The sequence below is a fragment of the Canis lupus genome, chromosome 4, assembly GCF_048164855.1.
Source record: "Canis lupus baileyi chromosome 4, mCanLup2.hap1, whole genome shotgun sequence".
Classification (NCBI taxonomy): domain Eukaryota; kingdom Metazoa; phylum Chordata; class Mammalia; order Carnivora; family Canidae; genus Canis; species Canis lupus.
Window position 1 is genome coordinate 61,343,219 of NC_132841.1, and position 1,054,258 is coordinate 62,397,476.

At 40.2% G+C, this 1,054,258-nt stretch overlaps 6 protein-coding genes, 6 long non-coding RNA genes and 2 pseudogenes across 35 annotated transcripts; 7 read left to right on the forward strand and 7 right to left on the reverse strand.

Moving 5' to 3' along the window:
- Window positions 1–510: 510 nt before the first annotated feature.
- GZMK (granzyme K) lies at window positions 511–10,473 on the reverse strand. Its single transcript, XM_072822878.1, has 5 exons — window positions 10,263–10,473; window positions 9,782–9,929; window positions 3,573–3,723; window positions 2,542–2,811; window positions 511–898 (listed from the first exon to the last, which is right to left on the reverse strand). Exons 1-5 carry the CDS (start codon window positions 10,324–10,326, stop codon window positions 725–727), a joined length of 807 nt encoding a protein of 268 aa, XP_072678979.1. The 5' UTR covers window positions 10,327–10,473; the 3' UTR covers window positions 511–724.
- Window positions 10,474–33,790: 23,317 nt separating this feature from the next.
- ESM1 (endothelial cell specific molecule 1) lies at window positions 33,791–43,123 on the forward strand. The gene is made up of 3 exons (XM_072824615.1): window positions 33,791–34,320; window positions 37,874–38,026; window positions 41,588–43,123. The coding sequence occupies exons 1-3, from the start codon at window positions 34,017–34,019 to the stop codon at window positions 41,683–41,685; spliced, it is 555 nt and encodes a 184-aa protein (XP_072680716.1). The 5' UTR covers window positions 33,791–34,016; the 3' UTR covers window positions 41,686–43,123.
- Window positions 43,124–64,525: 21,402 nt separating this feature from the next.
- On the forward strand, window positions 64,526–65,061 carry LOC140631598 (ATP synthase-coupling factor 6, mitochondrial-like; annotated as a pseudogene).
- A 33,855-nt stretch (window positions 65,062–98,916) lies between these two features.
- On the reverse strand, window positions 98,917–117,756 carry LOC140632518 (uncharacterized). 2 transcript variants are annotated; one of them, XR_012030111.1, is made up of 7 exons: window positions 117,273–117,756; window positions 116,670–116,733; window positions 115,696–115,821; window positions 110,147–110,527; window positions 104,936–105,123; window positions 101,941–102,180; window positions 98,917–101,007 (listed from the first exon to the last, which is right to left on the reverse strand). It is a non-coding gene; the product is annotated as an uncharacterized lncRNA (long non-coding RNA). The 2 variants fall into 2 exon arrangements; XR_012030110.1 differs by having other exon boundaries at window positions 98,918–101,007; window positions 115,696–116,733.
- Window positions 102,885–171,002, forward strand: LOC140632517 (chondroitin sulfate proteoglycan 4-like). Of its 2 annotated transcripts, XM_072824616.1 has the most exons (10): window positions 102,885–103,012; window positions 114,219–114,382; window positions 114,724–118,293; window positions 119,731–120,201; window positions 124,722–124,898; window positions 132,357–132,555; window positions 136,273–136,404; window positions 143,275–143,447; window positions 157,200–157,383; window positions 158,266–171,002. In XM_072824616.1, the coding sequence occupies exons 1-10, from the start codon at window positions 102,934–102,936 to the stop codon at window positions 160,311–160,313; spliced, it is 7,197 nt and encodes a 2,398-aa protein (XP_072680717.1). In that variant the 5' UTR covers window positions 102,885–102,933; the 3' UTR covers window positions 160,314–171,002. The 2 variants fall into 2 exon arrangements, with proteins under 2 accessions (XP_072680717.1, XP_072680718.1); XM_072824617.1 differs by lacking the exon at window positions 136,273–136,404.
- On the reverse strand, window positions 170,541–177,477 carry LOC140632519 (uncharacterized). Its single transcript, XR_012030112.1, has 2 exons — window positions 174,563–177,477; window positions 170,541–174,205 (listed from the first exon to the last, which is right to left on the reverse strand). It is a non-coding gene; the product is annotated as an uncharacterized lncRNA (long non-coding RNA).
- Window positions 177,478–215,122: 37,645 nt separating this feature from the next.
- LOC140632520 (uncharacterized) lies at window positions 215,123–223,483 on the reverse strand. The gene is made up of 2 exons (XR_012030113.1): window positions 222,566–223,483; window positions 215,123–218,805 (listed from the first exon to the last, which is right to left on the reverse strand). It is a non-coding gene; the product is annotated as an uncharacterized lncRNA (long non-coding RNA).
- Window positions 223,484–238,671: 15,188 nt separating this feature from the next.
- Window positions 238,672–388,305, reverse strand: SNX18 (sorting nexin 18). 6 transcript variants are annotated; one of them, XR_012030115.1, is made up of 5 exons: window positions 386,656–388,304; window positions 279,036–279,105; window positions 253,829–253,985; window positions 250,357–250,471; window positions 238,672–249,626 (listed from the first exon to the last, which is right to left on the reverse strand). XR_012030115.1 is itself a non-coding variant. In XM_072824622.1 (3 exons), the coding sequence occupies exons 1-2, from the start codon at window positions 388,259–388,261 to the stop codon at window positions 279,059–279,061; spliced, it is 1,653 nt and encodes a 550-aa protein (XP_072680723.1). In that variant the 5' UTR covers window positions 388,262–388,304; the 3' UTR covers window positions 253,752–253,985; window positions 279,036–279,058. The 6 variants fall into 6 exon arrangements, 4 of the variants coding, with proteins under 4 accessions (XP_072680723.1, XP_072680722.1, XP_072680721.1 ...); XM_072824622.1 differs by lacking the exons at window positions 238,672–249,626; window positions 250,357–250,471 and having other exon boundaries at window positions 253,752–253,985; XR_012030114.1 differs by lacking the exons at window positions 238,672–249,626; window positions 250,357–250,471; window positions 253,829–253,985; window positions 279,036–279,105 and adding exons at window positions 361,767–362,005; window positions 374,498–374,725 and having other exon boundaries at window positions 386,656–388,305.
- A 435-nt stretch (window positions 388,306–388,740) lies between these two features.
- Window positions 388,741–426,371, forward strand: LOC140632526 (uncharacterized). The gene is made up of 3 exons (XR_012030131.1): window positions 388,741–389,567; window positions 404,159–404,283; window positions 425,412–426,371. It is a non-coding gene; the product is annotated as an uncharacterized lncRNA (long non-coding RNA).
- Window positions 398,008–533,800, reverse strand: HSPB3 (heat shock protein family B (small) member 3). Of its 16 annotated transcripts, none has more exons than XR_012030122.1 (16): window positions 502,808–503,052; window positions 502,541–502,706; window positions 498,779–498,876; window positions 498,630–498,687; window positions 495,093–495,247; window positions 474,604–474,690; window positions 472,054–472,187; window positions 470,498–470,716; window positions 444,453–445,489; window positions 410,155–410,318; window positions 404,702–406,379; window positions 403,189–403,309; window positions 402,251–402,281; window positions 400,947–401,061; window positions 400,650–400,846; window positions 398,008–398,161 (listed from the first exon to the last, which is right to left on the reverse strand). XR_012030122.1 is itself a non-coding variant. In XM_072824626.1 (4 exons), exon 4 carries the CDS (start codon window positions 428,659–428,661, stop codon window positions 428,209–428,211), a length of 453 nt encoding a protein of 150 aa, XP_072680727.1. In that variant the 5' UTR covers window positions 428,662–428,777; window positions 444,453–445,489; window positions 470,498–470,716; window positions 472,054–472,179; the 3' UTR covers window positions 428,077–428,208. The 16 variants fall into 16 exon arrangements, 3 of the variants coding, with proteins under 3 accessions (XP_072680727.1, XP_072680729.1, XP_072680728.1); XR_012030124.1 differs by lacking the exon at window positions 398,008–398,161 and adding an exon at window positions 398,395–398,651 and having other exon boundaries at window positions 400,947–401,002; XR_012030121.1 differs by lacking the exon at window positions 398,008–398,161 and adding an exon at window positions 398,395–398,651.
- On the forward strand, window positions 444,994–507,806 carry LOC140632525 (uncharacterized). The gene is made up of 3 exons (XR_012030130.1): window positions 444,994–445,109; window positions 480,347–480,452; window positions 504,585–507,806. It is a non-coding gene; the product is annotated as an uncharacterized lncRNA (long non-coding RNA).
- LOC140631420 (lipopolysaccharide-induced tumor necrosis factor-alpha factor homolog pseudogene) lies at window positions 511,748–512,868 on the forward strand (annotated as a pseudogene).
- Window positions 532,912–931,065, forward strand: ARL15 (ARF like GTPase 15). 2 transcript variants are annotated; one of them, XM_072824624.1, is made up of 6 exons: window positions 532,979–533,083; window positions 563,129–563,185; window positions 671,713–671,857; window positions 687,944–688,003; window positions 730,747–730,955; window positions 928,285–931,065. In XM_072824624.1, exons 1-6 carry the CDS (start codon window positions 533,036–533,038, stop codon window positions 928,435–928,437), a joined length of 672 nt encoding a protein of 223 aa, XP_072680725.1. In that variant the 5' UTR covers window positions 532,979–533,035; the 3' UTR covers window positions 928,438–931,065. The 2 variants fall into 2 exon arrangements, with proteins under 2 accessions (XP_072680726.1, XP_072680725.1); XM_072824625.1 differs by lacking the exon at window positions 563,129–563,185 and having other exon boundaries at window positions 532,912–533,083.
- LOC140631599 (uncharacterized) lies at window positions 921,149–923,435 on the reverse strand. The gene is made up of 3 exons (XR_012029131.1): window positions 923,105–923,435; window positions 922,418–922,574; window positions 921,149–921,457 (listed from the first exon to the last, which is right to left on the reverse strand). It is a non-coding gene; the product is annotated as an uncharacterized lncRNA (long non-coding RNA).
- Window positions 931,066–1,054,258: the final 123,193 nt, after the last annotated feature.

Sequence of the window (1,054,258 nt, forward strand, 5' to 3'; positions counted from 1 at the left end):
GAATACTTAACTTGCTTCCATATCTTGGCCATTGTAAATGATGCTGCAGTGTGCATGGGGGTGCAGATAATTTCTCAAATTAGTGTGCTCATTGTCTTCTGATAAATACCTGGCAGTGGAATTTCTGGATCATATAACATTTTCTGTTTTTAATTTTTTGGGGAAAATATTTTTAATTTCATATTTGGTTTTATGGCAGGTATTTTTGTACTTTGCCTCAAATCCTGTGTGGAACAAAGTGTGACAGAAATAAATAATAAGTACTATCCTAAATATTTGTATAAGCCTTGATGATTTTTTTCTTCACTTGAATTGGGGTGTTTGAATTTACTGTTTCTTAATTTAAAAACGCAGTTTAGGGTAAATCACAGCAGAAATCACAACATAAACCTGGTTGCAGGTGGTGCCTGGCTGAAGGTTTGTTTAATCACCTTTTGCCCTCTGGGGGAGTGTGAGTGGAGTGGGGAGCATATCATTTGCTGTATCTCGTTTCCATAAAAGACAAGGACATGTAGTCTAACTTTATTCAGAATGAAATCAGCAGAGTAAAAACACAGCAGTTACAGATATGAAAAAGAACTTGATTCCTTGACAAAATCAGTCCTAAAGGAGTAGGAGTGGACCGTAGCTGTGCTCCACTTTACATACAGCTACATAGGAAGACAAAGGTGATCTCTAGAACATCTTATGAAAACAAAACAAGCAACTGGTGGATCCAAGAAAATCATTTGTGGTCATAGTCTGCATGAGGTGGCTCAAGTTTGCTTTTAATCCAAGCCTGGTATTTCTGGGTTATTAGGGTGTAGATTCCAGGCTTTTTGGCATCACCACATTCACGACCTGCAGAGACTAAGGCATAAAAGGCACCTTTGCAAACCAAAGGGCCACCCGAGTCACCCTAGAAAAGAAGAAAATAGATATTTGGTGAGAAGCTGTTGAACTTTTTCTGCCATCAATGACTCATTACTCAAAAGATTGTTATGTGGGTCCTTGGTTTCCCTGTGTCCTGAAAAGTGTCCGATACAGCCCCTTACTCAGTGTGGGTTGTCTCTGTCTCTGGCCAGGGCAATGATTCTGTTCATCTGTCTGTCTGTCTCTACGTCCCTGTGTCTGTCTAGGACCATATTTCCATCCATCTGTCTGTGTGTTTGTCTATCTCTCTGTCCATGTCCCTGTCTCTGTAGGATTACATATGTATACAAAGATCGGTAATCAATGATATAGAACTTTATTCATTAAGGAATGAGTAGATATAAAGTTTAAAGTAATTCACTGAAATGAAAGAAATGTTTAAATTGTGAACTTCATTTTGGTGCTCACAGAGCTGACACCAAGTTGCTACTGAGATGGGCAGAAAAGAGAAATGTATCGTAGTAAATACATTGGTGGCAGGGACTCTATCTTATTTTTTATCCTGTTTTTGCATTCACCTATAATTGAACATAATGTTCTGCATATACACAGCACCTCGTAAATCCATCCTCAGTGAACTGATTCTTGAGGACTCAGAACTAAACATGTAACTAAAATTCTGTCAAGGAAAATCACAGGGTGATAGGAGGGGGCTTTCAAATCTGAAGAGCAGCCTTTGCCTCTGCTGTCACTCACATTGTGAACTGCAGCACTTTATGCTCTGGTTGCCATGGAAATAGAGGCTTAGGGGTATGACAATCTTGGGGCACAGCAGATACACGTGATCTTTAAAATCACCATGCTCTCCGCTCGACAATGCTTCATACAGTATGCTGTGAATAGTGCATTCTAATTCCTCAAAAATTAGTAATCAATCCATCTGTGTGATTTGTCACCTGTAATCACGAACACCTGTTTTTTTACTGCCTCAGGAAACAAAAGATTCTGAAAAGTATGACTCCTGTTCCTTTTAGTCAATGTGTCAACGTTATTTAAGAAACAGACACTAGGGGATCCCTGGGTGGCTACACGGTTTAGCGCTTGCCTTCAGCCCAGAGTGTGATCCTGGAGTCCCAGGATCGAGTCCTACGTGGGGAGCCTGCTTCTCCCTCTGCCTGTGTCTCTGCCTCTTTCTCTCTCTCTGTGTGTTTCTCATGAATAAATAAATAAAATCTTAAAAAAAAAAAAAAAGAAACACACACTATATATTTGAGCTTCTTGCATTTGAGCCTTCTAACACCTCTCTATTGATTACCTTGAATGGTGGGTTTGGGGGGGGTGGCGCAGAGAGGGAGTTATCTTTCAGTCACCACTAGTGACCTCAGCCAAAGTTAGGCTTTCTAAGGACTGTGACATCCCCCAGAAGAAGCCTGTAAACATTATCAGATATAGTCTGTCATCTTGATTAACAGACATTGAATGAGTACTTATGTGTTGGGGACGTTCTTATGAGTTGTTCACGCTGGTAGATGAGAAAGAACAGAGAACTCAGTGCAGGACTGGAGAGGAACTCTCTGGAGTTGTGATTTTGTGTTCTCTGTCCCTCTCCTCTGTGCTAGGGAGCAAATGGAGCCTTGACTGCATATAGCACAGCGCTCTGAGATGCCTATTTGACTGACAGACTCTTACCTGGCAGGAATCCTTCTGGCCTCTGGTGTCTCCTGCACATACCATGTCTGCAGTTATAATAGGGTTGTGGTTGTAATAACTTGGGCTGTTGCAAAGTTTTCGATTTATGATAGTAACAGTGACTTCGCGAAGGGTATCAGAGATCCTTAAATATTGTGGGTCAGTGGCTCCCCAGCCAGTAACCTGGCATTTTGTTCCAGCTCTGATATCATTTTTGGAGCTTGGGTGGAGCAGCTGGACATATTTGTCAAGCGTTGCAGCCGTGTGAAGCTGACAGATTGAAAAGAGAATAAATGATCATTCATTCCCAGTAGTATTCTGCTATTAGTCTGAGCAATATATGTGTGGTCCCTCTGGTCTAGGAAGGCATCCCTCTTCTTGAATCTACTTTGGTGGTAGCCTGCAGCTGTATTTGTGGTTGTTGCTTTTCTGAAATGCTCTCCAACCCCTGTAGAGCTCAATGATGCTTGGGGAGGGAGCTTAGACAGAGCAGGAATTTTGCCCAGTCTTAAGCAAACTGGCCTTTGCTCTGCATTGGATGGTTTTCTGTGGAATAACATCCATAGGTCATGACTTTGAGGGCTGGGCTGTTTCCTGCAGGATAAGACCCTTGAGTATGGTCTAGACTAAGTTTGAACTAAACTAAGTATGGTCTAGACTAAGTTATAACTCACTTACGTGTCCCTGAATTCACTTGTCTCTGTTGCATATAGGACTTGTATTTTTTATTTGTTAATGATAAAAGCACTTGGGAAAAAGGCTTTCAAAGGGGGATCCTTGGATTTGTTGGGATGTTCCCTCCCACATATATGAGCATCAGGGCTGCTTTTCCTTGTTTAAACACAGATCTGATGCATTGGTGATAAATTCTTGTTTCTTTCAAAGCAGTATGTGGAGTAAAATGGGCCCTTCCAGGATATATCACAATTACCTCAAACATGTGGCTGGTGCTAACAAAATGTTTTTATGTAACAACTGAACTATGGTGTATAAGAATGCTGGAGAAATGGAAGGAAGGCAACACTACATACCTTAATCAGCATAATGTCATTTGACTTATGATGTGATATAAATCTTGAGAATGGTATAAATTTTTCAACCTCAAATGTTTGTTTGGAGGCTTCATTCTTTGAGAGAGAGTGTGCTCCTAAAATCACTTTGAACAACTGGACTTTTTCATGCCTAAAAAAAGAAAGAATAGAAGTAACAGATCAAATCCCAAATAGCCTAGTGAGGAAGAGAAATGGTGGAAGACATACAGGAACAAGGACCATCTCCAAGGTAACCTATTTGGATTAGGTGGAGTGACAGAGGTCTTAGTGGACCCAAGCATGAATGAATGATATCAAAGGCCAAAAGACTTTCTCTCAGACCCACCCCACTTCCCTAGTATCGCAAAAGAATATCAGGACTTATATCCTACTGTGAAGAAAAGAAGTAAAATTCTAATTGACTGATATCAAGTTTACAACAAAATTATATTAATATATGTAAAATGAAATTATGCTTCTCAAGTTGTGGGTTGAGATTTCTACCCACCATTGTTAATTTTTAATTAAGGTAAAATATACAGAACATAAAATTTATAACTTAAACCATTTTTAAATGCACAGTTCCATGGCATTAAATATATTTACATTGTTGGTCATTTATAACTACCATCAATCTCCAGAACTTTTTCATCTTCTCAACATTGTTTTAGTAACTAAAAGGTAAAGACTCAACTGGGCATTTGCTAATCTGGTATATCCAGACCTCAACCCAGGCCAACATGGGGAATAAGATCCATTATGTGGCTGTCAGATAAGCTATGTTCTGTCCTGTTAATTAGAAAGATAATTCAGACAAGGATAGAAAGCTTTCCTCAAGGTGAAAAATCACTCCTGATTTGAAATATAGATACCGTAGGGTTAGTAGCCATTGATAACTCCATTGTGGAGATTTAGAGGATATAAAAAGATGAGTAAGATAAAGAAACAACAGTTGTTTTTTTGTTTTGTTTTGTTTTGTTTTGTTTTGTTTTGTCTTACCCCAGTAATATACAGCTCCAGTACCAATGTTTTGATAGTGCCACAATTGATTTGATTCACTGCATGTTGAACAAAATTATATTTACCTCTAGTTATGAAAATAGAAATATGTTTTTTTGAGATCTTGACAACACCTTGGGGCATTCAGCATACTATAAAAAAAATCCCATTTTGATGTGTGCCATTAGGAATCAGCTACAAATCCGTTAGAAAGCAGGGAAGATTCTAAAAAGACTTACACTCGTTTACATTTAACTACTTCATTGTCACTTGGAAAAGGGATCAAGATAGATTACATTAAAAACATCCATACCCACATAAGTCAGACGGAGAAAGACAAAAACCATAGGATTTTGCTTATATGTGGAATCTAAAAAAAATACAAAGCAAATGAACAAACAGAAACAGATTCACAGACACATAGAACAAACTGGTGGTCACAGAGGGGAAGGGTGGGCGGATAGGCAAAATAGGTGAAGGGAATTAAGAGGTACAGACTTTCAGTTATAAAATAACTCAAGGCGTTGAAAAGTACAGCAGAGGGAATATAGTAAATAGTATTGCAATAACTTTAATGACAGTATGTGAGTATACTCATAGTGAGCATTTCATGATGTGCGTAATTGTCAAATCACTATGTTATACATCTGAAACTCATAATATTGTATGTCAACCATACTTCAATTAAAAATAAAAACAGAAGCACCTGGGTGGCTCAATGGTTGAGCATCTGCCTTTGGCTCAGAGGGGCAATCCCGGGGTCCCATGGTGGAGTCCCACATCTGGCTCCCCTTGAGGAGCCTGCTTTTCCCCCTGCCTATGTCACTGTGTCTCTCATATGTAAATAAATAAAATCTTAAAAAAAATTTTTTTTTAAATTAAAATAAATAAACACACACATTCATTCATACACTCAGATTAAAGATTAATAGGAATTAAAAGCCACAGAAACATACAGAAAAAAGAAGAAAGTGTTGTATCAGGTTTGAAAAATAAGCTCAGGACTACGATGGCATAGGTTTGCATATGGTAGGGCTCTGACTGCCGGGAATGACCACTCTTCAGTTTCTACCAAAAGAGTTTATTTTGGTCTATTTTGGGAATTTCAGCTCTATTTGTTGAAAAGTTTGCCTATTGCAAAATCAGGATGGGGATGAAATTTCTCAAAGGATGTGGATCAGATTTCCTAGGATTGATTTAAACTCAAATTCAACATACTCATGAAACCCAAACTTTGGGGGGAGGGGACAGTGGAGAATGATAACAAATCCCCAGGACTGCTGCTTTAACAGAAAAGATGGATACATGCATAAATAATGAACACAAGGATGGCTGTGGGGTATAAATGCAGGTGTAGAAGATGAATTTTGATTAGAGGATGGATGCTGAGAAAATTTTTGGTTTTCCTCATCTTTTGTCAATTTCCTTGATTAGTTAATGCCTTTGAAATATTTTGGTTATTTTTCTCTCCACTGGGACATGTTAATACTCAAAATAATGCAAACAGACCATGAATGGTTTCAGACTTTCCATTTCCTGATACACTTCAGCTGTAATCTATACTACAAAGTTCATTTTTTCTCCCCACAGGATACCTGGAATTACCTGAGTTCTAGGATGCCACCTCCTTAGCTAAACACAGGTCTGAATTCACACAGAGAAGTAATAAAGCAGTGTTTTCATTTGTTTATTGTAGGGTTTCTCCATGGGTGGTCTTTGCTTCAGAATTATCTGGAGATGCATGTTTAAAATGCAGCTTTCTGAGTTCCACCCTGGACTTACCTAGAACAAAACTACATGTAGAGCAGGAACCAAGGTGTTGCTTAAATAATCTTTTTCTGTCTACTGAAACATCATTTCTTTTTTTTTTTTAAGATTTTATTTATTTGAGAGAGAGAGAGAGAGCACAAATGAGGAGGGTGGAACAGAGGGAGAAGGAGAAGGAGACTCCACACTGATCAGGAAACCCAATACCGGGCTTGATCCCAAGACCCAGAGATCATGACCTGAACAGAAGGCAGACAATCAGCCCACTGAGCCATCCAGGCTCCCCAAAACATCATTTCTACTGGGCCTAAAAAGAACCCTTCCACAGTGTTGTTCAAGCTGATATACTGTATAGCCCTAATTGATGGAAGAGTTCTTTGGCCAAAGATGACACACATGATAAGTAGGGAAACCGAGCTTTTGTGATTCCAAGTCCAGTGTTCTTTTCCATGAAACTTCTGGAAGCCCCATGCCAAGCCCCATCAGGCTTCTTATTTCCTCTGCCAGTTTACCTTGACACTGAGCTGTGTTTCTGCTTTGGCCCACTTCTCCAGGGCTGACAAAGACAGAGTCCTTACTCCCTGGAGGTCTCTTTAGTCTAAGAGAGGAAGGAATTACCTGGCTGTCAGAGAGGGATTGTTACAGTCCCATCCTCAACATGCCTTGGTCATCAGACTTATGCCTCAGTGACTACCATGGAAGGTACAGATAATAACATGATGACATGATATAAAAGTTATTATGTTACTGTGCTGTGCCATGTTTTGTGCTAACAGTTTACATATTGTCCCTCAGTATTAGGATTATCCGCACTTTGCAGATGAGAAGACAGGCTCAGGTAACTTCACAAACTTGAGAAAGCCCCATCGATATTAAGGGGAGGCTCCAGGATGCAAATGCAAGTGGGATTGCAGCTCATCTGGTTTGAGCCCAGGCCTGAACCTTCACCATTCCACTCTGGATGCCCTGAGAGGTCTGAGATGGGGTGAGGCCACGTGGAAGGGGCTGTGCCAGTTCATCTAATTTATAGCCCAGGCAGGTGAGAGAAGTGGGGCTCAGTGTGTGTGGGGGATTCAAGAAGACAGTGGAAAACAACTGGTGAGAGTTTTGCTTCTGATAAATTGAAATGTTGAAAAGATTAGACAAGAAGCTTTTTAATGGGTTTCCTTTTACAGTTGGCAAGGCAACTAATAGAAGGGCCAAGAGATGCAGTAAGGACTGTGTGGATGGGTAGAGAGAAGGGGGCACCTCAGATTTGGCTTCCTTCACCATGAGAGCTGAGCCTGGAGTTAGTAAGCTATTCCCCTAGGATACTTGGGAGTACATTTGTGGGAAGCCACCATTAAACTATTTCATAAATATTTTGGATTTCATAAAGCTTAATATTTTTCCAAGCACCAAACCGCCTACATTTTTACACCCAAGTGTCCTGGAGAGGAAATTTGATCCACATATTCTGGAGTTCTTTAAACTCTGGCCATTTAAAATGGTATTTAGCAAGAGTTGGTTTTTCTTTTCTTTTCTTTTTTTTTTTTTTAATTCCAAGATCTCTTTTCCCCAATTTGTCAGTTTGAGGACCCACTCCTATCAAGTCAAGTTCACTTGACAAAATTTTAAATTCAAATTAATAATATTATATACTTTTGGATAGCACTTTATTGGCTTGTGAAGGACTTCACACACTGTTTATGGCTTAGAAAAAAAAGAAAGTCCTCCAATTTATTTCCTTCTTTCTATCCAGCCTTTGTTGAACATTTATAATAAGTCAAGGTCTGTGTCTGGGGAAGTTAGAATCCATCTGAATGTGTGCTGTAAGGATATTTGAAGATGTACGTATTTTGAATTGAATGAACATTTTTTGATAGTCACCCTCTGCCTGGCTGGTCCCCAGGAGACAAGTGCTCTAAAAGGGACAGAAATGATAGGGACACAAGAGTGATTTCTATGACAGCTAAAACTCCATTTGAATGAAGTAGCCATATTAAACTGGAGATTAGTAGCTTGCTATTTAGAAATAAAGCAGAAATTCTCACTTTCTGCAGGCTTCAAAATTTCTAAATTTGTGACTAGTCTTATTAAAATGGGGGCAATCGACATGGAGAAACAAATCAATTCAGTTGTTCCATGGCCTGGCAAGCAAACCATTATGGCTTTTCCTTTTGCAAAGGTTGCAGTATCCTAAGAAGAATTTGGGACTTTTTTAGCTGGGGTAAGAGAATCGCAGACTGAAATGTACTTTGAGAAAGTTTCTGTTCTAAGCATCTCAGGGAAATAGATCTTTCTTTCCTTGTAGAAATCATCTATAACTTTTTTTTTTTTTTCCCTGCTGGGAAGCTTGTTGCCCTCTTACAGCTGTGATTCCCAAACTGTGGGCCTCAGGCCTCTGGGGTTGGAGGTGGGGCATAGGAGTTAACATAAGAGCTCTAAAAATCTATTAACAAAGCAGGCTTCTCCTACATATAGCAATAACAGCTGCAACTTATTTGTGCTTACTGTATGCTAAGCATATTAAAATATTCAAATAGGTACTATTTAATTCTCCAAACCCCATGAAGCAGGAACTACTATTATCATTCTCCTTTTGTAAAATGGGAAAGTAGAGGTGCGAATCCAGGCTGCCTTATGAGGTCAGGAACACCGCTGCTCCAATTCCTACCATCGCTGCCTTCCCTGGCCCTCCACAGAGGACTTGGATCTGTCCAATGGCCTGCCTGGGAGAAGTGCCCAGATCTCCTTGAAAATGAAAACTCAGGGCAGAAAACTCGGATGTGCAAGAGAGAAAGTAAACCCCATCTGTTGATCAGTAATTAGAGAAGCTGACAGTAGATCAAAATCTTGCCATTCACCACAGCATGGATGGACTTAGAGGACATTATGCTTGAAGAAAAAAGCCAGAGAAAAACAAATACCATATGATTTCACTTATATGTGGAACCTAAAAACAAAACAAAACAAAACAAAAAAAAACAGTAACAACAAAAAAGAGAGAAACAGACTCACAAATACGGAGAACAAAGTGGTGGTTGCCAGCGGGCAGGAGTGGGGGGATGAACAAAATGGGCAAACAATTAAGAGCTACAAACTTCCAGTTAAAAATAAGTAAGTCACGGAGATGAAAAATATAGCACAGAGAATTGAGTCAATAATATTGTAATACACTTAATCATGGTGAGCCTATCATAATGAACGTAATTATTGAATCACTATGTTTTATACCTGAAATTAATTTTAATATGATATGACAACTATATTTCAATGAAAGAAATACACACATATATATGATGGAACTGTTATTCATACCCCTTGACATTACATCGCTGTTCATCAAACATTACTGTGCTCATTAAACTTAGAATGTTAGAAACATAATTCTCTTCTGGGAGAGGTGAGCTTCGCTTCTAGCTGGTGGAGGTAAAACACACAAGCCCAGAGTAGGTACTCACCGAGGGCGGCAGTGGGCTGCTGATAGCACCCATTGTGGGTGAATCAGCACTCCTCCACAGAGATGTTGGCCACGGTACTGAATGGAGGCCATGAATGGCCTGGAATGTGCCGGCACTTCTCTCCCTCCAATAATCTCCATGCTGAAACCTGCAGAAGAAGACCCAAAGATTTAATATGAAAGATCCAAGAAGATTATTTCATGTAATTCTTTTAACAGTCATTATATCATTTCAAAGATTTAAAAAACACTACAATCACCTAATAGCTATTATAATTTTACTGATAAGCAATTGTATAATACACTTAATAATATATAACATATAATTGTATATAACTTAATGATTTAATGATAAATATAACTCATAATAAAGTTTAGAGGGATAGACATGGTTGTGAAAAATCATTTTAATCTATCAGTAACAACACAATCACTAGAAATTCATTTAATGCACAGATGTGGTAGGTATAGGAGATACTTACACTGTGCAGTCATGTAAGCTCCAGCAATTAGGAAAAATAGAGAAAAAGAAGAAAACTTCATCATTTTAATAGCTGTAAGAAGCTTAGATGAAATATTCTGACTGGTGAAGGGAGAAGGTTCTAAAGACTGAGCTTTGACTTTGAAAGTTTAATCTTTCTCACCACAAGTGTTCCAGACAGTAGTGTTGGAACGTGAATGTTGGTTTTTCACACCTATGTTTAAAAGTGCCTATCAATTTGAGGAGACCAGATCTATGGTTTTAGCACTTTTTATATGCATATGTAATAAAGAACTCATTACAGGAGGTAACTATCTTCAATATTTGTATGAGTACTCATGTTATAAATGGTGAAAAAATAAAAAATATCCAAGTGATAAGAACTTAATAAAGTTGCAGACAGAATCCAAAGATGTTCATTGCTCTATGGCAATACATATTATTTTTTCCTGGTGGAAAAAGGTGCCTATCATATTTGGTTTCTCTCTATTTTCAATTTGGACATAGATTTATTATGTGGAGAGACATGGAACCTTGCATAAATTGTGATTACATTGCAATAGGGCTTAGGTAAAGTCCGAACATCATCCAGAAAAACCCATATATTTTGTAGCAAACTTATTCCTACTCATACTATTTACTCTAAATTTGACTAAATTTTTATTAATTTTAGTTACATTTTTGAGAGGTTTCATAATATATTAGAGAGGAACAAGAGTAACATATTTTTAATTCCAAGTCTCTCCTTTATACTCATTTTTAATTGAAAATAATCATGTGATTATCCAGGGCATTGATAATATCTTTTAAAAATCAGAGACCAAAAAAAATAAATAAATAAAAATAAAAATCAGAGACCACATTCCATAATTCTCCCCAAGAACAGATGATCTTTTGCCAGGCTTTCTATGGAACTTTCTCCTTCACTACCAAAGCTATTAGACTTAAGACTCTACAAGATTCTATTTGTGCTTCATACTGATCATCAGCACAAATTTTATAAAATGAGTACAAATAGATAAATCTGGCACTGAAACCCCAATCCAGAAATACTGACCAAGATTTACCTTGAATTAATAGAACTTATTTTCTTTTTTCTAAAATGTATGCATCCTATCCTCTTTATATATATATATATATATATATATATATATATATATATATATAAGAATTGAAGTCCAGAGCTGTTATACTTGGCAGATTCCAAGAAAGTCCTACCAAATTGTTGCTTTTTTAGCATAAGACAATAGGAATAATAATAAACAATATTATAAAGGTATATGCTATATAATTTAATTATATAAGTGCAGTGTCTTAAATTATTTTCAAAATTCTCTTTACATGATTATTTATATATTTTCATGTCTTATGTTTGCGAGGCAGGCAAGTCAACTATTATATTACAACTGAAGAAACAGGCTCAGGGAGGCTAAGTAGTTTATCTAAGGTAACACAGCATATGGAACTAGAACCAAATTATTTGCTTGACCTGAAATAATTTGTATGTTAATAAATACACTGTCAGAGCACAGAATTTGAAAAATATCCTGTTTTCACCTTACAAGGATACAGCAATAGGAAAGCTCTTCTGCATGTTAAATAAGTGGAATTAACAACAAAACAAATGTAGAATAGTGACTTCCTGTTGCAGAGTCCTGTGGGTGAGACAAGGAGGAGCTGGGTTAAGAAAAGCCTGTGCTGCTGAAGCGAGCACAAGAAAAGCCACAAATGTAAACCAATTTGTTAGTGCCAGCCAAATGTCCTTACGAATTTTCAAGTCATCCTTGTCACTGCTAATGTACCTTAAGGAAATCCCACATAAGCCACTTTTCCAAGCTGTAAAGTGGACCTGATGATTCCAATTATCTGCTATATCCCAGTGATGTTGGGCACATAAGGAAATTAACGTGTGACCTGCGGAAGTGGTTTGAACTCTGAGGAGGAAATGAACTGTGTAAGAGGCAAAGTTTCATTTCTGGAGGAGTTGGGAAGCATGGTTAAAAACATCTCTCAGCTGCTTATTTCTGTGTAGAGAGGACTAATATGCACCTAGCTTTTTCCAAATTGCTAAGCATTTTCAACTGAATTTCCAGGGAGGTGGCCGTCAGTCTTGTTTTGTGGATGGAGACTTGCTGGAGATTACAGAGCTAGCAGGTGGCGGAGTCAGTTCTTAAACACTTATGTGCTGGCCCTGGGCTCGGGCTCCATCGTTGCTTTCAACCTGACCACATCCCTCCACTGCCTTGAGAAGTCCCTGGGGTTTCAATGTGCTGAAAGATAAGCTGGCTCTGCAGAGGGGGAAAGGGATTTAGCCATATACACTGCAATTAGACATGGGTGAGATTTAGTTCAATTGGGAGGACAGTCTCATAACTCTTTCTTGTAGCTGACCTGGAAAATTCTGAGAATCAATTTGGTTTATAGTAATGAGTTATTTGCTTTTGGCTTCAGACCGATGGACCAGTTAATAGTATCATTTGTTATTATATTCAGGATCCTGGATTTGAGAACAGTGAGCTGTGTAACATGATGAGCTCGGCGATCCAATTTATTTCTGGGTGTTGGTTTTGTTCTGTTGAGTCTGCTGTGGAGAGAGCTGTGTTTGCTTTGGATGGGGCTTTGCAGCAGCTGTGCTGGGCTGAGCGAGTGTGAGGTGGTGCTCAGAGCCAGGTTGGCTTCTCGAACCAGGGACCTTGCGTCTGCCTTTGCTGCATGATGTTCAGCAGTCCTCATTTGCTGCTCTGAGAGATGCTGTTTTTTGAGCACAGAGTTTTTGTTTTCCTTCATCCCTCCTCTCTCTTTTGGTCCTCCAATGTTTTAGGAGACCCCCATAGAACAGCTGTCTGCCCAAAGACCACGTGTGGTTCTCTCCATTAGGCTGCTTTCTTTACCAGACTAGACACCTGCTTCATCACGTTCATTAGCCACGCCCTCTAAAGCCATGTTGCTCAGAACAGGGTCCCAACTGTCTCCGTCCGTGACCTGTTCATCACCCACCAGGGGCAAACTGAGGACAGAAACCAAGTCAGTTTAGAAGAAATTATAGCCATTTACCAGGGCTCCACACTAATTTATTTTAGTTAATGAAATTCTACTTATTATCTGTTCAGTCTAACCATAAAACAGGGCATATATTCTTTATGCCTTTTATAAAACTTAATTTTTCTATTCACTTATGTTGCATCGTATAAAGTATCAGTCCATAGTGGACTGACTGAAACCAAACAAAATAACAACAAAAACCCAAAACACCTGGTCTTCTCCGCAGGTAGTTTGACCACTGCTCTGTAGGCACAGCTGCAAAGCAGATCTGTTTCAAGCCCTTCCCTTCTCTTCCTTTTTAGCCTCCTTTGAAAAAATTTCCCAACACTGAGATTTCCAAGACTCCCCTGGCTGCCCAATCCTCAAAAGTCCTAGAATTTGGCAGAGTTCCCCTGGGTCCTTCCTTTATGGCCCACCACCCAAAAGCCTTGATTTCTGTCCAATAATGGCTTAACTCATTTGGTAAATGAATCTGCTAGCAATTATAATAAAGTATGGCAGTTTTGAAAATTGGCTGGAATGGTTACTGGGATGCCATATGATGACATTGTGTCCAAAGGTCCTAAGAAAATATACATCCACTTTCACATTCCACCCATGCCTCTCTTGAGATTTCTTAAAACGGATGAGCTTGAGAACAATCATTAAGGAAAGCAAAGTTCCCCTTGACTGGGACCTGGGCTGGGGCTTTGGCCTGAACCTCAAGGGTAGAAGGTTTCTCAGTGGTCTTGGTAGTCAATGGTTTCTCTTTGGCAGAGACATTGGGTGAACTGGGTTGCAGCTGATGCAGTTCTGCTTTTTCCTGAGCTATTTAAATGCTCCTGAAAATCGCTCCAAGGCCTCCTCTTGGTGGAATGGTAGTGGGGATGAGAGTGGGTTGGAAGGAAATTTGTTGTATCTTCCTCCTTCTTAACTTTCTTCGTCAGAACATATTTTGCATATGAATCACCTTCCTTTCTTAAATATGAATGTTTCCTACCCACCACTGCTGAGTTAAGTAACACAATAGTCCTTTCACCTCCTCCTTCCTTAACTCCAAGTCAGTTAAGGGATAGTAGCAGCGGACAAGAAGAGCAATGGCTAAATACAGGATATAGGCAGAAGGATCAACCATGGGAAAACACTTCTAGTGTTGGCTCCAGGCAACTGCCAAGCTGGGTGCCTGGTCAGACACTGTCTTTCTCTCAGCTGTTTTTCCAGGTACAAGCTGACATCTCTTTCTTTTCTTCTTCAGGGTGGCTTTTGAGTTCATTTTCACTGAGCTGAAATGTTATGGGAGAGATGAGGGAAGTCCCACTTGGGGTGGTCCCTGAGATGTCCTGAACCTGAGGCAGATCCAGAAAATTTTGCACTCATGCTGTCTGCAGTCTTTGTCCTCAAAGATTTACACATGTGAAAATCCTTTCACCAGGAATGACTGCCAAAGGAAGGTTTGCAGCCCTGACCTCTCTTCCCAGCTCCAGGCCAATGGGGACATTGGCCTTGCACAGAGGAATTGAGGACTTTTGAGCCTGGTGGGGTTTTAGTGAGAAAACTGGGGTCAGCATGTAGGTAAAGTCAAGGAAAGAGCCAAAAGAAAGGTGGAAGAGCAGGAAAAGAAGGGAAGGAAATAAATATCGTAGAGAAAGAAGGAAACAATCAATCAAGGATGAGAGAACACATTCACTTATATTTAAACATCTCAGATATGTACCAAGCCAGATATATCAGCTTTCTACAATAGAAACAGATCTTTAAAAAGGAATCGTCTTATTATATTGAAAGCAAGTCAGCTGTTTGAACTAATCAGAAGGGTTTCATAAAGTCACAGTAGGCAAAGTAGTAGGTATTTCAAAGAGGATGATGAGATTTTTTGATGAGGCTATGGCCTAGCTGGAACTCAAAAACTCAGTTGTTTCATTTAGATGAGATCAAGTAGAAATTATCATGTAGTTCTAAGTATGATAGAAATACTCTTACCAAAGACTGATGCTTGACCAAACAATACACACACACACACATGCGCACACACTCTAGCACATCTCCATCTGTACCCTCACTATCCCTGAAACCCTATCTACTCTTTATCATAAATTTCAAGTGGATCAAAGATTGTCTATGAAAAAATGAAATAATTATAAATCTAAGTGAAATGGTAATTTTTTAAAAAGATTGATTTATTTCAGAGAGAGTGAGTGCACAAGCATGCATGAGCAGGGAGAGGGACAGAGAGAGACAATCTCAAGCAGACTTCCTGCTGAGCTCAGAGTGGTCTCTTGATTTCATAAACTCTGAGATCATGACCTGAGCCTAAATCAAGATTTGGACTCTTAACCGACAGAGCCACCCAGGTGCCCCTGAAATAGCAAATTTAAAATACTATTTGACAGGGGAAGGCAGAAGGGAAACCTTCAGTGTTAGAGCACGTAAGATTTTATGACTTAATGTAAGGCAAACAATACGGTAGGTAATGTCCAAAGACTTATGACAAAATGTCATTTGTATTGGAAAACATTCCCCTCTGAAAGGTAGTATCTTTAATATGTGAAGTGGTCTTACAGAATTGATCAAAAAAGATAAGAATAGTAAGTGGGTTCAAATGGTGAGCAAATAAATATAAATACAAATAATATCTTAGTTGAGCTTCCTCACATAAATAATATTTTAAATCTTAGTGATTATAAAATAAAAAATAAAGCACAGTGCACATTTTTTGGAAAGCTTAGGAAGTATAGGTTTGATACACAAAGAGCCTAACAACAATAGTACACTGATAAAAAGATCACTAGACTAAGAAAAGAGAATTGAATAAAGACATCATCTACTACATTTTCATGGTTGGTGGGTCAGTTGATGGATTTTTAGCAACAATGTTATTGTGATATTTCTCTCAGATCTTGACCGTATAAATTGTCTTTCCGGTTCCTTAATTCACTTTCTTCTTCCGAAAGTCAAAATACACACTTCTATTCTCGCCAGAATTTCAAGTCACCGGCCTTCTTGTAATGTAGTCATGTCCATTAGTTCTTCTGCAACTGCCTGACCTCTTTTTAGTCTGAACAAGACAGTCAAAGTAACAAGGTCCACCTATTAACTCCAGGTTTGTCTACCCTGTTAATCTTCTACTATGGAATTGTCCAACTACACTGCACCCTTAAAATTTGCTTTCTCAGATTCTGGCTTAAAGAGTACTGCTGCAGAAATCACAGATCTGAGTTGGCTACCCCAGGGTAGGGTGTTCACTGTGCTCTAGAAATTCTTTTACTCATCTCTTGTTCATTCTCTAGATCATGGGCCAAAATACCCTTTCCAGACTTTCTTCATCTTCTCCAGGACCCTTTTCCCCACTTTACTAGATACTGTCCTGTCACATTCTACTTCAGAAGTTGAAAGAGAATCTGTCTCTTTATCTAACTGCTTATCTTTTCTTCCTGCTTATCTTTTCTTCCCTCTATACTTCTGTAGAGGGACACCTTTATTCTTCTCATCTCCTGAGGACTTCATGTTTTAATTATTTCTTTAAATTGCAACTTGAATTTCTACATGCTCTCTAGTTCATTCCTTCAATATTCATTCATCATCCATCTATCTAACTAACCCTACATTAATTTTGTATGCAAGCAACCAGACCTATCTATTCATGAAAGGTATTCACTTGAATATATTTGCTCCTCAGTTTATCATTCCTTTTCTTTCATAATCAATTTTTCACTGTCTCTTGTCATTTTGACAGATTGTTTTCATTTCTCACTTTGCTAGTGAAACACAATTTCAGTGACTCTTGTGGGCTTCTCTCAGTCCTCATTCTTTTTTATTTCTTTGAATCCTTTTGCTCTGCTTACCAACTTTTCCTGGAAGCATCTTCTGTCCCTAACTCCTGATACCTTGTCCTTATGTTCTTCACCCCTTTGATCACTATTTGTCTCTTTACTGCCCTCCCTCTTCCTGTTCTCCAAATTCCCTCTAGAAGTCTCTCTATTCTCTACAGCCCAGCCTTTTTCAAAGTGGGTGCTACATTGCACTAGCCACATGTGTGATGATAGCAGTTGTCCTGAAGCAAAAAGCATTCTGTTGTCCAAGAAGTTTCAGAAACAAATAGGCAATTCAACAAAATTAAGTGTAGTTCTGGTCTTTAGGACTTCTTTGAGCTTTTAAATGCTTATATGCATTGTCAATATCTAGGGGGCTATATGGAGTTAGACTATGCTCAGTTTCTCAAATTTATTTTACCACAGAACATTTATTTTTACAGAACGTCTCAATATACCTGAATTCCGTACAACTCATGATGGAAAACTGCGTATATCTTCAGCTTTCCATTGTGACCTTTCTTCATAATCTTGCTCCACCAACTTTTTCTTCTACTACTCTCCTGTAGCCTCTCCTGCTAGCTTTCATATGTTATGCTTCCTAAATGTTCCAGGTGGAAGTTCCTTTTCCCCTCTTTCAAGTGCAAGAGGAAGCTGTAGAAGTAATGTTAACATCTTGCTCAATATTATTATGATATACTTATATTTAGCCTATTCATCTAAGATTGTTACCTTCTTGAGAACTATGTCTGTGTACTTTGTACCAGCAAGGAATCATTTCAGCTGCAAGTAGCAAAAAACCCAACCCAGAGGGACTTAAACAAGGAAATACACTTTCTCTTGTACAAAGAAGCTCAGGGGCAGGATAGCACCAGGGTTGATTAATTCAGGGGATCAGTGTTATTGTCAAGACTCAGGTGTTCATCCTCAGTCCTTGTGTTCACTAACCTCATGACTCCAGGTGTCACATTTGGGTACAAGTTTAGAGGAAACATAAAAGTCCACAGCAACTCCTTCAGGTGCATTTTAGGATGCCACACCTTTCTCAGAGGCACACTGGCACCTCTCCATCCACATTTTGTTGAACAGAACAAGATTACATGCCTCTCTAAAAGCAGTTACTAGCAAGCAGAATATGGTTCCCTATTTCCCACTGGACTGGCTTAGATGTATCTGTGGAGCTGAGGTTTGGATCATCTTTGAGAAGGAATAGACCTGAACAAAATAGGGGTTCTGTTAGCAAAGTGTGAATGGACAGAAGTATATTTATATCTTACTATCTTGCCCTGCTCCTCACAGAGTACAATGAACGTTCTATGGACTTGCTAATGAGCAAAGAACAGATAGAAGGTTGTGCAAAATTATGTGCTTAGACAAGATTTTATAACTTGTTACTTGTCTACTACATTTCCTGATTTTCAGGAGGAAGACTCAAAATTTACCTGAAAAGGAACATTCATAGGTGAATATTTATGGTTACTAACTCTATACTTCAAGTATTAAAGACTTTGTCCTCCCTATACCCTTTACACCAGTAATATCACAAACCAGGAATATAATAGAGCCTTTTTGAGTAAAGTCTACAAGGGAGTTCACAGTAATAAAATCAAAATAACATAAAATAGATTCTAAATTAAGATTTTCATTGCTTTCATCAAAAAAATTATAACTTTGGGAAGTTTCTTTTTATTTTCTCTCATATTCAAGATAGCAACCATATCACATTGTAAGTGATTTGATGCCAATAGTTGAATCCGTCTGTATTTTAATTTAGTATTTCCTCCAGACATTCTTTGAACATGTGTCAACAGGAAAGAACATGTTTCAAAATCCACTTCTAATCATTTCTCTCTTAATAAACAAAGTTTGAATGTGTCTTTTAGTTCTCTCTATGCTTTATGAAATTTGCCAAAAAAAGCAAATAAACAAATAAAAAAATAAAACAAAACAAAATCTAGAATTATCAGAACTTGTCAAGACCAAATTCTAAAGAAGGTAAAATTGACCATGGGGACACTTTCATCTCTATTCTCAGTATCTTGATTTCTCTTAACAATCCTCATCTGCAAGGATTTATTGTCAGCACATACCTGCTGATGTCTCATACCTCAAAAATATTTTAAGGTGTTGCCTCTCTATAGCATATTCTCATTTTATTCAATGTTTCTTAAATAATAATAATAATAATAATAATAACTCTACAGATTCAGAGGAAACACCTATAATGATGGACTATCAGGTATGGTGTCAAGGATGAAGATAGTTCGGGTAGAGAATATTTTTTGTTTTGATCAAGTCACATCACATCAGTATCATTTACTCTGGCTGAGTAAAAGGCTGGCTCTGGACATATAGTTTGTTTTTGCATGTTATTGGGTGATTGATAAGTCAGAAGCTCCCAAGCTGCCGATGCTGGGATGTTTAAAATTGTTACACTAGAAGTGTTAAGGCATATGTATTTCTATCTAATGTGTGTGTAGATTGTGTGGGAGGTGGGCAGAGAAATACTTTAAAGTTTGGATTTCAACCAGAGTACTCTTCTCACTAGAATCAGTTTTAAAAACTTCTTTGAAAAAACAAAGATGAAGAGTGAAGATCCCAGGAGCTATGGGCTTCTGGTTCACAAACTGCATCCACACACACAGAGAAGCCATTTCCTCGTAACTTGTAACAAGAACATAGGAAGCTGGACAATGGGATAGCATGATGGTAAGAAAGATGGCCCTTCTCTGAGTGGCAATGGTCTTGTGATAATAACTACCAGACACCTGCTGTAAGAATAAAGACTCATGTAGTCAGAAGTCAGAAAAGTGTCCTTGTAACTCACTTGATAGGCTCAAAGCCAGTAGGTTGCAGCACCAGCTGTCAGTATTCAAAGACATCAATTCTACCAAAGCCAAAGATGCTTGGTGTGAGATTATGGTGCTCAGTATTCTATAAGATGAAGAAGCTTTTAATAATTCATAGTTCAGGGAAAAAGAAAAACTCTCCTAACACACCCATCCATCACCCTTCCATCCCAGACATCTAGAATAGTCTTGTTTGTTCTTTAGGCTTTTATTTTGTAAAGGGGTCAGAAGAGATCCATATAGAGAAAAGACTGGTGATGAGAAAGATCATGTGCATCCAAATGACCAATCCTCTTGGAGAAAAGGGTTGAAAAAATTGACATGAAATCTCTTGGTCAAAACCAACATGTGGTAAATCTATTATTTTGTCTAAAAAATAATTTTCTGGGGGAAAATCTCTTCCTTCTCAAGTTTTAAAGTACTAATAATTACCAGTGGCAACAACTGGCATCCTGAACTATATTTTAAACTTATTAAATAAAAGATTACTGTTCCAGTGGGAAAACAAGGAATAAAAGCAGTAGGCAGCCAGCATTTTGCCAAGTGCATCAGAATTAAGCCAAGAGTCTATGATAATTTAGCAGTGAAGGTTTAGTCCCTGCTGGCATTCATTTTCTAGATAGAGAATCAAGTCCTGGACACAGAACAAGATCAACATGGAACGTCCATAGAAGGATCATCCAAATATGGACAATGCAAGTAGGAGACAAGGAACAATCCAGACAAGTCTATAATAGGGATTAGTGTTTTCTCCAGTTCGTTAGTAAATGCAAAGTTTATACCTGAAGTCTTACCAGTAATACTATTTAGTTGAGATATATGTCTGTATTTATATATGTGATTTTTCAAGGTAACTGTTTAGTAAACTTGACATAATTGGACTTAATCATTATCAATAGATCCTTTTATAGTGTAAAGTCCTGAGTTAAAGAAATAACCCATGTACAGTCATTTTCCTCCCCGAATCAGAAGTCATTCTGGTGACAGTAATGTACCTCTTTCAGGATGTTGTTTCAACAAAGCATACATATGTCTATTTGGACCACAAGTGTGAAAATCACAGGATATTATTGCTGAAAGTTACTGTTTTGATCAGATCTTGACGGGAAATAGAATCTGACTCAGGAGGTTCAAATGAAGAGATGTACTCACAGAGGTGTGGGCAAGGCAAAGAGACATGAACACAGGGACATGAAACAGCAGGGAGCCATTGCTACTCCTGCTCCTCTCAAGAGAGCTCAGCTGTGGAGGAGGGCACCCAGCAGGAACCATGAGCATGGAAGGACATAGCCCCTGCCATAATCTCAGGCTAAAGCAGGGAGTGAGTAAGGAAGAAATGCCAGACCTGTCCCTCCTCCCCTGATCCCCATCAGCCCAAAGATAAGTTGGAAGGCAAGGGAGCCTAGGTGATGTGGTCCATGGAAGGCATGGAGCATGGCAGGAAAGAGCAGAGACTGGATTTGGGGTGGGTGGAAAAGGACCTCAGAAATCCATCCTTTACATTCAGACAGTCCATAGATAAATCCATGGTGGGCAGAGTGGGTAGCAGGTATGTGACTACATGAAACAGCTTATACCTGGTAGAGGTAAGAGTTCACTTGTTAAAGATGAGGCTGGCCCCTCCGTGGATACTGGATGCCCCAGCGCCTAGAGCAATTCATCCTGGTCAGCCTGTGATCATGCCAGGAGATGGGCTGATACTCCCCTAACCACTGATGTCCATAGGGAAATTCTGCAGCTGGCCTGTGGCATCTCGGCCCTCAGCCAGTAAAGACCAGTGTCTCCCTAAGCATGAATGCTGAGCTGGTGGGATAGGCCTAGAGTTGAGGTACTGACATGCCGTGTTGGTATTGTGTACAGTCTCTGATGATACCAGTTAAGAAGCTGGTGTTCCGGGCAGCCCGGGTGGCTCAGCGGTTTAGCACTGCCTTCAGCCCAGGGCCTGATCCTGGAGACCCGGGATCAAGTCCCACATCAGGTTCCCCCCATGGAGCCTGCTTCTCCCTCTCCCTCTGCTGTTGTCTCTGCCTCTCTCTCCTCTCTGTGTATTCTCATGAATAAATAAATAAAATCTTAAAAAAAAAAAAAAAAAGAAGAAGAAGCTGGCGTTCCCTCACCATGCAGCCCAAAGTATAGCTCTGTTGGGCTTTCGGTGCACTGTTCTAGGATGGACCACAGGGAAGTTGGTCTCATCTCCCCAGTGAACTCTGCTTTGTAAGATCAGGGGCATATGTACTGCTTCGCCAGTTGCTTTGTTTATAAGAAACCCAGGCAGGAACCAACAGGGTAGTGTGGATGGCAGCAGGGCTCCCACAGCAGACATGGAGAGTCCCTTGTTCCCTGGCTCTTTAGCCAAAATCTTTTTTAATCAACTGCACGGCCATTCATGAGGCCAATTTATTGTATAAATTAAGCTGCAAAACTCATCTACAATTGCTTTGCAAAGTGAGGTGGTTAGTGGGTAAAATACTGAATGCTGTGATCCAGCCTGTGTGACATTACTCTGCCATCTGACCTGTGGCTGGTGGGCAGACATCATAATGGAACAAATAATTAAACAGGAAAAGCAAAATACATGTGCCCTTTGAAAACAGTTACATAAGCGTCCTTGAATAAATAAGTAACATTTATTTGTGGTGCATTGCAGGTTGCTCAATGTCATCCACGTTTATTTTTGATTGCTTGACACACTACTAAGTTATGTCTTTAATCTCTTCAGCCCAAGTAAGATTTTGACTTCCATACATTTTGCTGTGAGGAAAAGATCGCTTTTTATTATTCCACTGAAGCCCACTTTGTCAGGGCTATAGCAACTAAATCTCCTGTTGACTCTTCCTCTCAACTCAATCCCTGAAAATTAGTTGGAACAGATTAGAGTGAGCCCTCCGAAATCGTCTTTTTGTTTGAGAGGGGCAGGGAGCTGGAAGGCTCATCTGTTCTTTGATCCTCTATGACTTCTCTGATCCTGGGAGTCGGTATGACTCATCTCACGCAAGGTCTTGTTGTTCTGCTCACTTGGAAACTTCAGGCTGTTATAAATAAGGCCCACTCCTGGCCGCCTTGACCTTCAGCCTTGCAGCTGGATTCTGCAGACCCCAGAGCCCCCAAAACCCTGGACCAATGCTGAGTGCTCTTTCCACATGTGCAAGGCCATGTCTACAAAAATAAACTACTTTAACAGTTTGGGGCTAAATTGACTTTTTATTGTATAAATTAAGCTTCATCCACACCTGCCCCCTGCATAAGTAAATGGCATCAGAGGGGTTAGTGGGTGGTGACACAGTCAGAGCTTCTGTGCTTCCTGGGGACTTTCTCTCTCCCTTCTTTTTCCATCATGTGCATCCACTTGGGTGCTGTGAGACCAGGAATCATGGGGTCGTGGAGAGCCACGGCAGGAGGAGGCATCTGGTGGAGGCCCAGCCCAAGGCCATGCTGTTATTAACACATTTTGAGTGCTCATCACTTGCCAGGAGCTGGGTCCCACGGATCAGTTCAACCCAATAAAGTCAGCATTCTCGTGTGTTTCTGCACCTGGGGAATTCAAGGCTTATCGATGTAAATGTCATGCTCAGTTTGTGGTATTAATAAGTTGTATACTCAGAATTGGAAGACAAGTGATCTGACCCTCGAATCGGGCATTCTTAGCCACTGCTTTATATGGTGAAATAGATTTATTGCTTCCTCCCTCCTTCACTCTCTGACAGAGGAGTTAAGGGTCACAGGAAGTAGTGGGCTTGGTGCCGGAGGGGGTGGTGAGGCAGCAGGCACAGGGCAGAAAGGAAAGTGATCTGATCAACATATCCAATCATGTGATGTAATGCTGGTGCTGCTTCTGCCATTTTAATTTTAGAAGAGAATGAAGTAAGAACACAGTCCTTAAAATATGGCTCCTTGAGACTATAGGCAGCATGGGAGGTCACTGGGGGTGGAGGTCCATCCCCTTCACTATCACTTGGGGAGCTGGGGTTCATGAGGCTGTCTCTGAAGTTTGCTTATTTCTTCTCAGAGCTATACCATTTCTTAACCCCCTTGTATGTGCAGGACCTGAGCCAAGCACTGTGAAGACCATGACGATAATCATAAAATGATTTCTGCTCACAGGAACTGGATGGCTCCCCAGCTATAAAGGACAGTGCTAGAAGTGCAGACATACCTAGTTGGATGAGGGATCAGCAAAGAGATCAGTTAGAGTGTCACATAGCCCCTGGCATCTCAGCCTCAAGAGGCATTTTGATGGATGGAGAAAAAGAAGTTAAGCAGGTGGATTGAGGAGCAGACCCAGACCACATTGGCCATTGACTGTATCACACATTTGCCCACAATCTGGTCTTTTTTGTTTTCTATGAAGAGAACATTTAGTCACTTACTAAACTTATCAGTACTTACAGTGCATAACTACTATAGGTCAAGATTTTTTAAAAAACTGAAAAGTTTAAAAAATATATTGTTAAAAAGTAAATTACAAAATTCCAAGGTATTGTTTCTTAACTTTGGTTTCTTTAGCAGTTGAGTAAGCAACTTACCCTGAACCACTTTTTTAGTCAGACTTTTTCTGGGTATAAGCTCAGAGCTCTGGTGTATTTAGGGCTTGAGAGACTCCCAGGGATTAAGTACCTGCTTCTCTTCTTTTGAAGTGTTAAAGGTTTCTGATTACCTGTTCATGCTAACTGGCCTAGCAGTGGGACAATATGTGGAGGAAATCATTACTTTGCATTTTGAAGACTGGACCCTCCTAATTGAATGTCAAGTGCTCTGATGAGGCATCCTGCCCCTCAGAGAAGAAGCATGTCTTCCTACAGCAGATTTGTGTAGTCTTCCAAATGCAAGTGCATAATTTTGAAGGATCACCATGTAGGATTGTTCAATAGACTAGGTGTTTCACTGTTTTTGGCTTGTATGGTGTGTGTGTGTGTGTGTGTGTGTGTGTTTCAGCCAGTGAGGAAGAGGTTATCATGGCAAATGTGCCATACTTGTTATTTCCTTTTCAAACAGCTTTACTAAATGGCTTCCTTGCAAGTCCCTTCAAAAGCACTTGCCAGCTATTCTCTGGGAGCATCAGATACATTACAAGTTTTCAATATAGACTGTTGTTTGGATATGGCGTGCTTAGAAGGTGATCATTCATGGCCTTATTTGAGGTTGCATTATTTTAAAGTGAAGGCATTAATAATAGAAAATTAGCATGAGTCAGTGCTCATCAAATTGTCTATTATAGTAAGTGCTGATCCTTTATAAACCAGCTTTGTGGACTAGACCACATAAAGATTAAAATGTTGATTTGCCATCTTGAGAACACTTTGAATACAGAAAGCCAAAAGTATTTTGGATTCCATTCATTCTTGGAGACATTGTTTGGTGTTTTATTCAGCGAATACTTCCTAGATATATTTACAAAGGAGCCATGCTCAGCATGTTGTCTGGAAGTGTGGTGTGTACATAGGCCCATGATGCACTGTTAGAAGTGTAAGCCTGATGTGTGTGCACGTGGGTGTGTGGGTGTGTACTTTGGAACTGAAAGTGGGATATCGAACTTGGGTGCATGATATATGGGCACATAGATATACAAATACATATATATATACATATATGTACACACATATACATATATGTACAACATGTATATCTCACCCTAAAATACCTCTAGTCTGATCAAGTTAGGATGATGTTTATCAAGGCAGCCTGCACAAGTAAGGTTGATTCCATCATGTAAAGTTGTAGTGGATTAAAGGTTGGTAAAAACATTTGCTAAGCAAACTGTTGATAGTTTGTCAACAAAAATAGAAGGTCTATTTATTTGGACAACATCTGTATTTCGCTGAATCTAAGATGTTATCAGTATAATATATGACATTAAAGGAAAAAATTCTTCCAATTAAATTCTGACATATGCTTCTATAGCTTTTGAATTTTTATTTATGCTTTAAGAATTTATTATTGAAATACAGTGTTTGTACTTATTGAAATCCTCTTTTTGGGTTTATTTGGACAAAGATTTCTATCATTTAGAGCTTTTGAACATTCATGGGGAGAAAAATATAAATTCAATAAATTGGTTAAAATATTTCTAAATGACTCCAAAGTCACATCTGGTCTTTCTGAATCACATGTCAGTATCATGTCTTTTTCACAGAGTATAGATGCTGGGCGATTAAGATCATCAGCAATGCAGCATGTCTTAAAAGCTAGCCCCACTACTGGATTCTCTTTCAAGTAACTGATACTCATCCTGCGAGTTTTGATGTGTACATGTAGCAATGACTTCCATCATAATGGCCAAATTTCAACTTCAGTGATGTTAACATGTGAAGATGTGTGTTTTAGAATCAGGAAAGTATGCTAAAAAAATGTTAAGTATATGATGTAGTTAAAAATTCTAGGTCAACCCTTCAAAGAGAAGTTTTGTTTATCAGAAATCTCTAGAGTAAAGATAAGTACTAATCCTGCTAACATGTGACAGGGAGAAACCAGTAGTGTAAAGTTTTATCAAATTTTTGAGTTTGTCATAATCAAGTATCTTGTTAAAAATGTTGATTCTTAAGTCTGCCACTGACCCACAAAGCTGGAATTCCCGGCTGTGGCATTTTGATATCAGGACAGTGACACAAGTGGTCTGGGCAACAGTGCTTTTTTTTTTTTTTTTTTTAAGAGAAAGAGCATGATGGTAAAGAGGGGTGATGGGGAGGGGCAGAGGAAGAGGGAGAGAGACAATCTTAAGCAGGCTCACACCCAGCAGAGAGGCTGATGCAGGGCTTGATCTCATGACCCTGAGATCATGACCTGAGTGGAAATCAAGAGTTAGACGCTTAACCAACTGAGCAACCCAGGCAGCCCAGAGCAATTGTACTTTGATGTGCACTGCCCCAAACCCTGTCCGAGGCACCTTCCGTGTGTATTAAACTCTCAGACTATAGACTTGGAGACTTCATAAAGTCCATGACAGTCAAAAGAAAGCAAAACACTTTTTAAAAAGGAAGAAGAGAAAGAAGGTCACAATGTGGCCCTTCACTGGGAGGATCCCAGGAAGAAAAGAGCCAAGATCTTTTGATGCCAGATTAGGAAGTGAGTCAGTAACTGCCAATTCCTTAAACATTATAAATAAGGGGTTTGGAAGTTATACTTCTTGTTTCATCTTCTAGTGCTTACCTTGAACTTTTTTTTTAAAACATTCATTTATTTATTCAGCCCACATAACATATGAAGACTAAGGCTCTTCATCACTAGACAAACTCCAATGATGAGTCTGGTGAGGGTGGTCCTGACTAATATTATATTACATTATAAAAGGGGTCAGCTTAAGGTTAGGCCAGGGAAATGCCATGTTATTAGAGAAGCAAAGTAGCAGAATCATTTCCTATGATTTGTGTGTTAATCAGAAATCCCAGTCTTTCCAAAATTCCTAATGAAAATTCCATATGTTTTAGCAATCACTTCTAATGTGACTTTTTAAACCTATGTTCTCTTATGTCAATAGTTCTAACTAATGTCTAAATGACTTCCAATGCCTAAGCTAATTCTTCAGTCATTTAGGAAACTGATGATTAAAAAAAAAATAACAACAACAGAACAAAACAAAACAAGAGGCCCTTTGGCCCACAAGAGCAATCTCTGAGCTGTCTAGTCATCCCATACCAGGATGGGGCAAGGAAGGCTGCAAGGGAGAGGAAGTGGAGTCTTCCTAAGGGGAATGTGGATGCTTGGCCATCATTCTATGAATGAAATGAATGAAATGAATGACAAATCACGCCATCTTGCAGAAGGTGGGAGGAATGGAGGAACGGGTGAGGTCTGAGATAGATCACCACAAGCTCATGTCCTTTCATGGTATGTAAGTTGTCTTCTAAAATAAGTTATACCGTTTTACACTTGCATGGTAGTTTATAGTGGACAGCCTGTTTTCGCACCTACATTACCCTCTGATCTTGCCAAAGTCTCTGAGAGAGGGACAGTGTTTCAATCCTTTAGATTTTACTGAAACAAATGGTTTCACATTACTCAGGAAGGCTAGTTGGTGTTTCACCCAGGACCAATGGTGGAATTGAGACTCAAATTCAGGTCTTCCAGTTCCAAGTTTGGAGCTACTTTTGCCACTCATACTGCCTTTGGTTTTGTATCAGGGTGGCACCAGTTCTTGTGGATGTGGCTTTATATTTAGAGGTGGAAAGACACTATATTACTGGAATCTCTTGCAGATGAATTCTCAGATTCAGAGCCCTGATTTGAGAAAGAGCTAGCTGTTAGAAAAACATTCCTGACTCTTCACATTAGGACCTTCCAGAATCCAGGGTGGAGAGAAGTGGGCAGACAGTAAGAGCTCCTCACATGTTCCCATGTCTAAACTGTCTCAATTTCAAAAAAAAATTCCTGGAAGTGTGAATGCAAAGGAGAACTTTCTAGATTTGGTCAAGGTTAAAAAACAGCTGGATCCTGCTTGCTTTCTCAGGGGACATCTCTGGATCCAGGTCCCTGGATATGGTAGCAAAGCTCTCGGAAGGGTGCCCAGATATCCAAGTTTGCAGCAGACAATGTGGGTGTCCTGTTTTTATCTTCTCAAACTGTACCACACTCACTATTCTTGCAGAGCTATTTGCTCCCAGCTGCCCAGAGGCTCTATCTGCTTACTAAGATACACCAGAGGGCTTCATGCGGACAATAACACGTGCACTTCACTTTACTTTTCTGGGCAGGTGTAATTTTATTTCGTTTTGTTTTTAAGTAGGCTCCATGCCCAACATGGGGCTTGAACTCATGATCCTGAGACCAAAGAGTTGCATGCTCTACCAACTGAGCCAGCCAGGCACCCCTGAGCAGGTATAGTCTTTAAAAATTGCCTGTAACATCCAATCCCCATTTACTATTAAGGTTACCTTTGTTAGAAATGAAAATTTAGAGAACTGGAGAGATGCTATTTCTTTGGGGAAAGTATTTGCTCTAAGATGTAAGATCATTTTTAAAGAATGAAGGAAATCTTTAGAAATTTAGATTTTGATAAAAATAGTGAGGATGACCCTTTTGGTCTTCTTAACTCATTACTGAAGTAGAAAGGAGAGATGAGGGGTCTAATGTGTGTGTCATGTGACTTACCTAAGATCACATAACTTGGTAGCGGCAGAACTGTTTCTCGAATTCCTGCAAGTTGTTCCCAGGGGAAAAGGCTCTGGGAGGAGTCCCCAAAGCCTGTGTGACAGCCAACCTGTCACTGCTGTAAAAGTCAGTTTGGCAGATGTGTTTCATCAGGGTCTATCAAAAATGAGGAGCTCCCATGAACTTCTTCTCAGGGTGAGTGTGGTGGTGCCAGACCCCCGGCTGGAAGGTCTGGAGGACAAAGTTGGTCAATTGTGCAAGAGCGGACATGATAGGACTCTACTTGGACCTCATTCCATCCCCAGACACTTCTGCTGTCTCTGGAAACCTCTATCTCATTCTCCAAAAGAAGCACTCAGTTCTGCAGCTCAGTTCAGCCTGTTCAAGAACCGAGGCCCCACTTTGCTTCCCCTGGGGGAACACATTGGTACACATTTTAACTTACTACTCTCTGAAAATGATTCTGGGAAAGAACCAGTCATGTTTACATGTTTACTAAGTATTGAGCTCTTGTACGTGCTAGACCATGCCCTAGGCACATGCAAAATTGCCATCAGCTGGTATCAAAGCAGAAAGACTTTCAGATGGTAGCAAAAACAAAAACTAAACAAAAACAAAGACTCATACACCTAAATTTCTCCATTTGCCCCTTGGAGATGTTTGCCTTCAAGGCTGCCTTCATAATTCAATTTAAATTAAACCTGTCATGGGGCACCTGGGTGGCTCAGTCAGTTAAGCATCTGCCTTTGGCTCAGGTTATGATCCCAGAGTCCTGGGATTGAGCCCCACATCAGGCATCACACTCAGTATGAGTCTGCTTCTCCTTCTTCTTCTCCCTCTATGATCTCTCTCATTCTCACTCTCTCTCCAATAAATAAAATCTTAATAAATCAATCAATCAATCAATCAATCAATCAAACCTATCTGGGGGTACCTGGCTGGCTCAGTCGGTAGAGCATGCGATGCTTAAACTCAGGGTTATGAGTTCAAGCTTCATGTTGGATATAGAGATTACCTTTAAAAAATTAAAATTTAAAAAATAAACCTATCTGGTAAGATGTTTGTGAGAAAGGCACAGTAAATATGAGACAATTTGACTTGACCATGATGGTTTGGAATCCTTACAGAGCCTTTCCCACTTTGCCAATCCAGAAGTAAATGCTGGGTATTTGGTTACAAGCAATCAGAATGGGCAAAATTAAACACAAATTGCCAGAGCACATTACCTAGGCTTATTTTCCTTCTTGACATAATACCAAGTTTGAGGGGAAAAGTTCATTTTAAATGAACAAGGTGTACGGGGTTGAATAGTCTATTCAGTTCTATTGTTTCTTCGGTTCCTGTTGCAGAAGGCCACATGAGTTGGACCCCAAGATGATATGGTTTGACCCCTTACAACTTGAACTTATGTTTTCCAAGTTGTGAAAACCTTATGTGATTCCCTTTGGCCTTTCTCACTCTTTGGTCTGGCACCTGATGCACAGGTAGAGCAAGATTAGAGATTTGCCAGCTGTAGCACAAAGCAAGCAAACCAAAGTGGGCCTCATGCCCTCATCAACAGCTTTACCTTAATTTGTTTTGCTGCAGATTCAAGTTGCAGATCTTTTGTTTACTTATGTTCCAATTTCCTAACCCTTTGTGGCCATTGCTAATTTCCCTCCAAAGAATGGTTGAGCTGGGTTCCTGGTTGGGAAAGAAGGCAATACAGCTAGATATAAATCCCATAGGGATCATGCTGGGACAAACAGTTTTTGTCGGGTCTTGGAAGGAATGGAACGTTCCCCAAGAATGAGTTGTTAGGAAGTACATGTTGAGATAGTTTCACCACTTATGAACTCTGCAGAGAGCACGTCTCCTCCACTCTTCTGGGCACGTGTTTATGCCTACTATTATTGTGGATCTGATACCCTCAGCTTCCATTTTCTCTCTGTTTCCTTGTCCTTTACCAAAGTATTATCCGTTTTTGGAAATGCAGAAGATGGTTGTCCATGAGCTCCTCTTCTTCTTCCTCCACTACTTGTGATGTTGACATCTGCAAGGCCTTTATTGTTTCTTCCTTAAATTCCTATAAAAGATGAGAATGTTCTTATGCTTTGTTTTTCTTTATTCACTGCCAACTCTATGATGACAATGTTTTAAAAATGAAGAATAGCCATCATTTAGTGAATGCATATTATATTAGACACTGTCCATCCCTTTTTATCAATCTTCACAATGGCCCTATAAAAAGGGTATTTGTCCAACCATACACAACGACAAAAATGGAGGTTGAGAAATGTTAAACTAAGTTTCTGAGTCTCTTAGATAGTAAGTGGCAGAGCAGAGATTCAAATCCAGCAATGTCAGAATCCAAAATTTATAGCAAGACTAAAATAATGTACAGACTGGATCCTGCATATGAGAAATAAGGGTGCACGTAACATTTTATAATTTGAATGAAATAATGGCCAACATTTAAAAATTAGAGTATTACACTTAAAAGTCCGGATTCTACCTTCTCTTAAAAAAAAATAGAAGACTCGACCCAGTGGGCTCATATTCCTGCATGGCAGCAGCCAGCCACTTCTAAGGAGTAGCCTCTTCCCTTCGTGGAGGCATTTGCTCTAAGGCGAACAACTCTGCTCATTCCCATTTATATCGGATGTATCTTATCACTTTACCTACTTGGGCCACTGGATTGGTACCTATATATGTTTGATCCTTACTCCAGTCTCTAGAAGCAATCTGTTTCAGGGTTTGTGTCCTTGCTTCGCCATCTGCTAATTTTGTTTCCTTGGACAAGTTACTCAACCCTTCAAGACCTCTGATTTCTCACCTCTAAAGTGGGGATAAGAATAGTACCTACCTTTTGAAGTTGTTTTAAAAATTAAATATAGTAATACATATAAAGTGCTCTGCACACAGTAAAATTTCTATAATAGATATTATTTCTATAATAGATATTATAATTAGCCATTATTCCAATTAGCCACTCCTTTCTCAGAATGTAGTGTGCAGTAAACTTTTCCAGCCTAAATTGTAAAGTAGGCCATCAGAATCATTAGCCAGGGGAGCACCACTGTGTTATAATAAGCAATGGAACATGTGGCTTTGACTTTAGAGTTACTTGGTTCAAGTTTCAGCCCTGACCTTATGGGGACCTGAGTTCATTCTGACTCAGTTTCCTCATTCATAGGATGAGCAGGATGATAGTCCCCACTTAATGAGGTTGTGGTAAGGAGCAAGTGAATCAGTACATGTAAAATGCTTCCAAACGGTGATCTGCACATACTGTGCACCCAGCGGATGTTACCCACTATTGAACACAATAAAATGAGTGTGCATTTGCTAAGTGTGTGTTTGCTTCTGGGAAGGTGCAGATAGACTATTTCATATTGGATTGCATGGAAAATTTTGGAAAGTGGAAGATTCATGCCTTGATTTCCACCCCCTCAATTCCCTGCATTCCAGATTCTGTTCCTTCCATTTTCTACAATTGCACTTTTGAAGGCTGATCATCAAGTCCTACCCAATGGCCTCAGCCTCATCTTCAGGTGGGGGTAAGAATTTCAGAGATCAACCAGCCTAACACTGTCAATTCTCAAAAGCGGACGGTGAGGCTGAATGAAGTCCTATGGCTTGCCCAAAGCTCATTTGTGACAGACCAAGAGTCAGCCATCAGCTTCATTGGTTGAGTAGTTGCTAGATCACAGTGGGTTTATGTCAATTTTGACAAGCTGGAGGTGCATCACGCAGCTGATGTAAGAGCTCTGCTCTCTCCTCTTTCACCTTGCCCTTTCTGCCCGCCCCCCCTCTCATCCTTGCTTCATGAGGCGCTGTTCCAGCTGATATTGCAAGAGGACTGCTCTGTCTTTCCCAGTGGGACCTAGGCCCTGTGACCCTCCATAGCTTGAAGACCCCGTTTCCTGATGGGTAATGTTTTCCCTTCCCAGTGACTTGCCTCTCTGGGCCACGTTCCGATTTCCCTGCTGGCTCACTTGTTTCCTTGGGCTGGCTGCCTTGTTTGGCGGTTTCTAGTGAGGGCTCTGATAGATGCCAGGAGCGAGGGGAAGAGCTCCGAAGGGGCTCAGTCATTGGACAGGCACACTCGGTGATGGATGAGCCCTCTCCCCAGGGAGTTTTGGGTCAGAAGAAGTCTGATAAGTTTTTCCAGAACCCAGTAACGCAGAAACGGTGCCAGCAGCATCTTACCTCTTCTGTGGGTTTTGTTATTGAGTTTAAAGAAAATTCTCAGGGGCCGTTCCACATCTTATTAGAAATACAGCTCCATCCACGATAAACTTAGCTATATGTGCTATGAATTGTTTTAGAGATAACGTTTGAGGGGAGGGGTGGGAGGAAGGAAGAGAGGGGTCTTTAAAAAAAAAATCTCTTTCAAAATATTTTCCTTCTTCTAAGTATTGAAAAGGCACAATATAACCCTTTCTTCTTGCAAATGATCTCATAGCTATTTATTGAGGGGGAAATACCAAATGTTTATTTATTTTGTTTAAAGGAGCTTCTTTCGGCCTGATGATTCACGTCGATATCATTTTCCTCCTCACTACAGAGGCTCCGAGACAAAGCCACAGCCCAAGTGATATGCCGGTGTCAGAACAATTCCTGTCCTGAGGACGGTATGCAACCTTCTTTATTCCCCCTTCGCAGACGTCCTTGAGCCCTTGAGACGGATGTGAGCGAGTTTTTCAGTGCTCATGCAAAACAACCATCTAAACATAACAGATGACATCAGCTTGGGCTTTTCAATTCCTGGATGGCAGCGGCGTGTTAATCCAGCCTTCATCCTGGATTTCATAAACTAAAACAAGAGCGCCTGGCAAGAGGACAGCATTGCTGCTGGGTTGAGGAAATTGATGACGGGGAAACATGCGGGCAACCCAGTGTATAAAACTCATAAACGTGTAGGCAGAGGCTCAGCTACCACTTTGGACAGCTGCTTCCCGCCTGCAAGGACCACGCCGCCCGCGGGAAGCCGAGCCCGAGCCCGGGGGAGACATGAAGAGCCTCTTGCTGCTGCTGGCCACGCTCCTGGTCCCTGCGCACCTGGCGGCGGCCTGGAGCGCCAGGTATGCGGTGGACTGTCCCGAGCGCTGCGACAGCGCCGGGTGCAAGAGCAGCCTGCGCTGCAAGAGGACGGTGCTGGACGACTGCGGCTGCTGCCGCGTGTGCGCCGCGGGGCCCGGCGAGACCTGCTACCGCACCGTGTCGGCCATGGACGGCGTCAAGTGCGGCCCGGGGCTCAGGTGTCAGTTCTACAGTGAGGAGGATGACTTTGGTGACGAGTTCGGAATCTGCAAAGGTAAAGGGTCACCCCTTGCCTCTACCCCGGCCCCGGGATTGGGGGGTGGGGGGGCACACCTGAGGGCTGTCAGCCAGCGTGGGAGGTGCGGAGGCTTCGCTGGCAAGGACAAGAGGGAAGATGCAGGTGGCTTTAGGGACAAGGCCCAGCACAGGCGGTGTCACCGGGAGAGAAAGGAGGAGCACTCTGCAAGCAGCACTGAACCCCTGGTGCAGGAAAGCATAGAAAGCAGGAGGGCGTTTCCCTCCATGAGGGTAGGAGATTCTAAGAAAAGCATCGCAGGGGATCCCCGGGTGGCTCAGCGGTTTAGCGCCTGCCTTCAGCCCAGGGCGCCATCCTGGAGTCCTGAGATCGAGTCCTGCGTCGGGCTCCCTGCATGGAGCCTGCTTCTCCCTCTGCCTGTGTCTCTGCCTCTCTCTCTCTCTCTCTCTCTATGTCTATCATGAATAAATAAATAAAATCTTTAAAAAAAAAAAAGCATTTCAATGAAAAATTGTGTTACCTCCCTTTCTGGAAAACTTTAGGAACTTGACAAGTAATTGGTTTGCATGGTTTAGGTGCTCTCTCTCCTGCAAGCAGTGATTACAGAGATCTGCGCTAGATAACCTCTAGCGGCCTCTAGCCAGAGGCTTAGTGATTCTTTGATCCTGAAAGGGTCCCGGCGTTGGAGGGCATCTCTCAAAATCAACTATTTCTGATGAACACTAATGCGCTTTGTGCAGTAGGATGGGCTTAAGCCATCTATCAGAATGATTCACCTTCTTGAAAGAAGGTACCCCAAAGTATAAAACAAACCCCATGCCACTTTATAAAGGTGTTCAGTCATCTAGAAGAATAGCAGATGGTTTAAGACAAGTAAAAATAACAGCAAAGAAAGATTTAAAAATTGGAAGTCTGTGAAGAATGAGAGTTTCCAGACTTGAAGAAAAACGTCATTAGGCTGAAATCATAGCTAAACCATGTATAGTTAAAACATTTGTAGAATTTATTTCAAACTTAGTGACTGTAGTTTAAAAGGTTTAGAATCCAAAGGATGGTGATTTTGAGATATTCTCTATGGGGATACTTCCTGGTGTCATCATTAAAAGCCATTATCAAGATGAAACACTTAGGCTATTTGGCCCCATTCATCAGTTTCTTAATACAAAGAAGTTTTTAAGATGGGACTGGGAAATTTATTTCTTGTATTTTCTGTCTTATTTAATTCTTAGATTTTCTGTATTTAATTTGTACTGTATGCTTTTATGAGTGATGATCATCCACCACGGAGCCAGTCTCATGAATTCGCCTACCTTTTAGACAAATATTTTACAAGCTAATTTACCTTTTAATCCACAACATATGCTAAGGATTAGGAAATACATGCTGGGACTACTAGGAGAATCTTATTTTTTGCTCAGTTTATTTTTGTTTGTAACCAACGAAAGGCAGAATAGCGAGGAATCTTTTTATTTTTGGTGAACACTCACAAACATTTAAGCTGGATAGGAGCTGTATTTTCTGCAAAATCACAGGATTTCACACAAGGAAATTAGAGAGGAAGTGGTTAATAGAACCATACTTATGATATAGCAAGGATATGCAGTGCATCGCTTTTTCTCTTGGCATAAGAATCGCCTCTGTAAGTGTGATTGTAAAAAAAATAAAATAAAATAAATGTGATTGTAAATGCACTGTCACATTTGGGTAAAGAAATGTTGCAAGGCATCTGGGATCTTTTGCAGTCTAACATTCTACTGAATGACTGAGGTAGCTGTTAATGGGATAGATTTTTTAAAATGTATTTAAGATTGTTCTTTTTGGCATGATTCACATTGCAAACGAGTCTCGTTTCAAACATTTTTCTCTCTGCTGGAAATAGTGACCTTGTGTGAACCTCAGTAACTCCACACAGAGACATAGAATTTTGCTGTAGGCAAACTCCCTCCTCCTGCTTTTTCACTGAACACGCCTAGGAAAACTGTATACTTTAGCGGCACATCCAGATGTTTTCTAAATATTCAGACATTTGGCATTATGCTGCCAAGCTAACAATCAGCCAGCCAACACATATTTACTGAACACCTGCTATCTGGCCAACACTATTCAATATGCAGTGGGGGGGGGTGTGTGTGTGTGTGGGCAACAGAAGTATAACTAGAATTTGGCTAAAGTTTTAGTCTTTGATATCACTAGAGACACAGTCAAACCCCAATCCTGTGTGCGTTTCTGCAAGGGGCTTTTTAAGGTTTTTTAAAAAGAACTGTTCTTCCCGGCAGAGAGGCCAGTGTTTAAACCCAGGCTCCTCGGCAATCTGAAGAATGCCAGGAAGCATCATCCTAAATATCCTCCAAAAATAAATTTCATTAATGTCTACATTGATCATTCCATGGAATATTAGATTACTAAAGGCTCAGCTGCTTCACCACTTGTTTCTTCCCCTAGGTATGATTGTACACTTACGAGAATATTCTCATGCCAAGAGAATAAATGTTCCACATCCATTCCACTTGATTGTTAAAAGCTGGGTGGTCAAAAAAAAAAAAAAAAAAGACTGGGTCACCTATTGAGATGCTGTCTATGTCATAAAGACCCTGCAGGGCAGCCCCGGTGGTGCAGCGGTTTAGCACCGCCTGCAGCCTGGGGTGTGATCCTGGAGGCCTGGGGTCGAGTCCCACATTGGGCTCCCTGAATGGAGTCTGCTTCTCCCTCTGCCTGTGTCTCTTTCTCTCTCTCTCTCTCTGAATAAATAAAATCTTTAAATAAAATAAAATAAAATAAAATAAAGACCCTGCATTTGTAATAAATGGGTTTGTCCACTTGAACATACTGAAGCTCAGATTTGGGGGAGGTATACAGGTAAATTCTGTGCTCTTGTTCTTAGAATGTTGCATCTTAGATTTGCAGAAGGTTTTACTAATAAACCCTCTTAAAATCCAGGGGAGTTAGGTAAATTGTGTGGCCATTTCAACAGAGAAGGTAGTTGATAAGAGCTGGAGCAGAGTGAGGACTGGTCACTTCCAGGAGAGCTGGCATAACAGCCCACCCAGCCCCTTGCCTGCATATCTAAAATGTTCACATCGTTTCTGAAGGCAGTGGATCCAAAGATCGCATCACATTCTTTAAACTCTTGGAGGAGCTGATGCATGTATGTGTCTGTTCCACTGCCCACCTCACCGGGCTGTCATAGGAACAGTGTGAAGGAAATTACGAGAACCTGTGTGTTGGTAAGCAGAAAGTGAACAGAAGTAAGGCTGGTTCAAGGATATTGGTTATGTGTAGCTGTCTTCCACTAAGCTTCACAGCAGGACACGACAGTGGAGGTGTCCATTGTCTAGTCTCAGTGTGTGATTTCACATTTGTGGCTGGAAATTCCAACTTTCAAAGCTCAGGGTTTTTTTGTTTTGTTTTGGTTTTGTTTTTTTGCTCATTTGTTTAAGAATTGGATTTTATCTGACAGTCAGGATTCGTGAGATTTGTGGAGATCTGGAGGCTGTGTGCACAGGGTCTGTGTGGCAGGGGGCTGGGGCCCAGGGAGTAGGTCCCCCTCTAACCCCCCCCCCTTTGTCCTCAGACTGCCCTTACGGCACCTTCGGGATGGACTGCAAGGAGACCTGTAACTGTCAGTCGGGCATATGTGACAGAGTGACCGGCAAGTGTCTGAAATTTCCCTTCTTCCAATATTCAGTAGCCAAGGCTTCCAACAGGAGATTTGTTTCTCACACAGGTAAGAATTGATTTCAGAGGGTGCCTGGGTGGCTGAGTCAGTTAAGCATCTGCCTGTGGCTCAGATCATGACTGAGCTCCCATCAGACTCCCTGCTCTACGGGGAGCCTGCTTCTCCCTCTCCCTCTCCCTCGAACCCTCCCCCTGTTCATGCTTGCATTCTGTCTTTCTCAAATAAATAAAACCTTTTAGCAAAAAAAAAAAATTTGATTTCTGTATAAACACTGGAAAAATAATCTCATTTTCAGTTTGAGTAATTTAAGAAACACAGATGATGAGAAGAAAGCACTCGTTTGATTTTGTTCTTTATTTCAGGAGAAAGGGGTGGTGGTTGAGTTTGGTTCTGTTACTATTTTGTTTTATCTTTAAGATTTCATTAATGATTTACATTTTTCCATAAAGTTTATCCAGTTATATGGAGAATAAATATGACTGATTACCAAAAAATATAATAAAATAACCAATATATACAAAGTCCTTCAAATTCTTCAGTGATCTGTTTTATATACATTCTAGACAAAGCTACTTCTTTCTCAGCTTCATACAGAAAAAACACACTCAGGAATTTATCAGATGAGGGTTAAGAGCCAAGAGAGAAAATATAGAACATTTCTTCTTCTTCTTCTTTTTTTTTTTTTTTAACAAAATGGAAGTATTTAAATGGAATATTTCCAAGCATGTATTTTTATGGGTTTTGGAGAGGATAAGAGACAGTATCTGTGATTAAATTTGGGAATTATCTCTAAGCCTTTGAATGAAGTTGTAGTAATAGTCACATGATGCTTGTTCATGCATGTGTATTTCTTACCCAGGTTGTTAAAATGTGAGAAATACGGCATATAAGATGGTGCTGTGGACATATTTGGTTATCTTGTAGAATGAATAACCAGTACAGTAAAGCTTCACTAAATTGAAAGTAACTCATTTAAAACAAAATGTAGCCATAGTAACTGCTAGCTAGCATCAACAAACTATGCAATCCCCGCCCCCCCACCCCGCCCAGATATAAATAGTTGACAATCCAAGTTCATTTTATTTAGTTTTTGTTTCTGGTTCTTTGCACTTCAAGTTAACTAAGATTTGAAATATTTGGCAAATGTATTTATTACTCAGCTTTACCTCCTTCTTACACATGGTTATAATTAAGTACATTAAAAGAAAGAGGAAATACTATACTTTTAAGTGAATTATTATATTGAAGTGTGTCTATGCCCTTAAACATTAATTTAAAATAAACTCCCCCCTTTAAAACTATTAGGTATATATCTTTCTGAATATTTGATCTGGAAAATGAGATCATCATTAATACTTTAAATACTTATGACTTGTCCTACAGTCCTTGAAAAGCAAAATAGAGGGGGCACCTGGGTGGCTCAGTCAGTCAAGTGTCTGCCTTCAGCTCAGGTCATGATCTCAGGGTCCTGAGATCCAGCCTCGTGTCAGGCTCCCTGCTCAGCGAGGAATCTGCTTCTCCCTCTTCCTCTATAAGATCTCTCTCTCTCTCTCTCTTGTGCATGCTCTCTCTTAAGTAAATATATAAATAAATAAATCTTTAAAAGAAAGGAAAGCAAAATGGAAAAAGATTTTTAAGTCCTAAAAAATATTTTGTATTGAGGTGCAATTTACATAACATAAAATTGACCATTTTGAAGTGAATTCAGTGACAGTACATTAACAATGCTGCATAGCTGCCACTTTGGTCCAGTTCTAAAACATTCTCATGAGCTCAAAATAAAAGCCCAATTAAGCAATTGCCCCCATTCCTCATATCTCTCTCCTCCCAACTCCTGGTAACCATCAATCTACTTTCCAAGACCTGCACATTTTTTGAATGATTTGATTACTTCAGTACAGGTTTGAAACCTATTGTCTTAGTACAGCTAGCTGTCTCAAACACTTGCATCTTCCTATGTCTTATTTTGTTTTCTTAAAACTACGGGCTACAAAGTACTTTTTTTTTTCTACAAAGCACTTTGAAGAACAACTTTTGCATTCCTCTCCATTCATTTATGGTTGCATCTAAACCTTTCCCACTGAGAGAGAATTGAATCTCTTGTGAATTTTTTTGGTGTTTGGGATGAACGTTTGGTGGCTGTGAGAGCTCCTTTGGAATAATCCTCAAGAAGGGAACCCCCATCCCTTCGACTGCACACCCAGCCCCACACCCTCTTTTCTACTAAACTTGATTGCAGTCCCCTTCTCTTGAGCCTGCCACCCTGTGTTATTGCATGCAGATTTTGCAGATATCTTGACTACTGTATAGATGCCTTGGACACAGTTATTTCGCTGGGCGGAAGTTACATTAGGGGTTACACAAAAGATATTTCTATACCCAAATTAGGTATCAAGATTCTTGGTATAAATTTATGGGGAAAGCATTTTCTGACCTAAGATATTAGCTTCATTAGCTAAAGGAGCAGCTAAAGAGAATTACTAGTGCAGTCTTGGTAAACCTTAGTCAGGAGGTAAACCTTAGGCTGGAGAGCAGACTGTCCTAAAGGCCTCATGGAGAGGTTGCCCAGGAGCTCCTCTGCTCGTGGTCCATTGCCTCCTTTGGACTGGCCAGGGTGCATGTGGCACCACTTAGAGGAGAGGCCTTGGAGGCTCAGTCCTTCCATGGGTCTCACATCTCCTCTCTGAAGATCTGTTTACAAATCCTTTGTAAGTGGTTCCAAGGTTTGTCCACACAGGGACCTCTGGAGGTACCTTCCATACCCTGATTGCAAGAGCTTATCTTCTCTAGCTTTCTACCTATTGGCTACTGCATTCTTGGCAAGTGGGCTTCCTGCCTTCCTATTTCCACTTGTTATTGTTGTTATTGCTGTGAGATTTCCAATTTTCTAAGACTGGGAATTTACAAGTGACGTTTTTTTTTAGGGGAGTGGGGATTACTATCAAGTATCTGGAATATTTGATTTCTTTGCACACTTTCATTTGCCAGGTTGCACTAATCATACAGCATTCCATTTTAGGAAGTGCACTTTTGAAGTAAACATACCTCGCTACTCTTAGAAGCAGACAAATCTCACTTTGGAAACTTCTAAATATTACAAACTTTTATGTAGAACGAGAGCTATCCATATAAAAGTGCTGTCCTTTGATCTGCTATCTGCCTTCTGAAGCCACACAATAAGCTAATCCCTCTTCCATAACAGACTGTATGAAATTCTTACTTAGAGAGATACTCTTACATTTGCTAATTACATAAGTATTTATTAGGTGCCTGCTATGTTCCAGGCACTGTAGTAGCCGTGAACAAAATAAAGCCCCTGTCTTCTTGGAGCTGATATTCTAGTGGTGGTATGAGACATTACATGAAAAAAAAGACAAATGCATGTATAAGCTAATGGCTGGTGATGATAGATATATGAAAATAAATCATTCAGGGGGTGCTGACTTAGACGGGAGGTGCCAACTGACAGAGTAGGTGAATGCAATGAGCACAGACTCTTTGAGCCTATTAAAGATTTTATTGTAAATCCCTTGCAATACAAAAATAAAACTGTACTTCATCTTAGAGTTATAAACATCTGGACATGATGTACATTCCTTCTAATTTCAGAGCATGACATGGCATCTGGAGATGGCAATGCTGTGAGAGAAGAACTCGTAAAAGAAAATGCCCGTTCTCCTGTAATGAAATGGTTAAATCCTCGCTGATCCTGGGGGGTGGATTTCTGAGAGAAGACTCTTATTTTAATGATCATTCAACACACAGCCAACATTTTAGGAACTGTCTAGATTATAGCATATGGACATGTGATTTTGGAAGGCCAAGTGTGTGGGTCCAGGAAAAAAAAAAGTAGGCTACTAACAATCCATAAAATGCATATGACTGAACACTTTTAGATACTTGTTAAATATTTGAATGCATATAGATTTGTTAAATATGTGTTTATAGTAATACTGAAGAACTGAAAATGCAATTTAGATCATCTTAACATGGATGCAGATCAACCAAAGAGAGAGCTAGCCAAAGCTGAAGACCAGAGTGGGTTCACGCGTCCGTGACTCAGATGTACATTGATGTTGGGATACAGGATGGAGGGAGAGTGAGGAGTGAGAGAAGGTGGGGGCAGGGTGGGGGAGTATGATACTTAGGTCTTCCTTGTGGTAGCATCAATAGAATTTAGTTTTGCTTTTTATTTACTTTGGGAAAAGGCAAAACAAAACAACCCCTGAAGGAAGTGGGATGTTTGAAGCTTGTGGGAGGTTGAGTAGCAGCCTTGAACTGAGGCAGGTTTCAAAGAGCTGCTACTGGTCATGCCTAGGTTACCGTACCTGAAGGATGATTCTGGAGCAGAGGGCAAACGTACATGCCCATAAATGGTTTTAAAGAATGCCACTTCAGACTGAGAGAGCTAGGAATTATTTTGCCCCCTTGGAAGACTTGTGAAGGTAAATATTTATATAATTTTGTAACAATTATGTTAGTACGAATCATCCTCCATACCCATACTTATTACTTTCTTGAGAAGATGAACGAAATACTGTTTGTTTAAAATAGGTAGAATAAAGGTGTAACACTTCAAGGTTTCCAAACAGCCAAGGTATGGTAAATTTGTTATTAATAATTATAGTAATATTACTAGTAACGAGCATAAGAAAAATCTAGAAAAAATAGTCATTATGGATTTATAAAATGTCAGAAAATGAGCAACAGAAGGAATTTATTTAATAGTAAGTGCAGTGACTTAGATGAGTTTCAGATTTAAAGTAGAAAACACGTTTTTAGGAGGTTTGGAAGAAAGTCAATTTTCAGTAGGAAACATCAACTTTAAAGTATTGTTATTTTCTTATTTTTCTTTCCTTTAAGGTTGGTTGATAAGTGGAATTATGAGTACACTTGGGAGGATCTTAGCACAAACAGGACTGTTGTATTAGATTTTGTTAGGAAATATTTGCAGAAGTATTTTATTTGGAGTGAAGATTATTTAAGAATTATTTCACTATTTACCTATATTTTATTCTCAAAGTTTGCCAACAGACTTATGAATGTGTGTGTGTGGGAGGGTCTTTGAATGTAAGCTGAATAAGCTGTTAGGATTTGTTTTAAAAGGCAAAGTTTATGATTGTTCAATAAAAAAATAAGACAGCTGTTTTGGGTCCATTCATGACTTTGTTAAATCATTGTTATTTAAAAGATTCATCCAATGAACAGGAATTCTCATATGCATATTGAAGTTAATCTTCTCAATCGAATTTGCTGCCACAGATAAGCATTTTCTGTCAAAACATGAAGCTAGGATATTTATTTCTTTGCCCCACATTTTTGGTCTTCTCATGCCTTACAGCTTGCTGAAAAGCAGGTCCCTATATATCAACCCATTCTATAGAGGCAAAGACAAAAGAATCCTTCTGTTAGTGTTTGAAGATGCTTACACCTTAGAGGAAATAGGCAAAGATAAAAGTTTCAGTGCCTATAAAAGAATAGAGCAGCATTCCGTTCAGCTTTGCAGTTTGGAGTGTTGTGTCCAAGAAGAGGGTAGGTTCACTCAGCCTTATGATGGGCAAATTAGGAAAACATTTAAGTGATTTGACACATGCTAAAAAAATGGTCTGTATTAGCAAAAACATCAATTTGCCTGAGTTAATCTTTTTCCTTTTTTTAAAGTGGGAGAAACTGGATGTAAATGAGATTAAAAAGTTATACTAATGTAAGATACTCACATTATTATTATTATTATTAAATAAAAACAATGCACTGAAAATCTTTACTTTCACCAGTGTGCAGTGAAGTTCAAGACATGCTGTCGGGGAGTAAGGTTACTTAAAGGTCCCCCTACTTGGCCTGAAGCCCAGATCACAGTCCAAATGTCCCTTTGGAGAAGGGTGTACAGTGGAATAAGAGCTAGGCCAGGGCAGGACTTGCCTCTGCTCTTGCTCTGCAGCATTGCAGACCACGGGCAATACAGTCATACAAAAGTGGGCTCATCTGTTCTTACACATGTTTTCTAGCTGACCAGTTTCCTGGTACCGGGACCTTTTTGTGCCTTTCACCTCAAATGCTAGTCCCTGTCCATCCCATATTGCTCTGTAGCCTTCTGACTCTATTCTTCATAGCAGTAGAATCCAAAATTTTTGGACTTTGCACTTTTTGATTACAATATTTTTGAGCATGCAATTTTAAACTATATACATAACACAGTATTAAGCACTATGTTCTTAAAAAACATACTCAAAGTAGAAATTTTTAGGAGTTAAAAATAAATGTAAATAGAAGTTCTGAGATTTTTTTTTCCCCTGCATCCATATGGATTGTCCTGGGAAACACTGGAGAAGTAAAAGGAAATGCCATAGGTCAGTGGTCTCCAGTGAGGCTCAATTTCATTTGATATTGAAGAGAAACCAAGCTGGCACTATTCCAAACAACAAATATTTCTGGAATCAATGGATTAATGAATGGGTGGATAGATGGGTGGATGAGTGGATGAGTGAAAGAGTGAATGGGTAGATAAATGGATAAAAGGATGTTTGGGAAGAAAGATGGGTGAGTGGATGGGTAAGTGGATGTCTGGAGGAATGAAGGAAGGAAGGAAGAAAGAAATGAACAAAGGAAGCGGGTGACAGGCCTGTCTCCAGCAGAGCAGATGGAGCAGATGGCCTCCCATCCCTTTCACCTGCCAGCTCTCATCTCCCCGATGGCTACTTATCTTGCCTGTGGGGACTCAAGAAGATCAAAAAAAATGGAAGCATACATGAGAGTCAGTGAATCTGAAAAATAGGGTTGTCCAGGGCAACAGAAACAGGGAGTGCTTCTCCATCAGGCAGTGGGGACATCCCCCGTGGTAACGAAAACTGTAAGGTATTATTAGCGGCAGCCAGACTGAGTTGTCATTTTCTGTGGAAGGCAACTGGGGAAGCCTGTTGTTTCCATCCTGTATTTCATTATTTTCCTTTACCCTGAGGTCCCTAGGAATAAAGGATCTATAGATATAATTCAATATTGCACAGATATTTGGAGGGAGAATTGATTACTTCTGATCACCCATAGTTAGCATTAATCATTGAATCAAGGCCTGGCTTTAAAAGGGTGCATGTTATAGACCAGTGATTCGCTAAATTTATTACGCATTAGAATTACCTGGAGGCCTTGTTAAAATACAAATTGCTGATTTAGTATGTCTGAGATGAGGCCCAAGGATTTTCCATTTTAACAAGTTCCCAGGCGATGCAGGTGCTGCTGGTCCAGGCACCACACTTGGAGAATCACTAGTATAGCAAGATCTAGACTTGCCTAGAAAGGAGATAAATTTAAGAGTGATCAAAACCAATCATTCCTGGCCTTACGAAAGCATGCACTGCAATACTTCTTAACCAGTTGATTCATTCAACTTGCTTTTGTTGTTTAAAGATACTTAACTATTTAAGCAATTGAGAGACTTGGAAAAAAATATCAGAGAAACTTTAAATCATGGAGACTTATAAGGGACAAATAGAAAACCATCAAAGGGAATGGAAGTGGAAGAACCAGAGAATTAGGAAATGGCCAAGGAGTCTGTGGTCTCGTAGGAAGAAAAGCATTCAAGAGGAGTAACTGGTGGTGCCATGTGTCATGAAGAGCTTAAGCAGACCTAGAGTCCCCAGGAGGCCCCTGGGGACCACAGAAGAGCAGTGTCCCTGGAGAGGTCAGGGTGGAAGCCTGAATGAAGGGTGCTGATAACTACATGGCAGGTCTTCTGGGAAGGACAGAAGGGCAGTTAGTCTGCAACTACAGAGGAGAACACCTGGATATGAGGGGACTATTTGTTTCTTCCTGTCCCCCCAAGATTAGGGAGAAATCATTCTGAAGCAATGATAGTGTCTGGTGTGTTTACATTAATCCAAATTATACACTTCCATTTATATAGATCCTTGTGACAGCATTCTCTCAAGTAGATGTGTTTGTACATTTTCCAGCTCTCTGGAAAATATTAGAGTACATAGAAATCTGAAATATTGGAGTTGAAAATGGGCCCAAAGAATTCTAGTCTAAACCTTTTATTTTACAGATGAAAACACCTAGACCCAAATAAATCTGGCGATAAAATCTTGTGTAGTGTGGTGAAAACCACTTGTCCAATTTAGCCATTCAATTTTTTTTAATGAAAACATTCAAATCTGCAGTTTATCTACCACATAGTTAAAAAAACATATATCTATATGAAGACTTAAAATATATACATCTTTTCAAACAAAAATTATATTATGAATTTATTCTAAGGAAATAATTTTTTGAGTGTACAAAAATATATACAAAAAACAGCGGCAATGTTTTTACAGTATTAAAAAATCGTAAGTAACCTGAAAAGGCCATTGGTAGAGTATCCGTTAAGGGAATGACAGCGTAGCCAAGAACTGACTGTGCTTTAGCCATTGCAAGTGATGAAGCGCGCTTGAAGTGACTGACATAGTTGGCATTCACTCCAAAGTGGAAAGGGACAATGTAATCTGGCCAGGAGTTGGTCAGGGAGTGTGGCTGCCTAAAGGGTGCTGACTACTAGATTTTCATTAGTCCTTCTCCCCTGGCTTGAAAGCAGCTATTTTTTGATAACTTTATCAGGTTTCTCTGAAACATTTGCTTTAGTTTCCACAGTAACAATCCTCTTGTTGTGTTTGTTGCTAGCTTATTGATCTACATTGAGTATTTAATTCAGTTTTGCGACAGTGATAACTGGCACAAACAAGTTTTGGAAGAAATGCAACAGACTCTAGGTAAGCTTTTATTTCAGCTGGTAGAGAAATGAAAGTGTGCAAGTGCATCCCCAAGAGAGGCCTGTGGGCCTGCATCCTTCTTCATTGTACACCGTGGACCTCAACAGTTGCATGTCATCCAGAGAGAAGGGGGACACATGGTGATGGTAGTGAGATGAGTAAGTGGAGGTTGGTTGAGAGCACTTCTACTGTATGTTAGGTGAAAAAAGAAAACATGCTACGATGCCATAAGAATAATCTTGTTTTTCTGAAAAAAATTGTAAGTGGGTATAAATACAGACATTAACAGGGATGCTTACCTTATTCTTTATTTTTTAGCTCTATGCTGAAATCTTTTGCCGTTAGTTTGATAATTGGGAAAAAGAATAACGCTCTTTCCATTTTTGGAGATGTAAATTGCAAATGCAAGCAAATGAAAATGAATTCGTGGTTTATTGCATACATGACTAAAAAACATAATCCTAAATTTCAGTAGTTTTGAGATGTACTTTTTCATCTTGGTACTTGGTTAGATATAGAAATGGGATTTCAAACCAAGTAAAGGTAGATTTAAAAAAAAGCACATTAGCACAATATACTCCTCTTCTGGGAAAATAAAATCTCTGGTCCAACAGAAGCAAAGCCAGTGAATCCTTAGTAAGTATAGGTGAAGGTCTCTGGATCGTAAGTACATGTTTCAAATTACAATATACCTTCTGTACCTATACACAAGAATGCTATCTGCTTAAGCTGGTGGTTAGGCCACCAGGGTTTTTAAAGTATTTCCTGACACCTGTGAAGTTGGTAAATATTTCCTGTTTTTGTTGTGTCTAGAGAAAACAGGAATTTACAACTTGGAAGTGATTATTAAACAAACGTTGTAAACGACATCTACATAGGCACTTCCCTGGTATGAGGCTTCATTTTCTTCAAATCTATCATAACATATTTCTCTTAAGGGAAAAATGTAATTGTCTTACTAATCTGACAACCAATTGAATGGTGGAAGACAAACGTTATAACCAGGAGGAATGGCACCCATCTCAGTCATGGGGTGTGTACCAAACATTTTCAGAATTTACATATAAATTCAAGTATAGGTCTTTAAAAGTAAGCAAAAATGAGAAAGTGAGCAATGAATTCCTGCTGATGGCTCTGTGCTAACTATGCATAGTTAGCCTATTTGAAAAATATTTTTGATTATTTTAAGTATTGTGGAAGGACCCTAAGTCTTTGAATCAAAGGGAGCCAGGATTAACTCTTTGCGATATTCACTGATTATTGACTTGGGTTTGTTATCTACCCATGCTGCCCCTTAGTGTCCTCTGTGAAGAGCGTGGGTAATGGCTCATGGGCAAAGCTGTAAGGACCTTTGTACATGTTGGCACATGTATGCCATTTTCATCCTATCGTTGTGCCTGGCATGCACTAAGCTTTCCAATAAACAGCAGATATTTAAAGTATTGTCATATAAGCCAATTTTATTTTTTTTTTATTTCAAATGTCCATTAAGTGCAACAAGACTGAAATATCTCCAATATTTCAAATGCTCCATTAAAGATGGATAAAGAGGTCGAAGAAAATCGACAGTCTCTTTAACACCCTTGAAGATGTCCGTAAAAGGTAAATAACAAATGAGTGAAATTCAATTAATGTAATTTGAAACTCTCTCACAATTCTACAAAAGAAGTGACTATTTTTAAAGAACAAATAATAGTGTTCTATTTAAATCTCCAAACAATTATTAGCATGCTCCTGGAAAAAAAAAAAAAAGGTACAATGCTCCAGGAGAATGCAAGGGAGCCCCACAGATGTGGCACACATCCCTGTTGCTATTTTTAGTTTTCTATTCCTGCCTTTTATTTTGGGACTTGGCCCGCTTCCTTTGTAGTTTCCCCTTAACTTGTTCATACCTTTCTTTCTTATATAATGCATTTTAAGCTGCCTTTTTTTTTTCACCTCTCAAAGGAAACTCAAGGAATGTTGGCCAGCTCAGAAACCCCTGCTAGTCTTGGCAGCAGTCGAGTTCTTGGTTTGAAAACAACTTTGGAAACCCAGGATCATGGTTGACTCTCTAGTTATTTAATGAATCAGAGCTATGGAGGCATCTGAGAGCAGAGATCAATGGATTTGAAATACTGTTTTCCTGAAATTGTTTCATGGCCTCTAGAAACCAGAAGAACTGGTAAATGGACCGATTTTTGTTAGATTTATACAAAAGCAAAATCCAGTTTCCAAGAGAATGAGGTCTAATAAGTGTACTAGGTGTTTCACCCTTTACCTATGAGCAGTCAGGCAGTCTGCTTGGGGGAGCATTTGCTCTGCAGAGGGTTAACAGAAGCAGGGTGAGCAGCTGAGAAACTGTGATCCTGTCTTCAAAGAGCCCTTCGGAGATGGCACAGACAGAAGGGAAACACACAGGTGCCCCACTCAATCATTTGGGGTAGCTTGTGGCTGTTGGGTTGAAGGCAAAACAAAACCAAACAGTGGAAAAACTGACTTCAGCCAACTTCAGCATAAATGTAATGTATTTGTAGGATGGGGTATCTCACAAAGTGGGACAATAACACACCTGCTGAATCCATTGGTTTGGAGGATGCAGGGCAGCTGGGGAGGTGCAAGTGCCAGGAGCAAATAGACATTACACTGGGGTGCTGCTGGGACAAAGAGCCATAGTCATTTTGTTCATATCCTAGTGCTTCTTGATGGTTCCAAAACTCTCTCAAACTCCTCTTTTTGGGATTTTATCCTCTGACCTTATGGCCCATTTTAATAAATAGCTAAGTCGTGACAAACATTTTTCCTTTGTAGTTGGATTTCAGTTTTGGATGTAGCCAAAATTCTTCAGAGCCCAGTCTGGCCAATAAGATGTTGATCAATTTCGGCAGTACTGTTTTGGTGAAAAACAAGTTGCATAAGATAACAAGAAACAAGTAGAATTGTAAAATTTGGGTGGGAAGGAGTGCCTTAGAGAACCAAGAACCTCACTCCTTGGTCTTGGAGATTTAAGAAGTGGAGGCCCACTGGAGGTCATTTGTGTGCTTTTGGGAGAAGGACTGAATGTGTTAATCAAGTGTTTCTGCAGGTTGATTGAATCTTCTTGATGGATGGAGCAGAGGCATGACTAGGTTCAGATGAGTCCAGGATGGGGATTGTGGCTACAATGTCACTGGCAGGAAGCAGTTTGACTGCTCTCTTTATCTATGTCATAGTCTGACCAATGATTTTTTTTTTCTTAAATGACTTTGTTTGATACCAAGGACAAAAATGTTATTATTGTCTTTAAGGCAAGATTGTCTTTTAAAAAATCTAATTATTTAACATCAATGATTTTTGTTCTTCATCTTGAAGTATTATTTTTGAAAACCTTCCTTTCAATCCTACCCAAATGGCTGCAATTTATGCTCAAAGAGGAAAAACATACATGTACACATATTAAGAGAAAGAATGTGAATATTTGGGGAATCTGGATGAAAGTTACGTGGGAATTTTTTCTCTTCTCCAATTTTTCCATAAATCTGAAATTAAGACAAAGTTAATGTTAAAAACACAATCGCTGATAGTTTGATCAGCATTTTCATGCTTCTTCCTTGACTGTCTTTTCTCAGTGTCTTTACAACAATTAGATCAACATAACACTATTTAAAACCTTGAAAAGCTCAGGGTGGTGACCATCCTCTTGCTTCTGAGGCCCTGGAAACCACTACGTCTCCATCTCTAAGTCTGCATGGGGGACTTACCCTGAAGTAACAGAAAACGGCAAGAGTGTATCATTGGGGATGATAGACTGGAACACCTACTTTTTGCAAGCAGAGGGCCGCCAGGCTGATGAGGGCCAAGTCAATACAGCTCTGACACCTGCAGCAAGGCAGTAATTGGAGGAGGTGTCCACACCCTAGTGAGATGATCATTGGAGACTGACAGCTGCAAGGCTCCTCTTGATCCAATGATCATTGTCACCCATTGTAAAATACCACTTCTAATCAACGTTGCCTTCTTTTATTTGTACAATTATTTGCCATGCAATAAAGGACATATGGATCCAGTAATTCCACTTCTGGGCATTTATCCAAAGAAAATGAAAACACTAACTCAAAAAGATATATGGACTCCTATATACACTGCAGTATTATTTACAGTGGACAAGACATGGAAACAACCTAAGTGTTCCTGGATGAATAAATAGATAAAGAAATTATGATACACACACAATGGAATATTATTCAGTCATTTAAAAAGAAGCTTTTACCATTTATAGCAACATGGATGGATCTTGAAGACATTTTACTAAGTGAAATAAGTCAGAAAAACAAATACTAAAAAAAAAAAAAACAAATACTAAATAATCTCACTGATATGTGGGATTTAAAAGAACAAAACAAAAAACTAAGCTCATAGATACAGAGAACAGATGGGTGGTTGCCAGTGGTGTAAGTGGCAAAAGGGCAAAATGAGTCAAGGTATCAAAAGATCCAAATTTCCAGTTCTAAATAAATAAGTCATGAGGACAACCACAGCATGGCAACTTTGGTTGGTAACACTGTATTGCATCTTTGAAAATTGCTTAGAGTAGATTTTTAAAGTTCTCTTCACAAGAAAAATAAGCTTGTAACTAGGTATGGGGATGAATGTTAACTAGTTACTATGGTGATCATATCACCATGTATGCAAATACTAAAGCATTAAGTTGTGCACCTGACACTAATAGAATACTATTTATATAGTCAATTATGCCTCAATAAAAAAAGAATTCATGAACTATGTTTATTTGTTCTTATTCAAACAAGATTAATACTCCATTTTCAGAGATGAAGAGGTTTTAATAGATGGGGAGATTATTACTATATTTATATACTTCCATCTTTACAGGTGTGACTGTGCTGGAGCCTGCTCTGGCATGTCAGGTCTGTAAATCTGAAATTGTGAGATTTAAGATAAACATGAATTTTGACTGCTCAGTGGGTGAACACTCAGATGGGAAAGCTGGATCAGATGTTTTCACCTGGTAAAAATTACTTGTGGAATTTTTTATATGTTCTGAAGTAAGGACAAAAGGGAGAAAGGGAGCCAGTGATCAGGGGAAGAGAGCATCCAAGCACAGTGGGGGATATCTCAGGCTCTTTATGACCAGCAAGGGGGCTGGAATGTGAATGGCTTTGGGATTTCTTCTTTGGGGACATTTCATACGTCTTTTGGAATGACACACCTTGGCTGTGATGAAGTGAACTGCATTCATCACACTGTGGGAAAAGTTTTTCCTGTAATGACTCAAAAACATGGGCTTGTTATTCTGAAAAAGCAGAGCACATCCTCATTCCACACAAACAATGTGACACAGACCTGGAGCCAGGCCAAGGTTTTCTATGAATAGAACTCAGCAAAGAGAGTGCTAGAAACACTTTGGATTCACATGGCAATCCTGGCTGCTTGATCCCAGCAAAGGAAATGATATACCTGCTCTTCAAAGGTGGAAATAAGAGGATTCCCTCTTGAACTCCCACACATTCCTGGACCAGGGCTTCCTGGTTAGTTCCTGTAGTTGTCTGGGACAGTGCTGGTGCCTGCCATGAGAGGTATTTGCTTTTGAGTGGCATTTCAAGAAGTAAGATGGTTTTCAACAGAGCGAGTACACACAATTGAGATACCCCGGGGGCAGTTGATGGTGTTGAACAGGGAAATGCCATCTGGTCTGGCCTGCACTGCACTCTGCAAAGTCTATGTTTTTGTCTAGGCTTGTTTGATTATAAGAAATAGAAATCCAATTAAAAGGGCTCACGTTAAGAAAAGGGGGGGGGAGCTTTATTTTAAGGATAGAGAAGTCTTACGAAGTAGATTGGCCCTATGGGATTTGAGAAGGCATCTGGAATAAAGACAACTCCTCTCTCTCCTTCTGTGGTCAATATTCTTGTGATTTTGTCCCTAATCTTATTTGACTCTCTGTCTCGTTCATTCTCCTTACTGTCAATTGGTTTCTTTTGGTTAACCATAATATTAATAGTTGTAGCATAATACCAGTAGTGGCTAACACTTATGGTGTGTTTATTCTGCACAAGCCATGTTCTAAGAGTCTTTTATGTATTAATTTGTTTAATCTTCACAACAACCCATGAGGCAGATACTACCTTGTTTTCCAGTTGAGTACACTGAGACATAGCAATCCAGGTAGCTTGCCCAGGATTACACAGTTGGTATGGGCAGAGCTAGGTCTCAGATTGGGCAGTTTGGCTCTGTTTTGAGTCCTCCATTACTTTGGCTTGCACAAGGAATTGATATGTTTGGGCAGTAACTCCTACTCTAGCCCTACACATTTTTTTTTAATTTCTAGAGCTACCACACACTGGCTGACTCCAGAACAATCTCTAAGCGTATTATTACAAATTTGTGAGAGGCAAACTGAGGTATTGGCTCTTGTAACTGGGAGGCCCAGAAAAGTGAGTCTTACTAGTTTCAGGCTTGGCTTAATCCAGAATCATCAGGATTCTGTCTCCAACTCCATCTTTCAGGAGCAGGGGATCTGGGATTACCTATTTAATGCAGTCCCAGAAATAACTCCCAGAAATTCCCCCAATTAACTATAGCAGAAAGTCCCAGGAGGTGCCTTGGTGGAGTCTAAGTGACCAGACCAGGGCTGGGAGTGTATATGGAAGAATCTTCTACATTCATAGTCAGTTATACCTGCAGGTGAGATGGGGCATATTTCACATGCTACCAAGTGAATTTAGGACCTGAGGGCTGGAGCCAGGAGGAAGTCTCTAATAAGAGGGTACGGGCAGAGCAATGCAGTGATACATGCCTCACACAGTTGGCATTGAAACATCCAAATAGATAAGTTCTGGGAAGCATATCAAAGCACCTGGCCTTAAGAGAAAGAAACACTTAGGTGCCAAGGATGTGAACCTGGACTGTGTTGCTCAACTAACTAGGGGTATGACATCCAGCAGATAACTCGATCACTCTAGATCACAGTCTCCTCATCTGGAAAATTAGGGGCTTCATTGATTGACTTCTGAGACCTCTTTTCTATTATCCTATCTTAAAAGTATTGAATTAGACTTTGATCCCTGAAGCTGTAGTGATTAAACTAATTGCTCACGATGATTGAGAATAAAAAGACTGGGTCAGGGGAGGATGTGTGTATGCAGGTAGATCTGTAAGCATATCGCATAGTTGGCTTCCCATATAACACAATATGAAGACAAGAGAATTGTTACCTGCCCTCAGATTTCTCCCAGTCTAGCAAAGTGCCTAAAACTCCAGTAATGAGGTGTTTTCAGGTTTGGGGTCAGAGACTTATTTACCACTATGCTTGTCTAGCTGTCTCTAATCACACTGGCTTTAATGCATCTTATTCTCTTGCCTGTAATGTCCCAAACTCCTATCCTCTGCTGAGCTAACTCTTAGTCACTCTTCAAGTTTCAGTGCAACCATCCACTTTTTAGGGAATCATTCCCTGGATTCCCAGACTTGGCTAAATTCCTGGCTGATATAAACCAGTGTCTCTGCAGGCATCTGTAGCAGCTGCAATTAGCTATCAATTAGGCACACATCAGGTCCTTTCATGAGACTCTAAGCTCCATGAAGATATGCATCGCATCTCACTGTTTTTGCAGTGAGATATAATATGTTTATATTATCTCTAGGAAGTCCATAGTAGGGACTCAATAAGTGTTTGCTAAATGTTTAATTTCAAAGTGGCTTACTTCATCAGGGAAAATTGTATATAGCAAAGTTTCCCTTCTCGTGCATTTTTCTTCAACTTATGTTTTACAAATATGGTCTGTGATTGGTTAAGAACAGTGACAGGTGAGGAAAGAAAGTCCCAGAGCTCCCACTCTTTCATTTAGTCAGAAGATAGCAGATGTGATCCTAACAAATCTTCAGAGATAGTCATAGCTCTGGGAAGCAAAAAGAGTGACAAAGTGGAAAGCATTGAGAGGCAGCATAGAGGGCCATCTACAGCTAGAAAGGATGTTGTGCACATCTGCAGTGGGAATATTAGCACTGTCTAATCCTGAAGGATTAGAAACTCCTTCAGGAATGGAGGACCTACTGGCCTTTTGCTGGGAATGCTGCCAGTAGGCAGGTGCCCTCAGCTGTCAGTTTCCAACATTGCCCCTGCTGAAGAGAGTCTTTCTGAGGGGCTGTCTGCATCCACAGACTAACCAAAATGGGGATCTAAAGTCCCTGTCCCCTTGCCCCACTTGTTATAGCTCATAGGGCATACCAGCTTCAAAACTTTTAGCAGGCTTCCCTAAAGTTTCCATGGAGACTCCATGACAGCTCAGCTTTCCATTTATCCATCTGTCCAATCCTGTTCCCTTCCCTTCCCTCCCGTCCTCTCCCCTCCCCTCCCCTCCTTTTCCCTTCCCTTCCACTGGTGTTGCTTCAAGAGTACTCCCACCTGCACATTTATCTCCATCTCAGTGTTGGCTTTACAGGGACTTCAACCTGGGACAAGGACCCAACCTAGAGGGGTAGTGGGGGTTACTACACTCACCAAGGGGCATCTGCCTTTTTGTGAATCATTTGCGCCTTGGAACCTTCTTTGAAACTCTTCTGTCTAGAGGGAGCACCTTTGTGTAATTCATCAAATGGGAGGAGCCACCTTTAAAACTCATCTATCTAGTTGGTGTTCTTTTGCAATTTTCATTAAACCACCAGAAAAATGTCTTTTGCCAACCCAAGCTCTATATCACCAGGGTGCAGGCCTATCACTTAAGTTTGGATAAACTATAAAAAACATAAAAATATTTCTGGGAAAAAAATCAAGGAGGAAGTGAAATATAGTGTCCTGAATTTGAGGAAAAAAACTAAAAGGAAATTCCATAGGTAGTTCTTCAGGGTTCAGGTCCTTGGGATTTTATGAATCTGAAGGAGAAAAATGCAAAACGGAAATCACCCTTCAGATTTAAAGGCAACTCCTCAGGTGGCAGGAAAATGGCTAAGGAATCATTACTGCTTGCTATTTAGGCACAATCAAAAAATATATTTTTGTGTTTTGTGGTATCTCCTGGGTATTGCGATAGCTCACCACTATACCCAGGGGCTCTTGGCAAACAATAGACAGGAACCAGAGAAAAGGCACAATTCCATCAGGACTACTTAAATTTAATTTTAGGCCAAGTAAAAGAAACTCTAGATGGAACATCCAAAGTGACCACAGAGTAAAAATAGAAAAAATTCCTTTGTAAATAGGACTTAGGACAATGAGTTAGGTTTGAAGATTTGCCTTGAATTGTTTTTTGTATGTATTACTATGCTGAACAGAATGTAAGCTCCTTAAAGACAGGGAAGGTCATTTTGCAGCCTTGATAATCCTGGTCCAACATATCACATATATTAGAGGAAAATAAGTGCTTAGTTATGAATGAAGAGTGAATGAATGAATGAATCAGCCCCTACTTATCAAACTTAGTCTTCCACAAGAAGTGTTTTCATTAATTTATTCATTCAATAAATTTACTAGCTGCTTTCTATAAATCGGGTCCTGGATCTACAAAAGGAGCTCACAGTTCAGAAGAAGGACAGACTATTCTACAGAGGATAATACACTGAGCTAAGCTCCGAAGTAAGGTATGTCCTGGTCTACCAGGACCTCAGAGAAACATCTCAGGAAAGAGAAACAGATTTGTAGGGATCTGATCAAGAACAATGTAGGTAAAGGAAGTTTGAGGCAGAGGGAACAGGATATGCAAAGGCCTGGAGATTTTGTGAGATTATGGCATTTATGAGGATTTTAAGTAATCCTATGTGAATAACATACGTCTAGGGGATGGGGAAATTTAAAATGAAGCTGTCAGGGTAGGCTCAAGACAGATAGTGCCAGGTCGTTAGTGCTATGTATAGGGAGTTGATTTTCTCCTGCAAAGAAACAAGTAGAAGCAGTGCACAATTCTGTGCACCATCATATATAATGATGAATTCAATTCTATATGTATAGACCAGTGTAACAGACATAGAATGGCAGGTGGGAAAGTGTTCTTAGCCTTTTAAAAGTAGCTGTAGTCCAGTAATGAAACGATGAGGATGGTAAGTACCACAAGCAGGAAATTTGACCTGTCAGGCTGTTTATTTTGTTGTGGGATGACCTCACATCCAGACTTGGGTAAACACAAATAGTATCCTTAATGGGTAGAGAATTTCTAGTCCTCAAAGCCCTTCTATATGTAATACCATTTGGATCCCTATGCTAGACTAGGAGATGGGCAGAGATAGCGGTATTTCAGACTCCCCAGTAGGAAGTAAAATGGAAAATCATGCAGTGATTCATGGAAGATACCTTCTCTCTGTAGAAGTTTATGGTTGCCAGAAGTCATCCTTTTACTGGAAAGGCCTTTCCACACCATTAGTTAATCATCTCTGGGGAAATGTGGCCCTGGGCCAGTGGGCCCACTGAGGAACAAACCTAAATAGGAGGCATAGCAGACTAAGGTTACCTGACATTCAGAGTACTTTTTTTTAATTTTTTTAATTTTTATTTATTCATGATAGTCACACACACAGAGAGAGAGAGGCAGAGACACAGGCAGAGGGAGAAGCAGGCTCCATGCACCGGGAGCCCGACGTGAGATTCGATCCCGGGTCTCCAGGATGGTGCCCTGGGCCAAAGGCAGGCGCTAAACCGCTGCGCCACCCAGGGTTCCCACATTCAGAGTATTGAAGAGGTATGGTTGAGGGTGTTTTGTGATCACAGACTTACCTGTTACTGATACTCTAGTTAACCATCTGCAGCCTGTGTTAAATTTTACTGGATCTGGGCAAACTAGTACAGTCTTCCTCAGCAAGATTCCAAAATGGAGATGGAGAGCCAACAATAGTGAAGAAAGCAATAATCCAGGGGAAGAATAGAATTCATAAAAAGGAAACAAGTGCTATTGGCTCCAAATTCTGCTGTTAGAGTTAGAGTTTGTTTGTTTTAACATTTTGTATGAATGTGAAGGTTAGCAAAGTAAAAAACAAAAACAAAATAAAATAAAATAAAAGTAAATATTTTAAATATGTTTGGGATCAAATATTAGGATAAATAAAGACTCACACTGCTTTTGAGTACTTTTTATTTTTATTTTTCAAATGGAATGATTGCCAAAGGAACGATTGCATTTTTAAAAGTTTGGCCAAAATATCCATAGATAGATGTATTTTGAATTTCTTACCCTACTGTTTAAATGGAAAATCTTGCCATATATTTTTGTGGCTCTCCAAAGCAATAATTAGCTTTATACTTACTATGATCAGCCTGGAATTTAGTTCATACAGAGTGTGTTGCCAGGACAGTCTTTTATTTTATGTTGGATGTTTGTTTTTTTTGAAAATGGAATATATTTATGACTTAATAGTCAAGAACCAAAATTACTGTAAAACCACATTGCCACCAACATTTTAAAAATGTCTCCAGAAATAACAAATACTTAACTTCTCTTCTTAACAGAAGAAAAAAAACCATATTGAAATTTTTAAATTACGAAGTTATCTTTTACAATTTAAAATGAGTTTCCATTTCATATTTTTTACCAGTAGAGCTAAGATTTAAAAGGAAAGTGTTACTTTAAAAAAAAAAAGTAAATTCATTTTTCTTTTTGTCCTTGAACATAAAAATATTGAACGATTTCTCTCAAAAAGTCTCAATAGGTTCCTGTTTGAGTAATGAAACACAGATACTGAGAAAATAAAAAAGACTTAGTGAGATTAAAAACAAGATAAATACCCTCATGAAAAATCCTCACAAAACGGAAAATGCTTGAATGTGGTGAGCATGGCTAAAGCCATGAGCCTGCTGAGCCATATCTTGGTTGGAACTGAAGGTTTCTTTTTTGCAAGGATAGTGGGGACAAGGAAGCATTTTAAAAGGCAAGTGAGGAGGACTCAGATTCACTTGAAATGATGGGACCAGGTGGGCTTTCGCAGATGTTGAGGGAGGTTGAAACCTCTGCAGAAGCTAAGATTTAAGAAAGCTTCTGAACTGGGGAAAACCCACCAATGTAGTTCTATGAACCAAGATGTCCTTTGACTGGGTGGATGAATCTGTAGTCTCTCCAAAAACAGTCACTTCAGAAACTCCCCAGACCCTTAGGTTATACGCAGGGCCAGTGGCATTTGATAGAGCCAACTATGAAACTACTAAAATGGGATGGGAGCATGGAGGAGGAAGAGAGAGAGAGAAAAAAAAAAATCCCACAAAGACAAAATCCTAAAACTTTCCACTCAAAAATATGCCTCCACACTAGAATTCCAAAATACATGCTAAGAAAGACATCCAATAAAATCAACAATTGGAACATGAGTTCTCTAAAAAGGAAATTAATTCTATAAGACCTAAGTATACATTTAAGTTTTTACATAGAAATATATACACACATGCAAATAGAACAGAAGGAAATGTGTTAAGAATAGATGGTTTTAAAAAAATCAGTTAGAAATCTCAAAAATATAAAATACATTTTATATCCCTGAACTACATCTTAGTAAAACTGCAGAATATTAGGAATAAAGACCAATAAAATCTGAAGTTACTAGAGTGAAAAGAGATTACTTTAAAAAGAATAACAATTGATCTGGAACAGTTGTTGGTCTGGCAGGGATTTCCTACTGGCAACAATAGATGCCACTAGAAACTGGAATAATATGTTCAGTGTTTTATGGAAAATGGGTATTAACAAGACTTTTTATATCCAGATAAATTGTCACTCAAGGCTAACAGCAAAGTAATGGCATTTTCTGACATACAAGACTAAAGGACTTTACCATCCATAGGTCTTTAGTGAAAGAATTGCTCCTGTATCTACTTCAACAAAAGGAAAATTGCCAAAGAATATGCATGGAATCAAAGACATAACCATTAACACAGAAATAAATTTTTTGAGTTGGCAAATTAAATTTAAAACTGACAGGAAAATAATCATTATGTGTATGTACATGTGTTCAAGATAGGTAAAACTAAATTTTGACAAATTACAATAACAGATAACGTTGAAAGAGTAGCTAAAGCATGTTCAGATCTTTCATTTGTCCGGGATAAAATAACTTCAAACTGAGCAAGAAAAATTTAAGTCATCCAAAGAACATACATATGAAGAGCAACCACAAAAAATAAAAATATGACCAATAACTTCAAAACTCATTGAGGAAAAAGGGAAACAAATAAAGAAACTTTACAATCCTTTTCTTACTGTTTCTCCCTTCTGTTGAATTTATGAGTAGAAAAAATTTAAAAGATAGAGGAAGAAATAAATTCAAATATATGAGTAAGTTTAATAAATGGAAGTGGATTCCCTCCCCCTCCATTAAGAAAATAGGAGTTATTAGATTAGATAACAAAAAGAATCTATTTGCTTTCAAAAGTACTCTGACACAAAGTAATATGAAAAGATTAAAAATAAAGAAGTGGGAAAAATATATTTTAGGCAAATCTGGAAAGTAATGCTTGCATATGCATATACTTTAGGATTATTTTAAAACTTCAATATGAAAATGAAGTAGCCCCTGGCCCATATCTCCAATGATAGTTTCGCATATAAAAGAATTTGTTCTTGGATTCACCAAAAAGCCTTACATGCCATACCATACATCATACCGAGCAATAGTGAAGATGCAATTTGTTCATATTGTCTCTGAATCATTCAGCTTCTAATAGGCTGTTGCCTAATGACAGATTTTGAGAGCTGAGTTGGCAGGGGCAGTGCTGGGTTCTGAGGACCTGTCAGTGTACCGCCCACTCATTGAGGAGAACAATCTACATGTGAAATCTTAATATTAGGAAGACGAAATTTTTATCCTGAAAACAAGAGTTACTGGGCGGTGTTTTGCCTTCTAATAGATGTCTTTCCCCAAAAGCAGACCTTGTGATAAAGTCTTACATGTAGGTAGTTTTAAGCTCTCACAGAGAATAAGAGAGAAGCGCAGAGAAGAAAACAGGGAAGCAGAAAAAGGCATTTATTAGAATATGCTATCAAGCTGGTCAGTTTGGGGCAATTGGTCCTCCATCTCTGGGTCTCGTTAGAAACTTTAGGAAATCTATCTCAGAGCAGTACTCCTGTGAGGTGACAGGTGAAGCATTTATGCCTGAGCATCTATCTCCCATTAGTAAAGGGAAACCCCAAGGGGTAAAGCACCCTACATTTCTTGGTTGTGCAGAGCCCCATTTACAACCACTTCAAAGTGATGGAAAGCCAGAAGCCACAACGTGAGGGATCCTTAGCCTGGATCTAACACAGAAAGTTATATCTCATGAAGCTTGCCAAAACCCCAGTAAGAACTGGTATTTGGCTATTTGCAAAGAACACTTTGAGTTTTCAGACAAGATATCCTCAAACTGGGTACCTGGGTGGCTCAGTGGTTGAGCCTCTGCCTTTGGCTCCGGTTGTGATCCTAGGGTCCTGAGATAGAGTCCCGCATCAGGCTCCCCTTGGGGGAGCCTGCTTCTCCCTCTGCCTGTGTCTCTGCCTCTCTCTGTGTGTCTCTCGTGAATAAATAAAACCTTTAAAATATATTATATATATATGTACATATATATACATATATATATACAAATATCCTCAAACTGTCTATGCAGAAGATGCAGATTATTAGAGTAAAAAAAATAGAGGATCACTCTGATGGATTAGATCATTAGATTATCTCCCCAATTTATTTTTCTTAAAGATTTTATTTATTTATTCCTGAGAGACAGAGAGAGAGAGAGAGGCAAAGACACAGGCAGAGGGAGAAGCAGGCTCCATGCAGGGAGCCTGACGTGGGACTCGATTCTGGGTTTACAGGATCAGGTCCTGGAATCAAGGCAGCACTAAACCACTGAGCTACCCGGGCTGCCCTTATCTACTCAATTTATATACCTAGACTTGGTCACCCTCCATTTGAATAATGAGAGCCCCCAGTGGTGCACACCCTTTCAGTAAACAGAAAAATACAATTTAGGAGGTGGAGGGGAAAGATTCAGGTCAGCCGTAGAAAAGGAAAGCAGTCAGTATGGATAGATTTTGCCAAAATTAGATTTAAACCATTTCAGAACATTCACTTTCCCATAGTTGATTCTAGCATTTGACTGTCCCCAAAAAAGACTTAATGGGGATAATGTGCCACCATTCAACATGGAAGGCCCTCATTATGCAAAATTAGTGCACATCATCCCTAGGAGACTGGCTTTCCCGGGATGGCCCCATTCATCCTTGCCCTTCATTTAACTCAGGCGCTGAGCTCTGTTCAAATCAGCTGTGGCAACATTACATTAGATGGCTTGGTTTCACTCAGGGGCAGTGGTAAAAATTAAAGATACTTGGGCAGAAACGTGCTGTTTAGAGCCTTTTCCCTAAAAGAGATGAGGTAAGTGATAGGCATGCAAAGACTTTGGTGACCCGTCCAGTATACTTTGGCTTCTCTCTCTGGTTCCTGACTTGGCCAGAGCACACGGACTGCCTGCCCTGGCAGACTGCCCCCCACCAACCCTGAAGGAAGCCTGGCTAGGATAAAAGTGTGGATAAGTAGTAAATAGGACTGATGATGGAGAAAATATTACTATTATAACATCTGACACCATAATTTCCCTTAGGGAAGAATCAGTCGGTGAGAAAAAGCAGGATCCCCATAGCCTAGAAGTGTTGTGAGGGCTTTAGGCAAGTGCTAATTTCTCCCCACGGTGCTATCTGGGTCTTACAGATTCAGTAAGTGCTTGTTAGGTGGAATTGACTATGAAAATTCAAGAGGGAAGAGGAGATCAGCTTATATTGGCACATATCTTCTGTGTGCCAAGATCTGGGCTAGCATGTTAAGTGGGATAATGTGTCTTCACAACATCCCTTGGAAGGCAGGCAATTTGCGGATGAAGAAACAGGGGAACAGCAAGGCTAATTGCCTGTGAATGACAAATTTTACACCAGGAAAGAGAAACAATTGAAACTGCAGGGCAATACCCTCTGTTGTCCAACAGAGAATTTGGCTCTGTAATGACATTTAACATCACCTTGTCTGTGTATATCCCCGGGCAGTGGGGAGGACCAGCAGGATTGTGCTGGAAGCCTGGTCAGAGATTTGTTGCATAAACTCCCTTGAATGGTATCGTCCTGGCAAGAATTCCATTTCATGAACTTAAAAATCAATCATTCTTTCATCAACAATGAAATCCTTCTCCTTAGGATCAAATCTGAGATGACTAGGTACAAAAGGGATAGAACAAAAGTTATTTTTCTCTTTGCTTTGAAAAGAATCTTCTAGTGAAGGTTAAGTGGAAAAATAGAACCAACTGTGTATAAATTATAAGTACTCTATTTGGATAGATGTTTCCCCTCCATTCTTTCTCATTACACTGTGATTTTGTTTACTCTGTGATGCTTATGATTATGTTACTTCTTATTGAATAGTTTTGGAAACAATACCCAGATTAAGTGAGCTAAATAAGGTCGTATAAATTAGATTGCATTAGTGTCTAATAAGAAACTTCAGTGTACAATGTTGGCAGCCCTGAGTGCCCAAGAACTGTAGGGTCTTGGATAAGCACTTTAATGCTGAGCATTGATTTTACTCATCTCTAAAGCAAGGTGAAAAATATTGAGATAGCATTTTAGAGTTGACAATGAGTTGACAGGTCTAGGTAATCTGGGGTTTTCTATACATTGAGAAATTCAATGGTTCCATTTTCTTTGCATGTGACTCCCAGGTACTGTGGTCTTCAGAACCTCACTGCAGGCCCATAATGCAAAATAACTAGTAACTACAGCCCTAGCCTAAGGGGTGTGCTCTACTACTCACATGCTGTCATCACATCTGTCATCTCATGCAGCCTTCACTACAAGCTGGTGGAGCAGTCCTCATTTTGTAGGAGTGGGAAGTTACCTCTCTGAAAGGAGAAATCGCCTGCCCAAGGTCACAAAGCTCAAGGCCAGTGGTAGATCCAGGACTCAAAATCTGAACTAGAGGCTTTTCCTGAGTACTCCTCTTTACCATATTTAAGGGATCCACAGGCTGGAGGTGGGTCTGGGGTTGGGGAGATGGGCGATAAAATTTGAGAGACCCTAGAAGGAAAGGGCTCTATGCAAAGGGCAAACAGATCATAAAGGTGATTTTCAAACAACTGACTTCTATATTTACAGGCTTTGCTGTTCACCTAAGTGTTGCACTTAAGTTTGATGCTCAAGAGGAGGGGGAAAGAAAAATGTATAAGTGTCAGGCAGATTGTCAGTTGGCCATGGTAGGCGCTCTTGCCCCAGGATGCAATATTGCTTCGCGATCCTTTTTTTTATGTTCCTCATTCATTTTTCAGGTTTACCAGATCTACATCGTTTATTAACTTGCTTCCAAGATGAAGGAAAACTGACAGGGCCCAAGAAATGAACAGAGGCCACTTAGATTGCAAGAAATTTAAAACCAGAAAAGCTTCAAAACCAAGTTTGAAGTTTAGCTGCAATTTCCACTAGTAAATGTTCATCTCAAAAGGTATTGGATTTTAATGCAAGTTGAATCCCATTTTAGAACCTTGCCCAAGGAGAGAAATGTTCAATAATGTATGCTTTCTAGAAGATAGCCTCTAGCTGCATGTGGCTATTTGAGTAGCTGAAATGTAGCTGGTGTGACAAAGAAACTCAATTTTTACTGTTATTTAATTTTAATTACCTTAAATTTAAGTAGCCATGTGTGGCTAGTGGCCACGGTATTGGACAGTACAGTTCCAGTATTTGCTGATGTCAAGCTTCGGCTCATGTTTCATAAGCATATTAATATAGGAAAGAGGATTTATAAAAACAGCTATGTTTTCCAGAATGTTTTGATGATAAGGATTCTTATTTTTCCATTAAAGTGGGCACTGAAGATCTGATAAATATGTATTTAAGTGAGGATAAGAGAACTTGTATACATATCATACTGTTCCAAGTTTTGTACAGTCTCAGTTCAGTAGTTAAGTAGTATGAGGGGAGACTCTGGCAACTCGGGACTGAGTGCAAGTAACAGAATCACCATGATTCTTCAGAGGCTCTTCAGGTTCTCCTCGCTCATTCGATCTGCAGTCTCAGTCCATTTGAAGAGAAACATTGGTGTTACAGCAGTGGCATTTAACAAGGAACTTGATCCTGTACAGAAACTCTTCGTGGACAAGATTAGAGAATATAGAACTAAGCGCCAGACATCTGGAGGACCTGTTGATACTGGCCCAGAGTAGCCAGAGAGACCTGGAGAGGGAGCTTTTTAAGCTTAAGCAAATGTATGGTAAGGCAGACATGAATACGTTCCCTAATTTCAAATTTGAAGATCCCAAATTTGAAGTCTTGGACAAACCCCAGTTCTGAAGAAATAATGTAAAATTTATGTGGCAATTTGTCCTAGATTAGTTGTACAACTGGATCAGAATAAATTTCTCAACTGTCAAATGTTCTTTTAATTCTGGTACCAAATAAATTATTTGGAGATGTTGGGTGTAAAAAAATATAAGTAATATGAGTGTTCTACTTTAGTTGACACAAAAACTTTGGCTCATGAGAGCTCTAAGCTATATTGATTAGACTATATTGTTACTGGGCAGGTGAAAAAAATCAAACTTTGGATTCCTGTGTTTTAAAGCTCAGAAAAATCAATTCTTTCTCTTTGACACATCTTTAGAATTGTTTTCTATTTTAGTACAGACTCTTTCTGGACTGTGGAAATTCTCCTACATAATGTAGTGCACATTCACTAAGATAGCTATCTGCAGCACGTGGGAAAACTGAAAGAACAAATGAATGATAACCAATTGTCTGCCTATACAATTCCACAGCGTTTGGCCCTGCCAGAGTGGCCAGCCTCTGATGAAAACAAATTTGTGAGGTTCCCAGATGATCTCCCATGACTGTGATAATTGTCACGTGCCTATTTATTTTTCCCTTGAGAAACTGAATGAGTAAAAAAAAAAAAAAAAGATCACAACTAAACAAAAGCATATCAATAACAGGAAACTGTTGGTGAGAAATACCCTGATGTTCCTGTAAATTCACGTCACCAGATTCCCCAGGGACAAAGGTGCATGAACTGCATGGGTAAATAATTATGATTTAATACAGAGACCTTGCAATGCTGTTTACAGTAAAACAACAAAAAAGAATTGTTTCTGGAGGCGCAAATAAGCAAATAATAGAAACACATATCAATATAATCAGGAAGTGGTGATGTTATGTCTAGGTCAGCTACTGAAAACAATCTGTAATCTATCAAAGTATCTCCTCTGCAATTGCAAGCAGTAGAAGGTGGGACCTTAAGAGGAAGAATCATCCCCAGGGTGATTAGAAATCAAGGACAAAAATGGAATATCCATCCTGGAGAATTTCTGAAAAGGTTTCTGCTTTGTGATACCTGTCTGTTTGCAGGGTTTTATTCTCATAGATGATAAGAGAGAGAATGACTCCATATTCTCCTTCTTTAAAAGGATTTCCAACGCGAGAGCTATGTGCATGCCCACAGGTGCATGTGTATCCCAACTATGAAAAGAAGGGAGTGGTGGTACTTCAACTGCTTGATTATGTTCACCTATTTGGGGCCCTGTAACATCTCTTTTTATTATAAATGATGTTTTACTCGACAAAGATGGGAAACCCACAATATTCTACTTTTCCTCACAATCTACGTATTATAAAAAGCATGAAGGCATTTGTCTAGTCGCCTGAAGAGAAACCTAACATTTTGCTGGGGAGTTTGGTCTTAGGCAAGAAGGGAAAAAGCCAGCAAGGAGTGAAAGTCCGTATAGAATCCACACCTAAAATCTCTCTGCTTTGCTTGGGTAATAGGATAAAACTCTGCAAGTCTCATTCTCAGGGTCTAAGCAATTTTTAAAATTTGCCCAGCTATTCAGCCAAGGGTAATTTCACTGTGATGTACTCTGCTACCATTTCTCCATTCTTAAAAGATTCTGTGGTAGGCAGAATAATGAACCCCCAAGGATATCCACATGCTAATCTCTGGAAAGTGTGACTACATTACACAACAAGACTATCTTACACAAAAAGATAGACTTTGATGATGAGATTAAATTCAAAACCTTGAGGAGGAAAGATTATTCTGGATTATCAGGATGGGTCCAATATAATTACAAGGGTCTCGGATGCTTATAAGCATCTGAGAAGAAAATGTGACAGTGGAAGCAAGAGAGAAAGATTTTGCAGATGCTGGTTTTGAAGATGGAGGAAGGGACCACAAGCCAAGGAATTTAGGTGGTTTCCAGATGCTAGAAAAGACAGACAGATTCTCCCTTAGGGTCTCCAGAAGAAATGCAGCCCTGCCAATACCTTGATTTTAGTTCAGTAAGGCTCATTTTGGACCTTTCATCTCCAAAACTGTAAAATAATAAGTTTGTGTTGTTTTAAGCCAACAGCTAAATTTGTGATATAGCAGCAATAAGAAATTAACATAATTTCTCAATTTTATAGTTTTAATACTAGATTATAGGCTGCATGTTGGAATCATTTTGGATACGTAAAAAAAAAAAAAAAAAACAAAGGCCAGGGTTCCATCCCCAGTAACATAGATTTAGTAAATCTGGAATGGAGGTGATACACTGGTATTTTATGGTGCTGGCAGATGATTCTAATAGTCAGCTAAGAATGAGAACACCATTGTTAGAGGGCTACCTCCTTTATATGATCTCTCGGCTCCTTAAACTCAGGGAGGAGGCTTTCACAATACAAATGACAGGATCATTTTACTATTACCAGCGCAGTAAAAAACAAAAACAAAAGCATAGTCAAATTTCTTTGGTCTTTAATGTTACATTGATTTTCGTCTCCATCTGAACAGAGTAGATGACTGGGAAGCAAAGCCCCCTCTGTCTCCACTTCTTCCAATTCCTCTGGGTCTCATTTTCTATTCAGAGGCAGTCAAGGATGACTCCCCCAGCCAGAAGCCCTCACAGCAGTAGTCGTGACACTTACGTAAAAGAGGCATTGAGTGGCATGGGGTATATGGCAGGGATGGTGTCTTGGGATCAAGAGAGTGATACACAGAGAAGAGCCCACTCTCCCCTGAGCTTGTGTATTCCATAAGGGAAAGATAGAACTATGGCTTGGATATTCCTATTGGCCCTGTTTCCAATGAACATAATAATGGAAAGGAACATGAACTGGTGCCAGGCAAACTGTGCTCTAATCCTGGCCTTGACACTTATATTAATAATACCAGCTCCTCCTCATTGGCTACAGGCACTGGACTGAGTATTTCACACAGTGATGATCTTGCTCAATCATCAGACATTTACACCTTCATTTTCTTGGTTCAGTTTTCAAAGAATGGACACTAGTGGTTTCTGGGGGATCCCTGGATGTTTTGGTCATAAGTAAGAGTCATAATTTGAGATAATTGAAAATGTACATTATGAACTCTCCCAGACGGTAGAATTTTGTATACTCTACCATTCTCTGATTCTATATACAAGTCACCTTCTGCCATCTTGTAACAGTAACTGATTTCTGTTGGGTCTTGTAGTTGTTTGGGTTGAAGAAGGAGAGGAAGGAGTTGAAGCAGCTGGCCCATGATCCATTTTCTCCCCATTACCGGAGGTAGAGTGGAATGAATAGGGGGATGGCCCCAAGGGAAAGAAAAATAAAGCAGGTGGCCTCATTGAATCTCTTTGTCAGCACAGTAACTGGACCTCTGGGAAATAACTAATGGCATTTTCTAGGAGGAGAGTCTTTTTCTGTGGATTGGTCTTAACTGGATGCCTTTGGTTTGTTTAGGGAAACATACCTGGGATCTATGGATTATGAAGCACTGTTCCCTGGAGAATGTCTTATAAGCAACACAATTTTCTTGATTATGAAATGGAGGTACATCATAAATTCTTTGCTCCCTGTTATGTAAGGTGACCCATTACTGCACTTAGAGACTTTATCTACCCTGGCCAGAAAGTACACTTCTAGTGTGTGAGAAAGGACCTGGGGAGCCACATGAGATAATCCAACCTCCCTCTGCTTTGTCTGTTCTTCCTGAATGCTCATATCCTTGAAATATTAATAAAGTTTGATATTGAGTAAGATGTCTGATTCATGTGAATTTGATTTGAAAATCTAATCCTTTGCATTACCTCAGTCCCTATTAGACCATAAGCTCATGGAAGGCCAGAACTATACACAACTGAATGGGCATGGCATTGTGTCTTTAGTACGGTAGCTGCTCAATACATAAATAGTGAAGGGCCAATAAAAATATAGGAATATAAATTTGTACAGAGAAATGATGCACTTTCCAATACTCTATTATCATACCATTCTTTCTCCTCTGGGTATAATGTCTTTTAAAGGTAAATGTAGTTCATTTCCACATAAAACTCAACATTTCTTTATATGAGTGCAATGAAAACTGTAAGATGGTCTGGGCTTTTAAAAATTTTTCCACTTAAATTGAATTATGGGGCTCGTAGACATATTTTGAATGCTGCTTGACCATTTTGGTTCATAGCAGGTCATCAATCAATGGTTGTATCTGGTAGTGCCAATTTTGACTTCTCTCAGCTTTAACCACATTCACCATTTGCAGTTCAAATTGATTTCCACAGAGAAAAAGTAGTTTATATCTTTCCCTACTGAACAAAGCAGATTGTTCAGGCATGGGACCTCCGTGTGTTCCATTGTGGTTATAAGTGTAAATAGGAGGGCATATTCCCCTCTTCACATGGGGCAAAAGCCTGTACATATGAGTTTACATGGGTGTTTGGAGTATTTATAGATGCTATGTGCCTGAAAGTGTCTCCACTATGGATGATAACTGTACTCCAAATAATCAACTCTCCTGTCACTCCTTTATACCAAGGACTTCTTTCTTATTTCTCTAGAAGGAGTATCTGTAATCACTCAAGTATAATCTAAACATGGCAACTTAAAAATACAATGGCTTGTTGACAAAAGAATAGGTAATATCTCTTTGGACCTTTCCCTAAAGGCTGACATTTACACAGACTCTGATGCAGGCATTTTTTCTCGGCAGTGATTCCAGGAATATGGGAGGAGGAAGAGGAGAAGGCCAGACAATGAAGAGAGAAAAGTCATTAAGAATTGTATTAAAGAGAATCACTACTGTTGGCAACTCCAGTTGAAGTTGAAAATCCTGTAAGAAAATTCAAGAAATGCACATTAGGACTATTCCTTTGGGACCAGGTGCTTATGCCCTGAGACCCACCCCTTTGCGGCTGAGGATTTCCCCTGAGGGAGTTTAATCCCTGGACCACCCAGGACACCTGTGCATGAATTAAGTAAGCTCCTAAGGCACAGGAGAAAGCCCCAAGCAGAGGATAGCAGGATAGAAGGGCCAGATATGGACATAATGCACAAGACTGCCCACTGCAACTGCAGGGAAACTCAAGGTGGGGTCTGTCTCATTTGGTTCATCCTGTGATCTAGAACAAAATGTGAAAGAACAGAGCAGAGATCAGGTATGAGTTGTTTTGGGGAGAGGAGATGGAATGAGGGAGGGAAATGTGAACAAAGTTGGAATAATAGTCCTCGAAGACAGTTGAAGTGAGTTTTCAAAGTCCACAGCTCTAGCTTAAGAACGCCGGGGAGACAGAAGGAAACTGGAGGACATGCTTCGAAACTGGTGTAGAACCTGTCCTGATCCTCTCAGTCCTTCTGCACTTTGGGGATCCTGTCAACATAATGAGAGAGTAGGGCTGCTCTCCCTGGTCTCATCACTCATCATTAGCCTGCAAGTTCCTCAGTGCTCTCTTCCTTGGACTGTTGGATATATCTGTGTGGGTGTGAGGCCAAGTGTACAAAACCCACCTTTCCATAGTGTGCTGAGCATGGGCACAGCTGCCAAACTGGCTGCCATTCACAACCCCCTTGCTCTCTGTCACCTAGCTCTTAAACTTTCAGGATGATCTGAGCACCATAGATGTTTTCTCCCAGCAAGCCTATAGTGTTTTATTTGTACTAATATAGTTACATTTCATTGTGACTTGTATCTCCTTTCTGTTGGATGCCTGGTTTAGGCTTCTACCCAAATTCTACCCAGGCCTTCACATTCTCCTGCTTAAAATGTAGCTGTGGCCTCGTAATCTGTCTACCTGCCTTCCACTTCCCCTCCTCCAACTTTTCTTACCTACTCTCTACTCCATCAACAGATTAACCTTTTCCTAGCAGATCTCAAATCACTCTACTTTCCTGCTCAAAAGTATTTGGTGGCTTTTTTAGTGAAAACCAATCTCACCACAATTTTCAAGCCTAGAAATCAAGTTTTTTTTTCATAAAATGGCCCCAGCCCAACCATATTATGTTTCCCATTATGTCCTACTGTTAACACCACATTAGAAGTTGTAATAGGCCTCCAGGCTACTTACTCACAGTCTGCAGACTTTGTTCAGTTTGTCTTAAATTACTAATTTAAATTGCTGATTAAGATTGTTAATTATTACTCATTTAAATTATTGATTAAATTACTGCTTGTCTTAAATTACTAATTAATTGTTCACATTTAGACACTGAGGCATTTCGGGGTACCTGAGTGGCACACTTGATTAGGTGACTGACTCTTGGTTTCAGCTCAGGACCTGATCTCAATGTCTTGAGATCAAGCCCTGCATCAGGCTCCTGCTTAGCATGGAATCTTAAAAGACTCTCTCTCCCTTTTCCCCTCTCCTTTTCTCACTCTCTCTCCCAAACAAATAAATCTTAAAAAAAAAAAAAAAAAAAAAAGAACACATTGAGGTTTCTCTCTCTCTCTCTCTCTCTCTCTCTCTCTTTCTCACATACACACACACACACGCACACACACACACAGATGTAGGTTTCTAGCTTCTGAAACATTGAAAGATCTGGCAATACTAGGTCCATACCTCCGCAAAGTCATCATCAGCTGGATCTTAGTAGTGGCTATCACTTTTAGATCATCAAGAGAACCCCAGCGTCTCCCAGGCCCCTACCCACACATGTCACTTGTTTACATAACCTACTAAGCCTCTAAAGGCACTTGTGTCCCCAACTCTAAACATGCCCCAATTCCATGCTCAACTGCTTAATTCCTTGTTCTCCATGTAAGCCCTCACTTTTTGAGCAAATGCTGTCAGTGCTCAGCCCATAACTCCTTGACACTCATCATTGCCTTAGATATCAGTGACTCTCTACAGAACTCATTGACTCTGCTGGAGGGATTCTCTGACTAGGAGCACCATCAGCCTACACAGAGAGCAGGCCTAAAGCCAAAGAGTTGATGCCACTAAGAGCAGCCCACAAGCAATGGCAATGAAAGTGAATGGAAGTGAAAGCCCACTTTTTCACCCTTCAGCAGGTGAGCCTGTGTGGTATGTTCTATGCAGTATGCAGTCTCCCAAGGTTTCCAGGGAGATCAGTGGCCACAGAGGTAACCTGCTCATGGGACTCATTTGAATTGGCTTCTTTCCCTTTCCTCTCTGACTTCCTCTCTTTTCTACTGAGCTTCTTGTGATCACCTCCCAAATTAACAATTGTATTCAAATCCTTGTCTAAAGATTTGTTTCTGGGGGAACCCGGCTAAGGTGCTTTTCTGCACTAACTCCCTGTCACCCTAGTCCTTGCTAGAATGAACCTCTGTTTTCCCTTATTCCACAAACTCCACTCCTTTTCCACACCCCACCATCACTCTGAGTTGGACTCAAATGTTTCCTCAGCCATGAACATTTCCCTGACCCCTTTATTCCCAATTTGCTTTCCCACTTCTTTCTCTGAATCCCACAAAGCACTAGGCTTAATGTTTTTCTAATGGCCCTTTTTTATCTATATCTTCATAACTTGTATCACTATCCGATTTATTCATTTTGTCAATCACTCCTTATACACTGCTTCACGTCCCCTCTTCCTTAACTGTCTCTTGTTCCAGAGAGTAGTCAGCTCTGTGAGGGCTGGGAGCAGCTCTGTGAGGGCCGGGAGTGCCTTTCATACTGGTATGCCAACTGGATCTTTCCTCATGCTCATTCCAATCTGCCTAGTCTTCAGCTGTGGGATTTCCCTGTGGGCTCCTAAGCATGGAAGGCTCATGAACTTTGCTTCATAATGATGCAATCACAACCTAGAAGTAAGGAAAGTGAATCTTTGGCAAATGGAATACAAGAGCCAGTGAATCAACTACCTATCTTTCCTCCCTTGAATCAACTGTCTGTGATGTTATAAGGCTTCTCAGAGGATGATCCAGTGGTATTGCTTATCAGTCTCATTTAATAGCCACTAAATTGGTGACACAGATTGTGCATTGCCTCTTCTTTCTTCCCTGTGAGTCTCCCTTGTCTCTTACTACTGCTCTCCAGGCTTATGCTCCCTAATATTGTAGTAACATAAAGCCTTTGCCTCAAGACTCTGATTTCTGAGTCCTCAGGCTAAGACATCTATCATCTTGTTGACAAATACAGACAGTTCTTTGAGAGAAGGAAAAATGACTAAAGCTCAGTAAGAAAACTGAAACTCGTGGTGTTTTTACATGCCTTATTCTCACACTCTGTTCCTTAGCTCAGTTGTAGCCTTGGGAGCCACAGCCTGCACACCTGGTACCGGATGGAACAGAATAAAGCCTGAGCTCTTTCAAAGCCTCGTTCCCAAAGAACTGCTACTGTTTGATTTGTCTGGTGGTGCCCCCGGATACCCCAACCACAATACTTCCTTTATTTGACCTGACTTGAGAGCCCCCCCTAAGACTAAAAACTTTTCCCCGGGATCATTTTTTGACAACATTTGAGGCTAAGTACAGCTATTTCACAGCTGCCCTGAGATGATGGGTGACAGTTGAGACAAATCATAAACAAAAGCTTAAAAGGACATGTTGAAGAACAAAGTATCCATAGGTGCACTGAAATGCCCCAATGTATTCCTGGGAACCTAGATGACCATGTGCATATGTGGGGCTGTGTGCATGTTCATGAGTGACACTTGGAGGCCCCAAGTTCTCACCTCTGGTTGACTCTGAGGCTCTTCCTACATAGGAAGTGAAGTAACCTTCAAGGCAGGGTTGTAAACTCTATGTCCATTGCATGGCCCAACATGCACACAGGGCTCCAAGGCAAAGACTGCAAGATTTTATTAGTTCCCTGCATTTAAGAAAATCTCTGTCCGATCATTAGCCAAGTATAAAGCTGAGTAGAGACTTCAGTGATAACACATAACAAAGAACATATATTTTACAGAATTAGGAAGAGTCATTGAATAAACAAGAACTATAATAGGCAGCAACAGAAGGGGGGGGGAGTGGATCTGATGTCCAGAGTTGTCACATTACATTATTTGAAACATCCAGGTTTCGACAAAATTTCTAAGACATGCAGAGACAAGAAAGCCTGACCCATACACAGAAAAAGAGAAAGAAAGAAAGAAAGAAAGAAAGAAAGAAAGAAAGAAAGAAAGAAAGAAAGAGCAATCAATTGCAACTCTCCTTTTGAAAGAGGAAGAAAAGCTTGTTGCTCCCCAATTTCAATCTTTTGAGTGTCAACCAATTATCTCAGGAAGAGAAAGGGGAAGGTCTCTTCCCTGGAATGCAAGCAAGTGTTTGGCTCCTGGGGAGGTAAGTTTTATTACCCTATGAGTGAGAGCCTATGCCTTTAGATCTAATACCCTTTAATTTCCAAAATGTGTCTTTTAACTCAGGTTTTAGTTTCTTTTGCTTGGAAAGTCCTAAGACCGCAGAAAAGGAAAATATTTCCTCTACCATATCACACTCAGGCCAAGATGAGGGTCACCAAAAGAATGCCTTAGGGGACATAATAATTGGATGATCTTACTTCTTGGCTTGCCTCAACAATAACCGGTTATGCCCCTTTTAGCTCAATTAATGCTTGTCAATGATTTGTTAGTGCCTACTTTCACCAGCAAAATCGTCCCAGGGTGATGATTAGTTATGCCATCACCTGACCTAAAACCCCACTGGCGCCCTTTACACATGGAAGGATGAAGGAAAGCCAGAGGGAAGGGGATGGAGCCTGTGGGTCCTGACTAATTCGTCAGCTGAGTGAGTCACACATTCACAGACCCTGATGTTTCACTTTACACAGCCAGTATTTCAAACTTGACCCTGTACTTCCATGTCAATTAATAAAATGAGCTGCTCATGAAATAACTGTGCCATTTTGAATGGAATAAGTCACAAAGTAGGGGAAGTCTAAAGTTCAGGAAATTATAGAAGGTAGATAAGCTTCAGCCAAAGACAATAACAAAGGAAATAGCACAAAATAGCATAGAAATGAACCCGCCCTGAATCACAGGTAAGAAGAAAAAAATAGCCCTTGGTCCATTTCAGAGATGTGAGACAGAAGGGAAAAAATGGTCCCAGAAGAGTTTGGCTTTTAGGGAAGCCCAAGAGTCAGTGAGTTTTGACTCTGACCTGTATTTTTCCTCAGGAAACACTTTGATATTAATGATGCAGTGGAGGGATATTAGATTCTTTGTATTATCTGAGCTAAGCTCCAGTGTTGTTGAATCCTGAGGGGCAAGCCTTCTGTTCGTCAGGAGTGGAATGACCTAAAGTTGAGGAGCTTATCCCAAAGCTTTCTTGTCCATGGATTTCCTTCATAGATGCCTAAAGGCTTATTGGTGCAACATCTCTGTGAGGCTCTTACTAATCTTCTTTGCCTCCTGGTTTCTCAGGCATTTTACCCAGACACCTACTGTAGATCAGTCATATTTAATTGTTTATATATAGCATCTACCTCATGCACTTACAGGAACAGGGGCTGGATATTATTCACCATGGTAATATCTCAACATTTGGCCTCAAAATATGTCAAATACAGCTTGTTAAAATGAAACAAAAGTAGTAAAATGATCCTATGCCTCTGTTTCCAGACATTTGTGTGCCTTTGTGCCAGAATGGTGCATCTAAGCCTTTAATGTAGCAATGCCTGCCTCACACCTGCTTCCACTAGCAGTCCACCGCTAGGAGATAGTGGCTTAAACTTGCAAGCAAAGAAAGCCTGGAGACGAGACATAAAGAAAAGGAAGACCCAGCTGTTAACTTCTCTCTGTTTGACCTTAGACATTTCTTTAGACATCTGTTTTGGGATAACAAGATAGTGGAGAACTCTGAATCCAGCTATTAGATTCTTTACCCACACATACTCCTTTATCTTTTTATTCAATCACGCATGTGAAATAAGTCCAGAAGTACTAGATGACATGCTGCCACAGAAAGCCATCCAATTTTGTCAATACCAAAAAGATGGAAAATGAGTCACAGAGTTGTTGCTTGGAGGTGAGCCACTCACTCAAGATGACTGGTGTTGGACTGTTGGGATAGCCCAAAATAAATTTACTTGGATTGTTTGTCACAATGAGGAGCCTTCCTGGCCAGTGTATCCTGCATGAGATCTCCATTCTGTAGATAGCTTTTTCTGTATGTCAGTGAAAATAGTTGTCACTGCCTCTGGGATGACCTGATTCCAGCAGAAAGAGAGTTTCCTACTCTGTGTCCACATATCAATGTCAAAACAGCTCTAATTATCTCTGATCAATGGCCCTATTCCTTGACCAATTATGGTTTCTAAGGTGATGAAATGGTGTGGTTTAATGGTTACAAGTATGGATTCTCAAGCCAGACTGTCTGGATTCAAATTTAGGCTATATCATTTTCTACCTGGAATACTTTAGACTGGTTACTTAACCTCCTTATGTCTCCATTTATTCGTAAGTAAAATGGGAATAATCAACAATACATTCTGCATTACTACGAGGAGCAAATGAGTTAATATGTAGAGTTAGAACAGTCCCTAGGAGAGCAAGCACTTACACATTAGTCCAACTGGGTCATCTATTACTGTGGCTAAGAATGTGTCTATGCTAAGAGATGTTGTAATTGAAAGAAACACCAAAAGCAGAAATGTATTTGCAGTTTTCAAATTACTTTTTATATCTATTTTCTCATCTGATTCTTGCCTCAGTCTTGCAAAGAGGTCATAGAGGACACAGAACACACAATTAGTAAACAGCAGTGATGAATCATGAACCCAGAACTTAGGAGCTTTCTAAGATACCTTAAGTGATATGGATACCACCAGAGAGGTGGTGAGTACAGGCGCAGGCTGGCCTGAGCAGCTTGATAATGCACTGGATAATACAACACTTTGCAATCTGTGATTTGAAGTAGTTCTCAGGAAATTATTTACTGGATGCTGCAACGCAAGTAGCATTCTCTCTACTTCAGGGAGCTGACACGTAGAGGCACTCAGCACCATACTTCCTATCTGCTATGGTGCTCATTGGTTTGATGTTTGGGTGGCTATGGTGTTTGATCTTTGGGGATATTACTCGGTGTTTGTAAGTTTACATAAAGAGTCTCATTAACTCAGTAGCACAAACAGGTTGCAAATACAAAATTATCTGGGCTTACAATATAATCCCTAATTCAAATGAAACTTTGCCATCTCTTTTTTTATGAATCTGAATGTGCTGATTGATATCATTTCATTTACACATAGTATCAGGAGTCTTTTAGCAAGCCAATATAACTACAAGTTAGAGTCAAGAAGTTGGGCACCTGACACAGATTTGATTCTTTGTTTTTGAGTATCAGATTGATTGTCCTTTAGGATACATGAAAACTAATAAACTTAAAATACCAAAAAAGGTTAATATGCTCAGAGTGGGCATTAATTTTGGCCATGAGGAATGGGGAAAGTTGCTTGTAGACAAGGTCTTAAAGCTGTATGACAACAGGAAGTGTGGCAGAGAGTCCCTACATAAAGAAGCTGTCACTTCCTTCCCTGCTCACACATGCTGCTCCATCCACCAAGAGATGGGGTCCATTTCCCCTCCATTTGAGTATGAGCCAATCTTGTGACTTATGTTGACCAGTAGAATGGGCTAAAGAATACTTAGTTGATTCTAGGCCTACCTTTAAAGATCTCAGCAACTTTCCTTTCCCTCAGGAAGCCAGAAACCATGCTGTAAAGAAGTGGACTAGATTACCAAAGGAGGAGTGCTTGTGGGGAAAGAAGCCACATGAAGGATCACGAAGGTATCATACATGGTCACATGTCTTGTATGTGTAAGTGAAGTCTTGTTGGGCTGTGTAGCCCAGTCTGGCTGCCACCTAGAGGCAGCTGAGTCAGTGACACCAGCCAATGCCTGTGGAGCAGCCAAGCAAGTCCTAACTCAATATCTGACTCACAGGATTGTGAGAAAGAATAAATAATTGTTTTAGCCAGTGTGTACTGAGGTGGTTTGTTACAAGTCATGAGATCTTTCAGAAACGTGGAGTATCCCTCAGTAGCCCCTGAAAGGAACTTAACCTGGTCTATACTCTTGACATGAATTCCAGAATGATGATGAAAGGAAAGTTAATCAACACACAAAAATGTTTCAGAAGGATAGTAGTACTTTCAAAGATGAAGCTTTAGGAGTTACAGTCTCTGCCCATGTTTCTCTTCTGAAACAGTATCTTCTGATCACTGGATAATGGCATTTGCTGAGTCCACTGAAGTGAATCCAAGAAATCTTCATTCAATTCTATTTAAAAAGTACAGACTAGGTCTCTTCTTTGTACCAAATTCTCTCCTAGGAACTGGAGGCACAGTACTGGACATAGGGACAAGGCCTCTGCTCCAATGGAGCACAGATTCCAATAGAGGAGCCTGAGAAGAAATTACAAATATGGTGTTCTAGAAGGCACAAGGAGCAAAAAGTGGGAAGGTTTCAGTGAGGAAGTCCATTATAGGTTGGTACTGGATGAGGAGTAGAATCTGGCAAGCTGCAGGGGTGAAGGGAGGGAGGCGAAGGGGTAGGCGAGGGCCAGGCAGGGGGAGCAAGAGCAACAGAGACTGTCACCCAGCTGAGGAAGAGTGAGACCCAGCTCTCCAGAGCAGAGGCTGTTGTCACACAGTCTTGCACAGGTTTGCCGCACCGTGTGGCCATTCCATGTCCTCCATGTTCTCATTCTCCTTCCAGAATCAAAGCCTATTCAGGAGCTGGAAATGATTGTGTGGGGATATCCTTTCTTTCTAGTTCAGTCCTTTTTCCCTTCCAGATGTAGGTCCTGTCCCAATTCTCTCAGCACCTCAGGTGACTTGGTTTGCCCATTTAGGCGGATCCGTGGGCTCTCTCCACAGCGACCCTATGAGCAGCTGGCTGTTTGGCCTGGTACTTACACTCCCATAGTTTCCCTCAGCTCAGTCTCCTCCTTGAATCAGCACAAGTGGATTCATTCTCATTCTCTCTCTTTCTCTCTGTCTCTCTCATTCCCTTTACACACACACACACACACAAACACACACACACTGGCGACAGCAATATCTTTTCAAGAGAAGAGTTTGTGCTCTTCTTTTTCTTCATAAACCATTAAGGTTCTCCTCTGGAAAGGTCATAGCTCTCTGGAATTTCTTTTCTCCCAGAGTCATCAAACATGAACTCGACCACTTACCCAAGATTATGAATCAATAGGTCACCTTTCTTATCTGAGATTCAGTTTCATCACTTATAAACCGGTAAAGAAAAAAAAAAACCTGCCCCTCAGAGTTATGATGAGGAATAAATGGATTCATACTCATGAAAATACTATTCAGATGTTATCTCATCACTCTTTCTGGGCAGGGAATCCAAAGTAGCCTGTGTCTGATGACAGCATGAATCATGTTGGAAAGGTTAAAATAACAACTATGAGGTAACACATCAGGCAGATGGAAGCTGATCTCTGTGAAAAGCAGCTTCAGCCTTAGGCAACAATTCTAGATTAGTTAGTGAACATCTAAATGCTAGGGGCACTGGACAGTATGCTTGCTGGGTGGTCAGAATAGCACTGTACAGACAGTGGGAATTTAATGAATATATTCTGCTTCTGTGGCTGTTGATGATGGTGGCAATGATGATGATCCTATCACAGATCATCACATGTATGGAGACTGCTGCACAGAATTGCTGCTGACAATTGCAAAGATTTCGCCATTTTCATAACGATGCTCCCTGAGGTCTTCTCATGTCTAGATTCAATGATGAGTAGGCAATTATTTTTCACTGGTCTGGCTCTACTCTTTGGCTTTCCAATTTATTGCCTGGCTGCAGAGCTAATCAGCAGATATTTGTAGTGGAGTCTTGCTGCTTGGCTGAACACTCGGCCTGACAGCTGGGTCTGGAGGACCACGGGCAATTAGTCACACAGCTTTCTTTCAATGAACCAATTTTCCAGGGACTCATGATGGGCTGATGTCTTCTGAAATAACCTTGTGGGTTTGGACAGAGGACAATGGGCCCACATTTCATGATTCAAGACACACGACCACCTTGACGGTAAAAAGTTCCAGGCAAATAACCAGAAGATTTTTAGGAGAAAGCTAGAGGAAACAGGATATCACTGCATCATCAAGTGATACAAACCTGTTGTCTTTTAAGTATCTCTGGTGACATTTAAAGCTCCTGGAGAAAGTACATTGAGTTTTCTCTGCTGCCAGGGCACAAGTTAGTAAGCTACTGCTATATTTCAATAAAGTAACTCATGCTCTGGTGACAGTTCACATCTAGAGGTCAGTTTGATTCCTGCCTAATTTTAAAGTAACTCTTGTTTCTCTAGGGGGTACAGTAGGGCAGCAGTGATAATAAAATAATAATCCCTGGATCAGCCTCCACAAGCAAAGTCACCAGATCCTTAGTTGTGTCTGCTGCCACAGACCGAAAAATAATTATCTTTTTTTTCCCCTGGGCATTGGTGATCTGACACGTCATCAGTAATGGTTAATACCTCTCCCTCCTAACTCTTTCACCCTTATTGGGCTTTCCAGTCTCTGGGAGATGAAGCTGCTTTGTACCTTGACCAACAGGTGGTCTAGGAGTCAGTGAATAGGCTTATGTTCCAGCTCAGTGACGTGGCCTTGGGTGTGACCAGACACCCAGCCCCCTGTGCCAAGGTTGGTTCAAAGTCCCCTTCTTCTCTGTTTACATTCTTGCCCTTGGCTGTCTCACAGCTAAAACTATTAGTCTGCATCAATAATTCAATAGGCATTCAACTAATATTTAGTTACTGCTCACCACATGCCAAGCATCATTCTTAGTGTTTGCTGAAACACACACACACACACACACACACACACACACACACACACACACACAGCTTCTAGTGTCAGGAGAGGGATAATAAACAATTAACAGTAATTTAGTAAGCAAAGAAAATATGCAGGATGTCAGAGGGTGATAAGACCTGGGGAGAAAACAAAACAGGGCAAGGAGAGTCAGTTTGGGGTAGGGTTACTGTCACTTGGAAGTGAAGGGTTGCAGGAGGCCTTACCCAGAAAATGACATTTGAGCAAAGTCCTCCAGCAGGCAGGGGAGTGAACCATCGGGATGAGCGGGATGAGCGGAAGGAGAGGCTCTCAGCAGGAGAAGCAGCCCGGACAGAGGCCCAGGCTGTGGGTGGCCCTGGCTGACTTACAGTGTAGGCCGGAGGCTGGTGCTGCTGGAGCTGGGTCAGAGGGAACGGGGTGCTGGAGGGCGAGGTCTGAGGGTGATGGCAGGGCTTCTGCCCATCAGGTGGGGTCAAGCAGGCTTCTATGAGGACTCGGACTTTTACTCGGAGTGTGGAGGGAGGCCATGGCCAGGCTCTAGCAGAGGCACAAACTGAATGACATTTTAGAAGGATGACGTTGCCTACGGGTCGGGGGTGAGCCGGGGGTGCAAAACCTGAAACAGCCAAACCAGTTCAGAAGCATCTCTCATAATCAGGACCAAAAGCACTGGTGGCCCAGACCAGTTAGTGTGGTATGAGAGGAAATGAAACGAAGTGAAATTCAGGATAGTTTTTAAGTCCCAGCCAGCAGGATGGGCAAACACACATCTCCAGTTGGTTTGTCTCACCACCATCAGCCCCATGATTTTAACTCCATCTGGAATGTCATTGTAATGCTCCAAGTATGTCAGGCCCCAACCCCCTCCCACTCTAACCACCTCTCCTCTGAATATTTTTTTTTCCTGGACCTATATAGAATCACATGTAAGTCTTTCTCGCTTTCACATATACTAGTCGATAATTCTAGATTTTTTTCGGCATCACCATTTGAATCCATACTTCCTTTCCAGCCCTACTGCCATAATTGTAGTTAGACTTCTCTATCTCCCTCTAGAAGATTCAATTCCACATGTACGGAGTACCAGTGATGGGCAAGGCCCTGCTGGAAATGCAAGGAGGAGTTGGCTGCAATCCCAGCTCTCCAGGTGGCTGGCTAATAATGAGACGAGACCACAGTGAGATGAGAAGCCTCCAACTGGTCCCACAGCAGCACCCACAGGGCTTAGAGCCCAGCCCCCTGATCGGACCAGGGAGGGGCGGGCACTTGCACCACCCACGAAGGCTGAGCTCGGGAGGAGGGCTGGAGCCACATCTCATCACTATTCCTCCCCAGCTCTGGCTCAGTGCTTGCTTGGGCTGCAGCTTCAAATCCCACAGCCATTTTCCCAGAAAGACAAGTCTCAGTGTAGTGAAAGGATCATAATCTTTGAATCATATACTCAGAACTTGCATCTTGGTTCTACCACCCTTTCACTCTAGGCCTAAAGGAGTTGCTTAATTCGCTCCAAGCAAGACTCCTGGAGTTTAAAGATAATAAATATATGGGGCAGCCCGGGTGGCTCAGCGGTTTAGCACCACCTTCGGCCCAGGGTGTGATCCTGGAGACCCGGGATCAAGTCCCACGTCGGGCTCCCTGCATGGAGCCTGCTTCTCCCTCTGCCTGTGTCTCTGCCTCATTCTCTTTCTGTGTCTCTCATGAATGAATAAATAAAAATCTTTAAAAATAAATAAATAAATAAATAAATAAATAAATAATAAAGATAATAAATATGAAGTGGCCATGTTCATGGAGTCAGCATTTGATAAACAATAATGAATATTGGACGCCAGGTTTTCCCTTCTCCTGATTAACATTTACAATACTATTAGATTCATTTTCCTAAAATACAACTCTTGGATTGTTATATTACTTGCAGGATAATTTACCTTCAAAGAAAAAGCCTCGAGGGTAGAGAATTTAATATGTGTGTGTTTTAATACTCATTATTGAGGTATAGTTGGTACACAAGGTTCTATTAGTCTCAGGTGTACAACATGGTGATTTGACAATTCTATTCAGTACCCAGTGTTCCCCAGGATAAGTACAGTCATCATCCATTACCATAGAATATTATTACAATATTATTGACTATATTCCCTATGCTTTGTGACTTATTTATGGTATATGTGTGTGTGTGTGTGTGTGTGTGTATGACAGTGGAATTTTACTTAGCCATAAAAAAGGATGAGATTTTGCCATTTACAACAACACAGAGGCACCTAAAGGGCATCAGCTAAAGGAAATAAGTCGGCTGGAGAAAGACAAACACCACACAATTCACTTATATATGGAATCTAAGAAACGAAAATAGACTCATAAATACTGAGTGCGGGGGACTGGGCGAACTAGGTGGAGGAGATAAAGAAGAACTATGGTCCAGTATGTGTGTGTTTTTAAACTTGAATCCATATCTCTTTTCAAGTCTTTAACACCCTCAAGCCTTTTCACTAATAGAGATCAACTTCTTTTCCTTTAAAGACAAGCAAATGGAAGGAAACCTTTTTTTATCTTCTTATTTCTCTTTAGATAACTCAGTAAATTTGAAAACATTAATTATGTGTCTGATATGTTCCTGGGCTGGGCAATAGGAATTATAAAGATGGGGTATTTGTTCCTTGTTTTGGGGGGGTCTTATAGTCCAGCAGGGAAAGCTGGATTCACATATGAAATGATTAGAGCAACATAATGGCAGAAGAAAATTTAAGAAATGAAATGATCATTTGGAAAAACAAAGAAAGCACCATGGAAGGCACGGACGTTGCACTGAGCACCAAGGATTGACTAGATTGGGTAAGGTGGGAAGGCAGGGAAAGGAAATTCAAATTGGGATCGATGCTGCCCTATTCCGTTCTCTTTAACAGATATCTCTGTTCTGGTCTACTTCCCTATGGAGTGTCTCATTCTGAAGATTCTGCATGAACACTGATACACTTTCTTGAATTTGAAAATGCACTCTAGAGGCTTCGTACATTCTCTCCCGCGGGAGCCCTCTACAGCAGCTAGTCTGGGAATCTTGGCCTTCTATCTAATTTTCCACTAGTCCCTGCTGAAATAGGACCTGCGACAGGCAGACAGTACCTGATAAGGAAGCCGAGGTCACATAGCAGCTTTTCTTCTCTCTGGGAGTCTTCAAACCCCCGAGTAAAGCAGTTTTCCCCCATGGAACCCAAACGGTTTCAGTTTCCACTTTAAAATCAGAAGGCCCCTATTATGCAATTTGTTCCCACTATTTTTCTCACTTGCCATTGGAATGTTGATCTTAGGCAACTGTCTCTTCTACAAAAATACACAGGGCATCTTTTAACACAGTATCCCTTTTTATTTCATTTGGCTGGGTAAAGGCAGCTTTGTTAAAGGGAATTTAGAACTTGTCAACTGGATCTTGGTTAATCCCACTTGAGTCTAAAGAGACTAGATTACTGTTTCCCTTCCGTTTCCTAGAAGTGAGACCTAAATTCAGTCTTATTTCATAGAACTCTTTGGATATAGATTGCATCCAAAGACAGCACTTTAAAGTAGCAGAAAGTTCTTTTCTTAAAACCTGATGGCGCCCTCAAGTGGCACATCCCATTTCAAGATCCCAAATCTAATGACAGCCCTTTCAGAAGCTTTGTTCCTTAGAAATTGGAGAGATTATTTTTCTAACAATCAAAATTACCAGATAGGGTTATTAACTTTTAAGATGACTACCCAAATTCTCCCTTATTAGTCGTTGATCCCTGGAGCACTTGAGATATTCCTTGCTACCTGCTGCCTCGAGGACAAAACTTTCAGAGGCATACGCAGATGCTGCAGAGCATGGTGAACAGTCTCCTGGGAAGGATGAATTTGCTCTTATAACCAAGAGATTCATGCTCAGCTGATGTTTGAATAACATATTTTACCTAGAAAAAAATAAGTAAGTGCTTTGAAGCTAAGCATAGTGCAGACCTCTTCCTCCTACACATACAATCTCAAGAAGCCACAGTGATTTATACTTTACAGGGTGGCAAATCATGCTTCATTCTTTGGTTTCCGCTGAAGTGTCAGTGGTCAAGTTACTGGTAGGATGAAAGAACCACTCTAGTCATTATTTTTGACGGCTGACTTTGAACATAAAATCTTTGAAGCATTCTAAGTAGACGCTTTCAGAGCTTCCCACAGGTTGGCCAATCATCCACCAGACCTCTTCACAACCCCCAGCACAGTAGGAATGAGGCAGCTGATATGAGAGACAGGAAGCCAGGGGCCATGGCTGGACAGTTCAATTTCTGTTGCATGGGTGTTTGATCAGTCACTTGAATAAAAAAATTAGCCCTCTAGAGGCTGGGAAGTACTGCACCACACCCCCTTCCATCCAACAGGCTGGGTGGTTTGATCAGAAGTCAGCAGAAACCTAGCTTGGCAAATGTGGACATGATCTATGGACTGGGAGAACAAACAGCTCCACTCAACATCAGCCAGAGAAGAACCTAGAATGAGTCTCAGGCTTACACTTGCCCAATAATTTTGGTGTTTTATACACTTCACGTAAGGACCAAAGCAATTATCCAGGGGCTTAAAAACTACAGAAATAAGAAAGAAAAGCTCTAATAAAGCCCCTTCATTGTTTTGAGAATGGATGATCCACTTCAATAGGGTATCATAGAGATTTATGCTCAAGTAAGGATGTTGTCCGTTGGTTTCATAGACACCAGAAGGAGATTGCTATTGTTGCTAAGCTCATTAATATTCCTAGGAGAGTAATGAAGATATCACTCTGCTGGTTTGGAGAGTACAAGCCCCCACACTGATTTGGTGTGTTTAGTTGAGTTGGCACAAAAGAGAAAGAGGTCCCTGGTTTTCATGCTCCTTTTTTTTGTAAAGATTTTATTTATTTATTCATGAGAGACACAGAAAGAAGCAAATACATAGGCAGAGAGAGAAGCAGGCTCACTGCAAGGAGCCCGGGATCACACCTTGAGCCAAAGGCAGATGCTCAACCACTGAGCCACCCAGGTATCCCTTCATGCTCCCTCTTCAGGAAAAGGAACTTTGTACCTTTCTCTTGCCCCACAAAACTATTTCCATAAAGTTAACAGACTGGGGAATTGGAGGAGTTTCATCATGAGGAGAGAAGCCTCACGCTCCATGCTTTTACATAAATTCGTGTGCATGGAGGGGACGACAGTACCTGTCAAGGATAGGACTCCCTTCCAGCTCTTCCACTGGCATTGAGCAGACAGTGGGGGAAAGATTGAGACCTGGAGACACCCATTGGATTTAGGCTCCTGAAATTCACAATAGCCACTGGAGGGTGCTCATGGGACTTAGACTCACCATTAATCACTTCCCTGCAGCACCAGGACTGCAGGACTTCTAGCCATACAGGTGCAGCTCCAGATAAAACAGGGTTTCTCAACATCTGCAGGCATTACCCAGTTAAACCCTAGATCCAGGGCTTCCAGACTATGATATAGGTGTTTATCCCACTTTCTGCCTCTGCACCTGCCTATGCTCTCTCTTCAGAGCCTTCTCCTCCAGCTCTGCCAAAAAGTAGAGACTTTTAGGAGGTGAGGCATTTTGTCCATTAATTTACACTAAGATTTGTCCTTCATCTTGGAATGCTTCATCACATTGTCATACTGAGGAGTATGTGCATTTGAATTGAGAGAATTGCCTGAAAGAGGGAGTGGTTTAAATGAATCTCTAACAGTAGAATTCTAGGTACCATGGAATCTATAAAACGGGGATATCAATAGTACTTACCTTATAAAGTTATGGTGTGGATTAAATGAGTAAAGCACTTATAACAGCATCTGGCAAAAAGCAAACACTCTCAAAAAAACTAATTTTTGTTGTTATTATTACTAATTTTTTTTTTATCAGTCCAAGAGACATGTTAGAAAGAGGCAGGCTAGCTTACAGCCTGAACCAACTTCCCATTAAACTATTTTTGTCTCCACAATCTGACCTGCATGCCTTTTCTAGATACCTGGAATAGACTCACCCAGGAGCAGATCTCCATGTGAAAAATTAAGCCACCTTGAAATTGTCCCTCTGGAGTCACTTTTGAATATTCTACCTGGGAATCCAAAAATCATTGAATAAGTGAATAAATAAACTATAGAGAAAAGGGAAACAAAAATTTGAGAAGCACCTACCCTCTGCAAGGTGCCATGAGGCTATCTAAAATATTAGACCTATCTGTGTGCTTTATAGTAAAGATGTGGGCACTCAAATCATCAGGAAGCAGCAGAGCGAATGACAGTGGAGGAGCGGTTAAGGCGGACTGTGTGGCATGACAGGAGGAGGAGGTGACCCCCACACAGCAGTTTGCTGCAGAAGGCATGTGACTGGTTGGGGAAAGAATGCAATGAGCCTTTATTTTCGGGCCCTGGGGTGTGATTGTGTAACTAGGAAGCCGCGGCCCCTCAATCACAGAATCCCATACCCACTGCAGTGGGAGTTATTCATGTACCATTTGCGCAGGAGCATTTTTAGGATGTGAAACCCCAAACTCACACAAAGACCAAACAGCCTTTTCTGAACCTTCCAGTCATGCATACAGCATTCATGTTGTCTATGGTTTCTGAGAACTGCTCCATGGAGGGTAAATGAACTAAATCACAAGTTTTGCTGAGCCAGAGAAATAGGAGCCTCGTGAAAGTGCACACTGTTGCCTAATGTTCTCTGTTCCTTCCTATTCAAGCAGAGAAGTGTGTTGAAGATCTGTGTGCCTGTGTGCATGTGAGAGAGAGAGAGAGAGAGAGAGAGAGAGAGAAAGAGACAGACAAAGAGAGGAGGGGGAAAGGAGGGAGTTACAAGAGAGAGAAATAGAGAAACAGAAATTGACAGCTAGTTGCTGTCAAGGAAGGTGAGAGCTACCCATGAGTGAGGGCCTTAAGTGGCAGCACTAGAGTCAATGTCATATTGTCCTTAGATTAATTTACTTTAGAATAATTTGAACTATAACTTTTTTGTACAAGTTCACCGTGAGCTTCATACGAGAGGTGATTAGTAGTTTTTGAAAATCACAGGGTTATTAGTTATGCAGAATACTAAACAGAAATCTAAACCCCAGAAGTCGATTTCAGGGCACTTAAAGTATTCTTATTGAAATAAAACCTTTTTAAAAGAGCATGCTAATTAGCATAAGGGATGTCAGATAATTATGTGTTAAGTTTCATGGTGTGAGATAGAGTTTGATTTGGATTCTCTATAAGACTCGCTGTCCTTGAGGGCAACTGGGGAGCTCAGTGGTTGAGTGTCTGCCTTTGGCTCAGATCATGATCCCGGGGTCCTGGGATTGAGGACCCTGGGCTCCCTGCAGGGAGCCTGCTTCTCCCTCTGTCTGTGTCTCTGCCTCTCTCTCTCTCTCTCTCTCTCTCTGTGTGTGTTTCATGAATAAATAAACTAAATCTTTAAAAAAATTTTTTAAAAAGATTCACTGTCCTTGAATGAACAGTGTTTAAAATTCTGCAAAGCCCAGGATTTTAATAATTGGTTTCCAGATCTAAAATCCCTTTGGACCTCCTTCCGAGGACTATAAGGAGAGCTTTATCACTGGACTTAACTGTAAAGATGGGCACCCACTCACCTTGGAACAGGCTTTCATGTGAGGGCGGCTGTGTGACCAGGGCAGACATGGGGCCTCTTCTCCCCTACACAGGCTATGGGACTGAATTGTGACTTTGGGTGGAATTTGTCCCTTTCATTATCCCACCACCTGGTATTGGGTTATGATGAAGGTGGTGTCTATCCACCCTGTACCCCTACTTAGAACCACCGAAAGATCAGCTTCCAATATTTACCAAAAGAAAACCAGACATTTGCTGATGGTCAAATAAATTTAGACCCATTTTCACAGTGTAAGCAGCCCTTCGATGGCGGTTCAGGGGACAGGGTGCTGCTCAAGAGTTCTCATTTGAAAGTCTCTTAAGAAACCAGGCTTCATGAGGAGGGGGATCCCGCATGTTCTGTGAAGTGAATAATGGAGTCAGTCACCACCAGGAGGATCTCTCCAATCCTAAAACTTTCAATGAGGAGGCACAGGGCAGCTTTCCCCCAGAACACACACTGTGTGTAGGTCCCAGCTGGCTCCTGGATACTGTTTCATTAGGTGACATTTTCCAAGCACCTGTGGATGCTCTTAGCAGAGTGCGTGGCCCAGTACAGCAGGTACGGGAGCCAGTGCAGCATGATACCTCAGGGCTTTGGTTTTAGAGAGACTTGGCTTTTAGTCCCAACTCTTACTAGTAGACAGAGGGAGATTCATCGCTCATCTCATAAGTTCTTTAGTCGCATTTCCCCCTAGATACGTGTCTTTCCCTCTCGTGATGTTAAAAACAGAAGCATCGCCCAATTCCTAATAGGAAGGAGAGATGGTAGGGCTAGAAGCTAGAGGAAGGCAGAGAAATCCAGATACATCATGAAGGTGTCACTTGGATTACCTCCTCTCAGTTTCAGCAACTGTTCTGGCACCCATGTGGCCACAAGGGTCTTCGGTGCTGCTGGTATTTTTGGGCTCACCGGGAATCTAATTTGGGCTAAAGGAAGCACCTCCTACTTCCCTGAGTCTCTGGAGCTCTTAGAGGAAATAGAAGAAAATTTTCCACTGACTCCTATCTGTTTAACTTTCCTCCATCATTTTAAGGTCTTGCTCACCAACGCTCTGAGAGAACAGTCCTTGAAGTGGCCAAGGCTGATCTCTATTTCCCAATGGGAAATCTCAGCTCCTATCTTCAGCATAGGTTTTCATTATGAGAAGTCATGAAGACAGCAGAGGAACAGAAAGGTCCCATGGGAGCAGGGGCAGGGCTGGCATTTTGGGGTAAGAGGAGGCATACCTCACTAATGTCTAAATTTTTCCTGGGGTCTCTGAGTTCTGCTGCAGAAGGAATTCCTGGCTCTCAAGTACTCTCCCATGAAATCAATAAACTGGCAACTCCAAATTGAAGAAAAGACTTCAAATTCATCCCTTCATCAAATAGGTATTGAGTACCTGCTATGTGTCAGCCACTGTTTCAGATCCTCGGGATAGCCCACAGAGATGATGGTGACAAGCGTTGGGGAGCAGTAGCTATGCAGTGAAGCAGGCTGATTCAGGTCAGGTTTATTTATTTTTTTAAGACTATTTATTTATTCATAAAAGATGCAGAGAGAGAGAGGTAGAGATATAGGCAGAGAGAGGAGCAGCTCCAGCAGGGCGCCTGATGTGGGACTCAATCCCAGGACCCCAAGATCATGCTCTGAGCCAAAGGCAGACGCTCAACCACTGAGCCACCCAGGTGTCCTGGGTCATGTTAGAAGGAGAGAATCTGGGATATGAGGAACAGAGACTAATGATGAAGGCTGATTCCTAAGGTTGGTCTTGAACCACTGGGTGCATGTGGCTTTAGTTACAGAGATGAGGGAGGACCAGGTTTGGGGGCACAAGTGAGGCTCCTATATTCATCATATTAATTTTGAGATGCCTATTTGATCTCTGAGAGAGGAGGCAAGTAAACTTTCCTTATGCAGCCCCAGGCTGCTATTGCAAAATACAATTGACTGGGTGTCTTACAAGATACACAAGTATTTCTCACATTTCTGGAGGCTGGGAAAGCCTAAGATCAAGGTGCCAGCAGATCTGGAGCCTGATCAGGACTTGCTTTCTGGTTTGCAGACAGCCCTCTTCTATCCACACATGGCTGAGAGCAGAGATAGGAGGACAAGCTTTCAGGTTTCCTTCATAAGTGCACTAATCCTATCACGAGGGCTCTACCTTCATGTCCTAAGCAACTCCTCAAGTCCCCTCCTCCTAATACCATCACACTGGGGAGTAGGATTTCAACACAGGAATGGGGCCAGGGGTGGGCACAAGCATTCAGCCCACAACAAGGCTTTAGGCAACAAGAATAAGGCTGAAACCCAGGGGGAGTTTCAGAACTAGAGATAGGAATTTGGGAGTTATTTCCATGTAATGCTTCAAACCAGGATGGAAAAGAGTTTGCAGAGGGAGAAGAAAAGGGGAGGCAGGGCTGACCTCTGGGGCTTATATTCCTCCTCTCTCAGACCAAGGAACCAGCAAAGGAAGCCATGAAGATGTAACTACGGAAGCAGCAGCCCAACCAGGAACCTGTGCTGTACAGAAGCCAAGAAAGGTCAATGATTCAAGGAGGGAATCATCAACTTGAATGCCCCCAGAGGTAGGATATTATGAGAACAGAGACATGCCGTTGTGTAATCACTGGTGAGCATAATGCAAATAGATGTTGGGGAGCAGGGATGAGGAGGCCAGGTAAGAGTTGGCCAAAGAGTTACCTTTTACTGTTATAGGAAGGGAGGCGTGTTCAGCTATAAAAACAGGATGGAATTTGGAGTCAGAAGACCAAATTCTAGGGTCAAGGATCAAGACTCATCGGTTGGATGATTTTGAGCAAATACTGTTCCACATCTTAGCATTAATCTGCAACAATGATGCCTGCTCCACAGGGTTCTGGTTTTTGTTTTTAAATATTAATATCCTTTTTTTACAGCCTTGATCTCAGAAACTGAGCATAGCTTTCCTGCCCAACAAGGATTTTCCCATGTGGGAAAGAGGCAACTCCTCTACTCATAACAAGATTTAGTTACTCTCTTAGAATATCTCCCCAATTTGATCATGAGGACTTATCAAAATTCTGTGAAGACAGACATTGTGTTAATACTCTTAGTAACCTACTCATTCATTTATTTATTCACTCATTCAACACATAGTCATTAAAAACTCATTATGGCCCAAGAATGGTTATAGACACTGGAGTTGTTGCAATGCCCAAACCAAGTCCCTGCCGCATGGAGTTCACATTATAGCGTGGGAAGACAGACAATAAACAAAGACACATGTATATCAGGTGCAGAGATAGGTGTTATGGAGAAAAATAAAGCAGGTTACGTGGGATGAGGAGTTATTTTCCAAAGGTGACCAATTAAAGGATGTTTCAGCAGAGACCTGCAGGCAGTGAGGGACTAGCCATGAAGACACAGGAGTATCACAAGCAGAGGAAACGTGGAGTGTCTAGCCCCTGAGGAGGAGATGTACTTAGGGTAATTGTCTAGTGCAGAGTTGACTTTTCCTTATCACTCCACTCCAGACGTATCTGGTGTCTTGTTCTTTAGAGCTTCAGGTTTCACAAACTGCTACTTAGGGAAAAGAAACAGCTTAGTAAAATGATAGGTTGCTGGAGTTTGACTAGGAAGCATTGTAATCTCTTTAAAAAGCCCACAATTGCCACTCCTTCCATGTGGCCTTTTGATGTTTGCTAATTTAGGGCTACCATATTTCCCATCCTCTGGCGATCCCTAGATTTCCCCTCCCTTGCCAATCTCAAGGTCCCTCTACCTCTGTCCGTGTTTCACAGAAATCCCACATCCCTCCTTTGGCATAAGGGCCACTCTCAGGTAGTGGTAGTTGGGGTCCGTCTTAGTTGTAAAACAAAGTTTTAACTTTGATGTGTTAAGGATCTGGGCTGCTGTATTTGCTGAACTTCTAGGCACTTCCCTCCTTCCTCCTTTCAGCAGTGAAATCTTCATGTAAATTCTAAGGCCATCTTCTTTTCCATAGAGGAGTAAACAAGAGGGAAGGGTGGAAGGTTGGAGGTGAACACAGGTTATATGGGCCCTGCAGGCCTTTGTAAATCCCTAAAATCATAAACTTTTCTGGTCTCCTTACTTGTATGTAGGTCACAGAAGCAGCATTGATGGATGTCATTGTCCTCATGCTACTCACTTGTTAGAACTTTAAGATCTAATGAACACCTAGCCTTCTACTTCAACTTTCCTACCTAGGAAAGTGCCAACATTGGGTCAATATTATACTTCACCTCCTCTGTATCTGATGCAGGAGCTTGCACTAAGGAGAAAAGAATACAGGCTGATGAAAGATCAGTCTTTCACTCTCTCTCTCTTAAATATATAGGCACCATATAGTTTACTGATCCAACTGGGACGCTATATTGATAGAATGGTTACTATAAATAATTAAACCTTGAAAATAGACATATACCAGGACTGTCTTGGACGTACCAGGAGTAACATCAATGTACAGACAAGCAATTTTATATTACCAAAGTGATATAGGAAAGTCGAAGGGCATCCATTGTAGAAAGGCTCCACCTTTGCTGTTTTCCTGTTGGGCCCTGTTTACTCATTTTCTATATTTTACCTTGAATCTAGGCAAAAACCACTATGTTTCCACTCAAGGAAGGAAGCAAGAAAGTTAATCATTCTCTGAGTTTCTCCTAAACCCCAAACATCTGATAACATCCAAGAAGAGTTAAGTCCCAAATATATTTCAGGACATTAGCTTCAAATAAACTCCAGTTAACATTGGCATCAGTGACCCCCACCTTCGAAGATTTATAAAATAACACCTATTGTTCACCTGTCACTCTGATCAGAGTTCACCTATCTCTGATCAGACCCGACCCTCGATTCCTGAAGGAACACGTACCCTGGATCCCCTTCCAGTATAAACCTCTAGCCCCAAGTGACGAAGAGACTCATTCTGCTCTCCTTTCTCAGTCTCCCAGGTACTCCATCTGCTATTCTCTGTCACTCAAGTAATGCAGTATACTCTGTTTTCACTTTTTCTGGCTCGAGTTTGATTTCTATCCCGCATGAACCCAGGGAGCTTCTTAGCTGGTCCTGTGGGAGCCCTCTCTGGGTCCTTAGCCCCAGCCTGCCTGCATTGAAAGGAAAGGGAATGAGGATCAAACCAAGGATAATTCTAAGCCCTTCCAGCCCATACTTAGCAAACACCTTTCATCCCATCTCATAGAAAAAATTGAGGCTACCAAAAAGATTGAGGCTGCTCTGACCTAGACACTTGCAATATGCCTAAATTCATCTTCCCTTCCTCTCTTTTTGTTCAGGACCAATCTGTACTTGTGTCTGGATCCCATTTCCTCCTGCCTCTTCCAGGGCTCACCTCTAGCGTCCTCTCTCCTGGGATCTTCCATCTCTTCTTTTTGATTTCTCCCCACCTAAGAGCAAGCTCAAGTTCTAAAAAGGCCTTTCCTGATATTATGTTCCCCTCATTCCTACTCTTCGGTCGGAACACTTAGAGCGTGATCCATATATGATGTCCCTTCTTTGTGTCCCATCCACTCAGGGCACTATAATTTCTGTCTCCCACTGAGTTATTAGAACTACGCTCATCAAAATTAGCTTTATCCAAGTGGCCAAAACCACTGAATGGTTTTCATCTTTATCTTACTTGAATTTTTTAATTTTTTGATGTCTTTAGCACAGTTGACCATTTGTAATAAACATTCTTTGCTTCTTCAATCCCCTATGCAACTAGAACCTCCTCCCACCCCCTTGGCATCTTTCTCAAACTATTCCTATGTGGTGTCCTCCAGTCACTGTCACCAGTACTTATGAACTAATACCAGAGAAAGATATAAAATACTTGGCCATTTCTACTTCCTGCAGGTGGCACCAGAGACAGAGGATCACAGGCAGGTGGGAGGAGAAGGGGCTGTGCAAAAGTTTAGGTATCACTCTTCATTGCTGCCTTGAAAATAGTGCTCTGGATCTGGAGTGGAGGAGCCAGGTGGCCGAGGGGTCTCCTTAGGGCAAGTTTATCTTTCAAGGCTCACCAGTTGTGGGTGGAGGTAGGATTGAATCACATGTATAGCTTGCATAAGGGGGAGGCCAAATGTAGCAGTAAATAGCCTTTGGAAAGCAGAGTTCAACAATTTAAAAATCAATTTTCTTCTTCTAAGATAGCCAAAATGGTTACTCGTGGTTTCTTATGTTTCTTTAACTAGGGTTACCAGAACACAGCTTTGCATTAGAAATGCAAGTTCGGCAGAAATGTGTCTTCCCTAATGAGGCCTGGTGCCTATTGGTATTGTGTCTGGGTCCCTGGGGCTGTTCAGTGGGGGGGGGGGGGGGGGGGGGTGGCACTCTCTGATTTTCCAGTTGCTGAGAAGTCCACAGGCCTCCTGTGGACATATAAAGTGGCCATAAACTACCCTGGAGCTTTGGGACTCAGCACAGGGCTTCCACATGGGGCCTGACTCTACACAGGCCCTGTGGGTGGGTTTGTGGGGAGAGCTTCCCACTTAGAGCTGGCTGTGTGGACCCATTGTCACTTGGTGGGTAACTTTACATCAAAGCCTGTGGCCTGATGGAGCCTTGATTCTGAATGAAGCTAAGCAGAAAATGGTGTAGCTGGAAGCAGAGGATTTACCACTTGTGGGAAGGTTACAAGAATTCCATTGTGGCTACAGACAAGAGTCAGCTTTGTGTGTTCTGAAAGGCCTCTGTAAAGTCCATTTGTTCAAGGCAACATGGAATGTCAGAGCTGGCAGGGACCTCAGAGACCAGCTAACCCAACCTTCTTGTTCTTTTTAATATAGGTTTCAAAATGCAGACTGTGGCTGGACCCTCATAATTGCATCCAGTCGCGTGACTTCAAAAATTTTTTACATCCCTTCGATGTTAAGCTATTTGTTACTGACAGTCAAACAAACAATGCCAGCCAGGTAAAACATGGAGATTTCTGAAGCTAAATTCTTTATACTGACTGCTTCCAGGACATCTCTCATTTCTTTATTAACCCGTGGCCAGCTGACTTCTGTCCTCACTCTCTATAAAAACAGTTTCAAGGCCTTTGGGTGCCCCTTCCTCTTGGGTTCTTATGCCATCTCCACTGACCCATGCTTCAGAGTCTACCTCAATAACTAAAAAGGGCCTCTGCTCACCTCATGTTCATCATCTATGGCCTTCTGTTTTAGTTAAAATCCCTTTAGTGGGGTTCTGTTCCTTGCAAGCAAACTAATATGGGGGAGTATTATTTTTTTAATGAAACAAATCCCTGCATCCCTCCACACCCATCTATTTCTTTTTTTCCCTTGGTCTCTGTATGTCTTTGAACTGAATCGTTCAAGGAGAGGATAGCTCACTTTGCTTAAAGGTAGGAATAGTTAGCAATCCAAAATGCTGCCTCCCATCATATACAAAGCACATTATGTAGATGGTCTCATTTAACCTAGAAATATCCATATGGAAGTAGATACTACACCATGTTCATATTTTTCAAATGATAAAACAGAGGCATATAGGTTAAATAGCTTGCCTTGCTGAGCGCTGGAGCTGGGATTTGAACCTCTCACTACTCACCAGCAGAGGTTATAGAACCTACATGAAAAGCTGCCTTCACATGTTATCAAATTGCTGCTCAGATGTGTTATCCTTCTTCTCCCCTCCTTACAGTTACTATTTAAACTTGGGCTGGGGATTCTTTGACCTCCTGGGCTAAAAAGGGCTGAATGAGCATAGGTCCTGATAGTCAGACTGGCCCAATTCCAGTCTCAAGGTTTCCAAGCCTCCCCTGCCAACTACCGGCAAACATGCCTCAGCTTCCACATTATGAACTGTGGGTTCACTTCTGATGTAGAATCTCCCATAAAGTGTTTATCTTCCTAAACCAAGGAAGAGCAAAAAACATTTGCCCTTTCCCACTTGGAGGAATGTCCCTTCTACTCAGAACAGCTATCCTGAAACAGTCACCTTGGGCTCGGCAGAGCTGTCCTCTGGCCTGGAAGGGAGACTCTGAGTGCACCCCAGGCTACTATGGTATGTGAGTGTGGCATTAGTTTTGTGGGTTTTGCAAGGTAGGAAGGGACCTCTTGGTTGCTGGAGGTCTTTGGTTTGGCTGGAATCTCTCTGTCCCCCTTATGCAGTTCTGCTCTTTGAGAAATTCAGAATCCTTGACAGAGGTCCTTACTTTCCTTGGGCAGCTTTCTAGAACTCGGAGAATTTAATCTCTGCAGCAAACTAACAAGGTTGTATTTGCCCTTTCTTTCTGTTGACTTCCCAGGAGATTTCAAGCATCCTGAGATGTTCTTTTAAAGACTGGTGTTCCTGAAGTTAGCAGTGACTTCTCAGAGTCTGCCTCATTTCCGAATATCAACACTGCTGGGGTCACAGTCATTGCCTCAAAGAAATTGGTGCAAATTAGTCACCTGTAAACTAATCTGGGAGTAGGTTCCATGAGAGTTATTAGGCCTCCTGCATAGGCTCCTTAATATGGCAAATACAAATTCCAGTCTACATCTCAGATTTGCAAGAATGATAACTTTATTTTTCAATAATCAAACTCATACTTTTATATCCTATTCTGCTGAGTGACTAGCCTCCATCTTGATCTATGCAGTGTTTCTTCTCAACACCCAGCAGGCTGAGAGGAATAGAGTTTCCTGCCCTGGGAGAGCAGGATAATCAGAGAGAAGCAGTCAGAATGGTGACGTTGATGGATCTAAAGAAAGACAGGGCCCCATGGAAGTAGTACAATCCCTATATGTAGATTTATGAGCCTCAGGAAGATAGTAAAACAAACACCAGGAGAGAAAATGTCTGTGGTGAGTCTTGGCAGCCAAGGCCTTACTCAGCCTTACAATGAGTTCTACACCAGACTGGCTGAGAACATTCAGAATGGCTGGGGAGAAACAGAAATTTCTGACAGAGCCATTCATGTGGGAGTGAGACTCTTTCTATGGAGCCTCTATGGACTCACATCCAAAGACCACACGGGGTGATGAATGTCTCAGAAGTCACACCCACAAGGGCACTGAACTGCAGATAACCCCCACACCTCTTCCTTCAGCTCTCCCTGATGCCTTGGCATAAGTCCCACAAGACTTCAGTACAACTTGGGGAGGGAGATGCAGGAACAAAAATCTCAATTGACTGAGGTACAATTTTGCATCCACCACAAATTGGGAGGTCAAAAGGAAAAGCTAGTTGAGTTTGGGAAAAATATAGAAATATGGTCATTCATGCACACCTGAATTTGTGAAGCTAGAGTTGTATACAAGCTCTAGTAGAGTGTGGATTTATCAAAAGAATTCAAAAGAATCTCATGGAAACAAAATTCTGGAGGTATATCTGGGCTTCACGGGAATGAGAAAGCCACTAGCAGCTACTGCGGGCGGCTCTGACTGTCCCTCATAATCAGCTTTACTCTGGGACATGGTACCAATGTCCCCTCTGCAAAGGCTGAGACAAAGGCAGGTGGCTTTCTCTCTGGACTCCTAATCCCTATTTTTCCATAACATTGGTGGACATGGGGCAGACCCGGTGGCGAAGCGCCGCCTGCAGCCCGGGGTGATACTGGGGACCCGGGATCAAGTCCCACGTCAGGCTCCTTGCATGGAGCCTGCTTCTCCCTTTGCCTCTCACTCTCTCTCTCTCTCTCTCTCTCTCTGAATAAATAAATAAATAAATAAATAAATAAATAAATAAATAAATAAATAAGTAAATCTTAAAAACAAAACAAAACAAAACAAAACATTGGTGGACATGGGTCTTTGGTTGGTGCTCACTAAGGAGCCATCTCCAAGCCACGTATTGGCTCTGTGACTGCCATGAAAATCCTTAGTGCCTCCCGGTTGAAAGTTTTGAGAGGGTATCACCTTTGACATTCTTGCCAGTTTGCCAGTGTAATGCCCTTTAGGTCAGGAACCCACCCTGCTTCAAGTCCGTGGGGTCGGAAGGTGAGGAATCAGTAAATCAGACATCAAACCAGTCATCAGAAGTAGATGGGTTAGAAAGTTTCAGAGAAGAGGGTCTTAGGCCCAGAGGCCTGGCCCAATCTCTAATTTCCCTTTTGTTAAAATTATTGCTGCATGTGTCTTATATCCCTCTCTACCTTATAACATCTTTGAAAGTAGAAGTTCTGATTCATTTGTGTATGCACCATGACATCTTTGTGTGCCTTTGGCATTTGGGAGAATTCAATGAATATTTGGTGAATGAGTATACATCTCTCTCCTCTTAGCCCTCCATTTCTCTATATTCATTCTCTATTCTTTATACCTTTTTTTTCCTAGTGGACAGTGTCCAGGATAAAACCCAAATAGAATAATTCTCATTGCTGAGGAGTAATAGGTGAGTGCCAGCCAAAATGACTAAGATTTGAGTGTGACCCTTATGCAGATGGATTTCCTGACCAGACACTATAAAGAAACATCCTTTGCATCACCATATCTGTAATTGGGCTTTCCCTGACAACTGAACATCTTAATTTCTCATTATTTTAGAGCTGTCTTAACTGCTATGGAAATTGGCTGGAGACCACTTTCAATGTTTGAAGCATTTAAGTGATAGATTACAGCTAATTTAAAGAAGAGGAAGAAGTGGCACTCTGCAGAAGATTACTCCTAGTCTCTTTCTGACACTTGAAATGATTTTTCTAAATTAAAAGCTTCAAGTTTATTAACAATCATTGCCTTTGGTTTGAGTAAAGAAATTCAAATATTTCAAGTTTCTCTGTGAGCTAAGTAAAAGAGCTCTATTTAAATGGCAGGGCTGTCCTGATGCCAATGATGACAAATGAGAATCATAAAATTTTGGGCCTGGAGTTTACATTTAATCCAATCCTTCCATTTTATAGGGGAGGACACTGAAATTGTTAATAAGGTTTGTGATTGTCACCCTGCTAGAATCAGAGCTAGAATTCCCACCCACCGGGTCCAGGGTTCTTCAACCTCAAAAAAATCAGAACTGCTATGGGCAGTGGGATAATGCTAGAAATTAATAACATGTTGTGATTTGTGATTTATAGTAAGAAATAAATATATTGTCTTAATTTTTTACTTGTCCTAAAAGCCTTGAAAGTTCCTAGGTGATGAGAATTATAAAATGTATCCCTTTTGTTATGTTAATGAGGTGACTTTTGGAAAGCCCCAGATAACCCTAAAGCTAGTGGCTGGTTGCCAGGGGAACTGATCATGTGATTAGATGGTAGGACCTTTCAGTCTCAGCCCCAGACCTCCAAGGAGGGGAGGGGAGGCCAGAAATTGAGTTCAATCACTAATGGCCAATGATTTCAGCAATCATGCTTATGTAATGAAGCCTCCACCGAAAACCAAAAGGAAGGGTTTGGAGAGTTTCCAGGTTGGTGAACTGGAACGTTTCCATGTGCCACTGGGCAGGGCCCCAAACTCCACCAGGACAGAAACTCCTTTGTGACCTTGCCTTATATATCTCTTCACCTGCATCTTCATTTCTATAACAAGTTGCAAGTTCAAGTTGATTCCTACAAGTTGATTCTTCCAAGTTCTCTCTGTGTAGCTGGGGTACCGGAGTACAAGAGTCCGTGGCCCCAGGGGTCCCAGAAAGACCAGGTTCAGCCACTCACCACTGACAAAATCTGAAGGCAGAGAAATGAGTGGTGGTGAAAGCAGAAAGGAATTTATTTCAGTGAGGCCAATTCCGAGAAGACAGTGGATTAGTGTTCCAAAGACAATCTCCAAGGGCTGAAAATACTTTCCAGTGTATTTAAGGAAAAATGTGGGACAAAGATCAGGTGGGTTTGCACAGGTGGGCAGTAAAAGTCTGGTTAATCATTGTTTTGGAGTCCATCATAAGGAGTCTTGCTGGCTCAGGGCAGTCCTCACTGTTTGAGGGGGTAGTGTCAGTAGCCATCAGGGAATACTTTGCCCACAGGGTCTTTGGAAGGAGACTCAAATCAATTAGAAAGTTTGAGGTCAAAATGGAGGTAGTTGGAGTCCTCTTTCATGTGCACTAATTAAAACAGTTCCTTCATATCCTTTAACATCTTTTGTAATTGAACAGGTTCAGGATAGGCCCTCCTCCCCAACCCTCCCCAACCCACCCTCCACCTCATGTGCCATTTTGACGTGTAGATTATTTTGAGCTGAAGGCATTCGAGATCCTGCAGGTTCAAGAGATACTTCTGCTTCTCCCTTAACCGCATAGAAGAACCTAAATTGGGCTTTTTTTTTTTTCCCCAGACTAAGAGTTACAAACAGAGGTAAATTTTATCTGAGTCACCCATCTGTACAGTAGGGCAAACATGTAATTACCAAATATCTGCTTTTCTTATCAGGAATCATGAAATTCATTCCTTTCCTCCGAAATCCCAGACCCCCTAACCCTTTCTCCTTAGTTCAGAATGACATACACTTCATTTTGCCTGTCTTTGGAATTTCCGTCTCTATGTGGACTCCCCATATGTAAGCCTATTACTTTGAATCTCTCCTGTTAATCTGTCTCATGTCAATTTGATTCTTAGTCCAGTTAGAAGGGCCTTTGAGGGAGCAGGGATTCTTGCTTCCCAACATAATAAACCAGAATTTAGTGAGTAAACCCATTTCCTGAGTCCTGTGAGCCACTCTAGCAAATTAATTGATCCCGAGTAGGGGGTTATGGGAGTCTCTGATTTATAACCAGTCAGTCAGAAGGTCACGTAGCAATCTGGACCTGTGATTGGCATCTTTAGTGGATGGCAGTCTTGTGTGACTGAGCCTTTAACCTGTGGAATCTCATGTAGCTAGTGCCAGAATTGAGTCCAGCTGAACCCAGCTGGTGTCAGAGTATGCCTGGTGGTGGGGAAAAAAAAACACACGTTGACATCGGTATCAGAATTGTTACGTGGATAGCATGAACAGTCTTATCAGTATATATGGCTAAGCTCATGGAAGGAAAATAAGACAGTCCTCCATCCTGAAGGAAAGATAAAAATGACTCATTTTCAGGACTGTGTATCTCTCCAGGGATGCTCAGAAATTAGCCAGAGAAGCCCAATGGACCTGCCTGGACCCCAAGGTGGAATGAACCAGTCCCCACGCTCAACAATCAATCCTCACGAGTTAGGTAAACCACACAACCACTAACTAGTACCCAAGCTGAGATCTTCACTCAGATCTCTTAAAGTACCAAGCCTGGGCTCTTAAGCAGAGGTGACATTTGAGTATAGCCTCCTTGGTGCACACCAGGGCCTCTCTGGGGAATCTTGCTCTGCACCACCCATATTTTAAATGTCTGTGAATACCTGAGCCAGCCAGGAGAAATTCTGCATGCCTGGACCAGTCTGAGCTGAACTGGCCTTTCAGCCCCAGGCCGACTTATATGATCAACTTCATCTCCAGCTCTTTGGCAGGATAGTGCCAGCCAGGTGGGGGGTGGGGGGGGCAGGGCAGGAGAGGGGCAAAAAGTAGGGTGCAGTTCCCCTAGAGAAGTAGGATAAAGCTGCTAGGAGAATGGAGGGGGGGACTGTTGAGCAGGTGAAATGTGTCTGCTCAAGATTAAACAAATTGCAGATTGCTGACAAAAAAAGTCAAAGTTGGATTCTACGCTTAAAAAAAAAAAAAACTATTACAGAACTAAAAAAGGGAAAGGAAGGGGATATGAAGTCATCCTTAATTTTATTAGGAACAAAGTATCACTAGCATTGATTGCCCATGTAGCACATTCCTTGGCATTTTATTTTGTCGAACACCAGTGTTGCAGAGAACACAGCCAGGGAAACTCACCCGGCAGGGAAGTCGATCTAGAAGGCCCTTGGCTCTTATTGATCAAACCCTGTTGTTGCCGGATCCTGCTCAAGTCCATGTTACCAGAAACCTCATTCTGGTATGAGGAGGCTTTTCCTGTCTAGGAGCATGCGTGCGCCCCAAATCAGAAGGTGCGAATCTGCACACGACTCCTGGGCCTCGATTCATTCCTCTGATAGAGCCTCCAAAAAATTCAATGAAGAAACTTGAGGGATCGTCCTTTAAATACAAATGAGGTTCACATTTGATAAGGAATGATGGTGCCATCTTATCACCTCCCACTCTTGGTCATTCATCCATCCCGCATTTGCTGGTGCCAACGCGCCAGGTGTACATTGAAGATACAGCAATAAACCCAACAACCTCCCCCCCCGCCCCCCGCCCTCCTGGATGGAGCTCAGTCGGGGCCGGGGAACCGGCTGCCTCAAGGCCCAGTTAGGGTCCCACCCCCTCCAGGAACCCTTCCCCGGCCTTCCTGGGTCACCGTCTCCGGCAGCACATCTCACCCTACCGGCTGGGCAGGGACCACCCACCCCCCGCCTGGGCCCCGCGCCCCGCGCCCCGCTCCCTTCCGGTTTGGTAGGCGGCCCCGGAGGAAGCCCGGCCCCGGCGGGCGCTGGAGGCGCTGGCGGCCGCGGGGCGCAGACGGCTCTTCCCGCCCTGGCCCAGCCCCCGCGCGGACCTCGGGCTGTGGGCGTGGCCTCGGGCTGTGGGCGGGCAGTGGGCGGGGCCGCGGGCTCAGACGGCTCTCCCGGCCCAGCCCCCGCGCAGGCGTCGCGGCCGTGGGCGGGGCCTCGGGGGTCGGGGCTGTGGGCGGAGCCTCGGGGGCGGTGGGCGGGGCCTCGGGGCTGTGGGCGGGGCCTCGGGGGTCGGGCGGTGGGCGGGGCCTCGGGGTCGGGGCGGAGGCGGGCCGGCGCAGGTGGCTGGGCGGCCGCCGGGGAGTGAGCGCGGGCGCCGGGCCCCCGCGGCGGGATGGGGCGGCTCGGGGCCCGCCGCCTCGTCCTGCTCGCCGCCTGCCTGGGGCTCTGCGGGGCGCGCGGGGCGCTCGGAGGTACGCGCCTGCCTTCCCCGTCCCGGGCCCCTCCCCGCCGCGCGGCGCCCGCTAGCGGAGGGTGGGCGAGCCGGGACCCGGGGGCTCGGGGAGGGACCCCAGGCCGGGCGTTCCTGGGCTGGGCGGCGGGAGGAGACGGCTCTGCCCTGCGCGGGGGGGTCGGCGCCGCCTCGGGCAGCTTCCAGCTCCCGCCCCCCCCCGCGCGGCGCGGCCCGCCGGGTCCGGGAGCCCGGGGGAGCCCCGGGGCGCCCCGGGGTGGGGACTGCTCCCGAAGGCCGCGCGGGCCTCGCCGCCCATGGGGGTTTCAGAGTTGGGCTCTTGGTCGCGCTCCGGCGAGCGGAGGAACGCGAGCTGCCGGCCTCCCCGCCGAGCCTGTGCAGCCCTGCGCCTCCCCTGGGCCCGACCCGCCGGCCTTAGGGGCCTTAAACTCGTCCCGGGACTTCTGGGGTCCCAGGCCTGGCCTGTGTCCTCTAAGTACCTCCACAAGCCCACCCACATTTTCTGATTTACTGGGAATGCTTTGCATTTCCATGGCGCTTTCCAAAAGTCGAGGATTACTAATAAAATCATACTTAATTGTGTACGACTCTTTAGAGTCCTGCACGTGGGCCTTCTAGTCCAATGTGGCTCCTTGAAATTTAATTTAGTTCAATTAAAGACTTCCTTTGATGCTTTTTTTTTTAAGATAAAACATTCTTAATCAACGGCCTTATATCTCTTTGTAGGATTCGGATTAAATTCTGAACACTTATTTACTTCATTTTAGGCATAGAGTAGACAGTGCCATTGCGGCCTACAGCGCCTGATTCACCAGGAGCCTGAGTAATGTTGCAGCCACAATGGCATCTGTAGTATGGACACTTTACTCTTAGCCCAGCTGCTCAGGGTCTTACTGCAGTTCCCCCAGCTCTGCTGCCACCCTGCTGTATGTGGGCCCTTCCTAGCTCTTTCTCCTGATTCCTTCCTGGCCGGAAGGGTCGATTAGGCCGGGAACTGCAGGTCTGGGGCTTTGATGTGGCTTTGAGAGAGAAGATTTCAGTTGCAGAACAGGGAGATATAGGAGCACAGTGAATTGTGCTGATTGGGTGGTGATCCATGATGGACCAGCGATCTAGTAGTGCTCAGTATAGGGTGATGGCAAGTCCATAACCTTGGAGTCAGAAGGACTAGGGCTTCGACCTGGGTGCCGTCATATGTTCTCAGAGTGGCTTTGGGAAGTGACTTTCCCTATCTAGTCTTAAATTTGCATCTGTAGAATTGAAATAATAACTTCTGCAGAGAGGCTTGAATACAATACTGTGTAAGACTTCCTTACAGCCAGACAACTACGCAGTAGTGCTCATTTCCCTCCTTTTCTACTCATTAGCCTCTCTTCTCGTCATCTGTGCAATTACCTTGGGTATGAGGCTAAGAAGCCAATGGATTAGATACTTCTCATTGAGGGGCCCAGGATGTGGATAGGGAAGGTTTCTTGGATAAAGAATTCCATGGCATAGAGAGCAGTTCCCCCTTATCCATAAGAGATACGCTCCAAGACCCCCAGTGGATGCCTGAAATCACAGATAGTACCAAACCCTATATGTACTATGTTTTTTCCTATACTACGTACTATAATAAAGTCTATTTTGTAAATTAGGCATAATAAGAGATCAACAACAATAACTAATAAAATAGGACAATTATAAAAATATACTATATTGGGATCCCTGGGTGGCGCAGCGGTTTGGCGCCTGCCTTTGGCCCAGGGCGCGATCCTGGAGACCCGGGATCGAATCCCACGTCGGGCTCCCGGTGCATGGAGCCTGCTTCTCCCTCTGCCTGTGTCTCTGCCTCATTCTCTCTCTCTCTGTGTGACTATCACAAATAAATAAAAATTAAAAAAAAATATATACTATATTAAAAGTTATATGAATGTGGTCTCACCCTCTCAAGATACCTCATACTGCATTCATCCTTTTCATTGTGCTGTGAGATGGGAAAGGGTCTATGTGATGAGATGAACCAGGCGAATGGCATAGGCATTGTGACGTAGCTTTGGGCTGCTATTACTCTTCTGAAGATAGGTCAGAAGGAGGATCATCTGTTTCTGGACAATGATTGACCATAGGTAACTGAAATCATAGATAAGGAAAAACTACAGTACTTTTAACATATATACTGTTCCTCACCCATGGCTTTTTTTTTTTTAAGATTTATTCATTTATTCATGACAGACACAGAGAGAGAGAGAGAGAGAGAGAGGCAAAGACAAAGGCAGAGGGAGAAAGCAGGCTTCCCTCAGGGAGCCCAATGCGGGACTCAATCCCGGATCCTGGGATCACGACCTGAGCCAAAGGCAGGCTCCCAACCGCTGAGCCACCTAGGTGTCCCACCCATGGCTTTAATTGCAACACAAATATTGGATGCTGAGGTCTTATCAAAAGCTACTTTAGGACGCTTTGAAGAATATCTTCTTGACTAGCTAAATGTGTGATCTGATTTTACTTTTCTTTCTTACTTTCTTGGATGATTCAGGCTGTTGCTTTGAATAAATCTAATTGTCAAACATAGGTGAACTCTGTTCTCGGTCTTTGAGGAACATCGGCTGATGTGTCCTCAGCTTGGAGAGTCTCACCAAACAGGGAGCCACTTTGCCTGGTAAACAGATCCTGTCTCAGTAAGAATATCCTTAGCATACACCCTCCGCACATTGCTATTTGCAAATCAAATATCAATACTACTATCACTAACCACTTTCTCAGGGTACAACATGTACTTAGCACTAGACCCATGTTGTCCATAGTTCAATGTCTCATTTTTGGCTCCCTTCTTATCAGATCCCATTAGAATATTATTGCTTTGACCTTGTACCAGCGCTGATGAAAAGCCTGAACAGGAAGAGAAGTGCCAGCACTTCCAGTTCCTTTTGCATTTACTGGTCCTCGTATTATTTCATGTATTTTTAAGCTATGATTGATTTGCAGGAATTTGAAAAAGCAATGGATCCTGTAAGAGAGGATTTGTTTAGTTAAGGTGAGATAACACAAGTGTAAACCCCGTTGGCCAGGCAGATCCATGTGTGGTGTGTCACTGAATGGAAAAGAGAGTTCTACAACCTTCTGGGTTGTAGAATTCCCACTGCTCCCTCAGGGAGACTTGTGTACCTAGCAGGTGAGACACATGGCTGGGCTCACATGGGCAACTGAGGCAGGATGCCCATCAATCTGTAAATTAGAGAAGAATAAAGAATTCTTATTTTTTTAGATGAAGGTAACCTGTGAATTCGTAATATTTTCTCCTGACTCCACAGTGAATGTCTTGGCACCTCTCTTTGCCATTTGTTTTTTTTTGTTGTTGTTTTTTTTCCACTTTACCATTTCTACCTGAAACTGAGATGCCCAAACCCAAATGCTCACCATGGCCAGTGTGTCATGGTGAGCCAAGCAACAGCTGGTATGGCAGGAGCTGCCACTGAGTGGTGGACTCCAGAGCTGGGACATCCAGCCCCACTCATGGCTGCTGTGCTGTGGGGATCAATAGGTCCCAGGATGGCCCGATCAGCTGATTCATGTGGGGAAGCCCAGAAGTTCAGGTGTTTGATTAAATTCTCCTTTCTTTAAAATATCTTAATTTAATATTTTTATTAAATTAGAAATAGAGCTGCACCTGCCTTACAAACTCAACCAAACTCATAACCTCTGCTTCTGGGGACTTTCCCAGTGCTATGGCTTTATTCGGCTCCATCTTCCCAGCACTTAGTACAATACCTACAAATGACAGGTGCTCAATCAATCCGAGCACCTGAAGGACAGGACACAGTTGGGGACCAGAGAAGACAGAAAGACAGCTCCCCGGGGAAGTTCACATCGTGATTCCCAGAATAGAGATTATGTTGCTTTACATGGCAAAAGGGACTTTGCAGCTGTGATCCAATTAAGGATTTTGAGATGAGGGATTACATGGGATCATCCGTGTGGGCCCTAAGCAAACACAAAGTGTTAAAAAAGGGAGAAAATCTGCTGGAAGCAGAGGTTGGAGTGACATGATTGCTGGCGGGGGCCACAAGCCAAGAAATGTGGCAGTCTCTTACAAGTTACAAAAGGCCAGGAAACCGATTCTCCCCTCCAGCTGCCAGGAAAAAAACACAGCCCTGCTGACACCTTGATTTTAGCTCAGCAAGACCTATTTTTGGGCTACTAGCCTCCAGAATTGTAAAGCAGTAAATCTGTGTCATATGAAGCCATTACATTTGCAGTAATTTGGTGCAGCAGCAATAGGGGTTAAGAGTGGGAGAGTAAACATAGATTTGCACAAGGGCCACATGTGTCCAAGATAGGACATAGGTACTATGTCATGAAGAGGGAGTTTTCAGCTCAGTCAGTACCCAGCTAGGGACTAGGGCTGATTCCCCGCTTCATTCCAGGGGTGCTATGGGAAGCTACAGAGTCCACAGGAATAGCTCCCCCTGGAGTGATGCGGGACACAGTCTACTTGACCCCATGCAGCAGGCATGAGGTAGAGGTAGAGAATGCCCCACCAGGAGAAGCTTGGTAAGTGCTGCTTTGCCCTTTGCCACCTGAGCATTTGGCATGGCATGTTTGGAGGATGAATGAATGAAAAGTGAGAAGGTGTTGGGTCCTGTTCTACAAGAAGAGTAGAAGAGTTGCAGGGCCACAGATCACTTGGGCCCCACCTAGAAACCCAAGACGGGCATCTTCATGTGGCCCTGGGCCCACTACCAGTCCTTTCCCGCCCTCCTACAGTGCCAGCAACATGTTTAACAGAGATGTGTTGCCAGAGGCCCCTGTGGTCCCCCAGCCCACTAAACAACAGCCCATCCCTGCAGCCATGGAGCAGACACCTCCTCACTCGTTGACTTTCTGTCCCAACTTCTATGTTAGTGGACCTGAGTTTTGTGGGAGAGACTCTTAGAGTTTCCCTCCTTGGGGTTTGCTTCTAATGGACAAAGGAGGTTGGGCCTCTCGGGCAGGTTAGGTGTTTGTGCTGAATTACTCCATACCTGGAAGTTTTCTTTCTCAGAGTGTTCTGGATGGTTAGCTATCTCTTGAATAAATATTTGATTTGGTTTGGTTTGATAAAGCATGCAACGTCAGTGCCACAGTTAAATACTATAGGTATTCCTCAGAGCAGATTTGTGAAGTAAAAATGTGGCTTTCCTTTCCAAGTGCTGTGACTCCCCTCACATGGTCAGCATGAGGGAGAGCTGCTTTATAATGCTGGCCCTCCTCCTAGCACCTCGTCTTAGACCTTTATGTGATGCCAGTGCGGTAGCAGAGAAGTTCGTTTTTGTGGTTTTATATTTTAACTTTTAAAATAAGCTTCTACGCTTATGATATATCATCTGTAGAATACATTTCAAAGAAATGCAATGCATAAAAGGCACAGTGTAAAATTGTTGATAATGGGGCAGCCCGGGTGGCTCAGCGGTAGCACCGCCTTCGGCCCAGGGGCTGATTCTGGAGACCCAGGATCGAGTCCCATGTCAGGCTCCCTGCATGGAGCCTGCTTCTCTCTCTGCCTCTCTCTCTCTCTCTCTCTCTCTCTGTCTCTTATGAATAAATGAATAAAATCTTTAAAAAAAACTTGCCGACAATGTTATATTATGAAAAGGCAGCTATAGTTTCCCAGGAAAGCAAACACTTCCGAAATCTCTTTCTTGGGAATACTTTCCTAATTACTTTCTATCTCACTCTTGCTTTGCCCTCACACAGTCACCAGGCCAATCTTTCTAAAATCCAGAACTGATGTGTCTTCTCCCAACTAAAAACCGTATCTTCCCCATTGTGTGAAGAAGGAGGTGCAACCTTTTTGAAGTGGTTTGTAAGACTCCCCTGCCCCTGTCAGTGGGTCCCTGACCATGAGGATCCAGTTGGCCAGTCAGCCATTTTCTCCCTAAACGTTCATTGAAAATCTCGTCAATATGTGCCAACAGAACAAAGCAAAACAAAACCAAGCTTCCCTCCTAGGAACCCTCTCTCCATAAGTGGATACCTAGCCAGAAACCTGGAAATTCATCTAGATTGCCCCCGTGTCCTCCCCTTCTCCCTCCTAGACAGTCCAGCTTTTAAAATCTGTTGAACCCACCCACCTACTTCTTCCCCTGACTGCCTCCCTCATTGGGTGCCTCCTATGTGCCAGACACTCTTGTAGGTGCCAAGGATTGAGCAGAGGCCAAGACTAGTAAAGCCTCCTGCCCTCAAAACCTCACATTCTCTTTGGGATGGAATGGGAGTGGAGCTGGATAATAATCCAGGAAACAAAGAAGGAAGGTAACTGGAGCTGACAATAAGGGCCTTGAAAGTTTAAACTGAAAGTTCAGGGAAGGCCTTTCAGCCCTCTGACCATTTGTCCCCTGCCCCCTTATACCTCTGCAGCTGCCACCCTGGCTGCTCCCCCCTCACACTGTGCTTGGCCAGACTGGACCTTTGGTTTCCTTGCCTCCTATCTCCCCTCGTTTTTCTCCTCTTGCTCTTTCCTGTTCCTCACTAGGTCTTTCTGGAAGCCCCTCAGGCCATCCCCCTTGACCTGGCTGAGTCCCTCTGTAGTGCTGTTTCCCAGGTACTAAGCCACTGTAAGTGCTTGATTGGCTGTCTATGTCGTTCACCTTTGAATCCCTATATCTGTGGTATATTTGGTATATTTGTGGACAGCATAAGTACATGTAGGGTGGGCCACTGAAATCTGCTAGAGAGAGACACTTGATAGGCACAGTGCTCCTTCTTTCATACCCTGGCAGGGCCCCAAACAAGCTAGTGTTGTAACAACTTTCTAACAGTGCCTGGATCAGATATACTCTTCTTTTTGAAGAGTATATATATATTTTTGAAGAGTATATATATTTGAGCAGCTTTCTCTTCTGATAGACTGGAAGGCCCCTTAGTCTCAGTAATTTCTTACCTCCAACTCCTGATAGTACCTGGCACATAGTAGGTGCTCAGTAAGTCATAAACCAAAATACCCCCAAACAAGGAAAACCAAAATCAAACAAAATAAAATCCAAGAAGATGTAGTTTGGAAAAAGAAATGGGAACCATTTCTAAGGTAGATAAAATGAGTCCACTAATCAATCACCCCCGTGGGAGAAATTATAGAGGAATAGAAATGCTTACTTTCCCTGAAAAGTCTTTTACCTACCTTATTGCCAAACTTGGCTTCCATTCAATCATTTCACCTTTTTACATGAGCACATAAAACCAGGACGTTGCTCTGATTTCTGTTCACCTTGGCTTGCCCTACCCATGTAATACTGAAATCACACCTTTTCCTTTGCTGCAGGTGGAGATCACCTTTCTTTTTCTAGGACCCAGTTTTTCTTGTGCTTCGATTTGCTTCTTACTGTTATTTTGAGGTGCTTCACTAGGAGCCATAAAAGTTGAGGTCAGTTTGGAGATGTGTGAGGACATAACTGGTTGTAGGCTGTCACACCGGAACCTGCTTCCTTGTTTGTTCCCTGAGGCAATGGAAATTTCTAGCCACCAGCTGATCCTGGAATTGATTTAGTGCCAGGGAGGTGAACTGTGGGAAAATATAATATTACTTAGTCATTCTCAGCAGTAGATTTAATGATTTAGAAAACATTTCCTGGTTTTGAGAGCTTAACAATACAGCCTCTACGTCTGTCAAAAATCAGAGTGGGGGGTATTCAGTAACCGGAAGGCCAGGGGAATACATACACTACATAGGATTTGTAAAGACTTGTTTCATCCTTCTGACCTTATGGCTACATTCTCGTTTTACCGAATTATTAATGGTAGTTTTTAAGTAGAGAAGCATGCTTATACCTACGTGAGAAAGTTTGTAGAGATCATATTCATCTCTGTATCAGCTTCTTGTCTTGGTGAAAACACAGGATCGGAGGTGGGGAATGCTTGGTTTTTGTCTTAGCTCTGTTTTGAACTAACTGTTGATGGTACATGAGTCCCTAAGCCTCTCTAGGCCTGAGTTTACTCAACTATAAAGTGAGGGCCTCCTAGGTTCATATAGTTTGGTTCAAAAAATGCTTGCTTGCTACTCATCTTAGATTGGGTTCCCTAAGGAGAGTGGCATAGGCAAGGATTCTTGTGCAAATAAATTGCTGAGTGAGGTGACCAGGAGAGAGCTGGAAGGAAGGAGAGAAGCATGATAGGGGAGGAGAAGATACCAAGCAAAGATCTAGTTTTAGCTGATCTATTCTCAGTCTGATCCCAGAGAAAACTCTAGAATATGAATGGCAACACAGAGCTCTACACATTTTAAATGTCTGTCTCAATCAGTCATTGGCTATAGGTTCCCCTCTAGGGCAGGGGGTGTAAGTTCACTGAAATTCCTGGATAACACAGTGAAACAGCTGAAGGATGGGTATACCAGCTTGTTAAAAGGGATCTCAGTGGGCTACCAACAGAACCTATTAGGCACCTGTGGCCAGGTACTGTGCTAGGTATTGGAGAGGGAAAGATTAAAAAAAGAGAGAGGGATGGTTCCTTATCATAGGAAACTCATGGAATAGTCCAGGAGATAGATGAATAAGCAAGTAAGTTCAGTACAACATGGTGAATGCTGGAATAAAAGAATATTCAGAGTGTTGTACGAATTCAGGAAGGATTCAGGAAGCAGAATCTAAGATGGAGATAATCATGCTGGAGCCTTATTGAGGACTGTTCTTAGGATCAACATTTGCTCTCAGACGCAGATATTATATCTCCTGGAGACCCAGCAGGAGGTGTTTAAAGATCTATAATTTAAAGACCTTTAGAAGTAAAAATCTTTCTTTTGAAGTCTTGGAGGATAGAACCTCACTCCAGAAAAGTATTGCTTCTGAGCTAGTGATTCAATGGTACCTCCGTAAGGTTGTCCCAACACTCTGTCAGGTCCTATCATATATAATAGATGTAATATATGTTAGGACATTGGATCCTATGATCTTAGGTCCATTACTACACCTTCCTTGGAGTAAAGGGCATGTCTTTGGTTGGTGTGATGTTATTTGGCCTCCTTTATTAGTGGATTAAACACTCCATGAGCTCTTCATATAGGGGTGCTATCTGAGGCAACAAAGTCAAATATATACCCAGAATATGTGTTTATTTTATTTTTTGAAATGAACACTGGCCATTCTGAGGAAGGGTTTCACTGAAGTCAGCTCAACATGAAGTGGACAGTTGGCCTCTCTTCAAGGGATAGTAACATCTTGGGAATTGGTATTGGACTCTGTTGGAGGCATGTTGGGCATTCAGCAGTAGCAGTAGCTAGGAAAGCCTTGGCAAGAGGGAGCCCAGACTATTGGTTGCATACATAGTTTCAACACTGCCATCATGCTACCTCTTTGTACCAACATATGGGGCATAGATGACAGAGGCTGGCTGATGTAAACAGACCAAGTCACTCTGTCTGCCTGGTTGTTTGACGCATATTCTGTGGTAGATGTTTTCTGGTGGGCATTAACATGCAGTATAAAGATCTTCCCACTTCCTGTGTCAATCCCAGACCTCCATATTCCTACTCTTTCAATCTTTTGCCTCCTAGGTTCTTGACCATCTGGCCAGGCCATTTTCTGCTCTCTATCAGCCTTCATTTATTTGAACCTCAGTCCACTTCTCTCTGTGCGCAAAGTGGATGGTTAGGTGTTCTACCCAAAGTTCTATCTGCTGGGAGGACTTTTTCTTACTAGTGTTTTCCATGACCACCACTAAGAGGAGCTATGGTGCAGCTGGAGTCTATTTTCATCATGAAGCCATATGATGAAGCTGACTCATCTATGAGCCATGCTCAGGTGTTTTGTTTCTCCATCAGCTGGTACCACAGGATTCGCTCATGCAGCCATATGCATGAGCTGAGGAAAGGTGCTGGCATAAAAATGGTAATGACATGGGGCTCAGGGCTACCATCTTGCGCACTTGCTTGTGCCTTCTGGTCCTATTTATGTTCAATCCTGAAGTACCACTTTCATCTTTTTCATCCATCTGTCATGGTAATCTGTTGTGTCTGTCTCACAGTGGGTTGTTGCAATTTCTGTGCATCCAGGAGCCACTTTAGCAGAGAGTTCACACCATTTCTGGTAGTCTTTGCCAGAGTGTTATATCCTATATCCTTGGAGAGTGATCCCAAACCTATAGACTCTTTCTTATCCAACGTCATGCTTTGCCCCTTGATCAGCTATCCTGAGTCATATGTGTACTCTGGCAGCTACAGGTAGTAGAATACACATGGAGAGGTCCTGTGGCTACAGTAGGCTCTAGTCCTTTACCACCCATATCAAGCCCCACATGTCCCCACACAGGTTGTGACTTACTTTTGGTTTTGGTCTAGCGGCCAGGAGGCCAGGTGAAGAGATGGGGATGTATCTTCAGAGGTCAAATGCTGCTTGTGGGGAGAATCCTCTGCCACCTCTTAAGCAAGGGGCATGCCAGCCTTTGTAGGGGAATAGGCCACTTCTGTAGGCTAAGAGGGTTCAGAGGGATCTAGGGACCCAAGGTATTTGAACGCATCAACCTAGATGTCTCTAATTCCTTATATCAAGGATCCATTCTTTCCCAACCAGGGCCTTAGCTTTGTCAGAGCAAGCCTAACAAAGATGGGACTTTAACTCTATTTGTAGTTGACTAGTCTAATGATTAATTCCTGGGTAGGAGTCTTATCTTCCACTGGCTTCCGGCTGTAAGAAAGGAAGACTATATGCTACCAGGCAAGCCCTCTTGCTTTTATACTTAGCTTGTAATTGTCAACTAATCTCGCCTAGCTTTTCCTTATCTTTTTTCAAAGCTTCATTCAAATTTAGCAATACACACTCAATTCCATAGTCCTCATAGCTGCTATTTGCCCTGTATTTTTCATAGCTTGATCTTTGTTGGCTGGCTAATGTGTTCCCTTCTGCTTTTATACCAGTTCACCACCAGTGGTTTGGGATTATCCCTGTGACAGGGCAAGAAGCAGGATAGGGTACATGGAAAAGTAGACTTCCAATTCAGTTTCAACAGAAGCCTCGACCACTTTTTGAGAGTTCTGAGGAGAAACTGGCCCATCAAAGCTGTTTTGAGTTGGGGTAAGAGAACACTGAGCTTTTGTTCCCTGACATTGAATCTGTGGGCTACCCCAGGAACTATTTGTGGCCTTGGGCAAGGCAGTTTTCCTCAGCAGGATCAATCCCTGAAGGGAGATGACACTCTAAAGTGGGATTATCATTGTGTCATAAATTTACTAATTTATACTCCTTTTGAAAATTTTTCCCTAGCATCTTTTTATGGTGAAAGCTACGTGGAGCTCAACATCATAGAAGTTTCATCTGAGTTCTCTCTTCAATTAAAATTTCAAACCAGCAAACCACAGGGATTACTTTTTCTTGCAGCTGGAAAGAATGACTACTGTATAATAGAACTGCTATCAGGAAACTTACGGGTAAGATTTTCTTAAATCTTTAAAAATGTGTAAGTATTCAATTACTAGAGGAAAAGCCATGAGAGAAAGAGAACAAAATCGCTATCCATTTGATTAGTGTTATTTTATTAGAATAAAATCACATGCCATGTGAAAAGTTGGGATCTCCTCCGATTTTACCAGCATGCCTGAAATATTCTGACTCCGAAATTTTTAAACCTCATTGATGTAGTCCATACATTATGTGGAAAGTGGTTTCAAGTCCAAGTCTCTCTCTCTCTCTCTCTCTCTGTGGGTGGCCCTGTTTTCGCAATAAGATGCTATGAGATGAGATTGATTAATTGTGATTCTTTCTCTTTCAGGTGAGGGTGAATTTGGGTGCAGGCAAACAAGTACTCCTTTCTGAGCAAAGACTTCGTATGGATGACCTGGTTTGGCACTTAGTGGAACTGTACTGTTTTAAAAACAGTATCTCTCTGGTTATCGACAAACATTATGAGACAACTGGCCAGATCGCTGGTGGGATGCACAATTTGCACTTTCAACATGGAATCTATATAGCAGGCCATGGTGGACTTGATGTCGCTTACCTAGATGAAGAGCTCCCCAATTTCCGCGGGTGTATGGAGGATGTGGTATTTAACCAGAGGGAGATCCTTGCATCCCTTAGATCTTACCCTAGTTTTAAGAAGGTTTATGAGGTGTCACTAGGATGCAGTGATGAATTTTTTGCCGGGGAGGATGAAGCCATCAATTTCTTTAGCTCCAGATCCTATGTCACCTTCCCAGAATGGAGGGTGCAAGGGGAAGGGCTGTTGGAATTTGCTTTGCAGACTGCAACTCAACAAGCTTTGCTTTTATTTCAGTCAGGAAGAGAAGGAAATTTTGTTGCTTTGGAAATAGTTAATGGTCTGTTGAAGGCTCACGTAGGAAGGAGCAAAAGTAATACCCAGCTCTCTTCTTTTAGCTTAGTTAGTGACAACAAGTGGCATGTTATTCAACTCAAATTCACTGGAGGGTATCTGGACCTGATGGTGGATGAGCAAGCGGTAAGAACACTACTGCCTTTGCAAAGCAAGTCATTTGTCTCAGAAGGCCCCCTCTTTGTGGGAGGTCTTGATAACCATAAGGGAGAAGAAGTTAAGAAGTTGGAACTGGCCTCCGTGCCCAGGAAATCTGCTCGAGGAATCTCTTTCAAAGGGTGCTTAAGAGGCTTGGAGGTCAACTCAGAAAAGAAAGCATTGAAGAGTGCCCTTGTGTCCAAAGATATAGCTGTTGGGTGTAAAGTGCAGAGTAGTGATAATGAAAACCCTTTCATTACGACAACAGAATACCTGCATCCATCAGAAGTTCCCCTTTCCACTGTAGTCCCTGAGGCAGGCAAGCCTTTTATTCACCATGCGAGTAGCTATTTCTTGAGTCTGAATAACTTGGAGGTCCAAGAAGGTGGGCGAGCCTTTCTGGAACAAAGGCATATGAAAGTGGATGTGGCATCCGAAGATTTGGGTATCCATCATTCTCAAATACTATTTAAAATAGAGGAAATGCCCCTGCATGGGTTCCTTCAAATCGATGTTTCCCCTGCGCTGGGAATGGAGAAGGCTTTTACTATGTTAGATTTGGGGCAAGGAAAAGTTTGGTATGTCCATGATGGTTCAGAAGAACCTAGGGATTTTTTCACATTTTCAGTCTCTTCCAACAGCAAGAAGGAAATGGCATTACGTCTGCAAGGACATGTGCCATATGTGTTTAACATTACTGTCCTTCCAGTGAATGATCCCCCATACCTGAAGCTCCCTGAAGGAAACATGCTTCTCCTGTTTGAGAATTCTAAGAAACGACTGACTCCGAATATCATACATGTGTCAGACCCTGACACAGATCCTTTGAGTCTTAGTTTCTCTGTTCTTGGCAACTTCAATTTAGATGCTGGGTTTTTAGAAAACACCAATCATCCTGGGAAAGCCATCAATAGTTTTACGCATGGGGATTTAAGAGATGGCAACATTTTCTATGTGCACAGAGGTCATCGGAACTCCCGGATCCTTCTGCGAGCAAGCGATGGAGAGCTGGTTAGCAATACGGTAGTGTTACGGGTCATGGCTGTTCCTTGGGACTTTGAAGTGGTCATTAGAACCGGTGCAGTCGTCCAGCAGGGTGGCGCGGTTCTGATTACACAGAGTGACTTGTCGGTGGAGGTTAATGGTGAACCCCACGAGATGGAGACCCGCTATGCTATCACTCATCCACCCCAATTTGGCCAGATTCAGCGGCAGGGATCAAGTGGTGAATGGAAACAAGTTAGTACCTTTTCTCAGCGTTCCATTGATCGGGGTCGGGTCCGGTACCATAGTACATTTCGAGGATTACAGCTAGAAAATATTACAGATCACTTTAAATTTAAAGTTAACATAGAAGGAAAAATCAGTGAAGAGCTGATGTTTCCTATTACCGTCCACTGGCTTAAGGTTATACTTCTGAAAAATGTTCCTCTCAAGGTCAATAAAATAAGCAGACAAATACTGAACTCTGATCATTTGCAGGCTGTGACGGAGGGTGTGGACGTAACTCAGAGAGAACTGCATTTTAAGTTACTGACCCCACCTAAGAAAGGAAAATTGCTAGTTGGCAATAAAATTCTAAAAACAAACTCCATCTTCAGCCAACAAAACATTTCAGACTCTAAGATAAGTTATGAGCCACAGGAGAGGCTCAGGGAAGACACACAAGATACCTTTAGGTTCTTGATTGTTGCAAAGCACATAGAATCAAAAGATTATACTTTCAGAATAAACTTTGAAGCAGATAAGACACGCATTATTGTAACTAACAAAGGATTATTTGTAAAAGAAGGAGAAGAGAAATTAATTACAAAATCGGAATTATTTGCTCAAACACTGGACAATCGGACCTTCCAATATAAAATCACCAGGAGTCCTCAACATGGAAAACTGAAACTGGTTAACTTCTCAGATCCTCTGGGAAGTCATGACAGTATCACTGAGTTCACTGATCAAGACTTAGAGGGTGAGCGGCTGATGTATGTCCATGATGACTCCGAGACTCAGTGTGATGAATTCCTCCTTGTGGCCTCCACTGCAGGACCAGGCCAGGAAGGAGTGGTCAGGCATCTTGACACAGAACATTTATCTATAGAAATCAAAGTTGCCATTTCTGTAGAGTTAAGGAATGATGAGAAACCAGTGCGTGTGGTAGATAAGGTCTTTCATGTCGTGAGGAATGGCCAGCGCCTACTGACCCTGGCAGATCTCTGTTACCATGACCCAGACTCAGATTTTGATGATGGGCAGTTGCTCTACACCCGGCGGGGCATCCCAAATGGGGACTTGGTGAGAGCCAGTGATCCCACTCAGAAACTCTACCAGTTCAGGCAAGATGACCTGCGCGAAGGGCGAGTGCTCTTCAGGCATAAGGGAGCCGACTCCGCCCGCTTTGTGCTGTTTGTGACAGATGGTGTCCATTACACATCATCCCTTCTTGAGGTCACTGTGTCAGACCCTTACATCCAGATAGCCAACAACACGGGCCTGGTTGTACAAAGAGGAGAGGGCAGCAGCCTCACAGCATCTAACCTCAGTGTTACCACAAACCAAGATGTTAGAACAGACCATGAGATTGAATTCCACATGCTGCAGCCCCCAAAGCATGGCAGAGTGCTGGTCAACCACTCAGTGTCCCACACATTTTCCCAGCATGACCTGAAGCAAGGACATGTGATTTATAGGCATGATGGCAGTGGCAAGTCCGATATGTTCAACCTGAGAGTGAAAGTTAAAGAGATCTATGTAGAAGTGAGCGTCTACGTACAAGTGTACTCAGAAAGTCACCAACGTCACGCTCAAATTCTGCTCATCAAGACCCTTGTAGTTGAAGAAGGAAAACCAGTAAAACTGAGTCGAGGAAGACTCCAGGTAGGTAGTTGTCCAAGTATTCTTTCCCTCCCGGAGTAATCTGCATCTAAGAGCTATTTTTGTGTTGATTTTACTTTGGTATTGAGAATTACTTTTTTCTAAATGTAAATGCCATTGAAAAGAAAAGCTGGAAGGTTTCATGATTTCGACACTGCTAATTTCCCTATAGTTGGTAATGGAATATAAGTAATACTAAGCCTTATGTTAAAGCCGAGTACACCCCAGCACACAAGTATGTATGTTTGTTTAGTGGAGGATGAACTGGGAATGAGGAGATGATGCACATATTATAGCAAATTAAGAGATCTTTACTTTTTTATCATTTTTATAGAAATACTGTCAATATTTCATTTGATCTAAGTTACATTTGTTGTGATAAAGCAGGGTATAAAAATTTAAAGCAACTTAATCATAATCATAAAAAGGATCCCTAAAACAGCAGAGAATGCTGTCTTACACATTTAATTTCCTTAGCTCTGAATATGGCATCATTTTGTTTCCTAAATTTAATGGATAAAATTGGCCCAGACAAGTGGAATGCCAGGGGGGAGACCTTACACCAGAAGCTACCTGGTTTCCTGAGGCTCCTACTTAGAAACTTCCAGCAGGCAAACCTTTGCTGATCACAGTTAGAAGAGAGTGTTCATTTTAGGGTAATCCTGTACAGGGTATGTAAACTGTGATTTATGACAACTGGCCACAAATATGGGCTATGCTGAATCTACCCTCAGGACTACAAAGGAGTTTACTTGTTTGCTGAATGCAGCCAATAACACTGAGAAGAAATTAACTCAAATCAGGAGCAGTTTACTAAGTGAGTTTGTCTAAGGAAATGCGGGGCTTACCAATATTTCTCAATTCTTTTTTAGGATCTTGGAGAGTTTATGTTTCACCACAAGGGGGCATGTGTAGGTCAGTGACTATAAATCAGTTACAATGACAGTTTTGACATGGATTTTGCTGAATCAATAAATTAAATATATTATTGAAATACTGAGCTAGTTAAAATGGAAGAGGAAAAACTTTCCTCTAAAGTCTTGCAATTTTAGTGATTCAGCTTCTGCTTCTTCAACCATCTTTTATTCTTTCTTCTTATACCATTTTGTTTCTTTCACTTCATCTTGCTGAGTCCTGGGTGTCTTGCTGCTGTGAATAATGCCTTGTTAACGCATTAGTAGCTATTCAAGTGTTGTTGACCCTTACTTTTCTTTGCAACCGCGGCTAAATGCAAATATTGACATGGTCACCAGGCTAAATGCAAATATTGACATGGTCACCAGAACAGACCCTGGCTGAAACTCTGAATCAACCCTGATTGTAGCTTAAGCCATTTGTAGACATTAATAGAGAACAATTTGGTTCATCAAGGGTCTTGACTCTTACAAGTGTTGACATGTTCTTCTTTTTGTGTCTGTGTGCTGTGTGTATGAACTCAAGGCTGTCCACGAAGATAATATTCCTTCAGAGGCAATGTTCACCATCAGAATTCCGCCAATGCATGGATACCTCCAGAAATCTTTACCAGAAGAAGGCAGCTTGGGTGGAGATGCAAAGTCCCCTCTGACTTTTACACAACAGGATATTGATGATGGGGATATCTTTTATGTTCAGACAGTTCCTGGCCAACAACAGGACCGTTTTTTACTGGATGTGGTGAATGGTTTCCAAGCTGTGAATGGAATTGAAATCTTAGTGGATATTGTCCCTAAGCAGATTCCTCTGGAGGTACAAAATTTCACAGTCCAAGAAGGTGGTTCCAAAACACTTCTGGAGGACTATCTCAAAATTCCAAACAAATATTTTGAGGGAGTTGACTGTGAATTTGTTCTCCTCAAACCACCAAAACATGGTTATGTTGAAAATTCTAATTTTCCAAGAGTAAAGCTAATGAAGTTTACCAGGAAACAGGTACTAATTCTCAGTTAATACTTTTGGGTATGTGGGATAAGAGAAAAAAAGTGCGATTTATTATTTACATTAATGGACTGAGGAGTGATGAGACTTGAAAGGGTATCTAGTTTAACCTTTTAATAGATGCTAGAAGCCCCTTTTATGGTAATTCCATAAAGAGATCACCTAGGGGATCCCTGGATGGCGCAGCGGTTTGGCGCCTGCCTTTGGCCCAGGGCGCGATCCTGGAGACCCGGGATCGAGTCCCACATCAGGCTCCCAGTGCAAGGAGCCTGCTTCTCCCTCTGCCTATGTCTCTGCCTCTCTCTCTCTCTCTCTCTCGATCGACTATCATAAAGTAAAAAAAAAAAAAAAAAAAAAAAAAAGAGATCACCTAGCCATTGCTTAAATATATTCAGTGATAGAGAATTCACTACTTCATGCAATGGGTACTTCCAGTTCTAAAATACTTCAACTGCTAGAAAGTTCTTTCTGTTGACCTGAAGTCTGCCACTTAGACACTTCTCCAAAGTCCTGGTTCACAGAACAAGTCATACCTCCTTTTCTAAAAGCTCTTTAAATATTTGAAAGAAAAAGTTATCAAGTTCCCTTGGATTGTAACTTCTTTAGGTTAAACATCTCTAGGTTCTCCCACTTTTGCTCATGTCATGGATATCTAGCCTCTGCATCATCCTAGCTGCCCATTGCTAGAGGAGCTCCACACTTCACTGTCCCACTCAGAATGTTACACCTGATATTTAACACAGACACGCTTTAGTCATTAGTGGATTTACTCATCTATTCATTCCATTAGTCAATCAACAGATGCCATTCTCCTTGTAAACATAGTGATATCAATGGCTAAATGGCCCAGGCCCTACAATCAAGCACTGGATACAACTTCCAATCTAATGTTCAGTGTAAGATAACCAATCAGCTCTAGGCTGCTATCATATTTCTTTGCTTTGGGCTAGGTTGGAAATATTTTGAGACTTAGCTTTCTTATCATGAATAAAAGAATGATTTCCATTACTTTCTAGGTATTGAAAGTAACTTGCTACCATTTCCTTTATAAGCTCCTAGGAATATGCGCTCTTCAGATTGGAAGCCATTACCAACCACCTGTCATCTCTGGGTATCTTTGTTCAGTTAGCTGTAAACCTATGTGGGCTGCTTTATTTTGCTTGTAAGGATTTCATCTTATCAATGGACTTGAATCGATTTGCTAAGCCCTTCTTCTGTTCAAGTTGCTGTGCAAGGTTGCCATGATAAGGAGCCATATTCCTTGCCCTCAGGAGATCTTGGCCTAGGGCAAGGGCCAAGAGAGAAGAGCAAGTGAACAGGGCCGGGGGTGGGGGTGGGGGTGGGGGGGGATTAGGCACACAAGCTTTAATATTAGTTCACCTTTCTGTTGCTTCACAGAGCATTCTCACAGTGGTGCTAAGAAGTGCAGAGTTGGCACATCTGACTCTAATTAAAGAGAATAGGGAAGACCTCACAGAGGGAATAACGTGTAAGCAAGATTTGAGGAAAGAAAGAGCAGAGAGGTAACAGAGGAGAAACATAAAAGAAAAAAGCAACACAAGCAAAGGAACAGCATGACCAAGGATATAAAGGCATTAAAGTGAATGGGTTTGGGGCCTGGGAAATAGCCCACAAGACTTGCAGGTGGGCTCAGGAGCCATAGTAAGAACTAGGGCCAGACTGTGGAGAGTCTTGAATTATATGTGAGAGGGTTAGACTGAACCAGGGGGCATTAGGGAGCTGTTGGGAGAAGCAGAGTATCCTGAGGGCAGGAAACAACCTTGGAAATCAGTGCTTTTCTACTGGGGACTCAGGGAAGGTGATCCTTTAGTGACTTCCTATAGGCATCTCTTCATCATGGCTTCCATCTGAAAGGTGGGACAAACCATCCAAGGTGACTACTTGCTCCGAGGCAAGTTGAATTCAATACTGTTTACCTCAGATACGCTAGGTAAGAGACTGAGCACTAAATTTTAGTCCTGTCTTGCTCAATTTATTATTGATTGTGCTTTATGAGAAGTGTGCATTTAGAATGGTTGCTTGAAATCTGTATGTCAAGTATATGTATTCCCTCAAGGATCCATGTTATTGTGTAGCCTTATTCACAGTTAAGGTCATGTGTCCCTGCTCTTCCAGATGACCCCTTCACACTTTCTCTTCCTATATGACTCTAAGGTCTCCAGGTTTTGAGACATCATTGTTTACATGTAAAGTGGCACTAACCCCTAACAACTAGTGACCTTAGTGTTTAGTGGCTTGAGGAGCCCTTGGCCATGTTTGCCATTCATTCATTCAGCAAATAATTTTTGAGTATCTATTATGTGCCAGGCATGCCAGCTTTAGGTACTGGAGATACAGTGGTGAACAAACCCAGTAATAATCCGTGCCCTGATACCCAGGTAGGAGAAAGAAGGAGGCAGAGAGAGGCAACAGATAAAATAAGTGAAATAAATGGCATGTTGAGTGAATATTTAGTGCCATGGAGAAAAAATAAGGCAAGAAAGGGAGCTGGGAAGCGCTGGGGCCTTCAGTGATGTGTATGTGTGTGTTCAGTTTCAAATCAAGTGGTTGGGGGAGGTCCCATGGAGAAGGCAGCTTCTGAGCAGACACCTGGAGGAAGCAATGAATGGGTGAGCCACGTAGACCTGGAGGGAGAGCATTTAGGCAGAGAGAAGAGCAAGTGAACAGCTGTGTGGGGAGCAACAAGGGGTTTAGTGTGACTGGACTGCATGCTATGGGAGGAGAGCTGTACATGAGGTTTGGGACGTCCAGCACAGGAGGGACTTCAACTTCACCTTTGACCCTGAGTGAGATGGGGAGCAAGGAAGGAGGGAGAAGGTGGGTAGGGGGATGACACAGTGTGCCTCGAACATGATTGGTGATAAGGGACTGAGTACTTTTCAATCTTTCAAGATTTTCTACAAATCTGTTACATCTTTTCATTTTAAGTCAGCAGACATTTTTCTAGTGTTAGAAGTCTAGGAACAGGCAAATTCCCACCGAATCTTCTCTTTGCCTTGATATTAATGCATATTAAAAGGCATGTAATTTGGGGGAGTGCCACTCCTTTGAAGAAATTATGTATTTCTCCAGGAAAGATATTGAGGAGGCAACTTGTATTAAATACTATGTTCCTAAGGCATTTTAGGCACAAATTCCCTCATTTTTTTTTATCAATACCATCTTCTGCATTTATTTTCAAGTAGCTTAAAACAGCATGTTTCAGAGCTTGTGGTTAGGCCTATGGTCTGAAATTCCTCTGCTCACAGAACTCCAAAGAAATTCTCAGCACCTGTGTACAAATGGCCACAATTTTCCCTTGAGACTCTTCGTGAACTTTTCAACTCTTGTCAGAAACACCTCTGAGAGATCAAAAGTATTTGCTCAAAGGAAGTGCACCATAGGAACCGGCAAAGTTGAACTGTTAAAATTTTTGGCAGTATTTTATCAAAACAAACACAACCCCAGAGGCTTTTTCAGAAGTTCAACTACTCCTGTTGGGCTTTGGAAGTTCTCTGCCATTTTATGTTTGGGTCACAGACTCACTGAAGTCAAGTTCCCTTCTAGCTTTAAAATTCTCTTGGTCTCTAATTATGATCCTGTGCTCTTCAGTATTTTCTATCACAGCCTTAAAGACATGAAAGGCATTCTGATAAAATTTGTGGCTATTACAAATCCAAGAGGAGTAATTAATTCACTTGATGACCGTTTCAGAACAAAAATTAGAAAATGAAATCTAACAGGGATAAAAGTAAATGTTTGCATTTGGGTTATTACAGTAAGGGAAATCTCCCTTGATAGAAAATTTGGTTTTGACATATATCATTATGTCTACAGGAGATGTATGGTAGTTATGGATAGCATCTGTCATGAGGTGCACCAAAAAATTATTCCATTCTGAAGGAGGAGGAATAGGATTAGGACATAGCATATAGTCTCTCATACAAAGAACAATTAGGGAATAATGCATGCTTAGTTCAGAAAAGATAAGTCTGGAGAAACTTCATAGTTCCTCTGGTCCAGATGTCTCCAAACAACAGAAATTGAGCAAGTGGGTAGAAGCTTCAGAGCTAAACCTAACATTCTGAATTGTCTAACAAAGTAATCCACAGCTTCAAAAATTAGTCACTGTAAATAAACAAGTAGAGTCTAACTTTTAGTGGATAATCTTCCATTGGAAGAACAGCTGGGTTGTATCACTTACCTACAGCACATTTTAGTATTAGAGTTAGTCTTTGACTCAGGTCTCCTGATTACCAGTGCAGTGGTCTCTTTCCTGCCCTATGTGCTGTGTCACTCCATTTCTCCTTAAACTTATTCCTAGGATGGGCATCACTTCATAAAAACTATCCCGTCCATCAGAATTTCCACTCTGATTGTCAGAATCAAACCTTACAGGATAAATACATGCTTCTGTGTTTTAGAGAGATATTAAAATTAGGATTATAACAATTTATTCATGTTTTAAAATCACATTTCAGTAAATTGGTGATTTTTGTTGCTGGTGGTTATAGGTGGAAAATGAATTGATTTATTATGTGCATGATGATAGTGAGGAGCTTCTCGACAATTTCACCGTCTTTGCAAATAGCTCAGAGCTTGGAAAACAGAGCTTGCCCCAAACTCTTTTTGTAACTGTGGAATCGGTAAATGATGAGGCTCCAGTAATAACAGTGAACAAAATCCTTCAGGTAAGTGCTCTGTGCTTTTGGATTTATCATAATAACATTAGGGCTACCAATTTGATTTTCTTTTATATTATTTCTAATGTTAAATAATAAGACATATGATTATGTATGTATGGTTAACATATTCCTACTGGTTTTAAATAAATGTTAGTTGTTACCAGGGCATTCTGTTGGATAACTGTTGGGAGATGATGAATCCCAATGAGTTACTGTTGGGTTATATTTCGTGAGTGGGTGTCATTCACACTATATTCCCGGAGGCATGGCCTTTTCTAGTTAGGGTGGGAAGGGAGAATCAGCTTCCCAGTATTGAATGTGTGACCTTGGGCAAGTTATTTAATCCTTCAGTGTGCTCTCATCGAGAGGATGGAAAATAGAGACAGAGTTGTGAGTAGTAAGAGATAAAATGATGTAAAACTCTCCCACAGTTCCTGAAATGTGGTTGGGATTCAATAAATGGTAGCATGATTACCGAAAAACTCTAAGGCTATGCTAGTAATAGTGTTTTTTTTTTTTTCTTTTAAACCTCACTATACAATCATGTGACAGTATTTTTGCTGTATCTGGGAACTTCCATCACCCTTCACTCTTTCTGAAAATCCCCTGGGGGTGCGTCTTAGGAACTCATAGATAAATATGTTTTGGCTGTCACATGGTGTCCACCATTTGGCTTCTGTCCTGATCTGGCGCCCTAAAGCAATGTTTGCTGCTTGATGCACAGAAGTTCTTCTGCTTCTGGCTCTTATGGCACCATTTCCTCCTACACCAGCACTACCAATGTCAATGCTAGTGAACTCATTTGTGCCAGTTTACGCTGAAGTATCCCAAAGTTTTCATTCAGCAGGCTTTCTTGGTCTTAAATCACTCCTTACTGTCCCTTCTCCTAAAGAGTTGGGCATGAATTTGTTGTTCTGGCCCAGAGAATAAAATTATGGCTATTAAAATAGTAAGTGCTCAAAAAATAATTGTTAGCTATCGTTGTGTGCCAGTAACACTCTAAGGGCTTATAATTCACTGAGATATGTGCTACCATTTCCCTCATTGGACAGATGAGGAGATTGCATGAAAGCTGAATGACAGGCTGAGGACAGACAGAGTGACAGCACAGGAGCCTGATGGCTTGTTCATGCCTCTTTTCATACTATCCAGCAATGGCGGACACATAGTAAACAAGAAATATTTGTTGAAGGGATGAGCAAATGAAAAGATAAACTGTCAAGACCCCCAATAGTGGCTCATCTTTCAGAGACCAGGTGTGTGCCTTGGCTCTTTCTTCTTTTAGTGCAGCTGCATTTCCAAAAGGATCCTTGGCCCCTTGCACATTTAAGCCCCTAGGGAACTCATTCATTAGGTATGCCCAGACATGGGCATCTGAAGATGTTCACTTTGAAATTTGGCAGAGACAGATCTTCCCACATATGTATTTGACAACTTCTGCCTTCTTTATGCCACTTGTGAGAGTAAATAGTTAATAATAGATTCTTTAGAAGTCCAGAGGAAATTAGGTAGTCAGAAGTGATGTGGAAGAGGTGAACATGAATAGAGCTCATCAGGGGCTAATCTAACTAGACAATTTTATGTTGTTAAACATGTAAACATGCTGGGTTTTAAAAAATCTGTTCTTATTTGCTCAAAATAATTGGATTTAGGAATAGCCTTTTTAGTGCTTTGTGTCATTTCACAGCTTGGTTCATTATTCAGCCTCTATATTTTAGGTGAAAAACCAGTGGTGTTTATACCTTCAGAACTCATCGCTTTATCTTTAGTTTACTCTACAGTCACTCTCTGGGAATGGGATGTTCTAAGTGGTCACATTTGTAGGCCTACAGGTTCTTGTTGTGTTCATATCTACTGAGCTCATTCTCAGCAAAGTGATCAGAGAACTAGGTTGCTGGCTAGAGTGAGGGATCAGAGGCGTCAATGATTATTCAGCATAGTTATAAAAGTTTATGTTTATTATGTGCTTATGGAGTACTATCCTGAGCATCTTCCAGAAGTGGTATCATTTTCACAACCCTACAAAGCAACTGCTGTTATTAATATGCTCATTAAATGGGAGCACTGAGGCCCAGAGCAGCACCAAGGGAAGGTGTAGAAAGTCTGTCTCACCACCCACCACACGACATAGAGTGTGGTGGGTGGTGAGACAGCATCCATCCATGTGACCACTCTGCATCCATGTGATCAGAGGCTGTCTTTATTAGGAAGAAAAAAAACCCAAAGCTGTTGTGCCTCTTGCTCTTGCTAAAGTGGATTTCATGGAATAGGTCCACAGCAGTTGTATTGACACATATGTATTCACCCAAAAACCTCAGCAGAGGATTTCGGCATTTTGCTGCATGGTGCAAAACTGCACGATGAGAAAGATTCAGGGGAGGGTCCCAAATTCCAGACAGATACAGGAGAAGATCTGGAGCTGGCTGAGGAAGCGGAAGACCAGAGAATAAAGTAGGAAACTCTTAGGCTTCCTTCTGCAAAGGAATCGAAGCCCTATTGTGGGTTTGGCTTTCATTTCTGAGGTGCCATTAATTATAAGATGCATCATCAGCTTAATAATAGCTTTATTATATTGAAATATTCCTGTCAACTTAAGATATTCGGAACATTGAGTTGTGAGAGGAAAAACGTGTATACTGGCCTTTATCTCTGTCTTCCCTTTAAATTAGTGAAATACAGTCTCTGCCAAGAACCTTGAGCTTGCTCAGGTAGTTGATCCACATACTCTCCCCACTATCCTTGATTCCAGAGGGCTTCTCTCAAGAAAAAAAGGAAGATTTGCTGGGGGGGAAGGGCCATTTCCTTTATGCTTGCCTTCTTTCCTGGGGAGCCTGGGTCCAGGCCAGGAGGGTGCATCTTCCCAGTTTCAGTGGATGTGGCCATTTGACTCTGGCTCTTTCTGAGTTTATTCATTTATTTATCTTGTAAGTCTCTCATTCTTTGCCTTAAAAGTTTTAAATTAAAGGTAGAAGACCGGAGTTCAAGGTTTGTAAATTGCCCAACTTAAGCAAAATTTCTCTGAACATTGTCTTCAACGCAAAACCATGCTTGAGTTGTGGATTGGTGTGTGTGTGTGTGTGTGTGTGTGTGTGTAAAGAGATAGATAGATAGATAGATAGATAGATAGATAGATAGATGTATTTATTATGAGGAATTGGCTCATGTGATTATGGAGGTGTGCAAGTTCCAAGATCTATAGGGTTAGTCAGCAGGCTGGAGACCCACGAGAGCCAATGGTTTAGTTCCCATATGAAGATCAATAAGAAGAGCTGATGTCCCAGTTCAAAGGCAGTCAGACAGAAGAGAATTCTCTTTATTTGCAGGAGGAACAGGGTTTTTTTGTTGTTGTTGTTCTACTTAGGCCTTCAACTAATGTATGGGGCTCACCTACGTGAGAGAGAGTAATCTCCTTTACTCAGTTAACTGATTTAAATATTAAATTTATTAAAATTAAATATTAATCTTATCCAAAAACATTCTCATAAGAATACCCAGGATAATGTTTAACCAAATATCTGGGTACCCATGGCCTAGTCAACTTGACACATAAAATTAACCACCGTAGTCTTGAGATTCTATGCTGTCTTTGACTTTTCAAACAGAATTTTCTCAAGACCTTCAGATTATCCTATATGACCACCCACTCTCTTTCCTTGTCATCAGAGCTTCAAGCAAGTGGCAAGAAAGATTATCTCAGTCTACTTGGGAAAAAGCAATTGGGAACATAGACGGTAGACCAGCTGATAGCATCTCAGACTCTGGATAGGAGTTCAAAGGCAGATACCTGAATGCTAACCATTCTATGCTAGCATTTCAAATATATTTCTTTCTGCTGAAGTACTTTGAACAACATTTCATTAAGCCAGAGAACTTGTGGCTGGCTGGTCTCCAAAGTCATTCAGTGGCACAGGAAACCATTTCTGTCATGACAAACTGGGGTTAGATCAACTCTGGTGAATCCTTTGCATTTTACTCTAAAATATATCCTACTGAGTACTTTTGTATTCAAGCATCACCAGAAATTTTCGTGCATACCAGATCAAATGTATTTGTGTCCACAAGGGGGCTTCATTTTCCTGTTTTTTGACTTTGGCTTCCAACACTGTGCATTTTGTTTTGTTGTTGTCTTTTATACCAAAAATAGAATCATTTGTTTATTTCTGATAACCACTTGTCATCACTAAAAAGAGCTTCAAGAGCTAGGGACAGTGGAAGAATTAAAGCAGCAGAGCCTGAGTCTTTGACAGAAGGCCCAGAAGGGACAGATAGTGGGATAGTAACTATAAACATTTCACATCCCTCATATGAGACTCAAAACAAAGGTCTGGGTTTTTAAACATTAGAAGCATAGTTAGGATTCTATTGGATTATAATTAGGTTTCTAAATCCCATTGACCTTCTGTTTAAGTTAAAGGCAAATTTGTAAAAATGTGTTCCAATTAATGGCTATTTTTTTTTTTTTTTCAGATATCTAATCCTTAAACCCTTATTTCTTGGGCTTTGGATTACTTTTAATTCTGCACTCAAGTTTGGGACCTTTGTTTTTCTTTTCCCCATCTATCCGAAGTTGCTGTTACCAATGACTGGGCGCTAAATCAATTCTCCCCCAAAGCAGCAGGGCTGTTCATTGAACTAAATTTGGTTTGAGTGGAAATAAAGACCTGAAGTTACAAGGTCTTGTTTTGAGTGGCAGGTTTTCCACTTGGTTTGAAAGATGGTATATTCCAGAGGCAAGAGGGGGCAAAAGCAGAGTTGCATGGAAGAGTAGCTGCAGTGGAAAACATGCTTCATCCAGCTTTTGTGTGCACGGTGCTGGAAAAAATGAGTATCTACGAGTCACGAGAAGAGAATGGCAGTACATTTCCAAATCAGCTTGAGTTCTTAAAGAAAGGAAAATGAGATACATGGATAGATTTTAAAATGTAAAAAGTGAAAAAGTAGAATCAAAGCCTTGGAATTGTGTTAAATAGTCCAATTGTATATTTTAGAAACACTGTAACCTTGCCATGGATTAACTGAAAACCAAAACCTTATAATTTGAACATTAGGTTGATTAGCATTTCTGGTACCTATTAAAAAACCGATGTCCTTAGAGTTTAGGGCTGAAAAATCATTAATGGCCATATTCCAAAAGCCAAAATATAGGAGCATTCACCAAGAATACAATCATGAAATTCACTCCAAATTATGGAGAGATGCTGTGAGATGAACATGTTAATTAACAGTACATGTTACAGAATGGCTCCAATAATGGTAATCATGATACTCTAAATGACTTTTAAGTAATATTTAAAAAATCATATTTATCTTCAGAACCAAATCTGATGAAGAAGATGGATAACATAGAGCTATTATTTATTGAATTCCTACTAATGCCAGGTGAAGCTTGTTCTAAGTACTTTACATATGTTAAATCACTCATTATACATAATAATTCTATCATTCCTAGTTTACTAATGAGGAAATTAAGGCTCAGGGAAATTAAGAAATGTGTCCAAGGTTTCATTGCTAATGTGGTGTATCATGCCTCATATGAAAATGTAGGAATCTTAATGTATTTTCCGATATTCCTTTCTCAAATTCTGTTTAGTTATTAGATAATGGGTGAGCATGAATTAAGATATTTCATAAACTCCCTATGTTTCTAAGAAAACAGCCTCTTAGACCGGAGAGATATCTATTAAATCACTGAGGACTGAATTTCTAAACAAGTTGGTAACAAGCATAGATGTTAAGGCTCTAGTCAGAGAGCAAAGAATGACATAAGCTTAAAAATATGTGTGGTGTTTCTATAGGGAAGACATTTATAAATACAGATAGAAATGTGAAAATTTAGGTAGTGATAATGCCACCCATTTTTAGTTAGTGAAATACCATGTGACTGCATGACTATAGAAACTGAAAACAGCCTTATTCCATCAAATGTGATTTGATGTCTAAATAAGCATTTTCAGCTCAACACATTCACAACTGAACTCCTGATCTTCTCAGATCCACCCTCTCTGCAGCTCTCCTCATTTCAGTCGATGGTAACTCTGTCTTTTTAGGTGTTGAGGTCCCAACCATGGAGTCATCTTTTTCCTTTCCTTCTTCCACACCTCACCCAGAATTTGACCACTTCTTACCACCTCAACAGTTTCCAGCCACTCTCTTCTTTCATCTCTCTCCAGGATTATTGTAGTCACTTCCTAACTGGTCTTCCTGCTTCTACCTCTGCCTTCCCATGGTTTATTCTTGATACAGAAGCCACAGGGCTTTGTTAAGACCAAGCCTCCTCACCTAAAGCTTTATGATGATTCCCCATTGCACTTAAGTAAAAGCCAAAGTTCTTACATTGGCCATGAAGATGCTGCAGAATTTGACTTTTCATTACGTTTTTGACTCATCTTCTTGTCCTTCTTATCTTACTTGCTCTGCTCCTGCCATACTGACTTCTTGCTGCTCTTCTTGCTGTTCCCTCTCCCTGGATGTTCTTTCCACAGATATCCACGTGGCTCCTCCTTCACCACCTCCTGATTTTTCTCCAGATGAGCCTCTGATTTACATTCTTCCACTCCTGAGCCCCTTATTTAGCTTTATTCTTTTAGTGCCCATAACCTTCTAACAGACTACATAGTTCATTTCTTTATTATGCCTTTGTTTCTTCCCTGTACTCCTTCATCCTCTCCTGCTGGAATGCAGGCTCCATGAGAATAGGACTCTGTTTTGTTCACTGATGGATTGCAAACACATAGAACATTGCCTGGAGCATAGTAGATGCTCAATAAATGATGAATTGTGGAACTAGGATATTTAGGCAAGGTAAATAGATCTTTAAATGTAATTGGAAAATAGAGACTATTACTCAGAAATAATTGCAGATGAGCTATCAGCACAGCAGACCTTGCAAGGCCATAGACACCAGATATGTATTTTCCTGCAAGATTGGTAAAATAAAGGAAAATTTTTAAAATGTGCAATGTGTGTTTTCCCTCAAATACTTAAAAGGTGATGAAATCATTCACTTCTTAAAACAGTGAATAGAAATCCTTAAATCAACCCCCTGAGGTAGTTTCTACAATGATCTGATATGCCATGTAGAGTCTATTCTTATGCTTCCATGCTTAGCATGGGCCAGGCATACAGAAGGTGGTTAGTTACCATCAGCTTTTATTGTTATTATACTTTATTAAAAATGCACTTTAAATAATTACTTTTGAATAAATAATTATGAGCATTATTTCTTATTGGGACCTCATAAACCTCATAAATTAAACAAACACTACAGCATGCCCTGAATTTCATCTGGTATTTAATTATATGCCTGTTTTGAATTAAGAATCCTCATGTTTTAAACACTCTGGTGAATTGCTTTAGGTTCTAAATCTCTGTGCAAGAGGCCAGAGTAGCATAGCTCTCGGGTTTGCTGATGTGATATGATTGGAATTGGTCTTTGCAAAATCTGTGCTTCTCTCCTTTTTTAAGGTGTGGGCTAATTCTGTCACTGAGATTACCAGAGGTGACCTCTGTGCAGAAGATAAGGACTCCTCCCCCCAGGACCTCACCTACTGGGTCACTCCACCCAGCAACGGGCATTTGGCTCTCCAGTCCTTTCCTGGCCAAAGCATCCAGAACTTCACCCAGGCTCAAATCAACAAGGGCCAGCTCATATTTGTACACACTGGTATGTCATGGAGAAAAGTAACAAGAAACTAAAATGTGTTTCAGAGGTTAACATGATCATCAAAACTAGTAGTTGCTGACTTGAAAACCACAAGCCATCAAAAAGCTTTCTGGGGTCTGTAATTTTTTTTTAAGTGGCATGTTGTAGTCAGGCTAATGATAGCAAACATCTGAGAGTACCTATAACTTGCACATGGCTTACTCACATGGCCATGTAAGTCTATGCTCAAGTGTAACGTTCCCAGAGAGCCTTTTCCTGACCACTCATTAAAACAGCATCTCTTCTCTCTCCCTCTGCATCCCTTATGGACTTCCCACCACTGTAGTATGGATTGCTTTGTTTATTTGTTGTCTGTCTTCCATACTAGACTGTACAAGAGCAGGATCTTTGTTTTGTTTGCTCTGGTATCCTCAGCACCTCAAAGAGTGACGAGAACAAGTAGGTGCTTAATAAAAATGTGTTGAAAGAAGGAAATAATTCTGAGTACCTTTTATGTGCCAGGTCATGTTCCAGATGCTAGGGGTACTTGAGTGAACAAAACAAGCATATTTATTAAACACATGAATGCATGAATAAACGAATGAATATAGCTGTGATTCTAAGAGACTCTGTCATTAGAAGGCTTTTTTTTTCTTCCTTCTGTTAATCAGTAAGCCAAAGAGCTACTGTAAACCTGAGGAAGGGGTGATCTAGTCTGGCTTTGTTTCTGGGCTGCCCCTGTCTCTGGACAGAGAAGGGAAGGAACCCATTCCCAGGCTGCAGGGGCGGATGGGAGGGTGCGTGTGCCAGGGGGCATGAGGGGAAAGCAAGCAGGCATAGCTGGTCAGCCATTTGTATTAACTTCTTTGAAAATATAGTAAAGAAAATGAAGATTAAAAAATCTTCTCAATTCAAATCTAGTAATTTCCTGATATCTTTGCAGTTGATGTGAAGAATCCCCAAATAATTTGAAAATAATTCACCATGTGAATGCTCTCAGCTAGTGATTCCAAACCTGTGGCCTGGGGACTTGCAGGGTTAATTTTATGGCAATGAGATACTAAATCTACCCACATATCTACCGAAGCCTTGTTTCTAGACTAGATGATCTTTTCCACGGATGTATGTCCTTATTTTCTAAATGTGTACACATGTGCTGATTAATAAAACACAATTCATTTAAAGAGGATTTAAAGAGGTACTGAAGTAATAGGAAGTTTCCTCCAATTATGTGTGGTTTTGATTATTAGATATCAACAATCCAAGTATTATTAGATGAGGGCCTAGAAGGGTTTTTATTTTTTGAAGGATTATCCTATTTTCAAAATGGAGAGAACTGCTCTGAAGACTCCCCCCAAGGAGAGTTTCAGATTTCTACAGTGATGCAGTTTGCAAGAAAAAGGAATCCTCGCTCAGGCACATGCTGGCACCAGGGGAGGTGCAGTCACATGACTCAATTTCTGTTACACACATTTACTCTGCAGAAGTCCTCTGAGCCACGTGAAGCAGTGATTCCATTTTAGAGATGAAGAAACTGAGGCTCAAAACGATGTAAGCTGTGCTGACCCTAAAGCTGGGCTTTCTCCATGGGCTGCCCCCTGCCCCCCCCCCCCCCCCCCACTGAAGGATAAAGCAGGTTACAGAAGCACACTTATTATTTGTGGGACTAAAATGAAAATTAGCTCTCTGGATTTATTTGTCAACTACCAGGTCCATGTTCAGTTTTGGCTGGTAGAGAAAATAATTTCACCTAAAAAAGGCAGGAAAGAGAGTTAAAGACAAGCTCTTTGAGAGTCAATCGATTACATTTTCTAAATGGCTGTGGAGGCAGTAATGGCTCTTAGAGTGTCTGGAGCCCCACCGCAGATGAGGCTGTTGCTGAGACCAGCTGGTTCTCCTTGCTGCATCTGTCCATCATCAGCCCCAAACAAAGGCCTACATTTAATTAGTCTCCCTGACCATTTATATTTGCAAAGTGCTCTACCGTTAATCTAATTCATTTTTCACCTAACAACCTAAGTAGGTTGATAAGGCCAAGATGTGGGAGTCTGTGTGATTGAAGGCTGCCCTTTGCAAAGTATTGTCAGAAAGATCTGAGGTTGTGCAACAGAAAATCTACAGGTCTCCCCTACTTTCATGTTTCCCTCCTTTCTTCTCTTTGGTCATAGTGTGATGGTGTGGGCATTTCCAGGCTTTTATTCTAGGATGTATTTTGATAGGATTCCTTTTGATTCAGTTTCCCCACTGTTTCTGGATTCATGAAATGTTGAAAGTGGCTAGTGGCAGAAAGCATTCTCTCCCTAATTTCATGTTTCATTCAATACAACTTTCAAAGTGCTATTTCTAGTAAAAACAAGCAAGCAGACAAAATTCGATTGTGGGACCCTGTTCGAAATTAGGCAGACTCAGAATTTACTCTCTCTCTTTTTTAAAAAAACGATGACTTTTGAGTGCATCGGGAAAATTTTTTAAAGTCTGTAATCTTTTTTTGTGAGGACTCGGAACTCTGGGCGTGTGTAGATAACAGAAACTGGAGAGGCTGTGAAGCCATCGACCAGTCTTTTATTAAATTGTGTTATTAAGGGAGTACTTGTACGTAATTGCAAAGTCTGACCCTGCCTTCTTTGTTTCTTGCCACATGTCCCTGAGGGCAACAAAGAGGACATTTCTACCCATTACATGATGCAAAGACCTGTGGGCCTCCAGATTTACTGCTGGCTGAACATTTTCAAAGGGCGATGGGAATGCGAACATCAGGCTCTCTACATTGTGAGCTTGCCTGGTGCTTTGTGAGTCAGACTGGTTAAGTACTCCTGGGAACAGGATCGATAGGGGGCCTGTCTCAATTTCTGTTACACACATAAGTTAATTTATAACTTTATTGATATCACGAATCCTATGACAGAAGTGTGAAAGTACAATTCTCTTCTAGCAGGAATTTAACAAAAGCCGGCCTGGATTTTTCCCTACTCTTTATCACCTCAGCAGAAAACAGCTAGTTCGAGTTCAGTGAATAATTAGAAATTATTTAGAGGCAGGGGCTAAGTGTTATTTACTTCCCTCCTGTTTTTGTTTTTGTTTTTTTTTTTTTAAGATTTCATTTATTTATTTGAGAGAGAAAAAGAGAACATGAATTGGGGGTTTTGGGGAGAGGGAGAAGCAGACTCCCCACTGAGCAGGGAGCCCAATAGGATGTGGGGCTCAATCCCAGGATTCTGAGATCATGACCTGAGCAGAAGGCAGATGCTTAACTGACTGAGCCACAAGACACCCCAACTTCCCCCTAGTTTTGGTTTTTGGTATTATTAAGTAAGCACGATGAATATTTCAGAAATGGTATATGTGTGCGTGTTTGTGTTTGTGTGTGTGTACACACACAACATGCATGTGTTACATTTGCTGGTGTAAATTGATTCCAAAATAATAAAATGCAGGTGATGTATATGTTTAAAAAGATTTAAAAAAAATTTTTGCAGGTAATGTCTTTGCTTTCTTTTATTAGGTCATGAGGAGGGGGAAAGGGTGGGGGGAAGAGCATGCATTTTAGACCTTTATTAATGTTCTTTTAACTTCACATGCTGGTGGTGCTTGGTTTGGTGAGCTCAGTGACTCTATTAACACATTCTCCAGTTGATAGGTGTTGCTCTGCAGGGGGATCAGGTAGGTGGGAGAGAGGGCAAAAGTGGGTGGTTTCTGCAGAACACCCCAAGTGACCAGAGTGTAATTCTTCTTTTGAAGGAGCCATGTCAGGAGGCTTTAATTTTCAGGTTACTGATGGTTTGAACTTTGCACCACGACAAATTTTTAGCATCACTGCTCGAGCCCTGACTCTTAGCTTAGAAGTAAACCGAGGATTGAGCATCTTTCCAGGTAAGATTTTAACTTGACTGCATTTGGGGAGAAGTGGTTTTCAATTTATTTAGAAAGTTCTACCTGCATGGTAAAAAGTATCATCGTTTCCTATAGAGTGATCCCAACAACAGTTACAAAGTCCCAGAAAGAGTCCTCTCTGCAGGAATTCAGCAAAAGCAAGGCTGGCTCTGTCCACCCGCCTCTTTTCCCTCCCTTGTTTGTCCAGAGAGGGTGTGCTGGTAAAGAGCCATGGGACAGGAGTCCCCAAAGCAGCCATGATCCATGTGCACTTTTCCCCTACTCTCTCCAAGGGTCCTTGATGAAGCAAGGAGAGCCAGGTTCTGCAATGATCGTCTAGATCTTGGAATTTCTTTTTCTGAATATAAAAACCCTGTGCATCAGGGGCTGTGAGGGATTTCACTGAGTGCTGGCCCTTAGAACCTTGAAGCCTCTGGACTGTTGGTTACCAAGAATCTCAGCTTGGCTGAGATGGAAAAATCAAAGTGAGCATTGCTGGCTCAATACCCTCCTTGCAGGGATAGGGAAAAATTTACCCAATGGCAGAGGTAATAAAAAAGAATGACAAACATTTAAGCTTGTTATTTAGAAAAAAAAAAAATGTACTGAGGTAGACCAAACAGAAAATAATAAAATTTATGTTACAGTTTAGAAAAAAAAAAGGGTCTTTACACAGTGACTTGTTTACTTGATATGCATTACCAGTAAAACATAGATGGAGAGAGATAGTAATAATTTAATGAGTTATGGTTATTCTGTGGTCACTCAGGCCAGTTACTCGCAACCAGGAAGCTTCTAAAAATAGCCATGTCTGAGCCTCACCTTACCGCAGTTGAACGCGAGCCTCTGCAATAGGGGCTGGCCATCATTATATTTTTTTTAAGTTCCAGGTGGTTCTGAAATACAGCCAGGATTGAGATCCATGGGACTGGGCATGGTACTAGTCTTTTATTAGTTATACGTATGTGAGGGAGGTGATATATTTACAGGAAGCTGGCAGGATTTGTGGTTTAGAGAGATGATGTCATTTGGCTGTATGATCGGTAAATGGTGGATAAAGCTCACATACTTCTAAGGTAGACCTAGAGAAAAGTCACTGTAACTTTAACAGAAACATAGTTTTTTTTTTGTTGTTGTTTTCTGGTTTTTGTTTTTTTAGGAGAAATGTTGCCATTCTTAGTTGCCTTAAGCACTTGAGTTCAAGAAAAGAAATCTTATTAAAATCCAATTAAAGATACATTAACCCAGATTCTTCTACTCCAAAATCTTTTTATATTCCATAATTTGTCTCTGGGAATAACTGTGATGTTTCTATCGATTTCTTTAAGGCAACGAGGGTGCCATTTAGTGTTTAAAAATAAGCAAACTGCTACACCCTAGTAATCTGAAAAATGTAGTAATCTACTGGAAAAAAATGTTCTTAAAATCAGAGTAAATCTGGTTGCTGCAAAAGATAAAATACTTTCCATCTATTCTGGCTAAACTTTGGTTTAGTAATTCTTGACAGTTGTGTTAGATTGAAGGGGAGTTATAGCCACTACAGCTTAGAAGTTTTGTGTTTCTGGCATCTCTTTTACTGAATATTAGTTTAGCAAGAAAAATATATGAAAATGGCCCAAATTCTCTTGTCACCTTTGTGGAACTATGCAAAATATATAGTTTTCATAGCCCTCTGTTTAGTATTTGGACCCAGTCCCAAGTGTGCGGTTCCTTTTCCCTACCAAAATGCACTCCACCCATCCTGACCTGGCCCCACTGGCTCTGAGAATCCTGCACCAGAACTTGCGTGTTATCCTCACACAAAGCGAGGGCTCCTTTTTCCAAGCTTCCCCCTAACTAGCACCTGAGGTCTGTTATTCTTGGTTTCCATGTTGGCCTCCATCCCCAGGCTGTGACTTATTTCCAGCTCCAGTTTCTGGCCAGTAGGAAGGAAGATGGATTTTCTTTTCTTTTCTTTTCTTTTCTTTTCTTTTCTTTTCTTTTCTTTTCTTTTCTTTCCTTTTCTTTTCTTTTCTTTTCTTTTCTTTTTTTAAGATTTTATTTATTTGACAGAGAGAGAGAGAGCATGAGCAGGAGGAGGGGCAGAGGCAGAGGCAGAGAGAGAATGGGACGCAGAGGCTCCCAATGGGTAGGGAGCCTGATGTGGGGCTCGATCCCAGGACCCTAAGATTATGACCTGAGCTGAAGGCAGACACTGAACTGACTGAGCAACCCAGGTGCCCCGGAAGATAAATTTTCATGTACATTTCCATTATGTGGCTGTTAGGGTTGATAAAATATCCCTTGGGTGGGTATAGAAATGACTACTGCAGAATCACAGATTTTAGAGTTGGAATGGACCTTATGGGTCGTTCGGTCCAGTTGTCCTTGATGTTTTTCTTATCCTAATGTCCCAAGTGGTGGGGGCCCCACTCTGTTCTGCATCAGAAGTCCCCGATGTGGGTGTGATTCTGATGACCACATCTCCTCCTCTCTCCAGGGACACAAGTGAGCCTTGCTCAGCTGGCTTCTACAGTAGCCACTGGAGGATGTTGGTCCCTGCTGCTGTGTGAAGTTGTGGGGGGATGATAACAGATGCCCCACTCTCCATTTTCCCTCAGGACCGTCCCCTCCCCATCATGACAGGTCCTGCGGGGAGTAGGCTCTGAGTGACCTCTGCCTCCCTCATCTATTAGGCGGTACTTTGGCTGAGAGGGAAGGGGGGCACAGAGTCTGACTCCAGGTGTCAGCTGTCAGCTACTGTGGCTCTTGCACACTCCAGTGATCTATTTGTTCTGAAATATCAGGGAAACCGTATTGCTTTTTATAGAACAATAGATTTTATAGAACCATAATAGCAGGAAATCTATTCCTGTTATAGAATGGACATCCAGATACTATTAATAACTGTGTTTTTATTGTGTTTTACATTTTCATTTACTGCATTGGATTGTTTTAAGGATTTAAATGAAATAATGTATATTAAAGTAAACTGCATCATCCCTATTTGGCATGATGCAACGTTGATAGAAAACACGGGCTCAGACAGTTTCAGAGTCATATAACTAACAGGAATCATAAGCCCCAAGACCAAGTGCCAACTCCAACTCCGACCTCAAATCTTGTGCTGGAATCACAGCAGTTCTCTCCTTTATGGACATGCCTGTGTTCCAGGGCTGTCTCAATTCTAGAATACCAGTTCTCTGACAATGCAGCCATCATCTTTATTTTGTCTCCTTGATATTATTGATGGATTGATATATACAACCAGGAAAATATGCATAGCAGTTTAATAAACAGCAATGATGGTGTAGAAATTTTGTGTGTTTTTCACTCTCTTGGAGTAGGAGAATATTGCAACCCGGCATCAGTCAACTTTTGTTTTTACTCACACTGATCCCATACCAGTTGGACTTTTTCCACCAGCCTGGCAGACTTTGGCCGGGCTGTTTTGCCTTCCTCGTGGACTTAGTCTTAAAAAGTGGCCCTGACTTGAGACCTGGAAGAATTTGTAGGGTGAGCCAAAATACTTAGAAGAATACTTAACGGGTGGATATTTTAAGGTTAACCAGAGCTTCTGTGCCCTGCCAAACCTGAAAGTCATTTTTTAACTCAAGTTATTTTAAAGTAGGAAGGACTGCAGTTCTAAATGAACTCTTTTTGTGTGTGAACTAGGAAAATAATGTCTACTCAATGTATATTTTCATTTTGTTATTGTGTGTGTATATATGTATCCATAAATGCACATACACACATATGTGCACACAGATACACACACATTCATTCTACTTCTTCCTGCAAAATTTATTCCCCAGGAAATTTTATAACCAGTTTTTCACCTTGAATGCTACCATCAGATGGGTTTATTTATCTTTAGTTGTGACAAGTTAGAACATATTGTGGCCTTAGGACCTAGTTCTCCTGCATATCCAAATGGTACTTGGCTCTTTTACAAAAAATGTTGAGGAGGGGTTGACCTTGAGAGACAAGCTAGTCTAGAATATAAGCTTACACAGTAGCTGATCAGTGAAGGGTATTCAGAGCCGACTGTGTCACTTCAATCCCCTTGGGGTTTGGGCATGCTATAGAGGGAATCACATCTCACTGATGGGCCATCTGTCCTTTGTGGTGGGAATTGAGGGAGACAAGAAAGCAGAAGGAAATCACAGTGTGTTGTTAGAGTTTAGAGCAGAGATTTATAAAACCTTTTAGTTGGCTAGTCTTGCAACACTGATTTGAATACTGTTAAGACTTAGTGGGAGATAAGACCTGTGAGTAAAGATTGTCGATGCTTAAGGAAAAACTTAAAGGCTTACTAATTGGGGAAACAAGAGACTTATCCTCAAGAGTACACTAACCATGCAAAACATATGCTAAGGATCCAGTGAGTGGTATAGACTGGGTGAGCCACACAAGTTCGGGGGGTGGGGGGGGCATAGTTTCCCATAGACTGCAACAGTCAACAAGAGCTTGTTGGCCAGGCAGGTCCTGAGCTGTCCTTGCAGAACCAATAGCAATTCAATAATGGTGACAAAGAGGGGTGAGCATACCAGATAGTACAGTATGGCTACAGTGGTAAAGACCAGGGAAGAGGTTTGGCAGCATGTTCAGCAGGTGGAGAGGAAAATCTATTAGATTGGTTGAATGATTCATCACGTTTCCTAGCTCAGTTATCCTTCTAGCCCTGAGCTTAAAGTAGTATGGTATAGACAATGTAGTGTCAACTTTAAAAATACAATTTAGGAGTCAGGAAGACCTACATTTGACCATTAGGCAAATTGTTTAACATCTCTGAGACTTGCCTATCCCTTCTTAGTGAGGAAACAAATCTGCATTTGTTAGGATTATCATGATATCCAAAAGGAATGGCAAGACTGTGCTGTTTCCTAGTGTATCTCTACTCCTCATTAGGACTTGTCACCGACCAACACTTGATAATGTCCATTGAAGAAATGAGCAAGGCCTCCTATGCTAGTGACCCTGAAACTCTTGCTGTCATGGAGGTGGTTGTTTTTCATGAAACAAACATAATAGGATATAAGTATGTTTGAGAAATGCTGTATTTAAAAGAAGAATGAAGTAGATTTCTTTACTCCAGGACTTAGAGTCTTTAACATGCTGATTTGCTTTTCAAATCTCTAAGAGGTGCATATGGAGTGAGGGCTTGCCAAACAGATATGGTTATGAGCCCTTTTATTACCACACTCCTTGTAGGATGGTTATTTTATGGATATACAGTTAGGTGGCACCTTAGAGAAACCCTTCCTAAATTAAGTGCCTGGAGCTTAGTGATGAAACTATAAATGCTTGGATAAAATGAAGTGGGTTGGGGGGGAAATGATGTTTGGCTTTCTGTGAATTGGCCTAAACGATAAAAGATACTCATCAGGCAGCTACAGCTTGGAACCAGCTAGTCTTGTTGACTGAGCATGCCCAGATGACTGATGAATAGGAATTAAACCCTAGAAACCCTCCTAGGTTAGATAGCTGGACAAGGGAATGAGGGGTTGATGTACCCTGACTGAGAAAAAAAAGCACCTTTGGCCTGGAACATCTCTGGTCAGTCCTCTCCCCCAAAAGGCTAGGACAAATTAAATGATATTATTCTATTTTTTAAAAAAGATTTTATTTATTTATTCATGAAAGACACACAGAGAGAGAGGGAAGCAGAGACACAGTCAGAGGGAGCAGGCTCTATGCAGGGAGCCCAATGTAGGACTCGATCCCGGGACCCCAGGATCACACCCCGGGCCAAAGGCAGGAGCTAAACTGCTGAGCCACTCAGGGTTCCCTAAATTATATTATTCTAAAGAAAGAGTCCCTCCCATCCCCTACCTGCCAAAGGTAGCCCTGGACAGGGAGGAATAAGTGAGAAGTTAGAGTCCTTTATAAGAAGGAAATAAGAAGGCATAGTGGGGACAAGGTCTAAAAAAAGCTGAAGATAAAGAAGTTTGGATGTCCAAAGAGTGCATACATAAAAACACGATTCACCTGACAGGATGAGGGAGCCCTACGTTGGCAGGTAACAAAGAATGGGTGTTAGTTTTGACTTTATGTAACACTGGCTGAGGGTACAGAATAATTCCCCTTTGCCTCCCCAGGTGACCTTGGATCCTGGGCCCCCAGCTCCAGAAGCTGAAAGAGGGCTGTGACATGTTATTGTATTTTATAATATTCGCAATCTGCAGGGGATTGGGGGAGGGGAAAACACTGATCTTTCACCACAGAGCAGTTGAGAACCACTGCTCTAACCCATATGTCCCCAACCCTCTCTAGCTTTTCGTTGCCACATTTGGTGGCATTAGCACACAGACTCATGTGTTCCTGGTTCTTCCTTCCTTGGCATTTGCGCAACCCCTTCCCTCCCCACAATGTCCTTGTGACCTGCCTATCTGGGGTCCCCTGGAGATGTTTCATGCTTGCTCAAGAGCCACAGTCTCCCCCAGATGCCCACAGATGGGCACTCCATGGAGCACCTGCAGCTACATCAGGTCAGGGTGCGTCCGTCCTCCCAGGGTGGGGCACTGTCCCCTGCTCTTTCAGGGCACACAGCCAGTTCCCCTTCCTGCACTCTGAGCCAAGTCCAGTGCCACACACGCTGGCATTGCCTCTTTTCTCTGGGGATCAGTGGGCCATCCAGGACTGGGCAGGGACTGAGGAACCCATCTTATCTGATTTTCCTCCTTCATCTCCAGCTCCAGGAGCAAATCACATCCTTAAATAGATGCCTTGGGGATCACCAGCCCCTCCCAGCACAATTTCGAGTTAGAGCTAGCCAGTCCCCAAATGTAATCATGTGTCTTCCAGAATTTTCAAGGGTCTATAAGAACATTTTGTTAACTGGCAGCCTTCATATGCTTCATACTTAAGTGCATTTTAATCTTCATTTAGGTTCCACGAAACCCCTTTCATCTGGTGACCTGAGAGCTGTGACCAATGACGCAGACAGCAAAGGAAACAGAACTGTAACTTTTACGGTTATAAGTGCCCCTAGACTGGGGAGGTTGGTGCGAGTAAATTCTGATAACAGCACAGAGGATGTTTCCGTGTTCACACAGAATCTGGTGAGTCCTGACATCCGTGGGCAGGGCTGGGTGGCCCTGCAGGGCGGCCCCTCACTTGTCCTCATCCTGCTAAGCCCAGCTGACGTGCCCCTTTGCCCAGGCAATGACTCATTTCAGCTGTGCTAGTTTTCAAACCAGACACTTTGCAGTGAGCACAGGATGACACAATTGTCAGAAAACTCTAAGCAAATTCGAACTCTGGGTCTAATAAGTGAAAAGGAATCCTTTTATCATGAAGACAGATTTAAAAGGAAACCCACATTATAAGGAAAGAAGGGAAACTGAGTGGGGAAAAATTAAAGAGGGAGACAAACCATGAGAGACTCCTAACTCTGGGAAACAAAGGGTTGCAGAAGAGGAGGAGGGTAAGGGATGGGGTAACTGGGTGAACACTTGATGGGATGAGCACTGAGTGTTATACTATATGTTGGCAAGTTGAATTTAAATAAAAATATTAAAAACAAAAAATTTAAAAAAATAAAAGGAAACCCGAAGCCAAGGTGCAGGAGTAAATCCTGCAGGATATGTCTGGGTACATTTAGATTTAATATGTAAAGTTATATACATTATTTAGCATAGTATAGTTATGTATATATATACATAACTCTGTATGTGTGTGTATTTAATGTGTATCCAGAACCATCTGTTTTAGACTTCACCAACGTTTTACCACCACCACCACCATCCACATATCTTTTTATTTAAATGGATAAGCCTTCAAGGCTTTTGATTTATTTTTTTTTCTTTTGCATCCTAGGAATGTGACTGGCTGGGTTTGTTTGCTTACATGTGATTTCATTTTTCTAAAAAGTCTGTGTTCCCAAATGATCTTTTTGGGATCATATTCAAAAATTCTTAGTTCTAATTCTAATTAATTCTAATTCTTGCTTGCCATTCAGCCTTCTCTTTCCATTCTTAAACAGTGTGTACATGGATTTGATTGATGATTTGGCTGCGGCTTTACATTTTAAGGAATAAAAAACATTCCAAAGTCAAGTTTAGAAGAAATAGCAAGAGTGAACCACATGTCTGCCTTTAACCTTTGAGCCATTTCTCTCCTATGTGATGTAGCAAAGCTGAATTTGGCTTTTGCCTTGCAATTAATTGCCTTTGTCTGTGATGCCTTTAAGAGACCGGATCATGAGGCTAGCAAAAGCTCTGAATGTAGCACTGAAAAGAGGAAGTATGAATTCTCTAGTTTACAGATGCACTCTGGAAGGAAGAAAAAATAAATTAGGATGAAAACTGTTTTCTGTGAGAAGTTTAGTGTGCCCAAGGGCATCAAAACCTGTCCAGAGTCAGTGTGCATTTTGAATAATGACAAGAATATCAGCTCTATAAAGATGCCTTGGCTCTGACCCTAGTTCTTTAAAAAACAAAACAAAACAAACAAAACCCCACTTTTTTTTTAGATGGTGATCATTTCAAGGATTAGTTTCCACTGCAAACATATAATATTTTAGATGAATATGATCTAACTAAGCTTTAGTGAATATGGTAGCCAAGATCTACTAGTTTATGCTGCAGTTACCAACAACTCCCAAACTTCAATGGCTTAAGATAACAAAAGTTGATTTTTCACTTATACTGTATATGGGCTGTGGAGAGGCTATGGGTCTGCTCTATATCTTGCCTTCATTCCAGGACCCAAGGTCAAAGGGCAGCCCCTCTCTTGGGTACTGGCTGTTTTTGCAGCAGAGGAAAAAGAATTGAGGTTAGAACCACATGATGACTCTTAGAGTTTGTGCTCAGATGTGCCATGTATCATTTATGCTCACATCTCATTGACTAAAGAAAGTCACGTGAGCAAGTCTGCTGTCAGTGGAGTGGGGAAGGACACTCATCTCACAGACAGGAGGCCCTGAATAATTGGAACCATGGAACAATCTACCACAGTGAGCTAGCCTGGTAATCTGAACACTCTTTGTAATACATTTTCCTCTGAAAACAAACCACTTCTATAATACCACACAATTATAAACAGGAATTAAGACCCCAAACTAGGGTGCTTGGGTGGCTCAGTTGGTGAAGCATCTGCCTTCAGCTCAGGTCACGATCCCAGAGTCCTGGGATTGAGTCCTGCATCAGGTTCCCTGCTCAGTGGGGAATCTACTCCCTTCCCCTCTCTAATCCTTCCAGTGTTCATACTTGCTTTTTTTTTCCCCCTCTCTCTCTGTCTCAAATAAATAAATAAAATCTTTAAAACCTCAATCTAGTTATAAGGCTCTAGGGCAGGCAATAAAAGTCTTGAGTGATTAAAATCCAATTATCTTAAGATTTTATTTTTCTTCTCATTATTCCTTCCACCTTAAGAACCAGGAGGCAAGTGTCAAGAAAATGTATTAGCAATGGCAGGTATTGGCTGGGCCAAGTGAGGTGTTAGGTTGGAGCTCAGCGCTGGAAGAGACCTGCAAAGGGGTGTCTGGGATCAGGATCCTTGGGCCCAACTGTTGGTCTTTCCTGTGGAGATAGGGGGGGAGGCTAGTTTAAAAGCACAGGCTGGGCAGTGCCACAAATCAGGTGTGGTGTGGAAGGAGGTCCATCCTTCTCGAATGGACCAGGTTTATGGCTCTTCTCAACACACAAGACCTTTCTCTTCCAAGGCCAACAGCCACCATACCAGCAGCCCAGCCTAGTGCTTTTGTCTCAGAGGACAAAGGCAAGCTTCTTTTATTATCACAAGGCATCAGACTGTATATCAGGCCTTTTATGAAATTACACTCCTGGACGTGACAAGTCCTGTATCTTAAAGCATCATCTAAGATATAGTTAGAGTCTGTAGATATTCAGCTCAGTAGCCCACACTCTCCTCTATGCCTATGGTGTGAGTGTGAAGCCAACACCTCACTTAGGAATCAGGAGCCCTGTTGCTGCTCCTTGATCTCCTGCTGACTGCTGGTGGCTCAGGACAAGTCCCTTGGCCTCTAAAATCAGACCTGGATTAGCTCTGTGAGTTAGAGCAAGTTACATGTCTTTTAAGCCCCAGTTTTCTCATCTGTAAAATGAGGAAAACAGTAGTAATGATAATTGAAGCCATTTTGAACATTCACCATGTCCCAAGTGCTGTCCTAAACTTTCTTCTTTACTACTCATCATCTCACAGGCTGGGAACCTAAAGCACAGGGAAGTTAAGCAACCTGCCCACAGCTACACAGTTCAGGGGCAGCAGAATCTGGATTTGAACCCAGGACCTCCCCTGCCAAGTCATGCTCCTATCTACCAGGCTTTCCTTTCTCCTAGGAGCTTGTGTATGGATTAACATGGATAATGGATGCAAAATGCCTAGCACATTGCTCCCCATGCAGCATGAACTAAATGCTAGCTAAGGCTGCTGGTACTATCTTTTTGTTCTTAGAAATGTGAGAGGTTCCTTTCCTCTCCCAGTAGCCAAAAGACTGGTTTCACAGGAGAAAGCAATTTTTCTGGGACACCAGAATTGGCTGCCATATTTATCCTAATGTGCTACAGTGATTTAATGAATGGAAATGAGGTCATTAGAAGAGAATGACATTTGCCTGCCACCCCATAACCCAATTACTGTTTCCCTTTGGGGAAAAGCCCCTGGTGTTCTGGAACATACTTCCCTTAGTGATGATGAGAGCAGGGGGCTGATGAAACGTCGGGTCCTCATGCCCCGGGTGAAGCATTTCGACCTTGAGCAGAACATAGGCTGGGAGGCAGAATGAGGCCCCAGGGCTAGGGGCGAGGAGGCTCCAAAGATCCCATCCCAGCGGCCAGAGCAAGGAGGACCCACTGAAAAGACTCTTCCCTAGAGCAGCTGCTGTGGTGACCTTTTGCAGGATATATTTTGCAATATGTGTTTGACTAAATGCCTCTGAATAAATGTCATTGAAATACCCTAACTACTCCTCCACTTTAGTAGTCATAAAACACATCAATAATGTGGGGAGAGGAAAGAGTATGCTGAGAAAACTCTGTAAAGCTAGAAACCAAGTGCTAACTCTGACTGTTTCCGTGTGTGTGTGTGTCTCTGAGTATGAAAATAACATGTGCTTCTTGTCAAAATAAAATTAGAAAAGATTAAAGCAGTGCATTTATTTTTTTTTTGTTTTTTTTAGGCAGTGCATTTATATTGGAAAAAAAAACAGGGTATCATCAATAAATTCAGTACAACCGACATTAATCTGAAGACATTCCGATTGTGGTTAGCTTGTGTGTTCAAAAATGCAGTTTTACTTGTGACTTGGGAAGAGAAAGAAACTTATTATTTATTTTCCTAGCTTCCCCATTTCCAGATCCTCTCTCCTTTTTCATATGCAAATGGAATGTAAATCTTTTCCTAAAATCTGCAATTTTATGGCCTCTTGTCTGAATAGAACCCTGGTTGACATTTCATTAGGGCTTGGATTTACTACCCAGCAGCTCCAGAACAATTTGGGACATAAAAGAAGTGGTGGAGGCAGACTTTGGAGGTGATGAAGATAATCAAAACCTTTTCTCCAAAATTACTTAACGAAGACATTTCTTGAGCATGTACTACGTGCTCTGATCAGCCCTCTTCAGTCTGGTTGGTGAAAAGAGATATGACTCAGGCAGGAATCAAGTTCAATTTTAGAAGGAGTTGGAACTATTCAGCCATGTTCATGTAATCAAATGGCTTTGAATGCTTTTTGGCATTCTACACCAGTCTTCCTAAATTCAGATTTTTCTAATTTCAGTTAGACAATGACCTAAGTGTCCAACTGGGAGAATGTTTTAGGCAGTTGATGGTTGAGTTTGCTTTCACACCTTTACCTTAAAAGATGAAATTGTTTCCAGCCCTCTACCACCCTCAGTGGGGAGGCAAAGCCATTGTATCATTTTGCACATAACCCATACCTTTTCTTACTTTTTTTGATGGATAAAGAAAAATGACCATTTAAATCATTGACTCTAGATGGTTATAGCTTGTGAGAGAAACCTAGATACTCCATCATGCTTAATATCATACACTGGCAAAATAATTGTAGGAATGCATTTGTTATGTTATAGCTCAAAATATTTTCTTATCTCAGAATAAATTCACTATTTTTTAAACCATCCCACATCAACCTACCAAGAAATGAAGTAACGTTCTTGTTTCTCACCATCATATCCCATCTCCCTAAATGGGAAAAGCTAAATCATGAAATTTGTGCTGAAAATCTTATACCCTAAATAAATAAACACATGCAGACACAGAGAAGGTGAATCATCAAATTTTATGAAATGAGAACTTTTTACAATTTTGAGACTTCTCATTCATTTCAAAAGAATGTGTGAACAAAGTATGATTTGAATTCCATAAAGCACTCCAAGTAGAGCACAGGGCTAATTGAGTGATTTCCATTCCAGTGAATGTTTAGATCATTTGGAATCATTAAAAAGCAAAGTGTTCTGGTTTTGAGGTTTCGGATGTCTGGCCTTTTTGCTTTTCCATAAAGCCAGTAACTGCATTTAAGCCACTGTGCCATTGTGGAGGGAAGACCATCCATCTTCGTTAATGTTACTGCAACACAACAAACCCAGCTTTCCAGGACCACACTTAGAAAAGAATACAATGCATTCTACGCTGTGAATTTTGTCCAGTTACCTCTTCTCCTGGAGTCTAAGTTTATTGCTCAAGGTAACCCTGACATTTTAAGAAATTGCAAGCACATTTCCCATAGGATAGAAATTAATTTATTACAACTTAATGGAGAGCAAATGGGATCATTAAACTTGGGCCCTTTCATTTTCTAAGCAGAGAAGGATCAGTGTTTTTGTGAATGATCACATTTGCCCTCCTTGTCCCCCCACTCAATTTCTTAGGGTGTCTTCAGTAGCAAGCTCCGTGGCAACTAGACTCAGTAGTCATTTTGGACATTTCTTACCAGTGTTTCATTTTGGCAATTTTGGTTTTGCAATTGCAGCTCACTGAATTATGTGCATATTTTCCATGTGTAGAAATATTCAGTTGTCACTTACTCACCTAGTCATTGTTCAGACTGGAATTTGGCTCATGGGTCCTGGCCCAAAGGGTTTGAATAACCAGAATGTTTCTTTTTTCTTAGAACTTTTGGCTTTCTTTGAAAAAGCAGGTACAACTAATTCCCATTTCCATGAGAGCGGTTTATCTTTTCTCTTTGTATTAGTATCCTATGGCTGCTGTAATAAATTGCCACAAACTGGTGGCTTAATGCAACAGAAAGTTGGGACTCCATTTTCACTAGGCTGAAGTCTAGGTGTCAGCAGGGTTGTTCTCCCTCTGGAGGCTCTAAGGGGGGATTCCTTCCTTGCCTTTTGAAGCTTCTGGTAGCTGCCAGCATTTCTTAGTATGTGCCTTTATCATTCCAATCTCTGCCTCTATAGTTACTTTCCTTTATCCTCTTTCATTTGTGTCGAATATCCCTCTGCCTCCCTCTGGTAGGGATGTCTGTGATCACACTTAGAGCCCCCTGGATAGCCCAGGGTAATTTCCAATATCAGGATCCTTAATCAGATCTGCCAAGGCTTTGATAAAGAAGGTAATATTCACAGGTTCAAGGGATTTGGATCTGATATTGGGGAAGGGGGCATTTTAGCCGTCTACAAAACAGCAAGATGCCCCGTACTACCTCCTGCTGTTTCCTAATAAATCACCTTTTCTATGATCTCATTTGGTAGTTTTATTAAAGGTTTCCCTGCTTGTAATGGCATAAAGCCCATGAGAATCAATGTTTACTTCTATATAAATGTGAACTTGGACTTTTCTGTCGAGTAGGGCTATAGATGGCTATATTGCTAGGCCCTTTAAAAGCTTTTTGATCTAGCATTTTTATGTGGAGATTGACTCCATCATGGAGGGGCATGGGTAGTATTTGGACCTGGTTTTCAGTTGCCCATTTCTAGGAAGAGATTTCCAAGAAGCACCATTTAGAAACTTAGGCCTTCTAAAATACCTTTTCTATCCATTTCCATTAAGGAGAATCTTTTCTAAGACTTAACCCAGTTTCACTTTATTTAGCATTATACCTGGGTACCCTTTAAGCTATCACTCCCTGGGCTGGCTGGCCCAGACTTCTGACCTCTTCAGGGAACCTTGAACCCTCCAGACCCGGCTGCTTTCTGTACTGATGGTACCAGTCCTGGTAAAAGTAAGAAAGGTCATGTAAAAAGGAGTCATTTATCTGAACTTATCTTTCAGGAGCACAGGACCTTATTGTCTTCCAAATCTTAGTTTATAGGACTTTTTGGTTAACCCATATGGAGCCTTTACCTTTCTGAATTTTTTTGCTTTCTTCAGTCTCCTTTCTCCATGAATAATATCTGCCTAAGATAGAGTTTCTGGCCAGCTCTGGTTCCCTTGCTTCTTCTGGACAATAATTGTCCTGTGTAGAGACTGGGACCTTTAACAAAGTCATCATGTTGTGGAGAATCAAGTGACTGGACTGCTTATCTCCCTGTCTCTCTCTCCCTTTTTCACCCGACTCCAAGATAATTTGATTACTCTCTTCTCCAGTGGGAATTTCAAAGCTGTGATTGACTTTTAAGCCCCACCATGGGAAAGATCAGTGTAAAAAAGACTTATGCTCTGATTTTCTTAGCTGAATTTGACAATTTTATTCTCTTAATGCTCAGTCTTGTCCACGTGTACTTTTGTGGATCTATAGTATCTACACGGTTTTAGGGAAAAAAGTATCAGATTCCATGTCATGGCTGACTCCACCAAGCATGGTGTATCAGAGCTCCCACTTCACCCCTGGGTTCATCCAAGGCACTCATAATGACTCTTTGTAAATTTCAATGTTTAAGAATTTTATCTTGACAAAAAGAGAGAGAGAGAGAAAGAGAGAACTATATCATGCCCACCCCCACAAAAATATCTGAAGAACACTGAGATTTGTGTAAAATCATGCAGTCAAACAATGAGAAACTTTAAAAATGCCTTCAGGGGACACCTGGATGGCTCAGCGGTTGAGCGGTTGAGCGGTTGGCTCAGAGCGTGATCCTGGAGTCCTGGGATCCAGTCTCACATCGGGCTTCCTTCATGGAGCCTGCTTCTCCCTCTGCCTATGTCTCTGCCTCTCTCTGTGTGTCTCTCATGAATAAATAAATAAAATATTTTTTTAAATGCCTTCAGGTTTAAAAAGCTTAGCTTGAAGAAAATGGACATCTGCCAGTCACCTTGGGGCCAGAAAGGAATTACCTTCAGCCTTGATCCAGGTGGAAGCTCCTTTCCCCCTCAATCTACCTTCTTTTTCCTAAGGTCCTATGAGACATTTGTACCTGATATACAATGACAATAGTATAAAAGAAAATATACAATACATTTTCTCTTTAACTTTCCTTTTGTAATAAATACAGCATATAAAATGACCTCTTTCTTTGAATCCTTACAAGCTCTGGCCAATAGTGATTGTGTCCTAGCCAGGCCAGACCACAAAATGGCATTTGTCTTCCCTAGCTATACCTACCAACTGACTTTTTGCATTACTAAACTCCTTGAAGTTGGAGCACATAATCACGTGAAGTTCTTAGTTGCCTAGAATCTCATTGAGCTTTCCATAGTGAAGGAGCAGTGCAGTAGGAAAAACATGAATTCTGGAGTTACATGGGACTAGATTAAAAACTGAGCTCTCCCATTCATTGGCTATGAGTGAATTATTTACATTTTGTGAACCTCAGGTTTGTTTTTTGTTTTTTTTAATCTGTCAAGTGTATATAATAAGGCCCCTAAAGTAAAATGAGTTACATAAAATGCCTTGCAGAGTGTCTGGCACATATTTAGGGCTCAGCAAAAGGTATTGGTTGTGTTTTTGTTAAATCAATGGGTAAGAAATGTCTTGGATTGCCTTATTCCTACAGCTTCATGATATAAACATACTTTATAATTAAATTTTGTAAAGCACTTTTTAAGTAGCTTATTCATTAAACAAATATTTATTGAAATGTCAAGTATAGGATGGTGAACTAATACTTATTTACAAAGCAACTGGAAGTAAGCTTCTAGAGTATGTGCCAAAATTCCAGCCTAACTACTTCTTGGTTTTATAAGAAAAGATTTATTTTATTAGGCATATTCTGGAAATTTCTAATTGCTTAATATTTTCATGCCATGATCCTTTTAAAAAATAAGTATAGCCTTCCATCTTAACTGGAATCCTCTGATGTCCTAATAAGGAATTGATTAGTGAGGACTTAGATGCTTTCCTAAAAGACTTAGAAATGCCCAGGGTATGCTGTTTTGAACATTAATATGGCAAAAGACTAATTAGGTTAAATGCGTATTTACAAGTGAGATGTTATTCTATATTTTAGTGCAGAAATGGAGGGTCAGGGAGATTAAATGACTGGCATAAAAGCCACAGAACTGGCTTTTTATAAAACACCTTTTCTCAAATTTCACAAGTTGTTTCAATGAATATCCCCTAGAAGAATATCCTAAAGAAAAAAATCCACAGCATAAAACAGCATTTAGTTTTCAGGTGTCATTGGTCTGCTTTAACCTGAAAGCATCCTGCAGTCACACTGACTTTTGTGACATGGCCATTTTTTGAGGAGAACAGGCCAGTCATTTATAGAATGTTCCTCAGCTTGGTTTTATTGGACATTTCATCACAGTCTTATTCAGGTTGTGCATTTTGGCAGGTCTGACATGAGAGATGCTGAGTTCTCCTCCAGCCTCACGTCAGGAAGCACTGATGCTCACTCCACTCTGTCACTGATGATGTTCTCCATTTAGTCAGGTGCTATCTTTCAGGTTTCTCCTTGGCAAACTTACTATTTTCCTTTTCGCAATTAAGTATTTTGTGAGGGAATACTTTGAAACTATTTAACTACTCTGTTTTTCATCACAACTAAAGTAAGCAATCATTTTAGGATTCTTACCTGTGAAATATTTATTACCGGTGTGATGACAAATGGTGATTTTTCTCATTCTGTTTTTCCTTCCACATTTACTAGTTGGAATTCTGCAAAATTTAATTTTCTTTTTAAAAAGATTTTATTTATTTATTTAAGAGAGTGATCGAGAGAGAGCACAAAGCAGGGGAGGGGCAGAGTGAGAGGGAGAAGCAGACTCCCTGCTAAGCAGGAAGCCTAATGTGGCGCTTGATTGATCCCAGGACTCTGAGATCATGACCTGAGCCAAAGGCAGCCGCTTAACTGACTGAGCCACCCAGGCGGCCCCAAATTTTAATATCTAATGACATTCAAAAAGACTCCATCTGTAAAAGAGAAAATATCTGGGCTAATCTAAATCCATGGGAAATAATAACCTCTCCTCTTCTCTCTCCATAATCTCTGAGCCCAGGTATCCAGTAAGTGGCTTATCTATCTATATTTAATACAGTAGAAATATGCAGAGCTGTTGGAAATTGTTCCTAGGGCCACTTTCTATTTGAGGTAACAAAATTCCTAATCCTGTCTGAGATCCTTTTCTTCTGAGGTTTACCTTACACATTTTCCCTTAAAGTCTTGGTCTTGTTCTCCCTTTATCAGCCCTCTCTCACCACGCACACAAACACACACACACACACACACACACACACACACACCTTAGAACCTGGTCTTATTTTATTATTTTTTTCAAGTAGGCTCCATGCCCAGTATGGAGCCCCACTTGGGGCTAAAACTCATGACTCTAAGACCTGAGCTGAAATGTAAAAAAAAAAAAAAAAAAAAAAAAAGATGCTCAACTGATGGAGCCACCCAAGTGCCCCTAGAACCTGATTCTTAAAGCTCTCTTTCTTTAAACATTAAAGACTCTATTCACCTCAAAGCTCCTTCAGGGCATGGCTGCCAAGTTGACATTCCACAGACACACTCATTCCCTTTTGCTTCTAGCTCAGCACTTTCAATTATGTACTGTTTAGTCTTGAAGCTCAGACACTCAAGATGATTCTAATTTGATTCTCTCACTCTCCAGCATAAAATGAGTCAATAAGGTATTCACAATTTCTCACTTTTGTAATGACTTCAAAAACAGAACTTATAGCAGACCTCTCTTTCAGAAGTCTTCCAAAGTACACAGCTATGATCAGGGCTCCTTTCCAATTAATTTCCTTCAGATTTCTGACTTTCATCTCAACTGTTCTCATCTTTGAGAAGCATTCTTTCCCTGAGACAATTACTATTCATCCTGTAGACATCAGAAGATCCTTAGATTATTCCAATAACTTATATTTTTCAGAGAAGTTAATTTTTACTTAACCCAAAGAAGCAAAGGACAAGAATGGCTGCTTTCAAGAAAATTTTTCCTTTTAATCAGTAGACTATGTTATTTTAATATTAAGAAGCTGGATGTCTCTTGTCTTATAATATTATGCCTCTCTCAAGCAGAATGGGAACCTTTGGAAACCATTCTCCAATCCAAAATCCATGGCACAGTTATTTATTTCTAGGAAGAGGAATACATTTATGATGAATATTTTATTGTAAATCTTCAGCTGAGAATAGAAATAGTATAACTGCTAAATAAAACTGACTTATTTCCCAGAAACTTCTAGAGCATAAAGTTACTAGTCAGTACCAGAAATTATCTTTGGGGAAACCAATTTTTTATGAATGACCTTGCTTCTTTATGAAGAAATGTTGAGAAACGATATTTTCTTCTTCCCATTTAAAATCCCCAAATGACAGCATTTCCTTGCCTTACGCTCGAATAGGAAAGGAACAAAAAACTTGCCAACAGCTTTTGGACACTGTGGAAATAGGAAGCTCATATTTTGTAAAGCTCACTAGACCAGAAGCTTTTCTAGAACTCTGATTCTAGGCTTATCCATTGTACCAGTATTGAGCCAGAGTGATACATCACCAAACTTTTGTTAGTTAATACAATATTTCCAAATAATGACTGATGAAATAGACTCAACTGCTCTGTAAATTATATGATAATTTATTCTAGGCATTTTTGACATGGACACAGATACCTTGAAGAAACCTACCTGTAAGTTCAGATACTATAATAGAAGGCAGGTCAGAAAAAGATGTGACCTACAGGAATGAAAAGATTAGATATTTTTTTCTCTAGCCTTCCCTTCTGTGGTTCGAGATTGAGAACTTTCAATCACAGTTGTTAGAGAAAGGACTACTCATATGGTATCTGGACAAAAAAATACTGGGTGAAGCCCATCTCCATCAGTTGAGCTAGAAAAGACATTCATTGGCAAGAGACATCAGGGACTTAGATTAAATCTTGAAAAATGCCCTAAGCAAGATGGGGAAATTTGAACATCAGTGAGAATAACAACTGCAATGGAATGAAATACATCATATGCTAAAACTCATAAGATTATAATGATCCCAAAACAAACAAAACAAAAACCAATGGGTATATTTTGATCATGGAACCAGGGGACTCATTTTTCCAAAAATTAGTATAAAGAGAAAGAATCAAGTACTTATCCTGTCTTTTCTGCATACACTGTACTTCAGTTTAGCCAAATAGCTGATGAGGGAAAATTCTTCTTTGTAGAAGGATTCCAGAAAAGAATGAAGAAGGAATGATTAAAAATATCAATGCCTTGCCACTGCAAAAAATAAGGAACTTAAGCAGTCATCTCAATGACTCTGTAAAACTATCAGATGATAAGGGTGATGGGGAACTTAAAAATAGATGGATCAATGTGGCAGAATTCGAATTCACCTATTAATCCTAACATTTTCAAAAAAGGAGCAGCCTTGCAATGAGATGCAGAGGAAATATATAATATAACCTGAAAAACATTTTTAACAAAAACCTAAATCTGATTCTTATTACATTTCTAAATTTAACTCCTGGTGTATTGGAAATATAGAGGACAGAGGAACATGTTAAACAATACCATTGGGATTGAAGCAGCAAAATCTAGAATATAGGAAGCTCTATAAGACAAATGACCCAATATCTTCAATAAATAAATCACAAGAAAAAAATCAGAGAAAGGGAACCTACAGACTAAGAGACACCTATGAGAAGCATCAAACAAATGTGACATGGGGACTTCTAAAGATCCTGACTCAAACAAAGCAACTATGTCAAAAACAAACAAACAAACAAACAAAAAACCCTCACATATACTAGGTCATCAGAGATACTTAAACACTAATTGGATATTTGATGATATTAAGTAATTATTGATAATATTTATATGTGATAATGATATTGTGATTATATTTTTAAAAGAGCCATCTTTGGAGCATCTAGGTGGCTCAGTGGTTGAGCATCAGTTTAGGTCATAATCCCAGGGTCCTGGTATAGAGTCCCACATCGGGCTCCCCACAGGGGACCTGCTCCTCCTTCTATTTATTTATTTATTTTGTCTCCCTCTGTTTATGTCTCCACCTCTCTCTCTGTGTCTCTCATAAATAAATAAAGTCTTTTTTTAAAAAGAGCCATCTTTGTCAGTATTTACTATAACATTTACAGATAAAATGGTGTTTGGTTGGCTTTAAAATAAGCTGTTGAGCAGAATGTGGGTAGGAGTATTATATGAAATAGGATTGGTTATAAGTTGATAGTTTTTAAAATTATCAGACAGGCAAATGAAGGTTCATTATATACTTTCTAAAATATACGTACCATAGCCTTCATCATCTCAAAATCAATGTGCTTTTCTTTCTCTGATAAATAAACTATTTTTGCAATAGAACACTGAAGTTTGACAAACTTAAGTTACCACATTGTTAGTGTTCTTGTGTTTGCATAGATATGTGCACAATTTGGGCATGAGAATAAACCCTGAAAAGACTTGTATCTTCTTCAGTTAGGATACATGTTGTCCTCATATTATCCCTGAAGCCAGGGGCTGATTTTTCTTCCTGTCTATACAGGTCAGTGAACAGGTCATATTATACCAACATGTGGACCGTGAAAACACTGGCTGGACTGCAGAAGACTCTTTCACGTTTACGACATCCTCTCCACCAGCAGCTCTAAGTCCTGAGGAGTTTCATATTACTATTTCATATGAAGTTACAGAACCAGGTCGGCAGAGTCGTCTGCTTGCAAATACAGGTAAAGCCACCAAAAGACATGGGTCAGTGGCTTATCTATAATTATTAAAGTAGGGACAATTTGGAAGTAAGTATTCCTTGATTAATTGGAAATGCCACGATATCATAACAATGCCACGATATCAACCTTTGAAATAAAACTTATTTGGTTATAAAATTTATTTCTTTACATGTGCTCTTTCTCTGGGCCTCTTCGCTTTCCTCTCATAAGCTTTAATAGTAGTAATTGGGGGAAAGATGAAAAATTAGCTCTAAAGAATTTCACTTGGAGACTTTACCATGCCTATGACTGAAAACCACCTATAGAAAATGAAAATAACAAATAAGTCAAGTTCCTTCATGAAAAGGGATATTGAAAGCTGCACCTGTTTCCATGGCAAGAGAAAGTCCAGTAGTAGATAAGTTAAGAAATTAACATTCTATGGATGAATCTCAGGATTTTGAAATGCTCTTGCCTGAAATATTGATTTAATAGTTAGGATATGTATACTTAAAATATAATTTGTTATATGCTGTGGGTGTGTAACAGTGCTAATTCAGGTCCTTGAACAACCAAGACGTTTATTTTTTTTTAATTTTTTTTTTAATTTTTATTTATTTATGATAGTCACAGAATGAGAGAGAGAGAGAGGCAGAGACACTGGCAGAGGGAGAAGCAGGCTCCATGCACCGGAAGCCCGATGTGGGATTCGATCCCGGGTCTCCAGGATCGCGCCCTGGGCCAAAGGCAGGCGCCAAACCGCTGCGCCACCCAGGGATCCCAACCAAGACGTTTATAGTAATTCATTGGGATATGGAAATTTGAGAGAGAAAGAGCTTTATAGGTGTCATCCCAAAGTTCTAATGAAATGCCACTTTGTTCTTTGTATTTACACTTTTACAGGAGCTTTTGTCAAGGAGGGAGGCAAAGTTCTCATTGACCAATCTAATTTAGATGCTTCCAACCTCTTACTGAAGTTGCCCAAATCTCAGCGATCTTCCTATGAAATCTGGTTCCAGGTTATATCTCTTCCTCATCATGGAACCATTATCGTTGGAGAGAGGAATATTACCAAAGGAAAACCCAATTTCTCCCAGTATATAGTTAATAAATTTGGAATCATATACCTTCATGATGACTCTGAATCACTGGCTGATAATTTTACTTTTGCCGTTTGGCCAAAACAAAAGAGCAAGTCCATCACCAAGCCGGAGACTGACTTCCTTGAAGAGATGTTTAACATCACTATCTCTCCTGTTAATGACCAGGCACCAGAAATAAAGACAAAAGGGCTTCGGTTGAAAGTTCTGCAGGGAAATAGGTTGGTTGTAGGACCTGAAAACCTAAGAGTGGAAGATCTAGACAGCCCTCCAGAGGAGATCAGATATATGATCATCCGTAGTCCTAATAATGGCTTTTTGGCAATGGCTCACCATCCAGACATACCTATTCACCATTTCACGCAAGCCGACATTGATAACTCTCAGGTATGGTTTGTACAAGATGGAAGCCCATCCTCGGGTGTGTTTTACTTTAGTGTGACCGATGGCCAACACCGCCCACTCTATAAGCTCTTCCACCTGGATGTCATTCCCATCTCCATCACCCTTGTGAACCTCACTGACCTACTTCTCCCACAAGGCCAGACAACTGTCCCCATCACCAATATTCACTTGTCAGCAACGACCAATGGGAGAAGCCCCCAAATCACTTACAAGATGACATGGCCCCTCCAACATGGGCATCTGCTCGTTGAAAACCAGAAGGTCATCAGCTTTGGGCAGGAAGATCTGTATTCAGGGAGACTCTTTTACCATATGACAAATCTCACTGCCTCAGAGGACCAGCTATATTTCTCACTATTTACATCAGAAAGCAACTTGACTGGACAAATGCTGAACATCAGAGTGCAGCCTTTACTGTGCGTTATGTCAAACTTGACAGTTACCAACAGAGAGGTTTATCATCTGAAAAGAAAGGACCTTGATGCTACCGAGCTTGCTAATAGGACTAACAGTGATCCCAAATTTGAAGTGATAGCATCCCCTGCTCATGGAAGACTTGTACGAAGAGTAGGCCAAGGCATGGCAATAGAAAACACTACTCTATTCACTCAGAGCGACATTAACCAAGGGTTGTTGATGCTTCATCCATATGCCAACCTAACAGGCATCGATATGCTAAATGACTCCTTCACCTTCTTGCTCAAGGCAGACCATGTACAGCCAGCAATAGGTTATCTTCCCTTCACCATAGTGCCACCTGACCCCCTCTGTCTGCAAACCTTTACCCCTGATGTTTCATTATTGGCTACTGCAGATAATCTTGTGACTTCAGATCATTCTCAAGAGAAGCCCGTAGTTTCCTCAGGACCCACAGCAAAGACAGAAACTCTGGGGAAGCTGACCCAGACCATGCAGCAGGAAGCAGATCCATGGGGACAACACCATGGTGAAGAGCCTACTCTGGATGGCAAGACTTCTCTAACCAGGGTCATTTGGCCACCAGACACCACCAGTGCCAGTCCTGGGGCACCCACCGAGCCCAGGGAGAATAGTTATCCTCTAATGGTCATTGTACCCTTGGCTATGGTGGTCTTCCTGCTGATAGTAACTGCAGTGGCCTTGTGTGTCTGGCTGCTGGGCCAGAAGGTAGAAAAGACAAAACCTCTTATCAAGCCCCAGACCAGTCTGGAACCTACAACCCCAAGTCCTAGGCCAGAAAGGAGCATAACTGTACCCACTGTCACAGTGACACCCCTTCTAAAAAGCTCCAGCAGTCCCCCAGTCAGTCTTTTCAGGGACCCACAAAATGAGCAAATGGCTTCTCCAGCTACTGAGCCAGTGGAGAAATGTGCTCCTTGGGAGACATGGATGAATCTGGATCCTGATATGGTCAACCTCTGCCGACAAACCAACCCAACACTGAAGCACAACCAGTATTGGGTGTAGACTAAGTGCTCTTGTCCTTGATTGACCACTTACTGTACTGGGATAGGCACAGAAATGTTGGGATGTGATACAAAGGCAAAGATGTTGGTTGGATCAACTGAGAAAAGTCTGGCCCTGCCAGTCACTCAGTGCTCAGTTATGGCCCCATGGCTAGAGGTGGACGAGTGTTTATTGTAACTCATACAACACTCATCTTATGGGCTCTCCACAATGAACTTTGCCTCCTTCTGGACCTGACTCTGAGTATAAGATTTTGTGAATTTTTGAACCCTTTATCAAGGTGCTACCAAACATGATGGTCCAACTAGGAGCAGCAGTATTAACTTGGGTGCTAGAATTAATGGTGGAAGGCTTTGAATATTTTTCAGTAAGGATTCACTCTCTCTAAGTGAGTCAGCAAGAAAATATAGGAATTGTATCAGCAAGCAGAAAAGGTAACTTATCAAATCAGCAACTTTGCTTCTTATGTATTTCTATAATGTCTTTTCCTCCGTGGAGTCTCTAGACTTGACTTCCCATGGCAGGAAATGCCTTGGTGCTCTAGATAGTAGGACAATCTGACTCCCTTTGAAAGCATTCACTGAGCATATTGTGTTTCCTCAAGAGGCTTTGTCTATTCTGATTTGCAAAAACACATGTGTAGTACAAATATGATTCATGATTTGAAACCTTAATGAATAGAAAAGTCTGTTAAATGTTTTGTGATGCCTTAATTTGGCTTAACTTTACAATGAATTGAAAAAAATGGCAAATTTGTATTTGACTTCTCTGGTTGAGCCTACTATTGGCAGATTCAAGCTTCAGTTTCTATAGTTGTAAAATGAAGATACCAGAACTAATATTAGTTAAGAGTGCTTTGGGTTGCAAATCACAAGACATTCGCTATGAATGGTTTAGATTGGGGATTGGCAAACTTTATCCATGCAGGGCCACGTAGTAAATATTTTAGACTTTGAGGGTCCCATTTGTTTATTTTTAACAACCTTTGTTTCTTAACAACCTTTTAAAAATATAAAAAACAATTCCTAGTTCCTGCATTTGACCCGTAAATCACAGTTTGCAACTATTGATTTGGCTAAGCAATAAAAGTGTTGAATTATTTCAGCTAATAAGCAGCCTGAGGTGGGCATTCCAAGGCTGATTCAGTGGTTCAAAGATGTCATCAAGGACTGAAGCCCTTTTGTTCCTTCTGCCCTACCTTCCTCAAGCTGTTGTGCATTTCTTTTTTTTTTTTTTTCTTTTTTTTTTTTTTTGCTTAGTTCCTTGGGATTATGAGGGACTGCTAATGTTCCTAGCAGTACCATCACATTCAAGACAGACACTCTAGTGGGGAAAAAAAAAAAACAGATATGAAAGACTTTTTTTTTTAGAGAGGATCTTATTTATTATTATTATTATTTAATCTTATAAGGGGAGGCCTTCTCAAACATTTCCCCCTTTTATGTCTCAATCTAGAATGGGGAAATGGGCAAAAGGGAATGGAATTCTCATGACTAATGATCTCTCCTGGGGCTGGGAGAAGATTCTGCTATGTCAGAGATCAGTGGATGAGCCCACCATATAGTTACAATAGGATTTGCTAAAATAGTCTTCAAATATGAAATACTTGGGAAATAAGAATTTTGATCTTTCAAATGGATGTCTACTTTAATGTCTCCTTTTCATATTTTAATGATTTTCTAAAAACCAGTGGCTAGTGTTTCTAGGGTGGAAGGAAGAATTGCCCCTGGAAGGGGGCCATTTGGCAGGGTCTGAAGACATTTTTGGTTTTCACAACAGGTGTAGTTGGCATCCAACAAACAAAACTGGAGGGAGGACTCATTTCTTTATATTCCTTGATAAAGGAAAAGGTTTTACCTTGTACTAACAGGTGGAATACATCAGGAGACAATAAAAGAAGGGAGGTAGGATATTTACAAAGGTAAAGATGAGGTTGAGGTCAAAGGGTCCCCAGAAGTCGAATGCCTCTGATACGTTCCATGTGGACAAGAATTTTTTCTCATCCTTTCCCTTTTCTGCTCCTCTAGGTTGCTTTTCTGTCCCAACCCAGTTTTAACTGCTCTTTGTGGAAACAGACTTCATAATCTACAGAATATATGAAAGCATAGCATACTTGGGCCTAGAAATAACTACCCATGTATTAGATCCCTGGCTCTAACGCTATGGACAGCTGGTACTAAAGAAAACTTCTCTTCTCCCTAAAGTGATTTTCTCCTGTCTTTCTGTATTCCTGAGTTATATGTAGCCCCTTTTAAGTGTTTTCATACTTGACCCTTTTAGAAAGGAGGAGGACTGAGAATCTTAACCCAAGGTTGATTTGATCACTATGCAACTCAAAATTATTCTTAAGCTTGTTCTAAGCAGCAGAGTATTCTGAAGGAACAGAATAGCAGTGTGTACTTGAGTCTGCACGCAGAAAGGTAAGGTTAAGGAACATCTTTGCATCCAGTAAGCGGATTTTGTTTTTTCTTAGCTGGGCAAGGAGAATGCCTGTTCTTTGTGGAAGAGCCAGATATAGTTGGCTCTATGACCATGTTGGCCTCTTCCTTGCTTTGACTATAAGATCTGTGAAGTTAAGATTACCAGCCTGGCCAAACAAAAAAGTCCAATTTCCCCTTCTCTTTTCCTTTTAATTCTGCAACTTTATACAAATAAAATTAGTGTCCGTGTTGGAATGAAACAGACACTGATGCTTTGAAATGATAATGCACATTGTGAGTGTGTGTGCTAGAGCGGGAACATCAGCATGAGATCCAGATGTCAAAACTCAGTAATTAGTTGAGTAATTAATATAGAACTTGGAAAGTTTTCTTCCAGAACATCTAGAATATTCTTCTGATTTACAGATGGATTCAATTAAAAAAAATGCCTACCTTTTGGTGCTGGCTCAAATATAAAACTAAACAAAAAGCTTTGGCAAATCCTTGTTTAGTGTTGAAAATTAAAGTTTTGGGAATTGAAAATCAGTTTGAAATGGTTTCTCCCATACACAGAGCTACAACTGCATAGTCTCTGTCATAATGAATTCAGTACCACTTAACAGGTGGCCAGACCATTAATAAGTGGATACCAAAGGTTAATGTCAGAAGAATGGCTGATTTTTGCTTAAAAGAAGGTATACCTTGGGATGGGCTGGGAGTGAAGGGTCTAACACTTTTCCATATCTGTAGGCATTGACAAATTCTAATCTTTCAGGGACCCTGGTCAAACACCTGGTGCGCTTCCTTAGAGTCCTTCATTAATTAGGTGGTGTGGGACAGGTGCTATCCCTACTCTCTGGTTTTTCAGATTTCCAGGATTGTAGTAGACACATTTGGAGGGTGGGTGTAGGTAATGGAAGGTGATGGAAAAAATCAGATGATATTCCCCAAGTTTGACAATGGGACTGTGCTATGCACCTCTTGTATCTTTCAGTAGCATTGTTATCAATAATGAGTTTGATGTTGGCCATGTATAGGGACAGATGTCGGGTTGAAAGTGGGCATGGGGTCTACTGTGAGGCATACTCAATGATGGAACCTTTGGCTTGGAAGCTGAAGAACACCACTGGCTGCTTGACAGAGGCCTGGAAGAGGCTACATTCTCATAACGATTGGCCAACATTTATTAGGCACCTACTGTATGTGAGCAGTACTAGATACTGTTCCTAGATACTGAAGATGCAAGATGTGGTCCTGAAAGAATCTTTCTGGTCTGTTTCCTCTAGTAGGTTCTTCCAGAATCACATAAGGAGTGCCAGTAGAGAGGATGGTATAGGAAAAGATGTACAAAAAGAACTAGAGGTCAAGAAAGGGCTTTGTGTTTTCACTTGAAGCGCTTTTAAGCCAGTACTGCCCATCCAGCAGTATAGTGAGAAATGAGGGAGCTTTCTGACCCACTAAGCACCACTTGGTACCATCTGTCTCTCTAGGTGCCCCACCAGGCCCAGTGACACTGCATCTGCTTTGGACCCTGGCTCTCGGCTTCTAAGCGGTGTGGCTTTGAGTAACATATTCAGCATCTCTGAATTTCAGTTTCCTTGGCCAAAAATTGAGGATAATATTAGCACCTACCTACCTGTTTGGGTTTTGTTAGGATTTAGTGATGTTAATATCATCATCTTCATCATCATCATCATCACCATTGTCATCATTCATCTTCATCTTTGTACAATATTCTCAGTGCATCAGGCACTATACTAACTGCCACAAAAAATTGTCTTACCTACAGTTTTAATGCATTTTAAAAGAATTAATGGGTTCTTTAAAGGGTGCCTCAGTGGCAAGTTGAGGCCTCAAACTCTTGGCTTCAGCTTCACGTCATGATCCTAAGGGTTGTGAGATTGAGCTCTACATCAGGCTCCAAACTCAGAATGGAGTCTGCTTGTCCCTCTCTCTCTGCCTCTCCCACTCATGCTTTTTCTCTCTCTAAAATAAGTAAATCTAAAAAAAAAATTTTTTTAAAATAAGTAAATCTTTTAATTAATTAATTAATTAATTAAAGAACTAGTGCATTAAATCACTTAAGTAAACCAGAGGCTATTCATATTCTACCCAAAGCAGCAGGTTACTGGTAGTAGAATTTCAGTGGATGATTTAAGGATAGATGACATATTCTTTAGAGGAGCTTCCCAAATGCTCATGTTCCACTGGGCAGGGAATCTTTCCCCTTCATCCTTGAATGGAGCTTTGGCAAGAAAATGGATGAAAGAAAGAGCATGTCAGGAACACTTGCAAGGGCAGCCCGGATCTCAGAGGTTTTGATGGTTCTCTATCTTATATGGGGTTCTGAACTTATGATGAAAAACCCTGCTTTGTTCCCTTCCTGTCCCAACAGGTTCAAAACCCTACATCAATTAGGCCTTTGATTTTAAACCTATATCCCTTCTCCCACCTCCCATCACATTATTCTCAGTCATTCATAGACCAGTGATTTTCTTTTTAAGTCCAAGACAAGGATTGCCACTTAAAAATATTAATATCATATCTTACCAAAATAAAAAGTCCTATTTACCATCACTATAATTTCATTTCTTAAGGACAAAGTCTTATAATAAAGAACTTTATGGGAAAAAAATAAACAGCTTTATGAAAAATTTTCTCCTTTGCCCAGATTTGACCATGGCTTGGAAAAACTCAGCACACACCAGCAGAGTCACGAACCCCCATTGAGGCTTCACTTATAGTTACGTGGCCAGAGCTGACGGAGAGACAGGGAAGAGAGCTCCTCGATGTTGGTGTTTCTTCGGAAGATGTGGTCAGGTGTCCCTGGGATGTGTGTGTGTCTGTGTGTCTGTGTGTCTGTGTGTGTGAGGTGAGGTGAGGTGAGGCATGGGGATGAGGAGTAACTTGCTATTTAAGAGTCCAGACAAGGCCAGCTCCTGGGCATATGCAACCAGTGCAGCCACACAGGGCTCAGGAGCACTCTGGGCTTGGCTTAAGGCTCTGCTGTAACCATCTTGAAATTCCAATAATTTTTTAACAAAGCGCCCACATTTTTATGCCTCACTGGGCCCTGCTAATTCTGTAGCTGATCCTGAGATGTCACAGAACCTAGTGGATGATTGCATCAGACATCTCTTAAGCATTGCTTCAAATTCTCTCAATTTGGCTTCTTCCTCCAGCTACGACTGTGGCTACCAGTTCTGAGCATATGTACAGCTGCCAATGAATGTACAGTGTTCCCCAAGTCCCTCTGTCCCCATGCCTGTGGGAACCTGTGCTTGCACAACCCAGAAGTGGGAGAGTTACTTCCCCACTTACTGCCCTTACCCAGCAGCAAAGAGAAGCTGAGGAATAAATACTTCTTTTTTTCAACCCAGGGGTAAACAGTTCTAAGATGCATTCTGTGAGGCTTCTCAGAATGTCCTAAAGATTAAAGACAAATCAAGACAAATCACATGGGTGTGTGAACATTCTTCCTCCCTATGTATTAACCCTTGCTCCTGTTCCCACTCACAGATGAGCCTTTGCTGTAAAGGAAACCCAGGCTAGGACAATAGGCTAAAATCTAATTCTCCTTGTATCATGTGCCCTGGGACTATGAGCCCTACTGCTAGGGGTCCACTGCCTCATGGTTCAGTTAATTCTGGGTTACTTACCTTGAGGCCTGCACCCAGTGGGATCCCTTTGGTCACACAGCCCAGGTCTACTGGGACACTGCTGTCTGCTGGGAGCCAGGAGGCCTTGTAGTAGTGGCAGACCCTAACCAGAGGCTGTTTTGGGATCAACCAAAGAGGAGCCAGGGCTTTACCAAACCACCATCTAGTTAAAAATCTCACGCTTCATTGTAGGTTCTCTGCTGGTTGTGTTGGGTTTAAAAAACAATAACTCATTAACCACAACTTTTAGCAAGACCAAATTTACTGCATTTTGTAATATTTGAGAAATGGTCTTCTGCATTTCATTTCAGCACTGCTCATGGCTCCTCAAAGTAAAGACTACCTCAGCGTTTGTTTTGGTAAGGCTTTATTGAAATATTATTTACATACCAAATAATCTACTCAGGATATACAATTCAATAGTTTTTAGTATTTTCATGGAGCTGTGCAATCATGTACATGGCCATTTGTACATCTTCTTTAAAGAAATGTCTATTTTTTACATTTAAATTCAATTTGCCAACATGTAGTATAACATTCATTTATACTGAATGTCATCTGAAGATCATCACATCACCTCCTCTCCTTAATGCCTGTCACCCAGTTACCCCATCCCCCCACCCACCTCCGTTTCTACAACCCTTTGTTTGTTTCCCAGAGTCAGGAGTCTCTCATGGTTTGTCTTGCTCTCTAATTTTTCCTCACTCAGTTCCCTCCTTCCTTTATGGTCCCTTTCACTATTTCTATTTCTTACATTATTCATATGAGTGAAAGGAAACATCTATTGAGATCCTTTGTCCATCTTAAAAATTGAGTTATTTGCTGTAAGAGTTATTTACATATCATGGAAAGTAATCCTTGTCAGATATGATACTCAAAATTTTTCTCCCATTTTGTGGGTTGTCCTTTCACTTTTTTGTTGATGTCCTATAAAACACAGACCATTTTAATTGTGATGTCTATCTATTTTTTTCTCTTGTTGCTTGTATTTTTGGTCTTGTATCTAAGAAACCAACTCCTAATCCAAAGTCATAAAAATGTAGGTCTCCACTTTCTTTTAAGACTTTATAGCTTTAGGTCTTAAAATTCTCTCTTTGATTCATTTTAAGTTAATTTTAATATATGGTGTCTATGGTATGAAGTAGGAGCCTAAGATCGTTCTATTGTGTGTGGCTAATTAGTTGTCCCAAGACTGTTTGTTGAAAAGACTGTTCTTTCTCCCATTTAATTGTCTTTACTCCTGTATCAAAAATGAGTTGACCATAAATGTGAGAAATTATTTCTGTGCTGTCAATTCTATTCCATTGATTATCTATATATGTATCATATATCACATATATGTCATATATATTACATGTAATATGTGTGTGTGTGTGTATACACACACACACACACACACAGTCATACCAGTACCACTTTATTTTGATTACTGTAACTTTGCAGTAACTTTTGAAATTGGGAAGTGAGTTCTCCAGCCTTGTTCTTCTTTCTCAAGATAGCTTTGGCTGTTCTGGGCTCCTTTAATTTCCATACAAACTTTAAAATCAGCTTGTCAATTTCTGCAAAGAAGGCAGCAAAGATTTTGAAAGAGATTGCATTGAATCTGTAGATAAATTTGAGGACTACTGTATCTTTTTTAAAAAATTATTCATTCATTTATTTATTTTCAGTATAGTTAACATACAGTGTTGTATTAGTTGCAGGTGTACAATACTGTGATTCAGCAATTCTATACATTACTCAGTGCTCATCATGATATGCATATTCTTTAATTCCCATCAGCTATTTCACCTACCTTCCATCTGGCAACCATCAGTTTGTTCTCTGTATTTTAGAGTCTATTTTTTGGTTTGTCTCTTTTTTCCTTTCTTCATTTGTTTTGTTTCTTAAATTCCACATATGAGTGAAATTACATGGCATTTGTCTTTCTCTGACTGACTTATTTTATTTAGCATTATACCCCCTAGGTCCATCTATGTCATTGCAAATGATGAGATTTTGTTAATTTTATGGTTGAGCAATGGTGAGTCTTCTGGTCCATGAATATGGGATGTCTTTTCATTTATTTAGGTCTTTTAAAAAATTTTCCCCTAATAATGTTTTGTTGTTTTCAGTGTATAAGTCGTGCACTTCTTTTGTTAAATTTATTTCTAAATATTTTGTTCTTGGTGATGCTATTGTAAACTGAATTATTTTCTTAATTTTTGTTTTGTTTACTGCTAGTGTGCAGAAATACGACTGATCTTTGTATATTGATTTTGTAACCTGCAAGTTTGTAGCAGCATTTTTATTTTGTTTCTTAGTGGATTCTTCAGGATTTTCTATATACAAGATTATTTCAGTTGCAAATACAGATAGTTTTATTTCCTCGTTTCTAAACTAGATCCTTTTTATTTCATTTTCTTTCCTAATTACCCCTGCTAGAATCTCCAGTACAATGTTGAATAGGAGTGGTGTGAGTGGACTTCCTTGTCTTGTTCTTGATCTTAGGGAGAAAGCTTCACTGTCTTGTCATTAGGTTATTGCTAATTGTAGGTTTTTTTGTTGATGCCTTTTATCAGGTTAAGGACATCTCCTTCTGTTCTTAGTTTGTTGAGTGTTTTCATCAGGAAGGGAACTGAGTTTTGTCAAATTTTTTTCCTGAATCTATTGAGATGATCATGTGGTTCTGTATTTTATTCTACTGGTATGATATATTACATTAATTGATTTTTTTTTTTTAGATATTTAACCAACCAATCTTGCTTGGTCATAGTATATAATCTTTTATATATATTGCTGGATTCAGTTTGCTAATGTTTTTTGAAGATTTTGCATCCTGTTAGCACTCTTGTTATAAGCTTCTCATTTCAGGGGAATGAGCTCAAACAGAAGAACGTATATTGAATGGAAATCAAACAAGTTTAATCTGGGAAGTTTTTTTTTTTTAAGATTTTATTTATTTATTTGAAAAAGAGGGGAGTGAGAGAGAGCACAAGCTGGAGGAGGGGCAAGGGAAGAGGGAAAAGCAGATTCCCCACTGAATAAGGAGCCTGGTGCAGGACTCAATCCCAGGACCTTGGGATCATGACGTGACCTGAAGGCAGATGCTTAACCGATTGAGCCAACCAGGTACCCTAGGAAGGTTGGCTTTATTGTGGAATAGAAATAGAATGAGTTGGGGCATTTGAAATGTTTGAACCTGTGAAGAGAAGCAGAAATATTTCATCTTGGTTTTGTGCACAGATCATATTTGGAAAGATAACTGGCATTTGAGTAGGCCTCTGGGACAGGAAAATCCACTAGAACTATACTGGAGAAGTTGACCATGCATTGTTCCACCTTAGGAGGCTATGCCTGCTGCTGGCCCTATCCCAGCTCACCCGAGATGATTGTTGAGGTTTAGGTCGTTCCAGCAAGCGGGAAGAGCCGGAGGGATCATACAAGCTTTGTTTGCTTTGAAGATGGATATCCTAGCATCACAGGATGTTAAAAGGGAAGATTTGACAAAAGCATCAAGTCAAGAGATGCCACAGCTGGATGTAAAAGGCTTTGCTATGCTAAAATATTTTCAAAAGAAATGACAGAAAACAGGCCAGATGACTCTTAAACTCCTCCTCCACATTCTGGGTGGAAGAGTCAGGAATTGGAAACAGGTAAAGAAGAATTTTAGAGCTGTTGTTTTGTTTGTTTGTTTGTTTTTGTGTGTTGTTTTGTTTTGTTTTTGTCATGAGTCCTACCCTTTTTCTTCCTTTAAGAAAAGAGATGGAAGTGTCTGAACTTTTAACTTAAGCTTAGGGAAAGGGGCTTCAAGAGATCTACATTGAGCTTAATATATGTTCCCTGCACCTGAGGAGCACAGAATAGTCTAAAGTGTGAGTTGTTCCTGGAGATTCAATGAAACAGTTGTTTTGATGATACAATGAAGAGGTACCCATGACAGGAGGGAGGTGAGCCCTTCCAGAGTCTGTCAGGTCAATAATGAGTGACTAGAAGTGGATCCAGAGAGCAAGCTGGCATAAGGTCATCTTAGGGCCAATTAAGAGGGTGGCATAGAGACTTAAGACTTAAGCAGAGAGAGAAGCTGAGGAACTCCTAGATTTCTAGAAAATGAGGGGGGAAAGGAAGTGACCAGCCAGAGAACACTTGCATTTTGCCCTGCCAAGGAATTGCAGTTAAGAGATCTTCAAAAATCTTTGAAGAACCATGTCAAAGCTCATGAGAAAAGTCACTTTAAGCTTGTGCAAAAACAGAGATTACAAATTCTAACTTTACAGGTAAGTAGGAATGTTTCCTGGAGAGGCTGAAACCTGATTAGCCAGAAGAAGAAATGTGAGAGAAGAGCTACCCTTTTCTTCCTTGACTTGAGGCCCAAATCAGAGGAGGGGAAGAAGGCTCAACTTAGAAGCAAATTTGAAATTTTGACTAATATATAAGGCTGACATTTTAATGCTAATCTGAAATTGTAATTTGTGACTTGAAATGACCCTAGAATTGTGTGTATGACCCAAGAGTGACTAGAAAATTCCTGAGAACTTCCCCTACCTGACTGAAAACATAGTAGACATGGACCCGCATAGTTGATTGAAAGGGTCAGTGAAAGACAAAAATAAAGTTGTTTTCTTCTTATACTTTATGTACTGTTTGTTCAACATAACCTTTTTGTGAGAATGATGAATTTCTGTTTATCAGAATCTCACCTCCACTACAGGACTGAGTGCTGAATGCTGTTTAATTTTATTCCAAATCTGATTTCACTACAATACTGCCTGTCTACCTTCTTCTTCCTCCAAAAAGCCTTGTCTGATCACTCCAGTTAGAAGATCTCAGTCCCTTAATGGACATTTATCCTTCTTTCTGGCTGCTAAGCATACTTATGACTGGGAAATCTCCTATTTTTTGAGGTAGAGCTCTCTCTTCCAGATACAGAAGCTGAAATGTCAGATACTCAAGTCCCAATCTTCCTGCAGCTAGCATGCAAACATAGCCACCCCTGGGAGGAAGCAGGGGCTGTCCCAAGTCCACCAGCTTTCCTGCTTAACACACTGTGACACATGATGGTAGCAGAAGTGACATCTAGTTTCGAAGGCAGTGATGACAGATAAGGGCCCAGTTTGTGGTGTTGGTGGTGAAGCCTGTAGTGTCTGCGCCCAGCATGGGTTACATAGTCTTTGTTGGTCCAGTTCTTTGGGCCAAACACTGTGGGTCTGGCAACAGTTCCTGGCTCTGTAGCCACCATAACTGGTCCTCTGGTGCTCCTGGAGATTCAGTGAACTTCTCTTTTTTTTTTAACTTAAATAATTATAAATTTTCAAAAAAAGTTACAGAGAATCCTCATGTACCCTCGTCCAGCTTCTCCTTATGTTAATATTTTATATAACCGTGATACATTTATCAAAATTAAGAAACTACCATTGGGTATGGCATTATTATCTAAGCTACATACTTCATTTGGATTTCACCAGCTTTTCCACTAATGTCTCCTTTTCAATTTTTCCAGTATACAAATCAGGATATCACTTTGCCATTGGTTGTCATGTCTTTTCTGTCTCCCATCTTCCATCTGTGACAATGGCTTATAGTCTTTCTTTGTTTTCTAAGAGGACTGATCAGTTATTTATAGAATGTCCCTCTAGTTGGACTTATTGGGTATTTTTTTTTTCATTTTTTTGACAGGAGTTAGGAATTTCAAAGCAAAAATACCACAGAAGTGAAGTGCCTTTTCCCTTCAAGGGGTCACTATCAGAGGGTACATGAAATCTATGTGACTTGTCACTGGCGATGTTCACCTTGATCAGTGGTTATAGTGTCATCTGCCAGGTTTCTCCACTCTAGAGTCATTATTTTTCCTCTTTTTTTTAAAGATTTTATTTATTTATTTATTTATTTATTTATTTATTTATGAGAGACACAGAGAGAGAGGCAGAGACACAGGCAGAGGGAGAAGCAGGCTCCATGCAGGGAGCCCGACGTGGGACTCAATCCCGGGACTGTGGGATCACGCCCTGGGCCGAAGGCAGATGCTCAACCACTGAGCCACCCAGGCATCCCTATTTTTCCTCTTTTTATTCTGTTTGTTAGAAGGGAGTCACCAAGTGCAGCCCACACTTAAGAGGAGGGAAGTTAAGTTCTATTGACTGAAGGAGGAAGATCTTCATATATTATGTGGAATTCTTCTGTAAGGAAGATTCATCCTTTCTGCTCCATCCATGTATTTATTCGTTTCTCAATCAAGCACAACAATAGAGCATTTGCTAGTAAATTTTGGGGAAAATTTCTTAGAGTCCAATGGCAGGAAAGAATAGCCAGCATGACAGAGTTTGCACAGATATTAGAAGCCGAGACAAGAGACCACATGGAGAAAACAAGAAAGATGTTCTCTGTGGTCTGCTCTGTTATATCAGCAATGAACTGGCTTCTGCCGCAAAGCACTTAGTTTTACTTTCCTCATGGCTTCAAATAGCCGAAGCCTCTAGAAGGCCTAAGTCTCTCCCTGCTGCCCGTGCCGCGTGACTGTTGCTGTATGGCATAACATTATTTGATGACAACTGGGGGTTACCTGGCTCCAATTCTCAAGAGGAAGAAACTTGTTTTCTCAGACTAGCCTATGGATGCATTGCTCCTGGGCCGGGTGTCTGCTGGAATGCAGTTAGCTGTGGCTGTGATGGGGTGGGGTTGCCATCAGCAGCCCCCTCTGCATCAGCGCTCCAAGAACTAGTCCATTCTAAAAGGAGGAATGTGGCAGGCAGGCGATGCAAAATGCTCCCACTGCACTTGCCTTCAGCTCTTCCCAGAACATGGGTTCTTCAGCTAAAATGGCAGCAGGCTTGCATTCATTTCCAGTCTACACACCAGCTTTTCTGCTTAACACACCGTACTCTCTGGCAATCATCTCCATTCTCTAATACTTTGGAGTTTCTGCTGAAATTTTTTTTTTTAAGATTTTATTTATTTATTTGAGAGAAAGAACACAAGCAGGGGGTGGGATGGGTAAGGCAAAGGGAGGGAGAGAAGCAAACTCCCTGCTGAGCCGAGACCTCCCCTCCTCTCCCTTGCAGGGCTTGATCTCAGGACCCCGAGATCACGACCCAAGCTGAAGGCAGACGCTTAATCAACTGAGCCATGTCGGTACCTCCGTAAATTTTGTTAAGTAGATAAAACAGAGCTACTGTCTTGAAGCATGAGGGGTTATCCTGTCACTCTCCCCTTCCTCACCCTCCTTCTGGTGGCTTCCAGAACACAGTTTAAGGCAGGCAGAACCCATAAATGATTTACTTCTCTTGATCTCAGTTTTCAAGTTGAAGAATGAAAAGTCACGGCTTTCATACAACCTTTTCTTCCCTGAGAGAATATGGAGGGACCCTGGGAGATGCAGAGTCCCTATGCCCAAAAGCATGATAAAGCTGAATTGGGTGATAGAGCTTTCAGGGTCCCAGGAGGGACACCAAACTACCATCTATCTCATCATGGACTCTACAGAGACTTGGGCAGGATTCAGAAAAAATAACAAGTATGGCTCCATATCCCCAGAGCTTGCAGCCTTAGGGAGCCATCTCTACCCCACAGACAGAAAGGACAAAAGAAAAGAGTGGTTCCAGGAGTTGGAGAACACATGGCAGTCTGGCTGTGGCTTCCAGGGGATAGAAGTGGACAACCTTCTAGAGTAGGGGGAGGAAGCTGGAGAATCAATGCCCAGTCCACCTCCTCCCTCTGATCTCCTTCCAGGGGCTTCCATCCACTGACCCCAACCAGAAGCCGGAGGGCCTGGTTGCTCTTGATTCAGCCCTTGGGGAGCAGCCTCTCAACAGCAGGGTGGAGAGGGTGGAAAATGGATCTGAAAGAAACACAAGAAAATTCTCGAGCACAAAGTCAGATGGTTTGTGGTTGAGCCTGGCCTCGACCCCCTTTCCTGACTTATATCATCATTCTCCTTCGTCCCTTCATCTTGCCTTCTCCTCATTGTCTCCTATCTATCAGCACTCAGGGCAAGCAGTTCCAAGCTTTTCATGTCATGGATGAAGAAACAGCTTAGTTTTGCAGACTTTGTAAGGCTTCGTTTTGGACTTTATTTCACATACTCTCCCACAGTGAAAGACCTGGGCTTTCGCTCCTGCTTTTCTTGGGTTTCCGCCCAGCTCCAGAGGCCACAAGTCGATGTTATGGCCTCTTGATCCTACCCCAATGGACTTACTTCTCCATAGAGTGCTTTGCCGAGAAACCTCTCCCAATGAGCACAGGAAAGCCCCCAGTGATTTTTGTTGTTCTGCAATGGAAAAAGAAGCCTCAGATTACTTTCTGAGTAAATGAAGTTTGCATTTTTCCTGGAAAGAGTTTTCTTCTCTGAGGCTGCTGTTGCCACGGTCAATTGAAAACTAGGAAGCTGCTTTCAGAAATGCTCGCCCAAGCTGTGGAATGTAATTGAAAACAACTGTTTTATTGAAACACGTAGGGAGGGAGTGGGGAGAGCACGGTTCCGAGAGGAGGGGAGGATGGCAGTTGGGTCAGGACAGTGAGAGAAAGGGCTTATTGGTTAGAGGAAAGGCAAATAATCTGAGGTTTCCATGTAGAATAAATTTCCATCTGACCTGCCCTGACGACAAAATAGATTGTGGATGAGAAACGCTGGATGGCTTTCTAGAGTGACAACATAGCCTCAGATCCAGGCGTCAGAAGGTGAGTCCAGAGCAAGACTGGAACTCTAGTGTCTTTAGAGCACGTCAATTTGAGACAGGCATTTCCACTTCCCACTGTAAAGAAGAGACAGGGAGGCTAGTTCACAAAGCCACAGGGGATAGTTCCCAGAAGACACAGAGATAGAGTCTGAGCTTTCAAAAGGAAAGTTCCCATGAATTTTTCAGGGATTGTCTCATTTTGACAAAGAAGACTGGAATAATCACCCCCAACATATCACCCCCTTTTGTTTCCTGCAGGCCCCATATTCTCTAGCTTTATAGGCTTTCTGCATGAATCATAATTTTCTTCCTAAGCAAATGGTCCAGACCGAATGCAGATGCTGGCTGAGTCTCTGCCAGCTAGGTCCACACATGGAATACATCCCTCCCCAAGCAATGTACCTTCCAGCGCTGCAGAAACAGGGGCTGGGGCTTTCTCCAGGAGGTCTGACAAACAGTCTTCCAGTGCCTTAAAAAATACAGAGAATTTGGGAGCTCAGTTCAGAAGACAGGACTCTTAAATGTCTTGCCTTATAAGAGATAGAACATTTTCCCCATTCTACTGGAGAGAGATCAGAGCTGATCACATTCAGAAGCATTAACAAAGACATTTTAAGGTAAAATTACAACAGTTTCTTCTCAGAGCTTTTTATGGTTGTAACATTAGAACTGAATGTAAACTGGTTTGAAGTCCTTCATGCGAGGCATTTTGGCTGGGAACCTGGGCCCCTGAGGAATCACAGCAGGCCTGTCCATAGGTAGGTTTCTGAGGGAGCATTTTCCTCTTTTCTGGTCTCCTATAATACTCCCATTAAGGCTTTCTAGATGTGGAATCTTTGGTGAAATGCTGAGAGATGAGCCACATGCTTCCCATAAAACTGCATCTTTTTGACCTGGAAAGAACATTGGTCATGCAACCCTTTGTTATCTTCTACAGATGAGGACCCTGAAGTATGGAGGAGGGTTACCTAGTGGCAGAAATACCTCTGGAACCCTGGACTGCCATTCAAGGGCTCTTTCTATTGTTCTGGTCTTCCACTGTGAAATTGCATGAAACGTACCCAGTATTATGAGTGTGCCACAGATGATTAGTGCATAGTGAGTATTCCATGTATTCCTCTAGCAATTCCCAGCTTCCTTTCATTTAGGTTGGACTCACATGACCATCTAGCATCGGACTATGAGTAAAAGTGGAATGCGTGCCTATTCTAGTGAGTTCAGATCAATACTTCTTTTCCATCCTTCACATGCTCTGCAGAGGAGAACTTGGAGTTCAGATGAAACATATGGCAAAGGTACAAGATGCAGGAAGGCCCCCCAACTCATATGAGATGTTACATGAGCATGAAATAAGCCATCACTCTGAAAAAGCTGAGATTTTAGGAGTTTGGCTTTTGAAGCAGCTAGCATCCACTACCCCAAGTCAATGGGCTTCTCTTTCAGCCATTCTGCCCGAGAAGGACATAATGAGCAAGATTTGACAATGGTGGCCCACTATTTGGAAAAAGTCAACAGGAGTGTGACACTCATCACTTGAACACTCATTGCTCAACTCAGAAGCAGAAGGTCTGAGAGAAGGCAGGAGATCCGAGGCTGAGAGAAGAAAACGAATTGTTAGGTGAGTACCCCTCCCCACTCTTCAGGAAATCAGGTTTCCACAAATGTAGAGAAAGCTGAGTTAGGCAGCTCTGGTATGTTCTACCTTAGTTCTCTTTTTACATCTACGGATGGGTGGTGGCCACATTGTCGGTTCAGCCTGAGCCCAGCTGCATCCCCTCCCACAAGTGTGTTAGGAACTTACAGGAGGAACTGAGTCAGTGCAACTTCTCTGTGAAAGCTCTGCTGCAGACCAGTCTTGTGTCTCCACCTACAGTGGGCCTCTCAGGACATGGTTCTGACTTCCCCTGATAGGCGTAGTATGACTCCAACCCAGGCCCTGAAATAAGCCAGAGGAAAGGCAGGGCATCCTTTCTGCTGGGATATTGGTTTTATAGCTATCATTGGGTGACTTGTGGCTCTGGGATCTCAAATTAAAAAGTAAATTGCTGGCCTGTGTTGAATTCTGGTCAACTGCCATGAAGCCTGGCACACTCACAGTGGTGAGACCGTTGAGAGAGGCCTGAGCTGCCTGTGCCATTCTCCCTCTGCAGCTGGCATCTTATTTCAGAGTGACTCCCCACTGGATGATCGTGAACACACATCCTAGTGCCAGCAGGTCCAAGGCCAGGCTTTCATATTCTCACTTCACATAGCTTCAGATAGGGCCATTTGTTTGAAGTCATTGATCTGTTTCACTGATCTCTTTTTTTTATACATCATTCAAATCCAGAGTGTTTTAATTACTGTGGCTTTAAAGTATGTTTTGATATCTGGGAGGTCCAAACACCATTAATTAATCCTCTCACACATTTACTCTTCCAAATGAAAGTTATAATCAATGTTGTTTCCCTATGCCAAAAAAGAAAAACAAAAGATCTTAAGACTTTATTAGAATAAAAATTGATCTTAAGAGTTTATTAGAATAAAATTGTGTCACATTTATAGATTAAGTTGGAAAGAATTGAAATTTATATGAGATTGACTCTTCCTAAGCAGAAATGCATTTATTTAAGTCCTTTATATTTTTTCATGGAATCTTAGAAAAATAGAATTCTAAAAAAGATCCCATTTACAATTGCTTAAGACTATTGTTGGAACTTTGTAAAATATTTAGGAATAGCCAACACATTTCTTTTATATGTATAGTTGTTTGATAATTAAATATTTCTCTCTTATCTGAACATCTTAAACTCTCTTAGTTCCATTTTTGAGGTACAAATAATCACCATGTGTCTCTTCCTTTCTGATATTTTAACCTATCTTACTGAATTGGTTAGGACCTTCACAAAAATGTTAGATAAGAAAAAAAATGTCAGATAAGAGTATAAAATTGGTCATATTTATACTACTTCTGATGGAATCTATAACACTAGAGTTCTCTCTATGTGGTCTGTGTCCTATCTGTTTGACAAAATCTCTTTGCTAAATAAAGGAAATTTCCTTCCTTATCAGCTTTATAAATTGGTATGGACGCATATATGTGTGAAAGGGCAGAATTTTCAGGGTAAGGGAGAGTGTAATGTTATTTTTCTTGAGCCTGGCATTTAATCCCATTTCCTTTCCTCTCTTCGCTAAGAATAATACAGTATTTTAAAAATGTGTTTAATGAGCTGGTAAAAGTCAAGATAGTTCCTACTTCTTCCCTTTTTACTTCCTTGTACCTATCTATTCTACACGCAAACCACCCCTGTAAGACTGGGCCTCTATAGGTGCTTGCCTTAGCTTATTTGCCTGAAGTGAGTTAAACAGTATCTTTTAAAACTGAGCCAACTGGTTTTTATTTATTAATTTTTAATGGTGCAGAGAAAGTTTACTTTCCTTTTCAAATTCTAAGATCAGCGACATTTACGATTCCTCCATCCTATCCAATTATTTTCTAGTAATTCAGGACTTTCCCTTCTTTGTGTACATTTTGAAGAATTTCTCTGGATTATTCTTCCTATTGTGGAAAAGGCGGTGTTCTATCTTTTTAAATCTCATCCAGCATCTTCTTCATCACTCTTGTCTCTGTTCCCTATCTTACCAACATTGTTTCCCCACCCACCTTTTCGACCTTTTGAATGCCATATTTGGACCTTAATCAGGCGGGAATGGAAGGAAAGAAATTTTGTGAAAGAGGGACTACAAAGAAGAGCTCCAGGGTAAGGAACTGAGATGTAGATGAGATTATCCCATTTTACTAAAATGTCACCAGTCACTTACAAAGGCCTTTTCTAGCTTGGATACCTTGACTGTACAATCCTTGTTTGCTTATTTGTTTTTTGACTCAAAACTATCTCTTCATGTGACATCTGGTAAGTAGAGCAAGTTAAGAAAAATGAGTTGTGGGCAGCCCCGGTGGCCCAGCGGTTTAGCGCCGCCTTCAGTCCAGGGCGTGATCCTGGAGACCAGGGATCGAGTCCCACGTCAGGCTCCCTTCAGGGAGCCTGCTCCTACCTCTGCCTGTGTCTCTGCCTCTCTGTCTGTGTGTCTCTCATGAATAAATAAATAAAAATTAAAAAAAAAAAAGAAAAATGAAGTTTTTTTTGTTGTTGTTGTTGTTGTTTTGTTTGTTTGTTTCTTGAAAACCAACATAGGGTCCAGATCCTCACATACTGGGGCTCTCCTGACCCCCAAGCCCCCACTCCGTTACACTGCAACCTCTGGGAGGTTGTACGCTGTACAACTCCTGACAATCTGCAGAATATAGTTAAAAAGCTATTGGATTGTGTGGGCTCTGAGCTCCCTCCCTGCTCTGAAGCCCTGTATACCTGCCTTTTCCTGTTCTCACCTATCCAAGCCATGCCACCTTTCAAAGCCCGCCTTCTCCAGCCCACACCCCTGATCTCATACAAATATTTTATCTTTCCCTTCTGTGCTCTTTTGCCAACTTCCCTTCCCACCTTTCTTTGGTCCTGAAAAGGGTAGAATTTTCAAGTAATAGGTTGAATTCCAGTTTGCCTGGGACACAGGACTTCTGAGGGAAGATGGTAAGGAAATTGTGTCCAGATCACAGAAAGTTAATATGCACCTATGGTAGCCACTTTGTCTGGAGTAAGAGATTAGCCTCATACACAAATGTCAACCAGCTTGTGTAAAAATGATTCCCCAATTCCTTTCCAGTCTAGCAGCCCTGACTTAATGGTCAGGAAAGTCAGTAGGTCTGAGAGCAGGGGACGGAATGAACCAAAGCAGGCAGGACCGGGACCAGGGGGGCCAGGGCCAGAGCATTCTATTCCTTGGCCTGTAAGCTGCATGGACTAAAAGCCATAAAGAAGGCAGTGTCCACTTAAGAATCTTTCCTCTGTCTTTTTGCAGTGTGTGTAAGTGGGTCTCCCATCTCTCCACAAGTTTGGGGAATCTGAAATCACCTGAAGGGAGCACTGAGGCGACAGATGGTGCTTTCAGACTCTTTGCCTCTCTGTTTCTCTACCCGTGCACATGTTTAAACATTCACCTAGCATTTGTTACTTCTTGAAAGCTCTTCCGCATCCACGGTATCATTTTATCTTTATCACAACTTAGTAACAGGAGAAATTATCTTCACTTTACAAAGGAGGAAAATGTTACACAACTCAGGAAGATCAGATGCAATAACTGATGTTAGTGCAGAACTGCAATGGAAAGGCCCGGGGACAGGGAGCCACGTGCACACTCCTATTGCCCAGATGACTGTGCGGGGACGGCCCCCTCCCTGCCACTGTGCCCACGGCCACGCTGGAGCTGCACTACCCCCGGAGAGTCACCGTCCACTCTGTGTGAAGATCTCCACCTGAAAGAAAATGTTTTCGGACTAATAATCTTTGCTTTCCAAGATGTGGATTTGGGGGAAATTTGGACATTTTGAATGGCTTAGGAGCTGGCACAATCAGGACAGAGCAGGCTTTCAAAATCGATTGGAGGCAAATAGGCCAGGAGAATATGGGGAGCAGATTTTGCACATCTAAAATACATTCCTATTTAGGAGAGACTTTTCTAAATCAGCTCAAAGCAGCACAAGCTGGAAAGGAAGGTCTGGTGCCAACACGCCAGCCACCGCACAGTCAGCTGGGTCCCCTGGCAGTCGCCCCCCGGGGACGGGCTGTCTCTCATCCCGGCCCAAGCCTGCACCCCGCCCGGCCAGGCCCGGGGCCCTCTCTCCTGGGCGGGCCACGTTTGGAAAAGGAAGGCCGGGGTGTGGCATGGGGCGGGGGGGGGGGGGGGGGGGGGAGGGGGGGGGGAGGGGGGGAGGGGGGCGGGAGTCCTGGGAGAGGGTGTGGGACCCGGGCTGCGTGCTCCGAGGCCCCGCTGACGTCAGCCCTCGCCTCCCCCCAGCTCACTCTGGAGCGAGCACACAAAAACCTCCCTTTTGCAGCTGTGTAAACGGTTCCTGCCGTACTGGGACATGCCCACTGCTCCCCCCAGCGCTTCCAAATCCCCAGTTTCGTTGGCCACCTTCACAGGGAAATAAAAAGCCTATTTCCCAGTTGGCCCTTTTTCAGCCAGACGAAATTAAAATAAAGCTTGAAGCTTAAATGAAATGTTCTTCCCGTTTATTGCCCTGGAGTTTCCATGCTCCTTCCACCTCAGCCTGGTTAGGGCAGAGCAGGCCGGCTGAGGGCTTTTCTTCCAGTGTTTGCTAAGGAACATCCTGGAAAGTTGGCTATAAGGCTGCATTTCTATCCACTCTGCCTCTGCTTCAGCCTCCAGACGTGCCTCCTTCCCGCCTTGGGGAATGTGGAACAGTAGGAACCTATTCTACAGGCAGGCCCTGTAGAGGGAAGGGGAGAAGAGGACGTTCATCAGATGCCCTCTGTGTGTCTTGTGAGGACCTGTTGCCCCCAACAGTCAAGCATTACACAAACTGCCCCCGGGGTTCCGTCTCCCTCTCTAAGGGACCCCACCTCCGAAGGAAGGCCATTGTCCTTGGTGGGAATGAATGTTGGGATCTGTACCTTTCATTGGAAGCTCAGGTGAGAAGGGATGAAACATCTCTTCCAAGCCCCTCGAATTGTGCTTCTAGAGTTTAATTAATATCAGGAAAGGTATGAGGGACGCCTGGGTGGTTCAGTCGGTTAAGGTCTGCCTTCAGCTCAGGTCATGACCCCAGGGTCCTGAGATCGAGCCCCATGTGGAGCTCCATGTTGAGCACCCTGCTCAGCAGGGAGTCTGCTTCTTTCTCTCCCTCTGACCCTCCCCCTCTGCTTGTTTTCTCACTCATTGTCTCTGTATTATACCTCTCAAATAAAAAAATTTTTTAAAAATTTAAGATTCTATTTATTGATTCATGAGAGACACACACACAGAGGCAGAGACACAAGTGGAGGGAGAAGCAGGCTCTTCAAGGGGAGCCCGATGTGGGACTCAATCCCAGGACCCCAGGACCACGACCTGAGCCAAAGGCAGACACCCAACCACTGAGCCACCCAGGTACCCCCAAAATAAAAAGTCTTTTTATAAAAGGTGATATTAGAAGTTTGGGAGCAGGTGAAATGTGGAGCTCTCTTGGGTTCTTTCTATTTTCAAGTACCCTGTAAATTCCAGTAGTTTGGGGCATGTATTGGAAGCATCTATGGAGTTTTCTAGAAATAGAATTACTATGCTTAAAACCCAGATATTCTTTTTTTTTTTTTTTTAAGATTTACTTATTAAGATTTACTTATCTTTCTCTCTTTAGGGCCCTGCCTTGCTGGCCAAGGCATTTGCCAAGTACTTATTTACTTATTTACTTTACTTATTTACTTATTGAGAGAGAGAAAAAGAGAGAGCACAAGAAGGAAAGGCAGAGGGAGAGGAAGAAAGAATCTCAAGAAGACTCCACACTGAGGATGGAGCTCAATGTGGGGCTCAAACTCACAACCCTGAGATGAGGGCCTGAGTTGAAACCAAGAGTCAGATGCTGTGCCACCCGAGTGCCTCACAGAGATATTCTAACTCAGTAGGAAGGAACACTGCAGGGCCTTAGCAATTGTGTAGTTTGGAAAAAGTCTACAGTAATTCTCCTGCAGGTGGTTTCATATATTTGCCAATATCTTCAGCTGGGATGTGGATCCAAATCACCCCTAGGGGTAGAATTCTAAAATCACTGGGAAAAAAAATCTTTTAAGTGGAGATCTGCAGAACACAGGTAAGAGATAGCCAGTTCTAAAAGACTGAAGGATATAGGGATGCCTGGGTGGCTCAGCAGTTGAGCATCTGACTTTGGCTCAAGGTGTGATCCCGAGGTCCAGGATCTAGTCCCGCATCAGGCTCCCTGCATGGAGCCTGTTTCTCCCTCTGCCTGTGTCTCTGCCTCTCTCTGTGTGTCTCTCATGAATCAATCAATAAATAAATCTTTAATAAAAACATAAGACTGAAGGATATAAAACCAGGAAGAGTTACAGTACATAGGAATAAATGTCTCCTGTAGACAAATGGAGTAAGGCTGTTCCCCCACAGCAATAGCCAATGGATAAAATCAATTGCACTCTAGCTGCAGAGATAGAACTCAGGTCAACTCAGAAACAGTCATAACAAGAAATGGCATCCCTGGAGGTCAGATAGACAGGTAATATTGAACCCAGCCCTGGACTCAAGGGGCAGGGCTATGTGTGGCCAAACACAACATAGCTCTGGAAAGGAACATGAATAAATAGGCCAATATTTTGAGCTCTCATTTTCATTGATATTAGACACCTTGGATATATTCCGACTGTCATGATTTTCATTTATTCCATCACTAAATATTATTGACCACTTGCTAGTTTACAATCATCAGTGCCAGATTCTGGAGAGACAGTTATATTGCCACTAGAACTCTTTTTTGGATCGTTTCTCTTCTTGCTTTATTTTTACTGGGCCTTAGTTCTTCATTTAGAAAAACTTTCTACATAGGAGAGAGTTTGCTTTCCATGGCCATTGATTTACACCCTTCAACTTAAAGAAACTCCAAGTAAAAGGGTAGCTCATTTTTCTCAGCAGTTATTGTAGGGGCCAAGGGCAGGCCACCCCAAAATGGGCCACTTTGGCCTGAACATCATTTTCAGTTAAAGGTAAACAAAACCCTGCAGATGCTGAAAAAGCTCTCTTCTTAGTCTACGATTACCTAAATGTACAGTGGAAAAGAGAGCCTGTATCAGGAAGAGAGCTATTAACAGAGATTAGCCTTTACTTGAAAGAATTATCTGAATAATAGAGCAACTTTGTTTTCCAAAACATCACCCTGGGGCACCTGGGTCACTCGGTGGTTGAGCATCTGCCTTTGGCTCTGGTCTCTGGTCGTGATTCCTGAATCCCAGGATTGAGTCCCGCATCAGTTCCCTGCAGGGAACCTACATCTCCCTCCCCTCTGTCTCTCGTGAATAAATAAGTCTTAAACAAAACCAACCCAAAAGTAAATCCATCTCCTTTAACCTTCCTGCTAATGGCCTATCTTGGCCCTACCCCTCTTCTTAGCTCAGACAAGCTTCCTGTTGCCTCATTGTCTTTGCAGATTCCCCATATGTTATTTTATCTGTCTGATTTTCTCCTGTTAATCTGTCTTATGTCAGTTTGATTCTAAATCCAGCTAGAAAGACCTTGAAAGGCAGAGGAAGTTCTCCCTCCCCAATACTATCAGTCATTCTAAAGCAATATGTGGATTAGCTCTGCTTAGAGACCCAATCATCAGCCCAACCATGGCAGGTGGCATTTCCCATGTATGGCATCTCCTTAAAGACCACCCCCTGCCACCCCCCCACCCCCGCCCCGCAAGACTCTCCTTGTTAAACCAGCTTTCAAGCTCAGCCTCCTGAGTCGCATAACCGAAATTCAACTTGTGCCCAAACTTTCCTCATAACACTTCCAAAATTTCATTTCTTAGACCTCGCTGAACTGAAAATTGTTGCCTAAGCAATAAATCTGAAAAAAATAGACATATATTACATAGGTCATACTAGACTACTCATGAAGTGGCAAACAGAATTAGGAAAATCCGGATCTTTTTTCATCTACTATTGGTTATAATGACTCTGGCGTCAACTGTTGACTTATATATTCATATATGTAATGTATATGATAAAATGTTATGTTATAAATATAATATTTTATGTTATCAATATAAAAGTGCACCTCTTCCCTTAGCAACAGTCATGGGAAATCATCCTGGGATGATTACTGTGGGCTGTGGGATCTCTCTAGCTTGTCTGCCTAGCTACCTTTCACATCTCTCTTCAGTAACACATTTGCAGCTTTATACCTGCTGTAGATCAAGGGAAATTTGCATAATTGCAGGCTGCACCTTAATCCCTTATTAGCAAGAGAAAATATGTCCTCAGTATGTTAAAACATGGGTTTGTTGTTGTTTTAGTTTTGCTTTTTAAAAAAAAAAAAAAAAGTCAGTCAAAATAGGGGTGCCTGGGTGGCTCAGTCATTTAAGCAACTGCTTTCCATTCAGGTCATGATCTTGGGGTCCTGGGATCTAACCCCAAATCAGGCTCCCTCCTAAGTAGGGAGCCTACTTTTCCCTCTTCCTCTTCCTGCCACTCCTCCTGCTTGTACTCTCTCTCTCTGTCAAATAAATAAAATCTTTAACAAAAAACAAAAAGATTCAACCAAAATATATTCTCAAACTTTATTGTGTGTAATTATTTTCTGACAAAAATTCCTATATCCCATTTTGAAAAGACCCATTTTGAAAGCCATTAGAGAGGCTGGCAACTGGGCTTTAGGATTAGGGGCTGAGATATGAAATAATAACACTGCATCAAGGCTCATCTATAAAGTAGAAACCAAAACCAAGCAGACATTCCATTCTTGTGTCTGTGAGAAAGGCAAGCTTTGGGAAAGAGGGAAAAGGTGAAGGTCACTGACCGCAGCTCTCTGGTGGGACGGTGGTCACAGAATAGAATGTATCCTCTGGCCCATTTTCCTTTCAAACACAGAGATTGCCAGGAAATGTAGGAGAATACATTTTGCCTCTCCCCCTACGTTAAATTCCTCATCTAAATCTGCATGGGGACGGGAGAGATGCAGCCCACTTCATAACTGAGAAGGATTGGATCCTGCTTTCTGAACGTGTAGTGGGAGTGCTCAGTTATGTGAATCTTGGCCAGGTTTTTAAGTATTCAATTTTTTAAAAAAATTGTAACATTTACATAGCAAAACATGTATCATTTTAACCACTTTTACATTTCAGTAACTTAACGCTTAACACGCAATGGTTGTGCAACCATCACCACTGTCCACCTCCAGAACCTTTTCATCTTCCCAAACTGAAGCGGTACTAGTTACACAATAACTGCCCAGACCACACCCTCAACCCCTGGCAACCACCACTGACCTTCTGCCTCTAGGAAGTGGCTTACTCTAAGGACCTCATATAAGTGAAGTGGCACCTATTTGTCACTTTGTGGCTGCTTATTTCACTCAGCATTTCCATATTAAAGCATAGGTCAGAATTCCTTCTTCTTAAAGGCCGAATAAGATTCCATGGCATGTAGGCTCCACATTTAGTGAGTTTTAAAGAGGGTGGGTTTTCTCCAGTAATAATCCTCAGGACAGCCTTTGTGGTTTATTATCTTCTCAACATTAAACATTTGCTTAAAGATGACTTGCTTCTTCTACAATTTATCATTATATCTGGGTTGGTTTTTTTTTTTTTTTTTCCCCCTTCCTATCCCACCTCTTTCCTTCCTCCCTTTCTGTGTCTCATTCTTCCTTCGGTCTCTCTCTCTCTACTTTGTAATAGCAGGAGATATGTACTGCTTGTATCATAATGATGCAAGTACTTATCTCTCCTACCAGATTGTCAGTTTCCTGAGCGCAGGAAGCAAATCCTACCTCATGGGAGGCCCTGAGCAAAGCTAAGTAACTGCTCAGTAGACAAAATTTGAGTTTGACTTTCATACTCAGGAGACAGTCAGTTAATGATCCCATCCACAGATTTCTTAAAATCACCTAAGCAAAATGTAGATCCATATGTGTCTATCCATGTATTCATTTTCTAGGGCTGCCATAACAAATTTTCACTAATTCAGTGACTGAAAAACAATACAGATTTGTTATCTCACAATTCTGGAGGTGAGAGGTTCAGTATGAATCTCCCTGGACTAAAATCAAGGTGTCAGTGAGCTACATTTCTTTCTGGAGGCTCTAGGGGACTGGATCTTTCCTTCTTTATTCAGCTTTTGGGAGGATTCAGTTCCATGTGGATAGCATGGAAGGCTCTGTCTCTGCTGGCTGTCAGCTGGGGACTGACCTCAGCTCTAAGAGCCTTCCTCCAGTCTTTGTATATAGCTCCTTATGCTCAGAACCAGCAACAGGGCATCAAATCCTTCTCAGGCTGCCATCTCTCCAACCCTTCCTGTAATATTATATCTTTCCCACTGAAGCCTGGGAAGATTCTGTGCTTTTTTTTTTTTTAAGATTTTATTTATTTATTCATGAGAGACAGAGAGAGAGAGAGAGAGAGAGAGAGAGAGAGAGACACGCAGAGGGAGAAGCAGACACCATGCAGGGAGCCTGATGCGGGACTCGATCCCCGGACTCCAGGATCATGCCCTAAGCCAATGTCAGGCGCTAAACTGCTGAGCCACCCAGGGACCCCAATTCTGTGCTTTTAAGGACTTGTGTGATTAGATTGGGCCCACCTAAAAAATCAGTCTCAAGGACCATAATCGCATCTGCCAAATCCCTTTTGCCATGTAATGTAACATATCCACAGCTTGGAGGGATTAGGGCATAGACATCTTTGGGGGCCATTATTCTGCTTACCACAATCTGCAAGCATCTACTCCAGACTTCCTTGTTCCTGATCTTCTCATCTTTCTCTCTTTAGGGCCCTGCCTTGCTGGCCAAGGCATTTGCCACTTTCCATGGGTCCATGTATATTCCAGCCTCGAGTTGCTTCTTCTGTACAAAATGGATGACCAGTTGCACCATCCAAATCTGTGCCCCCTGGGATAATTTCCCCTTCCCACTCTCTTTTAAAGCAGTCCTGAATGGGGCTATGATACAGCCACAATTCATTTCCATTGTGTACACACATACTGACCTGACCCTTTGAGAACCACGCTCAGGTTTTTTTTTTTTTTCCATTAGCAAGACTTCAAGGAGCCCATATGTGGCCACAGGTGTGAGCTGAAGGATAGGTACTAGAGTAGAGTGATGGATGACACGGTGATCTGGGCTACCTACTCATATAGCTGGCTTGTGTCCTATTGCTACCTGTGGACTGTCCTGGATGTAGCACTTTCACTGTGTGATGGATTGCTGTAGCCCCCACCTGACTGTAAGATTTTATGACCAAGCACTGTAGCCTGGACCTACTACAAAGCCCTTTCCTTCTGGACCTAACTCAGAGCTGGCAGCCTTTCATGTCACCCACTCTACCAGTGACAGCAATATTTCCAGGTGAGGACTATTCTGCCTCCAGAATCTGAAGTGTTGTTATACTAACAGTTGTTATACTTACTTTTTAATGGTTGGAGATACAGGAAGTATGTGTTAATTTATTTGTTTGATTGTTTGTTTTGCTTTGGAGAGTATGTCCTCACTGGCCTTTGGCTTTTGGGCACCTGAAAATTTTACTGATGTAGCATGCCCCAGAATCTTCAAAGAATTTATCTGACATTCTCTAGAGTACATGAGTCTCACTCACCAGGACCTCCAATGAACTGGCCACTTCATGCTCATCTGGTTTGATTAATATGATGCCATCCATAGAGTAAACAAATGTGAGGTTCCAGGGAATACCTAGGTCTTCTGAGACTATATTTTAAGAGAGACCTGGAACAAGATAGGGAATACATACCATCATACATTCCAAATGAATATGAATTATGAACCTCTCTTTTCTGAGAAGGTTGTAAAAGAATATATGACCCATACCACAAGCATAAGACAATATTGATCTCCTCTAGCTATCACAGCAGCTGCAAATGGGGTTTACTCAGTTGAGTTTGTGCCTATCCACTGTCATCCTTCAGGATCTGTCTGGTTTCTTCTAGAGGCAAATTGGTGATTTAAATGGAGATAAGATGACTGACACCTCTATAAGGTGGGAGAAGAAGGGTTGATTGATTTGGGAGCTCTTTCCCAGAATATAGCACTAAATAACCTGGAGAAGGCCCCAGGAGATGTTTTGAGCATGATGCTAGGAAGGCCCAACCAAATAAGGTAAAGAGGCTAGATATTGCCAAGGCATACAGTGAAAAGGGAATTAAAAGTCTCAGAGAAGAGGGCATGCTAGAGTGAATATGTTTTGTAGAACTGGAAAATCCAATCATGTTATGACTTAACCCTATTTATTGATCTAGTGGCTAGGAGGGGAGTAGGAGTAGATTCTGGGGTAAGGAAGTTGCATGTTGCCTTATAGGAAAAAGACCTCTGCATCCTCTTCAAGAAAGGCAGGCATATTATCCCTTAGTAGGAAGCAACGGTGCCACTTTTGCAGGCTCAGCAGGTTAGGAGAAATCTGGGGAGTCTATATTGGTGGGGAAGGGAGAGCATTAACCCAGATGTCCCTATCACATGTGTCCAAGTCCCATTCTTTTTCAACCAGTGCCCTGACGGTGGCTCAGTACACTGTCTTGGTTGAGAGTTTAACCTTTTTTGAAGCTCAAATACTATGTCAAATTCCTGGGGCTCCTCAGCTTTCTCAGCCCTCCCATTGTAAGAAATAATAACTCTTTACATGCTGCCTCCAACATTCACTATTAGCTTATAATTATCAGTTAATCACACTCAGCTCTTCATGATCTTTTTCCATATCACAGAGCTTACCAATAACCATCCAGTGCCAATGTCCTTAAAATTATCATTTTCCCCATATTTCTCAAATACCTAATCGATAGCACCACCTAATGAAATCCTTCCCAGCAGTTTATCATCCCAATTCATCACAGGTTGAAAGTCTTAACAACTGTGTTGTTGCCAAGTACCAGGGTTTATCTGTGCCTCACCTACCACCAGCAATGGGGTCCCCTTTGCCAGGTAGGTGTTGGGTAATTGGTCTCAGTGCTTGACATTGAGTGCTTCTAACTACAACACTTTCAGTGGCTGGCGGAGGAAAGTACTTCATTCCTAAAGATGGCTGGTATTATCACAGTGTCTATCAAGTAATCCTAAACCTTTCTCACAAATCAAAGCACTTTGATCCCACTTCAGAAGAGCCTGTTTCAGGCAACATCCTTCTTCTGGAAGGCTCTTGAGAAATAAGAGAATAAGAAGGCTCCTGTGAAATAATAAAGCAACCTTGTGGATCCTTGACCTTCATTTCCTTGGAATAGCAGAACCCTTTGGAAGATTATAGCTCATAGGCAAGTAATCAGTTAATAGGGCTTATTAGTTGGCTACTATGTTCTCAGTCACTCTACTCACCACAAAGGGAGAAAAAAGAGAATCTTACAAGTTTCTAAATGTGTCTTCAAAGAAGCAATGTGACTTTTCATCACTGTTGCCAATATTTAGGCCGGGTTTTGAAGCAGTAATCTCACTATAATTAAAAGTTAAAGGTTTGGGGTTTTTTATTTTGTTTGGTTTTGGTTCTTAAAGGATGCTTCTTAACTTTGGTAAAATTTCCAGAGTCTGGGGTTCATACTGGTAGGTACTCTTGGGAAGGCCAAAGTGCCGATCAAATGAAAATTGGCCAGCAGCGGGTCCTGGAGAACATCACGCAAAACATCAATCTTAATTCCTCCATCTTCTCCGAAAAGTAGTGAGTGTGTATGTGATAGAATTGCTTCCTAGGGACTTTCAAAGAGCCAAATATCAAGTCTAGTGATGTCCTCCTCTCCTTCTATTTGTTCCGTTGTTCTCTGATGCATCTTACTGCCACACCACCACGCACCCTGAGACACAGTGGCCTACCTGATGACCTGGGACAGCAAGAAGACAATCTCCTCCGGGGCTTCCTGCAGATATCATGGCCACTCCAGTAGACAGCAGCCACTCAAACAAGGCTTGCGAGTGCCTCTCTTCCAAGGATGTTATGGTTTTCCAGGTAGGTTTGCTCTACCTAGGGAAGGAGTTCTGGAGTCAGGGATATTTGTTCTCTATCAAATTGTTATTTGACCGCATAATTAAGTTAACCTGTCTTCTTTTGACCAAATTATCTTTGATCCATTGTTTTAGCTGGATAAGCGTCTCTAAAATAACTCAGAACCAGGTCCCTTTGGCTTCCCCATTGCCTAATTATATAAAATATAGAAAAAGTAATTGTCGAGTCATCCATAAAATTATCGAATATGACAAAGATCTCTCTATCCCCACTCCCACCCTTATCTATTTCCCATCCTCTGATATTACTTAGAACATTCTTGCTAAGAAACAAAGTATTTTATGGAAATATCTAAATTCTAGCTTTAAAATTATCATGGGAGGAGGTGCTTAAAAAGAGAACAAAGAAAAAAACTGACCATATCTGCTTTTTTCTTTGGGATAGCCTTTGCATAAAATGAATTAATACACGTAAACACACTTAAATGGCATGTATTGAATGCCTCTTATGTACTAGATACTGTTCTATTTGTTATTATTTTACATATTGAAACTATGGCTACTGTCATTTTTTTTTTTTTTGGCTACTGTCATATTATCATTTCCACTCAAAGTACATTAAAATGTACCAAGTAATAGGTTGTTTAAAATTCACTTAATTATAACCTAAGTGATTTTATTTATGTAGATGCAAATTTGATGGTTCACTTTGTTCCTGCCTAAATAGAATGACAATATAGTATATTTAAAAATCCGGAAATCACTGTGAGTTTCCTCAAGAAGTTAAAAATAGAGCTACCCTAAACCCAGGAATTGCAGTACTGGGTATTTACAAAGATACAAATGTAGTGACCTGAATGGACACCTGTACCCCAATATTTATAGCAGCAATGTCCACAATAGCCAAACTGTAGAAGGAGCCAAGATATTCTTTGACAGATGAATGAATAAAGAAGATGTGGTATATGTATACCATGGAATATTATTCAGCCATCAGAAAGGATAAATACCTACCATTTACATCGACATGGCTGGAACTAGAGGGTATTATGCTAAGTGAAATAAGTTCATCAGAGAAAGACAATTATCATGCTTTCACTCATATGTGGAATATAAGAAATAGTGAAAGTTACCATAAGGGTGAGGAAAAATTAGAGAGGAAAACAAACCATGAGAAACTCCTTACTCTGTGACACAAACAAAAGGTTGCAGAAGGGGAGGTGGGTGGGGGGATGGGTAACTGGGTGACTGGCATTAAGAAGGGTGATAACTCTGGAGGATGGTGTTCAAGTCACTTAATTTTAACACACAAAATCCTCAAAAAATACCATTGAAGGATGAGTTAACCATTTAATGTAGAAATATTGGATACTGAAGCTTAATAATGCAAAGAACTTTAGGGATTTTGTTTATAATGGCCCAAATTCTGTCCCCTCAAATTTGTATGTTGATATGTTAACATCAAATACATATGAGGTCATTAGGGTGGGCTCTAATTCAACATGACTTATGTCCTTATAAGAGGGAACACACACATAAAGAGGAAGGACAGTGGGAGAAGATGGCCATCTACAAGCCAAAGAATTCCAAGGACTGTCAGAACACCAGAAGGTAGGACCAGCAAGGAAGGATCTTCCCCTTTGAGTCTTCAGAAAGAACATGGTCCTGAAAATACCTTGGTGTTGGACTCCTAGCCTCCAAAATTATGAGAGATTACATTCCTGTTGTTGAAGCCTCCCAGTGTATGGTACTTTGCTGTGGCAGCTTTAGTAGACTAATATGGAGTATCACTAATGTTCTTCTAAGAAGCCCTAAATCTGTGGAGTCTGGGTTAACAAGAAGGGTTGGGGATTGAGGAGGAGGGGACAGGGCTCCACGCTTTTCTTCCTCAGCCAATACAACTCAGTGTTTGTCAATATTGTATATCAACCTCCAAGAAGAGCTATTTTTCTGATAAAGATTTGTAGTGAAAAAGAAACTAGTGCTCTAATGTTACAGAATTTGTCAATATTCCACCTCCACCTCAAGGATCCTTCACTGTTTTCCTCTCCAGGGTTTCCTGGATGCTTTCACTCCCAGCAGCCTGTATCTGGGTCTTTGGCTGAAGGCAGCTCTCATACTGGAGCCAAAGCTCACTTTGCCTGCACATGGAGAACTGGACCAGAGGCAGTCCATAGTTAGTGACTGATCAACTGGGTTATAAACACTGCAGTGCCTTTGCCTCTGACCAAGATGACTCTGAGGTGGGAACTGCACTGTCTTCTTCAGAGCTTCCCCATTGGCCATAGCCTGGAACCTCACCCTTGTCTGGCCCTCTACCTCTCTCTTTTCTCCCTTTCCTTCTCCTTTACAGATTTCCTGGGAACACTTCCCAATAAATCACTTAAACACAGGATTCCTCAACCTCGGCACTGCTGACATTTTGAACTGGATAATTCTCTCTTGTGAGGGCTGCCTTGTGTGCTGTAGGATGGTTAGCAAATCTCCATTCTCCCCTCCTCTCTCCATAGTTTTGACAATAAAAATATATCCAGACAATGTGAGATATCTCCTGGGAAACAAAATTGTCCCATTCAAAAACCTCTGTTTGAAGATTACAAACAGGGATCCTTGAGTTCTGGAATCTGCTAAAGTAGAAAAGAAAGGATTAAAAGCTAAGCTTCCTGTTTCCCAGGCCACTGGTTATTTCTTTCTACTACACTGTGTTTCCCAAACTTGGAATGATAAGAATCACTGGTGTATATGTGGGGGTGGGAGCAGGACAATTGCCTTTAAATGCAGATCCCCAAGTCCCTTTCCTGAAGAATATGACTCAGAAAGCCTGGAGATGGGTGATGGACTTCAGTGATTCTTTCAATCAAGCCCAGTTGGGATACTGAAATAGCTGATTCCCAGATTGTAATGTAGGAAGGAATCATTGTGTGCATACAAAATATGAATTCCTGGGCCCTGCACTTGGAGATTTTTGACAGTTTTAATAATCTTTCCAAGTTTTTCTGATATAGGTGGTCTGAAGCAATTGTTACAATACTTTCCATTAAGTTCTTTGTTAACACACACAGGATAGAGATATGATAAATGAACTCCCTCAATTAACATCAATATTCTCAGAAAATGCACTAATAGTGTACTTTAACTCTTTGGTATTTATTAATAACTTGTGTAATGTTAGTCTTCTTCTCTAAAGCACAAACTCCATGAACTCAGGACCCACTTCTGTCTTCTATCTGGTTCTATTCCTCAAGTCAGCACTAAGCCTCCCCCAGAGCGAGGCTCATTTGTTGAACAAATGATGTTAGATGGTAGGGTATGCAGAAAATGCCCCCCAGAGATGTTGCCATTCTAATCCCCAGGAATTTGAATATGTCCAATATGAATATGAATATGGATGTTACTTGGCAAGGGTGAATTAAAGTTGCAGACAGAGTTAAGTTCACTAATCAGCTGACCTTAGAATAAGGGGATTATCCAGGTAGGCCTACCTACAGTAATCATAAAGATCCTTTAAAGGAAAGAAGAAAGAGGCTGAAGAGGTCAGAGTCAGAGAGAGATCTGAAATGCTACACTGCTGGCTTTGAAGATGGAGGGAGGAGCCATGAACCAAGGAATGCAGGTAGCCCCTAGAAGGTAGAAAAAACAAAAAATGGGTTCTCCCTTAGAGCCTCCAGGATGAACAGAGCCCTACAGACAGTCCCCAAAGTGGTGAGAGTTGGGAGCCTGATCCAGGGCTTAGGTCCTTCCTGGGGAGAGACTGGAGAGCAGAGGGAAGCTTAGAAGTGTTCTTTCCCTGGGCACAAAGCTTTCCCAGTTTTGCTTCCCAGTCATACCCCTTATCATTTCCACCTTCTTTTAATTTCAATAAAGGATTTTCAAGTTTAACTTTTTCTTCTCTTTCTCTGGTCAATTTTTTTCTATGAGAGTGCATGTCCCCCACATATTTCACATGGCCTGCATTTTTATAAATCCAAGAATAAATGCATTTTTGGCTAACAACTAGGAAGTATTTTTAGACTCCTAGGGCTGTATTTTTGTCTTTTGCAGAGCATAATGTGAAGCAGATGCGTTTACATGCAGCACTCTCATTCTGCACCCGGTTTCAGATGTCCTGCCGGCACACTGCACCCCTTGAGCAATACATTAACACTTTAATAATAACTGATCTGATCCAAAGTAGCCCAGCCTAGGGGGATTAGCCAGCCAAAGAACAAGGAGCTGGGACCTTGCCTGTTTATTCGAACTACTTTGGATCAGCTGCATTTTGACCTTTGCTTTGCAGGGGAGAGGCTTTGCAGTGATGTTCAGCAAGCAAGTCAAGGAGAGCATGGAGGGTGGTAGGAGTAGGGGTGAGGTTCAAAACTAGAAGAGACTACTGAGAACAGATGCAAACACCCCCAAACTAATCACTGCTGTTTCCAGCTATGACTCCCAAATCCATGACAGAGCAAGACCACATCCCAGGGGAATGCACATGACAAAGAGAAGGAACCCTACCAACGTATCCTGCTCACAGAATCTTCCACTTATCAGGGGATCTGAAAGCAACTTCTGCTATCATCTACTTCAACATCCTTCTATAGCTGCACTCAAGGCCTACATTCAGGTCTAGCTTTGCTTGGTACCATTATCATCTGAGTAGGTTTCATGAACAAAATCGAGACCCAGAGAAGGTAAATCTCTTGTCCAAGATGACAGAGTTCAGAGAATAACATACTCATTTCCATACAGTCCAGCAGGCTTGCTGTCAGGACCAATACAGAACACTAGAATGTTTCCGGTGTGAATTCAGACTGGGGACTCATTTTCTTCCTGCTGACTGAATGAAGGTAAACCTTAAAAATATGCCAGCGGCATTTCATTACCCTGCAAATAAGAATTCTACACATTTTATATTGAGCGATCCCAGATCCCAGTAGATGAGAAAGATTCACAAGGCCAGCAGGGCTAAGCCCGTGTGGGCATTATGAGTTCTCTTAGTTCACTGTAGAGAGTGAAAGTGAGGTGGTGGAGGGTTACCATGGTTAAACTGCTTTAAGGTAGAAGGTTATTTCAACTCTGTTATGATTGGAGCTAAGTAGGCATATTTGCTCTAACCCAAGAAAATAAAGAGTAAAAAGTTAAGACCAATAATAAAAATCTCGCAAGTGCTGCAGATTTAAGTCCCTACTAGAATCAAAAGTAAGGAAATATCTACAGCTTTCTGTGGCTAGAAACCCAAGTCTTTTCTTCTCTGAAAAAATCTTTTGAGGTTTAGGAATAGCTCCAGGGAGAATAAATGAAATGTAATTGGGATGTCATCCTATTGATATCTGACTGGGAAGATGACCAGACTGTAACAGTTGGCCAAGAGATTGGCCTCACAGAGGAGCATCCTGAATCATGGACAAGCACTGGGATGTAGCTCGAAGAGCTGGCCGCTATGGGAGGACCTGATGGGGCAGGTGATAAACCTTCTCAGAGCTTTGTTTTCTTCACATGGAAGAGACAGTGACAACACTTCCCTCATAGAGTCATTATTATCAGCCTGATTGATGGTATAGATGGATATTTAACAATAATGGCTAACATTTTTCTAACCTCTACTAGGTGCTGAGGCACTATCCTGGGTTGGTTGGTTGGTTGGTTTGATTTTAGTCTAACATGTCAGAAGCAGCTTTAGGCAAATTATATATCCTTTATCCCTTTAGTCTTTTTTTTATTCTTAATGGAAAACAAACCTCTGGGAATGAATAATTTTGCTCACTTCACAGAGTCATTTTGAAGATTCAAGAAGCTAATCTATGGACATGCTCATTCAAGTGTATGACCTGGCACATCCTTAGTGAACATGAGCTATGGGGACCCACTGTATCATACTGCTTGAGCCAAGCCACGTGGAAAGTCCTTGTGTGGATGCTCTGGTCTTTTACTAAACCAGGCTGAGTGTTTATAATCTCTGCATAAGGGTTCATGCAACATCCAAAGAGCAGGTGACTTACATTGATCCATCTTGGCATTGACCAGAGCCAGCTCAGATCTTGAGAGCGGGTTTGTCTCCACAAGGCACCCCTAGCCTGGGAGCCTGAATGCCAAGCCCTGGCTCCATGGCCCACAGAATATTCTGTGAGAGAGATGCTGCTTGCCTTTCCCTGCGTGCCGCTGCGGAAGACCTGAGGATGGCCCTGGGGCTAGGCCTCTGAGTCTGTCCAAAACATCAACCAGAGGAGGTTTATTGAAGGAAGCCTGGGCACATCACAGCACACACGCTCACTTGGGGCGGTCAGAGGAGGGGAACTGAGGAGAGACAATAATTTTGTGAAAAGGGAAGCAAAGTTTCTATCAAAAGACATTCCTTGGTCATTCTTTTCAGTTCCTTGCTAGTTTATTTATTTTATTTTTTTAGTTCCTTGCCAGTTAAAAAACATGTGTGTGTGCATGGTGTATAGCATAAGTGTACACGTGAGGGTGTAGATATGTGTGCAGTGTAGGGCATGAGTGTATGTATGTGCATGAATATATATGTGTACACGGGCATGTATACAGTACATATATTCTATCCTCAGGGGAAGCGGAGTGACAACATCCATCAAATTAACTTTGCAGGGACCTTTCTCCACGGATTTTCTGAAAGGATCTGTCTTGATTATTTTGGGTCAAAACATATTTTCTGAACTGGTCAACAGGATATGTGGTCTCAGTGTTTAATGTCATGTGTCATTAAAGATTTCATCATTTACCCAGTATTCCCTAAAACACTCAAAAGTTCCCACACTCATCCTCTATAATCACTCTTTTAAAGTTTATCAAAAAACATATTTTTGCCCTCCCCGAAACATAGTTCTTAAGGTCTTTCTATTTATTCGGCTTTGGTTCTTGGACCATTGTCCTTTTTTTATTTTTCCTTTTTGCCAGAGATTTCATGCAACTGATAAGCAAAAATGGCAGGATTAGGGTTAAGGAAGGTGGGAGGTCAAGGAGGAAGGGAGAGGTAGATTAGTCTTCAAAAATGAGACATTTCTCCTTGTCAGCTCTGAAGTGTTAAGCTATCTCTGGTTTTTTGGAAGGCTGGTTCCTGGCAGGAGACAGTAGGTGATTCTTCTCCCTAGATAGTTTGTAACCATAAAACAACAAGGCCTTAGAATTGTCTCCATTCCTTTGCTACTCAAAGTGTAGTCAGAGTCTGGCCAGCAGCCTTAGCAACAACTGGGAGCTTGTTAGAAATGCAGAAGCTCAGACTCTTACTCATCCCCACTGAGACGAACCTACAATTCAACAGGATTCCCAGGTGACAGTAACCACCACGGAGAAGCACTGGTCTAGGGAACATCCCACTTCACAGTTGTGGCAAGTGAGGCCCAGGAAGGGTGAGGGGTGTGACCTAGCTATCTTCCTTAGTGGTAGGTGTGCAAAACAGGCTTTATTTCCCTGTCATTGAACCTGGCTTTTGTGCCCAGACTTCTGCTCTGTAGAAGAAATCTTATTTCTTGCCCAGTCAGAGTAACTTGGCCATTCTGGATTTTCTCAGTTTTATTTGAGGAAACAGTCAGCACAAGATTAATCCTCACTCTTTTATCTTGTCCTTCTCTGCAGGGGTGGCCAGGCACCCAGGGGTCTCAGTTTTGGTTCTAGAATCAGAGGAACAAGGAGGATTGCACTGGACACTTGTACCATCTGCCTATCATCGAATGCTTGGATCCAAGGCAAGTGAGGCTAAAATTCCTCACTTTTCTGAGTTACAGCCCTCCATGGGACAATTTCAGCATGAAAGAAAGGCAAGTCTTACTAATAATTCTCACAAAGACTCCAGGACAGACAGCCTAGCAGAGGCCCTGGGGCAGGGCTGCTTAGCCCATGGTTGTCTTCAGTAGAGACCAGCATGAACAGAGAGAAACATTTCACTTGTGGGTCAGCTGAATAGCCTTGCAACGACTGGATGACTCATCAGAGAAGCTGTGAGGTCTGTACAAAATTCAGCTTCAGAACATTTTTAAAATCGTGGGGCTAGAGAACTTCTAGATATGAGAAAATTTAAGTTCATCTTTGGATTTTGCATTTTTTTTCCTTCTTAAGACACCTAAATGTCTTTTTTTTTTTTTCTTTTTAAGGGATTTCAATTAAGTGATAATCCTGAGTAAGAATCTTAATCTCTGGGCAGATAGAAGAATTAGGATATTTATAACTTGACCTTAAGAGAGTAGAGTTCATCTCTTTGAAATTATGATGTCTACTGCATAGCAACTACAAGCAGGGCTAAATACATCCCACCAGGGTCTCATATCCCTGGCCAGGTCATCTGGGCCCTGATTTGGTCTGAGGTGAAGACAGATGAGCTGAGAGAGTGAGCCCTGAATAGGGTTGAGGTGAGAGAGCAGTTTCCTCAGTGGAACCAGGAAAATTTGGAATTACATATAAAACTGTTTAAGGACTCCAAGCAACAATGGTGATTTTCGTATTAAGGTGTTTGAAAATATTTTATATTCCATGTGCTTATCATGTTTAAGGGAACTAGCCTATTAGAGTAATAGGTCAGCCTTATAACTCCAATTTGGAATATATAAGTAATTGATTTTTTAACCTTTATTTTTAAGTAAAAATCTTACTATTCCATATAATCCTAGCACATCTAAGACCCAACTTAGATTCATCATACTGAAGTTTAAGTAATTCATTTAAATCGAATCAATTTCTCTTGGGAAATTAAAAAAGTTGAAGCAGAAATAAAGTGGAACTAAACATAGTAAAATACAAATGTCATTGGAGATATTTGAATATTTTGAATATTTGTAAATGAAACCAAATATTAAGCAAAGCAATTGTCCAATCAGGCTAACTTGGCAGTTACTTAAAAAGCAACTGCCCAAAAAATATTTGCATGACTAGCAAACTTCATTTACAAGCTGCCCTTAAAAGCTAAGGGTAGAACCAGATTTTTAAATTTGTAACCTTAATAAATCAGATGTCAATTTAAAGACAACAGAGCAAACCTCTGAATAGTGTTGTTGCTATAAAACTCACAATTGGGGGCACTAAAAATTCAGAATTATCAAGAAGCTTGCCTCCGTGCTAAGGTCTTTGGTTCTATTAGGGTAGAGCCACACACCCCGACTCCAGGAGACACTTCCTGAGAGAACTCTCTGTGCTTTCTACATGAGGTGGAGGATTGTCTATGGCTGCACTCAACCCACATTCCTGACACCTCATTCAGCCTTTCTTGTTCTACAACTCAGGTACCATGGTGGTCAGAGCTTCTCTGTGGGACCAGCAGTAAGGCCCAGGTCTCCTCTGCCCTGGCTCCTCCTGTCCTGGGTCTCTTTCTGTCACTTCACTGCCAGGGCTTTACCTCAGAAGAGACGATTCTCATTGCCTTTCCCAGGGAGTCACATGCATAGCTCACTCTCTACCTCTCCTCCTCTCAGTGAAAAACTTCTCCCTCAGAAAGACCAAAATCTAGCTCTCTCAATCTACTTTCTTTAATTTTTTTGTTTGATGCCTCATGCTCTTCCCTCAGGTTCTGGGCAGTGACAGAGTTTATTTTCCAAAATGGTGACACCAATATCTCTCACTTCACACGCTCATTTCCCATGTGATCTTCCTCCTCCCTTATCAACAGGTGAGGTCTAACTCTCTTGTCTTTGAATTTGAGTGAGTTAGGGATGTGCTTTGATGATAGAGTATAGTGGAAGTGACATTGGGTAACTTCTCAAATTAAATCATAAAACGTGATACAAATTCTGCCTGTATATTGAAGCACACACATGGGCTTGAGGTCCTGAGCTGCCCTGTTAAAAGTCCGAGTTCCCTGAGCCGAGCCACATGGAAAGTTCTGTGTAGGTGTTCTGGTCTTCAAGCCTTCATAACCATATGTTTGCTACATCTACCATGACAAAGTACCACATATTGGGTGCCTCAAGCAAAAGAAATGTCTTTTCTCTGGAGGCTAGAAACCTCTAGATCTTGTCTGAGATCAGCAGGGTTGGTTTCTTCTGAGAGTCATGAGGGAAGGATATATTCTAGCCCTTGCTCTTTGGCTTAGAGATGACTATCTTCTCCCTAAGTCTTCACACCATACATGGCTATATTCAAAATTTCCTCTTCTTATAAGGACACCAGTCCTATTGGATTCAGGCCCATCCTAGTGACCTCATTTTAGCTTAATAACCTCTGTAAAGACCCTAGGTCTAAATATGGCCACATTCTGATGTAATGAGGATAAGCATAGGAATTTTGAAGAAGACACACTTCAACCCATAACAGAACCAATGAGCATAATACATAAAATAACTATCATTTTAAGTTTATGCCATTAAGTTTGGGATATTTTGTTATGCAGCAATAGTAACCAGAACATGGGCTTTGGTATATAAGGTAAATTTTGGATTTTCAGATTCAGAAACTATCTGTCTTTTCAAGCACTCTTTTAACATTTGTGTTTGCATTGATTTTAAAACATTCATTGAAAAACCCGACTCTTGGGACACCTGGGTGGCTCAGTCGTTGAGCATCTGCCTTATATTATCTCAAAAGAATGTTCATGGAGTTTCTACGATTAGACAGATATTACTAGTGGTCAACAAAATATAAGAAGACCTTACTCTAGGAGACTTACTTTTCAGTGGGGAAGATAGACATAATTAATGACTAGATGGGCATCAAAGGGCTGAGGAGTGATACATGGTGTTATGGAAGCAGGTAATAAGGGTCGGAACTTGTCCAGTGCTTAGAGAAGACTGACACTGTGGTGGGAAGGAAAATGGCTCAAATGTGGGATGAAAATAAGTCCATTGTGGCTGGAGCCCAGAGAGAACCCAGCCTTCAGGAAAGATGGGCAAGGCTCAAACCATTGCAGGAATTTGCAGGCCATCTAAAACAGCAGGGGAGAGAAGAGAGGTAATGTTCATGTGATGACCATACAACAATTTGGAGTCACTCTTGTAGAATACGGAGAATGGATTGGAGAAAGGGAAAGCGGGATGGGCAAATCAGTTACGAGGCTTTACTCAAGATAAGAAACATAAGAGTCACAGTAAGAGATTATGTATTTTCCTCTGGGGTGGCTGTAGTGATGGAAAAAATGGACAGATTAAAAAAATATATGTCTAGGAAGCAAAGTAAATAAGACTTGGTGGAAGATTGGCTCTGGCTGGTATAGGAAAGGGAGCTAGTCAAGAATGACTTTCTTGTCTGGGTAGATGGTGGTGCCATTTGATAAGATATAGGCTTCTGGTCCAGGTTTTGGGAGGAAGATCATCACCTTTGTCTAGAACTACACTACCCCACAGGTAGCTCCTAGGCCATATGTGGCTATTTAAATTAAGCTTAATTTAATTTAAAAAGAATTAAACTTCAGCTCCTCCATTGCAATTGCCCCATCTGAAGAGTTCCACTGTCACATGTGGCGGTTGACAACCATATTGGACCATGCAGAGACAGAATATTCCCATCATTGTAGAAAGTTCTAGTGGACAGCACTGATCTATAGAGATTAAGTTTAAGATGCCTTTGGGACATCCAGAGGATCTGTGAAGGCAGCAGTTGATTATATTGCCCTGGAGCTCAGAGGAAAATTATAGCTAGAAGCCTAAATTCCATCCACACGTTTTATCAAATATTCACTGAGACCTTAGTATATTTTATTTACTACTATGTCTCTAGTGCCTAGAATATTATCTGCCACAAAGTCTCACTAGTAGGGGTGAATAGATAATAAAGCAATAGAGAATACTTTGGGTGGTACCATGTGCTAAGAAGAAAATTCAAATGAGGTCAGTGGGTGAGAGGATGAGAAGGAGTGTGAAGCTCTTTTAGTTCCAGTGGTCAAGGGAATTCTCTTTGATAAGATGACATTTGAACAGAGACTTAGAAGTGAGATACATTCAAGGCATAAAGAGGCAGGAGGGTGCTTGTGTCTCATGTGCCTGTGGGTGGCATTTGAAGCCCTGGGCATGAGCATGTCTTAGGAGAGAACATTCAGGGAGAGGAGAGTCTATGCTCTTACTGGTTGGGTAAGAAAGGCCAAACCTACAGAAGAGACAGAGAAGAGGCGGGGGAAACAAGAAAGACTTGAGTCATAGAAGCCAAGGAAGGAGAATATTTTGAGAGGCAGGGTGTGGCTAACACCTCTGATGGTCTGCTGTAAACTAAAAAGATGCTGGGTATGGGGTATCTCTGGGTGGCTCAGCAGTTTAGCGTCTGCCATCAGTCCAGGGCGTGACCCTGGAGTCCCGGGATCAAGTCCACATTGGGCTCCACACATGGAGCCTGTGTCTCCCTCTGCCTGTGTCTCTGTCTCTGTCTCTCTGTCTCTGTCTCTCTGTCTCTCATAAATAAATAAAATCTTAAAAAAAGAAAAAAGATGCTGGGTCTACTGATTGACATAGAGCCATTGGTAGTTTTGGCTACTGTTGCTTTGCTGGAGAGTGTGAGTGTGTGAGTGTGTGTGTGTGTGTGTGTATGAGAGAGAGAGAGAGAGAGAGAGAGAGATTCCAGATTAGAATAGGTGGAAGAGGGATCCCTGGGTGGCGCAGCGGTTTGGCGCCTGCCTTTGGGCCAGGGCGCGATCCTGGAGACCCGGGATCGAATCCCACGTCGGGCTCCCGGTGCATGGAGCCTGCTTCTCCCTCTGCCTGTGTCTCTGCCTCTCTCTCTCTCTCTCTGTGACTATCATAAATAAATAAAAAATTAAAAAAAAAAGAATAGGTGGAAGAATGTGTGGTAGGTGAGGAAAGGCAGACCTGAGTCCAGATAATTTGGGAAGAATCAGAGACATGAACATGGGGAAGAGGGATGGGAACTCCTGGGGCTCAAAACAGAGAGTCCCAACCAGATACCAGCTGTGTCCTCACCTTCCATCACCACATGGCATCTGTTTCAAGCTAGAAGACCAGCCAGTAAGGCCCAGCTAGGAGCTGGTGGGATTGGAGCTGTGTCCTGCTAAGTTACTAGCTAAAGCAGTAATGACAAATGTTGAAATGTTGCCCAGAAGGCAGAGGAAGCAAGAATTAGGGTCAACTGAGATGCTGGACATTTATGGATTCATTTAGTCATTCATTCAACAGATCACTGGCAGAGAGTATCTAACTGCATTCTAGAACAAACAATAGTAGTAGTAGTAGTAGTAGTAGTAGTCCTACCTGCATGTTACTATGTGCCAGGCTCTGTTCTCAGCCCTGTGAGGTAGATGTAGTCATGCATCTATTTTACAGATGAGAAGACTTAAGTGCAGAGAGGTTAGCAACTCTCCCAAGGTCCCATAGCATAGAAGTTGGTAAGCTGGGATTCGAACGCCATAAGGACGGGGTGCTACAAGGATGCGTCAAGGGACAGGTGCCATCTGTTCACTTGCTCAGCAAACAGTTATTAAGAACCTACTGTAGCTGGGCAGCTTAGGTGGCTCAGCGGTTTAGCGCCGCCTTCAGCCCAGGGTGTGGTCCTGGAGACCCGGGATCGAGTCCCACGTCGGGCTCCCTGCATGGAGCCTGCTTCTCCCTCGGCCTATGTCTCTACCTCTCTCTCTCTCTCTCTGTCTCTCATGAATAAAATATATATATATTAAGAACCTACTGTAGCTAAGTGCTGGGAAGACAAGAATAAATTGAACACAGTCCCCGCCCTCCTATGGTTTAGGCGCCACACTCCAGGGCAATCAATGTGGAGGGAGAGCTCGTGGTGTGGGAGTGCCACAGCCAGATCTCACAGATCAGGGAAGGCTTTTCCTGGGAAGAGACGGGGATAAACTGAATACAGCAGACATCCACAGTGGGCTTTCGAGGGGGGCTGTGTAAGGCAGACTAATAAGAGCCACATCCAGGCCGGCAGCACAGCGTGGGCTGGGGTGAGAGGGAAAAGTCTAGAACTCAGCTGCTCTCTAAGGAGATTAGGCATTTGCAGTTCCAACCCAGATAGTGGCTGGGAGGCCCCGAGGGTGACAGGAGGTCCGGTTAGAAGGTGGAGCAGTAGCCCCCACCAGCAGAAGTGAATGAGGTGCTACAGCTACAGGTAGACATTGGCCTGCTTCACCATGACAAAGATTCCCTCCTTGACCAAACTCTAGCCAGGCTCCTCTGAGCCCTCTTCTCAAGTAGGCCTCAGCCTTGGCCTCTAAAGGCTCAAACAGACACTAACATGGTTTCCAACAGCTCAAGGCCACATCCCTAGGATGACCTTCATCTTCTTCAAGTACCTGCCAAAGGAGAAACCTCAAGGCTGCCAGAAGATTGGCCATTGGTTCCAGTGGAAACCTGACCACCCTTCTCGGAACATTTACTAAAAAGGTCTTGCCATTGTACATCCCCCCACTGTCCCTTTGAGGTAGACGTGTTTCTCCTACAACTTAGGAGTAGCTCCTCCAGGACCTGAAAGGCATTCCTGGAAGAGTGATCACCAGGACGGATATGGCCTCTGCCTCCCAGTCTCTGTGGGAGGACAGACTTCCAGCTTTGATCACTGCCAGCTGACAGACCAGCTGACCTAATCCCATTGACACGAAGTGTTCAGTTCCCTGCTTCCCCTGAGCCCGGCTCACCCTTCGGTATCCCCCATGCTCTTGCCAAGTAGCCCCATCACCTCTGAGAACAGCGACTCAAGCGGAGTTCACACCAGACTCTCTTCCCTATGGCAGTAGTAAGTGCTGGTTAAAATCCGTCCTTATTGCTTTAACTAGGGTCTAGTTTTGTTTCTTTTTGACAACAGTTCAGCTTGCAACCAGATAAGAAACTACCAAACTCCCTGGGTAGAATAATTTTAACTTGTGTGTGGCTGCAAACACACAGACCCTGAGCTGGCTGCACAGAAGTCCGCGCACAGGGGGCCATTCACAGAACTCTTTCCACCTCCTTGGCCTGACACGGCCAGCGATACCTCTTTGCCCAACAAGAAACCGCTGAGTCATTGAAAACAGAGAGCATTTATAAACAGGAAGCGGAGTGTGTGACCACAGACATTCAGCATCTGATAGCAATTGCTGAATGTGGCAAAAAAAAAAAAAAAAAAAAAAAAGTTTGAATAAAAAAAAAAAATTCTGTGCCACTACATTAGAACTCTCTAGCGCATGGAAATCACAGTTCTGCTATTGATCATCTATTTAATACTTAAGTAAGTGTAGTTCTTATTCGGTTGGACCAAGCTGGTGAGTCAGGCAGACTGCAAATATTGATTGAATCCCTTGGAGCGTGTGGTTTCTCCATTTTTCTTTCTCCTCCCTCTCCAGGGAGGGTGAAAGACTCCTTGGTGAGTCTCTTGGCCATACAGCAGGGATTTGTGTGCCCTGCGCTCTGGCCTCGGCCTTCTCCACACAGGGCCTCGTGCTCTGGAGAGACAGGTCTCCCCAGGAGTGATGGCAAAGGCTGGCAGCTGCAAAGCCGCTGTGCAGGGGGACCTACGACCCCCTGCGTGCCTGGTGCTGGATCTAGCAGAGCAGAGTGTCAGGGGACCTGCGCTTCCCCTGCTCTCAGCAGCAGCGGAGCCGTTTATTTCCCATGTGCTCCCTTGTGCTGGGGGTGGGGTGGGGAGAGGGTTTCAGGCATACTGACCTAAGAAGGTGGATGCAATTCCAGGGCCAAGGAAAGAACCAGGTGACCATCCCTAAAAGGTTTACTGGGAACCAGCCCCACTGCCACATCTGTCAGCAGGGCAAAGGTGCCCGAGCAATGTTTGGCATCTCTCTGTTTCTCATCTGGGAAGTCAAGGTTGCAGATAATAACAGCACAGTGCCTGGTACGTATAAAGTTCTTAATAGGGAGTAGCTAGGGGCTTTACCTGCAGTGTGGTTTAACATGACCAATCACCTTAGGAGATAAGCATTGTCAGCCCTACTGAGTAAATTAACACCCCGAGTGAATCGGTGAGTGGCCAGGTCCGGGTTATGGCCCCTGTGTGCCTGTTTCTGAGCACAAGCCATTGCCTTACTTGCCATCGAAGTTTCAGAGCAGGTTATGTCCCTTACTTTGTATTTGTTCTGTACTTAGAAGTCCTGATCTTCAAATATTACCTACCAAGAACCCTCGTCTGCTAGTTTTTCAGATTCCCACAGAGCACTTGTTCTGTATCATTTACAAAGAAGATGCTGTGTTGGAATTCACAAGTAGCAGTGGTTGTGTCACAGTGCCTTGGACAACATATTAATACTGACAATGATAACTTTTATAGAGTATTCATTGTGTGCTAAACAGGATGTGTTGTTAGCTCCACATTTTACAGGTAAGAAATCTTGATGCTCAGAGGTTAACTTGGATTTCAATGCAAGAAAGGAAACTTCCAGAGCCTCTGCTCTCAGCCATTATGCTGCACTAGGAAAGAGCCATGCTTAGAATACTGGGGTTTAGATCATATAAGGAGCAGCCTGCTGTTTCCACTGTTGTATTAAAGCCTGAAGAAAAGGACTCCTTGACTCCTTGAGCAGTGACAGCACCTTGAAGGCTGGAGTTGCTAGAAGCAGACCCTGACACAGCTCCCTGTACAAGTGATTATAAAGGAAGTGCTCCTATGGGGAGTCCAGTGAAATGTAGGGGAAATGGGACAGGAAGCAAAGGTGTGTTAGTGGAAGTCCTGAGGGAAACAGGTGCAGGACTGCTATGGGTTGTGTGTGGGGCAAGTACCTTAGGGGCTGTGGCATCTACTTACTGGGATGTAGCTCTGCTGAATCACAGCAAATTCCATCTCCCAGAAAGTGGGGCTCTTGGGTGGCTCAGTCAGTTAAGTGTTCAACTCGATTTTGGCTCTGGTCATGATTTCAGGGTCATGAGATGAAGACCCACTTTAGGCTCCGGGCTCAGCAGGGAGTCTGTTTGAGATTCTCTCTCTTCCCTCTCCCTCAGCAACTTTCCCCTAGGGTTCTCTCTCTCTCTCAAATAAATCTTTAAAAAAACAAAAAACAAAACAAAACAAAACAAAAACAAAAAACCTGTCTCCTGTAAACAAAGACTGAAGATAAGCAATCTGAGACCACATGGTGCTAGAGCAGAGGTTGGCAAACCAACCCCTCTACCAAAACTGACCTGCTGCCTGTTTTTTTTTATAAGCCTATGAGCTAAGAATTGCTTCATATATTTTTAATGGTTGAAAATAAATCAAAGTAAGTATATACAATGTTATGACATATAAAAATGATAAGAGATTCAATTTCACTGTGCATAAACAAAGTTTTATTGAAACGCATATTGGAACATATTGGAACTCATTGATTGCACACTATCTGTGGGCTGTTTCCCCTCTAACATGGCATCATTGACTAGTTGTGACAGAGAACGTATGGTCTGCAAAGCTGGAGATACTTATCATCTGCCCCTTTACAGAAACATTATGCTGACCCCTATGCTACAGTTTCAGGGAACCAGAATTCTTCTATTTTGTTGCTCTGCCGTCCTCAACATGTGCCATTGCCTCATGAGATGGTTACTTAAGCTCCAGTCACTGCATCTGTATTCCAGCCAATGCAAAAGAGAACGAAGAAGAGTTCACTTCCTCGCTTTAAGGAAACTTCTGAGAAAGTTTATCTTGTACTTTAGTAGAAGTTAATCTCCTCACCATACATAGCTACACAACCTTATTCCAAGAGACTATGAGCCCAGCAAAAAAAGTGGGATCCATTATTAAGGAACAAAGAGGAAAATGTACATCAGAGACAATCGACAGCTCTGTCTCTCATCTAAAGACAGTTTGAAACAAGGAAATTTGAAAGAGTCGTATATAATTATACACAAGGCACAAGGAAAACTAAATTGCTCAAAACTTTTATGTCTAAATAGTATTTCTTGGGCATCTGGCTGGCTCACTCGGGTTAAGTGACTGATTCTCGATTTCGGCTTAGGTCATGATCTCAGGACTGGAATCAAGCCCCGCATGGGCTCCCTGCTCTGCCAGGAGTCTGCTTCTCCTTCTCTCTCTGCTCCTCCTTTCATGTGTGTTTACTTGCTCACTTTGTCTCAAATAAATAAATAATAAATAAATAAATAAATAAATAAATAAATAAATAAAATTTCTTCTCTCCAATCTAAATTTCAGCTATCTTAGTCCTTACCATAGCACAGAAAATTAGCTGTATTTCTTATTATAAATCACAATATCACAGTAGGCCAGTGAGTAAACAAACTGATTTATAAATGAAATACTATAGAGAGGTAAAATTAACAAATTAGATCTACATATGCCAACATGAATAAATGTCAAGCATATTGATAAGAACAGTAAGCTACAAAAAAAAAGATGTACTGTATGGTTTCTGGTGCTTGTGTAAATATTTAGTGCATTCAGAATAATAGCATACATCATTTATGGATATACCTATATAATAAGAGCTTAAACATATGTACATGGTTAAGATCACGGTTGCCCCTAGGGAAAGAAGTAGGAATGGCATGAAGGTGCTCTATCTGTACGAAATGTTTTCTTTCTTAAAAAGAGAGAAAACAAAAAAAAAAAAAAAAAAGAGAGAGAAAACAGATTCTGAAGAAGGTAAGGCAAAATATTCACATCTCTTAATATGGTAGGTCAGTCCATGAGTATGTGTTATTTCCGGCACTTGGCTGTATATTTGAAATGTCATCATTTAACATTTAATTTTTTTTTTTAAATAAGGCAATACTACTGTTCTTGTGCACAGGAAAAGGATTTTCGTTTAATTATGTTGTTTTAAGTTCATTCGAGTGTGTAAACACTGCAGATATTATATTACTAATTTTATTAGAGCGTATCATGTATCTCCTTTCATGTGAATCTCTAATTAAAACTATTCTCGATACATTCCCCTAAAATTCTTTCCCATAAACAGCCACAGATGCCTTATTTAACTGTAGACTTTGTTTTATTTTTTAAGGGTGCTCACTGGGCTTCTCTTTTTCTATGTTACAGCTTATGGTGGCTGACAAGGCCAAGTGACTCTGTTTCCTTGTTCCAGTAACTGCGGCTGGGCCAGCCCATGGTGAGTCCCTGGGGAGGCAGTCAAACATCTGAACAGTCACAAGAATGGTTGCCTGCAGAAGGGCAACCGTAGGCTGCAGGCCATCACGCAGGGCTCTGGTCTTTCAACCTTTCTCCAGAGAAGGGAGCAAGGCTGGGAACAACCCCAACAATGCTTCCAGGGTTCCTAATTTTTTCTCTAGTTTTGAAAGGACTTGTTTGACTTAGGAGTAGGCGTAAGAGGTAATGGATTACAACAATGACCTCCAATTTACAGGCAAGGAGCTTCTTTGTCCACGTTGGTAAGTGTGTTTCAGTCGTCTCTATAGTGGTGTCAGGTCTAAAACTAATATTATGTGCTGCCCTGCCGTAGGAAACTGGGAAGTCCTCGAGTGACATGACTGCATCTTCCTCCCCACTCTGTTCCCTCAGATGAGGTCCTCTAGCCAAACAACCCCCCTTATCATGAGGACAGGGCACAGTGCCTGTTTATCCCTGAGTAGCAGGCTTCCAATTATTCAAATAAAACAATCATATCCTCCTGAAGAAACCAGGAGTCCCTCCAACATTTTCATACTACAAAGCCTACTCCCATGGTTCCTACTTGTTCACTCTGTTCCTGATTACAACTCCTGCCCAGCTGTGGTTGACAGAGTATCTTCTTTCCTTGGACAGTAGGCTGCCATCACCATCTTCTGTCCAGTGGGGGGGTATCATATATTTGGTCAACTCCATAGCCCTAGAGTAGAATCCCTCCCTCATTAACCAGCTAAAGAGGAAGCTATCAAAATATCTACGATTGTCAGTTTTTTTATTCTTTTGACCAAGTAAATCCTCATGTCTTTTATTTCCAATTAGTTTTCTCTGGTTAGGAGGATGCAGGTGGGAAAAAAATGCATGCAAAATGTGTTTCGTGATCTCTATCTAGTTGAAAATTAAGAGATTTCTGCTTTGATGGAAAAGTGAGAGCAGAGGGTAGCTGACAATAGGATATTTCTATCCTAAGAGGCAGAGGGAGAAGCAGACTCGGCTGAACAGAGAGCCCATGATCAGGCTCTGAGGTTTTCACCTCAGTTGGGGGTGCTGGATGGCTCAGTCTGTTGTGTCTACCTTTGACTCAGGCCCTGATCATGGACTCTCTGTTCAGCCGAGTCTGCTTCTCCCTCTGCCTCTCCTTCTGTGATTTCTCTGGCTCTCATGCTCTCTCAAATAAATAAATAAAATCTTTTTTAAAAAGAGAGAAAGAAAAAGAAAACCTCAGTCAGAAGGCTTCCTGAAGATCATTCACCTAGAACATTCAGAAACTGAATAATGATCACAAGAAAATGTTTCATCATGTGATAAAGAGTCACACCATAGCAACCAATCCTTTATACTGATGAAGAATTGTCTCATCATGAATATTATCGTGTCATGACATCACTGACAAGATGCCACTGTGATTTTTCTGCTCTTTGGTACACATTTGGCCACAGTGACCTCACCGAACACCAACCAAAGCCACACAATATGGCAAATCACTTTCAGTTGTTACCTTTATGTGTCTTTTTTTTTTTTTACATGGGCAATCATAAAAACAATTGAGTTGGAATGTTTATATTGTTTGGATGTTTCTGGTGTTTAGAATCCTTGATATATGTTTCTTTTGAGTTCTTTTAGAAATGTCTGTTGTGGTCTTGGAAAATTGCAACTTGTGCTTCAAAAGTACTTTCATGTTTATTGAACTTACTCTCACATCATAGGTGAGTCTGGACTGATAACGTATTCACTCCAAAAAAAATAGAAATAGTAGTAAAACCTACGAAAGTTAAGCCCCAAGTTTACTTAGATTGATTTTTTTTGTCACAAAAAGATTTTCTGATTCTTAAATCCAATGTTCTTTCTAAAGAACTCATCTTCTTAAAAATTTTGCTTCTTCATATTTCAGTTCCTCATAAGTTGATTAGACTAGCAAATATCTGAGGAAAATAGAATTTTGGTGCTTAAAGCAACTTTAGAGATTATCTCAAGTGTCAACATATACAAAGTTAAGGAAGACATCAGGTTCTTGGGATCATAGCTGTGATTGAGAAATATTCATGAAGCACATTGTTGATTTCAAATGTTCCACCTGGTCCACTCACATATGATTAATAATATTCTGGAACTATACTTTGTTGTACCCAATGTGCTTAAAATACTTTCTAAACTGAAGCTCTAATTTGCAAGGTGTTAATTAAACAAGAACTAGAAACTAAAAAGCCTTTGTGGTTAAGAAAGTTGGTAGGCTTTGTCCCTGCATTAAAGATAGAAAAATTTAAATAGAGTGGAGTTCTAGAAGCTACTCAGTCTAATCCAACTGTCCAAAGGGACTTCATCCCTCTCCATGCACTGCTGGAGACGGTATCTCTGGAGCATATTCTTATCTGGGACTCTTTCCCATATGTCTTTCTTGGGGTGCATAAGGACATCAGATGTCCCTGGCTATCCTCTCAAGACTAGAATGATAATCCTTAACAACACTACATGGCACTTTCATTCACAGTTCTTAGGAAATTATAATACCAGTTGTTCATTTAGACTCGTTGATGGCCCTCTGCTGCTCAGTAGGACAGGCTTAGAGGATGAGAAGTAAGGCTAACTTCTTTTTCCTTTTGGTATTTTACATTTTTTGGTAAGTATAATCAAGTGAAGTTATCTGTCTTATAATTCCAAGCTAAGGCTTGGCAGCATGACTTTTGTATTGAAGTGATTACACTGTATTCTACAAGGACTTGTATTTCTGATTCATACAGAGTAACAGCCACTAGATTTACCCTTCTACCTGAGGCAACTGAAAAAATCTGAACAAATATGTGAAGTGGTACATGCTCAAGACATTGGATATCAGGCAATAAAGGATCACTGAGAGATGGGAAAGAAATGAGATGAACTAGATGATTGCCCAGAAACTTTTCTAGTGCATGGGAGAATTTTCCATTAGCACAAGGATAAAGAACCCAGGCAGAGCTCAACTGAGAGAGCTCAGAATCCAGGGAAACAGAGATGGCTAGAGTTTACAATGAGGAGTACAAGCAAGAAGGGAGCTGCATGGAGTCATAACTCCAGAGAGCTGAAGAGAGAGGGTCTTCCTTACGTATGCAGTTGAGTGTCAACCAGCGAGTGTATGTGAGGAAACTACCCAAGACCAGGGAAAGAACCACCTGAGAGAATGAGAGGGAATAGTCCTCAGACTTCACACGGGCCCGAGAAAAGTGCCTGTTCCCTCAAGCCCTAGTGGAAAAACTCACAATTCAGGTAGAATTAGAGAACTATAAAGAATGTTGCCTGAGTAGTGGGGAAAAATTGACTTTAGTCTAAAGGCATCTTCAGTCCATCCCAGCACAACTTAAAAGCAACACTTAAAGGATCATATTGTTTCCAAGTAATTTAACTGCATTCAGAATAAAGCTCAATAATATTTACAGGAATCAAAAATACCCAGCAGCCAATGTGGTCAAATTCATAAAATCTGACGTTCAATCAGAAGTTACCAAATACATAAAGAAACAGGAAAATATGACCTATACATAATATGGAGAAAAATCAATCAAAAAACCCAGAAATGACAGGTGATAGAATTAATTGACAAAGTCATTCAAACGGTTATGATGATGATAGTCCATATGTTCAAAAAAATGGAAGATTAAATGTATTAAGTAGAGACATAGAAGATATAAAAAAGACCCAAATTAAAAATCTAGAAATGAAAATTACCATAACTTAGACAACAAGTACATTGGATGGGATTACTAGCAGAATTAACATTGCAGAAGACATTGAAAGAGATTAATGGACTAGAAGATATAACAGAGAGAGGAAAGAAGGCTGATCAAAATAAACAGGGAATCATCAAACTGTGGGATAAATTCAAGAAGCCAAATACATGTGTATTTATTTAGCTTCACCTCAAATGAGCAGTGGTGAAGCTAAAAACTATTTGAAGAAATAATGATCAATACTTTTCCATATTTAATGAAAACTATAAATACATATATCCAGAACTCTCAACAGAGCTCAGACACATGAAACATGCAGAAATCTACACCGAGGCACAACATAATCAAATTTTTAAATCAACTGATAGAAAATCATAAAGGCAGCCAGAGAAAAAGAGGAACAAAGATAAGGGTACTATCAGATTTCTCTTTGGAAACACTGTAAGCTAGAAGATAGTGGAGCAACATCTTTAGAGTACTGAAGAAAAAAATACCATTAACCTATAATTTTTTAATATAAGGAAAATAACTTTTTTTCAAAAATGAAGGCAAAATAAATACTTTTTTAGAAATATAAAAGCTGAAAGAACTTATCACCAGTGAAATTTGAAAAGAAGTCCTTATAACACCAGATAGAATAGAAATACAGATCACATAAAGAAATGAAGAGCACCAGAAATTATCATTACACAGGTAAATGTAAAAACTATTTTCTTATTATTTAATTTTTAAAAATAATTCACTTTTTAAAGCAAAAATAACCATGTATTATTAACAATGTAAAAGATAACAATTGTTATCTTTGCTTTAAATAATAATGATGCATTGTTGGGTTTATAACATATATAGAAATAAAATACATGACAATCATAGCACAAAGGCTAGAAGAGGAGAAACAGAAGTATAATTTTATTATATTCTTATTATACTGAATGAGTATAATGTCTCTTGAAGGAAAACTGTATGAAGTTATAATGTATAATAAAAATGTATAATAAAAGCCCTAAAGTAACCATAGCAAAGACTTATACTTAATAAGCCAACAAATAAGATAAAATTAAATTATTAAAAATATTCAATCCACAAAAGGCATAAAATGAGGAAAAATGAACAAAAAAATAGATGAGAACACAAAAACGCATAGCATGATGATAGATTTTAACTCAATCATATCAATAATTACATTAATTATAAATGATCTAAACATTCCACTTAAAAGATAGAGATTGCTACATTGAATTATAAAGCAAGATCCAACTATATGCTGCCCACAAAAAAAACACTTTAAATATAAAAATATGAAATGGTTAGAGGTGAAAAGATTAAAAAGTATATACCACATACACAAATCCACAGACAGCTATAAAGAATGACTATATCAAAGCAGAAAAGAACATCGCCAGGGAGAAAGAAGACCAATGATAAAGGAGTCAGTTTATCAAGATGAGGTAACAATCCTAAATATTAATTGCATCATATGGTAGAGCTTCAAAATGCATGCAACTAATCTAGGCTACACAAGAAGAATCTTGGCAAGAAATTTAGGAGCCAAGTGAAAGTCGTGAGCAAATGATTAGTCAGATTGTCATGCTAAATGACTAGTTCCCAAGCCCCATATTAAATTCTCAGTGTGTAGTTTTTCCTTGGTATCCTATACACAGCCTTATTATAACATTTGTTACATTGTACTCTAATTAGTTGTTCAGAGTAATTCAGGTATTTGTCATTGCCATCATATGGTGATTTCCTGACGTAAAGACTCATGTCTTACTTAAACTTGCATTTCTTGAATATGGCAGGGTGTCACACATACAGCTAAATAAATATTTGCAATATCAGACCATAATAAAATCTACTTATTCAGGCAAGCCTTTTCAATTATAACAACTCCCTTAAGACTTATACCAATTCTCTGCTATAGGTAGGATATGCATTCTCTTCATTTTACAGATGAGGATGATGTAGAATAATTGTCCAAATTTTATTTAAATATTAAACTGTTTAGTCATTCCATTTTCTGCACTGAATTTTAATCATAATTTGGAGATGATTCAGTTTCAAAATATTAAGTTACTTGATGAAGCAGATGGTGCTTCTTATATGTAATTCTGTTCTTCCATTTTTAGGTGTGTGAAGTCTGAATATGTCTCTAGGTAAATTTCTGGAAGTGTAGATTTTAGAGTCACAAAATAGGGAGGCACACATGTTATAAATTTTTGGTTATAAAGTTTATAAGTATCTAAAATTTTTTTCTTATTATTCCATGTGACCACATTTTTGAGTCTCATGTTGCCCTATGCTATGAACTGAATGTTTGTGTTCCCCTAAAATTCATTATGTTGAAGCCTTATTCCTCAATGTGATGGCATTTCAAGATAGCCTTTCTTTTTTTCTTTCTTTCTTTCTTTCTTTCTTTCTTTCTTTCTTTCTTTCTTTCTTTCTTTCTACCTTTCTTATTTTTAAAAAAATATTTTATCTATTTATTTGAGACAGAGAGAGAGAGCACAAGTAGGAGGCATGGCTGAGGAGAAGCAGGCTCCTTGCTGAGCAGGGAACCCAATGTAGGGCTCGATCCCTGATTCCAGGACACTGGAATCATGACCCAAGCTGAAAGTGGAGGCTTAACCAACTGAGCCACCCAGGTGCCCCAAGATGGCCTATTTAGGATGTAATCAGGATGAGAGGTCATAAGGGCAGTTCTCTAGTCTGATGCGGGACACACCAAAGAATTTGCTCTCTCCCTCTTCACCATGTGAGGACACAGTGAGAAGGTGATTATCTATAAGACAGGAGGAAAGATCTCGCCAAAACTGGACCATATTGCTCTCTTAATCTCAGAATTTTAGTCTCCTTAACTGTGAGAAAATAAATTTCTATTGTATAAGCACTCAGTTTATGCTCTTTTGTTATACCTTCCCAAGCTAACTGAAAACTGTAAATAACTGATGCTTAAAAGCGCTGAATTGTGAATGATTCTACACCCCTACTATCAAATGTAATGATTAGAGTATTATAATAGCATCTAAAAAAATTTAATCCATAGTATTTGGCCTAAACATTATAAACACATATAAATTTTTTCCTCCCAAATGATCATGTAAATTGTTCATCTCAAAGATTCCACTCTAAGAGATAATATCTCATTTCTCTACACCTGATTACTAATGTGGGGCTTAATCATTGAGGTTCTCTCCTGGCCAGGAGTTAGGAAAATCATGTCATTAATCTGTGATCCTATATTCTGCTTTGAAAGCAGGAATAATACCAATATGCCCTATAAATTCTGACTTGTGACTAAATATTCTCTAGATTTATTTAAATTCTCAACTTTCTGTTGCCTGCCAACCCCCACTAAAATTCGTGATGGTGATGAAAAAGACATGCCTGGGGAAGCGCCACTCTGGCCAAAAAGTCCTGGCACTGATGGCAGTGGAGGATATCTGTTGTGCTCATCTGAATTGTTATTCCTCAAGGCTCTTCAAGGAAAAAGGTGCTGAGTTGCTAGAGAGGAATGTTTCTTCTTCACTCAGTAAGAGGCAGGGCCTGGACTGTTTTTGGAAATAATTTCCAGAAGAAAAGCAGAGGGGTTTTTTTGGTCAATACAATAACAGTTTTGTAAGTCAGATATATCAAGCATAGGGACTGTGGACATTTTGCATTTTGGTTCTGAACAGAAAAAATCTAGTAATGGAAACAGAGACCGGAGACAGGAAATAGGTTAACCCTAGAAAGAACAGTGAAACAGCTCTCCTACCCTCTGCCATACACCTTCCTGCCCCTCAGGCATCCCCCCTGCTCACTCCCAGGATCCCCAGACCTATATGGTGACTGATCACTAATGACTCATAGTCCTGACCACCTTCTCTCTTCAAAAGCAATTAGTTTTGAGTCCCATCTCTTTAGAAAGTTGTTCTCTACCTTCATAGCTAGTCAATTGTTCTCAAAGTAAACACATAATCTAGGATGACAAAATAGAAGTCAGAGAGATATGTGAAACCAACTGACATGTTCCGTTTCACACTTGTATTGTGACTAACCTCATTTATGCTTTTAAAACACCTTTACACTTATTGTCCTATTCTCAGCCTGCTCTGAGCATTCGCCTCCAGGCTTCTATAACAAATGGGAATTGTGATTGTTGAAGCTAATCTCTGCTAACAGTTAAAATGATAAATAGGCACCACTGAAATGTTTAAACTTTTGCTAAATGTTCCTAAGAAGCAATGCTAATTGAGAAGTGCCCATGGAGTAATGCTAAGAAATTACATTGAGAGGGAGACTCTCAGAACTGATGCAAGAGCCTGGAAGAAATAGCTCTAGTCTGATAATGTTCAAGTTCATGAATGCACTTTCATGGATGGCTAGTTGAATTTAGGTGGCTTTATTTGATCAACTCTAGAATTCAGTTAAGTTTCACAGAATGAAGATATAAGCTAGTAGCTATGTTTTAAACTAATAAAGCCATGAATTATTGCTTGGATTACACATACCAGGAGGAACTAATGGATGTTTTGTCTGGATAACGTTCTGTGAGAGTAAAAATGAAAAGGTGGTGGGTCAGATGATGTCTACCCTGGCCCAGAGTTTGAAGAGTCTTTCATTCTACAATAGGTTTTCAGAGTGTTTAAAAACAGAACTACACCTCTTCCTCTTCCTTCCTCTTTCTCCTCCTTCTTTTTTAAAATTTGTCTGTGGTTTTGGACAATTTACATTTGTTAAAACTGTTACAAACTTATGTAGAAAAGGAAACCAAACCCAGATTAACTAATGTATACATGAGTTTTTGGCTATATTTTCCTGCTCCTATATTGTTCCTGGCTTGGGCAGACCTATGGAGCTCATTGGGAAGAAAATCTCTTCATGTTCCTTTCCCATGTTCTTTCAGAGACAAAGATCTTGGAAAGACAAGCTTTGGCAGGTTTCTGCTCCACACACAAATGAGGCACGTGACCCAGTTTGAATTTGTGGCAAATGCCTCCCAGCAATGCCTCCGGTATTATCATCAAAAACAAAACAAAACAAAAAGACCTCTAACTCAATATTTTTTTCATTAGGCTGAAGCTCTGATCATCACAAAGCAGATGGCTTAAAGCAATAGAGTAGGAGTGGGATTATTTTATAGCATGATTTAAATTACTAATAAGCCAAGTCCTACGTCATGAAGTCTGCCGAGCATCACTATCCACTTGTTTGGGCTCTGATCAATTAACATGCCACAATGGTCTTAAAAAGAAAAAAAATCCACCGCAGATGTTGGAAATCAGAAGGAATAACATTTAGGCATGAGGACTGACAGTGTGTATATGAAATGAAAATAGACCCCAGAGCTTCAGCTCAACTCCTTACTCCATATGACTAGTTTCCTCCCTGTGGACCTTGACTAAGCCACTTAACTTCTCCAACCTTCAGTTTCTTCATCTACAAAAGGAAAATAATATTGTGACTACTTCATTGGGTTACTGTGAAGATTCCACAACATTATATACTTTAATTTTTTTAAAAAACACACAGTTCCTTTGTTGTCATAACGTCAGAATGAATAATAGACACTAACATCTTACAAGGCTTTAGTCTTCTTATCTTTCTTTATGATGTCTGCTTTAGATCATCTGACCTGAAAAGTTAGGTTTAACTTAATCTTCTTTCTGAAAGGAGAAAAAGTTTAAAAGTCACCGGATTATTGACGTTGTCTTTAGTTTAATGAACTTCTAGATGATTTGGGGAATGACTGGAACTAACTAGCTGCTTCTTGTCTATGCTCTGCATTCATTTCCAGGGTATCCACTGTCCAGACTTGGGAATAACTCAAAGCCAATGGGATTTCTTTGTAAAGAGAATTGCATCCTGATATTTTAAGTTTTTAAAGTTAAGCAACAATACCTATGCCACCATCACAGCTGATAAAGACCTTGTGGATAGATGAGATCATGGCCCTCTCAGCATCTACACATCTGACTTTATATGTTAATATCTCAAGGTATCCTAAGCCCTAAACAGACTTGGGGCAAGATATAATTTTAATAGAAGTTTCTCTTTTTTTTTTTTTTGCTTTGGCTAGTGTATGACTTTCTGGCCAAAGTTATCTAGGACTCAGAAATCCCTTTGATTAGTGTGGAGCACCTGTTCTAAAAGAAATGGGGAAGCAGGAACAAGATTTGCAATCATCTTTTACAAGACTTACTTCCTTGAATTTCATCAACATTTTCAGGTTCGTTAGCATTCGACATTAAAAGTAAGAGTTTCCTAAGACTTGAGAGTCAGATACATGTGACAGAAAAAGTCTTTCTCAAATCTTTTATCTCCCATTTAATGTAGCAAGAACCACACCTAGAGCACAATCAAGGATCAGACAACTTTTCGGCCCATGTGTCTTGGCTGGGTAGAAGGAGGATCTGTAGGAAGGAGGAAAAGTTTATCCTTTTTTGGCTCCAGGTGACTATAGGAAGAAGGAAGACAAAGTAGGACACAAAAACTGTCAGACATATGGGTCCTGAATTTCTTTTATTTCACTTCCTGTTATGGATCTGTAAGATACCTCTATGCAGTGGACCCCATGCCAAAAGGGGACAGTGTAGTTGAGTGAAGAGGACAGCATTTAGATAAAGATCTAGATTGTGTTCTTGCTTCTCCCCTGATTTTTGTATGGCATAAACACCAAAAAGAGAGCCAGGCGGTCTTTCTTGGGGCCACCACAGCCAAGGTAGGGAGATCTCATAGAAAGGCTGGGGGCAATCCCAGTCGGGTTCTAGAAGGGCATGACAGAGATCCAGAGAAGGTCACCCTGCAAAAACTGAGGGGATCTGAATAAACAAGCGGCCACTGAGAAAAAAATTCAGCAGCCACACACTTCAGATTAGCTTTTCCAGGGCCAAGGCCACCTAGGAGGGGGAAGGAGATCAGTTAGCTCTGAGACCCTTTTACTCAAGTGTTTTTCCTCCTACACCCTAGACACCATCTTGGAGAATGTCAAGTGATTATAAAAATGAGCAATTATCTGACAAGACTAAACATTACTCAGTGAGGCTATTTAAATATGGCAGTAGAAAAGGTTTAACTGGATTGGACATTTGGTTATCCCTTCCACCTACTCCAACCACCAAGCTAGGAATGCATCATGAGAAAGACCAGGTCCAGAAGTACATCTCTCTGCATATCTGAATTATTACATGAGCAAATTCACAAGCCTATCAGGTAATTTTCCTAAACATTACCACTCATTGAGATACATCTACTGAAAGCTTTCTATATGCCACACACTATGCTAGAGACTGCAGACTCAAGGAAGTAGTAGTGTAATCCTTGCCTTTAAGAAGCCTATAGTTTAGTGGATGGGCCTCCTCAGATTATCAAAATGGTCCATTACTTGTCACATTTCAGAAGTTTACCAACTTAAAGAAAAGATGCTTATTTCTTTCTCATGTAATAGTCATGGTGAGTGTTCTGATAGGGAGAGCCATTGTCCTCTACAATCACTCAGAAACTAGCTAATAGCTGTGCTGTCATCCTCAACATGTGGATTCCAAAGCCATCTTGAGCATCAACTGCCCCATCAGCCTACAGTGGGAGGGTTTTATGGACCTGGCCTGAAAGTGGAGCAAATTCCAGTGACATTCATTGGAGAGAACTTTAGTTTTAGGGACTCCCATAACTACAAGGGGACTGGGAATTTAGACTAATCATCTGTCCAGGTACAGCGGGGAGACAGGATTTGGGAGGATGATTGGAGGCCTTCTCCAGTTGTAAGATTCTTTGACAATGTAGCAAATGTAGTAGCATGCCTTGGTGGACATTAAACTTATGCTTTTGTTGTGAACTACAGAAAGTAAGGCTCAGAGGATCTTTGGACAACACTTAGAAGTGACTCAAGGTATTTTTTTCTTCATTTCTCGCCACAAAGATTGTATTCTAAATAGATTTATTGCATTTGTTGGCAAGAGTTCCTTGAAGGTAATCACATTTTATTGTCCAGAAAGAATGCAAGGATAATCTTTTAGAGCTTAGGAGTCCAGAAAGAGAAGCAATCAGGTTTGTATTGCGACCCCCAGTACCCCCAGTAACAGTTTGTAGGTCTTTTAGTATTTTGCCCCAGCAGAGAGGCAATCAAGTTCTCTTGTTCTAGAAAGCACTTAGGATGAGGCCTGTATGGGCTCCTTGTATCCAGAGAGTGAGGTTTTGGAAACTCTTTTCTGTTTAAATGCTTTGCTGTCTTTCTATAGGTCTCTGAATTAAGCTGAAAGCCGCATGAAACTTGGCCTTGACTGACCTGGCCCAGCCATTTTCTTTCCAGCTTCCACACAGATGATATCCCTCCTTGATCTCAGCCTCTCTACTTTCACACCTAGTCATGTTCTTGCTTCACAAGAAGCAAAGTTCCTGGAACCACTAACCTTATGGCTTCTCACCTTGCGGCCCATTGTGCCAAGGTTGCTACTCCATTATCCGGGCTCGCATCTGCACTGGCACAGTCAGCTCCTACTAACACCCTAGTTGCCACACACAGGACAGTGGCTGACTCCTCCCACAGCTGGATCAGGTGCCCATTCCCTACTGTATGGTATGAGAAACCTTTCCATCATCACATTGAGTCCAGTGCTAATTTTATACCTAGTCACACAACTATTTGATTGACATTCATATTCTGCTCTAGACTGTAAGATCTATAAAGCAAGAAACTATGTCATTTTCTTTCTGCTTTTTTGTTCTCACTATTTGTATCCTGGACAATGCTATCTTGTTCACGTTTTATCTCTACTGCCTGACACATAGTAGTTGCTCAATAAATTCTCATTTAATGAAGGCATGAGCAAACAAACCATAATAACAGCAACGACAAATACCACAGCACAGGCTTTAAAACTTTCAAAGCCTTTCACACAGCTTATCTCACTTGACAAGCAAGCAGGATGGGGCAAGAGGGTTCTAGGTTATATTCTCAGGACTCAGCTCTGAAAGCCTTAAATAGAATCTGCTATCAGAAGGGCAGTACTTAAACAGTACTTGGGGCCAGGTTACAGTGTGGGATTTGATGAACGGAGCCTGTGAGATGCTTCCTGGGAAGCATGCCCTTGGGAATGGGCTTTATATACATAATCACACACATTTTTATGAACTCTGCACAAAATAGGAGTTAAGAAGGAAAATGGCTGGAAAACTGCCAAAGGGGACATATGTGGGAAGTTTGTGAAAAAAAAAAAAAAATAGTTGGGAGAAAATAAGTAGCTAAAATAAGCTAATGAGTGGATACGGAGGAAATAATATCCAATGGTGAAATAGATAACGTAATGGCTAGAAAGAAAACAGGAAGGGTAATATTGAAGAAAAGTTGCCAAGAAAAAGTGCTAACTGCAGAAGGTCAGAGAGTCATTTTAAAGAATGGGGTTAAAAGATCAAGGACAATGATAATACCTTCCAAATTACCATTCTTCTGAGTTTGATTTGCGGGTGCACTCAGGTGCCTGTTGAAAGATAAAAAGACAGTCCTCAGACGCATCCTCTTGCCTTATTTCATCTTGACATCCATCATTATCTTTAAGGAGACATGAACATGGAAAACCACTTAGGCAAAGTAAAGATAGAGACTCTAAGGTAGAAAGGAATTAGATCATAGGACCCCTCAACCTTCCTTTCTCGGTCTCAGAATAAAGCTGGTCTTTGACAATGTTAACCCTCTCCTCACTCCCTCCCCAACTTTGTGCACTCCATTCAACACCTTCCTGTGTCTCTGGAGCCCACTGAGAAGAAGAGATCAAATGGTCGAGTGGCAGATTTGGGCTTCATATTCCCCACTCGGAGAAAAATAATCCTGTCCTTGCTCCTGCCCTTCCTCTCATTCTTGTCTTCACCTTAACTCTGTATCTCTATACTCACTATCTCCCCATCTCATTTCTCATTCACTCCTTCCACCAAAACTGTTCTCTGTCATTCCAAAATATTTTGCTTGAAGTCTTTTATTGCATCTCACACTTTCTATATATATGCACTATCTTTTGTGTGCTATACACTTTATCTATTGTGTGTATAATAGATTCTGGGTATCCCAAGGCACAGATTCTCATCTCTGGGGATGTAATGTGCTTCTTTCTGAGTCCCTGAGGTGCTGTTCCATGCCTTGCATATAGTAGGATATCAATAAATATCAATCAGAATTGCTAAAACTACATTACCTTTAACTGTTTAGGGGACTATGCCTCCTTTACTCCTTCCCTCTCAAATATGTCACAGAAAGAAAAAGATTCCCTTATTTGGTATACTTTTCTAAGGATCTTATAGAAATTCAAAACACCTACATTATCCAATTCATGAGCTTATCAAGTAAGCATACGTCAAAATTTGGAGAAAAAGGAAGCAAGCTGAAATAGAATATACTTTTTTTTTATTTGATTTTTAAAATTTGATTTTTATGGGAATATTTCTAGATTTAAAAAAAGTATACCATATGTATATATATATATACATACATATACACACATGTTATCTATACATTATATATAAATATATGTTATGTAAGATTCATATAAATATATATAAAACCTTAAGCCAAGGATGGTTTTTAAAAGCCACAGTGTGACTTTTTAAGACTAAGACCTAGTTCCTGCTGCCACTATGGAGATGGAGAAGATAAATTCCTTCAGCTGTAGGATCAGGATGCCGCAGCATTGGGTCTGGCTGTCTGCCCTTGGTAGATACTCACCAGCTGCTGTTAAATGACAAGAGAGTCAGCAAAGTACATATAGGCACATAAGTGCAATATACAACTTTACCCAGACTCTTCATATCTTTATTACTGGAGCCCAGAAAGGCCTGTTTGAGATCTGGTTCTGGATTGATTCCATTAGTACCTTAGCTCTTGGCAATGCTTCTCATTGGCAAGAAGAATATAGAGAAGGCTGTGGAAGCCACCAGGCGTCAGCTTCTGGGTGCTTTCATTCATCTGTCAGTCAGTCAGCAAACCAACAAGCCTCTCCTGAGCACCCACTGCATGCACTGCATTGCTATAGGCAATGGGGATATAAGGGAGACCCACAGCCAGGTGACCTTAAACACCACTAAGCTCAACCCTGGCCTCTGAACATGGGTGTCCCTCACTCCCCCCCCACCCCACCCATCCCTCATACCAGAGAGTTCCTAGCACTTTCACTTCCTCTTCCCTCCTGCTCACTGCCCACCCCACCCCCCCAACCCCAGGTAGTGTTGGATCCACCTGGAGTACAGCTTTGTTTTAAAGCTAAAGTAAAAAATGACCCTAGGATTAGCAAATTCACAACAAAATACACTCTTTTGACCTAAGAGCTTGACAAAATGTGGGTGCATTTTAGATTTTGGAGTGAAGCAAAGAAAAAAAGGGAAATAATTTACCATTTGTTGTGACAAAGAGAAAATTGAAATGAAGAGGTTCACCCAGGCCCACTGTTTGTTTGTTTGTTTGTTTTTTCATTTCCTTGAGTGAAAGTGGGTAAAGTCTTGACAGAACAGAAAGAACACCCAGATTGGGTTGCGGTTATTCATTTCTCCAACACATTTTTCATGTCTGCCCTCTCGCCACACCCTAGAAATATAGGAGTTAACAAAAGATAATCTGATAGGACACCAAAATCTTGACCTCCCTCTTGGCAAATGAATCTCATGGTCCCGAGAAGACATTTAACCTCCTGATGTATGTCCCCATTTCTAAAATGCAACTGAGGGGCACCTGAGTGGCTCAGTTGGTTGAGAACCTGACTCTAGGTCTTGGCTCAGGTTATGATCTCAGGGTCCTGGGATCGAGCCCTGAAGTGCTCCACTCTCAGCACCGAGTCTGCTTGAGATTCTCTCCCTCTGCCCCTCCCCGTGCTCTTGCACTCCCACATGCTGTCTCTCTAAAACAAATAAATAAATCTAAAATAAATAAAATAAAATAAAATAAAATAAAATAAAATAAAATAAAATAAAATAAAATAAAATAAAACAGGACTGAGAGCAGAGCGTGGCCAGCATTCTCCAGCTTCCTTCACTCCACTACCCCATACCTCTAAGAGCAGGGACAAACTCTCATGATGGAAATGGAGTTTCTGGTGCTCCCTACCCCTCCACAAGGGCCGGGAAGCTGCCCCCCAGGGGCTGGTGCCCTCCAGACACAACTCCTGACATCAAGGGGAGAGGCAATGGTCTTCCATCTGGAGTTCCAGTCAGCTCGCTCCTCTGGGCTGCCTCTGACGAGCTGACCTCCTGCCTCTCAGCGCCTGGGTGCTTTGTGCTGACATTCACATGGCTGTCAGCACAGTGACTGCATTCTGCTGTGCTCTGCATGCTTCAGGATTGGCAGCCAATGAAAAGAGTAGCTCTGAGATTGGAGGAAAAGATTGGCAGCGTTTGATGCAAATCGTGGGCAGGAGGAGCTCCCAGTGCTCCTGGAGTCCAAGCTTGTTGCACAAGCTGTTCCACCACACACCCACCCCCACCCTCACCCCTGAGAATAAGGCTCCCACAGGCCAGCCTGGCCTGCCCTCCATGCCCATCCCATGTCCTTACGTAGACAGCTGGCCCAGCGCCAGGAAGATCCTGCTGTCTTGGCTGTGCAGAACTTACCTGTGCCTGTAGGAAGTGTTCTCAGTTCCTTGCACATCAGCAGGGAGAAGCCAAATCCAGGATCCTTCGCCTCTTTTGTGCTCTTTGACCACCTGCTGAAGTCTATGGACCCCTTCTCGGAAAAATGTTTTTAAGTGCAAAAAAATAAGATCCATATATAGAAATATAAAGGACATCTGTTATACTGAAATTCAATCATCAAAATATTTTTAATTTGATAAAGTAATACATATGCCTCTATATATTCTCTCTTTATAAATATATATGAAAACCAAGTTCTGTACTTTCAGAATAGTGATGGCATATTGACTCTCTCTGTCATAACAATAATATGTTATAAAAGTAACTGTGATTTCTATTCATGACAAAAACTCGGGTACTACTGATACTACTGTGTTTCCTATCCACGGTATTAGTTATCTATTGCTGCATAATGCAGTCAAAGTAACAAACACCATCGTACTCAGTTTCTGAGGGTTGGGGATCCAGGAACCAGTTCTGGGTGCCTCTACTGAGAGCTATGAGCTGCAGTCAAGCGATGGGCTGGGGCTCAATCTCTAAAGCCTGGAGAACCCACTTCTAAGCTCACTCACTAAGCCATTGGCAGGTCTTGGTTCCTGGTTGGCTCTTAAGTTAGTTCCTGTCATGAGTCCTTAAGACAGGAGCAGCTGGCTTCCCTCAGCATGAGTGATGGAGAAAAAGAGTAAGAGCCTGGGGCAGAAGCTGTAGTCCTTTATAAGCTCACCTCAGAAGTGGCATATTATCACTTCCACATCTCACTGGTCACACAAACCAAGGCTGCTAAAATGGTGTCAACATCAAGAGTGTACATTTTTCTCATCTAAGTTCCTGAGCCCTGAGTTCAATGCACAGACTCCAGGTTCACAACCTCTGATAAATAGAGAGCATCTTTGTTTCTAGATATTTTTGAGTTCAAAGAAAAGTACTGTGAGATCATCAAAATCACAGATTACTCCCCCTTTTTTAAAATCTTTTTTTTTTTTTAAATATTTTACTTATTGATCAATGAAAGACCCAGAGAGAGAGAAAGGCAGAGGGAGAAGCAGGATCCCTATGAGGGACCCTGATCCCAGGACCCCAGGATCATGACCTGAGCAGAAGGCAGATGCTTAACCACTGAGCCACCCAGGTGGCCCAACAGACCACCCTCTTAAAAATGAAGCTCTGGGGTCTATGTGTAGGCCTGATTGACTTTCCTTTCATTTGTCGAGTGCAGGGTTGCTGGTATTCTTGGCCTGGCACAAAGCCCAACATATGGAAGATGGTATATGTTCACTGGATAAAGAGATCTTATTGAGGAACACATTTTGATTCCAAATGCATTAAAGTCGGGAAGAGCCTTGGAGACCATCTAGTTGATGACTTTCACAGGGAGAAACCTTATGAAAGTCACCAGCATGTTCTGCTCTCTCTGCCTGGAATGCTCTTCCTCTAGATATGGCTCCCTCTCTTACTTGTCACGTCTTTATTTAAATTTCACTTTGTCAGGATGCCTGGGTGCCTCAGCGGTTGAGCGTCTGTCTTCGGCTCAGGGTGTGATCCCAGAGTCCCAGGATCGAGTCACACATCGGGCTCCCTGCATAGAGCCTGCTTCTCCCTCTGCCTGTGTCTCTGCCTCTCTCTCTCTCTCTCTCTGTGTGTCTCTCATGAAAAAAGAAATAAAATCTTTAAAAAAATTTTCACTTTGTCAGTGAGGCCTCCATCAGCTACTCTGCCTGTATTAGGCAGCTTCTCAATGGTCCCCAAGGATACCCATTCTCCGGTTTGCATGCCCTTGTATAATCCCCTCCTCTTAAATGTGGACCAGACCTAATGACTCACTTCTAAGAAACAGAATTCAACAAGAGGGATGGGATGTCATTTCTGAGACTGGGTCACAAATGGTCTGTGGCTTTCTTGCTTGCCCTCCCCTGCTCTCTCACTTTGCTAACTCTGATGGAAACCAGCTGCCATATCATAAGCTGCCAGTGGAGAGGTTGATGTGGCAAGGATTGGGGGAAAGCCTCTGGCCATGAGCCAGGAAGGGGCTAAGGCCTTATGGAAACCAAATAAGAAACCAAATCTTTCTGCAAGAAACCAAATCTTTGCTAACAACCAGAGGTGCGATCTTGGAAGTGGATCCTCCCTATTTGAGCCCTGAGATGTTTGCAGCCTTACCAATACCTTGATTATAGCCTTGAGATTCTGAGCTGGAGGACAGAGATTAGCCACAGAAACTGTGGGGCAATATCTGTTTATTGTTTTAAGCCACTAATGTTTGGGATAGTTATTCAGCAATAGATAACCAATGCACTATCAGAAATCATAACACGTTGCTCCAACCTTGACACTTCCTATCTTTCACTCTCATCACACTTTGGTTCCTCCTTACCATTTTTCACTCTACAATGTGTGTGTGTTACAAATACTTGCTTATATATTGTTGTCTGTCTCCCCCTTAAAATGTGAGTCTTAGGAGGACCGGTATTTTGGCTTGAATGGTGCCTAAAAGAGTGCTTGGCATATATTTGGTTTTCAAAAAATGCTTGTTGAATGAATGAAGGGGAAAGAAGGGGGTGATGCAGTGGAGCACACCTGGAGACAGGATATTATCTGAGAAAACAACCCCCCGGATAAGTTAACTATACATGCTACTTTAACTTCTCCCTGCAGTGATATTTCTTTCAATATCCTATCCACATCTCCAGTACTGCCCTTGACCTGGGCAAGCAGGACCCCTGTTCAGTCTCCACACCTCAGGGAGCATCTTGCCTTGGAGTGTCTTTCTTAAATTTGTCCAAGTCCTCTTCTGGTACCTGGGACTGGCCTGGGCCAGTAGTGCCTCTGGCAGGTTGCCCCAAGCCTAGACTGGGTCCTATGCAATCCTGAGTCTCAATCCTCCCTTTACCCCAAAGATAGCCCCCATATAATCTAAGGGTGATTCTTTCCTTCCCAAGTTAAAATCATTATTAGGGTGAAACACTGTTAGTGGTTAGAATGTGTATTCTAGGAAAATTAATAATAATAATAATAATAATAATAATAATAATAAAGCCTGTTATAGATTTTTTTAAGCTTTTATTTATTTATTCATGAGAGACACAGAAAGAGAGAGAGAGAGAGAGGCAGAGACACAGGCAGAGGGAGAAGCAGGCTCCCTGCAGGGAGCCTGATGTGGGACTCTATCCAAGGACCCCAGGATCACTCCCTGAGCCGAAGGCAGATGCTCAACCACTGAGCCACTCAGGCGTCCCGCCTGTTATAGATTAAAGGAGACCTATTAATATAAACTTTGGTTGAATTCTGATTTGAAAAAAAAAGTGAGCTACAAGGATATTTTAGGGACAATAGGGGAAATTTGAATATGCATTGGCTATTAATAATCTTTTTTTTAAAATATTTTATTTATTTATTCATGAGAGACACAGAGAGAGAGAGAGAGAGGCAGAGACACAGGCAGAGGGAGAAGCAGGCTCCATGCAAGGAGCCCGACGTGGGACTAGATCCTGGGTCTCCGGGATCACACCCTGGGCTGAAGGTGGTGCTAAACTGCTGAGCCACTGGGGCTGCCGTGGCTATTAATAATCTTAAGGGAATTGTTATTTCCATAAGTATGGTAACAAAGTGTGGTTATGTTGGAGTATGTTCTCAATCTTAAGGGATGAACTCTAAAGTATTTCGGGGTGATGTGTCAAGACATTTGTTACTTTTAAGTGGTTCAGCAAACAGAAGTTTTTAAGTTAATTGTGTACACACATGCAAACACACACATTTGCGTTACATATATACATAAATACAGAGAAAAAATGTTAACAGCTATGTAAGTGTATACGTGCTTATTATATGACCCTTTCCATTGGTATATGTGTTTCAAAAATTGTCATCATAAAGGTTTCTAGGGGCAGCCCCGGTGGCTCAGCGGTTTAGCACCACCTTGAGCCCAAGGCGTGATCCTGGAGACCAGGGATCTAGTCCCATGTCGGGCTCCCTGCCTGGAGCCTGCTTCTCCCTCTGCCTGTGTCTCTGCCCCTCTCTCTCAATCTCAATCTCTCTCTCTTTCCGTCTCTAATAGATAAATAAAATCTTTAAAAAAAACAAATAAAGGTTTCTAAATTTTTGAGTATTCATTTCCAAACAGAACACTGGGCCTCAGAGAGGTAAAGGGAGCTGCTTGCTCACAGCAATCCAGCTGGCCAGTGGTGGTGAGGAACTGGCTAGTCAGACTCGGGTTGAATTTTGTTTCCATCATATCCGGAACATCCTTCCTTTCATTTTCCCAGGTCTGGAACAAAGGCTCCATCAAACTGATGAGTCAGGAAAGCTGCAAAGGACATATCCCTCGGTCCCCAATGCAATAGGAGTCCAGGAGGTTTTATCAATTTCAAACAGACCCACAGTTGATTGGTTTTCCTAGAGCCAATATACTTGTCATCATCAACGGGCCCTGTGTGATTTACACCACTTAACAAAAACAAGAAAAGGATGTTTCTTCTGTTCTTATTATGCAGGCCTTTGGACATGGTAGAGATAAGACTTCGACAGGAATGCAGTTCACATACTTAAGGCCTCTGCCAAAAGGTGACATCGCCTCTGCCACTTTTTAACCTCCTGTCCTTTCCTGTTTTGTTCTTACCTCCCAGTCATCCAAGCCCTGATGTAGCACAGGCTCTGGTTCCCAGCAGCATGGGTTCAAAATTCGGCTCTAATGCACATTGGTTGTGCAACCTTGAACATGGATCTGAACCTTTCTGTGCCCCCATTTCATTGCTTAGAAAATAGATGCAAGGATAGTGTGGCAAGCAGAATAATGATTCCCAGGGATGTCCACACCATAATCTCCAGAACATGTGAATATGCTCCCTTACCTGGAAAATGGACTTTGTGTGATGAAAGTTACAGACCTCTCGGCGGAAGATTAAATGATCTGGGTGGACCCTATGTAATCATTTCCATCCTTGAAAATGAAAGAACCTCTCCCAGAGGTGGTCAAAGAGGTAGATGCTATGCTAGAAAAAGGGCTTGCTGGGCAGTTGGGGAAAAGAACCCAAAGACTCTGAAAATTGACTTCATCTGAGTAGAACAGATATGTGACTAGGTATTATCAAAAAACGCTGAAGGAGAACTTCACAAACCTCAGAATTTTCTAGTAGCCACATTTTTAAAAAGTGAAAAGAAAAGACAAGCATAACTTTAATAAAATATTTAACCCATTGTATTCAAAATTTTATCATTTTAATACACGATCAGTATAAAAATTGCTAATGAGATATTTTACTTTTTTTATACTTAGTCTTTGAAGTCAGTATTTACACTTAGTGCTTACCTTAATTTGGACTACCCACATTTCATATGATCAATAGCTCCATGTGAGTGGTGGCTACAGTATTGAACAGTGAAGCCTACAGAGCATGAAACAAAGGGCCTCTGGACCAAAGGACAGCAGTCATAGGTGAAAGTTAAGGAACTTTACTGTAAAATTGGAGTTTAGAAGCTCGAATCCCAAAAGTTGAAACCTGCTTCCCTATCACACTATCCCCTACAGCCTTCTTTCTTCCACTTGGCTTTCAAAACTCAGACAGCTAAGCTTATAGCATGAAGGCAGTTCCTAAACATGAACAGATAGCCAAGAATCACCAGGCATTTGAGGAAAGTGTGTAGCATAAAATATTGAGAACAAGCAATGTTGGAAGAAAATTCTTTATGAGTCTCTCACATTTCTGGATGTTTCTCAAGTACAGGCTTGTGCTTTTGCTCTAGGCTCTCTTTTCAAAGATGTGTATATGGTAAACAGCCTTGAAAGATAGAGATAATGTCTCCCTCCCACAGATGGCATGTTGGTTTGCTGTCCAGTATACCATCTTACTCCTGAGCAAAAGTCAGAAAGACTTCCTATGCATTAGAAAAGATTAGAGCTCGCTAAGCTTGGGGTTCCTCTCCCATAATACAATCTACTGCACATGCAAGCCCCCCCCCCTTCTTTGTGTTGCCCTGTGGGAAATTATGCCCAGGAAACTGATACAAATGCCAGTACTCAGCCATGATTATTTCAGTGGAAGTTAAAGTACAATGGAGAAATGCTTTTAAGATTGGGAGAGATCTTTATTCAGCCAAATGCTCAATTTGGTGTGAGGGTAGAATAAAAATATTTTCAAACATGCAAAGTCTCAGAAAGAGAGGAGAAATTCCTGGGACTATGGGAAAGAGAGATTCTCAAGATGACAATTATGTACTTGGTGTAGAGAGAACCAGGACAGGATGGAACACATCAGAATGTTCCATCTGAAGATGTATTCAAGAGGTGGAAATTGATAGAATATCTTATATATTTGAAAATACTGAGAGAACATTTCAACTATTGGGGGGGGTTGGAACTGAATTAATGATTGGCACCTAGAAAACTAAACAAATGATAAAACAAGGCAATCACTAAATTCTAGGAAAATTAAAAAATAAACATGCAACACAGGAAAAGTAAGAGCATACAAACTGGTTCATTGATGAAAACCAGTATTCACATAGTTGTGATCATGTAAACAATGATTATTGATATTTTCTACATGATGATATAACTATATTGAGAGAATAACAGGATAAGAAGTGGGCTTAGAGAGTTGAGGTAATGCTATGAAAAAAAGTTAAATCTTGGTTCTTTTTTAGTTTTAGCCATTACGAAGAAGTAACAATAGAAGAGTGTTACTCAAAGATATGAAACTAAATATCAAAAGAAAGAGTTAAAATTGTTGCACCTAATTGTTCTGGAGAACTAGAATGGCCTGGCCATGGAGAAGTTTCTTGGCTTTGATAATTAGCTTTGTAGACGATTTAAACAATATGTTCATGTACAGTTTCCATAGGATAAAGACTGAACAACAACAACAAAAAGAAGATGCCATGTCATCTTACATTGTATTTTGTCCCCTTTTTCTGCTAGGGCTGGTGAGCAGATGGCATAAAAAGGGTGGTCATCTGCAGGGAGCCTGGTGGGTTCTATAGAAGCTTCCACAACAACCTCAGGACAGCAGCAGCAGCAACCAGGCAAAGAAGTCTCGTCAAAGTGGCACCATGGTTATGAATAAAGCATTCAGGACATTCACCTTCCAGGAGGGTCCCACAGGGAAGAGTGAGAGGAGAACACAAAGAAGGGCTTTGTCTGAGTAGAAGCAACAGTTCACTGGCAGAAATTGCCCTGAGATTGACTCCTCATTGCCCTAAGCCCCAAGATCCTGGGAAATAAAAGGTCAATCCATTTTCCCTTCTGAACTTTTAAAAACCAGGGTGCTGTGGTCAGAATATTTGTGTCCCTTCCCCGTCCCCAAATTCATATGTCAAAACCTAAGCCCACAGGGTGATGATACTAGGAGGTGGAACCACTGGGAGGTGATTAGGTCATGAGAGCAGAGCCTTCATTATGGGATTAGTTTCCTTACAAAGGAAACCCAACAGAGCTCCCTTGCCGCTTCTGCCGTGTGAAGTTACAACAGAAAATACCCAAAAAACAAAAAACAAAAACAGCCATCTAAGAAGCAGATTCTCACTGGACACTGAATGTGCTAGCACCTTGATCTTGGACTTCTCAGCTTCCAGAACTATAAGGAATAAATGTGTGCTGCGTGCAAGTCACCCAGTTTATGGGGTTTTTGCTATAGAGGCCTGAACAGACTGAAACACAAGGTGTTATAATCAGGACTGGAAACAAGATTATATGGGTGTAATAATTGGTGTCATGGGATCCTGATTTTCCTGCCTAGCATGTGAGCTGGTCATCGTGGCTCCAACCAACCCCAGGGCTAGGGGAAGTTCTACTAGGTGCTCAGCAAAGAGAATGCCTTGTCCTAGATCCAGATGTAGCTTCTGTTACAATGAGTATGGGAGGAAAGAGGGAGATGAATCCTCACAAGGCAGGTCAGCTTAGGATCAGTGCCGTGTAAGCACTCCTAATAACACGCACTACCGCACTTCTGGCCCCGAAGAGCAGAAGTTCATTCCCTGCTGCATTATCCAGAGAAGGCCTTATGGCCGAGGCAACGCAAGGTTTCTACAGGCAAAAATGGTGGAAAAGGACACTCCAGCCAGAAGGAATAGCTCAAATAAAGACACCAGAATTTAGAAAGGCAAAATTCAACTCGAGTGCCAACTATGTGCCATTGTCAATATCAGCTTCATGTGGTACTAACGACCACTTTCTCCTTTCTGTAAATATGCCCAGCGTCACAGATTAGTCTATGGCAGGACCAAGTTTCAATCCCAGGTCTGTCTGAAAACCTGTGCTTCCTTATGTAGACATAAAAAAGTACAAGCCTATTCAGGAAGTAACTTTGGGTTCCCCCAGCCAGACCAGGTAAAACTCAAGTGCAAATAGCTTATCTAGAACTTAATTCCAGTAGTGGGGGGGAGGGGAGAGGGTTACTGGGTGGCTCAGTCAGTTAAGCGTTGGATTCTTGATCTGGACTTATGATTCATAATCTCAGGGTTGTGAGATCAAAGCATGCATCAAGCCCTGCATCGAGCTCCGAATCTAACCCCGCATTGGGCTCCATGCTGGGTATGGAGCTGCTTAGCATTCTCTCTCTCCCTCTCCCTCTGCCTCTCCTTGGCTCCCCTCTCTTTCTCCCTCTAAACAAACAAACAAACAAACAAAAAACAAAAAAAAAGCAAAACAAAAAGTTAATACCAGGGAATTTTGATTCATAATCAAAATTATGAATGGGAATGGGGAAATGAGACAGGGAAGGAAAGAAAACCAATAAAATGTTCATTATTAAATAAGTTGCTGCTGTAGGTAACTAGAACTGAATCCTGTTGGGGCATTCTGGAATCCAATGTAGAAGCAGAGGTACAACATTGCACATCTCCAGGACACTAGAGAAGAAGCCAAGGGCACCTGGGTGGCACAGTTGGTTAAGCGTCTGCCTTTGCTCAGGTCATGATCCTAGGGTCTGGGATTGAGCCCCACTTTGGGCTCCCCGCCCAGCGAGGAGTCTGCTTCTCCCTTTCCCTCTCCCTGTCCTCCTGCTTATGTTCTCTCTCTGTCAAATAAATAAATAAAATATTAAAAAGAGAGAGGGAGAGGGAGAGAGAAAGAGGCCAGAAGAAAGCATGTAACAATCTTGAAAATTTTTATTCAGTTTGCAGTGGAAAGCCTTTGAAAGTTTTAGAGAGAAATGGCATGATCAAGGCAGAATTTAAGGAAGATGAGCCTGGCACTCTTCTGTTCAGATAATGCTTGTTAATCTGCATCAAGAAGTGCTCCATTTCTAGTGAGTATCGAGGGAAAAGTAAAAGATTGACTTTGCTACAGAACACTTTAAGTTATCTCATTGCTCATGAAGAACAGATGCTGAGTATCAGCAAGCTTTTTTTTTTTAATTTATTTTTTAATTTAATTTATTTTTTATTGTTGTTCAATCAGCAAGCTTTCCACCTCCTTTGGACTTCTGGCCTGAGGGTGCAAAGTGGTAGCACTTGCCAGATGACAGAGATTGGCTGGTATGAGCCAGCCTCCTTGACTGACCAAGACCAAGAGAGAGACAGTAAGGAGTAGGCACCAGATCATGGGAGGGTTCTCTCTGTTGCACCTCACAATCATACATTTTCCCCAAGTTGCGAACCTGGAAGAGGGGAACACAGGAGATGACACCTCTGTAAATATCAGGAATAGAATACTGAGTGGATTTTGAGGTGGACATAATCTACATGGGGGTAGATTGTTTGATCTTCTTACATCACCTCCCAACAGACACTAAACTCAGGCCCCTCTGATGAACTACAGGTCCCAAAGCCCTTGTCCACAGTTCAGAGATCCTAAAACTCTAAAGATGATTTGCTTTCAATTTGTGACAAACTCATTTAGCATCAAAATCTGACCTTGTTGGGGCACCTGTAGCTCAGTGGTTGAGTGTCTGCCTTCAGCTCAGGCCGTGATCCTGGGGTTCTGGGATCGAGTCCTACATCAGGTTTCCTGAGGAAGCTGCTTCTCCCTCTGCCTATGTCTCTGCCTCTCTCTCTGTGCCTCTCAGGAATAAATAAAAATTTTTAAAAAATCTGACTTTGTTATAAATTCATAGTCTTCCTTTTTTACCCCACTTTGGGTGAATATTTATTCACTTTGCCCCAGAAAAATTTACTACTCTCAATCCCAAAGTACATTCAACTTCAAGGATATTGTATAAAAGACTGTGGATCTGGAGTTTAGAAATAGTCCCTTGACTCTTCAGTTGAGCTCATCCCACATCTCCATCAGAGAGAGCTGATTCTGTCTATGGGCACCCCTGCAGGACACAGAGAATAAGGGATGGGGAATGCTCAGCAGGAACTGGAGCACAAGTACATCTCCTGAGTCCCAGGACTGAGAATGCTCAAGCCTCTGGTGGGGTAGGTTGGCTCCAGATGGGAGAGGATGCTGCCATTGGGTAGGTAACCCCCATACTCGGTCCCCATGCCAGCTCGAATTTGCAGAGCATCAAAAGCCCAATGGACTTCCTAAAGAAAGCACTTCTATTTATTAGAAATGCACTTCCTTCCCAGAATAGCATGAGATGGACCCAGAAACTCCCTTGCTAAGGTAATTTAACAAATGCTAAATTAATTTACAGAACCAATCCAAAGTAAAAGGTAATGGAATGGGGAAAATATTTGCAACATGATTAATCTGGTGAGCTAATGATCTTTGGGAATGAGATGACCTGAGATTAGATCCCAGATTTGCCATTCTCTAGCTATGTGACCTTAGGCAAGTCACATAACCTCTCTAAGCCCTGGTTTTTGCATCTGCAAATTAGGTGGAATAATACTTCCTAGGGTTGGTGTGAGGGTTAAAAAAGAAAAAATGTGTAAAGCTCCTAAAAGAGTACCTAACTCTTAAGTACTTCCTTAATGTTAACTTTTACTGTTTTTTAAAGAATTCTTTAAAATCATAAGAAAAACATGAATATTCTGATGAGGAAAAAAATGAGCAAAGGAGACTGTAAGTAATTTAGGAGAGAGGAATAAACGACAGCCAAAACATCTGAGAACAAAAGTTTGGCCTCAGTGGTATTCAAAGAAACGCAAAATAAAACAACTTGTTTTTCCCCTATCAAATTGGCACAGATTAAAAATATCTTGTTATAGTAAAACCCCATCATCATGCTGCCAGAGGGACCAAAAAAAATCTAACTGGGTAAAATACGAGGGTCACGTGATTATGAGGATGCCGTAAAGACCCTCATGATTCTGTGGATGAGGGCCAATCCCAAACTGTCATCACGGTAGGATTTTACCAAGGCTACTCTTGGGGAAGAGGCAGCTTCTTGCCTGCAGATGATGTGAAAACAGGAACACTTGCTCTGCAGGGCAGTCGGCCTTGTGTGTCAGTGGCCTTCACAAGTTTCTTAACTTGGGACCAGTGACTCTAAACCAGCAGTTCATACTTAAGGAGATCAGAGTTCACACCCAGATTCTTAATTCAGGATTTTTTTTTTAAGATTTTATTTATTTATTCACGAGAGACACAGAGAGGCAGAGACAGGCAGAGGGAGAAGCAGGCTCTTTGAGGTGAGCCCCATGCGGGACTCCAACCCAGAACCCTGGGGTCACACCTTGAGCAGAAGGCAGACGCCCAGGCATCCCCATGACTCAGGATTTTAACCCTAGTATTAATTAACATGCAAAAATTCAAAATAACTTAAATGTCTAAAAGTGAGACCTCATTTAAATAAGTAATAGCACACTTTTTAAATTAAAGTCTATGAGAGTGTTTAAAATTGATGTTTTTAATGAGTATTTAGTGGCATGGGTAAATGTCATTAAGCAAAATCAGGATACCATATACATATGCATATATATATGCATATATTAATATAAAAATAAAGTTGCAATCTGTGTTCATGTCTGTGTTTGTATTTGTGTGTGGAAATGGTTAGCTTTAAGCAGTGGGATTATTGGGATTTTTTTATACTTTTCCTTATACTTTTTTCTTATTTTCCAAGCTTTCTCTAATAAATTATATTACTTCTATAATCATAAATGATTAATATCAGTCTTATAAACAATAATAATACTTATTATTAACAGTAAAATATTTATTCAGTGCCTCTGCAGGGCACGGTGCTGGGTGCAGCTCTGAAAGATGCTATTACTTCATTAGTAAGAACCCCATTTCTCAAAAGGTGCTAATTTTTTCCCCAATAAATGTCAGTAACGTTCCAGCAGGCCTTCTCTTCTTCACTCCGAGGCTACTGTATCTCCAACACCTAGCCCCATCACTTCCTGCCTATGGGCCTTTGGAGAAGCTACTGAATTTCTGAGCCACATTTCCTCTCTGTGAGATGATGAGGATAACATCGACTTCACCCTGGAGGTGATGAGGTTCATCCAAGGAAATCAGAAGGGACTTGGCATACGGTCGCACTCCACAGGAGATGTTTGCTAAGTGCCTGTTTCTTCTCTGCTTATATTTCTCACGGTGGCCTCTTGGGCAATTAAACACACATAATAACGGTCTGTCACCACAGGATATTTTTGAAACTTCTTTCTTGAACATCTTTTGGTTTGTTTATGGCTGTAGCCACTTTGCCCCTGCCCCCTGTTGGAGGATTAGCACCAACAGCTGTCTTATCTCCTTCTAGGAAACATTTTTCCAACTTGTTGATTGCAAGGCATAGTAGGAAATATGTCTGGCTTTGTGATCTGCTCATATCTGTATGTACGTAACTAAAACAAAAGCTTTATGAAATAATACTTTAGGGATCCCTGGGTGGCTCAGTGGTTTAGCGCCTGCCTTTGGCCCAGGGCATGACCCTGGAGTCCCGGGATCGAGTCCCACGTCAGGAGCCTGCTTCTTCCTCCTCCTGTGTCTCTGCCTCTCTCTCTCTCTCTCTCATAAATAAATAAATAAGTCTTTAAAAAAAAGAAATAATACTTTACTACAGTGTGATACATTCAGCTATCTTCTCTTTTATTATACTGTATTTCTTGTTTTAAAAGTACTAATCACAGCCCACTAAATTGATCTCACTGTGCATAAATGGGTGATGAACAACGCTTGGAACTACACATTGCCAAATGTAAAAGCCATCTTAACCATGGTAGGTGTACTTGCAATGCACATTCCTGAGCCTTAACCTCAGATCACTGGCATGGGGACAGGGAATCTGCATTTTCACAAATTCCCAAGAGATGCAGATTGTCACAGGTTCACACTTTGAGGAACTCTGTTCTAGAACCATGGTGTATTATAGGTTCTGTTAAATCTAGAAATGACGGTTCTGTTCTCTCATTTCAAATATGATGTAGGCTCAGCCTTAGGTGTGCATACACGAGAGATGGCAGCAGGAGTTTGGTGGGGGGGGGGGCTCATTTCTGCCCTTTCTGGCAAGCTGAGTGATGAAGACATTTGGCTTTTATACCTCTGCATAGGCAAAGATGGTATTTTGGTGTCAAAAGGCAAGGCGTGGGGCAGCCATTCTGCCAGTGTTGATGATGGCAGGTGTGGCAAATCCCAGCACCTGCAGCCCCTGGGGCAGCTTCCTGGTCAGGGCGGCGCCTCCGTGGCATCATTGGCAGCAGTGGCGATGTGGTGTGGGAGCCAGCATTTCTCCAGTCTTAACAAAAGTAGATACATGCTCTCTGAGAAGCCTTATTCCGGGGTAGGGTTTTAGGAATCACCTTGAAAGCACAACCTAAAATTTGTTCTCCAACTTCCATTTCATACTCCCATACTGAATGACTTCTTGCTTGAACTAATTGGATTTTGTCCTCTGCAACTGAGCTTCTAATGATAGCTTAGCTACACAGCAAAATCAACCCAATCACGTTACAAACACAGTATTTTTTTTTTTTTTTTACTCAAACTCCTATCAGCTGCATGACTTCTTCCCTAGACTTGGTGGCCATCAAATAAAAAAATAAAATAAAATAAACCTAAAAATCTGTCCTCAAAAGACAAATATTTCCTACCAATGAGACTTCACAATAAAGTTGCTACAAAGAGCTTTTAGCAATGTCAGCATTGCTGGAACAACTGCATTGCCTTCAAAGGGGATCATATTAAAAAACAAACAAACAAAAACAAACAAACAAACAAAAAATCACACTCATTAGGATATAGGATTTCTGGCCCAGTTTGTTCAGAAGTCAGTGCTCCTTTGATAACAATAGGAGACAATGAAAGTAAAACAGAGAGAAAAGTATCATTTTTCTTTTAAGATTTTATTTATTTATTTATTTGAGAGAGAGTGACAGAGAATACTAGCATGAGCAGAGAGTGGTAAAGGGCAGAGAGAAAGGGTGAAGGAGGCTCCCCATTAAGCACAGAGCCCGACTTGGGGTTTGATCCCCAGGCTTCAGGATCATGATCTGAGCCAAAGGCAGATGCTTAACAAACTGAGCCACCAGAGTATCTATTTTCAAGGAGCGTGCAGCCAGACAGCTCAACCAAGCAGCATGTTCTTGTGAGGAGTGCTCTAAAGAGATATGCATGAGAGCAGTTACTTCACCTTACTGGCACTCCACATGGTGCCCAGGTGTTTCTCGGCTCATATGGCCTGAATCCACAGCCTCACTTCTACAAACTGACATTTAATGTGAATGTTTACTATCCACATGTCCTCAGTAGTGATAACGTCATGAGAATCCCGAGGGCAAAGGGCTTTTTAGGGAGTTAGCAAGTTGAGATTAGTAGGTTTGTGCCAGGGAAATGTGTTTAATGGGGATTTTGAGAATATAATAATAAGATTAAATCCATCCTATTTCTAAAAATACTGAAAACAATCAAATAAGTGCCTATAGTTAAAACACTGGTGCTGGTTGACATAATTTTTACCATGCGGGTTTATAAGGTTGATGGTGGCAAATATGCCCACTCCATTTTTACCTTAGGAATTGAATTTTGGAATAAAGGGAACTCAGTCCCAAGGCAAGTTGGTAGCCTGGTACTATGAAAGCATTGAAAAGGAGAAACATGCCTTAATTGGCAAAAGTTTTGATAAGAGAGGCCATAAGAAAACATGAGCTTTGACTATTCCAAATCATGCTGTTTGAGCTCAGCAGGGGTGTCAGACAAGTCTACATGACTTGCTCAAAGTCAGTGCAACTTGTGAAAAATGAAGCTAGAATTTGACACTCAGTTCATCAAATTCTAAAATCTAAATTTCCTACCATAATGCGTTGAATCTTTGAGCTAGCAGGAACTCAGAATAATACATCTATTGGGAAGATAGATGTTTCTTTATATCATCTTATATCTGACCATCTTATTATGGTCAAATCGAGAGTCCCAATGTTCTATATTCTCTGAATCCCAGGGAATGGGTCACTTCTTCCCTCTAAAGTAGACTAGATGATCAGGAACTCATTGTCACAGATGCTGGACTTCTCAGTTTGTTCACAAAACAATGCATATGGCACTGGGGAGGGCATTTAATCTTTATTTATATCCTGTATTCCTGAGTCAAGTGAAAGGGGTGTGCGGTTTAATGGTACTCGGTTAAAGTGATTAAGTCATAGTCTGTCTATCCTTTCATGGTCGACTGAAAGAAAAAGAAGAAAGTATGGTAACTTTTGCATTTTTAGAAAGGAAGCCTGAAGAATAATCTGATCGTGACGCTCTCCACTCTCTGTGTGTTATGTTTCTAACCAGGTTTTCATCTACTGATTCATTTTTTCATTCATTTGTTCATTCCTTCAGTAAACTTTTCTTGAGTGGACCAGGCAATGTGTTAGGAGTTGAGGAAACAATAAATAAGATATGTTTCTCACTCAAATTGAACAGGAATCATCTCACCACCCACAATAAATAGACATATACTGTGAGGAGGTACTGGAACTGGATGGGCACTTCAGAGACATGTAACAGAGCATGGCATGCCAGGGTCCTTGTCCTTCAAGAGTTCGATCTCCCTAAGCAGATATACATGCACATAAAAGGCTAAGGAACATTATGCAATGCTAAGTGCCAGTTGAGTGGTATGAAGCGTAAGTGCAGCCAGCATTCCAGAGATGGGGAGATCATTCTTGGTCTGGGCAGGTGGGGAAGCTGTAACAGTGGCATAATTGTGGTCAAAGCTAATAATAACTCTATTATAAACCACAGCATTGCAAGGACGACAGGATAATTTCTTTGAGAGAACAAAATTTTTTTGGTTTAAATTGACCTCATGGAAATAAATCTGGTACTTAAAGAGTCTCAGGTTTCATTTATGTCATAAGGGTTCATTTGTGGGTGACTGGTTCCCGAAAGCAGAAACTTGTCTGTCCAGGTTGGAGTCATCTTGAATGGGAGAAATGAAAGTTCATTATTCTCTCGAAAATTATTCAACATTAATTGTGTTTGGCACTTTTTAAATAAGGAAAATTACCCTAAACTGGATGGTTTAGATTACATTGTTCTCTGTGAGAGACTTTTCTCATGTAATTATTAGGTGCTAGCTCCAAAATTATAAGGAGGACCTGAATTTTCTCCTTATCACTGAAAATAACTCTCCTTCTGTATTGGAAAAAAAGCACTTCTTTTTAAAATGTTCTCATCCCCAATTAAGCCATCAAAAGGGAATCCACACTCCATAAATTAAAATGAACATACAGATGAAAATGTCATTGCTGATGTGGGCATGTCTACAGCTTTATTTTAAAAGGTTTGGGTCTCATAGCCTGTTAGTTTTAGAGAAATTATAATAATTTGATACAAAATCTTATATTTATGTGGTTACATTCTAGACAGAAAATCAGATCCATGCTTATTAAGAGTTTTAAATTTCATGTAAGTTCTTAGAAGCATGTAGAGGTAATACATGACTCTATTTGACTAACTTTACCTAACAAAATACGCTTGTAAGTTTGAGATACTGAATGAAATGCCTCCTGGTCTCTCTTCAATTCTCATAAAGAATACCACAGGGTTTGGCCATAGATAAGAAGAACCAGAGGTTTCTTCCCTTCCAATAAGAATAATTAAAAAAAAAAAAAAAACCTGAGTGAGATTATTTTTTTACTTTATTTTAATTAAAATATCTGGGAGCTAACAAGATAGTGAGAGCTTAATCTGTTAAACTCTAAAAGGCAAAATCCCAGGAAGGTAAAATGAGCACATGAACCTAGTTGGACCCAAACAGTAATTACCAACCTGAAGAAACATGCCAAAACAAGGTGCTATTTTGGCAAAAAGGAAGCAGAAGGAAGAGGTCAAAGCCTGGAGCCCACCTATGGTAGGGAGTCCCATTTCTTCCATAAATATATTACAGTGGGATCCAAAGGCCCTATATACCCTTAGGCAAATGGAAAACCAAAAGTAAGCCAGCCCTCGTATAGATTCGCAGTCCGGGTTTGCATCACCTGGTTGGTCCAAGGAAACACAAGTGTTGAACTTGGACTAAGCAGGTCCCTTACTTATAATGTTCCAGGAATAAATTTTAAAAAACATTCCCCAGAGAAAAGTTCCATCATCTCAGACATCAGTCATTCCTAAATTACTTTTCAAGTACAATGACCAATGCACCATCAAATACAATTAGTCGTATAAACAAAGCAACCTGAGTGAGAACAAGCAGAAATAACAGACAATAGAATCAGACCACAAAGACTTCAAATATTAGAATTCTAAAATGCATACTATAAAATATCTGTGTTTCTTCTGTTTAGAAAAAATAAACATAAATCTCCAGAGAATGCGGAACTACCACAAGTGCAAGAGCAACTGCCAAACCTTTTATAAAAACAAACAAACAAAATATCTTCAAGCACCTCCAAACATACTCTGGCAACACTTTACTTTCAGAATGAGAAATGCAGAAATTGCTCCACCTAAGAGCCTGGAGAGCCCAAGTAAAGGTCCAAGTAAAAAAGCAGGACATGACCTGGGAAGATGAGGCCCTCCTTGCCTCTGCTTGGATCCTAAGTTGTCCTCTACAAACAGGAATCTATCCCCCACTCCCTTTTTTTAAGTGGATTTGGATAAGAATACTTATACTTTTATGATCACAGTTCAGGTAAACCAAGAATATCCACTAGCAGTGCTAAATAAGCAATAGATTGTTCTTTGTGAAAAAATATCTTGCCAGATATGAAGGGGGGGGGACTTATCTGAGTGCATTCTTCTTCCTGTATTTGCTACAAAAATGAGAAATAAAAAATCCTACCAGATTTCATAGCTACAATTGTTTATCTTAACTCCTTCACTTCCACATCACTCAAAGGGATAGACACTGTGATACACTTCTCAGATCTCTCTTCAAGAACAAAAGACTTAGGGACGCATGGGTGGTTCATTGGGTGAGCATTTGCCTTAGTCCTGGGATGGAGTCCCGCATCAGGCTCCCTGTAGGCAGCCTGCTTCTCCTTCTGCCTATGTCTCTGCCTCTCTCTGTGTGTCTCTCATGAGTAAATAAATAAAATCTTAAAAAAAAAAAAAAAAGACTTATTCCTACAGGGAGTGCTTCAGACAAACTGCCTTTGGCTGTCTGCCCCCATTGGGATTGCCTGATTTGAAGAGACCCCCACCCACCCACACACACACACACCAAAGGCCTCATCTCCTTCCTGGGAAGCCCATATCCAATGACTAATCAACAGGGTCAGAGGGTATGTTCCTTCCTCTCCTACAGTGAGGTCCCTCTGAATGTGATCCCATCTTCAGAATTTACTACAGGGATGACTGTGTCTTCTACCAAAATATCCAATCCAGCATCGAAGTTCAACTGCTCCCTGTTCCCAATCCTGTTTTCTTCTGCAGATGTCAATCCCAGGAGCATTTCTTCAGAAACCTGCTACACACTAATCTGTGTACGAGTCTGCTACCCAGGAGACCCAGCCTGTGACACTGAATGCTCACTGATTTAAACTCAGCCTTTTTGGGGTTTAAACATTTCTTCTTCAGGGATGCTCTAATTGTAAGAACTTTAAGTGACAGGAAATATCCTCTACTCTTTCTGCCAATCTGGATAATGTTCAGGAAATTTCTTGGAAGTCACTCTACAAGATGCATCATGATTTAGTACGTATCCTATCAAACTCATTTCTCATATTTGACAGTGACTTCAGAAAAACAACAAAGTCCTGATTCTTAGAAGTGGAAGCTAGTGCCATGCCTAATCACAGCTGAGAACACAGAGTTGAGTCAAAGTATTTGCATTTCTAGTCTTCTTAAGAATCCAGGCTTCTTCTCTTAATGAGTGAGCCTCTCTAATGTCAGTAGTATCTACAGCTGGTTAGAAATTATAGGAATAGCTCTAAAAGAGGCCCACAGCAGACAAGCTACCAGTCATCTTGTGGAGAGGCTTGGCGGTGGTGACCCCTGGGGTGGAGGAGAGCCATTGTCTGATCAGGTTGCTTTCATTAAAATCTCTATGTGACTATGGGGGTTGCTAGAAGCAAAGTTTCATTTCATCTTCCTCCACCCACTCCATCCTCTAAACAACTGAAAATAGAATCTGATTAAGTTATTCTGTTTTTGAGGCCAAGTACACACCCATAGCATGTTTTCCAGCTTTACTGAGGTGTAATGGACAAATAAAATTGCACCCCAATGACCTGATATATGTGTACATTGTGAGATGCTACACAATCTCTAAGCCATCCACCACTTTACACATTTAACTTCCATTTTGGGGGTGGGGGAAGTGAGAATATTTGCATTCTATTCTCTCAGCAAATTTCAATTATCCAATAAAGTTTTATCAACTCTAGTCACCATGTTATACATTAGCTTCTCAGACTGTGTTCATCTTATGACTGAAGTCCTTTTCCTTTCGTCAGGATGGTTGCACTTTGAGGTTAATATTGATGCAGCCTGACTGGGTTGGAGAACCCAGAGTGGGGCTTCCAAGGGACCAGCCAAGAGAGTCCTTGGCTTTGAGGATAGACATCAAGCTCAAGCTAAGAGGAAGTAAGAACAGTTTATTGAAGACAGAGTAAGTGTAGATATAGACAGAGGGTCAGGGAGACTCAGAAAGGAAAGAAGAGTGAGTCTCATCTCTTCTTTGGAGAAGAATGCTTAGAGCCTGGAGTTTTTATTGAGGATGGTGGTGTGGTGCACAAGTCTTCTCAGTAATCCAGGAACATAGATGAGTGTGTAGGTGTCCTCCATAAGTCATTTATGCCCTGGAGCTAGGGTTCTTGTTGAGTCAGGAGTCTTGGAAAACGTTCCTGATGACCCTGCCCGGTCACTCCTTAGATGGTCTTTACTGTGCTGAAAGACTCCAAAGAAATCATCAAATCCTTGACCTTCACGAGGCATATGTAAGGCAAGTGTGTAAGTCCTAGCAAAAATAGAAGCAGGAAAAGGAGTAAAAAGGGAGTGGGCTCCCTTTCACTTCCTGTCTCAGTGTCATCAAGTAGATACCTCATCAGTGGCCATCATTTTCAAGACTTAATCCATTTGCACTTGCCCCTCCAGATCGATCTAAATACAATTTTTTGGCATTAGGTTCTTTTTCAGTTTTGCAAATGAGTTTTATTTTTGTGATCCATATGAGATCCAGAAACATCTATTTGTAACAAGAAAAATAGACACATTAGAAACAAACAAAGCTTGGATACTTTTGGGGTTTGGGTGTAGAGAGAGAAAAGCACTGGGAAAGGTTTTTTTTTTGTTTTGTTTTGTTTTGTTTTTAGGATTCTATTTATCTATTCATGAGAGATACAGAGAGAAGGGGGCAGAGACACAGGCAGACTCCATGTAGGGAGCTGACGTGGGACTCTATCCCAGGTCTCCAGGATCAGGCCCTCGGCTGAAGGCGTCGCTAAACCACTGAGCCACCCACCTGGGCTGCCCAGCACTGGGAAAGTTTAACTGACTCCGGCCTATTCTGCTGGTTTCAGGGAAATGAAGGTGTTTAGGGTGAAAAGCTCCTTTGATGGATTTCTTTCCCTTCAAAAGCTTGAAAGTGTCTGGGGAGGGTGAGGTTAAAGGAGAACCAGGAAGGAGGAGATTAAGGCTTTGGGTGAAGACAACCAACAAAGAAAAGCAGTTCTCTCTGCGTTAAAACTGAATAGGATTCTGAACCCCTGCAAATGGGTTACTGGGAACCCAGAGTCCTGGGAAAAGAGACTTGCCCCAGGCTTCCAATTAAAGGAAGAAGAAACCCCCAGGAAAGCTTAGCACTTTTCTGCCATGGGTGTGAAGGATGAAAGTCAACTAGGGTTTAAAAGGATCAAAGTGCTTAATGCATTCTCTTGACAGACACAAAAAAAGTGACGCTATTTCCTCAAACTCAGGAACAGGGGCCATTTGCAGAGCAATTGTCAGTGGGTCCTGCATCACAGATGACCCAGTCCTCTGCCCACGCAGCACCCCCAGATGGGCTGAGTCCTGACTGCCACTCCAGAGCTGTAGCGGAGGGAGCTGCAGAGCCTGAGACATGTGCCACTTAGCCTTTCACTACTGGGTTTCTCTTTCATGAGAGGGCGAGGAAAACAAGAGAAGGGGCCAGCAGAGGTGCAAAGGAACTTCTCTGACCATGGGAACACGTGTCCAAAGGGACATTCTGACCTGGATATCCATAACCCCAAGCAGGGCTTTGGCCCATACTCTACACGGAAGAGAACCAGGCTGATGAGCCGAAAATCAGTTTTTATTTTTACTTTGCCTTCAGAATATCGAAACATTCGCTTTCTCTTGATGTACACAGGGCTGAGAAGAAGTTCCATCAGGTAATATTTATAACCTGCTTAATTTCCTTGGATTCGGAGATGAAAGAAATCTTCATTATCTGGCTAGCTATTGTTTGGAAAAGTTCTTAGGATCCCAGGGGCTTGGGTGTTTGGTGGCCATAAAGCTTCAAAGAAGAGAGTAAAACTGGCCTGCCTTGACAGTCCCTTTTTGCTTTGAAGGGGGAAAGCTAAGAAGACAAGGGAAGAAAGGGAAGGAAAGGGAGTAGGAACGCAGAACAAAACAGAGAAAGAGGACAACAAGGTGAAAGGGCCAGGTCATGGGCCATGCGGGGCCCTGACAGGGGTGGGGGACTGCTCTCTGCTAGAAGTTCCTTGTCGTGCTGCCTCATGACTCCATTTCTGCACTAGAGTCACTAATAAGAGACTTTTCAGTTCACATTTCCTTTTCAGTGGAACTCAAAAAAGGGGCAGTTGCTTCGTGGCAAGGTACAGCCCTGAACCCACAGGCAGAGGAAGAACTGGGCTCACAGGATTTCACAGGATTCTTAGGGGGACTCTGGGGTTCTGCCAGCTATGGATTTGGGAGAGTAGGGTTGAGCTCAACTGAGCTTATCTGCAGGAGGCAGGGCCCAGTAGACAACCCCTGGGTCATATAGTAACACAAAATAAAATACTATTTGGTAAAGCCAACAGTAGGATCCAGAATACAGAAGAACACTCTCTTCGTGTTTGAATATATTTTGTTGTGCTGCACCCTCAGTGCTGGGCCTCGCATGGTACAACCGTAGAAGGATACTGACCTCCTCTCGAGTAAGGCAGTAAGTAAACGGATACCACGCAGGAAGATAATCCCTCTCCCTGCGCTGAGGCAGTGTGAGCCTCAGTGTGAGTGTGATGGGGAGGAGGAACTCTGAGGAGTGCAGGCCAGGCCTCTATCAGCCGTAAAGAAATCACTGCGGTGTCATCTGCCAAGAGACTTCCTCCTTGAGGGGTTAAGCCTCCTTAGAATAGTCTGCCAAGACCTCGTGTTGAGAAGCCTCCTTTCTAGGGTACTGCTGCTTTCTGTGTTTCCTTCAGAGACTTTATGCCCCATGAAGAATGTTCTTTTATTTCTGTGGAAGTGATTTCTAATGAAAAAAAAAAAAATAATAAAGATGTTGTGTGACTCTCTGGTTACCACGTGAAGGGGAACACAAAGAAAAGATTGCATAGAAAGGGATTGCAAATGGACCCTTGGCCACAAGTGTGGAACTTTTAGAAGAATCCGAAGAGGATCTCTTCCTGGTCAGGTGGGTTCATGGGGCTGGTCAGGCCATGTGACCCGGAGCATCTCACCACTCAGGGAAATTCTGAGTTAGGAAAACTCGGGCATTTATAGATTTTTTTTTCTTTCTCTTCTTCTAATATCTATGCCACGCATACTTTTGCTTTAGAAGATGTTTGACATAATTTTTGTGATGGCTTATTGTGTGCTATAATGATAAGACAGGAGTTAGTGTCAAAAGTCCTGGATGCGAATCTTAACTTTTTTACCAACTGGTTGTACAAACTCAAGCAAACCACCACTCGTGAATGTCAACTTCTTCATCTCTGATATGAGCTGCTGATAACATCTAACATTTTAAAACGTCTTCCTCAGGCTCAATCCAAAGTGCTGTGCAATTGACGGTCTTCAAATCAAGCCTCTCAGAAACTTGGGAGAGTAGTTTGTAGCTTCTTACTTATAATGCTTCTCTTATTGCTTACACTTACAATAATTCTAAGTTTTCAAACCTTTTCTCTATGCAGTGCACCGCATTCAATGCTCAGATCTGTTGTCTCACTTATTCTCACCACCGCCCCATGAATTTGGCAGTATCGTCACCCCGTTTTACAACAGGGAATAGTGAGGCTTGAAGTGAAGATTCCTGGCTATGAGCCCGCACAGACTGACCAGAGCCCATACCTTGAAGCCTCCTGGGGTCTCCCGCTGAATCTCTCCCCGCTGCCTCCTCCTGGCAGAGACCTGGTGCCCTCCGGCTTGGAAAGACTGGTGGGAGTTGTCCGGTGCCATCCCCTCATTTATATTTGTTCTGTCACCGACATCTCTAGTTTCAGAAATCTCTGAGTACTGTCATGTCAGGCTCTTGGGTGAATACATTTCCTGTAGAACCTGGGAGCTTCCTCCAGTGTTTGGAAAGTTTTGCGTGATGGATGGTATCATTGGTGTTTCTGGGCTTGGTGCTAGAGTTCCCTGTGTTTATGAGACAGGGGATGATGAGCTGCCTGGCTCCTCTCCAGCTGGCAGGCCCCACAGCCACTTCTCACACCTAATTGGAGCCTGTAACAACACAAGACCAGTCATTGCCACTCATGCCAAAGGATGAAAAACCCTCTGACCTGCCTCCTGATTGTTTTCAAATTAAAAGGTACTTTGGGGACAACTGAAATTCCCCCAAGTGCTTGTCTGAATGATTCTGGCAGCTTTTCCTAAAGTGCTCTGGCTCCCAGCACAACCACCCAGCCTCAGACTTTCCACCCAGTGCAAGCACACACCCTACCCACTTTCTGAGCTCATGCTCTGAGCACTATGCCAGCTGTTGGCCTGCTAGGGGTCAACCTCCTGCCCTGCAGAGCCGGTATCTTTGCCCCAGGTTGACTTCTAGAGAGAGCCATGTGAAGGGCCCTAGAATGTGCTTTGGGCTTTGTGGGGAGCATCTCCCAGAGACCCCAGATGGGCAACACACCTGTGAGCACTGGGAACTATATGCTTTGGGAACTTTTTCTAGGCCTCTCTAGCCTCACTGTTGAGAGATGTTGCTTTCACAGAACCCTTAGGGGTTTCTTTCCTGCTTGCAAGGATCATATCCATAGATAGAGCTGAGAGGAGCAGTAGGGAGCATCAAATCTGAACCCAAATGAGGCGTATGGATCTGAGCGGCATGGTGTTTGAGAGTGAGTTCATGACAGAACGGGAACTAGGGTCTGGGCCTCATATGGCTCAAGCCATGCTCCGTCACCATGCTCGTCTTCCATGCCTCACTCTACATTCCACATACTGTTCTCCTTACCTGTTTCTCAAGGGAGTCCTAGTAGACCAGACAACAGCTGGAATGGAGACCTCTTCCTGTCCTGAGTGTGGGGTCCACACAACAGCCGCTGCTTCCATAGCCTGGTCAAGAGCTCCTAAAGAAGAGGCCAAAACCTAGTCCCAGTTGAGTGACCCCAGAATCTGGAAAGTGGGAAGGTTGAGGGCAAGGAAGTCCTCACCAAGTATTATATCCATCCCAGTACTCAAATTCTTGCCTTTCCCATGCAAGGACCCATAACAGAGACAGCATGAAGAGGATGAGGAAAATCACCTACACCAGCCTGGGGGAAACTTGATTTAGAAATAAAGTGTGTGTGAGTGTGAGTGTGTGTGTGTGTGTGTGTGTCTTTTAACAATACTATAGTTGAATTTTGACTCATTTTATAATATGGAGATCTATTCAATACTTTTAAAGTCTAAAAGCAAGTGAGAGAGACTTCTGGTTCTGGTCTGGCATGTACAAAGCTTAGAAGTTTTTGTTCCATCCTAACAGCAAGTAAAAAGTTAAACATACTGAAAAATCAACAACTCTTCTAAGATCTGTTGAAAAAGTGAGGTCACAGAGCAAACCACTGCTCCCCAAATCAAAGAGAGGAAGTTCCAGAAAATGACAACTCATGCTACAGAAGCCCATGAGCAGATACCTCTGTGGGAGGAAAACCTGGGCTGTCAAGTGATGATGATGGCTGGAAGCTAGCAGGGGATAAGTCTGAGAGCTAAACACTCCAGGGGGATCCAGCTACTGTGGGGTCTCCCACACTTCTGTGAGTTTTGCCTCTAGGAGTTCTACAAGGTTCTCACAGTGATGTGGGGGGAAATCTCCTCATGCTTCCCACAGGAGTCAGGGAAGAAGCACTGTTTTGAAATACACCAGAGCATTCTGTTCTTCTAACAAGACATGCCCCATGAGAAACTATTTAACCAGAGCCTAACCTGCCAGGGTCTTATCAGAGACTAACCTACCTGCAAGAAGGAAAATACCCAACTCCAGCCCACTCTAGCCACCCTGCCCTACCTAAACAGGGGTAAAAACCATAAGAGCACCGATGAAGTTCACAGTCTGGGGTGTAGGCTCCCAAAAGACTGAGACAGAGTCATAAGACCACAGAAGGGGTTTCTCCCCCCACCCGACACCTTACTGCTACATGATGAAAGACTCGCTTACCACAGTTCCTTTTAGCCAGTACATCATGTTCATCTGCCAAAAAAAAATTACAAGACATACTAAAAGGCAGAAAACAGTTTGAAAAGACTGAACAAACAGTAGAACCAGGGTCAGATACAGTAAGGATGTTGGAATTATTCATACCAGGAATTTTTCTAAATGATGATTAAGAGGTTAATGGCTTTAATGGATCACTTAGACAACATGTAAGAACAGAAGGATGATGTAAAAAGAGGTATGGAGAGTCTAAGAAAAAAAAATGCTAAAGATCACAAACACTGAAACAGAGATGAAGCACACCTTTGAGGAACTTGTCAGTAGCCTGGAGTTTGCTGAGGAAAGAAGCTCTAAGTTTAAAGATAGGACAATAAAAACTTCCAAAAGTGAAAAGCAAAGAGAAAAAAGGCTGAGGAAGGAAAGAAGGAAGGAAGGAAGGAAGGAAGGAAGGAAGGAAGGAAGGAAGGAAGGAAGCAAAAGAAGAGAAAAAGGGAAGGGAAGGGAGGAGGGAAGAAAACCCAGAACTGAATATCCCAGGACTGTGGGACAACTAGAAAAGCTGTGACAGAGGCCTAACAGGAATACCACAAGAAGAAGAAAGAAGAAAAAAAAAAAGAGGAAAAATATTTGAAGCAATAATGATTGAGAAATTATCTCCAAATTAATATTAGACACCAAACCACAGACCCAGGTACCTCAGAAACCACCACTCAAGATAAATGGAAAAAACAAAGACAAAAACAGCCCTAGGCTTAGGCATATCATATTCAAATATCAGAAAATCAAAGATAAAGAAAAATCTTGAAAGAAGCCAGAGGGAAAGAACACCTTACCTACAGAAGAACAAAAAATAAGAATTACATCTGGCTTATTAGAATCCATGAATACAAGAAAGCAGAATGAAATATTTAAGTGTTTTTGAGGAAGTAAAGAAACAAAAATGCTAACCTAGAATTCACCTGACAAAATCATCTTTCAAAATTAAGGAGAAATAAAAACTCCCACACAAATAAAAATTGAGGAAATTTTTTGCCAATAAAGTTGGCTCGTAAAATGTTAAGAGAAGTTCTGCTGAGAAAGGAAACTGATAAAGGTCAGAAACTCAGATCTACATAAAGAAAAAAAGGGCATTGAAGTAGAAATCAGCTAATGTACTGCTCTGGTGTAGGAAATGGACAGTTGGGGAGGTTGGGCACATGTGGGCATGGCAGTACGTGGAAAATCTATCTTCTGCTCAGTTTTGCTGTGGATCTAAAACAGCTCTTAAAAATAAAGTGTATTGATTTTTTAAAGCAATGAAATTTTAATTTGTTTCATGAAACTAGATTGAGATCTATGGGTTGTTATGGGCCTTCATTTATACACCGACTATACAAAAAGAATGCTAAATTGTTAAATAATTTGTCCTTAGGAACAAGGAATGAGGAGCTCTATGAAAAGAAGACTCAGCTAACTCCTTCTTTTCCCTCTTCTCTCCTCCAGAAACCTCTGAGAGCCAGTAATCAATCACAGCAATTCCATGGCCCACTGGTTGATGGAACTCTCCATGACGACTTGGCTTATACTCCATACTAAAGCTCTTTCTCTTTGCCAACATGAGCTTTCATCTTGTCTATCCTCAAAGCGAACTTGGGCTTAAAGTCATTCCAAGCTCTGATGCATCCTGATTAGAGAACGATTTAAAGGAATTTCTTGATTGTTCAAAAATTGGGAGAAGCTATTCCATAATGGAGATTGCTTCTTTTAAATAAAAAGAAACAACTTTAATTGCACACCACCTGGTTTCAGAAAAGATTTAAACCAAAAATTAGAGTGGGTAGGAAAACCAGTGTATGCTTGGGTCTAATTTAGGACAAGATGGTTATTGCCAAATTATTATATTCTTCAAAAATCCAAAGAATCAACATTGTGAGCCACTTAAGGGAGAAAAAAAATGCGAAAACAGAGGGGTAAAAGTCCGTTGATCCAAAATAAAAAGTAATGAATTGGAAAATAAGCAACTAGAATGGTTCAGATTAATGTCTTCCCCAAGTATTCTTCTCAACTAAATACAGATGATACCAAGAAAAAAGGAGCTAAAAAGAAAATTAAAACCATTTGGCAGGAAGTATTTCCCTAAGCAACAAAAGATGAGGCATTCCTAAACTAAAAATGCTAGAGCTATTAAAGAATGAGCAGCTTTTGGGGCAGAGAGATCAGAAGGGAGATCACTCTTCCAAAAAGGAATGTTCCTTTATTCTGAGTTATCCATGGCCATGCACCCTTAGCTCACCAGGGTTTATGTTCCTACCGGCTCTGCAAATGTCCTTGTCAGGCCAATTTCAGGACAAGCCAATCTATGTCCAGCTGACCCAGTTCATGTTGATTCCAGTACTGTTTCTTGTCCTCAAAATCCAGGAGTTCAACTCTTCTCTGACTTCACTTGATCTGGCAACTCACTTCTGAAACTAAAAACAAAATTCAAAGAAAGGTGGGTGTGGTAGACACTGGAACTTTTCACTAACATTGCCAATTCTTCTCTGCTGGGCAGGATTAAGATTACCCTGCCCTACCTACCTAACGTTAGACTTAGCCATGTGGTGTACTTTGACCAATAACATGGAAATGGAAGGGATGTGTATGTCTTCCAGGTGAGAGTCTTTAAGGGTTTACCAGTGATTATCCCCCATCTCTCTGTCTTCAACAGTGTTCCAGTTAGTGGAACCAGACCTGTTACCTGAATACACATGTGGAACAGTGGCCCCACTGAAAGGCAATGGACATAATTCTGAGTGAGAAGTGAACCTTGCTTTAAGCCACTAAGAATTTAGGGTTGTTTGCTTCCAGGGCATAGCCCAGCCTATGTTGTTTAGAATAACTGATCATTTGGGGAGCAGTAACTAAGATCCAAAAATATTTCGGGGAAATATTCTGTTTGCAGGGAAACAGAAGAAATGGACATTGTCCAATTTACTAAGGGCCCTGAAAAGTCAACAATTCTTGAAATGTGACTCACTTACTACAAATGTTGTCAATGTTTATGACACCAGCTAGTCTTGTGAGATATATCATACACATGATTAAACATCACATGCCTACTTTATCCTGAATCTTATGCGCGATTTTAAGTCATTTTATTTTCAGAGTGTTTTTCTGATCTTTTGTAATCGATGCTGTAGCTGCCTTAATGTAAGAGTAGCTACTTGTACTTTAACCTATAAATATAAAAATATAAATATTAAGTGTATTTACTTAAAATAGCTCACCCTAAACTTAATCAAATCCCTGTAGAAAGATAATTACTATAAATAGTTGAGGGTAAAGATATTAAAAAGATGAATGGAATTTTGGCACTACACATAGATTAATAATGCCACCTATGTTAAATACCAGATTTGTTTAATTAGGTTTAATTTAGAATTAATTTTGTATTTCTCAAAAACTATTTCTAATATTTAGTCAAGAATTAGTCTAAATAGTGAATTCATTATGATATCAAAGTGACCTTAATTTTGGACGAGTATCTGGCAAGCAAGTGTCTGAGCCTGGTGAGCTGTTATGTTGATTTTTATGTTTTTAAGCAATGAATCCAGAGTCGATCTGTGTTTTAAAACATGCATTTGAGACTAATGCTAACATTTGCAAACTCTGATTCAGTTTCATCCTTCTGGGAGATAATCCAACATGTACTTTTAAGTTCAATTTAAATTATAGGTAGCCCATGTTGCCTTGTACTCATCTCTAGCATGCATCTTCTAGAAACCAATGCAATCAATATAGCATGAAATAAATAATTCCTGAAGATTAGATTGCATATAAAATATCTTTTGCTCCCCATATATTTTTTGTTAAGAGAGACATGATTTAGATAGCCAGCTATGATTTTGCTTTGGTCCAGGCTTGATTTTCTGTGCATTTCTGAGGACTTTCCAGAAAGCAATAGAACCAGATGACAAAATCAGTTCCCCTGGGGCTAGGCTGACTCAGGACATCTCTATATGGATGTCCCAAGGTAATTTGTCCTCAGATGAACTCATCATCTTCCTTTTAAAACCATGGTTTTATGGTCTCCTTTAGTTCTTTTTTTGCCTCTCGCATCTGGGAATTCATGGGTTCCAGTGTTTAGCCCTTGCCTTTCGTCCTACCGTTGCCCTGACCTGCCTGGCCCTTGCCTCCCTAAAGGTCTTCCTGCCTCCAGTATCTCCCCTCTTCAGCCTCTGTTTCCACTGCCACCAAACTAATCTTTGTAAAACACAAGTCTGATTGTGCTACTCTCACCTCCGAAACGTGATCCCTGTGCCATCTTTTGTTTGCCTCTGAAGGTACATTCTACTCTTTTCCCCCTGTTGTGTCCCAAAGGTCAACCTGTATGGACAACATCATTGAATTCCCTTGCCTTTTGACCAATGGTTCAGTTTTGAAAATGTGAAGCTCTGGAGGAGGACAGTGAGCTCAGGAGACATTGTGCCTTGATGTAAGGTGGCTGCATTCCTCAACTGAGTTTGAGTGTGACACATACTCTACACTTCTTTGATTCTTGCTGTTGTTTTTCTTTTCTTCCCCTGTAAGTCTGAAATTCTCTTCATTATCTCTATTACAATCATTTTCATTTAATCCTGCATTATCCTTTGTGCTAGGTATATGCATCAGGAGGATCACAGAACCACAAGATGGAAGAAGCCAAGAGCCTTGCATTACTGCCTGGAGATAGAATCACTCACTGACCAGGGATGCCCCTCACGGACTTCATATGAATGAGAAATAAAGTGCTACTGGATACTGAGATGTGGGGATTTATCTGTTTCAATTACTAGCATTACCTTAATTAATTATGATTCTTTTAGAAAAAAATATTCTGTTTTTTAAAAGGATTTTTTAAAAGATTTTATTTATTTATTCATGAGACACACACACACACACACACACACACACAGAGAGGCAGAGACACAGACAGAGGGAGAAGCAGGCTCCATGCAGGGAGCCCAACATGGGACTCAATCCTGGGACTCTGGGACCACACTCCGAGCCAAAGGCAGACGCTGAACTTGATCCCGGGTCTCCAGGATCACGCCCTGGGCCAAAGGTGGCACTAAACCGCTGAGCCACCCAGGCTACCCTAGAAAAAAATATCCTATTCCTCAGTGAAATTCTCAAATAAATCATTAAGGTAAGTCATAAACACAGAAGTGAAATAGCCATGATCACTAGGAGCCTAAAGGAGTTCCCAGAGAACACATTGCCTACTGTGATAGTTGTCTGGGTTGGTAAAGAAAGAAAACACAGGAGCCCTGGTGTTTCTGGATTTGTCCAAATCATTTGACAAAATTTCATGTATTCTTTTGCTTAATAGGGAAAATTATTCACAAAAGAAAATGAAATTAAGTGGATTATTTATAGGTTGGACTGACTTGCTCAAAAGGTACTGGTTAATAATAGATTAGAATCAACCCAAAGGGGTTTTCTAGTGGCAGCCAGGCTTGCTTCTTTATTATAACCATGAAAACATTTTTACTAGTTATTTAGATAAAGCTATCCTCTACAGCTTGGGCTTGTTTTTAAAAATTTGTTCACATTAAACAATGGTCTGCTGAATGAAATAAGCCAGGCAGAGAAAGACAAATATTGCATTCTATCACTTATAGTCCAATTTGGAAAAAAAAAAAAGTCAAGCTCATGGAAACAGAGTAGAGTGCTATGGTTGTCAGGAGCAACCAGGTAGAGAAATGGGAAGGGGTTGGTAAAAGGGTACAAACTTTCAGATATAAATAAGTTCTGAGGATCTGATGTAAAGACAGTGATTATAGTTAATAATATTGTATTGTGTGATTGAAATTTTCTAAGAAAATAGAACTTAAGTTTTCTCACAAGCACAAAAAAATTATGTGAGGTGATAGATGTGTTGACTCGCTGGTGGGAATGTATACACATATCATATCATCACATTGTACACTTTAAATACATTGCAATTTTGTTTGTTAATTATACCTCCATAGAGCTAGGGAAAAAAATAATATCCTGAATCTAACAGATATAATTTTATAAGATAAATTGAAATTCTGACATTTGGACAAATACACGCATACACTCATATGCAGACACGTGATATATAGCTAAAGAGTAAGGATCAGAGCTACTTATTCTGAATTTACTCTTGGGTAGAACCTGAGTCAACATATCCTGTGATGATGGTGATAAAGGTAATAGAATGAAGAATGGTGCTAATTGAAGAAGAGTCATGGAACAGTATCAGCTATCAGATGCTCTTTTTATGCCAGGTATTGTAGTTGGCATTTTACATGAGGCTACATATTAAACCACGGTTCCTAGAGGTTAAGAAGCTTGCCAAAGGTGGTAGCAAGCAGTCTGCTCTGGAATCGGACAAGATAGAGTCCCTTCTCTTCTGCGTTGGTGAGGTGATATGGAAGTATTTCTGTTCTGGGCAGTATAATTTGAAGAGCAAGAGAGTGAAGCTTCTTAGAGGAGAAGGACCAGAATATCTTTGGATCTGAAAATACCATTTCACAGAAAAAAAGAAAAGTTTGAAAGACTAGGATACAGGGACCCTGGAGGCAAAAAGACTCCGAGAACTTGGTCGAGAGGGAAAGGAATTAGAATAATTTTATGCTGCTTCCCGTTTCTGGAAGCTATAGGTGATAATTAATTTCAACTCAATATCAAGAAGGGCTTTCTACCAGAGTTGTCCAAAGGCAGAGAGGCTGGGCCTGTGCAAACAAGTAGGGATCTCCCTGGGAAATTGACTTCAGGTCAGTCTTTTAGGCCCTTTCTGGGTCTGAGAGGCTTTAGTTCTTGCTCATGTGCTGAACTTGGGTAACTTGGGAAACATGCAAGCCAGCTGACAGACACTTCATGTCCTTCATGTGATGACTTTGTTGGCTTTGCCAAGAGATAACTTAGGAGGCAAATAAAATACCCTCCTGGAAATTAGCATTTGTGTTTGTAGAAGGAATGAAAGAATCTACAAACCCAAGATTTATTGAACAACTACTGTGAGCCAGGGACCATGCCTACATCCTCTATCTCCCTCCTATCTGTCCCTGTCTTCCCATCCCACAAAAATGCAGAACTTCTGTTATTTCCTTTGGGAAATGATCATTCCAGTAAAAAAAAAAAAAAAATACTATTTTTTGTTTTCCATTTCTCTTTAAGAATTTGACTAACCTAAAACTCATCAGTCAGTTTTCATGCTTTATTATGATTGGTGTTGACAGTAATAATAGGTTAATTTTTTTCACCCTCTAAAGAAGAGTTGCGAGAGAATTAAAATGGGAGGGTTGCTGAGGAAGGTTTTTCTTTGTTGAATTGGGTCTGGAATTAGGCAGGGAGGGCAGAGCAACAGAACACAGAACAACAGGAAAAAGAGCAATCACATCTTTAGTAGGGCCTTGGATGAGGTTACTGCCAGGAAACTTCTGAGAGAGAAAATCATGGTCTGGACACACACACACACACACTCAAATCCAAATTTAATAATTACCAAGAATTAGACGGAATACACACATTGTAGAAAAAGTGGACTAGTGGTTTTCAAGTGTCCATGTGTCCAAAATAGATCAACAGAACCATTTTGGTTGAGTGGGGTCTCTAGAGTACCACTGGGAAACCCTAGGGATCTTTGGACACAGTCTGAAACTACGATGATAAGTAAGTCCAGGCGAGTATATGGCAATTCCTCCCAATGAATGACAGTTCTTGGGTTGATTTCTTACTTAGCAGAGTTCTCTTCTAGGATCTAGAAGATAGATAGCATAGGCTAATGTGAAAGACAGTCAGTGACTATCAGTTCTGCATTCTCAGTTTTCATGGACAGCACTCTAGTCCTTGTCTTCATTGTTGCCAAAACCCACTCTACCTCTTCCCACCTCTGGTCTCCATCACCTCTAGTGCACACTGAATATAGGAAAAGACAAATTGTTTTCCTAAAGCATTTCTGACCATTATCTTGCTCAAGAATCTACAGCAGTACCTTATTCAAGCTTACACCCAACCACACACCCTCATCCTCATGCAATCTCTGTTGCAACCCACTGTGTCCTCTCATACTTTCAGACCTTCACACAGGCTGTTCCTGCCTGGAACACTCTCTGTAGACCCTCACCCATCCCTTCTTCCTCAGCTAACTGCTGGAGGTCATCCTTATGCAATGTTTCCTTTGGGAAGTTTAGGGACATAGGTGCCCCTCATGCATACTCCCATAGCACTCCATGGTTTCTCTATCAAAAGCAATTTATTTAAGTGTTTTTAGGGCTACTTATAAAATATCTGTATCTACCACTAAACAACAAGAAAACAATGTCTATACCTCGGTTACTATTGTACCCCCAAATTCCTGGCAGTGTAAGATTTTCTGAGTGAGTAAATGAATTCAACATCAATATTTGTTGAATGAGCAAATTGAAAAATGAATAAATGACTGTTGGTAGAAGAACTGATCAATTGTGCTTTTGTACAGGTGCATGGCCCTTTGTGCCACTCCTTCAGGTAGTTTTTCAGTCATGATCCCCACAATTTGGGGATCCGTCGCAGTCTATTTGGGCTACCGTAACAAAACACACAGGCTGCGTCATTTATAAACAACAGAAATGTATTTCTCACAGTGCTGGTGGCTGGCAGTCTGAGATCAGGTCATCAGCCTGGCCAGATGAGGGCTCTCTTCTGAGGCACAGACTTCACATTCTATCTTCACTTGGTGGAAGGGGCTAGGGAACTCTCTGGAGCCTCTTTTATGTATTTATTTTTTTAAGATTTTATTTATTTATTTGACAGAGAGATAGCAAGAGAGCACAAGCAGGGGAGCAGTAGAGAGAGAAGCAGGCTCCCCCCCAAGCAGGGAGCCTGGTGCGGGGCCTGATCCCAGGACTCTGGGATCATGACTGTAGCCAAAGGCAGATGCTTAATCAACTGAGCCACCCAGGTAACCCTGGAGCCTTTTTCATAAAGCACTAAGCCCATTTATAATCTTTCATGACCTGAAGTTCCCATCTCCTGATAACATCATTTTCAGGGAGTGGGATTTCAACATATGAATTTGGAGGGGATACATATGTTCAAACCATAGCACCTGCCAGTTAAATATTACTTTTTTTCTATTTCTAAATAGGAAAGCATAGCAGGGAGCAGGAGCCTTTTGGAAATGAGACTCTCCTAGTGAGGAGGTGGAAGCTGTTGGCCACCTTTGGGGACAAGAGAAGTAATTCCGGAGACGAGCTCCCAGGCAGCTATTGGTGTCGGTGAGACAAACTCTAGAGGAATAGGAAAAATGACTTTTGTCCTCCTTCTGCTGTTTGCCAGTGGGATGTCTCCAGGTGCTAACAGCTATTTGGTCTTATCTTGTTACCCAGAACCTCCCTGTTTTGCTATTGTAGAAATCAAGGGCTGGAGAAGCATAAGGACTTGCCAAGAGTCTCAAAAACAGTGGCAGAGCCAGGCCTAGAATCTGATTCTTGAAGCAATACTTTCTGTCATCCGTTATTTCCTCCTAGCTGCTGCCTGAAAGCCTTTAGTTCCGATTTGCTAACTCAAAGTTATGTATACAACAGGGCTCATGGCCCCTGACCTTTGATGCTGTAAAAGCATGAGGCCAAGGCTGGAGCATTTCCTTCTGACCAACAATTGCTGAAATGCAAAGCTGTTCTAGTGGGGAGGGGGTGGGGACGAGGGGGCACTAGCCAGGGCAAGCAAAACCGGGGGAAACTGCAAGAAATCTATCCCCACACATGTTCTTTTTCTCCTGGGGCTTCAGTGACAACTTCACTTTTTTATTTTGAGACTCAACAGAAAATGTGTCCTGGAATGAGGGGCAGGGGAGGTGTGCACATCAACGCACATAAAAACATCAGATATTCATGAGATCCATACACCAAAGACTGAAAGACCCACACTTACTCAAACCCTCCTCCTCATCACCTCATCCCAAGCTTTCACTTGTGGAGCAGGGGGCTGTGGAGGCCTCCAAATACCAACTTTCTGAGCTTAGAGTAAAGTGGCAACATTCCTGCAGAGAGCTCGAGAGCTCGTATGGAGGGTTTTGTTGCCCACACCCTGATTTGAAAAATGAATGCATCAGAGTTTCTTCTGTTTATTGCTTGGTAAGAGATGCAGGTTGATCTTCAGGATTCTCTTTGAGTTATTTCTCACTTTGAGTTATTTCGTAAGTTCTGGTGCAGTGGGGCTTCTTGCCACCAAGAAGTGCTGTTTCTGGCGCTGGATATCATTATTCGGGTTTCCTCAAGGGACGCGGCTCATTCACTGGTAAATGTCCATGAATTGGGAGAAGAAATGAGTAGCTGGAGAAGTGGCAATGGTCTTAGCATAGATACAACAACACCTGGGTTCTCTTCCCTCATTTCTTTTGCTCATTCATTTATTCATTCAAACAACATTGTCTCAGGGATCAGAAGAGTGACTGTCTAGCAGGAGAGATACTAAAAACGTGATTCATTGTTGCACAATGTATGTCTCAAAGGCTTGTAACACAAGCAACAGAAAGTATGGCTCCATCAGGCCCAAACAGGGAAGGAAGTCTATTGGCTCACATGACTGAAAACTCCCCAAAGGGTTTTGCCTCAGCAAGCTCCCTCTCGGAGCCTCAGTCCCCAAGCTCCTGATCCATCCCTCTCACTTTTGTCTTCTGGGGTATTGGCTGCATTTCTTCACAGTCTGAAGATGACCAAGGCTACATGCTTCCTTATTCAGATCCAGCCAAAAATAGTGTCTTTGCTTCAGCACTTCTGGAAAGTGTCCCAGGACTCAGTCTGGTTCAGGGGGTGGCACTTGGGGCCTAACCTGAGCTAATCAGCCATATGGTCAGAAGATGGTCACATGCTCCACTGAGAAGGCAGGTGTGAGCACCACAGAAATCCCTAAATGGAACTGAGAGTGGGGAAAAGGAAGAAAGATATATCAAGAAGCGTCCTCTTCAGAGAAAGAACTTAGGCAGGGCGCTAATAGGGCACATAAAAGCACAAAAGAGAGGTCTTCCTGAGCCTGGGCAAGCCCGGGTGTGTGTAGGGGTGGGGGGTGGGGGGTGGGTTCTATAGGAATGAACCATGCAAAGGGAAGGAATTTGAATTGATCAACCCCTGGAATGCAGCCCTAGTATACTAAAGCCAGAAGCTTCCCTTAGTTAAAAAATGATGAATGTATGGAATTAATGTCCAAAGATAAAAAGTCCAGGAGCAGACTTTATGCCAGGACTCAAGAAGCTGTGCATTGGGAGTTCATATCTATGTCTCAAATTCTCAGAAGAGAAGATGAAAATATTTGAATGTGTCTTAAAAGACCAGTTCATAAGAAGGCTCTGGTTCCAAGGACTGTGTAGTACTCAACCATTTCATCAAGACAAGGCCAAGCTCCATTCCCATGAATCTGGTTCCACCACTCACCCAGTGTGACCATGGGCAAGTCACTTAACCTCACCCCTTAACCTCTTCAACTTTAAAATTTGGACAACCGCACTTCCCTTCCTGAGTAATTATAAAAAGCTGAAATAATACCTCCAAGTGCTCAGCATGAAGCATCCGTTAAGCAACTGTGACTATTGTGACTCAAATGGAGCTGCCTCTCTGGGATGACGCAAGGTCAGAGGAGGAATGTGCACTTTCTGGAAGAGGCTGGCTTTAGACAAGACTTAAGTGCAGACATAAATACTTGAAGGGAATAGTATTAGAGGCATGCTGATGGCACGAGAATCCCTGCTCAGATTCTAGCTGTGTTCCCCCTGGATTCACACACCTGGGCCTTCCTGACAGACGACCCCAACATCCTGAGAAAGGCTTTAGTCTAGGGGAATAAAGGCTGTCACACTAGTGTGGTTCAAGTTAATAGTCTCATGTTAGAGAGTAGAGGGGTGGTAAACCCCACATTTTATCTGAAATCAGGACATTTCTGGTCTTGCCCCAGTGGCTGAATCCTAAAGGAGAGGAGACAGTAGGAAACAATAACATTACGAGGTTGGGAGCTCCATTGGGCAGCATTTGGATGGCCCAAAGGAGAGCACAAGAGTTATGGTGACTTCTGGCTAGGGTTGGGATTAAAATGGCTGGGAGCCCAAAATGGATAGAATTTGTGCCAGGACCACCTCAGCCCAATCCATACAGAAGAAGAATGTAAGGGAAGCAACATAGTAAGTGGACAAGAGACAGAGGCAGACATCTGTGCCAACAGCTGCAGCAGCAAGGGACATGTTTCATGGCATTGAAGCATGGCTATAGCAACTCAGTGCCACAGGTGTCCTCAGTGGAAATGAACACATCATGCCTCAGCACACACATCACCACAGGGAGCCAGCTGAGGGCAGAGGTCACATGGCAGCTGATAGGGCCATGTAGGAGAGCACACATGGCCAGCCCTGGGGATGCCCATGAACAGCTAGGGGTTGGGAGGCAGTGCAGACTAAGGGCAGGGCCAGATAGACTGCGGTATTACTCTACTTCTGCCCCACAGTGGAGTGGCCAAGTTAATAGGGATGACACAAATCCACCACTTCCCCCCAGCCCCCAGCCTACACAGTCACCTCAGTGCCAGCTGAATCACTAGGAGCGAACACATTATATGGTGCTTTCAAGAAACCATGATTTAATGTTGCTGCAGCTTTGTCTTTCACCAGAGATAATTAAGAATGTTTTCATGGGGGGGGGGGGGCAGGGCAAGCTGCCGGAGGAATGGGGTCCCCAAATCACCTGTCCCCACCAACTCACCTAGATAACTTTTAAATCATCCTGAAAACCTATGAATTCGGCCTAAGATTTAAAGAGAGAACAGCTGGAATGCTACAGAGAGAAGAGTTCGTGCTTCTATCAAGGTAGGAAGACGGGGAAAAAAATAAATAAATAAAAATCCAGTGGGGAAGGGTCTTCCCCGCCCCCCCCCCCAGGAGCCGGGCTAAGGCTGGGTGGCAAGAGCCCCCAGGACAAGAAAGCCCAGCCCTGGAGAAGCAGGAACTTTACCAACCTTCCCAGACGGAAAGGTGCTCGCGGGGAACGCGGACAGGATCCCAGGAGGGGCAGTGGGGCCCCCAGGCTCCCAGGGTCACTAACAGAGGAGGTGCCCCCGGGGAAGAGCGCGCCCCACAGCCCGGGCGAGCGCGGTAAAGGGCTGGAGCGCGCCCGTCGGGGCCCGGGAGCAGCTCGGGCGGGGGCTCCGCGCGGAGGGGGCTGCGCGGCCCTGGGAGCCCGACTCCAGCCATGCAGGCCCCAGAGCCCAGGGCGCCAGGAGACACAGCCCAGGACAGGCAGAGGCCAGGAGGGCCCAGGACAGCGAGGACACTCTTGCCGCTGGGCGACCCCGAGCTGTGCAGGTTGGCGCCACCGCCCCGGGAGCATCCAGGCCCCTGTGGACTGGGAGCTGTGGTGCTTACCTGGGGGGCTGACTCCAGGGCTGGAGAGCTGACCGCCACCAGTGGGGTTATTCCTCCTGCTGTCACCCTGTGCCTAGAAGGAGCGGGGCTGCCAGGGAACAGGGGCCTCACAGGATAAACAACTCCCACTGAGCCCTGCACCTGGCAGGGGGCGGGGCAGCTCCCCCAGGTGCACGCACCTGAGAGCACAGTAGACCACTCCCCCAGAAGACCAGCTGGAAGGATAGGGGAAGAACAAGTTATTGACCAAGCAGTGCTGGAAAGCTCCAGGGGAAGTCGAGGGGTTTACAGTATATAGAACCAGAAGATACCCCTCTTTTTTTTTTCTTCCTTTTTCCAGTACAACTCGTTTTTATCCACTCTTCACTCAGCAAAATGACTAGAAAGAAGAACCCATCACAAAAGAAAGAATTAGAAACAGTACTCTCTGCCACAGAGTTACAGAATTTGGATTAAATTCAATGGGCAGCCGGTGGCTCAGCGGTTTAGCGCCGCCTGCAGCCCAGGGTGTGATCCTGGAGACCCGGGATCGAGTCCTACATCAGGCTCCCTGCATGAAGCCTGCTTCTCCCTCTGCCTGTGTCTCTGCCTCTCTCTCTCTCCTCTCTGTGTCTTCTCATGAATAAATAAATAAAATCTTTAAAAATAAATTCAATGTCAGAAAGCCAATTCAGAAGCACAATTATAAACCTACTGGTGGCTCTGGAAAAAAAAACATAAAGGATTCAAGAGACTTCATGACTGCAGAATTTACTTCTAATCAGGCCAAAATTAAAAATCAATTAAATGAGATACAATCCAAACTGGAGGTCCTAATGACAAGGGTTAATGAGATAGAAGAAAGAGTGAGTGACATAGAAGACAAGTTGATGGCAAGGAAGGAAGCTGAGGAAAAAAGAGAAAAACAATTGAAAGACCATGAGGAAAGGTTAAGGGAGATAAATGACAGCCTCAGAAGGAAAAATCTATATTTACTTGGGGTTCCAGAGGGCGCTGAGAGGGACAGAGGACCAGAAAGCATACTTGAACAAATCATAGCTGAGAACTTCTCTAATTTGGGGAGGAAACAGGCATTCGGATCCAGCAGATAGAGAGGTACCCCTCTAAAATCAATAAAAACCATTCAATACCTCTACATTTAATAGTAAAACTTGCAAATTCCAAAGATAAAGAGAAAATCCGTAAAGCAGCAAGAGACAAGAGATCCCTAACTTACATGGGGAGAAATATTAGATTCACAGCAGACCTCTCCACAGAGACCTGGCGAGCCAAAAAGGGCTGGCAGGATATATTCAGGGTCCTAAATGAGAAGAACATGTAGCCAAGAATACTTTACCCAGCAAGGTTCTCATTCAGATTAGAAGGAGAGATAAAGAGCTTCCAAGATAGGCAGAAACTGAAAGAATATGAGACCACCAAACCAGCTCTGCAAGAAATATTGAGGGGGACTCTGTAAAAGAAAGAGGAAGTCCATGGAAATAATCCACAAAAACAGGGACTGAATAGGTATTATGATGACATTAAATTCATATCTTTCAATAGTAACTCTGAATGTGAATGGGTTTAATGATCCCATCAAAAGATGCAGGGTTTCAGACTGGATAAAAAAGCAAGACCCATCTATTTGCTGTCTAAAAGAGATTCATTATAGACCTAAGGACACCTACAGCCTGAAAATGAAAGGTTGGAGAATCATTTACTATTCAAATGGTCCTCAAAAGAAAGCAGGGGTAGAAATCCTCATAGCAGATAAATTAAAGTTTATCCTGAAGACTCTAGTAAGAGATGAAGAGGGACACTATATCATACTTAAGGATCTACCCAACAAGAGGACCTAACAATCATGAATATTTATGCCCCTAATGTGGGAGCTGCCAAGTATATCAATCAATTAATAACCAAAGTAAAGACATACTTAGATAATAATACACTAACACTGGGAGACTTCAACACAGCACTTTTTGCAAATGACAGATACTCTAAGCACAACATCTCCAAAGAAACAAGAGCTTTAAATGATACACTGGACCAGATGGATTTTACAGATATTTATAGAACTTAGCATCCACACAACTGAATACACATTCTTCTCAAGTGCACATGAAACATTCTCCAGAATAGACCACATACTGGGTCACAAATCAGGTCTCAACTGATACCAGTTGATTGGGATTGTCCCCTGCATATTTTCAGACCATAATGCTTTGAACTTGAACTCTATTCTCTTCCAATAGAAATTTGGAAGAAACTCAAACACATGGAGGTTAAAGAACATCCTGCTAAAAGATGAAAGGATCAACCAGGAAATTAGAGAAGAGTTAAAAAGATTCATGGAAACTAATGAGAATGAAGATACAACCATTCAAAATCTTTGGGATACAGCAAAAACAGTCCTGAGAGGGAAATACATCGCAATACAAGCATCCCTTTAAAAATTGGAAAAAAAAATACACAAACTAACTTGCATGTAAAGGAACTGGAGAAAGAACAGCAGATAAAACCTACACCAAGCAGAAGAAGAGAGTTAATAAAGATTCAAGCAGAACTCAATGAAATAGAGACCAGAAGAACTATAGAACTGAACAAAACCAGGAGTTAGTTTTTTGAAAGAATTAATAAGATAGATAGCCATTAGCCAGCCTTATTAAAAACAAAAGAGAAAAGACTCAAATTAATAAAATCATGAATGAAAAAGGAGAGATCATAACCAATACCAAGGAAATATAAACGATTTTAAAAACATATTATGAGCAGCTATACACCAATAAATTAGGCAATCTAGAAGAAATAGATGCATTTATGGAAAACCACAAACTACCAAAACTGGAACAGGAAGAAATAGAAAACCTGAACAGGCCAATAACCAGGGAAGAAATTGAAGCAGTCATCAAAAATATCCCAAGACACAAAAGTCCAGGGCCAGATGGCTTCCCAGGGGAATTCTATCAGACGTTTAAAGAAGAAACCATACCTATTCTACTAAAGCTGCTCCGAAGATAGAAAGAGATGGAGTACTTCCAAACTCGTTTTATGAGGCCAGCATCACCTTAATTCCAAAACCAGACAAAGACCCCACCAAAAAAGATAATTATAGACCAATATCCCTGATGAACACAGACGCAAAAATTCTCAACAAGATACTAGCCAATAAGACCAAAAGTACATTAAGAAGATTATACACCATGACCAAGTGGGATTTTTCCCCGGGATGCAAGGCTGGTTCAACACTCGTAAAGCAGTCAATATGATAGATCATATCAACAAGAGAAAAAACAAGAACCATATGATCCTCTCAATAGATGCAGATAAAGCATTTGACACCATACAGCATCCATTCCTGATCAAAACTCTTCAGAGTATAGGGATAGAGGGAACATTCCTCAGCATCTTAAAAGCCATCTACAAAAAACCCACAGCAAATATCATTCTCAATGGGGAAACACTGGGAGCCTTTCCCCCAAGATCAGGAACATGACAGGGATGTCCACTCTCACCACTGCTATTCAACATAGTACTAGAAGTCCTAGCCTCAGCAATCAGGCAACAAAAAGAAATAAAAGGCACTCAAATTGGCAAAGAAGAAGTCAAACTCTCTCTCTTTGCAGATGACATGATACTGTACATAGAAAACCCAAAAGACTCCACCCCAAGATTGCTAGAACTCATACAGCAATTCGGCAGTGTGGCAGGATACAAAACCAATGCCCAGAAATCAGTGGCTTTTCTATACACTAACAATGAGACTGAAGAAAGAGAAATTAAGGAGTCAATCCCATTTAAAATTGCACCCAAAAGCATAAAATACCCAGGAATAAACCTAACCAAAGAGGTAAAGGATCTATACCCTAAAGAACACTTCTGAAAGAAATGGAGGAAGACACAAAGCGATGGAAAAATATTCCATGCTCATGGATTGGAAGAATTAATATTGTGAAAATGTCAATGTTACCCAGGGGAATTTACACAATCAATGCAATCCCTATCAAAATTCCATGGACTTTCTTCAGAGAGTAGAACAAATCATCTCAAGATTTGTGTGGAATCAGAAAAGACCCTGAATAGCCAGGGGAATATTGAAAAAGAAAACCGGAGCCGGGGGCATCACAACACCGGATTTCAAGTTGTACTACAAAGTTGTGATCATCAAGACAGTGTGGTACTGGCACAAAAACAGACACATAGATCAATGGAACAGAAGAGAAAACCCAGAAATGGGTCCTCAACTCTATGATCAACTAATATTTGACAAAGCAGGAAAGACTATCTACTGGAAAAAGGACAGTCTTTTCAAAAAATGGTGCTGGGAAAATTGGACAGTCATGTGCAGAAGAATGAAACTGGACCATTCTCTCATACCATACACAAAGATAAACTCAAAATGGATGAAAGATCTAAGTGTGAGACAAGAATCCATCAAAACCCTAGAGGAGAACACAGGAAATACCCTTTTTGAACTTGGCCACAGCAACTTCTTGCAAAATACATCTATGAAGGCAAAGGAAACAAAAGCAAAGATGAATTATTGGAACTTAAGATAGAAAGCTTCTGCACAGCAAAATAAACAGTCAACAAAACTAAAACACAACCTACAGAATGGGAGAAGATATTTGCAAATGACGTATCAAATAAAGGGCTAGTTTCCAAGATCTATAAAGAACTTATTAAACTCAACAGCAAAGAAACAAACAATCCAATCATGAAATGGGCAGAAGACATGAACAGAAGTTTCACCAAAGAAGATATAGACATGGCCAACACGCACATGAGAAAATGCTCTGTAACACTGGCCATCAGGGAAATACAAATCAACACCACAATGAGATACCACCTCACACCAGTGAGAATGGGGAAAATTAACAAGATAGGAAACAACACATGTTGGAGAGGATGTGGAGAAAGGGAACCCTCTTGCACTGTTGGTGGGAATGTGAACTGGTGCAGCCACTCTGGGAAACTGTGTGGAGGTTCCTCAAAGAGTTAAAAATAGAACTGCCCTATGACCCAGCAATTGCACTTCTGGGGATTTACCCCAAAGATACAGATGCAGTGAAACTCCGGGACACCTGTACCCCAATGTTTATAGCAACAATGTCCACAATAGCCAAACTGTGGAAGGAGCCTTGGTGTCCATCGAAAGATGAATGGATAAAGATGTGGTCTATGTATACAATGGAATATTACTCAGCCATCAGAAAGGATGAATAGCCACCATTTGCTTCAACATGGATGGAACTGGAGGGTATTATGCTGTGAAGTCAATCGGAGAAGGACGAACATTATGTGGTTTCATTCATTTGGGGAATATAAAAAATAGTGAAAGGGATTAAAGGGGAAAGGAGAGAAAATGAGTAGGAAATATCAGTGAGGGAGACAGAACATGAGAGATTCCTAACTCTAGGAAATGAACAAGGGGTGGTGGAAGGGGAGGTGGGCGGGGGTTTGGGTGACTGGATGATGGGCACTGAGGGGGGCACTTGATGGGATGAGCACTGGGTGTTATGCTATATGTTGGCAAATCAAACTCCAATAAAAAATATACAAAAAAAAAAAGTCTAAGCAAAGGGTCATAGGTCATAGGTCATGAAAGGGATACAAACTTTTCATAATACCATTAAAGGACATCTTGTAGCTATACTTAATGGTAACGAAAAAGAAGCTACTAACTCAACTTAATCCTTCTGGTAAGGATCTCATAATGAACATTATTTCTATCTGTTTAACCTAGAGAGTTTCCAGTAAGCTGCAGAAAGGCAATAAAATGGAAATATTAAAAACATAGACTCTGAACCCCCCCCCCCCCAAAAAAAAACAATGTTTTCATGTGTACTAACTTACTATAAGGGCAATTTTTATTGTTTTCAAACTTATGTAAACAATCCTCCTAATTACTTTTTCATGATATGCAAGGAATGTTTGTCGTGTTGGACTAGCATGCATCCTTCTATTTCTTTCTTTCTTTCTTTCTTTCTTTCTTTCTTTCTTTCTTTCTTTCTTTTTAAATGAGAGCTAAATAATTTATTAAATTTTTCTTTTGCTTTGGCCACTCAGACATTAAGAGTGAAATGTGGTACACCAAAGTTGGAAGAATTTTACCATAAAAAGTTGGAAGAACTTTGGTGTAGATAGATTTTATGGTAAAATTCCTCCTACCCCTCTGGTCTTCAACATGGCTCATGTTTGGGGTGCTTTGGTTATCAATGTCATTTTTATTATAATTTTATGTTGATGTGTCTTTCAGATCAGTCACCTAAAGTATTTGTTGGAGGAAATTAGAATTTTCTTTAAAAATGTATAGTTGTTGAGAAAGTGTGTAAACTTTTAATTTCTCTCAGGACAGAGAAGTCTTTCTTCTAAACCTCCTATCGTTTTTCTCTTAGGCACTCAGAGTTGAGAATAATGCTACCTTTTCTCAATATATTTTTATTTGAGGCAATTCTTTGTTAGTCTAAATAGATTTCTTTATTAGACAGAAATGTGAACAAAAGAAAATGATCTCATTGCATATAATTCCTGACACAATACCCAGGACTCCAGACTGCAATCAGATTTGCCCTCACAAATGACTTAAAAAACCTTTTTGGTTTTGAACACCTGTTCAAAGAAACCCTGTTTGAAAGTGTCTGCTGTTGTTAATCCCTTAGTAGCAATGCAGACATGCTCTTGTCCTGATCTGTCTCTTTGTGTTGAATAATGAAGGGCTTGCACCCAGATTCCTATCCCTACTTTTATTAAAAAAAAAAAAAAAAAGCTGTATTGAATGATAACATTTACTTATTAGAGTCAGTAAGTTTGTATTTACAGAAACAGGCACACAAATAAGTGTACAAAGGGCTTTCATTAAGTAAACCACATAGAACCACAGCCAACATCAAGAAATAAAATTCACCAGCCCACCCCAGTAGTTGACCTCTTGTCCCTCCCCAGTCACTACACACTCCCTTAAAGTAAGCATAACCTTGTTCTCTGACACCATTGATTATTGTTTCACTTGTTTTTTAAAGTCTGTATAAATATGACCACTCTGTGTATACTTTTCTGCATATTTTTCATGAGATTCAGCCTTGTTACCACATATAGCAATTTTTTTTTTATTGGTCTGTACCAGTATTTCCTTATGTAAAATAACACAAATCATGTATCCATTCTGTTATTGATTCCTACTTGAGTTGTTCAAAGTTTCTGGCTCTTCTAGATAATACTGCTATGAATATTCTTAGATAAATGTCTTTTAGTGAACCTATGTATGGATTTCTTTTGTGGATATATCTAGTTGTTCTGGATCATACATTTTTGTGTGTGTTCACCTTTAGTAGATAGTAGAAAACATATTTTTAGTATATATTAGGAAGTGATTGTGACAATTTACACCCTTATTAGCAGTCTATGAGAGTTCCAGTTGCTCCAAATCCTTGCCAACGCTTGTTACCATCAATCTCTAAAATGTTAGACATTCTGGTGATAACTAATAAAGTTGGACTCATGTTTATTGGCCATTTGGATATGCTTATTTTATGAAGTGCTGTTAAAGTCTTTTGTCCATTCTTTTGGCCTACAACAACATTATGAAGATCTTCTTCTCTGTTTTCTTTAGAAGTTAGAAAAATACTTGCTTATTTTTGCATTTAGGTTGACAGTCCATATGGAATTGTGTATGGGGTACAGGTTAAGACTTATTTTTCTTTTTAAAAAAAGATTTTATTTATTTATTTGAGAGAGAGAGAGCAAAGCAGGAGGGAGAGGATAGGGAGAGGGATAAGCAGACTGTCCGCTGAACAGGGCTCTATGCAGGACTCGATCCTAGAACTCTGGGACCATGACTTGAAGGCAGATGCATAACTAATTGAGCCACCCAGGCACCCAAAATTTATTTTTTCCATGTCCATATACAATTGACCTTATAATTTATTATAGACTATTATAGACTATCCTTTGCCACTGCACTGCAGTGTTACTTTTGTCATTAAATCAATCCACATATGTGTGGATCTGTTTCCGTGCCTTTTAAAAAAGATTTAGGGATCCCTGGGTGGCGCAGCGGTTTGGCGCCTGCCTTTGGCCCAGGGCGCGATCCTGGAGACCCGGGATCGAATCCCACATCGGGCTCCCTGCATGGAGCCTGCTTCTCCCTCTGCCTGTGTCTCTGCCTCTCTCTCTCTGTGACTATCATAAATAAATAAAATCTTAAAAAAAAAAATAAAAAAATAAAAAAGATTTATTTATTTATTTGAGAGAGAGAGAGCGTGAGAAAGGGTAGGGGCAGAGGGAGAGGAAGAGAGAGAGAATCTCAAGCAGACTCTCCATTGAGTACAGAGCCCAACACAGGGCTCAATCTCACAACCCTACCATCATGACCTGAGCCAAAATCAAGAGTAGGATGTGCAACTGACTGAGCCACCCAGGTGCTTCATGTTTCTGAACTTTCTACTATGAACCGTTGTTCTATGTGTCTTATATTCACCAACTATTATGGTTTTGAATTGGAACATTGGTCTGTAACTGAAACTCTGGAGTACCTGACTCTAGGTTGCCCTATAGCCTTGGCATAAAGTTCTAAGAAAGTGAAACAAATTAATGCAGAGAATTCAGTCTGAATATTGCAAGCTGAAAGAAGAATGAAGATTATTTAATTCAATTTCCTTGCTTTTAAAATGAGAAAATAGTTCTACCCAAGTGCACTGGTTATCTTTTATTTACCCAGCCACACCCACTCTCCATCCTTCTTCACCTGCTATACCTGTGGAGGTCCCCACATCAATAAGCTCTCTTACTGTCTAATGTCCACATGGTTCAGCTTATGGGGAACATTGATTTGAGGTAAGAGGAAAGTGAGGTCAGGTATTTATTCCTTAGCCATCTCCCTGTGGGCTATCTGATTCTCTCCACGAAAAGTTATGGCTCCGGGAAGCCTGGGTGGCTTAGCAGTTGAGCATCTGCCTTCCACTCAGGTCATGATCCCATGGTCCCTGGATTGAATCCTGTACTGGACTTCCCACAGGGAGCCTGCTTCTCCCTCTGCCTATGTCTCCACCTCTCTTTCTTTCTCTCTGTCTCTCATGAATACATAAATAAAATCTTAAAAAAAAAAAAAAGAAAGAAAAGTTATGGCTCTTGATAGGTGGCTTCCTCCACACAGACCTCTTCTTCTAGAAAGACTTGTTTCTTTTGTCCCAGGCCCGGGATATCAACTGTATCCCACTGTTACAGCCACAGGAACCACATTGGAATTCTGATACTTCATGATTAAAGGCATCCATGTTCCAGATGGAAAAATGGTAGAAAGGACCCAAAAAGAGTCAAAGGGGGCACATGCCATCCATCTCTTAATGGAGAGTCCAAGAAGCTACCATAGGACACCTCTGCTCACATTTCATTGGCCAGAACTTGCTTGCTTGGCCACAGTAAGCTGTGAAACTGAGAAATGTTCTCAAGCCAAAGGCCAAACTAAAACTCTTACAAGCTAAGAATATCAATAGGGGATAGTCAGCAGTTTCTACCACCATGCCATTTAAGTCTAGTCATTGAACATGCATTCAGTGTCATTCTGGACCACTTCACTCTTCTGAGATACAGAATGAATTATGCATGGCCCTGGTCTAGTCCAGCACAGGGGAGAGATGCCCTCCTCCAACAAATAACCATGTTGGTCCCCGCGCTAGTCATTAGGGATTCAAGAGTGCACAAGGCAATGTCCTTGTCTTCAGACAGATGGCTGTAAAGATATACCTCTGTTATAGATCTTAGTCAATACCAGTTACCCAGGGGAGATGTGGTGGGTAGTGGAACAGGAGAATTGTTCTCTGAAGGAAGACACAAGTTTACCAAGTGGACAAGGAGGAGACAGACTTTCTAGGGCCAGAAGCAGCATGAGAAAGACACAGGGCATGAAAGTGCAGTGTTTTAAGGGAGCAGCAAAGATTCCTGGGAGCCTAAAAACATAACTTGCATGGATGAGAGTGGGTAAAGAATGAGGCTGGATGAGTCCACAGCGGCCCAGCAAGGCAGGACCCTGTGTGTCAAACACAAGCATTTGATGAATTCCTCTACTCCCTCCACCCACCAATCTCTTCTGCTGTTCATGCCATGGAAGGTTTCCAATAAGTCACAAATGAATGATAATATCATATCAGGGAGTACATCAAGCTCAGGCCCAAGTTACATCCCTCAGGAAATTTACCAGAGATCTGAATCTTGGAATTTCAGCCTCCTTCTTGGCTTGAACAAATCTGATGGAATTCTAGAATAATTTGGTTGAGCCAACTTATTCCCAAGTTGGAGTAGAAAGGTAAGCAGTAGAGAGGAGGGAATCAGAAGACACTTGCTCTCACTCAGTGTTTAGAATGGCTCCAAATGGTTTCTTTTGCAGTAAAAGCAAGCATTTAAAATGAAAATATTATGTTTTTCCCCTTCTGCCAGATATATCCTGAAAAAGAAGAGGAGGGGGAAGAATGATTCTAAAGGAAGTATTGCACATTATGTGAACAGCTACTATGTGCCAGACGCTATTCTAAGGTGCTGGGGCCATAGTGGTGAGCAAGACAGAGTCCTTACAGTCCCTAAAGAGTTTATGTACTAACAGAAGCAAAAAAGTTTTTAATGTGCTTAGTATCTAAAGTAGTTTCAAGTACTGATAAATGCCTTGAAGAAGATAATATGGTAGAGTGACTGAAGACTATTTAGTCAGGGCATGAAATTCTTTCTAATAAGTGGTATTTGAGTTAAGACTGTGTATTAGTTTCCAATTGCTGCTCTAACAAATTACCAGAAACTCAGTCACTTAAAACAATGAGGCAAATTTATTACCTCACAGTTCTGGAGATTGGAAGCCCAACATGGGTGCCACTGGGTGAAAATCAAGTCATTAGCAGGGTTCTAGGAAAAACCATCTCCTTGTTTTTTCCAGTTTTTAGAGCTGCCTGTAATCCTTAACCATGACCTTCTTCTCCTGATTCCAAAGCCAGTAACTTCAAATATCTGATTCTGATACTCACTCTCCTATTTCTTTCCTTCACCTACAAAGACTCTTACATGGGACTCACCCAAATAATGCAGGATAATCTTTTCATCTCAAGATCCTTACCCATATCTGCAAAGTCTCTCACGCCATGTGAGGTAATAAATTCACAGGTTCCAAAGACTAGGATGTGGGCACCATTAGAGGTCACTTTTTAGTTTATTATAGACCTAAATAGTGAAACAAGGGCAGCCTTAGGAACAAAGTGTAGACCTTAGGAAAGAGCATTAGAAGCAGAAGGAAGTGTAAGTGCCAGGGCCCTGCTGTAGGAATAAACATAGCATTCTAAGGAACAGAAATATGGAAACAAGGCCACATCTCCAGAGGTCAGTTTTCTCTATTGTGTTTCGGAAAACAGGATTGTCCTACGGGCCTGTTGCATTTGAGAAATCAGAGCAGAGCAAATTATCTTGAATCAGAAAAAGCAACTGGAATATGCATGTAGATATACTCTTCGCACCCCATCCCTGACACTTTGCCAAATTTTTCAAAGTCTTGTGTTCTATTTTAAACCTCCCCCGACAAAAACTGTCATTTTTAACCTTTGAAATCTTTCACTGGAAATACTCATCTTTTGATTTAATGTTAGAACCTATCAACATCGATTTTTAAAACACACCCCCATTTCTTATTCCCCACCAGCAGATAAAATCTACAGCTGGAAGAAGATGGTATACCAAGAATGAAACGGTATTTAAGAGAAGATTTAGAACATCCAGAAAACAGATGTTTCTTTTTCCACATGAATATGCAGGTTTTAAAACAGTAAAAGCACACAGTTTAAATAGTGAAGTTAAATAAATCACACTGCATTCTACAAGTCTCACAGAATACATGTTTTTAATATTGCAGCCCAGCAGGATGGTTCAGGAGAAGGTCAAAACTTAGCCTTTCCAAAGTTCGCTTTTTGTTGTTGGTTATCTCAACAATGAAGATTGCAATATTCTTTCTCTTGAATCCCAATTTTTTTTTCATCTATGAATCTCTCCAGTTTTAGTAAACCTAAATCCTACCGTAACGTTATGATGCACATTCTTACAATAGCTACCACCATCGTCATGATGGTGTTCTGTATGTGCTATTATTACTATGTCAGCAAGGTACAACAGATGGCATGGGGACCCCCAGAAGCCTCAGCCATACCCTGCAATGGGCTGTCATCTCCTCGTGGCTCCATGGATGGTGTAAAGGATCAAAAGGGGTCAACCATACACAAGGACATTCAGATACAGACCAAGCAGTTAATTACCTGCCAGGGTCCACTCCCAAGGGACAAGCCCAGCACTCCTGGCCTCCTCTTCTCTATGAAGTGGCAATTCACCACTTTGTTTTCTCTTTATTTTCTTTACTTGTTAATTTTAATATTCCCAATACCTTCAGCATAAGACCTTTTTTAACCATGATGGGTAAAAGACATCATCATTCCCAATTTATGTTTCCCAAAGACAACAACTCTTAACTGCTTCTTTGGAGTCTTTTCAGAATAGTCTTTCTATGTTTATAATGAAGTGTCATAACAAATCATAATAAATCATATCATATCTGTTTTTCCCTTGTGAATGGCTTTACACTATCCACATTGTCAGACAATTTGTGCTTTTCATGTTGCTCAGTACCCTGGGCAAACATCCATGGCAGCCAGTCAGCATTTTTAAAGTGCCCTGTGCAGAATCGCAGACCTCATGGTTTCTCTGTGGTTCGCTGCTTGTGTCTGAAGAAGAAAGTTACTGAAATGCATCCAGACCGTGGTTTGCAAGAGAAAGGAGTCCATTGTGTATGTCACTGACTTCATCTCAATGTATGACTTGGCTTTGGCAGTCAGTAGATTATTTTCCTTATCACCTCATCTGAGATCATTAAAAGATTTTCAAATGTCGCCTTCATTCCTCCTATGGCTCGTGAGCAGAACTCACAAGGCTTTCAAAGTTATCATTTCAACAAATATCCATACTGACAGCCTCAGTCAAGTAATTTGTCTCTAAGAGGATATGTTATAAAAAAAAAAAGAGGATATGTTATAAAATGAGATCCAACTTAGGTCCATTACCATAAATCATGAAACAAAGGGGTCATCGTGCTTGTGCATTTACCAGAGACTTGGAAAAAAAATGATACGAATATATTCTCATAAATCTCATAAGGTAATAATTTGCTTTTAAGGCCACATGAAAATGGAATGAATTCTGAGTGAATTGATGATTCCCTCTTCAAAGAGCTACAGTGCTTTCAAATAAGGGATTAAATCAAGATTTCATCAAAACCACAAAAAATGTGGTTTCAAAAAGTGATGGATCTAAGTTAATGTCGAGAGAGAGAGAGAAGGAGAGAGAACTTTCCCTTTTCTCTCACAAGTAAAGCAGGCTTTGTCCGCCCTGTGTGCATTGAGAGGACAGTACAACTCTCCATGGAAGACACATCCCCAAGAGCATAGAACAGCAGAGCTTAAATCAGTTTGTTTTGTCAGACTTTGGCCTTGGAACTTTTATTATAATAACATAGATAAATCTCTGTCTTGGGATATGTCACACCCTCCTAAACAAGAAAACTGTAACCTCCAACCACCCCTTTTTCTTGCTGGTCCCATCTAAGCAAGGCATTTTCTATGATATATGATATGTGGGCTTTATTATCAAGCAGAATTGTTTCATGACATTTTGTTTTGTAACAGCTTTATTGAGATATAATGCAGAGACCATACAATTCACCCATACTTGGTATCTCGTTCAAGCTTCTGGACTTCCCCGGGCCTTATCTTTTAATTTGTAATATGGGAATAAGAAGACCCCACTGATTTGTTCTGTAAATTCAATGCATTTCCACAGACAGTGGAAATCTCCATCTTGTTGATTAATGGTCATTTTAGGTACTGAATTTAGCTCAGTTCAGTACCTTACCACTTCCTCTGATTAAAAACTGACACAACGAAAGACTCTGTCCCTCCCCGACCACAGGGTAGAGCTGAGTTCACTGGGGAACTGTGTGACATCATGGTTGCTTCGCACCCACTGGTGCTGCTGTTGTAAAGATACCTCTCTTCTACTGGGATGGGCAGTGCAAGGAAATGGGGGTTTCAGGAATTTTGGTAGAGGGGGCCCTCTGCCGTACGGGGGCCTGGAAGCCACTGGCTCTTACCTCTGCTGGCCTCCACATGTTTGCTAGAGTGGGGACAGCTGCAGGGCTTCAGTTCTCAAAACGCCCAAACCTGAGGAGGAAAAATGGAACAGTTCATGCAGGAGGATGTTTCCAAGGAGCCACTGTAGCCATGCAGTGTTCCACACACACCTGAGAGTCTAACTTACCTCATCACCACACACACACACACAAACACACACAAACACACACACTTCTCCATTTCTTTCTCTCGGTGTAGGTTTTTACTTATTTTTCTCTCTTAGATGACAAATCTGAAGCGTTTCATAATTCTAGGTTACAACTCTGCATCTTTGCTTCTTGGTTCCCTTCATTGCTTTGTGATATCCTATATGTAGAGTGGTGCCCTGTATGCGATATTATGGGTTAAATAATGCCTCCTTCCTCAGCCTACATGTTGAAGTCATAGCCCCCAGAGAATGGGGCCTTATTTGGGAATAGGGTCTTTGCAGATGTGATTAGTTGAGATGAGGTCATACCACAAGGGTGGGTTCCTAATCCAGTATAACTGGTGTCCTTTAAAAGGGGGAAATTTGGACACAAAACACACACAGAGAGGTAAAGGGAAGATTAGGGGATAATTCTACAAGCCCAGGAACACCAAAGATTGTAAGAAAACTACCAGAAACAAGGAGAGAGCCCTGGAACTGATTCTGTCTCAGAGTCCTCAGAAGGAATCCATTCTGCCAACACCATGATCTTGGACTTCTGGCTTCCAGAACTGGAATTCAGCCAATGAATTTCTGATGTTTAAGCTATCCGGTTTGTGGTACTTTGTTATACAGCAGCCCTAGGAACCTCATACACAGGACGTACTGAGTTGTCTTTCCAGCCCACCATCGTTCTGAGAAACCTCCCCCCCCCCCCACCCCAGGAGCAGCCACGTTCAACAACATGACTCTGATCCCAGCCAGAGCTCACTAGAAACTTGTATTTGAGACCAGGAAAGTAAGTCTCTAGCCATGGAAGCCAAAAAATATAAAACTCGACAGCTGCCAACAATTGTGTTTTCCACAACAACAACAACTAAAAGCCAGTCTGCCGCAAGACAACGCTGGCACCCAGAGGAGCAGAGGTGAGGCTGGGAGAAAGCTGGCAGCGTTCCAGCCCTGTCTCCACTGGTGCCCGAAGCCCCAGCTCTGTCGGGACCTGGCCTGTGACTCGAGGTCTGCGGGACTGGAGCGACCACCCGGTAAATTCCCTTTTTGCTCAGACTGATGTATACAAGGTTTGCGGCACTCACAACTCAGCCTTGTAGTTAATATAATCTCCAAAACTTATGCACTCTTATTTTAATAATCAGTGGAAGAGAGGCACCTGAGTGGCTTAGTCAGTCTGCCTTCTGTGCAGGCCATGATCTCAGGGTCCTGGGATGGGGAGTCTGCTTCTCCCTCTCCCTCTGCCCCTCCCCGTATTCATGTGCACACACACACTCTCTCTTTCAAATAAATAAACTAATTCAATATTTTAAAAAATAAAATAATAAGCAGAAGGTTGCTGCCCTACAGAAGCAACTATGTTCTTAACGACAGGGGTGCTGGATCTTTTCTAAAAGCCTTCATGAAAATGAAACTTGGTGAAAAAAATGTAAGTTTTGTTGAAACATGCTGCCTTCGTTGAAACTGCAAGCCATCAGAAAGAGAAAGAAAATGATTAATTTCTTTACCTCTTAAATGAAAACCCAAAATAATTTAGTAACAGACAACTTTCATCTTTCATTAACATATGGGAATGTTTGTTGACTTACAGACACGGCATAGTGCCTTCATTAATTAAAAGTCATTTTGCAGAGTTGATTGGGATGTCTGTGAAAAGTTGGAGTCGTTTCAACTATTTATTATGTTTCCATTAGCTTTATTTTCAAAGAATTTACTAGCCCTGTGATAAGCTTCAAATGCCTGGCATTTTGCCTGAGAAAATATTTGCTATTTGGTGTATTAACAATGAGGACTTTTCCTGTCTGCCCATTACCACATTGTGTAAAATCTAAGAAAATAATTGCTTAGTTTTCATTCTGATCTATACACTTCTTAATGGCCTCTAATATATCTAGAGGTGTAATCCAAAAGGCTACCAGTTTTATGTCAGAAAAGGGTAAGCAAATGAAATCTGATGTCGGAGATTAGGAAATAAACAGCAAGTTTTATGCTATTTTGCATGCTAATGGGGAATATATTAGTTTCTGTGGCTGCATAAAAGCATTCTCCAGAATTTAGTGGCTTAAAATGGCATTAAATATTTATCTCACCCAGTTTCTGGGTTCAGGAATTCAAGAGTGGCTTCCATGGGTATTTCCGGCTCCAAGTTTTGCTTGAGGTTGCCATTAAAGGGTTGGTCAGGGTTATAGGCCTCTGAAGATTTGACTGGGACTGGAACATTCCCTTGCCAGTGGGCTTGTTCTCATGGCTGGTAAACTGATGCTGGCTGTAGGCAGAAGGCCCTGGTCCTCACCACATGGACCTCCTCATAGCGCTACTAAAGTGTCTTCATGACAGGACAGCGAGCTTCACCCAGGGTGAGTAATCCAAGAGAGAGCAAATGTAGAAGCTGTAAGTTTTTTTGATGACCACACTTAGGTGCCATCCTCTGTCATTTCTACAATGTCCTAGTGAATACAGGAGTCAGCCCTATTCCAAGTGGGAGGGGAAGACTCTGGGGAGGCAAAAATCATCTGGGGCCTCCAACTACCTTGGAGGCTCCCTATTCTGCATATTAGTGGGAAAGGAAAATTCTCTGTAAAAGAGGACAGAAAACGCTTTCCACAATGAATGTATTTGAGAAAATATCAGAAAAATTAATTCTAGAATCACAGAATTCTAGAATTGGAAAGAAGGTTCAGATATCATCCAGTCTAACTCCACCATGGAGACTGAGACGCAGAAAGCTGGCAATACTTTTCTGATCTAACTTAGCAAATCAGTGACTGAAACAGGATTAGATGCCAGCCGCTTTACTCCTAGTTGGGGCTCATGTTGAGAGTATCCTGGCCTAGAAACCAACATCCACCCCAGCCTCCTCCTACGGTGCATTCCTCCGCCAAGGCTGGAATACCACCAAAACATTGCGATTCCCCAACTCTCTTGCAGCTAGGATTCTGGATATGATTCAGGTTCAGGCAGTCAGTGCACTGACCTGAGATGCAGAAATCAGAAGTGATGCAGAGAATATGGGCTGCAGCAACTTGGTTTGCTCCTACTGGCCAAGGTGGCAGCAGAGGGCTTGCGCTGTTCTCTGGCAGAGGCCACAGAGGTCCCAGTGCTCGGGTCACCAGCAGGTGAGTGCTGAGGAGCCTGGCTCAGAGGTGTTAGCTTGCACCCAGGAGATGTGACATGGCTTTAAGGCTAAGAGCTGCAACAACAGCTTCCTGATCTCTAAAGAGCAAGGAAGCTAGCATATTCCTGGAGTGAGCAATGTCAAGTGGTGATTGCCACGGTCTGGAAGGTGGGAAATTAAGTGGTTAGCAGCTCCCCTGGAGGACTGGTTCTCTGGGTGGTTCTTGGCTTTGTTCCTGGAGTCCAAGCCCAGAGCCATTATTCCAGTCCTTCCAACAATTTTTAAGTACCTAATTCCCTGTGTTCAATCCAGTTCTCATGAAATAGAGTGGTGCCGGTTTTCTGCACCTAAATGCTATTTCAGAGCATGTTCTCCTGTAGGAATGAGAAAAGCAGCCTGACCTATGGAATCTGGCCTGACACAGCTAGATCTCACAGTCGTTAGGAAATAGCCTGACACTTACAGACAGGCCATGGGGTTCTCCCGTTGAGAGTAAACAGTTTCTCAGAACGTCAGCTTCAGACAAAGTCGCTCTGTTGACTGTGCAGGTCAAGACATGAATAAGAGCACTCTGTATCATGTCTGCACACAGACAAAACTATAAATGTTGTCCAAGTCACACAAATGGCAAAATACCCCTCCATCCTTGCTTATCTGAGTGGCTGTTTCGTCTTTACTAATGAAAATCTTTGCTTTCCCTCTTTCCAGATAAGAGTTATTAAAATGTTCAGTCATAGACTTGCCCCTCTTCCTGACAGCATCCAATCCACACACGAGCCCTGTATCCTTCAGCCCTCCTCCAGTCACCTGACACGAGCCCAAATCCTGCAAATCCTTTCCCACTCACTGGTGTGCGTTTTGCTTCCCTGCAACAAGATGGTCACCTGGCCATCTTTAGCCAAAAGGCATTGACATACAGAATTTGGTTTGAAAAATCTCCTGCTGTGCCAGTGGTGTGGACTATTTATAGTGGTTACTTTCTGTGCATAAGTGAACTATTCGGTATAGAATTAATATTCCTTTTTTGCCTTTTTCTCACCTGTGCTTCTTTATGAAAGCCAAAAAAATGCCAGAGTAGTAGTTTTGTGTCACCAAAAGCACAGGAATCATATGCATCAAATGATAAAGAGAAAATCATAAAAGAAAGGATGAACAGTAAGCAAGGAAGGTGATTGAAAATTAGATAAAACAATTATGTAGTGAATTGGATAATAAGGTAATTCTTGAATAACCTAATATACTAGGCACTTGTACTAGTCATTTACACATGTCACTGACTTTATCATAATAATTCTACTGCAAAGTAGAGATTTTAATTTCCATTCAATATATGAGAAAGACTGGGCTCTGGAGCCCAATGACCTACTTGACAAGTAGTGATGATGGTATCCAAACTCAAGTTGCTAAAGATCATGTGTTTCCACAACAGAAATAGAGATGGTATGGACATTTCTGAACCAACAAAAAACACCATTTTTTGCTGAGTAATAGGTCTTTGGTTTAGTGTTAATTGTCAGAATAAGGAAGCAGCTATGCAGGAAATATTTGATGGGAATCTACTACAAAGAAATGTTTTAAGAAAGTTACGTGTCGCAGATGCTTGCGGCAAACGTCTATGGCAAAGATGCTCACAGCGAAAGTATCTAGAACCATTGCCAGACCTAAAGCATTTTTCTGAGCTCCTTCGACTTCTCTATTAATGGCAGTGACGCCACTCTGGCCCTGAGCCAGCCACCCAATGCGCTTGGGTTTGTTCGACAGGCTGGCTGGAGGCAGGCCTTGCATCAGAAACGTGGCACTGCACACTCTTCGCTGATTTAAGCTGAGCACCTCCAAAGAGAATTGACTTCCTGTGACGCCAGCGGAGAGCAAATGGCCTGTGTCCAGGTGGCTTCATGGTGAGGAGGGGCAAACCCAATCCTAACCAGCACCACCTCCCCAGGCCCGCACCAGGTCTACAAGGCACAGAAACCCGTCCGCCCCCCCACACCCTCTCATGTTGTGAACAGCCAAAGTGAAAATAATCCCAAACAGCCTGGGAGCCTTTCATTCTGTTTCATGTATGAATGGGGTGGATTCACAAATATATTTTTAAACATGCCCTGCGTTTTTCTGAATTTTCTGTTTCATTATTGTCCCAAATGACATTCGGGGGTATGTCCTAGCCTGAACTCCACAGCAGCACTTTCAACAGAGTGCCCAAAGGTAGCAAAGGGTAGCAAAGGGATCGGTGATCCTAACTGCAGTTAGGTGGGTATCCTGTGACATCCCTTTCCCAAGCTAGAGAGGGAAAGGGGAAGTGAGGAGGGAACGGAGGGTGGAAAGGCATAAAGTAAACACTCAATCAGAGGCAGGCTTTGCAGACCCAAAAAACTTGCAGATGATGGGGAAAATATAACATAGCATCCCCAAGTTCACAAAGATTTTTAAATACAGAGGAAAATATACCTCATATAGACTCATGGAACAGAAAAAGGACATGAGGGGGAAATTTAGGAAATCTGCATAAAGTATGGACACTAGACAATAATAATGTATTAATAGTGATTCATTAATTGTCACAAATGTAACTTACTAATGTAAAATGTTAGTAACAGATTTAAGTTGGGAATACAAAAACTCTCTGACCTATCTTCCCCGTCTTCTTTACATTTCAGACTACTCCAAAAGTTTATTCAAAAAGTAATTTTTAGCCTGGGTGGCTCAGTGGCTGAGCATCTGCCTTTGGCTCAGGTGGTGATCCCAGGGTCCTGGGATGGAATCCCACATCGAGCTCCCTGCATGCAGTCTGCTTCTCCCTCTGCCTGTGTCTCTGCCTCTCTCTCTCTCTCTGTGTCTCTCGTGAATAAAGAAATAAAATCTAAACAATAATAATATTTTATATATTATACATATATACAATATATATTTTATATTTATACATATATTTCATGCAATATATATGTATTGTAGCATTTTATGTGTATATATATCTATGTCTATTTATCCAATAGATTTGCTTCAAAATAATCTGAGAGACAAGGGCGATATTAATGGGAATATAGAGGAAACAAGATTAGTGATGACTTAATATTGGTGGAATTATGTTGGAGGCGGATACATGGATGGAAATGTTGTATTATCTCTTCTGCTTTCTTACATGTTTGCATTTCTCCATAGTAAAAAGTTCAAAAATAGATACCACCATTGAGTTGAGAAATAAGAAGAAGAAAATATCTATATCTATCTATAATGAAAATGGTGCTTGTAGGAGATTTATCTTTATCAGAAATCGGTGAAAAGAACTCTAGCCTAATGCATACTTTGCAGCTGAGGAGTAGCAGGTTTTACTGGTGCTAGAAAGCATAGGCTTCCCATTGTGCAGGGCAAGTGGATGGTATTGACATGTGTCAAGGCATGTGCTTTAATGGCTTTCCTTCTAGTGTAGTGTGGTAGTGTGGTAGGCTGTGGGGTAGGCTGAGCCACCACCCCCACCATCCCCTATGATCAATAGCAGACAATGGCTTCTCCCAATGGGGTCAGAGCCCTTGGAAGCTTTGAAAGCACATTTTTCTCTGTGTGATGTTAAAGCAGGCTGCGCAAGTTCTGGGTTTGATCTGACTAAGTCATCTGTGACACGAAGGGAAGGCTGATAAGCTCCCCTGCACACTGCCTGCCACACCCTCACTGCCGCTAGAACAGGGCCAGCAGATGGTAGCCATTCGTAAGAGAGCACCGAGCATTCTTCTTTGGAAAGCAACCATGAAGTTCCCCTTCCTTCTGCACCCCTCTTAAGCAGATGTACCAGCATCAGTCCTAGGTAAGAAGCCTGAGAGCCATTCATCCCTGACACTTCCATCTCAGTCATCTTCTAGAATCCAGTCAGCCTCCAAGTCCTGCAGATTCTATCACCTTTTCTCTCAGGTCTATTCTCACCTCTCTATCCCTGCTACCCATTGAAAGTTCAAACTCTCATTCTCCGTCACCTGGACTATTTTGATAGTCTCCTACTCAGCCAACCCCTGTTGTCAACCCCTGCAAACCACTTCAACGCTGCCATAAAGATGAGTAATATGATTATCTCACTCATATTCTGGGAACCCCCTTGATATTGCCTCACGAACTTCAGGATGAAGAATTTGCTTTTTAGTTTGGAACACAAAGCCATCTATAGTTAGGCCTCTCCCCACTTCTCCTTCCTTTTAGGCTTCATTCCTCCAGTTCAACTGTTTGTAGTTCTTGGAATGTGTCAGGTGGAGTCTGACCCCTTTACCTTTGCTCCAAGGTCCTTTCCTCCCAGCATGGCTCTCAGTGAACACCTTCATATTTTTCAGGACCAAATTCAAGCATCACACTTTAAGTAAAACCATCCTGAGCAGGACCTGCCACAGAGCTGAGTGTGGGGCAAATCCAGCCCACACTCTCCTCACCAAATCCTGAGCTCTGGTGTAGGAAGAACGGAGGATGAGGCTCTAATTTACAAAAGGGCACAGGCATAAGCTAACTGCACGTTTCTGCCCAAGTAGAATCTGCCAGCACCTCTTTCATATCCCCACCGTACCCCATACCCATCGGCAGTCATTTATTGGACTTGTAGGTTAGTGGAGGGATGTGAGACAGAGATTTGGACCCATAGGCACTCGGGGCAATGCCATCTCTTTTCTGCCTTGTAACTGTTGCACCTAGCATAGAGCTTGGCACATACTGGGCACCTATAAATGATTATTGAGTAAGTAAAGCCATAAATTATCCACCAGTTCAGAGCACTATGTTGTTATATATTTATTTAAAGCAAACAAGCCACGTGTTGGAACATCAGAATTTCACATCTGGCCACGCACGATCTGGTTCAGTAGAGCCACGTTGGTAAATCTCCTGCTCATGATGAATGATCTCAAGATCTTCGTTAGAGGCATCCTCAGGAAGACTCAGAGGCCACTGCTTCAAACCACCAGTCCCCTGCTCACTTGTAGAAAAGCAGCATAGCTGGGAGGGCTCACAACAGGAGGCCTGTTGAAAACAAGTTGTGGTTTCATCCTGTGTTTGGATTTCTGTGCAGGGAAGGGCACTTCCTCTTGCATTCATGAGAGCCAAATCATACATTCGGGTGGAGAGGATTGTGGCTGTAAAGCTCATGCTGGACACATGAAAAGGTGTCAGCATCCTCGAACTGGCTGAACACACAGCTTGGAGCGTGAACTTATATGGCAGGCAACCAGGAATTGGGGATTGCTTTTGCTGCATCATTTTCTGCTGGGGTTGCAATATGAAGGAGGCTTTGTTGATTTGGGTATAGATTATTATGCTTGGCAATATCCTCTAGTTAGCAATGTTTGGATACTTGCTAACTTGTGAGTTCTTCAGCAGAGAGAATATAAAAAGATGCCAAGCTTCTCCTTGACTTCCTGTCGTTGCAGTTAACACAGGACAGTAGGAAACAGTGAGCCGTAGACCCAGGCACTGTCTAGAGAAGTAGACAGACCACGAGTTTGAGGCAAGCTGAGTCCTTATGTGTTTCACTTCCATGATGGTACTCACCAACAGGGCTATTTTGGTCTATTTTAAGGAACAAGACCCTAGAAGATCATGTCAGAAAAGCAGCTGGGGGTGAGGGGGAGGTTAAAGCCTTGAAGCCCTTGAAGAGACAAACAAAAACTTGGGTTTTATTAGAAACAATGTTCCTATTTCCAATACTTTCAAAGCCATAAAAATTAGGAGGCAAAAAATTTTTTCTGGGGTTTTTGCAGGCACAGGGCACTATTCTCTCTCCCGTTTCTTAATCTGGCATTTTCTTTCTTCAAGTACCAAGTCCAGTAAACATTCTTTAAATGGAAAGAAAAAATTATTAATGAATGCCAGAAAACAGTTTTCCAGCCAGTCAGCCAAACCACAAATACCCAAAAATGTGATTTCATTTTTAATAATATAATGAACTGAAGAATATCAAGTAGGAAAATAAAGAGAAAGAGAAAAATGTACTCTAAACATCTATCAAAAGGATTTCCAACTTCAGATTAGAGACGACAGAGCAAGAAAAATACCTAATCAATGATGGAATTCAAAACCCAGTGTCAACAAAATTGAGAAGATATTAGTGATTAATAAACTCTAACCCCTCCAATAGGCTTAGTCACCTACTTTGAAATTCTCTTCTCATTCAGGACCCTCATTTTCCTCATCTGTGAGCTAAGGAGCACACTTAACCAAGAGTCCAAAGATGGCATCAGGTGAAGACATTAGTGCCAGAAACTGTGTTTTCTGAGTACTGCCTCTGCCTCTGGGGGAGACCCTTAGGCAGACTAAAAGATTACCTTCTGCATCCCTGAAGCTGGGAAAGATGCAAGGTAATTTGTAACTAAATGGGTAACATCTCTTCAAGAAGTTTTCTCTAACCTGCTCCATAGCCTAGGAGGGAAGGCTTAGACTCCTCATCTGTTTTCCCCAAACAGCAGGGCATATATTTTGCTGCATTTAAACAAGTTATTGTAATGCAGTGCCTATGGCCTCCCTCATTAGACCATGAACTTGAGAAACCTGGTATTTTCACACCACTGTTACCAAGTATAGTGGCTGGAACATGAATTGATTAATTTACATGAAAGCTTTCTTTCTTTCTATCTGTAGAACTCAATCTCTTTAGTTGCTCTACCCTACGGTTATATAATTCTTATTATTTTTTTAGTACCAACAAATAGGATGCACTTTTCTTCAGGGTGTATCAGCTAACAATTTTATAAAGAGAGAAACAGGTACAGATACTACATCTAGATCAGTGCTCCAACTTTTTTGTACAGGAAAAGCATGTGGGGACCTTGTAAGGTGCAGAGGCTGAACCAGTTGACTTAGGGAGGGATCTGAGACTCTGCCCTGTCCATAGGTGCTGTCAATACTCTTAGTCCACAGGGTAACCATGACTTGAGCTGGGTGGGGTTCAGTGTTCTCTCCTGACAATTAAGTTTAGAGATTTGAGAAGTTTAGGGCTAGTTTGGAAGTTCTGCCCTGTATCAGGGGCCCAGATTTCTTCTATCTTTCTGCTTTGCTATCTGGTATGTTTTACCACCCCAGGGGCTCCTCTTGTCCCCAGATGGCAGCTGCCAATACTATAGTCGGGAGAGAAGAGGAAACACCAAGGTCGAATGGGTACATGACTGGGTCAACTCCTTCAATAGAAACTTTCAGGAAAAACCCCACTCAACAACTTTTACTGTGTGGGAAAATTCACTTCTCTTCCTTGGGTTTCTCCTTTTCTCTTACACAACTACCATGCTCACAATACTTTTGACACAGGATATATGAGGTTTTTCTTCACACCAAGCAATTTTCTGAGATACCAACTGGGTGCCCTATAATTCACCTCAATTCTCATGCTATCTACCTAGAGATAGCATCAGATTCCACAGGCTAAGGGCTCAGTCCCACAAGACTACCCACTCTACAACTTCAGATACCAAACATAAGCCCAGGTTGTCACCTATGCTTCTGACTGACAAGCTATAAATCAGAGGTTCCTATAATCCCCTCCTCAGGTTGGTTCACAGAGCTCAGAAAACCAGTTCACAGGATGCCTGGGTGGCTCAGAGGTTGACCATCTGCCTTTGGCTCACGACGTGACATTGGGGTCCTGGGATCGAGTCCCACTTCAGGCTCTCTGCATGGAGCCTGCTTCTCCCTCTGCCTATGTCTCTGCCTTCTCGCTGTGTCTCTCATGAATAAATAAATAAAATCTTTTAAAAAGAAAACCAGTTCACCTCCTAGATTACTGGCTTATTACAAAGGACATTCCTCAGAAACAGCCAGATGGAAGACATGCACAGGATGAGATATGGGGAGTGAGACTTGGAGTTTCTGCGCCTTTTCTGAGCATGCCCCTCTACTAGAACCCTCCACATGCTCACCAACCCAGAAATTCTCCAAATCCCATCCTTTTGGGTTTTTATAGAGGCTTCATTACATAGGTGTGATTGATTAAATCATTGGCCATTGCTGATCAGTTCAACTTCCCAGCCCCTCTCCCCTCCTCAGAAGCCAGAAGGTGGGACTGAAATTTCCAACTCTCCAATCACATGATTAGGTCTCCTGCAAACAGCCCCACCCTTAGGTGCAGTCCAAAAGCCACCTGCTAGCCTAATCTCAAGCATGATTGAACGGGGTTTGTTATGAATATCAAGACGGTTTTATTGTTGTCATCGCTTAGGACATCTTAGGGGTTTTAGGACCCAGAAATGGGGATGAAAACCAAATATATATTTCTTACTATAAATCACAATATCACATTCATTTATATCTCTTTGGCCAGTACTTAGTCATCTATCTAAAGGAAGGCTTGAAAATATGGTTTTCCAGTTGGGTACATTGCTGATAACATTGAATTGAGGTTCAGGGGTAAATGGATGCCAGGTAGACACTAGCAGTGTCTATCATGAGACAAATGAGATTATCATGGATCCCCTGTTAGCTGCCCATGGCCTTAACCTCTTGACTGTGCCCAATTCCTAAAGTGATCATGTTGTTACTCTGTTCAAACACACACAAAAAGCCAGCTATTTTTGTGCTTTCTTGAGTTTTGTAAACTCCCTGACTTTACTTCTTGACTGAAGCCATCATCACACATGGCTGCAAAATTTGAAGAAAAGTTGGGGGAAACCAACTCATCGTACTTTGCTACTTCCTCTTTGGAATAACATTACCCATCAATGCTTAGTTTGATTCAGGCTTTATTTGCATCCATGGGTTCTTAGGTGTAAGGGAAACACTGTTATTGTGACATTAGCTGAGATCCCGGATCAAGGTTGCTGGCAGGTCCTCCAGCTTATTGTCCCTGAGGTTACGGCTTATAAATAAGGGAGTCAGTCCAAAGGAGATGTGCTATTTTCCTGCTCAGTGCCAATTCTGTTTATTCTTTGATTACCAAGGGAGTCCTCCAAGGTGAAGAAATAATCTCAGCCCATTGATTTCTGCCTGGGCAATCCCATTCTTTGCCTGCCTCTTTGCCCAAAACTTCCAGGGGGCAGGCAGGGGCCAAGGAGTAATAGCCATTCCTGAAAGGGAGGCTTCTTGATTGATTAAAACCATGTCCCCTGTTGGTGGCTGACAGGTGGGGTGCCTGCCCTGTGCCCCTAGTCATGATGTAAAAGAGAGTAAAAAGCTCAAATCAGGGATGCCTGGGTAGCTCAGAGGTTGAGCATCTGCCTTTGGCTCAAGGCGTGATCTCGGGGTCCTGGGATCAAGTCCTGTGTCAGGCTCCCCTCAGGGAGTCTGCTTCTCCCGCTGCCTATGCCTCTGCCTCTTTGTGTGTGTCTCTCATGAATAAATAAATAAAATCTTTAAAAAGAAAGAAAGAAGAAAGAAAGAAAGAAAGAAAGAAAGAAAGAAAGAAAGAAGAAAGAAAGAAAGAAAGAAAGAAAGAAAGAAAGAAAGGAAGAAAGAAAGGAAGAAAGAAGAAAGGAAGAAAGGAAAGGAAGAAGAAGAAAGAAAGAAAGAAAGAAAGAAAGAAAGAAAGAAAGAAAGAAAGAAAAGGAAGAAAGAAAGAAAGAAAGAAAGAAAGAAGAAAGAAAGAAGAAAGAAAGAAAGAAAGAAAGAAAGAAAGAAAGAAGAAAGAAAGAAAGAAAAAAGAAAGAAAAAAGAAAGAAAAGGAAGAAAGAAAGAAAGAAGAAAGAAAGAAAGAAAGAAAGAAAGAAAGAAAGAAAGAAAGAAAGAAAGAAGCCCAGATGGCTCAGCGGTTTAGCGCCGCCTTCAGCTCAGGATGTGATCCTGGAGTCCTGGGATCGAGTCCCACGTCGGGCTCCCTGCCTATAGCCTGCCTCTCCTTCTGCTTGTGTCTCTGCCTCTCTCTCGCTATGTCTGTGTCTCTCATGAATAAATAAATAAAACATAAAAATAAAATAAATAGAAAGAAAGAAAAGCTCAAATCAGAAACAGGCAAGAGAAAGGCTGTCACATGTTTTCCTTCCCTTCTTCTTTCTCAAGGAGTTTATGTCTCCAAAATCATAATTTGAAATAATAAAAACATTTTGGGATCGTAAATAACTATGGTGTGTTCACCTACTACTACTAGGGCTTCATTCCCTGAAAATAATTTATATAAATTAACCAAAAGTATCTTTTAAAAAATAAATGTAATATGATCTATCTGTATTAGTTCAACCATCAGATTTTGTGATCTATAGCAATAATAATAATACATTATTATATATAATAATATATCAGAATATAACAGTAATTCTGAGCCCAAGTAGATAGTCTGCAGTCCACACTTGTACAAGGACCACCTGCACAGCCCTGGCCTGATATTGGTGAGGAGCAAGGTGGTGTTGAACCCCTGGATGAAGTCTCACATTGAGAGGAAGAGTGGCAGGTCCACATTGGGCTCCTGAAACTGCTTTTTATTCCACCCTGATTTTTTTTAAATCAATCTTATTTTAATGGGCAGATTTCCAGGTTTTAATTATCCATCTTGGCATACTGGAGGACTATGGGAGAACTTTCTTTGGGGTTGTTACTGCAAGTTCCTTTCTGTCATTATGACAGTCAAGGAGAAGCCAGGAGACTCTTATGAATCCTTCTTCAAGTTCATCCAGACAGTCCTCTGCTGAGAGTTTGTTTTGTTTTGCTTTTTTTTTTTTTTTTACCTTGTCAGGATTGTTCAGGGCAACCCAGGCCCTCCTAGGGGGCCAGTTCCAAGACAGGAGACCCTACTTCTGGTGACGGTGCTGATCTTTCTTCTACTAAAGCCAAAGAGGTATTTGAGGTTGAACTTCTTTGACCTCTGTTCGTCCTGCCAGAAGATAACATGTTAGACACTATTTTGAATTTAGGTGCTGAAAACTCTCAATCACCCTATTCCCAATTCTATTCACTTCTTTTTTTTTTTTTTAAGGTTTATTTATTTTAGAGAGACAGAGAGAGAGAAGGAGAGCATGCATGCATGAGTGGGAGGAGGGGCAGAGAGAGAGGGAGAGAGAATCCTCAAGCATACTTGCCGCTGACCTCGCAACCAGAAGTGGGGCTCAATCCCAGGACCCTGAGATCATGACCCAAGGCAAAATCAAGAGTCGGATGATCAACTGATTGAAACACCAAGGCATTCCTCTGTTCAATTTTAAGAGCACCCACTGAATTCTCTAAAGGACTCTGCCTAAGGAGAGTTATCTCTGTTAGCCACAGAAATTGATGACTCCCTCAGTCTTTACTAAAAGCCTGGCCCACAACCCATCTTCACTCATTGCCCAACTCAGTTTTGCCCTCACATAACCTCGTTAGTCAGCCCAGCACTCAGTTCCAAGTGGCCCCTCCAGAAAGCCTGCAGACCACTTCTTCTCTGGGGGTGACTAAGCAAGCTTAATCAGGTCCAAATGAGCTTCATTTCTTGGAGAGAGTGCTTGTCCCTACAGTTTCCAGGATAGACGTGAGGCCACAGGACCAAGCGTAAATCTTGGGTGTAAAGCTTCCTTTGGGTAAGTTACTAAGAATATCTCTGATCCTCATTATTCTCATCTTCAAAATAAAGGTTAAAAATAGTCCTTACTTCCTAGGGTTGTTTCAGGGTTAAAAGAGCTAGTGTGTGCTATATATTTAGACCATATCTGACACATAATAAGCCATCAATAAATATTAGATATTGTTGTTTTGGCAAGTGCTGGAATTGACATTGACTTTGCTAGATTAATTCATTCATGTGCTCATTTAAAATGTATTTACTGGGGTGCCTGGGTAGCTCAGCCCATTAAGCAGCCAACTCTTGATTTTGGCTCGGTCCTGATTTCAAGGTGGTGGGATGGAGCCCTATATCAGGATTGTTTGGTGGGGAGTCTGCTTGTGATTCTTGCTCCCTCTCCCTCTGCCCCTCCCTCTGCTTGCATGCTCATTATCTCTAAAATAAATAAATAAATCTTTAAAAATGTATTTATTGACTACCTATGATACACCAGTTATTGTGGTCAGTCACAAATCAAGGACAGCCATTTTATACATAAATTATATATACCTCTACAGATTCTAATACACTGGTTTTTCAGAAGTATTTTAACATGATAGCCTTCAAAGCCCTGGAGTTTTAAAATGTTCATCTCCACTTGTTCATGGTTTTAAACTTTTATTTTCCTGCTTAAGAAAGCCTCCAGTGGCCAACCCATAACGACCTCTGAGAGCAAATTTCCACTGTCAGCCTCAGGGTAGAAATTCATGGCAGGTCTTTTAAATTTTAATTTCTAATTAGGTGTTCCAAAATGCAGACATGATATTTCTCCACATTTATATTCTTCTCTATTGAGATAAATACTATCTAAAGTGAGACATAGGGATCCCTGGGTGGCGCAGTGGTTTGGCGCCTGCCTTTGGCCCAGGGCGTGATCCTGGAGACCCGGGATCGAATCCCACGTCGGGCTCCCGGTGCATGCAGCCTGCTTCTCCCTCTCCCTCTGCCTGTGTCTCTGCCTCTCTCTCTCTCTGTATGACTATCATAAATAAATAAATAAAAAAATAAAGTGAGACATATAAAATAAATAAAGGGTAAAATGATAGTTAAAAGAGAGACATTACGTCTGGACAGAATTACTGCTCTGCTACTTCCGCACTTCAGGCCTTCAAAGGATTCACAGTTACAAAGTCAGGGCCTAGAGAGATGTGGCCAGAGTTCAAATCCCAGCTTCCACCATTCCTCCCAGGTGACCTTAGGCAAGGAGACCATATAGGGGACCATGGACTCTCTCTGTGCTTCTGTTTTCCTTACCTATAAAGGTGAGCAAAACAAATAAACAAAAAACCACCACTATGTAAAATTATCATGGGGCTAGATGAAGTGATTCGTCTAATCAGTGAATACATAATAAATATTGCTGTCAGTGTCAGTCACTGATCAATCATTTTTTTCCATGAGCCAGACTTTCAGACACAGATGCTCTCCTAAAAGGAAATTATTCACCAAACTTTTAAAATTTCACATACTACTATTCACTTGTCCCATGTTTCATTAAATATGAGAGGTAAATTTGTACCCATTCATCAATGTGAAAGCTGAGGATTCAGGAGTGGTTCTTTAAGTTTATAAAATTCAGGTGTCAGAAAAAAGAATACAAATTCAAATCATGTGACTCCATTTCCAAGGCTCTTTTTTTCCTTAACCTTCCTATACCAGTGGGCCAAGGGAGAAAAAAAATGACCAAGCTATTGCAAAAACAATAAACTCTTTGGAAAGCACCATTGGCTCTACCTGAAAATGCACCCTGGCAGGATATTTTTCGGTCACTAAAGTCAACATATTATCTATCCAGCAGCCATTCTTCAAGACAGCTTCATGTCTAGTTGGAATACCAGTGGGTACTGATTTCCAACAATTATAAAGGGAGCCCCTGTCTAGCTGACAAATGGGCAATCACACTAGGTATAAGAATAATAAAGCCATTTTTGTACAGAGTTTTTGAAATAGAAGAAAATATGCCCTGTCTCTCTAATCTATCAATCTGAAAACTGTGAAGTCTTGCAGAAACTGGAGAGCAGTCCAGGGTTTCCAGACAGGTGAGGTGAAAGCAGCAGACCAGTCAGAACAGGTCTGACTGGCCTCTGACTGGGACTGCCTGTGCCAGGGAGCGGTAGAAGCAAGGATATTAGGAAGGTCTTAGAGAATACAGAGACTGTCCAGAGGGCCAGGCACCGTGCTAGGCATTTTACAGGGTACCCACATAATTCTGTATATTAGGGGGCCATAGTAAAAGGAGGGTGCTTCCAAGAAGCTGGGTTCTTTGGGAAGATTTTTATTTACTTATTCATGAAAGACACAGAGAGAGAGAGAGAGGCAGAGACATGGGCACAGGAAGAAGCAGACTCACTGCAGGGAGCCAGACGTGGGACCACATCCCAGGATCCTGGGATCACAACTTGAGCCAAAGGCAGACACTCAACCACTGAGTCATCCAGGTGCCCCCAAGAAACTGTTTTGACACAACTTCACTTTTTGGTAGGGAGGGAAGAGATAGCACATGCATGCACACTAGTGGGGGTCAGGGGACAGAGAGAAGGAGAGAATTTTAGGCAGGCTTCACACCTAGTGTGGAGCTGGGCACAGGTCTCAATCTCAGGATGCTGAGATCATGACCTGAATCAAAATCAAGAGTCCCACCCTTAACCAACTGAGTCACCCAGGCACCCCCAACTTCACTTTTTAAAAAAGTTACCAGGTAACATTAACTGTCATATCCTGGACCCTCACTCCACCCCATGTATCTCTTCACCTACCATTTTTGTTAAAACCTTTTGCTTACTATGTGCTACTTGCATTATATTTTCCATCTACCCTTTCTGCACTTCCCATCCCTAAACATAGCCCACCTCACCCCATTTTGCTCCATTCCTCACTGTTGACAGGAGCCAGCAAAATCTATACTTACTAGGAAGTTTCTTTCAGCGAAATATCTTAAAATTCAATCTTCTGACCCCAAGGGACGTTTGATTAAAATGAATTCTGATATTAACACTTATTTTAAGTGGGAAAAAGATTAATAGATAATATTTCATTCATGATTTATTCATAAGAAAATTATGAGATTCCTCATAGATGTTTGAAGATAGTTCTGCCTTTGTATTCCACTTCCAGGTTCAAAATTCTCAAAATTCTTCTCTCAGTTCTCTCATATTCCAGAATTTCTTATGGTGTACCTTCTTTATACATGGCCCACTCATATTCTTGGTCTCTTCCAGATTGAACAAATGAAGTTCATTTATCAATTGTCATGTGCCGCTGTTTCACAATGAATTTCATTTGCATCTGCCAATTAGTAGCTTTGATCGAGTTGTACAGTTGGACACACCTTTCATTAATCTATCTTTAACTTTATATTTAAGATAAAAAATAACGCATTTGATGACAGCCTCACTGTTCGATCTGAGGACATGTGTGCAGATGGCATAGCAGTTAAGAACATAGGCTGCCTGGTTCTGAACCCTATATATATATGTGTTATATATCCACATGTTATATATATATACATCCCCATACATGTTATATGTGTGTTACATGTTATAAACATGTTATATATGTTGTATATATGTTAGCCCCATCCACATGTTATGTAAATACCTTACATATGCTTATTACATGTGTCAGGTATTCTCTCAAATTTTATATACATATATGTTATATATATATAAAACATATATATATGTTAGCCATTATTTTTACCAATTTTAAATTGGGTAAATTGTTTAAATGAATGTTTCACTTAACAATAATAAGCCATTTCTTTCTTTTTTCCTTCTTTATTTTTGATGCAACCCTAGCCATAGGGACTGTGGTTGGGAAGGGGAACTGGTTTGGGACAAGAAGTGAAGGAGGACTGGGGAAAGCTCTTGGGCTTGTGTATGGCTCAGGTATGAACAATGTACATGTTCATGTGGAGTTTTGTAAAAGTGCTACTAAAGGAGAACATGAAAGATGAGTTAATGTTTCTGTCATGAATATTACTCAGACTTTTTTTTTTTTTTTTTTTTTTTTTTGCTGAAAATATAATGACTTGATGTGCTCCCCATACCAAAATGTTCCACGGGCAAAACAGCTGCACCAAAAAAAAAAAAAAAAGAGACCTCATTGGAAAGACAGGAGCCCAGTTATTTAATGGGGGAGGCATTGTCATACTGCAAAAGTGCAAAGGGGAGATGGGTAGACTCAAAAACCCACCTCCTAGGGCAGGTCCCCCTGTGCGAGGATACCAACCATGCAGAAGATGAGGGGGAGAGCATGTCTCTGAGCCATCCCTGAAGCTAGAAAACTTAGAAGGATAAAAACCATGCATTACTTAGATCAGAAAAGAGAAGTGAGATATCGGTTGAATTGAAAGGCCTAGCTAAGTCTCTCTCCTAAGCCAGTGTTTGCTCTGTAAACCAGGAACAGAAGGTGGTGAACACTCAGCCTCAGCTCCCCCTACACCCACAGCAGACAGAACACTTATCCTGCCAAGCCAAGGGGACATCACAGATTCCCTCTCAACATCATGCTCCAGGTCAGTTTCCCCATCAGTGCTTGTCACTGGGACAGGCTACCTAACATGTAGAGCCCAGTGCAACATGAAAATATGGGGCCCGATGTTCAAAAATTAAGAATTTCAAGATGACGACAGCAGAGCATTAAGCCAAGTGCAAGTTCCTCCTGAGCACAGGGCTCTGATCTTCCACCCATAGTCAGTGGTGTCTTCTCCCTGGGAAGCAGACCCCAAAAGCCTGAGATCTACATGTAGGGAGCTTATCCAGAGTGTTCTTAAATATACATCTATAAGGGGGTGAGGGAAGCAGGACAGGGCAAGGGGAGAAGCTGAACTGCCATGCAGTTGGGGCAGAGGTCTCAGGGGATTCCCTGAGGAGCCCAGGAGCTGAGACTGCACCAGTAGAAGCAAGGGGCCTGGACTTTATGCCCCCACCACACTGAATATCCAACACTCACTGGATGCAGGCTGCCGCAGGTAAGGCCCATAGCCTTGGGCAGTGCGGCTGTCTTTGGCAGAGTCTAATTCCCAGAGAAACTCCACCAAGTGTTCTTTAGCCACTAACACTCCCAGTAGCAGGGGGCCAGAGGACCGCCTCATTCTGAAAGGAGATCTGGGCTGAGCACCACTGCATATGCCACCCCCATCGATTAATGACGAATATTTTCCATTCCTGAAATAGATGTTGCAGTTGATGACCTTCTGGGACCAGTGTGACAAGGTTACTTCAATAAAATAAAACAAGGCAAGCAGCGAGAAAAAAGAATACCAGGAAAAGCTCCGGGAATGTGTGCCACTCCTCCACACCAGGGGCAGAAGATTGGAAGCGCTGATTGTACAGGGAGGCTTGGAAGCTGAAGCAGGTGCTTCAGAAACTTGGCAGCTTTTATGTTGTTTTTATTATCTGTATTTATTTTCTTATATTTTCCCTTTTCACAATGAAGAGATTGCTGGCATTTTAAAATGAACTCGACTGAAGAACAAAAGGGAAATCAAGGTTTTTGTCCTTGCCTAGCTCAAGAGATGGGACTGAGTAAGGAAGCAGCAGACGGACTGGAAATGGGAGATCCCCCAGGACCAGGTGAACATTCAGAAAGGAGCAGGGATCCTTGGCTCTCAGGCCTGGAAGCCTCATCTAGTCACACCATGGAGGCTTCTATGTCTTCTTTAAATTAAGGAGCCTCTGCAAGCCTAAAATGTCTGTCTTAAATTCCAGTGCTAAGACTTCTGAGATAATATATATAAAATTTTTATATATCATGAGTGTTGTATTAATTATATCAATATATTATACATTATATATTATATATAATAGATATACACTAATAATTAAGACTTCTGATTATTATGCCTTTAAGAATATTCTCCACCAAATGGCCCAGATCAACACAAGTATTTTTTGAGACTCTCAAAAACATGTATGTTTATGACTCCCAAAAAGGAAAAAAAAAAAAAAAAAGATGTACTGGACACCAAGTTCAGAATTTAATCACTATGGAATTATTTTCTGGCTGCTTTAAAATTGCAAAATTTCAAGTTCAATAGCTTAGGGTTCTATTTGTAGCAAAAAGTTAAAGCTTTAAGCAAATCTAATTAATCAATTTCTAGTGCACTGAAACAAATATACTGATTAGCATTAACTATTGTAAAAATATTTATTTTGTGAATAGGAGGTCAATAATTTTTAATATTCCTAAATGGAATATGCTATAAAACAGGTTAAAATGTATTATATATCTTTCAGATTTGCAGTGTTTTGTATTTTAATCTGGGCTTTGATTCCTTCATTTCAATCACAGTGTTTGCAGGTTTTATAATGTTTACTTTGAGTGAAGGAGGTGTTCAGAAATGGTTTTATCCTCTAGAATGATGGACTAAATTGTTTCCAGGCTCCAGTCTACTAAGCAAACCCCAAAAGGAAACAAACACCTCCATTAGAAGGAACTCTGAGGCACTGCCTCCCCTCCTTGAGTTTCAGAACTATGGCTAAGCCAATGTCTCAGAAGTCTTAAATCACAAGAATGAGTCAGATCCTGGATTTCTTCTTCTACACCACTGTCTAAATCCAGCAGAAATTTGATTGAATTATATGAGAAAAGTTCAATATTAAATATGTTGCAATAGAAATATCCTGATTGGAAGAGGTATGTATTTATGTACTTGGAGGTGATCCCCCAAATGGACCCTTATGCCCATTTCACCTCCCACCCTTATTGGGTTCTAAGGGCCTCTAAAAAAAAAACCATCAAATGATTGGGAATTAAAAATCACTCTTCCAAATACTGTCTGCTTTGCACAGGACTGTTGTCAGGATCAAAATGAGATTCTAGCCATGAAAGCGAAGAAAAGAGGTTCCAAATACCTACAGATGCTTCGCTTGTTCATAATACTTTTTACATTTTAGATAAGTAAACCAACAGTAAAATGAGTATCTCCCAACAAGATGAATAGCTGTGTGAAAGCAAAGTATATGCCTTTTCTCTCTGCACCTTTGCACAACATAGACTCTCAGTGAACATTTGTTAACTCTAAAAGAATATAGCCTACTATCTTAGCACACATGGTAAATTTGTGTTCAAGATCCAGAGAAGCTCTCAGTGATTAAGCTGGAAGGTCCTCCAAAGGATTATTTGTAAAATGCATAATGACAGCCAACATTTACTGAGTGTCTCTACCAGTCCTTATATGCTTATTAGATCTATGAGGACTATACTATTATTGAACTCCCTCTCAGATAGGGAAGCTGAGGCATAGAGATGTTAAGCAACTTGCCGAAAGTCATACAGCTACTAAGTGTCAGAGTTTGGTTTCAAACAAGAAGACCTTACACCAGTCCAAGCTCTCAATCACTAAACCTCAGAAGAATAAAAGCAGATGCTGGTCACTGGTTGCTTGAATCCATTGCCATTGTAGGGGTTCTGTGTTCAACCCAGACAAAACCAGGTGAACTCCTGGTCCCAGCTCTATTCAACCAGCTAACTCCACCCTTTTGAAAATGCAGAAACAAAGGCCCAAGTCAGGTGACTAGTTGACATAGGTGTGGCACCATCACAGATATTGAACCATTTGGCATCTGAATTATCAATCTGCACCTTCAGAATCTAAGTATATTTGGGGGGAGTGCGTGAACATCTTGTATTCCATTAAGTCTTCTAAAAATCCATCACCTCTGCTTCGTATACAAAACACAAGCTTCTCAGTCCTTCTATCTACAACTAGAAGCAGGATTTTACTGATCCAGGGTAAGGGATGCATTAAAGTTTGCAAATTCCCAGGTCCGATCTTCAAATTCAGGTTTATCAGGCCTGAGGGGTTTTGCCCTTTTAGCTAGCAAAACAAGTGATGCTAGTATCGGAAAGACACCATCCTGTATTTGGAAGGAACACTTCTTATCTGCCTGAGGTTTGGCCAAATAGAAAGAACTTGTGTATTTTCTTTTTAAAGAAACCATGACAAATCCCTTTATCACCCCCCACCTCCACATCGGCTGGGCCTGGGAGGTAAGGGAAATGAGGAGTAGGCCCCTCTGGTAGTCAGAGCACACAGCTTCTCAGTGTGGCTCAGCTTCCTTCTCCTTGGTTTGGCTGGGCTCCTCGGAAAGGCCACACAACTAAGAGTGAGCCTTACAGCATCCTGCACCCAGCCTTCATCCAACCTGCATGTCTGCCAAGACGGGGGTGTGGTTTGTCTGATTTCAGGCCACCAAGATGCACAGACAGGCTGGGACTCAGTTTGCAAGGCCCAGTTTCCATCCCCTGCTGGTGCCAATAGCTTACTATGGTTATAACCCTCCAGATTCCTTCAGAGGAAGTCAGTTATCTGCTAGACTTCCTTTGTTCTTCAGGGCTCTATTTTGGCATCTCTGCCAAGGACATGTTTTGGCTGGATCCACTACCCTGGCCTCTGCACATCACTGGGAAACTGAGCTAAGAGAAACACGGCCCAGGAGGTAGAAGGGGGCTGGAGTTTTTGTCTGCTTGAATGCAGGGCCTTATGACAGAAATGTGCACCAGGGACCAGGTGCTCAGTGGACAGATGACCAGCATCTTCCTGAGACTGCTGTGAACCTTTCAGCCTTTTCAGAGATCAGATTGCTGGCCAAAGCAAAAATAATGCCAGCTTTCTTGGGATCCCTGATTAACTTTTCTCTATGCAGTAGGGAATGGGGTTGGGGTGAAAGGTGGTTCTTACTTCTGTTAAAGATGGTCAGTGTACACTGTAATTTGTGCTGACCCTGTTGGGTTTTGCAGTGGGAACTGAAATGCACAGATCATATCATTCGATGATAATGGATGGCTATGGTGAATGTGGCTATCCCTCCCAATACTTGCACAGCATAATCAATCATGTGTCCTCAGCCAATGTCACATCTACTCAGGAAAGCCTTGCACATCATTTTACATCCAGTTCCTCTTCACACGGATTTCTCCTCTGAGCTCTAGAGGGTCCTTCAGATAATGGTGATTATCACTTGGCTTGTTCAGATGTTTTATTTGTGGTGACATTTCCCCAGTCTCTTGTAGAGAGGAGAAGGAGTGTCTTTTTCATCCTTACATTCACCATGGCACCCATAATGGAGACTTAGACACAGTAGGCATGTAATAAAATAGAAGTTACATTAATAACAGCCTGTGGAGGGGAGCATAAACTCAGTCACGTGAACTACAAGATCAAGCATTTATTTATTGGCAGAGAGAGAAGCAAAGAAGGAGCTGGCCAGATTGTTTTATTTGGAGCCCTTCTAAGCTCATATTGAGTGAAACATCCAATGAAACAATAGCCTGATTTAATGGTATGAACTTTGACTCTGTGATAACTGATCGTCCTTAAAACCATCCTGGATTTGTTTTCCTACAAAGGAGCAGGATACTGAGCACAGCTCTGTGAAGAGTTCCTTTAAGGAGATTTCTCAGCACTAAATAAAAGAGGGACTTCTCAACGTTGCAAAAGAGGCCCGGCTGTTAGTTTTGGCTGGGGACAAGTGCTGAGCTGGCTCCACTCAGAGATGGCAGGATGAGATAAACATGGCTGTATGATGTCACTGAAATGGTCTTATTTTCATCAGAAGCTAAATTCAAATACCCTCAGGGAAATGGATTATTTTGTTTTGCTTTGAATTACTACAGCTTTCTAAAATTCATTTTTGCCTCTGTAAGTGATGGGAGTTTCCAATGGACTCCAAGTTCCATGGAGAGATGCTTGGAAAACTGTACTCCTCTGGGTGCCTGGAAGGAGCACTCAGCAGTGACTGTACAGCAGTAGATTTGCAATCTGAGTCCCACTCTCTGCACCAGATATTGACTGGCATGTCTTTAAGAAGGCCTTGAGGTTCTAGATTCAAGAGTGGTGAATTAGAGTTTGTGATTGGCTCTCACTAGAGTCACTGGATCTAGACTAGAACACTCAGTACTCCTACTGACTAAATAAATGGTGGGTCAGTATTGAAAATGAGAAGAGGTTCCAAAAAGAGCAGCGAGAGTGTAGAATCCCCAAAGTACCTCCTTTCTACCCACTATCCCCCCCAGCATGCACACATACACACACACACACAAACACACAGAGTTCTACTCCATATCTCTCCCAAACCCAAAGCCATCTTGTCTAAGCAATCTGAGACCTTCTAAATTGAGAGAAAGAGGCAATCTAGACACTAGCACTGGTCATTCCACCCATGTTCACAGAAGAGGACCTGAGGTGTCTCCAAGCACAGCAGAATTGGGACAAATTTGTCAAATCATTCATCTGCAGAGGTGAAACCTAATACCATTAACAGACACTGCCTGGTTGTCACATAGAGAAATGGGTTAACTGAGTTGGATCTGAAACCAACTCTTATTCAACTCCTGCTTCTGCCACTCCTCTGATTCTGCTTCCTTGTGTTTTAGTTCCTTCCTGTAAAAAATGTCTTTACAAATCATAACCTCACGGAACTCTCTAAAGGATTGAGTGAAATATTCCTTGTGAAGTGTTTACCATGGTAAGAGCTTAATAAATAGCAGTTAATATTATTTATTAATTGGTCTTCAAGGAAATTCTAATTTTCTTCCATAATTCAAGGATGGATTGATCTCTCAGCTAACAGTGATTTTGCCTTCCTATGCTCCTAGTTTCTAGACCTCTCTTTTAGGAATTCAAACTAGTCATTTTATTGCTGATATATAAAGGGTATTAGATGTTCATGAACTCTACCAAGAGAGTCTTACATAACTCAGATCACAAGTTTGTATAAACTAGTGTTTAGCTACTGTGGAAAATATACAATTAGCACTTAATCAATGTTTTAATCAAATGATTCCCTGGCTTTGGCAGACAGGAGATTCATCAAAAGCAAATGCAGGACATTGGGCACAATGGTTATAATAATTACATCATAATTGGCCTGATGTATATGAAAGAGTCTAATGCAGTGACAGGAATCCAACTGTCCTTCAGATTTATTAAACTGTATGTGATCATTTCAAATTCATTTTAAACATTTTTACAGTGATCTATACTCTACACAGATGATCCAAGTCAGTGAAAAGTGGAAACTGAGATTTGAATTAGATTACTGATGATGTAAAGCTTGCACTTTTGCCAGACAGCATTTGCACTTGTTACATAAATAAATGGTCATTTTTCCCTGCCTCTCTTATAGAGGCAACTGCATGACAGGGAGAAGAACATGGATCTTAGTCAATCAAAAAGGTGTGATTATACCTGTTATATAGGGACACGAAGGTTCAGAGATACCAAGTGACTTTTCCTAGAGCCAGGATGCATGTCTCAGAAAAAAAAAAAAAAAAAAAAAAAAAAAGAACCTTTAAGTGAGATAGTATTAATGAAGTATAGTCTAAAGAAAGGCAGGCCGAGGTAAATGGCCCCTGCCTAAAAGGAAACCACCCTTAAAAGGATTTTATATCACCCTAGAAGGAGCCCTCCACCCTTGCCCATGTGAACAACTACCTGATAGGTAGATGAGTACATAGACAAAAAGCTGCCTGTGTGACAGGTATGTGGAGGATTCATCAGATTAAAACAGCCACACCAAAGAGCCCATTAAAAACCACTCAATTTAAACACCAAATTGACAACCCTCTTGGGTTCCCTCCCTCTTCAGGAGGCTTTGTACTACTGCCCAATAAACTTTGCTCTACTATCGTTCAATATGCTTCGCTGCCTACCACTCTTGGTCTGGTCTACCTCTTCATTCTTCAAAGCAGCATGACCAAGAACCACAGGTACGAGAAGAAAAGAAATCCTACAACAGTATTTTTGAAAGGTCTTTGTCAGCAGCAAAGTATGAAAGAGTATTTTTGTGAACCATAGGCATTTAATAAGCAGCTACATTGCCCCAGTGGCCATGTGGGACACTGTAGGTAGAAGATATCCCAGGCTTGAAGGAGTTTCCAGACCAGTGTAGGGGACACGAGGTGTACTGAAGAAGTAAGTACAGGACATAGCAGGGTGTGAAGAAAAGAGTGGCCACTTGTAAAAAGGTGAAAGCAGAGGGTTTTCCCTAGAAAGAGACACACAAGCAGACTCACAAAGCTAGGTAGCTAGATGTTCATCAGAAGAACAGAGGTGGAGGGGGAGAAGGTTAAGGCAAAGACATTGCAAGGGCTGGGGAACAGCATTATCAGATTCTGGTTTCCACAATCTTGGAGGCAGCTGCCAGAGGAGGGATTGGAAGCAGGATAATCTCCACTCAAATAGGCCAAGCAATAGATGACAACCTCTGGACTGAGACAGTGAAATTATGAAGGCAAAGAGGTGGGTGTGGTATAAAGAGGTGTTGAGGTAGATTTAACCAAATTTGGTCGTTCTTCAAGCTTGGAGGAGAGAGAAAGACAGAGGTCAAGGGTGGCATCTAGGTTTCTAATTTGAGTACTAGGAGAACTCTGGTGTCATTCACTGGGAAGGGAAACCCAAGAAGGGAAGATAATAATATAGTGGGCTTGATGACGTCCTCTCAGCTACTTTTCTTGGATCTGAGTCATTACAGATGACTTCACCTTTTGATTCAGGGAAGTTTTCTTTCATTCACCTTCCTGGTGTCTTAGCTAACAATTAACTGCGAGAGGGGAAACATAACATCCTAGCTCTATTTTCCAAATGATTACCCTGCAGTAAAACATAAAGACAATGTGGACTTCAAGTAAAAGACACAGGTGCATGCTCTAAGCAGAATGCTCATGCAATTTGTCTTGAGGTTTGTGTCAGGGTCTAATAAGCACCTGCTATATTTTTATAGGTGGGTACTAGGACTTAATAGAACCTTTCTGAAATGATAATTATACTGCCTATGAGCCCAGAAGGTAGGTGTGGATAATGGAAGCCTGCAGTAAGACATCGACTCCACGAGCTCAAGGACATCTACATGTAGGATGAAAAGTCTCTTTCAAACTGCCTGTGAGCATTTTAGGTATGAGTCCTCATGGTGTATCCACTAACTTCTGAAGATGGAGACATCCCTTCTAGAGGGACATAGCACTTTAGAGAGCACAGCCAGGCCAATGGTCAGTGTCTTTGGTGAACACACTTCTTCAAGCACAAGTCAAGCACAAAGCTTAAGAAGGGGAGCTTGGGCTGGATTATAGGCCCCACTGGTCCCTGTGAGGCAGCCCCAGGACCTTGGATAATAGCTCTAACCCCCTTAGAGCCCAGCCATGAAAACTTACTACTGGCGGTTGGAGAATCTCTTATAACAAAGTGGAAAGAATATTGAATACTCACTATGTGCTAGGGACTTAGGGGAAGATGCAAGCACTTATTGAATAAAAGAAGAGGTGGAATAAGTCTTCATTAATAGCAATACTAGATAGGACCCAAAACACATCCCCAGGAAGAGATGGAAACAGACAAGTCAAATATCATGTGATCATGCAAAAACTGAATTTCTTAATAGCAGGAAGAGTTAGGGTTAGGCTTTTATTCCTGGTTTTCATTTAGATTTTAATGTCACAGATCAATATAGAAGTTGCCCTGTTTTCTAGTTAGAAGAAAAAGCCCTTAATATTTAAAATCAGAATATGGATTTCTGTTGAGAAGTATGCTGTGGAACCAGATCCCATCAGGAGATCCTATATTGTCTTTTCCCCTTTGCTCAGCCTCCCAGGTCATTCTCAGTTGGAAGTCCTTCTATGAGAACATATATGTCCAAGGAATCCATTTTTTAATCAGGACTGAAAAACATTAAGAACTCATTCTCTGTTGTGTCACTTTACAAGCTTTAGGACCTACCATGGGAGACAAAATGAAGACAGAATCTCTTCCAAACAACATGTTCTAACATGTTCAAGCTTGAACCTTCCTATATTATTATTTATCCAGAAACAAGCAAATGCAGTCCCACACTGTAATTTGCTAAGTAAACGCAGATGGTGCAAAGCAGGATTTCTTAACCTCAACACTATGGAGATTTGAGGCTGGATAATTCTTTCTAGGGTTCTGGGGGAGGAAGCAGTATACATTATAGAAAATTTCATAGCATCCATTACATGGTAGTAGCACATCTCCCCCCTCTGTTATCACAACCAGAAATGTTCTCTAGGTATTGCCAAATCATCCCTGGTTGAGGAACACTGATTTGGAGTAGCACTCAAATCTAAGTTCAGCCAGATACAAGGAGTCAGCTGAGCATCTGAAGGGCAACAGAGAACCACTGGCTGCTGCTGTGATGACAAGGACTTAGGACAAGTGAATTGAAACTCTCTCATTGACTCAAGCTCATTAAATTTAAGATACTGAGTAAACAGCTTACTACAAATGTGAGAAGTGATTTGGTCTATCATCACAGCTCAACCCTAAGATCCTGCTGATTCTTTTTTACCAGAGAGAAAAATTTTTAAATAATTATAGTATCATTATAATACTATATCTCTACATCAGTAGTCTTATAGTAACAAGTGACAGAAACCCTATTCAAGGTAACTTACAAAACAAAGGTGGTGGGGGATTGGGCAGAGCAGCTTTTTATGGTGGGTCATGGAACAGAAAATCCAGAGGTTGAATTGGCTTCTACACTCAGATTGAGGTATTCAAACAGTGACATCAGGAATATTTCACTTCTACTTTTTGGTCATATTTTCCTTTACGTTGGCCTTGTTTTTAAGGTGCTTTCCTGAGATAGTGACAGAGATGGCCCCTGAGACTCCAAGATGACATCCTAGAAACTCCTGTGGAAAAATAAGGGCTCTTTTCTAAGTGTTCCAGCCAAAGTTCCAAAATTAAGTTTCATTGACCTAACTTGGATTATATGTCTATACCATCCGATTGTGCAAAAACTAAATTTTTGTAGCCAATAATTGTAGCCAAAGAAATGGAAATGGAACAATCCAGATGACTTCCCAGGCTTGTCAGCACATACTGTAATAGTAAGCCTCTAAGATGGTCTTCATCAGTTCCTGTCTCCTGGTTTTCATGCCCTTGTATATTCTGTTTTTGAGTATAGGCTGAACTCATTTCTAAATGAACAGTCAAATGTGATCAGATATCACTTCTGAGATTATGTTACAAAAACACTGTGACTTCTGTCTTACTCACCTGCTGTATTAAATTGTCCTGTGGAGAGGCCTATACGGCAAGAATGTGATGGTTTTATCCAACAGCCAGCAAGGACTAAAGGCCTGCCAATAGTCACGTGAGCAGGCTCAGAAGCAGATCTCTCTGAGTCAAGTCTTGAGGTTGATTCCAGCCCTAGCTGACACCCTGACTGCAGTCTTACAAGAGATCTTGAAGCAAAGACACAGAAAAGCTGCACCCAGATTCCTGATGCATAGAAGCCATGAGATAGTAAGTTATCTGTTGTTTTAAGCCAATACATTTTGGGGCTATTTGTTATACAGCAATAGGTAAGTAATACAATGTGCTACCACCACCCACAACACATACACATTCCCAAGGATACAGGAGGGGACTGTTTCATCAAATACCATGGCCTGAGATTAGGGGAGGCATAGCCCCAAGGGCATTCTGGTATTCAAAAACACATATGCTTTATAACATCCACTTCAGGTTGTTTGAACTGAACAAACATAAGTTTCAAAAAAAATAAGGAACACACTCTTCTGACATTCTCCCCACAGGGAGAAAACTGTAGACTTTCAAGTGACTGCATCAGGAATGGATTTGCACTGACCTGGCTCACAAAAGACTTTGCAAAAGCACATATCCTGAGGGTGGGAGCACTGTGTTGATAACAATTCTTTTCTTCATTCACCCCTGGAGATTGAAACTTCTGGACATCAAGTTTGAGTGGAACTTCTCTGTTGTTCCTTTAGGCCCACCTTCTCTGGATTTTTAGTTTCCACTATTACATAAGCCTTGAAATATTCCTTGTTGACAGGGAGAGTTTATTTTCTTTCTCTATTAAACAGGAAATTGAATAGCCTAATAAGAAGCTGAAATATCGATGAATCTTGGCCATGCTATTATGAATTTGTAGTTCAATTTTGAAATAGTGGAATCGAGGTCTTGACTGAAATTTTTCTTCCAAAATGTCCCTGAAGCACTAAGATGAGGTCATTGAGGCTTTGGATTACTTGGGGTGCTCTAGAACATGTGATATGTAGAAGGAAATTCCCCTTGTTTTCTCATTTCTATGTCCTCACTTACCTTGTCTGGATCATCGTAAATACTCTGGGAAAAATGAAGTCTCCATCAAACATTTGATCACCAGAAAGAGCAGAAGGGAAGTACTAAAGAGACTGTGACTTGCTGACAATAACTCACTGGATCCCAAGTCTGTCCTTATTGCCCATGATGACAAGTCACAAAGTGGAGAGAATTTAGGAAGTGATTTGAGTATCAGGTACTTGAGTACCAGAATTCACCAGTGGTACTCATGAGTACTATTACTTAGGACCATTCACACCATATTATATTATGCAGCTTCTACATGGTGTGGTATTTGATACTACAAAACATGCAGTTGATTGATTTCCAGAGTAGATTGACCTAGTAAAATGCTGCATATGACACTGATAGATTTAGTCAGTGTGTGTTTTCAGATTAATAGCAGCTCAGTGGGTGATCAGATATCCATGAATCTTCCAATCATTGAGATCTTTCCTTTATATTTCTTATTAATGAACTGAGCACATTTTTGAGTAAGATCTGCTTACTCAAAAAAAAAAAAATTCCTATTTCTCTGACCTAAAGTTAGTGAAAGTTTCAGATGCTGAAGGAGTGGGGAAGAAGGACACGTATATCAAACAAGATCTTTGAAAACTCAAAGGTTCCACCCAAGGACCAGGTTGGAAACACCCTTATTTGTCTTTCATCTTCTAGTTCTCTAAAACAAAAAAAGGACTAGGGAGATTTAAAAGCTAAATTAAAAAGTTTCATTTTCTTAATTTGCATTGATCCATATTTCCTGAGACCATCAGAATCTCACTAACAGCAACAGGATAGTATTCCTCTGAGTTCAACATGCTAACACATTTTGGGGGAGTCTAGCTCCTTCAAAATTCTCCCAACTGGTTTAGGAAGCTCCCAGTTATATTCAGTGAGAGTGGGAATGGAGATGAGTTGGCTATGACTAGAAAGCACCATTCCCTCCTACAAGTTCTTGTAGCTGCATGTGGAACCTGCTAGCTCCTTCTCTCCTACTTTGGAGACTGCTGCCTCTGGGTGCCAGATCTAGGACAGCTCCCACCTGGCCTGTTTCAGACACACTGGCTTCTGTGTCATGTGCTCTGGCAATGCCCTCACAGCATTCTGCTTGCACTCTCTACAGAGATAAGTAGAGAGGCTCCTGGATCCTTTCATTTTATTTTATTATTATTTTATTTATTTTATTTTATTTTTATTTTATTTTATTTTATTTATTTTATTATTTTATTATTTATTATTTCTTCATCTCCCTGGGACTCTAGCACATATTCTCAGGGTTTCAGAAAAAGAGCAAATCCTAAAAGTTCTAGATTGAGCCTTTTCTTGATGCTGGCTTCTCTTCCTTTAGCAAAATTTATGTAAAGGACTTTGCCCTCAAGGGTCAGTCTTACCTCAGATATGTAATTTAGGCCCTCAAGCTTTGATAGTCCCCAGTACTTGCACCCAAAGATAATCACTGTAGATGTGAGTCAGGTGAGACTTAGAGCACATGGGAAACATAATTCAATGTGTTTCAGAAGATCCAAGCCAATTTTCTTGTGTTTATGGGCACCATTGATCTTAATGAAAGAAAACTCAAGAAACAATTAGCACTGAATACAGAGTGTAAACAAACTAATTAAAGAATTTCATACGTATTTTTCTCTGCTTCAAACATGGCTTAACTTTAAATTATTGTAGTTCATCATGAAGAACAAGACTCTGAAATCAAACCACCATCTAGAAGCTACGTTAAATTCACCGTGTCACTTAATCTCTCAGAGCCTGTTTCCTTGTTTGTAAAATGCGGATAACATCACCGTTATCCCACTGGATTGTTGTTAGCATCAAATAAGGTAAAGAATGTAAACAGAGCACAGTAACCTGGCACAGAGTAAACACCCAGCCAACTGTTTGCCCCATAATATGTACAGCCACGTATATGTGTGTCAATATTTCTTTATACTATGATACAGATGTTCAAAAGTATTTTCGAAGCCCCTCTAGACAATGGTCAAAGTCTTTATGAAAAGGCCTGTTACTATTTCAGAAAACTGGCCTCAAATCTTGATTAAGAGTGACATTCTATTTTTTTCCTGCTACTATGTAAATAGCACAAAAGTCTCACAAATAAATAGCATCATTTTGTATAAACAGATTCCTAGCTTTCTTTGCAGTGGAGGGCAGCTTCTCACAAATTCTTTTAAGAATGCTCTGGCTTGTCCCAGAATCAACCCATGCTGAGTTTACTATTCAGACCAGATTATTACCAGGCAGTTGGAGCGGTCAAATTCCCACAGCCAATTTTCTATAAAAATCCCAAGTAATTGAAATGGGAGGAAGGTACCCAGTAAAAGTCAGGGTGAATAATTTAGCACAGTAGCTGTCTGCAGCCTCTGAAGCAACATATTCAAGGCATTTTATTAGAGAGTTGAGGAAGCCACTGTTGTCTCCAGAGCATCCTGGCTGCCACCCACTCATTTCATCAAGAACAAGGAGAGTAGCAAAATCTACTACAAAATCTAAGCAGCCAGAGGATCTAGGATTAATCCTTCTCTGATACCTGAGCCATCCTGTAAGTGCCAAATATGAGCAGTGACATTGTACGTCATTGTACGTGACATATTTCTAAAGGCCAGTGTTGAGAAACATAACTGGTAACAGGGGTCACTAAACAAGGGTGCTGTATTCCCTCCCTGCTCTGTAGATTCCTTCAAAGGGGAGACCCATCTGCTAGGGATAGGGATAAGCTGGGTGCTATTTTAGAAAACTGGCCTCAAATCTCTATTGAGTGACATTTCTAATTCTTTACTGACCCTATGTAAGTAGAACAAAATTCTCACAAATAAATGCCCTCCATCCCTAAGCAGGACTAGTTAAGAGTTAGGGACACAAATGGCAGAAGCCCAGTTCACTTAGATTTAGTGAAAAGGGAATTTGTTGACTAATACTGCTGATAAGAATGGAAAGTTACTCACAGGATTGAGTGAAGCTCTAGATTAGAATGGAGTTCACTGGATCTAACACCTGGAAATCAGTGACCCAGGTGAGAGTCTCTGTGTCTTAAGGTCTTACTGTCAGAGAGGTAGAAGTGTACATCCAATATCAGAAAAAGGTGTTTGGAAAAATAATGTGTTGGGTAATCAAATCAAAATGCAAGGTTCTGGAAGTCCTGTGAGCTACTTCAATTACCTACAAGTTCATAGCAATTATTGAAAGCGTTTAACGGTATAAACTCTATGTCCAACCATTACAGGTTGAATTGTGTCTCCAACCCCTCCTCCAAATTCATATGTTGAAGCTTTAACTCCCTCTACTCTTCTTAATTCTTAGTTGAGACTTCAGTAATAAACAAGAAAAAAAAAAGAGTTTACTAACATGTGTATGTCATGTATACATGGAAGATACCCCATGAAAAATTAGTAACTCTCCAAGGTAGCTTAGAACTCCAGCTTAAATTCCACCTTCAGCTAAAGGCAAAAGAAAGAAAGGTGTGGGAGGAAGACAGTTATGGGTTACCAGGAAAAGCAAGGTAAATAGGGTAAGGTTTGTTACACTAAATTAAGTAGGCACCTTTCCTATCAATAAAATTCTCTTGTGATTTATGGTCATCCTTCTCTTCCTGGTACAAAGAGGGAGATACCCTTAAAAATGGAGATTTCCTTTGTTAGTGCAAATGTCCCTTACAAAAGGGTAATTTCTACTCTGTTTTCAGAATTTCTACTACGTCTGCTGTTTCTCAAAACAATCAGCTCAAGGGGCACCTGGGTAGTTCAATTGGTGGGGCATTGGGCACTTGATTTTGGCTCAGGTTATGATCTCAAGTCATGAGATCAAGCCCCATGTTAAGCTCTGCACTCAGCAAAGAATCTGCTTAAGATTCTCTTCCTCTGTCACTCTCCCCATGCTCACATGCACTGTCTCTCTCCAAAAAAAAAAAAAAAAAAAAAAAGGTTTAAAAAAATACAGCTTAAAATAATCCTTAAACCAAAGAGGCATATTTTGGGTACTCTGTTACCCTTTGATATTTATTCCTTTTACTCCTTTCCTGTGAGGTCATCTCTGGCTGACTATGTTCCTCAACTGAAGATTACATCTCTTAAGATAGTCTCCTCCTACATGGCTCTCTCCTCTCAAAGTCTCAGACCTTGGGATAGTCACAGCTCTGCTGATACCAGCTCTGGGCCACTGCACTATCTCTTCTGCTTCTTCTATGCCCACACTTCTGCAAATAGTCATTCCGTAAATAAACCCTTTCCAAATCATTCCAATTTGAGTATGACATCTGCTTCCCCAACTGATAGAGCTCTCTATAAAACAGAGGTGGAAAAACTGAAGGACAAAGCCTCCTTCTCCCCTCCACCCTGAAAAAAGGATCCTGGATAGGATCCAAAGTACATCAGGCTCTCATACACAAAGTCCATGTCAGATGAGAGATTTTTTAATGTGCCATCTGTCATCAGAAATCCCTTGCTTAAATGTTTATTTCCTTTGGGGACTTACTTTCATCATTGCTTTCTATTGCTTTCTAATTATACCTTAGAATCTTTGTGCCCACAATATTGGGATCAGATTATTGACTGAAATCTCTTTGAGTCTGATAATTTTGACCGTTCACTGTTTCCATTAGTAATGTGCCATGTTTTTGGTTTTGGTTATATTTTTTTCAGAGTATCATATACAAAAAGTGACAAAAGCTTCTATACCTGTGGTGTGGATTTTATCTAGTGGGGAATCAAAATAAAGTGGAAATGTTTGGGGTTTCCTTTCCTTTTGCCAGTGACCTCAACCTCTTCTCTCATTTCACCCATTTTGCATTTAATCATTCTTTACCCCAAAGGCAAACTGCCCATCTGTATAATGTCTACTACTTATCAGGCACTGCACATTATTTTCATTCTCCAAGCAACTCTCAGAGACAGATCTAAGCACGCCCTTTGTGTTTATTTATTTTTAAAGATTTTATTTATTTATTTGAAAGAAATAGAGCATGAGCAAGGGGAGGGGTAGAGGGAGAAGTGGACTCCCACCTGAGGAGGGAGACCAGCTGGGGCGAGGGGGCGGGGCAGTGCTCAATCCCGGGACCCCAGGATCAAGACCTGAGCTGAAGGCAGATGCTTAACTGACTGAGCCACTGAGGCACCCCCAAGGATCCACATTTTATAACAAGAACACAGGCTCAGGAAGGTGACTTATCCAATAGGATACAACTAGTAAGTGGTGAAAGAGGGGAAGGCACCAGATCTAAGGGACCCCAAAGTACATGATTTATGCCTCTGCCACTGCCTGCTAACGTCTCCCACTAAGTACCTTCACCTGCATCTGGAACACTCAACAGGGAATGCTGTTCCCACCATGATTCTCCTGACTTCGATTTCATTTCCAGCATTTCCTCCATGGCTGACTACTCAAGGGTGGGATAGGGCTATTAACAGGTTATGAACAGATGTAAACAAACACTTTCCAGAATTGCATGCAGAGATATAGTCATCTCGCTTGTGGGGTGTTTCTGTCTCCTAAGCTAGTACTCCTGTTTCTTAACGGTGGAAACCATATTTTCTTTCCCTTTGGCGCTCCCCCACTCAATCCTCCCTACAGTCTATTTCAGTTCTTTGCACATGGGACAGTCTCAACAGATGCCACATACTAACTGGGAGATTTAAAAAACTGGAAATTTGGAAAACTTTTGCTTGTGAAAGGGAAGTACACCATTCCTACCCCGATTTTTAAAGAAAAAAATTATTCTGGGGAATAATAAAAATTATATTTTCCCTTCTTATTTTCTAATGAAACAAATAGGAGATGTAAGAAGTACTAGTGAAATAGATTTGTTTCCATCCAGTGCTCTGTTCTGTCAGGACTTTATGAACTTTAAAGAAAAGGGACTTTTTAGATCAGGAATTCCTCTGTTGTGGGGCACCTGGATGGCTCAGTTGGTTGAGCATCTCACTCTTCGTTTCTGCTCAGGTCATGATCTTAAGGTTGTGAGATCAAGCACCACATCAGGCTCCATGCTCAGTGCGGAGCCTGCTAGAGATTCTCTCTCTCCCTTTTGGCCCCTCCCCCTGCTTACAATCTCTCTCTCTCTAAATTAAATAAATAAATCTTTAAAAAAGAAAAGGCATTCATCTCTTGCAAGGCTCCAGGCTAGAGCCTCCAGGAAGGGGAGGCTTGCGGTCTCTTGGTGAAATAACAGAATCAGAGGTGTGTTTCACCTTAGCACTGACTTTCCTAGAAGGTGGCTTTGGTGGGGTCATCTGTTTGGGGCTGTTTAAATCTCAAAATCTGAGGACGTGGGGGACAAGGGAAGTCAGCTAAGTCTGCAACTCAAAGGGAAAACCAGCTTAATGTGATTTAAGGGACCCAGGAAAGACTTCCTAGCCCCCAAACATCTCCCATTGGCTTCCTCCAGAACATTAAAAGAAACCTCACATTTACCCCCATCTTCGCTTAGGCAGTAAGAGCCTGGCTAAAATACAAAGGTATCAGAAGATGCAAAACTATTTTTCCTTTATTCTAAGATGCACACTTTACCCACATTTTAATGTTTCTGAATCAGGATGCATTTTTAGAATCAATGTAACTTTTTTTTTAAGATTTTTTATTTATATTTATTTATGATAGACATAGAGAGAGAGAGAGAGGCGCAGAGACACAGGCAGAGGGAGAAGCAGGCTTCATGCCGGGAGCCAGATGCAGGACTTGATCCCGGGACTCCACCAAAGGCAGGCGCGAAACCGCTGAGCCACCCAGGGATCCCTCAATGTACCTTTTTAATGTACTTACTGCTTCTTATTTCCCCTGAACAACTGTTAAGTTCATTTGTATTAAATAGATAAGAACCCCTGGGAAAGTTGTTAAAAATCTAGACACCTGGGCCTCACAAGAGCAGGTGCCAATTCAGGAGGTCTTGTAATTTGCATTTGCAGCAAACAGTCAGGGTGATTCTGAGCAAGTAGCTCAACTTCAAGAGGCCCCAAATCAGTATTTTCCTGGATTCAGGGAATAGGGTCTTTATGGATCTTAGTGATGTGAGTTTGCAAGGTGTGTCGCATGGAGGCTGCTCAGGTTACCAGTCACTGGGTCTGCATTTCAGAATCAGACAGTGAGGAGAGAGGCAATCTTGGGTCCTACATTTTCAGAAATCAATTCTGCTGTGCCATATTTCTCTGAAATTCTGGTATTTTGACATTTAAACTCCATCTTTCAAAATCCTTTCACTTTTAACCATCTCATACTTATGTAAATGAGGTAAATTTCAGCCCTCCAGAAACTCACACCCTAGTGAGTGGATCTTGCAAATTGACCTGAGCCAGATTACTCAATGCTAAAATGGGAGCCACTGACGAATTGTTAAATAGAGAGTGTTAGCTACTCTCTTCTACAAATGTTACCCAGTTATGGTAAAAGCAAGCCACCAAATTCTGCTGCACCTACAAACACTCATTAACCAAATATTAGTAAACAGTAGAGAAAAAAAAAAAGCTGTTCATATAACCTTGGATGCAAGTTTCTGTCAAGAAATTGCCAGGATTCCAGGAGCAAGATTAGAGCATGAGGAAACCAGAATTTTCCAGAGTTCATGGCTAGACCAAAGACCAGATAAAGGCTTACCTGAAGCATCATCTAAGGGTGTAGGTTATAATTCTAGCTGAATATGTGTATCCTATTCATGCAGGAGTGGAGGGTTTCTAAATCATTTACCTAATTCACTTATCTTGAATATCTCTATATTTACAAAGGGATCTCACTTCTAACTTTCACCATGTTAATCAAATGCCACTAATTTCACCAATAAAAATTCTCATGTAAACTAAAGCACTCGTTATTGATGGAGATGTAAATCACAGAGGTGCTTTGCCTCTGGATTGTGCATTCCTGATTGGAGTCCAGAAACATTTGGTTAGAGTCCAAACTAGGTGGCACACACATAATGTGGCACTGTGTATTCAGAAGCATTTAAAAATAAATAGCAGATCTACCTTAAGACTGCAGCTGACTCACACACACACTGTGGTATCTCTGATATCCTGCTCCAAGATTTGGTCTTTACCTGGTGGGCATGCAGAAGTGAGACAACAGTCCTCTACCTGCTACAGTTTTGGTCCAGAACATGGATCACTATACTACGATAACTACATATGATAAGGAAGCAGAAGACAAGCTGGGGACAAAGCACTAGCTAAGAACCACCACCATCCCACCCCAGAACTCCCCACCCTCGCTCCCAGGTGGGATATGTGTGACATTTCTCAGGCACTCCTACCTGCCCTAAAACTAAGGGAAGAGAAAAACAAATAGTTAACTAATAGAGACCATAATCCTGCAAGACATGAATCTCCAACAGTTTATAAATGTCTTAGTGATTTATAAGAGAAAAGCATTCTTATGGATCTCTGGAAGCTAGGTTATTGATAGACCCATAGACTCAATTTCCTGGAGCTCTAACACCACCCTCCCCTCCATAGTGATATAGAAAACAAAGGTAAAAGGAAATGCAGGTAAAATTAAATTTCCTTATAACCTGAAGCCCATTGACAAATACTTGAGGTGGGCAGAGTATAACATTCTTCCAGGAAGCTCCCAACTGTCTTAGTTTCAATGCTTTACTAGAAGGAAAAACAACCCTAGCTTTATGACAATAGTAAGGGCTTCAGTATCTAGAGGGTCTTCTTTACATATCAAAGTCCTTTTGGACACCTCCCTTTTTCCTTATCTGTCACAACCCCCAATCAGTCATCCCTCAGAACCCTGATGCAGCAGCTCTTTCTGCCCATGGGTTCTGTCCCCCTGCTTTAATAAAATCACCTTTTTGCAACAAAGACATCTCATGAGTTCTTTCTTGGCCATTGGCTCCAGACTCACCATTCCAAAAATGACATCACACAGATCCAATAGGGATAAGGCTTCTTCCCAAAGAAGTCCCAGGGCCCTAAACGTCCACTCTATCCATACGGTTTTCTCCATAAAAATAAAAATAGAAAGACCATGGTCCCTATAGCCATTTACTGGTTGGGTGACTTGGACAAGTTTCTTCATCTCTGATCCTCAGTGTTGCCCTCCGTAAAAGGGGAGTAAGAATACCTACTTTCTAGGACTGTTGCCAAGATCAAAACTGTGTCTGGTGCAGAGGAGAGGCACAGCTAATTTGATTTTTAATATTTGCGTCTTTTAAATCTTTGTTGCTTTTTCTCGTTTGTGAGTTCTAAGGAAGAATAAGATCTATATTGTATAGCAATACTTTATTTCACTATCACTAGAGATTACCAATCACTGACCTTGGCCTTAATCTTACTCTGAACTTTCTAAAATCCAGAATGTTAGCCCTGAGGCTTCTGCCTCTAGGAAAACTGCACAGCCTCTCTCATCTGCTCCCTGGTCCTAATGGTGTGGGAAACAAAGGCAGAAGGAAACTAGATAAAATTAAGTGTCCTTCTAACCCGCAACCCATTGACAAATACTTGAGGCAAGCAGAATATGACATTCCTTCAGGAAACTCCCAACTGTCTTAATGTTAGTGCCTTGCTAGAGGGAAAAACACAATCTTAGTTTGCTAATAGCAAGGCCTCCTATCCTATGAGTCTTCTTTAGCATATGAAAATCCTTTGGAACTTCCCTTATCTTTGCTTCCCCCAACCCCAAAGTATATAATCAGTTGCTCCTCACAATCCTGGGTCTGTAGGCCTTAGCAGCTCTTCCTGCCTATGGGTCCTGTCCCTATGCATTAATAAAACCAACTTTTTGCACCGAATATGTCTCAAGAATTCTTTCTTGGCCGTCAACTCCAGACCCCAACAACACCACTCCAAAAAACACATCAATATTTCAGGGAGGCCCTCTTTTTTGTTCTAGAAAGGTGTCCTTTTCTATTTCTAGTCCCAGACCCAACAAGATAATCACAGATTCCATCTCTAAAATGCTTTCCTTTCTGTTTTGCACCTGTTCATGTATATATATCAGCCCTACATTTTGAGAAATGATGGCCAGTGGGCTGGCAGGGCTGCTTTCCACTACTTTAGTCAAAACAGTTTAACTTCATGCCCTCAGCAACTTTTCTTGTAGGAGAAGCACCTCTTTATTTAAGGAAACTTCATTAGCCCTAACAGAATTTTCAGTGAAGAGCTAGCTCTTCCAGAAAGTCCCCCCTGCCATATTCTCCTCTCATGTAGCCTATCCCCTCAAAAAACAGAACCTGGCTTCTTACAAGAGGGCTTTGCCTTTCTCTTACTGATCTGATTCTGGATATGGATTTTTTTTTTTTTTTAAGACTCTACCTATTTAGAGAGAGAGAGAGCACATGAGTTGGAGGGAGGAGCAGAGGGAGAGGGAGAAGCAGCTTCCCACCTTGCAGGGAGCCAGACGAAGGACTCAATACCACCACCCCAAGATCATGACCCAAGCCAAAGGCAGATGCTCAACTGAATGAGCCACCCAGTTTCCCTTGAACATGAGTTTTTAACAAATGATGAGAAAGCAGAGGACAGGCTGAGGCCAAAGAACAAGATGGCATCCTGCAAACCAAACCATGCCCCCCCCACCCAACTCCCAGATGGGCTATGTGTGACATTCCCAGGCACTCTTGGTGGCCCTAAAACTAAGTGAAGGGGAAAACAAATGGTTAACTGATACAGATTACAGTCCTGCGGGACATGAGTTTCCATCAGCTACCAATCAATGTCTTAGAGATTTACAAGAGGAAAAAAGGATTCCTATCAATAGCCTAGCTTCCAGAAACCCATAACTCAATTTCCTGGAGCCCTAACATCATCCTCCCTTCCATGAGTGGTATGGGAAACCAAGGCTGAGGTAAAGTAAACAAAATTAAATTTATTTATGACCTGCAGCCCATTGGCAAGAACCTGAGATAGAGTATAACATTCCTCCAGGAAGCTCCCAACTATCTAAATGTTAGTGCCTTACTAGAAGAAAAAACTTTAACTCACCAATAGCCAGACCTCCAATATCCTGTAAATCTTCTTTAGCATATCAAAGTCCTTTCAGACACCTCCTTTTGTCCTCATCTCCCCCAATTCCCAAGTATATAATCAGCCACTCCTCACAACCCCAGTGCAGCAGCATTATCTGCTCACTGGTTCTGTCCAGTGCTTTAATAAAATCACCATTTTGCACTAAAGATGTCTCAAGAATTCTTTCTTAGCCATAGTCCCTGGACCTCACCAACATTCCAAAACTACTTGCCTGTTTTCCTTAAAGAGATTAGCACTTCATTCCACAGCAGCAAGTCACAACCACCACCAGCATTTTGAATCATTTAAATCTCTATAGGTGGAATTTTGCTGCTCCCTAATTTGCATTGGCCCAAGCCCTCCCAATTCTGGCACAGCCCCTGTATTACACAATAACCTGCCAGCCCTAGAAGACATCTGGGTAACCCCATTTCAGGCTCCCATAATTACAGCCATTACTACATAACAGTCAGTGTATGCCATTATCCGGTCACTTGGCAAGGCCAGGAATGTTCAACTATGATGGAAGTTCTGTTGTGGGGTGAGATAATGAGGGAGAAGGGGCAAATTTTTCTCATCACAGGCCTGGATTAGAAGCCCTGGAGTAGAGAAACCAGTAACTGGGGAGCCCAAATGATGCCAGTAGAAAGAGTGTCACTCACTGAGCAAAACAACTGCAGATAGCTTCCCATCACCTATCCCAGTCAGTATTCTCATCTAAGTGAAAACTATAACAAAGATAGCCTTTGAACATAGTGGCTTCAGGGACAGTGGAGAAGGAAGAGGGATTCAAGGCTCTGGACAGAGGCAACACTCACCATTTCTTGTGGTCATTGTTTAGTGTTCTGATATTTATGAAAAGTGTAAACCCCAGTGCATTTGTCAATAAGGTTCAAGTTTAAAATCCTTACTCCCAAGAGGTAAAATTGGGAGAGAATCCTCTCACCAATTATGATCTTCTACCAAGATCATAACCTGAATGGTCCTTATTAGAAATGGCTCATTACTGACTAATAATAATCACAATACCGAGTAATGACTAACATAAGTATGAGCAGACTTCTTGTTTACAGTGGCTTCTGATGACAAATAGCTCTCATAATCAAAGCTTAGGTTCCACATTTCATGATGGGTTGCTCCAGAGACCCTGCCTTACTTTGTAACACTCTAGTCAGGCTACTTGAGTTTGGCACTGTGGCAGGGTAGGGACAGATGCAACAGATTTAAGGTTCATTCCGTATTTTATGAAAATTAACAGCACCATAGAAATTGTGTGATATTGCCACACACCTATCAGAATAACTAAAATAAAAAACACGGACAACACCAAATGCTGACAAGGATGCAGAGAAACTAGATCACTCACTCATACATCACTGGTGGGAATAAGGCAACAATCATTCTGGGAAATAGTTTGGCAGTTTAAAAGAAACACCATGCAAATACCATAGACCCAACAATTGTAGTCCTGGGCCTTCATCCCAGACAAATAAAAACTTATGTTCCCATAAAACCTACACATGAAGTTAATAGCAGCTTTATTTGTGAGAACTAAAAACTAAAAAACAAAAAAATGTCCTTTTGTAGGTAGATGGTTGAATAAACTGGTACATCCATACCACGGAATACTAGTCAGTCATAGAAAGGAACAAACTATTGATACATGCAATAACCTGGATAAATATGTAAGAAATTATGCTGTGATAGCCATCCTGTAGAAAGAGGATGGACTCTCACCAAAAATATGGTTCAAATAGTAATACTAATGGCAATTCATAAACATCAAGAAGGGATGAAAAGGATTATTGCTCACATAATACAGTTTTCAGAGGCCAGTTAGTCAAGCTTCCCAAGCCGACCCCAAAAAAATGGAGTGAGAGAGCAGGGAAAGAGACTGGTTTGGGGTTTTCATTATAGTTCAGTGCTAGGGTAGGGGTGAGGACTAGTGCACATGGCAGGGTTCACATGATTTGAACCTACCCAACCTCCCTTCACCAAAGGAAGAAATCAGGCTTTATCAGCTTGACCAGATGTGAGACAGAGGGGAAGAGGGAGGCTGAAAAGCTGTAGCAGATTTTGAAAAATAGAGTCAGCCAATCTCAAAAAGATACCTACTGAATGATTCCATTTATATAATATTTAGAATAATATAATTATAGAAATGAAGGGCAGATTTGTTAGTGCTTGCCAAGGGGTAGGGATAGAGATGGGGATGAGGAAGCAGGGTGGTTGTAAATGGGCAACATGAAGGATCCTTGTGGTGAACTGTGGTGGTAAATCCACAAATTTACACAGGTAATAAAACTCTGTAGAACTTACATATGCACACATACACACAAGTAAAAATAAAACTGGGGAAATCTGAAAAACATACATGGTTTGCATCAGTGTCAATATCCTGGTTATGAGGGGCGCCTGGGTGGCTCAGTATGTTAAGTGTCTTCCTTCAGCTCTGGTCATGATCTCAGGGTCCTGGGATCAAGCCCCACATCTAGCTCCCCACTCAGCAGAGTCTGCTTCTCCCTCTCCCTCTGCTGTTCTCCCTATTTGTACTCTCTCACTTGTGCTCTCTCTCTCTCTCTCTCTAATATATAAATAAAATCTGTTTAAAAACATTCTGGTTGTAATGCTATACTAGTTTTGCAAAATGTTACCATCAGGGGAAATTGGGCAATAGGAAAATATAATCTCTCTGTATTAATTCTTACAACTCATATGAATCTGTAATTATCTCAATAAAAATTTCAATTTAAAAAACACTTAAATTATGGTGCGGAAGACGCAGAATTGGAGGAATGATGGAAGCTCCATAATCCAAGGTTGAAGACCAGAGGTTGCCCATCTGGGCAACACAATTTGTCCTTTTTGTTTGGTTTTCTCCGTTGAGCTCTGTAGAATCCACCTGATGATTATGGAGTAGTAAAAATGGAAGATTTTTCTCTGTTTTTTTAGTAAGAAAAAAAAATGCCCAATCAGGCTCACTTGACATTTGCCTCCTAGCATCTCTGACTCTTTTTCTCTTATTCTTTTCCCCTTAGTTTCTGGATTCTAGTATCTGCCGGAGCCAGGACTGAAGAAAGCACAAAGAGCTGAAAAATCTGTTACATTACATCATCTGTCTCTGGGAATTGAGGTATGCTGGCAGGTTTGATTTAAAAAAAAAAAAAAAAAAAAAAACAAACATAAAATTTGAGTCTTGGTTTCAGATAAAACACAAGTTCTGCTAGCCCAAGACTTATTAAAATTTTAAGTAATGTTCTTTGGATTAGAAATTTAAATAACTTTCAAATAGCTCTGAGCCTAGCAATTCTGATTATACATATCCAATACAGGTAAAATAATATATTTTTACCACTCTGTATTCTGTATAATAAGTTATACATATTACTTATTGCATTTTATGTACATTGCACGTAATAATGGGTTGCTAAATGGGGATAGCAAAACCCAAGTAAGAAATACCCAACTGGCAGCTGGAATCATTTCCATGAATTTTCTCCCCCGAACCTGCCAGCTTCCTTTGCTATTAACAACACTCTTCATTTCAGCCAACAGTGTTTGAGGCAAAGTAGAATGAAAAAAAAAAAACTTCCTAGAATTGCAACATTAGCAGGCTACAAAGGCCCACCAGACCCTGCTCATTTTCCCAGTGTTCCCACTATCCCTCCCAGCTATCTTCTGCCCTCTGTACTGGAGCTGCTGGTCTTTACCCAGGCCCTGCCTCCATAGTGTCTGCTGACAGCATGATTCCCAGATGGGCAACCTCTGGTCTTCAACCTTGGATTATGGAGCTTCCATCATCCTTCCAATTCTGGGTCTTCCACACCTGAAAATCTGCCTCTTCCACCTTTACTGACAGGTCTCTGCCCTGGGTGTTGCCAGTCTAGTAGGGCCGTAAGTCTTGGAGGAGCTACAATCACTTGAAGAGCGCTATCTGACTCTCAGGTATGAGGAGGATATGTGAGATCACTGTCTATCAAAAGGAAACACTGGTTTCAGAAAATTGGCAAACAGTGTAACAGAGAGAATAGGAACCTGAGTAAAGCCCTGTCTGGGGCCCCAAATCTGTCTCCAAATTCCTAGTTTCCAATGTGCTCTTTCTTCTTTAAAAAATACTTTGCAATTTTTTTCCCAGTCATGTGTCATTCTTATTACCTCATGGACTGGAGCAGATGAGAGGAAAGAGGAAAGTTGACTGTGTTTCAACTGACAAAACAGTCAGAAAGAAGTGAGCAGAGCAAGGGAAAGGTCAAGAGCAACAGAAGGCAGAGTTGGAAACTCTGGTGGGAGCGTGACCCCAGATGAAACTTCATCTGCCATCTCTCATCCCCTTTCAATCCTAAATGCCCGGTGCCCCTCCTGGTGCTGCTGCCGGGTACTGAGTGTCCTGGAGCAAGGCTATCTAATGTGGACCAGTGGTCAGAGTTCTCCTGTCAGGCCAGGCTGCTCCCTGCCCCCAGGCTACATGTAGGCTTGTTCTGGCTGATGGTTAGGACAGAAAGGCTTCCCAGGATATCCCAAAGAAAGGGGTAAAACAAAGATTGTCCTCATGCTTTCTTGCTGTTCAAATCTAGCAAACATTGAGGCCCAGAGGAGAAATGCAAAGCCCTGCAGGGTGCCTGGCACACCCTGAATAATTCATAAATATTCAATAAATGGATAGATAGATAGATTGCAAGTTTCCATTGTTCATCCCATTTGACACTACTCCTCTGAATCTAATCTTCTAATCTAGGGCCCTTTTTGGTCACCAGTCCAAGCTACTCACTCAGACCCAAGTATATGCCACCCCAGGAGCCATTGGAAGCTGCTCCCTCTAGAAGAGGGAGAGGAGAGAAGCACAGCCATTCCTACCACAAGCTCCAACCAGTGATGGTTGCAATCTCACAAAAATCTATATAGAGGATAAAGTAGATGTTATCTATCCCATTGATTGACAAGAAAACTGAGACATCAGAAGTAGATTATAACTTGCTAAGGCCACAGAATAGGCAGATGGTGGCTCTGGAAGGTCTTAAAACCCAGGTTGTCTGACCCCTACACTGGAACATTCTTCCACAGCCAGCCTTCAACTGCCATGGCACCAGGGCAACCATGAACTTCACTTTTTCACCTATCTGTCATCCAGGCTCTACTGTCTCTCACTGATGAGTTGGGAAGGAGCTCTCTCCTGCTTACTGTCTCAAAGTGGGCAAATGACAATCAAAGTAGCCAAACAGGCCAGCCCTGAACAAAGTCCCAATGTTGGAGGCCTTTGTTTTTGTGCTTTCAGCCTCTCTGAGAGCCCTTTCCCTCCATCAGGAACACTCTCTTTAGTCCTAAGATTCTTTTTGGTAGAGGTAGTGGAGGAGGAGAGCTAGAGTACTGGCCCTCCACCAGAAGGATACCACTGATAACCTCATCTATGTGGCCATACAATTCCTTTTAAAAGTAGAACTACATCATAAGAGAAATCTTACACTGTGTAAATGGTTTTATCTTCCTTTCCACAGGCATTTGTACTTTAAGGGGAAGACCAAGATTCCAGAATGGTCTTCTCTAATAGCAGTGCTGTTGGCATCACCAGAGAGAGAAGTGACCCTGAAGATCAGGGAGATTTCCAGCTGGTGATTGTCATCTAGTCTTTCTGTAAGGCCAGTCTAACCACCGAGAAAAGATTGGGGAAGGAGAAAGTGAAAAAGGCTTCCCCTCACAGAGGCACCACGCTGAGGGCTGGCACCGCAACTTAATCTCTGTGACAGATACTGGTGGGCAGGGCAGGGGTGGGGGGTGGGTAGGTAGAGAGGAGCAAAACTCAAGGGATCTATATTGCTTTGTGAAATCAAAACCAAAGTTGACAACATCTAGTCAATTATGAAAGAAAAAATGGAACATGGCTGTGCCGTGAGTAACTGATTTCTTTGGGATGAGTGCCTAGTTTCTCTTACCCCTCCTCTCCTTCAGCTTGCTGGAGGCTGTTTATTTGTGTCATCTCTTCTCTCCACATCTAGAGATGTGGCTGCTTGTCATAATTCTTGGCTCCTGATCAAGCTTGGTGGAATACACATTGCTGAGAAAAGTCCTCGCTTGGAGCTGAGGACAATCTCCTGCCAGATGGATGCCTGCACTAGGGATAGGTTCTCTTCTCCCAACTCACTATCAACCCACAGCCTGAGATGGCAGTGCCAGGATCGCATGCCCCAGTGGCTAGCTTGACAGTCCCTGTGTCTGCTTCATGGGCCAGTTTTCTTTGCTTTTTCTTCATATTGCCTCATGAGATTCGTTATTAAATTTTCCCGGATTTTAGTACCACCTGCTGCCAACAAACAAGAGACAGGAATAAATATTTCACTGGCATGAAGTTGGCCAACAGCTCAGTCTATGTCATTGAATTTTGACCAGGCATTTTATTAAGATAGTTTAAGTCCCAAAGCCAGTGAATTTGCCAAGTTGAAGTTGAACTTTTGTTCAGAAGATAAGAAGCTGTAGTCCTCAGAGACACCCCTGACCCAGTTGTGCCCCAGTCCTTCCTTCAAAAGGATGTTCAGGAACTCTGGCCAATCTGGCTCATAACCTGTGGGACACCTTTGGGCTTTCCCTCCCCATAGCTGTGTCCAAAATGGCAGTACAGAGCACTGGTTCATTTCTTTTATTTTATGTTCTTAGCAAATAAACCCTAAAACAGTAATGCCTTTAAGGCATTGTATGTAATTCCAAATGCAAAATACAATGTTTAAATGAGGACTATTGTGTACACAATAGTTGGTGGAAATTGGTGCGGTGAGTGGGGGAGATAAGGAATTCTATAGTTCAGGACAAAGGGTGAAAGTGTTGAGAGTTTAGTCATAATTTTATTAAATGGAATTATTATGTGGAGCAAGCACATGGTCTCCTTACCTCACTCATTATTTTTTTTCAATTTTCTTAAAATAAAATTTATATATAATAAAATTCCCCCATTTTAAAGTGGAGGAGGGACAAGATCACCCCCCACACACCTCTACCTAGAGATAAGCTAGAAGGATCCCCAGGACTCAGCATATAGTTGTAGTCTAAGCTAAATACTTTAAGTTAAAAAAGACTTATTATAGTGACATAGTAAAAAGGAATCCATATTCAATTTTTTTTTTCTTTACTTTTCTCCATACCATACCTCCTGCCCCAACCCAAGGAGAAAAGATCCAGGGCTGACCCTTGACACTGAGTAGGCATTTCTGGGTCTCCAGGCTGACTTTGGAAATGGTCCGCAGGGAAGGAATAGGATGATGAACTTTCCTAATCAGGACACATAGGCTCCCAAGTGGCATATTCTGAGGATGTGGGTGGAATTACATTACTTACATACCCAATGGATGAAGTGGGACATATGGTTCTACATAACTTACTTTATTCCTAAAAAACTTCTAGTAGGTGGTATTATTTTTGTTCCCATTTTATACATGAGGAAACTACAGTTTAATAAAGTAACTTGTCCGACACCACATAGCTAACAAGTAGGAAAATTTAGATCTGAGCCCAGGTTTGCAGACTGTCCCCGACCAGTATGTCTCACAGCTACTTGTAGCTGTCAACAATGGGGACTGACATCATCACAACACACCTTGTCCATATGTCCAGCCCTGGACCATATTGAGCCTGAACTCCTTCTGCAGTAAAGGGCAGACCCAGAGCCAGATCTGGCTCCTGAAATGAGCCCCACTTAGATGCTCAATGTTCCATTCATTAAGTCCTGATAAAATATCTGCAAAATTATCAGGAGTATCCTCCGTTATTAGGAGATAACAAGAAGCCAAATAGGAGCCATACTTTCTAAAATATCTTGTCATCTGGTTGGGGAAAGAGGAAAACAGTACATATAACAGCATATTTACTACAAAGCAGCTAACAATGAACTAAATCATATGGTACTGACCATAATTTTTATAGCAGTTCAGAAAAGATGTGAACTTGAACTGTGGTGACTCAGGAAAGGCTTTATAAAGAAGGAACTTGACCCAAACACTCCAGGGTGTGTGGGATTCAGATAGAGGAAGAGACTCAGACATCCTTACTAACTCTCTCCCCTCCAACCAAATACCAGATTTGGATTATTTTCTTTTAAAGCCAGTGATAGCGAGTTATATGTTTTGCTTTTTTTTTTTTTTCCTCAAATTCCAAATAGATTCTACATTTAGAACAAAATGATATAAACACAAAATTTAAAAAACATGTTGCTATTAAAAGTATCTAACCTCTGGTCATTGCTCATGGGATGTCTTGTGATTTCCTAAGACTGCCTCTTCTGACCTGGTCACAAATAATTCCAATGTAGGAAAAAGGCATCTGCTGCCATCTGAGAGATTTTTAGAATTATAATAAAAGATAAAGGATTAGTATGTTTACTTCTGAGGGCCTATTCTCTTTCTTAATTGTTGACAAGATGACCAAAGCCTTCAAAGGAAAGCAGAGTTTAACTCCAAAGCTCTCCACTTTCTACTTGTAGGGAGGCCCTGTCTCCAGGCTTATGATAGGATAGAGACAAACTCTCATATGCAACTTGAATATGTGGGCTTTCTTGGCTCTCCGATGATGTTCTGCAAAGGGCTAGAAATGCCACCTCCTCGGCAGGGGCCCTGAGCTCAGTCTGGTGTCAGCTGGGGCAAGTGCCATGATTATGGCCATGTCTCTGGGTTTGTCTCCTAATACAGCATGCTTTGCATCTTTATATCTGAATGGGCATTGACAATTGGATGTTTTGCTACATTGCAATAGTAACTGAAGAGAGACTGGGTTGAATAAAACCTCCACCACCCGTGTGGAGGACTTTGACAGTGAGGAGGAGTTGGGAGAGGCATCACCTGGACCAGAGATCCCCAAAATGGTCAGCTGCCAATGAGCCTTGCTGATTATTGATTGATGGCAAGTAAGAAGCTCCCCATGCATCCCAATCCCCAAAACAAGGCAAGGAGAAGGGAGGCCTGGAAGCAGGGATAGGAGGTAAACCCACAGAACAGAGGAGAGGCCAAGCAGAAGCTGGATGAGACATTGTCCTCATTCCCTCCTGCGTGAACCTGGGTGTGGTCATATTCCATAACTCTCCCTTTCAGCATTGTGTTGTTCTACAATCTATAACCCCAGACTGAAACCAGCAATTCCAACTAAATTCCTAAAGCGCTGGTTACTTTCCTAGATAATTGCTCCTAACTGGTCCCTGTCTCCCACCTCTAGTGTCTCCCTCATTCTGATCTTTCCCACACAGTGGAACCAGATTAGCCTCCCCAAATAGATCTTGGCCTGCAACTCTGTTTATTCAGAGTTGGTTCATGCTATGCCTTAGCACAGTGAGAGAAGAGAGATGAACCCTAGGCTGTGGGATTCAAAGGTACACCACAACCTGGCTAAAAAAATTTATCTGCTCTCCCACAACGCTCTTTAAGTGGCCTCTACCCCCTTGGGACTTGGGGTTAGCTCTTTTGATGGGCCTCCCTCCGTTCTCTCCACTTTTCTAGCTCCCCAACACTTTTCTAGCTTGTTTGACATCTTTTTGAGTCCCACCTGCTACATTAAGCCCCCTGAATGGCCTTCTCTGGGGAACTCTTGGCCCCCACTTCATACCACACTTAGACTGAGAAAACTTAGAGTAAAGTTTTCTCCAAGGAGAAAGGGTAAAAGTCCTGAGCTATGTCCTACTGTGTGAATTTCCCCAAGAAACACGTCCTGTTTTTACCAGACAGAACGCCTCTGCTGTGAGTTACTTGTGTTCAGAGATCGTGCCTTACCCCTCTCAACATTGCAGAGGCAGCTTGGTACTTATGATGAACTGGATCAACGTTTTGGGGAAAAAATGAAAAGAGTGGACATTTTTTCTTCTGTACTTGTAATTTGTAGACAAATCAACACTTGCCTTAGAGATAAAACATAAATCAGCTTGAAATCGTAGCATACTTGAAAACATCTATTCCCCATCTTCAGCCAAATAGAAGGGATGTGTTTGATAGAGCTATCGAATAAATTAAATAATTAACAGCTAGAACTGCTTGGCTCTTAGGTGCTTTACAGTCATGAACAGGAATCATAAATTGTAAGAGTAAGCATCTAACAATATATGAGAGAGAGAGAGAGAGAGAGCAGTCCCCCTGAGAAGCCAATTAGCCCATCTCTTTCTCAGTACATAAATTCCAGACTTTTTTTTTAAGTACCATCAAAACAAACCTTTCAAGACTTTCAGCTAAATGTGGCAACCCTTCAAAAGTGTATGAAAAACACAGATGTAAATCTAGGTCTTATGAGGGGAAATGACAGAGGCATAGTATCTGTTAGGGCTCGACTTTGCAAAGCTGTTCTGTAAATGCTTTTTATTTTGCTGACCAGCTTTATAATCCCCATCAGGCAAATGCCTACCTTGAAACTATAATTGCACTCACGCATGCGTGTGTTCCGGCCAATGTTACCTGAGCCAGACTGTATGAACTCATTAAATGATTAATTGTCTACATGAAGAAAGCAAATGCATTACTGACAGATAACTATTGGGTCCATCTGGCAAATGCAAAAAACATCTTGTTCTTAAGGAAAATATACTTCTTTTATTCAACTCCTATATTTAGAAACTTTACTGTTTGTTTTTCAAGAAAAGAAAATTCCTTGAAAGGGAGGAAAATGCACACTGCAATATTCCTAAGTCCAGCCACACCTTCCCCAGAACCTTGCCATGCAAGCCCTCCTGGGGACATACTAAGATTCTTGCCCATCTTGGATTAATTTTCTTTTTCAGTAAACAGAGGAAGTACAGGAGGCCACATGTCGACAACAGGAAAGCATCTGGAACCAGGTGACCTATTGTCTCCATCACTGTCTCTCTCCCTGGAGCACTGGGGCTTCTCACTGCCTCTCTACATCTGATTCATTTCGAGTTCTCCAGGGATCAGGCTAAAAATGGCTGCTCACAACAGCAGCTTCAGCTCCTTGGTCAACATAGCCTTTAGCTAAATGACTGTGGCTTCCTATTCCCAAGCACACAGCTGGAAAATCAGAAGGACTCCGCAAGGGCTGGTCAGCTGCTACATTTGGAGATAGGTGGGCAGTTCCTGGGGCCTCTGCTGCAAGTTCTGAAGGGCAGGGAGAAAATGATTGGCATCTCCAGCACAGAAGCCAGTGAACGCACACTCAGATCCTTTCTCCCCGTCTCTGATTATACAAAGGGAGAATGTCTTTGTTTGGAGAAGGGCTTAATTCTTTTTTTCTTCTCTGGCTGTAAGTCCCCCGCCATTTGGGAAGCAGAGACGTTTGTAATGCGTCACATTGCAATTGACATGTTTGTTTCAACAGTAAATTAAGTCATCAGACTTGATTAATGGGCTTAGGTTGAAGACTTGTGAGTCCTGGAGCTCACCTGACATCTAGAAATAGCACATTGATTTGCCCAGAATTTTCCACAACTACAGACCAATCTTCTTCCTGAAGAGCTACAATTATAGATGGGAGGGAGATGGGGCCCAGCCAGCCTGGGAGAAAATGGCATTTTTGTGTAATAATGAGCAACCTAACATGCAAATCTGGCATTCTTCTTGCTTTGTGTCAGGCTTGGATCTGACCTAGTTTACTTTTTTACTCTGTGGGCTCTAGAAATTTGTGAGTTCCAACAAACACACATGGCACTGTAGGTACTTGCTCAGGTTCTGCACATACAACCCAGAACTGGACAGAAGGAAACAACCGTAACTCCTCCCCTGGCCTTTCCAGAGCTTCAGTCACCTTTTCTCAGTTTTTCACAAGCCTTCAAGAAGGCCAAACCCTCAGCTCTTACTGGATCCCACCCCATCCCTACATCTGCTTTAGTCTCTTGCATCCCTTCCTCTAGAGTTACTTCATTCAGTTGAATGTCCCCAAAAGAACAATGGAGGCTTCAGAAACCAGCTGGGTGACTGTGGACAAGTTGCTTAATCTCTCTGGGCTCCAATTTTGTCCTCAATAAAAATGAGCCCTATCAAAAGCAAAAGTTCTAGTCCTAGGACTCTGCTCTGTTCCCACGAGTTGGCTTCAATTTGTACTTTCCAGAATGCATCCTCTGTTGCTTTCTCCTGCCAATTGCTGGAGCAGGTGGTCAGAGGGCGAGGTGTGTGTGTATTTTGATATGCATTCATAAAACATCTCTTTTCCTCATCTTCATCCTAATCCTAGGACATGGGAGATGCTTTCTGAGAGGATAAATGACTTGCCAAGGTGTCATGGGTAGGAATTAATTAAAGAGCTGAGATTTGATCTATGTTCAGAATCCAGTCCTCATGTAGAACCACACAGCTACTTGTTCCACACCAAATAAAGCTCCCATGGACCCATGGGGAAGAAGGAGTCTGATCCATGCATTGTTCAGCCATTGTTTCAAGTTCAAGTTCACAAGCCACTCTAATGAAGTGGGTAGGGATTGAAGGAGCCAAACATCATCACTATGAAGATTCAGAACCGGACAGCCCTAGTGGCCCAGTGGTTTAGCGCCGCCTTCAGCCTAGGGCATGATCCTGAAGACCCAGGATCAAGTCCCACGTCAGGCTCCCTGCATGGAGTCTGCTTCTCCCTCTGCCTGGGTCTCTGCTTCTCTCTCTCTCTCTCTCTCTCTCCCTCTCTTTCTCTCTCTCATGAATAAATAAAATTAAAAAAAAAAAAGAAGAAGAAGATTCTGAACCAAAACATTGCCTTTTGGGCAAAGGCTGTTGATCTCTCCAGAGAGATGAGGTCTACTGTGATCAAACCCAGCCATTCAGTTCCTATCAGGATTCAGAGGCTGAAAACTCCCCAAGGGCTTCATTCCCACTGACAACCTTGCTGACATGGGCCCAAACCACTACATCTGAAGGACTCCAAGCCTCAGGGATACCTGCTACCCTCAGATGCCTTACAATCCTTGAGGATCTAGTCACTACAGTTGCATAACACATCACTCCAAGACTTAGTGCCATAGAACAGCCACTTACTATGCTCACAGATTCTGTGGTTTAGGAATATACCCAAGGGATGGGGAGGTGGCTTATGTCTGATGCACCTTGTCTAGAGCCTCAATGGGCAGAATCAAAAGCTGGGGGCTGAAATCATCTGAAGCCTCACTCACGGAGATGCCCAGCACCAGGACTAGGAAGATTCCAACAGCTGAGGTCTTTGAGCATCTCTCTCTTTCCCTCCAACACGGGGGCTTCAGTGTGGCTGGACTCCTCACAGAATATCTCAAGACTCCAAAGACATGTGTCCCAGCAGAGCCAGGCCAGATGGAAGCCAAGCAGCCTCACTGGGCAGTCACACATAGATGTTTCCATCCACAGCCTCATGAGGATCCAGGCAACAGCCAGCATCAGGTGTGCAAATGACAAACCTGTTGATGGTTCCAGATCCCACTTACTAAGTACCTTGCAGCCTTTGGGCAACCCAAGCAGTTGCTGTCAAGAGCAGAGACAAGCTATCCCACAGCATCCTGCCTACATTGCAGATTCATGAGGAAAATAAAGGATCACTCTTGTTTTAGGGCACTAAATTGGAGTGGCTTGTTATGTAGCCATTGATTACTGGAACAGCATTATGTAGTTATATGCCACCCTTCCTGCAACGGACTACTGAACTCTGAGCCTCTTATTTTCTCTTGGGGAAGAAATAAAAATCTACTTTGCTTAAGCTGCTGTTTTATCTGCCACTCACAGTGGAACTTGGTCCTACCGGATGCACTACAGAGTCTCTTACCTTACTACCCCCGCGTGCATGCAGTTCCAATCCTGCCACCACACTACTCTAACATTTAGCTTTGTATAATCTCTCTAATACTCTATCATCTGTAGTGTGGTCCATTTCTAAAGGAATTTAGTCCACATTCCTTAGCCTGACACTCCAAGGCCATTGTTCTTTTAGCTCCACTGACCTCTTTATCTTTCTCTCCTATTGCTTCTTTTATTCATATTTTCAAGCCATGGTATTTGTACCTCTGGGGATATGGGCAGTGTGCCAGGGACTACTCAAAGTCCCATAATGTACACTATGGTAGCTAGAGTTAATAACACTGCACTGTATATGTATAAGTTGCTAAGAGAATAAATCTAGAAAGTTTGCAACACAACAAGAAATACTTTTGCAAGAAATACTTTTGTAACTATGTATGGTGACAGATGTTAACTAGATTTACTGTGGTGATCATTTCAAAATATAGAAAAATATAAAAGTAATATTTTTTTTAAAGATTTATTTTTATTTATTCAAGATAGACAGAGAGAGAGAGGCAGAGACACAGGCAGAGGGAGAAACAGGCTCCATGCCGGGAGCCTGACACGGGACTCAATCCCGGGACTCCAGGATCACGCCCTGGGCCAAAGGCAGGCACGAAACCCCTGAGCCACCCAGGGATCCCCTAAAAGTAATATTTTATGTTGTACACTTGAAACTAATGTTATATGTTAATTATATCTCAATTAAAAAAAGAAAGCCCCAGGCTAAACAAACTGCTTTTTACCAGCATCAATTTTACAATGTGGAAGAAAAGGTCTTTCTAACCCTTTTCTTGATAACAATTTCAATATTTTTATAAATTAATATAACTATCCATATATTATATTTAGAATACTGTGTGTGTGTGTGTGTTTCAGATAAAATCTGAAGTCATTTCTTGCTGATGGAAGGCCAGTTTGAACTATATGCTTCATGTCACTATACCTCTACTAATAGGGGCACTTTGATATAAAATTTGAGAAGCATGCTGTCATCACTTAAAAATGCATTCAACCATGCAGTGATTAAGACTTAAGACTAGTTTAGGCAGCAGTAACTGAGGAGTTGGCAGTTAACTGCCACTGATTCAGGAGCTCAACCACGTTGGAGCCAGAGACTGTGGAACGCCCTCATCCCTTCCTTCATACTTGTCCACAGATCATTTCCTAAGCCTTTCTTTCCCACTGCCACAAAATGGCTGCTGTAGCTTCAGACATCAAATCCATGTTCAAGGCAGCTAAAAGACAGAACAGAATAGAGTGTTGCTAGTCTGATATTCCATTTTTATTAGGCCAAAAAAAGGTTTCTCCAAGCCCCTACGAGACCACTACTTAATTCTCATTGGCCAGAACAATTACATGGTCACTTTTAGCTGTAAAGGAGGATAGCAACATGAGTCAATCAATTACCAAGGGCTGGGGAGCTGGAGTCACTCCCATCAATTGCCCTCCTCCCCAAAATTGGTGTTCTATCAGCAAAGAGGAAAGGGAACTTGGGGTGCCTGGGTGGCTCAGTCAGTTAAGTGTCTGACTCTTGATTTTGGTACAGGTCATAATCCCAGGGTCGTGATATACAGTCCCATCTTCGCTGGGCTTGGAGCCTGCTTAATATTCTCTCTCTCCCTCTCCCTCTGCCCTACCCTACCTCCCACCCCCACTCATGCATTCAAGTGAGCTCTCTCTCTCATAAAAAGGAGAAGGAGAAGAAGGAGGAGGAGGAGGAGGAGGAGGAGGAGGAGAAGAAAGAAGAAAGAAGGAAGAAGAAGAAGAAGAAGAAGAAGAAGAAGAAGAAGAAGAAGAAGAAGAAGAAGAAGAAGAAGAAGAAGAAGAAGAAGAAGAAGAAGAAGAAGAAGAAGAAGAAGAAGAAGAAGAAGAAGAAGAAGAAGAAGAAGAAGAAGAAGAAGAAGAAGAAGAAGAAGAAGAAGAAGAAGAAGAAGAAGAAGAAGAAGAAGAAGAAGAAGAAGAAGAAGAAGAAGAAGAAGAAGAAGAAGAAGAAGAAGAAGAAGAAGAAGAAGAAGAAGAAGAAGAAGAAGAAGAAGAAGAAGAAGAAGAAGAAGAAAGGAGGAGGAGGAGAAGGAGGAGGAGGAGGGGGAGGACTAGATCTGGGGGAGGCACTTAATGATTGCAATAGTACTCTTCCCTCCAGCCAAATTAGTTTTCTGGTCAATCCTAGAGCCTGACACATAATAGGGGCCAAAAAAACAACCCACTATTATTTGGAGGGAGCAGAAATGGCCCTCTCCCAAATACCTATTTAGTCTCTCTAGGCTATTGGAGCCCAGCATGATCCTGAGCCAAAGGAGAAGCTCTGCCCATCCAGATGCAGAACTTGGCATCTGGCAGAGGCAGAAAGAACTTTCTGTCCAGGTAGCATATACATTTCCATTCATCCCCACAGAAAGAGGAAGTGTCTGGCAGGGTGTCCCCCGAGGATACCACCTCCCAAATATTTAGAAAAAGTAAAGATGTCAACCCACCCAATCCCCTAGTCCTCAATAAACACCTACTCATGTGGCACAACTTTCTGTGGATTTATGAACTGAAATAAGAACTCTTGCTGCACTTCAGTTGTCTAGTCTATTATGTTCAGAGCTGCTAAAGATCCCTTTGGAAATGGCAAAAACACTGCCAAGCACCTTAGAATGAAGACAGGCTTTCTTTTTTTTTTTTTTTCTATAGGCACTTCTTGAGAAGACTCCTGGTCTGTAGAAGAAAGAAACCACGAGACTGGAAGGGCTTGCAGCCTCATCACTTCCAGAGCTAGCCACTCTGCCTGTTGCTCTGACTTGGCACCAGGAGAGAAAGGGAGGAGCCCCGTGGTTCCTTTCCAGGTTTATCCCATGCCTTCCCTCTGCGTACAGGAAGTCACAAATGGGGCCAAGAAACAGATAATTGAACTTGAAAAGGAAAACACAGGAGGCCTCATCCAACCCAGAAGTCATAAAGGAACAGCAGAAAAGGTCTATAATGCATGGGGTAGGTTTCCATAGTCGTCTGCCAGGCTTACATTTCTGAATCATTTCTTAACACTTGGCAAAGAGGCTTAGATGTTTAAAACTCCTTTTTTGGCTGGGGAACTGGAAGTATCACATCTGTACCCAACAATGGGTTTTAACTCTTTTGTACTATAATCACTTTCACTTTAAAATATTTGATGCTCTATGGAAATGCTCTCTTAGGCTGAAGTTTTTTTTTAAACCTGTTCTTCAGAGGTCACCTGACCAAGCAGATCGCCAGAAATGACAAGACATTCTTAAAATCCTTAATATTTGGAATCCTTTAATATAATGCTTGTAGGTGATCAGACTTCGTGTTTTCTGATAATCTCTTGGTGGTGATAACAAGTTCATTGATATTTTTTGAATGCCAATTCTGTGCTAACTGTGGTGGCCCTATGGGGAAAACCAAGGAAGGCTATGAGTCACCCACTTAACTGCATAAATTATAATTTCATGCTTATTATTGGGCTATTCCTTAGACCTATTTAAGATTGATTAAATGAATAATGATAAAGCCTTGAATGGTTACTTTGCACAACTATGAAATGACAAGGACATCTATACAGGTATGGGTAACTGTCCATTTCCTGGGACTACTGTGACAAGTACAAAGTACAAGGTCACTGTCATGGCTTAAAACAGACATTTATTCTCACACAGTTATGGAGGATGGAAGTCCAAAATCAAGGTATCAGAGAGAAAAATGAAAACTCTCATTCAAAAAGATGTATGCGGGCAGCCCCGGTGGCGCAGCGGTTTAGCGCCGCCTGCAGCTGGGGGTGTGATCCTGGAGATCCGGGATCGAGTCCCACATCGGGCTTCCTGCGTGGAGCCTGCTTCCCCCTCTGCCTGTGTCTCTGCCTCTCTCTCGCTCTCTCTGAACAAATAAATAAATAAATCTTAAAAAAAAATATGTATGCACCTCTATGTTTATGGTAGTATTATTAACAATAGACAAAATATGGAAGCAATCCAAGTGTCACTCGGTAGATGAATAGATAAAGAACCTGTGGTATATATATGTATAATGGAATATTACTCAGCTATAAAAAAGAATGAGATCTTGCTATTTGTGACAACATGGATGAACCTAGAAGGTATTATGCTAAGTGAAGTAAGTCAGACAGAGAAAGACAAATAGCATATAACTAAACGTTTGTGTAGAATCTAAAAAGCAAAAATAAAAGCAAAAGCAGAAACATACCCATAAATATAGAGGGCAAACTGATGGTTGCTAAAGGGAAGGGGGATAAGATAATGGGCAAAATGGGGGAAGGAAAGTGGGAGATACAGGCTTCTAGTTACAGAGTGACTAAGTCATGGAGATAAAAGGCACAACACAGGGAATATAATCAATGATATTGTAATAGCACTGTATGGAGCCCAGCACGATCCTGATACATAATAGGGGCCAATAGCACTGTATGGTGACAGACAGGAGCTACATTTTGTGGTGAGCGTAGCGTAACATATAGAATTGTCAAATCTTTGTGTTGTATGCCTGAAACTAATGTAACATTGTATGTTAACTATGCTGCAATTAAAATAAATGACTAAATAAAAAAATCAAGGTATCAAGCAGGGTCATATTCTCTCTGAAGATTCAGTTGTCCCATCTGTTGTGTTGTGTTCAGAGCAGCTAAAGATCTCTTGAAAATGGCAAAAGCACTGCCAAGAACCTTAGAATGAAGCTTCTGGGGGATGTCTCTGACTCTTCCCAGCTTCTGGTGGTTGCTGGTGATCCTTGATATTCCTTGGTTTATAGACATATTACTCTAATCTTTCCCTCTTCACATAGTCTTCTCCCTATGTGTCCATGTACCTATGTCCAAACTTCTCCCTTCTTATAAGGATACTAGTCATTAGATTAGGGCCTACTCTAGTCTAGTATGACCTTATCTTAACTCCATTACATCTACAAAAACCCTATTTTCAAATAAAGTCACATTAGTGAGATTAGGACTTAAACATACCTTTTGGGGGGACACAATGCAAACCAGTATACTGTCCATGCTAGGTGAAAATAACAAAAGGTTATCAGAATGTGAAAACACAGCTGCAAGTTCTCTGACATTCCTCCTGTAGAGTGGGACTTTGGCCCCTCCACTTGAATTTTGGTGGGCTTGTGAGTTCTTTGACCAATACAGCATGGCAGAAATGATGTTATAGGACTTCCAAGACTAGATCACAAAGAGCCACACAACTACCTCATTCACTCTTAGAACTTCAAGGCACCATATAGGAAGTCTTACTACCCTGAAGCTACCATGTTGTAAGGAAGCACAAGCCATGTGGAAAAGCCACATGTAGTCACCAATCCCTGCTGGGCTCAGAATTCCAATTCCAGGTGCTAGTTCTGAGAATGAAGAAAGAAGCCTCCAGAGGTTTGCAGACCCCAGACATTTCAATTATTCCTAGCCATTTGAGTTTTCCCAGCTGAGATCCCAGACTTCATGGAGCAGATGCAAGCCATTCCTGCTGCCTCCAGTCCAAACTCCTCATCCAGAGAATTCATGAGCCATAACAAGGTGGTTCCTATTCTGTATCTCTGAGTCTTAGGTTATCTCATGTGGTAATAGATCATGAATAAACATCATGAATAGTACAGTCACATTTTTTATAAAGTCTGAATATATGTGCATGCACAGGAAAAACCTAGGAAGTTTGACCTCAAACTGTTGGAGATTATTTGGGGAGGGGGGTACACTCTTCTTTATATTTCTCTATATTTTAAAAACTCTTTAAAATGAGTTCATATTCCTTAATCAGGAAAAAAGAAAATGATTTTCATTTAGACAAAAAAGGTACCACTGAAATATCGTGGTTGTGTTTTCAGCCACAAGTAATGGAAGACTCTTGGTAAAAGTTGAGACATCTCTGTAGAGTAGCCATAATCAACACACAAATTATTTTGCTTGTTTGAGCTAAGTAGACTACAAATCCCAGATCTGAGTTTAGTCCCTTCAGGGGTGGGTCATATGGAAGTAGCAGTGACTGAAAAGGAGGCACTTCTCTGGCGCTTGCCTCCTTCAGGTGGACGGGCCCAGAGTTCAGACAACCACCCTGTTCTTTGGGGATGGGGAAGGGCAGTGATTATGCAGCAGTGTGGGGAGGGGTGCAGGTGGAAAGGACAAGAGAAGTGGGAGTGACATATGTGTAATATAAGAAATAGCAAAAGAGACCCTAGGGAAGGGGTGGAAACTGAGTGGGGAAAAATTAGAGAGGAAGACAAACCACAAGAGACTCCTAACTCTGGGAAACAAACAAAGGGTTGCAGAAGGGTAGGTGGGTGGGGTGATGGGGTAACTAGGTGACAGGCATTAAGAAGGCCACATGATGAGATTACCACTAGGCATTATACTACATGTTGGCAAATTGAATTTAAATTAAAAAAAAAAAAAAAGAAGTGGGAGTAAACATTGAGGGCCTGGAAGATGGAGACTGGGTGCTGTGGCTTCCCTCCCCTGGCAGGGAAGGAGACAGTTTACATGTCTTCACTGGCTTGGTATGGGGGTGCCTCCCCACCACACACACACCACAGGACTGGGCCTGTGTGCTGCTGATGTTATGTCTGCCACTGCTAACAACATTTCTAACATAAAGTGTGTCACTGGAGCATATCCTTTTCCTTCAGAGATGTAGTACTCAAAGGTTAACAACACGTCCTGCCAAGAGCACAAACACAAATCTTGGCATGACAAATGAGGCCTTGGCCCTCTTGAATGGCCACACTTTAGAAACCAAGGGAAAGCAGGGAGAACCAAAAGGCCACAATTGAAAAGAACAGTCCTTGTGACTTAGACAAAAAAATGTCAGAATGGAGCCAAGGGTGAGTTAAGTATTATATGCATGGTTTCTAAGGAAACTTTAAAAGCAAATAGTACATCAGGGAGAAAGGCACTCATTACACAGATAAATTCCCAATCCCAGGGACCCAGCCTTCCCTTCCAACTTCCACAGAACATACCATGCCAAAGATCCCAGGCACAAAGACACCCAGTGGCCTCCACACAGGTGGAAAGAGTCTCAAGAGACCAGGCAAGAAGTGGGTGCCAAGGTGCTTTGAGCTCTGCTGGGCCAACGTGAGATACTTTCTGGGTATCCTCCAGGGTGACATTACTCTATTAACAGCCTACTTCTGCTAAATTTGTGAACTTCTGTGTACCCGCCTGCCCGTCAGTAGGTATTTGGGTAGAGTTAACTATTTATGCGGTTCTGGTTTCTAGAGAGGAAGACATGTGGTAGAAAGCAAGGCAAATACTTCCAGCTTCTTCCTTTTGTTCTTCCATCACATTGCCTTGACAAAATGAAACCTCTTCAATTCCCAGGCAAGGCAGTTTGGGTCTGGGGAAAGCCCCAAACCCATCTACTTTACAATTCGTATGATATTCTCTGTCTGTTCTGAGACCCCTCTGGCTGGTCTTCCATGTTTATACATCTTTGATAGCTTCATACACCACCCTCACTAACCTTTCCTGGACCAGAAAAATCTCACTCTTACTCATTCTCAGTGACCTTTGTTCTCACACACAATTCCTGAGAACCACAGCACCGCACCCCACCCCCATTTTAGTGTGCACGTGGGTGTATTCACCCTCTTTAATATTCTCATGTAATTTCATAGCTTACTTTATATCTATTTAATATTTATTCCTATGTGTTCATTTCTTGCTACTAGTATGATTATTATGTTTTTTTCCTCTCCGTTTTATAACTGATTATTATTTGAATATAAGGTAGCTTGGTTGAATTTCTTTGATAATAGATTTTTTTCTCCGCTAAAATTATTAGCTTCCAGAACACAGTTGGGGAATGCCATACAGTGTCAGGAAGTGGTTATTATATGTGGTGACACTGTAATTCTTTATGAAAATATGAATTCATAGTAGTGAAATCTGCTTTATTCTGCATTTTGATATATTATTGTAAGTTTCTCTCAGCTAGAAATAGCTCCTGTTTCCCTATTACAGGACACACCATCCATTTTCATAGTATAAACACAACATTCAGCTCTAGTAATGGAGTTGCATGTGCCTGTCCTCAGATTGAACTTTGCCCATTGAAACTTTCCATCTACACAAAGTAGAATCCTAACGCACTCATGCTTTTTTTTTTTTTAAGAGAAAGAGAGAAAGTAAGTGTGCACGCTCCTGAGCTGGGGGGAGGGTCAGAGGGAGAGAAATAATTCTAAGCAGCATCCACACCCAGTGCCAGCCCAATGCAGGGCTCAGTCTCACGACCCTGAGATCATGACTGAGCCAAAATCAAAAGTCAGATGCTTAACCAACTGAGCCACCCAGGCACTCTTGCACTCACTCATGGTTTTGAGTAAAGGATTAGAAGGTCTCTATGTGCTTCATCACTCACTATAATAAAATAAATCATAATTAATTGTGGCTATTTTAGAACATACAGAATTTTTAGATCAGAGATTGTATAGTTGTTTACCCATATCAATCCTCTTTCAAAAACCTATGAGGAGAGCAGAAAATGGGCACAGTATATCACCATTTGTGTAAAAAGGAGTGACTCATTACATGTGTTTATATATGTAGAGAATGTCTCTACAGTGATATATAAAAATCTAACATCAGTGGTAGCCTCTGGGGGAGACCAGAGGATACAGGCAAGCAGGAGACTTACTTTCCACTATGAACTTTCTTGTACTCTCTTAATTTTCTATCACACATGGGTATTGTACTTATTAATAAATTTCTATGTCAAGAAGATATTGAGAAACAGCATTATTTTATGCTAACAATGGTGTGCTGAGAATGAGATGGGAGTTTTTTAAATTTGCAAATGGGATATAAGTTTGTGTAATTGCATTTGACATGTCAGGAGCCTTAAAAAGTTCCTTTATCTGCATTTCTGATTCTTCTTGCAAGGTAGACTCCTAGAAGCAGAATTATTGCATGTGCTAGGTGAAATAATGGTTTCCCCAAGTGGTCGCACATGTCCTAATCCCTGGAACCTGTGAATATGTTATATTACATGGCAGAGGGGAATCAGGTTGCAGAGGGAATTGACATTGCTAATCAGATGATTTTGAGATGGAGAGATTATTTGGGATTATCTAGGTAGTCCCAATGTAATCACTGGGATCCTTATTAAGTGATAGAGGAGGACAGAAGAGTCAGCATCAGTGTAATGCAGTATAAGGAGTCAACTAGCCATTGCTGGTTTTCAAGATGGAAGGAGCCATGCATCAAGGAATGTGGGCAGCTTCAGGAAGCTGTAAAAGGCAAGGAAATGCGTCTTTTCCTAGAGACTCCAGCCTTGGCAAGATCTTGATTTTAGCTCATTTTGGACTTCCGGCCTACAAAAATGCAATATCAGTTTGTTATTTGTGGTTTCAGCCACCAAGTCTGTACTAATGTTATAGCAGCAATGTAAAACTAATACGTTGTGTCAAAGAAATACCTATTTATAAGAAGTAAAAATCTGGAGGCAATCTAAGTGTCTACTAACAAAGGAACAGAAAGTAAATGTTGCCACATTTATATGAATGAATATTACCCTCTTGGCAAACATTTGATTTGGAAATTTTTTAAATGTTTTTTCTTTTTTAAAAAAAATATTTATTTATTTGAGATAGAGAAAACATGAGTGAGGAGGGGGAGGGCCAGAGGGGAGAAGGAGAAGTAGACTCTCCACTGAGCAGGGAGCCCAACACACTGGGCTCAATCCCAGGACCCTGGGATCATGACCTGAGCCAAAGGCAGGTGCTCAACCGACTGAGCCACCCAGGTGCCCCCAATTTTTTTAAATGTTTATGAGAAAATATTAAGTTGAGAAAGGCAGTTTATAAATCTGTGTTGGATTCCAACTATAGAAATCATATACCCATGTATACGTCACATCAGTTGGGATTCAGCCACAGAAGAGTGAAATTGCTCAAATTGCTTCAAATAGAAAGAGACATACAAAAAGATCCATACAAAATCATGGATGAGATCATACATGAACTGTAGGAGAGGGACTCCAGAGGCCTCTTGAGAGGTTGGTCAGCCTGCCACGGTCGTAGCTACCTCTACGGGATAGCAAGGTGGAGTGTCAGGTGGAGCCTAGCTGGAGGCCATGCCTCCAAAGGCAGCGGAGAGATGGTCCCTTTTCTTTTCCTCCTTTTCCCATAACCACTATATTCTACTCATATGGTATAAAGAATGTTTACATCTAACACCACATTTTTCTGTCTCCCTATTTATAAACAAGAAGCAAACATCAAAGAATCTATTGCTGTGAAGAATGCAGGCTCTGGAGTTCGATGACCAGGATTTAAATCCGCTTCATCTTTTCCTTTGGGACTCTCACTGAGCGTTGGTGCCTAAGCATCTTTGTCAGTAAAGGGAGAAATATCCATGCCTTCCCCACAGTGCTGCCTGAGGGTCGGCAAGGTCAGGGGGCCAGGTGCCTAGTAAAGTAAAATTGCTCAAAAAATAGTAGCGATCGTTTTTATAATATTTTCCTCTATCAGGTATTATTTATCATGTATTAATCTTATCATCAGAGAAATAAAAACATCATTTTAGAAAAAGCCAAACTGGATGTCAAGCTTCCAAAAATAATCACAGTCTGAAGAAAAATACGTAAATTTTAAAACTTGTTGCTTTGCATCAAGTTCTGTCCGTTGTATATCTGCTTCCTGTTGATAAGGGGAATAATAAAGACACAAGTTCTATTTAAAAGTCGAGAGTCAGTAGACTGAGTATTTTCATTCTCAAGGCCATTAATTCTGCAGAGCAAATGTCACTCTCCATCTTTTGCATAAAAAGCACCCTATTTTGGCATTTGACAATGAATGGATACATTTTGGGGGACAAAGGGAAGAATTTATGATAATAAAAAGGGGTAAAGGAGGCAAATGGTTTTCAGTGAAGGTTGATTTGCTAGTTTGACTATTGATTATAGAGCCATCTAAATATGGACATTTATAACTGATTAAATGTTAACTTAGAGGCCACCTCTTTGGTAGTGACTACTCAATTTCCAGCCTGGTCCCCAGATTCGGGCGCCACTCTCTCTCTCCTTATGGAATAGGGACCCTGGGGAATATGCTTGACAGTTTACATTTTCACACACATGCTTTGTCACTCGGTGCCACAGTCTCCTCTGGGTTAGTCAGCTCCAGATCCTCTTGTCAAAATAGGACTATAAGTCTGGTGATCTTGTCATTGCCCTACGCTGCTGAGGACTTCTTCAAAGAGCCACATGTAGTGATTTGGTTTTTAACAACAGCCAAACCTTTTAATTACATTTAAAACCTGCATGCTAGTGTAAGTCAGGTTTTACTCCTTGCAAATCTTAAGCAGGTTTGTGATTTGGAAATACGTTCGCCAGAACATAGATAGACGGTAAACCACGACTGTCACTGGATTTCAGCCTGTTCCTTTATGAATTATGGCTTGTTCCTTTTCTACATCAAACGACCTCATGGTCTCCAGAGACAAAAAAGCATCCAGTACATGAACTTTAAAGGACTTAACTATAAACCCCAATAGGAAGTGATTTTACTTGTATTTCCAAATTCCATTACACACAAGTAAAGCTATTAATTTGGTCAGCACTACAGATAAGAATCAAGCAGGAAATGACTTTTTATGTGACATCATTGAGGGCCTGTATCAGAGCAGAGACAGGAGGGGCATGTCCTTTGTCCGTTACAGATCTTTCCCAGCCTACTCTGAATGAAAGAATGGTACAGGCAGGGACAAATTTAATTCTGTTACCTCAATATGGATTGTACTGCTCTATGTGACCTTGATGCAGACATTAATAATGAAAGACACAAAGAATGAGAAAAGAGGAAATGTTGGGGCGGGTGGGTAGGAAGTGAAAGCTATAATTATTTAGTAAGATAAACCTTAGCTGGAGAAGCCAGTTCATGTTTCTAGGAATTTTATATCCTAGTTAAGTAATTGTGTTCTTGTGTTGTTTTTAATAAGAGCATTTCTACGTTAGAGAATACTTTGGATGGTGCTCGATGGAAATCACATTCATCTCACACGTGACCTTTAATTGTCAAGCATGAGGATTCAGGACAAAGACAAAATAGGCTCAAATCCCAGTTTGGGTGACTCTGGGCAAGCAAGTTACTTAGTTTCTTCATCTACAACATAGGGTCAATTATCCCTACCACCCAGGGTCATTGTGAGGATTAAATGAGATGATGCTTGGAAATGTCCAGCATGGTTGGTACTCAAAAAATGTTTGTAGTAACTTCCTCTCATGACTGCTTAGTAGATAACCAATTGGGTTTCTTTTTTTAACTCTTTTTTATATGTTTAAATTCATTAGTTAACATATAATGTATTATTAGTTTCAGAGGTAGAAGTCAGTGATTCATCAGCCTTATATCCCTTATGATCCTGTTTTGTTTCTTAAATTCCACATTTGAATGAGATCATATGATAATTGTCTTTCTCTGATTGACTTATTTTCACTTAGTATGATATCTAGTTCCATCCACGTCATTGCAAATGGCAAGATATCATTTTTGATGGCTGAGTAGTATTCCATTGTAGATATAAATATACCACATCCTCCTTATCCATTCATCTGTCGACAGACATCTGGGCTCTTTCCATGGTTTGGCTATTGTAGACATTACTGCTATGAACATTGGGGTGCAGCTGCTGCTTAGGATCACTACATTTGTATCTTTGGGGTAAATACCCACTAGTACAATTGCTAAGTCACAGGGTAGTTCTATTTTCAACTTTTTGAGGAACCTCCATACTGTTTTCCAGAGTGCTGCACCAGCTTGCATTCCCACCAACAGTGCAAGAGGGTTCCCCTTTCTCTGCATCCTTGCCAACATCTGTTGTTTCCTGACTTGTAATTTTAACCACTCTGACTGGTGTGAGGTGGTATCTCATTGTGGTTTGGATTTGTATTTCCCTGATGCTGAGTGATGTTGAGCATTTTTTCATGTTGGTTTTTTTTTTTAGATTTTTCTTTAAATTGTGGTAAAACATAAATGACAAAAAATTTGCCGTCTCATTCCTTTTTAAGTGTATTGTTTAAGTAGCATTAAGTACATTCCCACTATTGTGCAACCAACCTCTAGAACTCTCTTCATCTTGCAAAACTAGAATGCTCTACCCATTAAACAACTTCCACTATCCCCTCTCCCTAGCCCCTGGCAACCACCATTCTATTTTCTTTTTGTGAATTTGACAACTCTAGGCCCCTCATATGAGTGGAACTTGCCTTTTTGTGACCAGCTTAATTCAGTTAATCAGTTTTTTAGATCACTTTTTGAAACTTGACAAATTTTCACACTCAAAGTTTTGGCAACTGTATGTTATATTTTGATATTGCATGATTCCCAACTATTTAGGTAAAAGTGTGAAGTTGTCAAAAATAAAGATGATCCATTATGAGATCATGTGAATTGTATGGATAGATTTTACACAAGTACAGTCAATTCTCAAATCATCTGCCATCACTTGTAACTTAGTTCTTTTACTGCTTGTAAATTCCTAGAGGTCAGGTGGTCCCTGGCATGCATTAAGAGTATGATAGATACTAATGGACTAATTAGTAAATTAATAAATCTGTGAATGGCTAGCAAGAAAATACTGGTCATAGTGTATTTCCTTTACTATTGATTCAGTGCCACATCTTTATTCATCAACTGATGGTACTTAGAGAATGCAAAAAAGATCAGCTTTTGGATCATAGATACTTCTGCATCTCATCAGCTTCTTAATGTCAACATATCTCAGATTTGTTTAGTTTTCAAATTCTGTATACTAATTGATTTTAAACAACAGGATTGGCAGAGATTTAAAACATTAAAATATTCAGAATTGGTCAGGGTGAGAAGAAATAGGGGCTTGAATACAAGTGTTAATAGAAATTTTAAACCTTTAAGAGGGCAATTAAAATCTTTTGTGCATTCTCCCCCCTCCCCACAACTCTGTAAGTTCATTTCTTGTTAATTTATTCCACAGAGATGATCATACAAATGTCAAAGATATAGGACTGTGGCAAAGTGAATAATGGTCCCCTAGAAATGTCTATATCCTAGTCCCCAGAACCTGAGAAGCTATATGTCATGTTCATGACAGGGGATAATAAAGATTGCAGATAGAATTAAGGTTGCTAATCAGCTGACCTTAATATAAGATGCTGCTGGACTGGGGCAGCCTGGGTGGCTCAGCGCTTTAGCACCGCCTTCAGCTCAGGGCCTGATCCTGGGGTCCTGGGATTGAGCCCCACGTCAAGCTCCCTGCATGGAGCCTGCTTCTCCCTCGTGTCTATGTCTCTGCCTCTTTCTCTCTCTCTCTGTGTGTGTCTCTCATGAATAAATAAATAAAATCTTAAAAAAAAAAAAAGATGCTGCTGGATTATATCAGGTGGGCCCTATGTAACCCTGAGGGTCATTTAAATCTCTATGAGGAAGGCCAAGGAGTCAGTGTAAGAGTTATTTGAAAAGACTCAACCACATTTACTGGTTTTTAAGGTGGAAGGGAGCCAGAAGCAAAGGGATATAGCAGTCTTTAGAAGCTTTTAAAAAAGGCAAGAAAAAGGATTCTCCCCCAAGAGCCTCCAGAGCCAAATGCAACCCTGCTGATGCCTTGATTTTAGCTCAATGAAATCTGTTTTAGATTTCTGACCTCCAGAACTGGAAGATTATAATTTGCGTTGTTTTAAGCCACCAGGTTCATAATGATTTGTTACAGCAACAATAGGAAACGCATACAATGGCCACAGAAGTTCAGGGCAACATTATTTGTGACAAAATCTGTAAGCAACCCGAAGCCTATCAATAAAAGCTTGATAAAACATTGTGTCGTTACCATGGATGTTGAAGATTTTAGATTTTCACCAAAGAGAGGGCTGCCAGAGGTAACCTCTCCCTCTGCTTTTGGCAAGATCTTGTCAATCAATTTAAAATAAAAGGAAAATTATACCAAAGAAATTCCTGTTAACAAATTGTCCTGCTTGTAAATGCACAGCAAATAGAACACAACATGGGGACGGTAGTACCTTTGGGTCACCCAGTCTTATTTCATTCTTCAAATAAATCTATAAATATGCCAAGCACTGTGCTAACCACGGGAAAGTACTGACTGAGTGGAGAAGGAGGAGAAGCAGGCACGAGAATTCTATTAAATGTAAGAAAGGCCAAGGCAGAGGAAAGCATGGGCACCTTGGGAGCACAGGGAGGGAGGGATACCTCACTGAGTTAGGGTAGGAAGGCGGGACAGGGAGAGCTGCCAGGAGGAGGAAATGCCTGAATCCAGTCCCAAAGGAGGAGTGGGATTCAGCCAGACAAAGAAGACTTGGAAGGCCTCACTGGCGGAGGAAACAGCTTACAAAAGGCTAGCTGGCATGATGTCCAGTGTGGTGTGTGGGTGGGGTGGCACAGGAGAAAACCGGTCAACTCTAAAAACGCTGCACAAAGACGTTTACAGAATTAGCTGGTTTGTGTTCTCTGAACCGGTTTCCACGCCTTCATAATAGAATCACGGAACCTTCCTTGCAGGAGGATTAAGGGATCTGCCCAGAGTCTCAGGGCCAGAGAAGGAAGACCTGGCTCCTGGGATTCGCTGCCCCGTACTCTTTCCTCCAGGCCCTGGCTGTTTCCCAGAGGAGCCCCTTTTCACCAGGCAAGCTGGAACCGCTTCCAGTTCTCTAAAACCTCGATGCATTAAAGACTGAAAAACATTTTGTGGTATATTTTAATCATTTGTATTTAACAGTTCACTGCTCTTAACCCATACAAAATACAATGAAATAAAATTGTGCTTTTCAAATGGATTACAGACTAAAATTATATTAATTCATAGTTCATTGCAGGCCATGTGTTCTGGTAATGGAACAGACATTTAAATTTACATAATGAATGTTTTCTTCTTTCAGTCCTTTCACTGATTCTCTCTGACTCTCCATATAACCTCACTTAGACAAGAGAGGACCTTTGAGCGCCTTAGAAAATGAGCAGCCCAAACAGCCTGCTGGTGCTAGGCCCTGTTTATATTGCCTTCAAGAAAGAAAGCAAAGTTGTGCATCAGGATCATCAGGTGGGGAGGGCAAGGGAGGCTTTTAAAACATACCGGAGCCTCTGCCCCACTCTCTAGAGTCTGATTCAGTGGGTTTAGAGTGTGGTCCAGGCATCTTCATGTTCCCCAGGTGATGCTAATGGAAAGCCAGGGCCAAAAAAGTTCCCCAGGTGATGCTAATGGAAAGCCAGGGCCAAAAAATACCATCCTGAAAGTAGGAGAGACTGGCAAAGGAATCCTCTAAAGTCTTATTAACTCATTTGCAGATAGTTGTTAAAAGGGAAACAATGGTTTAAAAAAAAAAAAAAAAAAGATCAACAAATGGCAGCAAAAGGAAGTTTCAATAAAAAGTCTCACTGATACTGTGGGGTATAGCAGAGGCACCCTGGCCAGCAGGCAGAGCACAGGGCACAGTGAAGGCCCAACCACAACCAACCACCAAGGGCAATGGGCCAGATGTTTGCACATGAAGGGAGGGAGAAGCATCCAAAAGAATTACGAACAGGGATCCCTGGGTGGCGCAGCAGTTTGGCGCCTGCCTTTGGCCCAGGGCGCGATCCTGGAGACCTGGGATCGAATCCCACGTCGGGCTCCCAGTGCATGGAGCCTGCTTCTCCCTCTGCCTGTGTCTCTGCCTCTCTCTCTCTCTGTGTGACTATCATAAATAAATAAAAGTTAAAAAAAAAAAAAGAATTACGAACAGTCTGTTAAAGTTTGTCCATTCCACTTGCAAATGTCACATGGCCACACCCTCCTCCAGGCAGTTCTGAGGTCCCCAGGGTGGATGGAGAGACATCTGCTGAGCCCTCAGCCTCTATGTTGGAGACACCAGCACTGGTCAGCGGGGCCACTGTGGCAACCAGGCAGATATAACTGTGCTGGAGAAAGCAAAGATTCTTGGCTATAACCATGATGGCCAATCTCCTGCCGACATATGGATTGCCCCCACTCCGCCCACCGCCCCAGAACCTTGGAAGTGAACTTTCTGTTCAGACCTCTCTAGGCAGGCTACTATACCTGGGGGTGGGGGAACAGTGATGAGGTGGCCCCTAAGAACGTAAGAATTTTCTGAGCGCCAAGTTATAAAATCAGTATTTAATACATCAAGAGAGAACAAAGGAGAACGGATGGCCCTTGAATCAGAGCAAGATAGATCACTAAACTATAAAGAAGTTATCCATCGAAAGGGCAATCATCAGCCATGAAGGCTAGAAAGCAAAGGGAGATGCTATGCTTGGGCTTGCTAAGCTCCACACTGGGGACATGGTGCCCTGGTCAAGGAACTCAACCTGACTTCTTCAGCTTCCACTGAGGAGGCTGCTCTTGCTGCTTCCACCTTAGTGTGGGCCCCATCATATCTGGATTATCATAAAGTCTCCTAGCTGGTCTCCCTGTTTCTGCCTTTGCTACCCCGTATAGGTCAGCCAAAGTGGCCCTGTCACAACTCGAAGTAAATCATGAGATTTTTTTCTGCTCAAACCCTCCTGAGGTTCCCCATCTCAGAGAGAAAGCCAAAGTCCTCACAACACTGTATATGGCCTTCTATGATCTGGATCCCCCCACCTCTGGGAGTCACTCTTCCGCTCAGCCCTGCACCACCACCGCCTCTACCCTCCACCTCCCACACCCTATTCCCACACCCATCCCATCCCATCTCCCTGATGGGCTTCTAACATTCCAGGTAAGCTTTCCCACCCCAGGGCCTTTCCACCTGCTGTTAGCGTTCTAGAAAGTTCTTCCCTTGGGTATTAACATGGTTCAACACTTAGATCCTTTAGTTCCTTACTTCAGGTTGGAGGCCTGTCCTGGCCACTTAAAACAACAAATTCTCCCACCCCTCACTACTCATACCCCCCCTTCTCCACTTTATTTTTCCCCCTATCACCACCTATATATTTCACAAATTTGAGTATTGTATCTCCTCCCATTGGAATACAAGTTCATGAGGGCGGGTTATGTGGGCTGATTTTGTTTATTGCTATATTCTAGTGCCCAGACCAATGCCTGGAAGTTAGGAATTCACTACATATGTGTTGACAAAAGAACAAATTAATCAACCCAAGTGTCTAGGGTTATCTCTGCTGTGCTGGTGGCTTCATCCAGCTTTTGAAGCTAAATGACTCAAATGTGACTGGACGTGGGATAACTACCTTTTGTCCATAGTGATGATGATGATTTGGTCTCCAGTAAGGTAAAGCAGGAGAAAATACGCTGGTTGGAAGACGTGAAGTCTGGTCCCATTCAAAGTTTCTGTAATGAAGGAGTAAAAGAACCAGCATGGCAATTTCTTACTCGTTCATCTCACTTAGGGCTTTAGACCACAAACAGCTTTGACGGTGGTTGAGTCCCTGCTCTTGACCCATGAGAGGCCTGGGCCTCCCGCTCACAGGCCGGCCTTCCTCAGGACTCCTGGAGCTCGGCTTGAGCTCCTCTTTCAAACCCTGCCAGTTGTGTTTAGGGAGAGCAAAGAGCAGTAACCTGGCAGACGGAGATTTGACAATGCAAACAAAAGCCGTCCCCAAACGGCTGCTGTAGGGTGTGATGCGCTGTCACGCGTCCCGTCGCTGAGGCACAGATTTGAATCCGGCAGGCCGGGGCGCAGGAGCAGGCCCACAGCTGAACAAAGGCCGCACTGTGGCTCGGCCCGGCTGCTCGCTCCTCCTGCGGCCGACTCCTCCGTCCCCTGCAAGCATAACAGAGGACTGTCTGTGGAAAACTGCCCTCAGGAGCAGCCCGACTGCTTGCGAGGATAGTGCCGACGCAGAGGGCTAGCATTTTGGCATTTTGTTCCTTTCTCAAGATGCAATTCAGTGTTATTCGAAAACCTGGCGAGTCACAAAGATCTCCTGTTCTCCAAACCACGGGTTTCCTGCCTTTGCCACCGATGCCTAGCGCCTCCCAAGGAGAAGTAAGTCAGGGACAGCGCTTGTCCTCAGGGAGACTACCACACCATCTCCTCAGCGGCTCAAGCGCTGGACCCTGCCTTCTCAAGTAGGTTGTGCAGCGGTTAGTAACATGCTGTGGAGTCTGGTGACCTTAGAGTCAGGTGAACCTGGGTTCACATCCCAATGCTGCCTCTTTCTGGCTGAGTGACCCCTGAGGAATGTCTAGAGGCCTGCTTCCTTGTTTGTGTAATGGTTCTGCAGAGTTCTGTGGATGAAATCATGTAGGTGATGGCCGGTAAGAGTATCCAGTCAAGAGCATGCCGAACGCTCAATGTCTAAGGGGTAGGAATAAGAAGTAGACCTCAGCCCATGGTCTGTGGGTCCTTAGCTGCAAAATGCCATTGAGTAAGAGACAGGCAGGGCTTGGTAGGGAGAGAAGGGTAGGGAGCCATGGAATCAGGCTCAGGACGCAAAATCCCCAAAGTGCTGAGATATAAGAGATAAGGGAACAAACCAGAGCACTCTGGTCTAAGTATGGGTGGAGAAGATATATTTTTTTTAATGACAGCTGCCTGTGAACAACAAAGGATAACCAGACCCAAAAGGAAGCTCTTAAAGATGTTATCATCAGTCCTCACTCAAACCAAGACGTCACAAGAATGACAAGGCCACAAGCTCCCTGGTCAGTTCTAAATTAAAGACTGTCAGTGGAGGCCCATGTTGGCAACCCTGTCGGGACCCCTCTCACCCCTGACAGCTCCCTCTGAACCCTTGCTTAATAAATTTCTATTGCTTTACTCACTCTTTGTCACGAGATTCATTCTTCGACTCCAGGAGACAAGAATCAAGCTCTCCCACTTCATCATGAGAGTGATAATGGGTATAGGCAAAGGTGGAGACACCAGGATCGTGGGATTGAGGGAGGCTTCATAGGACAGGGAGGGACAGGCGAGGTTTTGCTTTCGAAAAGAACAGCTCATACCATAGAGAACAGACTATGGTTCAGTCATCTTTCCCTTTACAGTCTACTTCACATGTTCTCCTGAAGAGCACACATCCTAATGCTGCAGCATTTCTACAAGGAGTAATACAACAAAGACTGACTTGGTCATGACTGTGAGTCCACTGTCTGGACAAGATTGTTCTTTCTATGCTTGTACAATTTGCTTCTAGGTCTCGGAGGGGTTGGCACAGAGCTAAGAGTCCACCCTCCTTCATACAACATTTTTTTTTCAGTAGTGCCTCTATCAATTTTAAAATTAATCTTTAGTTAATCTTTAATTTTTATTTCTTAAATGGAAAATACATTTAAATTCAAAAGATATAAAGGTATACAATAAAAATCTTCCTCCCACCCATCCCCCAGCCACCCAGTTCCCAGACCCCAGGGCAAATAATGTTACCTTGCTACCAACTGTTTCCGTCTACTTACAGAAATAATCTATAAATATATAAACAAATATATTTATTTCCTCTTTAACTCAAAGTATAGCATATAAAATAGTTTTGCCATTTTTTTCTTGGAAAAATTCCATATTGCTATATAAAGAGCTTTCTTTTTTTTAAAACAACTAACACATAGTTTTTAATCCTTCAGATAACTGCAATTTATAATGAAATCATCTGTCAGCCTGAGTACCTAAAAGGCAAACTTACTTTCTATGGATTCCAGAATAAGAGCCATTAAAAAGCAACATTTTTCAAGAAAGTCCTTCTTCTGGGATGACAGGTTTCACCTTCCCTGGTTCAGATAAAGAACACAGGCTCATGGACTTACTGGTATCCCCCAGTAGCAGCCTTGTACCAAAGATGTAGCTGGCACTTGCTACTCCAATTGGCTCATAAGGGAGTTCGCAAATGGACCAGGTAATAAAAAAATGATCAAAACTAGACACAGAATACCAACAGATACACTGAAATATCATTAGTTTCAAGCTGAACCTAATTTGCTAAATCCTTACCTGTTCTCCAATTTTTTTTCAAGTCTTCCTACCTCAAAAAAGAAAAAAAAAAAAGATTTTCCTCCTCAAGGGAACCATTTTGAATCAAAAATGAAAACTACATTTTCTAAAACTACTAGATGGTTGTCTGACTAAATTTGGTCTACACCAACATTTGATTTGATTCAAGGCATGGTTACTCCAGTCACTCAGAGGCATTAAGTTCAATTTCCCAGAGTGGTTGCATTGACCATCATTTAGAAATGTCTGCAATTGGTGTGAGGTCAGAGCTAAGATACTAAACACTGAGCATACTGCCCCTCATAGTCCTAGACTTCAAGTACATTATTTTTAAGGGGTGAAAGCAGCACACATCAATACAATCATTGGCAATCTGGTGAATAAAAACAGAATTCTGAGCTGTCTTCTGCAGATATTTCTAAAGAGCTGCAGGACCACTTTCTAAATAAACTGGTAGTTAGCTCTTTAAGGCCAAGTGGGGAGCCTTATTGGAAAGGGGTTCTCTCTGGAGAGCTGAGCTCCTCCCAACCCCAATAGGAGGAATTTGATGAGTCTGTGAGGTGGAGAATGAGAATGGAATATGCGAGGACGCTGTGCAGGATTTTGGGAGCACTTACCCAGAGAGGGGTCTGGAGCTGGGGCTGAGCTGGATCAGGAGAGAGCAAGTCAAAGCAGGTAGAAGGTGAAAAGAGCTGTGCCGAAAGCAGGATCTCCTGCCTGACTGGGACCCAAGTGTGGATTCCTTAATTTTCCATAGCACAACTGATACAAGGATTTATGGTTAAATTCTTCATCTTATCCCTTCTTGCATAAACATGGAGAATCTTTATTGTTCTTACTCCTGCCATGGTTTGGGCTCAAGGCTTTTGATTTGTCATTCAATTTTCACAAGACTTCTGTGAAGGGGATACTATATCCCTTGCAGATAGAAAACTGAGAGATGAAGTGACTAGTTCAAGGTCACACAGTGTTAGGGCATGTGGCTATTATTTATTAAGTACCTCCTTCTGGAATTTTTATCACTTCCCTTGTTATTTATAAAGGTAGTACTGCAAAATGATCGAGGACTTTACTTACTGTTTAATCTAATCACCCTCAATAATTCCATAAAAGCTAAGTACACCTGTCCTACCACTGAGGAAACTGAGGCTCAGTGTGGGTTGGTGAGTTGTCATTCAGAGTAGAAAAGCTAGGTTGTGACCCCTAGCTCCAATGCACTGCCTTTCTCATTTGTAATGCTGGGTCAGCTTCCCCACTGTGCTTGCAGACAAGTCCAACAGCTCAGCAGTTATTAAGCCCCGAGAGCCATTTCCTGAAGCGACTGAAAATTTAAACCACTACTAAAATAAGGTCTGATGCATCTGGCCCCTTCCAAGTTAGAAAGCATTTCCAGATAGGCTGATGGGACTCAAAGCAACAGAAAACCACATTTCTAAACCCCTCTGAAGGTAGCTTCATAGGGACAACTGGCCTTGTCCTAGGCAGACTACTGGTACAAGTTCACCCAAGGAAGTCAAACTGTTCTTCAAACCAGGCACCACTATAGCAGTACTGGAGCTCCATCTCAGCCACAAGAATGATGGGATTGGGACATCCTGGGAATAGTGCCAAGTGGAGAAACCAGTGATCTCTAGAAAGGCTTTAGCCATGACCCAATCCCAGATTAACTGCGCCCTAGCTCAGAGGCCTGGAATGGAGGCAGATGCTCAGCTGGTTTCTCCAGGTTCCCAATCTTAGATCCCTGGCACCACATCCTTCTGTGCTCTGCCCAGAAGTCTATTTCACCACTTCCCAGAGTTTACTATGTGAAGAATTCTGTTGCTACTACCTGTGACCAAGTGGAACTTGCCATGGCTAACTGTAACCCTGACTAACTGGAATTAAACATCTGACTTGACATTAGTGTCTAGGGTTCTACTGGGCCCGTTCTTTTTTCTTTTTTTTTTGCTGGGGCCATTCTTGAGGCAACTGAAACCTGTTTATATTTGCATGGAGGTGGGAGATGGAGAGAAGGGGAAACTATTGGGTTTTGGTTCTTTTCCTGTCTCCCTTTGTATCACTATGGAAACATTACATTTGCCTGCTTCCCCCATTGAGACTGAGCAGAGTAGCACATAAACAGTTGGGGATGTGGTGACAGAACCACAGGCTCTCATCTTTCTCAAAAGAAATGAATAAAAAGAGGAGACTTTCAGAGCTTCCCTTTGCACTTTCATGTCCAGTGCACAAAGCAGAACAGAATACCTATTGATCTAGTAGTGGGGACCTGGGAAACGTGCTGGGGTTTCTAAAAAGCAGGGAAATGGCATCCAATGTAACCTGGTTTATATTAGCACAGGTGTGAGCCAAATCCCTATTTGACTCTCAGCTCCATCACTCAGTTTGTGTAATCTTAAAAATAGAGGCAAAAATAAATAGATGCCTCTGATCCTTTTAATTCATCTATAAATGGGAGATGAAATCTCCAGGCTTATTGTGAGGACTCCCAGATGAAGTCCATTTTAAGGGGTTACAACTATTTCCTTTCTTCCCTCGCATGCCCTGTAAGAGAACCTCTCCATCTCATCATACTCACTCCACCCCCACCCCACGACGGACCTGTCCAACTTGAGTCAGATGTCCCCAACTGTCCTAAGGAACCCTGTGAACTAAAGCATGTCTGGTCCAGTTTAGACATATTGAAGATGCTGAGAAAGCCAAGCCATAAGCCATAGGAGGAAAAAAAGAAAACAGAATAAAAGATTCATAAAGAAAAGAAGTTGACAGATTACAAAGCCCCACACAGAAGGCAAACTTAGTTCCAGATGGGATTTGTCCTCATGTGGGATTCACCAGGTCCCTTTACCATGATCCTTTATATCTTGAATTAGGATGGTTTGAGCTATCCTATTTCTGGCAATCAACAGCGACAGACCCCAAGAAAGATGATGTGAAGTACTTTACTCAGGTACCTATGATGGGTCAGGTGCTAGACTCACAGCAGCTATTATTTCAAAACAACTCACTCACAATTTACTGCTATATGCTTAACAGTTATGAAAGATACTAACATAAGCAGATATTCAGTGGGACTGCCCGAATGGCTTATGGGCTTGAATCAAACTAGCTGGTTTCATAAACAATGCCTATTGCAACTGCAGATGGAAGCTTGGGACAGTGAAGACACTCTTCTATTTTTCTATATTACGTCTTTCACATTAAATAAATGCCTCCTTGACTACTGGAGAAAAAATAATTGTAATATTCCACTGAAGCTGAGAAATAAAGCGACCTTTGTTTATTTTTTTTAAAAGATAAACATGACTGATCTACACTAATCGTGACATTTGAGCGAAATAAAAACAATGTTCAACATTTTTAGTCTATAAATAATTCCCTAATTTCACTTATTCTGTTAGCCAAAGACTGCAAATGAGAGAACTGGATAATGCTTATTGATTTAAAGGTATCAGACATGGTATTTGATTCTGAAGAAATGAAGACATAAATGGGAAAAAAAGCTTATAGCAACGAACTTGGTAAAGAATGACATTTAAAGGTTGATACATGAATTTTACATGCTTGACTTAACAGACTAAAACATTTTTCAAGTCCTTAATTATAAGAACAGCAGCAAAACTTAAGACAATTAAAAACTGGCATTTAAGAATCTGCTGTGTTGTTACCAATACATGTAAGACAACTGTATCCGTGAAGCCCAAGAAACTACTCTATTCCCAATTACTAATCTATTCAAGCCAACGTGCACGGACTTTGTTTCACTTTCGAATGTGTTCCCTTGTTCTGAGTTTAAACTGTACCTTTAGATACAGCAGCCTGAGCGTAATGGGGTTATAATGCATGGCTGCAGACCCAGTCTCACTGCATGACAATTACAGCACATCAACAATTGTAATTAAAATAGCAAAACCAGGCTTGAGTGGACGCCCTCATGTTGTAAATACATCACATATCAAAATTACAAATTACAGAAATAAAGACAAATAATAGCATGAAGGGCATGATAGTTTATTTTAAAAAATTGTACCACACTGATCATAATGACCAGCATACACATTATGATGGCTTTTCTCTTGGGTATTAACATTGCAGTATTTTTGTATACTGAAATGTTTCAATAGGACCAAGAACGTTAGAGAAATAAAGATCTAGATGAAAATGAACACTAATAATTCTGGTGTCCTACCCCCACAGAATTCATTTAAACCCCTTATGAATCAGTGGCATTATAAATGTTATATAGTTATGAAGAACAAAAGTTCTCTTCTAAGTAGGCAGCATGAACTTATACCTCCTTGTACTTTAATCTTTAGTTTTTATAATTTAAGCTATGTCCACCCTGGCTAAAGCACAATCATAAAGACACCTCAGATAATTTCCATACTACCACTGCACAACTTTAGTGATTTTTACTTAAAAAAAAAAAAAATTCAAACCATCATCAAAATAAAGAGGCAAATAAAACTGATTTTCAAATCATTTGAAAAGCATAGTGCTTATCTGTCTGATATAGGCTCAAACTTAAATTAAATGCTATAATTATAATCTCCAAACTTCTGCAATAAAATTAACATATATATATGGGTTTTGTTTATAGAACTGTATTTTGCAATCAATCAACAAGAGAAAGTTACTTTTAGAGAGCAATGTATTTGGTTACAATTCCATGTATCTGTAGTAGAGATGAAGCCACATGATGTTAAATCTGGCTCTAAGTTACCTAAGGTATAAAATTCTGATCAAAATTATGATACTCTGATCTTAAAAATTCAACCCACATGAGATGATTTTTTAGAGTAAATTTGCTGTTATTACTTCAATAATCGTTTCTTTTTTGACTGTCTGCAAATTGACCCTTTCTTTTTTGATCAATGTGACTCACCAATATTTCAAATTGACCTCTTTACTTGCATTCTACCATTTCAATATCCAGGGATTTCTGAGGCAGTATAAGTTTGACTTCATAAAAACAGTAGATACTTTAACCTTTCAGTGACAATTTTTAAATCTGTAAACTCAAAAATCACATTATTTATAGCTCAGCAACTATAAAAACATTGAGATTTTGGCATCTGAAGCCAGAATCTCTTTGTGCTTTTTAAATTAAGCTGCTTTTGAATCTTTTTGGTATTTATCAGCCATTCATATTTCCCTTATAATAATAAAAGAATATACTTAAAGTAATTTTTAAGGTTAAATGTCCTGGGGGCTTATCAATATTTTTTTTAAGTTATTTTTTTCCTTCTGCATTTGGAATAGTAGAAATTATTTCTGGTCCCTCCTTAGATCAACCAACACTACTTTCAATCACGTATAACACTGAATTTTACAGACATCCCTGAAAAGTTTTTGATTAAGTAAACGAGTGAATCACAGTGGAGTCTCAATCAGTTAACAGTGTAGATCCATTAAAAAAAAAAAAAAAAAATCACACTGAATATTAAAATCTTCAAGCTAAAAAAAAAGAAAGAAAAGAAAACCCTCCTAAGAATTAAAACCAAGTGTGTGTCATCACTGATTCTGTGCTTGTATCCCCAACTGATCAGACTCCTCCTTCTCTGTGTTATAAGACATGTTCGTTTCAATCTCCACACCAAGTCTCCAGGACACTTGAGTGAAGAGGCTATGCTACTACAGCATCTAAGGGAATAGAGTGGCACCATTTTCTTCCCTAATAGACTTCATATTGAAAGATGAGCATCAGGTCTCCCTCTATAGCGCTCACCGGCATGTATCAGGAGACAAAACTTGCCCTGCAAACTGATGACGGCTGATCCTCCCACCCCGCCTCCAGCGCCAATATGAGGTTACCAACAGGTTTGTCATTATATGCACTGGCCTTTCACTCTTTCAATCAGAAAAGTTGTGATTACTTAAAAAAAGGGAGGGGGGTGGAGAAATGAAAAACCAAGAGTTTAAAGGCACAAAGTCGCATAGCTGCTCTAGTTGGAGTTTGTAAACAGAGAATAGGTTGAATTTAGGTAATCCCAATCTATGAGAGTAAAAAGGCATCCACAGCAGGCTTTTATCCAGCCAGCTTCTTTGAGACCCTTCATGGGTTTTGAGGTCTACAAAGTATGCACTAAAATACCCATACTTCAAAAAGCAATAAGGCAAATAGTATAATCATTATTCCAAAAGTTACAATGGTAGTGTAGGCATACAGAGTATAATTTAGTTACAATGTGTGGTACTGTTTCTATTATATAACCATATTAACTGTTTCTTTCCTACATAATTATATATTCAGCAAGCTTCAGTTGAACACAAAACCATCCTTGTACCACCACTGATAGTTGGCAATAGCTCTTTGATAGCAGTTTTTATTCTGCCGTAGAAATATCCTTGAACTGAAAGAAGTTCACAACCCAATGTCCAGTCATTAAACACTATCATATTTGTGAAGAGCTTCTTCCAACTTCTGTGTCACTTTTTGGAAAAATATTATTTGCTGTTGTAAGAAATGCTGCATCTGTGATTTAAAGTCTCTTACTCGAATTTGATGGAAGTGGTGAATTTCAGCCAAAGTGGCAAAAGAAATAGTGTTACAGCGATCTTGAATGCCATCAGCCTTCTGGACTTCCATCTTCCCTTCTTCCACATGTCGCCTACTCTCCTTTACTTTGGTAAGAGCTCCTGTAGTTAAAAAAAAATTAATTAAGTATATATACACATGTATCCCAATGGCATAGCTACATAGTAAGCAGACTCTTGAGCATTATAAATACTTCCCTAAACTATTTAAAGCCCTTTGGAACTTAAAGAGATGACTGTTATTAATAAAAAAAAAAAAAAAAAGAAGAAGAAGAAGAAATCTGATAGGGTTTCTGAAAACCCCTCCACTGCTGCAATTCTAATTCTCAAAATTAGCACTTGCCAGTGACCAAGTATCTATAGTAGGTTTCATCTCTTCCAAACAGAGATACTATACATAACAAATAAACTACAAGGAACTGTCTCTAAAAATACAAACCAAGAAACTGTGATCTTCACTTAGGAGAAAAAGTGTGGCACCATTACAAACACTTTATAATAAGAAAGTTATCTATAAACACCATACCCCAAAGAAGGTGCAAATCTAATTCCTCAGAAAGTCTTACTGAAGAATTATTATAGAAGACTCTGGAAGTAGACTCTGAAACATGTTAACATGTTTGTGCCAACTTGGGTTGTGTTTTAGAAATCATGCTATTCATAGAGGGGGCTTGGAAATGATGGAGTCTACAATGCAAGGCTGCCTCAATTGGGCTGGCCAAGCCTGTGTCTTATTGGCAATGAAGGAGCAAGTCTAAGTTCTACCAGGAGACTCACACACAGAGTACTGAGACTCTGTGAACTAAGAATTTGCCACCTTTACTTTAGGGGCTGTAAAGATCATTTTGAGTCTGCCCTAGTGATGATCTGGGAATGAAGCCAGGGATACCATAGCTTCCTGTCAAGAAATGTCACCAAAGGGTGTGTGCAAGGAGGAAGGAAAGGGACAGTCACTCTGGCAGGTGTCACATGAGGGAAGACCTTCCTCCAGAAGCATCATTATATGAAGACACTAAGAGCTAAGGACGTTTAGGGGTAGGAGACAAAGAATCTTCATGGGTTCTTAGAAATGAATGATGATAAAACTCAAATCACTTGAACATGGCCAGTTCAAGAACTTGGATTTCTTGACTCCATCTAGTACTTACTCTACTAACCCATGATGAAAGGTGAGAGAGAAATGTCTAGGACACCTGGCTGGGCAGTCTATACCATGGTGATACTAAGGGGGACAAAAGAAGGGAACCTGTTTAGGAGGAGGTGAGAAAGCTGAGGAATTTCTCCTAAATAATATACAGTTAAACCTAGCATTACATAAAACTCTTAGAGGTTAAACAGCATGCTTGTTTTTGGGGTGCATTTTTGGCATAGCTCAAAGACTTGAGAAATTAAAAGTATAATATGTATGTATTTAAGATATGTATTTAAGATATGTATTTAAGATATGTATGTACATTTTCATTTGTTGATTCTAAATGAAGTCTTCAAGTGAGAAGCAGTAGAGACTTGCACTTGATCCCACAGAGACACGGGGCAGGGCTTCCATGTAGAGATTATTTGCATTAACACGGCTTTAAGAAGAACCCTGACCATCCCACCAGGAAGCCATCCCTCTGAAAGTGGGCACTTATCATGCACCTGCCATTGCTGACCAGACTAGTGAACCCATGAAATCTGCCGGCTTGTCATTTATACTAAAGAGAAAGAACTCTTCCCACAAAAAGAGAAAAATAATTTTTATAGCAATTTTATCTTTCTTAAATTTGTACAAGTCTCACAATTTATATACAAAATTAAAGTCAAAAAGACCAAGAAAGCATAGGAGATACCACTACAGGAAAATTTTTTCAAAGAGGACTGAGAATATGAAATCATGAAATACACATTTAAAATGGCAGAGAGAGAGAGGGAGGAGGAAGTAAAGAGAAAAGGCTCGGGTGATTTGACTATTTCATCACGATTCCACTCCCAGGTATCTAAGACCACTGGGCAAACAGTGAGGACACGCAGCATCCTACCCTGTGCATCCATGATGCATCCGTGCAACACGCTTCAAGTATTCCTCATTCTAGTTACTAGAACCTGAAGAATAGAGCAGGTTCTGCATACAGGGATTCTGAAGCATGGCCCAGAGCTGGGTGTTCATGTCTACAAGTTGCAGCTTGTCCAACTCTACATGAGATCACCATATTCTCTGAAACTACCCACTATTATATGGAATTGCAGTTGTGCATTTCTAAAAAGCAGCTTAAAAGTGAACAAATCTGAAGTTTCTGCAATTTATCACATAGGTATACATGGGTATACATTTTGGACAAGTATTAAATCTCTCTGAGGCCTAAGGACATTTGGCATTTAACACCTTTAAGTTTTTTAAATATATATCCTAAAGGAGTCAATGGGGATTTAAGACTCATTTTTCTTCCAAGTATAAATTTAGTAAACAACACAAATGCTGCTACCTTCAAAGTCCCCAAAAGGTTCAGCTCTGCAGCAAAGATTTTAATTTGTTTAACAAACGTTTATGGAGGACCTAATGTGCACAGAGAGCATGTTGCTACAACAGGGAGATTCATATATTTCAGCATTCAAGACCCCATCCCCTCTACATTCTCGAGGAAGCCATTTGGCAAAGCACACAAATAAAGACACAATCAGGACATGACATGACATAGGACCATAAAGTACATAATTCTGCATAGAAGTTAATTATGTCTTTTTCCAAGATAATATGTTAAATTGTGTCACAAGGGAAAATGCTAGAGACCTACTAGATGCCAGGCACTATGATGAGGACAAAGTTGGGGGTGGGAAGTGGGCAGGGACCAAGTATATATAAAAAATAAATGTTAGCTTACAAAAACAGTAATAATATATGCCAGGCACTATCCTAAAATTTGTATGTAACCACAAAAGACCCTGAATAGCCAAAGCCATCTTGAAAAAGAAGAATAAACCTGGAAGCATCACAATTCCAGATTTCAAGATATACTACTACAAAGCTGTAGTAATCCAAACAGTATAGTACTGGCACAAAAATAGACAAAGGTCAATGGAACAGAAAGAAGAGCCCAGAAACAAACTCACGTTTTTACAGTCGATTACTACAAAGGAGGCAAGAATTTACAATGGGAAAAAGACTAGAAGCAGTGCTAGGAAAAGTGGACAGCTATGTGCAAAATATTGAAACTGGACCACTTTCTTATACCATGAACAAAAATAAACTCAAAATGGATTAAAGACCAAAATGTAGGATCCTGAAACCCTAAAATTCCTAGCAGAGAACTAGGCAGTAATTTCTTTGACATCAGTGATAGACACTTTTCCTAGGTATGACTTTTCTGGCAAGGGAAACAAAAGCAAAGTTAAACTATTGGGACTATACCAAAATAAAATGTTTTTGCACAGCAAAAAAAAAAAAACTATCAACAAAAAAACTACCTACTGCACTGGATATTTGCAAATGATATATCTGATAAGGGATTAATATCTAAAATATATAAATGACTTCTACAACTCAACACCAAAAAAACTAAAACATTAATATATAATTTAATAAATATATATTATATATCTAATAAATATATAAATGACTTCTACGACTCAACACCAAAAAATTTAAAAAATAAGCAGAGGATCTGGACACTTTCCCCAAAGAAGACATACAGATGGCCAACAGATACATGAAAAGATGCTCAACATCACACATCAAGGCAAATGCAAATTAAAACCACAATAAACTATCACTTTACACCTGTCAGAATGACAAGAAACAAAAAACACAAGAAAAAAACAAGTATTAGGGAGGCTGTGGAGAAAAGGGAACCCCCACACATTGTAGGAATGCAAATTGGTGTAGTCACTGTGGAAAACAGTATGGAGTTTCCAAAAAATTAAAAATAGAATTATCACATGATCCAGCAATTCCACTATTGGGTATTTGCCCAAAGGAAATAAAAACACTAATTCAAAAAGATATATGCACCCTTATGCTTACTGCAGCATTATTTGCAATGGCCAAGATATGGAAGCAACCAAAAAGTCCTCGATAGAAGAATGGATTTTAAAAACGTGTGATACAACACACACACACACACACACACACACACACACACACACACGGGAATATTACTCAGCCATAAAAATTAATGATATCTTGCCATTTGCAACAACATGGATGGAGCAAGAAGGTATGACACTAAGTGAAATAAGTCAGCCAGAGAGACACAGATACCATATACTCTCACTCATATGTGGAATTTAAGAAACAAAACAAAGGGGGAAAAGAGACAAAACAGACTCTTAAATGCAGAGAACAAACTGATTGTTACCAGAGGGGAGGTAGGGTATGGGTGAAAAAGATAAAGGAGATTAAGAGTATCTTAATGAGCACTGAGTAATGTACTTAATTGTTGAATCATTATATTGTACATGTGACACTAATGTAACACTGTATGTTAATTATACTTGTCTAAAATATATACATATATACACACATATATACGCTAGGCACTTTTCACATACTATCACTATCACTAACCCTACTGCAATTTTAAAACAGACATTACTCTTATTTTTACAAGAAAACTGGGGAAGCTACTCAACCTCTCTGAGTATCAAACTGGCCAGGTACCCAGGTAAGATGTGGAGATGGAATGTGAATGCATGACTGGCTTCAAAGCAAACACTATTTAGAAAAGAAATTGAAGCCTGAGTGGGCAAAAGAGCCAGGTGGGCCTAGGTGAGCAGGATGCTGGGGCGGGGAGTGGGGGGCGGTAAAAGTAAAAGCTAGGCAGCTGAGAATCACCTATTTCTTCTCCTTTTGGCCAATGGCCTCCCCACATGCCCTCTAACTGTGGACAAGGCTCTTGTACTGCCCTCTGTACCTTCCTTATTAAGTCCCTGGCTTCTATTTTGATCCACAATTCAGAAGGCCTTGCTAGTATATAAAAGAACTACATAGGTTTTGAAAATTTCTCTCTGGAATCTTTAACGTCACAGAATTCAATAATTGTGCCTGTAAAGCAATCTCATATTTATAAGATGTCTGATTTTCTTGTCTTTGTAACAACACTTGGGGGGCCACAGAATGAAACTTTGAAAAAATAGCACATATTTGATTATTTGCTATGATTTTGAAAAATCTAAGCCCAAATTTACATGGGGTAAAGGAGGTGTCTTTCTCTTGCTTATTCTCATCCTCTATCTGCTTAGATCCTATTGAAAGATTATATAAATTAAGAACTACAACCAAAAATAGTAACATATAATCTCTTTAGGAATACAGAGACCTTGCCTCTGTTTTGCTCTGAGCAGCTGGACATCCCAGAGGGGAAAAAAAAAATTACTTTATTTGCAAACTAGGAAGGACACAACAAACCATTAAGGAGAATAAGCACCCAAAGGCCAATTCCACTTGGAATTCATTTTAACCCATTTACTGCAATTCAAATCCATTAACATAATGTATCAGGATTACAGAAACAGGGTGATAAGAGAGATAAGATACTTGTTTTTTTTTTTTTCTTTTTAAAGACATAGTTCCTCTTTTGGGGGCTCAAATTATTTTTTAAGGTGACTTAAGTTACTGAAACAGTTAAGGAAGGACCTTATACAAATCAGCACATGAAGGTATTAAACAGTACAATTTATTTATTTATTTATTTATTTATTTATTTATTTATTTATTTATTATTTTTAAACAGTACATTTTAAATGTACAAACTCTGGTAGAATGGTGAGTGCCATGAATAAGCAAGGAATTGTGAAGTTGTACCATGGATCAAGAGCAAATTTTAAAACCACCTTCTTTTTAACTGAAATGTAGCTAAACACTGACTTACTCCCAGATCGGCTCTCAGAAGAAAGGAGTAACAAGTTGACAGCACTATACTTTTTAAAAAATTATTAAGAATTCCTGAGTAGATCCTGAGTTAAAGGGACAGCAGCCCAGTTCCTTGTATGAGCATCCAGCTGCTGGCTGTTAATGTTCAGGATGACGACAACATCCTAAACCAATTATCTTTTGTAAAGCATTTTGCAAAGTTTTAAAAAAATATATTATTTCCTTTATGAAGAAAGACATTTTGGTTTTAAGTATTCATCTCACAACCCTCCATCTAGTGTTTCCACATACATTTCAACACATAGGAAGGGTTTAGTGTGATTTCTTTCTTGTGAGAAAGCTAAAGTCAAATTATTCAGTAAACTAGTTGTAGAAGTTAATTGACCAGTTTACTGTCTGGGATTAAACGGGGAAAAAAAAAAAAGTGTCATCTTTTGAATAGCTCAAGCTGTCCATCTATCTTTTCTTTCTTTTTCTTTTCTTTTCTTTTCTTTTCTTTTCTTTTCTTTCTTTCTTTCTTCTTTCTTTCTCTTTCTTTTTTTTCTTCCTTCCTTCCTTCCTTCCTTCCTTCCTTCCTTCCTTCCTTTCTTTCTTTCTTTTAAAGATTTATTTATTTATTTATGATAGACATAGAGAGAGAGAGGCAGAGACACAGGAGGAGGGAGAAGCAGGCTCCATGCTGGGAGCCCGACGCGGGACTCGATCCCGAGACTCCAGGATGGCGCCCTGGGCCAAAGGCAGGCGCTAAACGCTGAGCCACCCAGGGATCCCTCAAGCTGTCCATCTGAACAAATTGCAAGGGTGTTTCAACTCTTGGGCTCTGACCAACAGAACTACCCTCTGAACTTCCCCAGAAGCTTCCCTCTACCCAACCGGCACCCACGGTTCTCTAAACCCTGGGTCCTATCAAATGAACACACTTTCCCAACAGAAATGGTATGACAAACACTGGCTGGATATAAATTAAATCGGTATTACTCGAATTTGGGTTTTGTCCTAAGTGGCTCTATGCCCACAGTTGGGGGTGACAGTCATCAAACTGGAAATTAATCTGTATATGTTTCTACATGTCACACATTTTCATATTTACAATGCTAAATATCGCAGGACAGGCAGAGATAGCCAAATTTTCAATCAGGTTTAGCCTCTAAGGAGTGAGAAGCTGAAGGAAAAAAAAAAAAAAACACTGGGGCAGAGTTAGATCACTACAAACTTGCTACTTTCAGGATGGCTTCACAAATTGATTTGCAGCTCCCTAGGAGCAGGAGCAGGGGCTTGGTGGGACCAGCTGCGGAGCTCTAACAAGGCCTTACAGCGTCAGCTCAACATTCTCTCAGTGGCACTGCTTCGTACCAAACCCAGGAGGAGTGTAAATAACCAAAAACCTGGCCCAGAATCCAAAGAACAAAGGGAACACACATTTTTATCACGGAATAAATACAAAAACAGGCAAAGGTTTTCTAAATCTCCACTTTTTAAGTGGCTAATTTAGAAAGATTTTGCCTCCTGTCAGCTTCCTCCCCTCACAAACCTCATCCCACCACATGGCCTTCGACACAGAAATGGAAATTAAAGAACACAGCAGAGGAACTACACCAGAAAGTCCAAGATCCTAAGTGGTCACCGTTGGATTAAACAGGCGCCCCTGCAATACTCATGGGTAGGACAATGGCTTTAAAACAAAAGAAAATTGTGAAAATAGAGGTGATCAGAGGGTAAAACATTTAGAATGGGAATAGAAGTACTTAACTATGTTTTTGAGCTACAGTTTAGACATTAGGTAGTTGCATCTGGAATAATATAGGAGCTAAGATTTTATTATGAAGGGAAAGCGTTGGCAAGAATTAAATTCTGAGATTAAGCAAGAAGGGACTGACAACAGGGCAGTGCGAGTACATTCTTCTTCATAAAGTAAAACAGCCAAGAGAATGGTAACATTTCCGTTTTAGAGGAAAAGAAACCTGTAAAAGGGTAACACATGAAACACTGCAGCCTCCCCAAGTCACACAACTAAAAATACATTCTCCTATTTGAAGTACTGGAAAAAGTTATGATTGAAAGTGAGGCAGCATATGTCAACCATTCCCCATGATTGTGCTCCCAAACAGGCAACAGTAACCCAGCTGCACCCCCACGACACCAGGCTGAGTCTAGGGTGTTTCAGCGACCACTCTGCCTCGGGGATCTGTGGAAGGAGGCAGAAAGGAAGAGAGACTGCCTCCCAGAAAGGCTTACAGGTTAAGAATGAACTTTTGGTTGCGCACTCCATTGATTAGAGGGGTGAATAATTAGAATTTCTCCACAAAATAGAAAGTTCACTGAGGAACTAAGACTATTTCAAAAGTAGGGGCAGGAACCCAGAGGACTTTCTTCTCCTCACTCCAGCCCTGACAAGACACCCACTGGAGAAGCCAATAGGGCTGATTCTGGGAGGACAAGCTGGTTGCCAGAGTTTGTGTGTGTGTGTGTGTGTGTGTGTGTGTGTGTGTGTGTGTGTGTGTGTTGGTGTTGTTTTCTTAAGAGCTTGAAAGGGCCTTAGAAGAGTTTTTGGTACAATTCTCTCAATTTTACAAGTCAGAGGCTAAGTGGCTTGTCCAAAGTACCACAGCTAGTGCAGCGTTCATGGTACAGTGGTGAGCATGGCTACCTTTCAAAGTACCACAGCTACTTCATGACAAAGAATACACCCCCCATCCATACCTGCCAGCCAGTCCTGCCCCTTTCCATGTAACACTCCCTGCAGGACCTCTGCTCCACTCTGTTGAAGAGGGTCCCCTCCCTTCCACAGTAGGAGTGATAAAACAAAAACTACGCCAGTATTTTCACTTTGCTTTGGGACCTGTTATTAACACAAACTCCTGGACTTCTCTGACATTGTGAGCTGATTCTGCACATGCCAAATTCCTTCCTAACAGGTTCATTTTTATACTTACCCCAATTGCCCAGGCTCAAAGAAAGGCTTCTCTGCCCCCTAGCCTATCACTATACCAAGCTCCACGGAAATTATGTCCTAAATTCAATCCCATTCCTCTCCTACCATTTTCTTTGGATCTTACCAATGGGAGCCGTCTCATACAGTTTTAAAGCATGCTCAGGCTAGAAAGAATTAACTACGTCATGCTTCATAATCCATATGTGCTCAATTTCCAAGGGATTATATTATGCATGTTTCCAAAGAATACAAAACAATTACAACTAAGGAATTTAATCATATGACAGGGTTCATTAATATTATAACTTCAAAGGACTCAAACTCAAATCTATTTTATGGATTAAATTATGACCTAGGAAGTCAGCACCATTTTCAAAAGCATCCTATTTTTTATATAGCATTAACTTATTTCCATCAGTAAAAACTGTTTAAGAAGCATTTCAGTGTCTTTTTGGTCTTTGTAAAATCAAAGTAGGGAAGGTCTGGTGTCATCTAGTCAATTAACAAGTATCAACGGCCCACTGCACGCTGAACCGGCAAACGCAGCCGGTCGCACGAAACTGTATCATTTCCTTCTGATTTACACAGACAAATCACTTTCCTGCTAACTTCTGACCCTGCAAAACAGGGCAGACAGGGGAGAAAAATCCTTGCAAACACTGTACTGCTTCAGGCATTTTAACCAGGGAGAGCCTTCTCCTCAGTTGAAGGTGTTGTGTGGCCTCCTCTCAGCTGCCCTCTTTATGCCTCCTCAGGCTCCCACAGGGCTTGTTGGCTGCTCCCACAGCTCCCACCTCCAGCCGGGGCCAGTGTCAGCACCTGAACTTTGCCTTCCTTCCTTCAACCAACTCTCTTATGTTCAGTATGTTTTGTCTCTCCTAAGACCAATTACATAAAAGGCCTAGTCACTAAGCAACAGGGATCCAAGGGCTACATTTTCTCCCGTTAAAAAAAAAAAAAGCAGGGGCGGGGGGAAGCCAGCATTTTATTTAATTTCGAAATCACGAATGTGGCAAAAACATTAACTCGATTTTCTGTCTTTCCAGGGCTTTGCCCCAGAAAACCCACAGCCATGGTGTGAGGGGCAGAACAGGAGATGGGCTGAAAGGCAATACAGCTGAGTAGAAGTTGCCCAAGACTGGATGAGGCCTGTTTTCCTTCATTCCCTCCTACACATGAAACATCGAAAGAAAATGCTAATTTGGTCAAAGTGACCAATTTGCTCTCACCCTCTCATCACTGGTCCCCACACCCTCCCGCCCTGCTCACTCCTTATTAACTTCTTCCGCTCCCCTTTCCTTCCTCCCTTTCGGTTTCCACCCACCCACTGGGTGATTACTCTTTCTCCTCTCTGCTTCAATATTTACTTTTCAATATTTTTTGAATAAAACATCTCAAAAAACAAAGGACAACAACATCCACTTCACAGGCAGAATGGCTGTGCATCCAAGCAAAACAGTCCTATGGGAATCACACCTCCTGTGCAAACCTGTGCTCTGTGTCTCATTTCCTTCTCTTTAACCTCAAAAGAAAAGCAATTATCATTCCCATTTTCAGAGGTGGAAAGTGAAGTTTAGGGAAGGTAAATCATTACACTGAAGATGTCTGGCTGCATGGGAACTGGGTCTGCCCAGCTTCCCAACTTAGGTAGTTAGTTCCCTTGTACTTGGCCCAACTGAGGCTGCCCCAGCCATAATCTCAAAGCCCCTCGGAGGAGCCCCAATGCCATGTCCAAGGGCAGCATAACAACAGGCTCCTCTGAAACCTCATCTCAGGGATCAGCCACCCCAAGAACCATCCCCAGGCTCTCAAAACTCTGTTCCTACATCCAGACATACCCCATGGGCTCCAGGTTTGGACTATATTAATAAACTTTGGGGCTGCCAACAGTAATACTTAAGCTAGTGAAAGCAATTTTTTGAAGGGACTAAAGGTCCCTAATGCCAAGAACTATCAAAATTCAAAGGTAAAATTAATATAAAATTTATTTTCAATTCATAAATATAATAAATGGTGAAGAGAACTTTTGAGTAATTTTAAAAAGGAGGGAAGAGGGTCAGATACAAGGATAATAAACTGCAAAAAAAAAAAAAAAAAAAAAAAAAAAAACCTGGCTGCTTGACAATGTAAAAATTAAACATTTAAAGAATTCAGGCCTCAAAGCTTAGTTTGGTCCTGAAGTTATAGTTCAGTACTCTGTTCTAGGTAAAAGCCTCATTCTACCCTAATGAAGCAGCCTTTTTAGGTCCATTCAGCAATCACCAGATGTGTAAAGGCAAGAATGAAAGTATAAATGAGAGCACTCACTTGAGTGCATCACATCTTAAAACATTTGATTACTTTTATTCACCATGCACATACATTCCCACACCTCACCTTCTTTCAAAAATGAAGAGGGAAACCTCTTCCATCTCTTGTGGCTTGTTTGGCGAACAGGCTGCTCTTTGAGAGGAAATTTTATATAAAGTTTCTTGTGTTTCAGCTTATACTGAATATTAAATATGTGATAAAGTTGCTAGCGTGATAGATTCAAGAGAACTCTGTAAACAGTATTTTTTACTTCAGAAGAGTGTGGATATAACAGTGAAAATGTTGATTTGCTTATGGCCATGCAAATATAAAGACTTTAAATCTAAGAACAAGGGGGAAAAAAAAAGCATGTATTGTTTCTTAAAGATTTTATACCCACAAAATCCTAATAAGATGAGGTAGAAAAGACACAATAAAACTTTTTAAAACAACCAACTTTGTAAAATCAAGTCCACATAATGGCTTAGATTCAGAGAACACAATTGATGTCTACCGTCTGCAGCTCCAATTCCTAATTTCCTAATTCTTTTAATTCTTTCATTACCTGGTAGACATGCATGGATATCGGTACATACAAATCAAGCAGCATTAGCTATGTTTGCAAGCTGCCAGCAAGCACTCTGGGGCTAGATGACCTCTGACATACAACAAAACATATCTGAACCAAAGAGAAGAGAAGAGTGAACTTTGGAAACTACCTTTAAGAGTTTCTTTTTTTTTTTTTTTTCTAGGAAGATAAAAGGAGATTCAAGCTAAAACATAAACAGACAAGCTGCTCTGTGCAGGGCAGAAGGAGGGTAAAGTGACCTCAGTTCTGTAGAGAAACCAGGGAGATGTGAGCCACACATCTGAAGCCAGGTCCCTGACTGTATAGGTGCTTCTGAGAGTGCTACAGTTAATGCTGTACTTAGAAGAGTATTTTCAAAGAGTAGATTTCTTGCTTTCAAGTATTTTTGCCAAATAATGTCTAGTTTTTAACTTTAGAATTGTGAATGTAAACCCCAGTGTTATAAACTGCCACTTAAGCTGTGGTGGGACAAACCGGTGAGCAGCACAGCATTTATCATCATCTTTACTGCCACCCATGGTGTCCACCAGGACCGTGTGAAAGGTGAAATGAAATTGGGTCACTTCTGTCTAGGGGTTTTAAAAGTGGAGCTGGGAGGCCACAAAGCAGATGAGCCTTCTGTATGTCTTCATGTCCTCACTGCACGGAGCCAAGAACTTGTAACCTGGGCCGAGAGACCAGTGTTCCAAGGACTCAGCCCAAACACCTGTATAGCTTGCTACAGTGAGACTGCTAGGTGACAGTCTCAGTAACCAATTATATTCAGCCCAGCTTTTAGTTTTCTGCCACCAACACCAATCAAAATTCTTTGTAAGCAACATATACAAGCATTCCCTTTTGATTTAAAAATCCTTGATTTTGTTCCCTGGGAGGCACTATTTGGGCTGCTGTCCAAATCTGTGTTCATGGAATTGTAATCCTGAGACCCCAAATAAATACCTTTGTTTTTATTTCAGCTCAGCCTCTCGCTTCAGTTGACAACTAGCACTTCACAGCACTTTATGATCTCTGGGAACATTCCTAAATCAGCTGTTTCAAACTTAAGAACACCTCTGACCCATGGGGTTTTCCTGCTTCCTCATGCTGGCAGGGACCAGGTTTCCAGCGGTAATGAGTCTTTACTCCTGCTGCATCTGGGCTTCCTTGAACTGGACCATAAATAACCATCTAAAGACAAAACAAAGCACTTAAAAATAGATCATTTTTAAAAAGACCTGAAACACGAGTCATAAAACATGAAAACTTACAGAGGACCCACACTGACACTCATTTTTACTTAAAGATGTCTCACTGCAGACAACAGGTAGCTTTTGTGATTTTCACAAATGTCAATATAACTAAATATATTAATGGCCCAGAAAACAAGATTTCTAAGACTCCCTTCAGCCCTGTTCCTTATCTTTCCTTGTAATCCTGCTCCTCTTCTTAACCTGCCTATTTCTCTTCCTGGCATCATTATTTTCTGTCACCAAATTTAAAACCTAGAAGGTAACTCTAGACTTCTCTGGAGAGCCACTCCTCACTAAGTCTGGCCACTCTACTTGGCAGGTATCTAGAGTTCACCTGCTTATTTTCCAAAGCCACCCTCATGCCTGGTCGACCTGGTCTACTCCAACAGCCCTTTCATCTCTGCACTCAGCCAACAGGAGGAGCTTCCAGAAGCCCTGGCCCTGGGGCCTGGCTGTACGTTAGCAAGGGACACCTCCAAGAGCTTGCAGTTAAATTTCTGTAGCTCACCTATCTGCAAAATGGCGATAATGACAGTATTTACCTCAAAATCTCCTATAGTTTAAATGAAAAGAATAAATATAAACATGAAGCATCATGCCTGGCACATGATAAATCCTCAAAATATGTTATTTTTATAACGTATTTAAGCCACCCACAGCCCGGGTGGCTCAGCGGTTTAGCGCTGCCTTCGGCCCAGGGTGTGATCCTAAAGACTGGGGATTTGGTCCCACGTAGGGCTCCCTGCATGGAGCCTGCTTCTCCCTCTGCCTGTGTCTCTGCTTCTCTCTCTCTGTGTGTGTGTCTCTCATGAATAAATAAGTAAAATCTTAAAAAAAAAGAAAAGATTCAGATGTCACTTCAGTTTCAAACCTTGAATGGTTGTTGCCTGTCTACAGAATAACAAATTTTCTAGCAAGCATGCTAGTTATTGCAGCATAAAGAACACTGGTTTTAAATCAAGGCAAAAAATGAACTCAAATTCTGGCTCTTCTATTAGGTGTGCAATCCTGAAATTCACTTAACTTCCCTTAGCTTCAGTTTTCAAAGGTATCACACGGGGATAATATCCCTCTGGGGAAGTTAATAACTACACCGGGCTGAATAGTACCCCCCCCTCCAAAAAATTCACATCCACCAGCAGCCTGTGCCTGTGACTTTAATTAGAGATAGTCTTTGCACATATAATAGGTTTAGGTGAGGTCATACTGCATTAGGGTAGGCCCTAAATTCAGAATGACTAGTGTCCTTAAAAGAAGAGACAAAGTGATGGGCATTCAGGGAGAATGTGAAGTGAATGAAGGTGGAGGCAGAGACTGGAGTGGCGAGTCCCCAGGCCAAGGCACAGCAATGATGGCTGGCAACCAGCAGAGGCTGGAAAAGGGATGGAAGGATCTCCTCTAGAAGCTTTATAGGGAATGTGGCTGTACCGACACCTTCATTTTGAATATCTAGCCTCCAGAATGGTAAGAAAATAATTTTTTTTTTTTTTTAAGCAACCCAGTTTGTGGTAATTTGTTACAGCAGCCCTAGGAACCTAATACAATAGCTAATAATTAATGCTTAGAAGCATTTGGCATGCAAAATGATTACTCCACGTTACACACAAGGAAACTGGAACTGCAACTGGTTATACAGTGAAGCTGGTGGGAACTCCACTCCACCCGGCTGTGGAGGGCATGGCTTCATACCTGCTTCCAAATGGAATCAGACACAGCCATGTAATTCCCCACAACACTGCTACTCACACAGTAAGGGCTCAAAAGTGGCAGCAATGGCAATTACTACTCATACTCCAGCTCCCAAACCTGCCTGACCTCCCGGTCAAGGGTAAACATTCTCCTTAGTAAATATTTGAAGTTTTACATGTCAAGGCAAAATCAAGGCTTTTATACCCATTAAAAAAATGGAACTCAGAAATGTAGAAGGCACTCTTAGTGCTTTACCAAGTGCTATAAACAGGGACGTAGGTGGGTTTGGCCTACAGGCTGTAGTGCAGACTCCTGCTCCATCTCCCAGTATCTCTGTGGGTAGCTCCAGTCTCCAGCCTGCTGGTCATTTTCTTCTCTTCCCGTCCCTTACCTCACGCCTATAGGCAAACACCCTTTCTGTCTCCTGCTCCCCAACCCCACAGATACTGCCTTAGTTTAGGATTTCACCATGTCTTGCCTGAATCACTAGAAGAGCCTCCTATCTCACCTCACCCTAAGCCACCCTTTACACCTGTCACTAGGACCTGTTCATCTAAAGTGCAGGCCAGATCATGTCAATACTGTTTGATCTTCCATGATGGTCCCCCCCCCATCCCCTCCACCAGCAGCTGTAAACCCAGTGGCACATCAAAATCCCATGAGGAGTTCTTTAAAGAACACCAATGTATAGGTCACACGTCCCTAACATTCTGATTAGATCTAGGGTGAGGCCCAATTTACAGCTGTAACCACTCTGGGGCTGAATCTGAGAGGCAGCCAGGATTTAATCCCTGATTTTTGTACAGGATTGATTCCCTCTGCCCAGAATGCCTTTCCCTATTCTGCCTGCTAAGCAAACTTCCAATTTCTTTTCAAAAATCTTCTCAGAGTAAGACTGGGAGAAGCCACCCCTGAACTCTATCCTCTCCCCATAGTTGATTACCCCCTTCTCTGTCCTATTTCACACCATGGTACATGCCCATGACTGCATGTGTCACACTGCACCGTGACAGCTACTCACTTGTCAGTGGGCCTCGTTGACCTGAGCACTGAGCATGCAGCACATCAGCTCTCATATGCTTATCCTAAAGCATTTCCAAGATCAAGAACGTACTTTCTATCTTCCTCTGAAAGTCAAAATATGAGCAGCTTTCACAGGAAAAAAACAAATGCTACCCATCCAAGCCCCTCACACAGTTGTGGATGATGCTTCATCCTCTGAACTCCCATGTACTCTTACCACAGGTACTAAATGAAATCAACCTATCTCCCAATTCTCTGTACAGACATCCTATTTCCATTATAGAACAGAACCTTCCATGAGGGCAGGCACCTACTGTTCAACACCTAAGCTTAGTGCTTTGTGTACCCAAGTCATTCAAGAAGGTGAAATGTACTCTCTCTAGATCTTGTGCTTGGAATTAAGCAAAAGGGACTCCAAGAAAAGTATCATAATGAAAGCTGACCAATGAAGGAAAAAGTATATATATGCAAATTTAAACATCAAGAATCAATACAAACTGAAATCATGAGGTGCATAACATTACTTTTTCTGGCACACAAAATAAAGCATTTTTAAACTTCCACTTCATAGATGTTTAAGACTTTTAAATCACTTTCATGTTAATTAATGACTTTACCTATAGAATATACCCAGATCCTATCTTTAAAATTTCCCATACTCTTTTTATAAACTCTGGTATCCATCATCATATGAATAAAAAAAAAACACACACTCTGTAGTAGAAAACATCTATTTCAAAGTCAAGTAGAGTACCTACTTTTCTCATTCAACAAGCATTCCTTAAGCATTTACTATACATGTACAAAACAGTGGAGCTACATACTATAGGAATGTAAAAACATGACCCTCACACACTACCCAATAACCGAACAATGTATAGTGTTTGGCATACTAGTGAGCACTCTATCGGCCATGACTACTTGGAAAAGACTGGGCTCCAAGTAGAAAACTCTGAGGAGGGAACTAGATCTAAGGCTTAACTGTCAGTGCATGTGTTAGTTGGGGAGATGTCAACAGAATGTAGGAGCCCATCAATTTAAAAGGATGAAACTCAAGTCCAGATTCCTAATCCCACCTCTGTCCCACCTCACAGCCTTCCTCATTTCATTCTTATTGTTGTTCAGGCCAAAAACTGCAGAGTACCCCTTGATGACTCCTCTTCCTCTAACATACCCCCATCTGACCCCTTAGAAAAACCTGATGACTCTACCTTTATTATATATCCAGACCAGAATTCCTCCTCACCATCTCATCATTGTCCCCACTCTGGCCTGCACTTCCATGGTCTCTCATCTGGATTATTGAGGTAGTTTCCTACTGGCCCTCTGCTTCTACCTTTGACACCTGACCTCCTCTCCATTCCATTGTCTACACAGCAACTGGAGTAGGTCTGTTAAAAGGTCCAGGTGGATGTCATTCCTTGGCTCAAAATCCTGTCATGGCTCCCACCTGCCAAGGATATTTACTCTAGGTCCTAACAATGACCTACAAAGCCCTACTAATTGGACCTTCCAAGACCTCATCTCCTACCGAGATCCTCTTAGCTCCAATCACCTGGCCTTCTACTGCCTAGCAGCACATACCCACCTTAACACCTCTGCTCTAGCTACATCTTCTGCCTGAAAGCTCCCCCTCCCCAGATACCACCTACTTGGCTAACTCCCTTACCTTCTCCAGGCTTCCAGTTAAATCTCATCTGCTCAATGAGACACACATTGATCATCCTTTTCCATACTTCATTCTGCTTCCCCATGCCCACTTGCCCTGCTCCACTTTTACATTTTCCCCCACCACATTTGTTATAACGTACTTACTGTGTTTGTTTTTTGTTGTGTCTCTACCCTGATAGAATGTAAGATCCACAAGGGTGATGATCTTTGTTTTGACCACTGATACAACCCGATCTATGATGGGCACTCACATATTTGTTGAATAAAATCAGATTTATCTCTCAGAGGATCCTTTGAATAAATCTAATGATCTTGGCTCCCCTCCCTAACTGCCGTCTCCCTACCTGCCAAATAATACATAAAACGTCTTCATCAGAAGAATAAAATCCATTTACGTAAGTGAAAGATAAAAAATTCTAAAAAAGGGAGTAAAAATGACAAGTAACACTCATTCACACTAAAGTTTAATTAAGCGACAACTACAAAATCAACAACACAAGGCTGTTTCTACTTTTGAAGAGAAGATATTACTTAGAATTCAAAGAGAAGTACACTTTGTAGGAGGGAAAATCCATCACAATTTCTCTCTTTTGGTGGCTCTACTAACGACATCGCCAGAGAGAATTTCTCCAGCTGGCCGCCACACCTCAGCTTCCAAATATCTGGGAGCTCTCACCATCAGGCAGGAGGCCAGGTAGTCATCACTTTAATGCTCACAGCACCTGGTAGGGTAAGCCCTCAATGTACGTTTGATCTGAACCAAAAGTTCATAAATGCACATCAACTTGCCAGCTATCAACATCAACTGATAAAGGATTTTCATGCTCTCAGATTACAAAATCACATAAGCTAATAGAATGCTATTGAAACTAGCCTGAAACAAGGTCTAAATGTTCATCCTATACTTTCCTAAGTATTTTATTTTCAATGATGGATGTTGCTATTTAAAAAAAAAAAAAAAGGTCAATCAACAAACGATATCTAGGAGGTCCTGAGTCTCTTATTTACAGATGAGGGAAATGAAGCTCAGAAACAAAGTGATTTGTGTAAGAATACAAAGAATTTAGAGGAAGGGAGTAGCTAACTGACAGGAGACAATTTACACAAACCCTTTAATGTGAACAGCATACCAATGACTCTACATAACACTGGCATTTATTTCTGTTAACATTCTTTTGGTGTGCAGTACAGGCCAGCCATGTTAAAATACAATATTTAACTGCTATACCAGTGACTTACTGGGTTTTTATACTTTTGCCTGTAATTCTGGTGGCAGTAGGCTACCAAGACAGAGGATAAGATTACTACAATTATCTTTTAAAGAAGAGTGCTTATTTTAAAAGTACCTTTCTACTTTTGAAAATTAAGCATTTAGTGAGTAACTACTGAGACCAGTAACATTAATCCTCATGATAACCTTATGAGGAAGCATTCCTACTTTACCAACGAGAAAACAGACTTACAGAGATTAAAAGAACTTGTCCAAAGCTCCCCTCACACCCACACAGTGGTTCCCAGATTCCACACTGGCCCACAGTGAAGAGATTCTGAGGATGGAGCTCTTGGCTTATCATGAACCACCCGCCTTTGTTTGTAGGGTTAACTAAGCTCCCTTGTCAGACTCAGCCAGCCCTATCTCCTCTGCGTAGCCTGGGGACGGCTCTCAGCAACCTGGCACAGGGCTTCTCTGCCAGCAGTCAAAGAACTCAGTGAGGATCAGAGTCCTGCCCATCCCTCCTCCAGACATGAATCTAGCCTGTGCTCTGTAAGTGAAGGGTGACAAATGGTACAGGTCCTCTGAATACAGTGCTCTAAACAAGAGCTAAGCTTACTGTGCCATTTTATTTGTGATAATCATTTAACTTGTGGTATCACAAAATTTCACAAATAGATGGCAAATTAAATCAATCTTCATATTAAACTTTGATTTTAAAATACTTTGAGACAACACAGCAATAAATTTTTATTCAGCCTGAGGAAAAAGAACATTTCTTAAAGGAACTGTCATGTTTATAAGGGAATTGACACCTTCTCACAGAATTTCTTCATTGTTTGGGTTTTTGCCTTACTGTTTGGAAATCCTGAGATGACCAAACAGAAATGTGTGCAGAGGACATTTCCCAATAAGAAGGGGAGTCCAAATAAGCCAAGACTTATCTGAAGAACATGAATGGGGGCGCAGGTACCAGCCTCCTTTTGATTCTGTTGTGAGCAGCCTAACAGGCCAGGATTCCCCAGTGTGATTTCAAGGATTCATGGCTGAAAAAAGAAGTCTGGGAAACCAAAGGCAGGATGCTTTGAGCAGTATCCCCACTGAGCTTCACGGCCAAGACTGACTGTGGCCGGTCACACTGACACTGTAACCAAAGAACTCAGTCATCTACTTCAAAACCAACAAAGGTAACCTCATTTTTATTAAGAAAATACAGATAGGGACAAAGGTTATGGCTAGAATTGAAGCCTCCTTAAAAAACAGCTGGAGTCGGATGCAGGGGAGAGGAGAAATGTGTTCAATTAAGATGGAGCTAAAACAAAACAAACAAAACAAAAAATGAATGACCTCAATTCTAGACCAGAAGTTTCAAAATAAATATGAGTTTGTAAACAGCCCGCTTATTAGACCTTTTCTCTGTATTCCTGGCACCACCCTCTCAGGTCTATTTTTAGCCACAGAATGGGGAGCAGACAGGGAAGGGCTAACTGTGGCCCAGCATTTACCGTGGCTGCCCTGCCAGGACTCTGGCTATCTTTAATTAATGTCTGAGGGATATAAGACGGACCCTACCCATGGTGAAAGGACGCACAATGGTGAAACTCTACCCCGCAGAACTGACAGGCCCACGACTGGTGTACCATCCCTGAGGTCCCGGGGCTATGTTTTGTTGAAAAGAAGGCTCCATCTGGAACATCTACCGAGGGCAATGTGGAAACCCTGCATATTGAAGAGTACAGAAAACAGGGCTGCCTGTTTATCTAGTTCTGTCATCCTGCTTCACAGAGCCACACTATATTTTATCCACAAATCACTTCTACATGACCTATACCTTTTCTCAAAAATAAAGAAATTTCCTTAAGTGACTCCCTCCTGCTATCTAGTCCTCATTCCTAAATAAAGATGAAACCAACATTTACAGTCCTTCCCTTTCACTGTTTCCCCAGAAGATAAGCCTAAAGCTTTTAAACCACAACAACTCACTGCCATACAGATTAAGCTTTATTAAATATTAGAGATTAATCATATCTTTGGAAACAGACCCAAATAAACTAAGAAACTGATAGTGAAACAGATTCTATGTACCCCAAGCTGACCAACATCAGCATTCTTAAGGCATACTACAGGCAGGGATGATAAATGGGAGGAGATAAAATGCAACCATTCCAAAAAAAAAAAAAAAAGAAAGAAAATCAGACCACAGCATTACAAAGCTCAGCAGTGACAGACATGTGACTAGTCAGGAATCAATGAGCCGCCTATGAACAAAGAATTTAAGAGAATCCTGTTAAGACAGAGCGAAGTATGAATAAAATTCAAACACCTTCTGAATTCCCACCTCCTATACTTTGGACTACAGCAGACTGCCTTCTTCCTACACTGGACTCCATTAACCAAAATAGCTCTATTCATCTAAGACTCCAGGAGTCGAAAAAATTCGAATTCTAGAATTCTCTTTTAGCTAAGGAAACCATATGGCTGGCTTTCCTTGCTTCTACAGAAAGTACTTACGCTAAAACCATTATTAAGTTTAAACAATGGTTTTAGTACTAAGTATAGTCAGAAAAATGCCGGTCGACCACACTTAAGAGTATTTGAGTTTCCCACCCTCGTTCTGGAGCTGGTTTCCTCAGTCTCAGAGGTCCATTCTGAAACCAGTTGTCTTTTCTGAATGAACAATGAAGGCGGGATGCAAAGCAGATGAGCATCCTCACACCACAGAATATTACTCACTGGGTGAGTGCCTGGGAAGTTCTGCAGAGAGAGGGCTGGCAGGGCCGCTGCCCCTGCCAGTCTGTATTACTTAAGCCTGTGTGGAAAGGAGGGGGTGCCATGAGATGACCAAGTGAAAAGAAAACCACCTTGAGAGTCTGTGCAAAGGTTATCAACTGCTGGAGAACTCTGCAAGCATGGACAGTTAAACCATGGCAGCACACCGTGGTCCAAGAGAACCTTCAGTGATGAGAGGGTCTGTTCTGTATCCGTCGTCCAACGTGGTAGCCACTGGCTACAAAGCACATGAAATACAGCTAGTGTGATCAAGGAACCGAATTATTTTATTTTAATTAAATTTAGTCATATGTGTCTCACAGATACAGCACTCAACAGCACAGGTTTAGAACGCTAGGAAAGCTGACCACAGCAGTCTCCTGGATAAGAAAAAAGCTCAGAGACTAATAATGGTCCTGTCCTTTCCCCTGGGAATTAAGGGGAGAGGGACACACACACACATACTTAATTACCTCCCCTTAACTGTGTTAGTAATTAAAAAGCACTTTCTAATCATTTCTTTCTCATCTGAATGTGGACCTAACATATGATTAGAACATGTAAAATGTGGAAGTACTGAAACTGCTTTTCTCTTCCTGTCAACAATGAGAACTTAAGGGTAGAAATTATTTTGAATTTTGACATTTCTAAGTTGAAATATAAACTCTGAACCAAGTACTTAAACAAAAGATAGTTTAGGGTGCTTAAAGATGGTTATCATTTTTTTTCTTCTTTTTGTTGTCCTCTCAAAAGTCACAGTAAAATCTTTGATGTGATTACAGTTTGAGACCTGAGAGAAAAAAACAACCTGTCAACAAAATCCCCAAGTGCTCAGACTAAAAAAGATTCATTCCAATAGCAACTGTGTAGTTAAGTTGGGGCGGGCTGGGGGGGGGGGGGGGGGGAAGCTGCTTTTTGCAACCACACATTCTGAAGATCCAGAACAGATTTAAAAAGCTTTAGCATAACTTATATTTGTCTCATCTGTATTCCTAAAAATCGCCAACATTAGCATCCTTGATAAAAACTGGCAGTAAGCAAATGCTTTTAGTCTTATGCATTGTACACTACAGCTTTAAGTGGCAGTACTTTCTAAAGACGTGTCATCTAGGGACACACACTCCCTGTACATTATACACCAAGGTTACAGCAGAAACAAACTATACTCAGTATCAACTGATTTTCTTTCTGAACTTCTTAAAGATTGTTTAGTGCCCTTCAATCTGTCTAAACAACGTAAAATGGTACTGTTTTTTTTTTTTAAGATTTTATTTATTTATTCATGAGAGACACACACAGAGAGAGAGAGAGAGAGAGAGAGAGGCAGAGACACAGGCAAGGGAGAAACAGGCTTCCTGCAGAGAGCCCAATGTGGGACTCGATCCCAGAACTCCGGGATCATGACCTGAGCCGAAGGCAGGCACTCAACCACTGAGTCACTCAGGTGCCCAATGGTACTGGTTTTAATGAAGTTTTTCAAATCCCAAGAAATAGAATACAATTTTAGTTCTAGGATTTAAAAAAAAAAAAAAAACTACACAGTTTAATAAACTACAAAAACTACTGCTGTAAACTCAAAATAGACCTTAGAACAAAGATCATACCTTTTCTAATAAACAGTTTCGACAGCAGGACACTTGACAAGGCTGTGTGTGATCAGAGTAACAGTAAAGTCAGTGAATGAACTGCTGCCACCCTGTAGCAGCCAGTCACCTGGGTCTGCCTGCAGATGTCTGTACCTGTCTCCACCCTTTCAACTATTCACCAACAATTTGCATAAACTCAAAAAATATGTAAAAAAAGCAGCATGGGTCCAGGTTGCTATAAAACAATGGTATTTAAATACAAGATCTTGCATAAAGACTCAGAGTCAGTCCCACCAGCCAAAAAGTCAAGGAGTTGCAGCAATTTTTCCACAAAAAGGCCTAAGGAATGTAGATGCAGGTTCAATATGGTTGCTCAAATAGCTAATTCAATCTCAGACTCCATTTGACAAAATGTAAATTGCCAAGAGTTACTTTTCTCTACCAAAATGAGTACCGTAGGTGCTTCAAGATACTGCATTTTAGTAGGGCCAGCAGGATTTGGAAAGACCCCCCCCCCCCCCCCCCCCCCGGTGAGTGAGAAAGACTAGTCACACACCTGGACAGGGGAGGAGCGCAGCAGAGGGAAGGTAAGGAAGCAAGACAGCTGTCTCCTAAAGTGTGAAGGGCTAACATGTGGACAAGGAATAGACTTACTCTGTGTGGTATCAGGGAAGAGAAAAACAATCGAGACAGGCAAATTTTAGTTCAACGCAAGGAAGAGTATGTCAGACATCAGGGTTGTTCATAATTGGACAGGCCCACCTGGAAAGGCAGTGAGCACCTTCTTACTGAAGGCCAAACCTCAAGAGCCCAAGAGGTTTCCACTATAATAGGAAGTTAGATTAGGTAACTCCCTCCACATTGCCTCCCTCCTCCCCACACTGAACAGGAGACGTTGTTCACAGGCACCACCACCTCCCTAACTCAGACATGTCCGGATTCTCTCACTCCAGGCTTTACCGTTCTAATTTATTTTCCAAGGCGGGGGGGGGGGGGGGGGGGGGAAGGGGGGACCTGCAAATTTTTGTGCTTTAAGAAAAGTTAGGGATACTAACACCTAATGATGAGACAAGCTTTGACAGCTGGGCAGCTAATTCACCGGAATGCCAGAAGCACTGCCCTCAGACGTGATATTCAGATCCTGTGCATTCTTTGTAGTTTCCCTACATCATTTTCCTAAATAATACTCTTTAAATTCAGTTAATAGACCCCGAACTCAAAATGACTGAGCTGAAAGAGGCTTAATTTTCTTAAAACTTCCTGAAATCAGAGTGAGCCTTTTACCTCATTCTTCAAAGGTTACAAGCAAGAAGCCTATGCGGGGCGTTCTTAAATTGCTAGAACCTCAGAGAACTGGTTCTAATTCCTCTTCCGAGCCAGGAATTGAGACATGTGTAAGGGAGACGTGGGACTTACCTCTACTTGCAGATATACATCCATCCTTCCCCATTATTTCCATGCTTCCTGAAACCCATCACTAAGGGACCCCGCAGTGTTCAAATGGATGCCTGACTCGGTTTGGGTCCTCTTCTAATTCTACCCTAGGCCCAAGATTACAGATCCCAGAAGCTCATTACCCGACTATTCAAACTCTAAAATGATAGCACTGTCCTAAGAAGTACTCTCAGAACTCTCCCTGAAGAGCAAGTACCCGCTCCCTGTCTGAAAATACTTTAGGGAGGCAGCTACCTGCCCACAATCGATCAAGCGCTCGGGAAAGAAAACAAAAAAAAAAAAAAACAAAAAAAAAAAAAAAACAAAACACAAAACCCAGGCCAGCTGTCCACATCCCGGCTTGGTTCCCAACCTGTAGGTCACTCCCTAGGTCTGAAACAGACGACGGTACTTCCGTCCAAATCATCCCCTCCAGCCTCAACAACACATTCCAGATCCATCACCATCTGCCGGGCTTTTTACCTTTCTGAACGTGAATGATGTCAGGGAAGTTGGCCAGGTGCCCCTGGTAGAGCGCTAACAGGTCCATGACGGGGTCCAGGTCCTGCCTGGGCTGCTCGGCAAAGAGCTCGCCGATGGCGTCGTAGGCATCTCCGGTGAAGGCGATGGCCTGGTTGAGGCCGGCCGAGAAGGCCTGCTGGTCCAGCTCGAAGGCCTGGCTGAGGCCGCGGAAGGACTGGCCCACCTTCTGGTACTCCTTCTTGAAGCCCGTCACCTGCTTGCGCGCGAACTCGTTGGCCGTGTGGTTGAGCTGCAGCGCGCTGTCGTCCATCTTCTTGGTGAAGCACTTGAAGCCGTCGATCTTGCTCTCCACTTCCTGCAGGTCCAGGGCCGCGGCGGGGGGCGTGCTCAGGGTCAGGAAGAAGTTGGCGCCCACCATCTCGTCTTTCTCGGCCTTCCTCTTGCCCTGCTTCCAGGCCTTCTCGTCCGTGCTGCTGGGGCAGGTCAGGAAGTGCTGGAAGACGTCGCACTGCGCCAGCACCGGGTGGCTGGCCATGTGGTTCATCCACCAGATGAGCCCCTTCCTGCGCTTGGAGATGAAGTCCTCCTCGAAGCGGCCGGTGGCCTGCTTCTCGGGCAGGTGGGGCACCGAGATGACGGGGAACTTCTCGGCCAGGCGCGCGTACAGCCAGTCGAAGTGCTTGTAGCGCCGGTGCACCGGCACCTGCGTGTGCGTGGGCACCAGCTTGTAGGAGATGTAGCTCTTCATGCCCTTGAACTTGGTCTGCTTGGTCGGGTCGTCGATGGTGCACTGGAAGGGGTACGGGTTCTCCTGCCACTCGGGCCCGTAGGGCCCCAGCACCACGCACAGCTTGTCCCCGTCCTTCACGAAGCCCGACGCTTCGCCCAGCACGAAGGCCTCGCCGCCCGACTTGACGAAGGTGGAGAAGCGGTTGAGGTTGCGGCTCACGGTGGCCGAGCTCTTGGCGCCCGACGGCGGGTGCTGCGGGGCGGCGCCGCCGCGGGCGCCCAGCGACAGGTCGGAGCGCGTGGACAGGCGGTAGCGGCCGGCCGCGCCGGGGGCCGACGAGCCGTCGAGGTCCGGGTAGGCGCCGCCGCCCAGCGCGCCCGGCTCGTCCGCCACGGTGGAGCTGTCGTCCCACTCGTCGTCCCAGTCGTCGTCGCTGCCCTGGCTGGCCTGGTAGCCGCCGCCGTAGGGCTGCTGGGGAGGCGGCTGCAGGGCGCCCCCGCCGTACGGGAAGCCCGCGGCCGGCGGCTGGAAGGCGGAGGCGGGCGGCGCGGCGGGCAGGGGCAGGGGCAGGGGCAGGGGCAGGGGCTCGAAGCCGCCGGGCGGGACGTTGGCGTAGCGAGCCGGGGCCCCGGGGCCGCCGTCGCCCGCGGGGCCGGGGCCGGGGCCGGGGCCGGGGCCGGGGCCGGGCTCGGGGGCGCGGATCACCTGCACGTACGAGGCCGGGAAGAGGCCGCGGTCGCCGCGGCTGTTGACCCCCTCGAGCCAGCCCTCGATGTCCTGCTCGCTGCACAGGCTCAGCACCTCGTGCTCCCGCAGCGAGATCTCGCCCGGGTTCTCCGACCTGAAGTCGTACAGCGCCCGCGCGCGCAGCGCCATGGTCCCCGCGCCGCGGCCGGCGGCCCCCGACTCCCCGCGCCGCGAGCCCCGGGGCCCGCCCGAGGGGCCCGCGGGGTGGCCCGAGCCCCGCCCGGCGCGCGCGCAGCCGAGCCCCGAGGACAGCGCGCGGTCGCGCGGTCCCGCGCCCCGGCCCCGCCGGTCGCGCCCTCCGCGCCGCTCGGCTCGCAGCGCCGACTGACTGCCGCGCTGGGCCGCCGCCGGGCGGGGGCGGGGCGGGGCGGGGCGGGGCGGGGCGGGCGGGGGCGGGGCCCGGGCCCGCCGCCTCCCACGTCCCCAGCGGCGCTAAATCCACGGCCGAGCGCCGCGCGCCAGGCCAGAGCAAGCGATGGCCGAGCCGCCGCGCCCGCCGGCGGGGCGCGCTCGGCGGCCGCCACTGCCCCCTGCAGGCGGGGGCCGCGCGGTGACGCCGCTCGGCGGCAGGGCTGCCCCCCCTCGGAAAGCCGTGAGCTGTGTGTGGCTCTCAGCTTAACAAAAATTAAAAAAAAAAAAAAAAAAAAAAAGAAGAAGAAGAAGAAGAAGGAGCAGTCGCGAAAGGACATCAATATTCGCCTTCCCGACGAGCTTGCCTCCCCGCCCGCTGCGCGAGCGCTCCCAGCATGACTTGGCCTCGCACCTGGGACTCCGCCGCGGCGCTCCGCTCCCGCTCGGGAGAGAAGCAGGATGCCCGGGCCCGGCGCTGGCCGCTCCCTTTCTCTGCGGGCGAGGAGGGCAGGAGGAGCACAGGAGCCACGGAAGGAGGGTGTCGGGTTCGGCAGAGTAAGATGCCGAGGGCGGCGGAGAGGGTGCTCTTGAAGAGGGGCGTCGGTGCAGGAGGGTTCACCACGAAGCTGGTCCACACCTGGAGCGCTGGCCCTTCGCACGTGTCCCTCCTCCCCCTGAGACCCCCAGGTGGCGTGGTGGATGACAGCTTACGCTCCGAGGCAGGCTGCTCCGTCCCAATCTGCTTTTTATTATTATGATTATTCATGAGAGACACAGGGAGAGGGGGGCAGAGTCCTGGGCAGGGGGAGAAGCAGGCTCCGTGCAGGGAGCCCGATGGGGGACTCGATCCCGGGACCCGGGGGCACGGCCTGGGCCGAAGGCAGAGGCTCAACCTCCCAGACGACGCGCCTCCGATGTGCTTGCTGACACCGCCGAGCTCGTGACCTTGAGCAAGTCACTTAGTGCACCTCCCTCCTGCGGTTGTGATGGGGATTTTATAATCATGTAATCCTTACTTTGCCGATGAGAAAAATGAAACAGAGTCTTACACGGCAACTACCGTACATGGGGAGCACAGTTCCAGGTGTTTGCTGCGCTGTCATTTGGGAAAGCAAAATCCCTGTCCTCCTTCATCCTAAAACATCACAGTCCCAGGCCAGATGCACCAGAAAGGACCCCCGTGCGCACAGCCCGACTCCTGATCTGAGATCAGTGATCATCTCTCTCCACCCATCTTTGTCTCGCTCTATTTATGTCATCTTTAAGATAAGTACAGTTTAGAAATCACTTCCTGAAATAGGAACTCCAATCTCCAAAGCTGCCTTGTTTCACATCTTCCTCTCCTTCAGTGTGTCATTCGCCCCAAGCTTTTTCTTCCCATAATTATTACGCCTAGCCTAATTATTCCTTTGAAGACACCTCTAATTAGGATTCACGATTCATATGTCATTAATTTCAGCCTGTCCTCTGACCCTTCTCCAGCAAATCTGGGAAACAGGCCAGAAGAGTTTACAATTATTGTAAGGAAGGGCTGTGGTATTCTAAGCATCTTGCCCAAAACCACCAACCTCGTATACCAGAATTACTCCCACAGTGTTTATCCCTGGTGCAAAAATCTTAATTCAATCCTGTAAGCAAATTCTGAATTACAACATTTTTAGCTGAAAATTCTGGGTTAGGATCCTCTTTACAGTAAGCAACCAGAGGTCACTGAATTTCAATGTCAACAATTTATGTGGTCGGAAACATGAAGTCAACGTGTATGAAACATCTAGAATACCATTGATTTTACTTATTAACTAGGAGAAGCTAACCCAGAATACTGAGAATAAATACATTGAATTTCACCCTTACTATTCATCTGGTAGTTACCTTTTTAGGTTAAAAAGTTCATTTTTTAATTTTTTTTTATTTTTTTTTATAAAAAGTTAAAGTAATATGAAACTTGCAGTTGCTTCAGGTTTTGAAACAGAGAGACAAAAAAATCTATTTCGGGTATGAAAATTCCAGGAATTTGAGGTGATTGATGGCTTTTACAGACTGGCTGGACTGCTCCTTAGAAACAGTGGTTGAGAACTACCAGACGTCAGAGGTTGTTTGCTGTACCAGTACATAAGCAACTGTTCAGTTTGTGGGAGTCTGGAGGAAGGCCAGGCATCAGGCTTGGTGAAGAACAGGGACAGGCTCTCTGTGGTGCCTGGCTACATGGCACCTGAGTGGCTGGAAATGCCCATTAGGATCTTGGATATTTTATTTTTTTAAGATTTTTTTAAAAATGTGTTTATTCATGAGGCACAGAGAGAGAGGCAGAGATATAGGCAGAGAAAGAAGCAGGCTCCCTGTGGGTACCCCAATGCTGGACTCAATCCTGGGACTCTGGGATCATGCCCTGAGCCAAAGGCAGATGCTCAACCGCTAAGCCACCCAGGCGTCCCAGGGTCTTGGATATTTTTAAAAATATGCTCAAGTGTAACAATTCACAACTGTTCGCTCAGGGAAGTAGATATAGTGATACATTTTTAAAAGATTTCTCTAGAAAATGAAGCATATTTTGCATGATTTAGGGTATGTAATACTCGTTATGACCATCAACTATTTCTATTTCATTACATTTTTGTAAGAACACATCGTTAGGGAACAATAAACGGCTCTAAACACCCATATTTTCACACTTCTTCTTTTGGCCGGAGAAGTCTTATGTGGCCTGGCCCCTGCCTCTCTTTCCAATTCCTTTCTTCCACTAGAGTGAAACCACAGTAGTTTCTTTGTTATTCCTGGAACAAGCCAAGCACATTTGTGTGCCTCAGATTTCTTTAATAGACCTTATTTTTTTTAGAGCAATTTTAGGTTCATAGCAAAACCGAGCAGAAGGTACTAGAGATTTTCCATATGCCCTCTCTTCACGCATATAGCCCCTTCCCCACTATCAACCTCTCCAGTCAGAGTGGTGCATTGGTTACTGTTGGTAAACCCACAGTGGCACATAGTTACTGCTCAAAGTCTGTAGCTTACATTAAGATTCAGTCTTGGTGTTGTACCTTCTATGGATTTGGACAAATGTATAATGACATGTATCTGCATCTATCAGTGTAGTATCACGCAGAGTAGTTTTGCTGCCCTAAATCTTATCCGTGCTCTACCCATTCATCCCTTCTACCCTCCTAACCTCTGGCAAACACTGATCTTTCTACTGGCTCCATTGTTATGCCTCTTCCTGGGTGTCATATAGTCGGAATCATACAGTACGTAGCCTTTTTAGATTGACTTCTTTCACTTGGTAATATGCATTTAAGCTTCCTCCATGTCTTTCCATAGCTTGATAGCTTGATAGGTCATTTCTTCTTAGCCCTGATAGTATTCCGTTGTATGTATCACTATTTTTTTTTTTATTATTTACCTAACTGAACAACATTCTAGATTTTGGCAATTATAGATGAGGCTGCTATAAACATCTCTGTGCAGGCTTCTGTGTGGATATAAGTTTTAGACTCCTTTGGATAAATGCCAAGGAGTAGGATTCCTGGACTGTATGGTAAGGGTATGTTTTGTTTTGTAAGAAACTTTCAACTTCCAAAGTGACTACTACTTTGCATTACCACCAGCAATGAATGAGAATTCCTGTTGCTTCACATCCTTGTCAGCATTTGGTATTGTTAGTGTTCTAGATTTTGGGCATTATGATAAGTGTGTAGTGGTATCTCATTGTTGTTTTAATTTGCATTTCCTGGTGGCATATGATACAGAGCACTTTTTTCATGCGCTTATTTGCCATCCATATGTCTTCTGCAGTGAGGTAGTCTGCTAAGATCTTTGGCCCATTTTTAAATTGGGTTGCTTTCCTTATTGTTGAGTTTTAAGAATTTTTCTGTATATTAGAAATGAATCCTTTATCAGGTGTGTCTTTTGCAAATATTGCTCTTAGGCTGTGACTTGTCTTCTCACTCGCTTGGCATTGTCTTTCACAAAGCAGAAGTTTTTAATTTTAATGAAGTCCAGCTTATCAATTATTTCTATCATGGATAATGCCTTTGGAGTTTTGTCTAAAAAGTCATTGCCATGCCCAAGGTCATCTAGATTTTCTCCTGTTATCTTCTAGGAGTTTTATAGTTTTGTATTGCATATTGAGGTCTCTGATCCATTCTGAGTTAATTTTTGTGGAAGGTGGAAGGTCTATGCCTAGGTTTATTTCTTTTTCCATGCAGATGTCCAGCTGCTCCAACACCATTTGTCAAAAAGACTATCTGTGCCTCTTTGTACTGTCTTTGCTCCTTTGCCAAAGATCAGTTGACTATATTTGTGTGAATCTATTTCTGGGCTCTCTATTTTGTCCCATTGATCCATCTGTCTGTTCTTTCACCAGTACCACACTGTCTGATGACTGCAGAGTAAGACTTACAGTTGAGTCATGTCAGTCCTCTTTCATCTTCTACTGTCTTAGCTATTCTGGGTCTTTTGCCTCTCTATGTAAACTTTATAATCAGTTTGTTGATATCTACAAAATAATGCTGGGATTTTGATTGGGGATTATATTTAATCTACAGATCAAGTTGGAAAGAGCTGACATCTTGAGTTTTCCTATCCAAGAATGTGGAATAGCTCGCCTTTTACTTACTTAATTTCTTTCATCAGAAGTTTGATTTCTCCTTGTACATATTTTGTCAGATTTATACTTAAGCATTTCATTTTCAATGGGTGCTAAGGTAAGTGGTATCATGTTTTCAATTCCACTTGTTCATTGCTGGTATATGTTGGAAAACAGTTGGTTTTTGCATATTAACTGTTCATCCTGCAATCTTGTTATAATCACATTTGAGCTCCAGGGGTAGGGAGAGGGGTTTAGTTGATTCTTTTAGATTTTCTACATAGCCAATCATGTCATCTGCAAACAAAGACAGTTTTATTTCTTCCTGATCTGTATACTTTTTATTTTGTGGTCTTCTTCAGTCCATTAGCTAAGACTTCCAATATGATTTTGAAAAGCATTAGCGAGGGGGGCTTCTTTGTCTTGTTTCTGATCTTAGTGAGACTGCTTCAAGCTTCCTTCTTACCATTAAGTGCAATGTTAGGCATAACGTCTTTTTTGTAGATATTCTTTATCAAGCTGAGGAAGTTCCTTCTATTCTTACTTTACTGAAAGGATTTATCATGAATGGGTATTGGGTTTTATCAAATTATTTTTCTGCCTTTATTGAAATGATCATATGATTTTTCTTCTTTGACCTGTTGACATTAATTAATTTTCACTGTTGAACCAGCCTGGCATACCTACATAATCCCACTTGGCCATGGTGTATAATTTATTTAATGCATTATTGGATTTGATTTATAATATATTTTGTTGTATTTATGCTCATGAGAGATATTGATCTATAGTTTTATTTTCTTGTGATGTCTGTTTATTTTGGGTATTAGAGTGATGCCAGCATCACTCCTAGAATGAGTTAGGAAGTATTGCCTCTGCTTCTGTTCTCTGAAAGAGATTGTAGGAAATTGATATAATTTCTTTCTTTTGGTAGAATTCACTAGTGAACCCACCTGGGCCTAGTCCTTTTTGTTTTGGGAGGTTATTCATTGTTGATTCAATTACTTTAATAGATATAGGCCTATTCAGATTGTTTATTTCTTCTTGTATGAATCTTGCCACATTGTGTCTTTTAAGGAATTGGCCTATTTCAAGTAGGTTATCACATTTGTAGGCATAGAGTTGTTCATAGTATTTATTATTCTTTTAATGTCCGTGGGATTTGTAGTTATATATCTTTTTAATTTCTGATAGTAGTAATTTGTGTTCTGTCTCTTTGTTTCTTAGCCTGGCTAGAGACTTATTGATCCTTTCAAAGAAATAGCTTTTGATTTCATAGAGTCTATTGATTTTCTCTTTTCAATTTCATTGATTTGTGTTCTATTTTTTATTATTTCTTCTGCTTGCTTTGTATTTAACTTGCTCTTCTCTTTTAGTTTCTGAAGGTGGAAGCTTTGATAATTGATTTTTTTCTGCTTTTCTAATATATTCATCCATGGCTATACATTTCCTTTGACTACTGTTCTCACTGCATCCCACATCTCACTATTTTTTTTAAGATTTTATTTATTTATTCATGAGAGACACAGAGAGAGAGAGAGAGAGAGAGCCAGAGTCAGAGACACAGGCAGAGGGAGAAGGCTCCATGCAGGGAGCCTGATGTGGGACTCAATCCCGGGACTCCAGGATCATGGCCTGGGCCAAAGGTGACACTAAACCGCTGAGCCACCCAGGCTGGCCCCACATCTCACATTTTGATATGTTGTCTTTGCATTTTCATTTAGTCAAAAATATTTCTTTATATTTCTTTTGAGATTTCTTCTTTGGTCCATGTGCTATTTAGAAGTAAGTTGTTTAATCTCCATGTATTTAGGGATTTTTCCAGCTACTTTTCTGTTGTTGATTTATTTTAGTTCCACTGTAGTCCAAGAGTAGACATTATATGCTATCTATTCTTTTAAATTTGTTAAGAGTGTTTTATAGCCCAGGCTATGGTCAATTTTGATGGGTGTTCTCTGTGAACTTGAGAAAAATGTTTATTCTCAAGTGTTGGATGAAGCTGTCTATATCTGTCCATTATATACAGTTAATTGAGGGTGTTGTTGAGTTCAACTATGTTCTTACTGACTTTCTGCTTGCTGGATCTGTCCATTTTTTATAGAGAGTTGTTGAAATCTCCAACTATAATAGTAGATTCATCTATTTCTCTTTGCAGTCCTATCAGTTTTTGCCTCATGTATTTTGCCACTGTGTTGTGTGTGTATACATTTTAAAGATTATGTCTTCTTGGAGAATTGACCTATCATTATGTAATGCCTTTCCCTATCCCTGATAACTTTCCTTATTCTGAAATCTTCTCTGTCTGAAATTTATATAGCTACTCCTGCTTTCTTCTGATTAGTATTAGCATGGTATATCTTTCTTCACTCATTTACTTTTTAATCTATATGTCTTATATTTCAAGTGGATTTTTTATAGACAACAGCATATAGTTGCGTCTTGTTTTTCAATTCATTCCAACAATCTCTGTTTTTTAACTGGTACATTTAGACAATTGACATTCAAAGTGATTATTGATAGAATTGGGTTAATATCTACCATATTTGTTACTGCTTTCAATTTATTGCCCTTGTTCTTTGTTTCTATTTTTGTCTTCTACTCTTTTTCTGCCATTTCTGGGTTTGAGCATTTAATGATTCTATTTTTCTCCTCTCTTACATATCAGTTATCCTTATTTTTTAGAAGTTGCCCTAGAGCTTGGAGTATGCATTTACAACTAATCTAAGTCTGCTTTCAAATAATAGTATACTGCTTCATGGGTGGTGTGAGCACCACATAACAACAAAATAACACTATATCCCTGCCATCCCTTGTATCATTGATATCATCTATTTCATGTGTATATAAGCATACATAAATGTATGTGTATATATGTGCATAAATATACATGTTGCTATTATTATTTTGAACAGTTATCTGTTAGATCAATTAAGAAAAATAAGAGATTTTAATTTTCCTTTACCTTTTTCTTCTCCAACATTCTTTGTTTCTTTATGTAAATCTGAGTTTCTAAGCTATACCATATTCCTTCTCCATGAAGAACTTCTAACATTTCTTGCAAAGCAGGTCTACTCGTAATAAATTCTTTCCATTTTTGTTTGTCTAAGAAGGTCTTAATTTCTCAAGGTATGCTAAACTGGTAGTTCTTTCTCTCAATACTTTCTTTTCTTCTCTCTCTTTTTTAAAATATTTTATTTATTTGAGAGAGAAAGAGGGTGAACAGGGGGAGGGGCAGAGGAAGAAGGAGACTCCCCACTGAGCATGGAGCCTGATGTGGGGCTCATTCCCAAGACCCTGGGATCATGACCTAAGCTGAAGGCAGATGCTTATCTAACTGACTGACTGAGAGTCACCCAGGTGCCCTTCTCTCAACACTTTAAATATTTGACTCCACTCTCTCGCTTGCATGGTTTCTGAGAAGTATGATATAATTTTTATCTTTGCTTCTCTATGGGTAAAATATTTTTTCCTTTGGTTTCTTTCAGGATTTTTTTCTTACTCTTTCATTTTCTGTAGTTAAAAAAATGCTGTGCCTAGGAATGGGGCGTGGGGGTTGGTATTTATCCTGCTTTGTGTTTTTTAAACATTCTGTATCTATGGATTCGTGTCTGATATTAATTTGAAGAAATTCTCATTTGTTGTTTCAAATAATTCTTCTGTCCTTTTCTTTCTATTCTTCTGGTATTCCCATTAGGTGTATGTTACATCTTTTGTAGTTGTCCCAAAGTTCTTGGATATTCTATCCTGGTTATCTTTTTTTTTTCTTTTTTTTTTCTTTTTTCTTTTAGTCTGTTTTTCCTGTTTGCTTTTCAGCTTTTGAGATATCCTCAGTTATTCAGTTTTTGAGTCTATTGAGATAGACTCAAAGAGATTCTTTCCTCAATTATGTTCATTTACTACAAGTCCATTGAAACATGCTTCATTTCTGTAACAGCGTTTTTGATCTCTAGCATTTCTTTTTGGGTCTTTCTTAGAATTTCCACCTCTCTGTTTACATTACCCACATTGTCTTCTTTATTCATTAGAGCCCTCAGCATATTAATCACAGTTCTTTTAAATTCCTGATCTAGTAATTCCAACATTCCTGACATATATGAATCTGGTTGTGATACTTGCTCTCTTCTAATTGTGGTTGTTTTTTGTTTGTTTGTTTGTTTTTAGTTTTTGCCTTTTAGTATGCCTTGTAATATTTTTTTCATAGCCAGATATGTTGTGCTAGGTAAAAGGAACTTTTGTAAATAGGCCTTTTGTTGTGTGAGGTAAGGTATAGTGGAGAAGGGAAGTATTTTATCATGATGATTAGGTTGCAGTCTTTTAGTGAGCCTCCACCTCAGGACTGTGAACTTCACATATGCTTCTTAGGTTTTTTCCTTCCCTTAAGTGGGACAGGATGGCTAGAGTGGACTGGAGATGGCTATTCCCTTTCTTCCAGGTCTGTTGGGCCCTAATAAAGCCCCAGCATGTTAGGCTCAGAGTTACTCCTGAGGTCAGAACGTTAACAAGAACAGAATGCTCTAGCATATTTAAAAATGGTTTTCCTCATCCCCTGACAGAAGCACTAGAGGATTTTTCTCCAGCGTTCACTGTGAAGACCTGGTAGAGATCCAGGAGATAAAATTTGCAAAAGTATGGGGATGCTTTAATGACTGGGTCTCCTGGGAGCTTTTACCTCTGAGCTAAGTTCCCCCAGGAACTCACCAATTACAGTTCAGGTTTTCCTACTCTAACACTATTTCCTACAGAGGTTTCTGCTCTGATAAGTTGTATTCTCTATATTCACCATCTCTCTCTCTATAATGGATATGGTGGTTTGCCCTGTGACCTCACTTCTCTTACGGATCTAAGAAGACTTTATTTTTTCAGTTTATTCATCTTTTTACTTCTCCTTAGAATGGAGTAGCAACTTCCAAGCTTCTTACATGTCAGACCAGAAATCAGAACTTGCTTCAGTTTTTTGTCTTTGATGTTATTTTGTTTGTTTATTTGTTTGTTTTGTTTTGTTTTCTGTCTGGAATCCTCTTCCCCCTGAGATCCACCATGCTGCATCTCCACTTCATTCGCAATCACTGTGGTTTCTCTATTCTTCCTTTCTTCTTCTGCATTGGAGAATACGGAAGTAAGATGGAGAGGGCCCAGGATCCTAAGTCACCAACCCCAATCAGACTTTAAGAGAAACCTTTGTTGGTCAAGCCATTAAGATTGCGCGATGTGTTCATTGATGCAGCTGACTTTAATTCTCCTAAGTAATACTCTCTCCCTCCCTCCTTTGCATCCCCCCAACCAGTGCTTCCTTTTGTAACACTGATTACCTACCATAAACACACGTATATATTAATTGGCTCCTTTATTAGAATCCAAACCTTTTCAGAACAGAAAGTTTGTCCCAGGCACTGAGGATACAGCAATGAACAAAACAGACATGGTAGGCAACTAACAAATATTTGTTCAAAGAATTTCCTCCCTCGAGTCAGCTCTTCTCAGTAGTTCTTCATGTGTCTGGGTCTTTTTGCCTCTGCTTCTCCGTTGCCAGCTATAACTAAATGCTTCTAAGGGCAACCAAATGATGCTTCTCTTCAAATCAACAACCTTAAAGTTAACAACCCAGAATAGTACTCCAGATTTTCTGAGATTGGCAAATTCACCATTGGTTGATTTATATTTGGCTGTTTGTATAGTATTATAAATTACACTATATTTATATTTACTTGAAAGCTCTTTGTAAAATATATCAAACTTACACAAATATATACATAGGATTTCATAATAACTGTCACTACTTAAAATCTTATTTCCTGCTGTATTTTCACCACAGCCCTTCCATGGACAGAGCAGATACTATCTCTACTGTCACAGAGCAGGAAACCCAACTACAGAGGGGTCTCTGCTGACATTCTGTGGTTGGAGAGTAGGCCAGAGGCTACTCAGCTGTCCTGAGAACTTTCATAGTCTGAGTCATAGATCTGCCCCCTGCTGGCTCCTTAAAACTTGATGGAACCTTCATACCTGAGAATTAATAGAAGGCCTGGATTCAAAGAAAGCACTAAGTCTGGAAGGAAGGCTACTTACTGTACCTCTACTTGGTTTCACCAGGAGTATAAGCTCCATGAGGGCAAGGATTTTATCTGCTTTGTTCACTACTGTATGCCCCCATATTAAATCAAATATTTGTCAAATGAATGAATGAATGAACAAATGAACCGTTCTGAACCTTAGTTTCTTAGTCTGAAAAATGGGAATAAAAACTCACTTCGTAGGGTCATAGCTGGGCTTAATGACATAATAAGTTCACACAGTGTTCATAAGTTCACATAGTGCTGAGAGTGTAAAATTAATTTTAATATAATTTAAAATATAGTCCAATTATTAATTAAAATTAGTTTCTCAAATTGTGTAATTAGTTCTTGAGGTAAGTAGAGAGCTCACTGGCTTGGACATATTTTCATATTTGAATTTTGTGATGTTCATTTCTGCAGTGCTATGTATAGCTGAGAATGTACCACAAGTCTAAAAAATTTTCCACTACTATTAAAGAAATCCCTCATTTTTCAATACTGGACCTCTTTCAAACACAGCTCATTCCTATTCAAAAATCAAACTGAGGACCCTATCCAATATTCATTACCTGATAGTCCCTTTTATAAATTTTCCTCTTTCCTCAAATATGTGTCTCCTAAATTAACTCAGCTAGAGGCTGATGAGTATGTTCTTGTAGATACTTTTCTGTCCCCCTTTGAAATTGTGACCTTCTTTTCTTCCTATCATCAGTATATACACAATTTCATAGTTTGTAAGTCAGCATTCCTTAATGTTTTATACCAGAAGGCATAAATTGCCAAGCCACAGCCTGCATCTGGCCTAATGTTTAGTTTGACTTGCATTTTAAATGTAGAAGACTTCTCATTCATTAAAGAATAGGGATTTTTTTTACTTCTTTTGGAAAAAAAAAAAATCAGAAGATCAAAAGTGCTGGCCCTGCACTGGGGCCTACGGGGCCTACCTTCCATCTCAGCCCCTATAGATCTAGGAGAGTTTGTCCTTCACACAGCTTCCAGGGTGAGAACAATCACTCCATTGGTATCATTGTGAATAATTCAAATCTCTCTCTGCCACAGCTCTCTTCTGAGCTCCATACTCATTTCCATATATGTTCTGGACATTTTCCATGGAATATCTACCAGTCTGTCCTTCCTTTTGTTTTTTTTTTTGTTTTTTTTTTTTTGCTTGCTTCCTTTCATCAAGCAAATAGGTACCAGGATGTAAAGAAAATACCTGCTTTACCCCTCGTGGAGCTAGTAGGTAAATAAGCATGCATGGAAACCATGCAATCTGATATGGTTAGGTTGTATGCAGGAAATTATGGAACTTAACAGACCAGGGAGGGAGATGGGGTAGTAGTCAGGGAAGGCTTTTTGAAACAAATGGAAGCTCATTTGATTAACTCAGGCAAAAGTGGGATGGGAGAAGGGTAGAGGATGACATTTTTTTCCAGGAGGGTTGACAGAAGCCAGAAATGTTAAGGGCCCATTCTGCCTCCTTCATTTATTGTACCAATATTTGAGGGTCTGCTATGTGTGGGTCACTCACCGTGCTAGTGCTAACCAAGACTGAAATGGTCCCGTAGAACTTAGAATTGAGAGGAGCCCAGGAAACCAAGTAGATGGAGGGTCATATGCTGAGATGAGGCATCTATGAGAGTCCAGGGAGGTGAGTGCAGTTTTGGATGTTGACTTTGAGGCGCCCACACCCTGGTGGAAATGCCCGGTAGGCAGTTACACAAAAGTCTGAACATAGAGAGAGATGGAGGCATGGAGTTAGAAGTTAGTCCATTGGTGGCAATTGAGGAGTTGTGAAATAGGAAATTACCGGAGTGAAAGAACTTACACAAGAAATAGGAACAGCAGACCGATGACACATGGCCTCCTTCAGTCACTCATTTTCTTCAGTAAGCATGAAAAGAAGGGATTGCACAGGAAAGAAGAAATGTATGAAGTGGTATCTTAGAAAATAAGGGAAAAAAAATTCGGGGAAGAGGGGGAGAAATCATATCAGAGGAAAATGAAGAACATCCGTTGGGATTTAGCCAAAGAGGTCATTCAACAGATTCATGTGTCCCAACTCTGCTGGCTGACCCCAGACCTGCTGCCTCTTGGGTTTTTTCCTCTGATGATGTTAGCATGCAGAGGTGCTCCCACAGAGGAAACTTTGGTTACTGCTGATGCCTACTGCTGCTTCATCTCCTGCCTATACCCTGAAAGTAGCCCCTCTTTACCTGTTCCACTACCCCACACATTTAGGCTGCATTTCTAACTGTCATGGGTTGTAGCAAATGCCCCTCTGAAATGAGAGTATTACTTTTCTCTTCGGCCATACTAGCTTATCTGTCATTTCCTCAACAGGCTATATGTGTGTCGAGATTTGGGACTTTCACATAGGCTCTTTCCTCCACCTGAAGTACCCATCTTTTTTCATGTACTTGGCAAAACTGTTAGTCATCCTTCAAAATTCTGTTCCTTTTCCCCCAAGAAGCTTCTAGCAGAATAACTTATTCCTTCCCTTGAGTTCTCGCAGCATCCTGTTCATACCTGTTTGGTGGCATCTAGACCAGTGTGTTGCAGATGCATTACCAATCTACCCATCTGCCCCCTTTACATGGATTTCAGGATGAACACTCTAAGAGTTTGAGGTGATAGTTTTCACAGGCTGGCATTATCCTGGGTTTATATCTGTATTCTCTGTGGCTATCGTATAATGGCAGAAATACAGGAGATACTCAACTCTTTCATGTTGGAAGTAATCAGATGTGTAATAGCTATAAGAAATGTAAGCATGCTATAAATGTGGACATTGGCCAACTTTGGGAGAATTGAAGGAGATGTTTTAGAATAAACACAGTGAGTTTTAGTTCCTAGATGTAAAAGTGGAAATAATCTTCTGTTTTTGTCCTATAGCTCAAAAAAGAAAAAATATCATTTTTAAAGTTAAAATATAAGAGATTAGGAAGGGGGGGGGGGGCGGAAGGTATCATGTTACTCCAGGAAAGGAACCTAGTACTCTGAGAGAACCCTTACTTCCCTTATTGCTGATAATGTTGGCTCTCCCTGGAGCAGCTGTGTCCCTCATTCTCTGATTAATTCTAACAGGGCCTTTATCTCACTAACATATCAGAAGTCCATTCATTCATTTACCTTGCCTGGAGATCAGAAATTACAGGAGAATCTAAAATTCAAAGAAGTAAATAAACAAACAAAGAATAAACAACCAAACAAAACCTAAGTGAAATTTTACTAAAGATTGGTTTTCACAATATACTGACGGCTCCTCTAAGACCTATCAAAACATCCTAATGTCTAAGACGAGGAAATGACTTAGAAGAGAAATAATATGTACATAATAGAACATTTATCACACTAAGAACTTAACATAGCATTGTAAGAGAGTATTGCTATTTACAGATTACATTTTGCGGGGTTAACACTATGTGCTGATCTTGCAATCTAACCTACGTGGACTGGGTACAGAGCAGATCTATTATTTAAGCATGAGAAATAGATACTTCAAAATCAGATAGAAATATTTTTTTAAAGATTTATTTATTTATGATAGAAATAGACAGAGAGAGAGAGAGAGAGAGACAGAGACACAGGCAGAGGGAGAAGCAGGCTCCATGCAGGAAGCCCGACATGGGACTCGATCCTTGGTCTCCAGGATCACGCCCTGGGCCAAAGGCAGGCGCCAAACCGCTGAGCCACCCAGGGATCCCAGAAATATTTTAAGTAAGAAGTCATCAATTCAAATTCCTGCATGGGACAGGCAAGTCATGTGAACAGGCCTGGTGGAAAGGTCCCAAGGGGTAAGGACTCAGGGGCCTGTAGTGAACTAAGCAGAGTGCACCTCATTTAACAAAGACAGAGACTCAACCCCTGCCCCTTGGTGACATGCCAGAAATGGGCCCTATATTGCCATATGGCTTGATTATTCTAAGAAGCCAATAATCTTCATTTGTATATAAATATGTCCTGATTTTTAAAACATTATGTGAGTTCAATAACATGTCTCTGAAGACATTTACTCTATTGGCTTCTGGTTTGCAACACTCATTTTGAAAGTCCAAGTTACTTCTTACCTGACTTAATCTTTGCTGGAGAAAATGTCTGAGGGGATGCTGGGTAGCATAAACTGTGTTTCTCTTGGAAATGCTTTAAGATCTTCAAGGAGGTTGGTCAGGCCACAAGCACAACAGACATCTGGAGGAGAATCGCCCATTTCCAATCAAGGGAGTATAATTGATTTTCCCCAGAGCAGCTGTGGACCAGCTCCTCCTTTAGAGAAAATTTCTGCTCTAAAATGACAAATGTCACTCAAATGTCTCCTGTCATAACAGGAAAAGGCAGGCTGCTTGGGATTAAACATTTTCCCCACCCCATCTATGCATATTGTCCTAGATTAGAGAACATGTTTATAAAAACCAGGAGGAGGAAGGAGGAGTAGTGGAATGGATCAGATGACTTTTTAATGGCAGAGAAAGCACTGACATCAACAAATTTGCTTCAAGATCTACAGAGCCACTAAATGCCATCATCACAGTTTTCTAAACTGACTCAGAAATATACCTAGAGAAGAATTTGAAAAGGAAAAAGCATATATTGGATCCCTTTAATCTAGGATATTACACACATAAGTACACATATATCAGAGATAACTGCTTTTATATTGGGTAAATAAAAAAATAAGATTCAGGTAAATAAAACATTTTAATTGAATATGGACAGTTTTTAGGAAATCTTGTGAATGAATTCCTTAGGAAAGAATCCTTTTAACATATAAAACAGACATGTAGAGGGTCCTTATAAATTTACATTCCTATATAAATTCATACAAGTTCTATAAATTCATGTTTTTATATTAAATATCTGGAGATGAGTCTGATGGCTAAATTAGGCATGCAGAAAAATTATAAACCTGAAATATTTTTTTAAACAGCATTGTTAACCTTGTAAGCACATAAGAGGCTGAAGCTTTGAGCCTTGATGCAAAGAGGCAGGGTGGGTTGGGAGCTCGCAGAAGACCTAACATTGTGCCATTTCTGTGTCTAGAAGGAAGAGTGTTTGCACCACTGGGTGGACTATCAAAGCTGAGCTCTCAGGAGGAAGAGATTTTGCCTCAGTGAGATAATCAGCCTTTTCTCAATCCCAGCTGTCATGGGGACCCAGCTTCAACAGTAAGTCAAACTACTACTAGAAGAAAATGGGACACACATTTCTGCCTAACTAAAGCATGACTTTTCCTTTCAGAGGAATCCAAAGAAAGCTATTAGCATTGCCTATTTCTGCTGCTTATTGAAATCTGGGCTTCCATAAAATTTTAAGCCAACTTGGTTAACAAATTGAAGTATAGTCTGGATCTGAAATTTTATAAGTGCAAATACTTGGAGAAGCTGCTTGCTGGAGAAAGCAGTGAGAAGGGCAGCTTGGGGACAGCATTTGTTCCCCATTCAACCTTCAACTGTATCTAATGAGAACCTATGATAAGAAAGGAAAAGAATCTCCATCTTTGGTACCAGTTGGTCCATAAATACTTTTCTGGTCTTCATGGAGGGGTAGGGTATAGGGAGAGAAGGAATTTGCAATAATACCAACCTTAGGAGTTAGATGACTCGACTGAAATTTTTCAGAGTATTTCTGTTGGTTTTCTTCCCCCTCTGTTCAGAGTCTTAAGAGCTGACCATGCTTAGTTCATCAACAATTTAACAAATATTTCTTGAGCACCTAAATAAGCCAGTAGTGGAGATAAAAATATTAATAAATCATAGAAATCTATGGGGATGGGAACAAGGAGAGTTTTGGCAGAGAGAAATAGAAACGGATCATTTCAATGCAGTGTGTTAGGCGCGCACACATATATAGGTATATATACAAGTGCGTATGTTAATATGGACATATATGTATGTATTTATATGTGAGTTGTATGTATATATGTGTATATATACCTATAGATATATATTTCTCATGTGTATGTATGAAACACCAGGTGCTAGTTGTATGTAAATTACTGTGTTAATTACATTACAAATATTATCGCACTTGATATTCATCTAAAAGGATTGTTTTGAGGATTGCCATTCCCAAATTATAAAGGAGGAGAATGGAGACTCAGGATACAGGACTTTCCTAAGGCCAAAAACCTGGTGAGTGCAGTTACAGGATTAAATCCAGGTGGGCCTGGTGCCAAGCCTCTGTTCTTAGCCACCTTACTAGACATCCTCTCGTATTAAGGAGACCTAGAAGAATAGAGGTAATGCCTGAGGTTTTGTTTTTTATTTTCTTTTAGGTATCTGTCTTTTGCACAGGTGTTAAATTCACAGGTGTTAAATTCACAGAACTCAAAACTCAACAACATTAGAGTACACAGTGGGCAGTTTTGCTCCCATACTGACCACTGTCTACTTCCAACCCTCTTCCCCATCCTTGTCCAAAAGCAAAAACTTTTGTAGTTCCTTGTTGTTATTCAAGAGTTCCCTTACACAACATGTTTTTCCCTCCCCCTCCATTACACAAAGAGGTACACTATACACATTGTTCTGCAACTTGCTTTTTAAATTTAATGATGTATCTTAGAAATACTTCCATGTCAGAATATAGTGTCCTCATTCTTTCTTATAGCACCATACCATCATATTATATGGATGTGCCATAATTTATTTAAATGTTCCATTCCCCATTTGATGGACCTTTCAGGGTACTCACTAGACCATGCTACCTTATAGAAATTCTCTTACTGCTGGTAGTAATTTTTCTGTTGTTTCTTTTGAATTTTCCTGGGTCACAATATTCTTTCCAAATATTGTGTTTCTAATTTCCTTTCCTCATATCATGTCATTGGCAATTATAAGACCTGAGATTTTAAAGGAAAATGGCTTAGTCAAAAAGAGGATTAGTATATGAGGCAGGGAAAATATCAAAAACACAAGGGTATAAAAAGCATGGTGGGTACTGAGAAATACAGGAAATCAGGAATATTACGGTGTATGATAACACAAGGTGAGGTGTAGAAGGAATGAATAGGAACAAATGCTGTAAGGAAATTGGGCTGAATGAGGAGGGAGGCATTTGAATGAGGGACATGACAAGATCAGGCAATAGGAAGACCAAACCATTGAAGGTGGCAAGGCTTAGGGAACTCTTGAATGATTCCAAGTGAAACATGATCAAGGTAAACAATGTTGGCAGGTAGAGAAAAGGGTAATAAAAATAATACTTATCAGGTAAAAGCTTGATGATGCAGAGGCATGAAGATGGAGAATCTGGATGGGCAGATCTGTAAGTGAGATAAAATGTATAGGTAAAGGAACAAGTTTTAGGAGGAAGAGAAGAAATTTGACTTTCAAAATGATAATCTTAAGATATACTTCACTAAACAAAAGGGACTGTGGCCACCTGAGTGGCTGGATAGGCGTCTTGGTCTCTTATTTGATAAGTCTTAGAGCTTGGACTTAAATGCAGCTTTCTGAATGCCAAAATCAGCAATCATTCCACTGGGCATGCTGTTTTTGAAATAAGCAGAGCATGTGAAAGAACATAATGAAAACAAGCACAGCTGATTAAAATGAAGAGAAAGACTCCAGGAGAGAATAGTAGACAGAGTGTGCTAGTAGACACACAGACTGGGACCACATAGCAGAATCCCCAATGGTTGGGGCTCTGACGACCCAGTTTAGGTAACCGAAATGTAGAGAATACAACAGAAAATAATGTTTTTTTAGATTATGCACATTTTAAGTAATCCCCTTATACTATCTCTGTTGGGAAGGTAATCTACCATGAGCTTTGAACATTCCTGCACAAACTTGCTTGGTGTATCAGGAAACCATGGCCCTGGCCACACTTTACTTAAGCCATTTCTCAGATTGTGTTTGCAAAGAACAAACTTGAAGAATGAGATAATGTCTCCCTCTAGAGCAAAGCAGAGGCTGTTTTCTGCTGGCTATAAAATAGTGGGTTCCCCAAGCTCAGTGTCCTCTGCTGTAATGCAACTCACTGCATGTACAGACAGCCATCTGGGCCCCTCTGGGTTGCTCCTGTGAGACTTGGTAGGGGTAGGGGCAAGAGGAACCAGTGCAAATGTGCTGGTGGCAGTGAAGCTGCTTGCTGTGCCGTGAGTATTAAAGTCCTTTCTCTCTGAAGTATGAGTAGATATCTTCTGCCAGCATTCTAGAAACAGCAACAGTAAATTAGTAAGCTAATTTATTAGCTTAGAAATAAAATAAAGTCATATCCTTGATCTTGACCATCCCTGCCCCTGACAATATTGGGTCATGGTACTTGATTTGTCCTTATCAGCTCCTGGGAGCCCCCTTAGCAGCCAAGAGATAGCTATGTTAGGAAAAAGAAGGTGAGGGAGCCCACTTGGCCCAGGCCCTTTTGTGTTTGAGCAGGCCTCCCACCAAACCTCCTCCCTTCATCCTCATTGTTTCTTCATGATATGAGAGGACGTCATAGCTTGTGGCACTGTCACTATGAATATTGTTTCTCATGAACAGAGTGAGTGAGGCATTGTTCAGGATCTTTCTAAAAGCCCAGCAAAGAATTTCCATTCAACCACTTCTATACTTCTGTCTCTCCAGTTTACTGACTGTGCTCCCTACCCTGACCTTTTGCTACACCATCAGCATCAATCAATAGCTCAGAATCACCATCTCTGAGAGGATCAGAGAGAGCAGAGATCTGAGAGAGAAAATGCTGAACCAACTCAGGAATGTATAGCAATCCATTAATTGCTTTCTCATTATTTTTATAACACTTTCCCCATGGTAAGTAATCTTTACTTTGGCCTGAGACCCAAAAGGCCCCCCACAGCCACAGGAGAAAGTGTAAATCAGAAATAAACCAGCTCATACAAGCCTTGGCTTATCATCATCTGATGGTTCACAAAACCTCAAGGCTTGAACTTGAGTTAAGCTAATCCCAGATTGCCAGCAACCCCTCAGAAGCAAACATTTTTGAGGATGATTACAGAAGTCTCTGCTTCAAAATACTCCTGTAAACTATGTTCAAGTACAACCCCAACATTCAATGATAGACAGCACTGTAAGGAGACAAGACCACGAATAAGATCCAACAGAAATGATTAAAAAAAAAAACAAATCTATAAGGAATCTATGCATTGGAACCATCAGACACAGACTATACAGCAATGGTTTCCATTTCCTCACAGAGATTTCCATGCTTGGCTGATGTGATCTTGAATGGTACATAAACTCTCACCTAATCAGTCACTTATCCTCTCCCCTCTGGTCATTCCCATCTTCTCCTAAAATTTCTTCTTTTCATTTTACCTTTTCTAGAACCTTCTCTTGTCTCTTTTCCCTCAGCCATCTTCTCTTCTGTTTCCCAAGTTGCTCAGATTTCCCTGTAATGGTTAACTATGCAAGCTCTGGAGACACCCTGCCTAAATTCAAGTCCTGGCCCTACAGTTTCCCCCCGGAGAAGTTGCTGAGCCTCTAAGCCTCCATTTACTCATCTATCATCCACAACCCTCAGAAGGTTGTTATTAGGGTTAAATTAATTAATACAGGCAAAGTACTTATAACAGGGCATGGTATTAGACAGCACTCAATGACTACTCACTATGAAACCCCCAAACCACTAAGCTTTAGTATTAGGGTTATATAGTCAGGGCACATGACCAGCTGATTCCCTCTTCCTGGAGCTTTTGATCTGGGTTTCACTTTATTCTTGGGCTTCTGTCATGACAGTCTCCCTGCCAACCCTGGCCACAGGGACCTACTGCCACTCTAGAGCTATGGCACAAACTTGAACAAAAATCCACCACTCTACCACACTCATCATCCAACTCTTTAACACCAGCGCCACATGTAGGGTCCAGAATGTCTTTTTTAATTAACAAAATACTGAAACAGAGCAAAAGAGGAAGCATATGAAACATAAACCCTTTGGCTTATGAGTACGGTCTCTGTTCCCACAACTCAAGCCTCCAGCACCCAGCCTGAGTGCGATTCTGCTGCCTGTATCAGGGCAGAGAAGTCCCCTCACAGCTTCTAACGGTAGAGGATGGGAGGTGTTCATGGGCTTTTGTTTCTCACCCTTCACTCTAACTCTAGCAGCCTCTCAGCATGCAGAAAAAACTGCGTGGCCTACTATGAGAGCTACCATCGGACACCTTGATTCTTCTGTGACTGAGGCTAAAGAATGAGTCTGATTGGATTCTGGTAGGAGAAGGTGGGTGACAGGACTGTGGAGACTGTCTAGAGGAATGGTGACTTGACCTCAGTTGGGCCTTAGTTCCTCTGTATGAGAAGACCATCCCCACATCAGACCAAATGTTACAAGAGTACCATGCAGGTCTGGGACGTGTTTGTCCTCAGGTGCCCTCTTGCCAGACTGCCGGCTTTGCTCTGTATCCTGGGGCCTGACCTCTGCTGGCTGCATTTCCCTGGCTCGCCTGTCAGCTAATATCCAGCTGGGTTTGGCCACTGAAGGTGCTGGAGGGAGACTGTTGAGTGGGAAGAAGAGAAAAGCCAGAGTATCCCCAATCCCTATTCAGTTGCTGCTCTTCAACATCCAGCTTTCTCCCAGTAGGCCCACCATTACCAAGTTCTATGGGTGAAACTAGCCTCTGACTTCTAGCAACACCGCCTCTTCCTTGTGACAACCCTCTAGACTTGGAATAGAAGTGGTTTCCTAATCTCTGGGTTGCTTCACTGTTGTCCTCCTCTTTTCCATTACCTGCATTACAATTTGCATGCATTAGATCCCTTATTTCAAGTAGTCATCATGGTTTCTGCTTCCCTGCAGGGGACTGGACTGATACAAACATCTTCCTGATAGCATAACCATGCCCTTTATACAGGAAAGAGTATGCACATATGATAACGTGGACTGACATTAACCAGACATTCCTCTCTTTACCTGATGCGACAGTGTTGGTAAGGGAAAAAGCCAAGTTTCATTTCCTCTCTTTCTTGTTTTCAAGCTCATTGTTAAAATTCCTGGCTTTGTCCCAATTCTCATCTTCAACCACCTCTTTGAACTAGCTGACCAGAAATTCTTTCATTGTGCAGAGGATCACTTACCATCTGCAGCACTGGGTTGCCCACATTCCCTCTTCTATATTTCTCTTCTACCTCCTTTGGCATCCTTTTGTCGGGGAGCTTCACTTCTCACAGTGTCAGCTTTTGAGTGTATGTATAAAATCTCAGATTCATATCTCCAGCCATACTTGTCCTCTAGGCAGGCCCTTGGAAAGAAAGAATGAGAACACATGTCACCATGTCCTGCCCATCCATGGCCTAGCCAAGGCATATGGGATCAAGCTCTGTTTTTGTTCTCCCATCTCCTCATATTTACACAGTGTCCATTCCCCCAAACTGAAACCCTTGAAATCTTTGGACTTCATATCTTGAGCAATATAAAATTGTCCTTGTCCTTGAACAGGAGCATGATAGGATTAATCTTGCCATTCTTTTATATCTCCACCTCCAAACTCCTGTGCTTGGTTTTTCATACCCCCACTTCTACCCCCTGCCCTATCAACCAGCCCTACCTACCTTTCAGCTCAAGTTAAAATCTTGAATCCAACCTTCACTCCAGAGCCCAAACCTTCACTCCAGTCAGGCCGCTCTCCTCACTGAGCCCCTTTACAAGGAAGGACCACTACAGCCCTTTGTCTTAGACTGAGAAATCACAAAGCAGGATGATGTAAGAGAATGAAGTCCAGGGTCAGACTGTCTGGGTTCAAATCCCAGTTGTATCTCTTAAAGACCTTGGACAAACTGCCACTGTCTATGCTTTGGTATCGTCAGCTGGGGGTAATAATAATATCTCTTTCATAGGGTTTTTGTAAGGAGTAAGTGTCTTAATATGTATAAAGTAGCTAAACCATCCCCAGCAGTCAGGTCACATGTGATTGGAAAACCAGGTGGTGAGGAACTGTGTCATCTATTTCTTTGCCATAGCTTGGCTGTGTCACCATGTAGTCATCAAGCAGAGATATGACTTTCTAATCTTGAGCAGTATTTTCTGTTTTATTCCAATTGCACAGAAGTACAAACTGTTATATGTCAGAAAAAACTGCTATGCTTAGGATTCCTTTTCTTACCTCCTTCTCAGCCAATTTTGATCCCATTCTTTAAGAGCCAGTATAAGTCCCACTTCTGTGAAACTCTTTCCTATACCTTCAGTCTACTCCAAATTCTCATTTCTGGGAACGTTTGCATGGTAGGTTCACACCATACAAATAATCATTGAATTGTTTTGTGAGTTGGTATGTTCTGTTGGAGTTTTCAGGGGGTCTCATTGATAAATAGGCCACTCTCAAATTGAGTTCTCAAGAAATAAAGAACTATATACTAAGTGGTTGGCAGGTGGAGCCCTAATTATCACCTTTATTGTTGACTGAGCTGAATTGTAGGATATATTACTGAGTGAGAGTCAGATGGGCTAACTGCATGGGAAAATGCATCTCTTCCCCATGTGATTGTCTTAAAGTCAGTCCACTCCAAGGAAATAACTCCACTCCCCCCACGGAGAACAAGAATGTGAGTGTCAAGGGTATGTTTAAGGAAAAGTCCTCCACCTACAAACCAAGAAGTGAGATAAAGCATCCCCTATCACTAATCCCACAAGATCTTCTCATAAAGACTATAAATTCTTTGAGGGCAAGACCTGTGTCTTAAGCCTCTCGTGCATTCTCTATAATACTGAAAAGGATGGGCACATAAAAGCTATTCACTAATAATAAGTCCAGGCTGTATTCTAATTACCTTCCATGTGTGAGATGAGTGTATCCTTATAACAACCCTATGAAGCAGCTGGTATTAACACTGATGTTTCATAGATAAGCAAACTGAAGTGTAGAGTTCACATGCTCAATAAATGGTGAAGCTGGGATTTAGACCAATTTGGCTTCAGAATTCTTGCTTTTAATCACTATCTGATACTGCCCTGATTGAATTTCAAGAGCAATCGTGTTGGTAGAAATGGAGATTGTGAGAGATCAGAGCTGAATGGGAACAGCTCTGATCGTGTTGATTAAGAGAAGTTCTATGACTAACATATAATACTTAGAATCACTGGAGAAGGTTCTAGAGCACATTTACCTTTTTTTCTAAATGATCAGAAATCCTATGAAATAATCAAATTATGGACTACTATTGAACTTGGAAAGAACTGTGTTAATGCATCCCACTGAACTGCTGAAATAACTTCTTTATGTAATATCTAATCATGAGCTTGAAAATGAATCAAAGCAGCTCACACTTGATTCAAAAAGAAAATAACTTCTGGCTCAATACTTTTGTTGCTCATATGATTAAATCACAACTTGTACTAGACAAGGAAGTTGTTCTTTATTGTTGTACAGGAAGATGTTAAAGTTAAAGCCCTGTCCAAATATTAATTATATTTCACCTTATAGCTTTACATTGTATTTCTGTGATCAATTTCAGTCTGAATCCTAAAAAGTAAAAGAAATAATAAGTAAATGGTCTTCATGTGTTTTACTTGTTTACCACTAGAGGACACTATCTAGTCATATCCCTCAGAGTTCTGCTTTGTTTCCTGTGTATTTATGAGAGAGAGGAGGCATGAAAGGAAAAGAATCAATGATCTGTTGCAGGTTTATCATCACAAAGTCGTGTAAAGTATAAATGGATTTCGAATCAAACCTGCTGATACTTTATTTGATGGTGACCACTGTTGGTTCAGTGCCTACTACAGGCCACATTCTGTGCTGGCTGCTTTAGGTACATACCCTGTGAATTTCACAGCATTATCCCCTCACTTCACAGGTGAGGAAATTAAAGCTCGGGAAAGTCAGACTTTCCCTACGGGCACATAATTACACAACAAGGACTTACTTTAAGCTGTGAACCCAGACCAGGATTGAATTTTAAAAAGAAAGTTTCGGGAACCCTGGGTGGCGCAGCGGTTTAGCGCCTGCCTTTGGCCCAGGGCGCGATCCTGGAGACCTGGGATCGAATCCCACGTCGGGCTCCCGGTGCATGGAGCCTGCTTCTCCCTCTGCCTATGTCTCTGCCTCTCTCTCTCTCTCTCTCTCTCTCTCTCTCTCTGTGACTATCATAAATAAATAAAAAATTTAAAAAAATACTTAAAAAAAAAATAAAAAAATAAAAAGAAAGTTTCCAGGGCACCTGGGTGGCTCAGTTGGTTAAGCCTCTGCCTTGGGGTCAGGTCATGATCTCAGGGTTCTGGGATGGAGCCCCACACTGGGCTCCCTGCTCAGTGAAGAGCCTGCTTCTTCCTTTCCTCCCTGCTCAAGCTTTCTGTCGCTATCTCTGTCTGTTTCTCTCTATATATCTCCTTCAAAATAAATAAACAGGGCAGCCCAGTGGCTCAGCGGTTTAGCGCCGCCTGCAGCCCAGGGCGTGATCCTGGAGACCCTGGATCGAGTCCCGCATCAGGCTCTCTGTGTGGAGCCTGCTTCTCCCTCTGCCTGTGTCTCTGCCTCTCTCTCTCTCTCTCTCTCTCTCTCTGTGTGTCTCATGAATAAAAAATAAATAAATAAATAAATAAATAAATAAATAAATAAATAAATAAATAAATAAATAAAATCTTAAAAAAAAAAAGTTTCCACAATGCCACTGATTTCCTGACCCAAGAAAAGGCCCAGGGGAGCTTATTCCATTAATAGAGCATGTGGCAGTTCAGTTTGATGATGGGAGGTTATAAGGAGCGCAAGATAAATACCAGCAACAACTCTAAATGTCATGTACAGCTAAATACGGTCCAACAAAACATCGAGCTAGATAGCTTTGCCTTAAATTCCACTTAATCTAATTTGTCTCCACCCTGTTGGCTTAATTTAATTTAAGAGGCCAGATAATTTAGGGGAGCCGGTTTATTTCATAAAGGAACTGTGTTTCTGCCTTAGGCCTGTGGGTGACTGTCACCACTACTCTTTCTTGGGTGATCATGATATAAGTGTATATACCTCAAAAAGGGGCATTTTTACATGTAACATCAATGGGCCTTGATAGTGTTACTTCTGGTATAAAATTGTGCTGTTACTCATTTTTCCACAAGCATGACTGTATTTGGCAGTGATGCACATTAAATTTATCCCATATACTAAATAATGAAACTGATGAGGACTGCACTTTATGCCATCAGGGTTATTAAACACTAGTTCCAGTATTGCCCTGAATCTGAACCTGTTCACTAAGATCACAGTGAGTTTAGGATGATTCATTATAATGCCCATGCATTTTCTGGCCTCAGGGCTATTTAATAAGCAACCTATACTATTTTCATATGAGAAAGTGGAAAATAAAATTTCAGTCCCAAGTGTACAAATTATATATAGAAAAAGGGCATCTAGATTCATCCTGTATGAAACACATCCCCAAGATGAAACCACTTAAGCCTTAAGCCAAGTACAAGGAAACTTGGAAACTTTCACACATATTCCAAAGACTTATCTCAATTGAGTTAGACATAGGGCAACTTTCAATCTAGAAATGTCATGGACTGGGATCAGATTTTTAATTCCCCTTATCCTCTGGAATCTTGGAGTAGCTAGCTGTTTTCCCCAAATGAGCTCATAATGTAGATTTTTTTTTTTTTTAAAAAGATGTATTTATTTGAGAGAGAAAGAGAGAGAGCACAAGCAAGAGGGGCAAAGGGAGAGAAGCTCCAGCATACACCATGCTCCATGCAGAGCCCCACACAGGGCTTGGTCTCATGACCCTGAGATCATGACCTGAGCAGAAATTAAGTTGGACACTTAACCAACTGAGCCACCAGGCGTCCTGTAGATTTGTTTTAAAAACTATTCCTTATTTCAATGATAAATAAGCTAGCTAATTCCATTCACAAAAAGCCTCTGAAAGAGAGCAACAGCATCTGAGGATCTTTACATCTGTCTCCAGTAGGAGCACAACCTGCTGTGCAGGGCAACTCTATCACAGGATAGGTGGAGGAAGCAGATCCAGGCAGGAGACAGACCTGACTACAGTCTGTTTTGTTTCCTGGCTTTCTAAGGCCTTGGGGCTCTCTCTTGGACCTGAGATGTATTCGTCCTTATTCAAGGCAACAGCAGTTGTGTTTGACAAAACCAAGATCTGTCTAGCAGATCAGGTGACCCAAAGCTCCAGGATGTGTATCATGATTTCCCATGACACTGCAGGCAAGCTGTCTACCACGGTCATCTGAGGGAGCCGGGGGGGTGGGGGGGTCCACTTTACTGTTGGTAGCAGGCTTCGGTGTCTCACTTCCTGGCTGCTCCATAAAGTTGCTCATGACCTGGCAATAAGCGCTATGTCAAAATCCCCTTTTCCATAGAAAGTGGACTTCCGTAATGTTTTAGCCCAATGCTATACTTTTTCAGTCACTCTCAGTTATTAGAATAGTTACTGACAGCTGTTCAAACAATGACTTCCTGTCATTAAGATTAGGTGATTTGTTTCAAACCTCTATTTTCATATCCAGTTAGTGGCTCTCTTCTCTCCCGCCTCCTGTACCAACGCATACAGCATTCTACATGAGTGGGTACTTCTACAAAAGGCAATGGCCTTCTCCTTTTCAACCTCATCTTGTATTAGAGGGTGAGGTGGTGGTGCTGGTTCTGCTTCCTGGTTTGTCTTAGCAGGCCCTGTTGAAGGATGGATGGCCCCAACAGCTATCATCCTAGGAATTTAGAATGTGGGGTCGTTAGCCCATTTGATCCTCAGCTCTGAGCTTTAGGTTGGTGTTAATCACCAATACTCAGCAGCTGTCATGTGTGTTTAACATTAATCATCTTTCCCCAACCGCACCATAATCCTTCACTGCCTGTCTTGGATGGTGATACCTCCTGGGCTGGTGATCAAGTCCCCTAGGATGATGAACCTGATTCAGTATAAAACCATGATACTCCTTGGCAAATCAGAAAGTTTGGTCACACTATCTCCCAATTTCCATGACTCCAGCCAGAACCTGTAAGTAGTTTAATTCCTTTCCTATCTTCATTGTTCCTGCTCTGTTAACTAATAATGTTGTTCCCCTACATCTAATGGCCTTTGTATCTGTGCCCCCTTTTCTCAGTCTACAACTATCTAAATGTCTAAACCTTCACTTCTCACTGGAATCACCAGGACAATTAAGAAGCTTCTGATATTTGGATCCCATCTCCAGAGATACTGATTTAAATGGTCTGGGTTTGGCACTGGGAAACTACCAGATGATTATCATGTGCATTGTCCCATCTGAACTACTACTACTGATCTAAATGATCTTCTCAACTCCAGAGTTGTCCTTCTCTCATCCATCCTTCACACTGCAGCCAGAGTTATCTTTCTAAAACACAAAGCTGATCATGTCGTGGCCATGATTAAAATTCCCCTGGGGGGAGTGGGTCCTCACTGCCTTCTGGGTAAAGTTCAAACTCCTCAGCATGATAGAAGGGGAGCAGTCCATGGGAGACACAGCTGGGGAGGGAGGCAGAGGCCCAATCATGCAGGACCTCGAACCCTTGAGTTAAACTACTTGCACTGCTTCACATCCACCATGCTCTATGGCAACACCATCCATTGCTCATTTAAAAACTACTTATTTAAAAATAAATAAATAAATAAATAAATAAATAAATAAATAAATAAATAAATAAAAACTACTTACTGCTCCCTCTGCCTGTCTCTGCCTCTCTCTTTTTTTGTGTCTCTCATGAATAAATAAATAAAATATTTAGAAAAAAAATTAAAACTACTTACTGAGCACCTAGTTAAAAAATATCTGGTAACCACCACAGAAAGAATAGAGATAGTAATAGGAGGATAAGCATGGTGCATGCCATGCTGATGAGCAGTGAGGAGGGAGGAAACAAAGAATAAGACTTGTTAAAAACATCTTTCTATACGTAGCTATTTCTTTTCTTCTAGAATGTCCATTCTGGGGGCACCTAGGTGGCTCAGTGGGTTAAGCATCTGCCTTTGGCTCAAGTCGTTATGTCAGGGTCCTGGGATAGAGTCCTATATCAGGGTCCCTGCTCAGTGGAGAGCCTACTTCTCTCTCCCTCTACCCCTCCCCCTGTTTGTGCCCTCTCTCTCTCTCTCTCTCTCGTAAATAAAATCTTAAAAAAAAAAGAATGTCCATTCTGGAAGGAGCAGTGTACCTCTTTCCCTGGTGTTATATTTAAAACATAGGATTGAATAACATTTGAAGAAAATAATAGCAGAAATAGATCGGTTAAAAATAATTACTTGTATAAAAGTAGTGCTCCCTTATCCCTCAAAGAGAGCATCATCATCTGCTGGAAAATTACCAGGTCAGCCTATATTTAGTCTAGTTCCTTGGAATATCTATAGTTTTGTTAAGTTAACAAACATTTATGAAGTGTCTGAATGATAGAGTTCCATTTAAAATGCTACCCAGTGTGGTCCTGTTTTCAGTGTTTTATTTTTTTGTGTTGTGTTGGCTCAAGCACAGTGGGGTATTCAGCACCCTTGGTTCCAGGGCACTAAATACTGGGAGGCACTCAGGCGTAGGTTGAGAACCATTTCCAAATTTGCCCCATCATAAACATCTCAGGGGATAGCAACCAATTACAGAGTCAAGGGCTCCCCACCCTCCACCTAATTCAGAATCTTTATTGGAGGGACCTGGAAATCTATATATTTAAATAAGAGCCCCAGGTAATTCTTAAAACCAGATAAATTTAGAAAACAATGACTAGGCTCCGGATCCCTTTTCCTTCATTGTCAATGTGACCCCAATTGCTTTTGGTCAGCCAGAATTTGGTTAGAGTCTGAGGTCACCTGATAACCACCCCCCCCCAAGTTCTCTGCAATGCCAATGAATAAGGACAAAAGAAATTTATGTCACTAAATGGGATTGACAAGTAAGAGAGACAAAGAAATATGCTCAGTCTGCTATCTTAACTAGAAATGTTCCAGATGGGAATATTGTCTCTAAAAGCTTATGTGCCTTAAATGACTTTTTATTCATTGTACTAAAAAGATTATTCTACAAATCATTTCTTATCATGACAAAGCTTTTTATCTTGCCATAGGTGTTTTTTGGGGGAAAAAAATGCTCTTGCATACCAATTCACAGAGCAATGAGAAGTTTTTTTAAGACTTGGCTTCAGTGAGCAAAAAAATAGACTTGTAGAATTTTAGAAATAACCAAGTAGACCTTAGACTTGGACAGTGATATTGATTCACTGATGAAGCTTTTTATTTTTTTAATTGTATGTTTTAGTTTCTTTATAAAAGGTAAAGTCAGGATATGTCTAACCTATGTAGAAAACATGTCCATGGGAATGTTCTCAAAGATACTTGTAATACATTAAATAATGGCCCTTAATTATTGATACCAGGTATTGTGTAAGTACCTGACATTTTATAGGGTGACCAACCATCCCAGTCTTCTCCGAATGTCTCAATCGTAGCATTCAAAATCCTGTGTCCCAAGAAACTCCTCAAGCCTAAGCAAGCCAGGCCTGTCGGTCACCCTACATTTTCATCTCGCTTACTCTTCAAAACAACTGTACATGATAGAGACTATAATCATCACCATTTTACAGATGGGGAAACTGAGGCATAAGGGTATTTTGCAAACTGACCCATATCACCAGACTAGAAAGTTGCAGAGTTGGTACCCAAACCCCTGTTTTGCTACATTTATTTGTTCTCAAGGTCTACTTTACTAATTACTCTGATTTTTTTTTTTTTTTTTTTTTTTTTTGCCAGGAAGCTACAATCCTTAGAGGTTCAGTTATTTCTTCCTTGTCCCAAGGATAAAGTTTATTTATGGTCTTAGCACCAAAATAGCCTACTTAGAATTTCCTGGCAAATTAAGTATCAGTTTCACAAGAAATTAACTGTATCCCATTCAAAAGCAACAGAGAATTAAATCCACATTGAGTTCTCTAAGACTTTGAATGTTGCTTGGAAAACTGGGTTTGGGGAGACAAAACAAGGGTATGGGGAAATTCCACCCTCTGGAAGGGTGGTGTTTCAGGAGAATGGTATGTGCCTGACAGCTGCTTTGAGGAGCAGAGCAAACCCCAGTGTAGCATTTCAAGAGGGAAGTGATGGTGGCATCTCATCCAGTCAAGTCCACCAGGGGAGGGGAAGAAAGGCGATACACTTTCCTGGCCTGCCATGCAGCCAAGACAGCTCATTTTATTTTCCTCACTAATAAACTCTCTGAGCTTAAGTGAAGTTCTGGGCTGCATCTACAGTTCAAATTGGAGAATAATTTGCAATGCACTGAAATTTAGATTTTTAGAAAGTCATTTGTGCTTATTGCATTGTATAGGATCATAACCTCTTGAGATTGTTGGTCCTGAAAGTTCTGATTTCTTTTGAATAACTAAATAGACTAGAAATGGGGTATGTTCATCAAATGAGTAAAACACTTGCCTTCCACCAATATTGTTAACATTCTATGTAGGTGCAGCTAGGACTTTATTCCAAGACACTGTGCTGGCCTTTTCTAAGTGTTATGTTTATAGAATATTTTAAACTATGATTTCTACTCCTTTCCTAATTATAAAATAATTTGTTTTCTGTATTTCTACAGTGAAATATAAAGACTCTAAAATCTCAATTATATAATCACTTCTGACATTTTTAGATTATACCTTGATTCTTCCTTTCCTGCGTATAATAAATTATGGCATATTCAGATTATAGAGAGCAACACTGCCACTAAAATCATGTCCTAAACAAAAACACACTGACATGGAAATATGCCTGCTGAAATTAAATGTGGGAATTTTGTACACCTTTTGTAGCTTGCTTTCCCTCCTTAATTTTAGTGAGCATTTTTCCACTCCATTCAATATTTTTCGTGATTTTTAATAGCAGTAATGGATTTTTTATAATATGGATAAACTTTAGTTTGCTTAACAAATGTCTTATATTTTCAATACTTCAAATTGAAGAATGCCTCACAAATTTTTGTGCGGGGTTATTGTATCATTAGAGTAAATTCTTTAGTTCTTGCATTTCACTTCAAAAATTATATCAAGAGCCTTACTACTAACCAACAGAAAGATTGTGCTAAACTTATGGGACAAACCAGCAGCCAGTAGTTTTCTTTATACCATACTCAGCAGCACAGAAAATCATGCTTTTTTGTCTCAAACACAAACTAGACAAAATCCAAAAAAAATGCAAATATTTTTTAATTCATATGTCTCCTTTTATGTTGTCCGTTTTTTGTTGTTATTGTTGTTGTCTTCTTGTTTGGTTTAAAGGGGGCCTTTCTCATACCGAAAGAAGAATATATTGGTGGATTCATCATTCACATAAACAAAAGGCATGCTCAGTGTGGATTTTTTTTAAATGTATAATAAAGTGATGAATTACAGAGATGTAGGCAGAGCTGAGGAAAACAAAAATGCTGAGGCACTACGGTATTATGATTATTATGATTTCTAAAAAGAAATACATATTTGGTCTTCATCCCAGATTCTGGCACAGAGCTCCTAAGGCCCTTGGAGTTTTCTAACTGGGGAGGTATCTTTTGTTATGTTAATGTGACGTTTGGAAAGCCTCTAAAGTAACCTAAGAACTGCGGCTTGGGGATCCCTGGGTGGCGCAGTGGTTTGGCGCCTGCCTTTGGCCTGGGGCGCGATCCTGGAGACCTGGGATCGAATCCCACATCAGGCTCCCGGTGCATGGAGCCTGCTTCTCCCTCTGCCTGTGTCTCTGCCTCTCTCTCTCTCTCTCTCTCTCTCTCTGTGACTATCATAAATAAATAAAATTTAAAAAAAAAAAAAAAAAACAGAACTGGGGCTTGTTGCCAGGAGAGCCAAACAGGTGATTTTTTTTTTTAATTTATTTATGATAGACATAGAGGTGGGGGGGCAGGCAGAGACACAGGCAGAGGGAGAAGCAGGCTCCATGCAGCAAGCCCGACGCGGGACTCAATCCTGGGATTCCAGGATTGCGCCGTGGGCCAAAGGCAGGCGCGAAACTACTGAGCTGAGCCACCCAGGGATCCCCCAACCAGGTGATTAGAGGGTTGGACCTTTCAGTTCCACTCAGGAAGGTCTAAGGAGGAAAGGCTGGAGAGTGAGTTCAGTCACCCTTGGCCAGTGATTTAATCAAGCGTACCTATGTGATGAAGCCTCATAAAAACCCAAAAGGATGTGGTTCAGAGAGTGTCTGGGTTGGTGAACACCTGGAGATTTGGGGAGAGTGGTGTACCTGGAGAGGTCATGGAAGCTCCACACCCTTTCCTCATATCTTGCCCCTATGCATCTCCTCCATCTGGCTCTTCCTGAGTTATATCCTTTCATAATAAACTGGTGATCTACTAAATAGAACGTTTCTGTGAGTTCTGTGAGACACTGTAGCTAATTAACTGAACCCAGGGAAGGGGTCTTTGGAACCTCCAATCTATAGCTAGTCCATCAGAAGTACGGGTGACAACTTGCGTTTGTGACTGGTGTCTGAAATGGGAGGAGGAGGGCCGTCTTGTAGGCCTGAACACTTGACCTTTGGGGTCTGATGTTCTCTCTGGGTAGAGTGTTTAAAATTGAGTTGAACTGTAGGCCACCCAGCTGGTGTCACAGAATTGCTTGGTGGTATCAGAAAAAGAAACCCACACATTAAAATTGGTGTACAATTGTAGGCACCCAGAGACCAGGAACAGTGGGAAGGAAGCCATCACTCTGCTGAGCCTGATGGGATGAGGGAAGAAATAGAACTACTTTCCCAGTGTGGGCTAGAGCCACGGGAGAGGGAGCTCCCTCATCGCAGGGAGAGCCAAACAGGTGATTTTTTTTATTTATTTTTATTTTTTTTGGCCCTCTGTATATCAGAGGGAGGCAGCCCCTGCCAGCACCTGCAACCAAAGCAGCAGGCACCAGAGGAAAAAAACTACCCTAATATCTTTTTCATTCTACATGCTGCTCCCTTGCTGGCGCCTTCCATTGGGTGACTCCAACCCGAAACCAGACAGTGGTCCCCTGGAGACAGAGAGCAAAGTGGAGGTGAAATGACTGCTCATCCACAACTTTATACCCTCCTAAATATTATCCAAGAACGAAGCCGTGTAAAGACCTAGAGTTTTCCACCAGCAGACCTTTGCAAAAATAACAAGGTACCTTAAGAAGAGACAGAAACCCAGAAGGAAAACTGTGGAAAATAAGAAACAAAGAGGAACACACAAATGCTCCTAAGAAACAAGCTTAAGACAGAGCTACATTGAATATATAAGGAAAAAAGGTGTCATGGCAAAGTATAAAACAAAAAATGATGTTATCAGACAAAACAATGCAAGAAACATTACACGGAGATAGCGTAGGCCTACATAATAATGTAAGACATAATCCAACTGAGACAAATTGTAAATGTAAAATCACATGACAACACAACCTGGAAATATACGATGGAAAAAATGGACAAGATTTTTTTTTTTTAGTTTTCAACTGTCCTTTCATACTGAAAGATTTTAAAATGCCAATCTGTGTGTTTCTAGTTGCCGTAAATAAAACAAGAAAAGGAAGAATATTTGAACCAATAAAATAACAAAATTACTTACATATATACATATACATATATATACTATACTCCAAATAGAAAATATAAACTTTCCCATAAGTGGTACATTTTTTAAAATAACTATGCACCAGGTCATGAAGAAAATCTCAAATTACAAAGAATGTGGGTCATATAGGCCATTTTATTTTACTACAATAGATTTTCACTGTATTTGTCCTTAAAGTTAGAAGACATTAATAAACAGGATTTTATATTAGTATATGTACATGCATGCTCTTGTGTATGAAACAACACTGAGGAAAGGTAGAAAAAAACATTTACTTAAAATCATTTGTTTTTCAAATTAAAAATGCTGTCTCACGTTTTGATGGGGGACATCTGGCCAACTCAATTTCTAAGACAAAGACTTATTTTCAAAATGTAGTATGTGAGCTGTAAATTTGCATACCAAATGAACATTTTTATTCTTTCTTACTCATTGTTTGAGAATCTCTGAAGAGAACCGTGGTGACTAGTGAAAAAGAGATTTTTGTTAAGCTTGAGGAAATGATATGAGGTGTTCTGATCATTTCCCCTTGATGTTGTATGCCATTCGTGTTTCTTTAAATCACTTTTTGTAGTGCTAAGGACCACTAACAGCAATTTTCAGACAATCCCAAGTAGGTGAGAAGAAGGCAAGAGCACGTTCAGGATCCCAGGGCAGCTTGGACTCAGGGAGGCTCATAGGAACCAAAGTCTTCAACTGATGTAGGGAAGACTGTTAGGGTTTGAAGCCCAACGGCCAAGGAAGGATTCTAGAGAAATCTGTGGTGCACAAAGGTGCTTTTATTAAACACAAGGACAGGAGCCATGAGCAGACAGAGCTGCCCTGGGAGCATGAGGAGTGGCCCATTATACACTTTCAAGTTGGGAGGGGGTTAAGGAGAGCATAAGTCTCTAAGGAATTTTGGAAGCAAGGTTTCCAGGACCTTGAGGAGGCTAGCTATTTTATTAGACATTTATTACTGTCTAATAAAACCTTAGTGATGAGACCCTTCAGATGTATATCAGTGGGTCATATGCTTAGGGGATGATCACCAGTGCGTATCTTGGGGAATAGAGATAAAGGAAGTTCCCAAAGGAATTTTTACATGTAAAAGTAGACCTACAGGTTCCCAGAAGGTCGGGCTAAGATTGCCTTTTGCCCTTAGCGAAGTATTAACATTGAGGCAGCTGAGTTCTAGAGGAAGGTCACTCTGCCTGTTTCAAGGACTTGGCAGTGGGCTGTAAGTAGTGAGGAAATTTAATAATTTTTCTTCTACCTTTGTTTCCCACATCACAGTGACTTCTGGGCTTCCAGGATAAGAGTTAGGCAATTTAAAACAAAACTAAACCTTTGATCCACAATCTACAGGAAAAGAAAAATCCCAAAGAAGTTTAAGAGAACTGACTTTGCACTTAAGCCAATAAAAAAATAAGATTAAAATATAAGGTGATGTGAGAGTCCATAAAATTTGAAGGCAGTCTGGGGGTACATACACAATAGATGCCATAAAGCTGAGTGATTTGCTTGGTTCCCCTCCCCGCCCCCCCCCCCCCCGCAGTTTTGGATTTGGGGTTGTGGTGGATACATAACCGTGTGTGCCTTCCATCTGCCTTCTTTTTTCTGAGGGTATCACCTGCCTCACAGACCATGCTCCTGCCATCAGAGCTGCTGCCAATTTTCCTAAGGTGGCTGGAGGCCAAGGTGAAACCCTGAGCCCGTGTTTCTCACCCTGAGTGAGCCCTAACCATGCTGAGTCTCCTTCTGCTCCCAGCATGGATGAAATGTCACACTGTGGGGTCTGGAGTCTGGTGTTCCCAGCAGCCACTAAGAGTTTGGATGATACACCCCAGAAGTGCAGGACAGTCTATTCCATGTGAGCTAAATCTTAACTAAAGGGAAACAGGAAATAGTAGGGACCAGGCAAGCAACTTCCCTCTTTTTTCTTCCCTGTGGATTGCTTTAAGATTTTATTTCTTCCCAAAACTCTTCTGGAGAAGTTCCAGGTGCTAAGCCAACATCCTCGCCAAGAGCTGGCTAAGTCTCTTCATAGCTCACTGTGAAGTGTTGGCCAGCATGGTAACACATCACTTCACTTTGCTTCCCATTTTTTCTCACCTCTTTCCCCCTATTTTCTCACTTTTACCATTCTGTGCTTGCACTTCCCAAATAAAGTCTCAGCACTTGTTTCAGGCTGTATTTTGTAGGAAAGTTTTTTTTTTTTTTTTTAAAGAGCTGTAACAACAGTACTCCCTTTACAGGAATGTTGGGTATTTTCCTCTTGTCCCCAGGAGTCACTCTTCATGTTTTTTTCCACCCTGCCCCCCACTGTGGGAGGCTGTGGATCGGTATCAACAAGGTGTCCATGCCCTCGGGCTACCACTTAAGTCTGGCAAGGGGGTTGCCCTGGGAGGAGATTAGAGGGATAAAGTATTTATTCTCCTGGCACCACTAAGGCGTCACCTGGGGCTGTCACAAGAAAGTCACAGCTGGTGGACTCCTCCATCTGACTTGCTTGATTTCTGAGACTTGCTTCATCCTCTCATCTCTTTGGACCTAGGGAACCAGAACAGCTCCACACTGCTACCTTCAGGTTATAGACTATCTCTTGCAGCAGTTCTTCACCCTGCCCACTCCTTTGGAATGTCTCTCTTTATAAATAAACTATTCCAATTTGAATTTTTCTAATTTTGACATTGCTATCTGTTTCCTGCTGGGACCAGTAGTGAAAAGGAATGGTTAAATTATACCATGGTTATCTGTGTTGGAAGAGTGCATAGCCATTACAAATCTTAATGTTTGGTAATAAAAGCAAGTGATGTTCCCCCCCCCCCCTTTTTTTTAATCACTTAAGAAGTCAAGCAGTCAGAGCTCTGGAGAGAAACAGAATCCCATCACCTGAAAAGGGCTTTAATGAAGGGACCATTTATGACAAAGCCAAGTCAAAGGAATCGATAAAGGATGGTGAAGCACCAGGGACAAAAAAGGATAGAAAACATCACCACCCCAACTGCTGACAGGACAAAAGGAAGAAACCATCAGAACACCCGAGCCCAGTACAAGTAGGAGCTCTAGAGGAGGGGCCACCTCTCCAGAGGTGTAGTCCTGGAGGGACACAGGCCTGCCAGCGCCTCGTCTACAGCAGGTTGACAGAAGGAAATGCCCTGACCTTTCTCCCCTCCTGCCCACCAGTGTTCTCTCTCCAATCTCTGGTCTCCCCTCGGCATTCCCATAGTCAGAATCCAGTGGGAAACTAGAATGATGTCAGCCCAGGGGGGTCAGCCTGCTTGGGCTCAGAGTTGGGCTGACAAGGGCGAAGCATGGGTTTGGGTTGGCACGAAGTGAGGCAGACAATGGACAGTAACCAGTACTATTGGCCTATCAAACTCTGATGCAAATATTATCCTAATTTCATGAAAAGTGATACATGTTTTTATATGTAAGGGAAGACTGGACTAGAAGTTTAAAGTAGCAACCTCATAGTAATAAAAGAATAATAAATTTTTTTTAAATTTTTTATAGTGTTTTGTATATTTTCCAAACCAAAAAATGGTTGTGTAATACTTTAAATTTTATCTCAGAAAAAAATGCTAATTGGATGATGTGGCTACTTTAGTGTTTATTTTTAAAGGAAAAGTTTCTATCAGTGGCTCCCCATGGTAACAATTTTACTTCCTGGGGAGCCTGGGTGGCTCAGTCCACCTTCTGCTCTGGTCATGAGGCTCAGGTCCTGATCTCGGGGTCCTGGGCTCTCCCTGCATTGGTCTCCCTGCTCCATGGGGAGTCTGTCCCTCTGCCCCACCCCCGACCCCACCCCGGGCATGCACGCTCACTCTCTCTCTCTCAAATAAATAAATAAAATATTTTTTAATTTATGAGAGAGAGCACAAACAGGGGGAGAGGCAGAGAGAGAAGCAGACTCCCTGCTGAGCAGGGAACCCAAGGAGGGGGCTGGATCCCAGGACCCTGAAATCATTACCTGAGCTGAAGGCAGATGCTTCACCGACTGAACCACCCAGGCACCCCAATAAATAAAATCTTTAAAAAACAATTTTACTTCTTGAATTTTCCCAGAAGTAGGATCTCATCTAAAGTAGGATTCAGGCCAAATGAGAGGGATTTTTCTGCTTATTGATTGGTTTCTCAAAGTACTACTTTGTTTTCACACCATCCTGACAATCACTGGGAAAGAGAATAATGTGGGACAAATGATATCCCCGCTCTAAATGTAATCCCATTAATTATGATAATAATTATGATAATTAATTATGATAATGTAGCAAAGCTGGTCTGTTATATTCACTTTTTCAAACAAAATTTCTCAGTTAGATACACAAACTTCAGTGTATAAGCATTAACACAGAGCTTCAAAATCCTTTCAATTGTAATTATATGTAAACAAATCTCTCCGATCACATTTGCTTTCAAAACTACTTCCAGAACTGTTTGATTTCTTTTTCTATTGCTTCATGTCTCTTGCATTTTCACCCGAACGACAAGCACTGTGAAGGAGCACAGGGGTGTCATCAGTGGCCTGCGTCCACCCTGGTTCTTTCCAGCCCCTTCTATTCCTAGCACTGTGCACAGCAGCACACGTGGGGTGTGGGTTAAAGCGGCTACTTCCTCCCAAGAAATATTTAGCATGTACAGAATGAGATAGCAAATCTGTGGAATGTCACAGACCAGCTGCTGATGGCAGTATTCCTAAAGCAACTTCTTAACCTCCACCAATGTCTCAGCCCATCTCAGCCCCCGTGCAAGCTCTGGCCTGGAAACCTCTACTACCTGCCAGGCTATTTAAAGCTAAGGATTATGCAGAGAGAGCAGATGCGGTACATTTTGCTGTCTCCTGAAATCTAAAATTTTAAGTAGCATCAAAGAACATAGATTAAAATTCTTCCAGTTCAGTAATTACACTTTTAAAAGTGGTCTCCTAAACTTAATACAAACTTATAAGAATCTGAGTCAACATATATCTTTGTAATATTGCAGAAATAGCCACAGAACATATGCTGTTGTCAAAAATAGATTCAAATAAGACTCAGTTCAGCTTTTTAAAAATGAGGTACATATTTAGAGCCTTTTAAAAATAAAATTTATATCTGAAAATTCCAATATTATGTTTAAGGCAGTAACAGCTGTGATGAATCATAAATATATTTCAGGCCCGATTTCTAAGTACTATAATTTGACCTTTGGAATTTACAAATTCCACTTTAATTAAAATTCATTGAAAACAAAAGCTTGTCAAGTGAAGGGAATCACAACATTTTTTAGCAATATAAGAAGTTTTCATAAAATGGATGAGAAATTCGTATGGCTCTTTTGCCATCAATTATTACAAATGCAGTTTCTGTGGCATTTTTGGAGTAATGAAGAAACAGTTCTGAGTCTTTACTAGTATCCAAGTCATCTCTTAAACTGTCAATGTTTCAGGTGTAAGAATAATATTGCTTTGAGCTATAAGAACATTTAACAATTTTCCTCTTTGAGTAAGAATAACAAACACAACCTCAACATACCAGGAACTATGTCTCTATTTTTAATCTTCATAAAAATCATCTCAAATATGATTAATACAAATATTCCTGTGGTACCATTGGCTGAGCTATAATCTTCCTCCTGCCGTCTGAACAGGGATTGGTAAGATTTCACTTAGTCCCAGCTGGATCCTTTACTTCCACCACCAGAATTCCATCGTGACAGAGGATGGCAGACAAATCTTTGGTTTCAATGCCATCTGGCAGTTTATACTGTCGGGTGAAGCTTCTTGAGATAAAACCATGCTCATCCATTCTGGTTCCGTGCTGAGCCTTGATCAGCAGCCAGCCTTCGAAGGTCTGAATGATGATATCTTCGGGCAGGAACTGGACCACATCCAGCAGGATCTGGAAGCGGGATTTGCCTTCTTGGGTTGGCATCTCTGCCACCGAGTCCACCGGAGGAACCTGGGCTGCCCTGGCTCTTCTCAGGTCCACAGTGGTTGGCCCCGGCAGGGCGTATAAAGCATGATCCAACCTGCAGTCTTCCAAACCTCGAGCTTCAAACTCCTCCTCGTAGCGCACTGGGGTCTCTATGAGGTGTCTCAAGATGATTTTTGCCATGGTTGGAGGCAGAACCAGTATGGTAGAGCTTTCGTTCAGTCTATGTTCAGTCAGAGGCACACCGTCCCCTTGCCTACTGACTAGATTATCATTTGGAACAGCTATTCCTTGTAACCCTGCGCAGACGCAACTACTTAATTAGGCCTGAATCATACCACCACACACCCACTCTTGTCTTTTCACACACGCTGACAATGAACAGCTATTTATAGGGCATGGTTCAAAGTTGCATTTAGCACACAGCCCGCTCAGGCTGCCCAGGCAAGGATCATCCTTACATTCTCAGTTATCCTTGGCAAATGTGTCTGCTCTGCTTACCTCAAGAGAAAAAGAGAATTAGAATCAGAAACAGCATTTAAAAGAAATCTCTGAGTGAGTGTCTGTCATTGGGAACTGTGGTGATCTAAGGGACTGTGACTTCTTAGAACAGTCCAGAGATGTACACTCATCTTATTATATGAGCTAAGACTGCATTGGTCCTTGTCTCCAAGTACAAAGCTAGGGGGGATGAATGTAGTTATAATTGACTAGGAATTAAGACACACACACACACACACACACACACTCAAATCTCAGACCTTCAACCAACTCTCAACCCTCTGTCCTATACATTTTCTTTTCTTTCATCTTTTCATCATTTGTCCTTAAGGGACATCTGAGCCAAGCCATCTGAGTTTATTACATTTTGACTCATCAAAAATGAGATCAGATGACTAAATTAGATAATGATGTCAAACCTCAGGTAGGAGCTGAGGGGGCCATCGAATGGGGAACTTAGCAATGAAAATAAAGCCACAGGGGAGAGAGAAATGTTATAGCATTGAACTGTTTGATAGTAAAGCCCAGAAAACTAAGGATTAATCTAGTTGTAGCTTTGTTATTAAATCGGCAAAAATAAATGACACACAGTTTCTTAAGTATCACACCCTTTATATTCAACTTACATTGAAAAAAAACGAGACAATTCTATCCACTGCTGGAGAAGGATCTCTGAGACATGCTTAGTAAAAAGAAAAGTCCAGAACAGCATATAATATGCTACTATTTATGCTTTCTTGTCGGTAGGTATTTGTTTATATAAATAGAACCTCTCTGTAAGATATGTGGCCGGGAACAGTGGCTGCCTCCTGTGCTGGTGACAGTGATAGGGAGGCAGGGGCTGGGGGGAGACTGGCTCTTCACTATAAACACATTTGTGCTTTTTATTCCTACAGTGTGTAATGTTCAAGTACACAAGAAGTTTTAAAACATAAAAAACTTCCACTCCACGGGAGTTAGTATCTTCCAGACGGGTTGACTCAGGAATACCTTTCCTTAAAAACTACATCCATTTTCTTAGAATGAAAGAAAAATGTCTAAAAAATTAAACATCGGAGAACAGAAGGGAATGCTCTCCCTTAGCTCTTTTTTATTACTCTAAAAACCTCTGCCAACATTTTGGTGCATCCTTAAGAACATGCCTTAATACTGCTGTTTTGTTTAAGCTCAGCTTTTTCTTTTCTTTTCTTTTCTTTTTAAGACTTTATTTATTTGAAAGAGAGTGAATGAGAGAAGAAGCAGGGAGAGGGACAGAGGCAGAGGGAGAAGCAGACTCTCCACTGAGAGGGGAGGCTCCGGGATCATGACCTGAGCTGAAAGCACTTAACCGACTGAACCACCCAGGCACCCCCACACTCAGCTTTTTTGACCTGCGCTTTAGAAGTCGGTAACCCTGGAAGGAAAAATATACTCTTTTAGATAGTTTAATGTCCTCTGACTTATAAAATATTGAGAGGCGTTTTCATCAGTGCTGGTCTGAGGGGTAAGTCAAGAATAGAACTCACTGCCAGTGGCAGGAAATAGATAAGATACTAAAGATTTGGCTTTAAAATACTAGAAACAGTCAAGGCAAAGCTGAGAAGGTACAGAGGTTTTTCATATAACCCCTGCCCCCACACATGCATAACGTTCCCTGTGTCAACATCCCCCTCCGAAGGGCTACATTTGTCGCACGGCGTTGACTCTGCATTTGTTGCAATGCAATGACTCTGCATTGACATATCACGGTCACCCACAGTGCGCAGTGTACATTAGGGCTCGCTCACGGGCCTTCCATGGATTTGGAAACAGGTATAACGGCGCGCGTCCACTACTACGGCACCATACAGAGGAGCTTCACTGCCCTAATGATCTTGCGTGTTCTACCTGTTTACCCCTCCCTCCTCCAACCATGCTCTAAAACCGCTGTAAAAAATAAAGCCTATTTAAAAAACTAAAACTGGACAGCCCGGGTGGCTCAGCGGTTTAGTGCCACCTTCAGCCCAGGGTGTGATCCTGGAGAACCGGGATTGAGTTCCATGTCGGGCTCCCTGCATGGAGCCTGCTTCTCCCTCTGCCTGTGTCTCTCATGAATAAAATAAATAAAAAGTAATAAATAATAAAAAAATAAAGAATAAAAAAACTAAAACTGAAAACCTAAAAACTAAAATTGCTCTAAAAAATAAACACTTTTAAAAAACATACTGCAAAGATACTGTCAGGGTGGGCAGAGAGAAACGTATCTAGTAATCTTAGAGTTTCTTGGCTCCAGGGAGGGACCTCTAACATAGGCAAGGAGGGCCAGATGTGACAGGTGTTTCCGTGTGGGATTGTGTGTGTGAGTTGCTGGGGTTAGAAATGAGCATCCACGTCTCTGAAGCAACACCCGAGACTTCTCCCAACATTTCCCCAAAACTTCCCTTTGGCCCTGCCTGCCCCTGAACTGCCCTCCCCTCGTCCTCATCAACTACCTGGACCCTTTCTCCCTTTGGAGAATCTACCAGGCTTCCAAACTGTTCTTTCTGCCCCATCTCTTGTCCTACTGTCCATCCTTCGTGGATTTTTTTTTTAATAAACCCAGTATAATGCCATCAATGTATTTTCTCTTCCTTGTGATTTTCCTAGTAACATTTTCTTTTCTCTAGCTTACTTTAAGAATACAGTATAAGCATGTAACATGCAAAATATGTGTTCATCAACTGTTCATATTATGGGTAAGGCTTCCAGTCAACAGAGGGCTATTAGTAGTTAAGTTTGGGGAGAGTTGAAAGTTATACTTGGACTTTTGACTGTGCAGGGTATTCGTACCCCTAACCCCCCGCTGTTCAAGGGCCAGCAGTACTCAGTCCCTGCTCACCTCCTCACCACCTCTCCCCCTTGATCCTATGATTCAGCCTTGCTGTCTAGCCTTGAATACTACAAGCTGGTTTCTTCTTCAGGCTGCTGTGCCCAAGTCCCCTTTGCTTTGAAAACTCTACCCCCAGAATGTCCCAATGTTGCCCTTTCAGGCTTCAGGTCAAATGTCATCTCTTCAGGCAGGTCTTTCTGGCCATCCAGCAAGGTCCTCCACCTGTCATACCGTTATAGTATTGTATTTTCTCTTCATCACCATGACCAGTGTGGAAAGCCATCTTACTCATGACTTTATATTCCAGTTGGGGAAGGCAGACAATGGCAGTCTGGGGTCAGAAATGGACAGTTTACTGCTATATCCCCTAACACTTGTTAGGTGATATAAGACACCACCCCTAAGACACCACCTAGAAAGGGATAGGAAGAAAGACGTCAAACTGCTATAGGTTTTGTACTTCCTTTTTTAAAAGATTTTATTTATTTGTGAGAGACACTGAGAGAGAGGCAGAGACATAGGCAGAGGGAGAAGCAGGCTGCATGCAGGGATCCTGATGAGGGACTCGATCCCAAGACCCCAGGATCACAATCTGAGCATAAGGCAGATGGTCAACCACTGAGCCACCCAGGTGTCTTGATTTTGTACTTCTTATTTTAGTTGGTCCTTAATATCATTTGGCCATCCTTCTGTGCTCTTAGCTCAGCTTCTCCCATTTTTCCAAAGTGGATACTGTAGATGTCTTCTACTCCTCAGGCCTTCCCTTGCATCCTGGTCTCACTCTTCCGATTAAGTGACTTCCCCTGAGGCCTGGTACGTTCACACCCAAACATCTCAGAGGGAAAGAAGCTTCCTCTACCTCTTGATCCCTGCCTATGATTCCCTTGTTCCCTCTCTTCTCGTCTGGGGCTTTCATCTAGCCACTACCCCTTCCTGGGTGTTCTCTCAGTATCCCACTCTCCATCAGCCTAAAGTCAAGTGTGCCTCATCTTTTTAAAACAAGACCTCCTAGACTTTCTGTCACCTTCGAGCTAGTTATTCTCATCCCCTTACAGACTAGCTCTTTGGATTCGTAGCCTATGCTCAGTGGTCACTCTCCACACTGCTGCAGAATAACTTCTTCCCTACCACCAACTCCACCTTTGGTTAAAGTCAAAGTCAGCCTCATTGCTAAATCTATACTTTAACTTTATCTCCCTGCACCTAATGAGCCTTTGACATGAACTTCTCATCAGGAAAAAATGTGAACTGTTTTTTTCTTAGCTCTCTCAAGAGGACTAGCAGAGTTTTATTCTATTCTATGCATTCTCAGTGGGGACGACATCACCCACAAGGGGACAAAAATTGGACCTTATAGAGAAAAAAATGCATATAATTTAAGATTATGTAAAATCTTAGCTATTTGATAATGGTTTGAGGCTCTCCAAAGGGCTACAGGACCTAAACAAACACATAGTATATTTGTGGTATTAAAATTTCATGGGGGAGAGAGGGAGGAGCATTAGGTAAAAAAGTTCTTAAAAGACTCCTGGGGGTGAGGAAGAAAGATGCATGGTTCAATAATAAACAGGTGGGCAAGACTGCTCTAGTTGGCTTCATGAACTTCTCACCTGGACTCCCACGTACAGGGGCTTACTTGGGGGATTCCAGTAACAACTAGGCTTGGAGTCTGAGAAGCTTCTTTAGAAAGAGTGATCTCTCTCAGCCTGGATGAGATGGACAACTGAGCAGGGCAGATGAAGCTTTGAGCAGGGAAGGTAAAGGGGAACTTAAAGTATTCCCTGAGACAGAAGCGCATGCTGCAGGGCCTAGAGCCAGAACTCCGTGATTGCAGGACACAGAAGACTCCGTGTGGCTGCAGTGTGGACGACAAAGTACAAGGTGGGAACATGAGGCTGGAGAGGTGAGCAGGGACCAGATCGTGGAGAGCCTTGTGTATCACTTTTGTTGGGACAAAATAACATTATCAAAGCTGTCTGAATTTTTACCAGTCACTCTAGGAGTGAACTGGAAACCTGTTTTAAAGTAAACATTAGGGATCCCTGGGTGGTGCAGCGGTTTAGTGCCTGCCTTTGGCCCAGGGCAGGATCCTGGAAACCGGGGATCGAATCCCACGTCGAGCTCCCTGCATGGAGCCTGCTTCTCCCTCTGCCTGTGTCTCTGCCTCTCTCTCTCCCTCTCGCTCTGTGACTATCATGAATAAATAAATAAAATCTTTAAAAAAAATAATAAAAAATAAAAAAATAAAGTAAACATTATTATTTTTTTATCTCTTCACAATGAAGATTTTTGTGAAAGACTTTTGCTGAAGATTTTTGTTTTGTGTTTTGAAATTAAAGTTCAGGTTCTATTCTGGAATGTTGGAGTTACCTTCATGAAGACCCAAATCAGTGCTTTGTGGGTTTTTTGGGTTTTTTTTTTTTTTTTTTTTTTTTTTTTTACTTTTCTGACTAGACCCACAACAAGAACTATAGTTAGCATCCCCACCCAAGGAGCACACATGTGCACCTCCTAGGCACAAAACACTTAGGTTAGATACATGTGATCCACTTAGATGGTCTATTCAATTCCTTTGAGCTTAGCACTGAGCCTTGCAACTCACTAAGTTGATTTCACAACCCTCAAACTGGCCACAACCCACAGTTTGGAAAATAGTTAACTTTTTACGTTATTAAGCAAAGTAGTTTTTACCATCTTTGTGGGGTGAATTACTTCTCTCCAGAAAGACTGTGATGGTCTGAACTGGTTTTTCTTCTGTGGCTGAGGTAAGACATTCAGTAGGTAGGAAGCCAGAGGTGCAGCAAGGCCAAATGGCATGGCTTCTGTCAAACGTTGATGAGGTCAAGGAAGAGAAGAATAGGGGTGTAGATTTAGCAGCAAGGGTATCTTTGACTTAACTAGGGAGACTCAGAGGCAAGACAGGGGCAGAAGTTAAACTGCAATGAATATTGTATAAGACTACGATTTCAAGAAGCCAGGTGGGAGGAGATGGAAAGAATTCCCTAGAGGCTGACATGAGGTCTGAAAGGCTTGTTTTGTTTTAATTAGATGCTTTTAAGAAAATTGACCATTAGTCTGATGGAAAGGAGAGAACTGATCAGCACGGGTTTCTGAGGGACGCATGACTGATAGAGCCGAGAACTGGATGACCAATACCCTATTTTAAATATTTCTTTTAAAGAATTTTCCTTATGTCATCCTGAATAAGGTTTTGTTACACATTACAGTCTGGTATCAACTAGGCTTTGGGGGAATTAAGAAAAGGACTGTACGCATGGTTTGGGTAAACCAGAGTCAAGGGCCTCCGCTTCCCAGAGAAGCAGTTATGAAATCATAACAGACCATAGCAGCAGTCTGGGAGGAGATAAAGTGACAGCCAAGTTGCAACATGCACCCATGCCTACCGGGACCCCAAGATATTTGAAGGGAGATTTGATTGGACGTCACTGCAATCTTGCAGGCTGGAGTCAACTCTATAATGTTAGCCTTATGGCTATTAAGGATTATATTTTAGATAGGAGCCACAATAAACACAAATACATTTTAACAGGGTTTGAGAGACTGGAGAACACAGTCTTCCTAAGACATTGATTGGATCACTTGGTCCTTCCTCCAGCCAAGTAACTGCGGTGATCCTAGGCTATCTCATATGAAAACTGTTGCAGTTATACAATCTGTTCCTGACAATTCTGTCTAAACCAACATTATAGGATTTTCTCCATCATATGTTCCAAATTCTTTGGTCTGGGATTCAAGGCCTCCACCAATAGGACCAATAAAATAGGTAGAGAGTGTTGGTCTGGATAATCCCCATCCTCTAGACTAACTGCTCTGCTGTCCTCCAAACACACCTTCCCCCCCTCCATCCCTACCCCCATGCTATTTCTTTCAGCTGAGATGCTGTAATACTATAATAAGGGATGCTGAATAATGGCCCTCCAAAGATGTCCATGTCCTAATCCCTAGAATCTGTAAATATTCCCTCCCTTACTTGGTAAAGATGTTACAAATGTGATTAAATTAAGGGTGTTGATATGAGGAGATTATCCTGGGCCCCAGATGCCACCACAGGTGTCTTTATAAGAGAGAGGCAGAGGGAGATTTCACACACACACACACACACACACACACACACACACACACAGGAGAAGGCAGAGCACGGATAAGATGGAGCAGAGAGAGACTGCAGATGCTGGTCTTGGAGATTGAAGTTATGAGGTCACAAGCCAAGGAATCCCAGCAGCCACTAGATGCTGCAAGAGGCAAGGAACAATTCTCTCCCAGAGCCTCCAGAGGGAGGCAGCCCTGCTACTGAACTGCTGGCCTCCAGGACTGGGGGAGGACAAATACCTCTTGGTAAATGAGGCAGTTTGTGGTAATTTGTTACAACAGTCACAGGAAACTATATGGAAGCCCTCAACTTCATCTTACTGCTGATGCTCTGATGTCCTTCCTTTAAGGCTTCATACTCATTCTCCCTGGAGAGAGCCCATGTATCTTCAACTAAAAATAATTCTCCTGTACTTGCTGGGTATGAGGTTCACCTGGAGCCTTAGTTCTGAACTCCTTGATCTCATTTTACACATTATTAAGCTAGGTACTATGCTAGGAATCATGGGACATAGAGCAAGCATTCCAGAACTAGTGAAGGAGAAAAGCTTTGAAAGATTCTACTCACTCAATTGGTTCTAATGTGCTCATGACCCTTCAGGTCCGCAAGTCTGAAGAGTTCACTTATGTCTCCTGTTGAGAGTGTTCTCATCCTAGAATCAGGTTCATCTGGCACTGCTCAGGAATGGATGTGTTAAAGGCAGGAGTTCAGGTTCAGAATGAGCTCCTACTAAGTTTACTCTGCCTGCCCCAAGTCCACCTTGTTGCATTCACCAAGGCACCCACTCTCAGGCTCATCCTTGCTCCTGCTCCTTAATCCACTGTAACCAGAACAAATGACTCATCAACAGCCTTACCTCACTGTTGCAGTGAAGCCAAGCTCCCCAGACCCTGTGGCATGGCCACACAACTGGATATCTGCTTGCCCTCTTGAGCCTCCAGCCAGATTCCAAATCATAGCCTTTCCTATTTTTGGAGTTTGTCCAATTTGTAAAGCTGAACATTGGCCAAGATTTTCTCCTCTCTTTGCTTTCTTCCCTGCCAATTTCCACAGTCCTTCTTAAGGCCTGGATCCTGTTCTAATCTTAACCTGTGGCTGTGGCCAGGGTACCCCTCTAGAGCCCACCTGTTCTTTCTGTAGGCATGGATCCTAGTTTCTGTGCTCTCCACCTGCTAGCCAAGATCCTGCCAGACTGTCTGCCTTCTGAGTTAAAATAACACCTGGGATCACGGCCTGCCATGGAATGATAATCTATGACCATCACTCAAGCAGCTTTGCCCTTGGGCTTAGTGAAAGCTGCAGTGCAGCCAGTGAGAGCAGACAGGTAGCCTACCCACCCCACCTCATCCTCCTTTTCCTGACATTGATTTTCTGAGAACCAGTGGACCTTGATCTTGAACCAAGTGTCTGTATTTGGGCCCATCTCATCTCTTACAGATCTACTATTTCATGATGGTTAAGAACATGGATAAAGGATAAAGGTGTATCCTTTGGCATGTGACTTTACCTAAGTACATTGAAATCTCTTCATCTCTACAATGGATACAATAACAAAACATACCTCCCAGGGATATTGGGAAGATTGGATTTGATTCTGGCCATAAAGCATTTTCTCTATAAGGTATTGTGCTAACCGATCAATAAATAGAAGTGTTTCTAGTTGCCTCTCTAGATCAAAAGGCTGGACACTTGAAAAGTTATTTGTTGTATCAAAAACTTCAATCTTTTTTCTTTGCTAATCTTTAAAATCCTCATGAAAAAGCATATAAATCCAATTTTCTAGAGCATTACAGGTTACTGAAACCCAGGTGATATTTAAATAAAACTATAAACTCCTGGACACAGAAGAATGCTTTGGACTGTCACTGAGTGTTTGTTGCAAGATTTTTACCCCCAAAATAGGACATATACAAGCATCTGTCTTTGGCCTATATTAACATTCCCATTCGAAGAGATGATGTCTAAGATATCAGAAGCTCCTTTCAGTTGCTAGGCAAAAAACAAAAACAAAAACAAAAACAAAAACCCAAGGCATGACATATTAGCTTCAGACCTGAAAGAAGCAGAGATCTTCTCAGGATCTGTACTGAGCTATAAAACCAAATCCAGATGTGGTGTGACTTGGTGGTCTGAAAGTGAAGCCAGGAGGGGGGTTTCAGATTTTTTATGTGATAACTGCCCTCTGGTGGAAGAGACTAGAATTACACAGGTAAGAGGCAATAGTATCCGAAATTTTAAAGGACCAATTCTTAATCCTCTTGTCTTTGACTTCATATTCCAAATAAAAGTCCTCATACACTAAGCCCATTTCACAATTTAGTCTACCCTTGCAGCTCTTAGGTCATTCTTATTGGGAAGGGGTGCAGGATGAGGATTGGAAAATTTTTGAAGAATAAAGATTTAACCCTTGCTTTCCAATTGAAAACTTCCAAGCACAAACTATGCCGGTTCTACATAGATATACTGAAAGAGGGATCATCATAGTGTGAGGGAGGGAACAGTTTTTAGGGACATAAAGAATTATATTGAATCCTCACTCTGCCCTTTACTCTCTGCTTATTCTGGAGCAAGTCACAACATTTCTAAGGGTTATATTCTTCTTAGCCAGGAAAATGGGAAACATACATATACTTTTTAAGGTTGCTTTGAAGATTAGAAGAGATATCAAACACTTAGACTAGAACCCGACACATAGGAAGTATTCACTAAATGTTAGATATTATTGGTAACACACAGGAGGAATGAAACTCTTTGAGGGGAAAGCTGACCCATTTCACTCGGTAGCAGCTATTTTGCAAAGAATAGCATGTAGCATTTCCCATATTTTTTAAACATTAATCAAGGTCTTGGCAAATATAAGATGTTACTGGGTAACTATACAAGTCACTAATTTTGTGCAGACAGGGTTCAGACCAACTCAGACCCCAGGAGGAACGTACTAAAAGCTTCCCTGTCGTACCAGGACTGTCTTTATCAGCTATGATCAAATTATTTTTTTCCCCTTTTCCACAATTTGCTTTTAAGCCCTTTGGTGGAATTAATATTACTTTTTAGTTGCTGAGCTACTAAGCTTGAGAAACTCGAGGCTGCTTTTTTAACCTGAAGGCAATTCCCAGGGAATATTTACTATAGCTTGCTCACAAATGATTTTTGGGGGCTTGTGAGTGATTTCTTCTACAACATAGTTTAACTGAGAGGTCAGATAAGGATGTGAAGTTAAGGAAAACGCAGGATTCGAGATAGTAGGGCAGAGGGTGGCATGAAAAACCAGCAGTCAGGGGCAGAGATAGAAGCCAGGATCCTAACTAGCTTTGTAACCCCGGGCAGATCATTGTAACCTCCATGAACCTCATTTTCAGCTTGAAAAGAGAACAAGGAACTGGACTAAATTTATAAGGTCTCTTTCAAGTTAAAAAATTGAAGAAGAAAAGAAAAAGACTTAGGTATTATGCTGAATACATACAGCCTACTAGAGTGCAAAAAATTGCTAAGAACCAATTCCCAAGCTACTTTGTACCCTTGTGCTCTGGGAAACATTTGAATTATCTGTGTAAAATTGTCCTTAGTCTAGAGCTAGTTTGAGTAGGTTTCTGTTAGCCTTTAAAAAGCAAATATCTACTGGCAAAAGAGCTTTGAGGAATTTATTCTGGGGCTCAAGACCCTGATGAGTCCATGACTTGAAGAGTTAACTCTAAGAGAGAGTACTTCAGACACAATACAAGCTATTAGAGACATATTTTGGGGCAGACAGATCTTCTTGGGGTCCTCAAATTCGTAAACAATTTCCTGAGCCATCTTCCTGGCCTTGGTGGGAATTCTAGAGGAACATGCTTGACTAAGCTGTCTGTCCATATCGTTTGCAAAGCAGAGTGTAACCGAGATCTTAGATTTCATAGATAGAAAAAATAATTAAAACTTAAGGTGGTATACATTAGCTTATTGGTCACAGGAGGAACTAGAGAGAGCTCTAAGAAATTGGGAGTGTGGTTGTGTCGATGTGTGGAACCCATGCTTAGCCCTTGAATTGTTATATCCAGTGGGGATTAATGAAAAATTGTATTAGAAATTTACCACCTGCAACAATTTGTCAGTAATAATCAAAGGGCAGAACAAACCCCAATGGTTTCTTTCCTCCTGTAAGTGTCAGACAGGGGTCCTCACAGTGCACTGACTATTCTGATGATGTCTTTTTCTAAGTCCCAAAGTAAAATGCACCATCTCATGGCAAATTCATGGGCTTCGTAAACTGAAGGATGCAAAGTCTCCTTGAGTGCAGTGTTATGTCAGCACACTAGCACCGAGTAAACACTCAACTGTTCATTTCTTCTACAAAACATTAACTTTAACCATGTCACCATGTAGCACTGCAACAATCTAGCCATCTCTTAAGCACCTCCTTGTGATAACATCTTGGTAGTTACAGCACATGCTTTTATGAAATGCATTACATTCATTCCTCACAACACTGTGCAATATTTCTCCCAACTCCTGAAAAATGTAGACTTTTATACTCTACTGCCTTCAAGACCATGCCCCTAAAACCTGCCTTTACACATTCATCACCTGAATCTCCTTCTCCTTCCTACCCTTTCTGCAAACACACATATCCCACTTGACCTTTACCCACTGAAACATTTCCCCCATTTCAAAACACTGTTCCTAATTCAGGTTACTGCATTAGATGTGTCACCCAGGTTCCCAGCAGGAAATGGGTCATCTGCACACTGAGTAATTTAAGGGGAGTTCAAAAAATGGACCATACAGAGGTGGGCAGAACTGGGAGAAGCATAGAGATAATGTGATGCCCCTCAGGCTAGCAAGAGGAGGAAGTTATTACAGGTGTTAGGCCTGGAGAGGCCAAGGAGAAGAGGTAGCTACTGGAACCGAGAGTGAGAACTTTAGATAATCCAGCTGGCAGGAGGGAGGCCCTTACTAGAGACACATAAGCAGACTACTGTGACCTGAGAGGGGAGGAGCTGGGAGCATAAATACTCTAACTTCACCCCTCTCCGCCCCCCCGCCCCCACAACGCATTGCCTCCCATTGACCAAGCCTGTCAGGAAGCCAGAGGCAAGGGGCCAATTGATACAATCCATATGGTCAGTCTTCCTGAATACAGAGGTGAGAGTGGCTCTGGAGGGTGATGAAAGAGATCCAGCAAGTATTCATGGTGATAAGGTTTTGCCCACTACCACAATGCTTTAGCAGTAATAAGTTAACAACACACTCAGGTTGGGACACATGTGTTCCCAGGAAGCCGATCCTTATGTGGGCATTAGCATGCAGAAGATCTATTCAGGGTCAACACCTGTGGTTCAAGACCTTTGGGCACCAGAGAAACTCCCGAAATCTATCTTGCTATTCCTTTGTCACAGTGGCCCAAGGTCTCAGCCAGAGAAGATTCAGCTTTGATTCCCAATAATAGAGTATATTTACTTTGGCCCCTTCTGGGCTTCCATGTCTAATAAGCCACTTAGGCTTCTATGTCTTATCAGTTTAGGAATGTCCACATTGTCCATGCTTTCTAGCGCAAATGGATTAGAGTGTGCAGAGCATGTGTGATATCAACCCCCAGAAGGCAAAAATTAATCCTTGGGGGGTGGGGGAAGGTGAAAAAAAAATCTTAGATATAACTATGGTCTGTGGCCCTTCAAAGGGCCGTAGCACACAAAGAGATGTACAGTGTATCTCAGATAGTAAAACTCCATGAAGTGGGGAATGGGAGGAACAGAATTAGGGGAGGATATATCAGAAGAGGCACACATCATCACTGGAAAGATACAGTATATCACTGCAGAGCCCTCCAGAGTGACCCAGCAGGCACAAGCAACATTTCTAACCCTAGCCTCCAGCATCATCTGCAGGACTTCCTAGAGCCTAAGTAATAGAGCTTTCTTGTTTTACCCCCTTGAATAGGAACATATATGGCCAAGCCAGAACCCACAACTCTGTAGCCAATGTGAAGGGGCTAACACTGGCCAAACTTTTCACATGATCCCATTAATTCATGACACGAGACATACCCGTCTCATCTGATATGACCCTAATGTGAAATAAGCCATTACCCCAAAGAGTTCATCTTTAATGGAGTAACAGTATTAAGAGATCTCAGTCTGGGAGCTAAGGGCGCTCATCATTTCTAAGCCATTTCTGTGGCTCATTCTGGAATACACATTAACTAATTTTAGAACATTTTCATCATCCTCAAAAGAAAACTGTATACCCATTAACAGTCACTCCCTATTTCTCCACTATGACTCTAGATAAGTTTTTATTTCAGTTTTGCTTTGTTTAGATTTGTTGAATGTTGCATGCATGAACATAGCCTAGTTTTAGGATGAGTTTCTTTCTGGGAAAGTTTTAGAGTGCCATAAAAGAGATCACAAGCACTCTCATTCCTACCCAGGGTCATTTTCACTCTCTACTTTACCTGAGACTCTGCAGAAGAAAGTCCTCTTTTGGAATAAAAGACAAGCAGGAGGTAAATCTCTTAGGGGCATTTCCCTGGCCCACCACCCCTGGCTTCCCAACCACACCAGGGGGCCCTCAGGAACCATTTTATACATGAAACCATGCCCCTAGCTGCAGTTGATGGAACAAATTGGACATCCAACCTGCTAGGCCAGAGCTCTTCCTTGATAATTTGGAGAATTTGAGGAGAGTAATTGTTGCAGAGAAGAGGTAATAAAGAAGGGAAGGGGATTTTGTCAGTTTTCCAGCACTCAGAGTCCATTTGTGGTGGACAGAATTCTAAAATGATCCCTAAGACTGCTGCTCCTGGTATCTACCTATCTAATACCTCTTCCTAGAGAAGGACCTATGAATATGAGATATCTCTCCCACAATTTATGATGCTATATGGCAAAGGGCATTGTACAGATGTATTTAGGGTCCTAAATTAGTTTATTTTGAGTTAAAAGGGACATTACCTTTGGTGAGCCTGGCTTAATCAAGTAAAAAGTCCTTGAAAACAGCAGAGAGATTCCCCTGCCTGCTCAAGGAAGAAAACAAACATCATGCTGTGAACTTCCCATAGAGAGCGGTGGCCTCTAGGGGCTGAGACCTCAGCCCTACAACTTTAAAGAGCTGAATTCTGCCAATAAACAACCACGTGAAATTGGAGGAGGGCCCTGAGCTTTAAGTGAGAGCCCCAGCTGACCTGTTGATTGTAGCCGATGAGCCCCCAGCTCGTGTAAAACCAGATTCCTGATCCACAGAAACTTTGAGAATATAAACTTGTACTGTTCAAACCATTAATTTTGTGGCAGTTTGTTATACAACAATAGATAACTAATACACCATGAGTGTTTTATTGGGTCAAAAAAAAGAAACCCGCAACTTAGCACACTTTCATAAATCCTGTCTACTTGAGCTAGTTAATTATGGTTTATTTTCTTTCAACCGGAGAGTCTTAATATACCTCTAGTTCCTTACTTAGGGTTCTACAGAGAAACAGAACCAATAGCAGATTATCTATTTATGTAACATATATAATGTTTGTGTAATATATAAATACATATGCACACACATTTGTATAAATACATATATATGTGTATGTGCAAAAGGAAATTTATTATGAGAAATTGATTATGACATGATTATGAAGTCCCCTCATCTACTTTCTGTAAACTGGAGACCCAAGAAAGCAAGTGATATAATTCAGTCCAAGTCAAAAGGCCTAAGAACCAGGGAAGCTGATGATGTAAATCCCTTTCAGAGGGCAGAAGAGATAAGATGTCCCAGCTCACAATGAGGCAGGAAAAAGGGGAGTGAATTCCTTCTTCCTCTGCCTTTGGTTTTGTTCAGGTCTTCAACAGATTGGATGATGTTCACCCACAATGAGGAGGGTGAGCTACCTTACGGAGTCCACCAATTCAAATGCTAATCTCATTCAGAAACACTCTCACAGACACATCCAGAAATAATGTTTAGTCTGGGCCAGCCAAGTTGACACATAAAATTAACATTCACAAATTCACCCTCTGTCAACTTTGCCTTCATATGTATCTCCTTAAACCATACTTATGAAGTATGATTTAATGAAGACAATAATAAAGTCATAATTCCATTAATTCCATAATTCCATAATTAACATGATACAACTAGCCTGTGTACAACCAAAAATGCACTAACCCCTTTCCCAGAAGAGGAGGTAAAATCCTTGAGTGATGTTTATTCTTCTCCTTGATCTCTCAGAACTTAATTACTGTGATGTAAAATTAGCTATACCTAAATACCAAGTATTTGATATATAAAATCAATACATCTTTTGTTACACAAAAAGGGGATAAAAAAGAAAACAAAGACATACATGTACATACATACCTATACACACACATGAACGTAATTATAGCAAAATAAGGAGGAAATACAACAATTATAGGCCTCGTTCCTATAGCTGGTATTTATAACTACCTTCTTCCACTATCCATTCTATATTGCCTTTGCCTTCAGCAAGTATTTCAGCTGGTTCTTGACCTGGGAGGGTGACCCAGACCTTCATAACTAAAGGTTCTGGACCATCAGTAGTTCTACCTGGATGGGGTTGTAGTTTTCCATTGATCTTAATCACAGGTCATGGTAATACTCAGAGATGCCATAGGGCGTCTTCTGTATTCCAGACATACTCTTCTACCTCCATTATGGAGTGGTAGTCCAGTTCCCCCTTGGTAATCAGGATCAGTCATCCCACTCACATACGTCCTTCTTTGCTTGTTGATTTAGAGATGTGAGGAGCCCAAAGTTGCCAGGTGGCAGTCTTAACTTCCAGTTTAATGGGATCGTTGCTTTGTCCTGGTGAAAGCCACTGGATTCTTCCTTCTGGAACTAAGACCTCTAGGTCAGCAGATAATAAAGTTGTGAGAAAAGAAGCAAAATTCTGCTAGAGGTTGAATAGTGGGAATAGTGAATTGTGCCACTCCTATTTCTACCCCTTGATCCTTGGACTTGTGAATCTTGGCTATTGGTGAAACAACATCATATATGGGATACTGATTCAGAGCCTATGTGGCCTTCTAGAAAACCTTGCCCCGGAACCTCAAGGTATTGTTACCTAGCTGACACTATAACTAAGTCTTCCAAAGGCCATTCCACCATTCTGTTAAGCCATGTGCTTCAGGACAGTGGGAAACACAAGTAAGACCAGTGAATTCCCTGAGAAAGGACCCAATGTTGCACTTCTTTTGCTGTGAAGTGAGTTCTTTGATGGGAAATAATGCTGTGTGAAATACCATAATGGTGGATAAGGCTTTGTATGAATCCATGGATGGTAGTTTTGGCAAAAGCATTGCATGCAAGGGAAGGCAAATCTGTGTTCAGAGTAGGTCTGTATTCCAGTGAGAACAAAATGCTGTCCTTTCCATGATGGAAGTGGTCTAACATAATCAACCTGCCACCACACAGCTATCTATGGGAAATGGTGCTGTATCAGGGTTTCAGGGTTGGTCTCTGCTGTTGACAGATCGAGCATTCAGTGGTAGCGATAGCCAGGTCAGGCTTGGTGAGTGGAAGTCCTTGTTGCTGAGCCCATGCATAACCTTCATGTCCACCACTATGGCCCCCTTGTCATAAGCCTGTTGGGTGGAGACAGAGGAGAGAAATTGATTGGTATCTACACAATGGGTCATCCCATCCACTTAATACTAAAATCCTTTTCTGCTAAGGTCGCCCTCTGTGAGCATTCACATGGGACACAATATTTTTGTATTTTTTGCCCATTCATATGTCTATCCTCATACCTCTACCCAAGAACTCTTTGTCACTAATTTTCCAATCATGTCCCTTTCAAGTCCCTGACCATCCAGCCGAACCATTAGCCATACTCCATGAATCAGTCTATAATTGCACATCTGGCTATTTCTTCTTCTAAGCAAGGAGAAAAACTAGACATATTGCCTGAAGTTCTGCTCACTGGGAGAATCTCTCTTCACCACTATCCTTCAGGGATATTCCAGGGAGAGGATGTAGTGCTTCCACTATTCACTTTTGGGTAGTGTTGCACATCATGCAGAACTATCTGTAGTTCATTATTTTCCTTTATCAGCTTTCAAAGGGAACTTCCCCCTGAGGCAAGCCAGGAGAGAGAAGGAAATACAGCAGGAGTGGGGACATGGGCATTTGGGCCACTTCCTCATGTGCCTGCTGGACATGCTCACACCCAATCATATACATTGCATTTCCATTTGCTGATGGAGTATTGCTGTGCAGGCCCAACTTTATGATGTCATGGGTCAGAAAGCACCCAGTTCAATATGGGCAGCTCAGGTCACATGGTAGCTTAGTGGACCACGGTTACATGCTCAGTCTCTACTGAGGCCCAGTAGCAGGCCAAGAGTTGCTTCTCCAAAGGAGAGTAGTTATCTGCAGATGATGGCCAGGCTTTGCTCCCAAAACCCTAGAAGTCTGCACTATAATTCACCTATAGAGGCCTGCCAAATGCTCCAAAGAGTATCTCTATCTAAAAATACTTCAAGTACCACCTGGTTAAGATTATGATAATCCACTCTCATTCTCCAAGATCCCTCCATCTTCTGCACAGGCCAAATAGAAGAGCTGAATAGGGATGTGGTAGGAAGCACTACTCCTGCATCTTTCAAATTCTCGATGGTGACGTTAATCTCTGCAATTCCTCCAGGAATGTGGTACTGCTTTCCCTTTATGTATTTCTACCAATACTTACATTTAATTTACCTCTGCTCTCCCTTGCATGCTGAATGATACAATTCTAAATAGAATGGGTAAAAAAGAATTATGGAAAATTTCTAAGAGGGAGACATGGGGCCAGGAGTAGAACTATTTATGATTGAAGCAATGAAAAATAGTCAAAGATCATTTTCCGTAAGGTTATTATCTTAAAGCAGCACATCTGAACAGAATTATGCTTTCTTCCAATGAGGTTACAAAAAGGAAAAATAGATTATTTTTCAAAAATATGCTTCATCATGCCTTTTGGCAGCAACTGGATAAATTAGTGAACATGTTCCTTTATTTGGTGACCTCCAACTTTCAAATTTTAACCAGCTTTACGAGGACAATATCTTGTGGAAAAGATTCCCAGCCCCTCATCTTCTTAACCACAGCAGTAGGCCCCAGAGGACATTGTGTAAAAGGTAAACCCACCCTCCTAGGCCCAAACCCTCTCTTGGTAATTTCAGGGACAAATATACACAGGCCCTCCCATGGGTAAACTCTCTATGTAGATGCTCACAATAAGGGGACGTTGATTTCTTGGTGACCATGGCAGCCATGGAAATATACTATTCACTTCTCAGTTCAAGAATGGCATGGAGTCAGGAAGTACAAGAGTAGAGTCAGCTGACAGCCTCTACTGGCTAACACTGCAGAATCTGCCTCAACTTTTGAGCCCAGGCCAACCTGGTTCCAGGCAACCCCTAACTAATGACTTAACCACTACAGGGAACTGAAGCCTGGACATTTCTGCCAACATGGAGCACCTCTAACAGATAATCTTCATTCTGGAGCTCCTCACATGTCTGCATCATAATCTGAGGCTCTTCCGGTCTGATCCCGTTTCCTCCCAACTCTCCTGTAACAAGTGTCAGGTCTGCATCATAGTGTGAAAACTTCCCCTGCCCAATCTAGCTTCCTCTTCCTTTTCTCTTTCACTGGCATTACATCCCAACAAACTTCTTATGCCCCTAACTCCATCTCAAGGTCTCCATCACAGAGACCCCAGCTAACTCAGTGGCCATACTTGGCCATGGGATTGAAGAAAAGAAGAAACCAATCTGTATATAGATAAAAAGAGAGGAGATGAGTAAGGTGAATACTGTAGCTTCCCAGTACCTGTTTCCACTTCCTTCCAGGGGTCTGACTGCTTTTTCATCTGAGTTCCATGGGACACTATTAATAACTTTCTTATCTTTTCTTAAGTTATGTTTTTACTCTTTTGGCATAAGGATAAGTAATTGATATGGTTTTGACTGCCTCTTCAAAAAAGAGGGGAGAGTTAGGGTCACAAAACTACCACCCTAATTATACCCCTTACATAACTCTATCAGTATTCCATCCCCAGCCCACCCACCATCCACACCATTAAGTCTGAAAGGGATGGAAAATAACCAAGAAAATTCCTCTAAGACAAAGTGGAAGAAGAGACATGGAGAAAGAGATCATTAATACTAATTGTGATAATCATCTTATACTACGGAAGAAAGGGGCATCATCAGCTAAGTTAACCAACAAAGAAAAAAATATATATATATAAAGGTATAACTGTGAAGCAATTAAAAATAAGCTATTTTAAGAAATGGCTTTACTGGCTCTGTAGGCAGCAGAGGGGATAAGATACAGAATGTATTTCTATGTTCAGTGACTTCGAATATTCAAATATATTTGAGCAGCATACATTAATTCAATACCTACTATGTACCAGGTCTGGAAAAAGCATTGGTTACACAAAGATGAAAGACTGATCCCTTAAAATCTCAGAAACATGCAGGAGCAAATAATGAAGCCTGGAGATTAACATTCAGAATGAAATTTCCTTTACTTATGTTGTATTAATTTTTAGTAAAGAAAGGCAAGGACAAGAGAAGTTTTCCAAAGAGTTATTGAAGCATTGAGGCAATAATAAAATATACCATCTTTAAAAGAAGAATGGAAATTGTTTGAAAATTAGGCACATTTTGAAACAAGTAAGAATAACAAATTCAACTACCAAGTTGTAGAAAAGAAAAGAATGAAAAGATCCCACACCAATGTTGACAGGAAATTACCCTGAGCTGTGTCTCCTACGGGTACCAGTTTCAAATCTGCCTGCCTACATTCCTCCTGAGAAGTTTACATGGGCTGCACCACTGATGAGAAGTCCCCTAGAAACTAAGTCCTCCGTGGACAATTCCATATCAGTTTTCTCCACCATTTCAGATGGAGCCCACAGTCTAGCCACCCTGGTGTACCCTCCTCGACTCTATTTGAATTCCATCTCAATTTCTTTTGATTGAAGTAATCTTGCAATAATCAAACCTATTTGACATTAACTCATTGATTCACTCATTTAACCATAGAACGCTCTTGGGGAAACTAATGATGATTCTTGAAATAGCAAAAGAAAAATCCTGTCAAGCACCATGGGCTCAGCAAGTATTTTGGCTGTTGGATAGAAACCTCAATTCTTTTTGATAATAGGAATATGTTTCTGGTTGGGAAGAACGTCAAAATTTTGTTTATATATTTTCTAAACGTCTAAAGATAAGTATGGCTTATATTTTTTCCTTTCTCAATTGCTTTTAAGTAAAGTGGTAGTAAAATAAAACAAGTTGGTTAACAACCACTTTCTATAACTAATCATCATAATTATAGCTACGGCCTAAAACCTGGAGCCCAAGAAGAAAGGCTCTGTAAAAATAAGCCAGACACTCAGTAGAGCTGCCTAAACCTACACAAATAAGCCAATTTCACACAGGATATTCATATTCACTCATGATACCCACCGATTTTAGCTTAAGGATTAGAGGGAAGTTAATCACTAGGAGACTGTTTATTCAGCATGCTGGAAGTTGATTTCTTTTTTGCATCTGATCTATACTTGGAGAGTAACTAAAAGCAGCAAAGAACAGGAGTCAACAGAAAGGGAAACAGATTTTATGACTTTCATTTAGTGAAGTTGCTAAAGACATGTTAGTTTTCTGATTGTCACCCAAATGTCCCAGGCCTCCTATATTCAAGCCTCATCCCTATGCTGTCAAACTTAGCTTTATCCCTGCTTTGCTGGCTCTTTTCCCCCACCCACCCCTACAGGACTTCAGTCTTGAGCAAATGCAATACCCTTTGGGCTCTCCCAGATATAATCTTGGAGATATGGCATGGTGGTGGGCAGGTCTCCTCCTAGTTATCTTCCACTCTTCTAGTTGGTATTTGTTGCTTCTGGCTATTTCAGGGAGGCTGCCCCCACTGCAAAATCATTCCTGGGTTCCCAAAGCTGCCTATCACTCCACAGGCTAAAGGGAATATGTGGCTTCTGGTCCTTATTTCTCCCAAACACTGTAAAAAGCACAGCGCAGAAATAGAGAAAATATTTCTCCAGCTGAGTCACACTCAGCCCTCTAGATCTCGAGATGTCTCTGCTTTATACCCCAAATCTCAAAATCTCTGTATCAGAAGCTCCTTCAACTGCCACTTAATACCCCAAAACAGGAACCAGACCTAGTCACTGACAGTGGGCTGAGAAACAAAAAAAGTACTAATCCCCTCCATTACCCTTTATCCCACAGAGAAACATCTTCTCTTTTTTTCTTTTTCTTCTTCTTCTTTTTTTTTTTTTAAGATTTTATTTATTTATTCACGAGAGACACAGAAAGAGAGGCAGAGACATAGGTAGAGGGAGAAGCAGGCTCCCTGAAGGGAGCCTGATGAGGGACTCAATCCCAGGACCCCGGAACCACGACCCAAACCCAAGGCAGATGCTCAACCACTAAACCACCCAAGGTGCCCCTTCTCTTTTTTCTTTTTCCATGCAAGTCACTCATAATTTGAGACTATGGTATCAGCAGTAGCCCAAACAAACATAGTGGGGAGATTGTACCCCTGCTCAAGTGGTTCAAAAAAGAGTTTTTCCCTCTTCTGGGCCTGTACCCAAAGGAAATATAGTCAGCATCTCATCTTCATTCCTATATTCATTGAAGCATTATTCACATTAACCAAGATGTGGAAACATATCTAAGTGTCAATGGATTAAAAAGTTGTGGTATATATTTGCATATTATTCAGCCTTAGAAAAGGAGATTATGCCATTTGCAACATGGATCAACCTGGAGGATGTATGCTTAGTTACATAAGCCAGATACAAAAAGACAAAAACTTCATGACCTCATATTTACATGTGAAATCTAAAAAAGTCAAATATGTAGAAGCAGAGAGAGGCTAGAGTTTGTAAACACCCCAACTTCCTTGTCTCCCTGTGACAGTTCTGAGGGGTGTTCTCCAAAGTTGCTCAGAAGCTTTATATTCCAGCTGCCCATGGCAGGAATCTCATTAATGCTAACTTTGTCCTTCTCTGTCTCACTTGCCCCCTTCCTCACCATATTTCCTAGAGCCACCTCTCAAATTAATAACCTCCATCCAAATCCTTGTTTTAGGGTCTGTGGGATTCCAAAGACAGAAACCACAATATAAAAATCTGGGATTTCAGGAATTTTGTATGCAGTCCCACAGACCTCCTGTGGTGTTGGCTTCTGGAAGGTATTTATAGAATCAGCATTAGATTTTACGGACACCTGGAAAAATCCCTGTGTCTGCCTTAGAGCCTTCATAGACCATGAGGAAAGAGGCGGACTAGCTAGCTACAAATGGCCTACCATTGATAGCAGTGGAACAAGATAGTGAGGCTTAGAAAGCACCTCCAAGAGAGGGAGGAGGGTGAATGCACTTTTATTAGGCACCTTAGAACCCCAGAGGGGGCTGGCCGGGGCTGGAGTCTGGGCCTTCTGCTAGTCCATATGGACGGCTCCAACTGAGCTAATGTGTTAGAGTCATGGACAATTGCTTCACATCACTGAAAGATACAGAAGTGTGCATTAAAAGGAGAAGGGAGCAAGCTTTTGCAGGCAGCACAGGTGGGAGCAATAGAAAGGGGTCTGACCACCCCACGAGGGAGCAAAGTTGGAGGTGCTCCTCACAGACACTGTGGAATCTCACTCTGCCTGAGAAAGCAGACCCCAGATTCTCACTGTGCAGAGGAACAGAGAGAGAAAGGCCCCTCTGGAAGCAGAGGCCACTGGAAAGAGGACCTAGAGGTCAGTATTTTGACCAGAACTCTAAAGATCGGCCTGAGAACATCAGCTCTAGCTGCTAGGTGAACCGCTTTCAGGTTTTGAAGGCATGAGGGCTGAGATGGGGCACATCTGGAAAAGAGCCCAGAGCTCCAGGGGACAGTGTGCCAACTACACTTGCAAGGGAAATGGAAGCCACAGTAGAGGCCCTTCTCTGGGCCTGGGGGCCTGAAAGTCTATAAGGAGCATCATCCAGTTCAGAAAGGGTAAGCTCCAAGATCTAGTGCAATCATCCTGGCCATAGTTATATTTTAACTGTCACTCATGGACAAGAAGACTATTAATGATCTTGCCCCCCCCCCCAACCCAGATCTTCTGGAGTGACAAATACCAAGTGGAGCCACCTGCTAAATGTTAAATATGTTTCTCTTGTTTTTTTCTTTCTCATGAGCTGTGAGGGCCTTGAGTTTGCCAAATATCTTGGGCCAACCCCTCCATGCTGCTCCTGGCCAGGAGGCGGAACAATAGGGATTACATCAACAGGTTTCCAGGCTCTCTGGCTCCCCTTTGGGCTCAGCCAGTGGGAGTCCCTGGCAGGGTATCAGAGAGAGAGCAGGAAGGAAGGCTGGGGTGCTTATTTCTCTGCCTTCCTTTCTGCAAGTTCCCCCAGGCTGTCTGTGTACCTCACTGGGGATTACTACTTCTCTCAAGGGCACCTCCTCTACAGGGCTTCCCTCCTTCCAAGTTCAATTTACTTCCTCCCTTCCTTTCTTGTCACTTCTTACCTTATCAGGCAACATGTCTATTGCCACTAGCTCTGGGTTTCATTGCTAGCACTGTGTTTCCTCCATATCCCACCCATTCCTTTATATTTGGTCCTTTTGTAAATAAACCCTGTTTGAATCATCTCAGTTTAAATATACCACCTGGCTCTACATGGCTTGATGGTGAGGAAGGGATGAACAGTGGCAGGAGCAGGGTAGAGAGAAGTGTCACCTTGTCAACACTGAGGCTCTTCATAGCCCTTAGAAACAGCAGACAGACAATTCCATGTCAGGCCCAAAGCAAGAACCTAAAACAAGGCCCAAAGCAGAAGCTCTCCCATGTCTACACAGCTACTTTTGGGAGAGCCAAGAGTAACACCAAACCTGGGGATAGACAAAATGGGTCTGGAGATGAAAATGAAGAATGAATTTAGCCATGTGACCAGCAGTCAGTTCCAAATATGCTGTTCACTTGAGAGAGCAAACTCATCCCTGTCTTGCCACACTTACCTCTTACACACACACACACACACACACACACACACAGGGTCTTCCCCAAGGTCAGGGGCACCCATCAAGGGCTCAGTGCAGGAATGGAAGAGGCAATAGGTGGAGATCAGCTTCTCACTGGGGAAGCTTTGAACTCTCCTCAGAAGCCAAACTCATGTTGTTGTTCTTAGAGTCTTTGAGAGCCTTCCAGCTGCTGACCACATCTCGCCCAGGAGAAGCACCATACTTCTGGTTATAGACTATTCATCTATTTGTCCTCTGACAAGAGACCCATGCAGAGGGCAGAAAATATCATAGGGAAAATGAGGACTGACTGGTGAGACCACATAGCAGGGGAGGGAAGACTTCACTAAGACTGGCTAAGAGGCTGTGGATGATCTCCCCAGGTGGATATTTTGCATGAGAGGCAGAGGGAGAGAGGAACCATAGGGGGGGAGGTAGTACAATGGTGGCTCAGTCTGACAGCGGGTACCCAGCTCAGGTTCATAGACCAGCTCTGAACTCCACGAAAGAGCAGCAGTTGGCTCACTTCTGGTCCAAAAAGGATTGATTGGCATGGTTTTCCATTTGGCATCTGGAAGCCCTTGCAGTCCAAGACTCAGCACACCAGGGCAGGCAGCAGGCTCCAAGAGGTGACACATGACAAACAGGAAAAACATGACCTACCCACAGGGGCTCAGAAGGCAGGGGCTGATTTGAGCACAAATGAGACACTTCTGGGATTCCTTAGAAAAATATGGTAGAGAAGACCTTCTGTAGGGGGATTAACGTGTTCTTCCCGCAGTAAGAGCAATGAGCCAACAAATACTGGGTTTTGATGCTAACAAAACCTGTTCCCATGGGCTGATGCTACATAGAAGTGCCATATGAGAAAGGTGTTCTCCCCTCCAATACGTTGGCATGGAGAGAAAAGAACCAGAGAGAAAGGCATGATGGAAAAGAAATACACAGGGATCCCTGGGTGGCGCAGCAGTTTGGCACCTGCCTTTGGCCCAGGGCGCGATCCTGGAGACCCGGGATCGAATCCCACATCGGGCTCCTGGTGCATGGAGCCTGCTTCTCCCTCTGCCTGTGTCTCTGGCTCTCTTTCTTTCTCTGTGTGACTATCATAAATTAAAGAAAATAAAGAAAAGAAAATATCATAAATTAAAGAAAATAAAGAAAAGAAGAAATACACAGTAATAACTCCAGTCTTTCCTAATGGTGTCTGATGTGAGTGGAGGCCTAGGGGAAAGCCCCTTTCATGGGCTGCTCAGAAGCCATCAGACTTCCTCAGATTCTCATTATTAGAAACTCCTCAAGAGCTTCAGAGATCCTGGCTCCAACTTCCAGACACCAGGCCTCCACCAACACTGAAGAGTAGAAAGTAAGTAACTCAGTTACTTGCTATCTGGTAATTGCTGTAAACAAAAGTTCATTCTTCTAAAACTTCACTGACAGCTTCTATCAATACACAGAAAGTATAACTGACCTCCAAATCAGAAGTTTACCTGCAACTTTTTATTGTCTTGTGTTGTGGTTTCCTATTGCGGTGACACTTCTGTACACGAGCCCTGTGAGAGAATGAGGTCTTCTGAGTGGCTAAAAATAACACTATAGCAACTTTGCACATGTTAGCCATACCTGAAACTCTTTCTATGCATCTCTCTTCTTTCATCTGCCCAACAACCCTATGACCTAAGTACTATGACCAAGCCCATTTTCCAGATTTGAAAATTGAGGCACAGGGACCATAAATAGCTGGCTTTAGGTAGGGAGCTGGGATATGAGGAGAAGAGTCTTAGAGCCCAAGCTCTTAACCATTGGCTGTTTGCTTCCCACACCCTACCCACCTCCTACAAGACCCAAAAGAGCTTTGACAGTGGGGAAAGGGGACGGGAGATGCCTGGCAACTGGCGCATGCATTTCATGAAAACTTTCAGAAATAAAATAAGGAAGAATGTATGCTTAAAAGGCATACACAAAACCATTTTAATCTAGTAAGTGCTGGTTTGAAATCTTCTAGAAGAACCCTCATTGTGACCTCTACATTTGCAATTCCAGAATAGCACAGGTGACCCAGGGAAAGAAAAGCCCGCTAGAGCAGATGCCATCTGGAATGTGTCACCTCCGTTCTAAAAGTCATTTCATTAGTTTTTGTCTCGAACACAATGTATTTATACCATTTAGGCCAGCACACAATATGAACTACTAAATAAGTGATTGAAATCAACGGTGATCAATGAAGTATGGGGAAGGAAGAGAACACAAAAAAAGCACGAGAAAATACTGCCATCTGTTCTATGACCAGAAATGTGCTGTGAGGTGTAGTGAGCAAAATCAAAGCTGTTGAAGCCAGGTTTTCTCCAATTCTCCTTTTTTTTTTTTTAATTTGAAAGAAAATAGCAAAATGAGTAAGAAAGTAATAACTAGATATTTTGTGTAAATAAAAGTCTAAATGTACCTCAAATCGTTATTATTAGGAGTCAAACACAACTTCAGGGCAACAATAGCGTTTTCCCAGAATTAGGTGCAAAATTGGAAATGTCCTTTTCTCTCCATTGTGGCAGAAGAGAAAAAGGAGGGTGGCTTTCTGTCAAGAGTCTTGCATCCTATTTCTGAAAACCTAACCCTAGGGCATCTGGGTGGCTCAGTGGTTGAGGACTGCCTTCGGTTCAGAGCATGATCCCAGGGTCCTGGGATTAAGCCCCATATCAGGCTCTCTGCATGGAGCCTGCTTCTTCCTCTGCCTGTGTCTCTGCCTCTCTCTGTCTCTCTCTCTCTCTCTGTGTCTCTCATGAACAAATAAATAAAATCTTAAAAAAAAAAAAAAAACTAAAACACCTAATCCTACCCTGTTTTCATTCTTCATTCTCCAAGACTCCATCTCCTTCACCGTCCTCTCTCTTTCCTTCTACTTTCTGTACCCTTCCCTGCCACAAGGGAGCTGTGAATTGGTGAAAATTGAAAGATTGTGTTCTTTCCATCTCATTTATAGTAAATAGTGAACCAAGAAATTGATTTATAAAGAAAGAACCAGATCTGATTTAATAAAGCATCATTTTATGATCTAAGAAAATAAAAAGAACAAGAGAACATATTAGTACATTATTTAACCATAAATCTTAATTAGAATATTAATACCCAGCAAATATAGAAGACATCTAGACCAGTAAGAAAAGCTGCCTAGGTTTGCCTGATTATCCACATAAGAGCAACAAGGATATTAATTTATGATATGGACCTTCTTGAGTTTGGTTTCCTGGAAGTTACCCTAAGGACTCTAAGATGGACTTTATTATTTGCTATCCTGAGGTTAGCCTCTTAGCCATGCTGAACAATTTCTCTCCTCCAGATTTTACTGGCAATATCTATAAATGTAAACAAATTCTGTTTCCCTGTTGTGGATGTCTCCCAAATACCCCAAGCTTCCTGGCCTGCCCAGAAGTGATTTTCCTTGCTCACCTGTAGGTGAAATATAAGCCAGGTACCAGTTTTTCTGGGAGGTCAACCCTAGCTCCTCAAAAATACACGGTTACATCTGTTTAAATGGGCATCTTTCCCAAATATGACATTCTAGGCAAGGCTATACTTACTCAATTTTCCCAGTTACGGCCTGGTTAAACACAAAACAAAACAAAAAAACAACAACAGATTCTTATTGAAACTTTGCAAATAACTACATTGTTGTGAAAAGCAAGGATACTCAATAATAGTTTCTGAATTCAAGAAACAGGAGGTGGGGGGGTCACTGGGAAAAATATATCATTTAAAAATGTTTCATTTCAAAAAAATAAAAAATAAAAAAAATGTTTTATTTCAGTTTACAAAATAAAGGCAACTTAACAGTTTTGGGGGTACAGATAAGCTTCAGAGGAAAAGGCTTCCTTTTATATCCAGAAAATATAGCATTAAAACAACAATATTCCAAATATGCAACTACAATCATGCTGCATCAGTTCTTTCAGTTCCCTATGATCAGTTTTTGCTCTGTCATATCTTGGGTTAACAGCTTTATGGAACCATCTGCTTCCAACTACAACATTCTGGAAATCCTTACTCAACTTCAGGGATAGACTAAAATCTGTCTAAGCAACGCCAACAGAAGCCTAAACCCAAGAGCCAATTCTTTGAAGTGCCATTAGTTCAAAGTCCTGGGAATTGTCCTTCTATGGGGTTCTGAGGCAGTCATTGTTTTTATTATTGAGCAAATATAAGAAATTCCAGAATATTCAGCTATTTAATTTTATTATTCATCTCCTATAGTGAAAGAATCGTGCTTTTCTTTTTAACCGTAAGTTAAATCTGTTAAATTTGTACAGGTAAAATGTTATCAGTACAATACTTTAGAAGTTTTGTACTTCATGGGAATGCTAATTTTTCAATAATATGTGGGAAGCACAGAAATAATATGAAATAGTTCTGATGAGATTTCCTATATTTTTTTAAAGATTTTATTTATTTATCCATAAGAGACACACAGAAAGAGGCATAGACATATGCACTCCTGCAGGGAGCCCGATGTGGGACCCAATCCCAGGACCCTGGGATCACGCCCTGAGCTGAAGGCAGACGTTCAACCACTGAGCCACACAAGCGTCCTGAGATTTCCTATATTTATCAGAATTTGTGGTGGTGTATACCAAGAATATGCCAAGAATACCAAGTAAAGCAAATCAGTAAGTCTGGAGAAGTCCTAAACACTACATTGTAATAAAACTTCAGAGGTAAGTCTAACATATATCTCCAACTAAAAACCACTCACTGGCCAAGATCTTAGATTCAAATTTTAAAAAGTCAGGTAGTCGCCAAATTTTAAATAATAAATGAAATTGTGACTGATAACCCTATCGTGCCATTGACTTACAACATGGGACAGAGAACCGCTGGTGAATGCTTTCATTAATACTTCGGAAAATACATACAAAGTTAACCTACACATGAAAAAGGGTTAGAGAATTGTGTTGAGCCACCACAAGAGGGCACTATAAACAGATTACAGAACAAACTCGGTGTGCCTGTTGTCCCACACAGAGCTGAAGGCCGCTTTTGTCCTATAGAAGGTAAACCCATAGTAACAAAAGTGAGAAGGTGCGTCTCTCTGAGGCTTGGTGAAGGTGTACCTTCATATCTCACTGCCATACCAGCCTCATGGATATTATTTAGGGGATTCCTTCCAGGGTTAGAGATGCCTAGGGTAATGTTAGAAGGTTCCTCTTGTCCAACATCTAGTTTGACTTTTCACCTCAGGCTTTATTTACTTCAATAGCTTTTCAAACATTTTATTATACAACATCAAATTAGAGAACGTACACATCTATATGCTCATCCCAAGGTTTTAGTAAGGAGATAAAGGTACTTGCTTCAGATATTTTCAAGAAACCAAAAAACAGTACAGATAACGAAGCCTTTTTGAACTCTGTGCCAGCTTCATTTGCTTCCCTCCCTGTGCTTAATAATTCCAGAATAAACCACTATTCTATCACAGATGGGGCTGTCCCACTGTATTTGTAATGCTTATATCACATAAAAGGAAGTACCATTCATATTATAATCTATTGTTGTGTTCCCATGGGCACTATTCTTTCCTTTCCCTTGGATTGTTTTCTTTATTCGTGCTACTGGATTGGAAAATATGTTTCTTCTCATTCTTTTAGTACTACATTTTCAAGCCAGTGTACACATCACATTTAAAGACCTTAGAATCTTAAATCTGATCCTCCCAATTCCCATTCTTCATGTCATTTATCCTATTATTCCTTTTTACCGTCATTGTCTATCACCCATTAATATTTGATCTCACATTTCTGAGTAGTGGGAGGACCATCCATCTACATCAGCTCAGTTTATTATGCTGCTGGGAGTCTGCAAATAACCTTCTAATGGGTCTTCCTTCAAATCCATCTAAACATCACTATCAGATTAATTTTTGCAAAGCACGGCTTACTTTCGTTACACCTTGCTACCACCTGTGAACACGTTATTACTTTCTAGCTCAAATGTCCACTGATAAGGTTTGAAAATATGTAATATGTCACATCATATTTTTTCTGCCTTCTCTCCCTGTTACCAGACATCACATGCTCCCCTAATTTAGATCATTATCCTTCTCCACTGACCAGCAACGTCTTCTGTGTGCATTTCTCAATCTGTGCTTTTTATTATACCTATAGGTAATTTTCCTCTTCTATTCTTATTCAAATCATGTCCCTCCTCCTAAATCCACTTAGAGATCTATTTGTGAGAAATCTTATGCCAACTACTCCATTTCCATCTTTATCTCTTGCTTCATCTCTTAGACTCTTAAAATTTATCACACAAATTTAGTATTAATCGTGTATCTCTTAAACACTCTATATTCTTTAAAGGACCATTCCCTCTTGATTGGAAAATAGGTGGCAATTGGTGGTTTATTGCTTTTAATTTAACTGACAGATGCAATAGTATTTATTAATTTGAATTCAACTTCAAAATTCTTTAGCAATTAAATACAAAACATTTGTATAGTGTGTGTAAGACAATTTGCTGGGCTAGTTTTATAAAGATTTTTTATTAAATCAGTGCTATCTCCCTTCCTTGTTATTTCAGATCACTGTTATAGTCATTCAAATATTTACTGAGAATGTATTGTAAATCTGTATGCTGTACATCCTGGGGAAATGCAGAGATATACTTACCCACTAGAAACCATGCACAAGAGTTGATAGAGTCTGGACTGCATGAGTTAAAATCTCAGTTTTACCACTTACTATGTGGCCTTTGAAATTCCTCTTCATGCTTTAGGTTATCATGCAAATAAGGTCAATGGCCAAGCCTCTGAAGCAGCATCACTTGGAAACACTACTGTAGCTCGGAAAACAGCTAGGTGTATGGGTCTCCAGCTACCCATTCTAGGACAGCACACAGCAATCTGGCAGACCTGGACACTGGATTTCAGGAGAGGGGCTTTCTACCCTTGGATTGTGGAGCTTTTGTTTTTTTTTTTTTTTTGGAGTTCAATTTGCCAACATATAGCATATCACCCAGTGCTCATCCCATCAAGTGCCCCCCTCAGTGCCCATCACCCAGTCACCCCAACCTCCCACGCACCTCCCCTTCCAGATTCTGGAGCTTTTAAGCTTGATAATTAGAAAAGCTCAGGCCCCTCTCTGCTGTCATCAGAGGCTGGAAAGCAATAGCAATATGGTGGGGTAGGTCTTGCCTCTAGCCCTGTTCTTCTAGCTCAGCATTGGTAATTGAAAATAGAATCAGCCCTTCTGTTTGCAAGATCAGAAAACTGGGGTACATGCCAGTGGCAGGATCCATCACCTTCACCTTGGTGGTTGGAAAAGCACTGGTATAGACAGCAAGCCTTGTGTTTGGCTATAGCCTAGAATTTAAGGCAATCAGTTTTGGTCAGTTTCCATGGAAATTCCATTTTTCTATAATGTCAGCCTATAGAGGATCAGCCTATAGAGGATTCTCACTCTCCTCAACTGTAATGTAGGCATAATATCTACCCTCATGGCACTGGTGTGAGTTCAACAGGGTTACATATAGTATGCATAAACAAGTAACTTGTGCAAACTAAGTGCTCAAGAAGTATTAGTTCTAGTTATGTGTGCATATAACTAGAGCACATGTGCCTCCTCTCAAATCTGCCTATGAAGAATCTCAGATCATATTGTCAGCATCCCTATCTGGATTTTACACTCTGTTTTTCTATCTGCTTGTTTTGATCCCGGGACCCCAAGACCTATCCACATCTGGACCTCACTTCTGCCTATGAGCTAGCTGGTCTGAATGGCTAAGTACCACCTGGCTCCTTACTTGTGGACATCCCAGACCTCCCAAAGACCTTAGTTCCTCCCAGACCCTCTACTTCAATTTGTGTGACCATATACTCTAGGATCTTCCATTCACCCTGGACTGAGGTCTGCCATTTCATCCTCCTCTAAAGCCTTGTCATTTACTTTCCCTTGTCCCTTCTGACATCACGTGTGGCCCTTAAATGATGCTTGTCCTAGTTCAGGCTGCTATAATAAAATACCATAGACTTAAACAACAAACACATATTTCTCACTGTTCTGGAGTCTGGGAAGTCCAAGAGCAAGGTCCTGGCTGATGATGTATCTGGTGAGGACCCTCTTCATGGTTTTCAGATGGCTATCTTCTTGCTGTCTCTTTGTATAGATGAGAGAGAGGTCATCTCTTGTGTTTCCTCCCAGAAAGGCACTAGTCCCATCATTAGGCTCCACTCTCATGACTTAATCACTTTCCAAAGGCCCAACCTTCATATAGCATCATGTTGAGGCCTGGGGCTTCAACATGTGAATTTGAGGAGGACACAACATTGGGTCCATAGCAAGCCTGTACCACCTGATATAACTTTTGTTCCTACTTTTTTTGGTCACCTCTTATAGCATTTCTTTTGTGAGCAACAGAACTGAATCATGACATATTTTATAGATATTAGGAGGCACACAGTAGTGCTCAAGGATAGCTAAGATGAAGCCCTTACTGTCAGGGGACTCACAGCTTGCAAGGCAGACAAACTATAACAACATCATAAACTAATTTGTAATAGTATGTATAGGATAGCCAGCAATTATAATTATCACTAAGAAAGGAATATATAGGTCAGAATTCAATTTTTGGCATCCTTCATGTGCCAGACCCTGGGTTTAAGAAGAGGGGGGGAAAGACTATTTCTTCAGAAGTGATACAATTGGTGCCTGAGTGCACAAAGCAGGTAGCAATAAACAAAATCCTACAAGCTTGTTTCCATATTTGCTTCAAGTATCTTACCTACCTACCTTCCTTCCTTCCTTCCTTCCTTCCTTCCTTCCTTCCTTTCTATCCATCCATCCATCCATCTATTCATCTACCTACCTACCTATTTGGCTGAATCATTTCAAAATAAATAAGACATCGTGACATCCCATCTCTTAATACATTAACATGAATTTCAAAAAACAAAACAAAGCAAAAACCTAAGGATGTTCTTTTATATAACCACAACACCATTATCAACACCATACCTAACAATTAACAAAAATTCTCTAATCTACCAGTCAACTGTCCCTTTTGCTTTATTGTCCCTTTGCTCCCCACCTGCAGAGGTGTTATCCACGTTCTCTGCTGGCCTCTGAGCCCAGAAAGAGATTGTCATAGCTAGGCTCTCAGTTGGGTCCAGCCAACAGCAGGCACCCCCAGGCGTTGGAGGCTAATGGGAAGCACCAGGAAGAGATGAAAGGTGGGGGTGGATGGGACATTTTTACCCTGCTCCTCCCTGCCAGGTTGCTGGTCTGGCACTGGCTGCATCACATCATGTTAATCCCAGGCACATCAGCATCCCTTGATTCCCTTGATGGTTTGTCTGGCCCTGACCACACCTCTCATAGTATTGCCATGAAATAATAAATGATTAAGTTCTTTTTAGTTTGTCATCTGTTTCCTTTAAAGATCCTGCGTAATATTTGAATGACCCATTTTCAAATGTTCACCATTGTTCCAAAGTAATTTTAAAGCTTTTTTTCCTAAAACCAAAATACAATCAAGGATACCACGTTGGACTTGGTTCTATTTCGTTAGTTTCCTAATTTCCTAATCTGCCCTCATTAGTCTCTTCATTAATAACTCCTCCTTTTTTTTCTTGTCATTGACATTTTGTATGAGTCCAGTTCTCATAGAAGTCCCACTTTCTGAAAATGTCCAATTGTTTCCTCATAGCATTACTCCATTTGTTCTTCTCTGCATTGTATTTCCTTCAACTTGAATCCAATCAAGCCTTCAGATCCAACTTCCATCATAAATATTGTATGTAAGGCATTATCATCATTCATAGTGGGAAAATTGGGAAGTAAGTTTGATTACTAAGTGATGATAGCCTTATTTCCCTATTTCAAAAGATTTTCCCCCCCATTTGCTATTGTCAAGTAATCTGTGGGGGTGATATTTTGGTACCAAGTCAATGTCTAGGGCTCTATCAACCATTCTGCTAGCAGTTTTAACATTCATTATTGATCCTTGTCTGGAATAATTATTTCGTTATGTCTTATAAACTTATTATTTTCTATTTCTATCATTATTTCTACCTTTAATGCTAATGTTCTTCTGTAAATAAGAGCTTTACTTTGATGACAAGGCTATTTCTTTTTCCTGACAACAGCTGTTACAATAAAAGCAGAATACACTCTAAGTTTTCTCCTCCCTTCAGTTCTTTACTCTGAAATCAGGCGATCAATGCAATACCATTACTATTATAAATTCCCTATATCATGTTTCATTAATAAGGCCTCAGAATTCTATAAAATTAAGCTTGAGCTGGTTATCAGGGAAACTGGATGCTACACACTATATTCAACTCCATTTGCCTTCTAACCTTCAGTCACTGTTGCAGAGGTATCCTGGCTAGCCCTGTTTTTCCATACAGTTCTAGCCCTAGCAGATGCAGACCTCAGGTAGCACAACCCATAGGAAAAAAATCCATTATCAGTAGTTGGCAATTACACCCCAATTAGATTGCACATCTCATAGGAGCACTCAAAACGCATTCAAGAGGACTATTATCTCCTTTCTGTGTTAGCTATTAGTTTCACAAGTCTTTGATCAGAAGATCTTGAAGCTTTGCTCTATTGTTACATTGCTTTCTCTACATGTATACTGAAATAAGCCATTTTGCTCCACTAAGTGCTTCTGTCTGGAAGAAATAATGGATTTTTAAAAGCTAAGCAGTGAGATTTCTAGGTTCTTTTTGGTTTTTTGTAAGCGATCATTTGAGGGCTGGCCTTTTGTTATACTTAAATGCATTTCTGGTGGTCTCAGTCACTCCTGTGATGTTATAGGTATTTGCTGTGGGTAACACCAGCTGATTACTAAGCTTCCTGTAGGGAATACTCAATGCTATCCATCTGCATGGCCTTGGACTCTTCTGTGCAGCCCCACCTCTTAGTAGCCTTTCCTCAATTACAAACGTCAAAGCAAATGGAGAGAACCAGTCTGGGGGGAGAAAAGGGCTTATGTGGCCATCATCAATTAATAAAGTCCTTCTTCAATAAGACTAACAATAATCAACTGAAATTTCTAACATTCCTATTGTCATCATAAATAAAGCCACATTCAATAGTTAGTGAAATCTTTATAGTTATTGAGAAAACAATAATCCATATGTGCCAAAGCCTTAAACTAAAGGAGGTATTCAAAAAATTGTGATATGGTTTGGTCACTGGCTTCTTTGCTTTCAGATCCATTCTCTCTTCCCCATCTGCTCTGTGTCTCATGGGCTGTCCCCTGCAAACAAAAATTCCCAGTGTATTCATTTTCTATTGTTGGATAACAAAATTACCACAAACTTTATGGCTTAAAATAGCACCCAATTATTATCGCATAGTTCTGTAATTCAGAAGTCTGGGTGAGTTCAGCTGGTTCTTGCTCAGGATCTCAATAAGGTCCCCTTCAAGGTGGCAGCTGGGCTCTTAATCTGCAGGCCCTCAAGAAGGATCCACTTCCTAACTCATTCAGGTTGTTGGCAGACCTCAGTTCTTTGCAGCTAGGTCCTTTTCCCTTGCTGGCTGCCAGTGGGAGTCTAGACCTTGCTCAGTCATTGGCTGGGAGCTGCCCAAGAATAGCACAAGCTGGACTCAGGTGTGAGGTGGATGGTAATGAAACTAACTGCCCAAGGCCATTAGAGAATACTCCCCACAGCTGGGCAGTATGTTCTTCCTTACAGGAGGATCTAGCCAGGAGTTGGCAAAGTGTGGCCTTTGGGCCAAGTCTGGACTGTTAGACTGTTACCTGTTTTTGTAGAGTCCTACAAACTAGAAATTCTTTTTTATAGTTTAATGATTACATTTCAAATGATGATGTAAGTAACTTCATAATATCTTGATTATTTTATTGCCTAGCATACAAAGGCAAAAATACTATCTATCCCTTTACAGAAAGAATTAGTGGAACCCTGAATTCTGTGCAGAATGTATTTGTTGTTTCATCAAGTCTGGCAAGTGAGAAGAGCGGGCTTGGGGGTGTGTCAGGGAGCAGGAACTCTGATACTTGGGGAAGGAGATAGAAGACATCCCAAGGAGAAAAGAACCAAATCTTGGAGTCATGATGGCAGAGTAGGCCTAAAAAGTGAGATTGTCAATTAAACCTCCCTGAAACAGAATACAAATTTTAAAGTCTTTGTTAATTTGTTGTAACAAAAATGCTCTTGTTTTAATTTGCATAACATTTGGTTACTAATAAAGTTGGAGCTGGGTTTTTTTTCATGTGCTAATTTGAAGAATTGCAAATGACTGCCACAAATAAAATGAACAGATTTCTCAACCAAGGACAAAAACAAAATATTCTTAAACTACAATAATCTATAAAATGGAAACTATATCAATGTTCCCACCAAAAACTGAGCAAATGTGTGTTTTAGGGGCACCTGATTAAGTGCTTAGACATCTGCCTTCAGCTCAGGTCATGATCCCAGCGTCCTGGGATCGAGAGCCCCCCTTGCACTGGGCTTTCTCCTCTGTGGGGAGCCTGCTTCTCCTTCTCCCTCTGTCTGCTGCTCCTCCTGCCTGTGTGCTAATGCATGCTCTCTCTCTCTCTCAAATAAATATTTTTTAAAAGCCTTACTCTTCTAAATGTGTTAATATTCAAAAACAAACCTGAATTTTGAAGCATAACTTCTTAGTCCATAGCATCATAATTGGACATTTTGAAATACTTAGGGCAGTATTTCAAACTACCTTCATAGGTAGTTCCCTAGTACTTGCTAGCAGTACACTTCTCTATCAATTTGGCTACACCAAATTGTATTCGTATGACTCATGTTATCAAAGAGCAGAATATTTTTTCATAAGGCAAATAGAGTCAAACAACTATGTTTAAAATTGCAATAATGATATTTTCTCTTGAAGAAATTGCAATATGAAGTTTTATAAATGTTAGTGCATAATTAGAAAACCTGGGCAGCCCGGGTGGCTCAGTGGTTTAGCGTCGCCTTCAGCTCAGGGCATGATCCCAGGGACCTGGAATCGAGTCAGGCTCCCTGCATGGAGCCTGCTTCTCCCTCTGCCTGTGTCTCTGCCTCTCTCTCTCTCTCTCTCTGTCTCTCGTAAATTAATAAATAAAATCTTAAAAAAAAAAAAACTATGTCTGATTGTATCCAGCTCTTGTTCAAGAGCAAAATTCTCCTCAATGACCAAATTGTGATCTTTAAGTACTATTTTCTACTAAAAGCCATTCCTTTTGAGAAATAGTTGATTTCAGGTCCACATCAGGACATTTACAAAATGAGTCAGACATGTTTTTGTGCCAGAAAGCAAGGAAACAATCAGATTCTAAAGAGGTCACGTCAACAGTACACAGCAACTAAGCCAAAAAGACGTCTGCTGGCAAAGTTGGGACAATTTGAGCAAAAAGGAATGACATCAGTGCTTAAAACATCAATATATAAAAATTCAGTAATTTATGATGACTCGCAGGGAAAGACTGGTAACCATCTGAGTCTGCTAGGGTACCGACACTTTACACTCAAAATTAATACAAAAAAAAAAAGAAAAGAATCAAGACTCCATCTTTCGTGAACCAGCTATATTTCAGCTTATCCAAAAGTTGATCTGGTCAAGTTCTTCACAAAAAGAGTTTCAGCTAATTAATACAGAAGGAATAACAGACCTAGAAAATCACCATTTTTTAATCTCAGGGAAGCAGTGGATATAAGAAATGATCAATGGCTGATCAATCATTAAGTGCTAAGTTCCTGGGGACTTTATAATGGAGGGATCCAGTTGCCATCTCCTAATATACTAATCTAGCTTAGCATCACTGAGATTAGGCCTCAGCATTGCACTTCAAGATACAAGGCAACAGGAACTATAAAGACCCATTTTTCAAATAATTTTACCAATAAAATGGAACCCAAGACTTAATTATGCTTCCAGATCTAACAACCAGTTTACAGCTAATAAAAATGGAGAATAGAGAACTACCCAAATATTGTGAAAAAGCGATCCACCAAATTCAAAATGTAGAATTCTCCATAATAGAAAGGACTTGTTTCTCCAACAAATGAATTTTATTTAAAGGGAGCAAGAGGGTATAGAACAAAAGATGTAGTAGATGTAACAAACAAATGCAGTAACTAGGCCTTGTCTGGATCAATATGAACAAACCAACTATAAATAGCATTTGAGACTATCAAAAAATTTTAATATGGGCTGGATATTAGGTGAAATAAAGAAGCCACTGTTAGGTGCCTGGGTGGCTCAGTCAGTTAAGTGTCTGCCTTCAGCTCAGGTCATGATCTCAGGGTCCTGGGATTGAGACCCAGGTCAGGTTCCTTGCACTGCAGGGAGTCTGCTTCTTCCTCTGCAACCCACCCACCCCCAATAGTGCTTTCTTCCATGCTCAAATACATAAAATCTCTCAAATACATAAAATCTTTCTCTCTCTCAAATACATAAAATCTTAAAAAAAAAAAAAAAGGAATGATTTTATTATGATGTCATGATTATATGAGTAGAAAAAACAGTCCCTATCAGTTAGAAATGCCCCAGCCAGTATAAATTTCCCTCAAGTCCAACGAAGCCTCTCTAGAACAGGGGAAAATTTTGCATGGACTTTATTTTTTTTTTAATTTTTTTTTTTTTTTTTTTATGATAGTCACACAGAGAGAGAGAGAGAGGCAGAGACACAGGCAGAGGGAGAAGCAGGCTCCATGCACCCGGAGCCCGACGTGGGATTCGATCCCGGGTCTCCAGGATCACGCCCTGGGCCAAAGGCAGGCACCAAACCGCTGCGCCACCCAGGGATCCCTTGCATGGACTTTAAAATGGAATTTTCTGATCCAAAACAGCACTTGTTTCCTTGATAGGATGTACCTCATGAGTGTAGGAATTTGGGGAAGTGAAAACTGTGATTCAGAAATTATGTTGCTAAATACATGATTTTTGAGGTCAGGGTAAGCTTTCTTACATTTAGGAAGAAGGTCTTAGAAATATATGAAGACTTTAGGAAAATAAGCGATAAGTCTACACATAAGGACCTTCAATGACATGGTGGTCCTTGAAGCCACTAAACCAGCCACTAAGTTTTCTCAGTAGAGCAGCAGGTGCAGATGAAGATGGAGGGGATGCACCCCTCTGTATTCGAACCCTGGATCAGATTCCCAGTGCTGATGCAAACATTGTCTACTGGCAGTGAATGCCCTGAGGTCAAGCATGGCTGGGAAGAAGTCTCAGCCCCAGGATGTAAGGCTGTAAGAGGTTTTAGTTTCTAATAATAAAGTTTTCTAGCACTGACCCCATTTCTCCCAAAAGCCCTATTATTTTTGGTTCACTATTTTGCCAACTGCAAGGATTTTTTAGGGATGCTTATAAAATTGTTGCAAAAATAACTGTATACCAGAGTTGAAATGTTGACCACTTAGTAGAAACCTGATGTTGAACAAACCACAAAATTTCCCTGGACTGCCCAACTTTTTATTCCACAAATGGGAATACCACCTGACTCTATAGACTGTTAAGATTATGTGTATAAAGCACCTAATGTTGTCGAGCACATGAGAGTCAGAGAATAAATAGTGGCTATTATTGTCCAAAGACCAGCTTTGATTGTCTACCTACCACCACTCAGCCAGGCAGCTTCAGAAGTAACCAGGCTAACTGCAGAGATTCTGACATGGGCACGCAGCGATTATCCCACAGTCTCTTCTCCAGTTGAGCCAAACCACAGAAACACAGGCAGTCTTTCATTGTTCCTTCCTCTGGTCTGCAGCTCAAACCCCAGATGGAGCCACACCCTGACCCATTGTCTTGACTGTTACAGACAAACTGAGCTAAGTTCAAGCTTCTGACGATGGTTAACTTGGGTTAGTATCTGGCATGTTGAGAAGCCATGCTGGGGGCCCAACCAGTGTCTTTTCCAGGCATCCTATTGGCAGTCTGTGATAAGCCAGGGCCTGATATTTCTCCCCAGAGGAACTCCAACTTCAGAGTCCAGTGGCCAGGGCCTTGATATCTGTCCCATCACCCCTGTGCCCTCCTCATTGCTTCTGGTTGCAAAAGCTTGGTCAAGAGCAACCCCAAGGGGGCTTGCACAGCAAATTCTTCTGTCGGAGGAAACAGGTATAAAGGGAACCCAGCCAGAAACTTTAAGAGCCCTTTCATCTCTACCCAATATGGCTTTTTCTTTTCTTTTCTTTAAAGATTTTATTTATTTATGCATGAGAGACACAGAGAGAGAGGCAGAGGCATAGGCAGAGGAAGAAGCAGGCTCCCTATAGGGAGCCCGATACGGGACTCTATCCCCAGACCCTGGGGGGGTCATGTCCTGAGCTGAAGGCAGACACTCAATAGCTGAGCCACCCAGGCATCCTCCAGTATGGCTTTTTCCTATATATTTTGTCAGACTTGAAGGGAGTTTAAAAACACAGTGCTGGGGGGACCTGAGTAGTTCAGTGGTTAAGCGTCTGCCTTTGGCTCAGGTCATGGTCCTGGAGTCCTGGGATCGAGTCCCACATCGGGCTCTCCACAGGGAGCCTGCTTCTCCTTCTGCCTATGTCTCTGCCTCTGTGTCTCTCATGAATAAATAAAATATTTGAATAAATTAAAAAATTAAAACATAGTGCCAAACTGATAGTAGAGGCCTGGATCTCCCCTCATGGCATCTGTCCTAAGATGCAAGAGCAAGTTGCTGGGAACAAGACCCAGGGCTTGTTCTGTCACCTTATCTGTCCCCACTGGGTGCCTAAGAACTAAGCTGTCTTCTTGTTCAGCCCCTTCTGACCCGGGGCATCCCCCAGACCACACCCAGTGCCTGATCTCACTGAGGGTCCTTTTCAGAGGGGTGGTCTAGACTGGAAAAGAAAGGAGAAAAAGAATATAGGATGAAGAAAATAGGAAAAAGAAAATAAAGGCAGTAATGAGGCTAAAATATTAAGAAATGGCAAAGGACTTACTCATGCCTGGGGGCGTCACATATTGACTTTATTGTCCTATATTGCCGATATTTTAATATTTTTAAAAGATTTTATTTATTTATTCATGAGAGACACACACAGAGAGAAAGAGGCAGAGACACAGGCAGAGAGAGAAGCAGTCTCCATGCAGGGAGCCTGACGTGGGACTCGATCCCAGGTCTCTAGGATCAGGCCCTGGGCTGAAGGCGGCGCTAAACCGCTGAGCCACCCGGGCTGCCCTATATTTTAATATTTTTAAAAAATACAAAAATACTCAGGAAAGAGTTGCAAGGAGATGGTAGGGAGTAGGAGGAATGAGTGAAGGAGGTCAAAGGTACAAATGTCCTGTTATGAGATCAGTAAGTCCTGGGGATGTGAGGTCCAGCAGGATGACTATAGTTAGCAAAGCTGTATTCTATATTTGGAAATTGCTAAGAGGAAAGAATTTGCAGGATTATATCCTGAAAAGATTCACAGTTTTCTTGTAGAAGTTTGGCCCTTGGCCATTTTCATCCATGAAAATGTATGAACTATGAAGGAGAAAAAGTTTTGACCAACTAAGAGATCTTTAAAGTCATTTACATTTCTAATCAAACCTAAGTGAGGTTTTTTCCCTCACTCTGTTCGGCATTTAATGTTAATAAGTGAAATGACATTTCGTACCATTCGTGGTGTCCACGTAAAAGTGGTCTGCACAGAGCTTTTCTTTCCAGACAGTATAACACTCCCATGGAATGCACTAACAGAACAGACAGATCTCCAATTGTTGCTCATAAAGTGCTTCCAGACTTGGATCCTCAGAGAGAGCGTCTTGCTTGTAAGGAGTCTGTGAACAAGCTTTCACATGTTCCAGAAAGGAGGGCTTGAAAACACAGGAGCAGCCTATTTTCCAAAAAGGGAGAAGAAAAGCAGATGTCCAATTAATTGGTCAAACTAGTTCTGAGTAGAAGAAGGTGAAATGTATAGGAACTTGAGAGTGAACATCACTCATGAGGTGAAGGTGGATTTTGATTGCTGTGTTTAAGCTTTGTGGAAGGAGAATGCAAATGTTAGACCTAGGCCATTTAAAAATTCACTGCATTCCTCACCACTCTCTATAAGAGTAAGAAGCCAAATGCAGTATCAAAATTCACTTAAGAACCTAGAAAAATAGATAAAACATAGATAAATAGAAGTTATGAGTGATATTCTCCTATCTTGACTGTCTCTGGAGTCCATTTGTGTGTCTTAAAGATACCTCCACAAAAACTAAACCTTAAAAGAATGGAATTTCCACCAACTTACTAAGGTCTTCTTCCAAGAAGCTGAAGGAAATTGAGTAAGCTTATTGCTTAGAGTTCTGGATGAATTCCAAGTCTATTCATATTGCTAAAATTAAGGCCAGCCCAATTTAAAAGTTGCATGAAAACTCAACTGGTATTGATTCTAAATTAGATCCAAGAAAATTCTTAGGTTGATCTCATCCATTTAGAATTGTCTAAAATAAAAGAGAAGTGTGAATAATATCTATTAGGACTTATGCCAGATTCACAAGTTTTCACTCCTATCAAAAGGATTATACTAAAGGAAAAGGAAGAGCCTTCTTTGCTCCTTCATGCATGAAAGACTTGTTCTAAAAATATAAACTATCCACACAAATTTAGAAGTTGCTCTTCTGTGAGATCTTATGGTCCATAGTATAAGTACAATGAGCATTAGAGGTGCATATTAAAATCTATTGTTGCATTTTAAATTACTCTCAAATTTAAGAACTTAACATTTATTATCGTACACAGTTTCTAGGGTTAGGAATCCAGGAGTGGCTTAGTTAGACGGTTCTGACTCATGAGATCACAGTCAAGCTGTCAGCCTGGGCTAAAGACTTCTGAAGGCTTGACTGGAGCTGGAGATTCTGCTTCCAAGCTTATTCATGTGGTTGTTGACAGGCTTCAGTTCCTCATCACTTGGGGTGTTAATTATAGGGGTAATGTTCACTACACACTGGCTGGCTTCCTTTAGGGTGAGTTATAAAAGAGAGGGAAAGAGAGAAGCCGCAGTGTCTTTTATAACCTAATCTTGGAAGTAGTAGTATGTTGCAGGTGAATCCTGGCGGTATGGAAGGAGATTCTATAGAGCTATACCAGGATACCAGCAGGAGAAGGCCTTGGAGACTGCTGCCACAGTTTGCCCTCTGGGCCCCCCTGATTCATTTTCCCTCACCACTTATAAAGTATACTCACCCCATCCCAAGACTTCTAAAGTCCTCTTTCCATTACAGCATCAGTTCAAAATCCAGACTCAGATCATTTAAGTCAGGTCCAGGTTCACAGGAGGCTCCTTGGATACAGTTCCTTTTAGTATGGTACCTCTTAATCTAAAAACCAGCAAACTAAAGAGATAAGTGAGCTGCCGCCCACACAGCCAATGTAGGATGGTAGAAAAGATGTAGGGCAAACAGCACAGATACTATGTACTCTTCCAAAAGGGAGGAAATGGGAGGCACACAGGAGTCCTCATTGCTGTTCTGAAATCCAGCCAGGCAAATGTTGAAAGTTCCTCAGGACTCAGCGCTATTCCTACCCAGGAGTTATTCTCCAAGGCTACATCTCCTGAGTCATCCTTCCTTTTTCCTAAAAATTAGTACCTGTGAACAGGTGAATAATTTTCCAAACCTATAGTAAAATGTGTGTGATGGGGGTTGAGGGGAGAGGTACAAAGCCTTCTTTTCATTTTGTACTTCTTCTGTCCCTTTGAGTTCTAATTGGCAATGTTTCTACTGATAGAATTCTTTTTAAAAATTTTGTGAATCTATTACAAATTTTATCAGATCCATTCTATTAGGCAAAAGATAACCTCTTCTCCACCTAGGGACTCTGCTGAGGAGCAATGCTATTAAGCTTCCCAGATGCCCAGTTGTTTGCTTGAGAGGATCTGTGAGCTATACCTTTTACAACTTTAGAGGACCTTTCATGTGACTAAATTGGTACACCAGAGCACCACTTTTGATCTTTCTGGGATCACAGCAAGGGATTTTAAAGTCACACCCTCAGCTTCATCTTTATTTTATTTTATTTTATTAAAGATTTTATTTATTCATAGAGACACAGAGAGAGGGGCAGAGACACAGGCAGAGGGAGAAGCAGGCTCCATGCAGGGAGCCCGACGTGGGACTCGATACCAGGTCTCTAGGATCACACCCCAGGATGCAGGCGGCGCTAAGCCGCTGCGCCACTGGGGCCGCCCTTATTTATTTATTTATTTTTGATACATGTTTTATATTTGTATTAGAGTTATGACTGTACTTTTTTTTAAAAAGTTCCTTTAACACTCAATAGCAGGGTGCTTGGGTTGCTCAGTAAGTTTAATGTCCAACTCTTTTTCTTTTTTTTTATTGGAGTTCAATTTGCCAACATTTAGCATAACACCCAGTGCTCATCCTGCCAAGTGCCCCCCTCAGTGCCCATCACCCAGTCACTCCAACCCCCCACCCACCTCCCTTTCCACTACCCCCTGTTCATTTCCCAGAGTTAGGTGTCTCTCATGTTTTGTCACCCTCACTGATATTTTCACTCATTTTCTCAGCTTCATCTTTAGACCATATTTCCCTGATGGTGTCCTAGATTTAACTTTTGCTCTAAAGACATTTCTTAATTTTAGCATTGTTTGTGATAGGTAGAGTTTGACATTTTTACAGCTAATAAGTAAAGGTGGCTCCTTTGGCTTACCATTTCTTCCTAAAGTGTATAGCTCTCTTTTTGCATGTTGTTATAAAGAGCTAGAAGAAACCAGTGGCACTTTTAACACTCTGGCTGGAAATCTTCTTATCACCCAGTTCTTTAGGTATATTTTCTATCCTCCACATTACTAAAGATAACAATGTGGCTAAACTCACAGCCCCTACAAAAAAAAGGGGGGGGTTCTCTGTCCTTTTACTTTCTTTTTTTTAATTAATTTTTTTAAAGATTTATTTGTTTGTTTATTTATTTATTTATTTATTTATTTATTTATTTATGATAGACATAGAGAGAGAGAGAGGAAGAGACACAGGAGGAGGGAGAAGCAGGCTCCATGCCAGGAGCCTGACGCAGGACTCGATCCCGGGACTCCAGGATTGCGCCCTGGGCCAAAGGCAGGCGCTAAACCGCTAAGCCACCCAGGGATCCCCAACTTTATTTTTTTTTTAAAGATGTATTTATCTATTTGAGAGAGAGATCACATGCAAGCAAAGGGAGGGGTAAAGGGAGAGAGAGAGAAAGAGAGAGAGAACTCTAAAGTTGACAGCAGAGCCCAGAGCAGGACCAGATTCCAGGACCCTGAGCTCGTGACAGGAGCTGAAACCAAGAGTTGGACAGTCAACCAACTGCACCACCCAGGTGCTCTGTCCTCCTTTTTCAATAAGATTTTCCTCACTTTCTTTTAAACCCCAACCAGCAACCTGCTCAAAGTCAAAATTCAACTAACAGTCTGTTGCAGACTAGTATCATTAAGGCACTCTTTAAAATCCTCCCAGCTACCATCCCCTGCCCAGTTCCAAAGCCACTTTTCAATTGCAAGTAGCACCGGCTTCCAGGTATTACAATGTATACTAGTTATCTATTGCCATGTAACAAATTACTCCCCAAATTTAGCAGCTTAAAGCAACAAATATGACCGTCTCATAATCCAGAAGCAGCTTCATTGAGTTATTTTGGTTCAGGGTCTTTTATGAGGTTGTAGTCAAAGTGTCAGCCAGGAGGCTGTCTCCTGGAGACTCGAGTGGGACTGATGGACTCACTTACAGTCTCACTCACCTGGGTGTTTTTCATGCAGGCTTCTCAATTGGACTGCTGATTACATGGCAGCTGGCATGTGTAATCAGCAGTCTCAGAGTGAATGATCTATGAGAGAAAGAGAAAAAAAGAGATGGAAGTCACAGAGTCTCTTACAACCTAATCTTGGAAGCAACATACCATCACATCTGACATATTGTATTGGATACACCAACTCTGGAACTATGTGGGAGGGTGTGAATTCTTGAAGTTTATATCACTGGGGGAGTATTTTGGAGGCTAACTATCATGGGGTATGTTTTGAAAAAACACTCCTTTATTTACCCTTCCCAGAACCAATTGAAAAGTAGCTGCTATGCAAGAATTAAACAAAGATCAAAATATTAACTTTATTATTGATAGAAGCTAAATGAAGGAGGTGGCCTAACTATATGGCCATAATGAGGTTTAATATTTGACCTCAGAATTAGACCAACCCACCCAATCATGGAAAGAACAGGACAACATCTTGCCTTTCCCAGATCAGCTTCCCACATAAACAGCCAAACAAAAGTCTAGGGAGAAGTGCTCTCAATCAAAGACGGGAGTGGGACAGCAAGGTTTGTCTAACTGTTGTTCTTCCACACAGACAAGAGGACAAGAGGTGGGGGCACCCACCATTGGTTTCTTTGGGTAGCTCAGAGAGCAGTCACAGGTGTCACTTATGCAACACACCTATCAGAATCTGTGTTGCCTCTTCTTCATCTGCTCAGGAAGGTCTAACACAATCGTTCTCAAACTTGAGCATGTAGATTGCTGGGCTCCATCCCTGGAAAGTTGGCTTTTCTCTTTACAAGTTTCTTACATAGAGCTGATGCAGCTAACCTGAGAGCACACTTTGAGAACCACTACCCTAACACTGGCCAAGTACCTATGGTGCTTTATATGTATCTTATTAAAAAAAAAATTTAAGTAAACTCTACCCCCAACATGGCTCAATCTCATGACTCTGAGATCAAGAATCACTTGTTCTTCTGACTGAGCCAGCCAGGCTCAGAAGTTTTATTAGTCTTTATAACAGGGTAAGATAGATTTCATTAACCCTTTCCCTACATTAGACAAAGAGACTAAGGCTCAGAAGTGAAGTTGTTTGGCTAAGTTTACATCATCCTAGACTTTCAAAGCCATCCTAGTCTTTCAAAGCCAGATCTGAGTCCAAAGCCTGTGGTCTTTCCTCTACACAAGATTGCCATCAAATACTAAGGACTGAATATTGGTAGGACCCAGCGTGTAGCCTGAAACTAAACAGTAATTTCCTGCAGTTGCTTTCCACTAACTCCACCTTCATCTTCTTGACCTGTGGTCACAAGCACAATTTTCTCTATTTTCACTTGTCAACCTTAATTGTACATTAGGTATTATATATTCATCTTGGTCTCCTATCCATGTACATGTGACTTGGAGGCAGATTAATATGTTTATACTTAAGAAAGAATAAGACTATCAATTTATAATGTACTAGCATTCTAAATGTTCCATCAAAGAAGTTAGAAAACACTCAGCTCAACAACTTTCTAGCTGTTTGCCCTCCAGGCCCACCCTTCACCCTCTCACTGTCCAGGAAATGGGACTTTATGAACTACAGCAGGCACCCTGGCCCTCAGGTTTCCCATTGGGTTCAGCCTCCCCAGCAGCAAAGCAGAGGAGGAAGACAATTTTCCCAACTCCCTTCCTGTAGGGTCACCTCAACTGATGGCATTCTTTCACAAAAAGCATGGGTCCTCCCAAGCAGCTGCTGCTCAAAGGAAACTTTGTCTTCCAGCTTTTAGGAATTCTTCCCTCCTTTGTCTCTTCAAGGCCTAGGGGCAATAATAGCTCTCAGAGTCCTACACTATCCATTTGGTTTCCTTCACCCTGTCCACACATCTGTAAACAATCCCTTAGAACTATCACCTTGAATTATCCTAGCATGAGTAAACCACAGTTTACAGGTTTGCTTTTCCAGAGCTAGCCCAGGTGACTTTGCTTGAGGCTCATGTCATCCTCCTAAAAGCCAGTAACCTTTTGGAATTCTTGCTGCTGTCCAGATGGTCAGGTTCACACCACTACTTTTGTTTAAAGGTGCAAAACACCACCTTCTGGCCCTCATATGTCCTGCTCTGTAGGTATACCAAATGGCAAGAGGCAACTTGGAAGGATCTGCTGGCAAAATTCCTATCACCAAAATTGCTACTACATTTCAGAATCCTAGTTTCGTGCCTTAGATGAGTCATTTATTCCAACAAAAGGTAAATTATCCCTAGAAGAAAGATAGAGGCAAGGTTAGCAAAGACATTTGTGTTGAGTTTCAGATGTTTTCTATTTTGGCAGCTAGTTGTAAACCTAGTTTGAGAAAGGAGTAAATAAAATTCAACTAGGTCGTAGATTCTAGAATAATGGTTCTCAAGGCAAGTGGAGAACAAAGTTTATATTGTCTCCTGGAAGGCATTTTGGAAATTGAGGGGAGTCTTTGATTATGAGGATTATGGGCCATGGTCCAGGGATGCTAGCTTGCCTGTAGTGAAAGAGATGGTCTCACACAACAGAAAATAAATCCACAGGAACTTTAATGTGCCAAGAACATTCATGTTGCTTAAAAACCTGTTTATAATTATCTAGGCAAAGGACTTATGTTTTCTTTTACAAGAAATAAGGAAAGGGAGAGAGAGAGAAAATTTGTATATGGTTTTAATATTTATAAAATTCCCAGGAATGCAACTACCACATAAATCTTGTTTGAATTTTACTAAGTTGGTCATAATTTGAAAAAGTAACATAACCATCAATCCGCATTTGTATCTACTATTCAAGGTGATTCTACAAAAATATTCTTACAGACAATTTCGTTATGTCTTCTAGTGCAGTTGAGCCCTACTGCACATTCTGACATTTATTGAGAAAATATCCCTACATGCAATTATAAAAATCAACATGATATAACATACTAATGGAAATGAAAAGATAGATACAAAGAAAGTTACATTATAAATGCATTGGGGGATAATCAAAGTATTTATAATAGAAATGGGTATTGGTTCTGATAGATTTGATACCCACAGATCTAGATGAGAATGTTCTGATGCTGAGGGTACTGCCTTGAAGGATGTACACTGAAGGAACCACTCTTACGAGTAAATTATCTTGAAAGAAGATATGTGGAGTGAACTAGAAGAGTACACTGGGCCTTATTCCTTATTGATAATACTATTTACCGACTTCTTTCATTTCCCTTTATTGCCATCTAGTAGATGCTCAGTGAACATCAAAAAGAGGCACTCAACAAAAATCTCCTTTGATAAATTAAGGATATTACCATTTATTTCTTGAAACACTGATTAAATAAGCAATAATGATTTGTAAGTTCCATGCAAGAAGATCCTGTAATATTTTGTATCACATTTTCCAATTTTGATGGGTATAATTTCCTATATAACTTCAAACCTAAATTTGTAGTGTGAGTAACCTAGCGAAGTGTTATCTGGCCAAACCGAGGGCCTCAAGGGCCCAAATAAATCAGAAGTTGTCTTATTTATTATACATATTATATTTCACTTTCAACAAGTTAGGAAACATCTTGGGCATTTTTTCATGTCCTGTGTGGGATGGTAGAGATCGATAAATCATCTGGAGACAGAGCTCCTTTATTAAGAAAGAAAACTCAGTGAATGTTGTACCCTAGGCCCCACTCCTTTCACCTGACATAATTCTATTCATGCTTTAAGTCTCAAGACCTTTCCCAACACCCCAAGTCTGGGATAGACATCCTTCATCAGGTTCCATAGCATCTACCACGCTGTCACAGGAGTCACAAAGACGGCAACTATTGGATTACTTATTTGCTTTTCCCACTAGACTCCAAGCTGTGTATGGGCAGGGATCAAAGCTTATCCATTGCTGTCCCTCATGCCTCACACATAGTAGGTCATCAGTGCTTAGCCAGTCAGTCAACAAGGCAATTAAGCACTTAACAAGTTGCCAAATGTTAGTGTTGGCTTCTATACTGGTCCACTGGGCAGCCAAGAACAGGACGAACCTTCAGGTCTGGTTCCCATTGACCACCGACTGATGCAGCGTCTGTGCTTTCTACACCTGCTCCTCCAGGGCCTAGGGCTGTTCTCTCAACTTCATTTCCAATTAAGTTGTAACTCAGAGGTGTGGAAAGCTCCATTCTTAGTCATTTGTTTGTTCAGTTTAGCACAGTGGTTCTCAGATTTCGGCAGGCTAGGCCTGCCTTCAGAGTTTCTAATTTGGAAGGAGGCCTACATGGGGGTTAAGAATTTGCATTGCTAACACATCTGCAGGTCCTGCTGGTGCTGCAGCTATGAAGACCATCCTTTGAGGATCACTGGCTGAGCAAGAAGTTTTGGCCAACTTTATCGCATCAACAGATCTTAAAGATATCTCCAATTTTGAATTAAAAAAATATGTCTTTAATTGTAAGAGTTATAGACATTGGGAAGTAGGTAGAGAATATAAGGTACCAACAGGCTCCTGAAAATATCCTAAACTCCTTAACATAGACCTGGCTCTGACCTTTAGGATAAGCCTGGGAAGAGGGAAAAAGAGAACCAGAAGGCCACTTCCCATGGAGCAGCCAAGCTGAGACCTGGCAAGGCAGAGGATGACAGTCCAAGAAAACTTTCTAGACCTGAGGCCTCCATCATCTCCCTGGAAGTCTGCCCACACAACCACACCCACCTCTTAACCCTGCTTGAATTAAATGAGGACTTCACAATTTTAATAGCCTTACCCCAATCTGAAAATAATCCAGTACATCCGTGTCTTAATGTGTTTGCTCTGTTATAGCAAAGTACCAAAGATTGAGTGGCTTATCAACAACAAATTTATTTCTCACAGTTCTAGAGTCTGGGAAATCCAAGATCAAGGGGCTGGCAGATTCAGTATCTGCTGAGCCAGTTTCCTCGTTCATAGATGGCCATCTTCTCTCTGTAACCTTGTATGACAGAAAGGATAAGGATGCTTTCTGGAACTTCTTTCATAAAGGCATTAATCCCATTCATGAAGGTAGAACCCTCCTAAGGATCCCACCTCCTAATACCATCACACTGGGTTATAGGATTTAATACGTGAAATTGATGAGGTGGGACACACAGCATTCAGTCTATAGAAATCTATTTCAAAAATATTTGTTATTAATTAATAATCAACATGTAATAGCTGATTATTAGACTTATCACTTATCACCTAGTAAGAGCAATGTTTCTGACAAGATGTGGAGTTGAAATGTAATTTTTTTTAGCTATCTCACAATATATGTACTTTTTCTTAAATAAGTGAGCTCCTAAAAATTACTGATGAGGTAAGTCTTCAGCTTTTTCCATGTTTACCTAAGCAGTTACCTTTCCCCCACCCCCATATGTCATTTTCCTTTTGTAGAGGAGGAAAATCTTTTTTCCTCTATCCTCTTAGGTTCAATCCATGAGGCCCTGCTAATAAAATTGAAAAAAAGACTTATACAGGGAAAAAAAAACATATAAATTTTATTTGCTGTCAATACTTTTATGTGGCATGGGGAGCTACATAGAAAAGAAGTGAAAATTGCGAGAAGCAATTAGATCTGAGAGCTTATATACCATTATAACAAAGAACAACAAACTGTGGAGATGTAACAAGACAAAGGAAAAGGGGTTTGGACTTCTAGGAGTAGTAAATTTGGGGAAGGTAAATATATGGGAGAAACTAACAGAGGAGACCAGGATTATTTCAGTAAGGTTTATTTATGCAGATTCAAGTTGGTGCTGTCTCCAATGACAAGAATCATCTTCTCGTCCTGGTACAGAACTGCTTCACAAAGGAAAATGTATGCCCTGCTTTCAGACAGAAATGAGAAGGTAGAGAGCTTTTCTGATGTCTGTTGTTTCTTAGTTATTTATAGCTCAAAATAATCCTTATGGCAGAGTGGCATAGTTTGGGGTGACATATTCTAATCCCCTTCACTTTCTAGACTGTAAGCTCATTTACAAAATATAAGTATAAAATAGGGTACTATTTTGAAATAGCAATTAATGCTTCCACTCCACCATGCCCACACAGTCAAGACCAGGCCAGGCATTCTCACAGAAGGATTTCTGTTCCCAAAGTATGTCAGGGGAAGAGCATAAAGAACTACCCAAGTGGAGGGATACATTTTGCAACAGTCAGTGACAGAAGGCCAGTCAGTACAGTGAAACCAGATAAGGATCTCCAGGATAGGTTACACCCCTAAACTAAACAGCTTCCTCTTTGTCACCAATGACAAGACTCAAATGGTAGCCTGAAATAGAAAAGATGTTGATCTTTATTAAAATTAAGAATTATCTCCTGCACACCTATGTTTCAGACCCAGATACACACCTACTACACATACAAGCTTAATAACTACCAGTTATTTTGTTGAATATCTGAGAGTTCCATAAGTCATAGTCTGAGAGTTCCCAAGTTGTAACTTGGTTGCTGTTGTTCCTTATCACCAAAATCTTATCATTAAATATTCTTTGAGGGTGCCTGGTTGGTCAGTTAAGCATCTGACTCTTAGTTTTGGCTCAGGGTCATGATCTCAGGCTCTTGGGATCAAGCCCCATGTCTGGCTTTATGCTCAGCAAGGAGTCTGATTGAGAGTCTCTCTCTCCCTCTTCCTCTTCTCACACATACTCTCTCTCTCTAAAATAAGTAAATAAATAAATAAACATTCTTTGGAAGATCATCAACTTACTGCCTTTTATTTCTTTTTTTAAAATGTTTTATTTATTTATTTATTTATTTATTTATTTATTTATTCATTCATGAGAAACACAGAGAGAGGCAGAGACACAGGCAGGGGGAGAAGCAGGCTCCATGCAGGGAGCCTGACGTGGGACTCGATCCCCAGACCCCAGGATCACGCCCTGGGCTCAAGGCAGGCACTAAACCGCTGAGCCACCCAGTCGTCCCTGCCTTTTATTTCTTAATGAAGCATTCTTGGTTTCCAAACTATGTATAATGAACATCTACAAATCCACTGTTGTGCTGGATAAATAAAACATTTTAAATATTTTTAAAACCCTTTGTGTTTTTCTCCCAAATCTCATCCTAGTTCCATAAAATAAGTGAAACCATTAATGTTTTATATAGCTATTTGTGTATGTGGGACAATTAATTATATATATGTAGATAGTTTCATGTAAAAATAATAAATTATTTTATTTTTTGAAGCTTTATATAAATAGCATAGGGAGTATCCTTCTGCAACTAGTTTTCACTCAATCCTATTAGAGACATCTCCATTAGTGCTAACTCACTAATTTGCAGAGCTGTACCACAGCTTATCACTTCTCTGATTGATAGCAATTTTGTTTAATTACTTGCTTTTATAAAGAATACTGAATGTCTATTTCTTTAATATTTCCTTCCACTCATGTGCAAAAATTTCTGTAGGGTACATGCTCCAAGTTATATTGCTGGACTATAGGATATGCACACCTGACTTTTCTAGGTGTTGCCAAGTTGCTTTCCAAAGTGGGTGTGCCCATTTGATTTCGTAGCAGTATTTGACGGTTCCAGTTGTTCCACTTCTTCATCAACTCTTGATATTGTCAGTCTTAATATATTTTGCCAATTTTATGGGTATGAAATGATATAGTACTTTAAAATTGGATTTACCAGGGCACCTGGGTGGCTCAGTCAGTTGACTCTGCCTTTGGCTCAGGTCATGATCCCAGCCAGGGTCCAGCCCCCAGTTGGGCTCCTTCCTCATCAGGGAGTCTCTTTCTCCTCTCTCCTCCCACCTCATGCTTTCTGCTCTCTCCCTGTCTCTCTCTCCCTCTCAAATAAATAAATAAAATCTTTTTTTAAAAATTGATTTACCTTGGAGTGCCTGCCTGGTGCAGTCAGTAGATCATGTGATTCTTGATCTCACGGTCATGAATTCAAGCCCCACATTGGGGCTTTTAACTACTTAAAATTTAAAAATTCTTGAAAAAAAATGGATTTACCTGATTAGTGGAGAGGCATGTTTATTGGAAAATATGATGCCTTTTATTTGAATAGTTTGTTTGGATTGTTTGCCCATTTTTCTTTTGGTCTCCTTGCTTTAAAAGAACCTTCAATATTATCAACTATGTATGGCAAATCCATTCTCCCAGTCTGCATTTTCTTCTTTTACTTTTGTTTTTTGCTATCTTAATATGTAGAAGTTTTGAATTTTGTGCAGGCAAATTTCAGTGTTTTCCATTGGCATTTTTGTCTTATCTTCATGATTTAAGGAGTGGAGAATAATGTATATATCCTACAATTTTTCTAAAAGTTTTACTTTCCACGTTTAGATCTTTAATCTTCCTGGAATTGATGAATTTATTAGTGTAAGGTGAGGATCTAGTTTTATTTTAAATTTATGTGTACATAATATTTTCCCAGTGAGATTTATTAAACGGTCTTGTCCTCAGTGATCTGCAATTCCATGTCCATCATATCAAATACGTAGAGATACATGGAGTCTGGTGTCAGGCTCTGTTTTGTTCCATTAGTCCATTGTCTATTCTTTTATTTTAAAATGATGGCAAATAAAGCAATCTGTAAAGTGATCCTCCCTCCTTCCTTTCTCAGTGATCTATAATATTCTGACTACATGTAGTCCTTTACTCTTCAATGTAAATATAGTATCAATTAGTTAAGGTCCTCAAAAAAATCCCAGTTATGAGTCAAACTGCCTTTTAAAACTAAAGAGGGCACCTGGGTGGCTCAGTGGTTGAGCCTTTGGCTCAGGTCATGATCCCGGGGTCTTGGGATTGAGTCCCGCATCCGGCTCCCTGCAGGGAGCCTGTTTCTGCCTCTGCCTATGTCTCTGCCTCTCTCTCTCTCTGTGTCTTTCATGAATAAATAAATAAAATCTTAAAAAAAAAATCAATGAGGAGTTTTTAAAAATCTGAATACTCACACCTATTTCACTCACTGTTTGAGGCATTTAGTAGCTAGAAGAATTGTACCTCTGTTTAAGGCCCTAAAAGTCCTGGGAACAACTGTCCTGACACTTTCTGGAGCCATGTCCATGGTAGCTTTGGAGAGAATGGCTTGGCCAAAAACTTTGTTTTTCTAATCCCAGGGAAGATACAAACTCAGCAGTTGCTGTATGGTGCTCCAAGTGATTTGCCCAAGGACCTCCCACTGAGATCTCCATGAACTTGCAGCTTGGATAACTCAGTGAGGTCACCCCCTGCAGATTCACAGGCAGATGGCCAAACCCTGACACAAAGCTGCAGTCAGATCCCCAAACAAGTACATACACATAGCCTCTTGTCTATAGCTTGAACCCATGGTCTGTATCAATTAGGAAAAACTCCAAAGGAGAGTAAATCAGGTCAGCCTGGGTTAATGTTTGCAAATAATTAAGTTTTAGATAAGTTTTAGGATGAACAGCTTTTGCAAAAAGCTTATATCCATAGGTAATTTTCTACTAAAACACTAGAGTAAAGTGCTGTATTTGCCTTATAGAATTCTAAATTCAGCATATTTTGCAGCTAAATCTAGAACTGGAAGAGAAATTAAAGGTAATGTACTTCAGTGCTGGTTCCCAATCTTGACTACACTTCAGAATTTTCTGAGTGGCTTCAAAAACCTCAATGCCCAGGCTGCACCCTAAATAGCACTGGATAGGGAGACCAAACATTCGTATTTTTCAAAGCTGCTGAAGTGATATCATGGTACAGCCAGTGTTGAGAACCAATGGCTTAGTTCAAGCCTTTAAAAGTACATTAATAAAATGAGATTTTAAGAGGTTAACTCACTTTTAATCATATTCTGAACTTAAACTGTCCAATTGGTAGGCTTGGCCACTTGTGACTTTTTAAAGATAAACTTATTAGAATTAAATAAAATTAAAAATTGAGTTCCTCACTTACATAAGCCACTTTTCAGGGGCTCAAAACTCACATGTGGCTAGTAGCCACTGTGTTGAGCAGTATAAAAACAAATTTCTGCCATCACAGGAAGTTCTTTTGGTCATTGCTATGATTTTGATGTCTTTCTAGTCATTTGGTAACTTCAGAAACATTTTAAATTATTATCACAGAATGATCAATATAATAAAAAAAATTAAACAAGTACAACTCAACATTAGCATGTATATCTGTAAAGCACCTAATACTACAATAAAAACAACAGCCTCTTGGGCAAGTAGAGTTGTGACTCAAATCCAAGAGATAACCTCCCACTCTACTTCCATTAAAATCAATGGATAATGATCCAGGAGGACAGTTTTTGGGGTTTTTTTTCCCCCTTGTTTAGTAAAGTGAGCACATGAAGGAAGAGGGAAGGGGGAACTATACTTTCCCAGTGACTGGTCCATCAGGCTTGGAGCCAACTCATAAGTGTGTCTAGGCACAACCTTGGCCCACAAAGTGCATAAAGGAAGTTGATAGAGGGCAATCTCCTCCTCTTCATGGATTAAAAACAAGTTCTTATACAAGACATAGTACAAGAACTAAAGTAGGTTTTCCCAACCTTTATAGTAGGATTTCTCACTATCACAGTCTTTTTTTAAATTATAAGACAGATTTTTGTCACCTAAAATTTCTTCGCCTCTTATAGTAAACACGCCATGAAACAGATTTCATAAAGTGGCTTTGGTGCTAAAGGGATTTGAATCCATTTATGTTGGTTGTTCTTTTGTCACTGCAAGAATCTAGAAAAGTATCAACATTTTATTGTTTGTTTTTTCAGTTGTTTATGAAATTAAAACTAAATACTACTGTACCAGAATATATTGTTCCTTGTCTTGGGGCTTCAGTTTCGCATTCCCAGATGCATTATATCAAGCAGTGAGATAGCCATGCCTGGGTCTAAATAGGAGGAAGCCAGAAAGTCAGTAGCATGACCATAAGCCAACTGGGATGATTGTAGTGTGCGAGGTACTATTCTGAGTGTTTTACATAGATGACATCATTTAATTCTCACAACTCACAATGAGGTGCTATTATTATCCTCATTTTACAGATGAAGAACCTGAGGGACGAGAAGTTAAGGAATTTGCCCAGGGCCACCTAGCTCTAAGTGATAGAAGTGAACTTCTACCCCAGCCAGTCTGACTCCAGAGCCCAGCCTCTTAATTACTCTTCTATTTTCAACATGTACATACTTCATACTAATGTCATATTTTTGGCCTGTCAAGATCAAGATCACAGACATTGGATTGGACTGGTCCACCTGGCTGGGAAAAAGGTCCATGTGGGTGGGAAGAAAGGTGTGAGCATGTGCCACCTTAACCCCAAGATTTCCAAGATTGCTTTCTTGGGGGTGGGGAGACCCTTCAACCTCACTTTGACACCTATCTCCTCTACTCCCTGCCACTACACACCGCACCTTCTTCGCAAGGGCAATCATAGTGGCTGCAACAAAAACTATTACCAGGGACTGGGAAAGAGCAGGAAGGGTCCCGCAACAAACAGCAGACGTACAGACGCACCTGAAGAGGTTACTCAATAGTCCCTAGTGTCTGGGCCCTGGATAGACACGGGGGAGTAAGGTTTCCTGGCTCAAGGCAGGGGGCCGAGATGGATAGATATCAGCATTAATTAGACCATTATATAAAACATCACCTTTCTTAAGGCCATATTCTCTCCTTTGTAACCTTTACAAATCTCAGCATGTTTTTACATTGCAGCCACGAATATAAATAAGAAACATGGTTTATCCCAGGGAGACTAGTTTCCCAGGCTACTTGAACCAAATTATTTTCTCACCCAGAGAGCAGCACGATGTTCTTATAGGCAACAGAGTATTCTTTGGGTCTTTCATACCCACTGGGTTTCTGCTTGTAAGGTGCTATAACTAGTGCAGCCTTCCTGCACAGCCTTGCTTTGAGCCCTTCAGATTTGTTCCACTACCCCACAATGATTCCACTTATTTATTTGTTTATTTATGTATAATGTTATGATTTAGAGCAGTTTGGGGTCCATAGCAAAATTGAGCAGAAAGTACAGAGTTCCCGTATACGCCTTGCTCTTTCCCCTACAACCCACATAGACATCATCAGTGTCCCTACCAAAGAGGTTACAACTAATGAACCTTTGTTACAACTAATGAACCTTCACTGACAAGTCATAATGACCCAAAGCCCATAGGTTACATTAGGGCTTACTCTTGGATGTCGGACATTAATCTATGAATTTTGACAAATGTGTAATGGCACTTATCTGCCACTATAGTATCATTCAATTATTTATGTTTGAAGTATATTATGTATATATTTTGTTCCTGCAAGGCCCCACTGCTTTTTTTTTTTTTTTTAATTCAGAGATGGTCCCATTTTTTGGAGAAGCTTGTAGAATAATTCTATCTTGTCACTGTGAATTCATGACGAAGACCTGTGCATTAGGTCTGAAAGTGAGTGACAGCCAAGGAGGCTGGGACTCTGAGAGGCTCCTCAGGCAGCCAGTCTAGAAGCCAGAATCCTACAGTTGTCTTGGCAACAGCTGAAGTTTCCTGTCCTGGGCTGAAAAGCGTGTTGTCTCTTCATTTATGCAAAGTCTATTTTACACCTTCAATCTGCCTGGGGCATAAATATGCCAGGAATGGAACCCTCAGGATTGGATTTCCTTTTTCTGATTTCAAAACAGAGGGGAAAATATCCACAGGAGGAAATGAACAGGAGGACTGCCCGCATCTCATACTGGGTCTTGGGTTCAAATATTCCAACATAGCCAGAATCTAAGCTGGGCAAAGTCTTAACTTGCACACAATTTTATTTTAGTTGCAACTTTTATAGACCATTACAGAAATAAAGCAATGGCAATCATTTTGCAGGGACTCTGCTATCACTTGTATTTTTAAACCCCAACACAGAGAATTTTGAAAGAGAAAAAAAAGAGTTTAACATCCTTAAGTGACTACATATTTGATTATGTCTAATATATGTGAACTATTATTTAAAGAGCTCAGAGTACTCTCCAAATGTGGGCTTGCTCTAGTCTAAAACACTTAGGAAGTCCATCAGCCTTGAATTAGACAATAGACATTCTCTCCACTTCTACTTTCTTCTCTAATTGATGCTTCAATTTTGAAGCTGAAAGAGTTGCAATTTCCTTGATTGTCTCTCCTTCAAAATTCCCCAGACCATTGCTTATTCCAAAGCCCAAATGTCTGCCTATCCCAGTTGTAGGTATGTAAATAGCATTTAATCTTTCTTCCTTCCTTTGAAGAACGAATTATGAAGTCTCTAACAAACATCCGCCAGATTTTATTTTAGAACTGGAAGGATAACTGGATTTCCTGGAGCAACGAGATTCACGTATTTCTACTCTCCTGTAACTTAAAATCACTAGGGGTGGCCACCCACCCAAGTGGTTATGTGCACCTGGGCAAGAACAGTTTGGGCAACAGCCAGACAAAAGAGAGTGTTTGGTACTAAGTAGATCCAGGAGGCTCCCCTAAGTCTAACATTGGGAGATCAGACCTGTTCCTGGCAATCCTTTGTTATCAAGGAAACAAAGCATAAAGACTAAGGAGAAGATTTTATGCTTTCTCTCCCTTCCCTGAGCAGAGAATGTCAGGCGCCCTGGAGGAGTGGGGAATCTCATAAGGGCTCCACCTGGCAGTGGCAAAGGGCTGTGTTGGAACAGGCTGAGAACCAAGAGAGATTCTGCTCACTGGCCTCACCCCCCTGTCCTGGTCTGAGATAGGGAAACCCATCATCTGTTATCTTTTGAGACTCCATACATAATAGATATCCCAGAAAGGATTCAATGCCACAAAGGATCCTACATTGAGGAAAAAACAGAGAACACCTGGTTTTTGCCTCTAAGGAACTTCTGAAATGGTTGTGGCATATTTGCTTTCCAATAACCACACTGTGCTTGGAGTACAGACAACAAGTGCTTTGGAGGGAGGTTTGACAAATTTTAGCGAGGGGGCAGGGTAGACTCAGGGACCAAAGCCTCACAGAGGCAATGTCCAAATGGAGATCTGAAGGAGCAGTCGAGATTGGCTAGGTTGAAAATAAGGGCAGGAGGGGCATTCTACCCGAGAGGGAAAGACCTGGCAAAGTCACAGAGACCTTGGGCTATCCTTTAGGGAATATCAGCTATCAAGCTGTTACTAGGGTAGGAATTTCTTCAGTGATGGGGCTAGAGAGGTAGGATTCAGCAAGATTGTAAAGGCTTTGATTACTCTAAGGCTAGGATGAAAAACTCAAACACCTTCAGGAGATAGGGCAAAAAGTAAAGTGGTGATACGGTGTAGCACTTAGTGAGCATTAGTACTGCTTAAGAGCAATGAATTTACATCTAAGGACATCAAATCACGCAATCAAAATACCTTGGCAGACAGTACAGTTTGCCTCCTTGGCCACTCATATAAGGGTACAGGCCCCAGGACAAATGGAAACCCCATCCCCAGAACACAGATCAGTCAGCAAGAGATACCATAACTAAGCTAACAAGAACACAGAATCGTAAAGTCATTCAGGCAGCAGCATAGCTGATGCTGAGACTGGGAGGCAGTTGGCTGATTGAGAGCTCAGCTACTTTAACATTCCATAAAGTGGGGCGCCTGGCTGGCTCAGTTGGGGGAGCATGAAACTCGATCTTGGGGTCGTGAGTTCGAGCCCCACATTGGTGTAGAGATTACTAAAACAAGTAAATAAAAACATTAAAAAAAAGATTCCATAAAGCAAAACCCCTTGTTTATAATCATGATATACCCCTTACGATTCATATGCTGAGGGCCGGGGTTCCCACTACGCATACCTCAAAAAGGAAGAGACCACCCCATCATTTGTTTTTGTTTTTTTTAATATTTTATTTATTTATTCATGAGAGACACAGAAAGAGAGGCAGAGACACAGGCAGAGGGATTAGCAGTCTCCATGCAGGGAGACTGACGTGGGACTCGATCCCGGGTGTCCAGGATCATGCCCTGAGCCGAAGGCAGATGCTTAACCACTGAGCCACTGAGGTGGCTATTTGTTTTTATCAATAAACTTCCTATCCCCGCATGATAGCTTTACTCATCATCTGTCTTCTTTATTTTTTCTTATCTGTTTTCTTTACAAAGATCAAAAGTACAATGAAGAAGCTTCTATTTGAGTTTTATTCTTTTTTCCTTAAACTATACGCTATAAAGTTTTCCTTAAAACTTTGCATTTATGTATGAATAAATAAGGCCTTGCACATATATGCAAGAGATTTTTTTCCACCTACCTACAGTGCCTGCCACGGGTCAGGGAAAGTGCAGTCATTTCCCATGAGGCTGTCAGAGGTCCAGGACTCACACTTTGGTGAGACTTTAAGCCACTTGAACACAGATTTTGTGGGCTTGTGTGTATGCACACATGTCTTTGGAGGGCAGGAAGTATACAGAATCACCGTGTATCCTCCTCTGTGCCTGCCATGGTACAAGTCCCACACATCTGCTGAACTGTGCAGGCAACAGTGTGCAGCTTGTTGAGTGGGTGCCCTGGGTATTTATGACTTGATTATAAATTCCTTAATGCCATCTTGGAGAAGGAAAAAGGGATGAGGAACTTACTATGAACATTACTAATAACTGAGCTACGTGTTTTATGTACTGTTTTATATCTATTCCTCACGACCTTACGATATAGTCGCTTCTTCCATATTATGAGGGAGGAAATTGAGGTTCAGGTAGCTTGCCCAACATCACAAACTATTGTACGTTTGGTGGTCTGACTTCAGAACCCAAAATCTGAACTCAAGAAGGGAAAAAAGAATTCCCTATTGAGAAGGAAAAGTATTGACCTGGCCTACCTGATAAGTGCTATTGAGTGGAAATTCTCATGTTAACTTTTCCTTTTCCTTTCCTTTCCTTTTTCTTTCTTTCTTTCTTTCTTTCTTTCTTTCTTTCTTTCTTTCTTTCTTTCTTTCTTTCTTTCTTTCTTTCTTTCTTTCTTTCTTTCTTTCTTTCTTTCTTTCTTTCTTTCTTTCTTTCTTTCTTTCTTTCTTTCTCTTTCTTCTTTCTTTCTTCCTCTCTTTTCCCCTCTTTTTTCCCACAAATCAGGCTCTTAAAATTTGGAAGATGAACAAATCATGTTACAAACCTCTGATAAAATCAGATTTCTGAACCTGCAAAATGAGATATGATGGAAAGAAATACTCCCTTGCCCTGTGATGACCCTATGAGGATATATCCCTCCTGTGAGGCGCAGCCTCAAACAAATGGTCAACTTCACCTGTACACTACATTCACAAACCCAAAAGTGAAATTTCAGAAAAATCTCTTTGAAGTCTCTTTGCTCATACAAGCAGCTTTCAAAGTACAGTCCCTCAAATCTATTCCTATCCAGCCTCTCAGCAGAGTTCCCAGACGGTCATCCTGCCAAGGTGCCTCTGTCATGGAGGTAACAACTAGAACCAAGAGCAGGTCTCTCAGGACTGCATTAGCATTTCTTCCTTCTGACCCATAATTGCACATCAGCACAGAAGGAATGTGCTCAGAATGAGCCTTACAAGTGTGGTAAGATTCTAAACAGCAGCAAGTGGCACTTTATTGGCAAGAAAAGCCCAAGCTAATTAGGGAGAAATAAATGAAAGCTTTTCATTTAGCCAGAGAAGGGGATAAAATAATCAATAAGCGAAAGTTGCTAACATGGATAAAGTTGAGCAACAGACCTGTAATAAAGGAAGACTAAAGAAACAACCATACAACAAATAGATTTATTTAATGCCTTTTCATTATTTATGGGCTTCTGTCTCACAATACTTGATAGACTAGGGATGCAGGAAGTAAGGCAAGAAAGAACAAATCTGTGAGAAAGAGGATGTTAAATGTGTCCTCCCATCCTCTACTTGTTTGTTTATTGAGGAATCTCTGACCTTTTACAGAGGAAGACTCTTGAATTCTGCAGTAAAAAACCTGAGAGACAAATATAGAAAAGGAGATAGGGATAAGCAAATAAGAGACCTAGCTGGAGAAGTCAGTGGGTCGTAACTCAAAGTTCTGTGACTTCCTCAAGCCCAGGTCAGAAACTGTCCATCAAATGCACTACTATTCAGGCATTAAGAATAATGTATTCTACTTGACATAGAAGGATGTTCATGATACTGAGTAGAAAGGTTAGTTATGATTTTTTAAGTTTTTATTTTAATTTCAGCTAGTTAACATACAGGGCTGTATTAGTTTCAGGTGTACAATATAGTGATTTAACATTTTCATTCATCGTCTGATGCTCATCACAACAAGTGCCCTCCTTAATCCCCATCACCTATTTCACCCACCCCCACCCACCTCCCCTCTGGTAACCACCTATTTGTTCTCTATAGTTAAGAATCTGTTTCTTGGGACACCCGGTTGGCTCAGCAGTTGAGTGTCTGCCTTTGGCTCAGGGTGTGATCCCTGGGTTCCAGGATTGAGGCCAACATCCAGCTCCCTGCGGGGATTCTGCTTCTCTGTGTCTCTCATGGATAAATGAAATCTAACAAAAAAAAAAAAAAAAAAGAATCAGTTTCTTGTTTTGCCTTTTTTCTCTCTTTCCCTTTGCTCATTTGTTTTATTTCTTAAATTCCACATATGAGTTGAAATCATTTGATATTTGTCTTCTTCTGACTGACTTATTTCACTTAGCATAATAGCCTCTAGTTCCATCCATGTCATTGCAAATGGCAAGATTTCATTCTTTTTTATGGCTGATATTCCACTGTAATATATACACATATATCACATCTTTATCCATTCATCAGTTGATGGTCGCTTGGGCTGTTTCCGTAGTTTGGCTATTGTAGCTATAGTAGATAATGCTGCAGTAAACATCAGGGTGCATATATCCTTTTGAATTAGTATTTTTGCATTCTTTGGGTAAATACCTAGATGTATGATTGCTGGATCATAGGACGGTTCTATTTTTAAATTTTTTAAGAGCCTCCATTAAGATAGGTTACAAATTGATATTAATTTGTATTAATACACTTTTATTGTGGTAAAATATACATATCATAAAATGTATCATTTTAGCCATTTTAAGTCTATAATTCAGTGACATTGAATAAATTCACATTTTTGTGCAACCATCATAATTATCCATCCTCAGAAAATTTTCCTCATCCCAAACTCTATACCCACTTAAACAATAACTCCCCTTTACCTCCTTCCTCATTATTCCACTTTCTGTCCCTATGAGTTTGACTATTCTAGACACCTTGTATAAGTGGAATCATACAATATTTGGGTTTTTTTGCATTTGAATTATTTCCTTTAGCATAATGTCAACAAGTTTCATTTGTGTTATAGCACAGATATAGATCAGAATCTCATTCCTTTTTAAGTCTGAGTAATTTTCCATTGTATGTATACTCCACATTTTGTTGATCCACCCTTCCATCAATAAACACTTGGGTTATTTCTACTTCTTAGCTATTGTGAATAATGCTGCTTATGAACATGGGTCTACAGATATCCATTTGAATCCCTGCTTTTAATTCTTTTGGGTAGGGACACATGGGTGGCTCAGCGGTTGAGTGTCTGCCTTCAGCTCAGGGCCTGATCCCAGGATCCGGGATCGCATCCCACATGGGGCTCCTTGCAGGGAGCCTCCTTCTCCCTCTGCCTCTCTCTCTCTCTGTCTCTCATGAATAAATAAATAAAATCTTTTTTACAACAAGAGGAATTGTTGAATCATATGGTACTTCTATTTGATTTTTTGAGTAAATGCCATACTGTTTTCCACAGCAGCTTCTATATTCACATTTCATACCTATTTGTTAAGTACAGAAAAAGAGAGACAAAGATTACATACCAAAATGTTAGCAGTAATTTATAAATTGTGAAATAATAGGTTGATTTCCCCTAAGTTTTAGTTATGTGTTGATAAAAAATAAATTTCCCCAAAACTTAGCTCCAGAAACTACAAACATTGATAATTTTTTTTTTTTTTTTTTTTTTTTTTTTTTTTTTTTTTGCAATTTCTGAGGGCCAGGAATCTGGAATCGCTGAGCTGGTTGATTGGCTCTAACTCAAAATCTCCATCTAGGGAGGTTGTGGTGAAGGTGGCAGCTAGGTCTGCAATCTCTGAAAACTGGATTGGGACTGGGGGGAGATCTCTTCCAAGTCTCATCCCTATGGCTTTTGACAGGAGGCTTCAGCTTTTCACTACACAAGCTTCTCCATAAAACTGATTGTGACATGACTTTCCTCAGAACCAGTGATGAGAGAAGAAGGAAGAGGCTAAGGCACAGTCTGCACGCACAGTCTTACAACCTAGTCTCTGCAGTTATACACCACTTTTGCACATTCTGTTGTTCACACAAGACCCATTCTGCTATAAAGTGGTGGGGGACTCTTCAAGAGTGTGAATGTCTGGAGATGGGGGCCCCATCCTAGGGGCTGGCTACCATATCCCAACGACCTGTATTTTCTTCCTCTGCCTCAATGTTATTGAGATTACAATTGACATGTAGGGTTGTGGGAGTTTAAGGTATCCAACATGTTTATTTGATATGTTAATATACTACAAAATGATTACCACCATGGCATTAGCTAACACTTTCATCTTGTCTCACAATTACATTTTATTGTGGATAGAACACTTAAGATCCTCTCTTAGCAACATTCAAGTATATGATACAGTATTATTAGCTAAAATCACCATGTTGGACATTAGATCACCAGAATTTATTAATTGTATAACTGTAAGTTTGTACCCTTTGACCAATATCTCCCTGTGTCCATCACCTGCCTAGCCCTTGGTAACCACAACTTCACTCTGTTTTTCTGAGTTTGGCCTTTTTAGCTTCCACATATAAGTGATATCATACAGTATTTCTCTTTCTCTTACTTCACTTAAACTAATGAAAGGTTCATCCAAGCTGTCACAAATGGCAGAATTTCCTTCTTTCTCATGGTTAGATAATAACCCACTGTGTGCTTATGTGCAACTAAGACATCTTTATCCATTTATCTGTTATGGACACAGATTATTTTCATTATCTTAGCTGTTGTGAATAATGTTGCATTGAACATGGGAGTGCTGATATCTCTTCAAGATAGTGATCTTTATCACCCAGAAATGGGATCGCTGGATCATATGGTAGTTCTATTTTAATATTTTGAGGAGCTTCCATACTGTTTTCCATAGTGGCTGCACCAATTTACACTCCTGCCACCGGTGTGCCAGGGCTCCCTTTTTTCCACATCCTTCCAACACTCATTTCTTGTCTTTTTTGGATGATAGCTACTGTGACAGGTGTGAGGTGACGTCTCCTTGTGTTTTTGATTTGCATTCCCCAGCTGATTAGTGATGTCAAGAACCCTTTCATGTATTTTCAAATGTAATTAAACTGTGTATCTTTGTGATAGAAAAGACATACAGGAAAATGCCAATAGTTTGTAAAACATGCCAAAGCATTGAAAGACAAAAGGACAGTTAAAATATCAGGATTTATTCAGCTACTGTCTAACGTCAGAAAGAACCAATTGGCTATAAAATATTTTCATTGAGAGACATTTTTACTACTGTCACTCAGTTGGGTTTGGCCCCATCTTCAGTGATCACCTGAAACAAAAGCACCGGGTACCTGATGATCCTGGCTGGAGGTCCTGCAGCAAGTCCACAGCAGGGGTGAGCACACAGAATACAGGAGCCTTTCATTAGGGCTGGAGATAAACTTTCAAAGTACTTCTGGATAGCCTGCTGCCATGGTCCCATCTTTGGTTGATCCTTTGTTGAGGACTGAAATTGGACAGTTTTACTGAAGGAATAAAGCTAACGTTTTGTCTATAAAATATATCTGCTTCTGGAACAGATAACATATCACCATTATTTTGCTTGCGGTTTAAAGATATTTAAAAACTTCTTTCAAAGTTTTAAGTTACAAAATATGCATTTTAGACTGTATAGAGACAAAAAATATGAAGGGAAAGAATTAATCACCTTATTCTAATGTCTAGCAGTAAATAGAGTGGTTGGTCTTTGGAGTTGGATAAGCTTAAATCCAAACTCTGGCTCTGACATTGAGTAGCTGTGCAATCCAGGGTGTTACTGAGCCTGAAAAATGGGTATATTCATAATATCCCCAAACTGGGAAACAAAAGAAATGCCCACTATCTGGTGAATGGATAACCAGGGTTAACAGGGCTGTATTCAAACAATTGAAGATTTATTCATCAATAAACTATCAACATGTGCTATGGCATGCACAAAACTCCAGAATGTTTTGCTAAGTGAAATAAGTCAGATACAAAAGGCCGAAGGACTAGATGTTATGTGATTCCATTCACATTAAATGTCCAGGAAAGGCAAGTTTATAGAGACAGGAAGTAGATTTGCAGTTGCCTGAGGCTGGAAGGGGGACTGAGGATTAACAATAAATGGTCATGAAGAATCATATTGTGGGAATAAAAATGTTACTAAAACTGAATTATGGTGATGATTGCATCACTCAGTAAAGTCACTAGAAATCACTGAATTGCACACTTGAAATAGATAAATTCTATGACATATAAAATATGCTTCAATAAACCTTTTTAAGTATGGGAACTAGTCTTCCCACTTGTAACAGTCTGTGCTAAAAAAATAAAAGTATTAGTGGTAAGGGTTAGGGAAAAAAGATAAAAAATCTCATCTTCTGGTTACTGTTTAAAAGAGAATATCTGAAAATGCTCAGTGCAGGGTCTGGCACAGGGGGACACTTGAGCAATTGCCTGGTATAACAGCTAAATATCAGCAACTATAAACAGTAAAAGGAAATATGATGAAATGTATTTTTATGCATATATTTTTCTTTTTCTTTCTTTTTTTTAAAAGATTTTATTTATTTATTCATGAGAGACACACAGAGAGAGAGAGAGAGAGAGGGACAGGCAGAGGGAGAAGCAGGCTCCACACAGGGAGCCCGACGTGGGACTTGATCCCAGATCTCTAGGATCAGGCCCTGGGCTGAAGGCGGCGCTAAACCCCTGAGCCACCCAGGCTGCCCTCTATGCATATATTGCTCATATAAGTAAGACAATCTTGTAGAAGTCCTATTTCTTGCCTTTACTCTATCATCTTTTCTGCATTATTATAAGTCTCTAAGGCATCCCATGATGACATGGAGTATACCATATGGCTAAACATAATTTAAACATTTACTCATGGATATTAGTTTTTTAAACTTTGCTTTATAAATAACCTTAATGAATATCTTTTTCCTTAAGTCTTAATGTATTTGTAGAGACAATCAAAAAATTCAGTAAAGTTGCAGGATACAAAGTCAATATAGAGAATGTATTGCATTTCTAAACACCAATAATGAAGTAGCAGAAAGTGAAATTAAGAAATCACTCTCATTTACAATTGCACCAAAAACAAGATACCTAGGAAATAACCTAACCAAAGCGATGAAATACCTGTACCTTGAGAACTATAAAACACTGATGAAATTGAAGATGACACAAAGAAATGTAAAGACATTCCATGCTCATGGGTTGAAAGAACAAATAATGTTAAAATGTCTATACTATCCAAAGCAACCTACACTTGTAATGCAATCTCTATCAAAATATCAACAGCATTTTTCACAGATCTAGAACAAACAATCCTAAAATTCATATGGAACCACAAAAGATCCCCAATAGCCAAAGCAACCTTGGAAAAAAAAGAACAAAGCTAGAGGCATAACAATTCTGGACTTAAATTACAAAGCTGTAGTGATCAAAATAGTATAGTACTGACACAAAACAGACACATAGATCATTGGAACAGAATAGAAAAGCTGGAAATGAACCCACAACTATATGATCAGTTTAATCTACAACAAAGCAGAAAAGAATATACAATGAGAAAAAGTGAGTCTCTTCAACAAATGGTGTTGGGGAAACTGGACAGCCACATGCAGAAGAATGAAACTGGCCATTTCCTTACACCATACACAAAAATAAACTCAAAATGGATGAAAGACCTAAATGTGAGACAGGATACCATCAGAATCTAGAGGAGAACATAGGCAGTAATCTCTTTGACATTAGCCATAGTAACTACTTTCTAGACAATGTCTCCTGAGACAAGGAAAACAAAAGCAAAAATAAACTATTGAGACTACATCAAAAGAAAAAGCTCCTGCACAGCAAAGGAAACAATCCACAAAACTAAAAGGCAACCTACAGAATGGGAGAAGATTTTTGCAAATGACATGTCTGATAAAGGGTTAATATCCAAAATATGTAAAGAACTTATAAATCTCAATACCCCCCTAAAAAAGAATAATCCAATTAAAAAATGGGCAGAAGACATGAATAGACATTTTTCCAAAGAAGACATACAGATGGCTAACAGACACATGAAAAGCTACTCAACATCATTCATCATCAGGCGAATGCAAATCAAAACTACAATTAGAGTTCACCTCACACTGTCAGATTGGCTAAAATCAACACAAGAAACAAGTGTTGGTGAGGATGTGGAGAAGGGGGAACCCTCTTGCACTCTTGGTGGTAATGCAAACTGGTGCAGCCACTGCAGAAAACAGTATAGAGTTTCCTCAAAAAGTTAAAAATAGAACTACTGTATGATCCAGCAACTGCCCCACTAAGTATTTACTTAGAGAATACAATAATACTAATTCAAAGGGATACATGCACCTTGATGTTTATAGTAGCATTATCTATAGTAATCAAACCATAGAAATAGCCCAAATGTCCATTGACTGATGAATGGGTAAAGATACTATATATATATATAAATATATACTACTACATACATAGTATATATATAATGCTGTTGATATTTTGATAGAGATTGCATTATATATATATTATATGTTATATATATATAATGAAATATTACCCTGCCACAAAGAAGAGTGAAATCTTGCCACTTGCAATGACATGGATGGAGCTAAAGGGAAATAAGTATAATAATTAAGAATAAGAGGGAGACAAATACTGTATGGTTTTACTTACATGAGGAATTTAAGAAAAAAAACAAATGAGCAAAGGGAAAACAAGAGAGAGAGAGAGAGAGAGAGAAATCGAGAAACAGACTCCTAACTATATAGAACAAACTGATGGTTACCAGAGAAGAGTGGGTGGGGGGATGGGGAAAATAGGTGATGGGAATTAAGGAGGGCACTTACTGTGATGAGCACCAGGTGATGGATAGAAGTGCTGAATCACTATACTGCACACCTGAAACTAATATTACACTGTGTGTTAACTAACTGGAATTCATACAAAAACTTAAAAACACACACACAAATAAATTATAGGATCTGAGCATACACACATGGTTTGTGCTGCTGTTGCACGTTGCCAGATCACTTCCCGGAAAGTCTTTTTGCCACTTATACTGCCACAAACACTGAATGGAATCCCAACTTCATCCTACAAAGACATTGAATACTATTTTAAAACCTTGTCTAATTTGACTGGTGAAAAGTGATATTGTTTTTTTCAGCTGAAGTCTCTGTGGTTGGTTACTAGTGAGTCTGTGGATGTTTTGTGTGCTTATTAGGAATGTATTATTTCTATGAATTGTTGGCTCATGTCCTTTGTACCTATTCACCTTTTGGGATTTTGCTGTTTATGGTGGACTTGTATGAATAGTCCATTGAGAACTCTAACTATCCTTTGTTGTACTTTTCTTCCAGATTGCTTAGTTCTTTTAATTTTACTAATAATGGGTTGGAGTTTTAAACACTCATAAAGTAAAGGTCACTTTTTAAAGTAGATTTGTGGAAGATTCAGAGAGAGGGGGGCAGGGGTGGAAGGAAAGGGAAAACACCGCATTCTTCACCTGCTTTATAATTTAGCCTACATGAATAGGTCCATATATGGACTTGATCACAACTGTCACCTTCATAATCACAATTTAGCTCTCATGTTTCAAAAACTACTTTCTAATCTAGCGAACCATCAGCTCCACGAGCCCTCTGGACCTCAGAACTGACTCAGGATTAAACTGAAATCCAAGCATTGTGATAACATTGTTCTTACATTAAATTTGTCCTGGAACTGGGCTCCTAACACCAAAAGATCAAATCATAGTTCGGTAATATCTCTCTGATCAATATGCAATTTGCTAAAAACTGTATTACTCTCACTTTAGATAAACTAAAGACTGGAGATGTCAATTAATCAGTAGGGAATGTGTCATGTGGATATATTCCAAAGGTGTAAACCCAGGGGGTTACCATCATTCATTACGAAACATCCCTATTTGTTGAATTGGTTGCTAGCATAGGTAAGAATTCCCCTTCTAGATCTGTGTCCTCTAAAAACATTTTGAGAAATTCTTCCCAAAAATGACTTGTTAACATGGAGAGAAAATGGTCACGTTTTGGAATTGATGTTAGTAAATAATAAAGATAGTTGAGAATGTCCTTAAATATGCAATTATTAGGTGCAAAATAATGGAAAAACCAATCTTCAAAGGTGGCACTGGCTGTGTGACTTTGGAAAAATTAACTTATTTCTAAATCTGTTTCATCTTCTATAAAATAGAAATTAGGGGATCCCTGGGTGGCTCAGTGGTTTAGTGCCTGCTTTCAGCCCAGGGCATGATCCTGGGGTCTCGGGATCGAGTCCCTCGTCAGGCTCCCTGCATGGAGCCTGCTTCTCCCTCTGCCTGTGTCTCTGCTTCTCTCTCTCTCTTATCCCTCATGAATACATAAAATCTTAAAAAAATAATAAAATAGAAATTAGATCTTTACCCCAGGCCCATACAATGGCTTTCAGGAATTTTAAGTCACTGAGCCCATCACAAATACTCAGGTATTCTTTGATTCTTAGACCAAGGAAAATTAGCTAATAGGTCAAGAGGCTTAATTTCTTGAAGATTACAGTCAGGTAGGAGAATGAATGAAAGAATATTACTTGTTTTTTGTTGCTTAAAGCACAGTACTAGGTACTTTTATCTTCTTGTTAAACCTACACAACACTGGCTGTTACTTCCATTTCAATGATGAGGAAACAGGCCTGAAGAAATCACCCTGCTTCTTACACAATGAGCCAGATGCTTCCCTAAGACACATTTTTGGTGTTTCTTCCATTTGATTAATGCCTAATTTGTTCAACTTGTTATCCAACTGCCTACATGAAATATCCTTTTTGATGACTAATTTTCAGCATCTCAGACAAGATGAAAGGCAAGTATTTTTTTAAAAGATTTTATTTATTCATGAGAGACACAGAGAGAAAGAGAGGCAGAGACACAGGCAGAGGGAGAAGCAGGCTCCATGCAGGGAGCCTGACATGGGACTTGATCCTGGGTCTCCAGGATCACACCCTGGGCTGAAGGTGATGCTAAACTGCTGAGCCACCCATGCTGCCCAAAAAGCAAGTTTTTGACATTGCTCCCAAAGCATACATTTCCCAGTCTTCCCAATGAGTAAATGACAACTCCACCATCCCAGGTGCTAAAACCCCAAACCTCAGTTGTCCTCAATTCCCTCAAACCCTACTCTGATCTTTAACAAGTCCCTTCAACTCCACCTTCAAAATACATCCAGAATCTGGACCACCTCTTACATTTCCACTACCACTCTGGCCAAAACCACCAGTGGCTCTTACTTGTATTATAAATATCTTCCCAAGTGGTTTATTTCTGCCCTTGTACCTCTTCAGTCTATTTGCACAAAGCTACCAGAATGATCCTGCTAAAATGAAGGTCAGATCTTGTCATCTCCCTGTTCAAAATCTTCCAATGGATTCCACTGTGACTCACAGTAAGAAACAAAGACCCATAGTGGCTTCAAGCTTCCAGATGACCTGCAATCGATACTACTGCTCACACTTTCTATCCTTCCCCATGTTGCTTACTCTACTCCAGTCACATCAACCACCTGGCTGTGCCCTCTGACAAGATGATTCTAAATTGCAAATTCCATCGTGGCTCCCATCCTCATTTCCTTCAGGCTTTTATACAAAACTACCCTCTCCGTGAAAGCATCCTTCACAGCCCTGTCTAAAACTTCGGCCCCCAATCACTCATGTTCCCAGCCCTGCCTTCCCCTGTTTCTTCTACACTTCTCCCCAATATACTACATTTTGTGCTTATTTATCTTGTCTCCCCTCACTAGAGTGTCATCTTTACGGGACCAGGGAATTGGGTCTGCTTGTTCTCTGCTGTATTTCCCAGTACCTAACACATGGTGAACACACTGTAAATATTTCCTGAAAAAGTGAATGAGCTTGTAACTGATATCTGCTTTGTTCCACTCATGATGTCCTCCATCTCACCTGAGAGCATCCTTTGCAGACACTTAAACTTTCCTTCACATTACCACTTGTGCCTTTTAACAGGTAGAGCAGAACTTTCTTAAAATCTTCCACACCCCTCTCCAGGCTTTCCTCTCTATCTTCCTGACCAGTTCTGGGTCACGTGACAATCTCTAGGGTAATCACTTGCAAAGGGGATGGGACCACCATTGGCTCCCATGGTTTAAGCATGATTTATTCTCTGTGACTGGGTCTATGGCTGCTGGAATAAAATCAGGTTAAGAAGGAAGAAGGGAATAGATTTTATAGAAAGGAATAAGTGTCTGCCATATCTACTGAATCACAATTTCATGTCTGTGATGCCAGTTGAGTTTTACCATCCTTATGAGGAAGGATAGATGGGTATTCGAACCATTTTACAGAGGACAAAAAAAAAAAAAGCCACAGAAAGATCCTTCAGCATGCCTGCATCATGCAGTAAGTCAGAGGCAGGACCAGTGTGGTCTACCTAAGCTGAGGGTTCTGGAGAAGCAGGGTGCTTTAGAGAAAAAAAAGTACAGCAGAAATCAGAGACCCAGGATCCCTGGGTGGCTCAGCGGTTTGGCGCCTGCCTTTGGCCTGGGGAGTGATCCTGGAGTCCTGGGGTCAAGTCCCACATTAGGCTCCCTGCATGGAACCTGCTTCTCCCTCTGCCTGTGTCTCTATCTGTGTGTGTGTATGTGTGTGTGTGTCTCATAAATAAATAAATAAAATCTTAAAAAAAAAAAAAAAAGAAAGAAATCAGAGACCCAGGAATTCATTTTCACTCTGCATGAAAGAACTATATGACCTCAAATAGGTGTTTTGATCCCTCAGGGCCTCGGTTTCTTCATCTGTAAAATGAAAATAAACTCCCTTTCTTGCTCCAGAGGGCTTATTAATCATTAAGACTTTCTTCTTATCTGTTGAATTCAGCTCAGGCAGAGAAACAGGAGTGAATTGTTGGACTTTAAACCCTGCACAACCAGAAAGGAAGAATTAGCTCTTCTTTGTAATAATCTTTTTAAAAATCCCCTATTGTTCTGAAAATAAATACATAAGGATGATCCCTTTAAACCTTAGTCTGTTCCTGAGGATTTCTTGCTCTGCATCACTAAACCCCTTTTGTTCCAGCTTTGCAATTTGAGACACACAGGTATTTCTCAGCAGGTTGTCTGTTCCTCATTTAGAAATCAAGTCCCCTATGAATACATAGTTGGAAGCTTCTATTTCAGAGCCTCTTCCTGGAGCCAACTGCAGATGCCTTTGTAGCTTGAGAGCTATGAAACCCCAATATCTTCCTGGCCAGGGTCCTAGTGTACACAGTTGCCAGGCAGCAGTCATTCCAAATTCTGCTGTTGAGCTTCTCACTTCCATGCATCATTCCTAGTATGTCACCTGCCTGAGAGATTCAAGGGTTTTTTTGTTTGTTTTGCTGAAGGAGTGGCTTTTTAAGGGCAATGGGGGGAAGATGGCTATGCAATTGTTTACTGAACATTGCATGTTAAGCTCTAGGTAAATATGATGCATTTTCCGACCTTCTGACTTCAGAGATTTACAATTTCCTTTCCTGCAGCGTCAAAATTAATATTTAATAACTTTTTACTTTCAGATAGAAATTTAAGGTGTTCCACATATTATCTCATGTGATGTTACAACTAAGAAAAATTAGGTAACTCTCGCAAGATTGTTAAGCTGGTAAAGAATAAAATTGAGCTCAAATCCTCAGATTACCAGGCTGCCCTTCAAGTGTCATACAAACCAAGTTTTATAATTTTGGTGCTTTCAGTAAATGTGCTGTCGAAGTGAGCACTTAATTTTGGCACTTTCAAAATGGGCAATTATTTGTACCTTTAACTACCCGCTATCAGAGTCTGGGATATGTCACACCTGAAAAACCTGAATAGGAATTTTACTTAAAGAGAGCTGCTTACTCATCTTAAGCCAAGAATTGGCAAACTTCTGTAAAGGGCCAGGTAGTAAACATTTTAGGTTTTGTGGACTGACACAATTTCTGTTGTAACAACTCAACTACGCCATGGTAGTGAGAAAGCAGATATAGACAATACATAAACAAATCAGCATGGCTTGTGTTTTAATTAAACTTTACAAAAACAGATGGCAGTTTGCATTTGACCCTTGGGCCATTGTTCACTGACCTCTGACTTTGGCTTGGTGCTATTAGGACCATGCACTCTTTTATATGGTGCTTTCAAGGGCATTAATAAAAATAATTTTCTCTTGGGATCCCTGGGTGGCTCAGTGGTTTAGCGCCTGCCTTCAGCCCAGGGCATGATCCTGGAGATCAAGTCCCACATTGGGCTCCCTGCTTGGAGCCTGCTTCTCCCTCTGCCTCTGTGTGTGTGTGTGTGTGTGTGTGTGTGTGTGTCTCATGAATAAATAAAATCTTTAAAAATTTTTTTCTCTGATTTTCTTAAGTGGGAAGGTGAACTTTGTTTCACAAAATATTCAGCCCAGCACTTCAGAGAAGCCTACACATTAACGTCATCATATTATTCCATATATATATATATATATATATATATATATATACATATATATATATATTTTTTTTTTTTTTTGGTTGTCAAATGATCCTTTATCGAAACATGTTCCTTCGTAGCTCTTAACTAGCTGGGCTTTGTACTACACACATGCCTATTGATGTCATCTATGATTTCATAAGGGTGGCAGCCATCAACATTGCAGCCCATATATGGGGCAGTCCCCAGAATCTCTTTAATGGTTTTAGAGAGTTCTCTGGCTAAAGATCGGTGCCACATCTGTCAGGCAATGACAAGCTCATCAAAAGTGACATTTGCACTGTGTTTAATGTGTTTTGCTTCTATCTCTAGGTGGTTCCTTGTGGGGGCTCTGATAATCAGAGCAGAGGCAGAAGGTACCACTTCCAGCTGGGCCTGTGTGTTCTGAATGGTCAGTTTCACTGTAATCCCCAGAAACTTCAAACCACCAGTTGCCTTGGTAATGTCATCACCAGCCTTTTTTGGAGACAGATCCAGAGGCCTGATCTTCTGTACCAGGACAGAGGTGTTACAGACCTCCCCACCACCGATGCACCATAGGTATATGACTTTGATCTTGGGGTCAAACTTAGGCAGCATGGTGGAGGTGGCTTTTGGTGGATGAACCTGAATTCACGACAACCAAAGACAATCGCATTTTCACCTCTCCTGAGCAAAAGGCCAAAAAACTATATTTTACAAATTTGACTAAAATATCATAAACTTACAGAATGTCAGTGCACAGAGATATTTAAGATACTCTAGTCTAAACACACCCCTCATTGTACAGGTGGCGAAACATAGGAAGTATTTCAACCTCCCATCTAAAAGAAGTACAAGTATATTCTTAGAAGACCAAGAATTGATGAGTGTAGAGCTTAATGTGCAATTCAAATATTGACATTTCTTTGCCAGAGAGAAAACTGCAACATACAAAATGCATCTTGATAACTTTCTTTCTTACCTCAGGCATATTACAGAGTTCCTTGTTCTAAGACATTGTAAATACCAGGCAGAAATACATGAAGAGCTGTTTTATGTTCCTAGACTTGAGGAAATACCTTCAAAATGTTGCTCCTCTGTCCTTCATTATTGACCAGGACACTCAACAACCTCTTGTCTTGATGCAGCCCTCCTACAAGATGCCAGCAGGCCCACTACGAGGGTTACAATCAAATGCGGACGGCACAGTACTCAAGGGAGTACTAGAGAATCACAAGGGATAGGACAGTCGCCTGAGGGTAAGAGCAGCAAAGTTGTCACCACTCCTAGACCCACAAGGAGGAGCAAAGTGAGCAAACACTAGAATCAGAAGTCATGAAGAAAAGCAGTGGTACTCAGTCAATACTCTAATTTCTGTATTAAATTCTTCCTTTTAGAGTGATGCCCTTTTCCTGACTCAACTCTAAATATACAGCCCTCAGCTACCTAGCAGGTGAATAGATACTGTGACCCTGATCCCCTCCCTCCTGGTCTCTATGAGAACTCTCCATTCCAGACCTCTCCGTGCAGACCAGCAGGTCAGCCTCCAGGGCAAAGAGCTGGGACTAGGAGAAGGAGGGAGCTGAAGGAGCAAAGGAGGCTTTTCTCTGCACAGGCCATAGGATAGTTACTGTTAGACCATATTTCCAGGTGAATTCGAGGACTTCTTACAACTTTAACTCTTCATATGTAGGAAAAGGTAAAATTAATGGCTTTCTCTGTACCCTCTTTCCTCATAAAAATATAGTCAAAGTCTCAAAATTAGTTTCCACAAGAAAGTAAAAAACTAAGAAGCAACACCTTTGCTGAATGGCTCCTTTGTTTTAATGGAACTGAGTGACATTTAAACACGTTTTATAAAAAAATCTCTCCACGGGATAATGGTCTCTATGAACCACCTGTGCTTTGCTTTTATGGAGGAGAGAGAGAAAAAAAAACTGCTGAATCTTTATAAAGGAATTTAAATTAGATGCTAAAATAAAGAAGAAAACCTTCACACTTGTGTAGCTAATTAGCTACAGGAGCAATTAAAATAATGATTCATCCTATAGAGGATCCTAGCAGAGATTGGTAATTCTTTATCTCTTTCTATTAGAAACCCTCTTGGGAACCAAGAGAACTCTCTAGAGCAGCACCGTTCAATAGCACTATAATGCAAGCCACAAACACAAGCCGCATACAAAATTTTCTAGAAACCACATTTAAGAAAGAAAAATAGATAAAATGAATAAATCATAATGTATTTTTATTTAACCCAATATTTAAAAGAATATTAGTGTTCCACATATAATCAATAATAAAAATCATTAATAGGCTATCTTGTATTCTTTTTGTGCTAAGTCTTTGAACTCTGAGGTATATTTTACAGGGACAGCATACCTCAAATCACATTCAAGTGCTCAATGTGGCTGGTGGCTACTGTGACACGGCACAGCATAGAGTATGTCCCAAGGTTGGGTAAGAGTTTGTTTCTCAGACAAAGGAATCCTGCATAATATAAAAGAATATGGGTCCCTCGCCAGCTGTGTTTTTCACCAGTGTTTCCAGTTCTCCTTTCCTTCTGGGTGCATATAAGGATTCTTCCCCAGCCCCTTATAGTTAGGCAGGCCCACATGACTTGCTTTGGCCAATGAGATGTGAATTGAAGTGACCCATCACCTCTAATTAGCTGCATTGAAGAGCTGCTGTGGGTTTCTCTACGTCCTCTCTTCCCCTGCTATGAGGATTGTGGACACTTGTGTTGGTATGGAGGTGCCCTGACATTGAAGCTGCCTGAAATGCTGAGCCAACATTTGGGGGACAGCTGCCCGACATGATTGGTGTCGTGACTTTTGTTGAGTCCCTGCATCTCTCACCTGAGCTCTGAGGTTCAAATAACAATTCCTCCTTCTCATTCTTTCAGCCTCTCTCTGGTATTGCTAGCTGGCCCTGATGTTGTACCTTTCCTCAGCCTTGCCCACATCTTTGTAAACTGTCCCTTTGCTCTCCTCTCTTCACTTACCCCGTTTGTGCCATCTGTTTTCTATTGTGATTCTGATCAATACAGTTTGCTATCTTGCCCCAATGTGCAATGAGCCTAAAGAGAGAATAAAATGAGTACACTGAAGAAACAGTTCCTCGAATGAGTGTAAATCAAGTTTCAAAGCAACAGCCTAAGATTGTTCCCTCACCAATCACTTCTTATACAAAAGGTTCTCTTTCTCTTCCCTGGGTAGAGATGCACACTCATTGTTCATAGTGATGTGTGTCTGTGTATTTAAGAAATATGTTTTCTTGAAACTGTTTGGTCTTCATTCTTTCTTTAAATATGTTCCAAGCATTTGCTTACAAATGTATGTTTGGCAGAAATAGTATGAAATCAAAAATAACTAAATTGTGGCTAAAGGCCATCCTCAAATTTTATACCTACAGGCTTGAGCTCCTACTGAGAAGCCTGAAGCTTATGGGTTATTGTTGTGTCACTTGTTCACTGTAGAAAGATCAGAAAGCTACAAATAAGCACAAATAAGGTAAAAATAACTTGTCTCACAAAGATAATCACCACTGGTGTATATTACCTCCAATTGTTCTTAAAAATATATTTTTATACCATTATTCTTTATAGTAACTGCTTTGTCATTATTATTCCTTTCTGATTTATCAGCTTATGCCAATTTTCCAATACTCAAATAACACTACGTATGAACTTCTTTGTATTTTTAAGTATTTGCCAATTTCCATGCCAGATTTTCTGCAAATAAATTCTTGGAAATGGGAATGCACATTTTAGAAGGTATACATGATTTAAAAGCTTCAAATAGATTTCCAATATGCCCTCCAGAAAACAATCGATCATTTTATACTCTTAATAGGAATTTAAGAGATTGCTCTATACGCACATAGATACCTTGCCAACACTGAGTATTATCTTTGATAAGAAATAAACAGTAATTCACTTTAAGTTTGCATTTCTATAATTCTAGTTAAATAGAAAATATTCCCATATTTTGGATAATTCTATTTCTTCACATATGCATTACCAGTCTTTGTAATTTTCCCATCTTGCTATTAGTGAATGTTTGGACTTGTAAAACTCTCTAAATGCTAATATTTGAGTGTTTTTGTTAGACTATTTCCTGACATATACTATTCCTTACCATATCTCCTACCACCCAATGGCATCGCTATGTTTCCATTATAAATGAGGAAATGGAAGCTTCAAAGAGTTAAGTAGCTTAATCAGGATGACTTAGTTGTTTTAGAAGATGGTGCTAGTGCTATCCCCCAATCCCGTTGTCCACCTAGTGCATCCATCCATCATCTAGCTGCCATGATGGTTGGTGGCTAACAACTCAGAGTTGCACCCTTCTCTGGAAAATTGTCCTCAGCCTGACCCAGATGCTTGGATGGCCTGCACACAATGACTGACTGATGCAATTTCCAATTATTGATATCTTCCCTTTTCCCTAAAAGGGTACCTAAAATAAACTATGATACAGAAGTGCAATAACCAAACTGAAAAAGGGATAGATGGGGCTAGGCTTTAGGAGATACAAAGGCCCAGCCTGCTTGCTTCAAGGACTTCATGGTACCATGTTGGCTCCAGATCTTCCAGTGAGGTCAGGCTAAGTGAAGCTTCATTTGAACTCTTGTCTTTGCTTAGATTATCCCCCTGACTTAGCTTGCTTCCTGGATTCCTCCAGATTTCACTGAAGAGAATATCATCAATAAGTCACTTGTATAAAAAATCTTCCTCTCAGTCACGGCTTCTGGGGAACCCAACCTAAGACAGCTGGTAAGTGGGCTGTTTCATATTCAAATCCAAGCAATCTGACTTCAGGATCTGCACATGCACTCATTAGAATACAGCACACCTCGTTCTTATCAAAGACACTGCCTGGGACATAATGAAAATAGCAAACACTGTTTCCTAATTTGTCATTTGCCTTTTAACTTTATGGTACTCACCACAGAGAAGTATTAAACATATGTAGACAAATCTATTAATCTTTTTTATTGTCAATTTTTTTAAGATTTTATTTATTTATTCATGAGAGACACAGAGAAAGAGAGAGAAGTAGAGACACAGGCAGAGAGAGAAGCAGGCTCCCTGCAGGGAGCCCGATGAGGGACTTGATCCCAGGACTCCAGGATCACACCCTGGCTGAAGGCAGGCACCAAACTGCTGAGTCACCCAGGGATCCCCTGTGATTTCAATTTTTTTTTTCTTTTTCTTTCTTTCTTTCTTTTTTTTTTTTTTTTGTGATTTCAATTTTTAATGGCATGTTTACAAATCCTAAATTTTAAGCAATATATTATTCTAGATTTTTTCAGATTTTATTTTTATTTTTTAAATTGAAATTTTATAGGATATTTTGCTCCATTTTTACTTCAGATAAACTTTGAACTTAAACCCGTTTAAAAATAATTACAAATTTGTTGAGATGTGTAGTTCCATGTACTTTTTGTATGTATGTATGTATGTATGTATGTAATTTTTCAACAAAAATTTTATCAAAAAAAATCTTTGGTGTTTTGTTTGAAATTTCAGTGTTTATAAAACTAGTTGGGGGATCCCTGGGTGGTGCAGCGGTTTGGCGCCTGCCTTTGGCCCAGGGCGCGATCTTGGAGACCCAGGATGGAATCCCACGTCGGGCTCTCAGTGCATGGAGCCTGCTTCTCCCTCTGCCTATGTCTCTGCCTCTCTCTCTCTCTCACTGTGACTATCATAAATAAATAAAAATTTAAAAAAAACTTGTTGGAAAGAATTAGCATCTTTTAATATTGAAGAATCTAAAAGCACATGCTATTTCTCCATTTATTCAAGTATTTTTATGATGCTCAGTAAAGTTGCATAGTTTTAAGTTATGCTTCATATATCTTAAATTTATTCTTAGGTATTATTATGGTTTTTATGCTTAGAAATATTGTTTTTTAATGATTATTGCTAATATGCCTTTGCTAATACTTTGTAAGTAAGATCTTATCAGTACAAATAGTGTAAGTGTAACTGCCTGGACTGTAGTTAAAAATATCACCGGTAAATATTTTTTCCATCTTGGCATATTCAATTTAATTTTAATTCTTCATAGATATAGACACCATATGTTTAGTTTATTAATAAGTGAATTTATGCTCTTTTGCGGGGGCAAAACCAATCATCTCTTCTAGGTAGAAGACCAGGCTCTTCTGTTCTAATTGGGCATCTGCTATGATGGTTTGCCAAATTGTTAAATTTTCACATGATTCCTAGTTTCACCTGCATAGCTGTTCCCACTGTAGTGCAATATGCAGTATGCCATACTGCTCACAGGTTCTGGGTTACTTTATGAATCATAACAAGAAAAAAGTGTTGAAACATCTGGGTGGCTCAGTCAGTTAAGCGTCTGCCTTCAGCTCAGATCATGATCCTCGGGTCCTGGGATTGAGTCCCACACCAGGCTTCTTGCTCAGCAAGGAGCCTACTTCTCCCTCGGTCTGCTGCTCCCCCTGCTTGTGCGCTCCCTCTCTCCGACAAATAAATAAGTAAAATCATTTTAAAAATAAAGTAAATGGTGGATATACTGAGTTCTACTGAAATTCTTTTTTAAGATTATATTTTTAAGTAATCTCTACACCCAAAATGGGGCTCAAACTCACAACCCCAAGATGGAGAGCTGCATGCTCCACTCACTGAGCCAGCCAGGCACCCCACTACTGAAATCTTTCTAGGCTTATCATCCTCAAGAGACAATAGATAATCAACTGCTTTGCTACTACATACCAGAAACATTGGCATTCTGCTCGGGATCTCTGAATCATTACCAGTCCCCACCTTGGCTTTACTCAGCTAATTCTGTATTTTAAGATTTGTTATTTTAACATCTCATCCTTGTTTTCAATATTGATATCTTCCCTTTCCCCTAAAAGGGTACCTGAAATAAATGATGATACAGAAGTGCAACCACCAAACTGAAAAAGGGATAGATGGGGCTAGGCTTTAGGAACCTACAAGAACCAGGGACTTGGATTCCATTAGGATTGTCTTTCCCTTAGTCCTCCTCTCTGGACGGACAACTTTTTTTTCCCCCCATATGATCAAGATACGACTACATCATTCAATCTTTAAATCTTATATCTTTAACCACGTGCAAGGCATTAACTTGATCTCCTGGCCCCAATTCCAAAGTCCCCAGGGAAAAAGCCTTTTTAGACTAGATACACATCCCTGGTTCAAAAACTATAGTCAGGGAGATGAATCCTCATAAAATACAGCTGCTTCTATGGTCGCCATATGGGAGAGGAGTACAGTTCTCTGAAAAGGAGGAGCTTAAGAACTGGAGGATGATACTTATGAAGGAGGTGGGCAGATATCGCCACCATATTTAATATGCACACTAAGCAGCTGCTTACAAAATGAGATTTTGCCATTTGGTATCCTTAAAATATCCCCTCCTCCCAATTTCCCAGAACCAAATTTATACCATTGTGCCAAGGCATTCCTTAAAAAAGCAAAATGAGCCCGGCTGGACTGGTGGCGAGGGCGGCGGTAAAATGTTCCAGGATCCTAGCAGGTAGCCGTTGGGCCTTCCTCGGTGCCATCTGCACCCCTTCCTATGAAGAGATGGTGGCGGTCAATAGTTATTTCCCTATGCCTCCTGGTCCCGCGCCAGGGTCGACCCCGGGGTTGGTGACGGGCCTGGATGGCAAGGGCATGAATCCGCCAGCCTACTACACCCAGCCAGTGCCCGTCCCCAGTGCCAATGCTATTGCCATGCAGACCGTCTACGTACAGCAGCCCATCTTCCTTTTTGACCGTCTGATCCAGATGTGCTGTCCTTCCTGCAACAAGATGATAGAGACCCAGCTGTCCTATGATGCCGGCGCCCTCACCTGGCTCTCTTGTGGGAGCCTGTGCCTGCTGGGGTGCATCGCGGGCTGCTGCTTCATCCCCTTCTGTGTGGATGCCCTGCAGGACGTGGACCTCTCCTGTCCCAACTGCAAAGCTCTCCTGGGCACCTACAAGTGTTTGTAGGACTTGGCCAGACCTGGAGGGAGCCGCGTGCTGCCCAGAGTGCTCTGTGATCCTCACCCAACCCGCCCTGGTGGGGTTCCACCTTGGTGGCCTTATCTCCAGGGGCTCCACCCTCGTGTCTTCTTTTGGGGGGAAAATATATCGCAAAAAGTAACACACCTCCAAAAACCCCAGAGATTGCTGCTTGGAGTCGTGCGCAGGACATGCAAAGACGTTCACCTTGAGTGCTGGTTCCCACCTGCCATGACCCCAAGGCACCCCACCTTAACTGTGACTGTCACCCCTGTCTGAATATCTTCGGGTGGTTTGCCATGGACCAGCTTCATTTACTGGCCTCCGTGGGCCTTCCTGGGGATGGTCTCAAACCGAAAAGCTGTGCTTGCCTTAGTTTTGAGACTGTCCTGGCCTGCAGACAGCTGACTCCACCTTCAGTGCCTGCCACCATGTGCATCTGTTCCCACTTCCGATGACAAAACTCTTGCCTTAGAAATGAAGGGCTTGCCTCTCAGAGCCTTTTCATTAGCACACAAATTCACTTTGATTTCTTCATTCCTTTTTTCAGCACAAGGAGGAACAATTCACACCCACCACATTTACACCCTTGAGATCGTAAATTCGTGCTAGAAACAGGTAGAGCCGGGTCTTGACCGTGGATCTGCCTTTCCTCAGTTCTCCGCAGCAGACCCTCAGCCACTTTGCATGAAGGGCTTTTTCTCTAGTAGGGGAGTCATTTATATTCACTGTTTTTATGACCTCCTTTGGGTCTTAAACACCTTTGAACATAATTTTGGAAGGAGGGATTTATAGAACCATTTTTCTTAACTGTAGGATTGTTACTACTTTCCTGCTTCCCAAGGAAGGCACTCTTTTTTTTTTTTTTTTTTTTTTGGTTCTTAACAGAAAAAACAATGGATGGTTTTTATCCATGGCCTCTACATGAGTTTAGTGCGGTTCTACAAAAACCTTTATAATGGAACTCTTCCAAGTGGGACCACTTTGGGGTTCCCAGTGGTGTGTTAAGAGAAACAGAGGAAAGCACAGTGTGAGCAATCCAGGTACCATGGTGCTGGAGAGCTTGGGGACTTACCTGTTTCAAAGGAGTTTGAATTCTGATTTTATTTTTCAGAGATACAATTCATTGTATGACATCAGAAGACATGACTTCTAGGACTCAATCAGCAAACCAGAGTTCTCGGTTAGCTGCTGCATCAGCTTTGAAATCAAGATAAAACTGGGCTCGAGTTTCGAGTGTCCCCATTTTGATGATAAATAGACACAGGGAATGCATATGAATAATAATACATGGAAAGGAAGCCTAGACCTGGAACACACACACACACACACACACACACACACAAAACGTGTATATTGGCCGAATATTATAGTTGTAATCAGTGATCCAGCTTATTCTTTTGATATTTTGAAAGTCCCAGTAATTATTTTTGCAATGAATATGGATACGACATAGTCCTTTGGTGTTACCTGCTTTTAAAAAATAAAGTCTTTGGTTCACTCAGAAAAATAAAATAAAATAAAATAAAATAAAATAAAATAAAATAAAATACAAAATGACTTGTATCTTGTCTGCTTTCACATTCCACTCCTTCCCCTTACTCACTGTACTCCAGTCAAGGCACTTCTTTCTATTCTTCAAATTCATTCTAATAATTGACACTTGGGACTTTTAGAGTTACTGTTTGCTCTATCTAAAGCACCCTGCCTCCCAGATCCTTCTGTATAGCTGGCTCCATCAAGCTCAAATGTCACTTTAGAGAGTCTTTCTATAATTATCCAATTTGAAGTAGTCCCTCCATCATATTTATTGTCCTAACAGCATTTATCAATATCTGAAAATTTGGGATTCATTTTTTTTTCTCATTATCTATAGGAAGCTGCAAGTAATAGAATACCCAGCTAAAAGTTTGTTATCTCACTTAATGAAAGTGTTCAGAGACAGTTTCAGGGCTGGTTAGGTAGTGCAACAATGTCATCAAAAACCCATGAAATCCGGTCTTCTGCCACCTTCAATGTATGGTCCACGTGGTCTTTCATGAAATCAAGACAACTGCAGAAGCTTATGCATATCCCAAAGTAGGACAGAAGAGTTGGAACTTCTTGCACATCTAAGGGGGAGGGAACCTGGACACATACTTTCACTGAAGTTGCAATGGCCAGAATTTGGTTATATATCTAAACTATAGCCTCCAGGGAAACTGAAAAAGCTTAGTTGGCTTTTTCAGTTTCCTTCATCATGAAGGTGAGCTCTGATAGGAAGGTAGGCAAGGAGGGCAGTGGCCGATGGGCAGGTAAAAAGCAAGGTCTATAACATGGTCTGTCTCTTCAGTCTTTACCCGAAGAATGGAAGTTTCAAGAGGGCAGATACCTGACTCCAAGCCATGTCAATCTCTGAACTTAACCAGCTCTGTGACCCTGTAAGTTCCCTTTATTGTTTAGGCCTGTTTGAGTTTTATCCCATTATTTACAACCAAAAGCATCCTAGTGATAACACAGTCTGATATACTAATGTAACCCAGTGAGTCTTTGGGCCATACTACCAGGCAGGGCCAGTTATGCACAAGGCACAACAGGTACAATGCCTAGGGCCTACAGTGTTTCATTTTTGCTTTTCTTAAAATTATAGGGGAAAAATAATAATGAGCCCAGTCTGGATTATATTTATTTTTCTTCCAACGCAGTTGTACAATGTAATTTTTTATATTTCTTTGTGGAGGAAGGGGCTACAAAAGTAAAAGTACCTGGGAGCCCTCTAAAGTCATAATTTGGTCCTTCTTTCATAAACCCTGATTAGATGATAAAATTACCTTGGGAAGTCAGTACAGGACACTTTAGATTGAGAGAGATAGTAAGAGATTTTGATAATGGAAAGAAATTCAGGAAAATAGTCCTATGAGTCATAGGCTTTTTTAGGAACCCAGCCCTCGCCAGGATGTTCTAATGGGAGGTCCTGAAAATCCAAGGGCAAAGCGAGATGCTTCTGGGAACTTAGGAGGAAATAATACAAATGTGGGAACATGGGCTACGGAAGGAAAGGAAGAGGAGGGAAGACGCAGAGCATGAACAAAGAGCATAAATATTTGTGCTTTGTGTATGGGCAATGGCCTTGCTTACAAGCTCTACAGGGACATCTTGCTGAGGGCCATGACTGCTGTTCTAGGATCCCAACATTTCCCCACTTCTGAAACAAGTTCACAGCCTGTGCTTAGAAGTCAGCCTGTTGTCAGCATCTGGGTTAGATCATGTTATATTGTGAGTTACTGTGTTCTGTCCTTTTCCTTATGATAATTTTAGGGTCCACATGTGGTAAAATTAGAGGGAAGGAAAGTCCACCAGATGAGAGATTTCTAGCTGTGCTTTTATTACTCCTGGGAGGGTCTGGCTATTCAAAATAAAGCAAAAGAAAAATAGTTTAAGAATTTAGTCACTTTAATTTTAAAACAAGTGCAGCAGCTGTAGGATTTTGCAGTGCCCAGTTCCCTCAGAGCATCACCCTGCTCAGGCTTCTGAACCATTCTTGATTCTGCTATTAGACAGTGAGAGGGTCTGAATACGTTGTCTTTAGGGTCCCTTCCAGTGCCAAAATTATACTAATTTTGCAGATCATGCAGCAAGAGAGTAGTTTTGGAGAATCAAACCAAAACCCAAAGAATTGCAGCTCTGGGAAAGGCTAGAATCATCATGAGGCACAGCAGTTCCTTCACATGGTCCTGCTTCAGGCAGCCTGTCTTTAGAACCAGCATGGCAAGCGCACGGTGCCACTAGTACTGCTGCATAAGAGCTGCACATGCTGATCGCGTGGCATCCTTGCCGGGCTAGGCAGTGTGCAAACCACTGTGCAGCAGGGGACACTTGCTGTAGCTCTCCTCTTAAGAAAACATGCCACCCACTCACTGCTATCTCACTCCCCATGCACACAGACAAAACTTCTCTGCTTCCTCCATTTGTCCATAAAGGGTATCAGACTTGAGATCCTGTGCCCATATTTTACTGTTTAAAAATCGATGATTCTTCTGCAAATAGATAGTGGTGATGGTTGCCCAACATTGTGAATGTGCATAATGCCACTGAATAGTACACTGGAAAAATGAGACAATACCTTCCCCCAAAAATCAATGATTCATTCTTGTTTTTTTAAACTTTCTCAGCCCATTTACTATCAAAATCCTATTGTATGTTTTTCCTAGAAATCTGGTTGGCCGTATCTCCCAGGAGCGTTAGAAATGCAATGTTGTTAAGCAAGAATGCCTGTGATGACCACCCCTCTGTGTGGGAGTGAGAGGACGCAAAGGGCAATTCTCCACACAGGGATGTTGATGGCTAAGCTCCATGTTCTAATTGTGATGCCATTTTTTAGCATCTTTGTTTCCAGGCTCCTTTGTTCTGTCTTTAAGCAACTGCTCATTGAACCTGATGATCTGTCTGTATTACTTTCCCAGCCTCCAAAAAAGAAACTAAACTTCAGTCTGCTTTAGTTCTTATTTTTTGTTGTTAAATATACCATATGGAAAAGTGCATAAAACAGATGTGTAGTGTAATGACTAATTATAAAATGAACACCAGTATTGAAGAAATAGAAAATTACCATGCCCCAGAAGCCCCCTGTGAGTCTCTATATCTTCCCAATTTCCTCTCCCTAGAGTAAAAACTTATTACCATAAAAACAAAAAACAAACAAACAAAAAAACACCAAAAGCAAACCTGCTTTGTCCTTTTTAATTTTACCACCTGTGAGTACTACACCTAACATAATGCTTGAAATTTATAAATGGAATTATGGTGTTGGACTCAGCTTGTTCTTTAGCCATGCCCTTTCCCCATTCTTAACATATAGAACTCTTTTGTACATTTATTCTCCATTTGTGATACCTTTAGAGAGAGCTGTGCTATATCAAGCATTATTGCAGTGCTAAGAGATTAATTGCGTCCTAGTACTTCATTATTAAAAACTCTCTCCCCTTCTGTTAACACTGATTCAGCTGAGTGGGAAATGAGATGCACCTTTGCCCAGGCGTGACATGCAGAATAGTTAATGAATCAGCAGGGACACCCATCAATCAGAACAGACAAAAGGATGAGGCAAGGTGCTAATATAACTGACTAGTGTCTACTGACTGAACATCCACCCTACCTGGGTCCTTACTGTTCCCTCTACTGGAATTTGCCTATCCTTCAGGGTCTATATTAGGATCTGAATCCCAGCTCAGTTTCAAACCTAACAGCATAAGATGGACAAGTGACAAACTCAGTTTTCTTATCTATAAAAGAAGGAGACTGGGTTAGGATGTTTCTAAGGATCCTTCCAGATCTAAAGTTCTGTGACTGAAAGGGTCTCACTTATCATTGTCTGTTATTATGACACTCATCACTCTCTACATTCCTGCCATGTTCAGTTAGGCACCAGCCAAAACCAAGCATCAGGATGTCAGAATCAGGACCTGAGTTAAGTCCTTTATACATTTGAATCCTTGGAAGATATAATTTATGGAATCTGCTAAGTGAATGTTTGATGAATTAAGTTCCACTTCTGTGATGCCATCCCCAACTGCTCTGATCTGTTCTATTTTTTCCTGAAATTCTCTATTGAGAATTTTATTTATCTATTGACTCCAAGAGTGGGGGTGGGAGCGCTAAACAAAAAAACATTTATTTCTCAGTTCTTGAGGCTGAGTCTTCATATGGCAGAAGGGGCAAGTGACCTCTTTTATAAGGGCACTAATCCCATTCATGAGGGTTCCATCCTCATGACCTAATCACCTCTCAAAGGCCTCACCTTCTAACACCATTACATTGGGGCTAGGATTTTGAAATATAAATTTGGGAGGGACACAAACATTCAATCTTTAGCAAGCACTGCCACCACTCTATACGAGTTATGATAAGGGCCTGCTTTGGTTTTTCCATGTCAGGGCTTAGCAATGCAGACATTCATCTGTCAGTCTGCAACGGAAGTATCATTACATGATGCTCTTGAGGTACAACTGGGAGTTTCTTTTTCATTAGCAGAACTCGAAAGAATGCTAGCTCAAAGTTGAGAAAACACTGTCAGAAGTTCTAGGTTTTCCTTGTGGGAATGGAGAAGGACTCTCACTTTGCAGCCTCATGCTGAATCTTTGTACTGCCATGACCCACGTCTCAGCACCTTCTGGGTGCTAAAAAAGTCAGTCAGCCTGGTGAGGCAGCTGCATGCCTGCTCCAGCCAAGCACTAGACTATTTATGCAAATTAAAAACAGAAGTCTATAAACTGACCCCAGCTGTACTACCTCTAATGACTGCAAGCTGGACTCTTAAGTATGTTGTTATTTTTAAAGTCAGTTGTTTTTCCATGCCTGCATTTTGTTTTACCATAACACATAGGCAACAAGAATTTTTCCATAAACTTTAAAGACAGATGTAATATACCCTTAGGCCAATCTCTTCTGTAAAATTGTTGAGGTAACTTCAATGTATGGGATTTTCTTCTAGCTCCTCATTATGTCTCAAGTATTTTCATTCTTTGTGCTAAAAATGCTGGGGAGATTGTGGTCAAGATATTTAATCACAGTGAACAGAATGAAAGAGTCACTCATCCCTGTTTCCTGGGTTGTATTATTTAGGCTTAGTTTGGTTTGCTTTTAAAAAGTCACCTTTGGTGCTAAAACATACAGGATGACAGGCACAAGGACTTAATGTGGAAACATATGTTCAATGGTGGAATAAACTAAAAATAATATACCAACCAAGGATCCCGGGGAGAAATCAGAACTTAGAGGGTGTAGGAGCCATGAATATGGAGTACTTTTTGCTTTATTTATTTATTTTTAAAGAGAAATAAGCCACCAGTGTGATGCTAAAGCAGCTGATTCTGGCCTGAACTGTTTAGCCCTGGCTGAAATTAGATCTCCCTGGAGAAATTACAGAAGTAATATGTATTCATTGCAGACAATTTGGAAGATGGCAGGAAGCTATTTTAAAAGATGTATTTTAATTAGAAATCACACCCAGAGACAGCCATCATTTCTATGCCCTCCATTCAGATTACTAGTCCTTTTTAAAAATTTTTCCCAGAAAACTATGCAGTGCAGATGGAGATTAACTTAGCAGATCCAAAGAGAATGGACATTAGGATGAGAAGACTCTGGATCCAGGAAGTGTGTATAGTGGCTCTCCTACAGTCCTTTGGGGCAGGCCTTGACAGTGATCTAACAGTAGAGCCATCCAACATGCTGCTCTGCCTAATTGCCTCACACTCCAATCCTACCCCTTGCAAAATCAGGACCCTGTATTTTGGCATCCTTTACCAGACAGATGATTCAACTAGGACACTCTTAGAAAACTCCAGCCCTCCCTTATCTTCATCTGCTCCAGACTTGGGGATCCTTGAACAGTGATCCTATCAAAGTCAGAGTGAGCTTTTATAATGCTAGTAGTAGTTAACAATACTGTCTTGCGTACTTGAAAGCTATGGGAGTATCTTCAAAGCATTCACCATTTGTAGCTCTTGTCCTGCCTTGTGTCAGCACTCAGGAGCTGTGAGTCCTTCAGGTAGTTCTAAAGACCAACAGCTACATTGAGTAGCACTCCAGTGCACAGGAGATGCTCTTGCAATACTCAGAAGTCTTGACTCTCTTCTCTCACTCCGAGTGGCATTTAGAAACCTTCAGATATGCAGGACAAGGCCAGATCCTAAACTCCCTTTGTATTCTTTAACAGAGTATGTCCTACCATCTACTTAATACTGCTTTATCTCCTCTATTTACAATAGTAGCCTAAGCATCCTCAAAATTCTGGAGTGGTCTTACCCTCCCCTGTCCATTGCCCACATGTCTAATCGCTTAACCACTTCCTGATTTTGCCTTAGTAATTTCCTTCCTCCTCTACTCATGCCTATTACCCTGGTCCAGAACCTCATCCAGAACCTCACCTACCTATTCCTAGGTGGGCCTCAATACCTTTAAACTGAGTATCTGATTCTAGATTCTTCCCCTACATTCTGTCCTATTTTTCTAGAAACCAACAGTATTTCTAAAAAAATTCCCGAGGAAACTAGAATAGGTTCCTCTTAGAGTTTGATATCCTCAGCAATGGAATTTAAGCCTTATCAACTTGCCATATCTTATCTGGTCAAGGTGTTCTCACAACCTTATTCTCCCACTCCAGTAAGGCTGGTTCTTCCTTAAAGGCCATGCTCAGTCCTGCCATTTCTAGTCACTTAGAATGTCCCATCCCCTCCTTTAAACCAAGTCCTCTATCTCAATGCCTTCTATGTCCCCCTCTTTCCCTAAGTTTGGATTCTAGGACTCAGTAGTGTTTAATTTTGTTGTACAGTCTAGACCTTAATTGCCCTTCTGCTAGGATCCTTAACAGTAGTAGGTATAAAAATTGCTTGGAGGGCTATATGCCAGATGTCATTCTTAATGTTATACAGCTTTGCATGTATTAACTAATTTAATCCAAGCAATTCTATGGGAGTAGGTTCTATTATCGGCATTTTGCGGATGAGGAAATTAAGACATGGAGAAATTAAATAACTTGTCCAAAGTCACTCAGCCAATTAAGGGTGGAATGTGAGTTTGAACTTACATGAAATTTGTCTCCAGAATCCAAGATATTCTGCATCCCCTCGGGAGCAGAGGAGTAAATTCTTGTGAGCCCACAGCAAGCCAGAGCATGAATCATATAGCACATCTTAATATTTAATTATTGTTTTCTCCTAATTAGTCTGTTATGAATCTGATGCAAATTTAGTCATCAATTATTAAGCCACCCGATTTTATGAAGTATGGGATTGAAACTGTCAAAATGTTATAGAAAATCGTAAACCTGTGGTTCTTCCAAGTGAAATCTTTTCTGAGCAGAAAGTACATTCAAGTAGTATATGCATTTGCTCCCTAAAGGGATTACTCTAGATTTTGGTCATTTGATGGATTGTCTACACAGCATTTTTCTTTCCTTGGGACTGATTTAACTTGCTTAATTTTGTGCTTGTCAAACACAATGAGCATGATGAACCCTTCTGAGTTACAGATTTATCAGAAACATCTGTTAATTTACTAAAAATGCACTATGGCCCGAATTGTCCCTTACAAAAGCAGGATCTACTTCATCTATGAACAGATTTCAGTTTCTTTCTCAAGGGTTATATCCGTGATCTGTGAAGGCTGGGACATCATTCAGTATCAACTTGCATGTTTAAACAAGTCATTCTTGTCCTTCTTTGTTTTCTCAATGCAAGGGATGTTTTAGTCCTTTGTAAAATTTAGCTTATCGCTTTTGATGTGATACAAAACAGCATTTCCGCCCTCTGGGTCCCCTGACCCAGCAGTGTCCATTTCTGTTTTAGAATTTAGACAATGATACAAAGTTTTGTTTACTGGCAGCCTATAGTGTATTCTACTCAAAATAACAGGAAATTTTAGTAACTCAAATTGAAATACCAAAGGAAAAGTAAGACTTGAGGAGACTATCACTCTCCCATCTCTATAAAATATAAAAAACATACCTTAAAATGACCAACTATCTCATCCTAGACTTAAGATAAAAGCCTTTGTCTGTAATAAGAATATTCCTCAATAGAAGCTTTCCTATATAAAAATAGGCTTGTGTTGTCACATGTGTTTCATTGCTTCACTTCTTAAACATTTTGAGAGTAATTTATCCAGCTTAGGATGGTGTTATGTCAAATAATTTTCACAAAATGACCTTTCATATCCTGAAAACTGAATATTTTGTTATTGCTTTGTGCCATAAAATACCCTACAAACAATATCACTTATACCTTACACCTATTCCTCCATACACTCAGTAATTGTAGTCTTTTCTTGAGAGATTTGAGGAAAGAAACAAAGGCCCACTTCTTCTCCCTCTAGTCATAATAAGCAAATATTTAATAACTGTTAATTATTTTTCAGAGGAATATTGAGGCTGAGAGAAACAATGCAATATTCAATTTCTTAATTTTGAATAAGAGTTTGCATATCATTTCAATATCATAAGTAAATGAATGGTTGACCTATTGAAGTCTACCTCTATGGAAAAATAAAATTGTTAATCATGCTACGACATGACTGAGTTATCTGAGCCTCTAGCCTGCTTGTCAAAGAGTTATTACATGTGGAATCTAATACTATTCAAAAAGCTATAAACAGAGTTCTCACTTAAAATTGATGAATAAGATTCTATACTATTATGGACCAGGTAACATTTACTACTTTTCTTCCTTTCTTTCTAAATTTGTCCTAAAAATTTGGGACCAATGAGATTATTGAAATGAGACAAATATTTTTCTCTGATAAGTCAATCATCTTGATACATTGCATGTGTTCTGGAACATTTAATCTAGAGGTCTAGACATTATTAAAAATATATGTTAGATGGAGAACCTTTATCAAAACAAGTGGCTATGAGTTTAGAATGAAAAGCAGTTCTTCTAACACAGATCTTTCTTGTAGTAACTTATTGGTTATTTCACTTTGACAGAATGAGCACTCTACCTCAACATGTGTGCTCATAGCAGCTGTTTCTGCTACAAAGTGCAGTGACCCTATACTTCTATACATGGGCATCCTGTCACATAGAGACATAGTCTTGTGTCCACTCTGTAGCACACAGGCTTTTGTTCACCTGATGGGAGTGCAGATGTGGTTTTCACTAGTGGAAGAGGGCCAATGAGTCACACATCCAAATAAAATGTGTTTGAGAAATTTAGTGGTTAATCACTCACTTTAGCTGCAGCAGAGGGTTTCCTGATATACTTGACTGCTTTCACGTAGATGGCACAAAATGTAGAGCTTAGTGGCTCACAAAGCCAGCCTGCTTTTACTGGACTGCCCAGCTTACAAATTCTTTTGATTTTATTTTGAGCCACACTGGTAAAAGCTAAAGAACAATCGACAAAAGCCATCTCGTCTTTTCACTGCTCTTCGGTTTAGCCTTTTGCTTTGTTTATTTCATTTCATCAACTTTTAAAAAATGACACTGTAATTCCAAAGTTGAGTTATTTTCCTGAGATCCTAGGTAATGGTGGCGGTGGTGGAAGCAAAATTCTTCCCCTTCTCCAAACTAAGTCAAAGGCATGATAGTTGAAATACACAATGCCCCTGACAAAGCTTTCAGGACGTAGAAGAATAACAGCCAGTACTCAAGAGTTCCCCAAATTGTATTTAATCTTCACAACAACTTGTAGGCAGTTACCTATATTTTATTTCCATTTCAAAAGTGGGGAAACAGAGTCTCAGAGGTTAAATATCCTTCTCAAGGTCACATAGCTAATAAAGTACCTTGAAACTTAGGTCTTTCTGTTGCCAAAGCTTGATCTTAAGTGTTTAGCTAACTGGATCAGACTTCTATAAACTAGCTGTCTCATGGCATGTGATTGTGGTGATATAAATTAGTCATTGCTTTTTTGGACCCTTTGACTTTAAAGCAAAGGATTTTAAAAAAATGGAATCATAAGTGACATGTAATATTATATTAGTTTCAGGGGTACAAAATGGTGATTCCGTTTTCTTATACATTGTGACATGATCACTATGATAAGTCTAGTTACCATCGATCACCAGAGAAAATTATTACAATATTATTGATTGTATTCCCTATGCTATACATTACATCCTTGTGACTTATTTTATAACTGGAGGTTTGTACCTCTTACTCTCCTTCTTCTATTCCTCCCATCCCTTCACCCCCACCCTCCCCTCTGGCAACCACCAGTTTATTCTCTGACCAAAGGCTTTTAAATGTTTCCTCACAGAATAGGTTTACTGTATGTTTTTGTTGATATCCTTCATCACTCTGAATAAATTCCTTTTTATCCTCAGATTGCCACCAGTGAATGTTGTTATGGGATGAGTTTCATCTTCCCATTCCCAAAGTTATGGATGGGTTCAAGCTCTAACTCCCAGTACTTCTGACTGTAAATATGGAGGCGGGGCCTTTAAAGAGGTAATTAAGTTAAAACCTGTTGGGGTGGGCCCTAAGCCAACCTGACTGGAGCCTTTATAAGGAGAGGTGAGGCCAGGGAGATAGCTAGGGTATATAGAGGAGAGGCCACCTCAGGGCATAGCAAGAGGTAGCCATCTGCAAGGTAACGACTGAGGCCTTAGAAGAGACTGACTCTGGAATAGTTTTAAGGTTAGAATTTTTTGTTCCTATAGTATTTGATAAAATTTGATAGTGAATCTGTCTGGAGTGGTGCTTCTATAGGAAGGCTTTTAAGTGGTTGTTCCTTTTGGTAATGTGTCACTGTTCTGGACACTTGTGGTCTTTTTGGTCTGGAAGTACATAGTTTTGGGTTGTGGAACGTTTGCTAAAATTACTTGATAATTTCTTTTCACCATTGCTGTCGCTTCTCTTTTGTCTTTCCACTGTTGCTATCGTTTCTCCTTGTTCGGGAGAAACAAGTTGGGTATTAGACTTCGAAGCTGATATTCTAATGGTCTTTGCTCAACTTTATCTTTTTGGGTGGTTTCCTCTGCTTTATTCCAGCTCTACTGAATTTTCTCTTTGCCTTTGTTTCATCTGGTATCCCTGATGTCAAGCCCTCTTTAATCTCAGGGGTTAAGCTTCACTCTGGCCTTTTAGGTAGTCACCTGGCTTTATGAAGTGAGGCATATCCATGGGCTCAAGTGTGCATTTTAAGGACTTACAGCTATTTTGTGTCTTCCATCTCTCCCAGCTCTGAGGACCAGGTGCATCTCCCCCCTGCTTGTGCTCTCTTGGCTCACGCACTCTCTCTCAAATCTTTAAAATTAAATAAATGGTTCAAGAGCTATACGTGAGCCAGGCTGTTGAAGTTCTGACACATGACAGAGTTTTGACAGGCTGACATGGAGATGCAGCATTCAAGAGGACTCTACTCACTTGCAGTATGATTAGCTGAAGATCTTCAGCTATCAGCTCCTTCAGGCTCTACTTCAGCCTTCAAGCCCAGGTCCTGCTTGTCCTGAAATTTTCTTGGGGTTGCCATCAACCAGTGATGGAGTGAGATGTTAGTACTATAATAACCTAGCCATTTCTGCCCAACACAAACTCCCCTAATGGGCAACGTTCACTCTGTAGTTCCCCCTAAGACTGGTAGGGACTTTGTCAGCTGTGTATAATCTCTGCTGTGTCCCCACCACAAGTCCTGCAGCTCTCACAGTTGCAAATTCTTAATAAACCTTTTGCTCTCCTAACTCTGAGCATTTGCTTTCTGAAGACCCTAACGTACAACATGAAATCTGTAGTTCCTACAAAGTCAGCTGAGAAAAGAAGGAATTCTGGGGGGGGGGGGGGGGATGTGTGAAAATCATATATTCCCTATAAAAAGAATGATGTGGGTTATCAACTGTGAGACTGTAAAAGCAATCACTGAGCTCTTCAGGTCGCAGGTACTAGGGAAGTCCTGTCGGTTTCTCTTACAGAGAGTTGATAAGTTCTAGCTTTTAAAATAAAAGAAATGGCTAGATCTTTGTAAATTATTAGGGTCCTGGGGAATTAATACTTACCTTTCATTGCCTAGGGCTCCATGCTTTAAGGTATGTTTCATTGATTTTTGGGTGCACGAAGGACCTCTTATAAGCATTTTTTGTTAGAACAGATTTATAATACAATGTGAATTGGTTTTTAAGGTTTGGTTATTAAAGTCAAAATTGATCTTTCAATATGAGTAAGCGACTGACCATATATAGTTCTCAGCCTCCAAAGCACCTTTATTTTCCAAAGGGCATTCCCCACCCCCCACCCCCCCTCAACTTCTTGAAATAAATCCCTGTCAAGGAGCAATAAGCACTTCACAAAGGTATGTAGCTGATTCTTCTGGTTTACCATCCTGATCTTTTAAATATCAAGTAGGGCTTAGATTCTTGGTTATTCAGACTTCCAAGGAATTTAATGTACTATTTCCTGTCATGTAGGATAAAGCGATTCAGACTTTTCATCTTGCAGAAGGTTCAAAAACACTGTGAACACAACACAGTTAAAATATGTTCAGAAATCTATCCTTTTATGTCCTAGAATAGGAATAAGAACATAATAGAAAAAAGCTAATGTTCAAGAATTTGCGGAGTGAAGGACTAATCAGACCATGGGAAACAAAATTTTAAAAGAACGAAGTTAAAGTTGAAAGAAATACTATTCATATTTAGACCAACTGCTCTAGAACAAAACTATGAAGAAAGTTTACATATGGACAATAAAGGAAGAGGAAGAGATTTGAAGAAAAAGCTAATACTGTTCTGAGCAAAAGAGAAAAGTAGAGGGACATGATTTAAAAAATGCTTAGAGATATAAACCATCCAAATGTCCATCAATAGATGATGGATGAACAAAATGCATTATGTCCATACAATGGAATATTATCTGGCCATAGAAAGGAATGTATACGCTATGACATGGATGAAACTTAAACACTATGCAAAGTGGAAGAGCTCAAACTCCAAAGACCACATACCATAGGATTTCCCTCATATAATAGTCTAGAACAGAAGTCTCTTGAGAAAGTGGGCTAGTGGTTTTCTAGGGCTGAGGGTGAAGGTAGGGGGTGTAGAGTGATAGCTCAAAGATTCAAGGTTTCTTTTTTTTTCCTTTTAAAAAGATTTTATTTATTTATTCATGTGAGACACACACACACAGAGAGGCAGAGACACAGGCAGAGGGAGAAGCAGGGAGCCCGACATAGGACTCGATCCTGGGTCTCCAGGATCAGGCCCTGGGCTGAAGGCCGTGCTAAACCGCTGAGCCACCCAGGCTGCCCTCAGGGTTTCTTTTCGAGGTGATATTCTAGGGGTGCCTGGGTGGCACAGTCGGTTAAGTATCTGACTCTTGGTTTTGGTTCAAGGTCATGATCTCAGTCGGGGTCCTGAGATCCAGCCTGTATCAGGCTTTTTGCTGAGCATGAATCTGCTCCAGAGTGTCTCTCCTTCTGCTGCTTATGCTCATTCTCTCTCTCAAATCTTTAAAAAAAAGTTCTAAAAATGATAGTTGCACAAGTCTGTAAATACACAAAGCACTGAACTGTATACTTTAAATGAGTGAAATCCTCATTTAAATCCTGTGAATCCTCAAGGTGTTTTTTTGTTTTAAGTATGAATAGGGGAAGAAAAACTCAAATGCTAGTTGAGAACTAAATAGAATTATAAACTGTCTGAATATAATTAGAGTACCCTGGGGCTGCATCACCAAGTTTTAATTCTTTCTGAAACTGGGAGTTTACCTCATTCCTTAGGCATTAGTAAATCGAGCTTGTCACTTTGGATTTCCATGGAAATATTTGCTTTTCCTGTATATCATAAGATCAAGGTGTTAGGTTAGATAATGGCTCCAAAGATATCAGGTCTTAATTCGTAGAACTTGTGAACGTTACCTTATATGGCAAAAGTGACTTTGTAGATGTGATAAATCAAGAATTTTGAGGCAGGGAGATCATCCTGGATTATCTGGGTTGGCCCTAAATACAATCACAAGTCCCCATATAAGACGGAAGCAGGAAGAGGTTGGACTATAGAAGAGAAGGCAACGTGACCACAGATGCAGAGACTGGAGTGATATGGTCAAAAGCCAGGAAATGCAAACAGCCAGCTGTTTGCTGGAAGAGCTAAAGAGCTCTCCCTTTGGGATCTCTAGAAGGCACCAGCCCTGCCAGTGCCTTACTTTTTTAGCCCCACAAGGCTCAGGACTTCTAGCTTGCAGAACTAGAAGAGAATAAATTTGTCTTATGTCTTTAAGTGTGTGGTAATTTATCACAGTGCCAATAGGAAACTAATCAGCAACACAGTACTGTGTTGATCCTGGGTAGATATTGAGATGGATTGACCTAGCTTCTTAATATTTGGTGCTTGGGTAGTTTTGTTCATGAGGTCTAGTTATCTCTTTCTCATATATTTACCACTTTAAGAGGTGGGTCTTGATTTTAAATGTCTTGTCTTGCTTTCATACTCCAAGGCCCAATAAATTCTTTCTGGAAGAAGGGAGTTCTGTTTAGAAAAGTCCTTGCTCCCCAACCAGGAATATAGATTCCTACGTCCCAAAGGGTCCTTAATTAGTTCAACTCTATAGCTGAATAAAAAGAACCCTGGAAGAAACAAATGATCCACCCAACCTCATGTAGTTAAAGTAGTGGCAAATGTTCATGATTGATGGATGGCTACTAATCTTTAAAAATTAATATGTGGGATTTAATATCAACTTGCTGGAGAGAAAACAAATTTAAGCTGACATGGAGATGTTTAAGACTTAAAAGTTTCTAGTTGCAAGAATCCTATCATTACAGCTAGGGTTCCCTCTAGTTTTGTAGGCCACCTAGCAGGAACAAAAAAATCCTCTTAATTCAGACTTCTAACCTCTTTCATTTATGAATCAAGTTCTGTTAGCAGCTTCATAGGAGGTTCATTTTCTAGGACATAATAGTACTTTGTTCAAATGTAGGAAGCAGAGGAGGAGACTAGGGTAAATCAGAGGTGGTTGGGGGTGGGTGTCAGGATGGCCACCTGGAACAAGAAGAGCAGGACTGAAGAAAACATTTTCAGGTCCTAGAAGTTATTGGAGACAGTAAATAGGCAAAGTGCTCAATGACTTCTGCAGAATTCAGCGGATACCGCCATTTCCGAAAAAATGTCCATAGTTTGAGTCTTTCTAATGAAAGACACTATCTCTCTGCTATTAATGCATATACTCAAAGTAAGAATGAGGAAGAACATTTCCTACTTTGGATTTGGTAGCAGGGGAAAGACTCTAAGCTAGTATAAAAACGAGTATTAAAAAAGCTCATACCCTTTGTACCAATAATCATTTCTAGAATATTAATCATTCGTATGAGATGTGAATAATCCTATAAGCAAATATTCACTGCAATATTTACAATAGTATCTAATAAGGAATTTATCATAGTATGTTTATATAGTAGAGCTTTACATAGTCATGAAACATTTATGAAATTTCAGGATATGATGTTTATGTAAAGTGAGTGCATGATACAAAACTAGTAAAGACTATATTCTTAACATCAACAACAAACAGCAAAAAACAGTAGATGGAAATAGTCATTATATGTTGTTATTTTCCGGATAGAATTTGGAAGACCAAGTTGCAAAATGCATTTGTTCCCCAGAAGTGACACTTCAACAAAGTTTCCTCTAAATCCAGCTAGTCAGCAATCTTCATAGAATTGTAGACTATAGACTGTCAAAAGAATTTCTCCTTGCTTTTGACAGGCAACAGTGACAGCCTCTTTTCTCAAAATCTGTGTGGTAATGCAATTGCCTCATGGGTTTATACATGTTAGGTGTCTGAAAGTGGGTCATTCCTTTTACTGAGAGCAAAGGCAGGGCTATATTAATAGATCACGCCTTATTCAAGACCGTAGTCTGTTAACTGGCGTATGGTGAAGTGAATGCATTCTAACCTCCCCATGCTTTATAAAGCACATATTGGGTGACTACCCAGTAGCAACAACCATCAGCTAAGAATGCAACTTCACATGTGGGTAGTATGGTATCTGATCATACCAATTAATCAAGTTTGTCTCCTGGGATGTGTATACACCTTTGAAAGAAGCTAACATCTAACTGGAAAAATGTGCTCCATATGGAGTTCTGAAGTTTAAGGTTTTTGAAGATTCTTTTCCAAAAGGTAACACAGGATTTAAAATTTTTATTTAAATTCAATTAACATGTTAGTTTCAGAAGAAGAGTTCAGTGGTTCATCAATTGCATGTAATAACCCAGTGCTCATTATATCACATGTCCTCCTTAATGCTCATCACTTAGTTACCTCATTCCTCCCTTGCCTTCCAGCAACTCTCAGTTTGTTTCCTATAGTTAAGAGTCTTATGGTTTGTCTCCCTCTCTGATTTAATTTTTCCCTCCCTTCTCCTGTGATCCTCTATTTTGTTCCCAAATTTCACTTGTGGGTGAAATTATATGATAAATTCCTTCTCTGACTTATTTTGCTTAGCATATAATACCCTCTAGTTCCATCCACGTTGATGCAGATATTAATTTTTTTTGATGGCTGAGTAATATTCCATTGTGTATATATACCACATCTTCTTTATCCATCCATCTGTTGATGGACATCTGGCCTCTTTCCATAGTATTCTGTACATTGCTGCTTTGATGTATTAAAAAAATTCTAACACAGGTTTTCCTTGGTGTCAGAATTAATATACAAATAGTGTGGAATATGGTGAATCCATTGATGCAAAATTTGTAACTTGAAGTAAATTTTTTTCATCTCCCTGCTTTGAGCCCATTTACTCATTCCTAAAAGTAGGATGGATCATATTTAACTAAATGAACTTCTGTTGAGGATTCTTTATAGTTAGCTTTAAAGGAAGGCAGAAGCCAGCTGCACCTGAGTGGTTATTTTCCCCACTGTCAGAAATAGGCTGTTCATGAGTCTGACTGGCAATAGTTAAGACCTCAATTATTAGTAAGACAATGGACCAAAAGTGTCTCTTCACTGACTCAAGCCCTATATTTGCAACATGCTTATTAATGGAAAGGAAAAAAAAAAAAACCCAAACCCAAAAGATTTCTGGTCTATTTGAATTATTTTGCTGGCAGATTTGAGATTATTGCAACTTCTGTAGTCCGTTTCAACCAATTGTGCTGTATGTTTAGGGAAGCTCATCACTTTACAATCCAGGTCAAAATCTCTTCTAAATCTGTGTGTTCTTGGCATTCATTCTGGTAAGTCAATCAAAGTTGAATCCAATGGGTTAATGCAATGGAGTCAAGTTAGCCCCTGTACAGGCAAGTCATTGAAATTTCCACAGAGGTTTAATTTACACAACTTTGTGTATAAATCTTTGATCAACAAAGTCAAGTTCTGTACTAAGTGTATATTTGTCCTTTAGTTAGTTCAAAAAAATCCTCCGGCCACAGGAATCTTCAAAGTCTAGTTGATGTAACAGTTTCATTACCTCAAATCACAGGGCTCACTAACCTGAATGAAGCTCCCTGTGAGGGGCTGCACGCCTGCATATTTAGGGTGAATTCCTTTTTTTTTTTTTTTTTTTTTTAAGATTTTATTTATTCATGAGAGAGAGAGACAGAGAGGCAGAGACACAGGCAGAGGGAGAAGCAGGCTCCATACAGGGAGCCTGATGTGGGATTTGATCCCGGGACTCCAGGATCATGCCCTGGGCCAAAGGCAGGTGCTAAACCACTGAGCCACCCAGGGATCCCTAGGGTGAATTCCATTGCTTGGCAGCTGCAGGTAAACTTAAAGTACGGAAATCCACTCTTTTTTTTTTTTTTTTTTGAAAGATTTAGTCATGAAACACAGGCAGAGGGAGAATCAGGCTCCTTGCAGGGACTCGATCCCAGGACCTTAGGATCGCGCCCTGAGCCGAAGTCAGACGCCCAACTTCTGAGCCACCCAGGGGTCCCTGGAAATGCATTCTTTAAGATTAAAAAAAAAAGAAAAAAGTGTGTGTGGGGGGTGGGGTGGGGGGAGGTGCTAAGTTAGGGGGAAAATAAAAAATGCAACCCCTAAAATGTTTATACGGTCAGGCAGTTCTCTGCAGGAAGATTTCAGTTGAAGAAGTTTCACTCTTAAACGTTATTCTATGGAAGACCTAATACTGCGGGCGAGAGCGATCGCTTCCTTCTCCAACTATGTGGGGGGTGGCGTGGCGCTGGTACCTCAGTCATGGGAGCCTCAGCTGGTAGGTCTGGCACTGGGGGAGGGGGGGGGTGGTCCGGCCCGAATCTTAAAATACAGGAACGCTCAGGGTGGGTTTTGTTTTTAAATCTGGGTTCTTGACGGATTCTTGGCCCCTTCACGGATAACAACGAAATGCCAATGTCTTGTGCGTTTCCTGGTAAATAACTTAAGTCTCCAGTGCCCCTGCTTGAGCTCTTACCTCTTGGCCGGGACGGCGGCCCACAGGACTAGATCACATGGGTCGCGGCGGGGAGCTGCTCGCTCGGTGGCTCATTTCCTTTCGGGGCGACGGGTTTGTGCTCGGAGTCCTTGGACTCCGAGCACGCGAAGCCCCGGGAGCCGCTTTCCGGGGCTGGAGGTCGGCTACCGCGTCCCTCCCCTCTTCCCTTCACGTGGTGGCCCGTGAGACCGGAGGGCAGCCTGGCGTTCTAGGGGGGCTCCCGGGGTCCCTCGGGCTGTGTCCTAAGCCCCTGTGTACCCTGAGGGACGCCGGGCTGGAGCTGTCCGGGTCGAAGGTTCACGCCGGCTGAGGGGCTGAGGGGCTGAGGGGCGGGGCCGCCCGCGCACAGCACGTTCCTGAGGCGCCCCCTCAGGTGCTTTCTCGAGGCCGCAGAGCCCGCGGGAAATCACCCCGGAGAGCGGCGTTAAGGGGCGCGGCGGCCGCCACCACGCCTCCCGCCTCAGGGCTCGCTTCCTACCGGGGGACAGGAGGGGCCGCCAGGGCTTTCCCGCCCGGGAGCACAGTTCTGCGCCGCTCCGCCCGGCCCGGCGGGCGGCTGCGGAAGCGCGCAGGCCCCGGGCTCCTGCAGCACCGGCCGATTTTCCGCTCTTCCCGGCTCGCTCTTCCGCCTGCGCCGCCGCCCCCGCCCTCCGGCCGCCTCACAGGAACCAGCGCCCCTGCCGCTCCCGCGCTTCTCCGCCGCCGCCCGCCGCGGCCTGCCTTTTATAGGCACCGCAGCCAATGAGCGCTCTCCTTTCCTTCCGCCCGCCCGCCCGGCCAATCGCCGCGCCCCTGGTGTCATCTTCGGCTGCTCGGCCGCTCTCGGCTATTTTCGTCGTTGCTGGCTTTTCCAGGGGCTGCTCGCTCGCAGCCGAAGAAGCTGCCTTTTTTTTTTTTTTTTTTTTTTTTCCGGGTTCGGAGCCGTTCCGGATGCTTTAGGCTGCCGGATGTCTGATCTCCGGATAACTGAGGCGTTTCTGTACATGGATTATCTGGTAGGTGCGGGGCCGGGGTGGCGTGTCGCTGCTCGGAACCCGACGTGCCCGATGTCCCTCCGCCTGGAGGAGCAGCCTTTTTTGCTTTCTTTCTTTGGGATGGGATGCCTTTGGGGTTCTTTTCTCCTGCAGCCTGCCGTGGGGCGGTGCGGGGACCCGGCGGGGCGGCGGGGGTGGTGGAGCTGACAGGTAGAGGTGCGGCCCCGGCCACCTCGCGGCGGGGAGAGGGGCGCGCTGGGGGCGCGGGCGAGACGGGGCGGCGGCGGCGGGGCGGCGGGGCGGCGGGGCGTCCTCTGCCCGCGACCCGGCTCCTGGCTTCCCCCTGCGCTCCCCGCGAAGGACTTTTCTTTCCGGGGAGGCTGGAGTTTTCGGCTCTCCCTCTAGCAGAACTCCAGGTACTATTAAAGAGCCATAACCAGAATGGCTCACTAAGTGCCCGGCAGCCCCGGTCATTTGGTTGTTATTAGGTCTCTAACGCTGTGACCTCGGTCGCGGCCAGGGTTTAAAAGCACATTACCGTAAAGTAGACGGGGCTAAACTACATCGCAGCCTGGTTGGGACTGGCTAGGGGCAGGCATTGTCCCACTGTTCCTGTCCTGGGCGCATGTGGCTTTTAACCCTGGATCCCAAGCCGTGTTTTTAGGCCAGGCTTGTGCTGAGAAGTTTAGGTGCGAAGTGTCAGCACGATGCTGGGGGCTGAACGTGGTTTTAATAATGCACTCGTGTTTTTATGGAATTATGCAAGCATCCTGTATTGTTCCAGAAATTCTGTTTCCCCAGAGCTGCGTGTTTGTGTTCCAGGGGCAGCTCACTGACACTGGCTGTGTTCGATCATGCACAATTACCAGGTTTACCTTGTCACAGCTCAAACTGCTGTTATGTGGAGTTGCAGTAGCTGGTTGAGAACATTGGCCCTTCTGTGATCTTGTTGGACACATGCAGTCGGTTTTACTGTAGATCGGTCTGGCAGAGATTTGCCAGTGCCTTCTAGGAATTAAACTTAATGCTGTTCTAAGAAAGACTGTGAAAGCTTTCATGATCAAGAAACGCTGGGCAAGGACGGTTTTTTAATGTTTTCTTGTATTTGGACTCACTCTATAGTTTCTATGAAGGAAACGTTTCCCCCTAAAGCTTAATGGCTTGTTTTTGTTCTTTTTTTTTTTTTTTTTTTTTTTTTTTTTGTGGGGAAAGGATGGTGATTGAAGTTAATGCATGACCTTGTGAATTGAGCAGAGATAAAAAAAATTGAGCTCAAATTCTGTTTTGTTCATTTGTTGATGTCAGTTATCTTTGTGATAAAGGGACATTATCCACCCACACCTGGAGCCAGTTAAGGAGGTTATCTGATTATGTGTGGTCTTTAAAATTCAAAGTGCCATGAAGGTTAAGAGTTGTCAAGTGTTTCTTAGATTTTCTAAGTCAAGGAACTGATTATTTTGTAGCCTGTCTTATAAGAAACAATACTACGATTTTGTTTTGCAGTCCACTCAAAGCCAAAGTTTGTTGAGGGTAATTCCAAATAGGAAAGGGTGACCTTACCTGTACTACCGAAAGCTAATTTTGGATACTTAAGTAGTTCCTAAAATCTGGTGGTTCTGATACCCGTATGTATTTCTTTAGTGGATGAGTTTTAAATTTACAAATAGTATCACAAAGCTGAGGTGCCAAAACCAGCAAACCATTTGGGGTTTGGGGATTGAAAACTGGTTAATTTCTAGTTGGATTATCTAAAGTTGGTGAATGTTAGTGAGACTTTTAGGGTACCTTAAAGGCAGATTAATTTCTTTTTCAGTTTATAACAGGTTTGTGTTAAAATCAGTGGGCCCCAAATTTGACACAGCCTTTGGGTTTCACCTGCCACGCCCCCACACTCTATTGCATTGGTACTAAAAAATACCTTGTTACGTTCAGCTTTAAGAAAAACTCAACTGTAGTGAAACTGTTATGTAAAAATCATTGGCTAATCATTGAAGATGAGAAAAAAAGGTCTTCAATAAGTCAGTTTCTATGAGTGTGCCAAGTATCTCTTGTGAAAACATTTAAGAAAAGCCTTAAACATGAAGGCCAGTTTTTCTATCCAATTTCAGTTAAAAGAAACAACCCTTCAGAGGCAATATTTTGTATTTCTTAACTCTGAAAAAATGAATGCCATACATCATTCCTCTCTTCTTGCCTTTCAAATTGACTCATTTGCTTATATATAATCTTTATATGGTGTTGATTTTATTTCCCCCAGAAATTGGTTTTTAATAAATTCTGTTGACTGCATCTGGGATCTTGTTTCTAAAATAAGTTAATTTTCAAGTTCTTTGACTTGCAAAAAAAAAAAAAATGCTCCTTTCATTACAATGAGATTGGCTCTTCAGATTTTGCTGAGCTCGTGGGCTAGAGTTCCTTGTCCATGTACTCGACAGGAATACTGGTGTATGCTATCTTTTTTTTTTTTAATCGGTGCTTGACTTTTCTTATTGCTGCTATTGGAAGCTGGAAGAAGGAGCTGTGTGTATGTATTGTCTATCCATTGTTCTTTGGATAGGATGTCATCACTTAACCTTTTTTATTTGGAAGAAATTAGAAAGGAAAAGAAATGAGAGAAAGGTAGAGTGCTATTTTTAACCGCTTTTAATAGGACTGTGGGTATTGAAACAAATGACGAAGCTGATCTTTAAGGTTGCTGTTGATTTTTCATAAGAGAAATGTCCTCAATTACAGGTGACCAATAAGGTGAGGGAGAAGAGTAACTCCTTAATATTCAAGATAGGGGTTTTAAATCAGTTCAGGGATATAGTGGTAGTTTGCTAATTCTAAATAAATATCATCCAGTGTCCAGTATTTGTTGAACTGAATGAATGAGACTGAGGGCCAGTACTACTTTTCTCACGAGCTTCTAAACTGAGATGAGATAAAATCTGTTTGGATTAGGTGTTTTGTTCTGGGGAATGCAGAATGTATCCTTTACACTTCAAGATTATCAAGATACTCTTTTTAGCCTGGGTGGCAATTTAAATATAAAAATCTCATGTTTTCCAGTTAAGGAAATTGGCTTAGAAGGCCATACGCCTTTTCTTCATGATGGGCTTTAAAGGCCATATTCTTATCTGTCCAGTCCATGGGTAAAAATTTTGCTACTGTTCCAACAGGCAGAATTGGCCTCACTCTCTTTTGACAGGTAGAACTAGTGAGACCATGTGCAGAGCTTTTTGAATAAGGTAGGAGAAAATCAAGTTGTAATGAAACCCATCTACCAGGTTTTCCTTGAAGGTTGGACTAGATCAACTTCTAGGTTCCTTTCGGTTTCAAATTTTTCTTTTTGCCCTAGCTCATGTTGATTGGTTAGAATTTTACCCTTTTCCCCCTTCTGCCATCAAAACAGTAAAATTTGGTCTGCTTTGTGTAATGCCTAGGATGATTAAATGAGATAATGGAGGGAAAGGGATTTATAAACATTTTTTCCAGATATAAAATGTTAATGTATTATGATTACATTGCTTATTCTTCTATCTTAAGACCTTAATGACTTCTCTCTGGTAAATGCTGGGCTAGCTTCTAAACTAGTGCCAGTATATGGAATAGACTTAAAGTGGTAATCAGCAGGCAAGATGTCATAAGATCCTTGAAAATATCAAAATGTGATTTTTGTAAGTATCAAAAACAATCTGTAATTGATTCCACAGATATTCATGGAACCCATGCTTTGTGCATGGCCCTGAAAGTCTTGGAGGGATGAGCTCCCAGCTGAGGTCTCCCTGCTGTAGGACTGCCAGGCAGGTGGCGCTAGGAGTCAGTCAGTGGCAGGACAGGTATCATAAGGTGCATCGGAGAGGGGGCAGCTTCTGGTGTGCCCCTGGCTTTCTGGTAGGTTTCTCATTTTACATGTTCTTGTTTCATTGTGAACTAAAACCCAGAGTTATGGGTTTTAGTGTGACAAACGTGACAACTGAAAATGTGACAACTGAAAATGGTTGATTAGTCTTGGATGCTAATAGTTAACTAATGATCACTGCATTTGTATATTGTGTTTGGAATTTAAGGCCAGGGTTCTTGATTTCCCATATAGATTGGTGAACCTGACCTAGTTTCTTGGTCCTAGGCTGTACCTGCCATTATACATATTTGTGTGTCAAGGCACCTGGCTGGCTCAGTTGGTTGAGCATCTGCATTTGGCTCAGATCATAATCTCAGGGGCCCGGGATTGAACCCCACGTCAAGCTCCTTGCTCAGCGGGGAGCCTGCTTCTCCCTCTGCCCTTCACCCAGCTTATGCTCTTTCTCTCTCTCAAATAAATAAATAAAATCTTTAAAAAAAATTGTGTGTCAGTGGGTAGGATAGGTCAGCATAAGTACCAGCTCATCTACAGAATAAAAACCAACTGACCAAGAACAGAAACTCATAATCTACTTCAAAGAACTAGTCAACTGTAAATGTGCCTATTTGAGAAGAGGAGTGAAGGCACGTTTGGATTTTATCTGGTGCTCAGTTAAATTTAAAGTGTGCTATTTTTAACCCTTAATGACTCTGAACATTTATAAGTTGTATGTTCTGACTCTGGTCAAATTGACTACAACACCAGGCCAAACATTTTTTTGTCTTAACTACAATTGGAGAGTTCTGTAAATATTCTTTTAATTATAAGATTAAAATAATGCAAGCACAGATCTACCATCTGGACTTGTCATGGCAAAAAAGTTTGAAGAACGTCTGTACCATTAAGCAGGAACTCTGATGTAGAGGCATTAGTTCTTTTTCTCCAGCTGCTTTTGCTACAGTCTTAAGTCTTGATGTGGGAGTCTATGAAAAGACCCACAGGAGAAATGATACATGCCCTCTGGGAGCCTAAGGCATGTGCTTGTTGGCATGCTGGGGTTAGGTATGGTGGAGGGAGTTAAGCATGAGTTGTGAGGGTAAGTCAGTTAACATTTATTGAGCACTTATGGTGTGCCAGACAACTTTGTAAATGCTTCCCTGCGTAACAGCATTGAAATGAGGCTCAGAGAGATGGTGTCCTTTACCCAAGTTCATACTGACAAATAATAGAGCTGGGGTTGTGGCTTCCCTTCCAGCCTGGTGTTGAAGGTATTGGGAGACTATTGACATTTTTACATTGCACATAGATACTATGCTGCTGTTTAAGTGAGGCTAACAAAACCAGGGGCCTTGAGGAGGCTGACTGATGTCCCCTCCTTCTCAAGGACTTGGCTTTGCTAAATGACTGGATATAAAGAAATGTGTCCTGAGCTTCCTGTCCTACAATGTCCTGACTCTGGTCACTGAGTTGATGGACTTTCAGCATCTCCTGTTTCATCAAGTGACCACAAATGGATTGCTAGGGCACCTCTTTCAACCCCCTTCTGTCACTGCAGGGGCACCTTCTTGCCTGTCACAAGTTCTTTTGTGAAGAGGTCACTGAGACCAAGGGCCTAGTTGTCAGATAATCTGACTTCTGCTGGGCTCCTTTACCACGTGCTGCCTGGGGAAGGGAGGCCATCCCAGCAGACACTAGGCCCCAAGTAGCCTCTTGCTTACAGATTTCAGTTGGGCAAAGTCCCCCGAAATTCACTATAAGTACTTTATTTCTGAGGTATACTGGAAAGAAGGAAAGATTTTTAAGGAAGTTCTGGTAAGGGTATCACAGAGAACAAGGAAACAGCAATTTCCTTTGATAACTTCTCACAAATTGAATTAGTGGTGGGCTTTTATTTTCAAGTCTACAGTCCCTTTTAGTTCTGCTGTGGCTCTCCCCCTGGCATCTACCCAAATGCTTCCAGTGTTTGGATGAGTCTAGGAAGCTCAGTTCTTGTTGACCTTCATTTCAAGTGTCTACAAAGTGTTTGAGCACTTCTACTTGTAGCAGGGCTGCCTTCAAGTGCGTGTGGCCATGGGGGATGAAGTTTCGAAGGGCCCCACACCTGGTTTAATGCTCCGTGGTAACCACTGTCGTAATCTTTGATGTTTTACAAACATTTTCATTTTACGCTGGGCCTCAAAAATCATGTAGCCAGTTCTGACTTCTAGTGCTAAAGACCTGTGGATAGCCCTTGAATGGCCCCAGGGTGATACCATCGGAGTTTGGCACCTGCGTCCGGCAGAGTCTGGGACTATCTTGATCACCACCACCAGAAACAGAGGGGACTGTGTACCGAGTATAGTGCAAAGTGGTTTATTTCTGTCACCAAACTTAATCCTCCCATCAGTCCTATTGACCAGATGCTATTGACTTAGAACACAATGCCTTAGAAAACAGGGAAGTTGAGGCTCAGTGAGGTGGTGTGTTGGCCAGTAGAATGTCAAGGCTAGGCTATGAGCCTAGCTTGGGGGATTCTAAGCCCATGCCTGGAAGCAATCAGTATTGCCTACCTGCTAATAATTGTTGAGAGGACTAGTGAGTGGAGCAGCACGAATCAGACACCATGCTGGCAATCAAGGGATCACTTGATTGCTGTCCCCTGGTTTCTGGGGAGAAGCCCTCCCAGGAGTATAGCGACAGCCCAGTTCTGCTGGGCCAGCTGTGTGGGTTTGTGCCTTCAGGTGAGCCAGTTTACTCGGGGATTTTGCTTTCATTTCTTTAACTACTTTCCTCCACTCTTTTTGCATAAACGTTGGTGTTCTGCTTTTTGGCTCACCTACATGCCAAACACACCTACATGCTTTTGAGAGGAACCATTTGAAAAGTTGGATTTGCAGGCCAGTCTCATTTATCAAGTTCCTTTGTACCCAGATTTGCTGGACACTATTCTGACCTCTGGACTGACTTCCCTTGAGTAATTGTGTCCATGTCTCCCCAAGAGGGATTCCTGCATTTTTTTTCAACAGGGTAGCTGCTTCTGTGGCCTCACTCTCATAGATGACAGTCTATAGAGTCCTGCCAGAAACATTGATTGAAGCACAGAAGGACTGTACCAGTTCCTTAAGCATTCTCCTAATCATGGAGTCAGGAGCTAAAACAAAATATAGCTCCTTCAAAGTTTTATTTTTAATACAAGTATTTGGAATACAAATATTCAGAAAAGTACAGAAAATAAAACCTACTTCTGTGTACCTCCCTCCCTGATTAACAGTTGTTAACCTCTTACCATTTTAACCTCAAAAACTGCTTTTTAAAAACAAAAAAACTTTAAGGCTAGAGCTAAAGCCTGCTGCTCCCCTTCTCTATACTGAAGTTAGTGGTATCATTCTCATGTATTGTTTTTGTATTTTTTACATTTGCATGTATGTATAAGGAATATACTAACAATATGTTAAATATAATTTTATAGAAATTGTAACATCCTAGCCTTTTTGAAACTTCTGTTTGTGAGATCACTAAATGTTGCTCATATATATATCAGATATGTGTTTCTTGTTTCTGGTTTGGAAATCATTTATGGTTTTATATGTAGGGATCTCATTTGGATTTTGTGAGCAGCTCAGAGGGAAATAAGTGTTGGTTTTGATGCATGGTTTGTATATGTTGTTAGTACTACACAATCCTAGAAATGAAGTTTTATTTGCACTTCAGTATTAGGATTTTGGTTTTACAGTTGATGACAATCAGTGTAATCCTATTAACACATATATACACCTATTCTGGCCTAGGTAAGGACTGAGATTATTTTGGTAGCATATTAAAGTAAAAGGAAGTTTGGAATGCCTAGTGAGGGGAAAATTGTAATCCAGTAATTCAGAAAGAACCATTTGACATTTTCAGCCCTGCATCATAATGAAGATCTCTTGTAACCTACTTTTTACTTCTATGAATATATAAAATTTAAGTTTCTCTTATTTAGTTTTCTGCATTATATACTGACAATTTTCTTGACTAATCACTTTTCATTAAATATTTTATGTTTGTTGCATTTTTGAGATGAATATTATGCATAAATTCTGGATATTTTCTGCTAATGTATTGTAAGGAGTGCTGGTTCTGTGATACTTAAATGAGTCTTACTATAAAAAACAGTTCCAGTGCCAACTAAGTTTAAAAACTGCATCAAAGTAAAACAAGTTTCTTGTACAGCCTTTAATATGCAGATTGCATGGCAAATCTCTAAAAGTGGGATTATTACATGCAGTGTTTCTAATCCTCTGGGGTGTTTCTGCTTTATGATCATATTCTGGAAGTAGAGTTGTAAGGTCAAAAGGTACCTGCATTTTAAAGCTTTTGATATTGATTAAATAAATTAATATTAGCAATATACTTAGTACAGTACATAGAATCAGCCAGTGTTAGTTATGAAATAAAGTTTGTGATGATGATGATTAATGTTTATTGGGAATTTACTCTCAGGCAGCCTGGGTGGCTCAGCAGTTTAGCACCACCTTCAGCCCAGGGCCTGATTCTGGGGACCCAGGATCGAATCCCACGTTGGGCTCTCTGCATGGAGCCTACTTTTCCCTCTGCCTGTGTCTCTCATGAATAAATAAATAAAATCTTAAAAAAAAAAAAAAGAATTTACTCTCTGATTCTGCAGGAAGTGTTTAATGTGGGATTCTACTTTTCCTTTAGCCCTTTTGTCAACCCTGAGAGGTGTAGTAGTTTTTATTTCTGTCTTGTGGTTGAGGAAACTGAGGGTCAGGAGGAAGAGTCATCACAACTGCCTTGGTTGTTATAAGGGTTGCTGACATGTCCATGATCTTAATCTGTACCTACTGTTGCAACAGAGAAGAAAAAGAACTTTGAAGTTCTGTATTTGATTCCTAGATATCCCACCTATTTCCTGCGTGATCTAAGGTGTTTTCCAAATACCTGTCCACAGCAAAATGGAAAAATTGAGAAAGTATTGCAAAGTAATTATAAATCTACAGACTTAAACTTGAAACATTGTTTCAACTTCTTGTAGATGTTAGAATATACGGTCCCTTCTGAAATGATAGTGAATGATAGTGTCCCTCTCAAAATGTCATTATCTAGCAGAATAAAAAGATGACATTCCTGTATTAGTCCTCAAGTTTATTTGTATGAGCATGTGTGTGTGTGTGTGTGTGTGTGTGTATTTAGATTGTACAAATTTCTTAAAACACCAAATCCTGGGAACCTGGCTTAAGACAAATCACTCTGAACCCACAATCTTCTTGTGTGCAAAATCCAGACAGCTTCAGAGTTTGCCTCTGTGATGATTAGCACTGATAAAAACATAATAAACTGTACTTTAAAAAAAATCGCATTAGATTTTTCTATATTGATTGGTAGGAGTCCATATGACTCAATGTAATGGTATCAATGGAGGTGTAGACAAAGTGTATACATCCTTGATTTTTTTTTCTCCCCATCTCCTGCCCTGCATCAGTGATACTTTGGGGATTTTTTTTCCCTCTTCCAAACTGGCAGTGTACAATTTCTGTGGAGTTAACCATTATCCTTTTTATGTACATTTTAAGAGCTGAACATTAAAAAGTTGTCCTCGACCTTGGATAAAACATATTTTTTTGGTCTGCTCTATAAAAAGTCCCAAAAAGAATGTTAGTTTTTTTTTTTTTTACTATCACTTTTTATTCCCTCTTTCTTCCTATTCTGTTTCAGATTTTTTTAGGATATCAATTATGACTTCTAAAGAATCTTATTTACAAAACTAATGGCTTTTTTGAGAGTTGAATGAGAATACATTATATTACATTGAACATAATGTGCACATTATCTGTACAGAACACCTTATCTTTTTTCTAACTTTTTATTCAATTTTAATCGTGTGCTTGTAGTAACACCTCAAGTCTTATAGGTAGAGCTAGATAAATTTGTATGTACCTGTATCTTACCACCCCCAAAATGGAGATGTAAAACCTTTCCAGTGCTCCAGAAGACACTCTTGTGTCCCTTCCTGGGCAGTGCTGATATAGGTTAGTTTTGCATGATTTTGAACTTCATATACATGGAATAACAGCTACACATAGGATTTCTTTTCACTCAGCATGCCTGTGTAATTCATCCACATTGTATGAATCAGTAATTTGTTCTTTTTTGTTGCAATGTAATTATGAATCTATCATTACTAGTCCACCCATTCTGTTGTTGGACATTTTCGACTGTTTTCACTTTGAGGATATTGGGGATCTGCTACAAACTTTCTAGCACATATTTTTGGTGGAAATATTAATCTTTATTGGTAGAATGAATTTCAGGTTCATCAGGTATATGTATGTTCAGGTATACTAACTACTGGCAAACACTTTTCTGAAGTGGGTATACCAGTTGGATTTCTACCAGTATAAGAGTTCCAGTTATTTTGTATCCTCACCAGGTATTGTCAATCCTTCTATCTACCCATTCTGATGGGTGTGTACTCCAAAGAAATTTAAAGTTGCCCAAAGCTACTTCCATATGTTCAGGCCTAAGAATAATATAAGATTATAAGGCGGATCTCTAATTTCGAGAAGCTACTGGCCATATTCTGAAATTCTGCACTATTCAGTCATGTGATTCACTTAAATTCTGACATGCTAAAGTGGTACCATGGGACTTAATTGGTTTGATTTTTTTGTTGTTGTTGTTGTTCCTGGCTTTGCCACCAGCCAGGTGTGGAGGTTTGGGCAAGCCAGTCAGTCTCATTAACTTGTTTCTTCATCTATAAAAAGATGGGATTAATTAGGTAATCTCAGATGTTTATTTCGTTTCAGAATTTTTTAGTCTCTTTACATCCTTCCTGGAATAGCTATCTTTCTTCCATTCTTATTTTATTTCTTAAGTGATAGAGTTGCCTTGATGTAATTTATCAGTCATTTACTGAAACAACTCTAATTTTTATGAGCCTTTTATGTTCTGATGTGGTCCTGGCACTAGGGATATACTCACTAGGGAGTGAGCCATTGGCCTATTGTCAGGGAACTTATACTCTTGGAGATGAAAAAGAAGCAATTACATTCTGGAATGGCATATTCCATTTAGAGGGAAATAAAGGTTATTGAGGGAGTATCTGAAAGGAAACTTAACCTAGACTTGAGGGCCTGGGAGAGCTTCCCAGAGGAGTCATTTTTAATCTGCAATGTTGAAGTTAAGTTGGCCCAGTGATAGGGAAGGCCAGGCAGAAAGAACAGTTTGTGCAGAGACCTGGGGTAAGTAACTCCATCACTCCAAGGAGCTTCCAGGGCTCAGTGTGGCTGGAGCAGAGTTGGGAGCAGTGGATACACATGGAGCTGTAGAGCCCAGCTATGGTCACATCATGGGAACCTTCAAAGTTTGCCTAGACTGACCTGGTCAGATCTGACTGTCCTGTGAAAGGTTGGAAAGGGAGGCCAGACTGGAGCAAGACGACCAGTTAGAAAGATGATGTCCTGATTTAGGAAGGAAGCTATGGTACTCACAACCAGGTAGGAGCAGGACAGATGTGCAAAAGAAGATGCTTTTAAGAATTGCTGGAATTGGGGGCACCTGGGTACCTCAGTCAGTTAAGCATCTGCCTTCTGTTCAGGTCATGATTCTGGGGTCCTGGGATTGAGCCCAGCGTTGGGCTCCCTGCTGAGCGGGGAGTCTGCTTCTCCCTCTTCCTCTGCCTGTAGCTCTCCCTGCTTGTATGCATGCTCTCAAAGAAAATCTTTAAAAAAAAATTACTGGAATTCTGTATATCGTGTTGGATATAGAAGGTGAGAACAAAGATGTTAGGGATAATCTTTAGGGTTTTGGTTTGAGCATTATTCTGGTTATCTATTATTGCATTTACAAACCACCTTCAAAGAGGGGCTTAACACAGTAACTATTTTGACTCATGCATCTGGAGGTAAATTGGGTTCAGCTAGGCTGTTCTTGCTCAGGATCCCTTATGAAGCTGCAATTAAATAGTGACTGGGATCATCTCAAGTCTTCTTCATATGCTTGTCTGGCTTTTGGGCTTGGAACAGCCCAATAGCCGGGCACTGGAAGAGTGTAAACTCCTGGGGCATCTCTCCCATGTGGTGTCTCTACATGCTGCATCAGGGTGGTTGTACTTCTTACATCCAGGCTGAAGGCTCACTGTGAATGTACCAAGGCAGAAGCTGCCAATCTTTTCTAACCTAGCCTCAGCAGCCACACAGCGCCACTTGGACTGCATCTTGTTCATCAAGACAGTCACACAGGCAAGCTCAGGGTCAAGGGCAGGATATGGAAGCCACCTCTTGGTGGGAGGAAGTCCAAAAATTTGTGGGCATCTTTTAAAACTACCACAGGTATAGGGGTGACTAATGGGGTCATGTACTGGGGTAGATAACACTTGAAGGAATGGCGTGATAGGGGAAAATGAGGAATTTGATCTTGGTGTTACTGAGTTTTTGCTACTTGTGCAAAATCCAAGTTGAGGTTTTACGTAGGTAGATGGGAGCTCAGAGATGACTTCTTGAAGTTAAAAAAACAATAGGTCACTTTGTTGTTACTTGCCATATACTGTACTATATTATGTGGGAGCCACAGTGTTAAGTGGTTTTCATGAATTATTCATTACTGTCATCATTTTAGAGATTAGAAAACTGTGGTCCAGAAAAGTGGAGGGTCCTGTCCCTGGTGCAGTGGAGCTAGAACTGGAACTCCGGTCAGGCTAATGTCTGACCTTCTGGTCTTCACCACTTAGATGGTCCCTGAAGCCGTGAACATAACTCATCCCAGGGGAGGATCATGCAGAGCAGGAAGAGAAGAATCCCCAGGAAGCCCAGTGCCTTGGTTAATGCTGGCACATAGTAAGCACACAGTTTTAGTGGATCAGAGAAAAGGAAAGGAGCTAGAAAAGGAGGCTGAGAGAGAAGTGAAAGGTTGGAAGAAAACCTGGGAAGTGTGGAGTCAAACAGGCTGAAAAGGAAGACCCTTTCCAGAAGGAGGAAGTGGCCAGTTGTGTTCAGTTTGCCCAGAGATCCTAAAAACAAGGATGGAAAAGTGGCCACTGGATTCGCGTCTGTGGTGACTTGGGCCACGGTGTGCTCAGGCCTAGTGGGAGGCAAGGTGTTGAGGCTGCTTGCAGTGGAGGTCTGTCAAGGAATTGCACCATAAGGGGGATGGGGACAGAACCAGAGCTGGAGGGGTGGGGAGGGTGAGCGGGCAGCTTTCCTCTTACCCTGGGGCCAAATTTGAGGTGGATAAATGCTGATGAAGTAGAATAGGAAGTCACTTGGCTGATGGGGACTGCAGTGTGGTGGGGGAGGGGTTTGAGCTGAGTAGGATTGAACAAGGGTGAGTGGATGACCAGGGATCCTGAAGCATTGGTCTCTGTGCACTGTTGACATCAGAAGCCATGACTGAACAATGACCCAAATTTGGCAGGGTTGTGAATTTTTTTTCTTCCAGATGTAGCTATTTGGGCGTAGGTTTCAAGAGGTAGGCAGTTAGGTTAATAAGGGTCAGAATTTTTCCAACGTGAGTCAATGAGTGGATAATAGAATAGAGGAATTGAGGACAATGGCAAGACAATGGTTGTAGCGATGGACCATGAATTGAGTTATTGGAAGGAAGGGCACATAGAGGGTACAGGATGCACAAGGGACTGGTGGTCTTGATGAGGCTGAATGACGGGTGTCATTGGGAGTAAATGCTCAGAAAACTGGAGGTAGAGAGTTCAGTGCGGTCAGACAAAAGGTTGTATGAACTTAAGATCGGAGAGGTAGAGCTGTTCTCTGAGGGGAAGCTTTAGTGGGGCTTTGGTTGGAAGTGGAAAGGATGGGAGGTTAGGGGAAGAAAAAATATGACCGAGGTGTTGAATGGAGCATGCTCATGGATGACAGAGTTGCCAGGACCATGGCAGGACTCTGACTGCGAGGCTGAGTCAGATTCAGATATCCTCAGCGAATGAGGTGAAGGTCAGTCAGTGTTATTGACAAGGAGAAGTAAAGCGTGTTAGATACTAGAACTCATTGTCCTTAGTCTTTTTCTTTTTTTTTAAAGATTTATTTTAGAAAGAAGGAATACAGGTTGGAGGAGGGGCAAAGGGCGAGGAGAGAGGCAGTCTCCCCACTTAGCATGGGGCCTGATGCGGGGCTCCATCTCCAGACTCTGAGATCATGACCTGAGCTGAAACCAAGAGTCAGACACAACCAACTGAGCCACCCAGGTGCCCCTCCTTGTCCTGAGCCTGGAGAGGAGTAGGAGTGGTGTGGAGAGCCATGATGATCTCCATAGAATTGAGGTAGGCCACACGGTGGAGGGGATGTTTCACAAAGCTCTTGCAGGTGTAGAAGAATTTCATGGTTCACCTACCACACTGCCGGGTTAAGGGCCTGGCTTCACCGTCTTCACTCTATCTGTGTCAAGTTATTTCTGAGTGCTTCACTTTATTCCTCTGTCAAGTGGGGGATAGTAAGGGTCATCTGCCCTTGGGTTTGATGACGATTCACTGAAATAATACATGTACTCTACAACAGTGCTAACAGCCTCTCCTCTGACGCTTCCTCTTGCTCATCGTCACAGCAGAAAGTGCTTGCCAATATCAACAATGAAGGTATTTTTTAAAGTTGAGGTATAATTGAGGTACACAACACAATGAATGGGTATTTGTATAGATTGCAAAATGAACACACTAAATTGAGTTAATATCTTTACATAGTTACAAATTTTTTTTCCTGTGATAATTTTTTGGATCTGCTGTCTTTCAAAAATGCAATACAGTATCATGAACTAAACCATGCTATATATTCGTCCGTAGGACTTTCAGTTATAAAACTAAAAAGTTTGTAGCTTTTGACTCCTTTTACCCATTTTGCCACCCTCCAAACCCTGCTTCTGGCAACTACTATTCTGTTCTTTATATACGTGAGCTTGTTTTTACCTTTTCTGAGTCCATAGAAGTGAGGTCCTATCATTGTTGTGGTTCTGACTTAGCATAATGCTCTCAAGGTTGTCAGGTACTTTCTAAGGGCCCTATGAGGTAGATGCTAGTATCAGCTTCATTTTTCAGATGTTAAAAACAGACCTAGAAAGGTTAATCAGCTTGCTTAAGGAAATATACCTCAGCAGAGGGCTCTCTGGAAAGGCTAGGGAGGGGGGCTTGTGCGAGGACGGCTTGGAGAGAAGGCACAGAGACGTGGAGGTAAGGGTAATTGTAATGTGAAAGATGATGGAATCAGGTAGGTGCTTTCCCAAAAAGCATTTGATGTAGCAGTTCTCTGGTTAGGTAGTTGGGAGAAGGTTAAGTCTAAGCTAGTTGTGCTATGGAGAGGGTCCCAGTTCAGGTAAAGAAAACCACAGCTCAGTTCTTAAGACCCTCTGCCTATACTTTTCTGCTAAGAGGAGTTGAGCTTCCAAGGATGTCCTGGTACCTGGAAAGAGAGGAGACTGGACTCTCGGGGCACTTGGTTGCTGTATCTGTCACACAAGCCGCATCTCTTTGGGGGGCTCCCAGGGTCAGGGTCCCTGCTGGCACCAGACTCCCAGGGCAGAAAACTGGTGGTCTGAAGTGCTGAGTCCAGAAGCTGTTGAAGATGGCCCAGGCTGACGCCTGCCAACTGGACTGAAGTCTGGTCTCAGCTCGTGGAGTCAGTTTTTCTTATGGCGGCCTGCTTAGCACTGTTTTGCCAGGGCAGCCAGGGAGGTTAGTCTGCTCGTGCAGTGTCTGGAACTGCTGCATAGTAATCTGGATGTGTTCATAAAGCTGAATGGCTTGTATGATCCTGCCCCACCCCCCTCAACTTCTCCCTTTTTAAAATCATCAGAGCTAGGATTGCAGAAATAGTTTTTGGTTGGTGAGTTTCCCCTTTCCCTCCTCGTCTCATTAAGTCTTTTCTTCTTCAGCCTTTCACTGCCAAAACCGAATTGAAGCTCCTTCCAGGGCTGCTCTTGGGGCTGTCTTAGACAATTAGACCCATTGGATGCTGCAGAGGTGCCTGGCCTAGGGGGCAAGTGTGGCTGAAATCCAGCTCCTGCTGGGTTGGCTAAGGTAACCATTGTGCATTGGCCCAGATGTGCTAATGGGCCAGCCGGCCCTGCCTCAGGCCTTGGTTCCTGGATCTGTTACAGGACAAAGCATGGTGTGTCACAGTGTCGGCTGGGTTGTGGGCCTCATTGTTTCCAGAGCTTGGCACACGTACACCAGATGGCTGCAAAGCCAGTGGTTGGGCTGAGAAGCTGTACAGAGAATGGTAAAGGACATAGACTTTGGGGGCCACACTGCCTGAATTCGCATTCTCTAGTTGTCACTTGCTGTGCAGTATCTGTGCCCCACATTCCCCATACACAAAATGGACATATTAATAGTGCGTCCATCAGAGTTAAATTATAGAAAGCATTTAAAGGAGAGTCTAGTATCCCAAGCACTGTTAAAGTGCTATTATTGAACTGTTCTGCAAATATTGGACTGGGACTTTGTATATGAAACAAGGACTTAGAGCATTCCTGTCACTGGAAAAATTCTAGTTCTATTCCATTCATTTTTCCAATGCCAGCTTTTCAAATATCTTCCTGTCTCCACCTAATAAACACAGTACAGAGTAACTGGGCTAAAGATATTGTAGCTGCTCGCTTACTGCTTGAAGTGGCAGCTATTTCTGATTTCCAGGGGTGAAAGGTCCTAGTGTGGCTCATGGTGGCCCACACCTGTCAGTAGGCCAGCTCTGCTTGGAGCTGCGACCTGAGTTGAGCTAAATGAGATGACTCATTTTAAGCTTAGCAGGCGCATTTTCTGAGTCTTTCTTTAGACTATTTTTCCAATAGAAGTTGAGAATTCCAAACCGTTTGAAAGTCCTATTTCTGCTTTTGAGAACTTGTCTCCCCCCAGCATGTGCTTGCTTGGCCAGCTCTTTTATCCCTCCTTCCCTTAGAAATATTTCCGGAGAGGCAGCATGTTGTGTAGAGGACAGAGTACTGGGTGGATTTATTGGATACTGTTGCAGTTCTTTGTCATTTTGAATTTTTCTAGACTGCAGCTGGTCCTTTGTTCAAATCCCTGTGCTGGGGGTAAAAAGCCTCTTGGAATTGTTGAATTTCTGTTTGATTTTGTATAGAAATTATACATCCTGTAGTTTACCAATAAAATTTCCTAGCGTAATATACATTTCCCCATGACTTGCTGAGTTTTCAAGATGTATGTTTTAAAGACTGGGTCAGGGGATCCCGGGGTAGCTCAGCGGTTTGACGCCTGCCTTTGGCCCAGGGCGCGATCCTGGAGTCCCAGGATCAAGTCCCACGTCGGGCTCCCGGCATGGAGCCTGCTTCTCCCTCCTCCTGTGTCTCTGCCTCTTTCTCTCTCTCTCTGTGTCTATCATAAATAAAAATAAATAAATAAATCTTAAAAAAAAAAAAAGACTGGGTCATTTAGATAGGATTATTTGTTCCTGGGTTTCCTTTGCATTTCCTGACCTTTTCAGGGCTCCTGACCTTGGGCTGTGGGCAGGTTTACTTCTTGAGCCTGAGTGGAACGTTCTCTTTCTTTGGGCTCAGACCTCCATTTTTTCTGTGGCCTGAGTGTGGAGGCAGTGGTGTCCTGTGCTAGTGATGTTTCAGTTTTCCCAAATACATCTTGATTTGAGGAGAATGCCTTACTGTATTGGTTATCTTTGGAAATACCCATAGACAAATATTTTTCCAGTCCCTGTCTTCTCAGTGCTCATAGTTTTACCATAATTATATGAGCTTAGTATTCTTTTAAATGGTTGCATAAAACAGACGGAGTGAAATTTTTCTCTTTTGATTCCATGACAAGAATAGACCTTCAGTTACTAATTTTAAAACTCTTGAAATCAGATTCTTTGTTACATAGGAGAACATGAGTATAATGAAACAAGTTGCTAAAAAAGTCAAAATTATAGAGAACTGTGTAGGAAGTGATGCATATTTTAATTCTTCATACAGAAGTCTTGAAAAACAACATAAAAATGCATGATTAGGAAGAAATGATGGAGATGATGAATCAAGATCTAATAAGCTCCTTGATGATTTGATTCTCTCCTCTGTTTTAAAGCAATTCTCTTCCATTTCCCAAATCCAGAGTCCTGAGTTCATGTTGGAGGCGAAGATTATTTATCCCAATTGCTTTACATTATTGCAGTGAGTGATATTAAAACAACAGCAACAAGTGAATATTCTGAGAGCAGATGTGGGAAGCTTTTTCCTCGGTATTCAAAATTAACAAGGAGTTCCATAAAATAATATTTTAATCCATGTTTATTTACTTGAAATGTAACAGTAACTTCACATCCTGGATTTTAATTCAGATGTACAGCCCTGTGTTCGAATACTGAGCTACAACAAGAAAAGGGATCTGTTAAGTTTTAAAATAATCCTTGAAGGATAAATGTCAAATGAGTTTTGGGAGAAGGAAAACCCTATACTTCTTTCCTCCCAAAGTCTCCCTTCCTATCTAATGTTTCTTACTCAAATGCTTATAGCGAGCTTAACGTTTGCTAGGTACTTGGGCACCATGGGTAACCCAGGGATAACTCTAGATCTACTGAACTATATCCCAAAATATCGACTATAATACAATTCTTTGCTTGTGGGCTCCTGTTGGTGGGCTAGAACAGGGTGGACAGACTTTTCCTGTAAAGGGCCAGCTAGTAAATATTTTAGGCTTTGTGGGCTATACAGTCTGTGTCTTAACTACTCTGCTATTGTCACACTAAAGCAGCCAGACATAATTCATAAATAGATGGACGTAGCTGTGATCCAATAAAGCTTTATTTACAAAAACAGGCAGTGGGCCAAATTTGGCCCATAGATTAAGCTTGCCTACCTCTAGGCTAGTAGAATCAATTTACCTCCTTGAGGAGAGGTAGTATTTCATGATATATTTTTGTTGTTATTGTTGGCATCAGAATTTTGGTTTTTGTACTTGCAGGATACCTTTAAAAGGAGACCCTAAGATCAATGGCTTCAGGGCTTTGAAGGACATAAACAATATCTGGTGAATCCTCAGAGGCAGACTATAATGGAAGGGTCAGAATTTGTAGGAAGGCAGGTATTGATTCAAGGTAAGGAACTTTCTTAGTAAGTTTAGCCACTTGGTGTGAATAGGAAATGACAAAGCAGAAGGTGCTTCCTACCTGTAAAGAACATTATAGAAGGGCTTCATGCATTGAGTGAGAAGGCAAAGTCGATGCAATATTTTTTTCGTCTTTCCCCCTGCTTATCAGTTGGTCTTAATATGAGGCCATCTCTGTGCTTTATTTACCATGAGTTACTTAAAATTCATTCTGGGGAGGATTGAATAGGGGAGGATTTCAAATGTTTCTTTTCATTTAAACAATGGAATTCTTTCCAGCCAATTTTATGCAGAACTCAGATATCTAAAACAAACGATACTTTCTTATACGTGGTTTTTACAAACTTATGATTCCTGTCTCCTTATAGTGTGTTCAAGATCAGTGAGGGCAATGAAGCTGTTTTGATAAACACAAAACTGAATTTAGATTTCGATGTTTTTGGGATCCCTGGGTGGCGCAGCGGTTTGGCGCCTGCCTTTGGCCCAGGGCGCGATCCCGGAGACCCGGGATCGAATCCCATGTCGGGCTCCCGGTGCTTGGAGCCTGCTTCTCCCTCTGCCTGTGTCTCTGCCTCGCTCTCTCTCTCTCTCTCTCTCTCTCTCTCTGTGTGTGACTATCATAAATAAATAAAAATTAAAAAAAAAGATTTCGGTGGTTTTTAACTTCGATCTATTTAGATGGATGAGAACTGAAGGGATATCTGCTGGGTTCATTTGGCTCAACATTTCTTTTTTGGGACATTAAGGGAGAATAGGATTGTAATGGAATCACAGTTGCAACACTTACAGATTTTAAAGTAGCTTCATCTTCAATCTCTTCAATCAGAAAGCAGAATACAAAAAAAAAAAAAAGAAAAAGAAAGAAAGAAAGAAAGAAAGAAAGAAAGAAAGAAAGAAAGAAAGCAAGCAAGCATAATACAGCTGGGTGCAGTGGTGTCTGCCTGTAGTCCTCGCTACTCAGGAAACTGAGGCAGGAGGATTGCTTGAGCCCAGGAGTTCTGGGCTGTAATGTGCATGCTGATTGGGTATTGGCATCAATCTGGTGACCTCCCGGGAATGGGGGACCACCAGGTTGCCAAAGGAGGGATGAACTGGCCCAGGTGGGAAACGGAGCAAGTCAAAACTCCCGTGCTGATCAGAAAGCAGGATACAGGTTTTATTCTGAGGCTTAACCCTCCAACAAAAAACGTTACTCTGGCAGGACAGGAGTGTGCGTGGGTGGTCTCCGATGTGTGGAAAGTTCATGTACAGCACATTTGATTATGTTTTTCTTCATTTCAGCCTCTAATAAAAAATCAGTTCTCTTCATAAAAGTAATTTCTTAAGTATCTAGCTGCCTCTTTCTTTTTTTTTTTTTTTTAAGATTTTATTTATTTATTCATGAGAGACAGAGACACAAGCAGAGGGAGAAGCAGGCTCCATGCAGGGAGCCCGATGTGGGACTCGATCCCGTGACTCCAGGATCACACCCTGGGCGGAAGGCGGTGCTAAACCGCTGAGCCACCTGGGCGGCCCTAGCTGCCTCTTTCAAACCCTGTGGGGGTTGTAGTTTGAAAACCACCAGTTTGGAATCAGACCTAGGTGGAAATGGAAGTTGTGTCACTGAGCAGCCATGTGCTGGTAACTCATTCTCAGCGTTTCATCTGAAGGACCTAGAAATGCCCTCCTTGCTCTAGTTGTGAGGACAGAGATGACCGTGCAAAACAGCCAGCACGTAGGAGTTTCTTAATAAATGTCATTTTAAGATAATCACAGTCACAGTTTTATTTATTTTTTTAATAATAAATTTATTTTTTATTGGCATTCAATTTGCCAACATACAGAATAACACCCAGTGCTCATCCCGTCAAGTGCCCACCTCAGTGCCCACCACCCACAGTCACAGTTTTAAATTGTGTGTGGCTCCATATGAATTCAATACTATGGGTTCATTTGTCTTTTTTTCACCATCTTAAAGGAACCTTGACTAGGAACTCTGTCCTCAGAAATAACCATTACTTGCCTAAAGGGAGTGGCTTGCAAGGGGCTGTATGTAGCCCCCCTTATTTGTGGGTTGTGATTCTGTCGTCTGGCCTGAGAGTGAAGAGCAGGGTTTGGGGGAAATCCACCCTCCTAGAGGCAGAGGGATAGGAGTTTAAGAGGCTTGCTTATCCATACAATCAGAAACCAGGGCAAGGAGTTTGCAGACTTTACTGATGGAGTTGGGTTTTGTTTTTTTGTTTTGTTTTTGTTTTCCCAACTGCCCTGTATTTGCCTGTCTCTAATTAATTAGCAGTAAAAACCATGCAGTAAGAAGGGCCAGCATGTACATCTTTGGAGTAGGTGGGCAGCAAGGATGTGAACAGCAAGCAGAGAGGACTTGTGCCATCTGCAGCTAGACTTTAGGGACAGGGATAAAACTTACAAAAAAAAAAACTTAACAAAAAAAGATAGTGTCCCTTGAGGGGAAGGGAACTAGAGCAGAGTCCCTGGGGAACCAAAAGTAGGTAGATTCTAGCCACCTGAGTTGGGCACAGGTAGCCTGGGACTTCAAAGTAAATCCCCAAGTACTTCCCCAGGCATCTTGATTGGTCACTTTTCTTCAGCAAATGTAAGAAAGTGGTATGTCTGTTCATAGAAGTCATGAAGTTGGGGGTACTAGCTGCTGAAGAGTGGCCCAAAGAAACTGGCTTTGAAAGCAGATCCCAGAGAAAAGCTGGACTGGATCCTGTGGGGCCAGGAGGTTATCCTAGGGAGTTGAGTTTCACTTAAGATTACTCTTACACTAGTAAGTGGTTTTAGGCAGGAAGTAATAGGACCTGATTTGCACGTTGAAATCTTGCTCTTTTCCGCAGCCTGGAAACTGGATTATTCAGAGGTGAGGGATGAGGGGGTGAGGTGGGGGATGTGTCGGGGAGACTGTCCAGCAGCAGATGTTGACGGCTTGGCCTGGGCCTCAGTGAGTTTGAGGGAATGTCTTTTCTTTGCCAAGCACCTGATGCTTGTTTACTTGATCCAATAAGGTTAGTAGTAGTCTTTTCTCACTGGTAACTGAGGACCAGTTACTAAAGCTGGGAGCACAGAAGTTTTCTAAGATTGTGCTCTGAATTATTTGAACACAGATTTGTCTAAACTCTAAAGCTCATACTTTGCTTATTTCTCTTACCACAGTCAGAAAAACGAAAAATCCAGATGGTCTAATTCATAAACCAGTAAGCTTTTTGACTCTTTAAATGGTTGGACCACATTCTCCTGTAACTAGTGTTTCTGGGCAGTACAGTTATTTTCATATGGAGGTCTTGATTTAGTGTAAAAGGGCTTGCCCACTTGGATCTTTTCAGGACTTGAAATACATTGACAATATAAGCATCATGTTATGTCCAGGTAGAGGCTTAAAATAGTTCAAAGACAGAATCCCTGACAACAGAAGGGCAGTGCTAAAAGGTCGTATTCAATTACATCCAAGAAAGAATGGGAGAGAGGGAATGGAGGATAAATGTACGTGTTTAAAATAGAATTTTTCTTATGATTCTAACAATATTCCTTCCTAAGTGTCTAGTTGGGGATTGCATTGTCACCTGGATGCCTGTCATTATAAAATGTTGGTACTGAACATTAAAATGTTGTGGCAATCGACTAGTAGAATTTAACATAATGTAGACTAGAACCTGTTTTTATATAGTTGGAAATTGCCTGGCCGAAGAGCAGTATGGGATCTGGCTGAAATGAATGATTTTTGGTTTTTGTTTTTGTTTTTTTGCCTCTGGTGCTGGGTCTGGGGGGTGGGGCATGCTGGGAGCTAAGCCCTCTGGCTTCAGAACATTTCTTCCTTTGGAGAATCTTGAGTTAGTACCCTGGGTGACTGTGTTTGCAATGAGAAGTCATAGTCCTGGAATGTGAAGCAGGATCCAGGGATCCTTAGAAACTGATGGCAGAGCACATCTCCTGAGGCCTCCCAGGTCTGGGGCCCCTGAGTGCAGATGCGTAGAGGAATTTGTGTGCCTGGAGCACAGTAGACACTCAATTTAAAAATAAGCAAACACAAATTTGGAGCTTACTAGGTTTCCTTCTAGAACTCCTTTAATCCCCCTACCTTCGAAGTACTTTGAAGTACTTAGTACTATTATCCTCTCTTCACGAATGGCAAATTAAGATACAGAGTGGTTAAGTAAGTTACCCAGAGTCCCACAAACAGTAACTTGTATGGCTGGGATTTGATTCCAAGAAGCCTGACCCCCAAATCTATACTCTTAATGGCTCTCTGAACTGCTTCTTAATAAGTGTCTGTGAACTATTGAATAGAGTGTCTGATGCTGTGACTTTTCATGGTAGAGTACCATGTCTGCCTACAGCAGGGATTTTTGAAGCAAAGCTGTTGAAAACTTTTCTGCCTTCCCTTACTTTGTCTGTAATATTGTTAGAATTACTATATCTGCTCTCAAAAAGGGTAGTACCCCAAGTCCACTCTCCCTTGCACATTCTGCTCTTACCTTTCTTCATAGCACTTGCCCTCTAACTTAATTTTTTTTTCTTAAAGATTTGAGGAGAACAGCAAGCAGGGGGCGGGGCAGAGGGAGAGGGGGAGAGCGTCTCAAACAGACTCCATGCTGAGCACGGAGCCCAACACATGGCTCCATCCCACGACACCAGGATCATGACCTGAGCCAAATTGAGAGTTGGACGCTCAACTGCCTGCACCACTCAGGCGCCCACTAACTTGCTTGGTTTTGCCTGAATGGGCACTGGGGTGTAAACCCTGTGAGAAGCAGGGGCTCTATGCATTGCTTTAGTCTCCAGCCCAAGAGGACACTGCCGGGCACAGAGCAGGTGCTCGTTACAAATACATATCTATTTAATGAAGATTATTAATGCCACATACACTGCCTTCAACTTGGCCATATAAAATCCTTGCGCCTTTCAAAAGGATGACTGTATTACCATGCTGCAGCAGTGAAACATCCCAGGGACAGGTGGAGAGCTGAAATATTAAGGCTGAGCTCTTCAAGTTGTCACTGCATGTGGACAGTTCTTTTGCTTAAAGGTAATGAGAGACTTTTTACCACCGTACAAAAATACACTGCGGGTCTCCCCAGAATCCTCTGTGCTCTTAGAAATCCATTCCACTCCCTACAAATCAGAATTTGGCAGGACTCTACCATGGGCAAGGGGCTGGTGCCTTTATTCAGTTTCTGGTGGTCATGCACCTTTTCCCTAGGTTCTGGGAGTAGGAGCCTTTCTGTCTAGATAGGCTAGAGGGTCGTGGAGATTTGTCCAGAGCGTTTTGTGGTTGGTAAGTGATACTGCATCAGCTTTTAAAAATTGGCTTTGGTAGAGTATTTGAGCCATAGAATACTTATGAATATACTATTCCCTTTGACTTCATTTGCATTCATTTGTTCTTAATAATTGAGTGTGGGCTCCCAAGTCCAAAAGATTTGGGTTTCCAAATCCTAGGTCTGTTATATAACTAACAGCTGTGGTTTCCCTCTCTGCCTTGAGGAAAACACTAGTGTAAAGTGGTATGCATCACACTTCCATCTGAAGGGACTCTCCTTGTTGAGATGACACGGTCTCAGCAGTCTCAACAACTTATCTGTTGGGTTTGGAATTGCTTGGAAAGTAGTGACTTTGACAGGGGAGATGTGTATTTTTTTCCCTCAGGTAAGTCTGGGAGGTGTTAGGGCCTTACAGTGCTGCTGCTCAGCGTGTGGACTTGAAACTCATAGTTCAAAGTGCTGCCAGAGCTCCTGCCATCACTTCTGCATTCCAGGCTTCAGGATAGAGAAAGTGTGGAAGAGTGAGCCTCCCTTTGGAAGACTTCAGACTTTCTGAAGATCTCATTGACCAGAACCTGGTCACATTGTTATGTATAGTTGCAAAAGAAACTGAAGAATACATGACTTTTTCACTCAGAAACAGTCTTCTCTGTAGCTCTCTTCAGTTACTCTTCACATATTTGTATCTCTACTTCTTGAGATTACTGACAGAGTTAATCTCTTCTGCTCTGTAGATCTCTTTTCTGTGTAGTTTTTTATGCATACTTTTGGCTTCCTCATGAATGTAGGTCACTGTGTTTCTTCATGAAGCTACTTAATAGCTTTGCTTTTCATATTCTGTCAGCTTCACTTCCCTCTGCTAACTGCTTCATCTTCTTGGTATTTTTCCACTTAAATTTTGGAGAGCAAGAATGATTGGCCTCGCCTAGCTCTCCCTGCTGGGCCACACCGTGGTGGTTGGCCACCTTAATGATGGCCAGCCTTGTAGTTTAATAAGCTGTGGCAATCTTGGTTGTGAGCATTTTCAGCTGCAGGGTGTAGAGTCTGTAGAAGAGCAGACTTCATAATGTGACAGTCTGTGCGATCCTCAACAAATGAAACTTCCTTTGACACAGGGAGTTAGAGATAAAAGCTTAAAAGGAGGCTTTGTATATTAATATGAATTGTAGACAGAATGTAGACAGTGAGTACCAATAACAGATTGAGAAGTGATTATTTGAAAATAGGATGTTTAGGCCTATACCAATAGCCCACGGATCCTTGCACGTCCTGTGCTGGTGCATGATTTTTACTCATGTCCCTTCCACCTGCGATGACCTTCTGTACTTCCTTTCACCTAGCTAATTCCTGATCTTTTATAAATCTACTAGAAAGTCTTCATTGGGTTCAGTCTCCCACTGTGTTTCCCTAAAACCCTTTGTACAAAACCGTTATTATGCTGAACACCTTTATATTGCCATTGTCTGTTGCAAGTATGTTAAATTACTCCCTCCTGCATTAGGAAACCATTGATGTCAGGGCTTGGGCTCATTTATCTTTGTATACTCGCCTAACAAAGCCTGTCACATTGATGATGCTCAGCACGGGTTTTGTTTTTTGTTTTTGTTTTGGGTTGAATTTAACCCCATTGTCTTGTAAAAACTGAAGGAATAAACTCCCCAAGGTAAGTGGTATTAATTTTTAATCTGATAAATCAGAAGCACATTTTGTTCCTTCTTCTCATACTTCTTATTTAGAATTTTCAGAAAGAGAACTGTTTTTCAATATTAAGCCAAAATCTGCTTTTGTGAGACTATTACCTGTGACCTTCAGTGCTGTTTGCAAAAGATTAGCCAAACCATTGCTGTGATGAAATCCATAAATTTTGATAGGACAATTTATGCTTGTGTTGGGTTATTTCTGGTACATGACTTTGCAAATCTGAGGTTATTTCTTCTAGTTAGCTTTTCAAATTTTTGTGCTTGAATTTCACAGAAAGATCATGCATGATTTTTCTTTTTCTTTTTCTTTTTCTTTTTCTTTTTCTTTTTCTTTTTCTTTTTTTCTTTTTCTTTTATTCTTTTTCTAGCTGGTGAAGGCAGTGTTTCCTTTTTTTACTAGTTGAACTACTGTATTCCATGGTCAGACAGGTGTGGTGATCGCTTGGAACATGTAGGTGCTCTTGGGATGGTGGTGGCATTTTTACAACTAAAAACCTTGAAGAAAATGTTGAGAGGCCAATTTTGTTAGCTTTGCTTTAGATGCAAATGCTTCTTTCTGGGTTCCTGATCACCCTCTTCTTTTTTTTTTTTTTTTCCCCTCTAGATAGAAGAAACTGTAAGAAATGGTGAGGAATAAAATCCTGTACATTTTGTAAACAGAATTTCATTTTATTTTATAAATATTCATGACTTTTTAAAAAAAAGTTATTTCCTATTTGGGGAAAGTAACTTTTAGAGCATACGGAGGGAGATGTGAAATAATTCACTGTGGATGTTTTCAGTGACAACACTCCCAGAAGGAAATGCTGAGTTCTGAAGCAAGTGGCATTCCCAGGGTTTGTTTCTGTCAGTCTGGAGCAGTGACTCAAAGCATCGGGATTGACATGACCTTTACTGGGGGAGGATTCTAGCCACTTGGCAGTTTGACGCTCCCATGCACCATGGAATGCACTAGAATGGGTCTTCTCTGTCCACAGTTCCCCAAATGTTGCATCTTTGCCTCCAGCACATTTGTTTTGGGATGCTGTCAAGAGAACCTGCTAGATGTTAGCTTTCTTTGGCAAGAGATGAGCCAGGTGTGGGCCTCTTTCGAAGGGGTTTTAGCTGCTGTCACACCTCCTTTCTTGTTGTTCCAGTTCTGAATGTTACTCCTAGTACTCTACAGAGTTGGCTTGGCTAGATTAACCTCTTACTCTCCTCACATGCAGAATAAGAGGAGAAAATAAGGAGACGTGACCATCTTTACATTAGGATGGGTCATATAACACACCAAACTATTAAAATAGCTTTTAGAAGAAGAGAAATTGTGTTTTTACACCCTCTGGAGATGAAATTTGTTATACCTTGAAATCCTTTATGGACTGTTATGGTAAATAACATTTTCTGTCATCTTGTTGAAGATTTTTTTTTTCTCCTTTATTTTCATGCTCACCTTTGAAATTTCTTAGGGAAAACAACAGTAAACTGTAAGTAAACTTATTTCAAATTGAGTATTCTTTTTCTTGATTACACATGTTATTCTATCGACCTAATATCTTAACAGATCTTAACCAATCTATGACTTGCTTTTGACAGAATATCTTTTTTATACTTCTGTTGAGATAGCAAAGAGAGATTGTTCTGAAGGTTGTTTGTGAATAACATTCTTGAGTTCTTAGGCAAGTCTACATGTAGATTTATGAATGCTGATTTAGAGGCTACTGGGTCAGATTTTATCTGGGGTAGAGCTTCATTCTTTAATTGGAAATAATTACTCCTTTTTCATTCCATGCTATGCAGTATCCCATGGGTTTACCATTAAAATGAGTTCTTACAAATAGAGCATCTGTACAGGGAAAGAATATGATCTAGTCATTTTAAGTATACTACTGGTTCTTACACCATGGCCAAAGGAAGTTTGGTTAGGCTTTTAAACCCTTTTTATCTGATTCCCTCTAATGAGAGGAGAGATGCCATTCATGGTGTTGAAAGCAGCTAGAGCTGGATGGTGGTCCTGCTACTTGGTCTGAGGTGGGATGCTCAGCGATGAGGAAGTATTGGTAATGGTTAGAGGGAATGAGGTAATAAGGCTACTCAGAGGAAAACACAGTACATTTAGGATTTTCAGGGTAATGATTTTGGCAATCCCAATAACAGTACTTTTATGTTTTGGGAATGTGAAAAGGTGGGAGTGGAAAGTAGGTTTTTTAAGTAATGACAGATGTCTCCCCTTTTGAAAAGTAAAGCTCTTGAAGAGTCACTCTCTAATGACAAATGCTAGGACTCCTTTATGTCATTGGGGACATCTACTTCTTAAAAATATTGCTCTGTAGGCAGTTAGGAAGTTGAGATATACACCAGTCTATAAACAAGTTCAAGGTTGATCTCTATTTCATGCACAGGGTGTGGAGGTGGATCGTGTGGCAGCTCCACTGTCATTTTGTCCCCAGGCTCACTCATGCTTGGGTTCCACTTCATGTGCCTGTTATCTCTGGGGGCCCTCATGCTCTGAGGTAGTTGCTGGAGCTACAGTAAGTCTCACAGACCTATGTAACAAAGTGTGATTCTACAGAGTGGAAAAAGAGCTGAGAAAGGCAGGAGAGCCAAAGGGTCCCTCTTAGAGTCTGTTCCCTTTGTGCATCCTTTCCTTACATCTTGTTACGGAGAACTTACACGACCATCCCTAGCTCAAGGTATGGCTGGGATATATACTTTTTTTTTATTCCAGGGAACATAAAATAAATAAGTTAATTGTCATTTGGGGAAAAAACCTTTTCAGCTGAGGGTTGTTAAATCAATTTGTACAAAGTACAAATTGGTGTGACTTTCCAAGGTGGAACGGAGGAATGAATGTGGGACAAGGGGTAATGAGCAATTCTCTCTCAGCTCTGAGGGGGCCTGTAGCATTGCCCTGGGGTCTTTTCAGTAATGCATTTCATTCAAAATAAAGAAACCTAGTAGTGTTGATTCCTTAATGAAACATTCCCCAAGATGAAATCATCAGCCACTTTTTTGAACAATGGCACCAGTGAATGGAACTTTCTGAAAGTTTAGATTAAGTTTAAGAACTTTACCCAACAAATTATCTTCTGAGCTTGATTTTTTTTTTTCCATTTTTATTTTTATTTGGAGGTTCATGCATACAGCCTTTGGCTTTCAGCCTCGTCTGTACCAAAGTTCTTTAATCATACAGAGTTTAGTTTCTTACGGATATCTGAAGAGTCAGACTTTTGCAAAATCAATCTGCTAGGGCTTCTTGACCTTCAGAAGGAATACATCTTTAAGAGCATTTTGGCTACCATGGGAATCCGGGATCCTGTATCTCTGCTTCCTCTGCACAACAGATTACAATCACGATTGTGACTTGTGGCATTCTAAGCTCATGCGGAAGCTCTTACTTGATAATAAACCATGAAAACAATGTCAAACTGTATAAAGTTAGGTTTATTTTGACTCTATACCAATTTAATATGCAAAAAAAAATACTTTTCCAGTTAAAATAAATCCATACACGTTTGGTCTGCATGGTTTTTCAAGTGGGCACGAGTTTTAGGAATCTGAAGTTGATTGGGTAGAAGTGAAAAAAAGGAATGCTGCGTGGAGCATTCAGAGACTGAAACCTCCATCTCCTCTAAATGCAGCCCATTCAAAATGTTCAATATTTAACAAGGAGGGTTTCCTTTCTATACAGGATTTTTTTTTTTTTTAAGAGGAGGTTCCAGCAGAGGGAGAGGGTGAGAAATTCTCAAGCAGGCTCCACACCCAGCATAGAACCGATGTGAGGCTCGATCTCACAACACTGAGATCATGACCTGAGCCAAAATTAAGAGTCGGACTCTTAACTGAGCCATCCAATCCCCTACAAAGTTACTTTTCTGTAAGGACTCTAGACCTATATGATCTAGTAAGAATTAAATTAAATAAATGCTTATAAAACTTCTAGCAAAGAATTAAAAATTGGATATTTGAGCAGAATTGAAATTAAGCCATTATAACAAATCCCATTTCTTAATGGTATTGAATTGTTACTGCCTATTGAAGGATCTGCTTTATAGTCTCATGATAAAACACTATGCCACACAGTCTACTATTCAGGTCTGACTTGAGCTGGCCTAAAAAGAGCAGACAGGAGGGGAAAAAAATTCAGCTATTTGCTCATAAAGCAGATGTCAGAGTATAGCAGATTTTCTTTAAAGAGGGAAGCAAGTCAAGGGGGGAGAAGTCAGTTCTGTGGGACAAACATTTAGTTGTAATTTCTTATTCTTAATCTCGTAGAGAATGTCTGAATGTATCCAGACCTCATTTGCTGTTTGTAGAATTGGCATTCACACGGTAAGCAACGTGTATTTTTGCAGTACCAAATGTCATGAAAATATAAATGAAGAACTGAGTGTTGGAGAGCATGTGGAGCAACGGGACTTGACTTGTCCTCCATTGCTGGTGGGAGTGTAGATTTCTATAACCATTTTGAAAAATAATTAAGTTGAATGCCAGTATATTCTGTGACACGGGCAAATCTCCCAAGTATATATCTCAGAGAAATTATTCCATAATTATAAGACGACATATGCAGGGACTGTCCCTGGGAAATATATTCATAACAACACAGTATTACAAATGTCCATCAGTAATAGACTGGATTAATTGTGGAGTTCTAATTTCCTAGTATGTTATACAGCCACAGAAAGAGATAATCTAAAAATTGTACATGAACTGCAGCTATATAATTGACAGTGAAGACATTTTACAAGCGTGATTTTGAATGAAAAAAAAAAAAAAGCCACAGGAAAATACATGCAGTTTGATCTCATTTCTACAAAGTTCAGAAATGTAAAACTAAGCAACATGTTGTAGGACTACATATATTGATAGATACACCATAAAGATAAGCAAAATTTCAGATGTTACCTTTTAGGGTAGTAGTACTCAGCAGTGAGTGATTTTTGCCCTCCAGGGGATACATGGTATTGGCTGGAGACCTTTTGGTTGTCACAACTGAGCTGGGGGTGGGTGGAGTTGGGAGTTGGGGGGTGGTGGCAGTGGTATGCCACTGGCATCTAGTAGGTTGAGGCTAGGGGTATTGCTAACCATCCAGCTATATACTGGTTAAGCACATAAGAATCTGGCCCAACATGCTGATAGTGTTGAGATTGAGAAACTCTACACTGGGAGATTGGAAGGAAGGGGGAAAAGGCTTTAAAAGCTTCAGTAATAGTCTACTTAACTTGAATGGCATACACATAGTGTTTGCTTTATATTTATTCTTTAAACTACATATTTCCTTTATATGCTTTTTTGTACATAGGATGTATTTTGCAGTACAAAAACAAAATCCTAACCCATGTTAGCATTTTTTTTTTTTTCACATCCATCTGTATCAGTTGACTCAAATGCCCTGAGCCAGTTTCTTAATTCAGAAATATGGGGTGGCATCTGTGTACAAGACCATGAAAAGACTTTTCTAGTCATAAGACTCAGTGACAAAAGTTTGACTTTTCCCTTTGAAGGCTTTTAGGGAGAGGGGCTTCTGAGACTGGACAGGGAATACAATGATGTTTACTTCTGAAGACCAAATTATTTCCCAAGGAAGGACTTAAAAAATGTGGTGATTTTTGTATCCCACCTTGCACAGAAGAATTCTTCATAAGTGTGCACAAAAAGTTTAAGGAAATTGTTAAACAGATAAATCAAGAATCCTGAGTAAATGGTATCACCACAGGTTGTAGGATTGAAGGCAGGGATCCTAATTTGTGCTTGCTTGTCCCGGTATCTTCCACGGTAATTTGTACAAGACTGGGACAGGAGAAGTTCTCAGTAGCTGTAGGTTCAATTACAGTCCATTAAAATGAGCAGTTTGCAGTTTTGCCTTAGTTTGAATTTAAGAAGAATCAGATTTTTAACGTATCATTTGTTTTAGCTGCTTATCTCTGCTAAATATCTTTATGTATTTTATATGTTTGTGCAAGTTGCCAGATTTCCATATATAACCTTTCCAGCCTCAAAACAAAATTGGGTGGTGTTTGTCTGCAGTTAGGTGCATAGGTAACTTGGGAGCTAGATGTGTTTACTTTATATAAAGTTACTTCTTGAGCATGATTTTTGTTTTTGAGTCCTTTAAGAAGCAGATGCCAAATTGGGATCCGCATACAAGAGACGAGTTAGGGAAATGTCTGGATGATGGGGGTGAGGGCAGGGAATGCAAGAAGGTAGAGAGCCTTTAAGACTTTAAGACTTCCCACCGAGAGTGGGAAGAAGGAAGGAAGATTGGTGGTGGTGGACCTTTAGGTGGCGAGGAGGTCCTGAGAAAGTCTTGGGGGCTGGTGGGGGCTTCCCTGAGCAAAGCTGCCTGTTGGAGGGGCCAGACTCCAGGATCTTCTGCATACCTAGGCACTGGCTGGCATTGGCCTACAGAGGTACAGCCTTCCATGGAGGACCCAAAGTTGTGGCAGCTAGAGGCTGAAAGTCATCTGTGCTTCTCTAGATGAGAGATCTGAGCATAGCCACCCCAGGGAGTCAACACAATATGGTATTTACAACTGGAACCTATGAATCCTGGCCCTGTTGATGTCAGACATTCTTCAGTTTTTCTTGCATGCCTAGCGCTTAGCCTGGGCCAGGGACCAAGCAGGTGTTTAGTCCCTACTTATTTAATAAAGAAGCTGTGGCTGTAGACGAATTCTAAGGTTGATAAAAATTGTCCCTCAAAGGAGAGTGCTACAGACTGAAATGGTCCCCTCCTCCATTTCTTATGTTGAAGCTCTAACACTCAGCTTGATGGTATTGGGAGATGGGGCCTTTGGGAGATCATTAGGTTTAGATCTAGTCTTGAGGGTGTGGCCCTCATGATGGGATTAGCCCTTAGAAAAGATCATAGTTTGCACTCTTTCTGGGCTATATGCACACACAAGAAGGTGGCCTTCTAGAAGCCAGGAAAATAACTCTTGCCAGAACTGGACCATGCTGGTGCACTGATCTGACTTATAGCTGAAGGAAGACCTAAATTTTAAGTCACCCATTCTACAGTATTTCATTATGGCAGCCTAAGCAGACTAAAACAAGGAGGGGGAAAAACTTGAATTGTAAATAATATAAACCTGAAATCTTCTTGGTACCTGTTGGAAATAAATTATAAATTTTTAAAGAAATTAAAGATCATGGCTGAGTTTATGGGATGAGAAATGGTGTTAGGGGACTTATTTCTGCATATTTCTAACATTGCCAAAAAGCAGCTGATTAAGTCCTTAAAAAATAAGGAAAGAAAAGTCGTAGTTTTTATATATTAGGAATCCATAATGTGAACAAGACAGAAATGGACTATATACAGGACAGATATGCTGCAAACTCCCAAGGTAAAAATATATCATATTCATGTGAATGCATACTGAATCTTAGGCATTAAAAAGTGTAATAAAAATCATTACTGAGATGACAAAAGGTGTTCTACGCATGCCATCCAGTGTTCAGCAACATTTGGAATAGATAGAGCTTTCTTTAGGAATCAAAGGGAAATGCTTATTTAGAGTGCCCTAAATCAGGAGACTGAAGAAAATAAATCTTATGTTGGTTGTCTAGGCAGGAAACTTAAGCCACAGGTGGAAGAACTTAAACTTTCTCAGTTATAATGGCTACCCAACCCCAGAACAAATTGAAACAGTGAAGCAGAAAAGTCTTTCAAACCAAGCCTCTGCTTGGAGGGGCTAGCTTTTCTTTCCCATGCAGGGCAGCACAGGAGATAATGTGTATTCTCTTGAATGTGATATCCTGATGTATTACAAAGAAGTAATTTAGTTTTTGAAACAAAAGGAGTCCTGTTACATGGATCTAGACTATTTTGGGTATTAGACAACATTCACTGGGTTTTGGTCAGGAGGAAGGAGGGGAAGTAAGTGCAGGCCCGGAGTTGACATTACAATTGTGAGTCTATGATTTTGTGAAATCCTGGCAGTGGAAACAGGCCATACTTGAGAATGATTTTTGAAACGAACCTTCTGCAGTCACTTGTAGATTAACTGTGGGCTAAAGGGCATAGTAGGGCTTAGTTTAGGACTTCCCTTTGGAATATCAGGATGAGTGCCCTCCTGGGAAACTACAGCTCTAGGGACTTCTGAGCTGGGAACTGTGACTGTCATAGCAGCATAGCAGCTGGTGGTAGCCAGAAGCAGGATAGAGTGGTAATCTCAGCATGCAGCCACCTTTCTGTTGGAGTGTGAACCCCTTTGATTAAAACTAAGTGAAGGGGCCTGAAGGGAATGAATGACGCCAAGTTAGTTATTCAGCCCCTAGGATGGTACCAGCTATAGCACACGACCCCACTGGCCTATTGTTGCTTCTCTTGTATCCAACACCTGCAGGAACTAACAATCAATGTAGTGATGACCTACATTGATCTGACCTAAAGAATACCAGTAACATAACCTGCATGGTTAGCGCTTTTGCTTAGTAACAGAGCTCTAAAAACTCTAAATTTGTCTGACTTTGCGGAAAGTGCCAAATACTGTTATTTCACTAACAAACATTCTTTAGAACAATAACAGTTCGTAAAAATGGGATCCAGATTCATCCTGAGATGGATTCATTCAGTAATGGGGTAGGGGTTACCATCTTATTTAGCTAGGACACTTGCTTGCACCTGCCACATGGCTAATATTCAACTTATGTGACATTTCCCCCCCAGGAGGGGATAGGGAGAGCTACTTTTGCTAGTACAGTAGAATGAGAGAATAATTGCATATTAATACTACTAACACTGAGTATTTTATTTAAATTCAAGTTAACGTACAGTGTATTATTAGTTTCAGAGGTAGAATTTAGTGATTCATCAGTTACATAAAACACCCAGTGCTCATTACATCAAGTGCCCTCCCTAATGCCCATCGCCTATTTATACCCCACTCCCACCAATTCTCATTTTCTGAAACTGCTTATTTCCATCTGGCTTTTTAAAGGTCTGAACAAATCCTACCCTAAACTTTGATTGAGTTCTTATAATGTACAGTACCACATATAAGGATCCTGCATTGTTCCTTTTGCTGCTGAAACCAATTACTATGAATCTGGTGGCTTGAAAGAACATAAATTCTATTATTGTTTTGGAAGTCAGAAGTCTGAAGTGTAGGTTTCACTGGGCTGAAATTAAGATGTTGGCAGGGCTGTGTTCTTTACCCAGGCTCTAGAAGAGCATCTGATCATCGGCTCTTTGGGCTGCTGGTGGTTGCCTGTATCCCTTGGCTCATGGTTCCCTTCTAGCACTGACAGCATGCCAACTGCTACTTCAGTGGTCACATCTATTTTTGCCATCACAGATCCTTCTTGGACACCTCTAACTCTCCAGTCTCCCTCTATGTAAGGATCCTTAGTGATTAAATTGGGTTCATGTGGATAATCCAGGCTAAACTTCCCATCTCAAGATCCTTGATTGAGTCACATTTGCAAAGGGCTCTGTTGCCATGAAAGGTAACATATGAATGGGTTTTGGACACTGGCACATGGCCATCCTGTGGAGGGGAAGGAAAGCCTTCTCTCTCCCACGGAAACCAAAGAGAAAAGTCTAGAGCGCTCGGTACAACTGCTCATTGTTTCTAGAGGGGAAAAAAAATCAAGGTAGGCAAGTCCTGGTGCTGGCTTTAGGATGTCACCATCATGTACAACACCAAAGTTAAATATTTGTCAGATGGACTGAAAGTAATATATGTGGGATCTTCAAATATTGACTCTAGCAACAAATTCAGGAGCACGTTGAATATGTGACCATGTGGAGAGAACTGGTGTTGACCTGTTGTGCAGAAAACTCCAGCCTAAACATTTGTTGTGAACGGTGTGGGATGCAGTGATGGGTGCAATTATGATAAATGAAAAGCTCCAAGATAAAATGAGGCATCCCTTAAGTGAAGAAACTCAGCATAATTGTAGACGATAATGGAACAGTGGCTAATGAAGATACTGGTTTGTCTACTTTAATAAAGATCAAAGTAACTGTGACTCGAACAGTAAGTTTTTATTTCATGTAAAAATCTAAGCTGGTAGTCAGTTTGGAGGCTAGCCTTTTGCTGCATGAATCCATTAGAGACTCAGACTCCTCTTTGTGCTGCCACTGGCCAGGTTCTTCTGCTCAAGCACCAGCTGAAGACGGCTCACCACTCCTGCATCTTTCTTAGTCTCTGGGAAAAAAGAAGTAGAGGACAAGCAGTTCCCTTTATGGGCATGACCTTGGGAGTTCCTTGCATCACTTACCCTCACCTCCCAAGTATGGGAACTTGAGTCACATGCCTACATCACTACAGAGGAGGCTTGGAAATGGGGCTTCTAGTAAGGATGGAAGACTCTAGGGATTCTGTTCCTAAAGGGAAAGAAAATGGACATGGGGGACAACTTGCAGTCTTTTTTTAGGAGGAAATGAGCTAAGACAGACTAATGGCTGGAGCATAGACCAGTGCAGTGTACCTTCAGGAAAGTTGCCTGTAACCATTGTCCACATACACATTGAGCACACAGTGTGGCAATGAGAATGATTTTGTGTCTTTGTGATGAGTCTAGTTTCTGGTTGGATCAATAATTGAGACTTTTTGGGCCAAGACTTAATCTAATGTTTTATTTATAAAAGTCAACATAGGTGTTTTTGTCCAGACACCTGTGCACGTTTCATGAGCATTGTTCTGGGCAATTTTATTTTGAAGGGTGTAAGTGGGGGGTTATATGCTTTAAAACCTAGGAAAGGGATCCCTGGGTGGCGCAGTGGTTTAGCGCCTGCCTTTGGCCCAGGGCGCGATCCTGGAGACCCGGGATCGAGTCCCACGTCGGGCTCCCGGTGCATGGAGCCTGCTTCTCCCTCTGCCTGTGTCTCTGCCTCTCTCTCTCTCTGTGACTATCATACATTAAAAAAAAAAACAAAAAAAAAAAACAAAAAAACTAGGAAATGAGGGCTAGGATTGTTTTCTTCAATAAAGTAATATTTTCAAGTAAAGTAGGAGTCTCTGGCTAATGTTGCTGGCTTTCCAGGTGGGGAATTTAAAGTTTTACATTTAATGAACCTGTGGAGAGCCACAAATATCCATCCTAAAGTCTGTTTATAGAGAAAGAGTTACACCATGGAATGTTTGAGATGGACAGGACAGACCTTAAATTCTTTTTAAACATCTTTTGCAATTAGAGCCCAGATTAGAGCAAGATAAAATCTGTTTGGGTTAGGTGTTTTATTTTGGGGAATGAAGAATGCATTTTTTCCCTCCTCTCAAGATGGGGACTAGTTTGCTGCAGACCTGAAAGACTCAAGCATAACTCCATTGAAGTGGTCCTTCCCATTGAGTCTGACCCAGACTGAACCCACTCCACCTCTGAAACCCCCCAAGGCCTGAGCTTCCTTCCTTCTTCAGTGACTGGCACAACAGCCCATCCAGTTGCCTTTCCGGGTGCTGTACCTATACCACCTGTAGCTCTATGCTTCCTTCCTGTCATCTCAGGTCCCAGTTTCTAACCTCTCCTCTCTGCTGCTATTCCCTGGCTTCTAGCACCAGCGCTTATTGCCTGGAAAACCCTAACAGCAGCCCCTAGCTGGGCTTCCCTTTCCAGTCTTGCCCGCGTCTTCGTCTCTTTCTCCACTTTGTACCACAGCAGAGTGGTGCGGTGCAGTATGCATCTTCATGGTCTATGAAATGCAGATGTGCTTATGTGGAGAAACTTCTCTGTTGGCTTCCTTTGGTTCTAAAGGGAAAGCCCAGGATCTTTTGTTTAGAAGGGGCCCTGTGGTAGCTGGCCCTACTATCCATGTAGCCTTCTCTCTACCTCCTCTTCCACCTCAGCATTCTGTATCGCGGGCACAGTCCTCTACTCTCAGCCCCTGGTCTGTTTTTAACTTCCAGCACTCTGTGCATGCTAGCCTCCCGGAATGAGGGGCTATATGTCACCTCTTCCGGGAAGCCCTACATGACCTCAACACCTGGGTTAAGTGCTCTTCCTAGGTGTTCCCTGTCTTTGTACCCTGGAACCTTTTCCCAGCCAAGGTGCTTGTGTCTCTCTGCTTTGAGTTACTCTTATGTTTTCTCTAGCTCTAAGCTCTGTGAGGGCAGTGACTGTTACTGTTTCTTTGTTCCCTGACACCACCACCACCACCATCACCATCACCACCCTTCACCCCATCCGATGGCTCTTTACCTTCCATATCGCCACTGACATTTACTGAACACGTACAAAGTGTGCCAAGGCCTTGATAGCTTAACTCCTTTAACTCCACAATCTTGCGAAGAAGGTATGGTTATCCTTTATAGTAGCAGAAATTGGGACATGGCGTGATTAAATCTTTTTCCACGTGATGAAGACAGGATTTGGAGGTAGAAATTGAACTGATTTATGCTGAGTTCTAAACCCTTAGCCTTTGTACTTTACTGCCTTCCAGATAGTAGATATTCTCTGAATTCAATTAGGAAAGCTTATCAACACTTTTTTTTTTTTTTTTTTTTTAGTTCAATGACCTTTTTGGAAAGACAAGGCTAGTTATTTTGCATAACGTTTTTTAGTTCAGATCTGTAATTGTTTGTTCGTAACTAGATGCATTTCTGGCATTTCTGGCAGAACTACTACATAAGTGACATCGTGTCCTCCGCGAAGCTCATCAAGGTGCCTGATGCCATTTTCTCCTCTTTGATGACTGATATTAAATTCATAATTAACCTAAATCTGAGGTTGATATTTTCCAGCTTTATCCAAAACTCAGACTAGATCCTATTTAGAGACTAGCCTGTAGTATCCTTTACACACATAATGCATAATCTGTATCTTTGGATGATAGCGTTATAGCATATTTTGAGGTCAGGTAAGGGACTATCTAAATTCATTATGGCTTGCTCAAGTTTTGGAAAGTTTTTAGAATTTTTTTTTATTTTTTTAGAATGTTTTAATATAGATGGAATTTTAGTATTTTCCCTTACTTAGGTTTGATAAAACCTCATTATTACATTAATAATATACAATGCATTGTATCCCTGGTGGTTCTTTCCAGTTGAAAGCAGAGTTAAGAGTTCAGCTCTCATATGTTTACTCTGTTTCACTGTAGATGGTCCTCCTCAGCTGGCTGCCTTTCAAGTCTTGGTGGTGTGAAGTAATAGCTATAACTGCAAATGTATTATCAGTAGTAGAGAAGAAATTCTAATTATATATTCTTTATTAATAAATTTACATATGAAATGTAACCTTTCTCATCTCCTGTAGATACCTTGACTTTTAAAAACAAAACAAAAAGGCAATAAAAAGTGGACTAGTTGCATGAGGATCATGCTTTACAAAGGGCCATTGTGAAAATTCTTTTGGTAATTATCAACTATAGCTGTGTGGTTGGGTGGAGAGGCTCCTTTCTTGATAAGAAACATTTAGAGTCAATGAACTTGGGAACTGAAAATGTTTTTAATTTTCCAAATTAAATGACATGGTAGCCCTTAACAAAAGTATATCTAATTGATGGAAATTTCCACACTAGGAGAGGTGCATTTTTATGTTGTCTCTTTTCACGGGTGGTTGACTTTGTTTTCTTGAGAAAGGTTTAGTGGTTAGTCCTCAGGACTAGTACTTTTCTCCTGATAGGGGGAGTAACTTGTTTTTGTCAATGATTAAATATTACTTGAGAATGCAGTCGCTATCCAGGATATGGTTTACCCACATTCATAGCTTGGTAACAAAATTGTGCTTTAGACTTTAAGCAGTGCCGGTAGATGAATATTGTGTATATAAAGGAGAATATAATTGACCCTGGTGATTGGTCTTTGCTTTGTAGAACTCAGATTTCTTTAAATACTGACTTAAAATAACACAGAAAGTGAATCTGAACAAAAGGCTTTTTTATGCATATAGCATTTTGGAGAGTCAATCTGTGTCCTCTGTGGTTCGCTGGGGGTTTTGGCTAGGGCTCTGACATGCAGTAGGTGCTCAGTCACTATTCATTAGGGTGGGTATGCAGTGGTTTGAGGTAAGGGGGAAAACTGAGTGCCTTGCCTGGACTCTGGAAGGCTCAGGCAGCTCCAGCAGAGGGACCAAGCACAGGTCTCACAGATTGTGCACTTCCATTTGGAAGGTCCACGAAGGCAGGGAGTTTTGCTGTTTTGGTCACTATTGTGTCTCTAGGACCTGGATACTGTCTGGAATGTTGCAGGTGCTCAGTTAATATTTGTGGAATGAATGACTACAGCTCCAATCAGACTATTCAAATTGGTATATAATATCTGCCCCTGGGATACAGAAGACTTTCTAAGAGTCCTGTGGGCCCTGATAGGACTAAGGAGATCTGTGTCCATCTGTGTAGATTCTTATTTCACTTGCGCTTTCACAATTACCTGGCTCTTCCAGTTAGGAGGGAAAGTCACTGCTCTCACTTTTCTAGTTTATCATGGTGCTTGGCCTTGGGTACAGAAACCTCCAAGGCACAAAACAAAGGAAAAACTCTGAGGCGTTTTCGGTGTTGGTGTTGACAAAGCAAATGGCTCAACTGTGTCCAGGATCAATTATTTTCAGTTCTTTGCTTTCAACAAAATTGGAGGGAAATGTACTCAAATTGTCAGCTGATCATTAAAAGTAACATTGATAAGTCACGATGTGATTTGTCATATAATCAGAAGGAAGTTGAAATAATTGAGTGATACCACTGTAGCAAAAATTTCTATTCCCATCTTTTTATAAGATACAAATTTTTCAGGGCTTATGTCTACATAAAATATGATATGGTTCAATATCAATTCTGAACCATATCTTATTCTAGTGATAAGTAATAATCATCTATGCTCTGTAATAAATAAAAGATAGCCCATCCATCTCATTAAGAGAAAGATTTCCAAAAAGTTGGTTTGTTTTTGTTTTTTTTTTTTTTTTTACAATAGACTTAACCAGCCTTTATTACATATTTGTTTTGAGCAGTTGTAGACCAGGAATAATTTTATGACTCAGTTCATAAGAAAATATTTTTAAATATTTAAAACCTAGGTAATTACACGAATCATTTTCAGGTAAGCATGGTAGAGTAGTAAGAGGTTTTCAAGCATAAAAATATATTAAGATTAAAATTCTTGGGACACCTGGATGGCTCAGCGGTTGAGTGCCTGCCTTCCACTCAGGGTGTGTAATCCTGGGGCCCTAGGATCGAGTCCCACATCGGGCTCCCTGTGAGGAGCCTGCTTCTCCCTCTGCCTGTGTCTCTGCCTCTCTCTCTGTGTCTTTCATGAATACATAAATAAAATCTTTAAAAAAAAATTAAAATTCTTTTGGAGACATGGAGAAGAGATGAATTCTAGAAAAGAATAAAAATGATAAAGCTGAAGAGCTTTTCTCTTTTTTTTAAAAGTTTCAGATCTCTAGTTAGAACTTTTATTCATGTAAAACATCAACCGTTTATCCATAAATGTGGATATTTACAAGTTGGAGTTTGAATAGCACTTGAAAGTTTGTGTGCCAGGAGAAATGAGTGGATGGTGTACCTTCATCTGTGACAGGAAACCCACAGAAGGAATAGTTGGGGAACACAGATGATCATGGCTTTAGGTGTAAGCTGGAGGTACCATGTTGGAAATACATTCCTGGAGTCTAAAGGCAATGTTAGAATTGGAAATTTGTAAGGTAAGAGGCTCTGTTTCTTAGGTTCACTGCACTACCCCTGTTGCTCAGAACACTGCCTGATCCACAGTAAGAGTTCAGTAATTTGTTGGATGGGTGGATATAATTTTGTAAGTCTTCCAAATAGAGAGAAATGCTGTTTTACTCTGTGGTTCCATTGGTTCATTAGGTGCCTTTCTTTGATTTCCTGTTTCCTTTCTCTGTGGGGCCGTAGGATTATGGACAATGGGCTAGGAAGCATATGTACATGCATTTTTCTTTCTTATACTCCATGACTAAAATCCTGCCTTTTCCCTTTTAGTGCTTATCTTTTACCATTGTGATTCCTTTTGGCTATCTGTGCTGTGGGGGTAGAAAAATCTTCAAACAGAATTTGCTTCCTTGTATTTCAATATTATTTAATTTTGTTTTTCAGTGACAGTGATAGGTTAATGGGGACATTTGACCTGCCATTCTTCAGCTTTATCTGTTACAGGTTCAAAATGCAAATGATTATAGTTGGGTTATCACAAAACTGCTAAAAGGATTCTTTTGTACTTTTATTTTTTTTAAATGCAAAATTCACTTCAGCCTGTGATAATGTTAAAAAAGAAAAAAAAAAGTGCTATACCATTGACCTGTAATCTTGTAATCTCTGCCTTAACATTTTCCCAACTATCATAAGCAGCAACTGGAAAACTTGATATATTGTTATCCTGCTTTCCCATTCCATTCCCATGATTTCAACCTGGATGAGAAGATAAGCCAGAAGATTTATTGCCCATTGGCCCCCTAATGCCCATTATGTTCCCGAATGTTAACTTGTTGCCAGTGCCTGGCAAAAGGAATTTAAATGCTTGTTCATTTCACTGAATTTCGTCATCTAATTTTCTGTCTAAACTTCTGATTTGAAGAGAACACAAACTGAATTGTTGTGCATGGAGGTGGGCAGAGAAAGCTAATGTAGGAATTAGACTTTTATCAGATTTAGAAGGGGAAAAATGTTCATTTTTGTGATTGCATGAAGAACACAAGAAGGGGATCTCAGCTCTGGTGGGAAAGAAAGAGCCGTATACTTTATTTTATTTATTAGAAATAAGAAAAAAATTGTCTGCTGGGTTCTGGGTTTTGTTTGTTTTTCCCGTGACCGCAAACTCTAGATATGGGATATGAAATAGGAATATAATTACAAGGAGAGAAAATAGATAACTGGAGTTTGGTCTTGTTTGTTTGTTTGTTTTTAAGGGGAGAGGAATTTCTCAGTATGAGGTCCTTAGATTGTTTAAAAGTCCCATAGAGGCAGACAGACTTATGAATTGCCAAGGCAGGTTCTGATTTCAAGCCCTGCCGTTTAGATGAATGATACTGGTCAAGGTATTTTATAATCTGGGTCTTGTTTTCTTCTGAAAATGAGTTTTTTGTTTTTTAAGATTTTATTTCTTCATGAGAGACACATAGAGAGGCAGAGACATAGGCAGAGGGAGAATCAGGCTCCCTGTGGGGAACCCAATGCGGGACTCGATCTCAGGACCCTGGGATCATGCCCTGAGCCAAAACAAAAGACAGACACTCAACCTCTGAGCCACCCAGGTGCCCCGCTTCTGAAAAGGAATTTGAATGAAATTCTTACTGGAATTATTCTCCCCCCCCCCCCCCCCCGCCACCCCCGGTTCTGCTTCTTGTGAACCTAGCTTTGGTTGTAAAGCAGCATTGAAGCCCGAAGCTTAGGTGGTGGCTTGAATCTTAGGAAAGAAGGTTGTTGAAAAGAAGCAGGAATATCCATTTGAATTTAGGATTTCATGTGGGAGATGATGATTTCGGTATGTTGTATGTTCATCTCAGAGTATTTATTCTATTGGCTTAATGATTTTGGGGGAAGGCCTAGTATTGAAAACTTGTATTATCCCAGATTAACACAAAACAGTAAGAATTTATTAAATGTATCAATTTAAATGTAGATTATCCTCTGAGACACATGTATGGGAAACTCCAGTTTGATGAGAACCCAATTTACTGGAGTCTTACTGGAATTTTTGCTTGCTCATTCCTAATGGTAAGAGCAAATGACCCCCTCCCGCCCCAGCTCCATCCAAAAGAGGGTGTGTGTGTGTGTGTGTGTGTGTGTGTTTATGTGTGTGATAGAGAGATTCAGCTCTATAACCTGTATAACCTACCTGTCCTGAACCTCAGCTTTCTGCTCTATAAAAGAGAACTAGACTAGATAGCCTCTGAGGATGTTATCAGTGCCTGTGCTGGATGATTAAAAAGATAATAAAATTCAGGCTTCTGAAGTTCTCTGGCTTTATTGCCTATTTCACTCCCAACATTTCTATAGTCAGGAAACGTCCATTTCAGTTTGAAAACTATGTATTGAATATCTATGTCAAAGTGCTAAGCTCTAGAGGTAAGAGAGCATCCTGACCATTAAGGGATCTATGGATGATTCTAGAAGACCTTTCTGAGTTGGCTTGATAAATTTGAGTATGGTGAGGCATTTTATCAGAAATCTATCTCATTAAGTCATATGGTCCAACTGAATTATGAGCCATAAATACCAAACATTAAAAACAAAATGAAGTCTATTAATGGTTGTAGTTGACAAGAAAGAAAGTGTTCTCTCCTGTAGGATATCATGGTCCATCCAGGCAATCTCCCACAAGATGGATATGGCTGGCAATGCCATGCTGCAGATGACCCGGGTAGGGCTGGGTGGCTTGCTCCTGTCAGGTCTCTAAGGAAAGTCATGTTGGAGTTACCTTCTAACCTGGCAAACACTGTTCCTCACCTGCAGACCCTCATTCCTTGCAGATGAGAATAGGGATTGCTTCTTGTGGGCTGTCTCCCTCAAGGAGATGAGGTCAGAAGCAGGAGAAGCTTATTTCTTGGGCTTATAGGGCTAAGGCCTATCCAGAGAAACACGGGGTTTACTCATTAACTAGGCTGCATTCTAAATTCTGAGCTTGAGAGGCTTGGGATTGGTGGTGTCATTAATTGATGACTCAGATTGGGACTGCAGTGAAAAGTCATGATTGTATGATTTAGGGCACATTTCCTTTTCTCTCCTGGTCTTGATATCATCATCTGTAAAACAGGGGTTTGGACTATGGCAGCTGAAAGTTTCTTCTAACTCTGATTCTGTGTCCAGAAGGATGACCCCAAGTTATTGTCAGGACCTCAGTTTGACAACCACTGGAATTTCATCCTGTTGAGATAATCCTTCACCCTAAAGACAGGAAAAAATAAGCTGTGCATTTTATAAAGAATGTTCTCAAATAAGGGTTTGAAATCAGGAGGATTTTTATTTCTTAAGTAGTAAATCAGCTTAACGAGAGCTCCGTGTTCCCTTGGTGTTCATGTCTACTTTGAGCAAGCATTGTGGTCTTTGGGTTGGGTTAATATGAATGGGACCTTTGGGACTTGAGTTTTAATTAGTTCCTGGGGTACCAAAGGTGAGAGACCAGACTCACAAGTAGCAGATAGCAGATCAGTGTTTCGAAAAGTGTGTTTGCCCAACAAAATCTTTGGATAACCTCTGGGATCTTGGCTTTCCCATTTTGCAGTGCCTCCTCTCCCACCTCCCCTTGGCTCTACGGGCTTTAGGGGTTACTGTGGCCTGCAGTCCCGATGTTTCTCAGCAGCTCTGACTTCACACAGACACTTGGGCAAAACCTGGGTTTTCCATCCCAAACCCCCTCTCCCTGCATCCTGCTTCTGATCTGGGTGGCTTCCATTGTTCCAAATCATCTTAAGCTGCCTTGGGGACTTTGGCTCAAGACAGAGTTCAGGTGCCCTGGGAAATTTGTATGTTCTGTAGCTATTCTAGGGACAGTGTGGGAATTAGATTTGGATTTAGGGTCAGCTCTTGATCCAGAACTTGCAAGGAGAGACGGTAGATGCCCTTAGAGTGTAGTTCTTCAAAGATTGGTAATTTTTTCTTTCCCCAACACTGCAATTTTCTCTTTAATTGTAAGCTGCTTCAGATCCTTTTTTTTTTTTTTTTTAAACGGGGCTAGCTGAAAATAATACATGAATTAAATAAAAACCTGATGTCCTTCTGTGCACATCCGTCTGTAGTAGGAAGACAGGTTGATTTCTGAAGTGCTTTAAGCACCAGCAGCCTGTGGTTCTGATGGTCTCGCTGACTTAGCTGGTGTCTACAAATAGTTCCCCTACCTCCACTTAAGTATGTTTTGCAAATACAAGGTGTTATTGTTATGGCAGCAAATAATGTAAGTCAATACTCCTGTGTTTATATATGGCTCTGAAAAGAAACCAACAAGAGAGAAGAAACCAACAATTGTGGTTAGAAAACAAGTACCTATCCCGGTTTTGCTGGAGGTGCTTTCTTTGTGTGGGCTTCCAAAGAGTCAGGTTTTTCCCAACAGGAAACCAGTAGCCTTTTCTCTGACAAGCAACCAGATACTTGGGTTATTTCTTACCAAAAACATTTTTTTAATTTTGGAAATAATGCATGATGATAAAAATGAATCTGCCAACTTCTGTGCTTCTTTATGTTGAACTTGGTTCCATATGGTCACCGGCTCTGACTCCTCACAACTTAGACCCAAAGCCTTGCAAGCATGATTTATTTTACAAAAAGGAATTCCTAACAGAGAATTTGGGATTTGGGCCAGTTGATCTTTCCAGCACAGGTCACAAGTCAGGGGTCCATTTGCCTATGGACAAATAGGCAATAGGTGAAGTATTGTTTCTAGACCAGTCTGCTGGGACTGGGTTTGGGGTGGGATTGCCCTAGTGGGGGGTTTGGGCAGGATAGGCAGTAATTCAGTTCTAATAGTAAACATTTATTATTATTATTATTTCCTTAAATTACGCTTCCAGATGTGAAATTGAATCTCAAGTAGATCATTTCAAGTCTTTCTTCTCCTCAATATGTATTACTAGAATCCTTCCAGAAACCTCCTTTGCACTTACACTAACTAGGTGTGAGAGTGACTACCCTCTTATATACCTCATCTCAACTCTGGATATGAAATGAAACAAAACCTTTACCACTTAAAATAGCAACATGTTGGTTTTATATAGCTTTTGAGTTAGTAGTGATTTTTATTTTGCCTTTTTTACTAGTGAATTGTTTTTCATGTTTATAGCATGATTTGTGTGCTTTAAATCCTTTCCCCTCTGTTTCTGTTACATTCTTTTTAAATGTCTACTGAAAGATAAACTGAGGCATAGTAAAATTTGAGTTTATATGAGCAAAAATCAATTTGAATCAGGAAGCACCAAAGATTTTTAGAAGAGGCGGAAGCAAAACAAGAAATAACTGGATTGGCTACGGTTTAAGTAGTTGCATTATTTGTGAAAGCCTAGTTGGCGGTTTATGATTGGTTGACCATAGTTAGGCTTTGATTTCTTAACCTTGAAGCATTTCAGGTTCAGGCTTTGGTTTGCTTTCTGCAGGCTGCTAAGGCATTAGGGCTACCTCTGTCTAATGACATTTTAAAATTAATTTAACACTTCCCCTTCCAGACATTGTAAGAGAATAAGCGCAAGAATAAGAAATGATTTGGATTTGTTTGGGGAATTATCTAAAGTAATTATATATGTATCTATATCCATAACCAGCCTTTCCTGGGAACATAAATTCCTAGAATTGAAGATTCAGGTAGCAAAAACAAGGCTACAAAGTCATGGCCTTAACTGGCACAAGGTCATGGTTAGCTTTTCTCTCCAGATTTTGACTCTAAACAGACAGGATAGAAATACATGCAGATCATAATGTGTGTGTGTGTGTGTGTGTGTGTGTGTGTGTGTATTTTGAAAGGCCAGCAAAGAGCTGGGAAGACTGGAAAGGAACTGAGCATTGCTAGTGTCTAAAATGGAAGGGCAGTTTGCTCTAATGCAGAGCAACCTGTACTAATGTTGATTGGCAAATGGTAACTTCGTATTACATTTTGTATCAACAGTTTTGTTAAGCTGTGTCACCTCCTTCCCCTTGCCACCTGCCATGTTGATCTTTTCCAGATAAAGAAAGCAAGGCCAGGCAGGCGGGGTAACTGAAGGACACACATATTCACATGTCTCCATCTTCAGGACAAAACCATTTTCCTAAGGACCTATTGTAAGGGAGGGAGAGATTTCCTTCTTCCATGCACCCCCCCCCACCCCTTCTAGTGTCTGGTTTAGGAATTAAATTGATATGAGATAGGTCAACAGGAGAAGAAAAACCCGAAGTTTTATTTGCACATAGAGGCCCAGTAATGAAACTGAACCCAAAGATAGGAGGACCAAGGCAACCAGTTTTATAAATTTTAGAGACAAATTTGTGAGGAGTTGACAAGATAATGAAAACAAGTATCTGGGAGCTATAATTAAGAATTCTGAGCAGAAAAAAAAAAAAGAATTCTGAACAGGATTTAGGCTGAGGTAATAGATTAGGGGGAAACACCCCCACAAGGTTTGTTTCTATAGCTTTCTTGACTAAAGTCTCTATCTCTGGTGATGAGGATGTCTTTTTTACTTCTCAGTACAGGAAAATATTTTTCATATGGGAGATTTATTTCCTGCTTTCATAGGGACAGAGGAGGGTCTGAGTGTCCTTGTATTGGTATCCCAAGTAACTTCAATTCAAAATAAATATGCCATTGTGGTATATCTTGGGGTGGCCTGCCCTGGGCCCTTAAACTATGTGTCAAGTACCAGGTTAGGAACTGGGGATCAGAAATATTTTCTAAGGATCCTTTATGCAAAACCATCATGAGGGTCTTTATGATATGGAACCATTGAACCAAAAGAGGCTATTTCTTTATTCCTGTCAAGTCCTTTATGATTTATGTGTTCAGATTACCTATAAAAGAAAATATAGACTCCCAGCTTATTGTTCTAATTGGTCTTCAAACTCTAGTGGTGATGGGTCCAGAAGTTAGGACATTTTTTTCTGGGACACCCAAAAATCTTGAAAAACCCAAGCTTCAGATAGTTAAATCGGTTCCTTGTGTAGGCAAGCAATACAGCAAGTACCCAAGTTTCAAATGTGAGCACATTTGGAAATTGAGCACAATCTTGAAATGTGAGCACATTTGGAAATTGAGCACAATCTTGTTAACTCCTCCCACCCTGTAAGTTGGCAAAGGATTTTCATGATCTGATTTTGGATAGTGGGACAACCTCTGTTGAAGACACAGAACGTCAGTGCTCCATGTGAACAGAGCTTAACAGAGCAGCCTGCGTGGTTCAGTGGTTTAGCGTCTGCCTTCAGCCCAGGGTGTGATCCTGGGGTCGGGGAATCGAGTCGCACATCAGGCTCCCTGCCTGCTTCTCCCTCTGCCTGTGTCTGCCTCTCTTTCTGTGTCTCTCATGAATAAATAAATAAAATCTTAAAAAAAAAAAAAAAGAACAGAGCTTGACAATCCCTAGTTTAATCCACAGGAGACTTTTTTTTTTTTTTTTTTTAAATAGAAACTGTGTATGATAATCCCAGTTTTTCTGACTCTATTCCATCACCCCAGCCTCCGTTTCCCAACTTGTTGATCTTGAAAGATTGCCGAAACTTGAGAAGTTCTTTTATCTTGGAAAAATACTGATAATTTCTGTGATGGTTTAACCTTATGCAATTACTTATAATATGTCATTTTAAACGAACTGAACCTCTGCCACAATTATACAACTAACCATAAGTTTAAAGTTTAAATTTGAATTTAAAATTAACCTACTTCAGTTTTCTCTGTGGCTTGGCAAAGCATCTGCTTGTGTTTTGTTGAATGAGCTTAGATTTTAATTCTGTGATACTTTAATCAGGTCTTTAACCTTCCAGCCCCCCTCCCTCACCCACAGCTGGTGTTGATGACATGTTGATTACTGGGGCACCGCTCTTGGCGCCCTGTAGGAGTGGCGTGGTCCAGCTTCATGATCTATCATGTCATTCTGACCAATCTCAATTGGCCCTTCTCACATGACACAGAGCCTCTTAGTGGCTATACTGAAACTGAAGTATGTTCAGGTAGCAAAAACATAGGTGGGGCTTCTAGGCAGCAAATATATTCCTTCTAAGGAACAACATAAGAATCTAAAAATCTGGACTTTAGAACTTTTCCTTATACTCTTTTGCAACTGAAAAAGTTTAAAGAAAGGAACTTTTTTTTTTTTTTTTCTGGGCAGCTGTGGGGGGAGAGTTGTTTTTGGGTTTTGCCCAAACCAGCCTACAGAGACGTTCTCTTCTGCCAAGATTTCCTTTAACTACTAGATCAGTGCATCTTTTGGTTAGTGTGTTGAAGCCCTTTCAATGACTCTTTAGAGCATCCTGGAATTTCCTAACACGTTGTCACCCGCTTAGTTTGGTTTCAGAGCCCTGCCTGATGACTCACATGGTGGCACTGGTTGTTCCAAGGACCGTAACTTCTCAGTTCTATCCTGCATTTTGGTGGTAGTATAGAATAGCATTTGCTTAGTTTGAGTATGGAGAAATTTAGAGAATTAGAAGTTACATGGGCCAGCTCTTTGCATACATAAAATTATGAAACATTAGCATAGCATGCACTTAAATAAAATTTATGTAGAAATTTAACCCTCTGCTTTGGAGGTTGTCAGCATTGACTGGCTGTTGGTATTTCATGGGTAGTTTTTAAAAAGGCTGGTGGCTAGTTTTATCCTCAGAGATTCTGATGTCATACAACTGCCATGTGGGCTAGACATTGGAGTTTTTACATGTTCTCCCCTGTGATTCCAACGTGCAGACGAGATAGAGAACCATTGCTTTAAAGTTGATTGTATTCTTAACTGGGGAAACTCTGGGTTTACCTTATGCTACGGGTATTCTTAAGTAGGAAAGCATGGTAGATTCTGAGGAACTTAAGATAAGGATCTGCTTGTTGGAGTCCTGTCCCTGGAGACTCTGAATCAGTTGGTCTGAGGTATTTAGGGAGAGCTCGTAAGAGTGCAGATAGGACACCATAGGAATTCTGACAGTGAAGTTGATCAGAGGTCTTGGTTTTGTTTTGCCACCCCTGAGAGCTACAGGGAAAACAAGACCTTAGACTTTTCCATATTGACTAGCATTAATATTCATTTGTTTTTTTAAAAATCTGACTTCATGTATGTGGAAAAGCATCCTTACAGAAGAATGAGATAATTAAGTCAAAATACTTAAATGTCTGTCAGAAACCTATAGATATTTATCTTCTTTGCTTCAGTTCAGAACATGCTTGAGTGTTTTTGGCCACCTTAGAACTTTTGAAGTATGTGTTTTATCATAAGAAGTACGAGACACTAATTAAATCCTACATCATTGTTTGCTTTTCTCTTCTTGCCTGAATTGGGAGTTTTTGTTTTGTTTTGTTTTGTTTTTTAAGTGAATCACTTCCTAGGCCTCTGTGCATATTGGCAGTGTTAGGTTTTCTTTAACTTTTATAAGCCATGCTTAGTTTGGGAAAAGTAGATTAATATAATATTTGATTGAAAAGATGTTTGAAGTTAGATTATGAAATATAGTAAAAACTAACTTTGTCACTGTTGGGAGGTAGACCCTATGTTGTATAATTTCAGAGTGAACGGTTTTAGCTGGACTAAAATAGTGGCCCCAGTGACCTTTTGTGTACCCATTTGTAATTCTAGAGCTCTCCACAGCCAGTTTGTTCTAGAAGCAGATGCCAAGTAGAGAGGAACTTCCAGTCCACTCCACAGCCAATGGTCTGGAACCCTAGACTCTACTTTATCTCCAGTGGTCCTGTCACCCTAGCCAACAATTCATCTGAGATCTCTTGGGATCCTTCCATACTACCCATGTCCCTACATTTGCCCCCTTGACACTGTATTTTTCTCCTCAAGACCCCCAGGGTTGCAGGCCTTCTATTTAGTGACCTTCATGTCTTGTCCCCAGAAGTCACTGGACTTTGATCCTTCCCCTTCAGAACTGGCAAAATTGGGATTCACTTCTCTTAATTTAATCCAACTTGCTCCTCCTCATCTTGATTTAGAGATGTTGTCTCTAAATTCTTGATTTAGAATATCTTGTCTCTTCCCTATTGTCCAATTTTATCAGCCACATCCACACATCTTTTTCTACCCTGATCAGCTTGGACCCCTATGGTCATCATGGATTGTATTCCCCACAGATCCAGTCCCCAGTCCTAGTTTCTCCTGACAGACTGCTAGATACTACTACAGCCCCTTGGGCTAGCTTTGGTACACTTTGATTTACAAGCTCTCCAGAGCCCTCTGTTTCTCCTTAGCAATCCTCTTTACCCCTTAGACAACAAGAGCTCTTCTACTTTACCCCAACAACTGTTAAAGGTCTTATCTGTGAACTTCAACCACATGCCTTCCTCCTTGATGCTCAGGAAGTGGGCTTACTAACTCCTTCCCTGAGAACCTAGAGCTAGGAACTCTATGTTTCCTCTCCTCAGAAGTGTCAGTCTGTTGCTTATCTGTTCCTTTCCAAGGCTGATTGGCTAACTGTGCTCTTCTAGTTCTCTCTTGAACTTTTTTCTCTGTTATCTTTACTTCCTTGTACATGTTCCTGAGTCTTTCCTTTTCCATTTGACTCTAGTCTCCTAGTCCAACAAATACCTACCCCACTTGGTCTCTACCATTACCTAACTCACTCTTCCTTTTACTGACAGGACATCCTAAATGAGCAGTCCATTGGGAGTTGTATTCTGTTTCTCCTTCAGCCAAGTGCAACTGGATCATGGCTTTACCACCCCAAATCAACTAATCTAACATACATTTATTTATTTTCAGTCCCCACCTCTTCTCCAACTTTTGATACTGTAGATGTCTTTTACTTTGGCTTCCATAATAGGACTCTATTTTCTTAATTCTTGGCTTGTTTTTTTGGGGGATAGCTTCTTTTCCATTTCTCATTCTTTAAGTATAACCAGTTCCCCAGTGTTGGGCTCCAAGTGCTTGGCCTTTTTTCCTTATTTCTAGCTTGGGATATGAATTCATCCACTCCCATGAAGGCAATCCTTAGTGCCTAACCTATATCAGGCCTGATATAGGTTAGGCACTAAGGATTCAGAGATAAGCAAGGCAAAATCATTGCCTTTGAGGAGGAGTTCAACATTTATAGAGCACCTAGTATGTGCCAGAACTGTTTTTTTTTTTTTTTTTAGAGAGAGAGAGTGTGCAAACATGAGTAGGGTAGGGGCAGAGAGAGAGAGAATCTCAAGCAGGGTCCCCACTGAGTGTGAAGCCTGTTGGCAGGGCTTAAACCCACAACCCTGAGATCATGACCTGAGCCAAAATCAAGAGTTGGCCTCTTAACCCACTGAGACACCCAGGCGCCCCACCAGACGCTATTCTAATGAGTCCCACAAAGTCCCTGGCTTCGTGGATCTTACATTCTAAGGAGGGGGAGAAAGCCCAGAATTAGCACATAAGTAATTGCAAGAATACCAATTGGTGATAAGAACTATGATAATTATAAGGCAATGAGAAAAGGAGTGCCATAGGGTGTGGAAGTCATGAAAGAAATTCTCTACTAATAAGAAACCTAAAGATGCAGGAATAATCCATGTAGCAGTCAATGAGGCAAATTATTCAATCTCTACCTGTTTCCTCATCTATGAAATAGAGAAAATAGTACACCACTTCCATGAGGTGTTTTGAAGATTAGAAGAGGTAGTACTGTCTATGCGAAATACTTCAATACATTGTCTGCCTTAGGGAAAGTTCTATCTCCCATCTACCTCACTCCTACTCTCTTTTATCTTCCACTTCTCAAACTCAGCATGGCCAATGAGCACTTGGCAAAAATTAATAGAAAAGATATACTAGGAATTTGACTTTAAGCAGGTATAAGGCATGAGGGTAATTATAGGAGTTGATTTAGAGGCAGAATTGGTAGCTTTTGGTGTTTTCTAAAGGTTTCAGCATTTTTGAAATGAAACATTTAACTATCTTTCTTGAAGCAGGGTCAATAATCTTCCTATCTTCTACTTCCAAAACATGAGTGTGAGATTGTATAGGTTATAAATATTCATGGTTTTTTTTTTTTTTTCCTTAAAATTGGAGATTGGAAGTGTTCTGGCAATTAAACACAATGCTTAAGGTTTCTTGAGTAGCTTCTACTTCCTCCCTACTTTGTGTTCCCACTATCTCTTTCCTGGAATTAAGGTTTATATTTTGTCTCAGAGTGAAAGCACTTCAAAATGAAAAATCTTAAATTATTTTAAAAATCTGTATTGTTTTTCACATTGCCTATGAGTTCTAAGAAAAACTAGTTGCAGCTTGGCTGGATTTTCTTGACCTGAGAAAGCCCTAATTAGGACATTCTTACAGTTTTAATAATTTAGAATGTCATGAGAAATAATTACACAACTAGAATCTAGAATGAATATCAAGGAGGGAAGATATTTACCTGGAATTTGGGACTAGCAAACTACGTGGATTCAGGACTATTTCTTCAGACTGTGGTTTATTACATGTGCAGCAGAGATTAATAAAGGTCTGGATGATATCTGGGCTCCATCAGCGCTAAGAATCTGTGATGTTTATAATCAGAGCATATTTGTTTTCATTCTTGTGCATTCCTGGCAAGCATGTCAGTGATGCTGATTGTCTCAAGGTGGCTGGGCATGTCTTCTGACATTTTTTGTTACCGATGGGCATTGCTTAAATACTGGTAACGGGAAGCTGTTGATTACCAGGTGTAGGATGTCCTCTGTAGGATTTTCAAATGAGCTGGTAAAACCTCTGAAAAAATGAGGTATGCATGTTTATTAGGAAATATTGTAATGAGTAGACTGGCAAACTGAAGTTCTAAAGAGCAGAGGTACCAGGGATTCTCTTTCAAGACAAATCTTCATCCTGTAAACTCTAGCTTCATCATACTGTGGTTGTTGGAGTTCTAACAGTTTTTCAGTACACCTGCATATTGGAACTATGCTAGATTCTGGGCTGCAAGAGATGGTTTCTGGGAGCAAAGATACATAATTGCAAGATAATAAATGCTGAGGTAGAGGTATGGACCCAGGGTGAGGTGCCAGGAAAGAGGCCAGAGATTCAGGACAGGCTTCCTGGAGAGGCTGTTGATGGAACAGAGGTATGGAAATGTGTTCACAGTCAGCTCAGTGAAAACCACAGGAAAGTTCACTTCTGACAGGAGCATCCCAACCAAGGCACACTCAGTCTGCTGTGCAGAGGGAACTACAGGCCACTTGGTATGACTCTGGATGAAGTGCAAGGCAGGAAGTAGCCCGAGAAGGCTGCAGGGAGAGGCCAGGCCTGGAACACTGCATCTAACGTGCTGAGGAGTACAGTGCAGTGTGGCCAAGAGTGCCCACTCTGGAATAAAACTTTCTAAGGGTCCATTCTTGGTTTCTTTCCCAAGTTACTAAGTAGCATCTCTATGCCATGGTTCTTTCGTTCATGCAATGGGGACATGACTTCTACCTCACAGAGTTAGTCCTAATATACATCAACTATTGCGAACAGTCCCTGACAAGAAGCACTATGTAGGTGTAGCAAATGTTAATACCTGGGAGTTCTTAGAGGCTTTGGAAGAGGGACATGAAACCAGTCTGTCACTTTGCATTTAGTCACATCAGTAGGCTAGTGTGTGGGGGATGGATTTTTGGTACTGCTAGTTTGGTAGTAGAGAGAACTCTAAGAGGGACTTTGGCAGTCTGAGTGTGAGGCAGGGAGGATCTTATACTGGGACATTGGTAGGAGGGATTCGGTGGATGGAGTCAAGAAATATGTAAAAGATAGAAATGATGTAAATTGTGTTGAGATGAGAATGTTAGGCAGGATTCCCTGATTCTGGCTTGGTGACAGTTGGTGGTTGTGAGGTGCTGTGAACTTAAATGTAGAATACACAAGGAGGATGTGTTTGGGGAAGGTCGGTCCTGGATACGTCAGTTTTGAAGTATCTAGCGGTTGTCAGCATAGATGTACACAGTGAGCAGTTTGCAATGAGATCCTGAAGTTTAGAGGAGAGATCAGGGCTAGAGTGAGAGAGTGTGCAGTGCCAGCTTCTCAGGTCCTGCTTAAGTGTGGGAAGTGGGTGAATTTGCTGGAGGGGGTGTGTAGATGAGCGGAGACTAAGAGGAGACTTAGAGATGCATAATAATCGAAGTTCATGAAGAAGATGGGAAAGCACTGGCCAGGGAAGTAAGAAATTACACGTTATAATGACTTGGAAGAAATGGAGATTGCTTTTAAGAAACCAGGATTAGCTTCAGTGTGGAAATGCAGAAGAGCCACCCAGGAAGATAAGGGGTAAAAATTTTCAGACTGTTGGGGTTGGCATTATAGAGGTGGATCAGAAATGATCTTTTTCCTGTAGGATTATCGGAGACTCTCCATTATTGATTACATAGCCATGGGGTAAAAAATCCTGTTCCTCACCAGCAGCTCTCCAGCCCCATCCTTTCTGACAAGTGTGCCCCAGGGCTTCAGGGGTCCACTTCCAAAGCCGGGGATCTTGCCTCCACCCCATAAGCCCCATCATCTTGATCTTTTCTAGGTCACATTATCAACTCTTATTGCTCTATTCACAGCAGTGTTGCTGCTGTTTGTTTTTCCTTTTATTTCATTTTACTTGATTTATGTTTGCCTCTGATCTGAGCTCTTCATTTTTATAGTTGCGCAAGCTGACAAACATGAGCCCATTGGGTAATCTATTGATACTGGGTAAAGGTATTTTCTACACACCAAAAATGTTACAGATGTGATATTTCTCTCATAATTTCACATAGTCCATTTTTTCTGATTGGAGGAATTTCTGGCTTAATTAAAAAAATAGGAAAGGACTAATGTTACTCCTAACCTGCCTCTGTTTCAAAACACATTCAGTGTTGGTCTTTCTTTTCTTTTCTTTTTTTTTTTCTTTTCTTTCTTTCCTCTCCTCCTTTGTGTTTGGGAGTTTCAAAACAGGGTTTGGCAGAGGAAATGGGACAGTGACGTTTTGTTCTCTGGTTTGAAGTTGAGTTTAGCAGACTGTGTGTTCACCGGGTGTGAATTGCAGGATGTAGTTCTGGGGTCCTCCCTACCAGCAGACCCCACTTCAGGGTTATTCTGGGAAATCTTATCCAAAGCTGACTATAAAATACAGGACAGAACTTTGTCAAAAGGCTAAACAGGAAACAGATATAAATAACTATTCAATCTTAATTCAGTCCTAGCTACTTTCTCACACATCTTTTATAATATATTTTAAAAAGCCATTTCCTCTTTTAAAACAAAACCTTTGAATTTTTAAATTTCTAGGTCACTTTTGATGGGAAACCCTTTAATGTTTGTCCAATGGTACCCTCCCTTTAGTAGGGGAAAAATAAACATTTAATCATTTAATGACCAAAATATAAAAATTTTTGAGAACATGAAAACACAAAAATAATTTTCATTTGAATTATCTTCTAGGTTTTGTTGATATGCATTTATATGATCTTTGTTGATAAGGAGCTATAGAGCTTTAACAAATTACACAGAGTAGACAGTCCATTTGGTTTAAAACTGCATTAGTCAACCTTCATTATGCACCCCCTCCCCAAGAACCTCATGAGACTTTTTTCATCCCCTCCCTTCCCAATGGCATCTGAATATCACACAGATACTGTATATGTGTTTATGTATTGTATGGATAGCTGTTCTATACATAAGGTTTTTTTTCTTCCCAAGAATCTACTTTACCCCTATGCGGGTAGTATTACTCTGTTGACGACTTGTGGTTTAAACCACAGAGAAAACTTGTTTCAATGCTGAGGTCTTTTGGTTATATCTAAACCACATGTAAGTTGCTTGAATACATTTATAAGACTAATATTACTGAAAGGTTTTCTTTCATGACTGTCCTCTCCTTTCTCAAACACAGATTTTTCCCTCACTTCCTGAAGGACCAGGGTTTGACTGATAGATGATAGGAGGACCTCTGTTTTCACCCAGATAGTCTTTTCAGGGTGATTGTTTTAACTTTTATCTGTTGGTTTTCAGCCATTGACTGGCTTGGATCAGATATAGTCTATATACAAGGCACTATGCTAGGCTTGACAGTAAAAATGCCAAAGGTACTTAGGACCTTCCTGATTCCAGAAACCTTATGACCTTGTTGGACAGAATGAACACAGTCAAGGGAAATTACCAGAGTTTAAATAGTAATGGAGGACCTCAGGGAATAGGTGGTTACCAAATGAGAATTAGTAGAAAGGTAAGTGGTATGGTTATTTACAGATGGCCTCTCATCTCTGTAAGATGTTCCAGCCAGAGTGGTCCATGAAGCTCTTAAGAAGAGAACTGGGTTGAAGGGGCTGTCCTGTGGAATTGTGATTCAGAGGTGGCACAGGATGAGCCAGAAAAACAGGATTGCCAAAATATGCCCACAGAGTTGTTTGCAAAACTTGATTTTTTCCATGTCCTCTAAATATTTTCCATGAAGATGGCTGCAAGTTATTCAAGTAGTGCCTATTATCTCTTTCTAGGTCCTCAGCTGGTTGTAGTACACAAAAGACTTGGTAGCCACATGAATTCAAGGATTCAGGCAAAGGAATTTGAACATTAGGCTGTATTCCATAGGGAGCCTGACATTTTAAGATTCTTAAGGCCATATTGTGGGATGGGAATGGGAGTCAGGAGTCCAATGAGAAAACTGTTCCAAGTGAGAGATGGCAAGCACCTAAAGAGGATGATAACTCTGTGGATGGAAGGAAACTTACCAGAGTTTGGCAATGGGGTCAAGAATGGAGACAAGGGGGTCGATTAAGAGGTTAAAATGGCCAGCCTTGTTTATTTGGTGTACGTAAGGGAGACGGAGTGGTAAAGGAGAATTCCCTCGTTGTGGCTTGGTGATGCTCATGGTAGTTTGGTGCTACGAATGGAGCTGTAGAGTACAGGAGGAGGAACATGGTTGAGGGAGGCTAGTTTTGCACCTACTGAGTTATGTGCAGATGTGTGCAGCAGACAGTGTGCAATGAGAGTCTGAACATTGTGGGGAGAAGTCGAGGCTAGAGTAAGAGATTAGGGAGTGACATCAAGGCCATGGCTAAATGTAAGAAGTGGATGAGCTCTCTGGAGAGTGTGTGCTTGTGAGAAGAACATTCTCTACAGAGGAGATTCTGGGACCAGTAATCTAGCAGAAGGGGAGGCAGGTTTGAAAGGACAGGCTGGGTCCTAGTTCTAATCAGACATGAGACGCAATGGCCGAAGTTCTAGAAATAGATAACCAGGTGAATGATATGGTTATTAACTATTACTTACAACTCTTTTTTTAAAAAAAATATTTATTTATTTATTCATGAGAGACACAGACAGAGAGAGCAGAGACATAGGCAGACAGAGAAGCAGGCTCCATGCAGGGAGTCCGACGTGGGACTTGATCCTGGGACTCTGGGATCACACCCTGAGCCAAAGGCAGATGCTCAACCGCTGAGCCACCCAGGTGTCCCTACTTACAACTCTTTTTTTTTTTTTTTAATTTTTCTAATTTTTATTTATGGTAGGCACACAGTGAGAGAGAGAGAGGCAGAGACACAGGCCGAGGGAGAAACAGGCTCCATGCACCGGGAGCCCGACGTGGGATTCGATCCCGGGTCTCCAGGATCGCGTCCTGGGCCAAAGGCAGGCGCTAAACCGCTGCACCACCCAGGGATCCCCCTACTTACATCTCTTAAATCAGAAATGGGCTGGGTTACTTGGTTCAACATCTCTTCCACACCTGGGATGGATATCGTATTGGACAGCCCAGTGATTTCTAGAATTTCGAAGAGCAGGTGTCCTCTCATCTCTCCAGAGATTTTTGAAAAGTTGCCTGTTTATATCTGTCTCTGGGTTGTCAGATCCAGAGACTGATTTCTTAACGTCTTACTCAACAGGTATAAGTGGTGTCTATCTGGCATGATATCTGCCTTGGTGGTACTTGAGAAAGATTTTTTAGATGTATAAATGTGTGGATGGATGAATGATCAAGGTCCTATGTATCAGAAAAATCCAAGAATATGAAGACTGAGGAAGAGGAGTTTGGAATCTGAGTATTTATAGGTCATTAATGACCTTCAAGGAGGTCAATTTCAGATTAAGGACAGAACTCAGAATAAGGGGAAGAAGGGTGTGTGAAGTTTATCTGGAGAAAACGGTTTTAATTTGGCAGTGAAAAAGAACAATATGGAGTGGAGGCAGTCTTGTTTCAAAACAGTGAGTGAAGATCTCTGTAGATTTTGTACACCTGCTAAATTTGAGTGTAAAATAACACTTGGCTCAGGAAATGTCTCTTCAAAGAATCCATCAATTTTCTAGGACATGCCTAATGTTTCTGTGACATTGTTGTGATTTAAGGGATTAAGACTCCGCAGTCTATCAATTCTGCTTCCCCTGGGTGGATGTAGAAATGAAGAACTGACAAAGGTGTGCGGTGTTGATAATCCATTAGATCTATTTTAAATACCACATGAATTAGATACAGTGTTATCAAAATGGGCCTCATCATAGAGTTTATAGAATAGCCATGGACGGACTTTAGAAATCCAGATCCTCTTTTCTTCCCTGGTTAGGACACAGGAGACTTTTTAGAAGTTTCCTGAGGTTGCAGGATGTCATATCACAGCATCAGTACCTAAAGTCCAGTTCACCACGCTTTGTCCTGTTATCAAGAGATAAAAGTGTCAAAGGACACCTTGTGTCTTTGAACTAATTTTAAAATCTAGGATTTTTTGTATTTGAAGTTTCTTTGCTCATTTAATTTCAAGAAGTTTAAAGGTTTTTTTCATTTAGTCTGACTTCTGCCCAATCCAAAAAGACAAGAAAGATATGTCAGTTTGCTTGACCACTATCTGCTCTGGAGACTTTTAATAATTTCTTGTAAGATTCATTGGCTGCTAGTTACATGTCCTGAATGACTACTTTCCTTTGAATATCATCAAACATGCTTAAAGATTGCTTTGAAACCTTATTTGAGAGAGACTGAATAAAGGGATGGAACACTATCTTCGAGTGATATTTATAGAAAGATAGCAGGAGGGAAGATAGAAGTTCATGAAAGGCAGCCTCAGACATAATTACAGCTAGGCAGAAGGCAATCCCTCAACTCCTGAATTCAGTCTGCCTTCATACAGAAGATTTATTTGGGATCATTATTAGATGATCCCATCTTTGTTGATTTTAGAAATATAGTGTTTGAAAATTAATATTAGGATTAATAGCATTTACTGAAATTTCATGTTTCATTTCAAAACTGAAAATTTATTAAATACTGAAAATGCCTTAGTGCTATGATTTTTTTAATACCCATGGTTAACCTTCTGATATTTTTATGGCTGCCTTTTTCTTTGTCTAATTGTGTGGAATTAAGGAAATCATTAATGGGGGGAAACGATGGGGAAGGACCGTGCTGGACAGAGGCAGATAGTGCCCACCCTGAACTCAGTTTCCAGGGTTTTTGGATCACGTTGCATTTCTGATTTAAAAGCCCTTCTTTACTCTATAGAACAGGAAGTGATGGTATTGCTGCCAGTGTAGATTATTTCTTAGCTTGACCTTTATTGTGTTTGATTTTTGTGATCTCAACTTTTTTTTTTTTTTTTTAACTTTTGGGTGTAGACCGGAGAAAATCCCTTCCCATGCTGTAGGGAGTGGTATTAAAACACACTGATTTTGTTCAGTAGTTCTGTTTCACACTTCCTTACGGATAAAGATCCTTTCTGTGTGTTTGTGACAGTGTTGAGTTTGGGTATGCCTTGCTCTGATGACATTTGACATAAAAAACTTCATAAAAATTCATGAAACTACTCATGACACAGGTCCATGAAGCACATTTGTGTCCATTTTCATGCAGACTAGTCTTGTTTCCCAGTGTGAACAATACAGGTAGGTGGGTGTTTTCCCTTTGTAGTTTTTTGTAAATTAGATATGAGGGACATCTAGAGTTTTTCCCTTTTAAAGATAGTATTTTAGGGAGTTATTATGGAAGGATGAATCTGTATTACAGAAGGGAACTTTCATACCATTTATTACTGTTGTCATTGGGTGGAGACTAAGGCCTGGAGAAAGAAGATGACTTGTCCATGATCTGAGAGTGAGAGCCTTGTACCTAACTCCTCAGATATCTGCTCTTTAACCATTTCGTAAATGCCAGCCTGCACTTGTCGGTCCTTGCTTCCTGTCTTTTTAGTTCTTGGCCTTTATATCAAAAACATGTGGCCCAAAGGCCTCCAACGTATTTTGCTTGACCCACATACTGTTTACAATTTCTTAAAATTTGTTACCAACATTTGAGGGGATTTCATATAAAACTTCAGCTTTCTGGCTTCTTTTGAAAAATCAGAGTATTGGGAGGTTGCGTAAGGTCGGGTCCGCATTCACGAGTGACTGCTGCCCCCTTTGGATGGAACTTGTACCTTCAGGCTCCTCACTTGGTTACCGGTCACCACTTGTGCCCCTTCTTGTCTTCTCTGCCTCCAAGCTGCAGGCATTTGCATTTGAAACCTGCCCTAGTCCTAATGAGATCTAATTCCTGGTGATTTCCTGCCTTCCACGGGTTCTAACGTGTATTATGTCCCCTTCAAAATTTTATGTCTGTACATAGAAGCATTCTTTTTCATGTATCTCTCTGTTGCCGGAAAGGCCCACGAACTTTACTTCCAGAGCCTAGAGCAGAGTCAATGATCAACAAATACCTAGAACCATAGAACAAAGGATCCTTAGATTTTTCTGTAATGCACCAGGTACTAAATATTTTAGGTTTTGCAGGCCTCTGGTCTCTGTTGAAATCATCCAACCCTGCTGTTGGGGTGTGAAAGCTGCCAAAGACAAAACCAAAAAAGTGGATATGACTTGCAGTCCAATAAAACTTTATTTACTTAAGCAGTAGTCCAGATCTTGCCTATGGGCTATAGTTGAATGACATCTGCCATGGAACTTTAGTAAACTTTTAACACTTTAATTTACCATGTATTTTTCTCCTTATAATGCATATCTATTGTCAAGCCTTTATAATATCCCCCATTTTTATGAATCTCAGTTGCTGTCTATACTAGCAAGAATTTATGGACAACAGTCTTTCTGCTAGTGAGAAGAATAAGGAAGGATGGATAATTTCAGCTCAGCTTAAATACATATTAGTACTCACATAAATAACAAGCTTTTGTATTAGCTCTAAGTTACTTTAGACTATTAAATTCCCATTAATAAACAGCATATTTTCAGAAATTCTCTGATACCTATTTTCTCAAGACACTACCAGGACAATTTAATGATACTAATGGTTTTAAAGAAGTGAGTTCTCCTGTTGTCTCCACTGGTTTGCCACTTGTTTTTTAAAAATCTTTCTGACCCTAACCCTGAGCAGGTAATATTCTATCATTGTTATTATTTGACCTGTTCTTAAAAGAATTAAATGACTAAAAATATCTTTGTAGCTATGTTTGCAAGATGGTATTTTTTGTACTGTGAGGGGTACTCAGATTCCTAAGTTCATAACATTGTGTACATCTAGATATGTGCATCCAGAGCTTCATTTATGTAATCATTATATTGAAAAGGTATGGGCAGCTTTCCCCCTCCTTGGGAAAGATCATAATCTTAACTTTATTGGAAAGTCCTAAGGAGAATGTATTAGAATTCTTGCTTACAAAGTTATCTAAGAAACAGGTAGTTTTCGCTTCAGGCATTTCTGGGTTCAGAAGCACAAACAGAGTCATTAGAGGTGACTTGCTTACCTCCCTTTTCAGCCCTGCTTTGCTTCGTGTTGGCTCCATCTTCAGCCAGGACCTACCCTTCTGGTGGCAAGATGGCTACCAGAAGCTCTACATTTGTATTCTGGCCTCTACACAAGCCCTTCCAAGAAAACACTTGTTCCTTATAGTTCCAACAAAAGTCCTGTGCTGGAATCTCATTTCCTCTGATTGTTCTGGCTAAGTTTGTTCATCTATGAACCAGCCGCTGTGACCACAAGGTATGAGGCTATGATTGGCCAGGCCTGCTTCTTTGCCCATCTCCAGAGCTGAAGATAGGCTCGTCTTCACTCAAATCATATGGATTAAATGGGGGAAGTGATTTGCATGATAAATCAAGGTATAATTGCTGGAAGAAGAATATAGAAGGTTTTTCTCAATGTAGGATTGCAAAAATTATTCCCTATATTTTCCCCAAATACTACTGTTACTGAAATTGTTTTACTATTTAGCCCTTTAATATATCTGGATTTAATATGTCATTTAGAACTCAATTTTCTATGGTTAGATTTAGAACTCAATTTAGATTTGATTTAGAACTCCATTTTCCCCAGTTAGATTGTGTGTTCCTTTAGAGCAACCCTTTTAAATCCTCCTCCATCTGCCATTCTGATATACAGTAGGGGTTCAATAAATATTTAGACTCAAAGAATTTTAGAATTGGAAGGAATCAGTTATTTCCCTGGTAAATATTATTTTAAGCCTAACAGCCTTATTTTACAGATAAGGAAGCCAAGTCTTTGAAGGACACTCAACTTGCTCAAGGACTAGGTCTCATTAATGCAAATGTTGGAACTCAAACCCATTTCTTCTAGTTTTTGTGACAATAGGACTAAAGCCTGGTTCTTGAATTGAGTAAAGAACCAAATAATGCATTATTTTCTAAGGCCCAAGATGCTTTTGGTAACAAACCAATAATAATAAAAACTCCTCTGTTTTCTAAGTTTGGATTACTAGAGACCTATTTTTATCATGGACTGAAACTCAGCAAATCAGTTGGTCAATTATAGATGGGAAGTCTACGACCCAAATGACAGATGAGTTGAGTACAGTTGTCTAAGCATGACCCAAGGAGGATCTCTGCAGATGGAGAAGCAAGGGAGGATCTGAGAAATGCCCAAAGGGAGAAAGGGATAAGAATGGGAAGCTGTGTTCTCAGGAAGGTTTAGAGGATCTTTGTGCTCTCTGCTACATGGCTGATGGTGTAGGACTCTGTCCTCTTGTGGTAGTGGAGTCACAAGAAGAAAGGCACACACCTTTCGCTGGCCCTACCACTGTACTGTAAAACCTTGAGGGACTTGAAGTGGGGATATGGTGACATGGCACGCCCCCCAACACATCTGAAGGGACTGCAGCCTGACTAGGTGTTCTGAACACATCATACAGATCAGGGTTTGGCAATGTCCTTGAGAATGGAGCATATACCAACGTTGGCAGAACAGTTAGAGGGAAAGAGGCCCAGCTATTGCATATATACGTGTGTGTGTGTTTGTGTGTATAATTGTGACCATGAGCCTGAACTTTTTCTTTACAGATTTATTTTTCCCCCCTTTAGAGATTGGTAGAGGACTGATAGAATGAGAAACATGAGAGGTGTGGGAATGGAAATTCATCTTTGAGAGATGTATCTTTGGCTGTGGGCCTGTTGTATTTTAGAAAATGGTGTACATTCAATAACAGAAAACAGTTCAAGATAATAGTTGAGGTAATTTAGTTTCAATTTTCAGAATACATTTACTATATAAAAAGATTACAGGAGAGAATATAAGGTCCAGACTAATGAAATAGGCTTTCCAGTGCTAGGAGGGGTGTGCAAGGCTCAAAGACACAGGCAGGCAGGGAGGAAACTAACAGTGGTTCTGTTCTTAAGTCCTGGGTTGCGAAAGTCGTATACCTGTGTGTGTACTTGTACAGTGGGATGAAGTCAAGTTGGTCAAGGATATGGAGAGAAAGGAACCCTTCTACTGTTGGTAGAAATGTAAATTGATGCAGCCACTGTGGGAAAGTAGTATAGAGGTTCCTCAAAAAATTAAAAGAATTATGGTATGATCTGGTAATTCCACTACTGGGTATTTACCCAAAGAAAATGAACTTAATAATTTCAAAAGATATATGTACCCCGTGTTTGTCACAGCATTATTTAGAATAGCCAAGATCTGGAAGTAACCCAAATAATCATCAATAGATAAAGACATGGTGTGTGTGTGTATATAAAATGGAACATTACTCAGCAATAAAAAAAAAAGGTAGTCTTGCTATTTGTAACATGAGTGAACTCTAGAAAACATAATGCCAAGTAAAATAAGAGAAAGACAAATACCATATAATTTCACTTATATGCAGAATTTAAGAAACAAAACAAAGACAAAACAGACTAGAATAGAGGAGAAACTAGTTGTTGGTGGGGAGCGTAAGTGGAGGGAAGGGCGAGGTTGATAAAGGAAATCAAGAGTACACCTGATGAGCACCAAGTAGTGTGTAGAATTGTTGAATCATTATACACCTGAAACTAACATAACACTGTGCTAATTATATCTAAATTTAAAAATGAGTCCAGAGAGGGTTGGCTGGAGAGTCAGAAATTAAAAAAAAAAAAAAAAAAAACTTGGAAAAAAACCAACCTGTGATTTAAGAATAATTATCTTTATTCTATATGAGAAGAAATAAAGCCAAGCAAAATACATTTAGAGAGACTATCTAAATATCTAGAGTAGTTCATTTCTTTGATTCTGAATAATGTAGGATCTTTTTATTAATATAACCATTGAATGAATTATATTTAGATTACCAGACATGGTTGCAGTTTTGCAGGCTTATTTTTGAAAAAAAAATTTTATTGAAGTATAATTGATATTCAATGTTATATTAGTTTCACTTGTACAACATAGTGATTCAGTAATTCTGTACATTACTCAATGTTCACCATGATAAGTGTAGTCACCATACAATGTTATTACAATATTACTGACTTGTACTCCCTATGTTATATAGTCTTTATCTCCATGACTTATTTTATGACTGGAATTTTGTACCTCTTAATCCTCTTTATCTATTTCTCCCATCCCCCCCCCCACCTCTCCTCTGACAGCTACCAATTTGTCCTCTGAATTTAAGAGATTGTTTTGGTTTGTTCATTTAATTTTTTAGACTTAACATATAAGTGAGATCGTGGTATTTGCCTTTCCCTGACTTACTTCAGTTAGCATAATACCCTCTAGGTTCATCCATATTGTTGCAAATGGCAAGATCACATTTCTTTTTTTTTTTTTTTTTTATGGCTGAGTAATAGTCTATATATTCACCACATTTTCTTTATCCATCTGTGGATAGACACTTGGGTTCCTTCCATATCTTGTCTATTGTAAATGCTGTGATAACCATAGGGGAGCATGTATCTTTTCAGGTTAGCGTGTTTGTGTTCTTTGAGTAAATACCCAGTAGTGGAATTCCTGGGTAATATGATATTTCTATGTTTAGTTTTTTGAGGAACCTCCATACTGTTTTTCAATGGTTGTGCAATTTATATTCCCCCCAACAGTGCATGAGGGTTCCCTGTTCTCCATATTCTCACTAACATCTATTATTTCCTGTCTTTTTGATACTAGCCATCCTGATTAGTGTGAGGTGATTTCATTGTGGTTTTGATTTGCATTTCTTACAGGCTTAGTTTGAATAGAATAATTAAGGATTGGGGGACTTTTGAGTATCATTGATAGTATTTAAGTATCACCAGTAATTCTGAAGTTTGAAGACTCTGTTAATGTGGCTGTATATTATCAGATTACTGGTGGGACTGGGTGGTTTCCAACTAGTATTGCTGACTTGAAAGGAAGGCTTGTCCCAAAAGACCAGCATTTAGCTGTTGAGCTTGGTAATTCTTTATTGTGTTGTTATAATCAGTTATGTTTTCTACCAGTGAAGAATACTTTAAAACACTCTAACTTCCTAACAGATATTTAAAACACTACCTCAGGGCAGCCTGGGTGGCTCAGCGGTTTAGGGCCGCCTTCAGCCCAGGGTGTGATACTGGGGACCTGGGATGGAGTCCTGCTTCGGGCTCCCTGCATGGAGCCTGCTTCTCCCTCTGCCTGTGTCTCTGCCTGTGTCTCTGCCTCTATCTCTCTCCCTGTGTCTCTTGTGAATAAATAAATAAAATCTTAAAAAAAAACAAACTACCTCAGATAACCTGCAGTAGAGAAAGAAGACCATAAAAGCTTTCTGACCTGTAAGAAGTCAATAAAATATTAGATGACTATAGACAACATTGAAGAAACAGATTTTAGTTATGTGGGTAAAATAAAATATGGACCGTATCTTTAAAAACACTTAAAAGTTGGCATTTATTGTAAGTGTAGGGTTTTGAGAGTGATAACTAATAATTGATGAAATTTTTAATATTAAAGAATTTTTATAACCTTGCTTTGAACTATAAGGTGAAGTCTTCAGTGAAAAATCTTAAAATTTTAACAATTCTTAGGGAACCAAGTGTTCTTGTTAGCATTTTTATATTAGAAATATATATAAGAGAAGACTATAAGGAGGGATTTAAAAACACTTTGACAAAACAGAGTGGTTCAGTAATGTAAGAAAAAAAATCAAGGGGAGAAACTAGGAAAGGTGGAAGTTGGATTGTATTTAGAGGAATACACAGAAAGGCCACAGTATTTTATAGGAGCAGGAAAGCCAACCCCAAAGAAAGAATTTAAACTGATAAAAGGCAAAAAGGCAGTTTTTCCACTCTGATTCCAGAGGGCAGCATTTCCCTCAATCCTCTGTGGTAACATCAAAACCCATTGGATGGGTTCTCCTTCTCTGTTCTCCTTCCCTTCCTTCTTTGAAAATGTCAGTTGTTACATAAACTGTGGAGGTTTTATTTGTGTACACAACATGTGCCTGGAATCTATCCCAGGTGGATCTGATTTAATAATTTGGGGGGCAGGCAGGATCCAGAGATTTGCCTTTCATTTTTAAACATTGCCTATGGTCAGGAACCACTAGAGTGAGCTCACAACTCAGTATCATATCTAACTAGTACTTGGAGAGGATTTCAAATCAGTTATTAAGGCCAGTCTTTGACATGTTCTATCATTCCAATACATTTTCTGAGTGTTTGCACTGTGTTTGGCACTATGCCAGGCATTAGGGCTTTGACTGAACCGAGAGTTTCTAGTCCATTTAGCAGAGAGAGGTGAGGTGGTCTGGATAAACTCCTAAACAAACAGAGTACAATGTTCCACATATTGTAGAAAGGATACAGATAAGGTTGTTAGAGCCTTGAGGTATACCCACTATTCTCCAGAGTAGGGATTTTGATGCCGTGTAATCTTGCAACAGACTCCTGCATTCTTGATGCATGTGCTTTTAGAAAACATTTATTTTTGGATTTAAGGGAAATTAAAATTTTGGTAATTTGATGCCATCTTTTGAGATAATAGAGATGTTTGTATGTTGCAAAGTAAGAATCATGGGTGCAATATCGGTTAGAATTATGTTCTCTCCCATGGATAGCAGCTTTACCAAGTTAGGTTATTTCTGTCAACAGAAGTGGAGGTAAATGGTCTAGGGGGTGCTAATCTGGTGGCCATCATATTCCATGATCCAGCCTTCTATCTTGTTGCTTCGTCTGCAAAAACATGGCTTATACCTCATTTTACCAAAATGGCTACTTGAGCACAATCCATTTTGCCTGTGTTTCAGATGGTGGGAAGAAAGAAGGCGAAGAATGTCCTCTTCCTTAAAGGAAACAAACTAGGGTTTCATCCCAGTTTTGCTTCTCATGTTTCAGAGGTTTATCACATGGTCTTACTTAACTACAAGGGAGGCAGGAAAATGTAGCATTTTACCCAGAGGGCCATGCACCCAGTTCTCTTACTAAGGAAGGAGAGAGGACTTTATATAGCAGAACCCCTGACAGTCTCTGCTGGAGGGTCAGATTCCCTACATCCCAGAGAAACCAAGGACTTTGAGAACTTTTTTCCTTAGGTGATTGTTGACCATATAAGTCCTCTTACCATGTATATCAGCTTAGCTTCACTCACATTTGGAGTAGAAAAGGGAATTTTTCAGCTGATCCTACCAATATTTTACTGTAGAAGGGATATTTGAACTGTATATGCAACATTTTTGTAAATCAAAGCTTTATGTCTTTGATAAGGCAAGTTGCTTCTAGATTATAGGATGTGAAAAAAATTCTCAGAAAAAATGGCATTAATAAAAGTCTTTTTCCCTAGCTGCTGTCCCAAGATAATTGTTTCTTACCAGTAACAGTTGTGTATCTAGTCTTCATATGTTGTTACAAAATGACCACTGAGGGTACCGTCTCAAGGAGCAAAAGGCTTCTGGTCTTGGAGTTGAAAGACCAACATTTGAGTTCTGATTCAGCTACTTAGTCACCTAATCTTAGAAGAATCATTGATGCCCTACTTCCCCATTGATAAAAGCACTGCAATATTTTATTTCAGGATTATTGTTATGAGTTAGACTAACGTTTGCATCTTTAAATTTTGTCATTTGCCAGAGATAAACATCAGGCCCAGGACCTTTGACAGTCCTTCTGTTCAGTGGCTCTTGGATCCAGTGTTCTTATCTCTTAAGAATACCTTTTTGGCTCATGAAATGTGTTGATTACAGTATTCCTTATTATAGTAACATGATCTATTTCATTTGTGGGTGATTTGGAAAACACTTGACATTTCACCTTTACTCAAGGTTTTTCTTGTTTTTTTGAAGTGACAGTTGGTTTATGAAGTTGGCTTAATGTCAAGGTCAAATTCTTGAGTCAGAACTGCCAAAGAGTGTAACCTTAAGATTACTGTAGAGATAACCACTTATTCTAGTGCCCCGAGTTCCTGAAACATATTCTTTGGTGGAATAACATAGGAGGAAATGGGGCATCCTTTGTGTCTCATAGTCTTGTTGCCGGCTGCTTTTAGAAGTCAGGAAGGGGATACTCATTGTCGGCTTCCTTAATGTTTCTGGATTCCTTGTTATTGTTTTTGTTGTTTGTTTTAAGACCAGGTTTGGGTGATATCTCAGGCTCAGAATTTGGAGCTGGCTGTGCTGGGTACTGGGAAAGTGGACACATGCAGTGCTTTCCTGGCACAGAGGGTCACCCATCCCCGAGTCTGGGCTTTACTCTTGGCTGAAAGAACTAGCGACCACATTGTTCCCTCTTCTTAAATTCCTATTTTGGTTAAGGGTAGGTAAACATCGACGACAGGGACGTCGGGCTAGTTGCTTTCTTTTCATTCTTAGTTCTTCTACACCTCTAAGAATATAAAGATACTGTTATTATTATTGTAATTATTTTAATTATTATGTCCTCTGGGGCTCCTGTGTTTACTGTGTTTTTGTTTTGCTTTGTTTTTTACATTGAACATTTAGACCAAATTGGACTTCATTTGGAAGTAAGTTGGAAGCTGGACTACAACTTGATTTGTTTTCTCCATTTGGTTAGTCACCACTCAGTCCCGTTTGCTGAATTATTCCACATGTTCCCACTCTTTCAGATGCTATATTAACCACAGGTGAAACGGGCTGTTGCTGATTAAAAATATGTTTTAAAGACTTTGCATATTCAACATGTTTTGCAGAAGACCACCTCCAATTCTCTTTTTTCTGTTTTTATTGATCTGTCTCATGTGCCATCAGCATACTGCTTTAATTTTGATAATTGTATGTTTTAATATTGTAGGATACTTCTCTACTGCTAGAGAAGTAAAGAGAGTAGAAAGGGAGGCAAAGAACAAATTTCATTACAAGCAAGTGACAGGGAAGTTGCAAACATCACCACTATTCACAAAACTAGCGTGGTGTGGTTGCATTTGACAGAGAAAAAGCCTGGAAACTGTTCTCTAGTTGAGGAGCCATGACCAGCCAAATTCTCTTAAGGAGAATTTAAGGAAAGAATTTTAAGGAAAACACAAGGGTTCAGCATGCTCTTGTGGGCACTTTGCAGTTTGAGGAATCCTTGAAAGTCTGGTGAAGTCAAGTGTAACTTGCCTGCCATTGCTCTCAAAACATGCTAGCTGCCTCTCACATGACATGGGATCTCACTTCTCCAGGGTTGGGGGTGTGCCCTGTGTGTATCTATGTGTTAAGCCTTCAGGGAAGACTGGTTAGCAGTGGCTCTGCTTTTTTGACCCCAGTCTTAGTATTTTGATCTCTGAATGCTTAGGAAAAGGCTTCAAGTGGAGGAGAGCTTGTACAATCTTGCTGCCTTTGTATTGGGAGTGCCAAAATTTCCTGTACTTTTCATAAATGCCACTCCTGGCCAACGTAATTTGTGTCAATCACCAGGGTCTTTTCACTGATCTCCCCAACCTTAGCTTTAGTTTCCTCACCCACACCCCCTTGTCATTTTTTGCTACTTTTTGGATTTCTTTGGTTATTTTCATGTAGAGCATATTTGTAAGCCTGTTCTTACTTGGCCACCTTACTTTGCAGTCTTTATTCTTATTTTGGCATAATTTCATGTAATTTCCATGTTTTTATTTTTTCCATCTTTGAGATGTAATTAACATGTGACATTGGTTATAATAAGTTCTGCGACGTGACTTGATATTCATGGATATGGGAAATGATTACCACAGGTAACGTATCCGTGCCCTCACAGAATTATAATTTTTTCATGGTGAGAACATCTAACACTTTTCAATGTATAATACAGCATTGTTAGACCTTTTTTGTTTTTTTTTTTTTTAGATTTATTTTAAAACGTATAAAACACCCAAGAGGGGGTGGGACAGAAGGAGAAGGACAGAATCTCAAACACGCTCCACACCAAGCATGGAGCCTGATATAGGGCCCAATCCCATGACCCCCTGAACGTGACCTGAGCCCAAACTAAGAGTCAGATGCTTAATTGACTGAGCCACCCAAGCGCCCCAGAACATGTCTTTAAGAAGGCATGCTGGCATGCCAAAACTTACAGAGACATTCTTATATTTCAGGTTGAGAAGTTGAAAGGCAATTTCAAAAGTACTAAGAATGTGCCTTAGGAGGACAGCTGAAAATACTGTAACAAAGTTTATTTTCCTTTATCTCTGGGCCTGATACCTGGGGGTACCAATGTTTACATCATAGTGAACCCCAGACCAGTGGTAAGGAAGTGTTACAAACTAGCAGTTTCCCATGTAACTTGCACACAGTTGGGAAGGATTGAAAATTGAATCATGGTTCGTATATTAACCACTCTAATCCTTTTTATTAAGATACAATTGATTAAAAAAAAGATACAATTGATATATAACATACTGGTTTCAGACGTGCAACATAATTTCCTTACACCATATACAAAAATAAACTCAAAATGGATTAAAGACCTAAATGTAAGACCTGAAACCATAAAACTCCTTGAAGACAGTAGTGTCTCTGACATTGGCCATAGAGACATTTTTCCCAATCAGTCTCTGGAGGCAGGGAAAATAATAGCAAAAATTAACAGTTGTGACTATATCAAAATAAAATTTCTGCACAACAAACAGTCAACAAAACTAAAAGGCAGCCTACTGAATGGAGAGGATATTTGCAAAGGACCTCTCTGACAGAGGATTAGTATTTAAAATACATAAAGAACTGACACAACTTAGTACCCAAAAAACAAATAATCCAACTAAAATATGGGCAGAAGATATGAACAAATATTTCTCCAGTGAAGACCTACAGATGGTCAACAGACACATGAAAAGATGTTCAACATCACTGATCATTAGGGAAGTCCAAATTGAAACTACAATGAGAGATCACTTCACACCTGTCAGGATGGCTAAAACCAACAACACAAGAAGCAACAAGTGTCAGCAAGGATATGGAGAAAAAAGAACCCTCCTGCACTATTGGTGGGAATGCAATCTGGTGCAGCCACTGTGGAAAACAGTATGGAGGTTTCTCAAAAGAATACGAATAGAACTACCCTGTGATCCAGGAATCACACTATTGGGTATTTACTAATTTGTGTGCCCCTGTTTGTTACAGCATATTTATAATAGCCAAGGTATGGAAACAACCGAAATATCTGTAGATAAAAGAATGGATAAAGATAAGGCATATATGTACAATGGAATATTACTCAGCTATAAAAAAGAATGAAACCGTGCTACGTCCAGTGACATGGATAGAGCTAGAGAGTATAATGTGAAATAAGTCAAAGATACCATATGATCTCACTCACGTGTGGAATTTAAGAAACAAAGCAAGCAAGCAAAGGCAGGAAGAAAACCCCAAGAAATGGGCTCTTAAATGTAGAAAACAAACTGATGGTCACCAGAGGCGAGGGCTGGGTGGTAGGCAGGGGAAACTGGGGATAGGGATTAAAGAGTACACTTATCACAATGAAAGAAAGATCCCAGAAAAAGAAGAAATTTTGTTGAGATGGATATATCCAGTGGTCAATATATGAGAGAGTGAAATACTGGCACATTAAGAGGGATCAGAATTTCACAGGAGTATTGACAGCAGATTTCTTCTTGGCCAGTCTGCCCCATCTGTGTAAGTTACTGCCTTGGAAGTACTGTGTGTTCAGAGAAGAACTACTGCTGGAGCAAACCTATCCTTTATTTTGTACCTGATGCTCAAATTATAATTGGAGTTGTGTGCTCCTTCATGACTGTAGTTTGGTAACACCACTGAATTTCCTGTTTTCAGACAACCCTGCCACTTCAAGTTGAGATTAATGATGCCAGTTATTCACCTGAGGACTACCAGGCTGCTGTAGCTGAGGCTAGCTCTATAAAAACTCAAAGCTGGGAAATGATGCCATGCCCAGGCTGGCATTTCAGCACTTCATAGGTCGTAGAATTAAAGAGTTATTAAAGGAACATCATGACCAACGAGTCAAATATCAATTGGAAGGGAGTTACTGTGCCTGCCAGAGTTTGGGAAAATAGCCAAGAGGATTGTATATACCCTTACAGCTTATGTCGTCATTGAGGGAATCAGACCCTATGTGTTCTGTTGATGAATGAATTTTAAAAATTCCTTTCTAAGTAATAGTCTCGTGATTTAAAATCTAAACAGATCAAGTGTGTTATTACTTAAACCTTCTGATTACCCTAGTTGATGAAATAACTCTTTTGTTTCATGAGGTGCTTTGAATCACTTATCCCTATAACTTCACAAAAATGCCCATCTTATTATTCTGAATTAAAAATGTTCATAACATTTAAACGGTATAGAAGTATATATAGTAAAAAGCTCTCCTGTTACTTTTTCCATTAATTCATATTCTTATAAAAATGTCAGTTTATCACCTATTAACATATCTGTGCTCATAAACATAGGTGTACATTTGAAAGAACATAGATTAGTCTATACCACCCATTATTCTGTAACTTCATTTTTAAGACTTAACTATTTCAGGCATCTTTCCTGATTAACTGATTATTAACTGAAGAGTAAAGTTGCATGTATTTTCACTTCTGTCCTCTTAAGTCCTTCTAGAGGAGAATGAAGATAATTCTTTTAACATATATACATATATATGAAGATATACCCCAAATGTTGGTTCTTATCCTTTACCAGGCCCTTTTCATATTTTTTGATAGGTCATTGGAATGCTGGGTTTGTGAATTGAAGGGATATTTAATTATCTGGAAGTTGAACTAATTTTAATAATCCTAGTTTTATCCATCAGTGTTAATGTTTCTAAATATGTTAAGTTATAATTAATTTAAAAATATTTAAACATAGTATTTTGGATATCTGTTATATAATCAACTTTGCAGTACGTGCGTAGAATTGTGACTTCATGGACGCCTGGTGGCTCAGTTGATTAAGCATCTGCCTTTGGCTCAGGTCATGGTCTTAGGGTCCTGGGATCCAGCCTGACATCAGGCTCCTTGCTCAGCAGGGGGGAGCCTGCTTCTCCCTCTCCCTCTCCCTCTCCTCCTCCCCAACCTGCTTATGCTCTCTCCCTCTCAGATAAATGAATTTTTTTTTTAAATGTGGCTTATGGTCTATGTTTGCATTTAGTTATTGATCAAGTTCAAATGAGATTTGGTTTCACACTGTCTTTTTAAAATATGCCATCAAAAATTTAAAGTTTAGAATTTTCCTGTGCTCATAGATTACTGTTTTATTATCTGAATCATCTGGGATAAGGCCTGCCAGAATTCTGGCAATCCAAATTTCTTTCGTGTTCTGAGCTTACGTGTCCACTAGAGGGTGCATTTTACTCTTTTTTGACACAAGATTAGATGTTTAAACCTATAATTTTTTTCCCCATGGAGCTGCCTGTGTTAACCATTAGAAAGTGAATTCCTAAAATTCTTAAACACAGAGACTAAGAGTCTATCATATAAAATACAACTCATTAATATAAAAGCATATAGCTTTTAAAGTAATGGCTTGGCACTGAATGCTTTAGGGGAACACGGGCAGGGGTCAGTGAGGGATGGTTCGGGAAGCTTCATGAGCAAGCTAAGACTTGATGTGGCATTGAAAGACCAGCTGAGGCTGAATAGGGTAGTATAGTGGTTCTCAAACATTTTGGTGTCAGGGTCTCTTTACTAAAAATGAAGGCCCCAAGGAGCTTTTGTTGATGTGGGTTGTAGCTATCAATATTTAATAGATTAGCAAACAAAACAGACACCTTGAAAATATTTACTAATTCACTTGAAAATAAGCTATTGCCTATTTATATGAATAACATTTTTTCAATGAAAAATATACTTTCTAGGGATCCCTGGGTGGCTCAGCGGTTTGGCGCCTGCCTTTGGCCCAGGGCGCGATCCTGGAGTCCTGGGATCGAGTCCCATGTCAGGCTCCTGGCATGGAGCCTGCTTCTCCCTCCTCCTGTGTCTCTCCCCCCCCCCCCCATGTCTATCATAAATAAATAAATCTTTAAAATAAAATTATTTAAAATATATATATGCTTTCTAAAACAAACAAAAGTTAGTGTGAAGACTGGCATTGTTATATATTTGTAAAAATATCTCTTTGATGTCTACCTTAATAGAAGACAGGTAGATTCTCATATCTGCTTCTGCATTTGTGTTTTGCTTTGGGTGAAGTATGTGAAGAAAATTCAGCCCCTTGCAGAAATGAAGTTGGAAAAGGTAGGATTATTTTGATAGCCTTTTCTAATAACTGAGGATTATTCCATGGCTCTACACTAACTTTCAAGTGGCCCTTTCCTAAAGGTTAGTTACAGTGTGGAATCTGAAACCATATCTGGAAACTTAGTCTGTTTTGTTAAAAATCCATAGGTCTGTCTTGGGTTTTGAAAGGATCTTTACTCATGCATGGTTTTTTAACAACTATTGATCTTGGAAAATATTGGCTCATTTAGTTATGTTAATCTTCCAAATGTTGACACAATATAAGAAAAATTGTATTTGTTGATATCACTATTAGTCTTTTCAGAAAGGTCTTTTCATAAGGTTCATGATGGCAAGTACAGGTTTTCCAAAAATTTATTTTCATTTGAAAATTTAGATTTTATCACTTGTAACAAATGCTTAGTTTTTCTTGAGTTGACTGGCTCATGTCATTTATTTTTGAGAAAATATTTATAAAATACCCAAGTTTGTATAATAGTAGTTTGCCTGTGAGTCATTCTTTCAGGTCACAGTAGTGTTCTGTGAAAAAAGGTGCTAGGTCAGTTGATACATACTTTTCCTTGAGACATTCCTCATGCTTTGGTGTACAGCAAAAATGCTGCATGTGTATTTCTCATTTTATCATACAGAATAATAAAGTAATAAAATAAGTAATAAATATGTAATAAAAACATGCATGACACTAATAAAAAGAAATAATAAATCATGAGTGGGTAAAAGATCCTTTCAAAGTCTAAGACAGACTAATGAATTTAACAAAATCAATAATGTTTACTGTTTCTTCAAGGCCATTCTTAAGTGAAACTGACCTCTTACCAGTACATGGCAGTGAGAAACACAATGGCTGTTAGAGTTTGATGTTCTTGCCTTGATTTGTGCCAAGGGGCAGGGAGTTTTATTCACTTGTTCTTCTGCATCATCAGTGCAAATGTCAACACAGTGTAAGAAGTTAAGTATGGTCCTGGTACTGATGTGAAAATAGTTTTGACCTTGCATGTCCTTTAGAAGGGTCCTGTGGGAGCCCCCAGGAGTCCAGAGCCTGCACACTGAAAATGGCTGAGCTGGTGAAAGAGTAGAACTGGGTGTTTGCCACTGCAAATAAGGACTGTGTCTAATGAAAGTGGGAGAGCAGGCATGAGCTGAGCAGGGACCCAGAGAGTGGACTACAGTTGTGGGGTCTTGTGGGGAAGAGAAGGAAATCAGAGTACGAGAGAATGTGTCTTAAAGGCGGGGCAGACATAGAGGTACTGAGACTCTTGAAGCAATTTTCCTGGTGGAAGGGCATACATCTTTAATCGAACACCCCCCCCCCTTCCCACACCACCCTGTTTCTATTCTGCCTATCTTTTCATCTATTTTAGGACTCCCAAGGCAACACAGACCCTGCTTTCTTCTTTGTAGGCCTTAAAATATGAACCTCAGGGTCTTGGCTTCCAATGCCAAGCTAAGGATTGGACCTTCTACTGTAGACAGTGAGGATCCCTTGCTTACTCTGAAGCTTACTCGTCCTCCCTTCCTGAGGATGGCACTGGACAGTGATACTTACTGAAGGTGTCCTGGGTGGTAAATGTTAAGGATACAACATTGAACAAGATGGTGCCAGTACTTGCCTTCATGGAGCCATAGGTCTAGTAAGGGATAGAATCAAATGTCAGTGTTCTGGGAGCCCACAATGGGAACCTCTAATCCCAGAGAAGGAACAGGGTCATAGGTGAGGGCAGACTTTCTGGGGGAAACGAAGGCTGTGTAGGCTGAAGCTTCAAGAACAAGAAGGAGTTAGTCAAGCAAAGGAAAGGGGTTAATAACGGAACAGAAGGAGGAAGAGGAGTGGGTTTCCAGAGTGTAAGGAAACCATGCAAAGGCACAGTGTTAGAGGCAGCACAGTGGGTATTGGTGGGGCTGGAGTGCAGAGTGCTAAGAGTCTGGAGTATTCTGTGACAGCAGCCTGTGCTGTGACAGAGAACTGGAAGGGGCCCTGTCAGCTTTGTACAAGAGCTTGGTGTTGACTGAGGTGATATAAGCGACCTGGAAATGTTGTAGGAAGCAGAATGGAATGGACTGGGGGTGCGCAGAGAAGTGTGAGAGGATAAGAGAGTGGGACCTTAGTGGGCTAGACAGGGTAGCCCCACTGGGTACTGGGATTGAGAGAAACTGGTTTCTGGAAGTAGTTTAATAGTTAGGAAGACAGAAATTACTGACTGGATGAGTGGGTGAAGGAAGATGCAGAGTCAAGGACCTCGGGTTGCTGACATTTTTTTCACTGACCTCGGGTTGCTGACATTTTTTTCACTGAACTGAAGAACCCACAGGAGTGACAAGTTCAGAAGAGCGGAGGATACATTTGGTTTGGGAGATGTTGCCTTTAATGTGTCTGTGGGGTACCCAGGTAGAAAAGTTCACTAGGCAGCTGCTTTACACAGCTCTGGAGCTGTGGGGAGGTGGGGAGGGTGAGGGGAAAGGCGAGAGAGGGACAGGACACTGATGGTGATAGTGTTGGCTGGGTTATTCTGGTGGCCAAATTGCTTAAACCTTCTGAATGTCTCTTTCATCTCTTGTCAAGTAGAAACAGTATTTTCCTTGCCTACCTCACCAAGCGGTAATGTCACTCAAAGCTAAATTAAGAAAATATAGCAAAAGCACTTAACTGCAAAGGACAGGGCGCACTTGAGTAATTATTGCCCAGGAATTAATTTTTTTTATTATTTATTTATTTATGATAGTCACAGAGAGAGAGAGAGAGAGAGAGGGGCAGAGACACAGGCAGAGGGAGAAGCAGGCTCCATGCACCGGGAGCCCGACGTGGGATTCGATCCCGGGTCTCCAGGATCGCTCCCTGGGCCAAAGGCAGGCGCCAAACCGCTGCGCCACCCAGGGATCCCTGCCCAGGAATTAATAGGGACAATGCTGGCCACTTGAGAGCACGGAAGAGGCGAGGGAGTGAGGGCCTGGACGAGGGTAGCACAGAGGCAGAGAGCAGGGGCCCAGGGAAGACTTGGTGATACCACACAGGGAAGGGAAGGGTCTTGACATTATTTCCCAGTTCAGCTGGCAGGGAGGTGATCATTTCCTCAGGAGAAGTAGGAACGTCAAGAGAAGGAGCTGCTTTGTTGGGAAGGCAACATCTTAAGAAAAAAACTTGGGGCACCTAAGTAGCTCAATGGTTGAGAGTCTACCTTTGGCTTAGGTCGTAATCCGGGGTACTGGGATCGAGTCCTGCATCAGGCTCCCTGCAAGGAGCCTGCTTCTCTCTCTGCATATGTCTTTGTGTCTCTTCTATGAATGAATAAATACAATCTTAAAAAAAAAATTTAGTTACCTTGTGTTTGTGGTGGTTTTGAGACATCTTGGGTGCCTGTGTCCATGGGATAGACGGGAAATGCCCTTCAGGGCATGTGTCTTTGTCCTCTTTCTGTTCACTTTTTGTTTTCTGTAGCACAGAAAACAAAGCTGTACACATAGCTGCCTCAGAAATGTTGACTGGCCAGCAGCACAGCATTAACTTTAGAAAATGGAGTTGGAATGCCTTTAGGAGGGTCATGTGCACTTCTCTTCGCCACAGGCCTCTTGGTTTCCCCTTACCCCTTTCTCCCAGTTGCTGCTTTGCAGATGGAGCTTTTCAGGCCTGCCCTGCAGGTAGGTGCCTTTCTGGACACATGTGTACACTTGTGCCCAACTGCTTGGCCTAAGAGCACAGATGGTGAGGTGGGGAAAAGGGAGGATGGGGTCAGAATCAGAGCCAGTTAAGGGAGTGCCAGAGGGAGCCCGTGGGGTGGAGGAATGATCACTGGGGTCAGATGAGAATGGATTTAAGCTTCCTCTCTCCCCTTGAGAGCTGCAGGATGTGGGGCAAGTTGCCTAACCTACCTGAGATTTGGTTCCTCCCCAGTAAAGTGCACCTCCTTCAGGGTTGCTGTGGGAGGACCACACTGGGAAACACATAACACCATGTCTGGCAGGTATGCCGCCAGCAAATGAGAACACATCGCTGGGTGATTTGGATTGGAATGTGAGGTTGAGATTTTGAAATCATCTAGTAATTCAGGCGGGATTGTCAGGAGTTAGGAAGGCTCCTTGGTTTTTGTTTTTTTTCTCCAATGCAAACTGTTCATATTTATTCAGCCTTCCTAGTGGAGGTTCCATTTACAAAGTGTGTGGCCTGTAATTACTACATAGTGCTTATCCAACCCTTGGCTTTTATAAATCTTGACCAAATATCACTAGGATATTTCCAAGGGGCAAATCTAGGACAACATCCTAGAGCTCTTTCAATGCAAGGGATTGATGGACACCATCCAGTGCCCTTAGTCTTTTGTTAAGCCTCTCAACCCATTTGGCTTTAGAAGTTCTATACTCCAGTCTAACCCCCACTCTACTCCATGGATTTTTTTTTCCAAGGCTATTCTTTTCTTTTTTTTTTTTCTTCCCCCAAGGCTATTCCAAGAGGGAGGGCCTGGGTGCCTGTTTTACTTTGTGTATGTGTGTGTTGGCGGGGCGGGGCAGGAGGGGATCAGACCATTTTGGTATTTTCCAAAAGTGCCCCAAGGGAGTATATTTTTCAAATACTTATTTCCCAAGGATAAGTTACTGAAAAATGAAACTGCTAGTACCACTTTACATCTCCTGTTTCACTGAAGGAGTAGGATATAGAAGATTAAAAGAGGTTGGATTAGAGAGGGCTTCCCACTAAGAGAAAATCTCTTCTAAATAGCTCCTCCTATGCATGGGTGGATGCTTTCCTACCTGTTCTGTTGAGTCTGTCTGGCTTGTCCTGAAGTCTACTCCTTCTATTAGATCTTTGTTAATGTGGCCCTGGACCCTACTGAGGAGAGGCATGAGTTTCCAAAGTTTCTTTGTCTTGAGCAACTTGTATCTTTACCACTAGGAGTTACCTAGCCCTAACCCATTCTGTGTAACAATTTCCACAGTGTAAGTTGCTGAATAATTCCTTGGGAAGGTTGAGAAAATGCAGGTTATAGGGCTCACACCTAGGGATTTTGATTTTGTGGGCCAAGTTCAGAGTCAGATTCTGATCCATATGGCTTTTGAATACATCCTTAGAAACCTTGTCTTAGACTGGTGGTTCTGAACCCAGGCTGCACATGGGAATCACCTGGAAGCTTTAAAAAAAATACCAGTGCCTGGATTCTATCCTGAAGATTGTGATTTAATTATCAAAGATAAGAGTAGGTCCACATAGACACCTGACACAGTAGTAGTTAATAATTCAGCATGAAGGACCCAGGTCAGTATATCTCAAGACAAGATCTTGGTGCTTTGTGCCTAAAATTGTCTTGTATCTTTTTAATTTTTTATTATGTTTTCTTCTATTTTGTAGGTCTTCATGTTTCACCATAAGATTTTTGATTTATGAACTTTCTTCCATCACTTCTTAATTCACTGTCTCAGAGTCTGTTGGATCTATCCGAGGATCTCCTACAGAGTGTCCTTCACCCTGCCACCCACCAGGGGGCAGGCACACTCAGTCAAATACTTGGGATGTTACTGTCCTGCATGTTGTAGCTGGCAGGGAAAAAAATACTAAAGAATGGAAAGGCAAACCTTTTTAAAGAGATCCTATTATGGCTTGAGTTCCTTAGCTGATGATGGATTTTTGTTGCTGCCCAAGGATTTTTTTCTAGAAAGGCCATAGTTGGGTAGTTGAGTCTAAAAGATGTGTCACGGTGGTTGAAGTCTTGCCCAACAGCTCAAGGAATGTTTAATGAATTGAGACAACTCATTAGAGCAATGAAAAGTAAGAAAATATCTGTGTGCTCACTGACAACCAAGGTGACAAGAGGGGCCCTTGCTTTCCAAGAGTGTCACACATGCCCTCCCTGTCTCCACCTCACCTCCTCCCCCACAAAATAGAAAAAGCCCCTCACAAATATCTTGAAATGCTTTTCCCCAGAATAAAGTTATTTTTAGGTGGTGGTGTATTTGGTGATTTTTAAATTAATACTGCGGCATCCTTTTTCTAAGATGCAGTTTGTTTCAAGGAGATGAGGGAATCAGGAAAACAGACCTCTAATTGAAGAGGTCTTAGAATCCTTAAAATGGGATCTGTGAACATTAGTTATCTAATTCTAAAAATTCATTAAATGGGGATAGTTTTCTTACCAGTAAAGTGAAAGTTGCATCATTGGTATTTACATGGGCTGGGGGAAGAGAATGAACAAATGAACAACTTCTAGAAGAGGTTAGAACTATTTCTGATACCTGTAAGTTTTTATTGTAAAACGTGATTTAAAAAAAAAAATTAAGAAACGGTAATGAAAGAGGTGAGAATGACACCTGATATCTCCTTCACTGACTTTCTCTTATGTCGTTGTCTTGGGGTAGAGTCCCTGCGGTGTTAAGGGACCCTGAACATGGGAGCTTGCCCTGGGTATCAGGAACGCATCATTCTTCTAGTTCTGAGCTGTTCAGTTAATCAGGCTCTTGTCTCTTAGCCCCACATCTACCCTTCTAGATGGAGCGGCACTTCTCCCTGCCAGGTGCTCCACAGTAGCAGGAGGGATTTTTTCCTCCTTCCTGTAGCAGGAGGGATTTGTTCCTCCTTCCTGTTTTCTTCCTGTTGACTCCATCACCCCAGCAGTGGCCCTTTCCCTTAGCAGCAGTAGTTGGTTTAACATGCTTCTAGAACTAGTTGTCATATACCCTATCAGAGGTCTTGTCCCCAGCTAGCAGAGCAGGGCCCCCTTTTCAGGCTGCACATGGGAATCACCTGGAGTCCCTGGGGCTCCTCCAGGCCGCTGAGGGACCGGCAGCAGCTCAGCAGAGCCCTTCCTCAGAGTGCTCCCCAGCTCCCTGGGGTTGCTCCAGGCTGCTGAGGGACCGGCAGCAGCTCAGTAGAGCCCTTCCTCAGAGTACTCCCAGCTCCCCGGAGCTGCTCCTCCAGGCTGCTGAGGACCAGCAATAGCTCAGCAGAGCCCTTCATCAGAGTGCTCCCAGCTCCCCAGGGCTACTCCTCCAAGCTGCTGAGGGACCAGCAGCAGCTCAGCAGATCCCTTCCTCAGATGCTCCCCAGCTCCCCAGAGCTGCTCCTCCAGGCTGCTGAGGGACCAGCAGCAGCTCAGCAGAGCCCTACCTCAGCGTGCTCCCCAGGTCCCTGCACCTAAGTCATCTGTCGCCCAAGTGTCCTTGCCTTTTCAGTTCTCTGGTCCCTGCTTAACTCCCTCTTCATTGACATTCTCTGTCAGGATGAGTATGGTTTCTGTTTTTCTCCCCTCTCTCTCAACAAGGTTAAAGTTTTAACTAGTCCTGATTCTGTGTTTTAGTTTCAAGTTCTTCTCCAAACACCCATGTGATAACTTTCTAATTACACATATTCTTTTTTTTTTTTTTAAGATTTTATTTATTTATTCATGAGAGACATAGAGAGGCAGAGACACAGGCAGAGGGAGAGAAGCAGGCTCCATGCAGAGAGCCCGATATGGGACTGGAACCCAGGTCTCCAGGATCAGGCTGGGCTGAAGGTGGCGCTAAACCACTGAGCTACCCGGGCTGCCCCTAATTACACATATTCTTGCTCTAGTCCCCTTCATTGATGGAAGCAAAACTGGAATTATCACCAGAAAGTGGAAATATCTACCAGTTAGGAGGACAAATTACAGTTTAATAAGAATTCACTGGACAGAAGCTGGATGTTCAATTTCTAATAAGTCACAATGTGAATATTGGAAAAGGAAATTTAAATGGATCACTTTCCTCAAACTGTGTTTATTTATTTATTTATTTATTTTCAAACTCTGTTTATAAATACGTAAAATAATACTCATAACAGCGGGTGCATAAAGGTGAGAGGTTTTCCAGATCTATATGAGAGCAAGCAGAGCTGAGAGACAACACCTGGATGTTAGCCCGCAGAGGAAACCACGTGTCCCAGTCAACCCAAAGGGAAAGATGAATTCCGAAGTAAGGACAGAGAGAGGAATGGGGAAGTGGCATTTTCTAGAAAATTAAAATGAAACCAAAAAAATACTGCTGAAAAAGATTGTGTTTGAGAGATAAACTGGCATCTCTGGGGATATAATTTTTTTTAAATTATTCATCTACCATCCAATTTACTCATAAAAGTGTGCAATTCACTGGTTTTTAGGGTACTCAGAGTTGTGTGAGCCTCATCTGCTAAGACACTTCTGCATACACAGTGCCTTAGCCTGTCTGCCCACCATCTTTTTTACTATTCACAAAAGATGAGATTTGCCTGTGCACGTGTTAATAGTAAAAGAACCTATTTAAACTAACACTGAATATTGAACACACTCAATCCTCTGTGCAGAATTCAGTTATGGTTCGAGATCAACACTTCTGTAGATCAATAGTGTAACCTTGCCAGATTGTGTGTTCTATGATAGAATTTGTCCGGTCACAATATGGTTTGCCAACACAGGGCTGGCTTTCTGTGGATATTTTTTCTTTCTCTCTTTTTTTTTTTTTTTTTTTGATTTTTTTTTAAAATAGGGTTCAAAGATGGAATGAAGCAGAGACTAGAAGCAGATGTGTTTGGAACCAGATGCCCTTTAGGAATGAGCTCTCTGATAATTTCTTTTGTGCTGGTTCTCATGTAAGAGAAAATTACATGGGTCTCTGGCTCTAGAGATCTGTGGGTCCCAAGTTCACCTCTCTACCTCTGTCTTGTCTGTCTCTTGATTTGAGAAGATGTTGTGATTTGCTTTTCATAGCACCCCCTCCCGCCCCCCATCTCCTGCTTCTGGCTGGGTCGCTTCTCAGAAAAGTATTACTCTGAGGAAAAGTTTATCTCCTTCTCCTTCTAGCACACCCGGGGACCACTTTCCCGTGTTTTGTACCTACAGCTTTGAGGTGGTAATGCTGTTATTCTAGATTTCTGTGTTGATGCTGGGTTTTCTTGTCTTCTCGCTGACGTGAGCACATTGACGGTTGTTTGTGCACTCTCCGTAGAAGGTGTCTGAAGTGATGTATCCCTGAGGAGTACTTGATGAAGCTTCTATTGCCTATAGCTGCCTCATGTGTCCTTGAGAGTGACCTTAGAGCATTCAGGCCTCTGTTGTCGTGCTTCAGGAGGAGAGGGTGACACCTGGCACCCAAGATTTATAGGGCACGGCAGACCTCTGTCCACCTCCCCTATTTACATGGGCATGAAAGGTGGAGGCCATCATGCTGAGGGGATTGCTCTTCTGTTTGTTCCCCTGAACTCTCCCTCATCCATCTGGGCCCTTGAGTGACTTGAGGCAGCCTGATTGAGTGGAAAGTGCTGGATTCTGGAAGACTCAGTAACTTCGAGCAAGTCTTCGAGCCCCAGAAGCCTCCCTTACAAATATGCTCATAGCCATACTGGCCTCCCAGAGCACCTATGAGAACTAAGAGACATAGTAAATGTGGAAGAATTGTGTCAACACAATGGAGATGAGGTCTGTGTTAGTCACGCCATCTTGTTGGAGGTGGGATGATGTGTGAAGACATCTTGACTTTAGGAGGCCACGAGGATCCTCTTATTCTCTTCCCTCTTCTCCAGTGTGTGAAGGAGAGGATGAGCTCAGGTGACTTGATCTCAAGTGTTGACAGAGTCGGTGTTCTTTCACTCTGTTGCTGTGAGCACTCTTGCCATGTCATTGAGATGGGTTGTGGTATAGAAGGAAAAAGTTTGGATTCCTTATATGTCTCCTTTCAGTTGAAGGCATATAAATGACTTTCCCTGATGTGGCTTTGATTTGAATTAGATTTCATTCACATTAACTTTAAGAAGAAAAAAAAAAAAACCTTCAAACAGACAAAAGTGTTATCTAGAAGAACAATTTTAAATAGTTTTTTAAATTCTATTCAGAAAATTTTACATCTGTTTCTCCTGTTGTCTCCTCCTCTGACTGTTTCAAGGTTCTTTTTCTTGGCCCTAGTTGGTCTTCTAGCATTGTAGGTAACCTCTCCTCCTACTTTCATGACAGGATGATGCCTGGCCTCTGCATCCTCAGAACATCTCCATTCCTCTTAATCTGCCAGCTTCTGCCCTTGTGTGCCCTGGACTCGTCTCATTCCCGAGGGTCTGAATTCTGAGCTTGCCCCTTGTTCACAACATCCTGTTATTTTACTTCTACAGTCCTTTACTGCCTCTAAACCCACCTGTTCTTCATAGTCAATCTAGTGAATGGTCATTTGTCTGTCCCTTTCTTCTATCTGTCCCACTCTTCTCTTGCCTCCTCCTTCAGGCCTGAACTCTAGAGTGCACCATCTCAGCTGTTTGCTCACTGGCGTGCCTGGAATCCCTTGATCCGCCCCCCTTTTATATCTGTAGCCGCCCCACCCCCACGGTGTAATTGACATATACCCTTGCCCTTCTGACTTTTTATTTATTTATTTTTTAAATATTTGTTTATTTATTCATGAGAGACACACAGAGACAGAAGAAACACAGCAAGAGGGAGAAACAGGCTCCCCGCAAGGAGCCCAATGTGGGACTTGATCCCAGACTCCGGGATCATGTCCTGAGCCAAAGGCAGACGCTCAACTGCTGAGCCACCCAGGTGTCCCCCTTCTAACTTTTTCTCTACCTCTGTTCTGTCCTCTCCCAGTCGCTTTCCCACCTCTATTTCTACCTACCAGGCCCTTGGGCGGGGGAAATCCCATTCCTGGGCCAAAAGCTTCTAGAATGGATGTTGGTCCAATGGAATTTCCTCAGCCCTTGTTTATACGTCACTTTATCCACATTTTCCACACATTTCTCACCTTTTCCTGACTGTGTGTCCTTACTCCTTTCAGGTCAGCCTCTCTCCTTGGGTACCCATGCATCTCCTATAGGACCTCACAGTTAACCCTGCCCTCTCTTCCTGGTCTTCACTCTCTTTCCAGAAACTCTCCTTCCTTCATTCATGATACACTTAACTATGCTAATGCCTTACTTTTACAAGAGCCTCTGATCCCCTGGGTTACAAATTTCTCAGTAGACCTCCTCTTCTCCCTTCTCCACCTCAGCCCTCTGGCCAAGTGGCATCCTTTCCTGCTTCACTGGATCTGTTTTCTCAAGTCTTCAAGGATCATTTTCCTAGTTGCCAGAGAGTACTTGTCAGCCTCTCTCCCACCTTCGACAGTTGTCCAGTCCAGCACATCTCAGGTGGTTAATTTCTCCTGAGTGGATGAAAGAAAACTTTTTCTCCCTTGGTTTCTTTCTTCCCTTGATACCTTCTTCTTTCACCTGCAGTCTCTAACCACATCTTTTCCAGTTTTTTTTTTTTTTTTTTTTTTGGTCTGCTTGACTCTTAAATTTTGAGTTTCCCCAGCTTGGTAGAATAATTGACTTTTAGGGAATCTTAACTGAGCAACTAATGTGTGCAAAATGCTGTCCCTCGGGTACTTTCTAACTGTACCGACTTTCCTGACCTTTACAACAATCATGTGAAGTTTTGTTTTTTTTTTTCAGTCACATTTCTAGAAGAGAGCAGTTAAACTTGAGAAAATTTAAGAGACCCATGTCTATATTAGTCTGTGAAAGAGCAGAGGTTTGAATCCTGTTTGATTCCAAGGCCTTTGCTTTTCCTGTGGGACTCTCACAGGGCTCAGGTGGGGCTTACCTTTCTGTTTTACACCCTACCTAGCCTAGTCCTCATAAATATTAAATATCCATTAAATATTTAAGTAGTAAATTTCTGATACCGTCTACTACTGTGGCTTCAGTCTCCTTGCATTTTTATCTTTAAAAAATACTGACTTGAAGAAGTACTATGTGTTTGATAGAAAGTACAAATGAAAGCATATTATAAAGTTAAAAAAGGAAAAAAGAAAAAAAATTCCTTCCCTCCTCTCCTCACCCCTCCTACTCTCAAGGGGCGGTGACAACTATCCTTTTTACACTGATGTCCAAGTTTTCAATTTCAGTCTCTAGATTCCTCTTGAGTTTCACAATCTAATCTCTAACTGCTGAGCCCAGATGCCAAATTATAGCCATTTATATTGTTTCCATTTAATTGTCTGCATTCCCATGTTCGAACCATTTGAAATTGTTTTGGATAGTGGCAGATGTGAAATCAGTCCATCAAGCAGTTAATCTCTTGTTCTGCCCCTTGGCTCTGTGTATGTGTATGAGCCACTGGCCCCTCAAATTCATATTCTTCACAATTAAACTCCTTTTCATTCTTTAATCTTTCAACTCTATGTCCTTTGCCTTAGTCAATTGCAATGCCACTTTGCTATCATTCTTGTCTCACCCCTCTTCATATGGTCATCCAATGCAATGGCAGGTCCTTCCGTTGTGGGGGATTGTCACAGTGCATTCCTCCTGCTGCTGTTGGAGTTCAGCCACATCTCCTCGGGCTTGGACACTTGGCCCTGGCCCCCTTGCGATCACCTTCTAACTCCACTCTGCTGAGATGAAGCTTCCTAAAACATAATGGCCGTCCCAAAACGTAATGGTCATTGTGTCTCCTCATTGCATTGACACAAGCATACTTTATCCTGGTATAACTTAAACTCTGGCCACATTTGTTTCTGGACTCTGCCCTGAATTTTTATTCATTACTTCTACTTAAGCTTTGCTCTTTGTTCAGAATGCACCCAAACATTCAAGGCACTGTGCAAATGCAACAGCATTCTGCTAACCTCCTCCTGAAATGCCTCCAATTCTCCAGGCCAGGGAAGCTCTCGTTGTCCCCTGTGCTGTCAGAGTTGCTATTTATTCTCAGTCTTAGCACTTGATCCATTTTGCCTGGTGTCAAGTTTGTAATCTAGATCTATTGCCTCCTTAGATAATAAATTTTTTGCAAAGACTGTGTTGCAATTAAATGGGTGTTTTGTTTGTATGTAATTTCTCAGGTCAATGTTGAGACCTTAAAATGGATCAAGTCTGTATTTTCCACATTTAGGTAATGCAGTTCAGCAAGTTTATTTCTGAAAGCCCCAATAATCTAAAAAATGGAAGTCTGTGCCAACTGGTCTAAATAAATTCCTATCAATTACTAGTAACTGGAGTTTCTTATGTAAGAGTTTTAGAATGGGAATAAGATTCAGCCTCCCATGCCTACTGTGTGTGACTGAACTCTCAAATGCCTCAAGCAAGGTACCATTAAAGTATTGAAAATACTAAGAATTTTGATTTTTAATCCTAACATAGACATATCCAACAGGGCCTTTTTAACCAAGCTATTTGAATATAAAATTTTTAAATGGGGGTGCTTGGGTGGTATAGTTGGTTAAGCATCTGTCTGGCTCTTGATTTCAGCTCAGGTCATGATCTCAGGGTCCTGGGGTTGAGCCCTGAGTCAAGCTCCACACTCAGCAAGGAATCTACTTGAGATTCTCTCTCCCTTTCTCACTTGTGTGCACATGCTCTCTCTCTCTCTCACATACACAAATCTTAAATCATTAAAAAAAATTTTTTTAAGTACTAATTAAAAAATGTGGTAGTTTCAAGCAATAATGGGAGGATGGTTTACTGTTCTAATGCAAAATAATGAAGCCTCTTTATTGTCATATCCAACTGTCTTTAGATAATATGGTGCATGATAATTTCAAGGCCCAGCCTCACTCCCAAAGGACATGTCTCCTTTCGTGAATTATAGGCCAGTCCTTGAAGTAAAAGAACGGGAAGGATTTTCTCATTTTTCACTAATACCTTCCAATTTTATCCCAATAGGTAGATGAAAAGGTTCTTACTGATCCCCTTCTTTGGGAAAATAAGAAAGCATTTGGTGGAAGGTAGAAAGAAGGAATATCTATCCCTGCTCCTTCCAACTCCCATTCCTTACCTTTGAACAGTACCAATACTTTAATACCTTTTAAGGTGATGATTTTATGTGCTTGTAAGAGAAGCAGAGCTTTGATTTATTGCCGACCGGTAGTGTCAGTGTTAACTTAGATGAGAAGCTCCTAGAACACCATGATGACTTTGGTAGAAAAAGCACTATAGTGTCCAAATTCGGCTTTAACTTTTGGGTTTTGTCTTGTTTTTTATGAGGTGAGCCCACAAAAATCATTTATAAGCTGGACATCAGATTTCAGGGTTTGGGGGATTTTTTTTTGAAGCATGGTGCCCCTCCATTGCCATACTCTCTCTTCCTAAATTTTATAGGTGAAAATAATCAGTATCCCCCCCCCTTTTTTTCCCCCAATAAAATACCAACGAACTGACCTAATTGTGCTGTCTCTTTAAGTTTTTGTCCACAGGACACCTCAAGTAACTGAATGGTGCTTCTCAGAAATGTGAGAATCATTTGGGTTCAAGAGAAACTTGCTTACTTATCCTTTCAGGATTGAGCTCTCAGTTCCACTGGGTTTGTGTTTACTTCCCATCCGTTAGTATGTAAAATTTGCTTTTAGATTTTATTTTGTTTACACTTATTTGGCGCAGGAGGAGTATTTTCCAAGTCCCTTGAATTTCTCCTGCCTTTTCATTGTTCAGAACTGTTCCAAACTTCTAAACAAAAACCATTACTGAGGAGGCATGTGTACACACACACGTGTGTTTCTGGCCAAATAACATAAAAATTACTTATTTGGGCCTCCATGACTTTTGGGGGTGTCCTGTTGTAAGCTTGTCAGAGACTTCTTATTAAATGTGGTTTGTTTATATCTAGTTCTTTGTGTGAAATTCATGCTTAAGAAGAGTGGGATTGTTTTAGATATATTTTCTCTTAAGCCAGCTAGGCTCATATTAACCCTTGTTTGAAGATGAGTGTGTGTGTATGTGTGTGTGTGTGTGTGTGTGTGATTTATATGTGGAGGGGGATGCAGAGGGTGTGTACACATGCCCGCTTTTTGAGTAGTTCTTCAGTCGTAAGATTCGAAAGAAAGAAAAGAAAGATTGCTGAAATAGGACAAAGGAATGCTCTTCTGAGCTGGAATTGAAGTTTGTGTTTCATTTAAAATGACAAATCAGCAAATCCCTCTTCAACTATGTTGCATCAAGGTGAATTTTCCCTTCATTCTGGGCTTTGGACACTGTTTGCCTGGACATCTTCCCAGGAAACCCCCTGTGTAAAACCCCTATTAAAGCAAAGTCATTATAAAATCATTTCATTTTTGTAATGCTTGTCTTCTGACCCACGTGAAATGTACCACAGCTCTTGAGGTGCATATTTTGGGTCTTAACCTCACTAAACAAGAAAATGAAAAGGGAACACACAATTCTCATAGATGCCCAGACTGATACGATATGCAGATAAAAGGTAGTGATTCTTTCCTTCCATATGGTGAAGCAATTTGGGGAGAGAAATTAGAGTTTGAGCAGCAAGACAATGTTAAATTTTGGGGGGCAGTGCTGAAGAGAACACTTTTTTTACTACTCTCAATTCTGGAGTCTTACTCAGAATTAAAGAAAAAAAAAAAAAAAAGACAAGTACTATGATTTTACTCCTAGGACTTATCAATCTTGGAGCTGAGGCTGGAGTCGGTTCTGTGGGTCTCACCAAAGCAGTGCAGTTGATTCAGGCAGACAGCACAGCTTATTGGCCAACATGAGTTCCCCCAAACTAAACAAAGAGTAATAAATGACATGATGTGCATTGTTTCTTATATCTTGCTAGAGTCTGTTGCTAATTTCGAGGGAAAGTAAATGGGGTTTACTCTTTTGTGTGATTACAGAATAAGCCCCATTTAATCCCACTAGTAAACATGTGGCAAAATAGAAGCAGCAGAGTTCCCAAATCTTTGCTTTTTAAGGTCTCCTACTACCTAGAGTGCCTCGCAATATGGGATGGGGGTTAAGGTACTGATTACTGTATTTAAAAATTAAGAAAGAAGAAAGTTTCTGACCTAAGGCCACTGGTAATCTGAGTTCCATGCCAGAATATTTCAAAGTAATGAAACATGTCAAACAGAAACTTAAGGGAGAACACGCTTGGGTGGGTGGGTGGAGGGCAGCTGAATAAAGTTCAGTAGCAGATTCCACTTAGATAAACCATCAACTCTGAAAAGCTATATATCTCCTGTGGAAGCTTCTATGTTTCCTCCTTTCATCTATAGCAAAAACAAACAAAATGGAGGAGAGGGGAAGATAATCATGTTCATATGCTAGATCAATTTTGAAGCCAATTTTGACCTTTGTAGCAAACTGTTTTCCACACCTGCTGACCACAAATGTCTACATATGGTAACAGGTAACTTGCTTTAGTACCATATAATCTGAGAGACATAAATAACTAGGCATTGTAATTACATGGCAGTTACCATACAGTTGGAGTAGTTACATGGTTATTAGTACTCCATAAAATAACGCGGTTGTGTTTTGTTTTTATAATCATTACAGGAATTTCTTCCCATACTGTTAAAGATCATAAATAATTTTGGGATGCTTCGACTTTTCAATGAGGGCACTACAAAGAAAGGTGGCTGTTCCTCTAGGAGAGACCTATCCTCTTCCTGCAGAAATTAATATGAAACATGGAAGGACTAATTTTGTGTGAAGTATTTGATTTTTGCTAGCTGGTCACCCATAGCTTTGGAAGAATAGTCAGTTCTTTAGAAATTGAGTTTAGTCATTTTTTTTTGAAATCCCTAAAATCATGTTATGAAATATTAGTAGATACCGTTATCATTCTGTTTTTTTCCCCATCTTCCTTTACTCCTCTCCCTCCTCCCACTCTTTTTCTTTTTGTGACCATTGCCGTTTTTCACAGAGAAACCAATGCAGTCTGTGTCATGTTGGTTAAAAACAAAACCTAGGCTTATAAAAGGTCCCCCCAAATAACTTGTATTTGATTAATATGTAATTTAAAAATGAGCTCCCCGCCTCTTTCTTTTGCAGATTGTCTTGGTTCCTGGTTCCTGTTTTTAAACAGGGAAAGTTTTAGACCTTCTTGGTCCAACTTCTGTTGTATGGTGCACACCTCACTGTTTCTACCAAAGAGGAGCATTGAATTTGAGATTTGATGCTTTTACTCCTTTTTGTTTTCCTTCCACTCTGATCCTCTATATGTGGCTTCTTTGCAAAACAGTTTTGTGCAAGCAGACATGACTTAACTCCATTCCCTACATAGAGAACTATTCAACTTTACTTTTATGTGTTTTGAATACTGCCTCATCTGAGACTGTGACAGCAATAAAGTATGCATGGCCAACCTTATTTTAATAGCGCAAGAGAGCTGCTTTTAATTAATAAGTGGATCTCTTTATGTCTGGGGTTTTCGGTTTATTTTGTGGTTCTTTGGAGTTCTGCAATTATGTGGCCTAAAACGGCTATGTTAGTGGAGACTTAAATCCTTTTAAAAATCTGTCACTTACATGTTTTGTGTCTGTAATCTGTGTTTTCGGATTACTGTCTTTAAAAAAGAAAAAAAAAAGGAGTAGCAGTTTCTCTCTTAAATGTTAAAATCCATAGCCCATACTTGTAGATATTTTAGCAGCCTAATGTAGCTAATGGAATGCAGCATCCTTGTACACGAATAGAAGAACTAGCCTCTCTTGAGTTGTTACATTATGCAGGTCTGAGTTACTTTAAAGAACCCTCATATTGTGTATTTTCTCACTTGACATATACTTGTGAACTACAAAAAAATCGGTAGAACCTGTATAAAGCCTCCACTATGTATCTTCGAGCATTAAAAAAGTGTGCAAAGGTTCTTCCGCGATGGTGATGTCATTATAGGCTTGTCTGATATGCATGGATTTTTATTTAGGTCAGCCAAATCCAGGATTTCCATGTGCATCATTGCTGCCTCCCAGAGGGGCTTTTAATGGTACCACAGGAATCCAGAGCCAGACTGGGATCCACAGTGACCCCAAATACCAAATACAGGGATAGTAATACGGAACGCTTTTATGATTGACATATGAATGGTGACATCTAGGCCTGCCTATGCTGGTTTGTGATCTACATTCTTCAGAAGATGTATCCCTTATGCGGAATGAGACTATAATATTTTTCTGGCGGTAAAAAGAATTATCAGTAGGAGCCATGAGCATTCCACTCATGACTGTTTTCTTGACTGGATGGATATTCACTACTAGGTTATAGTTTAGTCTGTGTGTCACTACATTTAAGATTATCAAAAATAATAAAAAATACTGGTGTGTACGTGTTAAGAAAAAGAGGCTACCTTTTTAGAAAGTCAGGCAAAACTCTGAGCCATCTGACACTTGCGTATTCTTTTTTGGTTCCCTTTGCAAAGTGAACTGAAGGCTTTGGTCAGCTGTGATGGGAGGCTGTCTTTGGAGATACTCGGCAGGCACTGTTCAGCAGTTGCCAGTGGATGGCAGTACTGTTCCACTACAACATTTCTAAATTCCTCCAAATGCTGCCTGACATTAAATCCCCATCCTAATTTTGAAAAAGCCTGATTAGCTACATTAAGCAATGTTTGGGTGATTTTTTCCCCTTTTTAAACTTACAGAATTATAGCCACAGCCTGAAAGAAAGCCATTACTGCTAGACAACATGATTATCAGTTGTAGTCAGTCCAAAATGGGGAACAGCATAAAAGTTTTAAACTATATTTGTAAAAAGTCTATATAACTCTATAAAATGGTTAACAAGCATGATTATGATTTCTCACTTATTTTGTCTCAACTGTTTTCCCTTAATTCTATCTAGGGTAACATCTGATCATTATGGTGGATCATCTGAGATGTGCATTTGTGTGTAAATGTTACTTCTTTTTATGCCTATGGGTCTGCACATATGCTTTGCAAATGAAATATATTTAATCCTGTTAAGATGTCTTGGTGTGTATTAACTAACTTGTATACCAAAATAGCAAATATCTTTACAGTTTATTTATTTGGAAGTTCAGGGAATAAGGCTATCTTTGGGGATGGGTAAATTAACCTTCTTGAAGTTTCTTTGCAGTCCCTTTATGGAAACCTGTAGTACAGAAAAAAAAAAAAAGGCTGTTCTGTTTTTCTTTGTGATCCAGATTATTTCATAATATGTAATAATAATTAACTCTGTATTTTAGGTTGAACATAAAATAACAATATATAAAAATCATTTACACGAAAAATTGGATGGTTGGTTGGCAGAGTATATTTCCTGAATTTTTAAGATTTTAAGATCTTTCTAGGGACAATTTCATACAATGGGAGTGTGAAATTGGTGGTTTTTCCTTTTTAAGAAACAAAAGCATTGCTACTAATATTCCATTTGAGAAGAAGATAAATATATTCTGTGGAATACTTGGTGAGAAGTCTTTTAAATTGAACTGAATTTTAGGAGAACTGTCGCTTAACTGTTTACCTTTCATTTTCTCTTTACTGAATTTGTATCTAGAATGGTAAAATAACTAATTACATACTTGAGCTTTTTTTTTTCCTTAGTTCGACATTTTACAAATTGGAATGTAATGTTTTATTCTTTATTACCTTTAAAGGCTTTAGCAGGTAGAGAGAAAGAACACAAACATCTGTGTGCTGCTAAGTGTTTTAAAAGCCCTGTTTCAGTTATCATCTTTTGCTTAACTTGTATGGATATTCCAGGAGTCTTAACCACCGTATAACCTTGAAATTTGTAACATGCAAGCCATGATTAGATAGGGCATATAATTCCCTACCAGTTTTGTCATTAATATTTTAACCCCATGGCCTGATTAATACATTTAAAAAAATTATTTGTGGTGTATGTGTGTGTGTACATGCCCATATACCTACATATGTGATGGAGAAACAACTATTATTACGGTCATAAAATATATTGGTGGGCATTTGTGTAGCTTACACTTAGTAGGTATGAAAACTAGGGATATGATCTATTTAGTGTCTCCCAGCAAACAGATGAGTGTACTAGTAACACATTCATAAGATCGTGTTAGTTGTCTTCTTCCATCAGATACGAGCCAGCCAAGAAGCAAATAAACCAGTTTCTTGTAGTGGTTCACAGTGGAGCCAAGCGCTGGGTGTAGGGAGAACTTCCTACCTCCCTGGGAAGTTTGGTTCACAGGGTGGTGAGGATTAAACAGTGCTTGTAGCTTTGCAATTGATGTGGTGCTGTTGAGTGATGCGTTTTGAAAGGGTAGCTTAAAGTTTCGAAGGAGTAAGATATTGACCAAAAATTTCCGGTCAGAGTGAAGAATTCCTAAAGACCCGTATTCATTTCTGCCTTGTGGAGTACCTTGGGCCAACTCAGGATTCTTCCCATTTGACTAGCAAGGAGATTTCTCAAGCGGTGTTTCTCTCCAGCCAGCTATATAAGATGAGGGTGGACCAAAAAAAAAAAAAAAAAAAAAAATTGGCTTTGTTTCTATTTTATGCACAGCCAGACTTGCTCTTATGTTTGTAATATTTAAAGGAGTTCAATAGGAGGCCCTTGATTCTTTGATCTAATGCCACAGTACTGTTTAATGAGAAAGGTTTTTAATATTGTGTACAATATTGAACATTTCTGCCAGTTCAGACCAATGTAATATAATGTTAGATTTACACCTTGGATCCCTTCTTTATTTCTTGTCATGAATCCGCCGTGCCCCCCCCCCCGCCCCCGCCCCTCCCCGGCTGAAACAGGTAATTACAAAGGTCCTCAGATCAATTTTTGTAAAGGGGCACCCTGACGGGTACCATGACTGAAGTGTGACATGAGCCTTTTCCAATACAATGGGTGGCCTCACATTCCTCGGGAAGCCCAAGCTCATTAAATATTCGGTTCCTTTTTTCCCCCCTCTCCCCCCTTCATGCACTTAGCTTGAGTCACACTAAGTCTGGGGTTTCTTCACTGAAGACTTAGGAAAATTGCTTCGAGTTCTCAGATTGAATTTTTTATGTGTATGACTTCATGATAGCATTAGCATGTGCTTTGATCCATGTGTGAATGGCGCTGGGTCGGCGCTTATTGCCATATCCAGATGGTGTTACAGGGAACAAACAGTTGTGTTTTAGGATTTCTCAATAGGCTGTCTAGACTGGCCGCGCAGCAGACAGATACAGCCACCCATCAAATTAGCGTTTGTCAGATTTATGGTAATGGTTCACCAAAGCCTTCCTGTCATTGACATTAAGATTTACGCCTCCAAAGTTATTTTGTCTTCCACAGAATATAGCTTGTGATTGCTTGGATTTAAAAAAAAAAAAAAAAGTTTAAGACAGAAAAGTCTTACTGAATGTGAGCTGTTTCTGAATGAAAAGAAAAATATAAAAGGAATTAAACAGTGGCTGTGGCTCAGGGGCTGTATTGATTAGGGAAAGGCACCCTTCCCACCCCCAGCCACCCTCAAGTGATAAGAAGGATGTTCTGTTCAGGTCAGTGTCTCCCATTTGCCCTTGTTGGAAAGAAAAACATGTATGTGGGTGACTCTGGCCAGATTCTACCCTTTCATGTTGTTACTCTGGGGTAACGTGATCTGCTGCCCCAACGCGGTGGGAATAACCTTTTGACAGGCAGTATGTCCATTCTCAGTGGAAATGTTTTCCCAAGTCTGGCCAGGCTGCCTTTGATCATACCTCCTTCCAACGTGGGGTCACAGCTACTATGCTATGCAAGAGTCCCCAGTTCCTGCGTGGAAAGTGAGAGACGTGAGGGTTTAGAATAAATAAATAAATATGACCCAAACCCTCTTAAATTCTCAATCATTGATGTGATAAAGCTGGAAATGGAAAAATGGCCCACGCGGAGCATTCAGGACATTTCAGGTTAAACTTCAGTGTGTGTGTGTGTGTGTGTGTGTGTGTGTGTGTGTGTGTCTTTCTGCATAAATGGAGTAAGCCATGTATTTTGCGCATTTTGACCAAATCGGTTTGAGGGGTGTGAGGGTCCATCCCATCCCTGGCATGCTGAGGCATGTCTGAAAATGTGTTTTCCTATTGTATGTTGGTGTACATGACAAATGGTGAAGAGGCTGGGGGTTGATTAAAACTCCCAGACGGCCATGGCAGACAATATATAGGGAAACAGGCTTTGCAGAGGTGAAAAGCTCCAGCATTTTTCAAAGGAAGCTTTTTCATCTGTCTGAGAACGGGCATTTGGGGAAACCCCTGCTAACCCCTTTGGTATGTCAGGATTGAGAACTGCTGCCTGTTCTGGTACAGGACGGAGTCCTCCCAGAATTCTCACTCCCTGGCTATCCCTCATCCAGCTGGTGGCTGGCACAACGTGAGCTCCAGTACTGGGGAAGGCGCTCCCTGTCAAGCGTGCCCCAGACCGAAGGCTTCCTGCTCACCTCCAGGAGTCCCTGAGCCTCTGAAGTGGTTTTACTTCCCTTCCGTCCTTCCTTCCTTTGGCTCTTGTGCCATACAGTAATCATTTGATAGACTCTGTTAGGCTGCTTATTAAGGCTTCTCACTCACATACGTGTTCAAATTTAGTGGTAAGTGTATTTTAACCACCGTAACAACAACAACAACAAAAAAAATGTTGGTGTTTTGTTTGAGCACCAGTTACAGGCCACATTCTCTCCAATATAATATGATGGGTTTTCAGTTCTGCCCATTTCTCGGGTCTTCAAATATTGGATGAAGTACACTAAATTAGAATAGTTTTCTATATTTAAGTGTTGTTAAAGCATTCACTTAGTTTGGAGTGTATTCTTTTTTTAATGGAGTTATGACCAACTTATTGAAAAGAATGATCTCTGTTACATAGATGTGAAACTAGATTTCTCAGAAAAACACAGAAATATGTTTGCTACACAGAATTTTCCTCCAAAACTTCCTCTCCCCGTCCCTTCATATCTCTTCTTCCTTTCTTTCCTGTTGTGCTCAAATTGCTGAGAGTTATTCGTTTGGATTCCTCTTGCAAAGCATATTTCTTAAGGACTCTCAATGGTTTTTGCTTTGTTTTGATTAATTTCCAATTTATTGGTAAAAGGGTGATCATTTGAGCAGTGTGCCAAAAATCTGATTCCTGCCTTATCTTTTGCAATGCTTAATGAGAGTTATGCCAAAAGGGGGAGGCTGTTACTGGGGGGTGGGGGCATCCTACATTAGTAGTCTATCTAGAACGGTTACTGTCTTGGACTTGAACTATTTTAAGTTTGTTTTAAGAAACAGTATAATTTTTACAAGACACATTTATAGTGTTTTTAAAAAGTTAACTACCCTTCTTACACGTGTAGTTTTCTTGGAAGTTGGAAGGGTTGAACATAATGCCAGTCTTTTAGCAACATGTGAAATGTTATTTGAATAAAATCCTTTTTCTTTAGTAAGATTTTACTCTCTCTGGGAATCCTCTACATTTGTGATTTGGGTTTTTCTATTTTCAAATGAAATTTTGATCAAATAACATATTTAAAGTACTCATAGGATGTTAGACCTTAGAGAACATCTCATTGAACTATCTCATTATTCTAGTTGAAGACTAGAAACCTTTGCTCGGGTTGCAAGACCAGGCTGCAGGACTGTCATTCAAGTGTCTTGGTCTCTGCTTCCCTATTAAGTCACTACTTTTAGGGAGCCAGAAATAGCTTCACTTTGATTTGATTTTTCCCTCCCATCAGACATGCTTAATCTTAATCTCCATTTGACTAATTACTTCAAAGCTAAGAAAGCACACTTCATTTTCTTTGAGCAGATTATACCACTAGAGAAAGTACAAAAAATAAAGTCCAATGTGACGAATACCATTAATTGTATACCCAATAACTGTTCATCCATTTCTGGTGTAAGAACCCTAGTTTTACTTGAGGTAGCAGTGTGTCTAGACCTAGGCAGTGAATCATGATTTGTCTAAGATGCTTATGACTCGGGCTGTGCCCATCTGTGTTGCTTTGTTCTGACCAATGATAGGGTTAGGGGTGGTGATGTCTGCTTGAAGTACTTTTGGGAAAACTTTTGCTTTTTTTGTGAAAAAGGACAGATGTGGTTATCTCAGCCCCCACCCTCACCCCCCATCCCAATTGCTTTTCCTCTTACTTTGAAAATGGATGTGACATCTAGAGCTACTATAGCCTTCTTGCTGTCCTGGAGTGGTTTTTTTGGTTTTATTTCTCTCTCTTTATTATTTTTTTATTTAAGATTTTATTTATTTACTCATGAGAGACAGACAGAGAGAGAGAGAGAGAGGCAGAGACATAGGCAGAGGGAGAAGCAGGCTCCACACAGGAAGCCCAATGTGGGACTTAATCCTGGGATTCCAGAATCATGCCCCGAGCCAAAGGCAAACACTCAACTGCTGAGCCACCCAGGTGTCTCTAAGTCTCTCTTTTTTTTTTTTTTAATTTTTATTTATTTATGATAGTCACACAGAGAGAGAGAGAGAGAGGCAGAGACATAGGCAGAGGGAGAAGCAGGCTCCATGCACCGGGAGCCCAACGTGGGATTTGATCCCGGGTCTCCAGGATCGCGCCCTGGGCCAAAGGCAGGCGCTAAACCGCTGCGCCACCCAGGGATCCCTCTAATTCTCTTTTTAAACCAGAGGTTGATATTTTGATTAAACTGATGGTTGGCAAATTATGACTTGTGGGTTGCCTGTCTTTTTGGGTAACTGAGGTATTATTGGAACACAGCCACACCCATTGATTAGGTATTGTCAGTGGCTGCTTCCATGCTACAAGGACAGAGTTGAGTAGTTACCACAGAGACTGTTTGGCCCACAAGCCTAAAATGTTTACTCTCTGGCCCTTTTAAATTTGCCCTTGATTTAAAGCACCATGAAGTGAGTTTTCAGTTACTTGCAGCCAAGCACATTCCTGGTGGAATCAACCAGTAACCAAATGAGAGCCACACATTTGTGACTCACCATTTCCACCTATTGAGATTAATCTTGTCTGGTTAAGCAAGTCTGCTCCAGATGAGCATGTTTCTCATCTTGGGTTTTGTCTAGTAATCTCTCCTTCCTTCCTTTAACTTTGGTTGTCTCTACATTCTCATCTTATTTTTAAAAAGAAAACATGAACACATTTCACTGAAGTGCAACCTAAAACTCACATCAGCCCTTTAATGTTTCAATATTATAACTGTCTAAGGAATTGCTTTCTGGAGCATAGATAAGGAAGATTTCCTCAGTTTTCACTCAGTGAATAGGGCCTATTGATGGATCTGAAAGTCTTAACTGATATGACAGCTCCCTGCCAAACCTCCCCTCACCCCCCGCAACTTGTTGCCCCCTGTGATCTAGTAGGACCAGAGAAAACTGGCAGTAACACCCAGGCTGTGACCATGTGTCCTACTTAATGCACATCAAACAAGTCACTAACCTGATATGGGAAGATAACCTGGAAATACAGGTCTGGTTTCAATAACAGCCATAATTGGACAGTCTGTCTTTTAAGCAGTAAGCAGAATGCTGGTTTGATTTATGCGTGAATACAAAGATAAAAGTTACTTAATAAAAAATACTTTCCTGCTGGTTGCTTAGAAGTATCTAGTAGTAATTGTATTGGTTTTGCACATTGTCTCATATCATATTGCAGGAAGAGCACTAGATTGGGTTCCAGGAGACCCTGGATTTACCAGGAGTCTTGTCAACCGAGTTAACTTCTCTGTGCCACAGTTTTGTTTGTTTTTTTTTTAAAGATTTATTTATTTATTTATTTATTTATTTATTTATTTATTTATTTATTTATGAGAGACACAGAGAGAGAGAGAGAGGCACAAAGATATAGGCAGAGGGAGAAGTAGACCCCACGCAGGGAACCCAATGTGGGACTTGATCCCGGGTCCCCAGGATCAGGCCCTGGGCTGAAGGCGGCGCTAAACCGCTGAGCCACCCAGGGCTGCCCTGTGCCACAGTTTTATGTGGACAAGGGAGAAATTGGATTTATAGGGTATTTAAGATTGCTTCTAATTCTAAGATAGTTACACTTCTGATGGTTAACTCTAAGGTGGTTACATTCTTCAGAGTGGTTGGAAGCCACTTAAGGATTAGTCAGTTCAAACAACAGAACAATGGTAACAAAACTCTTGGGGAAAATCAAAGTACTTTCTTCAGAATGACCCTTTAATTTTGAGTCTCAGATGCCTCAGATTTTGCCATTGTTTGGGTATCCTTCTGCATCAGGAATTTTATAGAAATGGAAACTTCTGGGTGAATTGGGTTCATTAATGGCAATTTGCAATGCTGTATTTTGACAATCAAATACAATATATTTCACAATTTATTTTTTAAATAACCCATTGAGTTCCTCCAAACCACTGTATTGAAAGTATACATTATCAAGGAAATAATGGAAGCAAATTAGTCAGGAAGTCTGTGGAGTCCAATAAAAATGGGTAATACCAATACATGGTTACTTCAATCAAAATTCTCTTGCCTTGCTTAAGAAATGACAGACAAAATTTTAATTTAGGAATTTTATGATTATAAAACCCGTGTCACAGAATCTTAATAACATTTTGAAGTAGGTATGTTCAGAAATTTCTTGTGTTTTAGTAAGAATTACTTGGTACAAAGAAGAAACCTTTATTGTGAATTAATGCGTGTTTTTCTTTGGCTTTTCGGTTTTCATGGAAGACATAAAGGGATAAGCACTTTGGTGTAGGATTGAAGCTAACATTAAGAAAGAAAAAAAATTATTTCTATTACCTTTGTTCCTTTTTCAGAGAACTATCTCTTTAGCTGTTCTGGAAAGCATGTTCTAATTAACACTCCACAATGCCCTAACTCACTGTGTATCTTTATACTTTTAAGAGAAATTTGTGATGTTAGAAAAAGTTAACTGACTCCTTTGAGGGAAAGGTGGGTTATGAATACATAAAAGTTAAAAAAAAAATAAGGCTGCTAGTTTGAAAGACTGAAAGAATGTTGACATTGCAAATAACTGTTCACAAATTAGCCATTATTTATGCGGCATGTCTGGTCAGTGTCTAGGTACTAACAGATGATCCCTCGGAGGTGAATTTTTTTCATGAAATGCACTTTTGAAAAAAGTCCTCAGAATTGTCACTTAATGGGATGCCCGGGTGGCTCAGTGGCTGAGCATCTGCCTTTGGCTCAGGGCATGATCCTGATCCCGGGATTGAGTCCACGTCAGGCTCCCTGTGAGGAGTCTGGCTCTCTGTGTCTCTCATGAATAAATAAATAAAATCTTTAAAAAAAAAAAAAAAAGAATTGTCACTTAAAAATAATAGCATCACCTGTGCTATAAAATAGAGGCACACATATTTTTCTAGTATGATAAAGAATACAGAAGTGAATATTGGATTCTGTACTGTATCTCTTGCTTTTTTGTTTAGTTTTTGTTCCTATATAGCTCTGATTAAAAAAAAAAATCTTAAAAGGGCCAAGTAATTTTTTAAAGCAAATTATGAAAACAAGCGGTGACTTTTTTCTCCCCTTCCAGGTCCCTCTGACTTTTCTCTAGTTTTCTTCACTTTCAACTATTTTGCTTTGTATCGTAGTACATTTACATCTATCATTCTAAATACTGTGCTTGTATGGCTACTTCTTGATTTTTCAGTTTCTGGTATCCTCTCTTGGCTTCTCACTTTGGAAGGTGAGAATTCTTTTTCCTTCCCATCTTATGTACCCCAACACCCCCTTGCAGCCCCACCCATCCTTATCCTGCCAATGTGATGTCCTTTTGAGTAGATGCACAGGTTCACAGAATGGCTTTGTAAATGCTATTCATGGCTGTTGTGAAATATATTAGGATTACTCTTTCTTCTTCTTTTTAATATTTTATCCATTTATTTGACAGAGAGAGAAAGAGAGAGAGCGCACAAGCAAGGGGAGCGGCAGGCAGAGGCAGAGGGAGAAGCAGGCTCCTGAAAGAGCAGGTTGCCTGATGCGGGCTTGATCCCAGGACCCTGGGATCATGACCTGAGCTGAAGGCAGACACCTAACCAACTGAGCCACCCGGGCGCCCCAGATTACTCTTTCTTCTTGTTCAGGTCTTCTTCCTGGAGTTACTGGTTGTCCTGTCTTGTCACTTAATCTACATTTGCATCAATTCATTCCCCATTCCTCCTTTTAATAATTGCAAACAGGTATGCTGTGCAATTGTGTCTGGTCATCCTCTCCCAGAGCTCCCCATCTGCTTCCACCTGACCAGCTGCTGTCCAGGCTGCTGTGTGGCTGACCTCCCCCAGGGCCCCTGGATTTTCAGGCCGGGGAGTCCCCTGTCTTCTTGGCGTAGGATCCCTGCTGGCCTGCTGGTCTTCGCCTTCCTTGGCTTACACCAGGGTGCATTGGAGGTCAGTTTTTTGACATTTTGCTTATCGAACTAATGACTGATGGTCTGGTTGGTGTAGGATTCTCAGTTGAGGATAATTTCCCCTCATGATTTTGAAAGTATTGCTCCATTTGCTTCTAAGCTTCCAGTTTTGCTCTCTAGAGGACCAATGTCATTTTGATCCTGAACTCTTTGTATCTGATCTGTTTTTTTGTGGTGGTGGTGATGATGGTGATTTTTGTCGTTGTTGTTTGTTTCAGAATCCTGAAGTTTGGAAACTTCGGTCTTCAGAAATTTCATGGTGTCTGCAAACAGTATGACTGTTTTCATAGCCAGATGTGTTAGGCTCTTTCTACTTAACTGAAATTCTTCAGTTCTGTGAAACTTTCTTGACTTTTTTTTTCTTGTTTGGGTCTCCTGGAGTGATCCTCTAATCTCTGTGACTTGTATTTTTCATCTCTTTGTTCTTTTGCTCTGTTTCCTGGGAGATTTTTCTCAAATTTATCTTGTCTTTTATTGAGTTCTAAATTTCTGCTCACCCATTTTTTCCCCCTACTTCAACTCTTTTTTTTGTTTTGTAGCATCCTGTTGCTGGTCTTTCATGAACACATTATCTTTTAACTTTAGGCTTTTTGGACAATAATATGGATCTGTTTTCATCTCCCTGTACAGCTCAGTTTATCTTCAGTTGCCTTTTGTTTCTGTTAGATTTCTATCTTTCATATTAATGCCTTTTCTTAGATGCTCAGTGATTCTTGTCTGCTTGTATCTTTAAAAGTGGGGCATATAAAGCTAATTCAGTTCTCTGTGCTTAGGTGAGACTTGTCTGCTCTGAGTTTCACCCCAGGAATATTTGGTGATTTTATCCGGGAGGCTCCAGTAATCACACCTTTAGGTTTTCTCTCTCTTGGGCTGATCAGATACTCAAAACAAAAAACTCTCAAACTCCCAGCTGGAGAATAGAAGCTGAGTTCTCAGTGCTCACAGAAGCATGTAGGCCAAAGGGCCCAGGGATCTGACGATTCACTATATTAAAGCTTCACTTGGTTCTCTTGGGCACCTGGGTGGCTCAGTCAGTTAAGTGTCCTACTCTTGATCTCAGCTCAGGTCTTAATCTCAGGATTGTGAGTTCAAGCCCTATGTTGGGTTTCACACTGGGTGTGGAATCTACTTTTTAAAAAAATGTTTCTCTTGATTCTCCTTTTCTGTGCATACTCCTGCTGTAAGCTGCTCCTGGTGCTCTTCACTTCCCCTCCAGGGAAGAAGCCTATTGTCTTCTACTGCAATAGGCAGGGGCAGTTGCCCAGGTCATGAAATGGGGAAACAGATCTAGAACTGCAAGTCCTTTTTTAAAGTAATGGAAACCAGTCTGCCTCTTTGCAGCCTTACTTTCACTCTCCCTTATAAGGTATCTCGGATTCCACCAGTCCCTAAGCTGCCCTGGGAATCCTGTGAGCTTGTGTTGTTTGACCCTTCCCCCAACGCCTGTGTAGATTGGCTTCTTCTGGTCCCCTGGATTACTGTTAATGCTCCTCCTTCTGCCATGTACTTTCCCAAATGTTGTAGTTATTTTCTTTGCCGAAGTGTGCTTGTTGTTTGAAAAAGATCTTTTAGTCATTTCAGTACAGTTGCAGGTGAAGGTAGAACTAAATGATTATGTTCAATCTACTGTTGGAATCAGAAGTCTTTCCTCATTTTTCATAACATATGGATTGCCTTCTCAACAGTTTGGTCAGAAAGTCTATGTACAGTAGGAGCCATTACACAGAACAGAAGAAAGACCAGATGGAGGTGATCTCTGCCTGTGTTTAGATGCCTGTGCCTTTCACTTTCTTTTCTTTTTTTTTTTTTTTTTAAATTTTTATTTATTTATGATAGTCAGAGAGAGAGAGAGAGAGAGAGAGAGAGGCAGAGACATAGGCAGAGGGAGAAGCAGGCTCCATGCACCGGGAGCCCGACGTGGGATTCGATCCCGGGTCTCCAGGATCGCGCCCTGGGCCAAAGGCAGGCGCTAAACCGCTGCACCACCCAGGGATCCCCCTTTTTTTTTTTTTTTAAGATTTATTTTAGCACAAGTTGGGGAAGGAGCAGAGGCAGAGGCAGAGGGAGAGGGAGAGGGAGAGAAGGAGAGAGAATCCCAAGTAGACTTGGCCTGAGCACAGAGCCCAATGTGGGGCTGGATCCGACGACCCTGAGATCTTGACCTGAGCTGAAACCAAAAGTAGGACACTTAACCAACTGTACCACCCAGGTTCCCCTGTGCCTCTCACTTTTTAAAAAAAGAGGTAACTTTGAGGTACAATGAAATGTCTCTTTCAGGAGGGTTTTCAGTGATGTGGGCTATTTTCTTACTCTCCCTGGGCATATGATACCCCCACTCTGGCATATTGAAAGGAACCCTGGGTGTAGGAGTGTGCCACGTCCTCTGCACTTACTCAACAGTGGCTTTGAGTCCCTGTATGCTCTGATCATGTGGGCCCTGGGAGAGGGGCATGGTTTCTCTGAAAAAGGTCAAGGAAACATAACAGCATCTCACGCGTGGACCTCCTCTCTTAACTCATTTGGAGGGTTTGGGGTTTGTTGGATTAGATGAGCTTTTCCATCACTTAAGCATTTTGAAGGTCAATTATTTAATATTGCTAATTTTCTCAGATTTGGGAATTTAGATATGCATCATTTGTCTTTATCTGAGATGTTGAATATAGACATTTGGAGCCTATTTCCGGGGTCATTGGAAGGTTTTTGGTTCAGATGTAATAGTTTGCCTGCCCTTTACCTTCTCTTGGGACTCTTTTTTCTCTTTTCCCCGGTGGCTACTTCACTACCACATGGGCCTTTTCAATTTCTTTCTTTCTTTTGTTGTTGTTGTTTTTTGTTTTGTTTTGTTTTCAATTTCTATAACAAGTCAAACTATTTTCTTCCTCAAGGCTTACACAACTACAGCTTCCTCTCCATTCTTCTCCTTGTTCTTAGTCTGGCTAACTTATGTCTTTCAGCTAAGTTGCCTCCCTCCCCCCCCCCCCGCCCCCCCCACACACACCCCAGGTATGTCTTCCTAACTCCATTTAAATTGGGCTACCTCTGTTAAACTTTTAAAAAGCACTCTACTGGGGCTCCTGGGTGGCTCAGTTGGTTAAGTTAGTTTTGGCTCAGGTTAAGATATCAGGCTCCTGAGACTGAGGCCCACATTGGGCTCTATGCTCAGCACACAGTTGCCTTGAGATTCTTTTCTCCTCCTTCTCCCTACCTGCTCTGTTCTTCCTCCCCCACCCCATTTGCATGTGTGCTGTCTCTCTCTCTCTCTCTCTCTCTCAAATCAATAAATAAAAATCTTTTAAAAGCACGCTGTTCTTTTCCTTCGTATCATTTCTCACTGTCTCTATCAAAATGTTTGTGTTCCTCTTTGTGTAGTATTTAACTTCCTCTCTGGACTATAACTTTCATGAAGGCAGAGAGTATGACTACTTGTTCACCTTTGGCACTGGTGAGCCTTTATAAGCCGCATACTTTTCAGAGTCCTAACTATTGTGTTTGAGATGCTGGAGTTTGCTTTTGCCACTGTAAGTCTTACAACTGTACATAAATGATAAAACTACTAGGGTTAAATGGGCTTATTAGACTTAGGCCAATTCATTGTAAAACTCAATGTCTATTACTCCCACCATTTGCTTTCTTTTCTTTTTCCTATTAAGTCTCTTAATTTGGGGCTATTCATCTGGAGTCTCCAAAGAACAATTGCAAATGGAGGAACAATTCATTCTGCTCCACTTGTTTTTTTTTTTTTTTTTTTTTGAGTATTCACCAATGCTCATGTTCTTCTCCATTCTCTAGGCAATTATGAATTTGAGGGAAGAAACAAGGAATTTAATAGTGACCATCAGGTATCTCTAGTGGCTGTTTCTGGAGACTGTCTACTTCATGCCTTTGTCAGGATGTTCTTAGAGGATAAGGAGCTGCCTTTCACATATTTGTTTCTGCATTGCAAAATTTCAGTTGCTTTAACAGTTACCTAAATATGGCAGTGCTCATGTAAGGTGTGTTGAATGATTAATCATATGTAAGATACCAGGTTTCAGTTCCGCACTGGATCCTGGGTCTAAAAATAGTTTAAGTAGCATGTCCCTCAGCTCCTAGAAGATTCCATCTTATAGTCAAAGAACAGCTCCTCAGTATGTTAGATGGGCCAGCCAGTAAAGATAAACAATAATTTCTGGGGTAACTGGTATTTGGGGATCCAGTGCCAGTCACTAATCTTCTGTTGAGACAAAACAATGTAGATAACTTTGTTACCTGCTGTCTTCCCTAAGAGGCAGTATAGTGCAGTGGTTAACTTTTTTGAAAGCAGATTAGACCTGTGTTCAAATTCCAGATTGTGTTAGTTGTGTAATCTTGGGCAAGTGTTTTCTCTAAAGTACAGTTTCCTTCAGGTCACAGGGGCTGATTAAAGTGCATACCTCCCAGGGGAGTTGTGAGGATTAAATGCCATAATCCTCCTAAAGTGCTTGGGAAGTACTTCACCCAGAGTGAGGGCTCTCCACAATGTAGCAGTTACTAGATTTTTCAGGGCTGTGCAATCATGGAAGTTAGAAAAGTACATGAGAATTGATAGCAAAGATAATTATTAGTAAATGACTCAACATTTCTCTGCATATTTCATAAAAAATATTTCACAAGCTACATATAAGTGCATGGATTCTGGGTGCTAACTACTAAATGAATTTTGCTGGCTCTAAAATTAGGCAGAAATGTTCAGAATAACTGCTTTAATTTTGACTTTTGAGTCGCGATACTGAAAGAAATTTTAAGTGTTAAATCTTAACTTTATAAATCTTATCATGTCTGGACTGCCATTTGAAGAGGTAGGAAAAAAGTACAAAACTTGACTTGAAACTTCTTTACCATTATCAAAAACTTTAGGGTGTGTGCATTATCATCAGTTTAGAAGGAAGACTGGGTATTGGATAATTTGTCAGGGACTTTAAGAAGGAGGTCACAGTCTGGAATCAGCTTAAAAAGGAACAACAGAAATTCATGTTAGGTACCATAGGTACTGATGAACAATTCAAAGCAATGTTCATCTGCCAAAATGTTAACTCATTGGTCATTTAAGACTACATTCTTTGCAGAAGGGTTGGGAGAGAAAGAAAAAAGTGAAAGTCTTAGTTCTTGAAATTATGGGCAGTGTGGAATTTATGCAAGTCTCCTGTGGGAATTACAGCGAATACAATGGAGTCTGGCATAGATGATGGTCGCATGTGATTTGTTTTTTTATCCGTGCTCATAACTGTGGATGGAAAAGTTCAGTCTTTAATTATCACAAAGGGCATTTTGTGGTTTGGTTAACATTTGACAAATATATTGATTTCCTTCTCAAAATGAAAACTGTATGTAACTTAATATATCCTTTACTATTCAACTTTCCAAAGATTTTTAGGTAGTAGCTTTCAGATTTAGGGGTTTTATGGAACATAATATTAAAGACAAAAGCCTGGGTGTAGGGCTTTACTTTGCTTACAATAAAGACATTAGAAAAGCAATACTTATGTACTGTCACTTAAATTCATTTCATGACGAAGAAAACTTTCACCTCTCCTACCCCACCATCTCAGTAGCAAGTTTATAAAAGCAACTTTATAGAAAGAAAAGCCCTATATTCTTAACTTTCTCAGTTCTCTGTAAATCACTAAACCTCTTTCCTGACCAGCAGTAGTTCACAAAACAGTTCTGGGGATGTTTCATTTGTGTATGGAATGGTCCTTGTTGATGGCTCCACACATACAAAAGGATTGCTGTGATTAAAATTGTCTACAAGAGTCTCAAAATCATTGTTACTGAGCCAAATGTAGAAGCTTATGTATATAATTTGTAGATCACCAAAAAAAATACCATAGAATTGACAATATGAAAATCATTGGATGTTGGCTTATACTGTCACAGACTTATATTAGCAAATAGGAACAAGGTATCTAACTTGTGCTTTAAGAAGAGAAATCATATGGTGTTGAATAGTTTGTCATCCAGAAATCTATTCTAATGAAGGGGAGTTGTGATACTAGGAAATACTCGGGAAGGTCATCCTCTAACACCACCCCGCGCTCAACTTACAATCATTTATTAAGTACATGTCATGGGATGCGTGGGTGGCTCAGTGGTTGAGCGTCTGCCTTCAGCTCAGGTCATGATCCCGGGGTCCTGGGATCGAGTCCCATATCAGGCTCCCCGCAGGGAACCTGCCTCTCTCTCTGCCTGTGTCTCTGCCTCTCTCTCTCTGTCTCTCATGAACAAATAAATAACATCTTAAAAAAAAAAATAATAAAGGTACATGTCAGGTACATTCCACCACAAAACATTTATCTAGCATCATTGGGATTGGCAGATCTACATGGGTAACCAATTAGATGGAAAATTTTTTCAAGTTTTTCTCACATATTTACTCTTTGCAAGAATATACTGAAGATAGTAATCAGTTACTGCGCTATGGTGCAATGTTGATATAAGAAAAATGTAGTACTTTAAAATGGGAAAAAAAAAAAAAGACTTTCAGAGACCCTTTGAATGCAAGAATAACCTTTCAACCCTGTCTGGGGGGATTTCTCTACATAAGGGCCTGGGTTTTTTGTCTTTCACTGGACTGTTTTATAACTCTGTGGAACTAGAAGTCGTAGAAAATTGAAACCAGCACAGATAATTCTTGTCCATAGAGATGCAAATTAGTTATATCCTGGGGAATGCAGTTGACCAGTGTTTGCACATTTGTTTCAGCCTGCCTTTGCTACATTAAATTTGTGGTTCTTTGGCTGCTTTTTTGAACTGGCTGTGACATCTCTTTCCATTCCCTCATTAATTAACTAATGAGTTAAACAGAACCTTTGATACATATTTTATATCTGTAGGAGTCGTGATTTTACCTTTTTTGAAAAATACTTTTTATATAGGGATGCCTTTAAGAGATTTTTCAGTAATGCATGATGATTTTTCAGCTTTTATGTGACCCTCTAGAATGGTGTTCTTGCTGAAATAGTGAATTTGTGTTTTTGACACATATTTCAGACCCTTGGTGTCAAGAAGCAGTGTTTGATGTTGACTTTGAGATGATACAGTTTAGTGGAAAAATAATTAATTTATGAATCAGATGGAGAAAAGATTGAGTTGTTTTCCTGTTCATATATATGTATGTATATATATCCTCTTTTTTTAAATTTTGGGCAACTTAACCCCAGGGAGAGCAAAGTTGCTGCTTCTGTGTCAGACCAGGTGTTCAAAGTGCAAGACACAGGCTTAGCATTTGGTAAAAACTCCGTAAATACATGTTACCTTCCCCTCTTTTTTTCCTTTTTTTTTTTCCTTAGGTGTCTGTCCCTAATCTCTTAGTTTTTCACCCTCATGTTTTGAATCTGCTGATAATCTAATCCGTTAGAATTATCTCTAAAATGATGTTAATGTTATTATTATTAACATTAACTAATGTTATTAGATTGTGACTAGAGCCTGGGGACTTTTACTATGAAGTATATAAATGTACAGTTGATAAACGTTAGCAGATATACTTTGACTACCTAGATTCCTCTTTTCTCCATTTTATTTTCTTGCCTATGTCTTAGATATTTGAGGTTGATGGTTAGATGACTAGAAGTCAGTGTTACCTATTTGGTTTTAAAATACATTAACTTTTTGTATCTAATTGGGGATAATTGTATTTTTTCTTGGTTGATATTAAATCTGTGTGTCCCCTAGAGGTTTATACCAAGTGAGAGGTATGTGTATGAAAAAGAGAAGAAGGGAAGATTAAGTTACATGTGAAAGGTTGAGGATTTAGAACAGTAAGGTGAGGCCACATGACAGGGAGGAAACACTGGGATTTTTTTTTAATTTATTTATTTTTAAAAGATGTTTGGGTAAAGTGTTCCCACTTGAGGTGAATGCCCATGGAAGATAGGGAGCCTCCTGAAGCTGTGGCAGAGAATGAGGAATCACATTAACTTCTCCTATTCTTAGAATGGACAACCACCACTTCTCTAGGATTTCCAGTATATTGCTTTTAAAATCAGAAATATGTTATGACTTCTTTTCTCTTGATTTCATTCATAAAAGTTGATATGCCAGACATTAATCTGATCTTAGAAAACCTTAAGGAAAGTGAACACCCTTTCTTGCAAGTACTTCAAGGATAATTACATACAAAATGATCTTCTGTATAATTTAAAAGAAGAACTGGGCCATTCTTCTTTAGCATCTCCCTTGAGTTTTCTATGGCCACTTTGACAGATTACCACATACTTAGTGATTTGAAACAACATACATTGATTACTTGATGGTTCTAGAGGTGAGAAGTCTGAAATGAGTCTCACTGGGTTAAAAATCAAGGTGTTATTGCAATGGCATCCTTTTCTGAAGGCTCTAGGGGAGAACCTGTTTTCTGGCCTTTTCAGGTGTCTAGAGGCTGATTGCCTTGGCTCCTGGCCCTTTTAATCCTCACAGCCAGTGATGACTAGCCCTTCTTTCTCACATTGCTATGTCTCTCATCTTCCCTGTTTAAGGATCACTGTGATTACATTGGGTCCATCTGGATCAATCCAGCGTAGTCTCGTAGAGGTCAGCTGATTAGCAACTTCCTATCATCCACTTTCCATGTAACATAACACATTTACAGGTTCCAGGGATTAGGATGTGGGTATACTGGGGGCAAGCCATCCTCTTCCTCAGCACACCTCAGATCACACAGATCTCATTTTTCTGCCTTGATTGTTCTACAGCATGGGAAGATGCTCCCTTGTTGTACCTGGCTAAAAAAATAAGTTAACATTAAACCTTTAGGGGTTGGAAGTCATTAAACTGGGGAAGGAGAACTCATTGATGTGATTTTTAAAATAACACATTTAGAATTCGTTTGTATATACTCTGGCTGATACCAGTGTTTTGGGCTGTGAGGGAATCCCTTCTTGCTTTGAATTTTTCACCAGTTACATATCTTGCTTGCCTGGTTATAATCCACGTGACTTGAAATTCCTGGCTTGAAGCTTTCTGAGGAGCCCCAGTTACTAAGATGAGAAGGTCTGGGACTTTGGGTTACCTGACACTTTTGTGTCTGGAAAGCTATAGATACGGATCAAAGAGGAAACCAAGGAAAGCTGTTGAGGTGCTGAGAACTACTAACACTTGTTTGCCTCCTCTACTGACTTGGAGCCATTGAAGTGGAGACAGGGGCACTGGGGTTGTATATCCTGTGATAGGCAATGGAGCTGCAAAAAAAAAAAAAAAAAAATGCTGAAAGGAAATCCAATTTGGGAAGGCAGGCAGGATTTTTGATGTTCTAACAGGTAATATTAAAAAAAAAAAAGAAAAGAAAAGAAAAACCCTATGAGAACTATCATTGTTGAAGTAGAATGTTATTAGCTCAAGTTATTAGCTGTTGTTTGGGCCCCTCTCTGAGTGTGGAGAGGAAGAAAAGTGCATAGTAAGCTTGTCCTCAACGGTCGGAGGTTGTGTTGCAGGGGTGAAATGTATTTCCCGCAGCATCCAAGTCAAGGTAGTCCCTGTGTTTTCCCTTCAGTGACCCAAGGACAGCAAGACTGACTCTCCCTAACCCGAGCATAAGGTCACCCTTTTAGAGCATTGGTTTATAATTGTATCAAGTATTATGTGAAAGAGGTTCCCCACCCCTTCCCCCCCACTGTGTAATTTCCAGCACCCTAAACTGGTTGGTAAACATCTGTTGATGCTACAGCCTGTTTCTTAATGCAAGTCATAGCATAAGTTTTTCCTTCTCTGGGGTTTTCATGTCTTGGCTGTGTCTCAGAGCTTGAGGTAAGCAAATTTTGGATGCAGGGCCTCTGATGAGGGCTTGTCATTTTGTTACACCATTATGCTCTGTGTGTTCTAAGCCTTTTAAAATAGCTGAATGTTTTCAATAAGCGAATGAGCTGCTGCTGTTGGGACTTGCATTTTTCTCCCCCAAATGTCGAAGTACTGATGGAATCTTGTCGGTGCAAAGCATCCAGACCTTTTTTTATGTGCTGCCGTAGACAGATTGCTTGTAAGAAATGTAGGCAGGTAAAAGGATTAATTTTAATTATGCTCAGAGCTAGTGTGATCATGAAGCAGGGGCAACCCCTCCTGTTTAGGTGCTTTTCTGTGACACCGACCTTAAGACATTCCCTGAAAGGCAAGTTAAAAGAGCAGTCGCTTAAAGTTCTTTCCTTGGCATTTGTGAGATGTTTCTCATTACCTGGAAGGTACACAGGCAAGTTCGTGCTGCCTTTTCATGATGAAACTCCAGATTAATATTTCTTCCCCCTTTCCTCTCTCTTACACTTTCGTGATTCTTCCATCGGCATGGTTCCAGAGTGGTCTTCTCATGTGAGACAAAGATGGGATCAAATTGAATTGCTCCGCATGTATTAACAGAGTAGGACTTGATCACCAAAAGCACGAATCCACTCAGGCCCCCTGGAACGACCCTGCCCTACTTGTTCTTGTCTGCGTGCTCCTCTTTGTGGAACACAGAGCAAGTTCAGTTCATGGAAAGTGGGATGGAGTGAGACCCAGACTTGATCTTTTCCAATTTCATGCTTGTTTTCTTTCCATTTTCTATAATTAAAAAAGACTATAAATTAAAATTTTAAAGAGCTTAAATATTGCAAGGCTGGGCCAGCAAGTATGCTCATCGACCACTCTATTATTTCTTATTGCTGTTGATCTATATTCAAAGTGGAATTTCCCATGATGTCACAAGAATGTTTAACTGCTTTTTCTTTAGGGTCCAAGCTATATAATTTTAACAGTCGAGGCTCATTTACCTGATTAGGGGGTACAGGCCTGAGAAAGAAATATGGTCTGAGAAATTTTAACCTTTGATCTGAGCCCTTCTTGACTTTTTATTGCCAAAGATTCCTTTTGAGAAAGTTTTGAAAATGTCCCCCTTATTCTTAAATATTCAGATTTAAATTTTAAATGGCTAAAGTGACTTTTAATGGAATAGTGATGAGTTCAGTCTAAAATAAGTTTCCTTTAAATACCTACTTGACCTCCTAAATTTTAGTCTTGGACCAGCCAAAGGCTCTGTAAATTTTAGCTTCAACAAAGAATTTGTGTTAAACATGCTCTCTTGGGCCATTCTGGAAAGCTACATACTCAATCTGTTAAGTTTCGAAATAGCTATTTTGTTTTATTATTTTATTTTATTTTATTTTATTTTATTTTATTTTATTTTATTTTATCTTATTTTATTTTAGAAAAATCTATTAGATCATATAAAAGCAAAAAGTATTCTATGACCTAAAATTCCATGATTTTGAACAATAAAGAAAAATATGACATGTAGCTGATAGGGATATGGAAGGGGAAGAGCATTAGAATAGATAACTCTGATCCTGGTGGGGTTATTAGGCTTTGCCTCACAGATGTATAGTGTTTTGCTCTTGCTCTTAAAAAGGTGTTCAAATAATTTGGACTATGTTAATAAACTTCAGTCTGATGTGTTTGAGGTAAAAAATAAAGAATAAAGCAAAACCAGTAATACCACCAATATTAAAGGAAGTGTAAATCTTACCAGTCACAAAGAGGTAAAAACCAACATAGGAAACCAGTAACTCTAACATAAATAAATGTTTATTCACATTTGTAAGAGTTCTGTTTCAGTTGGATATACTTAAATCTTCATGGCTTATAATTCAATATATCTCCGTATAGCTGTTACGTAATTTTACATGGAGATAACATGAACATATAAATACCAAAATGTTGAATAATAACCAGAATCTTGACGTTTTCTATTTTATCTATACCAAGAACAGAGTTTTTTTTTTTTTTAGAGATGTTATTTATTTATTCATGGGAGAAACAGAGAGAAAGGCAGAGACATAGGCAGAGACAGAAGCAGGCTCCTCACAGGGAGCCTGATGTGAGACTCAATCCCAGGACCCCAGGATCATGACCTGAGCTGAAGGCAGACGCTCAACTGCTGAGCCACCCAGGTGTCCCTCAAGAACAGAAATTTTAATAATTGTGTAAAATAAGCTTGAAGCAACATGGTATAATGCTAATAATAATAGCAACAAAAATTGTCTTGGTTTGGGCTGCTATAACAAACGACTACAGAATGAGTGGCTTAAATAACAAACATTTCTGTTTTTTGTGGTTCTAGAGGCTGGGAAGTCCAAAGTGAAAGTGCTAACTATTCAGTGTCTGATGAGGGCTTGTTTCCTGGTTCATACACACCCCATTCTTTTTGCTGTGTTTTCACATGGTGGGAGGGACAAGATTGTTCTCTGGCATCTCTTTTATATAAGGGCACTAATCCCACTCATGAGAGCTCCACCCTTAAGACTTGATCACCTCCCAAAGGCCCTACTTCCTAATACTGTCAGATCAGAGGTTAGCATCTCAAATTATGAATTTGAAGGGAGAGATGTAAACATTTAACCCACAATGGTTGCAACTAGCACTTACTGCTTTTTTGCCAGCATAATATTCCGAGTGCTTTGCTTTATAACAAATTTAACTTGACAAAAACAGTATAATTATCACCATTATTGAATTAGAAAACAGTCCCAGAGAAGTTCAAGGATTAGCAAAGGTGGCTCAGCTAGTGATGAAGCTGGGTGAGCATCAAACCCAGAAGACTGATGCTATAGTTTGAGCTCTCAACTTCTAAATAGTAGAATAAGATGCAGTCCATTCCCCAACTCCCTCCAAGCAAGCCTGTAATCTTTTTGATTAATATGCTTCAGTGTTTTGATGGTTAAGTATTTTCATCTTTGAAGTGACAACTTGGTACTCTTTACAGTCTTTTCTAGCTCTAAAATCTAAATTCTATATAGTTCAAACTTAATCATGTTACTGGCCAGTTAGGGACTGGTTAAATCCATTTTGGGATGATTATACAGTGAAACTCTGTGCTGACATTAAAAAGAACCAATTGTTGGGGAATTGTCTATGATAAATCAGAGAAACAGTGGGTAAGTAGTTGCATAAAATGATCTTGTTTTTGTGCAAAAAGAAAAAATGGTGTACGTACACTAGTGTATATGCATAACAAAAGTTGAAGAACTAAACACCAATAATCTCGAGGAGGTTAGAGTATGGAGGGATGTTTACGTTTCTCCCTTACACGTTTGATTAATCAAATTATTTTTTACAAGTACTATAAGCATCAGGAAAAAAAATAGAAAATCAAATTCAATGTACATCTGTGTGTGCCTATAACTGGACTAGACACAACAAGTTTTCCTGAAACATGAGGGGTTGGGCCAACCTTTAGATTAATGGACACAGCAAATTATTTCCTTCTCTAGCCTGTGAGAGAATTTTATGGCCTCCATTTGTTTTTGTAGCTCTTTAAATCATCCTATTTTCTATCCTGTTAAAATTGTCTCTGCAGGATTCCTTATGAATAAAAACAAGGTAAGGGGTGGATTCATTTTATTCTATACTTTATTGATTGTCTGAACATAAAATTTTAATTTCTCTTTGTGTTGAAAATAACCCTTGGTATATATTGACCACAGGTTGCTTGATTTTGAGAGAACACCTCAATTTTGAGAATGGGGCTTATTATAAGGAATGTACAGCTCTGACTCAAAACTCCTGGTTCCAGAAGCTTTCAAGCAGCTTTATCTTTTATATTTATATAAATCAAATGATTCCGACAATGAATGGTTTTCATTCTTACGCCCAAAGAGCAGTTAGTATGTAAGTGTTCATATCTCATTCAAATTACTGTTCTTAAAATATACTTTAGAGTGAATTCCCCTGCATCTGTTATTCTTACTAGATAATATTCAAAGTCTGAGACAAGGAAAAGATTAACCAGGATTAGTTTTGTCCATTGATTGACATATTTCACAAACACGCTGTTGGGCATGATGATGCAAAGTTGAATAAATGATTGAGTTAAACCATAGATGTAATTGGGGAGATAGACATTCAGTCATATGTTGGCTCTAATGCAATATAGTAAGTAGATCATGAGCAACATGAAATAATGAATGTACAGAGTGTAGCCTTGAGCTGGGCGGGGTGTGGGGGGAGGGAAGGAGGAGTCAGAGGAGTTAGTGGTCCTGAGAAATGAGAACAGTATTGCCTCTTGGACAAAAGGAATATGAATTTTCTTTCTGAGTAAATATCCTGAGTGACTTGAAGGATCTGTATAGCATTTCCATCCACTATAAAGATGGAGATCACCCTACTGTGTGGGACACCCCGCTCTAGGCTAGCCCTTTGGGAATCAAATAGCAGGACTAGAGGTGCCCTTGGCAAGTTTGTACAGCTGAAAGTAAAACTCTTCTATGGCACGAGTTAGATAACAGAGGATCAACTTTTTGTGTATGATGTATCAGGTATGATGAAGTAGATTCTTTCCAGGCTTTGGCCTTCTAGGCTGTGTTTGGCCTATAAATAACAGTGTTTAAAACTATGTAAAGTCCTTCTATCTTGTATTATCCAACTCCTATCCTCACTTTGACATAAAGGTAGATAATGCTTTTTTTCTCTCCCCTTGCCAGGTCAAAGATTTTTATTAGAGTAAGACTAGAGAAAGATTTTTCATTTTAGGTGGCTGGAAAGTACATCCAGCTGAAAACCATCAACCATTTAGACTACATGCTTCATTTGAGTTGTGTTTCTGGATGCAAGTCAAGTATGACAACTGCGAGTTTCATAACTTTCCTAACTTCAAAAATGTTTTAGAGCCAAAATAGTTCTGAGGTCTTTTCTGTCCTCTCCTGTTGAGGCCTTCTGAAGGTTATCAAGGTCAAACTATGTTGTTTGGTCTCAGAACATTTCAGGAAGTGAGCAGTCATGAGTCTTATGCTGCATCCTCTCCTACCTTGCCTTTGTTCTTCCAGTCACGACTTGTCACTTCTTGTTCAAGACGAACATCTCATTGGGTCCACGTCTTGACAAAGAAACTAGTAATGTGTTATATATTTTATCTGCCTTAGTAATGCTTAGTTTCTTTCATCGGAGTTACAATTTGTAGACAATGGAGAGTAAGTTAGGAAGGGGAAATACTTTGTGGAAGGTTGAGTGGACAAGAAGCAACTATGGAAAGTAATAGAATAATTACAAAGAGTGACTGTCACAGTCAGGATTCTACAGGGTTCACAACCATAATCTCCCAGTGAACACTCAAATCCTGATGCCCCTATTTGGCGCTTTATTTGTGGTAACATTATCAGTTATACCTCATCACCAGTATCTCCAACTGATATTATAACCATAAATCTGAGCAACTTATGATGAAGCTGAATGAGCTACTTCAGTGAACCAAGTAGTTGATTCAGCACCTGTGATATGCTAGAGGTAGTACTTATGTTGAAGTATAGTTCTGTCAATAAACAATGAAGGCTCCATTGTAATATAGAGATAGAGCATATACATATCGAAGAAATATTTAAGAGGTAGGATCAACACAAGTGTGAGCCTTCATGAATTGTGAACAGTATAAAAGAGAAAAAGGAGTGAGGATGTTTAAGTGGTTTCTAGCTTTAGATGGTGACATATACTAAAGTAGGACATTTAAGAATGAGGAAAAAATGGGTGAGAGCACTAATGACGAGTTTGAATTTTTGAGTACCTAAGGGATATCTATATACAGATGCCTAACAGAAAACTTAGAAACACTGGCTTGATTCTCCAGAAAGATATGGAAACCTATAGATAGAATTTGGAAGTCATCAATATAGTTGACCAATGAGAATTGAGGAAAACAGCCCACAGAAAACACTTCAAGTGAGAAAGAGCATATTTGGATGTAAAGATACATTTCTACTATTCCCTTGAGATTGTCATGATTACCAACATCCTGCATGTTTCCAAATATAATGGTTATTTGTGTGTTCTGATCTTAAGTTACTACTTAGAAGCATTTATCTTAGTTGATCACCTTCTTCTCCCCCTTGAAGCACTTAATCTTTCTTGACTTTTGTGACACTTGTTTCTAGTTGTTTTTTCTCCTCATCAGACTGCTTGGTTTCTCCTTTTGTGCCCAACATAAAAAGGTTGGACAGCTCCAGGAGTCTGCTTAGGCCTCCCACTTCTTTGTCATTGGCATGACATTAGTGTTGTAATTCTAGAGAAAGACGAAACTTCGTAAGTCAGGTAAAGGTATATGATACGCCAAAACCAGTAAGATGTGATTTAAGAGGAGATATGTGTCTGTTCAAGGAAAATATGGATAGGATATAAACTCATTGACCTCAATCTAATATGAGATTAGGAAATAATCCACATGCTTTAGAGAATCTATGGAAACCATTCAACAAATCAGTTTAAAAATATTTATTGGGGGAGGGGTGCCTAGGCAGCTTAGTCAGTTGAGCCTCTGACTCTTGGTTTTGGCTCAGGTCATGATCTCAGGGTCATGAGATTGAGCCCCATGTCATGCTTCTCATTCAGTGTACAGTCTGCTTGGGTTTCTCTTCCCTTCTTGCTCTGCTCCTTCTCACTACACATGCTGTCAAATAAATAAATCTTTAAAAATAGTAAGATAAAAGGGTGCCTGAGTGGCTCAATCAGTTAAACATCTGCCTTGGGCTCAGGTCATGATCCCGGGGTTCTGGGATCAAGCCCTACATCCTTTTGGAGCAGGGAGCCTGGTTCTCTCTCTCCCTTTGCCTGCCGCTCTCTCTAATATAAAATCTTTAAAAAATAGTAATAATAAATATTTGTTGGATGTGTACTCTGTGCCACATAGTTGCTAGTATGCATCAGTTAAAAGGCTGCAAAAACTCCTGCTCTGATAGGACTTCCATTCTAGTGAGGGGAGATTTCAAACCAACGAATAAGTAAATTATTGAATATCTTCTTATGAAGATAAGTGTTATGGAAAAACAGCAGAAAGGGGGATAGGGAATGTTAAAAGGAGGGAAGGATATACTTTTTAATAAAGAGTAATTAGGGCAGTTGTCACTGGAAAGTGATGATAAGCAGAGACGCAAACAAGATAAAGGAGTACCTGAATCACCTGTATATCTAGGGTGAGAGATTTCCAGGCAGAGGGAATGGCAAATGCAAGGGCCGTGAAGTAGGATTGTACCTTGCATGATCCAGGAACTGCTAAGACCTCAGTTTGCCTGAGCAACTGGGGGATGAAATTGTAAGAGGGGGTAGGGATGGGAGGGACAGAGGTGGTGGCAGATTTTATAGGACCTTATAATCCATTATAAGGGCTTTAATTTTTATCCTGAGTTAGATTGGCAGCCTGAAAAGACTTAGAGTGGAAAAGAACTATGCTATGTTGTTTTTTTCTTTTTTTAAAAGAATGTCTTTTTTTTTTAAGATTTATTTTAGAGATCTTGTGTGTACATGTGAGCTGATGGCATGGGGGGAACAAAGGGAGAGGGAGAAAAATTTCCAGCAGACTCCTTGATGAGTGAGGAGCCCTACACAGGGCTCAATCCCATCACGCTGAGATCATAATCTGAGCTAGAGTCAGATGCTCAAACAACTGAGCCACCCAGGCACCCAGAGCTATTCTACATTTTAACAGGACCGCTTTGGTGACTGTATTTTAAACAGATTCTGGGGGAGGCTGGAGTAGAAGCAGGAAGCCAGTTGTGAGACTACATTGTCTACCCCTTAGCTTTGGGGATACAATCCAAGACCCCCAGTGGTTGCTAGATATATTTACCTCAGATAGTACTGAACCCTGTATATATGTGTTATATGTTTTTTCCTGTACGTAGATACTTGTGATAAAGTTTAATTTATAAAATCAGCACAGTAAGAGATTAACAACTAATAATAAAATAGAATAATAGTAGCAATATACTGTGATAAAAGTTATGTGAATATGGTCTCTCAAAATCTTATTGGACTGTACTCCCCACCCCACCCCCCTTGTGATGCTGTGAGATGATAAAATGCCTACGTGATGAGATGAAAGGAGGCGAATGACAACATAGGCATTGTGATGTAGCCTTAGGCTGCTGTTGACCTGCTGAAGATACTTTTAGGAGGATCACTTGCTTCTGGAGCATGGTTCATAGTGTATAACTGGAACAGTAGAAAGCGAAGCTGTGGGTAAGGGGAGAATAATCCAGGCAAATGATGACTGTGGCGTAGGCCAGATTGATAAGAGTAAAGCGTAAGCAGTAGTTGGATTCTGTATATATTTTGAAGCTATTACTAGCAGAACTTCCTGATGGATTAGATGTGTGGTTTGAGAGAAAAAGAGATACCAAGGATTATTCCAGAGTTTCTGGTCTGAGCACAAATGGAGTTGTTGGCTAATGGAGGAGGAAGAGGTTGGAGACAAGTTAGGAAGTACTATTCAGGGAATGTTCAGTTTGAGACTCCAGTTAGATATCCAAGTTGGAGATAGATGGAGTAATTTGCCTTTGAATTTAAAGATCCATGCTGCAGCTGTAAATTTAAAGTTAAAAGCTTCTAGAAACCTGGAAAGCATGTGACTGGAAGAGATGAAGCATGTGAGTGTAGATAGAAAAGAAGCTTTAAGTTAGCTTCAGATATTTCAATGCTAAGAGGTTGGTGAGATGAAGCAACTAGAGAGGTACCCCCTTTTCGGTAACATAAAAGAAAATCCAGAAAGGTGGGTAGTGTCCAGGAGTAAAGTGAGAAAGCTGTAAAGAAGAAATGGTGAGAGTTATATTAAAGACCAGGGCTGAGATTTGACCACTGGGTCTTGTCCTATGGACATCATTGATGACCTTGAGAAGAAGAGAGCATGTGGTCAAAGCCTAAAAGTGGGCTGGGAAGAGAAAGGAAAAAGAGGAAATAGAGATGATGCTTTTAAATGGTTTTGATCTAACAGAAAACAGAAATGGAGGAAGAAGTGGGTCCTGGAGGGAGTTTTGCCTTTCTCCCCTTCCTTCTACTTCCTTCCCCCTCTTTTCCTCGAATCCCCCGAATCCCCCCGTTCCTGGTTCAAGAAACAGCAGCATGCTGTATACTGGTGGGAATCACCCAGTAGAAAGGGGAATTTGGGGACATGGGAGAGAGGAGGACAGCTATAGTACTTTCTTTGAGTAGGCTGACGGGAGTAGAATCTGGTAGGAAGACTGGCTTTTGAGAAGAGCAATATAGCAATCCACAATATTGGCCTTAATGTGTCCTTAGAGCCATTAAAATGCAAAGAAATGCAAATCCGGTGAATTAAATAATACAGGTGCAACATAGGAGGGATGCTGCTGATCCAGATCTCAGGGAAGAATTATGTGATATTAGCTTGACTCTGGGGTATATGCCCCTTAACAAAACCATCTTTAAAGCCTGTCTTTTCCATTATACGGACTTGAAAAAGAATTCTATACATGATTGATTGATCTCTCATGGAAGAATCCAAATCATGACTTGCTGTCAGATATCTTTGGTTGAAATTTAGAATTATGTATAGAGATGAAGTAAATCAAACTCTAATTATTGATATTTTTATGGTAACATTTAATTTTTGCAATTAAAATAGTTTTCCTGTAATCATAATTTGTGATTCCAATTAAAACTATCAAATTGAGTAATTTAGATATGTGATCTTAGTATAAATGTTTTTGTAATCAGAATTGAAATGTTTGAGAACTTAAGATCTACCAAGTTTTAAGTTTGATTTATTGGTGGTAAAAAGAATTTAGTACTTGGAAATGTTTGTGTTAAGCAATGGAAGTGCTTTAAAAAGAAAAGTAAATATATTAAAATGTATAAATACAAGTTAAAATTAAAGGGAAGTTAATGAATTAAGTTTGTTAATGGGACCAAATATTGAAGTCCCCATTTAATGGGGGGGGGGGACTGTAATTGATTGCTGTAATAGGCTAAGTTTATAAGTACAGTGATGGGATTTGTAAGACAAAAGCATAAGGAACAGTGAAGTTTTTTACATTTTGGCTTTAGTAATTTCAACATTAGTTTGCAAAAAGGAGTCATTTCTTACAAGAATACCAAGAAAACTCACACTCCCCTCAGTATGTACAGATTCCCTAGGTGACCTCATCCATGGCTTAAAAACCACCCAGTGATAACTCATATTTGCATCAACACTGACCTCTCTTTGAATCCCAGACTAGAAATGAACTAGGGGTGGTGGAAGGGGAGGAGGGCGGGGGATAGGGGTGAATGGGTGACGGGCACTGAGGAGGCACTTGATGGGATGAGCACTGGGTGTTATTCTGTATGTTGGCAAATTGAACACCAATAAAAATTAGATTTATTATTTAAAAAAAAAAAAAAGAATCCCAGACTAACAGGCATCTCAAAGGTAACTAAAACCAAACTCATTGATTTCTTTCCCATCCAATATCCAATAGCCCCAAACCTTAATTCCTTAGTTGTTAAAGCCAAAAATCTAGGTGTCATTCTTGATTTCATTTCAGTTGCTAAGAAGACTCCATCAGGGTCCTGGCAGGCGAAAAAAATGGTCTATCTTTCAAATTACTCAATTTGAATAGCATCAACTAATGAGAATATACAAGTGTGTGGACACTGTTTGAGGAAAGCATCCCCAGTCCAAAGGATCAAAGTGAGGGAGCCCTTATGGGAACCCAGAGACCAAGAGGGCTGAGTGGAGGGGCTGGCCTGATAGGAACTGTGGGTCTCACTCTCAAGATTTGGCTGGCCCTCACTGGCCTTGCAAGGGGAGAGCTGAGGGAATAAACATCCGGTTTCATTCTTTCTCCCGTCTCTGCCTCCAGTCTGTGCAATCTGACCAGCAGCTAAGGCTCGGGTGCCCATATTTGCAGTCCATAGTGCTCAGCCTGTGGGCCTGGGCAGCAGGATGGACAGAGGTGGGCGGGGGATGCTCACACGGAAGACACCCGCACAAAGGATAGTTGTGGCCTGAAGTACGTTATTTCTGGGATCAACCTCGGATAGTTTTCTAACCCCCTTTGTGTTTTTGACATTTGGTGTCCATTTCCTATTAAAGATATCTCTGAACTCTACTTTTCTTCATGGTTTATGACCCTCTTTCTGTTGATTCTTTTTTTTTTTCCTCTTGAGTAATGGTGGCCCCCATCACACCTTAGGGTCCTACTGTCTGCTGAAACACTCTCCTAGTCAGGCAGAGGTCTTGGAAGGTTAGCCAGAAATTTTGTTAACTAATATCCTTTTTATAGTCAGATAATTTGAATGTTAAGTTGTTAGAAATTGTATTAAGCCTGAATGAACATATTTAAAGTGTAGTTATTAGCAGTTGACATTTTAGTATTGTTTGCTTTGTTTTCTAACTCTTCAATCCTTTTGAAATTTCATTAATTGAGTAAAATAAATACCAGGTTTTTAATTGAAGTGTAGAAAATTCTCAAGCTGAGATTTAGTAGATAATTTGAGGTGGCAGTTCCAACTGCCACTGAAGCCATGTCTTATATGAAGTCAGAGAAGAGCCAAATTATTAAGTGCTATCTGCATGATCTCCCCCTTTTTAACTGTTCTTGCCTTTCCGTCCTTGGTCTTGGAAAGTTTGAAATCCCTACTTTAACCTGAATTGAATGGAATTTATGGTATATCTTTTGCTCCTATTTGATCACATTTTATTGGGTCTCTTTTTATTACCTCATTTACTTCTCATTTCTTTCAAAGAAGTACTAGATGGGGCTTCCAATAAAAAAAAAAACAACTAAGAAAGCATGTAAGAAATACATGATTTAACATTGTGTAATGTAGCATTTCAAATATCTCATGGTTTAAGAATAAGGGTGAATAGAAATGTGCACATTGTAGAAAATTGTAAATTACAGAAAATTAATAGGATTGAAGAGAGCTGTGGTGTTTATTGTATAGTTGATTTGGAAGTCTTGCTAGTTAAAATCTCAGGACATTTTTTTATTCTTCACCATACCCCACTGCCACCAGATTATGTGACAGTGAGGTCTTTAATATATACAGAATATGTTAAGACTGAAATTCTTTGTTTCAGATTTTTACAAAGCAGAGAATACTTGCATTTTTCCAGTGATGTCTTATTCCCCTTGTGATTCCCAGATGAGCCCTCATCCTCTCAGATACATTTTATGTACTCTTTCGGTGATGAATATTTTATCTCTGCCAACACTGTCTCTAATTTGTCCATGAACAATTCCCTTGAGGACCTTTGTATCCACTATTATTGTAATTATAGAATCGATTCTAACACTAGATTCAAAGAGTCATGAGTGTACCCTTTCTTGCTTAGGGAGAGCCATGGGAAACTACAGAGGCCATTGAGATGGAGCCATAATTCCTTGTACAGAATGCCACAAATTAGTTCCACAGATTCACCAAATGAGACAAAATGTCCTTCTAAAAAAACAAACAAACAAAAAATGCCTTTATCTAATGCTTTTCCTTCCAACCTCATTCTCCATACTGTTATTTTAGTCTTTAACATGCTCGTTGACTGCAAACATTCAGATTTTTTTCTTTTTGGGAAAGCTAAATTTGTCAGCCAAAGACCATGGTTTTAAAAAAATTTTAATTTTTTGCAAGCCATAAATGATTGCTCTTTTTGTGTGTGAATGTTCCAGATGAGTAGTTTTTTGTTGTAACATTTGCTTCATGATTATGCTGTGATTTGCAAGCCAGAAAAGGGAGACTTGAAAGATTATACATTAGACAAATATGTTGAACACCAGAATGGTCTATTAAAAAATAAAAACAAAAAGCACCCAGTCTCACATCCTTAGGGGGTTTATGTTTCTAGTGACAAGCTATAGCACAGATGACTACCTGATTTTTTGTTTTTAATTAACAAAAGTTAGGTGCTGTACACATGTCTAAGTCTGCCCTATCCCATTTTTCCACCAAGATATTAAAGAGAAAGAGAAAATGAGAATATGCAAGTATGGACATCAGAGGTGCCAGGCATTAGCCTTCTACACATGCACAGCCAGCCCCATCTTCTTACATCTAATAATTGAGTGGTAGGAGTACGGAAAGAAAGCAGAGAATGCATGTAGAATAGGAGAGCTGAGTGTATAAGTGGGATGGTAAGAGGGCAAATGTGTTTGTTCAGAAAAATCCAAGCCAGATTTTCTACTATCTCCCATCCTGCCCTCTACCTTGTGTCAGCCGGACTCTTCTTGGCCATTCCTCAGACTCGGGCAAATTCTTTCAGAGTAAATCCATGGAATTGGAAGATCAACAAATGCTGTTGTATTTTATGTTCTTTAAATTGTAATAATAGAAAAAGTCTGCTGTCTGTCGGGCCCAAGGACAAAATGTGTAGTTGTATTGTTTTTGGCTGCCTTACAAATGAATGCTCTATTTGCAATCCCATGGGAGCTTGGCATCAGGGCTCCCTCCTTTCATTGTTGAAGGTAGGGGACAGCTATTTTTGTTCTCTGCTCCCTGGCAGCCAGGACCCCAGCATGAAGCCAGGGTTCATCCATTTGGATACTCCATCCTGAAGCTCATTGGCACCTGGCTGGAGCAGTCAGAATTCATTCTTATATTGCAGAGTTGGGTACAGGGTACCCAGTAGTTAGTACAAGTGACAACTCCAAACTAGTGGTTGCTGCCATGTCACCATGGGCTGCTTTGGTTCTTGCTGTTCTTTATCTTCTCATCCAGTCTATGAATTATCAGTATCATTCTATTTACACCCAGACTCCTGACTGGTATAAAAGAAAAAGGACACTCCTTCCAAAAAACACTTATGATGTTATTATCATATTTTCTTGGTAGCTTGTAGCTTGAGAACTCCTTTGATGGGAGTTTGTGCCTTATTTAACCAAAAAAAGTTGATCAGACTTTATTGTAGTAAGACCCCAGATAAATAGGTCAGGCCCGTAAATTCCTCTGATATCTTCACCAGTCTGTTAAACGGGACCCATATTATCTATATGGGGACATGATTTAAGGCATTCGTGCTATATTTCAGGGACCCAAATAGAGCAAATAATAAAAATGTTTTTAATATAAAGTCCACGTGCTTCTTCTGATATGCTGAGGGAAGAGAAGATGATTTTTGTTGGTATTTCATTTTTGATCAGTGATTTGTGGGTGCTGAAAGAAACCTGGTGACAGCTCCAATGACCTCCAGGAGAGCTGCCTCAATCTGCGCTCAGCCTTTGTGAAGTTTGACAGTAGTCGGAAAGCGCTTCTTTAATGAAACACACCTTTAAATAACTCTCTCAGATTAATTCCAGCTTCTAAAGTGAGAAGATGGCTTGAACTACCACTGCTGCCAGCTCAGCTGTGGATCTGAAATATCCAGCTGTGCCCTCCCCTCCTCTCTCCTCACCAGCGCAGACTCTGCAATCAGAATCTGTCTGACACGTGTGTTGATGTGTGAGGCGAGATCACATCTCGTTCACTGTATTGGTTCTTCGGCGCTAGACCGTAGTAAACATTCATCTTTGTCAGCAGTTAACAGCAATGAGATTTGAGGATACACAGGGGTTATGGACCCTTTACTCCCTATTACGCTTTTGTCTAGATCCACATAGACATAGAAGGAGATTCACATTCAGAGAATTGGTTTAGCTGTTAAGATATACCAGTAATGTTTAAAAGCTGTTTTGTAGGAGTTTTTCTCCTCTTAGGTGAAGAAAAAAATCCAGTAATGGCCCCACTATACATCATATCATGATCCCTTCTGCTACTACTACTACTACTACTACTACTACTTCTTCATTTTAAAGGTTTTATTTATTTATTTGTAGAGACACACACAGAGAGAGACAGAGACATAGGCAGAGGGAGAAGCAGGCTCCCAGTAGAGAGCCTGATATGGGACTCGATCCCAGGACCCCAGGATCACAACATGAGCTAAAGGCAGATACTCAACTACTGAGCCACCCAGGTGTCCCTCATGATCTCTTTTAGTAACCGTTATTATAACAAACCAGAGGACTATCTACATGTCCTTAACCACTGTTGGCATTTGACATATTATATCAGAACTTTGATCAAATGGGCAATAAAAATAAATCCAAACCTGAATTATCTTTATCTACACTGAGAGGAATGCTGATAGGTAAAAAAAAAAAAAAAAAAAAAATCCATTCTCTTTAGGAAAACCACTCGGTGAGAAACCTAATGAGTCATGATGGTAATACTTGCTGATTGAACACTTATGAGCATTTGGAATATAGTACCTCATTGATTACTCCCAACAATCTGTAAGATGATCCTCACTTTCAGATTAGGAAACAGATATCTGTGAAATAACTTCTCCAGATTCCAGTGGGGCTCCATTTCAGCCTTATCTGACCATGTACTTAATAAAGCCATGTACTTAATCACTGGGGAGCTCATTTACCACATTGGTGGATGGTGTGCCAGACACTCAGGTTCCAAAGCAGAATTAGAAGTGGTGCCTACAGTCAGGTGCTCCAAGTCCAGTGGTGGGGGAAGATGGACTGGAAATCACCTTCACAGAATTGGAAGGTCATGACATTGGGATAGAAAAGGTGCTAGGGGAGTTTAAAAAAAGATTATCTAAATTAGACTGAGGCCACAGAAGTCTTTCTGGAAGAAAAGATCATGAAAATGAGTTTTGAAGGATGACTAGGAGCCAGCCAGAGGAAGATAGTGGAGGAGGATGTGTGGGGAGAGGGCCAGCTCCTTGCACTTGGAGCACTAAAGAGACTGGAACAGCACCTGCACACACAGATCTATGTGACTGCCATGGGGGTCGTGTATATGGGGGAGAAAGTCTCCCATGTATTATAAACTTATAATTTTAAGTTCTGTGTGTTGAACCCTGGTTTAGGTGCCTTATAAACATTATATCCATCATCTCCTGCCATCCCTATAACAGCCATGGGAGACCACAAATGAAGACAAAGTCCAATCATAAGGACCCTGCCTATCTTCTCAGATAAGGAGCTTGGACTTTATCTTGACAGTTCTAGGAGGTCATGGAAAGATTTGAAATCTTGAGATTGACTTGATGTGTTTAAGAAAGATCATTGTTAGCATTTTGGAGATTGAATTAGAGTCTGGTAAACCTGAGGTAAGGAGACCAGTTAGGAGAACAGACTGTGTTATCTAGGAGATAGTGGTGATGTTTTGAACAAAGGCTTTAGGGCCAATCTCAGCAGGGAGATCACAGAGACCGAGTGGGAATTGGTGCTGGATGGGATATGTGGGCCTGAGGCCCATCTTTGTGGAGCCTAAAGATTGTTAAGGAATGTTCTGTTGTTTCCCAAGATCTGGGAATAGGATTTCCACTGTTATGGGCTGCCAGAAAACCAACTTGAGTTTGATTTCTTTTGCTCTCTTCTTTTACAAGGCTCCCCCACTCCAGTTCCAGAAGCACCAAGAACAAAGAGAATTGCTTGGTTGGGACCTTTCCTGGGGATTTTTACAGGATTTTTGAAGGTCTACTTTTAGGGATCCTAGTTCTTTTTAAATACCTTCTTCATTCTCTGACTCTTCATAAGTATACAAAGTATAGAAAAATGGCTTTGGTAAGGAATATTAAAACCATTCATATATTTTTATGCCCCACTTCCCCTCTAGAACTGTTCTATTCAGACAGTGACCTAAAATGAGGTTGGATACAAAATGTATTAATCATTTTTAGCTAAATTATGCATTTCTTTGCTCTTTAGGAAAAAAAAAATACATGGTCTGAAACTGACCCAGGTGAAGCCCTGATTTGAGTACATTTGTGAAGATGCATATAAAGCTTGGGTCTCATTACACACAGTCATGCCTGGGAAATTTTCTGCTGGTTTTATTGGATAATTATGTTATTTTAAGAATCAATAGTTGAAATGAGATATTCCATCTAGCCATTTTAAGAGAAGAATTACCTGGCAAAGATAAGACCTTTATCTTCTACTTAGCTACCTCTTTGAATTTCAGTTTCAAAAAAAATTAAAAATCATCTCCCCCTTGATCTAGTTTCAGTAGGAGAAGTCCTGAATTTGTGGAGCTGCAGGAATATAGGAGTATCTTGAATGAGAGTCTTTTTACATCTAATTATCAAGACACATGCCCTAACTTTTAAAGCCCTACTTTTGGCTCATCTTGAGATGCTCACACCAGGACTGGTGAATGCCGCCCATCAGGGATGACTGATGCCCAGGCTGTGAGCCACGTGGGTCCCTGGTCTGGCTCAGCACAGCGGCACTCTCTTCATTCAGGGTCTCAGATGTCTGCTCCTCTGCAAAGCCGGGAGGCCAGTGTCTGTAGCTGCTGAGCATGAAATCCCCTGCTTCTGTTTGTTTCTTTTGTTGCCACGAGTTAATAGGGACAGAGACAGGAGACAGCTCAGAACAAAGCAGAAATAATGGAGTATTTCACCCCAAAAAGGAATGTGGATTGAGAAATACAAAGGGTAAGGCAAAGACAGACTTAGTGTCCCGAGGCAGTGTGATGTATTGGCCAGAAGCCTCAGCCCTGGGACAGTTCCGGGCCAAAGCCTTCATCAGTGAGCTTGGAGCAGCCCGCACGGCCCAAAGGTTTGACCCATCTTCTGTAAAAACAATTTATTGTTTTTCCCACTGGGGTCTTAAAGGGCCGCGGGATTTTTCACCTCAAAAAGTGGATAGCTCTGGTGAGGTGGGGAAGAGTCTTCTGCTGGGATCTGCCTGGTGCTCAGGGGCCTCTTCGTAGTCCACACCGACTCCCTGCCCCTTCGGCCTGTTGCTGTAGGTGTCATTTGAATTTCCACTCTCTTCACTTGTTTGCAAGAACCGCTGGTTACTCCAAGACATCGGGGCACCTTTGAAGTTCATTTTTCCTGCAGCTAGAAGGAAAGGATTAGCTAAGGGTTGGCATGTTTGTTATGGACTGTGTCCTTCACGTGTATTTCCACACAGCCCAGCTTCTCCATTTCCTCCATATTCTCCCCTAGTACAGTTTATTTGGTTGCGTATTTGCTTATGCATTTACTTTATTGAGGGATAATTTGCATATCCATATATTTTAAGGGGGAAATTGAGGACTGTTCTTGAGAGATTTTTCTCCCCCTTGCTACCGTGCTTAGAATGAGAAATCTCTGCAGCCAGCGTGGGCTTCTCTTAATAGACAAGCTTTGTCCTTGCCAGAGGACAAAAAATGGTTAAGTGAAAGCAGCAGACAGCAGGGCAGAGAAGCCAGCAGCTCTTGAGGGCCCCCTCGCCTTCCTCCCAGCCAGTCCCCCGTCTCCTTCTCTGCTCCCTACTTCAGCCCTGCAGGAAGCAGTTCCTCTAGCTCTACTGGGAGGAAGATGCAGGCACTTGAGCCATAAACTTGACTGTGCAAGGGAGGAAGCAATATCAACACTGGCGTCGTCCCCTTCCTCTGCCAGGTTCTGTTCTCTCACCCAGGCCGACTGCCTTAAAGCACTCTCATTCCCTCGAAACCACAGAAACATTCCACCCCTGGGACTCTGATCCTTGAGTCTGGCCTCGGTAGTACCATGGCTGAGAGGATATGGGTAGGCGCTCTGGAGCCAGGCAGCCCTGGTCGGAATTCCAGCTCTGTCACTTCGTAGCTCTGGTGCATTTTCCTATCTCTGTGTTCCCTCTATGTGGGTGCAGCTAATGTCTCCTCCACATGGCACACCCTCAGACGTTGGAGGCTTCCAGTCCTGGCTCCACTGAGGCAAGTTATTTATGACTTTTAGGCCTCAGTTTCCTTATCTGAAAATGGGAAGCATCTAGTGACTTTCTCAATGGGTTGTTCAAGGAGTAAGTGAATTAGTACACATACGTCCCTTCTATAGGGCACTAAATGGCATTGGCGACATTTGGCTCCGTTTTTAAGTTTTGGGAGCACCCATCCTTCCTCGTGTCTTTTCCAGAAGTTTAAGTGGCTTTTATGAGCCTTATGACACGTTTTGGTTGTAGTTTCCAAAGACAGACCCACATTTGTCTATTACAGACATGGGGAATATTTTATTTTAAATCCCACAATTTTTAATGTTTAAACACTAAATATCTCATTAATTGGATATGGTTAGCATTAAAAAACACTTCTAAAAATTGACTTCCTTTTAAAAGCTTTTCATTGTGAGAGAGCAAGGGTCAGAATGTACAGGTGCCTCTTTTTGGTTTTAAAACCCATCCAAGAAATCACTTCAGATTATGGGTGAATTGTCTCTTGCCTTTAGGTACCAACTAATTGGTATTGTTTTAATCTGACAAATATCTATGGAATGCAGTGACAGGACCCACCCTAGGACTCCACCAAAAGACTTGATTATTTGCTATCGGAAATCTCTGGTTTTTATTTGGTAAGTCCTTTATTTAAATAAGGAGGAGATGGTGTGGCATTCGAGCAGTGACTGCATGGCCCTGGGGAAGTCCCAAAGCTGGCTGAAGAACATTTTCCAGCAACTATACAGAGCTTCAATCAAATCGAAATCATGCTCAGAATAAAATCATGTATTCATGATGACAAACAGAGCATCGATTGAAACAAATGCCATGTTCCCAAAGGCTAGGGATTCAGGGACATGGGATGGTAGGAAATCCTGGCAATGCAGGGGCCAGTGCCAGAGGGGGAGGATTTTGAGTAAGACTGTGTCCAGAACTGAGAAGTTGTAGGACAACTGCTCCTCTGCTTTGGTGCCTGGCTGCCCTTGGTAACTGTAAAATTAGACTTTATGAATGAAGGATAAATAAGTCTTTGGGTTGATGCTGGTAATTTTATCATCTACTTAATTCTTAAAATTAGAAGAAAAAAATAACCCCAAACACCTGGTATTTGCTACAGCGCTAGACATGTGTATACAGACCAAGGAGTGAAAGAAGGGATTAATCCTCTTCGGGGACTGGAGAAGACTTTCGAGAGGAGGTGCCTTCTGAGCAGAACTTTGAATAGGAATTTGCCAAGTAGAGAAAAGTGGGAAGAGCTTTTCCTTCTGAGGGCACACAGTCTGAGCACAAAGTACCCAGACTGCTGGCAGAATTAGTGAGTGATTTGGAGGGTAGCTGTAGTCATTAAGGAGGAGATGCAGAGGGAAATGAGATCTACAGTTAAGTGCTAAATTAGTGCTTCATAGTGCCGGTTGGTGGAGCAGTTATTCACTGTGTACCTATTGTGGATGGTGCTCTACCAGACTTACTAAGACATCTGCTGCTGTCCCCAACACAAATGACTTTTTAAGGCCATCTTGCTGCCATGGTGCTAGGCCACCCATCTGAAATGCGAGTCCTCATTTGACCTTCACTATTTAATCTTTGGCTTTTTTTCCCCCCTTTAGCACACGTGATCATTCTCCTTTGAGCAAATATTGCTAAATCTTTTGTTTTTTTTAATCTTTTTAGTGAATCCACCTTTCAGCCAAAGGTTATATGATTATGTGATTTGTCCAAAGTCTATGACACAGATGTCTCTGGTGATTCCGGTCATTGCTATCTCTCAAGACCTTGGCACCCCATTTCCTCACATAAAACATTGGTAGAAGCTTACAGACACATGCTAAGGGGAAATATCCTGCCTCCCAGATACACTGGGTCCTTTTGAAAAGGAACAAGTCATAACAGACCCCATGTGAAAAGACCTGTGAACTGAAGCAGTCTAGACAAGAGACCATGACCTTGGTTGCACACACACACACACACACACACACACATGCGCGCGCACCCCACCCCCCACCACCACCATCCCCTCGCAGCCTGCCCCATGGTTACAATGCAGACTCACCCTGTTCTCTATTCCCTGCCACAAGTGAGGGCCAAGGGTTGTGTGTCTTTGGTCTTGAGTTGGAGTTAGAAGGGGATGGAGCTTGTGGACGCTGCTGTGGGCTGGCGAAGGAAGCACCAGCATGTGGGCTGCCGGGCCCTTGCCCGAGGAAACTGGCGATCACCTAGGATACGTTAGGATGATAAGCATCCTGATGAGCAGTTATTTATTTGTATGGTGCCTTTCTTGTAGCAAAATGCATTGAACTGATGCCTCATAACATCCTCCTGAAGAAAGGAAGTGGCAGATAGTGTTAAAACGTTACTGGTTAATCACGGGAAACTGAAGCATGGATAGGTTTACGGAGCCTGAACAGAGTCACACAATGCCTTAGTGTCTGGCCTGGGAATGAAGCCTGAGTTTGCCGCTTGCTGTCAGGACTGCCGACGGCATTGTGTTTAGCATTGTACAACAGTGAAAGGGGCTTACTCTTAACAATGCGAGAGCTGCTTTAGGAGACAGACACAATGAACTTTGGTACAGTATAGTCTAGAGGCCAAAATGAGTAATTTTAAGTAAATTGACTATGAGATCCAAAGCTTCATTAAGTTTTAAAATGAAAAACAAGTGAAGACTGTACAGTTTTTAGGAACTGACTCAAAAAACATGAACATTCTTTTCCCGTTTGAAATAGCATATTTTTAAAAGCCTTATTTTGTTGGCTCCAAATCTGACACTGTTCCTGCCAAGCATAGGATTTATTTATTTCAAATAAATATTCAGAGGTTCTGTGATTTATTTCAAAGATTCTGTCTTGTAATGATTGTCAATCTAACCTTTATGCCTTTTATGTTCCAAAGTACCTGATTTCCATAGACTGTGTTTTGGGGGCAGTGGGGGAAGGCTTTTGTTTTATTCAGATTTAGTTTGGGTTCTTCTAGACCAGTTGAAAATACAGAGCCTGGAATTCAAGAAAGAAACTGAGGGGCAAGGAGAGATGTCATGTTAGGTGTCTTAACCATCACTGTGATGAATCTAGAGAGACAGATGTGCGGATTACAGTGTCACCACTAAATTGCTTCTCATGTCAGTAGTGTCTTAGTGACTTAGAGAAAACTAACAGGTGATCTAGATATTAGTGAGTTTGGCTGCAAACGTTTTTACATTCTGGATTTTAAAAACAGCATGAAGGTGAAGTTTTGGAACTTCTGGCCAAAGTATTTTGAGTAATACTGGCATATGGATAACTTAGAGTAAGATAGCCATCAATCACCTACAGTTTTATCTTGTATTTAAGATTTGATTGTTTTGACCAGGATAGATGGGCCAGTCTCCTTCCAGGAAGGTCTGAGGGAATTCTGGGAGAGGAGCTGAGCAAGAAAGGGGCAGTTGGGAGCAAGAATTGGGTCTGTCCCCTCTTTCCCTAATGAAGATCAAAGTAGTCCAATAGGAGAAACCACAGTGTGATTAGTGGTGTTGCCTGATGTATTGCATAGATACAGGCACATATACATCTGCCTCCTAGAAAAACTCACCGTGAGTCCAGGAGACTCGGGGATAAAGTTGGCCAAAAGTCAGACCCTACCAACCAACCTTCATGCGAATCCAGGATGTGATGGGTTGGTGTCTACGGTGCTCTTTATAGTTGTGGTCATCAATCTTGTAAGAGAAGGCATAATGGAACTCAAGTAATGCCAAAGAACAGCAACTAAGATGAAGGGAGTAGGAGGGGTTGCTGTATGCAGGCAGACTGAAACAATTAGAGCTCCTCAGGCTTGAAGAGACAGAGCGGAAATATGATTAGAGTTTAATAAATTTGTGAAGAATATGGATTAGATGATCATAGAATGGTTTACCAGAAGTAGGCAGAACCTCTTAAAAGCCAAGGAGAAGTGAACTGAGGTTAAAACAAAACAAAACAAAACAAACCCAAAACCTCTATATACTGAGAAAGTAGACCCTGTACAGCAAAATCTTGAAAACTGGGCTCCTTTCTGGCAATGAAGGGAAGTGGAAGGGTCAAGAGTTACTCTTATTTTGATGCAATTTTCTTGAAATGTTGAAAACTGGACTACTTTCTGGCAACTGGACTACTTTCTGGCAATGAAGGGAAGTGAAAGGGTCAAGAGTTACTCTTATTTTGATACAATTTTCTTGAAATGTTAGGCAACCAGGAGAGAATAGATGAAGCTTCCTAGTAGTTTTCACATTTTCTTTTTTCCTTGGGTGAAATGCAAATGTTGTGGATTCTTCATTCAACATTTATTCCTGGGTGGTAGATTCTATGCCATGTCTCCTGCTATGCCCTTGGGACACTGGGATGAAGATGGAGAGGGATGGTTCCCACAGTTAAGGGGTGAATAGAAAACTGTAATGATCAGCATGATGACTTGACAAACATGCTGTGAGAGCTTAAAACAAATTGCTAACATTCTCCAGGGATCAGATCAGGTGCCCCTGGAGAAGGGATGCCAAAGCTGAGACCTAAAAGTTGACAGGCTCTGAGTCAAGAGCTAGGGGAAGAGGGAACAGCATAGGAGTGCCTGGAGGTATGAGAGGGTCCGTACGTCGGGGGCTGGAGTAGAGGGAACAGTGAGTAGAGAGGAATGGGAGAGCAGGCTGGAGGGAGTGGCAGTTGGTGGAACATATTATGGAAGACCTTGTAGATCAAAAGGGTTTAGACCCTAGAACAGTGGGAATAGTCACTGAAGGGGGTTAAGCAGATTGGATTTTGTTTTTATAAATAATCATGGTGGCTGCCATGGAGAATAGAGAACAGAGAGGGCAAGAGCAAATATGCTAGGACCAGTGGGAGAATGTTGGTGTTGTCCAGGTGATAGTGGCTTGGACTAGAGAGAAGTGGACAAGTTCTAGAGTGATTTCAGAGGAGCTATGGACTAGACTTGCTGACTGACTAGATGAGAGGTGTGAGAGAGAACTAGTCAAGCTTGACTTATGAGAGCCCATAGGCCTCAGATTTTATCTGAATGAGACCACAGGCTTTTTCTAGGTCTTTTCTCTCATGATCTCCAGATAATCTAACAGTCAGTAGGCCTCCCTCCCTCTCCCTCTTTTTCTCTCCTGAATTATTGAGAGCCTAAATATTTCAGGCTCTACAAGTTGACACATAACTGGTCCCTAATAAATGAACGTTAGGTAAGTAGAAAGACCACAAATGGCCTGATTTCCTGTCTCCTAAAACTCCTGGCCTTTAATTCTTGCAGAGCAAACAAGTTCCTGCCATGCCCAAACTGCTCAGTAGTTCATGGTACCCTGAGGTCAGATGACCTGAAACAGACTTTGGCGCAGATCAAGATGGCAGTGACCTATACAGGGACTCTGTTGAATGATCTATAAAAGCTTTTTATTTTCAAATAGTACCAGAGTTTTAAGGCTAATACAAAGAAATTTCCCATGACTCTCCACTTCACTGGCCATTAACATTTTACCATGTTGGCATTGTCACAGTCCTCACCGTATAGAGCTGATGATGGACACAGATTTAGAAATTTTTTGAACCAATTAATTATGGATGTCAAGACCCTTTGTCTCTAAATACTTGATTAGGATGTGTTTTCTCAGAACAAGGGTTTTCCTTTTATTAGCCCAGTACAGTGATTAACTTCAGGAAGCTAGTGACCTCATGCAATACTGTTATCTATTATTGGTCCCTCACCTGTCATCCCACTGTCACTTCTGCTATTTTTCCTCCACCTGTTCCAAGGGTCCAATTCAGAAGACATTGCATTTGGTTATCCTGTCTCCAATCTTCTCTAACCTAAAACAGTTCCTCAGCATTTTTTTGACTTTTAAGACATTGAGATTTTAGAGAATGGGCCAGCTGTCTTGTGGAATGCTCCTCAGAGTGGTTTTTGTCTGAAGTTGTCTTGTACTTAGATTCAGACTGTGCATTTTTGGCAGAAAAGCTGAGCGAGGATGTCTTGCCCCTTGCAGGGTGCCTGTTGCAGCAGGAGGGGAGCCGTGAGGTCCACATAGGTCTCATTCCTAGGGATGTTAACTTTGATCACTTGGCTAAGGTGGTGTCTTCTGGGTTTCTCCACCATGAAATTACCTTTCCTCCTTATAATAAATAGGTTATTTAATTACTTCTTAATACTTAGTCATTGTAAATGTTACTAAACTTTGTGTCCAGTCATATTTAAAAGAGCCTCATTTCTCCCCTCTCTTGGCAGTGTTTTAGAGCACTCTGCTGCAAGGGACCACCGCCTGCACGACCTGAATATGACCTGGTTTGCATAGGCCTCACAGGTTCTGGCAAGACCAGTCTGTTGTCAAAGCTCTGTAGTGAAAGTCCCGAGAACGTCGTGTCAACCACAGGTGGGTACTGTGCCAGGGTTCTATCCCTTTCTCTTTCTCACCCCCAAAATGTTCCAGTTTCTTATGCTATTTGTGGGAACCATCCCTTCTATTTGTGATTAAATGCTTCAATTAGTTTATTTTGGGGTGTTCTCTTTTTCAAAATAGAGTGGGGGATGTTAGTAGCATTAAATTTCTATACCCTATATCTCTCTAGTTGGATTTTTTTTTTTTAAAGATTTTTAAGTTATTTATTCATGAGAGACACACAGAGAGAGGCAGAGACATAGGCAGAGGGAGAAGAAGGCTCCCCGGGGAGAGCCTGATAGGGGACTCTATCCCAGGATCCCAGGTTCACGACCTAAGCAGAAGGCAGATACTCAACCACTGAGCCACCCAGGTGCCCCTCTAGTTGGATATTTCAATGCCACTGAACAAGTCAAGCTCAGGAGAATATTGGTACAAACTAATGCTGAAACCTGGAATTCTAGTACTCTAACAAAATGGCTTTATCTCAGGCTCAATGAGTGCTAGTCTCCCTTGAGGAGTCACTCTAGCCTATTTGTGTTAGTCATACATTCCCTAAATAGTGCAGCTGGTGGTCTGAATCTTCTTTCCTCAGAGCTCCCATCTGGAGGAGAGTCAGTACAGGAACCATTGGTCAGGTTATGTTGTTTTCTAGATGTGGCCAAGAAGTCAGTCTAGGCAGTGGTTCTCAATCAGGCGAGATGTTGGGTTGTCACAACTAGGAGAGAGGGCTACTGGCTTCTGTTGGGTAGATGCCAGGGATGCTGCCAAACATCCCACAATGAGCAAGACCGGCCCTCACCACAAGGAAGAAGAGTGAGAGCACACTTAGTGGCTGGTTGGGTTTGGAAGATGAGCAAGAAAGAAGCCAAAGATGATTCAAGTCTGGTCCAGGTGATAGGAATATGATGGAATCATTAACTAGGACTTCCTAACAAATAAGAGTAATACTGACGACCAAGAAGAGCCTTACCTCAGTTAGGGTCAAGATTTGCCACTAAATAAGTTGGGGATTTGGAGCTTTTCAGATTTTAGAATTTTAGTTTAGATGAGAAACTATGGACTTGTAAAGCATTAGAGGCCTAGCATCATTGAAGGACAAAGAAAAGAGGGGCGCCTGGGTGGCTCAGTCGGTTAAGTGACTGATTCTTGATTTGGGCTCATGTTGTGATCTCAGGGACCTGGGAACAGGCTCCACACTCAGCAGGGAGTCTGTTTGGGATTCTCTGTCTCCTCTGCCCCTTCCCCACCATCCATTTGCATGTTCTCTCTCTCCAGTAAGTACATCTTTAAAAATAGAAATAAAAAAATAAAGGATAAAGGAAAGAATAAGGGCTTCATGATCATTGGTGAAACAACTGAGGCTGAGCAGAGCTCAAGCATGACCTTTCATGTGAAGTCATTCCTGACTATTGTCCTTTTCCCCAAGACAGAACTGAGCACTCCTCCTCCTCAACTGCACATGGTCCATATTCCTATCATTTGGTGCCTACAACACTGCTGTCTACATTTCTGTCCCCAACTTGGGATGTAAGCTCCTAAGGGCAGATAAACACATTTTATTTGGCTATATACACCCAGAACGTAGCATAGGATTTGAGCATAGCTCCAGATGTCTATGAGTGAGTAAGAGGCAGTCGTAATTTGAATTCTGTTTTGATTCTGTCTTTAAATCATCTGAGGCTCAAAAGTATGGTGACATAGCTAGTGATAGAAGTAGGGTGCCAGTTCAAGTCTTCAAATGAAGTTTGGTGGTACCAAAGACTTAGGATTTGTGACGAGAGTAGTATTTGCTGCTTGTTGGTAAAATTGTGGGTATCTTTGGAGAAATGTAACTCATTATACAAATCTTGTTAAGTTAGTAATTCTTTTCAAGCAAAATAGCTCTCCATAAAATGTCAATTGTTATAAGTTTTATAATCTTAAAGTTTTAATGCTTTGCTTTTACTGGAACCAATAGTAACATCGTGTACTAGTTGATTTTTCTGATGCTTTAGATGTTAGGTTGCCTGACATTTTGGATATGAGTTGTCATTATCCTGAGCCACATACAGTGACTTCTTGGAGGCCTTTTTGAAGGTTGCTGACAGCAAGAAGTTTACACCCAGGTTAGGAAGATGAGTTTCTAATGACAAACAGTTGATATGTGTTGCATGTTTAACATATGCCAGGTGCTAAGACAGCATGATGTGTGCTGTATGTGATGATAAAAACGAGAAAGCTAAAAAGGATCATTTCTAATGTGAGGAGTCAAAGAATTCATAGGGGATGTTAAGTGTGAGAAGGGCTTGGGATGACTAATCCTTGAGCAGAAAGGAATGGGGTGAGGAGAAGAAAGATAGGAACCATTCATAGAACAGCGACCTTACTGGGTTGAGACCAAGGACGCAGAGTCTAGGGTGTGTTGTGACCTGACACTGAAGGAGCTTCTGAGAGAGACCTGTACCATGAAGAGCCAATCCAGTAGGGATTGAAATTACGGGGATGGAGAGTTTAAGGCAACTATGATTGATCCTATAAGAGTGACAGCCACATTGGGTAACATGGAGGAAAGGAAGAGATAGGAATCAAATGTGCCTTAAGTTTCTAGCCTAGTGATGGCATGCATTGTGAAAAGTAGGAAGAACATGACAAGCAATTTTAAGATAAATGATGAATTTGGCTTTGGACATGGTAATTTTGAGGTTTTGGCAGTACTTTCAACAATGACCCAAATGCCAAAAGACAAGCTGACTAGAGAAAGTTTGGATCTGGATTTGGGAGACAATTGAGTTGTGGGTTTGGAGATTGTTGAGGAATAATGGGCGGTAGAAGGAAGAAGAGTGCTAAGCATCAACTATGTTTCATTCATTCTTCCCATATGTGTTGAATACCTGTCACCTGACTGCCACTGATTTAGGCACTGAGTATGCATTAATGATAACCGTTGGAGTTTCCATTCTAACATCTGCATCAGACAGGGAATCCAAGCCAGGCAGTTCTGTATGGTACCATATAGAAAAATATGAATCAGAGACCAAAGGAACTGGAGTTAAATAATCATCAGTCTTAAGTCTGAGAAAGGGCTGTGGTGACATTATCATTGTTAGCGAACAGTTTCAGTGCAGGGTATTACTAAAAACCAGCCTGGGCAATGAAGGGGAATGGTGAACAAGCAGAGGAAATGACAATGTATAGACTGTCCTTCTTATTCCTTGGCCCCTTAGCTAAGACTATACATAGACTACTCTTTCAAGAAGGTAGATAGCAATGGAGAAAGCCGTGTCTAGGGAATTTATTTTTACAAGGATAGGTGCTGTGTGGGCATATTAGTAAGTAGACAGAGGTACTAGGGCGGTGGTCAGAGAGAAGGAAAGATGAAGATGCTAAATAGAGGCAGTGACAGCAAGAATGAATAAGGATTTCTGATTTTGTCAAAACAGAATAATTGGAATTCTGTCAAAACAGAATAACTGGGGGGCTTAAGGGACAGACAAAATCTGAAACTGGTTTCAAGAGCATAAATTTATCAGGCAACAAAGCATAGTCATCTGAGCGATCAGAAACAAAGGAGACGAGCCCTGCATTTGCCCCAGCTTACTGCCTTGAGAGATTCCTTGGCTATGGCACACTGCCAGGGGGAACTGAGGTATTGCTCACTGGACTCCCTACATTATGATAGATCCAAGAGTTGGAGAGACCAAAGCAACTAGGACTCATGGGACACAGTAACAGAGAGGAAAAAGTTGTACAGCAAGAGAACCCTGGAGATCTATAGAGGGTCTCCCTTGAGCATCCAGGATACTCAGTAGTTAGCCCATATTCATACAAGGCTAAAAGTTATGGCTGTTTCCTCCAGCCAGATTGGAAGTCATAATTCACAAGGTACTGGGTACTCAGGAGAGTCTTGTCTCAGGAATCAGCTCAAAGCTGAGCACTGCTCTAGACTCACCTAGGAAATCATATTAACAAGACCAAAGACTCCAACAGTTTCCTACCAACTGTAATGCATCCTAGAACAAAGTTGTAGGAGATTTACAGAAAACAATTACCTGGCACTTATTGTAAAATTCACATGTTAGACGTTCAATCAAATATTACCAGCCATGGTATAAACATGATTTATAATGAGGACATGGAATAAACATGATTTGTAATGAAAAGAAAAATCAATTGACTCTGACTCAGAACTGACACAGATAAAGGAATTAGCAAAGAAAGACTTAAAACTGTTACTATAAGGAAATTCTCTCTGTTCATACAGATAAGTAGAGACATGGAAGATTTTTTAAAAGAACCATATAAAATTTCTAGTGGTGAATACTATAATATCTGAGGTGAAATATGTAAACCAGGTCAATTCATGGTAGATTACACATTGTAGAAGTGAAAAGTAATAACCTTAAAGGCCATTAGTATTAGCGACCCTCTAAAGTATTGAAAGAGTGAGAAGAAAGTGGAAGTGCAAAGAGCAACACGAACTGTGGAAAAACTTCAAGTCCCCAAACATGGGTCATTGGAGTCTATGAAAGTAAAGGATGGAGAAAGGAACAGAAAAAAGATTTGAAGACATAAGGTCTAAAAGATATTTAAACTTAAAACTATCAACAACAAATCCAAGAAGTTCATTAACCTCAAGAATGAGATATGAACAAACTACATGAAGACATATAATAAAGTTGCTCAAAACCAGTGATAAAGTGTGAGGATTAATTTTATATTTTCAACCTGGCTGGGCCAAGGTGCTCAGGTATGTAGTCTAATATTATCCTGGATGTTTGTGTTTTGGGAAGAGAATATTTAAATCAATGGACTTTGAGTGAAGCAGACAGCCCTCTATAATGTGGGTAGGTCTCCTCCAATCAGTTGAAGGCCTGAATAGAACAAAAGGTGACCATCCTCCATCAAGGAGGAAATCTTTATCAGGTAGCCTTTGGAGTTGACCTGCAGCCATTAGCTGTTTCCCGGTTCTCTAGCCTACCAAATTTTAGACTTTCCCAACATCCATAATGGAGTAAATTCCTTAAAATGTATCTATGTATACATAAACCTTCTATTGGTCTGTTTCTCTAGAGAACTTTGAATAAAACAAAGAATATCTTAAAAGCAGATAATGGATGTTACAAAGGAACCATGATAAGAGTGACATCAGATTTCTCACTGGAAACCATGCAAACAAGTCTGTGAAGCAACATCATTAAAATACATCATTAATATAGCAACATCATTAATATAGGGGAAAAAAGTTATCAACCTATACCCAGCAAAAATATCTTTGAAAAAGAAAGTTACAGACTTTTTCATTATACCTTTTTATTATACTTTTGTCATACTTTTTCTAGCATGAAAAATTGTTAAAAGTCCTTCAGGCAGAAGAAAAATGATTCCAGATGGAAATCTGGATTTACACAAAGAAATGGAAAGAACAGAAATGGTAACTACAGAGGTAATTATATAAGATTTAGTTCTTTTTTTTTAAGATTTAGTTCTTATTCAAATCTATTTATAAGATAATTGTTTAAAAATGTGAGGTTTATAACATACGTGAAGTAAAATGTAGGAGAATAATGGCATAGACGACATAGTGGGAAAAGAAGTATACTATTGTAAGGTTCTTATATGTGAATTGGCTATAATAACACTTGAAGGTAGAGTGTGATAAAAGATGTACTTATATAACCCTAAAGTAACCACTGAAATTACAGAGTGATGACCAATAAGGCAACAAGAGAGATAAGATGGAATTATCAAAAATTATCCAGAAAAAGGCAAAAAGAAAAGGATCAAGAATAGATGGAATAAATAGAAAACAAGTGCTAGGGTGGTACCCTAGAACCTAACTATCAATAAACAAATTAAATGTAAATGATCTCGACTCAATTAAGGGACTGAGACTGACATTAGATTGAATAAATAAACATACAACAAAAAATGGGTCCCAACTACATGCTGACTTGAAACAAATCTTAAATATAAAGACAAAAATAGGCTGGAAAAAGATGTATCATGCTAACAGGAGCCAAAAAAAAAAGTTGGAGGCGGTATGTTATCAGAAGAGACAGATTTTAGAGCAAAGAATAAAGCTGAGAATAAAGAAGTTCATTTTATAATGAAATCACTTAAGAGATTTTAAGAGTACTAAACATTTATGTAACTATTAACAGCTTGAAAATACACAAAGTAAAAACTGACTGGAACTCTAAAGGGAAATAGACAAACCAACATGTCAGATTTTAATACTCTCTCAATTATTGACAGAACATGTAAGAAGAAAATCAGCCAAGATAGAGTAGGTTTGAAAAGTACTATCAGCCAACTTGACTTGATTAACATTTATAGAAAACTCTGATAGTGGAAGACATTCTTCTCAAGTGGATGTGGAAAATTAATCAAATTAGACCATATTCGAGGATATATAACAAGTCTCAATAAATTTAAAAGGACTCAGGTCCTACTAAATATGTTCTCAAATCACAGTGGGATTGGATTAGAAATCAATAAGATTTCTGGGAAAGTCCCCAAGTATTTGGATACCAAATTACTTCTACACTTGATCTTAGCCAAAAGGCTAAGCGATCCCAAATTACTTCTAAATGACCCATGGATCAAAGAAGAATGCAAAAGAAATTATAAAGCATTTTGCACTGAATGAACGTACAACACATTGGAATTTGTGGGATGCCTCTGAAGCAGGAGTTTAGAGGAAATTTATAGCACTAAACACCAATGTTAGAAGAGTTTCAAGTCCGTGATCTCAGTTACTACCTTGAGGAACTAAAAGAGAAGAATGGATTAAAAACAAAGTAAAGCAGAAGAAAAGAAATTATAAAGACCAAAGTAGAACTCAATGAAACAGAACAGAGAAAATAATTGAAACCAAAGACTGGTTCTTTAAGATGAATGAAATTTGTAATTATACTCAAATAGATCAGGAAAAAAAAATATTAAGACACTAATATCAGGAATAGTAGTTATAAAATGTAGATTTTATAAATATTAAAAGGATAATAGAATGTTATGAACAGCTTTATGCCAGTAAATTTGACAACTTGAAACATTTGTTGAAAGACAAACCATCAGAGCTCATTTAAGAAGAAATAAAAAACCCGGATAGATCTGTATTTAATGGAAATGAAATGATAGTTAAAAAAAAAGGAAAGGGAGAAAAAGAAAACTTGAAAACTAGTTGGCTGTACTGGTGAATTCTATCAAACATTTTAATAAAAAAATAATGCCAATGCTACATAATACCTTCCAGAAAATTGAAGAGGTAAGGAAACTTACCAACTTAGGCAAGACCAGCAAGTTTAATGCCAAAACCAGAAACACATTACAAGAAAACTACATATCAATATCTCTCATGAATACAGATGCAAAAAGTATAAATATAAATTTAGCAAATCTAGTATATCACAAAGTGACATTTATCCTAGGAATGCAGGATTGATTTCACACTCAAAAAAAAGAAAAATCAGTGAAATTTAATTCATAATATCAAACTAAAAAAATGTGATTCTCTCAGATACAAACAAAAAAATCTCAATTTCTGATAAAACTCCACAGAATACGAACAAAAGGGAATTTTTCGCAACTGTTAAAGGGCATCTGTGAAAACCCTACAGCTACTCTCATTCTTAATGGTGAAAGAATTCTTTCCTCCTCGGATCAAGAATAAGAAGACAAGGATGTCCGTTGTCAATACTTTGATTCAGCATTGTAGTAGAGATTCTAACCAGGGCATTAGGCAAGAAAATGGAAAGGCTTCCAGATTGGAAAGGAGTAAGTAAAACAGTCTTTATTTGCAAATGACACAGCCATCTATGTAGACAATTTGATGGAATCTACAACTTTATATCAGTGAATTAGAGATAGCAGAATTAGAGCAGATAATCTTGGAGATCTGAAAGTTTGGAGAATATCTTGGTCATTAATTTAGAAGAATGTTGTCCATAAGAATAGAAACAGGAAGATTGTGGTGTACAAATGTTAGCCAAGTATTGAATTAATTTGGTTAGATGACCAGACTCTCTGAAAATTGATAAGTGGAAAAGCAGAGGTCCATGTATAAGTAGAGGCCACAACTTAAGGTGGAAAATTATTAACAGATGACTATGGTGAAGTGGTCTAAAAACATCATGAGGACTGCATGCTTGTCCTGAGTGGCACTGTTTGGGAAAAGAAAAGTTCTGTTGACTAGTGGAAAGAGGATGGAAAAGTGCAAGAAAATGTTGGACCCTAGAGAAAACTTTTCTTAGCAGTGTCCATATGACTCAGTGAAAGAGTTCCAAAATGTTAAAGGAGAAGCTGGCTTGAGAATGAGAGGCCTGAAGTAAGGATATAGGAGGGAAGGAGATGCTTATTGGCTGAGTCTGTGTGTTCACTGTAGCCATTGAAGGTGGAGAAGAGATTGGAGAAACTAATTAGTGTTGGACTGAGGAAGGGGGGAAGGAAGAAAGGTAGCAGGGAAGAGCCAAGCAGGTTGATTTTAAGTTGTCAGTGGACCCACAGAAACCAATTCCCACAAGAGTTCCAGATAGGCATGGTTGGTGTGTTCAAACCTACTTCCTGGTTCTTTTTTTGTTAAGATCAGATGTGTGTGTATGTATGTAATTGAAGAACAAAGGAGGTGGAAGGAAGGTCCTAAAATAAATGGCAAAACCTAACAGCAAGAAAAGATAACTAGGAGAAAAAATGAAGGGAGACAGCCACTCATTACATGTGAATATTTAATGTGGAAAATGAAGAACAGCTGCAAGAGGCTAAGAATGACTTACACAGGAAAAGACCAAGAACCTTAACTCTAATTTTCCAGTAATTCTAAATGTTTATCAACAAGACAGAATGTCAGAAGAACGATACTGTTTTTGTAACAGGTATTAGAGTATACAGCTGTCCCACTTGGAGAATTCAGTCACAGTTACAAATAGTATCTAGAATCCAGTTGATAAGTGAATTAAAAGAGATATTTCATAAAAAGAATTAACAGCGAAGAAATAAGTGGGAAAGGTTCCACTTTGCCATAAATTCAGCTTTACTAGAGAATAAACAAGAAAAACATTAATTTTATACTCGAATTGATTAATATTGCTTTTTCTTTATGATAAGACTCAATGCTTTGTAAGGTCATGGTAGCATGCGTTAGTGGTGGCCTTGTGCTTGGTGTTGTCCCTTTTCTTGGAAAACGATTATTCATATAAATCAAAGGTTGTCAAAACATTCACATCTTTTGACCTAGTAATTATGCCATTGGGAATTTACTTTAAGCACATAATTTTAAAGAAACCATTCACACAAAGTGATTCCTTGCAATACTTATATAACTAAGATTTAATTTAAACATCCTTATAGCAAGGAAGTTTATCAAATTGTAGGCAATTCTGTGGAAAAAGTTATAGAGTAGAAAAAATAGTCTTCCATTGGAGAAAATTTACATTTGTTTTTAAAATTAAACTGTGCCTTTGAATGAAAAATGGGAAAAGAACATGTAATAATAACGGTGCTATGGGCGGCCCGGGTGGCTCAGTGGTTTAGCGCCACCTTCAGCCCAGGGCGTGATCCTGAGATCTGGGATCAAGTCCCACATCGGGCTCCTTGCAGGAAGTCTGCATCTCCCTCTGCCTGTGTCTGTGCCTCTCTATCTCTCTGTGTCTCTCATGAATAAATAAATAAAATCTTTAAAAAATATATTTTTAAAATGTGCTACGATACAGCTGAATTATTTGTGAAATTTTGTTCTTTTAAATTATTTCTTTATAATGACTTGATAGCAAGCCAATTAAAAGTAAAATATTTGTTGGAAGAGTTGGGAACAACTGAAAAGAGAATCTGCCTTTGAGAATTTGTTTCTTAAAAGCATCACAAGAAAGATATGTCCATCCAATTTTAGCAAGACAAGAATGTCTGCCTTTTCTTCAGAAGCAAAAGGAGTCCAAACTTTATTGGATTGCTAACCTCAGCAATCTTTTACCTTTGACATAATTTTTAGAAGATACTTAAATTGTCAAAACTTAAAGGGCCAAGAAACCCTCCAGAGAGTGATTGGAAAGCTTGCACCTTGGTTGAGAAACAAAAGTGATCTTTGTCCCTAGTGAATTCCTTGACTGGAGATGCACGAGGAATTTGTTGATTAAAAAGGGTTGTTAACCTATAGATTACACAAAGACTCTAAACTAGAGGAATGGAGTCTAAAGGCTTAGGATAATATATTGACATAACCTGGAGAAAGCAGAGCACCTGGGAATTGAAAAACGTTGAACATCTCTTCTAAGGATATTTCTTATTACACCTGGAAAACAGTCGAGTGGGATGCCATTCTGTTAAAATAGAAAAAGATCATGATAATTTGAAAGAAATGTACAAAACGTTCATGAAAAATTAGAGTATTTTAGAAACTTAAGTATTAGCTGTGTATGTGTTAAGTCAGCAAGAGAAGTTAAAAAATCCAATTTTGTTATCTGCTAAAGGACTGTTTTATAAATGCCTATGGATTAGATTTGCTTTTAGGGTATTGAAATCATACTTAGAAGAATCTCATTAGACTGGAGGAATTGTCCCAATGTCACAAAATTACCATGGCGTAAATCATGCCCTGGGTTAAAGTCAAGGCCACCAGCTCTGTGGAATGCCTTGCCCTTCAGCAGTTGTTAAAATGATCCAGGGATTTCAGAAGTACACACAAAGTATCCATGTGCAAGTGTGCAGACTTGAGTATTAGGAGGGTAAGGGGGGGGAGGAGTTGGTCTGTAGATCCAAGTTAGATACTCATGTGTTCCACCCAATGAGTAAAAATAGACTAGTCTCACTCCCCAGACTAATTTTGTCACAATTCCAGGAATGCTCTCCCTGCATAAAAAAATTTCACATCCATCTCCCTTGTATCACAGGTTTTGCTGAATTTTAATACTAAAAGTCAAAAACTGAAAGTCTATGCAAACAATTATTTCCCCAAAGAGTTATTAAGTCATATATTTATTAAAATTTGTGGGGTTAAATCTTCAGGGAGGTTTCAGTCTTACCGTTGTAGCTTTGAGAGGCCAGGAAAAAATGACTGCGTCACTTAGACTGCAGCCATCAGCTTGTTTGAGTGGGATCTGGGGAGTCCTGCCCATGAGGCCTTAAGCCAGATACTGGAGGCCATTGATGATTGACTCAGTTGTTACTGTCATTTCCTCTTTTTTGTTTAAATAATGGAATCCCATTATAGAAGACACCTTAAGGAGCTTATGTAATCCACCCATTTTGCAGATGAGGGATTCAAGGTCAAGAAAAAATATGGCTGGTGAGTCTAAGAGCTGTGGCTAGGATATGTGGGACAGTCCTCTTATCACATCAGCACACTGACTACCTGTGGAGACATCAGAGGATGCCTATTTTGTGGACAAGGAACAGCGATCAAGCCTAGTGTCATGGCTGAGTCAGTTGAGCTTTTTCTCTCTCCTGCTAAAGTCCTGGTTTTGTTAATAACACCAATAAAAAAGTACTTTCTGAACTCATGCTATTTTCATTCCATTAATATGGCAATATCATGTGAGCATGAGAACACCTACTTTGGTTCTTTGTATTGCATTATTTATAGAGAGGCAGAAGAGTTTTGAAGATAGCACTTAGTACTCTAGGTAGGGCACCTAGCCCTTTCTTGCTCACTTTCCTCCTGGGACAGTAGTACTGATGTTAGGATTGTTGTGACAGTTAAATTAGGAAATAAATATAAACCCTCAGCATAGATCTTTAAAGAAATACTGAGATCATATTATATGCCTATCACTGGCCTAAAGGATATACTGCACTCTTTCTCCAGGCAGGATTCTTGCAGTCTAACTGGGGAACAGATATAAAACAAAGAAACGGGTATGAAACTATAACTGAAAATTTCATGGAAGTACTGAGTACTGGAAGAACATAGATCTCCAAAATCAGCGTATTTCTTTTTCTTTTTAAGATTTTATTTATTCATGAGAGACACACGGAGAGAGGCAGATGCATAGGCAGAAGAAGAAGCAGGCTCCCTGTGGGAAGCCCAATGCAGGACTCAGTTCCAGGACCCTGGGATCATACCCTGAGCCAAAGGCAGATACTCAACCACTGAGCCACCTGGTGTCCCCAAATCAACCTATTTCAAGAATGTCATGGAAAACTTGCCTGACAAAGTGGAGTTAAAACCATACCTGAAGGATGAAGAGTTTGCCAGAGGGGCAGAGGGCACAAATGGAGCAGAATGTGCAGAGGCCCTGAGTTGGAAGGGACATAGCTTGTGTTAGGAACTCGAGGAAAATAAGTGGGAAATGATACAAAAGAAAAACTGGAAAAGGAAAGGACCACCAGACAAGATCGAGCCTCATTAGGTGTCTTGAACTATATCCCGAGTAGTGAGAAGCTATCTGAAGATTTTTAACCAGGGGAGTGATGTAAACAGACATGAATTTCAAGATGATTCTAACTGCTGCTAATGTGTGGAGGAGACTGAGCAGGCCAATACTAGATGCGAAGGGTTGAGTTTAGGAGGCTCTTGAAGTTGTCCAGGTGGTGGTGGTGGCTTGACCTGAATTATGGAAAGAAGTGGATATAACTGAGAACTATTTCATAGATAGAATTGACAGACTTTGTTGACTAGAATTAGGAAAGAGGGAAAGGAAGTGCTATAGAAGACTCCATATATTTGGTTTATAGAAGTCCTCAAATGTTTTCGATTCTATAGGTTTAACTTTTATCACTGCTTTCATGATAGATCAGCCCTTGAGATCACATGTGATTTTGACTGGGAGAAATTTAAAGCCTCTAACAGTTGGTGACCATTAGTATTCAGAAATTTTGGTTTTATTTACTACACATTTTATAGCCCTGGGTGCCATTTGTTCTCATTTACAGATGAGGAAACTGAGGCACAGGGTGGGTTAAGTAACTTGTTCAGTTGATAATGGCAGAGCCAGAATTGGAACCCATAGGTTTTTTTCTTTGAAGCCCATATTATCCTGGTGGTTTTTATTCCTCAGAGCAACTTTCGGGAAAGGTGTTTTGGTGATTTGACCTTTATCTCCCTTCTAAATATTAATATTCCCCCTACCCCTTGACCTCATCCAACCCAATAGAAAGGAAGAAAGTAAAGTTGATCTGATAGTTACCCTTCTTGTTTGCCCTTCTGGTGAACTGAAAGTGTGGCTTTAAATTTTAATTCTTTTTAATCCTCGCAAACATTTGGAATGACTAAAAATTTTTAACAAATTGTTTCTTTGCCATGTGTAGTACATTTTTCTTATTTTCTAGACTGATTACGTAGGCTTTGTCCTCTGAACATTCATTACCACAGCTATACTGTAAAAATATGAAGACAGCAAAATGGAAGACTGTATATACCTTTGCAGTATAAATCTAGCCACACATGTTCGATTTGGAGAGAAAACATGTGTATTCTGCAGAAACATTTATATGCCTATAAATAACATTGCTAGGTTACTTGGCTTGTGTGAACATCCGAGGACATTTTTGCAGTCAGTTTATTATATCTGTGAGGATTAAAGAGGGTAACAATGATAGAATCTGCCCATTGGATTATAAATTTCAAAAGCCGTATTTTGCATATGGGTGCAGCAATTTCTGGAAGAATATTCCTTTCCTTAGGCACCTGCATATTGTCAGCTTTTAAGAATCAAAGCAAATTAAACATTGTTGGTGTGCTCTATAACTCTGTCTTTTTCAAAGTCAGGGCCTATCTTATTTCTCTGGAAAATCCATACTTAAGTTGTCCTGAACATAACCACTAATAGACTCCTGAGTATTTGCATAGCTTTTCGTTTTCAGGATTTCACAATCATTGCCTTTTAATCCATACGACACCCCTGTGAGGTGGGTAGACACATTCAAACATCCAAGTCTCCCGCAGGCAAATTTTGGTGCCAGCAGGAGTATTGTGATTGGCACTGACTTTCCTTAATTTCCCAGAGGCCAGACACCTGGAGAGGCTTTTCTGCAGCCCCAAGTACATGCCAGTGCTTCAGCCACATGGAGCTGCCTCCTTGTTCCTTCTGCTTTTTCACTAAGATTCAGTGACTGCATGAACCATTAACCATAACGCTGTGGCCACTGTGTCAATCTGCATCAAACCTACCCAGGAGGGCTATGTTTTGGAAAATTCTAGAGAGCCTGATGAACTTTTATACAACAAATTTCAACTGTTCACACTTCTGTCACTCTAATAAGGGTCCTTTTCATTCAGTGGTAATATCTGTGGCTCCAACTATGTATTTATTATTGATAAATACATCCCCAGGATTTCTCTTAAGAGTCTATAATGCGTTCAGGCAGGCAAGAGATAGCCGTAGCTAATGATGAAATCAATACAGAGCTAATTCATATAGAATGCTAGCAGTCATATATTGTGTGCTTATTTGTATCAGGCACCGTGATAAACATAATACATAAGTTGTATCATTTTTATAATAACTATATGAAGGAGAGTCTATCATTCCCATTTTACAGATGGCGAAAGCCAAGGCTAGTAGGTTGCCCACAGTCACAGAACTGATTTAAACCTAGTTCTGTCTGACTCCAAAGTCACTTTTTAACCATTAGATGATATTTACTGCCTTAGGTGGAAGACCCCATGGAACTTTAAAGTGCTAGCATAGGGGATCCCTGGGTGGCTCAGCGGTTTGGCGCCTGCCTTTGGCCCAGGGTGTGATTCTGGAGTCCTGGGATCAAGTCCCATGTCAGGCTCCTGGCGTGGAGCCTGCTTCTCCCTCTGCCTGTGTGTCTCTGCACCTCTCTCTCTCTCTCTCTCTCTCTCTCTCTTCTATCATGAATAAATAAATAAATAAATCTTAAAAAAATAAAAAGTAATAAAGTGCTAGCACAACATAGAGCAAAAAAGTAATAATAAGGTAAGATATTAAAAAGTGCATATTAACTTCTATTTTTATACAGTGAAGCAAGACCATGTAAAAGAATTGTTCTTATCCACAGCATATGGTGTGTCTTTTCACCTTTCCAGACACCTATCATAACTTCATAACTGGCTTCAAACAGAAAGTATTTCTAGATCTTACACTCTTAAGTCATTATCCCCTTTTCAAGAAATGATCTTAAAATTGCACATACTAATGTGTAAAACTTTAGATTAATTGGGTGGTAGAAATTACTGAATAAATTAACTTTTAAAAATTAGTAGGGCTTTTAAATGAAAAAGTACTTGTATATAGCAAAACATTGAAATAAAAAGAATCTTCTCTTTAAGACCTTCACATCCCCAATGGTCCCAAGAACCCTCACTAGTCTGTTTCTTGTGGATCCTTTCAGGAATAATTCATGGGTTTGTTGGCATGTGTGTGTATGTGTGTAGGAATATATGCATGTATGTTGCAATTGATAGGCTTTTATACAAAAACCTGTGAATCAAATATGTTGAAGTCAATCATGACTTGAATGATAATAGTTAAGTCTTAAATACATAATTTAAAAAACTATACTCTGAATATATTTTTATTAGAAATCATTTACTGCATATATTATAAAATGTGCGTAGACAATTATCACACTTTTAAGAAAAATGTATAGTATTAACCATATTCTTAAAACTCTGACATAAATCCTATATAATTTTAATATATGATAGTTATAATTTAGGTACCTTAATCTCTAGAGTTGCTAAATTATATGTGAGAGACAATTAACTTTAGGAATAGGTGCAAAGGTCCTAGTAGATCTAATATTTTCTTTGAAGTTTCTCTGTACTTAAAAATGTCTGTCTTACAACTGATAAAATTTACAAGTGATAAAAAATATTAAAGAATAGGGTATTATTCTTATGGATATTTTGCCATAATACACAGCTATGTTTTGCAAATTTGAAGAGGATAATGTGTTATCAATATCAAAAATATTAAAGAATAGGGTATTATTCTTATGGATATTTTGCCATAATACACAGCTATGTTTTGCAAATTTGAAGAGGATAATGTGTTATCAATGTATCTTGAATTGTGTTTCCAGCATAAATATGAGCTATGAAAAATAGCTTTTAATCTGCCTAAAAAAGGCTGTGAGCATTTTATGCATTTTTAAAAGTTAAGTTGCTAATTCCTTTTTTATGTCTTTGTTTTTTAATTTTAGGTTTTAGTATAAAAGCAGTGCCATTCCAGAATGCCATCTTGAATGTAAAGGAACTTGGAGGTATAACATTTAAAATCCTTTCTGTGTCTGGTTTAAGCTTGTACTAATTTGGTATTAATGTTACATATAATTTAAAAATTATTATTCTAGCAGAGGATTCATTTTAACGTTTTTCCCTTGGTGACAGAGATATTTCTTTCATTTTATATATGTTTTAAAGGTTGTCAGCATTCTAAGTAATAAGCTTGTGTGTTTTTGTTTTGTTTTTTTAATTAGAGAACCATGCTGTTGGTTCTGTTTGATATGCTACACATTCTTTGGTTTTACTTGTTCAGAAAATGTATTCCTGATCGAAAGGTATGAAGGGAATTTTAATATAACAGAAAGATAAGTCATATATTATGCAGGGCAAAGAACTGTATTTTAAAGTAGTTTGTATTCATCCTGCAGGTTTTATTGTATTAGATCTTTTTAGAATGTATTTGTTCCGATAATAAATCTTTGCCAATGGATTCTTTGCTGGTCAAGCACATTTATTGGATAGGCTGTACCCCAAACTATACATCACTCCGTCTTTCATTACACTCTGTGTCTGGGATTTTTTTGGTTGTGTTTTATGTCAGTCAGGGTCTTAACCCATGTAAATAGGTTAACAAAGAAATCCGTCAATTCAGTGAACCTACTAAATTCTCTAATGGCACAGGAAAATGGTTAAGTGCTCTGAAGTTCAGGATCATATTGGTGAGTTTAATGACTTAGAAGAAAGTTCTCTTCCATCTCTTTAATCACTTTGTAATATTGACCTTCCCCCTCCTCCCTCACTTTTTTCTAAGTTCATTCTAACTGACCTATTTTTAACTTGATGCAATTGAAACACAAACTTTATGCCATTTTAATAGTGCTTAATGCCACCTTATTTTTATCTCCTTAGTGTATTAGTTCATCTTCTCAGGTGTTGTAAAGAGTTGTATCTAGAATGAGTTTATTTCTGCCAGTCTTTTTTATAGCTATTTTTGACTTTCACAGCATTAATATCTAAATCAGCCATGGTTGATAAATTTTGATTTCCCTTTAAGGCGTTTGATTTAGTCATTTGGGTACAAAAATTCTAAAGTGTGAGTGTTTTGTCATGGAATCATTTTTCTACATAAAATTTTTAAAAGACTGCTCTTTTAGGTTGAATATTTTAATAATCTGTGTGGTTTCTAGTGCCTCTGCTTCTCAGTGACCATGTAATTATAGTCAGGAACATATTGTAAAAGTCCACGGAATCAAAATGTATGGCTTGAGAATTTTATTGGTTTTAAGTGTGGTTGATACTTCATAAGGATTTTTTTACTAGGCTAGACCCAAAACTTTTATTGAACCCCCTCCAGGTGTAAGAAACTATTGATTAATTGATAAGGTGTTTATTAGAGATGTTAGTTGGATGATACAAATAGTGAATGTGCCTGGATAACTGAAGTGAACCCTTCAGGGAATTTTTGTAGCCTTGCCTCTGTGCCACTGTAACACTGAAATTCAATACAATAAAAGAAAAATTAGGGGACAGGAGGTATAAGATGGGAATCTGTCTGTTCCCAAGCCAGGTTTCATTTTGCTGAAAACCCTCTGCCCTGACAATTGCAAGAATGGACATTGCAGTGAAGACGGTACCATAGAGTTCAATGGTAACATTATAGTTCATGTGATGGCTATTCTGTAATGGTTTGAGATACAGGTAAGAGATAAAACTGTCAGGATTGGGACAGGTATGTGAGTTCCAGGCTAATGATAATGTGTTTGTCATGCAGTATTCTACTCCCCTCAATTTTAGTAGTTCTGTTCTCAGTCGAGAGACCGTTTCAAGGAGAAAGTGATTTTTCTGAGTAGAATCTGATTGTGCATCCTGGTTGAATGCTCAGAGACTAGCTGTGGAGGGAGTTTATTGCTTTGTTGTGCATTCACGAAGTCCTTTATTTAACAAATATTTTTTGAGGGCCTCTTCTGTCTGGAAGAGGACTGGACACTAGACTGTGTCTCATCTAAGAAGGCAGGAAAAGTAGGCTAAAACACACAACAGAGTGTAGCTTTCCAGGATTCAGGGTATCTCTTAGGTGGTAGGAAGTGCATCTGAATGTAAGGTACCTATGTAGCGTTTAGGGAGATTTGTAACCGAGTGAAATCAAGGTGCTTGAGAAGGAGGTAGCTTATTGAAAATTTCAGGAGGAAAGAGTGGCATGTTTTAGGAATGATGTGTGAAGATGCAAAGCCTTCTTATACCAATAGAGGATTTCTCAGAAGTCCAATCACGTTGCATTCATCCAGGGAAAAATCTTGAAATCAGGGGAGAAATTCAAGAAGATAGATGGTAGAAATAGCAGTACTGAGTGCCACAATGTGGCCAGCATGGTGGGATGCTCGGATGGTTCTGCTTACTGGAGGGTTAATTCAAGAGATGAGCATCCCCCGTGATCCTCCCTGCCACAAGCTCCCTGTTCAGATGGCTCCGAGGCTCTCCATCATCCCCCTTCTCAACCTTCACTTGAATTTCTCACTTGTTCAAAATAGGAAGAGACACGAACTAGTGTTCCTTATTTAATAAGAAGAAACAGAGTGAAGTGAATTAACAGTGACCAGTGGAGTTGAAGGAAAATCACTTTGGGGAGATCTTAATAAGAAAATTTGTTTACTTACACAACTGATAGTTTGTGTCTGTGCATATCTATAACTTGTATGTATAACATATACATAGATCTGTGTCCTCATCAACTTCCTCTTTTGCAAGGGTGTTTCCTACATCTCTCACTCTTAAAATTTTCACTCATGCACATTTTTTTCTTGTGGCCTTTTCTTACCATTCATGCCATCATCCCAGCACAATTTATATCAAGCATGATTCTAGTTGCTGAGAATAAAAGATATTTAAAATATATCCCCTGTCTTCAAGAAACTTGTGATTTTTTATTCCGGAGACATTGTTTGATTTCAAATATTTGTTTTCATGAAACTTTGGAAAATGAAATTAAGGGGGAGAGGAATAAGTTCAAGATAACAGGTGATACCAATAGAGATATAATCAGTCCAGCCTGGTGGTTTATGGGCAAGTTCTGTTTTCACTATTTTGAGAATGACTTGCTCTCCTTACCTTAGCTGTCATCCCCACCAAGGTGCACTGATTATGCCTATATTTATGTGAAATTGGAACTCTAAATATTTTTTCTATTTTTTTTCTTAATCCCATTTTTCTCCCTCCAGTTAAGTTCTCATTTAACTTTTGCAGCTTTGTGCCTAACGGGTGCTATTACTCTCTCACGAGTAATGAGACTCAGGATGGCCAGGCACAGAGATTGAGTGACTTGATCAGAGTTATTTGGAGAACGAGGTGGATGTCCATTTGAGTACTTACCCAGTGTGGAACATTTTATCTCGTGCCTGGCACAAGAGAAGTGCTTCCAATTGTTATCTGCTACTGCTTTTATCATGATTATGTGCACAATTTAAAGTCTTTACATGTTGGTATTATTTTGTGTTGGTATTTATTTTGTTAACACTGTATTGATAAAACACGAACACTTTACTCTTTGCTCAAAAACTTCTTTGGGACTTAATCTCTCTAACTATTGCAGCTGCTTTTATTATTGATTTTTCTATCCCTGACTCTCAAGTCAATTCTTGTTCACTTATGGTTCTGACTCCACTGTTGTAGTCCTGCTCCCCTTCTGATCTCTTCAAGAGGGCTTTTGAATCAGTCTTGACCTCAGCTTTCCAGTCTATCTTGAGTTTTCCACAAACGCATCATTTTCATATTTTTATTCTTTTTAATTCATTTATTCAACAGATACTTATTATGTACATATTACATGTCCAGGCTGAGTTCTAAAAAGTAGCGGTTATATTGGCAAGAGAAGCCCAGTCCATGCATAGACTAGCTATTGGACACAAGGGGAGACTCTTGTCGTGTACTTGTCTCCTTGATTAAAGCCAGATATTACTATTTACAGTCCTAGAATGAATTTCTAGATTAATCCCTCCAGTACTGGGAGGGATTTTTTAATACCATCCAGCATGGCTGTTCAGATCTCTACAAAGGACATTCTGTAGTATTGTTCAGTAAATTGATTTTTCTTTCATTTGGAAGGTTTTTATTGAAACTAATCTAAATCCTTTTTTATTTTTAATTAAGTACTCTGCTTGTCTTTTGCTATTTATTATTCTGGATGTTGTGCAAGACACCTAGTAGGATCCTGAACAGACAGAAAGATAAATCTTTCAACGAATTTTCTTTCTTCCTAGTAGAGGAAGCCCAGCTACTCTGTATGATTCTAGGCAAGTCCATTTTCCTGTATCTCTGCTTCCTTATCTGTAAAATGTAGTAATAAGAGTTCCTGCATTATATAACCATTGTGAGGGCTAAATTAACATAGGTCAAGTACTTAGAGATCCGTCTGGCCCACAGCTAACATTTTTGGAAGATTTACATTATAATTATGCTCTCCCCCCCCCCCCCATACCCCTCCAAAAAACACCTTTCAATAAAGCCTCGGCCCCTCCCCATCCCCCCCGCCCCCACCACCAAGGTCTCTAGAAATAACCCAAATCATGTATTGATTGTTTTTTCTCTTTGTGGTCATGCCTTGATCCCTTGTGGTCAAGATGATCATTTTATTTTGTTTTACCTGTTTAAACTGAAACAACAAAGGGAAGGGACCTCCTTGGAGTCTTTTTGTTAGCAGCCTAGCATAGTTTTTGGTAGTACACACATGTTAATACTAAATGTTTTTGTCCCATCTACCTTATCACCTTTCCCTCTGTTTTCAGTTTCTACCTGAAAAATCTCTTCTATCACAATGCCTCTTAATTGCTTTCATTCTGTTTGGCTTATGTATTGTAACCACATTCCTAAGGTGAATGAAGCATCTGGCATCTTTCGCTGAGTTGAAAGCACCAGTCCCGCTCTAGTGACTTTACAGCTTTGGTAATTTTTCATTTTAGAAATTTCCAGTTCTTAAATCTACAGATTTGTATGCATTCAGGGATATTTTTCTCTTGATTTTGAAATTTCATGTGTAAATCGATAGAACCCAGAGAGGAAATTTTCATTTCTTAGCACTTTTGGTTTGTTACCACGAATGCATAAGGATCCAGACATTATAATATTCCTTTTTCTTTCCCTAACTGAATTCTGAAACCACAATCAGTTTTGTCAAATGACTTGTTTTCTCCCTTGGATATTCTAATGAGTTGTGTCTGAGTTGTTTCCCCACCCAGTAAACTCATTGGCAGTCCCATCTTCCCGGTTGACACTAGGAAAGGCAAAAGCTAAAAAGCAGTGAGCGGTCTTTTATGCTTTAGTATTTGCTGCTAGTTGTCAATCAGAAAGGAAGTTCATGAAGATTTTTGTTTGGACTTTATTTTTTTCCTCTAAAGACGAGACCACTTTTCTTCTTCACAAGGTGGCGAGGGTAGTGCAGAAAAGTGCAAGTTGGGTTCATTTGCCCATTTACTTCAGCCCATGCAATAGTGATTGAATGATTTTTGAGGATTGTCAGCTAAGCCATTTTTTTTAAAGGTTGCTTCTTTCAGCAGCCAAGCTGTTATATGAAACAGATGTTGACTCTGTCCTGTTTCTTTGTTTGGCTGGAGGAATACACCGCCTCCTCACAGTGAAAGGTGCTGTTTCTTTGTATCCTGCTAGTTATCTTCGGGTGCCGTTAATCTGCCCAGGTTATTTGCATTTCTTAATTTCTCCAGAAACTGTACAGGGCAAATTTCTTGACAGGCAACCCAGGGGGCACTGCTGCCTGCTCCTTTTTCATTTCTGCTGTCTGTACCCAGGCCATTGATGTCTTTCATGAAAATAAAGCTTTCTTCCTTCAGAATCATGCATTAAAAATTTATTTTAGAAGGAAGAATGGCTCTTTAATTTTTATTTGCTGTGTTCTCCTAGTCCTATGTATATTATGATTATTGCCTTCGTATCCCCACTTACTACCTCCTATTAAAAGAAATCCAGCTAGGGGCGCCTGGATGGCTCAGTAGGTTAAGCATCTGCCTTCAGCCCACATCATGATCCTGGAGTCCCAGGATTGAGCCCGGCATCGGGCTCCCTGCTCAGCGGAGAGCCTCTTCTCCCTCTGCCCCTCCCCTCACTTGGAAGCTCTCTCTCTCTCAAATAAATAAATAAATAAATAAATAGGTTTTTTTTTTTTTTAAGAAATCTGGGTAAATAACTATGGATTTAATGTCACTGCCTCTGAGAGTCATGCTATCCAACAGATACAGGGAGGAACCAAGACCATAGAAACAAATTGGTTGTATATTAGAAACAGTGTAGGTAGTCTGGAAGACATTATTGCCACATTGCTTTAAGTGACAAGTGAAGTTAAAAGATTGCTTGTTGGTGTAGGGGAAAACAACTTGCCATTCAAAAACTTTTTTAGACCTCTCCAAACATGGAATTCTCTGGAAGAGGTGGCAAGAAACCATGACCCTGGCAAAGGAGTATGACAGCACAGAGTGGGGGGCCCAAGAAAGGCCAGGTCCACAGCAAACCTTACAACCATACTATAAGCTAAATTATAGTCAGCTACGCACAAGTAAGCATGCATGTTCCATATCTGTTATATAATTAGAAGGAAGAAATGAGGTTCAGCAAGTAGAGTGTAGCCTCAAGACACTCTGTCCCTCTGCATTTGAACTTCTTGTTGTTGTTTTCTTATCTGCAAAATGTAAGTTTTAATAAATCATCACTACTTATTTCCCAGGGGGTTGGGCTGGAAAAGAAAAGTTCAATTGCCTGAAGCTCCTCAAGAGATCCTTTAAGATAGACAGTGGTATTTCCACTAATTCTGTTTTTATAGTTGTGGTTCCAGTGTGATATGTAATATTGAATGATCGAAACTTCTTGATATAGTATTGTTTCCTTATCTAGGAAAAGAACCAGACCTTTCTGGAATGGGAACAGCCAGTTAACTCCTGGCTCTCTGAGCTGTGTACTTTCTCACTTAGGCTTAGGCTCTACTAGGGGAAATGATATTGGTATAAAGCCAAGTCACTTGGATGAGAGTTGAAAGGCCACAGCTATCTGAATTGGTTGAACAGGATCCCAGGGTGGTGGTGTTCAAGCGTTTTTTACACTTGCTAAGGGAAAACTGAGCCAAACAGTCAGCAGAGCCAAATAAATGAATCTGGGGGCCCAGAAGTCTGTTACTGGCTGATGTAGACCTGACCTTAATTTTTGTTTTCTTCTGGAGAAATGCCCCAGAAAATTTTTTTAAAATTTGCCTTCCCACTCATAGTTTTGTAGAGTACTTAACAATTAACTCTTCTAAGACTAAATACGCATACACACATACACACGCATGTACACACACACATATAGAATGTTCAAGAAACTAATTTCTTGGCCTTTTGACACCCCCCCCCCCTTGAGAATAGGTCTCATGTGCATATAAGGTAGCTCCCTCACCATTGATTACTGTTGGGGAGTAGCCAGGTCATGTCATATCTTCCAACTCTACCGAACTTCCTCATAGAACATTCATTCTAGGTTCTGAGCTTCTTAACTATCACAAGGGAATAGATATTTCTGTTTCTCCCAGGGGTTGCCATAATAGCAACTAACTTTCATTGTGTATTTGGTTTCAGCGTGGTATTGCAGCAATAGCACTGAAAGTTAAGAGACCAGTATTTTTCTCTATCAAAACAAGCCATGGGACATTGGGCAAGCCTCTTAACTTTTCCAAGGCTGCTTGCTTTTCTAGCAGCTGAGGATGCTGATAGCCATTCTCCTATTTGATAAAACAGAACTAGTTTATTTTTATCTTGAAACCCATAGTATCTATTTCACTTTGATCTCTAGGAATCATAGGGCCCACCTTTAACAACTATGCATGATTATAATGTTTTTTTTTTTTTTCTATTTTCATTTAACCCCAACTTCCTCTTTTTTGGGGGGTATAGTAGACATCTCAATAAATCTGTTTTATTTTTATGTTTGTCGTGTGAGACAAGTATATGTGCATGAAATAATAACTAATACTAAGGGATGCCTGAGTGGTTCAGTGGTTGCAGATCTGCCTTTTGCTCAGGTCATGATCCCGGGGTCCTGGGATCGAGTTCCACATTGGGCTCCCCACAGGGAGCCTGTTTCTCCCTCTGCTTGTGTCTCTGCCTCTCTCTGTGTCTTTCATGAATAAATGGATAAAATCTTTAAAAAAATAACTAATACTAAAAGCACTTGTCACTGTGCTGTTGATTTCAAGTAGCATCACAATCTGGTGTTAGAAATACTGTAACAAGGATTGAATGCAAGATGCCATTAGGATCATATAGAAAAGACAAAGGAGACAACACAGAGGAAAAGAGTTTACAAACAATCTGGGACAAAAGTCATGGAAGTGACAGTGGGTTTGGTCTAATCTTGTTTCACCCGTAAACCAAGTCCACTGTCAACTCCTTGACTTTTGTCTCCTCTGTTTCCTAGACTCTTTGCCTCTGTAATATCTCTTTGTCCTTTCTGTATGATCTTAATTGCATCTTGTACTCAGTCCTGTTACAATATTTAGCATACCAGAACATAAAGTTAGGAAGAATTGAAAAGCACACTGTAATCTTGAGGGTTTATTATATTGTGATATAAAACATATCTATGGTAACAAGTGGAGAGAAATCTGTGAAGTTATGCCCCTAGATACCAGAGTAAGGCTAGACCCTTGAGAAGCAAAATGGTGTTTTGTTTTTGAATTCATTTCAGTGAATACTTAATAAATACTAAGTATATGCCATCACCTAAAGATACCATCTGTACATGGGTAAGCACACAATCCCGTGCCCATTTCTTTGGATATTTTGATGGGAGAGTAATATTGGTAATAAATATTATGGAAGTTCATAGAAAAGATTAAACAGCTTTACTAGATTTCTATAATTAGAATGACAACTTGACAGTTGTTCAAGAGATAATGTATTTGTAACTATTCATTTCTCACCAGATCAGGTTGGTTCTCTGACCTCTCCTAGGACTGAACAAAATGGAGCTGGTTAGATTTGTTTTGAGGTATTGTAAATGTGTTGCTTTTAATTTCTTATGGCCCAAAATATTGTCAAAAAACTCTACTGAAAATAGCTTCATCATTTTAATCTTGAAATTCTTTGATATTTTATGGCATCGTTGTGCGAAGTAATGTGAAGTATTTATCATAGAAAGTTTTTAATACATATATTAATATATAATACTTATGATTGAAAATTGAAGGTTTGTATTTTTAATGTCTATTCTCCCTCCTTTGCCAAAATCTCATAAAATGACAAAAATCAGAAAAATGATAAGTTAAATATATAACACAGATTTAATCTACAATGAAAAAAGGAAAGCATGACAAAGACTGAGGTATAGGCAATGGAAACATGAAATAGAAGGGGAATTCATCAAGATTATTAATCAGCTTATCAGGGTTATTAATTGGGGCTTTACATTTGGAGCCATGCCTTTATTTTTCTTCTCTCCTTGTGTTAAGTAGTGGATAGCAGCTGTGTTTACCCACAAACTAAATCTTGGAAGTGGGTGCTAGACTCAGGCCAAGTCAGTGTCCTAGTAATATACTGACTGCCAGGTGGGTTAGGAAGCCCACACACACAGGAGAGAAGCCACTTGTCTGTCATTTTAATCACTGAAAGTAGGTAGTGGTAAACAAAAGAGCTGGCAAACGTAGATTCTTGAACAAAAGGTAAGCATATAATCACAGCATATGACAATATGAGGGAAATCAGCACCATCAAAGAAAGCTTACCCCATTGAAAGAAAAAGTATCAAGGACCTAGAAGTAATAGAGTGAACAGAAGAAGACATTCAGAGAGATAAGGCTTTTGTATTCATGAAAAGGAATCTTTTTTTTTTTGTTTTTTTTTTTTGTTTTTGCATGAAAAGGAATCTAACAGAACTGGGGAAACAAAAATTTGACTTCAAAATTTAAAGCAAAAATGTCAGTTGACAGAACTCAGATGTAAATTAATAAAATGAAGGATTGAGCTAGGGAATTTCCTCAGAATGCCCTGCCAGAAGGACGGCTCTGAAAGTAGGAGAGAAAATTGAAGAGACCAAAGGAATAGTTAATAGTAGTTCTAATATCCCTCTAAGAGGTCTAAAGGGAGAGTTAAAGAGAAGCTATGGAGAATAAAATAATCAAAGAAAATAGAAAAACCTCAAATATGAAGAAAAGATTATTCAAATTTAATGGGTCTTCTGAGACCCAAGGAAATACTTCTACCTCAACATATTGTGACAAAAAATAAATCATTAACTATAAACACAGGAACACACAAGTAAGTTATTTCTAATTTCAACATGAGAGATGTCAGAGAGAATCCAAGGATATATTTTTTTAAATTATAGATTATAATTGAAGAATTGAAATTTGAAGATATATCTTTAAGAATTAAGAGTAAACTTGGGGATCCCTGGGTGGCGCAGCGGTTTAGCGCCTGACTTTGGCCCAGGGCGCGATCCTGGAGACCTGGGATCGAATCCCACGTTGGGCTCCTGGTGCATGGAGCCTGCTTCTCCCTCTTCCTGTGTCTCTGCCTCTCTCTCTTTCTCTCTCTCTCTCTCTCTCTGTGACTATCATAAATAAATAAAAATTTTAAAAAAAATTTTAAAAAAAGAGTAAACTCTAACAGAGTAGAATGATATCTACATAAATACATTTTTAAAAACCCAAAAAGTTGCATATATTCAGCTAATATAAAAAATAATTATCTTAGAGAATAGAGTAAGTTCACTAGAATCGAGTAGAATGTTTTTTCTTGTGTGGACTTTATTCATGAGAATTTTTTTTAAAGATTTTGTTATTTGAGAGAGAGAGAGAGAGACTGAGACAAGTTGGAGGGATAGGGAGAGGGAGAAGCAGATTCCCTGCTGAGCAGGGAGCCCAACTTGGTGCTCCATCCCAAGAACCCTGAGATCATGACCTGAGCTGAAGTCAGATGCTTAACCAATTGAGCCACCCAGGCTCCCCATGAAAAAATAAATTTTAAGAAATAAACTTTAATAAAATACACTTTAAAGATAGAAAGCTAAGGATGTTTGATAAATTCAGCAAAAAGCAAACATGGAAAAATAGCAAAATTAATAGTCATGAGACATAGAAAACATCTATATATCAGTAATCACAATAAATATAAGTAGATTAAATTTCCCTTTTAAATGAGTGGCATAAAAACTGATTATAATCTATTTAGCTATATCTGAGTATAAGAGACACTTTGCAACAAAATGTAGCAAGGTGGAAATAAAGGGATAGAAAAGGTATCCTTAAAGACCATTGAAAAGGAAGTACTGGGAGATGAATTTCAAGCAAAGAACATTAAGAATAGAGATTTTTTATGTTAATCTATTAAGATAACTGAGAAAGCATGAACCTTTACATATTTACCCACATAATTCTGAACTATATAAAAATGAAATTAAGGAAAATGTAAGAAAAAGCCAAGAGAATCCACAATCAAGACTAATTCACCTACTTTCTTTGTAAGATATTGGATCAAATAAATAAAAATATATGAAGGATTTGAATGGCCAATTAACAAAATTGATCTAATTGATAATTATATTTTCTATTTGAGTGTAAAATTCTATGTGTTCTTTTAAAATACACATGACATTAATAGGAGATAGACAAAAATAACAACACATGAAACAAGATTTAAAATAAACTTTGGACACCTAGTTGGCTCAGTCGGTTAAGTGTCTCCCTTTGGCTCAGGTCATGATAGAACCCTGCGTTGGGCTCCCTGCTCAACAGGGAGTCTGCTTTTCCTTTTCCCTCTGTCCCTCTATCCCCTCCCCACTTGTGTTCACTTGCTCTCTCTCAAATAAAAATTTTTAGGAAAGAAGAAAGAAAGAAGAAAGAAAGAAAGAAAGAAAGAAAGAAAGAAAGAAAGAAAGAAAGAAAGAAAAGAAAGAAAGAAAGAAAGAAAGAAAGGAAAGAGAGAGAGAGAGAGAGGGAGGGAGGGAGGAAGGGAGGAAGGGAGGAAGGGAGGAAGGAAGGAAGGAAGGAAGGAAGGAAGGAAGGAAGGAAGGAAGGAAAAAGAAAAGAAAGAAATTACCCTAACCTTATACCATGTTAAAAAAAAAAATAGATCATATACTTAAATATAAAACCTGAAACTATAAAACTTCTAGAAGAAAACGTAGATTATCTTTGTGACCTTGAGTTAGGCAAAGCTTTCTAAGACACCAAAAGTATGATCCATGAAAAGAAAATTAGTTAATTGGATTTTGTAATATTAGGGAATGAAAAGACCATTTTTTGGCTAGGTAAACATTATTTGAAAATCATGTATCTGATAAAGAACTTGTATCCAAAATATATAAAGAACACTCAAGAATAAAAAGAAACATTTAAAAAATGGGAAAAACTTTGAATATATCCTTTATGCAAAAGATGCTTACCATCATTAGTCATTAGGGAAATACAATTTAAAACCTCCTCACATGCGCATTAAAATGTCTAAAATGTAAAAGTCTGAATATATCAATTATTCTGCAAAGAATATGGAAGAACTAGAATTCTCATTCACTGCCAGTAGAAATGTAAAATGGTACAACCACTTCTTGAAAACATTTTGATAGTTTCTTAAGATAAATTCAAACCATTCTTATAATCAGACCATTCTACTCTTAGGAGAAATGAAAACCTATGTTTACACAAAATCCTGTACATAAATGTTCATAGCAACTTTATGATAGGAAAAATGGAAACAACCCAAATGTCTTCAGTTGGTGAATGGGTAAGCAAATGTGACCTATCTATATAAGGAAATAGTATTCAGCAATAAAAAAGAATGAACTATGTGTACATGCCATAATATGAACGAATCTCTAAGTAATTACACCGAGTGAAAGAAGGTAGACAAAATGGAACATATAAGGTAGTATTCCCATACTGGGATAAACTTCCATTCCATTTATAGAAAGTACTAGAAAATGCAAACTATTAATTAGTGACAGAGTGTTTTAGAGGTTGCCTGAGGGGATAGGGACAGGAGCCTGGGAGGGATGGAATGGAGGGATTTGAAGGGTCATGAGAAAATTTTGGAGGTGATGGACAGATACACTTATTATCGTGATTATGGTCATGGTTTCCCAGATGTCCATGTTATCAAAACTTATCACATTGTATATTTTAATATGTGCAGTTTATTATCTATCAATTATACCACAGTAAAACTATTAAAAATATTCTATACTTTTAGAAATATCTGTGGTCAAAAGCATTGAAAGTATGTTTTGTGAAGACCTTATGGTCCTTTTACTTGGATTGCTTTCCAATAAAGAATTATTTTAAATAGGCTAAGTTAATATGCATGGTTTTAAAAAAATAAATGTGACTAGGGAAAGATCTCACAGAGAAAAATATCAATTTTTGGATGATCATATGTAGTTGAATTATTAAAATTAAATATGTAAGCAGTTAAAAACTAAGATTAAGATGTTACAATATCTATCAACTTAATGTGTAGATTTTAAAAATCTCATTGCTAATAAAAGAAGACAGATTGATCTGTCTGTGCACAGCAGCATCAATTAATCAAGGAAATTCATATGACAGATTCATTATACAAAGAGTGAGAGATTTCTTAGAATAAACCAGTTGTGGTTCATTCCATAGGGATGCTCAAAACCATAGTGATATAATATTCTCTTTTCAACCTTAGCAGTTATATTTATGAAAAATACTCCTGTTGGTGATTATGCAATGGGTAAGACACAGGTCTTACACAAAGTTGGAGATGAAGGGGAAAAAACCCCACAGTAACACTAAAGCAAACCAATATATTAGAAAACCTCTGATTACAAACCACATTGGAATAACTTATTTTAAGAACACATTTTATGTGTGTGGGTGAAATAGGCTATTTTGTTCAGGAATCTTTACAGCTTTAAATTATCTGCTCAAGCTGCTCTTAGGCCATCCAGATTGTACCCCAGGTTAAAGTTTTCCAAGCAGACCTTAATTTTGGCATAAAAAGTAATATATTTTTCTTTGTTTCATTTTCAGAAGTCTGAGCAAAATGACTAGTTAAGATGGATATGGGTATGGTTGTTGGTAATATTCTATACATAATATGCTAAGAGAGTGGAACACAACCTATTTTCTTTCTCTATACTTTGCCATGGCAATCCCAACAAGTTCTTCTTGGGTCAGCCGTGTTCTTTTTTTTTTTTTTTTTTTTGTAAAGATTTTATTTATTTTTTCATGAGAGACACAGAGAGAGAGAGAGACAGAGACACAGGCAGAGGGAGAAGCAGGCTCCATGCAGGGAGCCCTGCATGGGACTTGATCCCAGGTCTCCAGGATCATGCCCTGGACTGAAGGTGGTGCTAAACTGCTGAGCCACCAGGGCTGCCCTGCCATGTTCTTTAAGGTGATGCTATTTTTTAAATTTAGGGCATGTAAATATAAAACTTTTGTTTGTTTGTTTTCTTTTTCTTCTGAAGTCCTCTAAATAGATTTAGGTGTCAATGAATTTTTCCTCTTACTATTCCTCTTACTATTTAGATTGTATCTAATAATTGTGGGTTGTTTTTGATGCTGTTAATCTTTTATATAGGATTGTTTATTTTTACAAACATCTATCAGGTTGTAGGCGTTAGATCTCCTTAATCAGTTGAAAAATCTGCTTAAATGGTTTGATAAGATCCAAATAATTGTGCCTTAAATTTAAAATCTGGAAAAATACCTGAATGTTTTAAGTGTATTTTGAACAGATTTAAAATTTCCTGGTTATTCTAGATTCTACTTGTGTCCATTTAAAAAACCCTAAGAGACTCAGGCTGAATTCATTTGACTCTAGTCTTCTTAGTTCTGGGTAAGAATGAGGATGGGCAGTTGCAGCTGAAATTTTAGAAGGGAAATGTTGGATTGCTCCCCATCTTCCAAAATTGGTAAATACAAATTCATTTTCTCAAGGTTCCATAAAAAATTTGTTTTCCCTTTCTGAATTTGTTATGTGGTTATTACTACCATGCATTTTAAACTCTTGCTAGGGATTTGGATGAGGACACAAAGAAAAATCAATTATGCTGGGGGGTTTTTGACAGAGGTGTATCAGGAATTGTACTGTGAATAAAAAAGCAACATCAAACCCAAGAATCTTTTTACCAGTGATTACTTTTTAAAATTTCTTGGAGGTTTCTTTTTTTTTTTAGATCTTTGAAAGAATCTGTGTTCGCAAGAGAACTGAGAGGGAGGACCCCAAATCCAATCCCATGTTTCTACCTAAAATGAAAGAGTAACCGGGGCAAAATAAATGAGAACACAAACAGATGAAGTCCAGATACCCAGGAAGAAGAACCTTTTTAAATTTTTTTTTCTAAATATTTAATTATCAGCCTTTGGCATGGCTCATGTGTTTTTGTTTTTGGTTTTTTTTTTTCAAGCAACTTCATCTCTCCTCTTTTCAAGGTCAAATGCCTTCTCCTAACCCTATCCTAGGTTGGCTTGCTGTTTTGGCGTGCTGTGCCTTCGAACTTGTTCACAGTAGTCCTTTGTATTTCAGGTATTAGACATCTTCTTGACTTCTGCATGGGACCCTAACTATTCCTTTGTTCTGTTTCTTCCTGGAAGTCAGACAGCATACAGCTTGTTTTTGTTTTTGTTTTAAAGATTTTATTTATTCATGAAAGACCCAGAGGCTCCTGCGGGGAGTCTGATGCATCACTTGATCCCAGGACCTCAGGATCACACCCTGAGCTGAAGGCAGACGCTCAACCACTGAGCCACCCAGGCATCCTAACATATAGCTTTCTGCTGGGATGAACCTTTCCACCTCACGTCTCCCTTCCCTTCAGATTTTAAAATTGTGTTTCCCTTCTGATCAGCAGAGAAAAAAAAGGAAAAGGAAAAAACATCAGGGACCTGTACATGTTACTTTTCCCTGATTTTTTTTTTTCCCATTGTAATTTGAAAGAGATTGTAAGATAACTATTTTTGGGTTTTCTGTTCCATCTAATTCTTCCTTTCTTTAAACTGATCACAATTTGAGTATAAAGGGTTTATTTCATTTATTTGCATTAGAGAGTGAGGGTGTGAATTTAATGAGTCTTGAAAGGTTTTATCTACCAAGTTTTTATTCTGAGACTGATAGTCAAGTTCTATCCCTAATACTTCAAGTGATTTAACAAAAATAAAACAATTTGAAAACAAAGTTAAAAAAAGAAAACAAAGGTAAATATTATATGTAATACATTGTTTACATTATTATATGCATATGATTATGTATTATGTATATTTTACACTGCCTTATGCAAAAAGCATTGAGTGCTGCCCAGATTTAAAGATCTAAATAGTTTACTTCATTTTGATTACTTGCATGCAATACATTGTTGAAAAGAATTCTTTTTTTAACGTGGTGCTGGGATTTTTTTAGGTTGATGTGATTTTGACACCATCATTATCATCCCTAGATGCTGAGATTTTACAAAAGTCAATAGAGGGATCCCTGGGTGGCGCAGCAGTTTGGCGCCTGCCTTTGGCCCAGGGCGCGATCCTGGAGACCCGGGATCGAATCCCACGTCGGGCTCCCGGTGCATGGAGCCTGCTTCTCCCTCTGCCTGTGTCTCTGCCTCTCTCTCTCTCTCTCTGTGACTATCATAAATAAATAAAAATTTAAAAAAAATACAAAAGTCAATAGAATGCTTCTCTTCTGTCATTTACAGTATTACTGAGGTTTTTGTTTCAAGACGTGTATATTGTACTCTGCTTTAAGAAAAATCTATGTACAAAAATATAAATATACATGTTGGTAGTTTTTATTAGATAACATAATAGTATTATGAAAGAGTTATGGGTTTTGTAAAAGGTTTCACTCCAAATTTTCTTTAAAGTATTGAAATCCCAATACACTTTAGGTTTTTTGATTAAATATTGTCAAGACTGTTTCTAAGGCATAAATTGACTCTGGAATTCTCTTTTATAAATCATAGTCACCACAGTGTTTTATTAATTGCCTCATGCTACTTTTCTTTAAAAAACATACTCTCGGGCACCTGGGTGGCTCAGTGGTTGAGCGTCTGCCTTCAGCTCAGGTCATGATCCTGGGGTCCTGGGATCGAGTTCCGCATCAGGCTCCCCACAGGGGAGTCTGCTTCTCCTTCTGCCTGTGTCTCTTCCTTGCTTTATGTGTGTCTCATGAATAAATGGATAAAACCAGTAAAAAAATAAATAAATAAAAAGCATCCTTTCTTAAAAGGTTGGTAGTCCATTTTACTGAGTTTGAAAATCATTGCAATCTACTATGTGCAGCTATCATGTACAACTTTACCTTTGGTTAAATTGCTTTGGGAGAATTCTCCATCAGTCATAATGATATTAAAATCATATATATTCTTTCATTCATCATTTTGGACAGGGTGTCTCTGTGAAAGAGGAAAAGAGGAGCAAAGAAATAACGAGTACAATATAAGGAAGTCTAGAGCATACAAACTTTTAAGGTGAAGCCCTTTTTTACTCTTATATTTGTATACCTCTTATCTTAACAACTACCCTGGTCTCACCTTGGTTTGTTAGATGGAGAAGTTGAATTGTAACCTTGATGGGCAGGAAGGCTATTAAAGCTTTTATTTGTACTTTCAGTTTTCAAAGTTTTGTCTGCTATTTTTTTGTATGGCTCTTAGATAGGCGAGGGCTAGGGTGCCATTTTATTTATTTTTAAGATTTTATTTTATTTGACAGGGAGGGACGGAAGAAGAGAAAGAGAGAAAGAATGCATGCAAGAGCAGGGAGAGGGAGAAGCTGACTCCCCACTGAGCAGAGAGCCCGATGATGTGGGGCTTGATCCCAGGACCTTGAGATCATGACCTGAGCTGAAGGCAGATGCTTAACCAACTGAGCCTCCCAGGCGCCCCTGGGATACCATTTTAAAGAGAAGTCATCTGAGAACTGAGAAAAATTTGTGGCTTGCCAGATTGATTATACCCTGAAGTGTAGAGCCCCATAGAAATATAGTGTGAGCCCTGAGGCAGAAGGGAAAGACTCAGAGGAACTTGTCCTTGCCTAGAGTCCCTTTCTGGGAAACGTGTGCAGGGAGTTCAGTGGGGCAGGTCACCAGAGGAGGACACAAGGGGGCAAGTACAGGACAGCCATGTGCATCATTTGGCCCATGTGCTGACCATATGAAACCTTCTTTGGGACTAGAAATTGCCTGACATGGCTAACCTAGAATATATCACTTTGCTGGTTCCTGGCACCGTCCTTGTTTTTAATGCGCAGAGGATGCCGCGGTGCTGTTCGTACACTGCGGCAGCTTGCTGACGTGGGGGAGCTGAAACAACACAAGTTATCTGCTGCAGTTCTCAGTCGAGTTTTAAAACAACACATTTTAATATCTGTAGCTGGAAGGGAAACTTTTGGAGCTTTGTAACTGGCAGGCAGGAGTGAAGCGACCAAAGAAGAGATGATTCTGGGGCCAGTTTTGGACACAAACTGAATAAACTAAAAGGAACCCAGGCAGGACAGTCTCCTGTCTGACTTCCCAGTAAAGTCAGAGGGGACAGTCCTGGCAGTCCTATGGATTTGTATGCTGGGATAGATAGAAACAGCAAAACTCTCGACCCTGTGGCTATAAAAAGAAGTATTTTTTATGATATATTCGTGGTTTAAGAGCAGGCAGTGAATTTTGTTGAACATTTATTCTTGCGCAGTTCAAAAACCAGAATTCTATCTGCTTGTGCGCTTAAGCTCTTTCAGATGTTTTTATTGTGTAACATTGTCTCCAGATTCTTCTTTCAATATATGTTGGGGTTTCCCACCCCCCTCACAATCTGTTAAAAGATCAGTTTGTGTGAATCTTGACACTGGGATGCTATTTCATGGTTTTAATTTGAACGTGAGTTGTTGCAGCTGGAAGCATATGATTAATGGCACAGACTTGTTTGTCACAAAAACAGATGATATTTTACATTTAGTCAAGATGCGTTGAAAAATTGCTTATATTACACTGGATGTAAGTCACATTTTAATTCACTTTTGAATTCCTGTAATTTGAATTCTTCTGAAACAAGTAGATGTGTATTTCTGGTGATATAACTGGTTATTGAAGATATTTGAATGGTGGCCTGAGAAGTTGTGTATTTTATATATTTATAAATGAACTCTGTTGTTTGCTCATGCTTCTTTATAGAATATAGAGGTCATTAATTAGCCAAAGCTTTTTTTGCTGAAAAATTATTTCAAATCAGTCAACAAGTCCAGGAGTCAGTGTAAAAAAAAAATGGAGGGTATGGTTATAGAGTTTAAAAATTTGTTCTTCTTGATTGCCTATGTATCTTTAGATATCTTGATAGTATGTCTACATAATAGAGTAGAGCTCCTAGTTTCCCTTACCTGCTAGCATGTGGAGAGTTCTGGTCACACAAACCATGGCAATGTCTTACAGCTCCTCTGCCATGACTCTGGGTTTGGGTGTATTTGCTGCAGTGACCCAAGAGTTGTATATGCAGTTTCCTTCAGGAATGAGTCTCACAAGTCATTCATGACCTGTTACAGAAATCTGCCCTCCAGTTCTTTCACCATAGAAAATAACATGAAACCATACATGTTAAATCAGATGTTACTCACTCAAACTGGTTATACCAGATAGGAATTAGCTTTTTTCAGATCCCCAAAGTGTGGCAGTACAGCGTCAAATTGAGTACTTCCATTGTGAGCAAGTCCACATTTCAGAAAGTATATGTTTTTGCCATATTTGAAGAGTTTTCATTATTACAATTCATTATAATCTGCCAGAGTTGAACTGTCTGCTTCTTTGCTAAGATGAATCCAGTTCTGCTTTGTGGAGAATACTCAACAAATGATGTGTCTTTTCTAGACAGTAATTAAAAAACATGAAACTTTCATATATTTTGGAAAACCATTTTCCAAGCTAAATATCTTTCATTTCTTCAACCATTTTCCATATTGCATGGTGTCCGGGTTCATCACCATCCTGTTGCCACCTTCTGTGGTGGTCTCTTGTAAAACATGTATTCAGAAGCTTGGTGTTCTAGATGTGGTCTGACCAGTGATACTCTCCTCTTTTCTTGTGAGTAAGAAAACCAACAATCTGAGCCACAACAAGCCCATTGGTTCATGTTGGATATGCTGTCAAAACACCCAGCTGTTTTAAGTCAGAGCTCTTCTGTTCTTGCACAGTTGATTTTTTTTTTTAATTCCAAGTTCCAGACATTACTTATATCTCTATTAAATTTCATTATGTAAGCACTGGCTCATTGTTCCAGCTTGTCAAGAACTTTTTGACTTTTCTCTGTCATCCAACATACTCGTGGTTTCTTTCAGCCTTGTGCCATCTGTAAATCTTGAAATGATACCTTTAAAGTTTTTATTTAATTAAAATGTATAAACATGTATCAGATTGTCTACTTTGTGCCAGTCTCATGCTCTCTCCTAGGGATAAGAAGACTAGCATGCAATCATTCCTTTGGGGAGCTCACAAGCTGTGGGGAATAATAGACATGTAATTATATAACTATAATGCCCTGTGATAATTGCTGTAATAGAGTTATGTGTAAAGTGCTAGGAGGACCAAGGTTGGTTACAAATCATAGAAGACCCAACACCTTCCCTGGCACAGTTCCATGAATTTTTGGATATGGCTGTTAAATTGCTTATAATGCTGCCTAACTACTGTCATCTGATTTACTTTTTCTTGCCCAAGGATACAGCAAGAGACTTGTTAAATATTTTGCTGAAATGATTTCATACTATGCTATTCCCAAAATGTACCAACCTGGTGAGCCAGTACTAAAGGAACTGAGAATTATTTTGAAAGACGTCTTAGTGACTCTATGATGGCTCATGATGATACCATTTTTAAAATCTGGGTTGATATTTGCCTATCTTCAGTCTCCTGGTAACTTTCCCATTCTTCATGGTTATAGCACAGGGCTTGGAGGAGTTTTGTGATGTCTGAGTTTTTCTGCTATCTTGGTATGTAATCTGTCTGGATCTGGAGACTTGCATTAACTTAAAGAAGCTTGATATGCACTTTCTCCTCACTTTAAATTTACCTTCTCTTAACTCTTTCCAGATTGAAATAATTCTTTTTATGCCTGCCTACCCTGGTTTTTTTGCTTATCTGTTCTTCATAACATTTTTACCACTATAAATTTATTTTGGCCTCTATACTTTGCTCTTTTTACAGTTTCATCTTCCTTTGAGTTCAGGGGCTGGTTTTTCTCCTCCTCCTCCTCATCTAATTATGTTGAAACTCTAAAGTGTAGCATAAATGACCATCATTGATAATATAGTCTCTAGAATAACATATCCATTCTTCTTTGGTCACAATGCAGAGATTTGAACTCTGTTTTTTGCTTCTTTTGCCATGAGATTGTCAACCAAATAAGATAGATATTTATGAGAACTGAGACTTTTTAGTAGCCATGTTTTATGGCATCTAGGTATGATAGCAGAACTGACACCAAGACCAGACAAGTCATGTCTTTGGCCATGAACAGTACTCTTAGGGTGGCTGCCAACATTTACCACTCTGTGTCCTTGGAGTTCAATCACTAATCTATCTCTCTTTCTCATTTTCCTCAATACTACTGATAATCCTTCTAATTCAGTCTGATCTGTGTGTAATTTTGCCTCTTTAATGTGGCTTGACAATTTCTAATGATTAATGATAAAATAATTTAACTCTGCTTCTGTGTCCTTGATAGAGCTTCCCAGATGCCTTATATGCCTGTTATCATATGTATTTTAATAAAGATCTGACTTTATATCTATTCTGATTATTTTATGAAGCTATATATTTTTGAGTTACTGAATATTTTTTCAATATGAAAAACAACTCAGTATCAAAACATTTTAAGGCTCTTAATTAATATATGATACAAAATTACTTTATAAAAAACTTGCATGGATTTACATTCCTATGTAGGAATTGATTCTATTATCTTATTGCATTTTTCCTGATGCTGCAGACCATCATTTAGACTTTTTAGGCAATTTGATACTTGAAAAATGGTGCCATATAATTTCAGCTTGAATTTTTTTTGATAACTGAGATTAAGTTTATCACCTTTGTTATTGTTTTGTATCTTTATCATTTTGTTTTTTAAAAATAAGGCGATTTTTATATAATAGTTATTCCAGGTGAGTTTTTGAGTTGAAAGATTCCCTTGAGATTTTGATCAGCAAAGCATGAAACTCACTAGTAAATTTGTAAAGAATGGAAATACTTATTATATTTAGTCTTCTCAACTAAAAACATGATACAGTGCTTTATTCATGCAAGTATTGTTGGTATCATACCTACAAATATTGGGATTTTTCCATATGTTATTGTTATTGCATGGGTTTTTAAATATTCAGTAGTAGTAAAAAGATTTTAAAACATTTTGTTTCTAATCACCTTATAGAACCATGTTATTCATCTTAAGTTTTCCAGTTAATTGTCTTGGATTTGTAGGTATACAGTTATCTGCAAATAATGATCATTTTGCCTCCTTTCAGTGCTTATTCCTCTTCCATCAATTTCTTGCCTTATTGTGTTGGCTAGAACGTTCAGGACAATTCTAAATAATTCTGATGATGGTAGGACCACATTCATTTTTATTTCTCCACACCTAGTATATAAAAGGTATTCAGCATATAAAAGGTACTCAGAAAATGTTTGGAGTGACTTTACTTGAATTTAGCTGTCAGAGCTGTGATTCTAATTGGCAAACTAGAAACTGTGCATAAATAAAAATAGTACAAGATAGAAAGTTACACATGACATTAAAAAACTACAGATAATTACCCTTCAGTGGAGGAAAAAGATTATGGACAAGTGCAGTGAAAGGAATGGTTGTGGCACAGGTGGCATTTAATGTGGGACTTAAGAATAGATTATGTTCAAAGATAGATTTGGGAGTCAGGAGATTGCCAACCTAAGGAAAAGTTATGAGCAGAGGTGGTGGCATTTGGAGGACATGATGTGAGCAATTTGTTTCGGCCACTGTAAAGGTTTCATCAGTAGTGTGGAAGGATTTGAGAATAGAAAGGCCACTGGGTCAGACCATCAGGAGCCTCAGATCACAGGCTACACTATTTTGACCAGTGCTTCCCAAGATTTTTCACATCAGATGCATGGAAAATGGTATTTTTACGACATATTGGGATAAGCAGAAACTGCTTACTGTGAGAGGTGATGACAAGAAATGGGGAAATTACATCCTGGCCCCCACAGGACACTCTAATGGCTATAGGAATTTTAGCACATCTGCAATCCTTCCAAGGTACATACATGTTAAGAAGGTGAGATTTTTCAAGGGATACTTTCTCACTGATTTCACTTTAAAGAGGTTTTGAACTTTCTGCTGAGCAGATTACCTCTTCTCTCTCTCTCTCTCTCTCTCTCTCTCACACACACACACACACACACACACACACCTCACATATTTCCAGTTCCCAATTCAAGTACTGATAGTCCTATTTATTTACTTTTCCTTCAAAACCATAGCTTCTAATTGTAAGGAGAAAATACCAATCTCCCTGTGTTCCAATTCTTTTAGCTTCCTCTCCAGATTATGGTTAACAAAGATAAATTCTAGATTTCTCATGTGTGTATCATTATGCTTGTTTCATTCTACTCACTTTTTAAAAAAGATTTTAGAGAATGAGGGGGCAGTAAGGCATGGGCAGAGGGAGAGGGGAGAGAAAGTCTTTAGCAGACTCTACTCTGCAGAGCCTAAGGCAGAGCTCCATCTCATGACCCAAAAATCATGACCTGAGCTGAAGCCAAAGCATGGAATACTCAACCAACCTTGCCACCCAGGTGCCCCCATCCTGCTTCCTTTTGAAGGATAATTACAACTTAGTACCAGTACAACTAGATTGTGACATAAAATTCTCTCAAGGTTACCTATGGTCTCCCAATAAGTAAATAGACCATCCCTGATCATTTCAGGGAACTAGTATATGGCTTTGAAATAATGAATCAAGTTGTTACACTTCAAACCTGTAAGAGCTATTGTAGACTGTAAACAAAATTATCTTAACAAATAGTTTTTCCATAAAAGATCTTCCTTTAAACAAGTTTAAAATACTGCAGTACCATAATTTGACAGTAACATTTCCATTAGCTGTTGCATTAGCAAAGAAGGTGTTTCTTAGAACACTTACTGTATCTCACTTGGCGTTTAACCAATTAAACTAATTAAGAGAATAAAAATAGATTTTGATGAAATATTAAGACATTTTAATGCTGAGAATGGATTGAAAACCTTATAATTTGATTTTAAGACTTTGAAATTCCTATATGTTATACTTTCCTCAGTAGTATCTCACTTGGACATTTTGGAAATAGCTGAAGATATACTTGTACTGAAATGTTATTTGAACAACTGGAGATTTGTTGTTAATTTCTTTGAGAAGTGATGATATTTTGGTTATGTCTTTGAGAATCCTTATCTTTTTAGAAACATAGACCAACATATTTGCAGATGAAACTATATGATGTTTGAGACTTGCTTCAAAATAATACAATGGCGGAATTAGGGTGAGGCTGGATTGGCCAGAGTTAATGGTTGTCAAGGCTGAGTGATGGTGTTCATCATACTTTTTTGGTTATTTATATATGTTCAAAATTCTCCATGATAATGAAGATATCAGGAGTATAATACATCGTGTATTTAATGAACATCAAAAACCCTATAATACTGTCAAGAGGGCAATGGGTGGGTCTTCCATGCTGCATTAAATCTGAACTGCTGGGCTTTTTATTTCTAGTCTTTGCCTTTTTTTTCTTTCATAATTGTTGATCTTGCCTTTTTCTTTTCAAATGCTCTAATTTTTTTATTTGGTTTCTTTTGTGGCTGTCTCTTCCTGCTACTGTCCACATGCCTGTCTCTGGTGGTTTTTATTTCTCCTCTGTCTTCCACATAATGATTTACTACTTCTAATATGCTCTGAGCAGGGAGCCAAGAAACTAAGTGTGATCACATTTTTTTTCTAGGCAAGATTTTTGTGTGGGCCTAAGGGACTTTTTAGAGTGGTTAAGCATGTGAGCTTTAGAATGTTAATTTTGGGCCCTTTCTGTTGGCTGCCCCATGGCTCCTAGTTTTTGGCTGTGTTCTGGATAGTTGAGGTATCCCATATATGTTTAGTATATTGTATAGTCATATGCCTGGAGACTGCAAGGAGGGTTTTGTTTTTGTTTTTGTTTATTTTAAATTAATGCAGTGATGATGACGTTGGAAGTAAAATAATTTTATTTACAACTCATCCAAAGAAACTTAACTTTCCAATTGTTATTACTTTAAGGATCAGAAGAATAAATATGCTCTTATGGAAAATACTTTTCAGCATGTGTAAATTGAAGCTTAAATGACATAGTGTCATAAAGATATCAATTCAGTGACATGCGAGACCATGAGCTCATGAGTCAGACAGGGGCCACACCTACCTAGTTGGCCACTGTTATCCTGGTGCCCAGAACTATGTCTGGTACATAGAAGCCACTCAGTAAATCCTTGTTTGTTGATTAAGTGAATGAGTAATATAAATCAGATGGCTATTTTTAATTCAGCACATGTATATTAAGAACTATATGTCTGTTCTGATTCTAGGTCTGTGAAGTATACAAAAGAATTGGTCTCAAAACACAAGTAGAGATTGTCAATCCAGGGCAGTCATAAGGAACTAGACATAAAAACACTTTCATTGTTGTTAAGTATCCTAACATTGGAGAGATGTACAGTTTGCTCTAGAATAACAAATGATGGAGACAGCAATTTTGTAAAAATTAAGGAAGGCTTCACTAGAGGAGATGTTTGGATATAGACTTGAAACGTGCATAGGGTTTTTTTTCCCAGTAAGACATGACCAGAGCAGGGGAAAAACAGCCAGAGGAAAAATGTATGGTGGAGTTTCAAAGTGTCCAAGAGCTTGGCAGTTATGCAGAGTGTAAAGTTGAGTGATTGTTGACTGACTACTAGGAAAAAGGGGTAAAGAGTTAAGAATGACTCTGAAGATTCATGGTTTGGGTAGCTCTCAATTCCCAGATAGGGAATCCAAGAGACTGGTTTAGAAGAGAATGCATGGCAAGAATGAGTTCATATGGGGACAGTTGCAATTTACCTGGGAAACTTCTAGAAGGGAATAAAACATGATAGATAGACGTAAGAAATAAGAATATTAGGGCTTTGGAGAATATTAGATAAGAACATTTGAACTGTCTTCAGGATATTAGAGGTAGCTGAAACAATAAGTAAAGACATTCCCAAGGAGAACATGTAAAGTGAAAAGAAATTCTGGGGAAAATCAGAGAATTCTGTTTGGTTTTGTTTTTAAGATTTTATTTAATTATTCATGAGAGACAGAGAGAGAGAGAGAGGGGCAGAGACACAGGCAGAGGGAGAAGCAGGCTCCATGCAGGAAGTCTGATGTGGGACTCGATCCTGGGGCTCCAGGATCACGCCCTGAGCCGAAGGCAGATGCTCAACCACTGAGCCACCCAGGCGTCCCAAAATCAGAGAATTCTTAATTGGAAATCTGTGCACTCTAGAAGCAGAGACCATGTCTCTTTATTTTCTTACTTGTACAATAGAGAGTGTAGTACGTGGTACTCAGTAAGCCCTCACAACAATTTGTTTTTTAAATGTTGCCTTTATCAGGCACCTGGGTGGCTCAGTCAGTTAAACATCTGCCTTTGGCTCAGGTCATGATTTTTAGGGTCCTGGGGTTGAGCCCCTGTAGCTGGGTTCCCTGTCAGTGGGGAGCCTGTTTCTATCTCTTCTTTTGCCCCTCCCCCTGCTTGTGCTCTCTCACTCTCTCAAATAAATAAATAAAATCTTTTTTTTTTTTTAATGTTGCCTTTGAAAGAAACATTTTGAAAAGTCAGTAGGTGCTATTTACTTAGAGCAATAATGACTTGTCAGTAACCCCCCCACACACACCCCCACCCCCTGATTTAGTTCATTAACTCACATTCTGGAAGTTGCTACCTAGCTGCAGGCTCTTTAACTTTGTTACCTATTCCTGTGTTAACAATTTACTGGAAACTTAGAGACTTATCAAGGAAAGTAGGTTGTTTGTTTTTTTTAAGTTAAACATAGAATTACCGTGTGACCCAGCAATTTTACTTCTAGTTATATACTCAAAAGAATTGAAAATAGGTGTTCAAACAAAAACTTGTACACCAATATTTACAGCAGCTCTATTCACAGTAGCCAAAAGGTAGAAACAAAACCAACATATCCATCAGCAGATAGACGGACAGAATGTGGTATATCTATACAGTGAAATATTTAGCCATAAAAGGATCCCTTTGTAATGTCTCATTTTTTTTTTTGGTGGATTGCAGTTCCTCAGGGATGTTTAGACTGAGAGGCTCCATTCCTGGCCACAGTGGCCAGAAGATGTCCTTAGATCCTGGGCACATGTGCTTTGCCGTATGGCAGTTGTTTCATAAAAGCATCCTGACTGAAAAGGCCACAGAACTAATCTGTTAAAATGGAAGTTACAGTCTTTTGTAACCTAATCATGGAAGTGACATCCTATCACCTTTGCCACATAATTTTTTTTAACATTTTATTTATTAGAGAGTATGAGCAGGGGGCAGGGGCAGAGGGAGAGAGAGGAGCAAACTCCCTGCTGAGCAGGGAGCAACACACAGGGCTCCATCCCAGGACCCTGGGATCATGACCTGACCAGAAGGCAGATGCTTAAGACTGAACCACCCAAGTGCCCCCCTCTTTGCCACATTCTGTCAGTTAGAAGTAAGATACTAGACCAGCCCACACACAGGGAGGAGATTGCACAAAGACCTCAACACCAAGAGTGGGGATCACTGAGGGCCGTCTTGGAGGCTGCCTCCCATCATGAGGAGCCTTTACTGTTAATGTCTCTGTGAGGCTTTTGATTATTTCCATTAGGATGATCATATGCTTTTCTTGACTGAACCTTCCTCATGTAACTCAAAGGTCATTTGAGTACCTGTGACTCCATTATGGCAGGTATCAACAAAGAGAACTGTGGTTCCTGGCTTTGTGAAAATATAAAATGTGGGTCATTCTTTTAATATTTCCTACTTTGTGCAGAAATTATTTCTTAGACATGGGTTATTTACAAAGATACATAACCTTAGGGCAGCCCTGATGGCCCAGCGGTTTAGTGCCACCTTCAGCCTGGGGTATGATCCTGGAGACCCAGGATCAAGTCCCACGTCGGGCTCCCTGCGTGGAGCCTGCTTCTCCCTCTGCCTCTCTCTCTCTCTCTCTCTCTGTCATGAATAAATAAATAATAAATAACGATACATAACCTTAGATTGATTTGTATACTAAGACTGTGCTCTTATGTGTATGCACATAGAGTGTGTACTGAATGAAATGATCTGATTTTTGAGGTTTAGAGCAAGGCCATCATTTTTCTAATTAAAAAAGGGATAGATCTTGAAGGATTCAAACCAAAGAATGGGAGTGGAGTGGATAGTGTTTTCTCTCCTAATTGCTGTGTGATAGTTTAGCCATTTGTATATAAGAGAAACTCTTCAAAATAGCAACAAGTATATGATAAATGTGTTGAAAGTCTTTTTTTTTTTTTTAAGGACACTGATCTTATGTCAGATTGGCATACTTTTATACACATCTACTCTTAATTGTTTCACTTACCTAAAATATGAAGGACATGAATGGAGTGACAGGTCCTCATTAGTCAGCTCTGAAAATAAGCCCTAATATGAGATCTTCAAGAAAACTCAGCATTGTGGAACCCTCCTGGATACCTAATAAATGTTTCTTTTCATATAATCTCTTCTTTATCTTCAAGAAAATATATTCTTTAAAAAAAAAAAGATTTTATTTATTTATTTACGATAGAGAGAGAGAGGCAGAGACACAGGCAGAGGGAGAAGCAGGCTCCATACCGAGAGCCGGACGCGGGACTCGATCCCGGGACTCCAGGATCGCGCCCTGGGCCAAAGGCAGGCGCTAAACCGCTGAGCCACCCAGGGATCCTCCAAGCAAATATATTCTTTAACCCAGTCTAAATAAAACTTAGACATTAGACTTAGCACCGTTTAAATTGTACTCTTTTCTTTTGAGGGTGTTCTTCATGGGAAACTGTATTTGGAAATGAGGTGCTTGACCTCAGTCAGTGTTTCAAACTCCTTTGTCTTCTCTTTGGCTAGTGCACTGATTCCTAATCTTTTTATCCTGTGACACTCTATTTTGTGTAACCTTCTGTCCCCAAGTGCTGGATGATACATACATACTTATATCTTGAAGTTAATTAAAATTAATTTCATTTTGAAAGTTCCACTTAAAAAAAAAAAAGAAAGTTCCACTTGCCTCTTGATTTAATTTTTTTTTTAAATTTTTATTTATTTATGATAGTCACAGAGAGAGAGAGGCAGAGACACAGGCAGAGGGAGAAGCAGGCTCCATGCACCGGGAGCCTGACGTGGGATTCGATCCCGGGTCTCCAGGATCGCGCCCCGGGCCAAAGGCAGGCGCCAAACCGCTGCGCCACCCAGGGATCCCCCACTTGCCTCTTGAGATAATCAGAGACATCACAGAGCTTCAAAGACAGAAGGTGGCAATTATTGATTTGGTGATGTAGCTACACATGAAGAAATCTGTTTAATGGTATATGTGATGTGGTGGGCTAATCTCATTTAAATATAGTGTGTAAAAATAGGAAGTCTGATTACCTTAAGGACATTTTAACTAGTCATTCATCCAGCCATGGTTACAGAGTTTATTCATTTGTAATTGTCTGAAGTGGAGTTATCTTATCACTAGTATTCCTTTTATAATGGCAGTTTTGAAAGACAGAGGGAAAACCTGCTTCTGACGACAAAAAAAGGAACTGCTCTGCTTTAGAAAGAAGCTCAAAAAGGAGCATTTCAGACTAGAATTAGAGAAGGAAGTGAGGGAGGAGGGCTCAATCAGTTAAGCGGCTGACTCATAATTTCAGCAAAGTCATGATCTCAGGGTCCCGAGATCAAGCTCCCCATCCTGCCCCATGCTCAGCAGGGAGTCTGCTTGGAATACTCTCTTTCCCCCTCTCCCCACTTGTGCTCAATCTCTCTCTCTAAAATAATAAAAATAAATATTTTTTAAAGAAAAGGAAGGGAGCCATGAAAAATATTTTAGACTATATAAAAATGAGACTGCTTATACTCATTCATGGGCAAATAATGCATGTGTTCATCCTTTCATTCACTTATAACTTCATCAACAGATATGGAGATATGCTCTGTGCCAGAGTCTGCATAGACACCTGGAGACGTAGTAGTGAACCCTTTGAGCAAGGAAGATCTTGAGTCTACTTAACAAAGTTAATTGATAGAGACCTGATGAAAGTGGCATGTTTATATAAAAGCTATGAAAAAGCTGTGAGTGTGAGAAAGTAGGTTATAAACACATACAAAAATTCCTGAGAAAAAGAGCTCATTTTGGACCTAGTTTTGCCTGCTTTTCCCTATTCGTAATCCACTTACATTTTATTTAAAAGTGGTCCCTTAAAGGGATCCCTGGGTGGCGCAGCAGTTTAGCGCCTGCCTTTGGCCCAGGGCGCGATCCTGGAGACCCGGGATCGAGTCCCACATCGGGCTCCCGGTGCATGGAGCCTGCTTCTCCCTCTGCCTATGTCTCTGCCTCTCTGTGTGTGTGTGTGTGACTATCATAAATAAATAAATAATAAATAAATAAATAAATGTAGTCAATAAATAAATAAATAAATAAATAAATAAATAAATGTAGTCCCTTAAAAAAAAATACACTTCCCCCAAAATGACAACCCTTCCTTAACCCACACGTCTTGAACTCTAGCTATAACAGTCATATGAGTTACTGAATAAATGCACCAGTTTTTGACTTTATAACAAAAGGGAGGGACATGTAAAGTATAATAATAGCCATGTGTAAATCCACCATACATCACCTTGTAGGTAACATCCACTCCTAAAGGTACACAGACACATGTGAGATCAGTTTGTAGTAGTGACCAGTTGGAGTTTTCTCATCCTATAAAATGAGAGTGTCATCTTAGTGTTAAATTGATAAATCACACTGCTGCTTTTAAAATATAGCTTAAGACTGCTTGTAGTAAAGGAATGTGCATACTTATCTGAAGGTGAGAAGTCTTTTTGATGTTTAGATTTCTTCCCCACCCCCCGACAACAATGGGAGAGGAAGAAATTGGGGAATTTAAATTATTAGAGGCTTTGGGAGATATAGGATAAAGAAGAAAGGGTCCATCTCAATGATTCTATTGGTACCTAAGTATTATTACTCTTCCCTTTTATGAAAGGGACACCCCAAGGCTTGGAACAACTAAGCCAATTACCTAAGGTCACTAAGATGACATGTGGTGGAACTAGAGTTTGAACCCAGTGAGTCTGATTTCAGGATCCATGTTAAATCATTCCACTATCCTACCCTCTATCTGAGCTAACTTGCCTCTTACTACTAAACCCAAGGTTTTACCAAGCCAGTGCTTGCCTTACCTTCAAGGAAAATTGTGTGTACTAAATTCTGAAAAAATTGGGGCCATTCAAAAGTTTTAGAGCCTAATTGATCCTTACACTGACAACAGCCCCTATTTATTTATGATTTGTAAAGTATATTGACTTGTCTAATTATAGAATTCAGATTATAATGTATATTAGTTGACAAACATTATTAAACAATGGTGTCATTTCCCTAAAGCTTAGACTGTTGGTGTTTTGCCACTTGCTCTTTTATGCCTGAGCCTAAACATGGAAGCTCACCAAACTTGTATAATCCATAGGGTGGCAACAAATAAGAGTCCACAAGAGAAAACTTAAATCTCCCTGTAAGTGTTGTGCTAAGCATTTCCATCAAGAATGACAGAGTATTGTGGCACCTGGGCGGCTCGGTCAGTGAAGGCTCTGCCTTCAGCTAGGGTCATGGTCACATGGGGCTCTCTGCTTGCCAGGGAGCCTGCTTCTCCCTCTGCCCCTCCACCCACCTCATGCACACGTACACACACACTCTCTCAACTCTTTGAAAAAGGAAAGAATGATAGTATTAAAACACAAAAGGATGGGCAGCCCGGGTGGCTCAGCGGTTTAGCGCCGCCTTTAGCCCAGGGCCTCATCCTGGAGACCCGGGATCGAGTACCGCATCGGGCTCCCTGCATGGAACCTGCTTCTCCCTCTGCCTGTGTCTCTGCCTCTCTCTCTCTGTGTCGCTCATGAATAAATAAATAAAATCTTTAAAAAAAAAAAAAAAGGGTAAATAGGAGTGGGATCAAATAAATGTTGTGGCCCAAGCAGAAACCCCTTAAGGTTTTATTACGTGAGTAGGTTATTAGTAATGTTTTGAGGTCAAATTAATCACAGAAAAGACATTACAGTTAGAGTAAGAGCCTAATATTCTACCTTTGAAGGTCAAAGCTTATAATCTGTTGTTCTAATTATTCTTTATTGCTATGTAGGATGAGACATTAGATGGTTTTAAACTTTTTTTGTGGGCTGTGAATTTATGTTCATCTAGAACCTCATGTTGTTTGCTAATTTTGTCACATGGTTGGTGTAAGTTAAACTTTACAATAAAACGTACTAGGGTGGGGAAGAATGGTAAGCTACAATAGAATGCCATTGCCTTTCCACAGTATTAAAAGATTGTATTTCACCCCGAATATAGAAAAAGTGCCTTCTATTTCAGCCAGAAAATTCTCATTTGGCTCTTCCCAATTTGTTGCTTTAGTCAATGGGAATTGCAACAAAATTGTTCCCAGACTAGCTCTCCCAGTCTGGCCCCCAGATTTTCCACAATACTACAAAATGTGCTTTTTGCTTTTTGTGTTAGGCCAACAGCTCAGGAATTTGCTGCTTAGTAAACATTTGGAGCTATGCAAATAGTGATCACCTTGGTTTTGTGGGTCTTCTAGGCAGTAGGCCCTTGGCCTTTACGGGAGTACAGAAGGGAACATTTTCCCACAACCCTTCCCACAGCTTTTTCTTTCTACACTTTCATTTTCTCATAGCTGCTTGTTCCGTTGAGCATCAGGACAGTCTGACAGATCACGGAGAGCACAGGGTAATACTCTCATTTGTGTTTTAGTACAGTGCTTCACACATGCAACATTATAGCTGCACATTTTCAAATACTAAAGCCTAACTCTGAGAAAGGCAAGAAGCTGTGAATAGAGTGTAATTTTATTGTGCATGTGAAATTAAAATTTTTTTAAATGGAAAATGTCGGGTGAGCAATTCCTTGCAGAGCAGAGTATGTGCCAGAAACATAAAAACTATGTGCTAATAACTATAAGCCACAAACTACCACCAGCCACCAAAAAGATAGCTTATTTCTGTATCATGAAATGTTTTGTAAGGTAAATCCTACCTTCTGCATGTAAGAAATCTGAGTATACATTTTATAAAAGATCACCTAGGGCAGTCCCGGTGGCTTAGCGGTTTAGCGCCGCCTTCCACCCAGGGTGTGATCCTGGAGACCCAGGATCGAGTCCCACATCGGGTTCCCTGCATGGAGCCTGCTTCTCCCTCTGCCTGTTTCTCTCTCTCTCTCCCTCTCTTTCTGTGTCTCTAATAAATAAAAAAATCTTTAAAAAAATAAATAAAAATAAAAGGTCAACTAATTCGTTCAAAAAATAGTGATTGTGTAAGACTGTGTTAGATGCATTCAGAGTGTAAAAATGAATGAGGTACACAAATACACAGAACTCCCAGATGGCTCTTTCAGTCTAACCGGGAAGATGAAATGTATATTCAGATAACTATGCTACAGAGTAAAAAGTGTTCATGAAGAGCACCAAAATAAATAGATTAAGAGTTTCTGAGAAGTTCTTTCCAGCTGGAAGACTGTTGGAAGGCTTGGTGAAGTCGGTGATCTGGCCCGTGAAGGGCAGGTGGTGATTTTCCTGTATAGGAGCCTGACATGGCAGGAACTCCAGGCAGGAGATGATACAACCAACGGCATGAGGCTGAAAGTCTCATCTGGTCCAGGAGAGAGCAAGTTGCATTTGTGGAAAGGAATAAAGAGATATGGTAGGAATGGCCAGTTGGAGCCAGGGCACAGAAAACTGTTAATGCTAAGTTGTGTAATTTGGGAATCCAAATTTTATAGGCATTTGATGTGTTTAAGCAGAGTGGTGATATAGCATGAGCTAGTCTCCTGGATCAGTATTAATAAAATCAGAGTACTTCCAGGACAGAGGCAAGGAGACAAGTTAGAAGGCCATTCTGGTGATCCTGATGGGAAGTGGTTGAGGGTGTGGACCAGAATGAGAATGTAGAGGAGGCCAAGATATCAGATGGAAGGCAGAGTCCTCAGGTACGGGAGTTAGAACTTTACAATGAAGGTAATGATGTGCAACTGTGCTTTGAGTAACCTGGACCCTCGGAATACTTGTGTGTGGGAGGGAAGAAGTGGGGGCGGGGGGAATAAGGTGGGAAGAAGGCAATCGATCTATCAGGTTTTGTATAATTTGGGGCATTTTGTTTTGTAAAAGGTGGGGACCAGAATTTTCAGAATTTTCCAGGGATGTGCTATTTGAAGTTCAGATTCCAAGGCTGCACATGTTTAGACCCTAAAGCGTGTGACATTGAGTGAGAATTCCAACATAACAAGACCAAGGAGATTAGTACCACTCCTATATAGACCTCTTAATTTTGCAATTACGCTCCCAACTTTGGCTGACCTATCTTTGGATATGAGTTAGAGTAAGTATAAAGATAGTTCAGTGTAACACGTTTATTTCTGCTGGAAAACCACTCCAAATATGCCTGAGTTTTGGATCCCAGGGGTCACTTTTGCATATTAAAGATAACAAGTACGTACAATTCTAAAATCCCTATGGGGTCTTAGGCCTTTCCCTCTCAAGAATTATTGAGACCTCAATGCCTTGGCAAAGCTAAAAATGCTAGGAAAATAATGTGCCATCCTCCTCAAGCAACCACTAGTGGGAGGTAGGTGGATGAGGCCCCAAATGCTTCACCACTGGTGCCTGGCTCTCAGTTTTAGCATGACTAGTTCAGGCTACCCACAGTGGTTGCTGTTTGGATAGCTCATTTCGTGGGTTGTCTCTTTCCCTCTCCCACTTCCTCACTCTGCCACTAGCATTTTCTGCCTTTGCCACTTGAATAAACTCTTTACACTGGAGGAATCCAAAATAAGGCAGAAACCATTTGTTAACATAGTTCCTTTACTGACTCTCTTACACCCTTTGGGAGAAGGAAAAACTTATTCTTTCTTGCCCACATTTTTTTCATAGATTTCTAATAAATACAGGATATACCTTACTAAGCAAATCTTATTCAAGCTATGCATTAGCTATATGTCCAGGAGTGTGGAGAGTATTCATTTTTTAGGTTTATGAAATGTAGAGGCTTGGCATACCTGGGTGGCTCAGTAGTTGTGATCCCAGATCCTGGGATCAAGTCCTGCATCCAACTCCCCACAGGGAGGCTGCTTCTTCTTCTGCCTATGTCTCTGTTTCTCTCTCTCTCTCTCTCTCTCTCTCTCTGTCTCTCATGAATAAAGAAATTTTTAAAACTTAAAAAAAAAAAAAAGAAATCTAGAGGCTTGGCCCTTTAGCACTGGAAGAAGCTCTGCTATGAGCAGGTAATGCCATCTGCCCTAAGTACTAACAGGTAATGCCTGGTCAACCCAGTTAATGTCCCTCACGGCTCTATAATACTCCTCCACTTACTTCTGTCTTCAGCCCCGACACTGCCTGACTTACAAAGCCATTTATATTCTCTCCTCATACTGGTCATTACTTGTCGCTAGCTGAGATTTCTTATCTCATGTTCCTTCTCTTCCACTCTGGGAAACAGCACCCATGTAGTAGAAAAGCATACATGGTCTTTGGCATCAGTTCAAAATTTGGATAGCACATTTGCTATTTATTAGCTGGGAATGGAGAAAAGTGCTTAAACTTTCTAATTTCTTAAACTTTCCCAGTTTCTTCATCCATTAAATAAGGATAATAACTCCTAAAAAGTTAAGTGAGGTGATGTATATAAACACCTTTACAAGGTTAGGTGTGATGTAATATGACGGTGAGGTGGGGGTGGATGATGACTAGGTATTAATCGTCTTTTATATTCTATGTGGGTGTTCTCAGTGCATCTCACTGTGTGCCTGAGGACTTTGGTCTCCTCCAGCTTAACAGTTGATCCTGTTTAGTGATGCTAAAAATCATAAAGATCTTTTTTTGTTTTTCATAAAGATCTCATTTTTCTAAAATTCTTTTATTATCTAGAGTGGTTTTTGACTTTGAAAGCAAAATAGGACAATACAGCCTCTCTTAGGAGAACTTGATTTTGAATCTTCACATTTTTATACTTTGTATTGACCATTTAAGGAGGGCTTAATTTAAGATATTTTGGCTTTTGGGAAGTGGGGGTGTGGGGAGGTCCATAACAAAAGTTTGAGTTTAGGCCTTAATCTTCTTAGTATTTCAGTTTTTAAAAACAGGTTGAGTGAGTCTGATGGAGAGAAGATGAAAAGAATTAAAGGAACCACCCATCAGAAAGACCAAGACTCCACAGATGGGAGGGGTTAAAAAAAGAATTTAAAATTATTACTTATCTATCTTCTCTCCCATCTTGCTCGTTCAGCGTCTTCTCCCCATGCTGGATACCATTCTTCTTAAAGTAATACTCCCGAGGTGGCTTTTATTCCAAGGATATATCCTCCTTCACTAAGATTTGAAGAATTAATTTACAATTAAAATTCTCCAAAATTGGCTTCATTTATGGGTTCTCCAATCTCACTAAGTTTTCCAGAGGGAAAATATTCTTATTCTCCTTCATTTTCTTAAGACTATGGTAAGAAGATGGAAAGAGTAGACAATCTTGAGTCTTCATCCTCACTCTATATACCATGACAGGGTGGCTGACCAAAATGGATATTTTTTTTTTTTTTTTAAAGATTTTATTTTATTTTTTTATTCATAGACAGAGAGAGAGGGGCAGAGACACAGGCAGAGGGAGAAGCAGGCTCCATGCAGGGAGCCCGATGTGGGACTCGATCCCGAGTCTCCAGGATCACACCCCAGGCTGCAGGCGGCGCCAAACCGCTGCGCCACCGGGGCTGCCCCAAAATGGATATTGTCATCCTAGTTAGCCTGGCTAGCTACACATAGCCCTTTGGCAAACCATCTCTTTGGATCAGACTGACCAGAACTGCACCTATACCAGCATGGCTGCGTACTTTTCCTGTCAGAGATAGGATTAGATCTGTAACTATTCTGTTCTAGGGGTTTCTAGCAGTCAGCAATAAGTTAGAGGACTATCTAGAACACACAATCCAGTACAGCAGCCATCAGCCACATGTGGCATCTGAGCTTCAAATTTAAGTAAATTTAGATAAAATTCAGTTCTTCACTTGCACTGGCCACATTTCAAATACTCTATAGACACAGTGGCTAGTGGCTACCATATTGGAAAGCACAGATACAACAATTTATCACAAAAAGTTTAGTTAGGTATCACTGGTCTGGAGATCAGATTTTCCATAGGGACAACACTCCACCTCCACCCCCCGCATAGGGACAGCTTTGAACAACTGTTTTTATTGTTGACTCCTGTATTTCCCTGTGTTTTGTTTTTGTTTTTGTTTTTTAGCTCACTGGATTTATCTTTCAAAGAACAACTCTTGTAAGAAATTATTTATGGCCTCTTAAGGGAACTAAGCATTTTTTGGCTGCAAATAACAAAATATTTCTAAAATTGGCTTGAATAATAGGCATTTACTGCACTCCAGAATAAAGGGTCCTTATAATGTAGTTGGTTGGTACTGCTGTTGGGTGGTGTTCTCGAGGACCCAGGCTCTGTCTTCCCATTCTGACATCCTCCATATGTTGGTATGTCTCCTTCAAGATGGCTAGAAGTTTAACACAGTCCAAAGTGTCATCTTCTTACCTAATAAGATTAAAAACAAAACAAAACAAAACTAGGAGAGGCGGTTCTCTTTTGGCATCTCTTTTCATTGAGGGACACATTTTTTCCCCCAGAAGCTCCCAGCAGAACTGTGTTGAGACGCAGTTTGCCAGAAACAAATCAGCTGTCCATACCATGAGAGAGAGGTTGGAAAACAAATACTTGGCATTTTTAGCCTCTGTAATGGTAGATTGACTCTGCTGGTAAAGAATGTAAGGACTATCAAGACTGAAGTTTTTGTCTGTTTTGTTTGCTACTATGTCCCCAGCACCTGGGATGGTGCCAGGTGCTCAGTAAATGTCTGTTAGATGAATTAATAATAAGAGAATGTTTCATAGTGTACCATAGAAAAGCTGTCCATAGTTGCTGTAATGTGCCATAAAAAAGAACCTTGCATAATGAAGATGTGTTATGTTTGCCTTGTAATAGCTTGAACCAGGCACTCTGGGTTAACTAGCTCTCAGAATGAACTCTTAGTTTACCAAGAGCTCCTTACAACCCTTGTAAGGCAGTATCAGACCTTGGGCGATTAGACACTGGGTATCACTTTCCACCCAGCCTCTCTATTGTTAAGATGCCGCTTTGTTTTTTAATCAGTGTACAAAATATAGGCCAGGTTTGAGTTGAGTGTTTAACCTTTTTATATAACAATTTGAGACAAAGCATGCACTATTCAGTCATTAAAATGAGTGACCCCAGACCACTGTTAGATGTGATGTCCCATATTACATTACTCTCTTTGGACTCAGTTTATGGGTGGGGAATGTTGGGATGTGGACATCAAATGGGTGTTCGAATTTTCCCAGTTAGGCTCACTTCTCAAAGCACCTGGCAGTTGGGTTAATGGCTTATCCATTTCTCATTTCAATCTGATGGCTAAACTAAGATCCACTCACCCAGACTGACCAACTTTATACAACCCTTTACCCAACTCCTGGTTTCCTGGGCCCGAATCTGGGTCAAGGCTTCTGCTAACCAAAGCCATTGGGCAAAAGGCTGGACTTCAACTCCAAGCCCACTTTTTGTGATGAACTGCTAAAACTAGGCAGAAATGCTAAACTGCATATGCTAAAACTGGACAGAAAACCAAGTGGTAGGTGACTAAAGTAAAGGGTCTTTGCACCATTAATAATGTATTATTCAAAAAAAATAATGTAAACTGCATATGCTAAAACTGGACAGAAAACCAAGTGGTAGGCGACTAAAGTAAAGGGTCTTTGCACCATTAATAATGTATTATTTAAAAAAAATAATGTATTATTCACATATTATGTTGTAGAAGGGACATTTTAAGAAATTATGGCATTTCTTTTTCTTATTGGACTCACCATCATTTGTCTATTTTCAGGTGTCTAATGTGTTCCTAAATGTGGCAGATGGGAATAGTTTCTTGTTAAAAGAGATGAATCTCATGAGTTGGATTTTGCATATGTCCCATGTATTTCGAATGGAAAAATTCCATTGAAACATGCAATCAGTATTCTTCTCTTTATACTTGATTCTCTGCACACCTTCTTATTGTTATGGCTGTATTTATTCCCTCTAATATATGTACAGATTTTGTTGTAGTTATTATTACTTAAAAGAATTTGAGGATTTGATCTAAGAGGAATAATGGATTTTAAAATATTTTTTCTAGGTTCTTGCTCAGTGACTTGTATAGAATAATACTTTATAATTCATTGAATTAGTTGGCTGGAAATGTTCTTGGACATGTTCCTACTCTGAGCATTAATACATATAGGTACTTAAGTACCTTTTATTCTAACAGGTTGCTTTTCCCCCCTTGGTTTATGCAATAGAGTTCTTTATTTAGTTTTATCACCTTCTTAGTCCATGATGCTTTTATTTCAATCACATTAGACTTAAATATAAGTCTTAAGTATGTAACCTTGGCCACATCATGTAATTGTTTCGTGTCTTAGTTTTATTATTGATAAAATCAGAGCCATAAGAGTATCTGCTTCTTAAGATTGTCAAGGGTAAATGAGTCAATACATGTAAAACACCTTAGCACAATCAACATTTATTTTGGAACTATACTTGGTCAATTGCAACTGTTGGTTGACTATGGATACAAAAGTTGGGCAAAATCACAAAACCATTTTGTGAGTATTAATGAGCTCTATAGAATGTCCAGTAAAACATGTCACATATATTAGATGAAAATCATGTGCCACATATCCTTTAGTAAGATTTATAATAGATTTATGTACAGATATGTATACACACAGTATTTTTGTTTTAAACATTTACCATCAGGTAACATTGCTGCTACTTTTGCTCCTCAAGCTTATGGATGGTTCTCTAGCATATGGATAATGTCTGGATGTAGCTTGTAGCAGATGCTGTTGGTACCCTACCCAGATCTCCTTTACTGGGCCAGTGCATCCATCTCCCAGCTGCTGCGAGTATTGGCTGCTAATGACTCACACCTGTACCCTTCTCCAGAGGCCTGCCCTTGGCTGACCGTAATTGCCTCAACCAAATATGTCTGGGAGGGTATGAGATCACACCCCTACCCCCTCCTGTTCCCTAGGGGTGGCTCATAGCCAATGACTGTACTGGGGTATAGCAGCCCAGCCCCCTTGCCTTTGGACTGGACAACTTCTGTGGTTCAGGCCATGCTCTAGAGCTCCTCGTTGGATCAAGCTGAGGCTAGATTTCCGAAACCATATCTTTGCCTAGCTCCTTGCCAATTCCAGCTTGCTTTTTTCGCTGCTGGATTGTCCTAATAGCACGTCTGTCTGTCATTAGGTGTTCTAGAAGTGCCGCCTCAGACTCTGCCTAGGGAGCCTGGCCTAAGGTGTTGTTAATTTCAATTCCTCTGTTGTTCTCTTAGTTCAACCATCACTTATACAACTAACTACTTATGTTAAATAATCTCTGGCTTAATTATTTTTTCTTTTGTTTTGTTCTGCTTTCTTGGTTGGATATTACCTGATCTATATCACCCCTATTCACATCCCATGTCTTTACATATTGAAGGTTACTCAACATTAAAAGTCCTTGATCTTCTTTTATAGCTGGTTATTTCAGTTAAGTATTATGATGAATACCTTGGATTTTAAAATTTGAAAATTAATTTTAAATTGTGAATCAATTACACTTCCCTGTAGGGTGATTGTAAGAATTATATGAGCTATTCTTTTGAAAACACCTAGCATGTGCCTGGAATATAGAAAGTGGCTTAATAAATGGTAGCTGTTTGGTAACTGATAATTTTTAGGAGAATTGCACAGTCTGCTTGAGATGCCTCAACTGTTGCTCTCTTACTGCCTACTAAGTACCTCTATCACAGTGCTTTATGACTTTTTTTTCCTATTTCTCCTAGAAAAAATGTGGGCTTTTGAGTGTCATCCAGTAGTGTGTTGGTCCTCAGGGGAAGAAAAGACCTGATGATTGCTTTTGTTGATTTCGATGGTGAAAATATTCCTATCCTGTCCAGTTTCGAGCTCCCAGTATGGTGAATGCAGAGTTTGGAAGAGATGTACACATTTGGCTGTTTCCACTGCATGCCAAGTCCAGTCTCTAATCTTTGTAAGCCCAGGATTTACCACAGTATTTTCAACATAGGAGCTAAATATTCAATGGATGGCTCACATGTAGTTACTACTGGTTAATACTTGATCATATGCACTAAACTGATGAAATACCTTTATCTAATTTTTGTCGTAGAAAGAATAATCCTACCCCCCATCTCCATCACCCCCCATACTCACACTGCCCATGCTATTCATGAAGCAAATGAAAGTAAAGGAAGCACTCTCATCATGATGTAGTAGAGAATGCCCATGCCCTCCCTAGACAGGTTGTCTACTCAGATGCAAATCTCAATTCTGTGATTGACTAGACACTTGAATGGGGATTACTCACTTCACCTCTCTTGGCCTCAATTTCCTCAGACAGTTGGACTGGATGGACAGTCTCTCCAAGTCTTTCTAGTCTCAAAATCTATAAAGCCTAATTAGTGTATAATTTCACTTCCTCCTTTCCTCATTTCTCTCATTCCTATAGTGAGCTTCAAGTTATATGTTTTGCTGGATATTGGGGATACAAAGAAGAATAAGGCATGGCCCTGGTTGATGAGAATCTCAATGTCTTATTTTGTGAATACCTGTCATACCAAGACCATGAGTATGCACAGTGCCAAATGTGTTTATGCAAATGTATCAAGATTTTAATTCATCACAAATTTTAGCACTTTGATCCATAAAAGTTTTATTCTAGTAGTTTTCACTTTCTAGATGAAATTAAACAAGACTGCCCTGACCTGCAAGTAGTTCTTTTAGGAAATATCAAGATAGTGTTCATTATCTGGAAAAAAACTGTGAACAGCTAGGTGACACTGTTCTCTGAGTTAGGCTCAAACTCACTTTATAAAGAGTATAATTTATTTAGGGGCTAGCAAGCAAAATCTAAAACACTTTTAAGTTTCAATCTAAAAAGTATTTATCCTGCTTTTTATCACACATTTTTTTTAAGATTTTATTTATTTATTAATGAGAGAGAAAGAGAGAAAGCATGTGGCAAAGACATAGGCAGAGGGAGAAGCAGGCTCCATGCAGGGAGTCCAATGCAGGACTCAGTCCCCTGTCTCCAGGATCAGGCCCTGGGCTGAAGGCAGAACTAAACTGCGGAGCCGCCCGGGCTGCCCTATCACATATTTTAATAAGAAAGGTGTGTTGAATGACTCCTAAACTTTGGGCTTCTTCTCCAAGGCCACATCCACCTGTTCATGCCTTTGTTCTCATCAACCATGTTTTCTGCACTGAGTTTTTAAACACTACTTTGGTTTCCAGTAGGAATTACTGTTGGGTGTTCCCAAAAATACTGTTAAGTGTTTTCAGTTTCTGAAAGCTATTTTTAAAAAAGAAAATTTGTTTTGTTTTTGACAGGGGCTGATAATATCCGGAAATATTGGAGTCGCTACTACCAAGGATCTCAAGGGGTAATATTTGTATTAGACAGTGCCTCTTCAGAAGATGATTTAGAAACTGCTAGAAATGAACTGCACTCAGCTCTTCAGCACCCACAGTTATGCACTTTACCCTTTTTAATATTGGCCAATCATCAAGACAAGCCAGCTGCTCGATCAGTCCAAGAGGTATGTCTCATTAACGTGACAACTCTTTGTCTTGTTTTTGTACTTATGCTGCCACATTGGAATCTGAAAACTTGCCTATGATTAGGGAGATGCTGGTTGTGTTGTTTTCCCACATAAAACCTTAAAGTAGAAAGACTATATCGATATATAGAAATTATTGATTGTATATCTTTCTCCACCTGGAAAGCACAGATTTTTTAAAAACTGTTTAGTCAAAGTTAAAGATTTATCTGAATATTTTTCTCATCTATTTTCTCATTTGAAGGCCTGAACATACTGAACATTTTTTACCCTGCCAGCTTACTTAGTTCATTCTTTTCTCCAGCTTTTCAAGGAATGCATCGTGCGTATTACCATGCATCACTTGCCCTCAAATGTCATGTTCTCGTCCCTCTGAAATACTCACTGTTGACTAGAAGCAATGAGTCCTATTCTGTAATCAGCCAGGCTGAAAATTGATGTCTTATCTTGCAAGTTCCATGGTACCAAATACACTTTAATATGGACTCATTTTTTATCTTCCTCATTTAATTTCACTTCTTAGCTTGTATCTCACCTATAAAAGCATGAGTCTAGTTCTGGACCGAAAAAAAAAAAAAAAAAGAATCAGTGTCTCACCCAGCAGAGCTTCTGATTCATGGATACTGAAGGAATAAGATAGATGAATAATTGTTAAAGCTTGGATTGTAGTGAATTTTAACCTTAAGTACCATGGAATCAAAACTTTTCATGTATTCCTTTACACCTGTAACTTTCAGAATCGGTTTCTTACCTGTCCTGCAGAAAATTGGGTGCTTCCTTTAGTGACTTTGGAATAAGATCATTAATAGGAACAATGCGGCGGCCCTTTAGTCTGAAAAATTAGATGAGGAGTAAGGACATGAGATGTTCTAACTTCCAGACTTCTCTCACACTTAACATGGGACCCATGCAAGGAGCTTTGTTCCTTTGCTTGTGTTCTCATCGGCAAGCTGGCAATCATACAGTTGTTTTTGTTTTTTTTTTAAAGCGAGTGGGATGATTTTGGATAGTTCACTTTGAAGTTTAAAGTACTAAGCAGTAGAAGACGTACTACATAGAGAATTTTCATTTAAGTTTTAGGGAAATAGTAAAGGCAAGGGTTTCTTATTAAATAGAATTCATATCTATCCTCTGTTGCTTCATGCAGTGTTAAGTAGGCATCAAGCACCTTTTTTCTTCCTAGGTTTTGTGAAATATAGATAATATTAAGTAATTAAGATAAAAATAAAGCAATGCAAATCTATTCAGAATCGTTAATGTGAGCATCTTTGGCATTGTAGTTGTGGTGCCTTCCTGATCTGTTCTTCAGGCTCTTGGTAAATCTTGTAACTGCTCAGCACCAGTTTTTCTGTCTGTAAAATGGATATAATAGTATCTAATGATGGGTAGTTATGAGTGTTATATTCGTTTATAATTATATGGTACTTGCTGAAGGTGCATTGTTCTGAGATTCATTGTGGGAAATACAGGTATGTATTAAGAATACAAATAGACTATAACATTTTGTACATAAATAATGTGTTGCATCCATAATAAAATATACGAAATACATAGACAAATGACCTTATAACTTCAAATCCCTTTACTCAAGTTATGTACAATAGCTGATTTTTTCCCCCTTCAACTTTAAGGAACTTTTTTCCTTAGACACCATAAAATAGAAACTAATGTTTTTTAGAAACCCAATTCATAGCTCGGGGTGATCCTCCTTAAAATCGAAGACTGTCACATCAAAGAAAGGAAGCTTTTAATAGTTAATTACTTTGGAATATGCTTTGTGTGTTGGCTAGGTATCTTTTGTAGGAAATGGGCAAATATTTTTTTATCATTCATCTTTAGTGAGACAGAGGCTATAAATGTAGAATAAACAGAATGATTTGAGAATTATTCAAGACGTGTATATACTAGAACATGTATGACTTTGATTTTCTATTTATATCAATTTTAAATGAAATTCGCTCAATTTTTGCGTGTAATGGAATTTGCACCATTTTGAGGACTGTTTAAGGCATTTTCCATGTGGTTATATAAACCCATACTACATACTATACTGGTGCGTGTTAACATTTTACACTTTAATTGAAGACATGGGCAAATTCTATTAGAGGTCTTGAAGTTTGTTGAAACATAATGAAGTGATCATACTTTGGATGTGGCAGAAAAAGAAATGGAAGCTTCCTATTTTTTACTCATTGCTTGAATGACAAAGAAGTTTCTCAGTATAGTAGTGTTATAATGCCTTCTGGAAATAGCCCCAGGAATGTTTTATGGATTAAGTCAATACCTTATTAATAAGTTAACATAAAAGTGGAATTGTAAAAACTGAATCTTAAACTTTTAATGAATGGTAATCTCAAAATGATTGGGAGGAGGCATGGGTAGAAGAGGAGTAGAAGATTAAAAAGTGAGCAATCTTACATGTTATTTGAAATATGTTTAGAAGTGGTCATCTGTTTACTACTCCTCTTTTCCTTATTATAAAGGTATTATTTGCCCTGAGCTCTGTTGCTTATAAACATTTTTATTCATTTATACCTGCTAATTTGTGTGCACTTTGTGTAATTTCCAAATGTGCAATTTCCAATTGCAAAATACCTGAGTCTGAGGCAAAATTTTGTTCTTTCAGAATCAAGGAAAATGTATTCAGTTTACCAAAAGCACTGAACAAGCCTTTGATGCAGTTACGAAAAGACGAGGAGTCATAAAGGCTCATTGATTCCTCCCCTCCTCCCACTGAAATTATTACATTTTGTGCTTAATGCATTATGCAAGAAATTTGCAATTATTTATCCTGTCACTCCAGTAAAACTTTTAAGAACTCATTTATCATTTAATGAGGGTAACGGAATATTGTTGAGTTTAGAAGCTGGTGAGATCTAGAGGAGAAAGCTGAATTATCACTGGGATTGCAACAGAGGTTGAAAAATCTCATGAGGTTATATATTTAGTTCCCCTCCTCTGCTATGTCATTGCCATGCTCCTGTAGAGTATGAGTGTAAGAAAGGAAGACAATGGTTAAAATTACTTTGTAACCCACAGACAGAGGGCAACATGCCCAATTATTTTGTTACCCTTTTAGAATGCAAGTGGAGTCTTGTACATTGCATAGTTTGCCTTCTGTAATAAACCTGGTAATGACTTGTGTGTAACTTAACAGAATTTTAAGATTTTACATTTTGAGAATCTGATATTAGCAACGTGTGTCTTAACAAATAATCTTTTTTAAAAAATAGCAAAACACTGGGAGAAAGAACACCCTTTATGTACTGTCTGAAAGCCAAGCAGTTCTTGCAACAGATGTTTGTTGTATTCACTTTGGGGTGGTGTAGTTACCACAGTTTTCCAGAATTTACTCATATCAACTATGTTTGTCTATAGAAAGTATAATACAAAAATTTATAATTAAGTCAAAAGACCCACTTGATTCATTAGGGAAAATCCTAGTCCAATTTAAATAATAGAGCTCTAAAACAAGAATCATCTTAAGGGTAAATAGGTTGGCTTTTTATTTGTATTGAATTGTAATTGTATCTAATTTGTTTTACAACTCCCACAGGAGAGCATACTTCAGTTCTGAAGTTATTTAATAGATCAGGAGGATTTTATTAGAAGTTAAGTTGATATAGTAGCCAATAAATGTAATCCTATTTTCCCTCTACATAGTTGCCGACTGGGACTCTTTTGCTTCCTAGCTTTTTAAAATCTCAGTTTTGTTTTATTGGGCATTACCCTGTCTTATAAAATGACACATTTTGTCAACATGAAAGAAACAATTTAACCTTTGAGCAATCTAATCTGATTTGATATTTGTCCATATCCTTAATTCAAAAGTGTTTAACTTTTTTTTAGAAAAGTTACTTTTTTAGTACATCAAAAGTACTGAGTCAACTCTGTCAAATATTTTGAATTCTGTCGAATATTTTGAATATTAAGAAATGTGAGAACTGTGAAGCAAAGATTTTTGAAGTAAAATTATTAGGCCAGATGACTCTGTTGGTTCCATGGCTCGTTAATTATGACACAGGAAGATCCAGCTTTTAGATTAGGATGTCAGCATTAAGGTTAAAATTTGTCATCAAGCATTTCTCAATTTTCTTACAATTGTCATGAAGTTTGTTACTGTGATGTCCATGGAAAGTGGTGTTCTGTTTGAAAAGAACAAAATATAAATGTGAGAAAAGTATTTGCAAGTATTTCTATAATGATATAAACATTACTTTTTAGCCCGTGTTTTGATTATAGATATTCATATTTTTTTTTTGAAAAAATACCTTTCAGTATTCTGTATAAAGTATTCAGAATACTTTATCTCATTCTCACTTTTTAGTCCGTGGACATCTTTTGGAAGAGAGTGATACTATGTGTTTCATGTTATTTGACCACTGCATTTACTTATAATTCTTGTTTATAGATAATTATTTCTAAGTATTATACTTTTTCTTCTCCGTACAAAAGGTCAGAGAGTTTTGAAGGATTGAAATGTTTGGACACTATCTGTAAATAGTAAGCCTCTAATTTAAAATTTTCATTCTATATTCATACTGCTTCACAGTGGAATGGTGTTTTTTGTTTTGTTTTGTTTTGGTATCTCCATGAAGTAGCGAATATCATCTATGATTTTACATGACAAATCTTTTATTAGAAAATACAAAACAGTGTTTAAATCATGTAGCATACTTAGTTTATTATTATTCTCTGTATATGGAGAGAAAGTGTGCATGTGTTTGTACAATAATGATTGTAAAGTGTCATATACTTTAAATCTTAGGAGTCTTCCAAGTATCTTGACCTGTGTCTTGGCAGCATTTTAGAATACTGATTTGATTTCACATAGAGCAGTGTACATACCTATTGTGTGAGCAGTCTGAAAATTCCCTTATGGGACGTATACTTATTCTAAAATGATATGAGATACAAATTATTTTTTGTCCATTCCTTACAGATGTACTTTACTCTGTTAAAATTTAATCTTGGGGAAACAATGAGAGGATCTGGAAGTCTGTTTTCCACGGAATGACTCCGTGATCTCCTGAAAATATTTACTAACATGGAAGAGAAAATAACCATCATTTCAATAGTTAGATATATTTGTAATAATGATGCTTCTGTATTTGAAAGAGGCAGCTTTTAGCTGAATACCAAAACAGAATATTTTATTGTACATTCATGTACTTTTAAAATATGTACTCCTTGAAAAAAATAATTTGTATATTTTATTTCATCGATTCTAAATCTAGCCACTTTTATCTTCCCATTCAAGGGAACTTGTATACCTGTATTTCTCACACCTGCCAAGCAATAATCATGAGAATGTGCCCTGCCTCCTGAAAACTAATAAAATTCCCATTAATGAGTGCTGCATCAAAAAGGCCCATCCTATGGAGAAAATTATTTAGATGGGATAACAAAGTATAATACATTTGAAAAATAAAACAATTCATTATGTTCTCTTTAAAAAAAAAACAACCTATTCCTTTCCACTGTCTTCCTTTGGTAAATCATATGCCTATCTGTTTTACGTAAAGCTGGCAAATTTTGGAACTTCTTCCACTTCTTGTTCTTATTTACTCATATCCAGCTTTTCACTGCATCATTCTCCTACTTCTGCAGTACTTTTCAGTTTCCTGGTTGTTTACCTCCCCAGAGCTCCCCCTTCCCTCTATTCCTCAGCACAGACCATTGAGAACAGATTTCCTATCTTTCATGATACTCAGATTAAAAACCAGTGCTATCTTCTATTCCTTGTAGATGCAAGTGAAACACCACTGATCTCATATGTTCATGTGCTTGATAATTGAATTCTCTTCTCTTTTCTCACTCATGTTCAGCCACTGCTCACTATTTCTGTTGCCCCAGGAAAACCACCTAAACATTCTAGGTCACATCGAGAAGTTTCCCTGTACATTGAAGGCTGAGCCGGCTGTCCTCCTCCTGACTGTGCACAGCATCCTGGGCATATCCAAATCATAATACAAGAATTAATTGCCTGTAACTTTTCTGCCTACCCCTCAAGATTGCAAGCTCATTGAAGGACAGAAATAATTCTGGCTTGTTTATGTCTCTGTGCTTGATTATATGTGGTTGGAATAAGTACTACTTCTGAGTCTTACCATACGTGTGGTGCTTCCCTCCTGGCTTTAATGCCATCAACTTCATCCAGATTCCTTAACTCGACCCAGCCTGACTGACTCGTTTCCTTCACACCAAACCTGACCTTTGAATATTACTCATAAATTGCATCTTCGTGAAATCTCATCACTCTGACCAGGTTAATAATTTCACAGAGCTTTAATCCTCTAGCTACTGGATTTACACCATTTCTCATGTATTTTTATATACTTTTCATGTACTTTTATGTACTTGAATTTGTGTTTGTCCACTTGAGGACCTTGCTTATATCAGGTAACTGTTTCCTTCCTAAAATCCCTCCTAGAAAGTGGGAGGACATCTTGACTGAATAATGTTCCTTTAATATGTTTTTGACGGCCTGTATTTTAAGTATATAGAGCTTATTTCAGTTGCTAGCATAACAAACTCTCTTACTTTTTGTATTTCTCACATGGAGACCGGTATACGTTGATTTCAACATAATTGAAATCATTTTAAAGCAGTAAATTCAATTTAAACTCTCATTCAGCAAAGGCAACAAATGATTCTGAGGAGAAAGTTTACAGAACGATTTCCTTGTCCCCAGTTCCACTTATTTATGTCCTTATTTATTTCATTTGCAGAAGAAAACTCCATTTACTACACATTCCATAGCATACAGAGTTAATAAAACATTTGTCAAATTAAATGAATTTGAAAATGGACACATGGTTAATGTCAGTAAAGTAAGGTGCTTTGAAGATAAAAAGCACAATAAGCGTTAGTTATTATCATTATGATAATTATTTTCATTATTATTATTACATAGTGTCTGCTTAAAAATACCTTTCGTTACTCCAGGATGGCTGAGGCTAATGAGAGGGGTTACCCTGCTGGGTTTTATCCAGAACTAAGGAGTTGAGACATAATGCACTGAGGTTTTATTTTTTCTTAATAAATCTAGAGACATTTCTCCTTTTTCCCAAAAAATAAAATAAAATCCTGTAATGCAGAAGCATTTGAACCTGTTTTGAATAGTTGGAATGTTTTCTTAGGTGATCTCTAAAAAAGGTATTTGAGGAATAACTATATAGGTCCTCTGAAAGGCTCTAAAAACATATGCATTGATTTCTAAATAGAACCCTTTATTTCTTATTTAACTAATTACAGAAGTCATATAGAGCTCAAATTTATAAACTAAAAGAAAAGAGGGCATAATTATGGGGATGAAAATGTAAAGCTTAATTATCACAAAAATGAAAAATTATATCTTTGGGAAGTTATAAAAATATAGCCAATTACATGAATTAACTCCAATATTTCAAGAAGGATTATTCTTTAGAAAGAAGAGTTTAAGGTTAAGCCAAATTATTTGCAAGATACTACAATGACTGCCATCACAAGTCAGAGATAAAGGAAATATTGAAACATTTTAACAGGCATATGTGTGTGTGTGTGTGTGTGTGTGTATGTCAAACATACATCCAGCCTCATAATCAGGAAGACATTAGTGACATGTCTGAAGAAGACATTCCCTAATATTATTGCAAATTAAATAAGAAAAGACCTCAAGAGAATGAAAAGAGAAAAGGTGCCTGGAGCCAATGAATTACAATTGACAACCTAAAGGCTGTTGAAGAACCAATTGCTGGAGTGATTGCCAAGCTATTCATGGTGTGCAGCAGACAGAGCACACCAGAAAGCTGGAACAATGCCTTCAGTTCAGCAATATTGCTTCAAAAGAATGGAAAGAGGGAAACGGGAAGAGCCACTGACCCTGAGACCAATTTCCAGGCAGCTGCACAAACTATATACTGTAATTAAAGGTTTTGACCAGTAATCACAGCAAAGCCAGACTACAGAAAGTCTAGGGAGCCAGCAAAGTTTATAATGAGGCAGACATCCTTAACTTTAAGCATGGAAAAAGCAGGTAGGAAAACCAGTCCATTTTTTGGCAGTGGCTTTGAAAAGCTCTGCTGTATTAACACAAATATGAAAATCACATATTTGTTGGTCTTCTTCCTCTAAGAACAAAAATGTACAATGAAAGATACCTGCTTTCGTCTTTTGAGATGAATACTATACTCTGCTCCTTAGAAACGTAAATTTTCTCCTTGCCACTTTTTTTCCTTTACCTGTGAATCACATGTGCCTTTGCTGAAAACAATGAGCTAGACCTACACAGTGGTACAAAGGATAGACTGCCACTTAGAAGTGGCCACTCTTCCAGAGTACTCGAGCTCTGGTAAAAATGGACTAACCCACACCTGAGGGCTATGTCTATAGAACCTCTTTTCCCTTTTATTAGTGGATAATCTAGAATCTTTTTTTCTTTCTTTAGTAATATCTCTTTATGTAGACATCCACATTCAGCCATGACTCTATTTAAATATTTACACAAGTACTTGGAGGAAAAGGGAGGTATTTAGTAGTTTTGAATGAAGGTCTGATACAGACTTCCGGTACAAATGAGAAGGTGGCAACAGAAGTCTAATGAACAGAAGCAGCATCTTATTTTGCAGACACCATGTAGTTCTCCCTGACTGGCCTATTAAGAAAGATCTTTGTGTTTGATGTCACTGTATCCAGTAGTGAAATGTAGATTACCTTCTTTGCAAAGAAATTCTGAAATAGAAATTTTACACATAACATTCCGACAAAAGAAAATGACAAGTTTTCTACTAAGCTATAAAGGAGTCAAGTAGGGTTTCATTTTGTTTAGTTTAGGTTTATAACTTAACATTTTCATTGTGTCAAGCATGCTGTGCATAGATTGAGTTTACTTTCACTCCACACCTGAAATAAGAATGCTCTATAAAGAATGCTTAGGTAGTAAATGGTCCCATAAGATAACTGGGATCGTTTTCTTCAGTGACAAGTGAAACAACTAAACCTTATGGGAAGAAGGTTCTGCGTATGAACCATGAAATAATTTGGAGGTTCCATAGAACATCATAATTTTAACATGTAGAATTTGTAAAATATGATTTATTTTTAGATTGTGGTGATGACTAATGATTTGTCAAGGCAAAACTAGTCTTTATTGAAAGGGGCCAGAGTGGAAAATCTGGGTAACTTGCATATAGTTTAGACAAGGAGAACAAAGAAATAATGACACGAAAATAAGAGCTTGGCAGAGGAATCCTTAGAGAACAGCTGGTTGAAGAGTTACAATTGTTAACGTGCTATAAAAGAGATTTTCTCATGATGCCTTCGCATATTGCATTGAAGAGAAGACTGAATAATCACTGGAGAGATCCTGAAAAATAGGCCCAAAAGATCTTGAGATAGAGGTATAATTTATATGCACTAAGTAGTATCATTATTATGTTTTTTGTCATTATTCAGAAGCAAATCATAGTGCTCAAATACCCTAATTTTCAAAAACGTAAAAACATAAATACTTAAGAAAATTTCTTATATAAGAAGATTTACATTTTACTCAGTTCTAGAAGTTTCCTTTAAAATGGTACTTCCCCAACTTACTGAAAAGGTAAGTCCAAATGTCTGAATTATTTAAATCAGTGTGTAGAGATTCATTAAGTGTAAAAATGCATGTATCTGCATGTTTTGGGCAATAAAAAGATGACAATTTCCCATAGTTGTATATGGCCTTTGATGTTTTTCTTTAATTAAAGCTCAAGTTTGGACATCTTTCTGTTTTTCCTTAATTAATAATGACTTTTTAATGACTTTTATATTAACAAGCAAATTAAGCTCCTTTTTTTTTTAAGCTGAAAAAGGGAAAACAGACTTTAAGGTAAAGCATAAGATCACCAGATTGCTTGAGCCTGTTATAGTTAAGAGCAATTCTTTATTAATATAGTTATCCTCTTTTATACTTCACCAGAAGCTTTTCTTTTTCTCTCATATTAAGTCTTTTAAACTCTATCAGCACAGTTTTCTGCTCTAGGGAAATATAGTCTTTAATGATTCTAATGCGCAATGCCCCCTTTAATTATTTAGAACCTTAGTTCTAGCAGTGTAGATGCGGAAAGTATGGGATATTTTGTTGAATTTGTACTAACTTCATATTATATGAAGCCCTAGACATTGCTTTTTTTGGTAAAACACTTGAGATGAATCTGTGTTTTTGTAGTTTTATCTGTTAAAAATGGAATACAAAATTTGTAATTCCTTTAGTACTTGTTCTTATTTGGATTCTAGTTAGTCAAGATTTTGCCATCTGGTTCTTTAGCCATAGTAAAGCTGAATTGAAAAATGTGTGCTATTAAAAATGTCATATTTCTAAGATGTTAAAGCAAGAGATATGGCCGTAATTGCTGGGTTACTTTCACTGAAATTATTTTTGGAATAACGTCTCTTCTCCAACTCTGCTCACAAATATGTACAAGTTTGTAATGAATTATGGTTGACATTACTTGATCCATTCTCTGTCTTTTAAGATTATACAACTACCATCCTATGGAAAATGTGTGTCTGTCATTTTCATTTGGATCTCCATGGAGTATTACATAATCTTTAAAATCCATTTGTTTCAACTTTAAAAAATCCATCTCATTTAAATTAATAATCTGAAAGGCTAATAAAACCACATGGTACCTTAAAAAAAGATTTATTTATTTATTTTAGAGAGGCTGGGGGAGAAGGAGAGAGAGAATTCCAAGCAGACTCCCTGTTGAGCACAGAGCCCAGGCTCAATTTCATGACCCTAGGATCCTAAGCTGAAATCAAGAGTCAGACACTTAACTGCCACCCAGGTGCCCCTACATGGTACGATTTTAAGCAGTTACAAAAAAGTAAAAATATAGTAAAAATATTCTCTGTTCTCCCCATGTGCCCTGTCTGCTGTACCTTAAAACTCTCAGCCTTCAGTGAGACCACTTGATTACCAGGCTTTGAATGTCAAAAGGTTAGAAACACCAACTTAATGAATTTTGCTTAACAACATAATGAAATATATGAACTGTATATTAATGAAAGTAATTATCTTAAAGGTGGTACTTCTGAGACATGTGCAGTAAGATACTATAATCGTTTCAGGAAAGTTAATTTTAATACTTTAGTCTCTAGATTGTTACCTTGAGTTTTAAGCATTTTATGGAGGAGGCAGGGTTTTATAGGAACTCCAACTCTGATTTCAGGAGGACATATTTGTGAGTATAGGAGGATATGCATCCAAGGAATCATACTTTAATTATTTTAATTATGAAAAACTTCAAAGATACAGATAAGCACTAAAAATGCTGTAACAGTGAAACTCGTCCACCCATTATCCAGATTCCACAAATTTTAACATTTTACCGTATTTGTTCAGATCTTTTCTTGAAAGAAACAAATCAGTAAAAATGCATTTTGAAAGCCCCTTCCCCTCACTTCTGCAGAAGTGAGTGTATCTTGAAGTTGGTATCTTTCCCAACATACATTTTTATACTTCTAATACATATGCATGTATCTCTAAGTAATATACAGTAATGTTTTGTGTGATAAAAATTTACATAAGTGGCATCTTAGAGTGTATACTTTGTCATGGTTTTTTCATTACATTTTTTGAGATTATAGGATATATGTAAATCTCATTTATTTTCACTGATATATTATGTTCCAAGGCATGACAGTGCCATAATTTTATTTATTTATTCTTATTGATAAACTTTTAGGTTGTTTCTAGATTTTTGTGATTACAAACAAAGCTGTTGACGAGTATCTTTGTACATGTTTCCTTGTGTGTATATGCAAGCATTTCTCAAGTGTATATATGTCACATTGGAATTGCTGGATCATAGGCTATACACACGTTTAACTTGACGGCTATTTAACTTGGCACTCTGGGTTTAGAGGTGACAGACAGTAAGGCCCCGAGGTCAGACTGTCTGGATTTAAATCCCTCTTATTGTTGACCAACTGAATAACATGGAGTAAAAACTTAGATCCATTTCCTCATCTGTAAAATGGGGATAATCCTTGAACCTACCTCATTGCAAATAGTGAAGATGAAGTGAGGATTGAGCACATAGAAGGCTCAGGATTAGCTGTCAGCTCCTCAAGGCCTGTCTCTATCCTCTCTGGACAGAGGCGTGAAGAGGATTAAATGGCACTCATGACACTGCCTGGCATAGTGTCATGAGTGTTTATTAAGCACACAGAAATGCGACAGAAAAGGCAGTTTAGGTATCGTATGTTTATATGCTTTGGCGAGTGCTTGAAGAATAAATTCCAAATACCAAAATAATTTTTTCAAAAGCAGTGAAGACCATACACAATGCTTATAACTTGGGTTAGATTAAATGATAAGCAGTTTATTTTACTGCCATTCATATAGACTGTGTTCTTGTCAAACTCTTTTTTACCCTTATGCTGACAAAGTGTGCTTGCTTCTGCTGTTGTGAGGAAACCAGGAAAATCAAATCTTCTGGAGATTTTTACTTGTGAAACTTGACACTTAAGTTTGTTCTCTACCGCGTTCCAGATAGATCATTCTGCCTTAATTTTTTAATTTGTCAGGTTTGCAATACTGTTAGTAGCTCTACCTTAAAAAAAAAAATGCAAAAGCAAATGTAGAATGTTGTACTTTGCCTGTGCAAATGAAGGAGTTGCTTGAACAAGCTGTGGATCTACCTGCAGATTTCTAGGTTTCTGTGAGGCCCCACAGAAGCCCAGAAATCTGCTTTTTATAGTGTGTCACTTGGTGTGTTCTCATGATGTGATTGACAGGCTTGTTGTTTCCTCTCTTTGAAGGCCCAAGAGGTTACTGGGATTATTTTAGAGTGGCGTTGTACCGATTCTTACGTTTAGATTTAAATAGGATCTCCTCAAGCCTTAAAGGTGGATTACTTTGCATTACTTTTATTGCTTTTCAAGTGTTTTTGGAAATATTTAAGGGTCCTAAAGAGTGGATTTCCCAGAGTGTGTTTTCTTTTGGGGGAAATCTTAAGGATTAGTCATAGACTTTTCCAAAAGCCCCTAAGTTAACCTAAAGGACCCTGATTACAAGAAGTTACTTAATTAAAAAAAAAAAAAATGAAAACTGGGCATAAGAGAAAACCTCATCGTATCTCTGTATTCCTTATAATAAATCAGACCTGTGTGTGTTTTTAACAAAAACGAGGGTGTGCTTTTTTTCCCCTCTTCATTCTGTTTCTTTTGATCATTGATCTGGGTGACCCCACGCTCAGGGTTTTTTTTCTTCATTTGACATGGACAGATTTTTGAAGTATAGCTCTCCTTTGGGAACCCCAGGCAGTTCCACTTGACTAACCTGTGATCTAATGAGCAGTAATGCGGGGTTACAGTGGCCATTTTGTGTGCTTTGAGGAGGATGGCGAGACGGAGTGGGAGGAAGGCGATGTCTGCGCAGAAAAAGAGAGGCAGGGTGATCGAACAGTGTGAAAAAGACTTGTTAACTCACATTAGTTTGCCTGATTTACTTCACAACAGGTCAGGAAAGGCCAACAGCAGGGTTGTCGTTAAATTGCAAAGTTGAAAATCCCAGTATTAGAAAGCTTTGAGATCTCAGCGTTATTAATTCCAAAGTTGATTTTAACTCACCTTTGAGTTGCAGCGCACGGGGTACCCTAGCATCAGACTTTTCTCCAGTCTTTATATTTATGAAATACTCCTCCAGCCCTCGATTCCTGTTGAATGCTGCACACTTTAAACGTCCTATAGTGGTTGGGCCGCTCTACCATGAGCTTGGAGGTGAAAGAGAAGCCCAACATGGAGCAAGTCGTTGCACTTTTTGTTTGTCTGATATTCAAGCCTTACTGAGGTACCTGTGCTTTCCATTTTGAAATGTTGCAGGAGTGCCTTTGTGATTTTCTATCCCGATAATGGGAGGAAGCTCTTGAATTTGTCCCTGCGCCTCTCTACTCTGGTGTACTCTGGTGTGGGTCTGCGTGCATAAGTGTGCACACGTTCACAGGTAGTCCCCGTAGAATACTGTCAGAGTAATTGAGAAATCTAAATTAGATTTCAGCATCCTTCCTTCTCCACCTTGAGCTTCAACCGGTGTTATTTTACATCTCACTGTTGTTTATGCCTTTTACGTGAAAGCGAATGATGACTTAACCAAAAACAAAATCCCCCAATTTCCTGGAAAATGTTGCCTGGCTTTTAAATGTTATTACAGGAACCTAAAAATGATTTTCTTGGATTTATTTTCCCTTTTACATTCAAAAGTCTATATATTACCCCCAAAAAGTATAATTATCGATCACAACACTGCCTTTGTTTGACTACCATTTCTAAAAGTCATCTCCCTATGGGACTGAAGAACAGTTGATATTGCCAGCTTTTTAACTTTATATACAGAGAAAGAATATTTAAAACCTGTGTCTGAGATAGAAATGGAAGCCCAGACAAATGGTGGACAAGGCTGCAAGCTCCACAACTGCTTCTTGCCTTAGGGCGTAGTATTTATGTAGATTTAAGTGTATTCTTTGTGCCACAAGAGTGCCCAGAGACCCGACTGGCCTTCTCTTTCAGTCCTGGTTCAGGCACTTTTGCTGTGCTAAGGAGAATTGCTCAGCAAAATAAAGATACTTTAGGCCAAATTTAAATTTAAGCCTTGCCTAGTGACTTTATTTGAAGACTTAACTGTAGAACCCCTAGCCCCTTTATAGATATGCCTGCCTATCTGCAAATTGGCAAAAGCGATTTTCCCAAAGAAGAAAGATACATTGGTGCGAAATGTTAAGCATATTTTAGTTGTTTTTTTAAAAAAATTTGGTTAGTTACCGAACAAAACAACTATTCATTTTTTCAACTAGTATTTTTTACACACTTGCTATGTGCCCAAATACTGTATAAAGAGATGTGAAAGATGGATTAAATATGACCCCTTTCCTCAAGTTCCCTATGTGTAACAGATGATCACAGTATATTATGGGATGAGCCAATAAAAATATGTAAAGAGCCCTCTGGAAACACAAGAGAAACTGAAATGAATGGGAACTAACATGTGTGCGGTGTCCAGTGTGTTTCATATACAGTGTATATGGTAATTCTCGATTTCCTGGGAAACATGGCATTACTTCCTTATGAAATAATAAATTACCCAAGATTGAACTAGCGACCTGAATCCATGTCTTTGGACTTGAGCTCATTTGTTCTTTTGACCACACCACAACAGTCTCTTGTCATTGAATTTAAAAAACAAAAAAAAAAACAAAAAAAATTATAAAACATAACTTAATTTTCTTTATTCTTTTCTTTCTTTCATTTCTTTCTTTCTTTCATTTCTTTCTTTTCTTTCATTTCTTCCCTTTCTTTCTTTCTTTCTTTCTTTCTTTCTTTCTTTCTTTCTTTCTTTCTTTCTTTCTCTTTAGTCTCAAATTCTTCTCTTGAATATTTCTTGCTACTTGGACAGGCCCCAGCTGCCAATTTGCAGATGAACCCTTTTTACAAATGAGCTGCATCGAAATGAGAGTAATATACTGAAGAAACTAAGCCAAGTATGTTTTTATATATTTGTGAAACAAAATGACTATTGTATTCCAGGACTTGGGGGAGAAAGTCTGCTGATTTGGGCGTAACTTATGTCCAGTTTATCTTAGCTTTTAGAAATCACACAAGACTGAATGAGAGAGTTGAGGACACCAAAAGCAATTTCTGTAAACAGCCAACCTCCTCCCTAGGGTTTCCTGGCTGTAACCCACCTCCAGCAGCTTTTAGGCCCATTCATATATTCATCGATTTTGTAAATAAGAGACCAGAAGGGAAGGTAGAAAAGAGTCTTTGCAGGCGGATGGAACAGGTTAAGAAAAAGAGTGAAGATCTAAAACAATATGTCATATTTGGGGAATTAACCATTCTATAAAGAACATAACCCTTGATGTGCTTAAATGGGAAATACCCATAACAGAGTTAAAAAGAGACTTTTGTATTATCTAATACTTCCTTTTTTTGGTACCTCTTACTAACTAACTACCTCTGCCACCCAGGTAACATGTGATGGAGGAAAGTCAGACTGGCATTTTAGGCCAAATCCTCCAACCTCAATGTGGCAGGGGATTTCTTAAATTCTCCCTACCTTTAAAATGCTACAGGCCTACTGAAGGATAGAACTCATTAGAAAATATCTCATATATCTCCAAAGAATTCTGAGTCTTGATTTAACACCACTGTTTTCTTTACCTAACAGAATGGCACCATATCTCCACTCCAAAAGTAGTTGATGTTCTTGTTAAGACACTACTGATCTGCCTTTTATCAAGTTAGTAAATATTCACTGAGGAAAGAGATCTCTGTTTTGATTACTGGTATATTCATAGGTGCCTAGTAATAGCTCCTCAAACATAGTGGGTGCTCAGTAAATATTGTCAGATAAACAACTCCATGCCTGTGGTGGGCCAAGTGTACTGTGTAATGATCATGATGGACCAACTCCCTGCCTTGGTGCAATGTTCCGAGTTGGCAGTTTTCAAAACTGTTTGCTTCCTAGTATGCTAACGGTAGCTTATAAAGATGGATAAAAGATAAAAACTTAAAATTTTAAGGAAATGAGAGAAAATGGTAAGTCATTTAAAATACCTATCTGAATTATGTACCCTGGTGCCTTTTTTGTTACTGTTGTTTTTATTTGTGGGAGTTTCCATGTGTTACTCTTTAGCTAAAAATCTTTAATGATGTCCTATGGAAACATAATTCAGATATTTCTGACAAGATTTTGTAGGATTCTTTTTATCTTTGCACTTTAAGAAATGGAAGCACATTTAGTGTCTTAGAGACATGTGATTTCGAAGGAACTCTAAATAAAAGGCTTAGATAACTAGTTATGGTAGAACTCAGAAATTTGGTGAACATCAAGATTAACTGGCGTGACGTTTGCTAAGGCAGGTGGTAAATGTCAAAAATGTATCTACTGGCCCTGTATAGCATATATGCATCAAGTTTTGAGAACCATTGTGTCTCTGGGGTAATCATCTGAAATGCCTTTCATCTGTTTCACTAATTGTTTCACAGACTAAACCCTGTTTAGAAACCTTCACATTGAGACCACACTGAAAACACATCTGCATTTAAAGATAGAGATTTTTTTTTTAAATATGTGTATATGTATCCACATAAGCTGTTGTTTAAAACAATCTGTTTTTATAGCAGACCCTTGATACCTATCCGGGTATATTCTAAACTTCCCTCCTGGAGAAGTCACTTAAATAATGTGTAACATTGATACTTAAGAGAGGAAAGAGTACGTTACAGTCATTTTTGCACATTTTTCAGAAATTACTTCCATAATTAATATTTCAGAAGAGGTTTGACAACCAAAGTCAGTCTTTTAATGGATAGAATATGTGTAGGAAGCTAATTGCACTGGAGACCTTTACACACAGCTTCTGCCTTTGGATTATGAGAATCTGAATATCCTCTAAAGTAAATTCTAGTTCTTTTTACTGGGGAAAGATAGCAATCAGAGTTGCTAAAGTGTGTGGAGAGTCAGAAGGCCCCTTGCAGCATCCTCACCCTGGGGCCAAATGCTGCCCAACTCTTTTCAGTTAGTGTTAGGCCAGGTTTCGGGTGCTGGTTTGGTCTCGCAGTGAGTCCATCAGGACCCAGAGAACACCCTGGACCAGGCATTTGGCCCAACGCCAGGATGTCTTTCATGTCTGAGTTGAGCTACGGAGCATGCACCTTAGAACAGCGCAAACTCCCTAGACGAGACTTCTGTGAGCGCTCTACGTTCAACAATAGACACTATTCTCAGTGATTACCAAGAATTCAATTACATGTCCTTTTCAACACTAAAGGGCTGCATCTTTAACATCAAAGCATGGCTTTGTGTTTGTCCATCACTCATCCTTTATGAATACTTCCTTTATGTCTGCATTTAAATGTGCCTATAAAATGTATGTATGTGTATGGGATATAATTATGAAGCAGTTAGACTTTAAAAAAAAAAGCCTCAATGTGTATGAATGCTGTCTCCTCAGCACAGACTTTTAAAATTTATGACTGTGTTGCAGGAAAAAAATGATAAATGGTATAATTTGGATCTATTTTCCTATTTAAAATATATCGAGATTTCAACATTTGTGCTATTATAAGATTTAACAGAGTAAGGAACAGCCTGAAGATCCACTGGATCGGGGTGATGAATGAGACCTGGTCAAAGATTCCTCTGGAAGCCATCCCAGTAAGGGGCAGGAAAGCTTGCTGAGGCCTGGTGCCTTAGTGACCTGAAGACGAAGGGGACAGGGGAAAGGCTAAGAGATACAGAGATGAAAACCCTTTCAGGAATAATGCAGAGACAGAGAAGTTGATACTCCCTGCATTTAAGATTACCATGAGAGGCTCTGTTGTTATTGTTAAGTCTCCTTTCAAGCAGTGCCTCTTTTCCAGCTGAACTGGGCTTCTGATAGATGTGAGCCATACACGAGAATCTTTATATGTGTTTTTAATGTTTGTTTGTTTTTTAATTTTTTTACATTCCTTGCTTGACCACCTATTTGATAATGAATCTGTTCAAGTATCATACATGTTTGTTTCATCCATCCATCCATTTGTTCATTTATTCACTAACATGTATCTATCGAGCACCTGCCTACGTAGTTCAGGCGTGTGAATTTTACTCTTTAGAACCAAAAGTCTTCATCACCAAAGGTATTGACAAGAATATGCCAAGGATTCTAAAGCCAAATACCAAAAGAATTCCAAGTAGGTTTTGGACATCACTTGGAATCAATCTTAAAGCATAGAACTTCAAAAGGAGATTACTTTTGTATGTGTATTTTAGCCCTAGAAGTTCTGGGGCCAATACGTATAGATTCCATATCCTAGTGTTGTTACTATTATTGCTATTATTTAAAGCTTTGGCAGTCTGTCGATTAGCCACACGTAAGTAGCTGGAGGCAGGGGAGGGAGAGGAATGTACGGAAATGTGTCTGACTTGGGATGTCTCGTTTTCCAGAATTCCTGCCAAGGGCTGGCAAGCCCAGAAAGGCAGAGGCTGGCACCGGTCCCTGTCGCTCTCCGCCCTCTGTGGCATACCCCATCAGACGCCTGTTCTAGGCGTGACCTAGATTCCCTAGCTGATGCCTGGGTCCAGCAGCGCCCATGGCTTTCCCCCCCCGCTTCTGTTTCCTCATCTCTTCATCTCAAGTCTTGTTCAGCCATTAAGTTAAAGAAATGCTCCAAAGGCCTGTGCCAAAATGTGTCTGCTCTTCTTCTTGGTGGCACATACCCAACTGTCAGTTGACAGGTGGGCATACCACCTGGGGAACAGTTAACTTCCCACAGCAGATGGAGGTTTAGTGGTCCAGGAGAAGGCTCACAACTGGGTTGCTGGAACAGATGCTCTGCAGACAGTCTCTGGATCTCTGTTTTCTCATCCGCTTCTTGCTCCACCCTCCGTCACTGCATTTGTAGACATGAGCAGAGCTCTGTAGCGTGACACGTTTCCAAACTTAACATTTCTCTGCTATCCCTTGTGTTTGAGTAACCATCTCCAGCTCTTCCAAACTCGAGAAATAAAGTCTCTAAACACAGAGAGAAAATAGAACTATGGAATCTGGAGAGTGACCTTAAAAACATAGGTTATGCAAACATTTCTATCTGCATTTGCCAAAAGGTGGTTTTGGCTGGTGTTGGGAGTGTTGACACTTTAATTGGTTTTTTCACTTCTCGATAGCCCAATTTGGATTTAAATCTATTTATGGTGGATGGTCATACATAAAAGTAGTACCTTCCAGATTTCCAAAGTGTGGAAGAAAAATTTCCTCTGTGGTTTGATACATTTCCTTGTTTTATTGCAAATAATTGAAGAAATGTGAAAGTGGATGCCTCGGCTTTCCAACCTTGTACTTAAAAAATTTAGGGGAAATTTAATCAAGTGAAACTCTTGTCTTTCAAATAAGAAAATAGTAGTGTTTTCAGTCCTGCCTTTCAGCCTTAAACCATCTGCATTATGACAAATGACTCATCAATTTTAGCAAGAGAAGTCGATGTATGCTATCTTGTTATAGCTTCTTGCAGATGTGTTGCAGATGCGTCCTGCAGTGTTACACCCTCCTACCAGGGAGGGTACCATGGTAGACTTTTTATCTCAATATTTGAAAGATTTTATCATTTTGTCCATCCTTCTTTTATCCTTCCCAATTGTGCAATACATGAAAAATAAAAAACTATATAGAACATATACATGTTGTTTTAAAAAATAGTACAGCAAATCCCAGTGTCCTCACCACCCACATCAAAGAACAGACCACCACCAGAGCCTTTGCACTCCTATGCTTTTCGTTTGAACATCTCCCCCATCTCTCCACTCACAAGTAATCACTGTCTTAAATTTTCTGATGCCTGTTTCCTTCTTAAACTTCAGCTGTCTCTATATGGATCTCTCTAAATAATCCATAGTGGTGCCTGTTTTGAACTTTATAGAAGACTGAGAACCATACTAAATGCATTTTTTAAAAGATTTTATTTCTTTTAAGAGAGAGGCAGAGACATAGGCAGAGGGAGAAGCGGGCTCCCTGCAGGGAGCCCGATGCAGGACTCCATCCCAGGACCCAGAAATGATGACCTAAGCCAAAGGCAGACACAACAACTGAGCCACACAAGTGCCCCTAAATGCATTCTTTTACAATTTTCTGTTTGTTCGTGATTATCTTCTTGAGGTTTATCTGTATTCATCTCTGAGGTTGTAGTTCGCTCCTCTGCAGGACTGTGTCCTACTTCACGACGGATAGATCACCATTTCTCTCCTGTTGATGGGCATTTTCCATTGTTATTTGAACATTACAAAAACTGCTATGAACATTCCCGAATGTATCTTGTGGATACATGCAACTTTTTCACAATCTTCTGTCCATACCCTTGTCAGTATATGGTGTAATCTGGCTTTTTACATTTTTAAAAAATATTTTATTATACTTATTCACGAGAGACACAGGGAGAGAAGCAGAGAAACAGGCAGAGGGAGAAGCAGGCTCCCTGTGGGGAGCCCAATGCGGGACTCGATCCCAGGACCTCTGGGATCAGGACCTGAGCCAAAGGCAGATGCTCAACCACTGTGCCACCCAGGTGCCCCTAGCTTTTTACATTTTGCCAGTCTTTGTGCATAATTTGGTATTGTCTTACTATTGCTCTTAAATACAAGAAATATATATTTATAATATTGATTTCTGTAGCTGGCAAACTTGCTGCACCATTAGTCCTTATGACTTATCTGTATGTTCTATGGTTTTTCTACATGCACTGATTTCATCAGCAAATAAATTTGTTTCTTATTTTCTGTGTTTTATTTCTATTCTGCTATTTTCCTACACTGCTTGAGTCTCTAGGACAATGTTGAGTAGGATTTGGTGACAACGAATTTTCTTGCCTCCTTCTGGCTTATAAAGAAGTGGTTTTAAAGAATTTTTCATTTAGGTATGATGTTTGCCTTGGGCTGCTTATTTATTTATGCAATTATTTAGATAAATGCCTTAAATACAGTGAAGGATGAAGGGCATTCTTATAAAAGATGTCCTTTTCTATCGTGAAGTGGATTTTAGTATGAATGGTTGTGGAAATTTGTCAAATGCTTTTTCATAATTACTTGGAGGATTATGTGATTTTTTCCCCTATTAATAGTAACCTATTAATGTGGTAAATTACCTAAATTTATTATCGACTATTTAATCACCTTTGCATGGTATTAGATATGATGGCTACAGAAGAAATGTCAGACGTTCTCTATTCTTAATTAACTTACAGTCTAACTGAAGAGACAAAACATATTAAAGAAAAGTTAATAGATGCCACAAGGGTATATTGTAATTTGCCACATTAATGGGGCTTTGAGTTCAGTTGGCAAAAACCGTTACAGGCTATAGTGGGCTGAGCCAGCTTCCTGGAGGGGGTCCTGGAGCTGACACTGGAAGAATGGCTGTTTATCTTTTATGACACTTTGAATAGCCATTACTTAGTTTTACCAAATTACCTGCTTTTTGAGGTTTTAATTTTTTTTTTTTTAAGATTTTGTTATTTCTTTGACAGAACACAAGCAGGGGGAGCAAGAGACGGAGAGGGAGAAGCAGGCTCCCCACTGAGCAGGGAACCCAGTGCAGTACTCCATTCTAGAACCCCGGGATCATGACCTGAGCCGACTGAGCCACCCAAGTGCCCCATTAACACTGACTTCAAGTAATCATTCATATGGCGTCATATTGCATTTACTGCATTTTTGTTTGAAAAACCACCATTAGGATCTCCTCTGTTCCCAGCAAATGTTTTGCTGCTGCCCACTATTTAGGTCATTAGTCACATCCTAAATTTGCTGCTACAAAATAAGTGTCATAAATATTTGGACTTCTTTTTTCTTAATAAACTATTTGATTCTCAGGGCTGTTTGGGAAACAGGACTAATTAAGAACAGTTTCATTCAACAAACATTCATAAGGTATCTACAATTTGAAAAGGACTCTGCTAGGCTCCTGTGTAAATAGCTAATCACACTTGCCCTCTGGAACCTTCCTGGCTACTACCAGAAAGCTTAAAGTTCAGTGAGATTGTCCTGTGCATGGTGAACATAAAGTAACTAAAACTCTCATTGTTTTTCTCACTGGGAATGACAGTTGTGTCAGTGGTTTCAAGAGGGTTGCTCTACCTCTGAGCAGGCTAAGAAAATCATTTTTATGCCAGGGTAAAAGCAAGGACTGGAGGATGCTTATTTTTCATTATTTTTGTCTCGAAGTTCTTCTTTTTTTTTATTTTTTATTTTTAAGATTTTATTTACTTATCCATGAGAGAAACAGAGAAGCAGAGTCATAGCCAGAGAGAGAAGCAGGCTCCCTGCAGGGACCCCGATGCAGGACTTGATCCCACAACCCCCGAGATCACCAACTGAGCCAAAGGCAGATGCTCAATCACTGAGCCACCCAAGTGCCCCTTGAAGTTTCTATATGTACACGTATCTTCTGTTTTGTTTAGCTCAGTCCTACAGATGTTTTTGTTTGTTGGTTTTGTTTTTTTATAGTTCTTTACTCCACATTTTCTGCCATTTTAGTTGTATGTACCTACCCCAATTTTTTGACAGTCCTGTAAGAATCTTTTCAGTCAGTCCCACTTCCTTCACATTCTTTTGCCTTAACTTATTTCTATCCCTGTCCTGACAGCTCTTCAGTTTTAAAGTGAATTGTTTTCTTCTTTTGGTCTTCGTATGTATCGCTCCATTATCTCTACTCATTCCTTATCACTTTTCCTATTTAAAAAAAAAAAAAGATTTTATACATTTATTCATGAGAGGTACACAGGCAGAGACACAGGCAGAGAGAGAGAAGCAGGCTCCATGTAGGGAACCTGATGTGGGACTCAATCCCAGATCTCCAGGATCACGCCCTGGGCTGAAGGCAGGCATCAAACCGCTGAGCCACACAGGCATCGCTTCTTATCACTTTTCCATATGCTTTCTGGAAATAGCCATACTGGTTGGCAGTGTATCTTGCCATATCAACATGAAAATTTTAGTGGTTGGTGCCCAGGATACATCGTATTTCTGTGGCTATACAGTCAATCAGCTGATATCTGACACATGGTATCATGATTATGCTTATTAGTATTTGGAGACATTTAATTTCATGTCTGTTGACTGTAGATGTGGAAACGGTGCTTCTGGCTTCTTCCATTGTTGGCATTGTACATGTGATAGATGCCAACAGCAACGAGTCACATGTTGATGTTTTAGCAGACTGGAATAGTTGTGGCCCAGTGTCTCTGCCATTCCTTGTAGCTATCCAAACCAGAGGTGCTACTTCCTGCAAGTAGAGAATTCAAAGAATCCAACCATAATGTGCTTTTGGTTTTTGCTAATAAGAAGATCTGGGATTATGGATGGCTAAAATAGCATAACACTCATGGTTTAGTTTAGAAATGGAGGGAGCCTCTGCTTGTCAGCAGTACTATCAAAGGTTATATGAGTCAGAGTTCAAACACCTTTCCTCTTTCTACTCAATTTTAAAGTGAAAATAATCTCTTCATCCAGCCTTGAACATATTAAAACTGCTTTAAAACTATACAAAGTTTATAAAAGAGTATTCAAACTACAAAAATAATTGGCTATAAAAGGTATCGAGTTTGCATATATAAATTTCTCATCCCTCTCTTACATTTTTGTTTTGCCCTACTGTTTTCAAATCATTGTCTTCCACCTATAGGAACTTGAGTCTAATTTCTGCAAAAAATATACCCAGCGCCCAGAAAATAAAGACCCAATTCATTGTACTTATTACCATTAGACCAGTTGCCTTATTTCTACTTAAGCCATTCTGACTTTTGTTCCTAATTGAGTGGACTAGTGTATATTTTTATGGCCAATTAGCATACATATTTCATAGAGTATTAAGATTAACTAGTGGTAAGTAATGTGTGTGGGGGAGTAAGATTCTTTGCTTCCCCATTCTCTCTGGAAAGGTCATAAATGCACTGTAGTCAGAGTCAACAATTGTCACTTCAAGAAATCTCTTCAACTGAAAGCTTGTGAAATTTACATTTGATGAACATGCAGTTGAGCTCCTACAAAATGCATATGCATGAATTTCATTTGTGTAATAGCCCTTTTCGTTGCCTAGTTGTTTTTAACACTCCTCTCAGGTCATGAAACCTCTCCCTAAAGCTCCTTCAAACAAGATGAGGCTATTTGCATTTATGGAATTTTAGAACTTAAGAGCCACAGAGGAAATTTTTTTTTTTAGTCTGTAAATTCCAAAGTAATCATGTGGCCAAGTATCAGTTAGGCCTGACCCAGATTACTCATGAAGTATCCAGATGATAAGGTATATGTGTGATATCCAGAGCCTCAGGCCACTCAGGGATGAGTACCATTATTTGGAAGCCTGTCTGGCCCAAGATCCATCAGCCCGTTCTCTTTTCAAAGCCATGGATCCCACTAGCACTGACTATTCTCCTAAAAACCTTCCGAAGAAAGTAGAGGCTCTGGAATGTTCCAAACATCAAGGACATCTTTATATCTAAGAATACAAGTTACAAAGTGTTAATCTAATAAATTCTGCAGCAGTTTGCATGTGAATAGCTAAAGAGAATTTTAAAATACTTCATGTGCAATTGCCAAATGTTCTAAGCCAATAAATAAACTGTTCGTGGTAAAGGACTGATTACTGCCTCCACCCCCAATCCAACATGGACCAGTACTTTTCATCTATATGTTAAATGAGCTAAGACCACTGATCACATATTTGGAAGTCATAGCCACGTTAAATTGCTTAAAATATTTCTCAGTATCCTCAGTTTCTGAACTTATCTCATTTGTGGACTGGTCTTGTCCTCAAATCACACTTTGAATAGTTTTGTTCCCAACTATATAGCAAAGGATAAGGAAATGAGGTCAACAGGAATAAAATAAAAGAATAGTAGATATGGTGATAACAATCATGAGATTGGTAAAATGTTAAGTAAAACCAAAGATTATTCTGGATGTATTTTAATCCCTGACAGTTTGCCAAGTAGTCTGAAGATCATGGAGTTAAAACAACCCATTCTTTTCAGCTGTACTCACATTCTGTAGTGACTAGACAAGGTAGGAGTGTCCTCTCAGTTCACCCAAAGTGAATGAATTCAGCCTTACCCAAAGTGTAGTTTCCAAGATACATTTGTTCTGTAATTTCAATGAAGTGGTTTCTCAAATTTCATGGTGGTTTTTATTAAGATCTATGTATACATACACTGAGACATTGGCCAAATCAATAATATCTGAACCATAAAACAGCCTCAATAAGGGTTCATAAATACAACCTCTCCCACCCAATCATTTTCGAATCATGTTTGTCCCTTTAGCACTTTGCAGATGATGTTTTTCAACTCCCATTACACCCTAAAAATTTGCTTGGATGAGTGAAATCAGTTGTAGTCCACTTTGCCAGAACATGGTGCCACACCCTTGGCAGGTAGGCAATGTTGTCTTCATGTGTTTGCAAAATTACTGAGCATTAGCACTTTGTTCTCCAGAGAGCACCGAGCCCTACCCCCTCAGCTTACAGTGCAATAATGCCACAGATAGATCTACCTCTGGAGGGGAAATGGCAGTGTCAGGGCTCCCCCCAATTTCATGCAGGCAGGGTTCCTGCAAAAACAGTGGTGGTCTTACAGTCTCTCCCAGGGAGATGGGGATGAGAGTGGTGTTGAGATGGAAGGGAAGACATGGTGGTGGTTCTTTCTGTTGTACTTTTCTCCCAAAAAAAAAAGAAAAAGAAAGGAAGGAAGGAAGGAAGGAAGGAAGGAAGGAAGGAAGGAAGGAAGGAAGGGAAAAGAAAAGAAAAGAAAAGAAAAGAAAAGAAAAGAAAAGAAAAGAAAAGAAAAGAAAAGAAAAGAAAAGAAAAGAAAAGAAAAGAAAAGAAAAGAAAAGAAAAGAAAAGAAAAGAAAAGAAAAGAAAAGAAAAGAAAAGAAAAGAAGAAAAAGGACCACTTTAAGTCACAGCCCCGGATCTCTTCCAAAGAAAGTCAACACCACTGTGGTGGCCCCAAAACTATCCTACTCCTCCACCCCTCTGGGATTCTCCAGATCTCTAAGATTAGATGAGCCCAAGAATAGTCTTACCCCACCCAGTCACTCTATCAGCAGCCATCTGTGGGCTGAGACTCAGCTCCCATTCTTGAGTATTACGGTGTCCTGAAAGGCCTCATAGACCTCTTATGGGTTTGGTCACACAAGCTAAGAGTGCCAGGTCTACTACTACTAATGGTACAGGAGTGTTCCAGGGGCCTACAGTACCCTTCACTCTTGGGTTGGTCAATTTCCAGAAGTCCTCCCAGAACACTTTCAGATTCCTTCAGAGGTGAAACTCCTCCCAACAACTAGGGAACTCAGCCCCTTGGTTCCCATGGTCCCTTGCCTATGGGATAAACACTAACAGTGTGGGGATTACTACCCTCACATAGATCACTCAGTCATCTTGCTGTCTGTATGATGATTCATTTTCACAACCCCCACTCTACTGCATTAAACTATAGCACGTGCTTAATCTTGTTTGATAATCAACAACTGATTGGGGTGATCAGCCTTTTCTGAAGTGTTGTTGCCCTTTGAAACAGAAAAAACTCCCCTACTAAATAGTATCAAAAATCCTTAGGTATTGTGCAAAATTCCTAGTTCTACAGGAGTATAATCCTATTTACAACTATAATCAATGATTAGGAATTTTCTGAGCTGGAAGTTAGGCAACTTGGAGATCCAGTGTTTACCACATACCTGCTAATAGTTATAAAAGATTTTATAAAAGCTGCTAAACACAGAAAAAAGATATCTTCCCCTCACTTGTAGCTTCAAGTGGAGATATTTTCTCACGGAAAAACTTTTGACCTAAAGCAGCAATATGTGTCGCATTTAATATATCCAGATTTATCTCATTGTCAGTGTCTATCCAGAGTGCATTTAATTCTTGCACAACCATCCCTACAATAAGTTAGTCAAATGAGTACTCAATCCCCATAGCATAGAATATTCAAGAAAATTATTTAAAGATTAAAGTGTACCATTGAATCCATTCCAATTGCATTAGGAGTGCTCCCTTGTTCCATGAGTCTCAATTGTTTAAGTAGCCACAGTGGCTCTATGTATTTGCTTACACAAACACCCAGCAGAAAACACGAGCTTTTCTCTTTCCTTCTCCTTTTTTAATTGGAAGGCATGGCTCGAGAAGTGCAATCCTTTTATTTGTTTTCTTGATGGGAGAAAGACAGCATGGTTATTTCTTCCTCGATAAATTATGTCTTATTGTCAAACATAGCTACTGAGAAAAAGAAATGCACTGTGTGAAATCCTAGCTTTTAGACATGTCACATTGGCTTACACAATATCCTGTTTCCTTCAGATATTTTCACACACAGTTATGAAGGTATAGAGGCCTCCTAGGATCTCTTTGCTTTTCCCATGTTTTCAAGAAAGATTGACAGTCAGAAATGAAATGGCAAAACTACTTTGAATCCAGGTCTTTTAATGTGCCCAGTTGTTCAGCAACTCCTATTTTCTTAAGATACTATTTAATGAAAGAGTTTAACTAGATTTGCATATGATAGAGAGTATTTGTGCATGGTATTTTTTTCCCTTCTACATATTTGGCCTAAGAGGAGCTGCTCAGAGCATTAAATGTACAAGAGCCCCATACGTTCAGAGACAGAGAAACAGAAGCAGAAGGCTTGCAGGAGGAGTGCCATGGGGACTTGGAGAGGAGTAGATGGTGTTTCTTTTGAGTATCAGTGGAAGACAGTATCCTCAACCTGGAACAGCAATTGCAATCAGAAGAGATGCTTCTTAATAATGATAATTTTTATCCTTTTTTAGGATCTTTTATCCTTTCAAATGAGTACACATACCTGTCTTTTCCAAAGACAGTAGCTTAGCAATATAGTGAATATTGCTCATCTATCTCTTCATGGTGGGCAAATTTTGAAGTCCATGTGTAAGGAGAAAATCCTGAAGGGTCAAAATTTGCTCTGAAAATCTTTTAAGATTTTCATACAGTTGTTTTGTATCCATCACTGAAGCATTTCCCTGTTGGTCCCATTATGCACCAGATGCAATAGTTAATCTGCATTCAAGGGTACGGTTGAGTAAGAAACACTCAGCATTAAATGTTAGAATAACACACAGGAGTGGAGATGTTCACACTAAGAAGGCCTAGAGAATTGAGACCTGTTGAGGGGATCATGTCTGTCTTCTCCAGAACCTGAATGCATTGCACAGAATGATTGTCAGGTACTATTTTGATTTGTTATTTCTCAAATTGATTGTGATACAAACTAATTGCCCCCTGGCTCATTAGTGAGACACCCATAGAAGTAGCTATTTCAAACAAATAGACTAAATATTTTAAACTATCTTTCTTGTTTAAAAACTTGAAGACTAAGTGGAAATCACACACACACACGCAAAACCAAAACACAAAACACAAAAAAACTTTATATGTTACATACCTTTTCATAAATGACATCAGGTCTTGATTTTTTGACTTACACCAGAGACTGAATTGCGTCTTCTCAAAATTGATATGTTGAAGCCCTCACACCTAATGTGACTGTATTTGGCGACAGGGATCATGAGGCGATTAAGTGAGGTGTTAAGGGTGGGATGCTAATCCAGTAGAATTGGTGGCCTTTAAAGAAAAGGAAGAGCGATCATCTCCCTCCTACCCTCCCTCCCCACAGCCCTTTGTGACACAGCAAGAAGGTAGCCATCTGCAAGCCAGGAAGAAAGCCTTCACCAGAAACTGACCATGGTGGCACCCTGATTTTGGACTTTCCATCCTCCAGAACTGTGAGAAATAAATTTGTTGTTTAAAGCCATCTAGTCTGTGGTAATTTATGATGGCAGCCCAAGCAGACTAAAGCAGCTTATAAACTTGAAATTTTAAAAGCTTTCCATCACTATCTTCTTCCAATAAGTGAAAAGAGTTCTAGTTTTGCTGCTCTAGTGTGACATGTAAAGGACATTGTGCTTCTCCAGCACTCTGCAGAATTTGCTCTAGTGAATAAACTTCTCAGGATTTTTTTTTTTAACTCCCTGTTTGATATTTATATTTTATGAATTTTGAGCTATTTTGAATATGAATATTTATTTGAGATTAATATTTAAATACTTGGTTTTAACATGTTTTCATGATTATTTCAAGTGAAGTTAAGGGAAAAAAATAGAAAACTTCAGGCCTCTGGTTTTTTCCTTGGGGGTGGTAAGGATATGATTCAAGCAAAAATAATTTCATAGCCATATCTAAATGCCTATTTTTAAAAAATCATTGCTGAAATTATCCATCTCCCAAAGGAAACTTTGAAGAATTGTGCATAAAAATGAAAAGCTTGACTTATGTATCTCACGTAGTCTAGTAGTCTGCCCATCGTAACCAGCAGCCCTGAATGAAGTATGTGGTTGGTGTCCCTTGCCTTTTTGTTCCCTTCATTACTACCCTCAACTTTCCACCTTGCTTTTGTGAAATATTTAAAAATGTTTCATCTTCAGGAATATTCCTGTTTTAAGAGTGCACAAACTTGTCACAACTGTAGAATTTCTATCTCCTACATTTGATTTAAAATGAGCATACCTTCTGGGAAGTATGTTGTGATCCCAGCATACCAAATGTTCAGGGACCTGTTGTGTATAAAGTACTCCTAGGAAGGTTGTTTCTCAGAAGTTGAAATTAATCTACGTTGGACAGCCTGGGTGGCTCAGCAGTTTAGCACTGCCTTCAGCCCAGTCCTGGAGACCCAGGCTCAAGTCCCACATCGGGTTCCCTGCATGGAGCCTGCTTCTCCCTCTGCCTGTGTCTCTGCCTCTCTCCCTCTCTCTCTCTCATGAATAAATAAATAAAATCTTTAAAAAAAATTAATCTACATTTTAAAATTGGTTTCACTTAGAATGTTTTGTGTTTTAACAGTTTGCAACACTGCCTATACCCTTTGCCCAGTTTCCGACAGTTTATCGAATTCCTTGAGAAAGAGTATCTGGAAGAGGAGATTTAAAAAATTTCTTTCTTCCCTTGTCAATATTTTATGATTTTCCTACATTTAAAAATAAAAGCAAGGAGATATTCAAAATGTGTTTCTGTAAGTGTTATTATGTAGCTGTGCAAGTGAAAAAAATACTTGTCAGGCAGTAGAATTTTGCATTAGCACTTAATGTTGGCACCTATTTGCTTGTTGCTTGGTTTCCTTTTAAGATCCATGGTTATATTCGATTTTCTTTCAGTTCTTTATTCTGTGGTTATTGGGTTGGATGGTTTTGGTTCCGTTCAACAATGGATTCTTTGAGTAACAAACTTCAATGCATAATTATCCAGTGAAATCATAGCGAAGTGATGAGATGACAAAAAGCCAACTTATTTCCAGGAACTAAAAATAATGCTATAATATAGGCATTAATTCGTACATGAACATTCTAGCATCTATCTTTATCCTGATCATTTTACATGTTTATATAAATTATAATGTACAATTATGAATTTGAAACATTGCTTGCTGTTCATCTTTTCATTTACTTTTTTAAAAACACTAAGTTTGATAATTTAATGAAATCCATAAACTACTGAATTTTTTATTATGTATTAATAATTTTTATTACAATAATTTTTATTTTTATTAAAATTTTTAATACAAAATTTAACTAAGGTATTGATAGCATTTCATTTAAAAATCACTTCTTCCTTTGTCAATTTACAGTAGCACTTAATTACAATAACAATTTAAAGTTATATTAAACTGATTTTCATGCTGTCAAAGTTCACTCTGATAGTAAGCTTATATATAATCATTCTTCTTGTGATTTAATATTTTACATTTGGCAAAGAATTTTTGGTTTTTGAAAATGATGCTCATTCTAATTATTTAGGAAATGTGTCCTCAGTTGTCTTTTAGTGAGTATAGTCATTTCAATAGTCTTATGAAGATCAGTAATTTTGGAAGAAACTTCTATTTTACCTCCTTGTGTGAGGAAGAGATAGAAGGAGGGATGAATATTTACAATGGGCCAGTGCTCTTAAAAACTAATTTATGGGGTACTAGTAATGCCTTCTTCGAGACAACTGACCCTTGAACAACTCAGGTTTTAGGAGCACCCACTCCCATGCAGTGGAGAATCTGCCATAACTTCTGATTCCCCCAAAGACTTAATAGCCTACCGTTGACCAGAAGCCTTACCAATAACATAAACAGCTGATTATTGCACATGTTTTTATATACTGCTTCTTACAATAAACTAAGCTAGAGAAAAGAGAATGTTATTAAGAAAATCATAGGAGGAAGTCCTTTACAGTACTTCACTGTCTTTATAAAAAATAATCCATGTATAAATAATGGACCTACACACTTCAAATATGTGTTGTTCAAGGGTCAGCTGTATATCTAAATAGAAGTGTAAGATAAAACTTACTCCTGAAGGAGAGTTACTGAGCTCTTAACATATGTCATTTGGTGATTCGAAGGATCTGTGTGTGTGTTCATGTTTGTCTTATTGTGTTGACAGTGAGTTACATAGAGGGAGTGCAGGCACTTCTGCTGCCTGATTTCTCCTGTATTGTAAACGTTACTGTTACTCAAATCAGCCTATGGAGTAAGCACTATATATATTCTAAGCAAAAGCTGTTTTGAGGATTTTGAGTTGAAAGTGACACATTCATGCTTAGAAGCAAATTGGGTTCAGCATCGAGGGGAAAAACCAACAATTTGGGCATGAGGAATAACTCACTGTGTTTGCTTTCTCTCTCTCTCTCTCTCTCCTTATAATATTAACCTTAAGAGGGCATATAAATAATGGAAAAATAAAATTAAATTCAAAAGAATATTATGTGGGCAGGCCCTTTAAATATTGTAAATTCTATTGTTTGAAAGAAATAATTAGTTTAGAATTTAGATTCATTGTAATCAAATTAACGTAATTCAAGAAAGACACATAATTCAAGAAAGTCATCGTGTTTTTCCCATAATGCTTTATTAATTACATCTTTTGAAAGGAATGGTTTCTCAGATTCCAGAATCCACCAAAATGTTCACAAATGCATTGTAAAGTATTCTTTGAAATGTAGTTAAAATCTGAGGTCATGATAGACCTCCTCTACACACTCTTGCCCCCATCCCTTGCAGTGGGGTAATTACCTCACAACTTTGCCAAGTAACAGAAGACAGTTTACATAGATTGAGGTTTACAATTTAAAACAGAATCCTGGATACGTCTGAAGGTGCTTACACATTATTAAGTCAACGGTTTTATCATTTGTTTTATATAGACCTGAGATTTTATTTATGCATGTTAATTAAATGATAAGAACCCCTCAGGAACACTTAGTGTAAATGCTTGAACATTGTTTCCCTTAGAACAGTGCATTTTCCCCACAGAATGTCTAACATAGAACACTAAATTCCTTCAGATTATTTTAATACTTCATGCTCTGTTGTTTGAAAGGTGGGTTGTGTTGCGGTGAGTCTTTACATTTACTCAGTTTCTGAGTATGTTCTTTCTGAGGCATTCTTCTATGGGGTCCACAGGCACCAATCTAGTCTCCCAACTGTGATTGACCTTTGAAAAGCTTAATAAACTGTCTATCAGAGTGAATTTCTGCTTGGGCCTGAAAAGATACTTTATAAGTTGCTTTTTTGCAGCCATGTGGTCTGTGTTATTTGAAGATAATCCTACCACATTCTTTCTTCTGGTAGCAGACCTCCTCAAACAGCCCAGTTTCTTAAACTGAGCTTTGTGTTCCACTCAAAAGAAGTCCAGTTTTTAAGGAACTCAAATAAGTGAATTGGTGATAAATTAAGAGAAGTTTATCAGTAATCTTAATTTCTCCCTGTTGAGTCTGTATTTTCCTGATGAAGCATAACCAGATATCTTTGGTTACTTTGAAACATCCCTAAGAGCAGAGGGAGACTCTGCAGACTGGAAGAGTCTTGCCGAGAAATGTATTACATGACACCGAAGTGGTCCAATGGTTGGCCTCTTCCTGAACAGAGTAATAAAGAATGTCTGCCTCCATGGATGTTTTTGTTCATAGTCTGGAGAATTTGCAAAGACCACTCCTACCCTGGACCCAATTAACATTAAGAATTTTATTAGTCCATTCAGTTTCATCTCTTTAAGTGTTGCAATTATATACCTCGAGGATGTATTAGAACTTACTAGCTTTTAACAAAGATGTTAACTAAAAATGTTTTGGCCTCAGGACGATGATTTTTACAAGATTTTTTTTTCACTGCGGTTTAAATCTGTGGCGAGGATCACCTTCTTAGAGATAGTTTATGTGTATTTTTGGTCAATTTTTGAAAGAACTTATCACAAAACCTTTAATTTTAATATATTTTATTTTATCTTTATTTATTTATTTTGAAGATTTTATTTATTCATAAGAGACACAGAGAGAGAGAGGCAGAAGACATAGGCAGAGAGAGAAACAGGCTCCACGCAGGGAACCTGATGCAGGACTTGATCGTAGGACTCCAGGATCAGGATTACGCTGGGGCCAAAGGCAGGCGCTCAACCACTGAACCACCCAGGTGTCCCAATTTTAATGTATTGATATCTATCCATAATAAATAATCTATTAAAAGACAAACTGCAAAGTCAGTTTAGAAATCTGTTTGAGGGCAGCCCCCGTGGCACAGCAGTTTGGTGCTGCCTGCAGCCTGGGGTGTGATCCTGGAGACCTGGGATCGACTCCCACATTGGGTTCCCTGCATGGAGCCTGCTTCTCCCTCTGCCTGTGTCTCTGCCTCTCTCTCTCTCTCTATCTCTGTGTGTGTGTGTGTGTGTCTATGAATAAATACACAAAATCTTTAAAGAAAGAAAAAGAAATCTGTTTGATTCCAAATCTCATACCCTCACCTAGTACTTTAGGCTTCATTTTACCACATTGTATATGGTACTGAAGTTTTTACCTGAAATTAAGCTTATAATTTATTTTTTTTAATATTTTTTTATTTATTTATTTATAATAGTCACACAGAGAGAGAGAGAGAGAGAGAGAGAGAGAGGCAGAGGGAGAAGCAGGCTCCATGCACCGGGAGCCTGACGTGGGATTCGATCCCGGGTCTCCAGGATCGCGCCCTGGGCCAAAGGCAGGCGCCAAACCGCTGCGCCACCCAGGGATCCCTTAAGCTTATAATTTAAATACAAGGCTAAATAATTATGACTTTAAAGCCCCACATAAAATATATTATAATTTATTTAAAAGTAAAAATTACATGTATATAGTTTTTATATATATAAAAAGATTTTGAATAAGATTTTAAATGACCATTATAGAAGACTCAAGAAAAATAGTATTAAATTTATAAAGATATCTGTACCCCTTCTGTTTATTGTAACATTATTTACAATAGCCAACTTATGGAAGCAATCCAAGTGTCCATCAATAGATGGAGGAATAAAGATGATGAAGGGGTGTGCGGGTGTGTATATGTACCCACACACACATGGGATATTAGTCATAAAAAAGAATGAGATCTTGTACTTGTGAACATGGATGGACCTAGAGGTTATTATAATTGAAATAAGTCAAAGAGACAAATAGTGTGATTTCACTTATACATGGAATCTACAAAAATAAAAAGCAGAAGCAGATTATAAATACAGAGAACAAACTGAGGGTTGCCAGAAGGGGAGATGGGGAAGAAGATGAGGGGGAGGATGGGCAAAATGGGTGAAGGGAATTGGGAGATACAGGCTTCTGTAAATAGAAGCTACACTTCTGATAAGCATAATGTGTAGATTTGTAGGGTCACTTTGTTGTATACTTAACTAATATAACATTGTATGCCAAATATTTTTTAAGAAAACAGTGTTAGTTAAAAGTTCATATAATTCCATCTGAAGAAGCGTCATGTCCGTTTGGGGAAGAACACATCAGTTTCTTCAAGTTCCTTGTTTGGCTAGTGACAGTAACAGAATCCTAGGGTTGGAAAAATTCCTTATGTTTATTCTCCCTAAATTGGCAAAGATTGTGTGCATTGATTTTTGTCATCTAAATTAAGACCTTCTCTGGGCCAGAAGACTTGAATTCATCTAAAGCAAAAAGGTAGTATGGCAAACCATGGCTTTACTTGTCCTTTTGAATTCATTCGGGTCTGCACTGGGTTTTTGTCAATGTTTCTCTTCAGCATGGTAGATCTTGGAATCTTCTGGTACTTGAAGTTCCACTCATCTGATGTGCAGAATTTATATTTCTAGATATATTCTGTGTCCCGTGAGGACATAAAACCCTGGGGTTGTAAAGAATTAAGAGACTAAAAACGTGGAGACTGGGACGTTTGGGTGGCTCAGTGATTGAGAATCTGCCTTCAGCTCAGGGCGTGGCCCCCCAGGGTCCCAGGATCGAATCCCACATCAGACTCTTCTCAGGGAGCCTGCTTCTCCCTCTGCCTGTGTCTCTGCCGCTCTGTGTGTTTCTCATGAATAAATAAATAAAATCTTTAAAAAAAAATGGGGACATTGTGAAGATTCTTGTCATTGAGATATTGGATGGTGAATATGGGCAAATGGATTCATTTAATTTAAAATTCTTTTTACCTTTTACCTGCTTATACATACCTTTTATTTGAGAGTTACTGTACCAGGTATAATTTTAAAATAAACTATATAGTCAAATAAAGAAGATCACAATTAAGAAGAAAATAGATGTATTTTAATCTATACCTCTAATACTGTTAAATTAAAATCCCTTTGAACTGGTGAATGGTAAAAACTAACAGCTCTGAATACTTGTGCCTTAACATCGTAGCAATTTGTTTTATCCATCCTTTTGGGGTAGGACATTTAAGCTCATACAGATTTCAGTGCTCTTATGCATCCAACTTTACAAAAGTAAATACAAATTAAAAGTTAATGGGATGTCATTTCCTATTTTGATCCTTACTTTTTCTTATTATTCCCCCCTTCTTCTCACTTGTTTTTAAACTTTCTCTTGAGTTCACAGCATTTTGTTGGCAATTTGTGACTTATGAACTGTGTTATTACTAGTCCGTCACATCAAGGAGGAGAAAAGGAATTATCTTAGCAAATATTTGACAACCACACAGTGAGGTAGATGCCACCATCATCCTCATTCTATAGATGAAGCTCAGGTTGTGAGCAGTCGACCTGGTGTTTGAACACCGATATCTGTATAATTTACAGACAAGGATTTTTTTTGCTCATAACATTGAGATCTGGTATATAGTAAAGATCCTATCAACAATAAATTTGGCAAATTAGTGAGATGGAAGGGAGGCTGACCCAGAGTGTGAATAGCCAGATTAGCACCTTATGAACAAAATAGTTCCACTCTGGTTTTTCTCTGCTGCCAACGAATATGAGACTGGAAGGTAACACCTGCAAGGACGGGGCCCCACCCAGTCTCCACGATCTATCTTGGCATTCCTACTGAAGCTCTTAAGAAGCTGGAATGTTAGAGTAACTAGTGAGAGGCAGGGTAGCTGAGATGGGTTCTGTGCTTACAGGTAGTGCTACATTCCCACCTGGCTGATACTCAGACATCCCGTTGTAAGGTTCTTGTTACTGCTAGTTTGAGCCACCTTCATGTCTCGTGGCTTTTCTCTTAATCAAGGGGGACTAGAAGGTGGAAAACATTTCTTTAGGGTTTAAATGATGTCAGTTATTGGCAGTGGGAAAAAAGGAAATTTAATCTGAGAGGATCACAGAGTCATTGGTCTTTTCCTTTCATCTACTTATATATACTTATACTGACACCATCAGACTATTCCCGTTTGCTTTACCCAGAATATTATATTGTTGCCTCCATGTAGGGGTTGCCCATATTTTTATATGAAAGCATTTTTTTAGCCATCTTCTGAAGTAAGATGTTAACACTCTTACTTGAGCTTTGGATTTAGTGCATCACACAACACAGAAGTTTGCTTCAGAGTTTGAGTCTTCTCGTATATGTGGTGAGAAGTTCAAAATTACCCCTTATTTATACAGCCTTTGGCAGTTTGAGCATTGCATTTTGTCACCTGTTTGCTGTCTTACAAAGAGCTGGAAAGTTTATGAAGAAATAGAAAATATGACTTTGAGCCCTTGACATTTTAAAATAAATGTACATATTGTTAGTGACAGATTGCTAAACTTGGCTTTAGACACTTAGCTATGTTTCTTGCCAAAAGTAATCCAGATGTGCATAATTTACCCGGCTGCCATATGTGCACTGACATGTCTTTCTATAATCAACTGTCTGTTCAGTATGGTTACAGTTAAATGTTCTTTTTTATCAACAGTCTTTTGAAATAGCACTGGCTTGATAACTTATTTTAAATTTAACAACTTCTCAAAAAGTAATGCACATCCAGTTTGACTTTAACCCTAAGTGACCAGACATGTTGAGTATCTAGAAAAGACATTGACAATCCAAAATCTCTGGGGCCCTATGTATTTTGAAGGGGAAAATCTAGGATACCAGTTTCATTGTATGATTCCATTTTGCTGAGCTTCTTAGGAGCATGGAATGGAAGGTATATGTACCCAATAAATGTCATTGAAGCTACAATGAATAACATTTCTAATGAAGTAATTCATTTTAGAAAACAGGTGTGAAAAGGAATTTTGATACAGTATGAAATAAATATGAGAAAAGAGGACATTTTTATTTCATTCACTAAGTATCTTTTATGCTAAGTGCTTGTGACATTTGTGACTTTTTCACATGAGTTATGTTGCTGTACTGATTGCCAAGCCCTATCTTTTTGTTCAAGAAAGGCATTATTTTCTGGAGAAATGCTATAGAGAAATTTTCTGGAGAAAATGTATGTATGATAGGAAATTTTACTTCTCTATTACCACTTTCTAATGATACTTAAAAATCACTGTGGAGAAACTTAGGCCACATGACAATAGCGTTTCCTTAATGATTGTAACTGTCCCTGAGAGATAGTTACCTTGAAACCATGTCCTTGTTTTTTTGTATTCGGTCACACTGAGCCACTATCATGTCTAGACAGGGGTGTTGTCAACCATGTGTGTCCTTGTTTGTGTTTGTCCACAGCTGCAATTAGGTTTTTCACACTGTCCCCATCTGTGGAGGCTCGCTGCGCAGTGACCTTGGCCAGCTCAAAATCTGTTTAAGCCCAGGTGTGGAGAGAACTCCGAGCACAGATGGAAAGACTAATGATGGGGACCCGTTGTGCGAGTGACTGGACTGGTCCTAGCCAACCTATCCTGTCTGCAATATGATTTAAAAAGATGTATCCTAAAAATAACATATAATAATAAATAAAAATAAATAAAAAGATGTATCCTGCAACCTACAATATTAGGACCCAAACTGGCTTCTCGTTGGTACAAATGTCCCAAGATGGGCGAGATCAGTGGCATTCTGGGAGGGAGGTCTCTTCTTTATTATTATTGTAGGCAATGTGTAGCTCTTGTCTCCCTAATCAGCTACCACTTCCCCCTGCACTATTCAGCAGGAGGTTCTGCGTGCTTAGTGCACCAAAAAAGCACAGAGGCCCATAAGAATTCCAGGTTTCTCACTTCAGTGCTACAGCTTGGGTCTGGTTTTGAAAACAGAGTATGCATTTGAAAAAAAAACAAATCTGATTTAGACTAAACTGTAACTGTTATTTACCCTGCCTGAGCTCACTTGTCAACTTGGAATCTTCTGTGAATGATTTGCAGTTCTTCTTTGCAAATTTGAAATGTTCAAACTCTGTCTTCTACAAGCTGCCAATCATTTTTCATGATTAAAACATTTATTGGTAAATCTACAGATAGTTTAACATGCATATATATGTATAATCACACAATTAAGTTTTTAGACAGAGAATTATCATTGCTATCATTATTGCTATCACCATCTATTTTTGGCTTTTTCTTATTAATTTTGAATTAATAAAAATTTCCCAAATTACTAGATTCATCCAAATTCAGAGAACTTAATTTTTTTTTTTTTTACTTTCAGTTATTTTGTGAATGTCATGTTATCTTACAAAGGACCATGATTCTTTTTTTTTTTAATTTTTTAAAATTTATTTATGATAGTCATACAGAGAGAGAGAGAGGCAGAGACACAGGCAGAGGGAGAAGCAGGCTCCATGCACCGGGAGCCTGATGTGGGATTTGATCCCGGGTCTCCAGGATCATGCCCTGGACCAAAGGCAGGCGCTAAACTGCTGCGCCACCCAGGGATCCCCCAGGACCATGATTCTTTAAAGGAAAAATATATATTTATACACACACAGCATTTTGGAAATAACAAATACAACAACATTAGTAATTATAGCAAATATACATTAAGCCTGTGTGTTGTGCTAGGTAGTGTTCTAATTGCTTTACTTGGCGTGCATTTAATCTAACAAAAAGATGAGGTGAGCAGCATTACTGGCCTAACTTCACAGAGGAGGATGGTAAGTTCCCTAAAATCACACGGCTAGAAAGTGGCAGAGCCGGGCTAGAAACCAGGGGGTGTAGCTCCAGGACCCCACTTCCCTAATTACTTTCTCCACCAATACCAATATTAACATGTCAACCTTAAAATGAGCCTATCCAGGGTGTCATAACAGTGAGATGGCATGATCCTGATAAACATTTCTTTGTCCTTGGGAAATTGCAATTAAGATAAATATACCTCAGGATCTCCTGTTTGCTTTGTTAAGACTAATGCCCCCATCTGGCAATTTACTGCCTATTACAGGATTTATCTCACCTGGCCTACCTGTTGAAGTCACTCTGCAGAACTGGAACCAATGTTTTTAGTCATCATTCTTCCAACTTCTAGAGATACAGAAACAGACAAAAGACATAGTCTATTTCCTCAAGAAGTTCACTTAGAATGGCCCAAATAGTCATGGGTGGTTTTCCATAAATGTTGGGAAGAATTGACTTTTGAGAGACTGTGTTGGAGGGACATGGAATTGTCTGTATCGATTTATCAAATTGTATTTTTCTGTTTCTCAGTGTTGGTGCAATAGAACCCACTAGTTCCATCTTATCTCTAGATGTTAAACATCTAAACTTTCTCATTTTGTGTTACGTCATAAATTTCTCTTCCCATACTCTACCTCCACTCTTATTTTCCCCGCATTTTGATAAAACTGAAAATAAGATAGTCTTGAGTCTGATGTCCTTGGTTCAGATCCTAACTCAACTGCTTTTTAATTCGGGGGATGGTAGGCAAGTTCTCTGAGCCATCATTGAAGCTAACTTCAGAGAACAGTGTCAAGACACAGTCCTTGCTCTTGAAATGCTGACACTTTAGTGAGAAAGGTAGATACCCAAATTACTAGCAGGTGATGAAGTATTATGGAGGTAGTATGTGCCATTTGTCTGAGAGCTTAAAGGTGGGTAATGAGTTTTGGTGACTGTATGAGTGAAACTTAAGAAAGGGAGCTAAAATATCTAAGACTTCTTGTAAGGAGGTTGGACACAATCCTGGCTAGCACAGGGAGTGATTTTATAAATGTTCATTTATTCACTTAGTATTTATTATCTTCCATCATAAGGCAGACAATGTGCAATTTGCTGGAGATAACAAAGCCCCTGGATTTTGACCTAGGAAAATACTGAATTGCCCATTGCTTTGAATATTAAGTAAAAGCCCTTGAGTGGTCAAATGCTGTGACATAAACACTTGATGCACTGTGATTAGACCTTCCTGGCACCAATAAATGGATTTCAATAGGGACTAACTTCGTAGCTTTTTATTTTAAAATCTCCATTTTGATGTAAATGAACTAAGAAAAAAAGGGAGTACATAAACATCTTGCAGATGCATTCTCTCATGCCTTCGAGCAAAGCTAACGTATATATACCTACTTTTGTGAAATCTTAATCAGATCATCTGTTAGTACAAGTAGTTCACAAATAATGCGTATTTTTTAAACAGATGTTTACACAAGTGTTAAGTTTTCTGCTTCTGTTTTTCACCACAGTGATGCAAATACTGGAGAAAATTGTCAGGAAAAAAATATCTCATCTCTTCCTAAAATGCAGTGTAAATAGCGTATATTGTCAAATCTTAGTAATAATAACACTCATGAAACACTACTTCCTCAGAGGAGTGAGAAAAATATTTTGATGTTTAACAAATGCTATCCCAACAGTGGAGGGAATGCCAATTTCCTGTTAGATGTTGATTCAGTCATTCCGACTGCAAGTAGTGATTGAGCAAACATGGCCAAATTTTAATCCATAAGTAATATACGTATATTGGTTTTGGCTGTACTTTTCTGTAAATCTAAAATATTTAAAAGGAATCTCTTTAATAGATCTGACTTCAAAATTTAGTACCCATTCCCCATATTTATCAGAACCATCTATGTTGGTGATTATGGTTTAGTTTCTGTGTTATTCTTTTTCAGTAATTTTTTGTACTTGGAAAAGTTTATACTGTAAAACAACATAACATTATAGGAATGTGGAAAGTAGAATAGAAACATTTATAATCCCATTATCCCAATACAGGGTTTCACAGTCTTTGCACTATTGATATTTGTGGTTGGAGAAGTCTTTCTTGGGGGCAGGGGGTCGTCTTGTATGTTGTAGGATGTTTAGAGACATACCTAGCACCCCTTGAGCTTTGAAAACCGAAAATACCTCCATTTTTGCCACCTATCCCCTGGGGATAAAACTGGATCTCCACCCATTTGAGAATTGCTCTAAAACAAAGCTATTATCAATTAGATTGTTCCTGTCCGTTTTTCATTTACATATAGGTCTTTTTACAAAGTTAAAGGGTGTGCATAATGCCATATTCTGATTTTTATGTCATATAACATCTAAGCATTCTCTCCTATTAACTAGGTATCAAAATTATCACTTTTTAATTAGCCCCCTATTGAATTTTTTATGAATAACATGGCAAATAACATCTTTGTGCATATTTTCCACTTTAAAATTTCCTTCTAAACTATGCACTGTGTTGCCTATGAATTCTTTTCCTGACTTTTAACGTATGGAGGCTTTGGGTTAGGTAAAATGGAACCAAGAGTGGTTCTGTTCCTGGGAGATAAAGCACTATCTGAGTTGTCTATAAACTCTAAGGCAGGCTGTGCCCTTATAAGACTAGAGTGTTTATACATCCTGCAAGGTGCCTTTCTGGGGAAGGGCTGGACTCCCCTTTGCTCCTGGAAGGCCCCCTTTCCCCTCATGTGCCTCTTGGTTCCACATGTCCCTCAGTACAGGAGAAAGCTCCCAGGCTTTGGAATCAGACAGATGTGGATTCATTCTTGCTCCAAACACTACTAGCTTTGTGATCTGAGGCGAAACACACTCTGAAACCTTCTCCTCATCTGTAAAAAGAGAGGAAACAGCTTATTACACAGAGCTATTGTGAGACTTAGAAATAATGTTTTAAAACATCTAGCAGCATAAGTACTCAATAACTGTTGGTTAGAAGTAGTAATACTAAGAACAGCATGGCTTCTTTTCCTCCTTGATCTAAGCCAGCTTGGTCCAAAAATAGATGCAGACCACAAATGTGAGTCATATAAGTAGTTTAAATTTTCTAGTAGCCACATCAAAATGAAGAAAAAGAATAGGTGCAATTTTAATGTTGCATTTTAGTTAGCTCACTATTTCCAAATATTATAATTCTGCATTTAATCAGTATTAAAAATTCTTAATGAGATGTTTTATTCTCTAATCTTTGAAATGTGACTTTTTTTTAATAAAGATTTTATTTATTTATTCATGAGAGAGATATATATAGAGAGAAGCAGAGACACAGGCAGAGGGAGAAGCAGGCTCCATGCAGGGACTCGATCCCGAGATTCCAGGATCACGCCCTGGGCCAAAGGCAGGCACTAAACCGCTGAGCCACCCGGGGATCCCCTGAAATGTGACATGTTATATGAAATCTGTTTTTGTACTTACAGCACAACCCAGTTTAGACCAATCCAATTTCAAGTGCTCAATAGCACTTGATGTAGCTATAGTGGCTATCGTACCTGCTCTGAGCAATACTTGGAAAAATACCAGATTAACACATGTGCATTATTGGCAAATCAGGTATTACTAAACACAATAGCCATGTCTCCCTTAGAAATCAAGTAGTTCTCTAGTTACTCTTAAATTTCTTCTTTATTTTTCTTTAAGATTGATTGATTTGAGAGAGAGCACGAGAGCAGGGGAGAGGCAAAGGGAAGAGAGAGACTCTCCAGCAGACTCCCTGCCAAGCATGGAGCAGGCCACAAGACTTACACACTTGTGTAAGATCATAACCTGAGGCGAAATCAAGAGTCAGACACTTAACCAACTGAGCCACCCAGGCATACCTTTTTATTGTTTGTTGTTTTTTAAAGAGAGAAAACTACTAAAACTCAGATTTCACACTGCACTTCTCCATTTTGTTTAGTTCTATAGTTATCAGTAGGAAAAGCTTACAGGTATTATCATTTTAATGTGGATTGTATCTTATTTGCTATTCAGTTTAATGTTTGACTTCATTTGTCCAAACGTTACCTTTCAGCAAGGATTTATGGTGCGCCGAATGGGTGCTGGCACTGTGCTAAGTGTTCTCTTCCATCAACTCTTCGGTACTCAGGAAATTTCCATGGGCAGTGGCAATATTTATCCCCACTTTCCAAAGGAGGAAATTAAGACAGAGTGCCCAAATCCCATGCCTGAGCTCACACATCTAGGAAGTGGAAGAGTTGGGATAAGAATGCAAGAGAACTGCTGCTGTATAGCTTCATACCCTTATAAAACTGCTGCAGTGCTGGCTTTTTCTCAAAGCTTCTTTCTCTCAACACAATCCAATTATTTTTCTTTGTCCTATTGTTAAGACTTGGTCAGGACTTGTTACTGCCAGTAGATGGTCACATCTCCTGCTGAGTTTTCTGTTGTTGCCCTGAAATGCTAAAAGGATTGGTTTTGTTTGTTTGGTTGGTTTTTTGTTTTGGAGGTGGGGAACTGACAGATGAGTGAGTACACTGGGATAGGCCACATTGGGAATGGATCATATCTTTTGTATCCTTTCTGTTGAGGAATAACCCCTTCATCAGTGTTTCAGTATCAGATTGGAATACAGTAGCACTTTTTCACGTGCCCAGCCCAAGTTCAGGCTGGAGGGAGGCAAAACAGATGGTGAAGAATAGTGCTTGGTTGTTACACGGCACCCATACCCTTCTGTGGGAGAAAGAGCTGCCTCTGGATTTATGAAGAAAGTCAGAGAAAGAGATGTATTATGCGACTCTGACTCACTGAGCAGAATGGGCAAGATAAATGGTGGGAAAACCAAAACCAACGTTCCTATGACCTTCTGTGAAATTCTGCTTTGTGCCCTAAGAAAAATGTTAAAAATGATGTGGTCGGAGTTGGGAGAGCTGCAGCCAAGAGACCGTATTGGAAGGAGAATTTCTAATTTTAAAAAGAAGCTTGCTAACCTCATAGCCACTGCTGATGGCCGTATAAATATTAATAAAGCTTTAAACACCTCCCAAATTAGCTTTATTTTTAAATCAAAAGTGCAAGACATGGAAGTGGTAATTCGTGTTAGTCCGGCAGACACAAAATTAATTGAGATAAAAACAAGAAGTAGCAGGCAAACCCTTTGGGTGACAAAATAATGAGTTCTGTTAACTCAGACAGTTTCGAGTGAAACCTGGGAACATGAAACAAGTTCACATGGTGGAACTGGGAGTGTGTCACATGTATCAGCGCGCCTCAACAGCCATCCGAGTCGTGAAAGAAACTGAGGTCAGATTCTGGGGCCTTCTTGCTTCTCATCGTCCTGCAGTGTGAGAGAGCTGCCCATCATGTAGAGTTTTGCTTTCACTCTCCGATTCTAACATCAGGTGTGCTGCTGTAGGTCTGCCTGTAAGTGGGCCTGTCGGGACGGCTGAATGAGTGTGGGCAGGACAAGCACAGGGAAGGAAGCATGAGGTGAAGAAGTTCATCGGCATCTTCAAGTCTGGTATGCGTTTCCCTACACAGTTGAGCGACACAGTGAAAACGGACTGCACTGTTTTCATAGTTTCTAGGAAATACCAGCCTGTCACCATGCAGACTGGCTGACCTGTAGCCAGCCCGTAGTCCTTCAAGGCATAAATCAGCTGGACATGCCAAGTGCCACATCCTCATGATGCCCTGCCTTGTACAGGATTATTGTTTAGTTGTTTCTCCATCCTAACATCCTCTGCCTCGTGTAGGATAAATTTCTTTGGAAGTGATAAAATGACACTACTGTGAAGAGCTAAGGAAATAAGATGGCACAACTGGGAATTTTAAGAGAAAAGAGGATGACAGGCAACCTCCTAGAAAACATGGACTCCTAGAAACCATGACTATACAAGTCTTGGATTTTTTTTTTTTTTTCTATCTTACTGCTAAAATTTGTATCCTTCAGTGACTATTTTATATTCTTGCTATTTCTTCTCACAGGCTTCCTGGTTAGGAACCTGGTCTTACTATTATTGTCCCCATTTTTTCCTTTCTTTTCTTCTCTCTCTCTCTCTCTCTTTTTAAGTAAACCCTACACCCAATGTGGAATTAAACTCATGACACTGAGATCAAGAATCATATGTTCTAACTGAGCCAGCCAGGTGCCCCAACATCCCTTTTTTCATACCTGGGCCCAACTTCTGTTCTCTCTTAACCATTTAGCCAGATTTTCTTCTGGTATAGAATCTGACAGAGACATGATAAAAGGTATTGAATTTTTTTTAAATAATACATTTTCGTCATTATCAGAGGTCCAGAATGTGAACATAGTATTCTCATGAATTGAAGTATGTTTCTTTGCCCAAAATCTAAGCTTGAAAAAGAACTTTTTAGCTATTTCCAATATTTGGTTAGAAGTAGAATATGAAATACAAGTGTTAGTTTTTCATGAGCCTTTTTTTCACACATTAGTAACTACCATCTAATTCAATAATGCCAAAGGTGTCAAATAACTAACATGGATCTTTTAAAAAATTAACTATTCAATGAGACAGTAATTCTCAAAAGTATGTGAGACATTACTATAAAGCCAAGACTCCTTTAATTACCCTACTTTAACATGCTATTTCCTACATCACTCCCTAGAGGTAATTTTTGAGACTGTGGTATATATCTTTCTAGAAACTTCTGGTTTTTTCTCACATTTTACATTTATCCAGAGAAAATGGAATATTTTCTGTGTCTGTTTTTGCATAAATACTGTAATGCCAGTATATTGTGGTCTACTAGCCAAATGATGAAATAAATGAAAAGTTCACAACATTGTCTAAATACAGTGAGTTAAGTTGTCAATTGAAAACGAAAGTCCATGTACTATGTTGAATGCAAAATTTGAAAAACACTAGAGAACCCACAAGATCTGTTCAAACAGCATACCCAAGGTTGCTTCCCCTCACAGGAGACAGTATCAGAAGGGAGGGCCTGAACAAACAGGAATTACTTCCTCTAAGTTTGGTTCATTTGTTTATTTTTTTAAAGATTATTTATTTATTTATTTATTTATTCATTCATAGAGACACAGAGAGAGAGAGAGGCAGAGACACAAGCAGGCTCCATGCAGGGAGCCCGACGTGGGACTCGATCCCGGGTCTCTAGGATCACACTCCAGGCTGCAGGCGGCACTAAACCGCTGTGCCACGGGGGCTGTCCTGTTTAAGTAATCTCTATGCCAGCATGGGGCTGGAACTTACAACCCTGAGATCAAGAGTCCTCCAGACATCCCAGTTTCTCTGAGTTTTCTAGATCTGTCAACCTTTAAGCCTGTTCCACTGTCATTTCTTAGGAAGTAACCATGTTGTCATTTGGCCATTTAATGATCCCTATGTTTCCATTAGGCTGAGAGAGCAGTGACCATTATTCTGTATAAATTAAAAAAAAAAAAAGCAACTACAAGAATAAATTAGGGGAGAGAAGAGGGATTGAGGGATTAAATGAGTGACTAGGGGATGATAGTTATATAAAGCCTTTTCTTGAGATGGGCTTTGGACTGGGTTTAAAGAGGAATGTGTTGTGATGAACATAAAGGAGTGTGTTATTAAAATTATTTTTTCAAAACGTCTTTAGAACCCAGTCACCCCTTACCGATACTACTGCTATGACCAGTGTTTCTCACATGCAATAGTAATGGTATCTGATCTTCATCTGATTCTACTTGATCTGCACCCCCACCCCCACCCCATGACCCACTCCACTGCTCCTTTGCTCTTCTAGCTCTGTTTTCTCTAGTAACGTGATGATGTTTTCAAAGATTAAGTCACATGATAACCTCAAAACTGTCCCATGGCTCTTCATGGTAAAAGCAGAAGTGCTATATGATCTGGACTCGCACTTCCCTGGCTTCATCTTCTAGCTTTTCCCCTTTTGCTCTATCAACTCTAGCCACACTGTCCTCCTGTTCTTTGAACCTACTATGTGGAGTCTGAGCTCAGAGCTTTTGCACCTGCTATTTCCTCTACTCAGATATCCCCATGGTTCCCCTACTTCCTTGATGAATTTTCTCAGCTGTCACCTTATTAAAGAGGCCTTCCCTGATGCCCCTGCCCTCAGTCAGTCTTTACTTCTTCACCATTTTATTTTTTCTTCATAGCTCCTTCTCACACATTACATATTCATTTGTTTCTTCCTTATTCGCATCCATCTCATGAGAATATAAGCTCCTCAAGAGAAGAGCATCCGTTTTTTGGTTTGTCTTAACCAGAATGATTGATGCCTGGTATAGAAGTCAGTAAATATTACCAGCCAAGCTAAAAACTGAATAAAAAAATAAAATAAAATAAAATAGGTATAAGGGACCTTTTTGAAAGTCAGTCTTGGATAGAACTAAGGGAACCAGTAAATAAGAGGAGAGGAAGGTAAAATGCCACCATGTAATCTTTATAGTTTCCTGAGATCTTCGTGTATTATCCAATTATAGGGATTTATAGACTGTGCTTTAGATGGTGACCTACAACTTCTGTCGGAGCCATTACAATTTGAGTATGCTACTATTTGATTAATCATGAGGGTTGAGCCCCTGTTTAGTAAATAACCAAACACACCATAAGGAGAACATGATGGGAATAGAATGTTCTTTTTAAACAATGGCATAGTTCTGTGTTAACACCTGCTTCCTCACCTTGAAGTTTGTTGCCAACCTTAAGGTGTTCATTTTTGAAGGAAAACTGTGTTGATAGTCTTTTAGAGGCTTCAGAGAGCACATTTGTTTCCTTAGGATCTGCTCCAGGAATATCAGAAAGAAAATACTAGGAAGTTTCAAGACAAGCCAGTTAGAAGAGAGGGCAAGATGAACAGTAATTTTTAGTTTCATAAACATCTTTTATTCCTAAAGACCCCACATTATTTTACCCACTGATGTTTACAAGGTACCGTTCCAACTTCAGGCTGACTGTAAACCACTTTTCCTAAAATGTAATCTCCCTTTTAAAATGATTTCTGGCTGCTTTTTTGTGAAACTTAACATGTCTTCTCTCTAGAACTTTGTCCACCAATTCATTAATTTGTCATTGCGTCATTCAGTTGTGTGCTCCTCACCACCACCGTCATCAAAAGCCTCCAGAAGCAGTTTTTCATTTAATTCCCAAAATTCCTCTGTAAGCTAGATATTTATTGTAGTCTTATGCTCAGAGGTTACTGAGGATGGGAACATTTAGAAATTTGCCTAGGACATTTAAACTAAGAAGAGGCGGAGTCAGGAGTCAATGTCGGGTGTGTGCTGTATTGCACACTGTGAGGTCATTCTGTCAAATCACACTCCTTCCTCAAGAGGCCAACTGGCCTCTGGAATCTCCCCTAATCTCTCCATTTGTCAGTTTCTTCATTTGTAAAATGAGGGATTTGTACCAGATGTTGTTTAAGGTCCCCCTTCCCTCCCCCACCCCTCTGTTCATGGGCTTTATTATTGGTAATGACTCCTGCCACTGTGGGAAATTCTTTACAGACATAACTTACTAAAGTCAATAACCGAATGAGTGGGATATCATCACCCTCAAGTCTCAGATAGGATTTGGAGTGGTTAAGCCACTTGTCCAAGACCACAAAATTTTGAAATGCAGAAATCCTATGTCAACTCATGTTCAGGATCGTAATAACGCTGCATTAGTATATACTGTTTCCATGGTATTACCTACTCCCTTTGTGTAATAAGTATAAGCTGGATGAATATGGGGAGAATCTATTCTTTCACTAACTCAACAAATATCAGTTGAGTATGTACTGTTGATCAAACTCTGCTAGGTCCTACAAACCCAAAGATGAACAAAGTTCTCTCCATGTGCATAAGGAGCCCAGAGTTCACTAGGGCATGGGGAAGGGGAGGTACACATGGGTTATTATAATAAAATGTGAAAAGTACAGTAATAATACTTAAACAGAGGACCATGGGGACTGGGGAAGTGGGGACTCTCCTTTGTGGGCTTTGAAGGATAAGTAAGTAGGAACTTGATAGGCAGAGAGCAAAATGAAGCCACTAATGATAGAAGAACCCAGATATACAAAAGCAAGTATACATGTCCATACAACAGTAGTCTTTGCGATGAAGTACTGATACATCTTACAACAAACCTTGTAAACATGCCAAGTGAAGGAAGCCCTGTCACAAAGGGCCACATGTTCTATGATGCCATTTAAATGAAATGTTCCAAAACAGGAAAATCCACTGAGACAATGTAAATTTTTGGTTAGCCAGGGTCAGGGTGGAAGGGGAGGAAGAAAATGGGATGTGACCGCTAATGGCTATGGGATTTCTTGTGGTGTGATAAAAAGTATTCTAACACTGAGTATGGTTGCACATCCCCATTGAATATACTACAAGCCATTGAATTGTATACTTTATGTGGGTGAATTCTATCTCAAAACAGCTTTTATAAGAAGAAGGCAAATGAGTGTCAGAGAGCATGGGAAGTTCAATGTGACAGGAATAGAGTTTTCAAGGAAGTGGGGTAGGTGTAGATTGCAGCCCTTTGGCAAGGGCCTCCTACATCAGACAGAAACCTTTACCTGTGTTTACCCAACATTGTCGTAAAGCTCACCCACATGGTTGTATAGAGTTCATATATTTTCCTTTTGTGTAATATTTCACTGTATAAGTGTATAAATATATCATGATTTACTTATTCATGCATCTGCTCTGGGACAGTTGTTCTGTTTCTAGATTTTGCTTTTATAAACAGTACAGTAATAAACTTTCTCATAATCTACTGGTGTAAGTCTCAGAAGACAGTGTAAAGTACAGTGCTATTTTTATAAAACTCAGAAATTAACAAAACTTTTAAAGGTATACCAGCATACTTGTGTGGTAAGACCCTAACAAAACAAAGAAGTAGTCACAAAATTTAGTATCATGATTTGTTTAAAAGGCGCTGGGGAAGCAGGTAAGCAGAGAGGAGGAAGAAGGAAGGAGCCAGAGGATAGATGCAAGTTTACAGATCAGACTCTAGTTCTTGATCAGGCAATACATTCACTTTCATAAATATATAGGTGTTTATTTAAATTTTACATTTTAGGATGATTTTAGGTTCACAAAATTAATGCAAAGATGTTACAGAAAGTTCTATGTTTCCTATATTCGGTTTTCTCTCCCTCCTACCTTAGTATGGTACATTTGTCACAATGAATGAACCAATATGGATACATTATTAACTAAAGTTAATTTGAACTTTATTAATTAAAGTTTATTCAGACAGATTTCCTTGTTTTATTTTTGGTGTTTGATTTTTTTGCTTGTTTGTTTGGGTTTTTTTAACCTAATACGTCTCTTCTTGTGACCCACTCAAGATCCCACAATACATTTATTTATTTATTTTTTATTTTTTTTTTTTTTAATTTTTATTTATTTATGATAGTCACAGAGAGAGAAAGAGAGGCAGAGACACAGGCAGAGGGAGAAGCAGGCTCCATGCACCGGGAGCCCGACGTGGGATTCGATCCCGGGTCTCCAGGATCGCGCCCTGGGCCAAAGGCAGGCGCCAAACCGCTGCGCCACCCAGGGATCCCCCACAATACATTTAATTATCATGTCTTCTTAGGCTTCTTTCAGCTGTGAACATTTCTTAGACTTCCCTTGCTTTTTTGGTTTGTGTTGTTTTTTTTCCCCTTGTTTTTGATGACCTAACAGTTTTTATACTGGCCAGGTATTTTATAGAATGTCCTTAAATAGGACATTTATCTGATGTTTTTATCTCATGATTAGATGTAGGAGAACAATCCCAGTGGCAAAAGGGCCACATCAAATCATATCAAGGCTATATCTTATCAACATGTCTTATCATTGTTGATATTAACTTTGATCAATTGCCCAAGGTATGGTTTGTCAGGTTTCTTCACTAAATTTATTCTTTCTCCTTCTCCTTTTCATACTGTCCTCTTTGGAAGGACATTACTCTGCAGAGCCATGCTGAAAGAGAGAGGAGTCATGTTCTACCTCTTTCAGAAGAGAATATCTGCATAAATTATTTAGAATCCGTCTGCATGGACATTTGTTTCTCCATCTCCCCCCTCTTTTTTAATCTATTCAATTATATGAGTATGGACTTGGATATTATTTCTCACTTTGCATTATAATATGACACTACTTTGTTGCTTGAATTTTCCAGTTGGTAGGATGTTCTTTTGACACTCCTTTGTCATTGCCAAGTTTTGTAGTTTGGGGAATTTTTTTGTTAACGGACTTTTTTGAGGGGGGTACTTTCTAAATGTCTGGCACTCCAAGGTGCTCCAGACTCACCTGGTACAATTCGTACGCCAGCACTACAATCAGCCATTTTTCTAAGGAACCCTGGTTCCTTTAATTGGAAAGTAGATGCCAAGACACCAGGATCTAGGTTTGGTGTGCTCATTCCTATTGAAGCATCATTGTTTCTCAGTTGACAGAGTAAGTAAATATATACCAATGTGTGTATATACCAACCAATGTATATACATATATCTGTAAATATTTTTACAAATAATCCCTGTATCTCTATTAAGCTAAATATGAGTTCATACATATTCAGCCCTAATTCATTGCTTTATGAATCATTTTAGCCTTTTACTCTTGCTTGTGTGTAACTTCATTTTCCAACGGGAGATCTAGCTCTCATCATCGATATAATTGTTCAGCTTGAGTATACGTGTATTATAGTGGTTTCACACCTGTTCCTCTCTACACCTTTGAGAAACAATGTTGTGAACTGGATTATAATTCTTATATACAGCTCCCTTTGATTTTGCCCTTCCAAACTGCTAATTTCCAAAGCTACCTAGGTCCATATCTAAGGCCTTTCTATCCTTTAGTGAGGTTGGTTCATACACTTTTAATATATTCTGATTCTTTTGTCATACATTAGAATTTACTCTGTGCTGTAAAGCTCTATGGATTTTGACAAATGCTTAATGTCTTGTATCTACCTGTACAGTATCCTACAGAATCTCACCTCCTTAAAACATCCCCCATGTTTTGCTTAACTCTCCCACTCTGAAGCAGACAACCACTGATCTTTACTGCCTCTGTGTTTTTGCCTTCTCCGAAACATCACATAGTTGGAATCATAGAATATGTAGCTTGTTAAGACTTGCTTTTTTTTTACTTAGCAATATGCATTTAAGATTCATCCGTATCTTTTCATGGTTTGATAGCTTACTTTATCACTGAATAATAATCCATTGTATGGCTATATCCATTTATCAGCTTGCCAATTGAAGGGCATCTTGGTTGCTTCCAGTTTTTACAATTATGCATAAAGTTACTGTAAACATTTGCATGCAGGCTGTAGTAGGAACAGAAGTTGTACCATCAGTTGAGTAATTACCTAGAAGCATGATTGCTGGGTCATATGTTAAGACTATATTTAGTTCTGTGAGAAACTGCCAAAATGTCTCCAAAGTGGTTGTACCATTTTGCATTCTCATCAGCAATGAATAAGAGTTCTTGTTGTTTTGCATCCTTACCAGAAATTGGTGGTGATAGTGTTATGGACTTTAGCCATTTTAATAAATATATAGCAGTATCTCCTTTTTGTTTTAATTTGCAATTCCCTAATGGCAAATGATGTTGAACATCTCTCTGTGTTTATTTTTCCTATTTGATGAGGTGTCCATTCAGGTCCTCTGCCCACTTTTTAAATTGTGTTCCTTATCTCTCCCCTCCCTCCCTCCCTCTCTCCCTCTCTCCCTGACTCTGTAATTCATAGATGTTACATGTATTCTTTTGTTTATATCAAATAATATGGTAAAATATTAAAGCAAGGGAGTCGGAAAAAAAAACTTTAAGCTTCATGCTGTAGGTATAAGGGCGGATTAAATTAAGAATTCAGTCTTAAAAAAAAAATTCAGGCTTCAAGTTTTAGCTTTGCTGCTTACTAGTCTTCTGACTTTGGGAAAGTTACATAGTTGCTCAGAGCCTTAATTTCTTCATACTTAAAACAAGAATGTGAACATCTATCTAACCTGTTTTTGTGAGAATTAAAACAACAGGGTTAGATAAGATCAAGCAAGTGCTAGAGACTTTATACATGTACTAAGTTAGAGATACTCAATAAATAGTGGCTTCCTGTACCCCCAACAATAGATAGTGTACTTATTCATTAAACAAACATTAAGTACCTATTTTGTGCTCAGAGCTGTTCTCTGTATGTGGAATACATCCATGAGCCTCTGTGTGGCAGGATTTACAGAAGTCTTTTAAACTGGATTGTAATATTTACTCATAGTTTGGAAAATGAACTTGGAGGGAAAAAAACGGAAGTTGAGAATTAAATTAGTAGACTCTTCTAAAGATTTGGGCAAGAGATTATAAGAACCTAAAAAATAGAACCAGGCATGGAGAGGAGGGAGCAGCTGAGAGAGGAGTCTCAGAAGCAGAATCCAGTAGACACAGAGATTACTAGCTGATTATGGGTAAGACGGAAAGTGGTGTTAAAGATGACTGGCTTTTTCTGAATGGGAGATTATAGAACACTGGTTTATAAAGGAGCAGAGTCACTTAGAATGTTTTGATAATCAACACAGCTTTACACATACATACTGTGCCTAGCCAGATTTTCTTTGGTAAAACTCTTTAGTTCAGAAGTGCTGATTCCCTAGCAGAAACATCTGAAGAGAAAACTAAACACTCAAGTCAAATGGGAAACCTTCAAGATTAATTTCCTCAACTCATTGCCACCAAAAATGTTCTGCGTTGGTTCTAATAATTGTGTTACTGAGCATTTTAAGAGACAGCACAGTATTCTTGCTTGTCTAATAAAGTTGGAAGGTAAGGTTTTGTTCAATGGCATGACTGGCTCAGCAGCAAAAAGAACTGCACAATTTCATCTCCAGTTCTAAGCTAAACAGAGCCGAGAGATAATTCCCCTGTGTGTTTATAAGGAAGAGTTAAATCCCTCCCCGTGTAATGTAGCACCAGATCGAAGTAAACAGACTCTGATTTCAGTGCTAGACACAGCCCTAAGGCAGAAGAAATTACACTGTCATGCAGAGGATATGTAGCTGCTGCTATTTTGGTGCTTGAGTTCTTTGTTGTCACATAGTTGAAGGCAATCCAGATGAGGAAGAGTGTTAACCGACAAAAGGAGAAAATTGCCCGCACATGGCTAGAGGGATATAGGGGAAAAGAAAAGGTAGTACAGTGCCGTCTGAACACACCACTCAGGTGTCCATTCCAGTAATCACTGACTTCAACTTGTCTCTTCATTCTTGTTGGAAGCAAGTTCATAAGGACAGCGTTCAAGCGACAGTATTGCATTGAGCAGTTTATCTGCCATTATCGACTAAAAGTTATCATTGCTTCTTTCTTCGAATTCGCCTCCAGTTGCTTATAAAATAAGCTTAGGAAAACATGGAATATCCACTTTCTTGGTATTATTTAAGATCCTGTATTATTGAAGAAGCAACACAGCATTTACCTCTATACGTCTGTGTCCTTAGATGTGTATGTAGTTGTAGGCCGTTACCTTTAAAATCAAAGGACTCTTCTGAACAGCCTAGATGTATGAATTCCACCACTCAAAATGGAAGGTGAAAAAGATAATACCAAATTGGTTCCGTGTCCCAACCAAAATGGGGGTTCTGCAATTTCCCGGGTATGTTTATTCCAGGTATGTGTTCTAGAATTGGGAAAATAACTTCAGATGGGGTTTGGAGACCCACCATACCGCCTCTAAAACAGGCTGAGCTAAAATTCCATTGATTACCTGACCTCCAACAGTCTCTTCTCTGACTAGTGGGCCACAGATATGGTTTTGATCTCTTAGAATTAGTGTTAGTTCAGAGCCACGGTCCAGTAATCTCTGAAAGGCCTCATATTTCCTTTTTCCCCATTACACAGTCACCCTGATAAAAGGCCAGTTGTCCCTTTTGGAAGATTAGGGGGAGAAAAAGAATATAAATATGATGCAATATAGGATTTTAACTGAAAGGTGATTGAGGGGCAGCCCTGGTGGCCCAGTGGTTCAGCACTGCCTTCAGCCCAGGGCAAGATCCTGGAGACCCGGGATCCAGTCCTGCATCGGGCTCCCTGCATGGACCCTGTGTCTCTGCCTCTATCTCTCTCTCTCTGTGTCTCTCATGAATAAATAAATAAAATCTTAAAAAAAGAAAAAAGGTGATTGAGTATGAAAATAGTGTATCAAGGACGCCTGGGTGGCTCAGCAGTTGAACACCTGCCTTCAGCTCAAGGCATGATCCTGGGGTCCTGGTATTGAGTCCTGCATCAGGCTCCCCTGCCTGCTTCTCCCTCTGCCTCTGTCTCTGCCTCTCTCTGTATCTCTCATTAATAAATAAATAAAATCTAAAGAAAAAAAAAAGAGAAAATAGTGTATCATTAAAACATGAGAACAAAACAAATCATCTTTTCCAAAGCAATTACTAAAAATAAGATGTGAACCAATAGAGAAAGATGTAGAATAAATTTGGAAATCATCTTAGCATTAGAATGATAAGCAATACTTATATGACTTTAACCTATCTGCATATAAAAATGCAAATTCAGGTATGTAATGATGTCTTAACTCAAGATAACATCAAATGCATGATCAGTGCCATTTCTATAGTCTTCAGTCGTGGAAGACTTTATCCTGGTGATTTAGTTTGCCTTAAGTGTTTATTGGTTATAATAAATGTTGGCTTTCCAGCAATTCATCTTCAGTATTTTCTGAGAACAGCATCCATATCCTTTGGGGGTACTTCTCCCTCTACAATATTTTAAAACTCTGCTTTACAGTCAGTTTGAGGACTCTACCTCCTGGCCAGAGATGGCCAATCAGAATCCTTTCCCAAGATTTTATTCAAAGAAATTAGGATGAGAATCTTGTCTGTCTTAGAGATGACTAAGATGCTGGTTTCCTTTCCCAATCCACCCCACCCCCTGTCCCTAACGTTAGAGGGAAATGTTCAACATGCAGAAGGAGAGTATGAGGTCAGCATACAGAGAGAAACAGGACTCTCTGAGATATTGATTAATTTTGCCATACTGGTATTAGTCTAGCACCATTGATCTCTTTCATGGTTGCGTGAATTAATCAATTTCCCTCTTACTGCTGAGCCTTTCAATGGAACTGCTGACCAACTGCTTAATGCATTCCCTCAACACCAGCTGGCTACACTATGCCTCCCAAGATACCAAATTGTTTACATCACCCCCTTATTCAAAAAAATCCCTGTTGCCCCCAACTGGCAAGAGCACTGACTTTGCTAGTCTGAGATTGTGATGCTTCCACTAATGCACAGGTCTCTTTACCTCTGAGTGTCCTGATCTACTAAATACCTAGTTCTCTGGGTTACTAAGACACTAAAACATGATAATATAAACATGAAGCCCTGTGGTGGAGCTGGGGCACGGTGTTCAGCCTCCTGCGTGTGGCTGCCCAGGCCCTCCGACAGGGAGGTGGCCTGCTGTGCCACCCTCACCGTCCACTCCTCTCCTGACCAAGCTATTATATCCAGGCTGGCTTACTTGTCATTCTCCAGTAAGCAGTACATTTTCCTCCTGCTTGGATTGCTTCCTGACTGTTACCTATCTATCTAAAATTAGCCTAGTCCTAAAAAAAATCACCAAAATCAACAATCTCATCACTTCTATGCCTTTTTTTTTTTTTTTTTTTTTTTTTGACTAACTAGTCTAAAGTGACCACTTCCTTTTCTAAATCCCCATTATCTTTAATCTGACAACTAGTGCTATGTCCCGGTCTTTTCTGTTTTTCATTCACACTGTTATATATCTCATATTTTTTTATTATCAAATTCGTTTATCCTATTTTTAATTTAATAGTATGTTCCATGTGGGCAAGCACTACTTTTCCTTATTTGGTCTTTCAGGGGGCCTACTATGTAACAGTCACACAATAAGATGCCTGGAGTTAGTCCTTCTTTATAGGCCTGTTGATTCTCAGTCCCCGTGGGAACCACAAACTATATGAAAATGTAGATATTGTTCTCCTTAATGACATATGTAATCTTAATCTAACCAGCACCTTGCATGAGGGGTTCAGTCCTGTGTTATGCAGTAAATATCAATCACATAGGACAGAAAAAACTGTAGAAATTGTTTGGACCTAGAAAGATGACTCTTATTCTGATTTTAACCTTTCCTTCAGGTGAATGGGCCCTTGTATCCCAATGAGGAATTCTAGAGAGAAATGGTGACTCGGTCTCTCCCTGACCGAGAAGCAGATGCAGAACTCTGTTTGAACCTACAACCTTGGCAGCTTCCTCTCAGATCCCATAGTACTTCTGTGACGGAAAGACTACCCAAAACAGAAATAATGACCAAGTTATAATGGATTTTTTTCCCTCCTTGGCTCCTAACATATTTATTCTTGAGTAAACAACTGGATTTGATGTGTAATAAAATTGCCATCACATATTGCCTTAAACGATCTGTATCTGATAGAATGTGCAAATCGCAATTTAACCCCTGTAATAAATGAAAAGGATACGGAACTGGAAACTTCAAGAGAATTTTGAAGTTTGGTTTGACAAATTTAGATAAATTTTAACGAAGAGGGAAGGGGATGGTTTCTAGCCACAGCAATCTTCCTAACTAGCCTTTCAAACAATTTGTTTTGTTAGGCAAATGTAATTAATAAAGATCTGCTTCCTGTTCTATGTCCAAGGAACTACTTTATAATCTCAGTGTTGGGGGGTAGAAATACCATAATCGATGCAGGCAAGCTGTAGTGAACCAGGTTTGACGGTTTCCCAGCAATTACGTTTCCAGGAACATGATGTAACTTGTGGTTTAGCCAAATCTTTGAGCTAACAAGTAGTGATATTACTGGGGTTACTGCAGTCATTCTGAATTATTGAGGAAACTTCTAAAATGTGTTCTTAGTCTGAAATTTGGCTTACCAAAATCTTGGCTAGAGAGGTGCATTTTAAAATAAACAAAACCAAAAAGGAAATTTGAAATCCAAAATTGCCTTAAATGTGTTAGCAGTAGTTTAAAATAAAATTATGTCAAACTAAAAAGAATAGAAATTTGAAACTGTCACATGTTTTATTATGTGATATCAGCTAATGGTTGTGGAGATTTTAAGAACTTAATGTTAAAGATTTTTGCAACCAAAATATAAACTAGTATTTTAAGATATCACAATAATGTTATTTAAAACAGCCCAAGAAAATGATTTTAGTCTAGTGCCTCCTGTTTGGGGCACATTGTATGTTATACAATCAGTAGGGATAGGATTTTTTTCCAATTGCAACTTTATCTTCTTCAGAATTCAAAATGTGGCTTGATCTAAAGTAACTTGTTTCTAAATACAAATCCAAACAACTTGGAATTAGAAGTTGCAAATTTGCAATCTGTCCAGTTATGAACATGCAGGAAACTTTTATACGTTAAAGGTGCATGTTATATGCTTAATAAATTTCATGAACAAATCAATAAATGAATTGAAGAATAAATAAATGAGTGAACCAGTCAGGGTGCAACAGAGATAACTATCAAATTTACTGATACTGAGAGACTGAATGATTTTAATGTTTCCATGTTTCGGTCATTGTTTATAAAATGGAAATAATAGATCAACCTTAACTTGCAGTGTTATATTAAATGCAGCAATGCACACAATATATCTAACAATGCATTGCCGATGGTACCTCTACTCTATGATGAAAGTGTAGTCTTTTTTTTGTCTTTTTTTGTCTTTTTTTTTTGTCTCTTTTTTTTTAAGTTTATTTATTTAAGTAATCTCTACACCCAACACGGGGCTCAAACTCACAACCTCGAGATCAAGAGTTGCATGCTCTTCCAACTGACACAGCCAGGTGCCCCAAATATGTAGTCTTAATTAAAAAAAAAAAAAAATTGGAGTGTCTTTGCTACCAGACATTTGGAGAGGTAGGTCTAGTTGGCAGCTCTTTGTTTCCATGACTTTTATCATTTTGTCTGTAGAGATAATTTCTGAAAGGAAATTTCCCTTCTTTACCTCTCTTCTTGATCACAAACTGATGTTTCTAAATGAAGGGTCATGAAAAATGTTGCTCAAAGATGTAGGGGCAATATAACCATGTTTACCATTCCAGAATTCTCTTGAATCTTGAAACAATACTAGAATGTATAGATTATGAATTGAAAACCAATGGCTACTGTTCATTCACTCAGACTTTTGAGTTGTGACTGTGCTCATTGCAGGAGTTAGATAAATAAGGCATACACCTGGCCCTGGGGAGCTAACTGTATATGGGGCTGGCTTGTCCAATATTAACTATTTTATAAGGTGTAAAGTCCTAGAAGAGAGGAATGTATAGAATGGGAATGGAGAGACAGCAAATAATTCAGCACTAGGAATTGAAGAAGGCTTCATGGATGAAGACTGCAATTATTTGAGTGCCCTGAAAGGTGAACTGGCATGTTCCAGGAGGGGAATGGGGAAGATGAGGGGGGTGTATGAAGGCAGGAAAGCATGGAAGTACTAGAAATACTCCTGTTACACCATCAGGCTCATGTGTCTTTGGAGCAGTGTTGTTTGTTTGTTTTAAATGACACCTTTTCAAAATGAAACCTTACATAGAATTCCACATGGAAAAAAGATATAAACAAAGATGTCTTTTAGAAACAGGGAGGAAGACCAAGTATCACAGCCACTGGCTCTATGATTTCCTCATGGTAACATGGAGAGCACTTTCAGGGGAGGAAGAAAATGTTTAGGAGATCGTGTGGACCAAGACTGGGAGCCAGAATATGTCGCTTTAGACAGATTGGACGTGCTCTGAGGGCTTAGAACTTACCAAACATTTTTAAACAAGCAAATAGCATCAACTCTATCAGAAAGAGAGCCCTGGGTCTTCTGTAAAGTGGATCAGAGTAGAGACCTGTTAATCAGGTATGCCAAGAATTCAGATGTTAAAGGAGGTGCAAGAACTTATTTGCCTAGATCTGAGTTCTGATACTGGCTCCTTCTCTGCCAAATTGCGTGACCTTTAATGACAGTCTTAGACTTAAAACGGACCTTCCATGTGTAGAGATTCAACTACTTTCCTACTTAGGATGTCCCTTTAACAATGCAACTGATAAACGATTAGGCCATTATGTGGCTTAGAACATTTACGTGATATGAAGCACACTATGTTGGAAGAATCTTAATCCTTTCTTGGTAGCCCCGATCATATTTAAAAACCTAAAAAACAAAAACCAAAAAAAACCTTTTCATTTTCTCCCAGAGTAAATCTTCTGTTGCAGATTTTACTAGATGAGCTTTGAATATCTACGCTCAGCCTGCAAGTCTTTCTCTGCCTTTTCTCCTCCAAGGAAATCATTCCAGAGTTCATGTGACATAAATTTCAGACTGGTTGCTTTCTTGTTTGCCCTCTATTCATGCTCTGTATTCTGAGAGCTGTGAAAATATGGAATCCAGAGGTAAAGTAAGTTCTTCAGAGGAAACGGGCTGTTCGTCCTCTTGATTTGGAAGTACTGCTTCTTAAAGAAGCATATGATTGCAATAATATTTTAATAGCCAGGTCATCCTTACAGCCTGTTGTCAACTCAGGACTTGTAGCCTTCGGCCAGTCTTAGTCCATCCTGTCCTCAGGCCCTCCAGCCTGACAGTAGGGGTCACACCTGCCTCCTGTTTATGGTAATTATGGATAATATGATGTTAAATTAAATTTACAGGCAATGTTGTACTTGAAATTCAAGGTGACCTAGTTGTTGTGCAGATGTAGTTTTAAGAAAGACAAAAGAACCATTGACAAGAAAGTAATCTGTGTCAAGAGCTTATTAAATGGCCTCTGGAAAAAAGAATGTGTTTCCTAGGATTTTGCATTCTGTGACCCTTGCAACTTCTGTTTTAGCAATAAAACATTTAGCCTGACTACTCTATAAATAGATTTTCAATTTATATTGCCAGATAATACACAATTTGATGAGAGTAAAGATGCTTTTCCTGAGAGGCTAAGTTAATTGGTTTATATATTATTGTCTTGTACGTGTCTCAGTTTTTCCCTTGGCTTCCAAGCCTTTGAGGCAAATGTTACTTTTCTGCAACAGAATATTCTCTTGGCTGACTTGAGCAAAGGAGTGACCAAGTCTGCTCTACATTCATTGGCAGTGATGTTGCAGTAATCGGAATAAAATAAGATCTTTGGGAGAATCTGGCTCAGACAATAGGAGTTACAAAGTAAAAACAAATACAGATCCTTACTGTTAGCTCTCTTTCTACATGCTTGGAGCTGAACACTCTGACAATCACATGCTAGTGCATTTTATAAAACTGAACAGTTTCCCTGCCTACTTTAGTTAAGACCCTCCCTACTTTGTATTATGTGGGTGACATCCAAAAGCTTTTAAAGGCTACTTTGCATCTTTCACAGGTAGTCTAAAGCAGTTCCTGAACTTCATTATAACATCCAAGCTCTGTTGGATGTAGTGGTAAACTTGTGTGTTGCTTGGGGGATTTAAAAAGCATGGCACATGCAGTTATCAGCCCTTCTGTAATCTCAATAAAATTCTGTTTCTTGCATCCTCCTCATACATTATGAGGATAACGGACATAGAATCCAAGTTGTTAGCTGCAATGTTTTATTATAAAACCAAGAAAAATGTGATTCTCTGACACAAGGTTTCAGTACTTTCTGAAAATTATAGCAATATTTTCAAGATCCTATTGTTTCTCCTATGTCGATGGACCTTATACTTGATTTTCTCTTCTCACTGAGACTTTAGGTCACTTCATCTGGTCAAGAATGAACTTTTTTTAAGAGAACAGAATGTGGGCAGCCCGGATGGCTCAGCGGTTTAGCACCGCCTTCGGCCCAGGGCCTGATCCTGGAGACCCGGGATCGAGTCCTACGTCAGGCTCCCTGCATGAAATGGAGCCTGCTTCTCCCTCTGCCTGTGTCTCTGCTTCTCTTTCTCTCTATCTCTCTCTTTGTCTCATGAATAAATACATTTTAAAAAATTTAAAGAAAAAAAAAAGAGAACAATGTATTACTAATCTACCCTTCTAAACATGATTAGTATCTGCCTTATGCCATTAGCCAAGAAAAATGTGCCATTGGTGCCAGATAAGCCTAAAGAAGATTTTGATGCAAGATGAAATTTATAGGTAAGAAATATTGAAAAAAATTAAAATCTTGTCAAAACTTTTCTTTGAATCACAGGAATAAATGGAGGACTAAAGTTGATGTTTTATCTGTAAGTTAAGTACTTCGAATAACTTGTATTTCTTGTTTGAAGTTGAAATAAATAAATTATAATCTCAACCATATTATCCTATAATTTGTATGCATAGTCTATACCCTATTATGGTTTCCTATCCAGTGGAGAGTAACTTTGTGAGTAGTGAAATGCAAAAGTTAGAAAGTGGATGCACTTTCAAAATTAATTTCTATCCATTCCTAACTATATTTACCAATTTATTTACTTCCTAAAGAATTTTACAGTTCTCCTAAAAGTGATCACATCCTTTTTTAAAAATACATCGTTTCATATTATGTTTAGTAGATAATTCACATATAAGACTAGAGTGAGTAATGTAAATATAACATGCATAAGGATAAACAATTTGTCCTATACGATATATTAGCTCTTCTGTACTCTTTGTGTTTCTCTACTGTAGCTTTCCTTTCCTCTTTTTCAGTCTAGTTTTTATCTAATCTGCCGGGTATTTCTTCCCCACTCAAAAGTATGAACTTCTAGAGACGAGGTCTATCTTACTATCCCCCATCACATAACACAGGATACAGTTGGATATGTATGGTTAGGTAGGTAGGCAAATGATTGAGTGGCTGAGTAGTAGAACCCATGAATGAGTAGGTGGGTAGGTAAGTAATATGGATGGAAGAGTATACAAGTGGCACCTCTTCTCTACCACCATAATTGCTTGAATCCTGGAAACCTAATGGTTGGTCTGTAATCTCTGGCAATCTTGGAGCTTCAAGGAGGTCTCAGAGAACTTTATTGCTTCTTGGAGTATGCTTTGAAACTACAAGGCATGGAGGAAGAATCTGGAATATCTTAACATCTTAAAAGAAATAATAAAAGACTTAGACCAGCACTCTTAATTTCGCATCAATAGAAACTCTTTGATTTTTCCCAAATGAAGTTATAATTTAGAAATGGGGTGTGACTTTATGGCAGTGGTAATGATTTCTGCAGAGACAATGAGTGTCCCTGTGGCTATGATTTACATTTTTTTTTAAATAAGACCAATCTATTTTGTTTAACAAAGGTGATAATTATAAATAATAGCTTAGCACTAATCTTGTGTGTAAATTCATGGAGTGAGATGAAAAAATAGAAGTCTGGTTTATGTAATTTGAGTTTTCGTTTACTCAATAGTTTAATAATTCAATTGCCTGTAAGTATTTTGGTTTGTTTGTTTTTTTTAATGACTTTATATCAGTTTTTACTTGAATTTTGATGAACTCTTGATGCACTTGGTAGTACTTTTGTTAGAAATTTTATGTATGTTTTAACAGTTTGTTATAATCAAGTAAACTTAAAGTTCAGCTTGGGACATTTGAGTTGTCAATTTGGAAATCCTTTGCCAAACCGTCACAGGAGTTTTGGCAAAGATACACTTTAAAATAATCTCCTTATATTTTGTCTAGACTACTGAGTACTAACTACATCTGCTCTGCTGAAAATCACATTAGGCTAGGAGAGTCTCACATCTTCATTATGCCATTATTTGCAGTACATAGTGTTTGGATAAAATATAATTTTCCTGATATCTCTAAGCAAGTTATAAATGAGCAAAAACTTTAGGAATGATAGCAATTTCATTACTTTCACATGAAAGCCTCACATATGGTCTCATCAAAATACCCATTGCTGTAATCAGCCATAAATTGTTTGGTATTAATTACATAGATATTACATATTGAGTTGGCTATCAAAGTATGATTGATTTGTATTTCTAGATATTGATTAAACAAAATGGATTAAAAAACAAAATGGATTATTAAAAAATGTATTTCTGAGACACATAATAGTTTAAGGATAATGGTAGATAATTTAATCCCTTGATAAAAGGTGTATAGTATTTATAATGTATGAAAAGCCTTAAATAAAAATGTTTGCATTGCTGCCAAAAAGCAATGAGGATAAATGATAGGTTTATTTTAGTTTGTTAGTATACTGTGATGCCCCTATGAATTGCGAAGAGTATAACAACTCTGATGATTTGGAGGTAAATATAAATGAAGTATTTTATATGTCTATCATCCATTTTAAAATGTACTTTAGCGGGATCCCTGGGTGGCGCAGCGGTTTGGTGCCTGCCTTTGGCCCAGGGCGTGATCCTGGAGACCCAGGATCGAATCCCACATCGGGCTCCCAGTGCATGGAGCCTGCTTCTCCCTCTGCCTGTGTCTCTGCCTCTCTCTCTCTCTCTGTAACTATCATAAATAAATAAAAATTAAAAAAAATAAATAAATAAAAAAATAAAATGTACTTTAGCTTCTCATTATTAAATACCATTGTCCTCAAGTTCACAGTGGCTGCCAAAATTCCTGGTTCAAGTATCCTCAAAGCTTTTAAATATCACCTGGAGTGTATACTATTTTTACTAGACAGGTGAAACCTAATGATAATTAGAGTGGAGGCATTAGACATCACATAGGTTATTTCCATGTATTGCCTTTTTAGTTCAGAGGTTAGTTTTTAGTGTCCAGAGAGAGAGCAACTTAATCTGTGTGGATTTTAAAAATGGATTGTTAGGTTCTACATTTCATTCACAAAAGTATTTACTAAATTTCTCTTATTGTTCATCATTCTTCATGAAATATTGTGTAAACTTTTTCTTTATTTTGGGAGATAATTCCAAGATCAGTGTACTTTAAATAGAAAAATAAAAAGTAGAAAGGATTAGGATAAAATACTTCCTTGAAACTTAATAAATGTGTACTTTTATGTTTAATTTTTTTAAGGTGATTGAGAAATACAAATCTAGTACATAGAGAGAGTACTTTATTTGTAATTGCAGAAGTAATGTGTTTTATATCAAGGATGAAAACTTGGATAATATTGTGCTTGTATTTCCTTTTTTGTTGCATCATAGGCTTAATGTCATCTTAGATATTAGAAATTGAGTAACCTAAAAGAAGACCATTTTCTGGCAAATGAAATTAGATATTTATAAGACATTTACTTTCCTCATAGTTTTGCTTCCAGATTTAATTATAATATGCAAAACAAGAAAATGTATTCTTATATTTGATGAATCTTTTGTATAAATTCCCATTTAAAAGTAGAATTATCACTTTGAACCTTGTATCTTTCCATCTATTAGGATGTGCTATAATTATCAGTTTATAAAACTATACCTAAAATCATTTTTAATATGTAATCTGCTCATGAAATCAAACATTTAATTCATTTTTAATTTTGGGGCTCAAACTTATAATGGCATAATGCCATTACATTTTTTGGACTACTTTAAAAATTAGAAAATATTGACTCTGAAATAATTAGGTTTTTAGTAGCCTGAAAATAGAGCTCATCCCAGTCCCTTTTACCCATCTGCCACATAAATCTTATGAGAACTTTAACAGGGGCTTCTTACTCAGCTTCCACAAAGTATAGATTTGAAAACAGAATTCTACTTTTGGATATACCTTCAGAGTTCTCATATCTGGGTAAACAAACAATGGGGAAAAGTGAGGTGTCTGTCTTCAGTCAGTATTGGAATATGTGAAAATGTGGCAGTAGATATTTCCTAATGCCAGACATATAAAGACTATGAAGTGATTTATCGGCTGAATTTTATTTGAAATTTTGAAAATGTTCCAAATAAAGTGTCATCACTTTAATGCATGTAATGTACACAGGGCATATTTCATTTTGAATAATTTGATGTTCTTCTGCGATTCCTAGAATCTTTCTTGTACTTGATCAGTATTTTTTTTTAATTTCTCTATAGGTAAAGGGGGGGCCTCCAGTTAATTTTTTTGAATAATTTTTCTAAACTCAGCATTTAATGGACTTATACTTTCTTTCTTAAATATTCAAATTCACAAAATACTTTGAATGACTTCCCTGAAATAAGCAAATTTATTGGGAATAGACACCATCTCACAAATATTTTTAAATGGGCTTTATTATTCCATGGTCTTTACATATCTCTTAAAGATGTCCTAATTTACTAATAATGTGCTAGATTCTGGATATTCCTTTATTTACAAAATGAATGCAAATTTCATTTGACTCATCTTGATTGGGAGAAAATCAGGTATATACTCTGCAAAAGAGTCATGTTTTCCCTTCTGTTATATTTCTGATGACCAAGTATATCATAGTTATATTTAATTAATTTTGCTATTGCCTAAAGAGACCTACTATAAGGATATGTAATTCATTCTAAAATAATCAAGGACTTTTGTAATTAATTTTAAAATAAAATGAATCATCTTTTGGCTTACATGTCATCCATTAATCCTGTATGGGAATTTGATTATTGTGTCTGTACAGTTTTTCCTCCAGACAGTTACTTTATTTGATATTGTAACTACTCATCGGGGATTGAATTCTTAATGTTTGGCCATTGTGGATTTAACAAAACTGTGAACTGATTTTATAAAGCTATCAAAAATACTTGCTCATAACCAAGGAGCATATGATTCAGTATGTCTCAGAACTTAAAATATATCTTTTTAAATTGATGTATATATTTTTTAATTTATCCTGTTTCATTTGGTATACATATCTGATCTGTATTCTCACGCTAAAAGTTGTTTTCTCTAAGGAATACATATGTTTTGATCTGTTAGAATTTCAGTATTTAGGTTAACTCATTCAAAAAGTATATTTATTTACAAGTTGATTTTTATAAAGTTTTATCTTTTCAGACCCACCAAGTTATATTTTACTAGAGAGATTTGTTATATTTGCCTACAGAGTAGAAGTATTTTCAAAATCATTATTATGGAGCAGTTTGGTAGTCCACTTTTTACTTGAACAAAGACCTTTGCTTGAATAATGTATTTTATTCATGGTGATAGAAGGAGTGACTCTAAATAGTTTAATATTTGGTCTATTGTCAATTTGGAGACTCATGTAGTTGAGGTATAGAGGTTGAGAGTGTTAAGGTCTTTAGTTTGGGTATTATTTTTGTAATCCATTTATTTTAGCAGGAGTTATACATGATACAGGCAGTTCTAATAGCACTGACTTATTCTTTGTCATACTCATCCTGAGAGTCAAATTATCCATGGCCAAATGTTATCGATCCTCCAATTTTAAAAAATATTGGGGCATCTTTATTATTAATAGTAAGTTAATTTACTGACTCCTTCACATTTGTGAAATATTCTGGGAGAATAATGGCAAAACAAGCAAAAATAGACTTCAAATCTATTTGTAAAAATAGAATAATATCTTAATTAAGATGCTGCTCTAAATCATTATTTCTAAGGTATTTTAGTAAAATACTCAACAAACCCAATCCAAGTTTAAGGTAATTATTTTCAGTTGTCAAGCATTTTCTGAGCACCATTGGTTGGTACAATCTCTTACCTGATAATGATGTGGATTCCAACTTCCACATGCATAAAAACACACCTTAATGTATCCATGTGACCGACCTACCTACCTGAATCCAAATAAGGCAATCAAGTAAAACGTTAACCAAAATATTTCATTCAATTTAGCCAATCAACCCAGAAATAGAGTGCCATCCAAAAAAAAAATAATTGAAAATATTGACCATCCAGAAAATGTGAAGAGCCACAACTTTTTTTTTTTTTAAGATTTTATTTATTTAATCATGAGAGACACAGAGAAAAAGAGAGAGAGAGAGGCAGAGACACAGGCAGAGGGAGAAGCAGGCTCCATATAGGGAGCCCTGACGTGGGATCCCGGGACTCCAGGATCACGCCCTGGGCTGAAGGCAGCACTAAACTGCTGAGCCACTCGGGCTCCCCAAGAGCCACAACTTTTACTTTAATTTTAATTTAAGAATTAGGAATAATTTACATAGCTCATTATGTCTGATTAAAGCAAAAATAACAAACTTCCACATCCCTTAAGTGGAATTTTTGTGAAATATTAATTATTCCCCAATTTAAGCAATTTTTTCTGTCATCCTATGGTCTTATATGTACTATTAGAAATTTTCTGTTGTGTATCTGTTATTTTTCCTTTTTTTATCTTGTTCCTGTACCTGACACTTAGTGTGCCTTCAATATAGATGTGCCAAAAGAAATAAGGAATAAACAATGTTTAATAATCCCTAAGAAAAATTAAAAGCCAGAGAATTATCTTTTAAATTTCTCCCATTCTGAGGATAAAGCCTTCACATGGTCAATCCCCAGACTTAGGCACCTGGGTGGCTCAGTGGTTCAATGTCTGCCTTTGGCTCAGGTCAGGATCCCAGGGTCCTGGGATTGAGTCCCGCATCAGGCTCCCCACAGGGAGCCTGCTTCTCCCAATGCCTGTGTCTCTGCCTCTCTCTCTCTGTGTCTCTCATGAATAGATAAATAAAACATTTAAAAAAAAAAAAAATCCCCAGACTTAAGAGGAAAAGAGTAGTAAATTCTAGAGTTTCTCTATTCATATAATCAGTGTGATGTGGACAGTGTCTTTGCTCTTAGCAAGTAGAAAGACCTCTCTGCCTCAGTAATACCAATCATATATTCTATAACTACACATGATAAATGATGCAATTTTGATTTATAGATTTTCTTTAGAAATTGGGTGTTTCACAACTTTGAAATTTTCTAAACTTCTTTTGCCCTCCAATATGACTAGCCCAGGAAAAGCTTTGTCATTGGTGTTGCAAATCCTCATGTGCATGTTGCAGACAGCGGTAGGGGAGATAAATATGTAATGTGGAAAGTGCCTTTTACTTTTGCGTTTTTCAAAGTCTGGAGGGAAAAAAATGTTGTATCTTAAACAACCATGACAAGAGCCTGTCAATTGCTGTTGCCATGAATGGTGGTACATTTTGGGTTATGTTTTGTGGAGAAATGGGGCATTCACATGGGCTTTTAAGTATTGTAGCTCTGAATAAGCTTTCCATAAAACAACTATTTTTCTTGAATGAATAATAACACCAAAGCAACAATTCACGTGGTATATTATCCCCAGAACATGGCCTCTAGAGCTTGGCAAATGTTATCTAGGATGGAAGGACAATCCTCTTTTCTCACAAATGCCATGTATTCTATCTACAATGTTCCTGCACAAGATAAAAATTAAATGTTTTCTTTAAGACCTCTTCCAAAATCTTCCCATCATGAAATTGAATGTCGTCTATTCATCTACTTTGAATGAGTGGCCAAGAGGACATTTGAGCTGGCAGTTCCAGGAACTAGATGGCGTTACTTTAATGGTCTCAGCATAAGGTTATCTTTCCCAAGTGGTGCATAAGAGTGGTTCACAGACATTAATTTTAGGCTAGATAGTCTTAAATGTCTGTTTCAGTAAGTGACTCGTGATTATTGAAAAATTCTTTGTGTGGCACAAAAACTTTTTTTTTTTTTAAATTATGAGTTCCTTGATAATAAAGTTTAAACCCTTCTTATAAGATGGGTCGATTCTTTTTACTATTCTCAGACTCTCTGGACTGATTTTGTACCCTTGTTCCAGGGAATTCATCTCATCACACCAGGTGACATAGTAGCTTCCATATCTATAGATTGAAGCTGTTTCTCTATATCCCCCATTAGCAGTCAGCCTAATTTCTAGGTAGCTCCCCTTTTGTGTCACACCTTCTTCTTATATTTAAAATGTCTCAGGGATGCCTGAGTGGCTCAATGGTGGAGCATCTACCTTTGGCTCAGGTTGTGATCTCAGAGTCCTGGGAATGAGCCCCTCATTGGTCTCCCCGCAGGGAGCCTGCTTCTCCCTCTGCATATATCTCTGCCTCTCATGAATAAATAAAAATCTTTTAAAAATAAAATAATGTCTCAAATCATTCTTTTTAATTTATCAATGCTTCCTACTTTTCTCATTACCTTGAATAGCACTTTCAACCACTTAATGTGGTTCAAATATTAGATTGATTTTACTTCTATGTTAGTGTTCTTTACCTTTCACCAGGCAGCAGATTGTCCTTGTAATTCTAATTCTTGTCCTGATATCATATCACATCCCAGCTTGAGCCCATCTCAAGACTTAATATCATCCCTGGAGTCGAACCCCAACTTCCTACCATGTTCTGTAAGGTTTTTTTTAAAAATTATTTATTTATTTATTCATGAGAGAGAGAGAGGAGTAGAGACACAGGCAGAAGGAGAAGAAGGCTTCACGCAGGGAGCCTGACATGGGACTTGATCCCTGGTCTCCAGGATCACACCCTGGGCTGAAGGCGGCGCTAAACCTCTGAGCCACCCGGGCTGCCCTCTGTAAGGTTTTATATGACTTATTCCCACTCATGTGTCTACCTACCCCTGTTCCCCATCGCACTGGTTCCCTTTCTGTTCTTCACAGAAGTCAAGCTCATTGCTGCATCAGGACCTTTGGATTTGCTGATGATTCTTCTTGGACTTGTCTTTTCTCTGCTATGTATATGCCTGCTTCATCTCTCAGCTCAGGTGGCTTCTCACATACATTGGCCAGTCCCTATCACACCTCTCTGTTTTTATGCTTGCAGGATAAAACAAGCCAAAGACAGGCAATTTGAAAGACTACATTTATTGTAAGTTTCTGTCCTCCCAAAGATTTTGTTGAAGTCGTTTCTCTGAAATAGTAATAATATGTGATAATCCGTGGTGTCTCTGAGTCGGTCCACACTTTTTATTTTCTTTTACTTCAGAAAATGGTATGCCCCTTACAAAAACAAAACAAAACAAAACAAAACAAAACAAAAAAACACTGTTGTAGCCTGTATGTTCTGATGCACACCTACCTCCTTGGCTTCCGGTTCTGCATAGATGTGCTTTTCTGGTTATATTCTTCATTTTTCAAAATATTTTTAATATGAGTACTCCATTGCTCTTGTTACTGATTGTGTGACATGAGAATCCTGTGTATGTATATATCATATGTGCCTACTGTGCCACCTCTTGTTTCTGATGGGTGGAAGCTTTCAGGGCATCCAAATGGAGATTGTAAGCTCCTTGGGAACTGAACTGTGACTCCTTTTCAGTGTTTCTCAGAGGGGATGGGGGTAGGGGGGTGGTAGTAACTATTTTTATAAATTAACTTTTTCCAGGCATTGTGCCAGTTGCTTAACAAATGTGATCTCATTTAATCCTGACAACACAATGAACTAGTTACTTTTATTACCTCCATTTTACATCCAAGAAAATTCCTTAAGGAAATTGTCCAAGGTTGTACAGCAAGTAAGAGACAGAGCTGAGATTTGAATCCATGCAGTTTGCCTTGGGAGCTTACATTCTAAAACAACCATTTGATGATAAAAAACAAAAAAAAGAAAAAAAAAGAAAACAACCATTTGATACAGCCGATTCCATGCCCTAGAAATTCTTAGTAATTTTCACTGGTTATATCAGTATATCTATAGAGAGGCATCCAGTCCTGCTGTTTGCTTCCAGTGTACTGAGTGTCAATTAATTGTTGACTAGAATCTAATATTAAAAATCAGCTCTACATGTTGGTGAAAAATCTGAAGAAACAAACTGATTTATTTAGGAACTTTGAAAACATTAATGCATTTAATTTTTATTTCTGTATTTAAAACACTAAAAAGAAGCAGCCCTTCAACCTGGTCTGTTCTCATGAGAGTGAATTGAAAAGGCAAATTTCTCACTTTTTTAGTTTGCTTCATTTTTGCTTGTACCAGTTTCATTCAAGCTTGTGCCAGCTGCCACATCTAATTTGACTATTGGTAGCAGAGGGGTAAATTTTCTTATCCTCATCCAAACCTAATATTCTACATGACTTATTCCTTAACCAAAGCACCCAATACTAGCACCCAATTGAATGAAAGAGCCTTTGAAACACTGGACTTGTCATGGGGCTTAGTATTAGGAAAGGACTGTGAAATATGATACACATGTCTAAAAGATATATTGCAAATAACTTAATTTTTGAGGAGACTTGTGAAATTTGGAATGATTCATCTTCATTTACATATATTACTATTATGCCCCTAAAATAGAAACTCTGGTTATTACCAATGGGTTAATATTGGAATAAGTGTATCTTAATATGGATATGGAAAATGACTCCCTTTTTTCTCAAAATGTTCAGTCCACAATGTAGATAGACAATGGTTTGTTCTTATTCAACCTAAGAGGCTAGTATTTGGTGCTTTGGTTAAGAAATAAGTCATGTAGAATATTAGGTTTGGATGAGGATAAGAAAATTTACCCCTCTGCTACCAATAGTCAAATTAGATGTGGCAGCTGGCACAAGCTTGGATGAAACTAGTACAAGCAAAAATGAAGCAAACTAAAAAATGTCATGCTCTCCAATGATGAGCCATGCTTTGGTAGTTGACAGCATTCCATAATTCTAGTTTAGCATCTACCTGTTCTTCTGTCCAGGAGGCAGTGGAGCTAGACTTGCTGGTGTTCGTAGTAGACCTCTCTCAACGTAATTGATTTCCCTTTGGCAAATACTGTATTCTACAGTTTAGTTAACTGGGCTGCAGAGCCTCAGGGATTACACCTGAATTTCATTAAGGAAGTTTAATTAATATACAAAGGAATCTCACCATTTACAATTACCTTCAACTGGTTGAGACAAGATGAGATACAGTTTTTTCCAGAGCTTTCTGGAACCACAGCTTTATTGCTTTTTTTTTAATGGCACAATATTTGGTCATATTGACTTTCAACAGCGATCTTGCTGTTTGTAAATATTGGATGACCCATTTCTTTTTCCACTCCCTCCTGTTCATAGTTTAGAGTGCCATAAGCCCAAGGTAAAATTCAAGGGAATTTTTTAAAATACCACAAACCAACTCATATGAAATGAATAGGAAGCAAAGAATAATAGCAAAATGCACTTTAATCACAAATGAAGTCATCTTATGTATCCAGGAGGAAAATCTTTAGTTTCCTTTCTGTGTCTTCCGTAGCTATGGTTTACATGGTTTATTGTCCTAAGAAGAGGACTTTGCATGCAGTGGTAATATAAATCTGTCAGTAGGAACTATAGAAGATTCTTCATGCTAGTCCTTTAGTAACACAGGTCATGTGTGGTCACAACCTTCAAATGCCCAGTTTTTACTCCTGAGAGGGCTTATACATTGGTGTCTCTCTTCCAGTTGTTTAGAAACAGGTGCTAGTCCAAAAAAGAATGAGATTACAGCTAAGGTAATATTTATTAGATAGATTCTGATATTTAGTATCTACTGCTTATGTCCCTTTTATTTACTCTGTAGTTATTCACTGAGCACTTTATACATGCCAAGCAAAGTTGGAAACAGTTAGTGAATCTAAACATTCAGCGTAACTCTGACCAAAGGTGTAGGTAAATGATTTAATGTAGGAAATTATGGAAATGTAGGAAATGGCTGTCACCCAGGTATTGAAACTTTGTTTATTTGGGGTTTTCTTATGTTTGAGGGAAATTATCCTGTCAATAAAGGAAATTGGTAGATGCCGAGATAATCATAGGAAGATGGCATTTCTAATATTCTTGCCAAAGAAGGATGTTAAGAAACAATAAGACCTATAGTTTGAAAATTTCTTTAAATATTTCTAAGAAAAAGTGCCAAGAAGAGTCACACTATCCTACTTTGTAGGACTAGTAAAATATTCCTCAAAATTAATTACTCTTATAAAATGGCACTAGTTGGCTTAAAATATTCAAACTCTCATCCTTGTCAGTTTGTCCTTGGGACATGGCTTTCTTACAGATGTGATCAGAGTTTGTAATTATCAAAACAAAAAACCTGCCCGGAGTGTAGGATCTTTTTCACACTGACATGAGGAAGGAAAAAGAGTGATAATCACATTGCATTGCTTTTATCCAAAAAGAACCACATGTGATATGGTACATGGCACTTTGCAATTTTTAAATCCTTGTTCATAAAAATGTCATCATGATATATTAGAAAATTGCCTCAGGTTCTATATCAACTTAACATCTTATATTCAAGGTTCCAATTAATTTTAAGAAATTGAATTAAATTCTGTTTCCTTACAGAATCTCCTTCTTCATAAGCCATGGTATTAGGTTTGCTGTTCTTGGCAGGACGACTGCTTTCAATACATGACTGCTGTTTGTTCGTTCCGCCCCATTTGTCTCTCTATAATCATATCATATGTGTGTATTCAGCTAGCAGATAGAAGAAAACTCAGGTGAAGGTGAACTTCAGTTTTCATTGCTATCCTTAATTTCCATTTGCTGCACAAAGAAAGGATTCTTTCATCCAACGATCATTTCCATTTAGTGGCAGGAAAGTGCTATTATGTTTTTCTGCAGATATCAAGTCAGCCTGGGATTTAACCTTTCTTTTCCCTTGATCTTTATTGGTTCTAAGTTTTTTAAAAGGGGAGGGTGCAGTGTGGGGAGAAAAAAGAAAATTTATTTTAAAAAATATGTATATGTAACAGATGCAACAAATTTGCATATATAATCTACTTTTTTCATTTTCTATAGCACTTTATTCTGAGCCCTTCATGAAACCTTGGTTCGTTTGTCTACTTATTTAGTAAACACATATAAAAATAGTTTTTACCCTCTTACATGGACTTTCCAAAGGGCTCTGGAGCTAATGTCATAACTTTATGTAGTACATGTGACCTTTGAATAACATGGGGTTTGAACTCCATATCTTCCAATATGTAGATTTTTTTTATATAGTAGTATATATGTATATATGTATTTTCCTTGTGATTTTCTTAATATCTTCTCTAGCTTACTTTATGTAAGAATACAGTGTATAATGTAACAGTTCATTAACACATTTTATATATTATCAGTAAGGCTTCTGTTCAACAGTAGGCTGTTAAGTTTTGGGGGAGCTACAAATTTTCAGCTTTGCAGGGGGTTAGTATCCCTAACCTCTATATTGTTTAAGGATCAATTATATTCATATTTGCTATAGATATAAATTAGGTATGGTGTTTAGATATATTTTTTTTCTTGACACAGCAAACTCTATCCAAATTATTGAGTAATAGAGTGTTATTGTTGGCTGTTCTAGTTAAATGTGAATAACTATAAATTGTTTAGATATAGGAAAATAGAGTCACATGTTTCAATGAGCATAAATACATTCTTTTTGAATATTTACAAGGTAACCCATAGACTGGCTTATGAATTCCTACTATATACTGTATTCATGAGACATAACAATTTTATCATATTTTTTTCTTTTTTTTTGAAGATTTTATTTATTTATTTTTTGACAGCATGAGCAGGGGGAGCAGCAGAGGGAGAGGGAGAATGCAGGGCTCGATCTCAGGACTCCAGGATCATGACCCAAGCCAAAGGCAAATGCTCAACCACTGAGCCACCCAGGCGTCCCTACATCCAACCTTACACGTTAGTCCTGTATTACTTTTTCTTCATATGTCTACAAGGATACCATGACCAATCTTAAAACATAATATTACATATTTCCCTTTTTTATTTTTTTCCAAAATAATTACAGATTATGAGAAGTTACAAAGATAGTACAGGGAGGTCCTGTGAACTCTTCACTTAGTTTCCCCTAGTGGTTACTTTTTTTTTAACCTTTTATTTATTTATTTATTCATGAGAGACACTGAGAGAGAGGCAGAGACATAGGCAAAGGGAGAAGCAGGCTCCCTCCCCACAGGGAGCCCAATGTAGGACTTGATCCCGGGATCCTGATCTGAGCCAAAGTCATGCCATGCTCAACCACTGAGCCACCCTGGTGCCCCCTGATGGTTACATTTTATATCATTATAGTAGAGCAGCAAAATCAAAAAGTTGACATTAGTATTATATGTGTTTATATTTCTTTTTTTTTTAAGATTTTATTTATTCATGAGGGACACAGAGAGAGAGAGAGAGAGAGAGGCAGAGACACAGGCAGAGGGAGAAGCAGGCTCCATGCAAGGAGCCCGACGTGGGACTCAATCCCAGGTCTCCAGGATCATGCCCCAGGCCAAAGGCGGAGCTAAACCGCCAGAACCACCTGGGCTGCCCTTTAAAAAAAAAAAAAAAAAAAAAAAAAAAAAAAAACTTGTGTAGATTTATGTAACCACCACCTCAGTCAGGATCCAGAACAGTTTTTATCATCCCTAAGCTCACCCTGGTACTGCCCCTTTAGGGTCACCCCCAATTTCCTACCATTGGTATGTGAGGTTTAAGTCTGCCATTTCAAGTTTTCTTTTCTGTTATGTCCCTCCATTTAAATCTGTGGGATTTTTTTTCCCATCTTCTTGTGGGTTATTTGAACATTGTTCACAATTCCATTTTTTTTTTAATCTGTAGTGTTTTTTTTTTTTTTTAAGATTTTATTTATTCATGAGAGACACAAAGAGATAGAGAGAGGCAGAGACACAGGCAGAGGGAGAAGCAGGCTCCATGCAGGGAGCCTGACATGGGACTCGATCCCGGGTCTCCAGGATCACACCCTGGGCCAAAGGCAGGTGCTAAACCGCTGAGCCACCCGGGCTGCCGTATCTGTAGTGTTTTTAAGTGTATGTATTTGTATAGCTTTTCTAATGGTTGCTTTGAGTGTTACATCCTGCATCCATAATCCATTACAGTCTCTTGGTGTCAGCATTTTATTAGAGTCAACTGTAGATACTATCTCCCTGTATATTTCTTTACCTTCCCCATTGACAATATCATTAACTATTTTGTATAATTTCTTTGTTGTTCAAATTGAATAACTTCTATTGTTCAGTCTTCAGATTCTCTTAGTTTCCCTTCATTTGAGACTGTCTTGATTTCCCTTTCACTTCTAAAGGATATTTTTGCTAGACAGAGGATTCTGGCTTAATGGAGCTTTTCTTTCAGGACTTGAAAATGTTGTGCTGCTTCCTTCTGGCCTCCAGAAGGAAGGTTTCTGATGAGAAATCTCCCTTTTGCCTTTTATTTTGCTCCTTTAAGGTCTCATTTCTCTCCGCGCTTTCAACCTTTGTCTTTATTTTTCAGAACTTCGATGAACTTTTTTGTGTTTATCAACTATTTGGTATTCTTTCAGCTTCTTGAATCTGGAAGTTTATGTCTTTTGCCAGAATTGGGAAATTTTCAGCCATTATTTCTTAGGAGAAAAACATTTCGCCCCATCCTCTTTTTTTGGCTCAGAAATTTCAGTGACACAAATGAGATCTTTTGTTACTGTCTCACACGTTCCTGAGGTTTGTGTTCATAGCTTTCAGGCCATATTCTCTGTTTTTCAGATAGGCAAATTTCTATATTTCTCTTCTTTGAGTTTACAGATTCTTTCCTTTTTTCTCTTCATTCTACTGTTGAGTCTACGGACTGAGTTTTTCCTTTAGTTCCTGTAATTTTCATATCTAAAATTTATGATTGGTTCTTCTATCTTCTGTTCAATGACACTTTCTATTTTTCATTTGTTTCAAGCATCTTTGAAATTGCTCATTAATGCATTTTCATAGTAGCTGATATAAAATAATTGTCAGGTGGGATGCTTGGGTCCTCAGTCAGCTAAGCCTCTGACTCTTGATTTCCACTCAGCACATGATCTCAAGGTCCCAAGAGCAAGCCCCATGTCAGCACATGCATGCTCTCTCCCTCAAATACATAAATAATAAAAATAAACAAAATACTTGTCAGGTAATTCTAACCAACATTTGTATTGTCTTGGTGTTAGACACTCTTGTTTTTTCACATTCCAGCTGATATTTTCCTGGTTCGTGGTAGGCCAAATGGTTTTCCACTGGATCTTTGACATATCAACTATTATCTTGTAAGACTCTGGATTTTATTTAAATCTTCTGTTTAGTAGACTTCCTCTGATACTATTCTGACTCTTCATTCCTGGATGAGGTTAGAAATCCAGATTCACTACTAGGTTTTCATTAACACCTGGGGGGTAGGAATGGCTCATTATTGCTTGGCAGGGGTGGGAGTTCAGGCTTCCCTGGAGACCTCTGCTGATACCACCCTGTCTGAGAGAGGTAAAGATTGCTTCTTACTGCTCAGCATGTGGTCTCCTGCAGGAGGTTGGCCCTGTCACTGCTAGGTGGGGGTGAAAGTCCTGACTCCAGGGATGGGGGAGGGGCTCCTCTTTACATTTGGGGGAAGTCCAGATACCCCATGTAGTCTCTACTGACTGACCTGGGTGGAAGAGGAGGCACACAGATTTTTTTAAAGACCTATTTTAGTATTTTAGATGGATGATTCTAAGTAACTTAAATAATTCCTATGTTTACTTTAGTTTAGTTTTTTTTTTTTTTTTTAGATCTAAAGACCGGTATATATTTAGTTTTTGTCAGACTAGTTTTAACAAAGCTTAAAGCTTACATTTTTGACTGGTGTTGTAGCATCACATTTGAGAACTGCTAATTTGCTTTTCAGATGTGAGAAGAAGAGAATAATTGCAAAGTGTGCTTTAGATGAGAGAGTTTAATGCTTTTCTAAGTATTTTATGAAAAACAGGGAAATTATAAGTATTTTTTAAAGGAAGTAGGTAGTGCTTAAATTTTTTGTTCATCAATTTATAATAATTTAATTAGAAGTATTAGTTTTTGCTCTAGATTTATGACAGAATTAAGTATCTATGTTTAAATAAGACTATGTTGGCATGAGCTGTGGAATCTCCTAATATTCACATCTTTTTCACATTTTGGATAAAGATTATTGTATTTCCAGAATTCTGTGTATATGGAATTCTGAATTTGAAATTTAAGAATTGTAATCTCATAGATTTTAGGTGATTTAGTGATTTTATGGCCCCAATATACTCAACAGTTGTTCAGTGTGATGTTAATTGGGGGCCTATTAAGAAATGCTTCCCCCAAAATAGTAGATTATGGTACAGCCTTCTACAAATTTACTAAGCAGTACTTCTTGTTGCTTTAAAGATTCTCACGTCAATTGCTAAGATAAAACTTCCATAAATAATACTACAGAGCCTCTGAAAAACAAGTAATACCAGGGAATTACATTAGCCTTATCTCTAAGCAAATCCAAGTCTGCTTAAACAATACTTATTTCACCCACCTTTGACTTAAATGGATGCAATCATAAATAAAATCATTTGCTAAATGTAAAATCATTATTAGATGAGAAACTTATGTATTTCTCCATTGGATTATAGCTTGAAAAAATGTTTATCCTGCTAAGGTAGTTTCAGAATGTGTTTTATAGTTTATTAATTCTGTAAGTTAAGTTGATAACACATATTTACCATTAACTCTTGTAGTGAAGATGCCAGAATCATTTCATTGACCAAAAAACTGTTAAAAAGAAAGAATGCAGCAGTATTAAAATAATAAAGAATCTGATCTCATTCCTTAATTCAGCCCATGTACATTATCTTAGAAGTGGGTAAATCATAAGAAAAAAATAACATGGGGAACTAGAATGGATTAATCACTCTGGGTGTTTAGTTCTGTTTTGTTAGAGAAAAGAGAGAAACTTTCTTACCATGTTTGTTGTTTCTCTTCGCCAACTTAGGGCTAGACTTTACGGTTTGTTTAGCTGTGAAGGGATGACAGACTTGGGGGAGGGGGAGGGGGGCTTAGTTTTGGAATGTAAATACATGTAGAGCTTGCCTCCTTTTGTTTAGCATCTCTTTAAACTAAGACAAAAAAAATCAGTGAATGAATGAATAGCAGCATGGTGAAATACCTAAATGTTTGAGTTAAAATTTTTGGATGTTTGAAATCCTATTTGGATCCTTTTCCCAGATCACGGCGCATTCATCTGCACTCAGCAGGAAACTTCATGGAGATGCACATTTGGGCAGAAGGTCTTTGACGGTGCCTTTTTCTTAACTTGTGCCTTTTCTTCTTTAGAAAAAAGTAATGGCTTAAGTCTGACTGAAGAACAATCTTTTTTGTATGTTCCTTATAAGAATTTACTTATGGTTCACAGATCTTACCCACCATCTATGTCTGCAATCCTTGGATTTAAAATAGCACATATCCTACTGCAGACTACAGGAAACGCCAAATTAAAGACTTAATGACACACTGCTGAAAAAGACAAAAGATGACAAATTATAAATCAGTCCACTAAACCTCGAAAGTGAAATTCAAAGGAGAAAAATGTGCATGTGATCGATCTATCTATCTATATCTATTTTAAAGGTTTAGCATTTTGGCACTCAGGCAACAGGTAAACTTAGTGTTACAGTTGAGTTTGATTCCAGATTTTTAAAAACACAATGATGAACATAAGTATGCTTCTTCCGTAGGTAACAAGCCTAGTTATTCTGTGGATATTTGGGCACTTCTCAATTCTGTCCAATTTATAAATATTTGCATACTTTTTCTTGTTTTGGAATTATGCTGAGCATCATACTCATTTACAGGTGTCAGTTTGCCTGGTCTGTTAATTTTCCTCCTCAGGTTTGCCTAGCCAGACTCAGGCCCATTCCAATTTTCTTGACTTGTAAGGAAGTAAGAGAGTGTCTTTTGTCTCTTGCTTAAATTCTGGGGAAGGGAGCGAGAACAAGAGGCTCTGGGGGTTAATGGAAGGGTTAGAGAACAGATGGAATGGGAAGGAAAAGGAGGCCTTTTAAAAACTAGTTTTCAAAAGACCCCCGTTACTGCTTCTGGCTCATTTTTCCAGCCTTCCCTTTTGGGAGGGTTTCTTTCACAAAGGCACTGAGTCCCCCTTAAACTCTGAGAGAGCTTGCTCCTTCTGGGTGGTAGTGTGAGAATGTCACCGTGGGCTGGTGACAATGCAGCTGGTAGTGAAGCTCTCATAATAATAGTGGAGGGAGTCCTGGCGCCACTGCCCCCGACGATTCTGAGGAGCTGTGCTTGATGGTCTGGAGGTGAGACTGCTCCTTCCCAGTACTTCTTACCAGGAGGAGAGCCTTTCAGATATGTACCAAGCTGAAAACATTGAGGCACAGCCAGATCTCACTTGATTTCAATTCATTTTAAGTTAATTGGGAAAAAGAAAAAAGAAAAAGAAAAAGAAAAAAAAAAAAAAAACCTTGCACAGGAGTGAGCATGCACACACCATTTTGGGAAAATATGTCAAGCCGAAACTCTCCCTTGTACTCAAGGGTGTGATTCTAAAGTCAAATGCATTGATGAAAATTCCGTAAACATTACTATCTTCAGAGTTGCTGTGTTGTGGCAGTTTCAGCAGAGAGCTAGAGGCAACACAGTCCACATGGACAAAGACCGATTAAATCAAATGCCAGAATTTAGGGCAAAAGTAGTAGAGGGATGTACCAAGACTGAGTTGGTGGCAAGTTCACTTTCTTTGCTGTCATCTTTGTTTTTCTTTGGTCTATGGCCCTTGAAAGGGGTTGGTTCTTCCAACCATAAAACAGAGCTCTTCCTTCTAAAGAATTTGTTTTAAACAGAAGAGGCAGAGGTAGGTGGCAAGAAATGCAAAACATTGCAAAACATTGTGGATTATATTTTGAGAAGCTATTTTAAGAGCTAATAAAAGGCATTTGACTCATCAGAAAAGTAGGGAGAAAATAATCTATATGAAAAGCGTAGGTTACACCAAAAATAATGACATGAGAAAATGAGAGTGCCATTGAGTGAGGTCTGTAGTGTGCTGTGATAAGCTTCTCAGCAAGCAGCAAGCAGTGAAAGAGGCCTGAGGAAGGATGCAGGGCCCTGCTTTTATTGTGTTCGCAGCCCTTCTAGAGATTAATTGATATGGAAACAGGAGCTAGTGTAAAGTGTAGGTGGTAGAATGGCGACCAAATTTGCTGGCTGGGGCAAGAGAAAATGTGGCCCCTCTTGCTCAGAAATTAAGAACTTCAAGACAGCAGTAGCCAATCAGTAAACCAAACACAGGACCTTCTGATTGCCAGGTCCCATCTAGCCATACATGCAGCCATACAGGTCCACCTGGCAGCCATACTGCCATGAAGCTAGACAGCCCCACACTTGTCCCTTGACTCAGGCACCCCATTCCGTCATCCACCAACTGCTTATCATGCACTTGGAAGAAGCTCAACGAAAGCAGGATGAGTATGTTACACACACCAAGCTTCTTTTTTCCAATATATATAATTCTCTAAATTGGACCAAAATCTTTGTTTTACTAAGTTGAGAGAAAACCAAATACATTGTGACTATCTGAAAATGTGACCATGTCAATTGTAAAATGACTAATGCCACGCTATTGTAAAGTCTCCTGACTCTTAAATTCTATGATTCTAACATACATCATCATTTATATGGGGACATAATTAAAAATCCTAGCTGGGGCACCTGGGTGGCTCAGTCGGTTAAGCCTCTGCCTTTGGCTCAGGTCATGATCCCAGTGTCCTGGGAACGAGCTCTGAGTCAGGCTCCCTGCTTGGTGGGGAGTTGGCTTCTCCTTCTGCCTCTTCTCCCTGCTCATGCTCTGTGTCTCTCTCTCTCTCTCAAATAAATAAAATCTTGAAAAATAAATAAATAAAATAAAATCCTAACAAATGTTTAGTTTTAATAAAATAACATAAACACAAAATAATGTTTTAATAAAAGTAACTCATATGGACGTGAGGGAGATATTTAAAACAAACATTTAGTATTAGATAAAACTTTTCAATTTTATGGCTTGCATCTTTGTGATTTGGAAAATGAAGATAATATGGGTTGGTTTTCTATAATCAGTTTTCAGAACTAACAGAAATGTCTTAAAATTGAATAAAAGAAAGTAAGTAAAAGAAAAATGTTAGCTTTTATTATTTTTTTTTATAACTTATTGCCTGGGGTCAGTGCCACCAGTGAGAATTAATGCAAGTCCTCAGCCATTCAAAAGAAAAAATTTAGCTTTTATTATTATTATTTTTTTACTTACAGCCTGGGGTCAGTGCCACCAAGTGAGTATTCTTAATACATATTCTCAACCATTCAAGGCAAGACTTAATTACTATCCTAGTGGTATGAAAGAGAGTTGACCAAATAAGTCAATGAACTGAAATCAAAGCAGGAGAGACTTCAACTGGATGTTTCGAATCATGGAGCCCACAAAACAATAAAATATTATGATAAAGTATGTAGAGAAGTTATAGAATCTTTATTTCTGGAAAATTTTAATGTTTACTTTTTTTAAGACTATATTTATTTGAGAGAGAAAGAGAATGAGTAGGAGGAGTGGCAGACAGAGAAGCAGTCTCCCTTCTGAGCAGGGAGCCCAAATGCCACACAATGCGGGGCTCAGTCCCAGGACCCTAAGATCATGACATGAGCCAAAGGCAGATGCTTAACCAACTGATCCACCCAAGTGCCTCTTTGGTATTACTTATATAAAGAAATAGACAATATCTTCCCTTGAGTAACTTCCAGAGCTCTGATTTTCACTGAAATATTACAAGGGTATAAAAGGATTTTGTAATGTGTGCATGTCATTTTAGGCACACACGTATAAATCACATATTTAAAATGACAGTATCTGGTCTCCTCTATAGCTGCTCCTTCAAAGCCACAGCATATAGGAAATGGAAGTTCTCTATGATCTAACTTCCCTGAGTAATAATGGTGAAGTTTGGTGAAGCATTTTATAATCTATAAAGCAACAATGCTCTGGGTATTGAATTCACATTCTAGATTTCTATAGATTGAATATCTTATACAACAACTTCTGACAAGACCACACTTCTTTAAGAGTGGAGACCTGATCTTATACGGTTAACTCTGCCCACAGAGGACTTTTCAACTCCCTGCATAGGTATTTGTCTTGTGATTTGACCTATTGTCACTTTTCTGGGATTTTTTTATATTAACCACAGTTTTTGTTAAAGGTAATTTTTTTATTATTATTATTTTACTGATTCTATGGAGTCATTTTGGGGATTGATAAAATAGTAGCTGAGAGAACTCTTACAGAGGCCAGTGTCATCTTTTGGTGTCCTTAGTATTGGACAGTCTTGGGCCTTACATAGCAGATATCAGGTTTTATTAGCCTGAGGTTATTCAGATCTAATTCTGGTGAATACAGTTAATTACGTTGGATCCCTTCCAGAATGAGTCAAAAATGAGGCTAAATCTATCAGGTATGGAGGCTGATTTTCTTATATGTCTTATCGACTGACTCTGTAGATATTTACAATGGAAGAATTTTTTTTTAAATGGAAAATAAAAAATGTTTAGCCATGACAGTATCATTTGGAATATTGACTCTCTTGAGAATTTTCTTTTCTTGAGAATTTCTTAAGGCAGTGTTTTTGACATCTTAAATTTGTAGCTCATTTGCCAAAAAATCCGTCTTATTGTTCTACTTTAGAAGTATATGCTTTGACACTCAGAATAATTGTTAACTGTGAGGTGATGATGGTAATTATTCTGCATGGATTGTTTAGCAACAAATCTCTTCAGGCTGTTTTTTCATCATGGTTAGTTAGTCGATCCTTCAAGAAGAAATGAGGGACAGTGTTCTGTGCTTTCCTGGAGGGCTTTCGTCTACTCCAGGTCCTCTAAAAGGATGCAGATCACTTCATAATAGCTATCACCCTCCCTCCCTCTGTGGTCCTGTGTGTTTGTCCTAATCTTGCCCTCTCTGTCTTTTTGTTTTTGTTTTTTTCCCCTCTATTAAGAGAGAGTAAAGAGAAGAGCAGTCCGCCCTCCCTTTCTCTCTCCTACCCTGGAGGGTGGGCTGAGGAATAAGGAAGAACCTTCAGCCCTGCCCTTTGTTAGGAGTTCTGATGACTAAAACTGTTGGAACGTTGCTAAAATGAGCTTTGGATAGCTTCCCCACTCTCCCAGCCTGCCATCTCCATGGATTACTGAGGATTGGCTCTTCTGCCAAACAAGGCTGATATCGAGCCTCAAATTTTGACCCATTTTTCATCAAGTTTGACTCAATATAAAAGTTGCAAGATTTAGTAGTAATGCAATTATTGTTCTTATAGCCAAAGTCAACTTCGTGCATGCTGAATCCTATCTCTTGGACTAAACACAGAGTGGTCTGTGCAGAAGGTCCACAGCCCATTGAGTTGTAAGCAGTAGTGCCTGCCGCCACGAGAGAGCTCAGAGCTATCTTTTTGGACCTGAAACCGTTATCCAGCAAATGAATGCATAGCCTTAAGTATTACTTGCTTTAGAATATAGGATATTTCAAAACTAAACAGATCAGTAGATGGGGGAAAGTATGCTTCTTTTTGAAACCTCCAAGTCTATGTTTGAAGTGAATGAAGTGAGTATTAAGAAACTTACCGTTTTGGGCACCTGGGTGGCTCAATGGTTAAGCATCTGCCTTTGACTCAGGTCATGATCCCAGGGTCCTGGGATCGAGTCCCACATCAGGCTCGCCACAGAGAGCCTGCTTCTTCCTCTGCCTGTGTCTCTGCCTCTCTCTGTGTGTTTCTCATGAATAAATATAAAAAGTAAAATCCTTTAAAAAAAAGAAAAAAGAAATTTACAAGTTTCTTTGGAAAGCCCATGACTGGTAATTGTGGATTGATCGGTAGAGAAGAATGAGGGCAACTGACTTTTGCAAGTCACTCAGTCTGAACTTCATGCTGGTAGTGCTGTCTTCTGCCGAGCGTTTGTGAAGAGCAGCTTCGTGATCAAGTAATTTAACAATAGTGGTGAATAGGGAAGTATAAAGAAAACTTGGATTTCAAATGTCAGACTTGTGGGAATGAAGATGTGCGTGTGTGTATGTATGAAGTACCTTCTATTGATACTTCACAAATTCTGATGTAAGTTTTATTTATAATAAAACACGAGTGCTGTTGTCAGTATATACTAATAAAATTGATCAAGTCATTCTCAAAACCTTAAAATAACTTCGGTAAAAATCATGTCTTCCATTTCATCCTCCTACATTGGGAGAGTCCCTCAGACCTCCGACCTGCCGTGCTACCGAAATGACAGTATCAAAATAAGTAGTGGCAAAATGACTGCTAATTCATGATGACATCTTATTTTATTAACATATGCTCTCGCATTTTGGTCTAGAGGAGGAAGGAAGACTAAAATATTAAAAGAAGAGTTCTCTGGAGCAGGTTAGAAACATTTGGGGGAATGGAAAACAAAGATGGAGCACAGGGACTGGTAAAAGGTTTCAGCATTATTCTTGTTCACATGACAGAGCAAAAGTCAAAATACACCCCTGTGATTTGTCGCATCTGGTAGAAATGCTGCAGTAGCTGAAGGGATGATCTCTGGCTTTGGTGAAGAAAGGAGTAAACAAGACAGTGTAAAGAGAAAACCCTGGTTAGTAATCAGAGGCCACATTCCCCAACCCCTAAAACAAGTTCTAGCTTCGCAGGATGCCAGAAATAGAGGTCAAAAGTCTGAGAGAACTTTTGTTATGAAGGGTGTTTGTTTTGTATTTTTAAAATTTTGGATGACGGAGCCCCGTGCTTGGGGTACAGAGGTTTGAACCATCAGCACAGTTTTAATAATGCACGTACTAGCAGCAACACATTAGCATCTCATTGAATAAATTTAAAAATGCAATCCATTTACGCATTTCACTGCTCACTGGATGTTTATTAGGACACACCTTCTTTTCCTTAGATACCTTTTCTCACTATTTCTATTTTAGGCTACTCATTCCTCTTCACTCTTATAAGAAGTGTTTTAAAATTTTGTGTACTTGTCCAGAGGTCATTTGGCATTTAAACTAATTTTTCAACATTAAAAAAAAATCCATTTCTGAGTTATGGAAGTGCTTTAGCTCCTCTGACATGTAAGGCTACATCAGCGGCAGGACAACCAAATATAGCTGGTTTGGGAGACAGCAGAAGGAAAACAGGAGCCAGTGTCAGCTTTTCTGTGACTCACTGGGGTACTGAAAGCTAGGTCTCCTACAGAATTTAACCCTCTCTCTCCTGAGCATGATGTGTTTCCACGTAACCTACATTTCCCCTTTCCAATGATGAAGGCAGATACGAACCCCAAAAGCACTGTGAGCTGCTTTTGGTTTACAGAAATCTGAAATAATAGAGGACCCTGGTTCACATATGTTCTTTTAGCTCCTATATGTTCCTCAGAAGGGATATCTATAAGCACAGTATCCTGTTTCTCTGTTAAAAATTTTTTTCTGATTTCTTTTTTCATACTTCTAAAGATTAAGCATTTAAACAAAACAAAACAAAAACAAAAAGCCTGAGTTTAACACATGTGAATGAGAAACTAGTTGCATTATCCCTGTATTTAAAAAGTACAATCGATAACACACCAAAAACCGAGCTTTGCCCTTTTTTCTTTTAAGATTTAAAGATGAAAAATACTTCCTCTGAGGCCAAGATGAAATGTCATTTTTAGACGGTATGAAAATCTACAGTGAAGTAGGGAGAAAAATCTACTGAAAGACTATTTGAATAAGATGAATGTATTCCAATCTAGAAGTCCTGTTACTTATATTCCAGGGTAATAAAGAAATTGGCCAAGTTTATTGAAACACCTTGGTTATCTAGTTTGGAAACTACAGGGGGTGGGGTGACAAAAGTATGTAGGATTGGACCAGAGCCCAAAGTGGACCAATATTTTAAAATGGAGAATTGTGACCTAGAAACCACAGACCTGAAAAGTTGAGCTGCTCTGCCTGAAAAAAACTGTTTGTAAGAAATCAGCCTTAAAACACTCAGAACAAAAGAAATCAAGCAAAGCAAAAACCAGCCCTAATTAGAAATCTGATTTTCAGAAGGGGTACAGTTTCATTTCATTTAACTTTCAAATGGGCAATGCGCTCACCTGGTACACAATTTAGAAAGCACGAAAGGGCAGATGTGGGAACCTGTCTGCACCCCACCTCCTAGACAACAATGACAGTCTCCTTTTAGAGAAGTTTAGGCGACATAAATGATTTCATTTTAAGAAATCAATAAAATGTTATTCATTTTGCCTGAACAAACCTTTTTGATTCAGTTATGCACAAAATATTAATTAAAATTGGAACAGTGTGTTCTCAGGCTCTGTTTTTCAAGCTGTTGGTTACAACGTGATTAGGGAGACATGTAAAGACTTTTGTGGTTTTTGTGTTTTCAAAAAAATGATAGAAACTATCAAAATGCGTGTAGTAAGAGAACATGTTCTGTAAAATTTTATTCTTGTGCATATATATCCACTCACACATGTACATGCATATTGGGTCTCAGAATCAAAAGTACTTTTGGTAAATCATGGTCAAAGTTTGAAATCCATGGTTTTCCTCTTATTTCAATAATTCTAAAATAGCTCTTCAGTCACTTTCAAGTGTGAAACTATTTAGAGATTCATATCCAGGATCATATCCAGGACCATAGCATATCACCTCAGTTATAGCCTGGAAACAGTTGTTGCCACAGTGATGAAAGAGCATGGGCATCAAGAACACTGATGGCACCAGGTTTCTGGCTTCATTAGCCTCTGCATTTAGAGGGGTTGTCTGTACTTGGGAGCTGATGAAATACTCTTTAAAAATATTCTTAAAAGTGGTAAAACAAAACACAAAGAAGGTCCATTATATGCTCTACCATGGGAAGTACTGTACAGAAACCCATCTGGAGTCATAGTGGACCCTAAGGCCGGTTGAGTTCTCTGAGTCTTTGGAAATTAAAGAAAATGACAAAAGGGGGCAACTAGTGTTGGATAACCAAATGCATGACCAGGGCAGCAATGTCTTGTCTTCTTCTAGTCCCTCCCTACCTTGGGCACTTAGCCTCAGTTCCCATATCTGTTTTGAAAACAATCCTACAAGGATCCCTGGGTGGCGCAGCGGTTTGGCGCCTGCCTTTGGCCCAGGGCGCGATCCTGGAGACCTGGGATCGAATCCCACATCGGGCTCCCGGTGCATGGAGCCTGCTTCTCCCTCTGCCTGTGTCTCTGCCTCTCTCTCTCTCTGTGACTATCATAAATAAATAAAAAAATTTTTAAAATGAAAACAATCCTACATTAGAAATAAAAACTGGAAAGAGAACACCTGTATCTCAGGAGTGAAGTATAGGGTAGGTTATAGAAGACCTTTGTGGTCTGACTAGCATAGTATAGGCCTTCAATAAATGGGAATTTTTTTTCGCCCATATATGAAGTCATTGAAGGAAGCTTCTGGTATAACCTGCCCTACACGGTTATACCAGAAGCTTTTAAGATGCACACATACCCATCTACATACAGAATTATCTTAATAATCCAGCAACATTGAGCGAATGTCCTCTAAATAAAGTACTACTAAACTCTTCAAGGTAGTTTGTCAATAGGGGCACCTGGCTGGCTCATCAAGCCCCATGTTGGGTGTTGAGATTAAGTAAAACTTCTAAAAAAAGAAAATAGGTTTTTGGGGTACCTGGGTGGCTTAGTTGGTTAAGCATCCGACTCTTGGTTTCAGCTCAGGTCAGGGTTGTGATCTCAGTCAGGGTTGTGAGCTCAAGCCCTTTGGTGGGCTCCCCGCTCAGCAAGGAGTCTGCTTGAAGTCCTCCATCCCCCACCACCACCCCACTTACTCTCTCTTGTGTGTGTGCTCACTCTCTTTCTCAAATAAATCTTTTCTAAAAAGTTTTAAAAGTTCATCAATAGGTGCAGGTGACTGCAAAAGAGAGTTCGTGATCCATGAGGGGTTAGCAGCGTGGGTCTGGGAGCCCTGCCACCCAGGCCACTGGGCAAGTCGCTCAACCTGACTGGTCCTCAGTTTCTTCATCTGTAAGACTGTGATAGTGAAAGAACTACCTTTACTACATGAGTTTGAAATGAATGCATATGAAATTAATACATGTAAACATATAATATGCAGAGTTCTTTTGGAGCACTTAAGAATGCCAAAGAGATAGCAAGGAAGAGTAGTCAGTTGGTTACTGAAGGAAGGTTTTCTACAAAAGTACAAAAGTGAGGCTTTTCTGATAAGATTTGAAGTGGGGCTAAAGAGATAAAGAGACACTGGCCAGAAGAGGAGAGATTTTTATTCAAACTCGTGTTATGTTGTTTATAGATTCATTTTGGGGTGGTTGTTGTTGTTTTAAGATTTTATTTATTTTATTCATGAGAGAGAGAGAGAGAGACAGAGACACAGGCAGAGGGAGAAGCAGGCTCCATGCAGGGAGCCTGATGTGGGACTCGATCCCGGGTCTCCAGGATCACGCCCTGAGCCAAACGCAGGCACTAAACCACTGAGCCACCCAGGGATCCCTGTTTGTTTGTTTGTTTGTTTGTTTTATTTTTATTTATTTATTCATGAGAGACACAAAAAGAGAGAGAGAGGTAGAGACACAGGCAGAGGGAGAAGCAGGCTCCATGCAGGAAGCCTGTCGTGGGACTCCATCCTGGGTCTCTAGGATCACACCCTGGGCTGAAGGCAGCACTAAAACGCTGAGCCACATGGGCTGCCCCTATAGATTCATTTTGATGGTCTTTTTTTCTTTTTAAATACAGAAGTCTCAAGTCTCTGCGTTCCTTTTTTTTTTTTTTTTTTTTTTTTAAGATTTTATTTATTTATTCATGAGAGACACAGGGAGAGGGAGAAGCAGGCTCCCTGAGGGGAACCTGATGCAGGACTCAATCCCAGAACCCCAGGATCACACCCTGAGCTGAAGGCAGATGCTCAACCACTGAGCAACCCAGGCATCCCGTCTCTGTGTTTCTTATGTTTAAAGTTACTGATTGATACCCTTCAGTTGCATTTTTTTTTTATTTGCTATTGGTTATGGCTTTTAACAAAATAAGTCTCATTTGCTGGTTGTTTTGTTTTGTTTTGTTTTGTTTTGTTTTGTTTTGTTTTTAAGGGAGGGGACACAATGAAAGTGTCTCTGAATTTTAAAGTTTCATTCCAAGCCAAAGGCAGGATATGTGTTCTGACTGACATGCCAATCTCCTTAGAATAGACTACAAGCCTCACAGGTGAATTCCTTGGCAGCTTAAACCTGTTTCCACAGCGCAGGCATTGTTTGGGGGAAACAATTTGGTTTTGAAGGGAATTTTCAAAACTCTTAGGCAAGACTTTTACCATGACCATGGATCTTCATCATATGCATATTCTTTTTAATAATTTTTGTGTAGAAAAATGCACACTGCTGAGAAATGTCTGGCTCATAAACATAACCAGTTTAAGGATGTGGGCGGTTGTGGCATGTAGGTAGGTATAATGTTCCCATCTCATGGATGGTTCTTGCTAGAATTTGAAGCAGAGAGATACTGCTCCTTTCACATTTATGGATGGTTATTCCAGTATTCAATTCCATTGTCACCTTTAGGTAAGTTTTCAGTTGTGAATACCACCTACCCTTCCTGCAGCCCCTTAGTAACTCTGTAACTTCCGAAAGAAGTGAGTTACTTTGGAAGCCCATTTGCCCATTTAGAATATGTCTTAAAACCCATGCTGGCTGTCCCAATACTTCGGGTGCAAACCCAGAGCATTGAGAAATTGAGTGCATTTCAGACGCAGGTCACTACTATCTATGGACTACTTGGTGGCAATACATTTTCCTCAATTTACACTGAATCCAGAAAGTGACTATCAAGGCCTGATTTAAGGCCAGTCTTGGGGCATTCATACAACCAGTATCTGGTCCATGAAAACTGATGAGGACACCCAGAATCATTTGTAATGAGCATAGTGAGAAATTTAGAAACCTATATTCCAGGCCAGCAAGAAGAGACCTGTGATGTACTGCTTGTCAACTTTGTTGAAGAAATTTGCAAATATATGCATCTGTTAGTGATCAATGTCCTGATTTAATAGGCAAGTTTAAAATTACTGATTATGCTGATGTGCTTCTGATTTCTTTTTGCAAAACAGATGAGTAGTTTTTATTCCAAAATTTGTTCCAAATCAATTTTTTGGCAGCATGCTAGGTTTAGTCACAGTGTGAATAAAGTATGCGCCCCTTGTCTTGATGATTCTGCCTAAAATATCTCAACACAGTATACATTTAGTCCTTTTTTGATTATTACGACTAATGTTAAACATCAACAACTTCTTTTAGCTAATGAAAACGTTGTAACTAAGGCTCTTACTACACTTACAACACCCCCCAAACTCAGATTCGTCCTGTTAATTCTCCCCTGTTCTGATTACCAAATACCCATGCTATACTCTTCCTGGCTCACTTTCTTTGTCCCTCAATATCACCTTTATGTTTTGTGTCCCTCCATTAGAATTTGGAGGACAACCGATATCTTCCCCTACATCTTTGGATAAAGGACATCATTATTAAATTGGCTTTTGCTTTATTCCATGTGTGTCCTGGATCTCCCTCCCCTCTTAGTAGCCAAGGACACATTTCTGAGTTCTTTATCTCTATGTTTGCCAAAATGGGAAAAAAAAAATTGTTGAACATGGAGTCTTGTGAGATATTTAACCAATTTAATCCATATTTTTTATATAAATGACTTTTTATCATCTAGTGACTCCAAGCATGGACACTGTGGAGTTTACAAGGAGTTGTTTGCTCCTTGTGGCATTTATCTTGGGCATAGTTATCTGTAATGAATTTGAAATGTTGGATATAAATCATATTCTCATAAAGAGCCTTAACTGGGCCAGCATGAGAATCTAGCAGTAGTACAAGGTGTAACGATGCTGGGAATCTGAGATGGAAACTTGACCTCAGTTATTTGCCTCTGGACTGCCAGAGGCTGGTGGTTACATTTGCTTTCCCTGAGAGATAAGCACTGGGGGATGTTCCCCCAGCCATTTGTTGATTCAAATTAAGCATTGCATGAAGCAGCATTCAACCCTTAGGAAAAGTCAGTTGCCATGTTTTGGAATCTTAGATGCTGGAACAGTAAACTTTCAAAAATGCTTTGATGCTCAGATTTAACAAAAAGTTAAAAGGAAATAAAGCCCTTAAAAACAAACCTAATACCCTGCCACTTATCATTGTTTTATTAACACGAAGTGTTTTTTTCTTGCAAGCAAATAAGGAAGAAGCCATTCTTTTTGCAGCCCTCCATAGAAAGGGGAGGTTGCTACTTTATCATGTTCTGGGAACCAGATTCTATAATTTAGAAAAGATGCAGTTGTGGCCATCATGGAAAATTTAAGAATTATCTCACTGGAATGGTGTATTGACTTTGCAAATACTTGCCAACTATCTTCTGTATCCTTAGCACTTTATTAGGCACTTGGATATGCACAGCTTATGAGGGAGATAAAAAAGATAGTGGGATTTCAAAAAAAAAAAAAAAAAAAAGATAGTGGGAAAAAAAAGATAGTGACTCTCCCCTCAAATGTGTATACAATCTATTAAGGTCCAAATACAAGGAAATGGATAATGGAGAGGGTACATTAGTGAGTAGAATACCCAAACACACAAAACCCATCAGTGGCAGGGGGAAGTTTACAGGTAGGGCTGCCTACATGGTTTGCAGGACCCAGTGGAAATGAAAATCTCTTTGTTCAAAAAGCAAGCCAAAGGATGCCATTGAAGCTCTAAAATTCAAGGCTTTTTCCTCTCTTCCATGTATCTCCTCTGCTCCTGCACGTGTTACATTGTTCCAACAGATTTCACTTAAAAAATCAAGTTCAAAGATAAAACTATTAAAAATTTTAACATAGCGGCCAAGGGACATTAAACTAAGGACAAAGCCTTTCTTAGCCTGGGCTCCTGTCAAAAGCCGGGTCCCACGTCCATCAAGCAGACCCAGGCGCAGGTGTGACTACTGTGAAATCTCGTATGTCGGTACAAAAACTGTTTTCAAGGAAGGGTTTATATAGAGAAATCTGAATATATTTTTACAAATCAAGATGGACGTGTTTTGGGGGTTTCGTTGTTAGGCTGGGGCAGAGCAGGTCTTCTTTCCTATATCAGGGGAGAGAGAATAGGCTACAAAAGACACAGAGGAAGTAGCGTACTCAGAAATACAGCAATCAGAGTGTGTATCCTGGAGAGAAGCCTGGCTCATTTGCCAAATTTCAGCTGCAGGGCTTGCCATCCAGAATCTTGGCACACAGAAACATGGGCAGCCATTCTTAGGAGGCTTTTTTTAAAAAACAAAAACAAAAACTAATGGCTTGATTTATTTAAAAATATGTTAAATGTGTTACAGAAAATGTGCTATCTCTGCTTTGGCTTTAGAGAAGCAGTAAGGAGAGGGAAGAAATGACCTGTCAGCCCCCAACAGGGGGTCTCCAAAGTCAGGTGTAGATAGAGCAGTGTCCACAGCATCTTGCCTGTGATTCAGTGTGGACTTGGGAGGGAACAGAACTGGTTAATGTTGGCAGTGCCACATCTGTTCCATTGCTCCAGATGACTATCGCCACCACTGTCATGTGCAGCTCGGTGACCAGAGGAAAGTTATTCAGAAGATTGGAAACCCCAACCTTAGACTTGGTGTCTTCACTTTTTGTTTGGGGGATAGACAGTGAGGAGAGTTTATAGGAGGCTCGTTTCTTTCCCTTGGCCCCTGAGCCAGCTCAAGCCCTCTCCAAACTCAAAAGGGAAGAAAAAAGAAAGACGTGTTTGAGTCTATATCACAGTCTACTCATCCCTCATCCCTCAACCCCTCACATGCTGATTTTTCTCGAAGGAGAGCCTTACTGACTCAGTGTAAATAGGAAACGATGCTGTTCTCTCAAAGGTCTTGATTAACTGACAGCCACATCCTACTGCTCCTTTTCTCCATTCCCTACTTGACTGTTCTGCTCCCATTCATTTTTGAATACTTGATTCTGGGCTCTCTTGGTCCTTACTTTGTCTGGCCCTGCTGCTCTTCCTGATTCGATTCACTGTCGTCTTCACTGAGTTTTCCTGGCCTCTCGATGACCCCTGAAAGTTAGACCTGTGTCAGGCATTGACGTCTGCCGTCTGCTTTACTCTCCATTCCCCCCCGGGAATGTGCTTCCACTTCGTGACTCCCCCCGTGACGACGTCTGTTTGTCCACGTCGCTGACTCTCTTCTGATTCCAGATCCAGATGCTCACAGGAGTGGTCCAGTAACCCTTTGGTTCCAACATCCCCTTAACATCATCCTGTTAAATATTCATTATTCTGATGGGAGTTGAAGTGTTTTCCCCGCTTCTACCCCATGCCCATGATTTTTTTTTTAATTTTTTTTTTAATTTTTATTTATTTATGATAGTCACACAGAGAGAGAGAGAGAGAGAGAGAGGCAGAGGGAGAAGCAGGCTCCATGCACCGGGAGCCCGATGTGGGATTCGATCCCGGGTCTCCAGGATCGCACCCTGGGCCAAAGGCAGGCGCCAAACCGCTGTGCCACCCAGGGATCCCCATGCTCATGATTTCTAACAAAAACCCTCTTCTCGTGACCTCTCAGGCACCAGACCCATTCCCCAGATCTCTCTCTCCTTGCAGAGCATGTGCAGACACAATGTCTTTTCATTTCATAGTTGTGGCTTCTAGTGTGATGCCTGGAACACCAGCAACCCAGAGAGTGCTCATGAGCTCACGTTACTTAATATTGAGTAGCTTCTCTCTCATTCCCAGTCAGTTCTCCAGCTTAGTTGACTTGAAGTCAAAGGATTTCATGCCTCATCTCTTATGACAATGTGCCATTCTGATCTTTGCATCTCTCATCTGTCCTCTCTGTCTGTGCCAGCGCTGCCCTCCAAAGACAGAAGGCCTTTCCACGCAGGGTTGTGCGTCCCATGTCTTTACATAAGCCGAGGGCCAACCCACCATGCCTCATACACAGTAGCCACTTAAAGGTATGTTCAACTGAACTGGAGCAGAGCTAAGAAGGAAGGAAAGAGATGTGAGGGGGTGACAGATTGAAAGGAGGATTAGAAAGATGAAAGGGGAGAAACTGAAGGGCTGAGGCCAGCTAGTCTGTCTGTAAACATTCCATTAGTCTTGGTGTTAGACTGAATGAAAGCTGGTGTTTTGTTGCCCATGTCCTGGGACACTTTTTTCCCCCTTTGGAAAAGAAAGATACATTATTCAAGACATGGGGAACTTAGGGAGAAAGTGGCTCAGCCCCCCACTCATAAATATCTTATTAAGTCTTGTTTATCCCCACTCATAAATATTTAATCAAGTGTTGTTTATAGAACAGAATTTTGAAGCCAGAAAATACCTCAGTAGAGCAAAGTTCTCATTTTACAGACAAGGCAACTGAGGCACAGGGAAGTGAAGTGGCTTAGCAGCTGGCTAATAAGAAAAGCAGCGGGGGCACCTGGGTGACTCAGTCAGTTGAGCATCTGCCTTCAGCTCAGGTCATGATTCAGGATCCTGGGATCGAGCCCCACATTGGCCTTTCTGCTCAGTGTCCAGTCTGCTTCTCCCTCTGCCTCTCCTTCTGTGATCTCTCTGGCTCTCATTCTCTCTCAGATAAATAAAATCTGAAAGGAAGAAAGGAAGAAAGGAAGAAAGGAAGAAAGGAAGAAAGGAAGAAAGGAAGAAAGAAAGAAAGAAAGAAAGAAAGAAAGAAAGAGAAGGAAGGAAGGAAGGAAGGAAGGAAGGAAGGAAGGAAGGAAGGAAGGAAGGAAGGAGAAAGGAAAGAAAGAAAAGAAAAGAAAAGAGAAGAAAGAAAGAAAAGAAAAGAAAGAAAGAAAGAAAAGAAAAAGAAAGAAAAAGAAGAAAGAAAGAAAAGAAAGAGAAAGAAAGAAAAGAAGAGACAGAGAAAGAAAGAAAGACAGCAGTAAAACATGAGTCTTTTTATTCTTCCAGCACATCTATCAATAAATCATATTTTCTCTTTTCTAGGTAGCCCAGGCCAGTTTTTAAAGGGAAGGATTAGAATTACTAAGGGACCAAGCATTTAGAGACCCTTGTTAATCACAAATTTTTGCAAGGTTCACTTCATACTCTCTCTAAAAGTGATTCAGCATGTCTAGAAATTGGTGGTTTTACATTTCTTTTTTTAAAGCAGAGATTTATTTCCACACCACCATTTGTGTTTTTCTTTCCTTTTTTTTTTTTTTTTCCTACTATGCCTAACTAGAAAAGGAGATTGAAGTAGAATTGTAATGGTTAAATAGGAGGTGAGAATGGGTCATAGGTCCCGCCTCTTTCCATCAGCCTCTTTCCACCTACAAATGTGATGGCAGAGGAATCTGAAGAGCTGTCAGATTCGATGATCTACAGTCCCTTCTACTTCTCACAGGCTGACGTACTGTGATTGTTAATAGTCTGGTGCCATCTGGATCTTCAATGAAAATCCTCAGGCAACGAAGGTTGAGAGAGAAACAGAAGTGGTGTAGGAAAGCATGCTAGTTGTCCGGAAGGAAATGGCAGTTCTTTTGGGTTCTGAAGAGATCATCAGGAGAGGGGACTTTGAAGAGGCAAAGGCAGACTTGGCACTGTCTGGAGATCTTTGAAAACTGTGGCCAGAGTGATAAGATGACTGCTAGCAATGGCTATATATCAAGAAATGAAGAACAAGGTGTCAGAGTTGGGGAGCCCAGATTAGGGAGATCTTCTGACCTCAGGAAATAATAATTAAAAAGAGAGATCATTTAGAGGAAGGAATCTGTAGGTTGTTTGTGAAAGGGATTTCCAGTGTAAAAGGCAGAATTTTGTACCCTTGGCTTCCAGGGTTCAGCAAAAATAATTATTACAGCAAAAATTGGCCACACAGTAGAGGAGTTTATTGTTCACCACATTGAGGTGGTGATATTGGAAAGAGAGCTTGATGTGCATTCAAGAAAATGAAAATCTAGGTTGATTTAAAACTTTGATCCAGGGCAGCCCCGGTGGCCCAGCAGTTTAGCGCCACCTTCGGCCCAGGGTGTGATCCTGGATACCTGGGATCAAGTCCCACATCCGGCTCTCTGCCTGGAGCCTGCTTCTCCCTCTGCCTGTGTCTGTGCCTCTCTCTCTCTCTCTCTCTCTCTGTCATGAATAAATAAATCAATAAATCTTTAAAAAATAAAAAAATAAAACTTTGATCCATTCGAGGGCTTTTCAAATAACTGAAATTTCTTCCAAATTTATTTAAATAAGGGCAGGGCCTTTTAGTAAATGTTGTTATTGTTATAAATTTGGCATTTTAATCAAAATGTATAGCAAAGGTAATCAGACACAATCTTGATTCTTCTCAAGTGCCTTCCCTCACAGGAGGCCTTTCTCAAACCCTGGGATTCAGCTCCCATCTGAACACACTATTGTCTGTAGCATTTGCAGCACAATTTTGAAATGATCTACTGACTTGCCATTTCCCCCAGCACCTAGCACAGGGTCTGACACATTCCAAGTGCTTAATAACTCTTTGTTGAACTGCACAGAATGTGTGCAAGTCATTCAACATTTCTGAATGCTTTTCTTCCCACCTGCAAAAATGAGAAGATTAAAACCTGTCTGCCTCTCTCACTGGGCTATAGTTATCCCCCAGTTACTTCTGATAAGGAACTTCGCATTGTGTACCTGTATATGCCCATAGCACCCCGAATGGTGCCTGGAATAATATAGTTTTATTGACTGTAGCTGAAAGCTCTTCATAGGTGGGCAAGCTGTGCATTCACCTGAGAAACGGTTTTTAGGCACCAGTGGCAAGCAGTTCATTAGCATCCCTCTTATACGATGAACCTGCACATTTCTGGAGTCAGCCAAGTAGATAAAGAAAGAGGAATGAAGCAGATCAGTAAGTTTTTGAAGAGGTTATTTACAAATTCCCAAGCAAGATAATGACCTAGAGACTTCACTAACTGGGGAGCTGAGTTGAGACTCTAATAAGGGACAGTGACAGTAATGTGGCCGTGTGCCATCTCTACCCTCCATGGGCAAGTGTCATTCGCTGGCCACTTTGCCTCCCCTTCATCAGCAGTCATGAAAGGGACTGCTCTGCGTTAAGTGACCCATCCTACCATTTGCCCTTTCCTGGGCAGTGGAGAAAAATGAAAGTCTGGTTCCAAAAGTCCTTGATGAAGGAGGCTCTTCTATTTCATTGCAGTTTGCCAGCTATTTACTAGTAGTCCAGGCTTTTTGAGTTTTGTTTTCCTCCACTATGTTCAAAGGATAGTCATGCTCACGGCCTCACTACAGTAAGGACGACATGAGGTAGGAGTGTGCAGAAAACTTCTTGTAAGAGCCAAAGCATCATTTTTTTTTAAATATTTTTCCTTCACCATCATTATCTCTAAGACATAGAAATAGGTAGTATAGATGTTTTGGTGTCCTTGGCTTATATGGCAATATTCAGAAAGGCTGCAATAAATTTTTCTGCCCAGTCCAATATATCAGTTGACCTTCAGGTGCCTTTTATTGAAGGTAAATACAGGACACTACAAATGCTTCTTTATTTTTTTTTTTTTTTTGCCCCAAGGTACACTTACATACACCTAATACAGAAAATTCTAAGTGTTTTCCTTCCCTCTCTTCTTTGCTTCCACCCTACCTTGAAAGTACATGTGGAAAAAGGGGAACACTTACACTGTTGATGGGAATGCAAGCTGGTGCAGCCACTCTGGAAAGGTTAGTGGGACAGGATTAGAAATGAGGGGTAACTTTAGAGATAGAGGAGCGGTGACCTGGGTGGAGTACCACAACAGGGAATTTTGGGTAGCCAGTTGACTACACAAGGCATCTGAGTCCTGGGCAAGGACTCTATGTGTATAACAGTAGTGCAAAAAGATAAGCAATTGAGTGTGAAGTTATTATTAACTTAGATAAGTTGAGTCGATGCTCACCCAAGCTCTTTCTCATAAGGCTAAGCAAACTCATTTCAAGTCTTGGCAGGTCTCCAGTGCCTTTCTTCTCCCCATTCCTTTCTGCCTACAGATGCTCACTGTTAACCTACCATTATTCTGTTTTTAGCTAAGGACTCTTAGGGTCAGTGGTTTCCAACTAGAGGCAGTACTGTTCCTGCCTATGGGGTGTTCAACTATCCAGCCTCAAAAACCTATTTTTAGGTGACTAAAGCAAAAATAATGCTTCCAGGATAGACCTAGATCTTAGCTGCCAATCACCAGCTGATGGGGTGTTGCAATATTGGATCTGCTCTGCTGGCACATGCATCAGCTCTGATGTGGTACTTGAGTATTTTCACTAGGGCCTCCTCTTGTAGATGGCAAATCAGTCCCCAGAGACGCTATTATCTAATCTCATTTTCCCTAACAACTTCCCAGCTAGGAGACAAGGCTGAGGTCAACCAAGAGTATAAAGGAACTGGGCTCCTTGTACATTCCTGTAGATATATTCTCCAAAGGGCACATCTACCCGAAGGTCTTCTTCTGAGGAAGCTGGTGAGAATCATTGAAAATGTAGGAGCCCCTGAAAAATAATTTGACAGATGAGGAAGTTACACATAATTATGAAAGAACTACCCTCTCTCCCTGTTAAACCACATAAAGGAGACTTAGTAGACTTCACCGTTACTGCTTCTGTTTTTAGTAGGGACTCCGGATCAGTGGTTTCCAACTAGAGGCTGTGCTTTCCTGCCTAGGGGACTTGTGGAAATGTATGGGAACGTTTTAGTTATCACTATGACTAGAGAGCACTGCTGGCAATGTATGTGGGGCGGGGGGTGAGGGGAGGCCAGGGATACCAGACAAGGCCAGAGGAAAAACAATCATCCTTCCCTACAGGGAAGAATGTTCTGAGATACCAATAGCACCTCCATTGAGAAACACTGAGCATTTTGATGAAAACATCCTATTCTTTGCCATCTTCATTTTGTTAGTAAGCTATGATAGACTACTCTCAAAGATGGGGAATCTGTAGCTATTTTGCTAACATGGACATAACCAGCAGAGCTCTTTTCTCTGACATTAGACACTCAACCGATGTGTCTGCCAAAATACTGAAAAATGTGAGTAATGAAGCATTAAATATTTAAGGTATTTTTTGTTTTGTATATAAAGAATATCATCCTTCTTAATATCATCAAACCATTTATCATACACCCCTGATGTACACAGGTGTGGATAAAAACCATTTGATAAATGCAACCAAACACTCCTGTTTCAAAAAATATATTTCTGGCAATTTTTAAAGAACGATACCTTTTAAGTAGGTAATTCTAAAAAAAATTCTTACAACAAGGCAACTGGTGTATGGTCTATGTTTAAATTTGGGTTGGAGTTTTTAAATGCATCTTCACTGTTGGTGGTCTCCACAAAGTCACTTCAGACACACAGGAGTGGGGGATGCAGGGAAGAAAAGACATTTTCTTTTTCCTCGTGTTAAATGTACATTATCAAGGTTCCAGTTTAAATGTGTCTAAGATAATTGGAGCCCCTAGGAGGCACTTTGCTAAGCAGCTAATTCAGCCCATCTTCCCTAGAGAGGATAATTGTTGTTAAAAAACAAAAAAGTAAAATGTGTTGTTTTCTCATGTAATTATGTAACTGACATCTTTATATAATAATACATTTGGGTGGTCTGTCCCTGAAACCCTTGGTTTGTTAGGAAACATTACAGTTTCCACAAGTAATCACTTACTCCTAAATATTATGAAAGAATTTGGTATTGTTACATTGCATCATTGCCTTAGTCAGAAGCTAAACTTTCTAAATGAGCCTGGCACTGGAAAAGGCTTCTAGGTTTTTTGCTATTATTTTTTTCTTAAATGTCATTTTATGAGCTAAAGTATTTCTGAGAGAGAATACTATATGACTGAACATTAAAAAGGAACCACATACAAATCTTGATGAAGAAAAGGGTAAGATGCTGTCTTTTTGGTGACTACACTGGGGTACCCTTCACCATGTGGTTATTCCCAGCTTCAGCACACTTCACTTACCCACCTCTGCACTGGGTTAGGACCTATGAATAATTCCCTTGCTTCAGTGAAGCACAGATATCTCCACAATGGACACACTGCCATTAGAATTGAGTTCATAAAAAAAAAAAAAAAAGAATCGAGTTCATTAAAAACAAACAAACAAACAAACAAAAAAAAGAATCGAGTTCATTTTTTATCCATGTTGGTAATAAGGTTCTGTGCCTTCTCAGTTAAAAAAAAAAAAAAAAAAAAGCCACACTTAAGAATACCAAAGGGGGCTTTCCCTAGAATTGTGCTCTTCAGAGGCTGCAGACAGCTTTCGTCCTGAGACAGCCATCACTAAATTTCAGATTCAGCCAGGACCTAACTAACTAATCATGGTGGCTGATTATTCCACCCAAGGGCATTCTTTTAAACTGCTATTACCCAGGATTGTGTGGGAGGCTTTTGCAAAGTAGCAGAGAGAGGAGAGGAAGGGCACAGACAGATAAAACTCAGAGGAGAGAGGGGAAACTCAGGGCAGCAGCAGTGCGAAGTGGAATCGCTGAAAGTTGAAATAGGCAAGTTGATGACTCTGTTAAGGCCAGAGTTTGATTACAAAAGCAGAAAAGGACATCATGCGATGATAGCAAAAGTAGCAATGCATGATTAAATCAGTGATTTATCTTCAGTAGGCTGTATGCAAGGGAAGGAAGAGGGGCACCATTTTGGTTCCAGGAATAAAGACTAGAAATGAGATCATTCTATCATTAACTTGTACTTGGGTTTGCCGAAGAAAAATGCCTTTCCACTGACATGGAAGATTTCTATTTCACATCATCCTGAATTAGTGCTTTTAACATCATCTTCACAAAGCAGTTGACAACTTTTGCAGTCTTTTCATATAAGGTGGCAATGCTTTGCAGCCATTATACCTGAATATGTAAAATCTTGCACCTTAGAGAAGAATGGGCACCCATAGGAGTAGATTCAGTAACATTTTTGACACTCAATATTTGGTTATACTACAACACAAAACTTTAGTTATATGAGGAAAATTGCCTTTTTTTCTCCCTCGGGATAAACTAGATTAAATTATTGGTCAGATACAAATTCATGGAAGTAAAGCTGAAATTTATTTTTTGAAGATTTTTATTTATTTATTCATGAGAGACATAGAGAGACAGAGACATAGGCAGAAGGAAAAGCAGGCTCCCTGTGAGAAGCCCCATGTGGGACTCAATTCCAGGATCACAGGATCAGGACCTGAGCCCAAGGCAGATAGATACTCAACCACTAAGCCACCCCGAAAGTGGCAATTTAGTGGTATATTGTCTTTAAATGCATTGAGGTGGTTATTGTCTTTAAGAAGTATGACCTACCTGGGATGGCAGTGTTTTTAACTGGGGGTAAGATGTACTGGGAAGCAACTACAGGTTTCAGATCTTGGGTATGTAGATGTGTTGAAAACTACATCTTGTGATGTGGTTTGCTCAATTCAAAAAAAATGGAAATAGCTTTCATCTTGGCGCTGAATCTGTGGTTCCCAAACTGTGTGCCAAGGCACCCCAGAGTGCCACACAGTCAACTCATAGATGATATTTCATAGAATATTCTTCAATTTTGAGGAAAACAGTAATATTTGATCCATCAGGCACCCACCCAATGAGCTACTAGCTGAAGTAGTTCAGTTTCAACATTAGATGGCGCTACATTCCTTTTGATGATGTCATATCTTTCTAAAGCTGAGTTTTTGGAGACAGGTGAAGAAAGTAAATGTGTGGTAATTAAAGTAGAACATAACATGCATGCGGCAGTATACAGTCTAATTCCAGGACTTGAGAAGGTATGTAGTACCCAACAGATATATATGTCCTTTATTAAGAAGATTGATTATTAAAGAATGAAATAAAAATAGGTCTTTTTTCCTTTCAATTTATGAGAATCATTTTCTTTCAAGCTGCTACTAAGTTGTTAAGGCATACAAACTTAGTAGGTTATTTGAATAAAACTGCTTAATAAATGAACTGGTAGGTATTTCTTTTGGCCTAGTGACACTAAACAACTTACTAAGAGACAAAAAGGATTCCTGAATCAAAGTTTGGGAACCTCTGCTCAACTGAATTACTGAGTTTCTTAGAGCTGATCAAGGGTGAGCTACAAAGCTAGGATGTTTCCATCCCTTCACTTCAGTTCCTTTTGAATCCGATGTCAAACAACAAGTAGGGACACCATGCCCCAGATCCCTTTCCTTCTGACAAAATCTAATAGGATCCGTATTTTCTACCAAGTAGAACCGATTGAGTTCCTAAAATGTGACCTTAAAATAAATTCCAGTAAACCCAATTATATTGTTCCACTGGCTTCCATTTCAAAAAAGGAGTTACATTCATGGGATGGGGGTAGGATTTAGAGGTGGAGGTAGGTTTAGGGGTGGAGGTGAAGGGCATTTGTCCCAGAATATGTTAAAAGTTACACTTAGGAAAAAAAGGAAATATCTCAAAGTTAAATATTCAAAGAGAAAAGATGGTCTTGTTTTTCAAAAAGTTGTTCCAAATAAGCTACAAAAGGCAAGCACGTAATTACAAAATAAAACCAAGATATCAATGCGGCCTATAAATTAGAGGTGCTTTTTCAATTCATAAACTAATTCTTCACTTGCAAAAACATTCATGACAGAGTTCTCTGTGATATGAGCCTCCCCAGGGCATTTGAAATATGATTCAATTTTTAAAAATTCTATTTGTACCCAATTTTTTCGGAAACAAAACATTGGTTTTAAACAAGGTGCATCTGTTTCCAGAAAATGCTTTCCCATGGAGCTGTGTGTAGAAGGCTTGTACTGCATCTGGAGATCACACTCGGCTCAAATCAAGAATCTCTTTGAACACACCAAGCTTAGGAGCTAAACTGTCTTGGCTGCTTGCTTATGTTTGATCCTGTTGGGAATGAGGCTAATTGTTTAAGAATTTACGTCCTGGTAAGGCTGTTAGCACTTTAAATTGATTTGGTATTTTTAAAAGCTTATTTAAAACTTATTTATACTGAGGAACTTGGCTTTCCTTGAGTAAAAAATTTATTTTCAGATTTTACCTGGCTTATCTATACAGAAAATGTACTCTAAAAGCATCCTTTTACACTGTGATTGCAATGGGTCATCCATATTATCTTTTTAGTAGAGTATATCTGTGTCTGTGCTTTCTTTAAAATCCTTTCTCACCTCCCAACATACTAATTACTGCCCTGTTCCTAATGTAGTCTTACAAAACAAAGTGCTTTTAAAAACGTTTACATTTATAGTATCCTTTGCACAAATATATGAAAGTTCTTTATAAACATTAATTAATTTGTACACTTCTGTGGAAGGAGTGGATCTCATTTTTCCTTCTCAAAATAACACTTTTGATCCTTTGGCATTGTATATACCTGTCTTCCTACAGAGACAAGTTATTATCAGTTTTTCGGGAGCAGAGAATCCAGCCACATACAACTTTGTAAACCCCACATTACTTACCATCAAGCTTTTAAACAACGGGGGATACACACACACACACACACACACACACACACACACACAAATCTTCAGTAAGATTTTATGGAGGATGAAGATGTCCCACTTTATTTTCAGTGGTTGGTAGATTGGTCTAAATGTTCTAGAAGTCTAGAATAAACTTTGACTCACATTCTGAGAGGAGTCTGAGAGGAATCTTTTTTTGTAAAGCAAAAAACCAAGATTTTAAATTTATTAAATTTATTTGAAATCTGAAGAATAGTTCTGCGCTGTGTGTCTTATTTTTCCCCATGTTACAGAGGAGAATAATGAGACCAAGGATGTTAAGTGCTTTGCCTGGTGGGTGGTGGAACAGAATTCCAGCCCAGGTCTGACAGACTGGATGGCATGGTCCCTATTTCAATTATCCCTTCCCTTTTCCAGATCTTGTTAGAGCTGCAAGGGCCATTTAAAGTTATCTAGCCCATCAGCTTTGCACACAAGCAAACTAAAATTCAGAGGGACAAGTAACTTGTACAAGGTCACCTCGTGTTCATTTCTTGTTGATACTTCTAAATAACCTTGAAATGTGCTCAGTAAACACTCCATATTTATATCAGCTGATTGGAGCCTTTCAGAAATTCACTACTCCTCCCAACGGCTGAGACGCCAACCACCGTACTTGGTAGTGTTTCTGGAATTCTAGGAAACTCATCTATCAAGCAGTACCTCAGGGTTGGCATTGAGATTCTCTCTCAACCTCTTTATCCTTACTGGCTTCTCTTCCTCAATTGACTTTTACTTCATGTCCCTGCTACAGTCTTCCGTTAAGATCCAAATCCTCAGAGACATGGTATTAGTGCTATAAAACCATCTTTGGGAGATTATCCTGTCCATCCTGTTCATTTTAGATATGCAAAATGTGTCTATTAATAAATTTAAATTCTTGATTCAATGCTAAGTATCAGTTACCACCAAGTAAATGCTCATTCTTTTTTCCCCATTTTTGATGCTGTGTATTCTTAATCCTGTAGGAGCTAACATTAATAGAGCAACTATCATGCATCAGGTGCTACACCAAAGCAACTTAATACTCATGTAGATATGCTGAGAACATTAAGTGGTAGCTATTAGATCTTCAGTTTTACATTTGGAAAAAACTTAGGCTCAGAGAAGTTAAATAATTTGTGGAAGGACACAAAACTCTCTTCCAAATGGAGGGAAACTTTTACCAGCTGTGAGCAACCTTTCTTTAAAGACTCATTAGCCACAAAATCTTTCATCTCTTTTTCTCACTTTTTTTAAAGATGTTAAGATGCTCGAAAAGATCCAGAGGTTAGGAGTGGGTTCTCAAACGACAAGTGAAAAAAGTCTGGAGCTTAGGAGCCAAATTAAAAGCTTAGAAGCACTGGCTCTGAAAGGAATATGGGGTTTGTGAGTGTGTGGGTGTGTGTACACATGTACACACCTTTTCCTCAAATTGGATGTCACAAAGAGGCTAGAACTAAAGGGAAGATAGGGATACAAGTAGCTTACACCAAATTGGCTTAATTAAAAAATTGTCAGCCTGGCTACATAGTTCTGGAAGCAGTTCAAGTGTCCATTTCTACATTTACAGTTTTACACACAATCTCTAGTATAACTCACTTTTAACCCACCTTCTAAGAAAAAGACCCTTTTAATCCGTATTTTGAATCCTATCTTGGAATTATGTCCTATTATTGCTTCAACACCTCAGAAGGTTTTCCAGCACCCTTGGGATAACTGCTGACCTCTTTCTAGTTCTCTCCAGTGCTCATTCTTAGTTCCCATCCTCAGTGTCTCTGCCACTGGAGCCTTGGCCACTCCACCTTTCACTAATTTCTATTATAGTCTCTAGCCCTTCTGATCTCTTTTTGGTCTCATCTGATTCTTCTTCCTCCTCCTCACTGGTGTGTGAGCACTGCCTTTACTATGAGAGGTACCCAAGCTATAGGCCTCAGTTTCCTATAGTTTTTTTTCTTTTTCTACTCCTTAAGGTCTTCCACTTTAATGGCAAAGGTTATTATGTCTTTGTTCTTTACTATGTATAGCCCATCTCAGTTTGGATAGTTTATAACATGGTGCTTGCTAAGCTTTAATGTCCATGGGAATCCTCTGGTGATCTTATTAAAATAGAGATTCTCATTCAGGGGCTCCAAGTAGAGCCTGAGATCCTGCATTTCTAACACAATGATGTTGCTCCATGCTTCTAATGCTGTTGATCCAAGGGCCGCACCTTGAGTAGCAAGGCAGCATTATGTATCTGAATATGACCAGAGGGATGGTTCCCTTCTCAACTTCTCTATTAGCATCCTAGAATGCCAAGGTCTACCTTTTCATGAAGCCCTTTTAAGTTCCACTAACCTGAAGACAAAATTCACCTACGTGGGTCTCTTAGTCTAGAGTCCCCAATTAAGATTTTATACACTTGATTATTCATTATCAGTTTTTATGTCTTGTCTTCCTATTAATGTGAGAGTTCAGGCAGAGACATGAGTCTGTCCAAAGATCTGCAGGTAATCATTGAAGTAGCTCTTTGGATAAGGCACTTCTAATTTATTTTGTGTTCTGCACAGTGGGCAGCATTGAAGTGGACATTGAACTGGATTCCTGAATATCATCCCTCCAGTGGATGATGGTCCCTCCTTTCACTTTTGAAATCCTGCCCATGTTGACTCTAAGCTCCAGTGAGGCAGGGCTTTGTCAGATTTGTTCTACCACTACAGTTCCTATACCTGAAGCAGAACTTGGTAGGTAGCAAATGCCTAATCATTTTTTTTATGGTAATCAAACAGTTGAATGAAAATTACAAAGTAAAGGTCAAATTCCAGCTCTGTGAAGCTGTCCCCTCCTTACCCTTGAGTACAAACAGTGCAGTCTCTTCAGAACTCCTAGAACTTTGTGTTCCTCACAGAAGCCTTCAGTGTTTCTCGAAGCACAATCAGAGACCACCTGCATCAGAGCCCTCTGGCATGCTTGACAAAATACAGATTCCTAGGCTCCGCTCCAGACCCATGAAACCAAAATCTCTGGAGTGGGGTCTGGCAATCCACAGTTTTAGCACTCATTGTAGTGAACGTTAAAATTTGAAGCCCTCTGAATTGAGCTCTTAGCTCTGTTAGAAGTGCTGACCAAAAAAAAGCAAAATAGCGAAAGATTGTCAAAATAGAAAAACATTCTCTCCCCAAATAATCATCAATTAACCTTTTTTGTTTCTTTTGCTGGTTTTCATTTTCTCCCTAGCAGTATCTTGTTTGTTTGTTTGTTCCAAAATCCTGCCTCAAGCCATTTGAAAGTTGAAGTCATGACCATTTGTAAGAATTCCAGAACATAGTTAGGCACCAAAAAAAAAAAAAAAAAAAAATCATTCAAGGTAAAAAATACATGTTTTAGAGTTGAGGTTTAAAGAAGGTAGGCATTCTAATCTTTTCATTTGGAACTTCTGGCAGAATTTTCAATGATGGGAGAGGAAAAAGAAAACACAGGCAAATTGGATGAGGACATGTGTTCTCTTAGTTTTGCGGTTACAGGGGATTAGTGGTGATGAGATCCAAAGACTAGTCACGCTGGGGGTCATCCCCAAGGCACACTGGAAAATTCCTATGACAGACACCAGAGACTGCCTTTGAATCTCTGAAGAAGAGAAATTGAAATCTGGGGTTCTCTGTACTGGGGGATGACATGTAAAAGATTGATCTTGTGGAGTATTTGGGGGGTCAGTTGTACCAATTACTCTACTTTTGTATATGTTTGAAAATACCATTAAAAAGGATGATCTGAGCCCAGCCTAATTAGAGATTGGGGGTGGAAGGCGGATGTAGGAGTGAGGATGTGGGGAAGACCTCCTGTTCTTGGAGGAGGGGAGGGGTCGACAGGGTCCATTCATGCGGTATTGGGAGCACTCTTGGTATTGTGAGGGCCATATTTACCTGTCATCTACTCCGTGTGTAAACAGATGGGCTAAAACCTGGCAATGCAGTTGTTCCAGTCTTGCCAGTAACTTAGGGAGCTTTTTACGTAAATAAGTAGAAAGTCTTATATTTAAAAAGAGGTTTCCTTATCTAGCTCCTGCTATAAAGGTAGCTGGATTTCCCTGTGTGAGGGAGAATTGGCAGGACAAGTAGCCATAAATAAAGGTCAAAGGAAGTGGCCTAGCTTTGAATTCAGCCCCTTTCAATTCTGAATCTTGCAAAGATTGCGAGAATCACTTTGACAATGGAGAAATAAATGTTTAGAGAGGTTAGGCTGAAGGTCTAAATAAGCTTTCTTCTAAATCAAATACAGAATAATCCAACTTTAGCAAAGGGGAAGAAACACCGTAAGTTAATATAGGCAAATAATCATAGCTGAAAGGTAGATAAAATAATGCATTTGGCTGGAAATGGAAAAAAAGGCCAATTAACCCATGGGAGCTATGTGGACTAATTATTAAAAAGTTGATATATTGACCTTTAAAAGAAGTGGACGTGGTGGTTGTTGATAATGGCAATGGTAGAAAAGTAGAAAAAGAAATCCTAAAAGGCATTCTCTTAACTACTATAGGCTTTGGGGTCTCACAAGAGCTTTTTGTCAAATTGCCATTATTCCTGAGCCCACTAACCTGAATGACAGCTCTCCGGAACATAATGTCCAAAGATGAATGTACAGAAGGAACGAGAAAGAAAAGGAAAAGGAAAGAGCAGGGGAAGGAGGATGGAGGAAAATAAGACCCAGAGTTGATCTTCCTCAAGTAAGACCACACCAGATAGTTTGTTCAGTATGAGGAGCTCAATTCCAGATGTGGAACAGCTGGAGGCAGTTCAGAGGAAAGCAGCAAGAAGAGACTTAGATGGAACAAAGAACTGGAAAGCATATAAAAGGCAGCCTTTGAGAATGAAGTCCTTGGTAGGAGTCCTTTTTTAAATTTTTATGGCAAGGGTTAAGAAATATCAGAAGTTCTTTTCTGGATAGTTCAATTTGCCCTTGATATGCAAGGCAGTCATTCTCCAAGTATGTGAGTGCTTGCTAACAGACGGGAAGGAAAGTTTGTGCACAAAAGTGACATCCAGTAGTTGGGGTGGACCCAGAGTTTTCTAGTGAGGTGGAGACCAGTTAAAGTTGAGGGGGTGTAAGTGAAACAGCAGAGGGATGACTGTCAGAACGCGGGCTGTCTGAATTCTAGAACAGCCAATGGTGCAAGTGTTAGCAATTCCACCCTTGGAGGCAAATAAAAAGTGTGCTGAACTGGTCCTAGAAGTTTAATTGTTGGGAATCATCCTAAGTCTGGCAGGGAGCTGTGTGAGGTTACCTAATGGGTCCCTTCCGTCTATTTCTGTGATTCATCGCCCCCCTCGCCTGCAGCGGTACATGGTTGAGTCATTGCTGAATGCAGATATCTCATTAAAAGGGGAATTAAAGGCTATTAAAAACTATTTGCTGCTAGTCTCAGATTAAAGAAGGACCAATTTACAGTTACAGTTGCCCTGGTCCAAAATAAAATGCAAATTGTCAAAGTCGGGCCATTGTAGAAAAAGAGGAGTGAACCAGAGCACACTCCTCTACATTCTTTTGAGAGAAGGACACGCCCCCAAAAGTGAAATTTCTGAGAGGCTGATTTAAGCAGCTTTCCTTCATCTGCTGTAGAGACCAGAGTCATCAGACTGAAAATTCAGAAGTTCTTTGTAAATCTGAGACCTAAATTTGGAGTGTGGATCTAAACAGTTATCTGTGTTCCTTTAAGGTGCACATGTTAAGTCGATAATGATCTTTTTAGAAGAATTTATGTTTGAAATATACTTACATACAATAAGTCACCCTGATAACTCAAGGCCACTTTCAAAGTTTCTCTTGTAAGAACATTAAAAATCGCATAAACAACACTGATTACCAAATGTTTACAAAAGTCTCTGTCTTAAGAAATATTGTCCACCATGTGGTGTACCATCCCGAAACAAGTAAGAGCCAACAGATTTTATTAACTGGCAGTTTATAGAAGATGAAACAAAGAACTCGGGGAGATGCATTTTTATCTGGAGAGACCAATTAGAAGTTATTTAATTAAGTCTTTGGTTTGTAATAGCGTGGCCATACTTGCCAGCAACCCTACAAAGTGAGGTCCTCTTTGCAGAGGATCCTATTTTTGCTCCTACCTTACTCATATACCTCAGATATTCCCCAAACATAGCTCTTGTGCACTCTATGTGAAATATACAGTGCATTAAAACTATGTAGAAATATAGAATTGTCAATAAAACTTTTTTGCCCACTGGCCATTTGGTACCATGAATAAAAAAAAGGAGTGATGAAAAACCTGGGGCCAGTAAGCAGTGGGTAAAACCTAGGAAAGTCCAGTGTAGAGCTAATTCTCGCTCCATTTTTGCTGCCTCTAGCATATTCAGGTCCTCCTCACTTCCTTTCAGCTCCCCTGCTTCCAAGATTCCCCTTCAAAACTCCATCCCACCCATGAAACTCAAGTAGTTTCTTCTTTCCTACACGATATGTCCAAGCTCCTAGCCTAACTTTGAAAATGCTCTATTTTTCCTTCTAAGAGTTCTTATACATAGGACAAATTAATGTTATTTGAGTTTTCAAACTAGGAAGGAGTCCTGAGCACAAAACGGTGATTTTCATCAGGATTGTACTGAAAGGGACGCCTGGGTGGCTCAGCGGTTGAGCACCTGCCTTTGGCTCAGGGTGTGATTCCAGAGTCCCGGGATCAAGTCCCACATTGGGCTCCCTGCATGGAGCCTGCTTCTCCCTTTGCCTGTGTCTCTGCCTTTCTCTCTCTGTGCCTCTCATGAATAAATAAATACAAATATTTTTTAAGAAAAAAAAGGATTGTACTTTTCAGTACAATATGGACCACTTCTCACAGAGCATTTGCTGCTTGGAGACGGTGTTTTCAGAGTCCTGATATTAGGGTGCACCAGAGACTCAGGCACTGCAATTTCTACTCGTTCTCAGCCTCATGCAATGACCAGCCATTGGGGTAACTGCCCCGTCCCCCACCCCTGTGCATACAGCCATTATATCTCTAGGTTCTTGATCTATGAGATTCTCCTCTGCCACTGTCACCCAGCAAGGGTTACCTCTGGGCTGTGAGCTGAAGTCCATTTGAATCTAGACCACTGCCCCCAAGCAGGCTGATTCCTTTCATTCATTCCTTCCAGTCAAGAGTGCAGATACTTTTAGGGAAGCCTTTGAGTGTATTAGCAGGGGAAGTGATTGTGATGCCAATACAGTGCTTTGCCTGGGAGTTCTCTTTTCCTTAAGCTTTGGAGGCAAACATACCTTTGTTTTAGGAAGGGAGATACAATGCTGTTGCCTTAGTTCATTGTTACTGCTTCTCCCTTAAGTCTGAAGGCTTTATAAATAACTCCCAATCCTTAAATTCTTCATTCTGTGGAATTGAGAGTGAATTAAAGTGAAGACACCTGGAGTTGAGCAAGTAGAGAGCAGTAAATTCTGATAAATTCTTATACCTCTGCATCCAGCTCCTTTCACTTCCCCATTAATCTCTTTGGAAAAGAAAAAGTTGTGTCCTGAGATAGTACGGCATAGTGCTTAAAATGGGGGCTTAAAACCAGGGTTTCAGCATCCAACAAACCTCCTTTGAACTCTAAGTAGAGCTCTTTCCTCATCTAGGAAGTGGAGACCCAGCAATAACTTAATAGCTTTGTCATTATGAATAAAAACAGGTAATATCAATTAAGCTTAACACGTGGCTGGCAGTGCTGAGATGCCAGTTTAAAAAGTGACTGCAGATTGCTTTGGAACTACTATAAAATGGGGAGAAGTGGAAGACAGCATAGCTTGTTTTTGAATGGCTTATGTGGGTTTGGGTTTTGTTTTGTTTTGTTTTTCAAAATGGGTGTTAGAGAAGATAAACAAGGAAGTAGAATAATTTAGGAATCATGTGTTTATTAGCCAATGAAATCAGTAGTGCCCAAAAGAGTAGCTTATGGGTTCTAGATAGCAATTAAACTAGAATCAAGCCATAAAACTGTGATGCAGAGGAAGACTTGTCAGGTAGGTACTAAACAGACTATTTTAGCATTTCTCACTTGGGAAACTTCTCCAGTTTTATGTATATATCACTCTCTGGGCGGCAGCGTTGGTATAGTGAGGGAGGGGGCTTTGGAATCAGGCCAACAAGAATGCTCTCTAGTTCTCTGTGCTCTCAGAGGCTCCCCTGCTAAAAATGGGGATGAAAAAAAAAAGTGTTTTGCACTGTAAGGCTTGGTGATAATATAGACTAAGATCTGGAGCAATGCCTGGCCCCTCAGAGGTGATCAATAAATGGTAACTGTTATTACCTGTAATCATCTATGTTCTCTTCCCCTGTTGACAAGACAAGGCCACCAATCCCTAGATGTTGTTGATATTCTGAAAGGCTGAACTCAAAATGACACATAGTGTCAAGGAGTGACATGACCCCACGGGAAGGTGAGATTACTGATTCCTTTAATAGGGAGGCGAAACGTCTTACAGCATCCATGCCTCTGTGATCCTGGAAGTTAAAATTCTCTCCCTACAAAGATTAATGACATCATTATTTCTATTAATGCTTTAAGGAAATTTTTGATATGTTTGATAAGCACACTTTTATTCCCTTTGAGGAAAGTATAGAAACTTAACCTCAATTCATTGTGCTTTTGCCTCATTCCACTGTTTTATGTCGCTTTCTACATGATTTGTGTCTTGAGGTACTTTGTTCCTTTCTCTCTATAGGATATATTTTCTTGCATGGAAATTTGTGTCCGAATCCTGGACTTTAACATTCCTCTTGCCTGAGACTTTTCTTTTCATTGCTGCAATGAGTGGATAAGATAGGAAATAGTAAAGCCCAAGTTGTTGGGAAGTGAAGGAGGTATTTCCAATCTTTAGTCTATAGAATGCCTGGGTAGGTGTTAAGATTTAATGTCAGGAGTTTCTTGTTCTTATTGGCAACCAAATGGTTGCCTGGCACTGAGAAATTAGGTCTCCCATGTTGTGCCACTATTTTTCAAATATATGTAAATACAATTTCATGGAGAAAATATTTGCAAAAGACACATTTGGTACAGGACTGTTATCCAATATATACAAAGGACTCTTAAAACTCAACAGTAAAAAAAAAAAAAAAAACAAAACAAAACAAAAAATGAGCCAAATATCTTAATAGACTCCTCACCAAAAAAGTTATATGTAAGTATATGAAAAGATGTTCCACATCGTATGTCATCAGAGAAGGGCAAATTAAAACAACCATAAGATACTATTAGAGACCTATTAGAATGCCCAAAATCCAGAACATTGACAACACCTAATGAAGGCAAGGGTGTGGTACAACAGAAATTCTCATTCACTGCTGGTGGGAATGTAAGGTGGTATGGCCATTTTGAAGGACAGTTTGATGATTTCTTACAAAACTAAACGTACTTATAACATATAATCCAACAATTGTGGGGCAGGAGTACAGAGTACAGAATACAAAAATTCTTTGGTATTTACCCAAAGAAGTTGAAAACTAATGTGCACACAAAAACTTGCACAGCGATGTCGATAACCGCTTTATTTGTAATTTCCAAAACCTGGATGCAACCAAGATGTCCTTCAGTAGGTGAATGGGTAAACTGTGGTACAGTCAGATAATAGAATATTATTCAGGGCTAAAAAGAAATGAGCCATCAGACCATGAAAGACATGGGGGAATCTTAAATGCCTGTTACTCAGTGAAAGAGGTCAATCTGAAGGGGCAACTGCTCTATGTTTCTACCTTTATGACATTCTGGAAAAGTAATATTATGGGAACAGTAAAAAGATCAGGAGTTGAGAGTGGAGAGGAGGGATGAATAAGATTTTTAGGGCAGTGAAAAAACTATATGATACCATCGTGAGGAATACACGTTATTATACATCTATCTAAATAGAATATACAACACCAAGAGTGAGTCCAGTGTAAACTCTGGACTTCGGTTATGATGTGTCAATGTAGGTTCACCAACTGTAGCCAGTGTCTACTCAGATGGGGGTTGTTGAAATGGGAGAGACCATTATGCGTGTGGGGACAGCAGGTATATGGGAAATCTCTGTACCTTACTCTCAAATTTGTTGTGAACCTAAAACTTCTTTGAAAAAGAAGCATCTTAATGTTTTTCTAAGTGAATAAAATAGCATGCATAAAAAAATATAAATTAGCTTGCAAGCATTCCTGAATTGGAATGGCAGTAACTTTTGAGCACTCTGTATTTTTCAGGGTATAGATACTAAACAGCTGATCACTCAAAAGATTTGATTGTTCACTAGGTTCCTCCCCCCGCCCCCCAAAGTTGAAACATTTGGGAATTCATAACTAGGCTTTGTTGATTTAAGTGTTAGGTGGGGAGTAAAACCACTAGATAAAGTTTTTGTCTCTGGGATGGGTATGTGCTAGTGAGTCTTTCCGCCTATTCTGAGTAAAAAGCCCCAGACTTTCCACTTAAGTGGTATCTTATATCTTTCATCTAAAGAACATAAAATACTTTTAAAATTCCACATGGTGATAGGAGGAAGAAAATGAGTGGGAGGGGTGTGGGAGAGCCTTGCCCAAGGTCACACAGGGCACCAGTGGAAGCACTGGGGTAGAGAGAACTAGAGTCTCCTGACTTAGATTCATTGTTCTCAGACTCTGTTTCCAAAGACTTGATAAAGACTTTTCTGCTCTAATTTCATCAACAAACTTTTGAGTTTGAAATACTTATATTTTGTGCTGGTATCTTTCAAAATATGATATCTTCTATCAGCAGGGTCAATCATTGGGGTTAGTTTATTTTGGCAGAATTGTGTGGACTGAAGGTCTGAGGTTATATTGATCTATATGCCATAAAAACTCAGACCAGGTATTCATGACACAGATTTGATGGAGAAACTTTCAGGTTAAATAGGAATTAGCCTTAAAAGTGAAGTTATTACTGACAGCCTTTTAGTTTCCCGAGTGGGGAAAAAAAAAATCACACTATAAAAAAAGAATCCTATGCTAAATTAGCAGCAGCTACTACTAGTAGGATAGTTCTCTTACTTACATCTCAAATTTCCCAATATTTACATTGTAATATGGAGATTAAAATGTACCATAACTTGTTTGTGAATATCTTGGTAATTAGAACAAATGAGGGGTATCTAGCAGGCTCAATTGGTAGAGTATGAGACTTGATCTTGGGGTTGTGAGTTCAAGTCCCACGTTGGGCATAGAACTTACTTTAAAAATAATCAATCAATAAAAGACTATAGTCCAGAGATAAATCAAATCACTGCTGGGTGTAAATAGTCCCAGGGGAAAAGCCCGCAACGTTAGTCATTGAAATCCATCATCTAGAAGAGGCTGTCAGTCTTCTGTATAACTGAGCAACACCCACATGCTGACAATTCCCATATGCATCTCCCTTCAGCTCTATACCTATGTGTACAACTTTCTAGATGCCAACATTTCTAAATCGCCATCACTACCTCAAGCTTAACATGCCAAAAATTGACCTCATCTGCTCTTGGATGCATTTCTTTTCCTGTTTGTTCCATTTCCACCAATGACACTTCAGCCTACCAAATGGTCACATGGGACAGTCATCTCAGTTATTCTTTGGGACTGCTTGCTAGTCTTGCTCCTTCTGCATTTGCCCAAGTCATTTTTCTCAGTATAGAAATTCAATCAGATCAGTCCTCTGCTTAAAACTGTTCAATGGCTCCTCCTGTCCATAAGTATCAAAGTTCAGATTCACCGTACATAAGGCCCTCAGCCCTCTCCTCACCTATTTCTGGCCAGTCTGTCTGATAATGTGGGACAACCCTAATGCAATGTAGTCTCCTAAATGGGTCATGTCATCACTCTGCAATTAAAGCATTCACAAGTGGTACTCTCTCCCTTATACACTAGATCCAACTTTAACATGCACTCATCTAGCTTCTTTGTTACTCCTAGCTTTGTCTCACACTCTGCCATTTGACCCCAATAGACCCTCACTGCAGGCATTATGTCTTATTTGTGTTTCTGCTGCCTATATATGACCCAGTGCCTGAGATGTGGAAGGTGTTCAAAAATGTTTATTAATCAATGAATGAACAAAAGAATCAGGAAATTAATTTAATAAACAGAGCATTGACGGGCTAGATCTAGGACGTCTAAATCTTTAATGCCAAAGGGAATTAGGAGTCTGTGATGGTAAGTAGCTTTCCTTGACAGAAAGGTATAACCTCTTAATTTCCCTTTTGCCATCTCTATCGTTACAGCTTCACAGTCAGATGACCTGTGCAGAGCCAGGGATTCTGGCCAAACAGCTGTACTGATGTTCCTAGACCTATCAGCAGCCTTAGACAGGCCAGGTCAACATGTTCTACTCAGCCACCCACCTGCAAGCCTTGTGGGTGGTTTTATCTCATCCGGGTTTGGGCCTTCCCCAAAGAAGTTACATGGACACTTTTTCTTTAATTCCTTCCATTTTTAAACTCTTTATTAATAGGACCCTTATCTTTGCCAGGTCTCATTAGCCTGGTTGCCCCTAATGTCCTTCAGTTCAGTATTAATTATAGCCATGAAATACTGCCATGGGAGGGAAAAGAATTAGATAGTGAGCATTTCACAGTCCTTAGCATGCTTATTCTTAAAGCCCTACGTCATAACCATGTCAAACACTAACCAGAGATTTAGGGTGCCCATAAAAGACAAGATCCTTCAGAACTTCTACAAGGAACCTTTGCAGGTGTTCTGTAAACAGACTTTCTTTAAGAGCTTCTAGCAATGGACAGTCACCAGATCAAACCCTAGCTGGCCGAGGCCAGAGGTGTTCCTAATGACTATGCAAATTGGAAGCTGCCTGGGCAGCATTTCTGCCTACCTTGTTTCTTGTTCTTCTCTGATGAATTCATATGGAAGAAAAGTTAGAGAAGGAGAAGGAAATACTTAGAGTGGGAAGGAGGAAAGGCTGGCATTATAGGAGTAAGAAGGGGAAAAAAAAAAGTTTTCAGATCAGAGTAGAGGATGTTGCCTCTCTGGGCATCAGGCCCATACAATTCCCTTTCTCAATCCAGGCAACACCGCAGGACTTCCCTGATGCCCCCACCCCCTGCAGGGCTCCTATGCATCTGTGCTCTCTAAGGTAAGCATAACCAGGTGACTTTCCTCACAGTTGTCATTCAGCTTCTAATGGATCCTTACCATCACATTGATGGAAGTAAAATGGCTTCATTTCAATAAAGAGGCCAAAGAGCTGTTTTCCCTCCTAGATCTAGGATGCATGCCCAGTGGTCATGAAGAACTCTCTCAGGTCCAATCATACTTTCACCGATTGTAGAATTACAGTTGCCTCAAACTCTGTGTACAAAGGCAGTGACTAAGTCTTTAAATCCATTACTAAACTAGACATTTTAGGGTCCATAAGGAGATAGCATTTTGTTTGTTATTTTGCTTAATTGTCAGAACAATATCTGTCATGTTTATTCACTTAACAAGTGTTTGTTGGGTGATTATAAGTGAATAAGCAAGTACACAAATTTACAGTGTTACATTGTAGCTTATTCTGCTAGGACAAATCTAGGCAAGAGGATGGACTTCATATGTCTGGTACCTGATGTACTGCCCTTCAGAATGCTGCCAGTTTCTCTACTTTGATACCTGCTCAAAGATACCTGTTTCCAAGCAAAAAACATGAACTTCTGTTTGCTTTAAAAATAATTTATGTCTCAGGGCGCCTGGGTGGCTCAATCGATTAAGTGTCTGACTCCATCTCAGCTCAGGTCTTGGTCTCAGGGTCAGTCTCAGGGTCGTGAGTTCAAGCCCCATGTTGGAGACTACTTTAATAATAATAGTAATTTATATCTAATATATGGGATAATTTCTCAAAGGAGCAGGGCATGTTTTATATTTTATACCTTAGGACTGATTATTGAAGAGAAAATTATCTAGGGCACCTAGGTGGCTCAGTTGGTTGAGTCTCCGCTTTCAGCTCAGGTCATGGTGGGATTGAGCCCTGCATCATTGGGCTCCCCACTCAGTGAGGAGCCTGCTTCTCACTCTGCACAACCCCGCCACCCCCCCCATGCTTGTGCACTCTCTCTCTCTCTCTCTCTCAAATAAATAAAATCTTTTTTTTTTTTTAAAGAAAATCAACGAGTAACATCATAAAATATCATTTTTCTTCCCTTGGATTAAGTCACAAGAGAAGACGACTTAATTGACAGTTGTAGGCACTTAACAACCACGTAGCTGCCAAGCCACTGATTTTGCTTATTCTTATCTTGACTAGACCAACCTAGACAACATGATAGTGTCTGAGGTGACTTGCTAAGAGGCAGACATCTGACAGCACTTTCCTAAAGGGGAAGCTTTACCCAATTTACAGATAAGTTGAAAAATTAATGTGTGATTTGTTTCCTTGGGAAATGAGTCTAGCCACTACATAGTGTTATTTACATTCAGTCCATTTCTCAGACCACACAGGCCAGTCCTGTGACCAACAGAGCTAAAGGTGAACTAACTGGCTCCTGGCTTCTAGATTCCTCCAGGATCTCTGAGTTCTGGGCTTGTGCTTTTTGGGAAGATCTGGGAAGATTTGGGACAGAAGCATGTGCCCCAGACTGGGAGTAGGTAAGGAGAGTCAAAGGCACAGCAACTCTTTAGTGTTATTTGAATATGAGGCCTTGAATACTTGTACCAACTTCTCTTATTCTGCCAAAAATATCATTTGCTCATTTATTCATGTATTCAATAGATTTATTGAGTGGCCACTATACTTTTGAAGTCTGTGAACAATACACAAGACCAACAAAACTCTGTGTCCCCACAGAGCTGGTATTCTAGTTGGAGGAGAGAGTTCATAAAAAATGAATAACCTATATCAAATGAGATATCACATAAGGATATCACATAAGTCAGAAGGAGATGGTTCAAGCAAGGAAGGGTGACAGGAAGGACAGGAATCTCAGTGACTGAGGGCTGAGGAGACACTTGTACAAAGACAAAGTTGAGAGTCATTTGCCAAACTGTAAGGTGCTAATGTGCCTGGAATGTTTAAAGAACAGTAGGGCCACCACGGTTGGAAAGAGTGCATGGGGTGGGGTAGGGGAGAGGGAGGTATGAGAGCATGTCTGGGGGGTAAAGAGGGGGAGCAGGCTTTACAGACATGTGAGGGCTTTGGCTTCTATTCTTATTGATATGGGAAGGCTTTGAGGATTGGCAGTAGCAAGAGAAATGATGTGAGCTGACTATATTTATATATATCTCTGAACAATCTGACTTTTTTGGGTACTGTAAACTATAGGAGGACAAGACTAGAACCAGGGAGACCAGTCAGGAGGCTCTTGCAATAATCTAGACTGGAGTAATTGTGTTGGTGTAGACCAGGGTGGTGTAGCAATCAAGGTCCTTGGAAGAAGGGCCAACAGAACTTCCTCGGGGATTAGATGTGTGCTTTGAGAGAGAGAAGAATCAAGATGTCTTGGAGACTTTGAGGGCCTGAGCAACTAGAAACTGAAGTTGTCATTTTCTGAAGTAGGAGTGCCTTAGGAAATGCAAGTTCGGCTACCCCTGGGATACCACTGGGTGGGGTCACCATGGGCAGTTGAAGCCAAGGGAGCAAGTAAAGCTGGATGGAAGAGGCCCAGAAACTGAGCCCTGGGGCATCACAGAAGAGGTGAAAGGAGGAGGACCTGACAAAGAAGACTGAGAAGGAGCAGCTGAAGAAAGCCCAGGAGAGTACTCTTCTTCCAGGAGAGTATGGAAGCTGGAAGAAGCAATATGTAGAAGGCAGAGTGGGCAAGTGAACTAAGGGCTGCCTGCCCTGTTCCTAAGACTGCTGGTGGTGCAGCCCTGAGGCACTGAGGCGGGGGGAGGGATACAAACATGGAAATGCCGCAAATCATGTTACTCCAAATACCTTGTATATATTTGAATGTGTATTTGGACAAAGCTGAGTTAAAATATTTATTTAAAATAAATAAAATATATAATAAATAATTATGACTCAGTTTAATGTTAAAATATTACATGACTTTACTGATTGAACTGAAAGAATGCCTTGTAACAATCTCATCATTAGCAGAATAAGTGACCAGCTATTTTGGAACATAAATTCTTCTATTGGTGTCACATCTATCAGGAAGACAGCTAAAGTAACTTGTATTGGGTTGTGAACTGTTAACTTCAATATATATAAACCAAACAGTTCTGTGTTACCTGAGGAGTCAGACTTCTGAACTAAAGTTATTAATTCTGGAAAATAATGTACTTACTAAGGAGTGCAGATATAATTCATTCCTTATACACAGGGTTTTTCCCCCCTATATATTTGCATGTTTGTATTGAAAATGGGGCTCTAAAGTTAGCCCCAACTCATAGCATAAAGAGGAATGCATGATTTTAATTAAAAAATTGAATAGTATAGGAAATTTACAAAGAGAAGAGTTATACTTAAAAATCGAGTCTTTTGTACAGCTTCATCAGTGTCAAGGCTGTGATTGTTCTTAAGAATTGTCTCAGTAGCTTTGGAATTATCTGAATACGTTTTTTGCTGTTAAAATTTGGACAGTGAGATGCATTTTCAACTTTTATTGCCAGCCATATCTTTTCAACTATGCTTCTTTTCCATTAATAATCCCCTAAAGGGATACTTTTTGGAGGAATTGAAGTGTTCACTGTTTAACCTTAGAATTATATAGCTTGTTTCAAAGTAAGTACATTGATTGTGGAGTTGGGAAAGTAACTATGGCTGATTCACGTTAGGAAAGAAATTATGGTCAATTTAGAAAATTTGAAGCTTGACTTAAAATTTCAAAATCAGCATAAAATGTCAAGAGTTTATCATTTGCCCACAAACACGAAAGGGAAAAATCATGAGAAATACCTTGGTTATTTATTTGTATTATAAATGACTTTGTTCTTTCAATTTATAATGCCTTTTTAAAAAATATCCCTCCATAGAAACTAAAACATTATTTAACATCAGTTAACTTAAGTCCATGAGTATTTTGATACTAACGCTTTTAAAAGCAAGTTTGTATTCACTACAAATTTTCATATTCTGTTTATTTCTTGGACTTTTGCGCTTAGTGTTTTGCACTCGGCTGTGCTTGTAAATTTCAGTCCTTAGCCATCACTGTCATTTTCATCACTAGTAAATAATATTTAAGTGCACTCATGCTTTTTCTACAGCTGTTCTCCAAGTAACATCACAGTTGCACAAACAAGCTGAATGTGATAAAGTAAAAAGCAATTAATATTTCTAAATATTTTATTTCAACTCTTTAAAGACCATTGCAAAGTGAAAATAATAAGAACTGGTAACATGAAACGGTCTTTGAAATTAGTTCCAGTAGATCACAGCTTAAGAGACACACACCTTCACATAGCTTTCATTCCTATGTACCCCGTCATTGAAATACCAGTATAACCCCAATATTAGAGGACATGACCAATTCTCATTTATAGTAAGTTATCTGGCAAGTGATCTTTGGGTCCAGCTTCTTTAGAAGAAATGAATTACAATTATCATGGCTTATATCAAATTAAACTCATATGAAATTGCCACAATTCAACTGTTTTTGACATTATAAAAGATGGAAATGTGATCTGGTTTAACCAAACCTTTGCATAACGCTTTGTGAAACAAGCATAGGAGATACTGGTACTAAGGTTCAGAAAGATAAAATGACTTGTTCTGGATAATGTGATTGGAAAATAGTACAACAGGAACTTGAGAATTTGAGTTTTCTCTTCTAGTCTGTCCCGTGCATCTGGGGAACAAGTTAAAATTACCACAACAATTATAGTATTGAAAGTATGATCCAAAATAAGCGAGCTATGTTTCTTTAGGGGGTTAAAAACAACAACAACAACAAGACTGTCTATAAGCTCAGGCAATTAATCACTGGAATATTAGTATGGGAGAATGGTGCTTCATCTAATTATTTACACTTGCAAGACAAGAGGTAATTTTTTTTTTTTTTACGTTTCCACTTTTTTCTTTTAACTTTAAAATAATACATATAAAAGACTTCGGATATTCACAAAAGTAAAGAGAACAGTATAATGAAGCCCATGTACCCATCACCCAGGCTCAGTGGTCAACAATCCACAATCTCCTTTCATCTGTACTCCCATATGCTTTCCTACCCCACACTGGATTATTTTGAAGCCAGTCCCAAATATCATGCTATTTCTTGCATAAATATTTCAGTATTGCATAATAGATAATTTGCGATCTATATTAGGGGTTGATTTGGGGAAATGAATATCATAATCATTAAGCAAACAATTAAAAGCCTTTAAGAAATCAAGCAGAGCCTATGCAAGGGTTGTTTAGAACTAAAACTTGCATCACATCAGCAAGAATTCAGTTACCAGATCTTCCCTTTCTGGCCTCTCTGCATCAGATACTAGCTGTAGGTATGCCAAGGCGTGCATAAGGAGACTTGTCATTGAACACGTTGTTTAGAAAGTGTGTGCGTACCAAACGTGAAATCTGACATATCATCCAACTTCAAGTAATGAAAGGCTCTCATTTTTTTTTATCACTTCATGTTGTGTTTGCGTGTGAATGCGCTTTAAAGAAAAAAAAAATGTGTGTAAATGAATTAGTTTCCTCAGTGACTTCTGGATGTATAACCTAAATGGTATTGCTATGGAGATAGCATTCATCAATTATGAATATTTGTTATTGTTCTTTAAATTCTTTTGTTGTCTAATTGGAAAACTGGTAAAATACTATCATTTTCCAGATAAAGTTCTTGGCAAGTTTTCTCTCTTTCAAACCCCCTAGGACAGTCCACAGCTCCATGAAAACATGAGTCAAATACATTACAAATTTCCCAAGGAGAATCAACATCTTTTCCAGCTGTTTGGATAGTCTGTCTAACATCTGACCAAAACCCTCATCTCCCAGCATTGTTCTGGGCTTTTACACTTTGATTTGTTCAATGTTATAATTTTTAAACTGAGCCAATAGTGTGAGTCTTCACTTTTTTCTTTAAGACTTTTTAACTCTTATCACTTTCAAAAATAACAATGTTAAAAAAAAAAAAAAAAAAAAGACAACCACAGAAGATCTTGTCTCCCTAGGTATTTCTCTTTGACAATGCAAAATTCCTTCTTACTACCACTATCAAACTTCTCTCCTTTTTTTTTCTCCCTAGGTAATTTTTCTATTATTTATAGCATAAAATGTCTCCCAACTATAACATCAAAAAGAACTAAACTTGGTTTGATTGATTAGTTTCAGGTTTTCTACTTTAAATGTCTTTTGGCACTGGCCAGTGTGTTTCAATTTATTCAGAAGGAATGCATTTGTGACCATTCCAATTAATCCCTTGTCTGTTTTGTCTGGCATTTGTGTGAAACTAGTTATAATAACTTTAAAGTTTGGCACGCTGTACAATAAACTGCCCAGGGTGGGATGGAAAACTTTCAGGACCCAATTAACAAAAGTCAACTTGTCCTCCAGCCTATCTACACAAAATCATCTGTTGCTTTGAGTTGTCTTTATAACCGTTAATAACGTTTGATGAGTAGGTCAGGGCAAGAAGGTGAAACAGAGCAACTGTGTCAATAAGAATGGATTCCAGAGTCGAAGACCAAATTTCAGCAAATACATGTGGAGTGTACACACACACACACACACACACACACACACACACACACCATTGCAAAGTTTAAACCATATAGAAAATCTCAAGCATTTACAAAAGTAGAGAGAACAGTATAATGAACCCCATGTACCCAATACCCAAGGCTCAATGGTCAACAACCCACAGTCTCCTTTCATCTGTACTCCCACATACTTCCCTACCCCGCACTGGATTATTTTGAAGCCAGTCCCAAACATCATGCTATTTCATCCATAAGGAGTGGGGGAACAAAAGTTAGCTATAGAAAACCTGGAACTTTGTTCAAGCTATTATTATTCAAAGAAAAAGTGATTTCCATTTTAAATGTATCCTAGAAGCTGAGTTGTATGGATTTTTACACCCACCTGTGTACCCACCTGAAATTGGCACAGCAACCATGGTGCCAGACTACCACTCAAAATATAATAAAACGATTCAGTGGTTGTTACAGTCAAAACTCTCAATGAATTATGTTTAACTGTTCTTTTATTTTTTGTTTTCATTGTCTTTTGTCTTTTTCCTTTTAAACTTAAAAATGGAAATTTATTTCAAAATTTTTGTCACGTTGGAGAGCATTGCAGGGGAGTTTCCCTTCAAGCTTCACCTGTAGCCTGTGAGATGGCATACTAGATGCATCCTTGGACATGCACCACACTCGGACCTCCCTCTTTCAAGATTCTCCCTTGTGTCTAGCATGCAGCCACCTGTAATTTTACCAAGAGATGCACCTTTAATTTGGGACAAACCAATTTTTGTTTCATCCTGCTCATGTACTACATGCAAAGTTTATCTGAACACATGGTGTGCTACATGTTTCAGCCTGTGTTACCATCACAAGTTTGTGAATAAAGGAATCATTTTTAACAATAAAGTTTGAACTTTCATATTTTTATTACCAGAACAAAGGAAAATTCAGTTCCCCTGTTTTCTTATTCTAGAATATTTTAGGCACTTGAGTAAAATTGTCAACTCAAAATTCAAAGATCCTTGTCCCATTTTGTGTTTCATTATGGGTTTTAAGATTCTTACCATCAAAGCAGAAGTCATTATTTAAAACTAGATTTAAGTAGAAGAGAGATGCCCAGAAATAGGAACGGGCTTGTTCTTATCTGCTTGATAATTCTACGTGAACCACCAGAGCATGTACCTAAATTAATTAATCTTTCTCTTTGTTCACGCTGTATTTGCTCCTGGCAAAAATGTGCTGAAATCACTGTTGTCACATGGTTTTAATTTTTGAAAATCCATCTTTCTAAGATAGACGTGGAAAGAAAAGCTAACTGCACAGAACACCACATTAAGAGGAAAGTAGTTGAAGTTCTGCCATGAATAGTTACCAAAAAAAAAAAAAAAAAAAGTATGATACTATTTGGCCTCATCTCCCTAGCTAGGGAATTCAGATTGTTGAATACCTAATAGTGCTTTTGTAAGGATTTCAGTTTTCAAAAAATATGCTGTGGTGGACAAAGCATGACTGTTATGTAAACATATAGTTACTACAGACACTAGGACATATGTGAGTATTTTAAAAGATATAACATGTACTCGGATAACAAAAATGAAGCATGTTTAAATGTTCCACATCAGGTTAGCCCCTTTGCAAACTGAGGACTCCGTCAGACCAGTAGGATACTGTCAGTGGAGTGATACACAGCCACCTGCCTTAATTGCTGATTTCTGACTACTTTCTTATTACAATTAAATTTTGTCTAATTTGTCAAGACAATAAGTGTATATTTGATTTGGCTCTAAAATTACGTTGTTACATTTTAAGGTATAGAATAAAACAAGTCTCAGTGAAGATGTTTTTGTATTTGGGGGTTTGTTTTTTGCCCCCTCCTCCCCAGAAAGTTCAAAATAGGCTTCGTATTTTAAATTTCTTCGTTTTAATATGCGAGATTTTAGATCATTCTGAGTTAGACAAAAATTAAGAGAAAAAAAAAATTAAGAGAAGATCAGATATGCCAGGTTTTGCTGCTGTTTTGTTGAGAGGTTATTACTTGACTAGATTTCTTTTTGTAGAGTAACATTCATCTCCTACATGTAATTCCACCTCTGTGTGCTTAACTCTGTCCTCTATGAAAGAGACGAAACCAGAATCCTGACCTCAGTCCAGTGTTCCCGAATAGCCACTCATATCTCTCATTTCTCTAGTCACAGCCAAACTTCTGGGAAACGCTGTCTGCACTGGCTGCCTCTAACCCATCTTCTTTACTCCTCTACCCCGTTCTCACTTCTCCACCCCCGTCCCGACCATGGCACAATAGGTGCTCTTTCCAGGATCACTTCTATTACCAAATTCAGTGGCACCTGCCAGTCCTTATCTTTTTAAAAATTTTTTAATCTTTTGTGCCTTTTTTGTCATTATTCAGTTACCACTTCTCTATTCTCCATTCCTGGCTTCTGTGACACGACGTTCCTCTGCCTCCCTGGTTACTTGCCTTGGGTCTCCTCCAAGGATGATTCTCCCTTCACTGTTTATTACATGTTCACGTTCCCCAGGATTCCATCCCCTGGCGGCGTATCACTAGGCCAGTCTCGCTACACGACCACAGAACCTTCCTTGGCCTCAGCTCTTACACATGCAGAGGATCCCCAGACCTGTCTACTGCGTGGTGGATGGTGGATGTGTGTATCTACTGCCCTGTGGATCTCACAGGTTTCTCAAAGGTAGTAGATATACAAGACTGAATCTTCTTTCTCTTATTGTTCCACCTAATTCTCTTTCCCAGATTCTGTGAACAGCACCAGCAACCCACCAAACCCAGATTCTATTTGATCCCTGATGCCTTTGTCTCCCTTTCTATCCAGCAACTCAATCTTGTCAAGTCCCCTGTAGCCTTAATAGGCTCAAACTAACCGCGTTTCTCTCCATCTTCAGTACTGAAATCTCTCATCTGCTTTTGGTTCTTCCTACTTGGTTTGACATTATCATTCTATATCTTTAATCTTTTTTTTTTTTCTTGGCAGTATGCAGGATTTATTGTATACATACTGTTAGCTGACAATCATTCAGAAAGGGGAATATTTTTTTATTTTTGTATTGTTTTAATTCCAATATAGATAACATAGTGTTATATTTCCAGTGTACAGCACAGTGACTCAACAATACTCAGTGCTCATCACAAGTGCACTCCTTAGTCACCATCGCCTATTTCATTCATCCCTCCACCTCCCTTATCTCTGATAACCACCAGTTTATTCTCTATAGTTAAGAATCTGTTTCTTGGTTTCTCTCTCTTTTTTCCCCCTTTGTTCATTTGTTTTATTTCTTAAATTCCACGTATAGTGAAAGCATATGATACTTTCTCTGACTTATTTTGCTTAGCATTATATTATCTAGCTCCACCCATGTTGCTGCAAATGGCAAGATTTCCTTCTTTATGACTGAATATTCCATATATATGTATGTGTGTGTGTGTGTGTGTGTATATATATATGCATATGCATACACACACGTACATACATACATACACATACCACATCTAATTCTTCTATCAGTGGATGCTTGGGCTCCTTCCATAATTTGACTATGGTAAATAATGCTGCAGTGAACATAGGGGTGCATGCATCCTTTTGAATTAGTTTTGTATTTTTGGGATGAATACTCAGTAATATGATTACTGGATCATAGGATAGCTCTATTTTTAATTTTTTGAGGAACCTCCATACTATCTTCCACAGTGGCTGCACCAACTTGCATTCCCACCAGCAGTGCACAGGGGTCTTTTTTCTCAACGTTTCCACCAACACATGTTGTTTCTTGCATTTTTAACAAGTGTGAGGTGATATCTCATTGTAGTTTTGATTTGTATTTCCCTGATGATGAGTGATGTTGAGCATCTTTTCATGTGTCTGTTGGCCATCTGGATGTCTTCTTTGGAGAAATGTCTGTTCCTATCTTCTGCCCATGTCTTATTTGAATTATTTGGCTTTTTTTGGTGATGAGTTGTAGAAGTTCTTTATATATTTTGGATACTAACTCTGCTGCTTCATTATTAGTGTATAGAAATCCAGTGGATTTCTGTATGTTGATTTTGTATCCTACAACTTTACCGAATTCATTTATCAGTTCTAGTAGTTTTTTGGTGGAGTCTTTAGGGTTTTCTCTATATAGTGTCATGTCATCTGCTAAATAATGAAAGTTTTACTTCTTCCTTACCGATTTATATGCCTCTTATTTCTTTTTGTTGTCTAATTACTATGACTAAGACTTCCAACACTATGTTGAATAAAAGTGGTGAGGGTGGTCATCCCTGTCTTATTTCTGCCATTAGGAGAAAAGCTCTCATTTTTTCCCCCTTGAGCATGTTAGCTGTAGGTTTTTCACATGAGGCCTTTATTTGAGACATATCCCTCTAAACCTACTTTCTTGAGGGTTTTTATCATGGATAGATGTTATGCTTTGTCAAATGCTTTTTCTGCATCTATTGAAATGATCATATGTTTTTATCCTTTCTCTTACTGATGTTATATATCATGTTGATTGATTTGCCAACATTGAAGCATGCCATTATAGCCTTTTTAGGTGTAATATTTAGCATAAAGCTTGTGTGGTGAATCATACTTAAATAGCAGTCCAAACCAACTTTTAAACTATTAATCTTTTGAGAAAGAAATGTAAAAAAGCAAAAATTTTTAAATCAAATATATTGAAATTACATATTGAAGATAGATTGTTAATATTTTATCTATAATATTGCAGGCCCTTCTATTTAAATGCACATGATAATCTTTTTTTAATGATATGACAATATATGAATTGATTTGTATTATTCTGAAATGGCACTGCATACTTCTGTTGGCAGTTACAGATCTCTAATACCATTTTTTCATGGCATTATTGTGTGAGAGCAGTATAGCTTATTGAACCAATGCTCTATTTGTGTATAGAATGAACCAATGCTTTATATTTGTGTGTAGAAAATTTCCAACTTTATTATAAATAAAACTTTACTCATATATCCTTCTATTCTTGTCCATCTATTTTATGAGGATAGATTCCTACTAGTGAGATTTGTGAAGTCAAGAGAATGCATTGTTTGGGTCTTTTAAAATAGATTGCTAGATAGCTGTACAGTGGGTTTATACTAGTGTATATACAGTCCTGAGCAGAGTATGAGTTTGTCCATGTTCCCCACAATATAATCACTCTTTTATATTTTTAACTGATTGGATAAATGAAAAAGGATACCTCAGTCCATTTACTCTAATTTTAGACAAATATCTACAACATTTGGTTATCTGGTTGCCAAACCCACAATAGATGAGAAGCAGGAAATTGGAAGAAGAATGATGAGTTGCTATAGTCAGATGCATTGGCAGCAGTGTGAAGTAATAGCAGACAGACTAACAGAGAGGAAGGATACAAGAAACCTGAAAAAAACAGAGATAGAATCCCAAACTGCACACTGCATGGCCATTTACTTCGAGGCCCAACAGCCCAACGCCCCTCTGTGGTCTCTAAGGCTTTCACCATATTTCAACACAATGTCCCCCATCTCAACATTTTGAAATCCTACAAAGACAGTAAAACCTTGGCTCATAGCAACAGTAATTAATTAAATGTCAACTGTTGTCAATCAGTTGCAGATTGCTAAAATAATATTCTGTATTTAACCTCCTACAAAAACAAAGCCTTTAAACCACTTAAACTATTAGTTGCAAAATTGCAACTCTCCACTTAACCTCTTCCACTAAAATATGCAAGCTGAGTTTTATCTTTTTAACCATGAGATCATTTGCTGAAACACTGAAAGATATGCTAATAATATGTAAACAAGAAATATATTCTAAGTAATCTTCCCAGCCTGGAGAAAAAGAATACTTCTGGCAGACGTGATACTCAGCTTTTCAATTTTAAGGAACTACCATGTGAAAATGTACTGATTTGTATCTCTCTAGACTAGAGAATAGATGGCATTGGCAGAAGTTAAAGGAAAGCAGATTTCTAACAATTAGGACTTTTTAATTCTGTCAAAGATTTTCTTAGGTTTGACACTGTTAGACTTCAAAGAAATCTTCATGATCAATAAATAACAACTCGCATGTTTTATAGATAAGAAAACCAAAACTCAAAATGTGGGGTAAGTGGCTCACTGTGAGATGTGGAGTGCATGTCCAGCTCTCCCAATTTTGCATCCAGTGTTTATTTTCTTAACGAGAACAAGGTGCCCCAACACAGCAAATTATACATTACTAGACTGTTCAGTCTAGTTGTCAAAGATGTTGTAGAAAGTATTTCTACCTTAGGAAGAAGTAGGATTGGAGGACCATGGAAATCTTTATTAGGTCAAAGATCACACTAGTTCTGTTTTAAGTGACTGTTTAAAACCAGTATAGAAATGCCTTAAGGCATATATCTCAAGGAAGAAAATACTAAACTGTATGTGTGTGTGTATATATTTTTTTCTTTTTTTTTTTTTAAGGAAAAGCACAAAGAAAATGACTTTGTAATAGAATGTTTTGCTAATTGATTTTGATAAGGGTCTTGTGAAATGAAAATCCATTAAGACTCAAGTAAGTTTCAACTCTGTCCAAATGGTGGGATTTGGTGGGTGCATCCAGGCTTGCTGGGGAAGAAGGCTATCGCAGTTTGCTTCAGTTTTCATGATTTGCAGCTCCTGCGCTCATCCTCACCTGCAATCTTCAGATGATAAGAGAAATTACACAATCAAATCTAGAGGAGGCTAATTGTTAGAAATTTTAAAAATAAGGCTACTTTCATGCTAAGAAGAAATAACCATCTATGTCTAGAATTACCTAGCAATCAGTTATTGAAGATGTGAAAAAATCCAGTTACATTTTAGAGTCAATTTTATGTCCTTGAATTTTCCATTTTTATGACTTTTTTTTTCTGTGAAATTCACAGAGTTGGGGGAAGAAATAAAGCTGAATCTTGCCTCTCATGTCCATAGACCCTATGCATTTCTGTGCTGGCTCCTATGGGAAAATACAGTTTTTCACCCAAAGCAAAAAGGTTAACTTCAATACTTCAGTTCTAGAATAAGGGTTTCAAGATGTATTATTACCATGCCAAAGTCTGCAAAAGTCCTGGAAAACCAAAACCATAATGTGAAAATCTGACAAACTTGCACTGTGATCTGCTTTTTTGGAGATAGCATGTTCATTTTTCATTCAAGGGAAGGGGTAAATGTGCTAATTAGGTCACAAATTTCCATTGTCAGATTCTTACCATCATTTTATTACCTTTTTTCCCTCTAAACCCTAAGAGAAATGTTGCTCCTTCCTATTTTTCAGACCTACTTTTAATACTCGGATAATAGTGACTGTAGAGTAATAGCAATCCACTTGTATGGAGCACTCTCCAAGCACCAGACACTGGGTTGAAGCTTTGTTTATATTACTGCCTTGAAAACAGAGTTAAGTAATTTGTCTAAAGTCACGCAACTTGCAAAAAAAGAAACTGAAATGCAGCCTTACAGGCCACTTTTTTTAACTCTGATAACTCTCTCTCAACCACTCACCACCTTCTATTGTGTCCTCTCCTATGATAACCCTAGGACAGTTATTTAATTCATAACTTAAAATTTGACCTAAAACTTTCATATATCATTTTGATCTTTGACCCAATTTAAATGAACCAAAGGTCAATGATGAAATCTCTTCACATTTCTTAATTTGTGAATTCTTTCTCATTACTTTTGAGGAAAACAGAATATACATTTAAGATCCATTTCTGATCAACCCTTGCACGGAGACAATAAATGGTTGTTTTGGTTTTGAGATTTCTACAAGCTGATTCAGATAGCTTTCAAAATGAAACTTACTGTTTAAAAACTGACACACACAACACACTCTTGTATGGTTCCAATTAGCGATACTGGGCTGGCCTCCAACCCCGTGGATCATTCTTATGGAAGGTTCTATAGTGAAGAGTATGACTTGCTTTCTCAGTGAATTAATGTTTTATAACCTGATGTTCCAAATTTATTGTGTTATAGTTAATGATAATTATGTAGAACATAGTTGTCCCAAAAATGAGGTACATGGACAGTAAGTATAGTTTGTGCACATCATGGCTTTTCATGTATCTTTTGATGTAAAGTATCAGGGATATCAGTCCCCAGGTTATTTGCTAGAATACAAATTATGCAAGTATTATAGGAGGCAATTTGGTAATACCTACCACAATTATATATATTCCCTTTGACCTGATACCCTTACCAGCAATTTTCCCCATAGATAGACTTATAAAAGCACACTGAGCTATTATACAAAGATGTTCACTAAAGCATTGCAGATAATGGTAACAAACTGTGAACAACCTAAATATCCATTAGGAGGGAACTGCTTAAACGAATCCCATTTCTTCTCTTCAATAGAGCACCATATGAAAGACCTTCAAGATAAATTAAATGAGAAAAGCAAGTTTGAGAAGCCTGAACCTAATATGTTGGTCTGTGTATGGTTTTCTGAAAATGCCCACACATTAGATTAACACACACAAATTTAGATTCCTAAAAAAATTTTTTTTTTTTTCTGGAAGGAGACACAGAAATAAATTAAGAGTAATTGATTTAGCTGAGTGGGATGGGGATGGTGGATGATCATGAGGCTTTTACTTCCTGTTTCATGCCTTCCCCGTACTCTTGGAGTTTTCTCAATTTTCTCTTTCAGTCATTTAGGTAATAGATTTGGGCACAATATTTTTATCTTCTAATCTTTTGTGCCTTACATGGGTTTAGTAAATGTGATTTAACATATAATAAAACCAATGAAAGGATATTTTGTTGTTTTGAAGATCATACTTGATCCTTGAGGATATAATGATTTCTGAAGTCTGACTCTACTCATTACTGTTTTTCCCTAGCTAAAACATTAACTGAAAAAATTTCAAGCCTGTCCAAACTACATTGTTTTATATAGAGGCATAATATAATATGCCTGTCTTTGATAATCCCCAGTCCTTGACTCAATGTAGATAGAGAATGAGCACAGGGCAGATGCCTAAAGCCCTAATGTTTGGGCCATATGGTACAGGACAAGATATGAGGGACCATAACAAGAACAGTCCTCCTCTGAGTACTGCAATGATGTGTGCTGTTGGGAAAGTTAAAGAGCCACAGGATCCTACCCCCAGCATTCTAGAAATGTAACCTGACCTCTTTTATTTTGTGTGTATAAAAGGCACAGAGGATTAAAAATAGTGCAAAACTTTCTGAACTGGGATTTTGAGACTTGTGGTTAAGCCCCAGCTCTACCACTAGCCCTTTGACCATGGACAAGTCACATCATTCTCACCCCTATGAAGAGATGGGGTGGTCACTTATCTTGGCAATAAAATAAATCAGACCTACCAATATTTATGAAGAAGGTTAAGCCTTGAATCTTGGTTACCTCGTGTACAAAGTGTCTTGCTCTCCCTTCATTCAACAATACAAAATTGCTACAAGAGAGATCAACCTTGAGCTGAATGCTCCTGTCAAAACAGAAGAGAGGACAAGCTATCTCTTTTTCATTAGGTATTCCAAATTCTGTCCTTAGATTAAATTAGAGCTTGAGAAATCTTTATGTCCCAGCTTCATTGTCTTTGACTGAAAAATGCTTTTGTTGAAGTACATTGACTTTTGTGTTGACCTTGAGCTGTCATCAAGGTCCACAAAAAGAAAATCACTGTTAAGGGTACATCATTTCATTACATTTTCCAGTGTGCTTTCTAAGAAATGTACAGATAGTAAATTCCCTTCAGAGTTTGCACCAGGAAAATGTTGATCTTTCCTGCCAGCTAGGTTTACTTCAGCTTATGAGATAATGAGAATATGGTGTATACATTATACATACTCATTTTACCCTGTCTGAACCAATTTCCACATCTTTACGTTGGAGAAATTAATACACATTCTAATCTCCTTTGACTTTCAAACCTATATCTCCACTTTAGGTCCTTTCCCTTAAACTCTAAATTCATCTATCCAATTGTCTACTCAGCATCTTCCTTCCTTCCTCCCTCTCTCCCTCCCTTCCTCCCTTCCTCCCTTCCTTCCTTCCTTCCTTCCTTCCTTCCTTCCTTCCTTCCTTCCTTCCTTTCGCAGATATTTACCAAGCATGTGATGTTGTGTCAGGTACTCCTCCAGGCATAGGGGATGCAGTGGGGATCAAGACAAGCTGAACTCCTCTTGGAACTTGCAGTGCAGTAACAGAGAAAGATAGTAAACAAGATGAAGTGAAATATGTTATGTTTCCTTTTATGTATGTTTTTTAGATATTTTCTTAGTGGTTACCATGGGGATTATAGTTGACATTCTAAATTTATAATAATCTTTGAATTGATACCAACTTAGTTTTTTCTAAGATTTTATTTATTTATTTATTCATTCATTCATTCATTCATTCATGAGAGACAGAGACATAGGCAGAGGGAGAAGCAGGTTTCCCCACAGGGAGCCCAATGCGGGGCTCGATCCCAGGACCCTGAGATCATGACCTAAGCCAAAGGCAGACGCTCAACCATTGAGCCACCCAGGCGTCCTGATACCAGCTTAGTCTTAAATACATATAAAAACTCTGCTTCTGTGCAGCTTTGTCCCCTCCCCAATTATGATGTTTTTCTGACATTTATACATTGTGTCATCATTAACATAGATTTTAAATTGTTCTTTTATGCATTTGTCTTTTAAATCACACAGGAAATAAAAAGAAGGAGTTACAAACCAGAAGTATGGTAATACTTGCTTTTATATCACCAAGGTAGTTACCTTTACCAGAATTCTTTATTTCTTTATTAAGGCTTTGAGTTACTGTCTAGTAACCTTTCATTTCAGCCTGAAGAACTTTCTTTTAGCATTTCTTGTAGGGCAAGTCTACTGACAACAAACCTCCTCAGTGTTTATCTCAGAACATTTTACTTTCACCTTCATTTTTAAAGGATAGTTTTGTCAGGTATAAAATTCTTGGTTGATCGTTTTCTTTCAGCACTTTTAAAACGGCATCTCACTCCTTTGTGGCTCTGGTTTCTGATGAGAAATTTTCTGTTAATCCTATTGAAGATCTCTTGTATGTGACAAGTTGCTTTTTCTCTTTTATGATTCTCTCTTTGCTCTTGGCTTCCAATAATTTGATTATTGTGCTTTAGTGTGGATCTTTTTGCATATTGTTCTTTCCTGGAGTTTGTTGAACTTTTTGACCATATAGATTCCTATCTTTTCTCACATTCTGGGAGTTTTCAACCATTATTTATTCAAATTTTCTTTCTCCTCTTCTTCCAAGATCCCATTGTGTATGTTGATACACTAGTATGGTGCCCCACAGATCTCTTAGATTCTGCTCATTTCTCACTATTTTTTTTCTTTCTATTCCTCAGACTAGATTTCAATTGACCTGTCTTCAGGTTCACTGGCTCCTTGTTTAGCCTGTTCAGATCTGATATTAAGACCCTCTAGTAAGTTTTTCATTTCTGTTATTGTACTTTTCAGCTGCCAAATTGTTTGATTTCTTTTTATAATTTCTGTTTATTGATATTGTTTGTTCATACATCATTCTCTTGGTTTCCCCTAGCACTTTGTTCATGGTTTCCTTCAGCTCTGTGAGCATGTTTAGGGAAGTTAATTTAAAGTCTTTGTCTAGTAAGTTCAATGTCTGTTTCTCAGAATAAGTTTTTTTTAACTTATGTGAATGGGTCGTACTTTCCTATTTCTTCACATGCTTTGTAATCCTTTGTTGAAAACTGGACATTTTGGATATTATATGTGATAACTCTGGAAACCAGAGTTTCCTTCTCAGAGTTTGTTTTTGTTTTTTGTAGGCTGTAGCCGTTTGTTAGACTTTTTTAAACTATTCTTTTTTTAAAGATTTTTTTTAATATATTTATTCGTGACAGACTGACAGAGAGGCAGAGACACAGACAGAGGGAGAAGCAGGCTGCATGCAGGGAGCCTGACGTGGGACTCAATCCTGGGTCTCCAGGATCACACCCCGGGCTGAAGGTGGTGCTAAACCGCTGGGCCACCAGGGCTGCCCTAAAGCTACTCTTATAAGATCTGGGTTCTTAGTCATATGTGGTCTCTGAATTTTCTGTTCCTTTAGTTTGTGTTCAGCTACTGTTTTAACAGAAATTTATTTGAATGCCAAGAGCCAAATGAGAGGGAGAAAAAATGAGAACGGGATGGGGAGGGAGCCCTCTCCTGTTTTTTCAGAGCGTATGTGCTGCCCTGAGCATATGTGTGACTTTCTGTATTCCCCAGTAGATACAAGTGCTTTTGAATACCCTGACTTCTCAAATAAACTCTCTCTAGCTTTTCCTGTCACACTTTTGGTACTCTATCATGTGCTTCAACTTAATCTTCTGCCTCAGGTGACTGTAGGATTTTTGTTTGCTTTATCAGAAGTTCCAGTCAGAATTAATTCTGAATTAGGTGAAACAAAGATGGGCATCTTATATCAAGCCTTCAGTTAGACCCTAGATAGATTAGAACAGAGAAACAATTCTTTACAAATAAGATCTGCTCAGCTCCCTCCAAAACTGGGGATCAGGGCCTGGGAACATGGATTGTCATTCTCTGAGCCGGGGAGGAGCAATGGCCCAGGAAATCAAAAAATACCACAATGCTTACCTATCACTTACCAGTTGCCTTTCTGTTCATTTATTGTTCGGTTGGTTGATATAAACCTTTATTTTCCAAGTGCCAACAAAGTTGATTCTGACAATTTTGCTTGATTTTTACTTGATTTGTCAGGGTTTTCTTGGGGGATAGGGACCTTGGAGCTGCCTATTCTGCCATTTTTGCTGATGTCATTTCCCTGCCCCACTTCAAAATGTAAGTTTTAGACATGTGTTTTATTTATTAGAAAATTCTTTCTTAAACTGTAAAATACTTTCCAGTATTAGAAATTTTAATTGCAGCTTTAATCCTAATATCATAGAATATTGCTGTAGGCTCACAAAAGAGACTTTGCAATGTATTTACATATTTTATAAAGCTCTTTAAAGGGAAAGTGGTAAGTCACATTATATTAGCTTGGCACTGAAACGATTAGACAAAATTTCATCCTTTTCAAAAGTAATCTAATTGCTGAATAAAGGAAGTCATTGGGATATGAGGACCAAATATCAGAGCTGGACTCTTCTCCCACTTTGCTGATATCTCTCTTTGTATTGTAATCCTTAATTGAAGGCATGTTCTTCAGGGTCTCTGTTCAGGGAGATCTGCATGGCCTGGCTCATTGTGTCACATGAGACATACTCAATAAATATTTGTTAGATGAACCTAGAGTTAACTCAGACATTGCTACTATGTTGAACACAGGCAGGAGATGTGCATTTCCATGCTGGAAGGGAATATAGAGTCTATCACCCAAAGAACTATTTCTTAGGCAGGTTCCAGTGGGAGTGTTACCCAAGCGTAGGTACCATGTGGAAATGCTGGAGTGTAGGTCAGAAATTAGATTCACAGTCTTTAATAGTACCACTTTATAAACAATACCTTTAAAAGGAAATACATTTTTCCCTATGCAACATACAAAGAGTGAGGTCCTGATCAACAGTATGTTAGAGGCAAACTGGGTAACGATGCCTAAATTTCCTGACTTTCTGAGTATTAAGTAAGGCCATATATGTGAAACACTTGACCTGAAAGCCCAGCACAGTGTAGGATTTGGGGGTTTGATTGTTTGTTTGTTTGGGGTTTTTTTGTTTTGTTTTGTTTTGTTTTATTGGAGTTCAATTTACTAACATATAGCATATCACCCAGTGCTCATCCCATCAAATGCCCCCCTCAGTGCCCATCACCCAGTCACCCCAACCCCCTGCCCACCCCCCCTTCCACTACCCCTTGTTCATTTCCCAGAGTTAGGAGTCTCTCATGTTCTGTCATCCTCACTGATATTTTCACTCATTTTCTCTCCTTTCCCCTTTATTCCCTTTCACTATTTTTTATATTCCCCAAATGAATAAGACCATATGTTTATCTTTCTCCGATTGACTTATTTCACTCAGCATAATACCATCCAGTTCCATCCACGTCAAAGCAAATGGTGGGTATTTGTCGTTTCTAATGGCTGAATAATATTCCATTGTATACATAGACCACATATCCTTTATCCATTCATCTTTCGATGGACACCAAGGCTCCTTCCACAGTTTGGCTATTGTGGACATTGCTGCTATAAACATTGGGGTGCAGGTGTTCCAGCATTTCACTGCATCTGTATCTGGGGTAAATCCCCAGCAGTGCAATTGCTGGGTTGTAGGGTAGTTCTATTTTTAACTCTTTGAGGAACCTCCACACGGTTTTTCAGAGTGGCTACACCAGTTCACATTCCCACTAACAGTGCAAAAGGTTCCCCTTTCTCCACATCCTCTCCAACATTTGTTGTTTCCTGTCTTGTTAATTTTCACCATTCTCACACAGTGTAGGTTTTTAATAATGCAACCTTGTTAAATGGAACCTTAAAGGAGGTTACGAGTTTAAAGCTGCTTTCTAGGATACCAGTGTTTGGTATGATAGAGAGGATATTCTGGGAGAGAAGTGGAATGGTTGGGAAGTAGGGGAGGCAGGACATGATATGTAAGGAATGGCCAGTGATCTGGTGAGAAGTTAGGCTTATGGACCAAGGAAATATTATTAGAAAATAATTACCTTATTATTTTCTTCTCGTTGTAGCAATCAACATAATGAGAGTTCATAATAATGAGAGATTAGTGTCTCAATTCTATGCATTTGGCAAAGAGCTTGGGCCCCAAGAAAGAAGAATTTATTTAATGTATTTCAAAGTGAAAGAATATATATAAGGACCTTTCTGAAGTAACTGAGTCTTCCTCATCTATTTTCATACCATCATCTTTTAAATGTGTTATGGAGACTTTAAAGTATCCCACCGCTGGTTTCCCTCACATCAGGATAACTCCACCACTTAGAGATGTGAGAGACAACTCTCCTGTCTTTTGGCATCTTAGAAAAAGTAGAGGATGAGAAGTACTTGAGGAGAGCAGAGAAGTCTCTGAACCAGTACTAAAGATCTGAAATTAAAATTATCTTAGATTTTGAAAGTAGAATGCTATTCTCCTATCATATATTTAATGTGCATATACAATAAGGCACAAAAAGTCCAATAGCATGTCACAACTTAGTTGCAACCCTAGAAAAGAAAACATAGTGTTTTCAAGAGTTCTTGGATAATACGTTAAAGGATAAGACTCTCAGGGCACCTGGGTGGCTCAGTGTTTGAACATCTACCTTTGGCTCAGGTCATGATCCTGGGGTCCGGGGATCGAGTCCTGTATCAGGCTCCCCACAGGGAGCCTGCTTCTCCTTTTGCCTATGTCTCTGCCTCTCTCTCTTTGTCTCTCATGGAAAAATTAAAATCTTTTTTTTTTTAAATAAGGGAAGTGTAAGACTCTCACATAATAGTAAGTGTTGCTCATGGCTTTTGAATCCATAAATATTCATATTATGATGGACTGAGACTTTGGATATGTCATTATTAATTGTGATTATATAAGCTGGTTATTTCATTAAATGAGGAAAATGTAATAGTGTGTGAGATATTAACTTTGCTCTCACCTTCCCTTGGGTGATGCTTCCTCATCCTTTAGGCTGTCGATGTGAAAAAAAATTCCTGCTACACATGCCCACCTCTCATACTGTCACCCTCTCTCATACTAAAAGGGTTTCACACTCTAAAAGCTCCTTGATATCAATAGCACTGACCATGACTAATACTTGGTTAAAATTTTGTGTAGTAAATTGTCTAATAAGGGTATCCCTCAATATACTCTTTGCTTCAAGAAGTAGTGAAATCATTAGAAAAGGGCGTTAAAGTGTACAAACAACCCAGAATCCATTTTCTTATATAAAGAGCTCATTTAAATAAATGTATAAACACATGTTTGAAATTCCTTTAGCTCTCTACTCAATGGTAGTAACCCCTTGCATTTTATAAAGATTCGTAGTTTGCAAGGCTCTATTATCTTACTTCATTCCTCTGAGATGGGTGATATCTCATTTACCGTACAGATAAAAAACTGAGCCTCAGGGAAGTTGAGTTATTTTCACCGGATCCTGGAGCCCAGTCATTGACAGAATGAGGGCTCTAGCCGAGCCCCAATTTTCTTTCTCTGTCACAGCTGCATCTCCTAGGAAGGGTCTAGTTCAGCGTACACATAAATATTTATAAACATTATGTCATTGTTCTGAACTAGTACATCTTACTATTTTGACTGTTTTATGACTAGAGCTATTGTAGCAAAGTAGACATTTGCAGAAGTTCAATCTACAGCAGTTTTATATTCCCTCTGCTTTGAAATCTTCATCTTTTGCTAGCAACAACATACTTCTATGATAATAAAGAAAACATTTTCCTGTTGTCATCTAAATGCTCTTCTCACGTGGTTAACACACCTGGAGTTAATTTTTGTAGACTTTCTTTTCTCCTTACACCATGAAATCACCATGAAGATACTGCTGCTTATTTGAATGCTTGATCATCTGACACCTAATAATAAAAAATTCATTGGCCCTGTAATGGAGCTTCATCTTTCTTAATGTTTAAAAACATTTAGAAGTTATTTCCTTTCTTAAACAAAAATCACAGTAGAATTAAATAAGCATTTCCCTCAAGAGATAAAGATTGAAATTTGAAAGTAAATCACTGCTAACTTTGGGCCAATAAAAAAAGGTTCATGGAGATGATTTTTCGCATTCATTTTTTTAAGTGCAATACTAAAACCAGAGAGTGTCATATAAAACAAGCCCAAAGCACTTTTTGTACCTAAACTAAAAATTACTTTTGTGGCCTTTGACATGTCAAGGGACTGCTATTATAAAGCAAGCATAAGAAGAAATCACTTCAACCTCCTAAAAATTTAAACATAAGAAACTGTTTTTGTCTGTGCAAGGGCTGATTCTTTCACAGTTTCCAAAATCACAGCACAGATTGTTCAAAAAACATTTGTACTAATTGTTTTGTTTACAAAATTTGAGTTATCATTCCCAAAAGCATGAAATGCAAATGAATTTTTTTTTCTCTTATCCAAAACCTGAGAGAGTACTAAAATTTTATATAACGGGGCAATGGTAATGGGTAGAGGAAAAACAATTGTTAACAATTTTAAAACTTAACACTCGAAGGAAAAAGATCCATGGAAAAACTGATTTTATCCAGGTGCCTATATATTTATTTCCTGATCTTTCTAGTGGTCAAAAGCATTTAGGTAAGGAACGAGGTTTTCCAAAAAGTTATAGTATCCTTACTATAACTCCTTTCATTTTCTAGATCAGTGTTTTTCAGAACATGGACTATAGAATGCTACTAATCCACAAAATGTTTGTACCAGCAGAAAGTGAGAGAAAGCATTTAAGAAACCGATAGCAATTTGACATTGCTGCGACATCCAAGAGCATGGTTTCATATTCTACAAAAGCATAGCTCAATCCATGATGGATTCAAAAAAACAAATACAAAACAAACTGGATCCTTCATCACTTGTGGTTTTAAAAGCTCTGAGATAGCTCGGAGCCACAGAATTTTTATGTAAAGAGTCAGATAATAAATATTGCAGACTTTCCAAGCCATACTCAAAGTCCCAACTATGCAGCTCTGCTGTACACAAGTGCCATAGACCAAATTCAACAAATGAGTGTGGCTACATGCCAGTTAAATGCTACTTAGAGACACTGAAAATTGAATTTTACCGAATTTTCACACACCACAAAGTACTATTTTGATTTTTTTTCTCAACCATTTGAAAGTATAAAAACCATTCTTAGCTCCTGTAGGATTCACTAAAACAGGCAGTGGGCTGGATTTGGACCTCAGCTCCAGCTTGCTGACCCCTGAGCTAGATCACCAGTGCTGCAATCTTCAGTAACAGATGCTGTTATTTCCTTGTCTCTATGTTCCCCTCGGTCTCTGCAATTTTAATTGCCACTTACTTTCACTCTGCAGTTTGGGTTATTATTCAAGAATACCTTAGAGCACTCATAATGCTTAGAACATAATGTTTAATAAAGTCCAGAAGGAAAATGTTCCAAGTATCACTGTGGGAATAAATTTTAGGATTCTGTATGACCTACTGGCTTACATGAACTTTGCTTAAAAAAATAATAATAAATCTGACAAGAGTGGGATGGAAGATCTCTTTATCGGGTGCATTTAGCATAGAAATGGGTTATTTTAATTTGTTGCTTGGGATAAGCAATGATAGAGCATGAGTTGAAATCCTGCACCATCCTTACCCTGAAATGGAGAAGTAATCTGGATGATAATCAAATTACAAAAAGCTTGAGTAGATTGTGAGCTTAACATCCAGAATGGGGAATTGCTGAGTTTCCCCAGTCTGTCCGAGGCCCTTTGCTTCTCATTCTGTTGAGAGAACTCCAGCCCCTAGGTGTTCCCACAGCTCACCAGCCATCATGAGGCCATCAGATTTCTCCTCTCAGAAATCTCCATTCAGCTTATTAGAAGTAATTCATTTCTCACTATCTTGAGTGCTACATACTTTTGTACATTTGAATACATCATTTTATTACTTGGTTGATCTTTCACATAATCATCCAACTATAACATTAATGTTTATGGTGATATGATTTTATTTAATTTTTCACAATGTGTAGCACCTTTTCTGCATCTTACACAGAGTTTGCCATCGTAGTCAATATATGAGCTCTGCACTCCGTGAGCATGTCACTGTTGAGCAAAGGCACTTATCGGCTTTATTATTCATGTTTTAGTCTTTAGCCCTTACTTAGGGTTTGAAGTCTTTAACTCTTCACATATGCAGCAGTCTTTGGGAAAGAGAGTAACCTGTAGTATTCCAGAGTTGAGGAAACCATTCATCGAGTGGATAAATTTCAGTGTTCTGAGTAATGTGGTAGACTGTCCTGTCAGAGACTGTTTTTTTTTTTGTTGTTGTTGTTGTTGTTTTTGTTGCTCTATTTCAAAATATAAGAGGTTAACTTTTATATGCGTGCTGCGGCATTTTTGGACTGAGTTGAGTCCTCCAAAAAAGTGAGAACTGTGAAACAAACCAGCACTCAAGAAGACATATCCTTGGAATACAAGCAAGCCCATTAATGCTGGGTTTTGAGTAAAGTATGTTTGATCAAATGCATGCTGTCTTCCATGTCAGCATTTTAAGTGAAGAAGAGACTATACCTCCTGCTATTTGAGAACAAACTGCAAAAGTTGGCCCCCCGATTGTATTGTAAATCCATAAAAAGTTCCATTTCCAAACACAACAGCTTTTTAAATAGGAAACTTCCTATTTCTTTCTTGAAAATCAAACTTCATGAGTATTTTCATCATTAGTCACATTTAGTCACATAACATCTTATTCTTTATTATTTTAATGGATAAAATGCCTTGTTCTGTAGAAACCTATATATAGAGTTCTGTCTGTAACCAACATGAGGTGAAGGGCACTGACTAGTAAAAAAAGTCTTCTATAGTGCTTTATCCAGTGGGAATTAGATTATTATTGTTTTGCCCACATTGAAGGTTATCCATCCAACTGATGTTTATTAAGTACCTTCTGAACGGCAGGCATTCTGTGGCTTTTACTTTATTTGGATTTTTTTCAGATGAAAAAATGTTTTTTTTTTCATTTGAGTATTATTTGCATTCAGAGACTGTTCTAAATTTAAAGGAAAACTTTGAAGAGCCAGTCATCCTCAGAATGTCAGTGAAAGATAACTTCATGTATATGTGTTGTTTTGTTGTTGTTGTTGTTGTTGTTGTTGTTAAAATCCATGAGTTCCAAGCTCTCTGCATTTATATTCTGGTAACACAGCTCATTCAAGCCTTTAGCCCACACTTCTCAATGAATTGAATTCTGATCAGTGTGAGAGAATAATGAATGGGCATAATTTTGGCTCAGTTGATCTGAACATTACCTACTCTCTGCTTCTAGAAAAGCATTTTAGCAAGTGTGTGACCCTTAGGTAATGAAAAAAAGTTTAAAATATATACAAACAAATGAACTATCTTAATTATTCTCTTAGTAAAAATATGTCCACTTGGAAGTAAGAACTACTCTGTCTTAATCACTACAGCTGCTTTGGAAATCTATTAGATGAAGGCTCCAACAGCATAAACTAATAGTTTTATGTTACCGGATTGCTTCCAGATTTCTCTTTTATATTCAGTGAATGGGAATAGTGTATAGGACTCTCCAGGAGAGCCACAACTAGGGAAATACTGATCTATAAGCCTACAAAATATACATCAGGACAAATTTTACAAAACCTACAGTTTATTTTTTACTGTTTACTTGTGTAGCAAGTCTTCTATAAGGCCAAAAGACCCATAAAATACCATTTTTACATAAATGGTGATAGGCATTAGGTGGGGAAAAGTTCAGTAATATTTCCTAAGGGATCTCCTACTCAGTTCTGCTTGCATGTAGAACACTGTCATTGGTTTGTCATGATCTGTCCTCCATTCCCGAACTACCTTAATCTTTCCATCATAATGTTGTGCATCCTCTTTCATTTTCTCAGTTTTTCAGGGTTTTGTGGTACATCACTAATTCTTTCACTTGTGCTTCTCCTGCTGCTTTGCTAGTTTGTTAATTTTGCAATGGTGTTCTACTCATTCATAATTTTCTTCTGCAGTCTCTCGTTTTATCTCATTTTTAACATATAACTGATGTCTCATTTAATTCATATTTTCTTTAGTCTGCAGTGTAATGTACTCACAGAGATGGGGGTGGAGCATGGGGGTTATAGTTCCTTTCCACATGGACTCCCATTTCCTTCCTTCCCACCCCTCCCACTGTCTTTCAGTATGTCTTTACTCTGGTCATCCTGCTTTGTTGTCATGCTCTTTTCTCTTTGTTTAACTTAAGTTTAATTTGAACAACTTTATAAGAACCTCTCTTTGCTCTTTAGGGCTGGCAAATTGGCCTTGGTTCCCTTTTTGCCTTCTCTGCCTGCCTTGTCCGTGGAGCTTCATTCCTTGAGGGTTTGAGGACCTGAGGCCACATGCTAGGGCAGGGGTGCAGTGAGTTGAGCTGGGACTGATGTGGTTGGGTGCAGGATTTAGACTTTGCTCTCCCTCAGTCATTGTGCAAAATGCTCTGCCTCAAGATTTGATCTAGGTATTCCATCTCTTGGTGGGAGCGAGGATTTGGGAGTCTCTTCTCTCTGGCTTTTGATTATCCCTCCAATTAAAGACATGATAGCAAGTTTTTTTGGTTTTGTTTTTGTTTTTATTAACAAGAAGATCAGCTCCTGGTGTTTTCTTCCCTCACCAAACTCTGCTTCTCTCCAGGTGTTTTTGTCCTTTCTCAGCTACTGGAGAAAACAGGAAACCTATGTGGTTTAGCGATGGTCTCCTTAGTCCATAGAAAAAGGGGAGCCTCACCTCCGCTTCTTCACACCTCATTCCCATTCTCTCCCCACCCTCAATACACACCCTCACACACACACATATATTCAGGTATTTTTTCTTCTTTTCTTTGGCTAAACCCTTGTTTACTGCTTAAGATACAGTAAACTCTGATGCAGACTAGTGTACACAAGTTAACCCAAAGTCAGGTTTACCACTGGCTGTCCTCATTCCTTCATACTGACCTTTGTCCTTATTTCATTAACTTCACAACATGAGATCCCACATATGTGATTGAATTTGTTAGACTTCTACATGGAGTGTTGTAATGAAGTTGGGCTGTAGTTAATTAGCTTTGCTTGATTATGACTCATATCCTTCTTCTCCTCCTTTTATCCCAGGCACGGAAAACCAAAATGGTGAGCCCTGATTTGGTTTTCTGTGTCTGAGGCGATCCTGTGATGGCGGAGAGGGACTCAGGGCTGAATGGATCTCTGGATGGATCTTTCCATCTCTTCCCCCAGGTTGCCTAAATACTACCTAAAATCTATTTTTCCAAAATTGGGCACTGCTAATGATAGTTTTAAGGATTTTTCCCACCTAACTTTCCCATCATTGACCCAGTTCTTTCTCTTCTTGGAGTCCTGCTACTCCTAGACACTACTTTAAAAGATTATGGTATTGGGTGCTTGGGTGGCTCAGTTGGTTAAGCATCTGCCTTTGGCTCAGGTCATGATCTCAGAGTCCTGGGATCGAGCCAGGCTTTGGGCTCTCTGCTCAATGTTCTCTCTCTCTCTCAAATAAATAAATACCTTTAAAAAAAAATATTATGACATGGTGTTCTTCTTAACTTAACTAGTTTCTGTTAACAGTTTTTACTTTTTTTAAAAAATAGTAATTTTAAATTTATTTCATCATGCTATAGGAGAAAGATTTTTGTAAGCTAACTCTATTCTGCTATCTTAGCCTAAAAGTTTTGTACAGGGCCCTTCTCTCTCTCTCTCTCTTTTTTTTTTTTTTAAGATTTTATTTATTTTATTCATAAGAGACACAGAGAGAGAAGCAGAGACATAGGCAGAGGGAGAAGCAGGCTCTGTGCGGGGAGCCCGATGTGGGACTAGATCCCATGACCCTGGGGTCATGACCTGAGCCAAAGGCAGACTCAACCATTGAGCCACCCAGGTGTCCCAGGGGCCCTTCTCATTTACCTTCCTATTTAATGTTCATAATTGTTCTTCAGTCTTTCATCGCTGATATCACTTCTAATTCACACATGAGGAAACCAAGGTTTGAAAGAATGGTTTCCTAATGTCGCACAGCTAAGGAGTACAAGGTCAGGATCAAAGCCTGTGGTTATGCCTGCTTCCACTGATGCCTAGTACATCAGTAGACCTTCTCAGGGCTTTCATTACTTCACCTACAAAATGAGGGGGCTGGCCTGCAAGGGCCTTCCCAGATCTAAAGTTTTTCTGTGTTTATGGTTAGTTGAATGAGGAGACTACATTTTACTTTAACATAAATTTATTTGACTTTACATTTAATAGGAATGGCCATATATTTCAAGTTTAAATATATATTTACATAGTTCTGCAGTCGGGAATTTTAGATTATATAAACCTTTTTGTTTTCTCAACTCATTTTTCAGGTGCTTTGGAATTTCGCTGCTGTTCTTTTTAACTTACAGTGTTTGCTATAGTAAAGTGGGGAATTTTCATTCAAATGTTCATTTTTTTCCCTATATTTTGTCTCTGTTTCACACTTCTCAGTGTGCTGGGAATGCCTAAACCGGAGGTAGTTTGAGGCAGAGAAGCAGAGCAAAATTAAATAATCCATTTAGAGGTTAAATCCTTAACCTTGACCTAAACAAACTGAGTTAACTAACCAAAGATTACACTAAGGAGACGGCAAATCCCCGGTTCTAAGAGTTTATCATCTAAAAGATAAACTGACTGATGTCAACGTACGTCGGATTTACGTGTGCATACTTAGTAAACAGTGAATATGTCCGTGTTCACAGCTGCAGAGTAAGAGCAGCACTGAAGCAAGGATTGGAGCGGAAACAGTAGTGGTCTGCTGGAGTAAAGAAGTGGAGAACGTGGGGCAACAAGTGTCGGAATAGAGTTGCTTAGAGAGGAGGTCCCGAGTAAGTAGTCTGTGCTTGAGACAGGACTTAGAAAGTTGGCTGAGTAGAAAAGAGAGGGCTGCCCACCATCTTCCTGGCTGTTCCCTGGCCTGGCCCAGTCAGGTGCTGCTTAGCCTTGGGGCCATAGTCCTGCAGCCTCCCTCACTGGGGTCCAGCAGTCAACACTCAACATTCCTTCCTCAACCCTTCTTTTCTGAGTGTCGAGTCCTTCCTGAAGAAGGAATCCACAAGTATCAAATGCACCCCAGTTTTCCTCTGGGAAATTGTAGCATCATTGGGCTCCTTCTGACCATGCTTTTTCTCATCTCCATTTTGTTCATTCCCTACTCTCTGAGCACATTCTCTCTGCCAGATGCTTTGCTAGGCCTCAGGTACACAGTGATGAACAAAAGAAATGGTATCTGAGCTGACGAATTTCTAGTGGGTGAATGAGAGAATTTAAAAATCTAGAAGGGGATACAAGTATCCCCACACAAAAATCAAGGGAAGGCTCTGGGGCTGGAGTAGCTTGCCACCGAGGGTACAGGGGGAAGCCAGCCACCAGAGGATTAGGTCATTCCTCTGCTTCATATATTCCAAGTCTCTTGCTCAAACTATTAGACCACTCCCTTCTGGACTTTTCCTAAAGCCTCATATCTAGGCTGTCTGTTGTGGAATTGATAATACTTTCAAACTCCTTTTAGTTAAAACCCATGTATTTGTTGAAGCTGTGATGTGTTTGGCTCTGTGTCAGGCACGGTGGTGTTCCCCACATAGATCTGAGGCGCCGGGACACAAGTTCCTTCTCTGTCCTTTACTTGTTGTGCTGCTCCTTCCATAGCCTTTATCTCCCACAGCTTAAGTACCCAGGACCAGGAGTCAGGGTAGCTGTCTCTGTTTTGCTCTACTGCCATATACAGACCATTTCTCTTCTAGGGAAATGCCCTCCTACCATTCTACCTGCTGCCGCCTCTTCAGTCTGCCCATCATTCACAGATACCTGTGAGCACTGGGTTTCACTCTTCTTCCCATGGCTCAGTCTGTCATTTTGGGGGAACTGCAGCCCTCGGGTAGAAAATTCATCCAGCTCCCTGGACTCTTGGTTCCACGAGCTCTCTCCTGCATCCCACCTCAGCCATTCTCTCTGGGGCCATCTCTCAGCTAGACCCCATCACTAAGAGTAGCTGTTCCACCCCTAACACTTTGTCTTCAATTCCTAGAACCTTGACAACCACATCCTATTTTTCAACTCCCTGCACACCTGCATCTGAATAGCTGAGCATGACAGGAGGAAAAACGGGCAGCAACCATAAGGGCCTAGTAGCCCAGAATTTCCCAGCGATCCTACTGCTTTTCCCTGATCGGTGCTCAGAGTCGGGCCGCTTCATACTTTGTCTCCTGCCACAAACCTCCCACATACCCCACATACCATGCTGCCTATCTCCCTGAGAAAATGGACGCCATCAGAAAAGGGCCTTCATCTTCCTGCAGCCAGACCTAGTAGCTTACTTCATGCACTATCCCAGTGGTTTTTGCTTCTCTCTAGTGGATTGTTCTAGTCAGGATATAAAATGCTATTATGTGGCCTATGAAAAACATTTTTTTTAATTCTTTCTCTTCCACAGCTCTGCCCCAACTCCAGCCAGCATCTTTCTCGATGCTGCAAGCACACCTCTATCATGAGAATCCTGAAGAGAATACTTACTGTTGATTTGCTGCATCCATTTTCTCTACCAGGCAGGCATCCTGTGACTTGACTCCTGAGCAGTCCGTAGCAAGTCCATCCTTTTCTAAATCACTTTCTTCACTTCTAAATGTTGGAATGCAGGCCTCATGTCTCAGACCTCTTCTCCATCCATATGCATATCCTAGGGTGATCTCTTCCCTGTGGTTTTAAATGCAGTGATGACTCCTATATTTATCCTACAGTTATATTTATGTCTATGTTTATATATTTTATAGCCACACCCTCCGCACCATTCCCATTTTCTTCAGCTTCCCAGTATATGTCTGATTGCATCTTATATTTAAGGCCAAAAGATTTCTGGCTTCCCCTCCCCAATCCCATCTCTGCTCCAGTACAACTCTTCTTCCAGTGTTTTCTATTTCAGTAAAAGTAGCATGTTTTTCATACCCCGCCCCTATTTACCCAATTCCTGGGCACCAGTTTTCCTCATTCCTCCACATGAGCAAGACCACTTGGTTCTATCATCAAGATATATCTTAAACTAGTCCACGTATGGCCATCATTCCCACCTGGATCCTTGTGACTACTTCCTACCTGGTCTCTGTCCCCAATCTTGATGGCCTACATTCTAAACACAGAAGCCCATGATATTGCAGTATGAAATTAGATCATGCCTCTCCCCTTTTGAGAACTTTCCAGTGGTTCCTCATCACACGCAGAATAGATAACTCCCACAGTTCAGCCTTCTCTGGTGTAGCCCTTGCTTGGCTGACTTCCTTTTCTTCTGCTTTCTACATCATTTGCTAAGTTCCAGTTACACTGACTCTCTAACATACCTTTGTTTAATTGTTTTTATAGGTAAAACTTCATTGTAATAAAGAAGGAAAACTAACCTGAAAGGAATGCTCTTAACCTAACCTTCCTGTGAATCTCTTGCTCACTCTCAAAGAAGGTTTCCTTGATACCCAGTCAAAAATAGCTGTCTCAGCCACTTCTGCCTCCAAGAATTCTCTGCTTTCTTACTGTGCTTTCATTTTCTTCAGGGCACTTACCATCATCTGAAATTATATTTCATATATGTTCCTTTTTAAAATGAATTGACTTGCATACATTCAGTCAGCCCATTAGTATGTTACCTCCAGGCTAGCAGTGCCTCTTCTCTTCTGGCTACACCCAGTTGGCTCTCAGGAAATCCTTATTTAAAGGATTAGTAATTCTGTCCTCTCCACTTGAAAGTTTTTTTCTTTTTTTTTTTTTTAAGATTTTATTTATTTATTCATGAGAGACACACACATACACACAGAGGCAGAGACACAGGCAGAGGTAGAAGCAGGCTCCATACAGGGAGTCCGATGTGGGACTCAATCCCAGATCCCAGGATCATGTGCTGAGCCACGCAGGCGTCCCTTGAAAATTTTTTCTTAAAAAATAGTCAGTGATATACTGCAATCAGAACCACCACCACCACCCCCAAATTCTGGCCTTAAAGCAACAAAGGCTTATTTCTCATTCATGCTACCTTTCCATCACAGGCAAACAGGAGAAACCCTTTGTTGGTTTGTAATCACACAGAGACTCAGGCCAAGAGGGTGCCACAACCTTGAAATTACCATTTGCAGTGGCAGAGGGAAAGAGAGCTAGGGTAGGGATGGGATGTCACCCTGGAAATCAAACCCTCCACTTTACACTTCCATCCACAATTTCTTCCCTACTTGGCACATAGCCCCACCCACTGCAAGGCATGAGGCAGCACACTTATGCAGGTGTCTAGAGCCAGAAATTTCAGGGAATAGAAGGGACAACTGCAGTCATATTACGAAACATTCGAAAGCTAAAGGAGGGGGAGAAAAACATTCGTTAGCCTCTCATCTTGTATTTCTTTTTCCTTATTTCCTTTTTTTTTAAGATTTTATTTATTTGAGAGGGAGAAAGAAAATGAATGGGGGAGGAGCAGAAGGAGAAGGGGTGAAAGAGGGACATGCAGACTCTGCACTGAGCTAGGAGCCCAACACGGGGCTCACTCCTGCCACCCTGAAACTGTGACTTGAGCCGAAACCAAGAGTTGGATGTTTAATTGAGCCACCCAGGTGCCCCTAGGTCACACTTTTAAAAGAAGCTTCCACTTCTGGGTATATTGCCCTTATTCCTAAGCTGAGCTCTGGGCAACCAAGAACATTCTACCTTCTTTAATCATTTACCATATCCCAGCTTCCCTGCACATATTTTTACATACCTTCGCAAAACCTCCTCTCTTCAAATCAGTTACTTTCTACTTCTGAGATTATCCTGGTCTCTGATACATGACGCAAGTAGTACTTCTCTTTGTGTTGGCATATTTCTAATGTATTGTCTGGAAATTTTGAACATGTTAATCTTTGATACCATTCTTAGCTCTCTATGGACGATACCTGTAATTCTCTCTCTTCAACACCAGCCACACGTAGTGAAGCACTTAGAGGCAGTTGCTGGATGCAGTGAACTAAGAAAGGGATGGAGGGAAGAGAGGAAGAAAACACCAACAGTGAGAGGCACCACCAAGTATATAACCTGTGCCTCATCAGAAACATGCATCTGACCTGCTCTTACCTAATAGTTCACTCGTGAAGTGGACCTGGATTAGCAAATATTCTATGGTTGCTTGTTACAGAGAATTGACCTAGTTCAAGATTCATCTTTCTAGAGCCATTCAAGTTTGTAGTTTCTGGTGTTCTTTGGCAAAACCAGAAGTGTGCATCACCTACCTTCATGTACTTGGCCAAAACCTTGAAAAACTTCAACTCATGAGAAAACAATTTAAACCCAATAATCCTTGCTTCATTTCTTTTTCATGACAAGCCACTTCTGTAAGTTTTTTCTACATGAACTTACCCAACCTCCTTAAAAAAGAAAACTCTTCCTCAGATGTGGAAATTTATTTATCTGTTCCATTCCGTTCTTTTCTAAGAACAGCAAGTTTTCCATGTATTTCTGTATACATAATCCTTTTTTTAAGGATTGCGGACACATTTTATTGTGTAATGATGTGTAATGTTAGATTTCTTCATATTTTAGGTCTTTAAAAAAATCATACAGAAGTAAAGGAAAAGGAGAATGAGGAGGAGAAGAGGAAAAGAATGACTAATACTTTGGTTTAACAAAAAAAATAACATTGTGAAATGAGCCATTGAGATTTAGTAAGGTAAAAATCTGTCAAATCTACTCATTTTATGAAAATAAGTAATAAAATATTCATCTCACAGGCAGTTCAAAGGAACCTCATTGACTAAACTTGGTAATTAATCAGTAAGCTTTAATGAGCAATATAATAAACTTTTCTTGTAAAAACCTGACCTAGTACAATTTTCGATGAAACAGTTTGCTTTTACAGAACAATAAAACTACAAAGACATTTTGAGAATTAAGTCAGCTGCCTGATGTGATTATTAAACTATTTGCTGTTAAATGTACATTCAAATTATTGGAAGTTCAAAAGAATTGACATCACATTAGAAATACTTCTTCTATTTTTCATATTAAACATAAAAGTTGCAGAAGTTATAGGCATAAGTGAAGTGTACATGTTTCTTTCCTTTTTTTTTTTAAAATCCTTAATTGTTCTCTGTTAAATGTAGACATATGACATCTAACTTCTGTGTCTGTAAAAGTTTAGAAATAACCTTTGGGCCTTTGATATTATACTAGACCATGCATAATGAGTGAATTCCTGTTAACTTCATTTCATGTTGAAGAAAAATTCTTCAGATATGTATAAGTAACTCCCACCAGAGTAGCTGGCTTTTTCTTAACTATCTTTGGCACTTTGATTTCTACTCTTGATCTCTTTCAAAGTTTGATTTTGTTAAATTGCTCAAAGGTAGAGAGAAAAGTTTATGTTTTTTTTTTTTTTCTTTCAACAAGTTAAGAAAATGCAAATCTGCTGTGTCCCTGTGGAATTAAGTAGTACTGTAGCACTGGTTGGTCTGGTTTTAAAAATTAAGGCCTTTGTTTTATTTTCAAGCAAAGCCCAAAATGTTTCTTGTTTTTTCTGGATAAATCTCTGGGTAATACATTTAAATTACAGATTCCTGTGCATATTCATGAGAATCCTATAGTGCTTAATTTTAGTCTTTTAAGATTATTAACCCACAGACTTCAAATGGAAGGAACATTGGGAATCGTGAGTGATATAATATCTAACTTTTATTTGCAAAACTGAAATATTATGAATGAATATTTCTTAGTCCAAAAGCCATGCTGGCTCACTGTCAATCACTTATGTTGTGGAAACCCTTTATTACCTGCACTATAGCCAATATATAATCTAGAAAGAGAACTAAGTGATACAGAAGAGACTTCCAAAGAAACACTCAGTTCACATCTGAAGTATCTGAGTTTTTTAATAATTAAAATGCAGTTGGCTGGTTTTTCTTAACCTTTGAGAAAACTAGAATCTTAAAGAGCTAAGACACCTTTGGTTGGGATGATCTGTATCTAGCTAGCCAATGTTAATTTCCCAAACTCATTTTGTCTTTGTTTAAATGACTGTGAGAGACAGGATATTGGTGGGAAGTAAATATATTTGAGTGATCCATTCTCATGACTTTCAAGCAGAATATTTTCTAATACCAAAAAAGTTGCAAAGATTAAGTAATGCATTATAAATTCTTTAAGGTAAATATGTGCACTAATTTAAACAATGTAACTTTTAACACAGGGAAGCACAGGAAAGGAAGGCAAACTTACACAAGAGAAGAACGTTAATGGCGTTACTAACAAACCATAATGTCAGTAAGATGGAAAATGAAATACAAGCATTAACCTGAAATCTGAGACTATGGGAAGATAGTAAAGATAGGAAATACCTTCATAAGGAAGTTATTGGAAAACAGTAGTTCTCTACGTGAAAGGAAAGGTCAAAATACTAGAAGAAAAATAACAATTGCCTTTTTATTCACCATGGCAATGAATGCATTTGGAGCTTTTCCTAAACCTAATTCAATTAATGATGCTTGGCATACACTTGATTTAAGTAGTTGAAGGAAGTACATTCTAGAAGAAATGCAACCAAGATAGCATTTGGGTGTGAGTCTAAGAGTCTTCATAGTGGCCTAGAGGAAATCTTAAATACCTTAAAGAATTTTAGTGTAATTTTATGATGCTGAGGAATCTGTGTGGATAAATAAGATTCATATAACCATAAAAAACATTTCTACTTCATTCTGGTTAAATACAGAAATGGTAAAACTGAGGCTTATGTGGTCAGACCAGATAGTGATGAGTACTCCAAATGCCAATAAGAACTTTTTTTGAATGTTTCAACAAGCTGGTTAAGACAATGGTCAGAATGGTTGGAACATCTTCAACAAAAGATTGATGTATACAAAAGAAGGTAATGGCTATCAGGAAGAAAAAGGATGCAGGCTATTTTGGAAATATGATTTGAATTCTTGATCCTTTGTACAAAAAAGTTAAGAGTATTTGCCCACACGTGCAGTGGGGAGGTCTCCTAAAGGAGGTATATGGTATTTTAGCTCTGTGGCTCACCCCATGTTCTTAGTTTATAGACCTCATAAGCCAGTCTTAAAAGTTCAATATATTTTTTAGCAGAACGTTAACCAAGAAGAAATATGAATAAACTGCTTTTTTGTAACTAAAAGAAAAAAGTTAGGTTAGAAGAGATGTTCAAATGACAGCAAAATAAAACATTTTGCATGTTTATAGGCTCCTAAAATCTGAATGCCATATTATTTGAAGATGTTTATTTTAACAGTCTTCTGGATCAAGAGAAAGTTATTTCAGCATTGTATTATGTGTGTCTCTGATGATGAACACTGACCATTATCTCTACTCTCATGAGAATGAGTATGAACACAGATCTGACCTTGATGTGAATGACCCTGGGAACCGTTTACCCTCGAGTGGTGGTGACACTGCTCTTGTGCCAGTTGTGTGGTGTTTGGGCTGGAAGTCCCTTGAAACCGCCGTGCTTTCTTTGCCACTCCATACCACAGTCAGCCAGGACCGAGCCAACTTGGCATATCATTGTTGGTGTCATTGATATTCTGATACTTACTTTGCACTTCCATGAGGGGCTCCTCTCTTTAAGTATTAAAAGTTGTTTCAATTCCTGGTGTGAGAGTTATCCTGAAGAAGGAGAACCAGTGTAAATGTGTTAAAAACCAAATGAGACTGTTTTAAACCCCATGTCAAGTTCTGTGTGTGTGTGTGTGTGTGCGCACGCATGTGTGTAGACACACACGCACGTGAGCTGTACTTACTCCGTGATAACCTTTTATCTCCTGGACACTTCTTTTGTCATTTAGGACATCTGTGGTTAGGAATAGAAGGCCCATTTGGTAATTGGTCACCATGCCAGAGGTGAAAGCCATTGACATTGAGCCTCTAGGGAGGGAGAACTCTTAGCAGGGTGTTTACAGTGGGTGTTTTTTCGGTCCTGTCAGGTCTGTGTTCCCTTGGGGGAATTTGTACCCAAAGAGTATTGAGTTTTTTCTGTTGATTTTTTTTCCAAAAGCCTGTGTTTTCTGCATTCCTATTTTATGGTTCCTTGCTAAGGAGGAACAGTTTCTTTCCTTATTTGGTTTGGATTTGATTAGCAGTGTTTGGGATTCGTCTAGTCTTTTTAAAGTAAAACAAGTAAGAGGTAGCAGAGGGTGGTGGACATAACACTGGGCAAGGAAGCAGAGCTCTGGGCCCAGCTTTTCCACTGGCCAGCCCTACCAGAGGGACTCTGACTGCTTACCTGAGTCCCATTGTCAGGTTCTGTGCAGATAAAATGCACCAACCAATGAGAACATTGGATATTCAACCTCCCATGAATTTCAGAATTCTACATTCCTTGTAATAATACTAATAACAGCAATTGCAGCTATCAGGTATTTTATAGACATTGTAACTCCCATAACAACCCTGAAAGATAGGTATGTAGGCAGATGAGGATGCACAGTTTGTGCAGTATCATACAGGTAGCAAATGGTACAACCAAGATTGAAACTCGGGTTGGTCCAGCCACCTGCAGTTGCCCTAATGTTCCAACTTTGCAGGCTAGACACTACTGTAGTGGTTATGCATATAGGTTTTACAATCAGACAATTCTGGGCTGAAAATTCAGTCTTACGACTTTCTCACTGTGTGACCTTGGGCAAATTGTTTACCCTTTCTCTGAGCATTGTTAAACCATAACATGAGCAAAATCCCATCGAAATCATAAAAGTTGTTGAGGGCAAATACACAAAACCATGTAAAAAACTAAACAGGGGTGTGAAGCAAATAATAGCTATTGCCCTCAGCAGCTTATTTATGATCCTTATTTCTAAGGTGCCTAACATGAAGATAACTCACACAAAGAAAATTTTTGTATGATAATTTATATTTTATATAAATCAAGAAATATTGTTTTATTAGGTCTATATATGCATCTCTTTCTAAACCCTAATTCTTTCATAAGAGATTTCTTGAGGAGTGCCTAAGTGGCTCAGTTGGTGAACCATCTGCCTTTGACTCAGGTCAAGATACTAGAGTCCTGTGATAGAGCCCCACATCGGGCTCCCTGCTCAGCGGGGAGCTTGCTTCTCCCTCCCCAACCCCCTGCTCCTTCTCTCTCTCTCTCTCTCTCTCTCTCGCTTACTCTCTCTCTCAAATAAATAAAGAATAAAGTCTCTTTTTAAAAAGTGATTTTAAAAAAATATTTCTTATATATTCCTTTTATTTTCTTTCTTTTTGAGATTACAAATGACTGTCTGATTATCTAGGATCTGTGTTGGTGTTGGTATTTGCTTTGGAGGAATGGGGCTATCAAAGTGCAAATCAGACATGAATAAATTCCCTGCACTGTCGTTGAGAGTTTATATGTGCTGGGCACTCTCCCAGGCGCTGACGTTTTGGCTATTTCCAATGTAAAAGTCCACCAACTGTGCTAACACGAAAGAATGATGTGTGCTAGACACCTCTAAACAGGGCAGGCTTGCTTTGTACTCTCAAGTTGGCTAGTAACTGAGAAGGACTCTGCCAATATTTAGCTTCTTTTCTGTCAATAACTTGAAACTATTTAAATCGACAACTTATCACCACTTCTCTTCCCCACAAGCGTGGATCTGCTTATTACCAGACACCATTCCTGGATGAGAGTAGGTGTAAAGAAAACAACTCCTTTGGTTAAGTGGGAAAGTAATCCAAGAAAAAAGTGTTAGAATGTGAGTGTGTTTACCAAGAAACAAACAACACCCATGGGACTAGTATTCAATAGCCTTTTTTTTTTTTTTTTTTTTTTTACGTTCCTGTATTAGTTTCTTTCTTTATGCGGACACTGCTCTGTACACACCAAGTGGTAAAAGGAGTCCTGTGAGCCACCCTCCCCCTTTATCCCTGTTGGCTTCTCAATTTCTTATCTTTATTCAGGACATTTCAGGAAAATGCCACCTCTGGGAAAGGGCTCTGGATTCACCCATGTGAGACCTCTTTTCTGCATAATTAGCCTAATTTTTTTCTATCAGATCATAGCAGTCATTGTCCCAGTATGTTTTAACTCTGTGATGTTACCAGTTTGAATATTGAATTTGAGGCAGTAAACCTTCCTAAAGAAAGATGTATACTGTGCTTTATGCATCATCACTGAAAGAATTTTGCTTTGAAGCCCAGTGCGAACACTTAATTTTTATTTGCTATTATAAAAGAGTCTCTTTGAGCTGACAAATATGAAAATATGACTGTGATTTCGGCAGGAGTCCAGCAACTTTAGAGAGAATGATGCTTTTATCTTTTGAAAGTCTTTTGACTACCGCATTAGTCTATTAATAGATGGAGAATGGGTAATGACATCCTTCAAGGCCTTCTTCTGTTGGAACTGGTCTTCCTACAAACAAGAGGGAAAAGATGTATGTGTTCAGTAGTAAGAGTTTAATGTACATATATTTAAATCTCCTATCTTTGGGCAGCTGTTAGGTTTATTTAAGAGCTCTGTGTGGCCAGGTTCCCATTTTTTTTTTCTCCATTTATATGCTGTCCTCCCTGGAATTTCAGTTAAACAATAAATAATTATACTTTAAGTCGATGTACAGTTGCATACTTGAGATGTCTCACAGAATGACAGTAAGAAAGCCTTGAGCTAAATGGCAGCTTCTCCAGCATCCAGGAATTCTGCGTTTGTTTTTATAGTCTGCCGACGTGTCCACCTCCAGGTGTGGTGGCGTTTAAAAGGGCCTCACCTCACTATCTTCTGTTGTAACAAATAACTAAAAGATCTAACGGAGGGTTCAGCGACACTCCAGAGGGAATAGTTTTGTAGATCAACTAAGTGCGCATACTAATCGTGGAAACCATGTCTATGAACTTCTATCAAAAAGGCTTTAATTGGGCAGCCCGGGTGGCTCAGCTGTTTAGCACCACCTTCAGCCCAGGGCATGGTCCTGGAGACCCGGGATCGAGTTCCACGTCGGGCTCCCTGCATGGAACCTGCTTCTCCCTCTGCCTGTGTCTCTGCCTCTCTCTCTCTCTCTCTCTCTCTGTCTCTCATGAATAAATAAATAAAATCTTTTTTTTAAAAAAGCCTTTAATTAAATAACTCTCATATTTTCAGTGTTTATTTAGAACCTCAGGTGAAATCTTAAATGATTCCCTTTAATGAAAATTGTCAGAGTAAAGAAAAACAAAATTATTTTACCAAACCTGATGGATTTTGAGTTAGAACTTGAGATTCTGGCCACACAGTGCTCATTTTCATAACTTGGGGAATCTTCAAAATCTAGAGTCTGCCTTTGGGCATTGCTATGTAAGCCAGATTTTGGAAATATCCTGCAAATGCTATTGTGAAAATGTGGTATATGAGCTATTGCCATCTAAAACCAAACTAAGCAACTTAGAAAAAAGAATGGACTCTCACCGGGAGAAATCCTTAAACTTGATGTCTGTTGAGACAAGCTTTATAAGGGTTTATCCTGATATATTTGAATGCTTTTTCCTAATCTTCACTGATAAAAGGAAAGCTTTCTTCTGATGTTCAAGACCTGTGAGGAGTAATTCAAACTATAGCCTTCCTATGCCCTATGTCTTTTTCCTTCTAGAGTCAACTAATCCCTTTTCTTGGGGTAATTCTACCCATGCCTCCTTGCCTTAACTCTAGAAGATCCTTGGGGAGCATAAAGCAAAGGAGGGTTATTGTTTTTGTAAAGGGCTCTGAAGTTTGTCCCAAGAAGTAATGTCATAAAAGGTTTTCATTTGCTTTCTTGTTATAACCTACAGCATCGACTCTGTGATGACCATAATCTTAGAGTTTTGTGCTTTTATAAATCCTTTCAAAGAAATCCAACTCTATCCAAATTTGGAGACATTTGGGAAGTGAGGGAGATTCTGTGAACAGGCTCTATTTGCTAGAAACGTATCTTCTGATGAGGCTTTCCCTGTCCCTTGCTCCAGCTAGTCAACATTTTACATGCCATTTCTTGAGCTTCTTTGTCTTCAAAAATCTCACATTTAGATTCTGCTAGTTTTAGTTCCCTGTGGCCTGCTTGGTTAATGCCAGCCACTTGTTCAGATTTCAGAGTCTTCATTAACTTCACGTTGACACTGTGTCCAGCATTATCTATAACCAATATAGCAGTGAATGATAAAGACCACAAACATTGGCTGCATCCTGCTTTCAGCTTCCAAATTTGGCTTTCACCCAGTACTTTTGATCAAGGCACAGAGTCTTCCAGAATGTTTATAATTTTGCAGCACCACTTCATTGGCGTAAATTTGTTCTTCAACCCAGATGGTGATCTGCTTGTGAAGGTTTTTTCTTCCTTGCTTATTTGTTATTTAGGAAGTCTGGGGTTAGGAATAGTAGGTCCATTCTATCACTGGTCTTTGTGCCAGAGGTAAAAGCCATTGGCGAAGCTCTTCAAAGACGGGGGAGCTGTTGGCAGGGCCAGGGACTGGTGGGCGTTCCTCAGTTCCGTTTGGTTTATACTCCCTTGGAGGAATTTGTACCCAAAGCATTTTAAGTTTACTTTTCTGCTGCCTCCTTTCTCCCTCCCCAAAAGTATATGTTTTCTACATTCTTTATCCTGATTCTCTCTTAATAAGCGGAAGTTCCCTTTCTTATAAGGTTTAGATTTGTTTGGAAACGTCTGTGGCTGTGAAATTTTTTTTTTTTTTTGTAACATACTAATATCCAGGCACCAAGGATAGTTTATCAAGTGAATATAAATAGTGATTTACAAAACTAAATTTTGAGATCCAGCAAAATGTGGACTAATCTCCAAAAACCATGGGCTATGTAAAATAATCATAAAGCTGAGTGGTAACCTAATGCCAGTTGGTGGCTTAGGTAAGCCTCGCCCATCAAATAGTCTTTTTTCAGCTAAGTAGACACTGCACTTGTGTCCTACACAAGCCCAATCCTCCAGCCTACAGGCTTATTTGGAAGACAGTTATAAATAAGCAAAGCCCACCTAGTGGAGTTGAGAAAAACAATGCATTGTGGGCCAGAGTTAGAAGAAATAAAGAGCCAGTTTGAGCATGCCTGCCTACTGCTGAAACCACTCTCAAAGCTAAAATATAATACAAAAACAAAAGTAAACTCCCTAAAGACTTGAAGGGATTACATCAAGCGTATCATCTGCCTTGGTGAAATTATTCAATTTTTCGTTAAATCTTAAATCTTAAATCATTTATCTCAACAAAACAAAGCATATAAGGTGTATGCTTCATTGAAGTGGTGGGAGCAGTGTTCACATGCTAACTGATGGGAATGGCATCTTGGCGTCACACAGGGCATGGCCTGCTAGGCTGGAAGCAGCAACCCTAGTTGGAGGAAAGAATGAATTTGGGAGAATTTTCCCCCTAAATTTTTCATCATAATGCATGCCTGTTTATCAGTGGCATAGATTAATAGCATATAACTCACATTAATTTTTCCTCCTCTTTGTAAACCAAATAAACCTGGGACTGTATATAATAAGGACTTCATTTTGAGACAATCATAATCACAGGTCATGATTTATGAAATCATTAATTTACAGAAGGTTTTTAATTGTTAGGTAGTCCTCCTTTATTCTCATGGAATCCTTTTTAGGTGGAAATAAAGAAATAAACGGAGTGCATTTCTAGTGCCTAGAATTCCTGAAGGAATCTGTGACACAGTCTTTCCACACACTTGAACTGCTTGTATTTCAAACAGATTTCACTGAATTAAACTGGCATAAATGCGGCCTAATTTCCCAGACCAATTTGTGTCTTTCCTATGGGGAAACCGCTTGAATGTTAAAAATTTGCATGATACTGTATGATTCTGGATAATTTAAAGGAGACCGTGGTTTCTTCCATAGTTGCTTTATTCACAGAAATGTCTTTTGTGGTCAGCATGTGCATTCATTGACCTACAAAAATACTTCCTCTGAAAGGTTGAGCAACTTCGAATGTGTGCTTTCCTTAGTTTTGAAATGAACTCTAATTCCAAAAGCAGCATCTTCCACCTCTTTTCTGTTAAACACACCTCATGCATTTAGAAGAAGTAGTGTCTATTTTGATGGAATATTAATTAGGCTCATTGAAAGGTTTGCCAAAGGATGGTAAATTTCATCTTAGGTGACGCTTTCCTTCTCAGGCTCTTTGGAGATACCAAATCCAAGGAACTCTAAAGATTTTTCTGTTGACCAAGCAACATCCACTGGCTTTTAGTAACAGGAAGAGAAACCATAGGCTGCTTGACTAAGATGGAGGTCTGTAGATAACGTTCAAGTTTTAAGAGCTATACCAATAAAGTGTTTCTCTGTCTCTCTCTGTTTCCATCTTCCATCTCTTTTTCTCTTTCCCTCCCCTCACCCCTTGTCTTGTTTTTTCTTTTTTCTTTATTTCTAGCAGCCAACACAGCAAGAGGCAGCCTGTATGGCTATGAGATTTTTAGATTTATTATGAAAATATTTTATTTTTGGGATGCCTGAGTGGCTCAGTGGTTGGGCAGCTGCCTTCAGCTCAGGTCATGATCTCGGGGTCCAGGATCAAGTCCCACATCGGGCTCCTGCGAGGAGCCTGCTTCTCCGTCTGCCTGTGTCTCTGCCTCTCTCTGTGTCTCTCATGAATAAATAAATAAATAAATTTGTAAAAAATATTTTTTATTTTTTATTTTATTATTAAAAATTTAATTTGAGGGGGATCCCTGGGTTGCTCAGTGGTTTAGGCCACCTTCAGCCAGGGTGTGATCCTGGGGTCCCGGGATCAAGTCCCATGTCAGGCTCGCTGCATGGAGCCTGCTTCTCCCTCTGCCTGTGTCTCTGCCTCTCTCTGTGTGTGTCTCTCATGGGTAAACAAAAATTTTTTTAAAAAAAATTTAATTTGAACAGTACTGGTAATCCATTTTTCCTTAGGCCAGGTTTTCAATATATTTAATATCCTTGGGCTTTAATCTGAAATTCCCTGTGAAATTATTAGGCTCCCCATTTGTGTTTAAGAAGAATTCATAGTGCATACATCAGCCTCTCCTAAGAATAGGGTGTAAAGAAAGAGAACATTTTGGTTAGCTTCAAGTACGCCCATGCTAAACTCGCCTGTGCTTTTTTCCTTTCCTGCAATGGAAGAGTATGAGCTCTGCTGTACCTTTCTCTTCCATTTGCCACTGCCACACTGTGCAGAAACGCTTTAACTGGGAAGCCAGACCAGCATGGGGCATGGGCTCCTGACGGGATCCACCCACCTATGGTAGCCCAGTGTGCCTTCCACCCTGTCTCCCATAACCAAGTTCCTCAACACTGCTATATATAAAATGTTTTATTTTTATAATGCTCTCAAAGAAGAGAATTCTCTTTCAGGATCTAAATTTAATAAAGGGGAATTAATTTCACAGGATGATAGAAAAAAATTATTTTTAAAATTGTTACCTATTTCTGATTCAGTGGATGGGTAAGAAGATTCATAATTATTATTTGATAACATGTATAGTGAGCAAACTGTAGTATTACAAGGGTTTTTGTTTTGTTTTGATCTTAAGTAATCTCTACACCCAGTGTGGGGCTCAAACTCACAACCCTGAGATCAAGAGTCATGCGCGCTCTCCTGACTGAGCCAGCCAGGTGCCTCAGTTATTATAGTTTCATAGTTTTCAGTGTGCTCCTTTTCTCTAACAAACTTTTGAGCAATGTAAAGGTCACTCAAAATTATCTTGACCTCTGTTTGATCCAAAAAGAACTACATATTCAGGTCATGCTTTTCTCAAATGAATACAACCACCAATACTTTACATAACTCTTAACTTTTCAAGGCAAGGCATTTAGTTTTTAAAATACTCCCATCAGGGGGAAAAATACTCCCATTGAAGAAAAAATTATATTTACCACTACTTGTTCCCTCTATCCCTCTTTCCTTCTATTTAACTAATCTGCGTGCTTTTAGGTTTTGGGGGGGGGTTGTTTTTGTTTTTTGTTTGTTTTTTTCTTTTTATTTCCTTCAAAATTTTGAATTTTCCTTCACCTATCTGAAATGCTTAGTGAAATAAAGAATAAGATAGCCTGGCTAAGTAAGACTAAGAAAATTGTTTCCATTTAACTGAAGAAAAACTTTAAAGATGATGTTCCGTGGGTATTCAGTATTTCTGTTTATAGAGGAACAAAATTTCAGAAACAAAATTATAGTGCTTTTGCTAAAATATAAATACATGGGCCCTATCCAAACTGGCAAGTTCATCAGTCTTAAAGCAGACATCTAAGTTATTGTGGGTGTTTGGATGACACTAGTTTTACAGTAGGACATTGGTTCATTCTGAATGTGCAGGGGGCATTGGTTCAGCAGTGAGTTTTATGTGGTATAGACACTTGGAGTGAGAGAAGAGGCAGTACAGAAGCTTTGCGTGAACTCTGCTGAGCATTATATGATGTTCTTCTTGAACCCATCATGCTGGCAGTTGTTTCCTGGAATAACAAGAATAACAAGATCCTTGGGATATTTTTTTTCACATTTGTTGCATAATTACATCCATACGTTTACAGAAAGAGAGAATATATGGTTGAATATCAGTGATAACTTATAGTATTGGGATCCCTGGCTATATTTCTTTATAAAGTCCTCCAAGCTGAGTTATCAATTTATGTCTCACATTTATTTTTTAAATTTTATTTATTTATTCATGAGAGAGAGAGAGAAAGAGGCAGAGACACAGGCAGAGGGAGAAGCAGGCTCCATGCCGGGAGCCCAACGTGGGACTCGATCCCGGGACCCCAGGATCCCGCCCCAGGCCAAAGGCGGCGCTAAATCGCTGAGCCACCCAGGCTCCCCTATGTCTCACATTTATAAAAGGAATTTAGCAAAGCCTCTCCCCTCCCTTAACCTGAAATGGTCTGTGGGATATTAATCCTTTATCTACACTTCATAATGAGCTTGGAGAATTAGAAATGAAGAATAAAGATCCAAGGAGCCAAAGGATCCTTTACAGAGATAAATTATGATAAAGAGAGATTATGGCCAGAACAGTGACATAGCTTTTTTACCTAAATGTTTACATTTATCTTGCAATTTAAAAAAAATTACAGGTGTCCAACTGGCTCCGTCAGTGGAGCATGCAACTCTTGATCTCAGGTTTGTAAGTTTGAGCCTCATGTTGGGAATATAGAGGTAACTTAAAAATAAAAATCTAAAAAAAAAAAAAAATCAGTGCTGATCCTAAAATACAACTTATTTATGTCTAAACTACTCAAGAAACCATAGCTCACTCTCTGTCTCCTGAAAACTTTTCTGGTAATCAAGGTCCTCGATTCAAATCTCAACTATAATCAATACTCCATCTCCAATCCTGCCTCCTCCATCAAGACACCAGGAGCTTGAGCCACCACAGCCTGTCTCTGTGCTGATTTGTGAGCGTGGAGCTCAATAATACTAGCTGATGTTTATGCAGTGCCAGGCACAGAGCTAATTGCTTTCAGCAGGTCCACAGGATAGCCTCAAGGCTTCGTGCTTTTCTTATTACCATCTTACAAATGAGGTCCCTGAAGCTCTGAGAGGTGAAGAGGTGCACCCACAGTCAGGTGGTTAGTAAAGGGCAAAGCCAGAATTGGAACCCAGGCCATCAGGTTCCAGAGGCCACCTGTGTTGCCACAGCCTCATTCAAATCACAGATTGGAGGGAATTTGCCCATGCGCAGTTCTCACCTTCTCTGCTTGGTCCTGCATACTCTCTTTCTTACATGCTTTTCATTTTGAGCTTCCACATGCAACCAGCAAGCCCCAAAGCTTCTCGTCCATGCTTAGTTTCCAGGAGCAGCATGTGGTCCTGGCACGTAGCGCATGTGTGAGCAGTGCTTACTGAGGCTGAGAAGATCCAGGACCATCACTTTGCCCCAGAGGAACTGGTTAAGTGACTTGCAAAAAGGCCCAAAGTCAGTGAGCACACGAACCCAACGAAAGGTTCCAGAAAAAAGTTGAAGTTTCTGTCACTTACAGCAGGTAAGTCAGTGAGAGATGAAGACCTGAATAATCCTGAAAAGAGAAAATTGATTGAAGGCTGCAGGAGACTTGGGTGAAAATGCTAAAAAGCACTTAGAAGCACTTTTTGAATGATCCAAATTCTTCATCGTGTCTAATTTAACAGTCTCCTGATTTGAGTAGATTATCTTCTCCACAAATTCATGAACACTCATTTAGGTGCTCACAAGGTGCATCAGAATTGGTAAGAATTGGAAGAAAGAGAAGCAACATACAAAGGGGAGTAAAGACACGTGTGGAACAGAGCCGGAACAGCTAGCACCTTGCCTGCCGCCCGCCAGGTGTGGCCGTCAGCCCGGCGGCGTGGTTGCCTGCTTGCCGGTCTCTGTCGGGGACGACAGGTGGGGCGGTCATCGCGAGCAGCCTGCGGCGGGAATGAGAAGGGGACAAGCGGTGGGACTTGGCCAGCAGCAGGAAGAAAGTCAGACTCCATTCAGAATCCTGGTTCATGCCCAGAATCACCTTAGCTGACTTTGGGTTTAGCCATCGCACCCAGCTGGGCCCTGGTCTCCTTATCTGTAAAGTGAGAGGATGGAATTAGATGATTTGTAGGTCCCCTTCTGGCTTTCAAATTCTGACTCTAAGAATATCTTTTCCATATCACTTCTTTGGAATGAATCTTATTTTCAATTCATCGAAACAGTTTCAAAATGCTGTTTAGAATAATTAAAGTAACACTAAGAACGGCTTGAAAAGTAATCAACAAAATTGTGAATATCTCCCATAATGTCATTTGTGTGACAATCTGCTAAAATTTTTTAAGCTAATAAAAGTAAAAGACAAATACCAAATGAATGCTTTTTAAGAAAGCTAAAGAGGCATAATGGCAACTTTCCAGATACTGCTAAAGCTCTCAGTCTGCTCCTCCCAGCTGTTCCTTCTCAAGGTGCTCCTGGGCCTTACGAAATCTGACACAATGTCAGACAAATACCTTTCTCCCGACGCTTTTATTACCTCCTTTTCCTGAAAGTCATAATCTAACACCAGGAAGAGAACTCATAGTCGTGTCTCATTTATCTCCAACGCCCTGCTTTCTAATTGCAATTTTTCATTCATGCTTTTTTTTTTTCCCAAGTAAGATCTTAAGCTTTAGTTTCAAGTGTTTATGTCTTTTTAATTCTGTGTTTACCTGGTCTCTGATAAAATGATCCAGTTTTTAAAATACCGTTTTGACAATAAAACTCAATTTTTTGGATATCACAAGACTTTTTTTGACATGCCCAAGAATATACGAGAAATAAAAGAATGTCACAGCCGAAGTTACAAGTAAATGAGTTGCTTTTAGGTCAGTCATCCTCACTGGAGACCGCTTTTGTGCATTTGACAACTTTCAGGGTATATAATTCATCTCTAGCACTCAGAGATCATTTTACCAAATACCCTTTGGGGGAGGCATCCCAACCATAAAAAGCAGCTGTATCATATTTTATGCAGATGTAAAGTTCTATGATTGTCAAAATCGGATCACAAATGCAAACTTGTGTTTCAAGCTGGGGACATGTCAGGGTTGGTTTTTTTTTGTTGTTTTTTTGTTTTGTTTTTTTTTCAGGTGTGGCGACTGTTATTTGTTTGTTTTGAGTTGTATGAGTTTCATTCTGCCTCACTCTTACAGTGGCAGCTGACAAAGACCAGAACTTAAATAATGAAGGAAGGGAAGCACTCTGTAAAACATATTTGATCCTAAGTTTGGGTTAGCCATCTCTTCATAAGACTTCATTAGGGTATAGTTATGATTAAATACTCATCTCCAAAAGGCTGCTCTTTTCATCAATCATTAAAACAACAGCAAGCTTAATTTAGGTCATTCGTATTTTCTTTTTATAAATTTCCCAGGATATGCTCTGTATACACTGGGAATTCAATAAATGTCAGTCAGTCAGCAACATTTATTGGGCGCTGCCCTATTTCAAATTCTTACAAAGGAAAATGAACATTCTCAAGGGAACAGTGTTCAGGTTGTCTTTCTCTGGTATGTCTGGTTTGGGATCTACACAGCTCAGGTATCAACAGAGGTAGAAGAGTGACTGTCTTTGTCCCTGGAGTTGGTGTTTATAAGTCTGAGTTTCCATCACCTTTCTTGGGTCAAGGCAGTGTTCTCTCAGTATGTATCACTACATGTGGGCCAGTTAAAATATTCAAGTACTGGCCCATCCGTATACATACCTGCCCTGTTTAACTACATTGGTCCTTCCCTCACGACCTCCTAAGCTGTCCCACAATTCCATAATCAAGGGGGGTAATTCCTGGGTTAGCTGGGAGCCTCTAGAAACATGCTCCAGCAGTATGACCAGCATCCATTCTGATTGGTTAGTGTCCATGACATACCCCTTCTTGAGTATTTCAAGTATTTCCCTTGCACTAGGCATTATCTACACGGAAATCATTTAAGAATGATTGCTCAAAGTTATTAAAGTTGTCATTGAGGCACCTAGGTGGCTCAGTGGTTGAGCATCTGCCTTCGGTTCAGGTCATGATCCCGGGGTCCTGGGATCAAGTCCCGTGTCAGGCTCCATGCGGGGAGCCTGCTTTTCCCTCTGCCTGTGTCTCTCATGAGTAAATACATGAAATCTTTTTTAAAAATAAATAAATTGGGCAGCCCGGGTGGCTCAGCGGTTTAGCACCGCCTTCAGCCCAGGGCCTGATCCTGGAGACCCGGGATCGAGTCCCACGTCGGACTCCCTGCATGGAGCCTGCTTCTCCCTCTGCCTGTGTCTCTACCTCTGTGTGTGTGTGTGTCTCATGAAGAAATAAATAAAAATCTTTAAATAAATAAATAAAGTTGTTGTCATTAAAAAAATTAACAAACAAGGGTGCCTGCTAGCTAGTTCAGTTGGTTAAACATCTGACTCTTGGTTTTGGCTCAGGTCATGATTTCAGGGTTGTGGGGTTAAGGCCCACACTGGGTTCCATACTGCGTGTGGAGGTGCTTGAGAGATTCCCTCTCCTTATGCTCCTCTCCTTCCCCCTCTATTCCTTCCCGGCTCATGCTCCCACCTGCTCGCTCTCTCTCTTTCTCTCTCTGTAAAATAAATGAATAAAATCTTTAAAAAGAAAAATGTTATGAACTAATACATAACAATGATCCTTTTATAGTATGGTGTCAGATTCTTCTGATTCTAGGACAGGGACTGGGTCTGAACCATGTTGCATCCTCGTTACTAAACAAAGGCAAGATAACAGGAAACATTATATACTAAACAGAGCAACTATGGACTTCCGACTTAAAGAAGGAAAGGACTGAAATTTGGAGAAAGCAGTGCAGAAACTCACACTATGACAGCATAGTAGAAGAATTAATCTTTGTTACAAAAGTGGCCGGTTGGTGATGATCAATAATTAACCCATGAACTAAATGGTGCTACTGTACAGGTTACATAAAACAGGAAGTACTTTGGGCTCCTGGGTGGCTCAGTTGGTTAAACGTCTATCTCATGGTTTCCACTCAGGTCATGATTTCTGGATCATGAGATCAAGCCCCTGTCAGGCTCTATTGCTCACCCCAGAGTCTACTTGAGATTGTATCCCTCTTCCTCTCCTTTCCCCTCTGTACCCCAACCCTGGTTATGCACACACATTCTCTGTGTGTGTGTGTGTGTGTGTCTAAAATAAATCAAATCTGGGACGCCTGAGTGTCTCAGTGGTTGAGCATCTGCCTTTGGCTCAGGTCATGATCCCAGGGTCCTGGGATTGAGTCCCACATTTGACTCCCCCACAGGGAGCCTGCTTCTCCCTCTGCCTATGTCTTTGCCTCTCTTTCTGTGTGTCTCGTGAATAAATAAATGAAATCTAATAAATAAAATCTTTTAAAAAATAAAATGCAAAAAGAATTTTAAAAACAGGAAGTGGTTTGATGAGCAGGCATTGATAGATTCACTTTGTCTCTCAGGTATTCCTTGCTTTTTGTCTTGTTTTGTTTTGTTTAGGTATTCCTTGCTTTAAAGGTGTACACTAACTTTCAATCAATAGCATACCCATAAAATTGAATTCTAGAACTGATTTAGCCACTAAAAAATAAGAAGAAAGAAACCTGAGTAGCACAGTATTGAGAAGCAGTATAATGTAACATGGTGGTTTTCAAATGACTTGTTCCTGGGAACCCTACCCTTGATTCATTAAAGACGTCCTGCTTTAATGTTTTACATGTATTAATCTGGCACTCCCTGAGTGAGATCACCTATAAAATTTAGTCCATGTAAATTTTTACTAGTCTCTGTTATAATTAATGGGAAAATAAAATGCTTCTGTTATGGAACATAAGATCAAGGTTAAAACTAGAAATGTCATAATGTGGGTTTCTACTTAATACAGTTATAATAGCTATTTGGGAGATAGTAGGCTACCATGGGTAAGAACATGGATTCTGGAATTAATCTGACTTAGGGCTAAACATCAGTTTTATCACGTTTGCTGTCCCTTGGACAATTTACCTACCTCTCTGCACCTCAGTTCCTATATGAGTTCATTGTAGATGATAAGTAATGAGAGTAAGTGAGATGGTTTCTGTGTTGGTTGGGGAAACTTATATGAGCTGCTTCATTATAGCACCTACAGTCTCAGTGCCTTTCACTGTCATTTATTTCTCTGTCACCTCACAGTCCTGTGTGGGTCAGTGGAAGTAGGTACTCTGTTCCTTATAATTATTCCAGGATCTTGATCCTTTCCATCTCTGTCATCTAGGTCCTTAGGGCCAGTTTCTTAAACTTCTCATGGAAAAAGAGAGCAAGGATAGTGCACAATAAAAGGGAGCGTCACAAAGGTCTTGTTTCTTCTAGGGAGTGGGAGGGGTATATATCACGTCACCCAGTTACACCCAACTATGGCGGAGGCAGTGCTGTGTAGTCTGGGAAGACAACACACACTGTTGTGTACTAGCAGTTGCCACCACACCTAAGGCGCTTACCCCACACAGTGCCTGGTGCATAGTAAGTAGTCTGGTATTATTGTTTTTTAATTCCAGGAGCACCCAGGGAATTACTGTTCACCATTTTAGCAGTGGCTCAGAGACTATGCAAATTAGCACAAACCACTAGAAAGACAGTACCTTGCGTGGGAGAGCCATGTTTGCATACAATGGTGAAAACATAAATTAGGAAGACCAACCAGGCAGAGGTACACACTGAGTTGAAGCTAAGAACAAAAAACAAGACGTGAGACATTTCATCATGTTCACAGCTGCATTCCAACTTTGAATATATAGGGGGGAAGGTTTATAAAGTAGCCAAAAAAAGTTTTATGGAAGTATTTACAGGAAATGGAAGATTGTGTGGAGCTTTAGTATGAGATTTATATACATAGATGTGTGTGTGTGTGTGTGTGTGTGTGTGTGTATTTTAATTCTGCTTAAGAAAAAAAATCAACATGAAAATCTAAGTGGAGGGGAAAGAGGTCTTTAGAGTGAGAAAACCTTGATTTGAATCTCAGCTTTCTAGTTAGGCGGTTTCAAATTTTGTTCATAAAAGTATACCTTTTCGAGCACCTGCTCTTGGGGGTTATTTTATTTATTTATTTATTTATTTATTTATTTATTTATTTATTTATTTAATTTTAGTTATTTATTTTATTTTATGGTAAGATCCTTACCTGTATTTGTGCCTTGTCTGTATCAGAGCCTTTCAAGGACAAGTGCCATTTAACGATTTTAAAAATTGGGAAACTAAAATTGAAAGATGTGAAATGACTTGTCCAAGAGTAAATGGTTAGAAGGCACCAGGACAGCGATCTTTCTGGTTCAAGGAGCAGAGCACTGGTATGGGGAACAGAGGTAGTAGCTCAAATGCCCATTGGCACAAGAAGCAAGTGGGTGATTCAAACAGGTGGCTCCCCTCCCTGATGCCTTTCCACAGAAGTATTCCACCTGCCACGGATCTTTCATCTGGAAATCTTAGCGTGTTTATGAAAACTGCACACACAGATATGCTTTCCCATCCTCTATTGTTTCCCTCGACCACTACTTTCTTCTCCCTCATATCATTTGTACAAACGCTAGCTCCATCTTTTTTCTTTTCTTTCTTCTAAGAAAAATAAATATGTTCATACTGTTCAACACTCTGCTGGAGTGAATCCGTGGGTAGGAGTACACTTCTTTTTACAAGAGGTGGCTTGCCTTGCATTTGTAGAATGCACCATGAACACATTCAAAGGTTCTGCAAACCATTCGACATTCATTTCAATGGCTTCCCTGATTCCTTCCAAGTTGAGGGGGTGTGACAGAAAGGGCTTTTGCCCAGTACATTGTGTAACACCTTTGCACACACGTTGTAGACTTATAATTTAGTCCTTGAAGTTGTTAAAGAAAACTGCATGACTGCTGATCTTTGCAATATGGTTCCTGTTTCCACAGAGGCTGGTAGTGATCGATTACAAAAGCCCTGACGGGAAGGTGTTTTGAGGGGCATATTATGCCCTCTACAGTTGCCCGGTGAATGTTCACCCACGCCTGGTGCTTTTTAAGATAAACCATTGAAGTGTCCCTTCCACCTGAGGACAAAACCAAGGAAAGAAATAAAAAGCCCAATAGAGATCTAGAAGTCATAAAATTGATTGCATATGTACTTGTACTAATTTAACTGTTCAATTATAGATTTGTTGAGACTTTTAAAGTGTAACAGGCCTTCAAAAGAAATACAAAAAAAAAATTTTTATTATCAGACTCACCAGGTTACACCCCTCTCCTTTGAATATATGAGTTCAGTCTGTTCCACAAATAAAAACTGTATTTCAAAATTTCATTTGCCTTGTATACTTAACATTCTTCCTTATAGCCATTCTTTGATTTCATTTGCTAAACATTTGCCAGAGGCTGGTGTTGCTTGCTGTGACTTTAGAACCAGATTTTAAGAGCTTCATATTTATTAATACACAATCCCCTGTTTGCATTTTAAAAAGCCTTACTATCATCTTGGATCCTTGTTGAAATTCTGCTGAGTTTGAGAAACCTCTCTTCTACATGCCCCCCCCCCAATCTAAATCACTCTCATTATCACATTTATGTAAATATTTTTGATATGGCCCCATTGCCAGATACCTTTAAAATGTCTGCTTTTTTTCCAACTCTGTCTAAATTTTCCCTTCTCTCGGCAAATTCTCTGCATTATTCCCTAATTCATTAGTAGTGATACACTTGGGCGTCTAGTTTTCTTGGCTGTGGTACAAATCGAAGCCTCAGCTATCTCGTGGCCATATGTTCTTATTGCATATGCCATGTGATTTCTAAGAATGAGAAATTCAGAGCCTCTTCCCAGTCTTAGTTGAAGATTGATAGCTTAGAATAGGCAATATGTGTAAGCACAATGCTGTCTTATGTCTATTTACCAAAAGTGTTTTGAGGAATTTAGCTTCAGTTTTGATTGCCAATTCACTCCTGGCAGACTCATAAAATAAGAAGCAAAAGGGCCCCCTTCACTCCTCTGGTAAAGGAGTTTGATATATGAGGGATTAGAGCAATGTTAAGTCCTTCTAGAGGCAATGCAAGAAAGCAATCCAGCAACTCCTCTTGGTTTCAGAAAAGGTTGATTGTAGCTGCTCTTCTCAAGCCAGAAACTGGAAGAGCACTATTTTCTGGATCAATAAGGATTTAAGGATATAGACTAGTGGCATTTTTTAAGGGGGATCTGTTTCCTGATGAGTAGTCTCTGGAATGGGAAAGTGGGAGGGGATTGTTTTCTTCATTTGTATGCTCTGTGAGGGCAAAGACTTGAGATTTTTTTGTGTTTGGTTAGTGGCCACAGGGTATGTGTAGAGGATGCTGTTGATTGGAAGTTCTCCCTTTGAGCTTCCATTTCTGAAGAATGAAGCCCTTGTCTAAAAGGTGTCTGTATCTTATCTCAACCAGGATCCTACGCAGGCTTGGGCCTTTGGAGTAATTCTGTATCAAATCAGCTATGTTGAAATTCCTAAGAGAGTTGTTTGATGATTCAATCTCTTGGTATGTTCCACTAATCTTCATACGTGAAGTGATATCAGAGACACATTTAATGACTTACAGCTCTCAAATAAGTTGCTACAGTTGGACCGAAAAGGCTTTTCTCAGACAAATCCAGATATCCCCTTTCCCTTATCTGCTTGCTTTCAGGGGCCTTCTAGAGAACAAATGGCTGGCCTTTTCCAAAGGGACAGGTTTTCCTATCTGATGCTTTTGTTCCCCAGAAAGAAAAGAAAATGAAACTGTTGTCTTCCCTTAGATGTTCAATCCAGAGCAAACTGAAGCTTTATGGCTATCTTTTATAGTAGTCTCCTTCATATAAATATGAATGGGCAATTACTGAATATCAGAAGCTTGAGTTAGAGGTACACCATCCCTTTGATGTGCAGAGCAAAACGAAATGGTAAGACATCAGATGTTGGGCTACATGCATTTCCTAAATGACCTTAATTTGCTCAGTGTAATGCTTTGTGACTCTTTGTGATGTTAACAGCCTTTGGAGGAAATTATGTTGGGTCATATAGCCTTTTCCTGGCTTCATATGAGATCCCCTGTACCTTTAGGTTTTTGTCAGAACATTCTAGGTTAGCTGTGTATTTGCTGGGCAGGCTTAGTACAAATACCTTAAAAGACATATCATCCACTTCTGTCATAGTAAAAACTTTCTGGGAAAAAACAAAACAAAACAATACTATGTTCTGGAACCTAATTTTCTATTTTCGTTTCTGTGTTGCATTTTGACTCTTTACCTATATATAGCCCCGTTTAAGGTGTTCTCTTAGATAAATATTTTTCGGGGTTTTTTTGTTTGTTTGTTTTGTTTTTTAATGATTAAGTCTTAGAATTTCTCCTTGGAATAGGAGAGGCTGAATTGGGAAGCAGTAAGTGAACCATAATGACTAAAATAAATGAATAGTATAGCAGCTAAAATAGAGATCTCTGATTGATTGGGTCATAAAAGTAGGACCTATCAAAAATACCATCAAGCATATTACCTGCAAAATAAAATATGTAGACATTGTTTAATGCTAGACATGAGGACTGTAATTGTAAAGGTCCTTGATATCATTTTCTCATAATTTATAAATATGATGAACTCTCAAATGAGTTAGCAGCTGTCAAGACAAGTAAACCCCACACCCTCCTCTCTGTCCATGCTGCCATTTTTACACATGTGGGCACACCGCATAGTTAGTGCCTTTCTCTCCCTGTACCCCATCTTGTTTGTCTCTCTGCCCCGTGGCACAGTGCCTAGCATGTAATAGAGCCCCCTCTCTATCAAATGAATAAATGAAAACTACAGACAATCCTGGCTGCCCTGTTTTAGCAAGTATTGGTGGTTCTCCTTTCTCCAGCAGTTCCTTTTGGGCAGTTCCTTGCTCCAACATCTCTGCCCAGGAGGCAAGGGCAAAGAGGGCGCCCTGAGCATCTGCCCCATATCAAACCCTACTCCTGATGCGGGTTTCACCAAAATGAGTGATGGGATCTGCTTTAGAGAATGTGTACTGTAGCAGGGAAGATGAAGACCTTAACAAATACTGAACTGATGAATGAATGAATGAATGAATGAATGAATGAATATACATCTGAGGGAGCAGTCAATTCTTCGGGGAGGGGACCTCAAAAACAAAGAAAAGGGGTGACCAGAAAAGGGGAGGGAGGTCCCAGAATGGATGAGTTAAGTAAGTAGTAGCCCCAAGGTGTGAAAATTCAAACCTGGTGTATTTGGAGAGGGAGCAAGCACTTTGAGACATAGGTTTAAGTAGTGTTGGGATTCAGGCAGTGTAGTTAGAGGCATATCTTTTCACCTGCTCTAGACTGTGAGTCCTGGGAGGACAAAGACCATATTCAACCTTCTTTACAGCCCTGGCAAGCTTTGCTCCAAGAAGGAAATGGAGAATGTTGGTAGATTTAAATTTAATGATCTAAAATGGAATTATAAATTGTGTGTGTGTGTGTGTGTGTGTGTGTGTGTGTTCTCATTTCTCTCCCATTTCCTTGTTCTATCCATTCTCTGGTATATACGAATAATGAACTGATTAAAACACTCAGCAGAAGGGAAGAGAAGGAGATAAGGAAAAAGAAGAAGTTTGTGTTTAGTCTAAACTTCTGGGATTATGATTTCATCAGGGGAGAGGTTGTTTATAAACATATATATAAATAATCGCACTTCAAGACCATGTGAATACTTGCAGGGATACAGGGTAAATACCATTGGAATGATAAAACCAAGGGGACTACAGGATCTCAGAAGGAGAATCTTGAAAGAAAGGCATTTGAGTTGGGTATTAAGCACAAGTAACTCAGAATCTGCGTGGTGGTGGTGGTGGGCATGAAATAGCGCCAGGCACACTTTTGAATGCTTTACATCACTGTGAGGGAGGTATTATTCTTACTAAAATTATTATTACCCTCATTTCCCAACTATGGAAACTTGGGCCTAGAACATTTAAGAAACTTACGCAAAGTCAAACACCTAGTAAGTGGTAAAGCAGAGATGTAAACCTAGGCATTTGTGGCTCTAGCCCAGCACACTATTACACTATGCTACCACCCACATGGACACAGAGCAGAGGACCTTCTAGGAGAATGGCATGCCTTGAGCAAAGGGCTTATCTATGGGAAGGGCAGGATGGATTTAAGGAGTGGCTATACGCCCAGTTTAGCTAGTAAATTGGGGACCCAAGGATCTGTATGTTTGGAAGACTATCTACATGGCCTGATTTTTAAGGAGTGTCGGGAGGCCCTGCAACCAGGTCTTATCCCAGCCCTACTAGAAGTGCCTGAAGTTACACTCTGTTGGATTTCATTTCCTTTTATTGTCCACTGGTCTTTCGTGCAGCCCCACCTCATTGGTGGTGCTGGCTTCATGTGCACGGTGCTAAGAGACAGCACGGTTCTGCTATGCCAGACTCCCACCATTACATCCTGCCCCCATTGCCTAGACACACTACTTAACCTTTCCAAGCTTCAATGTCCTAATAGTACCTTCCTAGTGTGTTGACATAAGAGTTAATGAGGTAATATATTTTTACAAATTTTTAAAGAGCACCTGACACATAGTAAGATATACAGAGACCTGGGGTTCCTAGGATTGCAGAAAGGAATTACTAGAAAGGAAGGTGGAAAAAGAGGAAGAAAGGCAAGATTTTATTTCTCTCACAGAGTTTGGCCAAAGTCCTGTGGCTAAAGATAACTTAACTTTGCTGATTTTAGATTCCGCCTGCACCTCCCCTCCCCCGCCCTCCCCGGGAGATTATTTTGGAGGGTGTTGTTAGGGGTGATCACGTGGCATATAAAATGCCACATGACATCTGATATCTGGCATAGAAGATAATAAGAGCTGGACAGTGCAGTTACAATCCCATCGCCCAGAAACACCACAGGGGGAAAATAATTCTATGTGAGCACTACTAGCACCACCTTTAAAATAGAGAGAAAAAAATCTGGAAAATTATGTTTTAAGTATCTTGTGTTTTATACAGTAAAACGAACAATCCCTTGGATTTCTCTTTAAGGGATTTGATCTACTGAAGAATTTCTTCCTCCTGTGGTACATAAAATCCATTCTTAAAATGAATTAACTTCAGCTGAGGTTTCTTATACAAGACAATTCTGAAAAATCGGAGTCCATACTCCTTGGTAATAGTGTTGACAAGCACTTTTAAGAACCCCTAAAATAGTAAGAATGACTCAAGACCTAGTGACTTTCAATGAAGCTTGGTGTGTTCTGTTAAGTAATAATGCCAAGCAAAGAGATGGAATGTTATTATTCACTCCAGATGGAGATGTTCCTTTATTTTCATTTGTCTGTGTAGTCACACTGCTTCTGTCCACAAAGAATTTAAAGTGACTCACATGAGAATAATAATAAATTAAAGCAGGAGATCAGGACAAAGAAGAGGAGACTAGAATAACATCAACCCTATGGGTTAAATCACTGCTGCCATTTGATTTCATATTCAGCGCTGTGTTTCTGAAAAATAAAAAGGTGGGAGGAGTCATGATCTGTGATGTATTTTTCGTTATTGGAAAAGAGGAGGTTATGTCTTCAACAGGGAAGAACTGTTTTCCACAGTTCTAAAAGACTTTTTCTGCAAGAGATATAGAATGAATTAATGAGTAATCCATGACAACATTTTTATGGTAAATGTAGCTCTCAATTTTTTTGTGGCTTTTTCTTGTGCTGACATTAACAATGTAGTATTAAAATGTAGTGAAGAGATGTTATAGCCTTCTGCAGGCTGTCCTTGAGCTTCATTCAAGTGTCATCAAACACCCTGTAAAGGAAGGCGGATGGCCTGTGAGCAATCTTTCTGAACGGGGTCTGAGGGAGAGCAGACTGTAGCAGGTTTTATTTCTTGCCCCAGACCTGAAGTCCTGATACTACTGACTGGAAAACGCACAGATGAACTTTGCAGCCTCGTCAGAGAGTAGCAGATTTTTATTTGTGACAGTTAAGAATCCTGAGTGGTGATCTTCTCTGCTTGGAAGGCTACCCACCTTCCTGAGGTGGGGGCACTCTTATAAATTAAGTAGAGGGTACCATAGGAGGCTAATCGTTGTTGGCAACCGTTTTTTTCCCATTCATTTAGCGCATGTTTATTGAGCCTCTGCTGTGAGGCAGGTTTCATCCTTTTATGTGTCTCTACCTAGAGGTGTATTTTTAGTTTCTTCCTTAAAATGCCCTTTCTGCTCTTGGAGTTGTTCATATATATGTTTCTATTAGTGTTTTAATAGGAGCTTATTATTTCAAGTCCAATAATTCAGAAGCATATTAAGAAAAAGTTAAAATCTTTATTCCCTTCTCCCTACTCCCACCCCATGTTACCATTCGTTGTTACCAGTTTGATGTGGCTCTGTCCATATTTTCCTCTCAAATGACTTCCTTAACTGTTCAGATAGTGTATCTAAAAGTTAAATGTATAAGACTGGTGGGTTTGTTTGTTTGTTTTTAATGGAGATGTACTTATTATGCTGGCAAGTATGAGAAATTTTCCCTTAATTATAATCTATGTTCTATAGTGTTCTTGTTTGTTTTGTCTTGTCTTGTCTTGAGGGAAGGGAGCAAAGCATTGTTACCTCTCTTGAATAACCTAGAAACTAAAGCCCCCATCTTGCACAGAGTCTTTCCTGTTCTGAACAGGACCAAAGTTTTTTTTTTTTTTTTAGATTTTTTTATTTTTATTTATGATAGTCACAGAGAGAGAGAGAGGCAGAGACACAGGCAGAGGGAGAAGCAGGCTCCATGCACCGGGAGCCTGATGTGGGATTCGATCCTGGGTCTCCAGGATCACGCCCTGGGCCAAAGGCAGGCGCCAAACCGCTGCGCCACCCAGGGATCCCTGAACAGGACCAAACTTGACAGGATGCCATAAGCTTGTACTTTTCTGAGGATGTCGACCGACTTCTGAGGTCAATGTACGTGTATGTGTAATAGAAGCATAGAGATGTTCATTCATTTTGAGACTGGCTTCAGGATCACAGTATCAGATCTAAATACATTCTACACACCCTTCTTGTAATTCATCGCTTATGTACCCTTTCCTTGATTTTCTGTTAAACAAGGAATCTGTAATCCGTTTTATAGTGTTACTTATTGTGCATTTAGTGAACAGAGTCCTAAGAACACAGCATGATCCTAAAGTTGCAAAAAGAAAGATTTAGAAAATCTGAATATATAGTTATACTTTTATGCCTAAGACAATACTTGAGGATGATAAGTGTGAAACAAGATGGATCACTGTTGAAAAAACAGAACTACTTTTGGAAAAGCTTAAATAGCAATGGTATTTGAAACATTTCTAGATGGCCAAGACTTGCCAACAATCTCTGAAATACTACATGCAAGGAGTCTTTCCCATGTGTAAGCTGTTAGGCATTGCTAGCCCTTACCCAAGAAAACCAGATACACACAACATACTTTCCAAAATTTGACTCTTAGATCTGAAGACCAGTAATTATAAATATGTGTTATGTGTCCTTAAATGAACATTGTTGCAAGAGAGGTCTAAGGAAGCAAACTTTAGTGTTCTCATTTTACATGTGGAGAAATGGATGGAATGTGGGAACAAGGCTGGGGGGTGGGGGTGGGGAGCAGGGGGCCAGTGGAGCTCCAAGATAGAGCGGACATCTATTAGAAAAGTGAAAAGCAAGTGCCTTGCTAGGAGATGACTTCTTGCCAGCCTCAATGAAGCAGTGTGAGGGTGACCATCCTTTCCTGGAAACGTAAAGCAACCTGAAGGAAGAGGCAGCGGCTTCATCTCATCCAGTTGGTTAATCCCCTCTCTGTCAATCATTGGCGTACGATCTGAATAGACTATAAATTCACATTTCTGGAGCCACATGGTCAAAATAGCACTTTATATTCAGTGTGAAATTCTTAAAATGAAACCCAGCTGGCAGATGGGAAGGATTCTGGGGGTTGGGGGGAACGGGGAGGGGATATTGGGTGTGCAAGGGGTGCATGATTTTCCAGAGAGCTTTTTTTATGCTTTGTGCAGATATAGGAGTATTTTTATACATCTATGATACAGCGCAAATGAGTCCCTTAAACCCGAGCCGTAAGAGTCTAATTTATATTTCAGAAGAATCTAAAAACCATTAAGATACTTATGCAAGCCATTCCAGATTCTTGCCTGTGAGAATAGAATGATTTGCTCATTTAGGGAACAGTTCAGTTCTTCCATGAGTGGTAGTTAATAAATTACATCTTTCAGTGTTTTAAATAAGTCCTTGGCTTTAATAACTTAGTTTAAAAAGAGAACAAGAGAGACAACAGCTAGTCCAGTTCACTCCCATCTCAATCTCATGTTCAGAACTTCTGCCCATCATGTGGTTCACGCTTGTTCCATTTCCTTCTCTCTCCTCGGCTTGTAAGGGAAGTATCCTATGTCTTTGTGCCCCACAGGGTCAGTGGTCACGTCAGAACCAGGCGCACTCTCCGGAACACAATGCTCTTGGTTACTGAGCCAAGCCTTGCAGCCCGTGGGTCATCCCAGACGTCCCCACAGTTTATCACATCATCTTGTCCCTTCTGACAGCACCGAAAAGCAGGTCAACCTGTGACCAGGTTACTACGTACTTGGTGTCTGTGACTTCAAAAAAGAAATCAGGATTCAAATATTTTAGCAGCTGTGAGAGATTTCAGCTCGCCCCAATGTTTTATGAAAACCGTGTGCTGCATTTAACTTGCTAAGAAGTGCCCAGGTGATGTGTGTCATATGTCTTGGGTGAGAAGCTGGAGTCCAATAGGCAGGAATTTCTTTCCCTGATCCTTGTTTTCTCCAGAACCACATCTTTCTGTGTGAAAGAGGAGATGTCATGAACTCACACCTAAAATTTACAAACGCTGTTCACGGGCTCTGAAGTCTAAATCCTCTTATGTTAAACATGATAAAGACAGGGTATCAGGTAATTCATTCACTAAAAAAATTAATTTGTGGCACACAGAGGTAGATGCCGTTATGGGCATCGTTTTATTTTATTATTGATACATATAGTTAAAAACAGCCCAAGCCATCGTTTGCCTGGTCTTGGCATCCTGTGATTTTTATTTTAAAGTACTATGGTAGAATTGCCGTCTTGCTCATAGATGTGTGATAAAGGTGTAAAGAAACAGAGAACTTCAAAGTAAAATAAGACTTGTCTTCAGAGCGCTAACATTGCTCGTCCCTTAGAGAGCTCTAAATGCAGGAAATAGGAATCCAGGGCATCAGCTAACAAAAGTACGCTATAATTCTGTATCTGTTTCTGAGTCTAGAAAATGGGAGTAAGTTCTATTTAGAAAATATTTTACAAATACATTCAAAATAATGTAACATTTGTTTTGTTAAAGGATACTGTGTTTAAGAACAACGTATCCAGTTTTGACCATAATGTACATTCATAGACCTGAATAGTGACTCTCTCTACTTGAGACCGCAGGGGTGTGGGTATCAATATGGACTTCAGTGGGGTTTTTTTTATTTATACTCTACTTTTCTTTCACAAAAGGATTTGAGGTGAGAGACACTAGTATTGATTTTGACAGTGGACATGGTTTTATGTAACACTCTCAACTTCCGACTAAAGTAGGTGTTAATGACATCCCCCTGAGAAGGCGTTCGATTCAGACAGAATAAAAAGTGGGATTTGAAATTCTTAGAAGCCCCCCTTATATGACCCAATCTGAACTGGTAGATACTAACTGGTAGTTAAAATAATTTAACTTAAAATATATAAATGATACTAATCTTTTTATATTGGGCCAGTACCTTTTCAGTGAGTATGAAGCCACTGATCAGGGTTCTGTATCATATTTAATGCACAAAATACAGCCACTACCTATGCTATGATTTTCACTTCCTGTTTCTTTAAGATAGAACCATAAGATAAAGTAAAACGGTAAGTTAAGGACACGTGGGAAGCAATTCACACTTTCACCTGCCTCGATTGCTCTTGATAGTCGTCTCGCCTAAATCTGATTTGACAACAGCTTGTTTTTAGTGACTTACCTTCATTGGCCTCTTTGAACACATTCCACATAACTTTTCAGAGAAATAGAAATTCTCTTCTCAACTTCCTATTTCATCCGTTGATGCCATTTTTTTTATTTTTATTTATTTATGATAGTCACAGAGAGAGAGAGAGAAAGAGAGAGAGGCAGAGACATAGGCAGAGGGAGAAGCAGGCTCCACGCACTGGGAGCCCGACGTGGGATTCAATCCCGGGTCTCCTGGATCGCGCCTTGGGCCAAAGGCAGGCGCTAAACCACTGCACCACCCAGGGATCCCCGTTGATGCCATTTTTAATTAAATGACTTGATGATAGTAACAAATGTGTTGCCTCCATGAGAATTAGGAAACCAGTCGGCAGCAGAAGTGAGCAGACGTGCCAGACAGCAGTGCCCCGGTGTGAGCATCAGGTGAGCGGCCAGCTCCACCCGGGGCCTGTACCCCCAGGGCATGGGCAGTCTGTGCAGGCAACGTCCGTCATTATCTTGCACCGGGGCAATGAAGAGTCAGTTAAACCTAGGTGATTAAGTAGAGGTTAATTGAAGGAGCCTTTATTGTAACTGTATGAAATTTTGTTTTGAAACCAGCTACAGATTTGTCCTTACCTGCAACGGCTTGATATTTAATTTATATCATGCCCTTAGTCCGTCTATTAGATCAGCAATGTGGCAAATGTTGTTATTGCCACGGTGCCTTCTCGTTTTTCATGGCGCTTATTCCATCAGACTTCACTGAGTCACTGCTGTCCCTGCTTGATACCTGCCGGTCTCTTCCAATCAAGCTCGGTGAGATCTGGGACTTAGGTTCACCCTTGTGTCCCCGGGACCTGAAACAGTGAGTGAGTAGTAACAGTAGAAGGAGGGACAGACGGCTATTTATTTGGTGCATTTGTTTCAGCCCAGTTAAATGCTGTGACTTGTCCCCACCAAGATCAATTGATTTCCACTTTGAGCAAGAAGAGAGGACAGAGAGTTGTACTATCGACCTATGGTGCTCTCTAACACAGTTCCTGGTCCACTTTTGCAATCCAGTTCCTCAATCTCCTCCTGATTCTGGGGAGGGAGAGCCTGATGATTTGTGGTCAGAAACCATATATTGAATCATTAACAGGGCTTTTGTTCTTTGATTTTTGCTTTAAAAGATCAGTTCAGAACTGTTTCTCAACTTCAGCATTGTTGACGTTTCAGGCTAGATAGTTTTTTGTTGAGGGTTGGGAGGGCAGTGCATTGCAGGATGTCCAGCAGCATCCCTGACCCTTACCCACAAGATGCCTGCAGCAAACACCCCGCCCCACCCCCACTGTGACAACCAGAAGTATCTCCAGACGTTGCCAAATGTCCCCTGAGGGGTGTGGTCACCTTTCCCCTCTGTTGAGAACTAGTGTTTTGGACTAGTCCCAGTTTGACCACTAGGACACAAGGCCGCGCTAACAGTGCTGTGCTAAATCCAGTCAGTGGCTTTTGGAACCTTCATTTCTGGTGTTCTCTTTATGTCTGATTGTAATGTTCTCCAGACTTGTCTTTCATGGGCTTTATTCTGAGTTCAACTAGTCCTGTGTGGGTTTTTTTGGCTAAAATTCCCCAGGACGGATTACCACTCAGCTTTTCTTTCCTCAGACTGCCTGCAAGCCTCTTTCCAAGCTCATATTTCTCAGTTGCCAGGATATTAGGCTCCTGGCCGTATTGCCAGTAGGAAAAGAAATTCTCTCTCTGTGACTAACAACATGGCTGTTTGTTCGAAGGCCATTTGTTACCTGTTCCCCTTGCTCAGATGTGTTATTGAGGTGGCTGTCAATTTTTTCTGCCTTTTCCCCCTGTCTCTCCACGCCTTCCTGTTTTTCCTTTTCCTCCCAGTGTTTCCATGGTGGCTCCTTGCTGGAGCCAGAGGACAAACTGCTGACAGGAACATCCCTTGAATATCTCTGCATCTGGACAGGGCCATTGGCACCCTCCATTGGCGGCTCAGCAACGCGTGGCTTGCCATATTTGTCTCCTGTTTAAGGCCCAGGAATTTGAATCTGCCCCAACGTCTAAATGTTGTCGTTGTTACGACAGAGTGCTGCCATAGTACCACAAGGCCACTATTAAACATGTTTATTTGGGTTCCATATATTAATATTTTGTTTTGTTATTACCACTGTTGCTTTCCCAGACCTCCCAGCTACAAGACTGAGATAGAGGATATATAGTCCATTACCAAAGCCAAATAAGCTAGAATATAAACTTTTTAACAGATATTTGTGTTTTTAACAAGCTTTAACCATTGTTTCAACTTATTTTTTCCTAGTATTTTGTTAAGTCAAAGAATCCCTTGAGTTGACCAACTCAGAGTGGTTTTGTGAATGGTACCAACATTGAATAAGCAGAAAGAAGAGTTCTGTCAAAATCAAAGCATGCTCTTCTGGCTGTCTGATTAGGTCACAGCCGATGAAAGTGTATTCATGGCATGGAGCCTTGTATAACAGAAAACAAGCTGAATATGAGATACAGCCAAAAAACAATTTCAGAATATACAATAGTGTTTCAAGAAAACTCAAAATATGAAATAGTATAGCAATTGTCGTCTGTATGTCAGCTAACATCAAGTTACCTCAAATGTTTGGGTAAAGTAAGTCTTTGGGGGATGAAAGCTGATCCCTGGGAGCAAATGTTGGATTTGAAGACTGCCAGGCTCCAGGTCTTCTCTCTCTCTCATGCCACTTCACAGAATCACCGTCTGTAGTGAAAACTGGTGTAGCTCCATAACACAAAAGCATGCATTCTGAGCACTGGAAGGTCCTCGGAGCACATCTACCAATCCCAAGCTAAGCATTTAGCAAGGCAGAGGAGGAATAATCTAAGCGAGTTGATCCTTTTCAGTTACTGAGGCTGACACAACTGTTGGTAATTGATGGGTTTTCTTCCCTGATACCTCTTCACCTCAAAAAGTATGGAATTCATATTTTCAAACTGCACTTTACGATACCAAGATATCTACCCACCCTCCCACCCAGCCAGCCATTTCAATATGCACAGTTAATGAGGATTAAGTTTAAAAAGATAACCTTAAAAGAATCAATTTCATGGTGAATGCATCTAGTTAAGCAAGCCATTTAAACAACATTTTACTCGTGTGTAGCAGACCATTTTATAAGTTACTGATAGCTTTACAAGCCTGTGTTTCAGACAAGCTAATTGGTTGTCTCTGATGTGTTTGGGGCTTTCACTCATTAACTCTCCTTCCTGTCTAGTACATACTTGACTAGCTCTCATATGTATAGATAGAATTGTTTAAGCAGCCATATTCTATTGCCAGGAAAAAAATTTTCATAAATAAATTTCTGCCTATTTACAATGTTTGCTGTTTTGTAATAAAGGTAAAATCATAACCAAGTACTGTCACAAACATGGAAGGTACTTAGAATCAAGTCTAACACCCTAAAAGTGTTGGTACCAGAAATGAATGCTCTTTTGAAGGAGTGGAATAGAATTGATTACAGAAGGGAAAGAGAAGAGGGTAAAGGAAAATGATATGCTGTCGAAACCTGACTGCCTCTGTAATTAATGACCGTGTTATAGATGTTATTGAAAAGTCTGATGCCTGCACCTGCATGCGAAGACAAGTGTACTGATGCTTCTCTTTTTGCATATGTCAGTGCTTTCCATTCTCTAAGATAAGAATTAGATGCTTTGTTTGGACACAGATTAAAGGAATAGCTCAAAACATATGTGTCCTTTGGGTCTTGAGATTTCTGGAGTGGGTCTATTTTCCATGAGAGGTTACTTACTTTTCTGTTTGCAAAACAATTCATTGCAGCTGCCTGTAGGCATATGTATGATAGAGTTTAAACCAATTAGACCTCCGGTTTTGAAACTATTCATGAAATCCCACCTCCTGCATGAAATCTTGGCCTGCTTAATTAAAAGGAGTGGCAACTTCTTCAGTTTCCTTCCTTTACTAACATTTAAATCTGAGCTGAAATACAGTACATACTTTGTTGCCCTTATCGTTATAGTTTCAGCTCTTTACATTCGTTTAAAGATAATGAGTATCCTCTCTGTGTCTGGCATTCTTTTGGGTATCTCAGAAAATACAAAATTTTTTTCATTGTCTGTGCCTTCAGAGAACTGAGGTCTCTTAGATATGAAAAAATTAAGAATAATTATCCAAATCTTTGAATTTCCTAAGTGAAATGAGGCTATCCTCATAAATCTGAGTGACAAGAGTTCAGCCCAGACTTGTGAAGATGCTTCATGCCCATTGAATCTTGATATCCTAACTCATTAATTTATGTGATGATTATTTATAAAGCCTGTTTGAGGGAGAAAGTAGTGGCTCATATAGTGGAATTCATAATAGCCAAAAAGTGGAAACAGCCCAAATGTCCATCGACAGATGAATATGGCAAAAACAAAATGTGGTATGTCCATACAATGGAATATCTTTCGGCCATAAGAAGTACTCACAGATGCCACAACATGGATGAACTTTGAAAACTTTATGCTAAATGAGAGAAACCAGACACTAAAGGCCATGTACTATATAATTCCATTTATATGAAATGTGCAGAACAGGCAAATCCTAGAGACAGAAAGGAAATTAGTGAGTGCCGAGGGCTGAGAGAGAGGGCAAATGGGGAGTGACTGCTAATGGGTGGGGAGTTTCTTTTTTAAGTGGTGAAAATGTCCTGAAGTTTGATAGCTGTGATGACTGCAGGTGTCCGTGAATATACTAGAAATCACTAACTTGTATTATTTTTCAAAGAGTGATTTTACAGTCTGCAAATTATAGCTCAATAAAGGAAAATTAAATGTCTATAGAGCTGAATGAAAAGATGTTAAAGTATATGCTAGAGAAATACAAAATCCAAGCAAGGTAAAGGAAATTCTTTAGAATCTTAGGAGGGCATGTCTGCTCCTGAGAGGAGACCCATGATATAGGCAATGATAATTTACATCCTGGAGGTTCTTTTTGTTGTGGCAACTATTTTTGTAAAGAGCCTAACTTGGCAACAAGTGACCCCAAAAATTTTGCCCTGGACATCTGTCACTCCAGTCACGTGTCAGCCTAAAAACTCTGTTTGAAAAGCAACTCAAGTTCAATGAGGTGGGAACCACATGTTGAATGATAACCCATTTCATTTAGGATGGAAAGTTGTCTCCTTAGGATAGAAAGTACTTTCCAGGGAAAGTATTTTTAACCCTGGAGAATTTAACATTAAGAGTATAAAAATAACCAAATCTACAATAGTAATACTTTTATTTCAAGTATTTATTACATTTAGGTCCACCTGGTACATTCACTTTATAATTATTGTTTAAAATGTGTAAATTATTTCAGAATTGGCCTCCTATGTAGAAAGATACGAGGGGCTCCAAGGTGGTTGTCAGTTAAGTACCCGACTCTTGGTTTCAGCTCAGGTCCTAATCTCATGGGTCATAAGATCGAGCCCTGAGTGGGGCTCCATGCCCACCATGGAGTCTGCTTGAAGATTCTCTCTCTTTGCCCCTCCCCCCACTCATACACTTTCTCTCTCTAAAATAAATCTTAAAAAAAATATGAGAATTTAGTTAAGCTTGTAAATAGTATTAGAAAGTACCAGAGCTTGGGACACCTGGAGGGGCTCAGTGGTTGAGCATCTGCCTTTGGCTCAGGTTGTGATCCTGGGGTCCTGGGATCAAGTCCCTCACTGGGCTCCCTGCAGGGAGTCTGCTTCTCCATTTGCCTATGTTTCTGCCTCTTTCTCTGTGTCTCTCATGAATAAATAAATTTTTTTTTTTTAAAGGAAGGAAGCAAGCAAGCAAACAAACAAACCAGAGCTTGAGGGGCCCCTGGGTGGCACAGTCAGTTGTGCGTTGGACTCAGTTTCGGCTCAAGTCATGGTCTCAGAGTTGTGAGATCAAGCCCATGTTGCACAGAGTTTGCTTGGGATTCTTTCTCCCTCTCCTCCTGCCCCTCCCACTCATGCATTTGTGCTATTTCTCTATTTCTCTCTCTCTCTCTCAAATAAATAAATCTTACCCCTCCAAAAGAAGAAAATACCAGAGCTTGAGAGTCATTGAATTTATAAATTTAAATGAAGAAATGCTTAAGAACTCTTGCTGAGCAAGAGAAAAGACTTAGCTACTTGAGGGTATTTTGATTATTACAGTCTAAATGCTGAAAAAGAAGACTGAATATATTAAATGTATAAATGGAGTCTTGGAATGTTTAAAAATGGTTAATTAAACTAAGTTTATAAAAGGACCTAAACTATATCCTGAATGTATTGTTAAAACTTAACAGGTATATAGACAGAATGGTGAGATTTTTAAACTGCATATAATAGCTTCAGGAAAACCTGGGTTTTAGACATTGTATATTTAGTAAATTGTATGTTCCTTTTTAAAACTGCAAAGTCACAATAACTAGATTGCTCTGCACTAAGAGCCATCCTTGAAGGACACAGGCCGTGGACCCTATGCCCTGGCTAGTTCTTGCTGCTGCAAGGAAGTCTCCACATAAAAGAAACCCAGGCTGAACACAGAGGGGTAAAAATACGGCTTTATGACTACAATCCAAAGTATCTGAAATTATACATGGAGCCTGGCCAGATGGGAAAAGCCAACTTCTAGGCCCCCCCACCCCGCCCCCCAAGAGTCTGAGTCAAAGTGGGGAAGAGCTGGTCTAGCAAGTGAGTCCAGCCACCCAGGCTCCTTGTACCCCTGCTGGACAAAGTGGGAAGCTACAAACAGCTTTAGCCAGGGATTGGCAATTTTTTTTTTATTTATTTTTTTGTAAAGGGCCAAACAGTAAATATTCTAGGCTTTGTGGAACATACTGTCTCTGTGGCAGTTACTCAACTTTGCTGTTGTAGGGTGAAAGCAACCATAGACAAGTGAGTAAACATGGCTATGTTCCAATAAAACTTTATTTGCCTGGGTGCTGGGAGGTAACCAACAGTGGCTACTGTGACGAAGGTCCCGTCTACTTTAGTTTCTTCTACGTTAAGCCTTCTCCTTGAGGTGATAGGAAGACATCAGCTGGATTAAAACTATGAGTATCTAGAAGCCGATTCTTTCCACTTGTGGATGGAGGCACCTTCCATTGGATGCAGAAGTTGGAGCAATTGAGCATACAGGAGTCGCCTCAGGCTCGGGAGGGCCAAGTAGAAACCCTGCGATAAAGGAGATGCTCTACAGGAATGCTGGGTATCTTCCATTGGCCTGTGAAGACGGAAAGCATCCATACCTAATTCCTGCCTCTCACAGTGGTTGTCCAATAAGCAAGCTTTTTGAATAGGAGACTGAGACAAACCTTCTAGGCATATCGAAAAGAGAAGATAGATGTAATTAGTTCTGTAATTCTCGGGTACCAGATTAAGCCAAAAAACAGGAATGCTTTTCAGATTCTAGCTCCCACCGCCACAGCACTGGGATCATTTTATTCAGCTCTTCTGGAACACAATAACCTCTCCCGTACAGTGGAAGCCTGAGTTTTTATGTAACTATTATCACAGCATATAACACTCTCCACACATCAGAGATTACTGATTGGGCAAGAAGACTTCTCATAAGGGCGAGGCTCGATCACAGGTCATAACCTGCAGGCATTTGTCTGGTTTTTAATTATTCCAAGGTCAGGCAGGCTGCACTTTGCTTAAGAAAGAAGTGATCTTAACCATAACTACACTTTCATATTACACCTAACATTCTTGAAATCAGTCATCTGTTATAGATCTGCACTCCCAAAGTAATATTGTGGTGTTGGTTAATTTTAATGTGTTTTCTGGTCCCTTTTAGTACTCATTAAAAAGTAAACAATATCTGTTCTGTGTTGTAAGATCTTCGGGACTATGGCAAATTGGTTTTACTTGTATTATTTATTTCTGCCTTTAATGACATATTTAGTACTTTTCTAAGGATTTCAAAATCCTGCAAGCAGAACAATGAAAAGGGGAACAGCTGGTGCTGCTCTCTCTAGACTAACCTTTCTTTGAACAAGCTGCCAAGAATGCACTCTGAAGAATCTTAATGATGCCATGCCACTTTATCTCCAGACCCCATCCTGGAGCCATGGTGTGGGCAAAGTTCTCTCTGACTTTGGTGAAGGTTACCAAGTTAAGCCTACTCCATGAGCTTCTGCAATTAAGACCACAAAACGGGAAGGCCCCTCAGCAAACTCACCTGTGAGATGTACATACTTGTGTATGCTGGTAAGTGCTTGACAACCGACTCTCTAGAAAGAAGAAAGTCTTGGTTTGTTGCACTTGCAGATTTCCATGGTGTAAATAGTTCAGACCCCGGCCAATTTCATGACTCGTGCATTTTGATGTCCTTGTGCCTGGAGGTGGAAAGAGAAGGCACCTGATCAGCATTTCAATACAAATGTTTCATGTTTCCCCCAGTGTGACATGGTACCACAACAGGTGCATCCACTCTAGTGATTAAAGTTTAAGGAGCCCAGGTGAAGATGAGGCAAGTTCTGTTCCCTTTTTGACAGCCATGGACAGTATCCTACAAAATTTCACAATTTATTCAGACTCTCCTAGCATCCTATTAATTGGAGCCCTGGAGTACATTTATCATCTAGACCCTACTTTTACCAGAGAGTTCAAAACCAGTATGAACCTGTCTCAAAAAACACGATTCATACAACTATTTGAAAAATACAGGCGTGCCATGGACATGTTGTGTATTTAAAATGACAAGAAAGCCATAATGGCTCCTCTGAATGAAGATAGTTACTGAGTCACGTTCTCTTGCATCATGCTCTTGCTGGCCTACCAGACCCCCAACTGCAGCAGCTCTTTCTGCTGGCTCTCTGTGTTTTGCCTGCATTCTTCATCCAGTGTCCCTATTGTCTTGTCTCACCTGCTGATTGATCGCCTTCGAATTGAAGGAGCTGAAGTTGTCAGCCTGTCTCCTTCGTGAGACTGATTCCTTGTCCAGAGATGAAGAAAGAATGTGCCTTTATTTCTAAGGGTTCTTTGAACAGTCTTCTACCAAGATATTTCTTTTTCAGATTGACTTATATTGTCTTAATACTCCTCTCTCTATTTGAATCAGTTCCTTTTCTTCCAGTTGAAGTATAATCAGGGTGCTATAAAGGAGTGAAAAAGCCTTTAGTAAACTGTACAGTATTAAGTTTTTATGGTCACTAAAAAGCCAGGGGCCAAAGGGCTTGTAATCTTATAATGTAAATGATGAGGACAGTTCCCTCTTCGGGCTATTGTTTCTGGGTTTTGTTTTACGGTATTCTGCTCTCATCAGTGGAACCCCGTACATTGGCAAGAGGAGCAGTGGCACAAGTGGCTCCTTAAGGCACACACACGCCACCTTCCCACACTCACCAGTTTTGTTCAGGAAGTGGTGGTTGAATAAATGAGGTTTGGGGAAGCCAACTTTTAGGACCCACATTTTCAAAGCTCCTTATACTTAACTTCATCCTACCGCAGTGCACCACAGCCACCCCCAAGTTAGGAAGGGTCTGTTATAACCTGCTAGTTTTTTCCCAGAGGGAATATATGTGTCCAGTGTAGGTTGGGATCTAGAGAAGTGCGGGCAGAAAAGATATCCAGCTTCTATCTCTGGTGGTGAATGTGTGGGAAAAGAAACTAAATCTCCCCAGACAGGGCCAGAGATACCTGCATCGGTATCACCCCAGGTGGCATTCTGGACATGGGAGGGGGTGAGGCATTTTTGGTTACAGCAATGACTGGTTGGGGCTAATGGCATTGAGTTCCCTAGAACTAGAGGTGACATATTCTAGGGTTCTCAGCACAGTCCCATGCAGTAAAGAATTGTCACACACCCTAAACCTCTTTTTAATGTCTTACAACACATTCATGTGGGTCAAAGCACTGTTTATAAGTATCTGAGCTTAGAACGTAGCTCTATGTCACATAAAAACACTAAGTCATCCCTTCTGGACTGTTCTTTCCCCCGCTCCCCAGAGTGTTTAAAGGAGAATGAGGCCAACTCTGGGCACACACTACTTACATGCTTTAATAACAAAAATAAGAAAAACAAGCAGTTTATTTTTATAAATAAAATGAGATTTGCAGGCTTTTAAAAGGGAAGACCTATTATTGCAGTTCAAAAGCTATTTACATGACTTCCAGAAATTTAGTCACAACAGGTTTGCAAGAATTAAAATAAAATTTTTGCTTGTGAAGTGAGGGCGAGATAGGGAAATCACTGTCATTACATAACCCTGTTAGAGGTCCTAAGTAGGAAAGGATTATTCTTTCTACTCAAAGAAACATAAAGGACATCTACTACCCAATGAGGGGGTCTCCTGTGCCATGAAAAATCTCACAGGTTTCACACCTGCTACAAACATGAGCAGCAAAGCGATGGTGCCAAGATGTCTCTGTGCTATTAGGACTTTACAGTAAATGTGGTGTGGGAATCACGGGATGCAGTAATGCACGTCACCCCACAGTGGCATGAGTGAAGGAGGGCTCTGGTGACATATCTAAAATAGGTTGGCTACTTATGGTGGCTTTGTTTTCCTATCTCTAGGGTGGACACATGGCCACTAACAAATGCCCACTCTCTGTGGCTAACCGAAAATAGCCAACTGACTACAGGTTGCCAAGCAGCTGTATTCTGATGTCATTGCCCCAAGTGCTATCTCCAGGAGCCAATGTGAAGCAGTCACCTCCTCCTCATCCCTGCCATTTCCAGTGAAGCATAATATTTAAGCCTCTGATTAAGTATTTGAAACATATGATTTATGTTGGTCAAACTTAAACACCTTATTCTTTAAAATTATACATCAGCATCATGGAAGGACAGGAAAAGCCACGGTGGACAAGTCAAATGTGACTGTAATTTATATCTTCATAATACAGAGGAGGTGAAATTTGAAGTTCAAGTTAATATAACAAAACTAAATGAAGGTGCACACCTGGGTGGCACAGCCGGTTAGGCATCTGATTCTTGGTTTTGGCTCAAGTCTTGTCTTGGGATCGTGGGATCAAGCCCCGAGTGGGGCTCCGCAGTGGTCACAGAGTCTGCTTGAGAGTCTCTCTCGCCCCCCCTCCCCCCACACTTTTGTGGGCTTGCATGCACGTGCCCATTCTGTCTCTCTCAAATATATGCTAAATGAAAATCCTAACCTAACTGGAAAAGTTCAAGTCAGAGCATGAGGTCTCCATCTTCTCCTCTCTTGTATTATCTGCTTTGTTTTTAGAAACACGAAACTCTGGGTAATGAGAAGCTATGTTCTGGCAGCAAACGGCAGACCACAGCAACTGTGGTTGAAACACACTGAAATGCCAGACTAGTTTTACAATTGATATTATAAATGTAGGGTGGTGTGGAATCATTTGGATACCAGTCGGGGGGAGTATGGAAGGGTGAGTGAGATACCCCACTTAGGTTACAGATCCAAAAATCTCAGGTTACGCAGCCATATTTGTCAGCTTAACACCATTAGGCTCCTTTATCTGGTGACCACCCTGTAATGGAACCTTCCATTTCCTCCTCATGTTTCATATTCAGCAGGAACAACTTCTGAAACTACCTTCAGACATCTTTATTATCTTCCAAGTGTGCCTACGCGATAGTCTATATTTTCAGTTGCCTAGAAACCAATCAAATGGGTACCTAAAACCTTACTGGGTTTTTTTGTCTGGTCCGTATTACAAAATACCACAAATTCTATTCTGTGATTATTTCAGTCTAACATTCTTTTCAAATTTGACGTTAATATGCCACCAGGATCAATTCTGTGAATTTTTAAGTGAACCGTTTAAAGGAAGTATTGTTAGTAACATGCCCTTACTGTGTTAGTCCTTTTTTTTATTTTAATATTATTCAATTTCTTGCCACCAGCCCTCTTCTCAGTTACTGGCAATACTTAAAATGATTTGGGGACACCTGGGTGCTCAGTCGAATGTCTGCCTCTGGCTCAGGTCATGATCTGGGGGTCCTGGGATCCAGCCCCATGTTGGGCTCCCTGCTCATTGGGGAGTCTGCTTCTCCCTCTCCCTCTTCTGCTCTCCCTGCTTGTGTTCTGTGTGTGTGTCAAATAAATGGATAAAATCTTTAAAAAAATAAAAAAATTAAATGATTTGAAGTTATGAAATGTGGCAAGGGTACAACTTTCCTCATGGAGCAGATTTTTGATGTTACGGACCCTCCCCTCTTGGTGGGAGGCATTATTGATTTGACCAGATTCCCCCTTGCATTGTAAGCACTCAGTAGTGCAGTCTGAAGCTCCACTTTGTGGGAGAAGCAAAGAGCCTAACATCTCTGATTTTAAACTCTTCAGAGATAGCCAGCTCCTCCATCAAGCTGTAGACTCAGACACATTCCCCAACTGTCCTCCCCACCCCCCACCCCCCACCAACTCTTCTCTCCCCCTGCTGGCTGATGGCCTCCCTTGGTCTGCTGACTAGCAAGCCCTCCGTTGGTGGGGCAGGGCCAGTATGGTACTAGTTACTGCACAAGCAATTACCGCTTCTCTTGGAATTGTTTTCGGTGCTCTAGAGAGAAGAAACTAAAAGAATGGAATTTACATTTTCCATAAGGGAGAATCCTCTTAATAACATGATTTGTAAAATACCTCGGGTGAACACTGTTCTGAAGTTGTATACCCATTTTCTGATCTGAAATGAGGTTTTCGTTACTTCTCAGAATCAAAATTAATAAGAGTTCTTCCATTTTCACAGGCTTTTTAAAGTAATAGTATTTATTACTACTTTGCAGACATTTACAGAAGGACTTCGGAGACACATTTGAATTATAAAATGTTAGCATAATTGTGGTTCCTAAATTAGCATAAAACCTTAGTATTTCTTACATATATCTTGCTCTCATGAAAAAAATGTACACATATTTTAATGCCACTTTTGGATGATGTACCTCTGCCATAGTCTGGTACTTGCAGTGATAGAGGCAAAATAAAACCCGATCTGAGAATGGCATATGGTTGAGGCACTTTTTTTTTTAGGTCAGGTGTTGACTAAGGTAAGACCTTGGAATTTGCTATGGCACATGGGATTTACTGAAATTCATTGACCAAGAATGCCTTCCAACAACGGCTCTTCTGATGTTGCTATTCACTATATTTTATGTTATGTAAACCTCACTAGACTATCAGTACAGTGTTCTGTTCTTGTGGGATATAGTGTGGGCAGGAGGATAGCTTTATGAACTTTGTGTTTTATCATACCCTTTGAGATTCCTCACTTCTGGGGAAGACATAACAATTTGATATTTCTTCACAATCACAAGCTGGTAATCCTGGATGCTATTAGTATCCAAGGCACTATACTAAGAATGACTTGTGACTGGATATTAATCAAACAGGTTTTTAGGATACTAAATTCTCTACTCACATGCTAGTTATAAGGTGGTGATTTTTACCTCCCTGAAAATTCAGGACTAGGAGAAAAATAAAAAGCGGGAGACTTTATGTATGTATGTATGTATGTATGTGCATACAAGTTTAAATATGCATACACACACACATACTCAGTTTCTATCCTCTTTCATAAAAAATGCTTTCTCAAATCTCAAAATTAGATGCTAGAAATTTAAGGGAGAGAGAGAGAGAAAAGACTATTTAAATGATAAGTTTTTGTGGTGTATATGTTTGGTAGTCAAAGCAGTTTTGAGTAATTGATATAGTACATACTCTAGGATGTCACCAATTTAAGAAATTAGCAAGGAGATGTAGCAAAAGCTGCTCTGCTAGTTGTTTTGATGGAATTGAATCTTTTTGGTGTCTGCAGTGTACTTTGCCCTGTGTGGTGGTTGTACATGTAGTTCTTTCTTAGACTTCATCAGACCTCCCATGCTGATAAGTGTGTGGGTGAAATGGCTTGCAAGCAGGTCAGTCACCCCTAAAGAAAACAGTCCTGGGTCACAACATATAACCCACATTATAACAACAGCTGTGGACGGAGTTCTAGAAAGTCCTAGGCATCGCAGTTCACAAAAGTTCTCCTTGAAATTCCCCTTCTTCGTCACACTCAAAATTTTGGAATTAGGAAGATTCTGATATAACTAATAACATATTTATCTTATCCCCCCTTAAGGTCAAAAAATATTTTGAACTTGAACCACTTGCACGTGGAAAACGCTGGATTCTGCAGCCCTGCTCGCTGGATGACATGGATGCACTGAAGGAGAGCTTCTCTCAGCTGATAAATTTGTTAGAAGAAAAAGACCATGAAGCTGTAAGAATGTGAAATCTGGCAAAAACACGGGTTCCCAAAGGCCTTGAACCTATCATGTTAGTTTCTCATTTTAATTTTATTTTGGTATCAAGACTTTAATGGCTTTAGTGTCTCTTTTCTCCTAGTTATCTCAGACTCTCATCTCTCTATTAAAGTGAATATTCTGTAAATCAGGTGAATTATCATCGGCATTAACGTCAAGTACACACTACTGAGAGAGAATTTATTCTCTGTTTACCACTAATTATCTTCACCGCATGTCTCTTCCTTCTGTTGTTCTAAGCAGCTCTTCTATACTCTGTGCTAAAATGGATGGAATTCGTGGCTCACAGAAATCAAATCCCTTGTGAAGGACTCAGGGAGACTCAGAACCTTGACTCATTTTCCCTGGGTTTGTGGAGGTGGGGGAGCACTATGTGACTGGAGCTCCTCATTTTATGTCTATTGTTTCCAAGATCTCTTGGGATTTTTATTATTTTTATCATATTTTATTTTTGAGGGGTTTTTTTGTTTGTTTTTTTGCTTTTGTTTTTGTTTTATATATACGGGCCTTATAGATTATAAGAGAAAAATGAGCACCAAAAATTTCAATGAATCACCTTATCAGAGAGGACTATCCTGCCAGGATAAAATTAATGTGGAAGGACTTAAAGACAAGATGTGTAATTTCCTTGATTACATCCGAAGTCTCACTCCCCTCTCTTAAGGGCAAAAACTTCAGTTTTTGAAAAGAGGGAATGTAGGCACAATGCATGCATCACTGATGACTATTTCATCAAGTCCTCAAGTATTTTTTTCTTGGAAAGATTTCCCTGCATAAAGTCAAGCTGCGACATATCTTTTTCTAAAAATCGTAAAGTGATTGAAAGAAAGAAAATAATTTTTAAAATAATAGATTAAAATTTTAAAAACAGCCAAATGAAGTATATAGTTTATACTGGCTAGGGTTTAAGCTGGCATGGATTTGACAAAGAAAACAAAGACAGAATCATCTGTATATTCATTCATTAAGTGCTAATGGAGTTTAACGGAGTCGCTGATTGTCTCCAACGAGTAATTAAAGGTCTATCAGTATTCCTATTATAAACCTCTATTTTCAGGGGTTTCAGTGTGCCCTTAAAAAATGTGCTGGGGCTGCAGCAAATCATTTTAGGGCTTAGATTCAGTCTTTGGAACTCTTTTTTTGTTTTTGTTTGTTTCCATTTAATTTAAATGATAAAATTATGTAGAGATAAATATGCAGTTTTACCAAGGTTTGGCACCTTTGACCTTTTCTAAAACAAGAATAACCTACAAATATTGAAGTTTATGGATGTAATACTCTTTGGCACATTTTGTAGACTTCTGGCCACTTCAAACACAAAATGGCCAAATGATAGAAAACTGCTCCTTTCACCTGAGCAATAAAAACATGTTTGTAATTTTTAGGTAGCATAGACTGGTTCTCAAATACCACAGACTCACGCTGTATTACATGGTGATGTAATACCTTGTAATTCTTCACATCACTCAAATACAGCTTTTGTGGTTTAATCTTGTAGGTGGATTTTAACGAAATCATTACCTTTAAACATCGACCACTTCTTTAAGCTTTTTTTTTTTTTTTTCCCATGGAATGGATCCAAGAGGATTCATATTCAATCTTGTCTCCAGCATCCCTGAATATTTTTACACTGTGTAATCCGTGAGCAGCACAAAACTTTCATTCCGATGACCAGTGACACAATTCGCGCTTTCATTTTTGTTCTGTTGTGCTCATCTTCTGTGAAAAATAAATGATTATTAGGCATTGCTCTCTCTGCAAGTTCATTAAATGTAGACTGTTGTCTTTTTAAGATACTGTGGCTGAGTGCTCCTAAGCCATCTGTTAAATGACTTCCCGTTGTCTGTATGTGTGTTCATGTGTGCGCCAGTGATGGGCTTCTCCTCAGACCCACGACTGTCTGCAGTGTCTCAGCCGTCAGAATGAAAACATTATCAATCAGTACCCAACAACAGCTGTTTTTGACAAGTTTCTGTCTGACGCCTAATGCTTTACAACTGTCAATAAGGCTCCTTCTTTGTCTGGCAGTTCGGAGCTCGCCGTCTTGCTGCTTCCTCCGCGGCATCCTGTCCTTGTAACCCTAGAATTGGCCTGTTTGGGAAATCCACTTGGGGGGCGGGGAGGGGGCTCGGCCTGGCGAGTGTGGGTGGGTGGCGGGTGGGTGGTGTGTGTGTGTGTGTGTGTGTGTGTGTGTGTCTATTCCTACCTTCATGTAAAGTGCCACAGGTGTCTTAGTTTGCATATTCAAATATTATATAGGAAAAACAGTCTGTTATGTATTTCTTCACTTAGCTTCTTGTTATATTTATGGAAGTTACCCGTTTTTGTACCTTCTTAGCTAAAGCAGTTGCCTTTTTGTAATGGCAATTAATTTATATGACAAAACTTTGTATCTACTGTAGTTTATAGTATCAGTTGCTAATTAACTGCCATATTGCCCTGTCTTTCTATTAAAAAAGAAAAAAAAAATCTGTATCTATACTTAGAGGGTAACGGATTCATGTGGACAATTGCCAGACGAGAAGAACTTGTATTGTCCGTGATTTATATATGATTTCCACTATCTTCAAATGAAAATAAACGCTGAGTAGAATTGATGTTTTCAGACTGACTCCTTTCAAGCTTTAGCATTTGGGAGTCCCAGATTCCTGTTTACATTTGTGTTGCCTGTTTAAGTCTTCAAAATAAGTTCTGCTGCTCTTGGGTCAAAACAAATGATTAATTCACATTTCCTTTGAAGCTATTGTGAAAACCTTAAAAGACAAAAAAAAAAAAAAAAAGGCAAAAGCAAGTGTCTTTTCCAGTTGGTTTGTCTTCAGCAGCGATTTGCTTTCATTGGAGCCGTTCCTCAGAATGAGTGAGCAGAGTCAAGATGTTAATATAAAGTGTCACCTTTCAGTCAAAACCTCATCTTATAATATTTGCTACAAAAGCAATGTTCTAGGAGTGACCGGAGCAATGCACTATTTCCTTCAGTGGCCATCAAAGCCCTAAGGAAATAGATATTTTTAAGTAACGTGAGGAAATGCTGTGTATCTACAGGTCCATCCTTAAGAACCAGAGTAATGTGTAAAAGAGAAAAAGAGTGAAAAAGAACACTAAAAAGATAGCATGATGGAAGAAGAGAGAGAAAGAAAAAGAAAAAAAGTTCATGGTAGAAGATGAAAAATTTAAATCCCAGCTCTTTATCTGGTCCCAAACGCAACATTATCCTGACACATCATTTGACTACACAGAGAGCTCACAACACCACTTCTAAGCTGGGATCCAACCTGCATTCCTAGCTTTGTTTCCCAGGTTGGCAATTAGTAGTTATTAAGTTCCTCAGCATCTCAGGCCTATCCAGGCAAATGTGGTAAGAACTGTATGATTTTGAAGCAAATGGGTTTTCTTAACTTCCAGATGGAATATTCAGACTCGAGTGGAAATCTCCTATTCATGCCTGGCTTCATCTTCTTTATAATTTTAGAATGCGTTTTCATTAACCTTATGACCTAATGGTGAAAACAGAAAGGCAAAAGTATGTAGAGGGGGACTGGGAAGTGGGAGTTGCCCTTTGGGAACCCCCATTTTCATGGAGTTTGGGAGGGAGGATCTGTCTTTGTTATGCAGAAACTTTAGGAGAATATAGATTCCCTGCCTTGCTTTTCCCCTAGTCTGGGTTCTGGAGATCTGAAGTCCATGCTGTGAAATGCATTATCACATCATGTTGGGAATTCCTGGCTTCCAAGGGTTCACAACTTTTGGTCACCACTGACTCAGCATGATTAAATGATTTGCATCTCAGGGTTAAATGTTTTCCAGCTCAGATGCACAGAGTGACTGATGAGCCCGCGTTTTGGCACCCTACCCCACCCCCCTTGCAACTGATTTAGGAACATGAAAAGGATCCTGTGTAAGACCCAGAAGCCTCCGATGGGGTATCACTTTCCCCTCCCCTTCCCCATTCTCTTTAAGTTAAAATCTAACTGAGAAACTGGCTTTCCACCTACTGTTTCATGCAAGCTGGGAATTCTGACCTCTCATCCTGGGGATTCATCTGTTTGTGACAAACTCCTCATAAGGTGGCTTTCTGTGAAACCGAAGAATTTAAAAGGCAGCAAGAAGCATCTCTCCAACATATGCCTTGTCTAGCATCTTTCTTTCCTTACAGAAAAAATGAAGTAAAAAGCGCATGATTCTTCCATCAGATTTTCTCTGTATTCCCACCTTGCCTTCCATCTCTGCTCTATCCATACACTCTCTTCACTGGATGCTGGTTTAGAAAGGCCACCTATTGTGTTCTCAGGCTCTGCTTGCCCCCACCCTTTCATGTCCCCCTCTGGTCCTCAGATGAAATGGGAGTTTCCATGAGACACTCTATATGAATAATGACTTTTTACAAGGAAATAGTTCGGCCTTGGTGGTTTAAAGCAACCTCACTTACCATACCTTGTGAGGTCACTGATAACCTGCCTGGAGAATAAAGGGACTCCTCAATTTTGTGCCTTGCTAAGGTTCAGCCTGGCTTAGGACCCTGTGTGACTCCCGATACCCCACTACCGAGGTATACATTTCTACATCCATGGACCAACGTGAAAACAGCCATCAAATTGCACATAGAGGATCTTCTGCAAACTACAAAGAATGATTAATACTTTTTTCCCCTTTTCTTGTTCAAAAAATCTCTCCCTCTTATTCTGATGCTCTCAAAATATTCCACATAGACATTTCAGCCCAGTTCTTTCTAGTAGTGATATTCCAACCGTGGGGGTCAGCTGGCAGTGTCATTCCCAGAAAGGAAAGACCGGCTCAAGTGCATGGGGACAAGGCACACACTGACAACGAAAATAAGCCTTTAAGAAGCATCATAGTCCCCAGCCTCCCTTATTTCCCTATTTCCTCATGGAATATTCCTCGTGGGAGGTGAGCAAGATGGCTGTTTCAAAAAAGCCTCAGATCACTTACATCCCAGGCAACCTTCCTTGTAGGTGTGAAATGCAGCCTAAAATGCCACAACCTTCCCTGACAAGTGATTCATTGAGACAAAGGCTGGAGCTCCAGCATCAAACAGATGTCAGACAGAACACCAAATGCCTATAAATGATTGCTTTGCAAGCAATGGAATGACTGGAAGGCCTGGCCTGATGATGTACTCCATGTCTGGACAAGCTTACAGAAGACATAGGTGGTGGGGAGGGGGCAGGGGAGCCATTTCTAAATGGAGTCTGTGAAGAAAGCTGTTTCTGGAGACAGAAGTGAAACCACAACTCTCACCTGAGAGGCTCACGTGGAGAAGAATGATTTCTGGCTGGTCTGTGCATAATATATGTAAAGGTCAATTAGAAAAATGCATGTCAAAGGCACCCTGAAGCCCAGACTGGTACAATGTGATGTTAAATCAGTAGACATATAAATATCAGAGTAAATTAAAAATGAGAAGATTTGGTGGAACGGAAACTGCTCAGCACAAGGCAGAGACAGGAATGCAAACAGTAAGTCTGGCTGTCATTCTCTATAATCTGGAGCAAGTCAGCCTCGGCTCTGGACCTTCTCCAGTTGTTTTACAACTTTCTAGACATGGGGTGTATCAACCCAACACTTTTATTAAGCGGCTTCGACAGGATTTTCAGATGACAGCTGTCAAGAGTCACCTGACCATTGTCCTTTTTATAGGTTTTATGTCACATTTGGAACTTTTGGTTTCAATGATTTTAAGGGGTTTCATCTATTCATGAATTTAGCATATTTTTGTGGAACACCTACTCTGTACCAGGCATTCTGTTAGATGCTTGGGATACAGCAGTAAATAGGACAGACTCAGCCCCTGCCTTTGTAGAAAGACTTTACTTCCTGGAACATTGGTTATGTTGGGTTATTTCTATGAGCCTAGAGAATTTTTGTATCAGGGCAAGGTGCAGGACTGGGGGTAGGGGGCGGATTTGGTTATTCTGAACGTGAATTTGCATTGTGAATCTCTAGATTTTAAAATATTTTTTCTTGGTCCTAATTCTTGATTTTTAACCCTCCTAATTTAAAATTGTCTTTGAATGTGATTTAGTTTCTTTGGAGCCATTAATAAAATTAGAAATCTAAACAAACACAGCAGAAAATGCTTATGCGTCTTTAGCATCTTTCTAAATGGGGCTCTGTAGAGCTAGCACCTTTTATTCCGTTGTCTTTTTTGTTTTTGGTTTTTTGGGGTTTTTTCTTTCTACAGCAGCAAAACGAAGCATGTGTCTAGCACACAAAAGTGCTTCCAAAGTGCAAAACCAAACTCTGTCAATCACCTACTGTTCTTTTCATCTTCTCTGTATTCAAAGGGCTTTACCTCCTTCTCTGGAAGTAGCTTGGTCTCATCTTGCTGTCTGTCGATCTGACAAATGATCTGTATTTGAGATGTTGAATTTTGAATCCCTAAGAGCAAAATTCTGATTCTGTAGGAGTCTCTTGTGTTTTATTCCACCAAAACAACAGTGAAGGCCGCTGTGTAGAAAGCATGCCACAATTCACATGCGCAGACAGAGGCAGTAACCTGTAAACCATATAACCCCTTGGATTTTTTTTTTTTTTTTTTTTTTACCTAGTCAGAGCTGTAAGTTTCAACTGGGTTTCAAGAGGCTGCTTTATTTTCCCCTCATTGAAGGTTAGAAACTTGGAGAGACCCCTTTAAGCCCCTTATATATTCCGGGATAGTACTTGCACGTAGTTATTCTTTTAGCAGGAGCTAATGCATTTTAGATTTTAAGACACTTCTACAAAATTCATACCAATACCATTCTCATTTCCTGAACACCTCAAGTTCCCTCTTCACCAGCCCCAAGCCCCATGATAGATTTGCCCTCAGAGAGCTACAACATAGCCCCCTACAGTTTACTGGCCTGGGTTCCAGGTAAGATCACAAAATAAACTGAAACAAACCTCACTACTTCCATTCAGCTTAATTTCAAGTCATCCCAAATTCTTAGGTAAAAAAGTGGGATCCAATGAAAAGTCACATAATACCAGAGATTAACTGTGTGGTTTATACTTCCAAGTTTTGCCCCTAATGAAATAAGGGATCTGGGCAATGATCATTGGCATCTACTAACATCCTAAAGAGAGAAACAACCAGGCATTATATGCTTCCTGACAAAAGTGTACAATACCACCTACGAAGTGTTCTTGCCAAAAAAATTGAACCTGTACCTGATCCAGCCTCTAGATCTAAGTACTGATTTGCAGAAAATACAGGAATAGAGGTGTATATAAATGAAATGTGGTGATGAAGGAATTAAAATCCAAATTATTGGAAACTCAACTGGACAAATGAATTGGTTTCTCTCTCTCTCTTTTTTTTAAAGTTTACTTATATTAGAGAGAGAGAACATGAGTGGGAGGGACAGAAGGAGAGGGAGGGAGAATCTCAAGCAGGCTCCATGTCAAGCATGGAGCCCCATCCAGGGCTTGATCTCACCACCCTGAGATCATGATCTGAACCGAAACCAAGAGGCAGATGCTTAACTGACTGAGCTACCCAAGAGCCCCAGAGCTGATTTCTTAAGTGGCAGGAAGGAAAGAAGAAATAAAGCCTATAAGGATTCTATAGAATCCTATAGAGTAAAAAAAAAAGCCTAAAGAGCTCTACAGAGCATCTGGCTGGCTCAGTCTATGGAGCATATGACTCTTGAGCTCAGGGTTGTGAGTACAAGCCCCAAGATGGGCATAGATCCTTATTTATTTATTTATTTATTTATTTATTTATTTATTTATTTATTTTTAGATCCTACTTGAAAAAAAAATCTTAAAAGCTCTATCAAACAACCACAGAGTATAGACCTTATTTGGATTCTGATTTAAACTACCAATGAAAAGAATAAAATTTGAGATAACTGGAGAAATCTAAGCACTTGCTGAACATTTTATGAATTAAGTAATCATTGATTAGTAGAATACTTTACCCTAGGTGTGATCATGGAATTGTGGTTGTGTACTTTTTAAAGGAGCCCTTATCTATTGGTGACACAAAGGTATTTCAACAACTGTCGAAGCTGGTGATGGTGACGTGGAGGTTCACAATAACTTGTCTGCTTCTGAATGTATAACTGACATTTTCCCCAAGAAAAAGGAAAAGAAAACGTGAAAAGGGGGGAAAAAAAGCCACAATAGATGTCTGCAAGGCAAAACCAAGTCTCTCGCCAGAATATATTCAGAGCTGCTCAAGTCGGTAAAAAGAGAAAAGCAACCAAATTCATGGAAAAATTAGCAAGAGGCTTAAACAGACATCTCACTAAGGAAGATTATATCCAAATGGTCAGTAACTTTATTAATAGATGCAGAGAACTGGTGAGGTGCTACCATCAGATAGCACTACACACTCACCAGAAAAGCTAAAATAAAGACAATGCTAAGAAGAAGAAATAAGAGAAAAGAAGTATCAGTTTGGCATATTCATCACCAAAAATGTGTGTCCTAATTCCAAGGAGGAAGTTTGCAGCACTATGTCTGATCGCACAGTGTTTTGGAAGCAACCAGAACTGGTTGAGAGTTTGGCTCCACTTGACTAGTCACGTGACACTGGACAAATCATTTCATTGTGTTTCAGTTTCTCGTCCACAGTGGAGACAATATACGTACTTCAAAGGGTTACCAAGAGGGTTTGAAAAAAAAATCATGCATGTAAACGGCTTCTCACACTCAGCACATGGAAACATGCAACCAAGGGTGACAACTATGATTCCAATAAGGTTTGAAGCAACTCTCCTTTTGTAAAACATAGAAAGCTCAGCCATAGCTGAGGCAGGTCGAAAGGCACAAATGGTGAGGTTTTATGACCAATGAAGTTACATAATGACAATGTTAACATCAGTCTGGGAAGCCTGTCCTCACCTGGTCATGGAGCCTTTATAGATCTGATAGCACAGCTCCTGTGACCTCCATAGTGTCTGTCTTTTGTCATTCAACTGCCCATCCATTTATGTATTCATTTAACAAACATTGACTATATCTTCTGTGCAAGGTGTTGGACTTTATGGACCAGAGAAAGTGAAAAGCCAATTAAAAATATAACCTGATGCTATTTAATTAATTTTATCTTTATTTCTAAAGAAGTCGCTCATTCTCTATAGCACTTTCTGTGTCATCATTAACTTATAAATCACAGAAAGGTAGTGCTTATGACTTCTGTTGCCTTTTTAAATATTGATAGCACTTAATATAGGATTATTTCATGCAAATTACTGACTGACAATTCAAGTTGGAGACATGGGTTTTAAGCCTAACATCTTTTTCATAGGGCTGGAAGTGCATAAAGATGAGCTTTGTCACCAATGATTATAAAAGTGATTCACATTCATTGCAGAAAATGCAAAGATTATATAAAGGAGAAAAGAGAAAATAACTGTAATCCTAAAAAGAATCATGTTCATTGTGATGTCCTTTCAATCTTTTTTTTAGATATGATGTTACAAAATGAGGGTCTTGCTATGCACACTGTTTTGGAACATGCTTTTATTACTACTAATATATTAGGAGCATTTTTCCATGTTGTTGGATTTTTTCCTAAAACATGATTTTTAATGGCTGCCCAAGGCTGATCTAACTGGTTCCCTGTTGTTTATTTGGATTGCTATTTTAAATGTATTTATAGAAGAATATTTGTGCACATTTCTTGATGATTTCCATAGAATAAATACTTAGGTAAAATTATAGGGTTTGAAGTGGAATTACGGGGTCAAAGGCATAAACCCTCTTAAGGTTTTTAGAATATATTCTCCGCTTGCCCTGCCAAGCTGTACCAATTCACAACTCGCAGTGACTAGAGGCCAGCTCCTGTTTTCCCATTGCCTTGTGAACCCAGGCTATTGAATGATTTTGATCCTGATCTAATAGTTAGAAAATGAAATCTTGTTCTGATTTGCTCCTGTGATAACTTACATCGTAGCTAGACTTTAAACAAAGAGAACAGCTTTGGTCCATCATCTTCTAGGGAAGTGGAAGAAGTAATCATATTTAATTCTGTGTGCTAAACTGCTTTAACCCAAACACTTCCCACTTGCTTCTCACATGGTATTGTTGACCACAGGGTAAGATGAACAATATATATTACACAGTTATATTACCCTTGAACAATGCAGAGGTTAGTGGCACCAACCCCTTCACAGTAAAAAATTCATGGCTCCCCAGGTTTTGACTCCCCCAAAACACAACTACACAACACTAGCCTAGTGTTGGCTGAAAGCCTTACCCATAACATAAACTTTTGTATGTTATATGTATTATATTTTTTTGTATTATATTTTGTATATTATATGTATTATAAATGATCTTTAAAGAGAATTTTATATATGTATTATAAACTATATCCTTATAATAAAATACACCAGAGAATGTTATAAATCATAAACAAAAGAAAATATATGTATAGTACTGTATTTTTTTAAAAATCATGTGTAAGTGGATCCTCACAGTTCAAACCCATGTTGTTTAAGGGTCAGTGGTATGTTTCTGTGAGGAGGAAAGATTTATAAATAAATAAACACCATGCACTTGTTATGAGTCCACTGTGTAGACAGGAAATGTGAAAGGAGAGGAAGTAGGAAAAATATAATTGAGGCACAAAGGAGTCAAGGATCATATGTGCTACTTTCTTGCCCAGGAGAAAAGAATGAAAACACAAATGGAAAGGTAAGTTGAGGTCAAGTTGGGGAGGGCCTTGAATGCCAAGACAAAGAACTTGGATGAAATCCAGTGGTCAATGGGGAGCCAATGAATATTTCTAAGAAGAGTAGTATAATCAAAACAGTGATTTAGGTCAAGTAACCTGGGAGGAGAATGAGTTGGAAGAGGGGAGCTCTAAGGTGGTTAGAGGTAACATTATAGGAGAGTAAGTGTGATGATTTAGCAGGAAAACATTTAATGGAAATAGCAATGAAGGCCAACTGAGGGGTTGAGGTAGTGAAAAGTTTTAAACCAGCCCCCCTTCCTTTATTGCCTGCCTCCAGAGCCCCATTGTCCAGAACAATGAAGACAGGATTGGACTGCTTCCAGAGGTGGACTGGGTGAATTCCCATGATCCAGGTAGGTGAGTGGAGGCTCTGCAGGGTGTAGCTCCTCTACCTACCTGCTCCCTGCGGAAGAATCCCAGAGGTCCAAAAAGCCCCTACCCAGGCCACCCAGAAAGGGCTTCATTGAACATACTCAAGTAGTTTAATGAACAACCTCACCAAATAAGGTAGGCAAGAATCCATCTCTGAGCCTGCATGGCTGGACGGGGGGCAGAGGTAGGGGTGGGGGTAACTGGAACATTTTTCAAGATACGGTACTTTCTGTTATCCAACAACCACTAAATAACAAAATCTATGAATAATTCCCCTGTTGGGGGCCCACCATCACAGATGTACAATGGCTGTATTCACACAACAGGCCACACTCAAAGGGCCCTGTGCTTGATTTAATGCTCTGCTAGCATCATCTTGAAATTCTCTTTTTTTTAAGATTTTATTTATTTATTTATTTGAGAGAGAGAGTGTGTGTGCGCACAGAGTAAGAAGGAGAGGCAGACTCCTGCTGAGCGGGGAGCCTGATGCAGAGCTTGATTTCAGGACTCTGGGACCATGACCTGAGCTGAAGGTAGATGCTTAACTGAGCCACCCAGGCACCCCAACCATCTTGAAATGCTTAATAATTTATCATTTCTCTTGTGTTTTGTAAGTAAAGTCTGATGGGATGATGGAGCCTGCATATGAACAGAGGAGATCTTGCAGTATGTGTGTCTTTGCCCACCTGTTCATATGGAGCGTTTCAGATGCCCCATCAGCACAGATTCCCTGTGGACTCAAGATGAGTGTGATCTCAAACTAACCATAAGGTAATCATCCTAAGTCATTGACTGGGTAAGAGGGAGCACTGGCATTTCCCTGAGGCCATGCTTTGCATCCAAACCTGAATTTGCATTAAATGCAAAGAAAAGGCAAATGGTATTTTAAGAAACACCAACAAGCAAGAAACCCTATCATAACCTTTCTTACCTGCGTTCCTTCCCTGTATTAGCCAACCACTTATATCTAGAATAAGGACCTCGAAAGTGGGGGTAGATAGAGCAACCCATAATTTTAGTCTTTTTCTGTCCATCCTGACATGTCAGAAGCCAAAGGTAATGAGTTAGTGAATGTTTATGTATCAAGAAGTGAAATGAAAACAAATGAGTTCATTTTGTGTACATTGTACTAAGTACAAAATATGAATTATATCATTTCAATGGTTCTGCATATGAGGCAAACTGGCATTGCACAATACAAAATTGAATGATGATACTCAATTTTTAATTTTTCTTGACTTAAAATGTTATCAAAAAACAAATCACTATGGCCAGTTAACAAGACCTTGCAATATAGGAAAAAAGCTTTACATTGGTGGCATTTTTTTTTCTGTTCCATGGACAGGGGGCCCCATATTTTTATTGTACACTGGGCCATGCAAGTTATGGAGCTAGCCCTACCCCCAATACACATATGGGCTTTGAAATAAACCAGCTGGGTTTGAATTCCCACATTGGTACTTGTTGACCTTGGGCAAGTCGTCCTTTCCAAAGTTCACTTTACTTACCTGTAAAATTGGGGTATTAACAGTTCATATCATTTAACCATAAAATCTTTATAAAGATCAAATGAAATACTACAAATATAAAGCTTAGTATCTTGCCTGCCACATAGCACATGCTTAATAAATGTCAGCTCTTCCAGTCACGATAACTGTTAGTTCTCACAGGGTGAATTGTTACTTACCAGAATCACCCACTCTGGGGTTCCACTGTGTGGTGATGCTACAACAGCATTGCTGTGTATGCTTTACACAACCTACCTGCACTTCACTGACTCCCTCTTTCAGTGGCATTTGTAAGCTCCTCCAGGGGGCTGTGCCTGCCCCTCTCTAGTGTGGGGGCACTCTTGGGAGGCTGTCACTCATAAGTCATTGCCATCATATGGATGGCTGACTCCAAACAGGGCACTTAGCCTCAGTCTCGGTAACTGGCCAGAATAACAGGGTCACGTGGTAAAAAGTGTAAGAAGCTCCTAGAAGCAGGCCATAGGCTATGGCAATCCCCTTAATGCTTCCAAGGCTGGGGCAATGTCATGAGTAGGCACCTAGTATTACCCCAAAGTGTGGCTCCCTAGGAGGTGTTCTCTGATAGTTTTTTTTGGGGGGGGTGTCTTTCTGATGATTTGGTTGTCCAGTAGGGATCAGAAAGATGCATAAGTACATTTCCTTTGGCAGAACACAACCCTGAAATCATCATCCTATCTTTTGAGTGCACACACAAAAAAATCATACACTGACATTGACATGAACTCTTGACATTGAAAGCATTGCTCCAGCAGATATCCGACAGGGCTTCCGAGGGTGCAGTCTGTAGATGACTGGCATAAAGGTGACCCTGTGGGTGCCTGAGCTTTGCTCCCAGTGCCTGAGCTACTGAATCAGAGTATCTGTAAGTGGGAGGCCTAGGAACCTGTATTTTAATAGGGTTCCCAGGTGATTTGCCTCTAAATGTTTATGAGCATGAGGGGGCAGAAGAGGGTGAGCAGTGATGAAGGTGGATTAGGAATGAGGAAGTTCATTTTTCCAGAAGCTGTTAAACTGAACCTACATCAGCCATGTTCCTCCCAAAGTTGTGGTTGGGCATCGGCCAGAAATGCAAGCTTATAGGTCCTCTGTGGTGTTGGGGTTCTGAGTGCCAAGGGACTGTGTCATCCCTGTTGAGATATAAAAAGGGCCCATAGGAAGCAGAATGAGGATCTGGATCTGAGAAAAAGGAACAGGGTCATAGTGAGGTCCCTGAAAAAAAGTGTTTTAAGACTTGTATAAGGTTTTGGGGTGCTCCAAGTAGCAGGTGTCAGGCTGCCTTACACCAACTCTTGGGCTGCAGGAAGATGTTCCAGTGGGCACAAAGTAGGATGGTTTTTATAGAAACCAGTTTCTAGATCTTCAGCTGATGTATATATTCATCCCTACAATTAGTCTGGCCAAGATTAGGTCAGCCTTCTGCTGCTCCAGGTTTCTCTCTATTACACAACCTCTCATCCCACTTTACGATAGGAAGGTAGACCTCTCGTGGTCCAGAAGAGCTGGTTAGGCAGCCAGTGACCCACGAACTCAGAGATGGGCAGTGGTAGAGAAGAAAAAGCATCCGGCACCTTGACTCCCCTGGAAAGAAATCAGTGCTTTAACCAAATGCCATTAGGCCCTGCAAAGTCTCCCAAACTTGTCAGAAGACTCCTGATGACTTGCCTTTTTGTACTTACTCTGGTCAAATGACACGAGTTGTCTGAGTGTCAAACAAAAGCAGGTAATAAGAGACCAGAACTTTGAAATGCATCCCCTTTAGAATGTGTCCAGGAGCCCGCCTCCCCGCGGTGGGCAGCAGCTTGTCCTTAGAAGGAACAAGGACCGCTACCCCCCTTCAATACAGTACCTACAGTATGGGGCTGGAAAAGTCATCAAAGCATTAAAGGTATTAGGGTGTTTACTCCACATTCCTATCTATTGGCTGCCCAATTAACATGATTTGCAGCTGAGAAAATAATACTCTCCTCCATCGGAGATAAATTGGGTCCCCAAACTGTGAAACAAAGGAGAGGGAGCCAGTGATGTTTATAGAAGTTATTGCAAACAAATGCACTTCAAAAGGAGCTGTGGTGACAGATTCTGTTTCACAGGATCCTCCCAATTCTTAGTCTCTGGAGAACCTTCCTCAGACTCTGCTGGGTGTTTTCACCACAGGCCTGTTGTTGTAGGATATAGTGCAGTGTGTGGAATTGGTCTAGACCCGAGCTGTCTGATGCTGCAGCAATTTAGCCCTTGAAAGGTGGCCAGTCCAGCTTGAGGTGTGTTGTAAGTATAAAACACACATCAGATTTCAAAGCCTTGGTGTACCCCCCAAAAACTGTCAAATATCTCATTGATAACTTTTATAGTGATTACATGTTGACATGATAATATTTTGGATATATTGGGTTAGACAATATATCATATTAAAATTCATCTCACCAGTTTATTTTTATATTTCATTTAATTTTTTAGTGTGGCTACTAGAAAATTTGAAATGACATATGTGCTGTGCATTTGTGGCTTGCATTATATTTCTGTCAATCTGTCCGTCTAGACTGTGGGTTGAACAGCCTTGGGCAAAGGTTGACGGGAAGGTGAAAGTCCAGTTCCAAACAGTAAATGGAGTTGGGGAGGTTTGGGGCAGGCAATGACCCCTCTTGCCAAAAAGAGGTACATTTGTGACAGTTGCAGCATGTGGAGCCCAGGCAAACAGATTGTAAACTGCCTCCCTTCTGGTTCTAATACTTCCTTAACCTCAAAGGAACTCTAATATTTAAACCAAATGGCACAGGAGATTTTGCTAGGCTGATGTATTGCTCTCCGTTCAGCCATTTGAGAAATCCTCCTGAGGTCTTGGTGCAGCTGAGTTCCAGTTGCCACCGCATCCCAGCACAAGTCTGGCACAACGCTAATGAGCTGAGGAGATTTTTTTTCTCACTTGTTTGATATTAAATAGGAAAGGCTTTAGAATTCAACGTTTACAGATAGTGTGAAAATTGGAAATGCGGGTTTGGACTGAGCCAACTACAACAGATCCAAAGACTGCAATTGCCTGGTAGTTAAAGAACAGGACTGCTGGCACCCATTGTCAGCTCCACCACCAGCCTAGGGAAGCAGAAGCTCTTCACCAGCTTCCTCCTTTCCAGAGGGTCAATCCCACCCACTTTATTCTATGATGGGGCCCACTCTGCCCAAACATCCTGATTTAAGGTAAGGAGTTACTGATCTCAGCCAAGAATTTAAAGCTTTTGGGTTACGAGGCTGAGTCCATTTGTTCTGTTCACGAGCTGATGCCAGACCTCAACTAGGAGTCCCTCAAATCACAACAACAAGGATAATAGCAAATACTGATTGAGTACTTACTATGGGCTCTAAAAACCTTACTTCAGGGATCCCTGGGTGGCACAGCGGTTTAGCGCCTGCCTTTGGCCCAGGGAGCGATCCTGGAGACCCGGGATCGAATCCCACGTTGGGCTCCCAGTGCATGGAGCCTGCTTCTCCCTCTGCCTGTGTCTTTGCCTCTCTCTCTCTCTCTCTTTCTCTCTCTCTGTGACTATCATAAATAAAATAAAAAAACCTTACATCATTTTTGGCTCTATGTGACATAAAGGGCATTGTTTTTGTTTTGTGTTTGTTCTTTGCTTTCTGTTTTTTAAGTTGTCCAAAGTTACCCAATAAGGCTGACCAGAGCCCACACTTAGAACCACTTTGCTGTTCTTGTGGAAAAGAAATATTAAAATCTCAACACCATCCATTGGAAATAGCAAAATGGTGAATCAGAACTTCTTCAGTCATTCTGGGTGCCAGGACCACCTGTGTGTGAGCCAGTGACCCAAATGTTAACATTTTCTATTACAATAATGCATTTTGGTTAAAAAGGTCTCTATGAAGGATTTGGTTCACACCAAGCTACCTGAGAAGCGCTTCCATGTTTTTTCTTCCTAAAATTAGAGGTAACATGATATAAAGAAGACAAACTTTTTTTCACTGTAAAACTTTTTCTTCAAATAAAATCCTGTCCTTAGACTAAATCTAAATATAAAAATAATTATATAGGGGTGCCTGGGTGGCTCTGTTGGTTGGGCGTCCTATTCTTGATTTCAGCTTAGGTCATGATCTCAGGGTCATGAGACTGAGCCCCGTGTTGGGCTCAGTATTCAGTGAGGAGTCTGCTTGTCCATCTCCCTTTCCTGCTTGCATGCTCACTCTCTCTCTCTCTCTCTCTCTCTCATTCAAATAAATAAATACATGAATAAATTAACTAATTAACTATATATATATATATATATACACACACACACACACACACATATATATGATTATACAAAAGTGAGCTGCTCAGACCTCCACAAGCCCATCCATCTCTGGCCCTAAGATACAACACACAGTCCATTGGGTGCTCAGAGTATTGTGAAGCTGCTGGTGAACCATGTTAGGAGATCCAAATTTGAATTCTCCTTCTGCCACTTCCACTCATGTGAGCCTCACTGAGCCTTCATGCAATCATTACTCCCATCGGGTCGCTGTGCTTCCCCACAGTTCTCTAGAAAATGAAAGGAGATTGTATTGAGTTTCCTAAAAGGAATCTTCTCACACTCTGTTTGTGCAATGCAGAAAGCCTTGCCTTACTGGACTTCTCTCCACACCTCCTGTATTGAATTGGTGTAAACAGCCAATCCCCAATCTGAGCTTTCACCTCTGAAAATGGTCTTTCTGATTCCCGATGGCAATGAGGGAGGCTATGGCAAAGATTCTCCAAATGACTCTTTCCTGATAGAGACCTGGAGCACAGCGAGAAACTGGGGAAATCAGAGGTTGAACAGGTTCTAAGGGACTCCAGGGGATCCGGTCCAAGATTCAAATGCACCACGGAACTACCCCTACAGTCTGAAGCTTCTGCCACAAAGGCTAAGGAATTCCTTTGCCCTATTCCTCAGCCACACACTTCCTTCTTCTTTCCTCAAATTCTCCAAGAAGCTATATCATGAAGGAGATGCCATGGACTTTAGAGAAAATATTTTTTAAAAAATCAGTATTTCAATAGAAAGCATATATGGATGTATGGTGAGTAAGAACACCATTTAAAAAGCCTTAGAATTAAAGAGAATCTTCTCCTTAGCTGAGGAGCTTGTAGAAGAGAATGATTAGAACAACCACAAGATTATCTTTCTACATCTATTGTCCCTCTCCTGGGCTGTCATACATCATGCCAAATTAGGACAAGAAGAATTTGCTAGGAATTATCTTCCGTGTGGCTGGGCTCAAGGCTGTCAAAGCCACAAAAAGAAACAAATAAAAACCTAAGATGTGGCTCTTGATTTGAGGGGCTTGTTGGAAATTTACACATAGAAAACTGAAACCAAAAAAACAAAACAAAACAAAAAACCAAAAAACTGAAACCATCCAGGGCAGTCCACAAAGCCACCGATCCCTCTCTAAGGTAGCTCGCTGTCCTTCAGATGGTTCACATGCTTCATTCTTTAGGAGGTTTTCAGACTCTATGGAAAAGAGAGAGATGATTGTGTAGTGGGTATTAGGATGTACCAAAACATCTGTCCTCTGAGGGTGCACCTGCTGGGTCCACCATGGGTCCCCAAACTTCCCCTGGACGGGTCACCCTTTTTATGGATCTCATTCACCCTTTTGGGTCATCACATCTTACTTTTCAAAGAATGGCTGTTGGTGGTAGCACCTATCTGTCTGTACGTGTTTTCATTAACTTACCTAAAACTTGAAGCTTTGACTTTCAAATAACATATTAGGTTGATATAACTAGGGAGAGGAAAAGTGTGTTAACCTGTTGTCAATACACTGTGCTGAAAGCATTCCTCAACACATGTCAACTCTGCAACCCACTTAACTTTTCCAGATGTGGCTGGATGGGCTGCCGAGTCGGTGACATTGCAGATGGATGGCCACAGCCCACTGGAGGCGGATGAACATGGGTACCTTTGAAGTGATGGGGTGACTTTTCTCATCTATTAGCCAGAAGGAAAAGCTATTTTCTTCTGTTGAGCCCTTAGTTCATTCCCACCTCAAGAAGACCATATAATTAGCCTAGAGCAGCACTATGGAACTGAGGGCTGGAGCTTTCATTCCCGTCCACTGAGCGTGTAGCCAGCAGCCCCAGCGGAGTCAAAATAAAACTAATGCCAAGGAGAGCTACAGGCTGTTCTTTTACAGTACGTGCTAGTCATGTATAGAAGAAAATAATTGCAGTCAACCTGTTTAATCAAACTTTAATCCGAAGCACATGGAGCAAGGCACCCACGTCCCTTACAGTCAGCTATAGTTTGTCCTATCCCATCCTGCATATGAAATTTTAAAGTATAGTAGCTCTTGCCCTCCAGGGAAGAAAATAACAATTAGAAATACAAAGATGAAAAAGAGCTCTTTAGCTTTACATCTTCCAGGCAGATACGGGTAGTAAAAAAGAGTTTTTGGTCATCTTCTTCAGCAGGATGGACTGAACTTTGGCATCACGGGAGCACTGATCTAAAATATGCTCTGTTATTAAGTATCTAGGCAAGTTATTGAATCTCCAGAAAACTTGGTTTCATCATCTGAAAAACTGGAGTAATACCTTGTAGAGATATGGTGAGAGCAAAGATCCCAAATGGAAAGCCACCACATAATACTTGCCACGTAATGTGTGTTTATGGCCATTTGTAACAAGATAATGGAAATCATTTTTTCTAATTCAGTACACAATACATGAAGCTAGTAATTAACGAGCCTGTAGGAATCTGAACATTTCGAAGCTATGTTTGCAGGCTGACACAAGGTCCCTAGCACAGAATGTGATCGATCTAGTAGCCAGCTTATTTGAGGAGTTATCTTGTTCCAGCCCTTTTCTCAGACTGACAGTAAATTAAAATCTGCATTTGCAAAGGATTATGGAAGCTCAATTGTTAAAACATTTTTGTATCTCATTAAAAGATTCACTACAGAATGGTTTTTGTAAGTGGCAAGCCCCTCCCTCCTTTTAATTGTAAATATTAATTGTGAAATATTACAATTTTAATATTATTTTATTTAGACAAAATCAGGGTCCAGTTCTTAGCACACAACTGTTGTCTCAAACTCAAAAGTAACACCAAGGAATAGAGTGAAGTTCATAAAGACCTAAGGGATCAAAATGAAAAACACATGCAACAGCGTATTTAGTAAAATTACTTTTATTCTTCTATTTTCCTATAAATGATTAACTGGGCTTCTCAGATAATATTGATCTCTGTCCGAAGCATTCTGTTTAGTGTGGGGGTATGGCAGTGTGACTCTCTCAGCTTCTTCAATTACATAATAGTAATTAGCAATTATACTTCTCTCCGCTGTTAACCATAGAGTTACTGAATATAGAATTGGAAAGGAATAGAGAACTCTAGCCTGGCATCTTCAATTTATAAGTAAGAAAACTGATAGTGGTAGGTGGTGTTCTTTGCTTATTATTATTATTTTTCCCCACCCTCACCATGTTCCATGGACTTGGCCATGTGACCTGCACCAGCCATTGGATGCTGGGCGGATATAGCATTTGCTTCACAGCAAGAAACCTTAAATACAATGCCTGCTTGGCTGGGTCTTCTTGTTTCAGCCCTTCCCCTAAGAGCATATCCTGGTTATATCTTCACTCTGGCTTTTGGAGTGAAGCAGAAGAGTTAGCTGATCCATATGCCTATCTAACAAGAGCAAGAAATATTTTTCTAAATTCCTTAGATATTCGGGTTGCTTGTTTTATAGCATAACCTAGTGAGAGCCGACTAATACAAGGACTCAGGAAGTTGAAATGATTCACCCAAAGTTACATAGACACTTTATTACACAGCCTGAGCTACACTACAAATGTCCCAATTAGAAGTTTTCTATATTTCAGCCTCCTGGGTGTCTCCCTGGAACCTGGTAGTATTTGGCACAAGTTATGCACTCAATAAGTATTTGCCCATATGAATAAATAATAAGTGAAAGAAATAAGGACAGTTCCATTGAGCTGCTCTGCTCTATGGAACAGTCTCTAGTTCAGTACTTCCATTACTGTTACTGCCAAGTATCTTGTGACATCAACTGTGAGTCTAGCAGGTGTCAGGTGCTTAAGGAGCATTATATCTACTTATCATGCAATCCTACAAGGCAGGTATTTTTTTTTTAAGATTTCATTTGTTTACTAGAGAGAGAGAGAGAGAGAACCAGCAGGGGAAGCTGCAGAGAGAGAGGAAGAAGCAGATTCCTTGCTGAGCAGGGAACTCAACGTGGTGCTCAATCCCAGGATCCTTGGATCATCATCCAAGCTGAAGACAGACAACTTAACTGACTGAGCCACCCAGGCACCCCAAGACAGGTATTTTTAGCCTTGTTTTTAGTCTTAGTTTGCCCAGTCATAGAACTAGTAAGTAGCAGAAAGAGCCATGGTGTACTAACTTCAAAGCCTAGATGCTCTCCACCGCTTCAGCTTCATTGCTGGAGAAATTACAGTTTGGCTCATCAATAGACAATAGAAATATGCAGCTTGTGTCAAAGCAGGGTCCCTACAAAGCAGTAAGCTGGCAGAGCTGCTCATGCAGTGTATGGCAGCCCCCGGCCCCCCAGAAGTAGACCACACTCGGGTCTGTTGATCCCTCCAGTCCTCAGGGTTGTAGTGTGGGCTAGGGCCACCCCCCCTTTGGTGACGAGCAACTTCATCAGTTTACCCCTGTATGACATGCGAGTGTTATCATTTTCTATATGTGCCATGGCATGGAGATAGATATGTGCCATAGATAGATAGATAGATAGATAGATAGATAGATAGATAGATATATGGGCCATGGCCCTGGATGAGAAGCAGTGGTTCCAGATCCACCTAGAAACTTTGAAATTTTGAGGGAGCATAGTTTTTAGAAAGCATTGTAAGCCAAATTTTTAATGGATCCTGCTTTACTATTTTGTTTCCTGCATTTCCCCTTTTCCTGATTCTCATTTCTTGTCTTCCTTTTTCCCTATCTTTTTCCCTTTCTTCCTCTCTCTCTCTCTCTCTCTCTTTCTTTTTCTTTCTTTTTTCCTTCTTTCTCTTGGTTATCTGTGATGACCTCCAGTTTGTAGAGTGAGTCAAAGAATAGATGGATAAGTGGATGGATAAACTAACAAGGTCAAAAGCAATTGAGGCAAGTTTTGACTGCAGCTAAGCTTGTTTAGGTGGAAACAACCTGTCTATTGACAGATAAATGGATAAAATCTGATATATGTGTGCAATGAAATGTTATTCAGCCTTAAAAAAGAAGGAAATCTTGTCACATGCTACAACATGGATGGACCGTGAATACCTTATGTTAAGTGAAATAAGCTAGTCAGAGGAAAGTAAATACTACATGGTACTCCCTCTATGGAGTGTCTAGAGCAAAGTCACAGACACAGAATGTAGAAAGGTGGTCACCAGGGGTTGGTAGGAATGGGAAGTAGGAAGTCACAGTTTTACAATGTGAAAAAGTCCTAGAAATTGGCTGCCTACAATGTGAATAGACTTAAGACTATTGAAATATACATTAAAAAGTAGTTAAGATGGGGGATGCCTGGGTGGCTCAGCGGTTGAGCATCTGCCTTCAGCTTAGGGTGTGATCCTGGGGTCCTGGGATCCAGTCCCACATCAGGCTCCCTGCATGGAGCCTGCTTCTCCCTCTGCCTATGTCTCTGCCTCTCTCTTTCTCTCTCTCTGTGTCTCTCACGAATAATAAATAAAATCTTTAAAAAAATAGTTAAGATGGTAAATTTTATGTTATGTGTATTTTACCCAATTTAAAAAAAAAACTATTTTTAGCGAAAGTGAACTTATTTACTCTGAACAAAGGCTTTGGCTATGGTGTTGGCTGAGACAATGATACCATGGTCAAGTGTGAAGGATATATTACCTGACCACTACACTGCTTTGTGCATTGGTTCTTCTGCATTATGTCTTCAGACCAGGACTGGCTGTGTAGTAGTTGGAACCCAGGGCCAAATGCAAATATAGGGCCCCTGTCCAAAGAGGAGTGGATGGTACTGTGGATGGTACTATGAAGCTTTTCCTGTCTTCTGTGGACTCTCTCAGTTTGTCATCATGTTTTTTATTCGGTATTTACTGTCATTCTAAGGAAAAATTAAAATTCAAAATGTCTCCATTCGTTTTTATACTGTGCCATACCAGTGTGAAATACAAATATTGTAGCATTTACCTTGTATACTGAATCACCAAGATGACAGTTTGCGTTTCGTAGCTCACAGGTGCATTTCCATGTCATTCTCACTAGAACAGAGGGACACTCTGCACAAGAGTAGCTCTTCTGTTTTTATCTCACTTTTTTGGTATGCACACATTCTACCAACACTCTCTACCTCCAGCTCACTGATAAGTGAAGGACTTTAAAAGACTTTTAGAGAAGGACATTGATGAGTAGAGAAGGAAACAGAAGTATGGATGTCCTACCTTTTTCTCCTTCGGGGTCATCATTTTCAACATAATTGGTTGGCTGACACAGGGGAGTAGCCCAGGTAAGAAAAGATGTAACAGGATTCCTTGGTTGTTCATGTTTCTTAAAATGTGATTCCTTCTTTGTGTTCTAACCAATTTTAAATGAAAATCATGGCCTCTTGGGGTCGTTGAGGCCTCTGATTACACAGTTACGGAGGTAATACATTTGCCCTGTATTCAATTTGTATCTGGCTGAACTTGCATGCATTTTGTGTCTACTGGAATTATGCACTTGTGGAGCATCTTGAATGTTCTATGCACATGGACACAAGGTTGACAAGAACAGTGGATATTGTGCATATGTGCTCTGCTTGTGCATATGATCCATTGTCCGACTGGACTTTACTTATGAAACACAAGTTCAAAGACAAAATTATTAAGATTTTCAAGACAGTGATAGAAGAGCATAAACAAAATACAGGACTCTTCAGATTGTTGGGCCCCATGTGACTGCAGAGTTCACACACGCATGATGCCAGCCCTGTTCCTGACTCTATCCCTTGCTTTCCATTCCCACATTTCCACCATTCTAATTCCAACTCTCTTTACCTCACAACTTAAAGATTGATGGATTTCAAAACTGGTTTCCTGACTCTTTGTTTCTTTTCATCCTATACATTTTCATTTCCCTAAAGCAAACCTTCCATGCATATCACTGTTTCAGTCTTTCCATGGTGCTTCACTACCTATAGGCTCAAATTCTTCGTCACAAAATTCAGTGCCTTCTACATTCTGGCATTAAGCTAATTTTTTAGCTTTCTTTCCTCCTGCATCTTTGACCTCCACCCAGATTCAATCAATTCAAGCCAAGTTATTGCTAAAAACTTTGTTAATACCAAGCCTTTGTCAAAACCACCCCCTGTGTCAAGAATCCAGCCTCTGTTGAAATCCAGTCCATTCCTCAAAGACAGAGTCTACCCCTCCCATGAAAGACTCCTTGACCACTCCTACCCACAGTAATGTCATTGTAACTATTTGTAGATGGCTGAATAATGGCCACCCAAAGAAAACAAGTTCTGCTCCCAGGAGCCTCTAAATATTGCCTCATATGGAAAAATTATCTTTGCAGATGTAATCAGGTGAAGGATCCTGACATGGGATTAGCTGGTGAACCCTAAATCCATACAGTATCTTTATAAGAGAGAGACAGAGAGAGATTACACACAGAGGAGATGCCTGCAAACACAAACTGGACCAATGCAGCCACCAACAGCTGAGGACCAAGAGGCAGAGTCTCCCCAGAGCCTTTGGAGGGGGCGTGGCCCTGCCAATACTTGGGGTTTGGTCCAGTGAATCTAATGTTGAACTTCTGGCTTCTGGAACTGTGAAAGAATACATTTCTGTTGTTTTAAGCCACCAGGTTTGTGGTCATTTGTTACAGCAGCCACACAAAACAAATACTCTAGCACTTGCTGCTTATCCTCCAGGGCTTGGCAGTGCTCAGTATTTTTAAAACATTACTTGTATCCTTCCACCAAAACCATCGATCCCTCAGAGCACAAGGTCACTTCGCTAATTGAATGGTTTTTCTCTCCTACCTTACATGGTATGCTGCATTTGATGCTTAACAAGCGCTTTTCTTTGGTGAGGTTTATGGACTTATAATTTACATATTTTAATATTTACTCTTTTAGTTGTATCATCCAGTGAGTTTTGCAAATGCACACAGTTGTCTAACTGGACCACAATCAAGATCTAGAATGTGGCCTTCACCTCAGAAGCTTCCCTTGTGCCCTTTTACAGTCAATTTCCTCCCCTCCTCCTAGCTCCTGGCAACGGCTCATCTGATTTCTGTCCCTATAGTTTTGATTTTTCCAGAATATCACCTAAGTGGAATCAAACCAACTATAGTCTTTTGTGTCTGGCTTCTGTCACTTAGCATAATGTTTGTAGGATTCATCTATATTGTTGTAAGAATCAGTAATCTATCCCTATGTGCGCTATACCACAGTCTATCCACTCACTAGTTGATGGGCATTTCCAATTTGGAGTTATTATAAATAAGGCTAGAATGAACACTCATGACCAGGCCTTTGCTGTAAATGCTAACATACAGGTTTTTATGTAGACACATGTTTCCCTTCTCTGAGGTAAATACCTAGGAGTAGGACTGTTGGGTTATATGGTAAGTGTATGTTTATAAGAACTAGCAAACTTTTTCAGAGTAGCTGTATCATTTTGGCATTCCCACCAACAAAGCACAAGATTTTTGGTTGCTCTGCATCCTTGCCAGAACTTGATATTATCAATCATTTCATTTCTTTTAGCTATTCCAGTAGAAGTATGGTGGTATCTCATTTTGATTTAAATTTGTATTTCTCTTCTTACAAACATTCAGCATGTCTTATTGTGCTTATTTGCTCTGAGTATGTCCTCAATGGTGAAGTGTCTAGTTCTTTTATCCATTTCTAAACATTGGATTTTTCTTCTTATTTTGTGTGTGTTTGGATGTATGGGCTCTCCCCCTCTGTCTCTCTTTATCTTTCGCTAAATATATCTATTATCTAATAATCAATATATATTAAAAATGTAAAAATATATTTAAATTTTATATGTTAATAAATATATAATATAATGACTATAATATATGATATAATATATATTTATATATATTCCAGATATGTCCTTTATCAACTGTAGTTTACCAATATTTTCTCCTAGTCTGTGGCTATCCTTTCATTTTTTCAACAATATGTTTTAAAAAGACGAGAAATTTTAAATTTTGATGAAATCTGGTTTATCAACATTTTCTTTTCTTCCCCATGCCTTCTTTTCCTTATTCAAGAAATCTTTGCCTAACCCAAAGTCATAAGGATTTTTCTCCTATATTTTCTTCTAGAAAGTTTATAATTTTAGCTCTAACATTTAGATCTGTGATCCATTTTTAGTTAATTTTCTCAGGAAATGTTTATTATTTGATATGCAGCCCAGAATACAGCGACAGAGAATCTAACTCAGGAATTAAAAGACATGTCTCATAGAACGAAAAACACGTCCTGCAGGAAAGTTTGGAATGTTCCTGGAGGCCCTGAACAGGAACATTTCTTTTATCATTAATTTTTTTGGATTTGCATAGTTTCACTATTCAAAGGTTTATATTTTAATAAATTTTGAAATTCCAGATCACAGATGTTATCAAGAGCAAAAATCCTTATGCGCTGGCAAATGACACTCCTCTGGATATTTTTTTTTTTTATTGACCTGCTAGATGTTGAGAAAATGACAAACCCCTTTCATTATCTGTGAAATGGGTGTAATCCTATTTAACATGAAGTTACTTTACAGGCTTGTGCAGACTGAGTCAGAAATCTTATAGAGGGGCTGTAGAGATTTCACATGTAACTGTGATTATTGCTAATTATACTCATTCTCAATTACAACTGCTGCCAGAAAGCCTCCAGATGACATCAGTAATAAGGGGTCCATTGAGTTGCATGTGTTGTGAGCGTATTAATTGTAATTATTGCTTTGGTGGCTACAATGTCTAACTCCACAGGTGTTTATTTCGTTAGTGATTCATTATTTACAAAGTACTCTGGCAGTGATGAGTCTCTGTTACAAACCAAGGCCCTCCTGTGATGCAACGTCATTATGTTGTGGGATTTGTGACTTTTCTCCCATGGGAGGCATCTTCAACTTGTTAATGCCCTCAACACCAAGCATAGTAGATTAAAAACTAGGATGCAAGAAAATGATTTCAGTTCAACTGCTGGGGTTTTTTTCACCCTGGGAGCAGGTGCCTTCCCATAAATATTTTTCTGAAATGGAAGTTGCCATGGGAAGTGGGTGGGTGGTCTGGATATCAGACTAAGGGCCTGGCAGTCAGGGGTCTGGATCTATCTTTGTGTCTAAGGACCCAGGGCCATGGCAATAAATACACAAGTCCAAAGGAGCGATGTGGCCCTGAGCCTGAACTCAGCAAAAAGATAAAGAGAACTGCCCTCCAACGACTATTGTTAAACACTTAGCACTTTGTATTTGTGACATGCTTTCAACCTTTACTTACTCTTCACTGCAGCCCTGTGAGTTAGGGCAGGACTCTCACTGTGGCTCATGCTCAAGGGGAGAAAACAGCCGCCTGGAGGAGGTAGTCGGGCTTCTCTCCCTGCGGGGCCCTTTCAGCTGGTCTCTGATAACATTTTGAATTATGAGTTTTTAGGGGTCAGAGGCCCAAGTTCTTTCAGTCCAGTTTTTTTGCCCTTAACTTTTTAGTATTAAGAATAGTCACAAATAGAAAGAAAGGTCTAATAAACTCCCATGACCTCATCTTCAACAATTATAAAGTCATGACCAATCTAAATTTCTCTGTACTCCACCCACGTCCCCCCATTCACCTCCCCCAATTTGGCTGAATTATATCATCTTATCTTTTTTCCTGCTGAATTATTTTAGATAAAAATCCCAGACCTATCTTTCGATCTGTAAATACCTTGATAACTATCTCTAAAAGATAAGGATTTTCTTCTAAAACATAAATTATCACACCTACAAATATTATTAGTAATTTTTTATATCCAGCCACTCTCCCCAATTATCTCATAAGTATTTTTTTCCTTCAATTTTTTTTTATAAGAATCAGGATTTAAATTAAATTCCACAAGCTACAATTGGTTGATATCTCTCAAGTCTCTTTTAATCCAGGGCTTTCCTGACTCTTGTTTTTGTTCTTCCTTGCAATCTATTGGCTTAAGAGACCAAATCCATTTTCTTGTAGGATTTTGTCCTGCGTTTTGCTGACTGCATGTCCATAATGTTTTTAAATAACTTTATCTGTCCCTCGTATTATGTGCAAATTGGTGGTTAGATCCAAAGATTTGATCAGATTAGGTTGGAAGGGTTTTTTTGTTGTCTGCACCCATGCATTCATTAGAAACTGCAAAATGGTGATATTCTATCACAAGGTAGCTGGAATACTTCCTTTTTTATAAAAGATTTTATTTATTTTAGAGAGAGAGTATGCACAAGTGGGGGGAGGAGCAGTTGGAGAGGGAGAGAGAGAATCCCAAGCAGACTCCATGCAAAGTCTGATACAGGGCTCAATCCCACAACCCAGAGAACATGACCAAGCCAAAATCAAGAGTTGGATGTTCAACCAACTGAGTCACCCAAGCACTCCTGGCATATGTCCATCAAGAGAACGTTTTCCTCACCTACTTTTTGGTTACTCAGTAGTTGATACAGAAAAGGCAGAACTAATGCCTGATTCTCTTCTTTAGGTATTAATTACCAAATTATTGAGTTCTCAAGTTCCTAAGTTATCCAGTTTTTAGAAAATTTTTAAGCATTAGTATGATTTTATAGATTTAACATTTTAGTTTGTTATAGTTTATTATCATTGTGGTTGCTCAGATTGTGCCATAGTTGACAGTGAGTGGCAGCTCCTTCCATTTGGTTCTTGAGTCTTCCTGACATAACCCATGTTGGTTTCCTAGGGCTACTGTAACAAAATATCACAAACCAAATGGCTTCAAACAACAGAAATACATTGTCTCACAGCTCTGATGGCTAGAAGATCAAAATCAAGATGTTGGTGGGCTTGGCTTTTTCTGGAGGCACTGTCCCATGGCTCTCTCTAGCTTCTGGCAGTTGCCAGCAATCCTTGGTGCCCCTTGATTGGTAGACCTATCATATCACTGCAATCTCTGCCTCCAACACCACATGGTGTATCTGTGGTATAATCCTCTTTATCTGTGTCTAAATCCCCCTCCCCTTAGACTGATACCAGTCATTGGAATAGGAGTCACCTAAACCCAGTATTACCTCATTTTACTTGATTCCATCTGCAAAGATCTCCTTTCCAAGTAAGGTCACATTCACAAGTACCAGAGGTTAGGCTTTGAATGTATCTTTTTGGAGACAAAATCTGACCCACAACATCATTGATAGTCTTTAATGACTTTATTACTTTCTTACTTTCTGGTAAAACGAAATGTTATAGACACAGAATTAGTTCTCATTCTTTTAGATTGGAAATGGTATTTAGAGACCACAATCTGAACACTAGGAATGCTCATCTTTACCATGCTTGTCATTACTTCTAGGTCTTTTCAAAGGACAGAAATGGGAAATGCTTTTATATTTTTAAAGATAAAGCACATTATAAATTTGTTACTTTCACCTCCAATTCAAATTCAAGACTTGCACAGCCCGGGTGGCTCAGTGGTTTAGCACTGCCTTCAGCCCAGGGCATGATCATGGAGTCCTGGGATCAAGTCCCACGTCAGGCTCCCTGCATGGAGCCTGCTTCTCCCTCTGCCTGTGTCTCTGCCTCTCTCTCTCTGTGTCTCTCATGAATAAATAAATAAAATCTTAAAAACAAAACAAAACAAAAAAACAAATTCAAGACTTAACCCTATCAAACTATCACCTATGTCTTTTTTTCCTATGGTAAAGTCCTGATTCTCAATGATACACAAAATACTACTCTTTTACTTTATCCTGTGATACACACACACACACACACACACACACACATCTCAAAATAACAATAGTAACAGTATCACCAATGATATGATTACTGAATCAGCTTAAGGCTTTAAAAAAATTTTTTTTTAATTATTCTTGCAATTCTTTTTGTCTTCAGAGTACATTCCACTAGGCAGGACAATTAAATTACTGCATATTATTGTCATGTGAACTAATTTTTCTATGTGTAGTTACGCCACCAACTTGGTACACCATTGAGTTCATTTGTATCCATTTATTTTCAGTTTTTAGAGTTTTCTAAAATGAAATTTTGTCATTACGAATACATAGAATATTTTCAGAGCTTTGAAGTCTAATCTACAGTGCAAAGTATAATCATAGAACTCTACTTCTGTAACTGTCCTCTTATCTCCTTCCTTTTTTACAGGTGATCATTTAAACTTTTCTGTACCTCCATTTTTGCATTATTGAGCTTGTATTCTGCAAACTTGTTGCACTCATTTATTAGTTGTATACTAATAAATGAGTATTAGTCATCTACTATTGTAGATCCTTTAGGGTTTTCTATGTATGATCATGCCACCTGTAAATAGACAGTTTTCCTTATTCCTTTGCAATCTGGATGTCTTTTGTTTCCATTCCTTGCCTAATTGTCCTGGCTAGAATCGCCAGCACAATGTTGAAGTGGCAAAAGTGAACATCCTTGTCTTATTCCAGATCTCAGGGGGAGCTCTCCACTCGTTCATTATGAAGTATGATGCTAGCTGCAGGTTTTTCATAGATACCTTTAACAGACTGAGGAAGTTCCCTTCCATTTCTAGTTTGCTGAGTGTTTTCATCATGAAATAGTGTTGGGTTTTGTCACATGCTTTTCTGTATCTATTGAGATGTTAATGTGTTTTTAATTCTATCGATACAATGTGTTATGTTAATTTTCAGATGTTAAAACAGCCTTGCACTTCTAGGGTAAATTCCACTTAACCATGGTGTGTGGTTCTTTTTATATATTGTTGTGTTGGCTTGCTAGTATTTGTTGAGGATTTTTGTGTCTATATTCATAAGCGATATTGGCCTATAGTTTTTGTATGATGCCTTTGTCTGGTTTTCATATCAAAGCAATACTAACTTCATAGAATGAGTTGGGAAGTGTTTCCTCCTCCTGGAGTAGTACTGCCATTTTTTTAGTGTACAAAAATATGTGGATGTATATTTTGTGTGTATTCTCATTACTTTTTTATAGGTTTATAGTACTCCACTGAGCAGATGTACCAATTCTTATTCAATCAGCTCTTTAATGATAAACATTTGAATTCTTTCCAGTCCTTTGCTATTCTAACTCATACTGCAATGAATTACCCAAGCAATATACCTTTTCATATGCCCGTGTATGTGTGGGATAGATTCTCAGAAGTAAGATTTATGAGTCAAAGAGTAGACACACATGGAACTTTGCTAGATAATTGCCAAATTCCTTTCCATAGGGGTTGGATCATTTTTTGTTTAAAAATTGATTATTTGTGCACAGCTTCACCAAAAAATATTTTGCCTAACTTCTTTTTCTTTTTTGCCATTTTGGTAGATAAGAAAGAGTAACTCTATAAAATTTTAATTTGCATTTATTTCATTATGAGTGAGTTTAAACATCTTTAAGGGCTGTTCGCCAATCTTTATGAACTATTGGTTCTAGCCTATTTATTTATAAAGTAGTTGGACTTCTTCTTCTGTTTCCAAAAGCATTCAGACCTTAAGAATATTGAAAAATCTTTGTCTACAGTTTACTGGCAAAATTTTTTTCCCAGCTTAACATCTGCCTTTTTACAATGCTTATGGTATTTTTAAATACAAAGTTTGCATTTTTAATTTTCATAATCAACCCTCTAGGCTTCATTTCTGAACCCAGCACCGGCATAGGAATAATTTAGAAAGAAAGAACCCTGATTTGAGCAGTCCAAATCCAAGGAAATCACTGGCTGAATGCCCAGGGACTTCGACCCTAATGATTCCCCTCGGAGCTGCTCAGGTCCACCTATCTGCCTTATGATTATTAATGCAATTATTACCAGATAAACCAGAGGTTTCTGAGTAACACTCCTTCCCCAAACTTAAAATCTGTTTTCCTCACAGAGCTTTTGTTAACTTGGGTAGATGAAAGTGATAATGTGGGGATGAGAACAGGGAGGAGGATCCTGAGAGCAAAAGCTTTGGTTAAAGCCGAAGGCCCCCAAACAGTGCGAAATGTGGCCGACAAATGTGTTTCCCTCTAAAGCCATTGCCACGAGAACAGAGAGATATTTTCTTAAATTCCTACGCCTCTTCTTAGGAACTAATTGTGGCTTTCATCAGGACTCCTTTTGCAGAATAAAACAAACATTCAGATCTCAAAAGTGTTCTGGGAGAGACTTTCACAGTTTTGTGGATAATGCTGGATTTCTTTTATTCTCACAGGCTTCAAGAGAGCAGGCGTGCTAACTATTCACCATATAAAAGTAATAGCATGATGGTCTGCATTTCCTTCTCTTCACATGTCTTTTCCTTGGCAGGTGAGCTCTGCCAAAGGGTCTGTGCTCATTTCACATGTTCAGGTTAATAGGGTTACTTTTTGCCTATTTTTTTTTTAAACTTTAATTAGGAAGCATTCCAAAAAATATACTTGTTTAAGATCCAGAAAGTAACATAACAGTCACCACATACACCCCATACCATATCCATCTTTTAGCCCGTGTTCCTACCTGAAGCATTTTTAAAAAGTGAAACTTCGAATATTAGGTTCAAACAACTCTGCATTACAGAAAGCTATATAAGTTTATATAGAATGTGACCATGGACATATATGTGTAAATATACTCCTTTTTTCCCCACATAGGTTTGGATAAGGTTGGGGCAGGGATTGCCTTAGCCTGTTGTAGCTACAGTGCTCCTGGTCTTTCGTTCCCGTCCTATACCTCAGCAGCACTTGTCCTTTGTCCTTCCATCTCATGACTTGCAAAGAGGACCTAATTTCTTTAATTGTCTCCAAACATGCAGTTGATTTAGGAACAATGTCAGACAGTACTCAACACGGAATACAAAGAGAGTGTCCTGTATCTGGTTATGATTTAGAAGTGGGCCCATTGACTTTAATACCCCCTTTGCTACTGGGTTGGGTTGAACTTCCAGAAAGCTGAGCTTTATCTCCGTATAGGAATTTAAACAGATAGTGTTCAAAAGTTGCACGCAGGTTAAGATCCTGACAAATTAGTTCCGAATTATTTGGCTGCGGGCTCTGCCCATGTTGCATGCAGAGTGGGCCTTTACCAGGACAGTTGGAGAGTTTTGTAGCTTAAACGGATTTAATTTAAAACAAATGGAACCATGTGATTATCTCAACCACAAATACGTAACACAATGTGTAATATATTTAAAAGGCAAGAGGAAATTTAGTAATGGAATTTCAAAACTGTTTGAAAGAAAGAAACTTTGAGGGAAAAGAAAGGAAGAAGTGAATTGGTGACGCCAGTTTGATTATTTTCAAATACCACAGCTGGACTTGGATTTGTACAATAGGAGTCATGGTGTTGTAAAGGACACCAGCAGGAATCTAAGTTCTGGAATACCACATGGAGGAATTTGTGACAAGGCTTTACGCACCCAGAAAACTGCAAAAATCGTGCACTCTTAAGGTACTACGGTTTCCATAGTTAAAATTTCCCAATTCACATACTCCATCGGGAAAATATCTAGGTAAAAATATAATCCTTGTTGTTTTGTGATCACTTTACTCATTTTCTTAATCTTTTCTTATTGGCTACTTATGCACTCTGTTACTAGTCCAGCACGTGTGCCTTCCATGCAGATCAAATTCTATAGTAATAACAGAAGAAGAGCTCTGAGTATGTCCCAAACATTGTTCTAAGCAACGTATATTACCTCATGTTGTTTCTACAACAACCTTGTGAGACTGATGCTATGGTGATCCTGCTCTTGTGGATGGGGAAGGAGCAAAGAAGTTAACTTGTCTAAGATAACACCTAGAAATTTGTTCTCCACCATTATTTGGCACTGCCTTTCCAAGCATACCAAATATCTCGTGACAAATGCCTTGCGTAATGAAAGGACTTCCAAGGACCAGCTGATTTGGGGTCAAAATGCAGTACTGAATATTTCAGAACTATGAAAATAAACAAAATTCTCAATAAAGTGTGACAGCAGGTTTTCAAAGCATTCACTTAGATGTGTGAATTTTAACACATCTAATTTGAAAAACAACCCACATTTCTGAATAGCCGCATCCACTGTAATAAATTTATTGAATTGAAATGTACAAAAGTACCCACAGTTGACTATTTCTAACCTAGAAAAATTGCAGTTTCAAGGGGCTCAATCTAATACTTTTGGAATTATTGAATAAATGATGCTTCTTCGCAACATGAGCAAAGGATGGCCCCTTTGTCCATCAGCAATAGTTATTGGGCCAAACACTATGTCAGTTCTAGGATCAAAAGCTATGGAGACATGGATCGTGCCCCAAGAAATTCTTAGTCTTCAGTGGTAGACACACAAATATACAAATAATTGCCATTAAAATAAGATCACTGCAGCCCTGAAGTTCTGTATAAAATGTCTTGAGGGGGTTGAGGAAAGGATATGTAGGCCAGCCCGGAGAAGGCAGGGATGTCTCTACACAGAAGATGAGCTCTGAGTGGAATGTAATGGAGGAAGAGAAGTTTGCCACTACTGCTGAAAAGGGCATTAAAAATATCCAACAGATTTGGCTTTCAGAGATGAGAAATGACATTTCCCTAGCATCATTAGATTATTTTTGTGAGCAGTATTGTGGACCTGCCGAACCTACCTGAGTACAAACCTGAGCTATGCTTCTCAAAGCTTTGTACCTCAGGACAAGTTATTTCTTATCTATAAGGTGGAGACACTAATACTTCCTCATTAGAATTATTATGACCAATTGCATAGTGTATGCTAAAAGCTCAGTGAAATCATACATGCAAGGTACTTAACAAATGGTGGCTATTTCTATAATTGTTGCACAGTTTACTTCTTTGCTAACCAGCACATCACTACGCCAGTATCAGAGAGGTGTCAGCTCTATTTCCCACAAGTCCATTGACCTTGTGGTTGGGGTATTGGGGCAGGTATTGCATTGGTGGTTGATATATGACCTTACAGAGCATGTAGCTTTTCATCGGGTCACAGTGTGGTACTGAATTTTCCCAAGTCTGTGATATCTGTTTGTCATCTTGCAAGTGTGGTGTGTGAGCTTCAAGAGCAAACTTGTCAGCACACAAAAAGTTCCCAGATGGCTTTTTCAAGGACTTTTGATCTCTGCTGTCTTTGATTTGAAAGTTCCCCAGAGATTTGAAAGCAGATTTCTTGTTGCCTCCTTAAACATGGCTGTGCAAAATTGAGCAAATTATTGGCACAGTCAGTCTATCTTGTTTAACTACAGATGGATTCGTGACAGGAAGAGCAACTTCACATCTGATATCATGGACTGAGCTGTGATCTACCAGCCATGGGAGCTCTACAAACTTCTCAGAAGACCCTTGGTAGATGGTAGCCAAGTATCTGCCTGTGGTCAGCTGGAATAAAAGTTCTAATTGCAAAATCTTGCCCGTCAAGTCACCGCTGGATTTTGTCCTGCTGCAATTAACTGTTTTAATTTTCTAGTAGTTTTATTAGCTTCACCCACAAGCTGTCATGGATTGTAGGAGCTGCAAATATTGAGGTCCTAGGACACAGGTACACAGTAAGGTCGATCCCAGTCAAACCAGGCTTTGTGCAACATGGCCCTGTGGGCTGGCTTCCTTCAGAGAGCAGAGGACAAAAGGAAGACAATCCATTCCTCTGCATGGAGAGCTCTTAGCTATAGGAGGGAAAGAAAGGTTTGAGTCTTAAGACTTCACATGAAGTACATCAAAAGTTGGGGCTTGGCCGATAGGGACCCTGCTGTCTACACAACATGACTGTTGCCTCAACTCAGGACATAAAATACCTGACATTTGTTCATCTCCTCTCAGGATTTTGCAAACACTGTGCAAGAGTCACATGGCTCATGCTGTACAAGGGTTAACTACGGATTTACTTTTTGGGGAAAATGTGTTTTCGTTGTTCCAAAGCCTCTTCCCCTTATGACTGTGTTCTGATATAACCTCAGTGCCATCCAAGGCAATAAATAGCAGAGGAGTTGGGATAAATCCAATTATTTTCCACAGCATCTTTCGTTGTTGTAAGTGTGTCCGATTTTTAAAAATGAGACTCCATAAACCACATCATCACAGAGTCCTGTTTTTTTTCTCCAGGGGTTTCAGAGTTCCAAATGCTTGCCTTTTTGGACGTTGCATTGATGTGGCTCTGGGGACGGGTTAGAGTCACTAAAAACACTCCTGGCACTGGATCACCTTGTGGTTGAGGTGAATTGGGGATCTTGTTTTCAAGAGGTTGGAGGAGAACTCATGGGAAAGGCCCTGAGAGGAGAAGACTCTCTCTTTGGGGCTTGGGAGGGATTGACCCTTGACCTTCCCAATCTTCAGACCTCAGAAGCTCCTTGCTGGTCACACACATTCACATCCGTCCTGGCTGCCTGAACCCCCACGTCCTCGGAAATTCCTAGAAGTGTAAAGACAAAATCAGCCCCAGGATGTTGGCAGAATGCAACGTGTTACTAAAAATGGGCCTTCGTGGATGGAGACTTAAGAGTTTTAAGTGAAAAAAGAAAATTTATGTAATTATCAGTGACTCCAGTGACTTCATTTGTTCTGAAATGGTTCATTACCAAAGATTGAAATAGGGTCACAGGAACACTGCTTCCCAGCGAGGGAGAAGCCTGTCTCTCTGCAGCCCCCACCCCTCCCTCCGGTCCCAGCCAAGAGGGTCACCAGGGAGTTGGTCAGGAAACTATTCGCGGGGGTTTGGATTTACAAGCTTCGAGACTGTTCTCTGAATGCCACAACCTACCTTCACCGTGATTCTGGTCCCCCTAGCTAACTTTGGGTTCTTTCCCAAACACTAAATAACAGGACAGGGAGAGAAGACAGTTTCTTTTCCAAAGTGCAGAGGCAGAAGGCCGGGCGACTGTGCTCCCTGCGGCCCGGGCTGATGCGTCCTCCGGGTCAGCGTGTGAAGGCAAAGGCCTGGATGGAGCTGGGAGGAGGGGAGCGGTTTTCCGTGACAGCCTCCCTTATTCATGGCCCCTCCTGCTCTCAGCCAACACTGTATTTCCTGGTACCTCTCTCGGGGTTGCAAAGGAGGAGCAGTTGGATCATTTGATTAGCTTTTTCCCAGAACAGGGACCCTCCCATCTCTGTTTACTTCCCAGTGAGTGAAGGAGGAGGCCCAGAAATGGGGCGCCTTCTGGGGCTGCTCCTGCAAGAGAAAAAGCCCCACACTCAGCCTTGGTTTTGCTAAATGGATCCATTTTCCCACATCAGGTGGACACCTGCCGACCGCTGGCCTCCGCCCTCCTGCCCCTGGGGAGAACCACTTCTGGTGGTCCTACTCCAGCCATCCCCACGGACAAGGGGAACACCCGCGGCTCTGTATGCACACCTGTCGAATCTTTTTTTTTTTTTTTCCAGTTGTAGTAAAAGAAAAAAAGAAGCGTCCAACAGCATAGCACACAACACATAGCGAACGATTTACCATCTTAACCACTTCTAACCGTACAGTTCCATAGTGTCATCTATATTCATGCTGCTGCCTGCCAGGTCTCTGGGCATCTCCAGCTTGCAAAACGGAACCTCCATCCACAAATCCCATTGAACAACCCCCGCACCCGCTCCACCCAGGTTTTGGCAGTCACCATTCTCCTCTTGACTTCTATGAGTTTGACTACTTCAGAGACCTCACATGAGTGCAAATATACAGTATTTGTCTTGTAGTGACTGGTTTATTTTACTTAGTATAACGTCCTCTAGGTTCATCCATGCTGTGGCCTGTGGCAGGATTTCTTTCTTTTTTTAAGACCAGATAATATTCCATTTGTTTATGCGTTCATGTTCAATGGACTTTTGGGTAGTTTCCACCTTTTTCTCTTGTGAATAATGCTGCAATGAATATGGGTGTGCAAATATCTCTTTGGGATCCTGCTTTTAATTTTTTTGGGTAAATACCCAAAAGTGGTATTGCTGGCTTAGGCTCCTGCCCTTGGATGCATGTTTGATATTCCTACGTCCTTTCCACATCAGCTACCTAAAGAAATAAATTGTAGAATGCTTCCTTCCGAAAACCATTCCCCGAGGACCATGGAACAAGTGATAGGCCGGCCTTTGCCCCAGTTGTGAGTCAAAGTACAGTATGGATTTTTCATTTTCAATCCCTGATGCCCTGCCAGGTACTTGCCATCAACAGATGAATGCAGGAATTCAGCTGAATCACCCTCCACCCCCCAGCAGAACTTTCTGGCATCTTCAGCAGCTCCCACCATCGGATGAGGTTCTACTGCTCTCTAGACAGTCACTGTCATTCTCTGGGATGGATCATGGGCTCCCATGCTATGAAGTCCCTGGCTCCAGCTCTCTTCCCCATGGGGATGACGGCTAGTTGACCGTAGCTTGGTCATGTTTGCTAGACAGCCCAGCAGTGGAAGAGGGACAGTGGTTTGGCCACCCACCCAGGCTAAAGAGCTTTGATCTTCTGTGAGAGGAACTCATCTCCATTATGCTGCAGAAGAGAGAGTGAGACCTGCAGGGAAATTGTGGGGATGGTTCTTTTAGCCAACCCTGACACACAGATAGATGTACACATGCAGATGTGCACACACTGAGCCAACGAGGGTCCTGCCTATCCCAGCCTCTGGCTTCCCTTCTAATCACTCTTTTTCCATTTTCAGCTTTTGCCTTGGACCTTTTGGCTCCCAGAGAACATAAGAGGTAAAATTTTTTGAGACTATTAAAAAACTGCTCTGAATTTTGTCACTTTCTTTTATATTCACCTTATTTGTCAGGGTCACTACTGGCTTTATATGTAAGTAAAGAAGTTTTCCCAACAATTAGAAACCCCCAAAATAGCAAAAGAATCATTTCTTTGGTTTTGTATCACCCTCTCTAGACTTCTTAAAAATGCAAATACGCCTAATAATAATAACTAACACTTTACTATAATTTTGTTTGTCAGATGGCTTTCCTCTGGGGATGTCGGGGAGGCAGGAATGGGAGAGAAATGCAGAAAGCAGAGTTGGGGAAATATTAACAAATTTTGTCTATTTCCCAATTTTTCCTAGGATCAGCTCTGTGTATATTTCAGCTAGAATTTCATGAATCTTTGTGTTTCAGCACTTGTCTACTCCGGAAAAATTTAGTGAACAAGTTACCCAAATCATTTTTGACATCTCAATTTTACATGCTGGTCCCATGTTATGAAATATTGTATGGGAAGGAGGTGTCCCCAAATGTCTATCTGTTTGTCTCTCATCCTAATTAAGTCCATGTGGATCCCATGTGACTTCAGAGTATGAGGACCGTGTTTCCATTTTTGGGGGTTTTGTTTTGTGTTTTCCTTTAATGTGCTGCTTCAATTAGAGAAGGAACACATCAATATTTGGATTGAGAGGTAAGGTACAGAGAGGGAACTGTTTGGCTTATAAACTACCGAGAGAATATATGAGCTCTTAAATCATCAAAAAGAAATATCCTGGTATTAGTCAAGAGATTTTGGGATAAAAGAAGTAGATATCAATTTAAGCTAGCTGAAGCAATATGTGTGTGTGTGGGGGGGGGGTGGTCTGAGGATCAGGGATGTCTCGTGGAGCCCGCGGGTAGAAATGCAGCTCAACCTGAGGAACTAAGGTCTGGGAATCCTGTCAGCAACCCAGGAATAAACCCAGAACATCTGCTTCTCCTTTTTGCCTTCTCTGGTTCGCTGGTCACGTTGCAAAATGGCTGCCCTAAGTCTCCTGGATCCACATGTTATCAACCATATAGAGGGCAATTAGCTAATAATTAGCTCCTATCCTTGGGAGGGAGAACCTGATTGGTCCAACTTAGATCAGACTCTACAGTAGCCTAATGAATTACTAACAAAGGGTCAGGGTCACACACTAAGAATGCAGCAGCTGGGGCTCACCTAGGACATTGGGGAGACTCTCTCAGAGCAAGGAGCATTGTATGCATCTGGAATGGTCAGCCCCTGTTCCAGAAGAGAACTCCCCAGAATGTCCTGTATTTCCTGTCTAGAACCTGAATGTCCCCAGGTCCCATCAGCTATGGGCACAAATGGAGTCATGGTCACAGCACCAAAATAATACAGGACCTCAAACTTGTACAAGTGCCACCAAGGGTTCTCTTGAGTGTTCATCTGAGCTCATGAAAGACCAACTCCAGTGGGTCCCCCATCTCCCCCACCCCCCCACCCCGCCCCGGTCTGCCAACTCTCCATGGAGCATTACGGGCTCTGCCACTGTTCTGCTGGGCATGTGACCACAACATATGCACCAGACTGGATCTTTCACTAGGGTGCTCATAAATTTTAGTTCATGGCTGTTGTCCTGGTGTCATTGCTAACAGCTCTCCCTTTTAGTCTCAAAAGTGTCCTGGTTTGTACAATGAATTATATGTTCTACGTATCCCAAAGGCACAGGTTTTACAAGGTACAAGGCAAGGAGGCCTTTGTGAATCCTCTGTCAGGGAAGCTTCCAAGCAGTGCAATTTGTGCGCCCAGCATTTTATAGAGTGGCAGAGAAACCCCATTTGACCTCAATTAACCAAAGAGGGAGGTGTTTATTGATTGACATACCAAACTAGGACAGGAGGGAGTTTGCCTCAGCAGCCACTAGATTCAAGATTCCAAACACCAAGGAACTCATTCCTGTGCAATTTTTTTTTGCTTCCCTTAGTGTGTTAACTTTATTCCTCAGACTTGTCTCCATGTGGAGAAAACGTGGACACTATCGTCAGCTCTGGGCTTATGCACTCAAAGCTTCAAAACCACAGAATTCAGAGAGCTCTTGTTAGGAATCCCGGACACGGGCACTGACGGGGGCACTTGACGGGATGAGCACTGGGTGATATGATATTCGTTAGCAAATTGAACTCCAATTAAAAATAATAATAATAAAATTTAAAAAGAAAAAAAAAGAAAAGATAAAAAGGAATCCCGGGAAAGACCCTTTTGACTCTGGTTGAGTCATATGCCTGTCACTGGACCAATCGCTACAGCCAAAGGATAAGGCACTGTGATTGGCAACCACCACCAGGATCTTATTAAAAAGAGTGGGGTGCTGTTCCAGGCAGACAGAACAAGCAGTGCCCACCCATAGTTCTCTTTCAGTGTTTAATATCACCAGAACTGAGATCTGAGTCGGGTGGGGGCAAGCCATGAAATAAATGTAAGTAGCCCCCCAATCCCTCCCTTCCAACAACCAAGACTTTCTGACCTCCTGATTCCTATTCCCTTTACTCGCCCAGGGGGTTCGCGGTCCTTATGTGCATGGGTTTGGTTAGGCTGCCCTAGCTGTTCTTCAGAACCCCTGGCAGTGGACATGGCTAAGCATGACCCTAAGGTCATCATTATATCTATTACCAAAAACAAATAGGACTAGGGAAACGTACATTGCATACCAGCCCAACCCTGGGAAGTTGTTGAAATTAAACCAACTTAAAGACCTACAGCTTGGAAGCCAGGGTCCTGAAGGGCAACCCCGTGGGACTCATGGGAAGGAAGTCTATGTCTCTGTCTCTCTCTTTCCCTCTCTATATGTGTGTGCATTTCAGATATAACAAGGTGTTTGTAAACCAGGACTGGTATGTCACACTTCCTGGCTTCAGTAAATGGGCTTCAAGCTCAAATGTTATTTATGAAGAGAAAAGCAAATTTCTGCTCTGATAAGAACTTGAATGTTATTTTCCGTGTTCATGGGTGTTTCCACTTTTCTTTAGTATTGCTAATTAACCAAGATATCCACCCTCCACCCCAATTTGCAACAGTACTGTTCAAAAATGGGTTGCATGCCTATGTGGGTCTCCATATCTGCAATGCTTTGCAACCAGGGCTTTGTATTGGTTGACCTTTAGGGTCCTTCAACCCTCTGGTACAAAGATCTGTGGGTATATGAAGCCCATTCAGTCTGCATGTGAGATCCACCTTGTTTAAAATTCCTTTCATCTCCTCTCAAACACATTTGGGAACATGATGACAAATTAAGAGACCACTGTGAAGCTTAGTGGCATACCTTAAGAGAAATGAGTTAAGCTCCGGACAGCCCACCCCAAGGTGAACTGCCGAGTGTGCACAAGTTTTTAAGAGGGGACTCCATCGTAGGTGCACTCTTTGGAAAACAGCAGTGGAGACAAGTGTGTGGACAGTTGGGGCACCACCTCAGTGGGGAGCAGTGAGACCCCACCAACAGGCCCACTGGCATGCTCTGTACCCTCCTGAACCCTGGTTCACATCCCAGCGCCAAGTCCAAAGTGAGTCAGAGACTGGTTGAATGCACCATATGGGAAATCTCTCTGAAAACCATCCCTCCAGGGATCCCTGGGTGGCTCAGGAGTTTAGCACCTGCCTTTGGCCCAGGGCGTGATCCTGAGTCCCAGGATCGAATCCCACATCAGGCTCCCTGCATGGACCCTGCTTCTCCCTCTGCCTGTGTCTCTGCCTCTCTCTCTCTGTGTCTCTCATGAATAAATAAAAAAAATTTTAAGAAAAACAAAACAAAAAAACCCATCCCTCCTAAAGGACACACACCAAGGCATGGCTTGTCTAAAGCTATACAAGTTCTGCCAAAAGATGATTTTTGCCACAGCTTTTAAACATATGATGCAAGATTTGTGCTGTGAAAAGTCCCTACTTACAATTTAAGTATTTTTGTGCAGAGGGATAAAAGAAAAGAAAACAAACACATAAGCTCTAACACAGGGTCTGTTTATGGCAATGGATCGCAGGTCTCCCTCACCCTCCTACATCCCTGACTGCTTGCAACTGGTACATTCTTTTATAGGGACTCCAGGTCTACTTGATAATGAAAACAGTGTTACCTTCTGTAATTAATTATACAGACTAGTTATCCAGCCTCCATGTTTCTCCAGCACTCATGGTACCCACTTTCCACGTTTTAGCTTTTGGTTTTAGAAAACAAATTGTATCCATCGACTTTGAGGATGCTTCTAGGAAATCGTTAAACAGTTTTAAAACCAAAGATGACTATAGTCTTGCTATTTCCCAAAGAGGAGTCCAAGTCTGAGAGAGACAGAAGCTTAACTCAAATTAGATCCATGGTGCCTGGGAGACATCCCCAGCGTAGAGGAGTAAATGTGAAAAGAACAAACAATCACGAGCAATTAGCCTGGTCTTGGCTAGACGTGATTCCACTGTGAACCAGAAGCCCCTCCCTCCTATTCTCCCCTCAGCCACATTTCCAGTCAGTAAAGCAAAGAGGGCCTCTGATTCATATTGTTTCTCTGGAATTAGGCTCGGCAGACTTCTCCAGTGACTTCTTAAAAACCTGTCCCTTCTTCTGGTCATCATTGTCTTTTCTCTTATTATTTTTAATCCCATTTTACTGGAAAACTGCTTGGCACCAGGAATCCCTTCTTTCAGTTAGAGCAACTTCAAGTCCCCATTGGCCCAACACAAAATGCTGCTAGCTACTTGCTCGTGAATGAGTGCGAGGGGGAGATATTTCTTTTAAAACACTCCCCATTCCTTTTGGCGGTGGAAACCAGCAGCTCTCTCCAAGTACATCAGATCTGGTAAAACCCTATCGAATGGACCGATGGCTCCGCTGGGCACTAGACCTGAGCAGAAGAGAGACCTGGTTCAGTAGGGGAGCTTGACTGGCCAACTAGTTGTCTGATTACTGGCTTTCCCCAGGGCCAGGGAGGGGTTCCAGCCCAGAGGGGTTCAGATACTTCCCTCTGAGGTGCTCAGCAAGATGCAGCTGGGGGGAACCTCTCCTTGAGTTCCCATCTTGGCCTCAAAGGAGGCCATTTTGCATGTTGGGAGGATGACCACCTCTTCTCTTGTCCCCCTTCTCTGATTCATGAGTTGGGGTGGAGAACTGGACACATGCAGTACCATCCCTTCCTGTCTCAGTTTTTTTTTTTCCTTTTTAAAGATTTTATTTATTTATTTATGAGAGACACGCAGAGAGAGAGGCAGAGACTTAGACAGAGGGAGAAGTAGGCTCTCTACAGGGAGTCCGATGTGGGACTTTTTGTAGGTTGTATAACAATTGTACAATGTGAATAGAATAAAATAAATGCATGTGAAAAAAAAGAAAAAGAAAGGACTCTGGAATCCTGCCCTGAGCCGAAGGCAGATGCTTAACCCCTGAGCCACCCAGTCATTCCTCTGTCTCACTTTCTGAGAAACCTATTTTAGATTCAAGCTTTCTATATTCTCCAGAAGCTTCCCCAGACTGAATGTTGCTTTGCAGAGGTGAGATGCCTGCAGTTCTAGGTGAGAATGTCAGGGCAGGGTGAGAAGTTTTAAAAGCCAACTGGGACCACCTCTTTACCATGTTCTCCAATCTAACTTTATCAGCAACAGAGAGAACATTCTTATCTCTAGCTCTGGGCCACCTATATCTATGTCTCAATAGCTGTGAGGCTTGGAGTGGACCAGAAGGGAAGTAATTAATCATCACCCTCAAACTCCCACACTGCCCTCAGGAGTGAAGAGGAAAGGAGCCTGGGGACTGCTGGGGAATTCCTTGAGAGAACCGTAAGCACCTACACATGACAGAGGGATGGAAGAAAAAAATTGCTGACTAGCATGAAGACTGAGGAACAGATGCAGAAGAATATAGGAAAGCTGACTTAATATTTTTCTCCTAGGGAATTCCATTCAAAAGTTGAAACTGGAGAGAAAAATTATGTTGAGAGGGAAAAAAAATGATGAAACAGAAAGACCTTGACAGAGAGGACCAGTGCCCCTCTTGGAGTCTTATAAAGAATGGTGCCTTTCAGGATTAGTTTCATGGCAAAGATTGTGAAGAAGAATTATCGGCTATTATTAGAGGGTTCCTTAGAATATTCACTCAATAGTTTCTGGAATTTGATTTATACAAGCATTTCTGTGATCTTTGGGAGGATAGTAGGTACTTGAAGTGGAACTGGAATTTAACTAAAATCTTCTTATTCATGAGAGACACAGGGAGAGGGAGAGGCAGAGACACAGGCAGAGGGAGAAGCAGGCTCCATGCAGGGAGCTCAATGTTAGACTCCATCCCAGGTCTCCAGGTTCATGCCCTGGGCTGAAGGTGGCACTAAACCACTAAGCCGCTGGGGCTGCCCCAGGATTTAACTAAAATCTAACCGTAAGAGATTAGACCTGCAGGAGAAGCAAGAGAATTTGGTAGGAGAGGGAGGCAAGGAGCACTCTTTTATTAACAATAAGATTTCATCTTTGGCCAATTGCTTTCCATCCATTAAAATCACCAAGGAAATTCCAAACGATTCCAATGCTTGAGTCCCTTCCCACTCCATTCAAATCAGGCACTCTGGGAATAGGCCAGGGTATCAATATGATTCTGGTGTGCAGCTGGGATAGAGAAACAGTGTTCTAGGCTAAGGGAACATCAGCCATCTGTGCCCTGTATGCTTTGATGTTGGGGGGGGGGGCGTCATTTTTCGCTAATAAACTAAAGCTTTGCTACTCAACGAATGGCCCCTGGACCAGCTGCATTAGCATTACCTCAGACCTTGTTCAAAACTACAGAATCTTGGGCCCCACCCTCGACCTAGACCTATTGAATCTGAACCGTAGTGGGGAAATGTTTCTGAAACTTTAATGTGCGTAGGAAACACCTGGAATCTTGTTAAAACACAGATTCTGTTTTAGTAGGTCTGGGGTGCAATCCAAGATCCTGCCTTTCTAACAAGCTCCCAAGTGATTTCAATGCTGCTGATCCGTGGACCACACTTTGAGTAGCAAGGCGGTAGAGGACTTGGAGCAGCAACAAATAGAAGTTGCTCAAAGAACAGTGCTCTAGCTTTGTACTGCTCTGTAGGAATGGTGCTGAAAAAATTGCATCGATCATCTTCAGGGATGTTAAAAATACTGATAATTTTACAGGGGTGGCTGTCATTTCCAAGGCAGCCAATTAGTAATTACCACCATCAAGAGATGCCATTGCTGGGAACTTCTAGAAACTGCCAACTGGGGCTGGCACCAAAGGCAATTACAAGAGGGAGAATCAAATTAACAAGACTGCTTAGCAAGTTGGAACTCTCTTTGCATATCAGCTCAAAGAATGAGGAAATTGGCTGTCCCTTGCTATCTGGGGGAGAGAACTAGTCTTTCCATACACTTCACACTGAAATTAGAAAATAGATATTTCCCATTAAGATCCCTGTTGGGGTTAGGGATTGCCTTTGCTCCACAAACATTTGTTGAGCTCCTACTTTGTACCAGGCAGTGTGCTAAGACTAAGATTTGGAAGGCTAGAAACTGAGGGGGGCTCCAGCCAGCTGTAGGGAACTAAAATTGCAACCCAGCCCTCATCACAGAGTACACTGTGGCCTGAGAGAAGGTTATGCTGGGATAGTGCCTATAAACATCTTAGCTATTATGTAAATCCCAGGCCTAACATCAATTGATGTCAATTTCAGAAATAAGACCATATATGATTCATTTGGAATCAGGAATGGAAAAGCCAATGCTATTACTGGAAGGAATCTGACGCCGCTGAGCTGCTCTAGGATAAAGGCTAAATACACGATATTTGGGAATGAAACGGCAGCCATGGAAGATATTGTATTACTACACTGGGGCTGCAATACTGGAACCAATTTGTGAGTTTGGTAAAGATTTGGTTCTAGGCAGGAGATAAAAGTAGGAGCATGAACCTTGAGCTGTAGCCCTCCTTCCCACACAGAAAGCCTTGCCTATGCATTTAGAAGGTCTTTTCCAGGCTCACACTTTAAACCTGGGTGCTCAGAGGAGGTATGACTGGCCTCTGGAGCTCTCAAACCCCATGTAAACCGTGTTCCTTGTGACTAGCGCAAGGCCCAAGGGCTTCGTCTTTATAGAGCCATGCCCACCTGTTGTCAGTGTAGGAAGATATCTTAGTCAATGTGTACTCTGACGGCCCAGGGGCAGGGGAATGTTGAACAAAATTGCTGAGTGGAGCTCTGACACCTCAGCAGAACAAGGAACATAATATGAACCCATTATTAGCAGCAGGAATCAGGAACACTATGGGGAAGCCATAATAATCCCCGCCCCTTGCAAAGACACATTAGAGTCTGCAACTCACTGATGTTAAATGACTTGTATAAAGTTACAGGCTAATAAATATCAGTGGAGAAGAACAGAGGTTTTTCTGACTTCGAGGACCAAAACTCGATCCAAAGCCTCGTAGAACTAAAGTTAATGGGGAGGGAAATGAGAAGTGATTAAGAAACAGAGAGAAACTACAGAGGGAAGATTCTGCTATTATAGCTGGGCATGTACGTGCAAAAGGAAACGTGTAATCTTCTTCATTTGAGGGGCCTCCGTGTGAGGGGTACACACAACAGACTGTGAACAACTACAAAGGCAAGGGAAGACTGGGTCCCTCTGGTCAAAGGAGTGTACAGTATCACTGTGGAAATAGAACAAATATAATGGATATACACAATAACACAACATAAGCCCAAAATATCCATCTAAGTGATGACAGCTGTATGAGAAGCCAGGCGGCACGGAGGAGAGAAGAAGGCTTGGAGGTAATTGGAAAAGCGTGTGGGAAGAAAGGAAATTAGTAGAAAGCCAGAGTGTTAGCATCTATCCGAGCAAGGCACTCCTGGGAAGGCAGGTTTAGGTAAGCCCATGGGGCCGAAACCGAGCCTTCCAAAGAACTCTGTCTTAGGACTAGAGAAAGTAGAGAATGAAATTCTCCCATCTGACTCTAGTTGGAAAGAGAAGAGGAGGAATAAGGAAAGCTCTCCTGTCACAGACAGAAAGAAAAAGAAAGACAAGCAGGTGAGAAGCCAAGTGCCTATTGGAGCATACTTACGAGAACAATTTGGTAAAATGAGTTAAACTGCTTACTTCCAGTTTCTCCCCCTTTCCAAAGCATCCTACATTCCATCTCAGATTGTTCATGCTAAAATTTTCTATTCCTGTCCAACATGCTATCTAGCTAGTAGCAACTGCTTCTCCTGGCTTCCAGCTTGACAAAAATATTTGTGAAGGCTCAAGTAAGGATGAAAATGCACAGATTAAGATTCTTCTTATTCAACCAGCAAAGAAAAGAAACTCTACTGCTGGAAGCTGAGAGAGATTTTTAATGTAGTTGATGGACCCAAACTCGAAAAGCAAAATAATCTGGCATATCCAGGAGCTAGCTCTACTCTGCCTTGTAACATAAGGGGGCTCCAGACCTGAGAGAGAGGAGGAAGAGCCCATGAACGCTGTGCTTTGCTCAGAGACACAAGGTGTCTGTCCTCTGCTGAGAATGGAACCCCAGTTCCTGTAATACAAGTGGACTCTTCTTTCCACTGTGATCTATGCTCACTGATGCAGAGCCCGCTAGGATTGATAGTGGAGCACTGCTGATTTAAGTCCCTCCCAAAGAACACGGTAGATAGTGAAAAAAGCAGAGAAAAAAGCTCAGGTAGCATGCTTACAGGGGACTAGAATTTTTAATGTATTTAATTGGTTCAGCATATCAGAGAATAAGGCCCTGGAAGTAGTGGAAAAAATTGACACTTCTTTCCAGGAAAGCCAACACAATACATGCCTGTGAATGACCAGGGATCGGGCAGTGTGCTATGCCCAGACTTCTGTCTCATTTCTGGTCTTAGGCCTAAGGTAGTAGAACCTGCACTCCAGTGGAGCACTTGGGTCCAGATACCACCTATACCAGGTGGCCTGCTCAATCTCAGGATGAAGCAAGAAATCAACCCCATGAGTTCCCCCAGATAATTCTGATACTTTAAGAACTAATGACTTCAAGGTACCGCATTATAATAAAAATGACTTAAAAATAAATTTTTAGAAAATTAACATCCTCAATAACCCACATGACCTTAATGAAATAGGACCAAAAAGTCACTGATGAGTCAATTCTAAGGTGAAGGGCTAATAAGATACAACAGCCACATCACATGCTACAACATAAAAAGAAAGCATTGAGGAGGAAAGGTGGCATGGTAACAAAATACTGCAAGGCACCCATATTTGCACCAACACAACCAAAATCTATGACACAGGCATAAGCAGCCAAACTGACAGGGTAAAATTTAAATAGTAATGTGGAGTTAAGCCTAGAAACTCCTCCAGAAGATAGAGAAAAGGAAAAAAAAAAAAAATATATATATATATATGAGACATGTATATATAATATGTATGAGACACATATATAATATATATATGAGATATATATATATAATATATATATGAGACAAAAGATAGCAGGTAAGAAATGATTATCATTCAGAGATACCTAAGAACCACAGATTTCTGGTTCTAGAAACCAGAGTAGCTAGAACAGAAACAACATTTCAAATCATGATGAAAAAGAAAACTTATCAGTGAAGAAAAAGTACTGAATCTACAGATGTAGAAAGACCGCTGGTTCAGCCAAAAAATATTCTAGAGGAGCCTAGGTGGTTCAGTCAGTTAAGGGTCTGACTCCTGATCTCAGCTCAGATCTTGATCTTGGGGTTGTGAGTTCAAGATACTAGGTGTGGAGCATCTATGCTAAGTGTGGACCCTACTTTAAAAAAAGTTTTTTAAAGGGAAAAATATTCTAAAACATATTCTAGCAAAATCTGGAATTAAAAGGATAAGTGGGTAAATGGGCATGCATCTAACCAGAAATTGTAACCACAAATGAAAAGGATGGACAAGCTCTCAACTTGCCTCTGCAAATGGAAATGCCAGAGAAACAATGATGTGTATTTATAAGATTTTGAAGTGAAATTTTGTAAACCAAGAATACTGAACTCATGTTGTTTTTCATCTGTGAAGCTAAAAGAAATGCCTTTCTAGACAGAGTCCAAATATATACTTCCCAAGTATCATATTTTAAGAGTTATTTGAAGATGGACTCTGACCAACTAAATAATGAATCAAAATTAAGATCCCAAGAACAAGTCAGTAAATCATAGTAAAAAACACTGGTGAGAAGAATTTAAGTGGCAAAGAGTTAAACCTAAATAATTGTTGTAAACACACATCTGGATATAAATGTCAACCATAATTCCTAACAACTCAACCCTTAAAATGAGACACAGATATTACAGCAGAGAGGAATGGAACTCAGAGGAAACAAAACTAGGGAGTGAAAGAAAACTAAAAAATAAGTTTTTTAGTGCTGATTTGTTTTCATAGAGCTAAAAGAAAATACTGTGTGTATAACAAATTGTTATATTAAGAAAATAGAGGGGAAAGCTTCTGGAAATGAAAACAAGAAAAAAACGCTGAAATTTAAAAGTCAGTGGAAGCATTGAATAAAGTTAATGAAAGCTCCCAGAAAGTAGATTCAAAAGAGGAAAATAGAAGGAAAAAATAGAGATAATAAATTTAGGAAATCTGATGTGTAACTAGTGGAAGTTGCAGATGTAGAGAATGTAGAAAATATAAGAATGAAATATCCAAAGACATAAAGCAAGAAATGTACCCAGAACTGAAAGACATGACTCTCCAGGTTTAAGGAAACCATAGGGTACACGGAAAAGGATCTGCATGAAGAAATCATGGCAAAATTTCAGAAGGGGGAAATTTTCAGGTGGGGGTAAAGAAAACATCAAAAACAGGTCACATGCAGTATCGGAATGGTGGTAAGAATAGTATCAGAATGTGCCAGAAGTAATACTGGAGGCTGAGCAAAAATGAAGCATTCCTTATAATGTAGAGGGGACAAAATTTCACTCTGTAATTCTATGATTGTTTTTTCTTTCCCTCTGAATTCTATCTATCCCTTCCTGTTGGACTATCTTAAGAGTTTAAGAATTGCTAATAATTCTTGCTGACATTTATATCTGGCTATACCTTTACAATGATTTATATTTAACTCTTTGCTTCACCATTTTCAATTCTCCCTGCCAGTCCTTTATACATTGATTTATCTCTTTGATCTTGGGATGAAGATAAACCAATGCCATTTTGAAAGATGCTGGGACCCAAAAAATTTACCTCCATGAATGCTTCCTCAGGAAGCTTCTGTAAGAGGATGTACTCTGCTAAAATGAGGAAGTAAATCTATATTAGATAGTCCAAAAACCAAAAAATCTGATTGCCCAAGGACAGGTGACTAAGAATTGATGAAGTCAGGTTCAGAACATAGATCTTACAATTCCTAGTTTGATGTTGTTTCAACTATATTGGGATGACAGAAACTGATACAACCAGCCTCTGCCTCTACCCCTACAGCATCACTCTGGACCCAAGAGCCCAGAGGTGGTCATGGAATTGTCAGCCTGGTGCTCTCCCTTGATTGGCACTGAATTGAAACCTATTGGTCAGCTCCACTCCACACAATTCTGCCTTCGGGTGCACAGGCTCTGAGACACTAAAGCGTACCAGCTGGGAAAGAGCAAGGACCATGCTGACTTACCCACCACTATATGGCCAGTGTCCAGCTCACCTTATAATGATGCTCAATAAATGTTTATTGGACCTTCTGCAAGGTTATGCATTGACATTGTGGTCAACCTTCCGACTATGTGTATGTATGCATTCATTCATTCATTCATTCATTCATTCATTCAAACCTTTCTCAATATATAGGCTTATGAGTTCTAGCAATCTGGATGGAAGACAGAAGATTTGGGACCAAAAAATGAGGGAAGATAAATATAAAATTTTTAGTGGATTGGAGCAAGCTCTCCTACTGAGCCAAATCATCTTGTTTTTTCCCCCTATCCAGGAAAGAAGCAACAATTCTAGGATCGACCCAGAAGGCTACTATGTTATAGGAAATATGCTAAGGAGAGCAGAGAGTGAGGAAAGCCAGGACAGGCTGGAAGCAGGTGCTAGTTTTCTCACTTACATGCAGCTGGTTGCCTACCACGCCTGATTTCATGTGGTCAGAACAAGCAGCCTCACAGAAACAGAGATATGGGTGAAAGGGAATAAACTGGAGATGGACCTAAGGAAGCCTTCAAGACAGGCATGGAGAGAATGCACAAAGCAGTTGGAAGGTGTGCACTACAGAGCTGAGATACCTGGGCAGGTGAGAGATGTAAGCAGGTTTGGTTTCTGTAGTTTCAAAGGCAGTACAACAGATAAGGTCACATAGAGAACTGACTCCAGAATCTGAGCATTGGCATCTTGAAGGTGATGGGGACAACGGGAAAGTGGAGCTCAGCTGAGCTCCTACCAAGGAGCCCCCTCCACACATTCCACCCCTTCCAGTGACCACTGCTCTCTATCCTTGGAAAGTAACACAAACCTAATGTCATTACAGGTAGGCTTCAGCCTAGAAATTGAACTTTGATATTGAGGGCTAATGCTATTTCAACCCTGGAGGCACACTAGAATAATCTGGAACATTAAAAACAAAAACAAAACACAATGCCTGGGCCTACTCTAGACGAATTAAATAAAGATATCTGGGTATGCACACTGGGTGTTGGTACAGGCTCAAAACTACTCCCCAGCTGATTCTAATCTCCACTACACTAACGGGAGGGAATTTAGAGGCACATGGGGGCCTCCTTATAGAAGTGTGGTCTGCAGACCAGCATCTGCACACCAAAAGCCTGGAAACACAGCTTGTCTGGCCCCACCCTGGCCCACCAGATCAGAACCTGCAACTTAATATGATCTGCAGAGATATATTTGCAGGCGCTTGAAAGTTTATTACTGACAGAGGGAACGATCTTTCAAGTTCTCAGCTGTGACTTATTGAAACAGCCAAAGACTCCAATGAGAGCTGGAAGGAACCTTAACCACTTAACTCCAAGATCCCAGTTTCCCTTCAGGTGCCAGGCAGGAAGATGGAAGAGTCAGGGAAGCCTGCTACCCCGGCAGACCACGTGGGCCTCAGAGACTGAACAAGGTAGGCGACACCAGGGAGTGGGGAGGCCTGAGGGGAGGAGCAGCCCCAGCTGCTCCCCTACCCCAGTACTGGTTCAGCCCCAGCTGCAGCTGCTCTGTGAAAATGCGGGTACCACATTGCTAGAACTTCCAATTTTTCAAGAGAAGATCGAAATGCAGATTTTAACATTAAATCTCCTGATTTTTAAGTGTTGGCGACACTTAAATGCATGTTTTTAAAAAGTTTTTTTCTATAAACAAAGCACAACACACTGGAGGGCAGATGTGCAGTACCCATGGAACAGCCCTAATGAATCAAACCCTTCAACCTCATAGGTAAAGGACTTGAGTCTGGTTTTCTCATTCTCCAGTTCTAGGACACAGTGACTCCAGTTTAAGCATCATCTTCATTGTCCACTTTTGTTTTAGGTACTAGGGAGCTGCTGTCTTACAGAGTTCTAGAGTCTCTGCAGGTGGAGATGGCTACAAGTGGGGGCGGGAGAGGTTTTTCTGGAAAGGCAATTGAAGAAGCTCAAATTTGATATCCAGACGTGTTAAGTGTTTTGTAAGCCCTGTGTAATCTGCCAAAGAGGCAGACCAAAACCTTTCCGTTGACATTTTCTTCAACACAGGCTTGTTTTGAGAGTCTGGACCAGGTGACAATGATGGCACCAAGAGCTTGTTTTCCCAATTGGAGTCAAAACATTTGCTGAGAAACCCCATAAATTGGCTAGACAAAAGTAAATAGGAAGGAGAGACATGGGAAAGGTGAGGTGACCACACAGACCTGGGTGAAAGGAGTGCGGGAGAAAAGTATGGTGCAAGAGAGGCAGAGAAGATGCAGGAATGGGCAACCCAGTCACTTGCACTGTTCATTCTTTCACAGATATTTATTTAGCACCTACTGTATTCCAGGCACAGCTTTCAATGCTATAAACACAACAGTGAACTAGGCCAACCAAGTTCCCGTGCTCACGGAGCTGACACAACTTTTCACATAACACATCTTTCCATCCTTGCATCTTAATGTCATTGCTCTCATCTCCACATTGCCGCCAACAGCGTATTCTTAAACCTCACATCATTCTCACATTACCCATCCTGAACTTCGGAATCCTGACAGACTTTGCACTTAGAAAAACCTTGGGAAGTGCAGCGGCCCTATGCTTTCATCTTTGTCATCATCAGCCCACACACGGGTTGTGAGGAGCCTACTGTCTTAAGATTGGCATTTGTTTCAGATTGCACACCCAGGAAAGTCGGAATGTATCAAGGAATTTACTGTCTTGTCTCTTACCTTAAATGGGTTGCTGTTAGGTGTTTTATTCCAAATCCTCACCCTCGATGGTTTTTAAATTTAACTGTTTTAAATGGTTTTTAAATTTAATTTGCTTGGAGTAGAAGTAGTCCTTTTTAGTCTTTGAACCTTTCCTTGGTTGGAAGTCTCATTCCATAGAATCCTAGTTAAGACATGCTCATATGGTAAGATAATAAATTCAGGCCAATTGCATAAGCACAGTAGCCCATTAGAAAGAACAGCAGTGGGCACCTGGTGGCTCAGTGGTTGAGCATCTGCCTTTGGCTCAGGTCATAATCCCAGGGTCCTGGGATTGAGTCCGTCCCGCATTGGGCTCCCTATGTCTCTGCCATTCTCTCTGTGTCTCTTATGAATAAATAAATAAAAATTTTTTTTTAAAAAAAAGGAAGCTGTTCCCACAAGAACAGGTGTAATTATTGGTTCATGTGATAGAATATATATATATATTTTTAGTTTCAGATGTAGCTTCTGTGATAGAGAAAATGAACTAAACAAAGATTCTATCAAAAAAGACTATAAAGAGAGGGGTGCCTGATTGGCTCAGTCAGTAGAACACATGACTCTTGATCCTGGGGTTGTGAGTTCAAGCCCCACATTCAATTAGAGATTACTTAAAAGTAAAATCTTAAAAAAAAAAATATGAAGAGAAATGATGGTTTGTGACCATCTGGAAGCCTCATTAAATTCCGATTGTTTACATCTGTAGAGGTAAATTTCCTGGACAATGCTATTAATTATCACTGCATGGATGAGTATTGGCATCTATTTGGGCACCAGTAAATTACTAAAATAATTCACCTACCAGGCTTTAGTAATAGATAGTTATTCTTTTTCTGGAAATTTGCTTTACTTTTCCCTTTAGTATTTCTGAATTATGCAAATTACTTTTAACCATAGTAATGACAAAATTCTACCCCTGTCTGCTGAATCTAATATACCCACAAGTTCCAAAATGTTTACTAAATAGGGGCTCATGGTGTCAGCACATTGCTTCTTATAGGGTCTGAGGTCTTGGAATTCATTCTTTATGTGTTTCCATTGCCGTACAAGGGAAATTGGTGCAAGTCCTTTCATTGTGCACCCCACTTCTGATCCTGGGCTTTCTCAAACACCACATCTCTCCCTCCTGAAACTCTGCCTATCCCCCTTCAACCTTTCACCAACCTGTTTCTTGCCCTCTTTTAAGGCTTTCTTACATAGAGATTATTCCAATGTAATCTTTGGAATACAGAGATTCCAATGCTTCCAAGCTACGAATGCTTTGCTGGAGAGCAAAAATGTGGATGTCACTTGTAGTTATAAAATGGGGCTGGCAATGCCGGCTTTGTGGACAAGAACCACAGACCAGGGACTGAAGCAAGATACATGCATCACATCCCAATGGGCTGTGGTCAGTGAAGGGGAACAGAGCACTGCTTTTCTATCTCTCTTGCTCTACCTGTGGCAGACTGGCCATGCTCACTGACTAGGCAGCCAGAAGCCCAGCTATCTGGACAGGTTTGAACTCCCTGACTGGTTGGGCCCCCCTCTCACAACAGAGTGTCTCCAGGCAAAGCCATGAGGCTAACTGTGGTTCCCAGGAGCAGACGCTATTTCCTTGGTATCCTGCTTGGTATGATGCCTGTCATGGCCAGAGCCCTCAATGGGCATGTGCCGAACCTTTTGTTAAGGTTCTTGGGGCTCTTGCATTTCTTTTTCCTGTCCACCCATGTAGCCCTTAGAATTGTCAGGCATATGTCCTCCATGCTACAGAAGCAGATCTGATAAGCATCAACACTTTGAAGTTTAATAGGTCACCTCTTCCTTCTAGCAGGATTTTTTGTTTGTTTCTGAAGAGAAATAAAAGTTTTTAAGCAAGATTATCATTTTTAAAATAACAAGACAAACAGCTGCCACAGGGACCAGACAGTTGAGTTCAGAACACTTATCAGTGCATCTGTCCTTGTAGGAAACGCTCATGCTGTGGCAGATACTTCTAATTGCATTGGCTACACGATGGCCATTTCCTCAGGTTTTTCTCATAAATAGAGTTCTAATATGTTCACATGTGACCCTGTGCTTGATTAGCTTGGGTCATCATGGTGATTCTCTTCCCCTTGCTAACAATTGGCTTAGAAAAAAGTCATGGTAACAATTATAGCCAAAAAGATATAAGGAAAGGTTTTTGAGTACCGTGAGGTAGGGCTTAGGAAAGCATTTCCTCTTATAAAGTAATAAGTCTCATTATGGTCTCCATGTGATGTTTGAGGATGCTATGGTTAGGGCTGTTGCCACCATCTTTTAACCATGAGGACATGAGCTAAAGGACCAAAGCCAACACCCTGAGGACAGCAGGGAAGAATTATGAAAAGAATCAAGTTCTTGATGACATTTTTGAGCCACTAAGTTAACCAACCCTGAGAGACCTGCCATCTCTCAGACTATTCCTCCTTTGAGAAAATATCACCCTTTATTATTTAAGCCAGTTTCGGTTAAGTGGTTTTTTCCTTATGACCAAAAAACTGAACATGAGGGAGCCAACTTTGGTCAGAAGTTTGCCAAGCATGCAAGAACTCCAAACAAGGTGAGTCAATTAAATTCTTTAAATGGTGAATCGTCCCCTGTCTGATCGTCTATTTTCCGATAGAAACCAGACAGTTGAATCCTCTAGTGAGCTGTCCTTTCCCCCCTAAACTCTGTGAGGTGAACATTGCCACATTTAAATTCCACTTTAGAGACCTCGGGAATCTTTTGAGGTGGATATGAGCCCTGAGAGCCAAGGGAATTCTCCTAGGCGTCTGAAGTCACAATCTGTTGGAGACTCTCTCCTCTTCCCAGCGGCTGCCCCCATGGTTTGGGTTCCAACATACCTGTCCTCCCAGGTCTCTGCACTGTGGGATGGGGAGGCACAAAGAGGGCTAAGAGAGAAGTCCCCACTCCCACCCCGGGTCCACTGTGGTACTCTCTGCCCTGTACTGTCAGCCAATGATTTGACTTGCTTGAGGATGCTTTCTTTGGGAAGAATTTTTGTCTCTTGCTTCCTGATAAATTTCCTTTAAATTGGTCTCCCTGTGTTTAAAAATTTTATCGCTACTGTAAAGGAATGCGGTAGTTTCAGATCCTATTTGCAGTTCTAACTAATTCTATATGCCTGTCTCCATATAAACTCTTTTCATGGTCATCCAGTAGTTGCAAATAGGAAAAAGTAAACCATCCTTCCCAGGCAAACCTTAGTTGATGAATAATAGCTAATGTAAGATCAAAAATGGGCTTTAAACAGTAGTATCTGACCATGACGGCAGCCCCAGATCCCATGATGGGGGTCAGGTATAAGCCTCCAGTTGGAGAGGGCTCTCCTAGACCCAGAGAATGAAATCAGAATGTCCTGCATCAAGCAAAGACATGTGAAGTCTTCTAAAGAGGCAAAAAGTGTACCCAAGTCAATAATCACATGTAGGCATTTCACGGCAAAATAGAGACCAGTCTCTCAGAGGATGCACTGGTCGTTTATGGAGATGGATACAGTAGGAGCTATGCCAAGACACTGAGAGGTCACTGTCTCCCGGGCAGCATTTGTAGCTTTTTATCCTATTTCATGAGGGGCGCAGAGGTAACCCAAGACACAGTCGTCATGGCTCTAGTTCTGAGTTTCAAAATAGAGTTCTTAAATTACAAAAGAGAGTAGTCTAAAAAGCCAAAGTGCTTAGATTTTTTTTTTTTTTTTTTTTACTTTGCCAAAGCAGGCTTTGTTGGGAAAGAATTTCTGCTGGCATTCCAAAATGTAGTTTTTTATATCAAGAGCAAAGATGGAGAACTGATCATTTAGAGCTTACACATTAAACTTAGAGTGGGGAAGAATGCACACTGACCCAAGTACAGGTGTCTGGCTTATACAAAAAGAGGATAAAATACATCTTCGGGTGGATGAAGGAGTAGGGGGAGGAAGGAAAGAAGAGAGAACGGTTAGTTGCTGGTGCCAACCCCTACTTCCTGACAACCACCTGGTCCAACATGTGCTGGTAAATTCTAGGCTGCTCACTCATTCGGCATTTACATGAGTGCCCGACGCTCTTCCAGGTTGAGCTCCATTCCTCAACAAAAAAGACAGAGATGCCTGTCCTCCAGGAGCTTAGAGCCTAACCAGAGGAGACAGGTGTAACCAATAAACATAATAAATTATTCAGTAATCTGGTAATTAAAAAAAAGAGGAAGATAAGAATATAAATCTTGATTGAAATTCAAAGCACGGGGATGCCTGGCTGGCTCAGTTGATGGCACATGGTGACTCTTGATCTTGGGGTGTTAAGTTTGAGTCCCATGTTGGTTTTTGACTGTTTTATTTTTGTTGTTTTTGTTTGTTTGTTTGTTTTTGTTTTTTACTTAAAATCTTTATAAAAAAAAAAAAATTCAAAGTCTGAACTCTTAAGCACTTCACTATAGTTTTCTGCAGTTTTTTGACCATGGGAAATCTACAAAGAACCTGTTTTCATTAATGATTATAAGCAACTGGATCTAGGCCCTTCCTGAGGCAAGTGAGGCACATGTGTAACAGGTCTTGAATATAATGAGAATCACCCAGAAAATAAAGATGGGAAACAGGCCCCAGGGGAGGCCACAACTCAGCAGTGGATCCTGGGGCCTTAAATTTCTCCTATGTTCTAAACTCTGCCTTTGAAAAAGGGAAAGACACCCACAAATTAAATCCAAACATCTCCCAAAATGGCCTGAAGGATGAGCAATGGCATGCATCTGGTCCCCAGGGAGTGGACCCTCAGACCAGAGTTTCCCTCTGCAGAGTTTGGTCATTTACAAATGCCTCTTCCCATCAGTCACTGCCTAGCACTGCAGGGGCTTCCCGAAATACTCGTTTGTGTGTTCTTGTTCTCTTTTCTAAACTCACAACCAAGAAAATATTCAATAAGTAAAATTACCCATGACATATAATTTTCTCCACATTTCTTACAAAGGTTGTCTTTTCCAGACTTCAACGACTGGTTAAAGCCATCAGGAAGGGATTACTGTTGTTATGAAACGTGTAAACAATTGATTATACAAGATTCTCATTTTAGCCTTGGCATCTGGCAGTCTTCCCATGCGTCCAAGGGTTCATGCGCATATGTGCGTGGACCCACACACAATGTAGAAAGAGGGACTGGTAGGTAAACCCACAAGTGCCCTTTACAGAGTAGGGGTTTAAATGCAGAATTGAAATATAAACTTTGTTTGCTTCACCACTCAGCCTAAAAGGGTATCTCACTGTGAGAGACAATAAATGTCTACAGACTTGGAGCAGAGGTCATATTTTGGGGTAGGTTGATCCCCTCCACTCGCAGACAGAGCACATGGTTCCAGCCTGACCAGTCGTTGGAATTCCATTCCCCTGGCCAAAGTGATTGGCTCAAAAAGGGATCAACCTGGGCCAATGAGAGTCGTTCCCGGGACTTGGATTGGTGCCATCTGGGAAGAGCTATATTCTACAAGGCTGCTAACCTGGCGAAATGTGAGCCTGGAGCTGCTTTGGCGTCTTTGCCTCCACATGTGGAGTCAGCCTGAGGAAGAAGCCAAGAGAAGAGGGACACAGTGTCCTGAGAGGTCACTTGAGTCCTTGGATATAACTGCTCCTGAAGCTAGATGGACTTCACACCGTATGAATGAATACATTTACTTCTTTACTTTTCAACAAAGTTAGTGCATTTTCCTCACTTGCAACCCCATCAGTGCTAATACACACAGGATCGTAAAACCTGATGATCACTGGTCGAGCACCTGCCACGTGCCAGGCACAGTCCTAAGTGCCTTACTTACCGTATCTCATCAACTCCCTCCCAGTAGTACTCTAAGGTGGTTGATGTTATTCAATTTCAGAGCGGAAAAGAAAGGACCTAACCATAAGATTAAGCTGCCCATCCAAACACCTATGGTTAGCAGGTCATCTATTGGAAATTTGAACGCAGAACACTAAAGCTCTTGAGTTCACAACCCTCTCACCCTAGGCACCAGCGATAGCACAGCCAGAAAAAGAGCTGGCATAACAAGACCCTAAAAGACACTTATTAGTGAGCCTTAGATATTCATTTACTTATTCGTGAATCCCCATTCATGTATCTTTGAAACAAAGGATATGAGCCAAATTGGAAAATTAGAAGTCTTTACCATTGGTTCTTTTTCTCAACAGCTTTATAGAGATATGATTTGCATACCATACAATTTATCCATTTAAAGTGTAAAATATAGTGGTTTTAAGTACATTCATAGATTTGTACAATCATCGCTATAGTCAATTTTAGAAAATATTCATCACCTTGAAAGGAAAAACTTACCCTTTAGCTATCATCCCCCACTCTCCTTCATACCTCTCTAGTGATGGCTCCTTGTCACCCTCCTAACCCTAAGCAACCACCAATCTACTTTCCATCTCTGTAGATTTCTTTATTCTGGATTTTCACGTGAATAAAAGCATAATATGTGACTGCCTTATTTCTTAATTGAGGTATAACTGACCTAAAATATTAGTTTCAGGTATATAGCATAATAACTTTGTATATTTTGTGAAATGATTGCTAGAATAAGTCTAGTTAACATCCATCACCAATATAGTTATTTAGTTTTCTTGTGATAAGAATTTTTAAGATTTATTCTCTTTATTACTTTCAAATATGCAACACAGTATTATTAACTATACTCACCATGCTGTACATCATATCTCCAGGACTTAGTTATTTTATAACTGGAAGTTTCTACCTGTTGACTCCATTCACCAGTTTCTCCCACTCCTCATCCCTGCCTCTGACAATCACCAGTAATCTCAGTTTTGGTTTTTGTTATTGTTTGGGGGCTTTTTTAAAAAATTCCACATATAAGTGAAATCATACCGTATTTGTCTTTGTCTGACTTATTATACTTAGTGTAATGCCCTCAGGGTTCATCTTTGTTGTTGCAAATGGCAAGATTTCCTTCATTTTTATGGCTGAATAATATTCTGTTATAAATCTATACATCATTCATTCATTCATTGATGGACACTTATGTTGTTTTCATATCTTAGATATTATAAATAATGCTACATTGAACATGGTGATGCTTGTGTCATTTCTGGTTGGTATTTTCATTTCCCTTGGGTAAATGCCCAGAAATGGAATTGCATGATCATATGATAGTTCTATTTTTAATTTTTTTGAGGAATTTCCATACTACTTTCCACAATGGCTACATTAATTCCCACCAACAGTACACAAGTGTTCCTTTTTCTCCACATTTTTTCTAACACTTGTTATTTCTTTTCTCTTTTATAATAGCCATTGTAACAGGTATGAGGTGATGTCTCATTGTGGTTTTGATTTGCATTTCTGTCATGATCAGTGATGTATCTTTTCATGTACTTATTGGTCATCTGTATGCCTTTGGAAAACTATTCAGATCTGCCAAGTTTTAAATAAGATTGTATTGAATTGTGAGAGTTCTTTATATTTTTGATATTAGCCCCTTATCAGATAGATAAGTGATTTGCAAATATTTCCTCCCATTTGGTAGGTAGCCTTTTCATTTTGTTGATAGTTTCCTTGTGCAGGAGCATTTCAGTTTTATGTTTCCCCACCTATTTATTTTTGCCTTTGTTGCATTTTCTTTTGGTGTCAGATCCAAAAAATATTCACCAAGATTGATGTCAAGTTGGTTGCTTACTGCTTTTATTTTCTTTTGGAAGTTTTATGGTTTTAGGTTTTGCATTCAAGTCTTTAATGCATTTTGATTAATTTTTGTGTATGCTGTAAGATAGTGGTTCAGTTTCATTCTTTTGCCTGTGGCTGTCCTTTTTTCCCCAACACCATTTGTTGGAGAGACTTCCTGTCCCCATTGTTTATTCTCAGCTCCTTTGTGATAAATTAACCATATATGCATGGGTATGTTTCTGGGCTCTATTCCGTTCCATTGATCTGTGTGCCTATTTTTATGTCAGTACCATACTCTTTTTGTTATTATAGCCTTGTAATATGGTTTCTAGTCAAGGCATGTGATGCCTCTAGCTTTGTTCTTAAGATTGTTTTGGCTATTTGGGATCTTTTGTGGTTCTGTACAAATTTTAAATTGTTCTATTTCTGTGAAAAATACCATTGGAATGTTGATAGGGATTGCATTAAATCTGTAGGTTATTTTGGGTATTACAGACATCTTACTAATATTCTTCTAATTCATGAGCACAAAATGTGTATTTATTTTTGTCGTCTTCAATTTCTTTCATCAGTATCTCATCAGTTTTCAGTGTACAGGTCTTTCACCTCCTTGGTTAAATTTATTTCTAACTGTTTTATTCTTTTCAATGCAATTGTAAATGGAAACTACTTTTGCTCCATCCCATTTTGGCGTATTGTGTTTCCACTCCCACGTGTCTCAGATATTATTTCTTTATTTTATTTTTTCTTTGACCCATTGGTTTGTTCAGTAACATGTTGTTTACTCTCCATATATTTGTGAATTTTCTAGTTTTCTCTTTGTAATTGATTTCTAGTTTCTATCCCTGTGGTCAGAAAAGACCCTTGATATTTCAGTCTTAAAGTTGTTAAGACTTGTTTTGTACCCTAACATATCCTGCAGAATGTTTCATATACACTTGAGAAGAATGTGTATTTTGCTGCTTTTGGATGGAATGTTCTTGTATATGTTAAGTCCATCTGATCTAATGTGTCCATGTTTTCTTACTGATTTTCTTTCTGGAGAATCAGTCTATTGATAAAAGTGGGGTTAAATTCCTCTCCTATTATTGTATTGCTATTTCTTCCTTTATGTCTGTTAATATTTGTTTTATATATTTAGTTGCTACTATCTTGAGTACATAAATATTTGCAAATGTTATATCCTCTTATTGGTCGACCCCTTTATCTTTATGTAATATCCTTCTTTGTCTCTTATTACAGTCTTTGTCTTAATGTCAGTTTTGTCTGATATAGCTACCACTGCTTTTTTTTTGGTCTCCATCTGCCTGGAATATCTTTTATCATGCCTTCACTTTCATTCTGTGTCCTTACATTATCAAATGAGTCTCTATAGATAGCGTATAGATGTGTCTTGGTTATTTTTATCCATTCATCCAATCTTTGTCCTTTGATTGGAGAACTTAGATATTTACATTTAAAGTAATTATGGATAGTCATGTACTTCATTGCCATTAAAAAAAAATATTTTCTAGCTGTTTTATAGTTCCTTGTTCCTTTCTTCTTTTGCTGTCCTCCTTTGAGATGTAATTTTCTATAGTGGTATGCTTGGATTCTTTTGTCTTTATCTTTTATGTAATTACTATAGGTGTTTGCTTGTAGGTTACCATGAGGCTTATATATAACATATTTATTACAGGCTACTTTAAGTTGATAACTTAAGTTTGAATGAATTTGAAAGGTCTACATGGGATCCCTTGGTGGCGCAGCGGTTTGGCGCCTGCCTTTGGCCCAGGGCGCGATCCTGGAGACCCGGGATCGAATCCCACATCAGGCTCCTGGTGCATGGAGCCTGCTTCTCCCTCTGCCTGTGTCTCTGCCTCTCTCTCTCTCTCTGTGACTATCATAAATAAAAAAAAAATAAAAAAAATAAATGAAAGGTCTACATTTTTTACTCTCCCTTCCCATGTTTTAGATGTCACATTTTACATTTTTTAAAATTTTTATTTATTTATGATAGTCACACAGAGAGAGAGAGAGAGAGAGAGAGGCAGAGACACAGGCAGAGGGAGAAGCAGGCTCCATGCACCGGGAGCCCGACGTGGGATTCGATCCCGGGTCTCCAGGATCACACCCTGGACCAAAGGCAGGCGCCAAACCGCTGTGCCACCCAGGGATCCCACATTTTACATTTTTAAATCAGGCATATCCCTTATCTAATTATTGTAGTTTTAGTTTTTACTACTTTTGTCTTTTAAGCTCCATACTACCTTTGTAAGTAGTTAACAACCTTTACAATATTAGATTATTCTAAGTTTTACTGTATATTTAACTTTATTAGTGATATTTATACTGTCCTATGTTTGGGGTTTTTTTTAATTTGTTTTTTTTAAGATTTGATTTATTTATTCATGAGAGACACAGAGAGAGGGTGAGAGAAAGAGAGAGAGGCAGAGACACAGGCAGAGGGTGAAGCAGGCTCCATACAGGGAGCCTGACGCGGGACTCCATCCTGGGTCTCCAGGACCATGACCTGGGCTGAATGCGGCACTAAACCACTGAGCCGGGATCCCTGGGTGGCGCAGCGGTTTAGCGCCTGCCTTTGGCCCAGGGCGCGATCCTGGAGACCCTGGATCGAATCCCATGTCGGGCTCCCGGTGCATGGAGCCTGCTTCTCCCTCTCCCTCTGCCTATGTCTCTACCTCTCTCTCTCTCTCTGTGTGACTATCATAAATAAATAAATAAATAAATAAATAAATAAAAACCACTGAGCCACCAGGGCTGCCCTGTCCTGTGTTTTTCTGTTAGTAATTGGCACTTTTCATTTCAGCTTAAAGCCGTACCTTTGACATTCTTATAAGGCTGATTTAGTGGGGTAAATTCCTTTAGCTTTTATTTGTCTGGAAAACTCTTTATCTCTCTTTCAATTCTGAATGACAACTTTGCCAGGCAGAGTATTTTTGCTTGGCAGAATTTTTCTTTTTAAAAAATTTTTATTTGCTCATTTGAGATAGAACAAGTGAGAGAGAGAGAGAGAGCGCGCACACAAGCAAGGGATAGGGGGAGATGGAAAAGCTGGCTCTCCACTAAGCAAGGAGCCTGCTCGGTCCCAGGACCCTGGGATCATGACCTGAGCTGAAGCCAAACACTTAACTAACTGTGCCACCCAGCACCCCGGCAGAATTTTTCTTTCAGCACTTTAAATGTATCATGCAATTCTCTCTGGTCTAAAAAGTTTCTGCTGAAAAATCTGTGGATTGCCTTATGGGAGATTTCCTTATACATAACAAGTTGTTTTTCTCTTGCTACTTTTAATATTCTCTTCTTGTCTTTAACTTGACATTATTATTATGTGACTCGGTGTGGGTCTATCAATGTGAGTCTCTTATGTGTAACCCCATGGGCTTCCTGCCATGGCTGTTTCCCTCCCTAGGATAAGGAAGTTTTCAGTCACTATCTCTTCAAATAAATTTTGTACACCCCTCCCCCCTTTTCTCTCTCTCTCTCTCTCTCTCTCTCTCTCTTTTCTCCTTCCAGGAGCCCTATCACGTGGATGTTGGTTAGTTCAATGTTATCCTACAAGCCCCTTGAGCTACTTCCACTTATTTTTCATTCCTTGTGCAGCTCAGATTGTGTGAGTGGCCAGTGCCTGGCTTTGAATTTACTGATTCTCTTTTCCACTTCATCTAGCCTGCTTTTGAACCTCTCTAGTTGTATTTTTCAATTCAGTAACTTCAGTATTTTCAACTGTATAACTTCTATTTTATAATTTCATATATTTTCCATTCATTAAAAGTCTCACTGTGTTTATCTATCCTTCTCACAAGTATGGTGAGCATCATTATGACCATTATTTCTAACTCTTTATTAGGTAAGTCATATATGTCCATTCATCAAGGATTTTTTCTGAGGTTTTATTTTGTTATTTTGTTTGTAACATATTCCTCTATTTCTTCATTTTTCTTGACTCTCTGTTCATTTCTTTGCACATGATAAAATAGCCACCTCTCCCAGTCTTAGGAGTGGCTTCATGGAGGAAATGACTCTTATTGTTGAAATGTGTTCTAGCTCTTGATTATCTCTCAAACCTTTGTGATTGTCAAACTAGCCTATTTTATTTTTAGTGACTGCCAGTAGTTGAGAGTGTGCCATGATCTGTCAGTGTCCCAAAGAGAAGGATCTCAGTCAGCACCTAGATCCAGATCCTCAGGCACCAGCTTTTAAAGTATACAAATATGCAGAATTCTGGGGGATCTCAAGTGTAAGTCCCACTGGACACCATAGTTAGGCAATCTAGAGGTGTCGCCTGCATGGCCATTGCAAAAAATCAGGGCACCAAAGGAGTGTACAAGCACTTCAGATAAGGTAATAGGCCTCTTTCACAGAGCTATGGTGGCAGCCACAAAAATCAGCAGCCAGACATCTATCAGTACAGGTAGCTTTCTGAAAGATACTGTGAGCTAAGCTGAGGTGAGCCAGAGGGAAAGCATAAAGATGATGTTCACTGGCCTCCACCACTGAGAACACCTCAGTGGCTGCTAAATGTGTGCCAAACTGGATGCCTGCCCCTCAGGCCAAAGATCCAGGATAAGCAAACAGGCCAGTTTCAGGGGAAGACTGGGGGTATGTTTTAGTCTATTTGTGCAAGCCCTGGGGGTAGTAGCTGACCAAAAGTGATCTCCCATCATTTCAATCTCTACAGAACCCAGGAAGGCAAGCCCTGCTGGCCATCACAGCCAAGCAATCAACGAGTAGCCCCTAGGCATCAGTCGCAAAATCCAGGGCACTAGACACTGTAAATGTTCTTCTCCGGAAGATATTGGTGCTCTGGAGCATGGCAGAGGAAGAGCGCAAAGATAGCACCCACCCGCCAATGTCTCTGGAAAGGATTATAGTCAGCCTTTAGATATGTGTTTAATTAGAAGTCTGTCCCTGAAGCCACAGCTATGAAGATAAGCTAAGAGGCCTCTTTCACAGAAAGACTGAGCTCCTTGGACTGTTGTCTCTTGCTGTGTCCTGGGGGATGATAGCTGGTTGAGAATACTTTATTGGTTATAGTCCTGTGGGATCCACAAGTATAAGCCCCACAGGCTCCCAGAATCAGTGATCTAGAGTTGCCCATTAGGCAGCAGCCAGAAAATTCAGAGTACTCAGCAGGGTCACAGGCTCCTTTCTGGGAGACGACAGTGAGCTAATAATAGAAGGCAAAGGGAGGGTACAAAACTGATGTCCACGGGCCTCTGTCCTGAGGATATTTCAGTGGGCCCCTACATGTAAGTTAATTTAGATGCTTACTCCTCTGGCTGACACCTTAAGATAAGCAAATAAGCCTCTTTTGTAGAAAGTCTGGTGCTTTTCAATGAGCTGCCTCTGCACTGGGCCCTGGGGTGGGTGTATCTGAGTGTGCATGCCCTTTAAGAGCTTTGCTCACTCACTGTAGCCTTGTGGGTCTCCTAGATATGGGCCCCGTTGGCTTTCAAAGCTAGATGTTTTGGGGGCTCCTCTCTCAGCTGCAGGTCTTAAAAGTTGTGGTGTCCAATGTGGACTTCAAAGCCTTTGCTCCTTGGGGAGAAGCTTCAGGTTTTGAGTTCCCCCCTCATTGTAAGCCACCATGCCAGGGGTTGGGCTCATGCTGAAATTCTGTCTCCGCCTCTCCTACCTGCTTTGATACAGGTTTTTGTTTGTTTGCCTGATGTCTGAGTCACTCAGCTACTTTTGAATATTTTTAATTATTTTTTCAGAGAAAATTGTTCCATATGGAGCTGTAGATTCAGTGTATCTGTGGAAGGAGGTGAACTCAGGATCTTCCTACATCACCATCTTGAATCAGAATCCGTGACTGCCTTCTTTGTTTTAGGATAATGTTTCTGAAGTTTATCCGTGTTGTAATATGTATCAATACTTCATGCCTTTTATTACACCAATGATTCTTAATGTCTTTTGAGATTAAGGCGTACTTTAAGAATCCCCTAAAAACTGAGAATCTTTTCCTCTGCAAGCATACATATGTAACGGTTTCTAAGGGTCCCTGGATCCTTTGAGTGCCATCCATGGAGCCCAGTGTATATTATATAAGTATTCATTTTTAAAAGCCAGACATGCCTTTAAGGGACACTTCTTTGCAATGGGCTATCTCTCCTGAGTACATGTAACTGACCACATAGGCCCCACTGAGCAGTATTGTGTAAGGAGACTGCTCTCCTGGGAACCTACTCCAAGCAGATTAGAACTGTAGTGCTCCAGTAGGTTCACTGGGTGCATGCCACCCTCACGAACAACAGCTGCAGAGATTCTTTTAGGACTTTATGAAGATACAAAAGGATTAAATGAGAACGACTAAACAGCATGAAATAAGAACTATGTGCAGTTTATTATATAGTAAACTTTATAGTAAACATGTATGGTATGTTTATATAATAGGCTATAAATGATATACAGAGGGTTCTGGTAAGAGTTTCCCATTCCTCCTTGCTAGTTACTGGTGAAATCTTATCAAGTGTGGCTGAGAATATAGTCTCTTCTCTGGACAAGTCAGAGTTGTGATGATCCACTTAGTTTCCCACACTGTCCCCCAACCTAGTAATCAGCACTTGGGAGTGTGGCTTCCTCCTAGCAGGGCTCTTGATTCCATGGGAGAAGGCTTCTTATCCAGTAGTTTGGGTGGGGACTAATCAGGTCATTGAAAAAATAGGTTTGAGATAAGATATCCTTTTGACATTATATTATCTTTAGCTGACATAAGGGAAAGATCTACATGTACGTTTAACATTTTCTTTTTACTTAAAGCATATACTAGGTTCGGATAAGCATGTGAAATTACTGATATTCAACTACTTCTGACATTCAAAACAGAGCTTCATAGGACACAACCTAAAGCAGGTATTCATTTGAATCTAGGTCTTCTGATCAGCATTCCAAACCACGTTTCTTGTATCAGCTACACCCATAATGTATCTCCTACAGTTTGTGTTTGTGTGTTATTGAAGTAGACCTAAACTTAAAGGCATCTGTTCTGGAATCTGAATATGGAATGTATTTCTAGGGTTTTTTTCTCTCCAGTCTCTTATAGTTGTCTTGACCATACAGCTGTTGCCCATAATTTGATAACAGCCTTTTCTTTACAGACTGACTTTTGTTAAATTCTTTCTAGCTCCCAGGTATTTTCTAAAGCAAATACCTAGGACTAGTTTCAGGCAAAATCATGAAGTTGGTCAAAGTTACCTTCAGTACATTTCTTCCCCATTACCCTCCTCACCTCTCAATGTCTGTACTGGTCAGACCCATTTCAGATGGATTGGCTAAGACCTCCCCCCTTCTAAGAATAGAATGTGATCTTCCCACTGGTCTCTTGGCTTCCTCTGCCCTGTCCCAGGGCTCTGAGGTATCTTTATGGACTTTTGTCTACACGTGTAAGGATATGCCTACTTCATCCTCAGTCTTGCTGCCACCACCTTGGTTCAACCCACCGTGGAGTCCCACTCAGACTTCTACAATAGCTTTCTATTTCCTGGAGTCCTCTCTGACTCAACCCAATATCTTCTTCACAAAGTAGTCCCAGTGGGTCTTTCTGAGGTACAAATCTGATCGTGTCACTTTCCTTTTAAAGTCTTTCACTGGTTTCCCATTCTCTTCGTATAGAGACCCAACTTGTCAACGGCATCCTTAAGGTCCTTTAGGACTCTTCCATTCCTTGGCACATCACACTCTTCCCTTGCTCTTTGTGTTCCAAGAATTTTGTCTTTCAGCTCCTCACTGTCTCTATGTTCTTCTCTGCCCCCAGATCTTCTGTTACTTCTTCCTGGGATATCACCAGCTTTGTCACTCAGCTGTACTCAGGAAGCCCTTCTCTGACCCCATGGCCTAAAATCCCAGAGCATTGGGTAGCACCCCTTTTTGAATGTTCTTCAGACTTCTGGTTCCTAGTCCAGCATCTGACACACCCAATAGACTTTAAGATCCATGGGTGGGGGGGAGTGTAGGAAATGTTTGTTGTGATCATTGCTGTATCCCCAACACAGTATCTGGCACTCAACAGATGTTAAATATTTGTTGGATAAATGAATATATATCGCAGCCTTCTCAGGGTATTTGTCTCTAAATGAAAACACTCAGTAACCTAAAACCTTAACTTCAAAGCTCGCAGTAGGTACTTACAGGGCAGAGGAGCCTTTTCATGTGCCTACCAGAGGACATCATGTTGGGGAACTAAGAGCATATGGGCTACCAAGAATGCATTTTGAATTCATCTCTTCCCAGTCCATATTCCATTAATTTCTTAAAATTGTATCAAGAGTGCTATATTCATTCTCTTGAGGTTCTGGGGATCCCATAATTTAATCTACTTTTGGTCTTGCCACCTATAGGGCAAGTTGAAAATAAAGTAACATGGCAAAAATACTGCTATGGAGAAACTTCTCAGTCTGCCAGTGATTATAGCAACAGAATGACTTCAGTGGGCTTTCTTATTTGCATCTCTTGACTTTTCATGAATCTAGGAACCTCTATCTTTTGTTCAAAGGGGGCCTTGGTGGGGCGCCTGGGTGGCTCAGTGGCTGAGTGTCTGCCTTTGGCTCAGGGCATGATCCTGGAGTCCTGGGATCGAGTCCCACATCAGGCTCCCCACAGGGAGCCTGTTTTTCCCTCTTCCTATGTCTCTGCTTCTGTGTCTCTCATGAATAAATAGAAAAACAAAAGGGGCCTTAGAACCCAAGCTGCAGAGACTCTGGCAACAACTTTAGGTCTGGACCTCAGGGTTCCTGTTCTGTAGGCTCCCCTACTTCTCGCCTGCACAGAGATGCAGCTGTGTACCCCGACTTCCCCCCCACCCTCACGCCCCTAGAAGAGGTAAGACATGGTTTCAGGTAGATCAAACAAGAAGATTGAAAAGTGTCCATAGCCAGTCTCCAGAAAAGTCCCCTTTTCTGTCTAGTAGTCTGGGCCACTTCAGTTCCCTGTGACTATACACAAATCGGCTGCCTCCCCCCTTACACCTGGTATGTCCGCCGCCTGACCCGACACCCTCCGGTCCTCGCTGGCCAGCTGCCCTCCGGCCGGGAGCACAAGGCACCGCGAAGGACAGCGAGGCCCGGTCTCCGCACGGGCGCCTTCAGCCCGCGGGGCCTTGTGCTCTGCCAGCACGCCAGGCTGGGCTTTTTTTTTTTTTTTTTTTTTTTAATTTTATTTATGATAGTCACAGAGAGAGAGAGAGAGAGAGGCAGAGACACAGGCAGAGGGAGAAGCAGGCTCCATGCACCGGGAGCCCGATGTGGGATTCGATCCTGGGTCTCCAGGATCGCGCCCTGGGCCAAAGGCAGGCGCCAAACCGCTGCGCCACCCAGGGATCCCCCAGGCTGGGCTTTGAAAGAAGCGAGAAACTCCCAAGCGAAGGATGCCCTCCTAGGTGATCCGATTCCTGAAACGAGTTGCTTTGGCGTACGGGAGGCTTTTTCCACTTCATTTGCCATTTTAGGTCTCCTCAGTAACTTCCTGTATCTTCCTTTAAACAGACCTCTTTGGCCAGAGAGGAGAAGCTGGTAATTTAAAAATAGCCAGATATCTGGTGATATTTCAAAGGCATAATGGAGAACTGTGACACGTTGCTGTGGTGCTGGGCTCAGTTTATGTCTTCCATCTTCCTCGGGCCGACAGAAGAATTAGTCTGGTTTATGATGAGTTTTGTGTATGTTTATTGGAAAATGTTCTGCTTCAGCGAGACCTTTCACCCTAGCCAAATGCACACTTCGCGGAGGATGCTCTGCATAGACCTGCGTGCTCTTGCGATGGGGCGGATTTCAGACACGGCACTTTCATCAGTTCCCAGATGCCAGGCTGCAGACAATATATAGTCTGTTGGCTTCGGCCAACCCTGGGCTATTCATCACTTACTCTTGATGATATGCTCAGCCTTGCTCGTGGGTTTAGAAAAATCAAAGTGATGAAAGCATAAGGGTAAATTATCTGAAATACACCCACAGGAGCTCGGCTCTGATTGGGGCTATTGTTTCGGTTTATGACAGGTTCCTCACAAGCCATTATGTTTGGAGGTTAGCGTGTGTAAGACGCATCTGAGGCTTCTTGCACCAGCCCGAACCAGACCAGACACACAGCTATTTCATGCAGGAACCACAAAAACATTCCTATCTTTTAAATATAAGAAGCCAACCTGTTGTAACCTCCTCTGCAAATGCTCGTTTTATTTATTCATTCCCCTCTGATGCTTGGCACTTGACCTGAATGGCTTCCCCCCTCCCACCCCCACAATGTGTTTGGTTTGACAAAATAGGAAGCACGAGGTGTCATTTGATTTTAAATCTCCTTTCCTGAGTAGATCTTGTAGATTGAAAAAAGCAGTTAAGCTGCTCGCGTGTCCCAGACAGATAGAGCTTATGTGGTGCCTTTAGGGATCCTTTCCCCCCTGCTTTCTTTTCCCAGCCCACATGGGTGCTTGGGGAACAAGGTCTCTGGAGATCCATCAACCTAGCCATTAGAGCAAGCAGGCACCCATGGTTTATGAATGGTAATCAAGACCAAGTAGGAAAAAACAGAACAAACCAGAACGATTGGTGAGCAAGCCAGTGAGGGTGATGAGAGGACGCGGGGAGCAGAAGAGCAGGGCAGCGTGGCCAGGGAAGCCCCGGCCGCCCTACAGGTGTGGCCGGAGCATCCACCCCAGGACGGTTGTGTCTGCTGGGGCCACTAATTATTTTGCCGTCAGAAAGTGCCTGGTGAAAGGCTTAAAGGAGAAATTCAATGCAGTTTCCTTTTATCTGCCTCTCCAATTGATGTCTATACAGAGCAAGCAGGGCTCCTCAAACACGCCAGCCTGCTTCAGATACACAAGATTAAGTAGCTAGTGACATTCAAGACCAATCGGCCCACCCAGGAGGACTGAAGCCAGCGGAAAAGCTGTCAGATTTCTCCTTTTCTCCATTAATCTTAAAGCTTTTCAGTGGTGCCAGGTCGCATCTCCATCAGACAAGCTGGGAAGAGTGTCCAGCAACTTTCCACACCCCCCACCCCCGCACCCCGCAGAGTAACCCCTTCACTGCTGGACCGGTCTCTCAGCACTTGGGGCTTTCTCTTCGGGGCAGAGAGCGTCACCGGCCCCCTGGCCTGGCCCCACTGGGGGAGCTGGAAGCGGGGGCTGCCTCCTTCCCTGCCCGGGCACCGCTGGGCTCCCCGGAGCCCGTGGCACAGGTGTCAGCAGCTGTCCTGGAGGAGGCCGCCTTAGGGCTGCGGGAGCGCCCAGGAAACCGGGTCCCCTTGGGGGTCCCCGCTTTGCTATATGGCCCGGCGGCCTGCAGGGGAAGGTGGACAGGGGCAGCCAGAGGGAAAGCCCTCCGGGGAGAGAGGAGAGGAAAGGAGAGAGACGGTGCAAATCAAGGGGAACGAGGTCCGGATTGGTGACCCTCCTTCCCCCCGCCTCTCCCTGCCAATCCCTTCCAGGGCAGGTGACCACCTGGACAAGAAGTCCCCAGCAGCGAGCAGAGGGTCCTGCTGAGTCCGGGCTTCCACGAGCTGCTGCCTGCTGAGGGCTGGGCGCTTGTGCAGAGGCCACCGCGGGGTGCCCCGAGCCCGGGGCGTGCTGATGCTCGGCTTCAGAGCCCCGGGGTTGCCTCTGAGGATAGGATGCAGAGAACCGCTGGCCGGAGGGGGCCAGGGTCTTTCCTCCTTTCTATTTACCCCTGAGAGCTCTTTCTGTGGCGTTTATCTCAGTGTCAACCCCAATCTGCTCCAACAATAGGTGTCTGAGAAAGCTGTGCGCCCAGCTCCTTCAGCTGGGGGTGATTTATGCCAGCAGGTAGAGATTGATCCGACTCAAAAACCAAACTCTGGCCTCCACTAAAATCTTTCACAGCTCATATAGTTTTAACACACACACAATCTTGGTCACAAAAACCCCATTCTTGAGCAGCATAGATCACTCTCTGGATGGGTTATCTTGTTCCCATTAGTAGGTGTGTGCTTCCCACAGCTCCTACCCCACCCCAGATGGATGCTGGCAGCAAAGACTCAGCCTCTTTCCCATGTGCAGGGATTATAAAATAGACCTCTGGATGACTTGCTTTAGGGCAACTTTCCGCACAGTCCCCGGACACATTTAAATAACTTTTATTACATCAAAGAAGTCACTCTCTGTATCCGTCCTGGCGAAGCAGGCCATCACCCAAAGTTAATAGCATCTCTTAATGAGAGGAAAATGTTAATGAGCTAAAACTCTGCTAACGTAGACTTATCAGTCTCACCTAAACGGAGGAGAACAGATGTGCCATTGTTGTGTATATTAATATCTCTTCTCAAAGGAATATTAACCTCCACGGAAACAAATATACGTGTAATTACATCTAGGCATAATAGCATATATATTGAACACTACCTTTGTCAGGATCATGCAAGTACATTTACCCTAATTGGCCATGATGAAATACTTTGATAAAGAAACACCCGCTGATAAAAAAAAAAAAAAAAATGCCCAGCACAGGACCATGCATGGAGCTGATACTAAATAATTTTTAGATTTATTATGTGCATGTTCGAACTAATGCATTTGGTATACAAAGCACTTAGGTATTCGTATGGAATGTAAATTTCTAGCATCAGCATGATCCAACCTCTACTATTACAGTTAAGGAAAAGATAAGGACTCCCACGAAGGGAACCTAAGCCGCTGAGGGCAGGTGTTTTGTCTAGGAATGTAACAAACAGAGGCTTTGTGTGATCAGAGCCTCTCAAGGAAGGGCCAGCACTCAAGATTGTAATCACCCTGTATGGCCCGGACTCAGCCTGGGTGGCTGGGCCAGGAGCTCATACTTCTCACCATTCCTCAGCACCCGCCAAACTCAGAGGAAACAGGAGGTCCTGATTAGGGAAATGGTGAATGAATTGAGAGTCCAGGAAGATAGCTGGCTTTTGGCCACAGATGGCCAGCATGATAGACCCTTTTGAGCAACTCCCAGAGCTTTCTGCCCCCTTTCAAAATGTCTGCATGTTTTGTGCTCCTGCACAAATTCAGAATTGGGTGAGCACCATGGGGAGAGTAAGGGAAGAGGAATTACTCCTTGGCTCATTGTACCTGGGGGAGAGAAGGCCCCAAAGTTCACCAAGTGTAGAGCTCTTGGCACAGGGCATGTCGTGCATTGTGCTGTGAGAATTGCCTAACTGTACAGAGGAAAGAGCTCAACTTGGCTGTCCTCGTCTCTGGTCTCCTTTCTTGTCTGGGGCTGCCTGGAGAAGCTGAGGGCTTGGCGAGGGAGGTACAGCACTCCTTTGAGAAGTCACAGGCCACCCACCACTGGCTCTGTGGACATTATCAGCCCCTTAGGAAACTGGAAAAACAAAACGCATCACCTTGGAATTTTGCTGTCATAAACTAGCTTTTTTCCCCCTTCTATTAAGGCTAATGAGGTCTAGCTAAAAATAAACTGTATCTTCATTTCATCAAAGGTAGATCGTCTTCTTTTAATTTTTTAAAATAAACTCAACACCAAACGTAGGACTCGAACTCAGGACCCCAAGATCAAGAACTGTACATGCTTCACCAACTAAGCCAGCCAGGTGCCACAAACAGATTTTCTACTGACAGATGGAAGCAATTCTCAATGCTGGACTCCAGCACCACCTCCCTTTTCTTTTCCGTATCTTCTAGAGCAAAACCATAACTGAGCACGAGAAGTATGGTCCTACTTTATCAAAAGTATTCTTACCCTTGTTCATCGATCACTCAATATAGAATTTGTATGTTGTCTGGACTCCTGTGGATTTAAGATCAGTGAATCAGTGTTCTAGATTTCTCAGTGAATTCCAAATGTATAATCTAACTATATAATGGAAGACAAAAAAGTTGTGATTTAGGTTTGGAAATGAAATGGTGGGGAAACTCCAGCAGCAGAGCAGCACTTGCTTAGCACTTTCTGGTTGAGAGGAACCTGGATCTTTCTGGAACTTCTCTGCTCTTCACCCCACCTTGTTCTATTTTTCTTTCTTTTAATTGAGATATAACTGACATATAACATTAGTTGCAGGTATACAACATAACGACTTGGTATTTGTATGTATTGCTAAAATGATCACCACAATAAACCTGGTTAACATCCATTACCATACCTAGCTATGATTTTTTTTCTTTTTTTCTTTTGATGAGAATTCTTAAGATCTCTTAGCAATTTTCAAATATGCGATAGAGGGATCCCTGGGTGGCGCAGCGGTTTGGCGCCCACCTTTGGCCCAGGGCGCGATCCTGGAGACCCGGGATCGAATCCCACATTGGGCTCCCGGTGAATGGAGCCTGCTTCTCCCTCTGTCTGTGTCTCTGCCTCTCTCTCTCTCTCTGTGACTATCATAAATAAATAAAAATTAAATATATATATATATATATATATATATATATATATATATATATACACACAATAGAAAGGCATCTGGGTGGCTCAGTCGGTTAAGCATCTGACTCTTGATCTCAGCTCAGGTCTTGATCTCAGGGTTATGACTTCAAAGTCTCGAGTTGGGCTCCATGCTGGGGATGGACCTACCTAAATAAAATATTTAGATAAATAAAACAAAAACATCCTTATTTAAATATATGTGTGTGGGGGTACACATGCACACACACACACGACTATTTTTTAAGTAAATTCTACACCCAACATGGGCTTGAAATCAGGGCCCTGAGATCAAGAATCACATGCTCCACTAACTGAACCAGCCAGGTACCCCTACAATAGAACATTATTAACTATAATCTCCATGCTGTACATTACAACCCCAGGACTTATTTATTGTATAACTGAAAGTCTGTACCTTTTGACCACTTTCATTCATCTTGCCTACCTGTACCCCCTGCCTCTGGCAACCACCAATCTGTTCTCTATGAGTTCAAGTTTTGGGGGGATTTTTGTTTTTGTTTTGGATTCCACATATAAGTGAGATCATACACTTTCTTTGTCTGACTTATTTCACTTAGCATAATGCCCTCAGGTCCATCCATGATGTCCTAGATGGCAAGATTTCATTCTTATGGCTGAATAATATTCAATGTGTATTATATATATATGCACACACGTATACTCCATTGTATATGTACATATTAGGTTGTTTCCATATCTTGGCTAGTGAAAATAATGCCGCAATGAACATGGAGAGTGCTAATATTTTTTCAAGTTAGTGTTTTCATTTTCTTTGGATGAATACCCAGAAGTGGAATTGCTGGATCATATGGTAGTTCTAGTATTAGTTTTTTAGGAACCTCCACCCTGTTTTCCATAATGGCTGCACCAATTTACATTTCTGCCAACAGTGCACATGGGCTCCCTTTTCTCTATGTTCTTGCCAACACTTGTTATTTCTTGTCTTTTTTTAAATAGCCATTCTGACAGGTATGAGGTGATACATCATTGTGGTTTTGATTTGCATTTCCCTCATTATTAGTGATGTTGAACACCTTTTCATGTACCTGTTGGTCATCCATACATCTTTCGAAAAAACATCTATTCAGATCCTCTGCTCATTTTTTAAACAGATTGGGATTCTTTTGCTCTTGAGTTATATGAGTTCTTTGTTGATATTAGGCCCTTATCAGATATGTGATTTGCAAATATTCTCTCTCATTTGGTAGGTAGCCTTTTCATTGTGTTGAGGGCTTTCTCTGCTGTAGTGTAGCTTTTTAGTTTTATGTTTTTCCAGTTGTTTATTTTTGCTTTTGTAGCTTTTGCTTTTGGTGTCAGATCCAAAAAGTATTCTCCAAGACTGATGTCAAGGAGCTTAATGCCTATGTTCTTCTCTTCTGAAAGTTTTATGGCTTCATGTGTTACATACAAGTCTAATCCATTTTGAGTTAAATTTTGTATAATGTGTAAGACAGTGGTCCAATTTAATTCTTTTGCATGCAGCTGTCCAGTTTTCCCAGCACCATTTATTGAAAAGACTGTCCTGTCGCTATTATATATTCTTCGCTCTTTTGTTATAAATAAGCATATAACATGGGTTTGTTTCTGGGATCTCTGTTCTGTTCTATTGAGCTAGCTTTCTGTTTTTATGCCCAAACTATACTGTTTTGGTTACTATAGCTTTGTAGTAGAGTCACCAGGGAACATGATGCCACTAGTTTTTTTTATTTCTCAAGATTGCCTTGGCTATTCAGGGTCTTTTGTGTTCTTTGTATATTTTAGGACTGTTCTATTTCTGTAAAAAAAAAAATGCCATTAGAATTTTGAGTTAAATTGCATTAACTCTATAGATTGCTTTGGGTTGTATGGAAATTTTAACAATACTGATTCTTCCAATCCATGAGCATGGGATACCTTTATATTTATTTCTGTCTTCAATTTATCTCATCAGTGTCTTATAGTTTTCAGTGCACTGGTCTTTTACCTCTTGGGTTAAATTAATTCCTAGCAATTCTTTTTTGAAGCAATATAAATGGGATTGCTTTCTTTTTTTTCTCTTGTTTTCTTGATCACTCCTATATAATCCTTGCATTTTATCTTGTGTGGATAGAGACCCATTTGGCCAGAACCAGAATCACTTGGTTTCTTTATTTTATTGACCCTTTTCAGTTTATATGTTATTCCAAGTGTGTGTTGCTACCCAGATGGCTTTCCTAGTCACAGAGCAATCATTGTCAGGAAGAGCATGTAAGTTTTAATTACACTGAAATATGGAATAATGTCCGGTTGGATAATACTCAATAAATCTCTACTATGAGTTTATTTGTTTGGCACTTAGCTTTCTGGGGGGAGGGCTCATCGGATAAGTAATACCATTTAAAATGTGTTGGGGGCATTTAAAACCATTCCTGCCCTTAGCATCTTCCAGACCAGGCCTTGACCTCCATGATTTATCATAGACAAGCTGGGAGTTTCAACTGATAACTTATTGTGACAGGAACACATTAGGCAGAAAAAAAGCCTTGACCAGCTGGAGGTAAAGGTTCCCGTGTCCATTGTGAGCGTGCTCAACTAGTTAGATTTTTTTTTTTAGTGCTTGCATGAAATATCATCTTCATGGCCCACACACCTATGTCCACAACAGTAGATCTTCAAATCAACCCAAATGTATTCAGGTATTTGTAAAGTACCTCAAATTTACATGTCTGTTAGAATGGCTTCTGCCAAAAGTCAAGATAAGGCAAGGGATATTTTTGAGGGATAGTTTAATGCAATAGGCTATTTTCAAATATTTCAAAAATGTGTTGGAAATGAAACACTTGCTCATGATAAGGTGGCCTAGGCCATTACTCGATAAGAGTATATTTGTTTAGTTCGCAAAAAACTTTCAAAATAATTGGCACAAAGGAGACCTGAAGTTAATAAAAGGTGTTCTGAGTGGCAACCAGGTTGAGAGTCCCAATCTGAAAGACAGGCTGACTTTATGAGACCTCAAGCCTCAACCCTGTATTAAGCATCTGGATCCCCAGAAAGCTATGTTCTTGGATCACATCTCTCCCAGAGAATCACCTTTACAGATTGAGGCTTTGAAAGAGCTTCAGATAAGCAGCCTGAGTGGAAGGGAGACAATGCAAGGAAGGCACAACACTCTCTCCTCATACATGTTTGTGTGAACTGAGAACTGCTTTGCTGCTGCTGCCTACCACCTCCATCACACACACATTTTGCTTCAGTTTAGTAGCAAAAAAAAATTTGTCAAGTTTCATGAACTGATTGTTAGGCTTCCTCCTTGTAGATAGGAAGAACTCTATGACCTACTGGAATTTCCCTTAGATTTGAGACTGCTAGCATCCAAGACTAAGATTTGGGCTTTGATAACTATTATCTTTCTTTTGCCAGAGATTCCTGGTATGATTATTCCCCTTTAAATTTGCTGTTTGCTTTTTTCTCCTCTCCTGCTGCCCCCACCCCACCCCTGTGTTTAGAGTTTATAATTAGTAAGCCCTTATCAGATATGTGATTTGCAAATATTCTCACCTAAGCCCTTATCCTAAGCAGTCTTAAATCCTTTCAAGAAGTAGGTGAAATAGCCTGATACCACTTGGACCTCAGGCTCCATCCAAAGTCAGGCTACGATACTGATCCATCTATTCTAGTGTTCAAAGTGACCTTACCTCTGAGACTTCATGCTGTCCGTCATGTATATAGAATTAATGTGTAGAAGGTACGTGAATGGAAATAGAAGCATTTGGGAACCACTCCTCCTGCTTTAAACCAAAAACATCTAAAACAACATGACCTCCTGTATGCACCAAATGGCCTGGAGGACCTTCCACGATGGGCCCACACACAGGAGAGCCTTGGATTTGGTCACCGGAACTGCCACCAGGGTACAACGAGCCTCACCTCGTTTTGCCATTCTGCTGCTTTGACTCCCTTCCTGACCCAGACTTCTGTGCAGAAAGGAATCCCTTATTTCTGATGGCTTCCGGGCCACTCTCCCTGCTTGACTGTTTAAAGATGTGATGCTTTGTGATTTGTCGCATCTTGGGGCATCTCTGAGGCCCTCCTTGTGACCACCCTGCTCGCAGCTGCCCACTTCCTCTCCCCTCCAGCAGCTGTCCTGGTTTCCTGCTGGCATCCTCACTGTACACAGCCAGACAGGCAGTCTCCTTGCAGAGAGCAGCCATCCTTTCAGTGTTGTAGGCTGGCTGCATGCCAGGACATGGGACAGATACAAGAGAACAAGCTTGGGAACCAAATGTTGGCAGGGGCACGGAATCAACACAAAGCCCTCCGCTAGTGATCATCAAGGAAGGATGATAAGAGCATCTTCTCCCTCAGTCCATGACCTTTTACTACTCAGTCTCTAAGTGCTTTGACCTCAGGGACCCTTCACATGGCCGCATCCTCTACCAGCATGGGTTGTCTTTAAGGGCCTGTTGTTTGCAGACTTCCAAATATCTCTACCAGCCCTGAAAGCCTGGATATTCCAAAAACAGTGATTGTGGAACTAAGCAGAGATGCTGAGGACACTGCACATGGTGGGAAGCGTGTGCTAATAAACTTCAGAGTGAGGCTTGTGGAAGGGAGAAGAAAGGTGACGGCTTCAGGCTTCTTGGCCCATCTGTCAGGAAGGACTGAGAGCCATGACATTTCTTCCCTTCCAAAACTGGCACAAGGAGAGTTTTGGAGAGGATATGACAAGCTGTTTCATGGACTTGGGCTGGGACACATGTGCCACATCTGAAGCAGGAGCTCAAAGCTGCTGGGGGATGGACAGAGTGTTTGGGTTGGGTAGTGTTTGTTTGAAGAAGACAGGAATGAGGAGCGGAACAGGCAATGGTGAGACACGTATCATGGCCATTTGTCATTGTGTTTGGCTATCTAGTATATGAACTACCTTTCTGGGTTTGAGAAATTTCCTTCATAAAGGCTGGTAAAGCCCCTTTACTGGCCTTCCTTGCAGCTAGAGTTGGGGCATGTGACCTGGGGCAGTTCCCTCAGATGCCTCAACCCAGCCTTTGAACAGAAAGCCACAGGAGCGGGAGAGGCACCATTTGGTGGTAGCAGTGTAACAGCAGCCAACACGCAGCTCTCTCTGCAGCATGGGGGAGGAGGTCCTCACTGATGGAGGTGTAGCCTCCTATGGGTTCCGTGTTTTTAAAGGGTTTGTAAGCTACTTTGTATCCTTTGAAAACTGTTCCTTTTCCGCTTACTTTCTGTTGCTTGCAAAGTGAGGGTTCCAGTGAGGGGACACCAGAGCCCGCCTCTCAGCTCTCCACATATCCAACAGTTTGATCAAATTCAGATTTACAGCATCAGCCCTGAGAGCTATGCAGCCTGGTCTGTTCATGGAAGGAAACTAAGTGAAGCAAGTGGCAGCACTTTTCAGAGTTCAACCCAGGGAGAGCTTGGGAAGCTTTAGGGAGTGGACAGGTTCATAACTGTCAGATTCAGGAGGTTGAGGGTGAGGAATTTACCCTCAGAAGGCCTGGACTGGTTGAGTGGGCCAACCCTGGGTTAATAGAGGAAAGCAGACTGCTTTTCTAGATGAGGAAAGCAATATGTTGAAACTGCTCATATTGACCATCACAGTGGAGAGAGGCAAGAGTCTATAAAAGGACATATTCTCTTCTTCCCTATGCTTTGGAGGCTAAAATAGGTAAGTGGAGTCTTGCACAAAAAAACAGAAGTCATGCAATCCCCCGTTGAGAGAATCTACCCAGTTTCCCTTCAGTCTAGAGCTGCTGTGCATGCACACTTTGGGACCTCAACAAATAGTGCCAGATGCTCTGAAGGAGGCAAATTCATCAGGCATTTCTCCAAAGGTGGTATATTCCAGTTGGGGGTTAAAAGTCAGAAAAGTTCTCTGGAATAGTAGGGGGCAAAGGAGGCCGTGTTTTATTTGAATTGGAAATTGGCTCAAATTATGCCAAGATGTGCAGGTTGGGCTACGTTTTGGATTTTGGTTTGAGGGTGGAATTAGACATTTGGTTACCCAATAGCTTGAATCAATACGAGAGCAAATTGTTGGCCTTCCAGTGTTTAGAACAGTGGCCCAGGCATTAGGGAGACTTATGGCTTTTGTAGGGTGGACAGATGAATTCATTCACGCCTTCATCCATTTATCTACTCCCTAAACAAATACTAAGTATTTTATGTGCCAGGCACCGGGCCTGGGTCTTTGCCACTGTGGTGATTCAGATAATTCTGTTACTCAACCAACACAATAACCCTGAGATAGATGCATTGGCTACCCTCATTTTACAGATAAGGAAAATGAAGCAACTTATCCAAATGGGTATCAAGAGGCTGGTGCTGGTGCTGTCCCAGCATGTTGGTGGGAAATCTCTGCCGCACACAGGGGAGTATGACTAATGGAAAAGACAGACCCTGCTACATACTTCCTTGGCAGTCAGTAAGGATTTTGGTTGATTTTTGTGTCCCTAAAAAGTCACATAAAGTTTGCAGGCACTCCTGAACAGGCAGTCTGGAAAGTAAAAGAGATGTGCGGCTGTGTGGCGTTTATAGATTGATTAATTTTTGCCAAACAATAGGAATATACCTGCTCATAAGGATTTGTCCACCTAGCTTCCAGTCTATCTGAACACCTTTTCCCTTCTCTACATAGATGAAAACACATAAATGGAGCGCTCCTAATGTTCTTATTGAAATCAATGATGATATGAAACAGCAGATGTATATGAGAATTGTCTTACCCAATAAAGAGCTCCAAAAATATTTTGCCTTCATTTAAAATAGTTAGATATTATGTGCTGGTGGGATTTATTTCTAAGCCAAATATCCTGAAGTTGTCCATCTTCAACTTCCTTGCTCCGGGACAATGTTGACCTCTGGGCTACTTTGGCTCTTTATATTTACCTGAAATCATATTTGTTGCAGTAGCTTCTATTATGGTTTGGCTGTATTGCCCCCAACGATAGGAAGTGGTGTTCTTATAGAAACTAGTATAAGTTACCAGCAGAATCCACTCCTGTTTTTTCCATACACTTCTTCCTGTAAGAGAGAAAGGAATGGGAACCCCATATGGTATTCACAGCCTTGAGGATATTACGATTTCCTCCCAGAAAAGTAGCCTCAGTGATTAAGCACTTTTGTCCATTTTATTTTACTTCCTATCAGATTCCCTGCCACTTAGCAATACAAATCAATAGATTTAGGATGAGAACTATATTAATAATTTGATTTATACGTATGTGTGTGTATATATATATATATGCTTTTCTCTTTTTGCTGCTAATTGAATTCATAAAGTTTTTCTTCTGTCTTTTCTCTGCTAGTTTGGAATTTATAGATCTCTTTCCATTCTTACAATATTGTTTAGTTTGGTTTTAAGTTTTTATTTTAATTCCAGTGTAATGAACATAAAGGGTAATATTATCTTTAGGTGTACAATATAGTGATTCAACACTTCCATACAATACCTGGTGCTCATTACAAGTGCACTCCTTCATCCCCATCACCTGTTTTTCCCCCATCTCCCCATCTACCTCCCCTCTGGTAATCATCAGATTATTTTCTATAATTAAGACTATGTTTGTTGGTTTGCCTCTCTCTCTTTTTTTCCCTATGCACGTTTGTTTTGTTAAATTCCACATATGAGTGAAATCCTTTCTCAGATTTACTTTGCTTACCATGACTCTCTAGCGCCATCCATCTTGTTGCAAATGTCAAGATTGCATCTTTTTATAGTTGAGCGATATTTGTGTGTGTGTGTCTTTTTTTTTTTTTTTTTTTAAGATTTATTTAGTCATGAGAGATGAGAGAAAGGCAGAGACATAGGCAGAGAGAGAAGCAGGCTCCATGCAGGGAGCCCAATGCAGGACTCGATCCCGAGACTCTAGGATCATGCCCTGGGCCAAAGGCAGACTGCTGAGCCACCCAGGCATCCCTATGGTGTTTCTATTTTTAACTTTCTGAGGAATCTGTACTGTTTTTCATGGTGGTTACATCAATTTACATTCCCACCACAAGTGCATGAAGGTTCCTTTTTCTCCACATCCTTGCCCATACTTGTTGTTCTTTATTGTCTTGATTTTAGCCATTCTAACTGGTATTGGGTTATATCTCATTGTGGTTTTGGTTTGAATTTCTCTGATAATGAGTGATGTTGAGCATCTTTTCATGTATCTGTTGGCCATCTGGATGTATTCTTTGAAAAAAATGTCTATTCATATCATCTGCCCATTTTTTAATCAGATTGGGTTTTTTGGTGTTGAGTTGTATGACTTCTTTATATATTTTGGATATTAACCCCTTATTGAATATGTCATTTGTAAATATCTTCTCCCATTCAATAGGTTGCCTTTTTGTTTTCTTGATGGTTTCTTTTGCTATGCAAAAGCTTTTTATTTTGATGTAGCCCCAACAGTTTATTTTTGCTTTTGTTTCCCTTGTCTCAGTAGATGTATCTAGAAAAATGTTGATATGGCTGATTCAGAAAAATTTCTGCTTATCTTCTCTTCTAGGATTTTTATGGTTTCAGTTCTCACATATAGGTCTAAATTCACTTTGAGTTTATTTTTGTGTATAAGAAAATAGTCCAGGGCAGCCCTGGTGGTGCAGTGGTTTGGTGCTGCCTGCAGCCGGGGATGTGATCCTGGAGACCTGGGATCGAGTCCCATGTCTGGCTCCCTGCATGGAGCCTGCTTCTCCCTCTGCCTGTGTCTCTGTCTCTCATGAATAAGTAAATAAAATCTTAAAAAAAAAAAAAAAAAAAAAGAAAGAAAATAGTCCAGATTCATTCTTTTATGTGTAACTGTCCAGTTTTCCCAGCATCATGTCTTTTCCCTATTGTATATTTTTGACTTCTTTGTCATGGATTAATTGATCATATAAATGTGGGTTTATTTCTAGGGTCTATTCTGTTCCATTGATCTATTTTGTGCCAGTATCATATTATTTTGATTACTACAGCTTTGTAGTATATCTTAAAATCTAGAATTGTGATATATCCAGCTTTGTTCTTCTTTCTCAGGATTGCTTTAGCTATTCAGGATCTTCTGTGGTTCCATTCAAATTTTAGGATTATTCTAATTTTATGAAAAATGCTATTGGTATTTTGATAGCATTGCATAGAATCTGATGATAGCTTTAGATAATATGGACATTTTGACAATATTTATTCTTCCAATCCATGAGCATGGAATAGCTTTCCATTTGTCACCTTCAATTTATTTATTTTTATTTTTTTTTTTTTTAAGATTTTATTTATTTATGAGGCGGGGGTGGGCAGAGACACAAGCAGGGGGAGAAGCAGGCTCCATGTAGGGAGCCCGACATGGGACTCCATCCCCTGTCTCCAGGATCAGGCCCTGGGCTGAAGGCAACGCTAAACCACTGAGACACCTGGCTTGCCCCCCACCCCCCCCCCTTTTTTTTTTTTTTAATTCATGAGAGACACAGAGAAAGAGGCAGCAAAGACATAGGCAGAGGGAGAAGCAGCCTCCCCACAGGGAACCCAGTGTGAGACTCCATTGCAGGACTGTGGGACTTGATCCCGGGACTCCAGGATCACACCCTGAGCCAGCCAGGTGTCCCTCATCTTCAGTTTCTTTCATCAGTGTTTTATAGTTTTCAGAGTACAGGTCTTTCACCTCTTTAATTAAGTTTATTCCTAGATATTTTATTTTTAGTATGACTGTAAATGGTGGGGTGTTTTTTTTTTTTTTTTCTTCTTCTTCTTCTTCTTCTCTTTCTGTGACTTCATTTTTGCTGTATTGAAATGCTACCAACTTCTGGGCATTAATTTTGTATCCTGTCACTTTACTGATTTGTTTATTACTTCTAGTAGTTTTTGGTGAGTCTTTAGAATTTTCTACATACAGTAGATCATCTGCAAATAGTGACAGTTTAACTTCTTTACCATGGATGCCTCTTACTTCTTTTTCTTGTCTGATTACTCTGGCTAGGACTTCCAGTACTATGTTGACTAAGCAGTGAGAACTGACATCCCTATCTTGTTCTTAACCCTAAAGGAGAGAAAATTCTATTTTTCACCATTGAATATATTGTTAGCTGTATGGTCTATTTATGGTCTTATTATGTAGAAGTATATTTCCACTAACCCCATTTTGTTGAGTGATTTTAGCATAAATGGATGTTGTACTTTATCAAATGCTTTTTCTGCATCAATATTGAGGTGATCATATGGTTTTTATCCTTCATTTTGTTACTATAGTGTATGACATTGATTTGCAAATATTGAACCATACTTACATCCCAGGAATGAATCCTACCTGATTGTGGTAAATCATTTTTTAATGTACTTTTGTATGTAATTTGATAATATTTTGTTGAGGATTTTTGCATATATGTTCATCAGGGGTATTAGTCTATAGTTTTCTCTTTTTGAAGTGCTTTTGTCTGTTATTATCAGGATAATGCTGGCCTTCTATTTTTTTTTTTAATTTTTTTATTTATTTATGATAGTCACAGAGAGAGAGAGAGGCAGAGACACAGGCAGAGGGAGAAGCAGGCCCCATGCACCGGGAGCCCGACATGGGATTCGATCCTGGGTCTCCAGGATCACGCCCTGGGCCAAAGGCAGGCGCCAAACCGCTGCGCCACCCAGGGATCCCTAATGCTGGCCTTCTAGAATGTATTTGGTAGCTATCCTTCCTCTTCTATTGTTTGGAATCATTTAAGGAGAATACATATTAACTCTTCTTTATGTATTTTTTTTAATTTATTTTTTAACTTTTTCTTTTCTTTTTTTAGATTTTGTTTATTTATTCATGAGAGACACAGAGAGAGAAAGGCAGAGATATAGGCAGAGGGAGAAGCAGGCTTCATGCAGGGAGCCTGATGTGGGACTCGATCCTGGGACTCCAGGATCATGCCCTGGGCCAAAGGCAGATGCTCAACTGCTGAGCCACCCAGGGATCCCATTAACTCTTCTTTAAATGTCTGGTAGAGGGCCACCTGGGTGGTTCTGTTGGTTAAGCCTTTGCCTTCATTCAGCTCAGGTCATGATCTCAGGGTCCTAGGATCAAGCCTCATGTTAGGCTCCCTGCTCAGCAGGGAGTCTGCTTCTCCTTCTCACTCTGCCCTCCCCCTGCTCATGCTCACTCATCCTCTGTTTCTCTCTCAAATAAGTAAAATCTTCAAAAAATATAAAAAAATAAATGTCTGGTAGAATTTATTCATGAATCCATCTGGTACTGAACTTTTATTGGTAGATTTTAAATTATTGATTCAATTTTGTTACTTGTTATCAGCCTATTCAGACTTTCTATTTCTTCCTGGTTCAGTTTTAGAAGACTATATTTCTAGGAATTTATCCATTTCTTCTAGGTTGTCCAGTTTGTTGGCATGTACATTTTCATAGTATTCTTATAATCCTTTGTATTTCTCTGGTGTCAGTTGGTACTTCTCTCATTTCTGATTTTGTGTCCTTTCTCTTTTATTCTTAATTAGTCTAGCTAAAGGTTTGCAACTTTTATCTTTCCAAAGAACCAGTTCTTGGTTTTATATTGGGTTTTTTTAAATTGTTTTTTAGTCTCTACATCATTGATTTTTGCTCTGATCTTTATTGTTTCCTTTCTTCTAGTAAAAACAAGATTTAACTTTAAACATGTAGGAGCACCTGGGTGGCTCAGTGGTTGAGTATCTGCCTTTGGCTCGGGTCCTAATCCCGGGGTCCTGGGATTAAGTCCCGCACTGGGCTCCCCACAGGGAGCCTGCTTCTCTCTCTGCCTATGTCTCTGCCTTTCTCTCGTCTCTCATGACTAAATAAATAAAATCTTTAAAAATAAAAAATTTTAAAAGTAAATAAAAGTGCATGTGGAAATTAAAATTTCTATGTATTTCGGGACACCTGGGTGGCTCACTGGTTGAGCATCTGCCTTCAGCTCAGGGCATGAATCGAGGTCTGGGGATCACATCAGGCTCCCTATGAGGAGCCTGGTTCTCCCTCCGCTTGTGTCTCTGCCGCTTTCTTTGTGTCCCTCATGAATAAATAAAATCTTTTAAAAAGATTTTTAAAAAATAAAATTTGTATATATTTCTATAAATAGTTCTACATATTTCCTATAAAATTAATATTCTACATATCCTGGTTGCAACATTCTGGATGATCAGAACTGAACTTTTTTTTTTTTTTCTGGCCCTCTCTTGCTGATGTCCTATGCAGTCAACTAGACTATGCATCTGTCTAGTTGACATTCATGAAGGGATGTGTGTCTACTGATGTGTAGGTCCATGGTGAAGGGCTATACAGGCTGTACACTGCACAACAGGGGCCCCTTCACAACGAGGTTATACTGTGAACAGCTGGCCCTGATGTTATGCAGCTTGGAAGACCTGGGATGTAGGCACCGATTGAGAATGGCAGCTAAACAAGGCACGGTCAGAGGACCAGAGTATTCTGCCCTGGAATCACTAGAGTACTTATTGAATGCAGATTCTACAGCCTAAAGGTGGAGAGATAGGAGAGCTGGAATGTCTATATTAAACTAAGCATTACAGTTAATTCTTGAGTGTTTTGGTGAAATATGCTAACTACCATTAGGTGAAGTTACTATCTGCTATTTCTTCTCTGCCCCTAAGGAAAACTCCAAATGAGAGAGGCCTGACCTTCTGCTCTGGGGAGCAGTTCTGTCCTGGCCTGTCCCAGCATCTGGTCAACCTACTGCAGCCATTGGAAGTTCTTGGTTAAACCAGGGAAGTAGGGCAGCCCGGGTGGCTCAGCAGTTTAGCACCTGCCTTCGGCCCAGGGCATGATCCTGGAGACCCAGGATCGAGTCCCATGTCAGGCTCCCTGCATGGAGCCTGCTTCTCCCTCTGCCTGTGTCTCTGCCTCTGTGTGTGTGTGTGTGTGTGTGTGTGTGTGTGTGTGTGTGTCTCTCATGAATAATAAATAAAATATTAAAAAAAAAAAAACAGGGAAGTATAAAACCCTTGTCAAAGAGGTGTATCAGGGGCCCTGGAGAACAGGATTTCAAGACCTGGGCCCCAGTTTCAGTTCTGCCACTAACTAGCCATGTGCACTAGTTAAATTAATAAAATTTTTCTGCACAAGTTTTCTTGTGTGTTTGATGAGAGCATTAAGTCTGAATGTATCTTCTGGACCTTGACCTAAAGCATGTCTTTTTTTTTTTTTTTTTCGTAAGTTATGTGGGTGAAAAAAGCACATGCTATGGAGCCACAATTCAGAAAGTATCTCTAAACCTCCAAAAACCTCAATTTCAGAGTGTTCTGATTTTTGGAATTTTAGAACAAGAGATTGTGGACTTGTACCAATGCCAATTTTCATGTCTTAGCTAAAGCTTGTACTTCGGTCCAATATACATCTTTGATGTTAGAGGAGAGAGCACAGACGAGGAATCCAGGGGCCCAAAGGGCCACAGCACCCTATGTGAAGAGAAAAAGTGCTGAGATGTCAATTCACAAGCTTGGTCCTTCACTAATTAACTGTGACCTGGGGCCAATTAATTAACCTTTCTGCGCCTTACTTCCCCCACCTGTAAGTCATAAAGAGGTTGTGAGTTGGGAATAATTTATTAGGTTTTCCTTTAGAACACCACTTGGCCTGGATAGATATCAGTTTGCATTATTCTAGGAACTGTTAACTTACCAGTTTTCCTTGCTTGTTTCTATTTGGAGATGGGGCTGGTGAAATGAGGTATAAACCATGAGAGGGTGTGACTTGGCAAAGGACACTGTCAGAGTTTTCACTCTGGTGCACACTGCAGGACCAGTGTTCAGTAGCTCCCACCTCCCCCTTATTTCCATGCACTCACCTTTCCACCCATAAACGCAGGAAAATCATTCATTTTACCCACCGACAAAGATGATGTAAATAAAGGCAGATTGAATTTTTCAGGAAAGGAGTTCTTATCATTTACCTGAAAGATAAGCTTATTTTTGCCACTAATTTTAGCCTAGGTGGGCTGCTAAGAAATGTTAAGAAAGCAGGAACCCAACAAGACTTCCCTTTGTACTTTAAACTGTGTCTGTGTCTGTCTGTTTGGCCAGTGAAGCCAGATGAAAAAAATTCAAAATGAAAACAGAAGCATTCAGTTTCTACGAACTCACTCACCTTCTTCACAGTCCAGGAAATTTTGCTTATGATTTTGAAAGATTGCGGGCCAGGAGTTTGCCCCTCCTCCTGATTGTAGAGTTCTGTCTGGATTGTGACCTGCTGCAGCCTCTGAAGTAAACCACTGCTTCTAAAGTCCCGGCTGCTGAAGCAGAGTAGCTCCACTCGAAGCTGAGCTCAGGGTGGAACCTACAAGCTAAAGCCAAGTGGCACATCAACCACTGGACAGTGCTCAGTTAGAGAGGGTGTTTCTCTCCCATCTCATACTATGTGACGAAAGTGTTTTCCCTTTCCCTTCCAAATATGCAGTTGAGGAGTTAGGTTATTTGTAACCACCCTAGTGTCAGATGTCCATGCATACATGCGCGCCACAATCGAAAGTCATCTCCACCCCAGTCAACCTTAGATGGAATCTTTCAAATTTCTCATGGAAAGCATTATTTAGGGAATGCATGCTTTTCTATCAGAGGAATAAAGATTGCTACAGGAAGGGAAGACTGAACTGGAGGTTTCTTTTTAGTAAATTCCCAAGAATTTGCTTACCTTCTCGCCACTGCCACACAGGACAAGACTTCTAAAAGGGTAAAACAATCTTTCTGTGGTTTCAGATCAGCTGTTTTTAACCCCCCTTCACTAACTAACTTAATCAGATTTTCCTTAAAAAGAATTGCTCTGGGCTCAAAATTTGTATGCCAAGTTTCAGCCTTGGAGCATTTTTTTCCCCTGTGAAATGATTAACCTCTAAGAAAACTAATAGCTCCTTAATTATACCAATGCTACCAGGAAAAGCCATAACAGTCTTTGATCCCCTTTTCCATTTGTCACTTTCTTGGATTTTATTTACATTTATTTTAACCAAGTCGTTAATTCAGAACCTTGGGAACATCCCACCCACACAAAGGCACAGTTGCAATGTAGGTAAAGAATCATTCAGTGATTCTAAAATACTCTATAAATAAATTACAAACTTGTAAGTAAATCCATTTATCCATCACTGAAAGATATTTCCTAATGAAGTGGCAAATCACCAAGTTACCATGTTTTAGGACACTTGGGCAAAGTAGGAGTGAAAAAAAAAATCAGTAACTGATTTTGAAAATGAGTATTTGATTTTTTTAAAAAAAATCTTTAATGGCCACAGCTAAACAATCTGCTAATGAAATTGTTCTAAACAATTGCATGCCCCTGGGTAAGCAGATTAGCTTAGATCTCTATCTTGAAGGTAACTTCCAGTTCTAACAGGCGACCATGGGGAGCTATGGTATTCTTTTATATCTTTCCAACTCTAAGACTGTGTTGTATAAATTCTGAAGAAGAAAAAGAAATCTGTGTAATCCTACTCCTGCCATTAAACCCTTCAAGAAAGATAAGGCTTTGCCTTGCTTTGTGAATCTTTACGGCAGTATCATCATAATGTATTTTTGCCAAAAATGTTGAATCTGAATCTTCCCAAACCTTAAAATTGAATCTTAGCTTAAAGGAAATATGGAAAACCAGGGAAGGAGACAAAAACCATATTTGGGGGGTGTCTGGGTGGCTCAGTCCATTAAGTGTTGGACTCTTGATTTTGGCTTAGGTCGTGATCTCACAGTTGTAACATTGAACCCCATGTCAGGCTTGTGCTGGGCATGGAGCAAGCCTGTTTTAGATTCTCTCTCCTCCTCTGCTTCTGCTCTGCACCCCCCCACCCCTGACCATGTGTTTGCACAGACACACTGTGGGTACACCTTCTCTCTCTCCAAAAAAATAAACATCACCATTTGGAAGCAGGTAGACAAATCCAGAATGTGGACAGTCTATTTGAATACTGACCTGGTCTCTTTAATAATTCATAATAGCCAAATCAGTCTGCAGAATTTGGGGGGGGATTAAAATTCAAACTGACTATAGAATAACACTTGATGCAATTGGGGAAATTTGAATACTAACTAGGTTTTAAAATATAATGGTAAAATGCCATGATGTCTGAAATTTGTTTTAAACCACTTCAAAATGCAAGCAGATGTGGCAAAATAATACCAGTTTAATCTAAATAGGACATACGGGATTCACACTACTTTTGTAAGTGGAAAAAAAATTTTTTTAAGATTTTACTTCTTTACTCATGAGAGACACACAGAGAGAGGCAGAGACACAGGCAGAGGGAGAAACAGGCTCCACGCAGGGAGCCCAATGCAGGACTCGATCCCAAGACTCCAGGATCACGCCCTGGGCTGAAGGCAGACGCTCAACTGCTAAGCCACCCAGGCATCCCTGGAAAAATTTTATAATAAGAAAATCACATGAAAGAAAATTTTAAGACCTTCAGAGACCTGCTTTAATTCCTTTACACTGCTTATAGTCACCATGTGTTTGTACACATAACCTAAATTTCCTACTCATTCCTTTTTATTCTCTCTTTGTGTAGGTACAGAACAAATGGCATTATAACTTGTGGTTCTTGAGACAAGAGGTCCATGGGCTTCTGTATTAATCCTTGAGACCCTTTTAGGAAATACATAAGGCCAAAACTCTTTTCATAATAAAAAGTTTATTAAAAAGTTTATTTGCCTTTTTCACTGTGTTATTTACATTGAAGATACAAAAAAAAAAAAATTGCTGCTTGATAATGTTAAAATAGATTTCCCAAATAGGGAAGCATATTCAAACATTATCATAATCAGCAGTCTTTTTTTTTTTTTTTTTTTTTTTTAAGATTTTAGTTATTTATTCATGAGAGATACACAGAGAGAGAGAGGCAGAGACACAGGCAGACGGAGAAGCAGGCTCCATGCAGGGAGCCTGACATGGGACTTGATCCCAGGACCGCAGGATCACACCCTAGGCTGCAGGCGGTGCTAAACCACTGTGCCACCGGGGCTGCCCTCAGCAGTCTTTTTAAACACAAGAAAACACTTTTTGTACCAATTGTAAAGAGAATAAAATCATATTTTTTTCTTTTCTCTTCTTTTAAAATAAACATGTAAATCTTAAAAAAAAAAAAAAAAAAAGGCGGGGGGGAGGGTACCTGGGTGGCTCAGTGGTTGATCATCTGCCTTTGCCCTGGGTCATGGTCCCAGGGTCCTGGGATTGAGTCCCACATCGGGTCCTGGAAGGGAGTCTGCTTCCCTCTCTGCCTCTCTCTGTCTCTTTCTCATGAGTAAATAAATAAAATCTTTTTTAAAAAAATAAAATAAACATGTATTATTCTAAAAATTACAAAAAGTAAGAAAAATCATAATTAGAATAAATTCTCAAAAAGCTAGCTCACAGACAATGGTAAATAAAGGAAGATTGTATAATCAATTGGTCTTGCAACTTCTTTTTTTTCTAAGAAAAGTTTGAATGATTTGCAAAGGAATTAGTCTAATATTTCAAAGAACATCGGTTGAACTATTGTTTTTCATTTTTTAAAAAGTTATTCAATTTAAACTAAAAAAAGCAGATTATCTATTTCTCCCAATCCCAGTCTTTTCTCTGTATTTGTCAGCTTAGTGTTTTATCTTCGTTTTTCTTAAGATTCCACATATAAGAGATCATACAGTGTTTGTTTGTTTTTTTTCTATCTGACTTATTTCACTTAGCAAAATGCCCTGAAGGTTAATCCATTTTGTCACAAATGGTAGAATTTCATTCTTTTTAATGGCTAAATAATATTCTGTTGTTATAGACTTCTTTTTCTTTTTCCATTCCTTCACTTATGGACATTAGGTTGTTTCCTTATCTTGGCTATTGTAAATAATGTTGCAACTAAAATAGGGGTGCAAGTATCTCTTTGAGTTACTGTTTTGTGGTTGTTGTTGTTTTTGGATAAATACCCAGAGTAGAATTTGCTAGGTCATATGCTAGTTCTATTTTTAATAGTTTGAGAAAACCCATACTATTTTTCCTGGTGGCTGCATCAATACATGTCCACACAAACAATGTACAAGGGCTCCTTTTTCTCCACATCCTTGCCAGTACTTATGTTTTAGCATTTTATTTATTTATTTATTTATTTATTTATTTATTTATTTATTTATTTAGAAAAGCATTTTTTTTTATTTATTTTTTATTGGTGTTCAATTTACTAACATACAGAATAACCCCCAGTGCCCGTCACCCATTCACTCCCACCCCCCGCCCTCCTCCCCTTCTACCACCCCTAGTTCGTTTCCCAGAGTTAGCAGTCTTTACGTTCTGTCTCCCTTTCTGATATTTCCCACACATTCTTCTCCCTTCCCTTATATTCCCTTTCACTATTATTTATATTCCCCAAATGAATGAGAACATATAATGTTTGTCCTTCTCCGACTGACTTACTTCACTCAGCATAATACCCTCCAGTTCCATCCACGTTGAAGCAAATGGTGGGTATTTGTCATTTCTAATGGCTGAGTAATATTCCATTGTATACATAAACCACATCTTCTTTATCCATTCATCTTTTGTTGGACACCGAGGCTCCTTCCACAGTTTGGCTATCGTGGCCATTGCTGCTAGAAACATCGGGGTGCAGGTGTCCCGGCGTTTCACTGCATCTGTATCTTTGGGGTAAATCCCCAACAGTGCAATTGCTGGGTCGTAGGGCAGGTCTATTTTTAACTCTTTGAGGAACCTCCACACAGTTTTCCAGAGTGGCTGCACCAGTTCACATTCCCACCAACAGTGTAAGAGGGTTCCCTTTTCTCCGCATCCCCTCCAACATTTGTGGTTTCCTGCCTTGTTAATTTTCCCCATTCTCACTGGTGTGAGGTGGTATCTCATTGTGGTTTTGATTTGTATTTCCCTGATGGCAAGTGATGCAGAGCATTTTCTCATATGCATGTTGGCCATGTCTATGTCTTCCTCTGTGAGATTTCTCTTCATGTCTTTTGCCCATTTCATGGTTGGATTGTTTGTGTCTTTGGTGTTGAGTTTAATAAGTTCTTTATAGATCTTGGAAACTAGTCCTTTATCTGATATGTCATTTGCAAATATCTTCTCCCATTCTGTTGGTTGTCTTTTAGTTTTGTTGACTGTATCTTTTGCTGTGCAAAAGCTTCTTATCTTGATGAAGTCCCAATAGTTCATTTTTGCTTTTGTTTCTTTTGCCTTCGTGGATGTATCTTGCATGTTTTAGCATTTTAATAATAGCATGCTAACAGGTGTGAGGATACCTATCATGGTTTTTATTCACATTTTACTGATGATTGATGATGAGATTCTTCTTTTTACAGACCTCTTAGTAATAAATAAATTATATTTTTTATTGGAGAGGAAAATTGCTGGTATGTTAACATGAATCAAGACACCAAATATACCATTAATTGTAGTCTTCATATGCAGCAAAAAAAAAAAAGAGCTAATAATTTTATTCAAAGATGTCTTTGACAAAGCAATGAAACTTAACTTTGTAGATCTACTCTTAAGTAGATGTCTTTTATTATTGTGTGTGATGAAATGGGAAGCACATTTGTTGCACTGAAGTATAATAGTTGTCTCAAGGAAAAGCACTTGTGTTCTTGTTCTGAACTATTTGCTGAACTGGCCACTTTTTCTAGGAAAACAATATTTACTTGAAAAAATAACTGACAGATAAACTGGTTATTTAGACTTGAATATTTGGCAAACATTTTCTCAAAAATGAAGTGAATTTGTCAATTCCAGGAAACAATTGATACTTTAGCCAATGACAAACTTTGAGCTTTCAAGTGAAAATACAAATTTTGGAAACTTGTCCCAATACTATAAGTTTAACAGTTTTCCAATACTTAAAAGTCTTTCTAATAAGATTGGTACTGATATTAATGAATGTGACTTTTTAAATATTATAAAGGGTAGTATGTCACAATTTAGAAAATTTGCATAATTCAATGAAGTAATATTTTACAAATGATCAGTGTTTTTTAAAATGTTACAAAATCATGCATGGGTAAAATTTTCAAAATGTAAGATAAGCCAATGGATTTTAATGCAACAAAAAAGTTCATTGATATGGTCTCTAACTCCACATGGCAATTAACTTTTATGAAAATGCCACATCACAAATACAATTATCTGAAAATGCTATTAAAAATATATTTTCTGGGATGCCTGGATGGCTCAGCAGTTGAGCGTCTGCCTTTGGCTCAGGTCCTGATCCAGGGATCCGAGATGGAGTCCCTCATTGGGCTCCTTGCAGGGAGCTTGCTTCTCCCTCTGCCTATGTCTTTGCCTCTCTCTCTCTCTGTGTCTCTCATGAATAGATAAATAAAATCTTTTAAAAAAATGTATATTTGTCAACATTAGTAAATTTTACCTTGATTATATTTTTACCTAACCTATCTGTATTTCAATTTCACATTTTTCTAGTTTTTTTTTTTCCTGTAGGAAGTTATGTTATCTATTTGAGATATTTCTTCATTTTGTAATATACGTATTTATAGCTATAGCTTCAGCTTTGAATGCTGTGTTAGTTGTACTTTTATTACTTTTCTCATTTTTCTTTTAATTTTTTTTTATTTATTATAGTCACAGAGACAGAGAGAGGCAGAGACACAGGCAGAGAGAGAAGCAGGCTCCATGCACCCAGAGCCCGACGTGGGATTCGATCCCGGGTCTCCAGGATCTTGCCCTGGGCCAAAGGCAGGCGCCAAACCGCTGCGCCACCCAGGGATCCCTACTTTTCTCATTTTTTAATTGATTATTGAATTGGATTTTTTAAGCTCTTGAGTTGTAGGAGTTCTTTACATATTTTAGATATTTGCACTGTATCAGATATATGATTCGCAAATATTTTTTTCCCATTCTGTAAATTTTTTCATTTTGTTGACTGTTTCTTTCATGCAGAAGCTTTTTAGTTAGATATAGCCCAGCTTGTATATTTTAGATTTTGTTACTTGTGCTTAAGGTGTCCTTTCCAAAAAATCATTGCCAAGACCCTTATCATAGAGCTTTATTCTTGGATTTTCTTCTAGGAATTCTATGGCTTCAGGTCTTCGTTAAGTCTTTAATCCAGTTCAAAGTAATTTGTGTGGGTGATATAAGATAAGGACATCGTTTCATTCTTTTACATGTGAATATCCAATTTTTCCAGCACCATTTATTGAAGAACTTGTCTTTTCTCCATTAAGGTTTCTTGTCTCCCTTGTCAAATATTTGTTGACTATACATGAATGGGTTTATTTCTGGGCTCTCAATTCTATTCCACTGATCTTTGTGTTTGTTTTTTTTATTTGTTTATTTTAAAGATCTATTTATTTTACAGAGTGAGAGAGTATGCATGAGTGGGAGAGAAAGAGGAGGATTAGAATCTTCATAGGAATTGCATTGAATCTACAGATGGCTTTTGGTAATTTTGACATTTTAACAGTATTTTTCAAATCACAATCATGGGATATCTTTCCATTTATTTGTGTCTTCTTCAATTTATTTCATCAATGTCATGTAGTTTTCAGAGTAGAGATCTTTCACCTCCTTAGTTAAATTTATTCCTAAATATTTTATTGTTTTTGATGCTATTGTAAAAGGGATCATTTCTTTATATATTTTTTCAGATAACTCAGGGTATATAAATGCTGCTGATATTTGTATGTTAATTTTTTATCCTGTGACTTTACTGAATTTGTTGATTAAATCTAAAAAGTTTTTTTGCTGGAGACTTTACGGTTTTATATAGATAAAATCATGTCATCTGCAAAAAGATGATTTTACTATTTCCTTTCCAATTCTGATACATTTTGTATCATTATCTTGCCTGGCTAGGATTTTCAGGACCATGTTGAATAGTCATGGTGAGAAGGAGCATCCTTGTCTTATTCCTAATATTAGAGGAAAAATTTTCAGACTTTCACCACTGAATATTATATTAGCTGAATTTGCCTTTATTATGTGAGGGTATGTTCCTTCTATACCTAATCTGTTAAGAGTTTTTATCATGGGGCCTTGGTTGGTTAAATGGCACTTCAGCTCAGGTCATGATCTCAGGGTTCTGGGATAGAGCCCTGTGTCCTACTCCCTCTGCCCCTCCCCCCACCTCATTCTCTCTCTTTTTCTCTCTCAAATATATAAATAAAATCGTTTAAAAAACGTTTTTATCATGAACAGATGGTGAATTTTGTCAAATGCTTTTCCTGCATCTATTGAAATGATCATATGGATTTTTCCTTTCATCCTACTAATGTAATATGTCACATTGATTTAAGTGTGTTGAATCATCCTTGCATCCCAAGAATAAATCCCATTCAATTATGATGAATGATCCTTTTAATGTGCTTCTGAATTTGGTGTACTAGAATTTTATTGAGAATTATTGCACTTACATTCATCAGGGCTATTGTCCTGTAGGGTTTTTTTGTTTGTTTGTTTGTTTGCTTGTTTTCTGGTATTATCCTTTTCTGGCTTTGGTATCAGGGTAATGCTGGCCTCATAAAATGAGTTTGGGAGAGTTCCCTCTTCTTTGATTTTTTTTTTTTTTTTGGTAGAGTTTGAGAAGGATTGACATCAATACTTTAAATGTTTGGTAAAATTCTCCAGTGAAGCCATCTAGTCCTGGGCTTTTCTTCTTTGAGAGAGTTTTGATTACTGATTCAAACTTCTTACTAGTAGTTGGTCTGTTCAGATTTTCTATTTCTTTGTGATTCAGTTTTAATAGTTTCATATTTCTTTAAAAAAAATAGAGTAATCTCTAAAATAAGAGATTAAGATTAATCTCTATACCCATGCAAAGCTTGAATTTATATCCCTGAGATTAAGAGTCATATGCTCTACTAACTGAACCAGATAGGTACACTGGTAGTTGTATATTTCTAATAATTTTTCCATTTCTTCTAGGTTATCCAGCTTGTTGGCATATAGTTGTTCATCATAGCCTCTCATTCTTTATAGATCTGTGGTATCAGTTATAATGTCTCTTTTTACATTTATAATGTTTTAAATTTAGGCCCACTCTCTTTTCTCCTTTCTTAGTGAAGCTAGAGGTTTGTCCATTTTCTTTATTGTTTCAAAGAAACAATTTTTTAAAATATTTTATTTATTTATTTATTCATGACACACACACACACACACACACACACACACACACAGAGGCAGAGACACAGGCAGAGGGAGAAGCAGGCTCCATGCAAGGAGCCCGACGCGGGACGCGATCCCGGGTCTCCAGGATCACACCCTGGGCTGCAGGCAGTGCTAAACTGCTGCGCCACCGGAGCTGCCCTAAAGAAACAATTCTTAATCTATTTTGTTCATATTCTCTATTTCATTCATTTTTGCTCTTAAATTTATTGTTATTTTCCTTCTCTAAATTTGGGCTCAGTTTATTCTTTTTTCTAGTTTCCTTTCATTAAAAACAAAATTTTTTTTATTAAGTAAACTCTACCCCCAACATGGGACTCAAACTCATGACCCTAAGATCAAGAGTCACTTGCTTGAGCCAGCCAGGTGCCCCTTCTAGTTTCTTAAGGCATAGAGTTAAGTTGTTTATTTGAGATCTTTCTTGTTTCTTAATGTGGATATTTACTGATATAAACTTTCCTCATGGAACTGCTTTTGCTGCATCCCAAAAATTTTGGTATGTTTCTTTTTCACTTTCATTTATTGCAAGTTATTTTTCATTTTTTATTTCTTCTCTGATCCATTGGGATTGGTTGTTCAGGAAAGTTATTTAATTCCCATGTATTCTTGGATTTTTCCATTTTTCTCCTGTTATTGATTTCTAGTTTCATATTATTGTGGTCTAAGAAGATACTTGATATGATTTTAATTTCTTGAATTTTCTAAGACTTGTTTTATGGCCTAACATACAGTGTATCTGGGATGCCTGGGTGGCTCAGTGGTTGAGCATCTGGCTTCCGCTCAGGTTGTGATCTCGAGATCTGGGGATCGTGTCCCGTATTGGGCTCCCTGTGAGGAGCCTGCTTCTCCCTCTGCCTGTGTCTCTGCCTCTCTCTCTCTCTCTCTCATGAATAAATAAATTCTTAAAAGACAACATACAGTTTATCCTAGAAAACGTTCCATATGCCCTTGAGAAGAATTGTTGAATCGAATATTCTGTGTGTGTTGATTAAGTCCATCTGATTTATAGTGTTGTTCAAATCCACTATTTCTTTGATTCTCTGCCTGGATAATCTATACATTGTTGACAGTGGGGCATTAGGTCTCCAACTAATATCTTATTGCTGTTTATTTCTTTTTTTAGTTCTGGTTAGTTTTTGCTTTGTATATTCAGGTGCTCTGATGTTAGACACATAAATATTGACAGTCGTTATATATAGATATGTTTTTAAAGATTTATTTACTTATTTTTAGAGAGTATGAACAGTGGGGGAGGGGCAGAGGGAGAGAAAAAATCCTCAAGCGGACTCTACACTGAGCACAAAGCCTAACACGGGGCTCATTCCAGGACCCCAAGATCATGACCTGATCATGAGCAGTAGTTGACTGCTCAACTGATTGAGTTACCCATTGGATTGATCTTTTTAACATTATGTAATGATCTTCTTTTTCTCTTTTTACCATTTTTCACTTATATAGTTGGGTAGAATTGCTGGTTTGATTTCCTGCCAAAGTGAGGCTATAGGATGGGCTCTGTGGTTGCCTGTATTCTCCGGTCAGTCTTACTAGCTGGTCAAGACTGGATACTAAAATCAGCAGTAGGTAGAGCTATGAACTAGCCTCTCTGTCCTGGCAGGACAGGAAGATGGGCCTGACTAGCTCATCGTTTGGGGCTCCAAATCAGGCAAGACTGTGCAATGAATTCCCTAACCTGGGTGCTGCAGGTAGGAATTCAGTCACCAAGATCGGAGTTGTCAAGCTCTCTTTTCTCACTAGAGAAAGCATAGGTTCAGGGGGTACCTCTCAACATAGTTCTATGCCAGCAGCAATGCAGTCAGCAAATGTAACCATTCCTATTACCCTCTAATGTCTGTCTTGGTCTCTATAGTGCAGGGAATGCTTCAGCATCACCTCTGTGTTCTAGGATTTCTCAGCAATGTCTTGTCTATAAATAGTTGTTAGTTGTTTTTCTTATGAGAAGAAGCAAAGTCAGGAATGACCTATGTACCCATCTTTCTGATGTTACTCCCTCTGGTATTTCTTTTAAAAATTTTATTTACTTATTTAGAGAGAGAATGTGTGTGAGTGGGGGGGATGGGCACAGAGAGAAAGAGAATCTTAAGCACACTCTGCGCTAAGCACAGAGTTCAACATGGGTCTCGATGCCGTGACCTTAAGATCATGACCTGAGCCAAAATCAAAAGTTGGACGTTAACCAGATGAGCCACCCAGAAGCCCCTCTAATATTTCTTTTAAAGCACGTCTGATAGCAATAAATTCTGTCAGTTTTTGTTTAGATGGAAATACCTTTGTTTTCATATTTGAAAATTTTTTCTGTATACAGAAATTTTTATTCTTTCATCACTTTAAATATATCATTCCACTGTATTCTGGCCTCCATGATGTTTAATAAGAAATCAACTCTTATTGTAATTTTTTTTATATCTAATGTATTGTCTTGTTGCCTTCATGATTTTTCATTGTTTTTGTCTTTCAACTGTTGGCTTAAGATGTGTCCATGCTTGGATTTTTTTTTTTTTTTATTCTACTTGGATTTTACTGAACTTCTTGTGTAGCTTGTTTTAATCAAATTTGAGAAAAGTGATCAGCTGTTATTATTTTGAATGTTTTTCTCTGCTCTTGTGGTAAGTAGAATAATGCACTCCCACCCCCATTCCCACCCTGCAAATGTCCATGTCCTCATCTATGCAACCTATGAATATGTTACTTTACATGGAAAAGAGTACTTTGCAGATAAATTAAGATCAAAGACCTTGAGTTGGAAAGATTAGTTTAGATTATCTGGATGGGCCCAACCAAATCAGAAGTCCTCAAAAGAACCTTTCCTGACTGAGGTCAATGTTGGAATGAGATGTGACTACAAAGAATGAACAGAGATGCAGTATTGCTGGTTTTAAAGCTAAAAAGGGAGCTATGAGTGAAGAAAGGTAGGAGTCCCATAGAAGCTGGAAAATGAAAAACAAAAATTTCCCCTAGAGCCTTGAGAAAGGAATGCAGCCCTGACAACACTTTGATTTTAGTCCCATGAGACATATGTTAGATTATTAACCTATGTTACTGTCAAATAGGGAGTGAAGGAATGAATATATGTTTTGAGCCACTATGTTTTTGGTAATTTGTTATGACACCAATACTAAACCAATAGGATTCCTTTTTCCTCTCCTTCTGGTACTTCCATTATACATATACATATATTGGTATGCTTAATGATATCACAGATGTCTGAGGCTCTGTTCATGGTGGGTTTTTTTTTTTTCCTTCTGTTCTTCAGATTGGATGATCCCTATTGATCTGTCTTCAGTTTCACTGATCTTTTTTTTTTTTTTTTTAAAGATTTTATTTATTTAGTCATGAGAGACACACAGAGAAAGGGGCAGAGACATCAGCAGAGGGAGAAGCAGGCTCCCTGAAGGGAGCCCAATGCAGAACTGGATCCCAGGACCCTGGGATCATGCCCTGAGCCAAAGGCAAATGCTCAACCACTGAGCCACCCAGGTGTCCCTTTAGTGATGTTTTCTTCTGTCAGCTAAAATCAATTCTTTGAGCCCCTCTGGTTTTTATTCTAGTCATTGTACTTTTCAATTCAAATATTTCTGCTCGGTTCTTTCTCTCTCTCTCTCAATCTTTCTCTCTCTCTTTTAAATTCCATTTCTTTATTAATATTCTCTATTTGCTGAGTCATTATTATCATACTTTTGTTTAATGCATTAAATATGGATTCCTTTTTTTCTTGGAACGTATTTATAGTAGTTGCTTTGAAAGTCTGTTAACTCTAACATCTTTGTATCCCCAAAGGCAGTTTCTATTGAGTTTTTTCTCCCCCTGTGTATGGGTACACTTGACTGTTTCCTTGCTCATCTCATTATTTAAAAAAAATATTTTATTTATTTATTCATGAGAGACACACAGAGAGAGGCAGAGGCACAGGCAGAGGGAGGAGAAGCAGTCTCCATGCAGAAGCCCAATGTGGGACTCGATCCCAGAACTCCAGGATCATGTCCTGAGCCAAAGGCAGATGTCCAACCACTGAGCCACCCAGGTTTCCCACCCATCTCATTATTTTTTGCTGACATCTGGGCATTTAGATAATATAGCAACTGTCAGTTCTTATTCTGTGTTCTCTTATTCTCCAACAAGTTTTTTGTTGCTGTTTTTTGTTTCTTTCTTAGTGACTTGATCAGACAAAATTTGGGAAGTCTATTTTCTCTGCATTGTGTAGTCTCTAATGTATGTCACTGTTCATTTGTCTTCCTTTTTCCTTTTTAAGCTTCCTAGACATCACCCCTGGGTTAGCTTAGCTTAATGGTCAATGATTCGTCAGAGGTTATGCTTAAGCCTGCTGAGGCAGAAATGCTTCCAATCTGCTGTTGGATCTGTTTATAGTGTGTGGACTGCTATCAAGGTTCAAAATTACAAGCCTGTTCCATGTTCAGCCAGGGTCCAGTAACTTCTGGTTATTTGTGTGAAGTCTAGCTCATGTGTGTAACTTGTCAAATGAATAAGGATGAATGTGAATAGGCTCTCTTTGGCTCTTTCCCTAAATCTCCTGCTGAAATTTGTGACAATACAGTTTTATTTACCATTACTAGTAGCACAGAGATGTTATCCTTTCTTTTTTTTTTTCTTTTTTTTTTTTTTGATGTTATCCTTTCTTGATGATTTGTCACTGATCTCTAACTGTTCTTAGCAATGTTCCTGGGCATGGCTTTTTCCATTTTCTACTTCAAATAAAGTTAACCCCTCTAGACAAGGCCAGGCAGTTTCCAGTCCTCATGATGGTCCATGACCATCTTGCACAGAACCTCCACAATACAAGACCAGAGCCATGGGTGTGGAGATAGCAGCCACTGGCCTTTCCAACCTGCCCCAGCCTTTCCTGGAGCAGAACCTGTGAGGGAGAATGGGAGCTGTCATTTCTCAGAAGCTGATCTACCCATAGTTAAAATTTCTGTAACATGGAAGTAGTGATGATGGGAGCAGCGCCGCTGGTTTCAGTGATGTAGAATCCCACTCTTCTTACTGAGATGCATAGATTTTCCTGAGCATTTGCTTCTCAATTTGTTGTATGCCCTTTTGTCAATTTCCAGAGACTTCTTTAAAAATATTAATTTGTTTATATATTTACCTTGTTTTACCACTTTTTCTCAGAGGAGAGGATCTGTTAAGCTTCTCAAATATATATATATATTTTTTCAGCATATAATAAATACTTTATTAGCCAATTGCAAAGATGCAAGAAAAACATTTAAACAGAATGTTGTATTGACTTTAAGTCAGCTGAGAACAAAAACCTGTATTTATGTTCTAAGACATCTCATCTCATTGGGAAAAAAAAGATAAATGTTATATTAGAGATTTTTGACTTTCATATGTTTTCTGCTCTGGGTTGAGAAAACGTTCAGCTCTTCCCTGAAAGATGTGTTTCAGTATTACAACTCATCAACAAAAGGTGTATGGCCCAAATTTCTGCTTGCTGCCATGGACTTCCGGCCAGAAACAAACTTCTTTGCAGCATTTACGATATCAGCGTCAGCTATGGAATCAATCTGCTGAAGGACCGTGGCTGGCGGTGTGTACGACATGTACGGCATGTATTTATGAAATATGAATCCCACTGTTTAATCAAATCTTGACTGTGATGGTTGCAAACTACTGATTCTCCAAGTTCAGGATTCTCTCTCAATTTACGGGTTAGCACTTGGCATTTTATTATAAACAAGAGCCCCTTTTCCTCCTTCCTTATTGACCTGTATTATCACTCTGGATTCATGAGTTGCTATTCTTTTTCCTAATGGTTTGTACTTCATTATAATGTACGTACTAATTTTTCAGCCCAGTTTGTCAAGATTTGACTAGACCAAGTTCTCAGTGCTAAGTGTGCTCTCTGAACTGGAGTATCTTGATTCTTGCCCTTCAATGGGCAAAACTAGGAAATTTCTCTCTATATAAATATATACACACATATACATATACATACACACAGACACATATTTAGAAATCATGGGTTTACATTAATATCACCAACTCTAATTCATGCCCACAAAGTTGGTTCTTGCCTTTCCTTATTCTATATTTGTATGTTGTTTCTTCCTCAATGAAAATAATGTATTTATTATGTATTAATCTTAAAATTCATTCAAATTTGTTTCAGAATTTCATTGCCCATACTACTACCTAGGACAACCTTACCAAGAAAAGATTTAAGGATATGCTTTCAGTTCAGCCTAGCCATTCCACCTCATCCAAGACTGTGGGTATATAATTGAATACTATGTTTAGAGTAACTTGGTTAAGTTTGTTCTTTTTCCTCCCTTCAGTGTGATTATGGCTTTCATTTACCCATTGTAGGTATAGTGCTTCTTTGTTTTCTGGTTTTCTCTACTTTTTACACTAAGGGAGATATATATCTCCTTTAGTGTAAAAAAAATATATATATATCCTATATATCTCCCTTATACTTGTTACTTCAGTAAACAATGTGTGCTAGAAATCACTCCATATCTGTTCATACAAATTTTCCTCACTCTTTTTAACAGTAGTAAATACCCAATTGTGTGAATGTTCCATACTTCATTCACTTAATTTCTTTTTTTTCATTCAATTTCTAATGCCTAGATATTTATGTAGTTTCTAATATCTCTATTACAGTTAAAGGTATGATTAATAAAGTTAGCCATACATATTTTTATATTTATTGAAGTGTATCATCAAGGCAAGTTCTCATAAGTATGATTACTGAGTCAAAGAAAACATAGTTATGTAGTTTGTGTGTTGTTGCTGAATTCCTCCTCAAAGAGGTTGTGCCATTTAGTATTCATAGCAACACAAGAGCGTCTATTATTAAATCATAGCCTCATCAACAAAGTATATTGGATTTTGACTTTTTGCCCACATAATGGATGATAAATGGTATCACAAGATACTTTTAACATTTTCCCTTGTTTGGATTAAAGTTACATTTTTACATAGGTCTCAGGGCCATTTTTATGTGTCTGAATTCACTGTTCATGACTTTTGCCCATTTTTCTATAGGATTTTTGTCTCCCCCCCACCCATTCTTAAAAAACCTTAGTATATGAAGGATTAGTCCTTTAACTGATATATTTTACAAATATTTTTAAAGTTTATTTGCCTTTCAACTTTGCTTATGAGTTCTTGTCATTTCAAAGATTTATATTTTTATATAGTCAAACTTGTCAATCTCTTGTGTTGCATCTGGGATTTTAGTTATAGTTAAAAAGCCTTGTATTATAGCTAAAAAACAAAACAAAACAAAAAAACCTTTCCTTACTGAAGCTATAGACAAATTCACCCAGATTTTCTTTTAGAATATATATAATTCCTCCTCCCTCCTTCCCCTTTCTTCCCTCTTTCCATTAAAACTCTGATCTCTTTGGAGTTTCTTCTTATATATGGTGTGAGGAATGGGTCAAATTTCCTCTTCTCCAGTTGTCCCAATAACATATTACTAAAAGATCATCTTTCCTCAAATGATGTAAGATCTCACCTTTATCATATACCAGATTTCTATTGGTAGTTGGTCTATGTCTGTATTTTCTATCCCATTGGCCTGACCATTCATGCTCAGTACCAAATTGTTTTAATTATAGACATTGTAGTATATTTGAATATCTAACAGGGGTAGACTTCACTCAGAGGTTTTATTTTTTGTTTTTTTGTTTTTTGTTTTTTGTTTTTCAGTTTTTTCCTAGCTATTCTTTTGTTTTTTGCATACAAGTTTTGAGAAATTCTCTAGACTCATATACAAATTAACTGGGTTTTAACTGAGAAGACATTAACTTTATAAATTAAGGAAAATTGACATCTCTGTGATGATGAGATGTTCTGTCAAAAAGAAAGGATATCTTCTCATTTGTTCAAGTCTATATTGTCTTCCATGAATGTTTCATAATTTTCTTCATGGAGATCTTTGACAATTCTTATCAAGTTTATTCCTAAGTATTTTATCTCTTATCTTTTTATTGTTATTATAAATAGTTATCTATTATAATGGTTATTATTTGTATAAATGCTATTGTTTTTGTTTCATGGTAAAAAACACATAACATAAAATTTGCCATCTTAACCATTTTGAAGTGTATAGCTCAGTAGTGCTAAATATATTCACTTTGTTGTGAAATAGATCTCCAGAACTTTTTCATCACACAGAACAAATTCTCTATACTCTTTAAATAATAACGCCCCACCCCATGGCAACTGCTATTGTAATTTGTCTCTGAGTTTGCTTAGTCTAGATACTTCATATAAGTGTAACCATGTAGTATTTGTCTTTTTATGGCAAATACTTAGTATAATGTCCTCAAGGTTCATCCATGCTGTAGCATGTGATAGAACTTCTTTCCTTTTTAAAGGTGAATAATCCATTTTATATATACACCATGATTTATGAATTCATATGTAGACATACATTTGGGTTACTTCCACATCATGGATATTGGGAATACTGTGGCTATAAAAATGGATGTGGAAATGTCTCTTCAAGACCTTGCTTTCAATTCTTCCGAATAGGTACCTAGAAGTGAGATTGCTGGGGTACCTGGCTGGCTCATTCGGTGTAGCATGCAAATTTTCATCTCAGGATTGTGAGTTTGAGCCCCATGTTGGGTATAGTGATTTCCTTCTTTTCTTTCCTTTTCTTTCTTTCTTTCTTTCTTTCTTTCTTTCTTTCTTTCTTTCTTTCTTTCTCTCTCTCTCTCTCTCTCTTTCTTTTCTTTCTTTCTTTCCTTCCTTCCTTCCTTCCTTCCTTCCTTCCTTCCTTCCTTCCTTCCTTCCTTCCTTCCTTTCTTTCTTCTTTATTTATTCATGAGAGACACAGAGAGAGGGGCAGAGACATAGGCAGAAGCAGACTCCCTGCAAGGAGCCTGATGTGGGACTCAATCCTAGGACCCTGGGATCACCACCTGAGCCCAAGGCAGATGCTCAACCACTGAGCCACCCAGGTGATCCTGGGTGTAGTGATTACTTTTTAAAAAAAATCTTAAGGGGATCCCTGGGTGGCGCAGCGGTTTGGCGCCTGCCTTTGGCCCAGGGCGCGATCCTGGAGACCTGGGATCGAATCCCACGTCGGGCTCCTGGTGCATGGAGCCTGCTTCTCCCTCTGCCTATGTCTCTGCCTCTATCTCTCTCTCTCTCTCTCTGTGTGTGTGTGACTATCATAAATAAATAAAAAAATAAAAAAAAAATAAAAAATAAAAAATCTTAAAAAGAAAAAAAGAAGTGAGAGGTGCCTGGGTGGCTCAGTCTATTAAGTGTCTGCCTTAGGCTCAGGTCATGATTCCCTGGATGGAGCCCCATGTTGGGCTCCCTGCTCAGAGAAGAGCCTGTTTCTCTCCCTCCCTCTACCATTCCTACCTCCCCTACTTGTGCCCTCTGCCTTTCCCCCAAATAAATAAATAAAATCTTTTAAAGAAAAGAAGTGAGATTGCTGAATGATATGGTAGCTCTATTTTTTGAGGATAATTCCATATTCCCACCAATGATATATGTCTCAATTTCTCCACATCCTAACCAACACTTGTTATTTTCTGCAATTTTTTGTTTGTTTTTAACAGCCTTATATCATAATAGGTTTAAGGTGACATCTCATTATGGTTTTGATTTTCTATTTTTCTAATGATTAGTGATGTTGAGTATCTTTTTACCCATTTTATATATAATCTTTGAATAGATGTCTATTCAAGTCATTTGCTTATTTTTCAATCAGGTTATTTGATTTTGTGTCATTTAATTCAATTTTTCTTTTAATTTTCTAGTTGTTGCCCTAGAGTTTTCAATATGCACTTTTGCTCATCTAAGTCCACCTTCAACAAAAACTGTACTGTTTCACATGTAGGGCAGATACTTTGTAACAGAGAATTCACAATTTCTCCCTCCTGTGCCTTATTATATTGCTGTCATTCATTTCCTTCATCTATAAGTCATAATCACTCAGTACATCATTACTATTCATTATTATTTTAAACAATTATCTCTCAGATCAATTAAAATAGAAGTATAAGATCTTAATTTACTTTGAAGCTTCTATGATACTTTTCTGCTTATCTGAGGTTTCTCTGATATTTGTATATATGGCCAAATGGTACCATAAGTCTAGTTAAATTTCATTATCATATACAATTAATTTTTTTCCTGTGATGAGAACCTTTAAGAGCTCTCTTAGCAACTTTCAAATATGTAATAGTTTTATTTTTTATTTTTTTGTAATAGTTTTATTAACTATAGTCACCATAATGTACGTTATAGCCCTATGACTTATTTATTTCATAACTGGAAGTTTTACCTTTGAACCTATTCGCCCATTTCACTCACCTCCCACCCCTTGCCACTGGAAACCATCAATTTGTTTTCTGTATCTGTGAGCTTGTATGGCTTTTTAAAGAATCCACATTTAAGTAAGATCATACAATACCTGATTTCTTTCAGGTAGCCTAGAGATCCATCCACATTGTTGCAGGTGGTAAGATGTCATTCTTTATGTCTGAATGATATTCCATTGTATGTATATAACACAATTTCTTATCTATTATACACTGATGGATACTTAGGTTGTTTCCATATCTTGGCTATTGCAAATAATGATGCATGAACATGGGGATGCACATATCTTTTTAAGTCTGTTTTTTATTCTTTGGATAATTTACCCAATTGCTAGATCATATTTTAGTAGTAATTTTGATTTTTTGAGGAACCTCCATACTGTTTTCCATTGTGGCTATACTGAACACACTCCCACCAATGGTGCACAAGGATTCCCTTACTCCACATCATCACCAACACTTATTTCTTGTCTTTTTGACAGTAGACGTTCTATCAGGAATTAGATGATATCTCATAGTGGTTTTGGTTTTCATTCCCTTGTCGATTAGTGATGCTGAAGTTCGTGTACCTGTTAGCCATCTGTATGTCGTCTTTGGAAAAATATCTACTCATAGTCTCTGCCTATTTTTAATTGGATTTTTTCCCTATTGAGTTGTATGTATTCTTTATATATTTTGGACATTAGCTCCTTATCAGACACATGATTTGGAAATATTTTCTCCCATTTAGTAAATTGCCTTTTCGTTTTGTTGATGGTTTTCTTTACTGTACAAACCTTTTTAGTTTGATGTAGTTACATCATTTATTTTTGCTTTTCTTGCCTTTACTTTTGGTGTCAGATCTGAAAAGTAATGACTTTTGCCAAGACTGATGTCAAGGAGCTCACCGTGTACATTTTCTTCTAGGAGTTTTATGGTTTTAGGCCTTGTGTTCAAGTCTTTTTTTGTGTGTGTGTGTGTGTGTTCAAGTCTTTAATCGATTTTGAGTTAATTTTGTATGTGCCAAAAGGTAGTGATCCACATTTATTCTTTTCTATTTGGCTGTCCAGTTTTCCCTACACCATTTATTGAAGAGACTATCCTTTCTCCATTGTGTGTTCTTGGCTGTGTTGTTGTAAATTAATTAACCATGGGTTTCTTTCTGGTCCCTTTGTTCCATTAATCTACTATCTATTTTTTGTTTTGCTTACTATAGCCTTGAAATATAGTTTGAAATCCAGGAGCATTATGACTCCAGCTCTGTTCTTCTTTTTCAAAAATGGTTGGCTATTTGGAGTCCTTTGTCCTTTTCATGCAAATTTTAGGACTCTTTGTTCTGTTTGAGAAAACCATGTTTGGAATGTTGCTAGGGATTGAATCTGTAGATTGCTTTAGGTGTAATAACATTTTAATAATATGAATTCCTCCAATTCAGGAACATGGAATAGCTCTCCATTTATTTTTGTCTTCCTCAGTTTCTTTCTTCAGAATCTTCTAGCTTTCACACTTCTTGGCTTAATTTAATTTTTGGTATTGTACTATTTTTGATACAATTGTAAAAGGAATCGGTTCTTAATTTCTCTTTCTGATGTTTGTTAGTATATAGAAATGCAATGAATTTTTACAAAATGATTTGTATCCTGCAACTTTACCATAATCATTTATTAGTTCCAACAGTTTTGGAGTGGGATATGTAGGATTTTCTATATATAATACCATGTCATCTGCAAATAGTGACACAAAGACTTCCAAAACAGTATTAGTAACAGCAGTGAGAATGGGCATCCTTGTCTTGTTCTTGAACTTATAGGAAAAGTTTTTAGCTTTTCATCATGGAGTATAATGTTAGCTGTGGGCTTGTCTTATATGGCCCTTATGTTGAGATAATTTCCTCTATACCCACTTTGTTGAGTTTCTTTTTCTTTATATTAACGTAGGGCTGACACACAATGTTACATTAGTTTCAGGTATACAACATAGTGATTCAGCAACTCTATCATGTTATGTTCACAAGTGTAGCTACCATCTGTCACATTATTATAGCACCATTGACTATATTCCCTATACTGTACCTTTCATCCCCATAATTTATTAACTCCAAAACTGGAAGTCTGTACCTCTCATCCCCCTTTACTCATTTTGCCATCTCCTTATCCTCCTCCCCTCTGACAGTCACCAGTTTATTTTCTGTATTTGTGATTTATTTCTGCTTTTTCTGTCCATTTGGGGTTTTTGTTGTTGTTTTGGGGGTTTTATTTTTTTTAGATGCCACATATAAGTGAAATTATATGGTACTTGTCTTTCTCTGACTGACTTATTTCACTTAGCATAATTCCCTCTGAGTCCATCCTTATTTTTGCAAATGGCAAGGTTTCATTATTTTTAACAGCTAAATAACATTCTGTTGTATATCTATACCACTTACAGTATTTCTATTTTTAATTTGTTGAATACTCCGTTTTTGCATCTATGTTCATCAGAGATATTGACCTATAATATTCTTTTTTTTTTTTTTTTTTTTTTTAAGTAGACTCCACCCTGGGCTTGGAACCCAAAGTGACCCTGAGATGAAGACCCTAGCTGAAATCAAGAATCAGACGCTTAACCAACTGAGCCACTCAGGCACCCCTCGTCTATAATACTCTTCTCTCGTGGTATCTTGTGTGGCTTTGGAATCAGGGTAATGAAGGTCTTGTAAAATTACTTTGAAAGTGTTTCCTCTTCTATATTTTTGGAAAAGTTTGAGAATGATTAGTATTAATTATTTTGAATGTTTTGTAGAATTCAGCAGTGAAGCCATCTGGTCTTGAACTTTTATTTGTTGGAAGGTTTTTGATTCCTAATTCAGTCTCCTTACTAGTAATCAATCTGGTTAATTTTTCTTTTTTTTTTATGATTTACTCTTGGTAGGTTGTATGTTTCTAAAAATGTATCCATTACTTCTAAATTGTTAAATTTGTTGGCATAAAGTATTCATGGTACTCTTAGAATCCTTTGTACTTCTGCTGAGGTAGCCATAACATTTCACTTTGATTTTATTTATGTGAGTTCTTTTTTTCTTGGTGAATATAGCTAAAGGTTGGTCAATTTTCTATATCTTTTCAAAGTACCAGCTCTTAGTTTCATTGATCTTTTTTATTGTCTTTTCAGTCTCTATTTCATTCATTTTTATTTTGATCTTTGTTATTTCCTTTTATTCTACAAACTTAAATTTGTTCTTTTTTTCCCCTAGTTCCTTGAGGTATAAAGTTAGGTGTGGGGTTTATTTGGGTTGTTTTTGGATAGAAAGTTCTTTGTAGATTTTTAAAAAATCCATCTAATCTAATGTGTCATTTAAGTCCAATGTTTTCTTAGTGGTGATGTATCTACTGATATCAATGGGGTATTAAATTTCCTTACTATTATTGTATTGCTTTCTTTTTCTACCTTTACATCTGCTAATATTTGCCTTATATATTTATATGCTCCTATGTTGGGTGCATAAATATTTACAAGTGTTATATCTTCTTGTTGGATTGATCCCTTTATCATTATATAATGTCCTTGTTTGTCTCTTATTATGATCTTTGTTTTAAAGCCTAATGTAAATCTAAGTATAGCTACCCCCACTTTCTTTGATCTCCATTTGCATGGAATATCTTTTTCTATTCTTTCACATTCTGTCTTTAGATCTGAAATGAGTTTCTTGTAGGCAGCATATAAATGTTTTTTTTTTTTTTTTCCTTTCAGCCACTGTATGTCTTTTTGGAGAATTAGGTCATTTACATTTAAAGTAATTATCAGGGGTGCCTGGATGGCTCAGTCGGTTAAGAGTCTGCCTTCAACTCGGGTCATGATCCTGGGGTCCTGGAATGGAGCCCCACATCGGGCTCCCAACTCTGTGAGAAATCTGCTTCTCCCTCTACCCTCCCATCTGCTTGTTACCTCTCTCTCTCTCTCTCTCTCTCTTTCTCTCATGCTTTCTGTCAAATAACTAAAATCTTTTTTAAAAAGTAATTATTGATAGGCATGTATTTAATGCCAATTTGTCACTTTATAGCTGTTTTGTACTTCCTCTGTTCCTTTTTTCTCTTGCTCTGTTCCTTTGCAGTTTGATGACTTTCTTCAATGGTATCTTAGGGTCTTTTCTCTTGTGTATCTACTATAGATTTTTTCTTTGGGGTTACTCTAAGGCTTACATATAACAACTTATAACATTGCATTTTAATCTGATAATAACTTAGGTTTAAATGCATTCTAAAATTCTACATTTTTACTCTCCCATGTTTTATTTATTTTTTAAAAGATATTATTTATTTATTCATGACAGACACAAAGAGAAAGAGAGGCAGAGACACAGGCAGAGGGAGAAGCAGGCTCCATGCAGGGAGCCCGATGTGGGACTTGATCCTGGGTCCCCAGGATCACACCTGGGCTGAAGGCGGTGCCAAACCGCTGGGCCATTGGGGCTGCCCTCCATGTTTTATTTTTGATGTCACATTTTACATCTCTTTATATTGGGTATCGCTTAACTAATTATTCTATTTGTCTTTTAACCTTAATACTAGCTTTGTAAGTGATTAATCTACCATCTTTACTCTATACTGACCTTTACCAGTGAAATTTATACCTTTATGCTTTCCTGTTATTAATCAGTGCCCTTTGTTTCAGCTCAGAGAGGTACCTTTAATACATCCTGTGAGACCAAATTAGTGGTGATTAGCTCCTTAGCTTTTGCTTCTCTGGAAAACTCTTTATTTCTCTGTCAATTGTGAATGGCAATTTTTCCAGGTAGAGTATTCTTGGTTAAAAGTATTTTTCTTGAGCAGCCCAGGTGGCTCAGCGGTTTAGTGCTGCCTTCAGCCCAGGGCCTGATCCTGGAGATCCAGGATCGAGTCCCACATCGGGCTCCCTGCATGGAGCCTGCTTCTCCCTCTGCCCGTGTCTCTGCCTCTCTCTCTCTCTCTCTCTCTCTCTCTGCATTTCTTATGAATAAATAAAATCTTTTAAAAAAAAAAGTATTTTTCTTTCAGCATTTTGAACATAGCATACTATCCCAATATGTTTCTGCCCCCAAATCTGCTGATTGTCTTATGGGGGTTTCCTCGTACATAACAATTTGTACCTCTCTTGTTGCTTTTAAGATTCTTTCCTTGTCTTTAACTTTTGGCATTCTAATTATAACGTATCTTGGTGTGGGTCCTTGGGTTAATCTTACTTGTAATGGTCTTCCTGGATCTAGACGTCTGTTTTCTTCTTCAGATCAGGTTTTCAGTCATGTCTTCAGATAATTTTCTGCCCCGTTCTCTCTCTCTCTCCTTCTGGGAGCTCTATGATGTGAATATTAATCTGTTTGGTGTTGTCCTACAAATACCTTAAGCTAGCTTCACTTTTTAAAATTATCTTTTTTCCCCTCCTGCTCTGTCTACTGCCTTGTCTTTGAAGTCAATGATCCTCTGTTCTGCTTCATGTAGTCTGTTCTTGAGCTCCTCTGGTGTATTTTGCAGTTCAGTCATTGTATTTTCATCTTTGTGGCTTCTATTTGGTAGTTTCTTGTGTTTTCTCTTTTGTTGAAGTTCTTAATGTGTTCATTCTCCTCTCGAGTTCATTGAGTATTATTTTGAAATCTTTAGCTGATAAATCCCTTATCTCTGTCTCATTTTGTGAGGTTTCATCTTGTAACATATTTCTGTTTCTTCATTTTCTTTGACTGTCAGTGTTGGTTTCTATCCATTAGAGAAAATAGTCACTTCTCCCAGTTTTGGAGGAGTGGTATCATGTAGAAAATGAACCTCATCTTTTAACTGTGCCCTAGCTCTTTTTTGTCTCTCAAACCTTGTGATTGTTTAAGCAGATTATTTTATTTTTTATGGCTCCAAGTAGATGAGGTTGTCCAGGACTTTTATTTTTTATATATGATCTACCTTCTGGCATTTGACTTTTGTTGTCTTCTTTGTTGGAATTCTCTCCATATATTTCTTTGAATGGTGTAACCTAAAGCAGAATACAATGTGTACTCTCTTCTTTAGAAGTTTAGCTGAAGCAATTCTTCATTTAATTTATCCTTTGTTTAACCCACAATGAAATTGCATTATGCACTCCCAAGGGTCCTTCCATACTGTTACATATTTACTTAATTCATATTCAGCTATGGTACTCTCTGATCCTACTCACCACTAGCAATTTTGTTTCTTATGTAACATTCAATCATTCCCTGTCTTGTATTTGTATGATTTATAATCCTGAAATGCACTGCATTGTGTGTCCTTAGGTGAATTGTCATTTGTAAGAAAGACTAAAGCATCCTTTAACTATGGCATATATTATTTTAGATTCACATGGAAATCCCTTGTTAGGACTCATTTGATTGTTTTATGTCTCCAAGATGTTTCCCTCCATTTAATGATTATAAACTGGTATCAAGACCAATTTTGTTTGGTTTTCATATTTGTAGGCCTTACTTTAAATGGTATTAATACTTTCAGATTGGCTAGCTCATGTTTTTTGCCAATTATTCTCATAATTACGTGAAAATACTTTATTTAGAACCTCACTATCACCACAGGCCCAGAGCGCATAAGCCCAGGAGACAGGACTGCCTCCACCTTGATTTCAAATGGCAGTACAATGCTGAGTGAAACTGGGAGTAGGCAACTGGCAGAGCCCTGGTGGAATAACCTCCACAACACAGAGAAGTGTAGCATGGGCATGACCACTGCAAAGAGACATGGGTGAGCCATGCTCTCTGAACTGAGGGGAGAAGGGGTAATAATGCCATACCAGTAGATCTGGAATGTAGGACCACCAGCCCAGTGAGTCTGAAGGATAAAACATCCAGCCAGAGAATTATTCTTAAACCTTATGGTTTAATGTTTCCCTTGTTAGGTTTTGGACTTAGTTGGGACCCATAAGCCCTTTTATCTTTCCTATCTCTCTCTTTTGGAATAAGATGTCTTGCCTGTGCTTGTTTATTATAACTTTATGAGGAAGCATGTAACTTGTTTGGTTTCACAGGTTTACAGATAGAGTAATTTGCCTCAGGATGAATTATATCCTGAATCTCACTCCTATTTGATTTAAATGTAGATGAGATTTTAGACTTAAGAGGTGATGATGTAACAGTTTAATAAGACTTTTAGGACTGTGTGATGGAATGAATGTATTTTGCATACAAGAAGGGCATAAATTTGGAGGGTGTGGTGATGGAATGTTATGGAATGAATGTTTGTGTCCTCCCCACCCAAATTTGCAAGTTGGATTCTAACTCCCAACATGACTATATTAGGAGGTCAAGTTGTTGGAAGGCAACTGGGTCATAAGCTGTCATGAATGGGATCTGTAACCTTTTAAGAGCCCGGAGAGCTATCTCATCCCTTCTGACATATGAAGAACACACAGTAAAAAGTTAGCTGTCTGTGAACTGGGAAGTAGGCCCTCACCAGAACCTGACCATGCTGGCACCTGGCATCTTAGACTTCCAGCCTCACAAACTATAAGAAATAAATGCTTTTTGTTTATAAGCCATCTATTCTGTGGTCGTCCATTATACCCATCTGAACTGACAAAGACAGGAATGTATAATACAAACTCCTGACATCAATTTGAGAGACTAAAACAATACCATTCATGAAATCTATCACTGTTTTAAAAAAAAAAAAAGTTCACCCAGAGAGCTGTTTAAAATTATTGTTTCACCTTGTGACTATCTTCATTGGTTTTAGACAAAACATAATTTCCTCCATTTATACATATTTTATTATTCTAAGGATTATAAAATCCTCATATTCAAACTCTTAAAGTTTTAGGAGCTGATAATTATGTATTGATAATAAAAAGTATCAGCAGGTATTACATTGTAATCTATTGTTTTCTCTAGATATTTCATTTAAGAGTAAATTTGAGTTAGATATTAACAAACCTAACTATCCCGTATCACTGTACCCATACATTATTTCATTGACTTCCAATAAAACCATTAATTCAAGTATTTACAACAGGTCAGCTAAGTCTTGTTTATTCTTAATTATAAGCACAACCTTAAAAGTTAAACTGTATGCTATTTTACTTAAGTCCTACTCCTATTTGTAAGCATCCTGCTTTATCTTTTTATCTCACATTATGATTAAGGGTTTAAAAAAAAAACAACTACTTAAATAGAAATCCTAGAAGGCATACATAAATTTAGCCTAATGTCTGGCCACAAATAATATTTAATGAGTGATGTGAATCATGAAGGAGAGTGCCCAACATTTATAAAGTATCTACTAAGTACTTTTCAATTTCACTTGATAACACCAAAGGTGTAGAGGTAAAGTGGCACATCTGATACTTGATTTAAGAGTTGTCTTAAGGGGATCCCTGGGTGGCACAGTGGTTTGGCGCCTGCCTTTGGCCCAGGGCGTGATCCTGGAGACCCGGGATCGAATCCCACGTTGGGCTCCCGGTGCATGGAGCCTGCTTCTCCCTCTGCCTGCGTCTCTGCCTCTCTCTCTCTCTCTCTCTCTCTCTCTCTCTGTGGGACTATCATAAATTAAAAAAAAAAAAAAAAAGAGTTGTCTTAAGATACAGATGCAGTGAAACGCCGGGACACCTGCACCCCAATGTTTATAGCAGCAATGTCCACAATAGCCAAACTGTGGAAGGAGCCACGGTGTCCATCGAAAGATGAATGGATAAAGAAGATGTGGTTTATGTATACAATGGAATATTACTCAGCCATTAGAAACAACAAATACCCACCATTTGCTTCGATGTGGATGGAACTGGAGGGTATTATGGTAAGTGAAATAAGTCAATCAGAGAAGGACAAACATTATATGGTCTCATTCATTTGGGGAATATAAAAAATAGTTAAAGGGAATAAAGGGGAAAGGAGAAAAAATGAGTGGGAAATATCAGAAGGGGAGACAGAACATGAGAGACTCCTAACTCTGGGAAACGAACAAGGGGTGGTGGAAAGGGAGGTGGGCGGGGGGGGGGTGACTGGGTGATGGGCACTGAGGGGGCACTTGATGGGATGAGCACTGTGTGTTATGCTATATGTTGGCAAATTGAACTCCAATAAAAAAAAAAAAAGTCTTAAGAATACTCTGATTTTGGTTCTCCCCAAAGGGGATATTAAAGCTGATAAATTTATTTATTTAAAAATTGTTTTTAGGGGCAGCCCGGGTGGTTCAGCGGTTTAGCGCTGTCTTCCACCCAGGGAGTTATCCTGTAGACCCACGTCAGGCTCCCTGCATGGAGCCTGCTTCTCCCTCTTTCTCTCATTCTCTCTCCTCTCTCTCATAAATAAAAAATCTTTATAAATAAAATAAAATAAAAATTATTTTTAACTGAAATATACTTGATATACAGCTTATATTAATTTCAGGGGTACTAATGATTTGACATTTATGTACATTATGGAATGCTTATTGTGGTAAGTGGTTACCATACAAAGTTATCACAGTATTACTGACTATATCCCCATGACTGACTTACTCTGTGTGTACCTCTTAATCCTCTTTACCTATTTTGCCCATTCCCCTACCTCCCTTCCCTGTGGCAACCACCAGTTTGTTCTATATATTTGAGTCTATTTGTTTTCTTTGGTTCATTTGCTTTTGAAATTTCACCTATAAGTGAAATCATATGACTTTTTTTTCTTCATCTGACTTATTTCATTTAATAGAATATCCTCTAGGATCATTCATGGGGCAAATGGCAAGATTTCATTCCTTTTTTATGGCTAATGTTCCTTTGCATGTATCTTTTTTATCCCTTTATCATCCATAAATGGACACTTAGGTTGCTTCCAAATCTTGGCTATTTTATTTATTTTATTTTTTAAAGATTTTATTTATTTATTCATGAGAGACACAGAGAGAGAGAGGCAGAAACACAGGCAGAGGGAGAAGCAGGCTCCATGCACGGAGCCCGACGTGGGACTTGATCCCAGGTCTCCAGGATCACGCCCTGGGCTGAAGGTGGCTCTAAACCGCTGAGCCACCCAGGCTGCCCAAATCTTGGCTATTTTAAATAATGCTCTGCAACAAACATAGGGGTGCATTATCTTTTTGAATTAGTGTTTTCACTTTCTTTGGGTAAATACTCAGAAGTGAAATTACTGGATTGTATTACTAATTTTAATTTTTTGAAGAACTGCCATACTATTTTTATAGTGACTCCACCAATTGACATTCTCAACAGCAATGCATGAGTGTTCCCCTTTCTCCACATCCTCGCTAACACTTGTTATCTCTTGTTTTTTTTTTATACGAGCTATTCTGACAAGTGTGAGGTGATGTCTCATTGTGGTTTTGATTTGCACTTCCTTGATTAGTGATGTTGAGCATTTTTCATGTGTCTGTTGGCTATCAGTATTTTCTTCCTTGGAAAAAGGTCCTCTATCCATTTTTATCACTTTGCTTTTTGGTATTGAATTATGAGTTCTTTATATATTGTGGATATTGACCCTTTACTGGATATATCATTTGCAAATATCCTCTCCCATTTAAGTAGTTTGCCTTTTTGTTTTATTGACCATTTCCTTTACTGTGAAACTTCATTATTTGTTATAGTCCCATTATTTATTTTTGCTTTTCTTGTCTTTGCTTTGGTGTCAGATGTGAAAAGTCATTGCCAAGATTGATGTCAAGGAGCTTACTGTTTTCTTTCAGAAGCTTTATGGTTTCAGGTGTCACATTTAAGACTTTAATCCATTTATAGTTTATTTTTGTGTATGGTGTAAAAAAGTAGTCCAGTTTACATGTGGCTGTTCAGTTTTCCCAACACCATTTATTAAAGAGACTGTCTTTTCCTAATTGTATATTCTTGTCTCCCTTGTTATAGATTAATTGGCCATATAAGCATGTTTACTTCTGGGCTCCCTATTCTGTTTTGTTAATCTGTGTGTCTATTTTTGTGTCAGTACCACACTGTTTTGATTATTATAGTTTTGAGGAAGTTTAAAATCTGAGATTGTGATACTTTCAGCTTTGTTCTTCTTTCTCAAGATTGCATTGGCTATTTGAGCTCTTTTACAGCTCCATACAATTTTAGGATTATTTGTTGTGGTTCTGTGAAAAATGCTGTTGGTATTTTCAAGGGATTTCATTGAATCTGTAGATTGCTTAGGGTAGCATGGACATTTTAACATTATTTCTCCCAAACCGTAAGCATGGTGTATCTTTCAATTTGTGTCCCTTTCAATTTTTTTCATCAATGTCTTACAATTTTTAGAGTATAGATCTTTCACCTCCTTGGTTAAATGTATTCCTAGGTATTTTATTCTTTTTGATGCAGTTGTAGATGAGGTTGTTTTCTCAATTTCTCTCTCTGCTATTTCATTATTAGTATATAGGAACACAATAGGGGCACCTGGCTGGCTCAGTTGGTAGAGCATGCAACTCTTGATCTCAGGATTGTGAGTTTGAGCCCCATGTTGGGTACAGAGATTAAAATAAAATCCTCAAAAACCACAAACAATTTCTATATATTAAATTAGTTTTAATACATATATTTTTTCATGGAGCCTTTAGGCTTTTCTCTATATATAGTATCATGTCGATCTGCAAATGTATGGTGACAGTTTTGCTTCTTCCTTACAAATACGGGTATCTTTTCTTGGCTTCAAGCAGGCCAAACTTTATCATGGTCTGATCAAAATGGTCATGCAACTATTCAAGGGAACTATTCAAAAGGAGAGACAATATGAAGTCTCATTGTGATAAGATTGTTGGCTTTTTTTTTTTTTTAAAGATTTTATTTATTTATTCATGAGAGAGAGAGAGAGAGAGAGAGAGAGAGAATGAGGCAGAGGGAGAAGCAGGCTCCAAGCAGGAAGCCTGATGCGGGACTCGATCCCAGGGCTCCGGGATCAGACCCTGAGCTGAAGGCAGACCCTCAACCGCTGAGCCACCCAGGTGTCCAAGAAACCAAGAAAATTGGTTTTATAGACTTGTATAAGTTACTCCCTATTTTGACAAGTTTCAATTAGATCCATTATTATCTTTGAAGGTCTTTCTAAAATGTTATCATTCATATACACACTGATAACTGTACTGCCAAACAAACTTCTCAGAGATTGACAGTTTAAGGAGTGAGATAGTTCTGGGACATTTTTCATGGCTTTATTTTCCTATGTTTTGGATTATCTAGGTGAGTCCTAAATGTAATCACAATGTCCTTATAAAAGAGAGGCAGGAGGTAATTTGACTTGAGGGTAAGAAGGTAATGGGACAAGTAAAGCAAATGTTCCTGGCTTTGAAAATGGGAGGAAGGCAGTCTAGAACTGAAATAGGCTAGGAAATGGATTCTCCTCTAGATCCTGTGGAAGGAGTACCCTGCCAACACCTTATTTTTGGCCCATTGCAACTGATTTTGGAGTTCTGACCTCTGAAGCTATAGAAAAATGTATGTCCTTTTAAGCTACCAAGTTTGTGACAATGTGTTACAAGAACCATAAGAAACTAATACGAGGACTAAATAACTTTATAACTTATTAACAGAGCCACATTTTCTTTATGAAATTGCATCCAATTTTCTTCAATTTCCTGTTCTGATATTCTAATAATCTTGATCCTAAGCACCTAGCAATGTATAAAGAGGTATGCAGTCTGTTAGTTTTATTAGACAATCCTTTTCATTAAAAAACAAAACACCAAAATCTTACATTGATCTCCTCTATTCCTTGTTTGCCACTTCTTCACCAAAAATATTTTCTCAATCCTGTACTTGTCACTCTACTCATTGCTGTAGCTTGATTACTATACAGCCAATTCTCTTGAACCATCCGCTAATCTCCAAACCTATACTTTCAATGGTCTGCCATACATATTCAGCTGGTAGCTCACTGGCATCTTGTATTCAATATAACTAGAAATGAATTCATCTTCCCAAGATAGATTTATAAACAGAAAACCAAATCACACCAGGAAATGAATGCTTCATCAAATAAGGCATGTTAAGAATTTTGTTTTGTTTTGTTTTACACAATAATGGAAAACTAGAGGAGTATCTGATTTGGGGAGTTTTGCAGATGTCAGTTTTGAGTAATATTTTTCAGCATTTCTTCACTTTGCTTTGTCCACATGGACAATCCTCTTTATGGTGCAAATGACTATAGGAATGGAAAAATCTTTTAGACTATTCTGTATTTGAATTATAACAATTTTCTCAAGTATCAAAAACTTTGTATATATAGTTGATTGATTTTCTACTATAAGCCATACTGAAATTCATTGATCATGACCTCACAAAGTACTGCTTTGACATCATACTGAGGTTTGTTTTCATGTCTCAATCAACTTTATTGAGGTATACTTTACATACACTAAGATGTATTTAAGTAGAAAACTTACTGGAACACTTTCTAAAGTATAATAAGTAAAAAAAAAAAAAAGCAAATTACAAAACAGTATATATAGTATGCTTCCTTTTGTGTAAGAAAGCAAAATATGAATATATATTTTTGCTTACTTTCAACAAACAAAACATAGGAAGGATAAATCAAAAATAATAAAATTGGTTAAAGTGCATAGAGCAGTTGAGAATGGGACTCCTTAGACTACAACTTTTTAATACAATTTTGCCTTAAAAAAAAGATTTAGGGCAGCCTGGGTGGCTCAGCAGTTTAGTGCGGCCTTCAGCCCAGGGCATGATCCTGGAGACCCAGGATCGAGTACCACGTCAAGCTCCCTGCATGTAGCCTGCTTCTCCTTCTGCCTGTGTCTCTGCCTCTCTCTCTCTCTCATGAATGAATAAGTAAAATCTTAAAAAAAAAAAAAAAAAAAATTGAGGAGTGAGGGGTACAGAGAGAGGGAGAGAGAGAGTCAAGCCAACTCTGCACTGAGTGAAGAGCTGATGAAGCGCTAAATTTCACAACCCTGAGATCAGGACCTAAGTGGAAACCAACCAAGAGTCAAGCACTTAACCGACTGTGCCACTCGGGTGCCCCTATAATTTTGACTTTTGAACCAGGTTAAATTTTACATATTTAAAAAATAAGTCAACAAGAAAAAAAAATATAGATGAATACAAAGGAACAAAAGAACCTAACTGTGCATGAAAATTGACAACGTAAAGAATGAATTCAAATAACTTGGAACACAGTGCTCTTCTCTGTAATTGTTTTCTGAAGACAAGAATTATGTAAAAACCTTGAATTTTACCTTGTAGTTTGTTACTGATGGTATTAGTGATTTTAAACCAATTTTGTATTGTAGGACAGAGTAAATGAATAATCCATTGATATAAAGTACCAGGGTTCTCATTTTGAGAAAAGGGTGATAAAATGAAGTGGGATACAGGAGGTAGAGGAAGAATTCTGAGCTATCAGAATGAAATTGGATGTTTTCAAGATGATGATGATGTTGATAATGATGTGTGTGTATGTTGGGCAGTGATCTTATGTGCCTCCAGAAGTAATTTTTTGAGAATATAAAATCACTAATTGTTGGTTAGTGATCACCTGGTTAAAGCCATCATAAAACTACTTTTATCTCTTTTAGTTAATATGTAAGTTATGGGTTGATATTTGAGATTGCATTAATTTTGTTTTCCAACAAAGTTTCACCAAATTCTTTTAGAGTCCTTTGGATTGTTACCAAAATGTTTAACCTGAATCATCTCATGAGGAAAAAATGAGAGAAATCCAAATTGTGAAACACTGTATGAAATGACTAGCCTGGATTCTTCAAAATTGCCCAATGTCATAAGAGAAACAAAATAGCAGGTAAACTGTTCAAGATTAAAAGGGACTGGGCAGCCCGGATGGCTCAGCAGTTTAGCACCGCCTTCAGCCCAGGGCCTGATCCTGGGAACCCAGGATCGAGTCCCACGTCAGGCTCCCTGCGTGGGGCCTGCTTCTCCCTCTGCCTATGTCTCTTTCTCTCTCATGAATAAACAAATTAAATCTTTAGAAAAAAAATAGGATTAAAAGAGACTAAATTCAATGCAGGACTATCGAGTGCATCCTGGATTTTAAGAAAATCAGTGCAAAGAACAATATCAGAGCAACTTCACAAAATCTGAATATTGTTAAACTGTACCAGTGATCAATTTTTTTTTTTAATTGTTAGAATGTTATTGTGGTATATAAAAGAATGGTATCTTTTTTCAGGATAGACACACCCTCAAGCATTTAGACATGATATCATGATGTATGCACCCTACTTTTGAATCAAAGTTATGTACAGGAAGGAAAGGAAAACACGTGATAAAATGTTAACTAATTCAAGTGAAGCATTTATGAATGTTCAATGTTTATTTTTTAAATAAAAATTTAGAGGAAATTCCAGTGAAAAGAAAGGACTTTAAAAATATTACCAGTGACCTTTAGACAAGAAAACTATTAAGTTATAATACATTATTATTATCACATACCATTGTTGGCAAACTTTATTCCCAAAATCAGCATCATGCGCTTCTTACCATAATGAAATCTCCTGGATTTATTTTTGTTAAATTGACAACTGGAGACAGTGAAGCTTTTCATCAGGTTCCCAGAGTTGCCATAAATTCCAGCATTGTTTCCTCAGCCTAAATCTAGCCCAATCAGGATCCAAAGCACAAATGTAATTATTTCTATATTTATGGGTGATCAACTATATCACAATTAAAACCTAACTTTTTTCAATTTTGGGATTTAATTTTCATTAGCCATGTAGATTTCATATTTATCTTTCAAAGAAATCCACTGTAACATAATTAACTTTCTCCCAGATTGAGAATTTACTGAAAGTTATTTAAGATGTAATATAAGACTGTTTAAAAAAATAAAACCTGACTCCTAAAATTTAAAGAAAAATAACATTTAAAATAACTCCTTAGGGGCTGCCTGGGTGGCTCAGTCAGTTAAGCATCTGCCTTCAGCTCCATCTTAAGATCAAGCCCCCGCAATCAGGCTCCCTGCTCAGTGGGGAGTCTGTTGCTCCCTCTGCCTCTGCCACTCCCCCAGCCTGTGTTCTCTCTCTCTCTAATATATAAATAAAATCTTAAAAAAACAAAACTCTTTAGAGGTGTTTGGTTGGCTTAGTTGGTGGAGCATGTGACTCTTGATCTCAGTGTTTTAAGTTTGAGCCCTACATTTGGTGTAGAGATTACTTAAAAATAAAATCCTAAAAACTAGTAACTCTTGAGTGCCTGGTGCAATTTTTATTTTATTTTTATTTATTTTTTATTTTTTAAAATATTTTATTTATTTATGAGAGACAGAGACACAGGCAGAGGGAAAATCAGGCTCCATGCAGGGAGCCTGATGTGGGACTCAATCCCGGGACTCCAGGATCGTGCCCAGGGCCAGAGGTGGTGCTGAACCACTGAGCCACCCAGGGATCCCCCTGGTGCAATTTTTAGGTGGGTGTAAACATCATCCACTCAAGCAGCTATTGACTAGAGTCCCAGTAAATATCCACTGACATTTCAAAGACATCATCAACTAAATATCATAAGAGAATGGGACGTATCAACTTTGATTTGTATTCAGAATCCCCTATATAATTAAACTAAGTATTATTGAGTTTTCCCATCAATAGGCCTTTGTGGAAGGCACTGAGAAAAAAACAATTCTTATTACTCTTCTCATTTATGGTATGGCTGGAGAGCTAAGTTAGATTTGTAAAAATATAATAGCAAAAATTTAGAAAAATCTGAATGTTGGAAAAAAAGTTAAATTGACCATTAAATATCATGTCATAGAAAAATGTCACTGGAAAACTGAATTGGTATCAGTTAAAGTGATACCGATTCAATTTGATTTTTAAAAAT

Coding starts and splice junctions, on each gene's coding strand:
- GZMK (XM_072822878.1), bottom strand. CDS start 10,326: ATGATGAAGTTTTCTTCTTTTTCTCTATTTTTCCTAATTGCTGGAGCT. Junction 9,930..10,262: donor AGCTTACATGACTGCACAGT/GTAAGTATCTCC, acceptor CTTCTTCTGCAG/GTTTCAGCATGGAGATTATT. Junction 3,724..9,781: donor GCAGCCCACTGCCGCCCTCG/GTGAGTACCTAC, acceptor TTCTTTTTTTAG/GCATGAAAAAGTCCAGTTGT.
- ESM1 (XM_072824615.1), top strand. CDS start 34,017: ATGAAGAGCCTCTTGCTGCTGCTGGCCACGCTCCTGGTCCCTGCGCAC. Junction 34,321..37,873: donor CGAGTTCGGAATCTGCAAAG/GTAAAGGGTCAC, acceptor CTTTGTCCTCAG/ACTGCCCTTACGGCACCTTC. Junction 38,027..41,587: donor GAGATTTGTTTCTCACACAG/GTAAGAATTGAT, acceptor TTCTAATTTCAG/AGCATGACATGGCATCTGGA.
- LOC140632517 (XM_072824616.1), top strand. CDS start 102,934: ATGGGGCGGCTCGGGGCCCGCCGCCTCGTCCTGCTCGCCGCCTGCCTG. Junction 103,013..114,218: donor GGCGCGCGGGGCGCTCGGAG/GTACGCGCCTGC, acceptor ATTTTTCCCTAG/CATCTTTTTATGGTGAAAGC. Junction 120,202..124,721: donor TGAAGTTTACCAGGAAACAG/GTACTAATTCTC, acceptor TGGTGGTTATAG/GTGGAAAATGAATTGATTTA.
- SNX18 (XM_072824619.1), bottom strand. CDS start 388,261: ATGGCGCTGCGCGCGCGGGCGCTGTACGACTTCAGGTCGGAGAACCCG. Junction 362,006..386,655: donor CATCATTCACGTTCAGAAAG/GTAAAAAGCCCG, acceptor TTTTAACTACAG/GAGCTCTTACCAAAGTAAAG.
- HSPB3 (XM_072824626.1), bottom strand. CDS start 428,661: ATGGCAAAAATCATCTTGAGACACCTCATAGAGACCCCAGTGCGCTAC.
- ARL15 (XM_072824624.1), top strand. CDS start 533,036: ATGTCTGATCTCCGGATAACTGAGGCGTTTCTGTACATGGATTATCTG. Junction 563,186..671,712: donor GTAGAATTGGCATTCACACG/GTAAGCAACGTG, acceptor CTCTCTTGGCAG/TGTTTTAGAGCACTCTGCTG. Junction 688,004..730,746: donor GAATGTAAAGGAACTTGGAG/GTATAACATTTA, acceptor TGTTTTTGACAG/GGGCTGATAATATCCGGAAA.